Source organism: Buteo buteo, chromosome 19 (assembly GCF_964188355.1).
Source record: "Buteo buteo chromosome 19, bButBut1.hap1.1, whole genome shotgun sequence".
NCBI lineage: Eukaryota > Metazoa > Chordata > Aves > Accipitriformes > Accipitridae > Buteo > Buteo buteo.
Genome location: NC_134189.1, coordinates 12,923,944 through 13,850,956, shown reverse-complemented (window position 1 = coordinate 13,850,956; position 927,013 = coordinate 12,923,944). Strand labels below are relative to the sequence as shown.

At 43.3% G+C, this 927,013-nt stretch overlaps 11 protein-coding genes and 1 pseudogene across 44 annotated transcripts; 6 read left to right on the top strand and 6 right to left on the bottom strand.

The window, feature by feature from the left end:
- The first annotated feature begins 10,009 nt into the window (after positions 1–10,009).
- Positions 10,010–42,882, top strand: ADA2 (adenosine deaminase 2). 2 transcript variants are annotated; one of them, XM_075051218.1, is made up of 10 exons: positions 10,010–10,643; positions 20,912–21,237; positions 24,164–24,389; positions 31,297–31,507; positions 34,601–34,728; positions 35,850–35,940; positions 36,246–36,354; positions 37,317–37,474; positions 38,339–38,541; positions 39,486–42,882. In XM_075051218.1, the coding sequence occupies exons 2-10, from the start codon at positions 20,925–20,927 to the stop codon at positions 39,592–39,594; spliced, it is 1,548 nt and encodes a 515-aa protein (XP_074907319.1). In that variant the 5' UTR covers positions 10,010–10,643; positions 20,912–20,924; the 3' UTR covers positions 39,595–42,882. The 2 variants fall into 2 exon arrangements, with proteins under 2 accessions (XP_074907319.1, XP_074907318.1); XM_075051217.1 differs by lacking the exon at positions 10,010–10,643 and adding an exon at positions 19,689–19,858.
- Positions 42,883–47,221: 4,339 nt separating this feature from the next.
- Positions 47,222–61,943, top strand: HDHD5 (haloacid dehalogenase like hydrolase domain containing 5). Of its 3 annotated transcripts, none has more exons than XM_075051209.1 (9): positions 47,222–47,384; positions 47,563–47,763; positions 48,098–48,210; positions 49,388–49,481; positions 49,976–50,009; positions 50,413–50,587; positions 50,899–51,087; positions 59,533–59,744; positions 60,353–61,943. In XM_075051209.1, the coding sequence occupies exons 1-9, from the start codon at positions 47,289–47,291 to the stop codon at positions 60,535–60,537; spliced, it is 1,299 nt and encodes a 432-aa protein (XP_074907310.1). In that variant the 5' UTR covers positions 47,222–47,288; the 3' UTR covers positions 60,538–61,943. The 3 variants fall into 3 exon arrangements, with proteins under 3 accessions (XP_074907310.1, XP_074907312.1, XP_074907311.1); XM_075051211.1 differs by having other exon boundaries at positions 61,826–61,914; XM_075051210.1 differs by lacking the exons at positions 59,533–59,744; positions 60,353–61,943 and adding an exon at positions 51,667–56,170 and having other exon boundaries at positions 47,225–47,384.
- Positions 61,944–63,457: 1,514 nt separating this feature from the next.
- Positions 63,458–64,609, top strand: TMEM121B (transmembrane protein 121B). The gene has a single exon (XM_075051871.1). It carries the CDS (start codon positions 63,458–63,460, stop codon positions 64,607–64,609), a length of 1,152 nt encoding a protein of 383 aa, XP_074907972.1.
- A 4,174-nt stretch (positions 64,610–68,783) lies between these two features.
- On the bottom strand, positions 68,784–94,972 carry IL17RA (interleukin 17 receptor A). 4 transcript variants are annotated; one of them, XM_075051208.1, is made up of 13 exons: positions 94,909–94,972; positions 84,891–84,915; positions 82,830–82,976; positions 80,890–81,014; positions 79,688–79,814; positions 77,656–77,703; positions 77,405–77,562; positions 76,089–76,166; positions 75,578–75,653; positions 75,479–75,493; positions 73,617–73,718; positions 72,471–72,512; positions 68,784–71,859 (listed from the first exon to the last, which is right to left on the bottom strand). In XM_075051208.1, exons 3-13 carry the CDS (start codon positions 82,966–82,968, stop codon positions 70,343–70,345), a joined length of 2,427 nt encoding a protein of 808 aa, XP_074907309.1. In that variant the 5' UTR covers positions 82,969–82,976; positions 84,891–84,915; positions 94,909–94,972; the 3' UTR covers positions 68,784–70,342. The 4 variants fall into 4 exon arrangements, with proteins under 4 accessions (XP_074907309.1, XP_074907307.1, XP_074907306.1 ...); XM_075051206.1 differs by lacking the exon at positions 94,909–94,972 and adding an exon at positions 94,207–94,748 and having other exon boundaries at positions 68,784–71,856; XM_075051205.1 differs by lacking the exon at positions 94,909–94,972 and adding an exon at positions 94,207–94,744.
- A 3,790-nt stretch (positions 94,973–98,762) lies between these two features.
- CACNA1C (calcium voltage-gated channel subunit alpha1 C) lies at positions 98,763–588,886 on the bottom strand. 12 transcript variants are annotated; one of them, XM_075051198.1, is made up of 49 exons: positions 588,479–588,886; positions 514,740–515,061; positions 510,966–511,071; positions 301,408–301,547; positions 293,549–293,688; positions 272,905–273,066; positions 270,808–271,004; positions 251,210–251,313; positions 244,242–244,414; positions 220,808–220,898; positions 211,603–211,629; positions 209,353–209,513; positions 208,332–208,557; positions 202,173–202,380; positions 201,217–201,337; positions 199,160–199,274; positions 197,942–198,062; positions 197,745–197,814; positions 191,137–191,269; positions 189,271–189,400; positions 185,541–185,600; positions 181,723–181,829; positions 180,135–180,222; positions 178,885–178,992; positions 178,129–178,181; positions 177,875–178,021; positions 176,769–176,970; positions 176,161–176,319; positions 173,120–173,230; positions 155,846–155,929; positions 134,845–134,877; positions 131,742–131,870; positions 127,979–128,044; positions 124,693–124,784; positions 123,716–123,881; positions 122,706–122,833; positions 120,946–121,042; positions 119,620–119,722; positions 117,322–117,423; positions 114,535–114,662; positions 113,253–113,402; positions 111,899–112,251; positions 110,976–111,002; positions 109,473–109,601; positions 108,877–108,986; positions 106,798–106,901; positions 103,707–104,030; positions 103,303–103,435; positions 98,763–103,073 (listed from the first exon to the last, which is right to left on the bottom strand). In XM_075051198.1, the coding sequence occupies exons 1-49, from the start codon at positions 588,606–588,608 to the stop codon at positions 103,042–103,044; spliced, it is 6,402 nt and encodes a 2,133-aa protein (XP_074907299.1). In that variant the 5' UTR covers positions 588,609–588,886; the 3' UTR covers positions 98,763–103,041. The 12 variants fall into 12 exon arrangements, with proteins under 12 accessions (XP_074907299.1, XP_074907301.1, XP_074907289.1 ...); XM_075051200.1 differs by lacking the exon at positions 110,976–111,002 and adding an exon at positions 155,140–155,223 and having other exon boundaries at positions 98,763–103,435; positions 113,253–113,387; XM_075051188.1 differs by having other exon boundaries at positions 98,763–103,435.
- Positions 575,868–622,951, top strand: DCP1B (decapping mRNA 1B). Of its 3 annotated transcripts, none has more exons than XM_075051201.1 (9): positions 575,868–576,068; positions 577,077–577,117; positions 579,692–579,819; positions 600,480–600,546; positions 602,711–602,846; positions 611,198–611,326; positions 612,063–612,902; positions 619,348–619,596; positions 621,409–622,951. In XM_075051201.1, exons 1-9 carry the CDS (start codon positions 575,916–575,918, stop codon positions 621,487–621,489), a joined length of 1,824 nt encoding a protein of 607 aa, XP_074907302.1. In that variant the 5' UTR covers positions 575,868–575,915; the 3' UTR covers positions 621,490–622,951. The 3 variants fall into 3 exon arrangements, with proteins under 3 accessions (XP_074907302.1, XP_074907303.1, XP_074907304.1); XM_075051202.1 differs by having other exon boundaries at positions 575,885–576,029; XM_075051203.1 differs by lacking the exon at positions 575,868–576,068 and adding an exon at positions 576,252–576,546.
- Positions 622,952–642,411: 19,460 nt separating this feature from the next.
- Positions 642,412–773,230, top strand: CACNA2D4 (calcium voltage-gated channel auxiliary subunit alpha2delta 4). Its single transcript, XM_075051148.1, has 41 exons — positions 642,412–642,518; positions 647,795–647,876; positions 654,273–654,389; positions 655,898–655,957; positions 657,575–657,737; positions 659,966–660,097; positions 661,115–661,175; positions 661,778–661,928; positions 663,501–663,575; positions 664,819–664,908; positions 668,431–668,520; positions 673,132–673,245; positions 674,317–674,395; positions 676,441–676,574; positions 678,325–678,342; positions 679,624–679,701; positions 681,016–681,096; positions 683,559–683,633; positions 685,035–685,121; positions 689,225–689,296; positions 693,472–693,533; positions 694,212–694,279; positions 694,418–694,463; positions 695,927–696,024; positions 698,016–698,109; positions 699,469–699,564; positions 701,679–701,806; positions 705,037–705,117; positions 746,729–746,790; positions 747,958–747,972; positions 749,914–749,958; positions 750,899–750,961; positions 756,886–756,956; positions 757,783–757,858; positions 759,677–759,729; positions 760,702–760,757; positions 762,159–762,179; positions 767,384–767,501; positions 770,447–770,559; positions 771,206–771,288; positions 772,035–773,230. The coding sequence occupies exons 1-41, from the start codon at positions 642,412–642,414 to the stop codon at positions 772,119–772,121; spliced, it is 3,402 nt and encodes a 1,133-aa protein (XP_074907249.1). The 3' UTR covers positions 772,122–773,230.
- On the bottom strand, positions 723,178–742,979 carry LRTM2 (leucine rich repeat transmembrane protein 2). Of its 5 annotated transcripts, none has more exons than XM_075051153.1 (5): positions 742,291–742,979; positions 731,535–731,666; positions 729,938–730,099; positions 725,663–726,253; positions 723,178–723,873 (listed from the first exon to the last, which is right to left on the bottom strand). In XM_075051153.1, exons 3-5 carry the CDS (start codon positions 730,002–730,004, stop codon positions 723,419–723,421), a joined length of 1,113 nt encoding a protein of 370 aa, XP_074907254.1. In that variant the 5' UTR covers positions 730,005–730,099; positions 731,535–731,666; positions 742,291–742,979; the 3' UTR covers positions 723,178–723,418. The 5 variants fall into 5 exon arrangements, with proteins under 5 accessions (XP_074907254.1, XP_074907251.1, XP_074907250.1 ...); XM_075051150.1 differs by lacking the exon at positions 742,291–742,979 and adding an exon at positions 732,147–732,275; XM_075051149.1 differs by lacking the exon at positions 731,535–731,666 and having other exon boundaries at positions 742,291–742,829.
- On the bottom strand, positions 762,718–765,892 carry LOC142041972 (uncharacterized; annotated as a pseudogene).
- Positions 773,231–781,845: 8,615 nt separating the features above from the next.
- ADIPOR2 (adiponectin receptor 2) lies at positions 781,846–827,332 on the bottom strand. Of its 10 annotated transcripts, none has more exons than XM_075051130.1 (9): positions 827,192–827,286; positions 817,559–817,622; positions 803,403–803,638; positions 791,734–791,853; positions 789,683–789,854; positions 788,819–789,005; positions 787,552–787,739; positions 786,135–786,328; positions 781,846–784,606 (listed from the first exon to the last, which is right to left on the bottom strand). In XM_075051130.1, exons 3-9 carry the CDS (start codon positions 803,568–803,570, stop codon positions 784,475–784,477), a joined length of 1,161 nt encoding a protein of 386 aa, XP_074907231.1. In that variant the 5' UTR covers positions 803,571–803,638; positions 817,559–817,622; positions 827,192–827,286; the 3' UTR covers positions 781,846–784,474. The 10 variants fall into 10 exon arrangements, with proteins under 10 accessions (XP_074907231.1, XP_074907237.1, XP_074907232.1 ...); XM_075051136.1 differs by lacking the exon at positions 827,192–827,286 and adding an exon at positions 823,437–823,453; XM_075051131.1 differs by lacking the exon at positions 827,192–827,286 and adding an exon at positions 821,249–821,377.
- Positions 827,333–834,235: 6,903 nt separating this feature from the next.
- WNT5B (Wnt family member 5B) lies at positions 834,236–911,936 on the bottom strand. Of its 2 annotated transcripts, none has more exons than XM_075051127.1 (5): positions 911,706–911,936; positions 851,323–851,465; positions 850,359–850,606; positions 843,885–844,177; positions 834,236–835,743 (listed from the first exon to the last, which is right to left on the bottom strand). In XM_075051127.1, the coding sequence occupies exons 2-5, from the start codon at positions 851,400–851,402 to the stop codon at positions 835,285–835,287; spliced, it is 1,080 nt and encodes a 359-aa protein (XP_074907228.1). In that variant the 5' UTR covers positions 851,403–851,465; positions 911,706–911,936; the 3' UTR covers positions 834,236–835,284. The 2 variants fall into 2 exon arrangements, with proteins under 2 accessions (XP_074907228.1, XP_074907227.1); XM_075051126.1 differs by having other exon boundaries at positions 911,582–911,846.
- On the top strand, positions 873,137–877,120 carry FBXL14 (F-box and leucine rich repeat protein 14). Its single transcript, XM_075051125.1, has one exon. It carries the CDS (start codon positions 873,756–873,758, stop codon positions 874,956–874,958), a length of 1,203 nt encoding a protein of 400 aa, XP_074907226.1. The 5' UTR covers positions 873,137–873,755; the 3' UTR covers positions 874,959–877,120.
- Positions 911,937–927,013: the final 15,077 nt, after the last annotated feature.

Below are 927,013 nucleotides of genomic sequence, written 5' to 3'. Positions count from 1 at the left end.
AGACTGATTTGCGAAAGTACTTGGCACCCGACTGTCCTGCAGGTTATCTGAGTGGCCATCTTTCCCTTGCCTGTTCCCAGGGGCGGCTCCCAGCGATATGCAGACAAAATGGGGTAACTTTGCTGGCAGCTGTGGGAGTGACCCCACTTTATGCTCTGGGTGAGGGCAGAATCTGCCCCTGAGCCCCAAAATGCGGCAGCAAGGCTTTGATTTATACATCTAGACAAAGCCCCACAGGGAACTGCTGTATGGAAATAAAAAACATTATGCTCTACAATTAGAGAGGGAAGAAGACTTGGTGGTTAAAATATGAAGTGGTCAAGCTATTAACCTTCTCATTTAGAAGCAATGGTCACTAAATTATGGGGCATGTCTCCTTCCTCCTCCTCCAAAGAATGGGCCTTTGAAGACGATACTGGTCCGTTATGTGAACAAGCAATAAAGCGTAATTAATCCTGCTCTGAAAATATGATCAAATACCGGCAGTGAGTCACAGCTGAGCCTGAGGGGGTTAAGGAACTTAAATCAGAGAGCCAGCATGTCAGGCAAATAGCAAATCCTCCCACTGCCTCCTGTCACCCCAAACACACAGCTAGGGCTGTCCTTGTTGGTGACATGAAGTTGCTACCTCACATGGACTCCATGGGGGAAAGCTCAGTTCATGCGAGCTCTCATCACATGGGCTGGCTCTGGACGGGACAGGAGGCCTCCGAGGGAGAGCCAGGAGAGCATGGGAAGCGTGTCCAGAGTCAGCAGTCTTCCCTCGGGGTCACTGCTGAACCACGTGAGGCACGGTGCTGGGGGGCAGGTGTGTGTTTGGGGAGGGAGAGGGATGGAGTTTCCAGAGATCCTATCTTTTAAGATGTAATATTGCATATAGGTCCTAGCCAGTCCTGGCAGTGTTTGGGCATGTGTGCTCTGGGCACATCGCAACCTGAGCAATTGCATTTTGCTGGACTTAAAGCAATTCCAGACAGCTTCAGCTGGAGGAAAAATTAATCTTCCTCTTCCCTGGTGAAATGTGCCCTGCTGTGCAAGGTCTATGCTAGAGGCAGCTGGACTGCTGGGAGGAGAAATGGCTTGTTAGTACATACCGTGGAGATGCTTCTGGATGGAACATGTTTTGTACTTCTGATCAGCAGTCAGAGTAGATAGGGAAAAGTCTCTAGAGACAAGATGGGTCCTGCAAGCCCCCATTCAGGGAAGTGGCAGTGCGCAGCTGTGATGTCCTGAGACACGTAGACGGGGCAGATCACCTTATCCTGGCCCACTTGGCTTCCAATGCCTGCTCTTCTCAAAACACGCTGCTTGGGCACATGTTCTCTGTGAAGCAATTAGAAGGGAGAAAAACCTTGCCAACACGAGGGAGACATGGCAGAGTAGCACTTTCTTGCCCACCACAGCCAGGAGATTTATGGCGGGCAGTTCGCACACCACAAGATCATGCCCGTCCTGCTGCTCCTCTGGGTGAGCCTCTACAAAGAGGAGAGAAACCAAAGCCACTCTTCTTTTTGCAGAGTATCATCTGTCAAGAAGCATTACCTATCTGCCAGCCATACTTCATGTTCAAATTCACTGCTCTTTGATCTGGGGGATGTGACGAGGCAGGAGCAGGGCAGATGTTTTTTGGGTGCATGTATGGAGCCATACTCAGCTTAGGCAGCTCAAGCGCCTCCTGCCAAACGCCTGCATGTGTTCAGAGTGAAGTGGGATGGGGAGTGTGTCTCCGAGCCAGCACGTGTAGAGCAGTGGTGAAGAGGCAGCAGCGTAGGCTTCAGCACGAACTGGACCAGCCCACTTGAGTACGGATTTGGTTTATTAGTGACAAGTATCCTCGCTCCTGTTATTACTCGGCTGGCGCGGTGGCAGCTAGTGTGGGTGTGCCTGCCCTTGCCAGAGTCACTCTCATTTGACTGTGTAGGCACACCTGACATCAGCGGTCTCTGCTCTTCACTGGCCCAAGGGCACAAGCAGTAACATACTGCAGGCAACACTGTGCTGTGCTACCTTTGTTGGAAGCAGGAATGATGCCAATGGAGGATTAAGCATTTTTCACTGCAAACACTTGAAGAGCTGATTTTTTGTGGGACCTATTCAATGAGCTTTTTGGTTGGGATGACGATATACACTCTTTTGGGTGTTCTCTAATTTAAGCTTCTAAACAGCCACTGCATCTTGCAGGAGCCTTCTTCCCAGCTCATCTCCTCCCCAGGTCCATCGGCTGGTCCACTGACATATAACGTTCAACTTTAGCTTGTGCTCTCCGATCAGCCCTGTGGCCACAAGTACCAGTTTGCCCATGAGCTCTAGGCTGAGCTGACCACCTAAATGATTTCTGGTTCTCCACACCCAGCTTTCTAAGGCCCCAGAAAGGGGCCCCACAAAAGGCCACCGTTTCCTGGGGAGTCTTTTTGCTTAGAGAGGCAAAACTTCACTACTTTTTCTTTTCTTTCCCTCCCCTCTCTTTCTGATGTAAATAGAGTCTCTAAATATCCATCACAACTCCAAAGCAAGTGCTTTTCTCAACTGATTTTTCCTTCACATGAAAGGGGGTACCATTTTTCTGAAGTAGTATCATAGGAGTCAAGTTGAAAGCAAAAACAAGTAAAACTTCATTTAGCAAAACATTCGGATACCATTACAACAGTGATATTAAATATAAACCAAACTGACAGTCAAAATTCCCCTGCAGTCTTCCCAACCCCAGCTTTGAAGACTGTGCTGGGGAAGATTAACAGAAAGAAAAGTAAAGATGGCTTGAAGTAAAAGAGAAACCAGCCAAACTAATTCCTTTGATCCAGCTGAGAAAAAATACAGGAGGAAAAGAACTAGCATCAATAGTAACCCCCTCTTTTTTTTATTATCAGTTTTAGTATTCTAAACTGCTGTTAGTACAAGTGATCACTATGCCTCAAAACTGTTGTCTGTGAAATGAAGATGTTAACATATAGTTGTAGCCCTGAGATGCTATAGGTGGAAGACTATAGAGGGAGGCAACAAGTGCTGTAATGAACTGCCAAATATGTCACTGTTTGCTACAAGATCTGCTTAACTGTGCGTTACAGACTCCATACTGCTAATAGCTGTGCTATGGCTTTATTGCCTATGTTGATAGCCTGCAAGGTTAGGATAGGCAAGAAATTCCTACAATGTTATTAATGTGAGGAGGCGTGTGTGTGCATGAGCACATATCTATGTACGTACACAGGTAGCCTATATAGACTATGCCTTTTTAACCTTTCTGCTTAGGAAATTGCATGGAAATCCCAAAGCTGCTGAGCAAAGAGCTACTAACAGCTCAGGCCAACAGTTTGGCCCTTCATCTGAAGCAGCATGGGAGAGGGCAGGGTTTGCGGAGGAATGTTTTATTTGCTGGCTATACCCAGAAGGCCACTAGGTAGCTTGGGTCGATGGCTGTCAGCCTGTTACATCTATTCCTGATATCTCCATGTCAGTGATCAATGCCTGGTGAGAAATGGTCCTCAGAAAAAAAAAGTCTGTGAGCAGTAGCTGGGGGGTGACTTGAAGTCACTGGTCACTTGCTGATTTACTGGCTCATTGCCGTACTATCATTTGTGTAGCCTGCCCTGGGGAACTCGGGGAGGTCTCCCTAACTGTTCTGCCCTGATTGGAAAGGATGAATGAGAGGCAGGATAGCATTTTTGGTATACCCAGTATAATTCCCAATCCTGGAAGGGGTATCTTTCATGCCAGGCTCCACAACTGGCCTTCTCTGCCCCAAATTTCCTCCCACCTGTGGGGTGGGGGACACAGAGGAAGGCAGAACTTCTTTGCAGCCCCAAGATTCAGTCAGAGTAATGAACTATTTTAAGCACTCTCCATCCTTTTCCTGCTGCTGCCTGCTGCAGCTGCTGTGCCCCATGCTGTTTCTTTGTACCAGAGAGAGAAGGACAGAGGCGTATTTTCTTTTCAGCACTTACTGCCACTCAGTGTTCTTCACCATCTCCTGTCTGCAGGCAGAGCAGTTGCTCCTATTCCTCTCTTGTCCTTTCCCAGACAGATGCCTTCTATGGTTTAGCACCAATTTCCTAAAAATAATAATGAACTTTACTGAACAAGGAACCACACTTATTTCTATTCTCCGACTTACTCTGCCTGACCATTCTGGGTGAATCCAGTGTATAAGTGCCTTTCCTCAAAGGCTACAAACAGCCTGAGGCAGTGATTGATTTGTCCCACATGTATGTGTCGCACCCAGCACCCCGGGCTCTAAACCGGGGCCTGATGCACTACTACAGCTGAAAAAAACCCCTTATCTGAGAGAAGCCTTGACACAGAAGGAGACAAATACTTCTATGATAGCACAGGGAATAGTTTTGGTGCTCACTTACCCCTTGTGCCCCAACTTTAACAAAAAACACATCTAAGATTTTTTTTTTTATTAAGCTGGCAGCTGGCTTTGCTTAGCTCTCTGAAGTTATGGCTATGAAACATCAGATCAGTGCCAAGCCAAACTCTGTCACTGTGGTCATACCCATCGTGCCAGAGCCTTCCTCTATTCCCATGCAGATATACTCCGGGAGACACTACCAGCAAAGCACTTATGGCACAAGAACAGCTAAAATTGCAGCGCTGTGCTTTGTGGTGCTATAACAAATCTTTCCCCCTCCCAAAGTTCCCCTCTTAATCTGCAGCTAATAGCACCTCACCGGGAGATTGGACTTTGCGGAGGAGCACTGTTAGCATGCCCAGCCCCCTCACGCCAACATCCAGCCCAGCACCAACATCCAGCCCAGCACCAACATCCAGCCCAGCACCAACATCCAGCCCAGCCCAGCCACCACCCAAAGGTGCCCTGCTCCAGGACTGGCTGCCTGGAGCCCTGCTGCCAGGACAGGCAGCCACAGGGAATGAATCTGCCTCTCACCTATTTATTCTGGAGCCAGGTGGGGCTTAATGCTCCTCTTTCCCAGTTGCAGAGTGACCCAGGTGGGGCTAATGAGCACTTGCCTTGCTTAGCTAATTAGAGGCTCTCAGAGCAGCAGACTGCAGTTCTAGGCATGGGGCACTTGCAGAGGGAATATAGTGTGTGTGGGTTTTATTTCCAGCCTTTTTTTTTTTTTTTTTGGTCAAATAAAAACCTCTGGCAGGACTAGCACAGCACAGATGGGAAAGAGCAATGAGATGAAGCTGCACAGCACTCTTCTCACCCTCCCCACCCTTCCTCTTCTAATCTGCATTATTCTGGGGTTTCAGGAGGAGGCAGGAGCAAAAGATTAGGAAGGCTGAGCCATTTGTTCCCCTTCAAAGATAGATTTTCAGTATCTGATCCAAATTAGCATAGGCCTTTGGAGTGCAGTCTAAGTCTCTCCACTTCCACAACTCACCCCTCTTTATGCCACCCATCATCTCTGCAGGGTCTAGCAGAACGTGCCCCAGTGGCACCCACAGCCTGGCTGGTGGCAGCCCTTGCTGAAGCCCGTCTCTGCCCAGAGGCACGTGAAACTCACACTTTGCGTGGGACATGTATGGACCCCAAAGTGCTCTGCAGGCGGGTCAGAGAGAGCTTCACCCACCCTCCCTGCCTGCGATGTAGATTCCCCATGAGTGGGGCTGCTCGAGGATGCTGAAGGAAAGCCTTCGCTGTCAGAAACGCTAGGAGAAACTGAGGAAGCCCTGGCCCCTCCTGTTCACAGACCCCAGACAGACAGACAGACAGCGTGCACCTAAAACCAGCACTGCCGCCCGCCGCTTCCACCCGTGGACTATGGCCCAGTGTCCGGGGCCGGGGTGGGGGGGGGACAGCCACCGGCGGGAGGTCTGCAGCACGGACAGTGCCCGCGTGAGCCGCAAACCTCGTGGCCGGGAAGGTTTGGGGTGCGGGAGCCCAGCATAAGGGTCGGGACTTGCCCCGCACGGCTCGGCTTCGCTTGGCAGGGAGGTCACGGCCGGAGCTGCTAATGCGGCTCCTGGCCATCGTACGGGTGGCAGTGGGCTGGCCAGCACATGACAGCTCGAAGGGATCTGGATTTTATTACAACATCACCTCTATCATCACGCGCCCAAAGAAGGCCCTTAGCTGCTGATGAGCCTGCCCTGCACTCACAGGCTTGATCTCAAAAACTTGCGGTCTGAGCTCTCTTTTCCTTGTCCATCCAGCCTTTACATACAAATTGGAGTAAAAAACCAGCTGCTGCTAAAAGGTGCTTATTTTTCCTCTTGCTCTTGCAAGCTGCATTTCCCTTGCCTCTTTCTAGCCGTTATTTAGTTCCCTTCACGTTGTTTTCCCCTGGCTTTTCCTTTGTTTCTTTCCTAGGGAAGCAGCACATCATTATGGCTGGTCTTTCTCTAGAGCTCTCCTAGCCGAGGTCGTTACTTAGCTTGCGAGATCCAACGAGGTTGCTGTTTGTATGGCTGTGAGACCTATGAAAAAGCAGCTAATCAATTCAGAAAATCATCTGGGTGGTAACCCCACTGTCAGCTTATTTTCTTCCCTTCCACTTAGACATCAAACTGGCTGAAGAGGGCTCTGGGGAATGAGGCAGGCACTGAGAGCTGCTCCTCTGCAGACACATCTGTGTCTTTCATCAGCAGGGCTCAGGGAATACCACTAACCGGAGAGGGGAAAAATCTCTTTGGAGCTGAGAGGCTTGCAGTCTCCGTCCTCTCACTCTGAAGAGACCCTACCCAGCGGGGAAGCGATCGTTTGAAAAGTGGCTAATGCACTAACATTGTTTGGCAGAAACTGTCACATTATAGACAGAGCTGGGGGAGGATGGGGACAAAACACACAGCAAGGAGGGTGGCGTTCAGATAGCCTCACGTCAGTGAGCAGACCCTGGTTGCCAGAATAGCTTGTGATGGCTAAGTGGAGCGGCAATTGGCAATAGCACATGCAAATGGTCTTCTGGCAAATGAACTTGCTAATTGTTGCACTTTGCTTTAACCCACTCTTTCTCTGGTTTGTGTCTTTGCAGACTACGCCAGAACAGTGCACAGTTAGAGCCGTAAAGCCTTTACCACCGCCCGTTTTAGTAATTAGAAATATAGATGCGCAGCGCCTCGTACACTGGGACTCGGGTGGTGTCACAGCTCATTCAGAGAAGATAAGTCACATCTGAAAGGCATTCTCTGGCAGACCAGCTAGCCCTTTGAAGGGTGGGGGTGGATGTGCGTGCGTGTGTCCTACCCGTGGATTTGGCCAGCAGTCTGGAAAATGTCAAGGTTAGGAAAGGCTGAGCTTCATTTGCTTTTCACAGATCCGGGTAATGAATTTTTCATTTTAAAGTATTGTTCTAGCTTGAAAAGCGAGTCTGTAGCACTGGCATCATGGGGTTCCACATCTGTCTCTCAGTTGCTCCGGACCATGTTTGCCCAATTTACTAAACAGGCAATTTTTTTATGTTTTGCAACCCTGCAAACTGAACAGGAGGCCTGAGGCTTTAGCAGGGTTTTCCTCTTCATATGCCTTTATCAACATGGCAGATCTTGCTCGCTAACCCTTTATATTAATCTCCTCTGCTGGTGTTGCTTTTGCAAGGAGACTGGGCAAAACCAAGGTGCAGGAAGGGGAAAAGCATCAAGAACTTACTTTTGTCACTAGACGGAGTACTTTTAATTCTGAATGCAAATGGGAAACAGAACTCCACAGTAAAAACAAAGGCATTTTCCTCCCCAGCCAGGGTTGAGTCAAAGTCTTTTCTTTCCCTCCTTTGTGGTTGCAGCTTGATAAAACTCTATAAAAGAATGAGCAGCTTGAAGAGATTCACTGGGAACTCATGTCCCTGTTTCATTATGTGAAATTCAGAGATATTAAATTACATTAGAAATCATATCAGGACAATTAAAGGCAGTATCTTCTCAAGCCATTCACATCTTACCTGGGGAACTCGCTTCCGCCATGTGCGATGGAGCCCAGGGATCTTAGCAGGATTCAGAAAAGAGTTCAGCAGGTGTCAAGCACTTTTACAGACAATATTAAAAGCTATCATTAAAGTAACAAAAGCTTCTAGTGATGTAAGCCCTGATTACCAAAGCTGAATTCAGCTTTCGCCTGTGGAGTTTGGGAAGTGTTTCATCAGTAGGGATGTTTTCCTGCTTCTACGTACTGGAGGTTTTTGTGTCCCTGCCCATGATGCTGACCCCTGGCAAAAACAGAGCACTAGAAGTGAGAAAGAGTTACTCTGATCCAACACAAACCAGTTCCTCTATTTCTACTTAAACTGCCGAGCACTGAATGTGCCCACTGTAATCCTGACTAGTCCTGAGGGGAATGCAAGTTTAGAGAGATGGCTTGAGGGTGATGCCTACAGGGTCCTTACTCTAGTAAGGGCTTGTGCTAGGGCTTGTGAAAAGGTGCAAAAAATCCTTTGCCTTAAACAAATATCTTGGGGCAGTGAGTTCCACAGCTTAACTACCTGCTCAGGTGGGAAGCAAACAAGCAAACTTTCTTTTTATCAGATTTATTTCTCTCAGAAGTTCATTCCACTGGCCGGGCTGCAGCATTGGCATTTGCAAAGAGAAAGTTCCTAAATGTTTTCTCTCTAAAAGTGTTTTACCTGTTTTAAGCATCCCTGAAGGATGCCTGCATCATGCCAGTAGTGTGCGTGTACCAACCGCAGTCGCTGAAGGGCTGCTGGCAGCCAGGCCACAGTTCCCTTGTGTCACTAGCTGCTGTGAGCTGTAACAGAGACCAAGGACTTACCAGCACCCAAAAAGGGACCAGCCTTGTGCCTACTTGATTGTACCAGACCAAACAGAGGTAAACCACCATATCCACACGCTTAGTAGTGTTCACACATGCAATGGCCTGTGGCAAGCCAGTGGCTGCTGAAGTACAGCGGATGAGCATCGGGGCATAAGAGCAGCACTTCAGCCACAGCAGGACCACAGGGAGAAGCACCAGGGTCGCAGCCTAAGCAAACCCGACAGCAAATGCGAGTGCACGTTTAGGGGCAGTTCTCAGCAGAAGCCACGGTAACTGCCTGTCACAAGCAGATTGTGACCAACCGTGAGCATTCCCACAGTGGACAGAGGACCAAGGCATCCTGTTTGTCCCCATGCCTTTCTCCTGCCCGTTGCTGCCCACCCTGCCTGGCTGCGTGGGGAGGAGGCACATGCGGGGCTGACTTGCCCACGCTGCCTCGGCCGGGCTTATTTTATTTTCCTCCCAAGATGCCCACTCGTTTCCCGGCTGCTGCACGCCGCTTGATCGGCCCCACAGCTGCCACGGGGGCTGGAGCCCCACGGGAGGAGGGTGCAGCCGACGGGGCAAAGCGCTGACCGTCCCCGGGGTGGCCACGCATGGGATTTGGAGGGGGGGGACTGGAGGTGGGGAGCAGGTGGCGCGGTGCTGAGCTGCTCAGCTGTTGTGTGGCTGGAGAGAGACGGACGCAGCTGGGCGAGGGAAGGAAAGAGCTCAAGGTCTGGCAGTCTTTCTGCTTTACAGGTCTGTAGCCGGCACAGGAGCGGCGGAGAGCGATCGAGCCGAGATGCAGGGCCCTGGGGGCTCATGCTCCCACCAGGGGCTGTGCCGCGAAGCACCCTCGCAGGGGTGCGATGTGCGCGCACGGGGTTCGCGACGGCCTCACCCCGAGGCCCGTGCCGCTTTGTGCCCGGGCGAGTACCCCGGCAGCAGCCCCTGCTGCATGCCAGCAGGGGCCTTGGCAGCGCTCTCTGGGGCATACATTTATATCTGCTCATGCAAATAACCTGGAAGTGTCCCCCGGAGTGGGACAGCTGGTCCCCGGCAGCGTTTTTGGGAGCATTCTTTATGTGCCCATGTAAGTACCCTGGCAATCTCTTTTGGGGCTCGCCAGCAGGGGCCCTGGCAGAGGCCAGGAGGCAGCGTCTCGGTGGCTGAAGCCATGCCAGCTGAAGCTTTCCAACAGCAAAGCTTTCTTCTGGCCCAAACAAAGAGCCAATGTGGCTAGCGTTATTGATCTGTTTCATGCCTTGCTGCTTTTAACGTGGCAGGAAAAGACCGAGAGTTTTAATTTGTCCAAATGGTTTTAGACAAGGTTAATACAACTCATCGATAAATGCCACTTTTTATTAAGTTTTAATTACAAGGTCATTTCAACAGGCTGGACATGTCCTGCCTCTTCAGTGTAGCCGGTGGGGTTTTTGTTTAAGGTGTGCTTCCTTGAGCTTCAGTGATTAATTTCCATTGCAGACCTAGGAGCTGACAGGCTGCTGGAGAGGCTGACTGCCTCAGCGAATTCCCCTTGGCCCCAGTCCCCGTGCTGGCAATTACAGCGTTACGTCAGCGCTGTGATCGGCAATGCACGCTGGGCTGGGACGGCAGCAGGAGGAGGCAAGCTGGCGGTGTCAGAGACATTAAGATATCCACAGACTAAATCCAGTTGTTGGATCTTCTTTTTTCACGCTAATGGAGACGGTCCCTTCCAACAAGCTGCAGCCTGGCTGGTGTCTCAGTGCCTGTGGCACAGCCCTCTGTATGTTTTATTAAGCTTGATTTCTCATATTGCAGTGGGGCCCCACTGGGGCAGAAGCTGGATGCAGAGTTTAGACCAAAATCTTTGAACCTATCACACTGCTGCCCCTTCTACATCCCCACCTCGATACATCTTCATCTTGGCCCCTAGAAAAGAGTCCAGAAAGGGCGCTGGTGGCTCTTAGCCCCCTCTTCTCCTCAGGGACTGGTGAGGATGACACAAATGGTGAGCATTTAATCTTTCCTGTTGTCTCCCAGAGGTGGGTTTTGAAAACACGAGAGATGCAGATAGGATCTGGTTCAGGTCCAACTCACAACAGGGTGAATAAACAGAAACTACCAGAATTACTGGAGTCAGTTAGAAGTTCAGCTTGGCTTATAGTTCTTCCTCTTCAGAGTGAAATCATGAAGACTCTTTTAGCATAAGAAGGTGTGTGCATGCACGTATTAACCCTGAGGCAGAGTTCCCTCCTATGCACTGCACTGCTTTCTGTCCCCAGCACTGCTTCAAAAACTTTGCTGAAACAGTTATTTTTATGCAGTTGGCAATTTCTCTATTTGCTCCCTTTTTTTTTATAGCAACTTTCCATATCCTTTCCATGCAAGCAAGATCTTTATAAGAGTGGAGAACTTCACTGCTGCAGAAGGTACAGGGGTGCCAAACCACTGCTTGGTTGTAACGCTACAAACCATCCCTCCCTCCACTGGCCTGTACCTTCCCAAAAAGCTGGGGAAGTTGCAAAGGGCACCTTACACAAATGGGCAGGGAAACCAGAGCTCAAAGTTGTAGAAAACTCACAGCAATGCTGTCGTGGTTTAACCCCAGCCAGCAACTAAGCACCACGCAGCCACTCACTCACTCCCCCCCCATCCAGTGGGATGGGGGAGAAAATCAGGAAAAGAAGTAAAACTCCTGGGTTGAGATAAGAACGGTTTAATAGAACAGAAAAGAAGAAACTAATAATGATAATGATAACACTAATAAAATGACAACAGTAAGTAATAAAAGGATTGAAATGTACAAATGATGCACAGGGCAATTGCTCACCACCCGCCGACCGACACCTAGCCAGTCCCCGAGCGGCCAGAAAAAAAACTGCCCCCCCCCCTTCCCAGTTCCTAAACTAGATGGGACGTCACATGGTATGGAATACACCGTTGGCCAGTTTGGGTCAGGTGCCCTGGCTGGGCATGAGAAGCTGAAAAATCCCCGACCATAGTCTAAACACTACTGAGCAACAACTGAAAACATCAGTGTTATCAACATTCTTCACATACTGAACTCAAAACATAGCACTGTACCAGCTACTAGGAAGACAGTTAACTCCATCCCGGCTGAAACCAGGACAGATGCAAAAGAAACAGCAGACAGCCTTAAGTGGCATTTGCTGTCAGATCAAAAGCAAGAGCGTAAAAAAGTCAGAGGCAAGACTCAGTGAAACCATGGTACACAGGTACTACTGCATGGTTTGCCTCAGGTTATATTATGGCAGGACTTGGTGTTCAACAAAGCAGAACTGAGCATTAGACTGTTTGCTGTACAAACACACGCTCGTCCCAACCAGGTAGAGTGCTTGGGATACAGGTGAGGGGTGCCTGGTAAGGGTCTTTTCCTTTGAAATGCCCACTGCTGTTAACCATGGGCATTTGTGGTGGTGTGGTGCTTGAGCCTGGAGACTGGCAGCAGATTAGATGAACCCCTGGCGTCTATACCTGCCTTGAGAAGACTTACACAGCATGGTTGCAAGTTTCAGGGCCTTGAGTGCATCCCCTGGGCGTTTGGCTCCCTGGGCTCAGGGCTAGCAGGTAATCATGCAGGTGTCCAATGCTGAAGAGAACTCTTTGAGAAAGCTCTGTTAAAAAGCCTCAGTGAGGGCCTGTTCTGCTCTTCACTTGTAATCTGAGGATCTTGCACTTGGTCCCCACCTGGGCTACCTTGCAGCTGTGTTGCAGCCATGCCTGTGTCATGTACCCTGTTTACGTAGACCTTGGCTTGTGGACTTCAGTCCCCGACTTCACCTCGGATCTGCCTCGTCATCACGGGCTTGCCCAGCAATCGCTGGACTCTTGGCTGAACCTGGTTACCCGTCACCAGACCTGCTCTGCTCTTCTTGCTCGGGTATTGTGGGACTGTGCCTTTGACAGGGTGGCCACTGCCCTGTGCCTGCCTTGCTGTTGCCCCCAGCTCCAGGCTCACTTTCCCTTGTGAAGCAGCCAGCCCTCGCTGCTTCCTAACAGCTGACACGCTGATTGATGCCTACATCCCTGACGTTGCTTGTGATTTTGCCTTGGCTGTCACCAATGGAGTGAAACCACAGTGGGAAATAGAGTTGTCCGTCTGCAGAAGACGTATTGATCAGGCAGAATATAAAGGAAGCAGCGCTCACATATTATAATGCAAAGCAGCAATGGGCAGCATTCCTGCACGTATGTGCCACATACCAAAATCTTAATGTGTGCTAGAGCTATGAGGGCTGTCTCTCAAACTGAAGAAAGCCATGGGAATGGGGAATTTTAGGCAGATGGTGATAATGGCTCCCCAGGGCTCCTAACATGTCACTCTGGAGGGGGCTATGCTAGATGTGGAGTGGGATCCCAGGGTAAGCCGGAGGCATTGGTCCCTGCAGCCGTGCTTCCTCCCATAGCTGATGATGCAGGTTACACAGCAGACCTTGCAGCAGCACGTTCCCCATCCTGTCGCACAGTGTATTACTCACGCAGGAGCAATTCGCAGAGCTGACAGTGAGGTTCAAGAGCCAAGGCCTGTTCACCAGTGATTGAAAGAAGGTGGGCTGAGAAGTGGTTGTGTTCCCATGACTACCAAAAGACATGGGTTGTTTGGCTTGAAGACCCTTCAAGCCATATCCTTGAGGCCCCTGTCTGTGCCTCACTTTGTGAGGTCAGTGATCATATCGCAGCTTGTTGCTGAAGGGCTTGCAAAAGCGACGCTTACTGTGTGCTTTGTGCCTTTCTTGTCACCCAGGTTGGGGTGGGTGCATTGAGGACTTCTCTGCTTGCTGTGGTGATGCAGGTAGTGCCATAGTGCTTTGGTGAAGGAGCATCTCTTGGGGTGATGCAGTGATTTAGGCGAAGGTAAGATTGCACCTATCACTACCTGCAGGACAGGGTTGGGAGCTGTCAGGGGACAAGAGGCAAAGTGTTATGGGCTGGGCTGAAATGCCTCTGAAGAACAGGATGAACAAGACTAGGCATGCCAGAAATGCCTGGAGCTTTTCCTGTAATGATCCCAAGTGGCTGCGCTCTGCTGTTGAGTGTGTACCCTGGGCGGGTGACTGTTGTGATGAGCACCCTTCACCTTACTTTAAGTTCTGTTGCTCAGGTGCTGCTACAGTTGATAGCAATATAAATCCCCGCAGAGTACAACCCTGCCTAAGAAGCTGGGTAATGCTTGGGGGGAATGATGTTTTGCTGGCAGCACTGCTAGCACTAACTGGCTTGAGGCCAGTGTCTACATTTGCGGTGATGGTATATGGAGGTACATATAAAGGGAACAAGGCAGAAGCCTTGTTTTGACATCTCAAGGCTTTAATAAAGTTTGGAGGATTGCCTAGGCAGGATGAAGCTTGGCTACAAGACAGACACTTTTGGGCAGTCGGGTTTTAACTCAAATGCTCCTCACTACCATTAATTTTGTAGTATAAACCCATTATAAATGCCAATTTGCTTGCCTCACACACAGGAGGAAAAGAAACCGTACGCAGTGGGGTGACTTCCAAGCAGCTGAAGGTTGGGTGTAGCTGCTGGTGTGCTCCCCAGCCTTTGCTATCCTCTCTCCCAAAGCATTTCTGGAGTCTTAGAGTATAAGATAGAGCCATAGCTCTGGGATGCAGTGTAGCATATGTGTCTTTTGGTGGGATTTCTATGAAAGCCCGGGGCGGGGGGGGAGAAACCATGGTGCTGTGTCACTGCAAGACCTTGTACTTCTTATTGATTGGGCTTGAAGTCTATGTGGCAGTGGAGCAACCTGGGTGATGTAGATACAGAGAAATGGAGAGCCAGTGAGATGAGCAGATAGTTGATGTGGAGACACAGTGTCTTGGCAGAGGTTGTGGTGATACTCACAGCTGCAGAGTGACGAGGGATGAACTCAGATCCTCTGTATCAAAGCATGATGAACTCCCAGGGCAGAGGTGGAGGGATTAGGGCAGATATGTGGTTTGCTTTAGGTTCTAGTTGGGGAAGTCAGGTGGGTGGAGTATGAGGCTGGGAGTGGGGCGGGATGTTTGGATGGAACATAGCTTTTGGGAACAGGAATTTTGCCCTGCTTGTTATACTAGGGCAACCCCCCCCAAAACCATGCTGATATGTGGGACCCACCATAGCCTGGCAATGGATAGACACCACAGGTCAGGCAGGAAATGTGACTAATACAAAAAGCAAGAAAACACTTTCCACAGTGGCACTGTGCTTTTTCCCTCCCTAAAGCCATTCCCTAGAGAGAGTGAGTCAAGTACTTGTGCTAATGCAGGATGTTTCAGTTGCCTAGTTTACTCTCATTTTTGCCCCAAGCAGATAGGAGAGGGAGAGAATACAAGAATACAAATAATAAACTTGAGGCTCTGCTAATATTCTCTGGGAACCTTCGCACAGAAACCTCAGAGTCAGCTTAGGACCAGCCCTGGATGGCACTGAGCCTCTTTTCCAAATACTCAGGGCTCTCAGCTCCTGCCCTGGGAGCCCTTGGCAGCCTGCCTTTTGCTCCCAAAGCAGCAGGGTGCTAATACACACTGGCTCACTTTGTTTTGTCCTTCCCCTTCCCAGCCCTCTGCTGCCGGGTGACAGCAGCAGGGAACAACCCTGGCAGGGGTGGGAGGATTTTGAAGGAAATGATGCAGTTTGACTTATTTATTTGCAAGCTCATCTCAGCAGCAGCGCAGTAACAGCCTGGCATGTGTGCAGGCTGATGCCGGCGAGCGCTGGCGGCTCCACGTGTTAGAGGGCAAGTGCCAATGAGGCTGTTGGGCTCCTGGAGCTATGAGCCCTGCTCTTGTGAGCAAGACAGATTTGAATTTTTGCAGGTGTCCAAAGCACTTCATCTTGGTCTCTGGTCAGAGGAATTCAGGGCTATTATATTTGGGAGCCAGGCAATGATTACAAATCAATGACGCCAATCCCAGAGTGGTTCATCATTAACCTGGGAGTTTAGCTCTTTCCCTGGCTCTCTCCATCTCTCCATCTTCCCTGGCTCCAGTTCTTGTAGCATCTTGAGTGTCTTATTTTAAATCATGAGATAGCCATGGATGTAGCTGAGGAGGAGTTGAAGGACAGATGCACAGAAGAATGGCCGGGCAGCTAAGCTGGGGGGGGTTCTGAAGGGAGATGGAGCACCTTGAGGGAGAGCAGAGCTTGGCTGTAGGTTGGGGAGCAATGCTGCCGGCATGACCCATGGCAGACTGTCATCCTCTCTGCGGCAGCGCTCCCACTGACCTCCTTGCTTGGCTGGTAAGTGGCCCAGATTTTTGCCTGGCTGGGCACAAAGGTGGGGGCGGGAAGAAGAAAAAAAAAAACAACCAACCTGTGCTCAGCCAGAGCAAAGCAGAGGTTATTTAGCAGGCCACTGGGGAGGTTTTAATCATCCCAAACATCCTGGGCCAGTCTATTCTTAATAATAATTTATAGCACTTAGCACTTTTACACGTTCTAAGCATTTCACAGGCATTAACCGGGGGCTGGGACCACTTCAGAGCGGGGACTGGCACTGCAGTCTCACCCAGCCCTGGCAGAGAGGCAGGGGTTGAAGGAGCAGGCTTTCCACAGCCTGCCCTCGTTCCCTGCTGCGCCTGCCCACCGGTGGTTGTCTTCCAGCCCCTTGTCCCACCTCACAGTTTTCCTCTCAAAACTAGAGTATGTCTATTATGCAGACTTGCTTTAAAACTGCAGCCATCTAGCCACTGGCCCGGGGAGTGCAGCTATTTCACCAGCAGATACAATAAATAATCACTACTGTCAAGCAGGGCAGCTAGGCAGGGAATCGGTCCCATTTCACAAATGAGGCAGCTGGCACAGAAAGGATATCTAACTGGTAGAGCTGGGAACACATTTCCCAGCTCCAACCTTCTCTTTCTGGCTTTACGGTGATATTTCCAGAGCATGGCTTAAACTTCAGCATGTTCAGAGAGGCTAAGCAGCTAAAAGAGACCCCAACCCTCTGTACTATCAGAAATGCTCCTTGGTTTGGATTTGGCCCACGCAAAATGGGTTGCCCACACAGGAAACACAGCCGGGTCTGCACCACCCCTAGGTCTAGCCTCTGCTCAATTTGTCACCACTGTAACTTTTGCTATCATCTTCATGTGCTGCAGGGCTTTAATCTGGGGCTGGGATCTGCAGTGGCACACGGCAAGCTGATCCTCCGCGCAGAGGCTGCAGCAGAAAGGTGGACTTTGCAGGAAGCTGTAAAGCACTGTGTGAGATGCTGAGCTGAAACATGAAGTGAAAAACGCATGTCCGCAAGCCCGATGCTGCTGCTGCCTCTGCAGTCCTTCCCCCTTCCGACACCCCACCGCTGGGGTCTGTGTCCGTGCTCCCCTTTGCACTGCTGCTGCTGCAAGGGACTTAATGGTGGGAGAAGACACCCAGCTGTGGCAGCAGCAGGGAAGATGCAGGAGGGAGAGGTGGGGAAGCATGCTGGAAGAGATGCTAGCCATCACCTCCAAGAAGCTCAAAAGGTTTGAAAAAAACCTGGTTTGCATATGGAACTGAAACTGAACCAAGGGGAACTCAACTGAGAGCACTAAGTGGTGGCCACCAGCTATTTAAAGCTTCACATGCATCTGATGTGCAGCTGGGCATAAAGAGAGGGTGTGCCTGCAGCTCGCACAGACATACCCGTGACAGTTTTAAAACAGGGCTTTTGAACACTGCTAGGTATAGCTGCAGCAGCCAAGAGGTCAGCATGGGCAAGAAACCAGGGAATAGCTGGGACATTTGATGAAGGAGCAGAGCATGACTGATGCCCCTATCAGCCCCTGCTAAACAGCAAGCTGGACCCTAGCAAGGGAGTTTAAGATTATTTCAGGAGCCAGTCAAGACTGGATGGGAATTGCAGTCGTGGTCTTGTGGACAGACACACAGAGCTATCACACAACCTCCAGACAGGCTGCCCGCTTCTCAGCAAGAATTCAAACTAGCCAAGAGATGTATCAGCGTGGAAATGACCCCTATAACATTCCTTGTTGGTCCTTTATACAGGGCAAGTCTTCCTATACCACGCCTGGATTCCCAGGGAGGTCTGACACCAGAGCTGTGAACTCCTGCAGGCACTAGAGGAATCCAGGTCCTCCCAAAAATGGAGCTCCTGGCTGGCGGCAACCATACCCTGGCTTGGGTTGTCCTGTTCTCCTTCCTTCTACCCTCCATGTCCAGACAGATCCTGCCTAAGAGTGACTACGGTCTTATTTCACCAATGCTGGCCCCCCATGATTTTTGTTTTCAGAGCATGGACCACATTTAATAGACAGCAAAGCATCTCAAACACCTTCTTATTTCCTAGCACAACCCTTGCAACATCTGTACAGCAGTCTCCTGGCAATGGCTGCGATTGCTTATGTGGAAAAGTCCCATTAAAGAAGTGTTTTAGCACTGGACTTTGGTTTTGTTTTTCAAACTTGATTTGACAGGATGTGCCAGTGCTGCAAATCTCGGAGGCCCTCTGGCAGGCATTTCCAAGACCCCTGCCTGACTCTAAGCTGCTATTTGAGATCCTTCGCACAGCATTTTAACCTCTCTCAATGCTCCTCCCTGGGAACTTGTCTCTAGTGCCCAATTGCTCACTGCAGAGATGGTTTTCTAACTGTCTAGCCTGAATTTGGTTTTATGGTCCTAACACCAGGCTTTACTACTTAGAGATAATTAGAGCAATTCCCTTCCTTTGCTTATATTGTTCCCTTGAAGGTATTTGTAGGCAGAACGCTTGTCCCTACTGAACCGTCCCTTTTTCACTCCGCACGCTTCCCTCTGTGGTCTCTCCCTGTACCTCCCATCCTCAGGTTGCTTTCATCAACTAATAGTTGCTGCAAAGCATAGCTAGGTCATCTTTCCACTTCTCTGATCTCCCTTTGGGAGCAGGATCTTCTTAAGACTCAAGAAAAACCCTGCCCTGCTGAGGAGCAGGCAAGGGGCCGCAGCCACCCTCCCAACACGCTGCCTGGCTGGGGCTTGGAGAGCATTGGGGAACCCTGGCTGATCCCTGCATGGATGCTGGGACTAATCTTGGTGACAGCAAAGGGCAAAGGGACCAGGAGAGGAGGAAGAGCTGGTGGTGTCCAGCTGGGATATTCAGGGGGGCCTGTCCACCGCGCTTTCAATCTGTTGCAGTGGTGCCAGTTAATGAAATTAACTTATTATTGACCAGATTCTACTTTCTCTGCCTTAAAAATGACCTTTGTGACTGCTGTGGGTTGTTTTCAATAGCTCTTGGCTTATGAGATCTTTCTTTTTTTATTAAAAAATTAAAATGGTTAAAATTTTGATTAAATTAAACCAAATAGACTTTGTTCTCCCCTGGAAGCTGTTTATGTAACATCTGTTTTAAATAACTTTAAAACTCGGTCCATTCAACTGTGCAAAATAAAACAGTGAAATTACAATATTTGTTGTGGTTTAAAAAAAAATAAATCAGACCATACCCACCTCCACCTGATTTACTCCCCAGGCACAAGCTGAGCCCTGTGAGCCCAATGCAGACCCAGTGTGGCCAGTTGGATTGATGTCTGCCTGGTTCACACAGCTGGCAAAGACTGGGCAAAGTCATTTAAAACTACTTTTACATATTACTGTTTTTTGGGATAAAAAACCATTAGTAAGTAGAGTTTGCAGCGTTGTTGGCATTAAATGTATGGTGCTCTACATCAGATTAGATGCCCAAGCTCATGTGTTTTCCTGGGACAGCCTGAGCAGGGCTTAAGAGTTTCCCCATACCAGGAACACGTGCCTAATAGCTTCTTCCAGGATATTTAAAAGCTGCATACGCATACCAGGGTACACGGGAGGGCTGCACAGACAAACCCGACTGACTCGCTGGCAGCCAATGGCAGGTTAAAAAGTCCACCTCTATTCTGTGTGGGAGCTGGAGGGGTTCCCCCACTGCTCTGACCCCCCAGTTCCCAGCCCAACTCCCTTCAGCCGCCTGCCCGGGTGCCTATGTCCTGCTTTTTCATAACCTCCCCTGCCTCCTCCTCCTCCTCTTTATATATTCATGAAGCAATAGGGACAGGGATAAATAAAAGCTGAGCAAGCCAGACCGGCAGCACAGGAAGAGGAACTGTCTGCGCAGCGGGTGCCTTGCTCTGCACCGCTGGGACAGATCCTGCCTCTTTATCTTTGCTGGGACAGAGCCAGCTTGCAAGAGACACAACTGTTCCCTGCACTCTCGGGCGGCAGCTGGATGAGCTCTGGATGCAAGGAGGAGGAAAGTTAACAGTAAGTGAGTCAGTCTCACCAGGGATAAGATAGCACCTTTTAGGATGTTTCTGTCTCCGAGTTCAAAGCCAGCCCTGACGTGGGGCTGCCTCTGCCCCCAGCTCTGTTCCCAGCAGATTGCTCCCTCAGCACGCCTTCATCTCCTGGGGCCCGCTGATGGGGCTAAGGGCACCCTGGTAGACCCATGCTTGGAGGACAGGCTGGAAGCACAAGACTGGAAGCAGAGACTTACTATGTAATTGATGGGGGACCATTTCAAAATGTTGAGCTTTTCTTCAGCCTGCTTTGGTCTGGAGAGATTGCTGTGGAGGGTCACTAAAGCCTGGTGTAGAAGGATTATATTGCAGCTGTGCTTTTTTTGGGAAGGGCGGAGTTCTCAGAGGTCATATGTGCCTGTCTCCTGTGATCTCTTACTACTCCCATGGTCTCCCTTCCGTCCTCTTCTGCGATTGCAAGGAAGGGAGACACCTCTGTCACCGCAGAGGAAGCCATGGGATTTTCTGCCTGTAAATTAACCCCTCTGATAGCTGGAATATACCATGAGTGTGCAACAAGGTCTTATCTTGACCAAAGGAATCGGGATCTGATTAGGTCAAGCAAAAACCAAAAGCACCTCAAGTGCTATGGCCCCCTGCTTCCCTCCCTGGGACCCTCGCAGCACAGCCAGCACCTTGTCACCAGCACCCCTTATTCTGAAGGGGCTCCATCCCAGCTTACAAACCAGAGTCCTGACCTCACCAATCCCCTGTTCCAGGGCTAGACCTTTGCCATATTGCAGGTCTGCACGATATGGCTCCCCGGATCAGGCTGGCAGCACATCTCCTCTCCACCCTGCCCGCAGCCTTGCTGTGTGCAATCAGCATCACGGGGAGTGTACTAATGCATAGCCCTAAATACAGGGGACATCGGTACCAGATGGTCCCCCCAGTACTGAGCATCCAATTGAACCACTGCTGCAGAATAAGCTAACAGTTTAATACCCTGGTGGGTCATTGCGAAGATGTCACCTTCTGACCTGTGCTAATGCTGCTCCGATCTTCTCCCCCTGCCTAGGTGCAGCTTTAAGATGAAGCCTCCACCTGAGCAAGGCATAAGGCTGGCATACCTTCTCCTGAATTTGGCTTCCCTCTGCTTTCCCATCCCACTCTGGAAGGACCGGGACTCCCTAATGCAGGAGGAGAAAGCCCATCAGACAGGTGGCAATTTGGTGCTGAGTAGACAGGAACAGCAGCTCAGTACAAAGCTCTTAAACCTCAAGAAGGAGGAGGTTGCCACAGCCATAGCTACGGAACAGTTTCCTCCAACCATGCACTTCTTTCGGGCAAAAGGCCTCATTGATCAGAGCACAGTGTTCAGCATCTTAAAGCGCATGCCAAAAGGTAGGCTTGGCCTAACGGTTGCTTATTTATCCTCCTGTCGCCTTTTGCTTTCTCAGGCAGAGCTGGGACAAAGCACAAGATGTGGCAGACAAGCTTACAAGAGCTGTAAATTGTGCTCACTGGGTTCCAGGAAGAGCCCTGCCTCTGAGCTTGGGGATGGAGCAGGGGGAGAGAGGAAGAGGGGGATGGATTGAATGAATACAGTTTCCAGCAATTGTAGCATTTGGTATAACTTACAATATGGATCCTTCAGACTTTCAAGTGTGGAGAAAGGGCAGAGGAAGCAAAGACAAGAAGACATCCCAGACATCCATATTTGCTCAGCATGTTCCAGCTAGGACTTTTCCTTTTTTCACATACACATACCACAGACATGCTACCAACCTTGTCTTAGCCCACAACTTAGCCAAAAATGCTGTATCACCCAATAAGTCTTTCTGCAGGTGGTTCTGTAGCAGACCTGGAAGTCTACTGGAAAGTTTGGGGGCACTAGAGGAGGAAGGTAGCTACCTCCAACACTGCAAGTTTCTTGTTGAATGCAAGTCAAAGCCTGTGTTGATGTGACTCATAGAATACAATATAATAACTACTGTATTCTCTCACTCGGTCTTTCATAATCAGGTTCTGGTCTGTGCATTTACAGGAGATCTCTGCTTATAAGGGCAGGCATTTCTCCTCTTGCCTTTAGAGATGTCACTTCCCCTGTTGTGCAGCAAGCTATGTGCTAGCAGGCTGCAATGCCCTATACCAAGAGGGTTTCTGTACTATGCAGCACACAGTTTTAAAGGCATTTAGACCTTTTTAGGTTAGATAGCGGTATGAGATTATCTGATACGTTCACCGCATCATCCTGTGCGTCCTCTGGTGAGCAGCTGGGATGCAGAAGCATCAAAGCTCAGTACTCCGGGTTGCGATGGAAAGGGGGAGAGGATATTTTTAGCCAAGGTGAAATCCAGACCACCTATCCTGGGTGGCAGGAAGCCTAACATCTCCATGTCCCTGAGCTGCTGACAGTTCAGCAGAGGCAGGAGGTTGAGGTGATCACAGGAGCAAGGCCTTGACTCCCAACTGACTAGTTTCTCCCTCTGCGTGTCTGGTTCAGTAAGGAAGTAGCTGAACAAGTCGCTGCCTTTAACTAAAAATGAGACAGTTGCAGTGAACATTGTCAATACTCCCGTGACTCTGAACAATGTGTCCACACTGCTAGGTGGTCCCTTTTTAGATTCAGAGTCCCATGGCCTTGCCCACATGACTGCCTGAAAACAGGTTGGTGACCTGCTTTGGAATATTTGGGAGTCAGCTCTACACAGGAGCATTCTTCACTTGCAAGGCTGTGACACTGGCACATGGATAAGAGCCATCTTTCTCACTTCCCAGCTTTTCCCTCCTAGCCTGTGGTGTGGGACGAGCATCCCTGGCTTGCAGCATCCTAATCTGTTACCATAAATTATTATTATGTCAGAATTATCATTATCCTCTCATTGATGAATTGAAGAGCAAGGAATTTAAAAGTACCTCCCTCTTCACCTCCATTGGGGTATCTTTGATACCAAGGAGGAATTAAAAAATTAACACTTTTCAATCCAGGACATGTTGAAATGGGTTCTCAGAATCTTTGCAAGAGCCATAAGCTTTTAGGGCCAAGATCACATCCTTGTAGCTGCTTGAGTAGGACCCAGTCTTAGCAGCCTCAGTCTTGATCAGAGCCCCTGGGAATTACTGTTGTTTCAAGCACTATTGTAATTTCTATTGCTGCTCTCACACAGGGAAAGAGGGTGGCATTGCCAGTGAAAGGAGGGTCAGATCTAGACAGCTGCAGCATGCCCATTCTGTTGCACTAGCTCTGTTGAAAGCAGCAACCACAGTTGCTCAGCATCTTAACAGTCAGACCCTTTGTAGTGGGATATTATAGAAATTATAGTCTATATTAGATTAGTACACCATAGTCTTGAAGTTTGTCTAATGTCACATACACACCAGTTTTTTGTCTTGTTCTTGCTACTCATGTTCTCCCTTTACCCCTAAGGGCATCAAAGCTATTTTGACTATGAGGTCTCCCCTAGACTAATAAAATACATATCTGTAAGACTTTAGCTCTCACAGTATCTTCCCTTTACAAAGGTGAATTTTAGTTCAAGCACCAATAACACAAGAAGCCTCTGCAAAAGGAGATATTTTAGCAAAACGAAAGGATGGGCTGAGGAAGGTGAGCATGCAGAGGATGCTTCCTATGCCAGGAAGACTGGCAGTTGCCAACATACTGCACAATAACAGAGCATCCCAGAGGCCCTTCGTGCTGGCCAGCAGCAGATGTACAACGTAAGCGAGCATGCTTTTGATAAGGCACAGAAGTAGATGGTACTTATGCATCTGAGTGCAATTCCCCGATGTGTCATGATCTGGGATTTTGGTGTATGCCAGAGTTTCAAAGAGATGAAAGAAAAGACACAGACTAGATGCAAAAATTGAGGCTGGGATTCGTACTGCTTAGATACAGAGGATTGCTTCAGGTCTGCCATGTAGCTAGCATGCCTTGTAAACTGCTGCCTACTGTGCGAGTTCCTCTTTAAATCAGTGGGGCCTGAGCCAGCTCACAGCAAAGTCTGTCTAAAAGACCTTTAATAACTCAGAGCATTTTCCATCCCAGCAGAGCAGCAGAGCTCCCTATTGATTTCCCACCCTCCCTCCGCTCCCATGGAGCTGTCACACTCTGCCTGCCCCACGTTTGATGTGGAGGGGGCCACATCCCCCAGCATGGGGGAGGCAGAGCAGCCGCACAGCCTCTGCTGGGAGAAGTCACTCACAGCCATCTAGAAGCATTTCCAGATGCCCCTGGATGGGCAAACTCAAACTATTCTCACATCAAACCTCAGTTCCTTCTTCTCAGCTGTCTTGTCTCATTAGGATATACTTTTCCTCCCACCAGGTGCTGTCTTACACCTGCATGACTATGCCATCCTGAGCGTGGACTGGCTAGTATACAATGCCACCTACCTCCCCAACTGCTACATCTGCTTCACCCACATGGGCACCGTGCGGTTTCGCTTTTCCAAGCCTCACCCTCCTCACCCAGTGCCAGCCCAGTGCTCCCAGTGGGTTTTGCTAGAGACTTACAGGAAACAGCTGCACAACGTGACTGAGTTTGATAGCAGGTGAGTGAAGAGGGGTTGCAAGCCTGCTGGTACTTCATGATAGCATTGTGTAGCCAGCAGGATCATTCTGGTCCAACTTCCCCATTTGCTGGCTGCTCTGGAAGCGGGGAACTCCATTTAGGGCTGCATACATAGAAAAAGCAAAGAGCAATACAAGAGTTTGAAGGTTGCAGCATTAAGTACACCAGAGTTAGAGACCATCAAAACTGATGTTTTCTGTGCACCCTCACTCTGGTCCTTTGCACAGACATGCTGAAGACAGTTGTTTAAGCAGATTTATGTGACCTGCCCTCACCTCTCCTCAGCACCCAGGCTGGATGTACTCGCAGCATGGGACAGAGCTGCATGGTGAAAGACCTTGCCTCATCTATTGAGGTACCCAGGAACAGGATGAGGAAGTCAGGTAGCTGATGAACAGGCTCTCCCCTTCGGCGGCGAAGTCATTTGTAAAGTCATTGTCTTGATTCAGAGCAAGAAGTTGGGCAAACTACTTATGTTAGTTACTGCACTAGCAAAAAACCCCCAAACAACCCAAAAGAAAACCCAACCCAACCTCCCCCTCCAAACACCAACCTTGCTTTCTGAGGACTGTCTTTGAAACCCCACTAGTACCCACTACGCTGAAGCATGAAGCACCCATTCCCAACAGGACCCTCAGGCACCAGAAACTGCAACTTGCCCTCCGACAAGGGCTTAGGTCTCAGCCTGGACACCGACCGAGCCAATGAAGCCTACACACAGCTCCTCTGCCTGGCAGCACTCTTCCCTCCTGCCAACAGAGCTTCTCCCCTTACAGGCGACGTCTCCTATAGCTGTCCAGGAGCTTCATACCAGATGGCTCCCCAAGGCATCGCTCACCCACTCTCGTGCAGGGGCATCGCTCACCCACTCTCGTGCAGGAGCTCCCCTCCCCACAGGCAGCTCCTACCTTAACTGCTAGCAGCCTTTTATCAGGACCAGGTGTTAGGTGCTGAGCAGCCACCTACCATTTAATCACTTACAGGTGGGTGGGAAGAGCCTGGCTCCCCCTCCAGCCGGTGGTGACTGCAAGAGGGAGCCCTGTCTCCCCATCCAGGGGCTATTGATCCCAGGACAAAGCCCTGCCGAAAAGGCCAGGAGGAAGCGAGTAGTTCTGCATGGCGTGCGGGGGGCTGCAGAGAGCACGCTAAATAATGCATGAAGCCAGACACTGAGTGATGAGGACAAAGGAAAATATTGAGTAGCGATCCTTGCAGAGGGCAATGCCGTCTGCGGTGCTACGGGGGCTGGGGTCCCACGGAAAAAAATAGTATGGGGTGTCATGTAATTAAAGACAGCATTGCTATGCCGACACATGAGGAGAAGGCTGGATTAGGGTGTTGCGGGTGACCCTAATTACAGCATTTCCTAAGTGAAACTTGATGGGTCTTACTGTAGTGCTCTTCAGTGACGGTGTATGCTCTTAGAGACCTTTTAACTCTTAGGCAGCTGGTATCCCCTCCACATGGAAGCTGTCTGGGCTCTGTGCCCTACAGATCTGGGAAGGAGGTCAGGTTGGGAAGCTGAGGAGCTGCCAGACCTTTGCCATGGCATTACTGTCCCTCCCCAACAACAGCAAGGGGCAGGGCAGAGGGAGCTGACTCTCCAGGGCACCCACCAGCCCTCTCCTACGGAGGTCCAGAAAGGAAGGAGAAGGTAGTGCCAGACCCAGGACTCTTGGCCTTTTACATCCTGAGGCTCAACTGCCCTGACACGTAATGGAGGAAATAAGATCCAGTGAGAAGTCACTTATCTACATCTTCTAAAGAGAAAACTAGTTCCCTGTTAGCTCCCTTCCATTTCTACTGGGAATGATGAGGAGGGAAAGATCACAGCACAAGCTCTCTTCAACCCCACCAGGAGACCCATAAATAATGTGCAAGAGATTGGATTTTGAAACAGTTTCACTTCCTTAAAGGCCAAGCAATTGCACTGGGAATTTCAGAACTGTCTCAGGGGCAACCCTTTGGTGTATTTGTTTTCAGCTGTATTTCTGTAGCGTCACATCCCTTTCTGGCTGAGGCTAGAGGCCATGGCATCCTATACACCTAGGAGGGTGGAGCTGTGCATTATTTGGCTCCCTATGTTCCTGTGTGGGAACATGACTTCTTTTCAGAGGTAGTGTTGTCATATTCCCCTTCTTTTGTATTAGTTGTCTGACAACGTCTAGTAGCCACAAGTCAGAGCAGGACTTCAGAGTGGCAGGCACTGCACAGGAACACAAGACAGACCTCACTAGAAGGGTCTCCCCAAGGGCAGAGGGGAAACCGAGGCAGAGACCAATGAAGTGATTTTCCTCAGCAACGTGTGCCAGAGCCAAGTACAAACTTGGATCTCTCACATCCTGGGTGCTCAGACTTACTCATTTGAGTATGTTGTCCTTCATTTCTTGCCCTTCTGTGCTCATCACCACAAAATTGCAGAGGAGTCATTGCACATAATGTGCAACACACGAACAACAGCCACATTGAGGTGCTTCCCTTCCTATTTTCATCTAATCCCCGAGTACTAGTCTAGGGGTTAGGAATGTTTTTTGGCCGTCTGGAAATAGGTCTCTAGCCAGGAATAGGCCCCAATCTGTTCTGCTTCTCAGTTTCTGGAAACTCTCCCAGTCTCTTGAACATGTGCATCCCAGGCTACCTCTTTCCTGCACTCCTCTTTGCCCTTGAGCACTGACAAGCTGAGAGAAAGCAGATGTCAGAGGAAGGAACGGATGGATAGTTGGGTGGTTTCAAGGAAGTATCAAGGGAATATGGCAGCAGGGAAGGGCTCTCATGCAAGACAGGGTGGATCAGCAAATGTGAAGGGAACGATGGAAGTGTTTCCGAGAGGCTGCACCCCTTTCACCGTACTGCATTCCTGACCACGAAGGGGTGAGGGAGAGAGGTATCTGCATAGGTACATATGCATACATATACATATGTGTGTGTTTTGGAAGGAAGTCTTTTTGTTTGTTCGCCTCAAAAGAAGGTTTAATCATTCCTATTCAAAACACAGGTCTTATGGGCCAAGACCCTGGAGTATTCTGCTGCTGGTAAGCTTCCAAAAGATGCTATTATGAGAGCCAGGAGACCACAGGCCAGGAGACACAGAAAGGAAGGGAATTCTGCTTTGAGACTTAAAAGAAAAAATAATCCTCACTTATTTACTTCACAATCAATTATAGGAGAATGCCATTTTTTTTCCTCAAGATGCAACATAGTGGGCACCATCTCTAAAGCAAGAGCGTGCCCCTAGATATTTAGGGAAACAGCATTGACATTCCAGATATTTGTAAAATACCACGGCACACCCCCCCGCCAGCAGCCTGAGGATTAAGGCCATGCCCGGCAGTGCAGCTCCGCCGGCCCAGCGGAGCTCTCTATCACCAGGATGAAGTCATCTGTGAGGGAGCTGACACCATGGCCGAAGCTGCAGGAGCAACTCCCCTGGGTGCTAACGGCTGCCCGGACCGCCATCACCTTCCCCTTCGTGTCCTCTGACTGCCTTATCTCACAGAAAAATAGGGCAGTGTGTGCATTACAAAGAAAAAAAAAAGAATAAAAATCCACTACAGAAACAAAGCACTCCGCTCCCTCTAGAAGTCTCCCCTTGGGGAGAAGAAGAGGGGACGAGAGAGAGAGAGAAAGCGAATGAACCACATGTGACAGATGTTAGTCACACTATTTAATGCACCACTGGAAGACATTCAGATACTACAGTGAGGAGAGGGCTATAATTACCCATCAAGAACAGAAAAAAGAAGCAGGAAAAAGAATCCCTTTAAAAACAAGGCATCAAAACCATTTGCTTCTGCATTATATAACACAAAAAAGCAAAACGGGAAAAAAAACAGGAAAAGAGAAAGCAAAACCACAGCTGAAAAATAAATAAACCTTAGCTGGTCGTTTTAGCTGTGCCCCTTTGGGCATATGCATTGCAATAGCATTGTTCAGTGCATATATGACATGACATGGAAGGCTATTTGTAGTCTGCACCTGATCACTGGCAAGGGCCCATTCCAGAAAAGAAGCAAAAAAAGGTATTTATGAAGCTTTGCTTCATCTGCATGAGCTACTGATGGCAAAAGCTCCCGAATCCTTAGGAGATTATCAAGTTATCAAGGATGGATCACTGTTACGCAATAAATCTTCAACAGTTATAGGGATCAATAATCAGTCTCAAAGGGAAGGGGATTATAAAAAAAGCACGATTTGATTTATGTGCTTTTAGGAGCAGGGCGGTGTGGGGATTTATTGCTGTTTCTAGCCCAAGAGCACAGGCTAAGTAAACAACCACAAGTTTGTACAGCTAGATTTAAAGGCAGGGAGGGGAGCCCTGTGCACGCTTATTGCTGGAGGAGCCGAGTTCTCACAGGACAGGGGGAGAAAGCGGTGGGAGCCCAGCTAACCACCCGTCCTTATCTGAATTGAAGCTGCGCGGGGTGGCGAGAACAGGCTTGCACAGCCTTTTGATCCATGGGGAGGTTTTTCCCTCGGTGCTTGCAGGGCTGGTGGGAACAGCCCCGCTCAGCTCTGGGCTTCGGGCAGGTGCTCTCCACCGGAGCGCGGCGCTGGCAGGGAGCTGCCCTTCGGCCAGGAGGGGAGCGGAAAAATCTCTTTTCCCCAGCTCTTCCCACACGAAACCTCCTCTCCCCTCACCGTTGAGCCGCAGCACACCCTTTCCGCCGGCGGCTGGCCTCCACCACAGCTCCGGCAGCTGGATCAGCGCCTTCAACGTGCACCTGGCTCCTGCATTCCTGGTTCCTAGGGTGACGCTGTGGTGTCTCCCGCTGCTGCGTGCTCCCCACTGCCCGCCCAAAACGCCAACCGCCCCTGCCGTGGTCCAGCTCGGTCCCTTTGGTTGCATGGATTACTGAACAGTAGCTGGTGTTGCCCAGTGTCCTGTGATAACGGCACCAAAGCCCCTATTGTAATGCGCAGGAGGGCAGAGCTGAAGTTGCTGTGGAAACCTTAACTCTGAATTTTCATGACTGTTGAGCATTTAAAATCTCATCCTTACCGTGGTACGAGCATCTCTTTATGTACCGTTTTGCTTCTAAAATTGTTCCCGGCAAAGAAATTAACCGAGCAAAGAAGAAATGAAACTGCAGCCACTGGAAGAGGGTCCTCAGAGAGTGAAACAGCAGGCAAATGCTGGGGGAACAGGCTCCGTTTTACAGGCTGGATGGACTCAAAAGGGATGTCCCTGCCTGGATTGTCTCAGTTTATGAGTTTGGACCAGATCACATTTTACATCTGTAGGAGGGAGGTTTTTAATTCCATCCACAGAAGCCTCCTGGAAGAAGATAATAAGAGCACAAATCAAACCCATACCTCCCATATAACAGAGCAGAGTAATGCAAGAGGATGGGGGCCAAGACATCAAACACAAAACTTTACTAAAGATCAGTAGCTGTCATTGAGGGGTGAAAGAATATACTCGGATGAAAGATGAAGCATGGTTGAAGGTATTTCTATCTGAACCTGCTTAGCCCCTGACACTAGATAAGCATCAGTCCTGGCCAGACCGGTAAGCCCACCTGCCTGCAAGCAACTGGCTCTGTAGCTTGCTGCAATGGCTTCAGTTTGTCCACTCAGGAATGAAGTTAATGACCCCTGTATTGCCATTTAGACTTTGCCCACCAGCCTGAGAAATTTATTATGAACTCTTCTTCACGTGGCCACCAGCGGAGGAAGGAGAGCTGTTGCCAGAGGCAAGGCTTCGGGCAGGATGAAGGCTATCAGCTTGTCAGAGAGAGGACAGCATTGCAGCATGGACGCTCACCCTGTCCTAAATGCAAGCTGCCACCCACAACCAGATAGATAACCTTGCAATTACTGGCTCCCTTAAACTCTGCTTGATAAAACTACCCGCCACCTCTCTGGATTTCTGAAAGAGGTTTATACGCCAGCTGAGTCTATGGAGGAAATAAATACGTTTCTGTCCCGCTAAGGAAAAGCCAGGACCTGTGATTCTTATCAGTTGTTTCCCAGCAGACAATCTGAAGAAGTTATCAGCAAGGCAGGCAGGATATCAGGTTTGTTCCATGGTGGTGGTGGGGAAGGTTTTCTGATTCACAGTCCTTTTCCCTCTGCTTATATTAGATGACATAGTTTGACAATATGAAAGTACCAGGGCAAGTTGCAGGCTTAGTAAACAAGTTGATGGTGGCCCAGTACATGGCATCTCCTGGAGACTCAGTCTGCCTTTAGGTGGTGAACAGAGGGCTGGGTGCTGTAACTTTTTAAATGTATTGAAGAGGTTTGGGAGAATATATTGTCTGCAGGAGTAATGTACTAGCCTACCTTCAGATTAAGGATACCCCTGGGTAGCAGAGTGCAATTCTTATGATATAAAAACATCAAACTTGCTTTTGTAACTCTATTACTCCTCAAGATTTTGCCCTCTAAAAAGGAAGGGGCAGGTTTTGAACACTTAGTCTTACCCTGCTTGTAGCTCAACGTGTAGCATATGACTTTTTACCTGTCAGCTATTAGCTGTACCAGCCATTAGAGGAGTAAATATAGGTGGCAGAAAAATGACCTGAATGCTTCCTAGTTGCACCAGTCATTGTTACACCCGTTTTATTGCAGTGCCAACAGGCTCTGAGTTAGATCTTGGGCCCCTATTGTGGCAGGAATGACTTTGCACCTTTTCTTGGTCTTGCCCAAAGAACACGTGCCTCCTTCAGCACAGCCGCTGCCCTGCTGCACCCCAGAGCATGGGTGGGAGAGTGTCACATCCGCAAAGCTTGGTCTCTGACAATAAACTCACACCTATCTTGGAGGAAACCTATTTCCTCCTGTACTGAACACCCAGCTGCCAGCCAGCAGCTTTTTGCATGCTGAAAGCCAGTTGTCTTGTTTGTTCTTCTAATTCTTCCTCTTCTCTTTACCCTTTTCTACAGCTTGCTGAGAAACTTGACCCTGGTGACAGATGCCCCTGAGCTGGCATACCCTTCTCAGACTTTCATTTGGAAAAGATTTGAAGAAGTCTTTCTCATTGCCTCTGGACTTATCTGCTATGCACCTGTGTTCAAGGCCTATTTCTACCAGGGGCTGCTGGAGCTCTATGAAGATAACGTACAGTATGTTGAGATAAGAGCTCTCCTGCCTCCGGTATGTATTTTTTGGCTTCTCTAGTATTCTTTTAAATCCTTACTTCTCCATAACTTTTCTCAAGCCCTATCTTGAATTTAGTTTTTGGATGTTTGCATACCTGCCCTTCTAAGGATGCTGGAAAACCTTGATCATATTCAAAAGTCTTTGTTGGAGATTTGCATAGGCAAGGGCTTGAGAGCGAGAGATGCTTTGTTCTTCATGGCTAAGGAAGATACCTACTGTGGCAACAGCACAAAACTACATTGTACAGTCTGACTGGGAGCTGTGGCAAAATCCTGCTGGTTGGGAAGACGTGTCTCAGCTTTGTCTGCACCAGAATCACCTGTTCTGTGGCAGCTCTTCTGGAACAATTTCCCATCTTGAATAGAGACTTATTCTGGAATAGTTACATTATTTTAAATCCACAGCTTATTTCAGAATGATTTCTCTGAACGGGCTAGTAAATCGATTGGCAAAGCACAGTCTTCCACAGTTTGCAGACAACTTAAATTTTGGCTATGTATGTGAAGTATGAACTGCTCCTTTCATTGCCACTAACAGTAAAATCTGTGGCCTTTCTCCCTGCATTTCACCTGGAGCTGGTCAGATTGTCCTACAATCCCACGCTGCCCCAATGCCTTCCCAAGTACCAGCAGACCCCACCACTGTTCTTCGGCTGTAACGGTTCCCACTTTCCTAGTGGCAATTTCGACACTGCAGATAGACCTTTTCCATACAGTTCTCCAGAGCAGCTCCAAGCGGTGGGAGCTCTGTCAGAGAAGCAGATGCCTTACCAAAACAAATGAACTGGGGCCGCTGCTCCTCACTACACCACCTACCTCCATGTTCTTAGCAGTCCCTTGCAACGGGAATGAAGCTGCTGTGCAAGGTCCATCCAGCAGCACCTGAAGGACCAGGTGGTGCCGGTGGCTTGTGCAGGGGGACGCAGGTAGCAGGTTGCCGCTGGCACCACAGAGCCCAGCGGATGGAGCCGCCATGCTGATGTCCTGCTGGTGGCCCCACTCCTCAATGTGCCTGCCACCAAATTCCTTAAATCATTGCCCTTGCGTGCAATGGCTGGTAGGCTCCAGCCAGCTGCAGATGAATGTCTGCACCCCAGCAACCACCGCTGCTCCTGGGAAGGCCTCTGCAGCCCCTGTCAGCAGACAGGCAGGTGCTGTGACAAATTTGGAGGCTGATCTGGCTTCGTGCATGCCTCCTCCCCAACAGCTGGGGGGTCGGGCTGCTAACCCTACCCTGTTGCGGCTCGGGCTGGTCCCATAGCAAAATAAGGCTCAGTGTCAGGGCTGCACGCTGACGCTCTGTCGTGCCTGAGATGAGAAGGGTGTATTGAAAAGAAAAAAAAAAAAAAAGAGGGGGAGACCACAAAGACCACAAAGCTTGTATGTATCTTACTTTGCTGGGGGTTGGTCATGAGCCAGTTGCTCTGAACTCAGTCACCATCTGTCTTTGGGGTACCTGGAAAGAGAAAATAACAGCAATGTCAAAATTCCTGTCCTGTGAGACAGTGCAAGTGCTGGCATCCCCCCAGGTCACACAGGTTTCCGGGCCAAGAATATCTGTGATGTTACGAGTGCGTGGGCCTGACTGGAAAATACCCTGCATTTACCGGCAGCCCTTAGACATGGTTGTAATGTCTTTTGAAGAGAGGCTTGGCAGGGAAGATGTGCTTCCCATCTAGCCCCTAATGCTGGCTCCAGGCGTGGGAGCCTCCAGAGCCCCCAGGCTTGCTCGCACCCGGCAGCTCGGCGTGCTGTGAGGTACAGGCGGGCAAGCTGCCTGCAGCCCAGGTAGCCCTGCGACGGCTGCGAGCACGCTGGGCTGCCAGCCCCGACGGGCAGCGCAGGCAGGGAAGCGCCAGCTAGGCTGGAGCGGGGACGCGAGGGAAGGGAAACGCTTTGCCCTGAAAGTCGAGGTGAGCAGGGTGTGACGGGAATAGCGAGATGCTCGTGTGGCTTGGAGATCCTCTACAAGGCTTAGACAACAGTGCTGACGCCCTGCAAAAGCTCGCCTTGCAGGAAAGCCCGCCAGAAGTGGCCCCTGAAGTAAAGTAAATGAAAGTCAGGATTTAGTGCGAAACAGCAAACATTGTGGAAAAGCACCCCAAACCCAGCTGTGTTTGCAAATTCAGCTGTGTAAAGTCTCACATTCCCACGGGCGGCAGCAGGGGAATATTTCCTCTGAGCATCTGCGGCCGCCCCACAGCTGCTGGTGCCTGCAAGGGGGGGACACCACAGCGTGACGGGGCGCAGGGGCTTAGCGAGGGGCATCGCCGCAGGGCCGGCACCGGCGGGGAAGCGAGAAGGTGGAGTGGATCAGGTGAAGGGTGGAGGAGAAGGGTGGAAGACAAAAGAAAGGTGACAAGGGTGAGAACAGAGTGATTTCAGCCACTGTTTGTGAGCGACCCCAGACGGGGCCTTTGTGGGTTGGTATCAACTGGGGCATGCGGGGTCTACACCCCTGCTGAAAGCAGGGCAAAAGCCCTGCATATAGTCCTGGCGGTGAGGAACTCGCAGAGTAAGTTGATGAGATAGAGCATGCCAAAAGGATTATTTTTCCCAGTTTGCAGCCAGAGAACTGGGAAAGCGCTGCAAGACTAAACAACTGACTCAAGGTCATGGAGCAAACCTCTGGCAGAGGGGAGCAGAAGCCCAGCCCAGCTGGTAGCTTATGGGGCTCAGCCCTCACATGCCTTGAGGCTGCCTTGGCTGACGGACTGACACCGCAAGGCACAGAGAGTGTGTGTGAGCCGCCAGACGGCTGGACAAAATGCTCCAGCATTTGATACAGACATGAGTAAGAGGTCATGGTCTCCTCTGGGTACTTAAGGGCACTTGCTTGCCATAGCTGAACATGGAGAAACTTCTTTCTTATATCACATAGGAGGGAGGAAAACCACTCCTTGGTTCTTGCCAGCTGGTAAAGGCTTCAAGAAGAAAATGTTCTGCACAGATTTAACTGCTTTTTTCTGCCCTGTTGCCAGGACCGCAGCACATTGCTTCTCCCAAGGCTTTTTTCAGTTCATTTCTCCCACCCCTCAATAAAACACCTCTTCCAACTTTTGCTTGCCATGTTCTTTTCGCCCTGCAGGTGTATGAACTGGATGGCACCCAGCATAACAAATCATGGTCCGTGGCAACCTACCGGGAAGTGACTAGGCAATTTGTGAAGGAGCACCCTGACTTTCTTGGAGCCAAGATTATATTTACAGCACACAGGTAGAGGCTGAGCGGGGCTAAGAGTGCCTGTGTGTGGCTGGCTGTGCTGCTTTGGAGGTGGCAGCGGAGGGGGGTCCAGGCCAGGAGAAGCGATGCTGAGGGCTGAGCTGAAGTGCCACAGTTGGTCAGCAATGCCTGCATGCATCGTCAGACCTGGGATGTTGACTCCCGAAGCATTCCCTGGCACGTGTAAAAGGCTGAGGATGAGAAATCATCTATATAAGTCTGCGTACGTGCAAAGTGACCAGGGTTAGCTCATGGCGTGCGCTGGGGAGACAACCGTCTGTGAGCACTGGGTGCGGGAACGAGCAAGGGAAGGGCTGTCTGCGAGCATGTGTGCCCAAGCCGTGCATGCTTTCTTCCTGAGCCTGGACGTACTCCCCCTCTCTGTGGAAACTGAAGCAGTGACAGCAGTGCCCGAGTATGGGCACTCGGTATTGCAAAGGTCCTCACGGGATCCTGCAAACGCCGTTCTCCCGGCAGCCTTTGTATGGTATGTTTGTGCTGCTGTTTGCAGGCAGGCACAAGGCTGTTCTCCAAGTCAGCCAGATGCCATGAAGTCATGTGAGGTGATCCTGAGCAAATATAACAGACGTCTCAGCAGCACTTACTCACTCCGGCTCGGCACAATGCCGTTTCCAGTTCAGAGCTGGCTTGCCTTTGGCCAGCTTGGGTATGGACAGAGTCTGTCTGCAAAATATGCTGTGATGTCTAAGTCCGATAGGGCTGGAAGAAATCTAAATTTAAAATTCTCTTGAAATGCAGCTACTGCCCCACTTCCCCGCAAAACAGTCAAGAGGAAAAAAGAAATATTTAAACCTTTCTCTCCATGCTGTTGTGTTCCCTGCTTGGTAGATGGGAAAGCCAGTGAGTCAGACAAGCATGCCTCAACTCAAGTGACAGCAGGGTCTAGCCAGGCATTTCCTGGTCATTCAGGGGTTTCCTTTCATAACATCAATTTTCTACTGCTGTTACTCTGGAGACCTGAAGCTGGTTGTCAGATTCAGGAGCAACTTGCATTTTGGAAATACCCCTGGGGGCCCCGTTTCACAACTCAAACCCAAAGAAGGCAGGCCCATGGGAGTGAGCCTCTGTACTGCTTTCTCTCTCTTGCTCTTTAGGATGCTGAATGTTTCCCAGATTAAAGAAGCCATCGTCACTGCCATGGCACTCAGAGCCCGCTTCCCAGACACCCTAGCAGGCTTCGACCTGGTAACTGTATTTCTTCTGTGGCTTCGCGTTAACCCCTAGACATGCAATATAACTACATGTATAATATGGCATATGTTTTATACCACAGCCAGATCCTCTGCTGCTGTACTGAAATCAGTGTAAATGGGTCGCAAATCCTCCAGCTAAGGATTTTGTTAAGGGTAATTGACAAAATCACCTGACAGAATCAGCTCCCTGCCCCACAGCATTGTAATTTCAGTACAGTTGGCACCTCAGTGATACATAGCTGTAAGTCCCACCATCTTCCAGAGCATGTTCAAAAATACGTTTCCTCCTTCCCCCAGGTTGGTAATGAGGATGAAGGTCACTCTTTATGGGACCTGAAGGATGCCCTGACCATTCCGCATTCCCTGGGGGTCAACTTGCCATACTTTTTCCATGCTGGAGAGACTGGTAAGCATGAGGACTCAAGGCCTGTTATTACTTGCAGAGGCAAGAGGTGAAGTCTTGCAAAGCACGGAAGCAGCAAGCCTGGCTGTATCAAGATGATGTGTATGTGTATACACGTGTATATAATCGGTTTTCCCTATGCTTCTCCTCGTATCAGCTTGTTGCTGTAGCATTCCTATATGGCACCTCCCCTACCTGCTCCCTGCTCTTGACTGTAGGCGTCACGTTGCTAAGCATCTTTGCCCCCTGTGTGACATGGAGTTGTGCTGCAAGAGTTATTGCTAGTAGCCTTTTCCTCCTCAGAGCAGTGCTCACCTCCCATCCACAGCGGCAAAAGAATTCCTCAGCCATTATTTTACATTTTAAAGTGAAGGAATATCAGAGCCAGCCTCGAGTCTTAACTGAAAACACTCATCAAAGTAACTGATAGTTACCCTTCATTCCTGGGGCAATGTATTATTATTGGCAATATATTATTGAGTCCTTATGGGTGGGATTTATCCTAACCATGCATGACAGTTGTGTCTAACTTGTGTGTTGTGCTTATTGCATGTTGACATCTACAGAGATGTCTACATCTGAACTAGTTACCCCAGGCTCCTTTTATAGACATGGACAGTAACAAGCACTTCTAAGGCAAAGTACATCTCATCCTAATGCACAGGCTATTCCCCAGAAATTATTACTTCTCTCCATTGACTATGAATGGAGACCAGCATGATTAGCTTAGCGGTAAGAGCTATACTGCGGACATCTAAAGCCAGGTGAGATGAGTGGGTGTCTCTATGCTGGGCAATGTCCTGGGCAGATTTGGATCCTTGTTTCACTGAAAATGCAAAGTGGGAGCTCAGAGCATGAGCAACCCTCTCACCTTGCAACTGGGACATTTATTAACAAAATCATCTAGCAGTTTGAGAAGATATATTTCCTCACAGCATTGCAGTGATTCTTACCTGTCTGCTCAGACTGGCAGGGGACCTCTGTAGACAATAATGTGCTGGATGCATTGCTACTGAATACCAGTCGGATTGGCCATGGACTTGCCCTCATTAAACACCCAGTAGCCAAAAGTTTGTCTCTGAAGAGGGATGTTCCTGTAGAAGTCTGTCCCATCTCCAACCAGGTATGTTGTTAAAAGCTTAGGTCTTGGCGCTGGAACACTGGAATGGGATTTACCATAGCAGCTAGGAGCCACAGGGAGCTGGGGGACAGCTAGATGTTTTGTTGCACCCAGGCTGGCTCAGTGTCCTTTGCACTACATTACACTGCAGTCTGCTATGTAGGCACACTCTGTGTATGTATAAGGCTTGTAATGCCAGCCAGCTCAAAATCATTTAAATTGCCACCCAGAGAAACCTGGGAAGGCAGTCCTCCCTAGAGGAGATGAGGCCCAGAGCCAGGGAGGTGCCTAAAGAGATATAATGGAAAATACTTCAAAGCCAGGAGGGCCAGAGGCTTAGAAGCTGGGGTAGCAACTGGGAGTCCTTTTGGTTTTGTAGAATTCATAACCAGGGGGAACTCTTTTGCAACATATTAGCGTGGTGTGCATTGTCCCCTGGGCACAGCAGAAAGGATGCTCTGGGGTGAAGATGTACCAGTGTGAGCCTTGAGGGAGACAACCCTGATACCAGCCCCAAATGCCCTCAGCTAAGTGTCATAGCAAATACGTAACCAAAAGACTTTTCCTGAAACGCTCACAGTCAAATTGTTATAAATAAGCAGAAGATATTCACCCCACTGGCCTTGATTTAGATGATTAATTTAAGAAACGAATCTCCTTATATAGTCAGTGCAGACAAGTAGGCTCCTCCTGCAGCAGTTCAGAGCAGAACGCCTAACACACCCTGAACAGCCCTCTAGAGGCTCTTCCTCGTTGATGACTACCTGCTGGCACAGGCAACTATATGCGGTGTGATGGGTGCTGTAATGCAAACGCAGCTACAGCAATAACCCAAGGTCATGTTGTCCCCCACCCTTCCCCATCAAGGTCCTGCTCTTGGTAGGTGACTTGCGGAGCCACCCTGCAGCCAGCCTCATGGCTGAAGGGCACCCCATTGTGATCAGTCCTGATGATCCCGCTATCTTTGGGGCAAAGGGCATCTCCTATGACTTCTACGAGGTGTTCATGGCCATCGGAGGGATGAATGCTGACCTGAGGACCTTAAAACAACTTGCACTCAACTCCATAAAGTAAGTTCCTCAGCTCTCTCATCTAGATATAATAATGCTAAGGGGACTATCAGCTTGCTCCCTGGAAACCCACTGTATTTTGGGTTTGGCCCCAGAGTCTCCTCTGCTACATGAACTGGGCTTCTGTTAATCCAAAGTCTCCTCTATGTGTCTCCTCCAAGGGCAGGACACAGGGACTGCAGAAGCCCCTCTGCCCATGCCCTTGAGCGCCTTTCTCTAACTCAGTGTCTCAGTTTATTCCCCCCCTTTTCCATCCTTTGCAAAGTTTCCTCCAGCACCTGGTTCTGCATATGGGAGAAATGTTATGATTTTGTATCACCTGTCTATTTCTGCCCAAATTTGACTTGCTCTCATGTTTGCCATGGCCCACTGGGGAAACACAGGAAAATAATTTACCAGCATGTAGTTTGGGTGTGTTTAACCACTTTTTCTGTTTATCTGGCCATCTATATGTGTCCCAAAATAGTTTGGATACAGTGCCCAGGGTCTTTCTGCACATTCCTAGAATCTCATCTGTTTGCCAAATCCTGTGCCAGTCCTCATGCCAATCCCAAGTCCCCGCTTGGCCAGAGAGACAACAAATACTCTTATGTCCTACCGATTTGGACCAAGCCCAGGGGACATCTGAAAGCAACAGCAGCGCTGTCTCTTCTGTACTAGTCACCGAGTGCCGCCCAGTGAATCACCAGCTTTTGCAGACTGAGCTGTTTGTCCTCATGGTGCAGGACTCAGTAGCTGTTGATATGGCCATGATGCTTCTCACCCCAGCGGGAGCCCAGCCAGCAGGAGCTCAAGGCTCTTTACACTGTGTTACTCTGTGTGGTGTAGGCGCATCCTGCAAGGGTTAATCTGTTGCTGCTTCCTGCCTTTTTGTTTTGGCCACTGATCTTGAAATAGCTGCCCCCTTGTCTCCTGTCTGATACTGACTTTTCTCCTCCTCACAGATACAGTGCCATGCTACCAGATGAGAAAGCCAAGGCCAAAGATGTCTGGCAGAAAAAATGGGACCAATTTGTGGCTGACCTCTCTGATAGCTTTCTGAGGGAGCTTTAGAGGGGAGGAGACTCATCTCAGAAGGCATTTGGCAAGCCAGAGCAAGCCAGGCTTATTGCTAAGAGGGAGACTGCTTCTTCCATGTGACCTGAGCAGATGAGTGAACCTCAAAGTCTCAGCTGGCAATGGGCAATTCTGGTAAGCTAGTCTTAACGCTAAGAATGAGCCGCACTATCCTGTGAAAGGCATGGGCTGGAGGTAAAAGGGAACAGGGAGCATTTATAGCAACAACAAAAGAACACCCCACTCAAAATAGTCAAAACAATTAAAAATTGCCAGTGACCGAATCCTGACATCCTTATTCAGGAAAAACATGCTTTCTAATTAGAGTTAGCGGGAGATTGCCAACGTGAGGATCTCTGAATTTCGCCTTATCATTACAAAATGCAGACCTTGTCCGGAAACAGCTAAGACAAACATCCAACCATTTGGGCCACTGACCTTCAGGAGAGCAAGGACTGAAAATGACTCTTGTTATGTTTAACCCTGGGCCTGCTGCCAAAATAGCACTGCTAGGTCGAAGAACCAGTCATAGGTCTGATGTCTGCTATTTCAGGACCCACCATGGCTGGAAACAAGCTGATGGAACTTGCTCCCAGAACATTTAAGCCTGGTTGCACAGTGATCATAAAGCCAAAAAATAGGTGCCTCAGTTGCCAACAGTTTTTTTTACTCCAAAATCTTTTCCTGTCCTCTGGTCACAAGGACACCAAAACACTTTTCAGCTGAGAAAGAACACCCTGGCTTCCCAGATCCAGCTTAATTAAAACTCTCCCCCTGCACTGGGACATGTTAACACAGGCCTCTGCATTTATAGGAAACACCTTTTAATTTCAGGGGGTTCCACCACCAGCCTTTGTCACCTAACTCAGAGTGCAAATGTGCCCTTATTCAGCCTGTCAGAGAGATTTTCACCTTGGTGGAGAACCACTCTAACACTGCGGATATCCATTGTGTGCACTTGGACCTTTGTAGTTTCCAGCTCTTTGGCAAAAAAGTATTGCAGCAACTACACAATAAATAGCGTCTGGACAAGCAGATTCCCTTTTTTAACATCATCAAAAAATCAGGAGAAGAATTAGCTGCAGGGAGATTAAAAAAAAAGAAGTCTTAATCAGGATGCTAAGTAAATTCAGCAAAATCCTTCGGCATGCATACCCCAAGGAAGCGGCCAGGATCAACCAGCACCTCTCTCTGACTTCAGTACAATTATGCTGGTTTGCATCAGCCAGGGGAGAATTTACAAAAGTTCCTGCTGAAAGACATCTCCCTCCTCTGAGCTGCAGGCTTGCAAGGACTGTTGTTTCCTGATCTGACCAGCTTGGGCAAATTGGCTGTCTTTATGTTTTCTGCTAATTGTCTCAAGCTGCCTGGCTGTAGTGTTTATTTCCACTGACCTTGGTTAAAACACCTTAGCAGGAGGCAAATATACTTACTACAGAGGTGGATCAAGCTGCGCAGCCCGTGCATCCCAGGTTAAATTGCTCACATTTCACAGGCTGCAAGTTCATCTCTAGTTATCGCAGGGAAAAAAAATACAAACCCCACACTACAAACCGCACAACCAAAACCAGATAAAACCACAACAAACCAAAGGTGTTGACATTGCAGAAGCCAGCAATGCAAACCACAGAAAGCAAAAAGCGAGAACCCAGTCACACACCTCACTAACCAAGGGGGTTGAGTCCCCCACCTCCTAGCCCTTTTCAGCCACAGCTGCCTCCACTCCAGCTCTCTCTGCCCACACACCCCACACCTTCCCCTGAAGCACCAGCAGCAGCTGGTCTTTGCAGGCTGGCCTTTCCTGGGCCTTGATGCAGGTTTGGTCCTGGGATGAGCTTTATACTGGAGGAGGTGCCAGAGTAGAGGCACCTTTCTTCCTCCTCTATGAATGTTGCATACAGAGCTTGGTCTAAAGTCCCCGGGGTAGGCACTGGTCAGATTATAAATGCTGACTTGGGAAATGCCTTATTTGTAACGCTGCTGAGGGAAACTGCTGTAAACAGGTAGAATGGCTGCTAACCACTGACCAAAAGCCCAGTCCCTCTGAGCCCCCTGATCTTTCAGCTTTGCTATATGTGGCTGGAGGAAGATCTTTTATTTGCCATGAGTTGGTTCTCCCTTAAGTGAGACTCTTTGCTGCCAAGGTGAAGCTAATCATTACAGAACCAGGGTGGGAGGAGCTGAGTTCCTCAATACAAGTTGACCCATGTCCATTCCTTTTCTGCTGCAGTGGAAAGGTTTCAGCTCTTCCTGCACATGGTCTCTTGAGGGCTTGACCCACTGATGGCCTTTCATTTACCTGTAGTCCTCCATCCTCATTACCCACAACATCAGCAGGGCTAGACCTTCTGTTTGCCAAATGCTTGCTGGGACCAGTTTACCTGTTGTGTCCAGCTTGTTCCTGCCTCCCTAGGAAAAGCCTGTTGTGCGCTCAACCATTTACTGACTTTGCATCAGGAACTGTGATGTGATGTGGCCCAGTGTCTGGAGCCACCAGTGAGTGATGCTGCTTGGGATTACAGCACAGAAATCACTGGGGGTTTCAAACTGTACAGGTCTGAGGTGATCTTCAGATGAAGCCCTCAGAAAGGTGGGACTCGACCCTACAGGGCTCTGTTTGCATTTGTGACTAGCCTAGTGACTTCACTTCTGCTGAAGGTATCCATCTTAGGGTTGGTCAGATCGCCAAAACTCTCTCATCCTGATCACACGTGTTTAAATGTGAACCTGAACTGCATGGAGGTGCCTCACTCCAGCGGTGTAGCCTTCCTTGGGTCCCTCCTTGAACAGGGCATTGCCATGTGTAGTGACTGCGGCTTCCCAAGAGTCCTCTAGCAATAGATGGGCTTTAACCATTTTTAGGGCCTTAGAGGGTCAGACGGGACGAGGGCCAGCCTGCTTTACTGCTGGGGATCAATTCTTCCTTAGAGTGTGCCTTAGTTCGGAGAAAGGTGCAAACTGAGAAACAGCCTGCATCCCCACCTCCCTAACTGTAGGTGTGCAAAAAAGGAGGGCTTCAGGTTGGACCACAGCAGTTAAGAAAGATCAATCCATTCAGATATCCCCAAGGCTTTGGGTAACTTTGGCTATGGGGCTTCATTGAAACTCAGCTCTTTTAGCATTCACAGTAACATTTCAAGGATTTTGTTGCCAGTCCATTCCCTTACCCTCAGTACCTTGGCTCCTTGCTTACATTTGTTGTGCAAATGCATCGCATGTAATTCTTTCTTGCCCACCTCTTTCAGCACATAGTATATATTTCAATCTTTAAACCTGTTCCCATTGTGGGGTTTTTCCTCCCTTTTTTTTATTCTGTTAAAAAGAACTGGGGATACCTGTGTTTTGTGTGAGGTTTTAATCTGGAATGTGCAGTGGAGGGGGGATGTTTCGCGTCACTCAGTCTGGAGCACAATTATGAGGGGGTCTGAAATGTCTTCACAGCACGGTGCAAAGGGCAATTTGATCCAGGGGGTTAACTGCTGTGGAGTCAAGCCCGAGCCACCTGGCAGAGACATGACACAGGTCCCCCAGCCCCCCCTTTCCCCAAACACACAGTAGCTGCATCCAGCTCTGGGGCTGTGTTTTCATACAGAGACCACCCGACGGACATGATTTGCTCATGCTACCTCTCCTCCCAGCTAGAGAACCTGAAGACCTGAGATGAAAGAGGTATTTGGACAAGAAGGACTGGAGGCAGCCACAAGGGTGGCAGAAGGCTGAGTAGGGCAGACCCTAAAGCGGCAGAAAGTGGCCCCCTTTGGTCTCCATCCGGACTCAGGAGCAAGGAAGGAGAGCAGAAAATCCATGGATGTTTCTGTGCTGCTTACTTCCAGCAGCCGTAGGAATATGTCAAGTCTTATGCCTGTTACTTCCCCCATCGGTCTCTCCCTGTGGCCTCTTCAGGTTGAATTTGTTTAAATGGGAGGTGGACAGAGCTTTGTTTGCAGCCCACCATGTCACAGGTCTATCCGTGTTTTGTTGCACAGCAGCTCGGACCGCTGTTGGGGCACTTTAGCAAATGAAATGTTTGCCTCCTGGTCACTCACCAGCAGGAAATGGCTGATCCAGCACTACGGTTGCTGTCAAAAATCATGCCAATAAAAACAGAGGAGTAAAGTAGCTGGTTGAAAATAGAGATAGGCCCAAGCAAGCAGCTGGATCTACATGTCATGTGAGCCTCCATCACTGCAGTGGGACTACGCAGATGCCAGATGCTAAAGCAAAGCCCTCTGGCCATAAAACACAGGCCTACAGATGTGTTTTCCACCAGTTCCTGATGCTCAGCCTGCTTCAGGTTTTTCTCCTGCAAGTCTCTGAATTAGTCTCTTCACAGGTAGCAGAAGGACATTTCTTTGGCCAGAAACTTGTAGCTCTAATTGGGTCAGTACTTAATTCCTTTCTTTCCAGGCTTGCAGCAGTTGCAATCATGGCAGGTCTATCAAGTGTTTTCTGTCTGCTGCAGGACAGGCAGGTGAAGGGTTTGGCTCTCAATTCTTCTGGCTTGTCATTTTTATCAGGCTGTCCCCTCCCCCTTGGTCATTACAGGATAAGAAAGGCATTTTACTGTATTTTCTCAACCTTTAGCTTGTCCATCATTCCATGAGCAGGCTGCAGCAGAGAAAAAGAAGAGATAAAGCGAGGGGGGAGGGCTGGTTCAGGCCATTAGAGCTTCTGTGGCAAGAAAAGAGATGGAAGGTACGGCTGCTTTCGAGGGGGATGTTAGAAGGTCAGGAAGGGGGGGTGATGACAGCGCTACGAGTCCAGGGAAAACAGAGCTGCAAAGTTTACATAGGAACCCACAGGAGAGGCTGCGGGCAACCGCCTGTTTTGCTTGCCTTTAAAGGCAGCTATGAAAGGGGGTGGGGGAACCATCTAAGTACAGCGTAGACCGGGGAAGAAGAGGGAGTCTCCTGTGGGCTGGTGTGAGAAGGGCAGACAGAGCATCTCTAGGGGCATTAGGGGATGTGGCTGTTGCCAGATGTGCCTGCAGAAGAAACCGTAAGGTCCCTCCGTGCGTAACATGCAAAACGGGAAGCTCCCAGCAGAGCCACGAGGGGAGTCTCGGCTCCTGCAGGGAAAATCGCACCCTCGGGCGTTTAGCACAGGGATGACGGGCCCAGGTCCGCCTGCTGGTGCCGGGCGTTCGGGGGTTCAGCGGCCAAAGCCGGCTCCAGGGGGTGCGATGCCCGGCGGCCCTGCCGCGCCTGCCAGGCTCAGCCTGTGCCCGACCGCGGGCAAACTCCCTCCGCGTTGCTTTAAAAACAAGCGCTGCGGCCCGCTGGACGGTCTGCCTCGTAAAAATAAACCCGGCAGCTCTGCCCGCCTGCCGGGAACGCTCGCCGGGGCACACGCACACGCTTCGGGGGCGCCTCTTCAGCCGCGGGTACCCCGGCCGGCAAGGCCCTCGCGTGTCGGAGACACGGCGGGCACCAAATCCCCCTGGCGACCCCCCCGCCCCTGCGCCGCGGCAACCCCCACAGCGCACCGGTGCGTCCCGCTGCGGCTGGTGCACCGGAGGAAAACGCCGCAGAGCCGGCGAACGGCGTGAGCGGGGCCGGCACCCCACCCGCGGGCGGGCGGGAAGGTTACAAACCGCCCCTCCGCCGCCCCACCACCTCCAAAATTCCCTGGGGAGCACAGCGGCAGCCCCCCCCCCCCCCCTGCCCAGCGCTGAGCCTTACAGCGGGGGGGGGGGGGCGCGGAAGGGGGGGGGGGGGCCGCACCCCAGGTGAGCGGCTGCGGCCCCGCCCCGCCCGCGCGCCCCGCGCCGTGGAGCAGCGGGGCCCCCTGCCGGCCCCCGCGGCTCCCGCGCGCAGCTCCCGCGCGCCGCCCCGCGGGCCCCCGAGCGGCGCGAAACAAAACGAGGTGAAAAATCCCCACAAAAGGAGGTGAGGGGAACCCAAACTCACGGATATTGAGATGCGCGAAACGTTTTGGCAGTTAAATCCTCCCTAGGATAGGGAACCGGCTAGGTGTCTCTCACAGCTCTTTCGCAAGTCTCAGGAGTGGGAAAAGGGCAAAAGTGGCCTCGCAGTTAAAAAGAAGGGACTGAAGGGTCAGCCCGGTTTCAGCGACTCGAGGCGGGGAGACAGGCAACCAAAACAGTCCATCTAACCGGCAAGTGGTTGTATGGTTAAAAGGCCATAAACCCACATTAGCCAATACTCTAGGCAAAATCACAGTAAATCAATCAAACGTTTTCTCTGCCAGGAGCAACCGCCTTGGTGGAGAGCTGAGAAACACTCGAGACAAGGTTCTTCTGTTTGTCATTAATTTTAGAATGTCTTTGCCTCTCTCTCTGACTGTATTTTTCATCGGCAGCCAAGGGAAATGAGGGTTGGAGGTCCTGGTTTGTAAGTGGGTAAGTAGTTGGGAAGGCATACGTCAAAGTAGCTGTAACACTCCTTGTGCTAGTGGAAGAAGGTTTGAAGCCCAGTTCTGCAGGGAACTAAATACTTCCAGTAATGTCTCCGAGGCCAGCGTAAATTTCGCCAAAGCAGGAGGAGCAGCAAACAGCTCTGAGAAAAGCGATCCCGGCAAGTTGAGGAAATTATGTAAAAATAAACAGTAGGTAATTCAGTTAAGGCAAAGGCACTTAAGGAAGAATAACCATCTGTATGAATGTGTAACCCTGAGTTGCCAGTGCTTTAATAGCTCTGCAGAAAGTGCTCTGGGTGTTAAAGTGGGTCAAAAACGAATTAAGCTTGGTGCTCATGGCAATGGAAGCATAAAAACAAACAATTACACTGTTTGTGTAACTGACGCCTAAAGTCATACATGTTAAACCTGCCGTATCGCAGGAGTCAGGAGATCTTAAGCCTAGCCAGAAAGCAAACAAATGTCGTTTCATCTCCATGGATGTGAAGCGAACCTTTTGCTTTCCTCAGGTCTGGAAGGGCCTCGGCTGAATTCAGCGTCAAGATTTCTGTCCCATTCCACAGGAAAGAGGGAGCCCCTGGGACGCAGTCTGTCAGAGAGCAAGAAAAATGCCTGGAGTTTTAGAAAACTTTATGATCTGTAGCAAAAAGACCGCAAGACCTGGGTTTGCGTAGAAAAGACTAAGCAAAGGCAGGGCAGGGGTAAAAGGTTGCAGTGCAGATCCTTTGTGTGTGCATTGCGGGCAGGGTAAGTTGTAACCAGCTTTGAAACCAGGTTACGTCCTGGGAAACGCCTTCGTAACCGCGAGGACTGGACCGTACAGCACGGGAGCAGCTCCACTCACGAAACAGTCTCCCGTTCTCTGATAAACCCGGTGTGACTGCTTTGGAGGGGTCCAAGCCTTTCGCTCCCTCCTGCCCCAAACCTCTCCTCCTTAGCGCTTTCGCACGCCTCTCGCACGGCAGGGCTGCCCGCAGCCCTTTCCCCGGCGCACTCCCTTTTCCTCTGCCCTGGCAAGCCCCGCCAGCCCCGGCGCTGCTTCCCACACCTGCTTTCGCAACCACTCGCCCTCCCCGGCTTCTCTCCCAGCTCTCCCCAAAGCCGCAACCCTTTGCTCCGAAGCAGACAGGACGTCGCAGCCCCCCTCCCTCCCGAAGGCAGGCGGCCCTCCGCCGCGCCCCCCCCCCGGTCCCGCCCCGCCGGGCCCCGCTCCTCGCTGGGAGCTGTAGTCCGGGAACTACGAGCCCCGGCGTGCCCCGCCGGCCCCGGGGCCGGGCCGGGCCGGGCGGGAGCGGCGCGGGGAGCGGCGCGGCATGGCGCTGCGCGGCTGCCTGCGGGCCGGCCGGGGGCTGCTGCGCGCCGCGGGGCCGCGGGGGCCGCCCGCCCGCGGGGGCTGCGCCGGCGGCCGGGTGAGCGGCGGCGCCGGGGGCGAGGGGCCGGGCCCGCCGGCCGCGTCCTTGCCGCGGGCCGGGAAGGGCGCCGCGGGCCGCGGCCGGGGAGGAGCGGGGCGGCGTGGGGGGGGGGGGAGAGGGAAGGGCTCCCGGCGGCGGCGGCGGGGGGTGACCGTCCCCTCCGCTCGCCTTGCAGCCGCCGGCCTTCGGGTTCCTCTTCGACGTGGACGGGGTGCTGGTGCGGGGCAGCCAGGCGGTGCCCGCCGCCCGCCAGGCCTTCCGGAGACTGGCGGACGGCAGCGGGCGGCTGCGGGTGCCCGTCGTCTTCCTGACCAACGCCGGCAACTGCCTGAGGGCGGCCAAGGCCCGAGAGCTCTCCCAGGCGCTGGGGCTGCAGGTAAGGGCGGGGGGGGGACGACGAGGCGGCTGCGCCGGCGGGGGCAGACGGAGCCCGCGCCGCCGGCCACCCCCCTTCGGGTGTCCCGGCTTTGGACGGGAGCACCGGGAGGAGGAGGAGGAGGAGGAGGAGGGAGCCCACCCAGCGCGACTTCCCCGGGAGCGGCGAAGGGCTGGGGGGTGGCGGCAGCAGCAGCGAGTGACCGGCCCTGCCTCGGGCCTGAGGGGACGGAGGGAGGCGGGTGGCAGCACGGGGAAGGGACGCGGCCCGACCCCACGAAGAAGGGGGAAATCTTCCCCGCGGGTCCCCCCTCAGCCTCTCCTCCCTCCCGCAGGTGTCTCCGGAGCAGGTGATCCTGTCGCACAGCCCCCTGCGGCTCTTCAGCCAGTTCCACCAGAAGTGCATGCTGGTGGCCGGGCAGGGTCCCGTGGAGGAGAACGCCCAGAAGTATCCTTTGCTGCCCGTGCCTCCTGGTGCTCCGCGCGTCCCGCTGCCGCTTCCCGGCTAAACGTTTGCTGCTGCTCCTACCCCTGGCGCTCGCTCAGTCGGCTTGTAGAAGCGCAAGGAGACAGAAAGGTCGCTGGTCTCGTCTTTGGGGACGCACCCTCATGGAGAGGCTCAAAAGCAGGCACTAACTGTTGATCTCCCTCTTGGTCACCTCGTGGCCGTCCTTGGTCTGCGTTTGGCTTCTCACACTGATTATCTGTCCTGTTACCTGCATTGCTGTTCCTGCCGGTCAGATGTCACCGTGAAGACTCCATCAGCTTTGGGCCTCTCTCACTGTTGAGTTAAATTGTGCTCCTTCCCATTCTTTCTAATGCAAAGTCCATTTGAGATCACTCCCAACTCTCCCAGAGCTAAGGTTTTCCCCAGGACTCTGATGACAATTGAAAGAACTCAAATACCATTAGAACCAGAGCGTCCCAGTACAGGGTCATGGTCTAAATGACAATCCCACATGCATATTGCCTGGCTGAAGCGAGGGCACAGCAGGTCCAACATATCCCACGTCTGCAGGGAGGTAAGAACTGCCTGCAGGGTTTGCGACATCTCAGCCTGTACACACACGGAGTCACACCTCGTATTTAACGTTTAACTTCATTTGGTACAAAACCTTGGCCCATCTCTGTTTCCCCAGGGCCAGCAGGGCGAGCTAAGGCCAAGGTGTTCTGCAGGTGAATGCAACTCATCCTTCACTTGCGTAGTTTTATCAGCACAAACCATTTTCTGTTCACCAGCTGAGCTGACCAGAGCTTCACTGATTCTGCTTCTAGCCAAGAAGCCTCACCAGCCCCCTGTGCTGCACTGATATGAGAATCCTGGCCTTAAAGGTCTCCCAAAGCACATCCATTCTGTCTTGGAGCAACCTTTGCTCCTTGCCTATTTCCATGGATTGCTGATCACAAAGTAAATCACCCTGGTCTGGATTTTTGTATCACCTTTAGGGCCAACTTTAGGTTGAAGCACAGCATGCAGTTTGACTGAAAGTGATGAGGTTATGCATTACCAGGTTAAGTAACTGCTCTGCTACTAGGACTTGTATTTCTTAATTCTGTAGATGCCTTTGCAAGTAACTTAAAGAATCCCACCAGTCTCCACACCTTTCCTTGATGGTCTGAAATAGCCTGGGGTTCAAGCACGTGGTCACCATAGAAGCACTGAGGAAGGCATATCCCCTGTTAGACATGGTGGATCAGAGCCGGAGGCCAAAGGAGCTGGTAATTTCCTGATGCACTGGTAGAACTGGTGGTCCAGTGTGGTGGTGCTTACAGTGTCTTGCATGGGGTGGAGAAGCTGCAGAGGCACAGAGCAGCTGGCTGCTAGTGACCTTCTTTAGCAAGAGCCTGGGACTGGTGCTGAGCAGCCAGCATCTCTCTGCTCTTTCCAGCGTTGGCTCCTGCTGGAAGGGCAGTGACTTTCCCCTCTCCTTTCTCATGCCGTTCCTGTCTTTTGTTGCTGATCCTTACAGTGAATAGTAAGATGGTTTGGTTGACATCTCCAGCTCTGAGACAGGAGTGCAAGATCTGTGAAATCTAATCTGGAATGGAGGGGAAGGCGGGGTGGGGGAAACCTTACTTCGGGGTTCCAGGTGGCCTTGTCCTGCCTCTTTATGGAACTGCCTTGGCAGGTTCAAAGGAAGCATTTTTAGTTTTGTTTTGGAGACAGCATTAGGTTTTGCTTTACTAACCCAGCCTTCATTTTTTTCTGGCAGCCTCCTCCAACCACTGGCTTCCCCACTATAGAAGGTAAGCAATAGCCTTTGTTTACATATGAACAGGGAGCAGAAATAACAGTCAGGCCAGCCAGCTGGAATGGGAGGTAATGACGTGGTGTTGGCTCATTGGGATCCACAGGCAGTTTATTCAGAGGATACAGTCAGGAGGCAGCCTCGCTGCCCTCACACAGCGTGAAGTGCAAGCTGATAAGAGCAGAGCCAACTTTTCTCGTGCCATGCTCCAACATCTGGAAGCAGTGGTGCACATGGTACAGTGATATGCAGACTGGAACCCTAGCACAAACTGTGTTTGGTCGGTAGCTGTGTTAGCCACGGCATCCCAGGAGGGGGTTCTTTTGCTAGCGGGTGGCTTTTGGTAGTGGGTCTTGTACTTGGACACTGTGAATTTCCAAGCATCTCTTGAAATCTTCCAGGGGTGATTCTGTTTGGTGAGCCAGTGAGGTGGGAGACAAGCCTGCAACTTATTATTGATGTACTCTTGAGCAATGGGAATCCTGGGGCAGAGCTGCAAGATATACCATACCCCCATCTGCCGGTCCTTGCCTGCAACATGGATCTGCTGTGGATGGCTGAAGCCCAGATGCCCAGGTGAAAAGCATGTGTGGTATTTGTTTTAGGCTACTTCATACAGGTCTCCTACAGGTGATCTTTTCTTACTACATTTTTTAGCATTAGAGTTTGACTGAATGGCATAATTAGCAGCAGAGATATGAAAACTGCATGAGAAATAAAGACTAAAACTTTCAAGAAGCAAAAGCCAGACCACTGCCTATGGATGGGTAGACACTGTGTCCAAACTAGGCAGTACCCTGGCTACAGCAGATGGTTCTCCTCACTGAGGTATATTTGCTATTTAAGTGATGTGACTGGGGATACTGATGATCTCCTTTCTGGAGCAGGTTTGGCCATGGCACTTTCCTTCTGTGCTTGGAGAACATCTACAAGAAAGTGACAGGCCAGGAGCTGAAGTACGAGGCCTTGATTGGCAAACCCAGCACAGTCACCTACCGCTATGCCGAATACTTGATAAAACAGCAGGCAGAGAAACAGGGCTGGAAGTCACCCATCCGACGCCTCTATGCAGTTGGGTAAGAGACTGTTTTTCCTGCTGGTTTCCTTAGGGAGTTGCATACTAACTTCTCTGAAGTGTTTTTTTAAATGGAGATTTCTAAAATGAATACCAAAATCCCCATGGTGTCTCTGGAGCCTCACATCCTGAAACAGAGGCTTGCTAGCTTTTTGCACCCTACACTTTTAATAATTTGAAGGGCCCTGTCAGCCTAGTAAAGCTGTTACTGTGGGATGCAGAGTGCATGCAGCATGACTGGATTAAAGAAAAGAGACCCAGATGTAGTACCATTAGCCCAGCTAGGCCAAACACTTTGGGATTGTAGGGAATACATTACAGTAATGGCTGAAACTGCTTTGGGTGCTTTGAGTGTGTCTTTTCCCCTTTGAAAGATGTTTGTGAAGCACGTGGCCTTCACCACAGCTGAACAGGACACACCAGTAGGTGGACTCACTGGCCCAGTCTGGGTGGTTCTCTTGATGTTAGCAAATACCTTGCCCTCATCCTTCCTCAGTGGTGCCTTAATCCCAGTCTGCCAGAGCCAGAAATTGATGCATGGGCTATTCTCATTTCTGTTTCACACTGTGACCTTATCCAGGGATAACCCTATGTCTGATATCTATGGGGCAAACCTCTACAACAACTACCTCAAGTCAGCTCACCAGAACCAGGTCCAGGCTGGGGTGAAGAGGAGCCCACAAGCAACCAGTCCCCAAACTGAAGATCACCTCGAACTGAAGGAGGACTGCAACAATTCAGTGGAGAGTTGCGAGTCGATTCTGGTCTGCACTGGGGTCTACCGCCACAGTGCAGATGTTCCCAGTAAAACAGAGGAGTGCACGACAGAGACAGTGTTCCACGGTCATCGGGACTTCTGCTTTGACCCCAGCCTGGTGGAGGCATCTTACATAGTGCAGGATGTGAATGATGCTGTACAACTTGCTTTCAAGAAGGAGAACTGGAGCTAGGGTTAAGACAGGTGTGCCTAAAGATCTACCATCAGGGATTTTATGTACTGGGAAGGGAAGAGGGGAAGAACAGGGGGAGACCTAGGGTGACCTTCTAATCTAGCCAACATGAAAGAAAACTCTGTCTCTCTCCCTTGCTTTCATTGATACTTATCTACAATCCTGGCAGCTGCCACCAGATTTTCAACTGTGAACATATATTGCTGCCATCAATAATTGAGCCATAATGGAAACAGGGTATAAGGAGGCGGCTTGTCCCAGTTTTGTTCAGCCATCAGAGTTCTTTCTTTTCCACCCTTTGTGCATGAAGATCAGGCAGGCCCACCCTCCTTCTTGCAATGTGTTTGAGGAAGAAGCTCTTCCCTGTGCAAGGAGCCACCATTGGCCAATGTACCATTCATATAATGTGCTATTCATCCAGTCTGTGACGTGAGCACACCAGAAGCTGTGTTGTGGTGACACTCTGCCAAGGGAAGGCTTTAAGTCTTACCATTCTCCTTACGAAGAATAAGTGCCTATGGACTTTAACAAATTCTGTTTGCTTGGGGACTTGCCACTGCATCACTGTCAGTCTGAAACAAAGTCTGATCTTGCAGTCCTCTGGCAGCTATGGAGAGGCAGGGCCCCTCAAAGGAAGCTGCAGTAGCCAGAGCAACATGCTGCAGGGCCGAGGGGAAAGTTATATTATGCCCTCCCCGCTATTTAGCATTCTGTGAACACTTCTGCCTTTTCATGTCCCGCTAGGGAGCCAGCAGCCTGCTCTCAATAGCAGAGGAAACCACAACAGAGTCTGAATTTCCAGAGTTTTCTTTGCCCAGAACTCAGTGCTGCAGCAAGAGGCTGTTTCAGCACCCACCCTGACCCCAGCTGTTGCAAGGGACGTCCCCCTGCTCCAGCTGGCACAGCTTCCAAAGAGAGGCCCCTGTTTGGAACAAGGGCCAGACAGAAAGAGTCACAGTCCACCTTGGTTCCTTCCTCACATGCAAGGACTGAAAGAAGAGATCATCAAGCCAGGATGGTACCTGAGCCCCAAATACCCAATCTTCCTCTTTAAGAGTACAAATGTATTCGTCCTACACTTCCTTTTTTCCCCCCCTCTCTTCCCTCGTGTGGTTTGCAGCTCAGGGATACCCCCATATGGTCTGATCCCTGTTCCCTCCTCTTCCTTTAGCATGCAGCTAGAGTCCCCCTAACATGAATTAGCAGCTGGGACTTGCCTGCCCAGGAACATTTCCCTGTCCCTAATGACATGCACCTTCTGTTGCCTCTGTTCTCCTAGTTGGGGCTATCCAGAGAAAGATCAAGACCTGTGTCTCCTTAGACAGCCCAAAGAAGCTAAGCAAGCATTGCCTGAGAAACTCCATGTGAAAGATTGGCTCAGCAAGGAGTGTCTTAATTCCAGAGGAGCACTGTGATTTTAGAAGCATAAATCAGTCTGTGTATGTGATAGAAAGCCTTCGGAGCCAACACAACTGAGTCGGCATTCCTAGTTATACTCAGCTCACACCACATTTCTGAGAGATCAGAAATAGGTCTGCTCTGCCTCTTCTTTCTTCCTTCCTGCTTTACCAGGCAGCTCCATACACAGGGTACAAACAAGATGTTCTACACAGAAGTTTGAGTTGTTCTTAATGCAAATCTCAGCATCCATGTGCACTGACATTCTGCTTCAGCAGCTCTCCATCTTCTCGATACTGATGTATCTTCTAAGGAAGGTCACACCGCAGAGCAGGCTCTGTTCTTACGTTATGCCAGGCTCCGCATCTGAAGGGGGCTGGGTGCTCTGCCAGTGATCCAGGCAAAGAGGTCCTTCTCTGTGGCTTCTTTCTCTATACCTTATTTTCTGAATAGGAGCAGAAAAATACCTCTCTGGGTGAATTTCCCTCATGTGAAATCCATAGTGGGAAGCAGTCGCTTCCTACCTTAGCACTAGCTGGGGTTCTTCTTTGTCTTATCAGGACAAGAATCACTTGCTGCTTCTAAAAGCAGCTGTAATGTGAGGAACACAATCTTAGGTTTGAATCTTCTGCCTTTCACTGGAGAGAAGAAGAAATTACCATTTCATCTACTTGAACAAGACAAGGGCTTGTTTCCAGAAGAATAAGTACAGGGAAGGACTTTGCATATAACATAGGGAACTTCCTTTAGCTTTCAGTGCATCTCCACAGCACAATTCTGCTGTGGAGCCAGTGTGCAAGGCCTGAAACTGGAGGTCCAGACTCTGTTTATTCTTAAACTAGCACCAGTGTCCCTCAGCCTCACGTGCCATCCAGTGCAGAAAGAGGAATGCTCCCTCTCCTTGCAGTATTTGCTAACTGGGATGATAACTTCCATAGGATTAATTGGTAATGGTCTTCTAGGCCATGATTACATAGACCTCAGAGTTGGTTGCTGGCAATAACTGCTAGCCACACGTTCAATTTGGTAGGCACTTTTCTGCAGAAGTACTAAGGTCTGTCCATCTGTGTGTGTAGTAACCTTTGGCAGAGCTCTTTCTTGTCAAGACTGTGGTGCCAGTTACTCAAAGACAAGGTGCTGGTGAACCAGCGTTCCCCGCGGGGTGTAGTGCTGCTGCATGAGTGGAGCCAGGTGCACTGGCTGCTGCTGTGATGATGGCGGTAGCTTTGTGGAAGGAACATGCAGAAGAATTTTGAGAAATCACAAGCAGTTTGTAATTTCACATCAGCATGCATGGCACATCTCAGCCAGAAGTGAGGTAGGTAGCAAGAAGAAGGAGGTAGCACCTCCTTCAAGAAAGGAAGAGTTTTTGCATTTGCACAGAGAGTGAGCCATGCATCTCCATCTTTGGAATAGCAGTGGAGATGAGCTGACTGATGTGAATCTGCTTCAGATTCCAAATCTGCTTTTAGCTCCAGGTTTGTTTTTTTGTCATGTTAGTGTTGAAACAGTCCTCTGGGAGTCTTAAAAACGTGTAGGAAGCGCTTCAGTGATAAGTAATTTAAGAAATGCTTCGCTTGCGAGTTGAAATTGGACAGAAGGGAGGAGAAGGAATCTAGAAGAATCTTGTACCCTTTCCCCAATTCTTACCAAGTAAGGTTGCATAAAAAGCTCTGCTTGTTGGTCTGTGCACTGATTAGTTAGATGGGCTGTCCTTGGTCTGAGCAACAAGGAGACCTTTCCCCTCTTCCCCTGCTCAGCTCCTTGAAACAGTGCACTTTATCCAAGTCCCTGCCTAGGAATTGCATGGACACAGTGGCTAGAGTAGGAAATCTGGCTTCTCCAGCTGCTGTTGGATACTGACTTGATTGAGGAAGATTTCTACTGACAAAAGTGCTTGCCAGGTCTCCTGTTCCACGAGTTTTGTGCTAGAGTGCTGTGCAGGCTTCTAGCTTATCTGCAGTTCATTTATGGACATCTGTTACTGCTAGAATTCAGTGAAATCCCTTTTCCTTGGAATTGCAGCTTCCTGGAATGAGCTTCAAGTGTGGCTGGAACAAAACTTTTCCTTTGTCCCGTGTATTGCACAGAAGTGTTATTTTTAAAGGCATATTTCTCTGATTTGGAGCAAGCATACTTCTGTGCAGATTATGGGGCCAAGCAGGAGAGGGGACTTCACTTGCTGATCCAATACCTTAATATTTATACAGTGCACTGCCTTATACAACAAACATGGTGAAGACCTGATCCTAACAACTCCATCTTCCACAGATGGATGGGTTTTAGTCAAGCCTAAAGGGAGTATATGGTGAGGTGAGGCAAATGAGAATAGCAGGGAGGAACCAGAGGAGGGTTAGACCTTGTTTTGGATCTGAAGCAGAGAGCTTTTATGTCAGACAATAACATGGTGGCCAGAGAGGTCAATTCCTTTATTCCACAGGACACATGCCACTACTAGCCTGGTGTTCAGGCAGTCACATAACACTACTGTCCCCTTTCTTCCAGTCTTAATCCCGGTGTGTCTTTTTCCCTCCAATAAATGGGTAATGATTCAGATTATGTCACATGCACTGTAGCAGAGTAATTACATATCATACAGAGAAATCGCAAGCTGTGATTATTTTAGATTTCCTATTAATTTTAACCCAGTTCCGGAGTTGCTCCTTTGATCTAGCACATATATAAAATAATAAAAGATGTTTTCTTTGAAATAAATTTTAACTTGCTGTGTGTACATTTCATGAGTATTATCCTGTCTCTTTCACATCTTTGCCCTAGAAGATTAGCAGGACAAATTCTCTTTTGTTCTGTTGGTCAAGCCATTCTCAGATTTTCTTGAAGGAACCACCCTGAAAGACACCCCTCCACAAGTCTTTTGGCTGAGCCAAACTGTAATTTCCTGTGAGCTCTACATCTGCCATAGTCAGCTGAGATGAGTGCAGTTTTGACCATTCTTACTCTAGGGGGAAAAAAAGGTCACATCACAAGCTGTGATGCCCTGACTGACAGTTCACAGCCAAGACTAGTTTTGGGATGCCACCTGTGTACAAGATGCTTTCAGGGTGGGCATTTAGTTGTGACCTGACCTAAGCAGTTAGTAATGATTATGTCCACTGGGTGGGGAAGCCACAAGCTAAAAGCCACCAACTTTATCTGCTATTGCAGATGAAGAACAAGCCTAAGGGATATGGAAAGCTATACTCACCACTAGAAGCTTACTTGGGTCTACGTTAAACCCTTTGTGATCATAAAAGAAACCCAACTTGTTTGACAAAAGCCATGCTCTGATACCTTTTGAAAAAGGTGAGTGGAGTTAGGGAGAGATATACTAGCTGGCAAACTTTCAGATTAGAGCCAAAAGCTTCCACTGATTTCAGCAAATGGAAAATTAAAGATCCTACTAGGTGAAAAACATCAGCTTTAATGATCTAGAAACAGCCAATTCACTCGCATTGTTCTTATAAGATATTCCACCAGAAGGTTTTCCATCTACAAAGTTCACAGCTCACAGGAGGCAGATTAGACAGCAAAACAAGCATGACTGAGGATCCTGAGAACTTGATGTTGAAAGGAACAATCAATAAAGCAGTAAAAGCAATTTTGGAGGGACTGGACAAGGATTCCCATTCTCAGCAGAGAGAGGAATGGAACTGTATTCTACATCCTGGAGAAATTACTTGTGGCCCCAACCTCTAATAAATAATAATAAAAAGCATTAACCAGCCTTCTCCTTTTATCCAGTACTCTGGAAGTTGGAGCACTCGCCCAAGATAGGGCGTATCAAGGTTTAGTTAGGCAGAAAGAGATCAAAACCTGAACCTTTCACATGAATGCTTTTAAATCACTACACTATTGTCAAAGCAAAAGGGCAGCCTAGGGTTAAAGTGTCCCTTGTAGGAGACAGCCTTAGCTGGAAGCTAGAGTCCCACAGAAATCCTTAACCAACAGAAGGAGCAGAGTTAAACATTGGCATTGTGAAACACTGAAGAAGGAGCAACTTGGAACAAGAGGGACCAAGAGCCCTATTCAGGTTGGCGTTTGCTCCCAGGTGGATGGGGTAAGAAATACCTACCAGGGTAGGCCCTGAGAAGTGCTTAATCTATGGATTCTGGTGGGCCTTGAATACAAGCTAAGCAGTTAACCTGCTCACCCTGGTACAGACCTTAGCCCTTCAGGGGCATGCCCAAACCCTTCCTTTACTGAATCTACCTAACCTCAGTTATAAAAGCACAAGTCTTTATGGATTTTTGCAGCTGCATGGTCAATTTGATGAAAATTAGGCAAAGACATTTATGGATCCAGTCTGCAACAGTTTAAAACCCCACACCAGCAAGGCAGCTACATGTTCTCTAGGAACATAACTGTTCCATCAAGAAAGCCCTTTTCTCTATTTCACTGTAATAAACCTGCTTTTCCCTTCCTTACAGTCAGTTCTACTTCTAAGAGCTTTCACTTTCTCCCCAAGGTCAGTTCCAATACACACTGGCCGAGTAAGTACAAAATACTAAGAGCAACCCCCAAATCCTCGTCACTCTCCAAACCCCTACCCCACTACAAGCATGAAAAAAATCTCTTTGCATTTTATACTGGTACTGAAAGCTCTTTGAACTGAAATGTAATTACAAGTAATAGATTGTTACGCTTTTATACCCTTTTGAAGAGTATCTGCATTCCCCAAATGGTAATACTGGATCAGCAGTTTAGTTACAAAGGCTGTGCGTTCAGAGGCGGACAAACCGAGGCATCTTTGAATTTTGGTGCTAGCCAGGTGAAACTCCTCTACATTTGCCTGTAACTTCAACCCTGACCATTTGAATGGATTAGATAAGTGCAGTACAAAACGCGTGTCAGAGAATCCCAGAACCTTCCTTTCCCACTCAAAAGCATTTTAAGTATGGTTAGAGCAGATTACGCTCAAACTCACCGAGATCAGCTTTGCCTCCTTCCCTCCCACTGCTGCCAGTTTCTGACAGCTTACTGCAGGGTATAATTAGGGATTTAGTTTCTGGTCTTTCTTTCAGGCATATATTTGCCTCTTTTTTTTTTTTTTTTTTTTTTCCCTCCCACCAAGAAATTGAGTCATTATTTTGTTTCCCCTTGAGTTCTGCCCTCAAGAAAGTTTTGTCTCTTCCCCCAGCAGGGGTATTTTTGAGGGCATGCTACTTGTTCCCACTAGTAGTGTAAACTAGAAATGGTAGCGTTTTAGATATTCAGTATGACTATTTCATAAAATTCTGTTGTGTGCTGCTTGCCTTTAAATATATGTATACACACACATATCTATGCATACACATAAATACATAAAAAAACCCAGAAACATAGCTTTGGAGCTGCTGAAGAGTAGAAGCTATTTATAGTTTAGCCTTTTAATGTTTTAACAGTAATGGTTAAGCACTAACACTTCCAAGGACTGCATATTGCATTAAATAACTGGATCATACGGGAAGCATCCGCTTGTCATATCTCATCCTACAGTGTGCTACAAAAAGCTCTGCAGTGCTTTCTCAAGTAGAAGACATTTCTCCCCTCACTCCCATTTTAAGGTACAGGCACAATTTCTGCTTCCTTTGCCACAAATAAGCTCTTTTCTTATTCTCACCTGTTTGTTTGGGTTATGTTTGCCCTGCTGGTGCCCATGCTCAGCCCAAGGAAGCCCCTGAGCTCCCACCCTCCTTCCCAGTGCTCCCCCATCCCTGCTCATAGCTCCCCTTGCCCTGTAGCTGTAGGTCCCTGTTCCCACCTGCCTACCTTGGACACAGGGACCTTCCCAGTCCCAGCAGAGTTCCTTTGGTCGCTGGAGAACCTTTTCCATAAAGCTCCTCTTGCCTGCTCATGCAGCCACAGCCCAGCAGGACCATGCTCCCCAGGGTACAAGAAGTGCAAGCCCCTTCGCTGAGCACGTGCTATCTCAGGCAGGCCCACTTAGCACCCAGCTCCCCCCAGGTGCCTCGCTTGCCCCATTCCCCTGGGCTGAGCTCACCGCATCACCTGGCTGGTGTGTCAGAGCCCATTTCCCCAGGCGGGCAGGCCAGCTGTGGGTGACAGCCCATCCCTCCCGAAGCCCCGGGACCCCCATCCAATTGCACTTACCCCAGCAGGTGGGACAGACGCCAGTCCAGCAAGAAACACACCCAAACCTTTGCGAAACGAGCCACTGGACCGACAGCAGGGGAGATGCGAGTGCCTATGGGCAGACTGCCAGGGCAGCTAAGTGAGCACGTCCAGCCTCCGGCGCCCAGGGAAGCGCATTGCCCAGGAAGCCTGGAGCATGAGAGCCAACGAGGCAAAGCCGTCACCGTCTGCTGGCCAGGTAGGGCAGGAGCAACCCTCGCTGCGTGAGGGCTGTTGCCCTGAGCGGCCCAGATGGATGCTTGGTTTTCACTCCACATCCTCTCCTACAAGTGGAAAACTTTTGTTGCAGGTGAATGTGGTAGGAACAAGACCGACTTAGCTAAGCCTCAGGACTGACCACACATCAGTCACGCTTGTGACACAAGCGCTGGTTTACCCTGAGAAGGGGCAGGTGAACGTACCCACCTTAGATAAAGGCCAGGATCCAGTATGTAAGAATGAGGTTTTTACCTTCTACCCTTCATCACACACACTTACACTGCCATCTAACCCAGCCCTTCTGTGGAAACCAAATTAGGAGACACAGCTGGTGTCGGTCACAAACCCTCGCTGCCATCCTGAACTGGGCAACTCCTGACACCAGTCAAAGAGAAGCATCGTTGGGCCCTGCTAGAACCTGAAAGAGCAATGCAAATAGTAAACATCCTCCCTGGCCATGGCCTCGAGCCTCACGCTCCCTATATAACAGAGACCATCCAACAGAGCCCTAAGCAAGGTGTTTGGGGGGTTGTACAAAAATTGTAGTCAAAGCAATTGTTTGGCCATGTTTTTTTTTTCCTTTGGCAGGCAAGTCTGTCAAAAAGAGAAAGCCTTGCCAGCAAAACACGCAGCGCTCGGTAGCAGAGCCCAGGTGCAGCGCTTTCATCTCTGACCAAAAGTCCACACACCTTGAGAAGCTGGAGAGCAAACACGATGGGAGCATATCTGGCAAGGAGAGGTGGCTCGCTGCTCACTGTCTTCTTGCATCTTGAATGTCCTCAGACTAAGCTGCTCGGCTGAGCGTGGTGCTGCATTGCTTCCATCATGCAAAAGCTTGCCATTTTCCCGTGCCGGGTGGCTGTGGGCCAGCCCCACGCCCCAGCAATGCAGAGGGAAGAGTGTTCCCTGCGTCACTGTGGAGGCAGCAATGTGGCAGTGCCTCCGAGGCATTGACACGAGGTGTGGATCGTGGGGGGCAGCCCCGTGGCTCCACGTGGCAGAGGGGATGCCGGAGCTGTGATGTTAGGGCCAAGTGCCTTGGCAGAAGCCCTCGAGCTGCCTGGACTAAATGCAGGCAGGACTACACAGGGCTGTCAGAAGCCTGCTGAGAGAGGTCCTCAGCCTCAGGCTGCCACGCATTCATCTGCTGGAAAATAAGTGGCGACAGCCCGCTGTGGACTCGCCTGAGCTTGTGAATGCCAGCGATACTTGTCATAGTTACAAGGCCAGCGGTGCTGCCTGCTGCATCCTGGTCCCTCTGTGAGCATCTGCATAGGTGTCCTGCCTGTCTTGCCCTGGGATGAAGCCTTGTGTCCTCCATCCTGGCACCAGGCTAGGATACACCAGCCCATCTACTGCCCTCCAGGCTGGACTGTTCTTTAGAACACTCATGTTTCTTATGCTATGCTATAATTACTGACCTTCTTAACATGAAGTATTTTTATTTGCTAATTGAAATGTGGAATTAGGGAGAAAGGGCTCTTAGACAGCAAGAGACCGCTTGCGGGATCAGTCTCATCTGATGCTACATACCATGACAAGGTGAGTTAGAGGAAAGCAATGAATACAAGTAGCGCTGATGCAAGGTTGAATCTTGGCAAGTGTACGCTAGCATTGAAAACACAGGGTGAGTGGAGTGAAAACCAGGCATCCCCCATCCTAGCTGCAACCCAGCCATGCCGGTGATGGCAGCAGAGATGCAGCAGCATGACTTTTAAAGCAGGATAGCAACCAGCATGGGAGACAATGGGAATGCCTGCGTGCTGCTGCCCTAGTTTAGAGGTTGCACCACTCCAGTACTGTGCTGCCCAAGTAACTACACCAAAACTTGCATAGCCTCCAGTTATCTCTCTCCACCCCGCCTCTGTTTTGACCATGCTTTTAGAAAACTAATTTATCTGTGCCCCCTCACTCCAGTCTCCATTGGCGGTAATGCTTTTGCTGCGATTCGTCTTCTTCCCCTGCTCTTCCTCTTGATTATTGCTATGTGTCTAAAGAAATCTTCGTGTCAACCCACCTCAAGTTCTCCCCTTCCCTTTCTCAATTATTTCTTTGTTTCAGGTTTAAGCATGAATTCTCCTGGTACCCCAGACTGATTTCTCCTTGTTGTCAAGAGCAGCCAGTGACATTTACTGGAGTAGGGCTCCTCAGGGAGCCTGCACCAGCATGTATTAGACAGTTATCACTGCTGTCCTGGATGTCCTTTCCCAGTCCTAAGCATCTGGGTTTTGCTCAACCCCGTGTGTTGATTAGCCACACCCTCAAAAGTCAAGCTATTCCGGGTCTTTATCACAAAGTGTAGTTAATATAGACATTTGTGGGTATGGCTTATTCAGTGTGCTTCGCATCATCGATGGGCAGCACCCCGCTCATCACCAGTGGGCAGAGGTAGGAGTGAGGGACGGGTGATGCTGAGCACCAAGCCACTCTGAAATGTGATGTGCCAAGCCATCAGCGCTGGGGCCGTGGCAGATCCAGGCAGCCAAGCTCCACCTGAGGCCATCATTAGCGGGCCAGTAAAGGCCCCGACCGGCGCTTTCAGTAGAAGTAGGAACTTTAGGGCTATTCACAGCAATTTAAAGCCACCGTCCCATCGCGGCAAGCCGGGCAGAGCCCTCGGTATGTGGCTCGGCTCAACTCAGGAATTCGGCGGGGTGAAAGGCACGCGCTTTGGTGTGCAGTCACTTACAACGGACTGGAAGTACGGGCGGCTGCGTGTCCAGCGCCGCGGACGAGGAGCCGCAAGTGAGCGCTTCGCCAGGCCGAGGGCCCCGTCTTGGTCAGCCTAGAGAGACCGGGGGTGGGGGCACTGAAGTATTCCTGATTTTCCGGAGCGGGTGCCGGGGGGGGGGGGCTGCGTCGTGTCCACGGGCGACTCGCCCAGGCCCGGCTGGCTCCATTCACGGGGCTTTTTGGGGCCAGCCGGGCCCCGCTCCCCGAGACCTGCCTCTATATGGCAGCCCCGGGGCCAGGGTGGGGGGCGCCCTCCTCCCCTCCCCCTCCCGCCCCTCCTCCCCTCCCCCGGCCGCACAGCCGCTCTCCGCTCCCCACCCCCACCGCAGCCCACCCCCCGCCGCCCGCCGCGAGGCCCGCCCCGGCTCCGGCAGCTGCCGCGGTTGCGGCTCGGCGCCGCCCCCGGCCTCCCCCCGCCGCGCCCCGCCGGCTCCCGCCGCTCGGGCTCTCCGCACCGCTGCTGCCGCCGCCGCTGCCGGTGCGGCGGCGCGGGGGGCGGGCCGGGGGCGGGCCGGGGGCCGCGGCGCGGCCGTCGGGCCCGGCGCGCCGGCTCGGGGGCCGGGGAGGACCATGCACCGCGCTGCCTCCAACCAGCGCTCGGTCTCCTCCTCCTCGGGCTCCTTCCAGCCGCCGCCGCCGCCGCCGCCGCCGCCGCCGCCGCTGCCGCACGCCGCCGACCGGCAGCCCCTCTTCCCGGGGGGCTCCAGCAGCGGCGGCAGCCGGCGGGGCTCGGGGTCGAGCTCGGGCTCGGCGCGGGCCCGCCGGCCCCGCAGCCCCCGCAGCAGCACCGAGGAGGAGGAGGAGGAGGAGGAGGAGGAAGAAGAGGAGGAGGACAGCATCAGCATCAGCAAGCCCCTGGTGCCGCCGCCCGCCGCCCCGCTGCCCGCCGCCGCCTCGCCGCTCCCCAGCAGCAGCAGCAGCGGCGGCGGCGGCGGCGGCGGCGGGAGCCCGGGCCGCGGCATGACGGCGGCGGAGCTGTACGGGGCGGCGGCGGCGGGCGGCGGGGCGGCGGGCGGCGGGGCGGCGGCGGGGGCGCTGCTGGGGCCCGGCGGGGCGGCGGGCGGGCGGCGCTGGGGCTTCCAGGCGCTGTCCCTGGTGCTGCTGCTGGGGCAGGGCGCGCTGCTGGACCTCTACCTGATCGCCGTCACCGACCTGTACTGGTGCAGCTGGATCGCCACCGACCTGGTGCTGGCGGCCGGCTGGGGCATCTTCTTCTGCCGCAACAGCCGGGCGCGCCGCCGGGAGCGGCCCCCGCCGCCCCCCGGGCCGCCGCCGCCGCACCCGCTGCTGCTGCACGGCCCCCCCGGCGGGCGCGGGGCCGGCGGCCGCGGGCCCGGGGCCCCCCCCCGCGGCGGCGACTTCGCCTACGCGCACCTCGCCTGGCTCATCTACTCCATCGCCTTCACGCCCAAGGCGGCGCTGATCCTGGGCACCTCCATCCTGGAGCTGATCGAGCTGCGCCTGCCGCTGGGCACCACCGGCTTCCGCGTCACCCTGGCGCTCTCCGCCCCGCTGCTCTACTGCCTGCTGCGGGCCATCGGCACCGAGGGCGCCGGGCAGCTGCTCCTGCCGCCGCAGCCGCCGCCGCAGCACCGCGCCGCCGCCGCCTTCCTCGCCACCTGCCTCGACCTGCTCGACAGCTTCTCCCTGCTGGAGCTGGTGCTGCAGCCCGGGCGGCCGGCGCCGCTGCCCGCCCCGCTGCGCTACCTCCTCATCGCCGTCTACTTCCTCTGCCTGGCCTCGCCGGTGCTGTGGCTCTACGAGCTCAGCGCCGCCCGCCCCCCCGGCGCCGCCCGCCTCGCCCTCCACCTCCTGCTGCCCGCCGGGCTGCTGGACGCCCCGCTCCTGGCGCTCCGCTGCCTCCTGCTCCTGCGCTACCAGCAGCCGCTCTCCCTCTTCATGCTCAAGAACCTCTTCTTCCTGGCCTGCCGCGGCCTGGAGGCGCTGGAGACCTGCTGCCTCCTCCGCCCCGCCGCCGCCCCGCCGCCCGCCAAGTACGGCCCCGCCGCCGCCGCCCCCGCCGCCGCCGCCCCGCTGGCCCACGGGCTCTCCGACGCCGACGTGGGCCCCCACGGGTACGTGAACGCCTTGGCCGTCACCGCCCAGGGCTGAGCCGCCGCCGCCGCCGCCGCCCCCCCCGCCACGGCCGCCGCCCCCGGAGGGGCTCCCGCCGCCTCCGGGCCCGCTCCCGGCAGAGTCTCTCTGCGTTTCTGCTCAGGTTCCCGCCGCCGTGGCCGAGCCAGGGGAAGGGGACGCGGGGTGTCCCGGCGGACTCTCGCTCTCCTCCTCCCTTTCCCGCGGACAAATCCGGCGGCCGAAGCTCAGCGCAAACCCGACTACCTGCAGGAGCCTACGGCTGACGCTCGGCCCCCGAAAACGCGCCTGCCCTTCGCCCCGAGTCTTCTTCTAGCGCTCCTGCCTCGCCGCGCTCTTCGGAGGGTCCCGCTCTTCCCCTCCCGCTCCCCGCCAGGACATCGTGTTGCTTTGTGACCATCGAGGTTTACTTTTTCCTTTTCCTCCTGAACAACGGGGAGCCGTGGATTTTGTCCCCTCCTTTAAGAACTCCTGCTGACCACGACGACAAGATGTGAGAGGGGCCTGACCAGCAGAGACGTGCCTTCAGGGTGCAGGCAGGACAAAAGGAAGCACGCTTTGGTTTTTCGCTAGGTCTTGCAAAGCTGCCACCGCTGCTTCCCAGCGGCAGAGCTGCAGAGGGCCTTCGCGTACCAGCTGGGGAACCTCTGGGAGCACGCCGGCCATCTGGTCATTTCAAGCCCAGGAGCCGCTTTCTCCAAGCTGAAAACGTCTACCTCTGTGCTTCAACCTTTTGCATCTTACGTTGACTTCACACGCTAAAGAAACACGTGAATCTGGCACGGACATAATCCGGGGGCTTAGACCCCACTTCACTACCACCGAGACATTTATTTCTGGTGAGAACAGGGTTTACAGCAGCCTACTGCTTGCTTCAGACAGCAGCACCCAGGTGCTGGGGCTCTCATTTCTCTGTGAATATGCATGTTTATGGGATCCGTGTTGGTTTTCTTTTACGCGGAGCGTAGGGTCTCCCTTTACCTAGGCCGGGAAGGCTGGAAAGTTTTCCGCTGGTCCCCTTCCGTGTCTGTTTGAGAGAGGGGAGATGGGGCCGGGCCTGCAAACTGCCCCCTCTCAAACGGCAGGGCAGAGGATGTCAGCGCTGCTCGGGGGTGAGCCCGGCGCTCGGTGAACCTCCCTTTTCAGCACAGAAAGCAAAGTGCTGCAGGAGCCCTCGAGGCAGAGGGGTTCCCGAGCTTTGGTGAAAGCCCACATACCAGCATCCTGTCCTCCATGTGCATGTGGTTAAGGGGAGGTGGGGAAAAAGTTAATTGTTAGTAACTCCTCATAGAAACACAGTTATCTTTGGTTTTAAGCTCCACGAATGTTAGGTGGGGGTTAAGGCCTGCTCTTCTGCCTGGCTACAGCTGCTCCTGAAACCAGCCAAATGGAAGCAGGAGCACAGAGGCCACGTTCAGAGGAAGGACTTTGCCTCTCCCAGGCTTATATTTTGTTATCTGGGCAAGGCTGCCAGTTTCCTGTCTCGAGCCTTTTTTCAAGCTGGCCTGACGAGAAGGGGAAATAAAGCACAACCAACTGCTACCCAGAGCCAACAGCAGGACTGCAGGCGCAGCCCAGACTTCTGCACACACATCCATTCTCTCCTCCAGGGCTCAGGCTTCAGTGGGACTGAGTCTCTGTCCCACCTCCCTTTTCACAGAGTGGGATCAACTGCCTGCTCCCATGGACTGCTATAATAAAATGTTTACAGTCTGGTAACTTCCAGCTCCCACGAGCAGAAGTGGGGGTGCCATGGGGCTCTTCTCCCCCAGCACTTGGGTGGCTGATGAGTTTCGAGGGGCTAGAAAAGGCCCTAGGAAAGATGGGGCAATAGCAGTATTCTGTTCAGAGCTGCAGCTAGGATGGGTGACTTGCTGCTCTCCCCCCACCAAAAGGAGAGTCAGCAAAGGCTAGGCTTAACTTTCCCACCAGTGCTTTATTTTTAACCTGAGCCCTTAACTTGGGCAATTGTATGAATTTTGGCCAGTGGCCTTTCTCTTCAGTAACTTCTTTTTGTCTGGACAATCTTGGTGCTGTGAGTGACTGTGATTGTAAAACTTGGTACTGTGAACTTTTCCTATGTGGTGTGAGATGTGTCGAGGGGATGCTAAGTTCCTGCCCAAAGGAGGTGTAATTACAGGTACATTATGCTCGTACAGATATTTGTTTCCTTGCACCTTCCTTTTTTAGCATTAAACAGATAGTAAAAGCTCAGAAAGAACTACAGTATTATTCAAGAGAGAAGGAGATGATACCTGTACCTAGGAGTACTCCATGCTTCAATCGGCTGAAGAAAAACAAACAACTTTGCCAAAAACAAGGTGAAGGAAAAAAAAGCTATTCACCCCCAACTATGTTTTGCTGCTCCTATGGCCAGGTCCACAATAGCACCAAAGTGCATAGAACTTCCCTAATACACTGAAGCGTAAGCATAGTTGAGACACTAGAAGAATCACAGCAGAATTACTAACAAGTCTTACTTCAGTACCCCTTCATAGCACACAACAAAGTTGCTGTTTCAACAGTGAGTGCCTTTTCTAATTTAAGACATTAGTGAGAAAAGGGCATATTTGAAATTTATCTAGCCATGGCATATTTAAACCATGGACAGTGAAATCACAGTTCAAATTTGTCTGTGGATGCAAAGGTTGCCTGGGACAGATGACCCTGCAAAATGATGCTTCTGTTGCATAGAATTCCTTTGTAGAAAAAGTAGTTCTTTGTAGTGCCATGGTTTCTAGGTTGTTAGTAAATGTGGTGTTTGGAGAGTGTAAATCTCTCATAGTAGTTGGCTGTACAGAAGCCCCCTTGCAACTAGAAGGGCAGCTCTGCTGCCACTTCAATTACTTACTACAGAGAAACATTTAAAGCTCTTCAATGTCTTGTTGATAAGCCTGCTCCTCCTTTTGAATTCCCTTCTCTTCTGTAATTGAGCTCTCACTTCCATTTAAACGCTTCTGCCACATAATAGATCCGTTTGCAGAAGAGAGAGATAGGGGTACCATTAAAGTGCAAACAATACCTCACCCGATGCACCTTGCACACCTACTGTATATTCTGCCAACATTAAATTACTGGTCCAGGTCAATAACACTTTGCTAAACAAAGTTGTGCCATAGGACATAGGTCCCTTGGGATTCTGTTACAAGCCTTGTAACGCAACTCAGTTATTTAGTATTTTATTGCTTTCTCTTTGCTACCCTGACAAAAAGAGGTGACTACTCCCAGGAGGGTAAACTGAAGTGAGAGATAAGGCCTGTGGCCAGTGGACACTTGGCATCCCCCTGGCATTAATCAGAACTTGTATTTTTTAAAAAGCAAGATTGTTAAAATAAAATTAGAAACTTGTGACTGATTTTGATCTTTTTTTTCTCCCCTCCTTTGAGTCTTGCTGGGCTATTCAATTTTGCATTCAGGGACCAACAGATGCATTAAAGTTACTTGATTTCCTTATGTTTGATTGCTAAAATAGCGTCTGGATTTTTCCCTCAAACTTCTTGTAAGTGAAAGCAAGTTCTAAAAGCTGTAACACCAAGGGAGTTATTTGAGAAGCAAATGACTAAGGCAAGAAAATCCAGATGACACTTCTGAGCTTCCTATTTAAACGATTTATAGGAATTCATACCACTTGAAAAAGGCTCATGGGAAAAAAAAAATCAGATTTACATCTTAATTGCTGTAAGAAAAAAAAACCCTTTAAGAAATGGGATCATCAGGATGACAATTATTCATATAATCTGAGAAACGAGTTCTCACTGGAGAAGCACTGAGATCACAGCTGCCTCTTGGTTAGCTCCTGTTGGGTCAGGTCCTATACAGACAGGAAACAAAGGTGGCACCTGGTCTTAAGTTTGGATCTATGCAGGGACTGGCCCTTTGTTAGTCTTTCGAGGCCTCTGGCTGCAGAGAAAGCAAGCTGTCTTAACAGTCCTGCCTCACTGAGCAGCCCTGCACAGAAATTAGAGACATTTCCTTTCTTTAACACTCACTTTGAAGGAACATGCACTTTCCACATGAGGGCTCTCAGCCATACCCCACTCAACTGGATACAGCTGCAACACTTTGCAGGAACATTTCAGCATTTGTCAGCCAGTTTAGTACTGGCTCTCAGTTTTGCCTCAGATTTCTGTAATAAATACTAACATAAGGAGTTAGGCAGAATTGAGGACATAAAAGTGTTTAAGTAAATATATCCAAAAAATATTCTTGTTTTTTAATTTAAGAAACAAAACACAAGTTATAAACAAATAAAATTATAAAATATACATAATACAATATTGGTTGCAAGTCAAAAGAACAGATTATCTTCTGAGATATGAGATTTTTAAAAAGCTGAAATAAAATTATCTTAAGATTTTTTGACAAGTAAGCTTAGAAGCACAGGAAGATGACAAGCTTGTCTGAACACAAAGGAGAAAGGCCTGGATGTATTCACATCTCACAGGCTGTTATCAGTGGGCTGGACTTCAGAAACCATGATAACAAATAGGGTAAATGCCAGCCTCAACTAGTCCGCTACCCAGTCAGTGCTACATGGGCCAACATGCAATCACTCGCAGGGAACAATTTTTTCTAGTGCATCAAGCCCATTTTTTTAAAAAACACTGGAATTGACACAGTTAACCATCACTGCTCCTGGAAGATGAACGCCTTAGTCTATTAAATATTTCACAATGGTTAACCTGAACGACCTGTGCTTGAGTTTATACCCACATAAGTACATCTTACACTCATTTTAGCTCAGCCTCCCCCTAACTCAGTTATAATCTCCACTCTAAAAGAGCATCTGCTAAAGCTACACTTTTTTTATCCCGCAAAATAGTCTTTCATTTCCTTAATTGTGTGTCACTATCTACATCTTCAGTTCAAGTCTTCCTGGTGCCAAGATGTCCAAAAGCAAACAGCACTGCAGCAGCATGTTATAGAATACACCAGATTCCCCTGATCCAGTAATTCTGTATTGAGCCCCAGGTTCTTCCTATAATTGTATAATAAGCCTGAATCCCAGTTTTTGGTCCATTATCCCTTTTTCCCCCTTCCTCCTATTGCTGGTTTTCAAGCCCATACCTCCCAGTAGGGAGGTAGGGAGAGTTACGGAGACTCCTAATTTAAAAGTTCATCCCACTAACTGCTCAGTTACTCCACTTGATTTCTGAATGGCCATGGAAATGCAGATGTAAATGAGTGAATGAGCAGCAAAAGAAAAAAGAAAAAAAATCTCCAGAGACATGTATCAACCAGGTAGAGACAGCCCTAACTGAGCTGAAGTTTAAGGCACACATCTTTAACACAGTATTTACAACAAAATATTTAAAATGTGTTTTAAAATGGCAATGCAGATTCTGACACGTTATCTAAATCTATCTTCCAAACCCTGGCCGTGACTTTTATCCAGTGCAATAGAACCAGTGGAGCTGGAGGACATTTTGAAGGCACAAGTGGATGAGCCACAATAATTTTTCTGCCATCCATCAGTGAGGACTCAATGTAATACATGTCCCCCCAAGGAACAGAACTACTGCCTGTTCTTTCACAGGAGCAGCTAATATTAGCTGCTTCTCTCCACAGAGATTGGAAGCAACGTTACCAGTCTGCTGGGCAATCCTGCCTCCTAGCAGCAGACAGGAAGATCCCACCAGTAAGTCATTTATAATACAAGGACAAGGATGGTGCAGGGAATGCAATTTCAGCACTGTGCATGGTACCACCTTCTACCCCTGTATTTCAAATTGAGCAGGTCACAGATAGAGCCTAACACTGCTCCAAAGATTGGCCAACATCCATCACCTCAGCTGGATACCCCCAGTCAGAGCTCTGTTGAATGTCCTGGAAAAACAGCTGCTGCTGGAGGCTCTTTAGACTGCTCAAGACCTCTGGTGAGAGTTCATGGAAGACCACTTGTTTTTCCTGATCCTCCTCCTCTTCTTCCTCATCCTCCTCCTCCTCCACAAGGTCATCAGGAGGCAGAGGAGAACATCTAGAGATGTAGCCCTGGTCTGACTGCACTGACTGTCTTTGGTCTTTGCATTGGTCATCAAAGACCAGCTGGTGTTGCTTCTCAGTCTCCTCTTGGCAGAGAGGTGGCTCTGAAGGAATGATGCTCTGCTGATAAAGGGAATATATGAGTCCATTCAGATGGTGTCTCAGTTCACCTGAGAGATTTGCAGGACTCTGGTCATCTGTTGCTGAAACTTCAGAGTCGCTGTGGAGGATGATATTATTCCTCATTGGAAAGCTTGTCTCCAGAAGAGGAACTCCTTCCATACAGTCCTCATTACTCAGCACATGATGACCAAGTATATTTCTATCTTCAATGGAAGAGACTGGCTCCAGTACCTGAACTAGAGGAGCCTCATCCATAGGAAGGACCATAGTCTGAGAAGTTGGATCCCCACAAGGATTAAGTTGAGGTTGCAGTTTACAGCCTCTACTTTCACCTTCATGCATGTGGAGGTTGATGACATAACAACAGTCCGGGTCAGGCTCCCGTAGGTGCAGCTGGTGTTTCACAATTCCACCCGGTTCACTTAGCAATGAATCCACCTGGCTCTCTCTGTTTAGGGACTGCAACTCTTCATCATTATCCAAGCAGATGGTTTCACTCTCAAACCAGTCTGGGTGCTCTGTCTGCCAGTTCTTGAACTTTTGTACTGCCTCTTTCAACTTCCTCCCACTAGGGGTATCGATGTAATTTTCAGCTGTGATTTCCCGGATTCGATGGATGCGCCCAGGTTCAAACTTCTCCAAATCCTGAATCCGAAAATAAATATCCTCAAACTTTTCCATCAGTTGGTACCTGGATGTGACATTGAACAGATCAGGTATATCTTTCTCACTACTTATCCCCTCAAAATAGCAGACTATATACATTCCAAAACAGGCTGGCTTCTTGAAATCTGGCAGGATCAAATTCAAGGCTGGGGTGAACAGGTCTCCCATTGGCTTTTGCTGATCTTGCTTGAGACACACAGGCTCACTCCCAAGCATGGCCTGCCATTTGGCCTGAGCGCCCCGTGAACATAAGATGATGATCTTTGAAGACAGGTCTTCCATTTCCTTCTTCTGTCGAGTAAGCCAGGGTAACGCCCCTAACTCTGAGATCTGATGATCTTCTAGCAGATCTAAGGCTACAGCAGTGCCACAGACCGTCATCAGAAACTCTGCGAACTTCAGCACCACATCCACATACAGCAGGTGATCAGCAGAGTACACAATCCAAACCTTCCGGGGCTTCAAGGGTGGCAAAGGAAGGTCGGTATATGGTGCTGCTGAAAGACAGAAAAATATTCATCCCAGACACATTCCTGAAATTGTAATGGCATAAGCCAGCAGCAATCAGCATAGGAGAATATTAACAAAACGTTCTATTGGCTACAAGTTTGGAAGCTATTTTGGCAACATATGCAGACAACATCTCATTGTAGAAATTTAATATGAAAGTCGAGACAGTGGAGCTGTGATTTGTAGTAATGCCTGGATGGTTCATGGAATTTGATCACACAAAAGTAATACACCAGCTTCAAGAGGCTTACAAATGTAGATACATTCTCTGCTGGAGAGCTGAGTGCACCCACCCCAAAACAATCTCCTATTGCTATGGCTTAGATGATTAGCAAAGGTTCTTTTGCCAGTACAGCCTCAGCTGGGTCAAAAGCCTCATCACTTTACAAAGCAGTTATATCCCATCTGGCAAATAGAGCATTCCAAATTCCATATACAAAGTTTCTTTTAGCTAAACAGGAAGATCCTAAGGCTACCTTTTTGTTTTTAAGAAGCACCTATAGAGTAGTAGAGCCTATGAAAGCCCCTTCTGGAGAATTGTGTGAGACTTCCAGAATGCATTACATGTGCTTGATAAAACACAGGCAGGACATCTTACCAGTTTGCAAATCATTGTGGTTGCATTTCCCTCGCCAGCGTCCTGGAAGAGAAAGTAACTGTCAGTTCTGAAAACATGAAATAAGATTAAACCCTTAAAATGACAACACCTTCCAAAGATTAGATTAAAAAAAAATCTTTAACTGTGCAGGGATAAAACCATGGGGAGGGAGAAGCCTAATTAAAAAAAATACTAAATTAATAAAGACTCTTCTACAGCCAATTTTGCTATGTACTTTACTACATTTTCCCTTTGAAAGGAGAAGGAATGCACTCAAAACCAATTTTCTTCATCTTCCCCAGATCCAGCCAGCCTCAAGAAGTACAGAACCCCCAATTGTTCTGCTACCTCTCCTTAAGAAGAAGAGGCTTTTTTAAAGATAGCTTTTTCTTAAGAGGCTTCTCTGAAGAGGCTACTAAAATATCTATAAGATGTAGCTAGGGACAAGTTTGATGTTAAGAAATTTTCCAAAAAGATTTCCAATTACTCCTCTCTGGTAAAAAAAACCCAAACCCAACAACAAACAAAAACCAAACAAAACATCAAAATAGTGAGTTGTACAGTTTTCCTGTGATAACAGCCTCATGGTTGCAGCACAAAAGACTAGGAATTAGTCCTTAAGCACCCAATTTTCCAACCCGTTCAATGTCAGCCTCTGTGTCCTGTCTTTCTTCTTCCATCTTAATTGAAAAACACTATTTAAGCTCAAAATAGTATAAAAATGAATATTGTAGACACTTCGGGGGACAGGGGAAAGACTACAGTCTGGACAAACAGGAAGCTTCTATCCTGCAAAACTCTTATGCAATGCAGGAGAAAAATAAATGGAAAAGATATCTGTAGCAATCTGCAGGAAACAAATGGCTGAACTATGAAGTTCCTTTTTCCCCTCAGGAGCTCTGAAATGCTATGAAAATGGAGTGTCAGACAGCATAACCCATGGAAGGCTTTACTTAACTAGGTGGATGGTATTAGGATGTTACAAGTCCTATAATGTAAAACAGAAGGAAGTGTTTATATAGGCATTATCTCAGTGGCAAGACATCAGAACAGCAAGGAAGAAAACAGCAATAGGAATAGGTACAGAGGTAGGAAAAATACAGTTTTAGCATTGAATCTTTTCTTCCTAGCTGGTATGAGTCTTACCTGCTCGTTTTTTGGTCATACAAATCACACCTGCTATGACTGATCCCACCAGTAACACACAGATCCCAGTGATACACCAGTAGAGCCATATAATCATATCACCTGCAGTATAAGAATAGTGCTCAGACATTGCTTTACACAAATAGAGTTTCACCAAAGAACAGAAGTTTCTTGAGCAGCATGGGCCAAGGGAGAAGGACCCTGGCTCTGCCCAAAACCACAGGTGGTCCAGCACTTCCTCCTCACAACATATCACAGTCACTTCTCAAAATGAATTCCTGCTTTTGTGATGATGCTCTACACCATAAACTTGCTCCACAAAGAACCATATGTGCAGCACACTGAAAACACAGATCAATAACCTTCCTCTAAATAGCAGTGTTTATCCAGCTTTGACAGGCATGCCATCCATGTCCTGCCTGTTCATGTAATCTATCTTAAAAATAAAATCATCACCATTTTGGGTGATGTAAAAATAAAAAAACACCTACAGATTGAAAAAAACTACATCTTGGGCAAACTAGCTCCTTACAGGTGTTCTTGCAGTGTCATGGTTTAAGCTCACCCAGCAACAAAGCACCACAAAGCTGCTCCCTCACTCCTCCCACCTGGGCGGGATGAAGAGGAGAAAATATAAAAAAAACCACTTGTTTTTTTTAAGTGTCAAGACATGGACAGGGAAGGATCAGTTGCCACTTATGGTCACAGGCAAGACAGACTCAACTTGGGGATAAACAATATCATTGAATTTACTACCATTCAAAACAAGGATAATGAGAAGTAAACCCAAATCTTAGAACACCTTCCCCCCACCCCTCCTTCATTCCCAGCTCAACTCCTCTCCCAGTTTTCTCTCCCTCCCACATGGGAATGGGGGTTGGGGTCAGTTCGTCACACGTTGCCTCTGTCGCTCCTTCCTCCTCAGGGGCAGGACTCCTCACTCTTCCCCTGCTCCAGCGTGGGGTCCCTCCCACGGGAGACAGTCCTTCACGAACTTCTCCGGCATGGGGCCTTTCCGCGGGCTGATCTTCAGTCACGGACTGCTCCAGCACGGGCTTTCCCATGGAGTCATGGCCAACTTCAAGGGCATCCAGTCCTCCCCAGGCTGCAGGTGGGCATCTGCTCCCCTGCTCACTTCCATGGGCTGGAGGGGGAACAGCCTGCCGTCTGTCTCACCACAGGCTGCAGAGGCATCCTCTCCTCCTTCACTGACCTTGCTTTCTGCACAGGGGTTTCTCTCACATTCTGATCCCTCTACTCACTGCAGGTTCCCCTCTTAAACACATTATCTCAGAGGCACTACTACCACCGTCACTGATCGGGTTGGCCTTGGTCAGAGGTGGGTCTGACTTGGAGCCAGGGAAGCTTCTAGCAGCTTCTCACAGGAGCTACCCCTGTAGCCCCCTCCCCCACTACCAAAATCCCACCACACAAACCCAAAACATGCAGCCAAAAAAAATGATGTCAAATCATTATGCACATGATTTATCTTGACATTCATAAAAATGAATATATGCAAGCTATTCTCTCCAAAAGCTGCTTTATATTATGCAAATTTTTTAACACCGAGCAAAGTGACAGAAAGTATTTTATATTAAGACTCTTCTTGTCAAAACTGTTTCTCAAAGAATTTTATGCAAGTGAAGTATCTCTAAAAAAATTTCTCTTTAAGGTTCACACTGCATACAAATACTTGCCTCGTTAAATCAGTGAAGTAACTCTTAACACAATTCATTCTGAACCCAGTGTTACAAGGGGACATTTCCTGCCCATTGGGTCATTCCCAGGGAGAATCATTTGTTATTCTATATGACAGGAAAAGAGCAGCAAAAAAGTTTCAGGTTATTGGAAGAACTTCTTACCTGATGGGTCTGTACCTGCAAAAGAGAAGAGTTACATTAAAAATTCAGCTCTCATCTGTAAGACAATGGGAATCTAATTTACAGAAAAGCATTTCTCACTTGGAGCTGGTGAACATGGGATGAAAGCAGAGTGTCTCAGGCAGTCTGTGTCACAGTTCGCAAAGAATGGCTGAATCTGCAGTTGAAATAAATTCAGAAAACAGAAGCTATACTTAAAAGCAAGTTTGTTTCCCACTTTACTTTCCCTCTGCCTCGACATTCCCTGTATTTTAGCACAGGGACACAGAATTCCCACTTCCCTTCAGAAAAGAAGATTCATCAAGAATTCTTACTCAATACATTAAGGCAGCATTGAGCTCCTGAGGTTACACCCTTGCCATTCCCACTCCATAGTCTCTGGCAGCCCTATACTAAAGAAAAGCCACTGTCTACAAAGAATACCCATATAAAAAAAATAAATGTTCTTTCAGCCATAATCATTATTTCCCTGATCTATGTAATTAGGGATTAGCCAATCTCAGAACAAAACATTGTACAAAGACCCCATAACATTCCTAAGCTGCTCATTGCCTTGTTGGTGAAGGACATAGGGACAACAGTGAGATCCTACCTGTATTTTGTAGTTGCAGCAAGCTCTTATGTTCTTCTCTATTTTGATTGTGACATTCACTTGCTGTTGTAGTCCACCCTGCAGAAATCAGATGCAAGTTATAAGGGAAGGAAGAAAACGGAATGAAAGCAGGAAAAAAGAAAAGGAGTTGACATGAGAATATAGAGTGGTCCAAAGAAGCGGATTTTTTTTTTTTTTTTTTAAACAAGAATCCCACAGAACAAAATGGATAATTGGTCTGGCCACCATCACTGCAGGTATCCTGTGTGACAGACACTGTAATAGAATTAAGACAGCAGGCTAAGGTTGCACAGGTAACAGGAAACAATTACGGATGCACACGGTGTAACTTAAATGTGTTAACTTAAACTTACAGTTTCTTAACAATGTATATGTCTTCAGTTATTTAATGTATAAATATGAACAAGCTTCCTTGCTTAATTAAAAACAGCTGTCAGCACTGCTAGAACAGACAAATAAGTTGCCCTTGTTACCTGCCGTATACAATCAGTATCATGATAATCTAAATATATTCTTTACAATGATTAGCAGATACATACTCCAAAATGAGCTATATTCCCCTCTATCAAGGAAATATGCTGTGTCAGTAATAACTTAATACGTATCAGTGCATGCAGTATGAAGGGTTTTAAGTGTGGAAAGAAGGGAAAGGTTAAACAAACTGAACAATATATCTGCCCTCCCCCAAGGAAGGGTGGAGACTGGTACCAAATATTCAGCATTTCTCCTCTCCCAGATGCCTGAAGGGGAACATGTCTTATGTCAGAAGACACTCTGGATCTACTTTGAGCTTCTGAACAATACAGGCTAAGACCTACAGGAATCGATTCTCAGTTTGACTGAAACATCTGTTACAAAACCACTCATTCTTGATCTAAAAAAAAAAAAATTAATTAACACGCCTCCCCCCTGCCATCACATTTGATGAACTACTTCAATGATTTATTGAAACTTTGCATCTCAATTTTGGTTGATTTATTTAGTCTTATCCCCCAGGCATTGGCTTGACAAAGGTAATAAAATCCCAGATAGTCAAGTATCAAATTTTGGTTTTCTTTGCAGATGTTTACAGACTGCATTATAAAAACCTCTTTCTGATCTTTTATTCACCAAATTCCTGAAATAAAGTTCCTCTCTCCAAAGGCAATTAAAAAACTGTGAAAATAATTCCTTGAAAAATTGATGTTCAAGTGCATTTGTTATATCTCCTACATCATGGCTCCAAGTCCTTGTTTAGCAACCATTAAATATTTGTCTAAATTACCACAGAGGGTATAATTTAGGAAGGTAATTACCTCAGTGAAATCACGTGTGATCATTTTACACTTCTTTTCATTCAGGAAACTGGCCACATGAATTTGGTATCGGGCTGACTCCATCCATGGGTTAAAGCTCACAAGCAGAGTTGTATCATCTAGACTTTTACCTTGGATCCTGGGCTCCCACAAGCTGCCTGGAAGTAGTGCAGAGATTTCCAAGTTTCTCAACTGTCAAATATTTCAACAGAGCACCCATGTCTACGTGACTCGAACAGAAAAATTTTTACCTGTCTTTATACATGGGATGGTTCTTTTCATCAGAGAGTCCTTGCAGTCTGCAAGTAAGACCATCAGTGACTAGTCAGAAACATTGTACTTCCATTTAGGAAAAAACACCCATTTTCTTATCAGAAGCTAGACACCTAACCAAGCCCTCCTTGATGAGTAGAGACCTTTGTTCTAAAGCAGTAAGAAAATTCTGCAGCAGAATAGCATTCATTTCCAGTGTATAGACTAGTCCCTCCACTGATGTTATGGTGGGGTTGGTTTTTTTTTCAGAACAGAGATAATTTATAAGAAAAGACTGAAAATATACGATACTTATTGTAACAGTAATATTTGACAACCCTTGCTAATGTAAGACTTGTGCAGAGAGGGTCATAGTGGAATTAAAACTTCATATTGATCTCTGGATTTTGAGAGCACCACAGCCATAGATTCCTCCAAAAGCATTCTGCCCCAGGAAAACTAGGAGGCTGGATTCTTTCTTGATCCCAAAACACTCTTCCACATTTATAATTCTCTTTGCTTCATTTGGCAGAGTGGCCCTGCTCTTTGGGACTTTATTCAGAGTCAAATCCAGAGTTACATATGCAACATCTAACAATGTGAGATTTACAAGCTTCAGCCTAAACTATGTCTCTCTCCCAAGGTTTAGACAAAGGAAAAGGAACAATTCCCTGTTTAAACAGTTGAAATAGAACATTGCATATCTTAAATTTCCAACTTTCAAAGTTGGAAAATTTACAGTGCCCCTGTAATTCACAAGTAAGGTCTAATCAGCAAAGCTCCCTGCAACTCCTGAGCTTGACACAATGCATTAGTTTTCTGAAGAACAGTGGAGGATAAAAGCCAGGAAGTTCTTAGAGTGACCAGGTATAAGAAAGGATAAGAGGGCTGAAAACCAAGTGCCCCCTCTTTCCTTTTCCAGCTTACATGAACTGAAACACGACATACTTTGCAATTTTGTGACTACAAAGTCACATTGACAACTATAAGCAAATTAAGAAGAAAATTATGAACCAGTTTAAGCTCTGTTTTGAGTGTCAAATATTTATAAACTAGTCAGTGCAGGCAGAGGGTACTGCAAATGCTCAGCATCTTTGGGGAAAACAATAAAAATTCTTTTTAGTTATAGGAAAATTTTCACATACACAAGAAAGGGTCAGGCACTCAGCTTTACCAAATTTCTTGGTAAATTATGCCTAACTGTACTTTAGAAATCAAACTTCACATGTCTAAGATTTAATACTAGAAGTCAAACTTCACTCCTTCCAATTTGGAAATTCTGATCTGTGCTTCCAGCTTCCATAATCAGAGGGGCAACTTCAAAATATTTCAAATTAAGTAAAAACAGCAGTGATAGCCTGCAGAGAGCATGAAAGGTTACTCTACAGCCCCATTCACGTAGATGAAATATCTTTGTGCTTGCTCCACTGATGAGCATTTCAGCAACAAAATCCAGATGTAACTTACCTTCAAACAGCCCCTCAGAGGGGCATCTAAACTAGTTTTCAGGTTTAACTACGAATATCTCTTTAACCATAGTTGCAGCAGAATTCTCAACAAGCTAAAAACGCAATTTCTCAGAAATCAGAGGCCCAAGTCCAAGCCTTTGACCAGCTTTCTAGAGAGTACATTCAAAATTTTTATAGCACTATCTTCCATGTAGGAACTACAGTCAACCAGAATCAAAGGGTCTGTCCTTCACAGAATAGTCCCTCCACATGCACCTTATTCCAAGCAGAGATTTGGCAGACTTTGGGACACGGGATCCCAGAAACAAGAGCGGTGACTTGTAGCACAAACGATACATGCATTTTGGATATATACCACAAGGGTATTGTAGGTAAGGCTAGCACCATGGACTTTCTAAACAGCAATATTCAGAAAGGACAACAGGTTTTTATAATATTGCCACCCTATTGCCAAACTTGCTCACAGTTCATGGATCTGGTCCGGAAAAAAACCCCAACCCACAGGACCACAAGCCATCACAGTCCTAAGCTCAAGGCCTAAGTGAACTAGAGCACCTCTTACCAGGCATTGTGAAAGACGTGGACTTGCAGTTGTAGTCTCCATTTACACTCAGTTTGGGCAGGTGGTAGACAGTCACTTGGTAAGTCTGGCCAGGTTCCACTTCAAAACGGTCAAAAGTGAAATTCCACTGAAAACAAAACACATTCACAAGGACTTAAAACAAGAACGTTGTTCTATAAAGGCACTGAAATTAACAGCTGACTTGGCCCTGTTCCACTGTGTTCCCTCATCCCATTTGACCCTTTTTCTGAAGTCTGACAAAAAAAAAACAAACCACGAAACTCAAGTGTATTAAATGTACCAGTCCCTTGGTCAGTCCCAAATTCTTCTGTTTGGAATGAGAAAACTACAGTTATTTCTTGGGATCTTTGAGCTGATACAACAGTCTTATGCCAAACAACTGTGTGGAGTTTCCACTAAATTACATTCTGAACTGAAAGGAGATTAGGCTAACATATGCAGTTTTGAGACTGAAATTTTAGTCTACTATGAAACTGGTAGTACTGTGCAAGTGCTAACCATTTAGAATTGCACTTATACATATATAGTTCTTTACCTGGCCATTCCATATATATTTTCTTAAATCTATACTGTTTTCTGCATCAGCAATGCTGTGCAAATTCTGGAGGAGGCATTGGCTCCAGATGGTAAGCTGAGTATGGCCGAATTCTGCGTGGTAAGCAATGAGCTCCAGATTCCTATTGTTCATAAAGGGAGCTGTAGATGATAAGCACTTTTCTGACAAGTTTCCTAGACTAAGCACAAGTTGAAAGATCACCCCCAAGGTTGGTGCATTTCTCCAGAGCAAGGGAGTACAAGAAAAAAGTGGAAGTAAAAGGAAGGGTTGAGTTAAAAAGCCTATGTCACGCCTGTCAAGCAGAATGCAAAAACTCCTACAATTACTTGCTTTAAGCAACATCCAGAATGATGACATGTGCTAGGCACTGAAAGCAACAATTCTTAAAACCTGAAGGATGGGAAGAGTGAAAGACAAACCAAGATAAGTAAGCAGCTTGTACACAGTTACACACAAGTGTAAAACAAACTGGGAATGACAGCAAGTCTCAAGCCTAATATCTTGATTGTTTTATCAACTCCTCTAACCAGTCTGTACTTTTTAATCGATAAACCTGCTGTATGACAGTGAAAGCAGAAACAAACCCATGGACTAGAAAAAGTAGTTTAGAGCCCTTTGCACTCACCCGGCCTCCATCTGGACGGACCTGAAGTGGCAAGTTGTTCTGAAAGTCAAACTGGGCACATATCTGTTGATTGCTGTCCACTTGCATCACAGCCAGCTCTGCCCCTTGGAGACAGCGGATACTAGCTGCAGGCACAGAGAGACATGTCTTTCTTTTCCTGTCATCTGCACATGTAGAGGTTGGAATCCCCACAGAGATTACCACTGTGCCTAGTCTTGTCACAGTCTTACTCCTTTGAAGTGCTGGGGATCCCAACAGAATGATACCTGGCCATGAAAAAGTGAGCGTGCAGGGTTGCCTAGCAGCACTTTCAGCTTAAAGATTGCCTTGCATGGCAAGAACCCTATCTGTGCAAGTGAAGGGGGAGAGTAGAAGGCAATTTCATTCTTCCAGACACCCTGGCAGTTCCACAGGTTCAGCGTTGTGTTTAGCTCTGTCTCTCAAGGCTGCTTCATGCAGTTTGGGCACCAAAGCAAATATGCTTTTATTTTGGTACAGACAGTCCCAATGGGAAAGTTTACAACCACAGCTACAAAAAACAACAGGGTTACCTGGGTCACACCTGCTTCTACACTACTATAGCTATACTGAGATAATAACTCTATAGCCCTCAGACACAGGTCCTGCAGAAGGAAGAAATGAATGTGTTTAATTCTGTCTTGAATCAGTGCAAAACCATGGACAAGAGCATGCTAGGGAAACTTCATATACAAACAAACAATCAAAGATATTTGGAGAAAACTTGACTTACTGGTACTAATTTTGGCTCCAGCAATGAGACAATTACTCCTCTATCAAGACACATGTGCATATGAGAAACCTAAGTTACAAGGACTGGATTACCCAAAATGGGAAGAAGTTGCACTAGGTTAATGGCGCATAATTCATTTGTACTCTCTCAAATTAATTCTCATTTGTTCAGTTTGTAGATGTAATTCCCCTGCATGAGACTGCTGCAGTCATTACTATGCCTTGAAAAGGCAATGCTTGCAGTGCAAACCTCCTTTCTCCCCTCACTACCGTGGGAAAGGTGTGGGCCACTTGATTCCATTTTTATCTGCTTTTCCCATTTTAAGTGTCATTATCCCATCCATACTAGTGGAAACATTTTAAAGTCTTGAATACCCACCACACCCAAAGCCCCAATTCAGTCAAGAAAGATCAAAAAACGTCCCCCAAAACAAACAAAATGAAGCAGCCAAACATCAGATTTCAAAGGTCTGCTTTCATGACTAGATCAGTGAAAGACTTCAAGTCATAATTCTACTCCTTAGCCTTATGTGCTGGTTTTGGCTAAGATAGAGTTAATTTCATTCACAGCAGCTGGTGCTGTGCTGTGTTTTGGATTTGTGACCAAAACAATGTTGACAACACAGGGATGTTTTAGCTATTACTGAACAGTGCTTACACAGCATCAAGGCCTTTTATGTTTCTTACACTGCTCTCCCCAAGCAGGTAGGCTGGAGGGACACAAGGAGCTGGGAGGGGATGCAGCCAGGACACCTGACCGAAACCGGCCAAAGGGATATTCCAGACCCTATGTCGTCACACTCAGCATTTAAAGCTGGGGGAAGAAGAAGAAAGGGGGGGATGTTCAGAGTTATGGCATTCTGTCTTCCCAAGAAACCGTTGTGCGTGATGGAGCCCTGCTGTCCTGGAGATGGCTGAACACCTGCCAGCTGATGGGAAGTAGTGAATGAATTCCTTGTTTTGCTTTGCTTGCATGCACGTCTTTTGCTTTACCTATTAAACTGTCTTTATCTCAGCCCACGAGTTTTCTCACTTTTACCCTTCTGATTCTCTCTCCCCCATCCCACTGTGAGGGAGGTGAGTGAGCAGCTGCGTGGGGCTTAGTTGCTGGCTGGGGTTAAACCATGACACCTTACTAGGTCACACTTAATTCCTCTGCTCCATGTTCACATTAAACAACCACCACTTACCATCAGTGGCCACTTTCCATTCTATCCGAAGCACAGGGAGCAGTTTTCCATCCGTCTGACGGAAAACATCAGAAGAGACATGAAGACTGCTTGGAGCAGAAGGAGTCCATGGGGTAAACCGCAGCCAGCTTGCCTCCATGCAGGTACCTGTCCAGCAAATGAAAACCACTGTTTAAAGCAGGGCAGAGGAAGCTCTGCTTAACTGCAGTTATGGTCTGCCCTTTGGGTGAGGGTTACTCAGAGGGCAAAACTAGGTGACAGACCACTTCACGGTTCAGAAAGGCAGTTTTCAGCACGCAAGTACTTTAAGTTGCCTGCAATATTCTGAACTCACTCATTCTAGTAACTTACACTTCTTCTTTTCCTTAAAATCCATTAGTAATCATCACAATGCAGGCTAAACAGGTCAGGTAAGGTAAATTTACTTAATATCTCTTGCAGCAAGTCCAGACCTTGATGCTGAAACAGACCTATATTAGAAGACTAGTACTAATTTCCAGCCTTCCGATAAGAAGTCTGTCAGATACCCAGGGAAATTGTTCCAATAGTTAGTTACTTTGTTTAAAAACTGCCTTACTTCAAATTTGAATATACATCTGAATTTAGCTTCCAACAACTGCTTGTTATGCCTTTCATAAATTAATTTAGACTAGTCTATACAGTGTTAGGGAAAACTGGTCCTGTAATCTCATCTGAAGATGAAATCAGGTATGACAGGCATTAGACAGACACGATCTACTTACACTTTTGTAAGACATTTGACCTATCAGATCTATTAAAAATAGCATGGTCAGGCTCTCCAAAGTACACTTTCAGTGTTTTTTGCAGGGTCAGTGATAGGAACAGTGGAAAGTGGGCACTATCCCTTCTTGTAACAGCATAGTTTTAGCCTTAGGAAGCAATTAGACAGTACTCAAATGCTCATTCTACCAAAAAATAGCTATAGAAAACCTGATAAGATTAAAGTACCTTTCAGAAAAGGGTGTACTAAGCACTAATTAAAAAAAAAATATCTTTCTCCTAGAGCAGAAAAACATAACAAGAACCATAAGGCAGAATTTAAACCAAATATTCAAATAAGGAAGCATTTTAATAATGGAGCTGGAGATTGGCTTAGCTGTGTTGTCAAGCTGTATTCCAATGGCTGTCTGCCAGTGGGAAATATGATCCAATTTGATCCCACCCAATCCCTCTCCTGCCAAAAAAGTTTAAAATCTGGTTATTTTCAGCATTGTCATCTCCATGATCTGGCATGCCAAGCATGGCTACAAAAATACTTGTGCCAGTACAATACAGGGTTGAGCACTGAGGCCGAAATGAGCCTGCTTAGAACAATGACTCCAAAAAAAGGCCAAGGAGTTCTGCAGTGCCATCCAGATGCCTCCATGTACCAAATAGGTAAATGCAGAACATTCTCCTTTTTTTTTTTTAAGATCATTATGGATAATTATACTAAAGTGTTTCAGATGCGTACCATTGCTAAGACTTGACCCCTCACACCTGATATGTCCAATATATCTGTTCAGTGGGACTTAGAGTAACTCTAGTTTACTTTTCCAATTCATAGAATCATTTAGGTTAGAAAAGATCTTTAAGATCATTGAGTTAATTCATTGGACTTTATGCCCAAAAATTTCCATTAATTGCTCTCAGCTGCACCCCTTTATGCCCCTTTTTAAAATTCTATTTCATACATTAATTTTTCATTAAGTACCATCATAGAGATAACAGCTTGTAAAGAACATTTACTGACAAACTTGTCCTAAAATTCCCATTTCTTTAAAAATTGAGCATCCCAGCTTTAAATAGAAGCTAAACAAGTTGGGTTATGTTCCACCCACGCCCCACCCCCAAACTCTTATCCTGAGAAAGACTTAACTTTCCACTCCACTTTTAGCTGGAGCTGATTATGGATCAAACTGAAAATGCCCAAGCAAGGCATGACAGCAGTGCTTCACTTTACATCTCTCTGTTTCTAGCAGGAAGAACTTGCTGTATGAACCCAGTTAAAAGAAATGCATGATCTGATAAAAAAACGCAATGATGAAAAAAATTACTTACTATTTCTTACGAGGCAGTTTAAATCCTGTGGGGGGAAAGAAACAATATTACTCCCAGAATAGAAACTGGATTGACAGTAATTTGCTTCTGCTTAGTGGCAGGAGAGGTACAGGAAGAAAAAATAATTCAGTGAACAGCAACGCATACACACTGGAAGAATTAACCATCAGGAAACATTGCACAAAGTTGTTCATCAGAAAACCAAAGGACACGGGGCATGAAACCTGCTCACACCTGAACTGCATGTGTGACAGCAATAGTTGCAATAATGGAAAGAAACTGGAGAGGCAAAAATGCAAGATTATGGTAGTAAAAACCTTCCAAAATCCAGGACTGTGAAAATAGAAACTGGTGTGACATGAAAGACTGCTTGAAGTAGATGGGTATGTTTTTTAAACACCACTGCTTTAAGTTACTGCTACCCAGAAGCGATCATGCTGGTAGCGCTTCCAAGGTCTAAGCCCACCTGACTGGAAGCGTGAACTCTCTGCAGCTGGGCTTGCCACTGAAGTACTGGTTACACACTGCCTAGTGCAGGGCATCCCCTGAACAGAAAGGCTGCATCAGTTACGGCTGGTCTTTTTCCTGATGCCACGTAAGAAGCAGGGAAGGGAAAAGACAACATTTAGTAAGTGCCAGGCTTGAAACTAGGATATGGTGATTTTATTTTTTAGAAATATATTTGAGAGGCAACCCATGAAGGGAAAAAAAAAAACCAAAATCAGAATTAGACTCTTTCATATTAAGGATAAAGATGTCCTGAATGTAAAGAAGCAACCAGAAGTTACGTGGGCTCTGCCTGGTTTCCCCAGGTATGTTTTGTTTATACTGCAGGACCCCATGGTCACCAGGAAAAAGCAGGTGAGCTTGCTTGGTTAATGTGATGCAAAATCCTAGCAATAAGGAAGTCTGAAGTTTTCACTGACTTAGTAAATCAAGATGAGGGCTAGGTTTCCTCCCACTGGTTTCCTATGCCTTGACATATAAATGTGGATATTCTTATCACACTGTTGCCACAATAACTCATTCCAGTGGAGGAGGCAAGGCAGCAGAGTTTTTAACCTCTCTGCAACTTGTTAAGGTCAACTCCAAGTGTATTTGGGGTTTAGCTTATTAACATGGTGTAGGTTGTATTCACATTTGCAGGGATGGATGCTTGAAAGAGCCAGCTGTGCCTTTTCGGCAGTGAACATGCCCTCCAGCATGGCAGGGAAAGCTAAAGTTTCACAGACACCGAGCTGGCATGAGACAGCATCCCTGCCAGAGGCACAACCCTAAACCTCCCTTCGCTTTCGCCCCAGCACTGCAGCCTGCCCTGTGCTGGCACAAGCACATGTGTGACCATGCGGGCAGCTGGCTACAGCCTGAAACCGACTCAAAGGGAGGAAGGGAGGTCAGCTGCGAACCAGATCTTCTGCCCTTCTGCACCTCTGCTCCTGCTTGTACAGGAGAGGCTGGGAACAGACCACCAGGCCTGAGGAGGAAGGTGGGCGCTGCTCTTCACAGCTGTGCTGGCTCTTGTCTGCTTGTAACAGGACAGAACTACATCCCGCCTTTAAAGAAGTCCTAGTGAAGGCAAAACATCACACTGATTACTAAGCTTTCTCTCATTTGAAGGAAATACAAAGTATAAGCAATTGGTGAAATCCAGTATCATACAAGCTGTGCTGAGCAACAGATTTCAAACATGAACGGAATTCTACTGACTATGAAAAAAGTACTTCAGACATAATGCTTACATGTCAGCTAATGTATCTGTGTTCCTACAAACCCTGAGCGAAAGCAGGCAGATTTGGCATTAAGCTCCTCATCCTTATATAAAAAATAAAACCTAAAAAATCTCTTCTGGGCTTTTGTTACACAAGTCAAAACAATACATGGGTATAAATCCAGCGTTCAGGCACCGTTCACAAGAAACACATCCACACTCCAATAAGCAGTATTACAAACATACTCAAGATATAGGTATATTGAAAAAGATTCAGTGCAACACCCAAGGTATGCAATATTGACCAACTTTATTATCATTTAGGAAACATTTCAATCAGTTCAAAGGAAGGAATCTGCCTTATTGGCCACCCTGGACTTCTAAGTATACACAAATCTATATAACACTTTGCCTGAGAACTGAACTTTGGTGAAGAATTGTTTTCCTACCAGCCAGCTAGCAATGTTATATTTTTCAAAGTGAAATAATCTTTGGTGAACTAAGTTAGGACTAAGGCAACATCCCACAGTCAGAACAAATATTCTGATTACTTTTCACTCTTAATCAAAAGATGCCTTTATAAATGAGAAGGGAAGGGGGATACATGGTGACACACTTAACCTTTCCTTGCTGTTCTCCCACTCTCTTCTCTTCCTTTGTCCCCTGACTCCCAGGTGTTAGCAGCTCACCTGCAGAAACCACCTGCCTTTCCCCTTATCTTTGCTCTGGATCTTCTTGAAGTTTTCAGCTCACTGTTGGATCCCCAACCTCACTGCTAGGTTGTGGCACTAACAGCTCTGGAAACACCCAAACAGGGTCTTGCTACATGGGAGTCTTGGGATAACCAGCCCCAAAAGCTGCATAGCAGTGTCCTGCGTGAGGCAGATAAGCTCTAACCTAACCAAGAGCAAAATAAATCTAGGAACTTAATGTCAATATGTAAGGACATGTAAGAGGTACTTTTCACTATTTTTGTTGTGCTCAAAAGGTCAAACCAGGCACAACTAGGGGAATCAACTTGATCAATTTGAACATAAATACCAATTTAGTCTGAACCGTACTTTCACAATTACACTGCACCTAATTATTACAGACAAATCCTCCACTGAGTATTTATATCCTGTGAGACTTAAGAAAAACTGTTACAAGCATAGTTAATAGAAACTTTATTGCAACTTTGTACCTCCCAAATAAGGTTCCCCCCCAACCCTTCCACATAGCATCTGTAACCTAAATCCTTTGATAATGACAAAAACATAGAAAGCAAGCAAGCAAATGCCGATTACACCAAAATTAGCTAAACTACAATCACTGAAGAAGAGAAAAATATAAATTGTAACTACCAGTACGGAAAAACAGATTAAGCTATGGAAAAAAATTACTCCTAACAGTTCAAATGTTTAATCAGACTTTCTTAGGTAAATTATTTAGCCTGACAATGTCCCTTGCATAAACAGGTGCAGTAGTTTTGGCTGGGATGGAGTTAATTTTCTTCACAGCAGCTGGTGCTGTGCTGTGTTTTGGATTTGTGACCAAAACAATGTTGACAACACAGGGATGTTTTAGCTATTACTGAACAGTGCTTACACAGCATCAAGGCCTTTTATGTTTCTTACACTGCTCTCCCCAAGCAGGTAGGCTGGAGGGGCACAAGGAGCTGGGAGGGGATGCAGCCAGGACAGCTGACCGAAACCGGCCAAAGGGATATTCCAGAGCCTATGATGTCACGCTCAGTATATAAAGCTGGGGGAAGAAGAAGAAAGGGGGGGATGTTCAGAGTTATGGCATTCTGTCTTCCCAAGAAACCGTTGTGCGTGATGGAGCCCTGCTGTCCTGGAGATGGCTGAACACCTGCCAGCTGATGGGAAGTAGTGAATGAATTCCTTGTTTTGCTTTGCTTGTGTGCACAGCTTTTGCTTTACCTATTAAACTGTCCTTATCTCAATCCACAAGTTTTCTTGCTTTTGCCCTTCCAATTCTCTCCCCATCCCACTGAGGGAGAGAGCGAGTGGCTCTGTGGGGCTGAGCTACTGGCTGGGGTGAACCCACAACAGGCAACAAAAATAATTGGCTACTAACCACGTTTTTTTGTTTGTAATTTAATGACTTCTGTTAAAACCTATCACTTAATATTCAGTCATTTTTCTTTGTTCTGTTGCAGTTATCAGTAATTATTGTAAACTGCATCATGATAAAGCTGTTATATAAATTATAAGGCATTATTTGCCTGAAGAGCAGCAACATCTGCTTTCATTTGAGTGCTGGTGTTTCTGTTTATTAGCAGATAAGACAGAGTTAAATGAGGAAGTGCTGCATTTCCTCCTTTTTGTTTTATGATCAATATGAATATTGAACTTGCACAGCATATAAATGGCTTCTCTCTTCCTCCAGATCTATTGTCCGAGGCAGAGTGTTTGCAATTATGTTCCCAGCATCAATAAGCCTGTACCCTTTGTGACATCCATTAAAAAGCCAAGACCTTAATCAGGAACCATCAGTCACTTGATGAGGATTCAGAACTGAAACTTGACAATTAAGAAATCTCTTACACCTCAACACTGGGTTTCTATGGGGACAAACAACAACGGTTTTTCTGGTGTGTCACTGTTCCCCAAACCCACTAAGGATTTTCTAGGGGCTACCTACCTATGTGTTTTTCCTACCCCGTGGTAGCCTGTTTACCTGCTGTGACAGTAGCCTTTTTTTTATATGTAGCTGACTACATTGGAGTATTTTAAGCTGCCACCAGTTAGTCACGAATTTAGCAGGTTTACCACAGGAAGCAGGGAAGGATTCTCCCACCACACAGCAGCCTGCACTCAGTTGTTGGTCCACTAGCTTTCCAGTACCCAAAGCACTACAGCGATGACCTAACAAACAAAAACACCCAGAAGAACAATTCATCCAGCCAGGAAGTCCTTGCTATTGGCATAAGGAAGCAAAGATAACAGAAGGAGAAGATAAAGCCACAATACAGGCAGAGATATAACAACCCCAAGAGATACCTAGAAAGCAGTCATCGTCAAAACCCTCATCTCCTTTTTGGATACTGCCCAGGTGAACTAGACTGGACTGCAGCTGAGGGCACACTTTTATACCATGAAAAGTATAACTCCAGAGAATGGCATCCAAAAGCCAGGACGCAATTAAAGAGAAAGACAAGTCAGTTTTGCAGTAAAATAAGTCAACTACTTCCAGATTTGCACTGGCTACCTCCTCAGCACCAAGGACCAACCCAAAACCTTATCTGATGCATTGGCTCATTCAGAGTGCATTAACAAAGCTGTGGGCAGCAGAAGTACTTAACTGAGCTTCCCTACTTAAGCAAGCACAAATTTAGATGATACAATAGAAATAAAATTGCCATGATGATTGTTTCTACTCACCTACATAAAGCTAGAAGCATCTAAGAAGTATTGACAGAACTGAGACGTGTCTGTCCGCATACAACAGACAAGCGGACAAATAGGAGGAGAAGGAACAGAAAAGACCGAGCCCACAGTCAGGCAACTTGCTCTGCACATTATTATAGAAGGGGCTTAAATTAAGATGTTCTCTTCTCACCAGCTTTCTAGTGCCTTTCAGGCCCAACAAGCAAAGCTACAGACACAAGAGGCATAAATACGAGAACAAGACTATTGTGAGGTGATGCCCAAAACTATTATCAGCAGGACAGGCACAGTCAACTGTTCATGTTTACTTGCCATATTTTCACAGAAAGCTAAGCAACTGTTTCTTTCACTCCTTTTTCCAAGATATTTCTTGGTTTTGACATAAAAAAAAAGAACAGACCATATGCCCTGAAGAATCATAGGAATCTGAAAAAGAAATGGGAAACTGATTAACAGCACCATCTCATAACAATTCAATTAAATTAATAGTAGGCCAAGATTTCCCAGCAGGATTCTGTGGTAAGTAGCAAGAAACTGCCGTGAGCTGGGCAAGCATCCAGTTTTCCTTTAAAGAGCGGCTGCTGAACAGGAAGGGCTCCAGCTTTACAAAAATCTGCCTTTCACTTATGAGCCATTCTATGTATCTTCTGAGGCTTGGCCGATTTGAAGTTTACTACAGTTTCCCTTTCCTGATTCCTTAGTTAAAAAAAGCAGAGATCAATAGGACATGAACACATTACAGGAATAACTGTTGAAAGATGATTTGTTTAAGGCTGGTAGGAAACAACCATATTCTACAAAATTGTTTTGATTTTTAGGCATTTTTCTCTATAGTTTCTAAGTTTTTCTCTTGCCCTCATATAAATTCTCAGCAAAATCAAATCCAAACACAAAAGTTGAAGTTTCTTCACAAAAATAAGTTTTAAAGTTTTCTTTATCTTATTTTGGTAGTTTTATTCACTAACTCTTTTTATGCTGAAGTTTGGTAGTTTTGATCACTAATCCTTTTTGTGCCAAGAAGTTCAGAAATATTTCAGCAGCACTAAGTGCGACCATGGTTTATGGTAACATCCTACATAGCAAAAAGATGCCACAGAGGGGAATGAGAGAAGTTGGTCAATAGCAAATGTAAATTGAGCACATTTGTAAAAGAGGGCCAGAAGTCTTCCTCACATGCACCACCATTGCTCATCTTCATGAGAGATGTTACATCAGTTCTTCTCCAGAGACTTTTAGTGAATATCCATCAAGCTGGTGAAACAGATTTCAAAGACCGAACTACGTACACCTGTCTGGCCCCTTAAAGATGGCAGGCTTATAAATTCCTCTAGGACACTGAGGCATGCCATGTCATGAAACAGTTACGGCCCAATGACTGAACACAGTGCTTAAACACTTGATGGTGAACAACCAGATGGGTATTTAAGCTGTGGGATGTTTTTCCCCTGTGCACAGAAAAAACCCCTGAACCTCACCTCCCTGCAGATGACATATTGAAATAACAGATACTAGAAAGAACTGGATTTGCAGCTGTGCTATTCAGCCTTACAGCTGAGCAGGTTTGATGGAGTGGTGGTGAATAAGGCCCATTAAGTGCACTTGCTGTCATTTTAATAAGATGAGCTGTTAACGAGCACTTACTTTTATGTTCACAATTTACAGGTGTCTACCGATACTGATATGACACTTTCCCTCCACCACTCCATCTCCAAAAGAGCCTCTGCCACATGAGAGTTTTGCTGAAAAAACCGCTGTTGCTCACCCTGAGCTACTCTGAAGCTCAGCAACAGCAGCACAAGCATGGTGGGTTAGAAAAAGGATGTGGGTCTTACCCACCCTGCTCAGCAACAGCTTCCCTTTTGAACCACACTGCAGTCACTCATCGGAAGGGTTACTGAACCATTCTCTGAAAACAGTGCAGCTGACAGAAAGGGAAGGAGAAATTGTTTTTGACTGTCATAACTTCAGTTGATGGTACTTTTTCCCATATGTGTCTGCAGGTTCACAATTGCTTCTAAAGAGGCTGCTCATGGGCTTAAGCCAACTCATTTTTCATAAGTCTGTCAGCATTTTAAGAAAAAAGCTTATTGAAAGAAAAGGCTAAAGTAGCAGGCTTACACATTCACTGATCTATGAGCACACCTAGAGTGTGGGGCAATACATTTTCTCAGTGAAAATTAGTGATGTACTGGTGAACGCCTCACCAAGTTACTGTGGTTCACATTCCCTAAATAAAAAAAAAAAAAGGTACAGCCAGGAAGACAAAGTCAGTAAAAGCCCAAGCATCCAAGGACATGCAGAAACCCTATAATGTATTACTCTCAAGTTCTGTGACTAACAATGTTTGGGATACCCATGGTTATGTTAGAAGCCTAAGCAATATTGTAATGTCATCTTTCCCCTTTGCTAAGATTTTGCATTTTGTAACTCCACAATGCCCAGCCTAAAGTAAAATCGCAGAAGTGGCCTGTTGTCTTGGAGTTTTTTTAAACAGGAGTGAAAGCAGCAGACATCAGGTAAAACAGGGGTAAGTATATGGTCAAACATTAGGAAAGGAGGCAGAACAGACAAAGGATAGGAAACGTGTACAGGAAAGGATTATAGAAGCTTTCATCCCAAAGGACACATTTTGGTTTATGTACGTCTACAGCCACATCTGACTAAGCTGCCTGTGCTAGACTGCTGAAAGTGCATCATGACATACAAAACTTTTTAGCTTAGAAGACAGCTACCCATTATCCTGTTTATGCATGCACCACTATTAACAGAAATAAAAAGCAAAACCAGGTCTCTTCCCCCTTCCACACACTCTTTACATGCATCTTAGAAAAAAAACAAAACCCCAAAAACCACACCAAACCAAAACAAATGCCCAAAACCCCCAGAGAGAGAAAGACCAGCTAGGAGTTTTTACTTTGGGGTGCTGAGGTTGGTTAGTTCACTTTTTACATAGGCACCACATCTGCGCCTCTCAATCTATATCCTCTCTGGCTCGTTTCACAGGGAGAAAAGGCAACCAAAATCTGCCTTTTTCAAAATTTCAAGTACATACAATGTTTGTTTACGTACTCCTTCAGCAGAGATTCCCTGCTTCCTCCTAAAAACCCCTCAGCTGCGAGGAACATTGAGGACATTAGGCAACCTCAGCTATTAGCAAAGACTCACATCCTGCTCAGTAACTTCAGGCAGTTTTAGCAAATCCCAGCCACGGCCCCTCACAGACGTTAGTGACCGGCGTTTCCTGGCAGCCGTCACATGGCCAGGCTAATTCTGCGCTGTTTGCAATTCCGGTTTAATATGAACTTAATGCAGTTTCGCGCTACGTACAGTCGCTTTGATAGGTAAAGCCCACCTCAACCGCAACCGAGTCCCCAAACCCTACAAAACCAAGCACCGGGTCTTAACGGAGCCGGACAGCGCGACACGAGGACGGGGCCAGCAGCAGGACCACAACGCCCACCGATGGGCCGAGGGCACCCACGGCCAGCTGCGAGAGCTCGGAGCGGGGCCGGGGGGCGGGACGGGACACGACACCCGTCCGCGCTCCCCGCCGCCGGCGCCGCCACCCCGCCGCCTGCCCGGGCGGTTCCCCCCCGCTGTCAGGCTCCGCTCCGGACCGGCGCTCGCCACCGGCTCCGCTCCGCGGGGGACAGCGAGCTCCCCGGCCCCAGGCTCTGCCCGCCGGGACCGTCTGCGGCCGCGGGGCCGCGGCTGGGGGTGAGGCGGCTCCGGGGCGTCCGGCCCAGAGCCCTTGCTGCTCCCCGGAGTCCGCCCCAGAGCCCTTGCTGCTCCCCGCTCCGAAGGGAGCGGAACGGGCCCGGGCTCCGGGCCCCGACCAGGGGCACCGCGCCCGCCGCCCGACAAGCCCTTTCCCGGCAGAGCGAGACCCCGCGGACGCCCGCCCGACCCCCGCAGCCCCTCCACCGGGGAAGCCGCTCCCTCACCCCGACTTCCTGGCCGCTCCTCGGCCCCTGTCCGGGCCCCGGCCGCCCGTGGGAGCCCCCCCCCCCCTCCCCGCCCCGCGGCACACCGGCGGTGAGCGGCCGTCGGCGGCCCGAGACCGCCGCAGGAAGCGGGAAACCCTCCTCCCTGCCTGCCTCCCCCCCTCCCGGTCCGGCCCGCTGCGCGCACCGCGGGGGAGGCCGCCAGCCCCGTGCCCTTGCCCGGCCCGCCGCCACCGAGCTCCCAGCGCTCCCCCCGCCGCCGCCGCGCTTACCGGCTGAGAGCAGGTAAAGGGCGGCGCGGCGCCCAGCAGCAGCCGCAGGGCCGCGCCGACCGGCGAGCTGGGGAAGACGAGGAGGAGCAGCAAGGGCAGCCGCCGCGGCTCCGCGCCCGCCATGGCCCCGCCGCCGCCAGGGCCTCGGGGCTTCCGGGGTCCGACCTGGGCGCGGGGCGGTGCCGGCCCTCACCTGAGGAGGGGCCGCCGCGGACGGGGCGGCGCTGCGGTGGGACGGGCCGGACCGCGGCCCCCCCCCCGCCCCTCAGGAGGCCGCCCGCCCCTCGTTAACCGTTGCGTCGGTTGTTTCGCCTGCGAGGGCGCGGCCCTGAGGAGCGGGCCCGCCTGCTCTGGCGATCAGCCGCCCGGGCCTGCGCCCGGGGCAGGCGGCGGCCTCCCTTCCCCTCCCGCCCCGCTTCAGGTTGGTGTGAGGCCCGAGGGACTCCTGGCGGGGGCCGCGCGGGGTTTGTCTTCGCGCTCTCGAGTAAACGGAAGGGTTCCCGAGGTCTGCGCCCTCACCCTCCACGCCTCTAGCCTCAGGGAAATACCCTGAGCATTAAAAACCGACTTCGGCAGCGGTCTGCAGCTGCCCAGTAAAAAACGTTACAGGTGTGTGCCGTGTTTTTCCTGTCGTGGGGTTATTCTGTCTGTATCCAGCTCACGGGGGACTGCGCAAACCTTTCGCTCGTTCCCGATGCTCACCGCGTTTCAGCTGTCTCACAGGTTTCGCTCAGGGTTTCGCACCGTTCTTCACACTGCAGCACACCCACAGCCGGCTTTCACCCGTTTTTTGCCGTGGTTTTCACCTCATGGTTTTCCCACAAAGCTGTAGCCTGGCCCCAGGGAGCTCAGCGGGGTTTCCAGCTCAGCGAACTTTTCAGCGAAGCTGAGCCGTTTGCCTGGCTTCGACCGACAGCTGAGACCGCGGCGGTTTCGTACGGTTTTGTGGTGGCAAACATCTAACTGAAAGCCCGTCTGAGCCTGGAGATAACGAGGCTTCTGATGATGGTTCTGCAATTCCAATGCCTCACGCTGATGACATCCACAGGTTTTAATCACCTCCTGGGTTCTACCATTTTGTGACACCACTAATTAACAGTAGCAGCAAAACCTGCAGTTCTGACACTTGCGTGCAAGTTGGGGGAAAAAAAAAAATATGTATATACACATAACTGAAGAAAAACATTAATTTTTCTTTAGACATTATTTTGCTCCATTTTATACCAACATACTTGGACTGAGTACACTATGATTTATAGTGCTGCGACAGGAAATACAGTGCTCAGCTGGCATTGCAGCGTAATTGCTTGATAACCATGGTAGAACAAATTTGTTTGATCGAAAAGTAAATGCGTGGTATGCTACTTATTATCCCATTAGCTTCGTAGCTTATGTATATACTAATTACACTGTATTTAGGCTGTGGGCATTCATTTTTTGTTGCATACGCTTCGTAAAAAAGAATCCTGTGGAGAAAATGTTAAGTGTGTGGTTACGCTTGAGTCACACTTTGGACATCATGACATGGCAGAACTTCTGTAGTGACAACACCACCACAGAGAACAGTTGGATTTCCTAAGTTACTGTTTAACAGGGCAGGCTGTGACTGTCCAAGACTGTTCTGCAGTCTCTTAAATGTACAAGGGAGCCCACGAACGGCAGCGGGACTGACGATGGAAAATAAGGGGCTGCAGGAAGCTGTCTTATTTTTCAGTCACTGCTGACAGAAGGGAGCAATGTCGTAGGAGTTCTGATAACATTTACAATATTAAACAAATCTGGACATTGTTTAGAAATTTATTAGCAATTTTAAAATAACATCATTCCTTAGATAAAAATGCAATCTTACAGGAATATACATTTGTCCCACACAGAGATGACCCTATAGCTCACTGGCGGGCCATTCGCGCTAACTTTCCTCTGTTGATTTTAAAACGTGCGAGAGGGCAAGACGGACTCTGGCACTGATGACAGGCTTACATGACGGTTACAAACTGTACAGCATTATTTACAAAAGCATTTCTGTGGGTTCATGAAAACTAGATATAAAATTGTGGAAGGAGGTAAAGAACTGAGACGGGGAAGGGCTTGGGTAGAGGTGCAAGGAAGGGCTGGGAGGGTGGGCAGGGAGCGTAGGGAAGAGTGGGAGAGGAGGTTTATATCTGGACTGATTTATACTTGAGAGAGTTCATTTTACAGCTCTGGGCAATTCAAATGAAGGCAAAACACTTATATTTATCAACATTTATAGCTGATGATCAGAGCAGGAAATGGTGCTCCAGGGCCTGAACTTAAGAGGTGCTGAGGAACCCCATCTTCCCTGAAGTCACTGGGAGACACAGGTATGCAGTACCTTGCCAGGCCAGACCCAAACCATGGAGACGCAGGCCAGATACAGTACCCCCCCAGGCGTTAAAGATCCTGCAGTGCTCAGTCATTGGCGCTGATGTGAATTCAGACTGAGTGAGAGATCAGCTCCTAAATTACACTTTCACTCCTGAAACTGGACTAGATTCCAACCACTTCTTGCCAGAATTCACCCAAAGCAACTTATCCCTTGCTCTACCAAGCGGTAATTGTTTGGAGGGAGATTTCATCATTCAGAATTGATTTTTAAGGCAGTTTTAAAAGTATCTCCCCCTTTTTTTGTGTGTGATGCAGCAATGTTTGTCAAAGAAATATTTACAATCTCACTCCCCCTCCTCTGAAATCTTTCCACATTCAAACTGTCAAGACTGAATAAGCCTGAACCGATCACTTCTATGAGCAATCATAAAGTTGATGATGTTTAGGTAGTATTGGCTGCCAGTCTACCTAGGTGCTTGAGATGGGAGGAGACTGGCTTAGGATGCTTAAAATATCAAAAGCATTACAGCCTGTTTGGGAAAGAGCGTGCGTTTTGCCTGGCTGGGCAAAAATGCAAAATGCAACAGAAAAACATGGGTATTTCATCATCTGAATGATGAGGCTAACAAATGGTGTCTCTGTGGGTCTGTCTTGAATAGGAAAATGCTTTGGAAAGGGGCCATTCAAACACTGGCAGAAAAATCTGTTGCTGAGTGATGCCTGCTCTCGCCTGGGCTTGCCCCCACCCCGCTGGGCCTGGGATGCAGCTGCTAACCCTGGCCTAACGTAAGGGCTGGGCAGAGTGCCGTGGACTTCAGGCTGTAGGAGTGGAGGCTATCTGGGTGATGTGGGGTAGAAAAACAACAGCATGGGAGCATGGAGATGAGCTCCTGATGGTGCCTAACTAAGCCCTTGGTAATGCTAATGAAGATTCCCTTATTACATCAGTCATTGGTGCTGCTCCTTTCAATTAGCCCTTTAGAAAGGGACTTGATTAAGTTGCCTAATTGTCTCCTGCCACCTGAGATCTCTGCCATCGGTGTGGGGCTGATAGCTGTGACACCAGCCCAGGGGAAGAGTTGTGTCTTTCCAGACCAGCTGCAGGCCGGGCAGAGTACTGTAGGGTATCTCAGGTGGCAGTAGATGCCAACATTTAGGCAACTGAGTCGAGCCCTGTGCCCCTAAAGAAGGCCTGTTTTTTACGCTCAAGTGTTAACAGTTAAGTCAAGTCCCCCATATGGGCCAGGGGAAGGATGGAGGTTTTAACTAGAACACTAACGTTTGTACCAGAAGAGGTTTTTTTTTCCATTCCAGTGTGATGCTACTGACTTCTCTGAAAGCAATTGTAGCCCAGTCTGTCTTCAGTACAAGACATATCTCTCGGTTGTGCTTCTGCCCTCATCTGCCCTATCTCAGGGAGCTGTAGCAGCAAGGCCATAGTGGTTTCAGCTATCCAGAAACAAAGCAACAACAGAGAGCAAAGCTCCATGGACTGAGATCCTATTGGAAACCTTCTGGGTCCCTGGGCTTGCTAATCCAGAATAAAACTTTTAAAACTTTGCAACAATCAAAAGAAGAAAAGAAGAAACCCTGTGCAGCTATTGACATTTATATTTCTTAGACTTCTTTGGAGAAGAAAATAAATGGAGGAAAGATATAATTAAATTTTTGGGGGCCTAGGTCTGTTTTCCACATTCTTTGCATCAACACAACTTCCTTGGCCTCTTAGTGCCCTCCAGCATTGCGTTAGCAAGATGGGAGCTGGGGCTTCTGATGGCCTGGAATATTTTCTTTATATGCACTACAGTTCTCATTATGGGAACTGAGAAAAAGCTCATCGCTACCAGAAGCCCCCAGCTGGATTCTACTTAATTTTATCAACTTTGTTGTGCTCCAAATTCCCCATTCAGTGTTCCTCTCCACCCCTCACCGCCCCTGCCACAAGGACAGTCACAACGGGACTGTGCATGTATCTTAGGATACTCAGTTCTGTCTCGGTACGGCTGCTTCACTTCAGCTCGCTGGACCAATGGGTTGGAGTTCTCATCTACACGTACGAAGCAAGGCCTCCAACTTCATCTATGACACAGGTGAACAACCCCAAGGCCTTGCAGTGCTGTCACCTCATACGATTGTGTCTGTGTGCAAACGCGCATACATTTCATACAGCAATCTGAAACTATCAGGCAGAAACGACACAGGAGCCTGGCTGAGACCCATACAACTGTTATATTGGCGTCAGTCTAAAGAAAGCAATGATACATTGCTTTGGAAATTATCAAGAAATGTAAAAAATGCATTTGCCCTTTTTTTGTTGTTGTCGTCATCATTGTCGTAGTCATCAGGGGCAGGGTTCTGAGTCAGAAAACAAAGCAGAAATAGATGCAATTCTGTACATGGCGCCTCTCTGGCTGTCCCTCCATGCTGGGGTGTGGTGGGCAGGGTAATAAAACAGGCGGGACCCCTGCAGTAGCAGCAGCATCTACACCATCATCGTTCACATGTCCAGCTGAAGAGGCAGATGATGCAGAAAAGGTCTGTGGATAATGAAACTCCAGCTCTGGATCATGAGTTCCACTTTCTTCCCCGTCACGTCAGCCACACAGAAATAAGGAAGAAAAAAAGAAACGCACCCGGTGCAGCTGGCCCAGTACTGCCTGGAATAATGAGCAGGAGTGATACAGGGAGGAGGTTTGTTGTTTTATAAGAAACGTCTTTAGTCTGCAAGTCAGAGATGCTCAGTGGCAAACAGCAGATTGCTTTCCCCCATTCTTTCCTTTCCTTCCATGCCACTCTTCAGCCGTCAGATCCTTCAGAGCTTCCATCCACAGCACAGTGATTGTACCCACCATCCACTCCAATACACAGGGAAAGAAGGACACTCCAGGAACTAAATCTGCCCCCGCCTTCCCACCGTCCCCCAGACTCTACCTCACCTGAAGGAGGCAGTAGCTCTTTGCTCAGGCCTGTCACAATGTGCACATTGGAAGTACCTCAAATGAAAAAAATTATACACCACCCTCCCCAGAAAGAGAAATTTGCACAGCTGGCATCAGCAATTACTAAATTTAACACCTGCCCTTCAAACCGCAAAAGTCATCTGCATTCTCTGCTAGCCATGTGTTTTCCACTCTGCAGGACCTAAGGGGTCTTCCAGCAGGGAGCGGAGCTTCCCCTGGCCATTGTAGGCTCTGACCCCTGAGGGAGTCACAGCTTTCACTGGGAATGCGTGGGGCATAATCCTTTCACCATTTTCCTTCCCGTCAAGAAAAATCCTAAAAGATGACGCAGGCTGTCAAGCATCCAAGATGCCCATTGCCACTACTAATTTAGATCAGTACTTTGTTTCTCAGGAGCAGAGAACACCTCTGTCTCCCACTGGGAGGGTCAGATGGACTTTCTAGTGGAAGAAAATGAGATAGGGAGCCCTTACAGTGACTTCATTTTCAGAAACAGCCAGGCACAGCATTATTTCCTTTCAAGTAGCTTTGGAGCACATCAGCACTAGCAGCAGCAAACTCCCAAAGGGAGATACGTTTGTGTGCCCATCTCCATACAGGCACGAGGGATGGAAAGGGTGAGACTGACAGACATCAGCTGGTTACTTTCTCCAGGGAAGTGTTGAATTAGGACTTTGATGCCAGGTGGTTGTATAAATGGATTTGTATTTCTCTAGTTTAAAAGGATGTGGTTTTTTTCAAGGTATCTTGAGCTGCTACTGGCCAGTTCAAAATGACACTGAAAAAAGTGCACTGTCAAAAGTACCCTTTGCTATTTCTGCCTTATGCTGCAGAGAATCAAAAAGAAAAACAAGGGCATTACAAAAATAATGTAATCAACATATACAATAAATTATGTTCTCAGACATCTGCAGAAGCTCAAGATTTGAATGAAAGTTTAGCTCTGAGTCAGATCACACCTCCTAGCTCAGCACTGATGTGCAAGTTTGTGAACCGTCTTGAGAAGGGAGAAAAAACAGCAGTAGTCTAGACAAAAATCAGTTGCATAATCTAACAATACCTGCCTGGTTTTTCAGCCTCTCTCACAGGTTAGGGCCAAGTATTGGTGTGAGGAAAGTCAAGAGGAGTTCACACTCACTAGTAGGGAAATATGGCTAGGACACGCTGTGCCATCAGATGTTTTGTGACTTAGAATCTGATCCATCCACTAAAGTCTAGGAAGAGGGATAAGACCATGCATAAGAACACAAAAAAGTCACTTAACATCTGCATCTGGACCAGACTGGAGCAGTTCTCCTAAGCAACAATCCAGAGCTCTCTCCCTCACTTGCCCTCTGCTTTCAGTCCAGACCAGAGTTAAGACTACTTTGTTAACGATTCTGCCTCTGGCATTTGCTTATCCCAGGACCCTGCTATAATTGATCAGGGTTAGGTATTTAATAAAAGAAATTTGAAAGCAGATTTTTTTCCCCTGCTCCTTGAATTGCTGGTGCCAGCTGAATATGTAGGATGGATCTGCCAAATCAGCTTGAGGGTCTTGTCACTCTCCAGTGGGGCAAGACCTTTAGAGAAACTGAGCAAAAGGAAAGAGAACAAAGCCTGAATAAAATGTCCCAGTCTCGGGAAGAAAGATTCTCTACCAATAAAGTCATCGTGCATGTTTAAAGGGAGTGAGGAAGAAGGAAAATGAACACAAGATATGCAAAATCAGTAACGTTCAACCTGTCAGTGGATTGCAGAAGAGTTACTTACACCAGGTACACTTTGTTCATTGTACAAATTAAAAAAGGAAAAAAAATAGTACCCCTTTCCCCAACCACACGTAGAAAAGCACTTAAAAGTTCAAAGGTAAAGCTTGGCACATTCCAAATACGAAATGATTCACTTGACATGCAGCAAAATATACAAGAAGTGATTCTTTTTTTCTTTTTTTTTTTTAAACAAACTTAATTCGATTCATTATCTTTGCTTGGCACAATTGCAATTCATTTTAAAAAAATATTTGAAAAATACTGAAACTGACCTGAATTCAAGTATAACGGTTTCTTCAACAGAAACATTATCAATGCAATAAAACATCACACGTAATATATTGAAGCGTAACGCCTTCTGGTTTTTTTTTTTGTTTCCCCCCACCCCCGCAATTTTTTTCTATACAGTTTTAATGCCAACACAACTTACAATTGTATTTTAAAATTAATATTATTGCATTGTTTTTGCATATCTTGTGGAACAGAAAATGCAAAGAGTTACTGATTCCCCTTTCAAAAGCAGAGACAGTGGTTTGTTTTTGCATTCAAATGGCCCCAGATACAGATCTCCTGCAGCTCAAACCAGGATGTGGAGAACTGCATGCACTTACACACGCACACACACGCGCGCACGCACACTCGCTTGGTATTGCTCCCACACTCACAGATATACTTAGCACTAAAAAGAACCCAAATCAATCACTCAAATGTGCAAGACTATATCAAGTGCATTGCCTACTATCTTTAAATTATAAAACAACAACAAAAAAAGGAGGTTTCAATTACTAGCAAATAAAATTACAAATTCTTGGTGTACATAATGGTTGGTAAAACTCGTCTATCATTATACTTCTACCAAATTTCAATGGAGAAAAAACCCCCAGTTTAAATAATACATGATCAAACCAATTTAACATTTGCAAAGGTGAAAATAAACCAAAACAAAAAGGTAGGTGATTACAAAACATTGTAAACACTCCCTTCTCCCTCCAAAAAAAAAAAAAAATTTTAAAAAAAAAATTAGTCAAAATAAAAACTGCAACATGCTTTCAAGAAAATATCAAACTGCAAAACAAGGAGAGATCTCCGCCAGCCCAGCGCCACCTCAGAAGCGCGGGGCGGTTGGCTCAGCCCCGCCGCCGAGCCGGCTCCCCGCTCTCCCGCTGGCTGGCGCGGCTGGCTGTCTGAGCTCCGATTGGCCGGCAGAAGACTGCCTAAGCTCGGATTGGCTGGCAAGTGACCGCTCGAGCTCTGACTGGTTGGCAGGAGTGGCCGCCTGAGCTTGGATTGGTCGGCAGAGACCGCTGCCGGGCAGTCTGGGCAGGGTTGGGCAGCGCTGCCGGCTGCCCCTCGGGCGCCCGCGGCCTTCTTCTGCTTCCTCCTCCCCTTCGCGGTACGGGAATCCACAGCAGAAGAAGTCCTCCTCTCCTTCCGAATCAAAGGGCCTTGGCTTTATGGAGACGGTGAGGCTCATACAGAATATGTGCAAAATGATTTTTACAAGCAAAGTTGAAAGACACCCGTTTGGCGCAGGGTCCTTTTGGCTAGGGCCATCCACAGGAAGCTGAGGTTCCCCTTCACGCTTGGGAGGCAGTCGTCGTTCCTTGTGCAGGGACTGAAAAAAAAGAGGGAGCTGGCTCTCCTCCTCTTCCTCCTCCTCCTCCTCACTCTTGCTTCATGGACACGTGCTGGGGTTATATCCGCTCCTGAAAAGCTTTCTTACACCACCCAACTCTGCGACTCGTCCCAACAGAAATGAATGAAGAACGCTGTTCCGGTTACTCCAGGTCACGAGAACAGTGAGGCACTTCTGAAACAAACCCATTAGGAACATTGAAACAAATAAAAAACCAGCATCGCTTCCAGCCCTGGCAACTACAGGCTGCTGATATAAATCCTGCTGTCCTTGAGCTCCTCCTGACTTTTTCTACAATCCGGGTTCTGCACCTCTTCCTCTTCCTCTCCTGCACTGTCCTGCCCTGGGTCCCTGCAGTTAACAAAAGGCAAGAGGTTGCCATTGGGGCTCTGCTTGCTGTTACCATTGAGAATGTTGTCTGCTGCATTTTCCATCTCTTCTATCGTCATGTCACAGGCATCTGCGAGCTCCTGGGTTGTGACCTCAATGAACTTTGGATCTTGAGCAAACTGCATCAGTCCTTCCGAAATCAAGACCTTCAAAAGCAGGTAGGGAACCAGAGACAAAGACATACGTTAGTACCCTGCATCATCAACCCTGTCGCACCGCTAACGCAACGCTCATTACGGCTGTATTTTCCCTAGCGGTCCTTCTCCTCCCATTCACGCTGCTAATCCCTGCTTGGAGACAGGCTCGCCTACTCTTAGCATTGTGGGCAGCAATATATCTGTTGCCCTGCTCTTCCGAGGGCCGCATTTCTAGTTGGCCTTGCCACTGCTCACGTCCTTCGCGACTCTGCAGTCTTACCGCTTCAACCAGGCTGCCAGCGCTGCCGTGAAACTGCCTGCTGCTCCCTCCGGTCTGGCTGGGGACGGTGAGGGAGACCGGTCTGGCTCTCCTCGGGCTGCTGCAGCCAGTGTTGTCAGGGTAGCGAGAGCCGCAGTGTACTGACGGGAAGCTGCTGTTGAGCTTCTCACTGGACTCTGCCCCGTCGAGACGCAGAGTTGGGATGGTCTGTTGCGGCCAGCCACGGCTGCAGGGTGTAGCGGGGGGTGTAGCACACAGCCGAGAGAACATGGTGGGGGAATGGCTTCGCTGGAGTAGGGGACTCAGGCCGGCCACCGCTAACGCCTGTGGACAGAAGGGGAACAAGACGAGTGAGAGCTTGCTCTTAGCAGCAGGGCTGGAACAAGGAGTTTCTGGAGAAACTACCCGAGAAAGGCCCGGAGGTTCTCGAGGCTTATGAAGACAGCTGCCAGCTCCTGGAACAGTTTGGATGTTTCCTGCAAACTCATTTTGCAAGCTTTCCTTTAAATGGTGTATCCTGAGCTAGTGCCAAGCACCAGACTGCAAACTTGCATGACTGCAGTTCTTCAGCCTTGGAACCACTGCACTGACAGGAGAGATGCAGCCCCACTCCCCACAGCCTTGCCAGAAACACCACCACTTCTCCAGTGGGTGAGACAGAAATTCATTTTCCCACCACTGCTACCGCCCACACCGCTAGCATTTACTGCCAATTGCTGTGTTTTCTGTAAGCGTCTACTGTGGCACATGAACAGATACCAGATGTGAATTTTAGATGTGTCTGCAGTTGGCAATAACTATAAATCCACCGCTGGATTTTAAGGCATCTGCTGTTGGTGGGAGGATCAATATCTGATGATTATACTTCAAGCCATCCAGTCCTTCCTGTAATCATATACACAATCTCTGAGTCATCCAGCCTCCTTTTGTAACAAATTTCTCAAGAAGCCCCTTGTTGCACAGGGCCTTATTCATGGTGACTGCTGCCTTGTTCTGTAAGCAACGCTGGCAGAGTCATAAACTCATCTCACAGAGCTCACTGCTGCCTAGTATGAGCAAAGAAATAAATGCATAGAAAATACAAAAGCATGTGGGTTATGTTGCAGAGAATCCTCTTGTTTGGGCTAGGGTTAGTCTCACCCAGCTTCACCTATCTGAAGGCTATATATTTAGTCTAAGCTAACTGTAGAGAGACACCAGCAAGCCTCCTGCCTCTTTTCAATACTTTGCTGAAAATGCTATCTGGAGGGCGAGGCTTAGACAAGACTTACACTTGCCCTTTGGTGATGATCTTTCTCTCTGTTGACCACAGTGGGACTGAACTGACCAGTTTAAACTAGAAAGCTAACTTTAAGATATCTAAAGTTAAGTGAAGCTCAGTCCATCTGCCACTGAAATCCTTGGGAACTGATAACCATGCTGGGCTAATGATTTCAGTGACACATGAACAGAAGAATTAATTATTAGTCACCTACAAGGTTCAAGATATTTCAGTGAGGAAGAAAGCCCTTAAAAATTCATCTGTATAAGTCATGCCCTGCAGGCTATGATGGCCTCAGCACATCCCTTAAACTGCCAGGACTTTGAGGAGAGTCCTAGATCTATCAGGCAGGACAACTGAACCATTTTTCAGCTTGTTGGCAGAAACATATACAAGGTGTTTTGTCCAAAATATAAGGTTCTGAGGAAGTTGAAAGAAGCTCTTAGGGATTGCTTTGAGCTTCAGCTGCCTGTATTTACATATCACGATGTATGAGTATTTTGTGAGAATAGCCCTTCAAGCATTCATGAGCAACTGAATCCAGTGCGCTTAGCAGAGGCAACCTTTCCACTTTATGTTCTTATTTTAAGCACTGTTGTAGCCTAACATTTTTGTAAACATAAGAACACTGCTGAGTGTTGTCAGCTGGAGGCCAGATGCCTATGTCAGGGTAACCCTTCAGTCTGGCTGAGTGACACTGGGGTGGGCAGAACCCCATCCCTCTAGGTTTGGAGCCGCATGGTGGGATGAGGAAGGGTGAAGTAGCTCCATCCTCTTTGTATAGGTTAGAGGGAGGTGATTCTGCCAGCCAGGTGGGCTGAGAGGGTTGGGGGCATATGTGCCCTCTGCCTGGCCTGCCGTGGGAGGGCAGGAAGTCTCCGGAGGGCTGCTGCTGCTGTGGGGAGCATGGGAAGCTGTTTCCCACCCACTCCTCCCTGCCTCAACACATCTGCTGGTTGTCCCTGCCACAGCTGTAACTCTGCAGACCACTGTTTTCTGGAACTTGATCCTTAAAGGATAACTGGCTAGGAGTGGAGGTGAGAAAAGCCAGGGAGCCTCAAACGTGCTTATCTCTCCCTCCTCTGCTCTGAATTCTTACTCCTCCCGACCCTGCTGCATGGAGTTTTCTGCCCCTGTGGCAGCCTAAGGAGCTGGGAAGGCCATTCTGCCCTGCCCCGGGGGACTGCACAGAGCAGGATGCCCCACTTGCAAGGCTGGCACTACCATCTGCACCTGTTTCTTTTATGGTGACAAAAAGTGGCATCATCAAATTGAAAGACACAAATCTACTTTGGACTATGACAGCTGGCTAATCATCTAGGTACGTGCCTGAGCATACATTTGCTAGGCTGCTGAATGCAGTTACAAAGGGCTTAAGAAGCTGATTAATTACATGTAATCAGTTTATGTTTTAAAATGATTAATTACAGTTACTGGTTACCTTTAATTAATATGAAAGTAGACCCTGCACATTTTATTTGTGTGCATACTACCATCAAGCCAGTGTAATTGCACTGCAGCATGCAATTTGGGTAATTATTTTTATCTTTTAGCTAGTTTTTTTCTTTTACTTTTTCATGGACATCAGAAAATGATAACTCTGCAGACTCCAAAGGACATGTTCCCGTAGCATTCTTCTGGGAATGATAAAAATCCTCAAAGCAGGAATGAGTATGATGGCAAATACAATTCTAAAAATTGGACCTTTGATATGGGTGAGAAACTGTCCCAAATGGTTTTTAAAAAGTGCGTTGGGATACAATGTGGGGGCACTGCAGATGGTAGGGTCTCAGTTACATTGCTTGGGCCTTTGTGGTTATTAATGCTTACCTGATGATGTACCAGATGCAAAGGCAGAACTGTCTTCTGTGAGACATCTACGCCCTGGTTTTTCTGTCTTTTCAGACATTCTAAGTGAAAAGATGCTCTTCGACCTGAAAAACAATCACACGCAACTGTGTCCATCACTCATAATACACTAGAGGTAATCTGTTTTCAATTTCTTTTAGTGCAGTCCCACTGGAGATACAGCAAAGACACCCACATTTTAGGCTCTGTCCACTTTCCCTCAACACCTTGCCCTTTCCAAAAAGCAATCAAGCATCATTGACCAACCAGCACTAGCTTCCAAGAAAGCTGCAAGATAAAATTCTGGATGATGATTTTTATTTTTCCTCTTTTAAAAAACTGTCCTAGTGGATACCATGCAGCTGATTTCCCTCCTAAGCAGTGGAAGTGTTCTCAGAGTTCTCTGGTTCAGGTAAAGCCCTCAGTGGGACCGATGATGGCAGCTGAGGCTCTGCTGCTGTGCCTGGCTGTACACAATGTGCAGAAGGGGCCGTCAGGCTGCTCAGGTGACATCGGCCTCCTGCTTGCATGTGATCTGTGTCCCTTAGCTGCCAGACATACCACAGTTTATGAGGCTGTGTCTATAGCAAGGTCAAGTGGAAGTGAATTTATCAATAGTTGAATTCCCTGGTGAATGGAAGGCTGCTTAGATAGACATGAAGCATTTCCAAAATTTGGAAAGAAGAGAAGAAAAAAAAGCGCTTTTTTTTTTCTTATATAAATGTGGAACTTTAGGTGGAACTACTGAAACAGTCTTACTGTTTACTTGCTATAAAAATGAACTTTACTTCTGTAAATATGAGAAAGGTAGTCCCTATGAAGGAATTTAAAAGTACAGTGAAGTATGTTTATGAACAAGTGCACAGGCTCTACTTCTGAAGAATGGCAACTAAATCCAGTATTAAAGATAGAGCTGCATGGCACACTAAAATATTTTGTGGACTTCTTGATCCTGTTGACATTTTTCTAAAGAAGGAAAGAAAATAAGAATTCTGAAAATAGTAAGCATCTATAATATTGATTTGTTGAGAAAAGGCCCTCTCGGGGGTTGGAGGAAACATGCGTTATAACCCAGAGAATGAATGCTACAATGCAGATAAAAAGTATTTCCTCTTTCTAGAGAAAAAAACGCAGTAAAATGAGTATGACATCACTGTATAAATATTCACTAGAATGTAGCTAATGAAGCATTGTATCAAGGACTGACTGCAAATTTGGCCTTACAGATAGATATAGGAATTTTCATCGCCTAATATTTTAAGTTTTGAAATAAAGTAAATGCTTTTAAAATACTCAATTGTATAAGCATTCTGAAGAATTTGAATGAAGACTCAGTAGCCTCACTTTAAACATTACACTACCTAGTCTGTCACTTTTATTTTGTAAGAATGTATTTTATATACAGGATTCTTCTTAGTTTCTCCCCCAAATGTCCTTTTCCTCCACACCAATACTCAGGAAAAAGGCTGAAAAATATTCTACATAAAAGAGCTCATTTTCTTCCAGACTGTCACATTTGTCCTGATACTTCCATAAAATCTCATGATTTGTGGATTTCACCTGAGCGGAGTCTGCACGCTCAAGCACTTGAAAATCTCCAGGCACAATTAGAGCAGAAAGCAAATTTGTATTGTATTAACTTAATCTGAAATTCACTGTTTTCCTTGTAGCTGACAAGACACAACCTCTCCTTTTTCCCTGCTGAATACACACAGAACAGAACACCATATACTCAAGGCTAGCCCATTTGGTGACTCCGTGGTGATTGTTTGGAGAGTCTACAGTGCTCTAATGAACTCCTCTAATTCACAGGCTGGCTTAATCAAACAGATCACATGGACTATCCAAACAGCCACAGATTCATCTACTGACTGAGCATAAAGTCAGTAGAGTCATGTGTGTGATCAGGATCGTATGCATGCCATGGGATTCCTGGTCTCATGGGCTAAATGCAGCCAACAGCAACACCCCTGCCCACACACGCTGGATTCTTCCAGCAAGACGTGAGAACTCAGCTGAGGCAGAGGAAAGCACAGCCTGCATGTCATGCTGGGAGGTTACCTAGCGCTGAGGAGCACAGAAACCCTTTCTTCGGAGAGTGCCGGGTGTCCTCTCCTTTGTTGTTTTCTGGTGGAGTAAGTTGTCTGTTTTCATCATCTTGGTATGCAAGCCTGGAAAGGAGAACAGAGAGATTCTAGAAAAGCAGCTGATATTGGACAGAATAACCCCTCTTCCAGCAGGGAAGCCAGGAAGTTCATGCTATCAAATGGATGCAATAGCGAGCTAGCTTTGAGCTATAACTGGTTCAGGAGCAGTAACAAGAGACCATGAGACAGAGAATGCTCTAAAGATGAGATCTGGGAACGTTAGATGGTAGAAGTGAATGTGAGGGGAGGCCTTGCAGATCCAGATGTCTCATTCAGAGAAGAAAGAAAATCCTAGGTGAGAGATATCCTTTTCAATGTTAATTCTCAGGGCTGAACTGCCTTTTTTTTTTTTTTTTTTTATATTATTTTCTGATATTTGAGTTGTCTGGCTAACGTCTTCTGGCCTTACCCCATAAATGGAGATTTTTGTAGAAAAACGTAACCTCTTCCCACCTCTGCCCCTTAATTAAAGAACCACCCAAACACCTTGACTAAAGCTGCAAAGCTCACATTTCAGTAGAGAGCAGACTTGGTTCACTACAGTACTCAATGTCTTCATTCAAATTTTCATCATAAGTCTCATCCTGAGACACTTCCTCTTGGCAAACAATTGCCAGCTGGCTGTCTCTGGAACCGGAGCTAATGAGCAAAAAAGACAAGTCAAGATATGGAGATGGTAGAGACAACCTGTTATAAAGACAAGAATGACAGGCTCCATCTGTCTCAGTTTATAATAATGTTGAAAAGCTATCATAGAAAAATCAATGACTGAACAGAGCTGCAGAGTTCACAAATACAAAGCAACAACCTTTGTCTGTGTCCTCTTTCGGAGCAAGAGTTTCTTACATCAATGCTGAACAATAACGTAAACATATTATTGTCATTTGTGACTACATATACTCTATAAATGTGCACATCACACTGACCACATTTCCAAAGATATATCTCACTGAAACTGAAGTAAAATCTGAGATGGGTTCTTGGAAATAACGGCTTTTTCCCTTGTTGCAAAAGCCTTGGTTACAAATTTCAGAGGAGCCTCCTAGACACTAACAATAAACCTCTCAGCTCTGTGGTGTGTGGTCTTTGCCGCCCAAATCCCTTACTCTGCACCATCTTTCCCTTCTGCCTCCTGTTCACGCTCTTGTTCCTTGCTGTCTTTTCCATCTTTGGTCCCTTTTTTCTCATCACTAACTGCAGAGTGCTTCTACTGAATTCAGTAGGATTTGTTCAAACACTTAAGTGTGACAGCCCTTAATTCCCTGCTTGCCTCCTCTTTGTCCCTCTGTTTCATGTCTCGGCTTTCATTTCACTTCACTCTGAGTTTGTGTTTTCTGAGGAGTAAAATAAAATCTGAAGGTAGTGTGAATCTTTGAGATACTGACATGGAGGTATTGGAGCCAATGTCAGTCTGTTACTAGCATTCACAGAAGAGAGCAGCGTGGCAGGGTTTTTTTCCATCTTTCAGGGACTGGATAGGAAACATTATTTTATCATTTGGTTTAAGCAAAAAACATTGGGAGAAATGTGCATATACATGGTATAAAACAGCCTGTAGGACAGTGCTGGAGTGACCTTCTTCCTGAGATGGGAGGCAAGTAAAACTGCTAAGGTGCAGGGGAGAGAAAATCAGTACATGGCAGGTCCCCCTATTCAACAGTCTGCGTTTAGCCAAAACCATGCAGAATTTTTCTTTGAACATGCCAGGGTGTACTTCACTGTGCTGTGATCAGAGAGTGCCTAGACGTGTGAGCCCAGCTAGAAACTCTACCCCCCCCAAAATCTAGAAACCAGCTAGAAACAGTCCATACATCACTACCTGACTGTGGGCAGAAAAGCCCTGAGTTAGGAGTATTTTCTGGAGGTGTCATGGTGATCGTTACCTCTTTTTCAGCCCTACTGACACCAAAAAGAAGAGCTCATATTCAGCATTAATGGGAATTTGGACTTTCAATGGGATGAACAATGGGTCTTACACCCAGAGAGCATTAGAGCATGAGGGAGAACACGTACCGTCCCAGTGTTTCGTAGTAATGCGTCCTAATTCAAGGAAGGTGCCCAAGGAAGCAAGGAGAGAAAAGAACACCATGTTAGCAGTGTCACATCAGCACAAGTCAGCAAGGGGGAGGGCAGATGGTAACACATATTGTGCAACTTCTGTGGCCTCCCTCAGGAACGCACAAAATAGAAGAACCACTGGACTCTTTACTTGGGCAATTCTGCACCCACTGAATTTCTTCCATCTTATTGTCCTATTCTGTCCTTTGCGGGGGCAGCATTTCTCCACCTTTTCACATTACGCACTCTCTGCACCAAAAAAAAAATTTTTCTGCTCCTTCCTGCTGTTACTGAAAAGGTTAAAAAAAAAAATATCTCCCACTGATAAAAATGATACTCCTTTTGTAGTAGTCATCTGTGTGTAGACAGCCTGAAAGCTGCCCAGAGAAGGGGATTTTCTTTGCTTTGTACAGTATTGCATTTCTGAAAACCTTGCCTCCCTCCTCCCAGAATGCCTTTGGTGACCTCTGTAGGGATGTGACCCACTGAATGAAAAACCACTGACTTCCACAAAGGTCCCTATTGGGTGCTTAAGAGATGAATTGCAGTCTCTTTTAGTTACCAGTTGATGAAACACCTCCCTGAGGTGAAGGAGGGACAAATAAGGCTCCTTTTGGTTCTTACAAAGGTTTCTTCATGATAAAGCCCGGAGAAATCAAGTGTGTTGGTCAGCAAGAGTGCTGCTTCTTTGCAGTGGTCAACTGATGCATATCTGTTGCAATGTGGGCTTTGGCACAAGTGGAGAACCAGAAGGCTCGATCCAGGCTGCAGGCTGGGCAATGTCTGGTGAGTGACTTCAGCTAGGCAGCAGTGCTCTGGTGTTTGCATGCGTGTTCCTCTACCTGGTCCCTTGACTCACACTCTGCTGTGAAGCTTACCTTTTGGAAGGTAGTTTCCAAGGAGCCTCCTGCACACGTATGGTGGGTGACAAGGGGGTCCCGTGGCCTTCCACTGTGCTGACAGTGCTGGGGTAGCTGGGTGGGCTGGGGAAGCGGCACAGGGCAGTGTTGTTGGCATTGTTGATGTTGGCATTCGAGCCTGAAGATGAGTAGCTGCTGGGAGTGAAGGTGGAGTCCACCAGTTTCTCATGAGATGGAGACTCGGTATCTCCCTGGTTGTTGCCAGACTTATTGATGTGCAAAGGTCGCTGGGTGGTGAATGTCTGGGGGAACGCACTCCTGCCATCACTTTGGTAATAGCTGACATGGTTTCCGAACAAGCCTCCGGCTCTCTGTCAGAGAAACAGGAATGATTTTCCCTTTGTGAGTGAGAGGATGTGCAAGGGCCCTGATGTTTCCTGCTTAGCCTGTTGAGTTAAAAAAAAATGTGAGGACCAAAGTATGCACGATGGCATTGGTGCTCTCCCTTCCAGAGGATAGCACATGGACTTCTCTGTCAGAAAGACTAGGTACACACAGGCTGTGAAAGCTTTAGCTTTCTAAGGTATTTCAGAGGACTGGCCAGGTGCATAGGTGAGGCAAAGGTGTCTCTACACCTCCCACCAGTCTTGGAAGTGCAGGACTGGGTAGGGATGCAAGAAGCAGGTAACTGCTCTCTGGTTTTCACAGTGCAGTTGCAAAGCAATATTTAGACAGGAGAGGGAATTTGAGAAGAGCACTAGAAACTATTAATCACCTGGAGGAACAAATGAAGACAGATTTAATGAGCCAGTTATGTACTGTTTAGATGATGAGTAATGAAAGGGACTGACAGCATCTTTCTGTAAGGAAAGGAGGAAAATGCCAAAGTAGAGGAAATATTACCAGTGGAGACAATTACAAGAAATAGGAATGAAATAAGAAAGAAAAGATTTAGGTAACTTGCTCAGAAAATCTCCTCCTTCCATAGGAGCTCTACTGGGTTCTGGTGTACTTTTTGGATGCTACTTGTGCCACTGAAAGGAGCGAACAAAACACTGAAGTGTGCCTGGCTGCTGCTCTGCAGACTGTGAGATGGCTGAACTGATCTGTTTTTCAGACTCTTTGGCCATTCTTGTTCTGATTTTATTAGGGTTTATGAGGGAAACTTCCATTGAGAAGAAAATGGGATAAAACCTGTGCAAAGATCTTAGGACCTGGCACTCCTGAGTCTACCACTCTGTTTTCTAGTAGGGTCTAGAAAACAAGAAAGAGGGCCCAGCTGAAATACATGAAAGCACAGAAAAGAGAATGTAGCACTCTTTGAGCTCAGCTACTGGTCTAGCCTCAGCTTGCAAACTTGTTCAGCACCTACCCGGAAGATATCATCTTCAGAGGCAGCAGAAACAGCTTCTTTCATGGCCTTATCTAGCTCTTCTTCAGCTGTCAGGTCTCCAGAAATTGCTCGTCGAATCTCTGGCCCAATGTCGTGAAGCGTGCGCAGACCAGCCTGCAAAACAGCAAACTATAGAGCTTCATATCTCCGAGTGGGTATATGAGAAATAAAAGCAGTGCTATTTCTTTCTGAGCACTGTGAAGCCCTTTTACTTAATATAGCATCCCCAGCTTCTAGAAAACCACCACCACATTCTGTTCTTTCATCTCCAGCCTAGAGAGGGAGAAACTCTTAGCAATCCGACCCAGGAATGTTTGTTGCTAGTCCCCTGGCTTCATCACAACAGGACACAGACATAAATGCACAGGCTTGACTAAGCAAGTCTGCATGCTTTAAACTTTGGATTCTCAGATCCACAACCAGAAGCCCTAGAGCAGCCACAGTTCCAACTGAACCATGTACTTTGTGTCTCTGAAAATCTCGTATTTTTAATCAGTAGCTTAAATATGGATTTAATAGCTAAACTTCTGGCATCTGGACCTGGACAGTCCTCAAACCCCTCACTGACTGGAATTCATTCCAGGGAGTCCATCCAGGGAGGTAAGCTGTGGGTATGCTGAGACCTCAGTCTGTATCTGTGCCTGTGCCACAGCACTTTTTAGCTTGCTGGAATGCCAGAGTCACCCTTCTTCCTTACTGTACCCTTGAGGGACATAAATGGTGCTGCTTGTACAGTCAATGGGGCTTTCTCATTCTTTCACACAGCCTGGTAGTCCACCCAGTGAACGTGTAGCACAGTGGTGAACAGATCCCAGTCTTAGAGCCTGATGCCCCATCTGTTGGGTAATCTTGGCATCCAGGTGTGCTTTTTGTTTTTTAACTGATTTTGCCTCCTGGCAACATGGTCTCCCTGACCCTGTTATACTGACTCCCCTCAGAAAGGGTAGAATAAATGTGGTAATAAGCAAATGTCTGCTGGACACTTCATACCACTTCTCTAAAAGGAACCCAAATTTCAAATATTACCAGCAGATTGATAAACTGTGGATACACCTCACTTGTGCCTTCCACTTCCAGAGCTAAGGGATGTGGCCCATGGTACATACATGTTTATCCAAAAGGATTGATGTGGTAATTCAAGGGGTCTACAAGCTCCTTTCCAGTGGGGATAGCCCATTGCAGCCCCCAGAATGGTTGAGAGAGAAATGGGGTCAAATGCCTCTACTGTACCACCCCTGTCCGTCCTGTGCCCGCTTGTCACCTGCAAGGAGAGCGCGTTGCGCTGGGAGGGCTTGCCCACCAGTCCCTGTTCTTTACGCTTCTTGAACTTCCGGAAATACTCCTGAATCAGGAAAGTGGCATAGAACTTCCCAACGGTCACCTCATCATCTGCAAAGGGGTATTAAAAAAAAGAAATTAAATAAGCAACTGATTTTAAACAGTGTATTTGCTAACGCGAGCCCTCAGAAACACTAGGCACCGCAGTACATCTCTGCCTCTTATGGCATCAGGATGCAGGGCTGAAGGAAGGGGATTGCTCCACAGCCAGAGCTTGCTGTAAGTAGTCAGGAGGAGAGGTGCACGTGGCATTTGGATAGGCTGGCTCTGCTGGCAGAGAACCCCTATAGCTATGCACCTCTGGATGTACATTGTTTATGGTGAAGCGCCTCTAAGCTTTGCAGTCTCTGGTACTGGTTTACCACTGTCATGGTTTAACCTCAGCCAGCAACTAAGCGCCATGCGGCCACTCACTCACTCCTTCCCACTTAGTGGGATGGAGGAGAGAATTGAAAAAAAGTAAAACTCATGGGTTGAGATAAAGACAGTTTAATAGGACAGAAAGGGAGAAAATAATAATAATGATGATGATAATAATAATAAAATTACAATAACAATAATCAAATAATTGGAATATACAAAACAAGTGATGCACAGTGCAATTGCTCACCACTCACTGACCAATGCCCAGTTAGTTCCTGAGCAGCGATCTGCCCCCTTGGGCCAACTCCCCCCAGTTTGTATACTAGGCCTGCTGTCACCTGGTATGGAATACCCCTTTGGCCAGTCTGGGTCAGCTGCCCTGGCTGTGTCCCCTCCCAACTTCTTGTGCCCCTCCAGCCTTCTTGCTGGCTGGGCACGAGAAGCTCAAAAATCCTTGACTTAGTCTAAACACTACTTAGCAACAACTGAAAACATCAGTGTGTTATCAACATTCTTCTCATACTGAACCCAAAACCTAGCACTGTACTAGCTACTAGGAAGAAAATTAACTCTATCCCAGCTGAAACCAGGACAACCACATAGAATCTTGCTGTAGCAGCAGCCTCCCAGTCTGGGTCAATGCACACTACCCTGTCCTGTGATAGCCTGGGGTAATACATACTCAGAGTCTGGACTAACAAACAGCATCTGACTGACCATCCATTCCAGACCTGATCTGGCCTTTCTCTGCGTTGAAATTGTCTGTGCCTAGCATGGGTGTGAGCAAACCAAAATGATCACCTCTCCCCAGAAACGCAGTCATTGCTGTATTGTCATTCAATACAAACTGTCAGTCAGCTGAAATGTGCACAAAGTGTTTATCCAGATAACTCTTCTCCCTTCTTCAAACCCACAGGAAATTTTATAAGACATGGATCACTGACTTCAGAGCAGGCTAGGCAAGGTTCAGGATCTGGCTGTGACTGTTAACTAAGTGCCAAGTGCTGTTTTGTGCTATAGCCCCTGGAGCCACCTGGAAGGTCAGTGAGGGCCACACTGGATGCCCATGTACCTAGGGTCCCAAGAAGCCTAGCTGTCCTGGTTTCAGCTGGGATAGAGTTATTTTCTTCTTAGTAGCTGGTAGAGTGTGTTTTGGATTTAGTGTGAGAATAGTGTTGATAACACACTGATGTTTTAGTTGTTGCTAAGTAGCGTTTGTCCTAAGCTAAGGATTTTTCAGTTTCCCATGCTCAGCCAGCGAGCAGGTGTACAAGAAGTTGGGAGGGGACACAGCCAGGACAGCTGACCCGAACTAGCCAAAGGGATATTCCATACCATAGAACGGCATGCTCAGTAAACTGGGAGGAGTTGGCTGGGAGGAGCAGATCGCTGCTCAGGCATCAGTCAGTGGATGGTGAGCAACTGCATTGTGCATCACTTGTTTTTTCTTGGGTGTTATTTTTTAATTTGGGTTTTATTTATTTATTTATTTATTATTTTATTATATTCCTTTTCATTACAATTCTTCTTATTATAATAATTATATTTTTATTATTATTGTTAGTATTAAATTTTATTTTACTTTATTTATTAAATCATTCTTATCTCAACCCACGAGTTTTACTTTCTCTCCGATTCTCCTTCCCATCCCACTTGGGGTGGGGAGTAAGCAAGTGGCTGCGTGGTGTCTAGTTGCTGGCTGGGCTTAAACCACAACACTAGCAAAGGAGCTGCCCAGAAGCCTGGTAATTACAGCCTACCAGCGGCACTGCATAGCAACGCACAGCAATCTGTTACGCCAGTTCAGACTGGCTGAGGAATGTCCCCAGGTACATGAGTCATTGACATGTATCATAGCAGAAAGCAGTTACGCAAGTAAAAAGAGTTATATGCCATAGTAAAGGTAGTTTTGCTAAATAGGAAGGGGTTATGAGATGGGGCTGGGTCCTTAAGTTGAGTGTAAGGCCACATCCCTTATACAGTCAGATAAAGTCCACATCATCCTCCCTGGTGCTACTTAGCTTTGCCTGCTTCTTTTGCCCCCAGCAGGCACCCGGTGAAGTCCAGGGGAGCAAATGCCTATGATCAAACTGGGGCAAGATCTAGGAATAAATGTTTCTAACTCCTATTTATGCGACTTTTCTTCCTTCCCTGATTTCTCAGCAGTAAGAACATGATATTCACATTAGTACAGGCAGAAACAGATCTCAGCCTGATGAAATACAGGTAACAGCTTGTAGAAGAAAGCTTGTCCCCCATATTCCACCTGATGATCATGAGGTGCAGTAGGACATGTCAGGTGGGGAAAAAGAGAGATTCGGGGGCTGGGACAAGATCCTGCACTCACCACCTGCGGGGGGCACCACCTGGTCCAGCAGCTTCATACTGGTGCGCTTCCAGATTTTCTTAATTATTGCTCTCAGCTCTTCGTTGGCTTGCTCCAGGTTACCTGCAGGGTGAAAATCATCAGAGACAGGAATTAAGCAGACCCTGCAGAGGAGCAATTTCTTGTCTGGCACGGCAGTCTTAGGAGGAAAATATCAGAGCTTTTTCAGTAGTGGAAAGTTTTTGGATAAAGAGATGCTCAGACTATTGCTAAAGCCTCCTCACAGCAAGAGGTCTTCTTCCTAAATATGCATAGTCATCTCAGGGTAGGAAGGTGACTGTGTTACTGACTGATAGTCTGCAACAGCCAGAAACAACAGAACCATGGTGCTACTTCATCCCAAAAAGCAACAATCTCATCTAACACTTCAAATTTTAATTGAGATCCAGTGAAAGTTGAATATGATGAGAATAGAGGTCAGTTAATGGGAAACTACAGCTTGGGAACACCAATAATTGGTGGTAAAGATGCATCTAGAAATCTGAAGACCTGAGCCTTCTTGGAGCACATCTCCAGAATTACCTGTTGCAGTCCCTGCGTCCCAGCAGATACCAAGTTCTTCACATGGTGCCAAGAGTCTGCCTTGGAGAGTCTGCACAGTGCTCTGACAAGGCACTACAGGCACGCGCAAGGCTTTTACTATTCGACTCGGAGGACTGTCCCAGGATATTGGTGTCTGTTCTCTGAAGAACAGCATAGGCTATAACAAGCCTTTTATGTAACTGTCTGAATTTAGACTTTACATGTTCTTCCAAGGGGCTCTGAGCTAAATGAGACATTAATCAAGCCACACTACCCCTTTGAGAGCAAGTGAAGCAGATTCAGTTTATATCCTTTCTTTCTAGATACCCATTTCCTCCCAAACGACTCACCTTCAGTTTTATTTCTTGATTTATTTACATTTAAATTCCTTATAATTGAAGCTCTCTTCTCTCTCTAGGGGTACAAACCCACTACCTTGTCCTCCTAAAGGTGCTGTTCCTGCAGCTTTTCTTATTGCTTCCCAGCGTTAAGGCTCCTCACTGTGCTGCACAGCTCTCTTAATAGGATGCAGTGAAGGTAGGGACACTAAGTAACTTGCTGAGGATGAAACAGGTGGACAGCACCAAAGGTAGAAATCTGACTCAGGAGGGTTAATTCCAAAGTCCTGCCCTAACCACTTACAACTAACCACTAAAGCAAGAAGGCAAGCAGTTTGAGGCTTTAGGTGGTTTCCCAGGAGTTCACTGGTAATGACTCTGAGAGCTGGAGGCTAAGATGGACAAGAAAATTGAGTCTTTTTTGGGTCTCTGTTTCATAAGACACAAGATGTCCTGCAGGGGTTGCGGTTGGCTTTTTCCTCAGGAGACCCTTTTTGGCTACAGTCAAACCCAGTTTAGCACAACATTCAAGGCCATAATATAATTTTTTTGATTTTACCACTTTTTTTGGCTCAGCTGTCAGTATAATCCTGGCACAGTAAGCTAGGGTTCTAGTGGTCTCTGCTTTCCCATGTCTGAAGTATAATGCAGCCACGCCTGAGGCAGAGGTGTTTAGCTATAAATTGGCAGACCTACATGCTCTTTTAGAGCATCTCATTAATACATGAAGCCAGGTTTTGACTCAGGACCAATATATTTCATTACAGCAGGTGACAGAGGGCAAGAAAGGGGACAAGCTGAGCCCAAAATCTTGTCTGCTTTCCCCAACTATACCTGCTGGTCTGTGTAAAGCTATTATCAGTCCCTTTGCTTCTCATCTGTCTTTAGGCCTACAACACCACTGTCATGACAACATGATGTTAACTCATGCTATTGGAAGCACAGGAGGAGTTTTAGTGAGGTGAGACCCTCGAATCCAAGCTCTTTTGCCTCCCTTGGATTGGAAGATCAGTGGCAACAACAGTCAAAATGCGGGCCAGCTCTGCAGCCAGTTTGCACAAGGGGAGGCTTCTTTGCACTTCTTCCTTCCCCTGATTGCTGTTTGAGCAGACATTGATCTAAAACTTTAACTTTGAGACCATTGTAGAGAACATGATCAATAATCTGAGATGATACCATGGGAAGCACTAGCTTTCTACATAACTGGAAACACTGTTCTCTCCCTAGAAAATATTATGCTTCAAAACATCTTTACATTGCTTTTTGTACCATGTGCTGCATATGAGTAACTGGGATCATCTTACACAAGATGTCCTTATTGTTGTATTCCAGCTCTGCACACTTTGGTGTGAACACCACTCAGCTACCTTTGTACCCTTGCAGTCAGCAAGCTTCTTACCTTCTGTCTTGATCCTCAGTGCTGTTCTGACCAATGCAAAGAGAGTGGCATTGAACATGACAGTCCCATCGCTGTTCAGTGGCATATTCATGGAGACAAGGCGCTGTGAAGTAAGGAGAAGAAAGAGAACAATCGTATTGCCAACACATGGTCTGAAGCATGCTCTTCCTTACGCCCTCATGATGCCTTCCACACCTGCCACCCCTCTTACATGAGCATCCATGGCCTGTGGATTTAGTTACACAATTATTTATCCAACTATTCCCCCCCTCCCTTTTAAAACAAGGCTGTGTCTGCCCTGCAGTGATTCTGTAAAGCCATGTAGGACAGAGAGTGAGTGCTGAGTGCTGTTGCAGCTGCAGGGTGAACTTCAGTGAGAGCTTTCAGGGGTTGATTTTGTTTGAGCTCCGTCTTCTGCCACTTTCATGCAACAGGCCTGGTTCAGTACCAAATTGGAGGAAAGGGTGTCAGCCCCCACCACTACCACCACAACCATATACTGGGGGGCTTGGACCAGATGGAGACAACAAACAATTTCTAGACTGCAGGCTGAAAGGGATCAACAGTCATATACTTCTGTGTACAGGCCCCAGGCTTTGTATTTCGCTCCGAGACTGATATAAAAACCAGCTACCAGTGTCACATACAAACTCTGGGACTTGCGAAGAGACGAACAAAGAACTTCAAGTGAAGGAAGCATTAAAGGTTATAATAATGTCATTATTCACTAGAGAGAGTCCTTTTTCATAGTCGGAATCTCACAACCCATGAAACGAATGAGACACTTTCACAGAAAATCTGTCCTTGCCCTTCCTGTCTTTTAATACCACGCTCACCTCGCTGTTTAATACCTGCCAGTCGTTCAAGCAAGAATGAGGTCACGCCAGGTTTTGGCGCACAGCTTGGTCCAAAGAAAATCTCAGAGGTGTTTTCGCTCGCCCTGTTATTTCTGTCTGGCCTCGTCTGTCTTGCGACGTGTGCTCGGCCCCGCAAACGTAGGGGTGGGTGGCCGACGCCGCGCTCGGCATGCGGGAGCTGCGGTTGGCACGGACGCTCTCTCCCAGCTACCGAGAGGGCTGGCGGGGCGCAGACGCCTCTGAGCAGCGGACACCCCACCTGCGGGTGACCCCCCAGCCTTCGGCTCGGTGGCTGCCGCCCCGCAGAGCCAGGGAGTGGCACTGGGCAGCCGGGGGCCCGGTTCAGACCCATGCCCTGCTTCAAACCCGTGCCGTTGCCGGCCCTGCGGCGGGGCTGGCTAGGAAGTGCCACCGCGGGCTATTTAGCGGCTGTGACCGCTGGCCTTCCCCGAGCTGCAGCGTGCCTTACTTTGCAAGCCACCCGGTGAGGGCAGAGCTTCCCGAAGCCGAGGGGGGGCTGAATCCGCCGGAGCAGCGTCACCACGTCCAAGTGTTTGATCCGTCCCCTGAAGAAGACAGCACAGTGAGGGTCGCATCCTTACTGCGGGGCGACCTGCTGACCTGCCCGCAGGGCGCGGGTATCACCGAGAAGTATCACCGAGACCTTCTCGGCCCCACCCTGCCACTCCCTGTAGCCCCGGCGTAGCTTAAGCTGTTATTTCAGTCCTCCTGCGTTCGGTGCGTTCCCCAGAATTTGTCCAGCGCTCATATAACTCCTGCTAGTACAGAAAACCCAGCTGTCAGTCATACACGAGTCAATACTTGCAAGAATTGACTTCAGTGTTTTGAATGCTGCCGTTTCTTAGTGCATGGATGAACAATTTGGGCTTCCCCCACCCCCAACCTGCTCAAAATCTACATCTGCTTATGTACTTGTTGGTCTTGGGGCTATAGCAGGCACAGAGGTGCAAAGGGTCTCTTTTTTTTCCTGGTGCTATACCTCCCATATAAATAGCCCCAAGCCACTGTCTTTTGATACTTGTTTATGCTTTGGGCCATCACTGGAGCCAGTGCACAACAGTGCTGAACTCCCTTCACAGCAGCAGTTGGGTTTAAGTTCTGTAAACAGCATCTCAAAAGAAGAATTCTCTCATTGAGAGAGGAGAGCTACCAGAGGCCAAGGTGGGGCTTCAAGCATGGGACATGGATGGGGAAGAGGAAAAAAAGAGCTTCCCATTTATAGGTGGGAAGGAACAGGATGTCGTCTGGATGGAGCAGCTGTCTATAACATGGCTTCAGCCACTGCAGTCTTGCCTTCAAACAAGCACAAATAGCAGCACCTATTTTCTTAACGAACAGTATGTTTATCAGAATTCTGTGCTTATCCCCTATCCATATTAAAAGTTTCTCTGGGAAGTCACTATGGATGGGGAGAAGTGTTTCAATTTATGTATCACTCCGATAATGTAACATGACCTTACATATTGCAGAAGCTGAGCCCAAATTAATCTTGACACTATGTCTCCTAAAGAGATCTGCTTTTAGTTTACACCAAGATCTCTTTCTGCAGTTTTTGCATTATGAAGGGGGGCTTTGCAATTACAATTGTCAACTGTACTGTAATGCCACAGGGATCTAAATGCACTTTAAGCCTAAGCATGTGTCAAACAGCATATAATACTGAATGTCAGTTAAGCCCTCGTGTGAGTTGTTCTTGTGTAACTTTAAATCCCTGCAAGTCTGCTGATGTGAATAACCCTGCAGACAATGTAACGCAGCCATGTGAAGGTACAGGTTGTGAAGGGCCTATATGACATATGACAAAACGGAGATTTGAGCACAGCAGCTCTACTGTGAGTAGAAAGTCAAATAGGAGTCACAGCTCAATATCCCAAACACATGCAGCAATAAACCAACGCTCTAACCTGCTTTGCTCAATCTCCTGCTGCCCCTCCCTAAACAGTCTATATCTCCCTCCTGACTGAAAGTGAAGCAATGTTCTGCCAGGTAACAGTGCAGCCTAAATGCTGAGATTTTTTTGTGTAGCCTTGCACTGCTGGCTTACGGATTTACCACCAATACCTTGTGGAGGTATCTATTTTAGGATTTCTGCTGAACAAAAAACGTTCCTGCAGGAGGAACACGGCACTTACTGCACTGGGTCTAGAGAACAGAAAATAACGGGCCTGTTCTCCCAAGGAGCTCTGATATCTAGGCTGGGTTACTTACTTGGCTTCAGGGTCATACTCTGCCCAGATCCTTTTAAACTCATCCAGGTGGTGTGGTCCTAAAATGGACCAGTCCCGTGTCAGGTAATCAAAGTTATCCATTATAACAGCTACAAAAAGATTGATGATCTGCAAACAAGGACAGAGATGACTTGATGGGTGAGGCAGGTAACACTAGGTTTTACCGGGTTCTCCATTTAAGGTCTGGATTTGGACTCGTAAAACTAGGAAGCCATTAAGGGTGGGTTCTCTGTTCCCCCATTGCCAGCCCCCCAGTTTAAATGGGAAGATCCCAGAGGGGGGGATATTCTCAGCTGGTCACGTTTTTCTCTTCTTTACTAAATCTATGAGGCCCAAGAGTGCTGAATGCTTAGACATGCTGTGGTGGCTTTTTATTTGCCTGGCAGAATGGGGTAGTGGTGGGAGAACCTGGGATTTATCCTCTATAGGCAGTGGGGCTGACATAAAAGTCCTTTCTTCTGGCCCAAGACCAAAACTTTTAAAATGTTGCTGCTGTTCACTGGTAGAGTTTTGCGCACTGATGCCAGCTGCAGAGCATGTGCTGTTGCTCTGAGCAATGCCGCATTGCCAACACGGAGCAGATGCAAGTGGGATATGTGTATTCTCACAGTCATTGCTGCTGGCAGGGGAGGAAAAAACCTGCTCAGCAGCCAGAAGGAAGGTAGGAGGGAAGGTGGGAAGTGTGGCTGAGGCGTTGCTAGCCTCAGCACAGCCCACAACACGCTAAATTGGTTTTCTCATTGGGGGGGAGAAAAAGCACTCCTTTGCTGTGCACAAAGGATTGGGACTGGAAGCAGAGCATTCCCCAGAGCTGGAGGGAGGCAGGAATGGCAGCGACCAAGGAGGCGTTGTCACTGGTGCTGCTGGGAAAGACCCTGTGGTGAGATTTCCCTTCTTTGAAATCATCCTTCCACTCTGCAGTGCTGATGTCTTTGGGGACAGGGGCTCAGTCTGACAGAGGGCAGGTTTCAGTTGCTGGGCCGGACTCACCAGGAAGGCACAGAGCATGTAGAAGCTGATGAAATAGAAGACGGCGAAGCTGCTACCACAGGAGTGATCGGCTTCGGTGGAGTTGGCTGGCTCGGACTCTGGGTCGCACTTCTTGTCTGGGAGACATGCCAGCATGATTTCCTGCCAGGCCTCACCGGTGGCACACCTGGGCATGGCAAAGGAAGACAGCAGTGACCTTCGGTGTGAGAGGGACTGGCACATTAGCAACCTGTTCCTGCTCCTGTGAACATTAATGGGAATTTTGCCACTGAGATCAATTAAGAGCAAGTTAGGCTGAAGGCCGGGCTTTGACGTACACTGGCACACCCTGCTCCTCTTTTTGGCTTTGTTGCCATCATCAGCGTGTTGTTCCTGACTGGCTTTGGCTAGTCTGGGTACAGGACTGTCATACTGCAAGCAGTCAGAGTCATCGAGACGTGTGTGACATGGCTACGGACTGCAGGAAAAAACTTCTTGAAAATGAGTAGAGAGTGTTGAATTCGTGCCAAATGCCCACCCCTTCAGCGTCCCGCCCTGGCCCCAGCACATCTGGCCACGTCTGGAGCAGGATGATGTGCTAAGCTGAGCTGGGCATGGCCATGCCAAAGCATGAGTGGGAGTTCATGTCCCTTTCCCTGCTAAAATAAGCTGGAAGTCTTACTGGCTAGATTTGAATGAAAGGAGGAGTTTGCGATGCATATGAACATTTGAGAGCACTGAAAACTGGCTACCTTCCTTCTGAGTAGGAGGACTTGCCTCCCTCCCTAGCACTGAGTGTTGGCCAGTGTCAGCTGGCAGGGTACGAGGCTTAACGGACTGGTCGTTTCATCTGACATAACTCCTAGGCTCCCCCGCTAAGGGACAACATGTTTCTACTCACCTCATGAGCGTGACACAGTAGAAGGAGATAAGCTGCGCCCAAGAGCAGAGGAATCGTGCTCCCAGACTGACACAACCCAGAGCTGTCAGACACCCACCTGAAAAGCAGCAGCACTGCCTGGGGGAAGGTCTGGAAGTTGTTGTTGCGGTTGATTTCTGTGGTATCGTTCAGCGCAATTTTACCAAACACCTGGCAGAAAGCAGAGGTCTTTTCAGGTTAGCCCTACAAAATCCCCAAACCTTGTCACCTGTAGCTCTTGCCCTCACCCTGACTCTGATATTTAACAGAATCTGTTCATCTCTTAAAAAATCGTTTCCACAGGTCTTTCATATTTGCTGTTGCTTCCCTTGCTTGTGCTTTATCAGCAGAAAAGCACTCATTTTGTAACAAGAGGCATCTTTTGTTAAAACAAGACATCTTTCCTTATTTCACACTCTGTGAATACATGATATGGGGCCTTAATTTAATGGGCACTCATATGGGGAGGGGGTCCGGCTGAAAGAAATCAATAACACAGAAGAAGAGGCTCCTTCCTTCATTGCTTATCTGTCTTCACCAGGAGGAAATGATAGCAAAGGACCAGCAGCTGCAAAGCCTTGAGCTTCCAACTCTGCAGGGTGCCTTGGATCTTCCCAAAACAATGTAAAGTATGTTGCCTTGGATCTGGAGATTGTCCAAATGCCTGCTCTTCTAGTAGCCATGCTTGTCACCAGCAGGTGTTTCAGCCTCCCCTCCCTCCCCCCCGAGAATGCAGCAGTGTGAAGATGATGACTAGATTTGCCCAGACAAGGATGGCTTACAGCTTCCTCCCATGCCCAACCAACCGTTGCTGCACCAACTACTTCACCCAGCCGCAGCACAAAGCCTGCAGCCATCAGCAAACCTTCTTAGGGGCCTGCCCTCAGATGCGAAGACCCCAGTGCAGGAGAGTTTCAGGCTTCTTTGAAAAAGCAGCTTATATAGCTTTGGTATTTTGGGGCACCGGGACTGAGAGCTTAACAAACCTCGCCTAGCAGAAAGGTCTCTGCACAGCATAGTCAGTCAGGACTATTTATTGCCCATCGATAGCAACATGGCAGAGATCTCAAGGACCGAGAGCTGTAATCTCGTAGCCAAAACGAGCAGGAGGAACGGAGCAGCTCTGAGAGGACATGGAGCTTCTTTTCAAGCAAATGTCACTGCAAATTAACACCCCAAGAGAAACAATGAGATGGAGAGAAGTGCAGGGACAATGGCGGGGAGGCCATGCCAGACGGGAGGGAGGGTCTGTACATGGCAGGATTTCTGCAGGGGTTCCTCATGGATGTGTGGGCCTTCCCCAGCCCCGACCGCCCCATGCCGTGGGTAGCAGTGACAGCCCCAGCTGCACTGAAGAGGAGCAGGAGGACAGTTTAAATGCTCAGAGGCAGTTTGAGCCGAGGCAGCCCATATTTTTCATTTCAGGCAAGCGTAGGCAAGGGAACTTCCCATGCTGGAAGTCTGATTTTCCTTTCGACCCTGCGGCTTCCCTCACACAGCACTGGCGGCAGCTGCTACGGGTGCTTTGCCTTAGGCACCTACGAGGAGCTATGGGTAGAGGTTCCTCTCTCATGGCCTCTCCAGTCTGTGCCTCCTGGGCCATGAGTTGAGTGGCTTCATCCAGGAGCATCGATTTGGATTTTTCCATTTGAGCACATTATGTAGTGAGGCTTGAATGTTGTTACGTTCCAAGTCAGGGCAGTAGCTGAGATAAAGTGGTAGGTCTCCTTTATGTGGGAAATTCTTGTATTTTCATCAGATCTGGTACACGTAGTCTTTCAAGGTAGCTGCTTAATGAAGCAAGGAAGGATTTTCCTTCCTACGTGTCCCTATGTGTGAAGGAACTCTATGTGTCAGCAGGTTCAAGAGAGCAGCACACAACATTTCTGAGAAGCCATTTGAACAAAAAGTAATAACAGGTCTGTGGGCTCTAAGCAAAGAGGGAAGACAAGAAAAATTGGTTTTCTCATTGGAAGACAGGAGGGCAGGAAGCGATCTACTAATCTAGATCAATGTGAAAGACAGATGTATGATCTTCAGGCTGCTGAGATGATTTAAACAGAGGCTTGAATGTAAGCCAAGGCTTAAACAGCCAAGTTAGAACTAGGTGACAGAAAAGGGAATAGAATTACAAAATAAAATATCTAGCCCTGGCAGTGCCCAGATCATTGTAGACCCCCACCTGCGTGGGTGGTTGGAAGCCATTTTTAATGCTTTGTGTAGCTACATAACACTTGTGTAACACTCTCAGGTGATTTTCTGTATAGCACAGGTAATCCTGTATGATCTTGGCCATTTGAGCTAGTTAGGTATTAAAGGCAAAACTGTCAAGTTTACAGTACGAGCCTAGTAGACTAAATGACAGCTGTAATTACTGGGGGCAATTGAGATAACCTGTGATAATTCAAGAAAAGATTAGTTTTACTTTTCAGACTGGAGCAGGGTAGATGGAGTCTGTGAAAAGATGTGATTATAATAACAGGAAACAAATTAAAACAAGGTCACAGAGGTCAGATGAATTTTGTTACAAATTCTGTCAGCACTGTGAAACCAAGAAGCCTATCATGTTTGAAGATCTCTTGAAGCAATTATGCCATGCCTTTCTATACTTTGGTTTCTGGTCGCAGATGGCTGACTTGTCTGAGATCTTTGATTAACACCGAAGTGGAAAGTGAAGCTTAGTTTGAAAAGCAGCATGGCAAATGAGGCTGGGAGTGTCACAGGCTGTGCCTGTATCACATGCTTTCTTCAATGGTCTGCATGCAGCATCAGTTCCTTGCACAGTTGAATGCTCAGACTGGTTCCAAGTTCATTTTGCAAACTGAATAGGATATTGTATTGATGCAGCTTCCTGAAGAATTGGCACAAGCACAGAGCGTCAGTACATTGGGTCTGATCCCAAATTTACCTTCATGAGTGTAAATCAAAAGCTGTTCTTTACAACTCAGTGGAAGTTATGCCAGTGGGAAAGTGATGCGAGAGAAAAATTGGGTTTGTTCAGTGCAGTGTGGCCATAAGCCCACTGAAACAACTAATTTGAACCAACAAGCGAGGCAGTAAATCTCCTTTGCCGCTGCTGCTGGGTATTCCTTTGAGAGTGAGGAGGTCCTCTTACGGTTTGTATATTGCATTCTGCCATTAAATGGGTTGGTTTTTGTTCTTGTTCTGGAGTGTGTTGTGCTCCCATTGGAAGTGCATAGGCAGACAATGTTTTCCAACCAAGGTTAGCTACCGTCTTACCTTACTGGGTGAAAACATTCTTGTAAGCCTGGACAACCACACATTGATCTAGTTACTTTATAAGTCAGTTCCCAAAACTCTAACAGAAGAAGATAGACACAGTTGAGCTCTTTAGCATCACTTACCTGCATCCCGATCACGGCGTAGATGAAGAACAACATCACTATTAAAAGAGCCACATAGGGGAGAGCCTAGAAATGAAAAAAAAAAAAAAAAGAAAAAAAAAACAACAAAAAAAGAGAGCACTGTGTCTCCACCGAGGCCGGCACACTGGAGCCTGCTTCACGCTCGTGGCTTTGGGAAACTGGGAAGAGGCTGGCCCCAATCGTGGAGTCTGTAATTTGGCCAGGTGGCCACTAGATGCCTCTACAGGCCCACATTTGCTTGCCCTCCCCGTCACCACGCTGCTGCCACCCAGCTCAGGCAGGCTCTGACTCTGCTCCCACTCGTGATGGTGTAGCTCTGCTGCCTTCAAGCCAGTCCTGCCCTTGACGGAGTGAGGAAAGTGAGGGCAAAACCAGTGTTTACAGCTGCTTACCAAGAGGAGAAAACTCTCATAACCAGTATTATTCTGGCACTAATGGCAATGTGATTTTTTCTGGATCCAGTCTGGTGAAATAAAAATGCAACAGCTGCTGAGATCCAAATTCAAGTCTCCTGCTACAATGGCTAGTACCTTTCTAAGTACCTAAAGCAGCATCAGCTTTGTTCCCTGTACAGCGTTAGGTGTCTCTGATGGTGTCTGCAACGCACCGAGTGTCTGTGATCAGCTGCTGAAGAGGAAATGCAGAGCCGTGATATGCAGAGCTGCCTCCTAAGGAAGAGGCCAGTGCAATCAGCAAAGTGTTGAGTGCTATCAGTTTCCTCCACCACTGGCAGGAATCAAGGGCACAGCTCGGGACCTTACAGGCTCAGGCTTTTGAGGAGGAATTTTCTACTTTCTTGCTTTTGAAATATATAGTGCTCAGACCAGAGATTTCCAGACCTTACTTCAGAGGTGATGGGTGGACACATCCATCCTGAAAATGTGAGTACAGTCCCTGATCTGGAATTTGAACACCCCATCTCACAGAGTATAAAAAGCCTACAATATTATTGTTATTATTATTTTTAAATATAAGATTATTTGCACATTTTATGTTTATGCCTAAATTCAACAGGGCTAAATCCTATAGGAAGAATCAAAGAAAAATTTTCACTGACCACTATGGAGATTTGACTAAGATCTGCAGAAATCATCTCAAAGAGATTTGAATATTAAAATGGCAAAAATTCAAACCTTTAAACAATGTCTGTAATCGTCATCTCGAGGCTCAGGGACAGATTCCTCTATGTTTTATGGGGTCAGACAAATCTGCATGGTTACCCCACAATGTCAGTGGAGATACACCAGCTCAGAACTGGGCTCCAAATGTTTTGTGATGCTCTAGTTGGGACCTGATACACACAAGACCTAAGGAGAGCTCCTGGGATAGTGTCCAGACAGGACCTGAGGTGCATAACCTTGCCAGTTCTTCTGTCTTTCAAATGGGGATGAGAAAAGTGTCTTCTCTCCTGGCTGTCTGGTCCTCCACTTTCTTTCCATGTTCTTCTGCTCAGCCTGCTCCTCTCCACTGATGCACCTTTCTACTCATCTCTGCCCCTTATTCCCCATGGCTCCTTCAGCTCCCTGCCTCCCGTATTCCACTCTTCTGGCTCTGTCCTCCTCTGTCTCTGTCCTTCCCTGACTTTACAACTTTGTCCTTATGATTCCCACAGCCTTGCCTTGCCCTCAGCACCCCTCTCACTTCCTACTCCTCCCACTCGCCAGCCTGGGCTCTGTTGCTATCTCTGCAGGCGGAAACCCCGCTGAGCTTTTTCCCACCACAAACTCCTCTGACCAGTGCCCCAACTTGTATGTAAGCACTGTGCGCTGTGCAGGTAGGTAGGATGGCATCTGAAATCCAGCACAAGTTCGTTGCTTATTAGGCTGCCCTGCGTGAACAGAGATGCTTCCTGGAAGCATGTGGGGACACACAGAAGAGCCCACGCCAGACAAAATCTGCAGAGATCCCAGATTTTGTCAGTGGGAGTGGCTGAGTTAAGAGCTCTGCACAGTGGCTATTCTTAGCTACCAAAGGAGCATCCCAGTAGTTGCAAGAGGAGGAGCTCTGAGCAGAGAATACCATGTTATAAATGGCTAAAGGTTTCAAGGGAAAAGGCACTTGCCTGCAGTGCTTTCCCCCCACCTCCCCCACTGTGGAAGATACCTCCCTTGATACTTTCTCCCATCACCCTACAACCCTGCCTAAAAGAGACTCTCCAATCAAAGAGGTCTGAAGGTCACTGGAGGGAAGTACCAGACACTCCCTTTCCCATCCATCTCATCCTCTCCAGCCAAGAGCTGTGGCAAGCTGAGCTCAGGATAAGAGCGAGCTATTGCTAAAGAGGCTGGAGGGGCATAGGGGCAAGGGGACGAGAAGTGGGAGCTGGAAAGTGTGACTCTGTTCCCTGCATCAGGGATGGCTGAGCTGTGCCAAGGGAATCTCATTCCTATGCATGCAGACAAAATGGTTCCCACTGGAGCCGCTCAAATAACAACCTGGAAGTTAGCAACCGTGTAAGCAATGGAAAAAGTCGCTTGTGGTACGGATGTGTCAAAAAACTGCTATGCAATATTAGATCCTCTGGCAGTCAAGGAGTGTGCAAAATAAGAGTCCTCTGCATGAGCCTGGTGGTCTGGCTACTGAGACCACCCGAGAACTGCACTGGAAAAGGTCCAGACTGATCACTGGTGTACACATGTGCTACTTCTACTGACAGAGGCAGAAGTTGTGGTGATCCACAGCACTGCAGGCTTTGGTCCCAGCTTGGGCTGTAGCTGGTGAGGTTTAAGATTTAAAGCGCGGATCAGCTCCTTTCCAATTTGAGTCAATACAAATGCTATCAACCATTTAAAGCCTCAACCTGAGGGATATATGGTTGCTGTTTCAAGACTTGTATGTTGCACAAGTTAGTCTTCCATGCTTTTGTCCAGTGGTGTGTCCTGCATCTTTTCCCATGTTGGACCACCATTTGTATTCCTGTGCTGTCTTTCCCTGATGCTTTCTCCAGACCTGCCCCAGCTAACATCCAGGTTGTGCTGGCCCAGTAAATCCAGGTCAAGTACTTGTAAAATGCAGGAATATGCTATGCTTCATCGCTACCATTTTTCTATACGTGGTTAGGGGCTGGTTTGGAAGCAGTTTTTCTAGCAAATAGCTATCTCTTTGTATTTGTTTTCCCCCAGAGGTGACAATTCTTATCCAGTCTGGTCTCCTCCGCCTTCCCCTATCTACTCTGGTACTTTACGTACCACTGAAATGCAACCTGCCTCCAGGGCAAAAGAAGCAGCAATTTAATAACTTGGCATTGTTACCAGGGCCAAAGCTGTGGGGCCAAAAAGGTCAAATTCTTCTGGGATGAAAGCCTGGGGGGCACACATCTCTAGTACTCAATGAAAATCCTCAAAACAAGGCTTAAGGGGAGCTTAATTGAGACCTAGGCCTGTCCCATAGCTGTGTATTTCGCTTAAAGCAACAGATATAAAATACAGCTAAAATTGAAAAAAAAGTAAGAGGAGATTGAAGGGTTACAGACAGGCAGTAATTGAGTTGAAATGAACTATCAAGGCTGTTCAGGAAGGTGTCAAGCAATTACTCATGCTTTAAAGATGAAACTCACACCCAGGCAATCATCCCCTGCAAGCCCCATTTACTTGACTCTCATTTGTGCCACGGGTCACTAGTGTGCGTGGCTCTGACCCGCAGCCTTTGAGCTCAGGCACTTGGGTGAAACCCCTCCCCGAGAGGCCACCGAGGGGAAATAGAAAAGGAGTTAGGTCTTACTTAGAGATAAGTGAAGGAATACCTGGAAGGACTTGATGAAGGTCCAAAGCAGCGTCCGGATGCCCTCCCCTCGGCTCAGGAGCTTCACAAGACGCATCACGCGGAAGAGTCGGAAGAAGGTGATTGAGATGCGAGAGTTTTCCTCTGCGTTCTAGAAGCCATTGGCACAGAGGCAGGAGTTACAACAGCACGAGAGGAACAGGGGCCCTGGGCCACAGAGGATGCTATGCCGAGAGCTCACTGCACTGTTCCTTGTCCTGGTACCGCTCCCTGGGCTTGCGCTGCTCTGGCACCCTAGGGATGGGCTGAGGCCGGTCAAGCCTTCCCTCTCTCCCATGGTGGTAAGGCTACTCTGTGGGGGCTCTCAAGGCCATCGGCCTCTCTCTTCAGGTCTCCTGGACTTTTGGGGATTAGGGATATTTATGCTATAAACCCTTCCATGACATCTCCTCCTCCCGTCGGAAAGATGCAATTCTCCTTTGACGTTGTACTGGAGAAGAAAGATACTTTCTCTCCTGACCTGTCGTGGATGTTTTACCCCAGCAAGTGCCTCAGCCAGCAGTTCTGGTGAATCTGGTGTCAGGCATCAGCCATGTCCCACTTGCTTTGCTGGGAAACACTAGCAGGTCCCAGGTCTGCTCTGGGGTGCGAAACCCCTCGGGGGCACGGCGTGCAGCCCCCTGCCCAGCTGCTGGCGTCACTGGCACCGCTGGCAGCCTCGCTGTCCCTGCGCTGCTGTGGCCGTGCTTCGGGGGGCCGGGCTGTGGTCACTCGCTCCCGCTGCCCTGTGTTCGGGCCTTTCGCGTTTCTCATGACCCCTTTGTATTTCCCACAGTCTGCGCACTGACTTTGGTTTTTTTAAAAACATTTTATTTTGGCTTCACTGCTACTGTTCAAGCGTGCAGTATTTTAAAATAGTCTTTCTTCTGGGCTGTTTTTTTTCTCACAGCATCTGCTTTGTCCCTAAGCATTTTCCCCTGGGCCTGTAACCAGCTCTGACGTTCCTCAGCCTTCACACGTGTGAAGGCAACATCCCTCTGAGCACTGCCACGGCAGCAGGCTCACCTGGGCCTCAGCGGAGGACCCGCTGCCTAGCTCAAGGGGAGGCGAGGCACAGAAAATGCCGTGTTTCCCAGTTCGTTAACCCCCTAAAATACTGTGAGAAGCCCGTGAAGCTGGTGGTTTCCACTAGCAGCACTGTGGGAATGTGACCTCCTGTCACAGGGGGGAGATAACACTGTCACCCTGCCACTTGACCTGCTGTGGAGCGAAGAAGTGCACGGAAACCCCCTCTCTGTCCCCACCCAGGCTGCAAAGACCACAGTTTGATTCTAAATGCCACCAAAAGAGCAACATTTAGGAGGAAGAAACAGTGCAGATCACCCCCGCTGTTAACTACTCACCACTGTGTAAACCAAGAGAGAACAGACCCTTTGGATTTCCTGTCATCGGGCAGTGAAAAGAGCAGCTGCTTGCCTGTCTGCTCCTGATAAAACCCACGGCACGGGAACCGCACGGACCTACATTTCTGGGATTAAACGTCCACATGAGGACGTGTACCTGTGTGCTGCGTGTGCTCCTGTTTCCAACCCAGGATGACCAGAGGGGTGCTCAGCTCCGTCAGCCCCCAGCTCCTGCTGTGCAGCCTGGGGAGCACACAGGGGCCACAGCTGCTTGCTGGTGTGCGTACACCCTGCTCGCACAGAAAGCGCAGCGCTATGTGCAATAGTTCAGGATTGCATCCTAGCTGCAGTTTGTCTGTCTATCTGTGGTGAATCACTGGTGGATATTTTGGGTAGCTTCCTCCAGCCTGCAGCAGAAGCTGACGCTTGCTGCTCGTGCAGTAACTGGGTGAAAAAGATTAGGGGAGCAGGCTGTGTCAAGGAAAAGCCTGAGTGCTCCCTACATCTCACATCATTCTTGTTTTCTGACTTGGACAACAGGCTGGGGTCTTCAGTGAATTGGAGGGAATTGCTCTGAGGTGAAGGAGGGAATGTGGCCTCCAAGGAATCAAAAATCATGACATTCAGTGCTCTCAGCACTACAGTCTCAGAGGCCTAACTCCAATACCACCTAAAAGAGAGTTGAGGTCTAAATTGAAAAGTTGTGTGGACAGCAGTACTGCTGTGGTTGTGACAAAAAAAAAAAAAAAGAAAAAAAGAAAAAAAAAAAAAGCTTTCTTATTCTACCTGCTGCTGCTCTTGTTGGCTTGGCCCTTTGGATGGCAGCAACTTGGGAGATGTGTCTGGACAGAGGTTTTAGTGTTCCTTTGTCTTTCTTTGCTGAGAGGATGCAGCTGCTTTAGGCAGAGAATTATCCCTGTCCTCCTAGGGTCCTGGAGTAGGCAAAGTCTAAGCAGCAGATAAAATAATAGAACAAATTCCTCCCTGACACAAATCTGCAATTTACTGGCATCAAACACTTAGCCAAAACCACGCAGTGATGCCTCAGGATATTACGGTCATTTTAAGACAAGGTGGCTACAGTTTAGCTGCTGCTTGAGTAGCCTTGCTTGCTTTCTCCTGGCTTTCATCCAGCTTTTTGAAGGTGTATCCTTGCCAGAGGAGGGAGGTTCTGCAAAGTGGCAATCAAGAGACTGGAGTTACTGTAACTCTGTTGGGGTGGTGTGGGAACTGCCTTGTACACCAAGGCAGCAGAGTTTGTGTGCACCATTGCATGACTTTTTTGTGCAAAGTATGAACTCAAGTGTTACAGTGAATCACCTCATTGAAGAGGAACTGAAGAGTCCCAATCCTTTCTAGTCTGGAGGCTTGGACATGAAGGCACATTGCACACTCATTCAGTGTCACATTGATAGTGACATAGTTTGTGGCTAACAAGAAATCTTACCAGGTCTAGTTCTCTCTTGGTGATTCATTAGAAGGCAGAACGACAGTTAACTTGACCAAAGGAAAGCTCAGGATGCACAAGAAATACACATGTGCAGCATATTCACAGCTCATGTGAACACCAGACTCACACCAATACACAACATGGCAGCTTCATGCACAAATAACTAGGCTGGGCTTGGAGAGAGAACTCGTGATCACGGGGAAGAGAATAAAGGAGTGTGTTAGAAAGAGTGTCACAGAAGCTGGGAGGGTGGTCTGTATTTTCGGTCTTACCATAGAGGAAGAGCATTGGGTATGTTCAGCTGGCTTTAAAGAAAGGCAGACAGAAATAAGCTGTAATAAGTCTCCAATCAAGAGCCCTAGTAAACTAGGTCTTGGCTAACACAGGAGCAACAAAATGGCAGAAGAGGGCAAAAGGGTGTTTGAAAGAAATGCACAAGAGGCTGGGCTTGTTCCCTAGGATGCCCAGGATCAAGGCTGGCTATGGCAGAAGTAGGTACAACTCCCACTGAATTTCATGTAAGCTGTATCCACTACCACCACGTGTGAATTGCACCCAGTATCTCGTGAGTGCTAGACATCCTGGCATCCAGGCAGTGGAGGTACTGATATTGTTAAAATGTTTCTTGTATCACTACTATCAAGTTTGATACAGGGGCTGATTTAGCTCCCCAACTCAGATCTAGGCCATGTCTGCACAGGGACCAGCCAGCTTCTGGTGCATCAGTCTGATTTGTAAACCCATAGTATCCCAGTGCTAAAGCAACACTTTCTATTTATATATCCCCATTCCCTTACACATAGTTCTGGGTGATAATGTTGTTGTTACTAAGACAATGGGTTGGGACAGTCTAATCAGTTGTTGGCAACCCTACAACACCCACCACCAGCTGTGGAAAGTGGGTTGGTAAAGCTCATTAGCTTGCTGTACATTCACCCACCTCTCACCAAAGCTCCAGGGACCCAATGGATGTGTCCTTGGAGGCCAAGCTGAGCCAGGTTGAGCCCTGGTCATGCCTGGAAGAGTCTAGTTGCTGCAAACACTCTGCCTGACATTCCTTGATTAAATTCCAGGGCCATTTCCAATACTGAGAGCAATTCTAAAAACCACCCAAGGCTGCAAATACCCTTAGGTATAAGAAGCAGAACTGAAAATTAAATAAAACCAGCTTTATCAGGAGTCCTTCAGTTCAATAGTAACATAATCCTTCAGGCCTAACCTCTACCATATGCCCCATATGCCAAACCTGTCTGTCATTACTTCCTGTGACTACATTAACAAAGCTGAAATTGATGTATTTTTTCTTCTGCCAATGGCAGAATTCACCTCTAGTGCCGTGGAGAAATCCTGCAGTGTGCTTCTGCTCTCCAAGGATGCTGCAGTAACCACACTGGCCTTGTATTACCTAAATAAAAACTGTAGTTTGGATGCACAGCCTATTTGGTGATATAGGCAAATGAGAACAATTAAAAACTGAAGGTGCACCTAATCACATAATAGTCTTTCGGATTAACTCATTGGTTTGGTTGTGTCAGCTTTCATTGCTTTTATCCTCCTCTTTCACATGTTTGCTCTTGTGTTTTCTTTTCAGATCACATACAGGCAAAAGTTAGCTTGAATACCAAATAAAGGAGTGGTGCCCATAGAGACATTTCTTACAGACCAGGCATGGATTTTGATTTTGTGTTGCTGGGCAAACATCTCCTTTCCAGCAAAGAGTTTCTCTGTCTCATCCCCCTTCCTCTTTCTAGTTTTGCAAATCATCTTTTCTAACAATAGAAGGACGCTTATTCTGCTAGTTGCTGCATTCCTGGTAGAAGGTACAAAGCCCCTTCAAACTAGCTGAAGGAAGCCCCAAAATTTTCAGCACCTTTCAGGATTCTCCATCCTTCCTGGCTGACAGTGTTGGTGCATCTGTGACTGACTGGCTGAAGAAGTCTTGTAAGTTACTGTGGAATATTATAACTTAATTTTCATTTTGATATTGTTAGTATTTTATCAGAAAGTGCAGATAATAGTAATGTAACAGTAAAAAAATCTGTATAAAAGCATATGACTATATAAGGCACTGTTGATACCAGATGCTCAACTCAGAGGAACTGGCATCATGTTGAAAAACCAGAAACCAAAGGTTCTGAGTATCTTTGGCACTGCTAAGAAAGTGAAGTAGAGGTTGACTTCTCTCTTATTCCCGCTAACTGGCCTGTGTTTTAAGATGGGGTCAAATATGTAACAAATTATATCACTACCTACAGTAAAGTCTCAAAAGCAGCATGGGAAAGTTTCCATTAATGCTGGAAGTGGTATTCGTACAAACTGTAGCACTGTGGGCTGAGGTTCCTGATATGCTTGTACATACAGTATTTTGTGCGTGAGTATATGAAGGGGAAATCAACCCCCAGCTGTGGGTTGCTGAATACATTTTCTGATATCCACAAAGGTTTCAGAGAGGAGCCAAATCCTACCATTTTCCACCTGTGCCAAAAAGTCACCATATGGACCTAAGCACAGATATTTGAGAACCCTTTAGTGGGTCTTTCAAGTGTAGCCATTCCTAACTATAAAGCCAAAAGAGCTATTGCTAGATTTTATGAGAATCTTCAAGCTTGCAAGTGATGCGGATATGCCAATTTTAGGGCAAGGACAGGCACCTGGCACCTGAGAACGTAGGAGTCACATCAGTTCACAGGGATGGAGGCATGGTGATAGGTACTTGGAATTAAAGTCAGTGTCTAATGCCCATCTGAAGTGGACAGAATTTCATTTCTACAAATCTCAGAACAATGTACAAAAGCAAGTCCTCATCTGTTTAATGTCTTTGAAAGAGCTTTTGGAGAAGCTACACCACTTAACAGAAGGCAGCCTTGGCTGTATTCTGTTTTACTTGCAGCCACCTCTTCTGCATATGGTCTAACCTGCAAAGGAACTTCAAGTATTCTACCCTGCTTCTGTCATTTGGGGCACAAGTAGCATGCACACAACTGAATGAGAAAGAGCAACAACAATAACAGTGAGATCAGTCAAGAGATGACGCTTTGCACAATTTCCATTATAGAGAAAAGGGACCTGAAGTATAAATCACAAACAAGCCCAGGAGCATATTAAGAATGACGTAGAAGGGAACCTGCAGGCTCAGAGTGGGAAAAGAAATATCTGAGGCAGGATGCATCTGTGTAAAGACACTCAATGGGGATGAATGCAATGAAACTGCTTGGGCCGTTTCTTTTTCTTTTTTTTTTTTTTTTTTTCCCCTCTTGATGTCACCATATTGAAAAAGCTAATAGAGATGCTAAGGAGCAGAAGAGGTCAAGAAACAGGAAAGCAGGCTCTAGAAGCCAAAGTAAAGATGCAGTAGGATAAAGACTGAGGGATCCCTGAAGCATGTCTGAAAAGCTCTTCAGAACATTGTTGCCTACACATATCAATTATTTTCAATGTGTAGCAGAGCACCAACATTTTAAATGGACACATTGCTCGAGCTGCTGATAACCTGCGTGCGTTCTTAAAACTCCTACAGGCACAAAAGAAAAAGGCACAGCTTATGCCCATCATGAATTCAGGATCCCAGGTAAGGAAGTCTCTGGGAAAGGAAACAGGTTTATTCAATGGAGAGATACTTAAATTCTTCGAGACCACAGCACCGAATAAGGTAACTGATAGTACTGTGTTCCTGCTAATCGTGCTCCACCTGGGTAGGTGGGAGTAAGGTTTACTGGTGGCTGTTTGCAAAGAACACACCACCTCCAGATGGGTACAGGGAGCATCAGACTCGCATATCAAACTTGGTGTCTGATCTTGCCATCAAGTCAAGGAAATAGTTTTTAACAGGTTGCGTTTATGGATTTCCAAATCCCAATTATAGCATGAATGCTTTGGAAGCTAGAAGAGGATAAAATTTGTACTCCAGGAGAACCAGTTTCCATGTTTCAAGGGCAATACATAACAGGCAATATCATACAATGTTTATGCTGTAATGTAATCCATTTGAAATTCTGAGAAGGGATGAATTGACTCTTCAGAGGTGTAAAGACAGGAGCAAAAATATGAGCAAAAAGACTAAAGACTTTGTACCATCATGGTAGTATCAACTCCCTCTGAAATATCCATGTCTTAGAATATCTTCTGGATAGATAAAGATTTGGAAGAAAAAATAAGGTGTGCTAATTAATAGATTCAAAGGAAAGTTTCAGTAGAAAAGTCGTGAGAAGAGATATCAATCCCACCTCATCCCTGTGGAACACTGGAGATGGAGGACCATGCTGAGACATCTGAGTTCCCTGGGGTCTTTGGCTGGTTTGCTGACAACTGTAATGGCTATCCAGAGAAGCAGCACCTAGAAATGCTGGAATTTAGGCATTTAGTTCCATTAGGTTTGTACAGCATATATTTAATCAATATATCCAAAGAGGCTCCCTGACTGATGGCTAAGTATGTTTCAGTAGTTGTAGAAGCCTGACTACCACTGAGATGATGGTACAGGCAGGTGGCATTCCCATTACCAGCACTGTTGATGGTAGTAATTTTTTTAGACCACAGGACATGTGGAAGATGATGAGTTCAGCTCCTTCAGAAGATTCAGTCTTTTCTAGGAAGTCCAAACTGATTTTTTCCTGATGTTTGAGGCATAAAACTTCCTTGCTGATAGTTTTTTTTTTACTTTCTAACAAGATTTCTTCCATTTGTAGGGAGGAATCTCTTTTTGCAAGACAGAATCCAACCTTTATGTTGTGGAGAACTTTGGCCTGGCTTGATTTGCAGAACATTTAAGTAGCCGAATACACAATGTTATTGTTCCTTTGTTAGTCAGGGTTGTCTCAGTCAATGCAATGGTACAATGGCAGACTTCTAATTTTACCTGGTAGCCCTAGGTTTGAAGACATGAGAGAAAATCTGTGTTTGAGACTTTGGCACCATGATATGACAGAGTATCTTCATATTTCTCAAGAAAACAAATGGTCAGATGCTTATGTTGCCTTTTGTGACAAATAATCTATAACGGCATTTCTCCACTGAGGAAAATACGGCTTGTGGATGAAGCTCTTAGGAGACTACTTGCAGTAGTTGGTGGTTGGTGATGGATGTCTGCTAAGATGTTTCCTTGATTGCTGTTGATATTTGGAGAATGAAAAGTTACCCATGAAGATGCTGTATCTGTTGGAAACTTGTCCATTGGTCTGTTAGCCTTCTCCCACGAGGAAGCAGGTGATAGATGTTTACTTCTTGCTTTTTTCTACTCATTGCAGGAAGGAAGACTCTGAGAATCTGCACTGTAGAGTTCACCTGAGAAGGCTGCAGTGCTGTGTAGCTCCTTTGCAGTTCCAGGATATCGCTCTTTTCTATCTCAAGGTCTTTGTATCTAAACGTCCTCCAAGAGTCCTGCCTACTTTAGTCATACTGCATCTGTGACCTTCTTGGACACAAAATGAAGGGTGGAAAGAGACATTCTGGGGAAATGAACTCATCATACAAACATGGATAAGATTTTGAGGAGAATTAAAAGCAGTTTCATTAAGGGATACCTGATGACCAACAGTGATTTGATTTTGTTGCTACGGAGAGTGAGAAAGAACTAAAGGGCTGTTTCAGCTGCTTGGTCACTTCATCTTGACTGGCTGTAGAGGACACAAATAGGGCAATGGCAAGCCAACAGCACTACTGTTCTGGAGATTTTTCTTTCACCCATGTGGGTCACGCTGAGATGGGAACTGCAAGGACATGAGCTTCAAGAAGAACAAGAATTTACCAGAGCATAGGAGAAAAAGGGGTTTAGAACTTATCAGTGCCATGGAGACATGATAAAAGAGAAGACACTAGACTTTCTCTTGCATTTGTAGTGTCAAAAGTCTGAAGTGACCTCAGGAGGCTGGCTAACACAAGTCTTTGTGGAAAGTTGGAAAAAGTCAGGGTTTCAAATCAACCTGGCTGCTGGCAGGTAATAGCTGCCATTACACTGGGGAGTTACCACAACCCCTTCCAAAGTCATCTGTCTGCCACTGCTATGTGTGGTTTTAATCACAAGAACTCTAGAGATGATCCACCTGCCACCAATGTCTGTGAAGTTATTATAAGACCAGGCAGAAACATATCTGGTATTTCTCTGACAGGGAATACTACTGGATTGCAGATGGCATAATTCTCAATTCCCACAACCTTACAGTGAAATCAAATTATTAGCAGGAAAAAAAAAAAGCCAGGCAAGCTGCTCAAATTCTGCATTCTTCCATTAAGTGTGCAGTTTTTTGAGAATTTCTGGGAATATTTTGAATAAAGCTAGCCAGAATTATTTTTTTTTCTACAAAAATATTTTCTGTTAGAAGAATGCTGATGCTGAAAGTGAGATGTTCTGTAGAAACATGTCAATTTTGAAAAAAACCATTTCAGAAATGTAAGATTGAAATCCACTTTTTGTCCTTGCACATTTCAATTTGAGTTTTCATTTCCATTAGAAATGTTATATAACTGAAAAAAAATCAATCTCAGCCTAAACTGTTTTTACTTTACTTAAGCAAATGTTTTGATTTTCCTCAATTATTTCTATTGGAATAAGCTTTTACTGAAAATTTTTCAATTTTAATTTTTTATTCAATTTTAAAACAGAAAAAAATGTTACAAGGGGCTTTTGTGTAACAAAAAACTAAGCCTTCTTATACCTCTAATCTGGGTGAAGCACCAGAGGTTTTTTGATTCATTTTCATAAACTGAGGTTTGGTTTTAATGCCTATTAGAAAAGGGCACCATCTTACAGGAAAACAGGGAATCAAGGTGTATGATGCTGCCTTTACTGGGGCAAATAGTGAATACCTTGCTGATTTCCCCAGAAAAAGCCCTGAGTTGTTCCAGTGCAATGTAACACACTAATCCTCAGGCAGCTCTGCAGAAGGTTCTGAAATCTCTTGCACTGGGGAATTAAAATTTTATTTGGTGCAATAGGGGAAATTGGGAAAAATGTGATACCTACAATGAAGCTTGCCATTACATTTCTGCCTGCACTAACTCATGTGGGTCAATAGACATCAAGTGCCAGTTCATACAAATGCAATATATATGCATTTATACTTCAGACAGATTCCACACGATCTCAGATCTCGGGGGAAATATTAGCATATCCGTATGCAACAAAAGCCTATTTCAAATACAGTTAATAAGGTCAAGGTAACTTTTAAAGCAAATAAGTCCTGCAGCTATCAGTTTTTTCCCTTCATTTCCTATGTATTCTAAAGTTTTGAAATTCTAGAGCATGCTTTTCTAATTAGCTTCAAATATGCAAATCATACCAATTTGAATAGCTTATTAATTAATTTCATATATATATATCCATGAAATTGTCAGACAGTAATCTTACGGTTCCAAGTGCTTAAGGTACATATAAGGAAAGTCAATTACTTTAATTTGGTTATGCAGATTACCCTAGATTGACAATTACTGGACAGTTAATGAAAGAGTTGCTTTTTACACAGCTGAAAGCTCTACTTTTTTCCATGACTTTCAGAAAAGCAGAACAATTGGTAAAGTATATCCATGCAAATTATTCTTAATTTTTCAGGATGTTTTAATAATCCTTCTCATTAGCTCTGTGTAAATGATGAGTTCAAGTCTTACGGTAATCAAGCCTGGGGGGCTCCTGAGAAACAAGTAGATACTAAACACTATCAGAGATGTAGTGCTCATCTTCAGGTACAAGTACTGGTCTGACTCAGAGAGGCAGGTGCAGCTTGCCTGTGTTCTATTATTTGTGTTTTGTGGGACATGTAGCCAAAAAAAGCCCTAGAACATTTGGATAGCAAGGCTCTAAAGATAAACCGAGCCATGAAAATAAATGTTGAAAGGCTATTTGTGTCCAGGCCCTTTTATTTTTGTTTTACAGGTGGAGTGACTTTAAGGATTTTCCGGTTTCAGTATCAGCTGAGGAGAGGTTTTGCTGATTTGAACACCTCTACCAGAAGCCATGTGTGACAGAGTGGACTTTTTAAATTCAACTTGCCTTTTCACTTGACCGATTCTTGATTCTCAGGGCAAGGGCTCCCAAAGGAGGTAATCAGGCTGTCCCAGCCCAGAGCAGACTGAGGGGGGTGACCCTGGGAACAGACCAGACCACTGAGCAAGATAGAGAGAGAGAAAAAGTGTGAAAATTTAGAGTTCCCAGGTCTCCAGCTTTCCTCAGCTCTATTACCATCCATGCCAGTGGTTTCCTCATTGCTGTTCCTAAGTAGTCCAATGTGCCTCACTGCCTTTCCTATGGCAAAGTTAATATGGCTTTTAAACACCAAACCCAGAAGTCTATTTAACACTGTGCTGGAAAAGGCAGTCATCTTTTCCTCCACCTCTTTAGGAAGATCTGTGTTTTCTATTACACTGATCATTATTCGCTTTTCTTTTGTTTTTCTTTGTCTGGGAGGTACAGAGGGAGGGAAATCTGGTGCGGCTGGTTTTCCAAAAGGTGCACAGCCTGTATCTGGTTTTGACTCATTTCAAATGACAGTTCTTTTCAGATCCAGGTTCTCCCATCCCAAATACCCAAATAAATCCATTATCTTGACTTCTTATTTGTAGCAGTGTTGTGAAAGTGCAGGTGCTCTGGAAGGCTGCAAGTAGCGAGATGGTCTCTGACACATCTAAGATCATGCCACTGATTTTCATCTTGAAATGAAAAAGAAGAAAGACTGTTCAAAGCATTCATACCAGTCTTGGTTACTTTAAAGACATGCTGTTGTGTGCTGTACAAGGTATTGATTTTTCCATTTCTTGTAGCATCCCACAGCCTGTCTTCGAAAGGATAATGGCAGCACAGTTCTTCTCTAAGATGAATTTCTTGAGCCATGGGTAGGCAGGAGCTTTCCTTGTCTCCAACACCTTGCAATACTCCATTAGTACTGAGAGAGTGAGTAACATCTACTGGCTTTATCTTCCCTGGGGGCTGATGATTTGAGGAATCAAGCAAAATCCCAGAAGCATGTCCTTCTGTCATGGCTGTGCTTGTCTTCAGTGCACTGAGTGTTTGAGCTTCTACAGCTATTTGTTAATTACTTATTAAGTACCTAATAGGGTTCCAGGGTGTGGGAAGAGGATAAGGAAGATGGAAAAATGAAGAACAGATTGAAATTTGGTGCCCTCTGTGTATTGGTGTTACTGGGGTTTCTCTGGGCAGCCTCACCTGCCTAGGGCTGGAGGCCTTTGGACTTTGTAGGGCTCCATCTGTGAAGGGGTTTGCTGGGACCTCAGTGTGAAGGGTTTACTGTGATGTGGTTGGCAGCAGCAGGCGAATCTGGAAGGAAGCTTCAGTAGCATCTTTGCAACTCCTGTATTACTGATGGGAAATTACACTGGTGGTATTAAGGTCAGAAGCAGGCCTGTGGTGTACAGCAAAATACCCACTCCTCAGTATGATAACTCTTCTGGGGACTAACAGAGCCAGATGGAGACTAGATCATGAGCAGGTTTTTCCAGGGAGGAAGGCAGGCAGTCTACCAGCTCAAAGACTCTGCATGCAGTGTTGCCAGGATCCTTCCTTTGGCAAGCCCAAAGGCTCTGGGACAGGGTGAAGATGAATGAGCCATCTTACGCTTTGATGAAGGTTCTGAAAGAAACTGCACATGCCATTGAAACCAGGAGAAAACCCAATCCACCTTCGTTCAAATGCAACAGGACTGTGGACTGCAAGAGACAGTAGCTACAGGTAAAATAGCAGCCCCTGTTACTTTTGGGTAATGAATCTCTGCTCAAAGGAGGCTAGCCAGAGATACCAGCAGCCCAAAGAGAGAGTTTGTTATGGACCATTTTCAGCTGAGATTTGTAGCAGTTAGTATTTAATTCCCAGGCTGTGTCTTTTCATTGCCTTTTAAATTAGAAAGTTATTTAATGTTGATGCAGAATGTTTCCTAGAAGAGAACATCCTACAGAGTCGTACTGGATTTCTGTGTGTTAATATGGGATACAATAAAGCCTACAAGCCATTCTGGGATTGGAAATGCCAATCACAGGCATTATCAGAGCACATTACAGGTGGTCATAAGGAGACTGCAGCTAGCTGTTACAAAGCTACTGAGCAACATTTTTTTGTTCTACACCTCTTTCTAAGAATAAATGATTATTGATTTGATGAATTCTTTGGTTAAAAATAGTAGGGATACCCTGGATGATATGTAATGCTCACTGTGTGTGATTTACTATGTTCAAGTTTGGGCAGACAGCCGAGTCTCAAAATCCCTAGCTCTAAATATCAATTTGTTTTAGTGCCTTTTTATTAACAAGTGTTTCTTTACTGCTGAGGCATCGTTGCCTTCATGTCTGTTCAGCTTAGGAAAAGATGTCACTTGATCTGGCTTTGGGTGAAGCAGATGTTCTCCCACTCACTCAGACAAGGCTTAGCAGATAGCACTGCTGACTGGTATCTCTGAGTATAAAAGTGGATTTTGAGAGAACGACTGGGATGTGACCAGCTGGGATGTCCCATTGCTCTGCAACAGTTTTACTAGCAGTTAGAGCCAGACCCATGTTGTTGGCCATCAATCAGCTGACCATAAGCAGCCATCCGGTCTCCACAGCTAGGTCATCTGGATGCAGTAGGGAATGGGTCCCATTTAGCAGATGTCTGGGAAGATACATGAAACAGAAGTCATTTTGTTGGCCTGTTGTGCCAGACAGTCTCCACAAAGAACAGACCAGTGAGGGAAGGTAAGAGTACAGCCATTTTAAAAACAGTTTGTCCAGTGAGAAATAAAAAGAACCCCTTATGTTTGCCTGGCTGGTACATATGAGGGTAGAGGGAGCAGGGCAGGAGCTAAATGAGGGTGCTAAATTGACTAGATTAGAAAGGATAAAATTAGTTTTTATGTGTTTACCTTTGATTACAAATCTGGCTGGGAGGCCACATTCTCTTACCTAGCAGCAAAAAACCCACATTCAGGTCTTTAGCGGGAACCTAAAAAATTCCTGTTAGTCGGTGCATTTGGGTTTGCAAAATGGTACCCATCACCATGCTGAACTGCTGCCGAGTGCCTGGCACAAAAATCTTCACAAAGGGGAACAGCCTTTCCCCTGGACTGATGGTATCTTGGCTAAAGACAGACAGGAAAAATCACTGATACAGTAGGTAGAGGGGAACTAATTACTGCCTTGCTGAAAACTACTCCTAGTGCTCCTGGGAATAAGAAACATGATCCCCGCTACCCAAGATTTCAGCAAAATTTGGAGAAAGTCACTGGGGATAAGAAGATGGGGGAGAAGAGAAAGTTAAAGAGGAAAACAAGTGAAATACTTGTGTGTGTTTTCCCTTCTTCCATCACCTTCATTGCTTTCATTGCAACTGGCAGTGCAATCTGGAATGAGTTAGCAGATCTCTAAATATGCATAATAGTATGAGATGGTGCACGCAATGAGGTCTTGGAGGACCAATGTTAAAAGCTCTTGTAATTTGGATGAAGAACAGAAGCATTTACCGCAAAACTGAATGTGCGAAATACAGGGAATTGTGCACCCTTTATTACTGCAATCTGTGTGGAGAGAACGGCAACGCTGGAAAATTCCATGGGCATTCTCAGCAAAGTAGGTCTTAGAAAAAGGAGAATTAAATGCCAGAAAACATCTTTCACTGCTTCAAGGAATTGCCTTAGATGACAGAACCAGCTGGATTCAAACTCACCCGAGCACCTTTTTGACCACCTAACTTATGGTGCTTAGGGAGCTATCATTAATTAACATTAATATATTCAGAGATGATCTAAGGAATCAGAGTCAGAGATTTTTCTATGGATTCATATAAAGATACAATCTCTATTAGAGTTCAGGGAAAGTTAAAAGAAACTTTTCCTAGGCAAAAGGAATGATTTATCCTGGCTAGCAAGCTAATGGAAAATATAACCAGCTTTGGGTAGTTCTAATGTTTTTTATTATTTTTTCTTTTGTGCGTTTTAACTAGCTTTCTGGAAAAACATATTGGAATTAAAAGGAAAATGAAATATAACTGTATTATATCACAAATGTTGATGCCAGAATATTGTAGTGTGTTTTTTTTAAAAGTGTTGTGATAGAAAAATGACAAGAAAAATTAAATACTGGTCAGAAAATCTGGATGTAGGTCTTTTAAAGAGCTCTTTGTACTGAAATGTATGTCACACGGTTATTTTACCATTGAACCAACACAGGACAAGACCTGTGGTACTTTGTATTCCTACTATTAGCTGTTATTGTTATTGTAACAATAATTTACAGTCAAATAAGAAAACAGGACTCCTTCTCTAAAAGCCTTGAAACCCACCAAGGTTTTGGGTATGTGATAGCCTGCAGTAATTAAAAGCATGATACACTCCTCAGTGTAGTCAGGGAGACGCTGTGCCCCACCATTTTAAAGTGAGCTCTAAACATTTTCACTCAGAAGGACTCCAGACAGGTTTGTGCATCAAGTCTTACAGCTCTAGGGCTATCTAAGCCTCTTTTTGCTGCTTTTACAATTAGCTTTTAAGAATTTGCTCTCCTGGATTCTTTATCTTCTGTTTCTCATATTTTAATTAACTAGCATCTATGTGGTTAAATTTATACAGTAAGGCAAATTTGGTTTTACGCTACTCTTAAATCTCCCCTGCATTAAAATATATTCTGATTATTCCATGCACCTGGAATAATATCAGAGGCCAAGTACAACTAGTAGTTTTGCGGAAATCACAATATTGAGGTATTTCCTCAAAACTGGGTAGTATGGAGAGTCTTTCAAAGTGGGAACTACACGCTTTCTTCTTATTGTGCTAATATTGCTAGTCATCAGTAACAGCTCAAATACTCAGGTAAACTGAGGAAGGAGTCATTTGCATTTACTATCCCCTTTTCTGTAAAAAATACATACTTTTTTTTTCTGTTTGCCCATATTTTGTACAGATTTCCTTACAGCAAAAGTTGTACAGTTACCAAAATCACCTCTTTAAATGGGCAAATTGCCTTATGAACTCTGGAAATGCACTCAGAATACCAACATTTTTAAGCCAAAAGAGAAAAAAAAAAGAGGCCCCATCTTCATGACAAAAATATAGATAAATAAAAACAAAATAACCCTGTTCAAACATGGTTGTGGACAGATAGTCTTACCATACTTCTTTCTCACCAACACAGGGTGAAAAACATGCACTAGAATTGTTGATTAAGCATGGGAGGTGATCAAATTCAAATCGATCTCAGCCTAAGTGGGGAGGAGTTCAGGGCAGCTCTCCTGATGTTCACCAAAGGCAAAATAAAGCACTAGCATTTGCCACTGCTACAGCTCACAACCATGCTTCAACGTGGCTTCTGCATAGAGAAGCTGGGGCCACCGTGGTGCATTACCTGGATTATTCTAGCGATAAACCACCACCAGATATTAAAAAAAGCAAACTAAATCTCCCCCCCCCACCCCCCATCAATTTTATCAGTAGTTTTTCCAAAAAGAAAACAAGTCATATATACATACACATACACACACACAGGGATAGCTCAGGACTACGTACAACTTCTAGGATGGCAGCAGTAAGGGTATGACAACACAAGATGTCAAAAGAAGCCGCTGTGCTTCTCCAGCCCTTTGCTACATAATTTGGAGGCCTCTGCTACCCAGACAGCATTTGAGAAAGAGGGAGAGAGAAGGAGAGAAGGAGGGAGATGTTTTCTGCCTCTTCCAGAAGGTTTGGGTAAATGAACTTGCAAGTTCTAGGAATTGCAAAGATTTGTGTCCAGTGGCAGCTGATGGCCAAAATCTGAGCAGCAAAGGGCATGGAAGCAGAGAGAACCAGACAGGTAGAGACAGACAGACAGACAGACAGATGCAGCGACAGAGATGAATGCCAGTCCCAACTGAGGTGCAGGCTAGATGTATGTCGTCCTTCCACTGATCCTTGCTCCCATTGCGGGGGGGTGTGTGTATAGGACTGTGTCACAGGGGCCGACGGCTCCAGTCCTTGCACAGGCGAAATGCCCTGGGGCAGTTCTGCCTGAATAAGGATCGCAGTATTTAAGCCACTGGTTCTCTGCCTTCAGACACATTGATTGAGGGTGAAAATGAACTTGTGAGGTTTAGTGTGGCTGGAGACGAGGGAAAGGAAAACAAGGGAGAAAAGGAAGAAAGGCAGGGGGTGGGTTAAAAGGGAGAAGTGCAGGAGAAGGTGAGGGGGAGACTTGAGTATAGGCTGTCAGATATTCCAAAGAATGGGAGCAAGAGCCCATGACAAATCATAAGAAGCCTCTTGATACCAAAAGCAAGATGACTGTAAGGAAAGGGCCCATGCGCCTGGTTTAAGCCTGAGCTGCTTTACTTCAGAAATAAAGACGACTAAAGGAGAAATTACTGCACAGGTCTCCAAGTATTCTTGGGAGCTGAACACTTTGGTACCTCTCTGGCCTTACTGCATCAGTACTCAGGAATCAACCAAGCTGCAACCCTCTGCTGACCTCCTACCAGAATTTGGAAACCTTTTCAGAAGTGCAAGATATAAAGTACTCAGCTCTCCTAAATATCTGCTAGACAAACGTCAAACCACTACCCAGCAGGCCTGGGCACAACAGAACAGACCAACAATTTCTAGGGGAAGTAATACAGCAAGATGGGTTTGGGGTTTCTCTAACCTTCTTCGTGGGGGTGCTACTTTCTGAAGCGCCCAGGTCCTATGTCTCCCAGATGCCAGCATGGATTAGATCACACACAACATTGTACTTTCCTTTTTTTCTCCTCCTGTGACCTCTCCCATTAAAAAACCCCACCATTTCCATCAACCCTCAAACCAGCTGCAATGCTCACTTGTAGGAAAATGTGTACTGTTTACAGCAGGAGGGCAACTTATGCAGGGAAATACTCCATTAATTCACAAAAACCTGCAAGTCCCCAACTCCCTATCCCTGATAGTTCTCATCTTGTACCCATGCACACCCCCTGGCTCATCACATCTGCTGTATTGCATAGCATACCTGTCACAGGTACCTCCTCCTCCTCTGTACCTCCTGCAGTGTTCACAGACACGCTCAGACATGCAGGTACGGTCACTGAGTGGAACAGGTGGGATGGATACCAGTCCAGATGGTTTTGCTCAGTCATCCTCATGCACTCCCAGACACAGCTGACGAACACAGAGGTACCCGCACATGCAGACACACTCAGAGGCACTGGCAGAAGCCCTTGGCGACAGGCTCACAGGTAGGCACAAACCTTCCCTTCCTGACATCCTTTCAAGACAGACAGACAGAATCAAACACACGACATCCCCACTGTCACTGGTACCTACACCGGTGCTCTGGACACACACATGCTCCCACCTGAACATGCCTCCGTAACTCTCACACAACTGCACGCCATGAACTGCCCACTGCGGCTGGATGGGCCAACCTCTCGGCTGGCTGCAGGGATGCATCCAGCTCAGTGAGCACTGCTATGAGCATCGCTTTGGTGGCAAATAAAGACTCAGCCACAGTGAATCTTTGGTCTGACACTGTCAGGGGAAAGGGTGAAGGAAAAAGGACCCAATGGACCAGAGAGGTGTCGGCTCTTCTCTCTGACTGAGAGGAAGGAGGTTACATTAGCAGCTTTTCCCAGGGTCTGACTCTTTTCTTTCATCTCTTTGGGCACTGTAGCACAGAGCACAAATCGAACTTGATTTCCCCCTTTGATACAGCACAACAAATAGTAATGAGCAACTTTCTTTGCCTGGAGGAAGGGACAGCAGGCTGTAAGTCAGCTTCACAGCACTCAACTCCAGGCTGTGTCTGCTGATGTGGAAAGGAAGGGAATGCAAGCCTGTGTGTGGGGCTACTTCTGGGATGATATATTCCAAATTTGCTGGCTTTTATTCAATTCCTATAATACTTTCTTTGCTATTATTATTATTATAATAGGTAGTAATAATTTTTACCACCTTAATGTTTTCTTCTAAGGACCTTAAAGTGTTTTGTAAACACTAATGACAATGCTTTCTTAACATAGGGAATAATAACAATCTCTAATTTACTGATGGGGAGACTGAGGTGTAGGTATCTAGTCAAAGTCCAAGGAATACAACCCACAGGCCCAACCTCCCAGGCCCCATATATTACATCATCTTTCATTTTATTCCCCGAAAGTCGTTCTTGGTCTTAGCACTTGAAGAGAGTTGACACATGGTAGATGTGGTCTCTGCCTTGGAAATTCTTTTTCTAATAGCAGATTAAAAAGTCCTCCCCTCCCTCTGGAGTTACTTAAGAAGTGGCTTAAGAGTGGCCCAAAATAGAATCATTGAATATTTCCAGAAATTTTTGCAAAAAATCTTTATTTTGTGGCCAGGAAATTAAGTGTGTAACACTTACTGAGAAGCAAAAGCTCTGAAAATGCAGCTTGAAAGTAAGGCAATTTAAAAGTGAGTTTGGCAGAAACTGTGCCACACTCAAGTTTTCAAACCCACTAGATTTTAACCCGCCTGGTGCCTTTTGCACTTACTCAGTTGTATGAGATGCATCTCCATGTGTCTGTGGAGCTTGTTGGGGGGACTTGGGTGATGTTCCCAAGTTGCAGCAAGAAAGTGGGCCTAACATGATGCAACTGGACTTTTCACTTGATATATCTCCTCACTGTGGAGGTATTTTAAGTAGAGACTTCCTAAAGGACTCGGAAATGCTGAAGGCAACCTGGGGGCCTACCTCATGAGTACATGCCTTCTTACTATTTTTGAATGCACAGCCATGCTAACAAAAATATGCTGAGCTTGACATGCAACTGTACACTCACCCACAGGCATGCAGATGAACATGCCTGCATACAGGAAACTCTCAGATATAAACACCCACCCATAAGCAGATCAAACTTGCACAGTGAGATAGCCACATTGGCTCAGAAAACATGTTAATGGACTCAGTTACATACACAACAACCCGTGTGTCTCCATCAACAACCATTCGGAACGCAAATACATATGAAATACGTATGCTTGCATACACACTCTCTTCCCCCCCACGGATTCATGTCTGTACACTCTCCCATGGATTTGTAGCCCATACACAGGCATCCAAACACATTCAGGAACATATACTACAACCAATGGAGTGCACACACAAAGACCCACCCATGCACACTCACATATATCTTAACGAAGGTTTTGGTCTGGGAAATCCCTTTTCAAGAAACAAAAATAATTGTCAAAAGGAAAAAACAGAGCACGGGGATCTGCACAAATAGATGCAAGCACATACCTACACGCACGCTGTGGAGCCTGTCAGTCAGGGTTCCCACCACAACTACAGCTCTTGCAGCTCAGCCCCTGCTGGGTCTGCTTCCCCTGAATGCAAACGTCTGGTGAACCTCACAGAGATTTCAGGCTTACATGTCTATGTCCACATGTCAAACTAACCTGTGCCAGGTGTATCCATCTTCCCTGACTGACCACAATGAAAACTGTCCTTTAGCTCCAAAAGCAGCACCTTCCAAGACCCTACCACAAACTTTCTTCAGCTTCTAAGGAGCTGGGCAGAAACATCTTACCTGCACCTGACCAGTCTAAACATCTCCAGTTAGTGGAGTTTATTGGCATTTTAGGGTTTATTTTTTCTTTCTTTTTCAGACTCCAGGTCTCTTGGAACAAGACAAGACAGTGTACAGAAACACAAGGCAGGGTTTGCTCAAACCCACAAACAGCAAGAAAGCAACAAGCTCCTGAGGAGAAGGGGAGAAGTGTTATCTGATAAACTGCCTCACACTGCTTGGGAAGATGACAACTCTCCATCCAAGATGGGCTGCTACTTCCAAAGCCCATTTGCTACAGATGTAACATATCAAGTGCTGCTAGCAGGAAGGGAATCCGACAGGACAAACCAACATACAAAACATTCTCTTATTCAATAAGGGTTATAAGTGCAAAGGGATTTCAGAACATTTCAGAACAAACTCCATCCATAGCTGCTGCTTATTTATCAGTGCATCAAAAGATTGTGCAAGTTTTTAGTAACAAACATTAGAAACTAGTAGCAAAGGACTTGCCTAGATAAAAAGAGAAGATTTAAACATGCCAGGTAACAAAAAGACGTGTGCAGAAATCTGTAAAAACTGTATAGAAGGAAAGGATTCTTTAGAGGAAACAGAGGGACCATTATGCAATGCTCGTCATAACCCTTACTAAAAGAGTCAGGGCCACTCCTGCTGCCTCCTCAACTAAGACAGGTGATGGTGGTTTGGACAGAGGCACAACCTCATTTTTCAGAGACTTCTATAACCAAAAACTGGATTCTGGGCCTTGGCTGACATGAACTTGAATTTAGACAGGGAATGGAAAAGAGAGGGAGCCTTGTCAGTGGTAATTAAGCACACCAGTATGGCTAGCCCTGGAGACTGAAGATCAGAACATAGCACAATTAGCAGCAGCGTGACCTTCTTGACAACATGCTGAGAGTGAATGCCATTTATCCTGCTTAAATTTAGCATCTGAGAGCTGGGTGTCTAGACAAACCTAACAAACCTAGACACTCACCAGTCACTGGATGGGTACCTCCAAAGAGCAATTCATTTCCCCTGTCACAGACATGTACAGGGAGGCACAGGTTGGCCTGGGGAGGTGTGCGTTTCTCTCTACTAACAGTAAGAGGAGGCCTGGGTGACTATCTGTCTTCCTCTCAGATGACTGAAGTTTAATGAGATGTGTATCAAAGTGCCTTAACCCATGATGTAAAAAGTTCTTTAATTTATAGGAAATTACTGTGAATTTCTTCAAAAGGATGCATTAGATTTTCCCTCCAGTACAGGGTTTCTGACTACAATAGACCTCCATTCATTTATCAAAACACAAGGATTTCCTTCCTTTCTGCTTGGAAGACTTTTGTACAGATTCAAATACATTGGTCAGGAAAGTCTTGTTGATGTTTATCATAATTCATCTCCAGTTAACTGTACTTATTTCCTGAATTACTGTGTACAGTTCTGCCTCTGTGGATGAGAATCGAACTTTCTCATAATCTGAAGGCTATTGCCAGGTTCCCCATTTAGTTTTCTTGTGACAAGTGTGGCATAAAAAAAGGTTTTAATTTCATTCTTTAAAATTAACAACTTCAGCCTGCTGATCACTGTAACTTCCCTCTAAAAAGTCAGCACATTTCTAATGTCTCTCTAGTAAAAGGGTAACCAAAATTGTTTACAACATTCTGGAGGAAATGTTGTAAACAATTTTTTGTGTCCAGAAAGTAGGACATCTAAGAGATGTAAAATAGAAGTTCATTTCCAGTTAGAAACTATTTTCCATTCTCTCAAAAGGCAAGGAAAATAGACTAGTGTCAAATGAAATATTTCATTTATTAAAAATCAAAATATTACAACTTGGATAAATGTCCCTGTTTCAGAACTAAAAAAAAAGTCATGTTGAACAGAAATTAAACTAGAACCAAGATATGAAAACATTTTGTTTGGAAAGTTCCAAGTACGGCATTTTGATTTTTTTCAAAATGTCACCTACATTTTTCCCTAAACACAGCACTGAATGAAAACTATGTTGTCACTTTTCTGCTTGCGATGGATTGCCTCTACAGTACACAACAATTCCAAGCTGGAATGTTTATTCAACAGCCACATCATTTTGCAAATTCATGATTGATTTGCTCTTCATTAACATATTTACAGCAATTTTCTTTCAATCTTTCTATTTTCCTGGCCTTGCTAAGCTGGATTCTGCAGTGCAATTTCTGTCTGTGCTCATAAACCCAGTGGGTCCTTTGTAGTCTTTCTTTTGAGAATCTGTGTGTTTCCTGCCTGTCCTTTGTCTGTTTAACCTGTAATTCTACATCCATCTACCTCCAAAGAAAGACAGAGGAGAAAGTTTGCCTGATGTGATTTATTCCTTGAACACCAGCTGCTCATTTCAGTCTCCGTGGCTCATTCAGTCCTTCACCTGTCTGCTGAGATGGGCACCAGCGGGGCCAATCAGTGTCAATTGTGCTGGTGGAATTTGTGAGATGGAGCAAACCGGGTTGCAAACCCAAAACCCTGGGTTGAACCTCTGGCGCTTTGTTTTTCTTTGGGCTTTCTGTTTTGTTTTTATTTTTTCTACCTTTTTTCAAATTAGAAACCAAACATTGGGAGAACGTTCATCTAAATAGAGATGATTTGGTCTTTATTTCTTTCGGAGGAAGCCTTCGTGAGGAGGCACAGGGAGGATTCCTGGTTTGGTTCCCGCAGTTCCACCTCGAAAGAACTGACCTTTAGATCTCTGTGGGGTGGAGAGTATTGAACTGCCATGGGAAGCAAAGCATAACAATGTGTAGACCAAAGTGCTGGCCTGGGACTACTCTAGCAGCTTCCCATGGCACAAAGAGCTTTTTCACTTACACTCCACGTTTCCCATCACTTTTCCTGCTATACAGTTTAATTCATGCCAGGCGGATTATGAGGGGAAGAAAATGATGCAACGGTCAAAAAGTCCTTTAAGTCGTTCCAAAAATTAAAACAGAAGAAAACAAAACAAAACAAAAAAAGAGAGCTTCAAAACTAATCAAAAAGCTCTGAAAACAAACTCAAAAGAAAGTAGGAAGGGGGAGGGGAAAAAAAAAAGAACCCGGGAAAGACAAATGAATGTTAGAGCAGGCACGATCATGGACAGACGCCAGCTACTTACGTTCACCTCGGTGATTGCTATATCAACAATGCTACCCACAACAATCAAGGCGTCAAATGTATTCCATGCATCACAGAAATAGTGCTGCATGTGGCAGAGAAGCCAAGGAAAGAGAGAGAGAAAGGAAGAGAAAGAAAGAATATGAGAGAGAGAGAGAGGAGGGAGAGAGAGAGAGGGAAAGGGAGAAAAGAGGGAAAAAAAGTAAAAAGTAAAATAAAATAAAATAAAAAAACAAAATAAAACAAAGGCATGAAAGAGGGAGAGAAGAGGAAAAAAATAAGAAAAGAAAGAGGTTACGTGGGCATATTAAATAGTCTCTTACCACTCTACAGTATTGGTTGCTCAAACCTCTGTAACGTTTCACATGATGGAGGGTATCAACAAAAGCCTGGTTAGTCAGAAAGTTACACTCAAGCATGTCTACCTTTTGGAGGGAAAAAAAGCACACACACCCCAAACTCTGTGCGCTTTCACCAGTCACAGCCTTGGGGCGAGCTATGACAAGTGAAAAAGAAGGAGGCATTTCCCCCCCTCCTTTTTTTTTCCCTGGGAGAAGGAGAAGGACGACGGCAAGTTCAATAAAAGCATGACTAGAGGGAAAAAAACCAGAAAAAAAAAAAGAGAGAGAAAGAAAGAGAGAAAGAGAGAAGGAACAGCAGAGGAGGAGGAGGTGGTGGTATCCTGGGGAGGGTAGAGTAATACTCACATTAGTTTCACTGAGAATGACGTCTATAATGCTGCCAATTACGATGAGGAAGTCAAAAACATTCCAAGGATCACTAAAGTAACCCTACATAAGGAAGGGGCAGGCAGGATGGGGATTAAAAAGGAATGTTAGACAGACAAAAACAGTTCAAAATTACCATTAGAATTACTGCCCTGATACCTCAAGGGGTTTTCCTCTTAGTCTACTTGTTTTGCCTCAAGCTGTAGCCCAGTCCTGGGATTCCTGACTTGTGTGAGCAGCCCCTATCCAGCAAATGCGATCCCAGTGCAGCCACCCCTCCCCTCCGACTCTGGGACGGGGGTGAAGGGAAGCCACACAGATCGCTTCGAGCATGTCTGCTCACAGGAGTAGGGCTTGTGGGACCAGCTCCTCCAGACATCTCCGATTCCTAGCAACACAGCACCCTTCCCCATTTGGCTTAGATTTGGCTGGGGGAAGAGTACAGGAATGGTATCATACGGTTCTCTCAAAAAACGGCTCCCCTTCTGCCAGTGTGAATATCAATCCACCAGTCCATGTACCAGAGGTAACGCTCTGTGCTGGCGCTGGGAACGGCTGGCTGCCACGTCATGACGGAGCAGAGGGCACAGTCAAGCTGGGGATGTGCTATTTAAACCTCACTGGTTGTCACCTTTATCTTTACCCAGCCACAATGAGTATTATGACAGTCATTAGCCTAACAGTTTCTATTACTAATGCTTTAGCTCCTGTCTTAAAACTACAGAGCAGGACTGGTATTTCTGTTACTCTGAAAGCACGTCTGCACCACAAAACAAAGGTGTGAATGTAGCGCGTGCTGGCGCATCCCACGAGGACGGGGTAAGAATGAGAGCAAAGTTGGCTTTAGCATGTGCTCAGAACACGACCTGTTGCTCACTCATGCTACAGGTAGTGCCACAGCATCACTGTCACGTTAGCTGTCTAGGACAAGCCATGGCAGATCCGCTAGCATGTGCTAAACTCATACCTTCACTTTGCTGGGCAGAATCACTTCAGGGGCTATCTCAAACACCTCATTGTCCTAAGCGGCACCCAGGAGATGCTAATCAGCACTGCTTACTGTCCCCATCCTGCATGATTTTTGGCTGGATAGGCTGTAAGGATACAGGACCCTTTTGGAAAAGGTTCTGTTCAGCCCAGAAGATGGGCTTCTGTATGTAAACTTCCTGTATAAGTCAATGTCATGAGCAAAGAAAATTTATCTTGGCTCACTGAACACCTGTGCTAACGTCTTCCCCTTGTTCTGCAGTCTTAAAAGGAGGTGAACATACAAAATCCTCTGTACTCCTTTTATGTGTTTGGTTTTGTGAGTATGGGCTAATCTGACCTCCCTGTTTCCCAGCTGCAGCATGTCTCCAGTGAGACTGAACCCAAGTTGCACTGCGACTGCTATTCTTAGCCAGGGAGTCAGGTCATGGGTAAAGTGTGAGACTGTGTTCCCAGGCAGTGTTGCAGAAAGTGAAAAAAAAAAATAATAAAAAAAAATCCCGGCACTGGCACTGCACAAGCCAGGCTTGGGAACCTGAAATTACTGTGGGTTCAACCATCACTTGGAGCAGGCACTGGCAAAAATGTCTTTCTACATGTTGAAACACTGCCTCCAGGATGCTCTGAGACTCACAGTTATAAACTGTATTATGCTTGGGGCAGGGGGAAAAAAAAAAAAAGGGGGGGGGGTTGAAGCAGAGAAAGCTACTGCCCAGCTCGTTCCACACCAGTGAAGGGAGCTGGTAGAGTGAACTTTGAAATCTTCTCCTCAAAACCAACAACCCCCCTCTTTATTCTGCAGCCTGAAATAGGCAACTCTTAGCAGATCTACACTAGGAGGAGTAATCATCCCATGGCTACACATTACTACGCAATTAGCTACAACAGGGAGGAAGGAAACAGGAGCAAAAGCAAATTCAGAGAATATTATTATTCAGCGTCCAGCCTAGAAAATACACAACAAATATTAGAATGAATTCAGCGGTGATGTCCAGCATCGTTAGCAACCAGATGGACCTGGAATAAAACTGTAATTAGACTTCACCAAGAGGAAGGGGAGGGAGAGAACAGCAGATTAAATTGTAGAGGCAAACGCATTTTGAATAAATAAAGGACAGACACAGATCATACAGAGTTGCAAAAAGTGCCTTTGCAGCCTGATGCGACCTTGGCAGACAGTACACTTGCAGGATCAAAGAGAACAGAGTAGAAGACAACAGACCCAATCCTCCTGCCCCTGTTCACGTGCACAGTCCTGCTGTAGGCAATGGCACTGCTCACATGCCAAATGAATACATACATCCAATAGCATGGCTATCTTCCATTTCCTTCTCAAATTGCATGGTTCAGGAACTATTAAGGATTTCAGCAGGAACCCAAAGAACTCCAAAAAAACAGAATTTGCTTTTGGGCAGTTGCAAAGGTGAAGATCCAAAACATGTTGTTCAGGTTTTGCCCATGAAAATGATGACTATTTTTAAATCTGTGGTGATGGATAAGTGGTTATTTTTTATTATGATTGGCATCATACTGCAAAGAATGTTTTTGGCGTAACCAAATTCACAATTTCTTTTTACTGATCAACTTCTTAGGTACAGCCCAATAGCCATTGCTGCTGGTAAAACAGCATTTGCTGTTGGGACAAAACCCAGGTGACAAGTAGCATCACATCCTGTCCTCAGACGACCGCTGAAGCCAGTGAACTAAATTTGGCTCCCAGTTGCAGTAATGCAACTTCACTGGAAGCAATGATACTGTACTGATACAGCTGGCACATCTCAGGAGAGATTCAGGCCTGGAAAGAAAAGGTCCCTTTTTCATTGCCATCACAAATAGCTGCTTTGGACATTTGTGACCACACAGAATATCTGGAGTCACTCTGCTCACTTTGGTGGTGTTGCTCCAGATTTATACTGTGAGCTCTTTCTCCCGGGATGCTCTGCTGAGTCTCATCAGCCAGCTCCTTGCTTGAAAGTCATGGGCTGGTCTGCTCTGGGATCACAGAAAGAGCATTACCGTGGTCTGTTATTGTGTGGCTGTAAGGTGGACTCAGAGAGCTCTTCTCTTCCTCCTGTACCTCTTAGATGAGTGATAGAGAGGAGCCGTGGATATGAATGCAGTTTTACTCAACCCCACATCCAATATGCCAGTGTTGATTTAAGGAAACACATGAATTTCAAAGCCTTCCTTTCCTCCTCATCTGCTCCCTCTGTGTTTCAAACAGAAGGGTGAAAAATAGGAAGATATTATTCATAGTAAGAGAGCTCAAAGAAAACAGAGAATATAGATGCTTCATTTGTGTGCAAGGTAATGGAATCCTTCCTTAAAAAGCCACCCTCCTTAGAGACATTTACCTACAAACAGCCATGTGGTTACTTGGCTTTGGATCAGACCTCATAATCTTGTCAGGAATTATGACTACATATTGAGAGTGAAGTACACCCCTTCAAGACTTGCCTCTTGTGACCTCAAAGTGCATCTTCAAGCCACATTCCTCACTGGAGGGTACCAGGGTGGCTAATGAAAGACAAGCTGAATGAAGGAAGAGCTTTCACTCTAATAAAAAGGTTGTATTTCCAAACTATTTTTCCCACCAGAAAGTTCTGTATACTTTTCCCAAGGGGGTGGAGGTCTGACTGGAAATGAATTGATGGCACTGTTTGTTTTTGCAGTACAGGAATTTAGAGTGTAATACCATATTTTACCCTTAAAGGGAGACGCTTGACCCTGATGTAGTTGTATAATTGCATGCCACATAATGGCAGCCTCAGGGGCTTACTGGGGAATGGTAGTCACCCTCTCTTGTGGGATGTCTTTGGAGATCCATGAAGCTTTTGGGGAGAAAAGAGGACAGAAAGAGACCAGGAGGATTGGACTGAATTTTCAGGAAGCATGAAATAGCCCCACCATTAGAGCACATTTTTTCCCCTTTTATTTCCCCAAAGGTAGCAAAAGATAGCGTATCATTACATGATCAATAAGTTAATGAAAGGCTGAGCATAAATATGCAGTAGCTGACTGGAATGGAATCTCATTTGTGTGAGGGGAGCAGACATCATAGCATTTCAGAATGAGTATGCCAATCATTTTTAGGTTTCCTAGTTGCTGAGATTAGCTATCAAAGAAGCTAGGGTTTGTTTTGGTACTCATGGAGCCATTGAAATCTCTGGAGACCATTTCTTTTACTTTTTGTGAAGATGAGATCCTAAATGCAGTATCTAAGAAGCCTCATTAACGGCAGAGAAAATTGCCCACTGGAGTCTATCTCAAGGTCTGAGTTGAGTCACCTGGGGCCCATAATAAGAACGTGCGCTGGCCAGGGAACTGTGCGTCTACACTGAAGCACAGAAATCCTCAGGGGAAGGGTGCTGTTGAGTCATGGTACCAGCGGCGTTTTGAGCATCCAGCCCTGTGGGAGCTGCAGGGTCACTTGTGTGTTAATTGATGTGCAGTTATTTATCTGCTTAGTCCCAGGTTTTCATTTCCGTCTCTTACGAGGTGGCTGGCAAAATTCAACAAACCCCTCTCAGAGAAAAGTCTCTAAAGATGAAGAGCACAGCAAGGGTCAAGGCTATTCACTGGGTGGGATCTGAATGTAGGTCAGATGGTTCCCAGTGGAAGAAGATGCTGCAACGTCATGGGAAAAAAGGCAAAGGCATGCATGCATGCCTGCATGTATATACGTATGAATATAGAAATGAAGCATCAAGGAGGAGAAACTAGGGCATATAGATAACTACACAGCCTAAAAGGAAAGCAAACTACAGGAGAACCTTGCTATCGCTTATCTGAAATAAATCTGCACGTTAAAACGGCAAAAAGAAGCATCAATCTTAATCAGCTGGAAAGAGTACATTGGAAGGACAGAAAGGGGCTGATACCCTGATATTCAGTGTGATTTCTTAGCAAAAATTTCCTGCTGATTGTAAAGGGCACCAAAGCAGACTTTGCTGGGGATTTGCAAAATGAGATGAAGTGCTAGTCTGGTTGATGGTTGCTTAGTATGTGAGTTTGTTTCTGAAAATGCTGCAGGCTATTTGGAGCTGTGAAAGTCAGTTCTCAGACTTCATTAAAAGAGGCTTTCCCTGAAAGTATTTTTGCAAAAGGGACAGTTTCATTGGACAACAATATCGAATGAAATGACCTTTACACTGTACCATGACTCTTGGCATATCTTGTCACAGCAGATTTGAGTGATTTGCATGTATCCTGAACAATCTTACAAAGCTACAATAGCTCCTGACACCAAATGGAGATTTGTTTCAGATGCAAGTTCTGTTATGCTAAGACACCATTTAGCCATAACAGCAATCAGCAAAATTAGCAGAACCTAATAGAGAAGGAAGAAAGTGGAGGATGCAGCTGCTTGGAGCTCCTGACAGGCTGCAGGAAAACAGCATCTATTTGCATACTATCTATCAGCTCTCATCCATTGATGGATTAATTCTGAGACACAGACTCCCTGCAGTTCACCTACCAGTTGCTGTAATGACTCACTGCTGCAGGGAATTGCACAAGGCCCCCCTGTACTCCGTCAAATCTTTCCGCAGACAAGGGAGTGAGGAGAGGAGCTTTCCAGCTCCCCATACTATTCCAAATATCTGGTCAGTTCTGAAGAAGCCCCCTGCCACTCTGCTTATTCCACAAGAAAACAAGACCAAGTTGTAGACCAAGATAGGCGCTCAATAATTTTGATGTTTTCCTTTATCCTCGCTCACTGTTTCATGCTCGGTCTCACAATGAGGGTGTCGGTGAAAACAGAGAGGTGTCCCTTGGGGTCTGAGGGCCTGCCTGGACATACTGGACACTCTGCTTGACAGAAACAAAGGAGTTGGAGGGCTTGAATGGCTCTGTGATCTGGAAAAAGACTCCAAATATTTATTTCTAGGTCACTGGTATAAAACTGGGGTACCTTGTTGCTGGTCAGAAGTGGCCACCTTCTGATTATTGTTTGAGAGCCTGTAGGTCCTAAAGCAAACTTTGGGTCTCACCTGTGCTTCTAGTGGACAAGTATCTCCATCACAGGAAAAAAAAGAAAAAAAAACCCACTGCCTGAACCAAGGTCCCCAAGCCACCATTTGACAAACTTAAACATTTACAGAGGCTGGCACTATATAATCTCCTGTGTCACAACAGACCCTTTTTTATGCTCTCTGCACCTACTGACAATTGACAACATCGGGGGACATGCCTAGAAAAGTCTTTATCATACCCGTTCTGTGAACTGAGAATTCCCATTTCCAGATGTTGCAAAGCAGTTCATTCCACCAGAATTGTATTTTCAAGATGGTCCCATGAGCCCCTTCATGCCCACCTACGTGGTGGTACAGTTATTTTACATCTCTCCATATTTTATTTACTGTAAAGTGGCTAGTAGTACACAAGCACTCAGCCATGTGGAAGGCTTGAAGTGCAATGTTATGTCCCAGGTCCTCCAAAGACTGGGAAAGAAGCATGGCAAAGGCAATATGGAAGCTTTTATTATGGAAGCATCTCTTAGAGGTGGCAAAGATTGTATTTCAAGACACCATGCTGAGAAGGCCTGAGGAAATGATAACAGTAAAACATGCTGAAATGGGATGATTCAGTTAGCTGACCCTGATGTCATTTTTGGCCTGGGTTGCTCTTAGCTGCCTTTGAAGGGAGGGTGAGTAATGCCTCGGAACAGTAATGCCTAAGGGCCCCTTGGTAGAAATGCATGAAAATGGAGGGAGAGTAACAGAAAGCTCTTTTATAAATTCTGCTGTCCACCTAGAAATAGAAGCTAAATGTTCTTGACTTTCCTACAGGTATGTTGTGGCACAGTGATACGCTGTGAGGAGTTGGGCCCTTTTCCTCATGAACAGCAATTACATTGCAATCATTTAACAATTACTGCCCTGCAGTCAGGAACCAGACTTGTTCTTAGCAAAGAGAAATAAAATCAACACCAGTCTTACCAGAAAGACTGGAAAGTGAATGTGATGGCTTGCTATGTCTGAACAGGTCATTTATCACAGAATGCGTTCTGTGAGAATTTTGCTGTCAAATTCCATTAGGAAGAAGCTGTAAATGCTCAAAGACTTTGCAAGGTCCAGAAAAAGCTGGTCTTGATGAGAGCCAACAAGTAACTCTTAAAGGCAATAAACCAAACCAGCAACATGAAACAGTCCTATGAAAAGAGCAAAAGGATGAGCTTTGCTGTTTAAGATAGTCTATCTTCTAAAGTTGGACTGACATCCCAGCCCAGGGAAGAATGGTTCAAAAGAAGTAAAACTCAACCTGTAAGAACAGAAGTGACACATCTTTCAGAGTGAAGAGCCATTTATTGTTGTGGGAAGATGAGGCAGTGGCAAGTAATGGGTGAAGAAGCATTCTGAATATGGGGCTGGACTTGGAATAGCTTCCCTGTCTCCATATGCACCATGGGAAAAGGCTATGGACTGCTCTGACATGGTTGCTGTGTGGGTAGTGGTACTTACTGGAAGAAAGACACAATCTTCTAGAAATAGGCTGGTAAGTATGAGCAATAGGTTTTTGAATAGTTTCTTTTTTATAAGTTACCTCCATTTTCAGAAAAAGCTTGATTTTCTATGGATTAGAGTAGTTAATAAAATAATGCTTCCTTTCATGTAATCCATCAGTCATAACTTTCCAAAAGAGGATGGTTACTCTCATTTTACACTTGGGGAAGCAGAAATGTAGAAAACTAAAGTTTCCAAGGTCCTACAAAAGCCAGATGCATGATAGAGAAGAGAAATCAACTCTCTTAGACCGCAACTGGGTAAACATTTGGCAGTGGAAATGTAATTTCCTAACATGATGAACAATTCTTAACAGGGGCTGTATCACAGTCTATTATCTGGTATCATTCTTACGTGAAGAGAAGATTCACGTCTATGAGAACTTTTGACCCTTTAAAACAACCTCACATGAAGTGATAGAGGGTTGGGATTTTTCTTCTGAGTGAGACCACGTCACTTTTCCCTGGAACTGTTCCCTTTACATGCTGCTGCCGATGCTGTCGATGCTGTTGTGAATGAGACCCCAGTTCACCATCCCACTGGGCTTTTAACACTGTGTGAATAATTTTCTGTATTAAATAATTAAGTGTAATAGCTAATAAAGTACTTCCCACACTGTTGCATTGTGCAGTCATATCATTATTTTTGATCATTTATAATGACATTAAAACCCCCAAGTGCCAGACTGAAAATAAATCTGTCACAATGTTGCAGCAATATGCAAATTCTCTGGGTACGTTTGCTGTGAAGGAAAAGGTCCTCTTTCATTGAAGCTCTTATACAGCTTCTTTAACAGTTTCTTCTGCCTACTGAATTCTCCATTGATCCTTCAGAAAGCTGGAGGATTGCATAGCTCTGGCTGATCAGTGTTAGAAATTTCACACATTCTGTGTAGCAATTAGAGGATCTATTTGTGTGCAGAAAATTGCTGGCCTTGTCCTCCAGGAAGGAGAACATCCTGCATTTAAACAATGAATGCAACATGGGAAGTAGCAGATCAAACAGCCTTTTTGTCACTCACCAATTGATTCCACCACATCATGAAAGGACAAGTTTTTTGCATGAAGAGGGAAGTTTGTTCTGTATACTCATTTCATTCTTGGCCTCTTTTTTGGGGCCACTAACAAAGAAACCAATCAAGATCCACTCTGCTCATGCCTTTCTGCAACATATATTTTCCACCAGGAAATGGGAAAGAGACAAGGATACTTCATACAGGATGTCAACCAGTGTTCAGAAAGAAGGCTTTGATGATTCCTGACCCAGATTCAACTAGAGGTATGAGGTAGGATTTACTGTGAAATTATGTTTCTCATCATCTGTCTAGTTTCTTCTGTTACATTCACCTACCAAATGTTTTTCACACTGCATGAATTGTTTAGGTGGAGTTACGCCTATGCCATCTCAGAATATAAGCATATGCACAATAGAAAAACTTTAGTCTGGCACTACTTTCTTCTCCTTCAAAGTGTCAGGAATGGCCAGACTTCTCCTCCCACGCACGCTCAGGAACTGGTGAGGAACTCAGTGAAATCTAGAAATATCAAAGATTCCCTGTACTTTTACATCACAGAGAAGACAGTTATTTGCTTGCCTCATTTGTAGAAACTGTTGCTAAATCAACCTCATTCCTGAGTGTTCTGTTGCAATTTTCTTTTTCTGTACTAACTGGAAGATTTGTTTTTCAAGGCTCTACAGTTACACCAAGTATACTGTTTAACTTGATTGGCCAGCACGCTAAAACACCAGGATGTGGTTCCTCTTTCTTTGAGTGTCACTGCCTTGTAACTTGCTGGCAGCACAGACACCTGAGGAGTTTTGATTTAAGGCCCAGAATAACAAAAGTAGCTGCTTTGGCCCTTGGCTAGTGGGATGCCCTTCCGTGTTCTGTGAGAAAGTCTCAGCGCTGAGCTGCTGTGAGAGTGCTGTGGCACAGACTGTGCTACAAGAGGCTCAGTTACTTTCTTAGCCTCTCTTCTCTCTTCTTTCTCTGTGACGTATGGACAGATAGAAATTCTGTCAGGCAAGCAGCATCCAGGAGCAAGTTTACCTGATGATTCTCTGTTCCAACCTACTGATAGGTATAAAGGACTGGAATGACGTGATCATCTATGTCCAGAATAATTATCCCAAGTATTTCTTCACATCAAAGCCACCTAAACATGCTGCTCTGACCTACAGTACTTTTAGTACTTTTGCAGAAAGGGCTTAGAAAAGGGGCTTATTCTTTGTCCCAGACCTGAGAACATGAAAGACTATGTGGTCAAACCTCCACGTGATATCTATGCTATGCAAAATGCGTGGAACTCCTGGCAGACAAGTAATCACAGCAAAGAGAAAGCAGAGGAGTGATTAATGAGGGGTTAAGATTTTTTCCCTTTTCTAGTGTATTTCCAAACCCCTTGAGCCTGATTCAGCAATTCCTTGAGAGCCTCAGACTGACTGCATGCATACAATGCAGTGTCTGGTCGTGCGCTACAGAGATGTCAGGGATTTCTGGTCATATGGCTGCTGGGATTGTTGGAGCAGCTGAGATTAATTCCATCTGGGCTACTGGCTATACAGAAGATCCAGAAAAATATACAGTATGTTCAGACTTCACCCAGAAAAAAATTTGGGGTGAAAAAGGAAAGCATTTCCGGGGTAAGATGCTGATGCATTTTGCAATGGGGCTGAGATTAATTCACAGAAGTAGGGAAATATATTCGCCCCAACTTTTTTTGCAAACCATTCTCATGAGACAGTATACAGGGAAGCTCTGTGGCTGAGATACTGATGTGTTTGAACGTGGAGACCTGGGATGTCTGCCAGAGAACTTCAATAAAATGTAGAAGCACAAAAAGATGTTCATTAGCTTAAAAGCTATGGGTTTTAATTCAGTTTTTAATTTTCTAAAAATCCCTTTCCATGTTTACTTTTCCTTTCAGCCCTGTTTCTGTTTTTCTTTTCCTTGCATCATTTTTTGTCCAATTGTTTCTGTCTTCATTTCGTTAATACTTTCCTCTTTCAGGGTCTTTGGTTTATTTTTTTTCTTTATGCCTTGAAGGATATTCTGTCCATTCCCACTCTCCGCTATCTGTGTATGGCTTTTCCTCCCCTCCAGGTTTGGTTTCTCTCTTCCCCCCCAGACATGGTCCTTCCTGTTTGTTTAGTTCTCTCACTTTCTTCAGTTCACACACTCTCTTACCTGACTATTCCTAGCTGTCTCCATGATCATTATTTCTTACCCAACATAAAACAGAGCTCACTCTTCTTTTTTGTTGAATGGGATATTTTTTTTTCGCCACCCACAGATCCTGAAACATAGTAGCTTTCTCACCCCTTCTTTTGCCTTTCAAAACACTTGTTCCAGCCAAAGGCAGGGTGGTGGTTGGAGACAGCCCTTCCCGTTGCACTGGGTAGGTGACTCAGTCAGCAAATACTCCATGTCTAGATGCTGCCCCTCCAAAACAGAAAGGGTAATACTGAAGCTGAGGAGAGGAAACAACTAGATGACTACTTAGGTTAAGAAACTGCCAAAACCAGCAGAGAAAGTCTGCAAAGTGAGAGCCATTTGACAACCAGAATTGTGTGGCCAAACTCCATGACGGAGGCAGCTGCCTGCACCATGGGCTCACATATACTTACACAACCTAAACTACTAATTTAGACCACCATAGTTCATCCCAGACCATGTGATTTTTAACTAAATACAATTCCTGTGTCTGTTGGATGGACCTGAAGTGTTTTCCTGTGCTGAATCAAAACCCATCAATTGTAACCCGTTTTCCTGACATTTTTGTATCAGTGCAGAATGCCTGTACTTTGCTTTCTCCATATAAGCTGGAGAAATAAAACACTGTGATGAATGATACCAGGGCAGCATCCTAAGCTATACAGGTATTTCTAAAAGTACTAGACTGAAGAAGTATAAAAAGCATTAGATTTCCAAAATTAACCAACCTTGTTCCTGTGGTGCAAGGGGATAGATTGGATATAAATTTCAGTTGTTTGTGAAAATGCTGAAGCCTCTATCCTGACCAAGGAATGACAGATTATGGTTATGGTGAGAAAGAAGTATGCAAGTAATATGAAGTAGTCAGTGTGACTTCAGGAGAGGCTGCTCAAAGATCTGTTTATAGGCATAAATGTACGAGAAATGGAGTAGTAAAAAGGGAACAAAGAGTCATTTTGCAAGTTTGAGAAGAGATATCAGTGCATCAAATGCATGATAAATGCTGATTGAGAGGAGCTTAAAGAGGAATATAGAATGGCAAATGCATCAGGGGAAAAAGAAACACCAGGGACGCATAGATCCATCAGTAAACGGAGACTAAGAAATAACCATGGGCAACACTCATGACTTCCACTACTCAGAGGGTCATAGCTCTTCCTGGGATCACATGGGATTATATGCCTTGTGCTGAATGTGAAACTTGTTTGAAACAGTGCACAGAAGTCTGAACTCAGCTACATGAAAATGACATTAAAGAATTGCAAGGATTCAGAGTAAAGTAGCAGTGATAAATGAGGTACTGAACTAACTATCTGAGGCAGGACAGATGGCGTTGTTACAGGCTGCTTTACAAGTAACATCCATAAACACCCAGGGAAGAAAGGTGCTGACAGTGTCTGGTAAATGGAATAGACTTGTGATCTGTAGTCTCTCTGACAGTCATAGTTCCACAGAGTAAATCCCCAAGATTCCCTTTCCACACATAGACCTGGATTTGACAAAATAGATGAACATGTGCTTTACTTTATGCACAGGAGTAGTTCCACTGGTATGTCTTCCCTAGTTTGAGATGACAGGGACAGCGGCAGAAAATTCATTGCTCTCAGATTACTAGTCCTGCCCTAGCTAATAAGGGGATAGATGAAATGTTTCCTGAAAGAAAAAGTAGATGTGGTTCATCAGTAAAACAGTCCATTCCAGGGACCTGGAAAGATCTGAAATTCCTGGAGGAATATCCATCCCCATATTAGCACATACGTTGACAGATGGCGCAGCTTCATACGAATAGGAATTTTAAGTCACTGTCTTCGAGTTGAAAAGATAAACCCCAGGCAGGTTTTGTAGAGCAGCTGATCCTTCATGGACTGGTGCTTGTGGGGATTCTTTCTTTAGAAGCTAGGACAGTGGTAGCTGTGAGCACCCCAGACAGCACAGCACCTCTCATTCCCTTTAGTAGTTTTCTCTGGAAAAAACACCAAGCAGCAGCAGCTTGCTCCACATAGGAACTGGAAAATAGCTCACCAGACTGGCTGGAGAATTTATAAAATTAGAAAAACAAAGCAGCAAAAGGCCTTGGCTCAACAGCATTACTTTTAGACTGTCTGTCTCTTTGAAGTAACTAGTCTTGAATCAGTTTAAGAACGTCAGCCAAGACAAACACTCAGGTCCATTTGGGAGCTTTGCTTCAGAGCAGCACATTAATACTCTGTAAGGAGATGCAGGGCATGTAGTGGATGTTTTCTTTATCAGCAGCCCTAATCATCCCAAAACTCTCTTGCTCACTGTTAGCACACCCTCCTGTCAAGACTGCATCAGACATAGATGAGGTGTCTTACACAGTGCTTAGATTTATCCTGCAAAAAACCTGGGATAACTGATCCTCTCCTCCAGAAAATGCGCCACACAGAAACACTGGGGTTTTCAGAGGCTGGCCTTGTCCCTGCCTGGCATGCACTATCTATACCAGCAGCAGCTGCTTCAGTTAACGTACCCCTCTTTCTCTGTAGCCTCCCTGGAGACTAAACAAACCAAAACACTGTTCACAGAAGATGGCCAATAAAAAGGACAGGTATCAAAGGGACTTGCTGCCTAGAGCAACCAATCTCAACAGTAACAGTATGTTTGGTTAGGAAAGCCCTTGTCTTTGTACCCCCTTCACATACTTTCTGTAAGTGTTAGGAGATGAGCCCTGACTCAGACTTGGCTCCTTATTCCTACAGCTGGCCTGACAATGAGTAAATCCTTGCTCTTAGCACAAGAACTACTTGCAGGGCTGGATTATCCATGCTGATTCTTTGCAGTCAGGCAGATATGTGGTCCTACTTAATGTCTGTGCAACTGACTGTGTTTGCTTTTTTTCACTTTCACTGTCAAGAGTAGCAAATAAGAAGGACATGTCTCCTCAGAGAGTGGAAGTGAAGAAAAAAAACCTGGATACAGTAAAAAATCTATCCAGAGGCTGCCACCTTTTCTGTTCTTATGCATGTAATACACAGGTAGCACTGTAGTGCATTATATTACTTCATATAATAGTGATTGCCACACCGCTGCCTGCAGCAGGAACTCTGCATATTAGGCTTCCCCCAAAGCTGTTCTGCATGGGCACATCCCTGTGGTGACTTCTGCAAGAAGGCAGGGCGATAGCAGCTCTGAGTACCTCAGAGATCTGTCCCATTTCCATTAGCAATTCTCTCTGGTAAAGGTATGAATAAACAGCAGCTTGTTCTACCTTGCACAGATGGAGAAAACCATGATTCTCTGTTGCTGCTGCAGACCATTCATTCCAAGGTGCCTTTAGGAAGTGGCTGTGCAAGGGAGAGCTCTGTGGTGGCTGCTTCAGAGTTACAAGGCCGTTACTGCATTGCTTGCTGTAGTTGAGGGTTAGCTGCAGCACCGACTGCTGGGTTAAGCACCACAAAGTTGGAGAAAACAGAGCGAATTTTACCAGCTTCACTTCTGTGCTCAGTTCTGTTCTGCCACATTCTCCTGGGGCTTGTTGCGAGGACACACCACCTTCAGCTAACCAAGTTTCCTGCTTTCTTATTGTCAGTCATAAATCTCACAGTTGCCTCATTTTAGGGTACTCTTCAGAGAGAAAAGAGTGATGTTTGGGCACAAATTCAAAACGAGACAAAGCAGCTTAAACAAAGGCTGGTTTGTGTTTTATTGCTCAGGAAATAGACAAATCTGTCTTCAGCAGAGATCTCATGAGCATTTAAACTTGCCATTTCACAACTGAGAAACACTAATATCACTTGGCATCTTCTTTGTCTGAGGGACTTGGGTGGTTAGAGGGGAGGGGATGATGGCTGTGCTGTAGTGATGTTCACCTAGGTGACAATGAAATCCTTTTGGACTTTTCCAGCTGGTGTTCCTGGGGACAACCTCCATCTGCAAATGTAGTTTGTTTTTATACCTTGAGTGATAGGAGAACACAAGGTCTGGCCAAGCAGAGGACTGAGGTAGCAACTTTCTCCGTGCTGGGAGATTCCCACATCAGGACATATTCTAGGCAAATTCAACTTCAGTGACAATGTGCTACCTAAAGAGAAGCAGATTGTGTCCCCCAGTGTTGGTCCACATCAGTCCAAGTGGTCATCTGGGAGAGGGGGTTTCCTTCTCTGGAGAGCAGGTTGAGTCAATATGGAGCACGGAAAGAAGGCTGCAGGCCAAATCCTTGTACGGAACAGACAATGGCAAGTTACACAAGCAATTTTGATGTTTCCAAACTTGAGTCACTGAACTGGTGCTTGACATAATCCAGTGTGAACATACTGCTGGAGGCAAGTCTTTTTGCTGTATTAGTTATTTTCATAAGTTCATTCCTGTTTTTCTTCCCTGTAAATCCTGTGGTTCCTTTTTTTTTTTTCCCTGAAGGTATTTAATTAAAATAGCAGTTTAAGAGTTAGTACGGATTTTGGCATACAGGCCAGACTAGGATTTGAAACAGATTTATTCTTTTTGCTGGCTATTCTTTCAGGATGGGCAGGACCCAACCTGAAGTTGTTGTCTGATCCTTAGTTGAGAGGACTTTATTAAGGCTCTACTATTCTGGTCACAAGGAAAACTTCCTTTATATTCTCACTTTTACTACAGTGTAGTAGCTGGGGATTTAGTTTGGAAATTACAGAATCATGGAAAATTGTGCTGAGATGGACCTTGTGAGATGGTCTAGTCCATTCCCCTGTCTCAAGGAAGATCATACATTCCTAAACTGTTTCTAATGAAAGGTCCCCCTAACTTAACCTTAAAACCTCAAATTATGGAGATTCCACAATCTCTTTAGGCAATCTGTTCCAAAGTTTTGCTATCCAGAGGATACATGTTCACCCTCAGTTGATTCTGTTTAATACTTCGTTGTGCAGCAAAACTTGAAAGGAGATTGAACACAGGAAAGCAAAACACAGGAAGTAGAAAGGACCTCCAATATTATCAATGCCAACTCTTTACTGTTAGAGGCAACCATGTCAGGTAAAGCCTTCCTGGTATACGTACAGAGCTCAATATTTCAGCTCAACTTGTTGACCTTTCTCCCTAAATGCTCAAAACAAATTCTGCTGAGAACTTCATCTTTCTCAAGGTTAAGAATCTCCTGTAAAGTAGAACCATGAAATCAGAAGAACATTACAAAGCCTGTGAGATATGTTTCTAGGTATATAGTGTGCAGGTAATATTTTTACAAAGTCCCAGAAGATTTGCTTGCTAATAGACATGGTGAAATCTCAAAAGTGAAAGGTAGATCCCTCCTGAAAATTACAATTCCTTCTGAAACAGATGATGATACTTCAAAGTTTCCCAAGACAGTGTTTGAGATCTCACACAAAAAAATCAGTATTCACCAGGACTGCACAAGATGCTCCTAACTTTCAAGAGAACTTCATCTGAGACAGGATAGTGATATTGGGCTCAGGAAAAAAATAAAATTGTGACTCTTCTAAGAAGAAGTCATAGAAAGTGTGGAAGAAGGAGAGAGGCTGGGTCGAAGTAAAGTCAACACAGAGTTAATGAGAAAAAGTAAGACCAAATTCAGTAGAATTGGAGAGCAAGTTTTCTGAGCTGAGGATGAGGAAGATGTTAGGTCAGAGCTGGGAGGAGCTCTTAACTTCAGTTATCCCCTAAATGTTTAACATGAAAGACAAGCATGACTGTCAGATACGATTGTTCTCATCTTTACCAATGTCGTAACTGATGCTTCAGACAGTATTTGCCAACCCCAATGTATTGAGGTATCCTTCAAGATACAACCCCATGTGTCAAGGCATCATTAAAGATATGAAATGGCATGAGGTACCTGTGTTTAGGTAGCTGGATTCCACTCCTTATGACACATGACTGAATTTAAACTCCAAAGAAGAAAGCCTTGTGTAATCTTAAATTATGTGAGGTCAGAATCTTTGTCCTTGTCCTGTAGCAGCTGTACCAACTTAGTTGGAAGAGCTTGTAAGTTATAATCATACCCCATGGTGCAGCTATACTAGCAGAACGCAATGGCCCAATGGAAAGGACAACCCTTTCAGACAGGACGTGCTGGAGTACTGAATATTATCAATGACTTCTTAAATTCAAAACTAAAGCAATCCAAACCATCATTGAGATGTAGCTCTCCCAGAAGAAACATTTTTTTCCAATGCTCATAACTCAAAATGAGTCATACTTGATTAACTTCACTTGGGCCAGGAGACTAATCATGGGATGCTATTTGTAATTTATTTAAGGAAAGTCAGAGAGAGCATTAGAATAACATTCAGAATGGAAAACATGTTATAACCTTAACATAGTGTCACTGTTATAACGTAATGAAAACAGAGAACTAGGAACCTTCTCTATTAGCAGGCGTTGCCTTTTTTTTTTTTTTTTTTGAGTGTGTCTACTCTCCAGTGGAAAAGTTATTAAATATATGTGAGACTCCAATCCAGAGAGCAACTGTCCAGCTCAGTTATTGGTGGGGTAATAGATCAGAAAGTTTCACCTCCTCCTTCTCCTCACAGCTGCCCCGCACACATGCACACACACACAGAGGCAAGGAAACTCTACGCCTATAGCACCTACCTTGGGTTTGAAGGCGATTAATTTCAGGACCATCTCAACAGTGAAGAGGCCAGTGAAGAGCATGTTGAGGATATTCATGGCTTCCTTGAACATGCAGCTCTGACCGTAGTGCTGAAAAATAGCATCCCGGTAGCAGCGTGAGGAACAGACATCAGCTAGTTAGGAATCCACAGGGCCCCTCCTGATCTCCCTTTATGTTGAGGTTCTCTAAAGAAAACCCCAGCACGCTCCATTTTTTCAAATTAGAATTCCCATCTCCCTTCACACATAAGCATTTCCATACCTCCAGCCATTTTTGCCATCTGGCTCTGGATCTCCTATCTTTTTAAAAAAATCTTTTTGAGTAGGGTCTACCAAAATCACACTTATCGTTCCGGTTGAGGGCTCATTGTAAATTTGCATAATGGTACAAGACAGTCTCCAATTGTGTTTGTTATCTCAGCCTTCCCTAACACTTAGATTACTTTTTTGTTTGATTGCTACTGCACAGTGAACAGGGGTTTCACTGAGCTGTTCATAATGATACCAAGCCATTCCCCAAGTAATTACACTTAATTCAGGATTCTGCAAAGTACACGAGCAGCTCAAATCATATCTTTCCAATATGCATTATCTTGCATTTGTCAACTCTGAATTAAATTTGCAATCATGCTACCCATTCACTTAACTTTATTAAGATCTTATGAAGTTACTCTCCATCTTTTATTGATTAATTGAAGTAGTGTCTTCTGCAAATGTTGCCACCTCACTCTTCATATCCCTATTTCCAGATCATTATACTTGAGACTGATTGCACTGCCTTATTCTAAGGTCATCTTCCAGTTCATGTTATAAGACCTCATTTGTAGTTGCTTAGCTTTGATAAACTTTAACCAGCTGGGGTGAATTTTCATATTCTACATTGACTCAGGGTGATTGATTTAAAGGAGTTTCAGTTAAAACAATTCAGCTGCAGCTGAAAACCAGGCCAGGGAAAAATATATTGTTGAGGCATTTTCAAAATTTCTTGTAACATTTTCCTTGAAAGACTCTAGTGCCTGCAGGACTCTGCTAAAAACTTGCAAATTTAGTGGAATGTGGCTTTTGTGTTTGCTGTCCATTAAAATTTTTGACCCAAATCTGGCCACAGTATAAGCCATTGAAAAACGATGCTTTTCTCAAGATGGATATAGACTTCCCAGAATCTCCAGAGATGCTGTCCTGCCTATGGGCTCAGAAACATTTCACAGCTTCTAGCTCTACCTGCCCTGGGCATGTACTAGTGTCACAGCAACTGAGCACACTTCAAAGCTTCAGAGTGAACATAACAGTCCCTCTCTACCGCTTCATGACAGCAGGGCAGTAGATACTTCAACTGAGAGCAGAGCACTTTCTTGTGCTTATGCTGCCTCACTCCTTTATTGGTACCTTAGGCAAGACAGCAGAGGAAGCATTTTCAGTGGGGACAGGAAAGAGCTAGACCAGATGAAGAAAAAGTAGGGAAGTCAAGAAATCTAGTGAGATTGGACTGAGACAGTGAGAGAAAATAAGGTGAAAATTGACTGTGAATATAGACTTAGACTGTTAGTGAGTAGTAGGAAAACGAGGCTAGTTTTGGTGGGAGGCTGGTAGTGGGGCAGACTGGGATGGATCCAGTGGAAAATGTAGTGGTGGGATGCTAACGTCAAAAGAGAAGTTGGTGTAGGAGTGAAAGGGGAGTTGGATTCACAGTAAGGGACAAACTAGAGAAGGGAACAAACTGTAGCAGACAATCAAATGGAAAGGGCAGAGAGAGACCAGAAAGGAGGTCCATGGAGGGGTAACCGCAACTGGGAGTCTGTGTAGTGAGGAGAAGAGAAGGACTGGTTGAGGGGTGGGAATCTGAACTGTCTGGGCCACTGACCAGCCAGGGAAGAGAGTTCAGAGACTGACTGGGTGAGGGGGAAGAATGGGTTTTAGGGAGGAAAATGACAGGCAGACTAGCTCTTAAGCAGACAGAGCATAGAAGAGAACAGGGCTTGAGTGGCCAAGGAAACTGGGAGTGCAGAGATAAGCTTAGCAGGTGGAGTCTGCGACCGACTGAAAATGAAAGGGAGGTGAGAAAGGCCTTGGGCAGAGACAGACTGGAAGGAACAAGCCAGGAAAGTACAGACTTGGGGAAATGTACAGACCAGTTTGTGTCTACGAGGGCCCATTTCCTGACTGAAGGGAGCTAAGACTTCTTTTTTTGTAAGCTGGCTACTTAGTAAAGGTTTTGACTCCTTCCCCTTTACTGCTGTTCCACCTCCACGTGGTGATCTACCATCTCTATTTGCTATTCTTGTAGATCCAGCTGCAAATGTTTCTCTGGTGGATTCACATTAGATGTTTGGAAAACCTTCCCACAGTAAGGAAAATGAATGCACAGCACAGCAGGTAGTAAGGCAATCCGTAGCATCAGCAGGCAAACACTTAACAAGAAATGCTTCAGGTGGAGCTGATCCTGCCTTTAGGTGATGGGCTAGACAATATGTCCTCTAGGGATTCTTTCTAGACCGTTTCTATGGTTATTAATACAGAATAAAGGAGATACTAGGGCCTTCCTACCCTCTATCCCCAGTTTCCTTGATTGCCTTGTTTGTCAAAATATTTGTTCTCTACTTTTTAACACAGAAAAGCCCCAAATTTAGAATTCAGATTTCAGGTAAGTGGCAGTTCCGGGCTTATTGCTGCATTTCATACAAGACAAGTCAAAATTGAGAAGTCACTTGTTACTATAGTGGCCACTAAATTGAGCTGTGATATAACTGTTGGGTTTTTTCATTTGTTTGTTTTTAAGGACTTAAAACAGAATTGTTGAAAGCATCAGATATTAGCAGGAAGAGGACGAGAGGCAGATTCCTCATTTTAACTAAATGTCATCAGGAGTGAACATGGTGCAATGGTTTTTATCATGTCCCTGTCCCTCTCCCTCAATACATGGTGTGAAGGTGAAGGTAGGTCTCAGCCTCAGCCGTTTCTATATTTTCCCCAACAAAGTCTAATAATTCACTACCTGTAAGGTTTTCTCCTTGCTTACTTACTTGCATGGCCAGGCAGATGGTGTTCAGCAGGATCAGAACGAACATCAGGTATTCAAAATAGGTGGAGTTGACCACATACCAAACTTTGTACTGGTACTGGTTTTTAGGAATGTATCTCCTCAGGGGCCGGGCTTTCAGGGCATATTCTACACACTGGCGCTGTGAAAGAGGCAGGGTAGATTTAAAACTTAAACCCAAAATACAGGGTTGGTCAGCTACCTCCAAATTTAATAAAAATACATGTTTCAAGTTTTTGATTAAAATGAAAATGCTTGGTAGAAGAATTTCTTTCAAGTCATAATCTGAATGTGCAAATTCCACCTGTTGAAGAGTTCCATATGCATTTACTTTGGCCAGACAATGCTGCCATACTCATCTAATCTTAGTGAACCAAACGGTACAGCACACATTTTAAAGTAAATGTTGTCCCTTGAGCAAATCTTACAGCAAGATTTTTTTACCTGACTCCTGAAAGATGGCAGTGAAGCCAGCTTATTGTTTTATCTTGTAGCAATCTTCACATGTTCCTGTCTGTATGTGTTTCTTTTTAAAATGCTTATTCTCAATGTATTTTCTACCTTTAGTGGCAACGAGGCGTTGTAAATTACCTGGTTTTTGTCCAGCTCACAGTTCTTGTACTCTTGTTCTCCTTGTTCCTGAAATGTGACGATGACGAAACCAACGAAGATGTTCATCATGAAGAAAGCAATGATGATGATGTAGATAATAAAGAAGATGGAGATCTCAACCCTGTGATTATAGATGGGTCCCACATCCTCCATGTGGGAATCAATGGACCTATACAGCAACCTGAAAGCAAACAGGAGCCCAATGGAGAGAAAATCTGCAACTGCCTTGAAGCCTTATAGGTGATGTTATAAAGTTTAACTCTGTGATTTTCTTCTACTTGTATCAAAATTAATTCACTCACAGATGCACAGACTTGCACTGATCTGAGCGTGAACTCTTGCAAAAGACAAGATAAGGGTCTTACTAAGTTTACACATTTGAACCTGTTCAGGGGTGAAATGTTTTCACTGTTGAACAATTAAAATTTAAAACAAAAGCATGCCCTTCAGTGAACAGAAGACAGGAGAGTCTGTTGTTGGAAAATGAGTTTTGTGAGAAAAGGGCATCTCAACACTTTTAACATTTGTTAACGCTGCTGTTGGCATCACCCGGTGACATAGGTGAGGGTCAGCTGCCTGATACCCGGCATGTCCATGTCACTCTGTCAGAGTGGAACTGTGGGAGTCCTCGGCCCCGGTGGCACAGACAACACAGCCTGGTAAGACATCCCATGTCTGCCCGTGTGGTAGACATAGCACTGCTGTGTTTCATATTGCCCTGCTGCCTCGATTGGGAAACTTGCAACACCTAGCAACACTGGTAAGTGCCTGACAGGCATTTTATATCCATTTATATACATAATATTTGTAACAAATATTGCTATCCCTGCTACTACTGGCAATCATTTTTTAAGAGGTAGAGACAGTGCTGTGCACTGTTTACAAGTAGAGGAACAGCAATTCCTGCAGGTCCTGAGGAATTTACAAAGTACATAATACAATGACTGCTGCTACTATTGCTATGTTTAATGCTTTAGACTTATTTGAATACTTAGAATGGGAAAGACTATGCTCTGCATTTTAATTTTCTCTTTTGAAATGAATGAGGACATTACTAGTGTTGCACCGGCCCAAGAAGCACTCACTCTGGCCAGCCCTCAAAGGTTGAGACAGTGAAGAGTGCCATCATGGCAGTCAAGACGTTGTCGAAGTCAAACTTGCTGTTCTCCCAGCTCCGGGGCTGTATCATCGGTTGGTTGACCTCACCATCCTTGTACGTAATGTAGTACCCTCTGTGGATGGAGAGCAGAGAGAGAACATGGCAGAACTGCACTTCCAGTATGAGGCCCGGAGAATGGATAGCCAGTGAAGGGAGCTAACTGGGAAAGGTCAGACCCACCTGCATTCTGCTGCTGTCTGCTTGGAGCTATCAGTGCAGCTGTAGAGCTTGCCCTTGAAAAGGAAGAAAGAGGAATGAAGCTTCCTTTCCTGACAGTGCAAGGGTTAGGGCAGATCATGTAGCAAGGAGACTGCATATACTACTTGCTTAACCAACTATGAGTATGTTTAAATGCTCATTTGCAGGCAGATGTGAGCAAACTGGATTGAGAGTTGCCTGCATCTAGGTAGTTCAGAGCACAGGCACAGGCTTTCATCTGCTTGTGCAGTACTTCTATGTGTATTTTCTGAGGTGCATGACCACTGAGTGCTGCAGAACACTTGTCAGAAGGGTGGTGAAGGGCAAAGAAATAAAAGCAGACATAAAGAAGTGAATGAATAACCTCCCATAATTATCTGGCATGCCCCTTCCTCTACAAGATGAGGGGTAGACAGCCTGCAAATACCAATCCTTTGGAACAGCCCCCTTCCCCTCTCTGGCACTAAGTCATGCCACAAGCTGTTTAGGGAAGAAGGTGATGTTACTGATGATTTCTTATAATTCTAGATGAAGGGCAGGAGCTCTGAATATGCCTGGTGCAGTTTTGGGGAACTGCTGGTAGCAGGAGCCCAGGTAACACTGACAGTGCCCTAAATGTTTTGCCTTTCACACAGAGGACTCCATCTCCCCTTCATTGGGCTTCTTCACACTATTTTTCTTCACACCCCATAATATAGCTCAGTGCAATGGATGAATGAATGGGCTCAATGGTTTTACCTTAAACAACTGAACTCCAATGCAGGCAAACATGAACTGCAGCAAAGTGGTGACAATCACAATGTTTCCGATGGTTCGGATGGCGACAAACACACACTGGACCACATGCTGCAAATGGAAGATAGGAACAAAAGTAACCTGCAGGATTGTTCTGAGCTGCTCTGTCTAAGGGAGAAACCCAAGACTAAAAATACAAATAAAACAATTTCATTTAACTATTGTCCATTAAGTAATGTCTCAGGAAAGGGGAGAGAAAATAAACATGTTACACTCCTCACTGTACTCTTAGAAGCAGGCAGAAAGGGATAGGAAAACACCAGACCTCAGCTCTCTGAAACTTCCAGCAGGACCAGCTTACATAGTTGGGCGCCCACCAGCCCACAGGAAGGAGTTTATCTAATATAAAAAGGCTATGTTAAAATAGGCTTGTAAGCCCATCTAGCAAAGTACATAATTCAGCCTTAGTGGTGATGCTGGGCCACCCAGCTGGAAAGCAGCTTGGCAGAAAAGAACCTGGGGATCCTGGTGGACATCAAGTTGAACATGAGCCCTTGCTGCAAAGAAGACAAATGGTATCCTGGGCTGCATTTGGCAAAGTACCTTCAGCAGGTTGAAGGAGGTGATCCTTCCCCTCTACTCAGCACTGGTGAGGCCACACCTGGAGTACTAGGTCCAGTTCTGGGCTCCACAGTACAAGAGAGATATAGACATGCTGAGGAGAGTCCAGTGAAGGGCCACAAAGATGATTAAGGGACTGGAGCATCTCTCCCATGAGGTAAGGCTGAGAGAGCTGGGGCTGTTCAGCCTGGAGAAGAGAAGGCTTGGGGGAATCTTGTCAATGTATATTGAAGGGATGGTGTAGTGAAGGCAGAGCCAGGCTCTTTTCAGTGGTGCCCACTGACAGGACAAGACCCAACGGGCACAAACTGAAACCCAGGAGGTTCCTCTGAACGTTGGGAAACACTTTTTTTACTGTGAGGGTGACTGAGCATTAGAACAGGTTGTCCAGAGAGGTTGTGTTGTCTCCTTCCTTGGAGATATTCAAAAGCCATCTGGGCATGGTCCTGGGAAACCTGCTCTCAGTGGCCCTGCTTGAGCAGGGTTGTTAGACAAGACAACCTCCAGAGGTCCCTTCCAACCTCAACCATTCTGTTTTTCTACTGAAACATTACTTGAACCATTGCAAAAGTCCTTGTAGCCTGAAATAACTTGAATTTATAGTTTACAGAATGCATTGGGACTCTTCTAACCTTTAGTCCTTTGGCTCTGTTGATGGCCCTCAGTGGTCTAAGGACTCGCAGAACACGCAGGATCTTCACCACGTTGATGGCACTGGACCTGGAAGAAGGTATTGGAAGGTTTGAGAGATAGAGCAATATAGGGACTGTGTTGCAAGGGCAGATGGGTTTCACCCACTCTTTCTTGTTTTAAATCCTACATAGCCTTGGACTGCTTAGGATAGTTAGAGAGTCAACTCTTTGCTATGGCACTTCAAGGGTAAGGGAACTACTCTCTGATATTATCTTCATAGGTCTTGCTTCCTCATCTGGGCAGGCTCAGTATACATTCTCCTGACTTTCACCATCTGTGCTGTATTAATGAAGGGAATTAAACATGGGCAGGGTAGTTTTTTAAGCAGGGCAAGCTGCCAAATGTTCTGTAGATACCTATGATATGGAAATTGTGCCAAGATGTAGTCATCGCAGGACATTTGCAGATAAGGCTCACAGAAGCACTTCACTGAAATATTCATAGAAGAGTGGAAACTCCAGGTTAGTCCAGCATTAAAGGTATACTGTCCACTTAGAGTATGATCCTGCAATGTGTTTGGCCTCTGATCCCAAAAATCAATTAAACACGTAAATAAATTTAAGGATGTGGAAACTCCCACTGAATTGATTAGGACAACTTATGTACTTAAGTACTGAACACAACTATCTACTACAACAGAGCTCTCTGCATCTTCCAAGACTAAAACCCTGACTGAGAATCTTCTCCATGCTGTATGACACTGAGCCCTCCTACTGATTTTGGAAACAGTTTTTTTGCTAACATATTAAGAGTCTAGATGGGTCTGTAAGAAAGAAACAGCAGGTCAAAACAAGCACTGTGCCATTCTTAAGACCTTGACTGAAAGCCCAAAGGACCTGACAAATCCTTCTGCTTGACTTAGCTCTGGAACATAATATACGCAAGCTGCTAACCTGTAATGGTAACAATTAGGAGCTTATTTCTTATCAGATGTGATACTACTTAGGAAACTCACTATCCAACACATAGAGTTCCACATAGTCAAGTAAATCTATAAACTTATTAAGCAAATTAACAGATCAGACAAGATTAAGTGGTGCAACAGAAGCAGGATCAACTGTCTCTGCCACCAGTACTCTGCAGATTCTCACACAGCTCATCAAGTGCTTGATTGTCTTCCATTGACCAAGACCCGCAACATCTTAGGAAGTAGAAAAACATTATCACCCCATTTTCCAAAGAGGTTATGAGACCTCTAGGAGGGAACAGTCACTTAACTGTCCTGTACTGATACAGTGAATCAGGGATCTTGGAACAAAGCTAAGTGTCGTGATTGCCAATGGACCACGTTTCTTGTTCTCATTTTCTCTTTCTGGAAGACGCCCCCTCCAAGTCACTAGTGTAGCATTTCCCAGTTATTACCTCCCCTCTTGAGGATGAATTTTAATGATCTTGAATAATCTGAGAAAAATACCTCCAGGCTCATGAGAAAAATCTTACCCAGATAAGACAATGAGCCTGAGGTATCACCTCCCAACCTGGCCCTACGATCCCCCCAAACCAGCCAGTTGAAAGTAGCTCACTCACTGGATCCCAAAGGAGATGAGAGAAACGCTGACCACCAGCAGGTCTAAGATGTTGAAATAGTTTCTGCAGAAGGAGCCCTTATGGAGGAAAGCCCCGTATGCGGTCATCTGCAGGAAGGCACATGAAGACACAAACACACTTTGCCATTAGCATCTGTTCAGAAACCAAACCCAGATGGTTGTGCTCACAGTATAGAACTGGGGAGGGGCAGTATTTCTAACACATCAGACAATTTACTCCCAGACCCCAAAGGAGAACTTGAGTCCCCATTGAAAGAAAAGAGAGCGAAGACGACAGTAAGATAATTATGAAAGACCTAACTAGGGAAAGACAATACGAGGTTCAGTGAGGAAAATACGCACTTTGAGTGCATAGAGTACATAATGTTTAGAATCAGCAAAGCAGCAGAATGACTGTTTGCAAAAACTACTCTGCAATCATATGCTTTTCCCCTTTTCTTCAATACCAGAGGACACTTGTGAGTATGATGCTTGTATTATATAAAGGTCTCTTTAGCTAAACTAAATAAAATATATAAAATAAAAAGGGCTCTTTTGTAATGTTTTTCAATGCTTAGGCCAGCTGCAGTGGACAGTTGAGCTCTCTTCCCTCCATGAAGAAAAAACAGAATCCCTCAGAGATTTGATGCTTTAGAGCTGAACTGAAGCAACTGGAGGAATTCCTGCTCTCTTCAGTTTTCTTCTTCTGTTCAGCTCAATCCTGTATCCTTTTCCTATCCCTATCCAGCTTCCTCCATTTTTATTAATGCAGTTGTATTTTCCCCTCGGTTTTCCTCACAAAGCCCAAGGTAAGATTCCTAGAGACAGAGTGGTTTCTTTGTGGAGGTAATCATTATGCACATCACCCAGCAGAGGAAGGGAAAAATTTTACATATTTTACAAGGGACCCTCTGCTCCATCTTGGTCTGAAGGGGTATTGAATACCTGCTGGCTTTGAGGAGGATGTCACAGCTCCACAACTGGATTAAGTGACAGTGTAAACAGAAATGGATCTTGGACACAATATCAGACCTAAGCACTTCCAAGCTCAGAATTTGAATTTTAGACTGAGCTCAGTTACAGAATGTGACTAAATGGGTCTGGCACTGTTAGGAGGGTGAGGTGATGGGGGTATTTTTACCACCTACCTTAGACTCAGTGAGTGATCTAATGTAGCTGCTTTGAAGAAACCCCATCCCCACAACTGCTAATGCCCTTCTATTACCTGGGTTAGGAACACAGGGTTCTAAATTTGTTCCTCTGAATCTCATCTAAGTTAGGTGTCTAAAGTAACTTGAGGAGACACCATGAGACTGTTCCTCAATGACGAGCTCTAGCCAGACTCACAGCTGAGAAGTGTGAACTAGAAATTCAAACCAGAGTTTTCTGGCTCCTGCTAATACCTCAGGGTGGCATACCTGCTAGGGGTTTCCAGCCATGCCTACCTGTGATTATTCAGAGGAGAGTAGAAGGGCACATGGTATATCAGATAATTTTTTTCACCAAACATCCATGACATCAGGGAACTGACTATCAATCAGTCAGACAGAACTTAGAAGGGAGGGAAGTATAAACTCTGATCTTGGCTTAGAATTTATACTTATAAACACATTCAATTGGGGAGGGGGGGACGGGTTCTTGCCATTACAAATGTGGTAAAGGTGTCCTTTACTGGTTAGATTTTGTATGGCAATCTTGAAAGAAAGGAGACACCATTGAAATCAGGAGGGGAAGCTCTGCTGAGTTTAAGTTCTATACAAACTGTGGTTCTCTTAAGCCTGTTGAGAGATTTTGTTACCTCAGAAGAGACCCTCAAAGAGTGTATAATCTACGTCTGCCTCACATCTGGGCCATTGAACAAGCTTTTAGGATGTCAATTAAAAAACCTTGGTGGCCACCTTGCTAACATTCACCAGGCTCCACCATGGCAGTGTAAGGCTTGCAGGTGTCACCAGCAACATGAGGGGGGATGAAGCTTGTTTCTCTCCAGCCTTGGATATCCTATGGCTATTTATTCTCTTGTTTCTTACCATTTACACTAACTTTGCTGTTGTGCAAAACATTGTGCTCAATGCAAGGCAGCAGAGAAACACGCACTGAGAAACCAAGCAACTTGTGAGGCAGGAACTGACAGGATATGAACAGAAGAATTTCTAAAACATTTGTAGTCCTTGCCCTCCTCTTCCACATGAACCCAGAGAATATCCAGGAGTGTTGACATAAACCCACTGAAGTTAAGAGGAGGACATGGGAAGGCTCAGGTACTATGCAGTACACTCCCCTGATGAAAACAGCAATATACCAATAAGTTGGGTTAGGTTCTGCTTCTGCTGAAGTCATGAGGAGTATTACCATTTGCTTCAGCGGGAGCAGAATTAGTAAGTTCAAACAGGTGCCTTGAACTATGCTTTTATTTTTAAATGTTGCTGTTGAGATGTTTTCCTTTTTTGACAGGCCTTTTTGATCAGTTATTTGGTATGCGCATGTTCAGAATTATTGTGTAAACACAGATGCACACTGCACACAAGCAGAATATGTACATCTCTTTGGAGAACGTTATGCCTATGGTGATTTTAAGTCATATCAAAAAGCACGTTTCTCTACAAAAATATGCAGGGGCCACCCTGCTTGCCAGCCTTCGGTATGGATACTGTTATTAGGGTCTTGAGCTGCAAGATTTGAGCAGCTCTAAGGTACTGCTTGCCAGCACTTGGAACTAGCTTGCTGAGAAAAAAACCCCAAGCTGCCAAATGAGCCTAGCATTTAGAAAGCCAGAACTTTGCTCAATTACTGTTATTTAAATTATTAGCCTACCAATTTGGGAAAATTAGAGTTAAGAACAAGGTAGCCTATTTTTATTTTCTTCTCAGATAGACCATCCTCCTGCACATTTCCTTTGGTATAGAGCACGTTCCTGGGAAACAGGAAGCCAGGTTACAAACAGGCAATGCAGCAATTTTCATTTGCAGCTACAGTCCTTGGTGTTTCAGTGATTTGTACTCTTGGTTATCTCTCCAACCTAAAAAGTGAGCTTCTGCACTGTGCTCCCTGTCTCCGATTTGACTGTGTGCCCTGTAACCATACAGAAGTCATTGGCCGCCCTCTGGCCTGGCCTTATCATGACTTGTACAGAACGGAAAACTTCCCTTTGGGTTGTAGCATGTGTAAGAGGAGGTGTATGTGCTCAGGGTTCCTTGCACAGCAAACAAATCCTGTTTCGGAAAGACTGGGCAGGGTAGAGAGAGAGAAATTTATAGGGTGATGGCCTTTTCTTGGTCCCCTCTTGCTTTTCCCACCAGGATCATCCTTTCATTGCAATTCCCCTAAAAAGCATGGTTTTGATATAGGCTCTGTATTACATATTTGAATATAAAAATTTTACAGAAGACTTTTTAAGCAACTACCAAAATGTTAAAATCAAAAGATAAACAATCTTTTGTGTAGAGATAATAATGGGGTTAAAAAAAAAAGAGAGAGCGATAGAGAGAAAGAAAGGAAGAAACAGAGAGAGGAAGAAATGAAGAAAGGAAGGAAGGAAGAAAGGAAGAAAGAAAGGAAGAAAGGAAGAAAGAAAGGAAGGAAGAAAGGAAGGAGAAAATGAGTGTATTGCTCATATTGGTTACCTTAAGAATAATTTCTAATGTAAAGATACTAGTGAAGACATAGTCTGCATTGCCTAGGATCTGAAAAATAAGCACAATTGGGTTAGTGGTACTGAGCGTGACCCAGGAACAAACAGGCGTGCGTGTTAGCAACAGATAGTGGCAGAAAACTAGTAAGCTTGTGAACAAGTAATGGTAGAGAAGATGGGCACTTTACCTTCAGAGCAATTTCAATGGTGAAAATGACAGTAAAAACTATATCAAAATAAAAGAGAATCTGTAAAAACAAAAGGGAATAGGATTGGGGAGGGTAGATCAGTGACTGATCACTTGAATGGGAAATCATAGTTCAAAATCAAATACATATGCATTTTAACAAGGGAACATGGAGGACTATATAGGAAATGGTTTTGTAACGACGTCCTGTTGAATGCAGTGAAGGTCCTGGCACAGAGGACAAGAAGCACATTACATGAAATCTTTTCGAGTTACAATCCCATGAGGGCTCTAGAGGCAAAATAACTTTTTGGTTGTTGTTGTAGGACTTACTTTTTTTTTTTTAATTTAAATTTGATAAAGAACAGATGATTCCAGGGTTTTCCCAAATAGGCTTCCAAACTGAGAATACAAGGATGCCTGGTCTCTCAGTGGAAAACATGAGATTCCTTCCTATTAACTTCCATTCAGGCTTGTTCTGTGCCTCTCACAAAGCAAGAAAAGCAAACTGCAAATTTATGTTCTAGCTATTTTTTTTCTCTATCCTGATTTGCCCTGGATTAGGATGAATAACAAAGACTCTGCCAATTGAACAGAATCCCAGCTCTTGTATTGCAACCATAATTTGGTCATGTGCTAAAGGTACCTAACTTAGATCTTGCATCTTTCTATTGGCATCCTGGATAACAGGCAAGCTGAAAAACTCATCATTCCCATGAACTTAGACCAGGTGATGGGGATACTGGTGGCATGCATGGCAGACCACAAAAAGTGTCCCTAGAGTGTCACAGAAGGCAACAGCAAGTCTGGAAGTGTCAAGTGATTTTCAAAGTAACATAATTAAGGACAGAAATGTCTTTCACTGCCGATCAATTAACATCCCACAAAAGCAAATGAGAACTTTCTCATTGAATAATGGGACCAGAATTGAACTCTTTGTCTCCAGTGTATTCTGCTATCCCAAGCCATTTTAGTGTTATCTACACTACATATGGTGAAAATCAAAAGTATCATGCCCTTGGATTATTGTTTTACCATAACCAAGTTCTAAACTGGAAGGCCAATATATGGAAGCTGTAGAAAACTAACCATTTGTGAAATTTAAACCTTTACTGCTAAAACACTACTAAACATACAGCAGTAAACTGCCCTCTCCCATTCCACAGGTGTTTATTGTATCTCAGTGCCTGTACCCTAACTCAGTTTATAGGTGGCTAGATTCTTACAGCTTGGTACGCTATGGGCAGTGGGGTAGCTACTGCAAACTACAGGGTTATTTTAATTTGCGCTCTTTAAGCATGATCCGAATCTGGACTAATTTGCAGACACTGAATGTCAAATGGGGGGATGTATCACTTACTGCTACTGTGTAACTTAAAATTCTTCAGGTCACTGCTCAATTTTTGACCTCAAGTTGTTCTCACTTCTTCAAAGCTGTCTTGGGCTCTATCAATTTTTGCATCATGGAGAATTAAAAAAGGGTCATTTCAGGGATGGACAAATCTCAATTGCATCCTATATTAATTTACACACATTATAACTGGAAATGCCCCCTTGCATTGCTGCCTTGTAGGTCCTGACATTTGGTTATTATATCAATGGAATAATTTTATAATCAATGGGCCAGATTCATGGGTACTCTCAGGCTGTTTTGCATGACACCACCGACATAAAGCAGCCATAAACTTGATTAAAGTGAATGATTAAGCTGTACCTGCAGCTGCTTTACATCACCAGAGCACTGCAAAGCAGCTAGAGCATACTAGTGAATCTGGTCGCAAAGCTGCAGCTAGTAAAGGTGTCCCTTAGAGATGAAATCACACCTAATGAAAATCACTTCTCCACCTGTGCAGGTAGTATAATTTATCAGCAGGCATATTTATTATTATCTAAATATGAATTTACTCTAGAATATATTACAATGAATTTGCCAAGGTGCAAACAGGAGAATATTGTGAGCACACAAAGTCTTAGGACTTGCTTGGGCTTTAAAGGCTGTTTCATCAGACTGGCGATGGACTTCCAAAAACTTGCTGCCTGAGCCCAGTGTGACACAAGAAAGATGCAGCCACTAGCCCGCTTGGACAGAAGCAGTGTCCAAGCCCCTTCACTAGCCCTTGCTGGGCTCTGTGTTCCTGTCTTCCTTCTCTGGGACAGTTTGTGTCATGAGCAGCACCAGTCTCCATGAGTCCTTGTGCACAGGTTAATGCCTGATTATGTTGTCCCAGAGTGAAGGTAGAGGCAGTTAGTTTGCTTTCAGCTTGCTTGCTTGCTTTCCATCCCAGGCCTCTGTGTGGGCACAGGGCAGGACACAGTCTTACTGTTCTACTGTCAAAGTGTAAAGGCAGACCACATCTGCAACCCAAACATCTTGTCAGTAGCCCCTTGTATGATACATTTTAAACATCTGTACCTGCAAAAATTAAACACAGATTTTCATGCAACATCAGTGGCTTCAAATACACAAGACAATGCTTTGCCCCAAACCTTCAGCTCTTTTATCCAGGACAACCAGCTTCGACTACTTTTTTTTCCTCATTTAGATCTCTCTGCTACAGACTCTGTGGCACCTTCTGTGGCATGTCAGAAGCCCATATGCCAGCTGACATCATGCTGCAGCGCTAATACGTATTGACACATGTTTATCCCTACATGGTGGGCACACTCAGCTGTACACAAGTGGGTCATTGGTGGCACAGGTTTTATTATATTATTTAGTACCCTCCTTCAGGGCAAAATGCAAAGCAGCTCTGAGATAAGCTCAGGAATAAACCTCCATTAACACCTTCTCTATATGCACATATGTGTTTAAATGCATGCTCAGGCCAAGATATTTCAGGGAGGTAGAACACTGAGCATTAAATTAAGGTTTTATTATTAAACAAAAAAAAAAATCATCCCACTCTAAGCCTTGCAAGCTTTTCCAGCATAAAGGCACCAAAATGCCACTGCAGACAGCACAGATCAGAAGTCTCACATATGACTGCTGACTCTTCTGATTTCTGCAATGACCCCAGACTAATGGAAGCAACCACTGGCAAGGTTAAGGGAGCACTGAACATTTCATTAAAGGCTAATAAGAATGGTCAGGAAAGAAGGTGAGAATGTATCTCTGTGCTGAATGCCCTCCTTTCCTTCCCCCAGGCTGGTGACGAGAGGAGCACAGCATATTTTCTGAGGGTTATCTCAAATTTAATGATAGCTTTGCAGCTTGCGTTCCAACAGTCTGATTCAAACCTTGATTACACCAATTTCCCTCAGAGTGACTGCATCAAACTCAAGAATGTTACTCCTGATTTACACCAGTGTGAACAAAGTAAAAAATCAGGCCCTGGGCTTTTTAGTTCAAAAGAAAGCATGTGGCAGGAGAGACAAATGTTCCAAAGGAAACCTGTAAATCCCCCAAATTAGAATTATCTGTATCCCAACCAATGTTTCTACAGCCCACTTCTAATGCCTTAATCCCTGGGAACAATAATTTTCTTCAGCCTCCTGTCCTTCCTTCCCCTACTCATGCTTCTGAAATGATCTAGAGGCCAAATTCTGCACTGACTCATTTTGCCTGCAAAACCCAGTGATTTCACACGCAGCCTACAAAAGGCACAAATTAGGGAAGAAAGTCACTCCCAAAGCCTCTGATGCAGTCTTTTCTGCCTTTCCTGGCTTCAACTCACGATCTGCTTGTACCACACTTTTAATACACAGTGAGGGAAGGAGGATGGGAAGCATACTTGGTTCCTAAAGGAGAGGTGCCGGACGGGGTCCTCAGCTGCCAGGGAGATGCTGCTGAGCAAGATGAAAAATAGGATCAGGTTGGTGAAAATGTTATCATTAACGATTCGATGGCAGTGGACACGAAACCTGCAAGAGAGAGGAGAGGCACAACTTTATCTCTCAGAGAACAGCAAGACCTGGGAAACATTCCCCCCTCCTCTTTTGCCAGCAGGACTGGCCCTGGAGGATTGTTCTGCAGAGCAGCTTCCCCCTGCCCCAGCAACAGGAGAACGATGGGCCCAGGCAGCTGTGCTTGGCCCTGCTGGATGCTGGGCAGTCTTGGCTCTCCATTTCATGCAGCGATGCACATGGCTGCCTGCAAGCCTCATGCTCGATGCGTTTGAATGGAGAACAGTCACTCCTTCCTGACAGAGCCCTTTGTGATATAGATATGGTCTGAAACTTGTCAACGCCAAATTATATCCCTTGCTTTCATTCACAGAACCATTTCCCATTCGGGAAAGCAGCAGAAGAAGGCTTCAGGGTAGCCAATGTCTTCCTGACCTGGGGCTGGGGTGTCACTGAGCAGGAGCTATGGGGGATCTACCTTGCTAACAGGGCCCAGACCTGACCAAATGGATATAGGGCATGCTGGCATTTGCAAAGGGCTTCTGGGAGGACATCCTGTCACGCAGGGTGTCTGCTAAATGTCAGCCCAACATAAAGTGCTTGGTACTCTTAGTGGGAAAATAGCAGGTAAAGAAGTAGCAGTCTCCCATCCAACAGCGGTATGCTTACTGGAGACCATTACAGCACCTTCCATATGTTAGCATCAGGATACAAGGAGTTAAACCTCATAACAGTCCTATGCATAATTCTAGAGGCACTTCATTAATCTATTTAGCTCTACTTTTGGTTGTTAAGCCTACGAGCCCCTAATATAGCAATTTTACAGATGACTGCAGAGGTTAATGTACTTCTTCAACAAGTGACAGTGGGTGGGTGGCAAAGCTGGCACTAGAGTCCATGAATCCCAATCATCATCAGTCCCTCCCTGTTGCACATACCCAAGGAGGAGCGGCACAAGCCCTGCTGTGGAAAGACTAGCTTTGAATTCAACTGTGCCTTTACAACCCTGCCTTACTTCGGGGCTATGTTTGGAGGCCAAGTCTGCAAGGAAGATATTGGGATACATGGTAGTCCACAGGCCACTGGGCAGTCAGCTCATTTCTGCACCCTTGGAAAGATATATTGCCCTCTGTCATAGCTCAGCCCTCCACTTACAGTACTGGTCTCACACATCCCTGTTGCAAAGACAAGTGGGACAATGTGAAGCCACATTGCAGGAGCCCAAGGGAAGAGTGAGAGAGAAGAATTATTCTTCTCAGCCTCCCCCTCAGAGCTATGGACTCTCATCCTCCTCCCCCCTTTTCTTCTATGCTTGTTCTTGATGCATAGGAATGTGCAGAGATACATGAACTCCCTACTGGGAGTGGATTTTGAGCAGCCATTAGGATAGAAAGCTCCTACCTCACGCTCAACTGATTGCACGATGGCTTGCTTGCAATTTGGATCTGAATATGTTGGGGAATTCCAATTACTGACTTGCCTCCAAGTCCCTTATTTCCGAAGCTTTCATGATTTGTGTCTTCAATCAACCTTGCAGGTGCCATGAACTCCCATTGAATATTGTCAGGGGGCTCCCTACAGCTGTGCTTTCATGAGGATTTCATGCCAGGGCCTTTAAAAGACAGACTGGTCAAAGGAGGTCTCTGATATGAACTACTGGAAGGGAGCTCTGCACCACATAACCTTTGGGGCCCAGTGTGAAAGGGGTACCTGCTCTCCGCCTCCTTGTTCCAGGTAAGCAGTCTCTTAAATACCTGTTGTTAGGACTGAAGATGAAAAAAGCACTGGCATCGGGCATGGGCACAGCCTTTTCCTTGAGGTGCAGCTCAGACATTGGGCGAGGCCGAGGGCCGACAGGCATCTCAGGTTCTTCCTCATCTTCCTCTGCTGCAAGAAGCATTTTTGTCTTTTAATGGAAAATACAACCCATTCTGGAGTGCTGGGGCATTTGTCTTTGTCATAACTAGAGATAAAAACTAAGAATCATTGAAATAGAATGATGAAAGCTTGAAGTTCCTTGTCCACTTGCTTTCTCCAAGGCAGCATCCACTGCCCGGTGCTCTCCCTGGCAGACATGGATCTAGTCTTTGTGTAAAACCATCAATGCTGGTAAGCCCACAATATGCTCAACAACAGTCTCCTCAGATGCTTCACTGTCCCTTCTGCAAAAAAAATTTCTTCTAATGGCTGACTTGAACCTTTCTTGCTATGGTCTAAATCCATTATCTATTTTCCATGGACAAAGAAAACAGAGAATTCCCTTCCTCTTGCAGAAGGCTTTTATATACTTAAGAACCATTATTATGCCTCTGCGAGGATTTCTGGTTCCTAAAGCAAAACAGCCTTTCCTGAGGTGCTGTGTTCCCTAGGTCTCTGATCATTCTTGCTACTTTCCTCCAGATTATTTGTAGGATTAACCTGCAGTTGAGATTTTACTAGTGCTGAGGAGAGCTGGATTACTTCTTATAACACTATCTTCCTGTTTAAATGTCCTTCATGGGCACTTCTTTTCATTACACTCTGGCATTAGTTTGCCACCAGTTTCTGATTTGCACAAAGCACAAATTATTTATGACAGAATGGCTGCTTAGCCTGTCGCTCCCCCCTCTGCACTTGTGCTGCTGACTATTCCCAAGAGTGGCACTTTGACCTCATCCTTATTGAACTGCATCTTATTTTCTTCAGACCATTCCTCCAATTTATCAAGATCTGTTTTTCTCCTCTTTGTAAGGTTCTCCATGAAGCCACTGCCACACCTGGGATTGTGTCTGGATGAGTGCGCATATGGCACAGAGCAAACATGGAGCATAGGCACTTTGACTTACACCAATCAGAAATTCTTAAAATTGTGTCTTTTCATAATTCAGTGGGGGGAAGATTGAAAGGGCAGGAGCAAGGCTGCAACTCTTGAACCTGATGCCTATGGAGCAGATCTCCAGGCACTGTGCAGATCAGTGAGCACCCTCAAGGAAAAAAATGCAGAGATGGGGACTAAGTGGTATGTGAAAGAGAACCCTCTACCTTTGAGGATTTCTTCAATCTGCTGAAGTCAGATGCTGTTTTGTAAATGACATGATAGTATTTTTCTCTTTTAAAGATCCTAATCTTCTAACTTAACCGATAGACAGGAAAAAATATTTTTAAGAAGGGAGCCTGACATGTTAGATGCAACTGATTTATCTTCTAGCCAATGCTAAGGAGCAAACTCTAGTTAAAACGTTTATATTGAGTCCATAAAGTGAGCTAAATTCCAGGAAGAGCCTGTTCCTTTAGGGTCAGGTACTGTACTTGATCTAGTAATGGACACATCAGAAAGAACAGATGAATCAGCAGAGATCCTAATCTTGATGTCAGAGACAGGAGAAAAGTGGCCTTTTCAAGGCATGCCATTATTGCATGCAAATAGGATTCTTTCTTTACACTTCTAGTAGCAAGACTTCAGCTCAAATTCACTTGATAGATTTTTGCATAAATGTTTGAGCTGGTACATAGAGTTTGTACTTTTTAAGCCAGTCTATTTTTTAACAGCTCAATTTTATATTGTAATATACTTTATAATACTCTTTCTACAGTCTTTATTAGTTAAAGAAACATTCTTTCAGAAATACTTTTGTGCATGGTACTGGTAAAATTAGTTAATGCTTATATTTATTTAATATTAAAATACTTTGCACTGGCATCTTTTATCTACAGATTTCAGAGTGGGCTGACAATGAGCGAAGTAAGCAAACTCTTTTTCTTTAACAGTCCAGAATACTGATGCCCATGATCACATATGATATTTGAGAGCTCTTACTTAAAAAGTCTAGTATTCTGAGTACCTGTTCTGTGCCTTCACTTTTTCTTTTAGTCAGAGGAATGCTTAAAAAACCACTTTGAAATGGGTATGGAACAATGCTTCAGGAAAATGGACTCTTAGCAGAAGGATCAGCCCCGTGAATACCATAAAGAACACTGTTCCTCTCCTCTTTTTCTTGTGTCTGCCGTACAGCAAGAAATATATTAATGATTCTGGCAACCACATACCTTCAGACTAGAAAACACATTCAGTTCCTCAGCCATAGATAAAGAATAATGTTCTAAATATTTTTCATTTAAAGTAGGGTCTGGGACACAGAAGAAGGGAAACCCTGAGGCGCAAATACACAAAGAATAACATGATTACAGCCTCAGCTCAGGTCACTACCTAAGCTATCTACCTGCATATAGAAACAGTACGTTGCACATTTGCTAGCATTCGAAGAAGCAAAGGTCAACATGGTATTCACAGATGGGCTGGGCAGGACACCAGCTGCAATCCAACACTTGTTCTTTGACTGTTTTCTATACCTAAGGTATTTTAATGTTTAAAAAGTGGCCCTTCTAGTCAAGCTTGCCATGAAATCATAAAGAAACATGACTCAGAGCTGCCAAGTTCAGAACTAGGTTTGAACTCTCCTGAAGTTCAAGGAAATTCAAATCTGGGACTGTCATCTTAAATTATGCTTCATTAGAATAGTGATGTCCTTTGGTTGTGAAGCCAAAAGCACACACAGGCTACAGTGCAGCATCAGTGAGAAATTCAATGAAGAGGATTTTTTTTTTTTTTTTTACTGTACAAACACCAGAACTCTTGTGTAAGGACATTGCTTTGCTTCAAGCTCCCATGAATCATCCCAAGCTTTTACCTCCATCTGACATTCTGAATTCTTCATCTGTTTCTGTACTAGACTGCAAGACTAGCTCCCTGTCTTCTTATAACAAACATATCATCATAATAATCCTTCTAGTGTACACAAATCTCTGGAAGAACTAGTCTCTCCTTCCAACAAAGAGGATAGGTGATCTGATGAGCTGCAAGTACACAGAGTATTCCTGGGGCTAAAAGCAACACTGTGTAGCAAATAGAGTCAGAAGATGTTCTTGAGAAAACTGGTTGAGGCAGTGGAAACAAATAGGAGATTGAGCGTGGTATGTTGAAAGAATAAAGGGAAAACAAATGAAGCGACCATTTCAAGTTGTTTCTGAACACTGGGTTAGGGTGAAGGATGTTTTCAGGGGATGGAATCATACACTGCCATGGAAAGGTCGCAGGCATTAACAGCTTAAATCATAAACAGAAAATAAGTAGAACCAGTTGACTGCATCTAAGAAGCAATAGCATGCTTCACTCAAAGCACAGCTGAAATGGATCCACATGCAAGTGGGCAAGAAAAGATGTGTTCTCAGATGGGCCCTATACGGCTGCATGGCATCTCCTGTACCACAGCTGCACGGATCAGCAATCAGCAGAAGGATTCTGGACTGGTCAGATGGCCACAAGGCAATTGGGCAGGGCTACATGTGGGGATTGGGAAATTCTTGCTTGTTAATGCTGTGGAAACCCTTTGGGCCTTGTTCCCCAAAACTGACTACACAAGGCAGATGTGACATGCCACATCAGCTCAGAGGACCTCGATGTTTCTAAGATTTATACAGCAGAATGGAGTAGATGACCACGGTAAATCTGATCTAACAAGGGATTTACAAAACTTACTGCCTCTGAGCCTTATGGTCTACTTCCATGAACTCTGAAAGAAGTGGTCAGGTAATTTTGTGAGCTGTTAGAGATCAGCTTCACTCTTCACAAAGAATTGATAAACAATTCAGGGAATAGGCCTGTTTAGAAATGGCATCATACAATACCAAATAACCAAGATGCTGTCCCTTTGCATTTCTAATAGGAGACAGGAGAAAACCTGACCATCCATTCAAATTTTAGGTTCTGTTCAAAAGTACGCCAAGCCAGGGATTGGCACCCCAAGGCAGGAGTTAAAAGTGTTTGTACTTAATTTTCTGCACTCTAATCCTATGCACAGCTGCAGATAAAACATCCATGACACAAATTGTAGATGTAGTTTTTGTCAACTAGTTCACATGCTGGACTATTTCTAAGCTATCCACAGAAGGTAACTAAAACACAATTCTATTATCAGTAGGCTTAAATTTGATATACAGGTCACTGTACCTTCACTTGAAAAAAATGTAATGGTCTGCAAATCCAAGCCAGCTGAGAAACAGAAACAGAACTGTATCAAGCTGTTTTAATTTGTTCTTCTGTCTAAAGACTCCCACAAACCCCTTAGCAACCGGGGATGTGTGTCCAGTAAGTGCCTGTGCCTATAGATGTGCCGGGAAGATTACAGCCAGAGTGATCTGCTCCAGGCAATGTTAAAACAGTATTGCATGGTGTTGGAACCACACTCTATTCCTGATAAATGGGCTATAAATATTGATGAATACAAGTATAGCAAATGTGGGGATTTTTTGTACTGAACATCAAATGCAATGGACAGTTTTCCTTTTTGCTTGTCTGAAACACTTTGTCCATCTATTTAAAATGAACTATTGTGCCTTTTTTTACCCTATCACACCAGCCTATTATCAGACATTTATTAGGAATCATGGAATAGAAGAGAATGTGGTTTATTACCTATTACAGCCTGTTACATAATCACAGAAACGCAGAAAAGCAGAGCAGGAAAGGATCGCAAAAGGCCCTCTAGTTCATGCCTCTGCTAAGCCAGGATCAACTAATTATTATATCTAAGTATTTTCTGCCAGATATTTTTCTGACCTGTTCCTAACAACATTCAGTAATGCTGGGCTTCCACAACCATCTTCATGATCTTTTCTAGCCTCACCATTAGAAAATTCTCCCCTGGTGTGAATCTTAAATCTGTTACTTCTTCATAATGGAGATAATACCCCTCCTACCTGTAACAGGCTTTTATGCATTTGAAGATGTTTCTCCTACCTTTCCTAGCTCAAACGACCAAAATTCTTTGAATCTTAGTTCTTGCTTCCTACTAGCATTGTTTTCACCATGCTCTCCTACACTTCTTCCAGTTCAGCCCCACTTCTAAGCAGAGCACCCAAAATGAGATGTGATATCCCAGCTGAGACCTTATCAATGGTGAACAGAAAAAACCAATTGCTTTGCTCTGATTAGCTTTCACTGGCCAGTTAGAAGAAACCCGTAACTGGACTAAAGGGTCATGTTTTCACTGTTTATAAATCTCACTACTTGCTTGCCCTTTGAAAGACAGCAAAATGTTGTTGGCACCTGTCGAGCTTGTGATTACAAGATTCAGATTCTTTTCTCAAGGACTGTTACCTAACTAGCTGTCACCTAAGATCCTTTATTTGTGAGTTGTTTATTCCTGTCTATGTGTAGAGCCTGGCACTTTCAATTTTATTTAGACCATTTATCCAGTTTCTCAAGAGCTCTTTGAATTCTAATGCTGCCCTCCAGCATGCTTCCCGTCCTTCCTAGCTTTATGTCATCTGCAAATGTAATAAGCATATTTCCTCTTCCATCATTCAGGTCATTAACAATGAACTGAACTGAACTCGGGACAGACTCTTGGGTTGTAGAACCTCACTTGGGCCATCACTACTCTCCACATAAAGGGTCTGACCAATTTCTCTCTCAATCATCTAGACTGTGTTTTTCTAGCTGGCTTATGAGAATATTATAAGAGACAGTCAGAAGCCCTAGCAAAGCTAAAGAATATGACATCTACTTCTTTTCTCCTGTCTACAAGTCTTGTCAGCCCCTTTTAGAAGAAAATAAGGGTGGTTTGACGTGATTTGTTCTTGGCAAATCTATGTTGGCTGCTAGTCATCTCCTTATCTTGCAGTCATATAGTTTGTTTAGTCATTTGTTCCAGCACTTTTCCAAGAATGGAAGTTGAACTGACTAGCTTATAATTCTTCTGCTTGAACCCCACCTCCCATTCAGAATCTCTTGAAGAAAAACTCCTTGAAGTTCTGAGATTTCTTCAACCAATGTTTTAATTATCTGAGGATGAAGTTAATTAGGTCCAACTGACTTGAAAACTAGCCTAACTAATGCTCTAGCTTGTTTTTTTCCAATTCTAGGCTGAGATCTTATGCCTTTAGAATTATGTTAATAAGTCACACTGTCCTTTTTGATTAGACAAAAGTGCAAAAAGGCATTCAGCACTATGACTTTCATGAGTATCTGTTGTGAGTCTCCTTTGATCACTAAGGACTGAAAAAATAAACTGAAAACAAAGTCATACATACATTTTCATATACAGAGATTTGTATATGATTTGATTTGGTTCTCTGTAAAGCTCTGTATTTCAAAACACAAAGTCAAATACAGAGCTTTACAGAGAACCAAATCAAATACAACTAATCAGTATAGGGACTGCAAAGGACCAAGTCCACACCTGTGCAAACACAGGCAAGTACATCATCCTGTCCTGTCATGAAAGCATTACGTGTTCAGCATACATGCTAACACAATTTGGCTTTATGTGCATTAGCAACTGGAGCTTTGTCAAATCAGGGGTAAGAGGAAGAAAGTATATACCTGGTGCTTCTGTTGTGGGATATGGGCTCTTTTCTTCATTTTCATTGGGCTGATAATCATCCACGTTGATCTGACAGAAATGGAAGGAGAAGAAGCAAAGCCTTTATCAGACAAGCCAGAGGGTTTTCATTCCCTCAGAAACCCAAGCTGTTCATGCCATCACTGCACAGAGCGTGCTGGCTGGCAGCAGACCTTACCTTGGTAGCAGGCGGGGATTCTCCATCAGCAGTGATTGATTTCAGTTCAATTTTCTCCTCCTTTGTCTCCTCCTCCACGACTGTTTTTTCCATCTCCTGTTTCTTTTCGGGACTAGCAGTCCTAACAATTTTACAAGTTAAAAAGCAAAGAGTTACAAAGGTGGAAAGCTGTTTCCCTTTCAGGAACTTCATGTAGTACAGCGCACACTGTGAGAACGATCGGCTGGCTGGTACCTCCATTCTGAGTCCAGCTTACATACCAGCGGCTCTACCATGTGCTCATCTGCAGGCAAAAGCAGAGACTCTGCTCTAATTCTGTATACCATCCTTTTATTTTATAGCTTTCTCAATGGCATGTGTTTGTGTGTGTGTGTGTGCATGCGCATGTGGGGGAAGTACGTGCCTGTGCGTTTGTGCACACGAGTATTCTAGATCTGTTGGTAGAGATCTCTTTGTTCACCCAATGACAAAGGCATGAACCATTTTCAAGCCATATCTTGTGGTCTTCCGCTAGGTTGCCTGCAAAGTTTAGCCCCTCGCTGCACTCCCAGAGCCAGGGAAACCTGCTGACTCTCATGCAGGACAAAGCAGAAAGATCTGCACAAGAGATCCCCTCCAAGCAGTCTGGAAGACAGTGAATAGAAATAACCAGTTAAGGAGAGGCTTCCCCGCTGTTGGCAGCTGGTAATGACAGAGAAGCTCTACATCCAGCTCGTGCCTCCTAAGTTTGCAGAAAAAAGAGAAGAACAGCATGTGGCCTCAAAAGAGAAAGAAGCTGCTGAATCTTGTCATGGCAACAACAGTCTGAAAACATGCCTTGTGGTCCAAAGCAATGGGACGGTAATAGGGAGATTCAAACAGGATTCTAACATTGACACCATATCCCACTCATTCTCTGCTGATGCCCTGAAAGTTCATCAGTCACTCAGACTTCCTTTCCTCTGCTCACATCATTGCAACTGCGGGGACTCCCAGCTCATGACACCTTCCTGTCCTTTAGTTTGAATTCTTTTACATAAAAATTTACATATACCTAATAATATATATAACTATATTAATCACATATATATAATCTATACACACCTACAGAGAAGTTATGCATATATATTACATATACACACATACTTACTTGCACATATATATGGACGTAATGTGTGTAAATATACTCACAGGAATGCATGCATATGAGTGTAGATAGGTGTATGCAAATGGATTTACCTAGCTAGCTTTTTCCTTTCTTTTTCCTCTTCCTCCTCTTTCTGTGCAGATGTTAAACTCTCAGCATCAGCAAGGTTGTCCACAGCAATGGCCAAAAATACATTCAGCAGGATATCTGTTTGTGTGCTACTTAAAGAAAATGGGCTTTGAAAACTGCAGAACAACATTATACTAAAGGTTTCTTAATTGAAAATTTTTATCAACTTGTCATCAGATTTCTTGGATTTTCCAAACTTCCATTTCACACAAATGTTCAGGATGTGCTTACCCAGCATCCACAAACCTACACCTTCCATCCAAATGGGTAACACACTGTGTGAGGTTTCCAAAATTTCACAGCAGAATGACTGATATAAAATATCTAGGTCCAAACTTATATTTTAGTTTCTGATTTCACCAAAGCATCTCGCTTTGTGCAACAAATCCCACTGAAGATAAGGGAAGTGCTGAATGCTTTGCATCTTTGACAGCTTAGGTCACTTTTATTAAAGCACTCTTATTTTCAAGAGCCTCATACCATAAGGCACCTGGTCTTTCCAGTTTTGGCCTACTTACTTGAGTTGAACAACCTCATTATAGGTATTCCCACAGACATGAGTGGATTTTATGGACAGCAAACATAGCACTCTCATTAGCATTTCTGAGGCAACCAAAAAGAAATTCATTTAGTCTGGGCACTGAAAGTTGAGCTGACAACTCTGCCATCTCCTAGCAGAGGGTCCATGCATGGCCAGTTGTGCCCATGTAGCTGAAGGGCAAGGAATCACAACTGTTTTCTTGTCTTGCCAGTCAGTGTTCAGACCTCATGTTACAAATCTGAGCATCAGCTTCCTTCATAAATTTCTTGAGAGTGGGTCTTATTCTACCATAATAACTTTTAAGTAAACCTCAGTGCAAGGCTTAATCTAGAAATACAGCCACCCCCCTCCCTGGGCTCCAGGGTCTAATGGCTCCAAAGTCAGCCAGCATGTAGAGCTGGCTCACGTTTTCCTCTGCAGTTCACATGGAGATCCAAATTGTAGCTTTTTTAAGCTGTTAGGCAGACTGCCTGCCTTGACCTTCAGATAAGTGGAATTGCACCATCTCACTTTGAAGAGAGGGCATGGAGGTCAACTGAAATGTCAAATAACAGGGTTTGAGAGATCTGAATTATGAGGAAAGGCTGGAAGAGCTGGGCTGAGACTACAAGGTGGCTTTATAGAAGGATCAATATAAAAAGAAATGTCACCTCTGACACAGGAGGGCCATCTATTAGGGAAGCAGAAACTAAACATGAACAAATTTGGAGCAAACTGAGATATGGAACAGAACCATAGCTCTGTGTTATATGCAAATTCCTGTGAAAAGACACTCACAGCCTAATCATGCAATGTGCTTTGTACCTCCTGGGATATGTACAGTGCCCTCACTTCACCTTGAAGCCAGAGAGAACTGAAGTTACTTAACACCAGCACAGGCTGGAAGATAACAGAGCACACGATTTTCTGTTTGAAGAATACACAAATTGCAGTAACTGAAATGGAACACGGTTCCTGTTAGTTTATACATGAATTAATATATGATCTCACCTAAATCAATTATGTCAAACATATGTTACTGCTATTACAGCATTTGTATATAGCATATTGTAGATTATACATATTTTTATTCCACATAAGGCTGGCATGAAAGCACATGGAATATGTTACTGAAAAGGCAATTAAAGCAAAAGTATGCAGTAAGTACAGTAGGTACACACAGAGATTGATTTCTGGAGAAGGCAGGAAAGAAAAACCTCTGAGAGAATTAAGGGGAATGTAAAATAAAACCACTAAACATGTAAAGATACTAAATAAAAGCTAGCATGTGGAACTGGCAAGTAGCTGGCTCTCACAACTGTTTATATACCTTAGCACTAGCTAAAATTAAATAAACTTGTTTAACTTTTGGAAGTGCAAAGCCAAAATTCAGACCTAGGGAGAAGGTAAAATTGTAAGGTACATTCTGACATAACAAAGTAGTAAAGAGTGGCTTTAAATTCAGCCCCAGTTGGAGAAAAGAGTAGCATCAAAGGATACAGTTTCCACAGATGAAGAGGATGATGAAGTAAATACAGACCAACATTCCTGGAAAAGAGGGGCCGCCATAAGCCATGATCCCATCATACATCACCGAATTCCAGTCCTCCCCAGTCAGGATCTAAATGACACATTCCCACCAATAAGGGATACAGTGTTAGACCACACAGAGAATTTGAAAACCCCATTAACACAAAGATATCTACTGTCCTAGAGAACACCCCCTCCCCCAGGATGGCTGGAGACTCTGGCTGTGTCCATCTAGAAAATGAAAAAAACCCACAAACCCAAACCTCTCCCAAACCCCCCAGAACAAGGAGAATGCAAAGAGGGCCTGTGCTCAAAGTGTAAAAAAACCCCAGATGTCCCCTTGAAGATGATGGCTGAAGCCAAATGGCTCTCCCAGACAACTCTGTTCAAGTCTCCCCACCTCTCCCAGGCATTTCCCTCCCACGTCTGTTGTTTCAGACAAGCTGCATGACCTATAGCACTGAAGACAGCCCTCAGCACAGCCCTCCCTGCCACTTCCCTTCACCTTGCACATGAAATCATGATCCTGATGCTCTTGGTGGATCACTTCCCAAACTGCAGTCAGCTTAAAGGCCATTTGATTAATTCTCTGGTGCCGTGAGCAGATATTTGTTCCCCAGTAGCATGGGAGGGGGAAGGACAGCTGCAGCATGGGGGTTTGGCATGCAGGTGCTGCCCTGGGACATGGCAACGGCCATTCTCTTGTCCTACCCTGCTAAGACCTGGTGGCTTTAGCTTTGGTTCCCCACTTTGGAGGGAATACTCCTGTGCTGGCAGCACAGTGTGGCACCTTGCTCCTGGCGCTGTTAGCCTGATGTCCAGTCTCGGGACTGTCAGGCTGCAGGGGAAGGGTGCAGGACCTGCTCTCTGTCTCACCCCGTGTAAACACAGTGTGTTGGCCCCATTGGGATCACTCTTGCCCTTACCTGAAACACAGTGAGGAGGGACTGGGGGAAGTTGTCGAATGTACTCCTCCTGGTCTGCATCTCATCGAAGTTAAACTTGCCCCCAAAGAGCTGCATCCCCAGGAGTGAGAAGATGATAATGAAGAGGAAGAGAAGCAGCAACAGGGAGGCGATGGAGCGGACTGAATTCAGGAGTGAAGCCACAAGGTTACTCAGGGAGTTCCAGTATCTGGAAGAGAAAATAGAGACAGTTAAATTTCCTTCAATCCAAGACAGGTGCTCATGGACTGCACAGGATATTGGCTCCGGCTGCCTTCTGCGTATAAGCAGGCATTTCCAGACACCCTGTTAAGCAGTGAATCATTGATGTGCTTCCCTAAGATAATGAGACCTACTGCAGCTAATGAGTAATTTTACTACCACACGTGTACATACACAATTCCCTCCACCCCCCACCCCATATGCACACCCAGAAGATTATTGCAGCAGTCTCCATCTAAGGCTCTGCAAATCTTCTATCAATATACGGTGATTAGTTCTTGCTGCTTCAGTGAGTTACATTCTAACCAACCTCATTACAACACTCACAGATGTTATGGCAGCCAGAATACCTCACTCCAGAGAATGGCCTGTAATAACTAACAAGAGCAGATGGGGAAACAGTTTGGATGCAAATACAAACTTGTCCAAAATCTGGTGTGTGTGAGTATGTGCTTGGGCTCACTCACAGATAGAGGTTGCTAAGCTTTCTGGAATTGAAAGAAATGAGAAAGATATTAAAGGTCATTTTACATGGACCCTAAAAGAGACTCCAGATCTACATCCACAAAGTCCAGTTTCTTTTGCTCTTGGAAGAGCACATCATCACTGCTTTTTTCTTTTTGCTATCAAACTCACTATACTTCCTCAAATAGGCTACAGAACATTTTGGAAGGGCTTCATTCAAGAGAGAGGATAGCTAGGACCTGTTCTTCCAGAGTATTCAGGCTTGTGCTCAGATCAGACTGACATATGATGCACAGAAAGGATCTTCTTGCCCTTGTGGTCCCACTTTAGGGTTCAAAGATGTGAGCAGCATACTCTGCTGCAGTGTGTCAGTTTGCTTGCATTCTTTGCCAGCCTGCAGAGTAGCCACGCGTTGGAAAAAGGCTTCAGAAAAAATTGCTAAAGAATCCACCACATCACCCATGAAGCAACTCCCACTTTGGCCTTGCATCTGCTTGACCACTCCTAGTCTATGGCTTAGCTGGTCATGACCACTTCTCTTTTGTGCAGTTTTGAGTCTGACAGAGCTTTCAGACTGGGCTGAAGATTAGCTGTCATCTTCCAATCACTTCATTTTGAATGCACATTACTAGCAAGCTTCAACAGCCATCACAGGTCAGCAAGCCAGTAATGTTTGCCTGTGATCTCTAAGTCTTCCTTCTAGCATCACCTCTTGTGGCCTACCACCATGCTTTGAGGTTCCACCATGGCCAACATTCTCCACTCCTTTCTCCCAAAGCCCATAACATTGAACCTTTCTTTCCTTAGAGGACTCTGAGTTTCCAGCCATGTTTTCCTTGGAGACAAAAGTTCCACTTGAGGGGGATGGCAGACATGTCTAGTGCTCTCACTCTTTTGAGGAAGCCTGATCCTTCAACGTACAATTTTTTTCTGAAGGTAGTGTAGTCATTAGAGACAAGGGTTCTTAAAATCCCAGGTAATTTAATATTTTTAAAGTGTCAGTGTGAAAAGAAGACTTTTCTTGTCCCATGGAAGACAGGAATGTTTGAGCAGCCCAATCGCTTTATGAAGGTTAGCAATCTGATCTGCAGAGGGACACTGCCATGTCCTCTGAAGTTCAGCAACTGGTTCATCTCCAAGGGCTGAGCTTCAAAGAGAACTGTGATGTTTTCCCTCCAGCCCAGCTTCAGCACTTCAGAGAAAACTAGAATGCTTTAAAGTTTAACTGCAATTAAAGAGATGAGCAATGAAAAACTACAGAGCAAAGGTAAGGGCACGGAAGCTGTGGGCTCAGTGCCACCAAATACCCGCACTGAATGTGCAATGTAACAGCTCGCTGTATTTGCGTTTATGCTTACAGCTCACATACTTTCACACTTTGGTAGGAAGGGAAAGTGACACAGGAAAGGGAAAAAATCCATTTCTGATGAAACTCAGAAACTAACTGACTTTAGCATTCTTAAACCAGAAACTGATGGGGTCCAGTATCTCTCTCAGTCTTCCAATGTCAGCCAGGACACACATCTTCTAGGTCTTTCTAGGAGTGCCCTTAAAAGGCATAAAGTGAAGCTGTTACACACCTGAATAGTCTCAGTGACTTTAAGCTTAAATGCCTTGCTATCTCAGAGTGCAACTCCACAGGCTTTCATCAGCCCTGCATTTCTTACAAATGGTTTAGTACCTGAGATTCAGTTTCTTATGTAACTATGAAACTTAAAGCAATTAACTGAGATGACATGGTGATAAGATCAGTGCTGTTTTATCTATGTACTGAGTGCTAGCTAGGAACACAGCACCATTAGAAAAGTAAACAAACCAATCAGGGGGAAAAAAAAGAGAAAAAGGAAAAGGGAGAGGATAAGGAAGGCTTGACTTGACTAGGATGTGAAAATAACAATTGTCTTATCTTAGCGTCCTAGAAGCCTGACCTGAGGTTACCATCTGCCACATTAGGTGGTTGCAGAACTAACATGAACACCCCCTCAAAATGAGATCTGGGGTTACTCAATGAAACATAAGGCTTTTACGTCAGGAACGGTTGAAGCCCAGACAAGGAAAAAGTCTCTCACTACTTCATCCTCTTTGGTTAATATACTACAAAGAAAAAACAGTTACAATGAATGTCACGGCACTGCTGGATGGAATCAGAGATTTTGGATCAGGCAGCATATAATGGGAGGTACAAGAGAAGCACTACTGCTGCCTCAGACTTATAGGGAAAGGAATGTGCTTCTTAACATCTCCCACTTGCAGATCTCAGACCCTTGAGGATGCTAGTGAATGAGGTACTGCAAAACCTCAGTGAGTAGGACGTGATTATGATCCCTGCTTCAAAATGGAGGAATGATGCAGAGAAGTTAAATGGTTTGTTCAACATCTCACACAAAAATCACTTGCAGAACTGGATTAGAACTTAATGAGTTCTTTTGTTCTCTTCCCTCTCCTCTCCACTGCCTTCCACTATGTCTTTATGGTACTGGCAATCACAGATGCAGAGCTTAAAACAGTAGCAACAGCTGGCAGTCTCATTGTAGGAAAGCTTCCCACACTGTTCATCCAATATAAAACCACTTTGAAAGCAGGTACAAAAAAAAAGGTGCTCTGTCTCTCCTCCCTACAGTTAACAGTGATTTATCTAGTGGCAGGATTAGGTATAAAATATCAAATTTCAGTATGCTGCTGCAAATAGATTGATTCATTTTTTAAGTATAAAGGACTAAATATAGGGATTTATAAAGCAGTAAAGGACTGTTTATAAAGAGAAAATAATTTGTTTTCTCATAGCAAATGGAGATTTTCTGCACAGCCCTGTAAAAATTAGGGAGAATAAACCAAACAGATTATATTGTCTGCTTGTCTAATGTACAAGACTAAATGATTCTGAAGAGTATTTATAATTTTGGAAGGAATGTTTGCTCTTGAAATTCTAAATGTGGTTTCTAAAATGATGCATTGTTCATCTGATGGTGTCTTTATTTGTTTCTATTAGATTAGGGAGTTGCATTTGCGTTTTTCCTAGAAGTGTATCATCTTGACGCACCCAGAATTTGTTTGTGCTTGGTGTTTACCATGGAAAATCCATAAAAAGATTATCTACTGATATACTCTCACCAGAGTAATTCTCCTGCTTTGTGCCTTTTTAATGCTCTTGATTATCACTACTTTCATGCCCACTGTATGTCCCCATGTCACTGCTCTTGAATATATGTTTGACATAAAACATTACACTATTGTCCCTCCTACCCTTCCCATCTTTCTAGGATTGTATTCTTCTGTAATATCATTGCACTCAGGTGGTGTATTCCACCAGTATTGATAATGTCATCAATAAATCATCACTGTATTTAGAGCTGAGTGAATAATGGAAAAAATTGTATTTACTGGAGAACATCAGAGGTAAAAGTTTTGCTTTAATTCCAGAATATTCTCTCCTGCAGTAAGACATGAGCGGGCCTAAAATACTGCTTTGGAGGCTTGTGCTAGGGCCTTCCACATGAGGGTGAACTTCACCCACGGAGGGGAAAAATCATGAAGAAAATTATGAATAATTAAAAAGCACAGATAAATCTAAGACTACTGCAACCTACTTGCCAATATTTTAGGAACAGGAAAGAAGGCAAAATCCGATTAATACATTATTCATTATAACTTATTCCTCAGCTCTGTGCTTTACACATAGACCCATGTACAAATTGCAGGAGACATTCCAGGTAACATTTGCTTCCGTGAAAAATTGTATTTTAGTTCTGCTGCAGAATGAAGGTAAATAAAACTAGTCCTACTGCTGGTTGGTTCCAACATTACACCTCTGCCAGAAGCTTTAGGAATATTTGAGTACTCCAATAGTCAAGCTCCCTAAAGTATTAATGATATTCTCTCAGCATTTGCCTTTCTATTACAGAATTCTCTTAGCTAGATTATATATTTTGTGTAAGAATGGAGAAATGTCTTGAAAAAACAATGACCTCTCCAGGATGCTATGTTGAAGCTTATGCTTTTATAGCTATTGGTATGTTGCCCTGGGTGTATCTGATTACCCAATGCCTGAAACAGCTACTGGTTTCCTCAGAAACCAGGCCTGGGACTCAGTGATGATAGCTTTCAGACCCAAAGATCCAGGAAAAACAGTCACCAGACCAGAGATCCCCCCTATTTCTGAAAGGGCAAAGATGCCTTTCTTGCTGGAAACTCTTTAGCTGGAACATTTTTCCCTCTTCTATGATCACAAGTCCAGACCACCTTTTTTTCTTTTTTTAATAGTTGTAGGCTTGCTTTGGCATCTCTCTCTGAGACTGTAAACTGATTTTCTGACTCTGCCATCTGACCCTGAAAACCATCCACCCTGCCAGAGAGTGGAGGCTCAGAAGCTTTAAGGATAAATCTTGTATGATGCACAAGTCCAAGTCTGTTGTTTTTTCTGCCTCTCAGCTCTGCCATCTTGACTGTCTTCCAGTTTTGGTCTTGTTTTTCTCACGCGCAGTGTTTTTTATCTCAAATTTGCCAGAAATTTCCTTTGGGGGAGTTTATAGCAATTCTAGGGACATTTTCATAGCTGAGCTTGCAGAAAACACACTCTTTCACCACCTCAGTCAAGCTTTTTATAAGGTGCTGACTGGTGCCTACATGGGAAAAAGCAGACCCTGTGCTGCTTCGGGTGAACACTTGGATAGATTTGTTCCAAGAGCTCCCATCTGGGTAAGCTGGGAGCTGATCTCTTCTACAACCTACCCTCAAGCTGAAAAACTCCTGTCAAACCAAGCCAGTGTTTTGGAGGTACCTGACTGCAGAAAGCAGTGACTGACACCCCTGTGCCTTTATGCAGAGGGAGAGGAGAAAGAAGGACAAGGGAAAAGAGGGGACACTGCGGCCTGGAAAAGCCTGGTTTCTTGATAAAGCTGCTGCTTCATACTGGACTTCTCTGAAGGAGAAGGGCTGGCAACATCCGTTGCCTATAGCTGCTGGTGTTGACACTATCTCCCACTCAGGCCACTGTTGAGTCTATTGGAGTTGGCATGGGCTCCTCAGTCAAATTTTTTTTTGGCTCAAAGCAGTCTTTCAGGCTTCTCTCTGTTACCATAAAGCAACAGAAAAGATCACAAGGCTATCTACTGTTTTGTTTTCACTTTGTCTTTTGCAGGGAACCATAAGAGCCCAAGCTCAGCTTGCATTATCCTTCCAGATTTCAGTTGAACAATCTGCATGGTGTCAAGTGTCTCCAGCCCCCTATGCCAGACTCCTCACCAATCCTTACCACTCACATCAGGGATATCCAGTCTGTACAGCCCTCCCCGTCCTGCCACAGACTTCAGAGGATGAGGACTGTCAACCTAGCAGCCTCACTACCCAATTAGTGGTACAAAAAGTAAAAAAAACAGGGATGTGAGTGACTTGCACCTATATATGTTATGCATTGAGCAGTAGCCCTCCTTCATTCCCAAAGAAGCACAAAAGTACCTTGTGATTTTAAATATTCTCAGGAGTCGAACACATCTCAACACCGAAATGCCCAGTGGTGACATGATCTTTGTCTCAACGAGAATTGTTTCCAGGATTCCTCCACATACAATGAAACAGTCAAAGCGGTTGAAGAGGGACACAAAATAGGCCTGGAGACCAAGGCTGTACATCTTCAGCAGCATCTCTGCCGTGAAAAGAGCTAGCAGCACCTTATTGGCAGTGTCTCATGAAAAACAAACAGAAATAGATTAATGAAACTTAGTCAAAAGGTCATCACAGCTAACCATCGGCCCTTGCCTATAAGAAACCCCTTCTGGGATTGGTCTGAAAGGTTAACTTCATATAAGCTTGGGTCAAAGAATAGACTTCAAAAGTGTGGGCATCTCATTCACAGAAATGTTTTACAAATCAGCTTACAGCATTTCTTATGTATTGCATGTACAGCTGTGATGTATTACACAACCACACAACCTCCATGGCAGGGACATGCCTTCCTGTGCACAACCTCCCATCACATTTGTCATCTGCAGATGAGAGTGGGAATAGAAGAGCTGCTGTGCTACCTACTGTTGCTTAATTAAGCCTTTCAGCTGCTCTCACCTTCAGTAAGGATTCAACTGTTCTGCAGACAGAAGAACTTTACAAATCACCTCCCTGGTAACTAGAATTTATCATAAATGCCATTTCAGGGAAAACCTTGGAGAACCTGTGGCTCCCAGTACCTATCCATAAATTGGAAATGCAGTTGCTGCAAATTTATATTTAGCATAAGCTCCTGATTTCACGTACACCCAGTGGAATACTGCTTTGGCTGGAAATGAGGAACTTACATTTTCCCTGAAACTTCCTCCATTGTAGGCAGATATTCTGTTGTGTTACTTAAGATCCTTCACAGACAGAGGACTATTTGGAGCTGTGTATGCTCCTGTTACATTGTGTGGTCTAACACATCAGCTCCTTCCTCAGCCCCCTTTTTTGACACTGACTACAATAAACAGAGCCACCAGCTTCTCCTCACCTTGGACCTCTGTGAGCCAGTCTGGCTGGTTGTAGTGTTCAGAGGCAATGGTGAGGGTGTTGAGAAACACAAGGAAGATCACCAACCAGTAGAAAACATTGGACTTGACAGCAGCGCGGCACTTTCTTCTGCAGAATCGATTCCATCGGCGCCAGTAGCGACTTGAAAAATTGGAAAAGGAAAACTACTTTTCAGATAGGGATCCTTAGGCTATTGCAAATCTCTGTCAAGAGAGACTCTAGTCTTGATTTATTGTTCAAGAGTGGTAGAGAATAACTTTAAAATTCACCCTGAGAAATGTTCTTTCATTCTCATCTGACTCAACAGTTGTGATCATCCTTCCTTTAGCTATAGGAATAAAGTTAGTCCTAAGCCTATTTGCAACATTCAGGGGTGAACAAACCTCTTCAAGCAATGTCTTAATCTGATGAAGGCATCCATCGCAGCTACCCTGAGAGTTTTTTTAGCCCAGTTCCTACAAAAATATTTATTCTTCTTGTATTTAATGCTTGTGGCCTGCAATGGGACCTTGCCCAGCCTCAGGATAGTCAATGGAAAGATACCCACTATATACCATGGACCTTTGTATTAAGTCCTTGGAGATGTGAGGTCAAATAAAAAACATGGAACATTTCCAACATTCAGCAATGTTCAGGAGCAAGCCCAATATGAGCGCTAACTCTGAACAGAAAAACAAAACTTAGGGAACCTCAGCATCTCACCTTCATGCCTAGAACTAAGGATACCATTTGCGAATCAACAGACCTTTTAAAGTTTGCCTTCCATGAACATATCCCCTTGTGTCACTGATTTCAGAGGGTAATTACTAACCACAGAAGATATTTAAAGCTAATTACACACCTCCTACTCTTCAGAATTTAACTTGCATAGCAACCAGTTTCCAGGCAACACTTGCTACTGTATAATAAATCTAATAGTTTTATATAGATATTACATACATATGTGTGTGCATGCATCTCTAAAGAGACACACACATATACAACATTACAGGAAGAGAGAACTTTTCTTGGCTAGTCTTTTCTTATGTATTATTTCCAGTGATAAACTATGGCTGTGAGGTCAGGGTTCAGCACCTATATGAGCTAAAGCCAGGCACACTGGCCAAGAATTTTGCAACAACATTTTAACAGGTAATCAAACCCAGGCTGGTTTAGCTATGCAATTTATAAAGGCACCCAGTCGAGCTAGCACAGACATTTAATAAGGGTTGTGTGTTTTGTAGCGGTTTTAGGACAAGAAATGATCTTCCCAGCTTTCAAAATGGACACACCACATAGACATTCATGTTGCTGTTAAATCATTAGCAATCCCACACACTTTTGTTTGTACTTGTGCACAAATGTGCATGCATGTGAGCATGTGATGATACAATTGTTTTTTTGTGCTTATACCTACATACAAATAAATCCACTGATTGTAGGAATGTGATCATGTATGCAACTCTGCACAGGGATGCATATAGGCAGTCTGTACGCATATGTGAATTCCTGAATTTACATTACTGTTCATTATTTAGGTAAGCTGAAGGACAGAGTTGCTCACTTGCTCCAGTTATTCTGAAAATTAATTTAGTTTTTTTTATAAAATTGACTTTGAATTCAGAGTTATGGAGGCAGCTGGGTTCCTACTGAAGAGGTAGAAATGGACTGGGACCTCAATAGCCAAGTTCCATGAGTTCATTCAGCCTTTCCAGTTGAAACCCATAGATGACCACCCGGGAATTGCTTCACATATTCACAAGCTTTAAGTCAACAGAGAAACAAATACTGCCAGATTACTCCACATGTCCCATGGTGAAAGGGAGAATTTCACAAATAAGATGCAAACCTCATCAGTTGAAAGATTTACAATCAAGTAAAGCAGAGTAGTACAACAAAGTGTAGGAAAGAGAACCTTGAGCTGACAGGGTTGATGTTAATGGCTGTAGTATAATTATGTGGTCGAACTTTTTTTTTCTTCTGCTTTTATATTTTATGGCTTGAGATATGCAGGTAGCAGTCAGATAGGTACTTCTGAGTGAAATATTGTCAGTAGTCCCTGTGCCTCATTTCAGTATGAAACTAAGAAAAAGGATCTTGATTTTTGGTAGGTGACTGACTAAAATCTGACAAGTTTGGCAGTATCTCCTAGAATCACCACTGTGTCCCATAGATGCAGGAGTAAACCACTTCACAAAGTAAAGAACAAAACCAGTGGAAAGGAGGAAAAGCGAAAGCCAATTTTACTTACCTAAACTTTGATTTTGAGATCCGATGCCTGAAAGATAAGAATTGCCATTAAAGTCTCTGAAGCTGTCCCATACCTCCCAGGCTTTTATGAAAATAGCAATAGAAAGAAACAAAGTTAAGCTCAATTAATTTTTTAATGGATGCTGTTTTCCTCTTGAATCCCCTCCCCTCTAAGTCAATGTAGGCACTGGGCATAGCTAGAATTCCCTGATATACAAATCTTGTTTTTTGGTGGGAGTCATGAAGCAGGAGTCATGCATTGATGGGATTCCACCACCTACAGACATCAGTGAACTAGCTTTTCTTTTGGGTAAAAGGCTGGCCTAATGCTAAGAGCACTCTACATCTGCTACCAAATTTATTTTTCAAGTATGACTCTTTTTTTCTTTTAGTCACTAGTTTTTTTTTCTTATATTAAAATATGTATGACTTTACACAGACAGACTTGTTGCTTTCACACATCACCTGTCACTTCAGGATATATAAGCACATTATGAAACCATGGGGAAAATAATGCTTTCTTTTTTTCCAGCAATTGAAGGAAAAACAGTGCATGGTGGATATTTTCAAATGTAGATACTAACACTTACTTGTCTTTGTTATCTATGTAAATTGGTTTGAATTCAAAAGGGTCTGAACAATAATGGATTCTGTTGCTATCAATTAAATTTGGGGAATTAAGCATTCCTGAAAATTTGGCCATGTTCCCACTATATACGTGTTTAAATATCTAATTCCATGCACTTGGATTTATTCACCTAAGTAATCTCATTAGCCTTTTATGAGAAGTCACAGGCAAAACTAGAGATAGACCCCAGTTCTCTAACCACTAGCTTGCTCTGCTTGACACATGTCCTGTAAGGCCTTTGAACTCTTTGGCTGTCTTTTGGTACCTACGTAATGGTGCACAGAGAGAAATAAAGTTATGTGGATGCAATGACATGAGTCAGAGGTGATTTAGGAAGCTGCAAAATCCACTACCAATAACAGAAGAAATGAGAATCTGGGGAGTGACTATGAACAAGATATTTCTGCTGGGTTGAAGCATTTCTTAAGGTTCCCTCTATGATAGGAAAGTGATTCATTGTTGACAACAGTCAGCAAAGGTCTTGCTGTACTGGCTTAAAAATGGATTCACTGTTAGTAGACAGGGGACAAAGTAGTTCTCAAAGCATCTAACGCTACTTTCTGTAGCAGCCTTAAAAATGGTCATATCTCTGTTCGAGGACATCAGTCACTGACAAGTAATCAGTGATGGGTCAGTTTTCTTATGTGGAAGAGATCTTAGTGATAGGAACATTTCACCAGCAGATGGTCCAAGCCAAAAAAAAAAAGCCTTTGCACTGAATACATCATTCCTGCTGTGTCACAGGCAGCTTGTCTAGGCCACATACTAGGCAGCAGTGTGGTTACAGACACACACTCAAGAACTCTTTTGATAAAGAAGAAATAATGCACTGGCTGAACAGAATGCTAAATTATGCTGCAGAGACAAAGCAAGCTTTAACAGGGATGACGAGTGAAGCACCTACAAAGCACATCCTTAATGTTAAAGCTATCCCAACTTCACACTGAGAATTCTTGCTTGAGAATCACTACCTACAAACTGTAATGCATCAGGGTTACAGGCAACAGGGAAGAAGGCTCAGACAAAGACGGGAAATAAAAAGAAACAAAAGTCACAGTGAAGGAGAAAGCTGGGCACTGAAAAGGAGATGGTGAGGACTTTCATAAGAAACGGCTGTAGGGGGAGAGGGAAAGAGAGATGTCATGGGGAACCTGCCTGGTGCAAGGTGAAGGACAGGGAGTGTGAAGCCCTTTGGTGACCTCTCTGGCTAATGGTTTCCCAGTAAGGGAGTTGTGTGGCATTTAAGGAATCTTTCATTTATTTAAGCAAAAGAGATGTGGCAGGTGTAGTACTCATACGCATGTGATAATTATATCTTTGGAGCATTATGAGCAGCAGCCAAGTGCATTCAGTGCTCCCACAGGTTAGCTACAGCCTTCCCCCCCGCCCCCCCTTGTCTTAGTGCTATGGCAGAAGGCTTTATCACATGTGGGTGTGCTATATATATAGAACAGGACAAGGAAGGAGGAAGAGATATATATTTAGAAGCAGAATCCAAGAGTGAAATGGAATTATGGAAACACAAACGGTACAATAACTGATTCTGAAAACATTATGCCCAAATCTGAACCACATTTTTCAAATGACCCTTGTGATCAAGAATCTTTTGTCTTTCAGAACCAGGGTTAACTATGTCATATAAAAAAATGCTTTTATGGTGTCAGTAGGGGCTGCCAAAGAGTCTGGATTTGGAGCCTTGTCATGGCCTCTTTCTGGCACTCCAAACTGGCAGTTGCCAGGGGTTCAGGGTGGACCAGATTCTCTGCTGAGTTTAAACATGGATCTCTTGCATCTCTGGTATCCTGGGAGCTTTATGTCATTGGGAGAAAGAGTGTCCCCATCTGTGTTCAGCTCTGGAATGTCTTGAGAACTATTGTTTAAAATCATGGTATAGGAGTCTATATAAAAACCATTTCAGATCACTACTGAGTGTTTTTATCATAGGAACCATGTAACTCAGATTATCTTTTATAAAGACAAACACAAAAATCAGACCTCTACTGTTTGACTAGCTATCTTTTAAATTCTCTAAAACTCTTCTAACCTTACATAGTTATGTACCACATACAGATAAGACAGTGAAATTTAAAGATTTTATCAACATAAACTCAGGATAATCAGTGTAATTTAAATGTAGTGAGATATGACACATCCTAAGAGATGAAGTCTTCATTTCTCTGTTCATAGTGGACACCAGAGGAGAGAAACTATGCACTTGTGAAGGATATGACACTCTTGTATAACAGGGATTGAGGGCTTTGTGTAGCTGTACACACAACAAACAATTCTGGAAAAATCTTTTAGGTCTCCAAGCATGACACAAAGGCCCTGTTACAGTTGTTTTCTGGGTGTAGAAGTTACTAAACATGATGATGAAAATTATCGGGCATGTGTGTCACAACTACTTCTACACCATATGATCCTACCTATAGGTAACCATCTTCATGAGAACTTAAAAAAGCCCTTGGATACTAGTAAAAGCTCTCAGAAAAGCAGTAACACAGAAATTTACTTACTATGCCTCTAGGTTATACACAATTTTGGGGAACATCCAAAGAGCTGCACTGTGCATATCTTACAGATTTTAGAACTGTGAGAACACAGTCCTGGTGTGATATTGATTCTGTTTTGGTGCAATATGGTGCATTCATGCAGTTACTGGTCAAGTGGCACAACATTTTTCCCTCTCTCTATTCCTGCTGATGACATTTCATTGCTTCTAGTCAGGATGCTGGCATCCCTGAACAGAAGATGCTCACCCTTGGGTCCTTTTTCCACATATTACTGGGACAAAAGCATATAGTGACATGACATTTTCAGGAATGCATGCTGCATACCTGATAATCTCTCAGCCTAATAAAGTGTTAGGGCTAAGTTCTACCCTCAGCTATGTCTCTGCGATTCACACTGAAGCAATGGGCCTCCATCCTTCTGCCTGCTATCCTCTGTACAATGCAGTTAACACTGGGGAGATGTACAGGAACATGCAATGACCATTTCTTATTTCTGACCGTTAATTAAAAGCTTCCAGCAAAACAGAACATATGACTGACCCTTGATAACTTGCGTTCTGATATCTGTGGACGGAGATCCTCCTGCTGAGGCAATCACTGAATTTCAGCACAGTCCACACAGCGATGCCTCTCCTCTTTTTTTACATTTGTGCCCTTCTTGCAGAAGCACTAGAAAGCATGCCAACCTGATGGGAGCGATGCTGGTTTTAAGAGCGAGGTGGTTGTTGGCCAGCAGCAGTAAGAATCTGTGGAACATCCTTAAGAAAACTGGATCTGTCTAGCTTAAAATTGAACTGGTTTGCTATTCAACAGGCTTTCTTACAGGCTGGGAAAATAGGCCAGCACTTCAGCATTTAGTGAATATTCTTACTCTCCCTGTGGCAAGTCAGAGGCAAGGCCTGTCACAGAACCTGAAGTAGGAAGACAATTCCTCCTCCACAAGGTCATGCTATTGTCCTTTAGACACATATCTAGAGCTGAGTCTGAATATCAAAAACACCTTGCTCATAATAAATTGGAGAGCAGTAGCTGAGCCTGACACATAAGGGTTGATCCTGTGTGTTTTCCTGCTAAAGTCAGCAGTGGTTTCAGAGCTTTTGGCAGACTTTTCTTACTACTGCTTCTGATGTGATGGGGACTTTGGTCCTCACAGGAGGCTATCTTCTCATTAGGTGAAAACCAGCAGCTATAGCAAACCTGCAAGCAAACTGACTCTTTTGCCTTTACCACCAGCTCCTATGCTGATTATTGCAAGAACTGCATAGGAATTATTTTCCCACCCAGCAAAGCACCAAGGGAAAAATCATTGATAGTTCAGCTGCCAGGGAAAGCTTCCATTGTTCATAATATTTTCAGGACACACGGTTTTCAGTTGGAAAGCTAGTGTAGGTTGTTCATTTTGGTTTATCCTGTTTTATTGTTTTAACCCTCTTTGGTGGAAAAGCAATTGAACTGTCCCCCCCAAAGGTATAGAAATCCTGGCCAAGGTGAAAATGCCAAGTGGCTTATTGTTTCAATGAAAGCAGATAATTTTAAGCTCTCCTTCCCTTTGAGCTCAAGTGCTTCACTTTTCTATTGAGGCTCTATGGAACATTAACTTCCACAAAGGTCTTTTTTTTTAGCTAATACATATGTATAGAAGCAAGCTCTATTGTGGCACTCCAGATCTGTATGGTTGTACTAGAAAATTAACATTCTGGTGGTATTGGAAGATTATATATGCTGACATCCCGCACAGAACAGATTACTACTGATTATGAGCAATAGCCCGTCCTCAGGAATCTATGTCCTGCACAGCAGTAACCACAGAGGCTCCGGGAAATTACTCGCTATTGGGAAGTCCTGGGTATAAGGCTATCCTGAAATAGAAACCCATTGCTCCTAGTGCTGGGTTTATCCCACTGATATTTGCTGCAGAGGAAACATGTTTCTTTGTACCCAGAGGCAACAGGTTATTAAAGCTGTGACCCATCAGAAGTAAGATGTTCCGCTTTCAAATGTTGTCCTTGAGGATAAAAGCTGCTGTGTTTCTACTGCAGGGCAGATGTCAGGGCAGTACAAGGCAATACCATGACAGGGATGATATACTGTGGAAGTTGTGGGATGCTTTTCAATGTCCTGTGGAACCGTACAAAACCTTTTTCAAATTCAGATGCCTGAAAAAGCTAACACCCATCTTAGGAAGGGAATTACTCCCTGCCACAGCTCTCCTGATGGCATCAGAATTACACCAGGAATGAATATGAATGGGGGGGAGGTTGTTTGTTTTAGTTCTAAGAAACTGGATTTACACAATAAGCAAAGAGATATTAGATGTTAGATTCTTCCTGAAACTCCTTCTGCTGGTTTGAAGACTGGCATTGCTCCAGACAGTGCAGCTGATGAAGGCAGTTTCTATAGTATGGATACTATAGAAATAAAAGCTTCTTTGAGACAATTCATCAGTAGGAGATAGCTTGTGTTTGAGAGGTACTCTCCTGATCTCACATAGCATATGTCTCTGTGGAGCTGAGAAAGGCTGTCAGGGAAGATCTCCTTTTCCAAAAGGCACGCTTGAGCCTGGCTTCTCAAGCAGATCTTTCTGTCATTCACAGGCTCAGCCTTTCAAAGCTCTACAGCTTTTTATAAGAACAGAAAGAACAACCAGTAATTCTAAGTTATATTCAATAAAAATGCTTTTTCTTTCAGTCTTCTGGGTACCTTTTTTCCTTTTATCATGAGCGCATTCTGATGGCTAGCTCAGCCTGTAACCAATGTGGTGGTGCTGGGGTGGTTAAATGCCCTAGCAGTCTGATGCCACTAAATAAATAAATACATTAGCTTTGACTTGCAATTTCCCTGTTGCTTCAGTCATGTCTGATTGCAGCTTGCCCAGCGCAGTCTCTGCCCTCTGAGAAAAAATGTGTATAGCAAGGCAATGGGGACTCCTGGCCACTAGGTGATTTTAGCTGGCTGGTAAAAATGAAGACTCATCTGAAACTCAACAACCAAACAAAAAACTTGTTTAGCCATTTCAACTGTAAAAACAAACTCTGGAGGGCAGATGACTGCTCAGAAGTCTGGGCCTAATCTTCTACTAGAGTAAATCAGGATGGCATGACTATAATTATTAATGCTTACTCAAGTCACTAGTACTAGATGAAGAACTTATTTGAAAAGCTCAACTGACTTCCCACAAGAATTATCTCTATTCCTGAACACGGGGCCAAATTCTGATTCTCTTAGTCAGGTTTCAATAAAAGAAAATACTCTTTCAAATAAATTCTTGCTTACATTTTATATGTTCCAGCAGGAATGTGGCCTATGGGGGGTTTCAGTTAGGGCTCAGTGAAAAGAAGAGGACTTAATACTTCTAGAAACCAGGAAAGCTGCCTGAGTGTGTGATGCAGTAACAAAACAAACTAGAAAGGATTCCAAGCCTCAGAATCAAAGGCAGATCTGAATTTACCCATAGCTAAGGAATTTGCAGCTCCACAAGTTTGAAACAAACATTTTACAAAAGCAGGAATCATTGGCAAAATTTGTGTCTCACTCCAGAATTTCAAATACAATGATACAGCCATTCATTTTCCTGGATGAAGGAGCCTATCCATCTCTTAGTGATGAAAAGCAATCTGAGCGAGGCCTTGAGGATCCTAACTGTCCTTGGGTAAGGGGTAAAAAAACCTCTCTCAATAACAGACTTCAATTCCCTTACTATACATTACCCATTTTCAAATGAAGTGGAAAGTGGCAAGGAAACTCTTTATCTCCCCGAATCTTACATGTCCTGCTCTGGTGAAATTTAGGGCCCTGTTTTAACATTTACAACGTGGGAAGAAGAAATGAAACTCTGTTTTCCTGTCATCTCCCTATGTCTTCTTCCCTAAAATGTGTTGGATGTAGCCATCCCTTCTCCTAATGCTAGGAGTATAGTGATCACCATGCCAGATCACACTACTGCCATTCTTATGGGGGAACTTTGGGCCATTTTAAGTAAACTCCATTCTAAGTCATGATTACATTTAGGTTGGGTTTAACTTCAGCTCTCCTGGCCACATTACAGCTAAGATAATTATGTTCTGCTTGCCAAAATTCCCAACGCAGTTTCAGCGCAAAACAAGCTATCCCTCACACATCTTCTAACACACTTGTGCCCTTTGTTTTTAAACACCTGTCACATTTTACTCTGAAGGTGGCTGAACTCTAATGCTGTGAAAACAATCCCTGACTTTACAGTTCATAAAGTGCCTTAGGATCCTTTGGGATTAAGGACATTAAACGAATGCAAGCTATAATATTAAAAATATATGCAACTTTATAGTAACAGTTGCTATTGTTGTTGGCACTGTGTAGCACCAGGGAATCCATTGTGTTGGGAACCATAACTGCAGAATAGAGATGGTTCTCCAAATTGGATCCAGCTGGAAGAAGTGGTCACATATCCAGCTGCTGCTTCCTATAATGCGACAAGAGCACAAGCAAGTTGTTGGGGTGCTAAAGGAAGGGCTACAACTGCCTCAGCACCATGAATAGGTCTAGCCTGGTTCCTTCAGAAAAGAGTTCATAATCTAAACTAAAAGACTCAGCACGTAGGCAACAGCAGGCAGGTGAAGGAAAGCTATCACAAATAATTTCTCCTGGTGTTTGTAAGTTGCTGGCTGACACAGGAAAGCAGATTGAATTTACAACATATTCCACATATCACATCTTGTAATGCAGATAAGATCTCCTCCTCTTCAGTTTGTAGAGGAGACGGCCAAGGGTGTGTGTGGGAGATACAATCAACATTTACAAAGTCATGAAAGTGATAGATAAGCTGAATATGGAACTGTTGATCACCAAATCTCACAGTATTAGAAGGAGAGGACATTGACTGAAAGTAGTAGTAGATCAGCTTAAAACAGATATGAGAAAGTACTTGTCTACACAGCAGGTAGTGAACTTCTGAAACTTGTTGCCACAGGAGATTGTGAGGGCAGACAGCCTTAGTGGGTTCAGATAAATCCATGGATGACAGGTCCATAAATGACCACTAACAGCAAAAAGCAGAAGTGTGCCCTCTAACATCTCTAATCCAATAAACATGAATTTGGGAGCAGTAAAAGGGGACTGGAAAGTAGGAAATGGCCAGGCTTGCATACTTGCCCTCCTGTCACTGTCAGGACCTGAACGTTGGGCCAGCTGGACCACACGTCTGCCAAAACAGAGCATTTCTTATGTACTTATGATGAGCATTTGACCAACGCTGAAGGGCTCAAGGTATGCCCAAAGACAGGACAGAGCCTCAAAATACTCCAGCATGGTACAAGCTATAGCACTGATATGCTTAGCCCATTTTTCAAGGAAATTTGGAGGGATTAACATATTCCCCCCCCAGCATAAAGTCCATTCTTTCCAAGTCATGCAAAAAGGAAAAAAGGACTCCTCTTGCCAATTGTTGCTCTCTTTAGCATCTCTTGATGCTAAAAAATATACCCCATAATATGGTATTCCATAAGCGCCATCTCATACATTCTTGAACATCTCCGTTAACTACAATGGTGTAATTTCAAGGAGGCATTACTCCCTCCTAACTGATGCATTTCTTTGTCAGTACAGTATTGTGTTCAGAATTTTAAGACTGTAATCCAGGCTGCAGGATGGGAGATATCATCCATGTGTTTCTATTACAAGACACTGTAAAGTGTACAAGAATCATTAGAGAAATTAAAATAGACCTATCATTTCCACTTTTTGTTCTACTTATACTGGATTTGACTATCTATCACCAAAGAGGAATTTTAAAATAAGAACACTGTTATCTATGAGTTCTTCTTTTAGCTATTATGCAAAACCAGATCTGCTTATCCTGGGCATTCTGTGCTTTATTTACATCTGTGTAAACCCAGAGGCTCTCCACTAATGTCCAGAGTGAGTTTACATTGCAATTAAGATAAGAACCGGGATCAATAGATCTTCTGCACCCTCTCCTTTCACCCACTGTGGAGTTTTCTTCCCCTTAAAAAGCCTGACATTTGCCCTGGCTTTAACCCACCAAGCTCAATCCAACCCCTCCATACATATATCTGTGCATATGTACTCACGCTAGCCTAGCACCGCAGTTTTCGCCTTCAATATCTGCTCCAGGGACGTTGTCTGTGTTCACGGACTCGGTCTCACTGGTGGGCATGCTCACTGTAAGAGTCAAAGGGAAGAAAAAGAGAGGGTTTGCCATTAGAACCTGGCACATCTATTAATGAATCACATGAGTGAAGGAACTGCTTTAATGAAAAGACCCTCAGCTGCAGCTCCTGAGGATTAAGCAACTTGCTTAGCAAGTCTAGTGCCTTCCTGCACAGGCCAGGTTGGGCAGGTAGACTTCAGGAACATACACAGGTTACTCAAATGCTAAAGAAAAGTGAAGAAGCAGCTGCTCTCTTTCTTTCAGAGTCAGTTCCTGGAAATCTTATGAATGACAACCATTGAAAATTAGAGAACTTGGCAAAGCCAACAAGAAGCTTTTGTTTGATTCAATGGAACACTTTAAAAAAATGCCCCTTTACTTGCACCAGCCCAACCACCTCACTGCCCTCCCCAATCTTTTGTGTGATGATTAGAATACAAAGTACCACATTGACATGTATTCAGACAATGGCTTCTGTTAGCCTGATAGCAAATACCACATAAATAATACCGATTGCTCATTTGTCATACACTAACTGTTAATATATTTCAACCTTACACTTATAAACTGGACTTATAGCGATAAGAGGGGAATTCAGAGTCTCTGACCCATTCAGATATTAGCAACAAAGGAGCTAATGAATATGGACTATGGTGGAGATTTTATGTTGACACTGACCAGCTAAGAACTGAACAGAATCTCCTAGGCTTTTACAGAAGTATCATGGAACAAACATCAAATGAAAGCAACCTTAGCTGTGAACCTATTTCATCTGGATCCAATGACCTGTCACATATTCTATCTGTTATCAAACATCAATATTTTATTTGCTTCTACAGGCCATAAAAAAAAAAATCACCATTTCCATTCCACCAGGTGCTCCCAGCTCCTATATGAGCTCTAATAAGTCCTTAATACATAATCATTCAATATAAGTTAGGGTAATGGATAGGAGCCAATATGTGTCCTCTTCCCTCCTCCTTGCTTTTCAAATACACAAAACAAAAGAAAAAATGATACTTAAAACTGAGTGATGGAGGAGTTAAACAGATCTCTCAGATGCCTGGTAGTACTTCAGAACATGACCTGTATCAGCAGTTGGATATATATCTCAGATGAAACTTGAGAGCATGCACTATTAGCTGTTAGAGAGCCTTCCAACAGCCTTTAAGAATATGCTACTCAACACTATGAACATATCTATTTGTGGGTCCTTGGAGTAAAAGGAGGCAATGTAGAAAAAATAGGTTCTGCATTTCAATTGGGCAGATGTTTAATGGGCCGTGGTACCAGGTCTTCTTTCAAAAGCTAGAAAAATATGAGAAGGTTCTTCCAAAGAGGTCATGGGTTGCTGCTTTGAAAACATTATGGTAGAAATGTCCCTCAAAATGAACTATCTTTCCTTCATCCCACCCCAACAATTCACATGCCTACCACACACGTCTTAAGAAATCTAAAGTTCTTGTGCTGTGTTCTAAGGACCACATGAAATAATGAACTCTTTAGCACTCTTGACGTAAGTATGAAATATTGTACTCTAATGGTGCCTGTTCCTTTACGAAGACTAGATGTTTTAATAATCTTGCCTATTTGGAAAGACAAATTAAGGAATCAACTGAATTCATATTTTGATGTACATGAAATAGTCAAGTAAGCTGTAGGAAAAAACAACATTCATAATTAAAATCTTCAGTCCAGACCAAGCTCTTCAGGAAAAAAACCCAAACATTGATATTTCGCAAGTCATCTTTGAAGATGAGGTAAAGCACTTTCAAGACATATTTGAGCTTATTTGCAAATGGAAAACAATTTGGAAGGCATTAGCAAGAGATTGATTTGCAGAGCAGCTTATTAGCTTGAGTGCATGAAGAGGACACTGCACAAGCAATAGAAAAAGCAAGGCACGCACATGCAGAAATACACAAAGCTATATTATATGTCAGTCTGTATAGAGATATATAGACATACACACACACGGATACACGCAGTGTGGACACAGAGTGCAGTGGAACATTACCATGGGTTTCTGTGGAGTGACTAAACCAAGCAAACTTTCCTTTCTTCTTATCAGGCAAGCCAGCTGGAGTGCTTCCTTTCACAGACAAGATGGTCAGTGTCAAGTACCAGGAACAAGACATCAATAGAGAACATGCAGCCAGTGACAGGCAAAAGAAAAAAACAAGGAACTCAGCTTACACATGACATCCACTTCTGTCTGAAAACTTCATCATGTGAATTAAAAGTACAAAATGAAAAACAAAGGTATACGGAAGTATGAAATACCATAACAGATCTTCAGAGAATAACACTTCCTTGCCTTCTGCTCTTTTTTGTATCTGGCTTTTGAGAACATGAAGCTGCTGAATTTAAGTTTATGGGTCAAATCCTTTTTCCATTGATGTCAATGGCAAAACTCCTCTTGTTTGACTGTCTGACCTATTGAAATTGATGAGACTAAGGCAATCACAATGTGTCCCCAGGTTATCCCCTGACCCTTAGGGTAAGAATCTGGACTAGCCTATTTTTGAATGAGGTTCCTTGGCTTTCTTCCTAAACGGCTCCAATATCTAGAAACTCTTTCAAAATTGTCAGAGCTGCTAAAGGAAAGTTGTTGGGGTAATCACATTTCTCTGTTCTTCCCCATCTCTAGAGATTAACAACCTTCATCCAGCACTCATACGTATACTGCCTTACCCAAACTAGGATACCCCTAGACTATGTCTCATGATCTCCATTTGAGGTTACATGTAGCATTCACCCTCTGATGCCCTCCTGCTGCATGGCTTTTCATGGCATTACTTAATGTTGATCCTCTGCCTGTTGTGCACAGAGCTCCTCAGCCCACGCAGATCAAAGGTGCATGCATAGAGACATCTTAGAGCATACTTGGCACTTCCCTAATCTTACTGTTGCAAAAAGCCAAATTTAAGTAAAGTGAGGGATGCAGGTGCAGTGGCACGTGGGCTGAAGAGACCCCTGTGGTTCAGGCTAGCTTGCTGGCACTAGCTCACAGGCATTTATTACACCGCACTGATGGAAAATGTTAAGGACAATAAAAAGTATTAAGATAGTATCAAGTATTAGAGGAATGACGGCCTAGAAGTTAACGGTCAGGACAGATGGGAGATCAGGACTGTATTCCCCAATGTGGTATGCTCTCAGCAGGGCAGTCACTTACTTTACCTGACACCTCACATCCCCTTCAATATCAGGGGATAATCATGTGTGCAGGTGCTGTGAGGTTTATTCAGGCCAGTTAACAAATCCTGAAAATAGAAGATGTTGCAGAAGAGTTGTGTATAAACTGGACCTGAATATGAGAGGAAGTAGACCAAATACTGCCCAGATGGTTTTGTTATCTGACTCGGTTCTCAGAGACACAGGCCTTGTGCCCACACCCTGGCTCCAGTCTAGAAACAAGGCAGGCATTTTTTGCAGTCCGGGTAATTAATTACTGGAACCATGTACCAAGAATGCTGGTGGTAAATCCACCACAGGAATGTTTTAATCAGGAAGAGATGTTTTTTTCTAAATGGTGGGCTCTAGTCCAGACCAGAGTTATGTTTAGGACCATCGTATACAGACTATGCCATCTCAGTGGCCGCTTCCTCCCTGTAATTTTGGGAGCTGAGAAAAAGGCAAGAAAGAGGCAAATGTAGATTTCCTCCCACCTGGGCACAAAGTGACTTAGCAGTGGAAATCCTGGTGCCTTGTGTCCTGTGCCATGTGTCAGTGACTTACGCAGTCTTACAGGAGTGGTTCTCTGTCAACTTCAAAAAATTCAGTGCTTGTAACCAAACCAGAGATCCCCAGAGGGCTTCGTTCTGCCAGGCATAGAGGGATCCCACCTCCCCACTTCCTGGCCTTCAAGCAGACCATTAAATCTTCCATCTACCACATATTTTGCATTGAAGGCACTTCAGTGTCCAAACTGCAGCACAGGCAAGGCAGCCATCGATCCCCATGCATACTATTCAACTGCCCACCTAATACCTTAAGGTATTAGGTCAAGCAACTAAATATCAATGCTGTATATAGCTGACTTGTTGACAGTAGAGAACACCTCTGTCCCCATGCTTATCCATCCTAAGTGACAGCAGGTTGTCAAAGGAGTGAGAAGGCATTTCCATTCAGGCAGCTTGCCTTTGCCTGACTACACCAGGAGCAGCAGTCCAGCTAACAGGGCAATGAATACACAGAGTGGGCAGCTTGCATCAACCAAACCAGTACAGTGAACCACTGACAACAACACAGGGACAGGTCCCATAGAAGATATTACATATTTCACAGAATCCTGGAATGGTTTGGGTTGGAAGGGACTTTTAAAGATCATCTAGTTCTAACCCCTCTGCCATGGGCAGGGACATCTGTCACTAGCTCAGGTTGTTTAAAGCCCCATCCAACCTGACCTTGAAGACTGGTGCATCCACAACTTCTCTGAGAAACCTGTTCCACTGTACCTATTCCAGAAGCAAGTCATGGTGGCTTTGCTTTCATGGGAATCTCTTTTTTTGGATTTATCATCACATCCGTAATTCACTCTGGTTGATGAAATCTCCCATTAGTTACATATTCTCTAGGTAGCATAGCATAGCAATTTTTTTAGAGGGAAGTGAAAACTTTTTAAAGGCGTGCAAGTATCTTATGGTTTCAACAGAGTGCAAACCATAAGGACCAGTAGGTTTTCTACTCTACAGTTGCTTCTGAAGCCTTCGTGCTTCCTACATCTTGCCACAGTGTGGCTCATCTCTGAATGTAGACTTTTTCTCCTGGACCACCTAAACTCCAATTTCACATTTCTTATATAGCATTCCTGCAGCAGCTAAAGCAACAACAAAAGCTACGTAGCAGATTCCTTAAAAAGAAATCTGAAAAATGCTTCATGTTATGTTAATTCTAGCTCTGAGGCCCAACAGACAGAAATAAGGACAAAGAGTCTGCAATCTGTGACTGGCTAGACAGACAGATGTGCAAGACCCTTTGAGAGCCTCTGTTCCACGTCACTGGCATGAAGCATTGATACCAACTCTACTCTTGCACTAACATCCAACGAAATGCCCCATGGACATGCAATCAATTATTAGATGGCAGGTTGCCAAAAGACAGCCAACCACCGAAACAGAAAGCTGGCACAAGCAAATACCCTTCTGTGTAGCCCAGACATAATTTGTCCTTTACGCGCTCAGAGAATAATATTAGCTCCCAGTTCAGAAATATCATTACCACTGTTGCATCTTGCATTTATGACATGTTTGTTATCTCGGCAGTGGAAGTAGTTCTAATATTCAGATTTATCTCTCTGGATTACATAATGTTGCCACACTTGTTGCTGAATCTCACTTTAATACTGTGACAATTTAAGATCCTGAGAAGATCGTGCCTGGGCAATGGGTGCCAAGTTCCACAAACATAGACAAAGCATAAACTTTTCACAGATTTTAATAGGATACATTACTGCATGACTTTGCAGATCTGTGCATTAGTTTTAGAACTGAGTATGTCAAAGGCTATTCACATCACCTGACTTCACATCTCCGATTTAGCTGTTTGAGTTAGGCTACAGAGGCAGATAGATTCCTATCACAGGTTTTCTGAATGCCATACTGATGTCTCCCTCAACCGTATGGACAGGCTGGGCATTTACCTTATGCCCTTGGGTTAGGTACCTGACTTGAAACAGCGTGACTATCCAACAGTATGTTCATTCATATTGAAAAAGACCTGTAGTGGGTTTTCAGATTAAGAAAAGCAACAATACGCTTGATTGTTTTTTCTAATATGCTCACTTAGACTCCAATTTCTCCAACACTCTGATTTCTACTGGTATTGAATTACTTTGCAAAATATGGGTCTAAATAACCCCTTTTGCCCACACTGGCATTTGATGTTAGAAGGACCTGATGTCACTCTACCACCATTTCACCTTATTGTGTCACCTTGGCCGTATCACCAAGCCTTTCTACATATCTGTTCAGTTTCTCTAAAAGGGGGATTATAATTCTGCACTCACCTTGCAAATCTCTCCGAGATCTGCAGATGAAACACATTACAATAAGTGCTAAGTACTATAGTTATTACTGATGCTAATGTCTCCCAAGTGGGACTCTGCAGAACTATAAAGCAAACCTAAAGAGCAAAGAAGTCCTGTGAATTCTCCGGCTGGGATTTAAGAGTTCTTTCTTCATCAAGCACAACAAGAATAAATTGCAATATCCAGGCTGCTTCCTTTAACAGAATGTGTATCAAGTGAATGACTTTGTCTCCAGTAAAAACCCTGCTTCCCATGGTGCCTTTCATGCCTATCATTTCATGAATGAGTCTATGGGTAGCTGTCAGAATATCAATCAACTCATATTTTTTTGGTGGAGAGCTCTTATTTTAATTAATATGTGAATATTACCTAGCTTTCCTTTTCTCATTGCCTGTTTTGGAAATGCTGCACTCATTCATCTTATTCATTAACTTAAATAAGATACAGCTTTCATTCTGCTACATGCATACAATATCTTGGGAACAATCAGTGAGTATGTTCTTAAATGCAAGCAGCATGCAGAAAGTAAAGTGTGCAGAGGTAAACTATTAGTTTTCTCTAGATATCCTGATTTTGTCAGGAAAATACACTAGATATGACTGGGGAACTCTTGTGTTTTCTGTTTTGAAAAGGAGTTCTGCAACAGGAAGTCTTCTATAGGAGAAGAGGAAAGAGAACTTGAACTATATGTAGGATCTTCGTGGTTACATGCCTCTCAAAGTTAGGCAGAATGCATCAGTGAATCTAGCACAGTAAAAAAAATCAAGAACAATTGTGAAAATACTTGGAAAATCCTTACCAAGGGCTCAGAGGCCAATGCTTATACTAACAGTATTATACACACAATATTACATTAAATACATGTCATATATATACTTTGCATAACCTAATTTTGTGTTACATACAAATGACTGCAATTGCAAGGAGAGAGCTTGATTCACAGTTTCACTCAAGGTCAGCCACAGAATTTAAGATAGTAATAAAGAGCCATGAAGTGATTGCCAGTTGTATCCACTTCAGTGAAAAAAAGAAAAAGGCTTTCGGTAAAAAGATCTTTACACCAGTGAACCGGCAGCAAAGGTGCTGCAGCTAGCACGTAGTAACAAGACCTGTCATTACAGTAAAACCAGGCTGGGCATTGGACTGCGTCAGAGAAGAGTGATGCAGTGTAGCACTGTTTTACTGAATGGAGTAGCAGAAAGTAGAAACATTGCCAATACTGAGACGAAGTATCGTATCATCAAACGTTTCATACACAGATAAATGATATACTTTATAATACAAATTGCAATGTATATCGTTTATATAAAACCCCCCTTGCTTTTACATGTCCTCCTCCCCTTCCAGAGTGTCACCGTATGCACATACACATCCTATGATGGTGAGGGGATATAGCCATGTGCTAAGTGAATTTATACCGTACACAAAGAGGAATAGGAGAGGTAGCGGCATGTATCAGTTGTGCAGGCATATGATTAACAGATCTGTTATTACCACATGCAGATCACTGCACACCTATGAATGCATTACCTTGCTACTAATTAATCTTCCTGGGACTTATTTTAGTATAACAAACTCCTCAGCTACTTTGAACAGCTGCAGTTTTTCTTCTTTTTATAGCAATATTGACAGTAATATGCTGCGTTCCTCAAATATTTGTTCATTTCACCTGGTGAGCGGAAAGCACACTGCACAGAGGACCACGTAATGGGCACAGTCAAACTCCTGGCCCTACCAAGGGACAGCCTTTGCAAGCCTCACAGATGTTCTGTTCTGTATTTGAAGGGAAGAATTTAAAATCCTCTTCGCATTTCCCTTCCTGAAGGGTGAAGATATTCTTTGCATAACCTGTGGTATCTCAAATGTCTTTTAAGTACAGGACGTAGGACTCACCCAGACTTTATGGAAAGGAGTCTAACTCCGCTAAAAAGGACAAGATGAGTAGTCTCCCTGGGTAACTGGTTGTACTGCTGAGCAAACTTCTAAGTCTGCAATAGGAGTCCATTCACTGCAGAGTATCTGCCTGCAAGTGCAATGGAAGTAACTCTCTTAATGCCTGTGGCTGAAGAAGGACAGATGGGCTGGGTCACAGGGTGACAGAACTGCTACCAGAACAGATCTTGAAAGATATCTCTCTCCTGAATGTGGATTCTCCTATGACATCCTGAACTGGTTTTCTTGTCTGATAAACGACTTGTATTGTTTGCCTTATTAGGAGCAACAACTAATGTGCCAAAGTGCAAGGCATTTACTTGCCAGTACATGGTGTAAGTTTCTGGTGTCAGTCTAATACTTTTTAGCAACGCTTCTCATTCCCCACAGAATTCTGAAGCAATTCATTAAAAAAAAAAAAAGAAAAGAAAGAAAAAAGGAAAGTAAAACAACTGAGGATCTATGACTCTTTCAACAGTATTTTGTGATGGTGAACAAATCACAACAGCACATTCTGAATGGTTCTGCAAGATTTCTCTTTCATTCTTTATGATTTTTAGCAGAGGAAGGTAGGACAGCTGCAGTGCCATCAAATGTGCCTGAATCTATCCTGCAAAACGATACATGGGCACAACAAGCAGGAGCACCTCACTTGGAAACCAGAAGGATTCTATTATTGCAGGCTGGTCTGGTAGGCGCCTTAGAAATGCAGGCATGAGAGCTGCAAACACTGTAGATAATGTGTTGGGAAGTGATACAAACATTGATCATGAACAAAATAACTAACCACAAAGAAAGTGCCCTCAAGACAGTAAAATCAACAACTAAAAGAAAAAAACCTCCTGCTTTGATCCTTTTTGTCCCTCTAATAATCATGGCGCTATTCATATTTTGCTTACTAGCACTGTTATTAATGAAAATAACCAGCACATAAGTTTCAAGCACAAATGTGGTTTTAAAGCAGGACACGTGTTTCCTGAAATTCCTGTGCATGGGGGAACTTCTGCGCCTGCCCACCCATACAAATATACACCTGGGTGGTGAACCAGTAACTTTGATGAGGATCTCTACTTCAGCCAAAGCACCTTTGTTCTTTCAGTTCACAGTCCTGTGAATCTGTCTTCCCTGTAGAGTCCAGGAGAAGCAAAAAAAATACAGAAGCTACTTCCAACTCTATCTGCTTAGGGCATCAGAAACTCTCTGGTGAGTGCTGCTTGCCACCTAGACTGCTAAGCTTCAAAGTGACTGAGATGCAGCGCTGGCTGTTTTACGACATTCCTGCCTGTCACAAGCCATTTCAAGGTGGGTGATGCCTGAAAACTCCGTGAGTGGCCTACAGTTTGTGAGCACATAAAAGGATATGTCAGGACAGCAGGAACTGTTTGGATAGTGCAGCAGGTGGGGAGCCATGGACATCTTTCCCAGAGGGAGCTCACAGAGCCCTGCAGCCAGGGAGCTTAGGCAGGAATTGTGCCAATGAGAAGGTAGGTCTCTCTGAGGACTATATCTGGTATAGAAGGACACTGTTCTCCTGGAGGCTGGCCCTTGTTGGCAGAACATCACAAAAAAAAGGAGAAGTGAGGGAGAGATTGGGCTGTATTATTTCAAAGGACAGGCAAGGCAACTGGTCAGAGGCTGGGCCATGGGTGAAGGGACTGTGGGAAAGAATAAGTGACTGAATATTTTCATCTGAAATACCACTCTGCAAGCTGAAAAAGTAGTGTATGCTTCCTGCATCTGGGAAGACTTAATTTAGAAGTGACTTCCTTAAAATATTTAAGCATTAATATTATCAAGAAAAGAGAGCAGCAAGGCCCTGTCCATCTGAGCAGTCCCATTGCACAAGCAGTGCCTGACAGAGATTAATTCTTGGCAAGTGCAGACATTTTCTAATAGCAGTATTCATGTGGGATGTGTGAGAAGGCTCCTGGATGATGCCTTCCTTGATGGTAAACAATCAAGCAATTCAGTTCACTGATTGACAGGTACAGCAACACACACATCAGATCTAGGTCACTCTGGAGCCAGGGCTGTGTGAAAGCACTGGACCCCTACAGTTGCATTCATGGATCGCACTGAACAGATTCTATTCAGCTTCATGATCTGAAACGGAACTTACCTCTCCTATTCTGAAATGTGCATAACACTCTGTTTTGAAACCCTAGTCTGCTACATTTCTTCTGTGCCTAGTAAATAAAATGCTTGTGATTTTGCGTGCTGCTCCTGCATGTGGTGTTCTTTCAGACACTTTGCTAACATAATGACTAGTCTGATACTAGACACTATTATCACAATATCACATGAGTCAGAAGCATGAGACATGCTAGCTGGGCAGGCTCTGTGTTACTGTGCAGCCAGGAGAAAAGCAGCGAATTGAAGTTAAAGAGTTTTGCCCTTAAAGTCAGCTTGTCAAACCTGTAATTAAAGCTTTCATACCTCTTGAGTAGGGCATTGAGAATAGGTCAATTACCCGGAGCCAAAGAAACAGGCATTTTATAGTGGCCTTGAAATAATAGATTCCTAGTTTGCAAATACTTCTAGCATGCAGGAGAGTGAGGGACTGATAACAACAGCTTGAGCTAAGCTTAGTGTGGGCAGGTGTTATGCAAGCTTCCCTCACACAGCTGTGTTAAAGCAAGTCATTCGTGACCTGGCATAGCCCTGTTATTCTGCTCGTGGTTCTTCAAACAGCTAGATAATACACTTACATTTTGATCTGCACATCTGTGAGGATCCATGCAGCTCTGCCACTGCATCCTTGTTCTGATGCTTAACCCTTCTGCTACTTCAGCCTATGGATTTTAATGTAGTTGGTAACATCCTCATCCTGATCTCCAGTGACCCCTGTGTTACCTATCCTTGGGTCAACTACAAGACCTCTATAGTTTGCACTTACAGGGACATGTCTGACTCCAGTCCTTCCTCAAGTGGACAATAAGTGAGATTCATCATGCTGTGGTTTGTGAACTTTGTAAATGGAAATGAGGATGTGAGCAGCACTACGAACACCCATGGGCCCTAAAGTTGATTTTGAATTTAGGCCTCAAGATCTGAAAGGCCAATTCTCTAATCTGTTGACTTATCTCTGCAACCATGCTAACTAAAGAGCTGCTGTATTCAGCAGGCAGGCTCAGTGCAACAGCTATTTTCAGTTTGGTTCCCCAGTTGGAAACATTTTCCTTCCCCCGCCACCTCTCCAGGCTTGATGCTGTTTATGAGATAACTAGGATGGAGAGACCTGCTTTTCTTCCCAGGAGCAAATACAACCAGAGATTTTTATGCTATTAGCAGACTGTACTGGAGTGGATGTGAAGTTTCTCACCCAATAAGCAGAAGTGAGCAGGCACAGAGAGAGAGCGTGACCGCTGCTCCCTCAGCGCCAGGCCTGTACCGGGGTCCTGCTGCGAGCTTACCAGGCTTCCCACCAAAGCGCTGAAAAGGGCTGGGTGCCATTCACAACTGGTGGCTCTTCTCAGCTGCACCAGCACTGGCTATCAAGTCAGTAACATATATACTAGTTCGGCTGTGTAACATCGCCCAGAGTCCTTGTCTCTGAGCTCCGCCGCAGGAACGTCCCAGCTCCGCAGACCTCCTGTCAGCTACAGCCCACTGCGCCGCCCCACCGCACGGCCTTCACAACAGCAGGGTCGGCTTTCTAACTCCACTCGCATTTAAAACAAAATACTATTATCTTTGCCTTCTTGTGTGCTTGCTCATGAATCGATTTAAGAAAGTGATGGACTACACGAGCTACCTTGCAGTCAGGGGCAGGGAAGGCGGGGGATATGACAGTTTCTGTGGGAGGGCTCTGCTAATGCCCCCCTGGCCTCCCTCAGCCTGTCCTGGTCTCCTAGAGGCTTCCCAGTTTGACCTCTTCTCACACAGAGCTCTTGGACTGGGCCAAGGAATACAAGGTCTGGGCCTCAGTATTTATCTTCCTGCAAATGAATCTTCAAGTGACAATATAAAATACATTAAGGAAAAAGAAGAGATAGGTAGATAGGCCGTGATGAATACACACTTAGACCGAGGGGGGAAAAAAGCTCATATCAGAACAATTTCTCTTACAGTTGGTCCTATCACATTCTTCTATCTACCAAGACCACTTAAGACATTCAGCTTATAAGAACTATATTGAAGGTTCTAGTTTTACTAAACTTTTCCTACATGTGTTTGGACTAACCACACTCAGTTGCCTCTTCTGAGGCACTGGATGGCATTTTTGACATCCGACCGGGGATATGCCCTTCCAACTGTCACACTGCAAGAGTACAAGCCACAGCTGCTATACTCGATCTGTCAGTCCACAACGAAGGTCTTGGGTACCATGAAGTGTCTAAATTGGCATTAGATTAATATGTTTAGGCAGCTGAACCCCACCTATACTAGCTTTGGTTTTCTGTAAAAAGGAGGTACATACACATGCTTTAATTTATGTATACACACTGTGGCTTTGATCTCAGTTGGCAATACTGTAATACAACTAATTCTCACCCCCAACAGTTGTTTCTAACTCCAAACACATGCTCCGTGTTCCTCAGCTACCATTACTGAACACCACAGTCTCTCTCCTAACAGTTCTTTATACCACATTAAAAAAAATCCTCTGGGTTTCAGCTGCTCTCAGTCCTGCTCACCAATGCTTTCTTCTCAATGAAGAGACTCTTAAGGCTACATCTGCAGTGGTAACTGATTTTCAAACACTGATCACAGGTCATTCTCGCTGACTTCAGCAGGAACTGCTGAATACTCCACAGTTTTTAAAACCACTTTATAAGTGCCCTTATAAAGATTTAAGAGCACATTTTAGGCATCTACTTAAAAAAAAAAAAAAAAAAAAGACCTTGCTGTATAAATACTTAGCTTGGGGGTTTGTGGCATATCTTCCTAAAATTTTCTGTGGAGATCCTAGTACTGAGTGCCTTCTACGCCTTTCTAACCACGCGAAATAAAGCACGTCCAAACCGTGAGAAGCTATGGCAATGGCAGTTTTCTCACAGACCGTTTCCTCTAAGTCCTTTCTTGAGAAGTGGAATCAAAATGTCAGTGGATAAATCTTGACAGCTTCAAGAAGTACTTCCCAACAGGGCAGATAGAGATTAATTTATTTGCACAAAGGTATCTTCCCCAGCTATATAAACAATGGATTCCCTCTAAAGCCTTACCTTCAAAGATATTTCTCTGTAACATATTAGTACCATAAGAGGATTCCTACATCAACATAAGTCTCTCTTCCAGCAGGCAAAACAGAGGTGTTATCTCACCAGGCAGTCTTTGCTAGGGAAATAGCTTTTATAGTAGATAAACTTAATGCCCTATCAACATTAATGTCAGCCTCTATATGCTGTAGCTGGTCACACATCACTGCTCTAGCAGTTCTCAGTGTAATGTTGTTTGCACTCCAGGTTACAAGAGTCAGGGAAGGGAGAAGCTGGAATAAACTAAATTGAACACCACAAGCCAGATCCTCAGTTGCAAGAGAGCAAGAGCACATGTAGATTATCACAAAACTTTTTCAGTCACAGAGGATCTTATAGGAAGAGTTTTTTCCCAGATGTGAACTACAGCAGCCTGGGACCTTATTTAATTTACATACCTTTTGATGCCTGCAAGAGAGTAAGAAGAAAAATTGAGCCTGCGGGCAGAAATTAGCACATTCTGGAGTTTGGCATAGAGGTTTGGTAGATGCTCATTGCAGTGACCCTTTCAGGGTCATTTAATTATCTCAGAGCTGTCACTATTCACCAGCACTCACTCAAGAAGCTGGCTGCTGGAGTCAGACACATGCCTGAATTTGGCCCACCTTCCCCAAACTGAAGAGTTACTTTGCTCTACTTTCTAGAAATGCTTTTCCCACTTCACCAAACAATATCAGGCCTTCTGTTCTATGTTGGAACAAATTACTGCAGAATTATAGATTGTAACATTGGCCACAGCTTTGTCCTGAGGCTTCCTGAATATCAGCAGCTTTTTCTTCTTTTGCTCTCCACTTGAACAAAGGAAACAAATTGTTTTTTCCAAACTGTGCTTTGACATAAAACACGGGCTTGAGCTAAAATGCTTCTACATCTCGTTCGGTTAGATAGGATTTACCTGTCCTTGGCAGTAACTATCAGCAGAGGAAGGGGAAGAAGGTTTTCAAATGGTTGCTTGCTTTTTATTTTATGATCAAAGCTTCCTTTCAGCCAGAAAGAGAAACTGGGAAGTTGTGAAATCTACAGAACAATGAACCTAAATGCTGCTTTTTAATAAAAGCTGGGTTGTGAAATTATATTACTAATAAAAAACAAACTTGTTGATTAACTTACACAGTGAACCATCCATACATTCAGGGCAACAAGAAAATCGTATCTATTAAAGTGATTAAGATGATTACAGTGAATTCCCAGAGAAGGAAAATAGTTCAAAACCACCCTGATCAAACCTGTAAATGCCTTATGTGATACAATCCAAGGTCAAAATTCTAGTCTAGAAGGCAGAGAATTGTGTGAGAGACACTGGCACTGGGAGTGTGGGTGACCCTGAGAACCTTGTTTAGCCTTCCTGTGCCTTTTTCTTTAAATTAGACAAAAGAGCCCAGAACAACATTTCTCCAAATATTAACCTGCATACATATTTTAAAGAATCAGTGTTGTATATGAAGCATTTCTAAGCATAACTTAACCCCCAAATTTTTAATTTCACTTTGTTAAGAAAACTAATTTTTTTCCTAAGTATTTCCTCTTTTCTCCTCTTGAAAATGGGGAGAAAGACAAAACTATCAAGGATAAGGCCCTACTGCTTCCTTGCTTTTTTGCTCACAATAAAAAAGAAAGCAACCTGTGAAGATAGTCAGGAGGGAAGTCTACTCTCAGTTGAGGTTTTATTCCAATAGGAAAAAGTCAAATGTTGGCACCATAGTTTTGTTGACTTTGATGGAACACGGGACAAAAGTGGAAGCAGAATCACCCTAAATGATCTTTTTCTCTTTACTTCAGCTGCACATAAATTTACACAATGAAAATCACACTTTTAAATGGCACCTTTACTTTCTCTCACCTACAGTGCTGAGTATCGTTGCCCTAGGTACTCTGCTACCGCAGCTACCTACAGGGTCACTATGAAGCCTCACAAATACTTTCTTGTTCTTTTCTGATATATGTTGTTTTTTCCTTTTAAGGATATAAAAGTTTATCTGGGTCTGATCCCACATTTCCTTAAGTACAGTTATGGAAGCAAAATGCTTCTAATGACAGTGGGTCAAATTCATGCCAGATACAACTGCATTTTAGCCAGTGGAATTACGCACTGGGCAAACAGCACTATCTGGACTATTCAGTCCTGTAAGCAATTTCAGATCCCAAATATCTCATGCTCTCCCTTTGGTGAATGACGGTTACACAATATTGAAGTCGTGTGAGCAGAGAGCAGCCTCTGGCGCATCAAGACCTCACATTGGGCAGTATTTTCAAGTGCTGACACTTGCATGTTTTGTTACTGACCTCAGATGAAACAGAAGGCCCAAGTCCTTACCCAGGCAAAATCCCCAGCAACTTCAGTAGGACTTTTGTCTAAGAACTGCAGGAGTGATTCAGCCCAATGTGAGAACTAATGTCCCAGAAGCTTTTTCTAGGCAGCACGCTAATTATAGACTCAAGCTTGACATCTGTAGCACAAACCCATGCAGAATTTTGCAACCTGAGCTTCTCTGTGAAGAGAACAACCACACAACAAAACCAAAGCTGACTTATCATTTACAAAGACCTTTTTGTAAGTGTCCTCAAACTGTAGTATTTATATTAAAAGCAGTGTATAAGCTATTTCAAAAAGATGTCAGAGTAGAAAAATGCCACTGGGACTGTTTTCTACAGAGCATGCATTGGGCACAGCACACAACTGGGAGCTGCTGTCACTCCCGTCCAAACAAACCACATTTTGGAACCTCAGCAGCTGAGTACGTGGAGTTTTTTTCCCCTAGAAGAAACTGGTGGTGAAGTGAACACCAAAAAGCACTTCTTCTGTCCCTCTGTCTCCAGGTGAAAGAGAATAAGTCTATCACAGCTACTAAACTCCTTGTGAAACACCTGTCAGGTGCCCTTGTGAAATACCTACAACTGTTGGCACTGTAGCTAATCTTTTTCTTAGTTACCAGATGATTATTTTCCACATCAGTGGACAATGATAAAAGTAGATGACATTGTGCTTTCTTCCTCTTTAGATGAGGTTTTGACAGATAATAAATTATTTTACAACACTGGCTTTTATTTCCTTGTATTTACGCATGAAAAGCAAAATGCAGCCAGGTTATATGATACTGTTCTCAAATCACCAACTGGTATTGGAGGAACTAAACTGATAAAGGTTTCATTTTCCAGCCTGTGCCTCTTACAGCTTTTGCTTAGATGATCTTAAATCCCATACGAGCACCCTGTGTTTTTTTAATTGCTTTTTGACAATAGGCAAAAATCCTCTGAAATATCAAGCTGTACGTGCCTGTCAAGGGGTGGTTGCCCATGTCCTTCCATGTGTATGTGAAACATGTTGGGACAAACTCTGCGGATGAAACTAGAATAAATCAGGGTGAACTGACTTGCTGTCAACAGACAAGTTCAAGTGTGTTCTGTTAAACAGGAGACAAAAATTAACTCAGTACAGCATCTTTTTGCTCGTAGAATAAGACGACATGAATTTCAAGGCAGTAATGGTCAAGACTGAATTTAAAATAGACATCTTGTAAATATACTCACTCATTTCCCCCTCTGCATCTTCCATGTTAATTCCCTAACTGTGTACTTACCCATTAAATTTCATCATAGAAAATGGGCCAAGAATTTTTAGGCCACCCTGAAATTTTAGCCTGTAACCAAGTCTTTGAAAATCCTCTTATGTACTTTCTACCTTAGACATTATCCCACAGAACCATGCTATTTTTTCAGGCTGAAAGTAGTAAGCTACTTCTTTGTCAGTACACTAAGCACATGATTCGGAGGCCAAAGAACAAGCTGACATATGAAATTACTAAATGTAAAAATTGAACAAGTTGCTGTTCTTTTATCTTGCTATCCTGATTACATCTGTACACTAAACTCTCTCTAGCCAACAGCTTCAAACTGCGAACTTTCCCAAAGGGTTGCACAGGATTTAGTGACAGCTTTCATTAAAGTCAACGGAAAGTATTTGGTACATAGCCTCACTGAGATCCATGGAGTCTCCTTATGGTATATAAGTTGACTTTGCAAAAGGAAGTCAACAGGAATTGGATAGATAAATTCTAAAATGCATGAACTTTTAGAGAAAGGTGGTCATGCTTTTATCCCTGTTATGTAATAGAGTCAAACTACTACTGGATCTCTTGGGAATAAAACCCTGTTTGGGCTGAAATTACTGAGGCTTCTATTTCTAGAGTTCTCAAATTCTTCTCTTCTCCTGTTTGAACCACCAGCTCTCCTGTTCTCATTTCTGGCCCGATGTTCAGAAGCACAAAGGGTTTCCATGAAAGGCACAGATTTTCCAAAAGTTGTAATGGTCCAGGAGGTCCCAGTCCTTCTAAAAGTTTTAATTTTGCAGCTGAAAACTTCCTCTCTGTCTCAAAATCATTTCTCCTAGGGAAGACTCTCATAAGCCTGTAATCAAATACACTCTATTACCTAATCATGATTAGTGCTGTTCACAAGTAACACTGGTTTTAGCAGTGAGACAAAATCCGTGGTCCACCAAAAAGTTAGGTTGCAGTTGATTCCTTATAGGCGGTGAACTCCAATCTTAACAAACATTTCCAAAGGTCACTAAGGCACTACAATAGGTGCTCTGAAGGTGAAGATTCAAGACTATTTCTTTTTAAACAGCTTAGTTTTTTACATATTTTAGAATCTGCCTGTATTTCTGTACTACTTGTTTTCAATTAGGCATTTTCTATTCCCACTTTAACTGAGGCATAAATCTGCATGTAGAGTCAACCCCCTTCCCACACCTTTCATTATTTAATTTACTATCGGAAGTATTGCTACATGCTTTTGATAGGCAACACATTGATTTGTACTGTTATTTTTCTGCTGTGTTACATGAAAACCTGACTATCTACAGCCATCAGTCCCATTACAATAAAGCCCTGGTGTATGATTAGACTTTAAATTTTTGTAGGGTAAGCTGCTTGCAAATCAGCTCTTGAATTTACAGTACTACCTTGGATATGACTTAACTAGAAAAATGAGTTGTCTTGAATCACAGAATGCCTTTGTTATCAGATCCCAGGCCAAGCAGTGGGCTCTGTTACTCTTAGGGACTCAGTTGACATTAACATGGTCATACTCACATTGCAGACAGCAGCACCAAATAGAACTGAAATAGAAGGAAACAGAGGGACGGCAAAATCTGAGCAGTCAGAAACATCAAATTACTTCTCCCTGCCCATTCACAACTTTTTCCTGACCCCAGTGCAGTCAATGGGAGTTTTGCCAATTAATATCAATAGGAGGAGAATCTGGGTTGGATTGAGGTTTCCTGCTTCTGCCCACAGCAACACAGATGCATTCCAGACCACTCTCAGGAAGAAAAAAAAATAAAAATAAAAAGGGCAAATTCCCAGTTACTGTGGCAACAGGAGGGACGGGTCTCTTTGCTATCATGTAATTTTGAAATTCAGTAGCTGTTTTGTGCTGTGACATGTGTTTCTCTCCTCTGTCAAATTAATGTTTTCTTCCCATGTGGAAGGCCCATCAGGGAAAGAGCACAGAAGAAAACCATCAACACAAACAGCCCCCAGAAGCCTTTTCACATTTCCCACCTCACATCTGCCATAATGGCAAAATCATGTTTGCAAACAAGGAAAAACTGCCTTAAACATGTACTTCCCAAAACACAGAGAATGAATTCAGCCTGCTCTCGGAATGCCCCTCAATGCATGTGAGAGACAACTGGCAATAAACTGCCTCAGAACAATGCCAGGACCTCTGCTATGGAGAGCATCAGCTAAAGGCTGCACAGATTGTCCGACTCTGGCTGTGTTTATCTTCCTTTCTTACACTTTCCTCCACTAAGGTCCTCACTGTTGTAGTCCTTGGGCTTGTTGACCATTACATTAAGGGCTGTAAACACCCAATGAGACTCAGGGCAAGGTTTGACAGCTTCAGGAAAGCAGTAGCAAATATATAATATGACTGATAATGCCCTAAGGACTGGCACAGGCAGTCAAACCAAATGGGGATGCAAGTGAATTTTTCTTCCCTTCCACCTTGTGTTCCCTGTTTTACAGGAGGCAGTTCCCATGCTGACAGGCAGGCAGCCCTCTCTACAGAGCAAGACAACAGCAAAACCTGCCTCTGCAGCCAAGGACAGAGAAGAGACTGGAAACATATGTTCTCTGCGTTTGGGATGATTCAGTTGAGGTAGACTACCCAGGTCAGAGCCCAGATGGTATAAACTGCTGAATCTCAGAGTTTACATTAGCTGAGAATCTAGTTTAAAAGTATATTTTAATTAAACTCCTGAACTCTTCTGATATTCTTTATAAAAAACCCCAAACCTCCAAACAACCTCTGAGGGGAAACTGAGGACGCAAAAACTGATGTGACTTCTCTAAATTAATGCTGTGAGTCACCATCAGAGTTCAGGCAGGAGCCCACATCTCCTGAGCATCAGTACAATGCAACTGATGCAAAGGCAACCCCTGAAGTTTACTGAGCTAAAACAACAGCTTAAGGAGGTCTGAACTGCCCTGTGCACTTAAGGAAACTGTTACGTGAAAGTCTCAGGGCTGATACCTTAAAAGTCAACATTATTAATTAATTAATCACTGAACAAAGTGTGCTGGAAAGGGGGAGTAACACTGTTCTGTGGACTTCAGGAAGTTGTACTAGAGACAGAAGGCAGTGAGCTTTGAAGAGCACTTGAGAGAAAAGCACACTGAAGCCACATATGAGGCAACTGAGCTCTTTCAGCAAGAGCTCAACACGGGAAGACAAGGAAGACATTGGAGCCTCAGTGATGCAAGCTCAGCACTGCCAGTAGGTGGGATTCAAATGCCTTGGGGGCACTCAAGCCAAAGGGATTCCCGAGGGCATTTACAACTGTGCCATCTGTCACTTATAGTGGAGCTTATTTTGTAGATGGTTTTTGGAAGAGAATTAATACCATCTTTCTCCCTCAGTTTAACCCTACTGTGGTGATTGACTGCTGGCATGAATGCCAAAACATTCAACACAGTAGATAATACCACCCCCCCTGCCAAACCCCAAACAAAACACCCTGTCACTTACTCATGGTACCTTTTCTGTGGTATTATCTTAAGCTGAAGCCATTAAGGAAAGGGTCTCTACTTCTCGGTTTGATTTTGTTACACAGTGTTCATTCAACCCATTTTCTAGCAGATCTATCAAGCCCCAAGAGCAGTACAGCTGCAATGTGAGTCAGCTTCAGGAGAGCAGACAGGCCTTGTCAGAGATGGTTAGTAAACTAGTCTCCAGCACCTGAGTGGGTTGAGGTGGTTTTGCAGAAGGTACGTTCGTAGGCAGTAGGATAAACAAGATGTGGAATCACATGGGTAGGTACAGTAAGTATACCAGGAGTTTCTTCCCGAGCTAAGCGAACGAAGTGAGTATGACATCTTAGTCGAGGATGTCTGCAAGCTATCTGGCTTTCAAAACACGTTGTCATTTTTCATGTGAATAAAGATCAAAATTCAGAAATATCAAGAAATACAATAGAGCTTAAACAATATGGTACCTGCAATTGCGCAAAAGTAAATACAACAGCCTACTGCAAAATAAAAATGAATGCGATTTATGAAATACAAAAGGCCAGAGTGTAAGCTCCACAACTCTACTGGGCGGGGGCATTCATCCAGGTATTCTTACTGGCTTCGGCGAGGGGGTGGGTGCTGCTCTTTACCGTCTGTACCCAGAGCCTATTTGCTTCCTCACCCGAGGATGACGGCACAGAGACCCTTTCCTTCCGGAGTCCGAGAGGCCTGTGGCGGGAAGGGCAAGGTACAGCACTGGATAGTACACAAAAGCTAGAAGAAGGGTTAATTTGGCATTCACAGATGCAGACCACAGGTGCTAAGAAGAATACTGCTGTCAACATCCTGCTCTAGATGGGGCACAGATGTAATAAACCTCATGGAGTGACTTGTTTGCTTGGCCTCTGGTGTTCTTTTGTGCAGAGACTTCTGTTAGCATGGCCGTTGTCCCCAGTACGTGGCCAAAATCAGTCCACAGCCTTCCTTCATATCCTGAGCAATTCGTCTCAACAGAGGTGTAATTATACTGTTTAGCACTAGGCACTGCAGACACTTGTTCCCAAGCCTGGTCTGTCATGTAACAAAAACAGATAATGAGACCCAAAGCCACAGTGTCACAGAGAATGATATGCTGTGTACTAGGGACTAGTCAGCAACCACTGCCCTTAGACACTTGGAACCAAGGGCATTGAAGAAACTGTATTCATTAATAGTTTGGAAAAGAAATGGGTAACAAGTTACTTTGCTAATAGTATGTAAATCCATCATTAACAGCCAGCTGTGAGAGACCCTAGACAACTTGTCAGAATGCAAGACGACTAATTTTATAAACCATGTGTTACAAAACTCACTTTAATAAACTGAACAGGAAGAACTGAAAGTAAGCTGAAGATATCTTTCAGCTCTCTAACATCACCACCCATAAAAGGAGCTTGTTAGCTCAAATGTGGATTGACCCCACCCCACAGCACATGTAATGAATCTGCATCTGACATATTCCGCAACCCTTTTACCAAAGCAGCATATTTTTGTGTTAATTAGAAAGGAAAAACTTCAGATCCGCTGGTAACCAAGGCAAGTTCTCATCACACTACCTTACCACTACAGCTACACTTTTCTTTAGCAGGCATGTCTCTAAGACGAAACATGATAAACATGACCCAATTCCCACTGAAATCAAGGGAAAGTCTCCTGGTGACTTCAGTGGAGTTGTGTGCAACCCAGTCCTTGGCCTCCCCACTCAGACATCATCTAAGTGTAACAACCAGAGTCCACTGCAGTAGTGTGGTTTTTTTTTTAATAGAGAATTCTGTCTACAAATATATTAATTTAGATCACCAGACATCACCTTCCATGTATTGTATGCCACAGAACAGCAAATTTTGGTCATGAATAATAAATTCATTTCTTAGTAATTACTGAGGTTAAACTGTGAAAGTAAGCTATATGCCCTTTGAAGACACCAGGATAAAAATCAAAGTAACCTGATTTGGGGAAAGTCTGAGCAAGTCACCCCAGTGACTTCTTCAAGTCCAGATACCTAAGTATCATGGGTGTAACCTGATATTAATGACCCCACATTTTTTTTTCTAAAAGAACTTAAATGTTCTGGCAGCAACAGGGAGTCGTGCTTACTCCCCAAAAGATCATGAGCAGATACAAATCTTGCTTTACTCTGTAGACACAACTTTCCCATGTCTAATCTTCCTAATACTAGAATATATTTTTCTGATTGGATCATCCCATGGATTTTGCTTGTTTGGTGGGAAGGGTCATCTCTAGGGAAATGTTTCACGTCTTCTCTTCCAAAATCAAACTAGGAAAATGCACATTTCTGTAATGAAAGCTAAGAGTAGAGCCATTGTCCATTGACTGTGTAACTGTCTAAAGGTTCCAATTCTGACATTTCCCAAGTGCACAACAATGATAACTGCCAGGTGTTTCTGAAGTGTTACACAGCCTGTATTGGTAAAAGAGGAGGTGGAAGTAGAGATTCAACGAAGGTAATGAAATATAGTGAATTGCTGCTTTCTCCAAGCCCTTTCTTCTTCAGGATTTCTAATAAGAAGAGATAGTTGGTGAATCCTCACTTTGCACAAACATCTTCTCAACTCCAGAACAGAAGAATAAGAGGCAGTTCCCTTACAAGAAATGTCTGAGACCTTAATTCCAGTTTGGCAAAAGCAAACACCATTCCACTGATTTCAGTGGACTTACAGATGGCCCACAATGTGCAACAGGGTCGATACATCCCTTCTCCCATAGTGTAGCACTGCTCTGCCTAAAAACCTTTGCTTTCAAAGTAATTAACCATGTGTAAACAGCCTGCAACACTTAACTGCAATTAAATAAATGAATAGGAGACAGATGTATATTTTAAAACTTATCTCAGTAGTGGGCTTTAACAACAAGTATTGATCTTTTTTCTGTTTATTATCAGGATCTTATATCAATATCACAGACAAGGAACTGAGGATCTGCAGAACAGTATCAATTATTGTACACATATTTCTCCCTCCCACAGTTTCCTACAGGCATTAAGCTGGAATCATGTATAAGCACAGTGAGAGTCTCAGGAAGAACTCATTCTTCCTTATAAACCATCTCAGCACTACAGCAGGTGGGCACAGGCTCTCTTGCCAAAAACAGAGAGAGAAAGAGAAGAAAATTGCTTACTGTTTCGAGGCTTCTCCTCATCCATGCCTTCATCTTCATTTTCTGGGTCAATATCTTCTGCTTGAGTTATCCAGTCTAAGTATCCCTTCAAATCCTCCTCTAGCTGTTGTTTTTCCCGTAACTTCTGGAAATCACCCCGAGCCTTAGCCTTCTCTCTTTCTTTGGAAAACTCCCTAGCAAGAGGGAGGGAGGGACAGGACATGGGCGGAGGGAAGGAAGAGATTGAAAAACAATGGGTTAGACTGATTTCCACTAGAAAGTCTCCACATCCTGTGTAGCACACCCAGCTTATTCTATCCTTTCAAGACAGACACATGAATGGAGATTCCTTGCTAGATACACATGTAAAACAGCTGGAGCATCCACATTTTTACCAATGCTTAGGAAAAGATTAATACCTTTTTTTACTCCTTTCATTCTCAACATTTGATTGACAATTCAAATAAAATGCATATATAACATTTATGTACAATACCATATACTTTCTAATACACTTTATCACTTGTTATTCTCCAGCAGTTATCCATAAATATCTATATGAGTAATGGTTAATTTAATTCAATGATGAACTGTTTGACAATAATCCGATATCTGGAGAGTGAGATGGTGGCTCTAATTTTTAGCCAGGTTTCAATCTGTCTTTAAGATTATATGTGTAATCACAACTAAATTGGGCTAATTGTAAGTGTAATTAACGGTACTCACAATTCTGTACACATTTAATTATTGGCAATTTCACCCACAGTACTGGACAATATATTTAAAAACCCAGACCTCAACATTTTACTGCAGACTTTCAGTATTTAGGGCTGTTATCTGACATGAAACTTATTTTTCAAATCTCAAGTTGGGTCAACAACTATGATAAATTATGGGTAGACAAAACTAATAGATTCTGCCAGAAAGTGCGCTAGGGTAGACATCTGATAGTTTTATGAAAGACTACTACTGAGAATATAGGCTTAAAACAGAGGGCATAGGAACAAGAATTTCATGTTGCTTAGTTATGAACTTGGGTACTTGCTTTGCCTTCTTTTTGGCTGTGGTGCTCTTTCTTCCTCTCTTTCAGAGACACCTATAAGGCATTATTTTGTTTCTAGAAATGCTGACCTACCTCTGTTTAAACTCTGTCCTGTGGTTCTAAACCAGATTTTAATGCTTGTATTTTAAAAAGTAAGCTTAATGATTGTGAAAAGTGCTAGAGCAAGAGTACTTAAGCATTAAGTCTTGTATCTGCTGAAGCAGATCATTACATAAGGCACACACAGCAGATAACATGGCCCATTGTTTCTAGAAATGAGAGGTAAAGTAATTTTCTCCAATGCATTATCCATTACGCTTGCTGATGACTGTTAGCAATGAGTGGATTTTAAAAAAACCCTTCACCTAATATTTGTCTTAGCTTTGCTCCTGCAAAAACAAGTAGGAAACCTACCACTAACTTTGGTGGGATAATATTAGGATTATGAAAATCCTACCCAAGATGTTAATGAGTGTACCATGTGAAGTGTCCTCAAGCAACTGAGATGGACGTGAGTTTCTAAGTGATGGTGAAATACTTCCCTCCTGTCTGGTCCAAAACCCACTGAAAGATTCCCATTGACTTCACAGGCTTTGGATCAGGCTTTCAATATTATGAGCTGTGCATGAAACCAGCACTGCAGCAGAATGGAAGTAGGATGATGCTTTAATTTCAAGCCAAAATATGTGACAAAGTATGCCTGTGTGATCTTCACCCCTGTTACATTGCTGAGGGTTCAGCCTATCCCATGGGAGTGTGATAATGAAGGTGGAAATGAGGAAGAGAATCAGTGACTTCTCAGGCCTGAAGGTAGATCACAGTCAGCCCTGGGACCAAACTTAGCCACAAGGCAGAAACAGCTATTGCAAGCACGGCAAGAATGAAAAATAAAATTTTCTCATGCTGGGAGCATTATTTTGCTATTTAAAATGTAAACCAACCAAACAAACCCCCAACAACAACAATAAAAACTATACAAAGAATTTTAGAAAAATTCAATCAATAGCAGTTATATTTCCTGCTTCAATAACATCTTTCCTCTGGTCTGACATAGTGCCTTACCCAAATTAATTAACTCTTAAAAAAACCAAAAAAACCAACCCTGAAGCTATATATTATTGAACCTGTTTGATAAATCAAATCCCAATATTTCAATTGTTGGCTCCTAAACTGGTATTTTAGAATCCAGAACAAATGGGTCCAATTTTGAAAGGGACCGAGCCCTCAACTCCAAGTAAGAACTATTTATATGTGCATGGATATAACTTGCAAGGGGCTGTTTTAGAAACCAAAGTGGAAAACATCATGAAACAGCCCAGCTTACAGAAAGTGAAATTCCTACTGTGTACTGAAGTGGATCATTTATGGTAGATGCATGTAAGCTGAATGCCTACTTGGGTCTTGTCAGTCCCCACTTACTGTCTCTCTCAAATAAGACTCAGGCTGGGGGCAGAGCTGACTAAACCAACGTGAGATTTTAACATGATATCTTTACACTGACTGTATAGGACTGAATTTGTTACCTAGCTTTTTAATGGCACAACTGAAAATACTGTGATTGCCTAGTCTAAATGATCTGCAATTGCATGTTGCTTTCTTTTGTACAATGTATGATACTCCACATCTCAGATGACTCTCTAAAGAAGACAACTTATTTAAATTATCTTGATTTCTACTAACATTAAATCATTGAGAACAGGTGGCTCAGGAAATTGCTAATGCAGTTCACAATCAAGAATTACTATCAATGGTCATTTACCATCCCATGTGAAATGAGTTGGTGACCTTAGACCAGTTCCTATTGCAAGCAGGTGTGCACATTACCTCTGCCACCATCACAGCTGGCAATAAATGGTCATTGTTTGCAGTTTCAGCAGAGAGGTTAAGGACCAAATAAACTTTCTGATGGAAGTTCCATCTTGAGTTTGGAGGTGGCCTTCTCAAAAAAGATTGCACTATCATGTCAGGATAAGGTCGACAAAGGCTTGCAGAACCACCAAGCAATCTGTCTCTTTTCAGTGAACAAGAAAACATCAGTTTAAGAGTCAGTGAATCTGGTTGTTTTTACCAAAATTCAGTTTGCTTCACTTTACTTCTCCTAGACAATTATAAGATACATCTGCCAATGGGAATACAAAAAAGCAGAGTATTCTGGAGAGATGTTTTCTCTGTGCGAGGTTAGAGTGGGTCAAGATCATAAATATAAACACCCAGCTCTGTATCCTGTGCTGTTCCAGAAGAAAATTTCTCTTGCCCATGCTGATAATGGAATATAGGTAATTCTTTTCTATATCAGATCTCAATATGATTTCTCACATTTAGAGGAGTGACAGGAAGTGAGCAAAACAGCAGAATTCCAGCAGTTCAAAGCTCTTGCTTACTACTAAAAGTGCAGCACAAGGCTTCAAACCCTGAGAAGTACACGAAGGAATGGGAAGGGTTGGAAGAGGGGACAGAAGACTAGGGAAAAGTCCTGAAAAGTCACAAAAACTGCTCCAGGAGGAGCTACAACCACAGCCAGCCTCCCATTCACTCTGACCTCTTCTATGGCAGTAAGAGCATCAAAAGCAGCCAACTAGGTTTTCCAGGATCCTCTCAAAGCAGAAGAAATGGCTGTTCTCCTGCCCTCCATTTGCCCTAGGCAACTGCTTGTTTGGTCTGTGTTCTGGGATTTGGATCACTGCTAGGTAAAATATAAAAGAAATGTGAATCTATATGCTTAGGCGTGCAGGTCTAAAAGTTGAACCAACTTGACCACTTTTTTTCCTCACTGACTGAAACAGATAACACAGACGTGAACATCTCTGATCTCAAGAGACCTTTAAGAGGGGCTTCACTGCTCACAGCAATGATGTGGAATCCTTTTGCTTAGGCTTGAGGAGGTCTACTGTGTGATCTGCTGACTAGACATTTCCTTTGGAATACATGAATTTTATATTGTGCTCAGTCAAGACAGGAAGAGGATTATAGCTCTACACATGAACACTCTGTCATACTATTTAGCTTAGCATGTGACTAGTAAATTCACCAGAAGGACCATGAATGGATGACATACCTGAGGAGAAACAAATTACAAATGAACTCTTTAGGCAGAGCAGAACTCAGCATTTGATTTTGCAGGTGCAATCAAGGTGTCTTTGTGAGTACAATTAATTACACTTATATATTCAGAAGTGATTAAAAAACCTAAGCTAATCTGTCATTGACAAAGTCTACCTGCACGACATGCTTGGTGAAGTTCCTTAAATAGATAAATGGGAAGAAAGGTGCCCAGAACGGATATACAAAGATGCCCAGGAATGCTGCTTTGTATCTACATAGAACAGACAGGTGGATCATCTACATAGATCGGACTAATAGCAATAGCAAGTGTCAAAAAAAAAAAAAGCTGAATCTGCAAAGTGAAGACACTTTGCAACTCTGCAGAATTTAGAACTGCCTTAGAAAGTTAATTGTTTAAGACCTGCTTATTTAGCCCCCACCAAAATTTGGAACATTTCTCCCATAATTTCTGTGTTTTTTCATGGATGCAAATTCTTGACTTTCTTTTTACTTTTCTCCAGTTGGGAAAAATTTTGCAGAAACAGCGCAGCTGTCATAACACTGTGAACACAGCCAGAAAGAGTGACTCACAGCTTAAACAAGGTGAACTTCATCTTTGATTTCAGTTCTCTCTACAGACTGTTTCCATCTCTTACCACTAACTGTGGTGGTCTAGCTGCAGTATGTCAGGAGATGGAAGATCTAGGCCCCAAAACACTTTCTTGAGTTGAAAAATGAAAGAGAGAGAAAATTCAATTTTTAATTATGTACAGGCACAAATCCAAGTGTAGGTAAATTGAATCAGCAGTGCTTCAACGGCATGCACTCCTCAGGGCTGGGCTCACAGGCACTGTTTATCCAATCAGATACTATATAATCTTTAACCACTGTCCTATATCATCCTTGAGTGCACCTCTGATACAACAGATCACTTTCTCTCTGTCAGCTGCTCATCATCCTCCACTACTGCTGACATTCTTACCTGCTGACTAGAGTATCCACCTGGAGAAACAAGCTTACATTTTAAAATTGTACCCAGAGTATCACTCTCCAGATATCCAAACACAGACTATTGCCTGACACTTCATTACCGGAGATTTTTTCCCACTCCCATTACTGCTTGGAAACCCTTCTCCTTGCAGCAGCTGTCTTAGCAGCATGTCCTCCTCAATGGAGTAATGAAGACAGTAGTAATACCTCCTGTAGATCTGCTATTACCTGTCTCTTTGCAGGATGGCCAATGATGGATCTTCTTCTCTGGTCCTACTACTGCCCTTCCTATGTTGTTGGCCCAAGTACCAAGGACATAATTTCTGTGAGGCATCAAGTCCTCTCTCTCCTGCTTAGAGATCATTTTCCCTCTCTTATGATCAAAAGACAGGGGACTTCAGAGCTGGCCGCTCAGGCAACAGGTACAGGCTCTGACCAAATTCATTTAGAACCCATTAAAGGAGGCAGGATGTTAGAAACAAAGAAAAAGAGGATGCATAAAAGTCCTCATACCATATTTATCCATGTACATAGAATGGCTGTAGGCACCCAGTCATGCCAAAATACAAAATTAGAAGCCTAATTCTAGGGGATCTTTTTTTAAAAATCTTGCGAGGAATGTTTGCTGTCTTGATTCCTCTAATTATGTGGCTCCCCAGGGGCAGTAAATCTTTTAACTACTGGGGACAATATCAATTGTTTTTAATCAAAGCTACTAAAATGATGCTTTGCAGTGAGGGTTATACTGCAGAACTGAAATATAGCTAGATGTCTTAGGAATGCTTAAACACTAAAAGGAATTCTCCCGCTTCTCTGTTCATCCTTAGAAAAGGTCAGAGGGAAATGATCTTTTCTCCCTGCATCATGCTAGGCTTGTAATCTCCACAATAGAGAAAATGTGCTTGTTGAAGAATAAATGTGCCCAAGACACTCTCCAGGGAAAATAGTCTTCTATTAGGCTGTGCTTTAGAGATACTAAGCAATGTGAAAATTTCTCATGTGAGAAGACACAATTTGGCAAGAATCTCATCCCACAAATGTGAAGGGATTTGTCTCATGCTCTCATTCCTCCTTCAGTCCCACTGACTCTTCCAGAAATTTAACTATAATCCCCTTCTTCTATGGTGAATGGTATGCTTTGCCCACAGGGGAGCATAGCATTGTCCTCTTCCCACAGAGTACAGGTAGAGGTTTTAGGTAGAGGAACATGTAATAGGAAAGAGTTGTCTTGTATTCCTTTGGTTTAGTCAAAAGACTCCTTCCATGCCATTAGGAAAGCCATATTTTGCTATTGGCACAGCAATAGCCTAGGCCTTCTATTAAGGTTCTTGAGATCAACCCACCACTGCCCGTTGTTTTGGTAACAAGAGAGTAGGAATAGAAATACAAATTTTTAAAAATAAACAATAATAAAACATTTTCCTGGTACTGCTTACCCGCTAAGTACACCGAGAACCAAGTTAAGTACAAAAAATGACCCTATGATGATTAGTGTAACAAAATAGATCCAGGGCCAGTCCCTTCCTATGGCATCATTGACCTGGAAGAGTGGAATGATAATTAGTGAGACAAGCTCAGATTCTGAGCACTGCAAGGCTCCAGCCAAAGAGATCCCAAGTCACCAGCAGTAAGATTTTCAATAGCCAGTTTTCTGGAAATTTATGACAGGTTGACATTAGAGATTTTGAATGCCCGGAGGTTGAATTTCTTTGTCAGAGAATAACACCTCTTTTGTTACCTGTACTGTTACTTGAAATGTTTGAACATTTTGTCAAAATATTTGAGAGCTGATGTGAAGTTTCCTTGGATTCAGATTTTTAATCCTTCTGAAAGAGTCCTGGTGACAGGGAAGAACCCTTATTATGGAGTCTTGCCCTGTAGCATTGGAAAAAGGACACCAAAACTGTCAGCTTACCCGCTCAACACACCAAGAACCAGATTTAGAACGAAAAAGGATCCAAAGATGACCAGACTGACAAAATACACCCATGGTAACTCATAGCCCATAGCGTCCTGCATCTGGAAAGACGAAGGAAAGTTAGAAGACAGAGAGGGAAAGCAGAAATGATTAGGCAAAGGAACAGATGGAAAGGTTTGTAAACAGAGCCTGTGGTTGGTTTACACATAATCATAGCAAGTGTTTCTGTATGTTCTTTCTGATGTGACTGCTCCTTTGCTTTTTTATTCTAGCTGTTTCCTTACAGGCAGTGGTTAATATAGGCTGAGATACAACCATGTGCCATATTGGCACTTCTTTGGATGGTCAAAGCTGTGGACTGTCACTTTCTGGAGTTAGAGCACCACAAGGGTCCATCCGATGACTTCTAAATTTCTAACCACTGCACATACATATGACTCTTTGCTGCCAGTGAAAATATTGCTAGTTTTTGCTAAGCATTACCACAGTGTGTTGTCAGATCACATTTACTTCCCATGTGTAGCACAGGTACACGTACCTCAGAGAGAAGCATGTGGTAACTGTGAGCAAATACTGATCTTTCCCTGGCAATGCTCTGGTAATCTTCACAGTATACCACAATGAGCGCAGTAGCTGTTTTTGAGGAAGGTCCTTCCAAGGCCCACCACATTCTGACCTGGTCAAGTGTTTTCTAAAGCTTTCTCACAAAATTCCTTTCTCTCCTTGAAGGATGAATCTCTTCAAAATGTGATTCTTACACAACTGAATACTCAGAGAATTTGAGACTGTAACTGAATGACATGAGCATAGAGGTCTAGCTTTCACACTACTGCAAGCATCTGGAAATGAAGCAGGCAGACTATTGTTTTAGCACAAGAACCTGTAATTATGTGTAGAGCAACTCTAGAACATCATAAGATATTGTATATATTCTAAAAGCATCTGATACATAAACACTATTTTATCTTGAAGTCTCCTTCAAAGTTCAAAATTTTGGAAAGTTGCTGGATACCTTAATAGAATCTCACTTTCATGATGGTATCAAAAATATCAGAGTCCCTTCTTCTTTACTTTTCGTAAACACTTATCGCCTGAGCCAGACATAGCATCATTAAAGAAACAGATGGTGGTTAACACTTTCAGGAGCACTAAAATGATTTATGAATGTAAATTGCAGACTTGAAAGTACCTAAAGGCATAAAACAGCCTAGGTTCCTTTGTTTTTCATGCTTTTGAAAATTTTATTGTATGTTGTCCTCTCCTTCCAGGAAAACGCTCTCTTCTTTGCAAACTAAGCATTTGTTATGATCACAGAAGAAATATGCTTCCATACATGGGCACTGAGACACACTTCAGGAGAGGCAATCTGACTCAAGATTCATAACAACTCAGGAGAGGAATTTCAGACCTTCAGTAAGACAAGGCAGGAGAGTAACACTATTAAAATCAGTTCTTTGTGGATGGAAGTCCATTATCCATTTTTCTTTCAAAGTACAGTCACTAAAGCCCTTGTCTGGCAATAGTCCACAGTCAATAGGCCGATCCAGAACTCTACCACAGGTCTCCTTCAGCTGTGACTGAAGTAGACTCATTAAAAAATAAGCTCAAAATCTGCCTCTGTGAAAACAGTTCATCAGCTCCTTCCTCATAGGATTAATACATTTGGTGGTCAGAAGAGAGTACCTGAACATCTAACATTCCCTAAGCGTATTAACCAGCTTCCCTTTTAATACTTTTGTAGAATTGCTCAGTTAGTTTATAAATAATACTAATTATTCTTTATGTTTGCAAGCCACATTTCATCCCACATGACCAAAAACTAGACACCTCTGGTGTAAAATACATCAGTACTTTAAAGAGAACAAAACATCATAGTATATAAAGATGGAAGCAAATATTCACCTGAAATCACAGCGGAGAAATCAGGCAGGCAAAATGTAACTGCCCAAGCTGGAATTCAGTAAAGAAATGAGACTTAACATCCTCTCTCTTCTCCAAAGAATGCCACTATCTATATAAAGCAATCCACACAAAAAATGACTATGGATAACTTTGAAAAACTGCTGTAAGAATTTACCAGTGCAGGCACAGTGATGACTCGTCTTCCCTCTAATTAAGATAGATGGTGATTAAAAAAGCCTCAGCTGTATGGTATTTATCTATCAACAGGGTTTCTTTGTCAGCTGGGAAAGTAGAACTTCTCAAAGCTGTGCTACAAGTGAATCCTAAATAACAAATGCCAGGTACAGGATTCAGGTGCATGCCTGGCTGTCTTTTGTACTGCTCTAGCACAAAGAAATTTCCAGATGGCAAGCAGCTTCCATCGTGGCCTGGTAAAGTACATAACTAGAGTATAGTGTACTCTGGCTATTCCCAATGCCTGCACAGTTACACAATGATTGTACCAGCTAGCATCGACATAAAATAGACCTGCATTCTGGTACAGCAGGGCATTTGGGACTTCTGAGACTGAACGTCTAGGAGGTTAGCTTTTCATCTCCTTCTTATTGCCCAGTCCTGTATGTAACAGAGAAGCTGAGAGGCAGAGACAGTGATAGCTTCTCAAGTGTAGAGAAACCATCTGTATTTGGCAGACAGCTGAGTCTGTGTCTCTGTTGCTGGACTTCCTAGGTTTGGTGTTTTCAGGTCTCATCTTCTTTAGTAGAAGTTGAGATTATTCCACGCATTGTGGGACTGAGCCACAGGTGACAGGAACATATGTTATGTGTCGATAGAACATTAGGTATTTATTAAATTATGTTAAAAACCCCTTTGATAAGGAAACAGTACACTGTGAGCTTACTATTTGCTCTTGAAAAACATCTGCAGGAGAAATGCAGAGATATAGGCTGTTTGGCAGAAGTTAGGGGAAAAAAAAAGAAATAGACTTACTCAAAACAGTAACAGCAATGTATCAACATTTAAGAAACATTAAATTCTTGGCTAAGATTGTATCCTTCCAAATATCTGGAAATGCTTCCTCCAAAACAGAAGTATCCTAAAGTCCAGGATGGACTGTCCTAACTGAACAATGCTCCCATACAGATAACATTAAAAACCTTGCACTTGTGTTTGAGTGAAACTGCTTCCTGGAGACTTATCATCATTCTGTGAACATGTAGCTATTAATCATATGTGTATGCATACGCGTCCTGTCGACTGCAGCTGGAGGCTTTCACAGCAAGCATAACTTAGGTGGTAGAGCTGATTTTTCCTAATTATGGTGTTGAAATGGAGAAGCTGCAGAGGGTCATAACAAGATCAGAAGAAGTGTTACCATTTGCACACTACTGAGGACAGAAAACGTGGTCTGCAATAGGTTACCTCTCTAGGATGGACAGTACAACTCCTGATACACAGTTCAGCTCTTTGGTCACTGAGTGCAGTACTTCTCCCTGAGTGTTTACTATTAAGCATATGAATCTCAACAGAAAGGTGGATCATCTTCCAAATTTACCGTTCTGAACAAAGACTATCAGCCAGTGTAGGTCTGAATTATAATATACCAGCTACAGTAGTCAAGGTGATTGCAACCTGATATCAACTTCAGCATGTATGGGACAATTGTTAGGTCAGCTGGAAGCACAGCATTGGTAGGAATCTGCAGATGGTCATTTATAGAAATAATTCCACTTTCTGTGTCAAACTGCCTGACCTTTTACAGCTCACATCTGAACACTCACATCTCACTACTCTCAACAGTGAGAAAGTTGGTACGTTTCTGAACATTAATGCATCATCTCTCAGAGACCTCAGGGTTAAGGATCTTAGATTCCTTCTCATGATTTGCTACATACCCTCTCTGGCACTGTAGGGACATCATTTTGGCTTATTATGTTTCAGCTTTCCAATCTGCAAAGCGGGATACTACCTTAACTTATTGGTACTGTCAAAGAAACCATTGAGTGTCATGACAAAAAGAGGGTGTTTCAGCCTATTTGAGGTCTGATGGACCTTGTGTACTGGGGAAGACCTCTTCCTTTGCCAAGCATCCTTAACTGCTATCATGACTATAGCATTTCAATGTCCAGTTGAAGGCTTTTCTCTCAATGATACAGATAATCTCCTAGAAATAACATCAGGATTTTTAATTCTGTAGTTCACAGTTTCAGTAGGGGCCAAGGAATAAAAGTCTATTTATCTCTATAAATAGACCTTTGTGCCTATGTCTTCTGGTTCTTCAGAAGACATAGGTGAAGGCATATTGGTAAAGCCACAGGAGATATGCATGCCTTACTTGTTTAAAGATTTTTTTTTTCCCCAGGGACAATAGTCTGGCACATTTTGCAAGTACCTCATTCATTACACAGACATCATGGTTCAAAGCTAATGTTAGAGGCATATTATCTATTAACATAATGGTTGAGCATCACCAAGCATATAGTGGAGGTCTTTCAGTCACTTAATGGGAGGGGTAGACACAATTCACTAAATTTTGCTGACTTTACAATTCACACACCCACACCCTGACACTTTGTGGGAAATGTCTTTCAAAAATAACTGAAAGTTACAGGAAAAGTTTAATCCATCATAGAAGGGCAGCTGTCACTGGAATGCAGCAAGCTGAAGAAAAAAATTAAGTGTGTCTTGTTCAGTGCACAATACTGGAGAGCTGCAGCTTAATGGAAAGTAACTTAGGTAGGACACCAGGGCTAGGCTTCTATTTCTTGAATAAATTGCTAATTGATTTCTAATGACTATAGAATGTTATGATAGCTTTTTTAAAATACAAGTTAAGTGATTCAAGTATTCTGTAATGAAGTGTATAACCTTTCACGGAGTAACATTAATCAAGAGGAGCAGAGTACTCAGTAAGATTAAAGGGCAGTAAATCTGGAAATTTTGTGAAGAAATGCTATTTTATGCAGCCTATCTGTGGAATTCACTGCCTCAGGAAATGATCTAGCCAAATGTGATGGTTACGGCCAGTAGCAAGATCTCTAATTGAAACCAAGTCTTTCTTGTAACGATATAAAATTGGAGAATATTGGGAGCAGGAGACAGCAGAAAGAAGAGGTAACAATTTGTGCTGAATATATCTGCCTGCTTGAAGCTTTCATTTTGAAAACCATCTTTTTCAGGAAAAGTAATTAAGCACCTTCATAACTTTAAGGATGCATAGAAGTGATTTCCTCAGCTTAGATCAAAGATCAAATGGTAGCCTACTTGCAGGCATAGCTCAGGTGATACATGAAGGGCCATGCATATACTAATGTGAGATTTAGATATTTATCATTGATAAATTATGACGTAGAGAGGTTTGGATTAAAACATAAATTTTCCTTTTTCTCTCCCTCTTTCCTTCTCTTCCCATGAATATTTGGGTGAATGCACTTCATTCACACATATGCTCATGGAACTACAACTTTAAACTCTGCTTAAACGTTACTAGAAACTTTTTTTTAATAGGATGACGCACTGTTTTGTACTGTGAGGGAATAATGTTTTCTCCTAATTTTTTTTACTCAGAACTCAGGTACAAAAACAATTAAAATAAACAGAGGATGGAACTTCACCCTTCACAGCTACAGCTGTGTTGACAATACCAAAGGAAAAAAAAATCTACATTATAGACAGTCAGTAAATCCTACATCTCAGGCAAGGGCTATGTGGCCTAGAAAGGAAAGCACTCCTACCCTTCCATTATTTCATTGGCTTCCATTATATCTTCGTGATGCTTTCATGATAGTTAAAGCTTTGCTTTGTTTCTGAAACCTCACAGACTGACTAAAATGCTTTGTATTCATACAGCCAAGGAACAAAAAAGGTCTCATAAAACCAATGTAACCCTTCAGAAGTAACTAAGGTGGGGTGAAATCCCAGAAAGTGTCCGGATAAATTTGTCCAATGAAGAAGCAAAACTTTGAAAGATTCATTTTTCTACCTTTCCTCATGCTAGATATATTACATCAGTGGAAATAGCTGAAAACCAAAATATTCATCCCAAATGAGAAAAAGGATATTGCTGGCAGTTCCTAAGAACATCCAATGAACAACTGTAACTGGCAATAGCATGATTTTTAAGGCTGCTTTGCAAACAAAAAACAAACTATTTGTTCAATAAATCATTCTCTTCCGGTTATCTTCTCAACTGCAGAGCTGATTTGGGCTTAAGAACACCTTGGCTCTGCAGTCCTTGCAGTCCTTGCCTTGAAAGCTCTTGCTAGTAGTCAGAGCAGGCAGAGGACTTGTGATGTGAAGGTTTCACTCCTTTCTTTCTCTCAACTTCCTCTCCTTAGAGATCTAAGACATCTGACAACTCTCTCTTTAGCGGTCATGCACTTGAACAACTCATAGGTAGGTAACCGGACTGTGACACAAATAAACCAACCCCTAAATATGCAAAAAATTACTATTGTTGGTTAGCTCTGGTAACAAATCCTGCACACTGCATTTTTCTCTGAGCTCTAAACAGTACACTGCTTATGTTATACTGTTTTTTTCATGTAATACTTGTGATAAATACATTCATTATGCATTTTACAACTTATTGTGAGCCCCACTGCTTACAATATTGATTTTAACAAAGAAATTACTCATTGTTATTTCTAGCTTTTTTACAAAAATATAAATGTTTAAAAGAAGCCCCAGAAAGATTTCAATTAGGTTATACAGAACTAAAGGAACAGTAAAAAGGGACACAGTACTAAAATTTACTTTCTAGGTATGTTAGGCTCCATGAGCACTTTTTCCAACCTGTGGGGCAAACTATGGGATTGCTTCTTTAGCTCTGAAATCCTGCACATCCTGATCTGCTGATTTTTTGGAGCCTGAATGGTGTGAGGCTGGTGCATGTCATGTTAATACAGAAATGAAGAAAAGCACATTTTTACTTGAGAAATTCCTGGCTGGTCTCCACATACACCTCAAGTAAGTCTATACACAGCACATATCCATCTGACTTCACCATTCACAGAAGAAGCAAGAGAAGGATCATTTTTCCTATTATCCATCATATATCCTTAAAGCCGGATTTAGACTTAGTGCATTATTATCCTAAGGATGAAGATTCCACCTTGCAGATCCTTCAATATTTAAAATCTAATTAGTTGTCTTTGCTTGCTTTGTTTTTAATCCAGTACTCATGTGCGTGCATAATTTAAGGCATACAAATAATTGTATTGAAGTCAATGGTCAATATTAGTGTTACCAGCAGAAATGGGCTGCTATGCATAAGTGCTTTGTTTGAACGTGATGGGGCACAGGACTGGGAGAAATATATGATAAGGAGCTCATTTTCTGAAATTCCCTGGGAAAAATTAGAAGTTTAGTGTACATAGTGACTAAAAAATGACAAAAAGATTTAAACATTTCAGTCTAGACATTCTAGTGCTCCATGAGAAGTATTGTCATTATCTTGTCAACCTGAAATACTCTTTCAGCCTTCCTGAGTTTTTAAGACAGGTGATAATGAGTTAGAATTTAAGGTCTCAGAGCTGACTAAAGGCAAAAGGACAGAGATGGGGGTAAAAAAATACACAACTCCAAACCTTCTAATAAGCAAAATTATAAAAGCTAAAATAAACTAGACTTACTTTTATGGACTTAAGAACAATGGAATAAAATTGCTTCTGAATGGCTTAAAATATAAGCAAAGGACTCCAGATGCCTTGTTCTTATTCTGGGTAGAATTTCCTTCTACGCATCAACATCCTAATAGTCTTAAAGGGACTCCAAGCCACAGTTGCTCCTTATGATTGTTCTGAAATACTCCGCATTTTGTACCTGGCACTATCAGATGGATGCAAAGGAAAGACTGGAGAGTTCAGCCCAGCTTCAGTCTGAACTAATGACACTCAAAGGAAGGAGCAGCACTTGATCTGTTGCTCCTGTTAAAAATTATGTTTTGACAATCACATTTCTTTCATTTTGAAGTACTGAAGGAGAAGGCAAATCTTTAGCTCAGTTGTTCTCTCCAAGCACTTATTTTTAAGGCTCTTCTTCCTGCGTTACCTCAATTATGGAATTTTACAAATTCCCTATGTGCATTCTATATGTATGTATAGACACTTATAACCTTTTTTCAGAGTGTCTTCATGAGAAAGGCAAGACAGAGCTGAATACAAGTGCACAGGGATCACGAACCAAGGCAGAGAATGCTCCAGACAGCTTATTCTGCTACACGGTCACTGTAGGATAAAAGCAAATAACATAGGCAAGATTCATCATACGTGGCCAGTGGGAAGAATAATAAGATACCTATGTGTACCTTGGTTCCCCAATTGTTCTGTATGCTCTGTAGTGATGTAAGGAGAAAATTAAAATTCCACTCTAAGTTAGAAATATTGGCAATTTGTACAGAACTCTCTGCAGGAGATAAACGGAGCCATTAACTGAGAAAGGACTGCCTCGATGAGGACAACAGAAACATCAAGGGAAGAGATTAATTTGCAACAGAGAACCCTTGAGAAAGAATCAAAGAAACTGCAGCAATGGAAGATGAGTCCAGAAGAGAGAAGGGGAAGGAGGCAGATGGATCTGAGATGACGAAGTCTGCAGAGGTTGCTTCTTCACCCCTTCTAACAAAGAATATGTTGAATCTGCTGTAAATGTCCTCACCCAAGTACACCTGCTCTGATCCAGGTGAACAGTAATTCCTGGTTTATTTTAGAAAAACTTTTGGTATACCTATAGTTCATTGCTATGCTGCCTTATCTCCCTGACAAGAAGGTGAAGTCTCCAGAACGGACCAAGCTTCCCACATAGCACTATGGAGAAGACAAGAGAAAGCAGTACTGGGCTCAACCTCAGAGTCATGACAGCACACACTCCTGCAAAAGATACACCTTGACTGGCTTGAACTTCTTGGGGAGACTGTGTAAAGGCAGGAGTCCTGCAGAAGAGCCCTATCAGGCTGCTGCAACTTGTGCAAGAACAAGGCTAGAGCGAAGGTCTAGAAGCACTACCATATAACCATGTCAGCTGCTTGATAGCGAAGTGAAAACATGTAAACCAGCTGTTTGAGCTTCTCTGAAATTATACGCAGTGGAATGCCATTTTGGTTATATGAACTCCCTTCAATGAAGAACACATAAAAGGTGTGAAGCAAACTGTATTTGCTCTTTGTTGCATACAGTATGCGGGAAGTGCCTTGCTACCAGTAGAATTTGCCAAGCTTATTTCTTTGTAACAGCACTGAGTCATGTTTTCATCACTCAGTAAATACTGGCCCCACCTTTTCAAGGATATGCACGCTTTCTCAGCTGGGAAAGACTGTATAAAGTCTGAGACATATAAAAACCCCCAAATTTCAACTACCTAGCCCCAGATTACTGATACTGCATGCTGACACTGAATCCTTCCACTGTGTTTTTTAGCCCCCAGTATATAATCACTGGACTCCACAACATTATTACATTCTTTGGTAAAGTTCTATGTTCATATTTGAGCTCTTTCGGTTTGGGTGCACATTGTTTTTTGCAGTCAGCTGTTCTTTAACAGACTGAGCTATTATGGGAAATAGAAGGTCTCTGTCTGAGAGCTGGAAGAGAATTAAAACTTGAATTCAAATGCCAGCAGGTCAAAATGTCTGTGGCACACAAGGATTGAGCTGAAATGTTTTTCTACTGCAAGCTTTTTCTGTTGAAAATGCTTACTGATCCCATACTTCTACGGCACAGTAGTTTGTGCTTGCTGGAGGGTAGGGCTGCAATATTGACTTGTGTGTTTACTACTGTCTTAATTAAATCTGTAATTTTAAATAGCCTTCACCCATGTTTCCTGTATAACTTCAACTGATGGCAAAGGCCACTGGCATTTGACTTCACACTTTTCATTTCAAAATAGAGGAAAAAAAGTTAGGCTCTCCCTTCACTTAAAGAAAACAGCAGTGTTGCTGGGTTTTGTTTTCACAAAGTTGCAACATTTATTAGCGCTAGTAATGTTTCAAAGGGTCATGGATTACCATGGCAAATCAAGTATCTGAAAAGTGAATTGTGCTGACAAAATCTCAGCATATTAATTTTTGTTAGTGCAAGTACCACTGCAGAATTCCTATAGTCAACTATACCAGGGGAAGGAAAACAGAAATAATCAGGAATTTGCACCTCTTCCTATCCTACCTGTACTCTTTGTGCTTTCTTGTGGGACTTCTCTGTTTTTTCTGTGAAAACTGGAGGGGGCTACGTACCTCTGCAGCATGTTTGGCCATACAGGGATTCTGAACTCCCACTGAAAACATTAGTTACACAGCGAGAATTCCTTACATCAGAGACAAATTCTGAGCTCCAATAAGCCTCCTGCTTTGCCACCTCACTCTCTTTCTCCAGGATTAATACACAAAACAGAAAAAAAAAAATTAAATGTATTTCATTTCAGTTTAGCACAGACCATGTTACCCAAAAGTGAAATATTGAAATACATTTAGAATTGTAGAATCATAGAGTGGTTTGGGTTGGAAGGGACCTTAAAGATCATCTCGTTCCAACCCCCCTGCCATGGGCAGGGACACCTTCCACTAGACCAGGTTGTTCAAAGTCCCATCCAACCTGTCTTGAACACTTGCAGGGATGGGGCATCCACAACCTCTCTCTTCTTCCTTACATGTAATCTAAATCTACCCTCTTTCAGTTTAAAGCCATCACCATTTGCTGCCAAGTGATAAAGCAACTCAGATTCTAGAGTGTGCTGGAACTGCTGCACTTTGAGGATGCAAATAATTCCCTCTAAACTATTCCCTCAAAAATTTTTTGATGGTTTGAGGTTTTTGTTTTTGGTTTTTTTTTTCAATGGTGGCTTGGGTCACTCTCTGTCTGCATTAAGGCTGACTGTGTCATACAGGCCGTCTGGGAAAGAACAGGCCATACACTGACCCAGGCAGAGCTCTTGAAGACACTAGGCTCAGACTGAGCAGGTCTTCAGGACTTGCCACAAACATAGCCTAGAGTCCAGTATGCCAAGCCCTTGCTCTTGATCCTTTCTGCTTGTTGATATAGATGATGACTGGCAGATTATTTTCCCTACCTCTTCCCTACTCAACAGCTAACATCAATAGTGACATTACTTTTGCCTTCTTATTATTACACTACTCTTCCTGACTCCTGAACAGTAGATCTGCTTAGAGGAGATTCATGTCACTGATCTATCTGCAGTGTTCTGCCAAAGTCAGGTCCCTATACAGGTAGCAGCACCCATGAAAGTTTTCACATGATCAATTACATGAGTGGGTTAGCTTGTTGGGTGAATTTGCAATTTGCAGAAATGCCATGTAGTGACCTCCAAAAATTATTTGGACTAGTGTGACTTAATCAGGATTTGAATTCAGGCCTCCAGAGGCAAAAGTCAGAGCTTTACACGAGTTGCTTGTTCCCATGTAAGTGTGTATAGCTTTTTTCCCTTTAAAAGAAAAAGGTTGATCTTTGAAAAAGTCATCCAAAAGCCCAAAGGCTATTTAGCCACAGGGCTGATAGTTCTTTCATTAGAGCTACTGCAGCAGTTCCATCTCTTACTGCTGCTCAGTTATTTAAAAACCTTTTCATCTTTTAAAGGCTTTGGATATTCACTCCAAAAGAATAAAGTGCTGATTTCAAGCATGAAAATATCCCCTAGGATGGTGGGTTTCCAAATCTAAAGATTTCATTTCATCTTAGAATTCTGGGCTATCCCTTCCTGCCTCTGCTTATTTTGTATTTACATTTGCATGGCTGATTATCCAGAAAGGATTTTCTGCCTGTTTTACTGTATTGCTGTTTTATAACTGCTTCTATTTATCTCAGTGCAGACTGATAGCAAATTCCACCACAAGTATATCAGAACAGCACTGATTGCTGCATGCACAGGAATACACAAGCACATACTGTTCATTGATTTACATAGTCAATTAAGTCCTTAAAAATAAAGATAATGAAAAACAGTACTGTAAGCTGTAGATAATCACTGCCTTCTTTAATAAGTGGAGGCATGACTGTCAATTCTTTTTTTGCACTTGATCAGTATATCCCAGTTTCCTTTGTAGCCAGTTCCCAATCTATGATATTCCTAGAAATCCATTCTACATTTTAAATGATGAATCCAGTTTTCAATTGTGAAATCACACCCCAAATTCTCAAATATCTAGAACTCATAGCACACAGCTAATAAACCTTCATCTGATAGACACACTAGCCACTCACGGATATTGCATAAGCACTAGAGGTTCACTGGAGAAACTACTGTCAAAGAGCCTGAATGAAGTGCAACTGCATTATTGGCAGACAAGACTGCCCCTTCTCTTTTTCTTGTGAGTCTGAGTTTTGTGGTAAATATTCCTCTGATTGAGTCCTAAACCCTTCATTTTCTACTTCTGGTCACTTTGTATCTTTAAGGAGATGTGCCCAGTATTGTTTTTAGGCCTCCAATTTGGGTGCAGTGCAGAAGATTGGAGTTAGAAGGAGACAGTTCTAGAGGAGGTCACAGGTGCAGCTAAACTATACGGTTATGATGGTATGACCACCCATCATACTGAGCCCTCAAGCCCTGCTCAGGCAGAAATCCCACTGAAATCAATGAATAAAGCCAATATCAGTGGACCAATTCTCTTTGCAGGCAGGAAAGACTTATTATTCACAGTAAGATTGGTGAGGGTTTAGTTATATTGCCCTTTGTCTTGAAAACAAGATGTTGAAACAAATTAAACTCAAATTAAACATGAGTTTTATAAATAGTTCTAGAGCCACCATTTGTGTTCTGACCTTGGGCATATTCCCCTGTCTTTTTCTTTCCCAGGGTCTAGATAATGAACCAAAGTCTGTTCTTTGTGAATTTGTCTAGCGGATATGGGTCCAAACTGACCAACTCTGAAGATGATTGTTTCAGCAAGCAATGATCATCAGTTCTTGAAAAACTGGTAGTAGGGCCCAAGCAGTGTACCCACAGAGGCCCTCAAAATCCTAAGTCATATATAAGTGTCCCAGTAGCTTAGCTCTTAATTTTATAGCTCTGGGATAAAAGATTAAAATTAGGAAAGGTCTCTGCGGTGATTAGACAGCGGCAATTAGGAAACAGTCTAAAGAAGAACAAAAGAAGAAAGAATAGAGAAAGGGCAACAGAAATACAGGGCTATTGAAGAGGTCCTTCCCACGCAGGAGCACTGGGCAGAGGGTCTCCATTAACACCTCCCCATAACCAACCCGAAGCAGCTTATTTTTAATGGAGAGTTTCTTTCCATATAGAGCAAGAGGACTGAGAGGTCCAAAGTTGAGGTCTGAAGGGCTCATGAAAACTTCATTTCACACCATAAGTGCCTATTTTGCTTTGAACAAACATTCAGCAGCAGGTTTTTGTGGCAGGTGGCAACGAGCAAGTCACTGCTGTTACTTTCAGAGCAGCAGTACAAGCAACCAAGACAGTTGCACGTGTAGTTGTTCATGAGAAAAAGGAAAACAGATTTAGGTCAGCATTTATGCAAATTAAGTGTGGACACTGCTTTTTCAGTGCATAAATGCTGTGGCCCTTCAGTGCTCTGAACTATGGGCCCTCTGCCCTTACCCACCACTATTACAGCAGATGGAGATGAAATAACCTCTGCAATCACAGAGATGGGTTGCTCATACTTGTGTGCTTATTCTTTGTAAATTTTTCACATCCATGCAAATCCCTGCCGAAAAGATGATTAAAAAACCTCAACCCCACAACAATAAAAGCCCAGCATTTTCTTGGAGAGGTGGGGGCGGACGGGGAATAAACACCATGGAAACATGTAGACAGATATATTCTTAGAATCAGATCATTCTCTTGTGTGGAAAGCCTTACTAATTCAAGCCTAAGTGCTGCAAGAATAAAGGGTTAGAAGGAAAAACACAGCTGGTGAAAATTGGGGGTTGCAGCTCTGCGTTTAATGTCTTCCACTTTGTGGCAATTTCTCTGTATTCCTCACATCATCTTCCTCATTGGCTGCAACAGGCTGTGGGGGGATGAGAAAAGCTCAAAAGATTGTCAATGCTGTCAGCAAAGTAAATTATATCTGTTGTCCAGTTTGTTCCATTTTGATTTCATGATGGGAATTGTAAGGGTGTCCGTAAGCTCCAGTTTCAAGCTCTTTTAGTGACTTGGAAGTACGATCTCACAGATTCAGACATGGAAGGATCTTCCAGGACAGCCTGTTTAACCCGCTGCATCTATATATGCTACTCTATGCTGTCCTTGGGGATGTCATGCTTCCGAATGTTTCCACTGATTCAATCTCATTACATTGCGGCTCTCGCTACATTGTGGTGGCTCTACTGCAGTGTTTTAGATTACTAAAATGTCTTCTTGCCTAGGGGCTGGGCAAGCCTACCAAGGATTGTTCAGTTAAATTTGAGGGAGTCAGCTTGTGCACCAGTTCAGGCATCTCTTCCAGGGACAGGTTAGCACCCTGGATCTCATCCAGACCTGGCTTTAGTCCATCTACACTAATACCACACTCTTTAGTTAACAGTTAGAGCCTTGAGGTAAACTGTCCCTGGAGGCACAGCATGCTATTTTCAGAGATTCAACCAAGTATTCTGAAGTGTTTTCCAAATGGGACAAAGCCAATACTCCAAAAATGACGGCAGGCTCAAGGCTGCTCATTATTAATAATCATCAAGCAGAATTACTCGATCCTAGAATTCAAGCTGTAATGGGCAAGCTGTACACAGAACATCTCAGGACCAGGTTCTCCACTACCCAGCAGTGTGAATAGCCCAATGCAACAACATATGGTTGCATTTTGTATTTGCTCTGCACTCTGTTTTCATTTATATATACGATTGCTTAGATGCAGGGGTGTGGAGAGACCAGATATGTAAAACTGAGGCTGCAGTAGGCAGTTTTGCATGCAATGTCACCAAGCTCCAGCTGCAGAAAGCACATTTCACACAAAGATGAAAGCCTTTCTAGAGACAGGGCACTGTCCAAATTGTATTTAACTCAGAAGCAAAGCTTCCCCTGAAGGACAGTAACAAACTGATTAAAAATAATTAAAAAGAAGCCCCATTAGGGAAGGTTGAAAGAACTGAATCTGCTCAGATTAGAAAAAGATTAAGGGAAGACAACAAATGCCTACAAATACTTAAACAGGATGTTACACACTGCACAGGGATTAATTTTCCTCCTTAGTCAACAAGACAATAAGAAATAACGGACTGCAGCAGAGACTGATTACAAAATACCAAATGACTCAATTTGTAACATTTGGATTTGCATCTGCTGCTGGAAGTTTCCAAGACTGAGGGGTCTTCAGAAATGGGCCTTGTTGCCTGCACAAGGGAGCAAGCAGCTAATGCTGGCTGATCATACATTAAGGAGAGTTTTGAGAATAAGAAGTTCAATCTTTCTACAATGCGTAGGAAAAATTATGATGTGACGTATCGTAAGAGGTGCCTGTCTACTCAAATGATTCTGTGAACTGACTGCACATGAGACAAAGCCACCTGGCAGCTGTACTGGGAGAAAGTAAACCTTGTAAGACTGAGGCAGTATAGGAGCTGTGCTCCTATAAACACTTAATGCTCCCTTCAACAAAGATCAATTCTTCAGCAAAGAGTCAACAAGGTTGTTTTGCACAGATTTTCATCCTGTCCAATACAGTTACTTCACATTAAAAAATTGGCTCCTTGTAAGTAAGTAATTATCTTACCTGCCACTATAGCAGTGTCAAACTGTTTTCCCTAAAATTTTTCTTTCACATTTCAGAAGCAGCCAATCTACTCACAAGTCTTATCTGCTGACTAAGAGAGGAGATTGGAAAGTGTATTGATCTTATTGATGTCAAGTCCTTCTAGCGAATAAAAGTTTATTGCTTTCTTGTCTCTGATTATCTTTTTGTGAGGATGTGGGCCACAGGCTGGGAAATAGTACTCCATGAGAGAAGAGACAGGCTTCACTACATGGGTGAAAAGCCGGAAGAGGCACAAGGGGAAGCATGAAGAAGGAAGCAGGAAACTGAAGGTAAAATTTGAAGAGCTACTAAGTGGATTAGGAGTCCAGGGCTTGTGGAAGGTCATAGAGCTTTATAAGTTTTAAACATGCAGGTTTAACCTTGCAAAGTGTGGCACAAGACAGACATAGGTTTCATGAAATTACTAGTATATTTTTCAGGGCAACATGCTGAAATGTGCTAAGCTCCCTCCATTCCCACTGAGAGGAATGCAGAGATCTAGGTACCTCTCAAAAGATATTTTTCAGAAAGTAGGAAGATATAATTGAAAAGCATTTATAGAAGAGTTCAAACCACGGGAATTACTCCATTGCCTAAACATTTCCGGCCAAGTGATTCAGCCCAGAGCTTTATCTGTTGTTCTGCTGAGTTTTAGGTAAGGCTCTTATTTTCAGATTTAAGGAGGGAGCAAAGAAAACTCTCTGCATCCACATATATGTCCTTGGAAGACTATCACAAAAGACGCCAAGGCCCTGATTAGGCACCTGCAAGTCCTCATGTTGTACACATGACTGCATGTGGAAAATCTCAACAGCATGATCAAGATTTTACAAAATAGAAGGTGAGACCTTGACCTTTTGAAATTAATTGGAATTTTGACCTTGACCCCAGAAGGAGCCCAGATTCAAACCTTGGTATGTACCCTGAATTGCAGAGGACCTAAGAACTTAACAGTCTGCTTGAACTTTGAATGCTCAGCACTTTTAATATCAACCCATTAGCCTACATCATTAAGTTTAAGGAATGACCTCTGCAAATCATCACCTAAAATTTTCAGCTGCAAAACTGTCTGATTTACAGACATTTTCTTATATCCTTCTGTACTTTCCTTTCAGTGTAAAATGGACAACCAACTCTATCTCAGGATTTAGTTGGAGAGAGGGGATCTTTAAGTCTGGATTTCTAATCTAATTAGCTGTGCAGATTTATTTCCTAATAAAGCAAATTTTAATTTCCATGGCCTCACTATGGATCCAGGTGATCTTTCAAAACGTTATCTACTTGAGAAGAGAATAGCCTCCTATCTCTGCACTCTTGTGGAGATGCAGCATCCAATGGGTTGTCTATGAAAAGTCCACTCTTCCTTGGCTCAAAAGGCAAAGGCCAGGGAGTAGAGTTATATATGAGTCAGATTTCACTAATGAGACAGTGGCTCACACTAAGTTTAAAATATATATATACATATCCTACCCTACTTACTAAATTTCTTTCTTCACTCTCAGAAATTGAAATGTTGCATCTTTTCTATTCTTTACTATCCAGAAGTACTCTTCCTTTTGATCTCGCTAGCTCAATCCAGAATGCCCTTTTCATGGACATTTAGAGACATTAGAGACATATGTTTCTACATATAAATATTAAAGCCACAACGCTTTTTATAAGTGTGCCCTGTAGTAATTGCCCAATCAACATCTGCCCCCAGAGTAGCACAGACCTCTCTGCGGAAGGAAATATGCGTCACATCTCAGATACCTTCTTTACCATATGGCAAACACTGATCAGAGCCGACTTCTATCCACTTTGTCAATATAACTCAGAGGAAAAAATTCATATGGGACAACAGTACTCTTAGGATCGTTTACAGCAGCTTAAGAGTATGTCTGTCAGCTCAGGTGTTCAGGTGCTTACTCAAACTTTGTATTTCATGGCCTTTAAACATAGGTGATATGTTTTTTTCTTTACAAACTAAATATCCTCCTCTTCAATTACTAAAATTTTATCTGCAGTGCTGACTCTTATCTTTTGTAATCTTCTCTAGGAATAACTGGGAACTGATGATAACAAATATTTCTTTTGTTTCCAAAGCAAGCTTTCTATCAAAGCCATAATCTAAAAGGCTAGCTATATGGATGCCCCTAAAAATGACCATCAATCTGCATTAATTTAAGGTCTCAGTTCACCATACTGTCTCTAAAGAAAAAAAGAAAAGCCCAAGAAATCAGTGAAAAAAGCTGGCTGAATACCAAACAAAAGCCAACAGCTAAAATCCAGGTTGCTGCAGGGACGCCATAAAAAAAAAAATCAGACCATCTGCAGCAGTCATGGTAGAAAATCATTTAGCAGTGAGTACATGCTTTTGGCTCCTGTTATTAGATAACTGATAACTGAGTTCTGAATGATTCACATCCAGTCATGCAAATGACGCATGGACCCAAAAGTGTGGGGATTGGCAGGGTCTTTCATAACACGTGCCTTTGGAGAAAATGATGATAACTTGTGTATAGGTTTCATGATACTAAATGGTATACACTGCCAAAACTATTTTCATGTTTATTTCTGATACCTTTTACTCTCTCCTGTTTCCCCTGAACTACCTATAAATCCTCTCAATCACACAAAGACTGGAGGAATGTGAGCTAAATGTGATAAAAAGACAGGTTTATTATATATAGCCATAGTTGAGCTGTGCAGTAGTTTTGCCCAGTTCCTTTTCTGACTTAACTTCTGTTCTTCTTCATTATTTTATTAATCTAGACCCTCTTTTCAAGTAAAGGCAATTTTTGTGCTCTGAGACCCAGCTCCCCTTGTGGTTTGATCTCTGCCCTTTATCTCAGGCATTAGAGGGAAGCTGGAGTCACAATTCTAAACTAAATTTACGAGGATAAAGAGACAACTGCTAGCTGTTCCACATAGAGACTATAGCAGATAAGCTACATCTTCAAAGGGAAATCTTGTAAACCCGAACTCACTGGTGGGTAAAAGGCAGCTTCAGGCTTGTGTTTAAGAGAGAAGCTGATATTGATTAACAGTGCAAGCTGCCTCAGCCCAGGTTATCCTTTTGTGTGCTTTGGGTCATCTTGAGTTAAATTCCATCATGCATTGCAGCACATCCTACCATCTTGGAGAACGAGGTGTCATAATATGTCAGTCCTCAAAGTTAGTGAGAGTCCGTGTTAGCCTTATACAGATCGGACTGAGCTGTGTGCGAATTAAATTCCTGGACCATAACATATCACTGCAAAAGGTGATGGCAAGAGCTGAATCCAGAAACGTGTTTATATCTGGTTTACAGGTGAAGGCTAAATCTGATTTTAACTCCTATAGTATAATTGTATTGCCACCGAATTTCCCAGCACATTAGAAATTACAAGGTAGAAACTAAAGCTATTGAAACTTCCAGAATTAGGGTAAAGGACAAGATGAGACTGCATTTAGATTAAAGATAATATGTTTCATCTAAACATGATCGATACCAATATCAGAGTTATGATAATTTATTCTAACATCATTATGATAAAAGTCATAATCAGGAGTAGTGCCGGCATGAAAAGGGATTTATGAGGCCTTTCTTATAAAACCTATGAGCTGATCAGTGTAGTGCCTTTGTAACATTAATGCCATGGGTAAAGCACATAGTTATCTGTCGCAAATACTTCTACATCAGTAATTTGGGGATGTACGAGATATTTCACTCCTGCAGAGAGGGTCTTTACATGACATTCTACTCAACAAAGATACACTGCAAATCTTCAAACCAATAAGCCATGTGCCATCTTTCAACATTAAAATATTGATGGAAAGTCAACATTTACATTTGATTTAACTGCGCCAGATAAACCCTCCCATTTTACCCACTAATATTCTGAGTTAATTAAAGCTTCACCCTAGCAACCACGTCTTCACTGTATAGAACAAGCAAGGAAGCTGAAGGCCTGAAATTTCAACATAGCCATAGCACATGAGCAGGCCTTTCAGCTTATCATTTTCGGATACGTACCCAGTACAGTACATCTGTCCAGCCCTCCATTGTGATGCACTGAAACACCGTCAGCATGGCAAAAGCAAAATTGTCAAAGTTCGTAATGCCGTGTTTAGGTCCCTCCCAGCCTGCCTTGCACTCCGTGCCGTTCTGACACTGCCGCCCATGTGCAGACTGGGGGGCACAGGGAGATGGATCATCTTCTGCAGGTGTATCTTAAAGGAGAGGAGGGAGAAAAAGGAGGTGAAGAGAACTAATTGCTATTTGACATACTGATAAGCGAGTAAAAGATATCTGCTCTTAACAAATACATTTTGCAGTGAATTTGACAGATTTCTCTAGGAATACACAAGCAACTGTATTAATTTCAATGGGCAGAGGGATGTTTTGTTGTGCTTCACTTTCTTTTTGTAAAAATAATGGCCAAGCTGTCAAATTTTACAGTCAAAACTGAGATGGACATTTTTTTAAAGCATACCCTTCTATGAGGAAGGAATCATGCCTTTCAACGTGAGAGGGAGCATTAGATCAAGTCTATTACATTTCTTTAGGCTGCATGTTGTGACCAGTGTTTTCATTCCGCAGTCACTTGGCATCTGGGTTAATCTTGGAAGGGAACTGCAGCACTGACTGGCGCTCTGTTGAAGGAGGCTGAACCTCTGCAGCAGACAGGCTCCAGTGCTCTGGAGATAGGTTGATATGGTGCTGGGCCACTGCTAAGTTCAGCAGAGAGTCTCTGAAGCTCTGCTTTTTTGGAATTTAGAAGCTGTGTGGCATTTTATCAATAGTCCGGTGGCACTCAGAAGCTCTAAAAGACTACTGCTTGATTATCCACCTTCTGTACAGGTGTTTCCAAAGATCTGAGAACCCATATAACAAGCATGCCTAAATGTTTTGGTATATGAAAAATGCTACAGAAAACATATTTATAAGCACAAAACCTCCTGCAATAGGATTTTTTTAAATATACAGATTTCAGAGCTCAGTGCTACATTTATAACAGATGCAGGTACGTGTGTGGGAGCAGGTAATTATGTTTGTTTCTCATCTTATATGGAAAAAAAAATGTAATTTTCCAAAAGTTATGATCACATTCTGATCATTAAAGCATGCCAGAAACAGCAATATTAGAATTCGATGCTGTAATGTAAATAATTCCAGACAGTATGGAGAAAGATATATACACTTTGAAGCTCTAAACCAGAGTGACAATTCATTATAGTTCTAGCATTATGTTCAGAAAATGAAATCTGCCAATGTTATAAAAGCAGAAAATATAGAACTTCTGAAACAATTTCCTGCTGTGGAATATTTTCTTGATTACAATCCAAACTAGGTCCTAGGCATTGGCACCCACCACCACATGGGAAACCACTCCTGTTCAAGTTCAATAAATCAAAAATGCCGATGATTAGATGAGTGAGTGACAATACAATTGAATTATTTTGAAATTTGAATATTTCTTTCTGTCAATAATTTGAAAATTCTTTCCTGATGGATTTGGTGCAAAAAGTTTCTTCCCCTCAATATAATTTCACTTTCTTACTAGTTGTACTTCTAACCACGGTCACAGCTTGTGATTAAAAAAAAGGGTACTGGGCCTCAATTAGATATTCCTTTACAATGATACTTCTTTAAAATGAAGATGTATTTGTGTACAAGATTAATAATAAAATATAAGAGTTGTTCATTTCTGTGGTGACATCTCATTTGTAGCTCAGTCTGCTCGTGGTGAAATCATTACTTTAGTGTTACTTGAGCCTCTGGGAGATATGATAAAGAACTCAGGCTGGCTTGTAGTGCCAAAGGTCCACATTAAGTCCACTACTGTGTTCAGCAGGAACTGACAGATTTCCATGTAGCCTTTACAGACAGGCCAACAACTGAGTGCCCAAGACGAGCAAGCTAAACTGTCACCATTGAAGGCAGTCTCTGCATCAAAGGTGGTTCATATCCAAGAAGCAGAACAGAGGAACCACCACTGCGAAACCCCAAACAGGTACACAGCAGGGAGCAACAGCCACCTGTCTCCCGTGCCAGCACAAATGCTCCATTAGATATGGGGAAAGTCTCCCTGAGAAAATCTTTGTGTGTGCGATACAGTGTTCCCCTTACCTATCAGTCCCCCTTGCACATGGTAGCAGGTCTTATGCATCTTCCCCATAAATAACTCCAGTCCAATGATGGCATAGATAATAATGACAAACAGCACCAGCAGGGCAATATGCAACAAAGGGACCATGGCCTTGATAATTGAATTTAAAACCACCTGGAGACCTGTAGAGAGAACAGAAGGAAGCACTTATCAGCAAGAGAACAAAATTTAGAGAGGCTATAAATTGCACAGTAGTATGTCATTTTTATTTCATTCCCCCTCACCTAAACTCATTATCTTGATGATGTAAAGATGTACATTTACAGATCACCTCCCTCCAGAAGATCCCCAGCATTTCAGAAATTTACCATCACAGCCTGGATCACAGACTAAAGTAAAACAGGTATTACGTTACCTGTCACCAAAATACCACCACTCTGGGGAAGGGATATATTAGCTATTTTGCCTGTTCTTGAAAACGAGACCTAAGGTGTTCCCCAGACAGTACAGAGGAGAGTTAAAGCATGGGAAAAACAAAGAACAACCAGAACTGAAAGAGGACAAGAACAGTGAGACATACAAGAGGGCAAATGCTGGGATACTGCAGAGCTGCACCCCGGAGCATGGGGAGAGATGGCAAACTGAAGTCGTACCCCTACTCTGATTCTGGGTTCTTCCAGAGGTCAAGTCAGTCTCAGGCAGAGCCTGAGCTGCTGAAGGACCACCAATCCCATACTGACTGAGAGCTCCTGGCCCTCTTAGGATCTCCCTGCACTTCAGATCCACCTCACTTTACTTCAGTCTGCACAGAGGGAGAGTCAGAACCAGCAGTGCTGGTTTTGCCCAAAGATTTAGGGATCACTCTATAACAGAGGTTGTCCAGGTCCCTAGATAGGGGTATGTCCTGATTTCAGCTGGGACAGAGTTGGTTTTCTTTCTAGTAGCTGGTACAGTGCTATGTTTTGGGTTCAGTATGAGAAGAATATTGATAACACTCTGATGTTTTCAGTGGTTGCTAAGTAATGTTTAGACTAAGTCAAGGATTTTTCAGCTTCTCATTCCCTGCCAGCAGGAAGGCTGGAGGGGCACAAGAAGTTGGGAGGAGACACAGCCAGGGCAGCTGACCCAAACTGGCCAAAGGGGTATTCCATACCATGTGATGTCATGTCCAGTATATAAACTGGGAGAAGTTGACCAGAGGGGGCAGATCGCTGCCCAGGAACTAACTGGGCGTTGGTCAGAGAGTGGTGAGCAATTGCATTGTGCATGACTTGTTTTGTATATTCCAATAATTTTATTATTATTATTGTCATTATTATCACTATCAGTTTCTTCCTTTCTATCCTATTAAACTGTTCTTATCTCAACCCACGAGTTTTACTTTTTTTCCTGATCCTCTCCCCCATCCCACTGGGTGGGGAGGGAAGTGAGTGAGCAGCTACGTGGTGCTTAGTTGCTGGCTGGGGTTAAGCCATGACAGGGTACGAACAAAATACTATTACATGGCTGTTGTTAAGGCATGAGACTGGTATAACTCATAATCATGAGCAAGCCAAACATTTCCAGAATGGCCTGGGGAAGGTGACTTGTAGCCAAGTTTGCTAAAGCACTAAGCAGCTGTACACTCAGATGCAGTTGACTCAAGTTGCAGATTCATGGGCCTCTCTCTGTCTCCTTCTCATTTATAAAATCAAAATAACAAAGCCAGCCTCCTAAGCCTTTAGTAAGGATTTGTATTTACAAAGGTCTTAATGTTATTATTAGTGGTGGCAGTGATGGCCACCACTGTCACTGGCAGGTTATTAATGCTGGAAATATTGAGAGACCTCTAGAACTCTATAGTCTACAAATAGACAGATCAGAACAATTACAAGCTTATGATTTTGCAATGACTGAGAGCCAGAAGCCATTAATGTCTCCTGCAAATGCTGTCATCTCCTCAGAGAAGTTGATATTAGCTGTGATTTTTGAAAAATGTGATTCATAAGTTGTAAATGTCTGTTATACGTCTGCCAAGAGAATTTGTGATAACTATTAACTTTTAAAATCTATCATCTAAGATCTTGGATTTTCATTTTTGCTACTTTTTTTTAAAACTAATTTAAATACTTTCTAATGAGGATGACACATCTCTTGACAAGCACTTTCACTCATAGGCAATCCACTTGCCAATTCACAGCTAAGGCTGAGACTTTGTGTTTGCTCGCCAGCCACAATGGAATGCAGCAGAAGCAATCAAAGGTGGCATCAGCTGCCAGGCCAGCAAGATCATTCACTGCCTGCTAGTAATCCAAAGCTGGCTACTAGCATCCCTTTAGTCAGAATATTTTTTGAGGTGCCTGCAATCAGTTCATTATCTGTTTATGGTTCATGCTACTATACAAAGCGAGTGATATTAGCATAAAACATTCTAGCTTTCACAAAGAGGTCCTTACATGAAGTACAATATTGACAGGATCAAAACTCATCCTGTGCAAGAGTGGGCCGTTCTGCTTGCTCAGTTACCTCTAGGTAGTTTGTATAAGCAATGTCTCTGGGGAAACAATATTGCTGCGATTACATGAGGCAGGCAACCTTTTCCCCTAGATGGTCACCTCATTCAGTCTACTAATTCTAAATACATACAGAAAATTAATTGCAGTCCACATCAACATCATTCCAATAGTTTACAGCAGTTGAGAACGTAACATCCACCAGAAAATTAAAACAATGTCCCACCTTCTCCCAAACAATGTACAATACAAGAAAGTTAAAAGACTACAGATGGCTGTGAACCTGGAAAACCGCCACAAACTTTGCAGATTGAAATATTTGTAGCTTCAAATAAATCTACACAAAAGCAAATAAAGGCCCCCATTTTTAGTGATTTTAGGAGCCTTGTTAATCCAAAATGTAGCCAAGATCACAAGGTTGAGTTCTAATACCAGATGTTATGTAATTTACCCTTAATTATTATTATTAATTGATTTAATATTCATCATAGGATATACCCAGTGCTTTTGAGAGAGTACTGAGGACAGACACAATGATGAACAAAAGGCTCTCTCATTTAAAAAGTAGCTTCATTATCACCCACGACATGAAAGTGCTGCAGTGTACTACAGATGTCCAGTGAAGATATCTGCACAAACCAACGTCCTTTGTGTTAGCAAAGCAGTGGATGTGACATCAAAGGCTTGCACCATAAACATGAGATGACAAGGTGTTTAGACAGTCAAGGGGAACATGTACCACCAGAAGATTTAGATGAGCTTCAGCTAGCTTAATTAGAGAAAAGCTTCTTGACGATAATAAACCAACTTTGAAGAAGAGATGAGTTACTGAATACTGTTAGCATGACTTGATGTGTGTGCTGGGCAGTACCCTGTTAGGGCAGTCTATTTTTAAATCCAGATGATTCCACTAATTAGCAAGCTTATATACATTACTATTAAAGTATTCAGAGTTTCTAAAAGCTTAAAACTGCTAACTATGCAGCAACTTTGGAAATATCCTCTCAGAAGACGTAATGAATGCTATTTGTAGAAGGGCAAGGGATATATGCATATAACCATGCTCTGTGTATCGTTGTCAAGCCTACTGCTCCAATATAGCTGCTGCCAGTAACTTACTTTATTCTCAGTTCAGGCAGCTACTTGCAACATGAATAACTGTTGCAAGGAATGGCATGAGGAACCAGGCCTGGACGATCGGAAAAGTCGGTGTTGTAGCAAGGGGGGAGACCAGGGAGAGCAGATAAAAAAAGGGTTAAAGGACTGGGGCAGAGCCATGGGTAGGTGGAACAAACAGACACTTTTTAAATAAAACCCCCACGTGTTTCAAAACACATCAAATCTGCGTTCTGAAAACTGAGAGATGCAGATCAGTGTCTGTGGATGATCACCTGCATTTCTGATCAGGGTAAATCAAGGCGAGTCATCCCCTTACATGCAGTCACAAAGCTTTTTCTAACCAATGGCAAGAGCTTCTACACACTTCTATGTGCTCGTTCCTTGTGCAGAGGAAGAAAAGACAGTTGAACTTATAAAAAAAAGAATTCTCTGTCCTAACTCATGCACGGTCTCAATCTTTCCACACTGCGACACATAGATATCACCCGATATGGGCTCCCACAGTACAGGGGCAATAGAGTCCCACTTGCCTGATGCTCTCTGTAATACACCTCTGCGCTTCTTTGGCATTTTCTCCCTCGTGGAGGTAAGGCTTGAACTCCAATGAGCTGTGCAGCTTATAATCATAATTAAATCAGAATTCCCGGTGACCTGATCAGACTGCAAAGCTGGCCTCTGGATTTCAAGTAGGTGATGCCAATAACTGCCTTCCCACAGCAGAGTGAAGAGCTGTGTTTTTACACTGCTTTATAGAGGCTGGCAATGCCATCATTGGCCAACCATAAACACAGAGTCCTGAACTTATGTCCTGGCAAGTAAATTTAAAAATAAACGGTTTTCAAATATTTGGCATTCTAAATGTGCTTATTCATTCGTGGAAGCTCTCTCCATGTGCTAGACACTCTCCAGACATCTGTGAAGGCACAGCAGCCGCCTTGAGGAGCTCAATCCAGGCTGGACAAAGAGATAACTGCACAGAGGTTAGGGAAAGTGCCACAAAAGGGATTGTTTGCAGTTTTTCAGCCCACGCTTTTCTTCTGTTAATAATTGAAGATCTTAAACAGCTCTTAGTATTTATTTTAAAAGCACTTCAGTTTACCTTAAAAAAACCCCTCTTGGCTGCATTCTGTTGGCTGACACTGACTCCATAAATGTTTCAGTAAGCAAAACACGTTAATACCATTCCCTGGGCTCACAGAATTTAGCATTTATTTACACGGATAAAACATTTTAAATATTTATTACATGGGAACAACATTGCTTTTTATACAAGGTCAAGCCCTTTTCAGCCCCTGGAGGACTGCATTGACCCAAGGGTTTAGGGCACAACTAAGGAGCAGAGGGAACAGGGAAGAAAGAAGGAAAAGAGCTTATACCAAGCAACATTGATCTTTCTCAAAGCTATGGGAGATACGCTGTTTGGGATGCTGCAGGTGTTTTAGAGCCCGTATACGATGCTGTACTTTTTTCTCAGGAAGACAGTCATAAGAAGGGCTGGTTGCTGTCTCATCAGTTCAGGCAGTTATTGAAGAATGTGCTTATCTCTAAGCATGTAAGTGTCTGCACCTAAAGCAATGGGATTACCTACATACCCCCTTGTGTACTTACAAGCTTTTTTGGATTTCAACCAATGCTCAGCAAGATGGCACACAAAAAAAAAGTGCACCAGACCCAGCTGCTAAAATGCACTTGGCATTGTTGCGCTGTGGAACATGTCCAAGGAAACTAATGGTAGGTTGGTCTCAGAAAAAACATTTGCGCCTTGCTCAGCACAGCTCTATCTCACATTTCCACGTGTCTTCAATTTTGGATCAAACTTGGTTTGCTGGACAGGGTGATTTCCTGTTCTCATCATATCAGTAGTCAGGATCTTCAGACAAAGTGTATTCCAAGTCTACTCCTTCATTGGTTTTGCAGGGCTATATTTTGCCTACACCACGGCGTTGCCTGAACCAGGAGTATGAGAAGGAACAATCTCATACAAAAGACCCTCTGGGAATGAGCAGGAATAAAAGGGAAAGGAGAGTACTTTCAACTCCATCCATCCCTCCTCTCCCTCCTGATACACACACAAACACACACAGATTTTCATATTTAAGCCAGTGCCAAGGGTGTGGGAGGTAATTATTTTTCTGCTAATATAGTTCAGAAGAAAACTACTACTTTCTGCAAGCAAGGAGGAAGCAGGGGAGGATTTGTGACTCAGCACAGTGCCTGAGTCAGATCACTTCTGGGAACCACTCTTAAGTGGTAGAGTTTATGCGCCATCCCCAGCCACGAGCTAGGCCTACCCACAAATCACAGTTATTTCTGATGATACACTAGGAGACTGCCACTACAGTTATCTCTATTTCCAAAGCACAAGCAATATAACCAGTAATATTCCCCAAAGTGGATGTTTATCACTTAATAAACATAGGCATTGGCTAAGAAAATTGAAAAATATTAAATATTCATAAATATGAAAGGTTTTATACCAATTTTAAAGGAAGACTGGAAAACAACAGACATTTTTATCACAAAACAGACCAAAGTCATGGCAAGATGTCTTAGATAAGTACATCTGCAATGATTTGTGAGGGAAAACAGTGAGGACTTTCTTCACCAGTGTTGCAAAGGAAACTCATATGGCACAGTTCAGTTAAGGACAGCTGTACAGTAACAATTCAGGGAGGTAGTCCTTACTACTGTCTTGCTGGAGTCTCAAAATATTAGTGCCACATTTCTAGATAAAGCAAATTCTGTGGCTGTAGTGCAGTGTTCTTGGGGCTGCAGATGCCATTTCTATTTCAAGAATAACAGAGAAGGTCTTGGAATAGGAAGGAAAGACACAACACAGAACAGCAAACTAGCTGAAGCAAAAAGAAAGAAAAACTAGGAAAGACACTTTTCAAGCTGAACAGTGACTGTTTTGGAGTAAGTAATGCCATTTAAACTTATACAAATGTACAATTCAAAACCATGTGCTGCAACTAATAGAGAAAAGAAAGTTTTGGCATCTGCTCTGAATGTTCTCATTCCTTTGTTTTCAAACCATGTTTTCATTGACTTTTCAAACTGAAATACACACACACACACACAAAAGGAGACTCATACAAATGGGCTTGTGTATGCGAACACAATAGTTTTATGTTTGTCAAGTCTTGCAATACCGCCCTAGCCTCACCCTTTGAGGCGAGAAAGGAACAGCAAAACAAAAACAAAAGCCACAACAAAACCCAGCTCTTCCTTCTGGATCCTTTTCTCTTGGGAAGCAACTAATCTTCAGTATCCTCTGCTTGTCAGTGACTTAACTTAGCCAAACAATACAGCTTGCCCTCAGCATGGCGGCCACACAGCCCCAGCTTTTGGGTGCCTGAGGAGGATGGTTGGATAAATGTACATGCTGCCTTAGGCTCTTTGCCTCTCTGCTGGAAGAAACCTCTGCTACCACTCATAGAAGCACCCTGCTCCCCTCCTAGGGGCCTTTAACCTTTTAAAATAGCTTTTTGTTCAAAGTACATAAGTGTTCACTTTATAAGAAAGTTGCTTGCTGATCAGAAGACCTTGCTCATCTTTCCAGTCCCAACACATTAGGTAGCTCCTACTTTATTCTCCAGCCATTTGATCTTAGCTCAGTTCATCTGAGGATAAGGTCCAGGCAAGATCTACAGACCTTCAATGTAAAAAAAAAAAAAAAAAACAAAAAACAAAAAAACAACAAACCACAAAAAAAAGATGAAAAGATGTAGTGCCCCTCCCATGCAGCTACCTGCGTATAGAGGAGGAGCGTGGAGAGAAGAGGAGCAACTAATTGCCTACTGAAAATTGCACATGACAGAAAAAAGACCATTTTGAGCAAAAACACAAATGAAGTTCAGTAAGTTAACTTTGAGGCTGTTTTGAACAAGCACCAGAGCATGCTGAAAAGTAGTCTTATGCTGAGAGGGGGGAGGACAAGGTCAAGTATTCACTGCCAGAGTGAAGTTCCTAAAGACAGGCTGAAAGTAAGGTAGGAAAAGGGCATGCAGGAGCCTTGGCAGTTCCTAGGCCATCAAGGATCAGCTGTCACCCTTTCCCAGGAAATAGCTTTGATTTTCTGCTGACAGGACAAACATGGACTCTCCGAGAACTCTGTTCTTGGGTTCATTGTAAAGGTTTTATCTATAATCACTGTGAAGGATCACAAATAGGAAAAACTTTTTTTTGCCCCTTTCTCTACAGAGCTACACAAAACCTGGCCAGACTGTCTTTGAAGACTGCACTAGTTCTCAGTGAAATGATCCATCCCACTTACACTTTTTAAAATTTCTTCTTGCTCAAGCACAGCTGTGACAGAGAACAGTCTTTCAAGCTCCAGCACAGGAGCAAATTTTGGTCTAGTCCTGTGACACTGGATTCAGTCAGAAAACTTGTATAGGAATGTGTCAAAATGCTGTACTGCCTTTAGTCTGCTCAAGTGAGCATAACCCCCCCCCCCAAAACAATAGTTAAGTAACCTCTGAACTGAGACAATGACGAAAAAGCTTTGTTTCAGAATGCCAAATACTGTTTGTACACAGCTCTGAGGAATGACTACACACATTAACATGTCCTAAGGATGTAGTTTTTGAAACAAGGAACTATGGTCACCTATAAGTGCTAAAGCATCATGGTAACAGAAATGGGCCTAAAAAACTTGGGTCTCGATTGTGAGTGTACCAGCATTTAAGTGGAGGACTAACGGCTGTTGGATTATAAATGCCTTTGTAAAGTTGCCAAATTCTCAGGGTCATGAACAGTTTATTTTTACCTGTTTATTCTCATAGCTCCTCAGGTAAGTGGACATTAGCCCCTTTTGTTCATCGCTAAATAATCCTTTCTGTCATAAAAAATAAGGAGTTGTCTTAGCTACTTCTCCTGATGCTTTTTCTAGCTTATCACTTGTGAACAGGTTTAGAAAATTTAAAAGCTAGCAAGGTAATGAACATTAACAGGGATCCTGCAAATGTAAAAGTGCCTCCAGGAGTGATATTATTACAGTTTTGTAGTACCTGGAGAAAAATATATTGATGACAAAAATTGATCTTGCGTGTTAAACACTCCAAGCCTATCATAACTGGCATACCATGAGCTACGCTAATTTTTACCTTCTCATGTTAGAAAAAGTGCAACAGAATACTGGATAAACCATAAAACTTTCTCTTTAGATGGCTATCTATTTAGAAGTGCAGCACCGTATATGCCAAGCACAGGCTATATAGCCCTGGAGAAGAAAACTCACTTCACCTCTTGACTTTGGATAGTGCTTAATGAGCACAGTTGGGACTAAGCTCTGGAGAGACATAACATTTTCAAAATAGCTGTCATACAGGGTTTTCAAGAGTATTTTGAGAACTTAAAATAGACAGTTACCTGATCAGATAATGAAAGAATTTATGCGAACCACACAATGTGTGATCACTGCTGTGTTACTGTCTTGACGCACACGTGGGATTTGTTTTCTGTTTTTAAACTACTAAAAATGCTGTTAATGAAAACGCATGGTACAATGTCAAAATCCTTGAAAAGACATGGCCAGACAAGTCTGAACAACTTTGCATCAGTTTTAAGAAGAGAGTTTGTATTTAGGGACTCATCTATTCAGTGGTTAATCAGTCCCATCTCAGAATACCTAAAACTCCAGCTTTTTTTCTTTTCCACAGTAGTAAGGCTGTTGCTTTTGATTTTTATAAATCTGATTAGTCTTAAAACTCTGCTTGCAGGCCTCAGATAATAAAATGCCTTTAGGGGAAAAATTGGCTTCTGCTATAATAAGCAAAACCTCCTTTAGCTCACTAGGTAGCTCCAGTATGTTTGGACAGAAAAATTAATGGTTGCAGTTTTCACAAAGATGTATTTGTCAGATGAAACAATGGTTCTTTATTGATATTTACTTTCTTTGTAACTTTCTTTATGACTTGCACAATTAAAAAGATTTTTGTAGACTGTGTATGTATGGCTGGAATGCATTGGAACTAAACGTTTATTTATTTTGAATTTCCTTTTACATATAATAAGCTGTCAGGAGGGAATCGTAAGGCTCTCCTGCTGCAAACTGAACAGCTAAATTAATCTACAAATATAAATCTGAGTGGAATTTGACCCCCTCCAAAGAAAATATTTTAAGTGAAACGATCTCAACACTGGAATGTGAAAACCAAAAGATGGGCTAAAGCTTGAGTTTAAATTATCACCTATATTGCGAGGGCAAGGGTGAGACTCAACCCTACATTCTTTCCATGGGCGCTGTTTATACTAAACAAGAGAACTGTTAGATTTAAAACAGGACTTTGTAAAGCTTGTATGTATGGATACATGGACATATTGGTTTGATTTCTGATCAAGACATCAAACCTGATTAAAAGGAAATTTATCTTTTGGAAACTTCATCTTTCGGTAACTACTAATACATATTAAAAACCAATGTACGGCAACAACCTATGAGAAAACATCAATTGCAGAAGTGCGCTGAACAAGGAACAACAGTTATTGCAGAAAAAATTACTAAACCCAACAGCCAATGCAAAACAAGACAGAAATGTCAGTCAGGCTGCTAGTTTAATACATTAACAGTTATATAAAAGAAACTGAACCAACAGATTATACTTCTAAGATATGTAGCATTTCATATGTCCCGGTTCTCACACCAGGTGTGTACTACTGCCTTCAAAAAGGGGAGCCCTCTACAAGAATGGTATCTGACTAAAAGATGAGATGCTTGAAAAAAGTTTAGAGGGGAAGTTTTGCAATCTGATAATGAAATTGGATTGCTATAGATCTTTCCACTCCTAAAGAAAACAAAATTTAGTAAGCCTTATGAAAAAAGTGACAAAACCAGAATTTTTATCATTTCTTCTATTTTTTTTATTCCATGAGCTACTTTCTGTCAGAAATGCTTCTGATGTAAAAAAGTTGAGCAGCTTTAGCATTACTGAAGTTGAAATAAGATTCCTTGCGGAGGGTTAGCAGATGTTTTCTGAATTGTGATTGATGTGGCAAGGCAAACCAGGAGTAAATAATCTAAAACTGAAAAAATAAGAGGCATAGCTATTCAGACAACTCAGAAAAAACAGTTGCAACAAAGGGCAAAACACATATGGGATAGGTTATTGTTACATGTGTTAAACAGGAATTGGATTTGCTTCTGGGAAAAAGGGAGATTAGGAAAGATGTCTGATCTCCTTCCCTTTTCCCTGGCAGAAAGAAAACTTTGATAAAATGTTAAGAGACTAGGCAGGTTAGGTGGGCTGTAGTTTGCCTTTGGTCAATACTTCCCCATGATCAGAACAACAAATTATTTGTTCCATCAGTGAACATCTTAAGCATAGAAAAGTTTATTAGTTGTTCCTACCAGCCAATATTCCCGTGTTCTCAACTAGCACAGTAATATCAAGCAGATGTAACTCAGAAGGCAGTAGATGATTTTGGAGAAGCTAGATTAAAGAGAAGAGGGAAGGTCTCCAACAGATTTATATAGCCACTGAAATTTTATATATATTTCCTCAGATTTGCCTCCTTTTAGTTCAGTGTGCTTTGTTTCTTTCCCTCCTATAGCACTTGCACAAGATGCAATATTATTACAAATTCAGATCATCACTGAAAAAAATAGTTTATCTGGAGACTAAACAGAAGGCTTAAAAAGTATTCACTGGTTGAGAGAACTATCTGACTGGTCTGCTGCTCAGTGGTTTGCTGATATTTTGATAATGCTTTGTGAAAATCACAATAATGACTACAGGCAGCTAACAATGCTTTTGGAAGGCTGGGACAAACAGAATTAATTCAAACGATGCCAAAGTCACAGAGCATCCATGTACTGCCTTGTGTCCTGAGCAAAACACTCTTTTATGAACTCTCTTGCGTCCCACTTCTGAGATGAATGCTACCCAGTGTGTTAGTCACCTCTTTGAGATAGGATGAGAAAGCTTCAGACATGTTAAAAAGTCCCAACAGTTCAGTAAGAAATTAATAGATGTATATTCACTTTAAAGAAAACGAATAAAGGACTTCAAATCATTCCATAAAGGATCTTAAATCAATAAGAAATGCGAAATTTAGCCAATTGGAATCAAAGTATGAAATGACATTTGACGTAAGTTTGGGATGACATCAGATGCAGTAGAGATGTATGTCATCTGGGAGAGAACGTAAGAAGAAAACAGAGTAGATCATATCCTTACTCTTTTGATCTGGAACACCAATATCTTCCCTTGCCCATCACAGAGACAGCAACAGCCAGCAATTACAAGCGAGCAACTGTGAACACAACACACTCCTACTGATACCAGTTAGTTACAATCTGTATGTATACTTCTGCTCCTTTTATGGTCCAGGCAAAAGCATATCTAAACAACGCAAACCGTTCTTTGGAGGCAGCAGATGGCATTAGATTTTCAGATGCTTTAGGACAAGCATCCTGATGGCATGGGCTCTCTCTCAGAGCCATGCCCTACACCCATTCTGAATGAGAACTCTGGGCATTACCTGAAGAATGAAAAAAAGGTGCTAGAAAGAAAGTCTGATCTGTCCAGAGCACTTCTGAAAAACCTCTGACTAAGCCAAGTTAGGATTTTTTTTACTATCTCCATGTCTCCTCTTTGATGTCAGTGTGGATTCTATTTTCTTCATTTGGAAGGGACTGCCTACACCCTGATGTGGTTCCACATTACGGTATTAGGATTTTTTGTTTTGTTCTGTTGTGAAGACACGTTGAATAATCATGCCAGCATGCAGAGTAATTGGTAGGATAAAGGCTGACACAGTTATTTGATACATTCATAGTTAGTGCTATTTTTAAAAGAGCTACATAGCCAAGATCAAATAATAAATATTTCCCTGTTTTCATTGGCATTCCTTAAATATGAGAGAAAACTTTATTACAACAAGAAGGCTGTGCCTCTGTGAGCCATCTTCTTTACCAAGACAAACCCCTTTTTGCTACACTGAGTTAACCTCTTCTGCCATAAATTACATCATTCTGCAGGTTGTACCACTCAAAGAAACATGCTTTGGGTCCTGATTGTGTAAGCCCTGCTCACAGGAACGATCTTTACCTATGGGAGATGCTATGCTGGAATCAAATTACTCCCTTGAGTAACAGTGACCTAAGTAAATCAAGGACTTGCAAGTATGTGTAGAGTTAGTTCTAAGTTAACTACAGAGAAATAAGCTTAATGAGGACATTTGGTTCAGACTGTTCTCTCCTTTTTTCTCTCCACTTCCTTCGCATTTGTAATGAAAGCAAAACAAATTGGCCACTTGAGATTAAAAACAACTAGGCTATGACATGGGAAAGGTGGTGCAGCTTGTCCTCACACGGTGCTCTTTGAGCTGGAGAGATGGTACAGATGGCTGAGAAGTCTTGTTCAAGAATGAAGGAGAACGTAAGAAATCTGCTTGAGAGCACGTTTCCTACAGCTTTTAGAGCCCAAGAGAAAAGAAAGGAACTGGCTTGGCAAAAGCTGACATTATTCAATGCAACAACAACAAAGTTTAAGGCAGAATTAAGATTTGGAAGCCAAATTTTGTCCAAGTATATTTGCAGCAATTCCCTCTGTTGTCAATGACTTTTATCACATCGGTTTGGTGGCAGTAAACTGCGAAGTATAGGGTCTCCTCCAACTTACTCTACTCTTTTGTACCTACACGCAAAAGCTTCACACTTTGGAAGCTTTGATCGGGCCACTTCTGTCTCCTCAGTTGAAGGCAAGCCAGAATTCTCCACTGGTATGCTGTTTATACCATAACTTCACATGCATCAGGAGGGTAAATTTAAGGCCCTAGCTCCACCAGTGACAGTGTATAAATGCAAACCATGTGCAAAAGAGATGACTGTCAACTATATTTTGCCAGAAGCATACACATTTTGAAAAAAAATTGTCTTCCTGACTGCCAGTTAGTATTTGCTTAAAACTTAAGACTTAATATGTGCTATTCAACATATAGAAGCAGGCAACGGCTCACATTTCTTTGTTGTGTTCCAAAAATGCATGGTTCTCAAAAGAGATGTCATTTTGGATTTCTTGAATTCTCTGTGTTTATTACCTCAATTACATTATTTCCTCAACTATATAAAGTGGTGATAATTTTCTTGGGCTGTGCAGAAAACAATGAGAAATTACAGTTGAAATTTTTGATTGTGCACTAAAAAAAAAAATAAATCCCAAATGCAAGCCAAATAACTGCATTGGGTGTGTTTGTTTCAACAGCTGTAAAATGGAATCATTGCAATAGATTGAGCTGCATTGTCTCAGTGGTTGGGAAGGGCATCGCAAGCCCAAGCAGGAGGGCAATCAGAGGCCAGACAGTCAGGTGCCAGCACTGGGATAAGGTGAATGTCACCACTGCACACTGAGATACAGAAAGAACTAACTACATGTAGAGTTGCTCTAATTCCCATCCTCACCCTCCAGTAAAGTGGTTTGGCACACTCAAGCTGACATGATGCTACAAAGGAGAATAGTGAATTTCACCCTGGGAAAGGGCATTTAAGGGTAGTTAAAAATCACCATTTCATTCTCCCTGCTTTATACAGTACAGGCAGAACATAAGGTTTCAGAGGTGGCATGCCTGCAGCAGGAACTAGGATCTCTGCATGGTGCTTGATCCTTATTTACTGTCCCAGCCTTCTCCACACACTGGGTAGAGTGGTTTTGAGGATGCTTCAATTACACCTGTGTTCAGTTTGGCCTCTAGACAAATTCAGCTTTACAAGGATTACACAAGAGAGAAAACGTGTCTGTTCCCCCCTGGTTAGGTATACTATCTCCAAATCAGGTGTAGTTGAAGACTAAGCCTTCAGTGTAGTACCAGTTTCTAGCTCAGAGCACTAAGAGGCCTTCTGATAGGCAACAAGCATCAAACCCCCATTTTTTGTAAATCATTAAAGAGCAAATTCAGAGTCCTGGAATCAAACATGAGATAGAGGATTTGCTTAGTCTTATGTTCGGAGGATTACCATGGTGAGCCTGACATGTCCCTACTGTCTTAAACTCTTTAAGTTACTCTATATTTTGTTATAAAAGTCCCCTCATTTTTCTTTCAGTGGGGGGTATCTCTGAATTATAAGATCATACAGACAGAATTCCCCTATAATTTGAAATCATTAGATGAGATCATATTCCCTTAAAAGGGGGGAAAAAAAAAAAAAAAGAAAAATTGACAGTCTTGGAGTTAAGAACAATCCTAATTGGGAAATTTAGACAATAGCCTAAACACCTTGTAAGCATGGATGTGGCGTCATATATACACACCTGAATGGCTCAGATCTATCAGGACATTGCAAGTAAAGACAGGATGCTTTCCTACATACTACAAAGTTCAAAGAAACAATCTGATTAATGCCAGAGAGTTTGGGATAAGGATGGAAGAAGGCTGTGGTAATGAGAAAACACTGCAATGAATATAGGGTAGACAACATTGCTGAGCCTGAGAAAGCATTGTAAATTTTAATAGAGAAGAGCACTTCATGGCAAATGAGAACCAATTGTAATGAGACAGACCAAAATCTAAAAATGTCTAAATTTTTCATTCACCTTGTCTGAAGGTGCCCAATTTTCACATGAACTCAGAGCAATCATGGGCTTAACAGCAGCATCATTCCAAAATTTTAGTTGCTCTAGTTAGTTATTTAAATACATGTAAAGGTAGTCATCTATAGGCATTCATACATGAAAATCCTGGTCTTACTTCATTTTAACTAAAAAAATATACAAGCCAGTTACATGCTGTTGTTTCACTGACAGAAAGACATTGCACTATCATGAGGAGGGTCTGGCTTACGTTCTTTTGCTCATACCCTCTGTTTCCTAGTTATGCGGTTATTGCATCTCCAGTAGACCAGTGCTAGAGACCTACCTACACTGCCTTTGAGTAACTCTTTCCTGTAGGAGACTCCAGGGAAGCTTGAGCACATCACAGGCTTAGCTTTTTGTGTTTTTTTTTAAAGAAAGAAAAGAAAAAATATGACAAATTTTTGTCCTAGTGGAACAGTCGAGTTTTCTCTCTAGCTTTGGTAAGGAGATTATGGTTTTCTGCCCACATAAATCTGGGTAGTCAGCAGAGGATCTCATTGAAAATACAAACATAGAGCACAACATCTACTCAAATTATATGGCTTTCAAGCTATCTAGAAGAGCTTGTAAATTAAGTTTGGCAGATATCAGATAGGCAATAACTAGTGGCAACAATGTAGTTACATGAAGATGAAGTACAACGTAAAGAGGATGAACAGAATGTTATGAGGTGGTATAATTGAGCAGCACGAATAAAGGTGATAGAAATGGAATTTAATAAGTCAAATGGGTGTAAGTTAGCATGCGTAGGAGTAACTGATTGCCCTTTCCAATAGTGAGGAGTGATTTTCTTTTTTAATTGGATCATGCTTCTTCATTGCTGAATTGGATGCTTCTTTTTGCCCTTCTCAAGCACAAAATGTTTAAAACAAGTTTCAAAACATGTAATAATGTAAAATGGAGATAGAAGAGTAATAACAGAAAACTCTTAACACAAAAGGGCAGACTCGATTCTGTCCATAGAAAGGTTTGCAATGCTTTAGACTCCTGCCAAAGGAGATACTGGGTAATGGTTTCCAAGATACTAAAGTGATTAAGTTTTGGTATACATGTTGATTTTGCACTTGTCTACTTATGTCCATCAAGGGAATTGTCTTCCTTCTCTCTCCTTTCTCAAACCAATATATTGATCTTAATGCCACATTAGGATGGGTGCTTTAATGCCCATATGACATTTTTTTTACAAGGAGACTGCTTTGGTACACCAGCAGTAAAGTTATTTCAGCAACTGAAATAAAGTATGCACTACAAGAATTATGTTAGTATGCTGTAACAGAATAGTTGAACAGTGAAGTCTGGCCTGTGTATCAATGAGATAAAGTGCTTATGTCTAATTTTCAGAAGTGACTTACCCGTGTGAAACCTAGATCATCCATCTGCTTTTGAAAATATTCACCATTAATTTACAAGTTAATGCCAGGCTAAATAGACTGGAAGCGGATCATTTTTCCAGAAGCAGTATGACTTTATAAAGAGTTAGAAATTAAAAAATAATAATAATAATAAAAAAAAGAGTTTGCTTAATTATTTCTTTGAAATTTTATTTTGTTCAGAAAGCAACTGTCAGCACTGTGATGAGAGCTGTGGGAAGTATCTAATCTACTGCTCTGCCATGCACCTCACATAGTTACAGCAACACCTGTACTTCTCACTCCAAAAAAAGTTTTCAGGAAAGGAACTCAAATTACTTTTTTTTTTTAAAACAAAACAAAACAAAACAAAACCAAACCCAAAACAACACAAGCAATCCCTATTGCAGTGCCTGGAAATGTGTAAATACTTAATACCAATTTTTGAAGGTGTAATGGGGACCCAAAGACATTAAAATCAGTGCCTTTGAAGGCTTCTCCCATGATGCTACAATAGTTTTTGTCATGCGGGTAAAAAATGTCTATCTCATCTTTTAAGCAAAATGTCTATCCCCTTCCTTATCACAAGTGGTCTAGTGAATGTCCATATAACCACAAAGAATAAAAATATCATCTATTCTCTTAAAGTTTATGAAATATTCATGTGCCCATCACACTCATCCAGACATAGTCCTCAGGCTTTGTTGAATTCATGACCTCAAACCCTTTTGATTTTAGGAGGCACTAAAGTAATTTGGGGCCTGGGACAGTTCAATCCTAACAAAGATTGTCAAAGGTACCTTTGCTTGTCTTCCTGTGGGTGAACCAACTTTGCTTGCAGATGAACCACTTCCTGCGCTGAACAGTCCCTGAATTCTTCGCTGAGATGTTTTCTGGCAAGAGACAGCCAGGTCCCAGGAACAAAGCATGGATGAGACTTAGAGAGAGTGGTTTCTCTGCTCTGAGGCTAACATCCAATGTCCATCTATCTGAAGCTTTCAGATACCCATGTTGACCCAGGTGCCTAGCACTGGTAGCCAATATGAGGCATACAGAGTTAGAAGCCACTTCTGAAAGCGTTAACACCTTGAACTTTTGCTTCAGTCTCTCCATCTGCAAAATGCAGACACTAGTAATTTACTTTAGAGGGCAATTAATATGTTTTTCCCCTACTTCTAATCATACTTACGTGCAAATGCTCTATATTCTGAAATAGGTCTTTAAATTCTCAAACCTGAATACAAAAGGTGTCCCTCTTAAATTGGATTATTTCCTATGGATTGACCCAGAGAGAAAAAAATCCATGCAAACTCCTTTTGACTCGGAAAAAACGATTCTATGCTGCAAGCCAACCTCTTGCAGACAACCTATTTCCCAACTCCAATCCTGATGAGTTTAAGATTTGCATGCAAAAATTCACCAAGTTCTTCATAAATTTGGTTTATAAGAATCATTGTGCTTTACACTTTTTTTTCCAAATAGCAGTAGTTAAACATGGACCTCAAGCCAAGCAGCAGATGTTGGGCTTTCCATGCAGAAGGCGGCTGCCAATGACCCAGAGGATCCCCTCTTACTAATGAGATGCTGCTTCCATACACTTACTGAGTCTGTTAAGTGAGAATAAATTGCAGTGCATGTCACATTCATGTAATTTTAGGACAAATCTGTGCGGGTTGTCTCCTCACAGTGGAAAAGTCTACTACATTTTGGAAAGGGAAGGAAGCAAAAGGCATTTCTTTATGGATGGCAAAACACAGCAAGTGCAATGTTGGTAACTCACCCACTGGTGTTTATGATGTCTCAGGGACAGAACCAGAATGGGACACAGAGATTTGACTTCTAAACCCCTGCACTAACTTATTATGTAATAACATAATCCTGTAATGTACTATTTATGGTTGGCTTAGGCAATCTTACCTAAAAGGCCTCATGAGAAAAGTTACACTCTAATACATATAGATGTGATAAAATTGATCTAGGCTAATCAACAGGCATTTGTACAATTAAAAAATGCCCAGTGAAGGTTGAGGCCATATTAGCTACAGACCCCAGCAGGCTTTCTGAAAGCCACACCAGCCCCAAAGAAGCCTGGTTCAATAAATATGTCCCTAGTCAGAACCATAAAGACTAATACAGGCTGTCTGTCAGATCAAGTTGATGGTTTGCCTGCTTCGCACTGGACTGGCATTTCATTGTCTAGACCAAATGTTTGGTAGCATGCACCAGGCTCCCTGGCTCTGTTCTGGTGCAAATTAAATAATTCTCTTGATAAGAAAACTTATGGACTATTAGATAGTCTACACTGGGGTCAAGATCATATATGCATATGGATATGAACTGTGTCAGATTTGGTTCCCTCAGCTTCCTCTAGTCCTCTAAGAGCACGGGTCAAGAGACTTGAACAGTAGTAACAAAACACCTTTCTCTCAGGGAACACATGTTCTCCAAAACAGCAAGAACTACAAGCACAGTTAAGCTCAGCCTATGTCAGAACAACTCTCAGAACATGTCCCAGCATAAGCAGCATCTCACCAAAAACACTCCAGTTCAGATGTTTAAATTTGAGTACCCCTTTACCATACAGTGGGCATGCAACCAGAAAGTGTCAAAAGACTTAGATCAGAGAAGGACTAGGAAAGAACAACAAATCCTTAATTTACAGCCATGAATTAAGTGGGTGCCAGTGCAGACTGAAGACCACAGACAGACTACTCTTCATGAGACAAATCTGGCAGAAAGAAGAGCTGTATTCTGCAAGGACTGAAGGTTGTCTGCATGAAACAACCCACTGCAGTAATTCCTAACAGAGGTGGCATGAATAGTGGATGTTAATTCTGTATCAGAGGAAAAGTTCCTTAGTTGCCCAATAGACAGCATTTATTTCTCAGTATTTTCTACTCACCAAATGATGCCCAAAGTAACCCCAAGTTGGGCACAAGCTGAGGCCTTGCGGACAGTTTACCAAGCACGGCTTTTTATAAGACCAAATAGTAGAGCTGTCCATTGCCTCAGTATTTTTTGCTTTTATCGGTGCTTCAGCTCCTTCCACAGAGATTCTTACCTTTCATTTAAAAAGCTTCTACCCTTTATGGTTGTGGAGAAAAGCCTGCAAACATGGTTCTAATATAACCTAGTGGGTCAGAAAACAAGCCAAAGAAAAAAACCTCACACTTATTTTTCCTAACAACTAAATCATGATTTTTAAGCTGATCTCACAGAGTTTATGGTAACTTGACTCGAGGTTTTTGAATGACTAAGAAGTACTTTAAGATATCAAACTAGCAAGCTCCCCAAACAAAATAAACAAAGCTCGCTCCACAGCTATTCCAGAGAAGATTAACTCCTTTCCTGCCAACTACATCTCTCATTGCTATAAACATGGAAAGCAATGACAACTTTCAACTAAGTCTCTCTCCAAAAGGCCAGTAGGTCCTGCCTATAACAAACTCGCAAGCCAAGTGATATAATCCTCCCACACTGTGATGTCCATATTCCACCTCCACAATAGAATTACCAGACTTCCAGTTACTCATACCTTCATTGTAAATAAGAAAATGGATGTTAGACTATCAAAAGGCACTTGAGGACTTTCTCAGAGACATTATAAATAATTTAAGCAAATAAGACTAACAAAGAACATGACTGTGTCATTACCCTATGTCTTGTTGGTTCTAGATTGTTCCCAGTGCTCTTGATCAGAACATCGTGTGTGAAGAAGAAAATGCAATTTTAATGAAAAAGCTCCTCTCCCTCCAAAATCAACACAAATGACCATACAGCATTTCCATCAAGGTCAAGTATTTATAATATCAACAATACACTATGACTTTACAATTATCTAAAGGATCTTTTACTTGAAATCACGAAGATCTTGGATCTCCCACTTTCAGTTTATAAAGGTTGCACAATCAGATTGACATACCATGAAACTTCCATTCCCCTTCAGCTCTGTTTTGGTCATCCTTTGTTTAATATCACGTTTATCATGGATACATTAATTTGAAAAAAGGCCTCCCACACACATCAAAAATAATCTGCATCACACTCTATCTTCAAAATTGTTACAGAAATTACTTCTGCCCCATGACACACCACAGACATACATAAAAGAAAAACAATGATGTTACTTACTAGGTACTCCAGACACCAGCCGTAACGGACGTAATACTCGGAAAGCCCGCAGTGCTTTAACATCGAATCCGGCACCTTTTCCTCCTATTGAATTCCCCCCATCTGCTTTGGTTGCTTGTTCTAAAATTGCACTAAAAAGCCTGCAAAAAGAAAGAGGAAACAATCTGTAGGCAGACAGCAAGGCTTGGGCTAAACAGGAACAGAGATCATCATCATCATATCACCCAAACTATCTCACAGACCTGTGAAGAGTGTCACACATCTCAGTCGACATTCACATATGGTGGAGGAGAGACAGACTCTTCCCATATGCAATAGCTTAATGGTGATGTCTATACCATTTGCAATACACTTTGTTTCTGGAGCAGACATAAACACGACATACTCCTTCAGCCTAATGGCTTCTTACAGCCAGCTACGGACTACCACAGCGACCAGCCTGCCTGGTAGCACGTGGATGTGTGGTCCCCGCCCTGTGTGCTGGGGCTTGCCGGGTGCTTCAAAATGGCCTTTCTGGCAATGCCTTGTGCTGAATTTAAAGGGTCACCACCAGCAGAGTACGTGGGTCAGATTCTGAAGGCAGCCTTCAGGCTGTCCTTACCAGACAGTCAGGACTTACTTAGTGGGCAGAAAGGCAAGAAAGCACAAATTTTAGGTTTTGCCCTTTCTGCTGCCAATACTTTGCTGTCTTTATTAACCAACAATCCACCATGGGGAAAAAATCATCATCCATAATTAATCCAATCATGAATTATCTGTCACCCATTTTACAAGGAATTGAGATTCACCAAGGTCACTGCAGGCAGAACTTGGTGTAAAACTCAGGGATCCTTCAAGGTGCCAATTTTTAGATAAGGGAATATGCTTAGATTATGTGCTTGTGTATCCATTTGTAAATTCCCTGACGCATTGGCTAGGGAAAGTGCAAAACTGTAGGAGTCTTATTATTAGAATGTTTTATTATACCGGTCTTAATGTTTTATCTTGGCTAGTAGGAGTAGCTGCTTTAAGGAGAAGATGTTTCACTTGGAACACATTTGAAAAGGCAAAGCAAGGAAGAAAAGACAATGTACTTCTGTGAAAGAGCTGAAGGCTCACCCTATGTGTTAATAAGAACTTGATTTAATAAATTAGCTTTCAGGAAGCAGCTTCCATTTTTCTGGTAAAACATTAGCACCTTTGGGGGAGGACGGATTCCTCATGAATTTGCTAATGACATTGCTTTCAGCCTTAAAGTCATCAGCTTGAACCCAGCCAAATTCAGTAGAGGTTAAAAGCTGTTCCAGTCTAAATGGATGTTTGGCGCTCAGTAGAAAATGCTTGCCTGTGAGTGGCAGAGACCCCTTGGCCCTTAGCTTGCCATGGAGGTACCAGAGGTAACTTTAAAGAAGCTGCCTGGGATGCCAGAAACAGCCTAGTTGGAGTGGCTGGGATTCAGCACTGGCTGATTTCTCTCTCAGACTTTGCAGACTGCAGTGCCTCTGTCAGGTTCTCATCTATACGCCCTGACTGGCATATTCCACAGAGAGCCCCCAAACTGCATATCAAGCAGAGACTGCGCTGCCTGATTGCTTTACAAGGAGCTCCAATCCCCGCACTCCACCGTTAAAACTTACTGATAGAGCCAACAAACAGAGAGAGCTTGCCCTAGATAGAAAAAGAAGGATTCATTTGCTGAAGCATCTAAGCCAACACATTTCCCCAGCACTAAATCCGCACAAAAACATGGATTAGGGGAGTGCAAATGCGAAATTAGATTCTTAAGCAGTTTTTAAAAAAAATTCATATAAAGAGTCTTATAAAACTTGTCAGCTGTGACTGAGGAACTCCTAACTGGATCTATTCAAAGCCTCAACTTCAAGCACTGCAGAAAGATTTAACAACTAGGTAACAAGCGTGGGAAAAACTGTGTGTGCCGAGGTTGGATGCTGAGTTTGTAGGTGTTGCAGACTGAGAAGCAGGATGCAGAGAAGACAAAAACAGAGCCTATGAGAAATACTGCATTGACTACAGATATCACAGAGAGAGATAAACAAGGGCTGATGCAAAGAACATGAATTATTGGAATGTATGTATTTCTTGAGCTGTGTACACAAATTACACAGTTGCAATTTTCTGCTGGTCTTCATAATAGAAACGCTGTAGGTCAAATTTGGCCTAATGTATTTTCAGTAAGCTAGTGATTAAGCTCTAGAAATATGCCCTATTTCTTATTCAAACATTTCTATCTTCCTAGTCAACAGAATTCCCATACTAGATGATGAGTGACATACCTATACAACAGTCCCAGTCTCCTGGGATCCTCTGGAGGAAAAAGAATTCACTGCAAAAGGTTTCTTACGCTGTTTTTCAGCTCTCTTGCAATGCTGAAGACAAGAAATCTCAAGGAACTCTGAGTCAGCAATTATACAAAACTGGAAGTCCATTCTCCCAGTCCCCATTATCACTGGCCCCATGTTTTACCAAACAGCAGCTCTTGGCAGCTAGCACCAAAGGCATTTCTCTTGCCACCCATGCAATGGACAAACCATGAGCTGCTCTAGATTTCTGCATTCTAGGAAAAGCTATACATGTCCTAAATTAATTCAAGAGGAGCAGAAACATAACCAGTAGGATGGCTATTCCACTGGAGCTAGAATGTGCCTTCCCAGACTAATGCAGCTACACTGCAGGCCAGTTGGCCCTGTTTGTGTGCTCCAGCATTGATGTGCCAAGCATGCTCTCTTGAGGTACCCACAGTCATCTGCCTACTGTACTTCAGGAATAATTTGCAGTAATTCCTGCTGCTCCTTATTTACAAACCTATGTTTAAACTTGAATTGCATTATTCCTGCTAATCCTGCTCTAAGGCATTTATTCCATGCTTAATATCTCTCCCTGTACTAATTCTGCTTTTTACTAATGCAATACAACTTTTTATTTCTCTCATTTATGTCACTCTCTCTCCTTTTTGTATTGGGGTCTAGACTGTGCCCAATCTGGTGTACTGAATCTCTACTCCACTCTTCAAATTTATAGTACATCTTGCCAATCCTACTTCATTGTCCCTATTGCCTCCTGAGTTAGGGCATGGTCAAATATCTATGACTCAGAGGCTACAACTACCACATGCTTTTTTGGCTGTAACTCATTATGACCCAGAGGGGAGGAAAAAAATAAAATAATAAAATGTCCTTTTCAGAAATAGCACCAATGATAAGACACAGAAGAAACGTAAGGCTTCTGACATCCCCTTCCATTATCCTCTAATTAAGAAAAAAAACCACAACCCATATTCAGTTTGTAGTTTCTATGAGCTCTACAGACTTTCTAGTTTTTCAGCTAATTGCTTTCCAATCCTAAAAAAGATGGATAGATGTTAAGCTACTGATACAAAACAGGAGACCAGGGTCCTTATACCTGTATTTACATGGGAAAATCTACTCTTTGATGAAAACCTTTGGGAAAAGCTTACAGAGGGTATGGTGGAGCGAGGTGCAGTTCTTTCCTTCTCTTCTCAGTAGGTGAGTTAGCTGAAATGTATGCTCCAAGCATGGTGTGAGAACACTGCTGACAGAGAAATCAAAGTTTGGATGGTATAAAAATGCAAGAGGGCTAATCTCTTGTGGCCACTGAAAACCTCACCATTTAAAAAAAAATAAAATACAGAAATCAATCTTATTTCCTTCCAGCTAACTACTTTCCACCAGCCTGAATCCATGCCCCATTTTCATTTGGAGATAGTACTTTCCACTGACAAAGCACAATTAACAGCATCTTTATTTCTGAATTTCATTTGTGGCATGACTACACCTAAACTAATTTAATTTGACACACATGAACTATAAAGCAGAAAATAAATTTCTGTCACACACATGCATGTATGGACACATTCCACTTTTTTATTTTTACATTTACTTGTGAGGTATGAAGCTAGCCTCACTGTTTTTCTTTCTTATATTTTTCTGTTTCCCTTTTGACATCTGAAATATCAAAAATGTTTTCACTTTGCTAGATGACCCCAAGAGCAGCATGATAAGGCTGTAACCTGCTCTACAGCTCTTCATCTCTTTCTCTGTGGGGAGGGCACACTGATTTTTATAACATAAAAAAAGAACTTGTCAAGGGCCTTCAGAATGTAAAGAGAAAACAGAAGGCTTGGTATTTCTAAGGCCAAAAATCAGCAGAAAAACAGCTGAAAGATCCTCATAGGTATAAAGAAATAGTAAAGTACAATGATTTTTTTTCACAGCGTTTTACAGTTCACCTCTGATTTGTGAGTGTGAAAGTGTTTGGGTCTGCCCTTTAGAAACTCCCCACAGGTCTTCAGAAAGAGATATACTGTGACCACATTTTCCAGTCTGCTTTGAATTTCAGATCCTTTCCAAATACCTTCACCTGCTTACCTCCCAAGTAAGACTGCCTTTAAAATTACGACACCTTTTTTTCTGGCAGAAGCTATATGTCCTTGGAGAATGACTGTGCTTGGCAGACAAACCACAGCACTTCCAGGAAAGACAGATATTCTTCTAGCACAACATTGTCAAGTTAGTCTTCTCTCAAGAGAAATTTCCTCCAACAGCCTAATATTAAAGGACATCACTATTCTATCTGTAAGTTCTAATGTTTTCCAAAAGAGGAACAGTAAAACTTAAGGAAGTAGGAAACAATTTGACTAATCATTAGTGTTTGTGGGTTGTGCCTCATTAGGCATCTTAGGGGTGCGATCTCTACTCTTAACTAATAATGTTCTTATCCACAGAGCCTCTGACTGATACCCTCATACAGACATTTTTCTTCAAAGCAGCATTTAATGGTGCTGCTATAGCAGGGTCGTGGACTATTTAAAGATAAGCTAGAATCAAGCTTTAAAAGACTTAGCTGGTGAATAAGCAGATCTCCCACACTGCAAGAATGATAAGCTGTTACAAGCCTACAGGTCTAAAGTGCATCCTTTCTCCAGAAAATGTAGCAGTCGTGTTCAGTGCTCCCTTCTGCTGCTGCTGCGTATTCCTGTGGCCTTGTTAGAACTACTGACTTTAAAATCCCTTTGGATACCAGGGGACCTATCTTCAGAAGGCAGGGCAAAGCATACAGGCGCACTGTTATACAATTTTTTTATAGAAACTGAGCCTTCCCTCTAGAATTTATGCTTGGTCCTACACATGTCCATTTTCCTCTTACTCTATTAACTTGTATGTTTTAACATAAATTAAGCCAGTTCTGCTGTATTATCTCTTCAAGATATAGGTGGTAAGCAGTGTATGTTAGGTGGATTTAGAGACAAAGGATCTAAAACCTGTCTTGTTTTTTTGCTCCTTTAACTTCTAACAGTACTTGAAGAAGTATTTTCCACCTAGCCTTTCTATTTTTTGTAGCAAGGATGATCATCCTTTAAAATGAAGATGATTCCTAAGGCAGAACAAGCATGAATGGCAATTACCACAGTTGTTTGGGGACCTGATGCTTCCGGTATGAGTCCCACACCATCCTTTGCCCCACATAGTAAATAAATGCCTCTGTCCAGTGCTACAGCTGTGTCCAAATTACTCAGCTTTCTCCAATAGCTCCATCAATAGGCAGAAAAAGACACCACAAGGAAACATTACCAGCGCTTGCTTTCTTCCTCCTCTCTCTCTCTCTTTAGAATTTATTTTTAACCTTTTCCATAGGACTTCCTCCTTGACAAAATATTCAAATACACTGAAATTTAAACATAATGTCATTGAGGGGTTTCAGACAGAGCCTAGGAAAAGAAGACAGGGCAGAACAGTAACAGATGGTACCACCACGTAGATTTTGCAGAGCGGTTATGGAGAGAAAAAGCAGTGCACCAGCATAGGCTGTGGTACTGTATGAGTGAGTTTAAACAGATAAACATCAAAGGAACCCATCTGGCCTTGACGTGGAATCTGTCACTTGAGATTGTTACTATTTAACAGAGACCTTGGGGTCTTGGCCGTGTTTATTATACTCATGTAATCCCTCCCCAGTTACATTTTTTGTTTGCCATCTAGTGACTGAGCGCTGCTGGAGGCAAGAGCAGATAGAAGAGCTGAGAGCTGCAGCTTCTGTCAGTGGCAAGGGAATTAATTTCACTCTGAATATCATCTTGCTGATTAACTGCCCTAGTAGGAAAATTGAAAAGGACTGTACTTAAACTAGATATAATGCTGCCCTGTGATTTCTGGAGCCCTGCTCTTTTGTGTTCCAATGGAAGAAGAAGTAGTAACATGTCCTTTTTAAAAAGTCTCTTTCTCATAAAAATGAAAAGGGAATAATCACATTCATAACACTTTTGTTCTCCAGTCTTTCTTCAACTTAAGCAGCAATTCCCAAGCAGGTGAGATATCTGAGGGCATTCAAAGGCAGAACCAGCTACAGAACTGGACATCAGTGCCAGGGTAGGGGCTGGGGATTTTCTGACTTCCAGTTACTAATTTGCTGTTGGATCCTCTGGCTGCAGGTAGGAATGAAGGAGAAAAACAATTGGGCAGCACTGCCATAAAGAGAAGCGTTATGCCCATGTGGAGGTGGAGAGGTTTTGGGACTAAGAATAGGTTCCAGCTTGTCCTCCGCCCCCCTCATTGGGAATTCTCCTTCCACCCATTTTTCCCCATGATGACAGAAAGTGGGAGGGATTGGGTGGCACACAGCAGTTTGCTGATGTAATTTTGGGGGGCCACTACAAAAATGGTCAAGGAGCTAGATAGACTTTGATTTGGGACAGAAATTATGAGGGGGGGTTTGATGACTGAGAGCATCCCTTTTGACATTTTCCCTATGAACTGATGCGGGGTTTCCTTGGTAAAGAGGTGAAAAGACTGCAAGTTTTTGTGGGCGATGAAACTCTAACAATGGAGTGGTGGGAGGATGGGACAAATTACTTAAGCAAAGAAATACTTGTTCTCTTTGTCTTCAGGCATAGTTTATCCTTCACCTCTTCCCTTCAACAACCACAATTCAAACCCCTTGCTTATCTCTTACCCTTAGGAAGAAAAAGCAGAAGGTGTTTTACATTGCTTTTATTCGAATGAATTAAATGCCAAGCTTGAACAACATGGAGGGGAATAAGGGGATTAGAAAGGTTGCAGCTCAAAGTGGAAATTTGATCTACAATAGAAAAATTAGTCTTTAAAAAGGTTAAAACATTAAAAGGGTTAAAAATCAAGTGTGGAAATCACCAGCAGAACAGTGCAATTGAACTGAAGAACATATTTTTGTTTGTAAGTATGAAAACATGGGATTTAAATTTTTCATCCATCTTTGAGAATAAGAAAGAGTAAAAGTTCACAAGATGGCAGAATTTATTCGTCATCCAACTCTTATCTTAATTAAAGGATCCCACCTAGATTTTTTTTTTAAATATTCATACATATTTACAAGGGATTTTCTTCCAATTAAGAATATTCAGGCATTTGACTTTGCCCAACAGCCTTGCACTGCTTCCTCTTTTTATCCCTGTTCCCAAAGAGCAGTTTAATTTCCATGTCTTGCAAACCATTAAAAGCCTTGGAAAAGGCTAAGCAGCAAGGGATACCACACAGAAAATGTACATCAGCTGATTGTCAATCCTGAATCTTTACCCCAAGGTAAATCATTGCTAAACACTGAAATTAGCATGAATCAAGTTATACCTGCAGAAGACCAGTGAGTTAACTATTTTTTTAGGTTACACAATAAAACTTGGTAAAATGTAGAATCTGTAGGGGGGCTAACATAGGAGGAACAAATGGTGGTTGTAGGAGGAACATGATGGGCAGCAGCCTCTAACATCACCCATACGTAATGTACCAAGCATTCACCCACCCTCATGCTCCCAAAGGTTGCCAGTATCCCCATGTGTGCAGTGCATTCAAAGACAAAATGTCGGTACTCACCCTACTACCACAATTATAAAATCTAGTAAATTCCAGCCATTGCGGAGGTAAGCGTTGGGGTGAAAGAGAAGTCCATATGCTATTACTTTTAAAAATGCTTCCACTGTAAAAATTATGAGAAAGAGATACTCCACTCGTTCCTGGGGAAGATAAGAGAACAAGAGAGACAATGGTTAGCGCAAGTGACAAAGTGTGGATAAGGACGTTTTCTTCTGTCACAGTCCACCCAGGCAGCCTCCAACTCATTGACTCGCCACTTGGGTACATTTAACATGCACGGCTTGCCAGAGAGCTTTTCTCCTCAGACTTGCATAGTCTGCAGCCAGTCTGACAGGACAGTGGCAGTCCATTTTGGTTAGGCTCTGGGATTTGCTGCCCTTGCTTTTGGCAGGGTCTAACCACTGCATAGGACTGTACAAAGGAGGAGGGGAGAGGGTCAACAGGCATGTTCTAGCACTCAGCTTTCTACAAGAGTACATTGCCAAATATTGTCAAAATGAGCTGCATCCAGTCCTTTTCTGCCTCTGGAGAGGAAATATTGCTGGATGCAATGTTGTGGAGAGAGATGGGGAGAAATAAAGAGAGGGGCCCACCTGAGACTGATGCATGTGTCAAACTGTACCTTCTTTGGGATTCCCTTTTCTGTTGCTGGGGAATAGGTAGGCTGAATATTGGTGGTAAACGATTTACAGATCAGGCTGACTAATGCTAGAGGCTTTTAGTCATTTCATCAGAAATGTATATGTCTCCATGAAATACAGGCTGCAATTAAGCATATCCAAACAAAGTCACTTCCAGTGACAGTACAGCCTGATTCTGGACAAGCAAGCGGGCTTTTGGAGTCAGTATGCAGGCTCACTCTCTCTCATCTCTGGTGTTTTTAGCCCCAGAATGGAATACGAATAGCAGTGTTGCAGAAATGATAGGGACCTCCACCTAAGTAGGAGGGAAACTGCAGCATTAGGTAATCACTACAAAAGTGCTGCGTGGCAAGCTGAGTGGGAAATAAGTGTGTGAAAACTAGATGACAGCAAAAGGAGATTAGGTCCCTACAAGGTTAAACTACAAAGTTATTAAAAGTTCACATTAAAGAAATAAAAATTTGAGATAAATACAAATTAAAACATCCTAGGCATTCCTGGTCATATCTTACAGGGTACCCAGCAAGACAATCAGGCAGGTTACTACTTTATTTTTCTTTTCAGCTCCAAACTGCAATTGCCCTGTTCCTTTGTCCAGTTGAGTGCATGTATGACACTTTTATGTGATACAGCAATACAAAATGTGCAGGATTACAAAAAAAATCATTCCATCATTTGACAGCTGCCCATGTGAACATCTTCCATTCAGCTCCAGGTAATTAACAACTCACTAGCAACCCATTAATCAAAAAAAGGCAATTGCATGTTTACATTAATGTGTTATTTTACACAACTGAGAAATCCCATCTAGCAGTAGCAAGTACATGTTTGTGCTTTAAAATATTGCTGTTTTCCCTCAGACAATGCTTTCATAATGCCTGTAGTATTCCCCAACACTTAGTATAGGGAATACCTAAAAAAGAAAAAGTATCATTCTGCAGTTATCTGAGCCAGTTGTAAAGCTTTTGAATGGGCCCACAGCACAGAATTTGTCCATTGTTGTCCCAGATGGAGACAGGTCAGCACACTGAGGATTTCCCTCTCCTTGAGCTCAGAGAAACAAACAACAGCATACAATACTAGTGACTACTATGTCCCCAGCTCTACAAATAGTAAGTGCATTACTTTATTTAGTACAGGAATTGGCACATAAATGCTAACAACCAGGAGCCCAGCTAGGGGCTTGGCCACAGAAAAGAGCTCCATAATGGCTTGCACACTCCTAAAAAGGACTAACCTGGCAGTCCTTCTCCTTCCACTGCTGCTGACAACAGAATGGGTACTAATTGATGTACAAATCATAGTCAGACAGACCCAAAAAATCAAGCTCTATGCACATATTTGTAAAGTAAGACAAGCTGTCACGAAACCTCTTAAAAAACAAAACAAAACAAAAAACCCCCAACAAACCAAACCAAACCACAAAATGATTGTATGATGGGAAGTCTACGCAGCGTCTTTCTGATTGCCCTGCACCTTTGTGCTGCCACATGCCTCTATCAGCATGGCGCCAGGCCAGACGCAGTAGCTCTGCCTGGGAGGCGATGCCCTACCTCTGACAGGACAAGGCAAAGCCTGTGTAGAGGCTGGATGAAGATGGAAATGGGCTCTCTGTGTGAAGAACCTGCCCTGAACTGAGGATGGGAGTAGGGAGTGTTGTGCGTGGGATGGACGTGGCCTCAGTAGGGATAAATGAACATCTTTTAGGATAGAAATGAAAATTTCTCGTGCTGCAACCCAGCCCATTAATGGGTCTCACTCCGTTTCAGCCAAGGGCTTTCCACAGTTGTGGGCAAGCTCTCTTTCCCTCCCACAAAAAGGGCCACAGTAGGTCCAAGACCACTCTCTCATTCAGACTACCTTTGAGGTTACGCTGTGTGCTCAATTCATCTGGCATCCCACTCCACAAACAGAGACATGGGCTCATGGAGAAGTGCTGTAGGCCCTAATAGACAGCCTTCCCCTAAAACCTCTCTTGGTGGTCACAGCCTAGACTGATATCAAGAGGATGATGAGGACCCCACCCTCTCATTTAATAACTCCACATCCAATTTGAAGCAGATCGGCAGGACAATTGATGAGGAAGGCCTAAAGCTGATCCCGTGCCCAGTGATTTAACAGCAAGCACTGTCCTTGACCTCCAGGCACCCTAGGACAAATGCTGCTGCCAGCTCTATCTGGCTTTATGCTTCTTCTGTGGCCACAGTGCTACGCAGGCCTGCCCAGCCAGAAGAGCCTTTCCACTCCATGAATTTCATTGAAATACCTGTACTAATGCAATGAAAAGTCCAAGAAAGCAAATACTTGAGAAAATTCTGGAACAACTTTTTTTAAAAAAAAATTTAATACTGCACAGAGCAGCCAGTATTTCAACAACTAACAAGTTCCATTTGGTTGGGTTTAGGAGCCTCATACCTTTTTTCCTCTAAAGATGCTTATGGGACTACAAAGTCCTGTTTTGTTATTGTAATAATGCTGTTTGTTGAACCATGTTATTGAGGTAATAATATGCCAAAATATTACACACACACATATATATACCTATACATGGATATATGCATATGTACATATACAACTACAAGCTGTTTGAATAAATTCCTTACAATGCTGTGGCTGAGGTGGAAAGATCCATAAAAAATAAAAATCTATAAAAGTCTCTGAAATGAACATAAGATACAGAATGCTAAGCAGAGGAGAGAAATTTTATGATCCTCTGCACTTAAATTAATGATTTCAGGATCTAAAACTGAAGCAAAAATCCTGCCGAGATTAAACAGTGCAGCTACTCCAAGACCATTTCAGGATGCTACTCCTGCTTAGACTCGAGAAGAATTTGAAAAGCCTACAAATTAATTTGTGTTCCCCTTTCTCCTTATACTATAAAACTCAAGAGCCTTCATGAACACAGCATAACTCAGTAATGACGTAGCATATCTAGGTTCCCAGGAACCTGGGCTGCAGTCCCAGTTCTGATGCCACCTCGCCTGGTGAACTCACAGACGTGACTTAGCCACCCCCTGCCCCCAGGTTAGAAATGAGAGGAGGACCTGTTGCCCTCAGCAGTCACAGAACAATTAATTTGCCTCTGTTAAATGGGCATTTACACTTCTGGCTGCTCATTTGTAGTTTTGCTCTCACAGGTTAGGCAGACTGGGCCCCAGTGTTTCAAGCTCCCACGGGGCATAGCACTGCAAAGTATCCATAACCCCCAGTCCTCTGAGAAGCCAATTTGGTGGCATTTTAAAAGAAACCAAGCTAGACAAATATTGGCATTTCTTTTTGAGAGCTCCCTGCTGACAGGGAGGGAGGGAGGGAGCTGCCCACTACCTTTGTGGGAGGGAAAGGAGATAGCAACAGCATTGCCCCTTGAAACACAAATCCAAACCACAGCATCAAAAGAGAGGGAACTGACTTTGGAGCTGTGAGAAAGAGAGAACAGTATTTTTCTATTTGTGTCTTAGAAATGGGAACCCTGTTGATGTGGCTGAAATACATGAAGCATATTGCAGGTTGCAGAACTACAAGGCAGGAGCTTCCTGCTTGGGCAATAGTGATGAAGATGTTTCAAAAACCACAGAAAGAAAGCAACAATATATGAGTGGAAGAAGAGGAAGGACAAAAGTTTTAGAAAACTGGCCAGTCTCTGGAGTATATGCAGATGTTCTGGGACTGGCTCTACCACTGATTTTTTGAGTTTGTTTTGTTTTTTGTAGATACAGGACATAAGCATCAGTTACCCTAGCTAACAGATTAGCCAGCACTAACATTGCCAAGAAAAAGAACTGTTCATCATCTTAGTCTTAACAAAGAAACAAACATTAACTTACTGTTAAGGCTGTAAGATATATTTCCAAAAGAGGATTACTGTATTAAGTACGAAACCCCTCTAATCCCTTATGCCTTCTGAAGACGTCATACGTTTGTTTTGTTTATAATTTTTAAACTGTACCTAATGACATCCTGCATTCATAAAAGGAGTCTGAAAACAGGAAATCCAAGGAAATTACCGTAGGGTGCCACAAGGCTTTTCTCCTGTCAGGAGAGGAGTGAGTAGACCACTGCTGTTTCTGAGAAATGGTCCTCAGAATGATTCACTGTATCTTGATCCTAGCTCTCCAAACCCCATCCACCCAGCACCACTACTAGGTTATAACATTTTCTTTGCAAGAGTTTCTCAAGGCTCAAATCACAGTCAGGTCCTCACATCTCATACACCCCAGTCTGAAGAGTTTACAATCTAAAATTCAGTCACAAAAAGTTTTCTCAGACTTTGCTGTCTCGCTCTGCTTGCGCTCTGCTCAGTTTGTTACAGATCATGTTTCAAAAACTAGAGCTTATATATTTGAAGCAATGTGCAGCAAGCCCTGCACAGCTAGAACCTTTACAAAGCTGCCTGTTTGACCTTAGACCACGTTACGTCAGCGTCTGCATTATTATTCCCTAGTGCTTCCTTAAACATAAGAGAATACATTTCTTCAGTAACACAAATACTCAGTAGTCCAAGGAAAACAGCAGTATTTTAAGGACCTCTGTCATATAGGATGTTTTGGCATTAATTGCATAAATAGGCTCTGAAAGAAACAAGTCAGAGTGGAAGCATTCAGACTTTTTCCTAGTAGGGAAAACAATCTTTTCTGATGGGCAGTAAGGACACTAAACTACAGTGCTGGGAAAGATGGCCTAGAGACCTTATCAAAAAAGGTTCCATGTTTTTGGATTACAAGTTATCATCACATCCGAGGTACGGATATCCTCATTGTGTAAATATGCTGACCTGGAGACTACTGTTAGCATTAATAACTTTGACCTTCGGTGAGGAAAAGCCTTATGCGTGCACTTAAAGGTTCAATTCAATAAAGCAGATGTTAAGACGGGTTTGTTGACAATCAGTTACCTCTGAATGTACTCAATTACTCAGGAGACATTTTCAGCTATGTATGCCTGAAAATAGTACACAAGCACGCGAGGGAATAAAGCTTAAAGCAGGGAACATGTTTGGATTTTTTTTTTCTTTCTTTCTCCTTAAAATTACTGCCATTGCAGAAACAAGTGTCCATATCCATCTATTTGATAAATAGAAAGAGATGATAAGATAGCATACAGCCGAACATAACTCTATTTGCTGTTACTGCTGTTCCTAAACCACACTGTCCCCTCTTTTACCTGTTGCCCAAAAGGAATATTCCCCAAAATTGAGCAAAAGAACACTATCTGATTTTACCTGACGGGTAAAATAAGTCCAAAGAAGGAAGTGGGTGGCTGGCATTCAACTAAACATAACCCAAGTCAGAACAGCTTCTGAAAGGTTAGATTTCCAAATATGATCAGCATTGCCTTCTCTCCACTCCACCCAAAGGCAGTGTCTATACAACGTCAGGCTTTACAACGAGCAGAGTTAAATTCATACCAAGCACCACAGAAATATCACCTTTTAACTAACACCTGTTAATGGGAGATACTCTCACATGCAGCTACTTTAAAGGTGTCCAACACTAGAAGTATAAGCCAAAGATAGAATTCTCACTAATATGAAATAGGCAATTATAAAACAGGAATGTAGTGCAAGCCAGCCATTGGTACTTTATGATAATTCATAACGTGTCCACGATACATTTAAAAAATTTCCACTGAAATGAATAGAAGAGAGGACACTAATAGTTTTGAATGATTACAGACCTGATACACATCCTATATTCAAGAGTGCCTTGGCAAATCAATGAATACTTCATGCATAGGTCTTTTGAGGGATCTAGTCTAAGCTCCATATTTTTCTTACAGCACTTTGGCAAGGATCAATTTGAATTTATTTACAGGTTCAGTGGAATTACATTTTGTGTCAGAGTCCAACTGTAGCACAAAGCCAAGGTACAAGGGGGTCAATCCCCTGTGCTAGGTACCTTGTACAAATACGATTTCCCTTTCTGTGAGCCATATGATCCTTATTCACTCAAACCAAAATACAGATGATTAATACCATTACTGTTCTGATTTGCTATCATTTCACCCACATTTTTTGACTAATGTTAGGTGGAGAAACAGGCTCCAGCTATAGAGAATAATGTAGTTATTGGGAATCCTACGTTTCAGAAGAGGTTGACGTGCCAATATAATTTGGACCACAATACAAGAGGAGTATTATTCTGAAACCTCTATACTAAAGAACTTAATTTAATATTGAAGACAGCCCTGCTTTGAGTTGGAATTTGGACTAGACAAGCCACAGAAGTCCCTTTCAACCCCTATTTTTTTCCGACACTCTATATGCATATTTTATCATTCTAAATGCACCTCTAGTCCTCAGAATAATCTAACAAACTCGCTATTGCCTTTCCATTGCACATCAATGTTTCCCAGTGGGATGCCCCATTCTCCACAATAGAGGTGGTCAAGCACGCACCTTTCTGGATTCAAATGAAGGATTATGCATCCATTTGGACTTAAAATTTGGACTCCGGTACCAATTAGATAATGTCTAACCTATATAAGAATTTTCATTACAGTCTTTGGCTAGCAGTAGCAGAAATCTCTTGGGTGTTGTTGCTCAACATTTCTTCTTTTTGGAACTGAAATAGAACAATAGGATCCTGCCTATATATGAATTAAATCCAGGGAATATGTTCCTTATGGGCTCGTTTTTTCTTTGGCATGACCAAGAATTGAAGCCATCCTAACAGGCCATGTACAAACATCCCAACCTGAACAGCTCTGGAGAGGCAAAGAATGTCGTATCCTAGTTTCTTTTGTTTTAGTCCGCTATGCTGATTAAATTGACATGAACTGTCACTTTATATTCTGATCAGACCAACAAGAGATTACGCTTCTAGGAGGAAGCAACATCAGGGAAGGCAGCACAAGGTTTATGACTGAGAGAGCCTCACTTAGGGTCTCTGGATAGAAATTAAAAGCTGGCTAGGTGTTGTGTTGTTACCACGCCTAGGAATTAAATTCACCCCTAGAAGAAAGCTTTTACTAGTTTCCTTTATGTAGTTTCAGAGGCAATGAGGCAGTCCAGTGTCTTCTCCCAAGGTTAGCACAGCCATTTGAAACACCACAGTCAATTGTCCATCTACCAACTGCTGATTAAGGACAGGGTACCAGAAGCATCCATTTAAATCAGAGCAGCCCCATTATGACAGCTATAGCTAACAGATTATCACAAAGCATGTCATGTCTCATCCAGCTCCCAAAATGACTCAAATAAGTTAGAAATTGGCTATTCACTATGCTCAGGTGTCTGAATTTGATCATGTATGCAATGAAATATACAAGTCTTTCAGCCATAAAACATTTCAGTGCTCCATTTTATTAATGTTTTTTATTATTATTAATATTAGAAAACACTAGCATAACCTAACCTTTCTATGTTCAAAACCATGTTAGTGTTAAATATTCAGCATTTTGTTGCCAGGCAGAACAGTAAAAATATATATATATATATATATCTCCCACTTTAGGAGGAATTCTTAAAAAAAATAAATCTAATTAAATATTGACTCATTAGGACAGTTTCTAAAAGATCTTCTTTACAGCACATCATCTAAGCAGGATACACAAGCACACTTGCTTTTGGAAACAAGCTACATGACCTCAGCAATAACTGTTCTAATGATTTTATTGTTTTGTACCAGTCACAGGTCCGGAGTTGTTCTCATTATATTGTTTTAATCTGATCATCATTATACAATCAGTGCTTTTAGTACATTATTTTTCAACAAGTCTCTAAACTTCTTAGTGGTAGGAAAAAAGTTTAACAAAGGTGAATCCTAAGCGTCTGACTGCTGAAAAGAATTAACCCTGTCTCAATGAGTTTTATTAATTTCAAGTCAGTCACGTGATTTCAGGACCTGATGATTTTTTTAACTGCTTGGAATCAACATCACGACAACTGTAGTTTGTCTGCCTTGCAAGCTTAGACTGTTGTCATATGGACAGGCATGCTGAAAAACATTCATGTTCTTATTCAGTCATCTTTTCTAAGAGATCACCAAAAATTGGGCCCCAAAATGAAGGACTGAATTTCCAACAGAGATCAACATGTGGATAGTGAGTTCCTTTGGAAATACACCCACAACGAGACTCTCTGTGTGCCAAGGGTTTTTACAATCCTCTCATGGATAAGGGGTGTGGAGGAGTTGCATTCCATACCCTTAATTTAATGAAGCATCTTTTCTCTCAAAAAGCTTTTTTTTTTTCCTTTATAAAAATGATCTGATCCTACAAGGTTTTGAGTAATTCTAGTACATGCCAGGTTAGACTAAAATACAATCTAAACCAGGGAGAATTTTGCTTCTAATTTTAACATGGAAAGTGTTATCCTCTAACTAGGTAAGTCAGCAATTGTCTACAGGATGAATTCCCCGTTTCTCTTCATTGTGTTTATAGCTTCTCAGGTAACACTAAAGAATTAGAAACCTTCCCTAAATTGCCTTGCAGGGGGAACCCCGATTTGAAGAGGGCACCACGACGTAATGAGCTGACAGAATGACTGGCATTGCCTCTCTCATGCAAGCCCTTGACATAGGACATGTTTTTAAAAGAGAACGGTACTAGCAGGGGAAAGAAAGATGAAAACAGCCAAAGAAAGAAGTATGTGGCCACCAAACACGGGATCAGATGTTAGCAAACATGGGCTCCTCAAGAAACCACAGCCACATCCAGCACTATTTAGACCCTCTGTGAATTATTCTCAACTACTGAGCTAAGAACTAGAGGAGCCACAAGAGACCCCCTGCAGAAATCTGGCTCTGAATCTTTGTTTTAATAGGCCACTGAGCACAGACTTTTCTCTGACTGACCACCCAGAAGAGCTCATCAAATCCCACTTTTAAAACATTTCTGTCAAATCCGATCACTCTTGTGCATTTTATGATGCTCTAATTTATGTTTTTAATCTACTACAATTCTTTTATAATTGTTTGTGCAGTGACGCCTGACAGGGAATGCTTTATAAATAAATTGAATTTATGACTATTTATAACCTTTCCCTCTTGAAATTTCTAAGCAAATAAATTGGTCCCACAGGTCAACATTCTAGGGCTGGGGTCTCTCTGTACATGTTCATACAAACACACAATATACACACACGTATGAGAGAAAGAGAGAGAGATGGAGTGCATACGTGTGTGTGACCTTTTCTTTCCATGAGTAACTTAAGGGCATATTTAACATTCTGTTCACACTGCTCATGGCAGACGGGAAAAACACAACTGAAGAGACTGAAAAATGAAAAGTCCTTGCAGCTTCTCCATCTCAGCCTGTATCTTTCCTTCTATGGGGCAAAGGATTTCAGTTTTTGTTTACTACCCTAAGTAAGTTTCTGTTCATTTGCTTGCTCCTTGAACAGACCAGGCACATGAAACGAGGCAGCTATAAGGACCTTTGACAAGCAGCACATAAAACTCATTTTATTTCCTTAATGGAAGTCTAATTGGTAATTAAAAACATGACTGTGACCTGTGCAGTACCCAGAGAATAGAAATGGACTTCATTTTAAACAGATAAAGCTCACAAGGGTGCAGCTCTGCAGAGTAGCAAGATTTCTTCTGGGCAAGTAGTGAAAGAAGTGCTTTAGTTTTTAGCAGGTTTTGCTAATTTAGGCTAACCAAAAAAACCCCAAACAACTGATATTCTTTGCCAGTTCTTCTGTCCCTTGGTTGACTCCCACCAGCCACTCTGCCGACCCTCACTGTAGTAGCTGCTGATGTTGAAATAGACCCAGGACAAGAAGCTGGAAAATGGAATTTGGATTCTTGCCCCTCGCCACCCCGCCAGTCAGACTAGGGCACGTATTTTCATTTCTGGTAAGACAAGCATGCGTTTCATCCTCACATGTGTGCGTATTGCAGGAGAAAGGGGCAAACTAATAATCTTGCCAAACATCACCACCTTCCATCCAGTTAGGCTGGAGCTAGGTGTCAAGTTGGTGTAACCTCAGCCTGCAGGACGCTAGATCACCCTCACAAAGCCCACGGCAGCGCTTGGGTGGGTGCAGAGTAATGCAAGGTCACGTCATAACAAAATATTTGGATTTGCTTCAAGCAAGCCAAACATATGGATCTGGGAATGGTAAAACACTTTTGTTCAATAAAAATGTTTAAACATAATGCTCTGTTATTTCTGCACTGAAACTCTCTGAGAATTTTCCTTTAGGGACAGTAGAGAGGGGGCATACCACATATAGAATACTCCAAACTTTTCATTCTAATATTCAACAAAACCAAGTTTCGAAATATTGGAATTTCCCAGACAACGCCTATATTTCCATCAGCCTGACCGGCAAACCAGCAGGAGGGAAAATGCAAAGAAGAGAAACAGCTCCAAAATGGGTTAATGCATGCTAATGCATTTACTTCATTAAAAACAAGGAAGAAGGATTTCTAATGAAGTTCAGGCATTAATAAGGAATGAACAGTGCGCCCGTGCCACTTTTTGCAAGTGAAAAGTCTGTAAAGAACTATGGTGAGCTACTAATTTTCATGCCAGAGGAGATGCAGCCGGTGTACCTGTGTTTTCTCTTTCTATGCTAAACCCTTAAGACAATATTTATTCTCACATAGATAAACTTAGAATAAAAACTAAGAAAAATATTAGACTCTGGACAGTGAAAGGTCAGGAATATTATTAATATCCTATAATGCTCCTTAATTAAACTCAACTTGATTAGCTTCTGGCTAGTTTGCAAAAAGGCATACTCTTCCTACATTCCCTGGCTTCAGGGGTGGCTTTATCTCCTGATAAAGGAGGCTGCAGGATCTCTGTCTAAAGGGAAAATTAGGTTTCAGCTAGCCTGTCTGAAAAAAATCCAAATCCCTCCCGCAACCAGAATTCCCTTTCATCAGTTACAGTCAAATCCTTATGACGCCTATCACTCAGGAGGTCGCTCTGGTGAAATGATCTCTAAGAACTCAGCCAGATTTCCTCTACGTCAGGCAGACTACCACTTGGGGCTGGCAAGCGTTTTGCCAAATGGACTTGGATTTCAAGATTTTGTGTTCACTTGATGAAAATAAGATGTTACACACTTTGTGTTTTCACTTACTTTGTTCCCAAGGCTCCCTCTCTCTTTAATCACCCTCAGGCTCTAAGCAAACAGGATTCATATTGATCTGTCTGAAAATTATTTTTAATGCTATTAATGTTATAGGCTGCTGCGCTGGATGTCTTCCAAGTTTTTCATCCTGACTAGTTGTTCTGACTGATCTGTAATACACTAAACGCATCACTTTTGCCTTGCTGCTGGCCAAGTCCCAGCTTACACCACAGAAATAAAAGACAGCCGATGCCTGTACTTGAACTTTGGTGGGGCATAAGTGTTTTCCTGTGCTCAGTCCATACTCCTCACAGTCTCACAGACTCCACACAGTGTCATTGCATGACATTTTCTGGCTTTTTACCCCTCCGTTCCCCCACCCTGCTTTCTGTACGTTTTAGGTCACACATAGTAAAGTTGGGCTCGTTGCTGATAGAGCATGAGCAAGAACCGAGTAAAAACTGAGTAAGTATAGTAAGTTTTGGACCAGTAATACCAGAAATATCCTCCTACAGTAACACTAAATCGAGTTGCACAGGCTTGAGGGATTTTAGTGTTTTATTTTAGTTGTCTACAAACTGTGCTAAGGCAGTGTTGTGCTAATGTTTGAGCTTAATGGTGGAACTGATTAAAAACTCTAATTAAATGGAATAAGCTGCTAATTATTTACAGAACAGCAAAAAGGGTGTAAAAAGGAGCAAACACAGAAATGGTGAAAAATAATTTCAATATTAGTCTTTCATTCTGCTTTGACTATCTTTGGTACCATTAGTAACACATAGATGGAAGGAGAACGAATTTTGCAGGTAATAATCATTGCTCAGTCCACAGTTTATTCTGATCCCTTGAAAGCCTGCAAGAACAAGGACAGCAACCTAAATTTTCATAGAACATTTTAAGGATGGAAAAGGACCTTGTGATTTTTGCAAACACTTTTATGTTTTGCTGAAATCTTCCCATTTTAGTCCATCAGTCTTAACTGAAGTTTTCCAAGGTAATTTTTTTCTTTCATAATGATTCCCTCTTTATAGGATCCATCAGGATTCACAAAGATGTGGAAAAATGTTAGTAAGATAGCATGCCACAAAGACTTGTCTCAAGCCCCTGAGCATGACTCCACAAGCCACTTTCCACAACTTACCTTCCAGACACGTCTGTCACTTGCATGTCCTCTGTTTCACTCTCCTATGCTATCTCACTCTGCTTTATTTCAAACTCAATTTGTTTTCACAAGGAGATTAAAACAAAATAAGCAAGGAGGACTATGAATCCACTGGCCTATGGCAAAGGCCATAAAATAAAATAATTAAGAGAAATTCTTTAATTTTAATTAGCTTCCTTTCTGCAACCGTTTTCTTCATGGAAGGTTCAATTACCAAGAACTGATGCTGTTAGATTCAGCGTACTATATTATGTTTAGTTGGGCTGTTACACAGAAAATGGAAATAACAGTGAAATCTCTTGTATAACTTGCCAGATATGAAACTAGTAGGGCTAAATTATCCCACAAGTCTTCTAGAGCTGACTGAAAGGATGAGATTGCCAGCGATAAGTTTGTCTCATCACCTTAGTGCTTTAGATCTTCAGAAAAGGCTCCAGGGGTTATAGTCAATCACAGACTGAATATGACTCAATGTCATGCTATTGCAAAACAAAATAAAAGCAAACAACATGCTGGGATGTGTAAACAAATGTAGAAACCACAAGATGCAAGAAAGAACCCTTCTGCTATACACGGCAGGGGTGAAAGTTCTGCTGAAATTCTGTGAATGAAGGATGGACCGGAGAGGGACCAGGGGAGAGCAACAAGGATCTTCTGAAGCGTAGAAAAATAACCTGAGAGGAAAGACTGTCGTGAGACTGTTCAGCATAGAGAAGGCAAAACAAGACATGGCTATAGACTGCTGCAGAGAGGCAGTGAATAACCCCTTTGCCTGCATTCACTTTGGATATGGCAGGAAGTAATGGCTTTACACTGGCACAAAGAAGGTTTAGGATGGACATTAAGGAAACCTTGCCTTGGGATGCTGGTATTGGTGATAGGGCTGTGCCTGAGTACACTGCCTGGGAAGTTACAGACTTTAAATCACTAGAGGTTAAATCCTCCTGGGGGGCAGAATGACTAAATGGCCTCCCAGGGTATCTTCTAGCCCTAGCTTTTGTATTCCTGAGGCTTTAATAGATGTCCGTGGCCACAAGATCCAGCCAGATTTGTCTCATCAGGGAGGCAGCTGTCTATTGGTTTTGGACAGAAAGACACCAGGGGACAGTCCTTCTGTATTCATGAGTGAATAGCCTTTCAAAATGTCTTTGACACACATGCAGCTAAGACAGATGTACGCAAGAAATCTGTTAGTCATTTGGGATTTCAAGGAATGCCTCCATATGTCATCATTTGAAAAAGGAGCTCAATAGCTCTCTTGGGGGAAACAGAATTCAGGCTTCTCCCCAGGGCTGATCAGTTCAAAAATGCCACAGCAATCACACTGGAAAGGAGTAAGTTTTTCTGTTCTTATGGTGTAGTTTCAGGGTTTTCTAAGATTACATTGTAGAGGTTGAGTTAAGAGGAGGGATTTTCCCTTCTCTGAGAAGACTCTCAAGCATTATCATTCTGACCGATTCTCATCTGGGCTGGTGATATTTATGGCATAAGTTTCTCTTCCTCAGTGGATCAGCCTCTGAAGGGCATTTGGGAACATGACCTTGTGAATGTTTATTCTTCTTTTGATCTCTTTTGCTTTGGGTCCACAGAGCCCCTGCAGCAGAAATCTGAGCTTTACTGAGCATATTTTTAATTAATCCTGGACTTAGAGAAATTTGGGGATTAGTGGATTGATGAACTCCTTATGTCTCTGGAGCAGTGCTGGAGTTTCCTTGTGACAAGCAGCAAAGAGAGTCAGCATTTATTGAGAATTTGGCTTAGGCCACTGAACCTACTGATTTCCATAGATCAGAGAAGTCTTCAAAGCAACAATACTACTAGCTTGAATAAATACAGTCTCCTTCATCCAAGGGTTGCAATAAACTTCACATATGGTAACAAATTAATTAAAATATAAATCATACCACACAGGCAAAAGAGAAACTGCCTCCATTTCACAACTGGGAAAATTGAGAAATACATAGAATAAAGGTATTTGAAGATTTGAGGTCTTCCAGGTTTTAAGTACCCACTTTAGGACAATGACAGCCTGATTTTTTTTTTTAAATTTTCTTTTTCAGAGACACCAAGTGGTTTGTTGACTAATTGGAGCGATGATGCCTCTAGGGATAGGAGCTTGGCACACTGACTTGGCTGACTTAACCAGCTAACGAGCTAATAGCAATTTAGAGAAGACGGACCTCTGACAAGCATGAAAAGACCTTGTCTAAATGTTTAGAAATCTTTGATTAAGTCCTGGTGGATGCAAACTGAGATGTTGCTGTCTCTGCCCTTCTTGGTTGCTTCCCACTCCACCTCCTGCCTTCCTGGTTCTGCCATCCTTCTATCCTTTAGTCTCTTTTTTGTTGCTCTGGTTTGCACTCCACTTCTCTTTGTATACAAGGATTTCCAGAGGTTCAGCTGAAACTGCAGGTGTCTGGGTCTCCATCTCCAAAACACAAGCTGTTCAAAACTGAGGGACAAGTTTGGAAATTGGAGGTACCTGATTACCACCTTATGACAAAATCAGGAGTGAGATGGTGGAATCCTCAGGGGATACTTTGCTATTTCACACCATAGACAAGGTGTACATACCAGGCAATGTTCATGAGGTGCCAAAGAAACTTCGTTATCTGAGAATGGTATTTTTTGGGTCACTTCTGTAAACTATTCTGATATACAGTGCTACAGCAACACACATCTTATTTGGTGACATTTGCATTGTAACATCAAAACAATACCAAGACATCTCAAATGCAATCACAGCGCTGATGGGGTCCAGAAGCACCAAAATTCTCTCTCAACCAGAAAATTATGTCTAAACAAAAAAAATGTCAAAAATAGTCTTTTGCCTTCTGTTGCCACATTGGTTAAAAGCAGGGAGGATATGATATAATATATCATAGCATAATGAATTTATTGCATTGTAGTGGGTATGTAGTTTCATTTGCCAAAACGTCACTGCTGTTTAATCCACAATCGACTGCTGACTGGGGCGCAGCACGCCTTGCACAGTAGAGATAGGCTGCATTTACCAGAGAGGGAGCTGTAATACTTTTCTGCATGATAGACCTCTGCTGCTCCATTTATAACCCTTGAATTGAACCAGTTGCCAGGGTCCTAATGAAGTTGAGTTAGACCCTGTGCATCAAACTGCCACTCCTCCTACCTGTTGCTATGTTTTTTTCTCTGTGAAACCAAAACATCCCTTGCAAAATTGTGATTTGGTTCAAATAAAACAGTATCTGACAGGATGCACTCTCCAGGACTGTGACAAAGTAATGCAGTAGGCCGCTGCTCTTTAAAACACAGAACAAAACCCAATTATCTAAAAAGATGGTGCACCTACTGAGTGTACAACAAGGCGTACATCTCTAGGTCTCTGTTGTAAAACAGGCGTAGTATAGCTCACTGCTAAGGCCATGGCACTCCTCCTCAAAAGCAATCAGGAAAAATCATGCTGTGGGTAGATTGATGGAAAGGGAGATTCAAGATCAAATTCTGAGCAGGTCATAAATAAAAGGAGATAATATTGGCTTTCTGTTGACAGTAAGCATTCTCCCCTAATGTAAACTCACCACACTCCTTACAAACCTGTACCCGTAAGTTTTAGGTAGGGCTGGTGCACCAGGGCATTGCAGTGTGAGCAAGGAAGGCCTTCACAAGGAGGGAGACCAGGGGCTCTAATAACCAGCGATGTAGGAGCACCAGAAAGACCAGCGTGTCCCCAGAAAGAGGGATGTGGTGGTGTTCCAGCCCCAGCTGTACCTGCAATGCCCTTCCCTCACCAGGGCTCCTACTCTACATTCTCCCAAGGGGAGCTTTACAGCCTTCTAAAATAATCTTTATGGGACTGTGTTTTACCAGGCAGTAATTTCTGAGAGGAATACTGCAGTTTTAGCGGTTATTCTTAACTGTTTAAGAATATGCTGGCGTTTAGGAAAAAAGAGCCCAAGAATAAGAGGTACTATCAAATTCTGATTTTCACTGTCTTTGAAATTCAGCCCAGTTAGGAAGGAAAAAAAAATAATGTGCTGTCACACATACAAGCCTATGAACGTCAATATATTTTAATGGATACGTTTTTCTCTTATATCTAGCGTCTGAGTTTTTCCACCTCTGAGCAAGACCTAAAAACGTACCACATCATTTGTACTGCTCTGTAACCCGAAACCCCAAGTCTCCTTAGGAAACTTTCCTTTCAGAACAATTTAATAAGATGTGATATAAACATCCCAATGGCTTTTCCCTCATGAGTTAGAAGTGTCAGTCTCTCTGTTTTGACTAATTTCTGCTAGATAAATAGAGCCTACCTCGATTAGAGAAATTCCCATGTTCTGCATTTTTTTGACTGGTGAGGCTTTCTTTACTTCGTACCCTGAGCTCTTAAGTGGCTTTGCCTCATTTAAAAGCTGTATCTCTGCCCAGCATGCCTGCATTCCTGTGGAGAGTTGCTTAATCCCTCTGTATACTCCCAATCTGCCTGCAAAGAACGCAGAGCATTCCCAGATCTTTAAATGGAGGCGACACAAAAATCTATTTTTTTTTTATTAATGGAAAAGAATCCCTGTACTATTTTTAAAAAAACCAAGCCCCCTCCTTTTCAGCATTATCCTTTTTTTCCTGCTTTACTCAATTATAGCTGATTGGTTATTAACTGCCGTGACATATGAGTCATGCAGGATCTAGGACACAGGATGTGTTCAGAGTTGCTTAATCATTTTCTAATATTTAACATGTACACTTGTTTATTAGGTAATAGAGTTGTGCATGATATTTACATTGTGCTACATTAATTTGGGATGTTAATGCTAGAAGGGCCAGAGAATGATAAACAAAAATGATACAGGCAAATGAGGGGGAAGAAAGAAAAGCTAAACCAAATCACAATCAGAAACAGACTCCCAGGACACGGGAAGAAAGCATTCACATTCAGATTTTTCTGTTGGGGCACTTGTAGGTCTCCTCTGTTATACCAATTTAAGCTCAGGGTAACTTCCTTTCCATGGTGTGTGTCCAGTTTTACTAAAGTAGCCAACCTTTCTACACCTCAAATTTTCCTCAAAAATACCTAGCTCCCACATGCCCCTAAAACTCCTTCAGTACATGAGGACAGCCACCTGTGCACCGAATCATGACTTTTGCTGCATGTTTTGAAAAAGTATTGACATCTGCCTCCAATTGCATAAAGAAAAGAAAGGGACATCCTAGATGAAAAAAATACATATTTTTCTCCTTTCCCTCTCGCATTACGGCAGTTAGCTCTCAGTCAGCAGAGCAGACACAGCTTTTGAAAGAGCCCACAGAAGGAAGCCAAGCTGTCTCAAGGTGAAGCAGATGATTGCAGCACTGTATTCAGTGGTGGGGCATGAATGTCGGTGAAAACACAATTTAGCCTAAGGGCTCCGCTCTAAAGAATCGCTACCTTTTTCATGGGTAAAAACAATAAAAAGCTAAATAAGATTACTTGACTGTGAAACTTACCCGGGAGTGACAAAGCTACGTAGACAAGATGGAAGAAGAGAAAAGAAATAAGATGCGCTTAATATAAGCAAGGATATTTGAACTCAGAATACCTAAGGAAGGTAAGGAATATGCGAAAGCAAAAAAATACTATTTGGCTAACTTCTTCTGGAAGCACTTGACAGCTGAACGTGGTTTTGAAAGGCCTGAAGGCAGTTTACCACAGGGACCAAGTCAAGGCAGCTTTGCATGAGAGAGGACGATGGCATTCTGTGACACACAGAGGATAGATGCCTATTTTAAGGAGTTGCTTTGCTGTCTCCAGAGACCCTTGATGTGGATACAAGACAACATGGAGGACTGCAGCAAGAACAGTCATAGAAGAAGAGCTTAACTTGGAAACTATTTTACAAATAAATTGCTTGTTACTTCAGTTCTTTGTTTTCCTTCCTCACACTTGATGGCTTTTGTCTCTTGTCCTTCTTCCTGCATCTTCTCCCATTTTCATCCCACTCTCTCACCCCTATTTAAATACCTTTTTTTTTTTTTAATTAATAAAAAACCCCACCTTCTGTCACACTCTGTCAGAGTTCCCAAGCCACTGATAAAATACTACAGGCACCCTATGGTAACGATGTTTGTAATCCCTCGACAAGTTTTGTTTAATGGAAACCTACAAGAAAAATGTATTCCTTAGGAGTCATCAGAAGCTGACAAGGAGGCAGGATAAGTCCAAACACGACAGCACCAGGAAAGCGTAAGGTACAAAGCCAGACTCAGCTTGGGGAAAAACAAGTGCTCTGAGGATCGGTGGTGCTCTGGCTCCTCTTTAACAGCATGCAAGGACCACTGGCACTGGTCCTATGGCTCATTTCTAGCTCTCTTCTCCTGACTTGCAGAGAAATGCTGTGATGATATCATGCTACTGTTCATCATACATTTTGAACGGAGGGTACATGGACAGCAAAGTATTCCCAACTGCCGGTCCAGACCTTTGGAGGCAAGAGCTGCTAAACCTCTAACCTGCATTATGGACAAAATTACTCCCTAGCAATTCTCAGAAAACAGAAGAACCCAAAATCCCACAGTCACATTTCCCCATGCTATTACTAGTCCTACAATGGGCACAACAATGAATCAGAGCCAATATTTTAAAAGCCACCTGTCCAAATTCTGGCTTCTCTGTCTGCACCTACCAACATTTCCTGAGCTATTCAGTAGCTCTCACTGTCCGGTGGGAAAAGGAGCAGGGTTGCGTTTTCCAGGCGAGCAAAGAGTTTTGTACTTTGTACACCAAATTTTACTATTATTGTGTTTGTGGCAGATATGCATCTTATTCTTTTCAATTCCCCCTCATTCCTAATTTTCAGCAGCAGTCCCAAATTGCTCTGCTTGGTCTTCAAACCAGTTGTTCACCTGGTTGCCCAGAAGCTGCTGTTCGCTGTGTGCTCTGGGAAAGACTGATCAATTTTGCAAGCATCTCTCATGTCTACTCCCCATCCCTAGGCTTCATTCCCATTTTTTCTATTTTTTTCCCTTAGCCACCAAGTAGTTTTGTTGTTAAGCGGTCCCTAAACAAAATGCACATTTCCCCTTCCAACATTACAAACATCTCAGTGACATGGCAGAAAAGCTAAAACACGCAGCAATTAAGATATCACTTCAATTTATTGCTCAATTCAAGTTATCAAGGCCCACACACTTCAGACAGTTCTCTCAGAAAACGGAATCCGAAGGGCACAAAACTCATACCTCATCTCTGCAATGCTTGTCCAGAAGTGTTACTACTTTAGTACATCACAAGCGATCATAAAACCAGCAGCATTTCCAATACCAAAATAGAGAAGAGCCTTATAAAAATTGATTAGATTTAAGGGAGGAAAGACAACCGATAGATCTATGTCCTCCGCCAATCTGCTAAAGGAAAAAGAGTAAAGCAGACTGGCTCACAACATTGGAAAAGAATTAATCTGACTCATACAATTACTAAAGGACATTTGTCTCCATAACCCAGGAGGCACCTGCATTTTTCATCCTGTCGAACAGTATTTCCAAATTTTGCTTTTTTGCCTTGTTAATAAATAGCCCTTTTAGTCTTGTTGCTCTTTAACTGTTATTTGACTAAAAAAAAGAAACATGAAACAACCAGAACATCTATGTAGGATATTTCATACATGTGGTGGATGATGGAGGGAAGACATTGAAATCCCCTCTGCCTGATTCCTACAGGGAAAGAGGAGAGAAACACTACTGTCTTGCTGCTGAAAGGCAATGTTCAGGTACGAGGTGGCAAGGGCTGTGGAAACACAGAAAAGATGCAGATATTAAGGAATGTCACTTATCTTTGGTATGTCTTTGGAAATATAAATTAAACCTACATAACTTTTTGAAGTCAATGGAGCTCCTTACAATAAAACACTTGTTCTTTAGGTATGTCAAGAGTACCTGAATGAACAAATTTGTCTATGGGAAATTACATGCCAGCAGGAGTTTGCTGGTTTGCCTGGCTATTAGAAGTGGTGTCATTAAAAACTCAGCATTGACATCCAGTCACCAGGGAGCGATTACCATTTTTTCTTAACCAGCCTTACCAATTTGCAGAAGAGACATCAAATTGTAGTTCTGCTCTAACAACCATTTTAAGCAAAATGTTAAGATCTTTCATAACCTCAAGGATTTCTCAAGTTATATTAAAAAAGAGGGAGGGGGAAGCTGGGGAGTTCTTCTGTCCAAGGCTACAGATGAGTGAAGGCTCACGAGGCACAGTGATGTTTTACATGGGCCACTCAGCCCACAGCAGCGCTGAATTAGGGCAACTACTCTGTCTACAGCAGAAAATAGCACTGCAAGGCTGGTTTTGCGAGTAGCCCTTCTGCAGTTTTCAGGCCTGCTCAAAAGCTCTCCACAAACGTGGAATTTGTGGCTTAAAACTAGGCGTTCAACAATGAAAACTCCAACCTATGTGATTTACCCAAACGGTACGCAGTGAGCCGAGGCTATCAGAGGGCACAACCCAGAACTCCCCTGGCAGTCCCCTGTTCTGCTGACACCACCTGCAACGCGCACTGCGAAAGTGCTGAGAAAGAGGTAAACATCTTCTCACATATGGTCTTCCCTCAGCAAAACAAACATACTGGTTGGCTTCAAACTGCGGATATTGTCAAGTTAATTATTGCTGTCAAGTTAATTATTGCTGCTGTTCTTATTATTTTCCACCCATCATCTCTCCTGTAACGATTCACTAGCTTCCTTGGAGAAAGAAGTGTGTCTGCGGGTAACGATTTCACTGATTTTCCTCCTCTGCCCGCCTCTCGATCGCTCTTTTATATTGAATAATCATTTATATGGTAGTTTAATTAGCTACTTATGAACATGTTTGGGTATTTTAAAGAGGAAGAATCATTGTTTACTTGCTAGTAATTAAGTGGGTTGCATTTGATTTTGGTGTCGGGAAATTTATGAGTATTATTTTTCTGGGTGACAGTACCAAATATTAAAAACATAATTATTTGCTTATATCTTGGTACACTGAAAGGGGAAGTAAATTTCCATGACTATAGGCTTTGGGCTTCTGGTGGATTATCATTAGTATAATTGATCTGGATATACTTATTAGGATGTAGAAAGAGCAGTCGAGAAAGGGACACTAGTTACAGACACAAAGCCTCACTGCATTTTGAAGGCTTTGCAGAATACACAATTCACCTGTCTGCCATCGAAGCCAGCACAAACAGCTTCCAACTCCTTCCTCCCCCTTCAAGGCTATAGGCAAAAGCAAGCATCCAAATGGGTCTCCTATAGTCCTTGACGATCTGTATGCAGCAGCTGTACTTGAAAGTGAACATTCATCTTGTGAGCCCAAGAGAAGCTCCATGTACAGGAAGGCTCTGCTTGATTCCCCTGACACTAACAAACACGACAGGTTGCCAGAAAACAGCAGCAGGCCTGAGTGGAAGGAATGGGCAAAAGCAGTGGAGGCACAGACACTGACACTCAACTCTTACCTTTCAGCATGATCCTGAGGGAGGCAGTAGCACATGTGCTGCAGTTCTTGCTCTGCCATGAATGGCAAGCAGTCAGATTTCAGGAATCCCAGTAAGATATTTTTTAAAATGCACAGGCTATGAAGCAGGACTAAAGAAAACCACATGAGCCTGGTCACAGTGTACCTCTGAATATTGCTATTAATTTCCCAGGATCAGGTCCTACTTGTGGCATTCATCCTTCCTTTCCAATGGGGGACAACGTGGAATGAGATGAATCACACAGAAACAATATACTATGAAGACTTTGGCTGCCTCAGACTTTTACTCCATTTCTCAACCTCTCAAATTGGAGAAGCATACATTACTCAGACACTCTAGCTTAGCTGAGCATGGGTTTAAGACCTCCATTTGCCAGTTGCAGGGTCAGCAGAGGAAGGCTTCTGTCACAGGAGAAGCCCCTTCCATCACCTGTACCCCACAGCTCACACCATGAAAGCATTTAGAAAACAGTGACAGGAGAAGTATTAAGTCTTTGATAATGCAAAACAAGGTGCAAAACATTTAGTTCATTGACTCAGGCTGAGAGAAACACCAAGTTCCTGCCAGTGTACTTTATGTGAGAGCACCTAGAAAGAGCAGATGCCTGTAGGATATCTACAGTTCAGTTCCCTCCCAAAGGCTGACTTCTATTCTCAATGGTGAGAAAACCAGAACAGCTCCTACAGTTTCCAGTAGCACTGCTTCCAGCTTCATTAATGGGTAAGAAGGAGGATAATTTCATTTTAAAACAAGCAAACAAACTGCCCTGTAATGTGTCCCCTATTTTGTTCCTTTTCAAGCAAATTTTAGGGGACATTATAAATTAGCTCTTTGACACTGCATTTTGCACTTTCTTGTATACTGCTCATTGCTCTTTTCAAATGTATTTTTGCTATGAACTCTGGATCTATTTCAAACTAGTACATACTATAACCAATGGCAAATAAAAACACAAATCCTGAATTTGCCTTAAAAGGATCTATTAAGAAGAGCAATACTGTGTTTACAGTTGTTTTTCTTTGATTTATAGTTTCTGAGGCTTTACTGCACATTTTCAAACTTTACTGCAAAAACTATGCAGGCTAGCATTTACTGCTTTTCAGAAGAAAGCTGAGAGCAACTTAACTGCAGAAGACTGGGCTATCACAAAGTAATCAACTACTATGAAATTCAAGGTAAAATTGTAAGATTTAGCAAGATACGCAGATTAGACTAAGCGTGCAAGCAACGTCCATCGTAGCCCACCAGAATTCATCCATACCCAATTCCTATTTCCAAAGGTCCCAAAAATTAAATCCGTCTTGCAATGTGAACTGAAGGTCATTAGAGATGGGTCCAGTTGCACTAGCAGGGGAGACAGACCTGGAGTCAAGGACTTGGGCTAAATATAACCTACCATCAGTTTCATCGTGCCTTAACCTCAAGACTATTATCAAAGCATTCCAGTGAATTTCAAGTGCCTTGGTATCATGCGAGAAGAAAGTTGCTCTCAGGTATTCACGTAACTGCAATTCAAAGCTTCACAGTTTATTAATGACATATATGCAGTGAACTTAAATGTATGAGACTCAAGACTCTTATACCCCTTTCTCACAAGTATGATTTTTTTTTTTTTTTTTTCAGCCTGGAGTAGAGCTGCAAATTGAAAGCAGAGACCATTCCAGCCTCTCATGGTTAATTAATATCTTGGCCATACAAACAAAAATTTATTGCTTAAACACTTTAAAAATCTAGTTTATGTACATTTTCATAATCTGACTATCAATAATTGGTCTTCCCTCAGTTGTACAAACATTTGAACTGACTAATGAATATTAAAGGCTAATACTTTATCAAACATCTTGAGGTCATATAACATCAAGATCTACAGCACTGTGACAGCTACTAAAGTATGTGAACTACATATGCGTACATCCAATAATTTGGGGGTATGTTCACTGAAGGGTTGGCCAGATTGCAGAGCCACAAAAGACTGCTGCAAGCTTACAGTTGGAGTTTTGTTCACAGCTGGGGCAAAACCCTCCACAATTGAAGTTTCCTTGGAATCAAATAATGACACTTGCCTTGTGCAGAGGCCCCGATGTCCCAGGCTCATTGCATTTTAAGTCAGTAACACTACTTGTATGTTTGAAAAATCACTTTGGAGCAGGAGAAACAATGTTGTAACTTCTCTCTCAACAACATATGTATGTGATCAAGGGTCAGGAAGACTCTTGTGTTTCACAATATGAACTTTTAAAAGCTTCACCTTCATTAGGAAAGTTTCTTATTCTGTCTAATCAATATAGACACAGTGTCCCTCATGTTTCAGCCCCAGTGTTACAGTCATTATGACCCAAGATTTGTAGATTTCTCTCAAGTTTGATTTCTTACAGATATTGACACTGGCAGCCAAGGACAGAGAAATTTCCACAATGCCCCATTAACCATTGTTTTCCAGCCTCAAAACCGCAAGAGAATGTGCTGCTGAGCACGGAGGCCCCACAAATGCTATATATATAAAACTTATATTTCTGTTCTTATTGTTGACAAAGAGTAGGGGAGAATGAGGGAGCAAGGGGAGAGATGAACAGAGAAAAGAGATATTACCCATTTTTTCATACCTAGCCTTGAAGAAATCCCATTTTTGTCATTTGATGGTTAACACCACACACAGACATGCACTTCTTATCCTGGCAGACACAAAGCTACTAAGAGTATGGAATGGAAAGTTGGAAAAATTTTAAGTTGCAGATGAAGAAATAGGACCGAGCTGTACAGCATATTATCCTCTGCAATGTCCAGTCTACTTTTATTATGCTTATATTATACAGATGGAGCTTCCACTATTTGTCTTCCAAGCCTCTTCTACAAGCCAGGCAGCCTCACAGTTATAATGTTTCCTAATACTTGAGTCATCATTTTATTTGTCAAATACTGCTAGTTTTTACTCCATTTCCTTCCTCCAAAAGAGCTTCCAAACCCAAGGAGTTGTCTTTTTAGTCTTTTGGGAAAAAAGCACTAACCAAATGCTTCAGAAGTGTGGCATTTTTTCTGCACTAAGAAATCAACCCTTTGGTTTTTTTATTCAGTGCTTAGTAGCAAAAAGAAGTCTACCAAAATAGGATCAGAGGTCTTTTAAACCAGGGCGGGAAAGGGAGGACAGATGCCTCCCCAGAGTATGCAAAATAGAAATGAGATTGAAAAGTGAATTAGGCTCAAATAAAGTCACCTTGATTCAAATTACACAATCACACGCTGCGGTAGCATTAGAGATGTGGCCCTATGATGCCTAACCAGAAATTACCATTCCCTTACTAACACAGCATGCTTCCCCGCAAAATAAACCTATAACCAGAAATTGATTTTATATTGGATGTCCTAACATCCCCAAACTAGTGTCCATACAGACAAGCTGCGACCCACAGAGCCCTAGTCCTCTCAGCCTGACAGGTTACAGCAACCAGCGCAGCTGACCCCAGGCTGCTCAGAGGGGCAGCCCACCTCCCAGCGAGGACAGAGAATGTCATTCCAAGGGAAGACCTCAGTTCTGCCCAAGCAGTGGGGCTGCAGGATCGCATCTTGGCTCAAGATTCGTCAGCTGATGTAAGGATGAAATCAGTGACAGGATAAGCAAGACCCAAACACAACTGGTTTTGCTGCTGCAGCTGGAGGAAGCTAAGCACCCTTCAACCACAGGGCTGCAATCAAGACAGGATGGAAGAGCAGCCTGGATCCAGCACATAAAGCTTGATCCCTGGGCTATAACCAAATTGCGATGTACTACGCAGCACGCCGCAGTCTTCTAGTCCCCCGTTGTCCACATCAGAGCATGCCACGAGCACTCTCTCAGTCCCCGAGACTGGGTTTCCTTCCCAGGGAAGGACCGCATGCCTCCAGCCATAGGGTTTGGAAGCCGCCAGGAAATACATTTAGACTCAAACAGTGCAAATCACACTTGGACCTCGTTGTTTGTTTATAGCTGGAGTGAACACAAGGACGGATGTGCATTAAGCAATGCCCTGAGGACTGGGATTCTGCCCAGTGCACTTCCCCTCTCTCCCTCCCATTCCCAAAAGAACAAGAGTCCTTTGGATCAAGGCTTGTTGTGCAGTCTGGAGTGATGGTTATGCTAGAAAGTATTTCTCTGTACTTTTGCATGCTAAGAACTTATTATTTTGGGTTATTCCTAAGTGGAAAATACACAAAGCTGCAGATGAAGCCTGCTATGTACAACATACAAGGTTTTTTATGTACAGTTGAAAACAGTAGTTTATACATAAGAGCATCAACCTTATCCTTCTGAAGCCAATCCCTCCTCTTCAAAGACTGCAGGAGCCTGGGCCTAAAGGAGACAAATGGCATTCTCTGAGGTGGGCAATATGAGCATTTCAAAATCTTAATCAGTCTCAGGTACATGCACCTCACAGCTTGTACAAAAAAAAGGACAGAAGATACTCAGCCCATAAAAGAAGTCTTTTCCATGCAGCCGTCTGTCATAAATTCATATTAAATCCATTTAATTTGGGACCTGAAGATTATGGGGTTGGGGAAAGTCACACAACTAACCACAGTGATTTGGGGACTTCTACTATTGGATTGAGAAGGAGATTAAAAAGGGGCAGGGCTCGGTTATTTTAGTTTGTCCTTAGCCTCTCCAAGCTGGACTGTTCTGGACACTCAGTCATCAAAGGAAGCAAGAAGCTGGATTTAAAGTCTTTATGGCTTCCAGATGGGGGTGAAAATGAACCAGAGAAGACCATTGTGTGTCATTTGCACAGTAAAGGGGGAGTACTTTCAGTGACACGAAATTTGGTGCATTTGTCAAAAGAGTGCAGTTTCCCATGACAAGCTGAGGCATCCTGTACACAACCCTGTAAATGGATTTTGCCTTGGGGTTAAAGTTTACTTTGTTTTCAGCTGAAACACTACTCATGGTTTTTCAAGGTTAAAAGACATTCTGTGGACTCCCACATGTGAGGTCTCACTTAACCTACAGACTACCAGGGAGGCTGGAAACTGCTGGTCTCCTGCTCTGCGGTTACATTTTCCGAAATGCCTTCTGTGCAAGTAGGCATCCACATTAACTGTCTCACCAACTTCAGCGGGTGGTTTGGTGGCACTCATTGGCAAAAATAGTGTGTTGGGGGATCTGGAGCCTCTGGAATGCCTCTCTGGGGCTGTCACAGCTGATGAGCTCACTCCCCAAGGTGGCCTGGCTACAAGTACATGTCTCCTCTCTGCAATTACAAACATGCACACTCACACAATTTTCTTAATAGGCAGCTGACAGGAAGGAAGATTAGTTCTAATAACTTGGCTTATCATTACAGCTGCTGATGACATAAAGTGACCCACATGGAGGATAGCATGTTCATCTGCAACCTCCACCTACGTCAGCAGGAAGAAGGACAAAATAACCAAGTGCAAGGACAGCAAAAAGCAATATGCAGAGTCTCTAACTTTAGACCAAAAGAGTGCAGCCTGAAGGGAGGGAGCTCAGGTGATCTAAACAAAGCAGTGCAAAGCAGACACAACCTGGACTTTCCTCTGGCTCATTGCTAACGCAGCGAGTGCCAGCAATGTAATCCAGGCCTCACAACAAGAGATACCAGACCCCAACAGCTGCACTGGCAGCACATGCTGGCATGCTGTTCTCCTTTTGCTGTCCCAAGGTAGCTGGGTGAATGCAGTCAATCTTGTAACAGAGGGAATTTTCTCAGGACTGTTCAAACAGATCTAGGACATTTCACGAGCCAAGTTGTTTAACTCCTGCTTGCCTGATCTGAAGCCAGTGTGTGACCTTCTCCTTCACAATTAATCTGAGACAACTTGGCCATGTTGGAAGGTTTCAGATCAGTCTTCAGATAGTGGAGATCAAGCAGTTTCTTGACCGGAGTTCAGTGCACTTTGGAAAGCATCAGCTCTCCTCTCCTCCCCAAATCCTGACTGGCATGATGGGAAACCAGCTGGTACAGGGGCACAAGTATCTTATGAGGCAGCACATAAGCAAAATCAAGGTTCTTTTTTAACTACAGCTTTCAGATCATCTTATTGGTCTGCTGCTTTTTTGCTCCCTCTTGTCTCACAAAAGGCCTCCTTTTCTGCCCTTCCCATAATATCACATCCCTATCATTACAATATCCTTCTCTGCAGCTTCAGCCAGCTGGAAGAGCTATCCAATATCTCCCTACTTTATTGACTCCTTCGAAGTCACAGCTCAGTGAAAGATGTGCATGAAACAGCAAAAGTTGGGGAGAGTGAGAAAGTGGTGTATAAACAAATAACTAGAAAAACTGGTTTGCTGGTGCAGAAACAGCAGACAAGGAAAATTTCTTTCTATTATGGAGCTTAAGCAAATGGGGCAGCTGCTAGCCAAATGCAACCTGGGGAAGTATGGCTCTTTGCATCAGCGGGAACTCAGGAGGGGTTAAAAGTTCAACAGGAGAGGACACGAATGTGCACTAGATAAATCTCTTAGGTTTGAAGTAACAGGAGCAATAATATAAAATTAGAGATACCAACAGGTGAAAAATTTACTCAGAAAAACACAGGCCGGCAAAAAATAAGACAAAGGCATTCTGGTTCCCAGCTGAGGACAGCTAACTGGGTCAGAGCCATATAAAGATAGTCTTTATGTGGCTATCTTATCTGCCTTCACTCGTGGCAGAATTTGTGCATTACTGGTACTAATGGAAGACAAAGATATGCTAAGAAATAGTTTTCTCCATGTCCCAAAATTTATCATCATGGTATAAGATTTTTTTTTCTTATCTAGTTTATTTTTACAATAGTTTTCCTAGGTCAATAATTTACTGATATTTGCCCTAAACAGAGACTTAAAGAACTAGCATTAACAGTGAGTTTCACTGGCTGTTCTCATGAGGATATTTAATGAAGAAAATGAAGGATTACAAAGTAAGACAAATTTTACTTTATTCATTTGCAGGACACAGACCTTGCAAAAAAGCTCCTGTCCCACTTGAATGAAATGGAATAAAATATCTACTGTAAGTATGACTATTAGAGGAGGAAGAAAAGAAAGTATATTTATGTTCTGCAATGTGAGAATTTAAAGAGCAACTTTTTTGTCAAAATGACCAAGAAAAAACCACATTCAAAAAATTGCAGAGCCTGTAGAAAGGTATGAAAAAGCAAAACTTCAATGTCTGAAGTTTCTTTTATTGATTCATGGAAAAGGTAGCAAGATGGACCAAGAGATCTCGTATTCAAGCTGACCTGCTTTAGTAAGGGAACTTTTGACTCAATAAGCAATGTGATTCCATAGTTTCAGGAAGCATTTTTGGAAGAAATGTATTGGTCTGGGGAAAAAAATGGAGAATGAGTCAAAGCCAAAAAGGGGTAATGAAAAATACCTACAGCTTAGGAGAGCCCACATCTTAATGCCTCAGTAATTGTCTTCAGATCAGAAAACCATAGAACCACCAGAGTCAGTATTTCCTTCCCTTTACCTGTCTCCCATCTAGGGATCATAACACTGACTTTCTGCAAGGCTTCACTCTTGTCTCCATGACAAAAAAGGATGAAGGGGAAAGAGGAAGATGGTACGAGGCAAGTAAGTATTTGGGAGGATAAAAGATCCTCTCCGCACTGAAGAATGGAGGGCACAGCAAGGGAAGAAATGAGCTGTGCCCCTGCACAGAATGAAGGAAAGCCTGGAGCCCCTGGTTCAGAGAGACTAAAGGAATAAACTGGCCTCTGAGGGAAACCGGGGGTGCAAAACTACAGGCATAAGATGAAAGGGTGCAGAAAGATGCACAGAGCCCATGGCAAGAAGGGAACAAAGTTGAACTGAGAGAGATGGGCAGGAAATGCAGGTTGCTTAGCAGGGCAGGAAAACAGAGGAATGGAAGAAACATTTTGAGTGTACAACGTAATTACGCACCTATAAAGCACAAGCTGTGTAGCTGCACTGACAATTACTCTGTTTTGTTCTGTATGGCAACAAACTGGAACAGATCAAAACAGGAAATCTAAAATAAAAGAGGAAACAAAAATCGCAAGGAGAAGGCCTGTATCTCACCAGGGAGCAACAGGCGACATGCAGCAAGGAGAACTCAAGGAGGGAGGTATCTCCAGACCAACTAGTGGGAAGCCAGTACAGTGGTCTGTGTTACAGTTTTCTCTACTCTCTAGTCCCCCAAGAAGAATATGTAAGCCTGGCAACACACAGAAGTCCCTCTATGCATAAGAGGACTGGAACTGCAGTGATTCCCAGCTAAAGCAGTGGGTATAAAAGGTGTGGAAAAGTCCTTTGTAGCTCCCTGTGTACATCTTCAAAGGCCAAAGACATGCTGAGCTTTCTTACCAGAGTGTATATTCTGTCATCCAGCGAGGTCAACAGTTTAATGCAAACTAATTAAGATACAACACCCTTTTCTCTTACTGTTATACAGATTACTTTCCCTTTTATGGGTGATCATGGTCCTGTAGCACATAGAAGAACAGCTTATATACATGACTAGTATTAAGAAATGTGTTTAATGTACTCTAACTCCCTGTAATGAAATTTAGCGTCTAGGGGAAGAGACTGCACTTTGTGACCAGACAATTCTTTGCAGACCACATGAAACACATAACTAGGGTTTGCAGACCATAGTCAGTTAGCTCTAATCTACAGTATAATAGAACAACTTTTTCAGCTGCACTAGTTTCTAAAGAATAAAGACTGCCAGAAAAACCTGAGTACCTCTTACAGAATTGTAAAATTTGTGGCTGAAGGGAATATAGTATATATGATGAATCTGAATTACAAGCATTTGACAGAGCATCTCAGGAAATATTACTCACGGTATTAATTCACTTCAATCTCGACGGGAACAAAACCATCCAAAGCAAAACCAGACTGAATGGCAGTAAACAAAATCCAGGTTTTGGCACTACACCAGGTTTGCACACCTAGCTTACTGGAATATTATAGGGAAATATGTTACTCCACTATTCGCCTAGCATCTTCATCATTGTTCCAGAAAAAATAAAGTCTCCATTAATAAAGAATGACATGGTTATAAACCAGAAAATGGTTTAATACATTAGTCAAATAAAAAATCAGAAAAAGAAAAGAAAGGTAGCTTTAAAGGCTGGAACCACAACAGGGAAAAATGAGACTAAAATGAGCTCTATATAGAGGCATTAGCTACTGTCGCAGACTGGCTGTGAGGATCATATTTGGTGCCGTGGATTGCAACAGTGCAAAAATGTCACTGCCAGGTTCTCTTCCACGTACCTTGCAAGAATGTCACCATCCCTCTAATAACCTTGAAAAATAGCTTCAGGCCTCAAGATGTGCAAAGTAACCCCAGCATAGCTGAGGATAAGGTAGGGCTGTCTTAATGATTTTTGGTGGCCCATGACGCGACTGTGATTAAACATCTCTACAACTCCAGACAGACACATGCAGACAGCAAGTCTGACTACATTCACACAGCACATGACAGAGTTCAGACGAGCCTCCACACTAACTTCAACACACCAGATTTGCTCTGCATGCACGATTTATTTGCACAGCTACATTAGCAGCCTTTGCAAGATGTGAGCGCTGGCTTCCCCAGAAATAGAGGAAAAATTATGTTGAGTCCCTTATTACACAAGATATATCATGTATATGGGAAATCCTGTAATAAATAGGACATCTGGGAATTCCTGTATTGGTTCAGGGATCTTTTGACCTTCTCACAACCCCGTGTATTAAGATGGGTTTGCATTTGGGGTCAGCACATCAGAGAACAGGGAGACTCAGTCCCTATTTCTAGAACACTCAGGGATATTTCATTCACTTTGAGACAGCTCATTAACTAAAAAAAAAAAAATATCTAGCTAAAGCAGAAGCAGAGGAGAAACAAGAACATCCGGGGGCTGATTTAAAAGGAGATGCTAAGAAAATTAAATACCCAGACCTTGGCTCAGAGACAATGAAGAAAAAGCATATAACAAGAAATGACAAATACTTGAAGGAGATAAACACCAAGAAAGGAGAGGAATTTGGGGTTGTGCAAGAAGTAGTAAACCTATGAGTAATAACATTAAATTGAGAAAAGATAAACTTGCATTGAAACATCAATTTGTCTTTACAAGTAGTTCTAGTACGTTATCAAGTAGTCTTCCAACAGAAAGTTCAGAAGATCCATTGCTTTGGGTATTTAGGAGGATTTTGGACAAATAATTGAAAGTGGTCTGTAGGGAAAATATTCCATATTGAGAGCCAGAAAAGTTGCATGATTTATTAAGTTTTTTTCTTACTGTGACTTCTCTGAATATCTATTTTGAAACAAAACATTAGAATGAGATTTTTTAGCTTACTATGATGGTGAAAGTTAATTTGTCTTCTCTTGCTAAAGAGGTCCTACAAATTATAAAAGTATTATGCATTGCCTATTGGATACTGTTTGACATCACTGCATCTAAACTCAGTGTAACCGATTTAAAAGGAAAAACTAAGAAAAAGCTAAATATGCAGACCTTGGCAAAGAGACAATGAAGAAGGACAACTCAACAGATATATCTGTTTCATATCTGAAGGATATAAACCACAAGGAATCAGAGAAAGAAACATACTCAAGCAATGGCAGCTTACATGACTTCCTTGGAGTCCAGAACTGGACAATGGTGAAGCCAAGAATTGATCCCAGGGGTATCTTGAGAAGCTGGGCACTCTCGATTCCCTTCTTAAATCAATGGGACATGTATCTGCTCGTGTCATGACTAAAAGCTCATTCCGTCTAAAAGAAATATACTTTAGGCAAATCTAAGCTATGAGAGGTACTAAGAACCATGCTAGCAATGACAGAAAATGAAAGATGTTCAGCTCAAAACCAGTCACATGGTAGAACGGACACATTTAGCTATATTCATGCAATATGACAATTGAAGTACAAACATTTTTATATTAAAAATAATAACAGCACCTTTCAAATGAACAAGACCTTTATAGTCCAAAGAGTCAAAAGTAAAAGAATTGTACCTGTTATGCATGACCAAGCTTGAATCCATGAAGCATGTGCTCACTCAGGTATCAAAAACCTTTGGGTGATTTTTATACCTGCTGGAGAATTGAAAAGAGGCCTTTTTGACCTTAAATGAGGCCACTTCTGCTTTGTACTAGTGAAAACAGACTCAGCGTAGCTAAAAAGCACTTCCCAAACCTCACTCTCATAGAGAAGAGATACCATGCTTGCCCATGTGGCTGAGTATCAACCGTGTCCCATTCTGCTAAAGATTCTCCTGCCAGCATTGGCAACAGCTGCAGATAATCCAGGCAGCTAGACTTGGAAATCTTCTTTAAAAGCCTAATGATTAATCAAGTCTGGTTTTGCAGTATTAGTACTGTCAGGGGTCACAGGCAGGCTGATGAGAGGAGTCCAATCCCTCAGAAATTAATTCAAGTCCTTCTAAAGGGATGAAGCAATTGCATCACCAATGGAAACAGAAAGCATCAGCTGGAAGTCACTGCTCACTGGCGGAAATGAAGGGCAGCAGCTGGATCCCACTGGATCACTTTGTGGTTGCCTGCAGCTCTCATGCAGTGTTTAAGTCTCCAGGGTAAATGTGATGGTGTGCAAGTACCACTGCTGGATACTACTGAAGTTGTGGCAGCTTAAGACAGTGGAAAATTAATGCAGGATCCTAAGGAAAGGGACGGCAGGGTAGATAGGATCCAACTGCAATCTCATCTAGGAAATAAACCTTAGTGACTGCATCTCTAACGGCAAAGCGGTGCTGTGCTTCTATTGCTGGTGGATACCTGGCACAGTAACCATATGACTGCCTGCTCACGGAGCGGCATATGCATTTCCACAAAATGAAGCTTTCTGTGATGGTTTCTCCAGTCAAAACACCAGTGTGGGGGCAGTGCCTCTTTTCACACCTGAGAAATGGGATCGCACTGCCATCTCACGGGCAGACATGGCTCCCTGGCCCTCCCGCCCAGGCACAAGACTAAGACTACAGGGCAAAGTGTGGTTGCACTGGCTGTTGGCTGAACCATGCTGCAGTTTCCCCAGAGGCCACCCTCACAGCGCTGTCTGCTTTGAGAAGCGAGGTCTCCCAGGGAAAGAAGCTTTGGCCTTGAGCTTGAAGGTTTTCTGGTCTCTGCAAAACCTGCTTTTTGCTTCAATTTAGCACTTTTTACAGAGAAGTTGAAAGGATATGGGGTGGAAGGAGCAGCATTGTTTACATCTATTGGATAAAACAAACAAACAGAAAAAAGAAGCATCTGAGCTGTTGGAGTCATTAACACACCAGAGCCCAAGGCTGGCAATAGGCGTGCCACGCAACTTCCCAGCTCCTTTCTGATTCCTTCTTATCTTGCACTCATCCTCAGTTTCCCCTCCGCAGCATGCACATTCAGATATATTCTTTACAATGCCGCGGGGCCAGGCAGCTGCCACGCTGAGCCTGTAGGACAGACCGCATCACCGCTTTGATTCCATGCAGCTACTCCAGGGTGAACATACTGAAAACGCATAGCCAGAGGACCACGCTGTAAATGCACAGCCCCAGGAACCTCCCTCCAGTGCAGACCTGGCTGGGATAGCCAAACTCCAGCTCAGCTTGTGGCTGCCTGCCAGGACGCACCCCAGGGCCACCCCAGGCAGCAGGAGGGGGAGCAGGGTCATGGGGGAGAGAGCCGAGAGTGGCTGTGGCTCTGAGAGGGGTCTGTGTGTGGGGGACAGCCCCTCTCCCCCTGGGTACAGCACTGAAATCAAACATGAGGCTGGGGGCTCTGACTGACAGGCAGGGAAGATGGAAGCCACTGTCTTTGTCACTCTGCAGAAGAATGCTGCGAAATGACTGGGCAGGTCTTTGGCCCACAGTCCTAATTGCACTCGCCAGCCACCCCCATGTCCTAGCTTGCTTTTCGTTCTCTCCTCCCCACCAGCGCAACACGCAGCACTGCGCCCGTCAAGGCGGGCAGGAGGGGAAGAATGCAAAGTAACACCTTTCATTTGATAGTTGTACCAACTAAATGCAACAGTCTTCTTAATGAAAAGCTGAAAAAGCTGAAAAAGGCCAAGCCTTGGCCAAAACATGAATCACCATAAACTACACTTACAAAGATTCCCATATAAGGAAATTTAAAGAATCATCCCAAGCCCCCTGCAAATTCAGATACCCTTGAGCTAACGAGTGGGCCAGCTTTACTGGGCTGAGCGTATGCATGGGTATTTACACACACGTGTGCCCATTCCTGGAAAGTAATAAGAGAAAAAAAAAATCAGAGAAGAATATAAGAATAATTTTGGGCAGTAGTGCTGGAGCAGCAAGTCTGTAATACCACTATATTCAAACAGGGAAGTCATCTACCGCTCTTGAAAAAAAATCTGCAAAAGTAAAGATCATACCCACCAGGCTTCTGTGCCATACAACTAAAAGCAGTAGTATTTGAGCTGCCCTGACCCCCCTGCTTCCCCCCTGCCTTGGAGAAAGTCTATACTGAGCTCGCAGAGCTGTAATGCAGTAGGTAGCGGCACTGCGCACACACGGAGACTGAACGCAGACACCGTTCAATTTCTGACCACTTTCTTCTGAAAAGAAGATCCCCATATAAGGAGATCTAAGACTTTCCCTTTGGGGCTCAGGCAGTGGGTGGCTTTGGAGGGATTACACACATACATGCTCACTCTCGCAGTTCAACAACATTTTAACCCATTCCTTAGTGATGTGGATTTGAAACTGCTTTGCTATTGTGGTTCCCGGGATCGAGGAGGCAAGGGAGGGAAGTGAGCGACGAAGGGGTGGCTGCTGGGGATGCCTCATAGGGAGCGTTGGACTCCTGCCTGCTGGAGGACCAGGCTGCCCTAACCTCGCTTGTGGTAGGGCTGAAGAGATGGCACGTTTGACACGGCCACCTCACACAGCCTCCACCATGTAACAGAGCCTATACGCTTGGCTAGGTACTCAGAAGAGCCCCAGCACTACAGCACTTGAGTCATACTCTAAACAAAAGGCAGACGGAAGGAAGAGATACAGAGATGCAGTTGATTCAATACAAACAGCTATTATTGGAGGATGATTTCATTAATGAATTATCCCAATTGCAGCTTAGCTAGTGGGCACATGAGAAGCCCAAAATCATCAGTTAAAGCTGAAGTGATTTTCTTTTGTTCTGTAATTTAGCTCCTTGGGAGGTGTCGGTCTACCAACAGTTTCTAGTCACACACATGCATATAGAGCTCACTATACAATCCATATGCTAATTGCAGCACACAAACTGAAGGTGCCTCCCATACTCCAAAACGCCTTTCTGATAGAAAGATGACAACATGGATGGAAAAGGGAGGACAACCACATTAACAAATTGGGGAAGGGGGAGGGCATGAAGAGAAGGTGACATTGATAGGAAGTGAAAAGAGAGAAATTCAGAAAAAGAGAATGAAGGAAAAACTAGGAAGGCAGGGCAAAGTATAAAAGGAAGGGGTATGAAGAATAAAAGGACAGAGACATTAAGGAAGGAAGGAAGGAAATACAGAATTCAAAGCATACAGGCAATGCAGATGTACTAAAAACTGCTAAAGAAAAACATGTGTTTTAAGGATGGGTTTCAGTTTTCTGAACAGAGCCATTTTGAAAAAACTTGAATTTTCTGAGGCACCAATGTTGGGCTGGCAGATCTGACACAGAACCTAAAATGGAGAGCCAAGCACTCCTGGAGCCCAGGCAGGATACTCTGGGTACATAAAATGGCACAACAGACCCAAGCCTAGGCAGCTGAATTGCACTCTAAATGTCAAAGACCACAAGGTAGAGCCAGACAGCCAATGAGAAAAGGAGAGAACCACGACAATGAGGAACAGTGACAGAGCCAAATCTTCTCATTCTCCAACAATCTTGTGAGACAAAAAAGCCTCAACTGCGTGGAAATTGGTAGCCACTGCTCTACAAAGGTGGGCAACCCATCAAAGCATGGATCGTAAAGATCAGAATCAATGAAAACAAGAAAAGAGACATACTTGGATCAATTAGCTGCCATATGAGGTTGGGTGTATTATAAAAATGTCAGCTCAAATCAGGAGCAGCCATCGCATTTTAAATATAGGTTCATATTGCTTATAATAGGAGTAATACTTGAGAGCAATAAGGAGAGCTTAGGAAAGAAAAGACAGCATAAAAATACAGCAACAATATTAGGCTGCAGTTCAATGAAAGATCTGCCTAGCCCCTTTTTCTGGCTCTTACGGTGGCCAACAGCAGCTGCTCAGCTAAGAGGTCCAGGACAAAGGCAAGCCTCCAGTGGTACTTCTGCAGAGCACTTCTTGTACAGTCTTAGCTGAGGGACTTTGAGCCACAAGTAGTATCGTTGCACCTAATGGCCTTTGGTGGCTTTCTGTTCTGCGAATGAGCCAGGTCTGTTCTTGAACCTCTGTGAACTCTCAATATCCACAAACACCTGCATGAAGGAGCTCCACAGATGAATCCCAGGACATGGTAAAAGTCAAGTTCTTTTGACTGCTTTGAACCTGTCCTGTCACTTGCTAGTTTCGCATAATCCTTTGTCTTCCACAATTCATGCATAGGAAAAGACAGTGGACAGTTATTTCCCTATATCCCCACCTGGTGCCAGTTGTGATTTTAAAAACAGAGCACAACGATTCCATAGAGAAGCTCTAGTGTTTATCCTACTCATGCTTTCCTGAATGAGAAAGCTATAGCTTATCTTTTCCTTTTGTACAGCCATTACTGTACATTGTTAACAAGACAGAGGGTAGTCAGAAAATCACACTTGATGAAGCAAGCTGGGGGAAGGCAATCTAAATGTGTTTTCTTACACCTTACCCCTCCTCAGTGGACCGATCCTTTTTGTTAACCACAAACTTCATTGAGCAGCTTCACACAGACTTTTATATCCTTCACTAATGTAACCCAATTCAAAATGGCTTTTGCAGGCTTACTGCAATGCAATACAGTCTCTGATACATGCATACTCTTGTCCCCAGCAGCTATCCTGAACAGGGGATAAGGGAACAGCTGCTACTATCACTGCTGGGCAAAGGAGATCTTCCTTAGCTCCAGAATTCGCACCTGCCTTTTTTCTGTTGTGGGAGAAAAGTCTTTTCCTATGTCTTGGATGGGAAGGGAAAAGTATGATTTATCATTAAATGAGCCTGCCCTCTGCACTGATTCATTTGCTGCCTGGATATTCCTGGAGGAAATACAAAGGGCAACCTTCGTGCCTGTCACCACATCAACATACACGTATTCCCAGCTTCGTACAGCAACACTGCTGCCTTAGTTGGCATGGATTGCACTTTGGGATGAATCATACCAGGCATTTGCCTTTTCTGCACATCCCTTCTCAGAGAACCACAGAGAAAGAACATAGTATTTCCTGTGGAAATAGAAGAGCAGAGGCTAAGCTGGGACACACAAACAATTGGGAAGAACTGATATATCAAGGCAGGAGAGGAAATAGAATGGAAGTGGAAGGAGACTGAAGAAAAGGAGAGGAGCGGAGAGAACTGAGAGGATGGCTGCTCATGTGATGCAGCACAGCGAGCATTTTTAATTGGGTCAGATGTATGAGAAGGCAAATGACAGTCTGTTTTTACTGTGTATTTTTGAACTTATGTAACCTTAGCACGCTCCCTTATTACAATACATTTTATTGCTAATCATTTCCATCTGCAAAACAATCTCTTACTGACACAAACTGTATGCAGCACATTGGAACTGAAGTTACAGCCGCTGATTTGGTAACTGAATCTGGATTTTCTTGGGATTAGGAAAGTTGATTGGTTGTTTTGCACTACTAAGAAAAGAAATCCACAATTTTGAAATCACTTTAAAAGCATCCATCAGGAGTATTGTTCAATGCCTATATTCAAAGTTTAGACAATTATAGTAGGAGATCATTTTTAATGCTTTAGACTAAGCCTGAGTGTGAACATGCAGCAACATAAATAGCCTGAGTTATAAAACAAGACAGAAGTATATTGTTATGCATGCACAAATACATACGTGCATAAAGGACAAGCCTCCCCAGAAGGCAGTGATATATCTTTAGTCAGCTACTACTAGTAATATAAACAAAACCCAAACAAACATCAAACACACTGTGGGAGACCTTTTAAAATCATTACATATGCAAGTAACAGTTTAAAAATCCATGTGGGCATGAAGTTTAGATTTTGACTGCATGGAAGTCAAGAAATGTGGTTGTGACAAGATGTGGCTTATAGGCTTTCTGTAAAGCTGCTGACCTTGTATAAACCACTATGAAATATCCAACATATTTGTTGAAGGTAGAAGTGGTGAAGAAAAGTATGTAAAGATATACGTTTACCACTGAAATCCTTAACCTACAACTACTCACATTTGAACCTGTTTTGGTGGAGCTAAAATAACACGCTCAGTTCCACAGACATTAGAGACCTGTATGTCCCATCTGCACTTACGTCTGCTTGCTCGAAGTATTCCTCATTTGGAATAGCTTGGACAAGAAGAAAAAATGAACCTACAACATGACATGACACGACATAGGTTGGTGTTTCACCCTAAGAGTAAGAATGAAAAGGATGCTCCCCATTCTAAGGCAGTGTTTCTACACAGCTCTTGAGCAATGTTTATTCATATGTATCACACCAGCCCAACTTAAATCAGCTTTGAACATTATTTTGGTAGTAAACCCTGTCAGAGCTCTCCCTGGATATGTGTATCAACCTAAGCAGCACGCGTTTGTTTCCTGATGGGCAATAAACTGCTATGTGCTGTGTTTAAGAGTGCCAACACACAGAGCCAAACTTACCTAGAAGTATGAAAAAAACCAAAACAAACATATTTTCCACTCAGTTGCCTGCAGAATCTATGAAATCTCACAGCAGCTTATGCAGCATAACCCTCAAAAACACAGTTCAGCTGTGATTGAATGCAGCTGGCTACCCAAATTACAGATTGCCTCCTTCTGCACCAATATAAAAAGCCAGGCAATGGCTGTAGACATCAGCTGGCCCAGCAACTGAGAAAATCATTTTCTCTTGTGGGAATATGCTGTTGCTATGTGAGGGGAGGAGGCAAGCAGCTCCTGATATAAGGAAGGAGGCTGCAACCTGCAGCTAGGTCCTAAAACTGAGCCCCAGGTCCTGAGGCTTCGGTGGTTAGACCACTTCTAGCCATGGTAGGAAATCTGCCTAATTAAGGACCACAACAGAGAAAGCTTGTTCAAGTCTACCTACCACCTCAGGTAGAAAATAGAAAAAGAAATATCCCTGACCTGATTACAAGGTCCCTAAGCAGTTACAAATGTCATATGACATTAACAAAGCTGTAGGTGATCAGGTCTTCAGTAACAGCAGTTGTTTGCAGAGACGCTCACTCCATACCTCAGACTAGTTGGGCTAGCCAAGTACTTTGAAAAACAGCTGCCTAAAAATGAAATGCAGTAAAAATAATAATAATAATAATAAAAAAAATCAGATGAGTCTGAGTGAAATATTTCTGTTAAAATACAACAAAGAAGGACATTTGTTCGTATCCTGAAGAGAAACTGCATTCCTCTATCTTAAGCACTAGCAATAAAACTGTTAATCAAGGTCTAATTGTGTCTCAGAACAATACATTCTACTTGAACCAAGAAGAGCCCAGTTTGGCTCTCAGATTACATTTTCAGAACTAGCTGTTACGTCACAAACAAATGCATACATTTCTCAACTTACACATCAGAAAATTTGATCTTGAGTAGGGACAGTATAGAATCCACACAATACAACTTTTGATCCTTTTCATTTTATATAAGAATCCTACTGAATGCTGGTCCTCTTCAAAAGTGCAAAAAGTACAAAGCATCATCAGAATAGGGACTGAATATTAGTTACTGGGAACCAATAATTCCTAATGACTTTGGAGAAATTGCTACTGGCACGTACTTGGCCCAAGTCAATCCTCAAATCTAAGAAACAGGATGTGTACAAAAACTGTGCCAAAAGAAGGCAGCAATGGCAAACTCACAACATAACTTGAATCCCTTCGGTTTCCCTGTTAGGATTTCAATTGCAACCTGCCCTAGGAAATTTGCAGCAGACCAGCAGAGCTAGAACTGGAAAGCAGCTCCTCAAGAACTCAGGCTCTCTTCTTAAATGACAGCATATTTTAAAACTAGTCAGTGGTAGGGAAAATGAGGTGCATGGGATTATTAATTAGTATATTTTAAAACTAGTCAGTGGTAGGGAAAATGAGGTGCATGGGATTATTAATTAGTGATGGAGGAGCTGAAACCAAGAGTAAGAACTGGTTTTGGCTCTTGGATCAGCCCTTTCATCAAGCAGACAAAGCAAATTTTGCCTCTGCTGTATTCTTGCCTGCACACTTCTGCTCTGGGACTTGCTTCTCCTCAGGAGCCAGTGAGGTGTAGAGCCCACTTGCTGTGGCTGACACTGCAATACTCAAGGACACTTAATAGAGAGGCTAACAGAGAAAAATATTTTCAATACAATCTCCTAAGCAGAAGCAAAAAGATCCAGAAAGCTGGAGTAAGCCAATTTTTACTAAGTTTTCACAGAGACAGAAGATGTAAACTCAGCTTAGAGATGATGCTGTCTTAACTAGGTATCCGAGATCACATTTCCTAATAGCCTGCAGAAAATCCACTTTTTCCACTATCTGCAAATGCTCTCAGTTCATGTGTGCAGAAACTGTCACTTGTTTACACCTACCCAATATCTGGAGAGACATTTATAGACTCTCCATGTGCAAATGTGCAATTGAATGCATTCATGCATTGCTCTGCAAGCATGTTCATCCACTGACATTCTGCACAGTTTTGGCATCTACCTGCAAATCTGACTTTAAAAAGTCAGTGCCGAAAGCAAAATTAACTTGGATTGAAAGTTCCAGATTTACATATGTCCTTATTTTATGTCCTGGTTTGTCTAAATTTGGGAGGGTGGTTATATATTAAAGGGAAAAGAATTAACTGCTAACAACATAGCCAGAACTCAACAAGTACACAGAGTTTTAAATCCAAGAATTTGATTGTGATTTATGCCCACTATAAACTTAATATTTACAATTTTAACTAATTCTTCTCTTTACAAAGGAAAAAGGCACATTGGAATGAGAAATGTGAAAAGAGCTAAAAAGAAATTCTTATGCCTGCTCTGTAAGTAGCACACCCTTCTGGAAAGCACACCCATTTCAACTCATTTGCTCTCATGTGGCAATTTTGTTTTAATTCCAGCCTCTTGGGATTTAGCATGTATAGTACCTCCTGGTACTTCTGTCAACACACCCACACTCTCCTCTCAAGCACGGATGTCCCAGCGTCTGAGTGCCTCTAACCAACACCTACAGCAACAGCAGCAACATAAAAGCAAAACCATGAAGACAGGCAGAGAGAATCCAGGACAAAAATGCATCCTGCAACTCACAGCTTCCTGAGAATTTGAATAAACGTATGCTTAACCTAGAGGGGTTAACATTTCCAAGCAGGAGGGCTATGCCAGCTCTTAGAAAGGGCTGCAGCCCACCAGGAAAAACTGGAGGGCTCACTTGGCTTTTGGCAATCGTGGCTAACCCAAGGGTCAGTGGATTAGGTCCGCAAAGCATCTTAGAGCACACAAAGTTGTTCAGTGAAGCGTGTGCTAGAGGAAAAAGCATTCCTGGAGACACACAGCCTAGCTGAGCTACAGCCACAGCTCTGAGCCTGGCTACAGCCTCACATCAGCAGGCAGGCAGGATTATCTGGCTGAGCCGTCGAGTCAGAAGCTGCCAGAACACCGCAGGGTATCTCTGACTCCTGGCAGCAGGTGGGCTCGCCCCTTCCTTGCGTACCATAGGGAAGCCTCTAGATAGATCTTCCCTAGAAATCACTAAGTCTAGCAGGGAGCTTTGGGCAGGAATTTATGTTTTATGATGAAAAGGTCCGCACACAATACACAAAGTCACAAAAAAGGGAAGTTTCAACACCATCCCTTGCATTTAAACTCTGGGAAAGCCAGCTACTAACGTTCATGGTATTTAATCTTTAACAGTATTATTGAATCCTGACATCTGTGGTTTACGTTATTTATCCATCAATCCCACCTCTTTTCTAACAGGGGACTTTTTAACTTGGCAAAGGTTATCCCTCCCTTCACCTTCAGTGAATCAGAGTTAAATCCCACAGTGAACTGTAATCTTCCATACCATGACTTCCTACCCCAGTACATAGAAAGTACTATTTCTCAATCAAAAGAAATTACACATAACCGTTTAAGCAATTCCTGGCTGCACCGTGCACTTCCCTGTAACAAGAAGATGAATTCTGCTGCCCAGTTCTGTGGCTGCAAATTAAGGGCAGATTATTAAGATTGAACAGGAGAGGTCTAAAGATATTCTGAACAAGGTCCAAAACACAATGTTACTCAGTCTGAGATAGTCTTGTATCAGCTGGAGCTATTTAGGAGTGAAAAAATGCTTTTAAGAAGAATTTATCGTTAGCAGGGATCTCAAGGATTTTCACAAAGAAATTAATCTAATTCATTAATCAGCGTAAATACATTGGAATCACAGAACCTTGATCCATGCATGGCAGCTTTGGTGACCTTTGTAGATGTCTGCAGACAAACATGTACAGCCATCTGGGTGTGGTGTCATAGCCAGTCCTTTCATGATATTTCAGTGTTGTATTACTATATCCTTTTTTTTAAAGAAACCCAAAACTTCATATTTTTGATTGGTAGTAGTCTTCCATTAGTCTTTTATTTCTATTCAAGCCCCTATTCAAATTCACACCCGTTTATCAAATTAAATGAGGAAACCTGCTTGTTTATCTCAGGCTTACAGGCCTGAGACAAACAAACCAATAGAAGACTAATAGACTAAACAGCCTTTTCCAAAATGAAGGCAATTAATATGACATGTAAAACAAAAGTGAGAACAGAAATGAAACCTCTCCAGGAGTTTCTCATGAGGCATGAGAAGACCCAAGATTTGTTCTTCTAACTGACTACCAAATAAGAACTACACGCTGCTCTAACATTCACCTCTGGAAAAGCAAAATTAGTATCAGAGTGCAAAGAAATCACACATTTGAGGGAGTCACTTCAGTAAGGACGGGGACAGGATCTGCTCAGAATATTCCCAGAGAAGGTAATAAGCTAGGTGAGCATGTTTTGGCTTCAGTCTTGAGAACTTCATAAGCTTCTAAATCTTATTACTTGTCCTGGGCTGGTAGTTTGAAAGCTGGAGCAGCAGCTGCTAGAGAGTATCAAGAGCTGCAACTAGTCCATTATCAGGCACCAGTACGTGACAATTCACTGATCGTGCTCTGTTACATGTACCTACACCTACTACTGAAGTGACTCTTTCATCCTTCCTTCTCCTCAACATTTGGTTCAAAATACACCTATCAAAATGTACCACTTCGGGACCTGTGCACTTCATATTACTGCCTCTCCAGAGGAGGTATGACATCCAAGTATGATTTTGTAAGTGACTGTAGCATCACGTAACCCCAGAAACTTCCTCGCTCGTCTTGGTCATCCTTCAGCTTGTCCCCATGGGGCTGTACACAACTACCCTGCAGCTAGCACTGGTGTTACCGGCAGCTCCCAGAGATGTCCTAGTCCGTAACACTTAACCACATCCTCGACAGCAAGGAACCCCAAAACTCTTGAATCTTCCCACACAACACTGAAACAAATAATTTCCTCTTCGGAGCAATTAAAACCTTTCATTCCATTTTTATCTTTTTGTTTTATATTGTATAACATCAATATAGCTGTTGAAAACAAAACAAACATTTCAAAATGAAAAATCAAAACATTCTGATCCAAAAATTTGGAAATAAAATGTTAGAATGTTCTGCCTCTGTTCTTTCTGTGTTTTATTTATTTTGTCTAAGTTAACACACCACATCTTTCAAACATTTCAAGTTTGCTGAAATTACTTTTTGAGAAGTGAAATACTTCCAGAAAATGTCTAATGAATTCCAGCAACTGTGTCAATCACTAGTACTTGTCTGTCTCTGCATAGTTGGGTTAAGACACCCAGTGACAGGCTGTAAGCTGTGAGTTTGAAATAGTTACAGTGGTAGCTGGAGATTAACTGCTGTTCATCAACCAGAGCACATTTAATTATTAGCTGATTTGGTGCAAGATGGAAACACCAAAAGAGCTGTTTGAACTCTAACTTTTCCTTCTTTATATCTAGTTAGCTCAGATTTTGCAGAAATACAGACCACATTTCCCAGTGATATTAAATATCTTGTCTTTTGTGTTCATCGTTGCCTGGCAGCAGTTATCCTTGGAAGGTACTCCAAGTATTAGATTGCTCAGCAAACAAATAAAATATATTTCTGTATATGAAAACAGCATGAACATTCAATTTTGGAGGAGGATCTGTTTAAATTTCAAAATAAATCACTCTCATTTGTTATTTACTGTGCTTGTCCTAATCATATAATGCCAATGCATCTATAAATTGCCTTGTCAGAGAGTGACTGCTGAAAGTGATGAAAGCTGTCACTTAATCAAAAAGCCTAAATTAATCAAAAGGAAAGGAAAGCAGACCCAGCACTACCATTAAGGCTTTTTCCTGCTCCACCAGGGATGACAGACATTACTGAGGGAGCTGCAAAGTTAACAAGACAAAAAGGATGACAAAAAAGGAAGAAACCTCGCAGGTCTCAATGCAGAAGCACATACACCACCTGTCCCAGCATCTCCTCCAAAACACCTAAGTCTACCCTGCCGTTTTAAGTAAATTTGATCTTCACCTCATTTGTTCTCATGGTGGTGATAAAATGCTCTGCTAAGAAACTGCTACATCCCACCACAGAGACAAGGCTTCACCTCAGGAGTGGACAAATAAACTTCTTATCTAGTTTAAACGTCATTTCACAAACTGCTTTCAGATTCACCAAGACGAGCAGCACTACAGAAGCGACAATATTTCTTCAGAAATTATTCTCTCCTAGAAGCTGCTGACAGGCCACAGGACTGGGTTTGCACGGAAGAATGACTCATCACTTCTGATTAGAAGAATGAAATAAACATGGGCTTTATCAACGCTGAAAGTTTTACCACTTCAAATTCTTTAACACACAGTTCTAAATTATAGGGCTACATTATTTTCTCTTGTAAGGGAATGCATTTCCACTAATGCCAGGGCGAGTTTGGTATGTAATCTCTTCACCTAAGGCTAGCCAGTAACAACATTATACTGGGGGGATGTAATTGCTGTCTATACACAAATCACAGTAAATACTAGGGAGGAAGAAGACCTATTTAACCAAAAGGACACAGAGGCTCAAGAAACAGTGCATGCTTATGTTTCAAGTAGGAATTAGAAAAAGACTTCTAACCAGAAAAGAAGTGAGATTCTGGGACAGCCTCTCAAATAAGAGAAAACTATTCTAAGATGGTGTTTGATGAGTTTATAAAAGGGATTATTCTGTGGTTTGCCTGCAGTACTAGGAGACTTAGTTTCAGTGATCGGGGAGGTCTGTGACATTCCCAAATTTTGCTGTCAGTCTTTCTTTCCCAAGAATAATAATTAAATCGATTCAGACAGAAACCCTCCAACAACAAGGTCAGCTACTCCATATGCAAATGCAATAAAAGAGCTATAGAAAATCCAAATCTAAGTACTTGACCTCCATAAAGCCTTGAATATCTTGGTACTGTAAACCAGCTGCATACATGCACGATTTCTTCCTGACACCAGCTGAAAGTTCTTTAAAACATAGGGAGCTGACATGCTTGTAATCTTATCCAAAGCAGATTAATCACTATTTTTATTCAAATACAAGTCCAATCTTCTCTTAGTAACCTATTTGCCCATTTGTAACACAGGTCAAATTGCATGTTGCACAGAAAAGTATCTTGCTTTAGTGTGTTAAACTTCCTTCCTTTCACCTAAGCCAGGACACCCACGGCCAAGCCTCTCTGACATCAAACCAAGTATGTTTTAATTCAGGCTGGCAGTGATGATGCTGCTGCGTGATGCCACATGTCATGGAGAGCCAGCCTGTGTTTCAGGGCCCAGACAATGGGCTAAGCTTAATTAATCCAGAAAGGAATCCAAACCAAACCCTCACTGCTCGCCCCTTTCAGGATACTTGGCAAAATAAGTCTCGCACAGACGATAGCACAATTTCTGAAAAAGAAACAGAACACTGGCAGAGATAGTCCAGCTCTATGTAACGTATCTGCACAGGACACTGTCGATTGCATGATTAATCCAGCACTTCATTGTTTTAAACAATGACATATCTTAATCCCCCTCCAAGAAATATAATAATAAGCAAAATTACTAATGAAGCCTACAGTGTGTCATACAAATAATTAAGGATGCCCCAACCTTTCTATTTCCCCCTGGACATTTTTCAGTTCGGCATCTTATCTCCCCTAGCTGTTCATCCTCTTTTGCTTCATTCTGTTACAGCTTTAAACCAGAAGCCCTTTTCCTGCAGTTGCCTTACTGTTATTCAACTACCTCCTTCACACAACCCTAGCTCACATGCTCTCCTCCATTTCTACTTACACTGCAGACTCCACCCTATGCCTGTCAGCATTTCTCAATGAGGTAGCAGTGATAGCACATAAAGAACACTACTTTTTCTTCTCATATGTGCCAAATACACACTTTGCTATCATAAACCTTGCAAGAGACTGATTTTGAATCCCACTAGTACAGAGAAAATCTGTTCACTATTCTCTGCTTTCTAAAGGTGTCACCAATAACAAACAACTTGGCATCTGCTATGTGTTTGTTGCTAACAAAACCAATGGGCTACAAGAGCTCAGCAATTTCTCCATACAGTAATCCAAATAAGCAACAGCTTTCCATTTCTATTGATAGGTGGTGGATAATCAAATTGCTTGGTTTATTTTCTCTTGGAGATGTCCAAGTGATTCAGCAGCATTGTTTACAATGTCCATTACACATCTACAGGCTAGTGCTTGTTCATATTACAAAAACTGGCAAAAAAGAAACACTCTGCCTGTAAAAACTGCTGCAATTTTCCAGTTTCAATTATGGTACTGCTCTGTCATGTCAACTAAAAAACTCATATTGCTGAATAGAAAAAGGGCATTTTCATTCCCTTTTAGTTGTCATGTTATTCACTTTAGGTTTCTCGACAGACCATCCCCCTGACAAGTCTCTGAAGCTGTGTTGCGTATGAACTCAAAGATCCTCCTAAGGAATTCCTACAACTTCTATTGTATCTTGTAACCAAGCTAAAAGGATCCTCTAGATTACAGGGAATTTGTGGCAAGTTGTCACTCGGTGTCGCTAGAACCAGAAGAAAGCCCTGCTACTAGAACAGTTTTGATGAGAGAAGATCATTTCTGATAGCCAAGCTACATGCCTGAAGCACCCAAACCGCCCTGTTCAGGAGCAATGACGAGGTCACTTCTGGCTCTCTTCTTGGGTATTCAAAGCTACCACCTCTTAAACCCCGTTCTCCCTTTATGAGAGAAAGGCTGAAAACCCCCCCAATTTCCAAAACTGATCTTCCACCCAACAAATGGATCATCTGATTTACTGCATTTATTCCTCTCTCCTCAAAAAGACAAAGATGTTACTAATGACCCCACAGCCTCTGTTAATACTGACTGTGTAACTGTAAACTTTCCTTGTGGACTAGAAATAACCTACAAGAGTAAAGGGATCTGAATTTCTTTTTGCAACGTGTTCTTTTTTGAGAACGCATTTGTCAAAAATATCTGCAAACTGTTTATTTTGAGAGAACCTTGTTTTCTGTTTGCAATAAGCTGGCTATACCAGACAACAAGAATTCAAATGTCTTTGATGAGCTCTTTTGCTCTGCCAAGCAACTGAGAGACCCAGGGAAGAAGGTTGTAAGAGGAGATTGTATGTTGTGCATCAGCTGAATTAAATCATCTAAATACTGAAAACAGCCAAGGCCAGACTGAGGAAATTGTCGGTGCAGAGTGTAGAGGAAGCAGCTCTGGAAACATGGTAAAATGGGAGATCAAGGCATAGGGTACAGGGACACTCTCTGGCTGCAGGTGACCATTAATGATTTAAATTTTTATCAGCCAAAATGTCAGTGAGCAGTTTTTCTGTTACTTGTGCCTCCTGCATTCAAAGTAAACAACACATGAGTATATAGGACAAACAACCCCCCAAATAAGTGATCAGAATAGATTGCAAATCCTTTTCCAGACAGGCACAAGTACATATGGGCTCTCTCTTGTCCCAGATCTACCACTACATAGCAAGAAATGAAGAAGATTACAGACCAAGAAGCCCATTTCCACACTGAGCAACCAGACAGGATAGGTACAAAGATTGAAGCAACTGTTAAATAATTCTCATTTATTTATTAAAAAGAACTGGGAGTTCTGCAGCTGGCATAATGCACAAATACACCTAACACTGAAAATATGCCCTGAAGTAGCTAAATTTAGTGACATACATGAAAATTGTTTTTCAAAGAGCAAATATATTTTTGACCAATAATTGTTGACAGAAATGGGAGTCTCTGCCAAAATATTTACACTCAATTTGATTACAACAAGGATCAGAGAGCATTGTTGAATTTACTGTATTCATTTAGTTTTGGCAACAACATCAACACAAATGTGAAGTAATTCTCTCCCTCCAGATCTTTCATATGTATTTAGCACACATTAATTTATATATTTATGTGTGCATAATTATGCATATTTTTATATACATTCAGTTTGTTAAACCTTTTCATTTAGCAAAGATAGAATCATTCCCAATATTTCTGATGTAAAGCAGCAAGGACATAGGGTAAGTTAGCAGCTCTGCACCCTCACTAAATTGGCATTAACCAGATCCGCACACAGTCCACGGTTTTTGCTATTGCATTCTAACTGTATGTGAATTTTTAATTCCACAATATGACTATGTAGATCTGATTCAAGATTATACCGGGCAGAGTAATAGAGGTTATAAACTAGCCTTTTGCATCTAACTCTCCCTCAGCCTTAACCTATCTGAAAACCTCACACTAATCCCTCTGGAAAACACGGAGTGGGTGTTGTTGAGATAGGTAACTCGTGACCATGCCAGCACACCCGGTTGGCGGCAGCCATCCCTCTAAAAGAGCAAGCTTTGCGAAGGAACTTTAGCCCAAATTCTTGGTTTGTTGATTTGCTGCGTTGCACTGAATCTCTCTTTGTGAATAACCCAATTACCAGAAACAGACTTTGACTGGGTACAACTTGGTTGCTCTGAATTTGATGCAGATGGCAGGATTCACCTGCCCGCTTAGAAGATGTGGCAGGACACCGCTGTGCTGCTGCCCACGTTGCCCTCTGTTTGCGTTGGCTCTCACGACATGTCTGGAGAAATGGAGTCCAGACCTTAATCTCAAACGTTCCCTGATATCAGAAGTATGCTGTAGTTAATACTGACCTGGCTCACTTCTGCAAAATGTTGTTAACTAGTACATCCAACAACCTTTGAGTTAATGCATACTTAGGTCTTACAAGGGAAAAAAGGGCTGGTGGGTGGGAGGATTAAAAAAAACTGTCAGGAAAGAGAAGCTCTGACAGCAGAGGGGCTTTTCTCCAGAGCTCCCAGAGCAGCCACAGAGCACTGCTGCAGAGATAGTCGAAGGTGCTGTGGGGTCCTCCTTCATCAAATAGCAGCTGCCAAAACCTCTACCTGGCTCCAAACAATTTGGTCATTAAAGGAAGCTCTGGCATTCCTCCACCTCCACAGCTGAGTAATCTTTTAAAGAGGATTTCTCACCTTGGGGTACATTTTCTGCTCTGTTTACAGCAACAGCCTGTTGTGAGATCCTTAGCTTGGGGCCTTCATTTCTCATTAGGATTCTCAGCTTCATGGAGAAAGGTTTGAGCAGCAAAAGCTTCAGGCTCTGTGCATGTCAGAATGGTTTCATGGCACGTTAAATTCAAACGCAGCCATAAACTGAAACTTCTCTTAAAGCAACTGGAGTTTCTATTAACTGCAGCGATTACTGAAAAGTGTCTGTAAACGTTTCAATGTCTGGCTCAGTTCTTTTTTCTGGCTGGAAGGTTAGTATAGGATGATAGACTAAAACACCATGCAGCTTCAGTAGCTTGCAGCAGAGGTTTGGGTTTTTTTTTTTTACAGCTACAAAAAAAATAGAAAGAAGGTATGTATGTAGTGTTAAGAAATAATAGCAGCACTTTACTGTGCCTCATATCTGCATAGTCCAGAACAGTTTTGAAACACTAATTAATTAAACATTTCAGCAGCCTGGAAGATGAGTACGAATTATTCTCATTTTGGGATGGTTAAACGTAGGCTCAGGGAAGTTAAATGTCTTATCCTAGAAGACAAAGCCAACCAACTACAAACTGGGGACTTGATTTTTTTCAGTACCAGAAAAAATTCTGCCACTAAATTAATCTTATGTCTCTTGGACACAAGAGTCCTGTGACAAAATCCGTTTTGGACATGCTAAATTGTGTGATTGCCTCAGTAATACAGGAATCTAGTCACAAGTAGCCCTGTTAATGGACATGCTATTGTGTATTAAGGTGTATAGCTGCAGCAGGTCCTCCTCTACCTGCTTTCCTAAGTCTTCTGCCACATGACTTCAGAATGAGTATCTTCCCCCATAAGATAAAGTTTACTTCTACTGGATTATTTCATGTCCCTGCTTTAAATATATTCCCCCCTTGGGCTTCCTCTTACTCTGACTTCACCTATTCAGCACCCCAACCACTTCCACAGTTCCCTTAACTTTACAATGGCTTAAAGCCTTATCTGCTGTTCTTCCCGCCCCTACCGCAAAGATTCTTAGTGTACATAGTTCTCCATGCAGCTTCATACGAGATGCTAAATGGCACAACTGGCAAGGATTAGACAGGAAAAAGATAGTGTACCTGATTTCAGTTTTATATAACAGAGACAGTATGTCAGGGTTTTCACTGAAGGCACTATGCTGTGGGAAGCGAAGCGTAGCTGGTGGGACAGTATGAACCTCGATATCATACCACATGCAAAAAATGCAGCACAGGTGTGTCCTATTGTTACCTGCCACTGCTGGTGCAATTTTGTCTTATTTTCATAAGATCAGTGCAAATGTACTACAGTGATAAGAAAATGCAAACTAAACTCCATAAATCAACCTTGTCTGGCATGGTTGAGGGAGCAAGAAGCTAGAATCTATAGCCATGATTTGCAACAATGCTGTTGAAAGGGGACTTCACAGCAGTTGCTTTCTCCTCTTTCTCCCCCCTCCCCGCCCCGACCTTTATTGTCACTCCTCAGCACCCTCATCCAGGATGCTGGTGTTGTCTCCAGAGCACAAATTTAGACCTTTATCTATATAATTAGCAATCTTGGCTCCTTCAGGCTTAAGACCTCATGGATATTTAAGGAATCTATCCATGTACAGTTTATTAATTCTGTAATTTGTGATCCATGGGATGCTTTGGCACACAGAGTCATCTACACTGTTGTGTACCTCCCAGGCCAAGGAAAATGGGCACTCATTAAACCTTGATGTCTCTCTTGATGGGATGGCTGAAAGAAGCTTCCTCCAAACTGTGTGCAGAATGCTGGGACGTGAACAGTGGTGAACACACACACAAGGAGACAGAGGGCCTTTATCTTAAATGTCATGGAGCCCGAGATATACGCAAGAAACATAAAAAGACTCACTAAGACTCTTGAGCAGGCCTGGACCCGAATTCATTGCTCAGAGGTTTCATGGAGCTAAGAAACCCACTGAGAAAGGAGGAGTCTGGCTAGTTAGAACAGAAAGAGACCAGATAAATACAATGCAAAATCCTTACCTATTATGAGAGTCTCTGTGCTTCAGTTATTATATGCCACTCAAAAAGCCCCTTATGAACTTGCAGATATATCAAAAGTGGATCTACAGAAAAGGGCCTAAATAAGCATGAAGCATAAAATACCTGGGTTGAAGGTAGGGCATAAGTAATCAGCACTGATCCTGAAGAGAGAAGGCAAATGAGTTGCACTTTACAAGGACGACCAGTAGACAGTGAACTTCTACCTAGTAAGTATTGCAGAACTCACAACTTCAGTTAGCTCTATCAGGTAAAGTAAGAGCACATGAACAAGTAGGTTCTAGGATAGAAACACAGCAGTCTGGTAAGCATTCATATGAGGAATCTGTAACAAGGGCTATCTGAGTCCTTGAACAAAATGTATTTTTCTGCCAGGGTATGATACTCACAAGACTGAATAAGCATGGTCTGATGGGCTAAAGAAGTTTTACATCTTCTAGACATAGTGCTTTGGAAACCTCAAGTCAGTCTTCACTCTGGCAGATGTTACTTGAGAAGTACATGATTTTGGAGAGCATAACAAAAAAGCTGTGGTTGTTGCTGTAAGATAGCTGAGTTCATTTAGAAAAGCTCTTTCTGCAGTAAACATCTGCACATCTTTCTGATACTTATTTACTCTGCAGGCTATGAGCTCTTCTTTTGGATCTCCCATAGGAATTTTTCAAAACATTAATAGTACACCACCTCAGTCCACAGCCTGGTAAGCATTCATAAAACACACATGAAATCTCATGAGAAAGTGGGGGAGAGGAGTAAAAAGGTTCTTGAATGTGTGTGCTACAGTTATGGTAAGCATAATTCCTGAGTTAAGGGTCAGGATTGTTTCTGAAGAAGTTGCTAGCTGTGTTAAACAGGTGGCTGATCTACAACTATAAAAAGACTACAATAGTTATCTTGTGTAGTGACTTGTTCCTTTTTTTTTTCCATATTATGTAATTGAATAGAAAAAGACTACAGGCTTCTCCCTATGAAACCCCCACCAAAACACTTATTCTGCTTCAATGCAGGCTTCTAGCTTCCCTGCTGGTCAGTGACAAGCATCATCTGTGGCTGTGCAAAAATGTAATTTTCTGTCCCAGAAGAACTAGGAAGATTTTTTTAAAAAGCCTTTCAGGTTGCCTAAAAGATTTAATTCTAAACTTTTTAGTTTCAAAAAGGTTTTAATGATAATTAGCTTAGCTTTCTAAAGCAAAGGTCATTTGGAAATGAAAAAGGACTATTTTTAAATCTAAAAAAGGTCAAAATGGATGTATTGCAAATTTGGAAAATTTCCACTCCCCCAAAAATATTTGTCTTGAAAAGTTAACCAAAACTAACTTGTGATGTGAACTGATTCAGTTTTGATGAATCCACCTGCTCTGAAGGGGTTTTGTGGAAATATTAATGTCTAGCTCCATGCTGTCACTAGTAGCACAGTACATGCTGTAATGTCTCACAGAGCTGGAGTCATCAGTCTCAGAGGGCTATGCTTTGTTGACATAATAAAAAAAAAAAGGATTAAAGATACTGGAAAATAAAAATGTTTTCACTGAATTGGTCTCTCCCAATAAACTGAAAAGCTACTTTCACTGAAATCAGTTGCAAAACCTCTTTAAAAGTACTAGGTAGGTGAGACATTGGATTGCCTCTATATTACTTTGGTTACTTAAAACTGATCACAAAACATAGTCATGAAGTTGGACTAACATGACGAAGGAAATCCCCAAAGCATGAACAAGGGAATTTTGAAGCCCAAATATCTCTACCATTGAATGAAGTCAAGAAAACAAAATATGAGCGCTCTTAAACTGAATTAAAACATCAGTAAGGGAGTCTTACATTTTGCAGTGAAAGGTGACACAGCTGAGCTGCAGATCATACTGAGAAAGGGAAAGCATTCTATTATTACAAGCACTCAAGAGGAGACAAGCCACCTTCAACCTCCTTTAATTTTGCCATCAGATAGCCATGGGACAATTCCTGCTCCATCAGTAGTCCCTCTGCCATGAGGAAACAGTCCTGGTCCCTCAAGAATGAGAGACTACCCATTAATAGTTTTGGCGCAAATAAACAAATTTAAGTAGCTAATAATGCAGGCTTAAAGCTGAAGAGCTAAGTTAATTCTCTTCAACATTTTTTCTGTGAAAGTTAATTGAACTGCCCCTGTGACCCTGCCAGTCAATTTTTAATTTGAAAGAAACCTTTCAGCTTGTATGGTGAGGAAATGTTATAGAAGATGGAGAGTGGGAGACAGGGTACCACGCTGTGGAGCACATGCTGGAATACTGTTCTGGGTGGCACCCTGACTGCAAGGTGGAAGGAAGATGACTAGGTACAGGGTCCAAACATAGAGTGTGAAATCATATGGTGATGCTGAAAGGCTGAGAGAACTCCAGGGCAAAGCCAGACTGTTGCTTTCTGGTGACACAGAGATCTCAGACGTACAACAAGAAAGGCAGCTTTCCTTTTCTAAGCGTTTTGCAACATTCAATTAACTGTATTCTCTTGCGATGCACAAAGACACTCTGTCACTGCAAACGGTGCTGATTATTTTTCTTTTCTTAGATTGCCTCTTAACGTGATCACAGTAAAACTCTCAAGGCTAAAAGCTTGCTCTATTTATGATAAAATGTTAATAAAAACTGACAAAGAAATAAGAACTCTTTTTTAAGACTTCCTTAAAAGGCTGAGGAATTTAAATAAAGGGGTCTTGATTATTAGCTCAGGACAACCTATCATCACTGCTACATGGACAAATTGCACTGCATGCCAGAGCACCCTGAAGACACAATAATTTATCAGTCAGAACGCAGAAAATTGTACAGTGCATGGTGACTTTCCAGATCACGTTTCTTCCCCGCAGGTCCTCCATTTCTGTCTTAAAGAGACATTGCAATGCAGCGTAAGGCTAAAATGGAATTTGGGGGGGAAAGTGAAGGCAGGCATCACATGGAAAAGTACCTAATTTTGAGCACCAAACTTAAAAGCTTAAATTAAGTACTGAGTCTCCCTTTATGTCCCCTAGAAAAGAGAGGGACCCTGCTAGATGGTAACTCAAAGCAAGAATTGAAGTGGCCTATGAATCACACTCTGCTGACACACGCACACATATACACACCCTACCTCCTTCCATCAACACTTCCAAGAACCTACAGAGACTAACCTCTGAACTTGGGCACCCGAGTAAGGCAGGTGATGTGAACAAATATCCCCCCTTCTCGTCTGTCAAATCTGGGACAACTGGAGGGGACTTGTATGAAGAAAAACACAAACAGGAAGAAAAATCTGATGGCGTTACTTAAAGGGAAAAGCTAAAAGTATTCAGAGTTCTTCATTTTTCTACTCTTAGAATGGGAAGGCAGCACAACAGGAAAGTCGAAGGAATGGATCTCAATGGGGCACAATTCAGTAATCCCAGAGGATTGTCAGGGAAGACCTCCAGGGGATGGTCTAAGGAAAAAGGCATTAAGGAGAGATGGAAACTCTTTAAGGAAATAATTGTTATGGCCTTATGTGCCAGCCGTTTCACTGTGGAGAAAAGACAAGTCACATAGTAACCTTGACTAGACTGTGAGCTCTTCATTGACCTGAAGCATGAAAAGGAAGCAAACCAGTAGTGAAAATCAAGTCAAATTACCAAGCAAAAGTACAAAAACCCAACGAGATAACATTAAATTACAGCGTTATTCCAATAAGAGTGTTCAGGGTACAAAGTTGGATGTAACCAGCAAGAAACATCAAGAAATCATTCAATAAGACATTAACAATAAAGGTAGTCTCAAGAGTAGTCTTCCATGAAACCAAGAGTGAAAGTTATTTATGTATGATGTAAAAAATGTCAAGTTGTTTAATGCTTTTTTGTGTGTTGATCGTCACAAAATATAACCTTTCATCAGACAGCTATCATATCTAACACCAGTCACAAAAGAGCAAGATCTAAGTCTTTGAATAGGAAAAAACCTCCACAGATTAACAAGTATTAGCTAAATTCAATTGTTTTCAAATTGCCCAGACCTAATGAGCTTCATCCCAGCCTAAACCTAAAGGTTTGGCTAATGAAATCTAGAGCTTTTAGCAGTTATTTTGAGAACTCATCAAGACTGGGTAAGGTATTAGACATCACATTTACCTTTCAGTAGTTTTTTATTTTTTTAGAAGACATGAGAGGAGAAGCAAGGGAACTAGAAACAGTCAGTTTAACTTCAATTTCTGCAACAAATTATGAAATGTTTGTAACTATATGGAAGGTATTACTAACATCCAGGAGGGATGGTTGTGAAAAAAATCATGTCACACCAATCTAATTTCTTTTTAGGACCTGGTAACTGGCCTTATGGGGAGAGAAGAAAGACATTACATGTTGAACAACTTGACTTCAGTAATGTACGTAATGTGCTCTTATGTGCAATAATTGTAGAAAACTAGACTTAGATGAACATAGGTGCAAACTGGCAAGAACACTATTTTAGAGATTACTTCCCAATTTACAAACAATATTTGTCACTGACAGTGAAATATTGATATGTATAAGGAAAGTTAACATGCAAAATTATCCTTCCATTCTACTGAACAACCGGAAGGCTTCAGGTCTGGGTGCCCATTTCTGGATGCCGCACAGGGACTGATAAAGAAAGTCCAAAGGGAGCAATGGAAACTATGGGAGGACTCAACACCCACAGAGGCCCACCAAAGGCACTGGCATTGATTGATGATAGATTCTAAACATCTCCCGTGTCAGAAGTCTCCAAATAGTAACAAGGTCATCCTTTCAATAAAGATACAGAAAAGCAGTAGCTATATCTGTTCATTTCGCATTTTAAGATCAATTCTAGCTTATCTATAGCGGAAAACTAATCTTTTATGTTACATGTGTTTCAATCAATCAGCCCAAAATGATTAGACACTGTCATGACAGTGTACAATTTTACACCATATAACTATGTGTGTATATGCATACATACACACAAAACAATGTAGGTTAGTACGTCCTCAGAACAGGCCTAATACTTTTTTATTTCTTAGAACTGTCCTTATTTATGCTGAACTATAGAGGCTCAGCCTAAAATAGCTAGATCAGATAAAATAATGATCTCACATGCTGCAGCCCAGTATGAGTGCTGATACATCCCATTGATAGGAACACGTCAAACTTCTAGAAACAGGTTCTCCCTGACCTCTGCATGGTTAAAAGCCCCTGCTTAGCCCTAACATCAAAACAACATTGAGTCTGTGAACTCAAAGCTAGGGGAGACCTCCATGTTACTCTTTACCCTGCTCTCTTCACCAGCTTGCTCATTACCTAGTCTCCATATCCCCACAGTCTTTTCAATTAGCTACATCCAGTAGGATTTGTATTCTTAAATTCACCATTAACAGTTACTTAAAAAGTAATACACACTTAAAGACTTTTGTTTCCTCATTAATTACAGCTGGGATGCATTGAAGTGTTTTAAGATGTGGCCTTTCTGTGTAGAAAGCTAGACAGTGCCTGTGCTTTCAAACGGCCTCTTGTCCACGGGAGGATTTCTGCCCTGGACTATTCCACTGAAGCCTGAGCTGCCCTGTGAAAAGCTTCCCTTCTGAAGGGCAGAAGAAACTTTAAAAGACCACGACTGTACTTAAAGATGCCAAGGCCTGCTCTCTGAGCTACATTATGGCAATCTACACTTTTGACTATGGCTGGACTTCTCATGATGCCCCCTCCTCTCCCCTCTAACACAGTCAGACTTCCAGATAGAATAACTTCCCTTTCACACCCTCAGCTAATACTAGAGCTAAACCACTCGCAGATTGCAGGAATGACAGCTCAGCTAATTTCCTGCTATGTTGGCTCCAGCCCAGCTCTTTACCCCATCTCTCCCTGCACCCCCCTTTACCACCACAGCAGCTGCAGAATTGTGCCACCCCTAATTATTCCCAGCAGTGCCAAGCTGGAGGCACCGCTGTCACGGAGGATGGCAGCAGAGTGCAGAGCATGACAACAGCAGCAGCAGGTGGGCAGAGCAGAAAAGGCCAGATTACTGTCTATGTGATTACTGTCATTTATCTCAAGTCAGGCAGAAGGCAGAGCGTGCTCTGCCTTTGCTTGTTCCTTCCCTCTCTCGCTACAGAGCAATTGCTGAAAACACTGTACAGGGATGTTATGCACTTGTTAAGCATTGTTTTAAGCACTGAAAACCACTGCAGTCAGAGCAAGTAATTGCCCCTTACAGCAGTCACAGGTTTCTCTTGAACACAAGTGCTACGGGAAAATAAACAAGGAAGCTCCCAATGTTAAGACCAACTTGGAAAGCTGTTGGATTTTTACAAGTGTATATATTTCTGTCTTTCAATATATTGGGCAGAGCAACGTTTGAAATGTAAAAAAGAACTTTATCCTTACAGCTCTGCCTTCTCAAGGCAGCAGGACTGTGATGCTGTCAGGGCAGCTGCCTGCTGGGAAAGTAGCAGGAAAGCTGCTCGACTCCAGTGCAGAATGGCCAGTGCACAGGTGAGAAAGGAAGCACTCCCCTCTAATGCTGGGATCAATCTAAAATATGCCCTTACATCTGGTTCCCATCTTTGATAATTCTCCTCTCTTTTCTCCCCGATATTTAACAGGGTAATAGTCTGTCATAGCTAAGTGTTTTCAGTTCTGGCTGTCAAATTTCTAAATGAAATCCATATATTTAAAAGCATACAGATTTATGTATCAATGCTTTATACAAAAATGTCATTTCTGAATCTTAAAACAGACTTTCTAAATTTAGCCAGAAAGCTTAACACCATCACAAATACAGTCTTCATTGCAACACATACTTTCCTCCTCCAAAACTGGATCCAAACTTTGCTCCTTGGCCTCATCATTAGGTTAAGAACAGATGATAAAATAAGACTCAACCAAAGCCTGTGTCCATATGAAATATAAATCTATTTTGAGGCCCAAAAATATTCCATATGCCCTGATTTTCATTCCATTGGTCTTGAACTAGGAACAAAATTGAGAAAAGATTTGATTTGGGGAGGAGGGGGAGTTTTTCCTTTCCACATTAAGGGAGCAGAAAACTCTATTGCCCAAATGAGGTTTAACAAAAGCCTCCTGAATAAATCTGTGGGCCTTCTGAGGTTATTTGCATCACCCGCTCAGAGGGAAGGGAAGAATAAATGCACCTCAGAGGTGGTGTGGTGGGTTGACCCTGGCTGGACACCAAGTGCCCACCAAAGCTGCTCTATCACTCCCCTGGACAGGGGAGAGAGAATATAAGAAAAGGCTCATGGATCAAGATAAGGACAGGGAGAGATTGTTCACCAATTACTGTCACAGGCAAAACAGGCTCAACTTGGGGAAATTAGTTTAATTTATTACCAATCAAATCAGAGTAGGATAACTAGAAATAAAAAGAAATCTTAAAACACCTTCCCCCCACCCCTCCCTTCTTGAGGACAACTTGACTCCTGTTTTTCTCCCCCCCCCTCCCCCAGCAGTACAGGGGGACAGGGAGCGGGGGTTGTGGTCAGTTCATCACACTTTGTGCTCCTTCCTCTTCAGGGGCAGGACTCCTCACACTCTTCCCCTGTTCCAGCTTGGGGTCCCTCCCACAGGAGACAGTCCTCCACAAACTTCTTCATCGTCGGTCCTTCTCATGGGCTGCAGTTCTTCACAAACTGCTCCAGCGTGGGTCCCTTCCACGGGCTGCAGTCCTTCAGGCACAGACTGCTCCAGCGTGGGTCCCCCGTGGGGTCACAAGTCCTGGCAGAAAACCTGCTCCAGCGTGGGGTCCTCTCTCCATGGGTCCGCAGGTCCTGCCAGGAGCCTGCTCCAGTGCGGGCTTCTCATGGGGTCACAGCCTCCTTCAGGCACCCACCTGTCCCGGCGTGGGGTCCTCCACAGGCTGCAGGTGGAGATCTGCTCCACCGCGGACCTCCCTGGGCTGCAGGGGGACAGCCTGCCTCACCATGGTCTTCCCCATTTACCACAGAATCTCTGCTCCGGCACCTGGAGCACCTCCTCCCCCTCCTTCTTCACTGACCTGGGGGTCTGCAGGGCTGGTTCTCTTACATGTTCTCACTCCTCTCTCCAGCTGCTGTTTCTGTGCCTCAGCACTTTTTTCCCCCCTTCTTAAATCTGTGCTCCCAGAGGCGCTACCACCATCACTGATGGGCTCAGCGTTGGCCAGCGGTGGGTCTGTCTTGGAGCCGGCTGGCATCGGCTCTGTTGGACGCAGGGGAAGCTTCCAGCAGCTTCTCACAGAAGCCACTTCTGTAGCCCTCCTGCTGCCAAAACCTTGCCACACAAACCCAATAGAGGTGGCTACACGAATGCAAGATAATATGTATGAAAATTGCAGCGGTATTTTAAATGTATTGTAACACTCATTTGTCTACCAGCTACCTAAGATTTTCAGGCCTGCCAGTTTCATATGAAGACAGTCTACTCATCATTAAAAGCAAAACTAATTTGCTTCTGCTATTTGTAGTATGTTGTGCTATAAAAACAGGCAGTTGGAAAGCTCCGTGTTAGACTATTAAGAAGGAAGTTCCTGGTAGACAAAACATTCAGAAATCGCTATTGACATGGGTTAAGCATTGGCTATTTTCAGTCAACAGTGTAAATTGAGAAGCTTCACCTTACACCAAATACACCCACTGCTAAACAACTATCTTCTGGTTGCATGTGCCACTCTGCCCTGAGAGCACACAAAATCCCTGAAAAGATCAACATAAAGAGTTTTCAGTCTGTTCTGGAATTAGAAAATATTGCCTTAATTCCTGCCTCCATTGCCAGTCTTCCTCACCAGCCTGTTTTCTCAGCCATTACAATTTCAAGGTAAACAAGTGAGTGTACGAAAGCCTATTTAAAGAAGCTCTGAGCACAGGTTCCAGAGTTACACTACCCTTTTAGCAGCTCCAGAAACTCTTCCACGCTTTCCAGCAACAGGGCCTGAACACCACCAGCATAATTTTGCAAGACGAGCCCAATGAATGTACAGTGGTCTTTGTAGGGACCTCCTACGTCACCCTATCTTCTGTAACAGCAGCCCCCTGAACATGGCTATCTACGGAGCAACACGGCAATGCTTGTGAAGCATGCATGGAAGCAGGGAGAGCAAGGGAGGTTACGAGTGCTGAGACCGCACATCCCTACGCTCTGCTTTGCCAGGCAGTCCTTGGGCCAGAAGCGCAAGGAGGCAGCTTCTCCCTCCAGCCCCAGATTTCACAGCTACAGAGGGCCAATTGTAACAGTAATAAATACGCCTAAAGGTGTATCCTGCTTAGCTCCAACAGGGAGAAGCAAACATGAGCAAAGACAATCCCATCCCATACAAGCGTGTACCACAGCCTGCACAGCTGGATCAGAAAGCTAAAGGAAACCACCTGCTCCACCTCCCCAAGTCAGTCACCCAGCACTTAGATGGTGAGTGATTTGAGAAAGAAAGTGTGTACTTGAAGCATAATTTCCCAGTGCCCCAGCTGGTGCCTACGCTCTGTCCTGCCCTGCTTCATGCACGAAGGCTGCTGCCAGCCCTCCCCGAGCTGGGCTGGTCGGCTGCTCTCGCTGCACCCAGGCAGCAGCAGAACGCCCGGCTGGCACCGTAGCATGGATGCAGCAATAGCTGAAGCCACCAGAGAGAGGAGGGACTGATGGCCAGGAGACACAGCGGCACACTGGGGAGGTTAACAGCAGGGTCCAGGGCATGCACTCACTGTGGCCAGAGCCAGCCTTTAGCCAAAGCAGCCTGACTAAACACACTGCGTACAGGGCACCAAAGGCGCAGCCCATCTCATTGTGGCGTTAGCAAAGAGCCACCTGGAGCAACTGGCTACAAAGGGGTCTCAAAAAGTACGTGGAGCCGTGGCTTCCCAGCTCTGCTGGCTGCTCATCAGGAGGGAAAGGGAGAGATTCCCCAGGAGCACCCTGCCTCCCCACGCACCCACCAGGCAGTGCCGCTTCCACTCACCCCTTACTGCTGGCTCCTGCCATTAGCCTGATCAGCAATAATTAAGAGACTGACTGAGTTTGAAGCAGGGAAAAAAAACCCACAAACCACCAACCCAACAAACCCAACACCTCTCCGGTAACATATCTGCCTCCTCCTCGACATATTAACTCCAGATACCACAAGCTGCTGCTTTCAGTCTGCATAAGATAAAAGGTGCGACAAGCCGACCTGAGGTTGCCATGGAGACCAAAATCTTTCACAGTGCCATGGTAACTGACTCCGGGATGTGCTATGAAAAGCTGACTGCACACTCTAGTTGAGCTTTTTCATATTTTTGAACCAATTAACTGAGAGTTCGGTTAAATTAGTTTCTGTTTAAAGAAAGGCACTGTCAAAATGTAAGAGATATTAGTTGGTATCTTTTTTCTTAGCAAAACAGAAGAAAACAAAACCTTGGGGATATTACCAAGGTCCATTTGATTGTTTTTGAAAATCAAAAGCCTTATCTTTTCACATAAGAAATTCAATTTTTATATATTTATACTGAATTAGAAGGAGGAAAGGGTTGAGCAGCACTAAACCAGCTTCCCTTAGGGCACAGTGCTGTACTCCTTGCACGTCCGATCCTCTGACATCACTGGAAGTTTTGAACGGACAAGAAATGAGCTTCTAGAGGAGAATAAATAAGGTTTCCATAAAACATTTAAGATAAACGTCATAAAGCCGTGATGGCAGCTGGACACGATACAGCAAGAATCAGCCGCATGCATACCCAGGTCAGTGAGAATGGAAATTCTCAGTCAGCCCTTTGACTTCTCTGTGCCTCTGTTTCCCCACTTTAGTGAGCAGTGATTCTTCCCTCTCTTTACAGTGTTCTGCAATATCAGTGGACTGAAAACTCCCAGATATCATCAGCAGGCATTTCAATTTTCTTTTTCTTTTTCCTGTTTTGTGCACACGTATCACAAGCATACGTTCCTTACCGTAAAACTTGATATCCAGAGCTGTCTGCACATGAGGCTGCTACTGATAAACCAGGAGTTTCCAAGATGCTGCCTCATCCTCTGATGACAAATGTGCAGTGTGTGTAGGTTCTGTTGCTTCAGGTTAGTGAGCAAGGAATATAACATGGCTTAATCTTTCCCACATGACTAGGAAATAGTGAAAGTGGACAGGCACGGAAGTAATGAATCCACAATAACACACTCTCCAGGGTAATGCTGAAAAGGCTAAGCGACACCTGGGGAATACCTGCCAGTGCCACATGCACTGTTTGCAACGCTGTCTTCACAAGCCGAGGTGAAGAGAGCTCATGTCAACAGCCATGTTCCCATGCTTCCTAGAGTGCTTCCCAGAAAAGTCTGCTAATTCAGAAATCTGGTTTGAATCCAATTCATGTATTTTGGGGGTCGGAAATCTGGCCCTCAAAAGTGAGAAGAGTTATGAAGAAATAAATAACATGTTCATTTGGGGGATGTAGGTGGCAGAGCTCTCCTACTGAAATTGTGTAAAAGACTGTCCTCATTTGACCCAGTTGTAAATGGCTACCCGGTCATTTGTGCTGTGGACTGAAAACTGGGCAGGTGCAGTAGCAGTCACACGGCATTCCAGGTAATGAGAGAGGTGAACCCAATCTTGCCTGACTTTGAGGTTTGCCTTTTACTTATTTGCCTGTGCTTCAAATTCATTTTTACCTTAGCAAAAGCTTCAGCAAGAAGCGTGCCTGGAACACAGCAGTAAATACTGCATAGCCACTCTAGGCTCCCAGTGAGTGTCATGAGAGAGGCCAGGCAGAAGCATACCGATTCTGGAAGTTTTGATATGAAAACTACCATTGCTAATAAACAGCCTGTAATAACTAAGAACATTTTCTCTGAGTTTGAAGTGAGCAAACTCAGGCTTCTATATAAGGCATCTATTGCATCAGCAGAAGATGTACTGGGTAGGTCTAAAAAAACCACCCCTACAGGCTGTCTTTGTTCAGAAGACAATTCCTCTCAGTTTTAGTTATTCTGCAATAAAAATTAAAAAAAACCCAAACCCATTGCATTAAATAGACAGAAAGGTTATTTTGTCAGAATTAATGTCAGGCACATTCCTACAGTGTCACAAAAAACCATGCAAATAGAGGAAGGGACCTCTTAGGCAAGAAAAATACAAGGCAGGTACTACAGTAAACGTGTTGCAATCACCATGGAAATACACCCCTAAAGTTTTTGACAGGTATTTAAAAAGCAAGTCAAGAGTCCGGGCAAAAGACATCCAGAGTACAAGCTAGAATTCATAGCTCTCCTACCCCCAAAAAAGGGAACACTTGCTAGAAGATAGATATTATGGACATTGAATAGAAAAAAAAAAATAGGTGAATAAAGCGTGCCAAGGAAGCAGATAGAAGATATTTTGACGGCAACTACTGGAGAATGCAGCATTGGCTGATCAGCAGCAGGAATCCATCTCAAAGTTTTTCAAGAGGTGCTAAAAATAGTCACGAGTATAAAATGCCAAACCAGCTAGCTAGTTGAGAAGAAGCAAGAACAAAAGAGGAAAAATCCCAACATGCTACAGAGGCAACTTATAAAGGAGAAGCCAGCAGAAAAAGCAAACTAAGTAAGAATGTGCTCCCATCTCCAGCTGATACTCTGTTCTGCCTTATGTTTGGTGCACAGTTTATTTAGAAAAGGTTTTCTGAACACTTCACTGAAAGTAAAATTGTGGAATAGGCAGTTGGTGTCAGAACAGATTCTTCAAAGAGGTTCCACATTGCAGAGACAAGTGGTCTAAACTTATTATTTAACCACAAGGCCTAACTACACTTAGAGGTAGGCTTATCTCAACAATTTACTTCAATTTACTTATCTCAACTGTTACTTCAGGGACAACTTTTAGTGGTTATCCTGTTATGTGTAACTAAATCCTCAATTCTATAAAAAAAGTAAATTCTCTTTCTGGGTGGCTTTCCTTTTATCTGTCTAGGATGCTAGTTAAGTTTGTCTTAAACCAAATGATTAATAAGAGACTTAAGCACATGTCAGACTGAAGTACAGATTGAAATATTGGCTGGGAGGACAGATCTCTGCTTCACTAATGAACCTACAGAAACCAAGTCTTATTTTGTATCATACATTATATTTCTTGAGATTCAGAATTAAATAACAGACGGAGATAGATGAAGTATGCCTGTCCCTGAAAATAGTTACCCATTCTTCTTTATCTTATTGTAAAGTCAAACATCCTCTTCTGAAAATATCCTGCATCCTGAATTGCTGTAGCTATGTGGGGAATTGTCTGCAAGTTCTTGGTGTACTATGAATGTTCTAGAAGTGGAAGCTTTCCAGATGTGAGAGAAATGACCAATAAGGAGATTAATAACAATAAAAAAAATTCGCATCTCCATTTCCTCCTCTCCTGACTAAATACAATGCTAATTGATGGTAAGTAACAGCTGGATGAAAATATTTCTCACTTCGAAGACACAGGAATTTAATTTTAAAGAGTTGTCATTTTAGCATAGGCAAATGCTGTCATAATGAAAAAGAAATTACCTGTGCTTTTGTTCTCACCTACAACAAATCTCAAAACTTCCCAAGGTATTTTTTGATCAGTCAGGAGCCCCACATTTATGCTACTTGCAAGTTTCTACACTTTTGTACTAATCCTTAAAATACCATGAAAAATGCTACTGTCAAAATGCTCTAGCCTCCTTAGAAAGAGGTGATTTCCCAAGTTATTATGGGGAAGTGTGTTCCCTTGAGATTTCAAGCACAGTGTTGACGGCAGAAGCCTGTAACTATAGTCTCCTCTGAGAGGATGCTATTACCATTTGGCTTTTCAGCAAAATACATCCAGGTATGGTCTGCTACCATTTACACCTGAAATGCCACTGACACCTGGGAGCTCGGTCAGGTATGACTAAGGGTGTAATTTCCCTTGTAGTGTTTCATCAAATTAACTGACTTTACTGCTCTTTTCTTTTCAGCTACCCTGACATTTTACCTGTTCACACCAAATGCATGTTAAGAGCTGTATCAACAGCAAAAGGGCAACTAGCAGACCCCGTATTATGTATAACCAATCCCTACCATCAATTTAAGCAAGCAAATGAGCAGCATCAGCTAAAAGAAAAGAAAGGACAGAGGTTGTGGTTTTGTCAGGTTTTTTCCTCTCCCTTCATCTTGTGGTGGAAAAATCAAAGGAATGCTTTGCTAACTGACGTCCCGGAAAGGGGAAGAAAACTTCTTAAAGGCCTGTTTGGTGAAAAAATAGTATCTCCAGGTAGATTACTATGTTACTATGGAAAAAATTGTCATCCTGAGCTGCTCCCTCCAGAGCCAGGCGGAAATTAGTCATGGGCAAACCACAAATACCTTGAAGGTTCAGATGGGCATTCAGAATGTCTGATGCTTGTCATAATCCCCTGAGTCTGCAAAATAGTCTTTATTGCGGTTTATTGATGCGTCTGCACAAAGTGCAGAGATATGAAAAATATGAAAAATTAAGGCAAAAAAGTAGCCGAACATTTCTGAATTACAAAAAGAGCTCCATCTGAGCTTTGTGGGAGGACTGCAGTTAGCTCTTATTTTATCTAAACTGGCTTATATATCCTAAACTGCTTTCATGGCAGGACTGTTTGGAACTTTTATAATTCTTTAAGCTACGTACACCAGCTTAACCAGATTCTAACCTGATCTCTCAAAATTCTGAAGTACCATTTTTTCATACAGGAAAACAAATAAAAAATTGCCTATTTTTGTGTGTGCTGGCAGAGAGATTTCTCTGATTTGTGAAAAGAGAGGGGGGGAAAATGGTCACAAATGATCATTAGCTTTTTTTTTCCTTTTAACTTGAGAATAAAAGTATAGTGAAATAATAAGTCTTATAGCAGTGAATCAAGAGAAAGAATCACACTGCTGTGTGCAATGCACTGCAACATCTGATTACAAGAAAAATGAAAAACAGCCAGAATGACTTCTACAGCCTACGGCTCTGTGCACAGAGACACAAAAGTGAATATAATAATAACCATTCTTATTACACCATTCACATACTAAATTTCACCCACTGGACTATATTCAAAACATTACGCAAGGAAAATAGGCTTCATAGAAACATACAACATGGGCATATTTTTCCATGGCTTATCAAAACTGTAGCAGTGCTCATGGATCTGAGAAATGAACTGAAACATTATGCAAAATATGAGGGGATAACCATCAGTTCAGAAAAATACTTAAGTCATGAAAAAAAAAAAAAAAAAGACTCTAACCCTGATAGATCAGTCTCCTAGACAGAGATATTGATGTGTATGTTCCTAGGGGAATTCCGTATTATAAAGAAGAATTTCAAACCAGAGCTGGTACAATGATATATGTTAACGGGAATAAAAGGAATAGGGAATTGAAACAAAGAAGAGAGGAAAGAGCTATCATACCAGGCCCAATCACCTTCTCCTAAGAAAGTTTCTCATATGAAAACTTTCTATGATCTATTTCTTGTTCCACACAATGGAAAGAACGGTTCTGCTGAAAACAAGAAATTATTCCATTACTGTGTTTCTAAAGACAATCCCTCTATGAATTCACAGTGAGAGAGTAACTAATTGTATGTGGAGCCACAAAAAGTTTGTATAAGCAATATTTAATTCCTTGCACTAGCCCAGTACTAAATATACTTGCTGATCTAGTTTGGTATCTTTTCTGCACACTCCATTTATTTCTTGTAAAAGATCTGCTGAGCTTATCTGAAAATAATCTGTCTTTGAAAAGTGGCCTCTTGCTTTTTTGGGGGGAAAAAAACCCCGTCAAACAAACAAAAAGCAACAAAGCAAACCCCCAAACCCCAAAAGGTTTTAAATGATTCTTTATCTAGAAACTGCCTAAAATTACAGAATTTTACATGGAAAAGTCAAAAGACTGAAGAAAAAAAATATCTGAAATGCAGACAATGCAATCTGTTGCATAGTTCTACTGGTAAGTCAGGCTGTGTAGAGTGAAGTGTTGCAGGTACATGCCAAATCCTCGCTGTTTATCACTATTATGGAACAAAGTGAAAAAACCTTCTCTTTAGAGTCTAAAATTTACTTTTTGAAGCAATAGTCCAGGTGATGGCACAAGTTTAAAAAGAGAGAAATTCCAGAAAACCACAAAGCCAAGTACTTGAAAACTTAAAAATACCTTTGAAGACATGATTTGCCTTTACTGTAACAAATAGTACCATTTCTGATATGTAGAAAACTAAACAATAAACAAACTGTGTGGTAGCATCATAGTGCTATTGGGCATTTTTCTCAAACAGTCACAGAGTTGCTTCATTCAAAATACATCTTTTCTAAATCACATGATAAGTAAAAAGATTACACTCACTACAGCCTTTTACAGAAGCAGAAAAAGCAGGCTGCAATACTGCTGAAATGCTTTAAATATAATGGTACAGTTTTTCCTCACATTGATTTAACGTGAGAAGCTCAAATAAAGTTATTGTAAAATGGACAACAAACCTAGCTCTATTTGACTGGCAAAATGAAGATAAACATCTTGATATTAAATGCCTTTACTGAGAAAAGAATGACCAGCCTTTGTTTCCAAGCACCAGGAGAAGTATATGAAAAACAGCAGGAAAAAAACCCCAAAGAGTCTGTGACACCAAGCCAGTGTGAGTTTGTGTAACAAAAGTTTAAGAGCTTTTAGCTCCTTGAATAGTTAACAGTCTAGTGTCCCAACTTCGTGGGTGTTTTTCATGTTACCAAAGCAACTTGGAGTTTATTGAAAAGTTCAAAAAAAAAAAAAAAAAATCAAGTTCCAGAAGAGGGATGAAGAAACATGCAAATCAAATATTTTGACACCAACTGTATGACAAATGGCAGAGACAGAGCTTGACTGCAAGACAGATTGAAAGAAAATACTAAACTCGGGTTATTTTGACTAAGGATTGCTAAACCAGTGTTTCCTTAGACGATGAAGACACAGTTGCTCTACGTAGAATGATTAAGAATAGTTTTGTCTCTTCTCTACACTTGTAGAATTTAAGTTTCATGAGATTATCTAAGAATAACTAAGGGCAAAATTTGGTTCATGCAGTTTTTATTCCAGCTGTCTGTACCCAAAAGGCATATCTAATTATAAATTCACATCCATTCCTACTTTTGTTGTACAGGAAGTCCAAAAAGAAAGGAAAAAAAAACCCCACACAACAAAAATCTTTATTGTATTTGAAGTATGTGAAAACAGATGCCCCAGACAGTTGAGAAATGGCCAACTCCAGCATTGTTCAGGAAAATTTAATTATAAACAACCCAAAAACCCATTTAAGCCACATGTTTTGATTTAAAAAAAAAAGGGGGGGGGGAGAACAGATATATTCTTGTTACGTTCTTGCTTCAGGCCTCTGTATCTATGGTAATACAATTGCCATCTCAGGAATAGAATTGATCAGAATTTTTATAATTACATTCAACCCTCACAAATCAAGTGCCTTTTTCTGTGTTTGGTGGGGTGGGGTTTTTCCATTTGAATTTTACAGAGTTATTGCCTTGATAGACTCCACCCCACCATAAAATAATCTTTTAAAAACAATTGCTACTAACTGGTTTCTTTTTCTTTCTCTAGTCCTCTTTACTATGAATCCAATCAGCCAGAAAATCCTATATAAAGCAGGGTTGGCTTTGGATTACTTTCTGTCTCTTTCCCTCTGCCTCCTTTGACCAGTTACATTTTATTGAAAAAAGCATATACTCGGCATTAGAGAAATGTATCACAATGAAACAGCAAGGAAGGTTTGAAGGCCTGTCTTATCATTAGGCCTTCTGCAGTTACAACTTTAATTTTGCTGACTTGCAAACTCATGGAAATACCAAGAAAAAGTGATTTTGTTTTATCTTCCAGTCTTCATTCGCTATTTAGTGGCTTTTATTTTTAATGACTAAGCATTCATGTCAACCACATAATTCCCTTTTATAAAGGGATATCCCTGACCAGATCTTCTGGACCAGGAGCATGCAGTGTCTAGCCTTATTAATGAGTAGAATAAATGGGGGGGGGAAATCAGATTATCTCCTTCAGTTATAAGGAGATAGTGACAACCAGAAGTCCGTGCTAAGAATGGAAAACAAAATTGAATCCATGATTTACAAAAATAGGGAAAAGAATTAATTTATACCAGGTAGCAACCTCAGAACTGGAGAAGCCAAACAGAGCGATATGATTGCCTTTGCTCCCTAGATTGAATTGAAGCCAAGGCAAGAACAGCTTGGAAAGGTCCAGGTTTTAGACTCCCTGTGAATCGCTGAGTTGCAGATCCAGTGAAAACAAACACATATATGTATCATGCTTGCTGAGTGTTCCTGAACCAATAGCATATCTTATTTTCTTATGCCTGCATATTGGTTCATATGGCAGCACAGGTACCTCACAAAACAGTTTACCACGTTGAGCTGATACTATAAAAATACAAAACAATGAGGAATTCTTGGCTATTGTAATGGCCTGCACTGTCTGGAACACGAGCCTATAAACTGAGAGGACAGATAACAAAATCTGCCCATTGGAAATCACTGGAACTTCCCCAACACCCAGGGCATACAGGACTTGCCAGGTTTCTAGAACAGAGAAAACAGATTTTCAGCTCCCTTAGCCAAATTTTGAAAGCTATTGAGAAGACTGATAGGGCTAATAGAGCCAACTGAGATTTTCAGACACAACTAACCAAGTAAGGCATACATCTCCCAGGCTCTAACCTGTTTAGGCACTTTAGAAAATCTCATTAGGCATGTATCTGCACCTTCAGATGCCTGTATGTTTTGAAACTCTGGCCTCTTTTCTCTGACAATTCAACCTTTTATCTACTTGTTGCCTATTCTTGCTAACATCTAGGCTTTCACAACAAGATGCAGTAGGCTTTTGACCTTGGAAAAGGGATTCTGGAAAGCTATTTTAAAGTGCTTCTTAAAGGAGGGACTAAGCACAGAACAATACGTCTCGAAAGAATAGACTGAACAGCTTTTTTTTTTTTCTTCTGTTTAACCAGCACAGCCATAGATTATAGGGAGTTTTGTTTTATTATATCGCAACCCATCATTGTTCCCTAATACATTATCTCATCAGGAGGCCCCATTTCAGAGAGGCTACATAGACACACATTTCTTAACAGCAGACCTAAGTGGCGGCATGATCTAGTGGATTAATTATATAACTTGCAACTAGGCTTTCCTAGTTGTAATACAATTCTAAATTTACATCTTTAAATGAAATTTTTAGAAAACTAAGAAGTGCTTGACTTCACAAGATCTGTATCTAGCCTATTTGTTGAAAAATTATCATTTACCTCTTTAGGAGCTCCTTTATTCATGTTTATCCTCACTACAATCAGAAACTTCTGGGAAACCACAGTCATTTCAAAAGCATATAATAAATACCTCACAAATTCCAGATATGGAAGGAGAAGCCAAAATATATTAATTAAAATTAGGCATTTGATAAAATTATTCTCATTAGTAAGAAAAGAAGAAGGAAAACAGAGTGGAATCTTAGAGTTCTTACTAATTTTTGTCTTCAGAAGGAGTTTGTCTGAAAATGCCCAAGTAAAGGACTTCTATAAAAGTTGCACTCAGTTGCTGATGGGAGAAAAAGCAGTGATATTCTAAGAGACCTTTGGGTAATGCTTTTCCTTCCCTACCCGGAAAAGCTTTACATTTTTTGTTATGAAATATCGTATGAGATTATGCATGTAGCACATACTTTTAAAGCTTCTCCATATGGTGCCAATCCTTCTACAAATACAGACCATGGGGCTATCAGGATTTATGAACAATGTGTGCAAGCTGTCAGACCACTGAAATGAATTCTGAAATAAAGCATGGTAGGTAAGTAGATCCTGTATGAATTCTTCCCCAGGCTTCCTCTTCTTCTGAAATTTTTATTCAAGCTCTGCTAAGGATCAATGCAGAGAGGACTTTCACTCTTCTGGAGTCAGAGCACCTTATCAAATTATCTTAAGTGGTCTTGCTATAAAATTATTTTAATGCTCTAGACACAGTTTCATGATGAGATTTATGAAGGCTTATAACAAAATTTCACTTTTAAAACAATGCTATGATTTACCTTTGTACAGTGGGAATGGAAGAAAAAGGAGGATAAAATCCCACTCTGATTTTTACATCAGTGGTAGAGTCAACTTCAGTAACAAGAGTCAATCCAGTTTTGAGAGCTGAAAGCTTTCATCCTGCTCCTTTTGTCAGACATACTTTTTATGTATTTGTTGATTCTGTTTACTGCCTCTCTGGGGGGTTGAATATGAGTGTCCTTCTTTCACATCTCTCCTTATTGTCTGCAGCTTCCATCTTATTTTCTCCAGATTAGCAACTGAATAATAATTGTATTGATTGATAGACATTATCTTTCACAATATAAATTGCCCTATTTAGACAAATTTATGAAATAAACTGATAACAACTACTCACGGTCAAGGTAGCTGCTGCCAAAGAGTCAACAACAAAACCTCTACTTTCCTTAAGCCATAACCAATGCTTGTATATTCATGAGAAAGATCACCTTGGCTCCCAGCCCAGTCATAAATTAGGCCTAAACCAGATTTTGGATCAGACAGGAAGGGATCATTTCCATTCCACCTGATTTTTATCTCATTTGCATTGACTTTTCACTAGTGTTAATTCTGCTTAGTTTTATTAGGGGTGTTTCTAATCTTCATCATTGTAGATAAAAATCAGAACCTTATATTTCAGGTTTAAAGTTTGAAGATCTTTTTCCATCTTGAAACATTTGCAGCTCACTCTAATTCTATCTATATTAGTGAAAATCTGGAGTAACTCCAGCTGGAGACTATAATTTTTTGGCATACAGATAGTGAGAGAAATTTAGCAACAATTTCTTTTGCTCATGTAACAGACTGCAGCTCCAGTAAAAGAAAATAGTATTAATGGTCATTACTGTAAATTCTAAAATCTTTCATCTCTTTTATAGCACGGAAAAGAAATTACATATCATGATAAAACTATGGAAAGTAGATGCTTTTGTAGTTAAAGACTAAATTGACATCAATCAAGTGATAATGAAACTTCCAGAAGATGCTTTTGCCAAATCAGATTAGTTAACAATTTCTAAAGAATACTAGCACAGCATATGCAAGAGAAAAAGTATGAAATTTTTTTAGCAGGAATTTTTATTATCTAGAATCATTGATACGTCTGTTAAGACTTGAAGCTAAATATTGCACAATGGAGAAGAAAAAAAAGGCTAAAAATGTTGGCTTAAATTGAAAACCATCCCTCCCACAGAATCATTTTAGATAGCTAAGATTACGCACAGAATGAGTTACGTTAGTAATGTAATTTAAATAAAACTTAACAATTATCTCTGCGTTACAGATTGTCACAAAGTAACACCTGATGGACAGAAGAGACATAAGCGATAATATTTAATAGCAAGGAATCCTCTACTGGTCTAATATTTGAAAATAATTTATTAGGTCATCTTTTCTTTAGCAGATATATTGGTTCCTATTATTATCACTACTCAAATTTCTTCCCTTTGGATGGAGAATAGTTTTGTCCAGGGTGCTTGTAGGTGTTGGAATTGATTCAGGCTGCTCGCTACTGAAGGAGCAGGAAGTACAGATGCACTAGGCCAGACAGACCAAAGGACCTAACTGATGGGGTCCCAAAGGAAGAGGAGTGAGCCTTAACCAGGGGTCCTCCCTCCATTTCTTGAGTTGGAGCCCATGCCCTTATTCTTCATTTTTCCAGACGTGGTCTGAACACAGTCATTCTCTTTTGTACCTCTCCTGTATGTCCTCCTTCCTTGGTTTTGGTTTATTTGTTTGTTGTTTATTTTGGGGGATTTTTTTCCCCCCCGTGAAAACAAAGGGACCATGTTGTTGCCTTGACCTGGGTGTAGTGCAGGCTAGTGATGGCTCATTTCCATAAACTTTTCTCTCTGAACAGTCTAATCACGACATGCAAGATCTTCTACCCTTCTAGATGATGTTCCTCTAGCATTTTTTGCTATGCCATATCATGCTAGTTTTAAAATTTGTCCAGGGATATTAGCCAGGACCCTTGCACCTCCAACCTCCTGCTCTCATACAGTTCTTCCAAAGTACCACAGTCCTGAACTCACTACTGCTTCTTCCCCAGCCCTCGTTCAGTACGGCTCTGCTGACAGAAGCATACAGCTCTTTTGAAGTACTGCAAAAAGTTTTTCTACTTAACTATTAACAAAATCAATATTACCCCTAATAAGTAAAGCAACATAGCTTGGAATCACCCATTTATTGAAAAATACAGCCTGCTTTTGCAAATCTACAGTGGTGCACAGAATTATTACAGACAATTTAGTCAACAGATTGAGCAGTTATTATGAATTATGCCCCACGCAGTTCACAATATTTACACTTTCCTTAACGGTTTAGTATAATTCAAATCTATGGATTACCGGTTAACTGTTTTTGCTGATCTGCATGATAATTCAATTCAAAATTATCCTGACATCTAATATCAGCCAACTTGTGTTGTTTCTATTCCCAGATCACCTGGATTAATTTTATAACCATATACTCAATGGTAGATTAATCTATTATATCTGCTCCCACCTGAAATTATCACATTTGAAATTAATTTTAGCTCTGGATCCAAAATTAGTTTTTTCAAATGTTCTCATGAATAAAATTTCACTATTAAAAGAGTTATTAGTTTTATTTAATTAATTTATGAAGGGCTACAGTTTAGGGGTGAATATGAGCTAATCAAAATTATATACGGATTCTGGAGAAGAACTTTTAAAGAATATTTTTTACCATTTTCCTAGCTTCAATGATTGTTTTTGCTTAAGTCTGGCTTTGACATGGGCATTGTTGTGATTTAAGTAGCTTTGGCTTAAGATTGAATGACAGATCAACAGGAGAACACCAATAGGGAAGTCACATGAATGCAATAATTTTGAAATTGTCCAGATAATTAAATGTCAAGTAAAACCAGGATGTAACTGGCTTTGGTGTAAAAGCCATGGGGAACTTTTAATATTCCTTTTATCAATTTCATTTCAATGAAATGTGAAGTCAGATGACACATTGGTGGTGAGATGATAGATTGGTTGACCACTCACTTGAAGAAATGACCATTCAATTATGCAAAATTAATTTCCTTTTATTAATCTCTGCATATCACATGTTGACCAATCATCAAAAATTGTCATCCCTTGGCTCAAAGAACTGAAATGGCTACTGTCTTTAAAGGGACTTTTCAGGAAACAAGTATGTGCCAAAACATGTATGTATTACAATGCTCAAAAGTTCCATTTTGGGGAACAATACAGACATCCATCAGTAACTGTCGTACAGACTCTTCTGTTCAACTTGGCACACTCAGCAACATCTTTCTGAAAATGCTGGCTCTGATTAGTCTTCTTGACAAAGGCAATGCTTTCTAGAACCTCTGTTGAGGGGGAAGAGAATTGAAATTCAGATGAGCCATATCCAGTGAAGTCTGGATGCGTGTTCCCTATTGTTATGTGGGAAAACACTAAACTTGGATGAATTTTGTCATACATCTTGATTGCCTCCAGCAATGAAAAAACTGATGTACTCATTACTGTTTACAAGACAATGTCCTTATTTGGGCAGCCTTTCAGTTTGGACATTTCTGCATTGTCACTTGCAGAACTATGTTGTTGGAAATAACACCCATGTGACCATGGGGCAGAAAAAGAAGTGGCTTTTGAAGACACATTAAGAACAGACAGATCCAGGAATGCAAGTAGTTCAAACAGGTTTTCTTACTAGTAATAGGCTTTAACTTTTGGTCAGCCTTGAAGTTGTCAGGCAGTTGGACTAGATGGTCATTTTAAGTCCCTTCCAACTGAACTATTCTATTCTACTCTAATCTCCTAGTCACATGGAAGATATTTGGCTCAAAAGAAACCACGCACCACTTCAAGCCCTTGGAGAGCTTAACAGACGATATGAATATTACAGACATCAAACTGAAGGCTAAATAGAAGGCCAATTGCTTTTATTTTTTGAAAATAATTGAAAATATTTTACTACGAGTTCAATTCAGTTCTCCCTCATTTACAGGCCACTACTTCTCTAAATAGCGCCATGAGTTAGCTGTTCAAATCACTTCATAAGACTCTGTCTTGAACCAAATCGGAAGGGGACTCTAGGCATACTAAGCTCTCACTCAACTTAGAAGCCCATGGAGGTCTTCAGAACGTCTCTCTAAATATACAGATATTAGAAAATGCATTTTCTTTGCATCACTTAGTTAGTCATTCTGAAAAAGAATTTCTGGATTCTTAGAGATTCACGCACTTTCTTCACCCGAAGAGTAGGTAACTTTAATCTTTATCCTATGGCTTTCTGCTAAAATTGTCCAAAAGGCAGCCAGCTGATGCTGTTTGTGTTCCCATCTGGTCTAATTAGACCTAAGATCACCAATGTCTGCTCCTCTGAATACCACCATGCCTTTTAGCCTCGTGATTTAGATAGGTTTTAAACCAATGACCTTTGAGTAATAGTATCCTTGTTTCATTTCTGGGCTATTGAGCTGCAAAAGAACTGTTATTCCATTACTAAGCATTCCAGTGTGGATTTGTATCTTGCATTCACTTATTAACCTTGATCCCCAGCTCAGAATCCACCAAATTTTATAGTTGGTTGGATGTTTCTGCCTTCCTCCAGCAAACTCTACAGAGGTTGGGGCTGAATGTGAATTTGTAACATTTATCCTTTTACAGGCTACTGTTACATACCTAGATTACATGTTATATGTAGTCTTATGGCTATTAACAGTTTTCATGAATAGAGTCAGAAAGGTTCATGTATAAGCATTTGAAAATAAAAACCAAAATACATTGCAGAAGGAAACTTCAGGACCACATACACCCTTGCGTCTTTGCTGGTTTAGTGGAATTTGCCCTTCCCAGAGAGGCAATTTCAGAAGATAAATTTAAATGATTATGCAATTCTCCTCCCTGACCCACAACCCTTCTCTAGGCTTCTTACATATTCTGTCTTTTACTGTGGGAATAGCTATGTCACAGTGAGATGATCATGTGTCCTAGAAATACATTAGCTAACCAATAGACAGGGGATATGAAAAGAATAAGAAGGGTTACAAGCTATCCCTTTTCATATACAAATAGTTAGTGTAGTAAGTAACAATTTCGGGACAAGAGTTTCCTGGGAAAAGAATCCAATGTGAAGGTTAAAAGGATTTCTATTTATACATTATGTTTCCATTTGTATTGTTCACCAAATATGAAACCTCTTTTTTAAATCTATGTCTCCTGGTGTCTTGAAGAAGAACAGACTATTCCTGCCTGTCTGACTCACATATCTCTGGGCAGTCAGACCTTCTGACTCACTGGATAGTCAAAAATTTCAGATTAACAATAGTGCATGGCTGCTAAAAATAGGAACTGTAGACCCTGGAACTGAATGCAGGCAGAAATAAACACATTTCCTCTGAATATGTGCAATCAGTGAAACATGAATAAAAGTGTTCGCATTATGCTTCTTCACTTGTATTTCATTTTGTTAGAAAACCAGATATCAAACTGCCTCTGCTGTTGTTTCAAAACATCAGCAGAAGAGACATCTCAAGAAACAATGACCATGTATCCTTCTGACCTGTATACCTGGAAGTAACCTGGTTATGTTTAAGAAAGAATGCCTGAACTGATAATGGAGTGATACCTTATCCTGCCACAGAAACCTCAGTAGCTTTTTACAGGTCTCTCAGAATACACATTCCAATGCTCAAATATTTTAGAAGTATCTTTGCTTACCTTTTTTTTCTTTTTTTTTTTTGGCTTTGTTTTGTGCTGGTAAGTTAGCCATTCTTGAATTCATCAGAAGACAAATTTCAGAAAGATACACTGAAAAAGAGGATCCATCTATAAAACCTGCATATCTTGCTGCTAACTTTTTAAAGTGGTGTGATCATTGTGATATAAGGTATAAAAGCAAATTAAACATTGTAACCTGGAACACAGTCCTACAAAATTTCCAGGAAAATTAATCACAGAAGGTGTCTGTCAGCATGATGAATTTGTATTAGTATTTCAATTACATTCATTTTAATCAATAAAAAAGCAGCCTGCCTGTATGACAGAATTTCACGGAATTGAAACTGCAACTGTCTTCCGAACTGATTTGATGAAAGAATTCTTTTCAAATACAGAATTGGGACATGTGATCAGCAGGAACTCCTAAAGCTTAAACTGTAGATCTCCTGCATCAGCACATTTTCTTGCCTAGCAACTTCAATATCCTTGACACTAGCTGCATGCTCCTATCTTGTAAAATGGCCCACATGGGTTACTTAGAAACTGCGGTTATCAATGCCACACAGTATCCGAGGGATCAACTTAATGGTTGGGAAGGTTAGAGAATTACTTTCTTCAAAGAAAAATCAAGTATAAGATTTTAAGTAACTTCCAAAGAATCCTATCAAACTGCTAGTCTTAGGAACTAAAATTTTTGGCTTGAAAACGAGATTTTAAAAACTGTCGGAATTCAACAGGGAGCAGTGCTTTAATCAGGTTCTGTATTTTAAGATGGAATCTTAAAAAAACAAACAAACAAGCAAAAAAACCAAACCACAAACCCAAAGAGCAAAGCAACCCAAACAACACAACCAAAAAGCTTGTAGAGCAGAAAAACGTTCTCCAAATGTATTTAAATTTTTTCTTATCCTAAGTACTCGCACTTGTGCTTATGACTGCCTCATGTGGGCAGTCTTCTTTTTAAAACAGCTATTCCATGTTGTTTTGAGGAGTACTTTCTTGGCTGTAACTAGAGATAATTCTCTGTCTGGCAACCCATTTTTGCTGGTCCCTGGAGTAGCATTTTAAAGAAGGCTAGGCTAGGGAGAAAGAGAAAGAATGTGATCATGCACAGCCAACAAGCTGGAAAATAGATATTGAAGAAAAGGTGGGGAAAAAAAATAATCTGTAGAATTCTGAAAAATGAAATGAGATTGGCAGGGATTAAGGTGATTCAATGCCAGAAAAGAGTTCTGCTACCCAAATAGTCCAGTCTCTGACTGCTTTCTTAACTCCTGTCAAGTCCAGGCAGCAATGCTTTGTAAAAGAGTGCCGAAAACTCCAGGTGGCTGCCAAAAATTATCAGAGATTGACTAACAGACTGAAATTGCTTCTATTCAATGCACCATTGAACTGGCTCTTGAGAGATGTAAGTAGACAGCTATTTGGACATAGGGCCTTTGGCAACAGCAGAAGTTATTGTATTTATGTCACAAGTAACAAAAATGAGGTGCTCTTTCTTAAAGTGTTGGTCTACCCTAGACAAGCAAGTCACATGTGTGAAGAGCATTCACAGTTGATTAGAACATCAGCTTTCCATCATCTTTAGATGGAATTTAGGTTGAAACTCTAATCCTTCCAAATTAACCCACAATTTTATCAGTGACTCAAGGAATTAAATACAGGAATTAAAGCTTGCTCATTCTGGCACAGTCCATGAAAGCATGCTCTCAGGTTTTGAAACTTCCAGAGGGCCTGGCATCCAAATGACCTTGAAATATTTCTTTTTTTTCCTTTTTTCCCCTCCTTTCCCTCTCCAGTTTCTGTTTTCTGAGAAGACTCTGAAATAACAACCAAGAAAACAAGGGGAGGCACTTGTAGAAATTAATAGGTAGCGTCAAATATATTGGTCGAATGAAGTGATAGGGTGATATGAAAGAAACAGGTGCAGAGCTCCACAGAAAATCCTTACTTTATCATTCACAGAAAACAAACTGATGGCTAGAAACAGCAAGAAGCAGGGTCATTCTGCCAACATGACTTATACTGTATTTGGAAGAAACTTGAGCTACTTCCTATCATCATCTATGTCTGGATCGTGCATCAAAGAGATCTAATCTGTTAAAGGATTTGTCTAAAGGTGTTACTATAAAGAAATAAGTTGAATTTTTGGTCTTATTTCAGTTCCTACCACACTGTTATCCACATATCAGTCACTGTTATTGCTGAGTGGCCTTCTTCCTGTCAGTCTTAGCAAGAGACAGACTTATTAGGGCAGTAATGATACTTTCTTTGTGATTTATGCTGAGGCAGTTTGTACTATTGCATACTTGCCCTGGGCCTTTCATCCTATCAAAAGCATACGTTCAGTGTGAAAACTCATGTTGAGCACTGGAACTAAACATACTTCACAATATATTTTTCAAATATATTTTAATCTTTAAGCAATCTTGCTTTAAAAAAAACCAAAACCCAACACTTTAGAATGAAGTCTTTGCTGCTTTTATCAGTGCATTAGAGTACAAATTCAAATAATGACAGAATCAGACCATTGTGCAGATAAGATTTTCCAGGGAACTTCTTTGTAAAAGAATCAAACCAGGCATAATTATGCCAAGCACACCCTCAGTAATAAAGATTCAAACATGTATCTATGAAATTATGAACCTCTTCTTGACAAGAATCAAATGCAGCTAACGGTGTTCATATTTTGATAGCTATAACTAGGTTCTATATAAAATGCAATCAGTTTATAGTCAGCATGCCAGAACTTCCACATTCAATAGTTAAGACTTTCCTGTGTCCCAAGACATTAAAAACAGCTTCTGCTGTCTTCATTGGGACCCCAATTTTACAGCATTGAAGTGATATTTTTTTTGTCATCTCACTTCATTAGCTATTTTCTGTTTCAGAAAAAAAAAAAATTAATCTTGCATTTAAGACAGCACTGATCTGGTCATCAGGATATATCACACTTCAGTGAGTACTTCCACCTGGGACAAGCCCTGTGTAGCTTCTACACCTGCTCCAACTCCTTTTCAGTACATCTATTAGAAACTTTGACCCATAATTATCTTGGGCAAAGTCTCAGCTTAATTATTGGATTTGCCTGTATACATGTGCACATGTGAGAGCACAAAGAGAGCATGCCTAGCCATGCAGTGTAGTAATGCTTTGCTTGTTCTATTTCCTTGTTATTGATGCAACAGAACAGTGACAAAAACTTAATAAAAGTGTATATATACAGATATTAAAAAAGCATTGTCCCGCCTTCTGAACGATAGACAAATATCCTGCAATAAAACAGAGAGGGTTTTTTTAATTTTGATTCAACTAGAACTAAATGTTTTTCTTTCTCTGCCTAGGATAAGTCTGAAATAGGCATTACTAGGGTCTGAGTTTATATAAATATCTTACACAGATGCTAAGCAAAAATACCTTATGCTAGGTACAGAGAAAAAAAGAAAAAAAAGGAAAAAAGAATTCATTAAACACTTTATCCATATCAGCTTTTTTTAGAGAGTATTTTTTCTCTAGAAAGGAAAATTTCATCAGTAGCTCTATACAAGTGTCTCCTGGCTTCTCAGTGATATTTTGTGCATCAATACATATAAAGCAAGCCATGAGTCTTTTTAGTGACTACAGCAATGTTCAGCTAATGCATCTAAGATACCAGGCCACAGCAATTCTTTTGTTTGGAAAGAAGGAATAAGCTTGGGGGGGGGGGGGGGGCGGGGGGGGGGATAAAAAAATAAAAATCAAGAGACTTAAACAGAGAAAAGAAAGGATGGGGGGAAAGGCAAAATATGATTTTAAATCTCATTTGAAAATATAATACACAGGCCTAAATAATAATGGTGGATCCAAACACCTCAAGTGCCGGAAAAACACGAATCTGATCTTTATATAGAGTTTTCTGATTCTAGTAGCCAGATGAGAGGTACTGAGGGATAGTGAGCCCTATATGCAGAAACACCTCTATGAACTTAAATTGAGAGAACAACTCCTGCATTGTTGGGGGTTTTTTGTTGTGTTTTTTAAAGACACTTGTCAGTACATCCTCTTAAACTCCAGATCCCTGACTACATCAGAAGCTGCAACCATGCACCTTATGTAAAACACGGGTTGTACATGGTTAAGCATGAGATCAGAGCGTGAGTAGATTCTCAACATCAATTTTTTTGCTGTGGTAAAAGGAGACAACTAGACATTGATGTCTGGTGCTAAAAGCAGGCAACCCTTAACATGGAGCCCTGACCACTGTTCAATTGCCTTGAAAACATTAGAGAATTGGAAGTCTTCTGCTACTTGTCACCTGGACACACAACCAGGCATGGCAGGTGTTTAACTAGCAGTATGAATCACCTTGCTAACGCCAAAGTGATCTAGATATCACATTTGGAGGAATGATGCTAAAAATTACAGGAAAGTGGTCATTTCTCCCTATTCAGCACATGAGGCTACATCAGGTTCCCCACCAAAGACACAAGCAAGATACTGACATACCAAGATGATTAGGGGGCTGGAGCAGATGATGTATGAGATGAAGCAGAGAGAACTGGGTTTGCTAAGCCTGGAGAAAGTTGTGGGGTGGGGAGGATGTTGGGGAGATCTAGCTACTGCCTTCAACTGCAACTACCTAATGGGAGGGTGGATAGACAGCGGAGCCAGCCTCTACTCAAAGCTACACAACAAAAGGACAAGAGGCAATGGACACAAATTACAGCAAGAAAAATTCTAACAGACTTTTTTTGTTGGTTGGTTGTTTTGGTGGGGTTTGGGGTTCTTTCATTGTTGTTGGTGTTGTTTTGTTTGTTACAGTGAAGGTGATCAAACACTGTATTGGGCACCTAACCTAGAGAGGCTGTAGGATCTCTGACCTTGGATACAATCAAACCTCAAATGAAAAAAGCCTCTGAGCAAGCTGATCTAACCTTGAAGTCAGCACTGCTTTGAGCACATGGTTGGGCAAGATGACCTACAGAGCAACCTTCCAATCTAAATTATTCTACGCTTTTTTTATACTGTGTAATTTCTTAGTTTTCCTTTCTCTTTTTATGTTTTTACTGGGAAAAGCATATTTCTTCTGTTGTGCATACATTAAAAGCCAGTAACAAAGATGAGCCATTACTGCAAACCCCAGGTTTAAATGATGTGAATACATGGTCATTTCCTGAGGTACGGGCAGTGGTTCTCACTCAGGCATTGTTCCACTAAATGAACTGACTAGTTCATGGTTCACTCATGCATTCTATAGATGTTTTCATTTGTGTCTGAGTTTGAGAATTAGCAGCCTTCCTCTATTACTGGGACTAAAAGGGAGATTTGTTCATGGTAGACTTTCAAAACTTCCTGTGTTTTGCTATGCTCTGTCTTACACAAATGCTTGTTTAAAGAAATGTCTGTATGGTAGAACATTTTATAATTATTCTTTGTCCACAGGAGTGAGCTAATATTTCTGGCCATTTTATAAGTTTCACGAGGAGAAAAATACAATACTTTTGCACGCCTTTCTGCAGAAACATTTTAAGTAGCTATAAAAAAGTTGCTGCAACTTTAAACACCAATGGCCATTTAGCTTAAATTTTGACAGCAATGACCATCATATATTTTTATCCATTAAAAGTGATCGCTAGAGATTAATCTAAATTGAAATGTGAATTTCAGATCTGCTCTGCCCACTTTGCTTTGCATTGCTCTAGTGGCAGTTCTGTGGGATCAGAGAGCGAGAAGGCCAGGAGGAACCTTCAAAAGCCATTTACTACAATGATTTTCACCTTCTGAAAAGCACAACTCCCTTTCAGGTTATATATCTTCTCGCAACAATTATGTGAATAGAGGCCAGAGACTTCAAGGTCAAATGCTATTAGATTTAGCCACTGCTAACACTTTAAGACTCCTTTGAATTCAAGAGTAGCATGACCCAGAGTTTGAAAATCACTAGTTTATTTCATCCCTTTAAGCATAATTTACTCCTTCTCCATGTTCCAAGGGAGAATCAAACATAATTACATCATTTTTAACAGATGTTTGCTTAGTCTTTTGGAAAACTTCCAATGAAAGAAACTCTACAGCCTTCTTTGGCAATGTATTTCAAAGCTTCACCATCCTTGTTAAAGTTTCTTTCCTAATATCTAGTCTGGACTTCCTATCTCTAGACTAAACATTCCTAAGCTGCAATTCATGCTTTGATCATTCTTCCTCTGCACAGTCTGCAGTTGGTGCACACCTTTCTTAACGTGTACGACCTAGGACTAGCCTCAGCATTTCATCTAAAGTCTTACCAATGCTCAGTAAGAGTGAAGGGTTCTGTCATTTCTTCTGTAGGCTGTTCTCCTGCTTGTGCATCCCAAGGTGACATGTACTCCCTTTACAATAACATAATGGGCTATATAGCTCTGTGCTGGTTTCCCAGTATCAGCTTCCTTGCTTTTCCTGTCAAAGATGCACCTTGCCTTCACAACAACAATTTCTGGATGTCAGAACAGCCATTTGGGTTCCTAGCCATCAGGGATATAATTTACTCATGCTGTGAGTTTCTTAACACTGGGAACTAGAGCAGTTCCCAGCCTACACCACAATGTAGCTATGTTCTCCAAGAGCACTGCGCAAGCACAGTCTAGAATGCAGTGAAGGACCTAATCCTAAATGGGTAGCCACCATCAACAGCAAAAAGCATGAACAGGTTTCTAGGTACATTAATCCCTAATGCATTTCTCTGGCTGCAAGGCAAATACAATGGTTAAGTCATACAGCTCTGGGTTGGTTGTATTCTTCTTATATCTACAGTAGGCACATGCATACAGGCTACAGGGTTGCCAAAATAACGATTGTGTAACTTCCCAGGACTAATGCTGCAAACCTTTTAAGATTATTTTCTCCACTTAATTCTTTTTAATTTGCTTTCAGGAAATTAAATTTAAAAAAGTAATCTAGGATCCTATAATCTTAGTTTTCAATTTTAAATACTCTTTTCCTAGGAAATACAAACATTAAACCATATTAAGGTAATTTGACCTTAACTACATATCTTATTTTGGATAACTGGTATTAAAGTGAAAGATGCAAGTTAGTATATTGTCCGTGCTGTGCAGGGAGCTTAGTGTTATAATAGAAAACTTCTACATTTCCTCATGTGCTGTATTCAATTATGGAATCTTAACATGAGCTTTGGCAAGATATACATATTGTCCTCTTCCTTTTCTCTTCCTTGCTCCCTGCCCTGCTTTCCTCTCTCCTCAATCCTTTCCTTTCTTTTTTTTCCCCCAGAAGGTGGAATAAATAGGTCTTTTCTGGCTTGTTGTTCTGAACAATATAGCCACTTGCTCAGCCTAGGCAGGCAGCCCTCTCTTCACTTCTATGGAAAGTGGCTGTTGCTTTGCTTACCACACCTTTAATTTAGAATAATGAAGCACTGTAAATACGTGATTACAGGCTATAAAATCAGACCTTCCAATGCTTTAAATACCTGCTGGAGCCTTTTTATATTCTTAATACCTCTTAACACATTAAGAGGTTTAGCTGCAGCTCCCATCAGAAATTGAAATATTTTAATAATCCTGAGCAAGCCTTTGGAGTGATTGCTGTCAGAATCTAGAATATTTTCATACAGCACGCACTCACTGAAATGACCACATCATTATTTTTTAGTTTCTGAAAGGAAATAAGGAGTTGCATGGTAAGTAAACATTCTCATGGGTGGTTAGTGTATAATGCATGAGGATCAAGAGTGTCTGCATATTGCAAGTAGTGGTGGGAATCTGAACTGTGCATTTTATAAGCAAACATGACAATAATTCTGCAATTCCTTCTTGAGTTTTCTAGTCCTGTTCTTGTCAGTGAATTTCATAGGCACTAAAGGCAGATGCCTGAAAAAAAAAATTCTTTACGAGCTAATTCACAGGTACCTACACAAATATAAGAACTCCAAGATATCCAATAGATACAGTAATAAAGCATAAGCAGCAGCACTTTTCTATAATGTGCATGTAATCTAGAATAAATCTAGCAGTTACACACTTTATTCCTGTCTGCAAGAAGTGACATTCTGTAACTCTCCTTTCAAGTCTCCATTATATTTTTATTAAAAAAAAAAAAAAAAAAGCAAGCCTACTTCTCCTATACAATCCAAGGGGGACTATTTCATCTTTACCGGTAACTTCCAACATGCAGGAAAACGGTCATTGATTCCACTAACTGAGTTTAAGGAAAAATTTATTTTCTACCAAAGGCTCTGTAAGACCTGTATGAATAATAAGTGCTATATGGAGGACCCAAAAACCAAAACAATTACTGTTCTGGAGGAAAGGTTTGGGCTTCCTTCTAACGCATTCATCTGTAGAGGAGAGCCTGATGGCTTTAATCCTTCCAAGACTTCAATAAAGAAATCAAAGTACTATGTCTGATGCTTACTCCATGACCTTTGCCAGAGAGAATGAACAATGGTCAATAGCAATATTGTTTTGCTTCACTTGAGCAGAAGAGGTCTGGGAAATTGCTCTTTCACTTCCAGAGTCCTTATCGGAGGAGTCCTCAAGAATCAGATCTTTCCTCCACGTTACCCACTGTCTGTATGAAGCTGCTGGGAGAGCCAGTAGGATAACAAACACTGTCATGCTGGCAGTCTGTGAGCCAACCCACAGCTCTAAGTCTCCTTTTTATCACATGTAAACAGCACCATCCCTCAGCTTTCTCAGTGCCTCTATGAAAACAGCATGTGGAGGCATGGTATCTACCTACAGCTGAACAACCTACACAAAACTGAGTGACATTGGTAAGAAGCAGCTTTTATCTCTCCCCTCAAAGACATTTGTCCTCAGATTTTCCAACTGGGGCTTATTTAGTCTCATCTGGATTCCTTAAGACATCACGCAAATAGCCACTGTAGCAAGAAAGCCCACTTATGTGTATGTCTAGAAAGAAACGGGACCAGAGAGGAGAATATCACCCAAGTATCTGTAGACACTACCATGCTTATCTTGGACTTTTATGCAGCTGGAAGCACAAATCACAGAGGCACTTCCCTGCAATACTCTGCTTTCTATTCCAATAGTCTGCTGGATACAGAGGTGAAGGTCCCTGTTCAGAAAAACAAATCTTCTTGGGGTTATTCTTGGCCATTGTAGAACTATCCTTTTTCCTTGTCCAAGCCCTCCTACAATACCTCCTTTTCACTGACACAGTTAAACACCAACTAATGATGTCACAACTTTCAGAGCAGCTAAGCCTACACTTACAAGAGAGAAAACTGATCACACTCTCATTAGTTTCAGAACCAAATTCAGGTTGTTTTTTTTTCTGTTGAGCTTTCCTGTGACAAATTTCTACCCACCCACAAGCACAAACAAATGAGCAAGTAACAAACACAATCCTGTGACCGAAATATGCAGTTCCTTTCTTCAAACTGGAAAGGAATTGACCGAGACCATTTATTTTTAAATATTTTTGAGAAATATGGATATCAGTTACATAGGCTATGCAAACAGTTCAGTGGATAGTCTCCACATTACGCAGTCATAGATGAGAGTATAAAACCCATTAAGTAATCTGTGTGAGTCCCGCTGCAGTAGTCCCAGAGGAAAGACTGGCCTTTTCATCCTGGAGAAATCAGTTTATAGTAACTGGGTCAGATTAGTGGCTAGGAAGGGATTACTTTTAGAAACCTTATGAAAAACAAAGTTGTAAGCAGAGTCAGTGGTTGAGATTTCTGCATCCCTCATGGTAGGAATAAGCAGAGCCTCCATAGTGCCCTTCATCAGAGAGTGTGTAAGCTAGAAAAAGTGGACCCAAGGAGATTTGCTGTTATTAAAATATTGAGGGAATGTGCAATTCCATAGGATCAGGCTGCAGTTACTTTCAGACTCAAACATGCTGCAGATGAACCACCAGCTACTGAAGTTTCCAAATAATGACTCAACTCATTAAAAGAAACTCAGTCACTGTCAAAACCTCTGAGTAAGAGCTCAGATAGCTGCAGACATCCCTCTCTTCCTTGGGGCTTTCCAAGTACTTGAAGTCAGGTCACGGCAAACAGGGGTTTGCTTGCTTGATTTTGTTTTCCAAGATAACACAGCTTAAACTAGGAGGTAGAGAGGACTATATAGGTGCAAGTCAATGTATACAATTTTGGCTTTTCCTAATGAGAACTAACCTGGTTTTGGTCAACTCTGTGGGAAAGTGTTTTATTTATGACTGATTCATGGTTATTGTATCAAAGCCTTCTGCTTTTCCAAATGGGTCTTGTGAGAGGATTTTAATAATAGCGACCCCAAGAGGGATAGGTTACAGTGTTATTAATACCTCAGAACACGAACATCTTTCATGTAGCAATACATATTGTGGACTTCTCTCTCTGTAAAGTGCCAGCTGGGTAAAAATTTTAAGAGACCAGAAAAGAAACACATCGTTGTTTTGTAACACAAACTTCTGATACCCCCCTGACTAATTCTCTCAGCTGTTTTTATCTTTTATAGATAAAACTATTTACAGATTAAAGTAATTTTACATAAATATTTGATGCTAGACTTCATTATGAATCTGGGTTTAGTAACAGAGACTAAGACAGAACATTTCACAGGCAGCATTTTCCAATACAAAATCATTTAAGCATCTGCCGGCTGCAAGAATAAACGTCTCTAACAACTTGTCAGAGCCTGTCAGGCCTATAATTATGTTCTACAGCATTAAAGAAACTACTTTTGATTGCGTGGGTATGAATTGCATAAACAACAATACCAAATTATGAAGGCTACGAGCAGAACAGGCTCAGTGGGAACGTGCACACTGTTTACTGACCAAGGGCTCCTTATCGGTTGCCGCCCTCTGATGTGTGTATGGACTCTGGCAACCGTTACCTCTCCTATATCATCCTACTGCAAAGGATTTTTATTGCAAAGCTGATATGCACTTTCCCTGCTACAGGGACTCCAGTATCTCAGCATACCCCTGACAGCCTACAGCCATCCCACCTGACACTGCTGTATCACCAGGTCTTAGGAGCTGAAGAAAGTCGTATTAGGTCAGCTACTTAATGCAAGTCCTCCAAAGAACATATTTAGCATTGGCAATTTAGGAGGTGACAATATTTTCTGTATATGGCAGCACGGTTGCCATTCCTACTCAGTCGATTAGAGGGTGCCTTTTGAAATCCTCACTGCAGTTTCAGCTATAAATGGTATTTAGCCTTGCCTCTCATCCCAGACTCTTTGGTAACATTGCTTTGTGCTCTTGTGGAGCTTCCATATTCATCTTCCTTTCCACCCTAGACAGCTGGCTACATTTAAATAGTACACAAGCAGCTTCCTTATATCCTATTACTAACGTAAGGTAGGGTTACAAGTTTCAGTATTTACTGACTTCAAAGAACAAGGGCAAATATACCTTTTAACAATGTTATTTTTAAGCTGAAAGAATGCATTTCCAGCTTGCTAGTCTAAAACACCTTTTGATTCCCAAACTTTTTGATTATACCTACACACAACCTGCATTTCTCTCCCTTGCAGAAGGCAAAGAGTAGGTATCGAAAGAATTAGTAGTTTTACTGCTTGTAATTAGCATGACAGTGATATTAGAGATATTACCTATAAATGGTACAGTATACACTAATTAAATGGATAACAGCTACTTAAAAGCTAAACACTATTTCAATTTTAAAGACTTAATCTTCTAACTACTTGGAAAAAAAGTTATCAATTTCCTACATTAAAACCTTCAGTTTTAGCCAATTTCCAGAAATAACCATCACTTTTAGTCAAAAAAAATGAATTTCAAAGCTATGCTGTTAGAATGTCTATTATCTTGTCTACTATTTAACCTCTTTAGAAAAACTAACCTGCACTTTGGAAAAAAAAAACACCAAAACCAACCCATATTAAAGGCTTATGCTGTCACATCGACATTAAATGACGTAAGACAATATATTTCTATGATACACTTTTTAAAAACATGTGATGCTATCTTAGGCAGCGGACAGAGTTTAGTTTTGCCAAAACCCCCATGACACTGTAAGATAAGCAAAGAAAATCCTTAAGAAATCATACAAAAGAAAAACACTCCCTCTTTTATCTCCATCCTCAGACTGTCATTCACCTGCAGCCTGGTTCCTCTCACACAGAATTCAGTGGAAAAAAAACACCAACTGACTTTGGTCAAAGTGGAATTAGGCTGCTAACATTCAAGGGCTCAGAGTCATCATTTTCTTTCAAGAGACAATTACCATTCAAGACTGGGTCCGTATGGTCTTGTTTTGTTATAATTCTGTCTATACTGAAGGAAGTTCTCTGTTCTGTTACAGAATAGAGTTCTTATAAAGAGATAAAAAAAAAAAGGTGTTGCAGGTAAAATAAAGTTTAAGTCAGAACTATAATCCCTACCCCGTAATGAGAGAAAAATCCATAAAAGTAGCTGCACAAAATATGTAGTGTAAGAAAAAGCTTTTATTTTCTTGAGAATTCTTCTTTTATTCTTTGAAGTGTTGGCTGTTTTTTAGTCTTGGCACATAGTCAAAACACTGTTCATGTCTACATACTCACAAATTCGTTTTTTTCTTGTTTCATCACCCATAAAAACCTTTTATGGCTTCATATCCTCCTGTAGCTCAATAATACTCCTTAACTGTTTCTAAAAACCCCTAAGACCTAAAAAAATGACCAGTGTGTTTTAAGAAACTACAGTACAAACTGCTAAACAAGTCAGAAATCCATGACCAGCTTAAGGGAAACAATGCTTAAACAGGGAAGAAAGCTCTTGTCCATTCCTTTTAACAGCAGCTGAAGAGAATAATTTCATCAAGTGGGCTGATTGTTGTAGCAATTCTTACAGCTGCAAACTGAGTCACTAGTCAAAGGTCATTTGAATGGAAGCAGTCTTGCTCTTCCAAACACAAGCCTGCCACAGTACAGAAATGGGCAGAAGCAATCTGTAGGAAGCTGTCAGTATTTTCTGTATTTCACTTAATGGAGAGATAAGCTGATACTTGACCTATTTGCAATCATCCAGCCACCTCTTTTCTCCAAAAGTACTGTGTTTCTTTTCCATGGAAAAGGCGGCCAGGCAATGACCACCACGTGACTGACGTTTGCAGTGTACAGCAGGGTCCTCCAACCACAGGAGGGCAGATCTAAGGACCCTTCCTTTCCCCCAACTCACCCCTGCTCCATCCACAATCCCTCCCCCATGGCATCCAAACCATCCTTCCCAAGCCTATTCCCACCTGTGTTAAGCACTATCAGCTGCCAGACATATCCCTTCCCACAACACTGCAGAACTCTGCCACTTCTGCCAGTGCTGGGGACATCGGGAATGCTTGTTGATGTGTCATTTCCCCCAGTGGCATCTGCCCTCTCTTTTTAGTGTCTCTCCAAGCTGCAGCAGAAATGGCAACAGCAGTAGCAGACAGCATGCTCAGGCAGGCAGAGGTGTTGAAGTGCTCAGATAACAAATTCTGCTCAAATGGCTATTCCCTGTCTCCTTTGAGTAAAATTTAATAAGTTGAATGGAAGTGTTTTCAACCAGCAATCAGGCCCACCGGCATATGTGATCACAGCTATTTTATTCCAGGAGAAAGTATTCTTCTATTTTCTCATAAGGGATTATACGAAATGCATCATGAGAAATCCCAGCTTTTTGGCAGAGAAGAGAGAGGATTCATCCTTATTATAGGTCTGTATCTGAGTTAGTCAATGAGATTTTGGGTTGGGGTTTTTTTGTTTTGGTTTTTGGGTTGGTTTTGTTTGGTTTGGGTTTTTTTGTTTGTTTGTTAAGTTGATGGCAAGCAAGAAACACTTCAAGCCTAAGATTCAACCAATTGAGACATCTATCTTCAAGCAGATTAATCTCATTTTAGACATGGACAGCTGAATCCTACCCTACACAAGTTGACCAAAGAAGTACAAATGGGTACATTAGGTTATGGAAGCATCTGTGCTTAGCTCTGCTGTTTGTTTAGATAAGGCTGCTACTGGGATTTCAGTAATCATTCAGAAAAAAACCTTAAGTGGATCAGCAGAAGAGTTGAATTTTTGTCTCTTAGCTTATTGGACAACTGTTCTATGTAAGGCAAATTTTCTAGAGTATTGGGAACAAAACCTTTTAAAGGTATTACCTTGGGTTTTGGTGGGGTTCTTGTTTATTTTAAACTGGTCTCTTATTAAATTACAGCTAGGTCAACTGAATTGTGAACTAGCATCAAAAGACAGTTTGGATTTTCAGGAAAAGTTACATTTTAATTAAAACACATAAAATGGTATGAAGACCACTGGAGAGGAACTCAGTTTTACAACCTCGCTGCAGTCAAACTGACAGTATATAAAAAGATGCAATAGAAACTGAGAATGCAAGATGTATTTCTCATATTTTAGTACATGCACAGCCGTATCTTGTGCGTATTTTGCATGGGACCTAGAAGCTGAATGTTATTTTGCTGCTACAAGTCTAATTAGGGAGGTAGAAAATGTACTAGTCACAAAAAAATTAGCACCATCTGGGTAGAACTCTTTTTTCTCAAAAAAAAAAAGTGGTGGCAATTAAAGCAGAAATTGGTGACCTTGGCTGAAATATTTGACAACATGCAAATATTCAGGAAAATATATTCAGGAAAATGTATGACTCCAGCATGGAAGACTTACCTTCGGACCTTTGGTTCATAAATACACATAAAGTGACAGATACAGAGGTTAAGAGAAAATATGATGCAATTCCTACCAAAGGGTGGGGGGGGGTGTGTGTGTGTGTGTGTGTGTGAAACAAAACAGTAAAGCAACAGCAGTTTGCTTTAACAATTACAAGAGATGATGTAGATAGAGCTATTTGAACAGATATATTTATGAAATGTTCTTTTCTGATTAAAGAGATCACGTGGCATAAGTCATTCACATGAGCACGCTACTGATATAACATTGTACTGAGGATGCTGTCATGCCATTACCAGCAGCACTTGCTATCTACTACTATCTGCTTACTACTAGTTGGGCAATGCATGTTTCCTTCTGTTTCAGCAGGATTGGTAGGAGTATATATAGATTATTATTGACATACTGAAGTCTTGATGGAGTTGATTGGTATGAAATATGCGTTTCTGTAATGCTGCAGAGCAGACTGAGTACACTAAGGCTGGAATAGTGTAAACAAAGGCTAGAACTAGTCAAAAATGGGAAGTTCAGTACCGTCATTTGATATTTAAGCACTGTTTTTTACCAAAGAAGTGTGCCAAAACTCAGTAAAAAAGCCAAAACATCATGCATATTTTGTAGAACATGAAGTACCAGAAAATTTCAACGAGAAATGCCAATATTTTTCATTTAGATATTAATGTCAAATTGAAACTCAACGCTATACTTCGAATAAAAGCATTTTGGTTTGCATGGAATATATGAGTCATAATATACTGCAATGGCCAAACAAAGGCTATCACAACAGAGACCCCCCAAGGAAAGGCCTAACCCAGGAAGAGAACAGGGACACACACCATCTGAACAGGAACACTTGCAAGGAATCACAGCAATTCAGGTGAACAAAGATTAACATCAAATTGACCTGAAACACCTTGGTTCAGTAGCTTGAATGTATAAAGTGAAATGTCATTTTGAATTCCAAAAGGAAAAATCAAGGGGTATAGGCAAAATTGTAGTTTCCCCAATGAGAAAACATGTTAGTAGACAATTGCTAATGCCTCAGGAAAAGAAATGTGTGTGTGTATATATATACATGTATTTACATATATAATATGCGTTTTATAATCTCACTACATAATCTATCTTTTTCCCCAAAATCTGCAGAGCAGAATAGTTTCCTGATTGCAATGGAAGCAGGTGGCAGAGGAGGGTCGAGCAGGGCTGGCAGGGGATATTAAGGGCTGTTGCTTCCTCCTTCGCTACGTGGCTGCCCATGGAGACCCCCAACAGGTCGCCTTACCGTGGAGGGGCAGAGTCAGCATGCAGCCTTAACCCAAACCACAGCTGCTGCCAGCTCCAGGCACAGCATCTTCCCCCAAAGGTGGCTGCTGTCTGGTGCACGTCCTTTATGCAGGGTGTGACTCTAAATATGCTGTTGCCAAAATTGTCATCTTTGAAATAGTTTATCTCCAGGCACTGGCAAAATGGGTTTGGAATTTGCTTCATCTGATGTATATTGTGAGTCACACAGCGGCTTATGTTTCCTCGTGTAGACTTTCAGAAGCAGGCTGATGTTTGTTAATTAGTGCTAAGCCCTGTTTTTTGTCACCATTTGTTTTTCGTTGTTTTCACTAGATGCTATTTTATCCTGCATCTTAAGATTTTTAACCTTTTTTTCCCTGGAATATTTGCTGGGTTTCTTTTCTGTGGAAACTCTGTATTTTGCTTCCTCTGTGTGACACACTACTTGTTGGGATTGTGTGGGTCCCTAGCTAGCTTTGTTCATCTCTAGGACACATAATAGGAGGTTGTGAGCCCTCTCTCTCTGATGTTAAAGTAGAATTAGCTTTAACGGTTTTTGCCCAGTCGTGACCCCCTTAAGTAATCTCAGACCATATCAGCCCACAGACTGAACGTGTCTTGATTTCATAATAGAAATGAAATGTCTTGGCACTTCAGCTTTCCTCATGCAGCACTCCATCCCCAGTGTGTAACAGTCAAAATTATTGTGGTAACAAGGAAAGAATAAGATTATTTTTGTTAAGACCCATGATAACAGATCATCAGTGATTCCCTCCCCCTTGCAGGTAAAGGAACAAAGTCAGTTAGTTGCGTTTGTTCTTATAACAGTTGATTTACCTCGCTTGGTATTAATGTCAACAATTAATTGCAAGCTTACAGGCCTGGTGGTGGTGGCACTAATTAAATCCTGTACGTGCCCCGTAGCCATCACATTGCAAATCACCATATGCATGGGCATGTGCAGCCCCAAGTACAGTTATGGTATGGGAATGTTTGGGAGAAATACAGTCCCACTGACCACCACTGGCAACATCTGGGAGACATTGTGAACCTAGCCACGGACGTTTGCTGTTAGGTAAAGCAATTTCCTTTAGGAAAGAGGAATGAAGTTTTGGTTTCTTCCATACTGCGCAATACCCTGCAGAACCAGGTCAGGAAACATGCAGATGTCAAAGAACATGATTTATGCATTGAGCTACAACCACTTCCAGAGTGGGTGGGCAGGGGGAGCAGCAGCAGAAGTACTTCCCCCCTCCCTCTCCTAGGTAGAGAGGAATAGGAACAGGGATTAATATTCAGGAGACATTTGCTCATTTGCAATGCTGGTCTTTAACTCTGTTACTTGAAAAGAAAACTATTTAAAATTATTTAGCTTGGCAAGCCTGAAAAACTTTTTTTGTTTTGTTTTAAATCTCTCCAACGCTTCCCCTTCCCTATTATTTATTCTGTGTATGCTTGGAAACACTTAATGTCAGGCTAGCTCTTAATTCTGCCTGGAGGAAGCAGCACATGAGACAAGTAGTAGAGGATCTGAGATCTCCTCTCTTTTCTCTTATTGGAGTCAGCAGCGACTCTCCCATAGTGCTCCAGATCAGTGGAATTTAGGGAAGATAATGGTCAAATTGAAGGTATGGGTGTCAGAGCATGTATTTCATCCTTCTTCAGGGTTGTGTCCAGATAGTTGCTGAGGATTTTTTTCATAAACAAAAGGGAGATATGTCAATATATTTTTCTATTCATTTTTAAAGTGCTATGTATGCATAATAAAGTATAACAAAAGATAGTTCCTTAACCTAAATAGACCAGGCTAATCCTAATTACACTGCAGTGTTTCAGAATTAAAATGCCATTAAAGTATAGAGTGAAATCTGTTGCCCCAACATCATACCTCCTCAGATCAACCCTCCTGGTTCTCTTGAAGCCTTGGTCTTTGACAGTATGCATATTCATACTACAGTTATACCTAAAAATCTTCATAGGAGCTAAGTAGCAAACTGAATAAAACATATCCTTTTCAGTGTTCAGTAGCTTTCAGTGGTTAGGGGAAAAAAGTTCCTTTTTTGGAAGCTGTAACTTTGCCCACATAAGGAGACTGATCTACACTTGTGCAAAGTCAAGTACCATTACTGCACCCTCAACATCTTGCAACAACAGGGAAATAACACGGTTATCTTATGTTACCAGAAAGCTCAGTCTTGCACTTGAGACCAGAGTTCCTCAACAGGTTTTAATCAGATTCTGTTTTTTCTTCTACTGGCAGAGAAACTCAGGAACATAAGGTTGGGTTCAAGTGCAACCTCTGCCTCTCTGGACAGTTGGATAAAAGTTGACTGCTCTGTGTAGTCAAGCCCAAACTCCAGCACAGCTACCAAAAGCAATACAGATATATCCCTGGTTAAATACATCATGGAGTAACTCAGTGATCAAGCAGCTGTATTGCAAAGTTCATCAGCACAGACATAGCTTTGCAGTGTAGCAGACATGACAAAAAAACCAAACAAACAAAAAAACCCCACACCACACTCATTTATCAGGATACAGAGCTTATTTAAATATATACACACACATCACATAGTGTCTTCTCTCTTTGCCCAAGTCCTGACTTTCATGCAATATTATTAGCATATTATGTATGCTCATGAATCAGTGCTAGAACTTCATGCGACTATTACAGAAATATATTTGAAATGCTCCCATGGCCAGTTTTAGAATGTGAAAGACAGAAACAAAATGGGTAAAAATATAATTCTTTCATATTTGGGACTATTTACCAAATAGTTTATATATCCTGAATGAATCTTATGTAACAGTCAACATGTTCAAACAACTAAAAATAGGTTTGAAAAATGTTGGTGAGCAAATTCACAATATTTCTTGGAGGTTTACTCTTTAACCCATTAAAGACTATACATTTCTGCCTACTTCCTGCAGCTTTTATTTGCCTCTTTCTGACAGTCTTGAAAACACCAATATTTCTAAGGATTTAAGCAGAATCCTATGTAGAAAGCTACACCTCAGTGGCTGAGGTGTCACCCAACAATAGTAGGATTATTTCCATTTATTTAAAAAACAAAAACCAAAAAAACAAACCACACACACCAAAACCAAAAAAACACCAAACAAACCAAAAACCCCTACCAAAATGTAGCACAGTAAAGTTAAATAAGCCCCCCAAGGAGGCATTTTGCACTTAGAGGAAGAGGTATACATAATCTTCTACTTTATCATTAATGTATTTCTTGAGCAAATTAATGGGCTATACAGATGCAGCAAGCTAGATTAAGAGAATGCCATCGGACATAAAAGGATGTTTCTCGCCCAAGGAAACAGGTGTCATCATATCAACAGTCAAAAGAGAAGCAAGATCAGAAGTAAAAAAAGCTGTAAAAATTCAGACAAATGACACACAGAACTTAATGTGAAATTTTGGGTGTAGTTTGGAGCCATTGTTTCTAGTTACATTGTAGTTAGTCAAGAAAAGGACTCGTATTGCAAATATTCTTACAGGCATGAATGAATCTCATTTAGATGAAAAACTGAACAGTGACCAGAAACTGGAAGAAATAATTATTGGTTTAGATTGGTACAAATTTCAACAGAGGATTCAACCACTGCCCTGGACACCTTTTCTGGACTTTTCACAAATCCCTGTGCCACAACTCAACCAAGGAAAAAAAGTTAAATACATAAAATACTGAAGCAAACTATGGAGGCACAATGGAATCTCTGCCCCTTGATGTCATACATCAAGCTTGGACTCCTTTTCTAGGTATATTTTCGTTGAAGCCTGACTTGATAGAGGAAATCACTTAGCAAAATTTTGCAGCCCATGTAATTCCAGAGGTCAGAGAAACGTTCTCAATGGATCTTAATCTTTCATCTGTGAATATAAATAAAATGGACTAACATCCTCTCATACAACTCCCAGAGTTCTGAACATCTGTGATAGACCTGCATGTATGACCTCACCAGCTAGGGGAAAAAAGGGTTTTTCGCTCTGCACACTGAAAAATAAGAGACCAAAGAAAGTCTGGCCAGCCAAGCTCCTTTACTTACTCTCTCCCACCCCCTTTATACCATTGCTACCTATAATAACAGAACATTGTGATAAAAGAGTTTCTTCAACAGTAGACCCAAACTAGAGAAAATTTCACAGAAAATGTATACAAATATATCTGAAAAGCAACAGGAGGGTTTGGACTGAAGAGGACAGAGCTAATATGTTCATTAAAGAAATAACAAATCTCCTTCCTGCCTGCAAGTCACTGCAATCCCCAACCAGCTTTAAGATGTAGCCTCACCTAGAGCTCAAAGCAGACTACTCTCAAAGTGACAAAGACATTAGTAGACCACACTCCTCATCTTCTCAGTTTCTATTTCTAGCCCCACTAGCAATGCTGGGAAGAGGAGGATTTACAGATATTCTCAGAAGATCTTGCATACTTTCAGATAAGTACTGTTCATGCACAATTGATTTGCAGCGTAGCCAAAGCTGAAAAAAAACATAATGAAGGATTCATGCTCCCCTAGAAAACAGTAATTGTATTGGATAAAAATTGGTGCAATGTAATGCCTACACAGAAGAGTTACCAGTGGTTTTTGAAAGAGAAGAAAGAATATTTTCTAACACCTTATGTTAGTAGTAACAATTGCTGCAAAGTAAACAGCAGCTTTTACTTCAAAAGATTTTAAATTACCTTACAAAATCTACCTTACAAAACATACTTCCAGAAATCATTGCCTTCTTCCTTGAAATGTATCACCTCTGGGGTGCAAAGTGACTATAGTAAAGGGGATTAACTGTACGTACATGAGGAGTTGGTTCAAGACAGACTGAGCTGCACATCAGCAGGAAGGAGGTCAATAACCTCATTAACATCATCTCCAAAAATACCTGAGGTAATGCAAAGGCCATGGTCATGGTTTAACCCTGTATGGAGCTAACCAATATACTACTCGGTTATCGAAAGACATGGGAAGAGGCAACAAAGGCTACAGTAAGGTTTTAATGCAAAGCACTTGATCTTGGCAGAGAGCAATTTCCAGGGCACGTTCACAGGGAACAGGCTGATGTCCCCAGACATTTCGTGACGGTTCTTGAAAAAACATGCCCTTCCTAAAGGTAAAGAGGCTTTAAGAAGCTTAGGAAAGTTCAGTGTGTAGGAATACCTTAATTTATTAAAAACATCTTCCTCTTAAATTATACTTCAATTTTCTTCATTAAATTCTTCATTTTAGAAATATATTATGAACCGTTGGAATAGAAGGGTGGTAAATTCAGGAAATGGAGCAACAAAAGCTGTATTGTGCTCCGTCTGGGCAGAGGGGAACTGCAAGTTTCTCTGCTAAAGAAGTCCAGGCATGGGGACCTTCCTAGGAAGGGCATGCACTTGGAAGAGAGGTCCTGACCCACAAAACCAGCACCAGTAACGAATGCTGCATAGCATTTTAGGACTAGAAGTGAATACAGTATGCAGCTGTAGCTTCACAACAAAATCAAGCAGGGGAATTTACTTTCCCTAATTAGAACGCGATTGGCATGTATGGATGTACAAAGCTGCTACCCTTGTGAACACTTCTGAGGTATCACTGATGGCAAGATCCTCATCTCTACATACTGTTACGTCTCCAGCAAGTCAGGATGTCCAAATGGAAGAGACAGGTTTAGTATCAACTTGAAGATAACAAGAAAGCTGTCACTGACACAGCTGTAGTCAATGCACTGAGAGGTGAACAGTGTAATATTTTATTTTGCTGTCCCTAGTGAAAAATTTGGAAATCAAGTTCTTAAATAGTTTTTTTATTCTGCTCAAGAGGACTTAAATAGTTTTTTTATTCTCCTCAAGAGGACTGATTGTCTCCCTGCATTCCTTGCAATACAAAGGCCAACATGGCTCTGCTTTGCCTACCTTCATGACGTACCTTAACTATTCATGACAATTTCTGAACATTTTGAACATTTACTTGACATGTCCTGATGTTAATCTGAGGACAATTTGTCAGCCAAAGGGCACTTTCTGCTTGTATTTAAAATATTTACGAAAGGCAATTATTTCAGTCCACCAAGGATGTGAACTTGAACAATTTACTCTGTTCAGCCATAGCTATGTAACAGGGGAATTCCTCTAAACAGAGGATTGAACAGAACAGGAATGAGGACTGCTTTACTGTACATAGCTAGAAATATCTTAAAACTGAAAAGAAAAGAAAAACTTAAATATTTTGGTTTACACTAACTTACACTAGTATTTCTTTTGTATACTTTTTTTAAATGCAACTTCGGACTTGACCCAAATTGTCTCTTAAGTAGTCTTATAAGCAGGCTCCTGTGAAGCTTCCATTGTCACCCTTTGTTAAGTATTTTCTTGCATAGTATCAGTGCAATTTCTGCCAGGGAAACATGTTTGTATATTCATGTTGATGGAACTCCTGATGTAAAACAATAACTATATTGCCTGGATTCAATTCCTGGTTCTAAAAGCACTACCTTCAGAATAGTTCCTGAAGCTCAAAGGCAATAAAATGTCTTGTCCTTGTTGCCTGGGCTGCAGATTGTCTGACCCAATTTCTTCATTGCCATTAATGCTCTTTAAATCCTCCCTGACACCTGGATGAGCCCTTTTACTTGCCACTCACGCAAACTATAATCTTATGGTATCCCTGTAAGCTCATCCTCTCAGGCTTCTTGGTAAATCTTTTCACTGGTCCGAACACTTCCAGAGTAATATAAAAACATATGCAAAATCCACATGCAAAATAACACATGCGTGCACACACAGCTTGCCAAATTTAGATGTGATTGCAGGCTAAATCCTTCAGGTATAGATATAATGCTGCTTGCCTGAGTCTTGACACCCAAGTCCATCGGACATTTCCTACGGGACTTTGACAAAATTATGACAGGTCAAACGTATGGTCCCAGTGATAATACCCAACATCTCGACTTGAATGGTTGTGCTGAGGTTTGAAATTAAGCCCACCATAAAACAGATGAAGTCTGGTGACTTTTGAAAGTATCACAGCTCAGTACGTTGCAAGGCTTTTGCATGCGTGAAGTCAGAAGGCCAGACTCATAACTTCCCTTGCAACTAATCATAAAAACCAAAATTGTGTCTTATGCCAAAAGGGTCTCCTGAAATTTGAGGGCCATTTATTCTTAGGAGAGAAAAAAGAAAAAAAAAAAAAAGAGAGAGAGAAAGCATAATAAGGGCGCCTACAGAGATGTGGGGTCAGATTTCTCTCATACCCAGAAGGTGTACTGAAGTAGCACATTACATCAGTGCTCCTCCTTAGCCAAACCCCAGCTCCTCCGGGTCTGTTCTGCACACCACCTTCCTGCCCTGGCAGGGGAAAGGGAGTAAAGCCTGTAATCCAAGTCTGCTGTCTGGGCAGTCTTTATGCTCCTGAAATAGGTGATATCATAATAAGAAAATCCTGCTACGAATGTGTAACCTAATAACAGTGTCTGTTTCTGTCAAAGGCTTTATATTTGTCAGTTTTAGCTTGTGTGAAAGATTACTGTATCTCTTCTATAAAACAGCCAATGTGGCTGATAAAGCAAACAACTTTTTAACACGTCTGGTAAATGCTCCTTGTCAATAGCGCAGCTCTCTCTGCTGACAGCTAGGGTAATTTCCCCTTCTCGCCTTCCTTGTCATTGTGGGTAATTGACATTAAGAATTTAGACATGTCAACCAAGAGAAAATAAGCGAGTTCAGAAAATTTGCAAATACAATCAAAATTCAACTTGCCTACATTACATTATCAACATTTTTTCTCCCAGCAGCTAACATGTCTCTTTCCACTCCCATTCGTTTCCTAGTTGCGAGATCACCGTGCCATTCAGAAGTCATTCCTGAGAAGTACTGGCACGGATTTTGGGCACCCTACTTGAAACAGTAAAGACTTGGGCTCTTTCCTCTAAGTTCGGAGTGGCCAACCTGCATGAGCCTAGTTTATACATCTCAAAAAATCTTCTGAGAACAAAAGAATCTGACATTCCTCTTCCCAGCTTTGCTGCAGAAAAAATATTGGGCTCCCTAGCTATTTAGAAGTGCAGATTCATGGGTTGTTAGTTCACTTAAATACCTCTCCTCAGATAGGTTTATTAATCTTCTCTAAGCTACATGGCAGAACAATGATTAAAAAGCCTAAAAAGTATTTCTGCTCCTTGTCAATCCTGCTCTTTGCACTTTCTCCACTTCCCATTCACATAGACCACCATGCCAGTCACAAAGGATAAAGATAATTAAATATTATATTTGCATATTGAAACACCCAGATTTTGGGTAGACATTTTTACTAATTTGGAAACAAACCCCTATTTTACTAAACACTATTTCACTAGGGAAATAAAGATTACCAAGTGAAAAGTGTCCACAGAGTTCATCGTACAAATTACTAGAATAAAGGATCTTATCACCACCTGGCACAGAGAGTGTTGACAATGATAAAGCAAATAAATGCCTAAGCCTTTAATTTGTCAAAACTGTACCTTTAAGTACAACGTCTTTACTTCTACATGGACCAGCACCGAACCTCTCGGACACCCGAGACTGACAACACTACTCCCAGCCTTTTAACACTGGAGTTGGAGTGATTTCTTCATCTATTTGCCAAGAAACTACTGCCATTTTTCGGATGCTTCACGTACAGACAAGTGCCAGTTTTATCATCAATGAATAAACCAGGTAAGACAAATGGAGTAGCTCAACATAATCTAATTTCTTGACAACAAAAAAGGAGTTAGCCTATTCATTTGTAGTTGTGATGCCTTAGCTGTCACCAGGACACACATATTTGTATATGTACCCACACAGAGGCACAGCCACACATGCACAGTTGCAGGTTGTTAAGCTGCTTTTAGCACCTTAGACATGCAAGTCCTATTAGCAGGTTATTCATGCCAAGCTTGCTTTCCCTTAACACAGCCAATACTCAGTTATCTCACCAGGATTATCCCCACATTAAATTACGGAAGTTGTCCTCTGCAACATCTCCAGCTCGCTACTGCATATTTTTGACACTTTGCATTTCTGAAGTTTGCACTGGCTAGAGTTTCACCTTGTGATTATTAATGTCTATGTATTTTACAAATTACTTCCATTATCTCCCTTTTCTATTATAAAACATATATTAGAGACAGCAGTGCTGCTAGTGACCAGTAATTTTGTGAGCTTGTTTGGACTGTATCGCAGAGGTATCCAAAGCCATTGCTGAGATCTCCGCTTTGCATGGCTGGGCAGGGCACACCAAAGGAGGCGTCTGCCACAGGAGCCAGAACTCCTGCTTCACAGAATCAGGAATAAAGTCTCTTCCCTGACTATGTTCATTACTACAAAAAGAAGGGAGCCACTGAGATATTTAGCAGAGCTAAGACAATTTTTAACTAGCCAATGTAAGTTTCTTATTAATAGAAAATTCTGAACCAATGAAGCCAAAATTTTTCATAGAAGAGGGCTGGTTCCAGATGGTTTTTTAGGTCCTGGATGCAATTTCTATGTCCTTGTATTTCTTTGGGGAGCCATTTAATAACTTTTTAATAGATGAAAGAGAAAGATTGCCAGGATGCAATTTAATTTTATTCTGACAAGGAAGTTAAAGGGGTTCTTTCTTTGGTGCTGAAACTAAAAAGTTCAAGTAGCCTGTATCAAAGTCAATTTAGAAATTCACAGAGATTAATATTATCCCATCCCAAATGACTAACTAGTTTTTCATGAGTTGTGAGGACCCCTATACAGAATGTACACATTATAGAAATATAGCAGACCTCCGTAGTTTTCCAAAAATTACATGTAAACATGTCTGATCAGCCCCCTGCAAAAGAGAAAACCTAAAAGTGGTAACACTTTCAGCTCAGATGGATTCTGATTACACATTATCAAATATTTAAAACAAACATCATTAGGTTCACAAGAGTACTGCAGAGAAAAAAAAAGATGTCACAGTCTTTTTTAAGTTTATGCATAAACATACATTCGGATGAAGTATTACTTAATATACTAAAAAGATACATCTGAATATTTTTAGATATTAAAAAAGGAATGAAAGAGAAAAATCTTTTCAGAAATTCTGGCTCAATTAAGTTCAGTGTCATTCATTTCAGAGGCAGGGGTCATATTACACCTGGGATCAATTAAGACAAAAAAATCAAGGAAAAACACACTCAGGAAAGATGGGGGGGGGAAGAAATTTTAAGAATTTCACCATTTAGGGTGGGACCTCACAGACAAAATTCAAATACATTTAAGCAGCAAGACACTAAATGAACTGCAGTAACTGGCATATCATAGACACAATTCATGGGATGTGTTACCAAGGAGATAATGCTAATAGGGAAGAAACAAGAGAGTAGGAGTGGAAATAAATAACTATTCTTTATGCCTTTCGTGTCAATTGTGTTAGCGTATATGGAAGGATAAATAACCTATTTAAAAAAAGAAGTGAAAAGCATAGCTCTATTTTAAATATAGTTTCTGAAGAACTAAAGCTTTAGCTCAGCATAAGGTTTTTTCAAAGATATCAGCTCAGGCAGGAGGGTTGGATTTGGGGTTTTTTTTTCATGAATACCTTTTATTTATGAGAAGATGAGTACAAACGGTTTAACAACAAGCAATTTGGGGCAAAAATAATGGATGCACCAAGCTCTGAGTACTTCCTCATGTCCCCACAAAGTGACAGCTATAGTATTACTGTGCTCAGCCTGAAGATTTAGGTATACTTCCAGCATAAGAAAGCCCTCATGCTGCAGCAATGAAATCCTAATCTTTCTCAGTTCTGGCAACTAATTATTAAATTACTATATGTATTGAAAGACAGACTAAATGAAATGGCCTGTTGAAAGCCATTTAGAAATATTTCAGCTTCAAATGAATATACACCTTTTTTTGCAAAGAAATTAACAGTTACAGTTTAGATTTAAGAAGGATTTCTCATCCAATAGGTGGTGCTAGCAAGTTCTCCAGTTACCTAAATAAGTGACATAAGTGTTTCTAAAAAAAAAAAAAAAGACAGAAAAAAAAAGGCAGAACCAAACCCAATATTCTCTCAATATCAGGTTTCTAAACTACACTTATATTTAATATCTTAGAACTGCTGCTTTCCTTTGAAATGACTAAGTTTCTTTCATTTAAAAATTTCTCCAATGTTTTCAGCAAAAATGCGTCTAATAACATCAGCTTGTGTGTAGCTGCATGTATGTATACCAGTGAACAGCTATTCTACTTTCAAATTTCTGCTGCTATTTCCTATGCCCCTCATTCCTTAAAGTGAAAGGGAATTTCATAGTACTACAAAATTTAATCTCTAGCCTGCTAAAATGATATTATATTCTCTCTTTCAAGGCACCAGATTTTTTTTAATCTTCCAATTGTAACATATTATTGAAACAGGAACTGGCTTCTTGAGGAATGCTTGAAACGTGGAAAACTAGTATCCAATTCACATATTTTTAGATGTCTTCTCTTTTTTTTTCCATCTTTCCTCCACAAAATGAAAGGTACGTATTTATTTAGGTGTGAGGCCAAGACTAAGGCATATCTTCACGTAAGCTGTGTACCACAAGTGAAAAAAACTAACTCTGGTTTGCATGAAATGATAAAGAGGAGTAAAACTAATCAGAGATGACAGAAGTTAGAGGTGGTACCAGTTTATCACAAAATACTCTGCAAATGATTGGATTAAAGAAAAAAACAACAAACCCAAACCATAACACCTTGATGGTTGAAAGAATAAAAAAAAATTTGATGTCAAAATACTTGTGTTCAGAATAGAATATTTCAGCTTGTCGTTAAATTAAAAAAAAGAATCAAGCCTACAATACATATAGTGCAATATTTTAGAATAAAAAATTTTCCATTTTGGAGGAAGTCCAAAAAAGTGTATTTCTTTTTCACTTCATCATTATTAACCATACACAGAACTACATTCTTCATATTTTTGCTTGTTTTCATAATTTTTTCAACATCAGCTTGACACCTAAGTACAACCTCCTAGAAGTCAGTGGAGTTATTTGTCTACGTGACTAAACTATAGCCTTCAGTCTCTAAATTTATACACTAAACTGTCATTTCTCAGATCTTTCATTATGAAACACGTGGAAAATTCCTGAATTTTCTTCAGTACTAAGTAAATGAATACCACTAACACGAAGCAAGCACAATGCATCACGCAATATACTTTGATCATTTATTTTCCAAGTGTTATTTATAGTGTTAGTTATTTATGATAATATTTCATAACATAATAGTAAATATCCTTCTGCGCATTTTTAAAAGCATTGAAGTCTTAAGTAATAAAAAAACCTCTCTGTAGCTTTTTTACTAAATCTGGCAGGTAAACCATCATTTTTCTGTGGGCAAATTAGCAAAAGGTGTATTAGGTTCCTTGCATCTTCTAAGAGCACTCTGGCTTCCTACACTGCTTTAGATTTAACAGTTTCTGAGTATCCTTGAATCATTAGCATCACAACACCTTCTGAGAAGCAGGGAAGAGATTAAAAAAAAAAATCAAATCATTATTTCACCCATTGCTGAAGCCCTCCCCCCCTGAATTCAGGGATAAAAGTATTTGTAACAACACTAAAAGACAATATGTGAAGCTTATTGTATCCAGCCAAAAGAGTGAATTAGAAAAGACGACTGCATTTCCTAAAGTTAGAGTGGTTAATATCCCAAATCTTACAAAGAAGTGCAGTTCATGACCAGAAACAGGTTAAATGCTGTATCTTTCATGAAGTTTAATGTCAATGTTTAAGCACGTGCTGGTATCCAAAGGGGAGTCCTGCCCACTCAGCTCCTCATCCCCAGCCCCACATCCCCAGACTCCTTCCATTCACCTGAGCAGGGATCCGCACTGCTGAAAAACAGTCATGGCTCTCCTACAAGCTTAGCTTTCACCCTGATCTGACTCACCACAGAGCTGCAAAAACAGTAAGTGCTGGCACAAGAGATGTGGCAGAGTTATATAGTCAGAGGCAAGAAAACAGCAGGCGTACCTCTTTGGTAAGGACCACAAAAGATCATTGAAACACAATTTTGCTTTTATTTGTCTGTTATCCTCAAACAAAACAAAAGCCCTGCAACATTCAACCTCTGCATTCAACCCCAACATCCTGAACTTTTTATTTTTTGTTCAGCGTTTCTTCAAGTTTGCAACATCCTGTGACCTTAACACCACTGTTCTAGAAGAACATGCGTCTTGATCTCTGCTACACTCCCCAGCTGTTGTGCACCTACATGGCCACTCCTAGGCCCTTCTGGGAGATGGTAACAATTCTCCAACACCATGGGAAGGAGAACTGCCTTCCCTATAGCCACGAATTCGAGTTCATAAAAGGATCTAACTTCGCTTGTAAACACAGGAAGTATGACCCAACAATATTACGCAATGAAGTTGCATGCTGGTGGAAATGCTGCAAAGTTACCAAACTTAAACAGCTTCCTTAAGTGTTTGCAATAATTTCCTTTTGGATTTGAAAGATCCTGGCAATAATTTTTCTAAATAGAAAAAAATAACCTACCCCTACTTGACACAGGTAGGACGACAATGGATCCAAGACCTGCCAAGATATAGTCAACACATACTGCTCCCGGCTTGTTCCATCCTTCATTCTTTGCACAGCTGTAATGGCTCTAGCTAGCTTATGCTGAGCAGGCTGACATCTTTCAGATGTTCCTGATAGCCTGAAACTGTGCCAGCAGCATTTTCAGACCAAAGCCCTGAAAATGGGATGATATTCATAATGCTGGAGAAGGAAGGTCCAGCAGTTATAGTGCTAGTAAGAAATCAAGGACATGAAAGACACATTTGTCTACTACACCAGTGCCTATCTGTGCAACTCCGCTCATTTGCTTTCCCTGCTGTTTGCAAAATGAGCAGTAGGATGGTGCAAACCTGAGAATACCTTCACATGACACACCAACAGCAAAAGTTGTTACCACAGTACAATGGGCATTTTTCTCTTTTATATTTCTTCCAAGTTATTGGTAACAACAGTTTTCCAGAGCCCCTTCCTCTTGAGATTATCAGAGTAGACAGTATTACTCTTCCTCAGAGTTGTGTGGTAAAGATAAAATATATCAAAATGGTCAGAATTCTGGATACCACTGTTAACATGGGACCTATGAACAACCTTGACCTTGGAAGAGCAAGACAGAAGAAAGAGTGTGTTTTCAGTTACTAATGGGTTAATTAAATTCAGAAATGATGCTGTTGCATTCCTTAGACTTATATGTAAACCAGGGTTAATACTATTTTGCATAGACCCCAATTAGCAAACTGAAAATAATTGGTAATGGGTTAAACTTGCACTTTCATACCACAATTAAAATGCATCTACTACAGATGCCCCCATTGCATTACCTTAAATCTATAGCACATACTCATGTAAATGACTTAGCAAGAAACATAACTACAACTTTAGGTAGCCATGATCTAAAATGGCCCAACTGCATCTGCACAATGTCCCTGATGTCTATGAGAAATCATGAAGTTTACAGGCTGAAAAGACTTCTTTAAACCAGCAGAGATCCACATAATGATGGTCTTGCACCTCCAGCCCACTGTGTATCACCCCCTTTGCCTTCAAGCACTCCTAGTGCACAAACTGTACTTGTCTCGCAACCTCTTTATTACTCGGGAAGCTTCGGTGTGCCAGGCACAACTCCATCCATTCTGGTGTTTCTTCACAGGGCAGATGCATTTAGTGTATAATTATTCAAAGGTGCTGAATTTCAATAAACCATATTTTTCAAGTGGGTCCACTTTGTTAGATGGAAACCCTTTTCGTTTGACTGGCAAGTTGACAACTTGGCATCCTGTCATTTTAATGAGCTACATAGCTTTTGAACCGAGTTAATTAAAATTGTCTATACTACATACGCTGCCCTGCAGTTTATAGTATAGTTTTCAGGTCAGATGTACCTATTAGCACTACCTTTTGACAGTCACGGTTCTTCCAACCAAGTATACTAAATATTACTCAACAAAGGCTGTGAGAGCCACTAGATAGCAGCAAACCAAGCAGCATGTTCATCAGTATGTACAGTATCCTCTCCCCCACCCGTTTGTTGCATACGCAAGTGGCTGAGCTGTTAACACTCACTGTGCAGCCCATACAAAGGAACACTTGTAAATGGAATATAACACAGGAAAAATACAGGCTTTCCATAAACCAAGCGTACACCAGAAATACACGTATCAGATAACAACCAAAGACTGCTAACAAGCAAAGTATCAGCAATCTCAATAGGAGGAATACAAGCTGCAGAAAACATCCCAGCTGAGATATTACCAGTCAGATGTTATACTTACATGGGTGCTCCTGCAGAGGGGCCAGGAGGGCTGGGAGCTGCCGCTCAGCAGATGTCTTTTACTGGAAGGGTTGTCAGACATTGGAATGGGCTGCCCAGGGAAGTGGTTGAGTCACCATCCCTGGAGGTATTCAAAAAGCACGTAGACAAGGTACTCCAGAACATGGTTTAGTGGGCATGGATGATGGTTGGGCTTGATCTTGAAGGTCTTTTCCAACCTAAATGATTCTATGATTCTATCTTAGGGGAGGCAGGAAAGCTCATCTCTGCATGGAAAAGAAAGGGTGCCCACTGTCATATCCCATGCTGCCCCGGGGAGGACTGGCTCTTTCACACCTCTAATGGAAATGGAGAACACCTGGGCAGCCCTCAGATCCTCAGCACAACAGCCCAAACTCCCCCCACCCTGGCCTGGGGGGAACCTGCAGCCGGAGCCCTCTCTCAGAGGTGATTTGCTCCAACGAGAGCAACCTGTGTTGGCCAAATTAGCACAAACTCCTGTGTTCATTTCAATTTAGAAATGAGTCAGGTTTTGCAGGGAACACACCCCTCTCAAGGTCAGCCTAGTGACCTTGGGTGATTCCTGGAACTACAGAAATGAAGACAGACTTTTCTTCACCCTGGTTTTCTGTTCTTTTGCTACTTTCCATACTGTGCCACGGAGGGTAGCAAGTGGATTTGTACTTTCATATTTTACTGGACATCAAAGCTAGTGATGTGCTTGTCGAAACCTCGTGAAACGAAGATGACCACAAAGACTCTAGTAACAGGCATTTCTTAACACATATGAGCACAAGAAAAAGTGTATCTATGTGAGGGAGAATATAGAGTTGGGCAGAAATTTACTACAACTTTGGTACCAAAGACAGGACTGGCTTCTGTAAGAGGTTGTGAAAAGATTAAATCAAAGCCAGTATGGTGATATTACATAGTTCCTATTACCTTGTCTGGGACAGCTGTGGTCAGGCCTGTCCCTGCAATCGCTCAATCAGCATTTTGTTCCTCTCTGTGACAACCACTAAGGAGACATGAAACACTCAGGCCTTAACTCCTCTTGGTGGATAGGCTCCATAAAGCTTCGGTAATGTCAATACTGGTTTTGAAATAGCCAGCTATATGGCAGGTGAACCCAAAGGTGCAGTTCTCCACTCCACTGGAGGGAGGAAGGAAACTGCCAGAAAAGATCAATGAGGAATGAATTGTTTCCTGTTAGGAATGTTTACAGCATGAAACATTTAAAGCACTCTGACCATAATGGAAGTGACTTAAATTAAGACTGACATACACTTTGGGAAGCAGCAATTCCTCACACCAGAGCCTCACCCTGAGGCTCTGCATTAAAGACCACATTAGCTGCAAAGTTTCAGATATGAAACTGAGTTTTTCCAGCTTCAGGGTGTTTAGAGCTGGGCTTTCAACTTGAAGCAGCTCTTTAGAATACATCTTGGAAGAAGATGGTACACCATTATGCGGAATGATTGATGCATAAAGATAAGGAAGACTTTCTAGCAGTTTCACCTTCCACATAAAGAATCTTACGTGTGCTCATGCAGGTGCATTTGCTGTATGCAGGTGGGCATAAGAATGCACGGGTGACTAGGTGTATGCAAGCAGGCAAGTAAAAGATAAGAAAAAACTATAATTACTGGAGAAAACAATTTACAGATGTTTGTCAATAACATAGAGCATTATTAAAGAACACCACATAATACTACAAATGAAAAACCAGCAGCATTGTAAAAAGTGCTAGACATGGAAGAATGATGAGAGAAATTAAACAAGGGCAGCGACTGATCTCTCTTCCATATCCTATTGTGTATCCAAGTACTTTTACCCCCCTAGATAAATCACCTGATCGATGAAAAAGTTCACTGTCATTGCAGGGACCACAGACTCATCAGTACACGCAATATAATTAGAGCTAAATTTCAGGTTATGGATCACCAGCAATCAGGCCACATACTGCAAATGCTTACTACTCAAACTATTTATTGGAAGAAGCAACTGGTAAGGTTGCAATATGTCATATTCACAGCTTCATGAAATCTACCCTCAATCTTCAGGAGACTGAAACGACATGTAAGTTGAAATTAATCAGTAAGTTGAGGATACAAATACATCCCCTCATGAACTCAAATCCTGAATTCAAAATGACTGATCATGGAAAGAGAAATACACGCTGGGCAAGGCTTTTTTGATGTTCTGACAGCAAAAGTCCATCTGAGTCAGTCAACTAAAAATATAGCTTAAAAAATGGAAGAGGTGTGACTTACTGACAAGTCTTCTCACCCACTCTTTTATAGACTTAGAACATGATAGATAGAAAATGGAAAAACATTTTGGTAAATTGTAATTAGGACTCTTCACACAAATTAGTAATAGAACAGTGAAGGAGCTCCTGCAATGCAACAGCTCAGGTCTCAGCTAGAAAACACAGTGAGGGGGAGAGGATGAGCCTGAAGAGGCCCCACAGCGGGAGGGGACAGAAAGAGACTCCCTGGATCCTGCTTCACCTCCAACACCAACTGTCCTGCTGCAGCACTGATCTGAACGGAAATAAGATCTGTTAAGAAAGCCAGGAATATAAAGGTGGAGACTGAAGGACTAGGTCTATTCAGATTCTCACACATTTAGTTGTCTTTTCCCCTCTTTTTTTTTTTTGACAACTTTTAAGACAGGGTTCTCAAAGCCACCTGTTCTGGGACTCCAAATCTCTTAGATAACTTTGAAAATTTCCACCTTGCTCTCTGCTTTGCTAACTTTAGCAGGCATTTCAATTGTCTCAGAAGGAGGGCTAATAATGCAACTTTTGCTCAGTTAAAGTGACTGAAAAGCTGGGGTCCGCTGTCAGGTGTGTCTGCTCGACTTGAACATTTGAAGAGCTGTAATATCGAAGGTGATATTGTTTCTGAACTGTCCTAAAGAATGATGTTCTCATTCCAAATATCTACAGTAAATCTGATCTTTACGTAACATATACAAGCACCCAAAGAATTTATTGTTTGTGGATTGAACAGTTTCTCTGTTGGTTCCCCTTTTCTTAAATATTTAGGGAGGCAGAAAAAGTTTGTGTTTTCCAAATAACCTATTTGGAAAGCAATACAGTCCTAGTCCCCAATTTCTAGTCTTGCAAACAAGTCTAGTTCACTGAGGGTGGAATCAGGTCACCATGATGGTGAAAACTGTTCAACAACAGCTCATGCAAGAGAACTGGAAAATTAAAATGATATGCACAGAATCACTGTCCACATTGCACTAAAACAGATAAAACCAAATGTACAGAACATACTTTGTGCTACCAGGAATCGGGACAGCTAACCCAGACAGGACAAATTTAAAAACAGTAGTGAAAGGCATACAAGACCAAAGGAAGATAAGGGCATTTGACAAATGCATAACCAACTCAGGAATACTGTAGAGTACAAAAGTCATTTAAGCTGGTTCATATGCTTTAGAAAGGGAACCATCCTATTTGCATCCATTGGTGTTTTAACATGAAGGCTATGCATATCTGTACCTGAGCTGGCTGGTACTGGGATCAGCTGGAAGCTGTCAACAGTTCTCCTTAAGTGTCTCCTGTGTCCAAATAAGGCTGCCTATTAATCCCATCTGTCCTTGCAGCAGGTGAGTTTGGCCTTTTTAAAGAGGACCACAGGACATCTTCTATGACTAAAACCAGTGGTGCTATGGCATGACAATGACAGATGGAAACCATGGAGTTACTTGGGTCATGAACAGTGAGCTTTTCATAGTTGTCAATGCACGTGGCAGGCAAATGTATGGCAAGCCATGCTCAGTGTTTTCCCCCTTGAATATCAGGTGGGTTCACCCCTAAGCAAATCTTGAATGCATTTCTGGTGCTTTGTCAGCAGTTTTAACTTTGGGCCAGAACTAATAAGCAACTCTTAAAATGCAGAAGAAAATGTATTCTCAGGGAACTAGCAGTTTCATTTGGCTTTCTTTTTGTTGCCTAGTGGAAAAGTTTTAGACCTGTCCCAGCAACAGAGTTGAAGAGTTGAATAAATGGGAGAACTTAATTAATACACAATAAAAATAATGTTGGCAAATATCTGAGGAAAGAGAAAAGTCTCAAGAGTAGCTAGTCATTGAACTAACCACAAAAATCAATATACTAGCAGCAGTTGTGTGCTTCAGAAATTGCAGCCTACCTGCCAAGGCATGGTGGTCAAAGGAATTTGAATTATATTTATAGTCTTCTAATAGGTGTTCTAATGTGTGTTGCAAAATTTCATACCAGTAAATGTGGTTCCTCTTGTATTTATTTTTTCATACTCGTCCACTCAGAATGACAACCAAGAACCACCTCTCAGGCACTTTAGTACATAACGCATGCTGAAGGATAAGGCTTTAATAATTAAATATTTCCAGCAATTGTTTCAAATAACTTGGAAGAAGTTAAAGAAATGTTTGGAATTGTTGAACTATTTCTGTTGGACACCATCCATTGAAAAGAAACTCTTTCTTCAAGTTTGATTTAATATTAGTGTGAAGTCTTGGAACCTGTCATATTGCTTCTTAGAAGTGTTTCTGGTGTTTCATGTCAGTCACACATGACAGGCCATGTCTAGCTATTACATCTCCCGTGATGGATGCTCACTGTACAGCCAGAGAACAGGCTGTGATTATGTTGTGGACCAAGGCTGGTGCCTACAGGAGGACAGAGGCAGCAGGTACCTCAGCTACCTCTCTTGTGAGGCATTAAACCAGCTCAGAAAATTAACAGCAAATAAACTCAAAGGGAAGATGTTCCTATTCAGTTCAACACAACGAAAAAATTTGTTTCAGTTTAACCAGACTCAAAATTAAGTACTTTGTTTGCTTTCTCTTCCAAGAAAAAGAAAACACTGGTAAAAAAATTCTGAAGGAAAATATAAGTTTTTCAAAAGACAAGGTTTTTTTTTAAAATATTATTTTCAGAAAATGTTGTGATAAATAGTAATACAAACCAAAGAAATCCTCTTTCATTTGCAAACTGCTTGAAACTGCCGCAAAACCTAATCCTCTCAAGAGATATCCTGTTCCTAAACTACAAAAGCAAATCATTTGTGTAATTTTCAAACTATTTTAGCTTCCAAGTTCAAACCAGAATAACAGAGATAGTTTCCAAATTGGAAGCTGTCAGGGCAAGCATAATCAAAATTTTAGTTAAACTATCTCAATTTTTACTCTTTTTTAAGCTGGATCAAACATATTTTATATGCTGTCACAAGATTTCAGATGTACGCCTTATCACATAACATCCTAGCAACCTTACTATGTGTTCTCGAATCATGATTATTAACAGCAGGCCCAAATTTAACATAGAGGGATGTGTGAGATGCCCCATTGCTATATTAATACGTGAGTATCAAAACAACTGTCCATGATGAAATATTGCTGCTGAAACATCATAATGCAAAACAAAACACAAAGATGTCATGTATAGAAACAGAACTTAGCAACAAAAACTAAGTGGAAAAAATAGTCAAGAGATTTTGCAGAGGGCATGTTACCAAAAGCCTTTTTAACTGTGTGGTAATAGTTGTAATAAATAGCAAAGCTCTCCTTAAAGCCGCAGAGGGACAGGCATACCAGGAGCCCTTTCGTTTGCCATTCCTTATGTATCCCATTGTGAAAATTTCCATCTAATCTGGCTTCACGCCTCTCACCATAAAACAAAAACTGAACAAAAGAATATATTTTCCTGTATATTCCTGTGTTACATCTGCCTTTTAGTTATGCACCCACACTTTCCAGTACTGTAGGGGAAAAGCCTGCTATTCCTTCAAAAACAGATTCCACTGAAAGATGGTCCTCAGAGCCATGAGAACATTTATGGGTGATTAAAGTATGCTTAGAGAATTGTTTTTCTTGGTTTAAGTTCAACTTGGATTCCAGCTTAGTTCCCATTCTGAAGGAAGGACATGACCGACCAACCACTTGAACCAAAGAAAACCCCAAATAAAGCTTGTTAGGAGTAGCTGTCTCTTTAGTTCAGACATTTTGACTTTAGCGTACTCACAAAAACAAGTTGTGCCAGACACTCTGCATATAAACATTTCAAAATCAATCAAATCATAGTTTATGATAGGAGTTATAATAATATTTAGGTAACAGCATTATGACCAGATTAAAGGTTGACTGTGCATCTAATTTTATATTTAGCAGGTCCCTTAGCTATTCTCATTTTTAGTGCTGAGGTAATAGGATATTTTTGCTAATTAAACGTTAATATGCAACAAAGGAGAAGCATTGGAAAACAAATCCATTTTGGGGCCTCATATAAACAGCTCTTTTCAAATACAATTAAAGTGAGAAATCTAAAGCCAGTCTTAATGTGTTAACAAGAGAGGCGATAAGCCACAGAGCAAACTCCAGACCCACTGTAACCTGAATGCTGGACAGGCAAAACTAATTAGCTTAATATCCAGATGCAGACCATCAGGCCAGTAAAGTATTATTTTATAAACTGAGTGCTTCCCATTTAAAAGGAAAACCCTAGTGGTACAGCTCCTGCTGCAGTCTGCCCAGGGAAATCATGATAAGTCTGGAAGCAGGAACAGGATTTGAGAATGCAGCTCTATCACCAAGTCCCATTCCCTTGCCAGACATATCTTTTTATTTCTCTGACTCAATTTCTTTATTTATGCTCTAGAACTAAAAAAAATTTCTAGCTTATTTCATAGAAAGATTGTGTCAATGATGTAATCTGAGTGTTAAATGTTGTTAGTAGGAGACTAAATAAACATTTGGTAAAACATGGTGTTGCTAATTATTATTAATAGTACAGTACCATCCAGAGGTCTCGCCTGGATTCAGACCTTCACAACGCAAGGCACTTCAACAACACACCACAGAATACAGTTTCTTTACAAAAAAATACAGTTCACAAAAATATGAAAACAAGTAGATACAGAAAGGAAGGGGAATCATAGAATCTTTTAGGTTGGAAAAGACCTTTAAGATCATCGAGTCTGACCATTAACCTAACATTGCCAAGCCACAATAAACCACGTCCTACACGTCTTTTAAATACCTCCAGGCATGGTGACTCAACCACTTCCCTGGGCAGCCTGTTCCAGTGCTTGACAACCCTTTCAGCGAAGAAATTCTTCCTAATGTCCAATCTAAACCTCCCCTGGCACTACTTGAGGCAATTTGCCCTCATCCTATCACTTGTTACTTGGGAAGAGAGACCAGCACCCACCTCGCTCCAACCTCCTTTCAGGGAGCTGTAGAGAGCGATCAGGTCTCCCCTCAGCCTCCTTTTCTCCAGGCTAAACAGCCCCAGTTCCCTCAGCTGCTCCTCTAAGACTTGCGCTCTAGACCCTTCACCAGCTTTGGACACGCTCCAGCCCCTCCATGTCTTTCCTGCAGTGAGGGGCCCAAAACTGAACACAGGACTCGAGGTGCGGCCTCACCAGTGCCCAGTACAGGGGACAAGACCCCCCTGCTCCTGCTGGCCACGCTATTGCTGATACAGGCCAGGATGCCGTTGGCCTTCTTGGCCACCTGGGCACACTGCTGGCTCATCTTCAGCCGGCTGTCGACCAGCACCCCCAGGTCCTTTTCCGCCGGGCAGCTTTCCAGCCACTCCTCCCCAAGCCTGCAGCGCTGCATGGGATTGGTGTGACCCAAGTGCAGGACCCGGCACTTGGCCTTGTTGAACTTCATACAATTGGCCTCGGCCCGTCGATCCAGCCTGTCCAGATCCCTCTGTAGAGACTTTCTACCCTCGAGCAGATCGACCTTCCCTCCCAGCTTGGTGTCATTTGCAAACTTAGTGAGGGTGCACTGGATCTCCTTGTCCAGATCATTGACAAAGATATTAAACAGAACTGGCCCCAGTATTGAGCCCTGGGGAACACCACTTGTGAACGGCTGCCAACTGGATTTAACTCCGTTCACCACAACCCTTTGGGCTCAGCCTTCCAGCCAGTTTTTTACCCAGGGAAGAGTACACCCGTCCAAGCCATGAGCAGCCAGTTTCTCCAGGAGAATGCTGTGGGAAGATGTGATAAGTGAAGGCTCACCATGGCTACAAGGAGACTATCATCACACTCATTTATGTAAAGAGAAAAGGAATTAAGACATATTTTTAAGATATGCACTTAAGTATTAAGAAAAATACTTCATAACTACAAAGTACCCTTCATCTGAAACTGTTCAAATATTTAAAGATGATAATTTGAGTCATCCCACCTTTGAGACATAAGGAATCATTATTGTTTTTAGAATAGTTAATGTACATAAAGACAATGGATTCAGATGAAGCAGCCATGGATGTGTTGAACTTGGTAGTTCTGTCACCAATTTCAATCAAAGCTAGGATTTCACTCAGTACTGAGAGGCTAGAAGCGACTTTTACGATAATCAGATCTGTCCTTGTGGATGAACTGAAGCACATTTTCCAAAAACCATAATGATGACTTGCAAATCAGCATAACTTTGGGATAATCATATTGCTGAGGACAACAAACAGCACTTTGTTTTGTTTCTAAGCTAGAGGATTCTCACGGCTGTTGGCTTGCTGACACTTGGTTTTTGATTCTCTTCTCTCTGTAGGAAATCTCTCACTGGAGTTTGGTTCCTGCTTGAGGGGCACCCACCTGCATCGAATCTGGCCCTCAGCTTGCTCCATTTATTTGTCTGCACCCAAGTGACTGAAGTGGAGAGATAGTCCCAATTCAGCTACTGCTGTTTTTTACTGTGGAATATTTCAGATGGGTATCTTTTCTAATAATCTTGGGGGGCTGCAGATCATACTAGTTGTTCTGACACAAGAAAGAGAGATAAGGTGTAGTTCACCATTTCTGAAAGTGTGTGTATGCATATATACCCATTTAACATATTTAAGTGTATATTATAACTATATAGTTATAACTTGATTATAGTAAGAAATTCTAAATGAGGGAATCCTTTTGATGCTGTACTAAAAACAAATTTCACCAGGTAAATGACAGCTGACAAGATGGTTTTTTTGAATAATCAATGAAAAAATCACCAAAGAAACCCAAAAAGCAAGACTGGAGTTGCCGTGTTCTATTTGAGAAAATATTAAATGGGGCAAATGTGGCATGGTATAGGGACAAGAAGTTTCCTTGGGAAAAAAACAACAATGTTTTGGAGGCACAAGCCCATTCGTATTGCCAATGTGCAATGAAACACTGTCTCAGAGTATGTGAGATGACCTTAAAAATTCATGCAGTAAAATGTGTGGCTTAAGTTGTTTAGGATTCTGCTTGGAGATTAGCAATTTTCCTAGTATGGGGTCAGCTTTCAGCAACTTTTTCTGTACAAACACTTGTTGCTAGCAATATAAACATGTTCAGCTTCTTCAGTTAGAAGTTACGTATTTCGTTTTATGATAGCGACTAATAGTCCTAGACTGTAAAAAAAAAAACTCACTCCAACTGCAATATGTATTATGAAATTTCATAAAATATATTACATTTCAGAAATAAATCAAAATAGGAGGTTGAATGACTCCTCTATTATTCATAGCTTGCTTTCTTAAAGAAATATTAGACTTATGCAGACTTTCAGATTTATGCTCTATGAGCTGTGAAAGCTCCAGTATTCTCTTGAAGAATGATAAAATGTCAGTTGATCAGTCATCTAACAATTTTTAATTCCCGATCCATATTTCTAAGATCTTTCCCTTTTTTGTAACCTTATTAAAAACAGGATCCTTTACAAGTTAAATTCTGGGATTACCTGCAAATAATCCCCTTTATTTTAATAACTACATTAATTTCTTGACCTTTTCCTTTTTTAAAATTACACTTTTCCATTATTTGTGGGTTCACAGATCTGCTCCTGCATTCCTTAAGAAAACTCAGAAGCTGTGTAGCATGAAACCATTATACCATCCCAGGAAACTAGAATAAGATTATAGCTTCCTCTTAATGTTTTAAAACATTTACTGGGATAAAAAGGATTTGCATTTGTTGTTCTGCTCAAACATCACAAGACCAAAAGAATTAGTTTCCCTACTGAGACCTTGCATGTAGCATATCTGAAAGGGAAAGAGACTGAGATGGTATCGTCTTAGTCTCCATTTATTAATTTTACAAACTCAGTTTTTTAGAGATGGCCTCAAATCCAGGTTCATGACAGGAATTGCTCTGCTAGGAAAGTGTGGTTTGGGATGCACTCTTTATGACTGTGGACTATTATCAGATTTGGCAGGACTCGACAGGAGTGACAATATCTCTTCAAGTAAGGCCTGTGATTCAAACTTCAAAGCTATTACACAGGTCAGATGTGAAACACATTAGGCAGTCTATGTGAGAAACTCTAAAAGGAACAGAAAAGGCTTTTGCAGATCACATATGGTAGAGGTAGTGCACATATCTGGAACAGCAGAAATGAGGAAGGTTGAAATCAGAACGTGAGACAAGGTCACAGAGCTGGGTGAAGGTCACAGGCCTGCAGTAATGAGATGTCGCAGGCCATGGATGAGCTGCCTGGGTAGCTCTATCTGACAGCAGCTTTGACTACATAATAACCCAAGCCACTGCAGAAACATATTTACCCTAAAAATGTCAAAGAGGAAAAACTGAAAATGTTGTTAAGTCCCATAGTCAAAAGATGACTGTTGAACAGTGACACAAATTCTACTTATAGAACATATGGCAATAACTAATTAATGGGCAGATCAAAATAAATCAAAACAAAAGACATATTCAAAACAAAGCTATCAGCAAATACATTAAAATAAAACTATATAATGTTCTGTCTCATTTCTCTTTTGTGAGTTTCTCTTCTCCACCTGGACAGTCACTGCTAAATACACCAGTGAGGCAACTGTATACCCCAGTCAGAAACTTAAGATGACTTCCAGAATACAACCATCCACTTACTTACACAATAAGGCATCCCAGGTCCCAAATAACAAATCTAATACTTTTAAGTATCCTAAATCATCAGATTACAGTATCTCCATGGTCCAATATAGTTTAAACAATAAGGGGGGGTGAGGGGGAGGTGGTACGACACAAAAAGCATAAAAAGTTCCAGCTGGCTTCTCATAAGAGAACCAGAGTTCAACGGGTATATAATTTCCCTCTTTGAGCTGTCATGAACAGGGCTCTAAAATCTCTGTGATAAGATTATATTTTCTAACAAAAAGAAGAAATCCTCCAGATATGCCCTGGAGATGAAAATTGATAAATTCTGCTCTAAGTATTGATAATATTTTAAAAATGCTTTGCAATAAGAGATGAGGCATTCAATGTACTTTACAGATGAATTCTCCCCCTTTTAAAGAAGAAACTGAAACAAAAGATTGGCAGGATGGGAAAAAATTAGGAAGTAGAGAAGGAAATCTGCAAGTCATCATTGCACAAGTGACTCACAGATTATCGTTCCATCTTCTGACTCTTTTCCATAAAATGTGGCAGAAGAAACATTGCAAAGAAAAGAGCAGAGGGCTGAGCGTGAAGCATGTCAGACAGCTGAAATTAAATGAGGGGTCAGCAGTATTTCCAGGCTGACATGCCAAAGTGCAATTTCCTTTTCCAAATTGGAGGTTAAGTAGGCCAGAAGAAACTCCACAGTAACTGGAAGATGCAAAGGAGGGAATGGAAAGGAGAATAGAGAAAAACTTATTTATGAATGATACATCCAAGCAAAAGAGTTCAGGGTTGCAAAGAGGACAGGAGATTTGTCTACAAAGAAACCTTTCTAGACCTTAATGAATGTAGTTACTACAGAATAGAGAAGGAAGAAGACAGACTGAAGTGGGTTATATATGTTATCAGACAGGAGGTGGTGGCATCTGGGGCAACAGCTGCAAATTCAGTAAGTTTTCCAGTGAAGCAAAAAAGGTACAAGGTGGAAATGGGAGGGACAGATGAAGCCACAGAGAAGTTGTTTAATCAGAGACAGAAAAGAGTCTACCTGGGCTTTGAGCAGAAGAGGTCAGAGGAGGAGAAAGTAGCTTTAAGGCAAGATGGACAGTTAATGTCTTCCTTTCTGAATTGTGACTGTATGGCTAAGTGCACACACAGGCAGCAGGTCTGGTTTTGTTGATTCCTTTCAAGCCACATTATAAATCAAGTAGTAATCCCTATTACTATCTTTCTGTATTAGCATTCCCTCAGGGCATCTAAATTTCTTCTGCATATTGAAGTCATTTTGCTCATTGCTTGCTCTCCAACAAGTTACTGGCTGGAGCATTTTGTAACTGTCAGTATTTTGACAGTGCATGAACATTTAATTATATGCTGTCCTTACCCTAGAGATTAAACTTCTCACTAGCTTGCAGCACATTGGCCAAAGATTTGTCAGGAATGCAAGGAAAAAATGGGTCAAAAAGTCCAGGTAGAAAGAATGTTCTAGTTCCCTGTATTACATGAACACAGTCTGGAAGAGCCACTTTCCACTTTGTCAGAGCATTGCTGTGCACAGAGACACAAAAGTGTAGCTTCCATAAGAGTTTTGCTTGAAGCATTAGGTCTAGTCTCACCAAACTGTACTTAGCATTGAGTTTATCAGTAATGAAGGGGAAAAGCATATAGTTTGTGTGCCCTTTAAGAATTAAATCTATGTTTATATTCCTGGTGAGAGAAAGGAAGACGGGAAAGGTATACTCAGATCTTTGGGAGGAGCATAAAAGCATGCTTGGATCTCAAAGAATGAGACCTTGATAGTCCATGTAGGGGTTTTAGCAGAAAGCATCTACCTTGGCCCTGCAAGTAAGACAGCAAGGGATTTTGGTAAGTGGATTCCAGCAGAGCAGAACTAGGCAGACAGAAACAGAAAAGAAATCACATGCCTGTGTCCTAGCAAGAGGAAGCTGATGTTGCACATCAAAAAAGTGCTTTTTAGCAATGTCATTTATAGGTCGTTTGTGCGTGCTGCCCCTTACCTATGTAGTAAATCATCAGTGATTTGGGGCAATTAGGTGTGCCTCCACTTTCCAGCTGATGAAAGCCCTATTAATTTTAGGTGACAGAACTGGATTAGAAGTGTTCCCTACATGATTTAGGAAGTTAATATTTCTTCACATCTCTCTTACATAGGAAACTTGCTGCATTTTTATAATAGGATTTTCAAACAGCTGATTCAAAGGGCCTCCCTTAGCAGACAACAGCATAAAACCACTGATTTTTCTGAAAGCAGCAAATTCTCCCCAATGGTGTGGATTCCCCCCAAGTGAAGTTGTCAACCAGAAAAATGTTCTGTCTGTGTGCAGGGCTCTGACCCTTCTTCATTTCTTTCATTTAGTTAGCCAAGCTTCAATATTGCAATTACTTTATTTCAGGCAATTTTGTTTGAAAATTCTGGAAAGTATGACTTACCTGAAGTCATGGAGCGAGTTAGTTAGAATACTGATTTCTACATTTCTCACACATCTTGCACTGGAATACATTCCTCCCTACAGGGCAAAATACATTTTCCCATCTATTTCTTTAATATTATAATTCTCAAAGGGAAGCCACACTCTACTGACAAACAGCATATCAAAACTGTCACAGAAAAAAATTCTGCCACTTTGTTTTGTAGGCTCAAGTCAATGTAACAGTATAAGCCACTTATCCTTTAATCTTCTTTTCATAGTAGCAGAACACTCAGAAACATATTATCCTGAATTTCCTTTAGCAGGTGTTCAGTAGCAGCAGGCTCCCATTAAACCAGCATTCTTCATGCTGTAACTGTACTCACACCAAGGACAAGATGGGAGCATCTGTGTTTCGATCCTGAATGACCTTCCAGAGCAGGAGTACTAGCAATTACCTGTTATTGCTATGAGCACTCCCACTAGGAAGACAGGTTAGCATTTTATATGTCATTTAATTCGTTCCATAGTGGCAGCTAATACCTGTTCATTGCCTGCAGAGCTGGAAGCATGAAAGACTATTGTCCTATGACAATATTTCCGATTTTGATCTTCTGTGGCATACCTTATTTTCAACCATCAAGTGCAGCTCTAGAATGCCATACAATATCCCATCAGATTGAGGTAGAAAGAAAAATTAGAAGGAGAATGGCTGGTGATAGTTTTATGACAAAACTGAAAACCCACTGGTTCAAAAACTGCTTTCTTTGCCTACGTCTACATGAGGAGGTTTTCTAACACAACAGAAGAGGATCAGTAGGTCAGAACAGTTGGTACTCAGGCCCCTAAATCTCCACCATACAAAGTTCCCTGTTATTTCAGATTAAATTTAATCTGTTTTCCTGGATCAAAACATCCCCACTATATATGTGGTGTAAAGCTCTCTAGCAGATTGATCCTTCGTTCAGACCCCCATGCTCCCTTTAGGATTTTAAGTCCTCTGGATACATACCCAGATCAGAGCTTTTGGTTGCAGTTCTTCTGAGAAGAATCTATCTAATATGAACCAAAACCACAGAAGAGAAATGTACCAAGAGGTGATAAATGGGGACAATCAGAGGACTTGTTTCAAAACTGCACTGCTTTTCTATATCAAAATGCTAACACAGAGCCACCTTTCATTTTGGCTGTAATGGGATGATTAAAAATAAACAAATAGCACTGAAAAAACTAGTTGAATAGTGGGAATAAGTCTGGATTGGATATGGAACATAGAAAGGCGTAGAGCTGTGAAAAGACGGACTTATGCCTGAGCACTGTGGTAACTGCATGGATTTATTCATATAACATGGGAAACCTGGGGCCCATCACATAATTGTAAGGTATGGTTCACTTATTTTGTCCGTCACAGTGTAGACAGTGAACTCGGATATTTTTTTTTTTGTCCCAGTTTTTCAGCTGAAAAAGTACTATCTGAGGAAATGCATACAAAATTTCACAAATATATGCCCTGCATTCATTTTCTGATCAGCAAAGAGATACTTCCATGACCTGAAAGTCTACCCAACTGTTACAGTCCCCTGAATATGCTAATGGGAATATTATTTTCCCAGTCTGGGATCCAGCAGTTTTCAACCCTGTTGGTCTTCCAACTTGTTCATTTTTTTTCAGTCGAACAAAGCTGTAATATTTGCTAAAGGCGTTCAACCCTGATGGGCTAAGACATTGTGGTATGTAAGAGCTAAATTATTTGGCTGAGTTTTGGAAGTGATTTGTGGTCCTGGGAATTACTAACTGCCAAAATATTTTTAAAAAGATGTCTGTACAAAAGAAGAGTATCTATCAAAAATATTCTTGTTTGAAAAAGTCTTTTTACCTTCAGAGATATTAAATTATTTCTTTTTAAAAATAATTACAGCAACAAAGTGAACATAGAAATTTTTTTGTTAAAAAACTGAGGTCAAGTTTGCCCTTTATTTTCATATTAAAACATTAGTCAAGACTCCCGTTATCAGATTTTATGAATGGTCAAAATCTTACATAAATGGTATTCTTATACTCTTACACTCTAAAAAGACTGGCAGTGATTCTGCAGGATGAGGAAAATGTAATTCAGATGATACAGTGCTTAACACATCCTTCCATAGACAAACACTTCAACAGAAAATTAGACAGTTTTTAAACCTTTTAAAATTAACTCATATGTAGTAATGTCATTAAAGAGGCTACTGGAAGTGCTAATGCAAGTTTCCTTTTAGTGGGACGATGAGATTAATTCCTTGTGTGGAAGCCTAGCATAAAGCTTGAGCCCTTGCACTTCTTAGCTCTAATATGAGCGTTATAAGTGGGGTGGGTGTGATATGTAAGCCTTAGTTTGGCTGTGAACACTGGCTGAAGAGATTCTGTAAGTCAGGTAGCCACTTGTGTTTGGCTCATCAAATAACCTGCAGAAGCCTGAAAAAAAATTTTCACAAAGGGCTGAACTTCTCAGATTGGCAGTTTTGCCATAATCAAGTCTATACTCAATAGAACACACCTCAGTCATTCTGTTTCTAGGGTGCAACCGAATCACTAAGGAAAGGAGAATATGGAAAATATAACAGCTTGAAAACCATTACTACAGAAACACTACATTGAAATTTGCACTTAACACTGTAACATGACCTTCCAAGAAGGAGGAAAGACAGGTGAAACAACACAGCACCAAACTGTAAAAGACTATGCTACTCTTTGGTTCCAGCTGAGGTTTTCTTATTCTAAGTTGTCTGGTCTACACCAAATGCTAATAAACATCTACAAGAGCTTAAAGGTCTCTAGACATCTGATGACCTGTTTGGTACCTCAATTAGAACTATACACTGAAATACAGAGATTTAATAATAATTTAAGGCAGACAAACCAGTTCAACAGTGTAGTCAGGAAGGGCACTGGAAACAGAAGCATGGAACAAAGTATGCAAGTCTACAAGGAAGAAGGCCTACTAATCCAAATCCATAGTTCTGATTCAAACTGATCCAGATCTGTAGTTCAACTTATTGTATTTTGAAGTAGAGGATGCAAAGACAGCTATTATGTACCGCAGACATGAGAAAAATTAGAAGGAACTATACAACTCCTAACGCCATTTTAAAATTAAAATTTAGTAAACTTGAAACTTAAAAGTATTTTCTCTTACTCTTTCTATACGAAACTTGAGAAATTAATTTATCAATCACAAGAGGAGGCCAAAAGATATGTAGTAGAGTGGGATAACTTTATCAATAACATCTGGTACAATGCAAGCTGTTATCAGTGTCCAAAATGCACTTCTGTGGGAATGGGAGTCTCATTCCTCACTCCAGAAAGATCACTGCGTCCCTTGAATGCTGTTTTTGTGTTCCTCTGATGCCTCAAATGATGGCCACTCCCAGGTAATGGTATTAGACTTGGGGAACCAACAGCTTGACTCAGGGTGTCAAATCCAACCATACCCTCCCTACATTCTTCAGAAATTGCTCCTAATTCTTACAAAGTAACTGAAAATTAAAACACAGTAACTGAAAATAAAAAGTAAAGGAGATATGAGATCCAGATCCCTGGCACTGGATTCGGTCATTATCTGTTCATCTAGAAAGAATTATCCCTCCTCTTCTTTACCTTTCCCAGAGCTGCAGGAAGACTTTTTTGGGAAATCTCTAGGAAAGATGAGATTCAAAGCAGTATGACCAACACATTTCAGGCATGGGGAACACACATATAGTGTAGCCAGGAACCTATAAATGTCAGAGATGATTTGTGGTGGTTTTGGATATGTATTTGGGCATACTTTTTCACTCTGGTCCCTGCTTGAGGTGTTTATCTGAGAGTGCACCAGGTGCATACTAACTATGGGTAAAGTACTTTACTTTCAAGCTATTATGCCAAAGCAGCAACTTGTTACAGCTTTCATTTCACTGCTTTTATTGTTACTTGTGGTGGTAGAAGAAAAGTCAGTGAAATGGCACGAGTCATTGCTTAGGAGGCTTCTGTACACTTTAAATTCTGTGGGGGTTAGGAAGACATACATGGAAGGACAAAAGCTGTTTACAAGTGGCTGGGATCACAAATTCGTACTGAGATTCCAATTTCCAATATAGTTAACAGATAAACCACGCTTTTCAGAAAGGAGCTTAAATTGCCAGGTCAAACAGGTGCCAAAGCAGAACCTGGGCCAAAAAATATAAGCTTGCCATGAAAATGTCCTCATTTTCTACTCTCCCAAAGGAGTGGTTTTTAGTTTGTGTGAGCACATGCCTTTTCAGAGCAAAGCAAACAGAAATGTTTATTTTTGGACTCTTGAAAGTGCTGTTATTCCATATCCATCCCTATTTTTCTGTTTCCTGACCAAATATTTTCCTTTCTCCTAAGAGAAACAGTGGAACTTTCTTACAGAACTAAAAATGTATTTGAAATTTCTTAGACACTTTCACGGTTCAGAGCAACAAAACTAGTTATAAAGGCTGTGATGTTTACATGAGGTATTGTTCATGCTCTCTCCACATCATTTCTATGTCACGTTTAAACATAAGTGAACTTTTCTAATATCATAAGACATTCTTTTCCATCTTCTAACCATCAGAGCTGGAAAGTATAAATTCCATTACATGGAAACATCTCGTATTTCTTCATTTTTGTTGTCCCAGATTAGAACAAAACACAGCCTCTTCCTGCATCAATTCTTGTCATTATAGCAGTCACATACATAATGAGAGACCCACGTTTGAGTATATAGTCCTTAGAACAGAGATGGAACCTGAATCTGTGGTTTCCCTCTTCTTCTGTCTGGAAGCTCCATGCAAGCCCCCAAAAAGCTTTTCCAATAAAGATGTAAACTAAGACAGACATATGACAAGGGAACATATGGCTCCTACATTCCCCACCTCAAGTTTTGTTTTTATATGTAAGCAAACTGGGAGAAGACAGCTCAGATAGCTACATAAATGTATGAGCAGGTACCAAGCTGTGTGTTCCACTACTTCAGTGGCATGAGCATACCGATTCTTGGAAATGATTGTGAGCTCATTTTAATAAATACTTATTTAATGTTATTTTTACATGTGTGTAAAATGAAACTCTTAAAGCTGGGAGAGCATTTAGATTACCTAGCCCAAGGAACTATTTTATCACTTACTGAGAAGGGCATGCTTTTGATTCTGAAACAGTCCATATATGCAGAACTCCAAATATCACAAAAGAGGTGGCAGCCAGGTGCTGGCACTTGAGACATAAGATAAAATGGACTAAATTCCAGAGCATTTTATCCTTTGGCAGCAGAATAATCAGGTTTTCAACATAACATAAGAGGATAAGACACAGTCACAGGGCTTTGTTAGCTACCCAACAAGATTGCTTATAACGACACTGTCTTTAATTGGCTCTTAATGTGTATGTTACACCATTGCTTTCTGTCGAATAGATCCCAAATTTTTTATGGGTGTGCAATAGCCCTTCCACTTCCATCAATATGAAAGTCACATTTAACTCATGTGGTTTGTGCTGTTGGAACAGCAGTCAGTTTTACTGCAAGATATTCTCAGCCATTACCATGAAGTCCTGACTGGCCACAACAGGCAACAAAATGAAGATGGTGAGGATCCGACGTGGTGAAAAACTTCTTTTAATGCCTTCAGGTCCCCCCCCAGCAGCTACCCTGATGGTTATATGTGTAACTATGTAGAGTTACATAGGAAAGCAGAAAGCATGGATTGGTATACAATGAAGGAAATCTCAACAAGATTGGAGAAGTATTGGGAGACAGTGCAGTTACACTGTGGCTCTTGCATCCTAATTCAGGTTTTTTTTCTAATATATGGAAAACAGACTTCTCCTTAGAGCTAAACAAATCTTTACTGGGTTTTTTGGCTTAGGCATTAGCTGAACACTTTTTTTTTTTTTTTTTTCCAGGTTGATGAGAAACAACTTTTTTTCTCCCCACCCCCCAGTGAAATTAAAAGCTGAAAACTTATTTCAAATCAGGTGAAATGTTTCCTATCATTTTATATATCAAAATACATACAATCTGTTTTGAAAAAAAAAAGAAATATTTTGCCTTTAACTATTTTGCCTCTCTTAAAATTGAAATGATTTACCAAATTCAGCTCAAATACAAGTATATTTTTCAGTAGTTTGAATCTAGATTGTTTTGGGTTAATATTGCCCCAAATTTCAATGTAATTTACTGTTTCCTCTAGTAAGCTTAGATATGGAAAACCCATTACTATGGCTCACACATGTAGCAGGTACATATTTGTGGATACAGTGTAAAAACTCTCAACTAGTTGCCTATATAGAACTCTCTGGTCCCTCACTCCCCTGAAAACTGCTTGATTTCAAAGATCCATTACAAACATAAATCCATGGATATGACACCACTTTCAATGAAAACAAATTAAAGCTTTTAAATGAAACTTTTTTGTATACCATTCTTTCATTGCGTGAACGTTTATCCAACAAAGCTCAGACCCAACAATATATCTACTTAATATTGTACAAAATATTGATAGAAAGGCAATATTTAGTGAAAACTTTAATTCTCTGAAACAAAAGTTATAACTTTAAAATCAAATTTCCTGACTTGATTTAGACAGATGCTTCAGACTTCAACTGAAGAAAAAGTTTGATAAAAAGAAAATCTATTATTTTTGTTTGAAAATCTAATTTTATTCAGTGTGATTGTTTTTGGAAAACATTTTCTTTATAGTTATGTTTATAAGTATATTTTCCATTTTTGGAAAGAGGGAATTTAAATGCCTCTTCATGATTTTTTTTATCAATTAACTTCTTTTTTAACATAAGAAAAGAACAGAAGGAACTTTCAAACTTTCATCATCAGAAGAATGCAAACTGAATAAGAGAAAGTAATTCATTTTCTAAGCTTCAAAATTTTCCCCTAGCTTTTTTTCCATTGCCCAAGTACGGGGAGTTACCCATCCCCGCCGACAAATTTGTAACCTTAGTTTTCTACTTCCTTCCATTTTCTCTGTTTCTTAGTCAAAAAGAGTGTTCAGTAGCTAACAAGGAAAAGGAGAAAACCCTAAAATAGTCCTGTTTTTTATACTTGTAAATGCAATTAAAATTTCCATTTTAAACAAAGGGATAAAATAATTTCACTTATAGTTATTTCACATAGAAAAAATAATAGTTTTTTTTAAAAAAATTCTACCATATAGAATATTCTAAAGCTGAAGACAACCAATGACTTAAAAAAATAAAAGCGATAACCAAGATTTCTTCTTGTTTGAAGCATTAGCACAGACTTTCTCAGCAGCTTTGGCCAATCATCTTAATCCTTCTGTTCCTTATTCTTAAAACAGAAGTAATAATATTAGCTTGCCTAACAAGGATGTGATATGGCTTTATGTATTAAAGACAGTGAAGTACTTGAGGATGTTTGTTTTGAAGTCAAACTGCTGGACATTATAGATAATTTGAAGAACTGCAAAGCAGTGCCATCTTTATTAAAAGGAGGACTAAGAAAAATGTCTGTAACTCTGTGCTGCCTGTTTCAATAACCAGGTTTCTGTAAATCAGCTTCTAATTCATATTTAAATATTTAGAAAGGCAGTGTGGTTTTAAAAAGCACTGATCTCAGCAGCTCCCCATCTGGGAAGATGAAAGATGTAGAAGCCTAATTTTCATCACACCTTTAAATTTTACTTAAGGCCTGGACCTAGATTTTCTTCTAATTATATGTGTTGAAATTTCCATCGCCTGAGTATCTCAAATACTTCACTTCGCATAGAAATACAGATGAAGATTCAAAAATCAGTTAGCCTTTTCCCCCTCCGTGGGCATAACACAGCATTACTTTCCAACTTCACTGCAGTGGACGAGATGTATCATCTGCCGTTACTCCTCACCTCACACTGCCCTTTCGTGAACGTTCAGAGAGCAAAGGCACAGCCTGAGCATCGCTGGTAACTCTCATCGGACAGAGTAAAGCCTGCATGCAGATAACAGAATTTGTGCCAGTAAAAGAAAACAACTCTCATTCATCAGGTAGTGCCACCACCTTTCCATTATGATCTATTTCCTATGTAGGATGCCAACTAGCAACATATATCACCTGTCAGTTTCTATGGTACCAAGGACCCAACTCTTCGCTTGCAGCTAGAAGCTAAATATATTGAGGAGCGTGAGCGGAGGAAGGGCTTCAGCTTTGTTACAAAGGAAAGGAAAGTTTTCTTGCTCAGTGGCCATGCCATGGGGAAATGTTCCTTGGAAACAGATCAGAGAGATTCCAGGCATTCCTGCACCATCACTGCAGCTGGATCTGCTCACTCTTGCACAGGCCTTGGACTAAAGGTGGGGGGCAGCGGAGAGAACACCACGAGCTTGATTTATTATTTCTTACAAAGAAGATGGCACTACAGCAAGCGAGGCTAAGAGAATGTTCAACATAAACAATCCGAGGAGGAATGCAAAATGCGTGGATGATTATCCTGAAAGGGAGACTGTGCCTAAGCCATTTTAGGTGCTTTTAGATTTCAAAATAGATCAGGAGTGTTAAAGTCTAAATCTGAATCTTTCCTGAGACAGGACTGTAGGAGCTGAGCCTCAGTAAGGGATGCCCCGGTAAAATCTGAGAAGGGGAAAACTCAGGGCCTTATCCAGAGCTGAATTTTAAAGAAGGTTTCTATATTTTTCTGTTCCTTATTTTTGCACTGAATTTCAATAGCAGTTGCCTTTCTGAAAAATCAAAGGAAGATGAGGACAGATGGATCTAAAATAAACACAGAGCTCTTGTTTGTGAAAAGCACACAGATAGCTGAAGGCAGAACCTGTACCTAAATTATTGAAACCTCTAAGTTTTAATTAATACTGTCACAGGATCCATCTTCAAGCAAAGCAAAAACTATTGGACAGTTTGAGGATTGTGACCAATATCCAACCACATATTCACTCAGCCACAAAGACAACAAATGCAGCTCTGCATAATGAAGCATCTCAATGTCCCAACATCAACATGATGCACTGTCATACCATCCTGTAAAAAAGCAGAAGCTAATCAATTCACAGTGAGTATTAAAAGAACTGATTTGGAAAGCTCACAGTAAATGCTTTGGGACAGATACTCTACCACCAAACTGCTCTTCTGCTGAGAACAGTATTTAAACAAGGAAGCCACCAGCAGGCAGAGAATTGCCCTGGCCAGCATCCAGCCAGCCAGGGGTCTGAGCTGCAGCAAGCAGAGGGGAAGAAAATAATTGCAGCATGCAGTATGCCACACAGTGTGTGAGCCCTTACAAATCACAGATAACAGGGTCAAGTTAGAGCAGCCCAAGAGCTGCTACACTCTCTACCAAGATTGCCACAAAGATTCAGGGACATAGAGAATATATCACAGTATCATCCACGTTGGGAGAAGGATGCAGGGAACGGGGGCAGAGAGGGAGCCCGCAAAGACAAACACACACAGAGGGCTGGGCCCGAAGTCTGGAGGACAGAGGAGTTCCCTACTAACTTGAGTGCTTGGGCAGACCTCTGCAGACAGGGGCCAGCAGCAGCAGAAGGTAGGGCACTCAGGATACGGTTTGCAGACCAGTGGCATTTTCAGCTATTGGTCCAACTAAACCAAACTGAACTGCTTCCAATATCTCTAATCATCTGTCATCAGTCCATTCTCCTTTCTTCCTTATCCCGAGCTGCTCCAGGTGTCTCTGGAGGAGAAGGGGGACTGCATTTTAGCAGAGGCACCACTGCCCTAAGGAAGGCGTAGGTGATGTTCTCTTTTGGCTTCCACAGCCTGGGAAAGAAGGTGCAGAACAGAGAGCAACTGGATTGTCCTCTTCCACTGCTGGAATACAGCTGCAGCTAGGATGGGACAAAGCTGCACAGATCGCTCACAGGTTACAGGACACAGAATATGACAGTCATGGGAAACAAATGGAGACTCAGTGCTTCCTATGATCTCTCCATAATAGTGAAGCCAATCTGAATATTTCACTAACAAATCATCAGGCCCAGTTCAGTAAATTTATTTTCCATTCACGATCCATTCAAAACATTCCTCTCAAACCACCATCAACTAGAGGTGTGCCAACCTCTAGTCCAAAGGGCACTTTCCAGAGAGATCTCATTATGTTCAACTTCACTTCATCAGATCGCAACATAGCCGATTACTGGCACCAGACTGAGCAATGTCTGTTGCTGCCACTGATCCCAGTCAACAGCTTTTTTAACAGTAGGAGAAATTGCGCAGGGAAGGAAAACATGCAAAGTCATATAGAATAGCTGACCAGAAGCTGCCCACCCAAATAAAAATGGTGCTCAAATTCAACAACTATTTTCAAACTACCTAGAAACTAGGTTTAAATTCAGTTAAGATTTGGCTTGCATGGCCTAGATGATCTATTTGCAGTCTAAGACATTCTGAGAATCCGACACTGAAAAATTTAATCACCTGTTTTCTTTGAGAATTTCTTCAGGATTTACTATAGGGAGCTAAATTTACTTGCTGGAAGAAGCCTTTAAAATCAAAGCATTTCAGAAACTGAAGAAAAGTCCAGATTTATTTTTGGAGGAGAACCAAGGGACAAAATGAAAAATCAGGAAAGCAGGGTAAAAACAGAAATAGAGAAATACGTGGCCTTTTTCTGTTCTGAACATTTCTTAGATTCATATGTCCTCTGCTAGCCATCATCCTGATATGTGCCAAACCCAGTTCTCATAGACTGTACACCTCTAGAGGCAGGAATCAGTAGATGATGTATCTTTTAAACAGAAGCTAGGCTGCAAGGAGAATGGAGTAGTATTATGTTCACGAAGTTAGACTTCATTAGGAGGCAAGACCATATCTAGCTTTACCTGAGTGTGAGGACTGAATCCTCCCAGCAGCTCTCATGTGAAAGATATTAAGAATGGCCTAAGCACCACATTTGAAATATGAGCATGGAGTGATGTTCTGAAGGTACAGCTCCAAAAATGGACTTAGTTTCATTGTTCTTGGTAAGCACATCCCACTCCTCTTAGTTGTTTTTTCCCTTTTTCATGTACAAACAGGGAAAATATTTCTGACCCCTGCTTTTCAAACATGGAGTACTGCAGGAGGGAATAAAACCTCTTAAAATCAGCTTGAAAATACACTTATTTTAGTAAGAGAAATTAATAAGCTTTGGAGTCAGGAAGGTGTTGAATCATACTTGTAAAAGGAACTTGGGATTTAAGATTTGTCACAATCACCAATGATGGAAAAGATTTTGTTGATTTCTGTGTCTTTATCTTTAGATGTTGTTTATGGCACTTTCAGACTCTTCAGTATTCAGGAGCAGGACTTTCTTTCCATTTTATCCGCAGCCTTACTTTCCTATATGTTAGAGCTTTTCACCTGTAACTAACCTGAAAGAGATCTTAGGACACTTTCTTTTCCTTTTAAAAAAATGTTTCAGCTTTTTATAGATCAAAACCTGTCCCTGGTAAAAACATGGAATAAACCTCAATAATGTCAGTAGGATTAGCCACAGAACCCATGAAATAAACTTCAGAGATCTGAAGAAACTGCCGACAGGTCCTTATTGGAAAGCCAAAAAAGAAATACACGAGACAGATAAGCTAGTGAATCACTGTTAAATCTTCCAAATGACTGTGAATCTTTGCATTCAGTCATACTGTTTTCACTGTATTAGCTAGTAGTGCCTCTAGCTGAATGTGGTGGGAATAGGTCACTTACGAATGGAGACTATCCAAAGAAAAAAAAATAAAGTACTGCAAGAATTGTTAGTACTAGAACTTGGCTACATTTGAAGCATTTTGTGGTTGTAGGTAGGCACCACTTTTCAGTAGTAGCAGGAGGCTTTGTATCAGATATCTGTCTCTCCTAACAAGCCCCATATATTCACAGAGTGTGTTTGTTGGCCTAGTACCCCAGCTAAATTTCAACTTAGGCAACTGTTTCTTAACTATCTGATATGCCCAGAAATGTCTCCTCTAAAATTATTCTGTAACTGTGGGTACTTTAAAACAATTGCTTTATTTCACTATGAAGGTGACTTCACATGGATTTGTTTGTTTGCCAAACAGACAAACCCAACTTTTGCAAACAGTGGTTAAGATAAGAACTTCATTGGGTGAAATGTGAATGTATGCCTATCACACTGCATTGTCTTGGATTATACAGGCCTGGGAACTGGAGTGAGGAAGGGGAAGGGGAAAAAAAAAAAGAAAAAAAACTTTGGATATCTTTTGACTTGAATGAAAAAGATTGCATGATGTTTTGCTGCCTCCCCACTGCATCTTGCACCGTATTACACCAGCCTAGGATGATGAGCATCTGCAGCCCTGTGATTACAGAACTTGGCGACCACTCACTTGGGGCACTGATGAGGAGCAGAAATGTGGAAAGGGCGGAGAAAGAAAAAAGCACTTTATAAATTTCCCAGCTGATACATTGGACTGGCAGGCAAACTGCCTGGAAAGGTTATGGCAAAGCCATCAGCATGAATACCAAAGAGAATGTTTACTTTAAAAGAAAGAAAAAAAAAAACAGAAAAGAAAAGAGAAGTGACGCAGCTGTGTTGCTCCACCCATTAAATTACATTAACACAGATTCAAAAGGTGCACTCCAGGCCTTTGCTGGCACCAAGATCTTTCATTCATTAATCTTCTTAATGCAGCCAATGAACTTTAGTATTAAAAAATGTCGTGGGTTTTGTGATTCCTTGACTTATTTTTTCCAGCTCCAAACAGCTTTTTAGCTGATCACTATATATACACACATACACATACACTTATACTACTCCAAACCTTTGATGAGTGTGGAAGGTGTCCATTTGCAAAATAAATTATCTTATATACTAAAATGATGTTCCTGATCCAGAAGAATGAGAAATCAAGAGGCTGGAAATACCCTAGGGTTTCTTTGGCACAAATGATGCAGGTTTTACTTTTGGGACAAGATGGGAAAAAAGCGTACCTCATATATGAAAAATCCTGCTATGACTGCAAGCACATATGTTAAGCACAAAGTTGTTTTTTTCATGGAAAAAAAGAGGGAGTAGGAAGATCAAAACAAAAACACCATCTCAAACCTACTCTAACCTACATATTCACACACTTTCTTTCTCACATAGATGCTCTTATTCCCATCTACCCCAGCATGCCTCCATCTACCCACCTAAATACTATCCTCATCACCACTACTAGCACATATGCACCAACACTCACATATAGTCACTTTCTCTCTCACCCACATATACATATGTAATCCTTGGGCTGTAGGTCTGACTGTTACTATGCTTTAGCCATGATACAATGATATTACAACAGCTAGAAGACAGAAACGTTCATTGAATCTCACAGCAACAGAGTAAAGTCTAGCAAATTGACAGTAGTTATTTATATGTTAGAGGGCTTGGGCAGCAATCAGAAGATACCACACCATCCTTGTTCATCCTATATGACCAGAGCCTGGTAAATTCAAGGATACTGAGAGCACCCACATCCTTCACCTCCTGAATTAATAGCAAACTTTTCTGGCTGTCAGTGAAGAGTGAACCAGGGCAAAACGCACACAGAGGAGACACAAGGCACTGAGTTCCCTTAATCAGTATCAGTCTTACCACAGATTGTCAAAAGTTGCCATCAGCTCCAGCCTTGACTCAAACAACATAGTAAGGCCAGCACTGACAAGGCGTTTCAGAAGTGCAAAAGTAGTTCAAGCAAAAAAATGTCCCCAGCTCTGACCTTCATTGCAATCAGTGGGAATCTGGCTGAAGAAAGTTTGACCTTTGAACTACAGGGAAAAATGTGTGTTGCATTAGTCTAAAATCAGTTTGTTGGGTTTTTTTTAAATTCACTAGTAGGAGATGACACCAATAGAGAAAAATACTGTATTGAGAAAATATGATGCTTAGTAGGAGAACAATCAAGCATTACAATTGTTGGTATTATGTCTTCTTTGTAAACCATAGATCAAGCAGTGCAAAGACTTATCATCCTGAGCTATTTGTGTTTCATATAATAAGGCCTTAATGATTCAATTAGCATTGATTCTTCAGCTGCAACAATATTTTCTGACTGATCTAGTAATTTAGCTCTCACTGTTGATTGATACAATTCCTATAAGTAATAAAGCAGTTTAAAAGAAATTTATTTAATAATTCACAAATCGCTTTAAAGAAGATTTTTATTGCCTCTGCCACTAGTAATTCCTAAGATTTCAGAAAATGAGATATTCCTTTTAACAGTTTGGCATTTATAATGGTGAGTCTTTCTTTTAAGAAGCCTTTTTTCCGACCTGGCATGGCTGTGATAACTCCGTCTTAGAATACTTACTAACCTTTAGGTGAAGAAGATTAAGACAAGGATGGGTAATCTGAAGATGAAAATGCATTGCATATAATGTGCACAGATCACATAGAAAAAAACATGGGCAATTTGTACAAAGTCAATACATAAAATCGGGTTTTGAATCTCAGCCAGAAATATTTTAATATTAAGTTTAATTGGATATTAGAGCAGATCTCCACAGAGAAAGTTAAAACTGTTACTGAAGGTGGTCAGAGAGAGATACTCAAGCTGTATGACACAGAGAAATTTCTTTTAGTATAGAAACAGTAGTATATAAATGCATTATAACATCCTCCTAAGCGTTTTGGGGGAAAACAACTACTTCAGAACTTCTGCAGCATAGACTTAAGCAATAACAACTTCATGGTCTTCATGATGCTTCCTGCTGCAGTAGCAAAAAAATATACAAGGAAAACTTCATCAGCCTTTTAAAATAGCATCCTCCCCATGATTTGTGGTTGTTCATGCTCTACAGTGCCTCATAATTTTCCACACTGATAAGTAGATCCTGTCCAAATGAAATGCTCTTTTAATGGGTTTGTATGTGTCTCTGTGCATGTATTTATACACACTTCTTATTTCATGATGGCTCCCTAAGCAAAATCCCTCATTCTGCTTTATTAATTGGCTAGTATTTCCTAGGGAAAGCAGACAGTTCTGGAACACACAGATTTTTCTTTAAGTCATATTGTTTGACATTTATTTTTAACTCAGTGGGGAACAATCTAACTGAAAAGACAATGTGAGAAAAAAACATTTAGCAAACACAAAAAAAAAAATCAGAGAAGCCTACATGAAGCTCTGAGTAGGATTAATCCTCACTGGGATATATTAACTTCCCTGTTAATTTCAGTCTTTCAAGGAGGATGAATAGCTCTATGTTTAAAACACAGTACAGGGAGACTTAAGACATCAGTTCTCTTCCTCGCTCTGATTAAACTCGTTGACCTTGAAGAAAAAAGGTTTTAGTGTAAAACTGCACTCAAGTTACCTGCATATACATATATCAGTCTTTTGCAAATATACATGTTCAACAGTTGAGTGCTTTGCTATGAGATAGTGCTTTCACAATTTGGGGGTGAAATTCAGAGCCTTAATCTGCCTATGCTTTAATGTCCTATCTTGCTCCTGCATAAAACAGAGATAATAACTCTTACCTAGTTGTACTTCACAGGCATGTTGCGAGGCTCCATTCATTCATACAATATTCATAAAGCTTTCTGAGATCCCTAATAAAAGATTCTACATAGCTACAAATTATTATTTAATGATGGAAAATGGAAACATGGCATGTAGAATGCAAATGAGAGTGAGATATGGTGGGTTTACTCTGACAGACTGAGGTTGTCTCCTTCAGCTGAGTGTCAACCAGCATGCAAACATGAACGCAACAAAGCTGTGTCTAACCGCTGTGCTACAAAAAGCCTGTTATCACAAGGTTCTCAAGAGCAGCAAAAGTTCTTTCAAACAAGATTGTACAAATGCCAATTATACTATCAAAAAGGAAAACAAAACTGAGTATCCATTGTAGATTTGTTTGTCCCTCTCCTCCTGTCAGCTAAGGAATTCACACATACAGTTATGTTCCCCCTCCTTTACTTTTAATTGATACTATTAATATAGCTAGGTCATTTAATAAAAACATTTCTAGGGCAGGTGAACAGAAGGTGACACAAGGAATTGGCTGCCACACAGTTGCTTTCACACGTTTTTGGAATTAATGTAAAGTACAAAATACAATAAATGTTAAATCTTTTCTACTGTTTCCTCAACCTGCTTCTGTCCCTGCTACAGAAATCATTATTTAGCAATGGACAGCCTTTTATTCAGGTCTTGCCCTGTTTGATAGTGCACTGTGAACTCAGGATGTCCCCATTTTCCTGCCCTTCCTTAACTACAGCTACCAACACTCATCCATCCTAAACATTTTGCCTCTTCCTGCATAATGCCTCCACAGAGCAGAACTGCTCTTCACCGCTCTGTTTTTTCCCCTCCTGCATAACTTTCATACTTGACAGTCACTGCTCCTGAGCTTAGAGGCATCCTCAAACCTTTCTCCTTCTCTTTACATGAATCTAGAAATGAATCAAAAGCATGGGAGTACATGCTCACAGATTCACTTTCAGCTCCATCGGACTTCCTTAAGAGCAGGTTGAACTGCCTGCCCTATACTCTCTCCCTCCATGCTTGCCAAGGCAGAAATCCCCATAACCCCCCCCAAAAAGCCTTTATAGCTGCAGTGGTAACGTGCACTTCAGTGCATCAATCATACCATGTAGGCATGACATTGGTGAGGCAGATCTTCCTTCAGCCCTCAATACTGAAATGTTCCAGGTGAAGACATACCTAGAAGAGCCATTATTTCAAACAGACATCAGCTGGCACCTCACCTGTTTTAAGAGACCATGGATTAAATGTTTACAGATCCAAAGCCCTTCCAACACAAAAAATGTTCCTTCCATTTCAGAACTGAGGCATAGGATGCTTGCTTCCTGAGAAGTGAGAAAAGCTGAATATTCACTACTTTCCATTTAGGATGAGCAACTCATGTCTTAATGCCCAACTCAGTTTAAAAAAAGGAAAACTCTTCAATACCATTATTTTTAATCACAGGATCTCATCTAATGTTCTCTCATGAACAGGTATAACCATAAGAAAGGTAAGGAGCACTGTAAAGAAAAATTTAAATAAGAGACAGAGTATTAGGTTTCCACAAGTCTGCTTTCTGGGGATTGTCTATTAATGGAACTATAATACTGAACTATGTCAGTGTCTGGTTTCTTCAAAAGTAAGTTCAGTGGCATACTATGTTTCTTTATTTTGCTTCTTGGATTAAAAATTATGCTATCACACCTCTGATAAGAATTACTTTGTCTTCTCTTGTTGATAAGTATCAGAATTGCAAGGAGGTTTCCTACCACGTAATCTAGTCAAATCTTTTAAGAAAGAGAGGAGATGTATAAAATAAATTTTTGCTATATATAATTTAGAGATAACAAACATTATATATGAACAGGAGAACATGCTTTCCTCCTAAGCACTGTGACTATGAATCTCAAAAGATACAATATCACAGACAGGTAATTCCCTTTGATTTGCTATAAAGTTCTCAAATATCATCTATAATTTACTAGCTTTCTCATGAACTCATCTGACTGTAAAGCCAAGCCATATATTTTCAGAAAGGCAGCAGAATTCTGGCATACATTAAAATAATGAGGATACCTTATAATCTGTTTTGAACTCCTCACTTTTGGATTTCACCTATGATCTATAATGTTCCTCACTCAACAAGGCCTGTGGTACTGCCCCAAAGGAAACAGCCAGCGCACTGGCTAGCAGAAGGGAGGGGAGTAGCAGGAAGAATGTGCTGAGAAATGAAATGTCAGAGTGAGTAGTGAGAATTAGTAAGAAGGATATCCTCAAGTTGAAATCATTTTAGTAAGCTGAGGCAAATATAGTAGAGAGAAAGATTTTCTTACTAGACTTTTACATTAAAGACACTTACTTTTACTCAGCTATGTTATAACCTTAAGATTGATCAACATCATTTTAGCATGTCTCCCTTGCTGCACCATGTTTATTATTAGCGTACAAACTCTCTGGACAATGACTGACTTCTCCTATATCTATAGAATGTCAAGGACACTTTGTATACCAACAATTTGTAAACAATAAATTCCTATTAGTGAGAAGTGAAAACTTTATCACATGGATGGTAGCTGCAAAATATCTGGACCTCCTCCAGGATGAAAAACAGTACCAAATATAAATTATTTTTATATGTCATTGGAAAGGTACTTTTCCCTAGATTTATGCTAAGTTCTTACACTTGACCTACAACTTCAATGTCAAGGACCATTAATTATCTTTCAACATGTTATACTAAAGCAAACACAATTTTCTGAAGATTCGCTTGAGTTTAAAAGGATAAACTAAATTAGCACAACTCAATCATATAAAAAATGTACTCATTTGAATGTATCTTTTCCTTAGATGGCAGCTCCACTACTCTCACACTGTCTTGTCTGCAAATTAAAAATGACCTTTTTGATAGTGCTGATTGTTTTCAACAGTTTAGTATTGGTGATTCATGACTGTGGGATACTGACAGGCGGTTCAGAAAATATCAAGACCAATATCTAACAGATCCTGCTGACTGCTTCCATATAAACATTCCTCCCTTCCACAGTTTCAGTGGGTTTTCAGATTCAGAGGGCCATATCTGAATGCCAGTCCCTTCTCTGGAGCTACTTGTTGAGTGATTTACTAAAACTGAACAGGTTAGTGCCTTCAAGGTACAAAAAGATAAATTACCACTGCCTACGCACTCACTAGGTACAAGTCAGCAGAGATGCCTATGCCCTACAAGACAACCAAGGACAGTGGCTTGAATTCAAAAGTGTAATGTTTGGGAGGAAAAAAAAAAGAGAGTAAAATTTCCTTTGATAAATAGGACAAATTCTGTTGTATTTACATTAAATATAAACATGTTTAAAGTGAAATAAAGTTCACAATAAAGTACATTAGAGAACCTGAAAATCCTTTTTAAAAGACTCATTACTGCATCCTTTCCATCTCCTTGAGCACAATGTCAAATTGTTCCCTATTGTACATTTATTAACATTTTGTCCAGTCTATATTTAAATGTGTCAACAACAGGGTTCCCACCATTTCTCTGTTCCACAATCTATTCCCTTCAGGTCTAAAATTACCCTGTTATAATTTCCTGTCATTATCTCTATTTAACCCTTTAGTTCCATCCTAAAAATCTTCTCTTCACTGTTAGATTTACATCATTCTACTGTGTCCCCACTTGCTCTCTAATATTGGACAAACAAGCTACCAGAGGTGGCAGTTCTCTTGTCAGCAACATCTAGTTTAAGGCTGTTAAATGCCCCATATTAAAAAAATACCCCTTTCCACTGCTTATTACTGACATGTAACTGTCTTGCTAGAAATTTTTCACCCTGCCTCAAGCTGAGTTTGGGGGAATTTTTTTTTTTATGTCAGTCAAAATAATTGTGTTATTAGCCAATGGGAAAACATTCTTTCCTCTGTGTCTAAGAACTCCAGTGACTTTTCCTTTGAGCAGCCCTAGCATGGCAGCTTGAGAACAGAAACTTGAAATATGAATAATCTTCTCTCCTGCTTTTTCTCTCTGTGTGTGTGTGTGTGTTATACACATTTAATTCAAGCAAAACTTTTCTTAACCTCTCAAGACAAACTCAATACAAAAAACTATATGACACAGACAGCCACCTATTGCCTTCATTAGCACTGTGATTACCCTTCTGTGCTCCCACTGCCTGGAGCATTCACTTATGGCCTGTCCTGCAGGGTACTGATTATCTTCAGCTTCCACTAAAATCAATGGAAGCTGAGCACGCTACCCACGACACAGGAGGCCCTCAGCCACTGCCAGGAGCAGATACTTACAGATTAGAAACATATTGAAAACATCACAGGAGCAGCCACTTGGTAATATTAAAACTGTCCTTTCAAAAAAAAAAAAAGAAAAAAAAAAGAAAAGGAGGTCTTAGTACTGATGCAAGCAGGGCCTACTGTATTTAAAGCATGCTATTAACTGTAGTAAAATATGGTCAAACTGTTACAGCAGCAAGGAACTTAGGGGGAAAAGTGGAAGAGAGGAAGTATGATATATAGAACGTGCTTTGCACACTGCACTGGCCCATCCATCATGGGACACAAAGTCTTTCCTGTTCATGCCCTAATAACTACTATGGAAATCAGCTGCTATGCATGGAGGGGAAGAGGAGAATGAGAGAAAGGAAAGTTTGACAAAAACACGTTTCATCATACATTATAAAGCAACAGCAACAATGTGAAGTACCTTGGGACAAAGTTCTCTCTCTATGGCCCATCAAGTCCAATTTAAGTCTTATTTGAACTAATTTTTTCCTTCCTACAGCTGAGTATGTCCTTCAGAGCAAAGCAATATCATGTGGCTGTCCAAATATTATCTGATCTTCTACCTGAGTAACTTTTCTACAGCTCCAAATCTTGGATGATCTATTCACTGGGAGGGACGGGATGGACTGATGGATTACTAGTCCCTCAAAACCAGCAGAGATGAATGAGTGTGATTATAAGACTTGTATCCAAATCTTCCAGTTGATAGTTCATCTAAGTAGTATGTGTGAGGTTGAATATAATATGATGACTCCCACCACATATGTAATGGGTCTTAGATAGAAACAAGACCCACCATCATTCCAAATGAAATACTCAAGGAAAACTGCTATGGCATTCAAATGTTGCATGAATCCAAATAGACCATGGTATGACATCTGCATTTCAATAAAAATACCTTGGGATAGTTCTGCTTTTACCTGGTTTTGCTCCGGAGAGTAAAATAAACATTCCTCAACTTGCAGAATAGTTCATGTAAGTGAGGTTTTTTTGCAAAGCATAGCAGCACGATCTTGCCAGTGGAATTTTTATGGGGAAAGCCAAAAAGACAAAAGCCAGGAAAACTGTGGGTTATGATGTCTCCAGATGCTACAGAACACTACATTAAACATACATTAAAAACTGCAATCCCCCTTTGGAATGTCTTGATACCCTACTGACACATTTTAAAACTGTGGGGACCACATAATTTGCAAGTGTTAGAAATTTTTACATTTGTTAATATTTTACTTTTTAAGAAATTATGCAGAACTGAACAAGAAATAGGAATTACAAAAGTAAAATTCAGTGCAAAAGGAAAAATAGGAAACAGTGCTTCAGCAACCTAACTCCTAGATGTTTACACCATACCTTGTACTAAAAAAAACCCTCCTCTTATAATCTCATATGATTGTTTACACTCCCAATATCTAATTATGGAAGACAATTAAGAATTCTCAAATGACATAAAATAGAAAATTAGCTATTGGTCTTATAAGTGAAATGGAGAAGCTCTTCAATGCATTTCCATTTTGTAGGTACAATAAAAGTCAATTAGATGTAAAAGGTCTATAATAAATGAATGGTCTGGAATCACATCATCTATGAGCAAAAATGCTCTTCATTATCAAGTATTGCCTACATGATGCCAGGAATACCACCAACACATTTATTTGGAAGAACTTTGAGTTTCCACTACATATGAGCTCACAGTAACTGCAAAATACTGCAACTTACCTTTCACAGGAGGAGAAATGAACAATATATAATACTTTGGTTTTGCTGTAGAGAATGAATGTGTATATGGAGGTCCCACTCCTAAGTGGTGCTAAATCTATGAACTACATTTTCGGAAGTAGATACAATATATATCTCCACACTAGTTTCCATGTATGTAGATATACACACAGCCATGTTCACACAGTTATGCCTGAACATAGCTTACAGATGTTCTGCTACCAGCACAGCTGTGGAATCAGAAAACGCTGAACAAGCTGCAAAGCTTTCCTGAGAAGCTCAGAAAACACTTGGGCAGTTAGCTTGAGTTGAACTCTGTGCTGCTGTGATTAAAGAGCTATTGCTAGCCAAACTATTCAGTTTTAAATCTAGCTCCACTACTTTTGCACAAGCTGCTGTTATATACATCATTGTTCAGAGATCTGTCAGCTATTTAGATTAAATAAGAAGCTGCTTCTGAGTCTTGTAACTCCCAAGAGTCTTCACATCTTGTGTATTTGGAAAATACTTCCCACTCTACAACCCTCAGTACGCATAGAAACAGGCATTCTTTTCTTAAAAGCTGCTGGTGATTTGAACATATCAGGCCAGCACTTTAGTTTGGAACTAGACAATTTACCACTTGCCTTCCTGGCTCTTTTGTGGTCCTCCAACATTTCACAGAAGCTGAAAGCAAGTAAGCTGAATCCTGACATCAGTTTTGACTCGCTCTGGAAAGAGATTTGAATACAAGATTGAAAATGTTTTTCCTGTTGCATAGTGTGCATATGCTGTGCCCTTATCCCATGGCAATCTCGTATCAGCAACACGTGCCTTGGTCACCACGTGGCTGGAGGTGCCGTAACTCTGTCTTTGCAGAGCAGCTCCGAAGCTTGCAGCTTGTTCAGAATGGATTAGCCCGTCTGCTCTTCTGTTCACCAAAGAGCCGTCAGATTTAGTCTGCCCTGAGCGCTTTCCATGGGCTGCTCAGGGTGGTATTTTGACTTGAAGGTGATCTCATTAAGTTTTAAAACCCCAACTGAAAAGACCTTATATAATATAGAAACCTCTGTACTGACTTGATATCATCCTTGTTCCAGAGATTCCACTGCTGCCTATTGAAGTGGAGGGTCTTTGTACTTTATCATGGCTGATTTCTTGACAGTGGAATTCACTACTCTACAGCACCCAGTACACCCAATATACCCATGGGTATATTCCTACCCATTTTTTATTAGACAAAAGCCTTCAGCATTTTTTAAATATGAAGGGTATTTGTTTAATGGTATTTATTTAATAATCGCTGCTGGCCTTATGTTTATTAATGCTACGTCTTTCCCAGCCTCCCTTCTGAGCCTGTAAATGTGTAGGAGAGAGAGGAATAGAAGGATGCTGCCTTTGTTTTTAATCTGTTTGCATTTTAATACTATGTTATTTATTTCATATTTCTGAATTTTTATGTTTAAATTAACAATTCCTTGTTTAAACAAACAGAATAGAACAAGAAATGGAGACTGCTTTATACATAAGAGCACTATTCTAATTTTGCTGGCATCAAAACGATAGTCTGGGCAGGATGGGGCTGCTGTTCTTGGGCATTACTGTATACAAACAACCACAATTAACATTGGTAGCGGCCCCAAGAGGCAAAAGGGAATTTTTCCCATCAAGAGTTAAATAGCACCTGCATGGAGTGGTTAATTTCAGAACTACAAGGTGGTCCCTGAAAAAGAAATGCAGCTGTTACCCAATCCAGGGACTCTAAGGGCTGCTCTCTTTCAGGTATGGAAGAAGCAGCAGATCCCCTAGGAAGCCTAAGGGAAAAAGAGTGAGATAAAAATTCAGGGGCTTAAGGGGAGGGCATGGAGAAAAATATGCCTAACAAAAGACCACGTTCACCAGGATCAAGTGGACAAGCAAGCACAACCAGAACTGAAAAAGACAACTTTGTCTTCTATAAGACCTCAAATTTTGTATGGGAGTGCCCAGGCCTGTACAAGCCACAGGCAGCGCAGCTTCCACCTTGGGACTGATTTTGCAGTGTTGCAGGGAATTGTGAGTGTGTTCCAGGGTTCAGATATTTTGCAGAAAAACTGTTTTGCAAGAAGGTTTCTTCATGTTCTGTCATACAAAAGGCTGGAGTTGGAGTTACAAATATACAGTATTTTTGACCAAAGTCCTCTCATAATCTCACAAATATGTTTTCGTTAGAAGAAAATTTACAATACATTGGGATGTTTTTCAAAAGTATACTTATGCTTAAAAGCTCATCAGAACTTCAGTGCAAACCAAAAACGAAGGCAGGTGAATTACTGTGCAAGTTAGATCATTTGCAATGATTTTAATGCATTTGATCTAGCTGTGATTTAACATGCACTGTCTCACCCATTAAATGTTACTACAGCGTTAATGCATACATATAGCATAACCATGCCTGTATCCAGATACCTAATTACAAATGGTTTGTCACACAGTGAAACAGACATAGAAAAAGAGAGTAGGAGAGAGGACAGACTTCCAAGATACCAATAAGTCCCACTGAAATGACTCTGCCATAAACGCATCGCTGCAACCACTCCTCTACAGCATTTTGCATGATGGGCACATGCACTCAGTCGATAGGACAGACCCGCATACAAGCGCAGAGAACCAGCACCCTGTGCTCCGGCCCTGTGCTGTGCCAGCCATCCTGAAAGAGTTAAGCCTAGCATTGATATAAAGGGTTACCACATACACATCTGTTTAGCACACACTGACTAATTGCAGCGTTGGCAGAGCGTGGCAGGATGCCAGACCCTGCGCTCATGCGCAATATGCTGGTTTATGCATTGATCTCCTTTTCTTGTGTGGGCTTTAAATACCCAGATAAGCCTGCAAAGCTGCAAGAAGATCACATCGATATATTTACCCCACAGGCTTCCCTCTCCCTTCCCGTCATTCTGTTATGTGTCTACCAAAGGTCTGTTGTGAAACAATCTCCTGAGCCCTGTTGTGTTGTAGCTTTCTCTAATGTTAACTGAATTTCCCTTGGTAACAGAGACACAGTATCTCAGCAGTATTCCTACTCTCTTCTCTGAATAGCTTATCATTTGACAGTGGAGCTATTCAAAATGGCATCTAGTATTTTCTTTGTAAGACTTCACTGCTGAATTATTGATGAATTAGAGTGTAATTTTAAGGGCGCTGCAATTTAGCAAAACAGTTGGGTAAGTCTTAAATAGAAGGTTGGCACATGCACTCTGTGGTAAGTTTTGCCTATAACAGTACTACATCTAATTTCAAGGTCAGGACTCTCATTCTCAGGCAGCATTTAGTTTTAGGAAGAACACCTAGCAAGGCATGAACATAAATTCGTTCACCCTCACAATTTCTATGTTAGGCAGGCAGGTGTTATGATCTCCATTACAGAGTGAAAACAACATCTTCTGAGACATAGAGAGTCCTGTCCAAAGTCTGGCTCCACTCACCAGTGAGAAGGCATTTCAACCATAGTATCTCTGAAAGCTGGCTAAAGATTTTTGAATGAAGCATTTGTTATTTTTTTTCCAGAAAGTTGTTGATAAATTGAAGTCAAAACTTCAAATGAACATCTATGCCTGTATCAACAAAGATGGATTCTCTGACCCAAAAAAGGAGAATGGCTCAACCAAGCTCAGTTTGGCAGTAAGAAAAATCTAGATAAGTAGAAAGTAACTTGTTATATTCTAATGGGAGAGGGAGGTTTAAAACTTTGCTCCAAGCAAGCATAGACCTTAACATGGAAAATGAGTGCCTGTCCTACTGCGCTAGAAGGAGCATCTTTCTTCACTTTGAAAGACTTGTCCATCTACAGAATAAGTCAATATTTTAAATGCTGCCACATCTCACAGGACAGGAGACAGTCTTTTCTGCCCCTTTCTACTAATTGCTTCTCAAGTCCAGTTCAAATAATATCCAGAAAGATTTGCAGAAAGATAAATGAAGCTGTCATGATTGGGGAGCAGTTGTCTTGATATGAAACTTTTATCTATAACTTAGGAAGTTTATTAAGAAAAAGAAAAGCAAAATAAAATTGGCTTATTTCCTCCAGCAAGCATTCCAGCACCAGATCAGAATTACAGCAAATTCTACCTCACTGTGAAGTGGGGTAGGATTTGTACAACAGCGAGGAAAGCATTATGAAACAGGGATTATTTCTGACTAAAAGAATCTAGTTGTAGAGAATACAGACAGAATAGAGGCAGGAAAAAGACTGATTCAATTTCATGCTAATGTGAGCATACAGTACTGGAAATTGCAGGTTTAAATTTATCAGCATCTATTTATAAATTATCAAATAATAAACACATTGTTAAGATTATTCTTCTTGATCAGTTCTGCCCTAAAATATAATTGTTTAGGGAACATGTTTTAGTACAATTTTGTATGGGTTTTGCTCCTGTTTTATTTTACCCCTCATTTTTATCAACTTCCAGGGAGTCACTATATATTTTTTTTTAATTTTTTTTTAAAAACTAGTTTTACTTGTGGATGAATTACATTAGAATAAAGAGTTGGACCTTCTTCCATCTCCTAAACAAGTTTGTTCTTTTCTTTCAATTGAAAAGATTTTGCAAAGGAATCTGTGAACTACGCTTACTCATTTTCCTAGGAAAGGGAACCAAACAAGGAGATGCTAACATAGCTGCTTTTAAGCTTATTGTGTTAAAAAAGGTTGGTCCAAATCAGTCCTGTAAGACGTGCCATTTGGTACATGTGCCATACAGTCCCTATTGACATCCTTGTGATCTGCAAATATGATTCTTAGTGTCATCTTTTCCCTGCAGACCTCTGAAAGGACCCTGCTTGAATTGTTTTCTGATAATGTCACACCACCACAGCACTGGAGACATAGTGAGCATTTCTGTACCTCAGCTTCCTCAGTCTGGACTAATTTACCTAGCTGTTTCTTGGCCTAGTTAATTCTCACTTGAAAAAACACAATTTTAGTATATTTTTACTTATTTGTTAACATAATTCCAGAATATGACTCTGGTAAAAGTATGGAGAGAAAGGTAATGGCAAAAGGAAATCTTTAAAATAGAAAAATTTCTGCCAGCTTTAGATCCTAAGTTACCATAGCAGCAATTTGAACACACTACCTGTAGACTGGAGAGAAACAGATAAATAAAAGCTGGGAGAGATCATATTAAAACCTAAAGGTCTGTTCAGCAGATTCTCTATTTGTACCCATGAAAACAAGCAGATAATGTATGTTCTTTTGATTCCTGGCACCCCTAACTAGACAGAACTGTGCAGAAGGTCTCCCTGGTCCTCATTTCCTGTGGCACTATTCTGCAGGCATCCTTTGTGAATTAATTTCTGGTAGGTTTATACAATAATACAGCTCCACAGAAGCTGTCCGCTCTGATGATGAATGAGTGTTTCTTTTCAGTTTTCCACAAATGAAAAAGAATGCCTCATCCCAGATGCTATCAACTCACTAAGAATAACCTAATCTTATGTGAGATCAGGTTGCCCTTTGAATTGAATGCAGACTGCTAATGCTTATCTAATGACGAAGTGATTTGTATTTACAAGTCTGAGAGGACACCTCATACATATTTTATATTTTACATTCATCCATATACAGAATTGAAATCTATGTGATAAAATGTATATCCAGATGATATTCAGATGTGTTGATCTTCTTTTACATACTGATCTATTTTGTGTTAACGTTTCAAACCACCAGGGCCTTGTTTATGTGGTACAATTCAGCTAGATGGCAAAACATTTAACAAATCACTATCGTATCATTGTAAACTATGTCATCCATCAGATTAGCTAATCTGGGTTAGCTAACCATGGCCATATCAAGACGTTGGATCCTACAGCCTGCCAATAGCCAATAAAATTCATTTTTGAAGTTCATAAAACTAACAGACTAATAGCAAAGGTAATAGCAAAGAACCATTACTGATGCATAAGTCAAATGCAGTTCAGTTTGGCTTCCAAACAAAGTTTTTCCCCAGCTTCAAAAACCTCCGTAGTGATGTGGAGAGATTCTTGCTTGAAGTTTGTTGTTTTTAAGAAGCTATTTCCTCATTGTTACTTTGCGGGTACAAGTGAACAATACAGGGCATAAATAGACCTTCACAAAGGTTAATAAAGAAAATACTTAAACTGCATGGCTGGAATTCTTCTCTGCTACTAGCGTAGATGACAACTATCTCTCTATGCAAAATGGAAATCAGGAAAGAGATTACCCAGTTCAGTTCTACAACATTGTTAATGAGATTTAGTCTCCGTGGGGCTCTCTTGGTGTTTGTCAATTATGGCACTTCACCTGTCCTTTTGGCTTTTATTTCTCCAGTGACTACTCTATGCAATTTTCCAAATAACGAAGGATAATAGTAATGAAAACTTCCATTTTAATGCAGGTTTTCATTTGAAAAAATAATCACACAGCAACAGAATATAATTCAGGCTCTGGATACAGAAGAGTGCTTAAGAATATGATTAACTTTAGGCCTCTGCAGCAGTCCTACAAAGAGACTGAAGCAAATGCTTAGGTATTTTCTTGAGTAGGTTTTGCAGAAGTTTCAGTCTGCTTAATATTTTTCCATATCAGCTAAGATGCAGGAATTATTATTTTTCCTGAAGCTTTATCTTTTTACTACTGAGAGTGCTTATGGAAGTTCAATTCCCATCACTTCTGAGATCACATTTCTACATCAGCTGAGACAGTCCCTGTCTCAAAGATATTATGATGTTAAATGGACAAGGAAGACAAATGCAAGAGAACTGAGGGCAATAAAACAGTAACAGTAAGTAACCACCAACAGAAAGAGAACTGGGAGAATGTAAACCAAAGACATATAATATGCTTTCAGCTAAAAGAAGAGAGTGGAGCTGAAGGATGCTAATGGTGGGAAGGGAAGGCTAGTCTCCTCTTGTGCATTCTCACTGACTTCAAATAAGGTATATCGGGAAGTTTAGACTTAAATTTTGGCTCCTGATTTTTGCTGGTTTGGGAAGTGAGATCTCCTGTCTTTAATATTGAACCATGAACTTGAATCTGAAAACATCCATTCAAATGCAGTGCTGTGCAATTGCTTAAAAGAACAGTGTGCAGTAAGAATTTAACTTTTCTTGACAGATTCAGCTTCAGCCATTCTTAGGTAAAGTATAATTTATGCAATTTTTTCTTGTGTGGAAGTTAGTAACTGAAATATTTAACTAAATTAAATTGTACATGAAGATACCAAACTCATAAAAGATGCATTAAAAAACTCCTGAGTAAACCTAAGAGCTATCAGGATAGTAAAGGGGAAAAAAAAAAAAAAATTAATTGCAGCTCACATATAGAGGTCAAGCAATCACCCGAGTGTGAATCTGTTCAGTCATCCGAAAGCATTGACAACTGCCCGGCAGCACTTTGAAAAGATGTAATTGCCAACAAGTCCTAAATCTCAGTTTGTGCAATGATTGCAAATTTGCATAATTAAAAACAGCCACCATAAAGCCCAAATGGTTGTCAGTTTAGAAAAATCACACTGCAATCTGCTAAAGTTTGTGTGCTAAAAAGAAGTGTCACAAGGGTTGGCAGGATGGTCTCATGGTTTAAAAAGGAGATTTGTTTGTGAACTTGGATATGCCTGCTTCATTTGAGACCTTGGACCTGTGCTTCAAATACTATGTAGTTCAATTTCTTATCTGTATAGTGTGGATAATAATATGTGGCCTTTTTCATAAAGCACTTCGTGATTCTTGACTGAAAGGACCTATAGAAGTGTAAACTATTTATTACTATGCAAACTGCTGTTGAGAATGACTCTGACAGCTAACTGTACTTTCTTCACTTCAAAAACACATCAACTCTTCCAATGGAATTCTCTCCTAATCCCAAAACATACTTTCATTGTATTAAATTACCATGAAAAAGCATCCGGGGCAAGTTCCCACATTTCTATTCATTCCTGCTTCAGTCAACGTGAAGTTAGTAAAGTGTCTGTTTAAATAATGACCAAGTCAAAACTGATTAAGGAAATCAGGATTCAGCCAGGAAAGTAGCATTTTCCTGTGCATGTGGAGGGGGAAGGGACTAACCTTCCTTAGAGACTATCTTTGCTATCATACAATAAAATGGATTTGGTAGATTTTGATTATTCTTAGTTAAGAAATACACCTCTCGGCAGCACACAATATGCATTCCAGCCAACATTTTACATGCCAAATATATTTAGATAGGTTTTAAAATAGCTAAAATGTTTAACTCAGAAAATTAAGCTTATCAAAGAAACAAAACACATGGTTTTATTCCCAAGATCTTCGGAAGCATCTCTAGACAGATTGATTAAAAAAATAATAAAAATCAAGATTAAAAGATTCCTGAGTTCAAAATATATTTGGAAAAAGCACATCCATGATGAAGTTTTTATTTTGTTCCTGTTCAGCATTCCTATCTGAAAAATCACATATCTTAACCACAGCCCCCTAAAGCTGATGAATGTCTTTATTTTGACTACATCTGAGAGCCAGTCTCCAATGCCTTTCAAAGTCTACTTAAATTCAGAATTTTATTTGCAATCTACAATCATTACTCCATTCCCCATCTTTCACTTCAATATAGAGGTACTGCTAAGCAGATGACAAACACTAACAATTTTGTGGTACATAAAATTCTGCCAATTGATAATGCCACTCTCTTTCTTGTCCAAGTTGTCTTGTCATGCAGAAATGCCTTGAATTCAATCTTTGATCTTCATGCATTTAGATAAAAAAATAAGCAAACTACACATCATCATGAAGTCTCTTTTAAGGCATTCAACACAGCAGTTATCAAACAGAAAGCAGTATTTCTTAAGAAACAGTAGATCTTTGCAGAAGATTTTTTCTTCTATGAAGAGAATTTATTTCAGTTCCTGGATAATAGGCAAAATTCAAACTTTCTTGGAAAGTATTCTTTGTCCTTCTGTTTCACAAGGAAAGGTAGCAAGTTCATTTTAGTCATAAAACCCACAGAAGGCTCAACTGAACATCTCCAACCAAATTCTGCACATTTACTTCCATAGCACATAGAGGAAAGCCCCATTACAAGTTGGCTGAAAGAAAACAGACATTTTCCCCGAACCAGTGCTTTCTGAAGTCTGTGTGATTCGATTAGCCGAGTAGGCCATTACTAGATAATTCTCCCACTTTGCTTAATTTGCTTATTTCCATAGAGCCTAAATGGTCTAAATGCTCCCTCAATCCATTGCTTGAATCCAGATGTGCTGGTTTTGGCTGGGATAGAGTTAATTTTCTTCACAGTAGCTAGTATGGAGCTATGTTTTGTATTTGCACTGAAAACAGTGTTGATAACCCAGAGATGTTTTTGCTTCTGCTGAGCAGTGCTCACCCAGAGCCAAGGCCTTTTCTGCTCCTCACCCCACCCCACCAGCGAGGAGGCTGGGGGGGCACAAGGAGTTAGAGGGGACACAGCCGGGACAGCTGACCCTGACTGACCCAAGGGATATTCCAGACCATATGATATCATGCTCAGCATATAAAGCTGGGGGAAGGAGAAAGAAGCAGGGGACGTTCAGAGTGATGGCATTTGTCTTCCCAAGTCACCGTTAGGCATGCTGGAGCCCTGCTTTCCTGGAGATGGTTGAACTCCTGCCTGCCCATGGGAAGTGGGGAATGAATTCCTTGTTTTGCTTTGTTTGTGTGTGCGGCTTTTGCTTTACCTATTAAACTGCCTTTATCTCAGCCCAGGAGTTTTCTCACTTTTATCCTTCTGATTCCCTCCCCCATCCCACTGAGAGGGAGGTGAGTGAGCGAGTGGCTGCGTGGGGCTTAGTTGCCAGCTGGGGTTAAACAACAACACCAGATCATCGCTGTCTCCTGCTCTTTACTTTCCTCCACTGACTGCTTGGTCAATCCCACCACCTTGCGATAGACTATCCCTTCACTCGCAAGGAAGTGGGAGAGAAAACAGACACTTTTTCATAGGACAGTGGAAGTGAATGGGCTCTTTGAATAGCCTTAGACTATGCACTAAGACACAGATCCATTTCCTTAGGTTGGGATGGCAACCAGAATTAAGATTTCAGGGACATGCAGTTAGTCTGAGTCTTAATTGCTGGTGATTAGCAGAATACAATATTTTTTCTACCATGCCCTCCCCATTGCTTGCAGTTTTCTCCCAGATCCTGGCTTTCATGTTTCCATCTTCAGACACCCTATGGCTCTAAATTTTTCAGGCACCTTTCCATCAACAACCTTCAGCCCAACCCTTATTCTGGGACAGCAGTTACAATCTTACAGTATTAAGTATAGCTTTGCTTTGACATTTTATTAGATAGACATCAAAATGTGTGTAATAAACACATTTCAAGATACTTCACTCCGGTGAAAACATTTTCTTCTAATCTCCCTGTGAATACCGTCATCCCTTACTGTGTAACATCTCATTGTAGCCTTAATGCCTCAGTGTCAAGACCCGTTGTTTTATTTGCCCGAGTGTCACAAACATCTGTGGCTCCATATAAAACCTAAAAATTCATGAAAATACAGTGTTCTTATTTTTTTCTTAACATCTTCTCATCTGTCTCTCACCTATTAATGCAAAGTCAGCTTGAAAGTTTATCACAAGTAGACTGACCTTTGCCTTAAGTCTTGTCTTAAAATAGGCATGCAGTGTTGTAGAACAAGTCAAAAGCATCGCCTTCTCTTCTGCTGGTTTGCTACGTGGCAATGGCTCAGATGTCTCACTCTGCTATTTCAAGTGGTTAACTGCATTATCTAAAGTAAGCCTTGATTGTCAAAGCTTGAGCCCATATTCTTCCCTGTTTTATCTGAAGATAATGCAATTTCAGATAACCAATTATTTCATCTGATGAGAAAACAGAATGACACTGCTCTGTCTAATGCACTGAAAGGATCTGAGCACTAATGTTTTAATATGCTGTAATGAACATTAAGAAAATATCTTTTCATCTTGTGAAAGGGGAAATTTTTGATTGCAAAAATGCATCTGTGATAGCAACAGTATACAGCATTGCATATTCAGTCCAGGCTGATGATGCTTACAGAGCACACAGTACAGATGATACAGCAAAGCACTTCTTTTTATATGCTTTTGTTCCTGGATTTTAAGTAAGATGTTCAAGGAAAGCGTGAGGGCAATATTTTGAAGTTACATAACACACTGTCAACCCTTCACAGTTAAAAATAAAAGGATTCAGGCTCTCCTCCATAATTGGAATTTACAATGAAGAGTTGCATAGGTGCATTTTCCTAAAGAATTTCAGTATTTATTCCTCTTTTTAGCACTGTGAATCATAAAGGCCCACTGGCTCTCTCTTCAGGCATGTTACAGACCCAGTGACTTTAATGGATTAGGAATAAAAGAGATCAATCCTAATGTATCCTCATTTTCTGGTTTTGTTGCTTAAAGGCAATTGATGGGAAGTTAAAGAAAACTATCAGTACACCCCTCAAAGCTACTGTTGGAATGAACCTCAGGTTCTGTTTCTGCCCAAGACTTTCCCATACCTTTCTCCCCCCCCTAAGTGCTCCCCACAGTTTTGAAGTGCTGTATATTTGCAAGATGTATTTATATCCCAGCTATGGTGAGAGGCTTCAGGATAAGAGAGGTAGAGTGAGACAAAGCAGAATTCAGGAAGAACTGGTAGGAAGCTGCATGTGACTGGCAGGGGAAACTCCTAACAGAATGGTACTGCCAGGCCTATAGAAATGAGAAAGCAGCAGCACTTCTTGTTTTTCAAGTATTCAGTTTCAAGATCTGGGGTGCCAGGAGAGAACAAACTGGCTCAGCCACAATTGCAATTCTGAATATATTTCTAAAAGCCTACCTGAACAACAGTCCTTCCCCTCGACAACAGTCCTATTTGTAATAGCTGTATTTTTCTATAATTTTTTAAGGCTTTTATTCCCAAAGGAATGATGAACTACAAGCAGCCACCTGCAACAATGCTATGATTGCAAAGAGTGTTGTAGCTTGGATGTATTCTAAGGCATCTTCCATCCCGCTGACAGCTTGTTGGACAGATTATGTTATTGAGAGAATAAAGTGTTTACTATGTCAGCAGGGTAATTATATCCGGAATAAAACACATGAATGTTCATAAAGTGTCTCCCCAAAACTGAGTTATGTGCTAAAATAAAGAATGATGGCTGTATGAATAATCTCAACTTTAAAAGAAGTTTCTCTTGCAAAGCTCACAGCAACCTACCCTTTCCTCCCTATCTTCTGAAGGTGTCAGTCATCTTCTACTTTATCACTATGAACACAATGTAGCCCAGCAGTGCGAACTACTTATCCTGGGAGAGCATTTGAGTGATTAGAGGTTGCTCTTTTGTTTATGTATCCTTTCCAATAGCTCCCTCACTCTTAGTAGTATGAGAGACATTTTTTCCGATACAAAGTTTGTCTAAGGCTTCCAGTGACAACTTCTACAGATACCAAAAAGACTCCCAGTGTTCCCAAGCCTTGTATTAAAGGGTTAGGCTGACTTTTGGAGCCCTGAAACTAAAGTAGAGACAATAAAAATCACAACCTCAGTTTTTAAGTGTTAAAATGATAGGACTCTTGGAGGTATGTAATGAGTAAAATATGTTTTTAACATAAGATAACCTTAACATTTCCAGTGGCTTGAATAGGATCAACAAACCATAAAATTATTACCAAGGATTGCAAAGGCCACCCAGTAGCTTCAAATTGTATTGTAATTTTTGGATCAAAAAAGAAAGGAATCTCTTTATAAATATATGATTGAACCTTTTAAATTCTTTTGTATTATTTTTTTTTTAATTCCTATTTATTATGATGTCATGGTTTAACTCCATCTGGTAACTAAGCACCATGCAGCTGCTTACTCACTCCCCTCCACCCAGTAGGATGGGGGAGAGAATCAGGGGGAAGAAAAAAAAAAAAAACAACAGTAAAACACATGGGTTGAAATAAGAACAGTTTAATAGGACAGAAAGGAAGAAACTAATAGTGATAACAACAACAATAATAAAATGACAATAATAATAATAGGACTGGAATATACAAAACAAGTGATGCACAATGCAATTGCTCACCACTTGCTGACCAATGCCCAGTTAGTTCCCGAGCAGCGAACCACTGCCCGCCCCAGCCAACTCCCCCCAGTTTATATACTGGGCATGACGTCGCATGGTATGGAATACCCCGCTGACCAGTCTGGGTCAGCTGCCCTGGCTGTGTCCCCTCCCAACTTCTTGTGCCCCTCCAGCCTTTTTGCTGGCTGGGCATGAGAAGCTGAAAAATCCTTGACTTAGTCTAAACACTACTTAGCAACAACTGAAAACATCAGTGTGTTACCAACATTCTTTTCATACTGAACCCAAAACATAGCACTATACCAGTTACTAGAAAGAAAGTTAACTCTATCCCAGCTGAAACCAGGATGTATGACTTCCACAAATCCTTACATGAGAACTTCAGCAAACTACCAGTGAAATCTAGACTCAGAGTAAAGATCAATTACTGATGGAATGAGATTGTAATGATTGCTATATCACATACCTAAGGAATTTACAATAATTCCATGCTTTCACAGGTTTTATTTAAAAAGTAATCTCCTATAAGTAGGTCACTATCTTGATTTAGTAAATCATTTAATTCATGGGGTTCAACAATGCAGAGCCCACCAAAAAACTGGTTTTGCTCCCACTGATGCTAAACATAATACTCTCAATCAGTGAGTATCAAACAGAATTTTGTCTGTAGCTTTATAGCAAATATTTTTTTTTTTTTAAACTTAATCTAAATTAGTAAGTGCAGCTGCTTCTAAGATGCATATAATCATCAACATATTTCATATGTAACATAATACAGCATTTCATCCATGGATTATGAATGGTATAGAAAGCAAAGTAAATGGTAACAATATTAGATCTCATCATGTCTTATAATATATATACATGCACACTCAAGTTCCCCAAAAAATGTCAAAATGAGATATCCCCAAAGTTTTCTAAATCAAGATGTATTCTACAAATTCATTACTTCTCTAGTTTGCACCAATCCAGGAATTTCAGTCAAGTTCAAGTACAGAATTGAGCATGAGTACTTGGTATTTTACTACTGCTAACAGAGGTATCAGACGACAGTTACTAAAATACCAGACCAGTCACAGAGTATTCTACTCCACTGAGAGATAAGGGAAATGAGCATATCAATCAGTGCTTTTATGAGCAACTACAGGCCCTCAAAGTGACATGACAGGAAGTACATCTGGGTTTTAATAGCATATATTTGGGTATTGTTGGGTAAAAATGAAAAACATTTCACTTCTGTATTATCAAAACCCTCAAAGTGGTATTACTGAACCTAACAAATCGCAACATTTAGAAAATCTAAGACATGAAAATACAAATAATAAAAAAATTTTAAAAAGAAAAAAATCCCAAACCTACCAATCCATATTCAAGATGAGAAATTTCAAGGCAAACTTCAGTGATCTACATGCCAAGAATAGTGTATCAAATGGCATGCTCCTTTCCCAGGTAAGATGTTGAATATTTGAATATGCTGGTGGAAACTCAGCAGGACCCAAGAGACATTGCTATCACTCACTTCATGAGTACAAGAGAAAGCCTCCCACTGAGTTCTGAAAGCAGGCCCTGGGAGGCATTCGCCCTCACAAATGTTTTTGGAGGGTGCCTGGTGTCCTAGATCTGCCTTTGTGCTGGCTCTGCTCTGTGCCACTTAGTACCTGCTGTGTTTGACCATTAGCACACCTGCCATAGGCTGCTCCCTTTGCTCTATGGAAACTTGCTTCATAGTTCCCTTACACATTCAAAAAGGCAATGACAGCATCAGAGAACTTCATGACATGTTGTTTATTGATCAATTTGGTTACACTGACATCAACCCAAAAGGAACGGCAAACCAGCAGCTATCATATTTAAATGAGAACTGTTTAGAATAGCCTTTCAGTTCCCACAAACTTCTGTGAGGAAAATCAAGTTTGGAAACCAGCAAACTTTCCAGGAAAAAAAGTTTACTTTTCTGTATATAACACTGATTTAGTTTTGACGTACAATGTTTAATAGGTTCAGATTTTTTGGAAAACCAAAAGAAAATCAGCTTCTGATTTGAAGGCATTCTTGAATTTACTTTTACTTCTATTGTTATGATTAGTACGCCACTCCTTTTTCACACTACGGAGCAAAAGAACCCACAGCATGTTCCAGACCTCAGGAAGCCCCCCCTATTGCCATTACCTTTCAAAAATTATCAAAAGTGGTCTCACAATGACAGAGACAGGTCCCTCAGCTTTCAAGAGTGCACACCATCAGGTCCCATGGACTTGTGTATGTCCATTTTGTTTATGTGCTTCCTAAACTGATCCTCCCCTACCAAGGGTAAGTCTTTTCCCACTGATCTCAGGGGCCTGGGATTCCTGAAGAACAGTCATACCAGTAAAGACTGAGGCAAAGGCGGCACCAAGTACCTTGGTCTTTTCCTGTCCTTTGTAACCAGGTCACGCACCATCTTCAGCAGCAGGCCCACATTTACCCTCCTCTTCCTTTTACAGCTGATATACCTGTAGAAGCACTTCTTGTTGCCTTTCACATCCCTCTCTGGATTCAACTCCAGGTGGACTTTGGTTTTCCTAACCCCACCACTTCACACTTGGACAGCGCCTCTGTAGTCTTCCTGGGTCACCTGACCCTGTTTCCACCTATGCTTCCTTTTTAAAATGTGAGTTTTAAAACATCCAGCCACCTTCCATTTCCTGCATGTGGAGATCCACTGTTCTTGAGAGCTGAGGAGGTGATTCTTGGGAAAAAAACAACCAGCTCTCCTGGACCTCCCCTGCTCCCCAGGACTGTCTCCCATAGGATTCTTCCAAGCAGATCCCTGACCAGATCAAAGTCTGCTCTCCTGAAATCCAGGGTTGCGATCCTGCTATTTGCCTTGCTCCCTCTCAGGATCCTGAACTCTACTACTTTATCATTGTTGCAGCCAAGATGGCCCCCAATTTTAACATCCCTGAACGGTTCTTCCAGCTTTGCAAGTATGAGGTGCTCCAGAGTGTCCTCCTCCTGTCGGTTCCTTGATCATCTTTGGCAATAAGTTATCACCAACACACTCCAGAAAATTTCTGGATTGCTTGTGGCCTCCTATATTGTCCTTCCAGCAGATTTTGGGGTGGTTTAAGTCTCACACGAGGACCAGAGCCTTTGAACATGAGGCTTCTTTCAATTGTCTGAAGAAGACCTCATCAGCCTCTTAGTCTTGATCAGAGGGTCTGCAGCAGACCCTATTGCAAGGTTGCCCACATGGGGCTTCCCTATAAGCTCTCAGCTGGCTCAGAGGTAGATCTCCTAGGCAGAGCTCCATGCACTCCCACTGCTCCCTCACATGAAAAGTAACTCCCCCTGTACTCTCCTGGCCCATCCTCCCCAAAGAGCTTGTACACATCCATTACGGTGCTGCTCTTGTGTGAGCTATCCCACCATGTCTGCAGTTTAGATAAGACTGTAGCCCTGAAATTACACACAGACCCCTAACTCCTCCTGTCTGTTCCCTACACTACATGCATTAGCAAACAGACTCTTCGGGTGGGTACTTGGTCATGCTGATTTCCCAGAAAAGGCAAGAAAGCTTTTCCTGTAATGCTGTCCTGTAGGCACTTCCTTATTGCATGCATGAGATTAATGTGGACCCCCTGTGGATTAAGAGCTCTCTCCTGCCTGCAAAACCCTGCACCCTTTGCTTACAAACTCGGTCCACCCTTCCCTCACTTGATTGTAGGTCATCATTCCTTTCCCCTATTGCTCCTAGTTTAAAGTTCTCACCCAGCTGGCCAGCCTGTTGGCAAAGATGCTTTTGGCCCACTAGGTAAGGTCGATCCCACCTCTCCCTAGAAGTCCTCGATACTTAAGGAGGATCCCATGGTCATAAAAGCAGAATCTCTGTTGTCCAAATCACCTGTGCAACCAGTGGTTCACCTGCAGGATCCACCCACTCCTCCTCAAGCCACATTAAGGAGAATTTCAATAAAAACATTTTCTGATACAAAGATGCCGATCACTTCTAATTTGCATCAATATTGCAAAGAAGAGCAGTCAGGCCTGAGTCAAAACCAAGATGTGTTAGTCGTAGCAATCCAAAGCTGGTAGCAAAGCTAGCAATGTGTCCTAACGTCCAGGGGAGAGAATGGTCTTTGTCTAACAACTTTCTCTAGCAAACTTTCACACCAAAGTCCCAGAAACCAGAAAACCATAAATATCACGTTTTGACCGTTCAGGGGAATAAATGCAAACAATAATAAGAAATCTAATCTCTGAACTAGCATTAAGCCTTACATTAATTTACAAAAGGTTGAATAGCTCTTTCCTGTTGTGCTAGTTTAACCTCATTACACTAAATGGTCAAAATTCTGCTCTGGCTTACAGCCTCGGCACTAAAGTCCCAGGTAGAACTCTAGTATCAGTGACAAAACTACATGCCAGGCATGAACCACATGAATGTAATCAGGGCATATTCTAGCATCACGGGCTGAGTGCCTCTGGCTGCGAGAAAAATTCAGAAACAGTAGAAGAAAAAGTGTTTTCAGTAAGCAGAATATGGAACACAAACAGGTACCAGTGCAACTGCAGTTCTGAACTGAACAAAGCTAATGAGTGCATTGAGAGTCTGGATAATGACTCAAAAGAGGAGATGAATTCAACAGGAATAACTCTCTATTTCCCGACAAAAATTGGAGCCCCAGGCAACAAGCTCCTTCCTTCCCTCTCCTTCCACCTCTACAGCACGCAGGAGGTCCCCGGCAGCACTGCAGCATCTCGAGCGAGCAAGCAGTCTGTTGGTTTATGCCCTTCCATGACCATACCGCTGCTGCAGCTCCCTATCTATCAGAACGACCCAGACAGAGCAGACAGGCTGAGCCTCACTCATCAGCGCGGCGTTGCCATGGCAATCAGCTGTTGCCAGGTAGCCCACAACTAAGGGAAGACTGAGAATTAGCAAGGCCTAAAAATAAAGATGTCGGGGTTTTTTTTCCTAGATGTTCATGTGTAACAGGCAAAATAATAATAAAACTCCCTCAAGATCTCAGCAGTTACACGGTGTTTATATTCTGCAGGCTTTGATCACCTTTTAAAATTAGCACATTTTTCTAAGCAACAAAAACAACCAAAACATGACAGTGGGAAGATTTTCCAAATCAATGAAAACAGGAGACTGAAAAGCAGGAAGGGAGATAAACTGTTCCGAATATTCAAAGAAACTGACAGATAAAAGTACAAAAACCTTCTAAATCTCTACATCAGCAGAGACGGAAAGCATGGCAGCTCTGCTGGTTTACATCCTCTGTGTAGGAACTGTCCTGTAGTTCAGGGATGAGGAAAAAATGGTTTTCATTACCATCCCTAAGCAGTCCCTATGCATATGGACCCTGTAAAATAAGAGAAAATGCAACTTAGAATGTTGTGCAACCAACACAGCAAGGGCTTTGGCATTCTCAGATTGAAGATATGATGGGAATACAGGATATGCCACATCTAACTGCAACAGGGTTTATGAAAGCAAATGCTGCAAAGGCTCATCAGCAAGGAAGGAAAGGCTGTTGAAGTGAAAAATTCTTCAACAGAAGTTAATAAAAGTTGCAACTAAGAAAACCGACAAAAGGTGGCCTTCACTGCTTCTTCCTGGTCACTACATGGACACATGACAAAAAAAACAAAATAAAATCCAACCACAACTCACCCCAAGGTCACATGGAAAGACAGATCTGCAGCACCTTTCTTCCCAGGAGCAAGTATTTTAGAGGAGAGAAAGCTGTAAAAGGCCCTGCAAACTGAAATGTCAGAATCAAGTCTGATCTGAACCAGTAGTCTTTTACAGTTATTGACTCCAAGATCTGCATGGGTTTGTGCTACTGGATTCCCTGGAACCATTCCTTGGAGGTTTCAAGGGACAAACCCATGGCAGAAATACAGCAGGGTTGGGCCAAACTGCTTGTCCAGCTGACTCCTTTCACAGGAAAAGCTAGACAAAGAATGAAACATTGAGTCTGAGGCCATTTCAATATACAAAATAAACAATTCCTTTGGGTTAACTAAAAAACGAAGTTTACCCTTTTTTTTCCCCATTTCAAGTAAGGAAAATCTGAAGGAACATTAATTCTTTCTACTAGGAAAGACTTTTTTTCTTCTTTTTTGTAAACTGAAAACAAAATGTAATGACATAAACCAAAAAAGGAATTATGAAATGCAAAGTAATTTCAGATTAAAGTAATGTAAACTTTCAATGCTTAAGATGCTAAAATGAAACATTTGGTGGGGTTTTAACATTGTTGTTTCAAATCAATAACTAGGCAACAAAAAAGGAATTTCTAAAACATCTTGATGTTGCAAAATCTGTATGTTTCAGTAGCAGTAAAATCTGATCAAAATAGTCTTCTTCTACCTCAAGCACCCAGCCCAGACAATATTTTCCCCCTAAATTGTACGCTGTACAGGATCCATTGTTTAGAAAGACACAGGACATTGGTTGTACTATGATGAAAATGACTCTCTCATTTCCCCCCCCCCCCATGTTTCAATAAATAATATATCTTTTTCAGTGTATATTAGGAATCAATGGCAAGTGGACAATGTCACAATAATTGACAATAATGTCATACTTAATAGCGGCATGGTGGATTTGAGAAACTGGAATAACATCCTTGTGCACAAGGACCTTTGAAAGAATAACATAAAGAAGCCATGGATTTACTGAGAATATTCTAAAAATATATTTTTAGACATGCTACAAAGGCACTAAATAAAAAAGGGCCAACTTTGAGTGGAAAATTACTTCTAAAAAAGAACAATACAAAGAAAGCTAAAACAATGAGAGCTCGACTTCTTAGTAGTGACTGTTTGTTTTCAGAAAAGACTTAAAATTAAAATGTCTCTTCTAACTAGAAGAATCATTCTTATCCTCTTCCCTTTGTTCTGGCATCCGTCACTGTATTTTATACATTTTGACTTGCTGAGTATCAGATAAGATTAATTTATACAAACACAGCCAGACACACAGAACACTGTATATAACTGTATCTTAACCCTGCTGATTTCAGCCTAGATTTTTATTTTTGTCTGGATGGGCTTCAGCTCCCATAAACACACAAAGTAATTGTGAATATGGCGATAACCTTTAAGGAAGCCACAAACTTGAATACCGAAAAAATCTGACTTGCTTTTTCCCTCTTGTTGCACCCCCTTGAGAAACACAAACACACATGTAGGGATGGGTTCTAGAGATACAATGTTTTCTGAAGTTCCAAAGAATTATTTTGAACTCTCTGAGTTTCTTAGTTTTGTTTCTAAAGTATAATTAGGGATTCCTTAGCCTGAGCCAAGTTCTTGCATATATGGAGGTGCCAGTTAGCAGCTCCCCTGAAGAGGAGCACAAAGTGGCATGACTTTATAAAGACATTCTGTTCTCTGTGCCATGCACGAGACTCCATTTGTCTCCATGGAGCTTAACCAGTTAGGGGGAAGTGCGTCCCCAGTGAGTCTTCCATGGTGAATCCCTCAGCAACACCCAAAGAGGGGGCCTGAACACAGCCTTAGGTACACAGAGCAAAGCCCAGCGATGGCTACTAATTGCGCTGGAGCACAGTTTCCTCACTCGGTATCACAGAGGCAGCTGGGAGGGTTGGGGTGGGAGAAGGCAGAAGGGAGACATGGGCTCTTATTTCTAGTTTTCACATGTACAGTTATAAGGGCCAATAAGGGAACAGCCATCATCAAGTGGTCTTATTATATCTTCCTTACTTTATTTCTGCTGCACTTTCATTACCTATACTAAGTCTTTCTTTTGGTATCTTTTAAAGCTTAATAAAAAACCCAACCACCCCTCCAAAAAAACCAACAAAACCATCACAACAGCAGAAAAGTTCTCTTTTGCATAAAAATAATTTTATCAAAATAGCAATGTTTTGCAGGCCTGTTGATATCAACTAAATTTTTGACAGAAAATTGTCAAAGCTTTCCACTTCAGATGTTGAACATAGCAATTAATCTACTCCTTCTCATATTAAACTATTAATTGTAATTGTATATATAAAAATAATATATACTTAGTGAGATAGTACAATATAAAAGTGGAAATGAAATTAAACAAAGTGTTTTGATACCATCAAAATGATTGCTATATTTTGAATCTTCATTCAAAAAAATGTTGGATGTATATTCCAGCTTGAAATTATTTTCTCCTTGAATTTTGGAATTTCCCATGGAAGAGAAAACCTGGTATTTTAGACACAAATAACTATCACACATTCACATGAATCTTCTGGGAAATACAGTTGCAGCCCGGGAGCATTAGCTAAATTGAATACACTCAAGAAAAAGTGATTATTAATTTACGTCCAGAATATTTGCATTAAAACATCATTTAAATTCAAACAAATCCTTCTTCTAGCCTCAAGAAGTATTTTATAGTTTGGGGGTTTTTTTTAATCTACATTATATTTTATGGTTAAAACAACAGCTACCCCAGGAAATACATGAAAAAAAGCTGCCATAACATTAACCTATTTCACTGCAAAATAAAAATAAAAGCTTTGTGTTCAGGTAACAAATCAGAGGAGTGGGGGAAAGAATCTAGTTGGAGTCCCACACAAGGAAGCATGCAAAACACAACAAACATCTCTCTATTAATCCAAAATTCAGAGATTGCACACTGGAGGAAGAACTGCTGATGAGACCTGTAACCAAAACATAACATAGATCTCCTTCTTGTGCAGCACTAAAATGAGGATGCACTGATCTCATGTCTCAAATTCTACCAGATCACTGTTCAGTTGAGAAAACTTTACCTTAAATGCACCGTAAAAGTGTTATGTCATCTGATGAAGTATTTTTTTGTTCTAAATGTGTTGGAATTGCCTCCTGCATTACTTTCTCTGTTTTGAACAATTAAGTAACACGACCATCTCTTACACCCTTAGTTAGGAAGGAAGGAGTACTTAGTCATTAGAAGGCCAAATCTCTTTCAAGTGTCACCATTTATCTATATACAGAAGTTATATAGAGTATAGAGAGAAGTATCAATTTAAAATAAAATAGGTATTCTGAAATACCTTCCCATGAGGACATATTTATCCTTTTCCTTCACGAGACTATTTGTTCAGTTGTAACTAATTCAGTAAATTACACGATACTCTACTCTTGTCCCTTGACTGGGTAAGAATTGCAGAATTTCTGACCAAAAGGTACACATTTAAACTGTTTTTTACATGAACATGTATACATTTTGGTGTGAACAAACTTTTTGCCACTTAAACTCTAATTACACCTAAAACTTAGAGTAAAATCCTCCCTAGAATTATTGAATTGCAGCTAATTTCCACTAAAAACTTGTAATTGACTCAAACATACTTGAAAGATTCACAAATCTCCTTATGGTTTCTCCTTTACAAAGCAACCCATAAAAATAATTCTATCAACATGAACACTAGCTATACAACATTGTTATAACTAATTGCCTTAGGTGCTGCTTTAAATTTCTTTTCTTCTTTCTATCAGTGAGGAAGGAACATGTCTATCAAAGTCAGACAGGCTCATTTTGGCTTATATATCAATTTATAAGTTTCCATTGAAGTACTAGCTCTGGAAGTTTATGACACCTGTAAAACTACACTGAAACAATGGGCTTGTATAAGTTTCATTGAGAGTCAAATCTGTGCTGCAGAATATTACTGGTGATGATGCACAAGTAGGAAAGAATTAGGCTTGTCTTTCTTTGCTAAGTCTGCAAGGCTGACAGCAAAAATATCTGTAATCTAAATATATTTGATCTGAAGTTATATAGAGAGAAACATGACAACCTATCACATCTTTTTTTCTTTTTAAACAAAGTCACATTTCTGAGAAGAACTGCAATTTAAGGAGTCTTTCAAGTTTTGAGGTCTGAGTCAGTTATGAAAGCAGAAAGTGGGCATAATGAACATGCAAAGCTCCAGCAGGTATCTTTAGATTCAAGTCAATCATTTTATATGCCCCTTGGAAGGGTGGCTTTCCCTCAGAAATATACAGAAGAACTGAGCAGAACTTTGTCCTTCAGGAGTGATCACCACCTCCCACCTCCTGGGAAGCTCTCAAAAACAGGCTAGAAATCAGCCTGTTGATACATTGCAGTAGTTCTGCACCATTTTTCTTCTGAGAATTATTTCATAAGAGAGGCCAGGAGACCCACCAGCCTCCAGCCAGCCTCATTCCTGTCTTTCCACCCTACTGCTTCAACCTAATTTCTTCACAACACCCACAATGGTCCACCGTTTTTTTTCTCAAAATTATTCAGGGTGCTACTACATAGGGATGAATGCATTTTGAAAACCAGATACACCATTTTGAAAGGCTAAGATCACAAGATCAGAGACCTATATTTTCTACTGTTTATTATTTTTTAATTATTCTAGACTATCTAATTGAAAGAGACTCATCACCTTCAAATAACAAACTGTGTTATCCTTATGGAATATTGGTAAGGCTGGCAGGAAAACAACAAATTTACATATTGAAGGTGTTTGAAGTTTTGATTTCTTTTGTTTTTTGATCAGCAGATGACAGACTTGATCATATATCTCTCCCACGCCTTGTGTATGCACTAATTTACACTAATCCATACCTGTTTTGCTGAAATTCTATCCAAGCTTTTATGTAATTGTCAACAAAACTGAAACATCTTACTTCTTGGGGAGAAAAGGAAATATTTAATCAGTTTTAGTTATGACTTTAAGTGAGGAATAAACCAACATGAAATGATAAATTAAACACTGACTTCCAAGCACAGCCTCAAAGATCTAAAAGAAGAAAAAAAAGGAAAATAAAGGTAAGATGGCACATCCTTTTACTTCAACTAATAAGAGGCACAAAGGAAAAAACAGAGATGTTGGTCAGCATCCAAAGAACATGAGGTTCTTCAATATGGATATTTCTGATTGTTTTGAAAGATCTCTGACATAGCACAAAACTCTCAAATTTTCTTTGAAGATTGTAAACTAATGTGACAAGCAAAACAGAGTCAAATTAATTAATTATCTTCTTTCTCAATAATGGAGTCTACAAATATACACAATATTTAAAATAAAACTTGTACTATTCAAATCTGTCTTTGGGATGAGGACCCTTATGCAGAGATGCAAGCACTAAACCTCTACCATATTCAGCTCTACCTAAAAGGAGGAACAGTGCACCACCCACTCACCCCCAATAAAAGGGAACAAATGGCTTCTGAGGCCGGAGAACTAATAAAATCAGGATTCCAACAGTTTTATACTAGATGTCTTCTGCCTCCTCCACTTCCATGACACTCACCCCATGTTTCCTATTGTATTTCCATTAGATCTTCCAAGTGTCCCCAGATACCTGCAATACCAGCTACCCAAAAAAGACCTTCTGTTCCTCCCCATATTCACATTATTTCTTTATACTACTGTATACAATGTTCCTTTACACCATCTCCTAGCAGCAATATTCCTCATTTGCTCCAAATCTTATTGACCTTTCTTGTTTGGGCAAGGCAGAGCATGAGTTTGTCTGGAGCCACACATGCTCTTTGCTGATGTACTATTCATGTGCTGGTTGCTTGGCTTGTACACTTGTGCTGACTGCCCAACTGGCTGTTGCCAAGTTGATGGGTAATGGCTGCGTTTTCTCTGCCATTCTCTCAGTGGGGCCATTAGCAGGGTTTCTCTCCTTTAATCAGCCACCCTTTTTGATAATTGTTTTAGGAACTTAACACCTTTCAGATCTCTGTCCAGATGCTAATTTTGATTAAATTTGCCAACTCAAAACTTATTAGCAGAAGACTGACAGAAAGTGCTATCACTTATGCTTTTTTCTCGAAGAACAAACCTATGCAAAAAACACAGTTCAAAGAACTGTCATTCATGGTGTTATTCTTTCTTTCACCACAAAACTCATCTCAGATTCAGTATAACTTTTCTTGTTATATTACACTTTTTTTCTTGACCAAATCAGCTAGAGCTTCATACAGTTACAGGAAATTGAAAGGTGTTTTGGACAAGGTCATATACAATCACTCACACAAGTGGGATTATAGTTTCTATTTCCCTGTTCAGTCTCTCTCCCCCTTTTCTCCTCCTTCCCTCCTATACCAAAAATCTTCTGTTTGCTTTTTTTTCAACACTGGGACACACAAGGTGTGGCCCTGCATTGGTCTTTCTATGAGGATGTGAATTTCACCTTCTTCATAAAGCAAAGGTAACTAAGAAGGTATAGGAAAAATCAGGACAAACTTGACTAAAAGATATTTCATTCTAGTTACTAAGGCAGTTTGTAAAAGGGGAGGGGGAGTCAGGAAGAATTTAAAATGACTGAAATGCTACTGCAACTTCTTTGATGGGATTTTTCCATCCCAAATGGGATTAAGCATTTTGTTTCTATTGATTGTTACCTTTAAACACTTTGATTAATAATTGAGTATAAAATTAATAAACATACAATCAAGGAAGTTGTTAGTTTTCTACCAAAACTTTCTGCAATGTGTTAAAAATACAGTGCTCCGTCTTCCAAATAGCTGACTCCTATTTCAACAGATTGAACACGCAGCTCTGTCCCTTTTGAGTTAATATAGTGCACCACAGAGTCTTAAATGAAGCCACACAAGAAGGTCATAAGATTTCATGCCTTTCCTTGCAAAACATTCCACAACCTCGTTCTTAAATTTTTGTTGTATATACATCAAATACAAAAGAGATGAATTGCAACAGATTAAAATACTCTCCTAAATTCATTATATTGGAGACTTATTTTGCATGGTAAATACCTTATTTTAAATAGCTATATGGTTTCTGAAAAAAAGTGTTGTTTTAACAGCACTTGTCGCAGTATTACATGCTTTCATTTCTGTTATTTCAGGTACATAACTGTTTTCTGGCTAGTTCTGTTTTCCATCCTTGTTGATTCTCTAGCTGTAGCACCAATAAGAGGTCTACAATGACCAGTATTGAAACCAGTGACTTGCAAACTATAGCCCATAGGCCACTAATGGTCCCTAGAGACTATATGCAGAGCAGTTTCTGACTCGAGTGAAATAGTCTTTCTTCAAGAAGCAACACATCACCTGTAAAGAATGACAGAATTTTTATAAAATGTCTTTCCTGCCACATATGATTTTTAAGATTTGGAAAACTGTTTGCCTCAAAAATGCAAAATACTTCAGTTTTTTTTAATTTAAAAAGAATCTGAGTCCTATACTGTAAGATCCACCTAGGTACATTCTGGGCAGAGAATGCCTCTGATGTAGAAAGCAAGAACTAAAACCCCTACCCACAGTCAGGACGATAAAGGTTTTAATTCTAGATAGTGTAAACTCAGCTGAGGACTTTGACACAGCTGTTCCTTTCTAGTGTCTCTTGTTGTAATAGCCCTATTTTTAGGACAGAAAAACACAGTCCTCAGTGTTTAAGAGTCTCTTGTGGGACGAGGATAACCAAGTTTCACCTGCTCACTGCAATGAACAGAGCTGCACTCTTCCAGGAGTTGAACCATTGCAGCTGAAGTCCAGTCCCAGATTCCCAGTTGGAAACAGAAGAGAACTTGAACCCATGTTTCCCGTGTCCCAATTCAGTGCTTCATCCACCAGAACACTGGCTACGCTAGAAGTGCTTTCAGCCAGGAATCCTATCCAAGATTTCAGAACCCCTTCTGGTTTAAGTTTCATCAAAAGTGCTAGGTTCTTACAAAAGCTTTCTTTTCAGTGAACTCATTTTCAGATGGAAACATTTAGCTGAAAAAAGTCCTGACCAGCCCTATTCACAGTTGTTATGCAATCATTTTTAAGGGATTTGCAGACCCTTGTGAAAAAACAGACTCCAAAAAGCAAGCATTTATCAGCACTTTGCTAAGTTTAGATTTCTTTTGGTGCTCCTTTAACACTGGCCATATTTGTTCACAAAAAGAGAGGACCAGGAAAGCCTAATAAAATTTCAAAGTGACCCTGAGATATTAGCACCTCAGGGATGCTATCATTGCTCACAAGGAAGGTGATACTGGAGAGCATATTCAACCTGGTTTTGTGGAAACCTATAGATCTACAGCATCTCTTAGATGAGCTCACTTCAGTTGTGACCAATATTCAATTTACTCCAACCCCTGAGAAACCAGCAAACCCTGCTTCAAGTTGCAAATGCAATGGATTTTAGACTTTTTTGGAGTATAAAAGCAAAGCAGTTGTGCTGTCCACAATATTTGAATGGGACACTCCAAGTGTATGATGTTATACTACTAGTCTTTCTGCTGCTCTAAAGAGAAGCATGAACATCAATTTAACTAGGGTAGACTGTGAAACTGATGTAAATTTGTCACCACTTGTGCGTAACAGCAGAACATTCCTCAGTACTCATAGACTCGAGCTCCTTTCACTTCCCCAGGATGCTCACCCTCCGCTCAGCTCAGCCTCCACCATTCCCCTACTACCTGGTCTTGTAGCAAGGACCTTGCAGAACAGCGTAACTTGAAACACGCAGCTGGGGAAAATTCTGTTCCTGAGTTTGTCTGGGGTTATACTGGCTATTTAAGAGAGATGGGGGGAAGCACACAGCAGAATCTCTACAGGATCTTTGCAGAAAGCCTCATCCATGATTCAGCACATGGCTTTCTCTTACAGAAGCCAGTATTGATAAATCAATAACTGAATGATTGATCTAACAGACTCTTAGAGGGAGCTGTGCTGTTGCTAACATAGGCACCATTTGACAGCTGAGGCTCTCTAGCATTTACAGTCACTACAAATCCCACAGTTCTACGTAGAAGACATCACTACCCATGCCTGTTTGACTTGCCTTCTCAGCTTCAAAATAAGTGGTGGTTGTCTGGGTGTTAGCAAGGAATGAAAAAAAAAGTCTTTTTTTTCCTGTGTAAAGTCATGTTCAAATTTAACATGAGGCTTAATGGTACAATAAACTATTTCCCCAGAAATGTTATAAACCATTAAATTATCCTTTAAACAAAGTATTTTTATCCTTGATACTTATTTCCTGAGAACTTCTAGGCAGTAACCATACCTCCTCTCCAGCTTTGTTTTGTTAAGCAGGACTAGTGAAACTACTGCAACCAACTTGATAATGGTTTCCATTCTCTTACTCCTTCTATTACACCTTTCCCCACCTTCTGTTTCATTCACATCTAACATTAAAGATCATCATCTGTGGCATACCATGTACGATAGGGTTAATAGCTCTTTCAATCTATTGGACTTCTGTTGACACAAGTAACACATTAACCTCCTTCTCAGCTAAGTTACACTGGAAATTCATACTCATCCTCTTGTCAAACTGTAACTATCTTAGCTTTTTCCAAAAAATGCTCTTCCAGATGATACCAGAAATTTCTCCCTGTTGGTCCTTAAGGCATGACCTTGCATTTTGTGCTACAAGACTAAATCTGATTTTTGCTACTTCAGACTAATCATCAAATTGTTCTCATATACCAGATCTTCTTTGGTAGTGATAATGCCTCATAACTTTAGTTATGTGACTTTAGTTTAGTGACCAGGAGCTTTCCTCGGCACATTATTCATTTCTTTTATCCAAAGGCAGTAATGATAAAGAAAATATTTAACAAAAATGTTAGTTTTCAGGCAATTTCTGTCATAGGAAACAAAAACAAAATAAACAAAAAACCCTCCTCTGGTTGCATGCTAATTTGGAGAACAAAGTGAAAAAATTAGTTTCACAGTTTAATCAAAATTTATTGTAGAAATCTAGGGTTCTGGCTAGCTCTGTGTACCTATAACAATATCCATATCTGTATGTACATCTAGCAAGAAACATTTGCTTATCATAATCCTGAAAATAAAAGCTTGTTGCTTTACCACTTAGCATAGCAACGATGTGCCTTTAGTTTCCGTCCGCATGACATGAGCTTGCTAAACCTGCCACACATCTCCTAGGCACCGTCCTGCAGCCAGTTACTAACTCCTGCCTCACATGTGGTTGATGCAAACAATTACATACAAGCCAGGGTATGGTATGCACTATCAGGTGCAAAGGAAACAGTATCCCTGGTAGTCTCTAAACAAAAGTATGTTTAAGTATAAAATTGTAACAGACCTATAAATTCCACATAAAGACAAGAGGTGTTTCCAGCAAACAACATCTGGTTTGCAAAACACATTACATAAAAAGAGCTGTGGATATAATGAGCAATTTCCAGGGTGAAACAGATCTCCAAGGCCAGTAGAGCTCTACAAACCAATCAATTATGTTCAAGTCTGACACGAAGAAAGGATTAATTGATATCTCTATCTTGGAAGTGCTTTCCTGTTTTGTGGGTGGTTTACCATGAAAGTAGGACTGCTCCCTAACTAAATGTCAGACCCCAAAGGAAGATAAAATTTAAATTCCCAGGTCAGATTTTTGAGATATCTGCATATTTTCTTTGTTGCCTACTTCAAAAAAGAATTCACAAAAGACAAAAATACTAAAATACTTTGTTGGGTCTCTTACACACATCCAAATCTACTGGGCACAGACTTCTGCTAAATCTTTGATTAATAATGTACTGGCAACCACAAACAGGTTAAAACATTTTAATTATGCTTGCTATTTCATCCAATCTAGATGAAACATACATGCTCTCTGCGTTTCCAGGGCACACCTAAAACAGCCTTGAATAAGATTTAAGGAGCTGACAGAGATGATGAAGATAGGGGAATATTCAAGCTGTGAACGTATTTATACTGAAGATTATGAGACACTTTCTAACTATGAAATGGCTTTCCCCACATGACTAGAATGCCATCATCTCAGATATTGTATTTCACACTATTTGTTCCATCTTCAGTCCTAAAGCAATTACACTTACCATCATAATATTCTTCCTTCCAGGATCATTCAAACAACAAGCAACTCACATCAGATCCATTGGGGGGGGGTGTGTGTGTGTGTGTAAAATAAAAAAAAAAAAAAAAAAAAAGGAAAAACCAACAAACAAAAACCCCTTGTTACTCAGAAGGTTTACAGAAAGGAGGAGTCCAGCATGTTCTGGACATGGACACCATCCAAGAACAATGGTGGCTATGAAACGAAATAAAACTAACAAAAAGTGAATGCTTAGCTCCCAAAGGAAGGGCAAGTGAGCAGGCACATCTTAGCAAAATTAAGTCAGATTAAGCAGCAGTACAGGTGAACCATGGTCAAATCAAGGAGCCGGTGCAAAAGATGACTATGTAGGAAGGGAAGGAAAGCTGTTTGGCTAAAAGAGTCTTACTCAGGAGAGCAAATACATGGAAGAAATATCTATATATATGTAAATATATTTACCCCACAGAAAATGGCAAACACCATGAAACATTGTTAGAAGCCATCTGAAACACACACACAAAAAAGAAATGTTTCTAGCATTTCTTGCCTATATGTGATTGCAATTGAAAATGACACATTCCTCTAAAACCTTCAGTATAAAAACCATTAAATAGGAATAATCTGAAATAAAAATTGAAAATTTTATTCTAGTCCTTCATTGCCTACATAAGGGAGTTAAACATACAGATATTTAATTCCTGGCATGTTGAAAAAGATATTTAGATAACTATTCCCTCTATATGTAGTCTTTGCTGCTGCAGAGAACAGTATGACTTTTCACAGGTATATATTAGCATAGAGATATTAAATGTAAGTGGTTTGGATTTTGTTCATCTTTTTAGTGCAATTTTGGGATCACATGACCTGTGAAAACTCATGCTAATGAAAAGGAACCAAACTTTTCTTTAAGAAATAATACCTTCCATTTTGGTGCCCCCAAGAAACATATAAGTGTTGAAGACTAAGAGTGAAAGAAAAAGCTATCTAGTTTGTAAGAGTTCAGACACCTCATTTACTTTCTCTCCTAACGTAATGTGCCTAAAAATTCTTTAGAATGGAAGAATTTCCTCTACTTTTGTAACTGCAGTTTGCCAGAAAAAACCAGAATGGAATAAAAAGAAATTAGTATTGTAATATTGTGAATTATTAGAATAAATTGCAAACAGCTTCAAACTACATATATATCCTTTCTGTCATAGCAGGATGTCACTCAGACCAGACATTACATACATAGAAAACCTCACCACAGCATTTCCAATAAGATATTAGGAAAAACACTTCATCACAAATGTGGTCAAACTGACAGGCTGTGGAATCTCCATCGTTGAAGATCAAAACTCACCTGGACACGGCACTGAGCAGTCTGATCTAACTATGAGATTCAGTCTAACCTCAAAGTTGGCTCTGCTTTTAATGGAGGCTTAGACCAGATGACCCTAAGAAGTCCCTACTAACCTAATATATTCTGTGAGCCTATTTTCAAGGTCAAGATTTCCAGGTTAAGGACAGAAGCATCTTAAAACTCTTATGAGTACAGGCTGCAGTTATCATCCTACTACGATGATTCTTCACCGAGTTCCACCTGCTGTTCTTTTGCTAGGCCTGTTTTCAAAGCATATCTTATGTTGCACGACCACCCATCCCAGCCAGTCATCATCCAGGTTCACACATATTTCCAAACCCCCTAACTTTTTCTGTGAGCACCCAGCATCTCATACACCTTAGAGTCCTGAAGGAGGAAGGACCCTAATGGAATTTTGCCTGAAGGGGGAGCTTCTGTGCTTCTGTCCCATTCAGCCAATTGCATCTGCACCAGAGCTGGGAGCAGAACAGATGTCTCTATGTTGTGGTTCAAATGGGTGATATGTAGGTGCAGAAGTCAAAAGATCTTGAGTTTGAAACTAGCTGAGGAAGTCACAAGCAAGTATGTGAGACAAGAGACATCTGTGTCAAGAGGTAGGAATGATATATGTTCATAGGATGTATGCCAATGCTCTCTCCAGCTTTGCTAGGACTTTTATTTTCTTTTTAGTGTTGAAGATCTTGTGATATGTAATAAGACAGTTTATTCTTGACTTTGAAAATGACCAGTGAAGATGATGTGACAGCTACCTTCCTACAGTTAATATATTTTATCATCGATGCTCTACAAACTCCATTAGTTTCCAAAGATTAGCCTCATTAGGAAGCAGCTTTAATTCCTAAAGAGAATTATCTGCCAATATGTTAGATGGGGGTGGGAAGGAAGAACAGACCTCAAGCTACACGCTGTCATCATCATAATAATGCACATAATATTAACTATTGCTCCAGGGAATGTAAACAAACTTTAGAATAAAGTAAATAGTTTTTCTTTTTAAACAATCAATGGGCACACAACTGCTAACCTACCTCCAGTGTGAGAATCACCACGATTACTTCTGTTCCACTAATGTTTCTGTACAGTTGGTGTGCAATTCATGTCCAGTTCTGTGCACGTCCTAGGCTTCATACTTCTACATTGCAGGAGACTGCTCATAACCAGATTATGGGCTATAGTATAACCCAGTAGACATGACTGAGTTAGATTGCTGTGGTTTACTCCAGTTAGGACTTCATGATGAGTAGTGCTGAGTGAGAAAACACAGCCTTCCAAAGTCCGACCTTTAAGTATTTGCTGTGGAGAAAGTGCCTTTGGGCCATTCTTTTTTTTCTGCTTGTTCTGACTTTTACCCGACTGCCCCAGTTAGACTAAATATGATTGTAGAGTAAATACTGAAATAACATAACCAAAGTACCATTCCTAGCATCATCTGTCATGCCACTCCAGTCTTACTCACTGATTATCTTGAACAGCATATGGAAATAAAGTAGCATGAGGCAAAACAAAAAGTACCATGATATTATCCAACTCCTTCCGAATGAATTAGTCTCCACGTATCTCCAATGATTTTATTCTTTTAGTCTGCCTTAAGCAAAAAGATTATACAAATGCAACCAGCATGGGCTTTGCTGCTGCAGTTTCCTAGCCACAGCCTGTGGATCACTGATGCTTATTAATTAGTGTTTCATGAAAAGCAACCAGAATTCTCATTTCAAGAGTCAATATTACATTTTTCTGTGGAAACTACTCTTTATGAAGTTATTATGGTTTTCTAACAGAATGCAGAGACTGGCTTTCTGATTCAGGTGCATGTGCATGCATGCACACAAAAAAAGACTGCATTTTCCTTGGCACTGTTGAAGTATCAGCTCTGGCTTTATTTTATTATCGCTGAGGAATATGCTTTTCTGACTTCACCTGACCTTTAAGAGAATTGTCTGCTAATGCTAATAGCACACTACTGTGTCTGAAGCACACTAAAAAAGAGACTGGCTGCTAGATATGCATAGTACACTCAAGCAAGGAAAGCCTTTTTAAACTCTGAACAGTGACAGTCAAACCACTGGAGGCTTGAGGTTCTGTTAAGTACACTAAACGGTTGATTACCCAAACCTTTACCAAGCCTCTTTGGTCTTTTAACACAGAAGGAAGTCTTTCAAGAGCAGATATGGGACTTCATGTTTCTTGCTTTGTTGTATTTGGTTAGTTTGATTTTATTTTTCCATGGGCAAGTTTCTGGTCCCTCCCAAGGCTGGTCTGGCTGGAATAGCTACCCTTCCATGATGCAGATTTTGCACAAAGGGCCATCGCTAGAACAAGGAAGTCCAGAGTGCATGAAAATGAACAAAAGTGGATTAACTTCAAGAGCTTAACAAAAGGAAGGATCAGAGTCCTGAAAGAGTGATTCCAGTTAAAAATCTGTGAGAGATTTGACGGTTACTTCAAAAGTAATCTGATCGAGGTTTAGTTCAAGGACTTGGTAAAGAACAGATTCAGTTCTAATTTTATCCAGGCTGATTCACCTATTTGTAATGGCTGTCCTAAGTGCTCTAGTAAGACAGTCCTGTGGATCTTAGAGCCACATTGTTACACATGTGTCAGATTTTTAAGACCCTGAAGAGGTTTTTTCACTGACAAACTTGGCAGCTTGACCAAGCATATCTTACTAGCTCCCATTAAAGGAAACATATTGTGGAGATTCACTAGGGCAAGCAATAGGACGGCAGGCAAGACAGTATGTCTCAAAGAAAAACTTAAAATAGCAGCCAACTCAGAACAACTCTTAGAGTATACAACAGGTTTACTGTGTTAAAGGTAAAGAAAACACCAGCGAGTGTTAGAACAAAGTAAAGAATTGCAGGACACATTTTCTGTGAACAACCAGAAATAGAATTGCTACTGATACTATTGTCCATACTACTGAAAAGGCAGCAACACAAGAATCATTGAAACATCAGCCCTTAGAACAAGAGAAAGTCAGGACTGTATGGTCCAATGCCTTTCTTTACATTCCTCCACTTAATTTTCATTGAAATTTAGTTTGGACAAAAATGAAACTTTTACAGAATCACAAATCAAGGAGTTTTACACAAAGAACATCTGCAGCAACACTCACCAAAACCCCCCAAATTTCTTGCTAATGCTTTTTAACATTAGCAAAGAGAAACTCCTTTGAAAGGCATTGAGGACAACCCTGCATGAACATGTTCACTCAGCCAATTATGGTCAAATATTAGTGGTGACTTTTCTGATGTGGGCACTACTGATGATTTATAGAGAGACTATTACTGTAGCAGCGAAACATTTACTAGAAACTGGACTGGGGCCACCAATTCATTTCACACAAGCTATTGAAGCAGTAAAATGTTCTCTTGTCTCATTACTAATTTGAGCCAAAGTTATTCGTTTCCTTTAAATCAATGTTTCTCATTAGCCTGCTTTGGGCTCAAAAAGGCTGCTTACAATCTTTGTGACTATTTTTAAGGCTTTTAAGCACTTAGTTTAGTGTAGTTCATTAAATAAGGGTTAAAGTAATTGAAACATCCCAGCAAAACATACACAGGCCTTTTTCTAAAATTTTTCCTGTTGATATACACTTGAGGCATTTCAAAACAATGAAGGCAGGTTAATAATGCAAACGGTATTGCTGTTATTACTGGCTTTCATCATTCTTTCTGACCATTTATATGGGGAACTGCAAAGCGAAGCCAGCTACAAGTAGTTTGGTACATAGATGCACATCCTTTGTCCACAGAGGGTCATAATGAAACAGCAGCAACAGAAGAACTTATATATATAAAATGGAGTGGAGCCACCTATAAACTTTAACACTGAGACACCATGTAATGCTCCATCTAGACCAAAACGGCTGAATCTAAGCATGCAATAGGTCCCTAGTTTCCTAATGCAAGAGCCTGAAATTAAGAGAAACAAATTCTTCTTACAGATGAGGCTGTTCTAGACTCAATGAGAAAAAACAGAGAGCCCTTACCCACTGCATAACCAGTAGCTCTGCAGCTGATTACAGCATTCATCTTAGGTTTGGGAAATCCCAATACAGATCTTTACTTTGTTTATTTAAGGATGTGAACCTTAATTTTTTAAAAGAATGTCTTAGCAACTAGATTACCAAATTATTCACTCGCAAGGTTTTGTTTTGCAGATACCTCATTATGTATAAACGATTGACTTGTTGCAGACCAGGCTTGAATCTTTTACACATGTCTAGCGGTTGTCCTAACTGTGGACGTGGATTCAGTCCCCCTCACTTTTTCCACACCAAAAATATTTCACCAAAAATATCTCTGGCAGATAAAAAGCCAAGAATGATTCTGTAACCTGGTAGTTGGGGCTTTTGCTGGGTAGAGGAGCCACCACTTAAGTTGCTGAGATGTTTGAAGACTTGAATCTGAATCACCCCCATCAAGTGAGTGCCCTGGACACTGAACTCTCAGTGGCTGCTTCAGGTTGTGTGTTTTCTCATCTTAACTATAAATTCCACTCTGAACCTGAAAAGCTTTTCCTGCAGAAACTGGTAGTGTGCATTGCTATGAAAAGTGCCTATTGTGACACATGAACTACTCAGAAAATTCCAGTCTGACATTTATGCAACCTATATGTTCAAAACTCATGTTTCTCCAGGCTGGATCTGAGTTAGAAGACACAATTGCTCATTGTTCTCTGTCTTAAAAATAAGGCTTCTATAAAAGATTTCTCACCTGCTGCCTTGGTACTTCCATCTCTGTATAAATGGGCTGCCACAAGAATCTAGGTGTCCTAAGTAAAATGCTGGCACATATGAGAAATATGATGGCAAATATGATGATGTCATCTCGGGCAAATTCAACCACCTTCCTTCCACTCATCATTTTAACAAACACATTCTGATGATCATGCTCCTAATCTCTTTCTCCCCATGCACTGAGGAATACACAGGCTATGGAACTGCCAAAAGGAATAATCTCCTATCCCTCTACCATTAAATTCTTTCTCTCCTACAGCCAAAACTGGACAGGAGGCCATTCCAAAAACTAAAGTTCGCAAACAAATCAAGGAATATCATTACCTAAGTTATATAATTTGCAATATATATCAATGTTTTTTAACATTTGAAAGTGCCTCTGAAACAGAACTGGTACTTCAAAGGAAACAAATAAACACGAGTGTCCCAGATGACCTTTTACTGCCATATACATAACCTTAATATTTTAAAATTTTACCTGGGACATGACTGAGCAGCAGTAAGTACCAAATAAATTACAAATACATACTGGTAGTACAGTGACTGTGCATAGGAGACAGAACAACTGTCTCAGTAAGAGATAACGTACATGTATTTCTCATTGGATAAGACAGCCAGACTTTAATCCGTAACATTTAATTTCACAGCTGTAAGCACTAAATTTGCTTAAAAAATACTGAACCCCAGTTTGGAGTACAATGTTTCAGGAAAGTGAGGTAATCGGGTAAGAAAGCCCAAACCTCCACTAGGCAAAGTTCAGTCACCATCTGAAAGAACATTTACAGATCTTTTGTCACTCAAACAGCATACTTCATATGACTCAGGTAATATGTGTTTTTGCTACATCAACCAGTCCCTGAGGACAGTCTCCTGAAATGTATTGTGACTGCACAAATAGATTTTGTCCCTTAGTATGACTGTTCGAGAAAAAAAGGAAGACTACGTAGGTGGGAAGACTGCAGGAAAGTAGTAAAATAAGGAAAGGCCTAGGGAAGAGGAGCTTATAGGTAGGTTATTCCCCACCCTCGTCACAGTTAAGTTTGTTTTTAACACGACAACTGTGTTTCCAAAGAGTCATAACCTAGTCCTATTGAAATCTGTGGGGTTACACCAGTTTACACAGTCTGAGGATCTAGCTCCAAGACTTGTGCTTTTTTTTTTTCATAATTCTAAACCATTTCATCTTCACAAATAGCTCATCACCATAAGAGTCTCATATGGGTAGAAATGATCTCATCTCACTAGCTTTCCATGAACTGTAATTAAATAACTTATAGTAGGAGTCCAGAGGCTCCTGCCTAGTTTTAATTTTGTTTTCATTAAAGCAAGCATTGCTATTGCCCAAGTGATCTGCAAGTTCTGCAGTGTGGCCTCAACTGCCTCTGCAGAACCTATGGGAACCACAAGCTCCAGCGTACGTTAGCTGAGCTATTGTACTGTAAAGAAATTAAATGCTACAACTAGCAATGTAGATGGTCAATTTTAAAGCTACTTGATTTAAAAGAAAGCAAACATAGTTGTTATTTCCTTCTTTTAGTTTACTGTGAAGAGAAATAATCATGCTAAGCCACTACAGAGGAAAGCAGCTTTATGCAATAGACAAATGGCACTTGCAAATACGTATAAAAGTCTCATTATGCTGTTCGAGTAATGCAGGCACAATACCTTCCTAAAAGGGGGGGGGGGGAAGGATGATAGTTGAACAACATATCTTCCAACTGAAACCTGGCAAAGAAAGCAAGTAGTTTGCACATAAGTTCTAGGCTATGCAGTTTTGGTTTAACATCTGCTGCAAGAGTAGATTTTCCCCTAAAGCCCCTGCAGTTATTAAGATTGAGAAAATAGGATTATTGTCTGAACAGCACGGAGATGAAAAACTGTATCTGCAAGCTGTCTGCTTATTTAGAAAGCATTCAAGACTGTTTCTCTTGATAACACATTTGAAGAACAACGTTGGGAAAATGAACCTTTTGAACTATTTTTTTATTTTTCTTCCTGCAAATGACCTGTGATTTTTTTGCTAAGTGACATAGAGCACACAAATTCATGCATCTTCCTACCACATGCACGGGAAAGGTTTCCAAGTGATTAAATTCAAGGATTCCAAATCATAATATTAGAATAATAAAGAATGATTTGGAGGGCTTCCTACCACGGTAAGCTTGCCCTGAAGTACATAAAATCAGCTATTGCCATTACATACAGTGGTAAGTGTCTCTCAGGCTGTTTTTATTTCATACCCTAGCTAGAAGAAACTGGAAAACACTTCAAAGGGAAAGTGGATGAAAATACTGGCCCTGATGATGGTTGCTAGGCACCAAGCAATGCAGAGAGGACTACAACAAGCCAAGTTGCAAGCAGATTTAGATACTGTCCCCTAATGAACATAGAGTGTCATTAAAAACCAAGGGCTGGTTTAAACGATTTTGCCCAGAGTATTCAAAAAGGAAAATTATTTCATCTTGGCTTACTCTTCAAAAACTGATACAACACCCATGTAGGTGAACACACCGACTGTTACAAACACACAACTCATCATACTTAATTCCCAAATAAAGGAAGTTTAAATAGCATTCAAGACTCCTACTGAGCACAAGCTCAGTGGTTCACTTGCAAAGCATCTGCTGCAGGATGGGAATCCAAATCCTAACCCACCCATCCTCACTTCACTCCTGGAAGCATTCACATCTTTGCAGCTCTTGGCTGTACATCCAACCATCTTGGGACCTTACCCACCTCACACTGCCTTGCTGGGGGGATCAGGCCCACTGCCAACATACGTGCCAGTCAGCACACTCCCTGAAAGGGACACTTATGTGTGGTAAGTTGTACCGTGCAAACAGGCATTTCCAGGGGAGCTGCAATGCCTTTGAGTTCATCATCTGGCACAAGACCAGGGTAAAACGTACCTCTCTGTGCCTACTGTAAAACAGACCCGAGGGAATCAAAGAACTGTAAAATAATCTAGGTTGGAAGGGACCTCTGGAGGTCATCCGATCCAACCTCCTACTCAAAGATGGGCTCTGGGCTCAAAGCAGACTTCAGGTCTTTAAAGAATTCTGTCCTTAAATAGATTCAGTTTCAGAGTCTGAACAGTTTGGGGAAGAGGGGTTTTTTGTTTGTTTTGGGGTTTTTTTTGGCAAATTCAAGTCTTTGATCACAGTTGTTTTTGTGGATGCATGACACTTCCTCACCCATATCTGCCATTTCTTTTCACGCTTTAGATCTAGAAACTGACTGGAAATAAAATAATATCCTAAATCATCCCAGATTTTGGAACATAGACCCAAAGTTCTCAGTTGTTGTCCATCTGTTCAAAATGCTTCTGAACATAATTTGATTCTGGTGTTTTCATTTATCCCCTATATTCTGATTATTACTAGACGTACTTAAAAAAAAAAGATAATTAAAAAAAAATCAAAAAAAAAAAAATCAGCAAACTGCCATCACACCAATCCAAAAACTCTAAACAATCCTGAGACAGTCAAGGAGCAGATCAAACTGCAAATACATAAAAAGACATGAACTCTATTCCAAAAGTTTTATCTTCAAGTTGGGGCCATACTAAATTTCTCTATTAAAAAAAATATTTTCAAATGAGCAATTTCCTCAATGTTTCCTGCAATATAGAGAATTCTCTCAGTATTACCAGGGCAGAAGCTTCTGTTTATATATTCAGTTACCTTACATCATATCTTCAGAGCACTTTATTGTTTGTATTTATCTTCCAATATTTTAACAAATATTATTTTCAGGTTGTGTCATAACTTGTGCTCCAATCTACTATTGGCATTTGGACAAAATTTCCATTTTTTAAAAGTTTTTTTAGGTTCTAATGAATTAGCTCTCTTCTATGATTTATTGTGTCAAACTTAGTGCCTTTATTTTGTTTATTCAATTTGCTTTTGTAACAAATTGCATTTAAGTAGTCTTCTCCAGGATGATTTTATAGTTTAAGATTTCTCTTGGTTTTCCATCTGACTTTCAACCACATTTTAACTATTTTCATTCAAGCCTCACAATAACGAAACCGTGTAAATTGCCATCAAAACACCTCTGGTAATTAGAGTTCCCTCACTTAGCTGAATTACTCCTAGCCCTGGGTAAAGAGGGTTGTTCTATGAATTTCTGCCATTATAAACCGGTAAAAATTACCATCATTATAAGAAATAGTTATCATCCTACTATCTCCAGCTCTTCAACCAGTTCTTTGATTAAGTCGTGATCTTGACAGCAGCAGTATTAGCACAGGGAAAAGAAAAAGGTAATGGGGCAGTTGAGAATAGCAGAAGGACAGGCATCCCTTGGGACCTGCAGGAACTGGAGCAACTGGAGGACAGGTGCCTTGTGCTCATTGCTGCCCCAGGTGGGGAGGAAGAAGAGTTTGATTTCATAAGCAAACCTGGAGACAACTGAATATGGCAATAGCTTGGATTCATCCAGTGTAAAAACCATTGCTGCATCAAGGGATCTGCTCTGCCATTTCACATGACTGCAGGTAACTGACCCCGGAGCTCTGGCAGCAGCGTGCAGAGTGTCTGCCAGTGATTCAGCAGCCACATTTCACTATCTAGTATACCAGCATGATTCCCAAGGCAGACAAGTTTACCTTCGAAACTGAAATGGGTGGCCAAGAGAATGACGCATTATTACCACGATTTGGTAACTTCTGTGATGCCCTGTTTGCCTCCACCAGTCCCAATAAAAAAAAAGCTCTAAGTCCTCCCTCTTCCTTTATGTGCTCCAAAGCCAAATATTTATGTTGTAAAAAAGTATTTATTTAAAATATGTCCTCGTGTGTTATTCAGTCATTATATTGGGTTAATTATAATAATCCCTTCATGCTTTCATAATAGATTCTATTCAGTATCTATTTTATAATAGATCTGTTATCATACAGGTCTTTTCATTATTTAGATTCTGTCATGATGTGGTTTACTTCCACTATTACCTGTATTCACTGATATTTGTAACCAAAGCCAAGAATTTGTAAAGTGACTGCTTGAAGTTAGCATTCTATGCCTATACTTAGGCATCTAAAGCAGTGGTTTAATTTTCAGAAGTGCTGAGCATATAGCTCCTATTTTAACTTTTAGGATGAATAATAAAGGCCACTGAAATTGGGATTTTTTTTTAATTTTTTTTTTTAAGGAAGAGTGGTTTTTCAAAGTTTATTTGACATGTTTTGCTTTTATTTTTCATGATACATCTAGAAAATTTGACAGGTGAAGCAGAAAAGCCTGACTAAATAAATAAAAGCTTTTATATCAATACTGGAACTCATTGCCATAAGAAATGAGGGAGTTCAGAACTTCAGTGAGGTTTTTAAAGGAATGCACATGAAAAAAACATCTTTTAGAGCCTAAGCCAACTGGTACAAGGAAAAATATTTTCCTTCTCAGATAACCTTGCACATTATAATGGCTTTTCCTCTTCCACTCTTCTATTCAGATACCATTACAATCCTCTACCTAAGGAAGGATAGTGAACAAGAAAGCCAGTATCTTTTGTAATGTGGCAATTGCAATGTTCTCATGAAGCACCCTAAAGCGCACTGCTCTGTGCTTATTTTTAAAATCCTGTGTTCCCATTCTGAAGTTCAAAAATCCCTCTTAGATTACACCATATATGGACACAAAAATACCTATATTCTTCCTTTGTGATCTTAAACTCTTGGCATTGGTATTATCAAGAATACAAATTTTTGACATTCTGTATCAAAGACAACAATATTCAGACTACTGAATTTCAAGCACAGCCACAGGATGACAACTTCACCACCCTGATAAGCAAGAAGTCAGAGAAGGGAATAACAATCTTATCCTAAGAACCCATGTAATGTCCAATATAGTCAAATCATTAATCTAGTCTGATAACCTATATTGGGTAGTAGCCAGTTTCTGAAATTTCATAGGAAAGCACAAAATCTCCATCATACCCTTGGATGAGATTAGAAATTTGTGAACATGTGGGAAGTATAGAGATGCAAGGAACTTCTCCGATATCAACAGGCAAACATCTTATGTCAAAATATGTGGCATAATTAAACTGTGCTAGTCATTACATTATTGCATTGAAGTCCAGCTACAATATTGTTTTATCAATAAATCCTACAGTTTAATATCTTTGTAAGAATTTTACAAATTTCTGCACACATTCACATGTGAAGAAAACAAAAATATTTGTGTTTGTATTGGTTTTATGTGGCAAGGTTTTGGTAGCGGGGGGGGTTACAGGGGTGGCTTCTGTAAGAAGCTGCTGGAAGCTTCCCCTGTGTTCGAGAGAGAGCGAGCCCATACCAGTCGGCTCTGAGACGGACCCACCGCCGGCCAAGGCCGAGCCAATCAGTGATAGTGGTAACGCCTCTGTGATAACATTTTTAAGAAGGAAAAAAAAAAGTTGGGAGAGTGAGAAACAGCCACTGGAGAGAGGAGTGAGAACACGTAAGAGAAACAAGCCTGCGGACACCAAGGTCAGTGAAGAAGGATGGGGAGGAGATGCTCCAGGCACCGGAGCGAAGATTCCCCTGCGGCCCGTGGTGAAGACCCTGGTGAGGCAGGCTGTCCCCCTGCAGTCCAGGGAGGTCCACGGTGGAGCAGATCTCCACCTGCAGCCCATGGAGGACCCCACGCCGGAGCAGGTGGGTTCCTGAAGGAGGCTGTGACCCCGTGGGAACCCCGCGCTGGAGCAGGTTCCTGGCAGGACCTGCGGATCTGCGGAGAGAGGAGCCCGTGGAGCAGGTTTTCTGGCAGGACTTGCGACCCCGTGGGGGACCCGCGCTGGAGCAGTCTGCTCCTGAAGGACTGCACACCGTGGGAAGGACCCATGCTGGAGCAGTTCGTGAAGAACTGCAGCCCGTGGGAATGGCCCACATTGGAGAAGTTCGTGGAGGACTGACCCCGTGGGTGGGACCCCACACTGGAGCGGGGGAAGAGTGTGATCAGCCCTCACCCTGAGGAGGTGAAGCGGCAGAAAATAACGTGTGATGACCGTAAACCCCATCCCTGTCCCCCTTGTGCCGCTGGGGGGGCTTGGTGGAGAAATCCAGGAGTGAAGTTGTGCCTGGGAAGAAGGGAGGGGTGGTGGGAAGGTGTTCTGAGATTTCGTTTTATTTCTCATTACCTTACTCTGGCTGATTTGTAATAAATTGAGCTAATTTTCCCTAAGCTGAGTCTGTTTTGCCCGTGACGGTAATTAGTGAATGATCTCTCCTGTCCTTATTTCGACCCGCAAGTTTTTGTTATATTTTTCTCTCCCCTGTCCAGCTGAGGATGGGGGAGTGATAGAACGGCTCTGGTGGGCACCTGGCATTTAGCCAGGGTCAACCCATCACAGTGTTGCTAGCAAATATGTTTACCCTTAATACAATTATGTACTATAAAGTCTATGGAAAACAAAAGGAAGGAAAATCATGCTCAAGGTGCTCTTCCTTATCCTGGCACAAACTAGAAGTTGCCCCTAGTCAATCAGTTAATTTTACCTAATGTAGCTGGAAAAGTGTCAGGCCTGTCAAGGAGACAGACATGCTCACACCTCTTCTCTGCCAGCTGCACAGTTCTTCCAAATGACTTGTCGTGCATGAAGAAAAGATGGAAGAGTGTGGCTTAATCCACTACTGTGTCAGAACATAAAGTCTTCAGGACAGTGACTCACTACAATGACTGAAGTTGAATTATTACATTTTTTTTATTTGATTTATTTGAATTACTCTGTATCTAGCAGAAAGCTCTCATTCTCTGTCCTGATCCTACATCATCATTTTATACCATGTAGATGTGTAATAACAAATCTCCCTCTAAGTTTTAGACTTCAGGAACAGGATGGAGAATTTAAAGTGACTATATCCCATTTGCTGTAAAAGGTTGAGGAAAGGAGGAGAAAGCAGAACTGCAAGGGCCACAAAATAAGGATGCCATTTATCTTGATCACTTTATTCCAAATTGCTAGTTACAAGACTTTTTTTTTTTTCCTTAACAGGCACTCTTACTATTTTTTAAAAAAAGTTATCGTATTCATAAGAAACTGTGCTTCATCCAATCTGGAATTGTTATCCACCTGTAAATTATCTGAAGGCTATGAGAGACTACTGTCCTCATGCCTATTGTTCCTTCTCTCCAGCTAAACCACTTTCCTGATTTATTTTTAATTCCAGCACCACAGGATTGGAAACTTTTGGTAAATTAAAAAACATAACCCTTTGGCTACAGTCTCAAACCAGCCACTCACAAATGGCTATATCTATGATTCTTGGTGCTTAATCAGTTCAAGTTGTGACAGTTCTCAAACATTAAATCACAAAAATTAAGGAGGTTTGGGCACAAGGAGAACCTGAATACAAAATCTAAGCAGAAATTTTGTAGAGAGTGGACTGGGTAATTAAAGTGGGAATGCTCTTCCGTTCTAATCCTCTGAGCCAGTATGGGTCTGAACACTTGCCAGCAATGTAACATAGTGGAGTCTCATGACATTTATTCCAGGCAAAGGGAAAGGGTCAGTAAAGCCTGGGCAAAATCCCACTTTATGGGGTTTTTTTCTGTTTGTTTTTGTTCAGCTTGTTTTAAATTTACTTTGTCCTCTTCTGAAAAGTAAATGACATTTTTTCTTCTGTAGTCCTATCATGTTGTCCTACCCATACACAAGCTGAATAAGTATGTAGTGTACATCAAGGAAATTCTAAAATGAAAGCCTGCCCATCTCTGCCAAAACTCACTTCAAGCCAGTGGTCATGTCTATCATGCCAGCCTGTCAGAATAGTTGATAACTGAAATATTAAACATTATATAAAGCACACAGGAGAGGAGGGTCCCACAAGTATGTATCAGCAATTTCAAAGTCCTAACTAGCTTTATTCACAATAAGACAAGAAGGAGCATCTGCACATGCCACTGGCTGGAACCTCAGGAGCAACAAGCCTAAGAGTACATAGAGGCAATACCATCTGTCAAATCTCAGCCTGCTGCCTTAAATTTAAATGTGACATGCAGTGAAGGTGGCACAAAACTTTCACTGTGGGTCATCAGATATCACAAGTATTAAGGATTCATATTCTGGTGAAAATAAAAAGAAGCAGTAAAGTAATATTAAACATGGCCTGAAGATAACACTAGCACCATTTTTTTTCTCTTCACAAAACAAAGAGAATCTGAAGTGGCCTACAAGCTATTCTATTGAGAATACTATAAGTTCATTAGAATGATGTTGCATATTTTCTATTAAAAATTGCTTCCCCATATGTTTTGTCTTACATTCAGTAGATGCAGGTGAAAACATAGTTATCATAATTCAGAGCTAATTTTATAAAGCACAAAAAATTCCAGTGACATTCTTATATTCTCCTATATTTTGTTTTGAGGCAATGGTACTTTATTGTACTTCTAGACATGCAAGAGCCAACAGCCACCTCTTCTTCCAATTGCGCCATTTAATAAAAAGTAGCTTAAAAAAAAAACAAACCACAACAATATTACACTGACAGATAAAGTGCTGTGACAGAGTAGTCCAAAACCCCCACCTCCTGTTTTGCTAACTTTGCACAGCTTAAGAAACTGAAAATGCTATGTAAACTCATGCATTCTTAAATACAGGCATGTAAAGCAGTAATTCACTATGATATATGCCACTTCCTATGATACTTGTCTCTTGCTTCAAGACAGCTCTTGATACTCAGATAAACTCACTCAGATACCAGCTTCTATTGATACATACATTCTCTGTTCACATTTAGTAAAAAGAAGCTAGCACTTTGAGAAAACTGTTTGAGTTACACAGGATTGCTTCTTCCAAGCGCTACGCTGAAAGATTTGGGGCAGGGATCATCTTTTATTCTCTATAATGCCTAGCAGAATGGTGTCTGGCCTACCGCTAAGGCTCCTAGCAGCTTTGATTCTTTAAATAATTTTACTGCAGTCTAATGGCATAGATGGCACAGATCAATCTGTGCACTACTCTGTGTTGCTAATGCAAGTGCTATGTGCTACTCAAGTGTTATTTCACTGTGTGGCTGCACTCACTCAAGATAGCAAACCCAAGAAGACAGCTTCGACCTAAATCTTTATTAAAGATATTTCCATAAGGATACACAAAATGCTTCTAGAATCAGCTCCAACCTATTGAAATTCAACTTACTCCTCCAATTCTGAAACCCCTATCAGAAGCAGATATGCTTTCACCTGAACAGTGATGACCATAGACTCTCCTCCACCCTCCCAAACACACATGTAGACATGCTGTCCTGAAGAGCAAGCCCTGATATACATTCAGAACTAATATCTTGCCAACCGTACCTCAAATGTTCATATCAGTAATGGAAGGGTCACAGAACCTCTGAGAGCATCAACACCCCTTAAAAACAACAAACCAACTCACAACTGGTAACAATTCAAAAATCAGTATTTACACATTATCTTGCTCATGTTGATGTAGTTACATGTTGCTTAAAAAAATTCAGATAAATATTAATAAATGCAGCTTCCTTATTTTTTCCAATAAAGTTCTTTCAAGAAACAAACACATAATTTATATTGCTAGTGACTATTTTTCTGCTAATGACTTAATTTAACTTGGAGAGAAAAATAAAAACCTTTTCTTCTGCAGTTTTAAAGTCCTCTTTTAAAAAAGTGGTTGTCGGTGTTTATACTCAGAGCCTTCTCAGAGCCTATAAGTGTTATTCACATAATTTAGGTCATATAGATTTTTACTAGATTTATTTCTGTTGGTTGAATTAGGACTATCAGTTTAAATCACTTACCACAAAGTTTCAACTCATGGATTTTTATAACCATTTTATAACTCTTTTGTCCTATGTATTATCAGAGTCTTTTCAAAAGTGTATAATTAGTGTTTCTAATAGAACTGAACTGCTTTTCTTCAAATCACTATATTAACTATTATTAAAAATGACAAAGGCATTGTCATGATACATACACTTATAATCTACAAGTGGAAAATACTATAACCCAGATGATACTTCTATGGGCTCTGTGACCTTCTCTTGACATTGTTAAAATTGTTCTTTTGAAGAAGTAAGTGTCAAACAGGAGCTGATGCCTGTCCTAAATCCAGGTACCTAACTCCAATGCTGGAAGTGAAAGCAAACGTGGTAAAACAATTAGCATACTACTCATTTCCTTGTAAGTTGTGACTGGATGATTATTTTTTCATGACAGTTCTATACTAAGAAAAGTTGTGAAAATGGGAATGAAATAACAAGAAAAGTTCTGGTCAGATTTATAGGCCATAAAAAAAAGCAGCTTCATCAACATTTTCACACAGTGATTGAACCTAGGGTAAGTCCAGGAAGAAGATCTGGTGACCTGAAGAGTCATTATAGGGCACTCTTGATCCTATGTGATACGTTCTTATGTTTCTGTCCTGTTTTGAATCTGTGCTTCCCAGAAATTCACTGATGCAGAAAGTGGTTCATGCTAATCACCCTCCACATCTGCTGATATAGAGAGAACAACGGCCAATTAGAAGTCGAGTAGATCCAACCACACATTATGTAACACAGCAGTTTTGCTTTGCCCATCTTTAGAAATTCAGAATTGCAGTTCCAGGTTTTACTAGATTACTTTAACATCCTCAGGAGATCAGTAGCAACCACTAGTGGTCCATAAAGGAAAACTTATCAACAAAAGATAAATTTAACAGTAAAATTTAATAGAAGCATGTGTATAGAGAAAAGGATCTGGATTTGGAAATGCATCAATGTCTGGATTCTAATGACATCCTGGTGATATATTAGTGTGCTAAAAAAAAAAACATTTTCAGCTTGTTTTTATTGGCTTTCAGAATAATTTTGCTGAACTGTCTTCCTAGAGAATCTGGGAAATGCCAAACCCAAATGCAAAACCAGCAGGATATTTTCCAACATAAAGAGTCAGCATCCAGACCTTCAATTCAGACAACACTAGAGACTGACCTAGATGCTACAGAGCTGATCCCAGTCTGGTTCCTGAGCCCAGAGAAATTCCCTTTCATCACTAATATAGAGTGAACGCAGTTGCCTCAAAGTTCTTACATACCCAGTTTTGAATGGGTTACAGTATGACCTCTGCACAGTTGGTGAACTGGCTAAGCCACCTTGGAAAAACATCAAGCTGTGCTTGTGCTTCCTCTATGTAGAAAATTAAAACACTAAAAGGGAAGCAGATCCTTGTTAAAAATGGGTAGAATATCCCTATGTGGTTAGAGCTGGCACTTGTTGATACTGTGCACAAGTAGTAAGCATAGCCTGTTCCTGTAAGCTGTCTTCTAAGAAAGTTCCCCAATCAGGAACTTTATTGGAAAGACAGAGGATTCTGTTCAGGCAAGGTTTCTGAGGCCTTAGAGAGATCCATTTTTCTGATATCTGGGACACTTATATCTGGACTCAAACTTGCTAGGGAATTGATGAAAATAGGGACGGTATCTAGACCATGCTGCTAGGTCTGTTTTCCTTGGAGAGAGACTGAAATGTCTTGGGTCCTGCCATCTCCTTTATAGTCCTTGTATGTAACTCTCCACTGAAAACTCCTTGAAATAAAGCTACTGAAGGACATCATGAATAGAAAAAAAGTCATAAGTCTGATGGTAAGTTATCAGCTTCTTTGTGACACTACATTGCCAAGACTCTAATGCAGGATTCATGGTGTCACTTCAGAGATTTCCAATTTCTCTTGTTTAACTGCAGTGTGAAAACAAAATTAGATTTAAGAAGATATGCTTTGAATACAGGACTATATCACAAACAAATAAACCAGCATTGTGATGTTATCTGCCTCCCACCCCCTCAATTTCTAGCTGAGATTGCCATCTCAGCTTAATACCACTCTTCCAACTCTCTGTACCATCCTGAGATGAAGAAGTTTTGCTGAATACTCTTTCACAATTACTGAACTCCCAAAATGAAGACTACTTTCACCTTCAGTACCTTGGACAATCCATGACAGCATCCCGAAAGATTCAGGAAAGCACAGAATTTAGTGTAGCTGTTAGCAATGCCACCTTAAATATATCTGGACAGTGTTACCTCATGGCAGGAATCACTGGTGCTTTGGGTTTACAAACCACAGCTTTGATGACCAGCCTAATTAAGAAACCAATAAGAGGGAATTAAAGCGAAGTTCTTGAGAAGAGTTCTCCCATGTAGAGGGATGTGAAAGAAGAAAATTCCCTATGAATAGTTTTAACCAGTCACATTCAGGTTTCATTTCCCAAATTCATTCAGCTCTAAGTCCACAATATGTGTGAAGCCAAAGCTTACTACCAACAAATTAGCAATTTGAGGTAAAAGTGCATTTTCAAATGTCTACCTGAGTTTGGTGGCTCCTACATTGCTATCTCAGCATGAGCTTCTCAGCTGACAACCTTGAGCCTTCCTATTTCCTCAGATTTAATTACAATAACAAGCCACAAATCTTCAGCTTTACTTACAATTATGTTCTGTTAAACCAAATTCACTAACAGGCAAAGACTACTGACCTTAAAAGAGAGTTTCAGCATTATGAGTCTCAGGTATTCAAAATAGATTGGTTCCTTTTCTTTCCTTTCCCTCTATGCCACCAGAAGGTTGGCCACAAAACCATAAAACAAAAAGTCTTGGACTCTTCCTGGATTTTGAATCCCAAAATTCTCCCCACCCCCCACAAAAAGGGTTCATCTAACTCAGTACCATGCCTCCAAGAGTGACCATAATCAAAAGCCAAAGGAAGATCAATGACAGGACAGGCATGTACCTCTCCTGCGTAAGCTCCCAGCCTTCAATTATTTTCAGCTCAGGGGATTTCCTCAGCCTGATGCAGTTTGTCTATTTATTAACCCTCAACTGACCTCTCTTCCAAATTCTTGTTCCATTCTCCCCTAGAGTTAATGTAACCTTTCTGCATTCTCATACAACAGTCATACTTCAGACTAAACCTCTTGATTGTTCATGAAGTAATGTCAGAGGGGAGCAGTACAGAGAATGAGTCATTTCTCTCTCCTGACTCAACTTTTGTCTGGGAATGCTATTTTCCTGTGAGGCTATAGGAAATAGGTGGAAACTACTGTTCCTTGCACAAGTCAGTCAGCTCCCAAATGCAAAAATTCATTTTAACAAGCTAGCAAAACAAAAAGCTTTATTGAAAGTCACAAAAGGCTTCTATGTGGTGGTCATTTTCCATCTTTAAGGTGTATAGACATCCCTATGATTCACAGAAAGCAGACTGGAAAATGAACTTTTGCTCACAGAAACAAAACATCACTGAGTAGCAAGAAAAATTCTACCAAGAACTCAGTCTATTTTCCAGCAGTCCAGTCTAAGATTATTTAATATAAACTAGCTTCTGTTGTCACAGGATTATGAGTATTTCAGCATGAAAACATTAATTTAGGGTGAGAAAATCATCACAACCATCATATCTGATTCATGTTTAGCATAGACTATATCATTTCAAGTGAAGCTAGTAGTCTACTTAACACCCCCCCCCGAAAATGGTGAGACAATGAGAAGATTTTAATTTTTATGTTAATAAAAAAAAAAATCCCTGTGAGAATACAGGGGTTTTGCTTTCCTCCTTCCTCCCTTCTTCCTGTTCTAGCACTCAGTGATGGAAGCATAGACAAGTATAAATCACTATATGCCATCAAGGCAAAATTGTCCCTGAGAGTCTGGCATCATGCCCAGGATTTTACTCACTCCATGACAAGTGGTGTTCTCTTCAGCTAGGATTCATCCAGGCTCATCAATAAATACCTCGAGCATGGTCATCTGATGGACATGATGAGATTAGATTCCAAAACATTTAGGGCTCTATATAGTATTTCACTATTGTAAAGAAAATGGCAAATATCCTGAAGCAGGAATGATTTTATTTTTTTTCCTGGCATTAAATATCTGAACAAATTGTTGTACAATCCTTGTTGGCCAGGCATAACATGAGGCCTTTTTAAAATACACTTGATGCTTTTTTTCTGTACATTATTTCTATGAGCCATTTTCCCCTCAGTGTTTGCTTTACAACATTACTGCTTTTCTCACTTATGTACAACGAGGAAGAATATGTTTTCATCTGTGTCTTAGAAAGCAAGACCTGGATTTGTTTACAAGCTTTCAGTTCTTGCTTTTCTGATTCAGACCAGAGGATCTGAAATAACAGGTTTTAATATGGCAAGTAAATACAACAGACTCAAAGCCCACAATCACTCTCTCTTGCTCTCTAGTCCAATTAAAAGGTATTTACTTATAGCAGAACAGCATAACTCCATAATTACTTGTATACAACATGGGGCTCCAGCAGGTAAGATGAAGAGAAGATGTAGAGATATGACAGGAGTAGCCAAACAGCAGAAGAAACACAGCATGTTGTTTGCAAGCTGTTTGGGTGAGACTCACTTACCAACTGAGATCAATTTGAATGCTTCCGATCTTGCTAAAGCAGTGCAAGCTTAAGAGTATTTATCAGAGAATTGGGGACTATTGAAGAATGTGTTTCAGTGTAGCCAAAAACAAAGGCATATATCTGGGATCAAGGAACATAGGCTAAACTTACCAAACCATCATTACATATTGGAGAGCAACAGTTCTTCATGGTGGCTTCCAGATCACTTCCAAGGTCAACTGAACACAAGCACCAGGGCAAAGCTTTTGGATAAAATGGTTAATAAGCTTCTAGGATACCCAAAGGAAAAGATGAACCAGAGAAGAGTTGCTATCTTTCTGTGCTGTGCTAGTGAGAATGTTATTAAAAACTTTATCTACCTCCAATGTCCATCCTTCAAAGATGATGTTGATGAGTATTTTCAGGAGAAAAAAAAAAAAACAAAACATAAGAATTATCATCAGGAAATAGTGAAAACATAGAAAAAGTTATGTTCCTTATAATAGGGACAATTAATCCATGACTCAAGCATAATCTGTCAGAATTTACATGGAGTTAGGAAAGACATTTTTATTATTGATGTGAATTTGTATACTAGCAGAAGAATACATTGAGGAATGAAAAAAACCTCTACCTTTTTTCAGGTTACATTATTCTTAAACAGCTTTAAATTAGAATTGGGGTTGTCCTTTCAAATATGCTGTACACATCCTCCCTTTTCTTGATAGAGGAATTATTGCATGAATTTATATGACCAGCGGAAAGCAAGACTAGATGCTTGGAATCACCACCTCCCACTTCACAATGTAGTCTGATCTATGGAGTTTACCTCCAAATTTGCATTTGTGCTCACCTCTGGGTCCTGCTATGGTCTAGTTCATTTGGTCCCTCCCTAGTCCCACAGGGTCAGACATACTTTCAAGGGGTCATGGGCCACTTTATTTTAGGCGGTTCAATGAAAAAGGAATAATTTCACCTCCCTATGGATTTTCATGCTTTCAAAAGGTCAAAGGCTCTGCTGAGCCCAGTTTGCCTTCTGGCTGGAACAGTAAAGGCACATCAGTTTCTACAGCCAGAGGCACACAGAGCAACGTGGTTATCACTGTATTTAGCTGCGTTCAGCCCTCTGTCCATATATGCAGATGCATCGATTAGAGGCAATTTTCAACACGCTCCTGATCAAAGCTTAAAACAGTCACCCATGGGAGAACAGTGAAAGGCCTTACCTGCTCTGCCACTACTTCAAAAGCAAACAGCCTCCTTTCCTGCACAGACTGTCAAATGGACCTGCTACCCATCCCAGTGAGACAGGAGGGAAGGTGCAAGGGAGAGGAAAAGGCACTCCTACACACGCAGCTGCTGCTGTGTCTGCATGCAGAGACAAGGGAGAAGCCTCCAGACTGGTGCCTGTTACCCTGAACGTCTGTGCACGTTTGTTAGAGATGGGGAATGACAGGGACAAGGCCTACCTCTGACAATTACACAGCCTCTTGGTGATGTGAGTTGCTGTGAGCACCACCCAGAAACATCCATAACCCTGGCTCCCAAGATCTCAGAAGTGCATCCTAGCAAAGATGGAACCATGCTCTTCATATGTTCTGCTTCAATGCATTAATTCCACAGAGGCTTTTAAAAAACACCAGGACATACTGAAGAACCAGTGATTCAAAAACCCTTCTTTGCAAATTATTATTCTTTTAAGAAAAGGAAAAGTGTAGAAGTTATAATAAGCTATCATCCAATGAAACATTTCTTTGTATTTTATTGAAGAGCAGCAGCAGGCACACAGGCTGGGACCATGTTAGTTCAGGTCTGGATGGTGGAAGGGGGGAAATGAACCACAAAAAAACCTGGCTGTTTTAAACACGCTCCTTAAGATTCATAGCAGAGCCCAACAATGTTACCTGCCTACCATGGAAAATGACTTGAGTAACCAAGATGAATAGAGCAGAGAAGTACATGAGCAGCAGCTTGAATACAAGCTGTGATCTCTCTTCCTCTGAAAGGGGGATCAATATCTCTGTGGTATCCTTTTTCAATACAGTATTGAAATGTGAAAGCAAAGGTAAACATTTCCAAAAGGAGCTGTCAGCCAGGACTAAATTTATTTCAAGAAATATTTATCAGAAACATTTCCATAGTTGTATCAGCACTTAATTCTCTCAAATACTGCATTGCATTTTCCCTAAATTAGCTCCTGCTCTTTAAACCTTTAAAACACTATGTCCCTCACATAGCCACGTCCTCTGTAAGGTTACTGCTATGTACATGCTTAAAACTTAGCAGAATCAGACCTTCTGAGAGTCACAAATATATTTTAGCATATATATTTTTCCTCCTCTTTTTCTTTCACTCTAAGATTTCAGTACAGAAAGATCATCTGAAAGACTCAAACACATTCTCATATTTCATAGCCTCTGAAAGGTTAAAACATTCAACTTTGCTTCATCTGTTTCTAGCTTTTTCCCCTATGGACTGTCAAATACTTGCATGCAACACCCTGATGTTTCAAAAAGAAAACAAAGTAGCAGCACTGCTGGTTTTATCATAGGGACAATGAAAATGGGAGACAAAATAGATTTGGACATTAATATTTATATCCTATATTAAAAAAAAGAGGCTGAAACTAGAATGTAATTTTCAAGTGTGTTGTAAAATGTGTTAAACATTTAATTTGAGTAAATAAAAGGTAATGCTTGAGTTCAAACTGCTATAAACAAGAACTTACTTATGTCAGGATGAAAGCATCACATCCCTGAGATGGATAAAAAAATACGAGAAGTCAAATGAGAAGTGGGATACAGTGAAAATGTTAAAGAAGAGCTATAAAAAAATAAAAGTCAGTGACTTGATTCACAGATAAAACTTGGTTCAGGTTGAATAAAGGAAGACTAAATCATGCTTAATGACTTATGCAAATTAGGATACAACTTGTTTGGTTTAAAGGAGATTTATCAGTTTCTTGCTGGCAGAAATCAATGTATCATCAGGTGTACACCACCACTGCACATCCAGCCTGGATATCTAGATGCAGATGCCAACTTTTACCTACTGTTCTCCTGACTTTGACATACAGCACTGGATTTTATAGAAAACTCCAGATGAAAATATAGTACTGCTCCATTAATATACTTGCTCATGATTATTCAGTATTTGCACAAGCAAATGCTTAGTTAGCTTCTTGGACTCAGAAGGCTCCTGAGGCATTTAATAGAATTGGGAAACTGGAAATCCTGTATTTCCTTCCCTTTGTTGCAAGGACAGCAGTGGCTTTAAAGAGCAGAGGCAGCAGATTTCCTCGTTCTACAGAAAAACAATCCTTAACAGTTAAATGTCCCAATATCTGTCACTACAGTGGTACAAATCTTATGTGTGTTTGAGATCTTATTTTGTCATTGTTATGATTTAGCCTTAACAGCTAAAGGAGGTGAATAGGAGCTGTTCACTCTCTTCGATGTTATTTCATCTTGCAGTCTTTCATCTCAGCCAACTACTCCTGAAGGGCATTGATGTGCCTTTTGTTCAGATTCAAGCATTATCTTGGTGACCATAATGACGAGAAGCTTTCTGTTTGTTTGTTTTTAAATACAAGTTTAGATTGTGAAACAATTATGCAACTAGATCTTTAAAAATCTTTTGTGACCACATGTCTGGCTACATAATCTCATTTAAACAGTGATTCTTGTTTTAAAGTGACTCTAACAAACAATAAGGCCACACAAGGATAACAGCACTGTAAGTGGTTTTCAATGCATAAAAATAATAACAACAACAATAAAATAACACGCAAGTTCCACTTTTGTGTGAGGTTTTATATTTGAGGGTATGTAATAGAACTAAAACATTTTAAAATGCTTCAGATCATAGAGTAATAGTAAGAGATTAAGCACATTTATTGCTAACTAGAAAAACATTTAAACATACCAGATGAAGATAATCATATGCAAAAGATGATTGCTTCAGTTTCTAATATAAGCTACCTAAATATAAATTTTACAAGCAACAGACAATAGCAAGCCAGCAGAAGAGGAAGAATTCCAAACCCCCAAACTCTCAATCAATGCAAGTTTATCAGGACAGCCTGAAAAACAGTTGCACACTTGCCAACGCAGCTAGCTGGGGAACCACATACATGCCACTTCTGAAAAGCTTAGACTGTGGGAGCTGGGCATCTTGCTCCTGCCATTGCCAAATTCAGTGCATGGGGCTAAAGGTGTTGACACCACTGTTAAAGAGACTGTAAAGAAACTGTACTACCAGCAATCACAGGAAGGTAACAGTTTTCAAAGAGTGGGTATGCTCCTTTGGCCAGGTGTTCTGCATTAGAGCCTAGGGTCTGCATGGATAAGCTCACTATGAGCATCAAGACACCAATTTATATCATGCATGTATAAAACTCTACAGGTATACACCATTAAACATTGCTTCAACCAAGCAAAATATGCATTCCCTAGTGTCCCACAGACCATTACAGGTTATTAAGGTTATAGCAAAATTTTATAAAAATACTGCAGTCCAAGGATGGTCCAGCTCCCTTGTCTAGGCTTAGGTGAAACAGAACTTGCTAAGAAGGTCTTAAGGAGATAACCTGCTGCACCAACTTCCCAGCATCTGCCAGAAATGCAACGTACTGAAGAGATGTTAATGAATATCTCCTGCTGCTTACCAGAAGTCTTGCCCTAACTGGACTTCCAATGTCATATTCTTAATAGAGAAATATACAATAACAATGAAGAGCCTATGCTCATCAATGCTAAGAAGAAAAGTGATTTTGTTCCATGAGGTTGTAGACAAACTCATTTATAAGTTGTCCAGCATTTCTCAGAAGCAAAATTCAAGGATGGTCTTAGCTTGCTTTGAAGTACAGGCTGTTTGTCATCCAGCCAGGAGGACTGAAGAGCTGGTATGACATACGGAACCTCATGTTTTAGGAGTTAGAAAACAAGGGAAAAAATAGGAGTTGTCCTCGAGAGGAATAGCCAGTCAAAACTTTGATGAACATACAAAACAATCTTCCCTTCTGGCAATTCTATGCCTTGGCAAGCAGCACATCCATTCTTTTATTTCTAAGGGAACTATGAAAAGTTGTTGGGTTTTTTTCTAGTTTGCACAAGTACAAGGAGTATTGTCTTTAGAGTCAATGATTTTGTCAGTAAAGCCCAATGTTCCAACAATTGTTTGTCAGTAGCATGCGCTAAATTAGTGGATGGATTTGGGTGACAGGAAAGTAAACACCAGTGAAGTCAATGGGAAGTTTGCCTGACTGAAAACCCGAGAATGTGGTATAATACAAACTATACATAAAGGAATCTAAAGATAATATGTAAAACCATCTGTTGAATTTCTAGATAGGGATGCTTATTTCCTATCATTAAAAGGATTCCAATAAACTCACGAACAGAAGTCTAACATGCCACAGACTTACAGAGGGATAAAGTTACTTGTACCAAAAAGACAATACAAAAAGTACCTGTTATTTTGGAAATTTCCACTGCTTTTAAAAGACTGTTACTTTTGCAGGGGCAGGAATTAGACTACAGTGAAAACAACAGTACTTAAAAATCTCTTATTTGGCCTGCTTCCACATTTTTCCTGTCTTTCCTGAAAGGGGGGGCGGGGAGAAGAGTGGAGGAAGGCATCCTACAGTGAAAGTTTGGTAAAAAAGAATGATTACCACCTGAAAAAAAAAAAATCTAAAACACACTTGATAAGTCAGAGATTTAGAAAGCTTACACATAAAGAAAGGGAAAAAGGTAATCAGAGCTGTCTAAAGAAATGGGATAAATGGCTTAATGTTTGGACTAAACCAATAAAGTTACCATCAATCAGAACCAAAATATATAGTTAAAATTTCAAAGTCACTTACACAGAAACATACAACCTGTAAATTTCAAGTTACTGTTTCATGGATGTGGACTAGTTTGTGTAAGAGAATTTTTTTTTTTTCCCACAACTTATACTTACAGTCCTACTTACACAATTTACACCTACAGTCCTACTGTAAGCAAATAGGAGTATCCATTTCTTCTATCAATCTTGTAGCTGTTTGAACAAAGGTCCTTCCTCTGCAGCTCCTCCAAACCAGGACAGCCCTTGTTGAACAGTTGAATTTTGCCTCAAAGGCACAAGTCCTATTCTGAAACCTGCTTTTTCCCCTTGGTCTGTATCTCTTAATCCTCTTCTCTTTACTACATTATAGACTGCATAATGTAAATGTACTTGATATCATTACAGCATTATATATAATTCATTATTTAATTCTGAAAGCCTATTATGCCACTTTTCAATATCTCACTGATTCAGTTACCATGTTACATTTTAATATGGAAGATATTAATGGAGGTGAATCTCTAGCACTACTTCTGTTAAAGCTACCCAACAGATTCCATTATTAAGGTACTGTTTTCAGCTGCTTTTAATTGTGATTTTACCACTTAATGCTACAGTTTTCCAGGCTGTTTTCTGTCTCAGGCTGAATATTTGTGCACTATTTCAGACAAAAAAGTTTACAATATCCATTGATTTATCGCAGTTTAAAAAAAAAATAAATCTCAGCAACTATTTTCTTTAGTGATCATATTCTTTGCAACAAAGTCATACGAACTGCCAAATTAATGGCCTTCGTGTCAGGGCTGCATCTTTTGCCTCGCCTACCCACTTAAGTTTGGCCATATTGGCTTTTAAAAACCTCCATCTGCACAGGCTTTACAGAGACTTGCTAAGACTTAACACCCAAACTGTCATTACAAACACTAATCAGGCATCTTACAGCTTCTGCAGACCAGAATGTATGTGTCACATCCACAGAGCTGAGCAAGGGCTACAAGGGCTTTCAAGGACCCATGTAATAACTGTTCTCAGCTGGTCTGAATCATGCTGGAATAAAGCAACTGAACTTCGAGTTGGGGCTGTTCTCTCAGTATTTCTACCACTGGCGTGCAGACATCATTGGGAAGAACACTACTGAATTCAAAAGCAAAAGGCCAAACCAGGGACATGCTCAGACTGGGAGACCAATTTGTTGAGAATGGAGTTGGAAAGTAAGAAAGAAGCTGCTGGAAGGAGCACTGGGATAGCTTGGTTACAGAGACCAGGTTTAGGAGCAGAAAGCAATTTAAGATTAGAATTAACAAGAGAAGTGGTCAGGGAGCCAAAGATGAGAGACAACAGCACTGAGATCAAATGAGAAAAAAAAAGGTGAGTAACATATGAAACCACTATGGAGGGGAGACCGCAGCTAGGAGGAAAAAGTGAAAGAAAAAGGGAAAGAAAAAGGGACAGTTCTGATGGAAGCTGGACTGGAAGGAGAAAAATTACTTGGTAAAGCAAAGATAATGAGTTAAAAAAAGCAACAAAAAATGGGGACATGCAGACGTAAGAGATCCTAGAGCAGATCAAGACATGGTAACCAACAAAAAGTACGGACTGGGTGAAGACACTGGGACCACTGGTATAGAGGGAAGCAGAAGGCTGGAATTTGATTGAGATTCAACAGCAAGACCTGTGCAGGACAGAAAACTGCTAATGAAATGGTAGAAAGACAAGAAAGCTGAAGTATGGACTCTAAGTCCAGTAAAGAAAAGGAACAGAAAAGGCAGAACTGAGGAAGAGTTATAGCTCAGACAACTATAGCTCAGATGAGGGGAGGTTCAGAAGGAGGCGTTATTGGAAGAAAGAGCCAGAAAAAGCTCTTTTTCCAAAGATACAGAAGAGTTCTTTGAGTATATTCCTTTCCAGAGCCTGGAATAGAACCTGGCATTCATCTGTTGTGGGCAAACACCTCTGAATCCCTCCACCAAACTTTCCCAATCCTATCTTCACCTGGTCCACACAGAGAACCACCTCTTACCACTGCTGATTACCCAGACAACTCAAGTGGCCAAGGCCTGCCCAGGGAACCCACCAGGTTCCGTCCTGCTAGCAACACATACAGGCATTAAATCTCTGCTTTAGCAGTTTCATCTTCACAAAGCCTAGGAAATGATAACGCTATGTTAAAAGAAAGATACAAAGCCTGCAAATTCAAGCATCAAAAGTTGAGTCCCCCTCAAATTAATTCAACACACATGAGCAAATTGTGACAATGCAGTCCTATGTGATTCTTTTGGGAAATTAAAATCTGCCCCCACCAGTGAAAAGAAATGAGGCCTCCACCCTACTTTTTACCCTTCTTGTTCAGTTGACCACTGGCTTCAAATTGGTTGCTACAGATTTTATTCTTTTCTTGACAGTCATTTCTACAGCATCGCTTGTAATTGTCTGCATGGTGAAAGGCACTGACTAATTACCTTTACTGTGAAAGCAGTAACCAACCCACTTTACAGAAGGGAAAATCAAGACAGCAATTCACCCAAGGTGACACAGTTTGCCAACACCAGAACCAGCAGACAAGCTTGAATGTCTTCCTCTCAAACCCAATGCTTATTCTTCCACCCTGAGTATCAGCCTCTCTCTGCCAGAGACGGGTTTTCTGGGAAATGTTGAGCCTAAATTCCATTATATTCAACTTCCTTAGCATCACACAGGTCAGTGATTTGCAATCTTTCTGGAGAAAGTCCTCAAGGATTTTTTGGAACAAGCTCCTGTCTTCTCCTCATCCTGACTTCAGTCACTTTCCAGCCTCCTCAGCTCCTCTATTCTGGCTTCTGTCCCTTACTCCTCACTTTTCAAATTCTATAACTTCCCCCAGCTGTAGCAATGCTGGTATAAGGCCCAAGCTAATAAACCTATCAGAGCTTATTAGCTTGGTATCCAGTCTATCCCACCCTGCACCTCACCCTTAATGTTAGCATATCTCATCACTGTATTCACTTACTAGTTGGGAACTGTCACACAAGAGGACAATAGCAATGACACAAGAGATCCAAAAGCTTTTGCGCAGTATTCTTCCTTATCCAGAAAAGTCATCCTTTCTTTTCCTGACCCCTTCACCCTCACTTTGCTCTCTGACGCTTTCTGACTTTGCACAAGAAAACCTGAGAGACTGCTCAATATGCTGACTCCAGAATTCTCTGGTATAAAAAAAAAAAAGCTGAAGTTTATTATACCAATATCAGAAATGTAATATATATAACCACATCCACACCTATTGTGTCAGTCTGCTGCAAATGCAAAAAGATTAAAAACATGTTCTTCTTTTCTGAACAGGAATCACCTGCTCAACTGGGTACTACCATAATCACCAGTTAATAAAGCAGCCATACCTTCCTGAAAGACAACCCGCCCTTTGAAAGGCAAGCCCCTTTTCTGTAGGCAGGCATTCCCACAAACACTGGCTGGCACAAGCACTGACAAGCAAGCAGAAATCCCATCTTTCCTTCCACAGGGTCCTGTTTCAGGTTTAACAAATTAGTCTGAAGGTGACATCCCATTATAAGCTCATATATAAACACAAGAGATCTTTTTTTAAATTTAACTAGTGTACAACTGGATTTCCTTCCTGTAATAAGGACAAGGAAGGGAAAGCAGAACTATCAAAACAACACATGGAATCTTCTCCTGCTATTTATCCAAAGCATAAACAACCAAATGAGTTGCCTTCCTCAGAACGTGTTGTAAACCTTGGTCTTAACCTCATTATGTTATCGCCATGCTGTGACATTGACCAGGCTTGTGCCATTTGCAATTGCCAGTAAAGTGACGGAAGCATTTTCCTCTCAGCTTCCTATCTTAGGCAGCCTATAGTTTTATTCCTAAATGTACGTTATCTCTGTTCTAATGCATAATTGCAGGATAACAAGCAGAAAGCCTCCGTATCAGTTACAGCCTCTCATGCAGACTAACTTTAATTCCCCTCAAACTAGCTCCAATTTTCCTGACTGCATCAAGAGAACACATAACTGTTCTTTGCACAGGGTCATGCATGAGCTTTCTTCACTTGTACATTTAAGCAAAGTCTCAGCAGAGTTCATTAATACCAAAAAAATTTTGTGCCCAATACAACTCCCCTCCATTTGTGTGAGTTCAATAGTTTTCCAGTGAACACAGTGCAGAAGTAAAACATAAAAAATGCTGAAGCCAATTTCAAGCATTTGTTATTACCACATTATATTGTTCTGGCATTTTTCTTAAAGCCAGTGACAAAGACACTGCAGTGAACATAAAAAATATGAAATCTGGGGTTTAGTATAAATGTGCATTTGAAAAATGAAAGTGCTTCACAGTCCAAGTTACCATCCCTAGACTTGATAAAATGGGTTGAGGATTTATAGGAATTATTATTATTATTAAGGAAGCCAGATTGCAGAGAACCAGTCAGAACACCCGTGTGGTATTTGGCCTAAACTTGTAACACATAACAGCTAATCACAATTCCTCGCTAGCACAAAAGGGAAGGAATTATTTATTGGACTCTTCTGTATTTAGTTCCAATGCCCATACTAATTACTGTGGCATCCTATCAAATAGGTCTTGCACCTAAAGACAAGGCTTATTAAAATGGATATATGACTATAAGTTACTGGTTTTGTACAGGCAAATGAGGCATGTGTCTCCTCAAGACTTCTGTGGAAGGCATACAGCAATCACTATACCCTATTTGATCAATGGCTGATCACATCTGTGAAATTCATACAGAGCAATTACTTATCAAAATATTATTTAGCTATCATTTTTCTGCTTTTACAGAGAAAAGGAAAGAAGCTGCTCACAATTCAGAATTGCTTTCTCTTCTCTAACCACCCTCTACTCCATTAGCTTGTTGAAAACAACTGATTGACTTTCTACCTCAGCCCCCAAAGAAAGCCTTGTTTGAAAAGTTATGATGAAACCTTAGAGAAGGAATACTTGGACCCTAAGGGAAAAGTGGCAGCTTATAGGAAAACTGTTGTGTCATCACTTTCAGACCTTGTAAAACCCTTACTATTCATCATATGTTTTCTGTAGATAGTCTCTTCATGTCTCAGGAAGTTAGAGATGGCTCAGGAAACCAGGAATGTACAAGTTTCTGTGGTAACTTTACCCCTAAAAAACTAAACGGCAAAATGGAAATGAATCGAGTTCTTACACAAGTGAAATTTTCTTCTGGGCAGCTAGCAGGAATCTGTATACATTCAGTCAGACTCACACTTCTGCACAGTACACGCAGCTGTGCACGCTGTTAGCCTGCATGCACACATTGCAGACACACTCCTTTCCTGTTTCAGATTATATCCTTTGGAACTCTAGACTTCACGGCTATGAAATAAATGTGATTGCAAAATACATGCTTACAGGTAGAAAAAAGAGAAATTAAAAAAATCAAGTGAATACATGAGCTTTTATAGGAACTTATTATTACCCGCAGCTTCTTTCTAGTCCCTTCTATGAACAGTTTGGGTCTTTGAGAGTAAGGTCCCACTCTTCTGCAATTCCTGCCATCTGGAATAGCTTTCCTTTAACTCCACGTTTCATCTATTCTTTCATCCCATTCCAAAAGACAACTAAAAAAATTTTTCACCCTTATCTTCCACTTCCCCTCCCTATTGCTTAGTACTTTATTAACTGATCACAACATACAACTCTTCACAATTCTGTGAAAAGTTCTCGAATGCAGAATATGACATATACTCAGAAAGTTTGTTTCCCAACAGCAGTATATACATGCCAAGATATATGTATATCACCCTGAGAAAACAAACAAGAAAAAAACCCAAAACACACAAACCCAAACAACCACAGCCACAAACAGGGACTAACAGGAAATCACAGGACTAAAGGCTAATGAGTAGTCGGAGCTCCAGGGTTTGATCTATAGTGTAGAATAGAGTCTTAATTCCACTAGTGCAAGCCCATCATGGGATACCAAGTATCCCATTTTCCATTTTTAATTACTTTTTCCATTAAGACCCAAAGAACAAAGTAAGGTCAAGCAGACTCCCCATTTTACTTTCTTCTCCCCTCACTTCTGTGTAACAGCTATTTATATAAATTAACAATGCCTCTTCATCCTAAAGGCTATAAAATTTCTAAACTTTCCCAAGATGGTAATTTGGCTTGACTGTTGTTTTTTTAAATCCTACTCACAAATAACATGAATGTTTTGGTAAGTTGACCAAATGATGCAAAAGATGTCTTGGAAAACAGATCCAGAACAGCAACAGCTCACAAGGTGCATATATTTTCTGATAGTAGAACAGTTTCAATATACCTCATTCAATTATGAATATACTCCCAACCTAGCATTAGCCAGCAGTCTCCTCACTGAAATAAGGCAAATATCCACACCCAATTAAACTCAAGACAAATTAAGAGTCCTCTAACCTTCAACTCTGCTTCATTTTCCTTTTTCAACCTTCCAAGTCAGAACGTGCAATAAACAACTTACTGTCTTTTATAGCCAGAGGATCAAGTGAATCTGCTTTATTTAATAAAAGATAGTAATTTTTGAAAGGTGCCATACTGAAGTGTTTCAAACATACACACCACAATTCATCATTGTTTAACACTAAAAATCAAGCTAACAAAGAGATAGCAGCAAAATAGAAACAAGACCAACTCACATATCCTGTAAATATAAAAAACAGTTAAAAGTTCACAATCACTTATCTCCTCCTCCTCCTATTTTTAAACTTCTTTACGGGGTTGCAGTGGAAGAGCACTACACTACAATTTTTTTTTCTTTTTTTGTTTTGTTTTTAAACACAGAAGTACTGTTCCAGCAAAATCCTGAAGTTCCCAATTTGTTTTATACAACTTCAAGAGATATTTAATCAAATGACTAACTTCCAAGAACAGCATGCATCATTTTAATTACAATGTCTGTCAGCCATCCGAATTACCCCTACTTTGGAAGTATGGCTTTTGTTTTCCTCCTCTGTTGCTCTAAAATTTCTTATGTCTCAGTAAATTTTAATCAGGAAATAGCATCCCAACTCAAACTCTGGAAGCAAGTTTTCATCCTGATCCAACCGGACAAGTAGGAGATTTGTTCACATATTTGAGAGGAAGAAAAATGTTTTCTGCCAATTCAGTGAATTGCGTTCCAGAGCCGTTTTGTGTTGTTCTCTTACTGAACAGAATTCTTTGCTATGACTTCATGCCAAGCCAAAAGTAAACACTCTCGCCTTTTTATATGGACAGATGTATCCCAAACTACCAACATTAGCATCAGTCTTAACAGAGGAAAAGCTATATTCCCCCAACAAGGGGGAGGAAAAACAAACAAACAAACAAACCCCACACAGCACACCAAAAAAACAAACCCACAAATATTGTTCAACCAAACACGTGTGTCTGAAATGCAAGCATTAATGTACTTTCTAGAAATTAGTCATCAAGCTGTGTTCTCATGTGTCACCTGGGAGGAGAACAGAATCAATTTCACAATAGCACTTTGAGACAAAAAACACCATATAATCCATGATTAAAAGATTTCTTCCACAAATACCTGCAGCTTAAAACTTACCAAGCACTTTTGCAGCATGCAGAAATTTGTTAACCAAAACATCACATACAGCACCCACACAATTTTTGGAACATTCTTTTCTAAAGCCAGCTCAACTGAAACAGGTGCTAACATGAATAGGAGACATAACACTCAAAAACAGTTTTTACTTTATTATGTTATCATCTTTGGAGGATATATTTATGTTCCCTACCTTCAACAGTCTCTCTGGTCACTTTTTACAAGGACTTTCAAAATACTAAGACTAAACACCATCAAGGACTTACCAGATTGGAATTGGTGGCATTGGAATCATCTTCTGGAAAGGGGATATAGATAGCTAAGGCCACACAATTGGCAAAAATAGTCAGTAAAATAATTATTTCAAATGGTCTGAGGAATGGAGTTAAGGAAATTGTTCCAAAATGTGCACACACAAATAAAAAAAAAAATAATAAAAGATTTATAAGAATTCTGTTTAAAGAAAACATTCCAAGCCCCTTATATTCTGAAAAGAAACATATGCCTTTTTAAGTGCTTTTAGGAGGTCCCAGCCAAGAATCTTCCTAATATGTCAAAAGCAGTGTAGGCCAGTCGCGTGCCAGAGTAAACACAGATTTCTTAAAAGTTTTTTCTTCTTTTATTTATTTAGATCACATTTTCCCTATTTTCCTTCAAGTGTGGCTGCACTATTTTTAATAACAGAAGCCTGTTCTAGAAGGACTGTCATCTTTCCTCTTATGATTAGTTTCTCTTGCTCTTTTCCATCTGCATTTACAAACCCTGCAATAGTTTTAACAAAAGATTTGGGGGGGGGGTTTCTTGTTGTATTTTTTTCCCCTTTCTCAATCTCTCTCTCATATCTCAAAGTTAAATGCAAGGGCCCAAGAAATACATGCATACATTCAGTTAGAAGATGTTTAAATGATGATAAAGTTTGTTAAGACAAAAAATCATGGCTTTGTCCAAAATGTGCTCATACTGCAAATTGTCGTGTATCCTTGTTTTGCTTTAAAATTATTTGAGGGAGTATTTCTTTTACTTTTATTTGCATTTCATTTGGCATCATGGGGAAAACAAACATGTATATTAGGGACACCAGCAAACTAAGAGTTCCTTATGGCAGAGAAACTAACACCAATTCAGGGGCATTTCAGCCCGGTATCAACCTTATCAGGGAAAAAAAACCCAAACATTTGGGATGTTCAACAAACAAATCCTGCACAACCTTGATGCCCCACTGACTGTCCATTGGAATCAAAGGGCATTTGCTACTGACCAATTTGCTGGCACTGTACTTCATCTACTTTGGTGGACTCCTTAACCTCAATTGCTGTAAAGTGTCTCCAAACAGACTAGAAACCAGATTTATAGTCTGTCTGCATTTACTTGCCTGCAAGAATATCCTTGAGACTAGCTCTGGGGTAACTCGCCAGTACTCTGGAGGGGAATGAAGAACAGGATAGGACAGGGAGAATGCCAAGCATAACCTGTGCCACAGAGTGCATTTGAGCATGAATTTATCTACCATGGGACTGGCTTTGCAGCACTGCCAAATGTCAACACAGCATGTATGATTTTGGTCAGCAGACTACTGTTCTCAGCAGGTTTTAGCAGGAAAGAACTGGAGATCAGGATGTGCAGCAGCCTGAACTGCAACATATACATGCACCTGACCACTGTTTATGCTCAGATACGTTCTACATTTCACATATGGAAGAGTGAAAAGGTTCCAAACTTGCCAGACTACTGTGCTTAAACCTATGAATAGCAGGAGTTATATGACAATATGGAGGAAGAAGAGCAGATCAGTGTAAGTATATTACATGTGAAATCAACAGGACTTCTCAGATACCTCAAGTTGTATATATAGTGTTTACTGCATAAAGACCTGAATTTCCATAGGCTTTTCTTTTCTTAATCACTTCCTTCCTAGACTTTTTGGTTTTGACAGGATTATTATCCACTAACTTAGCACTGTTTATGCATATTTTCTTTTACTTCTAGTCTCTTTTTGCACTGTAAAAATAAAATGGTATAAAATCTACAAATACACTGCACACATAGCAGAAAATTAAATACACAGCTAAATCTTTGCAAAATAAAGTAATTACTTGATTTCACTTTTTCTTATATTCAATTGCATCTTCAGGCTCTTAACACTATAGTATTTGGGTAAGAAACACCACAGAAGTACCATTTGATATTTGTTTAATATCTACTATGCTTAGACTTTAGTGGTTCAGCAAATTAAGCTAAGCTTTTCTCAGTAGTTTTTAGCAATTAGGAAAAGTCAGAGTACAGAATAAAATTACACTTTATCACAACCCTTTGATATTGTTACTTGTCATTGAAGTGTTTCACATTTATAAACACTACATGTCCAATGAGAGGTTCTGATGGAAAAAAAATATTTCCATCAACTCACCTAAAACCAAACAAAACCAAAAAATGCAACATCAGCTTATTTGAATTGCTTTAATCACATTGTTTTGTCCTCTCTTGATCTCAGCAGTGCTGTATCCTGTTTTACAATGCATCATTCCCATCATTCATTGCTGATCTTATTCATTTATCAAATGTCACTCTGTGCTCTTTCTCTAAAGACATGTGGTTTACTGGGGTGCTGGCAAGTAAACCAATATTCAGCTTCATCCTGTTAGTCATCATCCATCATCTTACGCTTAAAGTATCAGAGCTATGCCAGAAGGGATAAAAAGTAGCAAACTTAATCAGGGGGATTAAAAATTAGCATCTGAAGAAGAAAGGAATAGGCAGGCAGGTACTTTAAGGACATCTAAGAATTGACAGGAGCATTTTTAACAAGTTCTTCATCTGAAAAATATGTCCATGTCAGCAAGACCCAATATACTCATATTCTGTTTTCATCTTGGTAACATCCCACCAGACACCCAAAGGAACAATATTATCACATTGTCTTAAATGCCATCATTCATTTTTTATCATATTAACTACTGCCAAGTTCTGTACTGCCTTCCCTTGACATGCTTATCTATCCCTAACAACATGTTTTTTCTTTTGTATTTACTGAAGAACCCTATTAGCTTGTGATTTACTGACAATTACTGTTCTGGCTTAGTCTTGGTTTCTCTTTGGGGAGGCAAGGAAGGTGTATTTTATTTCAGTTTGTGTTTCACACTAAGTTCTCAAATTCCAGCTTATGCTGATCAGACTTGGGTGACTAAAAAGGCTTTGCTCCTTACACATGCAGAATCCAATGGCCAAACTCTTAGTGGCTTTCCAGGGAAGCAGCACTGACCCTTACATTCTGCAGTTCTGTGTTAGCTATTATCATCTATCATCTGTGGTACAGTCTGTATCTTGTTCAGACTACTAGATCTGGCCCTGTACTGCATTTGTACATGTTGCAGGATTACTTTAACTGTCTATCTTTTTCCCTGCTTCCAGATAACCAGTATCTCTTACCATACATTAGTGAGCCTTATTAGTTTAAGTGGAATTCCAATATAATTAACAGACCTTAGCCCTGTTTCAGGGTCTTATTGCATACATTTGGGGTTTTTTTTATCCTTCTTTTGTCCCAGTCTTTCCTCCATACTGTAGAAAGTGTGATGCCACGTGTTTAACAAAAAAGCATATGATGCAAAGTACCTGAGCTGTTTGACCGGTGACACCACTTTAAGTGCTTGCAAAAAAAAAAAAAAAAAAAAAAAAAAAAAGGAAAGACAGCAGCTGCTGTCAATCCCAAAGTCAGTTCAGTTCTGGCCTCAGATATCTTGCATATCTCCCATCCATGTCAGCCTGGGCCATGTGTTTTTTAAAAGCGCAGAATCCAACCCCTAACCTTTATCATTTAAACTTCTAGCAGTTTCTTACACAAGGGTAAATTTAAGGCTTCAGTCCTAAACTTTTTTCCCCCCCAGCATAAATGATCTCAGTTAAGACATCAAAAACTACTCATGTACTTTACATTCCCAGTGGTGCCTTTCAACTTAATGTATTGATTTCTTCACACTTACGAATAGTGCCTGATGCGCACAATTCACTGTTTTCCAAATGAGAACATCAAAAAAGGATATTTCCATTCGACGATGCTGATGCATGCCCTCCGGATGGGATTTTTCAGTGTTAAACACAGCAGTGCCCGGGGAGGACGTGTAGCTGTGGTGGTACCCTGTTTTTTCTGTTTCCCGTACTGCTGCCGTTTTCTCTGCGTGGAGCTAGCTGTGGATATTGTTGCATTGCCAGCACTACCCATCAGTTTGGCTTGCCTGGCAGCATCAATCGCAGCTTGCCAGGACAGAGCTGCCCCTGGAGTAGGGATGTGCTCTGGGGCAAGCCCTGCAGCTGCATTGGCATTCATGTTGGCATGAGCTGGACGGGGACTCCCATAGTTGGAACCTGTGAAAGGAAAAAAACCCAGAAATTTGTGAAGACATTTTTTAAACAGCAAAAAAGAGAAATAGGGGTTTTAAAAATCTTAAGTATCAGTAAAATCAAGAGCTAAGGTTAAGGATAAGTGTAGGGTATCCATTTCCGACCAGTTTGTTCCTCCAATTCAAGCTCTTAATTTTGAAGTAATACTACTATGCAATCATTCATCTTGCAACAGTCTCCCAACAAGACCCAATGGACACCGAGCTGTTAGAAGTGCCTCCAATCAATACAATCTCCAGGGATTCACAGAAAAGAAACTGTCCTTCTTTTACTTTTTTACCCACACATTTTGCAAGTTGGATTGTTTGAAAGCTCAAAAGGTGAGGCTAGTTCTCATCACTTTATCACACAGACATGCAGCACTATGCTATTTAGTATGTGGCAAAGCACCCAAATGAGATTCTCAAGTCCTGTCATAAAAATCCTTAAGTTTTCAAGATTACTTCAAGGTAAAGTGAAATTTTAACAGTAAGGTTAATTCTTTCTGCAAACAGTACATATATATAAGCCTAAGAAGAGCCTGACTAGAAGGTACACTGAAGCAGAAACTGGAACACAAAGGCGGAGTTCGTGGCTTTTGTGCTCTATATGATGCTGTGCAGATAGTTTAAGCCAACCATCACATATTTAGAAACTAGAACTGATTCCTTATCCTGATAAGCTGATTTTAGGATAGACAAACTATTAAAATCAATGGAGTAACACTTACTTAAAAAGCGTGTATTAAAACAAGAATGCTAAGACCTAGCAGTCCCAAGTTTCACCTCTTTTAGCCAAAACTGAGGGAGTATATGCTTTTGCCCAATCATAATAATAGAATGTATCTATCGGGTCACATGTATCTGATATTTAGAAGGTCTTAGTGCTACAAAAAAATGAAAGTCACCCTTTCAAGCTAGTACAATTGTTCCATTGTTTCAGTAAAGACAGTTAAGTCACCTCTGCCTCTTCAATGAGGCTTTCTCAGTGACTCAAAACTTCAGTCACTTCAAACTGAGTGAATTTTGAAGCTTCAAAACCAATTCCCTTTCTCTTTGGAATACACTTCAATTGAGATATGTGAGAATTTGTGAAAGATTAACTGAATTTTGCCACAGACACTTCATAGAAGAAAATATAAGCCATGTTAGAAAAGTGCAACATCAAACTTATACAAAGTCACAATTTTAATTAGGCAGAACATCTTGTTTAGATATGTCCTATATAAGATTTAAGAGACTACTTATCTTTTTTGTGGACTTGTGAGTTTGCCTGTGGCCCATATGTTGAGATACAGGTAAAAGGAAGCCCAAATGATCTACAGATCTTATTCCTTCACAGTCTACAGATCTTATTGCTTCACAGTCTATGAAACCAGACTTCAGTTTCAAAACACTACACACTCAAGAGATTGTGTTTCCCCTTCAGAGGCTATGCTTCAGAAAGAGTGTACATGAAAGGGGCAGGTAGTAGAAACCCAATAAAGGAGTTAGATCACCTTTTATTTCAAAGCAAGCTCAAAGTCTGCTGTTGACCGTGTTCAGCTTCAGAATAATATAGAAATAGGGTGTTACTAACTAGATCAGATGGGCTCCTATAGACTGCTAGACAAAGCAAACAGAAGACCACATGACACTCCACTCTCCTTAAAATATCAGATGAAAGATGTTCAAAACCAGGAACTGGCACACTGTTCTTGAACAGAAATAATTACCCAAGATGCATATTTCATAGCTGGATGTGCAGTGCCAAGATATCACAGCAATGACTGCACTACAAATGAATTAAAGCAAGTAGAATAAATACAATTACATTGTCACACAGAATGCAACAGGATATGCGTCTACCTAGAAAGCATACAAGATTTTCAAATTCATCTCACGGAATCACAATGAAGGACATGATAGAGTTGGATGTTATTTTATGTCAGGCATTGCCTTAAGATTTCCAGGCTGTTGTAGTTTCATTGCATAGCAAGAAAATCTAGAGCTTGTCTCTGCTCACTGAAAAACCTGCTAGTTGCAAACCAGCCAAAGGAAGCTGGTGAGTAATATGACTCTGATATGTGAAAGGGAAAACTGAAAGAAACAAGAAATGGGAAATAGTTAATTCACATCCCTCAGATTTTGAAACTGAAGAAAAAGAGCTTTCAGAATCACACAGGCTAAGCAGATTTCCTCATGAAGCAGGCAATCAACTGGCAGAAAAACTTAGTTAGTTTTCTAAGACTAAGCAAATTGTACACAGCACTACTCATGGGATACATATTTATTTTCAGACTAGTTCCAGATGCAGTTTTTCTCTTTAGCATCTATTTGACCTCCCCAGCCTGAGGCATGCTGGAGAGAAAAATAAATGGAAAATTACTCTAATTATTCTCCAACTCCAGCTCCTCTTTAATACTGACCCATTAGAGTGGATAAGAAAAAGATGTGTGTTTTCCAGTTAAAGCAAACTTGCTGATCCATTGCCACTGTGTTCTTATCATGCTGACTAGACCATGTGGTCCTGAAAACAAACAGCTGCTGCATCTTAATGAAGACTTTTCTGCAATTTGGGAATGTATCAAGTTTCTTCATTAGTATTGCTTATTAGTTAGGTTTCACATGAGGATTCAAGGCTATGCATTTTGACTTTGATGTGCCAGCAAAGTTAAGGATACAACTTGTGGTGGTTGCATTGCTTTTATTTCTACTATGATCACCAGTCCCATAATAAAGCTCTTTGTCCCAAATTAATTTCAAAAGATGAGTCAGTAATGACAGATTTATATTAACAAATATTACAAATATTGATTACTGATAAGGATCTGTCTGTTTTATGAAGCTCAGAGGGGGCAGACTCTATCTGTACTAAATAACTAATGGCAGTGACAAATTATTTGATCTAGAGGCAGTTTATAGAAATAGCTTAAATTAAAGAATGAAGCTCACACAGCTTCACGGAAAATACATTCAAGAACTGAGCAAAATATTTTCACGATGGCATAGCCAAAATTTCAGGGAGAATGAAATTCTACCCTATAATCTAAATGCTTAGTGCTAATTCCTAAGAAGTGAGCAGAACAAAATTCATACTGAACTTGTGAGGCACCATGCTAAATTTCACCTATGGCACTCATTTCTCCCCACCACAAAACTTTGCTGTAACCTGAGAACTGCAGTTACTGGATTTGCTACTTTCATTTTGCAACGTAGCAGTAAAAATACTTCACTCGATTTCCTCTCTACAAATAAAGTTTCCCCGATACCTAAATCACTTTAATCATATTTGTTTATGCTGTTGTTAATCTGGAAGTTGACCAGAACTGGGAAATGGAGATTCAGCCCCCACCCAAATGAAATAACTCACTAAGCACTATGATCCACAGCATCATCACCCCGATAATCCCTACCACCCTGTAGCAAGAATTTGTACTGTTGACTATGTCCAGCTGGTGCACAAAACTCTTCCCTCTCAAATATTTCTGTGCTACAGATCATGAGTTTAAGCATTTCAATAGCAATTAAACAGAAAAGTCCATATAAGTGAACAAATTTGATTGCAAAGTCTTTGGGAGAGACTTTCATTTCTGCAAAAATGCAAAGTTGCAGAACTACTTCAAATGCAGAAACAACAGAACTATAGGTCTCAAAAACCAAAGTTAAGTTAAAACAGCAACAGATAAGGTTGCTATACAACAGGAAATGTATTGTGTTGCACAAAATACCTGATATGTAAGCTTACAACTAAATTACCAAAATGGTCATCACCAAAATCACTGTTAAAATATACAGTGATCATTAATACCTTTAAGTGTTATTTGCATTCTCATAACATCTATCTGTAATCTGTACCCACCTATTAACTATCCCAAAAGCATCATAAAAAAAAAACAAAACTAAGCAATGACTATTCTATATGAGGAGTGGGCAAGTTAATGACACAATGGAATTGCAACTTTTGAGTTTCTTGACTCCATCTATTTAGCCATACATTTATTTTAGAGGAATTCGTGCTTAGATTAATTCTTCAAATTAAAATAGAGCTATGCCAATGTACAGCGTCACCATTCTTTTTTTCCATCACTTTAAAAACAACAGAATCCTAAAAATGCAAACCTTGAAACTATTGCACAACTGTATTTTCCCTCAAAGCAGAGAGATGGGTACAGTAAAAGACAAAACTGGTTAAATAATGTCTTAACTGAACACTGAAAGAAAGGAAACAAAGTCAGAAACTGGTCATACTACTAAGATCATGTGTAAGACCAATTCAAGCACACAGGGAAAAAAAGTTACAGAACACCAAAGTGAGAGGTCCCTAACAAGAAACGTCAAGAATAACACACAAAAAAAATCAGTGTATGAGATGATCTGTTAATAAGAGGAAGAATGTGGAAAGCATTGATCTATTAACCAATGGAAAAAGGAGAGCATTTGATAGATGATTGTAAGAAGGCTTAAGTGTTACATGACCTTTTTACATCAATTTTTACTAAAGAAAAATCCATCAAGAGCAGGTGACTAGCACAATTAATCCCCAAACCAAAACAAGTATCATTTCCAACTGTAAAAGGGAAACAAATTAGAAAGTACTTAGATAATGTCCATGGTTTCAGCTACTTAGGTACTGCACCCTAGAATATCCTAGAATATTTAAAGAGCTTTCTGAAGTAATCTCAAAGCTGTTAGCTGCTAGTTTGAACTCATGGAAGACAGGAGAGATCTCAGAGGACTGAGAAAGGGTGAATGGAGTCCCCAGTTTAAAAAGTGGGAAGGGGGGAAATTTAAATCCAGTTGAACTTCAGACTCCAGAAAAAAAACCTGGAATAAGTAAAATAAACAAGTGTCAGCAAGTACTTGGAAGACAAGGAAAAAAAGAGCAGCAGACATGGATCTGTCATGAATACATTGTGTCAAAGAAAACTAATTCCTTCCAGAACTGGGTAACAGAATTCACAGGTAAGATGGAAGCAGTAGGTAACATGTCTCCTGACTTTATTAATAGTTTTATGAGGTCTTGTGTGACCATTTCACAAGGATGCTAGGGACATATGAGCAAGGAAAAAATTGCAATGACATGAATACAAAACCAGTGGATGCCTGAGAGCAGTTATCATTGGTACACAGTATAAATTGGAAGATGTGTCACATGGAGGTACCCAAGTGCCTGCCCTGGATCCAATTCTGTTCAATGTTTTCATTAATGGTCTGGATGATGAACTGGTGAATGGAGTTATTAAATGAGCAGGTAACTATGAAGCCGGTAGGTAGAGCAAATACACTGACGGACAGGATTTGAATTCAAAATGAACTTCATGAATTGGAGAAAAATTCTTAAAAATAGAATGGAGTTCAGCAGGCACAAATGCAAAGTATTTAAGCAAAATTAATCACCTGCCCAAATTATTTTCAGAAAAGCCTTGGGGGTTATCTTGGATCCCCCAACAGAAGTTGATATTGTCATACTGCCTTCCTCCCAGAAAACGCAGTCATTGCAATGTAGTATATAAACAGGCATAATATCTATGCAACACTACAAGTAATCCTTCTCTTAAGCTCAGCATTGGCAGAGCTTCAGCTGAAATACAGTGGGCAGTTTCAGGTTCCACACTTCAAGAAAGATGTGGCTTGGTTCAGGCTGCCCAGAATAGAGCCAGGAGACCAACCAAAGACCTAGAAAACATAAGCTATGAGGCAAAGTGACAGAAATGGGAATGCCAAACTTGGACTGCTGCTCCTGAGGATGTGAGGGGGAGGAGGGTATTACAGTAGTCTTTAGGAGTGTGTGTGTATATTTTTTTATATATATATATATATACACACATATATATATTACCATATATTTCTAGATGTGTGCGTGTACACTTGATTTCAGAGAACAGAAAGGGAATATCTGTCACCATACTCACAATGAATAAGCAGAAGCAATGGCTTTTGCAGTAAGAAAAATTCAGCACGTACCTTAGGAAAACACTTTCTAACCATAGAGACAACGAAACACACCTATTGACTTCCTGGGTTGGTGGCAGCACCTCCCACACTCTAAATCTTTTAGATCAGGCCAGAAAAACATTTCACCAGCATCACAGACATGATGTAAGATTTATAGTGAAAAGTAGTTTCTTTTCTTAGTCTAAAGCAAGTCTGACTTGAAGGAAGGCCTTTGTACAGAAAGCATATGTATTTCTTCCATTGGTTAATCTATCAAAAGAGGCCCCTCTGAGTAAACCCTGCTTCACTCAAACCTTTAGATCATGACAGTTACATCAGCACATTGTAAGACTTCTATATGCACACTCGTCACTCTGCGACAGGGAAGGTAAGGGCCTTCAGTCCAATTGACCTGGAACTCTATTTCTTTGGCTTTAAAACCTCACTCTGCAAACATATTTTTCTAAAAGTCTAAAAGTCTTTCAGTACCCCAGGACAATAACTAGTCATACACAAAACTTAAAATCTTAAAATTAAATAAAGCCACTTATTTGTATAAGAAAACAGTCTTTTCCAGAAATACTTAGTAAATTTTCAGTTGACATCCCTGGAAATTTCCCCTAGTGAATGCAGGGCTGCACACACATAAAACTCACTTTCTTTAAAGCATAATTTGGATATTTTTCCTTACTTGCCTTTTTTAAAAAAAAGTTGTCAAGACATTAATTCTGACAGCTAACTGCTAAAACGACACTCGTTTTTTCCAAAAAGAAAAATTTTCTGGAGGTAATTTGTAAGTAGAGATAGGACTTCTAATGAAAGCTGGATTGCAACCTGAACTATGGCTTTTTCTATAACAAAATTTATAATGTACACATACACTTTTAAACATCATGTCAGACTAAAACTCAGTGTGTAGTTGTTAGCTCAGATAAGAGAGTTAAAGAATTTTTCCTGTAAATTGTTTTGGGGCTTCAGAACACACACATAAAAGATACATGATTTAAGACAGTTCGTTTGCCATAGTTGAGACTAAACATTTTTTAAAATCTAAACAAAAAAATCTTATTCAAGAGCCATGCTTCATTTGCAACTAGATCTTTGTTTTCCTTTATCTCCCTGCTCCAAACAGAGGGGTTTTTTGCTGCATTCCATTAACATAAGAAGGTGTAATGAGCTACTAGCGATGTGAAAAAACAAGTCCATTTCAATGAAGAGAGCAAGTGCACAAGCTGCTCTTCAAGTATTGAATACCTCCAAGTTAAATATTTATGCTTGAAAACTACAGACACTGCATGATAAATTATCATACCGTTGCCAACACGATTTAGATTTTGAATTTTCTGAGAAAGAGAGAGACTTTCATTCTATATTGGTAGAACATTCAGCACAACGGATTCCTGGCTTGTGAATAAGGCACAACAAGAACACAAGCAATAATAATTCCCTATCAACACTGGAATAAATCATGGGACAACTCTTCTCTTAAAATCACCACATATATAGTTCTCTTAATGCAAAAATACCTTGTTTCAGAGTATGTTGGAAACCCCTTGCTTCCTAATAAGATCTTTCCTCCATATGCACTTAGACATGCAAAAGATCTAGGCAGAGATACAAATTTCTACCATTTCCCTTACTTCTATGTTGAAAACGGTATGGTTTTCAAGGAACACTATACAGGTGGTTGGGATGGTGGTTTTTTGCTTTGGGGCTTTTTTTTCCTGGGGGCAGGTGTTTGTGTTGTGTTGTTGTTTGTTTTTTTTTTAATAAAAGACACAATCTTGCACTTGTAGTAAAAGTAAATTATATTCTTATTTACTGACAAATTTGGGGTTTTACAGCTTAGTCTACAATTACACAAATGACAGAATCCCTCCCTCTCTCCCCTTCTAATTAGCAGGTGATAAGAAGTTATCATCTAAGATTTCATCGCTTGAGTGTTCCTTCTTATACTTCTTTAGTTTTATCTTTCCATTCTGAAACAAAACAAAGTAAAGCAACAGTCTGTTCTGCCTTCTTCACCAAAGAGGCATCTTGTCAAACCTTGCTCAGAAGAATCTAGAACGCAAGTTTGAAAATCCTCAGCAGTCAAAAATCCATCTAGCTTCTGATTGTCTCTTCTGTAACTATGGATTCAAGAGAACTAGACTGGGAGGTAAGGTCTCTTTTTTAGAGATGAGGAAGAAGGAAAAAAAGCATGGAGCTTACTAAATGTTAAGCTCCAAGGCAAGTGTCTAATATGAGAAGTTTGATAATTGATGTAGATATCAGGAGAAACAGAGAGGTCTATAATACAACTCAGCTGGACTACAAATTCTATTAGGAGATAATTTTATTGACGGGGGGAGGGGGTGTTAAGAGGCTGATTTCCTTTGAAGCATTTGCATTTTCTTGTGGCTTTCAAGCTACAAGAAAACACAAAGAAACCCACAAAGAATCCTTTTTAGTTTCCTGAGACATGGTTCTGGTGGCACCTAGATTAAGCTCTCAGACACCAAGCCAGGAAACACTTTCCTTTCCTTCAACCATAGCTCACTGAAACATTCATAAAACTCAAAAATATCAGCTAAGGACTAGTGACATAAAGATCCTTTTTACTAATAACAGTATTTTCATTCATCTCAAATAAACCCAAGAGAACCCAATTAGCTGTGTATTTGAAGGAATGGCTAGCAAAAGCTTTTACGCAAAACTGTAGTTCTGCTGTGATAATGCGATCTCCCACAGAATGCAAAGCACAAAGACATTTCTAACACCAAATAGCATATAAATTAAAAACCAAGGTTCCTCACTTGAGACAGTTATAGATGTATGTCTCATGGTATAGTGCATTAATACATCTTTTTAAAGTATTTTAGGGTACCTATCAGTACAAAACCTTTGCAGTAACATGCATACACATCACGGTGAGTTTCTTGTTCTTCCAAGAACAAACTCCAGGCATAGATCCTCAAATGGAGACACCAAGAGAGCGCTTTCTTGCTTAAATGTGTATTTTTCACCATTCATCTGAATTAATGTTACCACCATTAAGGATCCTGGGATCAAGCACATCTGTGGTAAAATTTCCTTAACTTCAGCAAAATTCCTCTGGAGATTAACTGTAACTCAATAGCTTGGATTCTTCTGACAAACTTGTCAACTGCTCATCATTTTCTTATTGGTGAATGATTACTCTTCACTTAGCAAGTAATCTAAATATAACTTCTTTACAGAAATGAAGCTCTTATATGTTTAAAATAATCTTTACTGTATTAGATGGTCTCCAGATTCTTTGTCTGAGAATGCAGAATGGGATAGAAATCAATACACTAACCTGTTAATGTGATTTGCCTCACCCTACCCAAATCATTTTAATAAAGGGATCTTATCTAAGGTCCCTCTATAGTCAGTGCAGAGGACCATTTCTTCCATTCCTAAGACAGATGTCTAAAATACAAGTGAAACCACCTCCTGAAAGTGCCAGTCTCTCTTCAGATTGGACAGAAGTAATCTAAAATATAAGTTTAATTGCATATCAATATCAAATTTAAGTGGATTAAATGAGATTAAATGACTCCCACTTATGTGTGGGGAGTACATGCATGAACATGTGTTTGGGCACAAAGTACAGAGCAACTCTGTAGCTGCTTTTGGCCCAAAATGTGACAAAATTTGGAAAATATGTACAAATGTATGATATCTAAATAATTCAAAGCCTGCAATTTCAATGATTCTTCATCCTAGAAAAATCAATCACAATTCTTCCACAACTCATAGTATTCTCAGTCCAGAAATAGCAGTCTGTTCCCAGTTAACGTCAGGTAGATGATGACTAAAAAGCACAAAGATATCTCTATATAGGTCTGCATCTGATTTACAAACAATATGAATTTCAATAAAGATGGATACACACACAAACCAACAAAACAAAACAACAACAACAACAAAAAAAACCTTTAGCATCCAGATCTAAATGGAGATCAGCCCTGATAAACAATAGACAGTGCAAATTCTTATAGGGTGAGGTTTTTTGTTTCCTCTTGCTGTTTATGGGGTCATTGTTCAGCTGCACAAATCCAGACAGCAGGCAGATTTTGCTGGAAAGAACTTAGCAAGTGTATAAAAGGAGAGTATAATATATCTAACCTTCCTATACAAGCCATAAGTACTCCCTGCCAGCCCTCCATCCCAGTTGTGATACCCACATCAGAAAGCCACTGATCCACATTATCATACAATAACTTATGTTAAAAGGGACCTCTGAAGGCCATCTGGTCCACATCCCTCCTCCTTTTTAGCCCCCTCATTCAAAGTGGTCAAATTTCATCAACCCCTTTGGCTCTCCAGCACCACACTGCACCACTGCTACTATCTCTGAGTCTGTGGGTAGGGCTGCAAGAGCTGACCACAGTAGGCACCAAATCAAAGGTTCATTCAGGTATTGGGCATACAACTTAAGAGAATAATATATATCTAATTTTAAGAGGTACCTACTGCATTATACTTTGTGAAAACCAGACATCTGCAAATTATATCATTAGCACCCACACAAAACAGTCACCTAAAGACTATTTGTTGCTTTTCAGAAAGTCAAAACTTAGATTTTATTTTAAACTGCATTTACCTAATTTTAGATTATGCATGCAATATCCTAATAAATTAAAGATGCACTCCCTTCTTGAAATGCAGGCAGTTTCAAAGGAAAAGTTATTACAAGATGTTTCAAGTGTCAAAACTGACTTTGATTTCAGCTATTAATCTTAGGGTTCTAAAAAAATAGATTTCTCTTTTAAATGTGATTTTTTTTTTCCCCTGCTGCTTGGAGTAAAACCAACAAAACATCAGAAAAAGCAACTGAAGAAGAAAGTTTTGAAACAGACTATACAAAAAGTTCTACCAGATCCTAAGAATTAAGCAAGTAAAAATAGATAAGTTTGGGTTTTCTCCTAATTTCAGTCATCTAATTAATGTTATCTTATTTTTTAATAATTTTAGACAAAATCAAAGTATTCAAACAGGAGGGCTCTTTGTAACTTGGTACCATTAATGCGCTAGAAAGAGACCATGCAAAAAATGGCAAAATTTGAATGAGAGAAGAAAAAAAAAAATGCTGCCTCAGTCCTATCCTTCCATTTCCTTTCATCCACAGGATCTCAAGACAATGCTCCACATGCAATGTACTCTGCAATTCAAGAAAAAGGAAGGCCTTGCAAACCTGCATTAAAACAAACCCACAGAAAATTACTAAATGCATGAATGCAAACCATGTTATACAACCAAGGGAAACAGTAGCTTGTTTCAACTTCAGGGTGATACTAAAAGGCAACTTGGAAAAAAACCAAACAAACATACTTTTATTCAGACTAGACATTTGTGATCTAAAGGCTTTGCAGCATTAACAGATTTAGTCTCATATTTTAAGTCACTTTACATAGAAGAAAATCATTTTACAGAGTTGTTTGGTATCTAAAGTAGTATGTTCTATCTCTAACATGCAGACTTTGCTCTAACATTACTTTTTATTTGCTGGTATCCTCTTGGAGAATGTTCCAAGTCTGAATATTACACATGTGTAATATCCAGATGCAAAACCAAGCACTCTTGACTTGTTCTGCTAGTTAAGAGCATTTCCAAGCTAAATAAGGCACTAAATCAGAAGATTGCAACTGTAGCATTGTAGCAAAGGGGGGGGGGGGGGGGGAGGGGAGGGGCGGCTGCAATGACATGGAGATAATAAAAGGTGGGAAAAATTAGCAAGAGACAATCTTTGTAAGCACCTGTATGAGAAAAAAAACCAGCATCTGGCTTACATCTTTGGTTGAATACTGTGACACGTAATCCTGAAATAGTTCTTATGTCACTGGTTGTCTATACAAACATTGTTAACCAGCTTCTCTGTGACCTTTTCTGTAGTAGATGCAGACAAATGTTTGAGACAGTCTTTATAGATTCTTTCTAAAAATAAAAAATCCTGCTTATATAAAAGCAGATTCATTGATCATTACTGAATTTACACGTACCAGAGCAAAGGTGGCGAGAGCAGACACACACCAGGTTTGTAGAGCACTTGCTTAGAACTCAGTGGGCAATATTTTGGCACTGCCATTGAGTTAGTGCTCTAGCCACTGCTCCAGCTCCATCTTTCTGATAGTTTTCAGATCACACCGAAGGCAAATTATTTAGTCTTATATAAGAGAGAGTTAAAAAAATTGGATCAGAATTTATCAGCATGAGCTGTGAAAGATTTTTGACACCACATGACCCTTTCAACTAACTGGAATAACCCTTATGAGATTAAATATTTGGTAGCTGTAACTAAGCAAACTCAGACGTCTAATAAGGTATAGGTTGCTAACAAAGGAAGCCTATCCAGTGGAAAACTTTACTGTGACATGTCAGCAGTCACTTCCACTTTGTCTCCTCAGGTCAGACATGGGTATATTTCTAATGTCCTTTTTGGTGCTCAAACAGCAGGATTCAGAAACTGCTGGGTGAGATTCTTCAGCTTGGCAGATGTCCTGAAAAATCTGTTATCCACAGACAGCCCAAGGACAGTAGGAAACACAAAGCTATTATGATGATATTTAAAATACATCAATTGGAAATTTGGTATCGTTTACAACATATTGAGGCCTGTAGTGGGATAAATGCAACATTTTCACACATCAACTGGAGATCCCCATTGTTGTCGTTATTTCAAGTTATTTGCAGCACAATGGCTTAATCAGAAACGCAGTGTTACAAAAATGGTTAAGTAAATTACTCCCACTTAAATCTACACACTTCCTGAAACATTCTCTTGTCTCAAGTTTTGAGTCATTGTATCATTACCAGTCACAGGCAGGAAAAGATCATTCAAAAGCAAATGGTGAAATGATGACAGAAAGCATCATAGACAACCCTATGTAAAATAGCTTCCATAAAGGCATAGCATATGTTTGCAATTTCTATAGAAATTTTAAAATGGAAGCCACTGATGGGAAATACTACATTCTAAAAATAGTTATTTCATCAAAAATTCCCCTTACTTCCTATTTTCAAAATTCAATTTTCAAATTTGAGTTCAAAAGGTTCAATTATTTTATCAGCACCTCACCAGAAGGGCAAGTATTGCTTTGAACTGGTCTACCCCATTGCAGATGACAATTTCTATGAGCAGAATTTCTTGTTGATACTCTTCAGGAAGCTATAATAGTTGCTTCACATATCGTAGTTACCACAGCACAGCCTTTCTTCCAGGGCACAGCAGGTGTTCAGTCACTATATAGCTTATGCAAAGGGCAGCATGATAGAGTCAAGGCTATAAATTCTGGGAAAAGAGGCTCTGAAGAGATAATAGAATGATACATAAAGACTTCATATCCCTGCTTGTGGCAGTGAGAGGAAGAAATTTTGAAAAAAAAGATACGTTTTTTGAGATAATATAGAATTATAAAGAAAGTGTGTGTGCCACCCTTTATTTACAGTGATAAAAACTTGCCCTGCAGAAACAGGTTAACTTTTTCTCCTGATGTCACTAGAATGATATACCTTTCTATTCCTCCTCTGGCTGCATCCTGAAGGGACAAGGGCTCTCCCTCTGGTTGAAATCACAGACCCAGCACACTTCACCTGGTACTTCAGGGTGTGGCAGGCAGAAGCCTATTTGCCAACACATCCAAAGCTGAACAAAGTTGTCAAGTTAACAAGACCAAACGAATTTTGCACCTCAATTATTTTCTCTTTGGGACCCTGTTACTGCATAAGTTTACAATGATTCAAAAAGGGCACTTCCAAAATTAGGCATGCTGTATTTGTTCACCCAAAAGCACAAAACACACGAACCAAAGAGTTACTGCAGAGAACTCTCTACATTGTTATCACCTAACTATTCATCTTGTCTTTTAAATTTTGTAGATTCCAGCCAGACCGGCTAACCACACTCGCTAGCTAGGAGAAGCAGATTTGACTGATTACAGCATGGTTTCCCTGATGCTGTGTCTTCTGGTGTGCTTGCCATCCCTCTCTGACAGAGTCTGGAAAGCCCCACCTCCTTCCTGAAGCTACCTATTTTGCATTCACAATATTCTCCACTCCTAAACATAGTCGTAGGAAAAATGAATTGTTTTCACCCCAGATGGAGACAAGAAGCAGCTTCCCTGAATTTCCAACAGGGATTTTTCCTGAGTTAGTTTTTTCTCATCATGCTTTTCTTTAACGATCTCTTTTATTTAATGGCATGCATTCAGGCAGGAAGTATAACTATAATGTGTTTGCATTCACACAGGTCACCTGACAGACAAGTGACTTACTAAAACCCATTATAGGCACATAACTCCTTTCTTCACACTACACTTTTGTTGTTGACAAAAAAATTAGAAGTCAACACACATGCAGAAGGTGGAATTCATTTCACTAGTTCTAGCAATCTCAAATCTGACATTAGACTAACTTAGTCATCAAAGCTTTATCTATATAGTCAAGACGTAGTTAAGTACCTCCAAAAAAGCAGTCCACTCCACCTATTTTAGACTATCTATAATGTTCTGTGGCCATGGCTGCCTTCCTCTCCAATGACTACACATGAACTCTAGATGATTAGCCCCCACTAGACAATTTAAAAACCTACAGTGAGGTAAAATGAAATCTATGCCAAATTATTAGTTTTTCTATATGAAGAATGACAATTTGAAAACATAGACCATTTCTCTCTTGTTTCATATTATTCTATTTCTTTCCAAGTCTTTCATAATACACCTAGATCCTTCCAATCACAGTCACTTATTCATTCTGGTCCACTAAGCAAATTATACTTTTGCCTATATGTATACACAACTGTGTAGGCACAGTGTAACTGCAGACATCTCTGAAACACTCTAATAGTTCCAGAACATAGATAATTTTTTTCCAACTATTTGAAAACAAAAGTAAAAATGCCCCATGCATGATACACACACTGGAAAAAATGGTAGATAAAACCAGAAATGCCTATATATGTTGGTTGCTATTCAAGCCCTGGTGGTGCCTACTGAGAAGTATGCATAGAGTTGGGAGAAAAAGAGAGGTGTAATTCGTCTTATCCATTAGCACCAAGTACACTGTGTGCACACCACACACTACCATGTGCGGTCCCTGGGGAGAGACCAGACAGCAGTCCACTTTTCTATCAGATTCACATTTGTTCATGGTAACATCTACATTCAAGAGAAGCACACTTTATCTCTGCAACTTACATCAAAGAGCACACACCCCCTGATGATAAAGTATCTGGTTCAAAATTCATACCAAGATCTCTGCACTAACTCCTCATAAACCTGTGGATCTCTGACCAAACCTGCCCGATCATTCGTTTCCAGTTACCTAAGATATTGGTCTCCTTCCATGACCATTACATCTCTTAACTATAAAACTGCTGATCACCAGGGAAAGATTGTAAGTACAAAGAAGAGAATCCTCTTTACTTATTAATATACAGCACTCACTGGCCAAAGTTAAGACTACTCAGAATACTTGGTATTAGGGCTGCAGGCAGATGACTCAGTCCTGGCCTGGGTAACTGAACAGGACATGGAAAACTACTGGATATGACATGGGAAATTACCAGACATGACAAGAGAGTGAGCAGCTGACAAGAGTTACAGGTAGCATTGTGAGGAATGGCCAGATTTCACACACAGTTAAGAGGGAGTTGAGTCAGAGGTGACCAAACTTCACAGTTAGTTGAAGGGAAGTACTGGAGTCCTGTTGGGAAGCATTGCAAGGCCAACAGTGCTCAGGTAACTGTGTCAGCAGAGCCAAATAAGGCCAGGATTACTGAGTACCAGTATCAGAAACACCATTTCTGGGTATTGATGTAGAAGAGCTGCGACCAGTGGGGGAAAAAAGTAACTAGGGGTGGGTTGTTCATTCTGGAGAAGACTGGACAGAGAAGGGAGGCACAAAGGCAGAGAAAAGGAAAGTCAGCAGAAGTGAAAAGGGATAATGCAAATCATGGGACAACAGATGTATGGGGGTACCCTTTGGGAGCCCTGCACTTGATCATCACAGCTGGACCAGTACAAACCAGCCTGTTCTGACCATACCACAAGATTCAAACCTGCTTGTGCAGTCAGGAGGACCAAGGCAGGGCTTGCTCTCCCTGATTTGTACCCAGACAGATGGATTGAGCGTCCTAGCACTGCCATGCCCTTGTCTGTTACATGCTTGATGACATCAGCAACGACACACCATTTCATAACACACATTTTATTAAAATTAAATGCCATATTAATTTCTTTGCCTGTACCTCCCAGAGTAATATCTTCACATAAGCACACACAACCTAGTTAATGAAGAAAAAGATAATGAATTTTCCAAGCCTATTGACCTGGCATGTCAGCAAGAGAAACAGAGTTTTTAACACTGGGAGGTGTTCATACTACAGGGATCATGACCATGTAAATACATGAGAACACAGGTAGATAACCTCAGAGAAAATTTTTTTCCAACCTTCCAAAAGGAAAGAAATATAGTATTTGTGGAGGTATGACAGACTTTGTGGAAGTCTACATCCTAACACAGAAATAAATTAAAATACAGCCTGATCCTCTAAATGTCCGTACTCTAGTCTTTACATTAATCTCCCAAATAGCACCTGACAATCTGTCAAATCTCTCCGTTCAGTGTTTTGTAGCTGCAGAATCAGGTTTAGATACTTTCTATTGCTGTTATTAGAACAACTAGCTACATGAACTAGAGGTTTAAATCCTAAGATGACAAGTGGGGCTTTCCGTCTTCTACAGTAATTCTATCTTTAAATAGTATTTTAAAATAGTATTTCAACACTGACATAGGGAGGCGAGTAATAAAACTCACCAATATATTAAGCCATCTGGATGAGCTTACACCATCTTCCTTTTGAAGTATCAAAACACCACTGATACATGCTATAAGAATAAATTTCCTGCCCTCTGATATTTGTAGAATTGACTCCACACAGTGTTTCCTCATCCATATTTCTCCTAAATAAAGCATCCTCTGGCCCTACAGCATGCATGCCAAAATCCTTAGCAATACTCAGTCAAACCTAGCTCCATATTCTACGCACTAATGTTCTCCATGAGAAACTACCTTAAAGCACAACAAACAAAATCTCAAAAATTCATACCCCAAAATAAAACTAAAACAGTGCTCTGGTGAAATAAAAGCAAAATCAAGGCAAAGCAAGATAACAGCAAAGTTCTCAACCAGAATGCTAAGTACTAAAGAAATAGATAGAAAACTGCTGACCCATATATACAGTAAAATTCAAACAAAAACTTATTTCAATACATGCTTTGCATTAAGACAGCAGAATGTATGTTCTAGTCAAATACATATCTATTGACAGAAACACTCTAAGCTCTGTTACACTGCAGATTAAAAGCACTTAAGAAGGTGTCTAAGCATAATGTTTCATAGGAAGTAATGGAAGTTGCATTATCAGCATTAAAAACTTTTGTAATGTTTTGAATTATTCACATTTTAAGATGTGATCTTTTTTAAAGCGCTTCACATTTGACCATGCGCTAAGATACTTCCCTGGAGATAATGCCAAGCACCTGCAGAGCACCATGCTCAAATTTTCTGAAGCTTGATATCTGATGTTTTTTTTTTTTATTATTTTATTTTTAAACACTTTTTGGTTGTTTTTAGGAACTGTCAGTAGCAACTACCTCTAGTTATTTTTTTACTGACTTCCTGGCATGCATAACAGCTTTTATCACTGCGTGCAAATTAGGACACAAGTTTTCATCTCTTATGATCTTTCTGGACACCCTTTGCTTTAAAGCAGATAAAAGCCTTCAAGCCATGTTCATCTTAATCTTTCACTCCCTGCTTTTATTTCTCACTTTTGCTATAATGGCTAAATTGACAAGAGATACTCCCTTTATTCCAGTCACCACTATGCCATTGCATTTAGTTTCAAATCCAAAATTAAAATTAAACTGTAACTCTTTTGGTCATAACGTAAACCCAAAAAACCAAATTAGAATTAAGTTTCAACATAGTCCCTCATGAACTTCCCAGGAATTTGGGATTCCCCCATTTCCGATTTAAGCAATAAGCTTCGTTACATTTAACAAATAACAAACAACTCTCTTCAAAGAAAACTGTAGAGAAATGTGTTTCAGAGCTCAACAGAGAGTGTACGGCTATGTACAGAAATACCATATCCCAAACACCTGCTAACAAACATTTCACACTCATAGGATTTGTACACTTGAGCCAAAGCCAGTGAGAATCTGACAGACAAGAGATATTAGAATTATATCACTCAAGCCATTCACCAATTTAAGAATTCAATTTTGACACTGCCTGCACCAAATTTAACTGATGTCTGCAAATCTCAGGTTTTTCACTTAAATTTTTCGTTTAGGTGAAAGCGATGTAAAAATTTCATATAATCCACTCCTACCTGTTGCTCCTGAATACAGTCATACAAAAGTTCCATTCAAACTGCAATTAAACCTGATCAGTTTCAATTTCCGCTCTATAAATACATTTTACTTCTCTCTAAAGAGACCAACTGAAATTTAAATTACACCTGAAAACACTCTGTGCATCTATACAATTTATAAGTCAGCAATAATAAGTGATTTAAGTATCATATGGGAGTTTCAGCACACAGGTGAAGCTTTCCTCCCTACACAGAAGTCTATCTGTTTACAACTTGAGAAAGTAATGAATACTATGGATTTCCTTTGTTTTCTTAATGGCACTGGGGCTCATCTGACTTAATTTGCTAACTTTGCTGTAAATATCTTAAATTTATCCCAAGGAAATCAGACCCCTTCATACTTAACTAAATCCAAATTTCTAATATTTACATATACGGTCTGCATGGAAACCATTCTTTTGTGAACTATATGAAAGATACAAGATAGAAAACTGAGCAACATCTGGCATTGCATATCACTCTTGACTTTCAGCTTCCTGATATTTGTCAGTCTGTATCATACTTCAACATAAATATATTATGCAATGTATTTAAGTGCAATAATTCATTTTTCCTCTATCTTCAACAAACATCAATTTTAATTCCTGAACTCACCTGGATTCCATTGCTTCTCACACAGTCCATTGTAGTGTTTCTGTATCTAAAATTCATGAACTCTACTACTAACAGCTATATCGTACAAGTCTTAATTTCAGAATTACTATTTTTGTCAATAATGCATGAAGCAGAATATAGTTGGTACCTAACAGAGTTGGACTGACTTGCAAGCAAAAAGACACAGGTACTCTTTGTGTATTTAAAAGATTATTTCATCTGACAAAAAGTGTTAGATGAGCATCTGATGTATCAAAAATACATATTACATTTCAAAAACTGAGGAATCTTAAGAAGTCTTACATCTAGCCAGCCATATTGAAGAACAGCATTTTTGTCTCCTTTGGAATAAGGAATCTGAAATCTGATCAGTAACATGAATTCATTCCTGCAATGCCTTTAGGAAGAAATGTTGAGTTAATTACTCAATTAGAGCATATTTACTTTGTAATTATAATGTCATGTTCAGTCATATTTAATTGTTTTTTCCAAAATACCCAAAGGCAACCATCCACATCATGGACTGAAAACCTGAAAAATTTAAGATAAATAACAATACCATTCAGAGAAGCATATTTTAAACATATGATAAAGCATACTTTAAGGTTAGATGGATCTCAGACAATATTTTTCTTAAAGCAATTAACTCTTACGATTTATGTACAAGATGCAAAGAGAGTTCCCATGGGATTAGCCAGGGTTGTTTGGTCTCATTTCTGGTTCTGGTTTGAAAACCATTAAGCCTCCAGTCACCCTTAAGAATTACTTTATTATTTTAATCTTCTGTCTTTTATCAAAGAACTAAATGTGCTAAGTTCATTGGTGCCCAGCTCAGGAGACTGATGAATCTTGTGGATTTCTTTTATATCCATACAGGTGCCAGGTTAAATAACATGTTGTTTGAGGTTGTTTTCCCCACCCCCTGCCACAGACAAGGCTTTAACTAGTACTCTGATAACTCCTCCCAGCTGTTGAAGGAGATTCAACTTGCTGGTATGTTTTCATGGATTCTGAAGGTTTTGCCTGCTGAGACAGCTACTGAGCTTCAGAATTTAATATCTGGGACTAAAAAAAAAACACACACAGAGAGAAAAAAGGAAAATTGCAGAAGTCCTTTACAAATATGTAATCTTAGTGTTCCTATATAAGCTTCTAACATCCCATAGAACATCCATTAACAGTTATCTCAATTTTCTTTAGTCAGTAGGGGAAAAGGAATCTAAATCAAAATTAGTAACCCCATCCTGTTTGGATTCAAGCCCTATAGTCATCACTCCCTGGTGATATTATGTGTGGGTATATATATCCCAACAGTAAATAATTAGATTCAGCTAAATGTTTGTAAATTATAGCAGGATTCATCTATTGACCTGATATGTTAACATGTATTGGAACATTAAAGTGAACTACTCATAGATTTCTACTACCTCCTCATTATATGTTGCAGTCTGTGTCTCTAGCCACAATTCTGCATGAAAACTGTTCTAGCACAGTGCAGGAAAACAACCCACTTACTTACAAACTCAGTGTGGCTATCAGAGCAATCGAGACTCCAGGCTTGTCTCACCTCACCTATAAACTGTGATAAGATTTCCAAAAAAACAAGCAAACTACTCTGAAACTGGTGTGATGCATTGAGGCAAAAGTCCCTCAAGTCCTCCATCTCAAAGTTTCAACAAATGGCCACTATGTCTGATTAAACACAGAAACATAGTTGCAGTTTAGCTATTGGCTGACGTATGTAAATTAGCTCTCCATCTTAAAATACACAGATATAAATATACAGAATAGATACTAGGAAAAGTGCGTTGGGTTTTTTTGTTTGGTTGGTTTTTACCATGGGGGTAGTTAAATACTGCAACAGGCTGCCCAGGGAGTTTGTGGAAGCTCTGTCCTCAGAGACATTCAAGACTTAACTGGATGTGGCCCTGAGCAACCTCATGTAACTAGACCTGTTTTGAGCAGGGTATTGAACTACCTGGCCTCTGCAGGTCCTTTCCATCCTACAGTAAGATTTTATTTAATTCCCACTACTTAAAAATGCAATTCTTTGCAGTGAAACACATACCAGTGAGAGCAGTGTCTCCCAGAACTATCCTTTCTGGGAAAGATGCCTGTGAAGGCGACATACAGAGTAGACCAGATTCAAAGCCATCATCAGTGGGTTCCCCTCAACCTAAGCTTCTCTGGAGGATGAATCGTGCTAATAATCCCTCAGTTTTAGATCACAATAATTCAACCTTGAGATCTGGACAACTGCCAATATGACAAAATTTAGACAAAATGTGATTCCGCCAAATCTTCTGTCACCTTCTACGATACAGATATTAATCCTTTCTCCTGCCACACACACACCCCTGGACTGTCAAATTCAACAATCCAAACCATACAATCTCTAACGTTATATTTAGGTTTCTGAGAAAAAATTCAGCAAGGCCTTTTGTTCTGGAAATCTCTATACACAGTACAGAGACACCTGTGACTCTTCCAGTTGAAAGAGCTACCCTGAATCCCTCTCAAGTTCTTAATGAAGTTTATATCACTCTCATCATTATGTCCCATCCATGGAAACTAACAGAAACTCTTTCAAAGATTGATATATACTATTGACTACACCCTGAGTTATTGCATGACAACCTTGCAACAGCAACAGGTGCCCTTGTGATCATATAACTTCATCACTGTATTCCAGAGCTCCCACCAGGACCATTCTACCACCTAAAACTACACCTGCTTTCTGGCAGAAGCACCATAAGCCCATCTCCATGCTCTCTGCACAGAAGACTGACTGTGACTTCCTCTCCCATAAGAAAAAAAGGGAAGGATAAGGAAAAAAAATCCTCAAGTAGCTTAAACGCACAATGATGCTTTTACTCCAATAAAGTAAAGAATATTTACCATTTTTAGATATTTTTTTTTAAGCTTCCACTGGTAAAATTACAAGGACAAAAATGCCAATTTTGTGTTAGGTAATAGATGAACTATGTCAAAAGGAAAAGTATTCCGTGGTAACCAATACATCTGAATACTTAATATTGTCTTTTCTTAAAATTAATGTTGCTGAAATCCAGTAATAAACATTTAAATTAATACACCTTCTCTCAGATTCATCTCATCCCCACTATCTGAATAAAAAACAGTGTTTCGGATAAATGATTGACTCAAAAATATATTGGGTTTGTCTACAGTCTTAAAAAAACAAAGATAGGCAATTGAACCATTTAATAACATTATGTTTTGTAAAGCATATATCTGCCATCAGTAAAAGCTTTCTTCAGTGTTGATCTGATTTGTTGTTTTCAATAATTTGAGAGACTTTTACTGCACATAGTCACATCTGTTATGTTGTTTGATAGACAATAAATTTAGTGAACACATTTGCTCGGAAGAGATCTTGTATTTGCTGTTCCTCAACTTCAGTGAGGTTGTTCCTTGAATCAATTCCCAGAAAGGGTTAAACAAGACAGTTCCTAATAAGTCAAACAGCCACAATGACAATTCACAGACATGCACATACACACTCGCAAAAAGTAAATTTAAGAGTGATTGCCATTCAGATGAATCCTATTTTAAGCATGGATGTAGACCCATTTTCCACAAAACTGAAAGAAAATAAGCCAAACATAAGCATACATAGTAATATTGCAGTTATACAACATGTTCTCTAAAGTGTTTTGAGGTAACAAAACAAAAAGATGAGGACAAATAATTCAAAGTAAAGATCTCAGTAGATAAATTAATTCCACGTGGCAAGGGTGTGTCACATCTGCTGCAGTGAATTACACAGATGTAACCCCCAAAACATATTCGATTGCAGGGCAGAGATGCAACTAAGACTGGGTTCATAAGGGTGTCTTGGTTGCAGAGAGCACACTGGCTAGGTATTCACAAGCAAGTGTTCATGATGGCAGAAACTCACAAACTTCAGCAAGAACCAGTCAGCAGGAATGCTGATAATGACCTAACCCAAACTGGTCTCTATGACTGAAGATAATTTCAAAGAAAATCTTTCAGAAATGTATACTTTAAATTCCATGCCTTTAGCAGGATACTTAAATACTCCTTTTAAGGATAGGAAATGGTTGAAAGCACTTAAATACTTTTCTGAAGACTCTACTGGCAACTTTCACAAGTAAATGCAGTGCACTGTATTATGCAGAATGTTTAAGTACTGTTATTTAACATTATATTAAATATTTTTCTATTACACTGCTATTTCATACTATATTGAATTAAATGTTTAATGCTTACTGAATGTTCCAAGTTCCTGGAGGCAGAAGATTGTACCTTATAAACACAAGCGTTTCTTGTTAAATCAGTGGGGGCTGGAATTTTAGTGCTGCATTTTAAAACAGTGATTCAGATTTTTTTCCCAAAAAATCCTGAAGATAAGCTGTTTCAAACCACTTAGAGGTATCCTTTATGCCCCACAACTAATGCCTATTCTAACAAACCTTTACAGCAAGATGAGAGCACAAAAACAAATGCTCAAAAATGAAGACTCAGTTTGCTTAATCTGATCACTTTGCCAACACAGAGAGAGCACAGTTTCTCCTACACGTGAAAGCACTGCCCCCCAAAATTACAGGAAATAAAATTGGCATTCTGAAAACAGAGCAGAAAATTAAAGTAAACATCCAGTAAATTCTCATCCATATCTCCAATGGTTTTTGTCTTGTAGCACAGCATGAGACAGATTTCAACCCTTCAACTGAAATCAGCTGTGAAGTGTACACAGTCATCTCTATATTTATACCTGCAAAGTTAAGGGGAATATTTATGGGTTTGACCCTCACTTGAGGTCAGAAAATGCATTAGGGACTATGTTTGTGACTTGACCCTCTCACTATCAATAGGCTTCAGAGAAATAAAGGATATACTAATTAGTTCCTAATTTAACAGATACAAAAGATACAAGGACTATGAAAAGTGTCTTACACGGAAAGATTTCAAGAACAGAATATGTACGGGTTAGGAAAGGAGGTTGCAAGAAGACCTAATTATGGTTGACAAGTACCTGAGGGGGTTCTTTTTTTACAAGCAGCAGGTAGAAATCTGTTCAAAATATGCAATAAGGACAAAGCCCAAAGGCATTATATGAAATTGAAGGAAGGGTAGTTCAGACATGGTATCAGAAATGGCTTTTCACTCAGAGGATCATTACTATATGGAGTAAATGACCTACCAGGGGCTCTTCAATCCTAATGAATTTTATTCCGGGATAGTTAAGTATCTATCAGTACTACACATCTGGCCTTTCCTCCTGAAAAGCCGGGGATGGACAAAGCAGACCTAGAAGTGTCTTCTGCCACCACCACCACCCCCCTTCCGGAGCGCGGCCACCACGCCTGGCTCCGCGGCCCTGTAGTGCCACCTCCTGGGGGAGGCAGTACCCGGGACCCCCCCCACCACCTCCTCCTCCCCTAATCCCTGGAACTGAAAGACACAGCAGAAAGAACTACTGGTTTTGCTTCGTTTCCTGGCTGGTCACCAAATCTCACCAGGAGAGATCCCGCCGAACGCCAGAATCGCAAGCAGCGAAATTTAACTAGATGGTTAAACTGGGCTTGAGATTCAAACTTGCAACACCAGGGACCAGATTGACTCATCCTGGTCCCTCCCTTGAGAGGGCTGTAAAACATGGATTTGCAAACTGATTTTCCATTTTATATTAGGAGAGCAAGTTTTCAAAATATTATGAGGGAATGCACTAAAGATGCCCATCTAGGATTCCACCCGGTCCCACATGTGCATTAAATGTGATGTAGTTAGTTTTGAAAGCTTTTCTGGTGCTTGTCGGGTGGGTTCTGAAAATTTTCTAGATAAACACATGCTCTATGGTAATAATGAATAATTAATTGTTATAAAAATACATTCCATTGTGTAGCAAAAATAAACATTGAAAAGCGTCTCAGCATCAACAATTAATACTATCAGTTCCCCTTTCTTTGTGCAGTAGGAGACTGCAGTGAAAACACATTAGATTTATATTTTAACATCCAAAAAATGAGGAAATTCTTACTTTAGGGTGAAAGATTTTCAGTGTAAAAAGTCACATTCAAAAGCATAAAACAAGTATATTACAAACCTACCCAAATTAGCTGTTAAGAAGTCAACAAAGCACTTTCAAATATAATTCCTCTTCCCCACAGTCCTCACAATCTAACTAATGGCCTCTAGCATGCTTTATTTATTTATTTTAAGTAAACCACTATTACACCAGGTCCCCTGCTGCCCAGGCTCCTGAGCATAAGGCTGTTCAGGTAGGCCGACAAGGGGCTGAGAACAGACATGTGCAGAGCATGACTGACGGCAGAGGCCTAGTCACATTACTCGCATTTCGAGAACAGACATAAAAATTTGTCTTGTATTGGTATTACCTGGAACATTCAGCTTGCTGCCAGAAACTGAGAAGGATGCAAGAGTGAGGACTTATCCAAATCAATCTTCCCTCTTAGAAGCAAGGGGCAGACCAGGATCACAGACCTAGCTTTACCTTCTACTCATTTTTTTTTTATCTCTACCTCGCAACTGGGAATCTGTGGTTGCTTTAATCACTCCATTCCACATTACGATTGGTTTGCTTCCATCTCCCTGCCACCGGGTTTTCTTGACTACTGATCAATTCAACCTTTCAGGTGCTGTTTGCACAAAATAAAAATAGATTCCAAATAAATGGCAGCCCAAGCACTATCGGGAAACAGAACTTTCTTCCACCTGGCTGATTTTCTGTTTGCTTTAGAAGTTGCTCTTTCACCTGTGAGTAATGACAATCCGCATCAAGAGACAGATGCAAAACTGTTCCTCCAATTATATAATCACTGCAGCTGATAAGGAGGGAGCTGGATTTAGGTTGCCATAGCATTGGCATATTGCTACGGAGGCTGAGCTCTTCGTCCACTTTATCAGCTCTGGTCCAGGAAGAGCAGCCCAGTTATGCCTGCTGAATGCATGTGCTGTGGACTTGCTCCTGCTTGGAAGGAGCACTCTGGATCAGGGGCTGCTCCCTTTCCTGTCCCACCTCATTTCGATACAGTGGCTAGGGGTGGGGGTGCTGGGGTTTTGGTTTGGTGGGGTTTTTTTTCTTTTTAATCTGTATTTAATCGGAAGGAGGGGGGTTTTATCTGTGAAACCCACTGCCCCCCCCCACACTATTAAGGGCTGCCACAGCGCTAATGCCCCTCCCCAGCTGCATCCTCGGCCGCCCCTGCAAGGGGCTCAGGGGTGGGGGGTACCTGGGGAGCTCACCGGGGATGGGGGCCCTCGCCAGGCCGCTGCCCCCCCGCCCGGGCACCCCCGCACCCAGAGCAGGTGTTCAACCCCAGCGGGTGGGGGCAGGTTTGGGGACAGGCAAGTTGGCCCCGGCCGAGGGAAGGGCTGCCCTGCAGGGCAAGGCCGGGGGTGAGGGGGGGAGATGGGGAAGAAGTTGACCGCGACTGGGGGGTTCTGCTGGGGAGGGAGAGAGAGACAGAGAGCTCTCTCCGGAGCGCTGCTCCTCTCTCGTCGAGGGGAGGAAATGGCTCTGCCTGCTCTGCAATACCGCCGTGTGTGTGCAGCCGGGGCTGGTGGGGAAGGGAAGGGAGGGAAGGGGAGGGGAGGGGGTGACAACATGCAGGTAATAGGATAAAAATAACTTCAGGAACGGCAGATCGGGGTTGGGCGGGGGAGGGGGGGGAAGGCTTGTGGAGTTTGGACAAACAAAGTTTTACTACAGGGAATAGCGGGGGACGTTTGCTAATGCCGAGGAGCAGCAGCGCGGGTTGGTATCCATGATGCGGGCGATCCTGAGAGGAGCTCGGCGAGAAATCACCGCCCCAAGTAAACCCCAACTTTCATTTTAATACAGGCGCTCCCCGCTGTCCTTCATTCTCTCAGTATGTGCGCGTGTATGGTGTATATGTGTGTAAACAGATAATTCCCCCCTCCCCTCCCCTTTCGTGTGAGAGATTAGAAATAGCTTTAGAGAAGGGAAGGGCTCCTCTCCCGGTGTCTTAGGAAGCCGTACCCAGACGGGGGTGAGGAGGACCGGGACGACATTAATTGGGAAAGGTCCCCTAATTCCGGCCGCACTGCGAGTTAATCTGCCTCCGACACGGGCGAGCGGGCTGGTCCGCGGCTTCCCTTAGCCCCCGGCCACGGCACGCAGCCCCTTCGCCGGGCGCCCCTCCTCGCCCCTCCGCCTTAGAAGGCGACGACGGCGACCTAGAGCAACTTTTCTTTGCCCGGGGTTTCCAATGAAACACCCGTTCCCCGAGGGGCTGCGGGGGTCTCCCTACAGCACGCCCGCCCGAGGGGAGCTGTGTGCTCCGAATGGAAACCGGTGTCAAAGGCTGTCCTCTGCCCCGGCCCCTCCGCCTGCCGCTGGCTCTGGCAGCGGCTGAACCGAACCGAGAGCTTATGGACAAAGGGTAGGGGAGAGAACGGTTGCTAGATCATCGGAGGTAAATCTCAGGCTTACCTTGATGGTTTTCTTCTGGAATGTACATCCTCTTGTTTTCATTGACCATTTAAAACGAGTCCAGATTAATCCCTCCGAAAATCGGCTTGGTAAAATTCAAGGAAGAATGGAGCTGCAGAATTTCCCCTTTTATTATTACCTGATTCCCATTATTGCATCAAACACCAAAAACTGATCCTTTCCACTACTGCCTCCTTTAGTGAAATTGCAATGCATCCTCAGTACATCCGGGCCCCTTCCAAGAATTTAGCACAGCACCTCTGGCTGTTAAACCATAAAAAAGAACAGGAAGGGGGGAAACAAGGGAGAGGGGAGGGAAAAAGAAAAAAAAAAAAAAAAGAAAAGAAAAAAAAAAGGAAAAAGCAAAAGCATCCAGGACAAACCTCTGAGGGTTAAATGTCTTTTTTAAATCCACCAACTACAAGAGTAAGAAGGGGGGGGGGGGGGGGGGAGATGTTCAAACGCTGCTGCTCCTCCTCTTCAAAGCCATTCTGAGCGCGTTGTGTTGGCAGGGAGCTGTTTCTGCAGAGGAAGAGAGCACAGTCCCAGCCCCTTACTCCCTCCCCTCCCTCAGCGCGCTCGCTCCCCGCTCTCTGCCTCTCGCCGACAGACAGACACACTGAACGCTTCCAGATGTTCCAGCTGCGGCGGCTGCACGCAGCCCCCCGCGCACGGCGTTAGGAGCCGCCGGACTCGATCTGAAAGTTTAACACGCTGCCTGCCTTCACTGCGCCTGCTGAAGCCTGGCTACAGACATGACGTCAAGGAGGCGAGCTGGAGCCGGCTGCCTGGAGAAGTGGGGGGACAGGCGAGGGGAGCGGCGGCGGGGCCGGGCCGGGCCGGGCCGGGCCGGGGAGCGGCGGCTCGGTGGCCCGGCGGCTCGGTGGCCCGGCGGCTCGGTGGCCCGGCGGCCCGCCCGCGCCCAGCACCCCGCGGCAGCCGGCGCCGCCGTCCTCCGGCCCCGCTTCGATCCGGTTTCTCAATATTGTGGGCTCTGCCCTGCGGTTCCACTACGGAATGCGACTGTGAGCTGCATTTCAAGGAGGACAATATCATTTACCGAAGCGTTACAGGCGGCATCGTGTGCAAGCGCTTAACGAAGCGGCAGAACGGGCTGCGGTTGTGTTTGATCCGTTCCGAGCAGGCAAATACAGGCACGGTGGGCAGGCAGCGGAAGGGAAAGAGATACCCAGGGATAAGTTGCGCAGACGAGAGGATGCACAGATGTTTAAACAGATTAATCAAGCTAGGATTTGCAAAATCCTTGGTGGAAACACCAAAGTGCTCCGCTGGTATCCCACCACTTGCCTTAATTATGCCTGTCATTTGGCCCTCTATAATTGAAGCCTCTGCAGAGAGCAAAAATGACTTCTTTAAAACGAAATGTGAACTGAATGCAGTACATGTTAAATGTATCTAGACTCTCCGAGCTGCCATGTTAAACAAGAGATGCAGAGTTCAAAAACATCCCTCAGGAACCACTGCAGAAACTGCCACAACCTGAGAAACTAAACCGCTCTGACGTACATGGAGGTGAATGTCCAGAATACTGTGTCCTATGTGCAAACCCATGGCTGTAAATTCTCATAACAGAGGATCCATTTAACATCACATGTGTGCAATACTATTTGTGGTACTTCAAACACAGTGGTTCTTTCCTTCCAAGTGATTTTTTTCCATTTCAACTAGAAAAAAAGTATTTTAAAGTTGGTAATACCCCTACAAAGGAATTACTTTTAAATGAACTTAGTGCCTTCCCTACAAATGGCTTTCAGTGGGATGTATCAAATAGCTGTCTTTTTTTGAGGCTTTCCCCCCACCGCTTTAAATGAGCTATCTCTCAGATGGAACTCAAAATATAATAGAAAACAACACCACCTAACAGATGTAGGCAAAGAAACAAGAAAACACCACATCCACTCAGAACAAGAAAAAATGGAATAGATGTAAAGCACTTACCGAAAACTGGATGCAGTCAAAGCACTTGTCCTAAAAAAAGGTCATTTTGGTTTCTAATAACCACTGATCATCAAAACTTCTGCGTTAGATGCTATTCAAAGGGTAATTCACCAACAACATATTGCCATTGACAGCATGTAGAGACGCAGCTTTATTTCTGACTCAGGAGGAAGAGTTCCTGTGAGCAATTAAAATACTCTGTCCTCTATTGCCTAGTTTTTCTCTAATAATGTCACATGCACTTACCCCATTTAACTTACCAGATCAAGCAAGATCACAGCTAGAGGTGGAATGGCAATATATTAGCTTTCATTTTCAACTCAAGTTGCCTTTTTCTTGAAAAAAATGTCCTCTCTTCACCATTATAAGAAGGACTGAACAGCAAATCCTTCACTGCCTACATTTGTTGTGTAAATACCCATTTTATTTTTCTCATTGTGACCACAAATCCTTGCCATTTTGGATTGTGCTAACTCCATTTTTTCCAGCCATGAGTCAACCAAGAGTTGTGTGATTCACCCTTGCATGGACATAATCTCTGGGGAAGTAATTAAGTGCAAGCTGATCACTCTTGCACAGAAATCAAACACCAGTGGGGCACCTGTAAATATTTCTTTTGCCCTACTTGGGTCACATTCTCAGCTAGCTAAGGATTTATATACAGTATTAGTTAAACAGTTAACATCCACATAGCATTACTTTATGCCAGCTCACATACGTATGCAGCCACATACACAAGCTGTCCCTGCCACCTACAAATCTTTTTCTCTGTTCTTTATCCCTCTCTCTCTGCCAGGCTCCCACAGTGGGACACAAGTTGGGCCAATTACCAAAAATCAAATTCAGAAGAAAAGAGAGCAAGAAACAAGAATATTAGCTGGCATTAATTTCTTCAGCATAAATAAAATTCTACTATAACTTGAGGTTTCCTTACTCAGCAATTCTGATGCAAATAATTTTCTTTGCAGAGAAGTGGAAAGAAACTGATTGTAGGATTAAAATTGAAAGATCCTGCTAATGAAGGAGAATCATGTGGCATAGGAATGAACATCACACCTTCCCCTAAAGCATTTGTACTGTCAAAGTACGCTAAAATGATGTAGTCCATGAAAAAAGGTTTGGTAAAGAGCTGGCATTTGAAGTAAAGGTGCCTGTAGGATTTTTTCATAATAATGTGATTACTGAAATTCATATTTAATAATAATTCTCTCAGGAAAGAACCTGAGGTGTTACCCTCCACAGAAACCAGGAAAATCCAATTGGCCCCAAATTTGTTTCTTTCCATTCTTTACACTTTCTTTCCATTTTTTCATAGAAGTAGCACAGAAGGGATTTTGTCAGGGATCCAGAGCAGAAGCTTGGAGACTTCACGGAGGACAACAGCCCTTTCCTCCATGGCGTCTGAACGCTGAGCTCTCCAATCGCATATGTTCTGGGCCAGGACTCTACAGCCTAAGCAAATTAGAAAGCTTTCTATCATTTTTGAATGACTGATGCTTTGAAAAGCTTTAAGGCCTTCTGAAAGGGGCACACACTTAGCCTTCTTCAGAGTTAGATCCCCACACATGCAGCCCAAAGATGAGTATACAAGTGAGATAAAGATCTTAAATTTATGAAAGAATTATTCTTTCAATACAAAAACAATTAGAAAGTTCTTAGTCCCTGCCTGATATGGCAGCCAGCAGATTTAGAGGTAAGATGAACAGAGTAATGAGCAGACACACAGGTATCTCACACCAAGTTGAATCTGTGCTTGTAGACTTCCTCTAAGCAGATGACTATAGACTGGACAAATGATCCAATATAGGCTCAGCCTTAGGCCAGCTCTAAAATGGAGATACTAGTTTTCTACACTACAGGAATGCTACTGGGAGAAAAACTGTTCTCCAATTGCTCTGAGAACAATAGTAATGAGGGCCATATAAAGCACAAGACAGAGATTTCTGAAAAACAGCTATTTAAAGTTACAAAGTGTCAAAGATGATTTGTAGGGTGCATAACGTGAACATGCAACAGTCCATTCTGCATGTCAGGAATTTTTTGTTCTGTGTACAATGTAGTACTCCTTCCCTCTTACCCAGCCATATATAGAGTATACTGGGCACAACAGCTTCTTCAAAATCCAGTATCAGAACCCACATCCATCTTCAGAACAGAAATCGCCCGAATAGGTTGTGCAGGAGAATGTCTCCTTGATTCAAAGAGGAAGAGTTATTGTCACACTGTATTTAAAGATGGGGCTAGAAAGCAATGGGATGAAAACAGACAAAAGCATACAATAACTCTGCATTGAACTATTTTTATAACTTATAAAATTATTTGAAAGGTTCTTTTAAGCAGTCTCAGTACTTTTTAAATGATCTAGGGTTTTCATTGGGCCTACTGCATAAGTTATCTAGCTATCTAATTGCAGTAGATTATGTTCACACTATTTTGGCAGTAATGCCTTTTACTATAAAGTAAGAAGGTAAATTATTCAGAAGTGGAAAAGAAATGTATTTATCCCCAGAAATAGTATTAAGGCTCACAATACAAATGTGAATCTTTCCAGGGCCAGATCAGTGAAACAGTGCCAGAGCTCCTTATTACTTTGCTGAAAGGTATTTTTTTCCCTGCAGATTTAAGGTTTTGCACCTCTGCCAACAAACAGAGAAGGCTTCCCATAAGAATCAGCACTTTCTTGCACTGAAAACTATGGGATTTTTTTTGTGACTGATTTAAATAAATGAGATTTAAACACAGGGCAATCTTTGCATGAAGACTTTGACCCTCCTTTTTTCAAAGGCTAACTTGTCAATAATTCTGGTTTCTGTCTAGCATCTGTTTCCTTCAGGGCATTCAAACTTAAAGTGATAGCCTGATCAGTCCTGGCTACATTAAAAGAATCATTGTGCATGAATAACATAATACTCTTAACAACTTATGTTATTTCTTACAATACTGCACTGTTTGTCCATACACAGTATAACAGAAACATTGGGTATTTGCTGGTGTTGTATGACAACAATGTATTTTTTTTAAATCAAATATTGATGATAGTAAGATTTTCTCATATGTCAGGACTGCTCTGTTTAGAAGTGTTCTCAAAGTTATTTTTGATTCTTCTGAACTACATATCATCTAAAAATGCGAGTATAATCCTCTCCATTTGAACTTCCTAGTTGTTACTGAAAAAAAATACCTATTCACATCTGTGAGTATGGATTTCTAAAAATGTTCTTTATCTGACTTTTTTCTTTGGTTGCTTAATTTTAATCGGAATGAAAGCAGTTGACAGTCCTATCTAAAGCTATTCGAAGTGTGGTCAGGAAACTGCAGACCTTTCAAAACTATCAACTAGCTAGAACACAGGAGACTTTCTCAAGAAAAAGGAAATCTGGGATGGAAGAGAAAAGAAAGGTTGATGGTCAGGATTTCTAGGTAATTTAATTTCTTAAAATTTGGAACAGTGCCATACACACAGGAACTTTTGAAATTTTATACAGTCAGAAAGACTGATTTTCAAAGTTGACTTGGGAAACTTAGCCGTGAAATTAAAAGGAGTGGTTACTTGGCTTCAAAATTTCAGTCATTAGCTTTTATATTTACATTCAGATGTCAACAAGCAACTACAAAAAGTTAGAAGGAAAATTATAAGATTTATGAAGATATTTGTATGGTCTGCTGAAACATATTAAGGCCTAGTGTTGGTAAACAATAGAAAATACTAGATCTAAGTGGAAAAAAAAGGAAATAATGAAATAATTCACAACTGGGTAGGAAAGTAGCTAGTAATTAGAATAAACTGTCGTTAGACACATAAGAGAAGGAAGTAGATGAAATTGATAGCCTTTTAAGTAGGTTTTGATTTTCTAGACTGCAGAAGCTTCTAGAAAGCAACCTGGATATCTGAAAGTGTGATTTTATTCAAATCTTGCTAGCTATCTTAGCTTTCAGTGATGATCCATGATTTCAATGTGTGGTGGCAGTGGTGCTTTTTTTAATTCCAACTGCAGAAATGAAAGAGCTCGCCATTTATCACTGTAAATAGGTGATTAGTATTTAATGATTACTATGTAGCATTGTATGAATTCATGCACAAACTTGAAGTGTAGCAAACAAATGCTTGAACACACTGAAACAACACAATAGACATTGATCCTAAGTAAAATATAAATGCAGGTACGCTTATCAAACTTGAAGAGAACTTGTGGCAGTTTTCATTATACCATCGCCATCATGGACACCCTGCCAAAGCACTAATTAGTGCACTGAGGAAGGTTTAACACCTTTGCAGAATTTCAATACAGAAGTAGTCTCTGTTCCTCAAGAAGGGAAAAGGTCAGTTGTTGACTCTGCCATAAAAGCTTAAGGGAAAAACCTGAACTTAACAAAAAGTGTTGCACTGTTTCTATTCTAGACAAGAAATAATTGGGCCTATCCAGACTGGGTATGTACTGATACAAGGAGACTTAAACTCAGCAGTTCATCATTAGCTACTGCCAATTAAAAAAAAAGGGGGGGGAAAAAAGCAAAATAATTACTGTTAATAATAGTCTAAAATCATCAGTCAAACAAAAGACATGACCTAATAATATCTACAAGGAGGTCTACATGGAAAATTAATTTTTAATCCAATAAGCCTACACTTTGGCAAAAAAAATCATTATGCAAACTGTTGAGGGTATCTTAGCTACTTGCCACTGCTTACACAACAAAAATGAAGAATTTAGTACCATTCTAAGCTTCTAACATAGTACTACAAAATACTCAGGAATATGTAGTTTGTAGCTTATTCATAACTAAGTACCACATGTAAGTTGAGATTTAGGGCAAGTACAAGACAGACTTTTTTGGGGAGGGATGGATTCTTCAAAGAGTAAATTTTTGCAAGCTGTTGAGGAAGACTTCACAGTGACTAGAAGGATTACAGGATGCTGGCATTTGGAAACAGTGGATCTAATTATTAAACAATGAAAACTACACAAAATCAAAATAAGAAGGCAATGTAGAAAAATATATCTAGCTAGTACAACCAATTCTAAGTATAAATGTCATAAGGTGAGCTCAAAAAAGAAAACCAAATGAAATGTAGGGGTGGGCTATAAGACCAAGTTCCTTCCTTCTCTTTGGGCATTTAAAGTCTCAGAACTTCTAAATCTGCTTTGTCAACATAGAAAATTATTGACAAACTCAAGGAAGGCAACAATTTGGAATTCCAACAGATTTTGGAGGATCTACAATAAATAAACACTAATGAGATAAAATGGTCTAAAAATATATGGTCTTATGTATCAGCTGCAAGATGATTAGATTAGTTAGCATAGACAGTTACTGTGATATTGGCCTTAGACACAATGTCAACATTTCATTTTGAACAATGGGTCTTTCTATACTGAAGGACTAAACTTGCTTAGTAAGTGTATCTGGTTATAATGCAATCTTTGTGGTGGTATCCTGGCTTTCTTCATGATTATTTCTTTCCAAAATGGAGAAAATCACAACTCACCAAGCAATCAGCCTCTGTTTCAACTGCAGCACCTTTATTTCATGTAGTCTTAAAATCTGTTCTACAACTTGCAGTTCTCCCACTGCCTCCTGTTAAAATGACTTCTAATTGTGTTTAGCTGAATAATGATTTTGTGGTCAGTTCAAACGGATGCTAAGTTAAAGACAACTTCACATGTAGCAATGTTCAATTTCAACCTGTCTTGGTTTCAGCTGGGATAGAGTTAATTTTCTTTCTAGTAGCTGGTACAGTGTTATGGTTTGGATTTAGTATGAGAATAATGTTGATAACACACTGATGTTTTTAGTTGTTGCAAAGTAGTGTTTAGAATAAAAGTCAAGGATTTTTCAGCTTCTCATACCCAGAGAGCAAGAAGGCTGGAGGGGCACAAGAAGATGGGAGAGGACACAGCTAGGGCAGCTGACCCAAACTGGCCAAAGGAATATTCCATGCCAGGTGATGTCATGCCCAGTATACAAACTGGGGGGAGTTGGCTGGGGGGGGCGGATCGCTGCTTGAGAACTAACTGGGCATTGGTCAGGAGTGGTGAGCAATTGCATTGTGCATCACTTATTTTGTATATTCCAATTCTTTTCTTATTATTATTATTATTGTCATTTTATTATTGTTATTATTATCTATTATTTTCTTCCTTTCTGTCCTATTAAACTGTTCTTATCTCAACCCATGAGTTTTACTTTTTTTTCCTGATTCTCTCCCCCATCCCATTGGAAGGTGGGGAGAATGAGCAAGCAGCTGCATGGTGCTTAGTTGCTGGTTGGGGTTAAACCACAACACAATCCCAGTTTCCAGAATTGCACGGTTACAGACTATAGTCAGTCCAGGTTTATCTCAGTACCACCTAAACCTTGCATTCAAGTGATCTAAAGCCCTTCTTTGCAAACCACCCTTTAAAACAAAATTAGTTCCAATAGATTGCTCAGAATAGTTCTCTTAATTTCCATAAAAATCATCATCAAAACACCACAAGGAAATGCTACACAGACCCTAATTGAATTGCTTATATCATCAGCTTTAAAACTGTATATTTCATTATGGTTCCATCTTGACTAATCGTTCTCCTAGGACATCCGAAAGCTCATTTAGTGGGACTTTATTAAAGTGTTACAGAAGTTCTGGAAGTGTGAAACAAAGTCTTTCAAAGTATATTTTGCTGGAGAGATATTAAAGGCATCCTGGAAAAGTTCCTGAATACTGTATAAATTAAATCTGCTCCAATTGCATGGATTTGGGCTTGCACACAACGGTTATTCAAATAGCTTTAATTTTAAAATGGTTGTGTGGCTGTCCACAAATGCTGCAGAACATTCTGAATACTTGTAGCAATATGTAATGGGTGGTTTCCTGAATATGTGCCCTCCAAAACTTCCTTAGCTGCACTGGAACCTTGATGGAACATAAGCAGTAAAATAGGTGAAGCTGACAGGCAGCAAAGTTGAGAGCATTATTTGATTTGGGGGATAATACAGTATGGTAGGTTTTGAATCAACATAGTGTAAGAAGCGTTCATTATGTTTGCAGTTTCTCAAAAAAAATTTGCAGCTTTAGAAGCTGAGAAAAATGTTATACTGTTATTTAAACCACCCCTCCAGCATGCAATCAGAACAGTTTATTTATGTCTCCCCTTTCATTTCTTCCCATCTTTGCTTAAACATGGAGACAAGCAAAATGAAACAAATAAACAACTCTAAAATCTTTAATCACTAGTTCCACATGTTCTGAAGGAAATAATATTTATATTTCCTTAACATAAATAGTTAAGAGTTCAGTTATTTTATAATGGCATTGATGTTTACACTAGTTTATAAGAGTTGCCTCTCAAGTACTCCATGAGACCAAGAATGAGCAAGCTAAGCTCCTAACACACACACAAGAAGGGAAAGAAAAGAAAAAAAGAAAAAGGCAGCAGTTTTATCTAAAAGAAATGCATCACAAGAATAAGCTTTCCAGATCAGGTTTAATATCCTCTTTGATTTAGGGTGAGAGTAAGCGAGAACTAGAGGAAGACCACCTTTTGCTGGAACTTAAAATAGTAATAGTTTTACACTGAGGGGAAAACTTCTTGCCTTCTCACCAGCTAGTCAAGACTACACTGTTCTCAAAGTAACAAAATAGGTAGGTTTCAGAATGGGTTACATCACCGGCTAAGGCTGCTTAAGCTGTTACTCATAACTCACACTCATAACTCAGAGCACCATGGAATTTTTCAGCCTTTATTTAATTTTCCCTTTTACTCTATGGGAAGAAAAACTAATCATTTTTTAATAAGAAAAAACAAAATCAAAAGAGAATGGAAAGTTCATGCCAATTAAACATATAGCAAGCATATGCAATTGCATCATTTCATACCTTGCCATTATCCCTCCTTCCTGTCCTGTCCTTCTCACCTTTCTGCATTGTTTTCTTAAATCAGAAAAAGCAGGAGTTGTAAAGAACTCAGGCCTTGATCCTGATCCAGAATTTTGGACATTAAACCAATAAAGTGATAAATTATAATACTTACCATATGTAATCTTACAAATTGGGAAAAACAGAATAAACCTCCAACCCAATGTTCACAAGCAAGAAGCTGTAAAAACAACAGAAGAGGACACACTTCCCACTTTCTTCTCTGATCGCCTTTTCAGATGTCCTTTATATCTCATTTACATGTGTTTCCATTAGACAGTTTGAGTCTTCTGACTTCAGAAGAAGATAAGGTGAATGAAAGCCAGATGAGTATTTCAGACCTAGCTCCTTAACGACTAAATCCCTGAACAAGTCTCTCTATCCAGTTCCTTAGTTTCTTCTTCTAGACTCCCAGAGCAAAATAAAGCCAGGCTCTTTACAACAGATGCAAGTGACAATGCCCATAAACTAAAACACAGGATGGTTCAACTTGACATAAAGAAAACTTTTTTTCACGCTGAGAGCTGTGAGGCACTGGACCAAGTTTCTCAGAAGGACATCTCTTCGAGGTTTTCAAAGTCAATTGAACAAAATCCTAAGCAACCTGGTCCCTGCTCCAAGCAGGAGGTTGGAGTAGGTGACCTCCCGAGGTCCCTTCCAACATAAGCTGTTCTAAGACTGAAAGGGGTAAAAATGCCAAAATTTTTATGAGACTTCGCTGGTGTTTCTTTTATTGTAATCAGTATAAATTGTCTATTGATATACTGCAATTATGAAACAAGATCAAGTGAAACAAAACTGTTCATTCACTTTCAACTGTACTTTGCCATCTTCCTCTGGTCTGCAGGGTACTGCTCTTGCATCAAAGGAACACAAAAGGCTCAAAATCTTATTCTGTTCCATCTGTATCATCATAATGCAAAAGGCTTGATCATTCTGTTATTTAACTGAGTAACTGTTGGACAGAAAGAAGGATTTTTTTTTTTTTCCTCCTTAGTCTCATAGGAGAGTTTCTGACTTCTACAATTACTGTATCATCTGCTGCCATCTCCTGAAGAAATACAGCTTGAACTTTGGAGGAAGACAGGAAAATGGAGGTATCGACATTCTGAGCTTTCTACTGGTCAGTGCTGCCTGTCAATCCCAAAGGAAAAGTGTAGTTTGCAAGTTCCAGGTTGGTAGAGCTTGAGAATGTAAAAAATGAATATTTAAATAATATGGGACTATTACATCCATCTGATTCCATTTCTCTTCCATTCAAGCCTGTAGTGTTTATGGCAATTGCTACCATGCACAACACAGGCTGATGGTTTTCACTGCAGCCTGAAGAAGGAACACTTATCAGCACAAGCACAACAGTGGAGCTTATGCAGTATATAGCAGAGCAAATCCACAGTACCTGGGCTGCACAACGAGTACCTGATTTAATAAGACATCTGACTGTTGTTCTAACATGAATAGGCATAGACTTGTGCCCAGGATATAGACTGACAGATTTCACATTTTGAATATCTGTATTTAACTGTACATTACTGTACTGCTGCTTTGCAGCCTAACTGATGTCTAGAGTGAAAGACATCAGTTAATTGAAGAAGGAAGAAACTAGAAAGGAAATTCTGTTCTCAAAATAAAATAGGTTGATAGAAGAACAATGCTACAGAGAAGAAAAAAAAAAAAACAACCCACAAAACCAAACAAAAACCCCAAACCAAAACAAACTCTGCTTGGCCCAGTGACCCAAAGACATGCCAGTAAGATCATCCTGACCACAGCCTGAAATGACTCCATATCTATACTTACATAAATTTTCCTTTTTGTACTACTCTAGTGTATCAGATAGCTTCAGTTTGCCAGAAATAGAACTACAGAAATAGATCTATAACCATATATAAACAATTTTTTCTTCTGTGCTCCTCCAGTTTTTAAAAATCATTTTAAAATCATACAGCTATTTTTAAACTAGATTTTTGCAGCTTAACTGGCCTAGCATATCAAAACAATGTAGTCATCAAGAAAGTTACAAAGATAGAGGAACAAGCACACTATGAAAGAATGGCAGATGGTATTATTGTCAAAATGAAAGTGAGCCAGTGGTCAAGTCTAATCATTCATTGAAAGCTACATCATGCCTGAACTTTCATACAGGAAGAGCACATGGCTTAAACATGTTCAGTGAATTTATTTTACAAATATTCTACTGGTGAAAAACAGTCAGAATCCAGACATGTTCCCCACTGCATGGGAAATGCACATACTTTTCAAGGGAATTAAATATATGTATTTGCTAAGACCAAACCTATTTCCAGTGAAGCTGTTGAATCTGACAAGATCTCACACAAGAACTAGACTGTGTAGGTCAATCAGTTTTACCAAATTACTCCCAACTTACATTATTACAAATGAGATCAGAATGCCATTTAGTCTTCAATGGAAGTAAAATCTAACCCATAAAGATGCATCCACACTTCAGCATTCAGCAAAATGGAAGTGATGAATCACACTCTTGCCCTAAGAGTGACACAAAGGAGCAATCAGCTTGAGCTGATGTTCTGGCACTAGTTAAGAACATACTCATGACTCCCCATGTTCTAAGTTTCTCAGTCCTTGAGATGAAGCTCCCATAGTCTGCAGCAGCATCAAATACAGTCACTGATGATATTCAGAGTGCCTTGCATCCAAAAAACTTGAAAGCACACAAAAATTGTTTAAAAATAATTTTACTAGTCACAAAGATAGAATTGACATTTGAGTTAAAGCTTCATTTTGAATTAACACCACACCATACTTCGAGACTGAAATTGAAAAATGCCGTGTGACATTATTTAGCTAGTATAAGAATTTGGTCAGAATATAATTATAAGAACAGGAAATTAGCTTGGTCCTCTAAACTTTACAAAAAGGTTCAGTGTGATCTATATGACCATAAATTGTTGAGCTATCAGATGTATGTTACAGTTACAGAAAGGTAGCATATTAGGCAGCACAGTGAAACCCAGAGCATGTAGTTTTGTTGGCTCAGTACTTATTCCAGGAGAAGAATGCAATCTGCTCACTAGCTTTACTACATCTGGTGTCACCCTAAATTCTACTTGAAGTCTCATTTGATTAATAACTGTGACTGATTTTGCTTATTTTGCAAGAGTTCAATTCCTGGTAATATAGCAAGCAGAGCAATCAAAAACTGGATTACACTAGAGTGAAGAACCAAATTTCACTGCTCACATAGCATTTTTAACTCTTCAAAGCATTGCAAAGCATGGGCTAATTAATTTTTAGAGCATCTATGAAGACAGGGAATAAGATCTTGTTCTTTATGCTCAGATTCAACCAAACCAAATTGCAGGGATCCTGGAAACTTTGCTTGTAGAAAAAACATACTTATGGAGGTAAGATCAAATGTATTTTCAAATAAAGCAAGGGTATTGGGTCAATTATGTGTTAGGAAATAAAAAGGTGAGCAGGTGGCTGGCTAGTAGTACTCTTACATGCTAACATTCCTCTCTCTGTCCATAAATACCTCTGAGAATAAATGTTACATGGATCTTCACAGAAGAGCATATTCCTTCAACTCTGTAGTTTAAAAAAAAAAAGTGTGTTTTTTAAAAGAAAATTTAAGTTCTACACCAGCTTCCACCTACTTTTTGTTTTTCTTTATATACTTACTGCTCTAGTATACAATAAATGCTCTCTTCTTAATAGACCAACCAATACAGTTAGAAGTATTAGGTCTTTCAAAGGCAAAATGAATGGTAGACCATGGGGAGTCAAGAGTAAGGGGTAAAAGAAAAATCACAATTGTACTTCCAATTAATTTGCTGTTTCCTGTCTGCCGTGACTAAAGAATACAGGCCATCATTTCCAAGCTGGTGGAGCCAGATGGTGTGATGTGATACAGTTAATATTAATGGTTGCATGCTGCCTTCTCTTGACTAATCAAGAGTGCTGCTTCACGCTGGTTTTGGGGAGAAGGCTGCAAAGACAAGGAGATCTGTCATTCTAAGGAAACATGAAGCAGGAATTTCTCTTTGTTCAGACAGGCTTTGGTTTCTATACTTGGTATCCAAAGTTTTAGGAAGACTTTTTTCTTCAAATTTTTATTTAAGAGAGTTGTCACAGTACTGGGAATATTTTCAAATATTGAAGAAAGTGGAGCAAAACCCCTCTTCAAAATGCATTCAAATTTACATTTTTGATTTGGAGTTGTGGATCATTGCTCTGAAGGCACTTCTCTCCCCCCTCCCCCCCCCCAGGTGTGCTCTAAGACAGTATTTGAAAAGTCAAAGCAGTAACTCACAATAGTCATTTATTTTACTCCTTATGACAATTTAGCATTTTACAAAGAACGTGGAAGAGTTTCTTTTGTTGAGATGAAAAACACCACAGTATGTTACATTCTTTGCCTGAACCTTAGAAGAGAAACACAGGATACTTTTTACCCTTTCAACCCCATCAATATATGACTTCTCAGATCAGCAAGCATTTCTAAATGAGCCAAATTTGGATACACTTTTCATACTGGAGCTCTAATGATTGCCACCACCTTAAAATCAATTGGGCTACACCCTGCAGTACTTGACATTCATTCATGTAAAATGTTTATCAACCTAAATAGAGACTTCAAATCAATAACAACTTCAGGAATCCATATATTGTTGCTTTTCATTTTTAATAAGGATGGATTTTGAAAGTCCACAGAAGCTTCCCTCACAGGGAATTAAGGAAACTTTTGAACCTAAACAATCCAGTTTTTAATTTTAATCTATTTCTAGAACACATTTTCATCTTAATTTATAGCACTTTGTTGGTAATAGATGGGAATCCCATCTTCTCATAGCAAGCAAAATTATTTTTCTAATATCCCTTGCTTCTGTTTTAATTTGAAAGATCTAATTTCTATGATGTATGTTCTGATATTGGGTATATTCCTTTCTTTAATAAACAGTAATTCAACTATTTGTCTTTGTAACATCTAGCTATAAAACAATACAGAATAATTATTTTTTTCTTTATACCATTTAGTAACACAAAAACACTCCAAAACCTAGACTGGAAGAAAATATTTTCAGCTAAATTACATTATCAAATTCCATGTAATTTCTATTAATACTATAAACTAAAATCTGGTTACTGATTCTGAAGTGGTACGTCTGATCTTCTCAGGCACAAATGCTATTTTTAAATAAAAAACTGCTTCTATAAATATTTCAGCCTTAAACACCCATAATTCAGTTTCTCTTTTTTTACATCTAGAACTGCAGCAGGGCCTTGGAGAGGTTAAACAACTACAAAAAAACCCAAACATCCACACAATGACTGCTAGTAGCATTTCCCCATGTTCAAAGCAGACTGTCCATAATTCAGAGGACAAGACAAGGTCACTAATAAACATCAGTGAACTGTCTCTGCTTTTGCAAGTTCCACATAAAAATAGTGCATCCTTAGGAACACAAAACAGACATAATAGATTGGTTCGCATCAGAACAGACATAAACACAAGAAACTAATCATCTTTTGATTGCAACAGGCTCTGACTCAATTATTTTTGCAACACTAGCAGCCCTCTCTTTTGTATAGGGTTAAAAGAAAGGAAAAAAAGTTGTTTTGTAACTTTAAACAATTAGAACTAATGCCAGAGCCAATTCAACTTTTTGTAGACAAAAGTAAAAGACTGCATTTGGCCTGTTATGGTCTGCACATCTGGCAGAACTGGACCTGAAAAAACTGCAACGCACATCATGAATGCGTCACCAGTTGAATTATCATCTTCCACCAGAAAACACGCATGCAGCAGGGTGGGAACAAAGATGTTTTCCACCACCTTATTTATTCTGAACGTAAGAAGTGATTCCAGGAGGGACTGAGGATACCACTTACCGACAGCTATTTGTGTCACAGAATATCTCACAAAGCAAAAAGCACTCTACACTCCCCTCTCTAAGTAAACTATCTTCAGTTCTGAAAGGAAAAAACAAACACCCACCAAGTGAACTGAGCCATGAGTTATAAGGTGGGGGGAAAACTACTGGGTAATCATGAACTCACTGAGTAAAATGTCAGCCTATGAAGGGCCAACACATGGAAGTTACTACAAGTGGTATATAAAGAAAGTGCTCCTTAATCATTTACTTTCATAATAACAAAATATTGTCATCCTTAATACCCAAGTGACAATGACTGTTGAATAATCAGAGAAAGATCGATGACCTCTGAATTACTCAAGACGTTTGTTATTACAGATACTTTCTCTTATTCAGTAGCTTACTAAACACATGAAAACCTTCCAAAGGATAAGCCAGAGTATATCTTAAAATACACTGTATTTGAATAAAAGAGATGTACCAGCTGTCCCTCCTTCACCCCTCAAAAAAAAAAAAGGAAAAAAGAACGTGCAACATATTTTATTTTTGTTTCTTCAGTACTTGGCACTATTTAAGGTATCACAATGCATTGCATCTCCTGCATACTTTGTTCTTAGATTTTCATTCTTATCCCCACTTAGCTTTCTGGGTTCAGATCACATTTAAAGTACCATGAAGAGAATTTCTTCCTTAATATTAGTTTCAAGACATATCTTGACTTAGCCAAAGTGTCATGTCCTCCGCCCTTTACTTCCCAGCCACCACATACAGTTAGTGAGGATATTTGTACTGACATCTTCCCATCTTTCCCCTCCATCTGTGAGGCACTGTGGAAGCTAGTGTGTTCCCAGCTGGGGGTGGGAGGAGTAGATTTGTAAGTGCAGGGTAATTTATTATTGAAACTTGCAGAAATGGAAAGAAACACTTGACATCTCCTTGATAGCTTCTAGTCATATCTCTGCGTAGGTATACCCCCAAGATTTTTAGCATTTTGTCACACTATGAACTAAACCAATCTTTCTCTCTTCTATACGCTCTGTGTTCCTCTCCCCAAAAATTCTGGTCTCCACAATTCACAGGGAAAGAGAGCACCAGGGAGACACAGTTACAAGAATGAAACCTGATCATGGCATGCATGTGGCTTTCTATGACTAAGCCTAACTTTCATATGAGGACGTGCAGTATTCCTGCTAACCTCAGGTGGAAAAGATTTGGTTTGCAGTAAAACTTTTAAGGATTTTTGGAACTAATGAAAGATCTAGGAGAACATAAGGCTGCAAACACTTTTAATCTTCAGGCAGATTTCTTTGTAACAGGATGCAGTATGCATCGTGATTTCTTTGTATTACTTTTCCGATCCATCCATCCCTTCATCTCACTCTCTGAGACTGGATTTTGACTTATCTGTTTCATATATTTTGCTAATATCACCCAAGCATTTGGATGAACAGTGACAAGGGAAAGCTACATGCAGGTGGGCCTCCCTTCCTCTGATCAGAAAACTAATGATCAGAAAATAGATTTTTCAGGAAAGTAACATACATCCTAAAAACCTCTGAAGAAGCCTGAGGATGATTTGAGAAAAACAGTGTCCCCACAGACTCTACTAATTCACTGACATCTCAGTTAGGGAAACTGCATCATTAACATGCAATATTGGCAATATTTCTACTGGCAAACTTTCTGAATACTGGAAATACTTTTGAATTTTTTTCTCATTATTTTATCACCAGCAGAAAACTGTCCAAACAGATTAAGTATTAGGTATATTCAGAGGTATTTCATTAATATGGGCAAATCCTTGGTTGTAAAGAGGTTAATAACTTCACCAAGCTACATGAGATGAAGAACTACTGACTTGCGCATTAGAAGTAAAAGGTGGAATTGATTACAAATGAAGAATTACACTGATCATTATAATAAAAATGAAAAGCAAAATATAAACAAACAGTATCAGTGTTGACTTTTAAAAATTATTTCTAAAAGATGCAGGCCTATGTCTAAAATACATTAAAAATTTTCTCCATACAAATTTTTGCTTGATAGTGTCCATTTAACTTACAGTTAATGGACTTTAAATAAAGAAAGGGCATCAAGATATTCCTCTATTAGGAGCTATCCAGAATGATTTCCAAATTAGTCTGTGTGTTGACAAGCACTTTTCTAGACAACAAGATGTCACAGGTGTTCATGGTTTTGCACTAACCAGGCCAAAATAATGGAAGTAAATATCTAAAATACTTGTTGATTCACTGACCAGGCACCTGGGCAGGACATGCAGAGCATTACCTACAAAAGAACATGTCAGGGTAAAAAAATATATGGATTGTTGTCACCAACCAAGATTTTGTGACTGTGCAAGCAGCAGTAAGAGACCTAATTCAAGACTTAACGAAGTCAAAGAGTCACATTGACTTCAGTGAATAATGCAGCCATCCTAAACAAAGATGGAACTACTAAGTTTTTCATAAAGAGCCTTTCAGAAAGGAGAGCTGCAGTTTCAAAGTTTAACAGGAAGGACTCGGTAAATTATTTCATCTCTAACCTCAAAGGTATCTTGCCTCTTCACTAATATTGACCAATTGCAGCCTATTTCCCCCCTATTTTTACTTAAAAATAAGATTCATATAGTATTTCTGCATCTCACCAAGAGAAGTGAAGTTATTTGAGTTCTTGTAATGAAAGAACTGAAAACCCATATTAGTACACATGAGCTATGGTGTTACTAAACAGTAGCCTGTAATTTAATTTTCATTTGAAAATGACATTTTCACACAACATAAGTACAAGGCAACATTGCTACAAGACATTCTTTTAAGTTTTTGATAGCAAACTTTTAACTGTTTGCATTTAAATTTCTCAGGTTGCAGGTTGAATTTATTCTGCAAGTTTCTGGAAAAAATAATCAGTCACTTCTAAGACAAGGGGAAGAAGTGCTTTTTCTTACAATATTAAAAAACTCATATACTAGAAATTCCCAATGAAAATGGGTAATAAATGCTTCAGAGCTAGGACTTGCAATCTGACAAGCAAAATTGCCCAGATTTCAAGGCCTTCTGTCATGTACATGACTTGAATCTTGTCAAATTAAAGTTCCATAAAAGAATTGTGGCTTCCATATGTTCAGTAAGGAAAAAGAACAAGCTATAGGGCCAGAAACATCCCAGACCACAAGAGTCACTGACCTCAGAAGCTAGTCTAGAACTCCATGCCTGGATCTCTAGCAGTCTTCTGCTCAGAGAGAGTAGCTTCCACATCTTCTGCAGGTGTAGTCCCTGTTTTCTCTCCAGGGCTGATATGACATAACAGTATGTTTACCTACACTTTTTATCAGTTAATCCTGCTTTTCAAATGGCAAAATAAAGGCTATGAATAGAAATGATTCAGCTGTTTTAATAAACTCTGCAGTTACAACGTTCTCTATATTTAAACTTGGGGTGGGTGAAAATGTGTGTTTCAGGAGATGCATAACAAGAAAATTATATCCAAAAGACTATGTGAAAGAAACTAGAATTAAGCCTGGCTGAGTAACCTTGTAATTCTGTTTCCATGGAGTTAATGTCTTATAATATTTAAGTTATGTTCAAGTACTACTTTCTGCCAGGACCACTGGAATACCTTACTTCTGTGATATTATCTTCTCCACCCTTGGAACCAAAAGACTGAGTAAAGAGGTCACATTTACAGTAAAATCTCTGCCCCTACAAAAAAGGCACACCTCTATACTAAGCCAAACTAGAATTACTGTAGCTCCAGGCAGGAATGACAGTCTGCTGATGGACAACTGGGAAAGAGCAGTCTGAACACATTTGTTTTTAAACTATGATGTCATGGCTATTTGGAGATAGCCACCTTATCATTTGGCACTCCAAAGCAAGATGTAATCCTGCTTCATAAGCAAGAACTTGTTGATGGTCCAATGAAAGTGACTAATGAAAATTACTTTTCAATCAATTATAGTGGGACAAAGACTTCTTGCATTTACATCTCTACTAGAAAGCCTTGATGGCCAAATTCATTAAAGGTTGAAAAATTACGAATTTGGAGCTTGGGAGACAGAACTCAACTTTTACAATCATCCTGAAAATGTGATTTTTCAGCTGCAGGTTATCAGCTGTTCTGAGACACTAAATACCTCCATGAGCCTGGGCCTTCAGTGACCTAATAAGTCTTATTTTTCAGTAATCTGCTGTTTTCCTTGTCCTTTGGTACTATAAGGTAATGTCCTACTTTTTGACAGTGCCCTCATGAATGTCCTATGCTCAAAAAGGGGGCAGGGAAACAACTACATGGAATGCAGGAAATACTTCCAATCATGAATCTGTGCATATAAATGATGTACAGTAAGAATACAGATAAAGGTGTTCCCATTTTATAACTTCTTGCACTTTCATGTTTGTAACATAACAAGGAGTATCTATTTTAATTATAAGGTTGAATATCTTGAGATTTAATATTCAGTGCAAGAAATAGCATTACAAGATTGATGTGGCTGTGTTAATTGTACTGTTTGTGAAATTAACAAGTTTTGTTTCTGAAGCTTAATATTGTTTCAAACATGCAGTAGCTTGCGCTATATCATGTCCTAATTTCACCTCTAAGTATATAAAATGTGTGTGTATAGTTGACTTACTTTCCCACATTGCAAATTTCTGGTGTTCTGGACAGTCATAAACTTCAGTTTTCAAATCATAAAAACATTCTCTCTCTCCCCCACCCCATTTGCTTCCCTTCACTTTGTTTAGAATGAGTAAAGAAAGCAAATTGATCATTTTCATAATGCATTTCTTTTTCCTTATACAACACATGAAATATCATCTTAAAAATCAAATATTTGCAAAAGAACTTGCACATGACCAGAAAACCCTTTCTTAACCTACTTTGACAAAGGTTACTAACCACTCTGAACAGACATGTATAACAGGACGTTCAAATACATGTACATTTCTTGCACTGCTATGTGGAAAAAAATTCTTAGTATTTGTTCCCTTGGACCTCTCCTCTCTAACACACATATCCTAACAGCATGCTGGGCCTGCATTCCAAAAAGTCATCTTGATAGCTCCTTTTAGTCCACTTCCCTGGAATAATGCCCTCTGATACATGGCTTAAAAGTACACGGTGGCCTTCCTGTACTGGCCAACTCAACAGTTGGCTATGTACAGTAAAGTCAGTTCACTTCCACAGAACAAACAGTGATACCTGATCTTATTAGCCTTTTTACTCTCCTGAGAATCTTTATGTAATGTTGCATTAGTAGCCTTTACTAAATTAGAAAACCAAAAGGGAAGATAAATCAATATGTATGTACGTTTGCTGATATTGATTTTTCCCCTCATAGTCAGCATGGGAATATTGTGGCTCCTATTAATATAAGGAGTGGGAGAGCTTTAAACAGTTCTGTCTGGATAATTACCCCGTAGTTTTGGAAACTTATTCAAACTTCTTTAGTCTATAATTTTGAACTAGACATTTCATGAAATCAAATCCTTCTCATGAATAATCATGTTCAGATGTTGATGACAACTTCTTGAAGCAGATTATCAACAAGATGACTAGGAGAGGCATTCCACCTGTTACTCATGAAAAAGGATGAAGAGCTGGGCAACGTGAAGGTCAAAGGCAGCCTAGGTTGCAGCAAACATGATATTCTGCAGTTCAGCGTCCTGAAAGAAGTGAGCAAGGGAAATAGGGGAATCACAACTCTGGAATTCAGGAAATATTTCAGGTTGTTTAGGAATGTGCTGTATGGGATCCCACAGAAGACTGCCCTGCAGGGCAAAGTGGCCCAGGACAGGTGGTTGGTCCTCATGGACCCCTTTTTCAGTGCACATGAACAGGCCATTCTGACAGGCAGGAGTGAAGCAAGCATAGCAGAAAGCTAGCATGGATGAACAGGAACTCCCACCTGAGCTCAAATGCAAAAAAGGAGGTATGCAGAGGGTGGACGCAGCAACAGGATACCCAGGAGGAATACACAGACATGGCCCAAGAACACAGTGATGGAGTTAGGAAAACCAAAGCTCAGAGGGAGTTTGAAATAGTGAGAGAATGAAAGGGAAGAAGGGCTTCCGTAAACACATTGACAGCAAAGGGAAGGCTGAGAAAAATGTGGACCCACAGCTCAATCTGGCAGGGAACCTAGTGACAAAGGACATGGATAAGGCTCAAGTACTCAGTGCCTGTTTTGCCTTAAGTTTTTGTTTGGGTTTTTTTCTTCCTAGTAAGGTTTGACTTTAGGCTTTTCAGGTCCCTGAGCCTTGTGGCAGTCTGTGGGAGTGGAGCACTTAAGCCAGTTGGACATACACAGATCCTTAGAATGACATGAGCTGTCACTGCAAAGTCACTCTCTCATTTTTGAAAGGTCATGACTATCAGGAGAGGTTTTTGATAACTGGAAAGACAAACTACATCCATCTCCAAGAAGGAGGACCCAATGAACTGTAGGACAGTCAAGCTAACTTCAGTTCTGGGGAAGATTATGGAGTAAATCATCCCAGAAGCCATATTCAAGCACACAAAGGACAAAAAGGAACAGCCATACTGGATTTACCACAGGAAAACCATGCCAAACCAACCTGACTACCTTCTATGGTGAGATGACTGCCTCTGTGGAGAACAGGAGAGTAATGGGTGTCACCTACCCTGACTTTAGCAAGGCCTTTGACAGTCTCCCATATTTTGTAGCCAAATTGTAGAGATGTGGACTCGATAAGTAAGAAAGGTGGAAATTTCCCCAGACTGACATGTTCAAATGGTTGTGATCAGCAAAGTCCTACTGGTGGCCAACTACTGGTGGCATATGTCCCTCAGATATTGAAACTGGAGCCAATACTGTGTAACACCTTTATTAACAATCATGATTATCAGAGGGAGTGCACTCTCAGCTAGCTTGTAGACGATACCAAATTGGGGGAGAAGTCAATATGATGGAAGGCAGAGCTGCTATCCAGAAGGACTTCAGCAGGCTGAAGAAATGGACTGACATGAACCACATGAAGTTCAACAACGGCAAGTGGAAAATCCTGCATCTGGGATGGAATAATCCCATGCACCAACAGAGGCTGGGAAGCAGCTTTGCAGAAAAGGACCAGGTGTCCTGGTAGACAATAAGCTGTACATGAGCAAGTAGCATGCCCTGGCTGCAAAGGCAGCCAACCACATCGTGGACCTAACCAGCAAGAATGTTGCCAACAGGTCACAGGGAAGTCATTCTGTGAGACCACAACTGGAGTACCCCATCTAGTTTTGGGCTACCCAGTACAAGACATTGACATACGGGAGGAAGTCCAGAGCCTCTAAGAAAATTAGAGGGCTGAAGCACATGACATATGAGGACAGGCTGAGAGGACTGGGCTTGTTAAGCCTGAAGGACAGATGACTAAGGTAGACCTTGTTGCTGTCTTCAGGTATTCAAGTGGAGGGTATAGAGAAGTTGTTGCCAGCCTCTTGTCAGAGGTAAATAGTGAAAGGACAAGAGGCAGCAGACAAGTCACAAAGGAGGAAATTCCAATTAGACATGAGGAAAATAATTTTCATTATGAGGGTGGTAAAACACTCGAACAGGTTGCCCAGAAACACTGTGGAATCTCCATTCCCATTGCTACTGCTTTTGCTTTAAATCAAAGATCTGTTCAGAGTCACTTTTATGGAAAAGGCAAATTTGGGATCCTTTTTATCTGTTACTGTAGCAGTTTAAGTGCAGTATTGTCATTCACAGAACAAAGATCATATTCCTCAGTACCGTAGGACACCTGAGAATCAATGAAACTACAAGCTTAACATGGTTATAATTCTCTCCTAGCATAGCATGATGGATTTGCCATGTGAAAGGAAAAACCCGTAAGCCAACCCATCTTATTTACTTACATTGAATGAAAATGACATCATCGTTGATGGATTTCATGCAGATAACCCAATGCTAGAGGAAATCAAACTTCAGAAAAGCTTCACATTACATTGCTTGAAATTTTTAGTGACAAGTAAAATGAGCACCCCCTCTCATTTTAGGCCTTTTTTTTTTTTTTAAATACAAACACACATACATATACTACCTAACTACCTAAAGCTCAGACAAAACCAGCTTGTTCATATAATTTTTGCATACAGCAATATCCAAGATAGAAAGTTAAAAATAGCACCCTACGCCTTTTCTTCCCTCTATACCCTAAACCACATTTCAAACAGCATTCTCTATTCACATACAATTACTTTTAGGATGTAACTGCTATTTGTCAGTTGGAATTAATGATACTAAGATATTTGAAAATGTTAAGCTGTATCATATCTCTTGGAATTGTACAGGGGGCTTTTACATCTTATGGCAACTGTTGCCAAGTAGTAGGGAAAAGAGAGATGCTTTCTAGTGGTTTTATCCTTTCATAAATGCTTTCCTCAATCATTACAACATTTTTCCTGATGGTCAACCAACTTCTACAACTCTTAAGTCTATGTTCCTTTCTTCCTCAAGCAGGCAGAGAAAACACCTGTTGTCCTGTATCCCTCAGAAACCACTCAGACAGAAAATGTATGTGATGCTGTATCTGGTTCCTAATCGCTCAGTGCTGCATGAGGAAAGACTCTCCATACGTTCTGTTCCACAACAGCAACCACTTCCAACTAGGTCATGTCACAAGCAGCGACTAAAGTGACATAAAAAACGGTCGTGGCAGAAGGGCAGTTTCCAGTAGTGACAGCACACTGATTACCCAGTGCTGATTACTTGTGCTCAGCATTTCATTCCATCAAAACCTCAAAACACTCCTCTTACTCTACTTCCAGTTATAAAATCTACCTGAACTTTTCTGCCCCAAGATCTACACAATTCTGTCCTTTCCATTTCATTTTATTCCTAGCAGTTGTCTCATTCTGGCTGCCAGCCTCCTTCAGTTTTACCCCCATGCTAATTCTGCCTTCCACTCCAGCATGGCAAGCCTTGTTCCACCTCAGCTCTGCCTGCTGTGTTCCATACCATTCTTCCTGGTTCTTCTGTCCCCTCATCTCATCAGCTGCGACTGCACATTCATCCTGCTTTCCCAGTCTCATGTATTATATCAACAATAACACAACACTATCACTAGTTCTCTTCCAATCCTTATCTCTCCTATACAATCCAATATACCAAGTTGTCTCACTGGGCATTTTCTCCCCTTGCCCCCCTTTTCTTTTTGATTCAGAGATGAAATAAAACATGCTGGCTCTTGCATCAGAAAGGGGGGGAGGGGGAGGGGAGGATCATATTGGTTAGAATAAGGACTAAAGGAACTCTTTAAGATGTTAAACTCCTGTTTAAGAGTGCATCCTCAGCAAGTTTGTAAATGACACAAACTAGGAGGTGTGGCTGATACACCAGAGTCATGCTGACATCCAGAGCAACCTCAACAGGCTGGAGGAATGGGCCAACAGGAACCTCATGAAGTTCAACAAGGGAAGTGCAAAGTCCTGCTCCTGGGGAGGAACAGCCCTATGCACCAATATATGCTGGGGGCCACCCAGCTGCAAAGCAGCTTGGCAGAAAAGGATCTGGGGATCCTGATGGACACCAAGTTGAACATGAGACAGCAACTTGCCCTTGCCACAAAGAAGGCAAACGGTGTCCTGGGCTACATTAGGCAAAGTACTTTCAGCAGGTTCAAGGAGGTGATCCTTCCCCTCTACTCAGCACTGGTGAGGCCACATCTGGAGTACTGGGTCCAGTTCTGGACTCCTCAGTACAAGAGAGATATAGACATGCTGAGGAGAGTCCAGTGAAGGGCCACAAAGATGATTAAGGGTCTGAAGCATTTCTCCCATGAGGAAGGGCTGAGAGCTGGGACTGTTCACCCTGGAGAAGAGAAGGCTCACAAGGATCTTATCAATACATATAAATACCTGAAGGGAGGGTACAAAGAAGGCAGAGCCAGGCCCTTTTCAGTGGCATCCAGTGACAGGACAAGACGCAACAGGCAAAAACTGAAACACAGGAGGTTCCCACTGAACATCAGGAAACACTTTTTTTTTTTTTTTAATACTGTGAGGATGTCATGGTTTAACCCCAGCCAGCAACTAAGCACCACGCAGCCACTTGCTCACCTACCCCCACCCCCCCACAGTGTGATGGGGGAGAGAATAGTGGAAAAAAAAGTAAAACTCATGGGTTGAGATAAGAACAGTTTAATAGGACAGAAAGGAAGAAAATAATAGATAATAATAAAATGACAATAATAATAAGAAGAAGAAGAAAAGAATTGGAATATACAAAACAAGTGATGCACAATGCAATTGCTCACCACTCACTGACCAATGCCCAGTTAGTTCTCAAGCAGCGATCCATCCCCCCCAGCCAACTCCCCCCAGCTTGTATACTGGGTGTGACGTCACATGGCATGGAATACCCCTTTGACCAGTCTGGGTCAGCTGTCCTCGCTGTGTCCCCTCCCAACTTCTTGTGCCCCTCCAGCCTTCTTGCTGGCTGGGCACGAGAAGCTGAAAAATCCTTGACTTTTATTCTAAATGCTACTTTGCAACAACTAAAACCATCAATGTGTTACCAACATTATTCTCATACTGAATCCAAAACATAACACTATACCAGCTACTAGAAAGAAAGTTAACTATATCCCAGCCAAAACCAGGACAGAGGGTGACCAAATACGGGCACAGGTTGCACAAGAAGGTTGTGATATCTCCCTCATTGGAGTATTGGAGGTCCTGGGCAACCTGCTCCAGGTGGCCCTGCTTGAGACGGTTGGACAACATGACCTCCAGAGGTCTCTTTCACCCTCAACCATTCTGTGATTCTAAGAGCACCATGAAATACATTGTATTATCTGATCTGTTAATATCTGAACTCCCTCAGAAGCCACATAAAACTATTTCAGAAAGATCTCCTTAAAGCTGAGTAGTAAGCCAAGAGTAAATAACAGAAACACTTAACAAAAGTGTCCTCAACCTGTTTTAGTTTTACATAGTCTTGTTAGGTTTACTAGTGCTTAAATGAAACAGCAATTTTATTGTAGATCACAAAGCAAGTTCAGCTGAAGATTACATTTAAAAGATTAATTTAGGATGATAACAAAATTAACAGATTTGGACAAAACAGCAGGAAAAATAAGAGGAAGAAAGAAACCTCAGCCTGTTACTGCTTATGCAAGATTTTCTTTGAAAAATCCATGTAGTTCATGTTTCTGTCAAGCAAGGTAACATGCCTGTAAATTTAATCTGACAGAAGACATAGCACAGCATCACCAGAAAATGACAAAATCAGATTGTAGGAGAGGGACTGCCAAACGCCTTCACAGCTCTCAGAATTCACCAAGGGAAACAAATTCATACAAGTGTAATAGACTCAGATACCCACTGGAGGTTTGTGGTGCTACCACAAGTTTCCACTTCAAAATTTCATTCAAAGTGCTTAAACCTTCTATTGGTTGCCTGCTGGAAGGTGCCTTTGCCTAAATCCATCCCTCCTAAAAACCAGGGATAGACTACGTTTATTGTTTCCAAGGGCAACACTTCAAATGCTATCAAGTTTTATCTCCTGGTACAGTTACACAAATCTGACCTCCTTTTTCTACTGAGGCCTTTCTTCCCATACCCACAAACCCTAGAGCAACACAAATAATAATCAAAATGAAGAAATAAAATCAAAGTGATGCATCCTTAAGTTTCAGAAAGGAGCAAGTAATTGCATTTAAAGCATAGAGTTAATTGTGGATCCTTATTGCAACATGAGGCATAAGGAAAGAAAAAAGTCAATTTTCAGTTTGAAAGGAAGTTTACTTTAAAACAAATATCTCATTGATATTTGTTAGCCAAATAAAGCCAGTAACAAATAAAAGGATCACCCAAAGCATTATACCAAAGTGTAAAGATCATGCTATTATAAGTTAGATGATGTCACATTAAAAGACATGTACAATAGCTTTTAAGCCTAACTTTAACTGCAGAAGATACATTTGTGAGAACACCTGCACAAGCTCTCACCACCTGCAGGAGCAGATATGAAACAGCCATTAGCATCGCAAGAATTTCCCCATGGCAATTTTCATGAGCAGCTGTCAAAAATACAACATGATTGGGGGAATATTTGAGGCAGAACCCTCACTTTACTTGCTTGGTTATTTTAACATTAAGGATCCTTCTTCATATCACAATTTATCTGTTGTAGCTCTCTAGAATTCAGTATTGTTACAACACTCCTACTTCATTCATATGCTATGTCTAAAGCTATGAAATCCTTTATCGGTCTTTAATAAAACACCAACATTCTTCATTTAAAAAAAAACAAAACCAAACAAAAAGAAACCCAACAAAAACCAAGAAGATACTTCTGTCAGTTGAGAAGGCAATAATACAAATTATCTTTATAAAGTAACACTAACAGCTACAGGCAAAACAGTTATTCAGCGCTTCTCTTTAGTTCATCAATTAACTAAAAAAAACCAAACAAAAAAAACCCAAACCAACTCCTCCAGCGTTGCTAGCAGCTTCTTCGCAGCAGCAACAGTAGCAGAACTTTGTAATGACTGCATTTCCTTAATATGGCCAGAGCTGCTATGCCAGGTGAGGTGTAAAAATGAGGTCCTGACTTAATGTAATTATCTAATGGAACTTTTCATATTAGGAATTAATTAAACAAGGCCATCTTCTCTGTAACTAGTTGGAAGATAGCTCTTTCAGAGCTACAGGTGTTTGATTCTGCCAAATTAAATGGTGATTACCAGAAGGATGTGGTTGGAAAGGTATTATCTTAGGTAATATATAATTACTATTATATCTTATTAACCTGTGGGAAATAGCAGGAATGCCCTATCCTCATCAGTATTTTGGTGGTTTGTCTAGCCAATCAACTGTGTAAAGAATGAAGCTGATGGATCAAAACATCAGTTTATGGCAGTTTATCAGGATAGCAATAAGGTAATGGCTATCAACAATATTTTATTGATTATAAGCACATACAGTTATGGTAACAAAATTACTGAAGAACTCAAATACTGGCCCAAAATAGTTGCCTTGTCATAATAAAATCCAGTGTCAATTTTTTTAACTGTAATTGAATTGGAATGAAAGTAACCAGATTTAGTTTTAGCACAGAGAGAGATTTTTTTAATAACTGCACCAGATGAAACTACATAGCCTGATCCTATTATCATTATGGAAACTTTAACAAGTAATAAATTACTAACAAAAAGACTAAAATTGCTTTACCCATTAGGGCTGGAGTTAAGAAGTGGACAAACAGTACAACCAACAATTTCAACTTTTGAGCATGAAGAAAGCACTCTTATGCTAGCTACTGAGACCCTGTAATAAATGTGGGCTGAAAAGACCATACATTTCAACAGCGTCTGGGAAGGGATGCGGCTAGCCTCCAGCACAAACTACAGGGGCACTGGTTCCCAAGTGGTGAGAACTACCATGCTGCAGGGTTGTGAGCACATCCCCAGAAATATGTGGAGCATGGGTAACCAAGCCTTGTCCACAACCAAGATGTGGGGTCATCCTGGCTCCACAAGAGCAACCCACTATTCCTCAGGAAGCCGGCAGGCTGGAAGGCACCATGCAAAGATATTCAAATTGCCCTGGCTGGAGTAAGAGGAGCTTATTAATACTGCCTCAGCACCCTTTCTGCTAGCAGGGGCAGCAGCAGTGTCAGCAGTCAGCCTCAGCAGTCAGCCTGAGAAGAAAATTATGGCAGCCTTGGAGAAGGAATAAAGAGGAAAAGGCAACTACTGTGCAATAACAACTCCAAAGGGGCTGGAGATGAGGAAGTGAAGCAAATGAGGTGCTCAACACTACATTTTCTCAAGTGATTCCTGCTGTTTATTAGAAAGATTGCTGCTCAGAGAAAGGACTGAATGTGAACAGGTAGGAAAGCAGTCAGCTGAGGCTGTGATCTCAGCAGCAGTATGAACACTTGTTTTTAAATCAGTTCATTTACCCAGTCTGACTGGTTCACACTGTGGCCACATATGCACCTGTGCCAGTACAGTACCAAGGTGCCAGAATGGCAGGACTGAATGGCTGGGACCTGGGACAAGGGTTGTGCACACTCAGCAGTGCCACCGAGTATATTCACATAAAATCATATCCTCAGTGTCAACAATTTGCTGTAGGAGGCATGACTTCATCTTTGTAAGTGCCATAGATTCTTGAATGTGAAGCTAAGGCTTAATACCTGTTTGAACAATCCTTGCGAAAAGGTTTGGCCTAACCATCTTAATGTTTATTATTAATGGAGACCTTAAGAACATCATGCTGTGTGGATTTTGCCTTAAATCGGTCTGGATATTACCTACACAAAATGTCTTTCATACCATGTCAACAGCATAGGTATGGGGCTTTTTAACAGAATAGTATCCAGGTGGGTGGAGGACAAAAATGTGACATTCTAATTATATACTTCATGAAATTATGACATTTTGAAAGCTAGAAAATTACTTTGTTTCATAAACAAATTACAGCAAAATCATTCTAACTCAATTTGATAGTTATTATGGACTACTGGATTACTGACTGTAAGCAAATAACTGCAGTTTAAAGAATCAACCTTTTTAAGCTGTGACATTTTTGCTAAAACGTCCTTAACTTTTTAGATGCAGCGAGAATTCAGTGTTTCTCTTCTTAACAAGATCTTGTTTCATTGGAAAATTTTTAGTCTACTATCAAGTGATCCCATAAAGCAAGGCAGAACTAATGGCTTTATTAAGTACCTTTACTTCAGGCTAAATGGAAGGAGCAATTACATCCCACTTATGTAGCAGAACAGCTGGAACCAGCAGAAGCTACCTCACAGTGCAACAGAAAATATAAAAAGGCCTGATCAGAAGCTTGACAGGTTTGCTGACTCAAAACACAGGGCTAGGGAACTGTCTGTCCAGCTATGTTAGAAAGGGATACAGTAATCCAGGAGGGAGGTAGTTCTAAAAAAGCATCCACAAACAGGCCACCAAAAACACAGGTGAAATTTTTGACAAGCCTACTTCAGGATATTTACCCTCACAGTTGGGTTTTCTTCCATGGAGCTCAAGGAAACTGGACACTCTACAATCTTCCTATGTCAAGAGAAGGGCACAGGAGACACACTTGAGCCTGTCAGTCTGTCTCTCTAACATAACAAATGTGCAAGGCTTCAAGTATTGGTTGCTGCTTGGCCTGACAAGAGGGGCAACAACAGAAACAAGGTAAGTTGTAAAAGTTGAAAGACACCTTATTTCTGCTTCAAACATTTTTTTTTTTCAGTTGTAACAGGTCTGCAATACACCTTCTAAATTCTGTATACTGCTTTCTCCTACACGATAACAGTTATAACTATTTTCAATTCAAATGAATAGCCTTTGAAATACAGTTTCCATAACACATTCTTCCTTACAGGACTTTGCAATAACCCCTCCCCACCACCACCAAAAAAAAAAAAAAAAAAAAAGGAGGGCATCTTTTTTGTAAGTATTATTGTTGGAGGGAACAAAGGCATCTGGAAAAGTGTTTGACACTTCCATTACAAGTTGGGACTTTTTGTAAGCAGGAGAATGGCCAAAGAATTGGAGATGAGATGGTAATGAGAAACTCCAGCACATGAGGAGGAATGTGGTTAGGTGTGCCTGGAAACTGGGAATTGAGGACTATCTAATCAGCAAAAAGAATTGATTGTGCATCTGTTCACTATTTCAGCAACATGACTTATCTTTCCTACTTTTTGGTTTTTGCCATTCTACTCTGGTCATTTCCAGACCAAGGACAGCAGTTTCCCTTGTCCACCATAAGCCCATATATCTTCCTTGCTGTTACAGGATCTGTAAGTCAGCTGGAGCTTTGCAATAGAGCTGCTTAGAGCCGTTTTCCTACTACAAGTATACCAAAACCACTTAAAAACTTCTGAACTCTAAAGCTGTGTTTCACTACAGCCTCAACTGAAACAAGGTGGCTTTAGAAAAAGAGGAACTGAGTGCAATGTATTATAATAAAAGAGTACGTATAGAGATATCCTCTCCCACTATATGCTTGCAGAGCAAGCTGTAGGTCCTTATTCTTGGTAATGCAATTTTTAGTGGCCTTCTGGGCTACAACAAAACCTATATATTCTCTCCTGAGTCCCAATGAACAGCCACTCTTTCTGTCCTTTCTGAGACCATGCCCATTCCTAACTCCACTGTAGAGACTCACTGTCCCTACATTCAGTAATATGAATTCCCAGCTTGCTGTCTCTCAGTTCTCTGCTATCACCACTTCACATTATGGAAGCTTTTTCATCTGGGCTTGCCCGTTTGCTCTCAGAGCAAATGCTACTGCTCACTCTATCCCACAGGCTCCATCTGGCCTAGAGTGAAAAGGAGGGAAGAAAACAAAATGGCAGTCTTCATCCCCTATGACCAACTACTGCCCTTTTAAAAATGCTGTGTCAGGGATACTGCAAATAAACAAGATAGCATCCATTACCTTTGCCTTTGGTTCTTCCAGGGTATCCCTTTTTCTGGAAGGAAATATATCACCCTACTGCTTCTATATACAGAAGGTGGTAACTCCTTCCAAAATTGCTACGTCGGTCTGAGGTGATGAAATAAAAAAAATTTGCTGTCTCAGGGAGTTCAGGCTGGACAGTTAAGGAAATCTTTTAGATCAAGTACATATTGAGTTTATCTGCATGCCACATAAAGCTCATGTATTTGCTGTAAACTGTTGGTATCAATAGATTAATAATAAATATGTGTGTCTGACAGGAAAATATGGTAACTAAATTCATGGTCTTGTCCATCTGTTCCTCTGCTGTTTGTATATCTCCATATCATAGTATGCTTGTTTATGTTTCAGCTGCTTGTCACATGTATGTTTGTGTATTATATATATATACACAAGGGTTGTATGATGGCTTAGTTTGCACTCGTGTTCCTTTTCCCTCAAGTTCCATGCAGAACTCCGTGAGCATATGCTAGCAAATACAGACTGTGTATATTCACGGACCTCAACCAACTTCTCTTCCTGTTCCAAGTGCTGTGCGTGCGTTGCATCAGTGCACGTGTGAGCACACAAGAAGCATACACGTCCTTATGGATACATGTGCTTACAGATACCTGTGCTAACTTTGCACAGTCTCACACGGACATTCTCTCCACAGGCACACCTGTGCGCCCAAATGCTTCCGGGCACATTTAAGGCCGAGCCTGTGTGGCTCCCTGCTCTCCGGAGGCTGCGTATGTTATGGTGCACACCACACCTTCTCCTGCGTAGGCTGAGGGGCACACGGTGGGCGCGCAGGACTCCCTGCTCGGCACAGCGAGGGCCTGCGCCCTGGCGGCATCTCCGGCCGAGTTTCGCCGGTTCTCTCAGGCCTGCAGCCGCGGGAACCATGCTGTTCCTCTGGCGCGCAGCTGCCCCTCCGGAAAGGAAGCCAGCCTGTGGTCTCCCCAGCGGCGGGAGAGGCCTGAAAACGAAGGGCGCCAGGCACCGCGGGAAAACCTGCCGGCGCAGGCGGGTCGCTGCCGGAGGAGGCGCTGCGAAGCCGGCTGGCCCTCCCCGCGGCCCGGGCGGGCCCCGCCAGGCCGCCCCTTCAGCTTGCCCCGTCGCCAACGGCAACAATCCTGAGCCGGCGGCGCTCGGCGCTCGATTGCGGCGGCTGGGCTGCGACTCTCCCGCCCGCTCTCCCTCCGACTGGGCGGGCGGGGGTGGGACCCACCGCCCTTCCTCTCGGCGTTGGATTGGTTGCGCCTACTAGGAACCCTGTGTTGTTGTCGGAGGCAAAATGGCGGCGGCGGTGGCCGGGGCCGCCCTGCTGGGCAAGGGGCTGGACATCAGCCTGGCGGCGCTGCAGCAGCACGACCCCTACATCAGCAGCATCGTGGACGTGGCCAGCCAGGTGGCGCTCTACACCTTCGGGCACCGCGCCAACGAGTGGGTACGTGAGGCCGCCCCGCCCCGCCCCCTCCGCCGCGAGAGGCGGGGCGGGGCGACAAGCGGCCCCGCCCACTTCGGGGCGTCGGAGCAGGGGGCGGGCGGCGAGGAGGCCCCGCCCCTCCTCTGGGGGCGGGGCGGGGGTAGGGGGAAGGGGGTGGGCGTGCGGCCCTGCCTGAGGCGGGAGGCTGGTTGTGGGGGTTGTGCTGAGGGGCAGCCTCGGGGCCCGGCCTCCTGGGGGGGCTCCCTGCGCTCCTCAGGTGGGGTCAGGGCTTGTGCCTGGCTCAGCCTCTCTGGGGACTGCGAGAGGCCCTGCGGTGCCTGGGAAGTGGGTTTTGAAAGGCTCACAGGGCTGCAAGGTTGTATTCTGCAGGGCAGGGCTGTAGGGGACTGGGCTTTAGGCCAGGGCATGGGGCTCAGGAGCTCTTCTGCCATTCAGACATCCGTAACAGGACCAAAATGCGTGCAAAACAGTGTTGGAGGTACAAATGCTAAAAAGACTAGTGAAGATTAAAACCGTTAATTAACTTGGGGAAGCTTTTGGTAATTTAACATTCCGGCTATTTGCAGGTGGTTCTTGGTTTGCTATAATGGTGGGGCTTAGGGCCTGTGTTTGAAGAACCTGCGCAATCTACCTTTTGTGTGGTTGCCCCTTACCTGCCTGAGCGTTGCGCCTGAGGCTAGGTGCCATTTGGAAAAATCTCCCTCAATCTGGCCTGTGCGTTGCCCTGAGGCGTGGTGGAGAGTTAATCCAGCGCAGTGCTTAGTCTCATGGGGTCAAGCCTTTAGCCTTTTCATGTCTTGTCATAAAGCTTTGGTCAGCTCCATGGTGACCTGAGCTAGCTGCAGTGTGTTTCCACCAGCTGATGAAGTTGGGTTTAATTCTTTTTTCATGGCTTAGGTAAGCGCAGTGTAACTGATGGTATCGGTGAAACAGAGATAAAGGGGGGCTTGCTGATGGCTAGCAAAACGCTGCCCTGATTTCAACTTTCTTAACTTTCCTTTTCGTCAGGAGAAGACTGACGTGGAGGGAACGCTGTTTGTTTACACAAGGTGAGGACATAATGTTTTAATGTCTGCAGGTGAAACCTGTGGATGTGGAAAAGCTAGCTGGGATGGAGCCTTGCTGAATGGAGTAAAATGTTCCTCCTTGTTCAAGAGTGAAAAGAAACTGAAACTGGCAGAGGCAAATATGGGGAAGAAAACACTGGGAAGGAGACATCACCTTGTATTTGAATAAGACTTCCAAATGTGATTTAAATCTCAATATGGGTAAACCTTAGAAATCTGTTATGTTGTTTTAAATAGGATGTAGCATTTGCAGTTTAAAAGGTGTCTGAACAAAACAAAAAAAAAAGTGAAATAAATAATGATATTCCTTAAACTAAGGGAATGGTAGAACTTACTAAGTATTGTGTTCCCTACTTAGGGAGTTTTCATACTGCTTGTGTCCGATTATTCATTTTTCATGCATATTTCATCCAACATTTTGGATGGTTTTAGTGCTTTCTTTTAGCAGCAGCTCCTGTGGCGGCTTTTCAAAGCATTGGTTTCATCATTTCTTCTAGCATGTACCTTAGATCTGTCGTGAAGCCTGCCCTACGTTTGGGTTTCCAAGTTAGCGCCCCAGCATTTCCCTGTGACTATTGCTAAAATCAGAAAATAATACAGTAAGCAGATCTTGCAGTAGCTGCTGGGATGGGACACCAAAGCAGAAACTTTCTTCAACATTTATGTTGATGAGGATCTGGTAGGAGAACTGAGAAAGCAAGAGATTGTTTTGAGAAGGTGAGAGATGTATGTGTGAAGTGACAGGGAGACCCAAGAGACTGTGAACTTTGTGTGAAGTGGGAATGCTGATTTCAAACTTTTGAGCTTTTTTGTACCAGCAGTGGAAATTGCCATCAGTAATTTTTCTAAGCTGCTTTCAGGTAAGTGGAGATGAGATGCTGTTATAATTACCACCACAAGAGGAAGGAACTGGCCCTTAGTTGTGCTAGCAGTAGTTGGAGGTGGCTAGTTGTGTACTGCAAAACAGAAGTAGTATTTCTCTGGTATGTTGGTTTTAAAACTCCAGAACTGACGTGTAACCTGGCACTCCTAGCATCTCTGATCCTTCACTGTTCTTTCTGTTGGCTGAGGAAGTTTCCATTTACAGCAGAGATTGCTACCCTGGCTGCCCAATAGGCAACAGTATGGAACAGGTTTTGAGCTGTCAGTAACATCATACATTGCCCTCCCCATCAGTTTTAACTTCCATTCCCTGTGGCTTTGAACAAAGTCTTAAAGTCTTGTGGAAAAAAACATTGCCAACAGACCGTAGGTTGGAGACCGCTGGTGTTGCCTTTGTTGCTTCTCATTACTGTTGTGACAATGTAAAGTAATGTGACCATTTTACTTGAGCTGACTTATTTATCCACCTGTCTCATCTTTGCAAATTCTGAGGAACAGTCAAAAAATCGGACTGCCAGCTGGGTTAACACCAGTGGAAGTAGACTGGTTTTTTGTTTGTGTGTTTGTTTTAAATGAAGTAGTGACTGTTGCAAACAGGGATTCTTGTTAAGGGTTCCACTTTTGTTTAATTTTCTGTTGACTCCAATCCTGTAATGCAGGTTCCTGTGCTTTGGATTTCATAGAGAAATCCACCCACCAGCAATTACCAGAGATGCCACTTTTCCCAAATGTTTAGCCATCATCTTTTCCTTTATTGTCATACTTGGTTTGAAAGTAATATCTCTTGTCAGGATCATGATAGGTTTAACAGCTTACTTTAATTAAAATTATCTAAGTGACTTGAAGTGTAACCCCCATGAATGAGCATAATGATTTAGAGTCGTGGAATCATAGAACTGTTTGGGTTGGAAGGGACCTTTTAAAGATCATCTCATCTAACCCCCCCTGCCACCATCAGGGACATCTTCAGCTACATCAGGTTGCTCAAAGCTCTGTCCAGCCTGACCTTGAACACTTCCAATGATGAGGCTTCCACAGCTGCTCTGGGCAATCTGTTCCAGTGTCTCAGCACCCTCACTTTTGTTCTTATGCTTTAGATGGTATGGAAAATCCTATCTGGAATGACTGCTACTACCCGCTGTTGTTAACCTGAGTGTTAAAAAATATACTTGCTCCCACCCATGACTGAATCGTTCTAATTGCTGTTTTCTACTCCAGCAAGAAGCTATAGGGTAGATAGTGGTGGTTGGATAACATGATGCTGATGGTCTGGGACAAAGTGGTGTTTTGTAACAACTTGCCTGTTCAGCAGTTGTAGGCCTTACAACTTGAAGTGAAAATTGGACATGCAGATATGATTATGCTTTGCCTAAGTCATTGGACCTCAAATGGTAGTATTGCAGATGTGGCATACTCTCTGTAGCTACTGTGAGACCGGTGGTGCTTCTGTTATTCCTCATACATTATGTAGGTTTTTGACATAATTAAAAGGATTGCATGAAACACTGCAGGAGTCAGTTGTTATTTCCTTGGCAACCAAATTAGATTTTTGTAGTATCTCTTAGAATTAATAATAAAAGAAAAAAACCAAAACATTTTAGAGAACTATAGAACAAATTCTAGTAATTTCTTTCTTTCCTTGACTTGATGTGATTTCTACTTGATAATTTTCAGATCAGCTTCTCCAAGGCATGGTTTCACAATTATGAACAGACTGAGCATGGAAAATCGAACAGAACCTATTACTAAAGACCTCGATTTCCAGCTGCAGGACCCTTTTCTACTGTACAGAAATGCCAGATGTAAGTATGTGATATGCTGGGTTAAATACTGAAGAAGTCAGCTCCTTCAGAGTCTGTTCTTTGTTAAGGCAGTCCAAATGATTACACTGCAGCTTTCAAGGGCTGAAACTAGCTCGTTAACAGTTACAATTGAAGGAATACATTTTGGTTTTTGACGTGCTGCAAGAATCGCTCAGTGCTTCCTAAAATGCCACTCTTCTGAAGTATTAGAATGTGCTTAACTGTAATCTCTTCATTTAACTGACAAATAGTAGACTTTATGGTTGTGTGTATGTGATAGGTGTAGAGACTTACAGAGATATCGTGTGTTCTGAATATACCCCAGTCAGTGTTGGGAAGTCTTGCCATAAAGCAGATCTACTGAGGGTTGGAGTAACACAGTACTGTGTTTATCTTACATGATTATTTTTATACAAGAATTAGCAACTGTCAGGCAAACTCAGAAATAAGTGGAAGACATGAAAAAGCTGTACTTTTACATGCAGATATACATACAGACTGTTACAATGTGCAATTATATGAGAATGAGCAGTTATAAATACACAGTTTATATCTGTACTTGGAAGCAGAGCTGTAGTATGATCTATACTTTGTGCTTGATGCATAAAAGCAGATTGCAGAAATGTTTTATGAAAACTGGGATGCAGAAGTGTTCCCTCTGGATGAAGCAAAAGCAGAGGAAATTCGTGGCATGCAAAGCAGCCCAGTTTGATAATCTGCTAGACCTTTTTACTTCATAAACTTATTGGAGTTGGAAAGTATATCAAGAGGGAATCCTGTTGTTCTCACACACTATGTGGTAGAAGCAATAGAGAAATAACATTTTAAATAACCTAAATGAAACTTTTATTTTTGAGAGTATTTGATAGGCTTACAAAGAATTGAAATTCCCAAAGAAACTGAAAAGAAATGCAGGCATCTCCAGGCTAACCTAGACTAGACCCAAACATGAGGATTTTAAGTACCATGAGACCTCTTTATCCCACCTGATTTTGAAGATGTATATATAATCTTTTTTTACCTTATTTTGAAATTCCATTAGTTCATGTATTTATACACTAATATCTACCTCTTGAAATCTGATGTATTAATTTTTCATTTTTGTTGAGACAAGTAGTATAAAGAGTAATTAGAAGTTGTCATATCTTTATGCTGACATGAAGTAAGACAATCTTTAGTCTGATTACTACATGTAAACTGTGAGTCGTTTGGGTTTTTATTAGGAGAAAAATTGGGAGTTTGGAGAGGTGTAAGCGGTTTGTTCACTAAGAGATGTCAGAATTTTAGATTTGCAGGGTCTCAAATAGAAGTACTAACGTGATTCTGAGCAGCGGGCCTATGTTCACGTAACTTGTCTGAGGCTTTTTGGCTAATTGTGCAACAGCAAAATGCAGAAGGCTTCTTTTCTGGGTTCTTCTGTCTAGGCAATGGTTCTTTTACGGTAGTTACTGCTTAACTGTGTTTGCACAGCATCAAGGCCGCCTGTGTTTCTCACACTGCCCCACCAGTGAGTAGGCTGCGGGGGGCACAAGATTTTGGGAGGGGATGCAGCTTGGACAGCTGACCCCAACTGACTGAAGGGATACACCAGACCGTATGACATGCTCAGCAATAAAAGCTGGGGAAAGGAGGAGGGAGGGCAGTGTTTGGAGTTATGGCATCTGTCTTCCCAAGTAACCATTACACGTGATGAAGCCTTGCTTTCCTGGAAATGGCTAAATACCTTCCTGCTGATGGAAAGTAGTTAATGAATTCCTTATTTTGCTTTGCTTGCACACACAGCTTTGCTTTACCTATTAGTCTGTCTATTTTCAACCCATGAATTTTCTTTCTTTTGCCCTTCTGATTGTCTCCCCAGCCCACTGAGGGGAGGGAGCAGCAGCTGTGTGGGGCTGAGTGGCTGGCTGGGGTGAACCCACAGCACCTACATGGGACCCTTTCTTCCTTACTGTGTATTTCAAAGTTTTAGCTACATAAAATAAAGGAACCTCCTCAACATTAAGTATCTGTTTTCACTAGGGTCTAGTCCAAACGTGGTTCAGAATATCCATCTTGAATTTTCTATATGAATATTTTCCTTGTGTTTTACTTTACTATACAATTTGTCTTTATAATTTTTGCAAAACTAAGGCTTCAGGCTTCTTCCTTATTAAATGGAGTTTTCATTGAAAACTGGTGGGTTTAGGCCCTAATCTTATTATCTGTAAGCAGGAGATAAAAATAATATAACAAGAGTAGTAATACCTGTTTACTTGGCAAAATAGCGGACAGTTTGGCAGTAATACTTAACAGGATCTGGAAACAAGTTATCTTTTTCTAACCTTTTGTTTGACTTGGTTACTTCTTACTCTGTTTTTCATACATACTTTCTTATTAGATATAATAAAACTAGCAGAGTTTCCTCTGTTTTTCTGATTGGTATAGTTGCTTTCCCATATAACAGGACTTACATTTGGGTTTTGTAACAATGTAAATTTCAGAAAAATACAAAAGCAAGCATTTTGAGGAATAAAGAAGTCCTGTCCAGTGTTTTGTTTCTTCCAATATTCTGAATGTTTGTTGAAACGAACTTCATTTCAGTATAGCTGAATATCTGTGGCTGGTTGTATCACACAGTCTAAAATAAATGCTCTTGGCAGCAAAACATAGTACTTGTATACTGGACAAGTCCTCCGACATTTTGTCATGTTACAGCTATCATTTTGTAAAGATTGCTTTGCATTCAACATATGATTACAATAGAAAAAGTTTTCCAAAATTATACACAGTAAAATAAGTTTTAGGAATACATAAAATAAGAAAAAGGAATATTTTGATCTTATATTTTGCTTTATTGTATTTTGTGTTTCTTCTATTGTTCCGTATGATCTTGGTCATCTACAGCTGAAATACTGTCTAAACACCGTGTTGCAGTCGCCTACAGTCTAATCCCAGGACTTTTCAGGCTGGATTTGGGATCCATGGCAGTTAATGTTTGCACTGATCCACAATTTCACAGAAAAGTTTAGTTTGGGAAATCTGTTAGGCTAGAGCTAGGGTTATTCATTTCAAAGCTGGGAGGGAAGCTCAAATTACAGTTTTTAATGCCAGCAGATATCCTTGTCCACCAAGAGACAGAAGGTTTATGGATAAAATAGGTATTTTGAAAGTGACCGGAAACTTATGCAATTTTAGACACTTTCTTTCTGAGAGCAAGACAGTTTTTGTTTAGATTATCTAATAATTCTAAGGGTTTTAAATAATTTCCTGGGTTCTATATTTGAGTAATCTTAACTACATAATAACTACTTTTTTCCTTAATCTTTGGTGATATTTATTGTTAAAACCAATGTTTAGAGCCTGTTGCTTAAGACTTGATGCTGATTAATATGAGATAGTTCAAAAGAAACACATAACTGTAAATTATTGATTAAAAAAACTTCGTTTTCTCCTTTCAGCACTGATCAGCTATCTAATAGTGTACTTGCAGCTATCCGTAACTGTATATTGTACCAGCTGTACATGGGCGTATGCTGGGTTAGTGAATTATTTCTTCAGTCAACTGATTTCTCGTTTTATCACTGAATACTGTTTTTCATGTTTACAGGACACAGCGCTTGGTGAATATAAAGTTGCATATCTTGGAGCTAGCTTCACCTTGAGCATTTCAGCTGCCAGAAAAAAATACAAGATCCTACCTTATAACAGTTATTATTCTAATTATGACAGTGGTCTAATACAGGTTAATTGGGTGCTTTTATGCTATAGCAAGTGAAGAAAGAAACTGTGTGACAGATCAACAAATATTCTATATCTGACTAGATTCTACACCTATTTGAACATAGAAGTTACTTTTCATTTCTGTACCTCATTTGTAGCAAGGCCTTTGATCATGTCATCTCCTAGGCTTGAAATTGAATGAAGCTTCCTAGTGAGATGTGGCATATACTACTGAATTTGAGCTTTTGCAGAGGGTCAGGAAGTGGTACAAAAGCGGACCAGACATGCCTGGTTTTGGTAAAACTGTCTGGATACACGATACATACATAACCTCATGCTAGTTTCAGTTGTCCAGTTTAACTTGCCACTATATGTTTATCAGAACCCTGAAAATTTAATATTATCTTCCCAAATTCACATACTGTAAAGCCATCCAGTAGATGGGATAGGATGGGAGGGAGAGAGAAGTTTGCCAGCTGTCCAAAGAAATACTGTAAGTTTTGGCTTTTGTTTGTGTTTTTTTCTATTTTTTTTCCTGTAGGTCATAATTATTTATCTATGAAAATTTTTCTAAATATATGCTTGGGGGCGAGTGATTAGTAAAATGTTTAGGAAAAGATAATGGTGTATATTTTTCTTAAACTATTATTTTTCATTCTTAAATTCTATGTTACAGCATCCTAGAGCTCTCTCAAATAAAATAACTCATCTTCTCGGAGACTGATTGTGGCTCATTTCAGTTCAGCCTTCTAAGTAAATATGTCCTGGTAAAAAATACTAAATAGATAACAAGTGTCCCACTTCTATAGGCATTTCTTAACGCCTATTGACCCTGAAGTAACATTTCTCTTGTAAAGAACATCCTAGTTTGAAGATTATTAGAAGCTTACTTCCGAAGGGAAAGCAGGAGACAACTGTAATAGAATTTGAGTGATATGTAAAAATGAGTGTGTCATGAAAAACAATCTTCTTTTGGCTACTATAGTGTCTCTTTTTTACCCTGAAATATGTTCTTAGTCTATACTACAGTATATATTCTGTAATTCAGTATTTTAAATCTCTTCTTGCTTCTGAAATGTGTTTTTTATTTGAGAATGAAACCAGCATTTGGTAGTTAAATTTACTTGTGTATATATTTAGATTTAGCCTTCTGCATATTGACCAATAAACAACTACTTGCTCAATTGTTTCTATTGAAACAGGCAAAATAGATATTCCAGGCTTTGTTTTTACGATGTAATAGAGTTTCTGTTTGGTGTTTGGTTTTGGTAAAAACGTCAGTTTAAAATGGAGAGCCTTATTTATCAGCCTCCTACCTTCCAACATGCAGCATCTGGTCCAATAACAACAAAACCCAACAGGATGAACACAGTAAATTGAAATCTGTATCCAACTAATTATTCCCCAAATGCTCATTGGTCTTTTTGAATTTTGAAACAAATACTTTTCAATGTTTTTAACTTCATTCAATTTGTATTATTTTTCTCTGAATTCAGTGGTCTGCTGATTCAGAAATATTACATGGCTTTCTGTTGCCGCATCATTAAGCAAAATGCAATGGTTTTGTCACAGCTGAATAACTCAAAAACAAGTTTTTTGAGTTTAAGTTTGATTGCAAAATTGTTATTCTGGCCTGCTAGAACCTGCATATTTTGTTGAAGAAAATATTTCTATAGTTTAAAGCTCTTTGAAAAATGTTTGTCAATTTGGAACAAAAGTGTTTGAAAAGTGAAAGCTCAAACTATAGAAATTCAAAGTAATTTTGGCAGAAGGCCCTTGCCCTCTGTAGCAGTATGTTCTTCTCAGCCTGTTGTTTGCTAAACAGATTTGGCTAAAGCTTGTTTTTTAAAAGCCTGCCTGGACAGACTACTCCCATTTGTTCAGAATATGAATGCTTGTGGTTTACCTGAGGCTCTGTCCTTGGAGACATTTTTGTCTCAGAGAAATAAACAAATCACTCCTCCTTCCTATTCCACTTTCTCTCCTTTGATCAGCATTATAAAAATTCATCATGCATCCAGCTAGACAGAACAGCAGCAGAGGTCGCGATTATCTTCTCTAGATGTTACTGACCTTAAAGTGAAACCTCAGTTTTGCTGAGAGCGTTGGAATGCTAACACTGTTAAGCATAGATATTATTTTCCTTTTTTAAATTTAAAAGGAAAATATGCATACTGAAAATAGTAAGAGTTGATTCTAAACCCAGAAAATTAAGGTCGCAGCATGCGCTTTGTCATGTTGCATGTTTTGGTTGGTTTTTTTTGAAACCTGTTTTACAGTTTGTATCCAACTTAACTATTTTATAGTTGTCATGTGCAAATTTTATTGAGAGAAGCAAATAAATAGGAGCAGGAAGAAACTTGCTTATCAGATGTATAGTGATGGTAATTTTTTTTTTTATGTGAGATGCTGTCTAGCACTCAGTTTACTGACTTCCTTGTACCTATACGCAGAAATTATCTGTTCTTAGACCAGTTTATAAAAGCATATATAAAAGCATTACTAATTCCCTACTACATTTCCCATATAGTTCTTCCCTTTGTGGTCTATACTTCAATCTACTAGTGATTTTAATGTGCTTAGAAGATGGTAAAAATTGCTTCAGAATGTCAAGAAAAATAATAAACTGCCCTTTGGAAATGGTATAGATATTGATTTACATGTTTATAAGTAAAAACATAAAATATGTACATTTATATATTAGATTTTTGTGCTTTCTGTCTTTCACTTTAATTTTCAAGGTTGCCTAAAAATCTTTAATATTTGCCTGTTGAGAAATAAAAATATTATTGTAACTTGATGGCATAAGTAAACGCTATATTGCAATCGGGTGTGGATGGACATGTAGCAGTGCTGATTCAAGGCAGGTGATTTTTAAGATCGGGAATCATAATCTTGCTGTCCAGTGATTAGTTGGTTTGCCTGTTCTAGAGTATACAACCTGATAGGCCTGCCTTTGAAATCTGTAACTAAACTCTGCTTGAATCTATGGAAGCAGGAGTGGATTTTTAATGTAATGAAAGGGACAGGATAATTTGTAAAGACATATGCATATATGCAAATTACTTTTAAAAAAATAAACTGACTGAAAAAGTGCCATAGAATATACTTTTCTGTGGTAACTTGTAGTTGATCATAATTTCTTCTTTTCCTAACTTTCTTACTGAAGCTAGCCCTATTTGGAGCAGAAGGTTGGACTAAATGACCTGCAGAGGCCCCAACCAAACTAAATAATTGATATGATTCCAGGATTAGCAGGTATTGGTTAATTCTACTTAAGAGTGTTTGGAATTTTTTTGTGCTTATTGTGGAGGGTAAATGTAGTTCTGTGATTTAGGTTTTTAGGGTTCAAATAAAAAAAACCACAAAAACCGGAGGAGGAACTGTAATACCCCCTTTTTGTTTGTTGTTTTTAAAGCAAAATTGTTTGTACTAGTAAGTATTTCTAAATTTATTTTTTTCCCAGAGCTGCTTTATTATTCATATTTTCCTTTAAATACAAGATGTGTTTTTCAGTGGAAATTGTCCATGCCAGTTGTGAAGGCCTTAAGATTAAGATACAAGTTTTGATGCATAAAACCCATGTCCCTTGTCCCTTGTCACCCCGCCCATTTCAGCACAGATATTTCTATTCAGACTTTCCTAAAAGGATATTTTTGTTGTTTCTTCCTCACCCTTCCTACCCTGAGGATTTGGTACCAGTTGTGGAAGTGTTTGAGCAAAGCAAACAATTTAGAATGCTTTGCTTTTGTAAAGTGGCTTTTTGCAACTGTAACTGATGTCTGCAGTCATCTTTTTTGCTCTAATGATGCGTTTCTGCTGTGTGATGAAGGTGGTAAAAAAAAAAAAAAATGGAAGGAAAAGAAGTGCAGTAATCCTGACATAGGTTTTCAGTTATGTGGAACGATGAAGTCCAATCGAAAGTCAGAGAAACTATATGTCATGTGAGAAGAAACAGACTAAGGAGCTAAGATAACAAAAGCTATGTAGTTTTTTGATGGCTGGTAATTGTTTTGTGTATGGTGGAACTGTATCCCTGCCTGGGCAAACAAATTGTTAGGATAAGTAAATGGCGTAGAATTAAAAGCATGTATCAAGCATCCTGCAGTTGTGGATGAGTTTCTATATAGAATGGAAGGAATATAATATTGTGTATATCTGCTAGACACAGTCTTTGTTTCCCATTTATGGATGTCAGTTTATAAGCAACATATTGGCTTGTCTGGACGTTTACTGCTGAGAGTGTACTGCCAGCACTGGGAATTCCGGACATCTTTTCAAGATAAGATAGGCATATGATGCAGTAAAGCTCAAGAGTTCAAGTTGGAACAGACAATTTTTTTTTAAAGCGGTTATTTTCATGTGACTACCTGTATACCCACTACTTCATACACACCTCCTTGTATAGCATAAAATGGTAGATGTTTCCAGATCAGTGTAAATATGTACATGAATGCCTACATTTTTCTTCTGCAAATGAAAATATTACAGAGCTAGTTGCTTTTTAGAAATCTCTCACGTAACCCCCTTTTCAGATTAGTCCCTTCACACGCGCACACATGCATTTAATATTTCAAGTTTTTGTATGTTTTAAGCTTCTTAGCCTCTTTGTCTACAAAAAAAGCCCTTTTTCTTTCTTGTTCTGTATACTTGCATACCTTCCCCCCCCCCTCTTGTCAAAGTGGAAGCAATGTTTATTAGATGCTCAGAAGACAATATATTACCAAGAGAAGCCATCTATCTACTTAACTCCACAGATTTGAGAATTACCAGGATTATCTAAATCCTGTGGTAGTGTGATCATACATACAGGACTTCACAGTACATTATCCTCAACTATTACTGTAAGTTATTAGTGTATTTTCATACACTGTTCTATTTAAATAGAAAGGGAATACTTATCCCAGCAGGTAGATACCAGTACAGTTTGTGTGCACACAACTGGATAATGTTGTCTTACCTCCAGGTTTGATGTAGAAGCAGTTAAGCTGAGTTTCATGCACCAGCTTCCCCTTATACTTCATTTCAGGTTCCCCTGGCTGGTGGCTGGGTAGCGGGTGATAGGCTTGCCGAACAAAGGCTTGAAACATTTTAAAATTCCAAGGAGCGTTGAAACAGCTGAACTTGAGTATATTTTCTATATGTAGTAACGGTAAATTCCTTTTGGTCAATTGTTTCTTACTTCAGAGTTATTTTATGTAATAGCCTTGTACAGAAGTTTAAACCTGAACGTTACTTTAAATTACTGACAACTTGGTTGTTTAATCTAGAAACTATTTTCTAGCTCTTTTAAACCTTTGCAATATCTTTTGCATTATCCTTCCTTTCCTTGCTCTTCACTCCTAATCCTTTTCTTGTCCTCTGTGCCTTATGCTCAGTTGGAGCCTTCTCCTCCCCCTGTGGTTTTTCAGGAAAACTTGGATTGAGAAGTGAAGATAATGGGCGCCATCCACCCGTCAGCTCATCACCTCACCGAGCCATGACGATCTCTGGTTTGTGTATATCAGCACGGACTTCTCTGATAATATCCTCTTGTGTTTGAAAAAAATAGGTTTATCTAGTAGGGGGTGGACTTCACTCCTGACATAGCCAGAAAACTTCTCTTGGAATGTGATCTTGCTCACTGGCACTCTTTTATATGTGTGTATATATATGAAAATATTTGTAACCTTCTCTTAAAACATGGAAGATAAATATGTGAGCGAGTGTATCCCACAGCGCATATACAAGCTTCTCACTTCTGTCTAGTATTGATTTAATACAAGCTCTTGAGTGCCTCATCAGCTCTCTCTTCGTCAAAACAAGCCTTAAATCGGCAGTAAACAATACTTTTCAATTATGGAAGGAAAAAAGAAAGAAACCCTTCTCAAGTATAAGATAGCATACCCTTTAAAGGACAAGGAATGTGTTCTATACAGAAACACGGTGCAACTGCTCCTGTGGAATTCCAGTAAGGCTGCAAATGCAGTGTTGCTTTTTTGTCTTAACTGGCGTACAAACTAGTAACAGCATTGGGTGTAATATTTGCTATCTGCTGTGCTTTAATGGTCGAGGCTGCAGCCCAGCTGTTGTTTTTGTAATGCAGAGCTTGCTTTAATAAAATTTGATAAAGTCTTCATATGATAATGTATTGCTTAAAATCAATCTTTTTTAAAAAATGTGGGTTTTACCTGCTAGCTTCATTATTTTGGACATGCAGACTCCTAGGTCTTTTGGAGCCTGTTTCAGTAATCCTTTTGCAGAGCAGATCAATTATTTATAGGTATAAAAAACAACCAGAGATCTTGTAGCCAGGGGAAAAAAAAAAGTAGGTGATGTAAGACACATGCTTCAGGTCAGAAGTCAACCATAAAGGGACTAGGAAGATTCTTCCTGTGAATCGTTTAGTGCTGGTTATTGTCTTAGGTAGGATATGGACTTTCAGTTTGATGAGCTGCACCAATTCTTTTGTCTCTGTCAAACAAACTGCCTTTCTGTAAAATTTCAGTATTATTTGCTTAACAACATACAGTGTTAAATCCTCTGCACAGGAATGTGTAGCATCTCTCAATGTAGAGGTTTGTGAAATTTCATAATAATTAGAAGAGAAATAAAATTGGATTTTTATGTAAGGTATCATGCCTTCCTGCAGTGCTTTGCTGCTTTTTTGTTGTTGTTGTTGTCATCTCTTCTGTTTTTATACTGATTTCTCTCACATGAATATTTTGTACATCTCTCTTTCAAAAAGAAAACAAAGTAGAGGTTCGAATTTGCACTGAGAGAGTTGAAAGCTGAAAGAAGGGAGAGACTGAGGAAGCAGAAGATGATTACTGATATGTTTTATTCCTAAAGGATTATGCATGAGCAAGTAAAATACTGCTGACTTCTGAAGCAAAATGAAATATGTACTTCTACTTTCTGTGTGAAAATAATACAATTGCTGTAATGAAAATCACCCAATTCAGAATTCCAAATTTTTATTTGAATTTAAATGTATCTCTATCCTATATTTAGGGATTCAAAATTGCAGGGTACCTCCCAGTGCTGCTATTGTGAAATGTCTAGCTGCTAATATAAAATGAATTTGATAAATGGGGGGGGAGGGGTCCGTTGGATTACAGGTTTAAAACAGGGAAATGCATACTGCTTAAATTGTATTTTCACGGTGACAAACTTGATCTCAGGAGTACATTCTGTTTCTCCCTCTGTACATATACCCACAGAGAATGGCCTGTGTGCAAGAAGGCAGAAAAGTCAGTAAACTGCTAATGTTTGTAGTAATGTGAACACTAACTTCAATGGTTAAAATATTTTTTTAAAACATACATGGATATGTTAAAAAAAATTTACAGCAATCAAAAGAAAAAAGCAATAAGGTAGTTCAAAGAGGTGGTATTTGTACCTTCATGAAAGAAATTACTAAACTGCAACTTTCACAAGAAAAAAGTAGGTCATCTAATATATTTTAAACAATTTTATTAGTACTTTAAGATTAAATTTAATGATCCTTCAGTTTTCAGGCATGTAAAAGTGCAGTGGCCATATGTGAATGATAAAGGGTCCAAGGTGCAGCCATCTACTGAAATTTATCTTGTGAGCACAGCATGAACCTACCCTCAGCTGGAGTAAACCCATTACTGTTTGCCTGTCATTATGTGAGAACAGTGAAAGTCCTTTCTGTGCCTGTGAAATTGTATTGTATCGCTAAAAATTGTATGTACTTAAAAATTTCCAGCGGCAGCTATACAGATAAGCAGATGTTACTGAAGGCAATATAACGGCTGACTGTAAGAGAAGGAATGGCTACAGAGTAGCAGAGAACTTCTTTTTAATGTGTTGAATCTAACATGTTAACAGGCTGTGGCAAATCAATAAAAGCAAATACATAAGATATGCTGTAAATATGAACTAAACATTTGAAATTTCAGGAAGAGTAGCTGGCTTTACCTTTGCCTATTTCTATGTGGATTTTTTTATTCTTTTTCTAACCGTTTCAGAAATAGAGATGGTGTAGGAAAAAACGAAGAAATTGCCTGCCTCCAAAATGATGGCATGTACAGAGTATACAAATGGAAAAATACAAAGGTGGTTTTTTAAATTCTGTTAATCTTATGGTATTTCTTAGGTGTTACTTTTTACAAGAACAAGTACATCTATACAAGCAACTAAGACTTTTGTTGTTGCCAGTTAAGAACTTAGTCCAGATCTGCAAATGTATTTCCATTACTTAGGATGTGAAGGTATGCAATGAAGAAATAAGAGATGAAATTGCAACAGTCGGAATTAGAAACATCATCTATAGTTAAGGTTGTTTATTTTCCTCATTAAGCCCATTTTGAAGTTGTTCATAATTTTGTGGGAGTTAAACCATTTGGGGTGACAGCCTATCAGACTGATTATAGTAAAAATTAAGGTTTCAGGAGAAAACACCACAAAATAACATGCTGTTGAACACCTATTTGAGGTTAAAATATTCTTCCTTCTTTTTTTCCTTCTTTTCTGTTTTACTGAAAAAATGGCATTGGCAGAGTTTGGAAAAGGGCTTGACCTTGAACTTGCCTATAGCTCTGGAATTAGAGATGTACTTTGACCTTTGGCAGGTACCTCACAGATGTACGTTAAAAATCATTGGGAACATATTCTTAGATTTGACTAAATTATAAATGAAAACTATGATGTTCAAATCCTGACAAGTCTTCTACCAACCATGTATGTCACATACAGTAGAGCAGGCTTTATCCCCACAGGACTAGAAGCCCAGATACTCCACAAGAAACATAACAGAAGCTGCTGCTTTTCTTAACCTAGTGGAAGGCAGGATGGAAATAAAAAGGCCAGAAATTGAGAGGGTGGAGGCAGCTCTCCTTCCTGTTATTTAAAATAAAAGCAAACGTTTCCAGGTTGGAAAGGCAGTATTGTTGTCTCCTCCTTGATTGAGGAGAGTTCTCATTGCTTTTAGCTACTAGGTATGATGTGATGTGCACAGAATCAAGAAGAGAGCATGGTTTCTAGTTTAACCTCTTGCACTTATGATAGTGTTATGTTAGTGTGAGCTTTTCTGCTAACAGAAGTTATGGATATGTATTTAGCCTAGATTTGTGTATGGTATTTTTGTGTTATGTTCAGATGATTCCTGTAGATCAGAGCCTGGTTTCGTTTCAGTGCATTGAAGACATGTTTTATGGTCTGTTGTAGAAAGTTAGCAGAGAATATAGAGCAATGTTAAGCTAATACATGGAATAGCTTCAGATGTTGAGGAGTTATGTTTCTTTTCCACTGAGCCAGTCTCTGATGGAATTTTTTTCACAGGAAGGATGCTTTTCTTGACTCAGGATATTTGGATTTAGTTTTTAGCATTGCTGCAGACTTCTTCACTTACCTTTCTAAAGTCAGTATCTTTTTTTTTTCCTATATCAAAAATGGAGCAGTACTTTCACCCACCATTTGTTTGTCTTAATACCTCTTCACTTAGCTCTTATACTCCTTGAGTGAGACTGTTTAATCATTTCCATTACAAAAGGCAGTGGAGCTCCAGTCCATTGTGAAATAGTAATGAGAACCACTTGTTATTTAAGAACAACTTATAAATAAGAACAATAAAGGATTTATTAAGAACAACTTGTTATTTAAGAAATTGATAGTCTGGCATCTACAGACTTCCTGCCTTAATTTCAGTGTCACGCATCATCATGATTTTAAAATTATTTGGAACTGATGATGCAATGGCAGGGGATGTGACTGGAAAACCAGTGGTGGGGAGAAAAAAATAAATGCAGTAAGCCAGATGGATCATAACATAGATGCTATTCCTGTGTCGTGACTAAAAATTTCTTGTAGCATCAACAGAATGCGATTTTAAGGGAAATCTTGCAAATTCAGTTTGCCGTTGGGCTCTTTTCCAAAAAGTAAAGAACCTGCTGATGGACTCTTACATCTGCTGAGCTTTATGGAAATAAATGGATCAATGGGCTTTAAAGTTTCCTACAGTACTAATACAACTTTAGCTTTGAGGCTATTTAAGGGGCATTCCGGTGAGCCAATCTTTTTTATTATGTCTGCTACAGAATTGATGTTTTTTTCATAAAGAATTTCTAATAAATTTTGATTAAAAACTGGCTGAAGCCAGGCTATCACATTAGAGCCACAGAGGTGATTTAATAAATAATTCGGCATGTCTGAGTTGTCCCTTTTTTGCCTTATGAAATCAGAAACATATGCTGTCTCTATCTGGAAGTCTGCAAATTCGTCACCCAACTTCCATGAGTGGTGGAAGATGGCAGGGATATTTCAGGGTCCATCCTATTAACAAAAAATTGTTTCTTGTGTTGTTTTTTAAGGCATAGTTCCAGGCACAATTAGACAGGTGGTGGTAAGGAATGTATTCTTGACTTCAGTAGTGTTGCCAATCATTGCCCACTCTCAAACCATCTGCTTTTGGGGAAAGGGGTTTTGAGGGGCTTTTGCATTTTATTGGGGCTTTTGTCGTTTATATTTTCTTGTTATTGTGGGGTGGGTTTTTTTTAAGAAAGTTGCTTGAACAGTTCCCTCCTCGCTTGAATTTGAGTGGTCACGCTGAAAAACAGTTTTTCACTCTCCATGTGTGATCATCAGGGTGCATTAAGATGTCTCTGCAGGATTCTTTTCCCTTTAATAGCTGGCTTTTCTTCCTGCTTGTTCATATATAATGTTTTAAACATTTGAAATAATAGAAATACCAAGTCAACTTTTCCCGTCTATATTAAAATTTCCCCAAGTAAGTGGATCAGGAGCTTTATCAACCTTTAAATGACAGAACAATGTCTGATGATCTGACAGGTTGGTTTTTTCCAGCAGCTTTTTAGGAATTTAAGTTAAGCTCGTATCAAAATACAGGGTTTTGTTGTTTGAAAAACTCTTACCTTGCTTCAGTTTCTTGGCATTTTTGTGAGTGGGACATTATAAAAACTTTGGTTCCCCTCTGAAAACTTCCAGAAATAACAGGATATGTCTAAGCTGAATTTCCATTATTTAGAAACAAATGCGTTTCTTTTATATATATTTTGTATTGTGCTGCTTTATACAAGATAGAGAAGCAAGAGACCTGAAAGTTCCACTCCTGGTGATGCGCCATATCACTATCAATATGGTATAGTAGGACAAAATTTATTTTTTTTCTAGTGTTTTGTTTTTGAATACCTAAATAGCTAAGCAAAATAATGTGTTTGACATAACTTTAGGGCTGTAAAGAACTAAAAGAACTTTAAGGCTCCTAAACTAGCAAATGCCAAAATTAAGGCTGCTTGTGCAATCTCTCTTTTTTTACTTATGGAATTTTAAATTATGTGTTCATCTTCTTTTGCAATAAGGACTTTGATTCAGTCATCAAACAGTCTGAATGGTGTTCATGTAAAGAGCAGCTATTCAGTATTCTGTTTTTTTCCTTATTACTGATATGTGGGTGTCTTGCTTTGTTATATACCACTAAAGTTCTGCACTAGGGACAGAACTATTAATTTTTTTTTTCTTGTTGTTTTCTGTGATACTAATTAGTATAATAGTTGGTAACTCATGGATAAGCTGAACTGTTGTACCTTGCTCAGATTAGAAGTATTCTTACCATTTTAGAAACTGGGATCCTAGGGCAGAGCAGTAACAATTACAGAGATCAATCAAATGTAGTGTGTCTGACTTCAAATTACTCAGGTCTAATTTTTCCAATGTATTTATCATTCATATGTTCAAAAACACTTCTAACAGACTTTGATTGTGATTATAAGGAGCTGGTGTTTTTCAGGTTGTACACTAAAACCTTACACCCAGGTCTAGGACCTCAAATCAAATGCTGGGAAATGAAGTGTACAGTCACTGACACCCAAGATGACTTTCCACAACTTATGTATCATTGCATAATATCTCTGGGGCAGTGTCAGAGATGGAATATAGCTTTTCAAGATAGCGTGCAGCTGCCTTAGCTGCAGGCTTTTTATTTCTTCTATCCTTTGTTGCAGTCCTCTTTTGCTCTATGCTGCAGAGCGCAATGTAGAGCTTCAACAGGCAAATCTCCTTCGCTACTTGAGCCTGAGCAAAGTGAAAGGACCATCATATGCTTGTATCATAATTGCAAAGACAGTATCATGGACAAAGGGATCACATTTGCATTGAAGTAGAAGAGCACAAAAGCAACAAGGAATGCTTTAATTCATGTTTTAAGAACTCATAGATTAAAAATTATTATTGTGCATATAACCTAGTTTGGTTCTCTTTTCAGTAGGTCCTGCAGAAGGGAGGCTGCAATATTCTAAGAAGTACTAGAAAAAGAAATGCAAGCATTGATAGTTTGTTAAATAGTCAAATATTACATGAATGGTAGATAGCAAAGAGAAAAGATGACTAACATAAAGGTGTCTAGCTATGTTGTAAGATATGCATAGAGAAACTGCTTTTTAATATAGCCAAGTGTGGATTTACATATTCAGGAGCAAGAGCCTAGGCCATATGTAGGGAATAAAATACCTTAAGAAGCATGATATCAAGAATAAAACATGAAAGTCGAAGAATCATTTTATTTTTTTATTTATAATACCAGCAAGTGTAAAACAGTTTCTAGGTACAGGGAAGCCTCTAGTCAGTAGTTATGATATTTCTGTATTTACTTTTACCACACTTAAATACTGTATGCAGTCTGTGGAGCAATAGCTTAAAAATAGTATGTTGCAGGCACACTGAAACCAAAACTTTGATAATGGAAACGTCTGTCCAAGAGACAAAAATCTAATAGCTGGAAGTTGAAGCTGGACAAATGAAGAGTAAAATAACTAATCCTAGAGAAATGCCTTCCTTTTTAATAGGATACTTAGCATGAATTATGAGAGTTGATAAGAAATTCTTCATCATCATAATAAAGAAATGTTTCAGATTTTGAGAGGTTAGAAATTGTCATCTATAATTCTGGTAGATAGCAGCTGTCAGCTTCTGCTTATAAATAGTATCAAGTGCTCTAGTGTTTGTGAGGACGGGAGAAATCCGTAGCCAAAAAATGAAAATTGTAAGGCGGAAGCTGTAGAATTGGCTCTGAAGTCGTGATTTAAAACTTAAATAGTATACTTCCTGAAATTCAATCACTGAGCTATGTTAAAGGAGCTTCACAGATTTTGTTAAAATTTTTCTGGTTTGATTTATGAGTAACCTACCTTTTTCAAATTCTAAAAATTCTAAAGACTGATATCCCTTAATATTTAATAATTTCAATTAGTTGATTTAAGTAATTAATTTAGCTTATTCCCATTCAATATTAATTGTATCTTGTTGATTTGATAGCTGCTTTATATCCTTCTGGTTTTGTGTAATCTTGTTAACAACATCATAACTTTGGTGCCTTTTTTAAATTTTCTTTAATGTGATCAATTTATTACTAAATCTCATTTCTTTTGCAAAATGACTTTGGAACTATTGAAAGTGGATGAATAGATGTGTATTGTCTTGTCAGTATAAGAGCAGCTCTCCTTATTGGGCTTTTGTTAGCTGCTTTTCATGTAACTGGCTCACTTGGTTAGCAGAAGATACTTGACTGATTTGTTCTTTCTTTTTCTGTTTTTTACAATAATCTCATCTTGAATAACTTTATAGCTGAAGCTGGGCTTAAAAGTTATTTAATACTTCCCCTTTTGTGCAGCGGTAGAAGAATTTGCTTTGTGCATCTGCTATTTAGTGATTCAGTTGTGCCTCTGCTCTTTCATGATTCATTTTTAACATGTGAACATTTTAGTGAAATTACTGCTCTACAGATGATACTTAGATCAGGATTTCCTTTTTGTCAAACAGTCTGATAGAGATGGAAGGTGGATAAAAGTAATCTGTTTAGATTTAATCCTGATAAGACATGCAGTGTTTTCATGCTGGTAGAAAGCTTGTAGTGAAATTTGTATTATGTGTGTATTTAGCTTTTATTAGTGGAGAGCGTGCCAGGTTCCTAGCTTGACAGTTACAGTTTGTAATCATCTTAGGTTCTTTTACTGGTCCTGGGTTTTATGTGTTGTCATCCACATAAAAAAATTTTTTTTGCCATTTTGTGTTCACCATTCATCAAGAAGATGGCCATTAATACACATTTTTACTACTATTATTTACATTTGTTTCCTTAAATGTAGATTATACCAGAATATACTACTGTAGTATGAATTTACACCATGGTTACTCCAGGTGATGAGCAATACATTAGTGTACTTTGGATACCTGGTATGTCAGATTTCCACCAAATTATTGCCTTCTTACTGGTACATCATTCTCCCATGCATGAAAGAGCTTGGAGTACGTTGTGCCACAACAAATGGAGCAGCAGTGTTGGTTATTTCTCAGTGTATTTCTGGAGTGTTCATCTGTTCTGGACAGATGGGAGAAGTGTGGAAGGAAGAAGGCAAGGACTGTCCACTTCTGAAAGATTTCACTACTGAATGGGTGATCTGTAAGCTCAGAGGATGTTGGGTTTTGGGTATAGCTTGCTTGCAGCTGTGCTTCCCAGTCTAGGTTGAAAGTACCATTTAGCTGAGGTGAGAAAGTAAGTGTGGGTACATGGGCAGGTGGATTTGAAGCTCAGCTGACATCTAGGCTAAAGGTCTCTGGATCTGCAATATCCTGACTTAAAACTTTAGTTAAGATGTGATATATTGTTGGGTGGTGGTTTGGTCTGGTGGGACAGGCAGTAATTATTATCCTTATTCTGTGGTCTGGAATGGGTGTGCATTTGTTTGAATTGTATTTCAAAATCTTAGTTCTAGTTCTGTAAAATCTGAAATGGTCTTTTATACTGGTAATCAGACAGTTTACCTGTGTTTGGCACTGAGTTGAGGTAAACTAGCTTGTTTCTGCTGTTGATTCCAGTCTTTCAACTTTTAATGGCCAGAAACACTGCAGTATTTCCATGGGACTGTCAGCTTTCAAATTTATTAGATATTCATAAATAGTCTATGACATGTTTGATGAATTGGCCAAAAGGTGAAGCTGTTCAACTTGTCTTGCATATTGGTGATGCCACCAGCTGTGGCAGACAAAAAAAAAAATCGAGAGGATGGACCAGATGGCCAAAGTTTCATCAATACTCTTCTGCGTTGGAGATTCTTTCACAACAAAGGAGAATCTTGATTAAAACAAACTTGACTTGTGTGGGGTTTTCAGTCTGCTTGCTATGTTGTTGCATTGAAAAATATAGGGTTACTTGTAATATGGACAAGTTTTCAAATGTTTTTTCACAAGGATGTGTGGTTTTGCATAATAGGTTGGTGGTTTGGAACCTTATCTATTGTTCACATACTTTTCTGAAAGTTTGCAGTTTATTATTGGATGCTTCTTGGAATGTGTTAGAATATTATTGTCTACTTTAAATGCATATTTTAACATTAATATCTATGTCACAAAATGGAGATTATTTGTACAGTTCAGGTCAGCTCTTATGTTGCACATTTGTAGAACTACTGGTGCATATTATGTTACTTGCCTTTTTTTAGGTGAATAATAGAAATCATTGTCACACTTGACAAAAGTTAATCATAAAAAGGACTGTACATCTTTTAAAAGGTATTTATTGTATGTCTACAGGATGGCTGTTTGTTTGTGGGGGTTTTTAGGCTTTTCACCAGTATGCTGTATTAAACAGCTGAACCATTTTTAGCTGTATAGAAGACAACACATGGCTGAAAATTTGAGGGGGAATGTCTTACAAACAGCTGTACGTTCGTTTTCTATCCAAACATTAACAAAGCCAACTTATACTACATATGCCACAGTTTTGGTTCTGTGGAATTGAAGAAGTGATTGCTTTTGGATTCTGATAATATAAGGAAATATTACATCATCAGGGTCAGTGTTGCAATTGTTTTTAAACAGGTACTCAATCCATTTATGCCCCTTTCAAATAAAATCTAACCCCTACTGTGTTTGAAGATATGTTAGGAATTGCCATTTCTTAGTAAGATTAAGGGAAAACTCTTGCCTGCAGTATGATAGGAGGAGGAAGGGGGAAGAAACACAGTGGCTACCTGTTTGCTACCATGTCATGTAAAGGGAGCATGGATGTTACACCAGGTTGCAGTGATAGAGGGGAAGATCTGTGTTAAGCCTCTAAGTGCCTCTCCCTTCCTCTTCTCACAGCAGATTTGTGCCTAAGGTTAAAACCAGGACAGTTACCCTGACAAATGTGGACAGATTGTTTTAAGACTATGTTGTAGATTTATTCCCAAGCTATTTTACCAGAGCTATATAACGTGGTTGTGAGTGGAGGAAAGCTCCCTGTTTGTGATGATTGTGGAACCTGCACTAACTACAGTTCCATTATGGCTATTACCATCATGATGGTTTCATTAGCAGCGTGTATGTTTGAGAATCTTGAAGTACTAGTAAATTTAAATCTGTCATTGCTGGGCAAAGCTGCAGGCACTTATTTTAGTGGACGTCTGAACTTAGATATAGGTTTTCTAATCCTGGGGCTGGCTACAGATAATTACTTCTTTGGTAGTGAAAATAATGGGCAACATTGTAGGAAATCTACAAGGAGGCAGAAGTGCGTTCTTACAACTCTAACAAATTTGATGATATATCAAGATACACCTGAATGTTGTTGAAAACTAAGCAGATCTTTCTTCCTTACATATGCGTGCAACACCACTTGCAGTACACTAGCCACTGGACTCTAATGGATATGGTAGGACAACTGAAAAAAATGACAGAGAAAAAGGTTTTAAAGAAAAAAACCCTCTGGTTTAGTGTTCTGAAGAAAAGGATCAAATATCTCTGCCTTTATTGAAGGTTCAAGAGCTTGTAATTTACATCCTTAGACATATGCCTTTGATCTTTTTTGATTTCGGAGGATCTGAGGTGTCATGTTTATAGATGGGGAAAACATAAGACAGAAATAAATTTAAAATTCCTTTACAGGTCACTTTTAAATATCTACCAGGTAGAACTGCTGTTTGAGAAGATGCTCATAGTTTGTGTTTGATGTGCATTTACAGTGTCCATATATGGGATTTGGTTTTATGATAAGGAAGAATGCCAAAGAATTGCAGAGCTCATGAAAAAGTAAGTGATGGGTAAACAAGACTTTTTGTGCTTTTTTTATGTATGTATTTCTGTACATACATGCACATTATATTACTAGGATGGTCGTACCTTTCTGCTTTAAAACTGTATTTATAGATTTTTGTTGCAAGTAAAGTTGTCAAGCCTGCATTTTGTATAATCAGAAATAAGTCACTGTATTGCAATACTTTTTCATAATTTGCTGTGCAGCTTTCCAGCTACATCAGAGTGTAACAGTTCATCTGATTTATTTCCTGATGACTCAGAGATCTGTTTTGAAGAATTGTATTCTTTGGGGTTTTAATATATTTCTGAGTTTGGGGAGATTTTCTTTTTTAATTTTGCTGTTACCTTTTTTCTTGTATCAGTGTAAGTGCGGGCTATCATGAAGGCATACTGTAATAATACTATTTCTGTCGTTTTTATCCTGTTTCTACATCTTGGCTGAATTCCTGCTTCCTCATTTCCTAGCAAAATGTACAAAATTTGCCTTGTTTTTGGAATATAAAGCAAGACTTTAATTAGTTTTTAATTCATTACTTTTATGTACATAATAATATTATTTTATACTTGTTATACAATCTTTAATTTTGCAGTCAAGTCAGAGATTAAAATTTCAAAAAGAACTGTATTCTCAACTGTATTTTAATATCATGGATAGTTTTTTTCACTGTCACTGTTTTCTTCACATGTCCAGGATGGACAGGGCTCACTCTTCTGCTCTACCCTCTGGTTGGCCTAATGATAGGCTTGTTTGCAGTGATCCCTTTCTTATGACTATATTCTGGGGGTTTTCATGTTTGTTTAGAGGTGGAAGGAGCTGAAGTCTTATAGATTTTATCAACATATGCAATCTACATTTTTTAGAGCTATAATATGGAGGATATAGTAAAGGGGCCCAACAGGAGCAGGCAGAGATGGGATATACCGGTTGCCTGCAGTATATCGAGTTGGACATATCACCATGTCACAATTCTTTTAAGGGACAGGAGGGATGACATAGAGCCAGGTCTTTGTCATCCCAAGAAAAGCCATGGGAGGGGGATACAGTCAATGACACCATTAGGTACTAACAGAGCGCAATGCAAAGGCACTGTCAGACCTGTGAATCTCTCCTTTTCAGGTCATCTTTCCCAATCTTAACAGCTTCTGTAGCCAGAAGCATGCTGAGGAAGTGACATCAATTTTGATTGCCAAAGTTACCAAGTGCCCAAAAGCACATTTATGTGCCCTGCAGTACAAGTCCAAGCAAGGCTCATCCTTGCACATCTCAATCCATTGCAAAGTGCTTTAACTCTTCTGCCACTATGTTCCAGATAGGATTTGTTATAAAATACTGGATGGAAAGGTAGTCATGTTTCCTCTATATCTCTTTTTGAAGTAATACCTGCTGCTTTTCATTTTGCAGTGACAAAACATTGTGAAACACAGACTGCGACAACAGTGGGGGTTTGTGTTTTTTCTGTATAACCTACAGCTCTAAAATAAGGCAATTGTGACCCAAGAAATAATTGATGGGGATGAATTTACAGAAATAAGCAATGAACCCTAGGAAACCCAGGTTTTTGACAGCTAATTTTAGTTAACTAGCTCAAGTTTCCATTGGTGGTGATTAGGTACTCTCAAACTGGTAATTTACTACAATAAAAACTAGTTTTCAGAGGATTCATGGAATTGTAAACCACGTGTAGTGGTTTATAATAGCAGTGTTTCATATAGATAAAAGATGTCGTCGCTCAGCCAATTGGCTGCCTGTTTTAATTCTCAGCATTCTACAATAATAAAACAGCTGGGGCAGGAAATTGGTCATTTTCTAGTAGTTAATGACTGATTTGTGTGTGTTTGCAATCCTCCACCACCAGCAGAACTGAATAACGCTATAAATTCCCTGCTCCTTCTGGGTATAGAAATTGTGACTAAGTTACGGAAATCTTAGCCTATGGCCTAGTGTATTCAAGATTGGAGAAAATGAATCTCACGCCTGATCAAATTATGTTTTAATATAGATCTTCTAATAGAGTTTTTTTACACGTTTTAATGCAGATCGGAGGGGAAATGAAAAGATTTCTGTTTTGATTAATTATTGTAAAGTAGTTGTGGTTAAAGTTTTTATGGTTTATCTGTGTTTTGTCTTGTATATTTTCCTCTCACCTCCAACTTTCAGCCTAACTCAGCAGGAACAATTCAAAGCACAGCAGGGCACGGGAACAGGAGTGTCCCCAATGATCATGAATTCTTCTAATAACAAAGAAGTGGATATCTTACGGATGCTTACTAAGGCCAAAGATGAGTATACCAAGGTGAGACTTGCTGTCTATAAAAAGGGGACATTTCTTTTTGGCGATACTATGATGCCAACTTGCTCACACTTTACATTTTAAAACATACAAGGTTTGGGATTGTTTTTAAGTAGTTTTCCTCAAAGTGAAACTGATTTTGGACAGTGTGCTCTCTCATTTTGTGTAGAGCTGGTTGGTAGAAAAGTTTTGTTAGAATTTGCAGAAGATTCAAAAGAAATCAATGCCATCACTAAAAACTTCTGAAAGGAAAACATGTATATGATTGATTATTTGTTGAATACTAGGGAGTAAGAGCAAGTATAAATTGGCTTTCATTTTGACCCTTAGAGCTCCAGTGCTTATTGAGTAGCACCTGGAAGCTGTGTCGTCTTTCTGGGTGGAGTATTCAAACCTGCCAATAGTTTCTGTGGTTTGTACAAATAACTTCCTTCAGAGAAGACCTTTAACAGTGAAGTTACTGCTTCTAATTGTGGTTGTTAGCTACTTTCAAATACTAATGGAAGGAAATGAAAAGGTTGAAATGTAGTATGATTTCAGCCCATGTGCTGCTTTGGTCTTCTGAGGCTTCTAAATAAAGAAATAACTAATGGACTAATAATGTTCTCTATTATTGAGCAATCAAAAACGTTTTACTTTGGGGAATAAAAATCTAATAATTTTAACTATTCATATATACACTGCAAATTGTTAGAGGGCCTGCAGTTTCCTACTGCTGTTTCCTGTATTTTGTATGTGTTAGCATGCAATAATAAAGCTCATAAGTGTTCTGAGTCTAGAAATATATATATATATCTTAAACGTAAGCAATTTAAAGAGAGAAAAAGTTATTTTTCTGAAATGTGGCTACTAATAAGATCCTCAAAGATAATAGCAAACTGTTTGAATTATGGTGAAATGTAGCCCTTTTTGTTGTGGCATAGCTTCTTTTGAAGCTTAGGACCTTCATATTTTCTGTAATAGGGATTTAATGTATTATAGTGGACAAACACCTCCAAAACCTGGTATCTTTTCTGTGGTTTAATGCTGAATCAGTATCTAGTCTTGGCATAAAATAGTGTGATTTGAGATACTATGAAATGCTTAAGCAGTTTTCATTAAATAACCTCAAAAATAATGTAAATGGAAAACTGGAAAAATACTAAGCTGTCTTCAGATTCTATGAGAAGGAGGAAATAAATTAAAAAGATTTACCTTCCATTTCTACATTACCACACAGAAAATCAAGACAAAGGAGAGGAAATTCTGTTGTTTAAATAATAGGTTTTTTGAATTTTTTCCCTGCAGATAAGATCATCTGCAAATTTGCTTCTTATTTCATCTTTAATCTCTCTGCATTTGAGGGATGGCTAAGGAAATAACATGAAAATTTCTTCTTCGTCTGGGACATGAGTGCTAGGAGTATCTGACCACTTAAGAACTGGATATGTGTTTTTTTCTTGTTTTGTTAGTAATATAAAATTAAGAAGGGTGTGATAAATAAAGGCAATGACAACCTTTTTTTTATTTAATGTCAATATGTTTCAGAGCAGTTAAGCTTTTTGACTGCTTTATGACATCTACTTCCTTGTCAGTGTATGTCTTATGAGTTACAATGCTGATGTGCTGAAATCAGTTATGAAATATGTTATTCTCCTTTTTGAATTCTTTGTGGTTTCAGAGAAGAGGGTGTTTTAAAGTGTTGGGAGCTGTAGAATAAGAATATCAATTTTCAAAGTGTCTAAGAAATTTTGCTCAATTTTCAAGTCCTATGATGAGATTTTTTTTTTAAGAATGTCATGAACTTTCAAGGGTGTATCTTATTCCCAAATCAAGTTACAGATTTAGAGGTTACATGTAAAATAAAACACATAGCCTCCCCTCTCCTTTTTTTTATTAATGGAGCTTTAAGCTGCTAAACCACTAAAGTATTTTTGAAAAATATACTTCTTATGCACTTGTCTTCTCTTGTTCTCCGGTAAGAAGAAGTGTTATTAGCTGGCCTCATAATGATGGCTAGGGAGATAAACAGTTGAAGAGCTGCTAGGGTACAGATGACAAAATGTGTTTCTCTTGTTCTACAGGACAAGCCCTGGTTTTAGCTCTGTGCTGCACAGTTCTTCTACAGCATCTACCCATTTGCTACACCATCTTTGATCTATTAAAGGTCAGATTAGGTGAACGTCTTTTGTCTGGTTGATGGGCCCAAAATACCTGAAGCTTCCTTCTTCATTGCTAAGGACACACATCCGTTTGATAAGAACATCATTTCTGGTAGCAAGCAAGCATGGCCTCTGGACTTCTATTTCTGTTCCTTGACTGCTTCTTCACTGTCTTTCAGCAAAATGTTCTGATGGTACTGCACTGTCCAAACAGGAATATGGTTTCTAAGTTTTCAGGTGCCTAGCTCTTGATTTGTTAACTGTGTGAAAGACTTGATAGTAGGATCCAGAAGGCCTAGCTTTCCTGAGGGCACTGTGCCATACTCAGGCTGGATGATGCAGAGTCTACGCTACTATTCTTGAACAGTCTGAATTGGTTCTGTACGTCTCACTTAAACAGGGCTCTGCCTGGAAATCCTTGCTCTTAGTTGAGACAGTTCTTGTCCCCCTTAGTTCCTCTCTTCTGCTGAGCACCTTGTACGCTTTCATGGGACTGTTCATTAATGTCATCTTGTGGCTGCTTTACATCAGCTAGGTAGAAATCCCCAGTTTCCAGGACTTTTTAGCTCTGCACTCAAGCTCTGACAACTTCAAAGTCTTCTTCATCGCTTTCAGCATGGAAATCTATCTACAAAGCTCTTCTAAATTCCATCAGGTCTTGGCTGACCTTCTTTCCTTGTATCAGACCTTCTAGCATGTCCTCCTTGTACTTGACAGGTTTGTGCAGCTCACATCTCTCAAAGTCAAGTTTTTGCTACAGAGCATGAGATTGGGATGTGACATGGTATATGCTTCAGGAGAACTGCAATACTGAGGTACAATGCTTGTCCATTGTCTGCTTACTCTGACAATGTCCTGTTCATCTTGAGCTTCATATTGTACAGGTAGAATATGAAATCTCACAACATAGAGCAGTTGTTTGCCTCAAATATCTGTGACTATACCAAACTTGCCTAAAACGTACTCAGTGATGGTCGTCTTCTTTTTGACAGACATTCACCACATATGTCCATTTTTTTTCCAATGTTGCTTAGCTTTTCTTTGACTTGATCTTAGAACCTTTTGATTTCTTATGTGTCTTTTGTAGGAGCATAGCTTTGAACAAGACGCATGACTAAAGGACAGACCTGTGAAGCAAGATGTAGTAATCATCAAGTGTTGTAGCTGATGAGTACTCTTCTGGTTCTGTCACTAAAGAGCATGGTGACATTTCTTTCATCCTGCTTTTTGCTGTTTGATGATGATGGCATCTGATATCTTCTTTACCTGTCCACCTGACAGTTGCTTAAAATGTCATGCTGTTGCTCCTAACTTGCTCATCAGCAAGGCCATGCTGCCAAATGACCTTATATTCTGAGCTCCAATAGTTAGATTCCTTTGAAATCATCACAGGCTTTTTTTCTCTTCAGCATACTTCTCTGTATCTGATACCAGCCTGCTAGCCATGTTACCAAATCATGGGAATGAAACCAAGTCAGAGCAGTGTCATTCTCTATAGACCTTTGTGTATACTGCTGTTCATTTTGCTGAGGAATTTGGTCTGAAAAATGTTCATATAGTGATAACTCTGTTAAACTCAACTGCTTCTCACCTCATTTTTATATGCTTAGTTCTGTGATCATGCAGAGTATAACAGTGGAATCTAAGGTACTTATGGTTTCTGAAGAATTCAGCCTATTAAAATACCCTGGGGAAATAAGGGTGGTATTTAAATTCTGCAGAACTCATTGTGAAATATACAAGAGTGTGTTATCCATCATGTTAAAGAAAAAAAGTTTAAATACATGCTTATATGTTTTTTGCCCCAAAAGCTATGCTGAAAAATAGCAATAAGAAAGGAGGTATTTTGAAGAAAAGGCAGCACCATTAGAAGCAGAACAGTTTGTGAGAAAAAAGCTATTTAATCTTACTGAAGTGTGGTTTTGGTCTATGTAATATCATGTAGGATCTATCCAATCTAAAAAAGAAAATTATCTTCACTTGTTTTAATATAGATCAAATATGGGCTATAGGAAGCACTTACTGGACTATGAAAAAAACTTTCATGTGATAATTAATTAGGTAAGATGCGTAACTATCATTAAGTGAATGAGAGACAACATAAGTCACCAGTCAGAAACTGGGTGGGAAAGTGATTTAAGAATATTCAGTCATTTGTCCTAGTGTATTTAAAATATTTTTAAAAAGATGATGAGGTTGCAGAAGGCTTCATACTAGGACATTGTTAAGAGTCCATATGAACTGCCTGGAAATGATGAGAAAATAAACCTTGTAGAAAACAACAATGACAAAAAAATTAAGTTACTCAAATTCAAGGATAACAAAGTGTAAGCTTGGAAGAACCTAAGAAAACAATTTGTTTGAGCAGTGCATTGATAAATTTAACTCGGAGCTAATAAATGGAAAGGAAACTTTTCCCTAGTATAAAAGCTTTAATAGTTATGTTAGTGTTGTAGGCTTGTCTTCTATACTGTTTTTTCATGGCTTCTTTCTGTTATGATTTTTCATAGCAATGTGTTCATAACTATTTTAAATATGAATTGCTAGCAAAACTGAAACTTCAATTAAGTGTAGATTTTTGTCAAGTGCTTCCATTAATCAAGCTTTGAATCATAGAGAAGGGAGGTAAGCATGGACTAGCTTTAGAAGAAAAGTGTTTTGCTTACCATGAATTTATTTGAATTTGGGGATATCTTTAGTCATCAAACTTGCACTGCACTGTGAGATGGGTAGCAAGGCTCTGGTTGAATGAGATACCACATTCTAGTAAAATTATTTCTTTGGTTTGGTTGTGGGGTTTTTTTTCCCCAGAGAAGGCAAAAAGTGTAGCTGAGTTAAACATATTTACATGCTGAATGTGGCCTACTCAAATTAGCCATGAGGCGCTTGCTACGTGGTTTTATATTTAACTGAAATTCAGTTTTGTTGTGAAACTCTGGATTACTGGCAAAATCAGTATTTTGTTCTTCATGTTTTTTCCAATCTAGTGCTTGAGGAAGTTTCTCGCTTTATGCAGTAGGAGTATAGCAGGAAAGAAGAGACAGGTGCTTGTTCTTCAAACTAAATAGCTAACCACCCTATGGCATGATTGTCTGTGCATGCCTTAAAGTTATTTCTAAGAGCAACATTTGAACTAAAAATTGTTACACAATAGAGAAAAGCCAGGTATGTGAGTGGAACTACACTTCTACTTTGCAAGATCATGTCTTCAGAAAGTCATTGCAGAAATCTGTGACTGTCTGAACACCCACAAGATGATTTTTCAGCAGAGACTCACAAAATCATTGAGACTGGAAAGGACCTCTGGAAATAGTCTAGTCCAACCTCCCTGTTTACAGCAGTATCAGCTAAAGTGAGTTGCTTAGGGCCATGTTAAGTCAGGTTTAAAATATCTCCATGGACAAAGACTCCACAACCTGTCTGGGCTACCTGTTCCAGTATTCAAACATCCTTAAAGTAAAAAAGTTTTTTCTTAAGTTTAAACAAGATTTTGTATATTCTGGTTTTTGCCTCTTGTCTTCACTGGGCACCACTGAGAAGAGTCTGGCTCGGTCTTCTTTACTTTTTTCCATCGGGTATTTATACACATTGATATTATACCCTGAGCCTTCTCTTCTGGAGACTAAGCCTCTCCTTGCTTTACAGGTGCTTACACAGACTTTCAATGAACTCACTCAGGTGTGTCTGCATCTTTCTTGTGCTGGGAAGCCCAGAACTGGATGTAGCACTGCAGTGCTCAGTAGACGGGTCTAACCAGTGGTCTCACCAGTGCTCAGGAGAGGTGAAGGATCACCTCCCTTGATCAGCTGGCAGTGCTCTACCTAATGCAACCCAGGATGCTGTTGACCTTCTTTTGCCACAAGGGCATGTTGCTGAGTTGTATTCAACTTCTTGTCTACCCAGGTCCATTTCTGCAAAGCTGCTTTTCGGTCAGTCAGCACCAGCCTGTACTGCATGGGGTTATTCTTCCTCAGTTTCCCTTTGTTGAACTTCATGTTCCTGTCAGCCCATTTCTCCAGTCTGTCAAGGTCCCTCTGAATGGCAGCATAACCATCTGGTCTATTAACTACACATCTCTGTTTTATATTGTCTGCAAGCCTGCTCTACCCCATCATTCAGGTCATTAATGGAGATGTTAAACAGTATTGACCCCAACGTCAAACCCTGATGTACATCACTAGTGACTGACCTCCAGGTGGACTTTATGCCAACAATATTTTGAGTCCAGCAGATCAGACAGTTTTCTGTCCACCTCACTGTCCACTTACCTAGTCTGCGTTTCATCAGTTTGTCTTTGAGGATGTTATGGGAGACAGTATCAAAAGCCTCGCAAAAGTCAAGGTAGGCAATATCCACTGCTCTCCCATCATCCACTGAGCCAGTCATCTCACTGTAAAAGGCTACTGGGTTGATCAAGCGTGATCTCCCCTTTGTAAATCTGTGCTGGCTACTCTCAATCACTTTTGTGTCCTTAATATGTTTAGAAATGGCTTCCATTAGGAAGCCATTTGTTTCATCACCTTCATAGGGATCACGGTCAGGCAAACTGGCCTGAAGTTCCCCAAATCCTCCTTCCTTCCCTTCTTGAAGGTAGTACTGACACTTGTTTTCTTCCAGTCCTTGGGAACCTCCCCCAATTGCCATTACCTTTCAAAAATAAAGAGCAGTTTCACAATGAGAGAGGCAGCTCTCTCAGCTCTTATGAGTGCGTGCCATCTGATCCCATGGACTTGTGTATGTCCATTTTGCTTACATGGTACCTGACCTGATCCTCCCATACCGGGGGTGAGTCTTCATCACTCCAGACTTTCCCACCAGCCTCAGGGCCTTGGGATTCCTGTGGGCAAATGTTGCAAAGAAGGCATTGAGTACCTCCTAGAGCCCCTTGAGTCCCCTCGAGAACTCAAGTTCTGTTTTACTGAGCAGCCTTGGAGCAAGTGTGTCTTTGTTTACTGTTATGGTAGGTGTCAGAAATGGATTAAATGATTGGTTTTGTGTATTTGAAAGTGAGGGTTATTTTCTCACCTGAGGAGTTTGTCTCAAAGTTCTGGAAAGGACACTGACATTTTCATCATCACACAGCAGTGGCTCTGCTGTGTGTCCGTATGGCAGTCTGTCCAGTCCAGAGTTCTGTCCCCACTAATGCACAAGACTGGGCTCTTTGGAGGAAAGAAATGAGAAACCCAAACTGCTCATTCCTTACCCAACCATTAGTCCTGTGGCATAAAATTTAGAGCCCATCAAAGTCAGGTAATTAACTATGAATATTCTTGTTAGATAGGATTAACATTTTGATAGATCATTCTTTAAAAACATCTTTCCAGTTTCTTGGTTTCAATTGTATCAAGCAACAATGACTTCCAATGTACTGTTTTCTTTCCTGTTGACAATAGCAGCGTTCCTTGTATACCCAATGCTTTTTTAGTTTCATTGACTATATTCTTATCTTTTGTACAAGGTAAATAAGACCATCGTACTTACCTTTTCCTATTCCATTTATTATTTCTCTTTCATGCAGCATTTTCTGTGCATTTTTTATGAATTAAATCATGCCTTTCTCTCTTCATATGTCAGTTATTCCATGACCCTGCTCACTTTTAGTCATCTGTCTCTGCTCATCTTTTTATAAATATTATTAATCCTGTCATATTTAATAAGAAAACATACTGATTCTACAAATTGATTAAATCCTTAATTATTTTTCTGTGCGGGTATGTGCATCCTCCAAGTTTCCACAATGTGGAATATTTATGTAAAAGAGTTTGAGTTATAATTCCATTTTTTAACAAAAAGCATTTTAAATGTTCTCTATGAGCACATTAATCCTTCATGTTTCTAAACTACTTCTAGCTGCCTACTGGTGCAGGAAAAGCGTGGCTGTTGCTTGGTTTCTAAGGTGTTTTTTAAAAATTATTTTATGTTTTTCTACGTGTGGGAAACAGAAGATAAGAAAGAGAAGCGAGATATAAATTAGAGGGAAGCCTCATACTCGGGAAATCTTGGAATCAAGTGTTTATTTTTACATACACTTTGTGGTTTTAGAAAATTAGGTTGCAATTGTTTTAGTTCTTTCAATAGCATCATATTTCATAATCAGTGCTGCAACTAGTATTTTTGGTTATTGAATACCTGGTTATGTCTGTATTTTACTATGGAGAACTAAAGGAAAAGGTATTGTCACACTTACTAAAAAGTACTGCTTTTCTGTTGCAGTGTAAGACCTGCTCAGAGCCAAAACAAATAACTAGTTCCTCTGCAATTTATAACAACCCCAACCTAATCAAACCAATTCCAGTGAAGCCTAGTGAAAATCAGCATCAGCGAATATCTCAGCAAAGCAAGGTAAAATGTTTTGTGTGTTTTCTGACTAGTGCTGCTGTAATTGAGTAACTGTGTAGGAATATTTGAGTCGGAAGGTCAGTGCAAGAATTTGAGGTGGAACCATTCTGAGGAATGATTTTAATGCAAAACTAATGTTTTATAAAAGCTCCCCAACCCCCACCATATCATGTGGAAGCATGTAAATTAAAGGCATACTATCCTGATGCAACGAAGAAATACTAGTCTTTCAAATTTCAGATACTGCTTTGCTTGCAAGCTGGTCTAGTCAATTGCTGGACCACAGTTCGTATGTTCTTTTTTTTAGGTGAATTCAGTTAATCTAAATAAAGAAAAGTCTCTTGATATATCTTCAAGCTAAATCACACTGCAAAATCCTAAAAGCTGAATTCAGCTGTGACAGGGAGATGCATAAGAAGTGGCCCTACTTCATACATGGGGAGATTTCTGTCTGTTACTAATATTGTACTGATAGCTGAAAAGGAAGATGCTCTTTCATGGTATTTAAAGTAAAGCCACTGCTCTCTCTCAGATTCACTGATTTTCTCCCACATTAGCAGCTTGACAACTGTCTTCTTGCCCTTCCTATGTGACAAAACTATTAAAAATCCTCTTGGGAGGAAAACGCATAGCAGCTTCTCAGCTTTTCCTTGAATACTGCTGGCTAAATATTGTCACCACTTAATGTAACTTATGCATGAGGGAACTACATTTACTTTTTTCCTCTGTCCCCTCACAGAATGTGGATTCTGAACCACAGCACTTGTCTTTGACAGCACTGTTTGGAAAACAAGAAAAGCCAGATGTCTCAGAACCACTTAATAAACAGCACCAAGAGAATCTTCCTGTTAGGCAGGGTGTGGTACGTTCCCTGTCCTATGAAGAACCTAGCAGGCATTCACCCTCTGCAGAGAAACAGCTTTGCCCCGCCATTCAGAAGCTTATGGTGCGTGGGACAGACCTTCATCCGCTTGCTGAGTTTCCTGAGAACCCACTCTGTGAAAATGGCAATATCCACCCTGTGGGTGAGACTTTCACAGGACTCTTCCAACCTGTGACTTCTCATGGTATTGCAACATCTCATGTAGTTCAGGATACTGCTGGCACTCAGAGCCTACTGCAGAAATTACAGAGTCAGTCAGGGTCAGTGACTAAAATGGACCCCGGTGCAACAGGACCTGCGAACTCGACCGCTTCTGTGTTCAGCAGGACTCCTGCTGCTGTTGGAGCACCAGCAGCAACAGTAAATAATATGAGCCAACCACCTTTGGTGTATTTCAATGGTTCCCTACCAGGCCAGACTTTAGAGTCTCAGACACTTGGTAAAGAACAGTCCAAACTTCCTAGACAGCCACTTTCTCTCTCTGGCAATCAAGCAGCCAATTCTGGGGTGATTTCACCTCAAGAGTTACTGAAGAAACTCCAGATAGTGCAACAAGAGCAACAGTTGCATGTATCCAGCAGACCAACCTTGGCAGCTAAGTTTCCTGTTGTTACTCAGAATACCAATACGCTGAAACCACTGGAATCCTGGATAGAAAAGGCACCAGGTACAGAAAAACAGAGCACTCTTCTTCAGGTAAATGGGAAACTTCAACATTTAAATAAATAAATAAAAACCCAGCAATCTTTTGAACTTGGTATTTTGTAAGGTTAGTCTTTGTTTCATTTTGGCCAGTCTATCCTTATTATTATCTTACCACATGTTGCACATCATTCATTTTGCATGTGATAATTTAACAACATCAAGTAAGTTCTGATTTACCGAGCTGTGATATTGTAAATGCTGAAGGCTACATCTCTTGCACATCAATAATGACCAAAAATACTGCAATCTTGGGTTTTTCCAGAGGCACTTTGAAAAGTCACCTAGTTTTCAGTTGCCACACCTCAGGCTGTTTTGTGTAATTGCTGGTTACTGAGTGTAATATTTTGGGTTTAATAATTTTTCTTACAAAATTAGTCATAGCTTTCTCTGTGCAGGTATCCATTCCTTTGTATGCCAGTTGCTAAAGGTGCTTAAAAGGTCACTTATTTTCTAACAGCAGATTTTTGAAGTACATGTATATCAATTAATTAGTTATCTTGTACTGTAACTTCTAGCTATTCATTAGTTATTTTTTTTATTGCTATGTATTATTTTGAAAAAAGGCCTTGTGCCTGAATGCCTTCAAAAAAACAAAAGCCCTTAATTCTGGAGATTGTGACCCTAAAAGTCAGATTGGTGTCTTAAAAAATTCAGGAGATATCAAGAGACTGTGTCTCTCTCATGACTGCATTTTTCTGTTCTTTAGAAAAGTACCACGTGCAATTACAAAATGTCCCAACCTGGACAACTACTGTCTTTGCTAACAGTTTCATTTTCTGTAGGATCTTCTACACTTGAATGTCTGTAAATGTCCTGTTTGGGGATGCAGCTAAGCCACTTTTAACTTGTTTTATTGTGGACAGACTGTACACAAGACTTGTGTTGTACTGGAGTCTGACCTGTATTGGAGTCTAGAAGTTACTTATCCGAATGAAAAAGCATTCACCTTTTCAATGTAAAGTTCAAAAGCTGCTTTTCTATTGCAGCTTCTTAAAAACCTGTGTGAAAGACTACGGAATACTTCAGCATGCTCCAAGAATCCTCCTTATTCTAGAAAGTTATCCTACACACAAAGAAGCTGAAACAGTCATTTAACAATTAAGGGCCACATCCATCACTAACACTGTTACAGGTCAAGATTTCTCATTCTGTGAGAGAGGTCAGAGGAAGATCAGTTTGATATAGCAAATAGCCATCATTATTTTTACTCTTTTAATTAAAGCAGCATGACTTTTTGAATCTGTGTGGAAGAGTTTTGGGGGAATTAGTCATTGAAATTATTCGGGATCAGTTGCTTACAGATGGTAATCTGACTTTCCAGGGGAGTGCTAATGAATAAAAAGAGGATCCAGAGTCACAAAAATTTACTTCTGTTTCCACTGGGAATGGAACTTGCCTGCTATAAATGAAAGAAATTGTCTGATTCACTGGTACATGTACTGATAGCATGGAGACATAAGACATTTCTACTTTGAAGCTAAAAGTAAAATGAGGCAAGTGCCAGGCTATACATTATAAGTCATTATGCATAAATAAAAAATGGCAAATATGCTGATATATTTTCAAATGAAAAATCCATATAGATGCTGATATGGCTAATGACTTTGTATATATTTGAAAAAGAAAATGATGCCAACATTAGTTGCAATATGGAAAGGGAGTTACTGACATAATGCAATTTCAATAATTTTACTGCTTGAGTACGAATAGAACAATAGCTTGTGAGAAGAGAAGAAGTCTTCACTGGAGCAAGTCTCATTCACTGTGATTATTGCTGCAAGTTTGCCTTACAAAAAAAAAAAAGCAGCAGCTAAGGAGGCTCTCAGTCTCGCTTTGCATGGCTGTGAGCAGACCACGTAGATTGAGACTGCCTAGGAGTGGTTTCACAGACTGACACAGCCACAGCTGCTATCAAAACAGTATTAGGTGCAGTTCTTCCAACACTTTTAGTGTGGCTTATGAGATTTAATATATAGACTAAAAATGATAATGAAAGTAGGCCTAATTATTGTTTAGGACACCTAAAACTCTGCAATCTGGAAGGAATGGCCTCTTTCACATGCAGCAGATTGCCAAAAAAGATAAAGGGGAGAAGGCTAAAAATGAAGGAATGAGTCTGTGTTCCTGTAGAATGCCATGAATTAGCCACATGAAATATGCCTACTTTTGAAAAAAAATTGGAAGGTAAAAATTTGAAACAACTTTTAAAACCAACATTAATCTTTTTATATCATCCTTGCTGTAGACCAGAGGCTTTAAGTGCTGCCATGCCTGCAGACATTCGAGTGAAATTGAATTGGCACAAATATATCTGCACATGCTCATGCAAAATTGATCAAAGCAGATTCTGACAACAAATGCAGCAAAAGGTTTGTTCTCTGTAATTATTTATCTTTTGGTATTGCCTCTCTACTACAATTCAGCATACAGAAAAAGCAAATCCTAAAAAATCTGACAGGAATAGAGAGGTATCTGGACAGTGTCTGTTGTTGGAAAAATTGTATTAAAGGAACACCCTAAATCCATCAGCAGCACTAAGAATATGAAAGCCATAGTCTTTTCCACAATTGACACATTACGAGTCCAAGTTTAAATTGGCTTCTGCTGCATTTCCATATGGTGTAAGAACTGTGATCTCCCACATAGAAAGGAAGAGACCAGTTACCAAAAAAAAAAAAAAAAACAACCCAGAAAAAAAAGCAAAAGCTGAAGAATAATACTTGGAAGCATTCAGTCTGGTGTGGTGCCAGCTCTATTTGATGCAGTATTCCTTATGTGGACAGTGAGTAACGTGTGCTTAAGATGCAATAAAAAAGCATTAATCTGCAGTGGACTTTTAAGCATATGCTTAGCATTAGGCATGAGTTATCCTGATTATAGATACATGCATGCTTAAGTGTTTATGTTAATCAGAATTTGGTTTTTAAAGTGCTTACAATAACCTTGACACAAATTTATCTTTTCTTCAGAAGGCCACTTATCTTGCAGCCCATTTTTTTCATCTCTTGGAGCATTTTGCATCAAGAATGTATTTTTTACATAGTGTTACATCTTCTGAATATGTGCATGGTACCTAGTATCTTTGGTGTGAGCATCATGCCATTACCTCTCAATTGTCCTGACTGCAGTTTCAGCATGAGATTTAAAACATGCACGGGAGGAATGCAAATAGGTACATTGAACTTGTTTTGAAAAGTAATTTAAGATTCTGTAGTTAAACATCAATTGAAAAATTCTGAATTAAACTTGAAAGACAAAGCAATGTTAGCCTTGTAGCCAGCTTTATTTTAATAGTAACCATCTTTTAAAGTTCCTGAACCATTCTTAGATTAAATGTTCTCAGTTTTAAGTAATGCCACTAAAAACAGTTAGAGGCTTACAGCATACACCAGATGCTGATGTTCCAGAGGGGCACTTGACGCACATGGGATTCTGCACATGGAGGAAGCAACAGAGGGTGCCAGTTTGCATTACAGGAGATCCAGTGCATTCCTTAGTTCATGGTGTTACGTGAATTTGCCAGCTATTGTGTCACCTAGCTGCCAGCATCCATGCAGAATATCAAACAGGTATCTTAGCATTTGTGCTTCAGAGAAGGAAAACTATATGTTACAATGATTATTTTGCACATTTTTCATTGTTCTTACTTCACTGCTGCGCAACTGATGGTAGACTCCTACTGTGTTATTAGTGACTCAGAGATTTAAGTATTGACCTGATAAAGCTGGAGATAATTCAGTAGAGGCTGGATGAACAAGAAAATCAGTTTAGATTCTGTGGGAAAAAAGTTGATCAACAGCATTTTGGAAGGGCTGTTATGTCTCATGAGAAATTACTCAAAGCTAAAAGATTGGCCCAAAGGCCATTAATGTCCCTACAGAGCATTTTCAGTGATTTCAGCAAAAGCATGGTGCTATAGGAATTGCACTAGTATTGCCAAGATCAGCATCCCATTTTCAAGTAGGTATCAGTTGTCCCAGTGACTGAAGGTGATCTGAACTAAATCTAAAACAAAAATTTGCCTTTATGTTTTTTAAAAAAAAAAAGTTTTGTTTTTTTTTTAGTTTAAGTTTAATTTAAAACATTTAAGTGGCAGAAGCTTTGAGCATGAACTGTTAGCAGGAAAATACATTTTAATATTTGCATACAGAAACAAATTCTATGCACTTAAAAAATGATACATATATTTTCTATTATTCTGACACAAATATTTTGTTTTGCAGTAACCTGTATATATTAGCTGTGTCACCAGTAGATGGCAATATTGCTTATTCCATATAGTTTCCATATGCTTGGCAAGTCCTACCAAAAAGCTGTTTCTGTCCAGAGAAAACAAATAATTTTTCGTATGTCTTTTAAACCACAACATGTATAAGTGTTTGACAGTAGTAACTGTACATTATTAAGAGCACAGTTTGTCTTGGGTTTTGTTTATTTGCTTTGGACTCTAGAGAGAAATGTTTTTTGATTTTGAAGGACATGTCGTCTGGGTCTTTGACACAGTCTGTTGTAGATTCAGCTATATTAGTGGGACAGTTTATCTCCTCCAGCTGCTCACCACCATCCCTTTGCTGGAGGTTCCTGCCCTTGGAGAGCAGTTTGTATATGTATTCTTTAAATCGCATTAGGAAGAATCATCTGGTTTAAGCAAACCCTGCCAATTTTCCTTGAGGTAAATTAAAGAGAAGTTACTTCAGCAGCATGGGTGAGTAGAGCAGAAACATTGTGATAAGCATCTGCACGTAGTCAATCTTCCACAGGCAGGAGAACAATCTTCTCTCTTACAGGAGAACATCTGTGCACAGTCTGAAGGTCTCGCTCCAGAGAAGGATGTCACTTTGGACTTACATTGGTTTTCTTCTGAAATGAACATTGTTTTTCAAGCATAGGTGCACAAACATATGCACTACCTTGATTTTGAAGCAAACTTACAATGAGTTAGGAATACCTTAACTCAGTCAGGAGCTTGTAACACAGACCTGATGATTGCTGTTACGATTACGTGCCATGGGGTTGGAAAAAGGCTGTAGGTCAAGAGTTTTGTTTTTAAGTAGTACTCTATTTAGGAAACAAACAATATTTATCTAAAACATGAACTGGGACATTTTTGCATTAGGTGCATATTGCATGTTTTCTAATATCCATGAGTCTTTCCTGACGCCTAGTCTTTCTGCTTCCTTAAATTTTGTGTAAAACAGCATGAGATCTCAATCCTCCTCATTTCTATTTCTCTTTGTATTGTAGTCTAACTAACATTGTTCAGAAATGTCTTGGGTAGAAGAATCATAACTAGGAGTAAGACAAGCTACAAAAATATGAATGTTCTTTAATATTACACTATGTTGTTTTGCATACCTAGGAGATAAACTCAGTTTTATTTTCTTAATTTTTCTTCAAAATTGAAATGTAACCAGGACACAGAGTGAAGGGATTCAGTAGCCTTTCACCTTCATACAGTAGCGATAAATCATGCTCCCGTCCAAAAGAGAGGAGCTTTGGTAAGCTCATATCAATTCCTTTGTATGTTCTGTTCTTTGAAAAAAAGATAGGATACTTGAATAGCAAGGAAATGACTGATTAGGACTAAGATTTATTACTGTAATTACCTGGAGAGAGCTCTTAATATCTGCAAACTAAGTGAATAAATTTTGTTATGTTGTATATTATATCTGATAGTATTTGCTAGTCCTGTATGTCTTACCGTTCCAAGACGCATTGCAAAATTTAAAAGCAAAAATTCTTTGCAGGTTGCATGGATATGATACTGAGGGACCTTGCAGAACTACTGCAGTATCAAGGTTCTCCTTCTCTTTGAGGGCCTTTTTGGTTTTGTCAGTTGCGTGTTGGTTAGGAGTCAGTTCTGTTTCTGACAGTGCCACCAGCTCACTGTGGCTCTTAAGATAAATTACTTAATCTGTTTTCTTTCCCCTCTCCTTAAGTAAAATGAGAAGAAAAAATATATACATATGTATTTATTTATAAAGTAATTTGAAAGTTATAATTGGAAAGTACTTTCTAGTATTAGGTACAAAGATTAGTCTTTAATAGTGATATTTGCATGTAAGTATATTGTCAAAGATTAAACTTAATGACTTACTGTCACCATGTAGAAAGACTTTACAGCTGCATTCTGTAAGAGTGCTGATATTTAATAGTAGTCTGATTTCTGTAATAAAATGCTCTTGCCCTAAGATGATTTGCCTATCCAACAGACTTAATCACACTTGTGAATCCATTGCTGCAGTCTTAAATTGGATGGAAGACCTTTTAATCTGGAAATAGATCATATAAGTGGTGCTGAGCTGGAGTTTCACCTAACTATTGATCTCCAGCAGTCTCTGTAACTGTTGCCAATCAGTCTGCAGTTTTCATCATCTTTATTCCCACAGAATTAAGTAGATAGGTTTAACTGATGACTTTATTTTCATATGGACAGGTAATCTCACCACAACGCATTCCTGCCACTGTGACTCCTACCTTGTTGATGTCCCCAATGGTGTTCACTCAGTCCACACCTGCTCCACCAAAAGCAAATGAAAGTGGACGGTTAGCAGCCGCAAACCAAGAACCTGCTGCTAGCTCAGCTAGCCTTCTCCTGCCACTGCAAACCCCAGAGCCATCTGTGGTCAACAGCAGCTCAATGACAAAGTTGCAGCTCCAGGAAACACTTCTACACCTGATCCAGGTAAAGTGCCAAGAATTCTCCTACTTCGCTTAAAATCCTGATTCCCGTTTTGATATAAGCACCCTATAATTGGTTGCATCCGTCTGTCTAGAGGCTAAATGAGTAATTAAAATATATGTTGAACATTGTGCTACTTAATGGCTGCATGTTAACGGAGCACTATGGTGTAGACTGGGGATGTGATAGCCTCTCCCTGCACACTGCTGGCTTAACTGCATTTGATTAATGCATCTGATTTTGGATTCAGGAAAGATAATAAATTTGACAGAAAAGAACAAAGATGACCGAAAGCTTCATAAGGTCATCTTATGAGCCAGAGAGATATCTATTATATTTTTAGCTAAGGATAAATAGTGGTCGATTATCCTAGCTGCCAAATATTTCAGAGATGCATGTTAGCAGTAAGAGGAATTCAGGTGGGAAATCAAAATTGCAGGATGAGTGTGAGCAACTTTAAAGTATGGGTTAGATAACCTAAGAATATACTAGTTCAGTCTAGTTCAAATGCTAAAATTCCTTTTGCTGCAGTTTTTCAGGTTTAAATGTGACAAAGCGTTACCAACATCATGTGTGAGATGATTGTTTACTGCTTTGGGATGATATGAGTGATTATGAATATTTTTTTCCTTAACTTGCCATGTGATGAATATCTGAAGAATAGACATTGAGGACAGATTATGTAACTAAAGACCTGGCTACAAAGCACAAGAAATAGAGACGCAGGTTTAAGGGTCCAATTTGTAGGCCAAAACTATGTGCCTCTATGGCTTTGGAATAAAAAGAAAAGTCATTACTGAAACGTTGAAGTTACTTGAAATGCATTTTCAGTTATAGACCCAGAAAGAAAATAGTATCTTTAACAAATCAGAGGCTTTTCTCATTTTCCCCTGCACTTGTAGTTTGGGATTAAAAAATAAAAATATCACATTATCCTGTCTTTACATACTTTGAGTATCTGGATAGTAGTAAAACCATATATGAAGTTAAAAAAGAAACTAGTCAAGCAAAATTGGATTTATTCTACTTGTCTATCTGTCCCTGCTGTTCTTGGTGATAGTTAGGATTAACTGAGTTACCTGGAAATTATTTACTTCCAATTTCTTACCTGTTATTTTCCATTATATAAAACCACAATCTCAAATGCTCCTGATTTTCCTCAAATAGTATCTTGATTTTAATTATCCTCATATGTTCATGTGAGCTACTTAGGACATTCTTTCTTAATGTGGGTTGACCATTCTTGCAAAATGATCTTCAGGAGGAAAAAAGTTAAACAAGCAATAAAGAAAAATGAGCAGCATCAATTAGGAGCATTAAGTCTAAAAGAGTTAAACAAGATGCAAGGATTTGTCCAGGTGGGATTTAGTATAGGATCAAAACCCAGGGTGTTTCACTGCTCCTTCAGACATGCTTGGAATTATGACTGACCTAATGGAGGAAACTACTTAAGGAAATCCCTAGGTAAATGAGGGCAAAGAGAAGAAATTACAGGGTTGTATCATCACTGTATTATCATGCAAGAGTTAAATTCACTGTGAGTTTGGAAAATCTGCTTTCTGTGTACTCATTACTTCTTACAGAGATACAGTCATGTTTGCTGCAATAAAGTTGACATTCACGTCCAGTTCTTCTAAGGCTACTAGCAAGGCTTGGAAATAATACATGGTTTTGGTAAAGGAAATAGCTTTCCTATTGCTCACACTTTAAAATAGAGTAAAGTTGAAAAGTATCTGGTCCATGAAATGGAAAAATTTTCTAATCTCTTCACTCAAAACGCCTCATGCACTAACATTTACCTGTTTTGTTTTTCAGAATGATGACAACTTCTTAAATATTATTTATGAAGCATATCTCTTCAGTGTGAGAAAGGCGGCAATTAAAAAGTCTCTGTGAAAGATGATTTTTAAATTCAATTACTATTGCTTCCTGAAATCCAGGAAAAAGGTTTCAAATTTTTCAAGTATGTTTATGTTTAAAGAAATGAATGGTCTTAGGTATTTTACATACACATAGATTTTGCTTGTTGGCAACTACATGCTGTATGTACTGAGAAAGAAGCGAGCAGAAACAGATTGTGCCTTTAGGGAGCGGAGTGTCACGATACTGAAGACTTAATCACAAAATATCTTAAATTATTTTTCTTATATTGGTCCATACTTAGAATCGGTTTCCCTGCATAAGGAATCAGTTCTCAGAATTCAGTTTCCTTTTTTACTTGCAGCGTGGTTATTCATTGACTAGGTATTTGTCATGGATTTTCTCTGGGAGACGTCACATGCAACTGTCCCGATGAACGTGCCCATCTCTGACCACATGGTGGCAATGTTGGACTATTTTTAGGAACGTGAAAATCTGGGTGAAATCTTGGAAGGGAAAGTCTTGGTCAGGCTGATCTATCATCGTACTTGGTTGTCTGCAAAGCAATTCAGAAGAAATGTCATGACTTCCCCAAAAATTTTGTAGAAAAATCTTTTTCTATTTTAACAAGAATATTTTTAGCTAGCTGTAGAAATGGGACTCTGCAGGTGTTTTGAGGAGTTGGGGGGAGGGTTTGTTTGTGAATGTACTCACTATCAACATAGCTCTGGGGTGGCACTGGATTCATGTTTCTATTATTCCAGATCCAATCTGCATTATTATAAGCAATGTACAACTTTGTTAAGGGGAAGGCTACCAGGTGTAAAAGTCTTATTAATTTTTATTTTTAGTGTGTTCCTGGAGCACAGCGATTTCATTGGTCCATTTCTAAAGAAAATAAAATGGATACTCGCTACTATGTGCTGATTTCATTTTATTGTACCATGGACTATGTATTTAGAATTGTTGGGTCACTTGTATTTGTATGACTTTAAAATGTTTTTACACTTGGCGGAAGACACATGAGGTTTTAAATCAATTAGAATAAATGACTGAAAGAAATTTTATGTATATTTTTATTAGCATCTGCTGCTGAAGTGCTAGTTTACTACAGTTTAGGAACCCAAAGTTATTGCTGAGGAGGCCTTTCTTTTGTGGGCGTAGAGAATCCAATCTGTAATCCATAAATGAGTATACATTATTCTTTACTATGGGCATTGATGTAGGCACAACTCAGTAGCCTCATCTGTGAAAGTTCTTCAGTGTAAATTAGGGTGCACTTTTAAAGTAGTATAGTCATAATGTTTTCAACAGTTCCCCCAACCCCCCATACATCTGGCTTTCTCTAGTGGAAGAGTGTGATTTTGGGGGGCAAGTGGATTTGCTCACATTCCTTGGGAAAGGCTCTAAATCAATATTTTAAAAAAAAAAAATAATCAAGAGCTACTTTCTTTGTACACAACTGAATAACCCCAAGAGACTTGTGCCTACAAAACTGCTAGACTTTTCCTACACTAAGTAGCTCATAGAAAGCAAGTTGTATTCTAGTTCCATTTTGTTACAAAATTGTTTATGATTCTTGCAGATTCAGTGAGAAGAACATGTTGAGCAGATACCAGGAAGGGCAGACTTTAAAGATAGCAAATCCTAATTCTAATCCTGTAGCCGTAATAATTTATGTAGCCATTAAAATTTATGGGATTCTACTGAGTTAATTGGTATTATTTCTGAATGAACTGGTGTGGAAGAAATTGGCATCTACACAGAAGAGTTTGTATGAAACTAAATACATGCATAATTGGTGTCTGTGATGCTGGATTATCTGAGAGTGCAATTTAAAGATGATGGGGACACATAGTTAAGACCTCATTTGACATGTAGAACTTCTGTAATTGGTGGGTAGCAATAATCCTTAAGCATCTCAAGCTGTGTTTGTGATAGGTTTTCTAGTCATGGGGGAAACATTTACAAAAAAGGCAAGTAGAAATTTTTAAAACATCCTTATTTATTGCTTTTCAGAGTAACATATCATTTAAAAAAATTAAAGGTATGTTTTTGAAAACATCTTCTATTCACTCTTGGAGCTTATGACAACAGTAGCATTGGCACTATCCTTGACAAGCTGACCCTTATCTTAAAGCAGACAAGGACAGAGCTAATTCAGGGTTTCTTCTCACTGCCATCTTTTCTGGTTACATCTACACCAAGTAACACTGACAGAGTTGGATTTCTCTCACTGTATTATGCTATAAGGGATTTCTGGGATTGTTCAGGAGGCATAAACTTGCCTTTTGTGGAGTGAAGAAAAGAAGGATAGTTGCTAAAGAAGGGAGGTGCTGTTTTAGCTGACTTGCATGCTTACCAAGAACAACAGAGGTAAGAAGATAGAACAGGCTCAGAAAGAAATTGTGAATTTCATTACAATGAACAGAAGAGGAAAAGTAGTGAGAGAATTCCATTGAGAAATGAAACCAAACATTTTGTCTAGGTTTCCATTTCAGATGGTAGGTTCTGCTTCTTAGGAGGCATTTGGGAATTGGAGATGGAGCTTGGAGTCATACTGGAGTGTAAAACTGTGCTGTGCCCCTTTCTCTCTTCCTTCTACTACAAACTGTCTTGAAAACCTGTGTCAGAAAAAGGCTTTTTTCCAGAAATACAGTTGGAGCCTTCCAGTACCATGGAAAAGCTGGAGGATCCTCACGTAATACTGAAAACTTAATCTCTGCTTTTTGGTATTGTGTTTTGTTTAATAGCTTTTTTATCAGCTGGGACTGTCTCTTTATGCAGCCAGATCTGTGCATGATACCAAAAAGTTTTTTTGGGTTTGATAGATGACCTCTGAACTAGAGTGGTTCTGAACACTCAGATTCCCCTATTGTTTTTTTGTTTGTTTGTTTTGGGTTTTTTTTAAGACACTGTTAGAACTAGGGAGCCCTTTAGCTAGTAAGACCTTTAGAGAGGTAAAGGCCACAGCAGTTAGGATTGCCTTTCTTTGGGTCTGTTTTCTTTTTTATCTGAAAAAGAAAAAAAGGTAGCAAACAAAAAATCAGAAGGTATGTAAGGATCACATTAACTCTGCTTTAGATGCTTCCACAGTATGCATGTGTAATATTTTTTTATTGTCTGTGTATTTTGTAATATATTGCTGATTTTGGGTTGTGGGTTTTTTTCTTCCAGTAGAATAAATACTTTGTAAATTGGGGCTTAGCAAGAATTCCAGAAGTTGCAGCAGTGCTTTATGCATTAATCCCAGTCTCAGCATTGAATTGATATTAGTTTTCAGTGTAGTTCCACTTAACCACTGTCCAATTCCTTAGAAAATTCCACAGCTATTAAACTAGAGTGAGAAGGCAAGGAGTAGAAAGTCAGTGAAATAGTGAAGCATAATCTCTGTCAGTGTTTATCATGGAAATCCATAATATTCAGTGAAGGCGTCCAAATACTTGCTCAGGACCTTCTCACAGAAAATTCAGATTCTTAATTTGATTTTTATTCATTAGCTTTCTGTTGCTCCTCTATTTACTCCTTCTTGTTGCAGCTGCAAGGGTGATAATTAAAATTTTACAGCAAAATAAAATTTACTGGAGCAGGATGCAGCTGAATAGGCAGGATGCTTCGTCTCCTCTGACAGCCTATTTAAAACGTGTCGAGCATTGAATTTCAGTCATAAAAGCGGTGAGTATTTGAGATATCTTTGTCCCTTTAGGATATTAAAATAATAGTTTAATATTTTAGCAAACGTGGAGATCTTTGCTGAGGAAAAGGCAAAATTAAAAGACATTTTTCAGTAAGCATTTGAGCCTCTAATGTAGAATATGTTATGAGATGGCAGCTTTACCCAGAGGGATCCCTGAAACCTAGAAAAAGGCAAAATTCTAGTCCCAGAGATGAATAATGCACTAAAAAATTAATCCTCAGTCAACCTACAGTAAACTTTACTGCTAATCCTAAGGACTTTTAAGAGACTCTTACAAGTCCTTGCCTTTTCCAAACTGCTACGGATATCTCTAACAAGCTTGTTCTGGCCTCTAGATGTAAATCTGTGCACAGCTGAGTTGAGATTATAGGAGGAGGGAGCTTAGCATGTACAAACAAGAGGAAGAAAATGTGGTTCTGCAAGACACTGAAGAAACAAAGGCTGTAGCTTTATAAATACTTTAAGCTGGCTCTGCTGTCCCAGCCACCCACTCCTAGCTGCTCATCCCACACCAGTCTTTCCTTCCCTTTTCCTTTGTTTTTCTCCTTTTTTTGTTTTCATTAAGATGGCTACATTGTAAAATGTGTTGCAGCAGAATTAGTCGAGGGTAAGACTCCCTGCATGCCGAGATTGGTTTTAACCTGGATGAGTTCAGTGGGCAGCAGCCCAGGCACCTGTATGGGTGTATGGATGGGGTGTGCAGCTGTGGGGTGAGTGGGTGGGATGTGGGGAGAGGGAAGTGGGGCAGGAGACTTGAGCTGCAGTACTGCCTTAAACTGACTTGAAGCTTTTGTGAAACTGTGATCTAAAGGCCTTTGCCTCTTCTCTGACATTAAGGCTCGAAGATGCCACAAAGATCAAAATGTGACTTCATTGTTATCCCCTACCTTGGCACTGCGTGGAAGTCTGTGAAAGTGTTTGCAGATACCCCCACAAAGGGTAGCTACTGTGCATGAGCCTAATCTCTCCAGGCTATCTGCAGAGCCAGTGGAAAGACAGGATCCGCTTGAGGGCAAGTCTCAGTACAAACCTAATTTAGCTTGGGAGATTAGATTGACTGGGCTAAAGTTAGCCTTTGCAAACACCTTCCCCACCACCACCATCTTGAACTGAACCAGTACGGACATCGGAGTCAGCCCCTACCTTTCCTCACAATATGGCAGATGTTTGGGCGAATTTTCCCTTCCTATTTTTTTTTTTTTTTAATTTAATGGAGATTGTACCATCAAACCTGAACAGACTGTTCAGATATAAATCTGCCCAGCATGGAAGTGAATGTGAAATGCAGGAACCAGATTGCTTTTGTATGTGTAGCTGAAAAAGCTACTGAAACAAGCAGGAAATAAGCACTGGAAAGATAAAAAGGAGAGAAAAAGAGAGATTTTTAGGTCATTTTAAAGAATAGCTTTGTAGCTGTTATGGAAAGAATTTCAGTTGCAAGTAATCTCCATGCTTCTTCCTTTTAAAAGGCGAGCAACATCATAAAAACTTCCAAAGAATGAATTTAGAGTAAACATCTGGTGTACACAATAGGAAGTCACTACGCATTTTTTGAGAGCAGCAGCTTCAGTCATACATGTAATAAAAAAACATTTTTGAAACCATTTGGGGCATATATTAATTAAAAGCCCTTTTTACTATATTTGGACACAAATTCCACAAAAAGCAAAGTAAGCTCTGAGTTCAGAACAATGTGTCTGCATGAACACCACCAGTCAATACAGGCAGAAGAAAAAACCCTCTGGCATGTGGTGACTAATCAAAAGTCAAGAAACAGAAAGGATGACATCTTACCATCAGCAAGAGAGTAGACTGCTTTCACGCCATCAGGGATCTATGGGAAATGATGGCAAAGTCCTACAGCTGCTACCTTGTGTATAGAGGGATGCTAATCCTGTCGTTAGATCCTACATAAATATTAACTCTTTTCTTGCCCAAGTACTGCCACCCTGCTCCACAGGCCCATGTGCCGAATGCAGAGCTGCTATGCATTGCCTTGAACCGTGCTGCTGATACAGCCACTGGTACTGTATTTCTTCACCCGATACCTGAAATCTACTTCTGAAACATACTAAAACAGAGAGAGATTACTGTTATGTCACTTCAGAAACCTACCAACCTGTGTGTATTTCTTCAGCGCTTGCCTGTAAATACATTTAGAGGGAGAGAGGAAAGGAGCGTGCAGGCTCTTGGCAGTGTTCCCAGCACAGGGCTACTCAGGCTGGGAACAAAAGCTCTGTTTTCCTTCATTTTTACTGCTGCTTAGCAGCCTGGCTCACTAGCAGCCACCGCCTTTCCACTCAGAGCAGTAGCCCCAGACCTACCGCTTGGTAAAAGTGCCTGCACTTCTCATTCATCTAAGAAAGGGGGTTTTTTTATGCCTGAGGCTCCCCTCTTGGGTTCTTATCAGGGAAGTCCTGCCTCTCCTGGCTTCTCCCATGGATGCAGCAAGCTGTGGCCAAGAGTTTGAATTAGAGGATCAGTCAGGCTGTAGTATCATAGCATAATTCAGGGATCCCATACTTATTAATGCTTGCTCTTTGGCAAGAGAGGTGTAATTCCCATCTCTTTTAGAGCTATGTTTGCAAGCAGAATCAACCACTTGTCCCTACTGTCTCACCCTCTTGTGATATGCCTTTCCCTTCCCCTGTTTCTACACCTGAAGACCAAAACCTAGTGCATCCAAGCAATGTGTCCTCTTTCCCACCACTGCCTCAATTCCTATAATCCCCACCTCCAGTTCCTCCAAAGCAGCTGCTCACAGGGAGATGTTTGCCCATGACTGCCATGTGAGCAAGTGCAAGCCATCACCATGTACTACGTTCAAGTAGATCACATCCCACCAAAAATGTGCGCCACAACTTAGGAATGGCTGGACGATATCCGCAGGACCAAAAATGAAGATGATGACTGCTCTAACAAATAAAAGCTTTGTTATCTTTACAAAAAGTTCCTGCAAGGATTGTAAAACACGAGCTTCATTAGGAGAAGGGTGGAAGGAATGGGTAGAAACATAAAGGAGATGAAGTGTCTCCAGATAACTGCTTTAACTGAATAGTATGAAGAAACGCTGGCTATATACTCAACAAAATCCAGTAAGGTCTTTGGAAGGGTAGTGAATAATTATAAACAGAAGCGAAAGCTCAGTATTTTCAACTCACCTGTAGGGACAGAAGTGAAGGTGTGGAGATTGGAAGAGGAAGCAGGGAGATGGAAAAGCACAGATAAAACACGATTTTGTTCAGGAGAACTTTCACTTCCTTGTATAAAAGCAGAAATTTACACAGCATTAAAGTTCAGAAGAAACACTAAGCTAATCCCTTACTGTGGGGGGCTGCTAAATCCAGCAGAGAAATGTTCTTCACTGTCCAGTGCATTGAACCAGCTGGATGACCAAAGATGAAGACAATAAGCACTCGGTTCTGAGACATCAGCAGGCAGTCAAAGCAGAGCACGCTTTGCAAAGCAGAGCACTCTGCAAGTGCTACTGTGCATACCTCGAAGAAATCAACTTTCGAAACGGGGAAGATTTCAGAGAGAAAATTCCAGCTTAGGAGGTGATACAAGGAGAAAAGTTGGGGGCTCTTCTTGTCACACCATAATAATGTTCAGTTACACTGGTGCTGAGGGGCCAGGTCTGAATGTATAGATGGTGGGGTGGGGAAGATGGGCAGGTTCATGTACAGAATGGAGGGACACTCTGGTCAATATCTAACCTATAGCGACCTGCTCTTTCTTTGGAAGTGGTGATTTCATAATCCATTAAAACATCTTTGGATGAAAACTTTTACATGATTTTAAAGGTTTTCTATTTCTTACATATATTTTCTATGTCTTCAGCATTGCTCTGAAAGTCCTTTTACACAAATAGCTAGATAGATAAAAAGTATCTAGAAGTGCTTTTTATACAAATTACCCTTGCAAAGGAGAGAAAAGAAAATAATATCTCCATTTGAAATGGACATGAAGAGTGGTTCTGTAATGGATTTATGGAGGTCACAGAAGAAGTCAAGAGGCAAAGGCAGAGACTAATGCTCAGTCACACCTCACTGGGGCTTCGCTCGTTTCTCCATCGCTTCATTTTTGTTTGTGGCAGACAGATAAATCCCTCAATCCAGCCCAAACTGCTCTGTTTCCCAGATGCAGCACTTCATAAGAGATCAGCATGTTGTGTAGGTGGGGAAAACTGGAAAAAGCAAGGAACAGATAGAGCCAACAGCAGCAACCTAGCGACCAAAAATGAGTCCTGACAAATGCAGGATTTCTGATGTTACATTTTTTCCCTTTGCAGGTGCTATATGACCCAGCAGGAATCCCTTCCCTTCTCCCTTCCTCTGCAGCATCCCGCAGGCTGGCATGTGACAGCCTGGTGTGCCCTCTGCCTGTCGGAGGCCAGATGAATGAACAAAGCCAGCAGGAATGAACGGAACAGTGACACTATTTTCACATGCTATTCCTGTATTGATCAAAAAATAAATTACTGTTGGTCCGAAATGTACTCTCTCTAGCTGTGTAATAGAGGCCACACTAAAGAGGCCAGTCGGTGCAAGTTTCCCATTATCCTTCCTGTCCTATTAGCATCTGCTCTTCCCTCAGTTCTTTGCTCAGAGTCTCTGATGTGATTTGCGACGTGCTGCTGACAAAGCTGCTGTTGCACTTCCTCCTTAGAAATGTTCTTCTTCTGCCAGATGACTGCAGCAGTTCAATGGGAGTCTTAAAGGGGTTTTGGTGGTCTGTCCAAAGGTGAGTAATTGCTACTGGCATTTCAGAAAAGACCACAATTAACAGAAAGTCCATTTTCAGTGGCAGAGGAAAAGGAAAAACGTCCAATATGTTAGCTACTTCCCCTCAAACACGAGTTTGCCAGAATAGGTTGCACTATTCAGCTTTTGAGAGCTGTTTCTGCCCCTGTCCTTTGCCACCCGAGTCTTCATGCTTCAGAGAAAGCCCACACACCAGCATAGTGCTGCTTAGCAATGCCGAAAACCACTGTGAGTGATGAAACATCTTCCTGATTCCTGAATGCAGCAACTTTTCGCCTTGTCTACACAGAGCCCCTGTGCAGAGATTGAGCTCACTGTGTGCTCTCAAGCAGATTATCTGCGTTAGTTTCTACACTTTCTTGGCCCTGAACTGCCATACACACAACTCACAATTTTCTAGTGCTAATAACAATTTTCTACTTGGTTAACATGCAGCAGTGTACTAAATCCAGCTAATCGGTATCTTCTCTGCCAAAAAGCAGGAAAAGGGCTCCATGGCTATTCTAGCCTGTCAGCTTTCCTAGCCCTCCTAAGCAATCAATTCTAAGGAGTTTTAGTTATATCAATCTCCTCTGCTTCCATCTTATTCCATGCTAGGTGCGTTAGGTTATTTTTTTTTATCTTTTAGCCCAGGTATGACCAGCAGCATGCAGTATTTGAAAGCCTGCTGGCCTCCCCGCAGCGTTTTGGGAGGACTGTGAAAGCAGTGAGCTCCTTTCTTTCCTGATCACCCTCAACAGATGTTCATGTCAGTGAGATGAGAAAGAACAACAGCCTGCCCTTTGCTGCTGGAGACCAGCCTTCGAGGGAAGGCTTTGGAAGTGAATAACCTTTGCAGTTTCTCTTTCTGCCTGGGTAGTCGAGGAGAAAACAGCTGTTGGTAGATGTGAAGCCAGACGTTAGCACACAGGAAAAAAAATCAGCAGAGCTCTGGAAAACCTCTAGAAGACAAGTGAGGGGAGCTTATGGAACTTTAAAGATGGGACAAAGCTGACCAGTAATTGAGGACTGTGACGATGGCCACAGCACACTTCGGAGGTGCCCCAGCAAAGGACTTGTCAAGTCCTGGGCACTGGTTACATCGCCAGGGCGGTGAGGAGTGCTGGGTCTCTGGCCTTGCGCACCCCCTCGGTGCCCGCAGAGAGCCCCAGCCAGTTTCAGGAATTCACCTAAATGAGCTAGAGTTTGCAAGGTGGAAGTGCAAGCTGAGTAAGGGGAATTTGCTGGAGCAGGAGAGCAGGTGGAGTGTCCTGGCAAGAGGTGGCTGGCCCCGTGCCTTGGCGACGGAGAGTGGATAACCATAAGGCTGCATAACAGTGTACGCTGTAAAACCCAGCTGTTGCGTTTGGTTGTGGTTTCCCTCCAGCCCTGGGCTCCACATGGGTAGGTGACACTCAGAGGCTGGTAGAGTCTTATATAGCTGGAAAGTGCAGGGGAAAACTTGAGTGTGACCGGCCTGATGTAATAATTTAGACTACGTACACCACTAATCCCCAAAAGGCAGGTCCCCGTGCAGCACAGCGTGCCACTGCTGCCGGGTCGCAGCCACCTCTTCACAGCTGCGGCTGCTCAGCTGGGAGCACTTGTGTCCTGGCCTGCAATGGAAACGTCACCTACCTCTGCCCAGGGCTCTCCTGAGACACGACACCAACAGTGTGATGGGCGTCTCATGTACCCTGTGAGAGCCACCACGGGGACCTGCCCCTTCAAACCAGCATTTGCCAGTGCTCCTAGGCCAGCACTGCCAGAGCGGCTTCGCTGACTCCGTTCATCATGGTTTCTCAGATGTGGTCTTCGTTTCTTGCAATGTAGTGCTTTGAAAATGGACAAAGACATCATGGTCTAGTGGCTGTTGTAAGTGTTCAGAGCAGAAGTGCTCCACCAGAATTACCAGCATGCAAGCTGCAACATCCGTCTCACTGCTGCCTGCTATGACATTTTGGCCCCCACGCAGCCATAAAGTAGCTTAGTGGCTGTCAGAGTGTGAGACTGTACATTAGAGTACAAGAAGAGGCAGGTAATACTTTTTCTTCCTAGGGGATTTATAGGCCTGGCAAGCAGAGTAGATCTAGGTTTAAACTGCAGCTAGAAAAGGGAATCACTCCAAACTCAGAATGCCAATTAACTCCAGCATCACTTGAACGAATTAAGCTAAGGTCAGAGCCGCAGCAAGCAACCATCGCTAATGAGATTTCAGTGCCGCTCTGCCTACTTTATGCACATCAGATTTCCTGTGAAGGAATCCCTCGGGGCACAACTGTTTGGCTTCTGTCTGAAACTTCAGGAGCCTGTGGCTCAGAAAGACGTTAACTTCAACCTCGACACTGCACTAACCAGAAGGCAGGCAGCTGGAGTTCTTCTTTAGCAAATGGCAGATGATTTTAGACAGACATCACAACTTGGAAATCGAGTTTTCTTTTTTGCAATATATGCATGCATGATTTATTTATCTATAGCTCTGGTAATCCTAAATTCCACTTTTTGTCACGGGCAGTGAATGCAGTTCTTAGTTTTATTTCAAGCGTGCTGCAGACTGCTCTGTCCCCAACCCAAGCAAATGGTTTGTCAAGCTGTCCCTACCTACTGTCTCTCGTGCTGCCCAGATGCTGACAACAGCAGGAGGAAGCAGAATAAGGGAGGCTGCTGGAAACTGGTTTTTTCAGACATACTTTGCACACTGTTACACGTTCCAGCAGTAAGAGAGATTATTCGCTCTCATAACATATGTGCCTAGACCAGGCTAAATCATCGTCAGCCACTCTTTCCTGGGGGATTGACGTTCTCCGTGGCCAGCACCCATGTCGGGAGGAGACGGCTGCAACCTGAAGAGACCTTACCCACTGCGGGGGGACTACTGGCTCTAGCATCCTGTGCCGATGGGGGTTAAAAAACAACAAAAACTACTAGCAAGAAATGCACTGGTTTGCTTCCTCAGCTAATTTGAGCTCCTTGAAGGAAATCAAAGAAGGCATTTAATGATCCTTCTGGGCACAACATGATTTGTATCTTCATGCTGTCGGGGCAGGCTCACAGCACGAAAACCCCTGGGGTGGAGGGGAAATCTCTTTGAAAGCTGCTCGTGGAGCGAGATGCTGTCAGATGTTGAAGGGAGGAAGAGTGAGCGTGTGTTATGAAAGTTGGCAGGTGACTGAGCTAATTACAGACTCGGAGGCAATTTAGGGTGACGGGAAGTGACTTGAATTGTAACCAGAGGTTAAAAGAGTTTAAAAGGAGACAGTGCTGGCGCTGCTGTGCTCACATAGGCTGAAGACTGTTCCCTGTCCGCCCCTTGAGCAGCCCTAGGTCAGGGAAACACCTTTCACACTCGCTACAGAGTAATTGTGGAGCAAAACGCAAGCTGCTGCAAAATGGTGTTAATCGGTTGTGGAAAGCCTGGCGGACCCTTCCCCCACCCCTTTTTCTTCTTCAAAACTGTCAGGGTATTTTTAATAACAATTGATGGTTGCCTAAAATCACAAAACATGTTTTCATTAATATTCATGAAAGAATGGACTGTTTTTATCTACACCTACATCAATATGTGGTAAAATGTATCCAAAGCCCAGCTTTTATCTTTAATCACACTGAAACTGATCGCCTCTGATTTTTGTGGGGAAAAAAAATAGTCCTGTTTTCAAAGGAGAAAAGCATGCAATGTTATAATTTGTGACCTAGAATTTTGGCAAAGCTGCTCTCTTCTGTGAAATCAAAAGGAAGGAAAAAAATAATCAAACTTTTAAGATTTTTAATTGAGTTCTGAATATTCCAGAAATTCTGATATGCATTTCTGCAATAGCTCTTGTCTGGACATGAAGTATCAGCAGCAAAAAAAATAAAATTAACAGAAAAACTTTGAAAGATTTTTTTTAAAAAAAGATTTTAAAAGTCTTTCTGCCTAGACATTGCCCTTTATTTATGCTACGGTAGCGTGCAGCAGCTTCCCCAGGGATCAGGAACAACTGCTGTATATATTGTGCAAACCGACAGCCACAGAGCCCGTGGCCCACAGACGCTATGCTGGGGACAGCCAGCTCATCTGTATTGATGCCATTTTTCCTGACAGGCAGATGTTTAACGCCCAGATCACTACAGAGAGGTCTGCGGAGTGCTGCAGCCCAGCTCCGCTGGCTCCCTGACCCACCCCTATTGCTGAGGAACAGATAAAACAACCCTGTGGGCTCGGTCCAACCCCTGGACCGCTGACAGTGTGATCCAAATTAATCAGGGGAGGGGAGGGAAGTGGAGTGGTTTGCTGCTTTGCCCCTGTAGATCACTTGCCAAGTGAGAAGATGGTCCTCAGCCCCGGACGATATGCTGTCTCCCTTTGCAAGAGTGCAGACAATTAGAGAGCACCCTGTATTTCCAAAGCACCTTACAGCCATTACCTAATAAATCCTTATCAGGATTTCAGCAAATAGGTGAAGCAGTAATGGCAGACTATGAAAGTAAGTAACATCTCTGCGCCCTCCACATCTGCTGATCCTGACAGAGGAACACATGGGAGGAGGGACCCTCCATCTTTCTAGCCCAGCCAGGGTGGAGCAACCCTAATTTGGCCCAAATACCTCTGTCCTGATAACCTTGCAAAATCCTGAATCCTTATTAACACACTGAGTAGAGAGAAGGAGGTATTTGTAGCATGTCCTCTGAATAGGGTCATTGCATCATGCATTTAATAAGAAGGATTTGGCAACATAAATGATGTTGCTAGATGGACGCTGAATCAAGTGTCTTTGCAACCGTGGAGATTAGCAGAATAAGTGGCATCATTTATTTAGTCACTTGATGCACCACAATTCCTGGGGCTCCCCACGAAGCAAAGCCTCCTCCCTTGAAAAAGCTGTTCTAGTGCAGCCACTTTATCACAAAAGGCTTTAATCTCTCTTAAAATGGGGTTTCCCTTCCTCCTAATCAAGTTCCTTCAGGTCATGTGGACTTGAAATGGAAAAGATTAAGTTTAACCCTTTGGTAGTGGAGAGATAAGGATAAAATTGACTTTCACTCCGGATGCTTTTGTGACAGCACTCAGGAAAGCTGCAGTCTGCTGACAGTGCTCCCCAAACTGAGCATCTGCTTTCACTTACTTTTCCTTTTCCTTTTTCTTTCTTCTTTCTTCTTTTTTTTGCCTTGCCTTCAGCGATGGTGGGAAGATGCTTCAGTGCTCCTTGTTTCCTGTGCATTCTGCTCTCCCTTGGTGTCTCCCTCCATGCCCTAAATTTCCTGCTGCCTGATGAGGGTTTAAAATGTTGCTAGCGAAAAAAAAAAAAAAAAAAATGCTCGTTTCATCTTGGAGTATTTAAACAAGTCTAAATTTAGAGCGGGGCTGTGGAAAAAAAGAAAAAAGGCAAAGTAACCAGCTGAAGGCATTAATATGACACCTATGTGGCTGCTTGTATAAACAAAGAGGAGAGCATGCGGCTTGCAGATGAATGGGTCTGCAGGCAGATATTTACAGAGCACGCAGGTAGAATGTGGGGTCTAGACGAACATGTTTGGTCCGAGTCATCCTGCTGATGCCTGATGATGCTCTGCAGGCCAGATATTCATCCATTATTCACTGCCTCTGAGGCAACCTGAAATGAAGAAAGTCAGTGGTGGAATACCTGCCTACATGTCAGCTGCCGTAGCTGTATATTCCCCTGTATATTCCCCCCGTGTTCCACTACATGTGAATCTGTCCTGCTCTCAGAGATCCTAGTGAGGTCTCAGGTATCCAGGTATTACCTGCATTCCCATGGTAAACAGGCTTTTGTGTGCCTCCTCTGCGGAGCCATATCAGGGTCTCCTTGTGACCACTGGCACTCATCAGCCTGACCTCCGATGGCAGAAGAACCCTTCCATACACAGCTTCAGACTGCATCAAGCGTTTCCCCTGCACCCAGATGGTGTTAAAGGCAGCTAATTTAACCCCAAACACACCTGGGAGTGAGGGAGGTATCCTTTTCCCACAACGGCTGCGGTGAGAAAGGGGCACTCGGAGAGGCTGTGCTCACCCAGCGCTGCAGACCTTTCAGGTCTCACCAACCCAAACCTCCCAGGTCCCAGCCACGCTGCCAGTCACACGGCCAACCCAGCCCTACGCCAAACAGCATCTCCCTGTTGCATTGTGGCTTCCCGGAGCTCAGCTGGGATTGCACAGGCCCTGATGCCACCCAACAGGGAGGGAGGGTAGTGCTCAGCTGGGGGGACACCTCCCCGGCGCCCAGCCCGGACCCTGCCTGCAGCATCAGCGCTCCTGCCGAAGCGAGCCGGCAGCCCTCTTCCCCGTCCCCGCTCAGCTGTTAAATCCACACCCCTCCATACTCAGCTTGTGACTGCTAACTCTCCACAGCACTGAAACCTGATCAGAAGAGATTTGCATGACCAGCCAGTAAAACCACGACTAAAAGCGCTTTTCCATTGCTGCTTCTGGCAAGGGCCCCCTCCTCCTGGCAGCTGCTGGGACAGGGAGATCGGATTCTCTAGTATTGGCAAAACACTGCACGACTGCTTTCCAAACCACCCTGAGGAACAGTTAAGCCTACTCAGACAGGCCAGAGGCATCGTCCTCGTATCTCCTGAACAGGACACAAGCTCAAACACCATTGAGAGAGCAGTTTCACAAGCAGAATATTTGACCAGGATGGAAAGGAGCTTTTGTACCCAGATACTTATCTAAGGAGTCCTGCCAAGAGATAATGAGAAGCACAAGATTATGATCTCAGATAAATGCATCTGCTGTGAACAAGAGCGCATAGTTTATTCCCATCATGCCTTGTTTTAAGTTATTCAAAATCAAAGCAAATTATTCTTATTAAGTGATTATGTCCCAGATGTTTTAAGTTCACGATCATGATGAGCAAAGACTTGCTTTGAGGTATACGGTGGTGGCAGGCACACAGCAAGATCCCAGTGTCTCCAGAATGAAAAATAAGTCAGTGCTGATCCCTTGCAGCCTCTTCCCCAGTCCTGATATCTACGGTGCAAAAAGGACCCTGATGCTCACTCCATTTGGGCCCTGAGACCCTGCTCCAGAATACCCAGAAAATAGGAGGGAGCACCCCTGCCTCACTGCATGGGCCAACTGGGAGATCAGTGTGGCAGGTACTCAGTACCACGGGTGCCATGGGGAAGAATTGTCTCTGGTGACCAGCATCAGCCCAACAAACCTCCTGGCAACAGGAGTAGGGCCACAATGAGCTTGATGCCTGAGGAGGCTGGGACATTTTCCCATCTGATATATATGAGATGCATCCAGGGGCAGGCAACTCAGGAGGATGACAAGGATGTCGTGAGGTTACGTAGGGAGAAAATTAGAAGGGCCAAAGCCCAACTAGAACTTAATCTGGCTACTGCCATAAAAGGCAATAAAAAATGTTTCTGTAAATACATTAGCAACAAAAGGAGGGCTAAGGAGAACCTCCACCCTTTATTGGATGTGGGGGGAAACATAGTGACAAAGGATGAGGAAAAGGCTGAGGTACTTATTGCCTTCTTTGCCTCAGTCTTTAATAGTAAGACCAGTTGTTCTCCAGGTACCCAGCTCCCTGAGCTGCAAGACAGGGAAGAGGAGCAGAATGAAGCCCCCATAATCCAAGGGGAAATGGTTACTGATGTTCTACACCACTTAGGCAGACACGAGTCTATGGGGCTGGATGGGATCCACCCAAGGGTACTGAGGGAGCTGGTGGAAGTGCTCACCAAACACTTTCCATTATTTACCAGCCATCTCTAGCTAATCGGGGAGGTCCCAGTTGACTGGAAGTTAGCAAATGTGACGCCCATCTACAAGAAGGGCTGGAAGGAGGATCGGGGGAACTACAAGCCTGTCAGTCTGACCTTGGTGCTGGGGAAGGTTACGGAGCAGATCATCCTGAGTGCCATCACACAGCACATACAGGACAACCAGGTGATCAGGCCCAGTCAGCATGGGTTTATGAAAGGTAGGTCCTGCTTGACTAACCTGATCTTCTATGACAAGGTGACCCACTTAGTGGATGAGGCTGTGAATGTTGTCTACCTAGATCTTAATAAAGCCTTTGACACAATTTCCCACAGCATTCTGCTGGAGAAACTGGCTGCTCATGGCTTGGACGGGTGTACTCTTCCCTGGGTAAAAAACTGGCTGGAAGGCTGAGCCCAAAGGGTTGTGGTGAACGGAGTTAAATCCAGTTGGCAGCCGTTCACAAGTGGTGTTCCCCAGGGCTCAATACTGGGGCCAGTTCTGTTTAATATCTTTGTCAATGATCTGGACAAGGGGATCCAGTGCACCCTCACTAAGTTTGCAAATGACACCAAGCTGGGAGGGAGGGTCGATCTGCTCGAGGGTAGGAAGGCTCTACAGAGGGATCTGGACAGGCTGGATCGACGGGCCGAGGCCAATTGTATGAGGTTCAACAAGGCCAAGTGCCGGGTCCTGCACTTGGGTCACAGCAACCCCATGCAGCGCTACAGGCTTGGGGAAGAGTGGCTGGAAAGCTGCCCGGCGGAAAAGGACCTGGGGGTGCTGGTCGACAGCCGGCTGAATATGAGCCAGCAGTGTGCCCAGGTGGCCAAGAAGGCCAACGGCATCCTGGCCTGTATCAGCAATAGCGTGGCCAGCAGGAGCAGGGGGGTCTTGTCCCCTGTACTGGGCACTGGTGAGGCCGCACCTCGAGTCCTGTGTTCAGTTTTGGGCCCCTCACTACAGGAAAGACATGGAGGGGCTGGAGCGTGTCCAAAGCTGGTGAAGGGTCTAGAGCGCAAGTCTTAGAGGAGCAGCTGAGGGAACTGGGGCTGTTTAGCCTGGAGAAAAGGAGGCTGAGGGGAGACCTGATCGCTCTCTACAGCTCCCTGAAAGGAGGTTGGAGCGAGGTGGGTGCTGGTCTCTCTTCCCAAGTAACAAGTGATAGGATGAGGGCAAATTGCCTCAAGTAGTGCCAGGGGAGGTTTAGATTGGACATTAGGAAGAATTCCTTCGCTGAAAGGGTTGTCAAGCACTGGAACAGGCTGCCCAGGGAAACGATTGAGTCACCATGCCTGGAGGTATTTAAAAGACGTGTAGCTGTGGTGCTTAGGGACATGGTTTAGTGGTGGACTTGGCAGTGCTAGGTTAACAGTTGGACTCTATGATCTTAAAGGTCTTTTCCAACCTAATCGATCCTATGATCTGCTCTTCATCCCCACAAAGCTGCATACTCTTCTCTTTGCTGTGTTCAAGGTTGTTGCCATATCCCTTGTTCCTGCTGACTTTCTTACAAAGAGACACTTGGCTGCTACTATAAGGCTAAAATGTGCCTTATTGACTAGTACTGCATGGAGAGAGGTTGCCTCAAGAGGTTGTGCCATGCCCAGCACATCTTTCTAATCAGCTTTCTCTGATGCTCAGTGTAGAGTTCCCCTTTCTTCATTTTACCCCATTCTCCTCATATTTATCCCACTGTAAAACTACCTGTTAGTCTGCTCAGGCATTTCCAGGTCAGGATTTCTACTGTTTAATAAACTCTTCACATACACTGCTTATACCAGTGTTTTGATGATATTTTTTCTTTGGCTGGTCATGACATTTGCCAGTATCTTCTCATAACAAGATAATCCAAACTGAACTCAGGTTCTAGTCAAACCAGAAATTAATAGAGCTGGTAAATCTTCCCCCTGCATGTGAATAGAACACAAAATCACACTGACATTTTTTTATTGCCCCATGGTTTTGCAAATTTAGCTCTAATTTGCTGTACTGGCGCACCCCATATCTCTTGCAGCCTTAAATTCTCACTCCTTGTTATGTGTTTGCTTTCATTCTTTCTCATAGGATTCATTTTCTTTTTCCCCAGTCAGACCCTGCCATCGTTTATCTCCTCCCTATGCTCCAACTGTGCTCGCACACTGTGGTGGCTGAGCTCTGCAGCAGTGACTGGATGCACACTAATCCCATTAAGGGCCCTCTAGTCACCTGGGGTTTTTCAGTTTCTTTGCTATTTTCATTTCATCTTCAAATCTCCATTGCAACTTTAGATCATTAAGGGGTTAAGTGAGATATATCCAGTAAACAAGATAAATCCAAATAAAGGGATTTGGATCTCCCAGTTCAGCATGTTGCTGTGTCTCATTGCCTTTTCTATCAGTGTTTCAGGGTTTTCCAAACACACCCAGACAAGGGCTCTCGCCAGAACCCATCTGGATTAAACTGGGTCCCAGCTGCAAAATTCACTCACAATAACTATTTGATATGGTTCTTTGCAAAGTGGAGTGAAAATGCTATCTAAAATGTTGATTCTCCTGCCTTCAGATCTCATTTCAGATTTTTTTCAGAACATGAATTTTCATCATCTCTTCCCTGAAGTATCCAGACAGGGAAGCCTGCCACCCTAGATGCCACCCCTCATTTGTAATCCTGGTAAACACGGAGAAATGAGACCTTGATTATCAGTCTTCCTAGCTCCCCTAAGAGCAATCTTCTTCTCTTTTCAGGCTGCAGAGGAAGGGGGAGGCAGCAGAAGCCCATCCCCATGGGCCCTGGTCCCAGCAGCATGAGGTCAGTCAGGGGAAAGGCAACCAGCTCCTTCTGCTCCCATGGGCAACACACTGCACCCTGTGTCTGCCATGAGCATTTCTGGGAGGAAGACATTTCTCTGTACTGTCCTCACCTCCAGATTCCCCCTGGGGCTATCTGGGTCTGTATGTACCCCTTTTCAGGGTGAGAGCCCCCATAGCACATTTTGGCCATTTGAGAAATGCATTACTAAGATCCAGATCTGCTCTGCCTGTTGCCTTCGTATGCTGTCTATAGCATTTGCTGTAGAGCCATGTGGTACCCTGAAGGCACTGTCTCTAGAGTGTTTGTGTGTGTAGAAATTGATTTTTTGTAGATTTTAAGGTCAGAAAGAACCATTTCAACCTTCCTGTGTAACCCTTTGCACAGACTTAAGAATATCATCTGGAAATTTCTGCCCTTCGGGCTCACAACCTCTGCTTGAAGAAGATTGTAACTTCCAAAAAGATATTCAGTCTGGAGTAAAGATTGTAATAAATGACAAAACTATACTATCCTGAGGTGAGTTATTCCTGTAATTACTTAATTGCTCACCCTGAGCTTTCAGCCTCTTCATCACGCAATTTAACCTCTAATTCCATGTTTCACGGTTTTATTCCCTTCTGTGTATTTCCTCTGCCACTCCTATTATCCCATTTAATGTGCGGCACCAACACTGCACTCAGTAGCACATCGCTAATAAGTGCCTTAGTTTTACTTCAGTGTTTGGCAGCCAGTTTTCCCCTCCACATCTGTACAAGAAACCTAATGATCTAGCGTGGCTTTGCATTTTATATTAAATAAGCCATTTATAAAGGTGCAAAAGATGATTGGAAGATACTCTAATAAATGGGTTAATTCATAACCATAGAGTCAAACTGTAATTCTAGTCATTTATAATCTTTCCGCTGCCCTATCTATAGTTCATACTTTTCGTGACAATAATGAGCTTATATAGCGTGCCCCTCATCCGAGCGTGCAGTTTGCTACTTGCTGCTATTCATCAAGCTCAGCCATTGGGCTCCTTTGAGTCATTGGTCTCCAGACACAGATGAGGGGATGGCAATCTCAACTGAATGTTGCCCAAATGAAAAGGTTCGACTGTTAATAAATAATCGCTCACATTAGGAAGTGATCTGTTAAAACCAGCAGACTCCTTTTTTCATGCCATTTTTGCTTCCTGCTGCCTGTTTGCCCTCCTCTCCTCTTGCCTGTGTGAGGTCCCCAGACATGGCTTGGAGGATGAGTGCCTCGGCAGGACCTGCGCCGGATGCTGCCGAGGCGCCGGCTCTGCCCGGCCTCATCGGTCCTGTGCAAACCTCAGCACCAAGCTGTGCAAACCTCGGCACAAAGCTGCTGGAGCCTGCCACATGCCCCACGCTCCTGGTCCCAACCCCAGGTCCCCAGTGGGGAGGAGCCGGTGCTGGGGTGACCTGCCGGAGCGACCCACCAGCATTCTGCGGTGCGACAGGGAGGCCCTTCTGGACAGACATCAAAGGTCAGGGTTTTTTTCGGGGGGTGTGGATGCGACCCCTTTAAAGCAGGCACAGCCTGACCTCCGGCTGGAGAAGCCGAGACCCGTCTTCAGGAATCAGAGTAATCCTGGGTGATTTTATCCCACTCCACTTCCCTAAATCTGCGGCTGTTGCTGCTTGGCGAGGGGATTAAGGGGCTGGCAGGGGATTACGTAGCCGCTGCGGCTCCCGGCACGGAGCTCCCTCCCCGCGTGGCCGCTCCTCGGGGCGCAGAGACGCACCGCACCTGTGGGTGCCTGCCGACGAGGGTCCCCGGTGGGTTTTTGGCCGCCCACCCTGCACCGGAGACCCCTGACGGCACCCGGCGGCAGGACCGACGTTCCCGGGGCGGAGGCGGCCAGGGTCACCCCGGGGCTCGGCCCCGCAGCGGCAGGGCACCCAGCCCGGCAGCATGGCAGGGGCTGTGTGGGACCCCCCAAGGGGCAGCAGGAAGAGCAGGGAACCCCCGCATCCCACCGGCCGGTCCCCTTGCTGATGGTTGGCATGTGGAGGATGGGGCCCTGGGCTGTCCCGTGGATGATGCTCTGGCTCTTCTGCCTCCTGCCTTCTGCCAGGGCCCAGACGAAGATCCCGCTGGAGACGTAAGTGTTTCCCTCGCTCTGCCGTGGGGCATTTCTGGCGTGGAGTGGGCAATGCCGTGGGCATGGGCAGGCAGGTGGGAGTGCCTCCCCGGCGGTGGCGGGCACTGTGGGTGTAGGCTCCTCCAGAGGGGGCACGTTGCTGCGGAGGGGGTGGCATTTCCTTACGATGGTGGCGATGGCTCCTGGAAGAGGACACGGGCACAGGAACCACAAATTCAGTTCCCAGGTCTAGCGCAGATGCAATGCCTCATTTTCCCTGTTCGTCAAGCAGAGAGCAATGATACTCATCTGCTTTAGTTAAGCACTTTGACATCTATTAATGCTCTGCTTAATGCACTGGGCGGCAGAAGGCAAAACCAGTTTAAAGACATGTTCGTAAAACCCCACCACTGGTGCAACTTGTGGAGATTCAGTCATGGAGGCAGATGTAAGCGGTCCCAGTTTAGCAGCTCCCCAGTTTAGCAGAGCCGTCCCAGTAGAGGCTGCTGGTTTGCAGCCTGCCGGGGACACCTTGGGATGTATAGCACTGGTCAGGATCTGGCCGTGGCAGGCATATGGACAGGGTATTTGAGCAAAGACACATCTCTTCGATATACACGAGATCCAGATCATGCAGTGCAAGGTTTGCAGCTCCGAAGCTCTGATCGCTAGCGTTGGCCTGGTATACTGATAGCTGCAAAAAACCTTCGTGCACACATACACAGCCTGGGTAATACACACACACGTGTTTATTTGTGCGTGCAGATGTCAGGGGATGTTAGCGGAGGGAGGCCAAATAGAAGAAAGAGGCCATAGCACCTTTTCTTTCTTGTCCCTGTTCCATCTTACTACAAAGGGCGTAATAGCCCTTCCCAGAGCTCTGGAGCATAGGAATGAAAAGCTGAGCTGCAATACAAAGCATAAACAGCCACGTTTTGTGCATGCACTGCATTTGGGTCCAGGTGCTAGTGCACATGCAGGGTATCTTGATACAGCTTTTTGGATGTGGGTTTGCAGGGCACCCACGCCCCCACGCATGTTGGTGTGCACGAGCAGCTCCGGAAAGCTCCCCACCACCAGTACAGCCCACCCCGGCAGCCCACCAGGAGGCTAACAGCTCTCAGCAAACCCAGTTTTTAAAAACTTCACCTTGTTAAGCTGATTTAGGCAAGTTAAATCCTTTAAGGATTAAAAATGTCAGCATTGCGGTGGGTAAAAGTTGTTGTGGGGCAGCTTCTCTAGAGCTGGGATAGGCCTGTCTGCACAGGACAGTGGGTTGGTCTAGAGAGGAGACAACACTGCCATCCGGTTTCAGGAGGAGATATGGCCAATAAACTGACCAAAGTCAGCTCAAGCCCTTTTCTGAGACTGAGAAAATGTTTTATATTCAAAAATTGCCAATGAGACCCTCACAGATGTGCTTGCCAGTACAGCCCACGTGATTACCAAGAGTTGCGCTGACTTTGCCCGGGGGGGGGTCTCAGGAAATTTTGCCACCAGTTTTGTTCTTGTCTGCATTATCAAGCCCTCCTTCAGCAAAGTGCTTCTGATTTGGGTTTCACAAAAACGACACAGAGGTTACACAGAATAAAATCCAACTTCTGATAATTTCAAACCATGCAAAATAAAAATTGACTTTCCGTGCCCAGGGTAAATACTACATGGAAATGGCCTTTTAGCCTTGAAATCTGTGGCATTAAGAAGCCAGACCATCCTTTCTGCTGTTTTCACCACTGAATACAAGTGCAGGGATTACAGGCAGGCAATCTCTGACCAAATCCTTTTCTGACATGTTTGGTTATAATATGATAGCCCTTTACTACTGAGAAAAGAGTTATGTCACTTTGCACAATTTGGAACTTATTCATGTACAAGAATGAAGAATAAACAATAGAAAAAGAGCTTTTCTCCTCTGGTACCAAAACCAGACCAATAGCTGAATTAATCCCTGGTGTTTCGAAACTGCTCATGAATTTAACTAAAACACAAAAGTTGCCCTTTTTGAATGAAATTTCAGTAGAAGAACACATTGGCCAGAGGACCAAAGGGAGTAAATCAGCAGAAAATGGACCTGCTCCATAGGTTACATGGGGACATTTTGGGGACAAAAAAACAGGGTCTTTTAAACACCAGCTGGGTTCAATCACAGTTAAGTGACATAAGGCTAAGTTGGCCTGTGCTGCTCCCCAAGTCATGCCTAGCTTTGCTGCACTGTGTTTGGTTTGTTGCCATTTTTGCAAAGCTCACTCAGCTTTAACTCCAGCCGTGCAAAAATCTGCTCAGTTACTAGCAATGCTTCTGGGGTGCAAGTTCAGCATGGAAACCATCTCCTCTTTCCTCCTGGCCACTGCTTTGCTCATCAACTGGCCATGGCATGGGCAGGAGTGCTGTGAGGATGGTGAGGATTTGGGGCTGGCTGCTCAGCCTGTGCTTCTTGGGGTACCAGAAATGCCGGGAAATGCTGGTGGGTGAGGTGAAGATCAACCTGGTATGGCCTCTTTAGGCTGCCCCTACTGTCTTTATACATCTACTCCTGAGTTCACGGAGCCAGCAGCTTCAAATGAAGTTTCTCTGCAACCTGATGAATTTTGGGCTGACCTTTTTTCTCACTTGTTTATGTAAAAAATAAGGAAACCTATTTAAATTCAGCAGGCTGCCCTTAATTTCCCTGTACTCTAGGGTCACTCCCTTCCCTGGCAAATAATTGTCTTTTAAATATGTAAATGCCAGCATATTTCTGCCTCTTCACTTGCCTCCTTTTCAACTTAAATGAAATGCCGCATTATATTTTTAACTACCCACTCCTCAGCCCTGTCACAAAGGGCTTTGGGAACTTTGTGCCCTCTCATTCCTCCATGCCCCCTAACGTTCCAACCAGCCCTCCAAAGCTGCCAGTCTCTGGCCCTCTCTCTGCTCCCCCCGCCTTTGCGCTTTCTTCCTCTGCTTTGAGGCCAGCAGAAATATCAGCCCTGAGCCAGAGGGGCAGCTCAGAAGCGGCTGCGAGGCTGCTGCCTTGGGTGGGCTAGGAGACCCCTCCCAGGCTGAGTGTCCAACACACAGGGCACCCACGTAGAAATTGCAAAATTGCACAAACCTCAACCTTTTTTTTCCTTGAGCTCTGCTATTACTGGAAGTTTCAAGGTTCATACATTTTTGCTTCTTTTGCCACAGCCTCAAAGGCTAAAATCCAACCTTGTATTTTCCTGTTTTAAGGAAAGGGGAGAATCCCCAGCCATGCTGGACTTAAGGACTTCACAAACAAGCAGATCCATGAGCAGCAGGGCTGGGTCTTCTGTGAAACTGTGTCTGTGGCTGGCTTCTCTACTGACTGCTCCTTGCTACGTTGGTATTGCAGACCTTTTACCTCAATAATAGCATCTTCCTGCTGAAGCTGCCCAGTCACACCCACTAGTCAGAAATTTATATCACAGACTCTTCCACCCTGCTGGATTGAAAAAGGATGAGGGCTGGAAGGAATAGGGGCACACACACAGCCATAGACACGGCACAAACCAGAAAGACCAGGATCATGTGTACCTAATTTTGGGGGGAGGAAAATGGGGTGAAAATATACCTTCCTGCTAAAATTACAATCCCAAACTTCATGTTTGGGTTCTCTCTTTCTACAGTAAAAGGTGAGGAGACTGGAGAATATTAGTTAATATCAGCACAAAACATCTCATACATAAAAGTTGTAATACCAGCTGCAGCAGATGGGCATCGAGTTAATTGTTGATTCAGAGATCTTCATACCTCAGTGAACATGTTAGTCACGACAACAAACAGAAAAGCATCCCGTGGGGTCCTCTTTTATTCTAGGCTTGCTAGAATAACTCTGATATGGGGCAAATATCTCCTAGCAAATACCCGTATTCTTCTGTCCTCTAAGAATGAAATGAAGAGACAAAAGCTCTGGCTGTCAAAATAAGATGCAGAGCACAATGAAAAAAAAACAAACCCAAAGGGGGGGGGGGGGGGAGAAGCCTTGCTCTTATTGACTTCAGCTGGTGCTAGATCACACTCAGCAGTTAGAAATGAACATCTCATTGCCACTTAAGGAGTGATTAAAAAAGGCACCCACTCTCTCATTGTACTCCTTTTCTTGGCAGTGGAGGGAGGTGCAGTTCAGAGCAGAAGCCTTATGTACGCTCCAAATCATCCCCTATAGTTGCCTATTTGCCTCTATTTGCAAAAGGGGAGCCTAAACAGGCTTTCCTAGACTAAACTTAGCTGTTGTGATTATTCTACTATTGCTGTGCTGGCTTTACTCCAGAGCTCATCTCTATGTTGGTGTATTATTCTGCCATGAAAGTGGTGCAATGCACTGGGAAATCAGGCCCTGAGGTTAAAGTCTGCTTAGGACTGGAAGAAATCTCCTGGAAGTCATAGGTAGGACTCTGCACCCCATAAATAAGTAGTGTACTCTGGTTAAGTGGAGAAGGCCATTTATTCCATTAAGTAAAACTCTCCTAAGTGAATCCTTGTTGAAGGAACTGCATGTAGGTGGAACTGCCTAATGTGAATCATGTAATAGACTTCTGATGAAGTGCCCTGTCAATTACGAGAGCCATCTATTTTGATTTGGATGGCTTGGTGTTCAGGCTGCTCTTCAACATCTTTATGTTCTCCATGTGGTATTGCTATCATCAATTATTTACAGGATGGCACAAATGTAAGTAGTGTTTTACAAAGATGAGGTGCATAATCTAGTCTGGCATTATCAAGCCATAGTATCTCCACTGAGAGCAGTGAATTCGTCCTGCTTGTTAGTTTCTACCCCACACAGCTCTAGGAACTGAATCCAAGGGTTGAATCTTGAAGACTTCTTTCAGGTCTGACACTTATTTCTCTTCAGCAGTCTTGACATTAGGTGTCTAGCCCTTCACCCCAGGCTCCGTCTGCAATCAGTGAAGATAAATAGGTGTCTGCAAAGAGCTATTTATTTCACTTTGATAACAATAGAGGAAAGCAGATGATATCTAAGACCAACCGTACAGATTTTGTACCTCTAAAGTTAGGTGAGACAAATTCCACTATGAGTCAAAATGTAGTGACCGAGACCAGCAGAACTCAGTGTTTCTCCTTGCTGACCAATGTCCTGGGCAGAATGTCCAAGAGCAGCACTTGCTTCCTGCCTTACTGCTTGTCTGGCTAGCAGTCTGGGGAGAAAACTTTATCACTGTCATTATAGTGGCTTAGAGAAATCAGCGAAAACTCCATCTTCCTGTCTGAAGAAGTAAGCTGTTCTGCTGACTTTGAATTATCAACACCAATTTTCCTTTTTTTCTTCTTTTTAGGGTGAAGTCTTGGGCAGATGCCTTCGGTGGGGAGCTGTACTCCATTGTGACTAAGTATTCAGGCTCTCTCCTCTTGCAGAAGGTAGGCAAAAGCTGTGAGGGATCCCTTGGCTTCACATCATCTCCCCATGTAGCCCTCCAAGGTTTTCCCCTGGGGTAGAAGAAAGCAAAACACACAGGTCTCCAGCTAACTTTCGAAACCATGCAGGTTCATATCCATAAGCACGGAGTGATGCCCTGTGGCCATTCTCTGTGAACTGGAGAGGGGGATCCACCTAATGCCTCTCCTGCTATCATTAGCCATGGCCAAACACCACCTAAATTGTCCCATTTTTTCAAAAATACATTTTAACAGTACTCTTCATGTTTCCCCTCTGATGATCTTTTTATGCCCTTCCACACTGACCTGTCACTCCGCCCTTCCTAAGTGCGCATCAGTCCCTCTCCTCCTACTCATCACTCACCTGCTCATCGTCACCCCATCATCCCCTCCTGCAGCTCTCCAGCTGGCACTCTTGTTTCTTTCTGCTTCCTCATCTGTCTTCCTCCAGTCACTCATCAATTCTTTGAATTGTGCCTTTAAAACTCTGCTTTGGACAGGGTCTCTGAGGCAGGTGCCCTAGAAGCCGTGATCTTCCAGAGGTGCAGAGCTCTGCTTGGCTTCGTCACCAAACGGGCACCGTTGCACTAAACTCTTTATCGGTGTAGCTCCAGGGGTTTTAAATAAATGGTCCCATCTGCAGCTGTAGAGAAGTTGCCCTGTTACCTTGATTCCTGAAGTCAGAGTTGAATGGCTGCTCCTCTTTCAGACTTGGTGAACTCCGCACTGCGGCAGCAGGGCTGGATGGATCAGCACCTCCCAAGTGCTGCTCAGGGGGCCTGGTGGCTGTGGAGCCCATCTGATGGGATGCCATCCCCTCTCCACCTCATGTGGCCATCTGGTTCCTTTTCTCTTCTCTTTGATTCTTTTCAACACAAGCCACCATTGCCTCTTAAGCCTTCTAGGCTTGTCTGATTCTTGCCTTGCTGCTGAGCCCTCTGTTTCCCTCTCCCCACAGTGCTCCTCTCTTAAGGGAGCATCTCACGCAGCATCACCTTTGCTAGGCTTGGCTAAGAAAGGCCTTCAGCATCCATCACAAAGGTCTATACTGATCATGAGCTCTTCTTAGGAGGAATGTGCCACCATGCAATAAAAACCTCTCAGCACTAATCTAGGTACTTCATGCACTAATCATGAGGCAGCTATGGTGGGATATAGATGCAGGCAAAAGTTTGGCTTTTGGCAGGTTTGATGGTGCTTCTGCATTGCCTATTCTTCCATGGGTTCCCCAGGTGATAATTGCTAGAGGCAAAGTGACATGCTAAGGCATCTCTGGTGAGTGCTGGAGCTCCAGCGGGCTGGAGATAGATTGGGGTTATTTGATAGTCAGGTCTCTGTGTCTGACGCTGTATAGGTGTGCTTCAACACAGCCAACTTGCACTGTTTCTGTAGCTATTTCTACTAATAGATTAAGGGAGTTCATGTTCCTTAAGGTCCAAAAGTCAGTGGGACTAAGGAGAACAGGGGATAGCTTGAAAATACCAGTGTTGTGAAAGTTAGTAATGGAGGCCAAGGATGGCAGATGTGACACTGAGGTGGGTGTCAAGAGACAGCTGTGCGTGTAAGAACCCTGAAGGTAACCAAATCCAATCTAGCATTCATGTCAAGGGGAGTCAAGGCAGAGCTATATTTCCCTGGTGATCTGGCAGCCTTATAAAATAATCACATTTGCCTGCCCAAGTCCATGTCCACATGGTTTTGTTGTTGGAGGGGGGGAAGGAGTCTGGTTTGCTCTTGCGTGTGTTGGGGCCTGGATGCAGCACAGACTGATTGGACTTTGTACAGTCTCTGGACACCCCTGAGCGGGACACAGTGTCACCCGTGACTCAGGGAAAATGTCCTTCAGCGAGTCACTGTCACCACTTCCAGCAGGGAGTACAGATGAGCTTGATCTAGCCTTGCTCTGTTAACACTCCAGCAAAGACTCATCTTCTAAATGCGTGTCCTGCCCTGCACTAATGTTACTTAAGCAGTTTAAACAGCTCAGGTTTACCTTTCAACCCTCAAGTCCCACTTCTTGAGCTCTTTCATTTCCCCTTATTTCCCTGGGACTAGGGAAATAGGGGAGGACCAGCCAGCACCCACTTCAGTCCTTTTCTCAGCCTCTATTTCTTTAGCAAGCACTTCTCACAAATCAGTGTCTCAAAGCAGGGAACATCCTGGAGGGCTCCCTCTGCATCCCTGACACTTACAGTGCTGCAGAAGGACAGCTTCAGGAGATGCAGACAGATCTTTTACTAATAGGCAACATTTTCATGCCCCATGAGATGCACCTTGGCAGACCCCAAATAGCTTTATGTAGATCACCACACTGGTGCAGACTGCAGGCAAGTCAGGCCTGGGGAGCCAAATGCACCCAAGTCTGGAAATCCAAATGTGTGCTCTGAGGCACCTTTCTCTTTTTGGGCTATTACCTCTTTTCTACATTAAATATTTCTGTGTGTGTGTGCATGGGCAGATCAGCGGAAGGGTGGGGAGGACAGTGTAGAGGCTCAAACAATTCTTTCCTTGGTGCTTGTTTAATCCAACAGGCATTTTGCCTTTAAGGAAATGCAAGCTGAGAGATAACAGCACTTTTCATATTTTACTTCATGTCTCCCTTGTGCCTTATAGGCTTGAAGTAACTAGCTTGTTGTTGCCTTGAGAGCCATAATTTTTCAGTTACTGAATGTTTTGCATGTAAACCTTCTCTTCAATATTTAGCTTAAACTTCCTTTTGTGGCTCTGAGTTTGTTTGGTTTTCTTTGGGGTTTTTGTTTCCCCCAGAAGAGCCCAAACATCACATTGCAAACCCGAATGGTCAATTTCTTACCAGGCTTTATTGTTCCCAGAGTCCTGGTGAACCAGTAGACATCTCTTGAATCCACAAGGGCAGGTTCTTGCCCTGGATCAGAGAGCTTTGAGAAAGAGAGCCTCCTGGGCTTATCTGAAGCAGTCAGCATACCATCAAATTAAACCTCACAGAGGTAGCAAAAGCTGAAGAGTGGCTTTAGTTTGATGGCTGCAGCATTCATTGTATTCTTTTGACCATTATGCAGCAGAGGTTAAGATAAGCTTTTGCACTTAAACTGGCTCAGAGATGAGGGATCTGTATTAAAATGCTGGCTGGGGTCTAGGACAGCTGAGGCCAATACAGCTGGAGTAAAGAGGTGTGTGAAAGGCTGAGTAGGGGGAGGGCAGTAGCATCTCCCAGAGCTAAGGAACAGAAAGTTTGAACCTGTGGCTTATTAGGTCTGTTTGCCAGAGTTGACCGGGCAGGGACCAAAGGCCTGGGGCTACCAAGGGCAGCCATGCCAGGAGGATACCACAGGGGTTCTGTGCTTCTCGGGGCTTGCCTCCAAGTGACAGAAACACCATCAGCTTCAGCAGACTCAAAACTTAACTTCTCTGCTGTGTTAACAATGCATTCTAAGTGTTTCTGAGAATTGCCTCCTGCTTCCTTCTGTAGCTGAAGTGCTAAATGCCTTCCCTGGTGGATAGGGCTGAGGAAGGACAGCAGGGCTTGGCTCCAGCTGTGTAATTACTAGAAAGCACTACAAATAACTATATGTTAAAGAACAGACAAATTGAAGAAGTTCAGTCAAGACATTTTCCTGGGTGAAGATGAAGGGAATGTCTTTCGCGCTCTTAATATAGTTTCACTAGCAGTGAGTAATGCAACACTGTGTACTTCAATGGGCTAAATTTCATGGAGGTGGGAACAAGAAAATATATTTGGTGACATATCTCTGTTCACAGATAAAACTTAGGATACTGAATCCTGGATATTCCACTTTTAAATCTCCACCCCCACCAATGCAACAGGAGAATCTTAATGAATCGCTCCTGCTGTTTTAAGGGAATGCTAAGTACTAGATGAATATGTTGTGATTTTCTGTTAAATCTGAGTTAACTTTTTGGCCCCTTTTCAACATCAGATGCTTTCAGCCAGTTCTCCCGAGCCTGTAGCTGATACTTGTTCCATAAATTATAATGATCTGATAACCTGAACCCTAAACTCAGGTTGTGCAGGTTAATCTTGGTTGGCTACAAGCACCTGTGTTAACATTTGACATTTGCTGCGTACTTTCACCATGGTGTCTGGTAGCAGTATTGGAATCATAGGTGCTACTCTGTTGCCCACCCTTAGGAACTCTTGCAATGAATATTCATTCATAGCAGGAGATTTTAGTGGCAGCAATACAGATACAAAATGGTTTGCTGGATCATTTGTAGGAAAAAAGCTCAAAGGGGATTTGAGCTCAAAGCTGGTGTATTCCTCGAAGCCAACTGCAACTTTGCAGAAAGTTTTGGGGTTTTTGTTCTGTTTTTTGTTTTGGGTTTTTTTTTTTGTCTTCCCAGCTCTGGCTAGTTCCTGGGGCTGAGATGTGTGTACAGTATTAGCAGCCTGCTCATGATTGCTCATGATTACTTTTACCCTATTAATATCTACTTGTCAATGTGTCAAAAGCACATTAAATATTTATTGAGAGGTAAAGAGCCCTGTTCTTTTTAAGTCAGGATATGACCCAAGGTAACCGATGGCAGGTCACTTTGTAAAGCGGGTGCTTGCCCGTGCTGGTGCAGTCCCCCCCTTCGCTAGCTTTCCCAGGAGAGATTACCCTCCTCCCCCCGAGGAGGGCCTGATTAAAGCCTAGCCTGGCAGAGATCACTTCCCTCCTGACGAAACCATGACATGGAGCTAAATGGGACAGGCACCAGCTGGGATGTGTGCTGTGGTCTCGTCAGCAGCCAGGGACCTCAGTCGGGGGGTTGTTGCACACCCCTCTTTCAGCAGCATGGTTATGCTATAACCTTTGTGCTCAACCCAACCTCTTCCTCCTCCCCCCCCCCCCCCGTCCCAGCTACCCAGCCACAGCAGAGGGGATGCGAGGCCTGGCGTTTTTAATCCAGTAAAACCCTTGCTGTTAATCACGTCAGACAGAGCGAGCAGCCTCCCCGCCATGCCTGCTGCAGGCTGGATGCTGCTGCTATTTCTGTCTGACCTCCTCAGCCTGCCCCATCCTCAAGGCATTTCTTATTCTGCCTGTGCTCAGCTGCCCTCCTGGATGGTCAATGAGCTTCTTGAACAAAAGGAACTCCACTTGCTCACCCTAAAGACATGCAAAGTCCTCCCCCCCACACTTTCTTCAAATTCAAAAGTGCCACTAAAGCCCCTGCCATCCCCTTACCCTTTTCACCACCTCATTTTGTACCAGCACAAGAAGTCCAGCCCTGGCTGAGATTGCTGCTATCGTGCTAATGCAACATGAAGATGGAGGGGATGTGTATACTCTGCAGAGAGAAATGATGACGAGGGACCAGGGAAATTCAATCAGTTGCCTTCATGCTTCCATATTGTGGGGAGATAAGGTTCTGTCTTTTCTGAAATGGGTTAATCATATTGTGTCCTTTTTCAGGTTTGGTTTTGTTTTTTTTTGTTTTTACTCTTTCTTTCTGTCTATCTCTGTTAGCTTTAGGATTTTTTGAAAGGGAGAAATAAAGGCCATTGTATCCAGTCTTGAAAGGACAGATTTAGGGAGGCAAATTACAGTTACCCAGTTTGGGAGTACTCTCAGGTTTTTAATGCCTAGATTATATGAAACATGCTCAGAAGAAACTGGTTATCTCTAAAGCTGTCAGTTTGAGATCCTCCTCGTTATGGCATCTCTCCCAGTGGAGACAGCACTAAGCAGCCATGATCGTAATTCCTGGTTTCTGGGAATTGCCTCTGTGCTGCTTTTGGCCCAAAGCATGCTCATGCATGCTGAATAAGTAGCATCATAACTGTCTTGCTGACCTTTCCTTGGCAGTCTCCCACCTAAGCACTGAGCAGACCCTTCTTGCTGTAGACCTGACAAGTTACCCTACAGATATGATGGCACTGTGGGAGGATAGGACATGCACTAGCATCATATCTCTCCCACTAGTGCCCCAGAGCACATATGACGTAGGAGGTGATGTAATGACAGCATACAGCTCCATTCCCTTGCCCTTCCCTCTGCCTTAAGTAAATTTCAGGTATGCGATGCATATAATGCTATTGTGGATGTAAGCACAATGTGTATTAGGCTTTCAAAAGTTGGCCTTCTGCTTCTCTCTTATTTGTAGGCACTAATAGCTTCAGGTACATTGCTGTTCTCAACAGCCACCAGCTCACAATTGGATCAGTTGCTTTTACTTAGTCAAGATGCTTTGTGTTATGGCAAGTGATCTGCACACACCCAAATTATGGGGTGAAAAGGGAGGAAAGGCAGAGATGGGAGAAGGTGATAAATCAGACCAGTTCTTTCAACACATCTTTCTTCACCAAAGACAATACCCAGCTAACAATAATAGATTCACCCCTCTCCTTATGAGCCTCCTGCTCAGCAAGATTTTCTGCTTTCCCTTGGGTAGAAGTACAAAGATGTGGAGTCAACTCTGAAGATCAAAGAGGTGGATGGCTTGGAGCTGGTGAAGAAGTTCTCAGAGCAGATGGAAAGCATGCTCCGCAGGAAGGTTGAAGCTGTTGAGGTATGACCATGGGGGCTATGGGAAGGAAGTTCTCTGCTGTCAGCCCCAGAGCAGTAGATGCAGGCCTCCTGGTGTACCAGGAGTGTGTGGGCGCAGAGGTTGCATGAGGACTTCCTTGCCCAACCAAATGCCTGCTAGTGCAGCTGGCTGCTCGCTCTGAGCTTTAAGTAGACACTGGTGGGAGGATGTGGGTGTTCAGACAAGGGAATGCTGGCTTCTCCCTCAGCCCAAAGTAGGAATTAAGATAAAAACAAAGTCTAGGAATAAATATGAAGGAACGAACACTCTTTTAGGAGAAAGGAGCTGTTTAAAGAGAAAAAACCTCTCACAAGTGAAAATAAAGTTCATCATTGCATAATGCATTCTGGCCATTGAAGACTGGTAGCTTGTTTCAGTTGTGCGTGTGGCTCGGGAAATTTCTGCAGCCCCTGAACACAAGCTGTGAGGAAGGTGCTTGGATTTTCAGCTGTGTACACGGGGAGGCGTGGAGGAGGTGGCAAGAGGTCTTTAGCTGTTGCTGTGTTGGAGATCAGAGCAGGTAATCGTTATGGCCCCTCTTACTTCTTGCATCTAAGGGTCTATCATATTCCCTTATATTTACCCACTATGAAAAGCATATTTCTGTAGTCACAGAGCCTTGACTGTTTAAGGCGTCTAATGTGGAAAAGTCATCCAGAAACACATCATTTGAATCTCAAAGTGAAATGTGGGCATATTTAAACCCAGAGCTTTGGCCCATAACATTAAATTCATAGCCAGACTTTTCCAATGTTTGGATTGCCTTATCCTTTGTGCAGGAGCAAAAGGTAGTTTTGCTGAAACTGTTGCTGATTGTGCAACCCTGAAAACATGTACATGTTTAGCTGGATTCCTTCCCAGTCTGTACCAATTGAGAATCAGTGCCCTGAAGCATCATACTGGGGAATACTAGTTGATTATATTGCCTTCCATAAATGGTAAGAGCTTATAAATGGCCACAGCATTGCTGAGCCCTCTATGAAATCAAGTCATGGTCTTTGTCTCAGTAACAATACCAGGCTGAGACTCCCACAAGGCCTTTTCCTTTGACGAGATACTGACATCAGGCTGGGTCTGAAATGCCTTTCCCATGGCTTTTTGGAAGGGTTCATGGAAAATGAAATTAAATCTCTGGCTGTTGTTTCTCTAAATGGACATGTTTCTATTTATCCTTTGTCCCTGTATATGTCCTGTGATATCTAAGACTGCTCAGGGGTTTAGTAGGGACTCTGGAGTAAGTAGGTGTGAATATACTTGGCAGTAAATAGCTGTGAATATACCTTCCAAGCTGTAAAGTTGCAGCACAGAATGACAGGTCAGCAGAAAAGGAGGGAAAGAGGGAAGTTTATAGCCCCATGACTCTGTGTTGTGGTGAAGGAGGCAGTCGTGTGTCTTTTCACTAACTGTGTGAATGGCTGATACAGCTGGAACAGCTTCTGGAGGGCTTTCCACAACATCCCCTCTTCTTTCTTTCTGTGTGCTTGCATTAGAGGTTGGTGGAAGCAGCAGAAGACGCAGATCTGAACCACGAGTACAACTCCTCACTGGAGGTAAGGTTATCCTGGTCAGTGACAAAATATGACGCACATCTTCAGAGAGCCTGGCCAAAAGGCAGGCCTAGCAGCACCCAGTCACCTCAGGTTCCTGGACAGGTTAGGAGTTTCCTTGTCTTCAGGACACTCAGCTTGCCTAGAAACTAGTGTGAGTAAGAGACTCCCTTGGCATATCCCAAACCTAGTAACACCAAGTCGATTAGTGCCTTTGGCTCCGTGAGGAAGGATTTGGGAAGACATTTGGGAAGACATTGGGTTACATGATGTTATTGGCGTTACGTGATGGTATTGGCATTATGTTCACTGCACACCAACGTTGTCATTATGTGACACATTAGTGCAAATTAGCTGGCACTTTGTGGGTTACTTAACTGGAAAATGAGCTAAAAATTGAGTGTGTATGAGCAATGAGGAGGATGCCATTACAAATACCCACAGCAAACCATTAATCCCAATGAGCCAAGTTTCTCACCATCTTTCTCAATAGCTCCCATCATCTTTTCTCTACCCTTTAGACACCCACTTGTCAGGACTTCCCATTAGGTGAAAGCTTGGTACTGTCCAAGCAATTTGGATAATTGGCTTTCTGTTAATAACTGTTTGTTGTAGCCAAGCTATGGGATTATGGCTGGTGAAGGGAACTGGAGTGAAAACTCTGAAGTCCACTGTCCACAGTACAAGCACAGAGTGCTTAGCAGAAGTACAGGCTACTCCTGCAAGTATACTTCTCCATTCTGGGAAAGGGTGGGAATGAAAATGTTGCTTGAAATCAAGCTAGCTACCAATTTCACCTCTCCTACCTCTTTATTAAAGAATCACATTCAGTCATTCTAGTTGGGTCAGCTGCATTCATGGTAAGGCTTATGGGTGAGTTGAGGTGCATGAGTCTATTCGTACCCCCTGAGTATTGTTAGTGCTTGAACAAAAATCTTTAAATAACCTCTGCCCTCAGATAAATTCAACAAAAACATCTTTAAAACATCTGTTATCCAAGGGTGAAGAGTGTCCTGAAGATACTAAAGTGACTGTAGATGCTAAATCCCCAGTGGCCTTCACAGGGGAAAAACTGCGTTGTCTTTGAGCACCTTCTGCTCTATCCTTTGCTCTTTACATGTGCCTGATGCTTGGAGTGACAGAGTGAGGGGATAATCCTGGCTGGATGTACATCAGGAGTTAACTCCAGTAAATGACAGCTGAAAAGACAGAGCAAGTAAGGTCAGCATTGGCATGCTCTGTAGCCAACCTGGGAGCCAGACCCAGAGAGTCATTCCACCTCTCTGGCTAGTCACTTAATACTTCTGAAGGACCACAGGAGTCTGCCACTGTGTCCCTTTGCTCTCAGGTGGCTCTTCTGCTGTCGGTTATGACCATGCTTTCAGTCATGTGGGCACCTGACAATAAGAAAGTGGGCAGAAACCTTCATTTGGGCAGCTTGACACTTTACAGTTGGTAATGGCCCTCGTTTGCTGCTACTCTTGATCCTATTTGAAGCCTAAATTCTCCACATATCCCTTTTTTATGTTTTAAAGAGTGGGTTTTTTTCAGGCAGTACTGGTAGTAGTCTGTCTTATTCTCTCTTGTTGCCTTTCTCTTTTCCATTGTCTTCATCAACAGTTTGATTACTACAACTCTCTCCTGATTAATGAGAAGGATGAAAATGACAATTATGTGGAGCTTGGAGATGAATTCATTTTGGAGCCAAATGAGCATTTCAATAACTTGCTGGTGAACACAACATACAGTGATATCCAGCTCCCCACCAACGTCTACAACAAAGGTAATGGCCTCTGCTGGCCTCTACTTTCTCACTACTAGTAGGTTGTGGTGGAAACTACCAGTAATAATACTGAAAGAAAGGATGGGAATAGAAAAAAAACAACTGACAGAAAACAAAACAGGACTGGAAAGATACTGTCCCAAGGCATGGTCATGTCTGTGCTGTAGTCTGTCACTGTGACAGGCTTAGGTATAATCTGCTCTTGGAAGACTTCTAATGATGGATGGTCCTCCATCTTAAGCAGGCAGTATAGTCTTCTAGGATTCATCTACCCAACCAAAGATGCTGTGAAACAAACTGTGATGTGAATTTATTGGCAACTGTTACTCTATACAAAGGGTCAAATCTATCAAGGTCTTTGGGTGTCAAGGTTCTCATTGATTTCAGCTCAGAATTTAGACCCTAAGTACTTTTGTGTCATGAGGCACTAACAACTCATGGGGACACTCTTAATTCCCAGTAAGCATATCCATAGGGGACTGGAGGTAATTCCCAACTCCTACTGGGACATGATTGTTCTGGGCTATCTTCTGTTCTCAGCAAGCTTTTGGCACTTGGGCAGCTGCAGGAGCCTAGGGAGGCACCAAGGCTCACATGGCCTCGTCTGTGCCTGGGCTATGTCCTCTCCCCCTGCACATTCACAGCACCAACTACACACCAGGCACCAGTCCATCTCCAGCACACTGCCAAATCTGCCAGCTAAGGCACCAGTTGTTATTGTCCTAAGTTTACTGCTCTTTTTGGCCAACATTCGAAGCTGTCTGACCTGGCTCCTTCCCTGCCTCCCCATCAGATCTTCCCCTTGCATACATCTTGGCAAGAAAAAAAAGTGCCATTACTTATCTCATAGATAGAGCTCATTTACAATCTTCAGGACCAGACGGGGCAGGTGCTGGTGACTGTGCTCACAACTGCTACTTTATTTAGAGGGACAATAGAGGGAGTGCTATTTCTCCCATGATTTGAAATTAATTCCATCTGGTCTGACAGCCCCAGACACTAAAATCTTGCTCACAACAGAGCCACCAGCAGAGCTGTCTGCGTAGCTACAGCAGAGCTACACAAAGTAGGCTGCTGCCTACATCCAGCAGCATCCAGAAAGAAGTGGCCAAATGGCCACTGTCAGAGACAGCAGAGATCCCCCTAGCTAGCTGATTTCTTGCCTGTACAGCTTGACACAAACCATGCAGCTGCTCTGGCTATGGCTGGAGGATGAGCAGGAGATGGAGAAGGAGGGCTGCTTCCATGCCCGGGGCTCCTCCTAGGCGCAGTGTTTGGCAGCACTCACTCCCTCTCTTGCAAACAGCAGCAAGCCTGGCTCTCCACAGCTCTTCTGGCTCCCTTCCTGCATGAGTTACTTTGGCCTCATCGCTGGGGAGTTGCAGTTCAATTTTTCCCCTATTTTGACCAAAACCGCCTTTAGTAAAGTGACTAAACAGGAAGTGGTAGGTCAAAGCCCCATGCCTTTCAACATTAATATAGTTAATCCTACAATGACCAGTTTCTTATAATTCCCTGTTTCTATTGCTGCTGTTCTGTTTGGTCTCCTGAGGCAATGAGTCAACAGACACTAAATATACACTGTCTCTTACGAGTTCTTGCAAGTCTGCAACTCCCTATTGATTCTGATGAGATCGGGGCAAGGGAGGACAGCTCAGGCTTTGAGAAAGAAAGGTCAGGCAAGGAAGAAAATAAAGAATTGTTGGGGAAAAGAGGAGAGAGAGAGAAATGGCATGTAAATCCTAGAGCTCCCCTGTCTTAGGTAATCACATCTAGCAAAAAATTTAAACACTCTTTGCAGAAAGGCTGCTCCACTTAGTGGTGCATCAGGCAGTTGCCTTACAACAGCCACACATCCCCTCTTAGGCAGCAGCTGAGTCCTGTTGGTGTGGTGTGCCAGTTGCGTTCGGCACCATGCTGGTTTTCCTGAGTCTCTCGGGGCCCTCTTCCAACCAGATATAACACCCAAAGACAGACAAGGCTGGAAAGAGAAATGGGCATAATAGTGTATGACCAAGCTGAGATCACCTGTAGTGGCCAGTGGTGACCTGCCCTCCAGGATTTACTTGAATGATGCATCCAATTCCCTGTCCGATGTCAAAGCTTTGGACAAAGCTGCAATCTTCCTGTGGTTGCCTTTGTTCCCATCCTCCTCCTCCACTGGGGTGGTGGGTGTCCTCCCCTCTTTTGCACACTTTTTTGCCCACTTTCTATTCTTTCCCCCACAGATCCTGACATCCTGAATGGCGTTTACATGTCAGAAGCCTTGAATCCTATTTTTGTGGACAACTTTGAAAGGGATCCCACATTGACCTGGCAGTATTTTGGCAGCTCCACCGGATTCTTCAGGCTCTACCCAGGTAAGAGAAGAGATTGGCTTCGCTCTTTCAGTACAACACAATAGTCTGGCAGGACAGGGTCCATGCCGTGGAAGAGCCCCGTCTGGGAAGGTTGAAGGCAGCGTGGCTCTGTGAAGGGCAGGGTACAGGGAGAAAAATAGTGTGTGGGCTGCTGCCACTTAGGCTGAACGAACAGTGTCCATGGCAGGCATAAATCCCTTTCTCCCCAGTGGACTAGCCCCCCAGGCATGTTGCCCTTGCAACCCCAGAAGAGTCTCCTTTTAGGGGTGTGCTTCAGGCAGGCTGCCCTCCAAAAAGCTCACAAAAGACCAAGACAGGACCTGCAAATCTCACAGGCAGGGTGCGGAGGCTGCACGAGGGTTCCCTGCCTCGTGCTCCCCTGTGGTTTTCAATGGTGGCCACAGCCTCTCTCCACCTCTGAGGCCACACGTGGCAGATGTGGCTGGTCAGCCTGACTTGTTATCCACTTGCCAGCTGCAAGCAGCATGTAAGGTCATGGCACAAGAGGGAGGCCCCGTGCCCAGAGGAACTGGTGAGATCCTTTGCAGCCGTAGCTTGACCTAGTGGCCTTTTCATCAGATGGCTGCACGGTCTTGTTCTGTGACCTGTCACGTGTTGTGGAAGGGGAAAGCAGAGATGACTGCGAACAGAGCCTTTAGCAGGGAATCTGAGACACGTCCCTGTCACTCCTGCTACCTTTTATTGCTCTCCACCACCCTTGGGGAGAAACAGATGCTGCTGAGAACTACATCAAAGTGGCAAAAAGTTCGAAGTGCAATTGCTCCCCAAATTCGAAGAGACTACGCCTAGATATATTTTACTGAGAACTGCCAAAGACCGTGCAGCTCTGCTTGTATTTCTGCAGAATGGCCACTGCTATTGCTGGCCAGACCTGCGTGCCCCCACAGGGTAGCTGGGTCTCAGCAGTGAACAGCAGAAGTGCAGGTGCTTGGGGAGTGGGGGGCAGATGCCTGCCTGTCTGTGTGTGTTGATTGCTCCTTTCGCTGCTCCCTTCAGGAATAAAGTGGTTACCAGATGAGAATGGAGTAATTTCCTTCGACTGCAGGAATCGTGGCTGGTAAGAGTTTTGGAAAGACTTGGCCAAAGCACCTTTCAGACTTCCTCTCTCCCTCTTTTCCAAGGTGACACCTTGGTGAGTTGCTGATCAGCAGTTACTGTCCCATGCTTCTCCTGCAAGAGATGAGGGGTACATAAATGAAGGCAATAGCAGGTTAGGAAGCCCTACCACCTGCCAGCGCCAGCTTTCCATATGGCATCTAACACGTGCCACATGGAAATTGCCACCAGCATATCCTTCCTCTGTCCCATCCTCCTTATAATTCTGCAGCCAGACGGATGGGGCTGGTCAGACTCCAGTGCCCTGCACTCAGTCTACTCAGCATGGCTAAAGGAGGTTTTAACAATTGTCACTCTCGACTGAATCTGCACATAGGTCTGCAGCAGGCCCAGCACTTGCCGCTGTGGGAAGTGAGATGCTGGGGCCAGCGGGAGAGTCAGATTGGTTGGAAGGGACCCATCAGATGCCCAGCCTGACTCTGCTGGATAGCTGTGCTTGTGGTACATGTTATGCTGCAGATAGCGTCGTGTGACAGCAGTATGCCCAGCGTTCCTCCTCCCTGTACGCTCACTCTGCTTCCTTGTATTCTTCTTTATAAAAAGGTACATCCAAGCGGCCACCTCTCCCAAGGACATTGTCATCGTTGTGGATGTCAGTGGGAGCATGAAGGGCCTGCGGATGACCATTGCCAAACACACCATCATCACCATTTTAGATACTCTGGGAGAAAATGACTTTGTCAACATCATTGCTGTAAGTATGTCCCATTTCCAGTGCTGAGTTGTCCTCCTTGTACCTCATACCAGCTCTTCAGTCCCCTTAGCAAACTACAGGCATTTCAGTGGCATAACTACAACACTTAGTACCATGTTGGATGGGGGATTAAAACTAATTACCCTTGGGAAGTTAACTTTGTGTGGTCAGCAGGGTGGCTGCTAAGTCATCTGACTCCCCTCTATGGAGGATGCCAGCTGCATCTTTTTGCTTGCTTAGGGATGTGAGTGCAACAGATAAAAGTGCTGTAGAGAAACACCTGAGCTAACAGGGACCTGAGCTAATAAATTTGCATAGCATAGCATAATACTGTGTTTGGGTCCAGTACCAGTATAATCCTCAGGATAATGTTTCCAGGTGAGAAAATTACCACCATATGCCTTTTTGTGCACCAGCATACTGCAAGGCTGCAATCCAATTCAGAGTCAATATGCACAGGCCTGCATGGAGTTTGGTCAAGTTGCCTCGGTGTTACTCTCTCCCTTTTTAAGCTCTGGCCAGGATGAGGATGGGCTGGTTACCCACAGAGAACCAGCACCACTAACCACAGAAAGTAAAACTTTTCCATGATCCATGCCAAGACTGGGGGGTTTGGTGCCAGGTTAAATGCCTTTAAATGGCTGCTCACCTCCTAATTTTCAAAGCTAATTCAAGGGCCATTTCTTCCCCCAGGCTCCTTTCTATAAAAGTTTGCTAGGGCATGGTCACTGAGATATAAAGTCTACTTTTTGTTGGTAGCTTCTTATTGTGTAAGATAGTTAGAAAGTCCGGTAGTGACAGCTCTGTCTTTATATGGCTGGAAAATTGTTGGCAGAAAATGGAGGGAAGCCATTAAGGAGTTGGAAATATCATCTGTTCTTCAAAAACAAGCCCAGAAAGAGCATATAATATATATTCCTTTACTCACACTAAAAACTTACTGGCTCAGACACATTACAGCCTGACCTAAGCTCCTATTGATCACCTGAGCATCACTGGCCTCTTGGCCAGGATGCTCTTCTGAACCTTGCAGGACAAGGTTTACACTGGCATGTTTTACCTCACATAGGTATCAGGCTAGAAGCATATGCCCCACTAATTATCACAATTTGGTGCATGTGCGGTAATGTGATATGTTATCCTTCAGCCGTGAGCCAGAGGCATCAGGCATTCAGCTACAAAACCACTTGCAAGGTTCATCTGGTGACTGCGGACTCACAAAGTCTCCAGCAGTCAAAAATATGTGTAAATAGTGCTAGAAGCAAGGCCAGGGCACAAGTTAGAGTGTAGAAAAAATCTTTAGAGTGTGAGTGAGGGAAAAAAAGTAACTTTGTATGTGTAGATATGCCCAGATAGAACTCAGCAAAACACCATAATTAATGCATTATTCAAACAAATATGAGATTTATCAAAATTATAATTTGCCATGATCACTACAAACCATTCTTAAGGGAAATATGTATAAAATGGCATAATGCTCCATACTGTTTTCTGAACATACACCTAAGACGTAAACCCATTTTATGAATTTTCTCCCATTACAACCCCTTTCTTTTCATTTTCTCTTTGCAGTACAATGATTATGTTCATTTTATTGAACCCTGTTTTAAGGGCATCTTGGTCCAAGCAGACAGAGATAACAGAGAGGTGAGTACCAGGCTCCTACCCATGTTATTCAGGTAGCTCTCTTAATGTAAGAAGTACGTGGTGTTAAAACGCTGTGACATGAAACTCCAGTGACAAGAAAAAACCATCTCCCAGAAGCACGTGGGGAGATGCATTTCAGAATTGCATTTCAGAAACAAGCACCAGTTCAATGGTGTGTGCTGGCTCCATGGTTCACCTTTGCTTACACGAAGCCACTGTAACACGGGGTCAGTTGGTTAGTTAAACAGCAGCAACCAGCTTCCCTGTGTCACAACAGACTCGGCACCACCGCTGCCAGAGCACGAGTGGACCAAGCCCAGACCGCTGTGGAAAAACAGCGTGCAGAGGACAAAGGTTCTCCATCTTTGAAACCCCATATCCTCAGCCCTCAGAAAGGAGAAAAAACAGCCCTTTCCTGGTGAATATGTTCTCAGCCTGGCCTGATCCTTCACCAAGGTGGACTGCCAGCAGGCTTTCTCTGATGAGGGGTTTTGCCGTTTTGATCCAGGAGGTCTCAGCAGCCCTGAGGTGGTCAGCCTGTGTCCGGCTGCTCCACTGCCCTCTGGGCTGACTTGTATTTTTAGCTCTTCTTACTGTTTTTTTTTTCTTCCTTTTTCTCTCTATATTAATACCACAGAGGCAGCACATCTCTCCATGTCTTCCACAACCATATTTCTTTCCAAATTTCTTTCCCAGCTTAGCCCCGAGTCACAGAGTAGAAGTCCAGAGGGTGATGTCTCCTGCAGTGTTTCCCGAAGGATCCCCAAGCCTTTTGGACACTATCTTGCAGAGAGCACTCTCTGGGGGTTTCATTTACAACCAGATTAATGCCTCTTAAGTAGTAGACAAGCATTCAAATTTTTTTTCCCAATCCTGTTGCTCTTGCATTCACGGGAATCTATTCTTTTTTTCCTGAAGGGGTGGATAAAGGAAAGTCCAATTTCTAACAGTTTTGTCCTTTGCATGGTGTTTCATGGACTGCCAATGTTTCACAGCCCACAGGCTGAGAAATGCAGTCCTGCTGTGGCTGCGTGGGCAAAGGTGAAACATGATGGCACTGCCAGTGGAGCAGCCACTTGACTTTCCCACCTCCACCCATCATGGTGCTGCACTACCCTGCCAGCAGTGGTGGAGGATCACAAGTCCAATGGCACAGACTTTTCCAGGTTAGCCTTTCCTCCCCTGGTCGAAGACAGGACCCTGCCTGCAACTCACTGCTGCCTTTTTCCCCTCTTCTTGCCAGCACTTCAAGCAACTAGTGGATGAACTGCAGGCAAAAGGAGTGGGGACTGTGAACAAGGCTTTGACAGAGTCCTTCAAAATCCTGAGGGAGGTAAGAGAGTCGGTGCTGGTGCTTGCATCGGGCACAAGTGTCCTTGCCTGCCCCTATTCTCCCCTCTACATCTAATGACTTATCACATACCTCATGGCGCTGCAGGGGGGAGGTGGTATGAGCTGATCTCACAGGCCCCAAATTTGTGACAAGCGGTGTGCAGGGGTGGCCCAGCTTTTAGGGAGGTGTTGGTTTGTGTGTGATGCCCCAGGACTGCCGATCCCTGCCCAGGAAGGATCAGGAGCTGACAAGGCTGTGGCCTCATGAGTGGGTTTTTTTAACAAGCCCACAACTGAGCATTGCCCAGGCACCTTGGTTAGAGATGGTGGCAATAAAATGTAACTGATCAGCTGAGGGCAACAATTCTGGTCATAAGTAATGTTACCAGTGAGCCTTGGCAAGTAGATGATGATGAAGACATGAAAGATTATTCTCAGGCTTCAGATTTATTTCAATGTCATTTTGCTGAGTATCAGTGCTTGAGGAAGAAATCACAGGTACAGGAGAATTAATCAGTCAGTCCGATCATGTCCTGTGATAAGAATCATAAATGATTCATTGCCTTATGTGAACAATTGGGACTTCAGTAGCCTGGAGGTAAACATACAACTTAACTCTGTTTCTTAAGGAAAGTTAACAAAAAAAGGACCAAGAACCAGGAGAACATGCCCACCTCCTCATGGCACTGTGTATAGTGGGGTTGGCCTAATGATGCCAATGCCTTTGGTGCTCACAAAAATATGTATGTAGTTCTATGCTAGTGGCCATAATGATGGCATTGATGTTAAAGGTAGTGTCCTAGAGGTATTGATGCCCTCGGAAGGATTATCCACTCTTACTTATATTACAAACTGAAAGTTTAAGTTTGTTGGCTATTGTAATGCTGTTCCTAATTTATGCCAGTGCAAGCATGATCAGAGTTGAACCCAGGGATGGTGGTAGCTGAGCTGACTTATCAGTGGTAATAGAAGCATAATGGCTTTAGCGGCAACCTGAGAAAAGTGTGGTGTAGCTTTGGCATTGCAGTAATAGGCTGGCAGCACTCCTAGTAGTAATGGTTCAACGTCTTTGGAGGAAGATAGTTACTGAGATGACCAGGGAAGCAGTAATGATATAAATTGAGAACGATTACATGGACTAGATGCCTGCTAGATATTTTTCTACATGTATCCTTGCATTTTATGACAAAATTAACTTTCTCTTTAAAATAAAAGATCCAGAGCCTATATAGGTCTGTGTTGTATAAATCGGAATATTAAAATGATTTTTCCACCAGAGGAAAAATGATTTCTTAATATCTAATGTACTACTGGTTATGTACAGTGACAACAAATTAAAGAAGCCCAATGCAGTACAATTGCAGACTCTCTCAACCAGCACAGCTTTGAAGGTCTCAGTGGAGAATAATGGAGCATAACCCTAAAGAAAGCCTGCTTGCCCCAGCTGAAATAGCAGCCGGTCATGCCAAACACAGGCACCAAAACTCGTCTGGGTCCACTAATGAGGAGACCTCACACCTCCTCTCTGGCAGGCATGGCTCACCCACTAGACTAGGCAATCCTCAAGCCTCCAGGAGTCAGGACCTCTATAAAACCCTGCATACTTTAAGCCAGGCATGCCCAAGGGAAATAGAAGGTACATGGTGGAACAGCTGAGACAGAAAAAAAATTGTGCTCCACTGATATAGCTGGACCAAAAATACTTCCAGAGAGAGAGTGACGTCCATGCATCCCAGTGGAGTAACATAATTCCACTGCAGTAATAGAGAAAAAACTATTTGGCAGGTAGAGAAAATATTTTTCCTCTCCATTTGGCATTAAAAATGCAGTCAACAGTTTAAGTAGTAATCACTTATCTTGATCCTTGTTGATTCTCCCTTAACTAATGAGCTCAAAACAGCTCTGAGATTGCTCTTAGACAGTACAGCACCCAGTGGTGATAAAACCTTCTGATGTTATTCACTCGCAAGGTGAGGTGCTGCTTCCCTCATGCCTTTTGTTATCGCCTCAGATCTGGAGAGAGGGCAACTGACTCGGGCATTTGAGCATTTTTCCTTTGAGCATCTGCAGATGAGGAAAGGTGGCTGTTGTCTCAGTGACTGCTGGTGTGACGCTTCTCTGCATCTTGGAAACTGCTGTCCATGGAACAGGAGTTCAGAAACAGTAACTTCGTTGTCGAAGAAAGGTGTGAAACAGGCCTATGTATCTCTTCCACCCAGCTTTCCTTTCCCAGTAACACTGGTCGCAGCTTTCTTGCAGAGTGTCGTTCACTGTAGTGGACCATGATTGCCTCCTCTTTAGCAAAATGGGACCTCAGTCCAAGGTCACTGAAGCCATCAGCTGGGAGCCTTGTTGACAGCCAGCTGTGGGGTGGCTGCATGTGCAGCAGGAGGCCTGCAGGACCTCCTGCAAGTCACTTTGCAGCTTCATCCCAGGATTTCTGTCTGCCCGGTGACATTCAGAAAAGACAAAGATTGGGTTTCAGTGTACACACAACAGCAACAGAGGCTGCAAATGCATAGGCATGCAAGTGTAGAAACACGCCTGTTGTCCTGCAGCTGCCTTCCCCAAACTGTAGCTTTCCCAGTAAGGGCTTATCTAGAGAGTACCTTGATATCACCGGCTGGAGGACCCCAGGCCCTGCAAGTACCACAGCTTAAGGCAAAAGGGTACCACCTATCAAGTTCTCCTATGCTTTAAGGACTCTAAAATCTTCTCTTAGAGCTTCTTAGATCTGTATCAGTAATAGAGGAGGAAAAGTGTTTCTATCAGTGTGCCCTGAAACAAATCTGTGCTGCTGCAGTCATGCAGATGGGAGAAGGGGGAACTTTGGTGGAATTGGTCACCCCTTTCCCATCAGACAAAATTCACATTCTCAGCTTGTAATCATAGCCATTCCTCACAGACTGTCCTGTTATTGTTCACAGGAGCATACGCAAGAGAATGAAAATGAAAATTGCTACATCATGCTGATGAAACAGGCTTTGCTGATTACAATAGACAACCAGTAATAATCTCTGTAATGAAAGTGGCTGTAAAATTTCCCTGGTAATTTTCTTCAGTCCAATTGCTTGTAGAATTAATAGCCCAGTAGAGACCTACTCAACGAGGTATGAGTAGCAGAGACAGGTTGAAGAAGAGCACGATCTCTCACTGTCTTTGTTTTCTTCCATTATGTTCTGGAGTAGACAGGGCATATTTTAATCCATGACGCAATTGGCAGAACAGCTTCAGGAGAACAGTTAGCCAGAGACTCCCCTGCCCCTCTCTGCCATGCTCAATAAACCACTTAAACTCTCTATTTCAATTTAGCCACACATCAAGTGATTTCAATAAAATATGTGTCCCAGGGAAACCATGGTCTTAAGCACACATTTATAAAGTGCTTCAAAATTCTCAGGTCTGAAGTGCCACCTTTTGAGCTCCTTTCTTGTTTATCAAGTTTTAGTCTATCTCACTGCTATCTTCTCTTCTTTGTTTCAACAAGCTTGGCATGTCTTGTCCTCTCGCCCTTTTCCTGCAGGATTTATACCCTTTTGTTCTGACCGCTGCTCTGCTCAAGGCTGCTACCAGGCTGCCTGCCTTCCCTGAAACACCATCCTCCCAACAGTATGTAAGTGCTGCAGCTGAGAGCTATCAAGTGCTAAGCAGAGCAGAATAATTACCTTCCTTGTTTTACACACCATAGTCCTCTTAACACAATGTAAAACAACAGCTACATTTCTTCAGACTTTGTCACATTGTTAATTCCTATCCAGCTGATCTGCCTCTGTGGTATTCCTCTCCAGCCAGCATTCAGCCTCCTGTTTGGTATTTGAGCCTCTGACTATCCTTTCTAATGTACATCAATTGTAAAGATATTTATCTATTTTTATAAACTTGCCAAATATGTGTGTGTACATGTATACGTATGCAAACACACACCCCTAATCCTAAGAGAGTCATATATATATTCATAGATTTGTTATATATGAATCTTTTAAGATTAGACAGTACAAAATCTGTGGCTTTTATGGGTCCTCCGTTCTCAGGATCTGCTCAGAGTAAGTATTTTGAAAGCTGATGTTTTTCTGATGCTGCTGAGGAAAAGAAACCCCAAGTTCTGCTCTCTGAGGCCACTTTGGAAAGAAGTTTCCTCTTAACACCAAACTGGATTAATGGTGCCTTGACTCACTGCTGAACTCAGAATTTACATAAATTTTGAGGTTAATTATGAGTAGGTCACTCTAAAATAGCTATAAGTGGAAAAAAAATGGTGAAACTTGTAACAAACTGGATTTCAGATGTAAATTTCTGTGTGACTTGAGAAAACTGGTGTCATAAAAAGAATGAACCCGTCTGCTGATGTGAGTAATCAAAGGAGTTTGTGGCCTTTTACACCCAACCTGTGTGGGGAAGCATTTCACTTGCACACTCACAAGAGGACTGTGTTATTAATTTTTCTAGCAGTGTGCTAAATGTTTAAGGACAACTTACCCATCTAGTTTCCTCCCTTCTTGTAACACATGTTTTCTGTTGATTTCCTCTTTGTCCTTTGTGATCTCATATAGTCCCAGTCAGGTCTCAGCCCATGAGGCAAGTAGTTCAGCAACACCTTCTGCAATCCTTTCCCTTCCCGCTGAGCACAGATTATTCTAATGTTTTCAATTAACTTTTTCTTTAACCCTACCACTTTGTGACCCTGCCTGTAATTCATTCATTCTTTTCTTTGTTTCTTATCACTTCAGTGTGTACCCAGCCATTACAATATTGTCCTTTTGATGATGAAGTATGGAGGCTATAAAGCATCTCTGTCTGACGATTTCCCTCTGGTTTTTATCATCTGGCAACATACTCTTTTTAGTCCCTTCCTTGTTACTTCTCTGAAGGTTTATAAATCTTTTCTTTACTCCACTTGCATTTTTATGGACCTGGATTCTGCAGAAAATTTGTCAGGATATGCAAAGCTCAGGATTTCCTGTTTACCAGTTTATGCCATTTTGTTTAATGCCATCTCTCTCACTTCTTCACTGGCTTTCTGTTTCCTTCTCTACTGCTAATTTTCTACCCACGAGACACTTTCCACTAAGTTTGAATTTTCAGTAATTCTGGGGGCCACTCTGGAGGCAGGTCTGCATAAGAATGGGGTAGAGGGAGACTGAGAGGGGCTGCTCAGTCATCTGGTCAGATGTGTATATTATCAGCATGCGTGCCTGTGCATCACTGAGCTATGTTGATGTTCCTATTGCTTCACTAGTAACTCTGTCCTAGGCTATAACTGCAAAGTAAATGGCAATGAGCAAACAAGGGAGTACAAGAGACTATGACTCTGAATTAATTAGAGCACGCCTGTTACTCCTGGCAACATCACCAAAGTTATACAGGAGAATATGTAGCTCCGTGCCTCATTCACCAACTGCAGCTCTAGCCCGCATCGCTTCAGACATCTGTTCTGTGGACATCTTGTTCCTCATCTCCCCTTCTTTCATGCTCCTGAGACTTCAGTCAGAGCAGGGAATTATGCTCAGAGCTTGATGTGAATGCTGTCAGATCATTTGCTACAGCTGCAGCCAGCCACAAAAGGACCTAAAAATCAGGGATTACCTCTTGTTCATTTGTTTTCTAAATCTGTCTTTTTAATCTCTATTTCTATAACACTGATGATCTCATTTTCCCTGTTGAAAATATCATCTACTCTTGTAATTAGGAGATTGCTGGTTCTGATACAGCATCTAATTTCTCAGTATTATGAGGTCTGAAGTAAGCTACATGAAGAGATGTCTTAAGTAGTTTGATGAAATGGTGGGTGACCTTAATTAAGTGTTAATTTAATAATCATCTAAACAAAATGTTGTAGATTGCAACAGTCTGGAATAATCTGCTTTCATAACTACAAGGTTCACATATCTGTGATCTGAACCTCAACCTGACAGCATCTCCCACACCATTGTAACCCTATGCCTCCCTAATGGACACTCACGCTAGCCATTCTCTCTGCTAATCTGCACGCAGTTGATCTCTATCCAAGGAATAGCTCACTTGGTACTCCTTGTCCTTTTCCTACCTGATGGTCTGTAGCAGAATCCCATGTGGCTGTCAACTGCTTTTGCCCTTTTGTTTGCACCTAAGGACACCCTGTGCTTGTTCCTGTTGTGCCCCCTCAGCCTTTGCCCTGAGTCTCCTTGCTGAGCATGGGCCATGTGTTCTCTGACCCCTCCTGGAGCTCCAATTACCCTATAGCTGGCACCGATGGGTTTTTTTCCATGGTACAAGGTGTAGAAGCTTTTTGGACCATTGGAAATGTCAGACCTCGGGGACTCCCTAGAGAAAGACATGGGAGATCCCCACTGCTGGGTTGGCATGACCACAGCCGCAGAGGTACAGTGTATCTCCCCCCTGAATGTGCTGCTCTGGTGATAGGAAAGAGGAGGAGCACACCCAACCACCTCATCCTGATTCAGTCATTCACATGGATGTTTTGCCTGAGAACAGCTAGTTAGAAATGACCCTGTTACACCACCTTTCTCTCTCATGATCATCTGCACTGATTCTGGTCAGTGATACAAGTAATGGGACTATCAAGAAACAGGGAGAGATGGGTTCATATGTGTGGTCATTCTTCAGAAGCTGTTGAATCCATGCTTACTGCAGTAGAGTAACAGGTACTTCCATGATATTAAGAGTAACGTTGAAGGAGGCAGGACTGATAACATAAATGGTGGTGAAAGGAGACGTTATGGTGATATTAGCACTGAACCTGGTAATTTCATAATAAGGGACAATCACAGAGGTAATTATAGGAGTGGTGAAATAACTGGGGAAATCTGGACTTGGAGCTGGCTTCCACGTATTGATCGTCATGATGTTAATCTGTAGTGGAACCTCAGTACCATCCGTGTTGCTAAAGACGTTTGCCTTCTGTCCTAACATAGCATTACCAAACCAGAAGTAACTTGTAAATTGAACCCTAAAACATCTAAAAAGACCCAGTTCATACCCTGTGCTCTTGTTCTCCCATCCAGTGCTTGCTTTTATTTTATGCAATTAGTCTTGCCACTTGGATACCTTTTTCCTCATTTTATAAGATATAACGACCCTCTCCAGTTTAAAATTGCTGCTGTGTTTGATATAATCTTAGTCACCCCTCAATTAGTCTCTCGTATGGTCTCCATCTCGTACCATTGTCTCTCATTAATCTCTTGTGCGGAGTTGTCATATCCTCCTCTTTCCATATTTTTTACTCTGCATCAGTTTCTGTATACTCCTTTGTTGACTAGACTTTTCCTTGCTCAGAGCGTAGAAGCAGCGAGATGCTGTGCAAGAAGTGCATACTGACACTGAGCTAAGAGCCCCAGCAAAGTAGCTGCTCATTTTTGTGCCTTGACGTCCTCTGCTACCTCCTCTGGTGACTGCTAATTCAACACCTCGGTTGGTGCTGTGTAAGGCACTTGGTTCTCTAGAGCCGGTGTACCTGAGGGCATGAGAAGCAAATGGCTCTGCATGCAGAAGCACTAGATAAGGAGCATTCGAAGGCTGGTCTGCCTGGCTGAACAGGCAGGATCTGGCTTGTCAGTAAGAGCAAACCTGTTCAACACCTCTCCATGTGTCCTTGGGAGCACATCAACATTTGTACCAGAGTCCCAGAGTGCTTCCGCTCTACCTTAAATATCACTTATGCATAGATAACAGGTCATCTGTCATTACAGTGTATGGCCTATCTGGCACATTCATAACCTATTTTAGCTCTGATGGCAGTAGCCTTCTTTTTTCATGTGCTCCTGCCCTTCTCTGCTATTTTTTTGGCAGATTGATGGATTTACCCTGAAATAATGAGTCTGATTTCCCCCTCCTCTCGCATTTTCTGCCATAAAAAGTGACAGTTATTGCTGTCAAATCCAAATTGCAGTGTTTATGGTCAGTCTATAGTTGTTTTGCATAAACGAATGTGACTGCAAGATGTGAGGCAGCAGGGAATCGCACCCTTCCTCCACAGCACTTATTTTCTCCTTATTATTTTACTTCTTTAAAGCCTCCTGTGTCTACATGTGCTAGGCAGGGCTATATAAATAAAAAAAAATTATAAGCAGCATACAAACACAATCTTTATTTAAGCAGAGCTCTTTCTAAGCACAGTGTGAGGTTTGCAAGAGGAAGTCAGGATCCGGCCCACCATGAATAAGTATGCTGCAATTACACAGACAAGGCCTGTGCTGAGATAACTAATGCTGTTCCTCTCTGTTTGTAGTTCAGAGATGCCGGTCAAGGAGGCTTGTGTAACCAAGCTATCATGCTGATCACAGACGGAGCAGTGGAGGATTATGAAGCTGTGTTTGAAAAATACAACTGGCCAGATCGGAAGGTTTGTCTGGGAAGTGATAAATAGGAAGGGTGAGGAAAGGTGCTATCCTGCTATGGTGGGAATAGAAGAGCGTGAGCCAGGATGTCGGGCAGAGCTGAGCATTCACGTCCTCCAAAATGCGTGCATCCAGCTGTAAACACAAGACAAAGCAGCCAGCCAGGAACTTGCTGTGGTGATTTTAGAGGATCGCAGATGGATGTCTGTAGGTCAATGAATTTTATTTTTTTTTCCATACACTTTGTTTTCTAAAGGTGTGGGCAATCAAAATGTTCCTCTGATAAAATGATACAGACTGAGCTGAGTATTTAAAAAAAAAAACAACACAACTTTTGCAAAGAATTTTAATCCTATCCAGGACTGTTTAAATTGGTCCTGTTTGGGAAAGGTTTGGCTATAACCAGTTCTTACGGTGGGTAGGGGAATGGCCCAGACAACCTCTCTAGGTGCCTTCCAGCCCTGTTTACTTTGGGGGCTGTGATTACAGGCTCGTACTAGCAGAGCAGACTGTGAAAGTGGAATAGACCATGGCTCATCCTAAACCCTCCTGATTTATTTGTTTACCTCATCCCAGCTAGCAGCAATGCACAAAGGGAGCGAAGCAGCCTACTGAGAGACCAGAGCATGGGGCTGTTAAAGCAGTTTATTTCAGGATTGGCTCTTTTGTTATTGGTCAAACACAAGAGAAATGGTGAAGCTTTCTCTAAATGATTCATGCGGCCAGCTGTTCCCCTGGGTAAAGGATTCCTGTGAGCTATAAACCTCTCCGCATGTGGTTGCTGAGTGCCTGGCAGAGCAGCTATCGTAAAATCAAACAGAATTTGCACTTCTGCCTTGTTATTCAGATGATCCCGGGTGCTACTTGGCTTTCTGGGCTTATTGTAATTGGAAATTAAGTTCCAGTCCACAAATGCAAAACCAATGGAGCAAGATGCTCCTGTCTCTGTGTGGAGGCAGAGCTATTGCCACAAATAGGCATTCACACCAGTGTACAACAGGATGCCAAACCTCGGCCGTTTGCATTTGGTAGCATATTACAGCCTAATTCTCCTGTCTTTGCGTTCTTGATCCCAGGTCCGGGTTTTCACTTACCTCATTGGACGGGAGGTCACTTTTGCCCCCAATGTGAAATGGATCGCCTGCAACAACAAAGGTGCTGTATGGGAATGGTTCCCCAACCCCCATCACACATGTCACGTGGACTGCAGCCATGGGGCCCTGGACCTGTTTAAGGCTTACCTACTGCAGCTGGGGCCCATGAGCCCTTGGTTGGAAAACAGCCTAAGGAAAAAGCAGACCCTGCTAGTCCATGAAGTGTTCCTGTGTCCAACTAACACAACTCCATCGTGCTGAGCCACCACATTTTCCTGTCACGGTGCCAAGGGACACTATGACCGAGATTCGTGCTGGCTGTAGTCCACCTAAGTCCCTGTGCTTATTGTGTCCCAGTTGCTGGCTTTTGACAATCTGTCTAAAACTCTGTCAGAAAGCCTGACATCTTTTGGCTGAGATGTAAAATGAACATCTCTTCTTTAAAGATATTACAGCATTTTTCACAAAGTCTGCAGGTTAACCCCTATATCCCGTCCAAATTCTTTGTGTGCCAGCGGTTTCAGTGAGGTACCAGGATAGCTTGTTAATCCCGCCCCAAAACCAATATTCTCTCTAGCTGGCATGAAATGGCATGAATGGGAAAATCCATTCAGAATAGGTGAGGCACCTCTATGCATTTGGGGCCAGTTAAAAAGTCCAGTTAGTCCTATCAGAGTCTGCAAGGGTAAAGGAAGAAAAGAAAAAAAAAAAAGTCTTCCCTATTTGGGCATGACCTGGCCTCAATGTGCCTGGAGACAGTCGGCAGTGCTTGCTACATCAGTATCCTGCTTAAACAGGGAAAGGAAGGGAAGACTGAACCTGGGGGCTGACTGGCTAGGTATATAGACTCTTTTCCTGGCTGAGCAGTGGTTCCAGCAGACTATGAAAGGCATGGGTGTGTTTGCTACCAAAAATAATTGACAGAGAAGAGTTGCTGGCCTGCAGAATGTCTGTGAGCTGGGGACATTCAAGGCTCTATTAGCACTATGAACCACACATAGTATTTCTGGTTTTTGTTAGATGAAACAAAAAACCTGGATTTCAGATTGCATATTCAGCCATAAGATTAGTGACAGGGAATTCATGGTGCTGTTGGTTCACCATAAAATGTGAGAATGGATTCTCCTGAATAACGAAACAGAGAACAAAAATATGCTCTTTGCACTTGAATTCTCACTTACCAGACTTGAGCTCTGCAGAAGGCTCACTGATTTTGGTGGTTCTGTTTCAACACATTGTATAGCTCTTCTAGCCCTTGTTTTCAAGCACACTAAATCTGTTTCCACATCACAAAGCTTATCAGATCATGAGCCCTTTCACATGGCAGTGTTTTCCAAGTGATAACAAGTTTTCCATCTATCTGACATACTCTGTCCTATATCAAGTACAACAAATCGGTTCCATGTGGTGAGAAGCAGGACAAGAGTCTTTATGATATTACACTGTGTTAGCATTCCTAACCAGTTAAGCAGCTGGTTTTGAGGAACTTTTGATAACTTGAAAACATTCTTCCCCCGTACTCCTTGTTGTAGTATTAGACTTAATGGGTCCATCTGCAGGGACAAAGCTCTGCAAATAGGCAACTTGCATTTTTACATGCTGCTTCCAATGGATAGATGGACAGAGTCACCATCCTTGGACGTAAAGCTAGGCAGACAGAAGAGTAGAGCGCTGGAAAAATTCTGAAAAAGAAGTTGGGAGTTTGGGCTTCATATAAAATAGGGCAGGGTAAGTGGGTAGCCTGGTGGAATGCTTTGTTTACATATGTTCGGCCTTCAGGACCAAAGGCAGCCTGGCTAGTGGATGGTTTTGCCCAAGACCCAAAGCAACATTTTATATCTGCTTGGTATGATTCTGGTTATATCAAGACTCTGGTCTTGAGCATTGGTCCAGTATTTTGAGAAGAGAGCCCGTGCTTTGAAACTCCAGGTTTCCACAGAAACTAGTGGATACAAGACACATCGAGGTTCTTTTGGTAAAGAGCAGATAAACTGTCTGGGTAGATACAGTCTTTGACATCTAGTTTTCTAGCTTTGCATGGGCACTCATTTAAAAATATGGAAGTCACATTAGCAGAGTGACTCACCCCTCTGTCTCTCCATGAAGGCTACTACACTCAGATCTCCACACTAGCGGATGTCCAGGAGAACGTGATGGAGTACCTGCATGTGCTCAGCCGTCCCATGGTCATCAACCACGACCATGACATTATTTGGACTGAAGCCTACATGGACAGTGCGGTAAGGACCTACAGCACAAGTCTTTGGTCAGCAAACAGTAGGCCTATGGGCCAAACTGGCAAAGGTGTCAGACACCTAGCTAGTACGTTAGGCATATAACTTGTCCCAGCTTCCCATCTAAATATCTTATGTGTATCAGAATTTAAATAAAGTCCTGAAATTTATGTAAAACCAGGAGTTGGGTGATTGATAGACATTATTGGTCTCTGGCTCTGCTGAGACAGACAATATTTCTTTTCTGCTCACTCCTGGAGTTGAGATGTGTATGCAGACTCAGGTCTGAATCTGCAGTGAACCAGGAGCCCAGGACTAATCACACAGGCATAGCATGACTTAAGCAGTGCTTCTGTGAAAGCAGGTTACCTTCTAAAGGATTATTCACAGGAAAGATTATTTACAGCTCAGGATACAGGTCACAGAGATTTATTTCCTCCAGCCCAGTAGCTAACTGCATACTGCTTGCCACTCAAAGATACAGATCTCAGTTTGGGAAGCAGGCTCACTCTTTCAGTCCTTGAGCTAGCAAGACCTAATGTCACCGCAGACCTGTGCTCAGCCCTGTGGGTAAAGGACACATGGCAAAGGACCAGATAGTCAGCACTCCCACTGCCCCTTGCTTTGTCACAGGCCTGCCCTACAGGAAGATATTTGGATCACGAGCGGGTGCTATTACGGTGTTGTGTTGCCAAGGCAGCTTTGAAATTCAAAGGAGTAGACCACCACAGAAGGAACCTTCCCCTGCACTTCCCCAAATAGAAGACATTCCCCAATGTTTGTCTCTATCCCTTTTTACACCGCCAAGAGAGAAAGTTACAGTTCTTTTGGGGCTCGCTGTGCTTTCAGGGAGATAGATAAAGTTTTTTTCCTACACTGGACTCTGCACCCCAGAGAATTGTCTGCATAACTGTAACAGCTAGAGCTGACTAGAAGCCAGATTTCCCTCTACCAGAAACAAACCTGACGTCTCAGGACTATTTATACTATCTGAGGGGAAAAATTTTCTAGAAATATTAAGAATGTTTCCATAGACAATCCCACTGTGGGACTGAAGTTATTGGCTCTGGTCTGGCCAGCAGCAGATTTAGGGTGTCTGCCACAGCCCTGGGGAGAACCCACAGTTTTCAAGTTTAAGATCCACAGTGAGAAACCTGAACTCTCTGAGTTGGAGTAAAAGTAGGGGTACTGAGCTTAGCTTTGTAGGACGAAATGTGGAAGTCCAGGTCACACATGGTGGTGCTCGGTGTTGTGCTCAGTCAAGACCACCTGAGAAAGAAATACCCCAAGAAATACCTCCAAGACAGCCAGGCTTGCACCATCATGGTGCATAGATGTTATACTCAGGACACTCTTGTGGGAAGGGACCGTCCCCCACCTCTGTGCTGTGGCTGACCCTTGAGGCTGCAGCTGTGGCACACTAGCTCTGTGCAGGTGACGTGGGCATGTCTTCTGCTGCAGGAGCTGTGCCAAGTGAGAGCTGGGGACGTGGTACTTGAGTGCGCTAAGCAAAACCTCCAGAAATGCTACTCACTACCAAACAAGTTTATGCTATTAGCAGGCATGCCACTGGTGTATGGTGTCACACTTCCCAAGGCAGCCGCAGGGATTTGTTTGCTGCACTTGTTTTGCTGTATCTCTTTTCTTGCCTCTTGGCTTGGCTTGCCATTCCCTTCCTCCACCCCAACCTCTCCCATCTTTGATTCATTCCTCCATTCGTGTATTCATTCATCTGTTCATCCATGTCTCTCACTAGCTGCCACAGTCTGAGGAGGTAACTGCACCCCTGTGTTTTGTGAGTGTGCTGTTTCCCTTGTGCCAGTCGGTGTGTCAGTGCCAGTGCTCACAGCCACAGCTGGCCTGTACATCTGGAGCAGGGGGGGGCTGGGGCGGCAGGACTGAAGGAGCCTTCTTACACTGGCAAGAAGAGGAGAGGAAATTCTGGATGTACTGGGAAGCTGTGCTGTGCTGTTGGTTCAGAGTAGGTAGGGGTGTCTGTTGTGCAGTAGCTTAGTTCACCAGACCTCTTTTTCCATATGTCAGGTAAGTGTCAGAGAACTTTACTTGCTGTGTATTAGTGCAAGTGTTGCTGTGAATGGGAAGTTTCCACAAAGAATCATCCAGACCAGTAACTCAAGATACCAGGCTCAAATCTCCACCAAGTGACTGTATAGATTATTGACTGGGTCTTTTATGGCTCCCAGCATACATAGTAATGGATACAGGAGGTCATTTCTTGCCTTGCTACTTGACCAAATGAGAGATGGAAGGGGGATGCTACTGGCATCAAGGGATTATGTCCTTTTGATAGCTAGGTGTGTTTGGGAGACTCCTTTGCATGTGTCTTGCCTGTTTTACCTCCTTTCATGTATGTGTTTAGAGCACCTGTCTTCTGCAGAACTGGGAGCATCTGTTACCCCATTACATGTGCATGTCCTGTATCCCCTGTAGAGATAGCTTGCTATGTTGTATCTGTTTGGATCATTATTTTGTCTCTGTTTTTTCTAAGCTTAAATGCTTGAGTAACAAGTATATATAAGCAGGCTCTGTGTGTAGTTGTGCCTTTTAAATATTTGCCTGTGGTGTTTCGCATTCGTGGTATTCATGTGTTTGCAATGTAGATGACATCTCGTTTGTGATTTTGTTCATATTTGTGTTGCTTTTCTCTATTCTGTGCTCCTTGTGTTGGTGGTTTTTACACTTGTTGCATAAGTGCTTATGTCTACACTCCCAATGCGTGGTGGGTATAAATAGTGCCACCACTTCTGCAGGTTCCTGTCTCTTCATTAAAACAGCTCTTTAATTTCTCCTGCTTCAACACATTTCACTGGCTTTCATCCCATCCTTATCACCCCACATGAGCAAGCATCCATCCCACAATCCTCTTGGATATAGAGTATTGAAAATTGCTGCCATCTCTTTTTAGAGGGGTGTGGGAGACAAGAAGGTGGGTAATTGTAATCAACATCTGGGGTCCTTGGGAATTCCAGTGCCTTTCACTCGAATTATCTGCAGTATTGCATTTGCTAACACGTGGCTTGTTGTTCTGTGGCAGCTCTTTGCATCTCAGGCTCAAAGTCTGTTGCTCATGACAACAGTGGCTATGCCAGTCTTCAGCAAAAAGAACGAGACGGTGAGTGCAATGTGGGCTTTGCTCTCCTTCCAACCAGCAGAGGTGAAAGGATGCAGCGGACCTTGGCAGGGTTTTAAAGCCAATGGTCTCTGAAAGAAGAGCTGGCCGTTATTGACTGCGGTAGACCCCTGGCAGGATGTGTGGCTGATAATTTATCTGACAAAATGACAGTCTGTCATTTCCTCTGAATGCTATTTCTTCAAAATACTCCTCAAATATGACACTTCTCCCTGTTTTATCCCTTCCATTTCCAAACCTAGCCTAATTCACAGACCCATAAAGCTTCAAGCTGGAAGAGATCATTACCTTGTCTAGTCTGTCCATTTTATTGCAGACCTTTACATTTCATACAGACGGTCCTTCATGAGCCCAATAACCTGTGTTTGGCAAAAGTGTCATTGAAGAAAGGCATCCCGCCCTGAGCTCTCCATTGTGGTTTCTCACTCTCCATTAAAAACTGGTGTCTAAAATCCACTTTCAATTTGTCTGACCTCACCTTCCTGTCATAATGGCTTTCTCTGCTAGATTGAATAGCCTGTACCCTTTGCTATCTTCTCCTGGGAAGCATCTTCTGCACTGCAATAATGTCAAACCTGTCTATCTTTTGATAAGATAAAAAGGTTGGACAATTTAAGTGTCTTTGATAAGGGCATTTCTTCTGGGTTTTGAAACCATTTAGACACTCTTTTCTGTACCATTTCTAGTTTCTCAGCATCTAAAATGGTAGGTGGTACCTTACCACTGCTGTACAAGGGATAAACTCTTCATCCAGGTCCTACAAACAATTGCCTGCCTTCTCCACCTGAGGTTGGCCTTAACCTGTATTAGCACAGCACCGCAGTGGGAGCTGTCATCATGCTCCCCAGATGCTTACTAAACAACCAGTTCCCCATTTTGCGGGGATTTCCTACATTTCTTTTTCACAGGTTAACAAACAACTTTGTATTTGTTGTTTGGTTTAGTTGGCCCAAGTTATCAACTGATCCATGCTGTTCTGCATGATTGCCTTGCCCTTGCTGTTATTTACACATACTGAATGCAGGGGTTTGCCCTCAAAACTTGTTGTCATGATTTTATGTTACTTCTGAATCATAGTCCGATATGATGACTAGTGTTGGGTAGAAAACCTCCTCTCCATAAACACTGGAGCAACTCCTTGAGACTTTTTGAGGTATGTTAGTTGGTTTTGAATTGATATATTCATACAAGCCTAGAGAGAACATGTGAGAGACTAGTGGGAAGGCAGTAATATGTATTCAGGTAAAGAGCTACCAAAATTTTGCTTCTGAAAGTGAATTCTCCTTTTTTTTTAAGCGATCTCATGGCATTCTCCTGGGTGTGGTGGGCTCTGATGTACCACTGAGGGAGCTGTTAAAACTTGCTCCACGGTATAAGGTAAGACTGAGATAATGCAATTTGTTATTTTGCACAGCAAAGTCACTAGTCATTCTTCCATGGGCATGACTGAAAAATCATTCCTCTGTCTGTAGGAAGAACTATGAGCATAAAGCAAGACATGTTGGATGTGGTGATATGTGGTTTCTATACAGCATGTGGGAAATCATTCACTACTGGAAGCTCTTAGGCTGCTTCAGAAGGACTAGATGATCCAGTAGATTGGCAACAGGTCATGGAGCCTTTGCATCTTGATGGTCACCAATCTAGGTCTCTCAGAGATGATATGATCTGACAGCCTATCTCAGAAGAATTAAAGTTCTACATCCAGTTCCCAGTGGACAAGAGCTGCCATCCCAGTTGGCAAAAAATAAACCACTTTCATTGTCAGTATTCTTAGCAGAAAAACTGAGGACTGAATGGACTACAGAGAGCCAACTTTTCTGTCATGCCTAGAGGTTCCTTTCTCCAGATCAGCATGAAGATTTCTTGGCAGGACAGTGTACGGGAAGTTGGCTCTCACTCAGTTGTGTTGTACCTAGATAGAGTATTTGCTGTCCAGAATTGTTAGTCCAACCACTTTCCATTAGCTCTATGTTCAATATATCTAAAAAAAATATGTTCATCCACAGGAACCACCACCACCACCACCACCCCGAGATGCACTGTTTAGTTTGGTTTCTGCTGTAAATTCTGTGCAGTGACCTTTTGTTCAATCAGTCTGCACACCAGGAGACAGCAAGCACATCTGAGGATCATGCTGAAATCAGGCAATTTGAGCCATCATTTCAAGTTTTCAGTTTCTCTTAAATAACTATCAGGCAACTACTACCAGTTAGGCAGTTGTCCAAAATCTGACTGCTGAAGACTCACAGGACTGAAAGTGCTGTCAGAAGCTATGAATTTGTGCAGCGCTTCCAGACATGGATGCAGGGCAGACCATTCACATGCAGCTGTAGGAAATGATCCTTCCGGCAACCCAGGAACTATGAGAGGCAGGGTGCATGCTCTCAGCATGAAAAAGCTAGCTGGTTTGGATCTGGGGGAACCTCATCTAGGAGCTTCAATTTTTACACACATTTATTTTCTCTATAAGACTAATACCTTTTCATCTTCCTCCTTCCACATCGCTCAAAGGCCATGTGATCACAATAATCTTTCTTCTGGGCCAAGGAGAGACACTGTTCTTTCCTCCAAGCAGTGCCAGGAAAGGAGGGAAAATTATTCGAAGGATTTCTTTATATCAGAGGCAGGACACGACTTCCCAGAAGCTCTTCCAACTCCAAACTAGTTTGGAAACCTAGGATCCTCAACTTGAATCCCCTGGCATATGAGTTACAAAGGACCAGTTCCAGAGTTACAGCCCTTGAGAGCTCGTACATTCATGATTGTGCTTACTGGGCTGGGAAATTTCAGCTTTAATAGGCCAACAAGGAAGTTTGCTCTAGTCCTGATCCAATGTCTTGGTTTCATTCTTGCCACACGGAGCTGAGCTGAGCTCAGTGTGCTTTGCAAAAAACTGTTTCACTTAGAGAGAGTCCAAAATTTGATCTGGTGATATGTGTGAAACACAGAATTAATTCCCTTCAAAAAGGCACAGACGGATTGTAAATGACTTGCCTCCCCACTTCCCTACTGTTATCCCTCCAGGATTGTCTCTATAGGAATATAAATTTGCAACAGCTTTTTGAAGATAGAAACCTTAGCCATTCTTGTTTTCCTCAAGACACCTCTTGTTTCGGCAAGCATGGGCTATCAGCAGGTTTTTAGCAACTCAGGGTTTAGCTGGAATTTGTATTATATATGGGCTTGATCTGAGTAGTTGCTCTCTCGGAAATCTCTTGCAGATCAGGCCAGCCACTGTCTGCCCTCGTTAGATTATGCTGTTCCTTAAAAAGCATTTTAAGACTACAGGCTTCTACAATTGGCCTAGGCTAGGTCTGGTCTTGCCAGCACCAAAACATAATGCAGAGCTCCTCTGAAGATTGACCGGTTTCCAGGGAAGCCATCTGTGAGATTCATACTCGCTTGTTCATTCACTGCTGTGCATGTGTAGTGATGGGCATACAGACCTGTCACTGCTGTGCCTGTACTGTTTCCGACATTCCCCATCGTTGCCCATTTTATGTGCAGCACTGCTGTGCCTGCTGTGGACAGCTTATTCTGCCTCTGGGTGGTAATTGTCCATGAGGACAATCAGACTCTAGGAGGGCATCTTTTTCTGAATGTGTACACAAATCAAGTACCTGCCCATCCTTTTGTGCATCCAAGCACAGTCAGCCTGCTCAGAGCGGCCAGAGATCCAGAGATAAATGCTTTGGGATGGACCCTATTTTCTTCTGGTCAGTACCTTTAAAAGGAAAATATTTCTGAATATTGGTGGTGCCAGGATATCAGTGAACCCAATACACAGCCGTGTTTCTAGCTAAAGCACTAATTATTCTAATGCCTTTTTTCTCCAGCTGGGTGTTCACGGATACGCCTTTCTGAACACCAACAACGGCTACATCCTTTCACACCCAGACCTCCGTCCTTTGGTATGTATAGCTCTGAATTTGAGAACCTTTGTTTACTTGGAAACAATGGCTTTCAGGGATGCTCCTGATTTCATATATTTTATTGAGCTGTGAAGGCTACCAGGCACTGATATATAGGCACCTAGGAGCATGAGAGCTAGAGAAATCAATTCCACATACATAGATGTATATATGCACACACATGTGTATGAAGTGTAAGGCACGCTGCTTGTCTGTTTTCCATAAGAGTGCATGTGAGGGCTCTATATGTGTGCACTTGCTATATTGTGGGTGCACGTGTATTTGTGTCCATGCAAGGTTTCACTGCCAGGCTGAAGAAACAATTCTGCTCGCTCGGGCATATCTCCTACAAGAAGATTCAGCATGAGTAGGACCACAGTAATAGCTACCCAGCACCTGTAGCATTGGACGTCTTGGGAATCTGAGGCTAGCAGGGTCCAGTACCACAAATCTTAGTAACATGGTAAGTCAGAGACAATTTAGAGACCAGTAGGCTGCAAAAACTGTCAGGGACTTGAGGGAGTGGACACAAGGACAATGTTTCTCCCTCACAGTGCCACCTGGAGCTCCAGCCCACACATCTGTCTGCAGACACACAGCTGGCCTCATTACTCAGATACCCAGGCATGCAATGATTTTACATTTCATACACTTGTCTGTCAGCACAAATCCACCTGCACACAGCTAAAACCATTAGTGTGGATACTGGCAAGGGAAAATGCCACCACAGGGCTTCACAGCAGCTGTCTTCAAAAAGGCAGCTTTGCACAGGGAGACCACAGGCACAGGTAGTTATTTCAGTATGTGAAGAGAAAGGACACATCCTAGGTAAGGGCACTGGTTTATCCTCTACCTGAAACTGGCCTCTCTTAATCTGCTTCACACCTTGTCCTTCAGCTGGAAGGTTACAGGGAAATAGCTCTCCTGCATCAGTTAGCCCTAGGTGAAAAGCCTACCTTTCTGTCAGTGGAGCCAAAGCCAAATTCCCATCAGAAAAGATCTCCTGTTGGTATTATAGTGTTAATGGATTCCACTCTTAGCTGGGGGAAAAAACTGATTTTCTGGAGGCAAGCGTATTGTACTGATCTATTCAGAAGAACACTTTCACAAAGGAGGTCATAGCCTTTACCTGCAAGTTTACCTGTGTTCCTGCCTGTCCCTTGCTCCTGGATCAGCCTCTCCCGCTTGAATTCTCCTAGCTCCACACTGCCCACATGAAGAAATAGGTGGCACAGGACCAAGAAGGCACTTGCACCCAAACGATGCCTTCCTAGTCAGAGAATAAATTAGACACCCCTGTTTTTCAAATTACATATCAACCCTTAAAGGGTTAGTTTAGGAAGTTATCTAGCCATTTACTTGGGGTTTGTTTTGTTCTGTTTTTCTTTTAATGAATGCCAGTATAAAGAAGGAAAGAAACTGAAGCCTAAGCCAAACTACAACAGCGTAGATCTCTCAGAAGTGGAATGGGAAGACCAGGATGAAATTGTGAGTATCAGAAAGTGAATTTAGCCTTTTTTGTAGCTCCTTCTTTCTATTGCTTTGTGTGCCTGTATGGAAGGGGCAGGGGAGCAGCAGGCAGCAGGCACTCCTGTGTTTTTTCTGTGTCTGACTGGCCCTAAGAGAGGCTGGTGGTCTACAAGAGGTCAAGGATGATGCTCCCCTACAAAGTGCTTGTCTTCCTTCCCAGTGTGAGTTTTCTTCCTCATGGAACAGGGAGGGCAAGCGCTGGCAGGAGGAAGGAAGCACTTTAGACGGTGCTCCGGGGAGCCAGTCTGTGTGTACACAGCCCAAATGCTGCCTTAATACAAAGGCAAGATAGCTTAGGAATATGGCAGTGTCCCATGATGTTATCCATACATGTATTATCTGAGATACAGCTGAAGCCACTCAACTAATGAGATCTGCAACAAGGAAGAAAGTACATTCAAAAAGACACTAAAGCTTCCATTCTCTCTTAATAACAGACAAAGAGGATAAGGGACTCAGACACTTAGGAAAACCAAATTTCCAGAAACCACCTTGTTGCACAGGTGTGGAGGCACTGAAAACAATAGCTGACCAGAAAGAAAAGATTAGAAAATACTTTTTCTACTGTCTTTCGAGCAAAATTATTAAATAGTGATAAACAAGAAACAGCACGCACCTTAACAGCTGCAAGTTGCCGCATTGCACAACTAGGAACCCAGATATAATGAGAAGGTAGAGAGATTCCTCTGTGGCTGGTTTTCTTTTACTTGGAAGAATTAGGAGAGAATAGATACTTAAGTTACTAAGATAAGAACTGAATTTGGAGTAAGGTAGAATTAGCTGTGGGACACATGCTTCTGGATTACGGGGGAGACTGCTGACATAAATGGATCTGATGCTATAGATATCCACTTAAACAGGTAGGACAAACGAACTGCCCAGCAAGAGGATCAAAGTAGCTACTGCCGCTAGTGCAGGCCAAATACAAAGGGCCAGACCAAAGGAATTTTAGAAGTGGAAGAGTGGCAAATTGAGAAAGGAAGTACAGCAGAACTGGGTGTGAAACATGGAAAGCAAAACAAAAATAAGAGGCTTTACATGCAGTGGGACCACCAAGATACAGGTTGCCAATGGCTTTGTGTGGGTTTGCTGATATCTTCTAGGACCTCTGCTCCCATTGTAGTTTTCTCTCTCACTGGAGCCACTTTTAGAGCTGTTCCTCTTTACCCAGTTTGCTATTTTATGGAAAATGAGAGGACTTTGCTTTACTGTCATATTTATTTGGCTTGCAGGTTCCTATCTGGCCAAATAACAATGATACCTGAAAGCAAATATGATGCAAATTGTAAGGTTTCTGTCCATAGGCAATCAAAGTAAAATTATCCAGTGGAAAAAAAGGTCAAAAGAGGCATGAAAAACAAAGTCACTTTGTGTGACTTCCAGAAGAAAGAAAGGTTGCAGTCACTGAGGGTACAGAGACATTCAGTGACGCGAATGATATCTGCAGTGTGACTTCAGCAAGTCTAGAGACTCTCAAGATACACCCACTGCAGCAGAAAGCTGCCAACATTTCAACACTCAGATTTGCAGCTATGGTATTAGATCAATGACAGACTTAACATCAGTTGCAGTATAATCTCAGCAACACTGATAAGCAGCAAATTCAGACTTGAAAAATATGCCCAAGTGCTAATGATGTGTAATACAGCCAGCTGCTAAAAAGAAATCTAGGGGAAGGAAGATAGCACTGTCTGGAAAATACCAACTGATGCACAACAGTGCTATCTGCAGCTGGGCAGCAAGGAAGTTTGGGGTTACTTGTAAAGCAACACAGGGATATTCTCAGTGCAAGGGTGTTGTGGTTTAACCCCAGCTGGCAAGTAAGCCCCACACAGCCACTTGGTCACTCCCCTCAGTGGGATGGGGAAGAGAATCAGAAGAGTAAAAGTGAGAAAACTCATGGGTTGAGACAAAGACAGTTTAACAGGCAAAGCAAAAGCTGCGCACACAAGCAAAGCAAAACAAGGAATTCATTCCCCACTTCCCATGGGCAGGCAGGAGTTCAGCCACCTCCAGGAAAGCAGGGCTCCATCACGCCTAACGGTGACTTGGGGAGACAAATGCCATCGCTCCAAACGTCCCCCCCTTCCTCCTTCTTCCCCAGCTTTATATGCTGAGCATGACGTCCTATGGTCTGGGGTATCCCTTGGGTCAGTCAGGGTCAGCTGTCCCGGCTGTGTCCCCTCCAACTCCTTGTGCCCCCCCAGCCTGCTCGCTGGTGGGGTGAGAAGCAGAAAAGGCCTTGGCTCTGTGTAAGCACTGCTCAGCAGTAATGAAAACATCCCTGTGTTATCAACACTGTTTTCAGCACAAATCCAAAACAAAGCCCCATACTAGCTACTGTGAAGAAAATTAACTCTATCCCAGCCAAAACCAGCACAGAGCAGAAAAGGGAAGTGTCAAGAGATCTTCCCCAGCAGTCTAGGAGCTGTCACCCAACCAGATTTTCTTCAGCCTTGACAGAACCACCGAAGAAGAAATTAGTCTGCAAAGATGTTGAGACTGAGTGGCAAAACATCTAGATGTTGTGAGACCCCTCAGGTAAACTGTATGTCTGTGTTGGTTTGAAACCACACAAGCAGATAGGGGAAAGGTGCCAGCAGCACCTGCTACCAGTGATGGGAATGGCACAGACTCATAGCCCTGGAGCAGGAGAGTTTGCTGTTTGGGGTGTCAGGAATGAGTGCTTCAGCATGCACCAGACCACCCCTTTGTCCGAACTCTGCTACACATTTTTCAAAGTGGAGGCCAGCTGTTGCCAAAAGTGTCCTGCCTGAAAAGCATTATGGAGGCTCCCAGACACCAGGACTGTAATTGATTTCAGAAAAACTACTGAGGAAGAAGCAGCAAGCCAGGATTGTGGCACCAACCTACAGCCACTGTCACCTGGGGGCTGGGCACAGGGCAAGTAGCCTGCCTGCAGGCTATCTGGAGCTGAGGAGATCCAAGGAGATCTCAGATATCCACTGAATTACTTCTCCGCTGCCTTATGGGGCAACGAGAGATGCCTGACATTCAAGAAGATATGGATGAAGCAGCACTATCTGAACTAAACCCAGAACCCATAGAAAACGCTGCAGGCTGTCAGACCAGAAGAGAGAGTATGCCGTGGCTCTGGCAGGAGGTCAAACACTCTTAGCCAAAAAGGAGTAATAGTACCAGTCAGTGTTTTGATTTCCAAGACACGGGCCTGGGGAAACACAAGCTTTATATTCTAGGTCTGTAAATAACCCACATCAAGCAGCCATAATAAACAGAACTGTGGCCCTGTAAAGCAAAGGCAGTTGAGACTGGCCAACATCTGAATGGAGGCCTGTCTCTGGCAGTAAGGAAGCAATTTGTGTGAATGAATAAGTTACTTCCCACCTTTTTTTCTATCCAGGCTGAAGCAATAGGTTGATATGCTCTGGCAGGCTGGACAAAAAGTCAAAGCCTCTGCACTTGTGGAAAAATTCCCTGGCTCGCTCTTGCAAGAGGCTGGGAGTCACGGTGAAAATTACATTTTGCCTTTGAAACATGGACTGAATAAAGTGGTCTTCTTGCTGTCTACTCTGCTATCATACAGTCTTGCTTTACTGTGTTAAACAGCTGCTTTGCTGCACCTCAGAAGTGGTGGTGAATACAGCCCATAATTTATAAATCAGTTTAAAACATGTCCAAGAGCTTTGGAATCGGTCTGGGGGAGTTAGTGGGTTTCTCGGGTGTCTCCTCTTCCAGGTTCTTAAAGCACCATGCTAATGACTTTCTGGCTGCCAAACAGTGAAGTCTGAAACTTGGATTGGCAATTTCATAGCTTCCAGATCCTTTCCTTTTGCTAAAAAGACATATCAACAAGCTTTCAGCATAAGCCATTATTATTCTGTGTCACTTATCAGCCTGACTGAACGAGGATCCTGACCACTGAGACCAGTTTCTCACTTTAAAAGAAGCAAGAAAGAGCTGGGGGGGGACAAACAAACAGTCACTCTTTTCTGCCAGTCCCTGTTCATTAATGACAAGTGGCTCTATTAGTTCCTGTTCTGCCCTGCCCTGCCTAATACTAATCTTGTTCACCTCTGCAGCTGAGAACTGCCATGATCAATGGAGAAACGGGCTACCTCTCTATGGATGTGAAGGTCCCTGTGGATAAAGGGGTAAGAAATTATCCTTCTGTTCAGGTCACACGAGAGAGGGGATGGGAAATGGATGCTGAAGAACCACGAAGGATGTGGTTTTAATACTCAGCATTTCTGAGTGTGAGGATTTTATTGTTTCACCGCATACATAACACATGTGCTAAAGACATAAAATAGAGCATCGTTAGAAATGCTCTTTATACCTACTGACATTCTGCTCTTGCAAAGATATTGGAAATGCCTCACAGTTCCCTACTTTGTCCAGGCAAAACCAAAAAACATGTTGTTCATTGTTTATAGGGCTGTGAAATGAATTGGAGATCTTTAAGAGTTTAGAAAGGGGAAAGACTATGCTGAGCTGAGCTGACCTAGACAGAAAGAGGTTTGGAGGCTATTTTGCAACTCCCTTTCCCTACCCAAAAACACTCATGAAAACTTTGTCCCTCACTCTGTCAGAATGCCATTTCCTTTATCCAGGTCCAGGATTAAATTTCTATGCAAATATTTACAGACGTTTTATGAAAAGTCCTAGTGAAATGGAGACTTTTGAATGTTCCCTACCAGCTCTAATGTAGGGTTATACATCTTCCCTTGGAATCAGTGCAAAATTATCTTGTACATTTACGTTCACTCGTACTTTTTCATTCAGGTTTATTTAACTCTCCTAAAGACTTTGGCTTTCATCATTTCCTGTTAGGAAGTATTCCAGAGTCCTGCAAGTTACACTGCCCAGAAGTCTTCCATATTTCAGGAAAACTTTCCATCATTTTTTTCAGCGATCGAGCTGGCTGAACTGCTGCCATGCTAAGCCACAGTCAGCACCAATTCCAATAAACTGACTGCTTACAGCCACTGCTGAAATTATGCCATTTCCTAATGAAGACACCCTTCCATTTCCTTTGAATGGTTGTACTCGTGGATCTTGTAACTAAATTCTCTTTCTATATTCTTGGTATTTGCAACTATCAGGTACCTGTCAATTGCTTTGCCCTTCCTCTCTTGGGCATTGCCAACATCTGCATTTGAAATACTTGCACACTTTTCAGTCCAAGCAGTTCAGCAATTATTTTTGTTCCCTTTGTCTCTTGTATCATTTCTGGTACGCAAGTACCAGGGCTTCACTGAATTATTTGAGTACTGTTTCCCTGTTGTTCTGTAGAGAGCATCTATTCTCTGCAATAGGATATTTCTGAACAGGGAGCCCCAAGTCTCCTTTCTGCCGTCCCTTCAATTTTCACCCCTTCCCACAGTTGTGCCAGAACAGCTACCTTGGTGTCCATGTTTCTTAGCTATTTTTTTCAGTTGCCAGTTTTCCACATGAATCCCACTCCTTTTTGTCCAGTCTTTCTAATTTTTAGGGCTGTTGGGACTTTTTCTCAGTATGCAGAGAAATGTTGTTTTATTTTATCTTACAGATCACTGTACATAAGGGCTCCTAAGACAGAGCCTGTCTGTTCATCTCATTAAATCTTTTTCCCTCAATGCCCTGTTGTTTACTGTTTCTTTTTGTTTACAGTACTGCAGCTGGTTCTCACTCCACATCTTATTTAAGCCCACTTTAACTGATTCTTTAGAATAAAATTTCATGAGAAGCTGTTTCAAGAGCTTTATATAAACCCAGATACATTGCATGTCCTTTATTCCCTTCATCCATTACCTTTGTTATTCTGCCAGAAAAGCAATCAGGGTTTTCCAGCAAGATCTATTCTTTATAGGTCTAGATTGCTTATTTTGCTAGCTTAACCTCTTTCTCTGTCTCTGTGCACCCTCAATAACGTTTCCTCTGAGTCATCCAAGGATATCTTTTTAGTTCAATATTTTAGGGACATCTTTCTGCTCCCCTACTCAGGCAAAAAAAGATAACAAAAAGTAGCCTTGGTAAAAGATATTACCTGTTTTATTCTGCAACTCTGCAAGCGTTATGAAGCATAATAGGAGACTGAAACTGAGTATGTGACAGTTTTACTATTATCAGAATACACACAGAACGAGGACCAGAAGTGAAACTTAGCAATTCCCACTTGTACTCTGCTAGCTGATGAAGCAGAGCAGCATTGAAACAAAGAAAGTGCTGACAGAGTCTTGAAACAAAGAGAATGAGGCAGTCAGATGGTGGAGAGAAGGGCTGACTGAAGGGGAAGAAATTATTCTGCCAGCCATGTAAACGTTGATTCCCCAGGTTGATCTCGAGAAGGTATTCGGAGTGGAGTGAGACAGAGAGGGAAAAACAAGGCCCAAAGACGAGGGGCAATTGTTAGACAGATCCAGTGGCAAAAATGCCTTCCCTTGCAGCTGGGGTACAAAAGGGCTGTGATTGTGAAAGCAGAAGAGCACGGACATGGGTATGAGCTGTGGCAAACCACTGATAATGGCATTAGCTAGGACTGGCTGCCTAATACAGTTACAATACCAAAACTGGAAACACATGTGTTCCCGGACAGCAGGTGCTGGTAGTCAGCAGTCCTGTCACTGTGCCAACATGCCCGTGTTCCTGTCTTCTCTGTTGCTCTGAGCTACATAGCAAAGTCCTGTCTGATCATCCTCAGCCCCTCTTGGCTCAAGGGTGCCTCTGCTTCTCTTCAGTCCCATGGATAAGTGGTGATACCTCCAGCTGTCTTGGGGAGGGCTGGCCACCCATCCCCAGCCCCTTGTCCAAGCAGAGGTTTGCCTTCCCTCCCACAAGGCGCAAGTGCTGAGTGGCTGTATGTGCAGAAGAGGGGCAGGTCAGGGGAACAAAGGATGAGCAGAACAAGCCCTGCTGAGGGAAAGGGTCTCAGAGTAGTGGTGCCCCAGGCCATTTTCTACTGCATCCTTTCCCCCAGGGGCAGGCCTACACCCTCAGGTCTCCTTCTTCCCCATGCCTCCCCACCTGTGCCATCAGATCAGACTGGCAAGGAAAGGGAGGCTTAATATCTCTTGTAGGTTCTCCACAGCCACCAAAACACCTCCGTGCCGTGTTCCTTAGGGGTATCAAAGCACTGTTGGAACATCTCGGCTCAGCAAAAGACTCGGACCCTGGTGTTCAGCAGTACACATTTGCCATGCATGGAGAGAGAAGGGAGGGAAGGGGCTGAGCCGTCTGCCACCTCCTCACCTAACAATAACCCCATCCCCGTCAGCCCATCTGCTGTGTGCACAAACTCGGGGCACACTGTGGAGCTGGCACTGGCTCGTCCTTTGTGCTTCGCTCCACTTCCACTGCTGCACAGCTTGAGCAGGTTAGAGCAGGCGCTACTTTCCCTGGGGAACACTGAGTTTTCTGTGTTCACTCCCTGTCTCCCACACACATCCTCTCACCTCGTTTTCAGACTGGGGCTGGGATTTTAAACATATTAGGGTTCATATACTGGCATAAGGGTTGGATAGAAACTTTCCAAAAACTTTTCTCCTTTGGAAAAGAGTTCCACTGAAATCAACACTTTTCTACAGGAAAAGGCCAGTCTGGCAAACAGCTGAAGTTCTGAAGCAGCTTTCAATAATCTGAAATGTCTTCAGTTGAAATGTCAGTCTGAAGAAAATATTTTCACGTGAATCAAAACAGCTTGGATTTGAATCAGCACTTTTTTTCAATTCGAAAATGTAATTTTTTTTACTGATGTTTTTTAACAAAATTGGAATATGTTAATGTTTTGTCCCAGTTTGGCATGAAAGCAAATGTCAAGAATCTCAGCATTTCCCACAGGAGTGGGGAGACTTGGCCCTGGCTGCCCACCCACACAGTGGGTATGTTTGCCATCCTGCCTTTCCTCCGACCCCACCTCTCCTTCCTACTTGTCCTACTGAGCCCCCCTTCTGCTTGTGATGATGATGTGCAAAGCCATCAAGGTTGCTCTGTATAGCAAAAGAGCAGCAGGGCCCCAGCGTGTTGGCTGGGAGGGTGTGAGAGGGAGGGCAGCTTCCCCCCACCCCTTCCTGCAGCCTGTGCCGGAGCCCTAGAGCAAAGAAAGGTTTAACTGAAGCCCTAGATGGAAAGATAGAGTGGCTGCCTGGATCCTGAAAGTCACAAGTTGCTGAATATGCTGAATACTGCACATTCATCCCTGCCTCCAGCCAGCCCTGGCAGGGTGTGAAGTGTTGGTAATGATCAACTGTTCTTGCTTAGCCTTGGGGATGTATATCCCAGGTCCCTATCATCACTATGCTCTTGGTCTGTCAGATGGTCTCTCACTTTCTTATTCACGCTCTCATTCCAGAAACGAGTTCTATTCCTCACCAATGATTATTTCTTCACGGATATCAGTGGCACACCCTTCAGGTGAGCAAGGACTCCCATGACACCAATATGGTGTATCAGAAGTCTGCCATCAGGGACAGCAAATTGGTCCCTTCATAAAACTGGCTATGACTAATGAGTAGAGCAGTGGGAATAACTGACTTCTTTGTTCCTATAGCCATTAAAATATTGTTTGGGGACAACTCAAAAGGAATATTATGATTTATCTGAAGTTCAGAGTCCAAAATCTACACCTTAGGAGAAGCATGTTGTTTCATTAGAAATGACACATCTCCAATTTTCAGTTCCACTGAATATGTTTTATATTCTGGTGTATGGCTCTAAACGAAACATTGTTATAAACTGAAAAGTATAAAACATCACATAAGAAATCAAGCAACACTTTTTTTGTGATTTTTTCCCCAGCTGAAATGATTTGAAATTGGCACAGATTTGAGAAATGTTATTGTTGACCTGAACCTACAACGTGGGCCAAAAAAATTGTCACCAAAAATGCCTCATAGCTCTACAGACAGGTTCCTTAGCCTCTTGTGCTGAAATCGGATCTCACTTAATCCTCTTTTGATGATGTTCTTTTCTTTAATAGCTGTGGAGGGAGTTAATGTCTTTAGGGGTTGTAATTGCAGGGAACGCAGTGTCATGTTTAGGGATTACACCTCTCCTTGCTGACAAGCCCTCTGTTTTCCTTCCTGCCTGCAGCCTGGGTGTTGTGCTGTCCAGGGGCCATGGGGAGTACATTTTGTTGGGAAACACTTCAGTGGAAGAAGGTAGGTTAAGCTGAAACAGCCACGCTGTCCTAAGGGACAAGGTAGCTACTCTGAACTTCACTGCTTCACTTCTCCTTCACAGCCTGTATCTGCCTGTCTGCTACCTTACTGAATATTGTATGTATTATCTGGTTTCAGGTTTGCACGACTTGCTCCAGCCAGACTTGTCTTTAGCAAATGAATGGTAAGTGGAGGAAATCCTGTCAATGACACAGGACTTTGTCATGAGATTTTGGCAAAGCTCCCAGCAATTTGGCTTGAGTTCACCACCCTCCGTGGCCTAGAGAAAAAGCAGTGTTGTTCAGGGGCTGTACCTGCAAAGACCTGATTGTCTCCAGGCAATTCAGTTCTACCTCTCCCTTTGGGAGATCCCACCAAGGCCTGGCACAGCCCTCTGCTAAGAAACATCTCCTTAAATTTATCCTCAGTCTTCTGTGTTCAGACTTATTTTGTTCCTTGTGTTCCTCAGAACTGTGCTACAAAACCTACAGTATGTCACTCCTGTCAGGAAATTTTGTTGCAAGCTTAGCGAGAGATTGAAATGCTTTTTTAAATCCTAGCTTATTTTTGGTTGGCATTCTTCTAAACTGAGCCTAGACCTAATTTCTAGTGAACATGGAAGTGATTTATGACCCCTATTTCAATAGCAAGCATAATTTATGGTTTTGCTTTGTTTGGATATGAAACAGGGTGAAGCATGGCACTTTCCATTTATTGCTGTGAGGTTTGGGATTTTCATGAACCCAACATTCAGTTACACCCAGGCACATGAACCCAGCCTGTAACAAAGCCAAAATAACTATATTCAAGAAGCCCTGCAGCCCTTCACACCTCTCAGTACACTGTCAAGTTTCACAGGCAGCGCATTTGAGACACAAGCAGTGACTTCTCCTTCTTCTGCTCCTAACTTGGGGTGTCAGCTTACCACACTTTACATATTCATTTCTCTTAGACGTCTCTCATAAATCACTCCTTTCAGCCCCTTTGCGAGTTGTAATTCTCTCTTATAACCCCTTCCTCTCTGTTGTCCTGACAATGAAGCAGTCAAAACTGGAAGCAGGATTAGAAGACTGGTTTCTTTTATAATACATTTGTAATACATTCTCCCATTTCTCCCCAAACTGTGTCCTGAGGCTCCTGCATCCGTGTCCTTTGGGACAGCTTTTGTTGCCACCATATCATACTGCAAGCTCATTCCTTGTCTCACATTTTGTTTCACTGTGTCTTGGTTTTGCTCCCAATCCAGTTTTACTCATATTGCATGCGACCCTCTGGTTTTCAGGTCTCTCCATCACATTGTTATTGTTTACATAGACACAGGTACACATCTTAAACAACATATACAAATAACTGCCGGAAGGATTTGGGACTACTATGTCGCATTGTGAGCTTATGCTGGAGAACATAACAGCAGCCCTACTAAGCTCAGCAGTCAGATTAATTGGTGTTTGGTTTATTGGTAGGGTTTGGCTTACAGCCACATTGTTAGATTTTGAGTGGGCACGGCATGCAGCAGCAGCAGCAGCAAAATCTTTGCAGCCCAAGCTTTCTTGCTGAATGTTTGTTTTCAGTTACTATTTTCCAGGAGCATTTGCTTGATTGTGGTTTCTCTTTGCCCTTGCGGGCTTCTTCTTCCCTCCCCACCAGGATTTACTGCATCACCGACATTGATCCTGACCATCGGAAGCTCAGCCAGCTGGAGGCTGTGATCCGTTTCCTCACCGGAGAGGAACCTGACCTGGAATGTGAGTCCCAGGCACCAAAAGGGCCCTGCTGGGTTTTTCCTGTACCCATCACAGGGGAGAGGGGACTGTGACAAACTGATTGGTGTCAGATTGAGCTCCTGTGGCACCTGCTCACACAGGCAGGACTGAACTCAAGCCCAGCTTAATTCACATGTGGAAATGAGCTGAGGATCCACTTCCTTGTTTTCGTCAGAGGATTTTTTTTCCATTTCAAAGCTGTCACATAACTCAGCCTTATTGAGGGTCTCAGCATAGCAAATACTGAAAAGTGAAAGGCTTGAATGGAGCTTGGTGGGGGCTGCACACCATGTCTAAGACAGACTGACCAGCTGGGCTAGAGGGGGTGATGGCAGGAGGAGCCAGGAAAGATGCTGTGACTGCTCTGCTCTCCAGGGCCCCAGCCAGCATCCTCCAAGGGGTGCGTGGTGACATCTAGACAGATGGGTTCTTTCAGAAGAAGGATTATTAATTTTGTTTTCCAAACACAATTGGTAACTGATTTGGGAAAAACAATTGTTACAGCACTATTATCTTTCCTGCCCCCCCTGCTGCTCATCCCTTGCACCAGGTCCCATTCTCCAGGCAACGTGTGGCCAGACAAGCAGCTGATACAGCACCACTGTGGAGTGGGATCTCTGTCGGGGGCTAGAGGTGGGCAGCTGTGCATGGGAACTCCCTACAGCAATTTAGCTTTAGGATGTCCTTCAGCCCACCTCACTCTACATGGCTTCAGCCCCCTTAGTTGTGCCAGGTACAAGCTTTTGCATGTAATGCTCTACCTGAGAGGCACGAACCTTTGGCACGAGGATGGGAATGTCTTAAAACTAAAACCAAATGTAATCCAATAATTGTTCCTCTCCTGCACAGCGTGAGCAGACCCCTCCTGGCTGTCTTTGGAGGAGGCTGAAAAGAGGAGATGTATGAGTTGAAGAGGCCAGGGAGGAGGAGGAAAGCTTCAGGAGAGCAGACTGTGAGAAACATGCAGATTTGGAAGTGCTGTGGAGGAAAAAGAAATAGGATTTGGATACATCCTAGACATGTGGGGCCTGGGGAGGGAAAGATCTGCTGGTGAGCTCTGGTTTTGAGGTCTGAATGACAGCAAGGATGGAGAAATGGATTCTGACAACTGTAACAAATACAGGAGAAAAAGTTGGGAGAGCTTGGGAGAAAATGTTAGGGGAGACCTGGGACCTCAACCCAGTAAGTGGAGGCAGAAACACTGAAACAGAGGGAGGGGACCTCCATCTAGAACAGCACTGAAAGGGACATATCTGCAATATGATAGCCATCAAATTCTCACAGGATGAAATGAATGCAGGCAGGGCAATACAGAAATGAAGCAGGTCAAATAAATGGGATCTTACAGTATGCCATTGAGCACATATCTGAGCCTTCCTGAACACCTCTCAGTCCCAATCCTGGTAGCCCAGACTGGCTTGAGCATCTGGGGGGAACCAGGACAGGACAGCATTTTGTGAGATTTACAGAAATGACAGAGAGGAAACAGAGAAGCCAATGAACACAAGGACAGAGTAGAAGCCATGAAGAAGTCACTAGGGGCTTTGAAGAAGCTTCTTGAGTGGAATGGGGTGTCTGGTGTCCTACAGGGCACCTAGAAGACAGATCAAAACAGGGGTTTGAAGCAATGGTTGTGGACAGCCTGTTCAATCAAGGAGAAGGTCAGACTGAAGGCCTGATGAATAACTTCATTTGAAAGCCTCTCATTTGCCCACACTTTCAAACCCAAAGTTTCAAACCCTTCCACTAAGTTTGCAGGGGAACCAGTCTGATGATCTCAGATGTAACATCTGTTCTTGTGCTCTCCGTCATCCACAGTGATAGGTCCTGTTCTCAGCCCTGCAGGGGGAAGCCTCTTTTTGTGACATGTTGCTTCACTGCTCTGGGCCAGGCAGATGTTCCATAATAAGGAACTCTAAGACATCTCAGGAGAGACATATCTTTCTCTCATGATTCTTGTTCTCTCTTCTTAGGTGATGAGGAGTTGGTCCAGGAAGTGCTGTTTGATGCAGTGGTCACTGCACCCATGGAGGCCTACTGGACAACACTAGCCCTCAATATGTCCATGTAAGTCTGTAAGAAATAAATACGAGTAAAACACGATTGAAGATGCATTGCCAGATGCTATGGGCTTATGCAGTGCCTGAAACAGTCACAGATCCTTGCACAGAATATAAGAAACTTTAAAAATAGCTAAAAAAGCTGATAGAAATAGCTCAATAGCTTTAGAAATAACTCAAAAAGTGTCTCTCAGGAGTGGACTCCAGCAGGTTGGACCTTGTCAGGGGACCCTTTAGTTTGGTGAGTTTGTATATCACTGGAGGACAGCAGTGATGCAGATATGTCACTGCAAGGGGTGTTCAGCACTAATTCTTTGCAGCACCTAACACAGACGCACTGCATTTGCCTCTGTAGTTGATAGAATTTGGTATCACAGGGCACCTGAGACATTTCAGTTTAAAGTTATGAGTTATTTCTGCATGCATCAGTTATCCCTTTGAATGGCAGCAGTGTGGTTTGGCTTGACTTCACATATGACTGTAGCAGAAGTTCCATGCCAGGTGGCAAGGAATTTGCTCCCTTAGCATCAGCAAAGGAAAGGGAGTTTGATCTTGTCTCTGTTGGTGATGCCTTCAGATTAAGCCTCAGGAAGGGGGTGAACAGGCTGGCTTCAGTGAACAACTTTCTACATTATTATTTCCAGAGAGACACCTTTTGCTTGTAGTATCTAAAAACATCACACAGATCTACTTTCAGTAGACAACATGCCACTTACTTGCACAGATGCGTGGCCATGGGACTCCTGTCCCCATTTCAGTTACCAGTATCCTTACCACTAACAAGAGCTTGAGCCAATGGCAATCATGCTAGGACACCCAATTATCAGTACATCTTTAAATGGCTATACCAACACAATCCCCTCACTTTAAGGCCATGGCACTGCAGCAGGCCTTCCACCATGTAGCTGTTTCATCTGTGCCCTTGATACCTGCAGCAAGAGGTACCCAAAACAATCTACTGTTTCAGAGTCAGTCTGCTAGCCTGCCCATCTCCTGCGTGCTCGAGACAACCATTCTCTCTCTGCAGTCCCTCTCCCTCACTTCAGCCTCACGCGGGCAACCTGGAGCAGAGCTAGCAAGAGGAGAGGAGCTTGTGGTCTACTTAGAACTAAACTGAATGAGCAAACTTCAAAGGTGTGAATCTAGGCAAAGGTCTAAGCCTGCCAACTGTTAGCCAGTAACAATCTGTTGCTGTTAGCAGGTAGGAGCCAGTGTCACTCCTGGTGTAAATGGGTTATATTGCAAATGAACTTGGGACCACATCTCCAGGTGTGGCTTCTAGTTTGAAAGGTCCTCACCCTGAGGCAGGGAGATGGCTGTTGTTCTGAGAACTGTTTGCTTCTGCTTGTGTATTTCTGTTCCACAGGGAGACTGAGGTGGGTGTCGAGATGGCATTTCTGGGCACTCGGGCTGGACTCATGAGGAGTGCCCTATACGTGGGCTCTGAAAAAATTTCCAACAGGTATGTCCCTCAACTGCACTAAGGGATTTCTCTCAGTGACTCTGAAAAGGCAGCACGAAATCACCACCAGCCTTAGAAATGTATTTGGGAAGACAGAAACAGAAAGGAAAGAAGCAACACCTTGGTGGCATGGGTGCTGATTTACAGAGTTAGGGTAGTAAGGGTCCTTTGTCATCTTCTGGTCCTTTTGAGTTTTTCTTAAAATACTGTCCCAAAATGCATTCTTTTCAATGAAAACCTTCAATCGTTCCCTGACTTCAGTCAGCTAACAGAGAAAATGTTCATATTTACTATATATCCCCAGGACCATTTTGCAGTACAGAGGCTCTGCACTCCAGTGCCCCGGTGACATTCCAGCTTGGCTAGGTTTGATCTTTCTGTCTCAATTCCTCTTCCAGGTTTATTCTGTTCTGCCTCTTATATTGCCCACATCGCAGTAGTATCCCAGTGCCTTCCAGTGAGGCATTAAGTGATGTGAGTGACATCTGTCATATATGATTCATTCTCTTGTCTTCTCCCTCAAGGCAAAAGTGTGTGTTCAGTGGAGGGTTTTGACGTGGAAAGGGTATAGTTTGCATTTTTGTTGCGTTTTGAATACGCAGGCTACTGCATGCTGCTCTGAGAAAGGACAGGTCACAGAGGCACACCAGCAGATGGAACAGAAGGGGACAGTGTCGGTGGTGGTCCTTAGCTTCTTGTCAGCTGTTTCTGTCTCTGAGTTCCCCAAACACAAGTCATAAGTTCAAGGCAGAGAGCTCGGCTGTGCCTGAAAGGTGACACTCCGTCAGCCACACTCTTCATGTTTTTGAGGCAGTCTGGATAAGTCAGAGTCGTCAGGCCCTGGTGACAAGGGAGAAAACAACCTGTGCTATAGGAGGCCGATGTGATGATTCCCTACCCCAGACCGCTCATCAGGAGCATCGTCCAGTGCTTTTAAACAGCTGCGGTCACCACGCTGCAGTGACAGACCCCCCCCCACATCACACGAGGGGCACTTCTGGAATCCCCTGAAGGGAGGGAACCATATAAATGAATAATTATCATTGCATCAAAATATACAGCAAAACGAGAGCCTGAAAACAAAGGGGATTTGTCAGGTAAGACGTAGGGACCTCCAGGGAGGCCAATGACCTGATTTTCACGAGGTCTCTCCTGAGCACCCACTGCCCTCAGGACCCACCCTCTTGCCTTTAGGAGCGCCGCTCTCCTCAAGTACTTAGTTCCCTGCATCTCGAGGAATCCAGTATTTAGCCACAGCAGCGTGACCTTCTGGTTTTTGGGTTGTTCGGCGGGTTTGGGGTTTTTTTTTGTAGGAGACTGCCTAATTCCCTTTTCTCACCTGCTCCCCATTCTCCTGCGGTAATTACCGGCCCTCCACCGGGCACACGCCGCCGTAGCTTCCCTCGCCCACCCGCTCCCGGCCCTGCCCCTTGCACCTCACGGCCTAACCTGCCAGGCCTCCCGGCGGGCAGCCGCAGAAGGGCCACATCCTCCCTCCCTCCCCAGGCGCTGAGCCCCAGAGGCGGCGGGAAGCCGCGGCAGCCACCGCCCGCAGCCTGCCGGCCCCGCCGCCTCCCCTCGCCCGCCCCCGGGGCCGCCGCCGGCGGCGCCGAGGGCCTCGGCCGGGGCAACAGCGGCACCTGGCGGGCGGCCGGCGGAGGCGCTGGCCCCGGAGCGGCGGGGAGCGGGGCGGCGCCGCCGCCGGGCCCCCGGGCGCTGAGGGAGGGTGGCGGCGGTTGTGCCGCCGGCGAGGTCTGGCCCTCGGCCGCTCGCGTGGGCCCGGCCCGGCTGCCGGTGGGAGCGCTCGCTGAGCCCGTCCCGGGGGTCGGTCGCTGGCCCACGCCTGCCGGAGGTGGTACCCGTGCTTCGGTGGCGAGGGGGGCCTCGCAAACGGCCCCGGAGTCCCCCGGGGCGAGGGGTGCTCCACGAGGAGCCTAGCGCTGGCGCGTCTCGGCCCCCCGGGGGTCCCCGGGCTCCCTCTGGCGCAGGTGAAGCCCCGGGTGATGAGATGCAGGTGGTGCGCCCAGCCCCAGGAGTCCCACCGCGTTGCCCCGAGGAGGGCTACTGCCCCTCCACACCTTGTACAAAGGCTGCCCTGGGTTTTCTCCTGGCAGGAAATTCCTGACGCAGAAGGACAAGGAAAGTATCTTCACCATGGACCACTTCCCTCTGTGGTACCGCCGGGCAGCCGAGCATCCCCCCGGGAGCTTCATCTACAGCATTGTCTCAGAAGACGATTCAGGTAACCCCAGCCTGAACACCAGAGCAGAGGAGAGGGGAAGAGAAAGCTTTTCACATCTTGCATCCCACGCCGTGCTCGTCCCAGTCCCTTTATCGCTGCCTCCTGCCTAATGGGAAGTGCTGAGACCTGGTCTCTAGGCGTTATTGTCCCACCAGCGTGGAGGCAGAGGGGTCATGGCCAAGATACTGCACACAGCAGAAAGACAAAGCTACAAGCTGTGGGGAAGGCAGTCAGGGCTGCGTAACATAAGGTTGCGGAGGAGGCAAAGGACACATGGGAATGCGGGGCCTGGGTGGACCGAAGGATTTAGGGAGGCAGGGGGTGGGGAACCACAAGGTAATTGTGGGGCTGGAGAATACGTGAACCATGACAAAGGGAAGGGAAAGGCATCACAGAAAGAATTAGATACGTAGGTGTGACCAGGCCTGGGAGGGAACATCGTCAGGAGAACTGGATGAAAGTAACAGCTAGGACCGATGAGGGATCAGCAGGCACTCAGTCAGGAAGTCTAAGTTTAGAGGGTGTCATTTTTTTCCATCACCGCTTCCCATAACAGGAAAGGATGGGTTTGTTATGGAAGATGGTAGAGGAAAAGGGAGCGTATTTCCATAGCTTCCTCTTGGTGAGGGTGTCTCATTGGTCTCCTGTCCCATCATACTACTAGACTATGGCACCTCTTGCCCAGCTAAGGAGCTCAAACACGAGAGGTAAGCAAGAAGTGGCTTTTCAGGGTCTCTTGCTTAGGGTGTTGGTTCCTGTGAGTTTGCAGGGCCAGCCAGGACCACCTCAAAGGCTGGAAGAGAGCAGAAGAGCCTAGAAAGAAAAAATCAAAACAAAATACTCATGTGAGACTCCTACACAGAAGGCAGAAATCCCCTCTGTGCTTCTCCCTGGCCCCTAGCACTCCATCTCTGTCACAGAGCTCAGCGCTTTAGCTGTTAAAGCTTTTTGTGGCGCAGTGGTGGGAGGCTGGTGGGTGGGAAAGCAAGTAGCAAAGAGGAGAAAACCAGACTGGGAGGCAAGAGATGAACCAGGATGTAAAGGGAGAGGGGTGGAAAGAGAAAATACTTGAAACCTTCCACAAAAGCCTCTCTCTGCCCAGCACCCTTACATCTCACTTAAAAGGCAAGTGTGGAGAGAGGGGGAGGCATGGCAGGAGGGACCTTTTACTCCCCTGACGGCATTCGCTCTTTGAAATAGAGCGTGGGTTAGAAAACCAGGCAGTGACACCTTGTGGGGCTTCCTAGGGCAGCCATTACCCAGGCCACAGTAGTCAATGATGGCTTGAACATTGGGGTAGTGGCTTGATGTGGCTTTTTTAGAAGTCACAGGTAGTTTTGCATGCATAAAGACAGAAGACAAGCAGCTGCCACTGTTTTTTGTATTATATGGCTGTTGGTCAGAAGCTTCAATCAAGTCCAGGACCTCATTCACCTGGAAACCCTACAGACACACTGTAAGAAGTAGTACCTGGCCCTGAAGACCTTATGCTCTAAACTGTAAGGGAGATGAGCAGCTGGGCTTAGAGAGACTGTGATCCATGAGATCACACAGTATGCCTGTGAAGAGCCAGGAAATAATCCTCAGTGCTTCTGAGCCACAGTGCTTCACTGTCAGAGCAGAGTCCAGGCCCTTCCTTGACATCCAATGAAGCAGGGATGCCCCACCTTTTTGCCCAGAGCAGACTACCCAGTTTCTTATTAAATTCTTGATGATTAGATGCTGAAGTCCCCCCTTCATGCTTTCCACGTGACCCAGTACATGCCCACTCTGTGACAAGGGGTTTTCATGGCAGATGTACTTGTCATCACATAAGAGAGAAGACCCGAAGACCTCCCTGTTGGGGAAGAAACCAGTAGGGAATGGCTGCAGGTCATCAGAATAATTAATCCAGGGTGCCTCCTTCCAGTGTCCAAAAGTCTCAGAGAGAAGACAACAGCAGGGAAAGCTCTGCAAGTCAAGTAGAACTGTTCTTGCAGCCCAGAACTCTCATGTGTTGGGTGTTTGGGTTTTTTTGGTTTGTCTCTTTTTTCTAGGGTTGCTAAGTGTATTTTGCTTACTTGTCTCATCCTAGGGAGAGCAAGAAATTTGGGGTTCACCATAAAAGCCGGATTAGACTCAAAGCATGTGAGCATAAGTTGTCTGGGTATTTGTTTCACAAGGTCTTTACTATTTCTGGCATCCTTGAGCAAATTAATCTGGCTTCAGTCCAAAAAAAATGAGTCAGAGACTCCAGGCTAAACTGTGGTAGACACAGAATCATGCTCAGGACACACTGGGTACCAAGAAGAGTGATGAAGGCAGAAATGGAAAGCAGTAAGAAATGCTGGAGCTCTTGGGAAGGAAAGAATCCCTGACCCATCTGTCTGAGCAAGAGATTTCCATGCAGCACGCGAGGAGGGAATCAGTTGCAGGCTAAATCGATCATGCTGACCTTCAAACTGTCCCCTGGCAGTTCCAAAAGAGGTGCCCCAGCTGAAGCTAATCTAATCGCTTTAAAAAAACCACAGAAATGGAATCTGTCACATGGAGAATTACAGTCTGAAACAACTGCACTAACAAAGAGAGGGGAGGTGGGGTTCAGTTGCTTAAACCTATATAGCCATGCTATTTTAAACGCCCTGTGGGAGCTGAGATCTGCACGGGGCTGGCAGATGTGACACAGGACCTACAGGATGCTTAAAGCAGCAGCAAAAGGATAATCGGGAGACCCTGGGGCATAACAGAGTTTATGCAGCAAGGTCCCAGAAGACTTTGTTTCTAAAATGGAGTGCACCCTGGAAGTGCTGTGTCTGTCTCTCCAGTTTGTAGTGCTGGCCTGGCTTGGGTAACAGACTTAGGCATAAGTCTGGCCTTTGCTGTGCAACAGTCGGTGTCCTGCTTCTCCTCTGTCTACAGAGTTTAGCTGGTGCATGGAGCAGAGCAGCTTTTTGGCCTAAGAGAAGCTCTACATGCCCCAAATGGGGGAGGCCAGTCCTTTACATTTTATGCTGAGGATGCTACTTTTATCATGGGCCATTATCTGGAAGAAAAAAAAAATCTACTCATAACCCCTTAGGTTGCTTATGTGTCTTGAAAGATGCAGTCCTCCAAACTCTTGAATGTTTCAGGGTTGAGGCTTATGTACACACTGACCTGGATGTGAAAGTGTATGAGCAAGCTGCTCCTGCTGCATTTTACTCCTCTCTGGTGGTAAGCTAACCAAGCCTGCTGTATTTGTGTCTTGACAGAGGGAGGTGGCCTACCAAAAGTGGTGACAGTGAGCACGGCTGTGGCTGTATCTGTGGATGGGAAGATGGGTATTGCTGCAGGTAGGACATTCTGGTTTCTCTTTTTATCTTGAATGAAATGGTTGCATCTTGTATTGAGAGTGGGAGCTTAGAGCTGTTAGCTTGTCATTCAAGGGAAATGACGGGAGCCACAATAGCTTGTGAAGTTGAAAACTAGGCTAAGCAGAATATTAGGACAGGTACTGAATAGCTGATAGGCTTTTGAAAGGGAAACTGGCTGTCTGAATGGGAGCTTCCCATCTTCAATGCTGGTGAATTTGTGGATTGAGACTATTTCTCTGGAGCATGAGTAGGTTGAGAAGCCCATGCAAGTTTTAAACTGTTTGCAGGAGACACTTTTGGTTTTGGAAGAACAGAACATTCATGCATCTCCATCATTATCTCAGCTGAAAAATAACTTTTGCTGGTGGGATAGGCTTGTTGCTAGATTTCCAAATCAGACATATAGATTGCCAAACTTATCTTTGTATCTGAGCTTTAAACCCCTTTTGGCAGAACTTCACTAGATTCTGCGTCTACTTTTGGAAAATTCGTAAAGCACTTTATTTCCAACAGAACCCCAAAGCTTTTGAAGCTTTACCATTTTCTGCAGCAATTGCTTCAGCCTTTATGGAAGTACAGTAAACTCAGAAGTGAAACAGAGCAGCCATTTAACAAAACAAAGCAACTTTAATCAATAATGCTGGCATCATATCCAGCTTAAATTCTCTGTGTAGGAGTATTGGGATAAGAGAAGAAGTAGCTCAGTGGAATTTTTTTTAGACCTGGAAGCATTGACTAAGGGAAAAGATTGATGGAACAGGTAATGGAGTAATTATCACCAGACACATGCCAAGGTGCAAAGCTGCTTGTGAAAGAATGGTTAGTGTTAATGGCGTCCTGTATGGTGAAAGGAATGACTGAGTAGAATAGATACCAAACAATGACTTTGTTACAGAAGCATCCAGTAGAAAGAAGGCCATACAGCAGTTACCTTCAGATCAGAGAGTCAGCCATTGCTTTTGCCTAGGCTGGGTAGGATACCATGAATGGTCTTCAATACTACTAGTCAGTAAAACTATGGCAGTTTAACTTCATCTGATGAAGCGTTCCTTAATTTCCAAGCTTTTAGTAAGTCCCAGTTGAGCACGGTACTCTTTCATTATCTTCTGGGCATTGAGAAAGTACTTACAAGCTGAAGGGGGGGTGTTATGAAATAGCACTTTTCACTAATATACCACCATTTCAAGCCCAAAGCCAGAAAATTATTATGAAGTCTGTCCAGAGACCACTGTGAAATAGAGATGGTTTCAGTAAAGTTCATGTTAAGTGCGTGCTTGGGTCATAGAAACTGCTCTCGAAACTGATACTAGCTGGCATTGTTATGAATATACCCAGCAGAGAATGAAATAGCATCAAAAGTGTACCCAGGGTCTCTGTGCAGCACTGGAGCATTTTTCTAAGCATGAATTTGGGAAGAAGAAAAACTTTTTTTTTTTTTTTAAATATTGTTTTCATGTTTCTTTTCCTTCCCTTTCCCATTCTGTGAGTTAGAGCAGAGGCACACAAGCAGTTCATCTGGCACTCAGCATAAATACAAGAAAGGAAAGTTCTGGGTGGAAGAGCTGGAGCAAGAAAAAGTGGCAGGAAGATCTGCCCCTGACAGAGCCATTTCTCTGCTGTCAGCAGCACTTTTCACAACCCCTGTGGAGATTTCCACCCCCTCAGTTATGCTGAATGCTGAATCAACTGTCAGTGTGGACACGCTGTGAAGGGGCAGGATCCTCTGCAGAGGGAAGAGGAGGGTGGAGAAAGCAGCAGAGGATAGGGAAAGAAATCATGTTAAAACAATAACAATAAGGTAAAAATTCTGTCATTTGTGGAAATGATACAGAACAAACCAGTTTCCTCACTGGTTTAACCACAGAAGTTGAGACACAGAAATGAATACTCAATTGCTTTTGTTCCTTAAAGGTACCACAGTCCCTGTCACTAGCCTGCACGTTAGGTGACCTGACCAAAAGCATCTTCTGCTTACTTCCACACGTGGTACATACTGCTGGGTGTTCTTCATTCCCCATTTCTTATGTGTTGATGAAAACTACCCATATTTCATCCAAAGTATGGGCTGCATGACAGCACTGAGGGAAATAATTTCTCCCAAAGAGTCCAAAGTCCTTCAGGCCCTCAGCTGTAGCCCCCATTGACTTCAATGGGAGTGCAAGGGTTTGCCAAGGTATGTCCCATCTGCTGGCTTGGGCATAAGTTTACACTATCTTTTGGGGGGTTTCAGGGAGCAAAAAGGTACTATGTCTGTATTACCATTTGCTTTTTTTCTAGTAGTGACTAGGTTCATCATCTAAATCTTTCATACCAGTAGTAATTTAAAAAAAAAAAGGGGGGGGGGGCATAATTGTGGTCACACTACCTGTTGCAATACTATTTGATCTTGAGGACAGCAGCTTTGAGAGTAAGGACGTAGGTCTCTCTTCATCTCTCCTCACACTAATTTAATCATCCTGAGTGGCTAGGACCTGATTCTAGGGGACTTCACCCCACAGCAGAGGCTGCAGCACAAATGATGCTGGGCAGTGCTGCAATACCATCCTGGGTACTGGAGAGAGGTGAAGGAAGGGGAGTGAGCGGAGACACAGCAAGAGGCAATCCAAGCAGAACGGGATGCAGACTGTTGTTATTATTGTTGTTATTCTGATGGCATCAGCCCTCAGTGGGATTGATATCGTGTTTGTTTAGAGTTAGGATACTACCAGATGTTTGGTACCCAGCACTGGTTCCCAGAAAGCCAAATATCTGGGTAGGCTTGTAGTTTCTGCATAAATGCAGTCACAGTTCTGTAAAAGGGGAACAACAGAGACTTTTTAAGTGCCCCTATAAAAGTGCATGTGGTATGAACTGGCCTGTCATTCTGCCACTGATTGTTACTGTCACTTGTTTGACTTGACGGTGCTTGGGGGGGATTTGTAAGCGCTCTGAAATGTTCGCTATGCATGCAGTGAAAAATTAAGCTCTAGGATTTACAGCCATGCCTGTGGGAAGGGAGCACCCTGAGTGCGCCCATGGAGAGGATGCCAATGACAGGGAGCATTGGGCCCCTTTTCTTCTGGCAGCTGAATGGCAGTCCCCAGCCAAGGCAGAGAAAGGCGAACTGGTAAAATCAAATGTCCAGGAAGATGACACAGGTCTGGATGCTGTCAGGGCGTGAGGGAGCAGTCAGCTGGGATTAGAGAGCAGCCAGGCTGGAGGGCTGAGGGCAGGGATGAAGGGGAGTACAATGGCCTCCTTCCTCCCATTTCAGTCTGGCTTAGCTCAGTAGGGAATCCCAGAATGGGTTTGGGGGCAGTCCGAGATGCTCCTCTCACTGTTAGATATGCTGCGCCACACAAGGACAGGTGGGGAGGTAGCCAAATTCAAGAGGGAAAAGTGGTGTCCTCTGCCCTGCCCTACCCACTCCCCTTCTCACCCATCCCTCTCCTTCCCGTGTGGGCCAAGCCCCTGTACCTGGGGTGCAAGGGGGACACGGAAAGGGTTCAAGGTACCTGCAAGTCTCTCAGAGGACATGGTGGAGCCAAGGCAAAGTCCACTTGTGCAAGCTGAGTTGGTGTGGTCTCTTTGGTGGGAAGCCACACAGGCAGACCTACCCCAGCTTGGCTATACCTGTTTCTTTGAATTAATAATATCTACCTGCTATATTGTGCTTTGGCAGTTCAAAGCACTATGCAAACATTAAGTAATGCCTGGATGATTAATTATAATTAATTAGAAGGCAGCTATTCTCCTGGGATGTCAGTCCAGTACCTTTCACGCACACTAACTTTGTTGGAAATGAAAAATAAGGAATTGTGATGGCACTCTCCCCAAGCCAAGTCCTGCCCTAGATAGCACTGTCATCTGCTCCCTCCCGTGAGTCAGTAGCCTGGGGCTTTCTGGTCCTCAGGGGGTGCACAGCAGAAATCACATGTAGTTGCTGACAGAAGCTTTTAGTGATTTAAAGCCCCAGTGAAACTGCTGGAATCTGTGCAGGAGTTTAGCTGTCACTTTAGGCTGTGTATGACGTCTCTTTCATTGCCTGACCTTCTCGCTGTTCAAGTTATGTGGTTGTCAGTTGGCTGCCAGTCCCAATAGGGGCAGGTAGGGGTTTCTTCCCATTATGTTCCTTGCCATGGTTGTCGTGTCTCGGGGATGGGAGACAGCTGATACCAACAAAGCATGAGGCATGCACAGGCTCCATGGTACCCAATAAAACAAATCCAAATGGGCACTTGGGAGATGCAGGTTTATTTTATATGATACCTCTCTTCTCTGTTTATATTCAGAGTTACTTTTAGTTCTTATCTGCAGTGATTGGACCACAGTGAAATCGTTATCCCATGATGACAACAGTATATACAGATGTATTTGGGGAGAGTCCTAGGCAAGCTTAGAGAAGGGGGAGAGAAGAGAAATAGTGTCTCTATTTTACAGAGAGGGTTTTGGGACACTGAGTTATTAAGGCCAGTATTTTCACAAGAGCTCTGTACTCACAGCAGGAGCAGATTTTCAAAAAAGCTTGGATTTTTTTTCAAAAGTATTTGAAATCAATCAGTCTGAAAAATAGATAACGGGAAGTAATTTTGCCATTATACCGCTGGTTAAAATACAGCCTCTACCAGTCTGATGGAAGCTCTCTGTTTGAAAAGCGATTACAGGCCAGCTCAATGTCTCTCCATCCTCTTCCTTGGTCCCCAATTTTGGCTACCTGCTGTCTGTTACCAGTGAGCAAAGAGAGGACATGCAGGTGGATTTCTCAGCAGTTTTGTTGCTGTGGCATCTTTTCATACTAATCTACACACAATTCTGTATTCCTACAGTTTTGTTGCTTGGGTGGATAAGACATTTTAACCTCCTCTCTAAAAAGTGACAGTTGCACCTGTAGAAGCTGCTAAAATGCATGGAAATAAGCTACAATAGCATAAGCACCTTTTACATGGGAGTAACTGCATTCAAGCTGGAGAATTAAAATGATTTCACTAGACTGGCTCAGGAACCAGTATAACATTACCCATACAAAACCTGAGAGCAGCTGATCTCTTGAATGTGTGCTGCGGTATTCAGAAGGAATACTGCCCCTCTTTTAATGCTGGAGGTTGTGCCAACATTGTCCCAGTGCAGGGACTTCTGTGAGGTCCCAAGGCATGACCCAGGTGCCTTTATGGAAATCGTGGTCTTCCCTGCATCCAGTGGTAGCACGGGTAGAAAGAAGGAAGAATCAGCTCATTTCCAGCCCATCACCTGCTACGTCTGGTTTCTGCCTCCTGGCATTCCCTCCTGGCAATCCCTGAAGCCCAAGCAGTTTCTCAGGCATCCCTTTGATCTGACAAAAAGAGAGACATCTGAAGGGGCCATGCCTTGGAGCTCAGTCATAAAAAGTGTTAGGGGCACTCAGTAAGGCAGAAATGCTAATGATTTTAGTACTAACAGCAGCCATGCCTTCTCTACCTCTCAGGACATCTCTCTGGAGGCCATTCAGTAAGTAAACATTTGGCTGGCCTAAGGGTTGAGCCAATACTCTACAGGCCAGGGTATCAACATTACTCGGTGGCGTTGGTGTGCCAAAACCAGTGTCTTTTGCACCCTTCATCTGTCCCTCTGCCTGCCTGGCATCCATTGCATTCTACTTTACATTCTGAGCCTTGAGGGAGAGACCTGTAAGTATAAAGGCTGCTTTTTGGGGTGTTTCTGGGGCAGACACAAACTGTTCTGAGCCAGACAAAAGTGAGGTGGTTGCCTTATTTTGCACTGGCTCTGATCTTACAAACTCTGCCTTTCACCAAGATTTGGTATCAGTGCTGGGGCCACATGGTTCCCTTTTCAGAGCTGGTTATCCTCCAGCCAGGTCAGTGAGCAGGCAGAAAGAGCAAGCATCTGCCTGCAAAACTCCATATAGGTGTCTCCATGCATAGACAGTAACTGGTGACAAGGGGGTCAAATAAGTTTATTTTATCCTCAAAAGAATGCGAAAAATAGGTATGTGAGACATCTTACATTGCTGATGTCCAGCCAGAGTGGGCAGAATGCTATTTCCTTTTCTTCCAAGGTGTATCTGCTCTCTGCGTAGGCCGTAAGGTCTTCAGCACAGGGATTGTGCCTCCTCCCTGTGTGTGTGGACATTACCTATTGCCTTGGGGATGAGCCTTTGGCTGGGGGAAAAGCAAAGACAATAGCCAATTCTGTAGAATAAATATTTCCTTGTAGCCTCAGCTGAGTGCCAGAGTTTGCACGCTGCACCACTTACCAGGAGAAAAACATTAAGTGAAGCAGCCCACATTTCCTCAGCCCACATGAGCATTGCTTCGCCCAGCACAGAGCCCCCAATATGGGTGGGTGCCTGTGCCCACACTCTGCCCTCACCAGCTGTTTCAGGGTATTTTCTCAATGGGATACCATAACAACTTGTGAGCAATAGGATTTCTCTTGTGGGGTCTGGTCAGGCATCTCTGGGACATCCCCAGTCCTGGAGCCTGTTCCAGGCTGGAGCTCCAGCCCAGAAGCCTGTTCTTGCCTGTGTATAGCAGAAACTTCTAGCCTAAGGTTATCCATCACTGCTGCCTCTGTAGCTCCTCTGATTGCCATGGTTGTCACGCTTGAAGGGAAAAGAGCCCTTGACACTGGCTCAGGAGAGGCTTGCATATAGCTGGATTTTTTAGATTGGCACCCGGCGCCTTTGCCGTGTTCCCTTTGCTTGCAAATTATTTGATATCATTTTAATTCTGAGCCGAATTAGAGCAGTGTGCGGGTTGTCATGGCAACCATTTCCTTGTGCCTTTTGGTCTGACTCATTGCAGACAATTACTCTCGCGCTCCAGGATTCACAGATGTGATAGGAGAAGAATCATGTGCTGGGCTTTCAACTTTTTTTTGCTTTTAATTTCCTTTCCAGCCTCTCTTGCATTAACTCCTACCTAGCCAGCATCAGCAGGGACCTGAATCTCTGCCCAGGACCACATGGGCCCTTGGGACAGCATTGTATGTAGACTGTGTGTAGATGTACAATGTGTGAGGGGATTTGTGCATATGTGTGTGTATTTGCATGCACAGTTTCTCTGCAGCGCGTTGTGTGGCTGAGATACCTGTCTGTGTGTGTAACTAGGGGTGTGCACAGACGCATATACTCACAGAGCGATTTGCACTTATTCCTGTCTGTGATGGAATGGTTTCTGTGTATGCACACAGGTATGTATGTGAGTAATCTGTGTGAACATGGAAGTGTACTCAGAGTGTAGAGTCTGTCAATATGCACTGAGTATTCAGGGGGACTGACAAACTTCAAGGGTCATGAATTGGCCAGGACCTTCCATTCAGAGCTGTGTGAAGATCCACCGACTGCCAAGCAAGTGGCATTAATACATCTGGCCAAGTAGGGTGCAAACCTAAATCTTGTGTGATTGCAAGGCCAGTGCATTGCCTCTCTTATGTGTGTCCCCCCACAACAGCCTGCATCTATGCATCTAAATTGTGTGGAGGAAAGCAGTGCTGTCCATGCAAGGACCATAGCCTTCACATAGGTATAATTGACGTCATGACCTGTGTTAGGACCTGTAGTTCAGCAGAGGAGCAAAACACATGAGAAGATGCTGAAAGGGGTTGCTGAAGCAGTCTGTAGGTGTAGGGATGAGGGGGTAAATATTACAGCAGAGGAGGTTATACGAAATGTCTTGTGGGATGGTTTGGCTTAAATTCAGCCAAGTCTGAATTCCCGAGTTCCTCTTCTCCTGCCCTACCTATCCACTTAAGGCACAAGGCACAAATCTCCTCGTCATAAGGCTATGTAATAGGACTCCTACTACCAGCCCTTTCCCTTCATAAGACCTTTGCTTTTCCTCCTTTCCCTCACTGGGATACCCAAGTCCATTCACAGGACCATAGGATAATTCTGTTTGGAAGGCACCTCAGGAGGTCTCTAGACAGCCTCCTGCTCAAAGCAGGGTCAGCTATGAGCTCAGACCAGTTTGCTTAGAGCTTTATTGCAATAATATTCACAGAAATACTCCTTGTTCCTCCCTAATGATCATATGCTGTGCTCTCACTGTTTGTACCATGCAGAGGCTGTACTGATACCCATTATTCTCTTTTTCTCTCCCTATCCTTGCTCTGCATGAAAACTATCAGCAAATCTTCATGCGGAGGTGCTGGATGCAGGGTAGTTTGCCATGGGTATGGGCCCACTGTTGGGTGGCGAGGCATAGAGGGTGTGAGAGAAAAGGAGATGTGAAAGGTGGCCATCCTGCTTCTGCCTGCAGAAGAGCTTGGCTGGGAGCCCTTGCCTGGAAGCCCTGGGAAGCATCAGGCAGTGGGAAGGCAGGGTAGAGATGTTGGCGGGGGGGGGGGGATAGGCAAGATGTGGACATCTTTGCTTACCCAGGCAGAGCATGTGGAAGGGTGGTCTGCTGCTGGCTCTTGGCACTGCTTTCACAGGCAGCAGGGCAAAGTCTGGAGTGTGAAGAGGGAGTATTTCAACTTTCAGGGACACTGTGGAGCCCACATTACTGGGAGGAGTCAGTAAATGGCAATGCCTGATTCTGTTGCCCTCCATCTGTCTGCCACCACAGGCAACTGCTTAGGCTCCTTAAGCTGGCACTGCAGAGAGCCTACGTAGAATGGAAAAAGAACAGACAGCAAAGAAAGCTGTGTCTTAGAGGTCAGGAAATGTAGGGATAAAGTGAGGATTGCTTACAAATCAAGCTGAGTTAGACCTTCCAAAGGAGATTAAAACAAACAGCAAAAGATGCTTCAGCTATTTGGGGAAAAAAAAAAAAAAGAGAATAAGAAGTGAGGCCACTTCTGGGCAGTAAGAGTGAAGTCAAGATCAAGGAGACTATAGTCTGAGCCAAACCCAAAGAGGACTCTGCACCCAAGTTATGTATATGGACGGCAATATTGTCCTTGGGGAAAGAAACAAGCTGACTACTGGGAATAAGCAGCTGAAGCTGCTTAGTGCACTCACAGTGCTGGGCCTGGGAGCTCTGCAGCCTCAGGACAGCTGGCATGTGAAAACACAGGCTTATAGCAAGGATTTTTTTTTCAACTCTACCCTCAGTGGTGACTCCATGTAGACTGGAAAAGTGAAAATTCAGCAGTTAGGGTTAAGGAAGGGGGAGAAATAAATTTGTCGGTCTCAGACCTGTAAGTGTGACCTCTGTAATGTTTGTAGCACTTTAGAGGAGATCTTGAAGGAAAGTATAGTTATTACCAAGCAGTTAGGGGGAAAGGGAGTCAGACAATATAAGTTTGTCAATGCCAGATCACACCAGACTAACCCAATAGCTTTCTTTCAGATGGTTGTTTTCCTGGAAGGCAAAAGAAAATTCAAAGGTCTCATCTCTGTATTTCAGTAAAGCCCTTGATACAGTGCCACATAAGAAACAACTAGTTAAACTGGAGGAGATCAGGAAAGGCAGAGGAGTTGTAAGGGGCAGGGAGGTAGAAGTCAGTCTGGGAAGATGGCAGCAGCAAGATCACCCCTCAAAGTCTAGCAAAAGGTTACTTGTAGCACTCCCCCGTGGTCAGCCAGTAGTCTTTGCTAACAGCCAGTAGTCTTTGCTAACAGCCGGTAGTCTTTGCTAACATTAACCTGAGACCCTGACTCAGATAGCAATAGGTAGTGAGGCAGTGTCCTGATGATTCAACACTAGAAGGCATTGCTAGTACAGGGAAGGACCAGGATATTGTAGAGAAAGCCTTATCTGACCTTGGCAGGAGTACCAGAAACAGAATGAATTTTAGTAGTACGACAGACAAGGTCATATGCTTGAGAACTAATATTAGAAATCTTTTGTAAGCTGGGAACTCTGTGAGATCTGGTGGAGAGCACAGCAAGCAGGACTAGAGGCAGACCTTGTCTTCTGGAAACTGTTGCGCCCATTTTGCCAAGTCTTAGTGAGGATCCTCAGTGTAGGCTGTATTGCCCCCTGATGCCCACATAAAATTAGGGAACCTTTGTCATCCACCAAGTTCCATCCTGAGATCCTTGCTGAAAGGCAGCTGGGTAGACTCGGTGGTAAACATATCCTGAGAAAGCTCAGGAGAAAAATGCTGAGAGCTTCTGTGTTAAGTGATGGTAGGATGATGGCAAGAGATAGTGTGATGCAGTTGTGGATGAAGCAAATGTTGTCCTAGAACGTACCTGGAGAGTTGATCCCACTGGGGATGGGGATGCTTTGGTGCTCCTACCCAAAGCCCTGTGAGTCCTCTCCTCTAGTTTGTGTTACAGTTTTGGCCGAAGGAATACAGGCTGAGACAGGTACAGACAGGACAGAAAGATGATGAGAGGAAAGGGAAGCGTGACTTCATGGGAGGAGCCTGGGAGAACCCAGCTTGTTTAACAACATGCAACCAAGGCTGAAGCGGATAGGATTGCTGTAATAAATGCATCTTGGAGGAAACATTTAAACTAAAGCACACAGTTTGTATGAAGACAGTGTAATATAGATAGGCCATGAAAATATTTAGGGTGGAAAACTAGAAGAGGATTTCTAGCCATTAGGCTAATGTAGCTTTAGCCAGAATCTGAGGTAAAAAGACAAATGGGTTTAAGCTGAAGCTTGAAAAGTCTGTAAGAAGGTGGTGGTGCCTTGAATAGAATGAGGTGAGACTGCTAGCCTGCAGTCCCATCTCCATCACCAGGGAACAGCTGAAGTCCCTTGTATCACCATGCCACAGTACAATTACCAGCAAGCAAGCGAGCCGTGGGGCAGTCACTCAGGGCACTCCCTGTTCACCACGGCACTCCCTTGGGGTACAAGGCTGGGCCTTTTTACCATATAATTCACACACTCTATGATTTTAGTCATGACTGAATAAAAATATGCTTGCTAGTGCAGCTGAAAGCCACAGCATAGCACCTGGAAGGCCAGAAGTTAGGGCTGACCTAAACCTCTCTTTCAGCCTTTGACAATGTGGTGGTTTCTCTTGTTTGATTTGGGTTTTGCAAAATAAAGAGGAGTGAGCAGAGAAGGCCCTGCTTATGATAACAAGCCTTTAAAAAGCAGATGGGAATGTGGGGGCCGGTGTGTTTTGTGGCAGCTGACAAGTGACAGTTGAGGAGATCAGAGAAGGGAGAATCTGAAAAGCAGCTGGTCAGAGGCAGTTGCTGAGAAGGGGATGATCAGTCACAAGAGGATGAAAATAAAGGGGAGAGAGAAAGAATAACTGGGGAATCAAAGACATTTATGTCCAGTGGGAGAGATGTGAAAGATAACCATATGAGACCGTGAGTGGATGAGAAAGTAGAGACTGCTAGAAGAGGACCATCAGTTTAAATAAAGGGCTAGATTTTTCTCTTACCAAGAATTGCGTAAATCTGGAGACTCTTGTTTAAAATCCAGTGAATTTATACTACTATAAAGGTGGTTATGAGTGGGATCAGAACAGTTTCCCATAATCCGGCTCCCTCAAAATGACTTGTAGGATCTTGCCCTAGGGTTTCCATATGCCTCCATCTTTAAAGTAGGAAAAATGCTCACACAGCCTAGGCAGTGTGTTGTGAGACATGGCTGGTGGGGAGGTGTAGGAAAAGGTGATATTTACTATTGTATGGCAGTAGTTGGGTAATATCTGTAATACAGAGCACAGATTTTGATGGATGAGGAGCATACTCTTAAAAGGAGGAGGGAAAACAGGAAAGAGTGCAACAAAAGGCTACAGTATTGCTCCAGAGGTGGGAAAATGCTTTACAGCAAAAGACTTAATGAACTCAATTTGCTTATCTTGCCAAAAAGAAGATGGAGAGATTATTTCATTAGAGTATAAAGTACCTTCACAGGGGGAGATACTGGTTATTGAACATTTGTTTTTTTAATCTAGGGGAGAGAAGCATAACAAAAATCCTGTGACAGGAAACCAAACGGATTCAAATGAGATGTTAGCATTCACGCTTAATAGTGAGCATGAATAGTTATTGTAGTAAGGCACCAAGGGAAAAAGGGGGGGAGGTTCATCTCTTGAATATTTTTTAAATCAAACGTAGATGCCTTTCTGGAAGATTCACCTTAGCTGCACATAAACACTCACTGTTGGACTCTCTACAGGATAACTTCTCTATTTTCTGTTTCATAAGCTAAACAGATTGAGCTCTTTAAGCCTTTCACAGCAAGGCATTTTCTGCCACCCTCAAATAATATTTGTGGTTCTTTTCCACACACTTTCCAAGTAGCGTGCGATATGCAGAAGGTCAGACTGGATGATCTAAAGTCCCTTCTGGCCTTTATACTCTGAATCTCTGCCTCTGTGAATTCATTAATGTTTCCAAGCTCCCAAAGAGCTGCCAAAGGCAAGCACTATAGAAATGCAAAGCATTGTTGTTACTCTGGATATTTCCCTTGAGCTTTATGCAGAGCTGGTTGAATATCTCAGTGTATCGTCTGTGCGTATTTCCTCAAATGAAATACCTGCATTTGTCACTTGTTCGGTGCCCTTTATGAGTTGATTTTCTGCAGCTGTTCTAACAAACAAGTTTATTCCCAAGTTAGGACACAAAAAAAGCAAATGTGAAGGGCCAAATCTCAACTTGGAGCCCCAAGCAAATAGTGGCATGTTGTTGTACTGGCCCAGAAGCTCCACGCAAGGCAGAGTTATTCTTAGCTTTGCTTTCTCCTTGGCTCCAGGTGCCCTGCACATGGCCTCTGCCTGGCTGCAGCACAGTGCCACTGTGGGAAGGAGAGGTCTAGCCCCTGTTGGTTGCTTCTCTCCAACCCTCTAAAGGGAGAAAAGCTGTGATGATGCTCCCTTGTCCCCAGATTTCCAGGGCTGCTACTGATGTGGAGAGCTCCCCAAAATGACACAGGAAATCTTTATTTACTTGCACTCCATTCTGTAACCATACTCGTCAGGGAATGCTTATTCTTTTGTATGTATTGCACAGTATTCTCAGAGGGAAGGCTTTCTGGTCCTCAGAAATCCCATGCTAGGACTTGCACTTATCTAATCAGAGAGTAGAAGCTGACCCTCTGACCTGTGCTTCCAATCAGTGCTAGCAAACACTGTTCAAGCCAGCATAGCAAGCTGCCGATGAACAAGATACTGAGGAGGAGTTCTAATTTATGTATTTTACATGTTTTTATATAAACATACGTAATTACATGTTTATATATATGGTGTTATATGTGTGTGTGAGTAGATATGTATGCAGGGCAAATGCATTTGCCAATATCAAATAATCAAATAATAATCAGATTATAATAATCAAATTGCAGAAAATCACAGCCTGCTCCCAGATAATTCATGAACTGAAAAAGCCTAGAGTCATTGGATGAGTGTGTTGGCTTTGGTTTTTTTTCTGCTCTACATTTCTGGTATTATATGAATTGCTTAGTAGTATCTGTGTGCACTTCTCTACCTACATGGCAAAATTAGATTAAACTATGTGTCATAGACACCATACTGTTAAACAATAATGGTGATTCTCTTGTGGCACATACCTTTGAGCAGAACAGATGCCTCAGCTGTTATTGGATTAAGAATGTCTGGGTTCTGCTCCTGGCTTCCATCTGAAGATCGGTTTGAGTATAATAGGGTGGCCGAGTATAACAGTGTGAGTATGGTGGCACAAGAGTTTGCTTGTGGCGGGGTTTAACATCTTTTGTGGTTCCACAAGCATCAGGATGAGCTTTTTTTCACAGGAAGAGTATGTGATGAATTGTGTATGCTTAGCACTGGAAGTGGAGAAGAGGGGAATTTAAACTTCTTAGCTGTGTGTGATAGACCTCGCCAGTGAACAGCTGGTGGAGAGACTCTTTTAGCTCTAGGGGTGACAGCTTGTGTACTTGGGGGTGCAATAGGATTAGATAGCAATTTCCATTCATTTCAAAATAACCTTGCTCAGGAGGGTCAGGAATCTGGAGATGTAGGAACCCATAGCTCACCATTTGTTACTGTAAGTTTTATTGAACATTATGCTCTAATTAAAAAAAAAAAAGCTTTTGGAATCAAATTTGACCTGAATATAACTCCGTTGGCTTCTGCGTTCTTACACTAGGGATTAATTTGGCCCTTTCTACTTTTATGTAATGAGCTGATTGCCACAGTATCTTATCCTTGTTACACAATCGCCCTTGTCTGGCTGTGTCCCTGGAGTACTCTGTGTGTGTGTTTCTAGATCTAGGGTCTCACCTTGACTGACTGTATTTAGTCCTACAGCCTCACCCCAACTGCAGGTACATGCTTGCCTAGGACTTTGATATAGTGTATGTATGTGTATATATGTGCATTTTCATTCCAAGTTCAAACACTCTGTACAGACAAGCGTACACATATGTGAGAATTCAGGGACTTTTTCATTTGACTGGCTGTATCCCTGCAGTGTTTGCTTTTACAAGGGGTACGGGATAGAGGGAAGGTTACTATCAGAGATCTCATTTAAACAAGAAGGAGCATAGGAAAATACATTCTTTATTATTCTTCTGTAACAACAAGCCAGAAATATAATATACCTTTAAAAATTTTCTGTCTCATGCCAAAGAAACCTCCATTCAATCATTTTAGAAAATCTTGTTGCTCTCCTTCAAACAGTAACAAAAAGAAAAAGAAATTACAAGTGCCATCTGTTCCCTGCAAGAAATGTGCCTGCCTGTACTACAGGTGGGTGTGTGGGGAAGGGCAGCAGGGGGAGCAGAAGGGGCGTTTCTGGTGGCCCTGCCAGCCCCTACATCGCCCTGGCACATGTTGGACCTGCCTGCCCCAGAAAACCATTTCCTGAGGGCAGGCATCTGCCTGTGGCATTGGTACGCCTGCCTGTGGCATTGGTACGCCTGCCTGCAGCAAAGGGTGCGTTCAGGGGGATTCCCCCCATGCCTAGCCATGCCTGCAGGGGGAACAGGAGCCCCTGTCCCCACACACCAGAGGAACCCATTGCCTGGGCACAAAAGGAGCACTGGGTCTCATTCTGTATCCAGCATCCCACAGGAGAGCTTCATTTCTGACCACACTGCGTACCATGTTCCCTAGCGTGCCTGTGGACAGTGCAGCAGCTCGGTCACACTAGGGCAGCCTGTTTTCCAGGTGTGCTAGGGAACAGAGTAAGAGCCTGTTTGCAAACAGTAGTATAAAGTGGGCATTTCCCAGTGACCCCTGTTACTCTGCATGAAAGAGGACAGGTCCTTGTCCTTCCAAGCCCAGTATCTGCTTTCCAGTGGGACTCCCCATAGCAGCCAGCCTTCATGTTTCTCAGCAGCTCTCTTTTCTCCCCTTTCCTGTCTTCTCCTTTCCTGGGTGAGTTTCTAAACATAGCAGTCCCTTGTCTAGGGTTGAGATGAATCCAGACTTTCTGCCTTATAAATGAAAACAAAAAGGAAAGGATGGGCAAGGTCATCATCAGTCCCACAACACAAGATATAGAAAATATTATTAGCAACAAAGAAAAATTGGTCAGGGTAGGAGGAGGTCATGGGGAAGGTGCAGGGAAAGGAGGTTTTCAGCCCCCAACCCCTGCATTGTCCTCCGCCTCCCTCCCATTCATTTTACCTCTAGCCTATCCCCTTAAAAACAATCTCTCTCTCACTCTATTGCTCACTCACACACACACACATACACACACACACACACATATATAGATCCCATTTGTTTTGTGCAATATTTCACCATTATTTGATGCAAGTAAAATATAGATCTATAAATATACCGCTCTGACTCAAGTCCCATTTCAAGTATGATTGCGGAGTCCAGTATGGTAAAGGGAGAAGTTCCCCTGAGAGGGAGGTTGGGGAGAGGTTTGGATCCAGCAGGCAGAGTCTAGTCCTGGCTTGCTGGGAATGTGGAGCAGCAGTAACACGCATAAGGAGTCTGCAGTGCACCAGTTCTGCCCTTCAGATTGGGCTACAGTTGCAGCACATGGGATGGTTGGAGTGGCTATAGAGTGTATGGGGGAAGAGTCCTTCCTCCTCACATCTTGTGAGCCCTCCTCCTCCTCCTCTTCTCCACAAGCAGTGTGCTGGGAGTGGGGTACAATGTGTGTGCACACTTGTGGGTAGACTGCTTCTCCCAGTCCCTCCAGGGCAGCCTGGTCTTCTGCTTCCTGAAGAACAGCCTCCCCTGTCCCATGTATCCCTGTGTCAAAGGGAAGTCATGCTGAAACAGTCCAGAGCATCCTGTCTCTTTGCCTCTGGTGGCCCTGGGTAGGCCAGGAGGGATTTTGCCACTCCAGACTTTGATTAAAGACTTGGTATTTTGTGCCCACGGGTCAGTACAACCACCTGTCTGGGACCAGAAGGGGGTGAGAGGCCAGCGTGCATCACTTCCACGGGGATCCAGAAGCAGCGAGCAGGAGGGCTGTGAGATGTCCGAAGGCATTGGGATCCAGCAGGGGGAAGAGGTGACGTGCCCTGGCAGGGTCCACCTGCAGTGCGTGCTCGGCTCTGAACACAGGTTGCTAGCAAAACACCCTGCAAAGCTGGGCTGGCTGCCAGCTTGTTTCCTGATGGCAGGGATCACAGCATCCACAGGCACTGCGGATGCACGACCTCCGGTGTCATCTTCCTCGCCCAGGAATACCCACTGTGACGGGTTAGAGCAGGTTACCATGGCAATATGCATTCTCCCCTGGAGACAGCATTTTATCCCACTTCCAGTGATACAAAATGAGTCCTTATGTTGAGTTCCTTTCATATTTTTTTTCCCCTCTCACTTGTTTTTTTTTTTTTCCTGTTGTGTCGGAAAGAGCTAAGACTAATAGGAGGCACTGCAGTCTGAGAGCTTTAAAATCTGGTTGGGGGAAGTCACCCTACATGACAGTGGCAGTGTGCGCAGTTGTGTGTGTGGGCACACTCGTGTGCAGCTATGGATGGCAGTGAACACAGAGTGATGGTGAGGGGACCGTATGTGGGCTGTGCTGCCTACTGTGCTGGAGTCTCCCACCTGTGCTCTGGGCTCTCCCACCTGTGCCATGCTGTGGTCCAGGTTTGAGCCTTCATCTCAAGACCCTCCAGAACTGTGCCCCGTCTCTTCAGTCACCCCAGCTGCATAACCCTGCTCCATACACTGTGCCTGCCGCTCTGCCAGCCATGCCAGCTCTTGGGTTGTGTCTTCTCCCACCACCTTCCCATAGGCTCACACTACTCCTCAGCATGGCTTACACTACCAAGAGTGGTAAGCCACCTCCTCCTCTAGTCTTTCCTGATGACCCACTTGTGCTCTGCCAATCCAACATTTCCAGATGGAGGCTTCATATCCTTCCTTACCCTCTCCATTTATCGTAGAAAACATAAAATAGAAAACAAGAACACACCTTATTTTTTTCATGCTGTGTACTCATTTCCACAGACTCATGCTGTAACCTTAATAACTTTGCCTCTCTCCATCCTCTCCCACCCATTTCCACTGACTCTGTACTATGGCTGAGATGTTTCTGTTGGCTCCTCAGTGGCAGGGTGCATGTATTTTGTTTGAAGCAGGAGGTGGTATGCACTGTTTTGATAAGACTAAGGTAAAATGGCTGAATGTATTCATGGCTGCATGCAGAGGGCAGATCAGCATGGGCACATGTGGATCTGCATGCACAGGTGGCGTGTCTGGAGCTGGGTCTGACTGTGCCTGTGTGTTGGCATCAGAATGAGTCAGTGTGTGTGTGTACAGGAGGACAGCTCTGTATCTGTGCACATATAGCAGATGATATGTGTGTCAGCTTGCAGATTTGGACTTGGCCAGGAGCAAAAAGAGGGACACTGCACTCCCTGGCAGTGTGTTTGAGTGATACGGGTATCTTTCCACCTTTAAAAGTGAGAAGGGAAATCTCCCCTGACTGTTGTCATCCCCTAGGGACTTTCCCTCCCTTCTCATGTGCTCTCGGCAGCACTGACTTGTAGGGTGGGCAGCAACTTACTGTCACACAACAGCAGTGACCCTAACAGAGACGCATGGACATTTCTGATGTCCTGCTCCTCACATAAGCTTTCACAGAACTGCTCTCTGTTTGCAGAGAGCTCTTGGCAGGATACAGGACGACTCAGGACCGAAGCTGAGAGGATGACACAGGTTCCCAGAAGGTGCCAGCTGCCTCCACAGCAGGCATGCGAGGGAAACTCTGTGCAAGGGCATGAGGCACAGCAAGCACTCGAGGTCTGACTCTACTTTATTTGTCTGGGAGGGCCCAAGGGTGAAAGGGCACAAAATGGGCCTGGGTCAGAGGAACAGAAATTGAGCCAGGTGCCCTGACTCCCCAGAAGCATGTTGCACTACTTGAGTGAGTGGAGCAATAGCACAGTCTGTTTGTCTGGGAGGATGTATTTTGGGAGGACCCCATGCTTGACTGCTCTCCAGTACCTTTGTTCATTGCTGTCCCTTCCTTCCTAGAAGAGTTTCATGCCACAGAAGAGATTTGTTTTTGCTCTTCATGTTCACCTTCTGTGTCACCCATGAGTGGCTGCCTCTTCTTCAGCTCCCGGTGGTACTTGGCCATAAGGGAGGCATAGATGCAACCATAAGCAGCTGCCACCACCATCATGATGCAAACGATGCCGCAAACCACCCCTGCGATGATAACAGTGCCAATAGCCCGGCGCACGCTCACGGGCCTATATCGCTGTTTCTGAGGACATCCCACACTGGGCTCCACTTCTGTTTCTGGGCCTGATTTAGATTTGGAAGGAGTTGGGCTTCCTTTAGTGCAGGGTGGGCCAGTATTGTCCAGCACTGTAGAGCTGTTCTCATCATCCAGCTGGGAGCAGTAGTTAAACATCTCCATGGGCACCATTCGCATATCCTTCCCTTTCAGCTCCTTGGGCAGGGTACATGCCAGCTGGTCGATTTTCCCACCTGTCCCAATAGAGATAATAGGAGTGAACCACAGCTTCGTCCTGATACAGTGACAGCAGAGCTAGATCCCCAAGTGGGGTAAGTTCCTATGATTCCATTCACACCTGCTAAGTATTTGCCCTACATAAGTCAGCCATAGCAGCATTATGGTTACCAAGTGGGGAACTGCTTTATTATAGCAGTGGGGCCATAAAATCCAGTCCCTCGTGTGAATGCATTGCTGAGTAGAGAGAGTATTCAAGAGAGCGTGCCAGATCCTCAGTGTTTGTCAAAGATGGAGGGAGGGAGGGAGGAATGGCTGCACCTCCGTGCACCTGGCAGAAGGAGCACATGTGGTATCCTTTAAAATGATTGTTTTGCCTAACTTGGAGGCATTTTGTATGCCTTGGCCTGCCACAACTGGAACAGCTTCAACCACAGCAGCTGGCTGGTATGCTTCTGCCTAGGTTGGATTCAACAGTAGGGCTCATGGTGCATGATATCTGCGTAGACATCTTTAAGGCCAAGACATGAAAGTCCTCTTAAACTGTCTATTAAGTCAGCCTCATACTGTTTAGTGAGTTATATAAGTGTCAGTAGAAACCATTTTAGAAAAGGAGAAATTAAAGCAAAAAGGTAGGACCAGGCTATATCTTCTCAAAATAACAACAGACACACAGTCCCATCTTCTAACAACTAATCCATCCCCCCTCTGTGAAAATAGTGACAGATGTTGAAACAAATGCTTGAGTGAGTTTGGGCAATTTCTTTGGAAGGGGACAAAAAAGCAAAATTAACTCCGTGTGCTTTCCATTGACTCTGTGATATGAGAGTCAAGAAAGAAAACAAACAAACAAACAAACGAGGGAAGTGGCATTCGTATGCTTGTTTGATTCTGCTCACACAAATGCATATTTCAGACTGCAGTGTAGCCATAGGCATAGATAATCTTTTTGCAGCATGGCTGTGATCAGGAAGGACGTGACAGCTGACTGTTGCTATCCACGTGATTTGAGACCCTTTCCTACTCATTGGCTCCAACGACAGAAGGTCAGGCCTTCAATCATAATTCCTGTAAAATGTGCCATCTTTCTCCGAGTTGCAGCTCCTGAAAGCATGTCATCCTGTCGGCATTCCTGCTAAGTGATATGTACCTTTCCAGCCTTCCGTATTTCGAGGAAAAGCTGGAAATACAAACTTGTCAAAAACTGTTTGGTTTGAAATGATGATTTTATAGCCAGTCTGACTTGGGCCTCATTGTTAATGTGAGCTTTAGTTTGGTTTTGCTAATGTTAGTTGCAGTATTTTTCTAAGTGGCACTGTTTCCTATGGTTCTTTTGTTGAAAGCAAACCTGATGCTTTACAGCCAAATCCGGCTTTCACTTCTCCCAGCTTAAGAAAGAGTATGGGATGGTTATTTTCAAGCGTGAAAAACATTTTTTCTCTTTAGGCAGAAAGGGCAAGGGGAACTCATAATCCTAAAATTTTGATGTTATTTGAGGAAAGTTCTTTTCTCTCCCAAGAAAAAAAAAGTGATCTTTCAGATTAGAAACAAAACAAGGAAATAGGAGATCTGGGGCTGCTGAGGACTTCTCAGACTGGCAGTGTTGCTATGTGAAGGTGTGGTGGCACCTAAAGAGACAAAAGTTTCTTAGCATTGTAGCACAGCCCTCATGCTCCTTGGCTAAGATCTAGCATTCAGGTCAGCCTGACCTGCCAGATGTATCTGCTCGTGTTTCTTCCCTGCCTGCCTTTGTCTGCCTTTCCGCGGAAGACCACGGAGCTTGGCTCCCACTGCGCAAGCACCTACCTCTGTAGGAGAACCACTCCATCCAGTGCTTGAAGTCCCGGAGGTTGCAGTCGCATTCCCAGGGGTTATCCCCAACTTGGAGTTGCTGCAGGCTGGTTAGTGGTTCAAAGGTCACCCTGTCCAGGCTCTGCAGGCGGTTGGACCTGAGAGAGAGGGAGCGGAGAGCAGGCAGGTCGTCAAAGATGCCCGAAGGTATCTGGGCCAGGCCATTGATGGAGAGATCCAGCTGGCGCAGCAGGGCCGTGTGCTGTAGCAGGTCCTTGTCCAAGGCCCGGATGCTGTTGTTCCTCAGATGGAGCTCCGTGAGGTTCCCCAGGTCACTGAAGATGTTCTGAGGGAGCTGGTCCAAGAAGTTGTTGGATAGATCCAGCCTTTGTAGGGCAGAGAGGTTGGAAAACACTGCTCCCGGCAGGATGCTGAGTTTGTTGTTGAGAAAGAGGAAGGTCCTGGTGTTCGTGGGGATGTCTGAGGGGATGGAAGAGAGGCCCAAGCCACTACAGTCCACTTCCAGGTTGCCACTGTTACACTTGCAGGAGGAAGGACAAGCAAAGAAGGACTCGGCAGCGCATAGAGACAGCCAACAGCCAAGCACTGGTAGGTGAAAAGCAAGCGAAAGAGAGTGCGTGTGTTAGAGCAGTGCTTTCCCATCCTCACTCGTCGCCGCCTTGAGCCCAGCTACGGCTACGATATAACCCTCACAGAGGGACTCTTCACCGCAGTGCCCTGCCGTGTAGTGAGCTTCCTCACAGCTACATCCCTTTACTGCTGCCCTGTACCCTGGCAGCAGGGTTTTCCTCTTAGCCTTCTTTTCAAGAGCAAGCAAGTAAATATCCTTCCAGTTTCACAAGGAAGTTAGAACAGTGCATCCCAGAGGACTTTGCTGCCAGGTACTAGAGCACTGGAACCTGTCAGAGGAGAATGGAGCAGAGAGAGGTGGGAGGTGTCACCTCTGATAAAGGACAGCTCTTTCTAAACAGTCAGAGTTGAGAGAGGAGGGACTGGTATATATTAGAAGCTCTATTTTTTCAGAAATAGACATGTTAATGAAAAGCTTTTAAGAAAAATGAAAACAAAACAACCTACATCTCAGTTGTGCTCCTGCAGTTTGAACCCTAATCTTTGTGATTAGACCTTCTTAGACCCAGATCTAAGTTAGCCTCTAAATCAGGGTAGCATTTGCTTTCCATATCTACAGTGTGTTGCATGGACCTTGTGGCAAGAGACTTTTTTATTAATTAGATTACATTACAAAGGGATGACCAAGAAAGCTGTTAAAAAGTAACAAGGAGTCCCTAAAACACTGGGCACCTGGTACTTGCCATTGCTTTCAAAATAGTTTCTGAATCCCACAGCAATAGTCCCACAAGTATCTCCTCTGACCAAAATTGCCCATAGCAATGGAGATGAGGGAAAAAACTGCAGGTTGGTAGTTGAAGAAAAGGGTGTTAGGAAAAAGGTTAGCACACACCCCCTTTCTCCTGCAGTGTCTCAAAGGTGAGGTCAGACAATCCACAAAACAGCATTTTTTAGAGCTGTTGTGGATCACCATTCCAAACATGGGTCCAGATCCTGTGAGTGGTGTCAGAGGACTAGTTACCAACCCTCTCCCTGGGAGCCAGTGGCTTTTAAAACTCTCATTTCTGTGACAAAGAAGCACCAGCAACAGGAAAGCAAGCTTTCTGCCTTCTGTCATTAGAGGAGTGGGAGTTATGTTTAAGCAGACTATGTAAAACATTTGCATCCTTCATCTTCATTCCTATTGTGGAATTGAGATTAGTTTCTTCAATGTGGGAAGCAAATTCAGCTCCCTGAGGTGACAAGTTTGAGCATTTGACTAAAACTGAAGCAGGTTTTTCTGTATGTCATGCCCTGTCCTCTCCCTTGTCACTTGGGGTTGGTAGAGTCTTTTTAGGGGTGAATGGTAGCTAAAGTGGATGCATTTATTGTCTCGTCATTTTTTCCTGGACTGGAAACCAGATTCTTCTGTTCTGCTTTTTTCCAAAGAACCAATAAGCAGGTATTTTGTTTCTTAACCCCAAAGGAATTGTGAAAGGACTGCCATAGGAGAGGGAGCCAGTGGAGACCCATGCTCTGAAGCAGCTCTGCATGGAACAGCTCTACAGTCAGCCATGCTCTTCCTCTCTTCCCTCGCACGACTCTCTCTAGAGTTTAGTCTGACCCATAGCCCATTTTTTTTATATCAACTTTGCTTCTGTCAGCGCTGCTGCCTTCGCACCCAAACCCTGTCATCCTGCCTAGGGCCTTTTTGTGTTCCCAGCGATCCTTGAGAGAACTGGCAGATTTATGGACTGGTAGCCTAAGGAGAACTACACAGTTTGGATCCTAAGCTATATTACTTCATTAAGGGCCAAGGGATAAGTGTTCAGAGAGAGTGTCTCAGCTCTTTTTTATTTCATCCATCTTTCACAACTCCTGCAAGAACTTTTTTCTGTCCTACAGTTGAGATCTCAGGTGTACATCAGCCCAGGCTGTGCCAATCTGTATGTTCTTTTAATAATAATTATGGATCCTTATGGTGAAATACAAGAGAGATCTTTACCCTGAGCACCTCTGTGCTTCCTTGTCATGCAAAGGTTGGGGTCAACAGCAGAGATTGCCATGAAAGCAGATCATAGCCTGTGGACTGGTGCAGTGCAGGTACTGGCTGGCTGACTGATATATAATTCCATCCAGAATACATTGCACTCTTGCTGTAGGGAGAGAATTAAAAGAATGGGAGCTAGAGTGGGGAAGGGAGAGAGCCATGAGTCACTCAGGTAACCCCATCTTTTCCTGGATGCTTAACAATAGATTGATAGCTGTGTTGATGAGATAACACTAAGCTGCTTTGTACACCAAGAAAGGTAAGAGCAGACTGTCTGTAATGCTATACAGGTGGCACTCTGTTCAGGGCTTATCTCTCAAAATGCCTACCCGCCACTGGCCCCGACTGGGTGGCTTTGGGGTTCCACCAGAATGTGTGCTGGCAGTGGCTGGAAGGAACAAAGTCTCAGGCAGCTGGCTGTGGTTATGTTCAGGAACTGGATTTATGCCAAGTTTCTGCAGACATATAGGATGTGCCAAAAATGTCTTGTTGTTACCCATATATTGCTTTGTGCTCTTGGAAATATTTTACTAAAATCATAGGGAGGAGAAGGTCTGATTTCATTTTCAGTCCCTGCAAGAGGTGCATCCACAAGGATGTGAGCTGAGACCAAGGAATTCATCGCACTGGTTAGAATGCAGCTCTACAGGCAAGAGAGGCAGGGAAGTGATAGAACCTTAAGCTGTCTTCCAGCCCTACAGAAGGATGAGTAGTATGTGTTTTCATGTTAGGGGAAGATGAAGTTACATTGTGGGGTGTTTGGTGACTCTGATAGGTAGCAGAAAGCTGATCCAGGTATATCAGATTAAGTCAAGGCTCAGTAGCATTCATTATAAATAATTTATACAGCAGTCTAGTCTGTGAGGATGGGTTACAAAGACACCTGTTTTCTGGAGAAGGAAACAATTCCCCCAGCTTCTTACAGTAGCAGCCCCAAATTTGATCAGGGGGGCAGGAACATGGGAAACCACAGCTCGGCACCTAGGCATGCAATAGTGATGGATGCCCTCCAAGGGCTTCCTTTCCTCTGCTGCAGTCCCCAGATGGTTCTCTGAAGTGCAGGTACATTCCCTGAAGCACCTAGCAGTCTCTGCTCTGCATTCAGGGATACTATAGCAGATGCCCTGGTCCACTGGGAAGATGCACAGGCTGAACTTTTACAATTTAATTTAAAAGAGATCTTCTTTATTTACTCCTTGATTTTCACTACATGTGGCAGTGCCCAGTAGGAGAATTCTGCGTTCGCATCCTGCATTCCCTTCTAAAATCTGTCATGACTTCTGCTGTGAAGAGCTGGGAGCCTTGATCAGCAGCCTATGTATAAACCCCTACTACAGAGAGGAGTCTGCAGCTTACAGGATGCCGGTCTGAGAAATGTTTGGACTGCATCTTTGTGCCGTGGTATCTGTCTCGCTGTTTCTCACCTGCCAGGCCCACTGGAATTCAGAAGCAATCATCACTCGCTGTCCCACTTTAAGCCCATCTTCAGCTTTAGAGTCTCACTCTCCCTCCTAGCTCGCCTGGCCTCTAAAGGAATCAGGAATTAGTTCAAATATCTCCATTCTTAGCTGTCCCTCTCCCCTATTCTTAACCCTGATGTGACCTATTTTCTTTCCACTCCCTTGACAAACAGGATCATTGTACTTAGTACCTGAGTAGGCACTACTTACGACAAGCCTCTTGCCACCTCATGAGGAACCTGCTCCTCCACCGGTGGCCAGCAGTTGTAGGCAGCATTGTTGTCTTCTCCAGCGTGTCTTCACATCCACCAGCCAGCCTGGCACGCGGCCCCAAAGGGAGGAGGAATGACCTTGTAGCCTGCCTGCCAGGTCCTGGAGGGGGAGAGCAGAGCAGAGCGGGTGAGATTCAGTTCCCTGGGCGCAGGGCTGGGCTCCGTGTTGTCCCTTCCCCTCCCCAACTAGAGTTTTGCCTTTGAGGCATTAGCTCAGTTTTGGAGGAGAGATGGAGGATGTTTCAGCAGGCGCAGCATGACAAAGGCACAACGTTAATTCACTTTGAACCTCGCAGTGCAGAGATAAGGCCGAAGAGACAAGCCGGTGCTTGAACAGCCTGCTACGGTAGCTACATTAGCCTCCCGCTCAAGGTTAACCTGATGAATTGCTGAGGTGACCCTGCCAGGGCAGCAGACTCCAGCTCGTTCCCTCTCGGCTCCACGCAGGCTGGTACCACCTGTGCATCCTCTCCCTGACACACAGCTCAAGCTCACTGAGGTCTGGGCACCAGCAGCTGCCAAGGCGCTTCTCCCCCCACCCCTGTATTCCGTGCTAGTGCTTCCTTTATGTTTTAAGGTAAAATGGATGTGATGGCTAGAGCAGGGCTGAGCAGAGCACAGCTTCAGCTTAGGGATTTCACACTGCAGCAACTGCAGGAGCTGAAGAGCCGAGTGAGCCTCGGAGGAGAAGGGAGGACCCGGGGCGGGGGAGACTGAGTGGGAGTGTTGAAAAGAGAGGAATTACATCTCAATTAGAAGGAAAAATGCTCAGTCTAATTAGAAACCCAAAGACCATAAACTCTCCCCTGACAATGAGTGACTGACAACAGGTTCCAACTTCCCTCCCGCTTCCCTTTTGGATACAGGCAAGCAAGAAAAGGGGAAACCCCACGGACCCTCCTGTCCCCCTGCTTGCTCTCTGACGTGCCACCCACAGTCACAGCAGCAGTTAGATGGACACATTTCAACCAGGGTACAGAAATAAACCATCCTCCATCCCCTCTGAGGGGCTCTGACAACATCCACAGCCTTTATTATAACTGGGTGCTGCACTCCCACCGGGACACCCTCCCCACACACGTGCCAGCTGCTTCCCCTCCCCCAGGCTCCCATGACTGATTTATTTTATATGGGAATGTAAACCACCAGGAAATATTTAAATTAGCACCTTGATGAGACAGATGAGCAGGTTCAGTGCCTGGACTAGTACATTTTGCAAGGCTATTTAGATCATTTACCCAAATGCCAATGCACCAAATAGAGGAATACCTCTCACGGCACTGAAACCGATCCAGCCTTCACCCGTTGCAGCCCCCCACTCCCCAAACCGAGCCAGACCCCTTTCCCTGCAGTCCCCGATGAAAGAGAAGCCGCAACAAATAACTGTCCCCAGTCGGTGCTTGCACTCGCCCTGGCTGAGAAGGAGACTTTCAGCCTCCCCCATATCAACGTCTCTGTCCTAACGGCCACCCCTGAAGTCTCCTGTCCCCGGCTGTCAGTATCAACAAAGAGGATGAAAAGCCGCAAGCACTTACCTGGAGGGGCTCTGCCCGCAGCCACTTCCACCCGATTCCCCGGGCACTGCCCAATTACAGCCTCTTCCTTCCCTCTCCCTCCTTGACTTTCACTCCCCGGCAGCAGGCTTTCCGTGTGCTCTATTTAACTCCCTACAGCACAGGAATAAACGGCAGAGTTAAGCTGACAGCCACAGAGCCTTATCTGCCTGCTGGATAGCGGGAGTCGTTCAGCTCCAAATCCCGTTGCCGAACAATCGCGTCCTTGCTCTCAGCATCAGGGGCTGCCTGCCACGCTCTGTCGTTCCCTCTTCCCCACCGTCACTCCATCTAACTTTGTCAGGGTTATAGATAGCTCTGTTCCTTGCGCTCTCGCCTTTTGGCTCTGTTTTGTAACACCCCATCTGTATCAGCTGGCTCGGCTCCAATCAGGGGGGCTAAGCTTTTAAAAAAAAAAAACCACCAGCTTCCTTGGGTGCTTCGTGACACGGCTTCCCTCTGCAGTGTCCCCTCAGCCCAGGCCCCCCACTCAGGCCATGGGCTGGTGTCTCCCCCACCCTGCTCGCTGCGCTGTGCAATTCAGCCATGCCACCCCCAGGCGACAGTGGGGGGCTGAGAGCAGGACCAACATACCGGGGCGCAAGGACGGTGATGGGGTCAGGGTTTCTAACCCTAGCTCCTTCTGCACTGGCAGGGCAAGTCCGGCTCTTGCACTCATTTCTGGTACCTCACGGAAGCCTCTTTCTCTCAGGCAGCGCCAAGGCTCAGGCACGGAGTGCAGGGTGGGAGGAGCAGCCGTGTATAAATAAGCCCTTTCCCTATGTTTAGAATTTATTACAGTGCATAGTGATTAACACCTGTTCAGGCTTCAGTGCTGTCTCCTGCGCTGCCACACGCACAAAGATGGAGGCGCCTTGATAAACCCAGGATTATTTTAAAAGCATGTCACACAAACACAGTGCTTCCCACCCCATAGATAGCAGCCACCCTTTGTGCACTCATACACATGTTTCTAAGACTTAAAAGCAGCTATCTTCATGTATGTATGCAGATATAGTCACCAGTCTAGCTTACATTTACAAATTTGTGCACAGAGTTGGGCTTGCACGTGTACTGGGGACTCTTCTGTGACCCATATTTATCAGCATCCATGTCTTGCACAAAACTGCCTGCTTCTCCAAGCATAACATATGCTCAGGTGGCAGAGCAGTAGATTTGGAATAGGTAGAGGCTCCTGACTACTGAAGTGCAAGGCACAATGAGCTTCTGCATTTATACCTTGAAGTAGTATGTTTATGGAGAAATTTTAATTCCAAGGATCCAGAAAAACCCAGTTTCTCCCACGTATCTATTGCCTATAAGCACATTAGACCCTTAGTGATTAACATTCTGCAGCCAGGAGAGAGCAAGGAGGCAGAGAGGATTTTTAAGAGTTTCTTTTTTAAAGGTTTTCTCTGACTTATCTTGAATTCTGACTTAATTAGCTGTTTTACTGTGGCCCAAGACATGCCTTCCGCTCTGCAGAGCACCAGGCCAGCTGCGCTCACTGCCAACACAGCACTGGGAACCTCATAGTCCTGGGGCAATTAGCACCTGCCCACAGCACAAGGCTCTCCAGAGCACCACCAAATCTGTCCGGCTGCTTTCAGCCTGAGAGCCGCGGACTTTTCCAGCAGTGAGGACTCTGTCAGACCTAGGAGTGCCCCCCATGCACCCCCAGCCCAAGAGGTGAGGCACCGTGCCACCCGTTCAGAACTAGCATGGCATTGCCTGGGTTTGGGGGCTCAAGGCTGATCTGCATTGCTGGAGCTCAGAATGCTCTGAAGTCACCCAAGGGCTCCACAAACCAGGCATTAGTTTTTCGACCAGGCTTACTAGGTGATTCCTTCCCCCTGGAGCAACCTGTCAGCTGAATGCTTTGTGATCCATCGGACACGGTGTCCAGAGCTTTCTTCAACGTGCTTGGAGTTGAGTCTCTTTTCCAGATTCTGGAGAAATTAACAGAGTAGCCTGTGGGGGCTGGTGATGGCCTTTTCTTCTTGCCGTTTGATATAGGACAGTAAAAGACAACTTTTTTAGTTTCAGCTGAAAGCAACAGAATGAAATCATCCATTTCTGGCCCATGGGCTCCAGTGGCCAAAAATACACTGAGCTGAAGTGCCACTTGGACATCTGGCCTGCTGTCAGACTCAAGAGGACTCTCTAATGAGGATTCCCTTAATTGGCTCGAACAGGGAACTTTACTGCTGGGGGGGATGCTCAGGAGATTATAATGGCTCTGCAGCAGTTGCCAGGGCATAAAAGCTACAGCAGGCACTATTACTGTCTTGTGCTTCCTGTATCCCTGCCCAGTTACCAGTAATGTTTGCAGTAGCACTCTAAAGCCTTAGCTTTCATAAGTCACGTCCCAAGGACCACACTGTGAGGCTGGGGAGGGTTTCAGTTTACTGCAGCCACATACGGTTTTACTAACACTTCCCAATTCTGTGACACATTCTATCCAAAGCTTTCCATCTGCTTTATGAATGGCTCTTACCATGGTTGTAGGTGTTGTTGATATTTTCTATTTAATGACCCCCAGAATTAAGGTTGAGGTCGTAACTGGTAGTGCCTCTGCTCTAGGTAGGTGGATAAAGCTATCCCATTTTCCCGACAGGGACACTGAGGCTAGAGAGACAGGTGACTGTGTCACTAGGATGAGTCGCAGTCAGAAACAGAGCCCAGCAACCTCTGTCTCTGATTTTGTCTCCTAGTCCTTTGCACTAACCCTTGGATCATGGCTCAGGGATCAGACTCAGTTAACAGCCTGGCTTACGAGCATTGGCAGGGCACGTGGGTGACCTATATTACAAAAGAGTAGGTAACAGAGGCTGCAACAGATGCCAGCAATAAATTATCAGGAAGTACACACAGACATTCATCCCTCCCCCACACTCTCCTTGGCAAGTGATGGCAAAGTCCCCTTCCCCTTTCCAATGTTGAACTGCTTCAGCCTTTATCAGAAAAGCAGCAGGGTGAGGGAGGGCATAGAGGACACTTTAAGGAGATTATCTTTTTTTCCTCCCCTTTTCTTGTTGTGTTTAGGATTCTTGTTTATTACCATCACCCATAATGTAGGGGGACAGTGGTACCCTAGAGCCCCGTGATTAAAGCACGTTGTTCTATGTTTGTTCATCAGCCCTTGGGGGAGAAAAGCTGGTGCACAGAGGGCAGGGAGATGCGGCAGCCATGGGGTCTGACTACAGCAACTGAAAGTTCATGAAGTAACCTGGCTGATGGGTCCTAGGGCGAAATCGTGCTCCTGACAGTACCACAAGTGGGTTTAGAGGGCATGGACATGATGCCCGTTCCTGGTCCTGCAAGAGACCTAGGTCGGTCTAGCAAATCATTGACCGCAAGAGGTCACCTTGTCTGAGCGGCAGCTCCTCGTTTGTTGTTTATTTGGACTGCGAAAGCACCCAAAGGAGGCAGCCAAGCTCAGCAGCACTGTAGAAACATACAGTGTGTGTCGCTGCCCCAGTGAGCTTCTGAGCTAAATAGCTGGGGGCTTCATTTCCAGCACTTGCTGATTTATTAACACATGTGTTCAGGATTCATTAGTGTTGTGCTGTCACAATCAATGGAAAGCACATTTTAAATTCACACTAGAAACCCAGCTGCAGAAGAAATGGTGCCATCTGACTTGCAGTGATCGATCACAGCTAAGCAAAACACCTCATACAGAAAGCTGTAAAGTAAGTGGAAGGCGTGCAAAACCCACTCGGTATTGTAAGGGACTCTGCCACATTCCTGACTTGGTATGAATAAAAACCTCACCCTGTTCTCTGGGATGTAAAGAGGTCAAAAAGCTTCTCATCTTGGAATGACAATGTGTAGGCACCTCTGAAATGCAAATGTGGTTGGTGTTAAAAAGTGTTTCTTCTCCAAGCCCCTCCAAGAAAAATCAACTTTATCTCCATTTTACGGAGGGGTAAACTCTGACAGAGGTAACAATGGCTGCTGAGTTTACCTGGCTGAAATTTCAGCTGCCCAGCTTTTGATACCTTATCATGAGCCCACATCAGTTACCCACTCAATATTTTCAAAGCTGCCAAGTGCAGTGCTTACACTGGATCACTTGGGCTTGTAAATGCTCTCCTGTCCTGCAGAGATGATTTGTAAGGCTTATCAAAGTTACACAGAATAAAGGAGTTTTGGTGGGGCTTTCCCAAAGCTTCCTGATGGGCCTGTGGCAAAATCAGGAGAGAAGCCAGTTTTCTTGATTCCTCATCCCGTACCTTAACCAAGAAACCTTATTTACATCCCAAGCCTCCCTGACCAATGCACGATAACGAGACTGAGAGATGTTAGAGGGGCTGGAATTACCAAGGGCATTGGGCCCCGTCAAACCCTCTGGGAAAGCACAGAGCATCCGAAGGGGAGCCAGGGCGGGTAGCACTGATGGGAAAGACCCAGATTGTTGTGGAGAAGTGGGATTCCTTGGGAAGCTGTGGAAGCAGGTGGGGAGACCGGGATATCCAACACGGGAGTGACAGGAAAGTCCCAGCACAGCGAGAGTGCAGCATATGGAGGAGGCCCAGAGCAGCAGCAGGAGGAGAGCTGAGGGGGCAGTTGACAGGAAGAAATCCAGCCATGTGTGTGCCAGCATCTTCTCCAAGTATTATTGAATGCGACAGACCACGTGCATGTTTCCTCCATGCAAAACGGAGGCAGCTGAGAAGGGAAGCGGGTGAGGGAGTGGGAGAGGGGCTCAGAGGAGGGACACGTGAGCTGACTACCCAGTTTCCTCCTCTTTTTCTTGCCACAGAGTGATGTTTTTGTTCTTCTCACACTGTTGGCAAAAATTGGTAACTGAGTGAGATGTGGAGGGGGGTTCTACATGAAGGCTGAGATAACATTTTCTGATCCAGCCGGGAACAGTTGGCTGTGGGTGGTGGCTTGTCACCAGCCCTGCCAATTCTAATCCAGATCCCAGTTTTTCTCTTTCTCTCAGCTGTGAAGAGCCTTCTCTACAACTTTAATTTCCTGCAGGGGTTAATCCCATGGTCAGTAGTAGCTCAGGCCCTTAATCCTTGCACTCAGCCCCTTGACAGAAGGACTGCAGCCGCTCCTGACCCAGCAGGTCTGAGGGAGGCATCATTCTGCTCCCAGTTCCTCCTTTACACCCCATGAGCATTCTTCAGCTCACTGGCATTTAAAATGCCACCCCCCCCCCCCTTCCTGCCAAGCCTAGCCCGGGGCTGTGGTGGGTGGCACATCCCAGGGAGAGGCACCAGGCCAAGAAGGCGGCTTGGTGGGAGAATCCTAGTTCTGTGGTCCTCATTCTCCTCCCCACACCACACCAGGTATTTTCCACACTTCTTAGTTGGATGGTGCTCTGGATCCCCAAGTAATCTCTTTCTTGTTTTTATTCAGGTAGTGTTCAAGAAGGAGGGTATGCATGGGCCCACATTTGTGAAGGGTTCCCCGAGGGCTCAGAAATTTTGAGATGATCCCAGTACCTTCCCTGGGTCTCTTATTAGGGGCAAAGGATGCAGCAGATCCATAAGAGGGAAGGTCCCAGCCTGTCTGAGATGAGATATACATTTACATGCACAGAGTAGTAGATGGAGGTGCATCAATTTAGCAGTAAGATAGGAAAGTGTAAGGTTTTTTATCAATATAAGCTCTCAGTTCACAGTTCTGTCCCTGGAGTGCTAGGCCAGACATCTATCAAACAGTACGGCGAGACTGCCGAATCAAGAGGCTTCCGGATCAATAGCAAGAAACCCGTGTTGTACTTTATGGGGCCCAGGGCACTTCAGCCATAAGCCTTTCTCCTGTGCTTCCTCATTCCTAGAATCAGGTGAGCTTCTGCAAGCCTGGGTGATCCTACGCACACAAAATATCCCAAACCTACATGTTTGCCATCATTCATATCTGCATTTGCCCAAGAACTGGCTTTGCCTTTTTTGATAGTCTGTATTCTGAAATACACCAGGACTCCAAGCCCACTAGCCTTCCTAGTGCTTGACTCTGGTTACTTTTGCTTCTGGTGGAGAAGCCAAAGTGATGGAGAACTGTCGCCACCTAAGCTGCTGAGTGAAAGAGTCCCTCCCCCTCCTCCTCACCCTGCACCTTGGCTTCCTTTCCCCGGCTGCCAGCCTCTCTGAATCAGACCACCGGCTGCAAGGATAGCGGCTTGCCACTTCAGCAGTTGGAGCAGGAGGAGGGAGAGGCGGTAGAAAACACAGTGGGACAAGGGAAGAACTTCATTGCTGTCCCACTTCACAAGCCTGTGGCCCAGGGGGTGTTCACAGGGGCAGGGATTATCTATGCATGCACAGTGGTGGGGCAGAGCACAAGATGCCAGCAGTAAAAATCCTCTCTGCTCTTATCGTAAGGGGATCGGTAATCCAGCACGCACACAGCTTCTGGCAAACCTCCCAAGGAAAGGCTGACTCTCATTGTTCGTACACGATGCATTTACACTGAACTCTGAAGGAGACCTTTTTCTGCCTTAGTGAGTTGCATAGATCTGTTTCACTTGGTTGCCACTGTGGCATGAGGTCGGCAGTGCTACCTGTTATAGAGAGCCTGGAGCTCTTCTTCCCCTTCCCCATTGCCCCCCATCACCTTCCCAGAGCACCCAAGAGGGGGATCCCTGCAAACTCCACACAAGCTGCTGCCTGCAGCTCCAGGGGTGCCTGAGGATCTCTGGGACACACTTACACTCTTTACAGGCTGGGAACATTGCCCATAGCTCAACAAGATGTGGTGACAGTTCTCACAAGCCAGAGCTCCAGCCAGGATTCTTGGATGCATCTGGGTTAGCACACATATCACAGCCCCATGCTGCTGAGCTTGCTGAGGCTGGGGAAGGTCTTCAAATTTGATGTGACTTTAGTTTTCTGGAGGGTTTGCAGCCACAGAAGAGTTACGAGTATAGCAATGTTCACATCCAATCAAAATCCCTAAAGGCAAGTGGTGTGGAGAGCAGGGCCCACTTTCAGCGCCTCTGCCCCCACACAGGTACCTCGCAGCAAAATCGCAGCAGCAGCATGCCCTGCTTTGGGGAGCACTGGCAGCAGAGAACCTCACCAGAAGTGGAAAGAGAGCCCAAGTGATGAGTGCTAAGTCAAGTTGCCTCTAACAGCTCCTCTCGAGACTCAGGATCTGGTTCTACTTTTTTATTCCTTGTGTGAGCGCATGGTCCATGGGGAAGGAAGCTTCCCAGCTTTCCAGCCTCCTTGGAGTGAAGAGGAACGTGGTGGCAGGGCCTGTCTGCAAAGTAACAGCCTTTTCTTGCAGTCTGTTGTGAAGTTCAGACTTGTATGGCCCTGCTGTAAATTTAAGTCTCAGTCCTTCCTGTGATGGGTGTGTGGCATTGCAGTGTATAAATAATGGAAAGTCTCTTGTTTTCCCATTCATAAAAAAAGAATCAAGAAAGTGCCATTTTCATTTTTTTAAAAAAATTGCCATATGATAAAATATGCTATTTGGCTTGCAAAGCCAAGCACTTAAATGTGAGTTAGTACCTGCAGAACCTTAATTCAGCCACTTGCATGTATGCATTACAACACAGCCTTTGCGTACCCAAGCAAGTACTATTTCTTTTTTTCACAGGACCTGTCCCATACTCAGTGTAAAGGACACATGATACTCAAGCTAACAATGAGGATGTTGTAATAAATAAGGCTATTTTTATATGGTCAGTGTTAAATATTAAACCGCAGTTTTGGCAGGTGGCCACAGTCTGTTCATTCCTAATTTTGCGGGTGCCCAACACGAGACCCTAGGGGCCATTTTGCAGAACTGCTGAGCACTCACAGCTGTTTTCCAAAATGCTGGCAGCTTAGCCAGCAAACTGGTACGATCTCGAGGAGTCAATGGCTCCAAGAGCCAAGAGGCCCCAGGCTCCGGTCCTGCACCTGCTGCTCCTTCCCTGTGTGGCTAAACAGGAAGTCTCTTTCCCTTCAAAAGCAAGGAAAATAACCACTCTCTCTTGCCTCATCAGGAGCATAAATTCTCTATCATAAGCTATGAGGCAACTGTAGCAGCCAGCATCTTCAGAACACCACAAGACAATGAATAATGATGTGTTGCCTGCAGGGCTTGGATGGCAGGCAGTAAACAAATAAAACAGGCACACACTTTGCAGTACCAAAAAAAATAACAGCCCCCTGCTTCACTCCCTGAGCACCATGTAGCCAGTGCCCTGAATGAGGCAGCTTATGAAAATAAAGCATGTCATCCTACCAGTCAGGACTGCAACCGGGTGCAGATGGCATGCTGCCCCCAATCCCAACATTTCCTAACTTTCAACTGCCAGTTTCTGCAATGTGAATAAAACCATATTTCAAGTAATCCCACCCCTTGCAGGTGAAACAACTTTTCCTTCCATCTCTCCAGCCTGGAATTGAACTGGTTTATAGAAAAAAAATACTTCTTCTTGCTATTAAGACACTCTCAGCCACACAAGGCATTTTTGTGAGCCAGCATTTGGTAAAGCCACAGCAGGAATAAGGTATTTCCATGCAGTAGGGACAGAAACAGCCCAAGACTCCAACTCCAGCTCCTTCCTACTGAGGACTGGAGTGTGTGTCATGGTGTAGTACTCTGGAGCATTACCCAGCTGGCAGGAGTGTCCCAGTATGGTCATTTGAATTAGGGCTTGAGCTACCCAGGGCTGGGACAGATGTCAAGAGGTGTAAGCAGCTGCTTGTAACCAAACATGGCAAGTGAAGGAAACTGCTTGGTCTCTCTTTTGAATCAGTAACAGGCAAGTGCTGGAGAGTCACCAAAGAACTGCCCAGAAATGCCCTCCCACAGGCTTGAGCCTGTCCTCATCCTGTTCCAGCCTCTGCTGCTCTGGATCCTTCTGTCCAGGTATCCTTATGGCCCTGTGCTGCTGCTGGTCTTCCCTGCTGCACCAAGGCACAGGTCTCCTTTCATCAGGCTTCTGTGGTTCTGAAGAGCCTATAAAATCCTTTCTGCATCAGGCTTAGAAAAACCAGAGGAAGAGCAGAAAGCTGGAGTAGCTCATGAAGATATCGGAGCTGGGAGTGCACCTTGCTAGTGTGTGGCATTCACTTTGCTGGAGGCAAGGGTAAAGCTATGATCTGCTATAAAAATTACGTAAAAGGGCTTCCCCCCTTTCTCTTTGCAAACAGCCCCTTTGCTCAGGATTTACCATAATTCCTCCAAGTGGGCAAGATACACTAACAGAGACTGCACTGATGTCTGACAGGGAGACAACTCCCGCAAGCCTTTCGCTCATGTGGAATAATTCCCTTGCAAATGTTGTTTGCCCACAGCAGTTGGAGGAAGATCCACCCCCCGCCCCCCAACAGACCCGAGCGACAAAGCTCAGAAGAAAAATGGTTTGCAATTCTGGAAAGGCACCCCCTCCTCCTCACCACTAGAAACGTCCCCTGCTTTGTGACAAGTCCCTGTGTGCCTTTAAGGGTCCCCCTGTCTTTTAAGGCTTTCCGTCTTTAAACCCTGCAATAGCAGCTGCTCCAACCCTTCCCCAAATGAGACCTTCATTTCTCCCTCCATCCTTGGGTGGCAGATCAGGTACCCTGCTCACAACCATTGCCATTGGGGTTGTGCTGGACGTGGCACATTCAGGCTACCTGATAGTCCCCATGGCAGGCCTAGGGCCTGGCTCGGTCATGACCTGGTTGGAGCAACAGCTGCAAACATCCTCTCTCCCCAAACTGGGAGAGCTCTGATTTTACATGTCTCTCTTAATTAGCATGAGATGCAGTGGCAGTAATAAACTGAGCAGGCAGAGAGAAGGGGGGGTAGAATGCCCTGCGTGGGATGTATGTGTGCACGTGTCTGTGCATGTGTATATATGCACACATGTATATATATGCGCGCACACACACACATGCTAACACTTACATATATACCCCTACCCATAGGGGGCTTCACATCAGCTCATTTGGGACCTCATTCTCCCCCTTTCCTCCCAGGCAGGGCTGGACAAGTCCATGAAGTTTCTCTGTGCTGTGTTCACTCCCACCCTCGGTGCTGTGCCTTCCGCCCAAAAGTTCAGAAATCACACGCTCAGCCTGTGGGGATGCTGGAAGCAACTTGGGACTTATTTTTGGCTCTGCTTGTGATATGGCATCCTTCACTTCATGTCCTGTGGTCATGTCCATGAGCTTTGTGTGTAAAATTGTACATGCACACAGACACCCTTACACATACGCACGCCCCCTCATCCTAAAGCTGTATATTGAGTGCTGGACCTGTTCAATTTTGGTCCTCACTTCTCCGTTTTAGGTTGTTCTTACTAAGACAGCTGAGACCAAAATGATACCCAGCAAAGCCACCATGGGTCAGGTGAGTGGCACCTCACATGCCGACCCCTCTCACAGCCCCGAGGAGAGGACAAAAGCCAGGGCTCACCAGGAGCTGCTTGGTACGCGGTGACTACAGCAGCAAGCACTTAGCCTCAAAGCCTCACCTGAGCTGCCCGTGCTGCAATGAAAGACATTGGTGCCATTCACAGCTGGGAGAAGTTCCTCCCAGCTGCCTGCACTGAAACTGGACTGGAACCAGAACCAGCAGCCTCTGCGGCAGGGTTGTCATCCTGCCTTATGGGGAAGATCGCTGCCCGTGAACCTCGCACAACTGGGATTTGTGGACTGTGCCGTCTGGCAGACGGTGCTGCCCCCGACCACCACTCTGCTCCCCGAGGAAGCCGGTTCTTGGGGGGCAGCTCCACTGATCTCGCATAGCCGGGGAGCGGGGGGGGATACAAAAGAGAGATGTCGTTACTTACCTCTCTCAGGCTGGGATGGACCCTCCTGTGAGAACGGCAGCTCTTCCAGCGAACACGGTACAATCCCAAAACAAATCCGGCAGAAAGTCCCTCCGTCGCCGGCTGGGCTCTCGGTGGACCCTAGCTGGCAGGAGCCCCTCCTAGCCAGCTGCTCACCCTGCGTGGAGGGCAGAGGAGCCGCACGGCGAGATTGCAGCGTGGGAAAGGGACTGTAATCCTCCGTAAATAATAAATAGGGGAGAGGGAGAGAGAGAGAGAGGCGGGAGAGGGAGCGACTGCGCGCGGCGAAGTGACAGCTGGGGGTACATCTGCGATGGCAGCAGCACGCGCGCAGGAGCGCGCAGAGACGGTGCAGAGGAGTCACCCTGCCAGGCAAGCAGGGTCTGCTCCGAAACACCCAAGGGAAGGAGCTCGGGAGATTTTCCCTTCTCTCGACCCCTCCTGGAGAAAGGGCAGTTGCTGTCAGTCCCCCTCTCTCCCTCCTCCCCCCCTTGCTGCCATCCCTCTCCGGGTGCCGGGGAGGGGTGAGGAGATGCCAGGGCGGGGGAGCTCCCTACAGCCCCTCGGGAGGCAGATTGGTCAGGCACAGGTTATGAGAGGAGGCACCGAGCTGAACGCCTCCTCCCCTCCCTCCATCTCTCCCCTGCCTGGTATGGCTGATGACAATAAACCCGAAGAGAAAGGCGTGAGGAGGAGAAGGGATGAGCCCTGGGGAAGCACCCGAATCCAGCCCACTGCCTCTGTCAGGCTTCCCTCTGTGCTATCCCGTGGGCTCCTGCAGCCTGCCCCTGCCAAAATCAGACCCCTCGCTTGCCTTCCTCCAGCTTGCTGAGGACCTCGGTAGCTCACGTTTGCAAGAATGACTCTTGCTGATCCATTTGAACTGCGTCTTCTGTCAGGTCCAGTATCATAAGCAGGCTGCTCTTAGTTTGGGCTTTTTGTTCATTTGAATTTGTCCGGAAGTTATTTTTTAAGTAAAATTTCTAGGGGACTTCAAGTAAAATTTTGAGTGGGGCAGCTCTGCTGCTGGCTTGAGAGAGAAAATAGGAATATTTCAGAAATATGGAATGGGGAATGCAAATGGATGGTGTGGGCAGGGCTGCTCTGCTGCTCTGGCACATTCTTCCATTTGAATCGTGGGGTTTATTTAACCATTGGACCGGCTGCCATGAAAACAGATTGTGAATGGCAAGGTACATCTTGATAAGCACCCTACAGGATGTAATCTTGCAACTCTTTGTTATGCCTTTTTGTCGTGCGGCAGGCCCAAGAATTAAATCTTGGGGAAAGCTCCTTATAAGAATAGCGTATGGATAATCAAAGGGAGAAGCCAGGGAAGGCAGACAGAAAGAGAGACAAGCAGAGGATGAGCTAATGAGGCAGACATGCTCAACAGAGGGATGAACAGGTGGAGGGGAAGGCTCTTATCTCCACAGTGAATGGCAGCACATAACTCTGGAGAAAGCCAGCCGCAGCCATGCAGCGGGCACTGCTTGGGTTTGCAGGCAGGGTGCCTGCTGGTGGGAAGTTGTGCACAGGTCTGGGTAGTTCATCGACATGGTGAAGCAACGTCTAACTATGCAAGGTGTGCAGCATTGTTTGTCCTCATGTTTTATTTCATTGCTGGGATGCTACAGTTGCACAGGTTGTTTGCACATTAGTAGGAATAAAACTATTAGCCATGGTCTCTCTGAGGACTCTACGGTTGTTGCTGTGATGCACACCAGGGCCACTCATCATTTCACGGTCCTCGGATCTTCCCACTCCTACAGTATACTCTGCCACCAGAGAAAAAAGGCTCATTAACAATCAGTTATACTTTGGAACAAGCAGGAGGGGGCTTATTCCAGTTTCCTCCCTTTCACCTGAGCTGTAGCATCATCCTTACCTCAGACTGAATCACTGTTTTCCTCCTTTCTCCCCAGCCTCACCAACAGCCTGAAGGCAGCCGGGTGACTATCTGTTAGTAGCACTGGGAGGGTGATTGTGGCCTGTTCCTCCTCAGCTCCCATGTCTTCCTCAGGTCACCTGAATGCATGGAAATTTCTCACAGCTCTTGCCAGGAGCTTCCAATCCACACCGACTGGCGAGGAGTGGTGCTGCCAGGCAGAACTATGGAGCCAGTCCCTCTAGTATGGTTCCCTGTGATGGGTACCATCCAGACAGACAAATCTGTCTGCAAGGCAGAATAGCCCCCAGCTTTGCTTTCAATGACCTCTTCAGACTGTGCCATGATGTGAGGAGAGAGGTGCTCACCGCAGCTCCATGGGGAATAGCTAGAAAAGTGTGCTGGACTGCTGGGAAGGAAAGAAAGGGTTAGCACAGAGAAGATGAATAAGCGCAAGCCCTACGGAGAGGTTAGGGCTGCAAAGATTGCATCCAAAGGACAAGGCTTGCTGACAGATGGCACAGATGTGTTAGACAGGGCTGTGAGTGATGTAGAAAGAGGAAGAAGAGAACTGGGAGACTCTGCTTTCTGTCCCTGCCGCTGGCCACCAGTACGAGCCGCCAGGTACTCTTCTTCCTCATGTTGCAGGCAACTCTGTCCAAGTTTGGTACATGCTACTCATGCCTCCTGGGCAGAGACAAGGATTCACAACCAGGGGCTAAGCTCCCTTTGAAGAACAATTTGAGGCTAGGTGTTCCTGCTGACAAAAACATGAGCCACTCAGTAAGTCTCTGCATTGCAAGGTTAGTTATGTAGGTATCAACTCCTCTTCAAGTGTCATAAGAACTCTATGTCCTGGGTAATACTCAGTCCCATTGATGTGATCTGCTGTGATAAGGAGAATAACTCTTTCTTGAGATGGTTTTAAAGGATAACGATGAATTTATTTAAAGCTACATACCAAATCGGATGCGTGGGCCTCATTGGACTCGGCAGCAACAGCACCGTTTTCCTTCTGTCATGGACTGCCGATTTGTCAGCAGGGGCACCAAGCCAAACCATGCCTGCGATAGCCCTGCTGAAGCTGATGAATCTTCACCAGGGCTGGACTCAGCCCCATCCTTCCTCTGTTTGCATTCTTTGTCTTGTCTGGTTTGTGCTCTGTGAGGCTTAGGGCATGGCAGCGCTACAAAATCATTCTTTTTCCCCACATACAAGCAGTCAGATTCAGTCTACAGCAGGGGGAGCTGGATAAGAAATGTGCCTGTGAATGGTATTTTGTAAGATGTACCAGCAGTGGGAATGTGACAAGGACACTGGTACAAAAGGCAGAGCTGATGCCAGGTGCCAGGGTCTCATGTATATGCTGCAAGAAAATATACCATTGCATGCTCCAGTTCTAATTCATACCCATCTGAATTAGAGCATCAGATCATACTGTTAACTTAAAAGCACCCACACGGCATGATTCAGATCTAAAGGATCTGTTCCCCCCTTTGAAACTCCTGCTAATTCAGAGGAAATCTGTAGAAACAGAAACACTTCGTCCGCCCGATATTGGTGGTTGTGAAAAAAGGCTCAAACTCTTTCTCTCTGTACTTCTTTTTCTCCCTCACTTGCACTTTATAGTCTATTTCAAGGTCCTGCTTGAGGCTGTAATTCCTGCAGAGCTCTTGGATTCAACTAGTTGACACGCAGCCCCGTTGTTCCCTGTCACCATGCCAGCCTGCGCACGACTGCGCTGGTTATTACGTCTGCTTGTAGGCAACCTACCCAGGGACAGCTAGGTTATTCTGTCGGGGAGACCCTGCACCGTTTCTTCTCCTGTGGAGCTATGCCTTACTTCAGGAACATGATGCTGGAAATACAAGAGAAATTAAGCCAAGAAATTAGGACGCAATTAATTAAGAAACACACACACACACACTTTTGCTTAGCCCAGCGTGCGCTAGGCTGCGACCAGGTAACAAAGCACTACTTCTAAACGACATTTTTCTGTCAAGTGGCATTCATGGTTTTGTGCTTTTGTAGTGGCTTAGGAGCAATCTAAATCACTGTGGTCTCCCCTTGGGACAGGTGGGTTTTTGAATTAATCCCTTCCTCACACTGACCTACTTTATTTCTGATTGATGCTGTGTGGTACAGGACTTGAGGCTGGGGTGACGAGAAACATCCACTCTGGCCAGGCAAATCTACAAAAGACAAAGATGAAAGCTCATGCGCTCACTCTCTTGGTTGTTTTTTGGTTTGGGTTTTTTTGTTAATTTGTTTGTAGCTGCATAGTGTTTAGTGGGAGGGAGGTGTCAGTACCTCAGTACAGTTGGTGTCCCCTTTTCCTCTACCTTGTTAAACCTGTGACTCTCACTTGGCAGTCTGACTCAGCGCTGATCCCCCAATGCTTATCATTCACATGCGGAAGCAGGTTGCAATTGCAATTTCCATCCTATCACTTTGGGCAAATATTTACTCCTCCTTTCCTAACTTGTGTTTGTCTTTCTCTCTCTTGCACATTCCTCTTTTCATCCTCCACCCCCTTTTTGTTTCCCATAGCGGTGGGTGTGCAAATTAAGCTGGAGTTGCTCCAACGCAAGTTTTGGATGGCCATGCAACAGGTAGGAGCATCAGCAATCACGCAGAGAGACAGTTTAATGCTCTTCATCAGCTAGGTTGATGCTATGTTACATCACATATGATGGCATTTTGATGAGGGCTTTTGCAAAATTCATATTAAAAGATTTATGAAGTAGATTAGTTTGAAGTCACACATTTCTGTAATCCTTTGACGGCACTAATGCCATGTGAGCTGTGAGTCTGTTCCGCAAATGCCATGTTGACAGTGTCACCATCCTGGCCTGGCATTAGCTCTGCTGCATATGACACATTTAATTGTGGAAATATGTTTGTGCTCATTCAGCCTTTCAGAAACCTCATGGAAATCTGCAATTCTGGGCACATGGAAAAAAAATCTACTGCCCTCTCTTATCATCTTGATAACAGTAACAAAACGCTACCAGCTTGCCAAAATAAAAATTATTTGCTCCAGGGAAAAGCTTTCAGTCTTGTCCTGATTTTGGACACTGTTGCCGGACTGAGAGAAGTGGAATAATTAAAACAGTCCCTCCCAGTCTGAGAGGTAGGAAAAGTGAAACACCCTTCCCTTACCACCCAGGGTCCTTCCCCCCAGGCTTTGCTTTCAGGGAGGTATACTGGAGGGGTGAGATTGACAGGACCGAAGCAGCACACAGCAAAAGTGACTCTGTGCTGTCAGGAGAGGGACCTGTCATCAGACAGGAATGACAGAGAAGATAGGAGGGCAGGAGGCTGCTTGCTGAGAGCGAGAACACGTGGGGAATGGAAAAGCCCAGAGTTGGCTGCAGTGGCAGGAGCATCCTTGCAAGTGGGAGATCACGTAAATCTAACCTGAGCTAAAAAGACTTCTGCAAAGCACGTAAGCACATCCTGAAGCATCAGCAGAGAGCTTCATTTTAAAAAATCTCCTGAGGGCCATACACAGGCAGCTCTCACACAAGCAAGCCCGCATGGGCGTTCAGTGAAAGTGGGAAGGCTTATTAAAGAAGCTGAAAGGAGGCCTGTGTGCCAAGCGCCTGCATGCCACAGCCCTGGTAGGTGCTGGTATGAAAAAAGCCTGCATATGGTTTCCCAGGACGTGACCGCCGTTTGACAGAGGAATGACTAACAGATTTTGTTTTCTCTCTCTCCCCTGCTTCACCACATGCTGTGCCACTCTGGACATCCATGCTGTGCCTCCCGTCTCCCAGCCCAATGACAGTGATGTAAGTAGACAAAAGCTGGGGACAGGGAGGCATCCCGGCGTGCCTCACCGCAGCTTGGCTTCGTAATTGTGTCGTTTGTGTGCCAGCATATTATAGGCATGGTCCCTTGTCTGTAGTCACTGGAGTCGGTCCAAGCCTGTCGTGCGCTGTGTTTGTCTTCACAGTAATTAAGTGTCTTTGGCAAAGCTGAAAGTGCCCTGGGTCACAGCATTTCAGAGACCTGACCAACAGCAGGAGGATGCTGTGAAGTAGGCTGGTCTCTGAGGAGGGAGCTGTGCCCGTAAGGCAGTAGATGTGGTCTCAGAGCAACCAGGGAGCTCAGGTTCAGCTCTGCGCCCTGCTCAGGGGTTCCCTGCAAGCTGCCAGTGCTCTCAGACCAGGTTCCTCACCACGGTCCCACTGCTGCATGGCCAGAGCAGCACCAGGCACTGCCGGACCTTCTCCAGGTCTGGAAGAGCAGCGGCAGCGAGACTCAGTCCTCACACTGCTGAGGAAGATGCTGTGAGACACAGGCCCTTCTTGTGGGAAACCACTCTGGTTCACCTGGGTTTCTGTTCTGATTTCCAAGCTCTGGGCTCTGTATTTGTTATCCTCCAAGGCCATAACTGTGGTTTGTTGTGGCCATATTTCTCTGCTGACTAAAGGAAGGAACCTACCAGGGATGAAGTACAAGGCCACCTCTATGCATACATCCAGGGAGACAAAACAACCCAATGCTGTTTTGTGGTGAGGCAGGGGTAAGACAATGCTTGCAACTGTGGGTAAAGGGATGTTTTTAAACCATCATCCCTGGAACCTCAAAAAGCCAGTTGGAGTCGGAACGTAAGCATGCAATATTGCAAAGCCATGGGGCTTGAAACAAACTCAGGCATCTACAAGCCTCCTCTGAAGTTGAGCAGAGGGATGTAAACCTGAAACTACTGGTTTTATTCTGCAAAACTCAAGAGGAGAAATAAATTCTAACTGAAAGTAATGGTCGTCTTGTGGTTTGAAATGGCAAGTTCACCTCTTGTTACTGAGAATCATCCAGAAAGGGGGCTGGGACTTATGTATAAGGGGTTTTTGGAAATAAAGGGCAGCTGGCTGAGAGCAGACAGGCTACGCAACACATCAGTGTCCTTCCCTGACCCCAGAAAACCTCTGGCAGGAAGGGGACCCCATGTACAGAAATGGCAACACCATGTCAGCTTTCTTCCCTCCGCTGCTAGAGAAAATAGCATTAAAAAATAACACAAAGAGACAGACACATGCAGCCACGGCAAACTCGGAACAATTATGAAATCAATAAGCACCTGAAGGGCTTTGTTACTCACCACTTAACCCCTCGTGTCCCCACCCAGTTCAGTGTTGTGAAACACATGTCAAGTCCAGTACACAGAAATCCTAAATGAAACAAATGGATGGTGCCTTGGGCTACACAAGCACCATTCACATCCTATTTTATCATTAGCTGTCTGGAGAATAAAGAAACCAACAGCAACAACAACAAAAAAATCCCTGCCTGAGAAGAATCTTGATCTAAAATACCATGCCATGTGTTTAGTCCAGATCTGAGCAGATGCTGAAATGCATGCTGGTTTCTCACCGGTGCACAATAACCTTTGCTTTCGTAGCCAGAGAGCTTGATACTGCCCGCTTCATTAACAAGTCTCTGCTCAAAGTGCATAGGTACTGATGGAAGCGATCAGGGAGGGGGTGCAGGATCAGAGCCCTCAGCAAAGGAGACATTGCTCAGAGAGGTGGGGAGTATGCAGAGCCACTGAGTGGGCAGCTTGCGGGGATCATACCTGTGCATGCTCTAGAGCTCATCTTGATAGAAATGGCAGCTAAACTGCAGAGCTTTATGGCATGCTGGTATGGAGACCTTTAGCTCGGGAGTCCCAAGGGGGAGACTGTAAGATGAGATCATGCCATGGTTAACTCCCTGCTTTTCCTTTCCAGTGCAGTGCCTTGGACGGTGCCTGTCCGCTAAGCTGTCAGGATGATGTAAGTTGCCCAGATTTCTTCTCTGTACCTGTGATGGGTGTGATTGACTACCTGCTCTGTGGAGATCTCTGTCTCCCCTGCAAAAAAGGTATTGCCTGTTGTCTCCGCACGAGAGGTTGCACAGCTGAGGCAGGACCTTATGCTGTTGAGACAAACCTGCAGTTTAGGTCTTCCCCTCAGCTGTGAGATGTCAGGCCGGGGCATGGGGATTCCAGCCAGTGACTCTAAGGAGAGTCCATCTCCTCTAAGGCTGTCTCACTGGCATCCCAGGTCTTCCAAAGGAAGTGGCTGTCAGCATGACATGCATGCTGAACACCCCTCTTTGCATTTATGCCACTGCTTCAGACTTGGTCTCAGGCATATTTGGGACAGGAGAGCAGGATCACCAGAGAATTTTCATTCTATGTTCATGTAGGATTTCCTCTGCATCCTAGCTTTTCCCTGTGAGACCTAAAGTTTTTCATCCAAACACTATGCCTTTATTTCCTGCTCTGCAAAATAAAAATAAGACCAGCACTGGCGCTCAGTGGTGAGGAGAGGGTTATTTTCATGAGTGTTATAAAACTCTGAAATCTGAAGATGGAAAGCATTAGATACCATTTTATTAAAGAGAAGTGCACTCCAAGTATCCTGTCTCTTCCTGCAGGATGCCTTGCCTTCTTAAGTGTGGCTCACAGCCTGCTAGGCCTGCACACAGCCCTGACAAGAGACAATCTCTGTCACAGACAGCTCACGAACTAAATACCTCAAAATGGAGGCAGAGAGGGAAAAGTCAATTGTGTAAAACTCATGGTAGCTGAGCCGTGGGGCTAGGCATGGAAATGCCAAGGCTGTTGCCATAAGCACAAGCCCACACCGCTCCATACTGCACACAGTGCTTGTGTACCAGACAGCCATGGAAAAAGCTGTCTTTAATGTTGCTTCTCTTTCATCTTTGCAGATTCTGAATTGCTTCCTTGTTGATAACAACGGCTTTATACTCGTTTCCAAAAGACCTGCAGAGGTAAGAGAGCATAAGAGAAGGAGGAGAACGGCTCAGCTTGTTCCTAAATAACCCACCAGAGCTGGTTAAAACAAATGAAGTTCAATTGTGTAATAAAGGTGGCCACGGTGTAATTAAATTCAGCTGTGCGGTGAGGGGGAAGCCTCCTGGCAGAGTGACAGCACATCCTAGATGAGGAAGGAGTTTGCAGTGATAAGGAAGGAACTAATCAAAATATCTTTTTATCAGAAGTGAGGAAATTAGACTCCTTTCCCTCGGCACAGATGCTACTGAAAGATGATCTGAGACAGCCCCAGAAGGCAGGTGTGCCCTGATGTGGGAAGGGAAAGGAAGGGAAAGGAAGGGAAAGGAAGGGAAAGGAAGGGAAGGGAAGGGAAGGGAAGGGAAGGGAAGGGAAGGGAAGGGAAGGGAAGGGAAGGGAAGGGAAGGGAAGGGAGCAGCGCTTTTGAGCGCCTCTGAAGTCAAAGCAGGCATTCTTCAGGAAAGGAAACTGAGAGGATGGTAAAAGCAACATGCCAAAGGCAAAAATGAAGAAAAAAAACATGCAAGCAAATTGGAAACAGGAGCACGCCTAAAGAACTGGAGGATTTACTGGACTCGCAGAGTTGAAACGAGTGAGGAAAAAGACTCAGAATGGTAATAAAAATATAAGCAACAAAAGTTGCTTCCTTTCCTCCTGCTGCCAGTGCCTCCACAACCATTTCTAGGGAGCTGAAGGGGCACAGTTTGTGATGCGACATACCATACAGCCTGGGTAAAGTCAACACTACCCACCACTGCATGGTTTAGCTATACTTTTCTGCTCTCCAGTAAATTCACCACAGAGCTATTTGTTTCAAAATAATAAAAGGCCATAGATTTGTATGTCAGAAAGTGACATGTTGGAACAGCCTCATAAACTACAAAGCAATAAGTCAATAGCAAGTGTGGGCTTAAAGAAGAAATGGGAAATGAAGCAGTTTTGTTACTGACAGAAGTGCAGAGTTTCATTAAAATTGCCATAGTACTGGAGTTACCAAATACTGTATGCATATTTCTGAAAGGCAGTAGATCCGATCCCAGAAATTACTTTCTTCAAGATGTGACAAACAAGTTGAAATGGAAATTAAAAATAAAGTAACAGAACACCCGATGAATGTGATTGGGACAAGTAGCACAGCTTCTGTAAAGGAAGAAAACCTATGTTATCAGCCATAGTTCTCTGAAAGTGAGAGTGAATCAGGAGATAAGGGAGAATGGATGACCTACTGCATTTCATTTTTTCTAAAAGCCTTGAACAGAGTCCCTTACAAGAGGCTGTTAAAGAAGTTCTGGTTAAAGAGTGAAGTGTGAAGCAGTGGCATTGATCTCAAAGTAGCTGGGACAGAAAAGAAAGAGGAGGAATTTTTAGATGGATATTTAGATGGAAAATGTCAGCTATATGAGTCCCATGTTTTCCCATCTGGACTTGTGTTGGTTAGCATATTCAGAATAGGCTGGCAAAAGAAAAAGGTGAGATCGTGAATTCTGCAGGAACTACACAGTAAGTTCAGAGAGGCCAAAATGAGAACTGCTGAGACTCACAAAGCAAAATGAATCAGCAACACAGTGGCACCAGGGGGTGATACAGACAGAAAAGAAGAGGGGCATATTGCAAGGAATAACCAACTCTTTGTCGGGAAAGTGACCTACTCAGGACACTGAATATTTCAGGAAAAGTGCCCCTTCAATGACATGGTATGCCAAAAGAAAAGTAAAGAAAACTTGAACAATAAGGGAGGAAAATGCTGTAAAGTTTTATTGGCTCTCTACTCTGGGAGGCCAGGTCCTTCTACATGTCCAGGATGGGCTGGTAGTCTTAGGAACTGATGTTTCCTCCTCTGACCCCCACAGCATTTTCAAAGGTGATTTACTGAGTCCTGTGGCATGTGTCCACAGATAAAGGGAACTACACCCTTTAGCTATCACGTCTACTGTTTGTCCTCAGCACCACCCTCCTGGGTTCTATTTTTCCTGCATCTTATGGAAAATGGGTTTTTCCAAAAGCTCATCTCTGAAAGATCTGACTAGCAGAAACGTGGCATTATAGTAGATTTGGGTAAATTATAAAGATTATCCACATGCCTCCAAGATCAGGCATTTTGGCAGGCACCAGAGCTGTCATCTCCTCCAGCTGTTACCTCCCCTGACCTCGGAGAGTTCGCCACTACTTTTCTTCTGATTTCTTTATCTTGGCCCAGTTACTGCTTTTATTTCCTGGTGGCACCATGAGTGTCCACACTGTTAAACCCTACAGGGAATTCAGGACAGCAGCAGCATTAAATCAGTACCCCGGGTTTCATAGCCTTGCCACCTGCATGTTGCTGCATGGGATCACTTGCTGCTATGTGGCCTTCCCTGCCCCATCCCACACTCTTCCCTCAGTGCGTCCTTTAACATAATGCCAAAAAAAAATCCCATACCTGGATTTTTGTGAGTATTTTGGCTTTCTGGAGAAGTCAGCTAGTTCACTGCCTTCCCTCCCTGCCTCATACCAGACACCAGAACCAGCAAGAGTGGCTCAGCTGCCTGGGTCAGCATTTCAGCCCAGCAGCGGGGAGGAGGGCAGCCTGCCCGCACACTGCCTGTTCTGCCCCACCGGCTGGGATGGGAGTGAGTTTATCAGACGCTGAAGGAGTGAGGGTGCACAGGTGAGCCATCTGCCCCACTGAGCCCCACGGGCGGTGGTGGCTCCAGCAAAAGCAGGATCCCACGGGCATCCCCGCTTTCCCGAGGAAGACAGCCAAGGAGCTGTCGTGTCCAGAACGCCTGCTTCCCAAGGCAAAGCGCAAGCTAAGAATAGCGGAGAGGTGCCAAAGTGCCTGTGTTCTTACAGCCCCCAGATGAGCAGCTGATGCTGGAGACCTGCTCCGGGGGCTCTGAGATGTTTTGCTCCAACTCTCTGCTCGCTTCCTTGGGGCTGCGGTGCTTTATGGTGCGCTCAGCCCACTGCCTCCCCAGGGCTGCCTGCTGCCCACACCTCCTTCCCTGGGTGACCACACTGGAAACCAGAGCAGCTTCACACAGGACCAGGGTGAGGACAGCCTGGCTCAGGCTCTGCTCCCCTCTGCCCTTGGGATGGGGGATCAGGGCAGGGGATCAACTCTAATAACCTCTGTCTGAAGGCATCAGGAAGCTTACTGGCAGCCAGAAGCCACCACGGAAGAAAGATGGACTCAGGATTTTAGTGAGTGACGAGTTGGAAGCTCCCTGCAGGATTACTTGGGGAAGAATGGGTAATCTCTTAATTTGGGCTAATCTCCCCATCCAGACTTATCTTGGAGGGAGCAAAGAGTTAATAGTCAGAGCCAGGAGAAGGCAGTTAGTGAGGGAGAGGACCAGGCAATCTAGGGCAGGGCAGGGCAGGAAAATAAGTGGCAGGCAAGAGGGCTGCTCCACGCTATGGTGCTGTTTCTGCTGATGTTTGCAGCCCTGGGCCCACAACCACCCCTGAGTTTTTAGCTGCCTTTTGTGCCAGCCAGAGGCACAGCTGCGGATCGTGGGTCTCGAGCTCCCTCCGCCTGCTGCATCCAGATGTCCCCTCACTCACCAAACCTCTTTCTCTAGGACTGCTGCCTGCTCCCTGAGGCATCTTTCAGGGTATGTCTGCAAGCTCTGCTCAGGTGGGACTCCAGGGACAGGGTGGGAGCTAAAAGGCCAAGATCCCACCAGGGCTGGGCAGAGCTTGTGGAGAAGCAAGGGCTGCCTTCGTTTGAGCCATGCAGCGAGGAGGCTGCCTGCTCACCCAAAGCCTGGCCCATTTAGCAGATTCTGCTTGTCTACAGCTTTTGTGTGTACCAAAAGTGCAAATTTCTCAATGAGCCAGCAAAGCACGGATGCATATACGTCTGTAAGCAGTGATGTAGCTTTTGAGGCGTATGGGTGCTCCAGAATGCATCTTCTTCCTGTGCGTAGCCTGCATATGTACTTGTACGCTCTCAGCTGCAGGGGGATGTGATACAGCATGTGTCACACAGGATGTCAGAGGCGATGCTTTGTACTGTGAACCTCTAAAATCGCAAAGGCCTGGGGAAACCTGCCCAGAGCTGGGAGTTAGGACAAACACAGCAGAGGGATGTCTGGGAGAGCAGCAGCCAGTCACTGGAGGAAGCAGGTTGTAATGAGAGCTGCTTTGCAAAATGCCGCTTCAGTACAGGACCACGTTGGTTTCTGCCAAGTGATGCTTTCCTGTGTTACTACCTGCACAGGCTACCTGAAACAGCACCAAGCTTTGAAGGTCTGATTTGATGCTAAAGGCCAGTTTGCTGATGCTTTTCTGAACACATTCCCTAGGCCTTACTCTCAATTACACTAATAACTCCTCATACTTGTACCTATAGGAAAGACATCCTACTTGGAGAAATTGGGTCAGACATCAGCATCTCTGGACAGGGCAGGCCGCATTTACAGTCCTGCAGTGGCCCCCTCCCCTTGCCACACCAACTGCAGCTTGCACTGCGTTAAATCCCACTGCTCTGCCTCCTGCTGGGGCTGCAGACCGGTATTAAATGGAAGCAGCTGGCCTCCTCACCACCCTAATCAGATTGAAAGAAGAAGGGAGGTGAAAAAAGTTAGCGCTTGCTCAGGGACATTTGACTATGTCTGAGATGATTACAGCCTAAATGCTCAAAGGGGAGTTGATGCTATGTATCAATTTATACAGTGAAACGCCTGCTAAACCCTGTTGAGAAGAGGCTCATAATCGTGTAACACTACTGTTAGATGATTACCATATGATCTTAGGTAAATCTGCCTAAGGGTTTTGTTTTTTTAGTGGAAATGCCCCACTCAAATAAATGAAGTAATCTGTCATCTGCTAATACATGCTAAATGACTGCTAGCCTATCAGTGGAAAAGTAAAATGTCCCCCCCAAATTGTGTGAACACTTCCATAACATATGGGAGCTATTTACTATGTCAAGACCCACGAGCCAGGAAAACAGACGAAGGACAGCTCATATCTGCACTCTTATTATTTACGAGTATTTTATTTACTTGCTTGCAAACAAAGCACTGGACTTGGCAGATTTGAAGCATTTTTGCAACAGATTTGTCATGGTTTAGTAATCAGGAAAGCCAGAACTGTGGTTTGTTTGAAGAAGTCTTTACAGCAGCAGTTCCCAGATTTGGGATTGGGACTGTACTTGAGGTTATTGACTCCAAAACGTAAATGGGACCAGAGGGCCACAAGCTCCGCTTTTAGTCCAGGGATGCAGTTGAGATTTGGAGATTGTTGCCCCCCGCAAAAATGCAACTTTTGCTAGAGTGGAGCCTGTGCAACAGCTCTGGCCAGGCCAGTGCATAGTGTGTAAGCTAAAGGGATGGATTGGTTTGTGTTGTGGTTTTTGGGTTACTGCCTGCTCAGAACTTGCACAGCAGTGAGTTGTAAAATTGCATTTGCTACCTAAATAAATCTGTACAGCACATTTACGCATGGTGGGTTATTTCACCTAGGGCAGCAGGGCAGCAGGACAGTGGAGGCTTCTGAAGCCACTGTAGCCATGGGCTAGCAGAGAGGCTCAAGTGAAAGAGAGTCAAGCATTCAGATCCAGAGAATGTGGATTCACAAAAGCCCACAGGAGAGCCCAGGCTTCCAGTGAATCAATGTACCTGGGTCTCTGCAGCTTAAGAGTCTGCCTTTTTCTGTCACAAGCTGCAGGGACTTACGTGGGCTAAATCATTTCCAAGTGCAGTAGGAACGGTGCAGGATGCCCAGCTGGCAATGGGGGAAGTCCTCCCTCGAGCTTTCCAGCCAGCCAAAGGACAAAGCTCGGCGTTACCTCCTTATAAAACACTTGTTATGTGTAGTAGGCCTCCAGACAGACTAGATTGGCTGGAGCCATTGAGCACTTGGAAATTTTACTGTTGTCAGTTTATTCTGGTTTTTTCCTTTCTTGTGCTTGCAGACTGGAAAATTTTTTGGTGCAGTGGATGGCTCAGTAATGACCCAGCTGCTAAACATGGGCATGTTCAGGCGGTAAGTGGGGGATCTCTGCACTGTACTTCTCTTTCTTCAGCTGGTGTGTGGGTCAGGCATATTGGTCCCCATAAGCAGCACCTGAACATGGGAAAATGCACATACTGATGCATATGACTCTCTTTGATACAAAAGCTCCTTTAGCTACCTGCCCCCTCCCCTGACTTGCTCAGGCCTTGTCACCACACACCCTGTTCCTCCTCATCTCCTGCTCTTCCACCTGCTGCAAAGTGCCGAGAGAGACATTAACTCCTGATCTCCATGTGGCCAGAAAGCAGCTGCTCCTCTGTCTTTTCCAGGGCAAGGTGCTATGGGAAACACTTCTTGGCATTTTGGGTATAAAGTGCTTCAGTTCCTTCTGCCACTTGGAAAGCCTTTCTATGAGCAGTTGTCTGAGAGCCCCCCAGATGTGCTGTTGCAGCTGGCTGAGCACATTTCTTTTTCTCCTAAAAATACCTCTGTTCGTCTCACTCCACTCCCCCAGCCTATGTCATAAGAGAGTTCAGAGTTTCAGTGGCTTGTAAACAGGAACTAGGGGGACCTGAGGTAGTTACAATTATAATTCTCCTGCTTCACAGCCTGCTTTACTCACCATTTGAAATTAGGGACATATTTCCTCCTGTACTGACCCAGTTACATTAATCCAGAGCCTGTATTTCTCGCTTTGCAAGATCCAGCACTGGCCAAACAGCAAAGACACGTGTAAGCAGGCCACTGCTTTAGTTCTTCCATACAGGAAATTTTTTAGAAAAAGCTGACGTTGTGTCCCCCATAGGGAGTTGCATTGCTTGCTTTTGACTGTTTGCTTGTTTTGTTTTGATTGCAGGGTGACCATGTATGATTATCAAGCAATGTGTAAAGTACCCTACCACCACCACAGCGGTGCCCGGCCTCTGCTCAGCGTACGTATCTGTCGGCATGCAGCCATCTCTGGCCTTGGCTGCAGAGGCTTTCTCCTAGGACATCTCCAACACCTTGATGTAGCACATTCCCCAAAAAAGTTCAGTAGATGTTTGCTTTCAAATGATGGGAATGTCCAAATTCATCTAAGGCAGATTTCTGAGGCAGTGATGGCCACTGACTGGTTTCCGATTTGGCTCTCTATTGGCATATAGGTTCTCACTGAAAGTCGTAAGGACCAGAGAGAGGACAGGAGCTAGAGTATGTGAAGCTTCTCCTAAAAGCCAAGGAACCAGCGAGCAGCTGAAATGAACAGGTCATGGTTTTACTCAGCAGCTCAAAAAGGAGAGTTGCACTGTCAGGGAACAGAGCATTTGGAAGAAAGCTGTCGGCCTTTCAGGGAAGAATGAGTGGGCTTGGAGCAACAGAGAGAGGGGTTAAAGCATCAGAGAAAAGCTGATAGCCCAGGGAACAGACTGTCAGAGGGAACAGTTTTGCCAGTACCCAAATGCAATCTCAAGAACAAGCTAATAATCTAATCCCACTCTACCTTCCTAACCCGGCCCCTAACAGACAGAAACAGGCAGAACTCAGTAACTACTCAACACTCAGTTCCCTTCAAACTAGTTGAAGCAACCCTAAACAGGGATGAGTTTATTACTGTTATGATCAGGTTTTGATACTTTAAAATGTAGCGTGCTGGAAGTACTTCTTGCAGCATGACATTGTAATTGTTTTCCAGTAAAAGAATTTTCAACAAAATATTACTTTTTAACAACATGTTACATTTTTAACAATATGTCCGTTTTGCAATGGCTATATTTATGCTGGATAGAGAAAATACTGTGATTGTAGTGAAAATATTTGCTTGATCATATCCTCCAATTCTGATTACTGAAAGAAATGTCACAAAATATGAGCTGCCAAAACCTAGGTGAATTGAGAAGAGAATAAAAAGGTGAGCATTCAGCCTCCATCTGTCCTTTTCCCCTCTTAGCGAAACCCTTGAAAAGGAAGAAATCAAGAAAAGTCAATTTTTCATATACATACATAAAAATCAGTCAAATTCCCAACCATCTATACATTTCACTATTTGCTGACTTATTTTGGCTGAAGATAAATCAGTTAGCAGTAATGGAACATTATCTTGTGTCCTGTGATTGCTGCATCTGGTTTGGGTTTGAGGATACAGTGTGATTATGAGAGGGAGAGATGAAAATTAGACATGGTTACCATGAAGAAAAGAAGCAGCAGGATCCTCTGCAGTTGAATTGTCCCTGGGACAATGCTGGATTTCCAATTTGTAACTGAAAAGCAGGAAGCTGATAGAAGTCATGCCATCTTGAGGAAAAGCTGGATGAAAGCACAGTTAAGCATAACCAATCAATGGCAGATAATACTAAATCCTGGGCAATGCTGTTGCTTGTCCCAGAAACACCACTTGCTATCAGAATATAAAAGCATCCTAAACTGGTGGTGTCCCATTTAGCTGTGTTTCTCTCCTGCTCTGAGTTCTCAAGGTCGTCCATACTGGAGAGAAATCATCAAGCAATTACATCTTCAAAGTCCTTCATACTTTTGTGATAAACTCCCTGACCCTGATGGGGAGGGGGTGAGAAGATATTATTAGTAGCAAGGCAGCTCTGCTGGCTTTTGATGTATTTTGAACATTTTCCAGTGATGCCCAGACCTTGAATTTCCAGCCTGTCTTCGAGAGCTCTGGTCAGGGAATTGGTCTGAAACGTTGGGTCCTGCATAACAATTATAAACTCTCTGACCAGGTCCTTATAGTATTTCTCATTTCTTCTTTTGTTCTCCAGCCAATTTATGCCTTTCTAGCTGCAGTGAAATGGCTGATAAGTGATTTCCTCATGTGAGTACCAAAAGATGGGGGTGTTTGGGAGGCTCAGACCAACGGGGCAAGAGCTGAGAAAGCTGCAAGCAGAAGCCCCCACATAGGGCATTGCTCTCAGCCTTCTCCTGACATTCAGCTCAGCGCCTTGCTCCTGGGAGACAGAAAACTATTACCATTCCCATTTTGAGAGGCAGAGGCCCAGAGTGGGTCTGGGATTTACCTGAAGTCACTCAGTACAAAGTGGCAGAGTCAGAAATAGGACTCGGGTCTCCTGGGGCCCCGTGCAGATCCTTGATGCCAAGTCCTCTTGCCTGTCTCCTTTGCCCGTGATGAGCAAATGTACACCTTTGTTTCACAGGGGACAAAGGCTGAAGGAAGGAAGCCAGGGAGCTCAGGTCTGAGTGAGACACGAGGGAAGAGAGAGGGGAGGCCTTGAATCAAGGGCTGGATTCAGGCTCACCTCAAACTGCTGGGGGGAATCGGAGTTCAAGTTCAAATTAGGATGAAAGGGCCACTGCTCAGCTTGCTGGGTGTGCAAAAAGGGAGGTGTGGAAAAGATCCAGCTCCGAGGGCTTGAGCGTATTGGTACAGAATAATTCAATGTGACGTGCACCTACTTCCGAGTAGCCAGAGTACGGGCTCCCTGACGGCCCGTGCCTGCTCCTCAGGAGGGTCTCACGGTGACTGAATCCCCTTCCAGCCCCAGGGGCTGCTGTACTCATTCCTTCCTTCGCTGGTGAGGCCCCCTCATAGTATGTACTTCAGGAAAAAGCCCATTCAGATATTCCACAGTACAGATCCCATGATACAGTCTATCATGTGGAGAGGAAAAAAAAGTTTAAAAAAAAACCAAACTCAGACTTCCACTGCCAGCAAATTCATAGTAAATGTTTTGGAACTGATACTCGCCAGGCAACGGGGCCATCTCCCTGACACCTGCACCCTTCCAGGCTGCTGAAAAAGCATCCTCTGTTCTTGCTCTTTTGACAGCTTCCTTTTGGAGTTTAACATGAGTAGCTTCTGGCACTCAGACAACTTGGCAGATGGTGAGTACACAAGAGTCCAGCCGCCCCACAGCACGTGAGTGTTACAGCCACTGGTGGCAGAAGAAGCTGTATGGGGAAGCCTGGCCTCGTGCAAGGAGCCTGCCATCTGCCCTGTCACCCCTCCCTCCGTGGACACTGGAATCCAGCTTCCAGGTCCCACCACCACCCTGTCTCCCCCCATTTCCACCCCCATTTCAGGCTGCCGCAGCACCAGAGCAATCAGGGTGAGGTGTGTGCGATGCGGAGCATGCTACTTGCTTTCCTCAGGGTAACTGCTGGGGCAGGGGAAGGCTATTCTTTCTGAGGACCCCCACCCTACATGCAGTGGGAGGAGAGAGACCATCAGCTGCAAAGCCCTTCAGTTGGAAAGGCTCCCTTCCAGTCCTTCCTGAGGGTAGCCTACAGGACAGGACAGAGCAGAGCTGGAGCAGCAGGCTCTCTGGAGCCTAGCAGGGGTCCCAGGAAGCTACCCAGAAACCTGTAAGGTTCAGTAACACATTGAGGGGCTTCACTTGCCCTTCTGGACCCTCTCTGGAAGAGAGAAGATGATGGCACATGCTATTGCACAGCAGCTGAGTGCAGTACAGAGGTGTGTCTGGGTTGAAATCCAGTGACCTGCCCTGCAGCTGCAGTTCTGCCTGCTAAAAACATCCTGGAAGTCTCTGCGGTCCCATCCCTGCCGCTGTAGGCAGGGGGGGTGTGAATGGCCCTGAGGCGGTCCAAAGGGAAAGGTGAGGAGTGCTCTGTGCAGCCATGTAGGTGCTGTTATTACATCCTCACTAATGGTGCTTTTAGTGGAGACAGTGGTATCTTCCCCGCTAACTGTGGGGCTGAGTCTTCTGCACTGAACTCTCCTGGCACAATGGGGAAACAGTCATTTTTAGAAAGCAAAATTTCCTTCTAGTCGGAAAACCAGCCCAATGTCTGGGTACTGTTTAGGTCCCACTCACCTCCTCCTGAGAGGATCCCCAGAGACGGCGGTAGAAGTTGCAGCTATCCTCTACGCGGCCCTGGCTGCTGCTTCACGCGCATCAGGGTAACGGGAGTGGCCCCGTGCAGAAACTGGTGAGGAAGAGTCAGATGAGCAAGTGCAGTACTTGTGGCGGTACAGGAGGGAGTGCTTTTTCTGGAGGGCAGACTGACCTGGTGTTCCTGCAGGGAGCTGCTGGATACTAAATGGCTGCGGTTTGATTTGGTCTTTGCTTGAGGAGATGTGAGGAAAAAGGGAGGGGGTTCTCACTGCTCATTACCATTTCTTTTTGTGCTTTCTTCATCTCTTTCCCGCATCACCTCCATGACTGCTGTGTGCAAATCCATCTCTTCGTTGCGCTGCCATCATGTGAAACTGTCACGTGGCTCCATCTTTACTGTGTGTCTGTGTGTGTGATGCGACTTTTCCAGCCAAGGCTGTCTTCCATCACTGTAAGTAGAACCACTTAACAGCAAAAAGAGCAGGATTTAGCTAGAAATCCCAGGCTAGGAAAGACTTCTTCCACCTTTTGGACAATGGGGAACTTGCAGAAAGGTGTCACAGGGACAAGGGAGGCTCTATTTCCCTGCACTGCAAAGAAGCAAGCGATGCTGTTGCTCATTTAACTGGCTGAGCTGGTGATTGAAGGTCTGCCACTGAGAAGTCAATAAAAGGAGACACACCAGCCTTCTCAGGGACTGTGGGCACAGACAACACCATCATTCATTACTATGGCATAGATGAGCCTGTAGCCTGTGTACCATGGCATGTTCTTCACTTTGTTTCCCAGCTGCCCCGTTCTTTTCAGCTGTTATGCCAAAAATAAAGACCAACCTGTGCCTTCTTGCAGGAAAAACAATACAGGTCTTGTAGACTTCAGTTATTAAGATGCAACTTAAGTCTTTTCCACACCCCATGGCTTAGCTCCTTCTGATGAATCCCAGCCCAGCTCCAGGATAATGCAGAACTACTGTCAAGCAGTTCAACTGATCAGTATATACTCTAGTTCATAAATCTGCTCCTACAGGCAAGTTAGAAATCCCTCCAAGAGAAAGTCCAGACTGGCTGTGTTTGTATCTCCCTGCTTCCATACCTGGCTTGTGTTCGCCAATTTGCTCTCTGCCCAGCAAGACGTATGTGTGAGACAGAGAAATAGAGATAGCTGGAATGCGCCTTACTATAGGAAGACGAGCAAGAAAAAGAGAGGGTGTCTATGGATGAAAAAAATAAGTGCCCATGTGTGTGGGGGAGTAGTGGGGTGGAAGAATACTATTGGGGCTGGAAGAAATGGATTGCACGTGTTGTTAAGAAGAGGCTGTAGATTTTTGCCAGAGAAGTTAATATTTTCTTGACTGCATGCCAAGGCTGGTGTATGCAAAAAATATGAAGAGAAAGAGACATTTTGTGAGAGAGAAACTGAGCACACATTTATTCAGGGATATGTGCAGAGGAATTAACGGTCAAGGATCTAATGCTCACCCTTGCCGGACTGTGCACCTCTGGCTCTGCAGCTTGCGCCTCCCAAGCTGTCTTGCTTTCTGGGAAGGCGAGACTTGCTGTTGGAATATGGGCATGCTATATTCAGACTGCACTCACCATGCAAATCTGCTTTTCAGAGGTGGTGAGAAGACACGTTTGCTTCCACAGATTTTTCACTGCTCTCAGCATCTCATTCCTCTGTGTTTGTGAGGGCTTCTGTTTTATGGACATCACCACAGGTTTGAAAGCTTTTAATTAAGCCAAAAATACTTCCAGCCAAGGTATGCAGCCTAGAAAGGACTATTTCTAAAATTCTGTAGCTCACAAAAGTTTCTTTTTGACTGCATGGTAATGTTCACAGAGGATATTTCACAAGATAATTGATTAAATTCTGTGTTTTGTGTTTGTAACTAAGTGGCAGATTTTGTCTCGTGTCCCAGAGTAAATCCACTGACTTTGGTGGATGATTTATGCTGGTGGGAGAGAGTTCACAATCTGGGCTGTATAGGTCATAACAACGCGCGGCGGCTGCCTTTGCTACTCAGAAGGATTGGTTGCCAAATGTCTGACAAAGTCTTTCTGGAAGTGCAGATGGTAGCAACGACAGCCTGGAATTAACTCACTCTTTGCTATAAAGTTTGCAATTTGTTATCAGCTCCTCTGACTGTTTACTAATCCCTGACCACCAGACTCAGAGCGCTGATAACATTTTGATATCCAGCACGTGCGTGCAGAGGCTCAGCCCAAGTGTTTTGCCGATGATGTACATGCTACTGGGCTTCTCTGAACTTCTCAATACTGCTGCAGCTGCATTGCTTCCAAGCAAATTAAGTGGCAGGAGGCTTAAGCATAATCTCTGTCATAGGTCTTGTCTCTGTGCAGAAGTTAGGAGCTTTTAAAGTGGCTTCTTTTCATTTAGCCTGCGCCAAGAAACTGATTTAAGATTGTCTGTGCAGGGGACTTGTGCCAATTTAGCAGAGTTTAAAAATACAGCTTGGTGCATGTGATGAAGTCAACCCCGAGCAAGTCGTCAAACTGCAGACGGTCTTGAAAGACTCAAACAGAAATGCAACCTCTGCGAGTGACTTTTAGCCCATACTGCCAGTGGCAAAAGTGCCCCTGAAGTGCACTAAACCTGGTACACTTCCCACTGCTAACTTCCAAATGCACAGGCTGCTCCTGGGAGTGCCACCATCGCATAGCTCAGCCCAGGATTACTGCTCAAGCGTTGCCTCTCTAGTCCTTGTGTCCAGGGCTGAGGTACAGCTCTTGCCCACGTGTGCAGGTCAGGCCAGCAAGCAGTGCTGGCCACGTTTATCCTGGGTGTCGATCACGCAGTCTCTTTAGTTGACTTTCTCCTTGAGGCCCGGTTCTCCAAGCCCACCAAGTCCAGCATGACAGCCCTGATTCAACACTGGCTGAGGCTGGGAGGCCTCAAATCTCCTTCCATCCCATATTTTCCAAGCTGATGGTCTCACTCACGCCCTCCCTGCACCCCATCTTTCACACCACTGTTTTTTATATTGCTTTAACTCCATCTGCTTTGATGACACTACACCAGGAAGCTGGAGCTAGTGAAGGATGTCATTCTTTACCAGGGACAGAGGAAAAATGAGGACCTGGATGAAGTCTCTGCTACGTCAGGACCCTTTGGCACTCCTGACACAAGCAATATGCTAAATTCTTGCAAGCAGCTGTGCCCCAACTTTATCAGGTCACCTTTGTGGTCATCGCAGCTGTTCTTCTGAGCAAGAACCAGCACAGTCCGTCACCAACAGCTGTGCTGCGGTGACAGCCCCAGTCACTGAGTGCTGCGAATCCAGGGGTAACACAATGGGACTTGGATGGTTCACGGTTGAGGGACCAATGCATGGTCTGGCCACAAGCATGTCCCTAAGGTCTGTCCCTGGCCCAGACTATGATAGTCTGGCCGCCTGTTTCAGAGTTTGGAGCTGTTTTCCCAGCCCCTAGTACAGTGAATTTAGGCTGAAGGAAAGGGCTCCCACTCTGTGCCTCACACTCCTTTAGTCCATTAGGGACTTCACTGGCCAGAATACAGTTAGCAGCCCCAGAGCTGGTCTGAGCTGGAAAGAGTTTGCAGTTTCTCTCCTTACAGCATAAACAGGGATATTCTGCGTGTTTCATCAGAAAAGTCTAAGCCTTTGAAATTCACCTCAGTAACAAGGTCTTCTACTGCTCATGCCAAATGTTCTCAGGACTGTTTGTCCCCATGACAGGAGAGGTGTTCTCCATTAGCAAAAACAGGAGAGGCTTTTCTGTGTTTCTGCAATGTGGGGTTTGCACAGAGGGACGGTGAATGGTGACAAAGCACAGCCAGGCAGACCCTGAAACGATGACTTTAGTTGATTAATTTAGTGTGAATCCAGGGTGAATACAGAACAAGGTATCACGCTGGAATTGAGTGCTTTTGGATCTGTGCAAAATGAACCTAACCATGATACCAAAAGGTGGGTCCTACAGTCTGGGAGGATTTAAGTAGCAGGCTGCCTTGCAAGTGACATTTTTTGAGAGTTCAGAAGAAAAGCACAAGGCACAACTACTGGGGACTCTGTACTGCAGGAAGGTGTTTGAGTACCCATCATACTCACCTGGGGAAGGCATTAGGGGGGAGATTGTGTCGCAGTTTCTGGCTTTTAATGGATGTCTTGTGTCGCTGGATGGCCATGGTGGAGAGAAAAATCAGAGAAAATCACCCGGCTTTTCTCTCTCATGTAATCCACTTTGTTAAGATGGCAAGCTCCACGGGGTAGTGCCTGCCTCTTTCTGTGTGCTCTGGCAGTGTCAGAGGAGAGGAGACCATAGCTCTCAGTGAGAGTTTTACAGTGATGCAAATTACCCATCAGGATCATGGATGCCCTCTTGGTGCCTTCTTACCATACATTTACTGATTAAAACCCATGTTGCTGCATTTTTCTATAAATCTTCAGTGCCGCTGCTGCAAGGGATAAGCTGGCCGTCCTCCACATCAGAAGGACTCTCTTCCCTGCCCCCCCGCTGTGGGGGTGGAGGGCTGCAGAGTGAGTCTTTTGTGCTCAGACCCAAAGCTGATGTAGAAACCATTTCTCATACTTGCTGTTGGCTGAGCCACAACCACCTCTGCCCTAGCAACAAAGCCTCACATTTCCATCGGCGACACTCCCCTGTGTCTTACTGAGGCAGGAGCTGGCTTTGCTACCTCCAACTGCAGAAAATAATTGCCAGAAGGGCCCAAGGCGGTTGTTTCAGGCAAGGCACACTTTGCTGAACTCCTAGAAAGGATGCCCTTGCTTCTCAAGGGAGGCTCAGTAAGGCAATTCAGCTCTCCCTCATCCCCAAATTAGTTTGGAAGTCCCACAGAGTGTGACTGATGAGTGATGGAGCAGCTGCTCCCTGCCCCTGCGGTGGACGGCTCCCTCCAGGAGCCAGCGCTGTGTGTTAGCTGGGTCTCTGCTCGTCCTCAAGAGCCGTTGTCTGTTTCCCTGTGGTCTCAGGCCAGATCTGTTTGCTGGTGGTGCTTTCTTTTTAACGTGACACGTATTCAACCCTTCAAATTGCCTGCTGTGGGCTTGCTCTGAAATGTCAGAGGGCTCGGGAAGGATCAGTGGTTGATGGAGAACCCCACCAGGGACACGCAGGGTCCCTGCAGGGGCAGATCCCTCAGCACGGGCACTGAGGACGAGCCTAGTCGCAGCTTTGATTGTTTAAAAAGTGCGTGAACCAGGGCTCGGTTAGACAGGAGGGACTTTATTAACGCTGCTGGTTCAGTAGACCCCCCCCTCCTTTGAACACAGGGGTACCAGTGCCCAAATGCTCCTGCCTAACTGGCCACGGGGGTCCCTGGGGTGCTGTGGCTGCTGTGGCCCCACAGCTGCGGCTTCGGCAGGGCAGGGTCCAGGCTTGCTTGGGGAAGGCGAGTGGGAATATTGGGCACATTTCTCACATAGGCCGGTTTTCCCACCCCACCTAGTGGGAGCAGGGATGACTGCCTGCCTGCTTTCTGCAGCATCTCCTTCCCTTCTCTGAAAAGCACCTGCTCTTGGCAACTGCCGCGGGTGGGGGGACGCGGGGCTGCTCCTCCAACCTACATCGCCAGTCTTAAATGCTTCCATCTCAGTGCAGACCGCTCCTATATGATCCTCCGTCCTTCATTTCTCACCTTGTCTCCTTACCATCGCAGCTCACAAGCACAAGAAGCACGACATCTTGCAGCCCTGCGACACGGAGTACCCTGTTTTTGTGTACGAGCCAGCCATCAAGGAGACCAATGGGCTGATCGAGTGCGGAGATTGCCAAAAGTAAGAATTTCATCTTCCCTTTCATTTGGGGGCTCCGCAGGTCGTGACGGCACGCGAGCCTTGTCACAGAGCCCATCGGTGACAACAGCAATCTGAGAAGAGTTGCCTGCCACTGTGCCCATGCCATGGCCACCATCCGTAGCTCTGGGCACAGAGCAGAGCTAAACAGCCATGCTGGACAATGAGGAGGTGAAGTGACCAAGTTACTGCTTCTCGATAAAAGAGAAAAAAATTTAAAACTATCTGTTAATAAGCAGAAGTGGCTGTAGAACAAGAGAAAGAACATTTAAAATATATATATATATATATCTTTCCATTCCACAGATTTCAGAAAGGAACTTTTTCTGTTTTTTCATGTTTCTGGCAAAAGTTTTCTCCTTAGAAAATTTTCCTTTTTGCAATGCTTTCGGCTTTCCTTTTCCTTTTTTTATTTTCCTTCTTTTCTGTTTTTCTACAGAAAAAAAAAAGCAGGGAGGGAGGGAAAGAAATGTTAAACTGAAAGAAATGAAAACACGGGTCCACTTTTTTATTTTCCGTTTTCATTTTAAGAGAATGAACAGTCCAAAATTACAGAAAAGTCATTGTGAAAAGAGGCTGTTTTCAGCAGTTGCACAGTGCCATCAGCAATCCCATGCAGAAAGGTGACGGAAGGATGAATTTCCACTGGTCCAGCTTTCCTAACATGAAGTGTCCAAACAGATCTGACTGGCATCCCTCTTAAAAAAAAACAAACAAAACAATCCTACCTAGTCTGACTGCAGTCTTGGATCAACTGCAGGAAAGACTTAAAGGTTAGGGAAACAGCCTGCGCTAGTCAGCCTGACTTTAGGAAAACCAAGCCTTGCCAAATATTGTTTTAGACGAGATTGCAGATTTGGTGACAACAAGGTATTGTGTAGGTGCAGTAAGATCTGGGCAGACCCAGAGGAGCTGAGTGTCCCAAACTGACCTGTTTGTGCATTAAGCCACCAACGCAGCCTGGGGCTGACCCCTCCTTGCTGGAGGCAGCACCTCACCAGCACCAGCAGCAGCCACCGCCGGGTCCTGCTCGGCTCCGTCATAGTTACAGGTGGAGTTGCAGCCTCTGGATCCCAGGCGCATCTCTTGTGCATCTTTCCTGCAGGTGTTCGGGAGAGACACACACCCCGACACAGGTTCTGTGGAGCGTTAGCCAGCGGCCCACTCAGGCGCGCGGGCTTTCCCAGTCACGTTTCACAAGCCCAGGTGGTTCCCAGTGGAGTGAGGGTAGGCTGGGTGCTCCATCCTGGGCAAAAATTTGGCTTGTAGATTGGTGCATGGGGCACCTCTATCCTGGTTACTGAATTCGTGCATAGGTTAAAATCTGCTTGTCAAAGCTCCCAAAGCAGTCATCAGCCAGGAATACTAATGAAACGGTCATGCTGCAGTGTGTGACATCAACACCTCTAAAAGTGAACGCAAAAATTCCTGAAGGCTAGAAGGCAGCGAGACTAGGTGGTGAATAACCAGGAAGACAGGGCAGTCCTCGGGCGCAGTCAGGTTGGCCGATGCAGGGGGCACATCCTCACAAACCTGTATTCCTAATCCAGTATTTCTAAGCCCTCTCCCTTGGCTGGGAGGTGGCTAGCCCAACCGGGAGTGCACAGAGCCACGTACTGGCTGCAGCGCCGCAGCCCTGCCACCGGCACAGGCATGCCAAGCCCGATGTCCTTGGCCTTCCCTTTGCCCAGCAGCCCCGGGCCAGCCTGCAGACTCTTTGCCAGGGCCGTACGGCCAGCTGGTGCCCGGCGGCAGGACAGCCTGCCAGCAGGCAGTGGGGGACAGCAGCGTGGGCAGCTCAGCCTTGCTTCGGCTGGCTGCAGCCTCTGTGCTGGCAGAGGGCAGGCAATGCCTGCCAGGCACCGGGCGGGGGGGTGGCTCAGGCTGGTGAGATGCCCAGACACGTACAGTGCCTTGCGGTGACACTGGCGTGCGTAGGCTTGGACACGCACCCCCGCCACTCCCCGTGCTCGCCCAGGGGTGCCGTAGACACGCACGTGCCGGTGCGCAAACCCCCAGTCACGGGCACGCGCGGCCTCGTGAGCACGGAGACACGTCTGAGCTGCCCACGCACGTGCATGTGCGCGCACACACTCATGCACAAAGCCCTGCACGCAGCCGAAACACGTGCCTGCCCTCATCCTGCTCTGCCCACGCAAGCCCTTTGCCGCCTGCACAACTGGGCGGCAGTGCTGCCGCCAGCCCTCACGTGCACGTCCTCGGGCAAACGCTTACGTCTAGAGACATCCCCACCAGCACGTGCCTGTGCTCGTCACCAGCCCTTTTCCGTAGTCTGCTTCTCTGACAGGGAGGGGAAGGGGCAGGTGAAATTGTGGCTGCAAAGTGAAGCTGCATGGTTATTGTGGCAGCAGACGAGGCCAAGCACCAGTTGGTCAGTCCCATCACACTGATGTAACGTGTGATGCTACCGGGATCCTCCATTTCTCACTCCAGTAACATGAAATTTAGCAAAACTCTGCTCCTTGCAGAACCACATAGTACATACATCCTTGCGTTGTATAAACTTATGCCTAAATATACACGGAATGGGCATTGGCACACCTCCAAATGAAACCAGGCCTTCTCAGGTATCGTGTCCTATGACATGCTGCCCCATTTTGGGAGTGCTTGTGTTGGGTTTTGTTTGTTGGTTGGTGTTTTGGGTTTGATTTTGGATTTTGTGTCTAGCATGGAGTTGTAAATGTCAGTCAGTTTGGAGCTTCCTGAGGCCAAAAAGGTACGCTAATGCCACCTCCCCCATACGTACGGCTGCTCGCTGTGTCTCTCCCGCTTTCTGCTGACATCCAGTTTCCAATGATCTCTGTTTTCTTTGGATTTCTTTGCTGTGGGCCAGGTGATGCTGGGGCTGCTGCCCTGGTGCTGCAGCAGGAGGGATGTGCTTTCTCCCACCCACTCTTTTCTTGCAGGATGTTTGTGGCACAGCAGATTGCCAGCAGTAACCTGCTGCTCCTCATCACGGATGCTGTCTGCGACTGCAGTGTCTTCCCACCTGTCCTGTTGGATGCAAAAGAGGTCAAATATATCCTTCCATGCGCAGCCAGGATGCATGGCTCCACTGGCCCTTTGATCTCCATGTTTGCTAGGGTAGAAAACATACTCCCAGGGCAATTGCTACAGGGCTGGGGACATGGCCCCACTTGTGGGACAGCTGGGGAGTGACAAGGAGCAGGTAGGGTTGCGGTGTGGTGGAGGGGAGGTAATGGTTCTGCCTTCCAGCCCCCCCAGGAGGAAGCCCACCTCCACTGGCCAGGCTGTCAGATGTGTTGTACAAGGGTGAGGGTGGGACAGGCCAGAAGAAAGGGTCAGTGGTGGGGTGGGTGCAGCTGGGCTGGCTCCCCAACACTGCTCCCAGGTGCTTCCGTAACTCATCCCTGCTGGATCCTCATCCCTCGCTCCTCGTAAGGGCGACAATGTGGTGCAGCTTGTCATCATGAAGCTGAGCCCTCTCCATGCATTGTGGCCACTTTCAGCTGCCCATCATTCCTTGCTGCCTCCTAGCACTTGGAGATATCTCCAGCCCATGCAGGGTGACCTGCCCTCCCCACTCTGTCTCCCAGGCTGTGCGGTTACACCTAGATGACTTGCATCAGGGGCCCGTGGGTCTGTGTGGTGCTCGTCCCCCTTTTCGCTACCTGCTGCTGCCAGCGTCCTTAACAGCCTCGCACATAACGCTTCAGTGAAGTGTGAACGGATGCGGTCCCAGAAGCTGAGGCGACGGCCAGACACATGCCATGCGTTTCACCCTGAGGTACCCCCGGGGCAGAGCAGGAGGGAGGGAGACCACACGGCTGCGTTTCACCATGGGCATGCCTGTACCCACGCACCCCTCTTCTTACACCCCTGCATTGTGTGTATCATCGCGTGCCCGTCGTGCTGGCTGGACCCAGACACAGACGTGTGACTCCCCAAGGGGCTTCCCAGCAGGAGGACGGTCACACTAGTGACACCTGGGAAAGGCTTGAGCTGCGACATCACAGGTTGCTGGGTTTCGTCTGCTGGAAGAGCCCCGATTCCTGTAACGAGCCCTTGCGACCTGGGCTTGGTGCAGCCAGGCAGCTCTCCCGTCTGCCGGGCTGGCAGGAGTTTGGTCCAGGTACCTTTGCACAGTGTGCAAGGCAGCCCAGCTGCCTGACCCTGCCCCGCGGGGCCAGGAGCAGGCACAGTGACCTGCTTGTGGGCAGGGGACTCTGGAAGGAGCTGCAGGAGGCACATGCAGGCGGGAGCAGATCCTGCTGCAGCCTCCGAGGCTGAGGGATTGGTTTCAGGGTGTGAGGCAGAGCATGGCGAAAGCCAAGGAAATAAGTGGCTTCCTAGCTCACAGGTGGCCACTGTGGCCCACAGGCATCAAAGCAGTCCCTTCCTTTCCCCCTGGTGATCCTTCCTTTTGGCCACAGGCTTTGCTCCCCCTTCCAAAGGCGAGGGGCAGGCTCCCTTCCCTCTGCCAGCAGCCACCCTGGCAGTAAGCAAGCTGATGCCTTCTCTCTCATCTCCCAGGAAAATGCCCAAGACTGTGGTGGCACTGCCGAGATCTCTGTCTCGCCGACGCTGCTCTTCCTGCCCCTGGCGCTGCTCCTGCAGTGATGCTGCCTGCAACGGTGACGCTGCCCGCAACGGTGACGCTGCCCGCAACGCGCCTTATGCGGCAGAGACCCGGGAGGACGGGGCTGCCACTGGCCGGAGCGATGGAAGGGGAGGAAATGGGGGCACAGGCCGTTCTGGGATGCCCACTGCAACTCCCTGGGGAGATGAGGTGTTAACGACGTGGCACAGCGCATCCTGCGTCCTTCAACACAAGGTCCAGCGTGGTGCCAACAGTGGAAGCTGCTCCCTCCTCGAAAGGCTGCGGCAAAAGGGCTGCGCAAGGACCGGCAGGGTCGGCTCCCGGCACAGCACCTACTGAGCTGCTCCTCCTGGCCATCGGCTCACAGCCGGGACGGCCGAGGTCATTGGCACGGCTGGCATTTCACCATCCCCCTGCCTCCCACGGAGCCACTTTGGGGTAGTTGGCCCCAGGAGGCAGAGAGCTCGGTGGGGCAGATCTGGCCTCAGGAGAGCAGGAGGGGCAGGGGAGGCTGTCTGCCTGTCCCTCAGTGGGAGCCACCAGGATTTTGAGCACCCGAGTCTGAGGCAGCCCAGGCAGAGCCCTGCCGGAACAGGGCCCTTAGTGGTTCCCAGCAGGGAGGCAGCAGCTCTTGGTCTTGGGGGTGGTCCTCGACTGGGACCCCAGGGGCAGGACATGGCGCCTAACCTGAACTGCACTAATTTAACAAGCAACCAGATGATGGAAGTAGCACAGCTTGACTAGTTAACAGCAGCTACGCCAGCTCTGCCAAGGACACCCTTCCTAACAGTGCTAGCACAACATCCAGATTCTTGTCTAGATGTGGACTTACCTCTGGGAAGGGGTTATGTGTGACCCACCAAAAGAGGGAGTATGTTTCCCACTGCCTGCTAGCTTCACTGCAGAAGCAGCTAAGAAATGGGCACTTTTGCCCTCAGAGCAGCACTGCCCTGCTCATTGAAGCTGCCCTTGGTTGTCCCGGGGCGAGCAGCCCCCTGCTCTGAACCTGGCGTTCCTGGCTGGTGGGCATGGGCCGTTTCTCACAGAGCTTTACAGACAATGGGTGGGGAGCACCCATTTTTCCTTTTTTTTGTATGAACTGCTCCATACCATCTCGTTAAAAACAAATATATGGCATATTTTAAATAGATACTTAAGCTTCAGCATGTCATGTTTGGTGCTAATCACAGCCCTAAACTACATCCCAGAAACCCCTCTCCCTGCCAAACCTATGGGTACAGGGTTTGGGTGGAGGGACTGCAAACGCAGCTGCGGTGGCCTGGCCAGCAGGGATGTGCCAGCAACTCATGGGGACGCCAAGAAGTGCTCCTGGTTGCTGTGCTGCTGTTTTTACCGGAGCTACGGGAAGAAGAGCCTTTGGCCATGCAGCGCGTGCTGCCAGCCAGCTACAGCCCACAGGTCTCTGTCACCTCTGAAGCAGGGTGGGGGTCCCGGTGCTGGCGCCGGCAGGGTACATGTCAGGGGTAGGGATGCCACAGCCGATGGCTACAGATGGAAACGGGGTCTCACCTTGAGCTCTACACCATCCCCGTCTGTAGCCACCCCAGCACCCGTGGGTACACCATGGTGGTGGCACCAAAGGAGCAGCCCAGCAGGGCAGAACCTTGCCCTGGCCTCCTCTGCCAGGTGGCCCACTTCAGGAGCCCCCTGCACCTCTCCAGGTGCCCCGAGAGCTGTGCGGCTCGTCACACCAAGCTGTCACCTCCTGCAGCGCAAGCGCCCACACTCTCCTCGCTCGCTGCCTGACATCTGCGCTGCCCACAACACTGCCCGCCACGTGTGCTGGCCGTGCGGAGCTGCGGGGCTCCTCACCGAGCCCACCAAGCCACCCACTCCCGCAGCCACCACCGCCAGGGTTAGACCCACATGCAGCTGCTGCAAAGGGCAGTTTTATGGGAAAGGGCTTTATCCTCACACCAGCGCTGTCCCCTTCTCCGCACAAGCAGGAGCCCACAAACGCACCCCATGTGTGCTAGGGTCAGTACGGATCCGGCTCCTCTTGCCACCAGTGTCACTCAACACTAAAGGGACAGTACCAGTCACAACCAGGTCCTGATGGGGACATTTCAGGACATTACAGCTCCTGCTCTGGCGGGTTTTGCCTCGCTGGAGGTGGTGTTACAGCAAAGAGGAGAGGAACGACTGCGGTAATGGAAGTAAATCTGGAGGTGGAGATGGTTTCCAGGCTTCAGATGCAGTGACCTTATCAGACCCAGAAGCAGCCGAGGAAGATGAAGGCAGCGCGGAGGGAAAAGGGGCTGCTGTCAAGGCTGAGGAGTCAGGAGCTGCTTGCAGACAGAGGAGCCACCGGCTCAGGGCATCCCGGGCCAGCTGGCACAGCTCCTCCGGCTCCCTGTGCCTGCCCGTGGTGACTGCCCTCCTGGGGCACCACTCTCAAGGGTGACCTCCCTGTCAGAAAGGATTAGCAGTCCCATCTCCGCTCAGCTTAAAAAAGATACATAAATACACATTTCCCTGCTGCATATGAACCATGTTTGATTTCAGGTGCATTAATCCACAGTAAACATGGTCCTGTAAAGAGACCCGCACGGAGAGAGTGAAGATGTGAATTATACCTGGTTTAGTTGACTCAGCAAGTTTGTGCGTAGGTTGTAACTGGAGGGAATAGGATAGGGGTGAGAACCGGATTACTTCTTAAACCAAAAAATAAGGGTGAAGGTTTGCCCTGACTTAAAACCCCAGCACACACTGGGAACTGGGCTGCGGAGTCACTCGCACTGTTTGCACGCTGCCGCCTTGAGCAGCCGCAGTGAGCAGCGGGAGGATGGATGTCTGCCTCCGTGCAGCCGGTGCTGGGGTACAACCAGCTAAAGCAAAAGGAGCTGTTCCCAGAGTAGCCAGGGTCTCCGTGCCAGGGCCTCCCCGGGCATCTGTCAGGCAGCAAGAGCCAGGCTGTGGGCACGGCTGGCCAGTTCAGCTGGGCCCTGCCGGGGCTGGCAGCAGATGCCAAGCACTCGCCTCAGCCTGCGTTGCCTCAGTCCCACAGATCGCATCCCAACCCGCCAGCCCGTGCTGCCTCCTCCAGCGCTCACCAGTTGCTCCCCGAGCGCCCCACGCCCCGCAGCAAACAGCTCTCCTCCTTGCCCACACTGCAGGGCTTCAGCTGGGGACTGGGGGGGTGAAACCAGACAGCAACTAATAGTCAGGAGCTGCTCTGGTGTGTCTCCAGAGGAGAGTGGCCCCTGCAAGGGGGCGAGGGTAAGGCATGACCCCACAGCCTCCCACCATCTGAGCCAGGGATGCTCTGGGGCTGCCCCGCTCCTGCGGCACAGCTCCCTGCCTCTGGCTGCAGGGCTCTGGGGGAGACATCTCCTTGTGCCCCCTCCCTGGGCTGCACCGCCTGCTCCCACTGTGTCCCCCCACTTGCACTCAATGCTTGATAGGGATGTCCTAGGCATCCCTCCTCACCCAGGTCCTGTGCGGGAGGATGGAGGAGACCCCAGCGTTCCTGGGAAGCTCCAGCAGTACCATTTGGGCAGTGCCGGGCATCCCTCCGAGGGGAATCCTCGCCGCCCAGGGAGGGAGTGTGGTTTATAGACCTGCTCCCAGGCTTGCCGCAGGGAGCGAGGAAGAGGGGAGCTTCTCTCGGCCCCCCACACAGCTGCCTTCGAAACCCGGGTGGGTGTGCTTGGCCACAGCAGCTCCCAAGGGGCCCATGCCGCTGCTCCCCAGGGGAGGCAGCACACACATGCTGCGGCACCCGGTTTTGCTACAGAAGCTCCTGCTTCCGCACACGAGGTTTGTCTTAGCCAATTATTAGGAGGCAAACACAGCCCTTTTCTTTCCACGGTGCTGCTGATCCACAGCAGGTACCTAGGAGTTCTGGGTTTAGCCTTGGAAGGCAAACGGCTTGCTTGGCCAGCAAAGTAGACCCCAAGCACACCTACCTTTTTCTGGTCTCCAACATGGGGTTAAGCAAATTCCACCTTGTGCTCTGCTTGCCTGGCAGAGATGGCGGCTCATGGCACTCCAGCGAGAGAAAAATCCCCAGGAAGAGCAGCTGCTTTAGCTCTCAACTTCTTCAGCCATGTGCTGGGCATAGCAGATGAAAATAGGTCAGCAAAAGCAAACAGAGATCTGAGGGCAGAGGATCTGACCAGCAGCGGAGCAGCTGTGAGAGGAGCCGTCTCTCACTTCCAGCTGAGCAGCATCCTGCTGCCATCCTATAAATCACAGCTGTACCCCCTGCAAGATCCCATCCACTCCCGTAAGCATGCAAACCGTAGGCATTGGGATTTATGCTGTCAAGGCAAGACATGATGGGAGAAAAGTCACAAGCAGTGCTCTGCAGCCATCAGACCCACCTGGCCACATCTGGCTGCTGCACAAATCAGGGCCTTCACAAGCCCTGAATCTGCAGCCAATTTCCTCCCAGGCAGGTGGAGAGGGAGCTGGGAAGGGACCTGAAATCTCTCTGTTGCACTCCTTACAGGCTTCAGAAACCCCCCACTGCAGGCTGAGGTAACCCTGGATCCCTCCCGAACGCTGTGGTGGGCGCTGAGGGTGTCTGAGCCGCGGGCAGGGACGCACACCTCGCACAGCGTCGCGTACACGCGCCCTCCCTTGACTCATGCCTTGGGACAGAGCAGACGGATGACTAGACCTTCGAGTATGGCCAGACAGGGATGACTTCATCCTACAAAACAGTAGGAAAATCAGCCCTGGATTTACAGCAGCTGTTTGCAGTTGGGAGCAGGCACAAAAGCAGCAGCTTTTCAGCAGGCTGGCCTGAGTTGGCTTATACTTGGCAAAAGCCTGGCACATCCTGGGCCGGGGATGGCAGCAGTCGCAGCAAGGAGCCGCACACTCCAACTGTGTTAAAGGGGGGCTGCCCTTCTCTGCCACAGCGAAGGACCGGTACCACAGTCTTGCTTGGTTTTACGCACACCTCTCAAACTCGAGCTCCTCAGATATTTTCCAGGATGCATTTTCTGCTAATAAACCCAACGGTACTTTCAGCGCAGAAACCCTGGGCTCTCACAGGCCTCTGCTTGCAGGGGAGGGAGGCTGAGGACAGCCAAATGCAACATGCACTTTGCACGAAGCAGTTTTTCAAAAGCAAGTGGGGAAGGAGCACCAAACTCCCATGTGCTGAATGACTCCATCACCAGCTGGACCCTCGCTGGAGGGGGTCGCTGCTCTTGTCCCCGCCGGCCGCTGGGGAACTCCGCCATCCCTCGGCGCCGGCTGTTCCCTGGGCCTCTGCCCTGCACTTGAAAGGAGCCTTTACACCTTCTGTCACTCGGCCAGCAAACACCGCTGTCATTACGTCCCATGACATCAGCTGCAGCAACGCAGCTCGTCATCAGCCCGTGACGCAAGCTGTAATAACCCCACTTGAACGCCACCAAACACGTCTCTTCTGTAAATAGCTCGTGGGCCCCGCAGGAAATTTCATCAGCTCTTCCTGCTTTGCTCGCTGCTGCCGCCTCAAATTTTGGGAGCCCTGGCTCCCCGCCTTTCCCCAGGCAGGCCCCGCCGGCAGCAGGAGAGGGCTGCGCACCCTGCCTCGTCTTTACACCCCGTTTGGCTCCTCCGGGGCCGGGCAGCCACCGCCGTCCTTCCCGCCGGCATTACGAGGAGCAGCACCGGGGTTGCCCAGGGATGCGCCCAGGGATGCGCCCAGGGATGCGCCCAGGGATGCGCCCAGGGATGCGCCCAGGGATGCGCCCAGGCGCGTCCTCGGCCCTCCTCGAGGAGAGGCTGCGGGGATGGCGGCAGAGGGCTGGCAGCCTTCCCGGAGGACACCGTCGCACCAGGGGCTGGCCGCTCAGGGGAGAGGGAAGGGGCTGCCGGGGAAGCCCCCGCGCCCACGAGGGCGAGTACGCCGATGCTGCAAGTCGCACACGAGCCCAAGCCCCACGCCGCTCTTGTTGGTCTAAATTTCAGCCGGCGGTGGCTTTCTTCGGCACCACGCAGCCGGCCCCCCCGGCAGCAGGGGCTGGAGCCTGCCGTCGCCCTCCTCCTGGCCGGCTCTGAGGGACGCGGTATCGCTTCCAAAACTGGCAGGAGGCTCCCTGGCAAAGGCAGCAAACCCAGCCTGGCCGCCCTGCAGGCAGCGGGACGGGGGAGCTGGGCCAGAGCCCGGGCAGAGCCCCGGGCTGGCGGCGGTGGCCGGCGGCCGGCAGGGAGGTGGTGGCAGCGGCTGCTCCCTCCCGCCAGGGATGGCTTCCCACTTCTCCGTCCCAGCAGCAGCTGCCGCCCCACGGCCCCGGCTGCTCCTGTTGCGAGTGGGAGCTGCCGCAGCCTGCCTCGGCGCTGGCCCCGCCGCCTGGCATCGGCTGCGGAGAACAACTTCTTCAGTTTAGGGGAGCTCCGGCCAGCACTAAGGGAAACCTCAAACCACATGCACAGGTTTGGCATGGTTAGAGATGAAACCAAAAGAGAGCTACTGGAGCTGGGTGTCCTTTGCCTCTGTTAAGGAAACACATCGTTGCCAGGCCCATGATGTTCCCATCTCATTTACAACTAGACCGGTTCAGCTTTTATGCCAACTGTGAAGAGCCTCTGTGCCCAGTTGTACCACTATAGAGATGAAGCTGCTAGTAAGCGAGATCATTGTGAATCTTCAGTGCAAACACCTCCCAGCTCAGAAACAGGAATAGCTGTGTTGGTCAAACATGAATTTTACTAGAGGAGAGAAGGGCAAAGGTGAAGCTCCTGGAAATGCCAGAAGTAAGACCGAGCTGGCAAACCAGTTCTTGGGAGAAGCCAAAGCATGGCCACAACTACATGCAGAAGAGGTAGAACATACAATTTTAGCCTGCCCAGGCAACTTTTAAGCATCACCCTGCTTTATGAAAACAGAATAAACCCAATTCATATTCAAACGTGGCAGCTACTTCTGGTGTAATTCGCGTGATCTGATGCCAACATTCTCCACGTTCCTTGAATTTGCTTTGCCTTTAAAAAAAAAACAAACCAAAACATCCATCCTGAGACCTCAAGCTCTCACAGGTCATTTACTGGAGTTGGCTCTTACAAGTCACTGTAAAACATGTATCTTGAGTCAAGTAACTGATAAACAGCGCAGCTGTAGATGCCCAGACTCAGTGTGAGCCAACACAAGAGGAGGATTAGGCATATCTTGCCCAGGCAGTTCACAGATGTTTGCTGACAGCCAAGGAACAGTGACGAAGGAGCAGAAGGCCCCGCTCCAGGCACAGGGCTGTTCTGGTCAGCACCAGCCCCACTCCCTCCTCAGCCGAACCCCACTCCTTCCCACCCCTGCCAGCCCCTAAGCCTGCATACCAGGAGGAGACAATCAATCCCTTACACAGGTACAGGCTGGGAGGCATTTCCTCTACATCAGACATTTGAGTCCAGGCCTCCTGGACATCTCTTTCTCAATCTCAACTCACCTAAAAATTTGCCCACAACCACCGAGGTCTCCAGCACCCACCCTCTTTCCCCCCAACAGCTCTTGTTCTTCACACCCTCAGCCCCTCCTGCCCATTTTTCTCCTTACAAGCTCTCACCCCACAATGCTTCACCTTTGGCTTTCCAATACTGTCCACAAATCACAGTTTCCGCTCCTTCCATCACGCTCGACCCAGTTTGACTCCTTGGCCAGCTTGTTCCTTTCCCTTGCCTGCCTGTTACCTCCTGGCACCCAAGCTGCAGTAAGAAAGCCCTTTTAAACCTTGGAGCAAGGAAGGGGACCAGTACACATACAGTCTGCTCTAAAATCTGCAAGACCAGGAACTGGAACAGAGCCACTAAAAATTAGTGTCTCTAAACATGCAAAAATAGATAACCTTTGAAATTATAGCTAGCCTAGGTTCAGATGGAGGCTTGGAGGATGGAGAGGGAGACCTGACAAAGGCTAGCCAGCCCCAAGACCACCCTGCAGTTTTATACCCTCACTCTACAATGTGGGTTTAGCTAAGCTTTCCAAAGCAAAAGATGAAACTTAGCAGTAACATCGATCCCACTTTGTCCTCAAGTTACTTTTAAAATATGGCAGAGGTCAAAACCAAGCAGACATGGGACCGGATACATGTTGTCCCAGGCTCTTCATTCTCTGCAAGTTCAGAATAATTGTATCTCAGTGGAATTTTTATGACAAGCAGCTTCATGAAGTGGTGGCACTAGTGTTGTGGTGAGTGCCACACAGTTGCTCTATCACTCCCCCTCCTCAACTGGACAGGGGAGAGAAAATATAACAAAAGGCTCGTGGGTCGAGATAATGACAGGGAGAGATCACTCAACCAATTACTGTCATGGGCAAAACAGACTTGACTTGGGGAAAATTAATTTATTGCCAATCAAACCAGAGTAGGGTAATGTGAAATAAAACCAATCTTAAAACACCTTACTCCCACCCCTTCCTTCTTCCTGGGAACAGCTTCACTCCCAAATTCTCTACCTACCCCCCCCAGCAGCACAGGGGGACGGGGAATGGGGGTTGCGGTCAGTTCATCACACGTTGTCTCTGCTGCTCCTTCCTCCTCAGGGGCAGGACTCCTCACTCTTCCCCTGCTCCAGCGTGGGGTCCCTCCCACAGGAGAGAGTCCTCCGCAAACCTCTCCAACGCGGGTCCTTCTTATGGGCTGCAGTTCTTCATGAACTGCTCCAGCGTGGGTCCTTCCACGGGCTGCAGTCCTTCAGGAAGAGACTGCTCCAGCGTGGGTCCCCTGCAGGGTCACAAGTCCTGCCAGAAAACCCGCTCCAGCTTGGGCTCCTCTCTCCATGGGTCCTGCCAGGACCCTGCTCCAGCGCAGGCTTCCCACAGGATCACAGTCTCCTTCAGGCACCCACCTGCCCCGGCATGGGTTCCTCCATGGGCTGCATGTAGATATCTGCTCCACCGTGGACCTCCCTGGGCTGCAGGGGGACAGCCTGCCTCACCATGGTCTTCCCCATGGGCTGCAGGGGAAATCTCTGCTCCGGCACCTGGAGCACCTCCTGCCCTCCTTCACTGACCTGGGGGTCTGCAGGGTTGTCTCTCTTACATGTTCTCACTCTTCTCTCTGGCTGCAGTTTCTGTGCCACAGGAACTTTTTTACCCCTTCTTAAATCTGTTATCCCAGAAGCGCTACCACCATCACTGATGGGCTCAGCCTTGGCCAGTGGCGGGTCTGTCTCGGAGCCGGCTGGCATTGGCTCTGTCGGACACAGGGGAAGCTTCCAGCAGCTTCTCACAGAAGCCACCCCTGTAACCCCCCCACTACCAAAACGTCGCCACACAAACCCAATACAACCAGACACACCTAACACCACCTCCTTCCCCCACACCACTATCAGCCCTGTACTACAACTGGCAACTCCAGTGGGCATCGAATAGAAGTCTAGACTTTGGAAAAAAAATTTTCCCTGGAGATTAGCACCGTAACTAAGAGGCAGCACGGTCCATGGACACCTTTGTCTGCTGTGATGTTTAAATGCACTAGACAGTATTGAAATCTTACAGCAAGACCAGGCACATACTTGATGTGAATTCTAGACATCAAGAGGATGCCACATAGCAAAACTAATGTTTGTTGCGCGAACTCGCCCACCCACTGGCTTTTGCTTGAGGAGGCATACAGCAAGCATCGGTTCAACCGTACAAAAACAAGCCTTTAGGCATTGGTTTGGTTTCTGCAACAGCAGAAGTCTTTTACCTACAAAGTGTTGCCTGCAAGCATTGGGAAGGAAGAAAGCAAGAGTGACTCTTTCAAGCTTCACACACAGCACAGAAAGACCCAAACTAGACAATAATCCATTTGGTTCTTTTATTAGCAGAAGTTAAGAATACAGCAAGTAATAAGATCCCATCTTACATGGAACCATCACCAGAGTCCCCAACCATCAAAACCCCAGAATGTGCTTCATTGCTTCCAACAGTAAGCAATTTTTAAAAAGAAATATACTGAACAAGGCCACTATTTAATGGGGAAGGAAAGAAGCTGTAGGTCCTAACTATTCTATGGCAATAACCTGCACACAGAGCAAGCAAGCCTCTGACTGCTGAGAGTAAGGCATTCAGGTGCCAACCTGGGAAGAGTTCTCAGCAAGAGCTACAGAAAAGTGCACAGCTAGGTTGTTTTTATTGGAACACACAAACTTCTTGAATGGAGAGACTGACTGGGTTAAGAATAGCAGGTGGAGTACTGTGTTTTTGTAATAGTTCTGTGCTGTGTAGGACCAGGTTACAATCACCCTTCAAGGAGCGAACATGGGATGATCCAGGATGGAGACTGCCACTTCTGCTGGTACTGTTACAGAGGTATCCCAAAGCGCCTTACAGACAACTCTGATTCTGATATGTACCACACTTTTCTCAGATACCAGTATACTTACTGCCAGGCAACTCTACATCTTTGTCCAGGATGCCAGTGCTATTAGCCCTTACATCCAAGTTAATACTGCTCTTTACTTCATTTTAGTACCACACAGACCTGTGATAAACTACTTCTGGCCCTACAGGCATCCAGTGTAGTGATCCTACTGAGAACACATCCCTCTAAGCTCACAGACTCTGCTGCAGCACCTCTTTCTGCAGCTGACCTTGCTCTCAGAAGCTTTACAAAGACTCCATTCGTGGGGTGAAGCCTTAATATCCAGTCAACTTTAGGAAGGCATTCTGCTTCTACTTGACTTTGTTGGGCAAAGTAACTCCCCAAAACACACTCCGTGATATCCAAGGAAGATCTTTGCAATCCACATTTTCCTCTAAGGATGAAAATTCAAACTTGCAGGAGTCTTAAAAAACAAACAAACAACAACAAAAAAACTCCACACAACAAAAAACCCACCCTTTACCTTCCTTCCTTGTGAAATACAGCATTTCATAGCTGTTTAACTCATCTGTGAGAGAGGTAATTGCTCTGAATTTCCAACTAAACACTCCAAGCAATACCTGTGCCATAACAAACAAAATGTTCAAATCTCATCTTACAACTCCAAAGATTCTCCTTCAGTCTGACTTCTGACTGGGCTCCAAAGATCAAACTACATCAATTACACAGGAGAAGGGTATATGCCTCCCCTTATATAGGAGGTGCATTTGCTCCACAGCAATCCAACTGAACTCATAGTTTTAGGTTTAAGAAATACCAGCAGTCCCATTGCTAAAGCACAGATGGGAAGCAGACCTAAGGAAAAAAAAAATAAAAAAAAAAGGAACTGCATTGGGCTGATCGTGGATTTTTCCTCTTAAAAAGAAAAACCTGCAAACTCCCTTGGCATATGGTCTGACACATGAGAAGGTAATGTGCTTGAGGTCTGCAGTAACTCTTAACTCCAAGTCCTGGAGCACACAGCTTCCTCTTTCCAGTCCATCTTAACCCCACCTCTGTTTCCCCTCACATGCTCAACTATCTTTTGACAAATGTATTACCATCATTAGTTCAGACAAAACAGAACAGGCCTGCAAATGGCAACCATCGACTCAATGGGGGCCTTTGGGTATAGGCAGGCACTGATGGAGTTGGACTGTTTGCCATTTCATGTGCAGTTATCCTATCATGCTCCAATTCATATGATGAGAAACAAAACAACTAACTGTAAGATCCACTATCCAAAACTATACAGGTCACACAAGCTTGGAAGGCAGCTGTCCCACACACTTAGGCAGGGCACAGATGTATCTTTCCAGTTACTTGAGTAAATAAACCTCCTAACACTGTGACCTGAATGACGATGTAATTAATTCAGCCTTCACAACCCTTGTTTACACATACTGAATCTACTCCAAGTGCTGGCCAGGACCCCACATTGCCCAGGGCATGCCAGCCACCAGGAAAATCTGCAGGGCCAACGTGCTTCACTCCTGGGAATTTTACCTGGTCCTCCTGCAATCATTTATTTTGTGCAAAATTGAAACAGTGTGTGGTACTTGCATGTTGCATTCTTTACAAAACCCCTTTTCCCCCCACCCATTGTTTAAAACATTTATATAAATTTTATTTAAACAGAAAGTTAGAAATCTTATTTACAATTTTTTTCTCCCAAAAGAGCATCTAAAATCAACTCCCAAACCCTCCAAGAGGATATAAATTTAACCTTGATTTTTTTCTTAAAAAAAAAAAGGAAACTGCTAAGCTATCCCTCCCCAGTTCTACAAATAAATATGGCATTGAACAGAAGCCGATTTGGAAAGGGTCCTCTGTAGCTCAATCTGTAGATCCCAAGAATAAGTTAGGGTTTCAGAACTTCCTGGTCTTCAAATTGATTCATTCCATTGCTTGAGGTATAGAATTTATCTTGGTTAGTCAGAATCCCCATGAAGCTCCATGCCCCATCAGTTGAAACTTGGATTCTTCTTAGGTATTCATTTTGCTAGCCTGTATGCTTCAACCGCGCTTGCGGTGCTATTTTGGTTACTATCTTGGGCTGAAGGCTGGTTTTACTGCATCCCATCTTCTTCCGTGCAGCCTCCTCCAACTGTGAAACGGAACTCCTGGAGGTTTGAAACCCCGTGGAAGTGCACAAATGCGCCAGCCACTACAAAGACGTGAAACAGCTGATGGGAGTGGAACTGCGGAAAAGAAAACACTTCTGTTCAGCTGGGGTACTTTGGGTTCTAGTGCTACCCTGTCTCCAAAAAAGCCACACATTCAGCTGAAGTACACAGTAACATGTAGCAGTACCTCAAACCACAAGCTGCAAAGTTCTCCAAGTTGTGTGTTAAAGCCCATCCCTCTTCTATCATTAGCGAAATAATCAAACTCTACACACACACACACACACCCCCCCTTTCCTTCACAATCATCTTGACCAGCTGGTCATTCAACAAATATGTTACATAAATGCTATAGCACATCTTTGTGAAGGGACAAGAATAATTTCAGAGCTTTGGGCAAAAGGCTTAAGCAGGACACTTTTAACATTAGTTCCTTCACAACACACACCAGTGGTTTATTGATAGAAAGGGCTCTCTCATACAGCTAACAGGTACAAACTCTGCTCTGGTCACAGGCATAAGTTCTACCAAGTGGATTTTGAACGTTATTTTCTTTCTCTGCCACAGAGAAACAGAACAGAAAAAATGGTATTATATTAAAACCTAGAAACAACCAGATGTTCTGAATGAATGCCCAGGATGCTATTGATTATAGTACAACAGAATGAAAACCATCAGGGAGCTACATGACAAAGCATGCCCTTGTTTGAGGGAAGCCATACCAATATGGATAATGCTCTTGAAAAATTTCTACAAATATGTATTTGCACGCTCCATGGGAAGCTTGGAAAAGAACTGGTGGTACCCCAGTGCCTTTGGAGCCTAGCTCATTATCATAACAAGGCTTTGTTTGGCTATTTAAACAAACCTGGCAAACTGGTGCTGTGCAAAAGCCACTCAAACCACCCAGGCCTCATTCTCACTTCTAGTCTTCTTCAGGGGCCTTGAACTATCTTAGTGGAAGTACCGTGGCCTTCTAAAGTTCTACCTCCCTCTCATCTCTACTCTTGCTCTACCCGATTTCTTTCTCTACATCTTCCCCACATATTTCCCCTCCAGTCTTCATGATCCTTTCCCTCACACCAAGTTTCCCCCACCCACCCACTTGCTCACCCCACTTTCCCTTCTCCTGGGCCAGAGATTCCTCCAACATCTACCATCTCTACCCAGTGTTTTCACTTGCTGCACAAGATGAGGAGCCAGACATGGTGAAGATCCCAAAGAACACAGCGAACATCAGAGAAATAACCATGCACTATTATGCGCAGAAGCAAGGCAAGACGCGTGTTTGTAGGATCTTCAACACACACACACAAAGGTTTGCAAAGCTGCTTACCCATCTATTAAAGCTATCTAGTACATGTGTGGGGTGAATTTGCATACCAGCAGTTATCTCAGACTGGCCAGTTTGTGGTAACTCAGCAAGAGAGGCACCAGGTAAGCTGGGGTCAGAGAGCCCAGAGTTGTTTGACCCCTTAAGACCTATGCTTCTAGTGAAGCCGTTTGATACTTGCAATAAGAAAACATTGACACAACATCCTCCAGCCTCAAGGGGAACCAGCTTTCACGTTGGTCTCCTCATCCAGTCATTCTGTAGACTCACCCAGATGTCACACTTGCCAGGGAAGAATCTCTCCGGGATGCGGGCAGCATATAGTGCAGCACCAGTGATGTACAGGCATGCCATGAGTGCCAGCCAGCCTATCTGCCCCATTGTGGCTGCTTTCAGGAGCCCCTCAGAGATGACAAAGTGCAGCGTGGGAATAACCCCACTAAGACCCAGACCTAGAAATACTCCTGGGAGGTAAAGAAAATGTGGGAGAGTCAGGTTTGAATACAGTGGTGGTAAAGGGAAACAGTGAAAACACAAAAGCTATAGAAGGAAAACTCAATATTTGCCAAAGCAGCAGAAAGGCAACAACTCTTGATGCTGGAGGTCCCCAGAAGAGCTTTATTGGAAAGGAAGTTAAAGAACGCACAGAATTGCTTCATATACCAGAAGCTAATTAGTTATATATTCCAGCAGATACTGAAATATTTCATTTACTGATTGCGTCCACCAGCTTTAATGTACATTAAGCCAGTTACACATCTTGGACTGTAGAGGGCACTGAGACTACATGAACTACGTCTCACTTTACCATAATCTCTCAAGAGTAAGACAACAAGGAGAGACAACAAAGAGATTATTTATCATACAGTGTACAAGTAGTCCTAGGAAACAGAAAAGTAGCATCTGCAGCTCACCTGATCTGCCATATATGAGAACATGGTTGATTTTAGATTTTAGTGGCAAGTACAGAAATCTTGTGTGAAAAAAAAAGTGCATGGAGGGAATAAACATGTCCCATCTACTGATTTTAAGTCTGGAATGCTGAACTTTCTGAAGGTACACCCATAGCTTGTCCAGGAAATCTAGATTTACTGTAGACAGCATGTGCAGGTTAGGTAACAAGAAATATTACTATTCAGCCCAGCTGTGTGCACATTCCATAGCTGCCCCCTAAAGCTTTCTCTTTCTTCCTATCTCAGAATGTGAAACCAAATCTGGTTTTGTTCTTTTGATCACGTGAAGAGAAAAACTAGGCTCTTTGTTTTGAATATGTATTTTATCTAGGCAAATCATTCAGACTAATTCATTCAATGATTTGCTAGTGTCTAAGCCTAGTATTACAAAACCAAGACAAACAGTAGACGTACCCATACATACACCAAGCAGTCAGTCATTTTTTGAGAGCAAAGTTGCTAGGCATAGCTAGAAATACTTTGCACTACCCTTCCTACTGCATGTGTTACTGTCCATTTCAGGAATGCACTTCCAGGACTTGCACCAGCCCTTATCTGTGCATCCAGTTGGCTATAATAAATGCTGAAAGAAAACCCATCAAGCTCCCAATCCAAGAATATTAGCTCTCCATAAAATTACGCTCTCGTAAATCTTCCTAAGATGGCTTTTCCAAGTGGCAAGTAGGAAGGAGGAAAGGCAGTCAAGAAGCAAAACAGTTAACATCAGGTCTTACCTGCCCTTACACCCCGGTATTCAGGGGTCGCAAACATGTCCCATTGTGAGACAATTATGGCTGCGATGCCCAGGACACAAATCACAATCAAGTAGATGAAGCAAGGCTGAGGGTTGCAATAGAAGGAGTAGTACAGCCATGGTACAAAGCTGCCCATTATGAGAAGTGCAATACCAGAATAATCCAGCCTAGAAGGAAACAAAAAAATCAGTTTGATAAGAAATGTGAACCTTTGGAAGTCCTCATAACAACACTCTATTCTTTAGTGGACCAACTGTCTACTTCTTACTCCAAAATAAAGTTATTCTCACTATTCCAACTTAATTCCCAATGCCAACTGTTCCACCAATGCCCTCCCGCAGTCATGGATTACCTTGATAGACAGCTAGTAAGGCCATTTTTGGACAGTCATCAGCAATACATACAGTAGCCTTTAGACCAAAGTTTTTGAAGGAAACTCAGATTTAAGCTTCTGATGAGGAAAAAAAAGCAGCACAAGCGTCCTCTGAACAGAAAAAGGGGCACACAGTATGTTCTGAGAGCACAGCCAACACAAACACTTTAGTATCTGACAAGCATAAGTTAGTTAGGCATCAGCTTAAGTGAACACTGGGGAATAACATTGCAATTTTTCAATCACACTGTTTTTCTATACACCAGTGAAGATAAAGAATTCCTACAGCCATTGCTTTTTACCACACCCTGACAAAATGCTCCTACACAAGATGGAGTTAATTTTTCAGTAGGGAATTTTAATTGCTGGGTTACTTTAGAGGTGGTCTTGCAGATTACACAATCCTAGGTTGAATAATCTTAGGAAATATGAGATATTTAGCAGCCAGCAAAAAAAGAATGCATAGTAAAACCAAAAGACCAAGACATCTTGATACACATCGTGGAGCTGTCTTACATAAGTTTAAGATTCAAAGTTACTCAGAATAGTTTAAATGACAAGAAGTGACAGTTGCATTAAAAATTCAAAGTCCTGCAACTAAGCTTTAGGTATATTACTTACAGCAGCAAGATGCATGCACGTCTGCCAAACAGCAGAAAACGACGGTGTTTTAAGGCTAAAATGACAGCATGAAAACTCATGCTGAAACAAACAATAATTAGAAGAAGCTGCATTGAATCTCTGCTCCGCTCTGTTCCAAAGTACATGCACTCATGCAGTGAACAACTCCTACACTGGCGCTCCAGGCATAAATCCCAACCCTGTTTTCCCACCTGTTTCCTATTTGGCCTACCCTGTCCTTTAGGCACTTACTTGGAGAAGAGCCGGGAAACACCTTCTGAGTGGCAATAAACTGTGTGGAAGAGCCATGAGAAGGAGAGGCAGAGTATGGCTCCCAAGAAAAACAATCCAACAACCACTTTCTCCTGCACAGGTGCTACAAAGGACATGTTTGGCCGGAACATGTAGAAGATTCCCAGACAAAGGAAGAACACGCATCCTGAAAAACAATAAGGCAGAAAGGTGTCAAGTTCACGCATACTGAAAGCTTTTCTTTCTAAAAGCCTGACTTTAATGTAGAGGAGCACTAAACATAGGAGCTGCATGACAACCAGCAGCACACATGCAGAATAAAGTACTGCCCTACTTCAGTTATGCATTCCAACCACATTTCTGTCTCGGACTGATGCAATACAGACTTGCATGGATTCTATTTTTACTTGTTTTGCAGGATGCCTGACACTAGTTGTACATTCTAGAACAATTAAAAAAAATCTGTTGCAAAATGTAAAAAGAGAAGAGCATAGTTCAAAGAAACCCTTTCCCTTCGAGGCTCCTTGCAAGCTGAAAACCATTCATACAAGCTGCAACTTAAGCATGTTCTTGTGGCAAGAAGTGTGATCTCAATTAACACCTACACACCTGGAAAAAAAAGAACTTCTACCAGTAATTTATTAACAATCAGGAATTTTTTAATTCATTCATTTGTATTGAATGCCATAATTAAGGAAGTCCCATCCAACCCTGGTGGGATAAAATTAGGAGAGGGATACCAACCTGTTAATTTAACAGGTTACTAGTGGAATGATAATGCTGACCACCCCACACCCCTTTATACCTTGCTCTCAAAGAAAGACAGCAATGAAGACTATAAGCATTAGGGCAAGCTGAAAATACCTAGAAGATGTGTCCAGATGTTACCAGTCTCTGTATGTATTCTGAAGATACTCTTGAAACAAGCCCGGAAGGAAGGCATGGGTGGTCTGTGTCCATGCAACAGGTAGTCATTGTCCTTTAGCCAGTCGGGCAGAACATCATGGGGAATGACTCTCCATCGGCCCTCCCATACCTAGAAGTTAGAAGATTTTAGTTAAATGCAGGGAATTGAGTTCCACTGATGTATGGTAAAAGTCAGGAAACCCATATTAGTAAAAGTGTTAGTTAATCTATGACTACAGTAAACAGAAAAGGGTTGATGGGACATCTCTGGGAAAAAGGCTTTACACCTGAACTATAATGCTTAAGTTCCCTATTCAAAACAGTATCATTATGAAGTTGAGCTGCACCACCACAGAAAGAAACACTTCAGCATTTCACTGAACAGGAAAGTTACTGGACTTTTTTTACTGCTAACAAAGGGAAAGCATTTAATTCATTTCCGTGTTCTGTTTTTTCCACAGATCATCCTTGCTACTTAATTGAAGAAGCCTACACCTAGTTCCCTCCAAGAAATAAATAACTAAAAGCCTCTTCTTCCAACCACAAGCCAATCTGACTATATATCTGCTAGCATTTGTGGCAGTCTAGCAAAAAAGCTACTCATCAGCACTAATATGGGCCAGAAAGCATGAAGTGGCAAGAGTCCAGTGAGAAGTGTCCAATCCCTTATCCAGGTTGGAAGAAAAATGCTCTCACACTCCCAAAACAAATGGTGACAGATCAGTTAAGGCAACAGATCCATGACTCTGAATTCCACCAGATTTCTTCTTTATAGGGAGAGAAAGCATATATGCACAATCTATTCTTGCAGCTGGTTCCAAATGAAAGAAAGTGTGCACAGGTGTTCTTAGCACTGCTTCAGTAACATATGATACATGTAGTCTTCAGTTTGGTGTCAGAAGCAGCACTGCCAAGCACCGGGGTAGCAGGGAATTACTTTAAGTACCGGGGTTGTTTCTGCAGTGTTCCTTGCATTGGTCGTCTGGCTAGTAATACAGGAGCGAGCCTGAAGAATCCTGAAACACTAAGTTTAAAAAGCTACATTCTTATTTCAGTTTCAACAAGAGCCCAGAGTTTCTAAATCAATTCTCCACACTCCTTCATGGAAGCAAAAGAAATCTAATCAGAATAACCAACCCAGTTAAAGACTGGGTTCTTAAATACATTAAATAAGCAAATAACTGGTTTACTTCACGAACCAAAAATTTTAATTGAGGTAGGAACAGCAGGAGGGAATACATTTGACACAATCCACCCCACAGAACATCTAGAAGGGGGAAGATGCATAGTTTTTCTTTCTAAAAAAAAAAACCAAAAACAAAAAACCAAACAAACAGCAAAACAACCACTACACAAAAGATGACCAAGTAACTAGGGTCCCTCTGTAAAAACATCAAAGAATAGTTCATAAAACCAGCAGGAACAAGGGTATAAAGGGGCAGCACTCCTTTCACCAAGAAAGGAGGGTCAGAGACTGATATAGCCCCATGGCTCTAAAAAGTCGCAAAAATGATCGAAGGTCAGCAATTGCAAAATCTACAATGGATTTACTTAGTTACAGTTTTAATGCAGCCGTGTTTTCTTTTCAAGTAAGAGACAAAGCTTATTCTACAATGGATGCAAATGGTGCTGGAAAAGCAAAATATTTGCAAGTCTGAAAAAACCTGGGAAAAAAATGACCTTGTAAATGAAAGTGCCTTCAACGAGAAGGCTTTTATTCTGCTTTGCACTCATGGGTGTTTCTCAAGAGAGACTCCTCAGTTGCATGATCAGCTTTAGAGTCTCATTTGTAATCTCTATAGTACTGCACTTTACAATTTATTCATTTATGACTGACTGAGATCTTGAGAAGCTGTAGTGTTACTAGTTATAACAAGAGATGCCCATTCAGTGATGGCATGTACCTGCTCTCCCTCACATTAGTAGCATAGCTGCTGCAGGTATAGTCTGCTGCCCACTGGAGCTTCCTAAAAACAGAAACTACTTCAGCAGTTTTCACATGCCCTTACCTTACACACAAATTCTTCCATTCTCTCCATAGCATGGTGGGCTTGTAGAAGAGGTGACATACCCATAAATCCTTCATCTTCTTGAGGTGACTCATCATTGTGTTTATAATCCTCAGAACACTGGGAGGAAAAAAAAAATAGAGAAAATGCTTTGTAGAAAGATGAACAGAGAAAGGTGATGTTGTTTTGCATACAAAACTATGATTTGAGGTCTTGGCAAATAAAGTAGTCTTCTTTACTCATACGGCACTGAGGAAGGAGTTCAAAAGAACCAGCAAAAAAATTATTACGTTCTTAGGTATCCGAGAACAACTCACATGTCTAATCCATTTTGCGCATGTTTTCACCAGGTTTCAAAGAAAGAAGTCTTATTCTGTAAGTTACGCTTCATTAAAGCCCAGATATGGAGTCTGAGGCTTGCAGCCTACCCACCTCTAGGGAAGGTTTACTTCCTATTTTATGTTTCAATGTCACTATGCCTGCCTTAATGCCTCTATAACATATCTGGCATTTTAGGATAATAAAAGGCAAGCCAAGGAGAGGAAACCATTTACCTTGTTATAAATGTTTCGCCTCAATTTTTAGTTCAAATCTGAAGATCTATTCCATTTAACTGACTTCTCTTCAGTTCATAATCCAGGAACGGACATTAACTCACTTGTTTGACTTTCAAGGTATTTCAGAAACTAGTATGAAAGTTTTGCCAGTTAGACAAAGGCAAGTTATCAAAGAAAAGCAGTAACAGGCATCAGAATTTTAAGCAAAATTCAAATAAAGAGAAACATCCATAGCTCCAAGGTGTACCAAGAGAATTATGAAAACAAGAAAAAACCCCACAGCTTGGATATTCAGCTGGTACACACCACTGATAACTTTACAGGAACGAAGTTTGGTAGTTTTCTACCCTCTGTTGACTTTCACATCATCTACATATTACAATACACTCTAGCTTTCCATTTAGGAAAAAAGCAGGGGGCCCACAAAAGTTCTACACTCCTGTTTGCTTACTACAATGCTCATGGCTCCATTCAGTGCTTCAGCTTCCAAGGTAAACAAGTTTGAGAAAGCTAGAAAAGAGAGAATGAGCCTTTTGTACCCTTCAGTCTTGACGCAGAAAACTGCCACACACCTCATAACCAAGCCAAGAAAGCCCCACGATCTGTATGGGGACTGGCCTCCTCCATATTACAAGCCACAACATTTTTCCTCCTTCCTAGTCCCATATCAAGGTTAACAACTTTAAAATCAAGATTACTCATCAATAATGCCATCCAAAGTGACTGAGAATCTAGTATATAAGCCTCACACACTTTATCTATGAATTATTATCAGTAATGTTCAGGTTAATGTCCTGAACTTTGAGTCAGAGATCCCATGTTACAGCTCTCTTCTCAGAGTAAGGCCTTATTAACTATTTCCATCAACAAGTTAACTGAACAAGCTGCTTAAAACTTTCATTTTGTAATAAATGAGACTTCTTCCAAACTACAGTGAGCCATGTACCATGCAGTAGCCACTGAAGCTTCATCTTTCAAAGAGGTCCTCCCACCACATAGTTCTTGACCCAATTTTGCTTACCCAGAATACAGATCTCTGCTATGTAATACATGGTATACATCCTTCACATTTTATGTATGACTTCGCATTCGTCCACACTAGGACAACTTGAGATACTAAATGAATCTTGGTACATAATCCATGCCCCTTGTACTGTCTACTTGTCTTCATTTATTGTTCTAGTCAATACCCCCTCTGAGTAAGTCTGCACAATGATTTCACATTTTATAGCAGATGATTGATACAAATATTGATCAGCTCTAGCCAGATTCTACAGCAGTACAAGACAGTATTAAATACACTCTCACTGCCTAGATTATCCCATTAATTCTATTAAGATTCTATTAAGAAAGGCATCAGGCAACATCAAGATGTAAAGAGGTTTAATATCCTTCCAAAATAGGCACATGTCCTGTTGGACCAGAAAGCATATTAATAAAAAACAAATTTGGTTTCATTCTGACTCAACAACATTCACTGACATTATTTCCATTATTATATATCAATTTTACTGGCTTTTTCTACTAATGGATCTCTCTGGTTAGGATTCTCATTTTTCAATATTATAAATAATTAACTCAAGGTCACAGAAACACAGAATGGTTTGGGTTGGAAGGGACCTTTAAAGATCATCCAGTCCAAGCCCCCTGCCATGAGGGTCTGGACAAGATGCTCATGATGGTCTGCACTATCTTACAAACCAAAGAAATCTTCAGTTTCCAAGAACACGCCTTACAGAAAAGCAAGACTGGTGTTTAAGTTCCAATGTACTTGATAGAAGAAGCACTGCTATGCCTTTTAGCTACCCTAGAATTCCCTCCCCCAGCACACCATGACCAGCTGGAATGGGGTGAACAAGTTAGTATTCCTCAATTTACAAAACTGAGTGGACTGAAGGAAAAAAGGTCCCTTACAGAATCAAAGCCTGTATTCATTGCAGTCTGCCCAGTGACTCAAAGCCAAAAAATGTTCGTTTCCCCCTCTCCACATACTCCCATTTCTAGAATGATGGGAAGGTTTAAATTTGAACAGACTGTAAAGCTCAAAGAGCACAGCTATTTCTGAACTAGTCCAAAATCTCTGCATTTTGGCAATATGCCTACAAACAAATCATTACTGAGCTTCTTCTAGTGATAAAAAGAATTCATATCATATATACAGGCCAGATTACTGCCAGAAAATGGAATTGATTTTACTATCTCCTTCCTGCCATTAAACTGCAAAATTAGCATTCAAGGAGAAAAAACTAAAGCTCAGCTTCTTAGACCTTTTCTTGCTAAGGAGGCAAAATGAGGTCCGTTCTCTCTCAACTCCTTCCCGTAACATCCCATTAGAAAGAACAGTAAACTGTGCTTCTTTGAAGCTGGAAATCTATAGTTGGGAGTGCAACACCAGTGCCAGTTTTCATTTGGAAATCTGAAGGAGTCTATTGACCTTCAATTCTTCAGACAATGACTGAAGGGAAAAAAATACCACTTTCTGTTTAGAAGGCATATTGTTGTAAAATTTCCACTGTGACAAGTTCCCTCCTAACTTAGTATTCCCATATTCTCTCTTCTTTGGCTGATTATATCAGAAATTCAAGCATAATTCTAGAACATCACATCATAAGTAAGCATACGCTTTAGGACCTGTTTTCAACTATTTCTAAGGTCTGCTCACAGAACCATACTTTAAAATGAGGAACACATTAGGTAAATAATCTCACTTGCCTAAGACCGTGCAAAAAATGAAAGCCCAGAACAAAACTCTGATACTCCCACTTTCAATGAGGTATGGTGTATCCTGAACCAAGTGCTTCCACAATAATTTTTGCCTTTGTACTTTCTAGATCATTGACCAAAAGAATTTTCACTTGGCTGATGTTTCAGATGTTCTTTTATGTCATCTAATTTACTCAATTTATTTTAAAAGCAGTCTCAAATTTTGACTAAATAATTCTGTGAAGTCTTTAGAGCATTTTAGAGTATCTTTAAATAAAAACCCTCATTCACTTGTAACAAGCAACCTTGTTGCAATCATCAGCTATCATTCTTCTGCTGTACATAAGCAGCAATGTGTAGAATCAGTCTTTCATACAAATCAGACATCATGGCTTCTGTATCCTTACAGTCTAGAGGCTCTGGACACTCAGTTCTATGGAAATGCCAAATAATCCTTCCAATTTTAATCCTACCCCCTTTGCAAATTCATAGAGTGTTAAATCTACCAACAAACATAGTACAGATACATAATGAGATGGAAATTATACAGCAGAAGTATAAACACATCCTGAGTTGAATAATTGTACCAGAGAATAAACTGAATCTGAAGGACAAGTGACAATGGCCAGAAGAAAACAGTTTTACTTGTTCATCCATATACACTTTATTTTGAGAAGTTTTCCAGATTCTTTTGTGGTGACAGTGATAGACAAGAAGGTGAAAGAAAGAGGTAGAAATCAGACTTAATTATACCACTTTGTACAGAGTTCCAGGCAACACACTTCCAGGGACAGACCATCATCTAAAGAAGAATTTCAGAGTGTGCTCTGGTAGGGATAGAAAAGGTTTAATGCCAAAACCAAGACTTAGAGCACCAGAGCAAACAGGAGCAAGAAACCCAAGAGCCCAATTGCACAGTACCCATCAATAAATAAAAGTTTATTTTAACATTAAAATCTCACTCTCTTATAGCAATGGCACAAAAGTTTAAAAAAGTTTACATTAGTACAAGAATTTGTTGCGTGAATACAGTCAAAAAAAGTCAGATCACATAGCCAAAGGCCTTGTTACAGAGAAAACTGCAGTGAAACCTGCTCTAGTAAATGCAGTATACTTCTCTTGTCTACTACAACAGCTTATCCTTCTCACACAGTTCAACAGTTTTTATACACTATTGCTCTCAAATCTGTTAACAGGCACATTGTTTATTAATGCCCTTACTATGGAAAAGCCTGTCAGAAGTCAAGTCACAATGGTAGAAAAAGATTCCAGAAACCCTTTTCCCACTTTTGAGAAAGTTCTGTTCTCTGGACTTCAAGTGGTAAAACTGTAGTTTCCTGAGGTCTGTAGTTTGAGAGTTTGCACATGACTACTACTTGCACAGGTGACAAGCAAGCTTTTGTTCATCACTTCAGACTGCTATTTTGCTAGAAAACATCTTCAATCTGCGTTCATTAGAGTGTGCAAACTGAAACATAAATCAGACTTGAATGAAGCCACCTAAGAAGCTTACTGTGTCGAAAGTGGTCCTCTCCTCCCTCACCCCCATCTCTCTTTACACTGCTTCTGGCACCCCTCTGATCCTTGGGTTAATTAACTGATCCAATACTAATCTGGCAGAAATTACTCACATTTTTGCTAGGTGAGCTTCCTATTAGATAATAAAGTTGGTTCAGATAACCAAGGGATTTAAGGAGCTCAAGCTAGCGCAACAGAAACAAAGGGAGCATCAGCTCCCATTTTACTGAGATCCACTACAGAATACTTCCTGTGGATCATGTGCAAGGCCAAGTTTCTTTTTGACACATACCAGTGGGATGCCAAATCATCTCCAGTCCTCCTTTTTGTAGTGTTCATCTGTTAGAAAGGAGCCTAAGAACCTAGCTAGGCATGGATTAAGGAAAATTAAACTAATGATCACTTCAATAGGCTGCTGTATTCTCAAAACTTCCAGCAGCTTTCAGGACTGCACTTTTAGAAATTTGATAGTCTTCATTGGTTGCATGTATGGTATTTGATGCAGAACCAGAAGTGCACACATTAACCAGTAACACTAGCAACTGCAATATAAGCCTCCTAAACCCCAGAAAGGGCAGAACTCTTCTGTGTTAGGGTTCCTTTTCAGACAGTCATCACTCAGTTACTTGAGGGCCTAACTGACCATGCACATACCTATGTAGTATTAAGTTCTGGAGTTAATGAAGTCCCATGTCTCAAAGCTCAACTGTTTGTGATGCCAATTCACCATCAAGATGTCACTGGTGCCCTATAGCTACCATCACAGGAATTTCCAAAGCATGATGCAGTCTGAATCTGTTCTAATGTTCTTGTTGCTTCCTTCAGCTGCTGACAGATGCTTCCCCACTCTCTTCTTGATCTGTGGCCTGAGAGAACTCTGCCTTGGTACAAACACATCACTGTAACACAGGCAAGATACTTCAGAAAAAGTAAATGTCTTGATTAATACTGAGTTGTGGGATATTATATGACTCAGTACTTATATACAATTCTCTTCTTAAAATGCAAGTTACAAAACATATGTCACTGCATTTACGATACCACTGTTATCCCTCATATAAAACTGAAGTCACAAAGTCTAGCCATGACTTGGCGTTTTTGCTGCTGTTTATCTTGATCTCATCAGATAAATGATTAATAGTGTTTAACATGACATTCAAGTCATTTAATGTTTCTTGGGGCAGCATGCCAGATTCAGTAACTCGAGAGCCTTCAGCATAATGGCCAAGATAGGTTCAAGACTATAATATAAAATTGCTATTTTTCTAATCACAGACCTGTAACATCCTTTTCAGCTAGCAAGACTGCTTTTTTCAGCAACTCCTCTGCACCCATTCTGTCAACTGACCTTTTACCAACTGGTCTTTCATAAGGGGAAAGCAGCAATAGGTGCTGCCATGCCATGCCATTTCTCCTAAAAGCCTGTTGCACATTTTTCAAAATTTCATCAGCTTATGTTCTTTGGATTGTAACTAATTAACTGGAAAAGCACAGCACCTTAAAACTTTCCCTGACTTCCCCTAACTTCTGCACATACCAAGTTATTTTAAAATAACAGCTTTGTCATTTAGAGTTTACATTCTCTCTTAATCTGACAAGCTTGTAAACATAGATACACCACAGTTTCCAAAAGACTAACTACAGTCACCCTCTCAGCAGGGTGTGCAAAGGTGTTTTTACTGTCACAGGACCAAAAAAAGTCTTTCATTAGCGGTGTGCCGAAGACCCTTTCAGCCTATTGGTCAAAATGTTAAGTACTTGAAGGTTCCTGGAGTTCAGTATTTTTCCTTTGTAGGTCACCTTCTTATAAAAGCTGCAATCCATTTAATATAGCACTTGGAAACAGTTTTATACAACTGGTCATGGGTGACTGCTTGCTGGCACTCATTAAAAACAAGCACTGACATTTAACATTGGTTTAGCAAATAGTCCTAGGACAAAGTCACATTTTGGCTTCAGCAACTTTGCTAATACACCCTTATTAGAACTAGCTCCCTCGTTAAGTATCTTCAGATTAAAAGGGTTTGTTGACTCTCTAAGCAGTAGCAACTACTGATTTTCTGTCAATGCCCAGTACCCAACTAGGACCAAAGACCTCAATGCCCACCATGTGCTCCACACTTTGGGGAAAAGCCTGTAGAAATTGCTTCTACTACAGAAGATGCTCATGTGCTGTTTTTTGCTCCTCTGTCATTGTTAATCCTGACAGCAGAAAAAGAAAACAAGCATGCTGGGCTTATGGAAAAAAATGCTCTGTTAAAAAAATAAACTAAGAGAGACTGGAAGCATACTGCTGAACTTAACATAAGAGCAGAGTCAATCTAAAACAGTTAGAGGAAGATGCAAGTTAACCCACCAGTACAACACTATTTCCTCTTATATCACTGCGAAAGGCCGTCAAGTCCCCCATTGCTGCCCAAATCAGGCAGATACGATCTCCAGGAGAACAAAGGCAAAACCTGTGGAATCTAACCCTTGTCCAGGGAAACAGCTGTGCCAGTGAATTATAAAGAAAACCACTCCCTCCCTCTCCTAGTTTCAACACAAAACCAGCTGTCAGGCAGCAAACTCAGCAGAATACCAACACTTCCCCTCTCAAAGAACTAAGACTCTCCAGACAGTTGAACCCAGCTGCAATTCAACAATTACAACTTTCTTGTTAATTCACATGAGAGTTTTCTGGGAGAAAGGGCAGACACAGAGACATGGCCATTTCCCATGTTACCAGCCTTCTGGGCAGAATACTGTCTACTCATGGTTGACTAGGTCACCAGTTTCTGTCTTTTCTGCAGACATTCAAGCTCTAAAAGCCTGTTAATAAACCAGGCACATCAACTGTCAGTGAAGGACACATCAGCATCTGACCAGCTCAAGCCTGTGGAGCCTGGAAACCATCTCCATAGTATATTACATGTCTTTATACTGTTTAAGTGGGAATACTTTGAGATACTCTGCTCTGCGTATCCAAAAACTGCTTTGCCATACAAAAAAAAGGCATACTTGTAGGGAAAGATACTAGATTCAAACACTTTATTCAGTGACTAGCAGTCTTAGTAAAACATGCATTACTTCCAGTGCTTAGAACAGCAAGTGAAGGAGAAATTCAGACGTTAAGATCTTTTGATCTGAAGTAAAATGCGAATTCATATGCTTTCAAAGAAATAACATTCTTTCCCAAGAGTTGCAAAAATGGAGAAATGGAAGAGGTGATAAAGAAGTCCACAGAACAACATACTTTGAACATAATCTGTTTTAAAACAAAAGCAAACATGTTTTAGTGGGACCTCAAATTCTGTTACGCCAAGCCTCTCCCATACACACTCGGAATACACCCTCTACCAACAAAACCTGTAATGCAATGCAGGAAGAAGGCAAATAGAGAAGCAGGTGCCAAGTTTTTAATCTTAACTCCACAGTACCAATAGTAAAATGCTAGATTGAAAATAAAGCTAAATGGTTTGAAACTGAGCAAGAAACTTGCAAGTAAATCTATAAAGGACAAAAATTTAAGGCAATCAGAATTTACGAATATCAGCTCCAGAAAGACTGTTCTTAGCACTGAAATGTCTACCTTTGGCCTTCAAGACTTCATGTAAATCTTTTCCCTCAGATAGCATGCACCATAAAGACAAGTTGACAATTCCATGAATTTACATGCAACCTTCTGTCAATACCAAAACTATTTTTGAAATCTTCTTTTGTAGATAATAAGTACACACTTCTGTAATAGAAAAGGCTTTGAGTAAGTTCTATGATTCAAGTTAAAAGCCTCAAGTTATTTGCTTACCTTCAATTATTCTTAAACTTTTCTTTTGTACCTGAAAATCTGTTACATCCTTCTGCCTCCTCCTTCAAGTCACTTTGGTATTTATGCTCTAGAAAGACTCTTATAGCTTCATGCAGGTATCATGAAATCTGCCAGAGGTCAAGTAAGTTCAACTTGAAGTCAAAACCCATGCTTCCTGAGAAACAATCCAGGTGACTATCTGCCCAAATTTCTTCTGTCCATTCAGATGACTTGGGAGCTACGCATACTTCCCCCCAAATCCTTACTGCAGGTTATCAAACATTTTAGAGCAACAGGTCTCCACTTCATGGGTGCATTTTGGTGCCACATAGGACAACTGCACAACGCAGCTCAACTGCATGAAAGAAATAATTATTCAGGAACATGAAAGCCTAATGACTGGAATAAAGGCAAAGAAAATGGTTCTTTTGTTTACTTCCTGTCACTAACAGGTTAAAGTATATTTAAAAAAAAAAAGTCAAGCACAAGGTTTTTAGGGCTGCATAAAGAGTCCGTTCATTTTGGGGAAGTATCATATCTATTAGAATACATCTATATTATGATATTCAAGAAAGTCAATATGATTAGCTTGTCATAAGTAGAAGCATTTAAAAGCATATTAAATAACCATGGTTGTCCTACCATCAAGACACTACTTCCTTCTCCAACATAGGAATTCCTTGATCATTACCATCAGCTTCAATGTGGTTGCATTTAGCCACTAGAATACTAATGAAGCGGACACGACTTGAGTCCTTTTACAAGGCTATGTTTAGCTTGTGTGCCCAAGTACTATTGCCACCTACAGAAGAACAATAACTTTATACTACTGTTATCTAAACAAGAGCCTCTTCAGAACCCAAGGAAAATCATGCTTTTGAACTAGTAAGTCATCTCTGAGGCAGTAGCACATAGCCAGAAAGTACAGTAGAGCAAAAAAGTGAATCCTAGCTGACATTTGAGCAACAGCTGTGCTGAGGCTTATACAAGACAGAGGAAGATATATAGCATAATGTTTTTTCCAGATTATTTAGAACACTGCAAGTATGTCACATAATAAAGGCCATTTGGCAAGCTAATATTGGTACTTTTGACAGCAGAGTGTTTTGGGATGATCCATTTGAAGCATCAATTATTCAACCTTTTAAGAACAAAATTTAAAGATATCACAGTATTAAAAACAAGAAATCACAGAGGACAGGAATAAAACTTTACACTGAAAAAAAGTAAAAAAATCAAGAGGCCATATAAGGCAGAGAAAGTGAAGCAGTTCAAGACAGAACAGCAAGGCCCAAATGGCAAAAACAAATTTCTGTGGCAGCACTTTAAGAGACTGGGAAAGAGAGAAGACATCAAATACAAGAAAGCTAAATGTTTGTAGTGAGCAAAAACAAAAGAAACACATACTTTTGTCATAGGGATGAAAGCAAACAAAAAAACCAAAAAGGACTAACACATGCTAAGAATGCCTGAAAAAGCAGAAGAGAGAATGAAAGTACTTTAACCATTTTATTTCCAAAATTCTAAAATGAAACACTTCAACTCATCCAAATAATTTCTATTTAGCTAAGCAAATGTACAGAAAGAATTACAGAACATAAGCAGTTACAGGCTTTTACTTTGGGCTATTCCATCTGCAGGTAACAGGTAACTCTCATTATTCAACTAGGAAAGTTAGAAAAGAATGAAAACAGCCTTCAAAAAAAGATGTTCCCAAACACACAGTCAGATAAACATATTTATGTTCAAAATATCTGCTAGTACAACTCAACTTTTCTTTTTGTAACCTTAGCAAATTCAGCTATTGGCTAAGACTTTGCACCTTCTACACATGGTTTACCACCTTCCACATAATGCAAAGAAAAAGACTCTGGGCATTTCCCGTTATCATGATACTGAGAATGTCCTATAGAAGTTAGAGCAGTGTACAGCTCACAGTGCACTGGCTTGGCTTATTAGCCATGAATACCTGTTCTGACTTCTCATTACAAGGACACTTGAAACTAAATTCTATAAAGGTACTAACTAATCAAGTTAAGACAGCCTGATATGGGTTCTCATGTCAGCTGAACCATGACAGTGCTCCATGCACACACCCAGAATCTGTGGCAAATGCAATTACAGCAACAGCCCAACTCTTCTGCATAGAAGGCTACATTAAGTAGCATCAGCACATTCTTGCTGCTGGCTAAAACCACACAGTTGCTGTAACTGAGCTGATACAGTAAACTCATTAAGCCATGATAAATTTAATAGTGAGCCTAAGATGAATGTCTCCTCCACTTAACTCTGCTGATAGCCATCTGTATATATCCTGGGAGAAGCATTAATTACATTTCTGAAACTCTCTAACCAGAAGGTACTTTTCTCCAATGCTTGGACATTACCTTCATATAACACCTAATTAAGCTGTGTAACACTTTTCCGCAGGATGTTGTAGCTGCTAAAGTTTACAAAGGCTTATGCACCAAAAATTCAAGAACATTGCCACTGGCTCAGGAAAACCATAAGCCACCAATTTAAAGGCTGGGAGAGTGTCCTAGGGAAGTAACACAACACGCTTCCCCATCCTTGTACTCTTCCTTACGAGTCTGTTACTGGCTGCTGTCCGAGATAGGATATTGCACACTGTGGATGTTTGGCCTAATCCAGTATGGCCATTCTTCCAACAAGAATGCTTGCAAACAGCTTTTTTCTGTCCTAATCTGTTAAATGATAGCAATTAGCCAAGGTTCAGCTTACATTCAGCCAGAGTCAATGTATCTTCTCCTTTCACTTATAATTAATTGGAAGCTACAGAACAAAAATCTTTCGATATGAGCAGCGTCTCAGCAGAGAACAAACAAATTCAAGTCCCATTTCTTTGAGGAGGGGATAAAAAATATAACGCTGCTAAACTTACACTTAGCCCCATCTTCTCACCCAAGTTCCCATACATTCAACTGAATATTTCTGGTATCTTCCTGGGTTTATTACAATTATTTAGCAGGCATAAAGAAGTTGTAGGCTCATGGTTCACATTTCTGGAACTTATAAGTGCTTCAGTGCTTGAAATATCCAAACTCGTTTTTCCTAGTAAACCTAACAGATAACCACAAACTTACATTTTCCTGGTCAGAAGACAGAGGCGGATCCACTAAAAGAAGCCTCTGCTCACAGCTGTCCTCTTCAAAGGGTGCCTGTGTTGTTGCAGTGTCAGACATGTGTCCTTTTCTGAGCCGTAGACCTGGCTCTGGAGAACCAGCATTATCGAGTTCCGTTAGTTCATTCATGAGATGCTGGGAGCCTTCTCAAATATTCTCTTTCCTCTTGGTTCGGTTTGGCTGATTACGTGTTGGCTCTGAAAGACAAACAGTTTGTATAATTGAACTAAAGTTAAAAAGAAGAGCGGAAGTTGGCTGGAAGAAAAGCATGCTTAAAAGCTACCAAACAGCTATGACAACTGCTTCTATATGTGCCCAAACTCCCACAGGATCAATTAGTTATATAGGCTTCCACACTGCTGGACAATGAATTCTCATCTTGTGACCACTTTGTATCCTAACACAAATTAAACACAACTTTGAAAGATAATAGAAAGTGAGCTCCATAAAACAGTAAAATTCACAAAAGCACAGTGATGTTTTTATAGATTATTTTTATGAAGTTGCAAACACTGGGCTGTTAATACTATTTACAGATAAACTGCTTATCACAGGCACTCTGTAATTATCAGCTTTTTGTGAGTATGAAGCTCATACCCAAGCTCAATCATCTGGGCTAGGTTTCACTGAAACTAGGATGCTAAGTACTGGTACAGCTGCTTGGGTAATAGCAAGCAAGCAGAGCTCAAGCAGCAACTAACTTTAGACAGACTGCAAGGAGGGCAGTAGTACACACAGTGATTATGTTTCCCTTGCTTAAATTAACGTGTTCACAATTACTGCTAGCAATGGGTCTGTAACTTTACTTGTGTAAGGAATTAGACCAGACAGATTTAAACACCATTCACTCCATTTACAGCAAAACCAGATAATTCCCCCAGAAAACCATAACCCACGCTTTCTAGTCAGAAAAGCAACTGTATTTTACACTTGTAACACTGCAAAAAGGATTTGGGGTAAATTTAACTCACAATGCTAAAGATTAATTAGATTTGCAGAAAATTACCTAATGACAACCTGTTAATCTGAGCCTTCATCCAAGAGTATTATTGGTTACCTATTTATCTTGTACACCACTGTGTGGTGGTCACTTCAATAGCCAGTCAAGAGGTATCTGTTTGACACTGGTAGCCTTGGGAAGCACAATAGCCAAAGCACTTTGCAATCAGAGAGCCAGAAACCACTAGAATGAATTAGCACTCAGCTGAGACTTCAGATTCACTCTGAATGAGAATCTCTTCATTTTGTGCTAATCACTTGGTGTCATTCTATTACTGTAACATCTAAGTACTTAGATGTGACTAACACATAACATTAAGATAACCCATCTAACAAGTTTTAACTTGCCAGGGTGCATAATTAGATTGGAATTTTAGTGCCCAATAAAAGATGCCGAACTTTGTCATAACGTAGGAAGGAAAATTAAAAATATAAGATGGGATATTGGTATTGGCAATCTTGTAATAAAATGTCACCCCCAAAAAGCCAATAAATAATGTACTCCTTCCTTTCAGGGACTAATCTCATTTACACATGATCACTGCAAGATAATTCTCAGCTCTGACAAATGTGCTACAGTTAATTTTGCTGCAGCAGTTTGTAATACTATAGCCCCTCAGCTGCCTAGCAATCCCCAGAGGAGAGAGCTGCTAATGAGCAGGTAACAGACTTTGCAGAACTAAATGATACCTCAGTTGTCTGAGTTCAGCATGGCACACTGCTTTAATCACCCAAGAAGGTAAGTTTACGATATGACAGCAAAGCAGATGGTATGCCCACCTTCCTGCTAACTCCACTACAGGGTCAGTAACCTCCACCTAAGAAGTAACATCTAAAATGTCCACAGCTGTTTACTTGGTAAACACAGGAGCCACAGGACTATCACCCCATGAGAATTATGCCAAGGGTTAACATTACACAGGAAGACCAATGAAGAAGTTGAGCAAGTGGATTTTAAGACCAAGAACAAATATTTAGAAAGCCACAGAAAAACTGAAATCTTGACTTGTTTTGTCATATTTCAAGCAGCCAATTCACAATTCTATTTTTATGCGAGAAACATGAAGACATCATCACATTGCCATTTGGCAAAACTGATCTAGGGAAGAAAGAAAAGAGTATGCAACAAGAACTACAGTTTGAAATGAAACTTATTGGGCGTCTTAATTTAAAAGACAACTTATAAGAGACTAATTTCAGTACAGTACACTGTACCATTTTGAAGCTGTAGCTAAAACCAAAAAAATGCAAGTAAGCAGAGCAGCTGTTTGTAAACAGTTACAAACACACATACACACACCCCTACCTGATATTCCCCACAACATTTCAAACAGGTACTTAGTTAAAACAGTCATAGTTTCATGGATTGTTCAATTCGCATTAGACATTTAACCAGCAAATTTTACTAGTTTTTCTTTCTACTTGCTTTAAGCAATAGAATTGCCATTGTGTGCTGCATTAACTGCTATATTACCTAAGAGCATGTCCTTACGTCACCTCTATGACACTGTGGGAGCAATGCTCAGAGACACAGTAACAACCAACACAACAATTAACCACATTTGGCCAAGATGTTTGCAAAAGGTTCTTCTAATACAAGAACATATAAGAATGCCAAGAGACTTCTTAAATCGGGCCTTGAAGATTTACTTCACTAGCACCCACTGTCAAGCAATCACTACAGTTAAAAATAAAAGACGCATTTCACCTCCAGCGAGTGAGATTTGCATTCAGCAGTAGAGCTGAACTTTAGAGCTCTGCATAGAAGTCATTGTTTCTTGAAATTACAGTGGCATTGCTCAATGAACTAAGATGTTTCCATGTTGTCCTTCATGCAGGATTCTTTAGTGCTAAATATGCTTGCCCTTCCTGCGCATGCAAAGGTAAGCAAGCCAAAAGATAGACCAAAAGCATCACTACTGGTTTTTACTCATTTTTAAAAACGTACTACAAAAGCCAAAAACACGCGCCTGAATGCAACATGGAGTTGCCAGCAGAAAAGTGCTAATAGCCAGAACTATTTGTTCACAAGTGAAAGAAAGCAGTCTGAGATTATGAACAGGAAAGGCACAGATGGTCTTTAATTTCTGTTACAAAGTTTCTATGACACCACAGTTCAGTGAAGGCTTTGAATGACTAGGATGACCTTTTCCTAAGAAAACAGGAAGTCTAAGTATGGTCAGCAGCATCTGGCCAGAAGTCGATGGTTGAAACACCCTGAAGAGACATATTGCCCCATTCTGTCTTTAAGACTAGGCAGTTCACGAAAACAAAAACTAGAAAATGGAAAGCTATAGAACATTTGAGGTCTTGGAAGAGGTTGTTTTGTGTTTCACTGAGATTATAAGTCCTTTAACTTTTTTGTAGCATGCAACAAACTAAAAGCTTTCATTAAAATTAGATTCCATTTTAAAGAGGAAGTTGCCATGTACAACTTAAAACCTACTTAATGATTGCACATATAGTAAGCATAATAGCATCTAGATCAATCAGTGAGTTCCTGCTGTTTAAAATCATCTGAGAAAAGCATCTACAGAGTTTAGTTCGTTGTTTGGTTTTTTTTTTTTAATACAGAAAACTTCTAAAGGCTAAGTCAGCTCTTAGAAAGGACTTACCAGTTTAATACTATCGTAGTTCTAAACACAGCCTATAAACACAAAATGTAGCACTCCATTAGTCAACTTAATATGCTGCTGCCACCACACAACCTACAATAGCCTAAGTGGTCATCACTCTCAGCTGCTCACTCCATCCCAGTTCAGAAGTCAACCCCACAGCAAGGAGAGTCAGTGCCAGTTTCAGGCTGCAGACAGACACTTGGCATCTTTCTGAAAACAGAATCAGAAGGCAATACCATTTCAGCAGTTCACCACAATTGTGCAACATCAGAAGAGTCAACATCCACAATTACAGCATATTTAGGACACTGCTTCACTCGTCAAGATGACAAAGAGTAGTTACACAAACTGAAGCACCACAGGATGATGCTACTATTCTTTGTGAGATTTCCCCGAATATTCCCTGAATAAGTGACACAGACCTTCTAACCTTCCAGAATTCACCGGGCATGAGGACTGGTTTTCTACCCGAGCTAAACAATGCCACACAGTAGCAAAACAAAGAAAGCACACTAAGGGTAGTGTTTGTAGTTAAATTTAAGAGATCTGTCATTTCCTTTTTAGGATAAAACACAGTCCCAGATGGTCAGACTACCTCCCACTACCCCTAAGCAAAGCAATCTCTCCAGCATTCAACTCTTCTCAGTATGTCAGTATGTTTCTCCTATAAGAGCCACAAGAATGATCCCTTCAAAGGTATTTCATTCTCTCTATAGCTGGTATGTGGAAGAAGAATGAAAACTGCACCTGCCTCCACTCCCCTGTCATAGATTCAACAGCCTTTCTGATAGGCACTTCCCTGTTCAGGAAGGCAACGGCACCCGCTGTATGGATGTTAGCTCCTTCCTTGCTAATCCTCTTCAAAGCATCCATTAAACTAGCATAAGCAATGTATACACACTGGACAAATCTTCATAAGATTATCTCATTCTCCCTAACAGAGCTTAGTTATCAAAAGAAGTTATCAAAGTTATCAAAAGGTCATCATGAAGATTTCAGGCTACATCACTTCTCAGAACATTCATTAATGTTTAATGAAAGGCTTTAGTGCCTGAAAAGTCTTATAAGAGATACTCTCTCAATCTACAAACTTTGCCTTACCTGCGTCCATGTACCATCACAGCTACAACAGCATCACTAGTTGGCTACCTACATCCATGCCAGTAGAATGGCAAAGCTAATTGAACAGTAAGCCACCTATGGGCTGAATAACTTTACCAAATCCAAAGCTGTTTAGACTAGGCCTCAGTAACAAAATAGGCACAACTCTATTTCCAGAACTGTTAGCACAGGTACAAATGGCAAAGCACTTCCAGTACAACCCATGGGCAGATTGTTCATGATAAGAACATGGCTTATATAGAGTGATGGAGGGGATTTTTTGCCTATAAAATAGCTGATTCTGGCTACCTTGACTGAAATAAGGTATATTAAAAAAAAAAATGTAGCTTTCTTGGCACATTGTATTTCTACTACTATCTTCTGGTAGGGAGGTTCTGTCACAAGTAGTCCCTCCCAAATGGCATACTAACACCAACAGTATTCAGTTGGCAAGGTGTTGGATTTTGTGCTTTGGGGGGAAGGCAGTCGTCTTTGATTTTCTGCTTACACAGCACCCTGGTCCATTTACTAGGCAAATTAGGCAAGTACTGGTGCCAATCCAAGGCAGGCGTACACAGTTTGGGTAAGGGGAAGAGGAAGTAGTCAGACAGCAAGCGCTATGTCACATGAGTTAAGACTGCTGTTTGAGTGTCACCCATACAAGTGGCCTAGCTAACCCATGGGTGGTGGGGGGGGGGGTGTCACTAATTAACTATATGGGGCATCCAGTGGTTGGCTGCTTTTTTCATTATGCGTAGAACAAAGCAGAAGAGATAAGAAATGCATACATTTCAAGTAGATTTGTGAGTTGCCCCTAAGTTATAAGGCCACAAGTTAACAAAGCAGCAGTATTGAAAGATTCAAGAGTATAACTTGAAATAAGGGATTTTTATCTTTTTTTTTTTCTTAAGAATCTTTCAATGATTGAGCTGTCTTTTTCAATTAAGGAGTTAAACATCCACAGCAACATTCTAAATATTCTCCAAAACTACAGGCAAAAATGAAGCAAACAAGGGTATGTATGAACAGGGGAAGGAAGAAGAAAAGTCACAGAAAACCTTATTTTCTCAATGTACCCTAAAGGAAAAGTATGAATCGGGCTGTAAAAATTCTTTGGAGGTCATCTTTAACAATGAGGAACAATGAGGAAGCAATCCAACACCTCTTCTCTTAGATGTAATTTCCCTAGATAAAGAGACAGCTACAAAACAAAGATTAGACTCCCGCAGAGGGTCAGTGGCCAAAAAGCTGTCTTTGTAACTTGTAAACTGTCACTGGACACTTCAGCCTAAGCCATTTCACAGCAGGCTGCAGAGGCAAACAATCAAGCACATTCTTATGCATTTGGATCCAAAGAAAGAGAACAAGCCAGCAGCCTGCCTACATTAACCAAATGGTTCCATTTCAGAGGATCCCATTACATTGTTACAACATTTGTCCAATTTGTACTGCAAATTGGACCTCAGTTTTGTAACTGGGTTAAGCTTTATGTCAGAGCTTGGCCCACCCCCAGTGCACAATGTCTGGTTGTTACAGACTAGATGACTGCTGTAAATTAGTTTTACCCTGCAATAAACCAAAACCAAGAGAATTGTCACAAAAGCAGTACAAAACGAGGAACAGAAGTTCAAGTTCTTTTCACATCACATTCCACAAAAATCCACAGCCTAGACCTGGAAAACTTGCTTTTGCTTCATTTTTCATTAAAACAGCTCTGTTTCTCCAATTGAGAAACGTTCCATCTTTGTGCCCTTTTATGATTTTATTTCTATGGCATGTTACTAACTTACACACCAACTTACTTCACGGTTGCCAACAACAAAAAGATGCAGTTGGTTTTTGTTAGTAACGCTTTGGATCACAGACTGTCTAAAAGTGAAAGTATGAAATTAGACATTACTTTCCTCATAAGTGAAAATTTAGAATACATCCTTTTAACTACTGCCTCAAGGACATCCGATTCACAGAACTGGTGGGTGAAGATGAAGAAACTAAAGTCTTTGGAGCAGGCACTAAAATCCAGAGCTAGACTACTAAACTGAAGCTATATTCACTTAACCCCTCTGCACAGAGGATCTTTGCATGAGAATGTAAAGGGCACCAAAATCAACAGCAGCAATCCAGCAAGCAAACATTCCTCTACCCTGGCAGGTACAACACTCTCCTCCTAGCAAGTGTTAAGTCTGAATCTCTCTAGAAACTGACTGAGATCTTTTACAACTCAAGAAAATGCTCTAAGGCCTGGAGCAACTGCACAGAAACAAACACTACCACCTCGCTTTTAAAACCAAAAAGGAATACACGTTTTCGGCTGCAAACTTCAAGCAGGAAAGCATTTAAGACAGTTGCTTTCAGTGTTTCTTACTGGCTTGCTTGGACATCTGTTTACTTGGCTGGTGCCAAGAGGGGGCAGCCCCACTCTTCCCTCGGTGGGCAAACAGCCCCACTTCTCACAGCTGCCCCCCCAGAGGCACTCTGATGTTTGACACAACCCACTCCAGATGCCGTCTAGAAAAAAACATTAACCCAGGGAGGAGAATGAGAAATCATTTACTATCAAACTAGCAAAGTGAATTGGCTCAATACACGGAGACGCAGCATGGACAACATGACCAAAAGGGTAGGACCACACACACACCAAGATTTTAATTGTTTATGTATTTTATAGGCAGTATTTTCCTAACCTGTTAAGGACTGACAGTTATGTGTTGGACCAAGCCTTTAATTATCATATATGTACATACCATGGCCTTGATTTTGACCTGTTGACCATCTGCAGACCACACCTGGCATAGCAAACCAGACACCTTACCAAGATTACTGCTTTTAATGCAGTGGTCAGGTCTCAGAAGCTTGGTTGCAAAAAGCTGACCATCACACTCTTCCCAGTTTTTGGAAGCACCTACTCTTTAGTTTTGCTGATAATCTTGGTAAGTTTATTCACGAGGTTTCGAGCTTGCCCATCGGTGTTTTATTTTGTGACTGACCCGCTTGGTCTACAAAATATGTTTGCATTCCCATATGTGTAAAAAATAAGAACAAAGAAAATTTACTCATTTACTTAACACTCAACAATGGCATTTCTTCAGTTGAAAACAGTATATATTCCTCTCCTCAAAAACCATAATGTTGTTTTGCCACAAGTCAGACAACTCTAAAAAATCTGCTACTTTTCTGTAGCAAAAGTGTTACAAGAACATTATAGGAATAACCAACATCCACACCCACAGCATTGTATCAGTCTAAGATCAAAAAAAGCAGTGCAACATCTTTTTCAGATTCTTTCTTAACCACCAAAATTCAAGCAAAAGGGACAGACCTACTGTAACTAGGCTGCACCTAATTTATGTCAGTCAGAAGCAGATTTAGTCAAATGGCTGAAGTTCTAGGTAACACCAAATAAAGCTACTTACTAATTACATATCTTAACTTCCTAAATGCAATAGCCAGAGAATAATTTGTTTTTTAAAAGTTAGTAACTGTTGAGAGTTAAGAAATAATCCAAAGTGAACTTTTAGTCTCTTCTACCATTTAGTGCCACTCTTTCAGATACACATTTCTCTCCTGATAACATTGTTTGAAATAATCTCAAATTCTGAAACAAGACCAAGGACACCGATATCACAGTACATCACTGATGTAATTCAAAAGTAGAAATGTTGAGTTAATCCTTTACTTTCTACTGTCCTGTAACTAAGCAGAGATGGCAAAACACCCTCAGTCTACTTATGATACTTTGTGAGATTACCGCCAAAATTTTAAAAGCCAAAATTATTATCCGTATACATGCAAGACCTGTAAGTACAGGTGTAGCTTAAAGTCAAAACACATCTACAGGACCTAGACCAAGACACTCACACAAAAAGTCATCTTGCTGTGGTTTGTTTTATCATCTTGGCATAACACTGTTTGCTAGTATAACCGTGTTCCCTGCAGAAGTTTTCGCTAGTATAGCTGCAGCCTGCAGTCTAATCAGCACAGCTACGCTAGTGTAAATTTTAAGTTTGAAACAGTTTAAGACTATAAACATGCTCCAAGTTAATTTTCAAGTAACCAGGAAGCATTTTGGGAATACACACATTAGATGTTTTGCATGATTTAATACCACTTATTGATGCATACAGATAGCCATATGGGGGGGGGGAATCCATGTCTTTTCCAACTCAAAAAAAAAAAAGCCCCCCAAACATGCACTGGAATTGTCTAAAAAAATGCTGTGAACTGTGATAATGAGGAGCCCTTCACTCCTATATACTTTCAGTGAAAAATATACTGTCCCTACTTCGAAGCATGGAATTGCAATCCACCCTTTGATAAGAGAGCTACGCTGCTTGTTTAGTAAAATGAGGACAGGCTGTAACATTGGATGAATGACAATCAGCAACATCAAAAGAAAATAAAAGATTATTTTGTTATGACAAACTATTTGCAGTAGATAACTCACAACAGAAGATAGTGACAACAGGAGATCAAGCAAAACATTCCTCAAAGGAAACAGACACAATATTTACACTTACAGAAATACCTTATTACAAAACAGGAATAAAAGCCATAATTTCACGAAAAACAGAAAAGTTGAGTTAGACATCCAGGTTGCCTTTATCATAGATAGAATACAGCGTTTACTGTAATAATAAAATTCATAAAAGAAAACACAAGACTATTATGTGAAGCACTTACACTATATAATGATGGCTACATACCACAATAAAGCACTACTGGCTACCCTCAGGCCTACACAGGTCACCACAAGGCAAGAGAAGATAGAAAAGAAAGGATGCCTCCCGAATCCTTGACTCAGTCCTGCTTGGGAGCCTGGAGTTATAAGAGGGTTTGCAACACCTTTCCTGGACTTGTGAGTGATAAGCAGGGATTTGCAGACATCGAATGTGGGGGAGGGAGGAATCATAACCATGCAGCCCTGTAAAAACAGCATTACAAGTGCTAGCAGCAGGCCATAAGCTCCGTATCGAGCTGCAAGGCCTCATGACTGAGGCTTGCCAGGTTTGCTCTGTCTGAACTTTTCTTGACCTGCCTTTTACTCAGTTTAGCTTTGACAGCAGCTTCTCTAATTGACTAGATGTCTATGGCTAATTTATTTTATTTTTGTTTACCTTGGTGTGATATAACCTCCTGTTATCCTCCCTAGAAAGAGGTATTTACAATGAAGTTGAGAAATACTGGCCTAGTATGACAAGAGAGGCCCTGAGAAGTGGAGAGACAGGATGCAGTACAGAGGAGTACAGGCATGGATAAGAGATGGGGCACAGGCTTGCCACCAGAGCCCCCATGGCTATAAACAACTCACTAATGGTCAGTTGGGAAAAAAAAAAAAAGCAGACCTGAAGCTGGATAAACCTGGCTTTAGGGGTAACAAAGAAATAGTAACTAACATACATAAAGGGCACCATATATAGTAAATTCAGATATAACCTGGAGCTGTAGACCAAAGAAGAAAGAAAAGAGGTGTAAAAGCATGTTAGCAAACATACAAAAAAAACCCCAAGTGGATCCTAGAGGGAGGAAGAAGAAATAGGCAATGTCAACATCATAGTTCTCCCAACAAATGACTCCCAAGGCTGATGACCTTCTGTTATCCTCTCCAACAGTCCAAAGCTGCTGACTTAAAAGACCCAGAGCAGCAATGGAAGGGTGAAAGTAACTCCAGAAGGGACAGAAATCAAAAAGTGCGTGTTAACAGTTCTAGCTGTGTTTGGCAACATTTCCCCATATGCAAGTACTCTAACTGCAATATTCTTCTCAATTTTTCTTTAAGAATTAAATCTAGACTAATGATTCTTGAGTCAGACTGTTAGGATTTCCATTATACTAACAATAAATTCTTGGCTTTACTTAAACACACACGTTATTTTTATGTACACAGACACATGCACTCTTTGCCCATAAACAACAATGTAACAACATTGATGGAGTCCTCCATTCCTTCTCCCATTTTGCAACTCTGAAGAGCATTGTTAGTCTTTAAAGTGTTACAGGAAAATTACAGCATAATAACAAAGTCTGAAACAGCCCCAGAAAAAGCAACCAAATCAGCCATCTGAACTTGTAACACATTCATCCCCTGGAGGAAACTCTTTGTGCCAGGGTGACCCGGTCAATGTTGTTTTGTACCAAAGGGCCTTTCATACATGTATATATGCTCCTACAATAGCACCTAAACACAAAAACCAGTGAGCTAAGCAGTCACTGTCTGCACTTTCTGTTTGAAGAAAGAAGTTCTAGATATCATAGAAGACACTCGATTTCTTTAAGAAACCCTAAGAACAGGAAGGAAACATGGCCAAGCTGATAAGCATCCACACTCTTAAGAGTAGGAAGGATAGGAATTTGGGTTGACTTCCTGGACAAGGGCCCAGACAGGAGGAATACGAGCAGAGAGCAAGAATTGGGTCAGCAAACTACTGAATAGTTATTTGTCCTAGTTTTCAAATACCCACTGAAGGTACTCTTACCCTAGGCCAACTAGATCTGTAAGGGGTGTTAATATGTGTAGAACTATTCAGATAAACTGTTCTGGAAAGAAAAAAAAATACCTTATGCTGACACAACACCTACTGTCAATGGAGTTAGCAAATAAGGGATCTCATTCTAGTATAAGTTACCTTATTTTTCTTACAGAAAGAGAACAATCCAGTGTATTTTTGATGCAGACTAACTACCATGTCCATGGCTGTGATGGAGAGGCAACATAGCTCTTCAGATTCATCTGATGTGCACAGATAACTATCATCAATACTGAGAAAATGAAGGCAAAGCTTCTAAGTAGAGACCGAGTGCTACACATGGAAGCCAAACACTGATCTGTATGCCAAAGATGTACTTGGAAACCTAGCTGAGAACTCTATACAGGGGGTCAGATGTAAACAGAGCATAAACACTGCCTTATACACTTCTAAAATCCCGAGGTATACTATTATGAAAAGCATGAAAGATTCTTCCAGTATTGACAGCACAGTAGTGGCATGTATGCTTTTGGGAAAAAAGTAGACACTGACAGATTTGTAAGTCCTAAGAAAAGTCAATAATCAGTGTTGTGAATTTAGTACATTAGAAGAGAGCAGAAGTAAAATCTTAGAGGACAACTGACCTGCCCAGACAACCAAGCAAGCCCTGACCTACGTAGACAAGCAAGCAGCTGTAGCTAATGAAACAAGAATACAAAGTGACACAAGCCTTGCATTTATGAAATACAAAATCTGGTATCTATTTTTATCATGTGCTAGTTAATCAGTAATAGTTCAGAAATTTTACATCACATTTTACGTATTTATTAAATGATTTGAGAAAGGATCTGCTTCGCAATAGCAAAGGAAGTTTTATTTAAAACCAGAGCTGACCACTCAAAATTGCAGTAGAATTTCAAAACCGCGCAATGTTTCCCAATCTTCATGACTACAACAGCAGCACCACCACCCAAAACAACAAGAAAAAGTAAAAAGACCAAGCATTGCCTGTCAGCCAAGGTAAGGTCACAGAGTTAGCAGATACTGACCTCAAACACCAAAAGAAGTTCTTGACACAGCAAATAGGTAAACCCTGGAACTCCTTGCTACAGGATGAGGATTCACAGCAAAAGTGGACAAACACACAGGATAAATCCATCAAAGGGTGTTAAGCACATGAAGCCACCTCTAGCTCTAGAAGCTCCTAAATACAAGTGCATATCTATCATATATTGCTTGCATATTCATGCTTAGAAGCTATTTTCTTCCTTAGGGGATGGGCATCCTTACTAAAACCTTAAGAGTCCTCTCTGAGGAAAGAGAGAAAGGGTCCTAATGAATAAAAACAAAACAAAGCCAGGAAGAAGTCAAATGATTATGAGAAAGAAAATTAAAACCCCATAGAAAAAAGGATGAGGGTTGAAACAGAAAATTTCTCAGGGACACCAAGCAAAGCACCCTAACAATGCCAGGAACTCCCCAAAGGCATCCAAGAAGCCAGTAGGCACTACCCTGATGCTCTGGCATCGACTTATGTAAGAGGACAAGGGAACAGAAAAAATCCATAGCTGCCAGAATCTCATTTGCCAAGTTTCTTGCTTCTCCCCTGAATGGCCAGCTTGGCTGGGACTGGTAAGTGGTCCTGCAACTTGGCCAGGCTTCAGACTCAAAGGGTATAAATAGAAAGGTTAGGAACAAAGCACAGTCAAAGCCTCAGTAAGATGCTGCAACCTGGCACATCTGGCGCACATCGGGATTTCATCCTGCAGCAGAGGGACATATCAAGTGAACTATACCATGAACACACCCATAGCACAACTCTCACCCTACCCCTCAACTTGTTCCCACAGTGAAACACAGAATTGCCTGAGCACAAGCCAGCCTAAAGCTTCTTGGTCTTTCCACCTCAGGCAGGAGGTCTTGTCACTTTGTGTAAGGGTGGGACACAAAGGCAAGAAAACTGAGGAAGTGGAGCAGGAGAATGTGCAAATGTTTCTGTAGCATGGCTTGGAGGCAGACTGGGTAGATATCACACAGCCTACTTGGGTTACACACAAGAGGGTGGTCAGAGGGTCTCAAGGGGCAGAAGCTTAAGGCAGGAGCTCCTCAATGAAGGTAAGATCCTGAACCAGAGGGACTTCTAGTTTAACCCAGCCTGGTTTATGCTATAGCTATTCTGGAATTCCAAGTTTCAATGGAATGACTCACCTTTTTCCAGAGACTCAAGGAAATGAAAACATTCAGTGTGCCCCAACTTTGATTCTTACATACAGATTAGTTAAAATCTGTTAACCACCGATTCTTACCTTCTTCCACAAATAGCGTTTAAACTGTCACATGGCAATTTGATGTCATTGATTTCCATTGCCAAAGTAAGAATAATAAGAGAAAAGGTTTAAGGAAAAACTAAAAAAAAAACCCAACTAAAAAAAAAAAAAAAACACAAAACACCCCAATGAAACCAACCCAAAATGAAACAAACAACCCCCACAACAAAGATGACCAAAACCTGAAGAAAAAAAAAACACCAAAAAAACTACCCTACCAAATACATGACACACTGCTACAGTTTCCCTCCTAAAAGGGAAAAGAATGACTAGTTAAAGTCCATCTCTGACTGGTTTATACTCTCACACATATACCTAGCGCTCATCTCAACTATCAGCTGCAATTTGGAAGCCAAGCTTGTCATATTAAGTTTCACCTCATTTCAGAAACATACAAATTTCTTGTAAGCCTCAGTCCTGAGAAATACAACTTAGAACAATGACACAAACAGATCTCGTACCATCCCTGTGGAGTAACACACAGTAGTTATCTTAACCACCAAAATACATTTCCCCAAACCACCCAGTATTCCTAATCTCTAATTTGTTACTGCTCTCTGACAAATAACTGTGCTACCTATAAGGAAGCATAGATCAATTTCTCTCACCTCAAACTTGTCACTGTTTCTTGATGTTTGTATTCAAGCTTGGGAAGGTTACAGTCCAAGATTCCTACAAAAAGGACGTGAAATCAACATGAAGGCTGTTTCGCCAAGTTAGCGTAAAACTAGATAATAAATTTATGCAGATGGGGAAAAAAATCCTTAGAGTATGCGTGCTATACAGCAGTTATTAAACATTTACAGTGGATGACAAAATGCATGCATCCCATTTAAATTAGAATCCTTTGATTTTTGTAGGCTCGCTCACCAAGACTTTGACTTAAAACTCCACATAGTTACAGCTAAATTGTATGACGATGCATCAGCACAAAACCAAGGAAAGCAGGAAATTCTTTAAACATCTCAGCTACATCATTCTCCACAGAACGTTCAATATAACTCCAGATACTATATTTTATTCAAACCCTCTGCGAAACAAATCTCTGCCTCAGTACTTGTTAAAACTGATTTATTACTGTCAAATACATTAATCTGCATGTTAATCTGCCTCAGGTCACTTAAAGTTAGTCAGAAAAGACTTTTGTCAAGCAATATACAATGTTGCTTTTGGTCCACATGGGAGTTTGAAATTGGAGCTTGGGAGAGATCCTCTATGACATAAATATTACAGCATGAAAACAGCAAGGAATGCAGACTTTTTCTGTAATCCATTTCCATTTTCTCTGCTTCACTTCATGGCATGTAGTTAGAGCCTAAAAACTTCACTAAATGAAGGCTGAGTTTATCTTAGGATCTTGTGTCACTGAGTTATAAAGCATACAGCACTCACATACCAGCTTCAAACTGACATTCATTGCACTCCCATGGAGGAGGGAAGGTTTTGTAAGTTATACAATCTACTTCATCCATACTTCAAGTAGTATACGAGACAGAAAAGCTGGCTCAAACATTACATGTATTACATTATATACAATAAGCACCGGTAATATTTCTATACAAAGTCTTATACCCAACAGTTTAAAGCCTTCCAGTTCTATGGCTTCCTTATTCAGTATTTCCAACAAAAAGCAGAACTGGTTTTCACTAACAGACCGCTTGCCTCCTAATACAAGCAATTCTCTAGACGACTTACCAGATGATCCAAGATTTTCAGCACAATCAAATCAAAAGTTCAAAGACAAATAAAGACAGTTGGACAATCACTGAAGAGAAGCAGTTTTAGCACACACATCCTGCATGTTTGCTTAGCAACTGGATCACCATCAGCACAATATGCTGATACAGGTCTATTACTGGTCACATCCCCTGAAGAAGCAGTCTCCAATGCAAGGAGCAGTAATGCATACATTCTACACCTTTCCTTTTTATGTCTGCCTAGCAATTAATTTTAAGTGCCAGTAATTCTCACTTGCTCCATCATTAGTATGACTAAACATCATTCTACAATAGGAATTATGCAACTATGCTTTGGTCAACCCCAAATACCACCATTACCTGTGACTTTGAATGTTGTAACAAATAATATGCTGATAAACTGTTCATTTATTACAAAGACATTACTTAGATTACCACCCAGTTCAGGAGTCCCTTCCGCTTGAAATGAGAAAGTGTTCAAATATTCTGTTACCTCAGAACAGGATCTCCAAGAAGGGAGCACCAAGTTTTATGGGAGTTTCAATCTCTACATAGGATAAAGCCTCTCAAAAGGTAGTTATATTTCAGGTGGTACTACAAGAACTACTGGACACATCATACTTACTGCTAAAAGAACAGGAATGTGGAATTGTACCTTTTCAAGGATGACCTTAGTCTGCACAAAACATTCATGTGAGTCTTGCAGGCAGATAAGCCCTCAGGCACTTGCATAATAATTATCTATTGAAAGAGAGCCAAGACATGAGTTTTCAGAGGAAAACAGTCATGGGTTCTGTGATCATGCTTTGTTTTTCACAAAGACTTTACTGTGATGTGTAACAAGGAGGTATTTGAACCGGTTAACTGATATAGAAGTAGTCAGCTGGAAAGGGCTTACATGGAAGAATGAAAAGCTAATGTCCTTCTGAAAGCATCTTGTACCACTTTTCCAACAGCATTTTAAGACTCTGCTGCTCAAAACCCAAAGCGGACCTAGCTTACCCACAGTCATGCAGAGCTGTACTGTTACATCAACCCTGACTTTATCTGAGTATTTGAGATTTTTTGGTATCATCTCCGACAGTCTTGTGTATCATCTCCCTTTTCCTACGCTGACCCTACGCTGGAGTCCTTCCAAATCAGTTGACATAACTGGCATTTTCAACCACATCACGCGCTAGCTAGATGTTTTGGACAGAAACATTTATGCAAGCGCTGTGAAACCTGGTCAGCCTCTCTCACTCTCCATCATTCTAAGTTTGCCTTCATGGCAAAAGACAGGAAATATCCTACCTTTAAACTTCAGAGTATAGGATCAAGGCCAAATTACAAAAGTTTTACAGATACAATAGCTATAACCAATACACATCATCTCAATTATTTTAGCAACAAATACCTCCTACTGAATCAAACATTGGATTTTTGTAACCCAGAAAGTTTTAATGTTTTATTACTGATCCTCCTCCTCTACAGTCCTAGTTGATTTAAGAATGCCAGAACACCTATGAAAAATCCTAATAAGAAGAAAAGGAGGCTTTGGCAAATCATGCTGTGTTTCTGGAGAATGACCTAAAAAACTGCACAAAAACACCCACCACCAAAAACTATTCCTTTATATCCTTCATAGGAGTGAAATGAATAATTCCTAATTATCAGGTGGTCAGAGAAATTTTGTGTTCCTCTTCTATACCAAAAACATATTTTAAAATTGCCCCTTAAGAAATATTTTACAAATCAAGTCTAAGCTACCTAGCAACTTACTTCACTGCATTAGTGAAGCTCACAAAAAGGAAAGGATTTTTATAATACATCCATTATTGAACTATTTCTGTAATGCTACAAAATTCATATGGTTGCCAATTATTAAAAAGTCACAGAGCAGGAAGCCAAAGAGCAGTTGCACTTAACCATAGACATTAAGACCATCAGGACACAAGCCTTTTTTCAGCATCTGCCTCTTAGCTTGGAATATATAAAGGTCAGAAAACCACTAAGTAAACTTTTTGTTGACTTTGTTATGCTTTTCTCAACTCTCAGGACACCCACCTCAGAAAATAATCCATTTTGTTCCCCACTGAAGGTGCTGCAGGCAGAAAGCCAATAGTTGGCACTTTGTCACATAACTACTTTAACAAGAATTATGAATAGGCTCTTCCTTTTATTTCTACGGTCATGTTCCATTAAAACAAAAAAACTATTTGCCTAAAAGATTAATACTGAAAACAGCAGAACATTGCTGTTATCAGCCTTGCAATGCTATATGCTGTTCTAGGGAATACACAGACACACAAATAATTGCTTAAACTAACGCAATTTGCAAAGCACACTGTTCCTCACACGCAAATTGGTTTTATCACCCCATAGTGTCAGAAAGTACAAGATTCCACCACCACTAACTTATCTCCACAGCACTAGTATTTGTCTAAGTAATAAATGCCCACAAATTCCACCAGCCATGGAGACCAAGACATAAATTAAAACATTAGGAAGGAAAACAGAAAAAGTACATCCTTCAGTTTACGCCAGGGAATGGCAACCCCTAAATCTCAGGAGCAGCCCACTAGGAAATGCAGTGCTGTATTCTTCATAACAAAAGCATACCTGAACTGTCAGCTAAGAGAAGCCAAAATGCATGTTCAGTAGCTCTTCATCTCAAGTCCTACTAGCCATCCACTTCCTTGTTTCAAATGCTAAAATCCCTTTCCCTGCAGGTAAAAGCTTGCCAGTACTCTCAGGACTGAGAGTATAGCCAGCCTCAGCTATACTTATCTTCGCACTGCATGGCTTTTTAAAACAGCTCCCACTGCAAACTGGGAGACAGATATAAGTATTTCTAGTACGAGCAGGAGTTAAAGATTAGCTGAAGGAATTTTACCACTAGCTAAAGGAATTTTACCAGTCAGATTTAATCTAAGAAGCCAGAGGTAGTATTTGCTCTCCGAAGGCAGCTTTTACTGTCTCAATTCAATTATTCCATTTTCATCAGAAATTCTGCATTTTACCAAAACTCAGAAACAATGTATAGACATATGTGGACTTTAAGTCCTTATCATGGTAACACGTCCAAAACCTAGTATCACCCACCAAGCAGTTTGCACAAGAAATCAGAAGAACACAAACAAGTGCCTTTAATAAAGGTCTGCAGAATTATGTGAGGAATACGTTTCATACAGCAAGAAGGTCCATGGCACGTTCCCTCCAGAAGAACAGCCTATTTATTCAAATATCCATGAACATCCAATTTACTAAAACACACTTATGACAACATTTTGAGAAAATCATACTAGTCAAGCAATAAACATATCCATCAGTAAGGAGGTAAAACAGGAACCTCACCAGAATGCTGTCATTAAAACAAGAGAAAAGCCCACTAAAGGTTCCTACCAACAAAACAACCCTTACCTAAAAGCTGCAGAACTGCTTAACACACCCAGTGATCTCCTAAGGAAATCTGTGGCATATAAATTGTCATCCTCTAGACCAAAACAGAGCAGCACAATTGACCTTGGCTTCAAACAAGGAACGGCAGTCTCTGCAATCCTCTAAGCAGATGGAACTCAACAGGTTAGGGAAAACAGCATTTAATTTGGTTAAGGAGGAAAATTGGACGAACAAATACAAAAAAAGGCTTTGGCATACTTACGGTAAGTCAGCCTAGCCACACCTTACCTTTGAATATATGCAGATGATCATAGCTACATTTAGAAAAACAACAACTCACAATGGCAAAGACAGCTAGACTTTTACATGACCTATTCAAATGCAGGCAAGGTTGTAACATTATGACATCTATATCTAATGTAAATTTGGTTTTCAATATTAGATGAAGAAACAAGAATGCTAACCATTTTGAGATAAAATACTGCCAGAACGAAGAGTATAAGAGAGGGTAAAAAAAGGAAGTAGCCTTTCCTGCAGCAGGTCTCAACAGAAGTTTGCAATGTACTTAGATCTGCTGGCAGGACACTGCAATACCAATTTTAAGTATTCAGACTAGACTTTCAAGCCATTCTGCAAATAAATTGTCTACTCTCTTGCTTACTGCTGTCTAAAGGTACCTTAGAGCCAATGATTATAGCTCTGCCTGTTCCAACACTTTCTTCCTGTGAATAGTGCCTGACTATTTTCTGTTCTCACAAGGGCTTAATTAGTCCTGTTCACAGAGAGCTACAGCAGCTGCCACATCCCAGCAGACTCCATTGCATTTTCACAGCTACAAAAATCCATCTGAACCACGCTGCAAATTTTTCTACACTGACAATTATATGTCCTATGAACCTTATATCTACCTATACATTTGAAGACACCGTTCTGCAAGCAGTTTAACCACAAGGCAGTCCTGAGAAGTCCCAAAACATTCACTGACACACATACAGTTCACAGAAGGCCAAAGAATCCTGCATGGACAGAAAAAGAGACTCTCTCCTCTGCTAACTGAGTAGCAGAGATCTGTAACTCTAGAATACAAGAGTAATCATGGCTACACGCAACAACAAATACAACTGCAATCTAATTTTATTTTATACCCATCATCCCTACAACATATTTCATCTGCTCAAGAGACCATTAAGCTACAAATAAAAAAAACCAAACAAAACCTGTACAGTAATTTTCTTCCTACCCTGGCCATATCGTTACTCAAACAGATGCCACTTAACTAAAAGCAGTAAAGGACAGAGTTATTTCCATGAAGGTCTGAAAATTCCAAAGAAGTTATAATTGAAAATCATATTAAATCAGAGGGCAAATTGGTATTAAACATATATTTCCTCTTCAAAATTCAGAGCACCTTGATTTTGCTAACACCTCCTCACTTGAAGTTCTTTGCTACCTCTCAAATCAAGCAGCAGCGGTATAAGCTGTGGCACCTCCTTCCCTGAGAGAGGCTGCCCACTAACCACCACACCAGCTGTCACATCACAATGTGGTGAGCAGTCTTCTGTATAGAAAAAGGTTGTCACTGTGTCCCAAAAGGAAACCTTGAGGTTCATCTTCAAACTGGACTAAGATAAAGATTTTATTTTTATGTCAAACCATTGAGACAAACATTCCAGAAAACATATGTAATCACTGGGCAAGTTAAACTCCAGCTCAGTTTTACAGTTACCTGATGATAAAAGTCTGAATCTCTCACTCTGCCACACAGAAGGCAGGAGGTTGTTCTTTTCAAAGCACTGCAACAGGAACGACGTAGAAACAACTCACCTCCTGCTTCTTATTAGTTTACAAACTGATCTGCAGCACCCTACTTCAAAAGTAACATGTTCTGGTAGTAGGAGCATATTCAAATAAAAAAGTGAAAGTTAAAAATGTTTTCAGAAAACTGTTTTCTGAAGAAGCAGAACTAGTACCTTGTTTGTCTCCGTATTCTTAATTTTTGAAAACCAGTTTCCCTATTGAATTTGTCTTGACAAACACACTGCTTTAAAAAGCAGAGGCAGCCGGTCACCATGTTAAGTACAACCAGCTGAAATACGATGTCTTGTAGAAAGGATAAGGCATTTAAAACAGGTTTTATCAGAGAACGATACAGTTTAAAGTAATGGTCTTCCCCTTAAACTCTGTCCCAAATACCTTTTCATAATCACTACCATTATCTCGTGTAATGTCTTTTCAAACCTACCAACACCGTCTGCCAGAAAATTCACTGAATGACTCAGACACAGACAGTTTCAAATCATAAATACTCAAAACTGCTATTTCTATTTCAGAACTACTCCTATTTAAGCATTTGAATTGCTGATGGCATAATAATCCAACAACCTCCTGGAGTTTCCTTATCAAGATTTTCCTCATGCACAGACAGCATCTCCACTGACGAAAGCAAGCCTTGTTTCTTTGCACAGTGTCTTGGACAATATGGTTACACAACCAGAAACCTGTAAAACTTGTAAAATTTTTAGTGCCTAATATTGAGCACCTTTTGTACATGAATGTTTGAGACAGCTCCTTGAACATGCAACTGAAGACACAAGATAACAGCAGAGATCCAAGCATTAAAATCACTGGCATTACATACCCTGCCAATTCCCATTAATTTTCCCTCATGACAAATCAACAGAAACTCTTGCCTAGAGCAAACACAGGCTTTTCAAACTCCAGCCTTTCTATCCTGTATCCAGAAGTCAGGCTTCAAGTCTGACTCTCACCCACATTGCCAAAACCACCATCTCACCTTGCTAGTCACTTGAGCAAACTAGTAGAAATGCCACCAGTTCAACAGCACTGATAAAACTCCATTGGTGCAAAGACTGGGGTGGGGGGGTAAGGAGGAGCCCTTTAGTTTGTGTCTGGCTCTCTTGAAGACCTGATACAATTTAAGGTCCTCTACTCATCACATTTTATATTTGAGAACACACATATAATAAATAAGAACCTGTTGAAGGAATTTTCACCCTGAAAGGTTTTGTTTAAGTATGCCAAAAATACACTCTTGTCTTTTTTCATATCTGATTTATACTCAGAAAGCATCATTTTGAAAACCCAGGCTGAGTTGGGATGCAGCTTTTAACTCCTCCATCACTAATTCTGATTCAGTTTTCCACATTAGCAACTATTTTCCATGCTCTTCACCATGAAGCTGCCAACAACCTTATCCACAGGTTCATTTAACCATATTTAGTTGTCAGCTCAGACAAGGGAGTCATTTCCATAATTTATCAACTAATCTTACACTTCCAACACAACAATGAACTTCTTTCAAGTTGACTACTAACACAAGCTCACAGTCTTCACATAGGATTAAAGTGTCACAGTACAGATGAAGTTTACACATTATAAGTTATCCCTATAGTGCAAGAGCCACAGCATAAGATCTTCATAACTGGAATTGGCTAGTACCCGTACAGGAAAATGAAAAACAAATCCAAAACACAATCACTTCCTTTCTTGTATAATCAATAGTAGCTCATAGCCGAAGACAACAAGGAAAACAGGCTGTGTTTTACAACCATGCTGCACCCATAGTTTCATGACGCAACATCTAATTCTGTCAATCAGAAATGTATTTTCCTCTGTTACAGCAGCTACCACTAAATTTGATACAGCCTTACTAAGATTCTGTAGAAATTAAGCACCTCGCTACTGAAATGCTACAAAAAAGCCTCTGAAAGCTGAGGCCTAAGTTACAATAAAACTCAGAGAGAGGACTGTGCAGTACACAGCTCTTCATGGACTTCCAGGTCTGTGAAGATCACAGCCAGACATAACTAGGAATTTAAAACTCCCTGACACTGACTTACAGCAAGGGAGTGAAAACAAGAGTTTAAATTTTGCATTAAGACCTCAACTCTTGAAAACCAGATTATGCCCTGAAGGGTTTGCCCAGAGGACCTGGCCCATTTTAAAAAATATACAACACAGCTGTGATACACAAGACAATTCAACTGCCTGAAGAACTTCAATGCTGCACCAAGAAAAAAATGTATCTTTAAATAAGGAATAATATCTAAAAGTTTTTCTGCTGTGTGACAGGTGCATACGATAGTTTACACACACAAAGTCACAAAGCCTATATGTCAAATAAGTTATAATTCAATACTAACGTTTTCCTCAAACATGTGCCAACACACACATCTACTAAAGCAAACAAATCAACTGACTTGTAAGGCTAAGACAGACACAAAAAGAAACCAACACTGTTTGAAAAGCTCAGTAAGAACAACAGCTGTCACATCTTCTTTGTCTTCTAGCCGATTACCATATGCTTCAACATCTTTGTTGCTCATCCTAAGCAAACACGAGATGAATACCTAATTCTCCCAGGGAAAAAAAAAAAAAAAGAAAAAAAAAGAAAAAAACGAGCAAATCAAACTTTTTTAAAAGTTTATTGAACTGTCACTTGGGAATACCCAAATTGTGGTTACACTAGTGTCGAATATTTACATTATCTACTGTTGATAACTCCAGTGTTTATAGATGCATACACATAAACACACACAGATTGCTCTGCAGGCAAAGCAAGGTTCCCATACTGTCCAAGTGGAGCAGTTGTTCTTTTTATCGCCTCCGTAAAAAAAGACTGTAGGAGCAACAGCAGCAGACTTCCCTGTCCTGACAAGCAACAAGTGTACAGAAGGCTACAAACAAGACCCACTTACAGTGCTCTTGACCCACTTAAGAGTGCTTCGCTGGCCTAAAGCCTCCTCCAGCCGAGCACCTCCAAGTCCTCCTCCGTGCCCCTGAGCAGACACCCTGACCACAAACCCCGCTCGCTTCTGCCCCCGGCCAACCGCCCGCAGGCCCCGCTCGCCGCCGCGCCGACAAAACCCGGCCCCGGCCCAGGGCAGCGCTCACCGCCGGCCTTCCCCCAACGCCCCGGGGGGCGGGAGTGGGGGGGGGGGGGGGGGCAGCCGCGGCCCCGACCGCCGCCCCGCCGCCGTCCCCAGGAAGCGGCGGCGGGAGGGAAGGCGGCGGCCCCCCTGCCGCGGGGGCTCCCCCTCGGCCGCCCCGCCGAGCGAGCGGACGCCCGGCCCCGCGGGCGGCGGCCAGGCCCCACAGCCCCTGCGGCGAGGAGCGGGACGCGCGGGCCCCCCGGCCACTCACCTGGCAACGGCCGGCGCTCGCGAGGTGCTGCCCGCCGCCCCGCGCCGCGCCGCCCCCCTCCTGCGGCAACCGCTGCCGCCGCCGCCGCCTCCCCGGCCCGGTCGCCTCCTCCTTGCCCTAGAGCGTCATCATCGCACGAGGCCGCCGCCGCCAATGCGGGACAGCCCGCCGCGCCTGCGCACGACGCGCCGGAAGGAAGGGCGGGGAGCGGGCCCGGCTGCATCTCGGGGAATGCAGTCGGGAAGGGGCCGCCTTCTCGGCGGGACGCGCAGGCGCACGAAGCGCCCGCCCGTCCGCCCCGGGCCGCGCAGGGTGGGGAAAGGAGGGGTGCGGCCGCGCCCGCCGGCGGGAGCCGGCTCTGATTGGCCGGGGGAAGCGAGTGACGTTTGCGCGGGCTTTTGTTCTCCGCTGGCGCGGGCCAGCGCCTGCGTGGGGCGGTTGGTGGCCGTTGGTGGCCGGGGAGGGGCGCGGGCCCCTCAGGGACGGCCGGGCCCGTCCGCCCTGCCTCTCGGGGTGGCGGGGGGCTCTCCCGTGACACCGCTTCCTCTGGGCCCTGAGCGGGCGGCAGAGCGTGACCCTCTCCTCCGGAAAGCGGTGTCACGGCAAACCCCGGGCCACGCAGCCCTTCCCGCAGGCGTGACGGAAAGGGGGCCCGAGAGGGGCCGCCCGTGGTGGCAGCTCAGAGCCGTCCAGGCTGAGAGAGACACTGTGAAACTCACTGGGGTGGGGAGATGTGAAGCGTCCCCGGGGGCCACGGCAGCTGCCACAGGTCACGGTGGCGGCGGAAAAGGCCTCGCTGGGCCGGGGTGTAATGCTTGGGGCTGAACTGCGTACTCCGGGACGTGGGACGGGGTGGGGAGGCCACAGCCAGCGCGGCACCAGAAAGATGAAGTACCAGACGGTATTACCAGGCCTGGTGCTGCTGGAGGCATGTGGGAAACCTGGCTCCTGTGACAGGGCCTGAACACTTCTGTCTAATGTAGGGGCACAGAGAGGGAACACCGGAGAGAACAAGAAGTTCCTCTGTTAAGTAATGGGAAGTGTAGTCCAAGCAGCAGGAAAACCTATGTGACATGGAGATCTCGGCTTCTGAAGTGGTGTCCTTGGGGAAAATGGTGGAAAGCCTACACGTTCATGTTGTACAGTGAGACTAGTCAAAACACTACGGCAACGCTATCTTGCTAGAGGACAACCTTGAATTGCCAAGGAGAACAATTGGCTGATGTCTATCAGTAATTTGTGTGGCTCTATGCGCTTCAGTGCTTTGCTGAGCCACACTCCAATACACTTGTATCCACAGCCAGAAATTTTAGCTCAAACACTTGACTGTAAACAAGATAGTTAATGGGAACAAAATTATCCCTATAAGTTAGGGTTTGAAACATTTTGGCCCCTAATACCCACCAACATTAAAAACATACCACCCATTCCTTAAAACCCTATTTATAAAACTATGATTCCCTATTGTCTCCTTTAAAATTTGTCCCATCTCACACATTTGCTAAAATCTTTATTATTTTGAAGAGAGCAAGGTAGTTACTGAACATCACAGTTGCACTATTACATGTATTTACAGTTTCTCTCATCAATCAAAATGTATTTTGACAGCCGTTGGGCAGCAGCGCAGAGTAGCAGCTGCAGAGCCTGCTCCGGCTCCACCCTGTGCCTGCCGGATGAAGTATTTCCTGCTCTCTCTATTTCATCTGTAAAATGGCGCTACTGATTTTAAAATATTTTCAGCTCCATTGACGAAAAATATATATAAAAACTGCATGTCATTTTCATCTGTCATTTCCTGTCACCGTAACTTAATATGTACTCAGGCAATTAAGAGGGAAATTGAGATAGGAATACTGTTTCATTAAATATTAAATAAAAGGAATTAGGGTGGTTTATTCTGGTTCAAGAGCCTGGAAATCAAAAAGGAAAGCTGTGCTCTGACATACGGGGCAAAGTATTCATTCAGAAAGACACATTTTAGAAAACTGAGTAATGTACTTCCTGGGCATTTACAGATAATTCCTAGAAATTTTAGCATTAATATAAAATGTCCATTGCCTTAATTCCATCTCTGAATGTTTTTGTCCTAAATATATAGCCCTGTGCTTTGTGAAAATTGGCAGGTCATTAACTCCATTGTTATTCCCCAGCAAGAGAGAATTAATTTGCCTGTGGTAAATGAAACTGAGACTGGCCAGAATCATCACAGTGAATTGCAGAGGGCTGCCACTCTAAAAGCCTGGTCTAGATGTTTTCTCAGCCCAAGAAAGGTAATGGCTTAGCACTTGTGCAGCTCCTTGGAGCGGTGAATGAGGCAGGGCTACAATTAGCTCCAGCACAGTGACTGTGACAGTCATTAAGTGACGCTGGGTCCCACATCTTTTTTTTTTTTTTTTTCCCCCGTGAAAGCCAGGATTGTAATGTGTCCTTGCATCCCTGCCTCATCCTGCCCATCCCACATGATCACGACGCTCTTGCAGTCATACAAAGGATTGACACAGCTATATGGCACTCTAGAAAGACAAATTATGATTCAGAATAAAACTGCCCAAGGGTAAGGAAGAGCCTGGACCTTTTTTGGTTTTGTTTTTGTTTTTTCAGGATATGCCTTATTGCCGCAAGCCTTTAAACTGCTTCATCTCTACTGGCAAACATACTTGAGCTGCTCCCTTCTGAATTCCCCAGGATGGCTGCCACCATGTGACAGCACCATGGGGCAGCTTTAATGGGAAAGGGCCTGGGGGAGGTATTATAATCTCCCTGCCTCCCAGTAAAGCGCTGCCTGCTCATTCTCTTTGTATTTCCTTCCTTATCAGAGTCTTCTTCCCCCTCCCGAATCACCAAGAGGCCTGACCCTCACGGCACGCTCTGTCACACTGCTGAAGGCTGTTGCTTCCTGCAGCCACCACGTTCCAAACAGCCGGAGCTGTTGCCAATACCAAAGCTGTTGCTTTGGACGGGCGGTGTGGAGAGGTAACTGTGACACTTGGGGCAGGCGCCCAACTTGAGTGTCACAGGGCAATATTTAGTACTCCATTTTATGGCTGCTGCATTTTATCCCAGCTCACAGGGAGGACTCCCAACCCTACTGTTTGTTCCCCCTTTCTCTCTTTGAGGAAATGCTATGAGTAGATCATGCCTTTTTGAATCCTAATGCAAAAAAAAAAAAAAAAATAATTCAACTGTCATTTAAACAGAGATAAGAAAGAAGAGGGTATAGTAACAGCTTCAGGCCCCGCAGGAAAGACTGGCAACTGGTTGAAGGGTGAGCATGCTGTAATTATTGTATTATACTGGGAGTTTTATTATTGTTATTTGAGGATTTACAACGGCTGATCGTGATTCTTTTAGTCCTTTCTGGTATGTGACCTGTTGGCCGTGGAAATCTGTTTTGCTTATCTTTGAAGCTGGTTATATTTAGACTTCAGAGCTGGTATGCTCATGACATGGCCTAGTCCCAAAGCCACCAGCTATCTACACTGGAGCTGGAGCTGGAGCCAGGACACGCTACCTGCTCAATGGTCTCTGCATCCATAAGCCTTTGCACATGGGGTATTGGTGCCTGCAGTGTCCTGGAGGAGTCAGGACATGACCAGGATACACACCTGGATCAAGAAGATGGGACGCATCTCTGGGTCCCAGGTATTAGACATAGCCAGAGTCTACCTTTGAGGAGAAAGGGGTCCGATACTATGTTCATATCTACTCACTGTCTGTCATACGACAGTTCCTTCAGAGCCTGCCATTCAGTGAACTTGATTTCACAGCATATCTTCTAGAAACTGTTTAACCTGAAAGGTAAACAAAAGCTAAATGAAAGTGAATGACCATATAAGCAGTAGGTTCTGAAATACCTTGTGACAGACACTTGAGAAATGCCCTTTAGTCGCTGGAAGGTATTTCCCAAGGTGTCCTTGGGATGTTCTGCATCTGTGTCAGCTAATGAAAATACTGTCTATATTTCTGTAGCCACAAGTGATTAGGAATTGCTCCCACAGCCTAATTTAAACCTACTAGGCTTCTGCCTGGACATGGTCAAGTGAGCAGAGCAAGACCCTTGCATGTTTGATTTTTATATGACTGAACAAGATCTGCTTAATTTGTGCTTTGTCAGGGCTACAAAACTTGGATCCATATAGAAAGTGTAAAAGCTACTCTCACGGTGGCTGGGTTCAACTTCGCTGTTTCCTGAATTGCAAAAGGCAGCTGTCTCTCTGTTACATTGAGCTCTGGGTAGGCACAGACTTTTTGGGGACAAAGAATGGGAACCTCCAAATGATGCAAATGGCCTAGAGTCCAGCAGTGTTAAAAGGTTCATTTAAATTTTCTCACAACTCTGCCACTATCTCTTTACCATAATTAATATAAAATGAAAGTTTCTGTTTGTTCTGGGATCAGCTATTGCTTAGCTTACCTTGCAGCAGAACATACTAAAGGCCTCATTCATTCACATTATAACTTATGTATTACTAGCCGGTTGGAAAATGATGACAGATTTGCATCCTGTTCTGCTCCGTTTAGGAGCTGATGTTCACTGACTTGCAATAACCGTGTATTTGCATAGTGCGTTTAACTCCAAAATATTTTAGTTTTACATGACTTACGGGTGGTCATTTCTATCAGCCTTGAAGTGCAGTGACTTCAGGGTTGGAATGTGGCAGCTGGTTACCAGCACATGCTATATAATAGCGTTTTGTGTGAATATCTTATCCATACGAACTGCAAACAGAATTTGAGCAGGCAGGTATTTGATTCAGAAACCAGGCTAAGTTCCCTAAGCCTTACTCTTGCTACAAGATATTCAATACCCATAACTAAACAAGCCCCGAGTTCACCTCTCTTGTAGAACAGTCTTCCCTCCAGTGTTGTGCCAGAGTAGGGCTTCACCGCAGCAGACTCTCCGAGGCTCCTGCTGAGCCCTCCAGCAACCACCTCCGAACATCTGACCCTCTGAGGTGCCGCTGAGCCTCTTTGTCCCAAACTGAGCGTGTCCCTGCACAATGGGGATACAGCTGTCTGCCTGCCAGAGTTAATGAGCGTAGAGGGTAGGCCTTCAATTATGGGTTTTTTTCAGCCATATTTCTCAAAGAGCTTTACAGAAAAAGGAGGTATTCTGCTCCTTATTTTATACAGGAGGAGGCTGGAGGCTAAAAAGCAAAGAAATCAAGTAACTTGTTGAAGATTATAAAGCAGATAATCAGCAGAGCTCAGGATCAAGCTTAGCTCCCCACCCCCACATCCCTCTACCACTTTGTGCATCTAACAAGGCACAACTCAAAAGTCCACCACTTTTTAACTTCCATGGTAAAGCAGCAGTTCTGCTACAGCTTTCTGACTTTCTTTGGCTTTGCATCAAACCAAACTGGCTGTGCTCTTATTTTATACTTACTACCACCCTAAGGAGGTCCTTTTATGTGTGGGCTCCATAGAAATTAAGTTTTAAGCTAGAGTTTAGCAGGATCAAATTTTTGGATACAAAACTCCCAGAAAGTCAAGAAGACTGAAACCTAGGTCTTGCAAAAAAAAAAAAAAAAGGGGGGGGGGGGGGATGGGGGGGCATGTAGAAATCCAATGGTTACCTCTCTCCTATCGCTAGATGGTTCCAGTCCAATAGGAACTGCTGGCTCCAACCAGGCTGCCAGAGGTCCGGAGTGCTGGGACAAAAGGCTAAAAATCATCTTGTTTCCATCCAGACACCATTTTAGGTGGAAAAAGAAGGAGGTATCCAAGGATGCCCAGATGAATAGTAGCCCTAACAATGCCAACTTTTCCGCTCCCAAAGTTGTTTACACCCACAAAATTAAGCGTGGTGCCAAGCTGCAAGGAGAGTTGCGACTCCCTTAAATGTGTGGTCTTTATTGGAAAGGCCAGATGAAATCATTTTGAATTATTAGACACATTAACAATGCCTGAGGGTGTCATATACAAATAGCTGACACCTTTAAGTACTGACGCAATAAGGATGGACAAGAACATGAGGTGAGCGTGGTGGGAGGAAAGGTCTTTTTTAGATGTATCCAAGGTAGAGTAAGTTTTATTACTGGGCTAGAAACATATAGCATCCCAGGAGTGAATAGCTCACACATTTGATCCGATCTTGGGCTCAGTCCAGCTCCCACTGAAGTTTAATGGGAGTTGGATCAGGCCATTGCACTCACATTTTTTCCATGCATGGAAAACTATTTCCGTTACTTTGAATTACAATACCACTGGCTTTGGATTTTATATAATAAAATAAATCTAGGCCACTGTTTATATTCCAAGAAACTGCATTCTGGGATGCCAGCAAATATATTGCCTGTTGGATTAAAAAAAATAAAGTAAAAACTGGACACATTGGTTTAAAAAAACAACAGGTCCTAATTATTAAACATAATTTTTCTTCCTTGTGCTTTTCTGGAGTCCTCAAATATTTGAAGTATGAAAGGTACACATAAATTCTTCTCTGGTGGTTGAAATGGTGGAATCTGTAAAACTGCAATGCTTTATAAGAAACAGAGGTTTAATATAAAAATAATAATCTTCATGACTGGCTCTTTGCTTATTGGCATATTTTGCGCATTTTAAAATTTACAGAAAAAAAAAAACCAACACCCTTGGAATGTCAGTAACAAAGGGGATGTATATTAGCAAACCTTTATATTTTGGGGACTGGCTTCTCTTGATTGTTCTGACTGCAAATGAACTCTGCAGATGCCGAGAGGCACAGGAAATGTCTTGTGCTAGAAACAGCATTTGTTCCCTGCTTTATGAATTGGATTCTACTAAAATCCCAACGTGGTAAGACTGATTAGCAGACTTTGGTAATGCCTTCTGCCCTAGTACAGTTTTATTATACTCTTTTATTACCAAGGAAAAACACAGAAAAGACTTCCATCGGCGAACATACGCCCACATTCTGGGAACAAATGTATCTGTGGTTAGCTTATGCCAGGGAAGAGCGTGGCCCCTGGACTCTGAAATACAGAGCAGCAAAATAAAAGGCACCCCACCAAAAGAATAGAACAAAACCACACATATACACAAGCAACAGAGGGAAAGAAATGTCATTGAGGGGTGTTTAATGTTAAAGAGAAACTATACATCTGTGATGGTGGTGAGGAGGATTTAATAGAGCTGAACGAGGTGACCACCTGCACCCACTTCAAAGAAGAAAACCAGCAGCGGTATGAGGAGTGCTTATGCAGTCATGTGCATGTGTGTGCGTGCAATGCTTCTTTCTACTGACAACATATGAAGTGTATTGCCTTTGTAAACATCCCTGGGCACCGGCAGCTTCTCCTCTATATTGACAAATTAAGTTTCAGCATGGGATTAAAAGGAAAAAAAAAAAAAAAATCTCCCTCATGCACATAGCCATGTAGCCCGAGCAGGACAGATTTCCCCTTTGCCCAGGCAGTACAGACGAGCTAGGTGCTGGCTTCACAGGGACTCCCAGGCTGTGCGCTGGTCAGCCACAGGTCACACCTTCCTTCCTCACAACAGCAGGCTGTAAACTTTCCTCCACCACATTGTGGTCTGTGCAGCGTCCAGGAATGGTTTACAGGACTCTAGATTTTAAGCTGTATTCTTGTAGAGGAGCCTTGACTAACCTTCCTTCTAATGTGACAAAGCCCTTTAGAGGGACCAAGAATTGGTTCCAAATTCCCCAGTGGGTTTAGTGGGGTGGCAGTGAAATTCAGATAACTAGGACTCAGCCACGCCTGGCTGTAATTTCAGATGTGCAATAACTACGCAAAATGCTGAGATTTACCGATGAGGGAGCAGAAGGAACCCACTCTTCTCCTTCACGCTGGCTTTGTTTCTGTAATGAAATAGCGTGTGCTTGTGTGCAGGGGGGAGTTCACTTTGTCAGTACTTCCTCAGCCTCTTCACCCTGACTGAGACATCCACGGGCAGATGCACCCAAACACAAAGTCCCCAGCAGAACTGAAGGGATGGCAAACCAGCTAGCCTGATGGGGGAAATTTCAAAACCAAAATGTCTCTTAAATAAGCTTCTTTAATTATTATCATCATCTGTTTATTTATACAAATATAAAATATATTTATATAGATTTATATAATATAGATTTGTTGCTTTGGTGGCTCCTTTCATTTACAGACATACTGGTCGACGATCTCTGTGCACTTTTTACACTTGACATAACAGCACCAATGGAACTTGCAGTGGCAACGCTCCACCTGGACACTCTTGAACTGGTCATAACCCCGTCCGCAGCACATCAGCTCACACCCATCCATGCCCTCTGAGGTCTTGTTGCACAGTCGGCCCTGGGTACCCAGAGAACCAGTGGTCTCATTGCGCAGGCAATAGTCCGGGCTGGGGTCGACGTAGACCAGATCCTCCTGCGTCGGCATGTTGAAACGGTTGTTCACCAGCTCCAGCTTGCCCTTGCGACTGATCCTCATGGCAGCGGCGCTGTCGTACTTCTCCTTCAGCAGGTCGCCCACCTTGCGGAAGTCAGCCAGCTGCAGCCAGCAGGTCTTGAGGCTGCAGGAGCCCGACACACCGTGGCACTTGCAGGCCACATCCGCCAGCTTGTACACGGCCTGCGGGAAAAGAAATGCAATCAGTCAGAGCTGTGTCTATTCCTGCTGCACTGGCAGCTGGCTTAATTACAATGAATTCATCACATTTTCATAACTGCTTTGATTATCCCCCGGTTTCTGTTGTTTCGCCCTTCAGAAGAGACAAAAGTCTCCTCTTGTTGCAACTGCTGCATTCCTGTTGCCTAAATATTTCTATTTCTGGTCATGGTGCCTCCAAACATGACTTCCCTACCCCACCTTCTTTTCCCCTGGCAGATTTCTGACTTGGACAGCAGGGTCAAGAGCAGGAAAAAAGAAGAGAGAGAGCCCTCACCGCGTGGACTCTGGAAATTCCCCCAGTCTCACGGACCACCATGCTGTTGCACGTTTTTCCCTTCAGAGCTGCAAAAAGGGAACACCTGGGAACCTGCCCATTTCCTATCACCTGCACCAGGAACCGACACTCGCATTGCAGGGATACATCCCCGTCCTTTGGAAATGAACCCACGGACCCACTCCCTTTCCCTCCACCTCCGCTGAGAGGAGCTCGTTGAGGGGCAGTGTCCAGAGGAGTCATTGCTTTCCAGAGAGGAGCAAGCAGGGGTGGCCGTGGTGATGAGGGAGACGAACACCTCCACCCTGGCACGGAGCAGCTCACGGAAGGGTGAGGAACGGTTTGTTACCGGGCGCCCTCGGTGCAGAGTCGCAGGCCCTAACTGCAAACCTGCGCCATCTTGTGTCCAGACGTTTCCCTTCACTGACACGACTGGCGTCACCCAGAAGGGCCTACGTTTTACACAGCAAACCCAAGCTTTTGGTCCTGTCTTTTCCGAGATACTTTCAGCTACGTTTTCAGGAGTCTGCAGGGGCTATAGATGCATCATACCCCCGAAAATTCGGCATCAAAATTAACAAATAGTCTTGAAAATTCAGGCCTGTGAACGTTAAACCCTGAGCAGAGCAAGTACACGATGTAAAGGATAACGGTGGCTACTCTCATCCTCCCACACTAGCTGGGAGGAGAGAGAAGTATTGAAAAATATTCTGGAACAACAAAGCTCAAAATAAACTGAAAATGCAGGTTGGGTTTGTTCTTTCCCTGAATTTCACAGACAGGTACAAAACCGCGTGCTACATGAGATCCCGTCAGCACTCAGAGGCACTGACAAGAGTTTGCAAAGCGAAGAGCTAGCATCCCCACACGATCAGAGCTGCTCCGTGACACAGCAGCTTCCCCTCCCCAGCCCTTGCTCTTCACGCTCTCACCATCAGGCTCACATCTGCTCTCCCATGACCATCCCACGTCCTGCACGTTCGCAGAGCAGTGCCCCTGCCAGATCCCATGTGCCAAGCAGGGCTGTTTGGCATTAGCTGCAGAATTACCACCAGCAGTATCTGGTGGGGGAGGTCAAGGAACATGAGAAAAAACTAGGATGTTCTGAAGGAGATGGCAATATGTCTTCTAGCCAGGTTTTCTGCTGAAGAAAGCAGCCAAACGCTGAGGTTTCTTTTCTGCCTCACTCACCAACACAGAAGAAAGCTCTCCAGCTCTCTGCATTCGCTTGCCAAGGAGTAAGTGATTAAGGCAATTGAGCATACTGCAAGCAAAACCTTATGCCTACGACCACGTTCTGGACCAGCAGCAACAGGTCAGAGTTCTACAACAACTGGATGCCCCTGGTCTAACTAACATCTAGTGCTTTTGACAGCTAGCGAAGATACAATTTGGCTTAATGGCTAAATCACATGGAGGCCGATGCAGCTCCCAAGAAAGTCAATGGAGTGAGTCCTTAAAACAGAGAAGCTTTAGTTCTGCTCCTCGGAGCTCAATTTACTGAGGCAATCCCTCACGGCGCAATGTAACAGCTACAGGCTGAGAGTTAAGCACTTGTCTTGGATCGAACTACAACTGCGGAGGACCAACCACACCGTTACTTAAGGATTCCTGCTGTACTAGAACCAGACAGAGCTACAGCTGAATTTCCCAAGCCCCAGACACTTACTATATCCTCACTGCATTGCCAGCCTGCTTGTTATAAGCTTGTGTTAGCACTTTCTGGTTATGGTTCTGTCAAATCCCAGGCCACTCGTGCCTCTCTTGCCCTTGCATGTGTTTTTATAAAGTATTATGATTCTTCCTAATCCTGGGCTTTGTTCCTTTAGAAAAACACTGCAACTCGATCCCTCTCAGCTAATGTCATGGGACAGAGTTCACTCCGGCTTGGCTTTAAGCAACTGATGCTCAAAACATCTGGCCCATGTGGGTACTAGCTGTGCTGGGGAATGCAAAGGCTACCAGTTATCGCAGGTAAGCATGGTGCCACTCAGCCCCCCGCAGCTCCCACTATCAATGTCCTGTGGAGGTAACCACAGCTTCAGCTGCTAAATGGCTCTCCCACTCTCCCCCCTTGCTGCCCAGATGGGGAGAAAGCAGAGGAAATTGGAGAATTCCTCTCTAGCCAGGCTCGGGTCAAGGTAAAGAATAACAGACCCCACATGCAGTTCTGAGGGCAGGGTCTGATCGATAGCCATGCCATTTAAACAGGTTCAAAGCACCTCTAATGGAAAGGCTTAAAGCCCCTTCCCATAAGCCCAAGTTCTCTTCCAATTCTTTTCTTGCAAGAATGGGAATGGGAAGAGAATTAATGGAGAATTCCTATGTGGTCAATTAGCCAGACCCCCTTCCAGGCTCTTCTGGCAGTGGCTCGAGTGACTGATGACTGAGGCCTGCCATATGCCGACTGGGTAAACAGCACGGAAGGACTGACCGCCACAGTCTGCCAGACAGGGTGACAGATAAGGAACGGGGAGAAATAAGAGAGGGTAATGGAGACCAATTGGAATAAAAAGACAGATGGAAGGGAAGGACATATTGAGATAACAGCCAAAGACAAACAAACAAGGGCAATAAAGCCAGGAGGCACCACCACAAGGACTCCGATGTGGAGTGAAGGGGTGATGGGGTCAGGACTGCCTGAAAGATAAAAGACCTCTGGTCCCCTCCCATCCCTCGCAGCTCCTTCTGAGAACTGCAGAAAGCAGGGACAACCTTCTCTCCTGCCACCAGAGCTCCTCAGGGTTCAAGGAGAACTTTCTCACCTACAGGAAACTGAGTGAGGGGACATGCCAAAAGTCAGCCTAGAAATCAGAAGACATCAACTGAAACACTGGCTGGGAAAGTGGGGCAAGGCTGTATGTGGGATGGCACCTGGTGGTCACTCAGCAATGCCCACTGCCATGTCTCCAGTACTCCTTTCTTTCAGCACGAACTTTCGGGAGTATGGAGTTACATGTGCACCTTCCTACTTCCAAAACCAGAATCTCAGAAGTGAAAACTTAACATTTAGGAATGTAGGACTAGACGGGACCTCGTCAGTTATTAAGTATGATCTCTTGCTATTGTAGGCACCGCTTCAAATAGTATTTTCCTTAAATGTATAGAGTGCCCTTTTAAAAGCAATTAGGTTTTCAGCCACCATTATTCTGATCACTATTCCAATGATAAAGTATCTTTTTCTAATTTCCAGCCTAAATGTATTCACTTTATGCCCATTTGCTATTGTGCCAAATTGGCCTTTTGCTTAAAAAGTACTTTTCCTCCCCTATTATTTCTCCCACTAACACAGACATCAGTCATATCCTCTCTCAACTTTCACTTTGCTAGGCTAAACATGGCAAGCTATTCTAGCCCGCTTTCTTAAGAAAAGATTCCTATCCCTTGGGTCAACCATAACAAGCCTTTTCTAGTCTGAGGTCATTTTGCTTGGGAATATGAGAACATACAATATTTTGGGGCCTCACGAGAGCTTAATACAATGGCATTAGTATTCCCTCATGTTTTATGAAAAGACTTTCCCTAGCACATTATAGGATATTTACCACCTTCTGAGCCATATTACATCTGCAGTCATCTGCAGCCGACTGCTGCACCCAATTCTTTTCTACTCGTGTCCTAATGACTAAAATGTTTTTCATATAAGACCTCAAATGATGGTCTTAATGTAGTTTTATTGGATGTCATTAGCTGCTGTACAAAATTCCGATTCTCCTCTGTATTCATAATATCTGCCACCTTTGCATCACCAGCAAATTTCATCAGCCCATTCCTAATTCTTTTGTTGAGGCTGAGAAACAAAAATAGTGAGTGTTGGTCTTGAGGCAAGTCCTTGAAGTACTCTGCTAATTAAGCTCTGTCAAGATCAAGATAAGTCCTTTCACACAACTTACTGACTTCTTTCCTTGAACCAGTTTCTTTTCCACCTCATAGCTGCTGCATTTTTCCTTACCTTTCTTAATTTAACCAAGTGTTTCCCATGTGGGAAATATATTAAATGTCTCACATTAAGTTCAGATAAATGAGACCTATCGGATCTATTTTGCTTTTTTAGGAAATCAGTGATGTTCTAAATGATTGTGTGATCAATTGAGAAATTATTCTCAAATTATTTCCCATTTTGCCTCTTCCTCTGCGATATCCTTTCCCCCAGGTCCTCCTGTAAACGGTGCCAAGGTCGCACTGCCTATGCTGCCAGATGCCAGCTCTTTCAGAGTGCCGGGAAAAAAAAGTGGGCACTCCTGGTGATTTGAAAGCTTTATGCTATCTGAGTTTTGCTTCCACCTTGGTTGTGATAATTTCCTTTTCAAGCCTTCCTTTCTCTTTTGCTCCCATGCTAATATATTTCTAAAAGCCAAGAGGAAAGGCTGCCCTGTACTGGCCAAATACCACCCTAACTAGACAACCCTGGAACCTGTAGCAATACCATCTCAGAGCCACCTCAGGTCTCATCTCAGTCCAGAGCCTTTCATATTCATCTCTGTTCCCAAACCCAGCATCTCCATTCCTCACTACTCCCAAATCCTTATCCACTCAATCCACCCCAAAGCCCCACTCTCATTTACTCCAGAGCCCTCCAATCTTCCAACCCTTTGCTGCCACTTGACTCCCATCTGAAACACTTGACCCAATCCCAAACTCCCCTCCGTCAGCAGCCCCCCTGCACCATCCCACGCATCTCGGGTCCGCTGGCCCCAAAGTTCAGTACTTGCTGCTCAGCTTCTCCTCCTCTACCTGCCTGAACAGGACAGCTGCCTCCTCATGCTTTCCTCACTCCCACAGGGTGCCAGCACCATGGGCCACTACCTGCTGGGATAGACCTTGCCTGCCCCTCGGGCACCCTGCCTGGCTTCCCCCAAAAAGCACAGTCCCGGAGGGATTTAAAAATCTACACTACAAGCACTTATTCCTCCAGGCAGCAGTGTGGAGGACAGAAAAAGACATCTCCATCGTGAAGCAGACATACGGTACCCCTCTGTAGCAGGGGGAGCAATGCCCCCCATTCCAACTCTAAGCCCCAGGTAAAGCACTTGCTTACTCTGGGGACCAGAACTACTCTGTCTTTAGACTCAGCCCCCATCCTCACTGACTAGCCGTCTCCTTTCTTCCAGTCTCCTCCAATTTGCAAAGTTTAAAAAACTTTTGCTGTTTATTTTACTACCCTTTGCAAGGTCTGACTCAGCGTGATTTTTTACTGTTCTCACTTCATCTTTACACTTCTTGACCTCTAAGACAGAGCTTTTCATTATTTATTTGCTATCAGTTCTTTTTTTCCATGCTTAGTAGGCTCCCGGTCTATTCCTAACAGCTTCTCTGTGGTAGTTATTCATTCAGTGAGGTCTGGATATTCTTCCTACAAGCTTTTTCCTCTTGCTTGGCATGCAGAATTGTAATGGCTTTAGCATCTTTGACTTGAAAAAGTTCCAGACCTCCTCCACATAGAGTTCCTCGGCTGAGCTTACTAACCGGCTCCCTTAGTTTATCAGGGTTTGTTCTTTGAAATCCACAAGCTTAATCACACACCAGTTTATACTTCCACTTAATTTAATCTAAAATGACTTGTGTTCATTTCATCTAAGGTTATTTTCTACAGCCATCTGTTCTACAGTCTACCAAACCCAAGCTTGAAATAACATAGTCTTTTGCTGGCCCCTTTGGAAAGCTTTTGTCCATGTCCTGTGTTAACTGGAGACACAGAAATTGCCTTGCGAGCTTGTCTATGGAGTCCAAAAAAGCACGGGCACTGTAGCATTCCAAGCACAATTTAAACAGCTTTCTGCACTGTAGTAAAGGAAGGACATAACTGTTTTTAGCTCTGTCCTTAAAGCAGGACAAAGCTTTCTTCCATGTAAAACTGTATCGCCACCTGAAATCACAGCTCAGTGAGATTCTTGCCCATATAACAAGAATAACAAGCCAGGGTAGTGTTGTACCCATGCTGTGGAGCAAGTATCTTCTGACCTGATCTGCTAATACAGATGTTACTACAGTTCAACTGGCGCCTCAAGCTATTGGCCATATTCTGTTTCTGGATCCCTCAAGGCAATAGGACTGGCTGTTAAAAAGTCTCATAACATATTCACTCACTATTTTAGGCAGGGTATTTATTTGTTGTAATCCAAGTTCATGACTCCAGACATAGAAGATGTTCAAAGCAAGTAATGCAGAAAAGAATGTCACTTTCAGGCTACACCACCACGGGGCAATGCCCCTCATTTCTAAGCAAATGCAGAACCTCTGCCATTCCAAGACAAAAAACCCAACCCCAAACCAAAATCCACTGAGTTCTACAGCTTTCACGTCCACAGTTTTCCACCTGCTGCAAATTTACCCCAATCTGATTTTGCAAAAGAGCCATGGAGTATTTGCAATGCTTCAACCTGACACATTGATTTCAGAATCAAAAAAATAACACAAATATTCTTTGGTGGCAAAATGAAGCCAAAATTATGTGCAGAAAAGACAGACATATATGGGAAAAGCAAAGATAATTCAGTAACAATTAGAAGTAAGAAAGGGCAGAAAATTGATAAGGAACTAAGAATATTAGTTAAGAATGTGCAAAAGAGCAAGACTAAGTACACCTAATAGGATTTTTTAATATGCATTAGAAATCAAATTAACCTTAGAAAAGCTCACTACTAGGGAAGAATGATAAAAATTTTAAACACCCTGTGGAAAAGGCACAAATGTTCAAGTAATATTCCTGTTCTACATTTGGAAAGAGGCAGGATTACACAGTTGTACCGCATATGAATGATGCTACACCTTCCAGGCTACTAATCACATCCAGAGGAATTGTGTAAAAAGCAAATGTGCATACACTGAATGCATACAAACAGGGCAACTTCACCTATGTTTACAGCATCAGTGAGACCAATACCAGAACCCATCATGTCATTTTGGTATCCAGTTTCTTAAACGACATGGGAAAATTGGAAAGGGTACACTAAAGTGATGTGAAAATGATTTGATGGCTGATGAGAACCTCTGAGAGAGTCTTCAGTGCTCAATCTAGTTTGTCAAGAAAGTGGTGAATAAATTACAGCAGATAAATACTTCTGTGCAGAGGAAATTCTGACTACTAAGAGGCTTTTGGATCTAGCTGTAAAAGTCAGAAAAAGAACTGATTGGAAGCTGATGCCAGATAAATTCAAATGATAATGAAGCAGAGTGTTGCAACAGGGTGATTAACGATGGTAGCATACTACAAAAAAAAGTGATGGATTCTCCATCCCTAGGGGTCTCCAGATCAAAACTGTGTATCTTCTTAGAAAATATCCGTCACCTAGATGCAAATTATTTATTGTGCCCAATATTGAGGTAACTGAGCAAGGCATAAGTTTCAGAGATAGCCAGGTAGCCCGATTTGATGTTTGCTTCTGGCCTTATATTCCCCAAAATCTAAATGATGGCAGTAGAAGAGAACTCCACATGCCAACCAATTCTTCTTTTCACCACCAGCCTCTCACTTTGGCAGCTCTGGGAAGCCAATTTCTGAGACGTAAGCCTTGAAAGCGGGCCATGGCAGCACCTAGTTTATTTGGAAAGGGCTTACATGTCTGCACACCTGTGCCATACAGTACCTCAAGAGACCCAAAAACTCACTGGCTTTAGCTGGCAAAGGAAGCCTACCATTAAAACTGGAATATAATATTGTCAATCTTGTCTGCAATATTCACAAAAACGCAGAAAATGTGACCATACAATGTTACTGGGGCATCATTGGACTATCCCTCATCAAACCTCCAAGTAATTTGGTATCTAGCAATCTCAAGCCTTCGGAATCTGCCTCCGAGAAAGAGGAAAGGTTCAGCATTTGTCTTACCCTGCGACCAGCCTCATTGTTCTGCAAGTTCATCAGCATGCGAGCCTGCTCCTCTGAACCTCTCACATAGTTCTTCTCCCTCTCCTTGGCATCCACAAACTCCTTGGCAAAACGATATCCATACTCCACGTTATCCCCGCAGCCACCCCACAGCCAGTCTCGGGGCAAGTCCTTGGGCCGGGCCGTCCGGCTGCAGCCACAGCTGGAGAGCTCTCCTTCGCGGCAAGCCCGGCTGATCGCGTTCACCACCCCGGCAGCGCTGACGGCGTAGGTAAAAGCAGTCTCTCGGCTCCCTGCGAGAGAGATGTGAGAAGCAAATTAACAACAGACAGATCTCATTTAACAAATGCAACGCGCAGCAAGGAGCAAGCAAACGGGCTCCGGACAGTAGGACGTGGTGTGCTCTGAGAAGGTGCACAGAATTAACTGGAACAAAGGAATGGGGTGGTCAAGCGCAAGGGCAGTGCCCCGTTCTGGCAGAGGGGGGACTGTCCTAACACATGGTTGCATCCCAGTTTTGACTATCCAGAACTGGCATTTTCTGTGTAACCAGGATCAAACCCAAATCTGATTCTCTGACACACACCAGGGAAGGGTCTGAGATTCCTGCTGTTGCCTGGAAAAACGTTCTTGGGAAGAGCTTGAATCTGTAGGCGCTGCTCCTCAAGGGTTATTATTTTCATTACACCTATGTTTGCCCATTCAAGAGCCCTGGAAACTCCGGGCCTTGCCCAAAAGAAATAGCAACACCATAGGCAGGGACTGCTCAGCCTCTTTCTTCTTCAGTATCCTCTCATTTTAACCTAGAGAAAACTCTCAAGCAGCAAGAGGGTTATTCATTTGCTGAAAATACAGCTGCTGCCTTAGCCACTGAATTTGCCAATAATCATTGAGAACAACTGATGAGGTTGGGTCTGTGCAAAAGGAGCATTCTGGTTAAGCCAGATATCACTCTGGAATGGTCTTCATTTAATTGGGACAAGCACTCTTTATGGGCTCCTCAGTTCATCCACCTTATTTTGGTTTACATAAGGTCAGCTGAGAACTGTTTTGAGACAAACTGAAGGAAACCCTTTTTTACACTAAAGCATCAAGGCACAGGGTCTCCCAATGCCTACAGAACCGCAGCGCTGGAACAAGTAAAACTTTCCCATGTAGACAATAATAAATGAAAAGACTTTCCATTAGCAGGTTTACTAGAGACTGCCCTGCTTGGAGCATATGCTCTATAGAGTCTGAGCCAAGCAGCTGGATCGGGTCTCCAGCTATGTATTCCTGGCAGTAATTCAGCCCCAATTTGACCGGGGCACCAACACAGCCAGAACACTGCATGAGGCCAAGCACGCTGCACCAGTGAGTGCTGTGGGTCTGAACGCAGGTTGTAGAGGGGGATGAGGAGAAGGAAGCAATCTACACCTGCACTCTCACCACACATAATAAATAGCTAAACCGACACCTTCAGAGTCAGAGTCATTGTATTCATCACCAAACTTTCAGGTAATAAAGAGAACAACTGCCAAAGCTTCATTGGAATAAGCAATCTGATTGTGAAGAGCTACTTACACCAAACCCCAGTAAGATGCATCTCAAGCAAATCTGAATGACTTCAGAGGGCAGATACTCCAAGAACAGTTTGTCACCAGCCCACCAGGCTCTCAGTGCCAGCTCCCTCAGCAGGACTGAGCTGATAGCTTTGGTAAACTCTTGTTCCAATCTGCACGTGCTGACAATTTGTAATTAATAGCAGCTTATCACCAGCTTAGTGGTAATGACCCAAGACAAAGGCAAGGCTGTGAATGGCATCCACCTTGCAGAACAACTTGCGATTTTTTTTTTTTTTTCCCTCCCTAAATGAGTCGTACACTAAGGGCTTCTGCTCTGGAGTACAGCACAAGGGTGATAAACTACTACAGGACACATAATATGGAAGGGAGGGCCTCACTAGCAGGTCATAAGGAGAGGACTGTGTCCCCCAAACCTCCGTGGTCCGAGCCGTAAGGAGAAATGACTCCTAGTTAAGGTAATTCAGCTGAGACTGGCCCATAAGGGAGTTATGGTCATTTTTCAGCAACCAAAATCAGCTTTTACTCATCTAGTTTGTTTTGGGGGTTATGGGTACTTTAAGGTAATGGTCCCATGTGCAGTTTTGCTCCTGCCAGCCTGTGCCTGTATGGTGAAAGTGCTGCAGACACACCAATCGCCCTGTTAAGTAGAGCACTCCCTGCATCTATAGAGATTAAAATACATAGAAGGAAAGCACCTCCCGGTGTTACAGCTTGTGCAACACAGCCTGCATGGCTCCAGGTGCTTAGGATCCTTACAGCCTGATTGAGATCCCTGAAAGCACAGACTGGATTTACACTTTTGCTGTGCATGTTTTAACCGCCTCCACGTTTCAGATGTAGCAGCATGACAACTCAGCGTGCAGCTCCTGGATCTGCATGAGTTGTTTAGGCTGCTGAGGATGATGGCGGGAAAGGCTGAAACAAGTCACAGCGGGGTTTTTTCCTCCCTCGCTGCCCACAAAGCAGGACAAACAGCGGTGCTCACTAGACGTAGGTTTGGAAGACTGCGGCTTGGTTCGGGAGGCGGGATCGGACGTGTGTGAAACCCTGTGCTAATACAAAGCAAATTTAGCTGGCAATTGTGGGCTTGTCCATCCACCCTAGTCTTCCCTGCTCTCCTGCCACGTCTTCCAGCCTTGGAAGAGTATTTGGGTTTTCGCTCACCCCCTCCAAGTTCACTCCAGTTCCCGTCATCTCAAAAAGGAGAGGTCCGTTATTCCCCAAATCCGAGCAAACGTGAACAGAGGTTACAGAGAGGGTCAGGCAGTAACACCCCCCCCGCGGCCCCCGTGCCCTCCCCGGGGCGGAGGGCCGCGGTCCCCGGGGGCTCTGCCCGCCGTCCCCGGGGGCTCTGCCCGCCGGCGCGGAGCTGCACGGAGCTCTGCTGCCCTCCTGTGCCCGCCGGCCACCCGCCGCCGCCGGCGAGACGGGGAGCGCCGGGCTGCGGCCGCTCTCGGGGGGCACCGGGGTGAGCTGTACGGCCCAGGCGAGGCGTCGGGCCCCACGGCTTGCTTTTCTGGAGCTGCGCGAGGAGGGGGTGGGAGAGCTGGCCCCCGCGGGGAGACTGACGCAAAGACGGTAAAAACGCGTCGCTCTAACTTTTTGGATGAAAAAGTTTTCATTTCAACCGATGTCTTTTCGAAAGCGTTTCCCTGAAGTTCGCCAACCTCGAAGAAAAACGAGGAAGAATATTTTGCTTTGTTCTCTTCTTTTATGACTCCTTCCCCCCCCCCCCCCTTTTTGCATTTGAAAAGGCAGAAGAGATAAGATCTTTGGCTCCAGAAATGACTGGACTAGCCCGGAAACCCCAGCCTTGCATTTAGGATTGCGCTGAAGGAGATACACTCTCTCCTTCCCTGAGAAAGTTCTAACATGACTTTTTTGGGTGCTCTGTCCTCTCCCTCATAAACGTAGAAGTAAGGAATGTGTCTGTATATGAAGTATAGAAATATATATACACACATATGCAGTCTAAAATCTGTACTGACAGAACAAGAAACAACTTCAGAAGGACAACTTCCATGCATCGCCAGAAATCATTATTGAATAAACCACATTTAAAAGGTAAGAGCAATTCTTACAACATCACAAACACTAGGAAAAACCAATGCTATAAAGCAGCCTACTTCAGTGCTACGGATGCCTCTACAAAGCTTTGTATCATTGGACTGCCTCACCTCCATGAAATGCACAAATTGAAGGTGTAATGATTGAACACAGACCGACCGGGTCTCCCGTTTCTGAGCTGAGCCAACTTCTGTGAGGGGGAAAGGAAACTAATCTTCCAGGTTTCTGAGTGAACAGTCTCGCGAGGATCTCCCAGGCTTTGGACTTGGCCAGGGCAGGTTCTCCTCCCCTCTCATAATCTAGAGCAGCTCGAGAAACCATGTAATATATGCTATGCCTGCATCAGTGGGTGGGCAGCTGAGGGTTGCTGGCACACTATACACCTTCTGGGTCCTTCTTATCTCTTCCCCCACCCCCCCCAACACTCTGGCATGCCTCTGCACTCTTGCAGATATCCTCGTCTCCAGACCTTTCTCGCGCCATTGGCAGAGAGTACAGAAAAAAGGCTGTGGTCCAGAATTGGGGCTCAGAGGTTGAAAACAGGAGACAGGCACACAGCATGAATCCAGGGAAGAATTATTTTATAGTTGACACAACCTGCGAGATTAAAAGGCTTTGTTTTCTTCCCCAGCATGGAAAACAGATTTGCTGAAATGATCAGCAACGCCTCATTACAAAGTAGGAAAAAGTAGAAGCGGAAGGTGGAACTAAGAGAAAAGGCAGCATCCCCCTGCACAGCAGCTTATCACTGACATAGACAACAGCAATGAATCATCACAGACCCTGTAATACCCCTGGAATACTGGTGACATTTTTCTTACTTCTGTGCTGTCTTGTGCTGGAGTATAAACATCTGAACATGCTCTAACTGACCAGAGAATCTAAAGGAGATGGGTTCAAAACTCTTTGTTAGGATAGGTTTTTAAACAGGGGCAACCGCAGGCAGTCACCTCACAGACACTACCATCAGCAGATTCCTACTAGAGATACAACAGTACTCCCAACAAACAAATGCATGCACACACAAACCAAACAGCAGCAGCAGGACTACTGGACATACCCATCACACACCCACACCACCTCTTTCCTCATCAAACCCCAAATCTACTCCCAATCTAAACTAACAGGATCAAATTCATTTTAGAGAGGAGGAATCTTCCCTCTTCCACTATCCACTCTAGTCCCTTCTTCCCGTATACCCTCTGTCATCCTTCCCAACACTTTTCATCCTTCAGCTCTCATCTCTGCTTTCTCTTAGTTCACCCTTACTTCTCTTCTCCAGGTGTGGACTCACCCACTGCACCAACCTGGGCTGCAGGAAGGTACTGAAGAAGAGGAGGTTTGCTCCAGAAGGGGAGATTCCTATTTCCTTGTGTTCTTGTGGAGTCACTAGGATCTCTTTGGGGATCTGAAATCTACCCTATTCTTTGGGATAAGTTACATGCGAGGGAGGGACACCAGAAAGGAGAGATGGAAGTGTTATTTTCTGTCCTTTCCCTTCGGTGGCTGAATTTTCAGTTTTCATACCCCAAAGGACAACTTTTAACAATCTAGGATTATGTGCAGCCTCATCTGACCACCACCCTTGCTATCAGAAAGTGAGAGATCAAGGATGCGCAAATGCCTTGGATGTTGGTCAGGAGCTGAAAGTATGTGTAGGAACCGGCATTTCCCAGGGGAGCACCCCAGAGAAGCCGGGATTTGTTAGGGTATGAGCTGGGCAGAAAGGAAGGAATTAGAATGGCTCTGGTGACTTGAATTAGGAATTCCCAAAAGGTTGAGTAACACACGCAGAAATACCCCTAGAATTCTCTAGGATGACACATAAGAATTTCAGGATCAAATGGAAGGGATCACATGACTTGGTTACCCTAGTGCTCTATCGCCTTGACGCCCCAGAGGTATTAAAGATGCATCTCTTGGTGTCCTGCTGCCTATACGGTTTTTTTGAGAGTGAAGCCAAAAAGGTGCAAGCAATGCTGGGGGGCAGCTGGGGGTGCAGGAGCTGGAAGTCTTTCCATCCCGTGGTAAGCATTTTCCCTGACCTTACAATCAAGAAATAGTGCTGGTTCTTCAGTGTAAATGATCGGCTTTGTGGGTGGGAAACAAAACCTCTGAGAGCGTTGTGCGGTGCGGTGCATGTGTGTGTGTGTGTGTGTGGCTGTTTTAACACCTTTTCTTTATTGTCCCGGCTGTCGGACACATCAAACCGAGCCCGGATTTCTCAGTTTCTTGCCATCAGATGACTGCATTTCAAAAGGAGCTGGGACAATGTAGCTAGGTCACACCTCAATTCAAGTGCAGCAATGGCCTGTCAATGTGCCTCTTACGGCCAGCAGGGCAGGAATTATAAAAATCTCCTAGGTTTACACAGAAAGGGGCAGAACAGGGAGGGGGGCAGATCCCATGCCAGGGGAGTCCATATTTCCCGCATCTCAGGGCTGCATTCCCTGTCCAAGGGCACTCCAGATGTTGGGAATGATAACATCGGTCCATTTTTCCTGGCTCCAGCTTCTTCCCTCCCTACCTTTAACCAAGCACACAAAAGCAGCCCCCCTCTTCCTGACCTTCCGATTCCCCCCCCCCGCCCAAGCAAGTGTGCCCCCCTCAGCCCCCCGCTGCGGCTCAGGTGCACTCCTGCCACCCGCCCGGGCGCAGGCAGCACACAGGCAGGGCTCGGGCAGCACCAGCACACCAGGGAATGGAAAAGCTCATTAAAGGCAGCTTTAGGAGCGGTGCTAATGGGGCTCATCACTCCTGCATGTGTATTTGAGGAAAGGGAGAAAGCTGCCCAGGGGCAGCCGGCTTGTGCCCAGCACCTCTCTGTGCCGGGCGCTCCTACCTATTTTCATGACCCGCCCGAAGACAGAGGTGTTGTCCACCGTGCTGCAGTTCCACCGCCGCTGCCGAAACTGGTACTGGCACTCCTTGATGGCACTGCGGGCCCCTTCCCCGATGAACACCATGTGCTCCTGGTAGAGCTGGCAGAGCTTGCGCTGCCCAGGGGAGAGCCCCGGCAGCTGGCTGCACACCGGCTGAGCGCCGATGATGTACATCTCAGGTCTCTGGATGGGGTTCATGGCCAAAGACCTACGATGAGAAAAACATCCCAGGGAGTCTGGAGGGAGAGGCCCCCCCTCCGCGAAACGCCCGGCACCTTTCCCCGCCAGCCCAGCCCAGCCCAGCCCCGCTCCCAAAGCTCGGGCGCATTTCTCATGTCAGCTGCCTCCCTCCACGGCTCTGCCAGATGCGAAGCTTTTCCAGGGCTCCAGCGGGAGAAACACAGCTCGTTTGTAACCCGAGTTTAAACACGGGGGACACCCGGGATGGGGAGGGGGCAGAGAGAAAGCTCAGCGCTTTCTCTGCAAAAGAAGAAAGCGGGCTGCTTTTTTACAGACCGCCAGCGAGCGATGCCTGCCTTCGAGCCAGGCTGTTTTCCGCTCCTTAGGGGAAGGGGGCTCCGCGGCCGCTCCCAGGGCTCTTGGCAGCGGGTAGGAAACCTTACCCATCCTCTCCTTACGCGTTCCCCACATCCTCGAGCCCGGGCGGGATTTCGGCGAGCCCTCACCCACGGAACCCAGAGAAGCGCCCGGAGGAGAGGCGGCTGGGACAGCGGGAGAGGGGAACCCGGAGAGAAGCGAGCTGCTGCGAAAGAAGCCCGGCAGGCAGGAAAGCTCCCGCGGGGAGCGCAAGGGCGGCCGCCCCGCTCCCGCTCCCGCTCCGCCGCCCGCCCCCGGACCCTGCCCCGCTCCCCGGCCCGCGGCGGCGGACAAAGGCGCCGCCGGTTCCCCCGCGCCCTCACTCACCACCAGGAGTTGGCGTCGGCCACCGGCGAGGTGCAGCTGCAGAGGAGCGCGGCGGCGAGGGCCAGCCTCGGCCCGGTCATGGTGGGCTGCGGGCGGCGGCGCTGGGGCAGCCCCCGCAGAGCCGGCCGCCGGGACGGGGCGCCCTGCGGAGAAGCGCCGAAGAGAAGCCCTGGAGCGGGGCCTGCGTGCGGCGGGGGGCGCGGCGAGCACAGCCCGGGCTGCCGCCCCCTCCCACCCCCCGCAGGACCCTCCCCCGGCCGCCGCCTCCCGGGGGCTCCGGCGGCGGCCCTGCCTCCCTCCCTCCCGCCCGCCCTCGGCCCCGGGGCAGGGGCCGCGCTGCCGGGGCTCCGCCGGAGCCGCCCCGTCCCGCCCGGGGGCGGGGGGGGGGAGCGCGGAGTCGTGTGGGGCTGGCCTCGCCCTTAGGGGCGCCGGGAGGGGCCCCCGGAGCCGCCCCCGGCTTGGCCGCCTTTGACGCCCCGTCCCGTCCCGCGGTCCGGCGGTGCCCCCGCAGGCGTGCGGGCAGCCGGCCGGGCACATCAAAGCGCCGCGCTGGCCCCGCTGCCTTTGTAATGCAGGGCCGGCTCGGAAATGAGCTGCCCCCCTCCCCAAAACGGCCTCCAGAAGGGCCCCACGCCGTGGCCCCAGCCCCGCGCCCCGGGCGGGGGGTCTGCGGGGCTCGGCCGGGCTGCCGGCGACGAGCGCCGATAGGGCTGGCACCGGAGCCTAATGGCTTTATGGGCAGGGGAGGTGGACAGGAGCAAAGCTTCAAAGGCTCCCCTTGTCCAAACACCCCTCTCCCTTCCCCGCTCGACCCACCGGGAACCTCAAAGGCGCGGGCAATCTGGCGGCTCCTCAGCTCTTCCCCCCCCCCCGTCGCCGCCCCCGGACACCGGCAGAAAGCAAACGCGGGCATCCCGCACCGGCGCCGGTACTTCTCACAAACGCTCCTCACACCCTGCCTCTCTCAAGCCGCGGGGAAACAGCCACCTTACCACACCATCGCCACCACCGCTGCAGCCTCCATCTCTGCACGGCCTCCCGCCATCCTGGCCCACCCTGCGCCACACTGTCCCCACGCCTCTCTGCCAGGGACAAATGCCCTCGCTGCCCCCCACCCCAGCCTCCTCGCCGGGCCTGGCGTCCCCCTGACCCTCTCCCTGCGGGTCCCCGAACACGGGCTGAATGTGCGAGTCCCCCCCGGGTTGCGGCCACAGCGTACGTGGTCCGAGACCCGCAAGTCCCCGGCGTTTCGCTCTGCCTCACGAGCGGCGCCCGAGACATGAATCACCAGACTCGGCAGCTCAGACTGCTCAAGTGTATTTTTTATCGAATTCCTCGCTCCCGCCACGGTGGACTTGCTGTGTTTGTTTGCAGCACGCTTCGCTTCCTCCCCCATCCAGATGTGCTGTACCTGCAGCTGGTGGCCCATCTCACCTGGCAGGCAGATGTGGGGCTGCAAGTGCCAGAATTAGCCTCAGGACAAAAAAGCCTTGTGTGACCCAGAACCCCGGTGGGAGGGGAGTTTTACTGCTTGGGCACAGCAGGATCCACGTCTGAAGAAAACAGGGTGACTTTATTCGCATCTTCTATATCCTCCCCTTTCCTCCTCCCACAGCCCCGAGCGTGACGGAGGGATGGCGAGGTGTATGTGTGTGTAGCCACGCATACATGTTTTGGGTCTGTTTCTATAGGGAATAGACAGAATGGAAAGTTTATCTCCTGGAGTCTGGGGAGGAAGGAAGTTGTGTATGGATGAATGGCTTTTCCATGACAAACAATGAGTCTGCACAGACATGGTGTGATGTCACCTAAAGAATTTCCAAGCCAGCCTCAGATACAGAAAACCTTCTCACTGGCAGAGATGAGAGCGTCCCACCTTTCCATCTCACCACAGCCAGAAGGAAGAACTAGGGCAGAGGGAAAAAAAAAAAGCCCTCGCTGTCTCACACACATACACACACGCACAAGGCACGCACCATGTAAATAGATGACACGATGGGAGAGGTGTATCTGCAAGCTTCGCCCTCACCAAGTCTCCTCGCGGATTCTGAGAAAGGAGTAAACCGTGGCGAGCCGCCCCGGTGCCTCTCCCAGCCAGGAATGTGAGACTGCACCAGCTGATGAGGCACTTCCACAAACACAGGTGATGTCAATGTCCGCGTTCGTGTGAGCTTCTCTGAGAGCATGTGCGCAGCCGCAGCACTCCACGGGGCAGCAAGGATGTGTCACCACACGGTGCTGCACTGGCGGTCCACCTCCGGCACTGTGGCGTAGTGGAAACAAAAGCCTTTCCAGCTGGTAAAGCCTGGGAGATACTTACATGAAACTTGGTCCAGAAACACACGGCATTAATTAAACATCTCCTTTTTAAGTATTAATAACCAAAGGCAGCCAATGATTAACAACACCAAAGTGATGTGAATACTGCTAGTAGCAACCTGACCACCAACAAGCACGAGCAAGGCAATGATCTTATTTTGAAACACGAGACATAAAAACTGCCATGTGGGATAAGATCGCTTATCCAGCTAACCCAATATCCTGTCAAAGGTGGCAACTAAAGGAGATGCTTCAGCGGGAAAGGTCTGAAACTCTGAATTCTATCTAAGTTCTGCTGCTGGCGAGAGCGACTGCCATTGAGTTAAGATGTGCATTGTGGAAGTGAGTCCTTTTTAAGGTGCTGGAATTAATTTCTTCACTGGCTGTGTTTATGACTTCAGATAAAGCGGTAATAGCAGGTGAGGTGGCGTTGGAGGGATTTAGCCTCAGCCAGCAACTTCCAGACCGAAAGCTGCAAAGTGTTTGGCTGGTGGTCTGAAGAATACTGTCTATCCCTCTTCCTTGTGCCTGTTTCTACTTGCCACCAAAATCTAGAAAGCCAGCTTTCGATTTTGTAAATAAAAAGCTTGGGTTACTTTTTAAGCCCAACTACAGGGCTGATCCAAACAGCTTTGGCGAGGTTGTTTGCCAAAGCAGGGCTGGGTGGGAGAAGGCAGTGAAATTTTGTGAGGATGAGAGGTGGGGTGAAGCGGGGCTGTTGGTGGGCTAGGATGAATGGAGTCAGTGAAGCGTCAGGTAAGATGGGAGTAAGGAGCTGCCGGCAGGTAATCCTGGATGACCGACTGGGATGCTGGCAGGGTCATCAGGACTTAGGGGGTTCAGGGGAAGGAGGCTAGGAGTGAGCAGGATTTTGGGGTGGCTCCATATGAGTGACATGAAGGGGGTCACTACACCAATGGGTATTGGGAAGGCCCTGGAGAAAGCCAGTCTCACCTGCCTTTCTGTTCCCTGGTTAACCCCTCTATCAGATCCAGGAGAGCCCAACCTCACCCCAGGCAGACCACCCCTCCTGGCCATCACCCCTGTCCACCCACCACCAGCCAAGTGACTCCCACTTCCATCCCAAACCATCCCTCCCCTGCAGCAGCCCACTCACACCAACTCACACTGCTCCTGCTACAGTAGGGAAAGAAGGGGCAGCAGAAAGAACTCCAAAACCAGGGGTTGCTCTTGCTTCTGCTGAAAAAGGCCCCATCCCACCCCTTCCAGTGGGCCTGCCTCGCTCAGCAGTAGTGAACCCACACTGTGGCTCAAGCACTGCAGGTCTGATGCTCGCACCCAGATCACTGAGGATCACCTGGGCCAACTAGAGAGCTGTCGCCTGAAAATGGGATATGAATCTCAACCTCAGATTACAGGTCTAATGCTCCCTTCTTAGAGGCAAGAGCAGCGGCAGCAAGCCGGCATCTTCGTAAAGCCTTGGCATTCTGCTGCATTCAACAGTCTGCTGCCCTAGGCAACTGTCTACTGTGTTGCCTGGCTGCCTAAAATTAGTACCTGTGTTTGCCTTTGTTCGATTTTCAGAGGTGACAACTGTGCACGAAGCACAAATTTACACATCGAGTTTCCAAAGTCACAGCGGAGCAGCTGGAGAGATATCACCGCTTTCCCAATACCGTCCCCGCCACGTTTGCTGGGGGAGAAGCTGCAAGACTCCATGAAGGGGAGGTCATGTCCATGAGATCATTTGCACAGATTTGGCAGACCGTGAAAAAAGTTGAACTCTGGCTGGAAGACAGCCCTGATAAGTGAGAAAAGGAGAGTTACTCATGCAAATTCCTTGTCCTACCCTTATTGTTTTTCAAAAATTTGGGATGTCCCCAAGTGTGACACAGATCTTTATCAAGTGCTATAAGAAGCGTTGAAGGAAAACGTAGGTCTCTTTCCACGTAACTCCTATGATCCTAATTTCTGCAACTTGTCTGGTTTCTCCCAGGCTGGGGACAACTGGACATACATTCTTCCTGTAATGATCAAGAGCTTATTTCAAGTTCCTGTTTATTCTTGCAACTTCACTGTGGTTCAATGCTTGTTTTTAATGCCTTGCAATGTCCAGTGCGTCCAGAACCATTTATTGCTCTCTCTGACATAAGACACTTACTGAAGATGGGAAAAATTACTCACTGAATAAGAGTCTCCTCTACTTAAGGAGCCAGTAGACATGCATCGCCTGGGAAGGAGGGTTTACATGTGCTGCTCGAAAGGGAATCCCTGCACTCCAGTTCTGTACCATGGACCTGCTGGTTGACAGCACCAAGAGATGTACTGTAATGTCCTGCTATACATCTGCTTCTGGCAACCAGGCTTGGTTTTAACCACAGTTCTTACTAAGACTTCAGGAATCTCACTGAAGTCTCATACTTGCCCATTCAGCTGAACCAGTTTTAGAGGGAATGTAGATTAAAAAAAACACAACAAAAAACAAGTCCCTTGAAGCTAAATTGCAACCCTCACAGAGAAACCTGAATCATCTTTTATCCCACCACCCCCTACTCATCCGGTCTTGTGCTGCTCCCCTGCTGCTGACCTGTCCCTCTCTCAGCACTGTACCACCATGTTGCTGTACTGGAGTCAGCCTTCCTGGATCCAAATGTGTTATTTTATGTGCATTGCAATTACTATTTAAGTAGCAACTGGAGTCACCTCCATAGGTCCAGATCCAGCTGGGGTGTTACAGAAGCTGTAATAAAACCTTCTCAAAGTATCGCAGCACATCAGTCCCTCGTGTCAGCCTCTTTTGTCTTGACATTGCCTTGCCTCATTGAATTGTTACACACTGCTGGAAGGGCAGATTATTCCTGTGTATGTCCTGCCTGTTTCTTTTTGTACTTATAGCCTCAGTTTTATCTCCTGATGTGCTCATGCGCTACCTTTTTCTGCATCTCATCACCTGTCACCCCTGCTGACAGATCCAGATTTCCTTTCACCACTACCTTGCTCTTTCATTTTTCCATGACTCCCATGGCCAATGACATCCAGTCTCACTGTCACCAGGGCATGTAGTGCAGCAAATGCCAAGATATACCTGCCAGTCTCAGCAGACCCAGTGACAGCTGTCCCTGAAGTGCCTCACCAAGGAGAGCAAGAAAGGAGGAAGGTTGCAAGTAAAGGAGAAGTATTAGACAACAAAAGAGGCCAGATACTAAATATTTTCACCATTTAAAACCAGAATAGATAAAAAGGATAGTGATTGTATGAATAAAACGGCTTCTCATTAGTGAAAGATACAGAATGTATGTAAAGCCTTATCAACACTGTCATTTATGCCACAATATTTCACATGACAGGCAACGAGCTCATCTGGAGCAAGACCATCTCACCCGCTACAAAAAAAGGAGCAAACTCCAAGGATAAACCAGGACATAAGCCTCCTCCCTCTCCAGGTGATTCAGTGGTAGTTGTACTCTTACAGCAGATTAAAACCCAGTGTTGAGCCAACCTGGTCCACTGAGACCAGCACCAGATGTCCCAAAGAAAAGTGCAAGAGACTCAGCAGTGACCTGTGGAGCACCTGTAGAAGCTGCATGTGCTGAAACAAAATTGATTTTGATTTTTCAAAATCACGGAGGAAGCAACATAGACCCATCCCTGCAGGTACATAGCTGCCTGGAAACTGTCCATATTTACGATATTCCCAGGAACAGATCCAGGCCATCCGGTTCTTTTTTCCATGGGAACTCCATTTGCATGTTGGCAACCTCAGTCAAGAGCCAGAGACCTGAACCGGGACATGTCTGGCCTGAACAGGGACATGTCTGGCCCAAATTTTGCACTTGTTCCCACAACTACTAGAATACCAGGGTTTCTTGGGCTGCAGCAAATCACCCATAATCACAAACTCAAACCTTCTTAGTGTCCTTTATTTATATGGGCAAGCCCTATAAGAAATTAGACCAGCTCCACTATGTGTAGTCATAATCTAACAAATCACTAAATACATATATTTGAAAAAAGTACAAACCATTATCCTCTGCTGACTGTTCAGTGGTTTAACATGCCCACGGTGTCACAGCTTACTTGCCAAACAGGCACCCCACCTCCTTAATTCGCACTAACAATTTCTTCTTCAGCAATAGTTCCCCAGACCCCGCCGAAGGACCTGCGGGAGGGCAGGCTGAAACACAACAGGCCCAGGCAGGGTTAGGAAGCCCACACTGCTGCTCCCCAACACCACAGGTTTCTAGGAATGAGACTCCAACCCTGTGCTGGTTTTGGCTGGGATAGAGTTAATTTTCTTCCCAGTAGCTAGTAAGGTGCTATGTTTTGGATTTGTGCTGAAAACAGTGTTGATAACCCAGAGATGTTTTTGCTTCTGCTGAGCAGTGCTCACACCGAGCCAAGGTCTTTTCTGCTCCTCACCCCACCCCACCAGCGAGGAGGCTGGGGGGGCACAAGGAGTTGGAGGGGACACAGCCGGGACAGCTGACCCCGACTGACCCAAGGGATACCCCAGACCATAGGACATCATGCTCACTATAGAAAGCTGGGGAAGAAGGAGGAGGGGGGGGGACGTTCAGAGTCACGGCGTTTGTCTTCCCAAGTAACCATGATGGAGCCCTGCTGTCCTGGAGATGGCTGAACACCTGCCAGCTGATGGGAAGTGGGGAATGAATTCCTTGTTTTGCTTTGCTTGTGTGCACAGCTTTTGCTTTACCTATTAAACTGTCTTTATCTCAGCCCACGAGTTTTCTCACTTTTACCCTTCTGATTCTTTCCCCCATCCCACTGTGAGGGAGGTGAGTGAGGGGCTGTGTTGGGCTTAGCTGCCGGCCGGGGTTAAACCATGACAAACTCTTAATGCCATCTAGCCAACAACTTTCCCAAGTGTTAAGTTTACATGGAGGATTAACCATCCTAGAGGGGTATAAGACATGAGGAAAGTGAAAAGAAGAAAGTACATCCCTCCTTTATTTGTTTTCCAGGGGTCAACCCTGGGAGCTGGTTTGTTACCTGCCATAGCTGACCGCGGCACAGAGCCCTCAAGCAGTGACAGGAGGGCAGCCCTCATCCTGCTAGAGAGCTGATGCTGGCTGCAGGATTTGCGTGAGAACTCTGGACTCAGATTACGGTGGTTACGAGCATGTACGTCAGCCCTCCTTGAAGATAAGGAAGGATAAGAGGACAAAGTTCTCCGACAGCATGAGCAAGGAGGCAGTGAAAGGCAATCCAAGTCAAAGCAACTTCTTTGCAGAGATTTCAGAACAGGCCAGGGGATGGGAACAGCTGGATATTTTAAGTTGTTTTCTTCCTTACTCTGATCTTGCAAAGCACAGAGCACTCTTCATCCTCCCTAAAGGGATGTCTAGATCCTCCAGTCCCACTGGAGTCATCCCAAACCAAGAAGATTTATGTCTCTGCATCTCACAGACCTGGACCTCATTTTTACTCTGAGTAGACATATATATATTCCTTTCAGTTTGTTCCATACTCTGTAATAATTACATCAACTGGCAAAGAAAGTCAAATATTTTAAATACAGTTAAGCTGCTGCTGCAGTGGTTCTTAACTCTCCAGGAGTGAATGACCAGGGGAAATAGGGAGATGCATGGTTACTGCTCTGTCTCAGACATTCAACACCTCGGTGTAGGTCACAGGGACCGGTGTCAGACTGACTTGGATCAATAGCCTCCTGTCAGTTAAATCATTGCCAGCAAAGCTTGATATATACATTTCCAAAGGAAATAGTAAGCCATGGAATAAAATCAAATCGAATTTAATGTCTCTCCTTCCAGTTAGAGTCTTCAAAGATGCTCTTATAAAGTCCACTCTAATGAAAATAATATTAATGATCATCTCTTCCTCTACTCTAGAATTGCAAAGCAAACACATACACCCCATACATTAGACCCCACAACTCTAACAGCCACTATTTTCCCCTTACCTTACAGAAAGGGAAAAAGAGGTGCAGGAAGGGCTGTGTAACAGGTTCAAAACAGTAAATCTGTGGTGCAGATTTACCTCCATTCAGCAAAGCATTAAACCAGGTGCTTGAAAATAAGCATATGCCTGCTCATTTTTGCTGAATCAGGATAAAAATTAAAATCTGCTTGCTTTTTCCTTTCTTTTGACCACCAAATACTTCTGCCATCAATTAAATGTTGTTCCTGCTCAAATACAGTGCATTCAAAGTGCAAGTAATAAACAAAACATTTTGGGAATAATGCCCCAGTGTATCAACTGTATCATCTACATAGTTATCACAGTTTCCAAACCAAATTAAAAACATTTTCCAAGCATGCTTATTACGTTTTAGTATTAAAAAGTATACACAGAAAAGGCTGAAACACTATAAATAAAGCCTATATCAGAAGATTACACTGATTTAACCAATTTCAGAACTTACTTCTATACCATCATACTTCAGTGAAGGCATTTCCTGTTAATTCTGGATGCAACAGACATAAGCTAAACCCGTTCAAACTGTCTGGGAATAGACTGCATATACATTTGTACCAAAAAGAAGATCATTTTATATCTCACCTTTATTCTAGCACCAATCATGTATATGCAATTCTAACTGCAGAAAATAAAGTATCTTATTTTGGATCTTGTTTGTAAAATGCTATCATAACATTATTACCTGCCTAAATAAAGAGTTTCCAGATACAAATTTTCAGCAAAACATGTATTCATGCAAACTTAATCTGGAAGAGTTGTATCAGTGTATCAGTGTTGTGTAGGTTAATTAGCCTTTAAACCAAAAGCAAAGCCTTCAAAATTTAGATCGGTATGATTTAACAACCAGACTGTTCAGTTAAATCACTGCATTTGTTTTTCTTTTCTAAGTAGATAAAATCTAATATTAGGAACAAGGTGTTGTGCCTCTTTTCAGTGACACATACGATCCTATATGTAAACTCAGTGAGCACCTTGAAAGCTGTGGTTTATTTGAGGTCCCTACACTGTCTGGCATCTCACTATGTAAAAAGCTGTGACTCTTTCTCTAATTTCCAGTCTAAATTTATTCATGGCCAGCTCACACCCATTTGTTCATGTGCCAGCTTGTGCCTTAAAGCTCAGGATGCCAAAACTGAGGCCAGAGCCTGACAATATGGTTCTTCTGGCAGCATTACCAGGGTAATAAAGACCTCTCCCCACTGGGGGCTCACCCCAGCTCTGTGCCGCAGGACACTGCTCTTTCAAGGAGCAGCCCCTTGACTATATAAGCAGTTAAAAAGATGATATAAGGAGTGAAAATGATTCAAAATTAAACTTACAAAAAAAGAAAAGACCAGGTTTTACTTATTTAACTGCCTGGACTGTTTCACGTGGGAATCAGAAGCACAGCGGAGCAGGGCAGGAACGCGTGGCCAGAGGGGCTGAGCCACGGTGGTACCACCTTCACCTGAGTTAAATTTGCATGGAGCTGCACTGGCACTTCAAGAAAAGTTGTATTCCTGGGAGGTTTGTGGATTGTGAATCCGTTTCCTGACCGATTACTTAAACCCATATTGCTGCCAAAGTCCCTGTGTTATCAGGGCAAGGCCTGAAGTGCAAGAACACAATAGTAAAAAACATGGTTATTTAAATCTAAGTCTTAAAAAATTAGTAACAAAGCATTAATTTGAAAGATGCCTTTGTGTGAAATTACCTGCTTTGGAACAGATGAGGTTTCCAGTGTAGCAACTAGTATTTGCTGCTTTGTAAATCCTTCCCTGAGCAGAAAGAAAAAAGAACTGGAAAAGTAACTAGAATTGCTAGCGCACTTTACTCAAATTTATTCCTTTTCAATAACTTAGAATTTGACTCAGTTTTCAAAGCATATTATATAGATATTTTAACTGCCAAAGCTATCCAAAACCCTTCCAAAAAAAGCTACACTTTTTTCCTTCTTCTCTCCTCAACATGAACTGTACTGTGACATTTTTGCTGGTGGTACAGACACTAGAATAGCACCCATCTCCTCCTCCCACAGCTCTGCTTGCCCAGCAGGGCTAATGAAAGTCAAAACTCGCTTTATATCAACACAGCCAGTGGCAGTTGTCACCTGACCGGCTTTCCACCCATTGCGAGGTTTTCTGAGCACATCCTGCACTCCACCGGTGGGGACTTCATCCTCCGAAGAGCTCGGCCCACACCTAGCCTTCAAAACAAGGAATCAGATTTCAGAGGTGCCTGTGGAAAACTGCGCTTTTCCTTTCCTGCTTTTGACATGAAAAATGTTGTAACCACCAGAAGCAAAACTCCAAGGGGTTAAATTATCTGGAAAATGTAGGTGCTTATCTAACACCTCATCTACTCAGAAAGTGGTGTACAAGCCCATGAATGATGGACACCGGAGAATTTGGCCCTATGCTGTTCTGAGAGCCCAGTTGGTAGTACCCACATTTTGCAGCCCTTCAAATATGGATTTTAAAGTCACCGTTCCTGCAGCAGGTGCAGCTGGGCTGGATAAGGGCACCCGATTCAGATCGTTATGATCCTGCAGACTTCAGAAAGGCACTTGGATATTTTGACTTCTAACGCCAACCAGTTTTTCAATCCAGTTTGCTATCAAGAACTGAGGGAGGGCAGGACTGCTTCTTTTGACGCAATGTGGGTTGATGACATCTTTGAATGATCATACACCTACAGCGTCAGATGGCATGAGATTGTCACCAGGTCTCAGAATCACACTTGAAGAAGGAAACAAGCAACTACTGAGTGATTCTCATTCAGGTGAAAATTCAGGTACCTACACGATCGTGTGCTAATTTATCAGAGGGAAAGGCATTTTCCTCAGAAGCAAACAGAGCTTGGAAGACTGAGGCTAAAATCCTCTCCTGTGGCCAAATTTTACCCTGGGCACAAGGTGGACATCAGGTCAGGTCCCCTGCAGGTGATGCCTTGAACAAAGGCAGAGAAGGAAAATTTTACTGTATCGCTGTACGAACAAACTTTTGCTTGCTTGAAAACTTCAAAATTTTGGTATGTACTAATTAGATAAGAAAAACCTTGAGCTTTGTCAATGGTATGTGCTAAAGGCGCCAACAGACAGGAGGCCTCGGGCCTGATGTGCCTTGGGCCCTGATGATAAGGTTTGAGCTCTGCTGAGTTTTTGTGATTAAAAATTGCCAAGGCCAGTTAACTAGGATAAAGAGATGGCCCACACTGTGCGTGACCAAAGGGTGGACACTATGTAAATGATAATATCAGTATGTATGACTGGAATAATATAACTTTCTGCTTGTTGTAGGTAACGGTGTGCACGATAGGTGGAGCGATCCCCTGTGCACCCAGTGCTCCAATAAAGAATGCCTGCTTTCTAAAACTCCAAAATCGAGCCTTAGAGTTTCTTTAACCGGCTTTTTCGGTAACACAGGGACAGCCTGCCTCCCCTCCCCGGTCACTGAGGCCGCATCACACCTTTATGCTAATGGTACTCTCTGGCCATATAACACATGGCACTTAAATTGCACTGCATTGGCATTTCCAGCAAGGAGCACGTACAAAGCCGACGATTTGGCACAAACAGTCCTCACTGCGGTAATTTTGTCTGGAGCCCTGCTGATCTAGGCAAGGTGGGGATCTGACCTTGTGTCTGGTGACTGCAGCAAGGGCTCAGGTCGGCACCTTGTCTTCCCAGCACCGCTGCTGATTTGCTTGGCCATCTCGTTTGGGTTATAACTGAGACTCTGAAATTCAGTTCCTTCATCTGCCAGTGGGAGGTAAATTTACTTCAGGACCGGTATTGTGATCTTGCCTGTGGATGCTGTGATACGTTACAGGCTCTAATGCATTTAAAGATCCTTCAGTGAAAACATGTAAATACAGTTAAGTCCATGTTCATAGTAATGCCTCAGGCAAAACTTACCAAACACAAGAGAACAGTCTATAGGAGACAGCTTTTTTTTCAAAGAAAGAAATGTGTTTGTTCTTCCCTTGAAGCTAAAGGGAAAACATGTACCCAGTGGGAGAAATCCAGTAGGTTAAGTTCTTCCAACTGCCACTCAAATAGAGAAAATTAAAACTATCTCTTTTATGCTACCATCCAAAAGGACATTTACAGTACCAGAGATTCCTTTCCCCATTATCTTGAACATATTTATTCTCTCTGGCAGTATGTTATTGAATATGTTGACTAGACAGGGCTAGGGAATTTCTGTAGGTGGAATGGCTGTACATCTGGAATACAATCTTGGGTTTTTTGACAAATACAAAGTCCTCACAGTGAAAAATGTGTTTGTCCTGCAAAAAATAGTGTATTTGTAGAGAAGGCAAGGATTGCTCGCCTTGCAGGTGAGGGAAGCATGCTGCGTTGCATAGAAGGGTTATGTGTGTGGTGTCTTGCACACTTGCTTGCAGGTGCGTACCACAGAAAGCTGGTGTATGAGGATGTATGCACCCATCCCTGCAGCGGGCAAGGTGTAGGAGGAGAGAAGGAATTGCCTGAGTCTCTATATTGCAGGGAAAGCAAGAAATCCTATTAAGGATTTATGCTGTTGCAGCAAAATAACTTTCCTACTTGAAGCAGAAGCCAGCTTTTTCATTGTCTTTACTTCACTCGTGCTGACAGCGTGCAGTTCTTCAGTCAAGCCCAGTGCCAGTTTTGTACTGAGAGATTCATCACTAGGAAACGGGCTACCAAGCCTCCTACCTCCTGTTTCTGCTCTCAGTCAGGTCACAATTTCAGTTGCCTTTGAGGTGTATTTCCAAGACTTCGAGTGAACTGCCTTCATATTGCTGAACACTCATAGCGTGAAAGCAGTTATTTATTACATGAATGGGTTTGAAAATATAGTCACGTGCACATTCAAAAATATGTCTAGAGAAGGCATGTATGGGAGATGTCTGAGAAGACATTTGTGCGTGGTGTGTAATAATTATAATGTTTTCATTTACACAGCATCTCCTCCACGCACAAGGGAATATAACAAAATGTAACTAAAACTGCATATCCTTACAAATAAAGGGAGAGAGAGCATTTCATACAAAGGTTAAACAAAAAAATCTGTTTAATGTTACTTTGGGGATTAGAGGAACTGGAGTAAAACAAACATCCAGAACAAACTTTGAGGGGTTGCTTCAGGAAAAGCACGTGTGTGAGTGTGTGCCATCACATCTGCATATTCAACACATCTTGCCGGGACAGCTCAGGAAAAATAGGAAGCTGGAAATTTTCAGTGTGGGAATTAGATGGAAGAATGTGAACCATTCTAAACAAAACATAGCGAAGTTGCCAGCTGACTTGCTAAAATGCCAGTGCTCTCTAGGATCCCTTGAAACGGAGCTGAGGACTGGCCTTGCCGTTCAGGCAGTGGGTAGGGAGCCAGGAGATCTGGGCTGTATTCCTGGCCCTTCAACAAACCCAGCATGTGACGCTGGAAAGTCATTCAGCCCTAAGTTTCCAAAAACTGATTTCATGCCTATACTTCTGGGCACCTAGCGTGAGACAGTGTGAGCCCAAACATGCAGGATTTCAAACGAAGTTAAGCTGCAGGTATTAACTTCCCATCCATGCGGAAGATACATTTTGGGGCTCAGTTTCATCATGGATGCAACGGGGCTAAAACCTGTGAAGCAACACAAAATGCTACGAAGCTGCAGGTATTACATGATTACATAGACCTCTCATTTTGCCAAAGGAGAGGTGCTACAGATATGCTAAGGAGTATTATTTAGTTACCTGTTGTCTCCCACGTCCTGGCAACCATTGCTGTTCTATAAATATTTTCACAGGTTTCAATACCTCTGAAGATTTTTGTTTATGTTTCCTGCTTCTGGGCATCAAGGAATAATCTTCTTACGAAAGGATTTACTGTTCCAAAAGGAACATAAAGAATACAGACCAGGATTGCTGGCAAAAAGTGTGGAACAACACCACCGACAAGACTAGGAAAATACTAGATCTCAGGGGTGAAATAGTGGAAAGAAAGAGGCTTTTCCACATAATTTAGTCAGCATGTATGCTGGGGGAAAAAAAAGAGTAAAAGCAGTATTTCTAGCTTACGTTTTCCTGTGCACACACATTTTTTAAAAAAATTTGGAACCATCTGGATTAAAGAAAGTTGTGTTCTCATTGTACGTGACAGAATCTGGTCACATAGAAGATTAATTTACATTATACTCTAGGCAAAGGATTATTGTGTTTTTTTCTGAATGGTGTAGAAACAAGTTGAAAGAACTAGCATAAAACATAGATCTGGTTTTACCCATTTATATTTCCACCTCCAACACGTGAACTCTGTACTTTCTTCTTACCCTGTCTGCATCTGCCCTTAATTTTACCCTCATATTTTTAGAGACTATTTTCAAGATTTTTGTCGTGAGCAGGTAGGTAACATACATTGGTGAATTAAGCAGTTTGAATGGGGGTTTAGAGTGTCCACACGTACCCAAGAACAGAAACAAGAATGAAAGTAGTTTCTGAAAGGCACCTCCTTTTGCCACCACTTCTCTGTGCATCCATTGGAGTTGCAGCAGGTTACTTTCAGAAAATCAGGGGAATTTAGCACCAACAGTTTCTGCAGTGTTACTTTGAGGAACAAGATGTTAAAGTAACCTTCCTTTGGCCAGAACTAATGCAAATCCTCTATTAAGTATAAAATTGTATTTTATATCTTTATCCTGCCTTCCATATAAAACTGTATTTTGTAACTCTCACCTGCAGTTTGTGCTGGGCTCTAACTGTGACTGATTTTCACAGCATGTTCCCAAAACAGTACTGCCCTATTTTTCAGTTTTCCTCTAAGAACTTTCTTTGGAGGCGATGCTTGTAGGGCAGGTGACATAACTTTGTCCAATTCTAGTGAACTGCCAATTTTAGAATGCTATTTACTACCTGAAAATGTGCTGGTGGCCATGGTCCAGAGAGGGAGGAGTTAAAAGTAATGCTCCAGCAATCCATGGCTACAAAAATCCCACACAGCTACATCTGTACCCTCCCTGGGCCGAGTTTACCTTCTTGTGAGGTTTCCTCTAACTCTTGCTATTGCAGGAATATATGAATTACCCATCCCTGGACCTCACTCCTGGAGCCCCATGCAAGGCTTGACTGGAGAGGGACAAGCCCAGGTACTGATGCCTTTTCTTCCTTGGAGCTTCTGACAGAGAGGACAGCAAGAAGCTTCCCTGACAGACAGATGAGCCTTACTCGCAAGGGGGCCAGTATTGCTCTATCTGCCCTGACTGCATGGAAACCTTCGGTAGAGGGGAGGCTGCATCCACTCTTCTCCAACCTCAGCCAAAGGCCAGAACATCTCCTCTGTCCCAGGCTGGACGTGCTGGCTGTCAGTGGAGTTACACACACACAGCGTCCGGCCATCTCTGCTAGGTTTTGAACTAAACAGTCATTACAGAGGAAGATTTCACAAACCTGCTGCTGTAACAGGTACTACACAGCACGCTGGACACAAATATTTCTGCTGTGACTGCAGGGGCTGCCCCATTTAGGTAGAGTTGTAGAGGTCTCAGAGTTCAATTCCCAGGAATGGCTTATCAAAGCAATTACTACCTGAAAGGTCTCTTTGGTTTTGTGCAACTGCTTTTAATAATAATGATTACATCAGGTATTTTTTGCCATCTCCATCTTCTCTGGTACTGCTAATAAGGAAATGACAAAGCCCAACATTTAAAATAGCACCCAATGCAATCAACTGCAAGTGCTGAGGTTTCAGATTTTACATCCTGCCCTCCCAGAGCACTTTCCCTTTGATGATTATAACCACTGAGTACTGAGCTTCCTATAAGCCACGAAGGGTGTGACATGCGTGGCAGAGTCAGAGAATTGCCTGCGGCCAAGGGCCCAGGTCGCTTGCTCTAACCACCAGACAGTCCTGTCCCACAAGAGCAGACAAGACATACATGATATGTACATGGCATTCAAGTACAGTTGCCTGGACCATAACGTATTATTTTGGTTCTTCAAGCAATCCTTTCATTTATGCTTGGTTCAGTCTGTTACAGCAGTAATAGTCACTGGCCAATTGATGGCAAAACTGGGAGTATAGTCCAGACCTCCCACGTTTTCCATCCTCTGACCATTCCTCCTCATACCAGCATAGTTACATTCTTGTCAGCTACTGACTGACAAGTAAAATCAAAACGTGAAGAAAATACCCAAATCCCAAAGGCTCAGATTTAGTGCTGGAGTCTGCACTGACACATCAGCTCTGAATTTTGCCCCAGCACCTAACCACAGATTCACAGTATGCTGTATTTTGAATAAGCCATCCCCAACACTACAAAACACACAGCAGATTGGAATTACTTTATGCAGGAGGAACCATGTAATCCTAAAATAAAGATTCGTGTAGCACCTATTAAGAGACATGATACCTGCAAAGTACAGAAAAAACACCAGGTTTTTATTTTTAAGGAAAGCTTCACAGTGACCTAAGCTTGACCTCTGCATGCAAGAGGATCCTAATGTTACAATTTCCAAATAACCCACTGATTAGTTACATTTTCTTTATAATCTCTGGTCAAAAAAAAGATCATGAACAGCATGAATTCCAAAGGGAATCCATTCATGTAACAGCCCTATCCTGATTTATATACATCTGTATGCATGTACATAGATATGTATATATGTTTATGTATCTAAAATATGCACATTACACATCTGTTCTGCGTACACTTAAATGCCTAGCTCTTAATAGAGATCTTTGTCATGTAATTACTGGTTGCCTTCACAGAAGGGTTCTAGGGGATCATTTCTGCTTTATGTTCAAGAAAGCAAAGGAACCTCTAAAACACCCCAGCGCAGCTTCTATGACACCTTGCCAAGAGCAGAACAGCACTACAGTAGTAGTCAGGAGTCCACTCAGCGTGAAACAGTGATGAGCACCATGTTCTCACCATGACAAGCTGGCAGCCTCATTTTGCTGAGCCATGTCAGAAGACAGTGGCTTAAGTGTCAGCAATGCAAAAAGACCATTTTGGTCTTGTTCATACACAAAAACCATTCCCCAAATTGACTTTTAAGAAGTTCCACTAAACCAACTTCAAACCCAGTTTAAGACCACAGGTTGTATCAGGCTCAGTTGATTTTTGTGGACACGCTTCAAATCTAATGAAGAAGGTCTGGAAGCCAATTTGTGAAGGACAACTGTAGCCCTCTGTGGAGTGTGGCTGACGCTAGAACTTGAACGAGTCACAAAGTAGCGTTAACTGAACTACTCATTAAGCCAGTTACGTTTTTTGGAGAGGAGAAATTTCCCCACTATAGCTTAGACTGCGGTGAAACACTTTAAACTGAGAAGTAATGTAGTGGTGGGCTGGACAAAAGGACTGAAACCCCAACATCAGCAAGTCACAGGAAAGTAGCTAAAGGATTGTATCAGGCTACACCCCAAACTGCACCAGCCTGCAGCCTCTGCAACAGATGAGGGAGGCTGAGGCCATCCATGCCTTCTTTTTTGCAAGGGTGGGAAGTAAAGCACCACCATTTTAAAAGAAAGCCTAGATCTCCAGAGCTGTGTGCATGAATGAGGACCCAATGGTCTCCTACCTGCCTAATACTCTTTTGACCATCATAGCTGCACCGAGTGGAGTATGCGAATCTGAGCAGCCTCTATAGCCCTCCCCTGCAGCCTTCTCTGCTCCCTTGGATGAAGCTACCTTGTCCCTCAGGTGCTGGGATGTGGGACAACGCGGTCAGGTGGGGCAATGGGAGTGATTAGCGACTGCAGGGTGCAAGAGAAGGCAAGAAGGAACACAGTCCCTCAAGGAGCCAGTTCAGGGAAAGGAGTACAGTTAGCTAAGCAAGGCAGAGAAATATATTACTGTAGGAATTAATTTAAGGCTAAATGGATCAAAAGACAGAGAGAAGGATTAGTGGGGCATGGGCTTTACTGTTCAAGCGGTTTTGTGTCATTTCTGTCCTGCAGTACCAGTGACCACCACCCACAGGTAAGAAAAAGCCAACTGCCAAGCAGATTCCTGTGGGTAAATTCACAAGTGTTCCATTCCATGGCTGAAGCTGTAAAAATGCAGGAAGAACAGGAGTAGGGTGCCAGAAGAAAAGGAAGGGTAAGGAAGGACTCTGTATTTGTTATCTCTTAAATAATTAATTTGAGCCAAAAGTTACCCTGCAAATTGAGAAGCAAAAGAAACAAATAGGGACAGACAGAGATGGGAGCTGCAGTAAGACCTGGTGGACTTTATGCCCAATCATGCAATAGAAGATGCAGGACAGATGATGGTGCAGCTTTATCAGCACGAATTACTTCCAATCGCAGAAGCCACAAGTGAGTTATGCAGATCCTCCTGAACCCCTGCCAAGCAAAACTGTCCAGCCTCCGCTGAACACCGGTGTAATTGGGGAAAAAAAAAGAACGAAACATTTATCTGGCAAGTGCTTTCAGAAAGAGAAAGCGGCTGTTGGGAGCTGCTTAAGGGGCTGGAGTGCTGCAGACTGTTCCAAGGGGACAGATCAGCCGTCAGAGTGCGTACGAGGCAGGCAGGGATTTTTAATAAAACGCAGTTTATCGCATGGTGATTACCACCTCCTATTTATACCATATGAGATCATGAAAAACATGGCACATATTTCCTTACTCCTGGAAACACAAAGTCAACTGAACAACCATGTGATAAATTGGTCCTTTTCATGCACTTTTACTTTGTCTTTCTAAACCTCTATTTCCAAACATCTGTCACTTAGACAAAGTGAACAACAAAAATCTACTAGAAAAATACTTTCTGTGCCCTCCCCCCAAAAACCAAACCCACAGTAGATTAGGATTAGGAATCTAAATTCCAGGGCTGTTCCATTTAACGTGTAAATCTTAATTGTTCGCAAGGAAGCACAGAGGCTCAAAGTATGCAACATGTGAGAAAGGGAACTTCGGGGCCTCCAGAAAATCCATCATCTGTTTTCTAACGCATCATCTATTTCTATTGCTGGTTACACACAACAGGCATTACAGACACAACGTGCTAAGACATAAAGAAAAAAGTATTTCAGGTAAGCTTTTATGCCTTAAAGAGCACGCCCTTCCCTACTCCCCCTCAAACATGGCTGGAAGGTGAAAGCCTTAAGAGAGGAAATACCGCATTATTTCCACGGTAAGATTCTGCAGTCAAATTCAGGATAATACGGTAAAAGACTTCATTAGCACTCTTTCAGAATGACTTGTATAACTTGCTTGTAGCTTTGCCAGTTATGAGTAATGCAACAATCACTAAGATACACCAACACCACCTTTGTACCACATTTCTTTCACATGTTGCCTGATGTCTACCGGACTCAGCCTTCTCGTAAGCAATCCCGCTGTCTTCAGCCAAGCAATCCTCGCCAAGGCAGGCCCACACGGCCCATGAGATGCCGCACCTTTCACCTGCTCCTCACTTCACGGAAATTCTCCTTTCGGCTGCGATGGTCTACAACTAGTCTGAGTGCAGTAGATCTGCATTGCGGCTGCTCAGCAAAATCTATTGGCCCTAATCTTTTTCTTATTAACCCGATGGTTAACCACCCTTTCTCCGACAGCACAAAACTAAATAAATAATGCTACAAAGATCATTTTGCACTGGGTGACACCCCGGTACAGCGTCTGTGTGGGACTGCGGTTCCACGATCATTAAAACCAGGTCTATGCATTTCTGGATCACCCAGGAGTACAAATTTGATCGGGATTGGGCCAAGGCACGTGATTATGCTTCTGCTGAATGAGCCAGAGTGCACGACACAGAGCCAACGCCAATTTTGCGCTGGCCGTATGCCAGCCGCAGGGGTGCAGACGATACCTGATCTGGCTGGAGTTGTGTACAGTGATACCTGATCCGGCATAAAGACTGCTAGTAAAAAGTTAACCTGTCAAAAACTTCTTGAATTAACTTGAGCAGGCAGAGTGAATGAATACCAGGTCAGCGCTTCACATCATGTGGCCACCCCATTTTTGAGCCAGTAATAGGAGTTGTACTGCTGGCTTTTCTGCGTTGCCAAACCACAGTCTAACGTCGATAGCGATGCTTATATGCATGGGGATCTCACTGTAGGATCAGGGCCTCGGAGTCCTTCAACTTGCCTTGCCTTCAACTTGAAGCAAAAAGAAAAAAGCAGAATGAAACCTAAACCTTCAAACTCTAAGTAGTCAACAGAGTCTACTAATATGAAATCCGTATGTGAAGATGGAGCCGTGGGCATTTCTGTAGCAGATAAATTTAGATGATGATTAAAATAGAGCCTATTCTTTCAGGTTAGTGAAAGTCTCGGTACAGCAAACACGCCAGTAACTAGGCTGATTTTTGCAGTATTTTCGTAATCCAAACAGTATTAAAAATGCGCCCTGTCGTGTTGAACAACTGTGAACTTTATTTTTTTCTTTACAGCTCTTTGGCACAGAAGGGCAGCCCCGCTCTTTTGAAACTGTTTTGAAAAGCCTTACCTGATCTCTGGTAGAACTTAACCCATTTTTAACACTGCCGCAGTACTGCCCAGTGTTGAAGCATGCACAGTTACCATTACACAAGGCTACGGACACGTAGGAAACGGGGATTTCAAACATTCTTTCTTGAAATTGCTGGAGATCACTTGGAAATTGCACGGTTTATGTAAGTACTCCAACGATTTTCAGAGCTAGCTCAAGAAGACCATTAGCTGAAAGCCATTTTCAGACGTTTTTCCATTTCCCAGCACGGAGGCCCTAAAACGGTCCACCCAGAGGTCTAGCAACCTTGACAGTTACCCAGATCTCCGAGCTATTTACAGCCACGCTCCTATCGCTCCTGCAGGGATGCCAAGACAGAAGGTTCCCAAACTTTGGCCCTCAAGGCCATCAGGCAGTCTCAAGGGCAAGCCGCGGATTGCGGCGGCCTGCGCTCCGCCCGGCACGGCCGAGGCAGTGGCCCGCTTTCCCCTTGCCGCCCCGTGCAGCAGCATGAGCCCCTGTCCCTCCTCACGGGGCCGGGGGCTCCCCAGAGAGCTCAAGGGTTTGTTTACCAGCCGGCCCAACGCGGCCCACGGCTGAGGCGGGCCGCTGGCAGACGCCGGGGGCTCACGGGGAGCGGGTGAGCAAGGGAGGCCCGAAGCGAGGGGGGCTGGCCGGGCTGCGGTGCGGGCCCGAGCCGAAGCGGGGCTGCCATCTGCGGCTCGACCCTCCCCTCACGGAGCGCTCCGCCACCCCCGCCCAGGCGGGGACAAGTCACCCGAGGGTGACAACGCAGCGCCCAGCCACGACTCCTCCACGCCGACAGGGCGGGAAGGGGGACGAGGTCCGCCGGCGGCGCTCGGGGGTGGTGGTGGTGGTGGGGGGGGGGCTCAGTGGCGGCGCCGCCGGCGGAGGGGCGGCGGGGGCGGGCGGCGGGGCGCAGCAACGGTTAACGGCGGGGCGCAGCGAATGGGCCGCGCTGTTTCCAGGGCGACGGCTCGGAGTGTTCCGGATCGTACCATTGCGCAAGCGGCGCGGGGGGGGCCGGGGGAGGGGGGGGAAGGCGAGCGGCGCCGCCGCCAGGCCCGGCCCAGCGCCGCCTCCTCCCTCCCTCCCTCCTCTCCTCCCCCCCCCCCCGCCTCGCCTCGCCGCGCCTCCTCCCCCTCCCGCCCGGCCGGAGCGCGGCGCCGGGGCCCAGCAGCGAGCGGCGCGCGGCGGAGCGGAGCAGGCGGCCGGCGGCGGCCGGGCCCGGAGCGGCGGAGTCGGTACCGGCGGCGGGGCGGGCCGGGCCGGGCCGGGCCGGCGCGACCCCCCTGCCCTCGCTGCCTTCTCGCCGCCGCGGGATGCGGGCGGCCCGGGGCCGCGGGCTGTGAGCGGCGGCAGCGCGGAGACAAAGGGAGGCGGCGGGGCTCGGCGGCCGGCACCAGGGACGGAGCGCGGGGGCCGCCGCCGCCGCCGGGGCGCACCCGCCCGCCCGCCGGGAGGCGGCACGATGCGGCACGGGGCGGCGCGGCCGCAGCAGCGCGGCGGCAGCAGCGGCGCGGCCCGCCCGGCGCGGCGGTAGAGGCGGCGGCGGCCGCAGGGCGCGGGGCCGGGCCGGGCCGGCGGTCGCGCAGCAGCGTCTCCCGCGGGCCGGGCCGCGCCGCCCGGGCCGGCGATGTGAGGGGCGGCGGCGGCGAGGAGGAGCGCGGCGCGGCACGGCGCGGAGCGGAAGGCGGGCGGGCCCCGAGCGGAAGCGGGCCGGGCCCGGCGGCGAGGAGGAGCGCGGCGCCGGCGGGGGCGGCCGGGCGCGGGCGTGCGATGGAAACGCACATCTCGTGCCTGTTCCCCGAGCTGCTGGCCATGATCTTCGGGTACCTGGAGGTGCGGGACAAGGGCCGCGCGGCGCAGGTGTGCACGGCCTGGCGGGACGCCGCCTACCACCGCTCGGTCTGGCGGGGCGTGGAGGCCAAGCTGCACCTGCGCCGCGCCAACCCCTCGCTCTTCCCCAGCCTGGCGGCGCGGGGCATCCGGCGGGTGCAGATCCTGTCGCTGCGGCGCAGCCTGAGCTACGTGATCCAGGGCATGGCGGACATCGAGAGCCTCAACCTCAGCGGCTGCTACAACCTCACCGACAACGGGCTGGGCCACGCCTTCGTGGCGGAGATCAGCTCCCTGCGCTCGCTCAACCTGAGCCTCTGCAAGCAGATCACGGACAGCAGCCTGGGCCGCATCGCCCAGTACCTCAAGGGCCTGGAGGTGCTCGAGCTGGGCGGCTGCAGCAACATCACCAACACCGGCCTCCTCCTCATCGCCTGGGGCCTGCAGCGCCTCAAGAGCCTCAACCTGCGCTCCTGCCGGCACCTCTCCGACGTGGGCATCGGGCACCTGGCCGGCATGACGCGCAGCGCGGCCGAGGGCTGCCTGGGCCTGGAGCAGCTCACGCTGCAGGACTGCCAGAAGCTCAGCGACCTCTCGCTCAAGCACCTGGCCCGCGGGCTGGGCCGCCTCCGCCAGCTCAACCTCAGCTTCTGCGGGGGCATCTCGGACGCGGGGCTGCTGCACCTGTCGCACATGAGCAGCCTGCGCAGCCTCAACCTGCGCTCCTGCGACAACATCAGCGACACGGGCATCATGCATCTGGCCATGGGCAGCCTGCGGCTGTCCGGCCTCGACGTCTCCTTCTGCGACAAGGTCGGGGACCAGAGCCTAGCCTACATCGCGCAGGGCCTGGACGGGCTGCGCTCCCTCTCCCTCTGCTCCTGCCACATTAGCGACGAGGGCATCAACCGCATGGTGCGACAGATGCACGGGCTCCGCACCCTCAACATCGGCCAGTGCGTCCGCATCACCGACAAGGGCCTGGAGCTCATCGCCGAACACCTCAGCCAGCTCACGGGCATCGACCTCTACGGCTGCACCCGCATTACCAAGCGGGGCTTGGAGCGCATCACCCAGCTGCCCTGCCTCAAGGTGCTCAACCTGGGACTTTGGGAAATGACTGAGAGCGAGAAGGTCAGGTGAGAGGAGGGGGGTGCCCCGAGACCTCCATCTCCTCTGGAGGGACTCACTGACTGACTGACTGACTGCTGCAATGGAGGAGAGAAAGAGAGAGAGAGAGAGGGGCACGCACAGAGCCACGCTACCCACGCACCCTGGCACCGGAGGGAGGAACACAGAGAAAAAGTATATCCTTCAACCCTTCTGTGCTGCCTACCTACCCTTGCTCTGGAGGAGGAGGAGGAAGGGGGGGCAGGAGGGGAGAGAGAAAGCACCTATCCTTTTTCCAGGTCGTGCCTCCAGCTGCACGCTGGCGAGACAGAGCTCCCCCTTCCCCCACAGCATCCTTCCCTGCGGAAGAGGCAGAAGCCCAAACTTATGCACTGGGGCTAGAGACACCCCTCTTTATCCCCACTCCCTGATTCCATCCCCTCGTGCACTAAGGATGGATAAAGACAGACCCTTGTTCTGCCATGTATTCAGAATAGATTATTTTTGGTTTATATAAAAGGAGAGTGGGAATGGAGATGGGAACAAACAATAACAGCAGAAAAGGCTTCCTAGCTACACTTACGTACCCAGCTACCCAGTCATCCTGCACTGGGCACAGACACAGCTTTTGGTAAAGTAACCATTCCACCTCTGCGCTTGCCCCTCCCCTGTCAACTGGGAATTGTGACAGAAATACTGCTCCCTAGGTACATTGATTTTTTTTTTTCTTTTCTTTTTTTTTTTAAAATCTGTTTGCAATCTCCAGTTCCATGTTATTCTCTGCTGTGGGTGGATACAACCTCCTGCTATTCCAGTTCTCCACTGCACTGAGACTAGGGACAGCTACAGCCTCTCCTTTTGTCAGTACATTTCCGTGTCATCCTGCACTACGGTTGATAGAAAAGCCTAGGCACTCCATTCTTTCTCCCCATCTCTCTACTGGAGATGAAGATACCATTTCCTCCTTCTCCTCTCTCTGTGGGGACAGGACACGGACCCCAGTCTCTTAAGCCTTCCTGTGCACTGGGGGACACTGACAGTTACCGAGACTCGTCTTCCCTTTCATCATTCTCTCTTTTTCTCCCCTCCTTCTTCTTGGCAACAGGGATAGACATATCCAGCTACATATCCATTCCTCTTTGGGTCAGGGGTGAGTGGGTAGAAGGGGTGGCTAGCTCCCTTCTACCCAGGGGACTTGAGGAAGAATATCCAGCTTCATTTCTGCTTCATTTGAGATACTGTGACCCGTTTTTATTTTGAAATGCATAAAAAAAATTACTGCTACAAAAACAGCCTCTTACTCTCCCACCTATCCCTTGCTTACATCCTGTAACTGATCACAGTTTTCCTCACTCATTCTCTTCTTTACAGTATTCATTTTCTTACACGGTTTTATTTTTAAAGACATTTGAAGTTGCTGTTCTTGTGGATTTTTTAAGTACATTTTTTTTCTGCTGAATATATTCTATATATATAAATATATATATGATGTCTGGCTACCTCGTTTTAATTTGTTAGTTTTTTTTTTTTTCTTCTCCTCAAAAGCCCTGGAATTCTTACAGGAAAGAGATTTTGAGACTGAAACATTTTTGTGCCTAGACTGGAATAATGCCCCTTGGGTTTGTTCTTTTTCTCTCCCTCCCCCCCCTCACCCCCCCCCTTTTTTTTTTATTTTTTATTTTTGTTTTTAAGCTTGCCCTACTGTGTCCCACCTTCACATTCTGGTTGTGCCTCTTCCTCCCTCTTCACTGGGGACTGGGGACCCAAACCGTGCTTCTGCGTTTTTACTCTTCTAGCACAAACATGTAACATGTGAGAATCCACGCTGAGGATTGGGCTACTGTTAACAGAAATGTGTAAAATGCAAGTTCGTTTTAAAAAAATTTATATATATAGATATATGCAAATGCTTTCCCCTCCCCTCCCAAATCACCTACAAAAGGTCACTATGCCAGGCTTCCTGTTCATAGGTGGAAAGGAGCAGAGCTGGCCTGCAGGCCCTGAGGCTGCAATGTGACAGGGAGGAGACTGAAGTTCATCTGTCTTATCTCTGTTCTGTCAATAAAATGGAGCTGGGTCTTTAGATTTTTTTTTTTTTAATTATTATTTTAAAGAGGAAGAGTAAGTTTTGGTTTTGTTTTGTTTTTTTTTTTAAAGAAAAATATCTTGGCTTTTTTTTGCTTATCTGTTCAAAAATCTCAAATCCTCCACAGTAACAGGCCAGACCACGGAGTTAACGCAAACCCAGAGACCCCTATGGATTAATTGTACTGTTTGTGAATTTGTATAAAAAAAATAACAAAGATCCTCTTAAAACATTTTATATTCTTACAGTAAAAAGGTTAAACATATTTATATAATAAAAGAGGAAATATGAAGTATGTTTTTGAAAAAAAAAAAAAAAAGCCGTATCTGTGTTGTCTGTGCTTTTTAAAGGCATGTATCTATTTATCTATCTGTTGGGTTTGGTAAGTACGCTGTATGGCTCATGCCGGGGGTTTGGGGCTGCTCGCTCTTGTTCCAGTGGGTGACGGAGGAGGAGAAGGAAGGAAGAGAGCCTGGTGCCTCCTGTGCAGGATGTTGAGTAACATCATCGTGAAGAGTTTGTAAGGAAGGGGTTTGGTAGAACCAGCCTGGTCTGCAAGGGCGCTTGCGGCATCCATGGGGAGAAACAAAGTTCAGCCGCCCATCGGCGTGAGGTGTCAGCTCAGTTTCAGGTCAGACAAACCAAAAGTGCTGAAGCTCGCTAACAAGTGAATTGAGTATTCGGCAGTACAGGAAGGTCTTTGGGAGGGGGGGACAGAAGGGCTGTGTTTCCTAATTTTGCAACACTCCAGGTAGATGGCAGAGGGTTTCTGTGATTTAAATTGAGGCCCACCCTGGGTGGAAGACCCATCAAATAAAAACATTGCCCAGCAGCAACAGCCACCAAAAACCGTGCCCTCGCCAGCGCACAAGGGCCTGGAAAATCCAAAATGTCTTGGTTGGTTTCCGCTGCCCAGGCAAAGATTAAAGAGGAAGTAAAGTGGGAACATGTAAAAAAAAAAAGTTTGAATAATCTAAGGTGTCCTTTGTCCTATACCATAATCTTTCTCCTCAGCGTATGACTTTTAACCCAACGGGGTCCCTTTTTAGCCTTCGCGAGGTGGGTTTTTTATTGTTGTTGGAGATGGAGCTTAAGCGGTGTTTACAGGGCAGCGACAAAGCCCGTCTCCCCCCAGCCCGGCAGCGGGGCTCACTCGCCCCGCTGCCCCCTTCCTGCCTCGAAGGAGGGGGAATGCGAAATGGTGGAAGAAGCCGGAGCCATTGTTCAGGAAAGTTAAAAGAGGAGCTGTCCTTGCTTGCTTGCTCAGTCATGCATACTCAATCTGGCCGGGCCCGGGTCCCTATGGAAAGGAGGAGGGCGATTCTTCCCCTCTTTTTAACATTCCTCTCCAGGCCTGGCTGTATTTAAGCTGCTTTCCTCCGCGCCGAGGAGGAGGAGGGAGGGGGATGGTCTGAAGTTCCTGTACATTTGCATTTTAAGCACTTCCAGCACTGAGCAGGCCACTTTGTTCCCCCCGCGCAACCCCGCTCCGGCAGCCCTGGCTGGGGGGCTGCTCCAGGTGGGTCGGATGCCCCACCAAAGGAGATCCCCTCCGTCTCCAGGCCGGATGGCCCCGGCTGCGTAGCCTCTGCCTCCACAGGTATTTTTGGTTGAGGCTGGACCGGGCATACTTCTTTGTTGCCAGCTCTAACCACCTCACCCCTTTTATGTTGGTGCTGCATTTCAAAGGGGAAAATAGCGCCCAACTCTGGCCCTCTTAAAAAGAAACGCCATCTCCTCCACACCCCAAGGACCTGGACTATCTCAAGGTTTGGACTTTGGGGTGTGTGTTGTTTTTTCCTCCTCCTTTCCAAGACTTCCAAGCTTTCTGCTGGGAGTCCATCACAAAAGCTGCATTGTTCGCTTTAGGGAAAGCCACCACAATTGGATCTAATTGAGCCTGACACTATATCCATCTTCCTCTACTTGGAGGGAGGTGTGGGGTCTGTCTTCCCTGCGTTAAGAAAAAAGTTTACAGTAACTTCTTGACAAAAAAGACCATGTATGTATGAACGTTATATACAATGGGAATTCCAGATCAGGTTCCCATTACCGCTGAAAACGTAAATGTTCCTGGGGTAGGGAGCAGTTCCAGCCAGGAATGGGGAATGATACATCTCTCAAGGTAGGTTTGTTTCTGCTGGATTTGAGTGAAAATGGCACCTCCTTATTAAGCCCCATGTTCACATGGATAATGGTGGGCCATCTCTGTCTAAATATAACGTGTGTGCTCATAAGTTCTGTAATCAGAACTAGGACAGGATTATTTTTTTTTTCTTAGAAAAAAACCCCAAACTTCGTCTCCCCACTTAGAAAAAAACCAAGCCAAAAGTAGTGCCCACGTGGTCTGGCATGCTCTTTAAGGGCAACCCAAACCAAAGGAAGCTGCCGAAACCAAAGCCTCCCTGAAGCCCAGCGTTTAGATGCCCTGGGCTGTTCCCGTAGATGGAGCAAGCGCTCCTCATGCCTTCCTCTCCTGCCGCAGCGTGACAGCACCACCTCGGGCACAGACGCAGGCCTCCCTGTCTAGCGAGGCCAGGGCTGGGGGAACGCATGCGTTTACTAGTAAAGAGAAGGGTTTCTTAAAATAAATAATCCATTGCCAACAACCATAGACCAATTACCACATGACTCCTCAGGGTAACAAGGAAACTTCATTTTCACTCTCCAGCCGCTCTTGTATTTTTGAAGATGACTCAGTTGGCAACTGGGGTAGAAAAACATACCCACCCCCCACCCCCCCGCATTTGGACGCGAGCTGGAAGTCTCCCATCTGTGTCAGCGAGCCCGCGGTCCCCAGCAATGGCTTCGGTGCCAGCCTTCGCTGCTGCGCCCAGCAAAAGAGCAAAAGCCCTCCCAGCCCAGCCAGCCGTGCCAGTTGGGGCAGCAGGGTCCCCTGCCTACAGCTGCGCAAGCCAGGGCACGGAGGATGAACCAGGGACCTGCTTTGTGGACCGGTGGCTGTGGGGAGCAGAGGGGCCACGCTCAAGAGGCGGTGGCAGAAAGCGGAGCAGAGCAGGAGCGACATGAAGGAGGGATGAAGGGACTGGTCAGGAAAGGAGGCAGCCGGGCACCAAGGGGCAGCAGCGGGGGATGCCGGCTCGCAAGCTGCAGCGAAGTCCTGCATGTGGGGGGGTCCCTGGGCTGCTGCAGCAGCTGCTGCCCGGTCAGAGGCAGTGGCTGCCTCCTCTCCCTGGGAGATGGGGAGGAAAAGGAGGCTCCACCTGGGTCCTACTGTATGGACTAGCAGACGGCAGGTCCGTGAATGACAGATTTATACATTTTATACCTTCCTGCCCCACGCTACAGGTTCGACTGAATCAGTTTGTCATGGTGACTCTGGGGTCCTTTGTTTCCCCGATAATAAATAACAGGGTCATGGGGCAGCTGTCGCGCAAACCACCTGGCCCCTGTGCTAGGACGAGAGGTGATCTCCGTGCTAGATAGTATAGAGCTTACTGCTGAACCTGCCCTTTGGAGGTCACGGAAGAGTTAAAACGAGAGCTGGGTGGCCAAGACACCCAAAGTTTTTGGAACCAAAGCTAGAAGTTAGCACAGGCTGCCATTAACAGCTCAAGCGTAGGTGTCCCTCAGATCTGGCAGCCTCACTACATACATACGCACGATGCTTCTAGCAAAGCGGACCCTTTTTTGCTTTCTCTCCCTCCCTCCTCTACCTTAAATCCCACTCTTTTAGCCAGCAGCTCTTTAGCAGTGGCTTCTGTGGAGGAAAAAGATAATCGATAAACTCAGCTGGGTGGTGCGGGCTGGATGCGAGGACCCCTCAGGACATGAGCGAGGCCCCATGCCAGAGCTGCTGGCTGGGCTGCATGACGCTCCCTGCCGCAGCCAGCCAGCGAGGCCATGCCGCTCAATTCCCCAGCCCCAAGCTGCACGAAAGAAAGAGCCGGAGAGGGTTCGTCGGGCGCCCGTGCCAGAACTTAGACTCCAGCCACGTTTGGCAGGGACGCTAGAGCTTCTCCCCCTTCTTTAATTAAATCTACCATTAGCTGCATTAGCTCAATGGCAGCCCAACCTGAAATAGCACCGTGGAGATTTCGAAAGATCCAAATCTGATCCGTCCTTACGACAGAAAGATGAACGGAAATGGGATTTTCCTAAAAGATTCCCTAAAATCTGGGGCGTGTTTTGGAAAGAGTGTCAAAAGTTTAATACCAGGGCCTGGACACATGCCCTGAGCAAGTATTTCCACATGAGAGGGTTACTGAGACATAAACCAAACTCCTCTTCTGCTACAGAAACTAACTCGGATCAAGAAATGGGCAATTCCTCCTAGTTATTTTCTTTCCTTTGAGCCTTGAGTCTCCAAGCACAGCTTAGCGATTTGAAGATGAAGCAATTTCCCCTCCCAGCTTTAAAAAAAAAGGCCAAAAAATTGTATCTGAGGTTCATCCTCTTCCCCCCTCTCCTTCCCCTCTTTCTTCCCCCAAAATGTCCCAGCTTTACAACCCCTGAGCAACTTAAGGGGCTTGGCAGGTCGACACCAGGGGTGTCCAGACAGCACCACACAGGCACGCCGATCGCAGCTCCGCAGCCAGCGGCCTCTCCCCTTGTTCGGTGAGCTAAAACGCCGAGCGCCCGGCAGCAATAAACCCCTGCCATTATCTCCTTTCTTGACAGCCACAGCTGCACGCCCAGCACCCCAGCTTCAGCGCTATAAACTCCTCCCGCCGCACGCTGGGGAAAAGTCCCGTACGGCTGCTTGTGCCACAAGGCGAGCTGGTTTCCTCCGCTCCTCCAGGCTCCTGGAGCCGCCTGGGATGCGACGCGGGCCTCTCGGCTCCGGCAAACCTCCAGCCGCTTGACCAAAGCGCCCTACAGCCCCACCGATCCCTGTATGGGTTGGCCAGAGGCGACGGGGACAACCAGGTCCCTTGGGCCAGAGGCGACGGGGACAACCAGGTCCCTTGGGCCGCTTGTCCGCCCAAACGCCCAGTAAAACCAGTTGGGGACAACGTGGTAAGAGCAAAGCGAACGGTGTCTACGATACCGGCGGGGTTTCCTCCACCAGCGTGGGCTGGGTGAAGCATCCTCCTCCTCCCCCTCCCCGCACAGCCACCGGCCATCCCCGATTTCTCCCTCCCCATCTCCCAACACCTCCGAGGACCCGCCGGCTCCCCCCCCCCCCGCTCCCCCGCCGCCTCTCCCGGGCCGGGTCCCGCCTGCAGTGGCGGCGCCGTTCCGCCAGGCGGCAGCATTGCCCGCCGAGTGCCGCCGCCCGCCCGTTCGCCGGGTCAACCCAGCGCCCACCGCCCCGGGGAACCGGGGGCTCCGCTGGGGCCCGTACGGGCCCCAGCGGAGCCCCCGGTTCCCCGGGGCGGTGGAGTCCGACTCATCCCGGGCCAAACGGGAAGCCACAGCCGGCGTAGCTATAGCTTGCCCCTAAGAAATTATTTTTTTTTTTTTTTTTTAAAGCATGCAAGCGTGAGAATGGTAACGGAGCAGGATCGAACTTAAATGAATGCTGGGATTATTTTAGTTCAGTTTTGTTGTGCAGGGCTTTGCTGTGTTGTTGGCATGGTTACTCCGTGGGATACCTTAATCGCTACAGAGGTATCTGGAGCTGTATGCGCCTGTGCTTTTTAGCACCTAAAAACTTGAATAGGTTTTTTTAATCCACTTCTCACACTGCTGCTACAGATACAGTGATGGTGTCTTTTTCAGAAGCAGCTACACCTGATAATTTACTAGAAGTAATAATTAGCTTCTGCATGGCTCATTACTTGCACAGACATCAGAAAGCAAAGTATCATCACTAATGGGGAAAGAGAGGTGGAAGCAACTTGACTAAGGTTACATCCCAAATCCCTGAGTGGCCAAACAGCACCTGGCATCCACCTCTCCCACCTCCAGTCCTGCTGGCTTCTGCCACTTGGAGCAGCAACAACCGAAATGAGTTTTCAAGCCTAAGGTAGCCCTGGAGAGGGAGGGTCAGGACACAGAAACACGAAGTGCAGAGGACATCTTCTACCCTTCCCACCCAGAGCCCCAGAAGCATTGGGTGCACGAGTGCGGGCTGTGGAAGAGCTCCCAGCAGCAGGAACTGCTCCAACAAGCCATCCCTATCTGTTCAGACTCTTCAGCCGTCGCGCCTTTTATTTCAGGCGACGGCGAGCCTCACCCAACAAATGTGGAGCCGACAAAAAATGCCGCCTTGACAGCCCTGGAGGCCGATGTCCCGTCACAACAACAGGTACGGCTCGGATTGCAGCTCGCCCAGCTGCTCTATCTACATCTTCACCAGGACCGTCCCTGCCGTCACTCGGGGGCCACCCACGCGGATCAAAGGCGCGGGCGGCACACGGTCCTTAAGGCTGCAAATGCTATCGCCCCTCAAGGTCTTCCTTCCCGAGGGGCACCTATCCATTAGCAAAAACTCGCCCGGACCACACCAAAGACCAACCAAGCGACAGCGACTTTTGGTTTCCAGACCCAGACCACACGGTGCGAGGGCTTGCACCTCGGCTGCCCGCTCCCTTCCCCTCACCTCTGGCAGTTTGGGACACGGCGTGCCGGGGGGGATGAGCGGGGACATCATCTCCCGCACACACCTGCCAGGGACTCAACCAGACAGGGGGAGGCTGCATGTGAGCGGCTGGGTGTAACTTCCACCCTGTCCCTGGTGCCAAAAACAAGCATGTTAAAGCTAATCTACCCCTGTCTCAGCTCAACTGCTTTTCTGTGACTAAGCCCCTTATAATGGTTTTACTAAAATCCCCTTTTGATGGAAAAAATCCCAGCTGGAAGTTTCAGGCAGCGGCACAATGTGCAAGTCTGCGTGTCCCTTTCCCCCGCTTCACAAAAGCCTCTAATCGAGTGGAAAATTTGCTGGAGGCCAGAGGTTTAGGCCTGCAATTATTTTTTAAGGGATTATCAGGAGAGAATGGGGGTACTTACGACCCTCCCTCTCTTTGTGTTTTGCTCTGTGCCGCTTTCAGACAGACTCAGCCAGAAACCTAAACCACCGCAGCTGGATCCAGCGAAACCAGGGCTCGGCTGGGTGGCACTCCTCCTCTGTCCTACGGGATGGACCCCAGCCTCCAGGTTAAGCGAGTCCTACGCCAGCACCATGCAACGAACAGAAATGCTTTTCCACAGAAGCAACGCTAGAAGATCTTTTTAAAGAAAAACTTGCGAAAAAGCAACCAATTCCAGTCCTGTGAGCCTCACCAAACTGAAAATCCAAGGAGCCAGCAGGGTTGTAGTCCACCGGACAGGCTGGGCTTTGGCTCTGCAAAGCCATTATGCAGGAGGTCTTGCACAAGTTACTTGCAGCAAGCTCCAAAAAAGACTTGGCACCAAAGACACGCGCGCTGCAACACCCAGCTTTTAAGGGCCTTGCTCCAAGGGTGGATCCCAGGGTTAGGGTCCTTGGTGCTTTTGCAGCCTCTGAGAAAAGTCAGACACCACCGAGGCTCCAAAACAACTTCTTGTGAGCATGGAGCCACTTACTGTCAGCATCTTTAGCATGGGCTGGCCAGAGGAGAAACGCCGCCGGCTCTCCTGCCTGAGGAGCTCTGTACCTTGCTCAGAGCTACCAGGAACTGCCTATGCTCATACGTAACCCCAAATTAGGTGCTTCTCCTCTGCCGCCGAATTGCTGCACTTCCATTTACGTACAAGCGGGCGAGCCATACCTGGAGGAAGCAGCAGCGTGCCCTGCTTTTAAACAGTAGCCCAAGGAAGCGGGAGACCTGTTCTAATTCCTTCCTCCCTTTGTGGCACTTCAAACCTCCCCCTCCCAGAGAAGGCACTAACCATCAGCCCCCAGGCGAGGGCCAGGAGAAAGGGCCACTCTTCACTATTCCCATATAAGCCATGCTACGGTGCGGATAATTATTCCGGACTCGGTACAAGAAACAGAGTACGTGAAGGAAGCAATGGCTATAGACCACCAGTGTTCACTCTTGGTGCCAGCCTCTCCTGAAACCTCTCGGTGTGCTGCATAAAGCAGCTGTTGGATAAAACAGAGAAGCAGGTTTTGATCCCTAAGCCTTCCAACCATTCGGCTGCTATATGAGATGTTTCAAAAGAAATTGGCAGCTGCCACCAGGTGTTCGATCTTACGGTGTCCGTGTGTGCTAGGTGTGCTCCGAGAGCACCTGGGGAGGCTGAGGGGCCAGGGTGCTTTCCTTCTGGATCATGATCAGCCTCAAGCAGTTTTGGGCAGGCACGTAGGTATAACACTCAGCACCCGAGGGGTGTTAAAATAACTTTAAAAAACCCAAACAAACAAACAGAGAAAAGGCAAATGAAGCATTTATGGAATTTAGATGCCTCCAGGAGCTAGGTGGTGCCTAAGCTGGGGATTTTGATTTTGCAATTTTGAATACTGCTTAGATGTCATTTGTTTTGGTAGTTTTTTTTTTTCTTGGATTAGTTCTTTTGCCCTTCTCTACTGTGTTCTCTCCGTCTACATGGACACTGTTTTTGCAGAGTTCCAAGACAGTAAGATAAAAAGACGAATGCTCAAAATTGCTCATTAAGGCTGATGTGCTTTAAGATACTCTGTACATGTCTAACTTCTAGAAGATGGATGAGTCTGCTCTCCAAGATAGCTCGAGCGCTTCAGTATCCAAAGATAAGGGATGCAGAATCATCAGTAACTAGTAGTGTAGGATGTGACCTGTGTGATTCACTAGTGGCACTAGAAATGCAAGGCCAGGTGAAGAGTCAGCTCCAGCTCCATCTTCTCACCCTAATAAATTGAATGCTGAGCACAGCACCACAGGAAAGCCATCCTTTACTACTTCCAAGGAAGCAGATCTTTCCCCCAGCCTGCTGTTCCTGAGTGCCGTTGGCAAGCCTTGCTCTTGGAATCCCAAGACTTTCTGTTTACACACAGCCCGCTGTCCACAGATAACCTTGAAAAGCCCTGCTTACAGTATCATGGAAACACTGGGGACTTCCAGAGATCACTGTCCAAATTCTGCACAGAGGCAGGATCAAGTATACTTGGATCATTGCTGACAAGGGTTCATCTTACCCATTCCTAAAACTGTCCCTAAAGGCATAGCCTGCAGCCCCCTTTCCCAACCACTTCCAGTTTACTTCTAATATTTTCTCTCCCTATCCACCTTAAATATTCTATTTTTTTCTTCCACATTAAGCTGTATTTTTAATGCCCTCCACAACCGGCAACAGAAAAGCGTTGCAGACTTTTCTGTTCAGGGCAACCTCTTATGGCCAGGTCCACAACTCCTTTCCCTTAGTCCTCACGCTCAGCTCCCTGCAGATGCACCTCAGATGCACCACGCTTCAACTCCACCTCCGTGCAGGGTTTGCCTTGTGAAGAGCCCAATTATCATGCTGCGTTATATGGATGGGTTTCTAGATGTGTGATAAACATGTCTGGAAACTATTATGAGCCTCCCAAATGTTTGCAGCCTGCAAGACTTGAATCCAGAATCCCAACAACGTAAAGTGATTTGCTCACTGGGATGTCATAAAGATTTTATATTTTACAATATTATTATAATATATACTACAAAAATATTATAAAGATACAACTTGCCACTTGTAAGTTGTTAAAGCTTCCTAAGACATATAGGTAACTCAGTATTCGCTCTCTGTCCCAGCACTCCCACTACTTTCTTTTATAGGTACCTGCCAGCCCCACTTCTTTATCCTCCTTACAGGTATTCTCTCATACTCCTTGATCCAACAGCTGTGTTCCCCACAGGAGTCAACAGGGACCGTATTTCCATCCCCTACCCAGAGGCCATTGACGGAGACACGAGGGATGCGCTCAGTTCAGCAAGACCACCAGCAAGTGTTTCACATGCGGCTACACAAAGTAGAAGAATCTTCTTTTTCTAGTGTAGCTTTATCACGGAAGTGCAAAGCAGGGACTGACAGGCTGTGCCAACTGGAACCACTCCTGTCTGAGCTGGACACTACATCAAAACTGTCCTAGCATGAGCATTACAGACCTTTGAACTTCATGGGCTCTTGTCAATTCCATCACCAGTATAGGATGTCCCGCAATGATAAACAGTGAAAAAAAATCCCTTTCCAGCTCTCAGCAGAGAATTTGTGCTGACTGTCACTGTACTCGGAGAAGGTATGGTGCACAGGTAGGTACTTGTTTCCTGCTTGCACTGTCACTACTATTTTCAAGACAATTTCAAGCTCATCACTGTGCAGAACAGAAGTGCTGAGCTACAATACAGCACAGAAATAACATTGCTCATCCAGGAAATTACAACTCCACGTCTTACACAGTGTATTGCCCCTGTGTGTAGCTGTGCAATGCAGTGGCCATCAGCAGCAGTGGAGTGAGGAAAGTGAAGAGGCTTACGGCTTGAATTTTTAAAAGTCTAGGCACTCAGACATCCCAGAGCACGACAGGAGCTTCTGGTGACTTGTACCTCTCAGGAAAAAACAACAGAGTGAATCCTGTTCTGGGCTCACTGCACAACTGCAGGCAAGTCCTGCCACCCCTCTGCATCTCAGCTGCTTTGTACTTAAACTGAGAGTAGTACGTACCTATGAGAATAGAAAAGCTTATTTCTGGAAGTTCAGAAAAATACTTGAGGGCTCTGCATGGAAGTCAGAAGTCTCAAACATAATCACCAATATTCCTGCACCCAGGGCACAGTACAGGAAATTTGTCAGAGCCTTCCAACAACACTTGAGGAAGTCCCAGCACATGTTCATTTCTGCCCCTGCCATACCATTCCCCTGAAGAATGGGCCTTGTAGACAGAAGGGTTTCAAAACACAGCCTGAGTACAGTAACTGCAGACATATTGTGTCAGACAGGGGCTCGGTGTTGAAAGAATGTCTATATGTTCAGTTGCGTATTGTTACAAGCATTTAAAGAAGCTGCTGTATCCAAAAAGGAAGGACAAGTTCTTATTATTATGAAAGCTGGGGAGTTTCCAGGATTGCTGATGTGCCAGCAAACGATCCAGAGCCAGGAGAGATAGTCACGGTAGAAACGATAGGAAAATCTACAAGCGCCTGAGGACCACCTACGCAACATCTGCACGTGTCTCATAAACCAGGTGTTGCTCCCTGGAGCACATAATTTGGGCATGCATTCAGTGTGCCACTCCTACCACCTCCTGGCTCCCACCAAAACAATGTCACGCACTGCCTACAGCTACGTGCAAAGCAAGTAGCGCCAACCCCGGTTCAGAGAAATCCATCATTTACCCAAGAATATGTTGTGTCAGTACAAAACTAGCCCACAGCTGGGAATTGGCAGGAACATATTTGAGGTATCACACTCACAGAGGAGGAACAGAAAAACTGCTTTGCCCACAACTGCCCAAAAGCAACTGCAGCAGTTTCAGTCAAAGACTTAAAGGGAGGCACACAGAGAAGTCAGGGGTCAGGCTCCAAGAGAGACACAGATTTGCACTCCAGAAAACAGGCTGCAAAGCACTAAATGCAAAGAGGAGTTTATCCCAGCAGCAAGCTTCATGCTTCTTGCAGACATGCTTTCTTTACAGAGGCAAATGCATCTCGGTATGCCCAGCATCTAGTGCAGCTCTGGTCACTTAGTCCCTGGATCCTACCACACTTCAAGGATGGGAGCATCTCTCCTTCATGCACTAGCTGTTCTCAAGAGCTAAGGCTGAAATCCTGGCAATAGTTCCCCCTCCTCTTTAAAAACAAAGAAAAAAAACCCCAAAACCAAAACCAAGAAAAAAACCAATCCCTAGTCAGGAGCCGGCTATGCCACAGAATGAAGAAGTGCTTACTTTTCTTCAGGAAGAGATGATATTTCTTGTATCAAGTTGACAATGGTCGCTCAATGGGGTTCAGCATATGGATGCAGTTCTGGAGGATTTTAATTTGAATAAATATGCATAACTCCAGGGGGAAAACCTCTGTCAATACAAATCCTATGGAAAATATTGCTCCTGTAGACAGAAGAGAGACCAGTTCTGTTTGTGTATTCAGGCACCATATATATGAAGATATTTTAGAGGCCTCTATACTTAGCCATTGTGGTTTCAATCTTTCCCAGGCCAGAGGTAGCTGTGTAAGCATATAGTCAGCATTGGCTAAACAAGTACTTTTAAAACCATACTATTATTACCAAGTTAGTTAAAGAAGGCTTTTTCTTCTTTTTTTTTGGGGGGGTGGGTGGGCAGAGATCTGTAATTCAAGTCAAAAATCATTAAAAAAAACCCCATCCCAACAAAAAACACCACCTTTTTAGTCCTTAGAGCGAGCTGTGGTTTTTTTTCAGTAGCTCTTTATATTTAACTGCAGCCAGACCACTTCAGGTCATGATTTCATCTGATCTTTGCAGGACGGTAGTGCTGGGTCTCGCCAATACTCCTGGGGAAACCAGGGTCCCTCAGGAAGCGATGCGGCTGACTCCGGCAGTGGAACTCCTTCCTCTCAGTCAACACCGACCCAGCGATTCAGCATCATGCTAAAGGGTGCTGACCTGCTCGGTGCGTTGTCTTTTGGAGGAAATAAATGGTTGCCTGACCACACTCGCGGTTATTAAAGACAGCATGTTGCTCTACACAAACACCGGCATTTGGCTACGTGACCGCTCCCTATGTGTGCAATTACATTTCTGCCTTCCTCCGCTTTCTGTCCTGAATTGTTTCAATAGCTGCTGTGTTTCATCCAGCCCTAAATGCACTTTGATGGTTGGAGGAACAGTTCCAGCAGAGCCCAAAACTAAGAACCTGGAATTTTATTGCTGACCCCACCTTTGGTTGGCCGCATAACCTAAGCATGTCTCTTCTACCTTCCCCTCTCCCTTGCCTTCCCCACGTGCAAAAGGGGGATCACGAGAAGAATCTCTTCTGTAAAATGCATTGAGAGTGGAAAATGGAACCAGTGGAAACCAGTGGAAAATCCCATGTAAGAGAGCACTATAAAGATGATTTATGCAACATGGTGCTATTAATTAGGTACGCTGATCAAACATTTGGGGATTTTTCAGTAGAAAAGGCATTAGGAAAAATAAGAGATTTGTAAAGACAGCAGTGAGTCTTCTGCGTTTGTTATAATCATGACCTATGATCTTTCTTTAATCCAAGAGTGCCTTGGATTACAGACCAGACAGGTATTTCCCCCTTTGATGCAGATGAGTTCAATGATGCCTACTCTACAGTAAGTGCTCTAAAGGTGCTGAGCATTAGCAGGATTTTTTTTCCACAGGCAACTCAGCTGCCTATAATTATCTGAAAAAAAATTCCTCCTCTTCTTCCCTAATCCCAGTGCTCTGATCACATGCTACGTTTGCTCTGGGGACTCCATTTCAGAACCATGTGACATTTACAACACACAGTCCTAAAAACACATGAAAAATACACCTGGTTCTGGGATTTGGCACAAACTCAGCCCAGGTTCACCAAAAGGTTTGTGACCCTTTTGAGCACAGCTGGGACCAAGTTACAGTTTTGCATTGTACCTTGTGGCTTGGAGAAGAAAAAAAATCTGATCAAACTTGGAAGCTTTGACTGAGATGCACTTGAGAGTTTGAGTTCAGTTTAGGCATAAACTCGGTTCAGAACTCAGAGGCTGGAAACTGCCTTGAATGGAGAGTGGCTGGAGTATATGCACTCACCTGCACAGCAAAAAGGATCAGCTCAACAGGGGTGACAAGGGCTCGACAGCAGACCTGACCACTACCAACACTGACAGAGCCATGAGAATGCCAGTATTGTAGTTCAAATAGGGATTCACTTCCGAAGCAAATCCCCCATCAATCCCACTACCCATGCAGTGGTTTGCAACTTTGAGCAGCCTTAGAGGTTGCAAACTGGGTTCCCTCTGGATGAAACTGCACAGGAGACCATGCTTGAGGAGGATACCTCGCACGCCTCCTCCACATCCATGGGACCAGACAAGAACTAGTCCAAAATAACACACATACACACACCCCAAGTGCTACTGCATGGGTGCCAGGTCTCCAGCACTAACTGTTCACCCTCCAGACCCGCTCTGCCTGCTAACACAGCCACCAAAAACTGGGGCTCGGCCACCACAGAACTGGAGCGCAGAGGTACTAGCGGTACCTGATTACCTGGCATATCTGTTTATGAGCACCCTCTGCTGGATATTACAATTTTTTCTTCCCTCCAGGCCAGCGATGCTAGCAGGCTACCTCTGCTAAACCAGCAAAACACTGGGGTGTGGAAGCAAGGAGCCTGTCCTGGGTATCCCTGGGATGCCCCAGCATACAACATGCCCAGTGCACTGAGGAGGGACTACTCTACACCAGTATATCTGCAGCAGGATAAATCAGCGTTCGCCGAGAACAATTAGAGCCCAAAGACGTACCCATAACAAGGGAAAGTCAAACCCAACCAAAGCCTTCCCCACATGACTAAGCTGCTTACAACTCACTTCAGTCTGAACAAAACGTATTGCTGACAAAAGGTGCTGATGTAACACCTAAAACGCATTGTTCCCCAAGAGGATGGGAGCCATACAGGCTCTGACGGTGTAACGCTTCCACTGCGGTTCAGACCTGCAGAGGTCACCTACCCCCCACAACATGGGGGTGGACGACTAGCAAAGAGGTAATTGAGACAACTGACTTGGTGGCTTGACAAGGTGGATAATTGCCATCTTGAATCTATAGTCTGGGAGGACGACAACATCATCCTCATATTCTACATCTCAGCCTTCAGGTGATTAGAAAGTTGTGGTCACCTCTGATCCCAGCCAGGTTTATAGTAATCATTCAATGCAGAGATGTTGGGGAACGCAAGGCTCAGGCAATGACTCCTCTAAGCTACTATCCACTGTCAGATGTTTCAAAGGAAGGTATTTGAGGTTTATGGGGCCAGGAAGAGCATTTAACCAGCTGCAGCTGGAAGACTGTCCAGGAGCAGGGGGCCTGATACCTTCTAAAACAGCTAGAATAAAATTCATAAACTGTGCATGAGATTTTTTATCCATATAAATGTCTAATCCTTTCTGCATTCTACTATGTTCTTGGTCTCAATTATTTATGTGCTGTAAGAAAAAAATAAGTTTCACCTCTGTCAAATGTTTTATTTCAATTTCATTGAAAACCCTGTATTATGTAGAAGTATACAGAGGAATGCCTGGTTTACTTCTCTGTACTTCTAAGTTTACATACTTCTGTCATGTTGCTTTTTATTACTCTTCACTCTAACTAAGAATGCATAATCTTTTCAGTCTCTCCACACCTCTAAGCATTTTCATCACCTTTTTCTGCTAAATATTTGTGGCCTAGTGATCAGAAATGAACATATAATATTTTAAGACTGGAGTCGCAGGGAATCACTCGTCTTTCCACTGAACAGATCCAGCACATCCCCATTGCCAGCAGCCTCCTCCTCACCCAAAGCGAGGGGAGCGATGGAGGAAGCAGGGCTGATTACATCGGACCCTTTCATACTGCACAATTCACGACTACTGGAGGAGTTGTGTGCTCCCGTACCATGCCAGCCAGTGTCGGCTGTGGTAATGCAAACGCAAAGGCATTAACCCTGCTCCCTGCTAGGAAACAAAGTCTCCCACTCATTCCTTAGAAAAGTTAAACGTACTCATTTCCGAGGGACTTGCGGGGTGGGTAGATACACTCACTGCAGTTCCCCAAAGACAGCTCAGAAATAACCTGGGAGGATCCCAGATGAAGGCTGGGTGTCTTCTTACATCTGTCTGGTTTAGGAGATGGAGTGTAAACAGTGGCACATTAGCTTAGATTAATTACAGGCTGCCAGTATTTTGCTTTCATGTAGCGAGCTCCGGGAACATAACACCGCTGATAATTAAATAGCGCCTTCCATCAAAAGGCTCCAAACCACCCAGCAAACCAGACGAGCTGTTAAGGTAGGGCTGCTGGAGCAGCACACAGCAGCGGCTTAACAGGACGTAGGGACACAGCACACTTGTTTAGGAAATGAAAAATTTCTACTGAAACTACAGAAGGAATTATCACGTGTTTTACATTACGTACCGCGCAATAAAACCTGGGCAAGATTAGCAGCAGTGCCAGGAGACCTTTGCTGGTCAGACAGTTTATATCCCATGAGGCAGATCATTTCTCCCATGACACAGCACCCTATCTTTTTCTTTTTGCCTGGAACGTTGGCTCAGTAATGACTGAGGAATAAAAAAAAAAAAAACAAAACCAAAAACCAAAACCGCAAACCCCAAAAGTTATTTCCTACTTTGTTTTCTGCAGCTCTGGGGTTTCTTTGCAGCTTTCCTACACAGGATATGAGCAATGCGCAGGTTTTATTTGGGAGATAACAGCCCTCAGGTAAGCAAGGGTGAGAAAATACAGAACAGGAGATACCTGCCAACAGAGAAAAGCTCACAGCAGTGGGGTTAAACTTCTGTGTTACCACATCCCCTCCTTCCCCATCTCCTTCCACACGCACTGCTGCACATCAGTTATGGGAGATTTTGTGCCGGGGTCACCAGTGTAGCACACCAGTGCAGTGTCAATACCGCGAGGTGGGTGATCAAACCCCCAACCTCCTTCTTGCGTGCCATATCCCCGCTGGGCTACCCCCTGCTCTCTCCCTGGTCATCTCCTTTTCTGTCCCTGCTCTTTCTGGTCCCAAGGCTGCTTTTCCCTTCTTGGCCCCCCTCCTCATCCCCTTGCAGTCAATACCTGCCAAAGGCAGGGAAGCTCACGGTTACGCTGGCTGGCGCGGCTGAATGAATTGCTGCTGTAAGCCGGGCTGCTCCCCAAAACTGCAGCCCTGAACTCGTCAGCTGTTCTCTCAAATGCACCAAAATGAGAGGCCCGGGCAGAAGCTGAAGGGAGGGCAGGGGCTGCCAGGATCTAGCTGCTACTTTACATTCACACTCGCAACTGGGAGCAGAACTGGCGGAGAGGTACATGTTTCTCCTGCCCACCACATCCTCGGCGCTATCTCGCATCCCTCTGCGGAGGGGACTGGGAATGTGCAGTTCGGGAACTCGGTATCTCAAGATCAGCTGCCCTTCGCAGGCAGTTTCTTGCCCTGGAGTCCCAGGGTATAGGGACTGGGGACATTAACGTACTGAAACACAGACCAAATCCCTTCAGCACTTCCAGAGTCACTCTCAGGAACTCCAGCTTGAGCATCGGCAGCATTACTGACGGGCAAAACCACGTGCTGTCCTCACAAGCGCAGCATTATCACTCGGTGGTTTCACACAACTGCCCACTGTGCAGGCACAGCAACCGATTCAGCCAATTTCACCTTCTGCAGCTGGATTCGAGGCAAGGCCACAGATGCCCTTCAAAAACCAGACACTCGGGCTGCAACCTGCCCGCTGATATACTAGATGGCTGAAGAGCCCGGCTGGGAAGCGATCCACAGTGATAAGGGCATAGGGAGAAGGGGTTAAGGGGGAAAGAAGGAAGGGAGCAAACTTCACACAAGAGCAATGCTTAGTTTTGAAAGGTTAGTTACATCTTATGATTTAGTTAATAACCTGAGGTGGACTAGAGGAGACACACACTTCCATAGAGGTATCTTTCTGGCATGTTGTGCAGCCAGCCTTTACTTTTCACATAACAGTTGAATAAAAGCCACAAATATTAAGTCTACGCCACAGCAAGTGGTACAGCAGCTAGAGCACATGGCTGTGGGACAGCTATTTGTGAATTCTGCCTAACCCTGCCAGAAAAAAACCCCCTTCCCCAAGCCCTGCCATCCCATTGCTGAAACCAGGTAATCTCAACTACAGAAGCTGTACCTGCTCCTCAGGGCTGAGGTGGGAGTACTGATGGATGGGAAGAGGGAAGCAACGGATCACTTTGCAGATGTAAAGCACCAAGGACCAAAGTACAGGAAAGCCAAGGAGATACAAAGCTACCAAACATCTACAACAGTATCTGCTAGGATTGTTCACTTACCTACCACCTTCCTAGGAACCGCTGGACAGTCAAAAAAGCAGGACCAGGCAAGCCCCCAAGGGAAGCTAAATAAAAGTAATTCCCATCTGGTCTCTCAACACTCCTGTGTTACAGAGAGGATAAGCTACACCTGGGCAGGTTCAAATGGCAATGGTAATCCTCTGCACTCCTGCTGCTCACAGCCATCAGTGCCCAGGTGAAGTCCATGGAGGAAAGGAGGCACTCAGGCTTACCAGAAGTCACAGAGCACGGCTTAACCCCAGAAATCCCAGTGCCCAGCCCTCACCCTCACAACTGAATCCTCAGAGAGAAATCTGGAAGATTTTATTGTTGTTAGCATGAAGCGCACATCCCAGAGCTCCAGCATCCCTCGGTGTAGAGCAGGACCCCAGTGTGCCAGGAGCTCTATGCCTGTACGGCTTTGGTCTGCAAAGTGTGGCTTGCACTGCAGTAATATTCAGAGGCCCCAATGTGCTAGGCACTGTAAAGCACAAGACAGAACTTACTTCACATCACCGTTATCCCCCTAGATAAATACAAAACCTTATACTGAAGAGTTTTCTCATCTCCTTTTTTAGTAAGACAGCCATATAGCGACACTGGCATTCCTCTCACTTAGAGTGGCATAAGGAAGAAGAGAGAAAAATGTATTTGGCAGCCAGAGATGTGACTGCAGTACGTTAGATGTGCAGGCAGGCAATCCTGGCGAGCTCATGGGGAAAGAGCAAGGGTTTCCACCAACCCATTTGCCTGGGTAAGCCCCCGAGAGTCCCCAGCAGGTTTGTGTCACCAATGCAGCTACACTTGCCCTGCTGCTGTCCCCTGCACGTGGCAAAGACTAAAGTGAGCTCAGGTGTGCCTCCTTGCGCTGCATCCACGTCTCGGCATTTACACACTGTGGGAATACTTTCCCTTCCCCTGAAATCACTCCCACTGCGCTAGCAGAAACAGCAGAGGAAGACAAGCCAAAAAGCAGGACTAGAAACTGCAAAATCTAAGTCCTCTTTAGTCACCAAGTTGCATCTGTTCCTCACGCATTTCTTGGAGGTATACATTTCTGTCCCAACATGAGCAAAAGCCCAAGGACTCCAGTTGTCAGCATGCTGCCAGCGCTGGAGTTCTTTCTGATATATTTAGAGCATGCAGCATCACATCAACTCCTCTACTCATTAATCCGTGATATTTGAGCTATGATTTTTTTTGCTTTTCTTAAGGTGACCTATCTGAAGAAACTCTTGGATCATAAATCTGGTTACTGAACAAGAAAAATACGGTTGCCCCAATGTTATTTTGTTGCTGCACCTACCTTGGCTTTTTATTTAGAGAATAGGTTTTATGTCTATCCTGCAAGGACAAACTCCTGATGAGACTAAAATTCTGGGTGCGACGACTGACCAATGCATCTGACCCAAGGCTGAAAATAAAAGCTGGCTTCCCACCTTAGTTTCCAAGTAAACTCCACCAAATGACGCAGCACCCCATACTGCATTTCACAGGCAGTGCAGATATATTTAGCCTGGTACGCCCCTCCCAAAGTGCAGCGTGGGGCACAACCAGCCGAGCAGAACCCAGGGAGTAATACAGGAAAATGAACCAGGCAAACCATCCTCTCCTATTCAGTAGCGTGGATCTTGTTTACTTGCTTTGTTTAAAAACAAAACAAACAAACAAGGAGACTTCACAAAAGGAGTTTTATTTTCAGGTCAGCCAGCAAACCCAAGAGCTGTAATTAGGTCCTGGAAATTAGCAGTTTAATTTAATGTGTTGTCGGATGTTCTTAGTATTTCCATCTGAGCACCAGACAGGAATGTAGGGGATGAGAACGGTTCTACCCCTCCTCCTCAGGTTTGTTGTGGGAGAAAAATAGCGTAAGCACCACTCGAGCATCACGGACCTACGAACATGCTGGGACTCCCCTTTCCTGGATGTGAAACTAGGGGACAATAAGCCACTTTAACAGCAATATTTGGGTGCCCATAGCAGCACACAGGTTGCTTTTGGGATCTAGAAAAGCGCCTGCGGAGGATGAATTTCAGCAGTGTATAGCCAGCTAACTTACAAATGACTTGGTGCATTTCAGCAGACAACTCCCCAGAGAGATGCCTCCCGGGGTCACCCCAGGGCTGTGGGAGGGTCGGAAAGAGAGGTTAGCTCTAGGAAGCCCAGGTTTTGCCCTGAGGGCCCTGGGAAGTGACCTCCTTCTCAGCCTCCATCAAATCAGATAGCAAATAAAACAAATTATGGCCATCAGAACGGTAAAAGGCAGTGGCTGCTCAGAAGCATCTGCCAACCTGTTGGGTTTTGGCAGCAGCAGTTGTACGTGGTGATGATGCTCTTCCACCCTGAAAGCTGCAGGGAGGGCTCTCTGCCTTCTCCAGAAGAGCTCCCAGCTGCAGCGCAGGAACACAGGGCATCTTCTTGGCTTCCAGGCTGGCCAATCTCCTGGCCTCAACTAAAAAAATTACACACCAAAGTCTTAGTTGTAAAGGACTTTCTTTTCTTCTCAAATCAGGAAAATAATCCACTACATACTAGAAATGAAACAAGAAATCAGGGCAAAACCTAACGACGATGTTGCATGAACAGGAGTCTCCCATCAAGACTCCTAGCCTGCAGCCTTCCCGAACATGGCTGGTTTTAGTTCAAGCCTTTGGGAACCTTTTGCTCCACAGGATGAACTTTCAGTTCAGAGCTGGACTAAGCAGAGCGCGATTCATTAGAGAGACCTCAGTGCAAAACACAAAGCAATTTCTCTTATTATTTTCCTCATCCCCAAATGGGAGGTAGGGTAGGGCCAGGGAGGGTTCGTGGCTGTGAAAAAACTTCAGTGTCTGAGTAACATTACAAGCACAGACTTTTGATTTCTCAGAGTTCCACTGCTTCATACTCTCCTCTGACAATTCAGGAGGTTGAGTGGAGTAGCTGTCTCCTAGATTTGCCAATCTTTTGCTCCTTTCCCCAAAAGACTGCTCTCTCAAGACCTCTTTTCCATGGCCTTCCCTCAGCCAAGAAAGGCCGAGCACTGCTTTTTGCTCCCAGCACACGTTATCGCTGCCCCAGGCCAGCCGGCTAAGAGAGAAGACTATTATTAAAGAGGTGCAGAGAGGAACTGGGAGAAGATCGTAATCACTGACCCTTGGGCACCTTAAAGCACGGGACCACAATGTGCTGAGACGTGAATAACCCTCCTCCTGCGGGGAAGGTGGGCACTGCCGCTATGTGTGACCACGATCCAAGAGCTAACCAGGTTTAGAAATCCCTGCACATCGGTGTCCTGTTTCACAGTCCTGCAACCACAGAGACGAATAATAGTTTATAACATACAGCTTGAGGAAACCTCTTCTTCTTATCAGATTTTTTAAAAAGCAATATAAGATTTTTCTCTAATTTGAGATAAAAAATAGTTTATAAAAACTCCTGCAAGTAATTCCTTTCCTGTAGGTTGCTTGGGTACCTACTGCTGACAGTATCTGCTACCTGAACACACACAAGAATGACAGGCGTAGCGTCCTATCCCTGCCTGGGTGGGTGCAATTCCTGGAACCAAATTTATGATGCAAATATTTGAAGTTAAGATGTCAAAATTTAGGTTCCTTCAACAGCGTTTGCTTTAGCATGTTAACACTGTATCTGTGAGCATTTCCATTATGAAAATAATTTGTTAAAATACTCACAAAGAGCGTGGAAGGCTCTTCAAAGACAATCAAACACCACTCTTCCTCTAAATATTGGCTAATACTAGCCAAAAGGTTTAAAATATTCACCTAGCTCATCATTGTTCCAGTGACGTAATGTTTGTAACAGTCCCACCAGTGCCGTACACAAGGGAGGTTTCTGTGAGAACCAGTCTTCTTTAAGTATATGTCTCCTGCTCATTTAGATTAATTGATTTCACACACAGTTGTTTATGTGTGTGGCCTCCCTTGATTTTCTGAGCTCTCTTTGCTCCAAACAAAACAGCTTAGGGATGTAGATGGAGCCAATTGCATTTTGGAAGAGGGGCAATAACACCTCAAAGCCAAACAGAAAAGGACATTTCTTGCTTCAGAGACTTTTCTCTGGATTATTCTTTGAGGCAGCTTGACAAAAGCATGCTTCTGGGGAACACTATAAAACTGCTTCAGAGACACGCTGCACAGAGCCCGGCAGGAAAAAGTTCCCCACAATGGTGGGAAGGGGAAAAAGTAACTTCTGAGCAGAAAGATATATGGCAGTCTGTGATATTGCAAACAATAGACGACCAAGAAGCTTTCCAAATTTTAAAACATCATGATTTCATATAAGAGCCTGTAGCTAGACTGAGAGAACACCAGAGTCCTCATCTGTGCATGGAATATGTATCAGGCAGCTGTGCAGCGCACTACCAAATGCTGGTTTGAAAGGAAAATTTATCTTGGGAAAGAAAGCTGGATATTAATTTGAAAGCACAACACAGAGCAAGAAAGATTAACTGCCCTCAGCCTCTCAGACCAGCCATGTGGACACGCCACGGATTCAATCTGCAGTGAATTACAAGTCATCACACACAAAGTACTGAAGTAGCCGGCCAGCAAAACCAGTGGAAATATACTTCTGCGGATCTGGTCGGAGAATGGAATCTCTGTTCCCCAAGAAGAGCTGGGATTTCAGCGTTTGCCTGCATCCCAAATAGGGATGAAAGGTCAAAATATTATACTATTTCATGCCATGAACAATTCCAAATGCTTTTGATTTGAAAATGCAGGGAAAAAACCCCAAGATATTACTGATAGAAACAAAACATTCAAAATGTTTTACCAGTGTTTTCTCTGTCTTCACCAGCACTGTTGGGCCCCAGGCCTTGGGAACAAAAACCCAGGTTGATGCAAACACAGACCCACCGTCAGTGAAGGAAGAGTTGGTATGTGAAATACTACAGGAGCTTGACCCCTACAGATCGATGGGCCCTGACGTTATCCATGTGAAGGGTGTTAAGAGAGCTGGCTGACATCGTTGTGAGGCTGCTCTCCATAATCTTTGAGAAGTCGTGGAGATCGGGGGACATCCCAGAAGACTAGAAGAAGGCTAATGTCACCCCCATCTACAAGAAGGGCTTAAAGAAGGATCCAGGCAACTACAGGCACATCAGTCTTACTTCAGTCCCTGGGAAAGTTACGGAACAAATCCTCCTGGGGCCATCACAAGTCAAATGAAGCACGTGATTGGGAAAAGCCAGCACGGATTCACCAAGAGCAAATTGTGCTTGACAAACACGATCGCCTTCTACGACAAAGTACCCTGCTTGGCCGATACGGGGCGAGCGGTGGACGTCGTCTACCTGCATTTCTCCAAGGCTTTCGATACAGTTTCCCACAGGCTCCTCCTTGAGAACCTGATGCGTTACAGTCTAGACAAGTGGTCTCTGGGGTGGGTGGGGATCTGGCTGACAGGTCGCACCCCGAGGATGGTGGTAAATAGCTCCTTTTCAAACTGGCAACCTGTCACAGGTGGGGGCCCCCAGGGATCAATATTGGGCCCAACGCCATCTAATGTCTTCGTAAGTGATCTGGATGATGGGATCGAGTGTACCCTGATCAAGTTTGCTGATGGTACCAAACTGAGTGGGGAAGTGGACACTTTGGAAGGGAGAGCCACCCTGCAGGAAGAGCTGGATAGGCTGGAAGAGTGGGCTAACAAGAACCTTATGAAGTTCAAAAAGAAGAAGTGTAAGGTCTTGCACCTGGGAAAACATAACCCAGGAGTGCAGCGCAGGCTGGGATCTACCCGGCTGGGGAGCAGCTCTGTGGAAAGGGACCTGGGGGTCCTGGTGGACAACCAGCTCAATATGAGTGACCAGTGTGCTGCTGCTGCAGCAAAGAAAGCCAACAGGATGGTGGTGGGTTGCATCAACAAGGGCATCACCAGCAGAGAGAAAGTCATTATCCCACTCTACTCTGCCCTTGTCAGACCACACCTGGAATACTGCATTCTTTTTTTGGTCCCCGCTGTGCAAAAAAGATGTGGACAGGCTGGAGAGGGTCCAGAGAAGAGCCACAAAGATGATCGAAGGACTGGGAAGGCTGCCATATGAGGAAAAACTGAGAGAACTGGGTTTGTTCAGCCTTGAGAAAAGACAGCTTAGGGAAGGCCTTATCACCATGTTCCAGTATTTCAAGGGTGGCTACAAAGAAGATGGAGACTCCCTTTTTACACGGAGTCACATGGAAAAGACACAGGGTAAGGGGTTACTCCTGGGGAGATTCTGATTGGACACAAGGGGAAAATTTTTCACAATGAGAACAATCAGCCATTGGAATCATCTTCCCAGGGAAGTGGTGGATTCCCCAACACTGGACACTTTTAAGATTCAGCTGGACAGGGTGCTGGGCCATCTTGTCTAGACCATGCTTTTGCCAAGAAAGGTTGGACCAGATGATCCTTGAAGGTCCCTTCCAACCTGGTATTCTATGATTCTATGAAAATGAAATGTTGATCCAGAACAAGAGATTTGGGAATGTTGACCTGAAATTTAAACTCTCGTTTCAGGTTTCAACTTAAAATGACATTTAAGTCTGAATGTCAATTGGAAACAGAAATCATTAGGTTTTGAAACATCACTATGGAAAAATATGTTTTTCTTCTAAAAAATTCAATTTAGACCAAACCATGTTTTCTTATGAAAGCCTTTTTATTTTAGGAGCTCCAGGTTTGTTTATTTTGCTGCTTGAGGATTGGGCATTTGCTCTAAGCATATGCATGTCTGCAATGGGCATGTCCACACTGCGGACACACTGGAGATTCCTTATAGAAGTCCAGGAATTTGGCATATCTGCACCCAGTCTTGTTTAGGAACCGGAAATATTACAGAGCACTTAGAGATTTTAATTTAGGGGAAAGGGTCCATGGTGTCAGATGAGTACTGGATAAACAGAAACCCACTTTGCACACAGATGGGGAGTGGGATCTGAGGATACTCCTAGATGCCCTCAAAAGCAGCATCTCTTCATCAGCATACAAGATTACAGACCTCTGTCCAAAGGTGAGCTTTGCAAAACCTTGGAAAGCAATAGGCAAATGGGCCTCTGGAAACATAAAATTACCTCTAATCACTTGTTACTTATTTATTATTAATTCTTTGCAGAAAAAAACACAATCAAAAGCCTAACTCCAACTCCAGGAATCCACAAAATTTCTGAAGACGTCTTTAGGCAGATGTATGACTACCAGCAACTTCTGCCCTGCGCAGAAATAACCAGCTGGAGTTTTCCGTGGAAGGGGGGACAATGAAAGAAAGCAGTATATCCCAAACACGGGATTGTAAACTTTGACCAAATGGGCAACTACACCACTAACATCTGCTGCTTCGGACACATGGGACAATGGCTATGAACATGCAAGTCTGTGCAGCACAAAAACCCCACAGCAAGTCAATTTACGGCGACTAGTCACAGATGCAGGACCACAGAACACAAGTCGTAAAGATGGTCTGGAAGATCCACTTGGCCCAATGCTGAGGTACACTGAGAGAAAGCCCTACCAAGGAAAGAGTGACAGGATCAAGTAATGAATTTGATGGGATGATGTTAGTATTAAAAGCCAAAGGCTCCTGCACATTTGGGCAGAGGAACTGAAGGGAAAATTAAAATGTATTTAGGTGGAGTCACAACCGTGACTAAGTGTCATGGTTTAAGTGCAGCCAGCAACTAGGCACCACACAGCCACTCACTCACTTTCCCCCGCCCCAGTGGGATAGGGAGGAGAATTGGAAAAAAAAGTAAAACTTGTGGGTTGAAATAAGAACAATTTAATAACTAAAGTAAAATAAAATGCAATACTAACGATAATAATAATAACATATAGTAATAGTAATGAAAAGTAATATAATAAACCAAAGTAAAATAATTAAAAAAAAAAAAGATAAAAACCAAGAAGACGACAAGTGACACACAATACAATTGCTCACCACCCACTGACCGAAGCCCAAGCAGCAATCCACACCTCCCATCCAATGCCCCCCAGTTTATATACTGAGCATGCCGTTCTATGGTATGGAATATCCCTTTGGCTAGTTCGGGTCAGCTGTCCTGGCCATGCTCCCTCCCAGCTTCTTGTACACCTGCTCGCTGACAGAGCACGGGAAACTGAAAAATCCTTAATTTAGGATAAGCGCTACTTAGCAACAACTAAAACATCAGTGTGTTATCAACATTATTCTCACACTAAATCCAAAACACACTCTACCAGCTACTAAGAAGAAAATTAACTCAGCCAAAACCAGGACACTAAGCAGAGCAGCGACAACTGCCTGAGACCCAAAGGGGGAATAGATCGTGCTCAAGCAGCTCCGTGGCTTTCAACATCAGACCAGCACCTGCTAGACTGACGGACCTTCTGGATGACAATCCATAACTTGGGAATGGGTGTTGCTTTTGAGCTCTTTCAATCCCAGGCTGAGTTTAGAAAGCTATGCCCACCCCACGGGAGCCTCTGACGCCTGTCCCAAGATGCGAATGAGCCACAATTTCCATAGGGCTGTATCCTCCCCCATCCCTGGTCCAGCTCCAGCACACCCTACAGGCCAGCATACACACGTCCTCTTGCACACAGGTCTGCAGGATAATCCTTCCCTGGCTATGGACAAAAGTTTGGGGCTCTGTGAAGATCACCACCTCTTTTACCAGGACAAAGAATGAGTTACTGGACCAGATAAGAGGATAGTCTTCCCTGTTGCCTCAGGGAGGTGCAGGAATTGGTACAGGTGACAGGCGAAGGTGTCCCTGCGGCTCAGAGGCATGCTCCGATGGTCACCTTCCGTCTGCTCAGCTTGGAATCGACTGCATGAAGCACGAAGTTCACCAACTCAGATCTCGCACAGGTTTACCAAAAGTGGCGATGAACTGACAGAGCCTTATCTCCAATGAATTTAAAATACATTTCCTAGTTCAGCTTTGTCCATAAGCTAAAGTTAGGCTTAGCTAACACGAACTAACTCTGTCGAAACACAACCACTTTTCCTATTGCTTGTAGCTTGGTTTTATGCTTGACTCAGAAGCATTACCTGGTGTCTGTAAGTAGGGTCTGGTCCAGACTATCAAGTTTACCCCATAAAACCTAGTTAGTTCATGGAGTGAAAAAAAAGACAGAATAAAAACACACGCCTCCCAACACCCCAGTGAACACTGTTGTGCTGACAAAGATGCCCACTTGGCCACAGCTGTGCCCACAGAAGGAGCTGTCGCTGCCTGCCTTCACGGTCTTTGGAAAGGTGTCACAGCTACGTGGGCAGAAAAGCCCGGCACTGCTCTACCACAGACATGACCTAACACAAGCAGTCAAATTCAGACAGAGATTGATCGGAGTAGATTGTTCCTGATGTGCAAGTCTGAGCTAAATGGCACCATTTTCTTAGAAGATACAGTTTTACATGCCTTGTGGACAAAAAGTTTGGTCGTTACATGCAATAGGGTTTTACACCACTGGAGCGCAACTGTCGTTGCGCAGAAATACTGACCCACTCTTAGATCATCTCAGCATGCTAAGGAGACGACAACCAGCTCTCGAGCCTTACAGGATCGTGCAGGCTCCTTGGAAAATGGCAGACATGCTGAAAGAGCCTGGGCAGCTACATTAAGAACTGAATATAAACAGTGCTGCACTTACCAAGCTTACCCAGCTGAAAACTTTCTTGCCATTAATAAAAAATAGAAGTTCATTTTGTACTTTGGCAAAACTCCCAAACAGCTTGTTAAGAATAGGTGGAAATGGGGAATAGTTATAAAAACAGAAAAGAAATTGGGACAGGTAATTGGTCATAATTCACAGGAGCACTCACTCCACTCTACCTGTATGGCAGGCTGCAAAATCTCCGCAGGTGGAATAACAGCTGCAGCCACCCGCAAAGCTGCAGATGTCGGTGAGAAATCTGGTTTGTACACACCATGCACTGGAGCAAGAGCTGACATTTTGGTCCAAAACCAGAAGCTTCCACTACAGCATGCAGAGTAATGGGGCTGCCCCATGAATAACTGCAGCATCTTGAGACAAGACTGTAAAGCTCCAGTTAATTTTCAAAGATGCAAAGCTGAGCAGAATCAAGCGTGATGGCAGCCACAGGATACTCCAAACCTTCCCAGCTGTGACACAGAAATGATAATGGCAAAATATTTACTAAACAAAACCCTGACATTCTGCCAGGACCAATATTTACAGTATGTATTAACAAATCTGGGCCACAGCATATAATAAGGAAACATCTAGAATTGCTCTATCTGTAAATAGAGGAGGAAAAAAAAAAGGAACTTAATTTTGTTTTGTACAGTATCAATTTTTTATGATTAGAGACAACTTCGGAGTACTTAGGAACACCTCAGAGAGTAATGAACCCGACAGTCACAAAATTATTTTTTCTGAAAAATGTTCCCTTAATGAAGATATATTTGCGCTCATATGTTGCTCTCACCATTCCTTGATGCATAACAAAGCTCAGAAATGTTTTCACGGCTAAGCAAGGGAGATTCTAATTTAATTTGCTTTAGAACTCCAACTTGTCCCTAATGGAGGTGCTACAATGCTTCAAGACTCAGTGAAACAATGATGCCAAACCAGCCAATAAGCTGAACAGAGAACAACTGGAAAAGGAAGATAAATTTATGGAGACCACTGAAATACTAGTATTGGTATGACGTTTGTTAACTCTCTGCCCTTAATGATGAAAAAACCAACCCAAAACACGTGCTCCACCCAAACACTTCAGTCTCCTTCATCTCCAACTGAGATGGGAGAGTTTACAGAAAACATCTTATATTTCCCCCAAAATCCTTCAAATAAAATAAGACTTAAATGTCATGTGTGTATGTACACACACACACAGCGCTATATATAAAGGTACAATGCTGCTCTCCTTTTCTTTCCCTAAGATAAAACTATGAAATCCTTCAAGCCTTTCTCATGAGCTATCGAAAACCACAAATTAAAGTAAACCAAGAACTCTTTTTCAAATCCCTGCATGCAACAGTGCCATGAGCTCTCTGGCCATGAACCAATTCCCACTCTAGGAAAATTCACTCCATTTGAGTATCCCTGCTAGAGACCTGCATCATGCATTATTTGATCTCATTTTGTTTTGCCTAATTCTGCTCTAGATCCCAAGATGAAGATTTGCAAAATGGGCTATTCATTTTGAGTAATCAAGCCCAGACTACTTAAGCCAGCCCAAGCATCAGAAATAGCTGAACCTCGGAAAAAAATCAGGACCTTTGACAGTGTTTCAGGTCGGATACCCCAAATCACTAGTCATTGCTGAAAACCTTGGCCTTCGTTACCTTTCCTCTGAATATGAGAGTATTAAACACAAGGCCACCGGGTTAGCTCAAAGAGTGACAGAGGAGGCCAGGATTCAAACCGTCTCTCTCATGTGGTAGACCACAGCATTAGCTACACGACAAGCAGGCATGCCCGGAAAAGCAGAGATCAATTAGGGGTCTCTTGCAGGGTTATGCAGGACACGAATGGTTTGATCCCGATGGTTTTATTTAGATGAAGGCAGCTGCCAGGTTGGGCCATATTTACTGTCCCAAATTCTGAAACTCTAAAGAAAGGGAATTCTGTCCAGCCCTACAGAAACGGGAGCGCTCCCTCTCCCTGGCTTCTCCCTTCCTCCAGCTCCTCTGAAGCCCAGGGGCACATCACTCGGTTCCCAAACAAACCTGGACAAAAGCCAGCTCCGGGAAGCCCAGCTCTGAACAAAGTGAAACGAGGAAGATGCCTCCACGGGGAAGCACCTACCGACCCCACCGCTGGGGTCCCGACAGGGGCAGAAAGAGGCACTGTCCTTTTAGAGATGGCCAGGGAGCTCCTCCGCCTGCCTGGTCTCCATTCGGGAGCAACCACAGCCAGAAGGAAAACGGCTGTGGGCTGCAGCAGGACAAGGGGAGGTTTCCTGAAGCCCACGGCAGAGTAAATACTGAGAGCAACCAGGGATGAGAGAACAAGGGACCCTCCAGTCCCGAAGGCTGTGTAGCCAGATTTAAAAATAAAACCTTCAAGTGGGGAGGACTGGCTTGCTGGGGACCTCGAAAGAGCCAGCGTCTGCCAGAGAGAGGGAACGAGCAGCAAACCACCAGCCCGAGGCAGCCAGGAAACGCTGCAGCGGGAGCCAGACCCACAGCTCAGCCACAAGAGAACAGGTCGGCTTAGGATGGATGAAGCCGGCTGGGGAGTTAAATTTAGACAGGTAAACATACCGAGGGGAAGAGATGGGGTTCACACAGCCCTCGCCGTCCGCCGCTGCCAGGGCCTGGGGAAGACCCCCTAAAAAAACTGCTGGGGGGCTGTAGCCACAGGCTGGGCACCCCCGAATAGGGCCGTCGGGGGCAAGCAGGTGGGGGAGTGCCCAACTGCGTGGACATTTTTTCCCCATCGTTTGCTCCAAGCACGTCCCTGCCAGGCAGCATCCCTGGGAATCGGGAAAGCTGTTGAGAGAAGCGTGCAGGACACAGCGGCCCCAGGAGAGCCGCAGTCCTGGGTACGCATGGTGCACGGGGGCCATGCAAAGGAAAGGTACCAGGGAAAATCCAACCAGAAACATGGGGGCTACAGCGTCGGTGTAGCCGTTTGGGTGCCAGAGCCCTGCTGAGCTCCCTTTCTGAGGGAAAAAGGGGTAAAAGAAGAGGCTTGGCCATTGCTGGTGACATGCAAGAACAAGGAGTTAAAGTCTTGCAAACTCAGCCAAACTCTAGCTTGAGTCGTCCAGACCCCAAGGACCGGAGGGGACGCACAGCACTCCTCTCCCCATGCTCCCTGCAGCCCTGCTGCAAGCCTTCAAACCCCGCTGCCCATTCCACAGCTCCCGAGGACAAGTAAAGGATCCCCACGTAGACAGCCTGCCATCTATAACGGGCTCCCCTTGCGAAGCGCTTTCGCGGAGACCGGCCGTGCAATTACAAGGTACGTGAGAGCATCCCTACTTTGTGGAAACTGCTGTGCTGAAAAGCGACAATCTCCTTTCAGTGACCCTGTTGCTCTACCTCACGCAGAGCAGGGGAAGGCTTGCGTAAGCTTTATCAAGGCCTACGCCAAAGCTTGGAAGGGGGCGGTGGATCACAGGGTCTGGTCTCGTCTGTAATTCTGTCCATATGGTCTCAGCCAGTTATCTCTGCAGTGAGCCCAAGAACTCGTGCTCCAGTAAAGCATCTTTTCCAAAAAGACATTCAGTCTTTATTTGAAGATTTTAAGAGCTGGAGAAGCTAACGTTGCCTTTGGTCGTTTGTTCTGATGGTTAATCACCCTGCTGGTCAAAACGTTGCCTGTTCCTAACGTGAATGCATAGAGCTTAAATGCCCAGCCACATGCTTTAAGTTCTCCTCTTGAATTAGAAAGCTCGCCAAATACCAGTTACTCTCAGTGCCGCTGAAAGCACTCAGGTATCACACCATGCTACCTCTTAGATTTCTTTCTGAAATGCTACCTAGGTTCACATTCCTTAAATGTCCCATTAGAAAAGGATTTTTTCCAGTCCAGGAAAAATTCCCATGACTTTTCTGTGCGCTGCCTTCAGTTTTAATGAAGTCTGTTTGCATTTTGCCAGCAAGCGAAGGTCCCTTTCTAGGCAAAAAATGGAAGCAAATCACGGCCTGCCCTGTCTTACATGACAACATGCCTTGGCTATCCGCATCCTGATTTTAAAAGTACTGTGTTTAAAAGTCTCTCTGAAATGCTTATTGTGTGTGTGTCCAATTAATTTGGAAACGATGAAATGATTTTCACTCCAACTTTGATCAGCCATTAGAAAAAAGATCTCATGAATAGAAACAATTTATATTCATTTAAATGAGCAATCATGCAGTTTTCAGAAAATAACTGTTTTCCCTGCGCGCCTTGAAACCCAAACCCAACAACTTCAGGACAAAAGACTCAAGATCTGAAGCAGTCCAGAAACAGAGACCTACTGGGCTACAGAAGGGAACAAACAGCATTAAAGGTGACTGCACTGATTTATTCATTTTTTAAATTTCACAATATTTGGTCTCTTCCTAAAAGTCCTCCTGGAGACTCCACTATAAAAGAATGCGCATTTTTTCTTTAAAAAGGTGTGTTTCTGGTCTTTGCAGAATAAGTCTGGACAATACAATTGGGACATACCTTACTACCTGAAAAAAATAAGAATCCCCAACTTTCTAGACCCAGCTCTTTCAAAACTTCCATTTTTTTCAACTGACGTAATGAATCCCGGCAGATTGGGAGGGAAGGGGCCGAGAGAGAAGACTTCTCAGGGCTGGGAGTGTGCAGCCACGATTTCAGCTTCAGCTTTCCCTAAGCAGAGGTTAGTCACACATGGAAGGACATTTTTGTTGTACGTGCACTAGAGACAGGGGAAAGGACACAAGGGCTGCTTACAGCTACTGAGAGGAGAGGTGTGCTAATGCTGAAGGCACAGAAGGAGCTAGGGAGGGACTCCTGTCCAAAAGGGAGGCATCTCTCGCGGATGCTCCTAGGCACAGAAACACAAGCGAGTGACGGAGCCTGGGAGCAGAGGAAACCCACAGCTGGAACGGGCCCAGCTCGCCTCCCCAGCTCTGCCTCCTACCCCGCACTGGCAGTTCAACCTCATGCTTTTCTCTTCATATACTTGGCTAATTTCTTTAAAGAAGGAGGAAAAAAACCCCGAGTACTCGGGCTAGCTTCAGTGCCACATGCGGCAACTTACCACATACACTGGACTCTTGGGGTAAAAAAATTCCACCTGAATTCCTGCGGTGCCCAACCTTCACCTTGGATAAACCCAGGTGTCCATGCATAGGACAGAGGTTTAAGGGCAGCCTGTCTCTCCCGACAACTTTGAGAAAGCCCACTTCTTTCTCTTTTGGGAAGAAGAGCACATACCCAACTCGGTTCTGCATTTACAACAGCATCTGTGCGTGTGACAGAAGACAGGCACCCACAGGCTAAACCTGCCACCACCAGAAAAAGCGGTCGCTTCGGCTCGTGTGTCGATGCCCAGCGGCAAATGTGGGCAGGAAGGGGAACGGCAGACTTAATGCCTGGGTGTTGGTGCCCCCCTGCAGCCCTCCCACCTGCAGGGGAAGGTGGGGGAGATGTTAGAGGTACACACGTACCAGACAGGCTCCGAAGGGACAGACAGATGAATATGAGTGTAAAAGAAGGAGATACCTTGTGTGCCCATTATACGTGCGTGCCTGAGGCTGTGCGGACACAAAAGCCCAAATAAAGGGCAAGAGGAAAGAGCCCTCGACATGTAGGCAGACAAGGAGGCATCAGTGCAAAAGTCAGTCCGCGTGTGTGGGTGAAGTGTGGTAGAGCAGATTATATTGGAAACGTGCAGGCACACACAAGGAACATGAGGCACACATCCGAGTTCTTGGCTATGAAGAAAATGAAGCAAGAACATAAATGCTGGTACATGTGTGACAAAAAGCTCCACGCGTCACCAAAAAAAACAGCCCCAAAGATGAATAGGTGAGTATGTGGGCGCAGGCAGCAGAGCAAGGATGATGATGGTCACATGCTGGCGTGCAGGCAGGAAAGCACTAAGAGGCAGGTAAAAGTTGGATAGAGAGACCGACAGGGACGCTTACCTGGTGGCAAAGGAAAAGCACGAAAAACATGGGGCAATGAAGTGCGTCACAGCACGCAAAAAAATGTTTGGGGAAGTTATTTTACCCATACCGCTAAGGGAAGTATTGCACCATAACTCCCAGAAAAAAACCAAGTTTCATAAAAACAGCACATTTGTTACGGACGTAACCGGGATGCTCACACCGTGGTACCATGAGACCGGGCACACTGTTGCTACTTGCCTGTGTTTCCACACACACAAGCACCTTTCCCAACGCCACATGCCACGGCCCGTGACGGCATATGCTGCCACACCACCGGCACGTGGGCGAGAAGGACGGCGTGGGCCGGGGGCTTGGGTGCGCTTGGGAAAGCCGCTGTGCTCACGCTCAGGGAAAGGGCCCTCATCCGAGAGCAACATCCCTCCGCTCAGAGTACTGTCCGTCTTACCAGAGTAACATCTGTTTGGCCAAACTCGTGTCTGTCACGCCCAGGGAAGATCCCTTTCACCAGCACAACGTCTGCCACCCCACGGGAGCATCCCTCGCACCCCAGCGACGTCCCTCGTCCCAGGGTACGGCCCCTCACGCCCCAGCAGCGTCTCTCCTGCCAGAGCAGCTCTCTCCCACCCCAGTTACACCGCCGAGGCCACCCCGCCACCGGCCCTAGCCCCCTGCTCCGGTCACCCCTCCGCTACTCCGTGTACTGGGGGGGGGGGGGCTCACCTGGGGGCTGCCGCCCGGCGGCGGCCGCCGCGGCTCAGACCCCCGACGCCCGCGGACCCCCGACGGCCCCTCTCCCCGGCCGGAGCCGCCCGCCGCGGGCGCTCCGCGCAGCCCGGACGGCCCTACCCACCCCCCCGGCCCCCCGCAAGCCCCCGCCCTGCCCTGCCCCGACCGGCGGCCGTAACGGGCCGAGGGGGCGCCCCCGGGCAGCGCCGCCGGGGGTCGGCGGCGAAAGGCGGCGGTGCCTCCCGGGCTGGGAGAAACCGGCGACACCCCCCCCCCCCCCCCCCACCGCTACCCGCGCCGCCTCCCGCCCCTTCGGGGGCCGCCCGGGGAGGCGTCCGGCCCCGGGACGGGACGGGCCCGGGCAGCCGCGCCGCCCGGCACGGCGAAACGCCTCCCGCCCCCCCGGCCTCCTCTTCCTCCTCCTCCTCCCGCCGCCGCCGCCCTCCCCGCCGCCGCGGGCCGGGGCCGCCTCCTACCTGCATCTCCCGGGCGCCGCGTCCCCGGGCGGCGGCGGCAGGTGAGAGGGCGCCCGCGGCGGGCACGGGGCTCCGCACCCCCCTCCGCGGCGTCGCGGCGGCCGGAGACCGCGAGGGGACGCACCTGCCCCGGGGGCCGCGGCCCCGTCGCCGCGCCGGGCCGAGCCCCCCCGCCGGCAGCGAGAGGGGAACGGGGGGAAGCCGCCGGCGCTGCCCTCCCCGTCGCCGCGGCGGCGCTGGGGCTCCGGGAAACGGCGGCACCGAGGGCGACTGCTCGGCCGAAGTTGGCGGCGGCGGCGAGTGCCGGGCCCGGGAGGTGCCGGCGGATCCCGGGGGCTCCGGCCGCCTCCGCTCCGCCTCCCCCCGCCCCGCGCCCGCCCCCCGCGCCCTGCGCCCGCCCCGCCGCGGGCACCGCCGCCGCCGCCGCCGCCGGGATGGGGCTCGCTCGAGGGGGCGCGGCGGCCTCCCCCGCCGGGGCGGCCCCGGGGACGGGGCGGGCGGGGGGGGGGGGGCTGGCCCAGGGGCCGAGGTGCGGGCCCGCTGCCGTCGGGGGGGGCCCCGTATCGGCGGGTGGAGGGGGCGACCGGAGATTGGGATGGGGGAAACGCCGCGGCCCTGGACCGGGCTGGCTCCCCCCGCTCCCCCCTCCGGTCCCTGCGGGCCCCCGCCCCGGCAGCACAGCCCCCGCAGGGGCACTCTCCCTCGTGGGTCGCCCCCCCTCCCCCCCCCGCCGGCTGCCAGGCCCCAGCACCCCGCGCAGCAGACAGCAGGGTGCTGCCACGCGTTTCTCGCCGTGGGTGCTCACGGGCACCGTGCCCGTGTGGCCCCTGGCCCGGGGGACCAACGTGCTGGAAGGCAAAGCCCCTCCGGCGCGGGCAGTGGGGTTTCTGCGTCCCGCCAGAGAAGGGCTTTTGACCTGGTGACCTGCTGCTTCGGCCCAGCGGGGATGTTTTGGCATCTGTCTCGCAGTGCGGGCAGGGCTGGGGTGGGTGCGGAGAAGGTGCGAAGGAGGCAAAGCCTGGTTCGGGGACGCTGTTAAAAACGGCTGGCGAAGTTTGGCAGAGGAGGAAGCGCACAGCTTGCGTGAAGCTCTTGATGGGGCCGGCTCTCAACCGGCACATCCATCCCTCGCCTGCAACACCAGGAATCACACCGGGGGCTCTCCCCCGCCTTCTCCTTCCATAAAACTTCACAGATTCATGGCCAGATCCCGGTCTCACTTTTCCTGGCAGAAGCAGGGGAGAGTAGCTGCACAGGCATTAACAGGATCACCGCAAATTTATGTTGGTGTAACGGAGCGGTGCCTAGCCCTGGGGATGGCTGGGCATCTTGGTGAGTGGAGGCAGGATTTACATGCCCGGCCTCTGAGCTCGGTGGCAGCTCTGCAGCAGCCAACGAAGCCAGGATTTACACTTGTTGTGTCGGGATCCCCGTCTGCGGGCCCCACAGCATCGAGCATCCAAAGTCTCCGTGCAGCAGGAGTCACAGAGCCTCGCGCGCGGTGCAGGGAGCGCCTTGCTGCTCCTGTGCACGCACAGCTGCACACAGATGAGTATCCGAAGGGAGTTACATCAGGGAGGCATTTGGCCCCCTGGAATTACTCAAATTTGTACCGGGTTGGGACTCAATGGAGCTTGAGGCACACACCTCTATGCGAGTGCAGGGTTTCAAACAGCTCTGAGCATCCGTTCAGGTTCAGAGTGGAAATACTCATGTGAGCATTTGTAGAGGAGCAGGTAAATGTTTGAATGCAGGCTACACGGTATGAATAATTGAAGGCCCCGAGTGTCTTAATTTATGACCAACTGTTGCAGTGTTTCCCATCACTGTAGTCATTAATGATACTTTCTTTTAATGGGAATAGGAGATAGAGGAGGTACAGCTGGAGGTAAATAGTAACCCACTGTTTGTGGTAGCAAATAAGGAGCCATTGTCCTCAGCACTATGTAACTAGAAAGATAATAGTTGGTACAGCAAATACCAACTAATTAGAGGGCAAAGGCAGTCTTGAAATTGCAGCTGGCTGCAGGAAATTCTGGGTGCCAGCTTTTTTGCTCCGAGGTAAAGCCGGTTTACCATATGGGCTGTTGTTCCCTGCTTGTCTGTCAAACTTCTAAGTTGCACGTTAAGGCTGTGGAGGGCAGGGGTGAGGTGCTCCTTTGGGGACCTAGAAAACAGCAGAGTCCCCTCTTGGGGACCTGGAGGTGTGAAGCGAAGCGTCATAGAACTGAGGCTTGGTAACAAATCGCTTGGGCTGTTGAGTAACATGCTTTTCCACTTTGGTGCTACAAGGGACAGCTGGCCACAATGGGTCGGCAGGCCGGAGATCCTCATCGGTCCTCACGGGCATCTTCCTGGGGCTGGCACTGCTTCACGCCCCGTGATGGTGTCTTACATCAGGCTTAGAGCTGGCAGGAGGGGAAGGCAGAGCCACTGTAGGACCAGCAGCAGAGACAGATGGGCAGGACTGGATACCTGTTCTCCTTAAAACCTCCAGCTGTAAGCTGTGTGAATTATTCAAAAAAGATCCCAGCTTATTGAAAGACCATGCTGGCTTCAGTGTAGTCCATGAGGAAGATGGGACTTCCTGCAGCTTTAATCCTTCCTTGCTGTCTCCACTCTTGCTTTGGCGGGACAAGAAGAGCCATTGGGAGGCATGTAGGTGTGTGTCAGTCCCGTGGTGGTGCTGGGTGCCAGGAAGGGCAGGAGGGACAGCTGGGGGTGCACACCTTGAAATCTGGGTGGGAGCGGGCCCCTGGCTGGCTGCTTGAAGGGCTGGAGTAGAGGCAGAAGGTCCTCAGCCAGCAGTAACAAGCTGCATGGCTCATCTGGGAGGGTGTGTGTCTCACAAGGGTGAAGATTTGGCACTCCTGCCAGTGCTGACAACAAAAAACCATAGAATGAGTTGGTCATGGTGCTTGCGTGAGTGGCTGAAGACAGGAGACCACCTATTGCTTTACCTCACTTTGTCCTCTCTGCTGAAATGTCTTTGATGTTTTTCTCCTGTAAGGAGAAAAGTTGGTTGCCTTCTTTCCTTCTAGTTTCTCCTGCAAGTTTGCTTTATCCTCCACCAAAACACCGCCCTATGAATATCATACCATAGTTTTTGTCTACTCCATCTACAGAGGAGGACAGATGAGGAAAGGGCACTTGTACCTGCCAGGGGTGAGCCTCGCTAGGTACTGGGGGCACCAGCTGCCAGTAGGAAGGGCTCCTGTCTAGTCTCAGCTGCCAAAGATGTCCTCCAGATGTTCTTTAGAAGATGTCCCGATATGATTAAGCCTCATTTATTTAATAATGAGCAGTGTCCACAACTGGAACTGGGCAGGGTGTGGACTTTACTCTGTGACCAGAGTCTGGGATGTGACTAATATTGGTGGGAGACACTGTCACAGCACACCCAGGGAAGATGTTACATCTGATCACTTGCGAAAAGTAGCTTAACCCATGCAGCCCCCTGGACACCACAAGCCATTCTACTTCATTTCGCTGAAACATTCCTATGGCTCCAGTTGCCCTCACACTCGTCTTTCTCTTCTACTGCACAAATAGGTGTTGTGTCTCTCACCTGGCTGGCTTCTGCTGCTGGTGAGCAGGAAGAGGGTGGGGAAGTGCTCAAACTATTTGGGATGTGGAAATACTGAGCTCACTTGGCAGAGGAAAAAGCAATTTAAAATGTATAAGGAACATAAGTCCTTCTCAGTTAATGGCATGACCCTGCAGAATATATTCAGAAGTAGGAGATCTTATCACTAGGATGTCAGCCATATGGCTCCAACTTTTCTTAATTTAGATTTAGGCCCAGTCTAGCATTTATGTGGTACTCACTCATAAACTCTGATCTTTTGGGAAGTTTCTTCCACCCCTGTTGCATCTGCACAATAAGCTTCCCCCTAGTCAGATGGTCCTGTGTCCTCTCCGCATGCAGGGCAGAGTCGAGGCCGAGATGATGCCTATTTTGCGACAGCTTGCAAGGAGTACTCACTATGTTTTTTCATTGAGATGGACCTTTTTTTGTCCTTTAATTACCACTTGCCCCACACTCCTGTGGTGGGATTAGTAGCAGTAGAAGGAGCAAGTCAAAGGGATTGAATTTGCTGTGAGGAACTGGACATGTTTCCAGTAGTGAGATTTTTATGAGTCAAGGTAGAATTCATGGAATGAAAATCTGGAAATGGAAAAAAAAAGTATCATGAGCTTCTGCCAAAGGAGGGCTCATTCCAGATGAGTTACCTGATCTGACCTGCCTCACAGGTGTGAAAACCTTCATTGACCCACCCCCAAGTTTTCTACCTGCCCCTGCAAACACTGAAGAAAACCACCACCTTATTCCCAGCCACTGCCCTCGTGGGAAGCAGCCAGTTTCCTTGAGGCGTAAAGCTCATGACCTGAGAATTTGTGGCACTCCACAAAAGGAAATATAGGCTAAACTTCTGAAACATTTTCTAATGTTGACGTCTTTCAAGCGGTGGAATCGTCTCCCCGGGGAGATGTGGATGCTCCGCTTCTTGAGTCAGGGAGACAGGACCGGACAACGCACAGGGAGACGTATTGTTGGGAACCTTACTGCCCCGTCCCCGGGAGAGACAATGACGGGGGGAGGGAGGAAATAAATGAGATGACTTGAATCATTTCCAGCTCTAATTGCTATGATCTTGCAGTAGTTTTCCCAGCCCCAAGTGTAACATTAACCATCGAAGCACGATTTCACCCACGGTCAATTAAACCAGGATTCATCTGGCCTGACATCACCACGTAAAACCCATCCTGGACTCAAGGACACCCCGCTGAGAAGAGACAGGAGCCAGACAGGGGCTCCATGAGGTGGGCAGAAGCTGCTGCCTTTGGAGGTGGACATCTCCAAGCATGCTCTTCCCCTCCGCCAACACAGGGCCCAAAGGGCACTGCAGTAATTGTAGGATATGCGTTTGCCTTTCCTCACCTCGGTGATGCACTAGTAGGGTCCCTGGGAGTGATCCCCCTGTCTGGACGGTGCTGCTGGCTGGGGGGCAGCTCCAGAGGTCAGATGGAGACAGCCCGCAACGCTGGCTGCTATGTGCCGCCCTGCCAGATGGCAGGCTACCTCTTCATGTTCGGTGGCTACAAAAGTTATCCTCTGTCCGGTTTGCCCCTGCCCTCCTGGTCCTCCAAAGCGCCGCTCTGGGAAGCCCGTCAGGTGCCCACCAGGGATTCAGCGTCTGGAGCTGCATTTCTGAGTGTCGAGCTCCGCAGGGTGCAGGGCAGGTCAGGGTACGGCTCTCCTATGGCAGATCTACGGCCGCAGCCCTCCTCCTTGTGACTCCTTTCTCTTCCTCCCTGGTCCTTGAACAAAGGGGTGAACCGAGCCAGTTCCTAGGTTTTGAATACCAAGAAATCAAAGAACGAGAAACCCTTGTGAAGACACAAGGATTTAAAGGACGTGGCAGTAACCAGACGGACCTGGCGGCTGCGGTGGGGTGAAGTCCTGACTTGCCTGGCTCCACGTAACCTGGTAGCAAGGCTGGGGAGAGCACGCAGAGTTCATGCCTCCTCGTTTAGCACTTTAATCATTAGACAGGCGCTCCCGACAGCGGGCTCTGTGGGCTGAGCGAGTTAAAGTGTAACTGCCCTCCTCAGCGGCCCCCAGCGAGGAGCCCCGGCTGCTGTGACCAGGGCAGGACCAGCCTCCCACCCGAGTCCCACCAGCTCTCACCACTGGCTCGGTCAGGGACGCAGCATTGGCCCCGATCGCAAGGCTGGCATGGGGGTAGCTGCCCCGCATCCCGTTGATGGCCGTGGGGATGGACCAGGACCCTGTAGGGTTTTCTCCCATGGAGCTGGGAGAGCTTCCCCATCCCTCCCTCCCATGGGCAGATAAGCATCACCTGGCCCCATGGCACTACCGGGTGAAGAGGACAGAAGATGCCTCCGGGGCCAGCCCAGGGCACCAAGCCCTGTGCCCTGCCACAGATAAGGCCCCGGGCTCCACGGTTTGGGGAGGTGTAGGGCCACAGCCATAGCCAGACAGTGAGGTAATCTGCCCCCCGACTCCCCTCCTCTCAGACCAAGTCTATTGGTCTCTTCTACTTGGCTTAAACCCCGAGGCAAAGAGCTGTACATCCTTTCCAAAATCTTTATCGGCATGAATTATGACAACTTTGGATACTCTTATTGTCTGTTCTAATGGCCGATCCCGTTCTAAAGTCTTACTTAATTCTTGGCCTCGGCTGCTTCCTGTGGTAATGAGCTCCAAAGCGTAATTAAACATGGTCTGTGATAGCAACCATGTGATGGGCTTCACCAGCGGCAGCAGCGCACGGGTGTGCATGCGTGTCTCTGTGTTCATGCGTGTGTCTCTGTGTGCATGCGTGTGGGCGGGCTGGGGTGCACGGGAGGTGACACTGCAGCCCTGCGCGCCTGCAGGCAGGGCAAGCATCGCCTTGTGAGGACAGGAGCAACCCCAGGGTGCAGCCGGGCTGGGGCACGGGGACACTGAGGCCACAGTGCTGGGGCTGTTCACCCCGGGTGCTGTGACAGAGGGCTCCCCCCAACGCCTGACTGTCAGGGAACGACGAAACCCAAATTCCTGCCCCGCACAGTCAGAAGGCAGCGTTCACTTCGCCAGCCCCCTCCCTCCGGATTAGTGAAACGATGCTGAAGTCCCACAAATCTGGCAAGAAGATGTCCCCGAACAGCTGAGCATCCACGGGTGGTTTTGGGGAAAGTGCACGCGAGGCTCTAGCCGGGATCTGTCAGAAGCAGACGAGCCCCGGCATCCCCCTCTCCTGCGGTCTGCAGCTGCTCAGGGGCTGCAGCTGGGGGGGGAGGGATGCGCGCCCCTCTGCGCTGTGCTCCTTACTGCAGCAGAGCCCCTTCCCCAGGATGGCACCAGGGGAATCCTGGCCAATGCTAAGGGTTTACTTTGCTCCACTACATGCTCCCTAATTTTTCCATGTAATCTCTTTCTCTTTTCCTTCCTTCCTCCCTCTCTCCCTCCCTTCCTTCCTTCTTTCCTTCCTTTTCTCTTTGTCTTTCTTTTTTCTCCCCCCCTGCCCCAGTCATCTCCCTTTGTAATTTCTTTCTGCACTTGCTCAAATGTTCTTCTGTAATTTCTTTCTTCGAAAGCAAGACAGGCCTCTGGCTGGATCTGGCACTGACGAAATGAAAGGGGATTATTCTCCTGATAATCACTGGGATTAATACTGCAGAGCAACTTCAGCTAAAGGAGGAAACAAACACAGCTCACATGTCACATCCAGCTTTCCCACCCGTGGGGAGAGGCAGAGGATGGTCTAACAGGGTTGAGCCCCCTCGCCCTTGCCTGGCCCCCCAGGCACTATTGCGGGTGGGCATGGGGGGCAGAATCCCCCAAAACTCAAACCCAACGTGAGAGCCTCTCCCTGGGCTTGGTCAGTGCCTCTCTGCGTCACCGCTGGCCTGGGCACTCCAGGCTGCGGGGCCAGCCCGACGCCCTGCTTGGGTGGCCCCGGGGGCACCCAGGTGACACAGCTGGCTTCTGGGGCGGGTGGCACACGCTCCGTGGCAAGGGAAGGGAATGAAATGTGCTGAGATGCCAAGCCAGGAGGGTGCGACCAGTGCCAACCTGCCACCAGGGAGCTGGGACAGCGGGCAGAGGCTGGACGGGGTCGGGAAAGTGACGGCGCAGAACGGGAGGGTGGGACGGAGCTGCTGGGACTGCAGGGCTGCAGAGGGAGGCACAGGGAGGGATAATATATATGACATAATGTACGTCTGCCAGGCGCGTGATTGCTGGTGCCGCTGCCCAGAGGCAGACGCTGCCCTGGGATGGATCTCACGCAGCCCGGGGACGGTCGCTATTTACAGCTAGTGAAACCACAGCGCATTTCCTGCTTTTATTTCTGGGTCCCACAAAGCCCAGGGACAAACTGAAGAGCGTCAGCGAGGCTTAGGATGGGCTCTGCAGCTCCTGGCTGTGCCGCTCACAAGTCCTTCTGCAAACCAACCCGATGACAATAAAGCCTTTGTATGAAAACCACTGTGTTTCGTAGTCTCCAAAGTGTCCTTTGATGACAAATGCCTTTGCTTAATAGTCTCACCTTCACAGTGCAACCTGAAGGGAGCATAAATACAATCCCTAGACACTGTGGCTTCTAAACAAATATATATAGCACAGGTAATATACGGGCTTACATAAACGTCAGTATTAAAGCACACAAAGTAGGCAGCGAAAGAAACTATAGCTGAAGCACCGGTGCAGTCGCAAGATATGAAGAAGGAAGAAACCACATGGCAACAGACAGTTTTCTTCTAAGGGACTCGGATGTTGTGTTGAATATGGCCTTGGTGCTCAGCCACCAGACAAAGGGATGCACAGGGATACTGGTGCTCCCGTGGCACAAGCAGCCCTTGGCACATTTCAAGCGCTTGCTCATGAAAAAATTGTATATGTAAGTATTTACACATGCAAGAAACTAAAGACATGTAAAGCAATGAGTTCTAGTTCAGATTGCTGTCATGTACTCTTGCAAACGTGAAATTAAAGACATAGAGTTCCCCCATATAATTTAAGTGTAATTGCGTATGTGTTCTGTACTTTCTGTGTCATCCTTAAGTCATGACTCTGAATTTTCGTCTTGAGACACTGATTTTCCAGGATGCGCAGAGCACCTACCTGCTAACATCACTTGTGGCATCTGAAGTTAAGCCAAATCACTAAATGCTTCAACACATCCTGGGACTGTAATTATACACACCTGCAAAAAACGAAAGAAAAACTCCCCAAAAAATCCAAACCAAAAAAACCCCAGCAAAAACTGAAGACACTGTGATTCATGTCCCAAAACATACTTGCTCACATGCATTAGATTTTGTTTTTTACTCAAGGAAGCTTTTTTTTTTGTGGATTTGATTCTTGTTTCTGAGCCTTTACTGTTCACTGAAGCTACATTTTTCTTCATTTCCCTCCAGCAAGAAGAGCTGGAATTCTTTTTTTGTAAATGCAGATGGGGACCCTCTTTCCATCACAGGGCTTCAGGGGCCGTGTTTGGAAGAACCAAATGTCGTGGAAGATTGTAACGTGTTCAACACCCTTCAAGATACAGCTTGTATATAATCCCTTTTATAGTAAACATGAATAACGTTGTGCACAGAGAGCGAATGAGCTTTTGTGTGGTGCAGAGGGCTCAGATCTGCCTCTCTTGATCTTTAACGAGGATATAAAACTGGGCTTTAGGGGTGACCACATCATTCATTGTCAGTGAGTTACAGGAACCTTCCCAAGCACACAGCAGCTAAACCTCTAGGCATCAGCAGTGCTTTTAGAGGCCTGAACCGCAGCTGGTACGTGCTGACAGAGCTCTACGGAAGGCGAGGGGGGAGCTGGCCTTCAACATTGTCTTTGGTTGATTTGCTCCCTATCTTTTCGTACATTTCCTTAGCTCTTCCTTGTTGAGAAGATGTTAATGGTGTCAGCGCTACGGTGAGGATGTGCTTCGAGACACCTGGACGGCAGGGATCCGGTCAGGTTTGGCTCCAAACTGGGCATGAAGTGATTGCTACACCACCGACTGCTCACACGTCCACAGAGGTTCCCAAATGATCCACGACACCCTCGCTGCACAGTGCCAGGCTGCAACACACCTCGCAGCGACACAACCCAAAGGCCTCCGTCGCGTCTGAACTTGCCGAGATATCATCTTAAGATTGCGCACGTAATGATGAGCATAAGCGATACTGTTGTGCTGAATAAGGTCTCTTACCAGAAAAACAAAAACAGGGAAAGCTGGCGTCATCGTCTCTAACCCCTGTCACTACTCAGCTGTAAGTAAATGCAGAGGAAGCTCTGGGTCAGCGTTAGGCTGGGTGACTTTGCTGTATGGATCTAAGACTGGTTTCCCAATGAAGTCATGCTCCGGTCTGTCACTTTGCACAAAGGAAGCCTCTGGGTCATCCATGGTGATATTTGCCTGCAGCTGTATAGATAGCTTTGATCTACTCTTCTGACAGATGAGCATAAATAATTGTGTTACCACTCTTGTTTTCAAGAGTCATCACTTCATTAACAAAGGGATCAAATTAAAGCGTCCAACTATAAGGGCGAGGAGCAGCCTTTCACTGTCACCTTGAAGTCATTGTGCCTAACTTGGGCTACTTGGGGGAGACTGTAAGGACTGGTGGTGCGTTAGGTGCACTACATCGCTGACATCCAAAGTTTGGCAAAGTGCTCGTTCCTGCAGCTCGGTGCGAAGCCAGCAGCCGCCTTCTCTCCCTGGCACACCGGGCTCGAGCCCACGAGGAACTGTGGGTTACAAACAGAGTGTGTGTTTGAAGACATTAATCCCTCCCTGCCACCCCAGGGACAGCTGTGGACATGAATTCCTGATGGAAGCTGCAAATTTCCGTTATATTTTGCTGACAAATCCCAGTTCTGTGATTTCCTCGGGGTTCCTCCAGGCTGTTGTACCTCTCCTGCCCTGGGTCTAGCGAGGGATCCATTCTGGATTCAAGGTGTCGTGTTGCTGCCAAAGTAACAGGAGAGGACCCTTCAGAGGGCACTGGTAGGAAGCACAGTTTGTGGTGTGCAATGTCATCATGGTGATGGAGGATTTTGAACGCTGGCCTAAATGCACAAGGGGAAGGAGTTTCTTTTATCTGTGCTCAAAGCAGTGTTTCACATTTCTCATGTCATTGGGGCAGGAAAAATAGGGACCTTACAGCATTGTATTAGAAATTGTCACAAAGGAATTTGCAGAAGCCAGAGTGGATTGAGCAACTTAGTTCCCACCATCTTCTCTTGAAGGACGAGCAGCACCATGTGCTTTGGGGCAGTGGTTCTTGCGCTTGCCATGCCCGGTGGATAACTTTGCAGGCCATCCAAAGTAACCAGCAAAACCCTTGTGTGTAACAGTTTTTAATTAAAAAAATAAAGATAACAAAAATGAGTGCTGCTTTCTGAGACGCACAGAAAGTTGACAGTAGTGAAAAATTGGGCGCTGTTGCCTTAAAGCATTTTGCTAGTTTGTCTTCTGAAGAGACAATGCAAGCCATCAAGTTGCCACCGCTTAACAAATTGCTGCAAGTTAGCTGAGCTTTAGCAATTGGCAGTATGCATGCTCTTAGCCCAGTGCACATCTAAGTCAAGTATGTCAGCTGAAACAGTAGCTGCCAGCTACCATTGTCCTCTCCTTCCTTGCTGAGTAGTAGAAAGACCTTGCCACAGTCATATATCATCCTCAGTGGAGATTCTTGGTTTTCCATACAATCCCCTCTTGTAGGGCCTCCTCTTATGCAGACAATCAAGATAACAGCATGAATTCCCAGTTATCCTGGTTCATTTTACATCTCTGGAGCCCCGAGAGTCTGTAAAAGCACAAGTATTCAGCAGTCGCGCCAGGCGCAGTGAAGAGGACATCTTGGAAACAGAGCCAAGCTCGGCACAAACCCGTTAATATCTTTGTTACCACTTCAGCTGCATTCTGCTAAAAAAGTTAAAAAAAAAAAAAAGGAGAAAAGAGGATATTCAGGACAAGCATCATTCTGCTGGATTTATGCATAAGAGATTAGTCCCCCAAATAAACTCCTCAGTAGAGTCCAAATTGTACAGAAAAAGCCACTCAGTGCTGCAGGTTTTTTTGCCTCTGCATCAGATCAGGTGAGAAAGCAGCAAGGAAGACACCCATTTCTGGTACTGCAGAAGGAGAACCAAGCGATCTAACTCCCAGTTTCTACTGAACATCAGCCTTTGACAAGCCCAGCCTGCGCTGGGTATGCTCTGTACGGCACTGGCAAAGGCAGCCACCAACTGCTCTCTTTGGCCAGAACTTTACATTGATCCCCACCTAACACAAAGCCACATTTCCTAGGAGGAGAAATAAGGGCAGTTTTACAGTTTCTGGTAAAAACCATGGTGTTTTCTGCTTGGGCTGAAAGTGTCTCCAAGAGGATTCAACATTTAATATCAAGCAATTGCTGATAACGCTCAGGTTGTAAGCTGCCTGGACCAGGTGAAGTGACAGTTTTATTGTACTTGCATGTTTGATCTTATCCACGGTAAGCAATGCATAAAGCACCTTCCCTAAAAACAGCTGAGCTTCCTTGGCTTTGGTGGGTGCCACGGCCCTACAGAGCTCCCCGGCGGCTTGTGCTCTGGCTGCTGCTGAGCCCCAGCTCCCTCTGAAAACAACCTGACAGTTACCACTTGGATTGGGAAAACATACCTGAAGCCAAGATATGCTACTTTACAGCAATGAAGGATATCAGCAAAAGTGGCAATAGTTCAGAATAACCTTAATAGTCACAGCCTTTGCTTTCTCAAACTTTAATCACCACCACCACCAAAATACCAATAGTAACTATTAATAAATTAATTAATACATATAATTAATATAAATTAATTAATTAATAGAAGAACGGCATGAACTGCTGATTGAAGTCACATGGGGACCAAAAAATGAGATGCTGAAATCAAACTTGCCTCCTTCTGCACTTTGCACTTAGTCTTTAAATCCCAAGTGCATGTCTTTCACATGTCCTCCAAGTCATTAAGTCTCCCACATAGCGTCTTGCAGTTCTTAGCAACTGCAGTCTACAAGCGTCTGCAAACATGTGCCCCTTCTGTGATGTCAGTCTCTCTGGCTGTCAGGTGGAGTCTCAAATATTTTAAACAGGACTTTGTGGGAGACTTGTGCTGCTGCCAGGAATGACCCGGCTGAGAACGGCAATGCATTTTGTGGACAATAAGGAAGAATAGAGGAAGCACATCGCTATCTCCATTTTAATGTCAAACCACATCTTCCTCTCACTCTTCGACTCCCTAACGAGCCCCAGGCAGTCTTTGCTGCGTATGGTGTCTGATCATAGTTAATGACCAGCTGTGTGTCTGAAGAAACAAGAGTCATCTTTGCTAGATGACGATTTCCACTATCAAACCCATTAGAAATAAGTGGGGGCAATTAAAGTTCAAAGATGCGTCGCGTGGGGAAGTGCCGGCATGCCCAGGGAGCAACAGCACAAGCGGGTGTCAGTGTGGTGCCGGTCGGTGTTTGGTGCAGGCGTGAAGGTAGCAGCGGAGGTCTGCTCACAAGCAGTGTTGAATTGCAGGTGCTTTGCGGCCTTAAGCACCTTTGGCAGATGTTTTGTAGAGAAGGGTCAGAAACCTCTGTCAAGAGAGGGGGACAAGCACAGAAACAAACTGAAGGTTTGGGCAAATGCAGGTGTATGGTTAAAGGGAATTCGATCGCATTTTTATGCTTGCGAAACTAAACTGAGCTGAGTACACAAATAGGTGCTTGATGCACACATCCCTGGAATAACAAGATTTTTCTTGTTGACCTAAACAAAGGAACACATGTACAGATATAAGAGATGAACGCAAATTTAGCTCTGGATGTGGATGATGTGTACATATGCTGTGCTAGACCAAATCCCCTGCTCCGGGCACTTGTGGGCTGTGGAATTTGAGGTCTGGGTCTTCCCGTATGTCAGGATTTACTTCATTTTAGAGTCATGTTAAAGCAGATATGAGCTTGTGTCTCTTGAAAAATATGGAAGGACTTTGAGGCAATTCCTTCTTTTTAGGAGCAGCCCTCTTGATGTCTAAGCGGTCACTAACGTGAGGGACAATTTACAGAATCAAAGTGATGAGAGGCTTGCAGCAGAGTACTGGTAGTCTTGGAAGAAGCATGGATGGCAGCAATGCTAGGGCTTATGCAATTACTGATTTGAAGAAATCAATTCATCCTGCACACTTAATGAAGGAAACGTCCAGCAAAAAAATAGTTACAAAAATGCATCATTGAAAATTGCATCATTAGGCACGAAGTCATGTACATTTTCTAATTTCCAGACCTTTGGCATTGCAAGCTTAGTATTCTTGAAACACGGTTTTCAGTGTGCAGCTGTATATATTTATATATTATCACACAGATGGGCACAGACACATAGAGATATATGCAGACATGCACTTCAATACATTGGGCTACAAGACAATATACCGTTTAAAGCTAAAAACAGTTTCTATGCATTCTATAAGAGAGTTTAAGAGTGTTCATATACATTCCAAGACTTGTGGTTCCCCAAAATGGTGCGCCCTTACAGAAAATGAAGGGTTTACTCAAGCTGAACAAAAATCCTTCTAGGAGGGGTTTTGAACTACAGCAGCAACCATCCTTTTTCCCAATACATAAATAAACCAAATGGTTTTTAACTTGCCTTGTCACAAGGTTTGTGTCCATAGACGTTCCTGGAGCTGAATTCCTGCTGAAGTAAGTGACATCTTCACAGAAACAGGCTGCAGAACCTGGGCCTAAATATTTAACTTCTTAGTTATTCATTTAGAACAGTTTTAATGTTTGCAATTGTAACCATTGGGAAAAGCTAAGGATCACGTACTTAAAACCAGCTGATTTAAAGCCTACACGCAGAGACTTGCTTGCTGTAACCCCACGGCTACACCCAAGCTGGTCCCAGCTGTTCCACTTACATTTTATAATACATCATCAGTATATTCAGAAATAAAGTCTACCAAGACAAGGTGTAAGCAAAAAAATTGATAAGCAAAAAAATTGATAAGCAAAAAAATTGTTTGTAATTAATTTTATTACATACAGCTGCAATACATTTAGTTTTCCAGGGCACATGCCCTTTCTTGAGTTTGAGGATTTTTGAAGATGGTAAAAAAAGAGGACTTTGGCCATTTGCCCAATATTTCTAAACATCCTGAAGCCTAGTAAGAAGAGTGGCTACTGGATATCTCAAAGTCCCAGTCTAAAGGTCACTAGTCATGTGCAGATCACTTCGTTAGCACAGGCAATTAGTTTGTAATTAGCGTTTTGAGTAATCCTGAGTGGTACAGCTGATGTGTCCCTACAGCACCAATCCACATAAGCAGAAGGCATCTGTGCAGCACAAGTGCAGCAGATCCTGTCAGAAATAGGAGATCCTAAATACATTGCTCTTCCCAGTCGATCGCTGATGTGGTTTCAGCAGTTTCCCCGGCTGCTGTAATTCAGAAAAGCAGGTTTTACAAAGACATCATGGCTAGAATGCTGCAGAAGGCCCACGTTTAATCAGGACCCTGGGTAACACAGGGTGTCCGTGCACCCCTATGAACCTATCTTTGCAATATATGCAAAGGAAAACGTTTTAAATTTGTGTGTTTGATCCCAGGGCTGACCATTTGCCGTTTCCACTGCTGCCTTTTGCCTGTTCTGTGTCACAGTAGCAGCAGTCAACACGCACAATTTTATTCAGATGCCTTGTTGTGTTTTACTGCACGACGCATAAAATGAAACCTGATAATGCACAAAAGGGATCTGGCATCTTCGCTTTGTAGTGCAAACAGTGTTATTGTTATGGGCCATCCAAAATATGAGTCAGCCTGCGGGGATACAGCGGTGCAACACACCAAGCAGCCAGAGCCGGCGTGGGCTGCGGCAGCTCGGCTGGGCTCAGCTCGGCTCTCCCTGCAGATGT

What these genes read in the sequence shown, in the direction of transcription:
- CACNA1C (XM_075051200.1), bottom strand. Translation starts at nt 588,608, where the DNA reads ATGTTTCAAGCCTTTGTTCGGCAAGCCTATCACCCGCTACCCAGCCAC. An exon ending in ACCTCTCCTTTAGGAACCAA is followed by an intron (nt 185,601 to 189,270) that starts GTATGCTTCCCA and finishes TTGTTTTTACAG; the next exon opens with ATTCTCTTTTATTTTGATAT. An exon ending in GTGAGCTGGACAAAAACCAG is followed by an intron (nt 176,320 to 176,768) that starts GTAATTTACAAC and finishes CCTCTTTCACAG; the next exon opens with CGCCAGTGTGTAGAATATGC.
- IL17RA (XM_075051205.1), bottom strand. Translation starts at nt 94,329, where the DNA reads ATGGCGGGCGCGGAGCCGCGGCGGCTGCCCTTGCTGCTCCTCCTCGTC. An exon ending in AAACTGCCTCGTAAGAAATA is followed by an intron (nt 82,977 to 84,890) that starts GTAAGTAATTTT and finishes TTTGCTGGACAG; the next exon opens with GTACCTGCATGGAGGCAAGC. An exon ending in ATGGAAAGTGGCCACTGATG is followed by an intron (nt 81,015 to 82,829) that starts GTAAGTGGTGGT and finishes CTGTGCCTGCAG; the next exon opens with CTAGTATCCGCTGTCTCCAA.
- DCP1B (XM_075051201.1), top strand. Translation starts at nt 575,916, where the DNA reads ATGGCGGCGGCGGTGGCCGGGGCCGCCCTGCTGGGCAAGGGGCTGGAC. An exon ending in ATTGCAGAGCTCATGAAAAA is followed by an intron (nt 600,547 to 602,710) that starts GTAAGTGATGGG and finishes TCCAACTTTCAG; the next exon opens with CCTAACTCAGCAGGAACAAT. An exon ending in AACAGAGCACTCTTCTTCAG is followed by an intron (nt 612,903 to 619,347) that starts GTAAATGGGAAA and finishes TCATATGGACAG; the next exon opens with GTAATCTCACCACAACGCAT.
- FBXL14 (XM_075051125.1), top strand. Translation starts at nt 873,756, where the DNA reads ATGGAAACGCACATCTCGTGCCTGTTCCCCGAGCTGCTGGCCATGATC.
- TMEM121B (XM_075051871.1), top strand. Translation starts at nt 63,458, where the DNA reads ATGACGGCGGCGGAGCTGTACGGGGCGGCGGCGGCGGGCGGCGGGGCG.
- ADA2 (XM_075051218.1), top strand. Translation starts at nt 20,925, where the DNA reads ATGAAGCCTCCACCTGAGCAAGGCATAAGGCTGGCATACCTTCTCCTG. An exon ending in GTGACTGAGTTTGATAGCAG is followed by an intron (nt 24,390 to 31,296) that starts GTGAGTGAAGAG and finishes CCTTTTCTACAG; the next exon opens with CTTGCTGAGAAACTTGACCC. An exon ending in TTTCCATGCTGGAGAGACTG is followed by an intron (nt 36,355 to 37,316) that starts GTAAGCATGAGG and finishes CTGTCTGCTCAG; the next exon opens with ACTGGCAGGGGACCTCTGTA.
- CACNA2D4 (XM_075051148.1), top strand. Translation starts at nt 642,412, where the DNA reads ATGGTTGGCATGTGGAGGATGGGGCCCTGGGCTGTCCCGTGGATGATG. An exon ending in TCAGCAAAAAGAACGAGACG is followed by an intron (nt 679,702 to 681,015) that starts GTGAGTGCAATG and finishes TTTTTTTTTAAG; the next exon opens with CGATCTCATGGCATTCTCCT. An exon ending in AACTTGCTCCACGGTATAAG is followed by an intron (nt 681,097 to 683,558) that starts GTAAGACTGAGA and finishes TTTTTTCTCCAG; the next exon opens with CTGGGTGTTCACGGATACGC.
- ADIPOR2 (XM_075051132.1), bottom strand. Translation starts at nt 803,570, where the DNA reads ATGAATGAACTAACGGAACTCGATAATGCTGGTTCTCCAGAGCCAGGT. An exon ending in TGTCTTCTGACCAGGAAAAT is followed by an intron (nt 791,854 to 803,402) that starts GTAAGTTTGTGG and finishes TTTTCCTCCCAG; the next exon opens with TGTTCTGAGGATTATAAACA. An exon ending in CATCTGGACACATCTTCTAG is followed by an intron (nt 789,006 to 789,682) that starts GTATTTTCAGCT and finishes ATTGTTTTTCAG; the next exon opens with GATGCGTGTTCTTCCTTTGT.
- WNT5B (XM_075051126.1), bottom strand. An exon ending in GCCGACGCCAACTCCTGGTG is followed by an intron (nt 850,607 to 851,322) that starts GTGAGTGAGGGC and finishes TTCTCATCGTAG; the next exon opens with GTCTTTGGCCATGAACCCCA. An exon ending in CGGGCGGGTCATGAAAATAG is followed by an intron (nt 844,178 to 850,358) that starts GTAGGAGCGCCC and finishes TCTCTCTCGCAG; the next exon opens with GGAGCCGAGAGACTGCTTTT.
- HDHD5 (XM_075051209.1), top strand. Translation starts at nt 47,289, where the DNA reads ATGGCGCTGCGCGGCTGCCTGCGGGCCGGCCGGGGGCTGCTGCGCGCC. An exon ending in GCCGGAGGCCAAAGGAGCTG is followed by an intron (nt 49,482 to 49,975) that starts GTAATTTCCTGA and finishes TTTTTCTGGCAG; the next exon opens with CCTCCTCCAACCACTGGCTT. An exon ending in CGTCACCGTCTGCTGGCCAG is followed by an intron (nt 59,745 to 60,352) that starts GTAGGGCAGGAG and finishes TTCCTTTGGCAG; the next exon opens with GCAAGTCTGTCAAAAAGAGA.
- LRTM2 (XM_075051153.1), bottom strand. Translation starts at nt 730,004, where the DNA reads ATGCTGCCTACAACTGCTGGCCACCGGTGGAGGAGCAGGTTCCTCATG. An exon ending in GAGGTGGCAAGAGGCTTGTC is followed by an intron (nt 726,254 to 729,937) that starts GTAAGTAGTGCC and finishes TTCACCTACCAG; the next exon opens with TGCTTGGCTGTTGGCTGTCT. An exon ending in GGAGTGGTTCTCCTACAGAG is followed by an intron (nt 723,874 to 725,662) that starts GTAGGTGCTTGC and finishes CTATTGGGACAG; the next exon opens with GTGGGAAAATCGACCAGCTG.